Genomic DNA, 1,153,433 nt, shown 5'->3' on the forward strand with positions numbered 1-1,153,433 from the left:
AATGAGGAAGTATTGAATAGGATTGGGGAGAAGAGAAGTTTGTGGCACAACTTGACCAGAAGAAGGGATCGGTTAGTAGGACATGTTCTGAGGCATCAAGGGATCACCAATTTAGTATTGGAGGGCAGCGTGGAGGGTAAAAATCGTAGGGGGAGACCAAGAGATGAATACACTAAGCAGATTCAGAAGGATGTAGGTTGCAGTAGGTACTGGGAGATGAAGAAGCTTGCACAGGATAGAGTAGCATGGAGAGCTGCATCAAACCAGTCTCAGGACTGAAGACAACAACAACAACATCCAGTTTCTTTGGCGGGTCAGTGTAGGTGCGTTATGCAAAAAGACACTGGAAACTTATTCGCATGAAACAATCGAGTATTAGGAGTTCAGAGAGACTTCCAAATTTCTGAGATACAAGGACTGTGTTCTGCAGAACGGTCGACCACTGGTGAATTACAAGATGAAAATGATGAAATGCAAAGGAAAATTTCCAGATCACAAAAAGAGCTGGGCTGTAGACATGAAAAAGTACATTATCTGTGTGAGTGATGCTAGAGTGACAGGTGGTGCCTGAGTTTGTTCCTGCTTTTCCTACTCAGAGGGCAGCTGTGCATTGGGCAAAGACCTCGGCCAAGGGCTGCTACGTGAATTTCCTGCATTAACAGATTCGGTATTAGCCAAGAGCAACAGTAGTCATTCCACTCAACGTTTTATTAATACAAAACTGGACCAGCTTTCAGACCCCGGTACATGCCTCCTGATAACTTACCCACAGAAAAACTGGAATTATATCATATGATTGCTGATGGTGCTGCATCAAGATAACACAGTGCGTGGGCAGCGCCACTGCAAATGGTAAAAAAGAAAAATGAACCATGGAGAATCTATGGAGACTACAGTTCACACTGTTCTAGACCAGTACCCAGTACTCACATAAATGACTTTAATGGTAACCTAGAAGGTGCTTGCTTTTCCAGTGTTGCTGACTGTGCTAAGACGTACTCACAAACACCTATGGCTCTGAAAAACAAAAAAAGGAGAGCTGTGACAACACCATTTGATCTTTTTGAGCACAGTACTACGCCTTTTGGCCTACGCAAAAACTTGGCAGTGTTTCATGCATGAGTCTCTGCATGGCCTTCCATTTGTGTTCTGCTACATGGATGATATGTTAATACACTCCTGGAAATGGAAAAAAGAACACATTGACACCGGTGTGTCAGACCCACCATACTTGCTCCGGACACTGCGAGAGGGCTGTACAAGCAATGATCACACGCACGGCACAGCGGACACACCAGGAACCGCGGTGTTGGCCGTCGAATGGCGCTAGCTGCTCAGCATTTGTGCACCGCCGCCGTCAGTGTCAGCCAGTTTGCCGTGGCATACGGAGCTCCATCGCAGTCTTTAACACTGGTAGCATGCCGCGACAGCGTGGACGTGAACCGTATGTGCAGTTGACGGACTTTGAGCGAGGGCGTATAGTGGGCATGCGGGAGGCCGTGTGGACTTACCGCCGAATTGCTCAACACGTGGGGCGTGAGGTCTCCACAGTACATCGATGTTGTCGCCAGTGGTCGGCGGAAGGTGCACGTGCACCGGACCGCAGCGACGCACGGATGCACACCAAGACCGTAGGATCCTACGCAGTGCCTAGGGGACCGCACCGCCACTTCCCAGCAAATTAGGGACACTGTTGCTCCTGGGGTATCGGCGAGGACCATTCGCAACCGTCTCCATGAAGCTGGGCTACGGTCTCGCACACCGTTAGGCCGTCTTCCGCTCACGACCCAACATCGTGCAGCCCGCCTCCAGTGGTGTCGTGACAGGCGTGAATGGAGGGACGAATGGAGACGTGTCGTCTTCAGCGATGAGAGTCGCTTCTGCCTTGGTGCCAATGATGGTCGTATGCGTGTTTGGCGCCGTGCAGGTGAGCGCCACAATCAGGACTGCATACGACCGAGGCACACAGGGCCAACACCCGGCATCATGGTGTGGGGAGCGATCTCCTACACTGGCCGTACACCACTGGTGATCGTCGAGGGGACACTGAATAGTGCACGGTACATCCAAACCGTCATCGAACCCATCGATCTACCATTCCTAGACCGGCAAGGGAACTTGTTGTTCCAACAGGACAATGCACGTCCGCATGTATCCCGTGCCACCCAACGTGCTCTAGAAGGTGTAAGTCAACTACCCTGGCCAGCAAGATCTCCGGATCTGTCCCCCATTGAGCATGTTTGGGACTGGATGAAGCGTCGTCTCACGCGGTCTGCACGTCCAGCACGAACGCTGGTCCAACTGAGGCGCCAGGTGGAAATGGCATGGCAAGCCGTTCCACAGGACTACATCCAGCATCTCTACGATCGTCTCCATGGGAGAATAGCAGCCTGCATTGCTGCGAAAGGTGGATATACACTGTACTAGTGCCGACATTGTGCATGCTCTGTTGCCTGTGTCTATGTGCCTGTGGTTCTGTCAGTGTGATCATGTGATGTATCTGACCCCAGGAATGTGTCAATAAAGTTTCCCCTTCCTGGGACAATGAATTCACGGTGTTCTTATTTCAATTTCCAGGAGTGTATTTTCGAAAACCAAAGACTAGCGTATCTGTATACTTGTTCAAAAGACTAGAGTGCTATGGTTTTATGAGTAATAAGGACAAGTGTGTGTTTGCAAAAGAAGAAGTAAAGTTTCTTGGGTACATTGTATCATGCCACAGTATCTCATATTCCCCTCCCCTCCCCCCCCCCCCCCAAAAAAAAAAGAAAATGACAGATACTGTAAACATGCTCCCTCTTTCTACGTTTAATGGCCTTAGACGTTTCCTGGCGATCTTAAATTGTTCCAGAAGACGCTTGCCACATTTGGCAGGGTTGCACGAGCTGCTTAACAAACTACTCACCAGTAAAAACATATCCAGTAGCAGGATGGTTACATCTGTATATTGCAATCTAAAAGTGCACTGGCGAATTCTGCATTTCTGGCACACCCTGTTCAGAATGGGCCAATCACCTTTGGGTTGACGCAAGTCAGATGGCGCTGGGTGTGTTATTACGACAATACGCTTTTTGTTCTCAAAAAAACTGTCGGTACTGCAGAAACAACAGCGAGCTTGACAGGGAACTCCTGGCCATGCATCTAGCTGTCAAAAATTCTGAACGTTCCTAGAGGGACAGGGATTTATGATTTCCACAGATCATAAACCTCTTGACTTCCATATCGCAACATGTTACCGACTGCATCTCACCTTACCAAATTCGCCAAGCAGAGTTCATTGCCCAATTTTCCACGAGTGTGCAACAGAAGCTTGGGCAGGATAACGTCACGGCTGACTGCTTGAGGGCAACTGTGCGGCATCTTCCGTCATTTACTGGGCTGACATAGCACCAGAGCAAGATACAGACAGCTTTCTTCAGCAGTGTTGGGCTGATACTGCATTGACAGCCTACACCTTGAGCGCCTGTAACTGCACAACACAAGAGAAGAGATTTGGGACTACACTTCAGGAAACAAGTTATGTCCATATATTCCAGCAAAGTGGCAACACCCAGTATTCAAAGCCTTTCACACCTGGCGCTAAGAGGTACTGCTAAGTTAGTACTAGACAGGGTTGTTTGGGCGGGAATATAAAAAGATTGCCATCAGTTGTGCTCGATGTCGCATGCGATTTCAAGGTTGTAAAATCTCTCGCCATAACTTTGCTCTGGTTGACAACATCCCTCTCCTTCAGGGAGATTCTACACTTACATTTGGATATTTTAGTTCCTCTTTCCCCATACGATTTCTTTCGTTTTCTTGTTACCATGGTAGATACATTCGCTACATGGCCCGAAGGTGTTCCAGCAGTAGATATTTCAGCAGTTTCTGTCCGCTGAGCCTTGATCTCTGCTTGGTTCTCCAGGTTTGGCATTCCTCAAATTATTACTACTGCACGTGTAAACAACTTTAATGGCACCTGTTTGAGAAGCCCTTGAGATTATGTGGTTGCAAACACATACAAGCTATGAGCTACCATCCCATGCACAGCAATAAAGAAGACATATGGTGTTCCTCTGCCCAATTAGTCTATGGAAAACAACTGAAAATAACAGGCCAATTTTTGTCCTCCTCTCCCACTTTCAATCTGTCGATTATGAATATGCCATATTTTTACACACGCTGGAAACTGAAATCCAACTCCTCAAACCTATTAATTTGTCGCGACATGGAGGCAAACAAATTTTCTTCCAGCAATACTTATTCAAATGCGAGTTTGTATGGACAGGAGGCGACACTGCTACACCTCCTCTTTCTGATGTATGTACTAGACCCTTTAAGGGGATTTCCAGGGGTGATAAAAATGGTAAACAGTGTCAATTTTCTACCTTAAGCCAGCGTACTGCGAAACATTCCATGCAAACCTCGCAATGAAAGAGCTCAGCTGTTATATCCCTCAACATTACATGCTAGACGAGGACAGAAACATTCATCTCCTGAACATACCGAAAAGTCAATTGTGTTAATGCAGTCTGGAAGATGAGTACTTTGTTGACAACCCATGGTCTGATGAGGCGACAGACCATGTGACTAAATATGCAGCACATGTCATCGCTGAGCTACAACTGTCCCAAACAGGTGGGGGGACTGATGTGGTGGACTTAAATATGCAATCAGTATGAAGTGAGTGCAAGGATGCATTCATGAATTAGCTGTGATGTAACAACAATATTTACCTTGGATGATATGACTCATGTCCTTACATTCTTTGGTGACTACTATGCTGTTGAGTTTCTATTGCGTGCTTTGTATTGTTATTCTATGTGTAGTGAGTAAATGCAATAAAGTGTTGACTACTGTCATAGTCGTGTGTATAACAAATGGATGTAAAGCCTAAAAGATTTCGAGGAAATTGGAAATGCTCCCATGAAGAATATTTTAGTGGGGAAATCAGGAAATTCCTCTGTGGTGGTGTATGTTTGCAACTGATCTGGCAAACAAAAAAAAAAAAAAGAACATAGAAAAAGAGTCAGAGGTAGAATGAACGATCTAAACAGTTAAGAGAGTATCTCCTTGTGTCCTTGTGCAATGGCAGTTGTCACGTATTAATTTAAATTGTGAGCAACATGATGATTCTGGCAATTGGCGAAAATGTTTGCGAATAGACGTGGAGACGTAAAAGTATTTATCCACGCTCATAACTCTACATCTAATACAAAAAGGTACTTGAACCAGGAAATAAATTTCGTTCCTTGAGCATTTAACAGCAATGGTACAATTCCTGACACTAGAAAGAAGTTATAAGGGTTGAGAATTTACAACTGTAACGTCTGGGTGAAATAATACCTGAACTATGCAACGCTGTCTATACTATTCTTCAGAAGAAACGAATCCAAATGAAAGTGGGGTTCGTCACTAAACAAAACCATGCTTGCACATACTAATTCCCACCATACCCCACGGCCAACCGTGCAATTTGAACGTCCTAACGCAAACTGTTCAGAAATTATGACGTTTCTATTTCATATAGTTCAATAATTGTCACACTGTAGATCAGACATGGAAGCAAATCAAATCAAGTATTGAAGCAACAGCTCAAGAAGCTCTAGGTACACGAATTATAAAGAAAGAGAAGAAAACAATCAGAACATCATGGTTTTGCAAAGAGGTTGTAACATTACGAGTCAAGACAGCTTCTAGCGTTAAAAGGTTTTTTTTTTTTTTGGCTTTTCACATTTAACCAAATATAACATTGATGTTGATAATTCATGGCAATGTTTGCCGACAAGATAAAGAATGCAACCTTTTAACACTAGATTGCGTACTCACGGCAGTTCTCCTTGGCCGTTTCTTGGTACGACTTGGAAAAAGAGAAAAATTAATGAATGATCGACGATGCGTCGGTTCTCGTTTGTGTTTAGGAGACGTACGGATTGATTGCGTGAAAATAGTTTCTCAAATGACCTCTTAACCCGGATTGCTTTCACGCAATCAGACTCTTCAATGAAATTACCTAAGGGACCTATTTGAATAATAAAAAAAAAATTGGAAATGAATGCAAAACAGTGAAATTTTGTAAAAAAGGTTGTCAGATCGTAAATTGAACACGTTAATGGTCTCCCAAATACAATCGACACACCGCGATAAAGAGCGAACCTGTAACAAAGTTCATTTATAAACATTATTTGTGGTTAATTTAAAGAAAAGAATAAGCATAGATTTTCTGTACAGTGGAGGAAAAGTATATTCTCAAAGAAGAAAGGCGTGAAACTATAAACATTACCAAATTTACAATGAATACAAAACTTACATTTTTATGTTTTTCTCATACATGGAGCAGTCCAACAATCGCTGCTTTTGTATGTGTGATATTTTGTAAAAATTAAATGTCCTGGCGTGCGCGTAAGTATTTTTTATCGTCACTAGGTTTACAAAAGCGTTTTCTTTCTTGATGATAACGTGGTTTTTCACACTAAACTTGTAGCGGTGCTACACAACACGTCTTAACAAGTCGGCAACCAAACATCAAAGGTAATGAAGTACATGTTAACATTTCGGCGACCAGAAGTACAACTAACTATAAAGACTCTAGAATTTTCCTAACAAATGATAAATTGTTCTTTCATCTGTTTCGCAGCTTCTTGCTATCAAGCGCTGCGGCAATGATTTTAAATATCTTCGCCCAGCGAGTCATAGTATTTAAAAGTACCTTTTAAACGCTGGCCGCGCGTCTTGGTGTAGGCGAACGTTATAAACAGATTTCGTTTTTTTTTTTTATTTTACTCTTGTGTTGTAATGCTTAGTATCACTGCAAACTACAGCTTGGTGGCTGTCCTTTTCTCATATGCAAAATGTCTGAAATCCAATAATATCACATTGCTTCCCGCGTGAGGTGCGATGACTCCGTCAGGATCATCGAGACTCACGCGTAGTCGTGATATTATTGCTTTCGTGAAACAAGTTAGTATTACTTGCAAAAATTCTTTACAATCGATTTTACACATTACATCAAGCAAAGTGGTTAACATACAGAGTATCAGGTAAGTATATTCGTACGACTGAAATTGATAGTAATTTGTCCATAGGGTAACTACATGACAATTGAACTGTGCCCTTTCTAATGTATTGTACAAGGATAACAAATGTTCATTTCTCGGTAAAAGATAATGAAATTAAGATAAAGAGACACATACATAGATACATTATACATGGCATAATAAATATAAAAAAAAACAAAGAAATAAATTACTTGACTTCGCAGGAAGTCTGGGTGCTGTGTGCACTCGTGGAAAAAATATGTTACAAAAGATTGACATTCTTGTTTTACAATGGCATATTACAGGAATATTTTTGTCGTTGTTTCGTCGAAGATTTCTTGCAGTAAATACGTAGCACTTTACTTATTTGTGGCTTTTATGACCTGCAAAAAAAAATGTTTCACTACACTTGGGTAGGTATGAGTTGCACTGGGAGTGGTAGAACTTCGGTTATAAATGATAGCACTGCACTTAAGTGGGGAAATTGATTACACTTTCACAGTGGAGGAAAAGTAGGGCATCACTTTCACTGTGGAAGTTGGAGTGGTTGTCGGGGTGTGATGGGGGTTGCGTTGGAAATACGTCGTGGGTCAGGAACTGGAAGACTGGTTCTGCAACATGTTGAGCCGTATGGTGGCGGTCTCTATTTCACTTGACACTTGTCCGTGCTTCCATTTATGTTTTCGTACATGAAAAATACAAAAAAAATCTGTATTAGAATGTGCTTACTTACTAATAACTTAGTCTAAAAGAAAATTGGGTTAGGTAAGGATAACAATTGTTTATGTACATAAGGTCTCATTCTCTTAGGAATGCTTAGTTCTCATATTTATCTATTTTTCTGGTTTTATTTGGTTCGACACGTTTTCGTCATTACTCGGCCTGGTCAGTAAATTCGGTAGCAATTGTCAAAATCGAGCTTAAGACTCTTCCGATTAGTGTCTTTATAATTTCACAAGGTACATGAGTGCTTAATACATTGCTTTATGATATTTTATTTTGAATGCATTTCAAACACATTTGGCATCCGCGCTCGTTGTGCAAAGAAAAATTGATTGTTGAGCGCTCAGCGTACACAGTGTTACGTCCGTTGGTCACAATCACGTGATAATAACTTGACAGTTCCACAACGCTAGCAGCAGTATTCTGCGAGAAGCAGAGCGTTTGGTGTCTACTAGCTGTGGTGTGAGTTTTTACACAGTTTTTCATCGACTCTGGATTACGGAAGCAGCCAGATGCGGCGACTCCCGCATGTGTTTCGAAGAATGTGTCCGTGGAAAGGCGTACAGTATCGTTTGTGGTAAGTACAACACTTATTCACTTTCACTCTTCGGCTTTCTACATCGCGGTTTCGTAGTACAAGTACTTATAACATTACTTCACACGCGGTATTTCACACGTGCCCTTGGAGTTATCACCTTTTCAGTTCACACTTTATTATTAATTCCTGTTCACATTTATTTGGTCGTCATGTTAAGGTTCACACGCACCACTTTTATACGTGTCCATTGATTACTTGTCTATAGTCGGTTCACACGCAGCAGCACATACGTGTCCATTTATTACTGACTGCATTATTACTACAAAGTACAGTTAACATTTAGTATACATATCATGTCTAAAAATTATTTACAAAGAAATATTTAGTCTCTGTGACTACAAGGCCTGACGAAAAGCGTGTCTCTTGTTCGTAGTTTGTGCTTCCAAGGCACTTTAGGTTTACACTTTGTTCGAAATCTTGTTATTCTTTTCTTTTTACAATAGTTACTCTTTTCGCAAGTTCAGCTCTTTTATTTTCTCTCTATTACGTCGTTAGTTTGAAGACATAGTCAATGTGGCTTCGTTTACGTGATGAACAGTTCGTGTTCAAACTACCATTGGGAAATTTGGAAGCTTGGTGTTCCCTGTCGTGCAATTGCACATAACAAATCTTAATTGAACTTGCAGTTTGCGGAGAATAAGCATAGCCCGTCGACAACCAATGTGTCACGACTATCCATTCGTATAGCCTGTATGTATCAATCATGCAACCAGCTCGTAAAATTCACTTCTCTACTGGATAAGGTAGGATGGTAAGGATACTGGTTAGAGGAAAACACAAAAGACTTTTATGGATTGAAGAGATATAAAGACACAGTGTTAATGATGTATGATATGATGAGCTTAACATAAATTATTATCACCTTAGTTTTTCATGACAAATAGTATAATTAAATCGACACAGTAGTTTCAGTGTCGTCTGATCCAGCTCTCTAAACAATTTTATATGCATATCTAAAATTACTTAAACCATGCATTAGCAGTGAACTGTGTCTGTTAACTATCTTCTGTTCCATGTATCGTAAAATTGTTTTCTAAAAAAAAATCGTCGTATCTCGAGGACCTGAAATAGATATTTCTAGTACTAAACTAGTTTATTTATAAATGATCTTTGTATTTCAGCTGCACTGTGCCGTAAAATTGTTATGAGCTTATACGGTTTTCTCCGTATTATAATAAAATAATTGAGTTGCGCACTTCTTTCCTGCTACCTGGATCGTTATTGATTCTTATATGCTAAGCTGCTGCTTTTTGCCTGCTGCGTTTCATAGGTGGTCTCATAAAATTTGTTGTCACACACTCCTTATGCATAACATAACATTTACCTCATTAGAGTAAGCGACCTTGATAATTTTTATTTATTTATTTATTTATTTATTTATTTTACCTACGAGCAATCATTCTGGTCTGAAGGATCATTTTAATTTATTTCATTCAAGAGGAGAGAGCTTTGCTATACTTAAAACTAGTGGTAGCAGGTGGCACTTAGCACGTCCCTACTATAATATATGTCAGCTCTTTCGGCTGTGGCCGTTCATGGCTCAATTAACTTAAAACTAACTTACATCTAAGGCAAATCTTGCTCTCCTACAATAAATGTGTTTTACTTAAGGTGCTCATATAAACTACTTATCTTGTTGTGGCAGGTCGACAGGGTGTTAGTCCTGTGCACTACTCTTACATATGTTGGTACTTCACACATAGTATGACAACTTATAGTGTGTGTGTATATTTTCTTTTAGCAGCTTAACTTAACAGATACTTTCAATGGTTGACTCGGTATTTCTTCAAGTCTGCGTGATGAAACAATCCTTTTATTCGTCCAGATACAGGGTCAGCTAATAGATAGCAACCAATGTGCGGCTTTCTTAAGATAATATATGGTCCTTCATACAAGTGCTGCCATTTGCGATTCTTATGATGAATCAAAGATGGTTTGAAGTGGGTCTTTAATAGCACTCGTTCATTTATACGATACGATAAGACTTTGCTAATGTGTTTGTCATGCGCCTTTTTTTTTAGGTTGGCATGAGTGGTTAAAGATATGAGAGCTTATTGGTTCCGCAGCTTCCCCGTGGAGGCCTAAAGAAGCTGCTAATGATTTTCCGACTGGGGTGGGGCTGAAATGTCAGTTATTTTTATTTGACTAGTATTTTGCGACCTACCAGGTCGAAAATTTGCGTTCGTATCCCATACGACTTGTGCATCTCTCGATTGCGTGTTGTTTGACATCGCGTTTGGTGCTTGGTTCGCCTGTGTGTAAAAAATAGTCGGATTTCCTTGGCTATTATAACCGGCGGTGTCAGGAAAAGCATCCGACGAATTGTCCTGACTATTGTTCCTGAACTGTTGATTGGGTTGGTGAGAAAATGTCGCATTTTTCGGCTGTGAAAAATTTATTTGCTGAGAGGGAGTGAAGTGACTCGGCTGACTGTACTGTTGTGGATTGTTATAATTGTTCCATTTCTTTCCCTTGTGACGATTTCCATTATTCGTCTTGTTGTTCTGGTACTGGTAATTACCGTTATGATTTATCGGTGAATTACCGTATTGTTGCTGTGTGTTCTGATAAATCGGATTGTACCTATTCTGGTGTGGATGTTTGTTATATTGTTTTCCATTACGGCGGTCGAAACTGTTATGATTGCCGTAAGGGTGAGCGTTTGGTTGTCCCGTGTTATGTTGGTACGACATTCCATTGACACAGTTTGTTATGTGCTGCTGCGGAGCGGGCGGTCCATTATTATAATTATTCCGCGCGCTCGCACGCATATCCTCATAGATCATATCCAAATTGTCAAGAACAGAAAGAAAGGCTTCTAGGTCTTCTTCACTCACATTAACTAGTTTTTCTCTTATTGACACAGGAAGTTTTGACTTTAAGATCATGATTACATCTTTGGTTGAAATGGGCGTGTCCCAATACTGAATTTTACGTAGATATTTTTCAAAATAACGTCTCAAACCTCCTTCTTTGGTGTTGAAAGGTTCGGCGTTGTAAACCTCTTTTCGGAGTCTTTGTTGTATACCTGAACTCCAGAATTTATTCAAAAAATGCTTTTCAAAATCTGCATAGGTGTGACATTTGTTTATTATTTCTGTACCCCAAATTGATCCTTCACCGTGTACATAGCCTAAGATGAACTGTATCCGCTGCCTGTCGTTCCATGATTCTGGAAAAGCGCCTGTGAATGATTTTAGAAATACTATTGGATGTATATTTCGTTTTTCAGGTATAAAAGTCTGAAAAGCTCTGTGTTTTAGCACACTCTCGTCTCGCATTAGTTCAACGAGTGTTAGTTGATCGGCATGACTACGTGACGTAGAAGTTTCGCCACGCGTATTATTTACTGTTGGTGAGAATTGTACCTGACACTCGGGATATTGACGATTATCGTGTTCTGGCGGTAGCGAATACTCACTTTGATTGTCACCTTGCAATTCCGTAACTTGTCGTTTTAGTTGATCTATATCATTGCTTAGCTGACGTTTCCATTCCGGAAGATCGTGGCTAAATGCTCGTCTGATTTCACCTAATTCACTGGTTAAAGTGTCACCAGAAGTACCGGGAGCGGTTAAGATTTCTGCTGTAGCAGATTTAACCGTACCCTTTAGTTCAGCGTGTACCTTGCTGACAATGTACTGTCTTCAAATTCCCTATTAAGTGTATTGCTTATACCGGTGTTGACATCTGCGATCTTTTTGTCAATATTGACATCGGATATTTGCTGAGCAAGGTCTTCGACTCGCTCGCCAACGTGGTTGACACTTTCTGTCAATTGGCTTACTCTCTTTGAAACATCACTGTAATGTTTCAAAGAGTCACTCGCAGTTGATTTACACACATCTATTTGGGCCTGCATATCTATGAACTTGCTACCAATATTGGTCTCGGCGGATTCCACCATCGAAAGAACACTATCAATTTTTGCGTGTACGCTTGCGTTTAGCTCGCTTGCGTAAGCAGTGGTAATGGCTTTAATTTTTTTCTCCATGGTGTCATTCGAATTTTTGATTTGTGCTTGGATGTCCTCTATCCTTGATTCTAAACTGCTGAACCTGCTGTCACTTTGATTGGCTAACTGACTGATTTGCGTTCCAAGATTGTCACTTTGGTTTGTTAACTGACTGATTTGCGTTCCAAGATTACCCATGTTTGCTTCAAAACTGGTTTTCATATCAGCAAACAATTTTAGTATATCTGACAGCGAGCATTCACGTGACTGCGACGCGGTCTGTGGCGCCGACAGCTCACGTGTCGCTTCGTCCTGTGTTGTTCCCTCACTACGAAATTCAGGTTTGTTTACACCCGCGCGCGGTCTAAGTTGCCTTGGTTGCTCATCAGCCATCGTAAATTTAAAGTAGTTACACTGCACGAGCTAGAAAAGATAATTTTTTTTTTTAAATTATGATTTTCACTTGTCAGGTGCGCCAAGGATTTCGCGTCCTGATTTCTCAGATATTGCTTGCGCGTTATAAACAATTGAAACTCTGACACACGAAAATGCCAATATGGCAACGAGAGAGATAAAATAAATGAAAAACACTTATAGAGCACTGAAACTGGCGGCCATTGTGATTTACTAAAATGCACAACAATGGAATTCTTGCTAACTATTTCTAACTATTGTAAGCGAAATGATGTGATAGAGGCGGATCTAATAGCAAAAGGAAACAGAAATTTGGAAACTAAATTGCTTGAGGAAAAGGAAAAAAGCGTAGAGAGTGAATGTCACGAGCCAACTGAATGCTCGGTACGCAAAGCTTCAAACGTAATGAAAAATCGTACTCACACTAGTTGTCTTGCGCGCTGCTATTTATTGCTGTTGTGAATTCTTGCTGCGATTTTCTGCATATGCGTCCTTTATTTATCACTGGTTTTGGCTTCCAATTTTCTCCAGATGGTAGCATGAAAATAAAAAGAACAAATTAGTTTTTTAGTCAGGTCCCTGTTCGGGCGCCACATCTAGCGTTAAAAGGTTTTTTTTTTTTTTTTTGGCTTCTCACATTTAACCAAATATAACATTGATGTTGATAATTCATGGCAATGTTTGCCGACAAGATAAAGAATGCAACCTTTTAACACTAGATTGCGTACTCACGGCAGTTCTCCTTGGCCGTTTCTTGGTACGACTTGGAAAAAGAGAAAAATTAATGAATGATCGACGATGCGTCGGTTCTCGTTTGTGTTTAGGAGACGTACGGATTGATTGCGTGAAAATAGTTTCTCAAATGACCTCTTAACCCGGATTGCTTTCACGCATTCAGACTCTTCAATGAAATTACCTAAGGGACCTATTTGAATAATAAAAAAAAAAAATTGGAAATGAATGCAAAACAGTGAAATTTTGTAAAAAAGGTTGTCAGATCGTAAATTGAACACGTTAATGGTCTCCCAAATACAATCGACACACCGCGATAAAGAGCGAACCTGTAACAAAGTTCATTTATAAACATTATTTGTGGTTAATTTAAAGAAAAGAATAAGCATAGATTTTCTGTACAGTGGAGGAAAAGTATATTCTCAAAGAAGAAAGGCGTGAAACTATAAACATTACCAAATTTACAATGAATACAAAACTTACATTTTTATGTTTTTCTCATACATGGAGCAGTCCAACAATCGCTGCTTTTGTATGTGTGATATTTTGTAAAAATTAAATGTCCTGGCGTGCGCGTAAGTATTTTTTATCGTCACTAGGTTTACAAAAGCGTTTTCTTTCTTGATGATAACGTGGTTTTTCACACTAAACTTGTAGCGGTGCTACACAACACGTCTTAACAAGTCGGCAACCAAACATCAAAGGTAATGAAGTACATGTTAACATTTCGGCGACCAGAAGTACAACTAACTATAAAGACTCTAGAATTTTCCTAACAAATGATAAATTGTTCTTTCATCTGTTTCGCAGCTTCTTGCTATCAAGCGCTGCGGCAATGATTTTAAATATCTTCGCCCAGCGAGTCATAGTATTTAAAAGTACCTTTTAAACGCTGGCCGCGCGTCTTGGTGTAGGCGAACGTTAAAAACAGATTTCGTTTTTTTTTTTTTTTTTACTCTCGTGTTGTCATGCTTAGTATCACTGCAAACTACAGCTTGGTGGCTGTCCTTTTCTCATATGCAAAATGTCTGAAATCCAATAATATCACAAGCTGTAACGGAAATTGAATAGCGTAAAGTTATCATTAAAAACGCACGCCGCGCGATTTGTGACGATTTGGTTGGTCATAATAGTAGTAACATGCTTTTGAATACAATTAAAATATAACGGCGATACCTGTTTAGTGTTATTGGAAACAATATGTAGTAAATTAATGAGTAAGGTAGCCGATCCTATAAGAAGAGGTGAAATTGGGCATATTAAGGTGTTTTGCTTTATGTCGACTAAGCCGATTATACTTCGTCTTTTTTTTCGTTTACTCTTAGAAAAAAAAACAAATAAGTAACGAAGTGCTAATGGTGCGTTGTGAAAAATATAGGGGCGAATTTTAAATAGCTACAGTGTATAGTCAGACTAACAAATGGACATTCAGTTACGCGAAATAGCGGACAGCGAAGTGTGGTCATTAAATTGAGTACACCTACAGGGCGGTCAATTCTGGGATAAGTCTATTCGCATCTCACGAGGGACGCGGTATTGAGACCGGTTTTTTTTCTTATTATATCACGGAGAGCGGGCTTCAATTTATAAAAAGGAGAAAAGCTGTATCATTATCATTGACTGTTGGTGTTAAGCAACCAAAACTGTTCATCAAAGGGTTTCGGTGAATGAGTGGTGAATGCGAAATGAGACTGTGAACGAAGTTATATTAAATAAAGCAGAAGAGACAAGACAGTTTGGGCGTATCTGTTATTATTCCATCAACCGTAAAATTTCTTCTCGTTGTACGAAGCCTTTATAGACGATCGTTATGACAATTTGCTTTGAAGGGATCTCGTTACGAGTTAAGTTTTGGGGACCTGGTCAACAAGGGATAGTTCGTAGATCTTAACTACTGCAGCTATTCTGGAATCAGGTGCTACTGTGACCGTTGTGTGTTGTCAATGGCTTAAGGTCATCATATCTCATGCTCTAAGATCGACGCGCCTTTCCTCTTGGTATAACGGTGTCTCACAGTAACAACGACAACGCCGACGGCGAATAAAGATACGGTAGAAGTGGCGCCACAACGTGCGGCTCGATCGAGGAGGATTGCTGCATCAAGTCGAGTGTCATCCGGATTCACGAACCCTAGAGTTGGAAAATATTGTAGCAGCCAGTGAGTCTGTCCAATGAAAGAGGTATTCTTCAATAATCGCTAAAAGTGAGCGATACTACCAGGTATGATTAAAATAACTGTATAATTATAAAAAAAAGAAGTTGAGACTTGTGATTTCGGTAGATAAATGAATATAAATACATAGTGAAAATAAGTGTGTGTCTTGGTAGTGAATAATCATGTCAAAACGAACGAAAAGAATACATGATAATGTGCAGTTGAGTAGAGTAATGAGTAGAGAGAGAGAGGAAAGTGAAGAGGATATGGATGATGCATCCCATGAGCTCAATCTGGGACAGGAGACATGTACAGATAATAATACAGTTATTGATTTAGAGCCGTTAGGAGATTCAAATACAATGATAAGTAAGGTAAGCAGCATGGGAGAACATAAAGATCTTGAGGTTTTGGGAGTAGATCAGCAAGTTGATCCTCAAAATGGAAATATTAATCAAAAAATGTTTGATATGCTGGTATCAATAAATACTCAACTGGGTGTAATGAATGGAAGACTTGGTTCACTAGAAAAAGATAATAAACAATTAAAAGAGGACAATGAAAAGTTAAACGAAAAATTTGAGACCAAATTGGGTTCATTAGAAGTTAAAATGGATTCTTTGGAAAGCAAACTGAACACCTTTGATTATAAACTGGAAAATACTAAGAAAGAATTAAAGGCGGACTGGGAGACTCAATTAAATGCGAAATTTGGAGAACTAGATGTAGAGTTTTCTAACACCTTAGAAAGGCAATATAATAATTTAATGGGAAAACTTCATGACGTAGAAAAGAAATATGAGGTAGTTTCGAAGAGTTATGATGGCCTGTCCAATAGGATGGTTAAGTGTGAAAGCAGCTGTTTCAATGCTAGCGCACAGATAGAAGAGCTTTCGAAACAAATAGTCGAGTTTGAGTCCGATGCTCGTAAGGGGATTGACAAGTATTTAGTAGATCAAACTAAAAGACTTGACGAAGATCTATCTGAATGGATAGAAATAAAAGGAAATGAAATTGTAGACAAGGTTAAGACTACTATTGGATCCCAGCCAAATGAAAATATCAATGAGCACCTAAGTAGAAATGATGAATTAATTAAGCTCGTCACTAGCGAAATTCAGAAAATAAAAGAGAAAATAGTTGATGAGTTACCTAAATGGCAAAAGGAAACCAATCATAAATTGGCAGAGTTAGAACAAAAGTCATCACAAAATTTGTTGACAGAGGACGAACGTTCGGAGAATAGGTCGAAATACAACCGAACATGTGAAAATACGAAGTACAATTGTGTTGAAAATTTGCATTGGGAAGTTGATGATTCGGTTGGTAAAGATGATGATTCTTTTGGTCAGCGAGGATATTTGTCTTCTTTAAAGGTGGAGAACAGCATTTTTAAAAGTAGACAATTCCCAACATTCTCCACTGAAAAGAACAACCTGCATCCGAAAATCTTTATCAATAATTTCAAAAGAATATTTCCACGTAGCTGGTCAGAACACGACCGACTTCAATTTATAGTATCCAAAATTACCGGAGAAGCCGCATTATGGGCCGCTGAAGTAAGTGAAAGTTGCCATACTTGCGCTGAGTTTGAACAACTTTTTTTGGCTAAATACTGGTCATCGAGTAAACAAGAGAAATTAAGAAAAGAGGTTTACCAACCTGAGTATTTTAACAGTAAAAGGAGTACATTAAGGTAATATTTTGAAAAGTACATAAATAAGACACGTTATTGGAGTGATCCAATTTCTCACAAGGAAGTGATCAGAATTTTGAAGGGAAGGTTGCCCATAAATATACGTGAAAAGTTAATAAATGTTCCTGACCACGATGTAGAACAGTTCTTGTCGGTGATTGACTCTATAGATATGATTATGGAAGACGCAAGACAAATGAGTGGTAATCAAATGTCGACTCACACTCATAGTAATACGAATAATTATAATAATAATAATAATTTAACGTATGATAATAATAATATCGAAAACCAGGTCAAACCCGCATCACAGGAGCGTGGACAATCTTCATCCTATAGTTGCAATAAAAACAATGATTATAATAAATATAGAAGAGATACTTACTGTGCTAGAGGTAAACCTTGATATGGTGACGCGAATGTGAATAGTAGTGATAGTAATAAGAGTAACAGGTACCCAAGTGATGATCCCAATTATATTCGACCTTGGGAAGATAATTTGAAGCGTAATGTTCATCGGCAGGATGGAACAAATGACTCGAGTCCTCATCCAGCACAAGGAGTTATACCAATGGGCAAAGGAGCCTCCAATGTGCGATGGGGTGAATACCATAACTCGGATCATACTGTACGGATTGTGGAAGTTCATGAACCCCCACCGATGACTCAACGAGATAGATTAAACTAATACCAGTCACCAAATGCCTTCCTAGGATGACTGGAAAGGAGAAGGAAGGCAGGCATCAATTTGAACTGAGAGTATTAAGGTACAATAATGATCAGGATATAAGGAATGAATTAATTGAAGAGAAACCTGAAGTTTCTAATAAATTTAGACAAATTTTACAGGCAATAATTCCAACAAGTATAAATAATGTTGATGTTGAAATATTAATTGATACTGGAGCAACTATTAGTGTCATGACACTGGACTGTTTAAAACAGATAAGCCGAGCGGTAAAAATACCCACTTTTCCTATCACAGGATGTACTGTGTCTGGCGCGTTCAGCGCAAAAATGCAAAAAGTTGTGAAACAGGTATGTGTCGACGTTACAATACGGGGGGCTCAAATAGAAAGTACATTCCTGGTTGTTCCTAAAATGACAGTACCATGTATCTGGGGTTTGGATTTTTTATGTGAGACCGGTGCAATCATTAATTTAGAGAAAGGTGAATGTATATTTAATTCCAATGGTAATGTTTTGACAGCCACCCTGAGAAAGGGCTGAGTAATTCCAAATCAGTTGTGTATGAATCTAATGGTAAAATATGTCAGTATTGATGATGAAAATGTGTATGATATATGCCTTATTGAATGTGCTGAAAAAATGATTGATAAAATGTCATTGCAGGAAAAGGTGTTAGAATCAGAATATTTATCTGTTATCCAAAGGGACGAACTGTACTACTTGTTGGAAGCATATCAGTCGATTTTTAGTAAACGTCCGGGTATAATAAAAGACTTTGAATTCTATATAAAGACGTATGCACATAAACCCTTTTGTCATACTTCCTATTCTATCCCATGGACAAAGAAAGAAGTAGTCAGAAAGGAAATCAATAAAATGTTAGAATGGGGTATTATTGAGCCCTCAGATTCCGAATATTGTAACCCTCTTGTGGCGGTATTTAACCAAATGGTGACATCAGATTGGTGTTGGATGCCAGAGAGATCAATAAGATCATTATACCTGTACAAACGCGACCGGAGAACCTAGAAGAGTTAGTACAAAAGTTTTATGGTGCCCGCTTCTGAACTTCTTTGGATATGCGTAGTTCATATTGGCAAACTAGAATATCGAAAGAATCTAGAAAATATACTGCATTCATTTTTCTGGGCGAAGTTACCAGTTTACCGTCATGCCATTTGGGTTGAAAATAAGCGGTGGTGTTTTCATATCGGCATTAGATACCATACTGGGCAGAAACCTTTTGAATGAAGTTACGTTATATGTGGATGATTTGCTAATTGCTTCTGAAACTTGGGAGGAACATGTGGACTTATTAAGAAGAGTTTTTGCGAAATTTTTGGAATACGGAGTTACTGTAAATTTGAGCAAATCCAAGTTTGCTCATAACCAATTGAAATTTCTTGGACATATAATCACTCCTGAAGGGATAAAACCAGATCCTAAAAAGATGGATGAGATTAACAGATGTGCTTATCCAAAAAAAATAGGACGGAATTAAAGTCATTTATCGGCTTAGTTTCATTTTTTCGACGATTTTTACCCAATCAGTTAGGAAGTCAAGACTGTTTGTTACGGCTGTTAAGAAAAAATGTCATGTGGGTGTGGAACTCCGAATGCACGCAAGCTTTTGATAACATCCACAATGCTTTGACTAATGCTCCACTGTTACATCATCCGAGACTTGATCAAGATATTTATATTGCTGCGGATGCTTCTGAAACAGGATTGGGTGCCACTCTTTTCCAGATGGACAATCCAGAAGATATCAGTACCATCAAAATAATTGGGTTTGCCAGCAGAACACTCTCTAGCTGTGAACGTGCATATTGTACTACTGAATTGGAAGTACTGGCCGTGGTCTGGTCCCTTAGAAAGTTTCGCTATTTTGTATATGGAAAGAAGATCATTGTATTCTGTGACCACAAAGCTTTATCTTTTATTGTAACAGGAAGGATGTTCCATTCACATTTAACCCGGTGGGCCTTGCTACTGCAAGAATATGATATTACGCTCAAATACATCAGAGGGAAAGACAGCATCATAGCCGATGCTCTTTCAAGACTACCGAAAAGAAAGAATGACGATGAGTGTGAAGAACGGACTATTGACTTTAAAGTCACGAATTTATCAAGGCAATATTGTGAGAGGCAGATTTCACAGCTATGTCGAAGTCTTCCACAACTGCAAGAAGATGATAAGTTGTGGAAAGCCATTAGGCATGCTGTTGAAAGCAAAACGCTAAGTCACTCTCAAGAACAGTATCAATTAAAATCCAGAATATTGTATCGAAAGAAGGATGAAGAAGATGTTTGGAAAGTCTGTGTTCCAAATAAATATTTAGAATCACTAGTATGGTACACTGACTTGAATTGGGGTCATTTTGGTGCCGCTAAATGTACAGCCAAAATAGCACAATACTGCTATCATCCAAATTTGGGACCTATAGCTACAAATATTCTTAAGAAGTGCAAAATATGTCAGAAGGCGAAACCCATAAACTATTGTCGGAAGATAGAATTACATCCTATCATCCCACAACAACCTTTAATGTTGGTGTCATGTGATGTCTGTGGACCATGTCCCATGACACATGGACGGTTCAAATATGTATTGGCTTTCTATGATCTCTTTTCAAAATATGTGAAATTATATCCTTTGAAAAATCTCCAAGTTCGACCCATGTTACGCAAATTTATCAACAACTATATAACTGAGCTTGGCAAACCTATAATGGTCTTGACAGACAACGCTGCTTATTATACAAGCAAAGTATGGAGAGACACTACGAAAGAACAAGGAATCCAGCACATTTACATCTCAAGATTTTACCCTTGTGAAAATCCGGTTGAGAGAACCGATTTTTACGGAAGTACATACCCAAACAACATTATAAATGGATCGATTGGATTTATGAATTTGAGAAAGTGTATAATGACTTACCACACTTATCGATGGTTATTCACCTAACCAAATAGTATTTGGTGAAAGTATTGTGCCAGAATGGATGAAGAAATTATCTGCGATAGAACAAAAGAATACCAAGAAAGAAGATATGGTGAAGAAGGTCTACGAAAACCTGAAGCATCAAGCACAATTGAGAAAAACCCGTTTTGATAAAAATGTGAAGAAAGTAGTCACATATGATGTAGGGGAAGAAATTTTATTGAGAAATCACCCAAAAGCATCAACCAGGAAAAGACTGAATAAGAAATGGCAATATTGATATACAGGTCCATACAAAATAATGAAAATACCTCATGAAGGGAGCTACCTCCTGGCAGATTGTGATACTGATGTGATTAAAGGCTTGTTCCCTCACATAGACCTGAAGAAGTATTATCAATAATGAGCAAAATATAGATTCAAGAAACACTGAATGATACCAAGACTACACTCAGTGGACTAAATAAAAGCACCAGTGGATAAATACGTACTTATACTAACTTACAAAGAAAATTAAAGAATGTACCGACGATTTCCATGAGATACCTTCTTGGTATCAGCAACAATGTCGACGCTGAAATACGATTTATCCTCTCACCGAACAGCGAGGATGGATGAGTTAAAAGTGGAATTAAGAGGAACAGAAAAGGACCAAATCCTCTCTGGTTAAACAACTGGCCTAATAAGTGTTTTGGCCTAGGATGCCAATCGTCGAACCCGGCTGTGATCCCTGCCTTGCACAGTCGGTTGAAGAACTGAGGGCTTCATCCAAGAAAAAAAAAATGTGGTGTGAATATGAAGTGATTAGTGCGAAGTGTTTCTAAGACAACCTATAAACAAATGTAGAATTTAGTTAAGGGCATTTTGTCTAGGCCCATTAACTCAGCTTAAATATTGTAGAATGTATGTACTGACTTGTTGAGTGAATCTGAGAGTGAGTGTATTCGCCGAAACAAATACCCTCTCCTGTCACAGTGCACAAAAAAAAAGCCTGTTCTGTCTGGAACCCTCTTCAAGACATCACAGTCTGGGGGGCCGTGTAACATTACGAGTCAAGATAGCTGTAACGGAAATTGAAAAGCGTAAAGTTATCATTAAAAACGCACGCCGCGCGATTTAATTGAATAGCATAAAGTTATCATTAAAAACGCACGCCGCGCGATTTGTGACGATTTGGTTGGTCATAATAGTAGTAACATGCTTTTGAATACAATTAAAATATAACGGCGATACCTGTTTAGTGTTATTGGAAACAATATGTAGTAAATTAATGAGTAAGGTAGCCGATCCTATAAGAAGAGGTGAAATTGGGCATATTAAGGTGTTTTGCTTTATGTCGACTAAGCCGATTATACGTCGTCTTTTTTTTCGTTTACTCTTAGAAAAAAAAAACAAATAAGTAACGAAGTGCTAATGGTGCGTTGTGAAAAATATAGGGGCGAATTTTAAATAGCTACAGTGTATAGTCAGACTAACAAATGGACATTCAGTTACGCGAAATAGCGGACAGCGAAGTGTGGTCATTAAATTGAGTACACCTACAGGGCGGTCAATTCTGGGATAAGTCTATTCGCATCTCACGAGGGACGCGGTATTGAGACCGGTTTTTTTTCTTATTATATCACGGAGAGCGGGCTTCAATTTATAAAAAGGAGAAAAGCTGTATCATTATCATTGACTGTTGGTGTTAAGCAACCAAAACTGTTCATCAAAGGGTTTCGGTGAATGTAACTGGGAACGAAGTTATATTAAATAAAGCAGAAGAGACAAGACAGTTTGGTCGTATCTGTTATTATTCCATCAACCGTAACATTTCTTCTCGTTGTACGAAGCCTTTATAGACGATCGTTATAACAATTTGCTTTGAAGGGATCTCGTTACGAGTTAAGTTTTGGGGACCTGGTCAAGCTATTCTGGAATCAGGTGATACCGTGACCATTGTGTGTTGTCAATGGCTTAAGGTCATCATATCTCATGCTCTAAGATCGACGCGCCTTTCCTCTTGGTATAACGGTGTCTCACGGTAACAACGACAACGCCGACGGCGAATGAAGATACGGTAGAAGGTTAAAGAAATGTATAAAAAGAATTGGCGTGCCTATTGGAAATACAAAACACTCAATACACAAGAGTCTTATGAAGATTGCAAAAGAACCCGTAATGAGGCAAAATCATGAGTGAATCATTTTAAATAGGAACACTGGAAAATCTTTTCCATAAATTGAGGTGATGACTTGTACAGGTTGCAGAAACAAATTTGGAAAATGATGTGACAGCAGAGGAAAGAATTAAATGAAAATTTGAAAGTGAATTACACAAATGAAGAATCACGGGTTAAATACTTAACTGAGCTCTGTAAAGGTGAAAAATCACCAGAAAATGAAGACAAATCACAGATCAGCATACAAGTCAATGATAATGTAATTGTTTCACATGCAGAGGTAAAAGAGGCTGTACATCTGTTAAAGATAGGAAGGCTCCAGGGAAAAACAGGATTCCCAATGAATTACTGAAGCATGGAGGATATCCAATATCTAAACAAGTAACCAGATTGATTAACTTTGTTATAATTGGTAATAAAATTCCAAAGAATGGAGAACAAGTATTTTAACTACCCTATACAAAAAAAGAAATAAGAAAGACCCATCCAACTACAGAGGGATAAATCTAGTGAGTTCAGTTCTTAAACTCATAACCAAAATAATGGGAAACAAAATAAAAAGCATTACAACCCTTACAGAGGAGCAGTATGCGTTTAGATCCAGTAGCAGACGCACATATGCAGTATTCATTCTTAAACAGATTGTAGAGAAGTCCATTCAATACAACTGACCAGCTTATCTTCATTTTGTTTATTCATAGAAGGCTTTACATAGAATTCAGTGAACAGATGTTTCAAACCTGCTCTATAATAAGGGATTCCTTCCAACTTAACAAAAACAACTGAAGAAATTTATATCAATCACTACATCAAAGCAAAAATTGATTCCAGTTTAACTAGATGCACAGCAGTAAATAGTAGTATTAGACAAGGTGACTTTGAGCTCTATCGTTTTTAGTATAGTCATAGATGAGGTGATAAAGAAGGTATTGGCCCAAAACGGTTATAAAATTGGGACAAAGAAATAAAAATCATTTATTATGCTGAATATGCAATTCTTCTGGCAAACAGTGAAGATAACATGCAGAAAGGTTTACATACTTCTAATGTAGTAGCCAAACACCTAAATATGGTCATATCCACTCAAATAAACAAATGTATGGTGACATGTATGAAAACAATTAGGTGTTGACTCGAGGTGGATGGAAATATTATTCAACAGGTTATGATGTTTCAGTATTTTGATATTGAACTACCTGGCAATGGAAATGTCGAAGAAGAAGTCAGAGAACAAGTAGCAAAAGCAAACAAAATGACAGGAGGTTTGAATGATAATATTTAGAAAAATAAGCATGTAGAAAAGGATGAAAAAGCAATAATATGTAAAACAATGGAGAAACTAATTGTGACATATACAGCTGAGAAAAGACCAGAACATGAAAAGCAAAGAGACTTTAGGAAATCCAGAAATGAAAGCATGCCTTTGGTATCTGGAATGTGCCTACCGGCGCTGAGTGTGCCATGTGGTTTCACATCACTGGCACAGTACACAGGCCCTCATCCACAACTTGCAGTCTCGCTTAATATGTTAGACTGGGATGAGGTGTACAAGGAACCTGATGTTAATTTAAAATATAACTTATTTCATGATGCACTTGTAAGAGAATTTGAAAACTGTTTACCCAAGAAAGTAGTTAAATCTAATTATAAGAAACCATGCAAAAAACCTTGGCTTACTAAAGGAATAAAAATATCTTGTAACCACAAAAGGGAACTGTATCTAACAACAAGAAAGAGTAATGACCCATAAACAGCTAAATATTATAAAAACTACTGTGCTACATTAAGAAAGGTTATTAAAAAGTCCAGACACATGTGCATCATGTCTGAGAGTAATACCTCTGAAAACAAAATCGAAACAATTTGGAATATTATTACAAGGGAGACAGGGCAACCAAGAGTACAGGACGATAGCATTACCATCAAAGCGAATGGAAACTTGGCAAACAACAACCTGGAAGTCAAAAACATTTTGAATAATCATTTTGTAAATGTTGTAGAGAAAATAGGGTCTAAATGTTCACTAGAAGAAGCAAGTCAGTTAATGGAAGAGGCTTTACCCACACCATTTGATACAATTGAAATTATACCCACCTCTCCTTCTGAAATTAGGAAGATAATAAACTCTCTCAAGAATAAAAGCTCACATGGAATTGATGGCATTTCCAGCAGGATAATAAAAGCTTGTTCCCAAGAGATAAGTGGGATTCCTAGCCACATATGTAATAACTCTCTGAAGCAGGGAATTTTCCCAGATAGACCGAAGTATGCCATCGTTAAACCACTGCATAAAAAGGGGGTATGTCTGATGTGAACAACTACTGCCCAATCTCTCTTCTGACTGCCTTATCCAAAATTCTTGGAAAAGTAATGTATTGTAGAGTATCTTCACACCTTTGTAAAAATAAAGTTTTAACAAAATGTCAGTTTGGTTTGCAGAAAGGTTTTTCAACGGAAAATGCTATATATACTTTCATTAATGAAATATTTAATGTTCTGAGTAACCGGAAGTCACCCGTTGGGATTTTTTGTGGTGATATCTCAAAGGATTTCGATTGTGTAAATCATGGAATACTTCTAGATAAGCTCAAGTGCTATGGTATGAATGAGACAGCACTCAAATGGTTTAAATCATACCTAATTGGAAGAGTGCAGAAAGTTGAAATAAGCAGTTCACATAATATGCAAAAAAAACTGGTGATTTCTCAAACTGGGGAACAATCAAGAATGGGGTGCCGCAAGGTTCGGGCTTGGGTCCTCTGCTGTTCTTAATATACATGGTGTTACAAAAAGGTACAGCCAAACTTTCAGGAAACATTCCTCGCACACAAATAAAGAAAAGATGTTACGTGGACATGTGTCCGGAAACGCTTAATTTCCATGTTAGACCTCATTTTAGTTTGGGCCCCATGTTCTTCCACGTACGCTAAATGCAGCATGTTATCATGATTTCATACGGGGTACTCTACCTGTGCTGCTAGAACATGTGCCTTTGCAAGTACGACACAACATGTGGTTCATGCACGATGGAGCTCCTGCACATTTCGGAGGAGGAGGAGGAGGATATTAGTGGTTAACGTCCCGTCGACAACGAGGTCATTAGAGACGGAGCGCAAGCTCAGGTGAGTGAAGGATGGGGAAAGAAATCGGCCGTGCCCTTTCAAAGGAACCATCCCGGCATTTGCCTGAAGCGATTTAGGGAAATCACGGAAAACCTAAATCAGGATGGCCGGAGACGGGATTGAACCGTCGTCCTCCCGAATGCGAGTCCAGTGTGCTAACCACTGCGCCACCTCGCTCGGTGTCTGCACATTTCAGTTGAAGTGTTTGTATGCTTCTCAACAACAGATTCGGATTGGTAGAGGCGGACCAATTCCATGGCCTCCACGCTCTCCTGACCTCAACCCTCCTGACTTTCATTTATGGGGGCATTTGAAAGTTCCTTGTCTAAGCAACTCCGGTACCAAATGTAGAGACTCTTTGTGCTCGTATTGTGAACGTCTGTGATACAATATGCCATTCTCCAGGGCTGCATCAGCGCATCAGTGATTAAATGCGACAGAGGGTGGTTGCATGTATCCTCGCTAACGGAGGACATTTTGAACATTTCCTGTAACAAAGTGTTTGAAGTCACGCTGGTACGTTCTGTTGCTGTGTGTTTCCATTCCATGATTAATGTGATTTGAAGAGAAGTAATAAAATGAGCTCTAACATGGAAAGTAAGCGTTTCCGGACACGTGTCCACATAATATATTTTCTTTATTTGTGTGTGAGGAATGTTTCCTGAAAGTTTGGCTGTACCTTTTTGTAACATCCTGTATATTAATGACTTGCCATTCTATATTCACGAAGATGCAAAGCTGGTACTTTTTGCTGATGATACAAGTATAGCTATCACACCCAACAGACAAGAATTAACTGGTGAAATTGTAAATGATGTTTTTCAGAAAATCATTAAGTGGTCCTCTGAAAATGGGCTCTCATTAAACTTTGACAATACACAGTACTTACAGTTCCACACAGTAAATGCAATGACACCATTAATAAATATAGAATTCGATCAGAAATCGTTAGCTAAGGTAGAATATTCAAAATTTCTAGGTGTATGCATTGATGAAGGGTTGAACTGGAAAAAACACACTGAAGATCTGCTGAAAATTTTGAGTTCAGCTACTTATTCTATTAGGGTCATTGCAAATTTTGACCATAAACATCTCAGTAAATTAGCTTACCACACCTATTTTCATTCTCTGCTTTCATATGGCATCATATTCTGGGGTAACTCATCATTGAGTAAAAGAGTGTCCATTGCACAAAATCGTGTATCAGAAAAATTGTTGGAGCTCATCCAAGATCATCCTGCAGACAATTATTTAAAGTGCTAGAGATCTTCACTGTAGCCTCACAATATATATATTCACTTATGAAATTTGTTATTAAAAATCCGAAAGAATTCAAAAGTAATAGCAGTGTACATGGCTACAACACTAGGAGAAAGGATGATCTTCACTACACAAGGTTAAATTTAACTTTAGCTCAGAAGGGGTAAATTATGCTGCCACAAAAGTCTTTGGTCACTTATCTAATAGGATTAAAAGTCTGCCAGATAGCCATATAGCATTTAAAAGAAAATTTAAAGAATTTCTTAATGGTAACTCCTTCTACTCATTAGATGAATTTTTGGATATAGTAAGTGGGTAATTTCCCCAACCCCCACCAAAAAAAAATTAAAAATATTTAAGTGTCATATAATATTGTGTGTAATGTAATATCTTGTATAGACACCTTTTATTAACCTGACATGTTCCACATCATTACGAAGTGTTGTATTCATTATCTATGGAACAAATACTAATCTAAACTGGGGTAAATGATGGTGATAGAAACTGACCATCCTGAGGAAGTGGCAGAGTTCATTGAAGTTGGATGATGGTGATAGGTTACGAATCAGCTTGGTACGCTCTAGTGTTGGGCAGATGCCAGAAGCATTAACAGTGTGGCTAAAGAACCTGACTTGTACTTGACGGAGTTGACATTTGTCACTGTTAATCACTATACAGCTGGCTTCAGGAGAGCTGAGAACTTGTTCCAGATGTATGCAGTGTGAGTCAATGTCTGACAAAAAATTGAGGATATCATCCAGATACGCATAACAAAAATAAAGTTTAAAATGCAGACTACCTATAAAGCATTGCCAGGTTTGTGCAGCGTTGTTTAGTCCATAAGGCATAAAAAGGAACTCAAACAACCGAAAGTTGTGGTTATGGCAGTCTTGTGAATGTCATCTTCATACATCAGTATCTGCAGATACGCCTTCTTACAATCACTTGCACTGAACACTTGAGCGCCAGCAAGATTGTGTGTAAAGTCTCGGATATTGGAGACCAGGTAATTTTGCGAGGACTCAGGATTCGATAGTCCCTGCAAAGTTTGGTAGAGCAGTCGTTCTTAGGGATGAGGCAGATGGGTGAGGCCCAGCTACTATCTGATGAGTGAACAATGCCAGCCTGTAACAACTCGTCCACCTCTGCCTTCGCCATGCAGAGGTGGTCAGAGGGTAGCGATCTGGGGTGCTGACTAACCAGCAGGCTGGGTGTAGTGTTAATGTTGTGCACCACACCATTGTTCATGGATGACACGGAAAAGTTGACACAGGATGGAGCCACTGTTTGAGAGTTTGTCAGCCACATGAAGGTCGGAGTCCCAAGCAGCAGAAAAGATGTTGGATGTCAAGTGTAGGCTAGAGCTGGGTTTTCCGAACAAGGTGGGTAGTCTGCACATGCGTGGTGCAGTCAGTGAGCCACAAAAGTTGGGATGTGGGGCGCCAGGCTGCGCTGTAAGCAGGCACTAGCTCGGCTAGGGAGGTGGTAGATGGTAGCTGCAGACTGAAGCTGGGCTGCTCAGGTGAGGCCGGTGCATACACAAGCTTGGCGCAGTGAAAGAACTGTGGAAGTACAGCCACAGTGCAGCAGGCAGTGCTGGGTGCAGGTGCTGGCTTTGCATGTGCAGCGACGTGATATGCAGATGCAGAAAGGGTGAGGCTGTTGTGTGTAGGAGCAGGCACAGAGTGGGAGGAGGCCTACTCTGCAGGTGAGGTCACAGCATGGAAGACATCATCTGGCATGGGTGTGGGGTCGGGGAAGGTGAGTGGTGGCAGTGCAAGCGCTGTGTGGATGACAATCAGTGGTGAAGGATCAGGCACAGAATAAGTGGTAGGTGATGTACTGACATGGGTAAACAGTAGTGCGAGGGCGGCTATGTCAGGTGACTTGAGGTGTTGGGTGGTACGCACAGGTCCATAAGCGTAGGTGATAGGTGAGGAACAGAGGTAGTCAAGGGGAGAGTGAGCCACTGCGAGTGCTGCCTGTGCTATTTGGACGTGGTTGTGTAGTGATGCGTTGTCCAGTTTGAGGTGATTAAGTGACTCTTGCAAATCCATACCTTGTTGAAAGACGTGTAGTAAGTTGTGAGCATAGTTCATACACTGTTGTACGTATCACTGAATGGGCACAGCTGAGGGTGAAAGAACATCAGCATAGTCATGTTGGGGTGGTAAGGTGGCACAGCACATGTACTGTCAGCAGTGTGGTCAGAAGGCTTCTACGGGAGCTTGTCTGCATGAAGTAAGGGCACAAGGTGAAAGGCCTGTACAAAATAAGCACCCAGGACTGTATCTGTAACATCAGTCACTGTCAAAGGTGTATCGAATTCGAGCTCTAGAGTGCATGTTTGGACATCGCTAACAGCGAAAAGGGAGCCATTGGCAACAGCTATGAGATGGCATGAGTATCAGATGTAGGCATGTGAGGTGGCTTGCTGACCTGACATCCACCTGATATCCAGTGTCGACCAGGAAACATAGTCAACTGATGTGCTTGGGGATGTATAGACAGTTGTTCAGAGTGACATGGGAAGCTGGCGGACAGATGGTGACTTTGTGTGCGTTGAGGTGGCTTACGTGTCATTCGTGGCTCAGGTGCCTCTCACTGACTGTAAGGCGAAATTGGGTAATCACAAGGTTGACGACAGAGCAGTGCGGTATCGCTGTAGTGGGTGTGGTGCTAACAGAGGCGAGACCATGCATGCATGGCTGCTAGTGTACTGGCAGTGATAGCTGGAGCCGAACTTGTTTTCTAAACATACATGGGGGGGGGGGGGGGGGGGCAGCTGTGATGTCAGTGTCACGCAGGACCAGGAGCGCTCAACGACTGTCGGTGGCTGTGAAAGGCTTCATGGGTGGCAGTGCAGAGTACATACCCATCCACTGCTGAGACCTTGGATGATGCTGTACCTATGTCGAGAAACGGCGAAAATGCGGTCAGCCAGGGGCAGACGGGCGTCAAGAGACTTGTTACTAGTTGCAAGCAAAGTCATCTGCACATGGGATGGGAGCCTTACGATCCAAATCGTCAACAGCCCCTCATCAGGCATGATGCATGGGTCTATTGTGCTTTGAAGACGCCGACGCAATTCGAAGGCGATCCAATCCTGTAAATGTTCGTTGTAACGTACCTGGTGGAGCTGCTTCTCAGGAGTCCAGGAGAGGCACCATAAGAGTATTGTTTTGGTGGTCACATACTTGTCTGTAGATGGTGGCGCCAGGATAGCGTTGTAGATTGCGTCAGCGTGGGTGACAAGATGGCTGGGTGGAGTAACGTACTTTGTGTCTTCCATGACTATGGCGTTGGAGCCAAATATGCTTTCGACGAGAACGAATCACAGGTGCGTGTTGTCCATACGGAACTCCAGTAGAGTGAGCTGTGAAGCAGTAGGCTGTTTGGTTAGAAAATGTGGTTGGAGTACGGCCACACAGCATGGGGATAGCTGGTGGTGGGCAGCAGCTGGTAATGCAGGTGGCTGCGTGGACGAAAGGATGGTTGGGCTGCCGTGAGGCGCGGATGAAATTGCACCCATCTCGGGTGGACATGTGTCCAGTGCTTACGACACTGTCGAAACGAATCGGTAGTCCAGATCGTATACGTTACACTGACAGTCCGTAACAAAGTCAATAAGCGGACTGTCAATTGCATTGCATTGTTGCGTCCCAGCGATTTGCGAGAGGACTGCAGTGTGACATGTGTCACTGTCACTTTTAATCCTTTGAGCAAGGTACGCAGCATTGTTCATGTCTATCGACAGCGAGAGGCGCAAGAGTTCAACAAAATTCGAGGTCGGCGTAACAAAATGGGGGTTTAATGGCCACTTCGCCAAAACGCGAATTTGCACTATTTTAGCGATCAGTCAAGGTTTGGAGTCACTAATGTGGAACTCCAGTATGTAGTGATAGCGATTGATAGGCAACACAGTGATATGGAGTATGCAACACACTTTACTTTATAGAAACATGATACATAACACACTGGAGTCACAGAGTGAACTCAACTGCTACTGTTAACTGTCAGAGATAAGACTGTGACTCGTTTCCTCTAGCCAGCGATGCTCACGTCCCCACATGGTTATAACGATCGGAATAGAATTCCAGTTTACAGAGATGAGCTAATCAGTGTATGTGAGCCACTCTTCACGCTCTTTTTCTCTATCCTCAGCAGGAAAGAGAAACGTGATGGTCAGGTAGCTATATTTGCAGTGAGAGGTAGTAACAGTAATGTAATAGATATAAGTACTTTCAACATTAAGGATATAACAGAACTAGCAATTACCGGTAGGTGAAAGAGAACTAAAATATTATAGGTCCAAACAGACCTCCATATGATAGCCTAGATATTTTCTTCGATGTTCTTAATGACCTGCTTGTTGGCACGGACACTAAACACTTAAACAAAAATGGTTGGTTTAACATCAAACTAACTGGAGGTGGCAACACTCTTGCTCTCTACTGACTCGAAAAACGTAATGCTAATACTAGCTCAGTTTAACTTAATGTTCGTCATTAGCGTTAAATCTGCACTGACAACATTATAACTCCACATATCGCTTCACATACAATGCATCAGTTCTGAAGCTTGCCACTCCTGAAAACCATGCTGTATCTTCATACCAACAGCTAGAAGAAACAATATTTAACAAACAGTACCACCCATGATAACAATGTTAAAGATGTCAACAGTATGCCAAAGAGCATACAAGGTGTGAAAAACTGCATTTCTTTCAGTGAATTTGCATCAGACCTTTATTATTGCTTCAATGTCTCATGCCCAGAAATAACTTTTCCAGTAAATGACTTTACAAAAAAAAAAAAAAAAAATAGCTGTATAAATCATGAAGTGAAAACAGTAAGACAAAATTTTACTGGAAGAATAGACTAAAGTAAAATTTAAGAACTATAATGACTATTGCTAAGATTTGTTGATAGGAACTAAAAGTACATTATACACAGCCACAATTTTGAGAGACTATTTACACTGGCTTAGCTGTTTTCAAAGTAATAAATAGCTTTAGAGATTGTAAGGACAAATCAACTAGGGATCTTACCAATAACCATAAATGGAGTATCACCAATTAAATTCGCAATTATTTTTAATGAGTATTTTTCTGGCGTTTGGAAATCTATCAATGACCAGTTCAACGATCATCAGTAGAAATATGAGGGTATTGCAATCAAAAAAGCACATACTTGGCCTCAACTAATACCAAGGAAATAAAACACATAGCAAGGTCACTAAAAAATACAAAATCAGCAGGCTATGATGGATTGTCTTTCGACACATTAAAAGGTGCATAGACAATGTATCTGATGCTATGGCCACTGCAGTAAATAGTTTAGTTGTATTGGTAATTTCTCAGACAGTCAAAAGACGACACAAGTAACGCCAATTTACAAGGGAGGTGATAAATCTATAGTTGAAAACTACCACTCCATCTCAAACTTGCCTGCGTTTTGTCAACTAGTGGAGAAAGTTATCCATAATAGACTAAAAACATTCCTGAGCAACCATAATTTAATATTTCAAAATCAGAATAGATTTATGAAAAACACGTCAATTTTAGTAGCCACAGACCAATTAATAGACGAGGAAACAACAGCAATAGAGAACAAAGAGTATGATGCTGGAGTGTTCCTTGATCTAGAAAACCTTTTGATCGTGTCAACAACAACATATTACTTCGCAAGCCGTGGAAACCCAAGCAACAGAGGAACTGGCTATGAGTTAATGAATTCTTATATCAGCAACAGAAAACAATATCTGTTGCTTGAAACAAACAGTGGGTCTTTCAAATTCTAAATTACTGATATAAAATATGGGGTGCCTCAAGGCTCTGTCTGGGGGACTCCTTCTTTTCTTGATTTACATTAATGACATACAGTACTGTTCTCCTCACTCTAGAAAAATATTGCATGTAGACAATATATCAATTGTGTGCGACAGTCTGGAGGTGCTGTGCAACAGTGTAACTAGTGAAATAGCCAAGAATTTAAATGAAGGCCATCTAAATGTATGTGTGTGAAACTAACAGAATTTGGTATTAAATTATCTGTGGGAAATGACATTGTAAAAAAGGAAAAAAATGGACAAAATTCTTGAGAATTACAATCTAGAACAACACCAAATGGGAGTTGTATATAGATTCTTAAGCCTGTTAGTCGTTGGAAAACATATTGGCCATAAATATGTAAGGATATGTGTGTACTAAAAACTGCTATCATTCATTACTTTCATCCAATTTAAACTATGTGCTAGAGATGAGCCAATTGCCTTGCTGCAGCAGTAACACCAGTTCCCATCAGATCACCGAAGTTAAGCGCTGTTGGGCTGAGCTAGCACTGGGATGGGTGACCATCTGGTCTGCCGAGCACTGCTGGCAAGCAGGGTGCACTCAACCCTTGTGAGGCAAACTGAGGAGCTACTTGATTGAGAATTAGCGGCTCTGGTCTCGTAAACCGACATACAGCTGGGAGAGCAGTGTGCTGACCACATGCCCCTCCATATCTGCATCCAGTGACACTTGTGGACTGAGGATGACACAGCAGTCGGTGGGTACCGCTGGGCCTTCCAGGCCTGTTCGCATGTAGTTCAGTTTAGCTAGTGCTAGAGATTGTGGTGCAACAACACAAGCTAAACTAACCTTATTACTAACACAACAGAAAAATAGTTATCAGAATTATTTGTGGGGCCAAACCAAGAAAGACATTTCAGAGCCTGTTTCCAAAAGTAGATGTGCTAACCATTGTAGGTGTATATATATCGAATATAATATTGCTTATGAAAACAATAAATCCAAACTTCGACTGTGACCTACACCAACACGATACAAGACAAAATTTCAGATACTATGTAATTAGCCACAGAACATCTTTATATGGAAAAAATGCACTTCATGCTAGACTGAAGCTAACCAGAGCCCTACCAAAAAGTCTCACAGCCCTTTGTAGTAGCAAATTAAAAGACCAGCTAAAAAGAGTTTTAAGTGAAGATCCAGTTTATTCCCTTGACGAGTACTTCAAATTTATGAAAAGTGCTTTGTAAATATGTCAAACCCGTTGTTTTAAGTAATTCACAAGTGATCTAACGATAATGAAAATATTTGGGACATCGTTATTTGTATATCAACAAATGTAAAGTGTATCAAAATTAAAATTTATTGTTAAACGCATATGTTTACTTTGTAGTTTGTAAACTGATATATTCAGAATAATAATCGTTATGATGTCCTGAAACTGTATTATTTTACTACTATTACTATTATTAATAATAATAATATTTCCTTCACCTTATTTGGTGATCGTTATATTGTAAAACCTGCTGTAAGATGTAACACAACTCAAGGAAGTCACTACATTTGTAATGTCATATGGGTTCCAACTCTGTGATAACTATAAACCGCTGAATTCAGAAATTTGCACCCATATTCAAGTCAAGCAGTGATGAGAGGCCAATGGGCCCACTTTGTCCAGTTACACTAATAAATCTGCACAAAAAATGATCAGTCTCTCCATTTGATGAATGATAGATGCTCACCTCTTGGTGCCTCATTGCAGTGTTCATGAAGTCTTTGACATATATCAGAATGACATCTAATTCTAGTTTATCTACTCTAGTTTCTGTACTGGCGAAGTTGTTTTTTGTGTTAATATGTTGACTAACATAAAGAACACACTACCTTCCTTCTGTCGTTGATTGCACTACTTCTTACTAAAGAACATCCATCTAATTTAAATTAGAAACTACCTGTCAGATTAAAACTGTTTACCAGACCGGGACTCGAAATAGGGACCTTTGTCTTTCACAGCCAAGTGCTCAACCAACTTTTTTTTTTAATCTCATTTTGTTCTTTATCGTTCGTTTCATCTGCTCGGGGCAGTCGTCGCAATACACCCGTTTCAGTTCATCGTTGATCCAATAACTCAGTTTTTTTTTATTACAGAGGGTAGCTAACCCTCTGACCGAACACACTGAGCTACCGTGCCGGCATTTTTATTTTGTTCGTTATTGATCGTTGTGTTTGGTCGTTGCGGACATCGCAAGACATCCTGTTCAAGTTCGGTGGTTGATCCTTCCACTCAGTTTTTTTATTACAGAGGCCAACCGGCTCTCTGACTGAACACGCTGAGCTACCGTGCTGGCAACCAACTGAGCTAACAAAGCACAACTCATCACTCAACCCCAGACCTTTACTTTACTAGCTTACAAGCTTCACAGATGAAACTTCAAAAGAAACAGAGACTACTGCAGAATAGGTATAAAACGAGTACTATGGCCACTGACAAAGAGACGCTGAATGAAAAACATTTAACAATCAAGAGGGCAACGCGTGAAGCTTTCTATGATCACTGTGTCAGAATGGGTAACCTACAGAAGATGAAAAGACTTGTCTATCGAGTTTTGTGATCGTTCAGTTTACAACACGCGAGGCGAGCCTAGCATTCAACACAAGCAGAGAGAACTGGAGGCAATGCCTTTTGATTACTGCAAGGTACACTCTTGGACATAAAACATGGCCCGCCACAGAGCCTACATTTGCGTCGATCGCAAGTTGGAACAAACAACCTGGCCACACTGATAAGTATTGTAAGACCGGCCATCTGCACGATCTGGCAACACTGTATGCTGCGTCACTTTCGTGAGGAATTCTTGCGTCCAATTCGACAAAGGTCGTTCCGGCTGCGGCCCTAGTGTAGTGGTAAAACTCATGACGTCGCTATGTGAGGCCTCGCGATCTAGACCCGTCCTCGGCTGAATTTTTATAGGACCTTTCGTCTGAATGTTGAAGTCACGAGTAAAATGATAGCAGAGCTGCAGTTTATTACACTTTCTGACATGCCAGTTAAAACAGTTTCACCCGCTAATAGTAACCGATCGCTTGGCGGACCGACTGCGTCTGAACGCCACACACGCCACATTATCGGGGGCTCACTCACTCAAAACGGTAGTTATTGGCAGCGGCTGCCGCAGCGACGCTGCTCTCCCACGCCGCTTGTCGAAGGCGCCTGCTACCACTCGTCATTTTGGGCGGTATAAAATGCTTTGATGTTGTTGAGTGATGTTCCAACAAAAATGTCCACAACTTGTATTTCACGCTCGGAAGCAATGAAGACATACGACCCTTTTTAAAATGATGACTTTTCTATTACACTAACACAGTAGAAAACTATTTCTATAGAATGAGATTTTCACTATTCAGCGGATTGTGCGTTGATTGAAACTTCCTGGCAGATTCAAACTGTGTGCCAGACCGTGACTCGAACTTGGGACCTTTGCCTTTTGCGGGCAAGTGCTCTACCAACTGAGCTACCCAAGCATGACTCAGGGCCTGTCCTCACAGCTTTACTTCTGCCAGTACCTCGTCTCCTACCTTCCAAACTTTACAGAAGTTCTCCTGTGAACCTTGCAGAACTGTTGTTGTTGTTGTGGTCTTCAGTCCTGAGACTGGTTTGATGCAGCTCTCCAGGCTACTCTATCCTGTGCAAGCTTCTTCATCTCCCAGTACTTACTGCAACCTACATCCTTCTGAATCTGCTTAGTGTATTCATCTCTTGGTCTCCCTCTACGATTTTTACCCTCCACGCTGCCCTCCAATGCTAAATTTGTGATCCCTTGATGCCTCAGAACATGTCCTACCAACCGGTCCCTTCTTCTTGTCAAGTTGTGCCACAAACTCCTCTTCTCCCCAGTTCTATTCAATACCTCCTCATTAGTTATGTGATCTACCCATCTAATCTTCAGCATTATTCTGTAGCACCCTCAGAATCACCCAACTTAATTCGACTACATTCCATTATTCTCGTTTTGCTTTTGTTGATGTTCATCTTATATCCTCCTTTCAAGACACTGTACATTCCGTTCAACTGCTCTTCCAAGTCCTTTGCTGTGTCTGACAGAATTACAATGTCATCGGCGAACCTCAAAGTTTTTATTTCTTCTCCATGGATTTTAATACATACTCCGAATTTTTCTTTTGTTTCCTTTACTGCTTGCTCGATATACAGATTGAATAACATCGGGGATAGGCTACAACCCCGTCTCACTTCTTTCCCAACCACTGCTTCCCTTTCATGCCCCTCGACTCTTCTAACTCCCATCTGGTTTCTGTACAAATTGTAAATAGCCTTTCGCTCTCTGTATTTTACCCCTTGCCACCATTAGAATTTGAAAGAGAGTATTTCAGTCAACATTGTCAAAACCTTTCTCTAAGTCTACCAATGCTAGAAACGTAGGTTTGCCTTTCCTTAATCTTTCTTATAAGATAAGTCGTAAGCTCAGTATTGCATCACGTGTTTCAACATTTCTACGGAATCCAAACTGATCTTCCCCGAGGTCGGTTTCTACCAGTTTTTCCATTCGTCTGTGAAGAATTCGCGTTAGTATTTTGCAGCTGTGACTTATTAAACTGATAGTTCGGTAATTTTCACATCTGTCAACACCTGCTTTCTTTGAGATTGGAATTATTATAATCTTCTTGAAGTCTGAGGCTATTTCGCCTGTCTCATACATCTTGCTCACCAGATGGTAGAGTTTTGTCAGGACTGGCTCTCCCAAGGCTGTGAGTAGTTCTAATGGAATGTTGTGTACTCCTGGGGCCTTGTTTCGACTCAGGTCTTTGAGTGCTCTGTCAAACTCTTCACGCAGTATCGTATCTCCCATTTCATCTTCATTTACATCCTCTTCCATTTCCGTAATACTGTCCTCAAGTACATCGCCCTTATATAGACCCTCTATATACTCCTTCAACCTTGCAGAACTAGCACTCCTGAAAGAAAGGATATTGCGGAGACATGGCTTAGCCACAGCCTGGGGGATGTTTCCAGAATGATATTTTCACTCTGCAGCGGAGTGTGCGTTGATATGAAACTTCCTGGCAGATTAAAACTGTGTGCCGGACCGAGACTCGAACTCGGGTACTGGCAGAAGTAAAGCTGTGAGAACAGGCAGTGAGTCGTGCTTGGGTAGCTCAGTTGGTAGAGCACTTGCTGGTGAAATGTAAAGGTCCCGAGTTCTTGTCTCGGGCTGGCACACAGTTTTAATCTGACAGGAAGTTTCTCTATTTCTATAGTTTGTGATCCAATTAAAAGACCTCACTACGTTGTTTAATGTTATTATTAACGCTTCATGTCTCACTTATTTCCCTTTTAGAGGCAATTCTTCATGCAATTATTTAGTCAAGAATTGGTATGTTCCGTCGAGCCACAGTAAGTAACGCTCGTACAAAGCCTTTCACTCCCTTCGTTTGGTTCTGTACGGATAAATGAATGCGATAAACTGTGTGAATACTTTGCAGCGCATGATCTGCAGCAAGAAGGCACACTGCACATTTTGAGGACAGCGTATGGATTCATAGAGAACTTAACACTAATAGAATGTGATTTTTGTGGTATTCGATTAGAGTTAAACCAGCAAAACTGTCCATCTTTGAAGCTACCCTAAGGGAAAGAAATTGCTAACACCGGTGTCAGCAAACATTTACAGGGGGTGCCCAATTTCTGATATAGACATTCAGCCTAGAGGTAGTATATTAATCAATACATTCACTTCATAGCCACTCCCCTGACATATGGGTCCTACGTGATGAGCACACCTCAAATTCGCATCGTTTACGGTCGATTCGAATCTCTTCAGAGGCATTTGTATAATGATACAGCGTGATATTCGTAAGACGTTTATGATCATCAAAACAGCTATTGAGTCGAGAGTGCAAGAAGACTTGTTGTGTAAAGCTTTCCATCAGATTTGGTTAAAGAATTTCTTCTACGAATTATCAGCTCTATGAAGTAAAAAGCAAACCAAAAGAATAAAAGACAAGTGCTTTTGTTCCCACCATGATCAGAACTCGGAACCCACATCACCATCACATGGTAACACACGCGCAGAACCCCTTTTTTTAATCTGATTTGTCCGTTATTGTTTCCTTCGTTTTTTTGGGGCGGACGTCCCATGACACCTGTTCAAGGTCATCGTTGACCCGTTCACTCAGGACCACTGAGCTAACAAAACGCTACTAGCAGTACTACGGCGTTGTTTACTTCCGCGTCGCGGTATTTGTTTATAGAGTCTACTACTAACGTACCTCACAGCGCACTCTTACCGCCGTGCGACGATCAAAATAACGTTTCAGGCTGAACATATGCGACCAATAGCCTTTGAAGCTGAACAGTTCATACGAGAGGACTTGCATTTGAACTCCATGGTCGTGATCTGAACACATTGTTCCATCACAGGGAGTGTTGTATACACCAAGATGTCGACAGAGGCGCTATGCTCTGAAGTTGTCCAACGACACTCTGATGGATACGTAGGTGCAGTGACAGTGGACCATGCAGGATTCAGTCTCTGAACCTTGCAGGTGTTTCATCTCCCATCCAAAGTACCTCAAGAAGTGGTAATTGCCACTTTCCAACAATATGGATGAGTCTTGAGTCATTTTACAGAGAAGTGGCAAACATTTACGACCTACCCAGTGTTAAATGGCGTTCGGCAGATCAAAATTGAGCTGATGAAACCCATTCCATCGTACTTGATGACTGGCAGTGTGTGGGCCATCATCATGTATGGTGGCCAGACACGAATGTGGTCAGGGTGTGGCCAGGAAAGACAAGTCTGGTCCAAATGTTTACGCCGGCGTTTGATACAGACACCACTGGGTGAAGTGACCCCAGCATCGACATTCACGTACCTACCGGTCACCAGCACAGAACCCTGCCACGCCACTTCAGGATATACCTGAAGCCTCATGAACACCACCCACCGCACCACAACACGCCAATGAGATCAGCATGGCATCACCCCCCAGTGCTCGAACCGGGACCATCCAATGTCATGACCGTGAAGGATGACCCTGCTCGAACCATGGACGTCGAACCACTTCCGCCGGCCACCAAACTCCCCAGATATGAATATTATTGAGCACATCTGGGTTGCCTTACAATGTGCTATTCAGAAGAGATCTCCGACACCTCGCACTCTTACGGATTTGTGGACAGCCCTGAAGGAATCATGATATTAGTTGCCTCCAGCACTGCTTCAGACATTAGTCAAGTCCATGTCACGTCGTTTTGCGACAATTATGCGCGCTCGCGTGGGCCCTACACGATATTAGACAGATATACCAGTTTCTTTGATTCATCAGTGTGTACTACTAATCTTCAGTAACTAAATAATCATTCACACGATGTATTTTTGTAAAATGTGGTTTCTGATCTTAAAAACTTAAAAACTTGTGCCATGGGGTGGTTGGGGTTCGGGTTCTGCTGAATAGGTTGGGTTCAAATGGCTGTGAGCACTATGGGACTTAACTTCTGAGGTCATCAGTCCCCTAGAACTTTTTTTAAATTTTTTGTTTCAACAACAATAATAATTATACAACATAACCCACTTCCTTATATGATTAGTGGGTCTTAATTTGTTTAAACATCAATTGCAGCTAATTGTAATTTAATTAATTGTGACGTACAGCTGTAAATAATTACAATGGGCAGCTAAATTACTACAAGTATTAGTGTTCAGTGTATAATCTTAGCTAACTCTACTGCCTGCAGCCTCACAGTTGTGTCAGAGATATATATAAACCTACTTTATTGCCTTGCCCATCGAGCTAATCCCGATGGGCGTGCCCCTGACACTGGGCAGGCCAAGATGTTATTCGCTGCAGGTTCCTAATACTAATTTCCTAATCTAAGTCCAACTAACTAGTTGTAACCTAAGTCAAATCCGGTGCTTTGTCTAGTCGGTGATATTGTTCCCCACTCCCACTAGTCCCGAGCCAGCCGGTGTGGCCGTGCGGTTCTAGGTGCTTCAGTCTGGAACCGCATGACTGCTACAGTCTCAGGTTCGAATCCTGCCTCGGGCATGGATGTGTGTGATGTCCTTAGGTTAGTTAGGTTTAAGTAGTTCTAAGTTCTAGGGGACTGATGACCACAGATGTTAAGTCCCATAGTACTCAGAGCCATTTGAACCAAGCACTAGCCCCCGTACGTGGCGGATTCCAGACTACAAGAAAGTAGGCCTATCCACACGCAGGCGGTATAGGAGTAGGGCGCGTATTTGGTATTTAGTATATCTCAATTTTTTACATTAATTTATGTCTCTCAGGTATTCCTTTAGCACTTTTCGTGATACCACATCTGCTAGTTTGTTAAGAGTTTGAAAAGTGTTTTGTTGTCTTATTAGTTGGTATGTGTCACAGTCAGGTAATTCGTCACGTAATGTGGAAGCAACATCATTGAAAAGGGGCACTCGTAGATCACATGATTGGGGGTACCCTCCAGTTCACCACATTCACACGCAGGTGTGGCCCTTTTCCTGAACCGACATAAGTATGTCGGGTATGGCCCATGTCCAGTGAGAAAATTGATTAGTCCTCTAGTGGGTTCAAAGAATGTCATTGTCAATCGTTCCCTAATGTTTGGAAGAAGTTCATATGTCCTATGCCCTGTTTCATCTGCCTCGCATAGTTCTTGCCATAGTTGTTCGCCCCTTTGCCGAATCTCACCCTTGTCCCTAGCCCCAGTCCCTAAAATCTCTTCTGTCTTCATAACGTTCCCTTTCTTATCCCAGAACCACGCAGCCTGCTCTCTAATTTTGATGACTAATAGAGCTCTCCCTGGTGATGCTCTATAGGCCCCCACAGATCTGAGTATCATGTTCCCCTGAATCCTTCTCACTGTCATGGCGGGCACAACCCTCGTGAGCCTGTGTGCCCAGACTCCCGAGCCGTAACCCACTATTGATGTTAAGATACTATTATGGTATAGTTTTATGAGATGAGGGGGAGATGAAATCTTTTGTGTCTGATTGAGATGAGATTGTTTAGTGTTTGAAGTGCCTTCTGGGTTACGGTGCCGAAGTGTTTCCTGAAGTTCCACTTCTCATCAATGACGATTCCCAGGTACCGTGTGTCATTTTGCTGAAGAACCAGTGAGCGCTCGATTTGTATAGTTCGGTTTCTGATTAATTGTCCTTTTAGTAATAGGTAAGTAGACTTACTTGGTGATACTTTCATTTTAGTGTTTTGGCACAATAGTTGCAGTTTGTTCAGGGCAATTTCTATCTTAGGTTCTATGTCTTCGCAGCTATGGCCGCCAACCAAAAGGAGGAGGTTATCTGCATAGGCTATCACCTCTAGCACCTCTTCACTTTGTTGTAAGGTATCTAATAGTGGCTCCATGTGGACGTCCCAGAACAGAGGCCCTTACACAAAACCCTGCGGGCAACCCTTAGTTATTGATTTTCCAATTCTCCCACTAGGGGATGATAGCCAGACCTCCCACTCCTCGCAATAGCTCCTCAGACAGCCATATAGTGACCCTGGACACTCCTTCTCCCGCAAGCAGGAGAAGAGCGAAGGCCACCATAGGTTGTTGAAGGCGCCACTGATGTCCACCATGATGCCCACTACGTACTTGTGTGGTGTAGAGACACAGACCTCGGCCGCCAGGGCGACTGCATCAGATGCCGAGCCCCTGGGCCTGAAGGCGAACTGCCTGTTGCTCATCTCACACAGCAGTCGATGTGCGGCCAGTCTGTTAGCTAGTAGTTTTTCTAGTATTTTCCCGAGTATATTCAGCAAGCATATTGGTCTATATGATTTCGTGTTTGTTTGGTCTTTGTCTAGTCCTTTTCGGATATTAACAACGTTCGCTTTCCTCCATACCTTTGGAAATTTTTGTTGTCTGAGACACTCAATGTACAGGTGAGTGAGTGGTGCAGTTAGCTGGGGAGCTAGGAACTGCACCACCTCCGCTACGATGCCCTCTGTCCCGGGAGCTTTACCCCTCCTAAGTGACTTTATGTGGGCAACCACCTCTTCCTCTGAGAAAGGGTAGACTGCCGTGTTGTTATTATATTCATTAAGGTCATTAAGTCTTAGTTGTTGCTGCTGTTCAGGTACCCATCTGCGCCATCATCAGGCAGCAGCGATTGGAGGAGGACCTCGGCAGTCTCCTGCCAGGATTCCGTCATCCTGTCCCCAGACCTGACTGTTGATAATTCCAGTGGAGAGCGGATCTTCTCTCTGACTAGTTTATATGGTGTGCCCCAGGGATCCAACGCCAATTGGTTCTGGAAGAAACTTTCCCAGTTTCGTGTTCTAACAGCTTGTAGTTACTTCTGGAACCTGAGTTTAACCTCCCGATATTGCAGCAGCCATCTTTCCCGTTAAGGCCAGACGACGATCTTAGAACTACTTAAACCTAACTAACCTAAGGACATAACACACATCCATACCCGAGGCAGGATTGGAACCTGCGACCGCAGCGGTCGCTCGGTTCCGGACTGAAGCGCCTAGAACCGCTCGGCTACTCCGGCCAGCTGCTGAATAGGTTAGGAGTCCTCTACACACAGGATGCAGCTATACGGTAGCATGGGCTGTGTGTTGTGGACTGTTGTTTTAGGTTAGAGGGTCTTGGCAAAACACACAAAGGGCTTCAGTCAGAAAGCTGCAGGCTGAACACAGGAAGACTGTAGATACAGGAACCATCGGTATAACAGTTGTAAATTGTCGTAGCTGTGATGGGAAAGTACCAAAGCTCCAAGCACTAATAGAAAGCACTGGTGCTCAAATCGTTATAGGCACTGAAAGCTGGCTAAAGGCAGAGATAAGTTCGACCGAAATTTTTGTGAAGAACCTAATGGTGTTCCGGAAGGATAGGCTAAACACGGTTGGCGGTGACGTGTTTGTTGGTGTTAGAATTAGTTTATCTTGTAGCGAAATTGAAATAGATAGTTCGTATGAGTTAGTAGCTGCCATGTTAGCCGAGAGCGCTAACGCGCTGCGTCCTGTACTCGGGTAGGCGCGCCAGCCCCAGATCGAATCCGCCCGGCAGATTAACGACGAGGGTCTGGATATGGTTTTTAGGTGGTGTTCCACATCCCCCTAGGTGGATATCGAGCTGGTCTGCACGTCCCGCCTCAGTTCCTCGCCTCGAAGACATTTGAAACACATTCACTCTATTTCATGGTTTACACTAGACGGAGGCAGCTGGGGTACACCAATTCCGTCCCGGGGATATGGGGTGGCGGCAGGAAAGGCATCCGGCCACCCCCTAAAATTAACATGCAAAATCCGATTTAACCATTCAGACCCTGCCCCAAATTCGGGACAAAGGCGATAGCGACAGACAGACAGGCGGTTTCTGTGAGTTAGTATGGGCAGAGGTCATTGTTGGCAACCGGAAGAAAATAATAATCGGATCCTTTTATCGACCTCCCAATTCAGACGAAACAACTGCTTAAAGTTCAAAGAAAACTTGAGTTTGATTTCAAATGCATACCTGACTCATACAATTATAGTTGGTGGTCACTTGAACATACCCTCGATACGTTGACGAAAATACTTGTTTAATTCCAGAGGTACGCATAAAACATCATCTGCAGCTACTCGATGAGCCCAGGAGTAGTAAACAGCTGCGAAAACACACATGACCTCTTAGCAACAAATAATCCTAAGTTAATAACGAACATCAAAACGGATACAGGGATTAGTGGACAGGTTTGTCGTAGCGAGAATGAATATTGTAACCCACAAATCCTCCAAAAACAAACGGAAAACATAACTATTCAAAAAAGCAGATAAAAATTCTCTTGACGCCTTCCTGAGAGACAATCTCCACTCCTTCCAAACTATAAGTGTAGACCAAATGTGGCTTGAATTCAAATAAATAGTATCGACAGCAATGGAGAAATTTATATCACATGAATTAACAAACGACGAAGCCGATCCCCCTCGGTACACAAAAAGGGTCAGAACACTCTTGCAGAAACAACGAAACAAACATGCCAGATTTAAACAGAAACAAAACCTCCAAGACTGGCGATCTTTCAGAGAAGCTCGAAATTTATCGCGGACTTCAATGCAAGATGCTTATAATAGTTTCCACAACGAACCTTTGTCTCGAAACCTGCAGAAAATCCAAAGAGATTCTGGTCGTATGTGAAGTATGCTTGCGGCAAGACACAATCAGTGCCTTCTCTGCGCAATAGCAATGGAGATACTATTGAAGACAGTGTTGCTAAAGCAGAGGTACTAAACACAGCCCTCCGAAATGCTTTCACAAAATAAGACGAACTAAATATTCCAGAATTCGAATCAATAACAGCTTCCAAGATGAGCAATGTAGAAGTAGATATCCTCGGAGTAGTGAAATGACTTAAAATCACTTAACAAAACCAAGTCTTCTGGTCCAAACCGTATACCATTTAGGATCCTTTCAGAGGATGCTGATGCAATAGCTCCTTACTTAACAGTCATATACAACTGTTCGCTCGACGAAAGATCCGGACCCAAGCACTGGAAAGTTAAACAAGTCACACCAATATTCAAGAAAGGCAGTAGGAGTAATGTATTAAATTGCAGGCCCATATCATTAACGTCGATATGCAGCAGGATTTTGGAACATATATTGAGTTCGAACATTATGAATTACCTCGAAGAAAACGGTCTATTGACGCACAATTAATACGGATTTTGAAAACATCGTTCTCGTGGAACACAACTAGCTCTTTAGTTGCGTGAAGTGTTGAGTGCTATTGCCAAGGGATTTCAAATTTAATCTGTATTTATGAATTTCCGGAAAGCTTTTGATACTGTGCCACACAAGTGGCTTGTAGTGAAATTGTGTGCTTATGGAATATCGTCTCAGTTATGTGACTAGATTCATGATTTCCTGTCAGAGAGGTCACAGTTCATTGTAATTGACGGAAAGTCATCGAGTAAAACAGAAGTGATTTTTGGCGTCCTGCAAGGTAGTGTTAGGGGCCCTTTGGTGTTCCTCATCTCTATATACGATTTGGGAGACAATCTGAGCAGCCGTCTTATGTTGTTTGCAGACGAAGATGTGGTTTATCGACTAGTAAAGCCATTGGAAGATCAAAACAAATTGCAAAACGATTTAGAAAAGATTTCTGTATGGTACGATAATTGGCAATTGACCCTAAATAACGAAAAGTTTGAGGTCATCCACATGAATGCTAAAAGGAATCCGTTAAACTTCGATTACACGATAAATCAGTCAAATCTAATGGCCGTAAATTCAACTAAATACCTAGGAATTAGAATTACGAACAACTTAAATTGATAGGAACACATAGAAAATGTTGTGGGAAGGCTAACCAAAGACTGTATTTTATTGGCTGGACACTTAGCAAATGTAACAGATCTTCTAAGGAGACTGCCTACACTACGCTTGTCCGTCCTCTTTTAGAATACTGCTGCATGGTGTGGGATCCTTACCAGAAAGGATTGACTAAGTGCTTCGAAAAATTTCAGAGAAGGGCAGCACCTTTTGTATTATCGCGAAATAGGGGAGAGAGTTTCACTGAAATGATAGGATTTGGGATGGACATCATTAAAACAAAGGCGGTTTTCATTGCGGAGGAAACTTCTCACGAAATTCCAATCAATAGCCAACTTTCTCCTCCGAATGCGAAAATATTTTGTAGACGCCGTCCCACATAGAGAGAAACGTTCATTTTTCATTGCGGGGGAAACTTCTCACGAAATTCCAATCGCCAACTTTCTCCTACGAATGCGAAAATGTTTTGTTGACGCCGACCTACATAGAGAGAAACGCTCACCATGATAAAATAAGGGAAATCAGAGCTCGTACGGAAAGATATAATTGTTCGTTCTTTCCGCTCGCTGTGCGAGATTGGAATTACAGAGAATTGTGAAGGTGGTTCGATGAACCCTCTGCCAGGCTCTTAAATGTGATTTGCAGAGTATCCCTGTACATGTAGGTGTAGATGTAGCAGAGATTACGCCACTATACTTACATCACCAGCCGCGCGCTGTACGCAGTGCTGCCTCAGTATAATTGTCCACTCCACAGATCAGTCACAGCTATTACAAAGGGTTCTTATAATGTGGCAGTAGTGAAACATGTCGCCTGAGAATGTCATCGAAGCATATCTAGCACTATTGTTGTGTGCTTGGCGCGCTAACTTAACTATGGAAAGAAAACAGAATTGCCGGTACTGTATGCCGTCACGCGCCCGCTGCAAGGTTAACATCTACACACTGTCTGGCTCTAGCCACCATCATGACCAACATACATTCTTTGCCGAGGAGGTCACACTGCTTATCACAGGCCCACAAGACGGTATGGGGCTCGGACGGGACTTCAGCTCGAAACAAGGGCCCGGTGATCGACTGCCAAGGGCTTCACCTTGTGCAGCCTCTAACGGTGGTCGTGATCGCCTGCGACTCGATGACACCTGGACGAAGCTCCACCTTCACAGAATCCAACTGGATTACTCATTTTATACCGCTCACTGGTCAAGCCACATAGATCGCGTCTACCTCACCTGCCCGATTTCTGATGGCACCCGCCATGCAGAAGTCTGGTCCATGGCCTTTTCAGACCAATGGAAGCATACATATGCGGCGTCGTTCTTGCCCAACAGCGTGTGTGGCATAGTTGTGGTCTGTGGAAATTCAGCGTTACCCACTTGACTTTCCCAGACTGTCGCTGTATGGTCTAGGAAGCATGGGTACGATGCTGGCGTTATCGTGAAGCCTATGACTCCACCTTATCTTGATGGCTCTCCCATGCAAAACCGACCCTCCATAAAACATTGATGAGCTATGGTAAGCTAGCCAAGGCACGGCGTACTAATACTTTGCACTCTTATTATTCCGTTCTTCGTGACTGTGCGACGATGCCTAGTGGTACACTGATCAAAGGTGCAGATTTCCTTGATCATGCGCCGTCACATGGAAGGCACTGTAATCCGATGTCAGACCTCTAATCGTATACTTCAAGAACATCCGTCAATGTACCATCTCCTCCAGGGATTTCAACGACGATGCAGGGCTTAGATCCACGTCCTCACTCTTGCGAAACGCCACTAGCATGAGACCCAACAAACCATAAGCCACGCTCTCCACAATTATTTAGAAGGATTGTATGCAGTTGTATAGCATCCCGTGGAACTGACCACAGATATCGCACGTTTACTATGAGTGCTCTCCCTGTGCAGGTTGCACCTGAAGTAGAGGAAGACGTTAGCACAGATGCAGTACTCGATGCTATCAAGGAGTGAGCTCCACAAAAACACGGGAGAACTGCCGGATATCAGTAACTTCCTGCCACCATATTTCGGCGCAGAGTCATCTGGCCATCTTCAGGTGAATGCCACTGTAGTAGTACTGGCGAGTACGCGCTGAGCTCCGCTATTTAAAGCCTTCTGAGGTGACATTGCGCATGCGCTGCTCAGCGTGCGCGTTCATAACGGCTCCGTGCGCTGCGCCCCGTGCCCTCCACTGTGAAAGCCTGGCGTATCGGTGTCAGGTCGATTTCCATCTTTATGCAGATAACTACGTCGACTGCGAAGTTTCTCTATAACAGGATTCCAAGCAGAGTTCAGCTGATAACCGCCATCTCGATTGATGAGAGTCTCGTTGTCAGACAATCTTATTTCCACAGATTCATTGATAATCGAGTTCCAAAAGTTTGATGTATGGGCCAAAGATCCACAAGGAAAATGTGCCATTACGTCCAATTGTGAGTAACATTGGAGCAGCCACCTACGACCTAACAAAATTCTTGGTATTTTTGCTCAAACCAATGTTAGGCAAGTGTGAACATCACATAAAGAATTCTGGTGATTTTATCAGTCGACATCAGTCACTACAACTGCAAAGTAGTGATTTATTGGTCAGTTTTGATGTGGTTTCACTGTTCACAAAGGTGCCTCTGGTGGACTCACTAGACCTCATTGGCAATATGTTTGGTGCAGACATTACAGCGTTGTTTGAGCACACTCTCTCCTCTACATATTTTATATTTAACAACGAGTTTTACGAACAATCTGATGGTGTCGCCATGGGGAGTCCTTTGTCTCCCCTGGTGGCCAATCTTTTTATGGAGGATTTTGAGGAGAGAGCACTCGACACTGCCACTTTTAACCGACAGTATTTTGGCGGTACGTTGACGGCACTTTTATAGTGTGGCCTCATGGTCTGGACCGTCTCCAAGAATTTTTACGTCACATGAACTCCATACATGAAAGCATAAAGTTTACCATGGAAATAGAGAGAAATGGTTGTCTGCCATTTTTGGACGTCTTGGTGCGACAGAAGAGTGATGGCACACTTGGTCACTCGGTGTACAGAAAGCCCACTCATACAGACCTGTATGTACAAGCTACTAGTTGCCACCATCCAGCACAAACAATGGGCGTTCTCAAAACCTTGGTCCACCGTGCTCATGCTATCTCTGACGCCGACAGTCTTCAAGCGGAACTGGAACACCTGCAAAAAGTATTTTTGAAGAATGGCTTTTCACCTAGGCAAGTGAACAGAGTGATGAAGATCTACAAACGACGGAACAAGGAAGAGGAAGAGGCCTTCAGGTCGACTGTTTATCTACCATTTATTGGGAATATTTCTTCACAGATAGGCAGAATATTGAGAAAGTATCAAGTGAGAGTCATCTTTCGTCCTCCTCCCAAAATTTCATCACTGGTGGGATCCGTTAAAGACGACCTGGGCCTGCGTAAACCAGGTGTGAATGCGGTAAATCATATATAGGGCAAACAACACGAACTGTGCAGGAACGCATTGTGGAACACCAACGGCATACTCGCCTTCTCCAACCCACCAAGTCCGCAATCGCCGAACATTGTATTTCCACAGACCATTCCATGAATTACAACGAAACAAAAATTTTGGCCCATACATCAAACTTTTGGAGCTCGATTATCAACGAATATGTGGAAATAAGATTGTCTGACAACGAGACTCTCATCAATCGAGATAGCGGTTATCAGCTGAACTCTGCTTGGAATCCTGTTATAGAGAAACTTCGTAGTCGACGTAGTTATCTGCATAAAGATGGAAATCGACCTGACACCGATACGCCAGGCTTTCACAGTGGAGGGCGCGGGGCGCAGCGCACGGAGCCGTTATGAACGCGCACGCTGAGCAGCGCATGCGCAATGTCACCTCAGAAGGCTTTAATAGCGGAGCTCAGCGCGTACTCGCCAGTACCACTACAGTGGCATTTACCTGAAGATGGCCAGAAGACTCTGCGCCGAAATATGGTGGCAGGAAGTTACTGATATCCGGCAGTTCTCCCATGTTTTTATGGAACAATCAGTACGCCGAGAAAGCTTTAAACATCATAAGGAGCGAGCTGATAACAGATCTCCAGGGCCCAGTGGTACCCCCATCGAATTTTACAAAAGTTTTAACTCTTTGTATTGTTCCACATGGATAACCATCGCACAAGAGCAGATATCCCTAATGACAATAGTCGCTAACAACTTTCTCGATGGCATCATTATACCCTTTCACAAACCTCATGGGCTATTGAGCGTCCATGATTGATCACCAATCACGTTGCTCAACAGCGATGTGAAAATACTTACACGGCTGCTGGCATCATGACACAAGAAAGTTGTACATTACATCACCTCCTGCGACCAGACGTCTCTAGGAGACAACAACAATATCCATATGGCCCTTTGTTGTTACCGAGATGTGATAGCATTTGCTCGTCTCCAACGTCTCCCTGGTGCCTTGGCATTGCTGGACTTCACGCCTATATCAGCTCAGAGATGTTATTCCCTAGCACTCCCAGAGGACCATGGTGGGGTGGGACGTGTGCTGACCAGAGCCACGATGCTGTTCATCAACATATGGGTATTCCCGGAAATTTTGAAACGGTAATTTTGCACTTTTTGAGCGGCGCGACCCCCAGAATCATGTGCAACGGCCGCCTCATGCCGCCCCTGGTCATAGCACGATCTGTCCGGCAAGTCTGCACCCTTTCCGCGATTTTATGTGCCCTGCTGCAACAACTGCGCCAACGTTTGGAAGGTATGACATCGCATGGGCACCATTTCTGTTGCATGGCCTAAGCAGACGTCTTCGTCCTTTATCTGTGCAATGAGGATGAAGTTCGAGCAGCCGTGACATGAGTGGCAGCCTACAGTGAACCACCAGGCAGCTCCCTCAAGTATCCAGATGCAAGGTCATGCCAAATGGTGAGGACCTACCGGAGGGAAGTGTAGGCCCCCATAGCATCGTCGCCATCGTTCGATGTCTTGGCACTGAATTCACAGCCGATCTCCATCGCTCAGCGGCTATCAACGATAGGCGTCTGCTACAGACCATCAGAGCTAGCCTTGAAAAACACTGGCTATGAGCCCTCGACATTGCCCAATGCGCCCAATACGTGAACATCTGTCATGCCTCCTGCATACACATGTTTCAGGTACTACCAGTCCCAACTCTCCTGGCTCGACGTCTGTTGATGACATTTGGCCCCTATATCAGCTCAGAGATGTTATTCCCTAGCACTCCCAGAGGACCATGGTGGGGTGGGACATGTGCTGACCAGAGCCACGATGCTGTACGTCAGGTCCCAATTCAAATTCTGGTATTGTTGCCAGCAGAGCCTCACTGGACTCCTATTTCAAGACTTTGCCAAGGTCTCTTTGTCTACCCCAGTTTTGGTATCGTACGTCTCATCCCTCTGTTATCATATCTGGCGATTTTTCCTGGACTTCAGTTTTGTCTACCAGTCTTTACCACTTACACATTTGTTTCATTGCATTGTTCGTGTAGGCCTTGAGATATATCAGAATGGCAGCTAATTCTAGTTGCTCTACTCTGCTATACTGGTGAGGAGTTAAGTTGTTTTTTGTTTTAATGTGTTGTCTAACATAAAGAGCACCCTACCTTCCTTTTGTCGTTGCCTACACTACTTCTTACTAAAGAACATCCATCTAATTTAAATTAGAAACTACTTGTCAGAGCAAAACTATGTACCAGACTGGGACTCGAAATGGGGACCTTTGCCTTTTGCAGGTAAGTGCTATACCAACTGAACTACCAAAGCACAACTCTACACTGAACCCCAGATCTTTACTTCCGCCAGCATCTTATTTCCTACCTTCCAAGCTTCACAGAAGAAACTTCAAAGGAAACAGAGACTACAGCAGAATAGGTATAAAACAAAGCCTGAGACTGCTGACAAAGAGATGCTGAAGGAAACACATTTAATAGTCAAGAGGGCAATGTGTGAAGCTTTCTATGATCACTGTGTCAGAATGGGTAACCTGTAGAAAATGAAAAGAGCTCTCTATCGACTTTCGTGATCATTCAGTTTACAATACGAGAGGCGAGCCTAACATTCAACACAAACAGAGAGAACTGGAGATTATGCTTTTTGATTACTCCAAGGTATGTACCTTAACCTCGAAGTTACACTGTTTTTGAATATTTGAAGTTCTGCATTCACGTGGACTGGACTGTGGATAAGAGAGGTTAAAGTGTTGTACTGTCTAATTTTCCTAATACAGCTTCATCAACCCTGAAAGTGAGACAACTTACTGATTTCTGATTTACAATCAATAAGAAAAGAAAAGTCTAAGTCAGCCCCTGTACCGGCTCCAGCAACGTGTATGATTACATTCGAGAGTTCTGACAGTTTTCATTAAGGTGTCTCAACAAAACAAGTTTGTTTTGAGAAACTCTGAAAACTATTGTCAGGAGTTGGTCTGTAATTAGATAGGGTGGGAAGCCGTTCTAGCAGACGAATTAAAGCAGCAGCTCATTTATCTTATGTACAATGAATAAATGCTGTTTCAAAACGCCAACACATTGAGGATGTCTTGAAAACGCTTCGGTATTGGCAAAGTTTGTTGTAACAAAAAGACGAAAAGTAATGTTGGTGGTTAAAGTTGTAATTCAATTGAAGATGTTTACTTCGAAAAGAAGTGTATTAAGAGAACTAGCATGTAAATTGTGTTTTATACTTTATAGATGGCTTAGTCTAAGATAACGTTTAATAACTTTGCAAATGTGTCAGTGTTTTCTGTGCTTTACCAGAAGATAAATGTATTTTGTTGCGTGTTTCATGCTTAGTTTGTAACTTATTGACAATGACAACTCTCATCTGATTATGAGAGAGAGGGGGGGAGGGAGAGGGAGTGTGAGAAAGATAGATAGATAGAGAGAGAGAGGGAGAGGGAGGGAGAGAGCGCAAGGATGAAAGATAGAGAGAGACGGACGGCACTATAGGGTTGCCAGGTGTCGCGCTTATTACTGTTGTGTCCGGCAAAACTTATCCAAGTCCGGTCTGTCAGGCTTTCGTTAGGCAGTTTAGTGATGAAGCAAACAGTGCACAACTAAGGCTCATTCCAACCTCATGACACAAATTCGAGGAGTAAATAGAAGGAGGAATGAGGAGGTTTTTCCATCAGAATATATAAGTATGCTAACCAATATTATTCGTATGTCCGTATTGTGTGTTGTAATTAAGGCTAACTGAAATGACCAAAGTTACTAAATTATTTTGGTATCCATCCCAGAAGAACAGATGATTGTTTATTTTGTATAATGGAGAAGTTTTACTCTATTTTGGTATACGGCTGTCCTAGAAAGCGTCCTACGTTTGTTCCGAGGAACGTTTGTTTTAAGATAGCTAGCTGCATGTAACTTCGGGGGCTGACATCTGCTGGCCTAACCAGGAGACACATGCGCATCTGTCACTACCTGCCGTGGGAAAGCTATCCAATGTCTCTTACCAGACGCTTACATTCACCACCTATAAGAACCTAAATAAATGATATTAAATATTATTCAATCATTTTCAAAATCGGTACACTGCCTTTTGACATTCAGGAGAAGATTGTATCCAAATTTCAGCTTTATAACTATCATAGTTTCAGAGATTAAAAAAATGCTAACAAAGTCTACAACTGACGCTTAGGGAACTAAAGTCAGTTAGAAAATATAATAATTTATCCTTTGGTGTTATCTAAAAACATAAACAGAACTCGCAGAGTGCAGAATTAGTTAATTGAGATTTTCGTATTAAAACTTTAATTATTTTTCGTTTTCATAATATAAAAATCAGACAAAATTATTATTGGTGTCTAAGATTATTGAGGGAGTATATATGAGTGAATGAGAGTGTGTACGTGGGACATTTGACAAATTTTAATGTTGCATTATATACCGTCTTAAGTAACCTGCAAGCATTACACAAGCCTGTCGTGGGAAAATGTTCGTAGGGAATTTGCACACTTTGTTGATGACGTATGTTTAGGTGTGATTGCTATTGTAACAGAGCAGCCAGAAAGTCAGCAGGAATATTATCTGTATCTAAAGGATATTTCCACATTTATTGACTTTTCGATTTCGTTTATTAAACATTAATTTAATATTTGAATATCAGAATGATGTAGATGCGTCTGTATGTAAGGATTGGTTGGTGCAGGCCAGTTTTGGCGCGAGTATGATCAAGAACGAGCATTCTGATTGACAGCGAGTAAGCTTAGCCAATGAGAACTGAGAATTTTCCTGATAGTTATACCGGGAGTGAGGCCACAAGAAGGGAGTATCTCGCTAGCTTTGAACGCGGACAGTCATGTTACTAGTGCGAGTCAAAATCATGTGTAAAATGAAGGAATATTGAGTTCCTTGTGGTTGATACGTGTCTAACGCTGATGTATTTACGAACAGTTTTGTGAAGTTTTGAAGTTTTAGAACTGTATTGTTGGAACGATATTCGCATGTGTATTCATAGTATCTGTGTGGCATGTTTCAGTATTCAACAACTGTGCATTTTTGGTGAGCAAGTTCTTTTTTGAAATCCACCAGAAGGAAGGACCGAATGTAATAACTCATGGTAATGGTGGAATTAATGACTGTGGATACGTTGTTTAACTCGGGTCGGATTTGGACAGATTTCTGGCTGGTGGACTTGCAAAATGAGTGTGTGAATTGTGAACTTGATAAGAATAACCAATAGTTTAAATGTGGACTGAATAGTACCATTTCTTTGGTTATAACAGCAAATAAACATTTTTGTGTGGATATTTCGGACATTATTTTCCAGAAGCCAATCCATTATCTTACCGCCCATTAAATTTTTTATTGATAGTTTTTCTACAGAACTTTATTTCATTACTAGAGTTGTGCGACCTCAGTAATTGTAGATATTAGATGGTGTTTTTTATCAACGCTGCTTTTACATCATCTTGTAAGTATCAACGTTGCCGAGTCAAGGGACATCGAGCAGACGCCGTTCTGAGGTAGGTGAATTTCTAATTTGCAGCCTGCACAACACACGGAATTTCAAACCCCGACACACTGCAGCTTATAAACACTACACCACAATAAACCAACGAAATCGCAGCCTTTGTATTGTAAATTACAGCTCATGAAGGCTTTAAATGCCTTTAATTCATTATGTGACGTTTAATCATAGCAAGAACGACGTGTTTTAATAAGTCTTCAATGTGCTGTTCCCTTCATAGCATGCAAGTTACGATACGAAATTACAGAATCCAGTTGGTGTCTCCCAAAGAAAGTCGATAGCAACTCCTATGGTCATCCATACTTGTGTGTGACGTCAGAACGTCACGGTGGCACGAAGTCTTTGGAACTGCAGGTTTTCCTAGCAGAATATTGTCGAAAGGTCTTTCACAGAACCCAAATAAATTATGTTCGTGTATAAAGGCTGTTAGTGGCAACAAAGTTAGTATCCAGGTCATAGCGAATTTGACTGGAACTGAAATTGAGAGCAGCAAAGCAAAAGCTGAAAAATGGAACAATATCCCAATTTAATGCTCATACCACTGCAAAGATGAATGAAATAGATATTAAACTCAGGGCCGTCTAGAACAGCTGAAATTGTTTATTTAGTTGTTTATTTATTTTATTGAGCAGTCTGGATGCAAATATAAGGATCAGATCCACGTAGATATTTGCAATGTCAGTTTTACAAAACAGTAATCACATAGACTGTTCAGTTATCACAGATATATCAGCTTTAAATACAACCCTGAACATAATAACACATTCTTCATTTATTCTACAATCCATCTGCACACAGTTTAATTCTTTTATACTATACATAAGTACACATGTTGAATCCACTGGCATTCTGCCTATATACATTTTAATTCTATTACACAATATGCCTATTCCCAATTTGTGGTATATTCCATGAATTCATTGACTGAGTAAAATGAACTTTCTACAAGGTATATTTTTATTGTTTTTCTAATTTCTCTTTCCAGCTAATGTTTGTAATGGCTTAAAGACAATAAAATTATTATTATCATTATTATTATGGTGTGTTAAACAGTTGAACAGTTTTATTGCCATATAAGTTGTGTTTCTTTCACATTTAGCTGTGTTATGATAAGGAACACTTAACTTTCTCTCTCTGTTTCTGGTAGCATGTCTATGTGTAAGCGTATTTTTAACGAATTTATTCTTTTTTTCCTGAAAAATATAGTGTTTTGTATATATACATATTGTAGCAGGTTAGAACTGAAAAACCCAAGGCCTTATTTGAAGTCTTCACGGGTTATCAGCTGACTAGCGTCGTTCCCTGACAACTCGGCTGACAACCTGTGAAGAATTCATATATGAAATTCGCCAAGAAAGCCTGCACTCACAAACTCAAGGCCTGATGGAATCCCTATTAGATTCTATACCGAATTTGCAGCTGAGTTAGCACTCTTTTGGCCACTATATAACGAAAATCCACCGAACAAGCAGCTGTGTAAAGTGGTTTGAAGAATGTGCAGGTCACATTCATGTACAAGAAGGGCAGTAGAAAGGATTCACGAAAATATTGTACAGTGTCTTTGATATCCATTTGTGATAGAATCTTAGAACATATTCTGATCTGAATATAATAAGGTATCTCGAACAGACTGACCTCCTCTCTGCCAACCAGCATAGATTCCAAATACATCAGTCACATGAAACCCTACTTGCGTTTTTCTCACATAACATCACTAAACCCATGGATACTTCCATTCACCAATCAGGACAGTTTTAGAAAGCATCACTTGTACGAAACTCAGCTTGCCCTTTTCTCACACAATATACTGTGAACTATGGATGATGGGAAAGAGGCAGGTTCCATATACCTAGATTTCCGTCAAGCATTTGACATGGTGCCCCATTGCAGACTGTTAACCAATTTGCAACCATATGAAATAGGTTCCCAGATATGAGAGTGGCTCGAAGACTTCTTAACTGATAAGACCCAGTATGTTGTCCTCGATGGCAAATGTTCATCAGAGACAAGGGATCGTCAGGAGTGCCACCAGGGAAGTGTGATCGGACTACTATTATTTATGTATACATAAATGATCTGGCGGACAAAATGGTAGCAATCTGCATCTGTTTGCTGACGATGCCTTGGTCTACAGGAGGAAGACCACATATAGGGCACTAGCATGAATTCTCATGTGTTAGGAACCCACACCAGGTCAGATTAAAGGAAGACAGCGAAGCAATTCAGAGGCAGGCTGCTAGATTTGTTGCTGGCAGGTTCAAACAAAGTGCAAGTATTACAGAGATGTTTCGGGAACTCAAATGGGAATCTCTTCGGGAACTCAAATGGGAATCTCTTGATGGAAGGTGACGTTCTGTTCGAGTAACACTACTGAAAAAATTTAGAGAACTGGCAATATTGCAACTGACTATGGAACGATCCTACCGCCGCCAATGCACATTTCGCGTAAGAACCACGCAGATGAGAGTAATTGTGGCTCGTACGAAGGCATATAGACAATCGTTCTTCCCCCACTCTAACTGTGGGTGGAACAGGTAAGCAAATGACTAATAGTGGTACAGGATACCCTCCTCCACACAAAGTACAATCGCTTGCAGAGTATATGTTTAGATGTAGATATAGAGGTAGGTCAAGGCAGTCAGATAGATCCAGTGTTCCTTTACTTCCAAAGGGCATTTGACTCAGTCCACACATATGCTCACTAGCAGAAGTACTTACATATGGGGTATCAAGTGAGGTTTGTAATTGGACTGAGGAGCTCTTGGTGGCGGAAACACAGCATGTTATCTTGAATGAAGAGCCATTGGAAAATGTAGAAGTAACTTCAGATGTACCCCAGGAAGTGGTTTGGGATGCTTACTGTTCATGTTGTACATTAATGACCTTGCAGACAATATTAACAGTAACTGTAGATTTTCCACAAATAATGCAGTTATTGCAGAGAAGGATTTAACAATCATTCTTACTGCACTCCATATGTGAATGGAACAGGAAAAAGACTGATAACTAGTACAACAGGATGTACCCTCTGTTGTGCACTCTGAGGTTTTCTGAGTATAGATGTAGATGCAGATGTGGATGTTATCCTGCATACCCATCATTCCTGGAATAGTGGATACTGTGGACACATCTATGTCTGTGTACATACTCCACAAACCATCTTACAGTGCACGGCAGAGGGTACGACGTACTGTTAATAGACATTTCCTCTCCTCTTCCACTTGCAAATAGAGTGTGGGAAAAACGGCCGTCTAAAAGCATCTGTACGAGCCCCAATTTCTCGCATTTTCATGGCTCTTACGCGAAATATACCTTGGCAATGGTAGGATCGTTCCGTAGTCGGCCTCAAATGATGGTTCTCTAAATTTGCGCAATAGTGCCTTGCAGAAAGAGCAATGTCTTCCTTCCAGAGATTCCCAAGTGAGTTCACCAAACATTTTTGTAACACTTATGTGCTGATCTAGCCTACCAGTAACAAATATAGTAGCCCACCTCTGAATTGTTCAGATGACTTCCAGTAAACTGTCCTGGTGGGGATCCCAAACACTCGATCAGTACTGAAGAATGGGTCACACCAGCGTTGTATGCGCCATATGCTTTTTGGATGAGATACGTTTGTCCAAATCTCTCCCAATGAAATGAAGTCGAACATTCGCCTTCCCCACTATCAACCTCAGGTGCTTATTCCATTTCAGTTCTTTTTGTGACGTTATGCCAAGATGTTTAATTGAAATAAATGTGTCAAGCTGAAGACTGCTAACGCTGTATTCAATCGTTACAGGACTGTTTGCAACTCATCCGCAATAACTTTCGGTTTTCTACATTTAGACCAAGCTGTCATTCGTAACACCAAGTCAAAATTAATTTAAATCACCCTGTATATTCCTACAGTCACTCAACGACGTCATCTTCCTGTACACCACAGCATCATCAGCAAACGGCAGTCAATTGCTGCACATCGTGTCTGTCAGTTCATATCGGCCAGGGTGGCTGAGCGGTTCTAGGCGCTACAGTCTGGAATCGCGCGACCGCTACGGTCGCAGGTTCGAATCCTGCCTCGGGCATGGATGTTTGTGATGTCCTTAGGTTAGTTAGGTTTAAGTAGTTCTAAGTTCTAGAGGACTGATGACCTCAGAAGTTAAGTCCCATAGTGCTCAGAGCCATTTGAACCATTTGTCAGTTCATTTATGTATATACATAATACACGATCTCCTATCATACTTCCTTGTGGTACTCCTGACGATACACCTGTCTCTGATAAACACTCGCTGTCATGGACCATGTACCGGGTTCTATTATTTACAAATTGTTCGAGCTACTCAGTATCTGGGAACTTACACCATGTGCTCGAACCTTCGTCAACAATCTGCAATGAGGCACTGTCTCAAATGCTTTCAGGAAATGAAGGAATATGGAATCTGCCTGTGCCTTGCATCCGTAGTTTACAAGATGTCATGTGTGAAGAGGGCACTCTGAGTTTCACATGAGCAATGCTTTCTAAATCTGCGCTGATTTGAAGGTAGAAGCTTTTCTGTGTGTGAAATATTATGGGACTTAACTGCTAAGGTCATCGTCCCTAAGCTTACGCAATACTTAACCTAAATTATCCTAAGGACAAACACACACACCCATGCCCAAGGGAGGACTCGAACCTCCGCCGGTACCAGAAGCTTTTCCATCTCAGGGAAATTTGTTATATTCGAACTCAGAATGTGTTCAATAATTCTGCAGCAAATCCATGTTAGGGATATTGGTCTGTAATTCTGCAGGTTAGTTCTTTTACCTTTCTTATATACAGGAGTCACCTGCGATTTTTTCCAGTCTCTTCGGACTTTTCGCTGGGCGAGAGATTCTCGATAAATGCAGGCTAAGTAAGGAGCTAATGCTGTAGGATACTCTCTGTAAAACCGGACTGGGATTCCATCTATTTGTTTTCAGCTCTTTTATTTGCTTCTCTACACCGTTGGATGTCATGTATGTTCTCCATGCAGGACAGTAAAACAACGATATGGTTGTAAGGTCCTCGGGTGTGGATGATTTCTTAAATATGAAATTTATAACTTCAGCTTTCTTTTTGTTGTCTTCTGATGGCACCCCAAACTGATCGACGAGTGACTGGATAGAAGCCTTCGACTTGCTTAGTGATTTTAAGTGTGGCCAGAATTTTCTCTAGTTCTTGGCAAGATGATTCGCTAAGATATGACGAAGAAAGTCGTTGTATGCTTTGCAAATTACTCTTCTTAGGGATGCACAACTACTAACTTTTGCTCGCTCTTTTTTGAACCAAAAGTGTAACAATCACTCTTTCCTCAGCATTTTCGGAATTTCGATATTAAACCATCCTTGATCCACTTACTTGGGACATATGTCTTCATGCATATTGCTACCTCCCACGAACAAATTGGAAGTTAATCGAATAATAAAAACAATGAAGAATAAAATGTCCTCAGGGATTGACGAGATACCTTGCTCAGTCATGATGAGATGTGCTAGTGTCATATCAGACCCTCTCTCACATATCATAAACATATCATTTTCAGAAGGTGTCTTTCCACAACGATTAAAAATTGCAAAAGTAAAACCATTGTATAAAAAGGGCAATATACATGAAGTGGGAAACTATAGACCAATAACTTTATTATCAGTATTTTCAAAAGTAATAGAGACAGTCATGAAAAACAGAATTAAAAATTACCTCGAGAAATGCAATCTATTGTCAGTAAACCAACACGGTGCATGGGGGCTTAATTAAATTTTTTTTTTATTATACAAATATTTTTACTGTCTGTGCGGTTACGCTGTCTCGTAAACGGTTGGCCCTGACTAGTTTTAGTACGCAATCTGACTGCATAGAATAACAACAAAGAATGAAACAAAACTTCCGTTCCAATTAATTAATTAAGTCCTCAGCAACTATAAAACCTACGAAACCAAATCTCAAGTGTAGCTGTTCTGTGTGTGGAAGTGTGATTCAACGTACACATCTGGCACGGTTCTTCTTCAATAAGACAAGAAATTTTAAGTACTATTTATATTGAAGTAAATAAAAAAAATAGAAATACTATAATTACGCAAGGAAACCAGAATTACATTCTAATACAAGAACACAAGCCAAATGCTTTGTTGACTGAACCTGTAATGACACATTATTTAAGATATTGAAATCATACAAGAAAAAGGGAATTTTTTACCTCATATATATTGATGAAAAGCACTCTGATCGTTACAATATCTCCATTCAAACAAAATCTGCTGTCTAGCCCATCAAAACTGCATAAAACATGGAACAAGCACTCTCCACCACGACTTCACAACAACTCTCCACTACCACCTCTCGACAAGCACTCTCCACTACATCTGAACGACTACTCTCCACTACGACATCTCGACAAGAACTGCCAGTGGAGGTGGCTGAATAATACTCTTTGGCGCAATCTCTGCCGCTGTGGCTCAGTGTAACCACCTTTCAACGGCTTTCGCAAAGGAATGAGTACAGAGTCAGCCATCACCCAATTCATTGAAAATATTGTAACGGGGCTAGATAAGAACAACAGTACAATAGGAATAAATTTGGACCTCTCAAAGGCATTTGATACTGTCCAACATGATATCCTGCTAGACAAATTAGAATATGTCGGTATACGAGGAGTAGCCAAAAAGTGGTTTCAGTCATATCTCCATAATAGGAAACAGGTAGTAGAAATTGCAACAACAAACAGTAAAAACCAAAGTATTGTTTACAGATCGGATATTCAGACTGTGCCAATTGGGGTACCACAGGGTAGTGTTCTAGGACCTCTCCTATTTCTTCTTTACATAAATGATATCAAGTTTCCACTAAATGGTACTCATGTAACCCTGTTTGCAGATGACACAAACATTGAAGTAACTGATATAAACCGGGCATTGCCAACATCTGCAACCAGAGTTATAGAATATTTGCAAAATTGGTTTGAAATGAACAAATTAACCATAAATATCTCTAAAACTAATTACATCCATTACAGGAAAGCAAAGTCACACTCTGATCTAGATCTCAGAATACAAAATAAAGAAATTGTGAAAGTTGCTACCACGAAATTCTTAGGTGTACATATAGACGAAAATTTAGGCTGGAAATCCCATATCCTGTATCTCTCGCATAAGTGAAGCTCTGCTTGCTTTGCTTTACGTGTTATTAGCTTTGTATATAGTAGGGAATGTAGCAGAGCTGTTTACTTTTCTTATATACATTCTGCTATTACCTATGGCCTCACCTTCTGGGGTCATAGAAAGAAACATCTCAAAACCATCTTCACTCTACGAAAACGAGCTGTTAGAATAATTACCAACAGTTCAAGGCTAACTCCTTCAAAGCAACTATTTAAACACCTGGATATTCTACCCCTACCGTGCCTCTATATACAGAAAAGCGTAATTAATGTAAAAAGAAATATTAACAATTTCCAATCCAACTCAGATCTACATACTTACAACACAAGAAAGTGCAATGACATTCATATAAAAAGAGTTAACAAGGCTTTGGCGCAGAAACAAACAAACATACAAGGAAGCAGATTGTATAACAAATTACCGGTAAAGATAAAAGAAATAAAAAAATTGTCTTCATTTAAAGAAGCAGTATTCAAATTTTTAATGACCAACTGCTATTATAGTGTAAAAGAATACCTGGAATAGCTTCATACTAAACAATTATATTTATGTACTCTGTGCCAATAGTAATTTTTATCTGACTGTTGCTATGATGTAAATAAATAATATGTACAAAAGTGCTAGAATTGTATGTGTTATATCTAAATATCAACTGTGTATTCCATGTAAAAAGTCTTTCTCATACATCAATGTAAATAATCAAAGTTGTACATGCTATTTCAATGTGGTCTGATGTTATGTAGTCTACTATGCACATCTGTAATTTGTATAGTATTGTTCACCCTATATGTGTGTATATATATATACTGTGTATTTTTTGACGAAATCCATGCAATGTACATTGTCTCTGGATGAATAAACTACTACTACTACTACTACTACTACTACATAGCATCATCAGTTTAAACTGTATCCATAATCCCTCTCTATGTCCATTATACTGGAGCTTAATGATATTCTTTCTTTAAATGGGACGCTAGCAACTGGTTATCTGTTTTTTTCTAGCAAAGCACTGTTCTGGTCTTCTTGACAGGGTTGTTAACTTTAGTGACCATCGTCGCTATGACGAAATTATGATCACTAATCCTTTTGTCTATACTGATACTGTCAATAAGGCCAGGCTATAAGATCTATAGCCGGCCGAAGTGGCCGTGCGGTTCTAGGCGCTGCAGTCTGGAACCGCGAGACCGCTACGGTCGCAGGTTCGAATCCTGCCTCGGGCATGGATGTGTGTGATGTCCATAGGTTAGTTAGGTTTAACTAGTTCTAAGTTCTAGGGGACTAATGACCTCAGAAGTTGAGTCCCATAGTGCTCAGAACCATTTGAACCATTTTTTAAAGATCTATAAGATCTAAAATATTTCCATAGTTTGTGGGTTGTCTAGCTAGTTATTGAAATAAGTTTGCGGAAAACTACTTCAGAGTAGTTCACAAGACTGTCTGTCTGTACCACCTGCAGTGAATCAATAGATTTTTCAGCCTATACTCGGTAGGTTAAGGTCACCTCCAGCTAACCACTAACAGATAGCGATTAGGTGGCGCTGGCAACAGCTATGCTTCCTCTCCAGGCTATCTACATTAGATGTTGGGGATGGCCTCATCCCCCAATACATTTTATCACAGGTGCTCACGCATTCGTGAGTCAGTAATTTTAAGTATTGTGATATAAATGTTGTGAATGGCTTTATCCGGTTTAAATAGAATCTTCAATCTTTTGGCTTGAAGCAACCGAAGATGCAAATTTAATTTGCGAAACCGGCCGTTTTCCCCAATAAGGAATTCTTAAGCCCGGTCCACACGCAACGATCTGTCTGCGCAGACATCGGCGCAGATGTCTGTACATGCAAAAGATCGCTGCAAATGTGGTGTGTTCACACGACGCAAACCCACCTGCGTCTCGCGCCCCGCTGGTCGCGATGCTGATTGGCTGACAGTTAAATTCATGACGTCATATACAGTAAGTCACAAACCCCAATCTACTCCTCGCCCGCCATCGTCGGTGTAGAAAAGAAATATCAGTGGCAAGCGACTATGCTCCCCGTAAACGTCAAAATTTAATTCAGTTATTTTGAAATACAGAAATGGAGTAAGTTCTGTTGTGGTCTGTGTTCGCAACTTGTGTTGCAAAAAACATTCAGACCAACCGCAGGAAACAGAGAAAGCGGTCAAAATGGTGTAGACGGTGGCTGCTAAAGCGAAAACAGTTTTCTCACGTAAATTTACTGCGAGAGTTGCAGGGCGAACCTGTTTTGTTTTACATTACCCCGTGTTCCATTTCCTCGCACATTGATACTCCAATTTCACCTTCAATTGTGTTGCTGTTTGGTCTTGGACTTTCTTGATCACTAAGAAAGCCAAGCAGATCAAAATACCATAACGTTGGCTGGTATACTTGATCTACTCCTACACCAGATCTTCTAGATTTCTGAACTTTGGATAACTCTTTTCGGTAAACAGATCGCTGACAGACTTAATTTACTTGACTTGCCTTCATGAACTCATCCTTCAGGAAAGCGTAAATAGCTTCACATATATTGGGTATTATTTCACTCAATGCTTGTTTCGATATTGCAGATGAAAATTCCAAATCCTTGTAGCTCCTTCCTGTTGCTAGGAATTTTAATGTTACCGCCAGCCGTTCATGAGGAGAAATTGCCCTTCTCATACAAGTATTTTTCTCATAATATAAGGGGTTACAAGCTTTAAGAGATAATTATAAGTTTCGACATCCATCCGCAAATTATTTCGCCAGTTCGCAACGAAATAATTTTTTTATTACCGTTTCTCTGTTTGCCGAGGCGTCAACTGCCCGCAATTTTTCAATTAGAGCGTTGTATGCTGCTGTCTTTTTGTCTCGGTCACTATATTCTTTACTTTTAATCTTCCACAAACATGGGTGGTTTCTGTATATTTCAATGAATTCACTTACAAACTTTCGAGAACACTGACGAGTATCAGCCATTTTAATGCCCTATGCGCACAAATACAAACACTAGACTGAGCAAACCGCTGTTTCGCGCCAGATTTGCGGCGATCTCCTGTCCACACGCTCCAACTTGTCTGCGCAGATGTGGTTTGAACCCACAGATTTGAGAGGTTTCGCTCAAACCTCCAACTCCAACTTTCAGGTTTGCACACACCTCATGTTGGTGCAAATCTTCTGTCCACACGCAACGATCTGTCTGCGCAGATGTTATGTGCGCAGACGTTTGCGCAGACAGATCGTTGCGTGTGGACGGGCCTTTTCAGACGCTGCGGTCTTGTTTATTCAAATCACATTGCGTAGTAGGCCTAGTCTCTGTTTCTATACAAGTTTCTTTTCAGTCATAATAAAATATTAAATACCACATTGCAATCTGTCTTAATAGATGGCAATACACTTAAGATACGTAATTTATGAAACTACATTCCAAGCTTAGTGAACCTGTGAATACGTAATCCGTAGTAGCGTACTGTGTGGAGAGTCTGTGGTGAAATAGCTGTTACCTGCCAATATTACCTTTTGAGGTGTTATATATTTTCTACATTGTTTTACCATTTAAGCTTCATTCAGAAACCCCTGTTCCAGTTTTCATTCTCATTGTTTTCTGATGACTCATTTTACGACTTTTCCACTATTGCAACTCTTCTGCTGAAGAGATTCACTTTTGGTCAAAGATATAATTAGAAAGACACTCCTGCCGTCAGGTTGTGATGTTAAGTTCGCTTGTTGAAGGAGGAGTGGGCCTTGCTCATTGTTGCATTGTGCTATCCTAACTAGTAAATAGTTAAGTGGAATTATACAGCCTGACCTAGTGCGAAACGATGCCTGCAAGCGACGGAAACGGAAATAAATCAGATTTAGATATTACTTCAGCATTTGCATGGCATCGTCTTAACGCTACCCCAGAGAAAGAAAGGTTTACTCTGTTGAATTTGTCTTTGATCCCTTTAAACCTGTTACAAGCAAAATATTGTTGCATTGCCTTTCATATAGGTTTGCTGTCGAATCTGCAAGAAGAGAATGGGACGGAATTGCCACAGTGGAACCGATGTATCAACTCAATACGTACCCTTTGTCCCATTTGACGTTCCAGCAAGCGTTAACGTACTTTCAACGGCTGTGTTCAGCTCAGAAGACGGTGAGGATTGGTTGCTTAGTCCAGTAGATGAAGTCAGAAAACTAAGTGATGAGTGGCTCAGTAACTGATAACATCGGATTGGATTCTTTATCAAGCTTTATCAGTTGGTCCTTCAGTTTTTTGGATAGCTGTGTGCTGAAGATACACACTTCTTGAATATTAATAGTAGTCATGAAATTGTAGCCTTATTTTGTAACTTCTCAAAACTGTGTTGAATGCAACAGTGCATGTCAGGTCAAGTAAAATATGTGTTAATCAAATGAAGCCCAAATGTGGCTATTAGTATTGTTTGAAGAACTATTAGTTTATTAGTAGCCTTTGATTTAACTAATGTGTGACAGGTATATTGCGTATCAGGCTCTGAGCGTGATGATGTAGTGTTCTAAAACTGCAGTATGATAGGCTGTTGGGTTGCACATGTGGTAGATGAGTTAAGATACAGGCTCAACTGTATGCTCTCCTGAAATATTTAAAAAATGCAGTATTCGTCGTGGTGTAGAACAGTTAGGATTTGTGCAGAAGTGACAGGCATATATATGGCAGAGAGAGGGCAAATTAGGACGACATGGAAGATTCGAGAGTAAGAGAAAACATTAGACAATGCCTTCTAGAGTGGGGTAATTGTTCAGGAATTCAAAGACTGCATAAATGGCTTTGTTCTTTCAAAAACAATAGACAGATAGAGCTCTACTTAAGTTTAATGTGGGGACCTAGCTGGTATGTGATTTAGTCATATATTTGTGCCATAGATCCTTAATTGGAAGAGCCTATGAAATGTGCAGGGAAGCTGAAGATGTATATTGTATTTTCTTCACTTTACAGTAGAATAATTTAAAGTTGTGTGTATGATGTACAAAAGTAGTTATGAATAATCATATAAATGAGAACATTAACTGAGTAAGAGTACATACTGGCTAATTTCTATAAAATTTAGTTGTTCTGTAAAATGTTAATGTTCTACATCTACATCTACACTTATACTCCGCAAGCCACCCAACGGTGTGTGGCGGAGGGCACTTTACGTGCCACTGTCATTACCTCCCTTTCCTGTTCCAGTCGCGTATGGTTCGCGGGAAGAACGACTGTCTGAAAGCCTCTGTGCGCGCTCTAATCTCTCTAATTTTACATTCGTGATCTCCTCGGGAGGTATAAGTAGGGGGATCAATATATTCGATACCTCATCCAGAAACGCACCCTCTCCAAACCTGGCGAGCAAGCTACACCGCGAAGCAGAGCGCCTCTCTTGCAGAGTCCGCCACTTGAGTTTGTTAAACATCTGCGTAACGCTATCACGGTTACCAAATAACCCTGTGACGAAACGCGCCGCTCTTCTTTGAATCTTCTCTATCTCCTCCGTCAACCCGATCTGGTACGGATCCCACACTGATGAGCAATACTCAAGTATAGGTCGAACGAGTGTTTTGTAAGCCACCTCCTTTGTTGATGGACTACATTTTCTAAGGACTCTCCCAATGAATCTCAACCTGGTACCCGCCTTACCAACAATTAATTTTATATGATCATTCCACTTCAAATCGTTCCGCACGCATACTCCCAGATATTTTACAGAAGTAACTGCTACCAGTGTTTGTTCCGCTATCATATAATCATACAATAAAGGATCCTTCTTTCTATGTATTCGCAATACATTACATTTGTCTATGTTAAGGGTCAGTTGCCACTCCCTGCACCAAGTGCCTATCCGCTGCAGATCTTCCTGCATTTCGCTACAATTTTCTAATGCTGCAACTTCTCTGCATACTACAGCATCATCCGCGAAAAGCCGCATGGAACTTCCGACACTATCTACTAGGTCATTTATATATATTGTGAAAAGCAATGGTCCCATAACACTCCCCTGTGGCACACCAGAGGTTACTTTAACGTCTGTAGACGTCTCTCCGTTGATAACAACATGCTGCGTTCTGTTTGCTAAAAACTCTTCAATCCAGCCACACAGCTGGTCTGATATTCCGTAGGCTCTTACTTTGTTTATCAGGCGACAGTGCGGAACTGTATCGAACGCCTTCCGGAAGTCAAGAAAAATAGCATCTACCTGGGAGCCTGTATCTAATATTTTCTGGGTCTCATGAACAAATAAAGCGAGTTGGGTCTCACACGATCGCTGTTTCCGGAATCCATGTTGATTCCTACATAGTAGATTCTGAGTTTCCAAAAACGACATGATATTCGAGCAAAAAACATGTTCTAAAATTCTACAACAGATCGACGTCAGAGATATAGGTCTATAGTTTTGCGCATCTGCTCGACGACCCTTCTTGAAGACTGGGACTACCTGTGCTCTTTTCCAATCATTTGGAACCTTCCGTTCCTCTAGAGACTATGCTTGTGAGGGTACTCTTCAGTGGAGTAAGAGTAGTTGGTTAATGGAAGGTGCCTTAATTCCTCTTAAACTACTGTATACTTACCACAAAATGTTTAATACAGTTCTGGGCAGTTGTCCTTTTGAATCTGCTTAGTATGTTCATCTCTTGGTCTACCTCTAAAATTCCCCCCCCCCTCCCCCTCCTGCATATACACTTCCCCCAAGTACTAAACTGATGATTCCTTGATGCTTCAGAACGTGTCCTATCAGCATATCCCTTCTAGTCAGGTTTGCCACAACTTTCTTTTCTCCCAAATTCCGTTCAGTATCTTCTTATTAGACTATTCGATGTTAACAAATTTATCTTCAGAAACACTTTTCTTGCCATTGCTAGTCCTCATTTCAAGACACTCATTTCAACTGCTCTTCCAAGTCCTTTGCTGTCTTGGACAGAATTAGAATGTCTTTGGTAAACCTAAAAGTTTTTACTTCTTCTCCCTGAACTTTAATTCCTACTCCAAATTTTTCTTTGGTTTCCTTTACTGCTTCTTCAATGTACAGATTGAATAACATTGGGGATAAACTACAACCCTGTCTCACTCGTTTCTCAACTTGTCTTTGATGCCTCTTGACTCTTACGACTGCCATCTGATCTCAGAACAAGTTGTAGGTAGCTGTTTATGCCCTCTATTCTACCCCTGCTACCTTCAGAATTGTGGAGAGAGTATTCCAGCCTACATTGTCAAAAGCTTTCTCTAAGTCTACTAATGCTATAAATGTAGGTTTTCCTTTCGTTAACCCATCTTCTAAGAGAAGTCGTAGGGTCAGTATTGTGTTGCGTGTTCCTATATTTCTCCAGAATCCAAGCTGATCTTCCCCAAGGTCAGTTTCTATCAGTTTTTCCATTTTTTAAAGAATTTGTGTTAGTGTTTTGCAAACATGACTTATTGAACTGGTAGCTCGGTAGTATTGACACCTGTCAGCACCTGCTTTCTTTGGAATTGGAATTATTATATTCCTCTTAAAGTCTGAGGGTATTTCTCCTGTCTCATACACCTTGTACACCAAACGGAAGAGTTTTGTTATGGTCGGCTCTCCCAAGACTATCAGTAGTTCCGAAAGATTAACATTTACTCTGGGGCCTTGTTTCGAGTTAGGTCTATCGGTGCTCTATCAAATTTTTCTCAAAGTAATATGTCTCCCATCTCGTCTTCATCTACGTCTTCTTTTGTTTTTATAATATTGCCTGGAAGACCATCTTCCTTGTATAGACTTTCTGTATACTCCTTCCACCTGTCCGTTCTTTGTATGGGACTGGTTTTCCATCTGAGCTCTTGATATTCTCTTTTCTGCAGAGGCCTCTTTTTAATTTTGCTGTAGGTAGTATCTATCTTTCCCCTAGTGATATACAGGGTGTTACAAAAAGGTACAACCAAACTTTTAGGAAACATTCCTCACGCACAAAGAAAGAAAATATGTTATGTGGACATGTGTCCGGAAATGCTTACTTTCCATGTTAGAGCTCATTTTATTACTTCTCTTCAAATCACATTAATCATGGAATGGAAACACACAGCAACAGAACGTACCAGCGTGACTTCAAACACTTTGTTACAGGAAATGTTCAAAATGTCCTCCGTTAGCGACGATACATGCATCCACGCTCCGTCGCATGGAATCCCTGATGCGCTGATGCAGCCCTGGAGAATGGCATATTGTATCACAACCGTCCACAATACGAGCACGAAGAGTCTCTACATTTGGTAGCGGGGTTGCGTAGACAAGAGCTTTCAAATGCCCCCATAAATGAAAGTCAAGAGGGTTGAGGTCAGGAGAGCGTGGAGGCCATGGAATTGGCCCGCCTCTACCGATTGGTCCATCGGTCACCGAATCTGTTGTTGAGAAGCGTGCGAACACTTCGACTGAAATGTGCAGGAGATCCATCGTGCATGAACCACATGTTGTGTCGTACTTGTAAAGGCAAATGTTCTAGCAGCACAGGTAGAGTATCCCTAAATCATGATAACGTGCTCCATTGAGTGTAGGTGGAAGAACAAACTAAAATGAGCTCTAACATGGAAATTAAGCGTTTCCGGACACATGTCCACGTAACATCTTTTCTTTATTTGTGTGTGAGAAATGTTTCCTGAAAGTTTGGCTGTACCTTTTTGTAGCACCCTGTATGCTTCTAAATTCTTACAGTTGTCCTCTAGCCATTCCTGCCTAGCCATTTTGCACTTCATGCCAGTCTCGTTTTTTTAGATGTTTGTATTACCTTTCAGCTGCTTCATTTACTGCATTTTTGTATTTTCTCCTTTAATGCATTACCTCTTTGTTATCCAAGGATTTCTGCTTGGCCTTGTTTTTTTACATGTTTATCATGTGCTGCCTTAACTATTTCTTCTCTCATAGCTACCCATTTGTCTTCTACTGTATTCCTTTCCTCCATTCTTGTCAGTAGTTGCCTAATGCTCCCTCTGAAACTCTCAACCTCTGGTTTTTTCTACTTATCCAGATACTACCTCTGAGGTTTCGTACCTCCTCACAATTTCTTCAGTGTAGTCAGATAAACCAGATGTTAGCATTAATTGAATTGTGCTCTGTGCAAAACTGTACTGGCTGACTTCCTGTTGTATTCCTCCTCCCCCCCCCCCCCAGTCCATATTCACCTACAATTTTTCCTTCCTTTCCCTGCTATCAAATTCTAGTCATCCATCACTATTACATTTTTGTCTCCCTTGACTATCTGAGTAATTTCTTTTATCTCAGCATAAATTTCTTCAATTTCTTAATCATCTGCATAGCTGGTTGGCATGTAACCATGCACCACTGTGGTGGATGTGGGCTTTGTGTCTGTCGTGGCTACAATAATGCGTTCACTAGGCTGTTCGTAGTAGCTTTCCTGCATTCCTCCTTTTTTATGCATTATTAAACCTACTCCTGCGTTACTCCTGATTGGTTTTATATATGTAACCTGTATATTCACCTGAGCCGAAGTCCAGTTCCAACTGCCACCGAACTTCACTAATTCCCTCAATATCTAACTGTAACCTATCCATTTCCATTTTTAAATTTTTCTAAACTACCTGTCCAATTAAGGGATCTAACATTCCACACCCTGATCCGTAGAATGCCACTTTTGTTTCTCCTGATGATGGATGTCCTCCTGAGTAGTCCCTACCTGGAGATCCAAGTGGGGGACAATTTTGCCTCCAGAATATTTTATCCAACAGGACACCATCATCATTTAACCATGTAGCACAGCTTTATGCCCTCGGGAAAAATTACTGCTGTAGTTTCCCTTTGCTTTCAGCCGTTTGCAGTACCGGCACAGGAAGGGTGTTTTGGTTGATGTTACAAGCCCAGATCATCCAGATTGTTGCCCCTGCAACTGCAAAATAGGCTGCTGACCATCTCCAGGAACCATATGTTTGTCTGGCTTCTCAACAGATACTCCGCAGACATTGTTACACCTTCTAAATGGCTATTTGTATCGTTGTGGCACGCGAGCTGTGGTTCATGGGGAGGGGGAGAAAAATCTTAGTAGATATTGTTATTACTCCTTATATTAATCATGCATTGTATTTTTTAAAGATAAATAGTGGCATATAACAATAAAGTACATTAATATACCAGAATGAGATTTTCACTCTGCAGCGGAGTGTGCACTGATATGAAACTTCCTGGCAGATTAAAACTGTGTGCCGGATCGAGACTCGAATGCGGGACCTTTGCTGAATACAATACTGGGGCCAAACACGACCACAACAAAGACTGCAAGGGGCTTACTTAGTACAGAAAGGACTCGGACAAATAGATACACATGTATTCAGCAATCTGCCACAGCTTATTAAATGTGTCATGTGTAATGTACGGAAAGTTCTAGTTGAGAATTTTGAATTATTTAGGGGTAAAGGAGACAACTCACAGATAGGCAGAAGTGCTGTCTCTTCCATAGGTATACAAACAAAAGGTACAGATCTGTGCTAGCTTCTGGAATGTAGAGAGACAGGTGTATGCATGTGAATCATTCCTAAAGGTAGCGAAGTTCCGTACTTTTTGTTTGTGTACCTATCGACGATGCAGCACTTCTGCCTTTCAGTGAGTCATCTCCTTTATTCCTAAATAATTCATGTATCATGTAATCCAATTTAAGATTTTGTTAAGTAACTTAGTACAGAAAGGACTTGGACAAATAGATACACATGTATTCAGCAATCTGCCACAGCTTATTTATTTTATACTGGCCAACTCTGTTAAAAAGTATACTGCACTGAAGAGTATCTTCACATCAACCCTTCTCAGCATCGCCCCTGCCACTAATGGTAGTGTGGATATCTTACTCACAACAGTTTTATACAAATAATTAGTCCTTCAATTACCAAATTTTTGTTGAAATTGCTCCAGACATTCCTGAGTTATACTGTTGTCATGCCTTTTCGCCCCCATGATGTGTGTGCCAATTTTGGTAGAAATTCCTTCAGGCATTACAGAGAGATGCTGACATGTCATTATCTTTGCACCCACTCCTAACCCTAATGGTAGGAGTGAAAATTCACTGTGACTGTCATCAAAAAGCCTAATGACCCCAAAAGCTATGGATTCGATACTAATATCGGTCATTATCCAATATTTTTATATAGGCCCTATGCGATAGGTGAATTTTACTCAAACAGTATTTTTATACAAATAATGTGTGTACAAAATTTGACTGAATTTGCTCCGTCTGTTCCTTAGTTAAGCTTCTACGTCGGATGTCAGCCCCTTTTCATCTGTACCACCATCGATGGTAGGTGCTTCTTACAACAACCCTCCCCTCCCCCCCTCCCCCCTCTCATGACCTCCCTCCCACCCTTCAGGAACCTTCACAGGCATGTGTAAATCAACTCGTCAAAGTTTCATCATAATTGATTGAAGGGCATATGAATGCGTAGAAGACAGACAAATATTCATTTTTATGCATTAGACTACCTTAGCGCACACTGCTTTGCTCGCATAGACTGTATGGCCTGCAGGTTTTTGTTTTTATATAATAGAAGTTTTATGTTGTTCATAAATTGCAACACCTTCTAAGCTTTTCATGCTAATTAAGACCATGTAAGCATGTTCTCTTCTGAAAGTACTTCTGACCAAAGGGCAATTCTGGTAGCTGGAGTCCAAAGTTTTTGTTAATCGTGACTTTTGTGTTCTTGTGGAGATATTTCCATAGCAGTTTTCATCCCCTAACAAATATATCTATACATCTAACTGAAAAGTGAAATACCAAATTTCATAAATTTAGCTTTAAGACTTTTTTAATGTGACAAAATATTTTCTAAATAATTTTCATCCCCTATTGCACTCCCTTATGGTTTCAATTTCCAGAATCACTGAAACACACATTTTTATTTATTTTTTATTGTTTTTAACTGAGATGTCAAATATCAGTTGTCATAGATGTTGCTTTAAAACCATTTAGTAGTTCTTTAGTAATTATTTATTTTTAAAAAAATTTTTGCCCCCTGTTTTACTCCGTTAGTGGTTGAATTTCCAAAAATGCTGAAACTTGTGTTTTTTATTTTCTGACTGAGAAACCAAATACTATTTTTCATAATTGTAGCTTCAAAATTCCCTTAATAGTGACATATTTTCAAGAAGCTTTTCACCCCCTATTCCCCCCCCCTCCCCCCTTAGAAGTGGAATTTTGGAAAGTCCCTTCGTAAATTATGCCTACAGTATAAGATACACACCCTCTCCAAACTTCATGTTTCTATGCCTAGCAGTTAAGGTTGGGTGATGTGTCAGTGAATCAGCCTGATACTATTTCACTCCGTTGGAGGCTGAATTTCCAAAAACAATGAAATAGATATTTTTCACCTCTAACCAACAAGCCAAACCACCAATTCTCAAAAATTTAGCATTAAAAATGCTTTCACAACAAAATATTTTCATAAAGTGTTTCACTATTTCACCTCTTTAGGGGTTGCATTTCCAAAACCAGTGACATGTATGTTTTATTTCTAACAGAGAAGCAAAATACAAATTTTCATAGATTTAGCTTCAAAAATGCTTGCACAGTAAAATATTTCCATAAAAACTGTCATTCTGCATTTCACCCTCATAAGTGTGAAAACAGTGAAACATATATTTTTTATTTCTGATTGATAAGCCAAATTTAAATTTTCGTAGATTTATCTTTAAAAATGCTCTGCTTATAAAATACTGCCATAAAAAATCCCATCCCTGTTTCACACCCTTAGGCACTCAAGTTTTCAAGAACATTGAAACATATTTTTTTATTTCTAACTGAGAAGTCAAACACCAATATTTTTAGATACAGCTTTAAAAATACTTTAGTAATTCTTTAATAATGACATATTTTCAAAGAAAGTTTTCACCCACTATTCCCCCCCCCCCCCTCCTCCCCTGCCCCAGAGGGTGAAATTTCCAAAAATGCTGAAACCTTGTATTTCTTTATTTCTGACCGAGAAACCAAATACCAATTTTAATATGTCCAATAGTGACATTTTTTAAAAAAACCTTCATCCCCTATTTGGAAAAATCCCTTTGTAAATGACATTTACACTATAAGAGCACACCTTCTCCAGATTTCAAACTTCTGTCCATCACGGTTTGGGCTGGTCGACGACGAGTCAGTCAGCCAGGACATTGCCTTTTATATATAATCTCTGTAATACAACAGTCTTCTGTAATGTGAAGCAGTCCATGGCATTGCCCTTGTACCTCCTTGACTTCTGTTCACATCCCAGAGACCTCTTCTTATGTGTACTGATGAACTGAGCACTAGGGGCTGCGGCGATGCTTTTGTCTTCCTCTGATCTACCACTCTAACCACTGTCCATGTCCAGCATTTCCTCCCACCAACATACTGCTCCGACCTAGGTTCGCACCAGGAATGTATGCTGCAGCACCTCTGCTGTTCCTCCACCTGCTCCCAATGTCAGTTTGTTGTGTGGTATATACTTCCACTTCTTAATCAGAATAATTGCAGCTTCTCAGGCCTTAACAAGGATGTACCATTATTGGGGTTGACTTGCAGTTCCCTTTACTCAATCTTGATAGATTCGTTAATGACACAGCCAGTCTGTATCAGAACCTTAGTGTGGTTTTAATCCATTCCATATAATTCTGATAGGCAATGCAATGCAATAGTCAACTTGTTATGCTGCTGCAATCTGGTGTGCCATTGGCGTTCTCAGCAACGATCTTCGACAGTGCACACCATCTGACCTTTATATCTCGTGCCACATTGGCAGGGTATCTGATAGACACCAGATTTCTTTAATCTGAGGTTGTCTTTGACACTACCGAGCAATGCCCATGTTTTAGCTGGTGGCTAGAAGATGATCTTCACTTGGTATTTCTGGAGAATTCATCTTGTCTTTATGGATAATGTCACAAAAAGGAATAAATGCAATGGCCACAGCCTCCTGAGGGTTATCTTCTGTTTACATTGGTTGTATAGTGGATGTAGGGCTCTCTGAATTTACCACTCTTTGTAGCCATTCTTCTAGCACAAGGCCCTCAGATGTTAAAGTTCTTGTTTGAGACTTGCATTGTCAGAGAGGGTGCGAGCCGTATGTACCAATGTTTTGAGCACTCCATTCCTCCACATCAAGTAGTAGCAGCTGTCTGCCCGAGGGTGTAGGTAGGTGTGAGTCTTCTTTTTGTACACACTGTGGCCTAATGTGCCATCCACTCTTCTTTGTACGACACCCAGAAAGGGGAGCCCTTCATCCAGGTCACTTCCTTGGTAAAACTGATGTTCTGTGTAAGGAATTGAGATGTATGAGGAAGCCATTCAACATGTCTCTTCAATATGGCCATATGATGGTGTCATCTACATACTGCAAGGAACAGCTAGGTTTCCATTGGGCTGATTCTAAGGCATCCCCTCAAAATGTTCCACATATCTTCTGTCTGCTTGCAGCAGCCAATGTGGAAAAGAAAGTACGTTGACATCAAGATGTGCCTAAAAAGTTTGGTCTCTGTCAAATTTCAGGCCAATAATTCTGAGGATTCTTGTAAAGTCACTCTGGTAAACAGAGAGATGACATTGAAGCTCACGAAGATGTTGGTATCCTTAAGCTTAAAGTCATTAAGGTGACCTACTAAGTTCATGGAGTTGCTGATTTGTTGAACATTTCGTAGTGTAAGGTCTAAGCAGATCCTGAAGATACTAAACAAGTGAGTACATCGGGGCACCAGTGTGTATGAACGCATCTTTACAGTATTATTATTATTATTATTACTTTGAAAATTGTGCCCATTTTCTGTGTATTGGATCTCCAAACAGTCATTTCATAGCTAAGTAAAATATGAGGTAATGTATGTAATGTCTGTAATTTTGCAGGGTGCTCATACAAATGCCTTTTGTGATGATTTTGTGGCAAATATGCTTGAGTGTTACCACCCAATTTCTGTATTTTAAGGATTTCATGTGCAGTTGTCATTGTTCTTTACACTGCCGTTCAGTTTTTAAATTATAGTGTTTGTGCATTCATCCTTCATTCTTTTCCATTTTTTCCCCCCATTATATTACAGGAAAATGTGATTGTAGAAGTGGAGAGAAAAGGACTGTGCACACTTTTGTCTTGCTTGGTTGGTCCTCCACAACTGGATGAACATCTCAGCTCAGAGAGAGAGTTGGTGTTTGCCATTTCAAAATGTAAGTGCATATTCATTGTGTAAATTGCTGCACACACATGAGAGATGGTCTCTGTGCACTGTAGTCAAACAAGAAAGTTCAAGTAAGGAAATATCATTGTAAATAAATTAATGTCAGTGCAATTTATAATGTGGTGTTAGCTGCCAATAAATTGTGGCGAAAATAACAGTATAAGGTAGGAGGAGTAAAGGAGATCACTCACTAAAGAGTAGGAACTTTGAATCAATGACAGGCACACACAAAAGAGAATGAAAACTTTTCTATCTTTCAGAAGAAATTCTTTGATGAGCTAGTGTACTCTAGCTTGTCAAAGGATGTCTTCCAGAAGCTTGCAAAGTTTTCATTCTCTTTTGTATCTGCCTGTTGATGTCTCGATGCTTCTGCTGTTTAGTGAGTGGTTTTCTTTGTTCCCAGATTATTTACAGTCTGTCAGAACTTTCTTACTATATTTATAACAGTATAAGAAACTGTAATGCCAGAACTAGGTATATTAAGACTAAAATCTGTGCTCCAGATAATTATACATTAACTGACCATTAGTTAGACAATTCTAAACGTATTTGAGTGTAAGCATCTAGTATGACACTATGTACTCACAGGGTCTCATCCATTTGTCCTCTTAGCAATGGCATTCTGACAGTAATAGTTCCTCTTCTAGCTATAGATAATTGTAGAGTCCATATGATTGGACAGAGATTACAGCTATTCCAATTTTATGGTGAATTTCAGAGTAGAAGTGCATATTTGCAGATGTCTGCCATTGATGTAAGCTTGTTGCAAAAGTATGGAACATGTTTTGTGTTGCCAGTGGAAAACCATTTTTAGAGATTGAGTAGCTCATACATAAGAATCATTGCCAGTCATGAGACATCATCGGAAATAAAAGTAACTTACGCCATACCTCAACTCTCCCGTCGCTGTACATATATTCTTTTATGGGAGTTGTTATTGCCAATCTTGACACATTCACAGGATGCTGCAACATTCATTCAGAGTCCAAACACTGTATAAAAGAATTATTTGCACTTTAATAACAATTATTTAAGCAGTGTACAAAAAGAAATGCACCATTTATCAGGTTTAATTTTCAGTAGGCTTCCAGGGAAAAAAAACTAACTGATTCACACTTGAAGTCTTCAAATCTAGACTGAAAGATTTTCTTGTGGTATAGTCCCATTCAGTGCAACAGTTCCTCACAGTAGTTGTCAACTTTCGTATGTATGTGTCAGTTACGTGCACATTCTCTCAGTCTTTTAGTGATTTATTATTCCTTTAGTTTTTTTCTTTTTTATTTTCTAAACTTTGCCCTGACTGGTTCTATGACCAGTTACATTCCGCCCAAATCCCATGGAACCTAATAAATAAATAAATAAATAAATTAATTAATTAAAAGAAATGTGATAGGACTGTTGCTGTTCGTTATAGGGATTACTTGACAAAGCTAACTGTGGACCTGGCTGTAGTGGGAACTAATTTTGTCATGACCAGGTACAGCCTCATTGTAGTTTGAATGGTGTGCTTTGTTATATTACAGTGCATGTCTGGAAAGTTATTGCTGACAATGCCTTTGAGGCTGGATGTGTCATCTTTCTGATAATGCCATTAAATTTATTGAAAAAGAGATGGAGATAGGAGTGACAATACTGATAGAAGATATGATTGAATGCAAAATTTGAGGGATTCGAGTGTCTATCCCAAAGGAGAAGAGGCAAAGTGCACACAATAAAAATCTCTTTGGCAATATGAGGAAATGTGTTGTTAGACAAAAATTTCTGCATTATTGTTAACAATACAACAAGATATCAACTTTGTGAAAACTTCACATAGCCTTTATCTCGCAGAACTGGATACCAAGGCTTACCATGAAACTTGGAGAAAGGCATCATGCGAATTACTGCAAGTGCAAGAGTTACTGGCAAACAAAAATGCTGGTTATTATTTTGACTATTGTGCTATCAGAACACCAGCATATAGACATAGCATGTGAGTGCTCCACATGTGAGAATTTTGGTGCATGTTTCCCTCCCTGCCCCCACAAACATAAACACAGTAGTTCTGCCACCCTAACCAGGTCTTATTTTACTTTACTGAATGATGTAAATTACCTACTGGATAACAATCGATATGTCTCTGAGCTGTTTACAGTTTACACAGTTATATACAGGAGACAGCATTAGTAGCAACTTGTTGGGAAACAGAAGACGATTCCATCTTTGAGCAGTGAAAGTAATCTGTCCCACCCATGACACATCTGTGGATATTCATCCAAAGTGGTTTGAGTTTAATTGACCACAGAAATTTAATTTTTGGTAATACCAGTTGCTTGAACAACTAGTTGAACAAATTCTGCAGTAATGTTGCCAACCTGGACTGTACCAAAGTTGGATTAATCACAGATCAAGAATCATTAGAGAATAGTTGTGCAAACTGCCAGGGGTTTGTTTAGGCATTTTGAATCACGGAAAAGCTGATTCGTAAAATTGAGAGTGCATGCTCAAGGAAAAGCCAAGAAACCCATTATTTGCTTCAAAATACATCTTGCAAAAAATTGGAGTACTTCAACTGTTTTTCTTATCACATACAACTACAAGTAGAACAGGAAGATTAGAAGTGTATGGGGATCACACTGATACACTAGGTAACCTCTATCATTTACTGTATGATGGCTCATGATACACAAATGAAGACACATAGAATGAACCTGAATGCTGCCAACAAAATTTTGGAGATTCTTGAAGGATATTTCCTGAGTACTTTGGTGCAAGGGCCCCCTGGTAACTGCATTACATTTGATTTCTTATCCTCGTTTATCTTTGTGTCTGTCATTTTTTAGATTTCAGGTCATCAGTCTTCTGACTGGTTTGATGTTGCACACTGTGGCTAACCCTCGTGTGCCATCCTCATCATCTCAGAGTAGCATTCACAGCTTATGACCTCAGTTATTTGTTAAATGTATTCCAGTCTTTGTGTGTGAGTTGCACTGAAAATATCTGCACAACAGTAATAGTGTTGAAGGTATGTGCTGGGCTTCTTGTTTGGAAACAGATTTGTTCCATTCACTTGTGGTATATGCTGTTGTCAACAATAATGCCTGTTTACTTTACACCCTCAAGCTGACATTCAGTAGTACTCAGTTTGGTTGCAGTTCGCCCCCCCCCCCCCCCCCCCCCCCCCCGGCAGTGATGTATGTTAACAGTAATACAGAACAGTAGGGATAGGTTTACTAATGAAGAATTGCAAGTTATAAAAGTAATGTGATGTTGTCACTGCAGGAAGAGCTCAGTATATTAAAGTTGGGCCACTGATCCATTCCATTCAGTGAATCCACACAAGGTAAATATTGGTCAGGTCATTGTCCTATCCAACTGCTAACATACAACCGACATGGCTGGAAAAAAAATCCGAGGCAGAACCAAGCAGTAACAAATTCGAGGTTACGGGCAAAGAGTAAAATGGGCGTTACTATTGTCAAGAGCAAGTACTGTGCGAGAATGAAACAAGTTTGTTTCCAAACAAGACACAAAGTGTATACTGTTGACTTTTGCACTGTTATGCACAGATTTTCAGTAAAGTGCATATACAAAAATTAATTAGGATAAGAAATTAAACAAAATGCACCTACTCTATAGTGAGTGACCCAGAGATAATGGGTACATTATACTGAAAAACATCCCTGAAACAGCATGTGAACTTAAGGCCATGGAGTTCAAGCTCATTCTGTATATGTGTAAGTATAGTAGCGAGAGTAAAATGTAAACCATAAAGCCTGTAAACTTGTAAGTAGAATGTAGTTCCATTTGGTGGTGCACATTTGTCACAGCAGCAAGTATATGAATGAATGGTGTCGGGAATTTTCAATTGGTGTAATGTCTGTGCTCGAAGCTCCTCTTCTGGGTCACATTATGACTCTAGAGAACACTTTAGCCATCTATTACACCATCAAAGAAAACTGCTGAGTGACCCTAAATGACCTTATAACATTTTAAATGTTTGTGACAGTTTAGTAAACTACACAAAAGTGCAATGTGCCAGACATTAATGTGATACCTTCCTTGCGAGATTCCATCACTGGGAACAAAACCTTGGTTCGTTATGGTCAACCAAAAATGAAGAGAGTGAGTAATAAATCACTCCCTTCCTCGTTGCCCATACTAAAGTAATTCTGAACATGGGCATCAACAGGGCAAGTTATGCTTGACCCTCTTTGGGAACAAAGCTGGTTTCATTGTGAAGTATTTCACATTGAGAGAGAGACCACTATGACTTGTGTGTGTGTTTTTTGTGTTATAATAATAAAGAAATATATATGAATGGAAAAAATTTAAAGGATAATACAACTGCGTTATTAGAAATGTTCTGCTTGTACGAATTTAGGCTATTCAGACTTTCTCTCTTAAATTTCAATTGTAGATGCAGTCAGCCAACTTAAAGGACACCAATGTGTGCCATAAAAATGATGAAAATCCTCCTTATTTGGCTCCACTTCACTTCAATAAAAATACTTAATACTGTTTTTAAGTCTTCTCTTATTCACACACACGTATGATACATAACACCCGTAATACTTCATACTTTAAGCAATAAATTTCATCCATCCTTCTACACACAAGAGAGGGTGAAAACAAAATCATGTACAAAGAAAAATGAATGGTTTATATTTTTATTTTATGCCCCCCCCCCCCCCTGCACCTTACTGCGCATTCATAATTAATGTCTTTGCTGACGTTTCTGGTCGATCGCTGTTTCATTTCTTCCTCTTTTTTAAATAAATTTTAACCCAACCATATCCAAGGGGTGTTTCACCATTCACCTACTCAGTGTGTGTGCTTTTCAGTGCAAGTGCTCTTACTGACGGAGCTAGCTGAGTGCTGCTCACACCCACCTTCCACAATATGACTCCTGCGTGCCAAACTTCGTAGAAGCTGTTCTGCGTCCTCTTGGAAGACAGATATCGGGAAGAAAGGCAGAGTCTTCTATTGACAAAGTTACATGCAATTATTGCAGTATTAATTACTGTAGTGCATGGCCTATATACTGTAACAGCCAGTTACAAATTTACTGTATTTGCTGCTGTATAAGACCATTTTTTTCCCTCTGAAAATAGGCCTGAAAACTGGATGCATTTAAATGCCGGCAGCGAGCTAAGGTAGGCACCTATAGCCTCCATATTTCAGTGTTTCATCTTGGAGCAATTCATTTTTAGCTTCCACGCGAATTTTGAGCATTCGAGTTATATAGAGTACAGTGGATGCACATGCGCCATTGTTAGTATTTTTGTCATTTGTTTGAGCTTCAGATATTGTTGGGTTAGTGTGGAGCTCCACTTATGTTGTACCTTATAGTGTGGTTCATTTGCAAACTGTGGCTGAAAAACACCACTCCTGTACTATTGCATTAAAGCTACAAGTGATTGCATATGCTAAAGAGCATGGAAACGTGTCTGCAGAAAAGCATTTTGGGCCACCTCTAGCTGAAAAAATGATAAGAAGTTAGTGGAATCAGGAAGACGTTTTAAAGGAAGCATCTTGCAATAAACGTAATCTGAGAAGTGGGAGTTAACTGGCCAGAACTTGAAGCAGAACTCGATACACAAATTTTAGACAACAGACAAGCAGGAATTTAAGCTTGTACAGGAATGATAATTTGAGTGAAAGCAATATCCACTAACAAAGAGATCGCTGATGTTACTGGATTGACATTGTGGTGTTAAAATTTATGTAGAGGTATTTATGTAGAAGTATTGGCTTTGTATGTGAACTGAGACAAAAATATCATAGAAGATCCCAGCAGATTACAAAGAACATATTATTGAATTTCATTGATTTGCCATTAATGCAAGGAAAAGAGAAAATTTTGAACTTTCACAAATTGGAAATATAGACGAGACTCTGCTAACCTTTGATGTGCCTCCAAACAGAACTATGGATTTCAAGGGCATGAAAAGCGATACTGTTAAAACTTCAGGGCACAAAAAAGGCTCATTACACAGTTGTTTTAGCGTGCTGCGCTCAGTGAACAAAATTGCTGCCACTTTCGATTTTTAGGAGAAAGATGCTTCCTAAGAAATAATTGACGAAAGGTGGGTGGATGGAGGAGAAATGACGTGGATACATAAAATTTGGTCTAGGCCAGTGGTCAGCAAACTCATTACGCAACAGAGACTAATATCAACAGTGATACAATTGAAATTTGTTGAGAGAGCCAAATTTTTTAAACTTAAACTATATAGGTAAGTGCAAAGTTCTTAAGTTAGTGTACCCCTAAGATGGCCTGTGATAAAAATGCCCTCAGTCTGATTGAAGCATGTTTGCTAAGTTGCCCCCTCCCAATACTCCCATCCATATTCGCATCGTTTACTTTTTTTGGCCATTTCCTTTCATTCAACCTTTCCATCCGTCCATCTCAACATACCTTTCTGAATACTCAACACATCTTCTTTCACTCCACAATGCTCCTTAAAATTAACTTAATAAATTTTAGGTAGAATTTTAAGTTTTATTTAAACCTTAGGTACATTGAATAAAACTTGATATCTACTTAATAATGGTATTATTGATAAAATTAAATTGTACGGTATTAATAAAATTAAATCATAACAGTGACTGTAAAACAGTAATGTGAGCAATGGCCTTGGATCTTCTTGGAAAGTTTGGGTAAGTCTAGTTTGTATGTTGCTGTTTTTAATTCCAGGTCTCATCAATAAGACGACCTCTCAATTTACTGTAGATAAGGTTCATGTTTGAATATGATTGTTCACATGAATGTAGACTCAAATAGGAAAGAATGGTAGACATAATTTTTGCAGCTGATTATAGAAGATTGGAGTACTAGTCCAGGTTTTAAAAAAATCAACATACCTCCCATCTACAGGGCTGTCAAAGCAGACCACCTGTGCTGTGATCTCACATTTGTTTTTATCCATTATTCCTAAATCGGCACAAAAAAAGTTCAGATTTTGAGCTCCATAGTTCTTTGTTTTTTAAATTGAGCAATTGCATTTCAAAGTTGCATATGGCAACATTAAAGGGAGAAAAATTTATTTTCTGTTACAGTAACATTAAGAGGTTTCTTAACATAGCCTAACATTGCTTTGCTGTTTCTGAATTCCAGAAACCTGCTGAGAAAAGCTTCCCTCATTTTTAAAAGTGTTGTTTGGAAATAGTACATGACAGTATCAGAATTATTTATATGAATGCATGGTGTCTGTTCTTTCAGACATCTCCACAGCTGCGATACATTATATGTAAATTGACGGGAGAAGGGTGGAGGAGGGAAGGAAAGGGAAGGGACTAGTGATGTCAGCTGCATCGAGACTTGATGTAGAATCAGTGGTGACAAGTGAAAATTTGTGCCAGACTGGGATTCGAAATCAGGACCTCCTGCTTACCAGGCAGTTGCGTTAACTACTGCGCCATCCAGAAAACAGTGTTTATCACAACTGTGTGGGCTGTCTTCTCATGCCTCTCGGCTGACCCACATTTCCACATAAGAATGTCCAAAAGAACAGACACCACGTATTCATATAATTGATCTACCTTCTTTAGTAGGGATGCACAACTACGTTTCCTGCAGGAATCTCACATTAGTGAGTGTGGATAACATGGACAGGAACTGCAGATAGGTGGGGCTAGGCAGGAATATGGGTTGGCCGAGAGGCGTGCCGAGATAGCTCACACGATTGTGATAAACACTGTTTTCTGGGTGGCGCAGTGGTTAATGCAACTCCCTAGTAAGCAGGATGTCCCGGTTTCAAATCCCAGTCCTGTAAACATTCTCACTTGTCGGTGCTGATTCTGCATCAAGTCTCGATGCAGCTGACATCACTAGGCCCTCCCTTTTCCTTGCCTTTCTCTTCCCTCCTCCCTTCAATTTAAATATAAACAGAATTATTTCCTTGTTGGTGTTTCAGCAGGCTTAGAGAGTGACTCAGTTTCTCTTTCAAAATGTAGAGCAAAAAAGAGAGAACTTTTGTTTCTAATGAAATAACTTCCCACATTGAAAAAATTGCGTTTGTTTTTCCCTGTAGTTTATGATTAAATCCATTTACAGGAGATGTAATGTTTGCCTTGTCTCTTGTCTGGATAGTGAAAAAACCTGTCAAGAAGAAATGCTTTAAATTCTGTTAATAAGGAAGTGAAACATTTCCTCCTGACAACAAAAGTATCTTGTTGTGCAGCAAAAAGCTGCATACTCACTCTTTATTTGAACTAAAAATTATTTAAATTAGTGATGATCAAGAGATTTAATACTGTATGTGCATGACTGCAAGTGGTATTTTCTGAAGAGCCACACTTAAGGGAGCCAAAGAGCTGCGTTTGGCTCACGAGCCCGTTTGCCGACCACTGGTCCACTGAAGAAGCTTACCCTTGTAGTATGGAATTAGTTCATTCTCACAGACCAAAAAATATTAAAATTAGACTGAATGAATGGAAGAATCATCTGTAATTCCCGAAGGGCTAACTAGTTAACTTCAACCATTAGATGTATGTACCAACATAATGTTTAAGGGACTTGTGTAGAATTAGAACAGATGGATAGTCCACATATTTTGAAACTACACCATCAGAAAGGCAGGGGACACCTAGCATTTCTCAAGCTTGTGAGTGGCTCAAACCCCCCCTCCCCCGTCCCCCCTCCCCCGTCCCCCCTCCCCCTCCCCCGTCCCCCGTCCCCCTCTCCCCCGTCCCCCTCTCCCCCGTCCCCCTCTCCCCCGCCCCCCTCTCCCCCGCCCCCCTCTCCCCCGTCCCCCTCTCCCCCGTCCCCCTCTCCCCCGTCCCCCTCTCCCCCGTCCCCCTCTCCCCCTCCCCCTCTCCCCCTCCCCATCTCCTCCTCCCCCTCTTCCCCTGCCCCTCTTCCCCTCCCCCTCTCCCCCTCTCCCTCTCCCCCTCTCCATCTTCCCCTCCCCCTCTTCCCCTCCCCCTCTCCCCCTCCCCCTCCCCCTCCCCCTCTCCCTCTTGTAGTGGGGAAGGAGAATAATTGATTGGGAGAGTGTTAGGGAAGTGTGGTTAATCTGTAAAGGAGACCGCATACAGCACATTAGTCTTACTCATTCCCGAGTACTGCTTGAGTGTTTGGTATTGCCACCAGTTCAGAGTAAAGGCAGACATCAATTCAAAGGCAGGCTGTTAAATTTGTTTCTTTAAGGTTTGATCAACACACAAGTATGATGCAGATGCTTCAGAAACTCAAATGGGTATCCCTATAGGGAAGGAAACTTTCTTTTTGGGGAATGCTATTGAAAAAATTTAGAGAACTGGCATTTGTTTTGTTTTGAAGACAAGTGAGTCAGTCAGGTCCAGCTCTAGGCTGATGAGAGGCAAGTTAAGTGATCAGAGGCTGACTGTAGGACAGTCCTACTGCCACCAACGTACATTTCAAGTAAGGACCACAAACCTAAGATAAGAGAAATTAGGGCTCATACGGAGGCATAGAGATAGTAATTTTTCTCTCATTCTGTTTGTGAGTGAAACAGGAAGAGAAATGTCTTGTAGTGGTACAACATGCCATCCGTCATTCACAATATGGGTGCTTGCGGAGTGTGTATGTAGATGTAGTTGTAGATGTTGAAACTGATTATAACAAAAATAGTGAAGTAAATTGTTGGTGATAAAGGTTTATTTCCTGAAATAGTGTTTTGGCTCTGGTTCACAGTGTTTTCTATGTGAAGACTCAGTATATTTTGCTTCTACCAAAGAAATGTAAGCGAATAATGCATTTTAAAATTTTGTTATTATTCTTTGTGAAATTATAGATGTAATTTGGTTCTTCATTATACCAGCAGTTTTCCACTACTTGTGTGCTGTTTACTGTTACTTTTTGGGTCACAAAGGTGTAGGTCAGTATCATTGTACAGTAGGCAGTTCTCGGGAGAAACGGGTGTGTGCACTCCACACTCGAGGGAAGTAATGCTCCGGTGTTGTGGTCATACGTGGTGCAGACGGTGTACCGCATCCCATATTTGGTGCAGACTGTCGTACCACGCGCCCTTGCAATGGCAGCATCTCAGTCAGGGTACTAGTCTCGTTGGTGCGAGTGTGTCTCTCATACCACACCCACGTGTCTGCACATTTCCGCTTGGATGCCTCTATGGAACTGCAAAATACAACAAACAGTCAAAGTACTGTGTAACATCTCACTAGAAAATACAGTTACTATTCTTCGAATAGTCATGTTGGAAGCTGAGGCTACGGAATGAAAGTTTAAAAATTTTATTTTTTATTTAAATTTCTTTTTGTGTGTACTTGTCACATTACAACATTTGCAAACATCACATTGTTTACAAATATAATATAAATGCACAGATAAAAAATCTACTTACCAACCAGCGGCAAGAGAAAACAGTTATAAAATGTTGGGATATGCGCAAGCTTATGTAGCCAATGGCACCTTTTCGTGGCAGATGGGTTGAAGGGAAAGCAAGAGGAATGAAGAAAAAGCATTGGTGATGTTTAGGAAATGGGAAGAGTTAAAGAAAAATCACCCATAACCCCAGATCAGGGGAGACTTTTTGTAAACTTGAAAGTTATTTGTTTAGTTTCATATCACTATCACAGTTCCCAAAAATTCCATTTTACAGCAGAACTGCAACTTTTATTCAGTTGATCACAATACCCAGCTGTACTAAGCACCACCTTGAAAACAACTCCGAGATTAAACAATGTTCAAGCGATATCCTATTTTCATATCAGACGTTTGGCTTCAGGGGTTGAGTTAAGGGCTCCACTGTGCATGCAGGTGATGAAGGAGACTGTGGAAAAAAACTAACAGACTCATCTGTCATCACAGTGTTTGCTTTTATGAGTTAAGTAGCCAATCTTATTAATGACTGTTAATCTTGTTCGTAAAGCATAGTTACATTTGTAGAATGTCAAATATATTATATGTGTAATAATACATTGTTGTTGTCATTGTTCTACTTATCAGACTGAAGACTGGTCTAATGGAGAGCCCTCCACTATAGTGTATCCTGTGCGAGACTTCTCATATTAAGATTACTACTGCAACCTACATTCATTTAAAATGCTTTGGGTGTTCAATCCTTGGTATGCATGTACAATTTTCATTCCTCACACTTCTCTCCATTACTAAATTAACTATTCATTGGTGCCTGAGGATGTGTCCTATCAGACTAACCCTTCCTTTAGTAGAGTTGTGCCATAAAGCTCTTAAATTCATACATCATCATTACTTACTTGATGGACCCACACCCTCAGCATACTGTTCTAATCTTCAGCATTCCTCTGTAGCACCAAACTTCTAAAGCTTTCATCTGTACATGTATATCTACATACATACTGCGCAAGCCACTGTATGGCATCTGGCAGAGGGTACCCTGTACCATTACTAGTAATGTCCTTTCCTGTTCCACTCACAAATAGAGCGAGGGAAAAATGACTGTCTCTAGTTGACTCTAATATTAACTGCTCATGTTTCACTCCATAAGGACTTCAACACTTAAATTTGTATTTCATGTTAACATATTTCAGAAAATATTGTCCTGTTGTCAGTCTGCTAATAATATCCTCTTTACTTTTGCCATCATGAATTATTTTGCTGCTCAAATAGCAAAACTTGTCTATTAATTTTGGTGTCCCATTGCCTAATCTAATTTTCTCATCAATGACTGGCTTAATTTGACACATTCTATACTCCTTGTTCATTTGGTTTTGTTTATCCAAGTCCTTTCCCTTCTAGGGCAAAATTATAATGTTGTTAATTTATTTTCCCTAACTTTAAATTATATTAAAATTTTGTTGTTGGTTTATTTTACTGCATCATTTATGTAGCATTGAGTAATGTGGGGAATAGGTTACAACTGTGTAGTATTGAATAATTTTGGGAATAAGTTACAACCCTGTCTCATGCCCCTTTTTTAATTACTGTTTACCTCACATGTCATTCAGCTCTTAGTACTGCAGTCATTGTATTCTGTATACTACATGTCCATCTAAATCTACACCTGTACTCAGCAAACCATTGTCAAGTACATGGTAGAGGGTACGTCCCATTGTATCAGTTATTATGGTTTATTCCTGTTCCATTTATGTGTGGAGCACAGAAAGAAGAATTGTTTCAATGCCTCTGTGCGTGCTGCAGCTATTCCAATCTTCCAGTCGGAGGCGACTTCAACCTACCTAGTATAGACTGGGATGTCTATGGATTCATTTCAGGTGGTACAGACAAGCCGTCGTGTAAATTACTTTTGAAAACATTATCCGAAAACTGTCTTGAGCAGCTAAATCGACAGCCAACGCGTAATGGAAATATTTTAGATCTGGTAGCCATGAACAGACCAGACCTCATCGACGGTGTGTGTTGAGACAGGGATTAGTGATCATGATGATGTCATTACAACTATGGTTACGAAAGTTAAAAAGTCGGTCAAGAAGGCTAGGTGAGTATTCTTTCTAGAAAGAGCAGATAAGCAGTTGTTAGCATCCCACTTAGTAAATGAATCGACTTCATTTACTTCCGGTACGATGGATGTGGAAGAATTATGGGCAAATTTTAAACACATTGTACATCACGCATTGGAGAAGTATGTGCCAAAAAAGTGGGTTACGGACGGAACGGACGGAAAAGACCCACTGTGGTTTAACAGCGCAATTCGGAGAATGCTCAGGAAGCAAAGACAGTTACACTCGCGGTACAAGAAAGATTGGGGGAATGAGGTCAGGCAAAAGTTAGTAGAGATTCATGCTGCTGTAAAAAGAGTGATGTGCGAAGCATACAACCACTACCTCTGTCATACCTTAGCAAAAGATTTTGCTGAAAACCCAAGGAAATTCTGGTCTTATGTGAAATCGGTAAGCGGGTCGAAGGCTTCCATGCAGTCACTCACTGGTCAGTCTGGCCTGGCAACGGAAGACAGCAAAACGAAAGCTGAAATTTTAAATTTAGCATTTGAGAAATCTTTCACACAGGAGGATCATACGAACATACCACCGTTTGAGTCTCGTACAGATTCCCGTATGGAGGACATAGTGATAGACATCCCTGGGGTTGTGAAGCAGCTGAATGGGTTGAAAATAAATAAATCGACAGGTCCTGATCGGATTCCAATTCGGTTTGACAGAGAGTACTCTACTGCATTGGATCCTTACTTAGCTTTCATTTATTGCGAATCTCTTGCTCAACGTAAAGTCCCAAGCGTCTGGAAAAAAGCGCAGGTGATGCCTGTATATAAGAAGGGGAGAAGGACGGATCCTCAAAATTACAGATCAATATCCTTAACATCGGTTTGTTGCAGGATTCTCGAACATATTCTCAGTTCGAATATAATGAATTTACTTGATACAGAGAAGTTGCTGTCCATGCATCAGCACGGCTTTAGAAAGCATCACTCCTGCAAAACGCAACTCTCCCTTTTTTCACGTGATATCTTGCGAACCATGGATGGAGGGTATCAGACGGATGCCATATTCCTTGACTTCCGGAAAGTGTTTGACTCGGTGCCCCACTGCAGACTCCTAACTAAGGTACGAGCATATGGGATTGGTTCCCAAATATGTGAGTGGCTCGAAGACCTCTTAAGTAATAGAACCCAGTACGTTGTCCTTGATGGTGAGTGTTCATCGGAGGTGAGGGTATCATCTGGAGTGCTCCAGGGAAGTATGGTAGGTCCGCTGTTGTTTTCTATCTACATAAATGATCTTTTGGATAGGGTGGATAGCAATGTGCAGCTGTTTGCTGATGATGCTGTGGTGTACGGGAAGGTGTCGTTGAGTGACTCTAGGAGGATACAAGATGACTTGGACAGGATTTGTGATTGGTGTAAAGAATGGCAGCTAACTCTAAATATAGATAAATGTAAATTAATGCAGATGAATAGGAAAAAGAATCCTGTAATGTTTGAATATTCCATTAGTAGTGTAGCGCTTGACACAGTCACGTCGATTAAACATTTGGGCGTAACATTGCAGAGCGATATGAAGTGGGACAAGCATGTAATGGCAATTGTGGGGAAGGCGGATAGTTGTCTTCGGTTCATTGGTAGAATTTTGGGAAGATGTGGTTCATCTGTAAAGGGGACCGCTTATAAAACACTAATACGACATATTCTTGAGTACTGCTTGAGCGTTTGGGATCCCTACCAGGTCAGATTGAGGTAGGACATGGAAGCAATTCAGAGGCGGGCTGCTAGATTTGTTACTGGTAGGTTTGATGATCACGCGAGTGTTACGGAAATGCTTCAGGGACTCGGGTGGGAGTCTCTGGAGGAAAGGAGGTGTTCTTTTGCGTGAATCGCTACTGAGGAAATTTAGAGAACCAGCATTTGAGGCTGACTGCAGTTCAATTTTCCGGTCCCCAACTTATATTTCGCGGAAAGACCACAAAGATAAGATAAGAGAGATTAGGGCTCGTACAGAGGCATATAGGCAGTCACTTTTCCCTCGTTCTGTCAGGGAGTGGAACAGGGAGAGGAGACGGCAGTTGTGGTACGAGGTACCCTCTGCCACGCACTGTATGGTGGATTGCAGCGTATGTATGTAGATGTAGACAATCCCTATGCAAGCAATACATAGGGGATTGTATTATATTCCTAGAGTCATCATTTAAAGGTGGTATTTGAAACTTTGTTAACAGAGTTTATTGGGATAGTTTACATCTATCTTCAAGAGCCTGCCAGTTCAGTTCCCTCAGTATCTCTGTCACTCTCTGCCTGTATCAAACAAACCTGTGACCATTTGTGCTGCCTTTCTCAGTATTTGTTCAATATCTCCTGTTTGTCCTATTTGGTAAGGGTCCTGCACACTTGAGAAGCATTCTAGAACTGGTCACACAAGTTATTTTTACCCAGTCTCCTTTGTAGACTGTTTGCACTTCCAGTGTATTCTACCAATAAACAGAAGTCTACCACATGCTTTACTCATGAGCCCATGTGACCATTCCATTTCGTATCCTTACAAAGTGTTACACCCAGGTATTTGTATGAGGTGGCTGATTCTAACAGAGACTCATTGACATTATAATCATAGGATACTATGTTTTTTTCATTTTTTGGAGTGCACAGTTTTATATTTTTGAGCATTTAAAGGAAGCTGCCATTCTCTGCACCACTTTGAAATCTTATCAAGATCTGACTGAATATTTATGCAGTTACTTTCAGATGATAGTTCACCATAGATAACTGCATCATCTGCAAAAAGTCTGAGGTTGCTATTAATATTGTGTGCAAAGTCATTAATATACAACATCAACAGCAAGCATCCCACTACACTTCCTCGGAGGACATCTGAAGTTACTTGTAAGTCTGACAATGACTCTCCATCCAAGATAACATGCTGGCTCCCTACCAAAAAATCCTCAATCCATTCACAAATTTCACTTGACGCCTCATATGTTTATACTTTTTACAATAAGTGTAGGTGTGGCACTGAGCCAAAAGCTTTTTGGAAACTAAGAAATTCAGCATCTACCTGCTTGCCCTGATCCAAAGCTATCAGTAGGTCATGAGAAAAGTGCGAGTTGGGTTTCACATGATCAGTGTTTTTAGAATCCATGCTGGTTGGAATGGAGGAAGTCATTCTTTTCAAGATACCTCATTATGTTAGAATTCAGAATATTTATAAGATTCTTCAACAAATTGATGTCAAGGATATTAGATGGTTGTTTTGTTGATCACTTCAATTACTGTTCTTGTAGAACTGGACATGGGTTTTTGTTTGGAGGACCTACGATATAGTCAGAAGAGTGGCTAACTCAGCCACAAATCTAATAAAGAATCTGATAAGGATTCCATCGGGCCCTGGAGATTTGTTCGATTTTTATGATTTCAGTTGTTTCTCAACATCACTGACGCTAATATTTTTTCATTCATCTTATCAGTGGTACAAAGATCAAATTGGGGCTATCTCGTTTGTAAAGGAAGTGAAAATGGAGTTAAGCATTTCAGCTTTTGCTTTTCGACCCTCAAGTTCAGTTCCTGTCTCATTCATTAGGGACTGGACCCTAAATAACTTTGTTGTCACTAACAGCCTTTAAACATGACCAGAATTTGATGAAAGGTCATTTGACAATATTCTGCTACGTTAGTCATTGAAGGCATCACTTATTGCACTCTTGACAGTGAAGCGTGTTTCATTTGAAATCTCTCTCTCTCTCTCTCTCTCTATTTTATTTATTTATTTTATTTTATTTAATTTAATTTTATTATTTTTTTTTGCAATACCGAAGTTGGCTTTTTAATAAAAAGTTTTTTTCAGAAAAATAACCATTTTGAATGATAACAGAGGCTTGATTGTAAGGAATACTGTTCACTTCTTTTGCCTTTCTTGCTTTATGATGAATATTTTGTGCAGGGAGCTTTCATAGAAAATCTGTTTCTGTCAGAGCAACCTTGCATTACAAATTAAGCATTCTAGTCAGTCTCTTCAATGTATTTGCTCACACTTTTGTGTCACTTAACGCAACACATGACATAAGTGAAATAGTAGCTGAGCCCTTGGCCGTATCCAAAGAATAGAAGTTTTTACGAGTAACATCATTTCTCTGTTGTAGTGTGAACCTGAGTTTGGCAATATTATTCCCAGCTGTAACATGTGGTAAAAATCTGATATCACATTTTGTTGGTGCGAGGAAACTTCTCCATTTTCAACGACAGCAGTTATGTCATTACTCATGCTGAATGAGTTGTGGTGCTATGAAGTACAGCAAAAACAAAATTAAATTGAAATGCTTGTTTTTACCTCTTAAACTCATTTCCAGGAACAACTCTTCTTGTTAAATATAAATGATCTTTCATCATGTATGCAAGAAGCAGAAATGCTTTGCTGAAAATGCAAGTATTATGATGAAACCCAATAGAGTATCTTCATCAATACTGCCCAAGGCCTCACCATATATTAGAAATTATACATCAGGGTGAATCAGTAAATGGAACAAAATATTCTAAATTCTTAAGTGTTTATATTATAATGGACATGAACTGGAAATCATAAATGTCTAAGCCCTAAAAATTTTGAATTATGGAAAATATAAGATTTTGGAGATGAAAATGTAAAAAGTGATTTAACTTTCCCTCTTTCCATTCCCTAACATCTTATGGCACCAAATTCTGGAGCAACTGCTCTGCATAACTACTATGAGCTACATCCGTGTGAAAGTTCATACCATATTCATGCTTTGTTTGTGTCATACAATTCTTATACCACCCCCACTTCCCCATTACCAAATATTTGATCCCTTGACACCCCAGGATGTGTTCTGTTAACTGATAGTTCAGTTATATTAATGGCTTTCACATCTGTGTTCTTTGGAATAGGAATTAGTACATTTTTAAGACACATAGGAATTAAAGAGATTAGCTGCCATTGGGAATTGATTTATATCAGTGGTGTAAGGTGAAAGTTTGTGAGAAACTGGGATTTAGACCTGAGTCTCCTGCTTTCTAGGCAGATGTCCGAAAGGGCAAACACCACATTTGTGTATAGGACATTATTCATGAAATCTGAGGGTATTTTGCCTCTCCATATATTGTGCATACAAAGTGGAATAGTTTAGTGATGGTAAATCTCCAAAGGATCTCAGGTATTCTGAATGAATGTTGTTTTGACTTAGGTCTTTTCAAGCTCTCAGATTCTTCTTCCAGTACCTCCCATCTTATCTTCAACTTCATTTCCCTTGTATTCACATGTTAACAAAATTTATGCTTACTAAATAGTTTATGAGTTTGTAATAATGGTGCTGGGTAGCAAATAAGCATTTTAAGTAGTTGTGATCCTATATGATTAGAGGTATTATTCACATGCTCTGTTCTACAGTTCCCTTTTTGAAAATCTTAAAAGTACCAAACATTACGCAACACTTATCTCCATCCTCCCAGCTTTTGCTGAATGCCAGCCACGGTGGCTGAGCGGTTCTAGGCGCTTCAGTCCGGGACCACGCGACTGCTACGGTCGCAGGTTCGAATCCTGCCTCGGGCATGGATGTGTGTGATGTCCTTAGGTTAGTTAGGTTTAAGTAGCTCTAAGTTCTAGGGGACTGATGACCTCAGATGTTAAGTCCCCTAGTGCTCAGAGCCATTTGAATTTTATTTTTTGCTGAATAATCTTAGAATCACAGGTTATTGTATCACAGAACATTGTTGCATGAATTGGAAATTCTTGTTGTGCTAGTTAAGGACAGTGGTTTCAGCAATAAATAGAAGACATTAACTAAACAAACACTGTTTTTTTGCCTTGTTTCACAAATTTTGTTATTGTGACTGCACAACCTAGGTTTCAGGTTATAAGCCCATTTTCAAGTACATTACTGATTCCCAAAGGTGATAATGCACAGATAAACATGATGATAAGACAAAGATAGACATCTCAACTTCTTAATTTATCGATCCATGGCTTAATGTAAAATTACTTCAGTGACCATTCTTTTAACATATTACATATGGAATAACACAATTCAGCAATCACTCTAACCTGACTAAACTTACCTGGGAATAAAGTTATGCATCCACCAAGAACTGTTTATCTACTGATGGATTGAGGTCAAAGTTTTACTTTTGTTCTGAATTTGTGATACTGTCTAAAAGAGGTGAATAATTGGATTGGATTTGCTCTTTTAATAATAGGTGTGGGGATGTACACATTTGTTTTTTTATTTCTAAAATTTCTAGCTGGTTGAGTTTAGCCCTCTTTTGCTCTGTATGTAAGACTTGTACATCTATTATGTATTTGTGGGTATTGTTAAGGCAATGTTCTGGAAAGGCTGAATCAGACTTCTTCAATCTCCAGCTTCTATGGTGTTCTTGAAGTCTAGTGCAGATTGACCTCTCCATCTTACCAGTGTAGCAAGACTGACTCCTGCCACATGTGATTTTATAAACCCCACTTTATTTGATGACTCTGTTGTTTGTGTTTTGCATTGAACAAGCAACTACCTGTTGTCTGAGGGACATAGAAAAACAGAGAGAAACCCTTTACCCCCAAAACCTTATTTATCCTGTTTGATGTTTTCCCTGTAGAAGGTAATCTGCACCATTAACAATAACCACAAATATATAATAGATGTAAAAGTCTTACACATAGAGGGCCAGCCGGAGTGGCTGAGCGGTTCTAGGCGCTACAGTCTGGAACCGCACGACCGCTACAGTCGCAGGTTTGAATCCTGCCTCGGGCGTGGATGTGTGTGATGTCCTTAGGTTAGTTGGGTTTAAGTAGCTCTAAGTTCTAGGGGACTGATGACCTCAGAAGTTAAGTCCCATAGTGCTCAGAGCCATTTGAACCACTTTCTTACACACAGAGGAAAAGCAGGCTAAACTCAGCCAGAAATATAAAAAATTTTAGAAATATAAAAAAAAAAAAAATATGTGTTCATCCCCACACCTATTATTAAATGAGCAAAAACCCAATTCAATTATTCACCTCCTTTAGACAATATCACAACTCCAGGACAGAAGTAAAACTTTGATCTCAGTCCATCACTAGATAAAAAGTTCTTGGCGGATGCATAACTTTATTCCCAGGTATGTTTAGCCAGGTTAGTGTAATTGCTCAGTTGTGTTATTCCATATGTAATTTCTTAAAAAATGGTCATTGAAGTAATTTTACATTATGCCAAGTATCGATAAATTAAGAAGTTGAGATGACTATATTTGCCTTATCATCATGTTTATCTGTGCATTATCACCTTTGGGAATCAGTAATGTACTTGAAAACGGGCTTATAACCTGAAACCTAGGTTATGCAGTAACAATAATAAAATTTGTGAAACAAGGCAAAAAACAGTGTTTGTTTAGATAATTTGCAATATTTCACCAAGAACCCACATTCATTCAATGAAAATAGAAGGCCTCACTGAAAATAAGTTTCCCTTGTGAAGTAAGTAGGAAGAATTTTTGTGTAAGAAATAGACTGCAATTCAAACGTAAAGAAACTTCCTTCTGCTGTTCCCCTATAAGTACATAAGCTAGATAAGCAAGCTCAGATGTCTGAGGTAGACCAAAGCATACTGCTGCCAATGGCACTGTCCCAGTAAATCATTGTGGTGGTCAAACAACTTTTGGGTTGTCATAAGCTTTGCTTTGTACTTCACAGTGAGTTTCTTGTTCATAACACTCACACTGTTGATTGCGGAAAAGATAATAGTACTGATTCATTTCATTCTTCAAAACAGTGAGTGGTAAATGTGATGAGGAAGAATGGTAAATCTGATGAGGAGGAGGAACTTTGGGATGTTTATGGCACATCCCACAGTGAAAGTGCAACTTGGTTGCCCATTTTTGTTGCAGCAGAGAAGTGTATATGATATTTGAAGGTCATCTCCCTTCCTGGGAAACTTCGGGAAAGTACAGTATCTAAGCAGTGGCTATTAACTGCCATGAATTTTGTTCATAATCTTTAAGATTAAGACTTCTACCACTATCATCCAAAAACATCTGTCGTGACAAGTGAAAAATTGTGCCCAAGTGAAGTTTAAACCTCAACACCATGCTTACTGCAAGCAATTTCCTAAACTAATTACTGCTCAAGACTCAGCAATTTTACCATCTTATTAATTCCAAACACTGCAACCAAAGATTCTCTAATGGGGCATATGGGAATAACACCACTGGTATGCTTGAAAAGTTGCTCAACATCAAGTGAAGATAATGCATTTTCATTGGTTAATTATAAAGTTTGTTACAGGCTCTCTCTCACAACTGCTAAAAGCAATGATGCTGTGCACTTCCTCTGTAGAGCCACAAATTGTTTGACAACAAATTGTTGACATGAAGAATTGTGATTAGCAAATTTAATTTATTTTAAGGAGGCAATGAAATGATTTGGCGCAATAGCTATATGTTGCAGAATCAAAATTATAGAATGCAGGAAAGTACCCAATTTATGCAATACAGCGTATGCCACTGCAGTCTGGCTTTGTGTTCTGCCCTGACAACAAAGTGTGTAATGTATAAATTGGGTACTTTCCTGCATTCTTTCATTTTGATGCAGTTTATGTATGACTTTGATCTGGATACAAATGATCATATTTGGACACGTGATCTGCAATTAACCCTCGAGTGGGTGCGCCATTCTTCATAACATGAGTGTGCGTGCTGTCTTTATATTACCAACATATATTAGCAGAATGACAGTTTAATCTTAGTTTAACTAAACAGCAATAAAATAAACTTACATAATATGAGCCAAAGCACTGTTTAATTAAACAATAATGAAATGGACCTTCATCATATCACTATGTTGCCACAGACAGTGTTATCCCACAGTAATGGACCACTTGAAGCGTTAAAAAGCGCAGTTGCATCAGATCCCAGACAGCCTCTTGTTTGATTTCTAATTATCTTGTAGACAACTGCCTCGTTCTGGGATTGTGCTGCTAGCGCATACTCTGGATCACTTTCTTGCATTGATCACAACTTTTTTTCCTCCCCTAGTTCTCTGTTTTATATTACTGCTGCTCACTTGGGTGCATGACAATACCATTTATCACTGTGTTAGCTAAAGAATAATGACCGAATAGGTATGGGCTCACAATTGTGAAACAACAGTGGAACGGTGCAGAACATTTTTATTTGTAGTTGATGCACATTATATCTAGGCACATCCACTGGAGGGTAATGATGTTCTTTATGCCTGCATATTGTCTGTTGTTTGCCAAAACTGGCAGTTTGAATAAAGTGACTTGCAACTGTTGTACCAAATCATTATTTTTCAAAAATGTGATGTATTGTTTAGGTGAGTTCTGATTGCATTCAGTCACTAGAAAATGAAAAAGATATGTGTGAGAATCCTGTTTATACTACTCCTTTGATTGTAGTATTACAGTATAGTGAACCTGTGTAATTAAATTGATTTACCTTGGTGATATGATGCTAGTGTCCACAGGAACCCATTTACATTCTATTTTTGTTACAACTGGCTGTATCACTTTACACTCAGGCTCTTCTTTGCGAAGGTCATCTTTTGTCAGTCCCTTTTGTTTCCATATGATGTTGCCAGCTGTTGGTTCAGTTCAAAGAAAATAATTTAGTGTAAGAACAAAATTCATAGCTCCCAGAGAATTACACACAAAAATTGTCTAATGATCAAGTATGTTGATTGTCATTATGCAACTTCCACATTTTTAAAATTATACAGGGTGTCCCACATAAAACTAGTACACCTCATACCCAAGATTCAAGTAACAACGAACTAAGTAAAAAAAAGATAATAGTAACATTAAAGGAACATGTATTACCTGTTTGTAAGAGATGCTAGAAGTGGTAGAAAAGGGCATCCAGGTGTCGCTGACTTCATGTGATGACTGTACAAGCAACATGCTGTAATTCTGCACACATGGTGGAGATAATTTCTCTAGTAATGTTCCATTTAAGGTTGTCTGTTGTGCTTATTTCTGTGCCTCATAAATAAAAATCACATGATATTAAGTCCGGAGACCCTGGGGGCCAGACACCCTTCTGACAAGTCTGTCTTCAGGGAACACATTGGTGATGTGGCGCATGCTTACCTTTCCATAGAAAGAGTCAAAGATCTCTAGATATCTGGCACTGTTTTAGCTGTAATTGGAAAAAAACGGGGCCAATAATGCACATGCCGGACAATGCACACCAAACCCCTATCTTTTCTGAGTGGTAAGGTTCTTTGTGCAAAATGTGTGGGTTGTTCTGCAACCAGTATCTGCAGTTCATGGGGTTTACATAACCTGACAAATGAAACCAGGCCTCATCTGACGTGAAGTAGAGCAAGGGATCCAAGTGACCGTTACCGGTTGATGTCAACAGCCAGTTACAGTAATGAACTCTCTCTCTCTATTTTTTTCCCCTGATCCTCAAATTTCAACTCTTGCACCTCATTCAGATGATATGCTTTTAATTTCGTATGTACAAGAGAGATCAGCCTGTTGTGAGGACTTCTCGTAATGTTCATGTGAATTCTGCCTGTAGTTTCAAGGGTCTTCACTGTTGGTAGCCTATTCCTGTGCACATTCTGAACGGTTCCAACAGCCCCCCATTTCTTGTACAGATCTTGCATGTTGTTGGGTGTGTGGAGTTTCCTACAGGGATACATTGCTTGAAACATTTCTTTACATTCCTTGATGGATCCTGTCTTTATGTAACACTCCACATTATCAATTCACTGTTCTAATGCAAACTACACCATTTCTGTAACAACTTTACAAAATGAGCTTTCGACAACAACTGACGCATGAACACACAGCTGCACTCAACTTTCTGATAAAATGCAATGTAACCAACTTGTGAGACTTTGTTTCCACTTCACAAGCAGCTCTACTAGATATGATTATCTGGTACATGAGGTGTACCAGTTTAATGTGCAAGCCTTTGTACTAAACATATAGCTGATTTGGGGGTAGTTACTAATTGCTCATAATAACCTTGGTAGCTATTTTTAATAGCGACATTGAAGATGACTACAGGGGATTATAAGACACTTTCCTCTAATACACAGGTGTTGGCGTGTCAGACAACTAGAATTGGTTTTGAACAATCACTGACTGCTATTTGTTGCTTTGCAGTGAGATGTGTGTTATTCAAATGTGATGTGTCAGAAGCATTTCAGGTTTCTCCATTTGCCTTATGATATCTCCCTAGTATTTATCTTTCTGCAGGAAGGAGTCCATTCATAGCAGAAATTTTCTTCTAAATTTGTGATGTGCCCCCTGTACAAAAATGATCTGGGACAGAAAAACTACACATAGAGTACACGTACATGGTAGTTGAAAAGTTCTCAAAATTGGATAAAAATAAAATAATCATTTTTCTTATTTTACATCAAAGTGTCTGCCTTAATAATAGGTTTCTTCTCCAAGGAAGCACAAGAGGTGGCAAACACGGAGTGTCACAAGAAAGGCCCATGTTAATGTCATGGTGTGCCTGATGTATGTGTTGCCCTATGAGCCTGTTGTCTGTGAGAACCTCAAATTGCTTGTTGCTGAACTGCCCCTTCCCTTTCACCTCGTAGGACATTTTAATGCACACAGTGTACTGTGAGGACCCAACATCTCTTGCCTCAAGTGTTCAGAAATTGAGGTTCTCGTACAAACTGAAAATATTGTACTGATGAATATGGGTCACTTTAGTCGTCTTGTCACTGCTACAAGTTCATCTATAGCCAATGACCTCTCCTCCTGCTCACCTGCCCTTGCAGGCACTGTGCAGTAGGAGGTGGACTATGACCTTCATGTAAGTGACAATTCCCGTCAACTGGATCCATCTGTCAAGTGGAGCAGTTGACAAAGGGAGGCTGGTGTGATGGCTGGTCTGAAAGGCTAACAGGATGCTTCACAGCCAGTTAACTATTTTCGAACAATGGATCATATTACTCTTGTGGTTCACTGAGCCACTGACACATTCATCCCCAAATCATCAGGAACGCGTAGGAGGCGTACTGTCCCTTGGAGGAATGATGAATTTCGTTCTGCAATCAGGGAGAGGAAATTAGCTGTATGAAGGTTCATTCTGTGTCCTGTGGATGAGAATCTTGTCACCATATGGGTCAGGGAGGCAAAGATGGGGAGACTAGTCAGTAAGAAGATGTCATGGCAAGAGTTCTTGAACTCCACAAGTAGATCCACATCTGCAAGTAAAGTATGGGAAACCATTAAGAGGTTTTCCTGATGGCACTCATGACTGCCGAAAGCAGATGTACAAAAGCAGGGATACCTCCTAACAACACTGAGAGACACTGGCTGGACAATGGTTGAAATTTATAAGAACATTATGGCCAATAATAGCCAGGAACCAACATCCATCAATATCAGATGACACACGGAGGTTCTTGGGATTTCTGTGTCACCAACTTGGAGGAATAAAACTAGCCTTTCTCTCTCTGGGAATTGTATTCTACATTATCAGTAGCTTGTGATACTGTGCACACTCACAGCCAGGTAACATACAGAATGTTTAAGCGGTTAACCAGCATTCAAAGGAGGTCCTCCTTCAGATTTGTAATAACATTTGACAGACAGGAATGTTTCCTATTTTGTGTAAAGAAGCTACTTAATGTCAATTTTAAAACCAGGGGAGGATCATGCTAAACACAGTAGTTACAGCATGATGAGGCAACAAAAGTCATGGGATAGCAGTATGCACATTGCTGTCTTTTGTAGTCAGGTGATTCATGTCAAAAGGTTTCCAATATGATTACTGCTGTGCAACAGGAATTAAGTCTTTGAACGGGGAATGGTAGTCAGAGCTAGACGCACGGAACATTCTATTTCGGGAATTATTAGGGAGTTCAATATTCTGAGATACACAGTGGCAAGAGTGTGCCGAGAATACCAAATTTCAGACAGTACCTCTCAACACGGATTATGCATTAGCTGATGACCTTCAATTTAACAACCAGGAGCAGTGGTATTTGCGTAGAGTTGTCAGTGCTGACAAACAAGCAACACTGCATGAAATAACTGCAGAAATCAATGTGGGACTCACTACAAACATACCCGTTAGGACAGTGTGGCGAAATCTGGCGTTAACGGGCTATGAAGCAGACGACTGAAGCATGTGCCTTTGCTAACAGCACATCATCTGCAGTGGCCCTCCTGGGTTTGTGACCATGTCGGTTGGATCTTGGATGACTGGAAAACCATGGCCGGATCAGATGAGTCCCAATATCATTTGGTGAGATCTGATAATGGTACGGTTCGAGTATGGTGCAGACCCCACAAAGCCAGTGGAGACACTGCGCTGTGCAAGCTGGTGATGGCTCCATAAATGGTGTGGGCTGTATTTACAAGGAACGGACTGGATCCTCTGGTCCAAGTGAACTGATCATTGACTGGAGATGATTATGTTCGTTTACTAGGAGACCATTTTCAGTCATTCATGGACTTAATATTCCCAAAGATTAATGGAATTTTTATGGATGACAATGCGCCATGTTGGTGGGCCACAATTTTTCACGATTGGTTTGAAGAACATTTTGTATAATTTGAGGAAATGATTTAGCCATCCAGATCACCCTACATAATCCCATCGAACATTTATGCTAGATAATCGAGAGGTCAGTTCGTGCACAAAATTCTGCACTGGAAACAATTCACAATTATGGATGGGTATAAAGGCAATATGGTTCAATATTTCTGCAGGGGGCTTCCAATGACTTGTTGAGTCCATGCCATATAGACTTACCACACTACGTTGGGTAAAATGAAGTCTGAGATGATATTAGGAGCAATCCCATGACTTTTGTCACCTCAGCTTATTATTAGTCTCACTATCTGCACAGGAAAGATGCTGGAGCGTGTGGTCAACTGGCAACTAGGGGATTCTCGAAACCAGGTCACACAAAGTGACCTCAGTGGGAGTTTCAGAATGTATCACATAGTACACAATAACCTGAGCTGCTAGGAACAGAATTTAACAAGCTTTCTTCAATAAGAAAGACCTTGTCAGTGCATTCTTTGATTTGGCAAATACAGTACTGCCTGGAAACATATTATTTTGTTCTGACCCTGTGAGTTTCTGTGGACATCACCCCACTTTCGTACAGTCATTGCTATCAAACAGGTGTTTCATGTCGGGAACCTACTGTTTGAAGATTTTAAGCAGGAGAATGGCATCCATGAAGGGTGTGTTTTAAGTGTCATGATAAGCTGTATTACAGTCATCGTAAGCAGACCTCTGCAGTACTCCTTACTCGTGGGTGATGTCTCCATCATGTGTGTGTCCTCCAACATTGTAACAGCTGCTCAGCAATGACAGTTGACGATCAGCCGGTTGGAGGAATGGGTGAACACTACAAGTTTCAGGTTTTCTTTGGAGAAAATATTTGTGTTGGTTTTAACCACTCCCACTCTCTTTTTAATTAACCTCTTTTAAAACCTTGGGATACCATTCTCACTTCCAGGGAGAAAATGAAATATCTGGGCCTTACTTTTGATGAAAAACTGACGTGCCTGCCACATGGATTTAATAAGCATGCCAGATTTATGGATCAATACAGCCTTCATATCTTAAAATGCTGGAAGTGGCTCATCATCAGAATATTAGGCTCTCAACAAGACCAGTGTCTAGCTTGTTTGCTGAGGCTGATCAGCCTGCACTGTCCAACATCATCTCCTCATGGTATGCCTCACATACAGGGCTCTGTCTGTTCCAAAATTGCCAGCATCCATCCCTGTTGCCCAGCAGCTGCTGGATTAATTTTTGAACTGAGTGGTTACAGAGTGATTACATTTTTAAAACTAAATTTTATAAGATTTCAAATTGTCATTTGGATTTTATTAGTATTTATGCCAATGGGTCTAGGCAGGAGTGCTCTGTTGTGTTCCTCATATGTGTCCTTAGGATGGGGCTCATGGAGCAGTTTTCAGTTTGTGGAATTTTTTGCTGTCCTGAGGCCACCTGATGCCAGATGAGATGACATAATCGCAAGTAATTCCCCATCTTCCCAAAATATCCTTGCTATTGGTGAGATGTACCCACTAAATAGGGTGATGTGAGATGTCGAAGATACTCTCCTTTTCTTGGAAAGGCAGTAAAAGAAAATAATTTTCTGCTGGGTACCAGAGGATGCGGTATCTGGGGAAATGAACTTGCAGCTGCTGAGGAAGCTTGCTCCCTTCAGCTTCCTGCTCACTGTCCAGCCCCCTTGCAGGCAATCCATACATACCTAACCTAGAAGACCATGTGTTGATGAGAGGCTCAGTAGCTGGATGTAAGAAACAATGAGCTGTATTCGATGAAACCTTCAGTACAACCACAGCTTATGTCCTTCCTATCACTGTGAGCTGAGGAAGCTGCCCTTCCAAGGCTCAGAGAGGGACACCACCAATTGACAAACGGCTCTCTCTTACATATTAAGGACCAGTCAATATGTCAGAGATGTCGAACACAGATGTCCACACAGTGTACTTTAATGGGACATGTTTTATATGATGACCTCATGGCAGATCTATTTCTCCCAAAGGATCAGCCCTATATTTTAAGTGACAATGAGGTGACTTTTGTATTTTAAGGTTTTCTGTGTCAGGGCTCCTTCCTGAAATATTGTGTGTAAGATTTTAGTGTGTCGCAGAGTAGCTTGGTCACCCATTATTCCCAAGTAGTCACTCAGCTACAATAATCTGGACTGTTTTAAATGTACTTATACTGATATTTTGTGTAAGGGGCATTCAAAAAGAAACGAGCCAGAGGCATAATTACAGAAACCAGTACCTGTATGTTGGAAGTATTGACCTTGGCTATTGAGACACTTGTCCCTCTGTGACACAAGATGGTGAATGGCTGTCTCATAAAATTTCCGGCACTGTAATATGAACTAGTTCCGCATGTACAGCTGGATGTTGTCATCCGAGGTGAATCGTTTGCCCCTCAGAGCCTTTTTAAGGGGACCAAAAATGGCATAATCGCAGGGGGAGAGATCCGGACTGTATGGAGGGTGGCCGAGAAACTCCCATTTGAACTTCTGCAGGAGTGCCACGACTGTGCTGGCCATATGAGGCTTTGCAGTGTTGTGGAGCAGAATGACCCCATGGATGAGATTTCCTAGTCATATTGATTTGAACGCTTGGCGAAGGGTGGTCAAGGTTTGTGAGTAACACTGGGCATTTACTGTTGTCTCGTGATGCAGGAAGTGAATCAGAAGGGGCCCATCTTGGTCAAAAGAGAATGTCAGCATAACCTTTCTTGCACTGGTGTGGACGACGACGTCCAGCTGTATGTGCAGAACTGGTTCACATTGCAGCCCCGGGAATTTTATGAGACAGCCATTCACCGCCTTGTGCTACAGTGGGACAAGTGTCTCAACAAGCAGGGTCAGTACTTCTAACATACAGGTACTGGTTTCTGTAATTATGCCTTCGGCTCATTTCTTCTTGAACACACCTTGTTCTTGGTTTTATCTAGGTATTCTGCTGTGTTTCATGTGCATTTAATGGGTGGTCATTTATGAAACTCCTAGTGTCACTCATGTTCTAAATTCTTGTTTGTTGATACAGCTTAGTTTTAAAATGTAGTTTTTTTTTTTTTTTTTTTTTTTTTTTTTTTTCATGCTAAGGCACTGATAGTCTCCCCATTTAGCACCCTAAAACACTAAACACTAACTTAAACAATATTATGGAAAGGTAGATTGCTACTCACTATACAGATGACATGCTGAGTTGTAGACAGGCCCAACAAAAAGACTGTTGCAAATAAGCTTTTGCCCAAAGCCTTTTTCAAAAAAGAAAAATGTGCACACATTCACATAAGCAGGCACACCACACACACGTGACCACCATCTCCAGCGACTCAGGCTAAAAAACTGTCTGGCTGGAACAGCCAGACATACATAGCGGTTATGTGTGAGGCGTGCTTGCTTTTTTCACTCATGTTTACCTCTTATTCTGTTCTCAGATCCTGGTATGTTTATTTCTTGGTTCAAATAAACAGTGTTCTATTTAAGGGTGTTTTCTTTTTTTAACTTTGAGCACAACCCCCAATTATGTTCCTATATATTTTCAGGTTTTATAAGTTATTCATGAAATTGACGAAAGCTTGTTTAGGGACTAAGCACAATATGACAACAGCACAGTGTCTCTTTTGCAGACTATTATTTACATCCAGATTGATTAGCATTCTGATTTTGTTTCAGCCTTACAATTTATTGAATTTGACAATGTTATAGTTATTTTGTCTTGTTTCTTATAACTTTATATACATACCTTTGTATTGCCTGTTTTCTGCAACAATAGCAGAAAGTATCTTTTGAGCCTAACCTGACCTATGTCATTAATTTACTAAGAAGCTTGTTCCAGCATGGAGGGACACGGAATTTTTCTGTTGTATCCCATCCACAGCACAGTTCTCTGTCTACAAAAAAACCCTGCAGTCTCTGTACATAGAACTTTATCAAAAAATTTTGTTATATAAATGATGTGTGCACAAAACATACATTTGGCATGCCAAGAAGTCTGATACTGTGTGTCCCCAATGGTTAAGTGTGTGAATAAAATTTAGCCACTTATGACTATTCCATTTCATTGAGTCTTTACCTTTAATGAATACTGTTCCAAGTAAAATTCTGTTATATTCCATGATGACTTATTCACTTACATATTTTTTTCTTGTCATAGTATGGACTGCTGGTCCCAATTGTATAAAATATTGTGTTGTTCAGTGCATTCTGATATTCTTCACAGCTGAAAGGTTTTCCAGATTCTGCATTTTTTGGAAAGTAGAGAGGATAACGAGGTCCTGAAAAATATTTTTTATTATTAAATTTATTTGGAATAGTAGATTTTCATATCATATTTTGCAGCCAGTAGATACCCATCTCACCTACTATATCAATAATATTTTGTTGTATGAGAATGCTGGTTGGTTACTTTCAAATGCTAATAGAGTTTGTAACAACTTGATCCCCCTTTCAGCTATTGGTGGTAATGGCCCGTAAATGTCATTTGGTTACTAACATAATGTACATTACACGTATATCAATTTAATAATGAAGATTATGAAAATTATTTAAATTTAAAATTCTAATTATTTGTACTTACTCATTCTTTTATTGCTTTGGGTAAAATTAACAATTTGTGTGTATTACAGTTGCTATGTCAACAAGTGACTTCTGATAGGCAGTTGTTCTGCTGCAGCAGTCTTATGTTGACTTTGTCAGTTCATAGATGTTGATAATAAAGTAATATATGCCTTATGTAAAGGCCAATTGATAAAAAAAGTACCTTTTTGATTGTTCACTGTCCAAAAAAAAAAAAAAAAAAAAAAAAAAGACATATTTCCCCCTTGAATTGAGTTACTGTAAATTCAGTTAGATAGTAAGCATTATTTTTTTCAGGTAAACTGGATGTCAGAGATGCAACACATATAAGAATTCTCCAGACCGTGTATTACAGATTTACTGGTGCAAATTTGGGCTGCCCATGCTATGGGGTGCACTGGGAGCATATAGGTTTTCAGGTAAGATACAGGAATCTCTCAGTGACTTACTTATTTAGTCCACGAATAACTATATAATCTTAAAAAAACGCCTTTTGATTAGCCGTAAGTGATCATAAAGTAGTTTTCAACCGATTGTCAGTGTCTTCTACCAGTAATTTTATTTACCAGTAATTTATTTACCAGTAATTTTATTTAGCTCTGTAATGCCGCAACTAATGTGGAAGTGTAATTGGTTCCTATAATTGTAAAGCATGGTAGAAAGAAAAGTGCAGAACAAATCTGGAATAAACAATTGTTGCTTTGGAAGAAATAGAGGTACCACAGACTTTTCAGTGTAACCAGAATCAGTCCTCCTAACACAAGTGAAGAACAGATGATCACAGCCGTTTGGGAAATGTAACTTCCCACCTCTTGTCTACTATGTAAAATTAATGCAGTGTGACTCAGTATTACAAGTCACCATAGTGCATCATTTTGCATGTTGTGCAGTTCATTGTGCTGTCTCAAAAAAGTGAGAACTGCAATAATAATGAGTATGAATTTCGTATGTCTTCATTTCTTTCAGCTTGGGTATTGAGTTCAGCAAATACTAATAATGTAACTAGGTCTTTCTTTCCAAAATAAACCAGTAATTCTCTTGTCACATACTCTTTTTTTTTAGATTACATATTTGCATCCATACAGAACTGAAGGCTCTGTCCCGACTGCCTTACGAGTAACTTCTGACCAACTGAAGGTGAACAGTGTTTCAGTGTAGCCTGTGCCTAAATTGCTTACATTGCTGACTGAAACATATACATTCTACTGAAATTATTTTCTAATATTTATGTGCATATAACATAATTTCTACAAGGTAACAAGTGGTTTTATATATGAACAATAATTAAGAAATAATGAAAAGTAAATGTTTTCAGTCATATTTTGACAAATTTACATTGTTAACGGACCCTTCTGCTTGACAACTTCATAAAATATTAATCAAATGTGAAAAATCACAGTTTGAAGTCAATAATAGTAAGAACATTTTACAGTTCATAAATGTTTGAACATACAGTCTTACATAGTTTCATAAAAGTACAATTTCAAAACAGAGCTATCTGTTCCTTAAGAATGTGTAATTTTAATGGTGCAAATAATTTGATAACACTCTTGTCGTCCACAAAATCTTTTAGTAAATTAATGTTCTTTTAACATCTAATTTTACAACACTTATTAGCAACGGTTATTGGAAATTCATACATGAAATGTTTAATTATTGTGTCCTTTGGAAGTTATTTATATGATTATAACACATATCCTGAAATTAAGTTAATCAGAACCATGAATTGACAAACAAAAATCTTGCCTATTACAATTTTAATTGTTGCATGTAATTTCATACTTAATGTCTGGTGTAAGAACTATATGCCATAAGGGTTGTTATAAGGCAATACAGCAATGCTCCATTTGGTTATGTTTGTAAAATTGACTGGTTAATTATGACAATTAAACAATAGAAACCCCAAGTTGGAATATCAACAATATAAGGAACTTACCGTAAAGATTACATGGTGAGTTTACAGACAGGTACACTTAGCACATTCATTAACACAAGCAAGCACACATCATGCATACGTGACCACAATCTCCAGCAGCTCAGACTGGAATGCATTCTGGTTCAAACTGCTAGAGATGGCAGATGCTTGCTTGTTACACGTGAAGTATATTTACACGTGAAGTTCTGTACGACCAAATTGAGGTGCAAATCTCCAAGGTCATGGAATGTGTCAGTATGTGAAATTACAATGTAAAAGTGATAACAGATAAAAATAAAATGTTTATGAACCTGAAAAAGTAAAGCCATAAGTTTAAGTAAATGCAGTCAACAATACAACAAGAATCAGCTTAATTTTTCAAGGAACTCCTCGACAGAATAGAAGGAGTGACCCATGAGGAAACTCGTCAGTTTCAATTTGAAGGCGCATGGATTACTGCTAAGATTTTTGAATTCTTGTGGTAACTTATTGAATATAGATGCAGCAGTATACTGCACACCTTTTTGCACAAGAATTAAGGAAGTCTGATCCAAATGCAGGTTTGATTTCTGCCAAGTATAAACTGAGTGAAAGCTGTTTATTCTTGGGAATAAGCTAATATTGGTAACAAGAAATGACAGTAAGGAATACATATATTGAGAGGCAAATGCCAAAATACCCAGACTTGTGAACAAGGGTCGACAAGAGGTTTGTGAACTAACACCACTTATTGCCCAAACCACCCACTTCTGAGCCAAAAATATCCTTTTAGAATGGGAAGAGTTATCCCAAAATATAATACCATATGACATGAGCAAATGAAAATAAGCAAAGTAGACTAATTTTCGTGTTGAACGATCACTTAGTTCAGATACCGTTTGAATAGTAAAAATGGCAGCATTAAGTCTTTGAACAAGATCCTGAACATGGTCTTTCCACGACAGTGTAGTATCTATCTGAACACCTAGAAATTTGAACTGTCCAGTTTCACTGTTCGTATGCCCATTCTGTGAAATTAAAATGTCACGTTTTGTTGAGTTGTGTGTTAGAAGCTGTAAAAACTGAGTTTTACTGTGATTTAGTGTTAGTTTATTTTATACAAGCCATGTACTTAGATCTTGAATTGCACTATTTGAAACTGAGCCAATGTTGCAACCAACATCCTTTACTACCAAGCTAGTGTCATCAGCAAACAGAAATATTTTAGAGCTTCCTGTAATACTAGAGGGCATATCATTTATATAAATAAGGAACAGGAGTAGCCCTAACACTGATCCCTGGAGCACCCCCTCCCCCCTCCCTGCCCTCTGTCCCCCCCCCCCCCCCCACTTGACTGTACCCCACTCAGACCCCACATCACAGCCAGTCTCAACACTGTGAATAATGACTTTTAGCTGTCTGTTGCTACAGCAAGAGGTGAACCAGTTGTGATCACCCCGTATTCCGCAATGGTCCAACTTCTGGAGCAATATTTTGTGATGAACACGATCAAACACCTTAGTTAACTCAAAAAATATGCCTGATGTTCGAAAACTTTTGTTCAACCCATCCAGTACATCACAGAGAAAAGAGAATATAACATTTTCAGTTGTTAAATGACTTCTAAAGCCGAACTGTACATTGTTAGCAAATTGTGTGATATATACTCCTGGAAATTGAAATAAGAACACCGTGAATTCATTGTCCCAGGAAGGGGAAACTTTATTGACACATTCCTGGGGTCAGATACATCACAAGATCACACTGACAGAACCACAGGCACATAGACACAGGCAACAGAGCATGCACAATGTCGGCACTAGTACAGTGTATATCCACCTTTCGCAGCAATGCAGGCTGCTATTCTCCCATGGAGACGATCGTAGAGATGCTGGATGTAGTCCTGTGGAACGGCTTGCCATGCCATTTCCACCTGGCGCCTCAGTTGGACCAGCGTTCGTGCTGGACGTGCAGACCGCGTGAGACGACGCTTCATCCAGTCCCAAACATGCTCAATGGGGGACAGATCCGGAGATCTTGCTGGCCAGGGTAGTTGACTTACACCTTCTAGAGTACATTGGGTGGCACGGGATACATGCGGACGTGCATTGTCCTGTTGGAACAGCAAGTTCCCTTGCCGGTCTAGGAATGGTAGAACGATGGATTCGATGACGGTTTGTATGTACCGTGCACTATTCAGTGTCCCCTCGACGATCACCAGTGGTGTACGGCCAGTGTAGGAGATCGCTCCCCACACCATGATGCCGGGTGTTGGCCCTGTGTGCCTCGGTCGTATGCAGTCCTGATTGTGGCGCTCACCTGCACGGCGCCAAACACGCATACGACCATCATTGGCACCAAGGCAGAAGCGACTCTCATCGCTGAAGACGACACGTCTCCATTTGTCCCTCCATTCACGCCTGTCGCGACACCACTGGAGGCGGGCTGCACGATGTTGGGGCGTGAGCGGAAGATGGCCTAACGGTGTGCGGGACCGTAGCCCAGCTTCATGGAGACGGTTGCGAATGGTCCTCGCCGATACCCCAGGAGCAACAGTGTCCCTAATTTGCTGGGAAGTGGCGGTGCGGTCCCCTACGGCACTGCGTAGGATCCTACGGTCTTGGCGTGCATCCGTGCGTCGCTGCGGTCCGGTCCCAGGTCGACGGGCACGTGCACCTTCCGCTGACCACTGGCGACAACATCGATGTACTGTGGAGACCTCACGCCCCACGTGTTGAGCAATTCGGCAGTACGTCCACCCGGCCTCCCGCATGCCCACTATACGCCCTCGCTCAAAGTCCGTCAACTGCACATACGGTTCACGTCCACGCTGTCGCGGCATGCTACCAGTGTTAAAGACTGCGATGGAGCTCCGTATGCCACGGCAAACTGGCTGACACTGACGGCAGCGGTGCACAAATGCTGCGCAGCTAGCGCCATTCGACGGCCAACACCGCGGTTCCTGGTGTGTCCGCTGTGCCGTGCGTGTGATCATTGCTTGTACAGCCCTCTCGCAGTGTCCGGAGCAAGTATGGTGGGTCTGACACACCGGTGTCAATGTGTTCTTTTTTCCATTTCCAGGAGTGTAAAATGATCAATTATCTTTACATACACAGCCATTTCAATAACTTCAGCAAACACTGATGGCATAGAAATACGTCTAAAATTGTCTGCATTATCCTGTTCTCCCTTTTTATAAAGTGGCTTTACTACTGAGTACTTTAATCATTCAGGAAACTGACCATTCCTAAAGGAAAAATTACAAATATGGCTAAATACGGGGCTAACGTTTGCAGAATAGTACTTTATTATTCTGCTAGGCACTCCATTATATCCATGAGAGTCCTTAGTCTTAAGTGATTTAATTATTGACTCTTATCTCCCCCTTGCCTGTATCACAGAGGAGTATTTCAGACATCAATCTCAGAAAGGCATTTGCCAAGAGAGTTAAATGATTCCATGTAGAAACTAGATTTGTATTTAATTCACCAGCAATGCTCAGAAAGTGATTGTTAAACTGTACATATATCTGACTTACCAGTAACAGAAATATTTTTACAACAAACTGACTTTATATTGTCAACCTTGTGCTGCTGACCAGACATTCCCTTCACAACTGACCATGTTGTTGTTGTGGTCTTAGTACAGAGACTGGTTTGATGCAGCTCTCCATGCTACTCAATCCTGTGCAAGCTTCTTCATCTCCCAGTACCTACTGCAACCTACATCCTTCTGAATCTGTTTAGTGTTTTCATCTCTTGGTCCCCTCTACGATTTTTACCCTCCACACTACCCTCCAATACTAAATTGGTGATCCCTTGATGCCTCAGAATATGCCCTACCAACCGATCTCTTCTTCTGGTCAAGTTGTGCCACAAATTTCGCTTCTCTCCAATTCTATTCAATACCTCCTCATTAGTGAAGTGATACAAATACTTTCAGAAACGACTTCCTGACATTTAAATCTATACTCGATGTTAACAAATTTCTCTTCTTCAGAAACGCTTTCCTTGCCATTGTCAGTCTACATTTTATATCCTCTCTACTTCGACCATCATCAGTTATTTTGCTCCCCAAAGAGCAAAACTCTTTTACTACTTTAAGTTGTCTCATTTCCTAATCTAATTCCCTCAGAATCACCCGATTTAATTTGACTACATTCCATTATCCTTGTTTTGCTTTTGTTGATATTCATCTTATACCCTCCTTTCAAGACACTGTCCATTCCATTCAACTGATCTTCCAAGTCCTTTGCTGTCTCTGACAGAATTAAAATGTCATTGGCGAACCTCAAAGTTTTTATTTCTTCTCCATGGATTTTAATACCTACTCCGAACTTTTCTTTTGTTTCCTTTACTGCTTGCTCGATATACAGATTGAATAACATTGGGGAGAGGCTACAACCCTGTCTCACTCCCTTCCCAATCACTGCTTCCCTTTCATGTCCCTCGACTCTTATGACTGCCATCTAGTTTCTGTACAAATTGTAAGTAGCCTTTTGCTTCCTGTATTTTACCCTTGCCACCTTTAGAATTTTTAAAGAGAATATTCCAGTCAACATTGTCAAAAGCTTTCTCTAAGTCTACAAATGCTAGAAATGTAGGTTTGCCTTTTCTTAATCTTTCTTCTAAGATAAGTTGTAGGGTTAGTATTGCTTCATGTGTTCCAGTATTTCTACAGAATCCAAACTGATCTTGCCCGAGGTCGGCTTTTACCAGTTTTTCCATTCATCTGTAAAGAATTCACGTTAGTATTTTGCAGCTGTGGCTTATTAAACTGATAGTTCGGTAATTTTCACATCTGTTAACACCTGCGTTCTTTGGGATTGGAATTATTATATTCTTATTGAAATCTGAGGGTATTTCGCCTGTCTCATACATGTTGCTCACTAGGTGGTAGAGTTTTGTTAAGCCTTGCTCTCCCAAGGCTGTCAGTAGTTCTAGTGGAATGTTGTCTACTCCTGGGGTCTTGTTTCGACTTAGGTCTTCCAGTGCTCTGTCAAACTCTTCCTGCAGTATCATGTCTCCTATTTCATCTTCAACTACATTCTCTTCCATTTCTATAATATTGTCCTAAAGAACATCGCCCTTGTATAGACCCTCTATATACTCCTTCCACCCTTCTGCTTTCCCTTCTTTGCTTCGTACTGGGTTTCCATGTGAGCTCTTGATATTCATGCAAGTGGTTCTCTTTTCTCCAAAGGTCTCTTTAATTTTTCTGTAGGCAGTATCTATCTTACTCCTAGTGTTATGCACTTCTACATCCTTAAATTTGTCCTCTAGCCATCACTGCTTAACCATTTTGCACTTCCTGTCGATCTCATTTTTGAGACATTTGTATTCCTTTTTGCCTGCTTCATTTACTGCATTTTTATATTTTCTCCTTTCATCAATTAAATTCAATATCTCTTTTGTTACCCAAGGATTTCTATTAGCCCTCGTCTTTTTACCTACTTGATCCTCTGCTGCCTTCACCACTTCATCCCTCAAAGCTACCCATTCTTCTTCTACTGTATTTCTTTCCCCCATTCCTGTCAATTGTTCCCTTATGCTCTCCATGAAACTCTGTACAACCTCTGGTTTAGTCAGTTTATCCAGGTCCCATCTCCTTAAATTGCCACCTTTTTGCAGTTTCTTTAGTTTTAATCTACAGTTCATAACCAATAGATTGTGGTCAGAGTCTACATCTGCCCCTGGAAATGTCTTACAATTTAAAATCTAGTTCCTGAATCTCTGTCTTACCATTATATAATCTATCTGAAACCTGTCAGTATCTCCAGGCGTCTTCCATGTATACAGCCTTCTTTTATGATTCTTGAGCCAAGTGTTAGCTATGATTGGGTTGTGCTCTGTGCAAAATTCTACCAGGCGGCTTCCTCTTTCGTTTCTTACCCCCAATCCATATTCATCAACTACGTTTCCTTCTCTCCCTTTTCCCACTGACGAATTCCAGTCACCCATGACTATTAAATTTTCGTCTCCCTTCACTATCTGAATAATTTTATTTATCTCATCATACATTTCATCAATCTCTTCATCTGCGGAGCTAGTTGGCTTATAAACTTGTACTACTGTGGTAGGCGTGGGCTTCGTATCTATCTTGGCCACAATAATGCGTTCACTATGCTGTTTGTAGTAGCTTACCTGCATTCCTCTTTTCCTATTCATGATTAAACCTACTCCTGCAGTACCCCTATTTGATTTTGTGTTTATAACCCTGTTTCACTTGACCAGAAGTCTTGTTCTTCCTGCCACCGAACTTCACTAATTTCCGCTATATGTAACTTTAACCTATCCATTTCCCTTTTTAAATTTTCTAACCTACCTGCCCGTTTAAGAGATGTGACATTCCACACTCTGATCTGTAGAACGCCAGTTTTCTTTCTCCTCAACGTCCTCCTGAGTAGTCCCCCGCCCGGAATCCGAATGGGGGACTATTTTACCTCCGGAATATTTTACCCAAGAGGACGCCATCATCATTCAACCACACAGTAAAGCTGCATGCCCTTGGGGAAAATTACGGCTGTAGTTTCCCCTTGCTTTCAGCCGTTCGCAGTACCAGCACAGCAAGGCCGTTTTGGTTATTGTTACAAGGCCAGATCAGTCAATCATCCAGACTGTTGCCCTTGCAACTACTGAAAAGGCTGCTGCCCCTCTTCAGGAACCACACGTTTGTGTGGCCTTTCAACAGATATCCCTCCGTTGTGGTTTCACCTACAGTACGGCTACCTGTATCGCTGAGGCACGCAAGCCTCCCCACCAATGGCAAGGTCCATGATTCAGTGGAGGGGGCAACTGACCATATGGTTTTAATTAATAGCGAATTCACAGGATAAAATTAAAACCAACTGACCGTATGGTTTTAATTTTACCCCGTGAATTAGCTATTCTATTTGTGTATCGCAGACTCTTTGCCTTCTTAATAACATTTTAAGCACCTTACAGTACTGTTTGTAATGGGCTATTTAGCTTGATTGTGACTATTTCTAACATTTTGATATAATTCCCGCTTTGTTCTGTGTGATATCTTTATCGCAGTAGTCAGCCACCCAGGCTGCCTTTTACTGCTAGTACCCTATTTAGAATGTTTTAATGGAAAGCAACTCTCAAAGAGCACAAGAAATGTGTTAAGGAAAGCATTATATTTGTCATCTATGTTATTGGCACAATAAACGTCTTACCACTCTTGCTCCTTGATGAGGTTTAAAAAACTCTCTGTTGCTGTTGGATTAACTTTCCTACATAGTTTGTAATTGTATGTCACATTTGTTTGAGTACAAAAGCCTTTTAGTGTTAAATTTCGTGCATCATTATCTGAAAGGCCATTTACCCTTTTACTAACAGAATGCCCATCTAGTAATGAAGAATGAATAAAAACATTGTCTATGGCTGTGCTGCTGTTCCCCTGCACCCTAGATGGAAAAAAAACCATCGTCTGCATCAGATCATATGAATTTAGGAGATCTACCAACATCCTTTTTCTTGCACCGTCATACACAAATATAATATTGAAGTTATTACATGTAACTAATTTCTGGTAATTCCTATAAAGTGAATCAAGAACTCTCTCTAGCTTTAGCAGAAATACTCTGAAGTTACAGTTAGGGGCCTATAAACCCAGTTAGAAGTTTAGTTTCACTAAATTCAACTGCCCCTGCACAACATTTCAAGTATCTGTTCAGTGCAGTGCTGTGATACATCTATGGACTCAAATGGAATACTGTTTTCTTAAATACATGGCCACTGCCCCACCCCGCAAGGAACTCCGTGAAAAACATCTAACTAATCTGTAACCTGGTAAAGGAAGCCTATGAATTCTCAAATTATTTAAGTGCTGCCCTGATATACGAATAATTTCAGAGTCAGCATCTGTAAGTAGTTGACTAACTATATGTCTAATACCTCTTATATTTTGATGAAATATGCTAATTCCTCCTCTATTTGGAAACATGACGTTCTCTGAAGGTGAGCCCTTAGTTAGAGGACTTCCTCTGAGCAGGTATACCTATCACACTGACTTCAGCCTTGAAAAAGGTGCAGCTCTAACACCAACTACTACTACCTGTTAAGGTGCGGGCTATGCCTAGTGAAACCTGATCTACTAGTAGACTCAACTGGAAGTCATCTTTATAATAAGTAGCAATCTATCCTTTTCCTTATGGTGTTAATTATGACATTTGAATCACAGAAGGTATCACAAGTGAAAGTACTGTACCATTCAAACTAAGTGGAACAAAAGTGTTGAATGACTCATTATGCTTAATCCGCATATGACAAAATGCAGGCATTGATTTGATCGTGTGTAGATTCTCTTTTTCCTTGTGTTAAAGCTATACTTGAATATGAACTAAGATTTACATTAATAGTGTACTACTTTACTAAAATTTTGGGTTAAAAAGAAAAAAAAACCTCAAAAACTTGCACACTCTTGTACTTGAACAAAGATTGTGAGCCAGGAGAGGTCTTAAATCTCTGAAACATTCATTTTTTTTAAAAAAATAAGTTCATTGATGAAGCCTTTCAAGGTGTCTGTGCACTATACATGAGTTGACAAGTCATGGGAGACCTGCTAATATCATGTAGGGCTTCCATTTGCCCTGTGCAGTGCAGCAACGTGACATGGCATGGACTCAACACATCATTGGAAGTCCCCTGCATAAATACTGAGCAATGCTGCATCTGTAGCTGTTCATAATTGCGAAAGTTTTGCCAGCGCAATATTTTGTGCATGAACTCACCATTCAATTATGTCCCATGAATGCTTGATGGGGTTCATGTCGAGCAATCTGGATGGCCAAATCAGTTGCTCAAATTATGCAGAATGTTCTACAAACCAATCGTGAACAGTTGTGGCCTGGTCACATGACATACGGAAACATGACGCCCATGAATGGCTGCAAACTGTCTCCTAGTAACTGAACATAACCATTTATGGTGAATGATCAGCTCAGTTGGACCAGAGGACCCAGTCCATTCCATGTAAATACAGCCCACACTATTTATGGAGCCACCACCAGCTTATATAGTGCCTTGTTGACAACTGTGGTCCATTGGCTTTGTGGGATCTGCACCACACTTTAACCATACTGTCATCGGTTCTCACCAAATGAAATTTAGACTCATCTGACCTGGGCATGGTTTTTCAGTCGTTCAGGGTTCAACCGATATGGTCACAAACCCAGGAGGGCTACTGCAGACAATGTGCTGTTAGCAGAGGCGCACTCTTTGGTCATCTGCTTTCATAGGCCCTTAATGCCAGATTTTGCAACACTGTCCTAACGGGTATGTTTGTCATACGATCCGCATTGATTTCTGCAGTTATTTCATGCATTGTTGCTGGTTTGTTAGAACTGACAACTCTATGAAAATACCACTGCTCTTGGTCATTAAGTGAATTGTCCATGGTGAGAGCTAAGGCCTGAAGATTTTGTATCCTTGGCACACTCTTGTCTGTGCATATCTCGGAATATTTAATTCCTTATTCATTTCCGAAATGGAATGTTCCATTCGTCTAGCTCCAGCTACCATTCCACATTGAAAGTCTGTTAATTCCCGTTTTGTGGCCATAATCACCTCGGAAACCTATCCAAATGTATCACCTGAGCACAAATGATGGCTCTGTCAATGCACTGCCCTTTTATATCTGGTGTATGTGATACTACTGCCATCTATATATGTGCATATTGTTATCACATGGTTTTTGTCACCTCAGTATATTTTGTTCAGTGGCTTCAAAACCCTCTCATTGCACACATTTCTCTTTCACAGTTGCTTGTTGTTTATTCTTGGTTTGTTTTGCTGTTGGAGATCACTTTTTGCTGTTACGACAAATTACATTACAATCCATCTTCTTTGGCCACTGATGCAATCACCTTGGCGACTATCTGTCATGCGTATGTAATAGAGACTGCGTCTTTGACATCATACTGTGGTGAATGTAACAAACTCAATAATATCAAGACTGAGATTCTAATCATTAAATATAAAATGATGTTAACTATGGTGTGATGTGATGTCTATAGTGTACCACATTTGATTAACTTTTGATTACTGGAACCCCCTTGGAAAGAAATTAGTTTAGGGCAGGGAGCTTTGTAGAATTTGTAAATAAAAGAGAATAACAAAGAAACAACAGAAATAATTTAATATGGGGATAATAAATGTCACAAACTGAAGCTGACTTGTATAGAATTCGACACATATCATCCTACTGAAAAGTTCCAGAATGCCGCCACCCCAAAAACAAGTAGATTTGTTCCATCTGTATAGTTTAACTACAGAGGATGATACACAGTTGCTTATATGAACACATGCTTATATGAACAAAAGCAAACAATCATTTTTGGGAAATAACCTGTATCACAAGTGTTTGTGTACACCAAGTATAGATTGCCACACACACTTACCAAATCCAGCAAATTATGAATAAGAAATGATTTCTGATTACTTCATTAGTAATGTGTGTAGTACATACAACTAATATAGGTCTATTAGCATCAAATGAAATATCCACACAACAGTGCTGTTATAAATATGCGCGATAAAGAGCCTTCTGTGATGTCACAGTCGTCATATTGAGTGTGGCAGAGGTCAAAACTGATGGCTTGCATTGTAAACTGGAATATACCTCATTTTTATACACGGAATATACCTCATTTTTATACACATTCATGGCAAATAGTTTGTTTTCCATTAACTTGTTTTGCCACATTCTGAACAAACTAGTCTTCTCACTCTGCTCATTAGTCACATGTATATAAACAACAGACTTGCTCATTGCATCAGTCAAACATCTCTACTAATATTATAATTGCGGAACTGTGTCTGCCTCTTACATTTTCACAACTAAATTGCTGAACCAATTTTAGAGGACATAGGCTATTTTAGAAAAGTTTAGTAAAAGGTGCTTGTTTGATTTGAAGAATATTATGTGAATTAGGGAAAATATTTACTCTGAAAAATCTGTTTATTCTTTGACTTTTGAACTTAACTCATTTGTGAAAATGCTTTTACTCGTTTGTATGTTCTACGCAATGCAATGGATACAGTGCTTGTACAGTCCTCAGTGTGTTTAATCCATACATACATACTAATATTATTAAATGTGAAAGTATGTCTGTCTCTCGTGTTTTCATTACTAAACAGCTGAACTGATTTTGATGAAATTTTGGTTTGAAGATAGCTTTAACCCTGAGGAAGAAGATAGGCTACTTCAGAAAGAAAATAAATCAACCCTTAAGAAGAAGCAGTAGGGAAAAGAAAACATATTATTTACATGAGTGAACATGATCTGTGATAAAAGAAAAAAATATTAAATATGTTGCACAGTGTACTCGTTATCTAATGTACAGCTGTTTAAATAGCACGATGCAGAGATACGTGCCTGTGTCCCTTCACATGCACCATTTGGCAGTGATGCTGTGTGTGCTGCCACACTGTGGATTGGGTCAGTTGGGGGGGAGGGGGGCTTCGCACATCACGAACTATGCTTACCAAAGACAGACAGACACATGAGGGCAGCTGACATAATTATTGCATGTACAATATCTTACTTACTCACCATCATTCACCATAATAAAACTACTGATATCTCATAAGTGAGTGAAGTCACAAGCCGTAATAACCAATAGAAATAATAAAATTGGATTCTTTTAACTTCTTTTGAAACCGCAAATATTCTGTCTCAGCTGTGGTTTCCTGTTACGCTGTACTCCTTTCTTTTCATTGGTGAGAGAGTATGTACAAGAGACTGTCCTAACTTTGTTAAAATTGTGTTGTAGATTTCATTGCTAATAAAGATGAGAGAAATTTCACTCTGCAACATCATTGTGTATGGCCGTAATGTCACAGTTTTAATCTGCCAGGAAGTTTCAGAGGTTAAAGTTGATTACCCCTCTAGCTCTTGGAACTTTGCCATAAAGATATGTGGTGCTACAGTCATTTGTGTGTGTGTGTGTGTGTGTGTGTGTGTGTGTGTGTGTGTGTACCAATCTTTATTTATTCACTGTCAGCTGTCTCCTTCAATGTAATCCCTCTCGGATATAATACATTTGTGCCAGCTCTTTTTCCAGTCTTGGAAACACTTCTGGAAGTCGCTTTTTGTCATGGTGTTCAGGTCCTTCAGCAATTTTGTTTATATCTCATCAGTGGTGGCAAAACAACATCCTTTCATGGTTCTCTTCAGGCTAGGGAATTGAAAGAAGTCACAAGTGGCTATGCGTGGCAAATATGGCAGGTGAGGTAACGCAATGGTTTTGTTTTTGCCTGAAAATCACAAACAAGCATTAAGGTGTGAGCGGTAGCATTGTCGTAATGTAATTTCCATGAGTAGTTTTGCAACAGTTCTGGTCATTTTCTTTGGATAGGTGCATGCAAATGGTGCATAATTTCTAGGTAGAGCACAGTACTGATAATATGACCATAAGTCATGAACTCAGGATGCACTGTCCCATTGTAATCGAAGGAAGGAGTGAGAGAAAAACTTTCAAATGTGATCAAACTTATCGAATTTTTTCAGTCTTGGCTCTTCAGGCAGTTTCCATTGATTCAGTTGGGCCTCGGTGTTGATGCCGTACCCATATACCCTTGTTTTGTCACCTGTTATTATCTTCTTTAGAAGTTATGGATCACTGTTGTTTTCATTCAGCAGTTCCTGAGTGATGTCTAAGCAATGTCATTTGTGGTTGAAATTCAACAATTTTGGAGCAAACTTTGCTGCTACATGTTTCGTGCCCAAAACCTCCAAAAAAAAAAATTGCATGAGCCAAAGGATGTGCTGACCAGAACCGTTTTCTTTATTTCTTCCAAATTGTCATCCGTAATTGATATGCTAGGGCATCCAGGGCGGCTGTCGTCTTCAGTGTCTTCTCAGCCCTCTTTGAAACATTTGTAACATTCGTAAACTCTTGTCTTACTCATAGTAGATTTTCTGAAAAGCCACATTCAGCATTTTTAATGCATTGCTGCACTTTATTCCATATTTCAAGCAAAATTTAATTAGAATTCATTGAGCCATCTTTTTCAAGAGCAAAAATTTGCCGAACACTCAAAAACATGTATAACCTTTCTGACTATCAACAATAAAATAAATATTAGAAATGGCTGAAAATGTGAACATACGCCAGGAACACCAACAAGGTATATTTTTTTAATCGAATATATAAAGCTCACAAAATTAAAAAATATCTGTTCATTTTTAATCACATATTGTACATCAACTTAGTTTCAGGAGAGAATTACTGTGGGGATAGGACATCCTTAGCATCACTTTTATAGGGTTAGGGGAGGGGGTGGTGTTGCACAGAAAGTGGCATGTAAAAGAGTTGAAAATGACCAATGTTAGCATCAGATTTATATATTTGGTGTAGCAAGGCTGACAGGTGACATCTCCGATGACATTTCACAGCTAGCGGTACAAATACAGAAAGTAACAAATATTGTGTGTAGTCAAATTATGTTTTGAAATAATATTACGATCATTTTTGAAAAGCTTTTACGTTATTAAATACTTGCGCATTGTAATTATACCGTTACAACATGTAAACAAAATAAATTTGTTTCATGCCATTTTCATATCTGATGCAATATCAGGATAAATAAGTAACCAAGCAACTGAAACATTGTGCCTTGTTAAACCTGAGATTATAGTGACAGTTTCTATCGCATTCATTATTCTGAGAGATCTATGTCAGTAATTTAGTAGTAAAAGAGACAACTCAACAAATAGCTGAGGTGTTGAGTTGTCAGTATGCACACACGAGAGAGAATTAAAAGTTGCTAACTCCTGAAAGAAATACTTTGATGAGCTAGAGTACACACACACACACACACACACACACACACACACACACACACACACACACACACACACCTATCTGTCCATGCCCCTGCATAGTGCCAGTTAGACACACAGTGTTGGCATGCAGTGTGGTAGGTGGTCTTGGGTTGGATGTAGGTTATGTCAGGTGGGGCAAGTAGAGGAATAAAGAGGTGGGAAGCAGGAAGAGGGGTTTGGGGAGGGAATAGCTAGGTGTGCTGGTCAGGAAATCAGGAGGGAAGGATGGCATGTGCACGAGCTAGGCATGTGATAACACAGGTACCAGAACCAGTGAGGTACGATGCGTGATGATGATGATGATGATGATGATGATGTTGTTGGGACATGGATGGGGACGGGGTGACAGGACAGAGGAAGGGGAAATAGTTGGGTAGAGGATGTGGTAACAGTAATTTAACATAGCTTGAGACGTTCTTTGGCTTGCAGGTGTTTGTGCGGTATGGCTTGCAGGTGTGTGTTCGGTAGATGATGCCTGAAGCATGGATATCAACAGGATGTAAGTGTTGCAGGTAAGAGGGACACAGTGCTACCCATCCTCAATCCCTTTCCCTGCTTCCTGCCCCTCTTTCTCCCTCTACCCACCCAACCAACACAACACCCACCTCACCCTAATCCACCTGTCGAACTTTAATATCAGCTTTGTGTGGCTAGCTACCACAGAGTAGGGATACTGCTGTGTGCGTGCATGCATGTGCGCACACCGAAGGATTTCTTCCGAAAGCCAGCAAAGTTTTCATTCTCTTTTGAGTGATTGTATCAATTACTCAACGCTTCTGCTGTTTGGTGAGTGACCTCCTTTACTCCTATATTATTTACATTATGCCAGAACTTTCGTGTTGTATATAATATCTGTGTTAGGGGATTTAGCGGTACAAGAAAGACTTTCAGTTAAGTGAGAACCAAGAGAATCTTCCTGTGCATGGTTTTGCTACAAACATTTCTTTGCCACTTGCCAGATGATGTCATCTCCTTCACTCTATGTAGCCTGTTCCTCATAAAAAAAATTGAAGAAATAGTTGGATTTTGCTATGGATGCTGGTAACACTAGTGCGACTAACATAGCTTGATCATAGAAACTTGTATTTATTCAGCACTGCTCCCTGTGCAAGTATCCTTAAAAGTCCAAACACTGATGGTAACATTTTATGTATGATGTATAATTCATTAAATAATTAACCAAAATACAAGGAGACCTGACATTGACATGTAATTTGTTACTAATTATATTTTTGCAAATGTATTGCACTGAATAACTTCTTCCTGGAATGGTTGAGTTGTAAGGATCGGGTCTGACCAATAACTGTTCAGTTCTCTTAATGTTCTAAGTACTTCAAACTTTTCAGTGTGTATACTTTTATGTATGTTTTGTGAGGATAATTTTCTGTTACTAACAGCAGTTGTTTTTGTTGTCAGTGATGTGTTGACGTTCATATATTATTGTGGCGTGACAAACAGTGTTTCCTTGAGCTCCATATATTTAACAGTTTTGGCACTGTTACTAGTCCTTTCCTGCCATAGCATAATTGAGGTTCATCCTCGCAGCTTCAGCTATGCTGCCCCTGACGCAGTCTGTCATCTGTCACTCGAAGGACCATATGCATTTCCATGTCCATGTCTCGTGTGTTTGTGTGTGTGTGTGTGTGTGTGTGTGTGAACGAATGGAATCATGTTGCTAAAACAAGCCATTCTATTCACATGATTTAATAACATTGTGTTAGGGATGCTTAAGGTGACTCCTTATGAGTTTTGATTAAATATACTGAATGCAATATAGTGAATAAAATATATCATACCTATAATGCAAATGTCACATAGTGCTGGATAACCTCATCATCATTAATTTGAAAGCACTCTAGTTCTACACTTACATCTACATAAATACTATGCACTCCACCATATGGTGCATGGCAGAGGGTATCCTGTTCCAATATTAGTTATTTCCTTTCTTGTAACACTTGCAAATAGAGCAAGGGAAAAAACAACTTTCGTATGCCTCTGTACGAGGCCTAATTTCATGTATCTTATCTTCATGGTCCCTATGCACAATATATGTTGAAGACAGTAGAATCGGTCTGCAGTCAGCTTCGTATGTCACTTCTCTAAAATTTCTTGGTAATGTTCCTCAAAAAGAATGTCATCTTCCCTCCAGGGATTCCCATGTGAGTTCCTGAAGCGTGTCCACAACACTTGCATGTTGTTCGAGCCTACCAGTAACAACTCTTAACAGCCCACCCCCGAATTGTTTCAGCGTCTTCCTTTAATCCTAAACACTGGAGCAGTAATCAAGAATAGGTTGCACTAGTGTCCTATATGTGGTCACCTTTACAGAGGAACACCGCTTTCCTAGAATTCTCCCAATAGACTGAAGTCAACCATTTTTCCATTTCATATCACTTTGCAACATTACGCCCAGATATTTAAACAATGTGACTTGTGTCAAGCAGGACACTGCCTATGCTGTATCTAAACATTACAGGTTTGTTTTTCCTACTCATCTGCATTAACTTCCATTTTTCTACATTTAGAACTAGCTGCCATTCATCACACCATCTAGAAATTTGGCATGTTACTTGTAGAAGCATCTTTTAGGATCCACATCACTAAAGAGTCTGTGAAAGTAAATTGAATATTAATTTTGATTGAAATACCTTCAGTATTAATTATAACTGCTTTAAACTTATACCTTTGGCTTTAATAAACATGAATATTTTAGTGGGTAATGTATACTGCCACAGAGCTTAATGCTGCCTTACAAACTTCTCTGTTGTCTTTCTACTTGGTTTGTGTCTCTGTAAGTGTACAAAGATAACAACGTGAAACTACTGAGAACATAAATAATAAACGAGTTCTCTCCAATAATTGCTATATTGCAGACAGTCGTGTTTACCACTATGTTACCACTTAAGGTAACATACTGGATAAATCATTGAAGAAAGAATGATAGAAGTTATGTATTGTGAATCTCAATGTCATTCAAGTTTTTGGTCTGTGCCAATGTAGTTTTTTTTTCCAAGAGTAATTCATTATGTAAAGACTTCTGGGTTTCTGTATGGCGTTGTTCTCATCATGAATATAGAGTAACCTGTCATGCGATAAAATATTTACATGCAGTATGCGCTTATATTGATGGCGTTAGTATCTCTTACACAAGGTATAAAAGGGCAGTGCATTGGGAGAGTTGTCATTTGTACTCAGATGATTCATGTGAAAAGGTTTCCGACGTGATAATGGCTGCACAACGGGAATTAACAGACTTTGAATGGGGATGGTAGTTGGAGCTACATGCGTGGGACATTCTGTTTTGGAAATGTTGTCAGTGCTAACAAATGAACAACACTGCATAAATAACCACAGAAATCAATGTGAGACATACGACAAACATATCCATTAGGATAGCTTAGGAAAATTTGCCATTAATGGGCTATGGCAATAGACAAAAGATTCAAGTGTCTTTACTAACATCACGACATCACCTGCAGCGCCCCTCTTGGGCTCGCAACTACGTCGGTTGAACACAAGATAATTGGAAAACTGTGGCCTGGTCAAATGAGTCCTGATTTCAGTTGGTAAGAGCTGATGGCTGGGTTCTAGTGTGGTTCAGGCCACAAAGCCGTGGACTCAAGTTGTCAACAACAGGGTGTCTACGACCCGGGACAACTGGGAGATCCGGGAAAAACCCAGGAATTTTTTCACCCGGGAGAAAACCGGGAAAAACCCGGGAATTTTTTTGAATTCCGGGAATTTTTCATTGTTTTTGTTCTCAGTTAAATTTTTGTAATTTTGACTGGTAAGAACCAATACTCTAACAAAGGATATTACTGCATCCTGCAACTGCAGAATAATACTGCAGCCATGAAACACGAACGAGAGAAAAAACTAAAATAAAACTTTAATTGCAAAGGAAATGTGCCATATACAGCAACAAAACACATACACAGCAACAAAACACAGTGCTCATACAAGTGTGTGCCAACAGCAAAATCTGTCAAAGGTTTTGGGAAGACTATGCAATGCTTCGTAACTACAAATTGCCTCCGATGAGCATGACATCACAGCTGTTAACATTAGATTTGTTTTAGCAGTTACGAGTGGGATCATGCGCATGTGCAGTTGAGTAGTACCTTCTTCCGCTTGTGGCTACAGAAACGTGGCTGTTGGCTGTGTAAGCCGTCGCAGTAAAAAAAGCAGCTAGGTGCTACCGGGAAAAATTTTACTGGTGCCCCCAAGCTCCCAGATTGCGCAACAGCCCTGTATCTAGGAGTGGGGGAGGGGGGGGGGGGCAAATTCATACAAAACTTGGTTTCACAAAGCGCCTCGTACCCAGCGCACGTTGGTCTATCGATTATGACTTTGAAACGTGTCCCCGTCGGTTTTTGAACATTGTTGAACACATTCTAAGTTGATTTCTGAATGAATCATAAGTTGATTTGTGAATGCGTGCATAGTGTACGTGATGTCTCTGTCAGTGGAATCCTCGTCACATCTAGAAATAAATTTTCCTGCAGACAAAAGGGGCTATACGAGCTGAGCAGAGAAGAGCCGAACGAAAGAAAGCCAACCACTGTCTGATTATGTGGTTGATAGGGTTTGCGAATGATGAGCGTTGTTACGATTACCAGCGAAATCCATAGATACAGACTACCAGAGTGTAAATAAACGACTAACAGGAATAACAGGTAAGAAAGATTATGTATTATCTTCTCGGTGTATCCAAGAAAATGAAATTTTGACAGAAAATTTTTGGCCAGATCGCTATACTAGCTAGGGCCAGTTGTACAGTCTCCGTGTAGCAGCTGTTTAAAGGTCTATTCTGGAAGTAGCACGGAAAACGCGTTGTACGAACACGTAACAATGCCTAACCGGAGAATAATCGTCGGATAACTAAACTGGTGATTCTGGCAGAGTTGGTGAAGTTAACCGGCGAATAAGCTTTGACATTGGTAGGAATAGATACAGAATTAGTGATGACAACATTTTTTGTTAGAACGAGGAAGGAGAAGAAATGGGGACATCACACAAATTATGGAAGAATAAGACAATTCCAAATTTCTATAAAAATTTCGCACTACTGCTTTTTGATCTCATGCTTGAGAAACTGGAGCATATGAATGAAGTGTGAAACTATTCTCTAACGTAAAGCTTTTTGGTTGTAGTAGGCTTAATAGGCATTTGATATTGGTTTGAAGAACATTCTGGACAATTCAAACAAATGATTTGGGCTTCCAGATTGCCCAACATGAATCCCATTGAATATTTATGGGACATAATCTAGAGGTCACTTTATGCACAAAATCCTGCAGCAATGACATTTTTGCAATTATGGACAGCAGTAGAGGCAGCATGGCCCAGTATTCCGGAAGGGGACTTCCAATGGCTCGTTGAGTCTCTGCCACATTGAGTTGTTACACTTCACCAGGCAAAAGGAGATCCAACATGATATTAGGAGGTATCCCATGACTTTTGTCACCTTAGTGTATGTAAATGTAGATAAACAGTCAAGGGTGTGAGATGTAACTCTCTCGTGAGTGGTTGACACCTATATTGTGGCATGGAATGCAACCCATTCAACTGTTTGCGTTAACATAGACTGTTAATCGGTGAAAGTGTTGGTGAGACACTCTGATCCATGACGTCTCAACCACTGACCATAACTCTTAGAGATTTATCGGAGCTAATCCACATGTGAGTAAAGGGCCACAGTGATCAACAGGATCAAAGTGGTGTGATTGGGGAACTGTTCATGTACTCTCAAGTCTTTGGGGCGTTCCTAAAACTATTCTTACACAATTTCACTTTAATGGGATGTTGCATTGTCTTGTTGAGGGTAGAGCTAGCATGTAAGGTGCTGTAAGTGAATAAACTGATACACATGACAGAACAGTTCATTCCTGTATGGTTTACTGGTTAGAGAGGGTTGCAAACATATCAGTGTTTCAGTTTCATACTATGTAAGTATCTGCCACTTGTCTGAACTTTGCAGTGTTGGTAAGTGGTATGTGGTACTTAAATTGATTTTTAATGTGATAATTTTCTACCATGGGCATGTGCTAATGGGTTACATGATTGATACCAACCTGCAAAATCTTCCACCGTCCTTTCATTGTTCACTTGTTTTCCTGTGACTGTGCTAATCTCTGTGTTCTGTGGGATCATGCTGCGAGCAGAGGTGCGGTGTGAGATGATAGCTTCTGTATGCCATAGTGAGTGTGGATAACCAGCATTGGATATCAAGTAGTTTGTTGCACTGTAGACCAACTACCTTCTGTTACAATCAGCAGTAGTTGACAGTGACCCCTGTTGTGGACATACTGTTATCCACAGCAGTTTACTGTGGTGGCAGTTTTCCCACATATTAAGGTATTCAAGAAATACACCCTTGTCATTGAACCACGTGAAAAGGCCAGTGTATGCACAACCTCACAGATGGAATGTCCCATGTATTGGGCATCTTCTATATGGATAAGATCAAATACACTGATATTGTGTGTCTTTCCCATGTTGTGCTCATTTGTCTCAGTGATAACCTGTTCAAAAGCTGAGGATATTCCAGTCACGTCACATGCCAAACCATCCCATTTGCCATGGTGACAGGAGTGATTCCTTTCAAACACGGCTGCTGTCTATAATTGAGTTTGTCATAGTGATATTGAGTGTTTCAGATAACTAAAATGTTTGTACCGTCAGAATGTAAGTGATCTCATAATTGCTATTATCAGTTATTGTTCTATTTTTTTGTGTTGTTTTATACAGATCTGTTGTTTTAATATAAAGATCATGACTCATGCTGATCATGCAGGGCAGTGATCCGGGCTCAGATCTACGAGGTGTCGGGATGCTGGGGATGCTACAATTGCTCTATCTCAGTAGCAATCCCAAATTGTCATCACTGGCACGCCACATTTATAGAGTGTCGACAGATACAACTCATAGCTTTCCTCTTGCTGTACTGAGTTTCAACCTGACACGGGTAGCCTTGCAAGCTTTACGGCATGGACAGCTTAACAGGTTTGGAAAAATATCTACTGCAATTATTTGAAAATATACATTGCTGCTGTTGCTCATGCATAAAGTATATACTCATCACTCTGTCCATTAGATAAAGCTGTTACCTGAGTAAATTTTTTTATTGTTATGGCAGTGGTACCTTCCAAAATCTGAATATCTTTGTACGATTAGTGCAGAAGTGGTGTTCGTGGGGCTGAGCATGCTTTCTTATAGTGCAAGTAACACAGTAATTTCGCACCCTAACATTGCTTCTGCACCCTAACTCTTCTTCTAGATCAATGGTTGCATTACATTAGTTCCAAATATGCATTGCTTCTGCACCCTAACTCTTCTTCTAGATCAATGGTTGCATTACATTAGTTCCAAATATGCATCTAATCTTTTAAAAATTATTTTATGCCTTATTATTTTGCATGATGCTTCTAGAATAAATGTAAAAAAGAAAAGTGAATTTGAGCTACTGAGTTTAAACAATAAGTCCTCTCTGCAGACCAATAAAAGTCGCCAGTGATCTCTCTATGAAAGAAGTATGTCTTCATCTTTTCCTGTTTTAGAGAGATGAAAACATCCTCTGTGACTATATCTGGCTTCTCTTTCAGTTTTGAATGTTTCTGCCTCATTGAAGCTAATGGAAGCTTTAGGACTGGTGTATGTATTTTGCAATATGCCAACAAAGTTGATTTTTTGCATTGCTTATGAAGAGCTTTTAGTACCAATTTGATTCAAAAGCTTTCTCAGAATCTGTGAAACTCGGACAGACACAGTGGTGATTCATACTCATTGTTGCAGCCTGCAGTTCCATTCAAGACTTGTATATGATCCATTATAACCACTTCTAAATTAGCCAGCTTGTTTATTTGCTTATGTCCATATTACACATTCAGATATTTTTCACCAATCTCTTATAGAAGATGTGATAAAAGCACCCCAGTACACTGTCATATATTTTATAAAATGCCTTTGACAAAGTTATTTTCTTGTGTAATATGGCATAAGTTATTAGAGACATGTGTATGTACAAGGTGTCTTGTGCATGCATATATATATATCCCACGTGGAATGTTTCCCTCTATTATATATATATATATATACACCTAAAAACAAAGATGATGTGACTTACCAAATGAAAGTGCTGGCAGGTCGACAGACACACAAACGAACACAAACATACACACAAAATTCAAGCTTTCGCAACAAACTGTTGCCTCATCAGGAAAGAGGGAAGGAGAGGGAAAGACGAAAGGATGTGGGTTTTAAGGGAGAGGGTAAGGAGTCATTCCAGTCCCGGGAGCGGAAAGACTTACCTTAGGGGGAAAAAACGACGGGTATACACTCGCACACACACACATATCCATCCACACATATACAGACACAAGCAGACATATTTAAAGACAAAGAGTTTGGGCAGAGATGTCAGTCGAGGCAGAAGTGCAGAGGCAAAGATGTTGAATGACAGGTGAGGTATGAGTGGCGGCAACTTGCAATTAGCGGAGATTGAGGCCTGGTGGATAACGGGAAGAGAGGATATATTGAAGAGCAAGTTCCCATCTCCGGAGTTCGGATAGGTTGGTGTTAGTGGGAAGTATCCAGATAACCCGGACGGTGTAACACTGCGCCAAGATGTGCTGCCCGTGCACCAAGGCATGTTTAGCCACAGGGTGATCCTCATTACCAACAAACACTGTCTGCCTGTGTCCATTCATGCGAATGGACAGTTTGTTGCTGGTCATTCCCACATAGAATGCATCACAGTGTAGGCAGGTCAGTTGGTAGATCACGTGGGTGCTTTCACACGTGGCTCTGCCTTTGATTGTGTACACCTTCCGGGTTACAGGACTGGAGTAGGTGATGGTGGGAGGGTGCATGGGACAGGTTTTACACCGGGGGCGGTTACAAGGGTAGGAGCCAGAGGGTAGGGAAGGTGGTTTGGGGATTTCATAAGGATGAACTAAGAGGTTACGAAGGTTAGGTGGACGGCGGAAAGACACTCTTGGTGGAGTGGGAAGGATTTCATGAAGGATGGATCTCATTTCAGGGCAGGATTTGAGGAAGTCGTATCCCTGCTGGAGAGCCTCATTCAGAATCTGATCCAGTCCCGGAAAGTATCCTGTCACAAGTGGGGCACTTTTGTGGTTCTTCTGTGGGAGGTTCTGGGTTTGAGAGGATGAGGAAGTGGCTCTGGTTATTTGCTTCTGTACCTGGTCGGGAGGGTAGTTGCGGGATGCGAAAGCTGTTGTCAGGTTGTTGGTGTAATGCTTCAGGGATTCCGGACTGGAGCAGATTCGTTTGCCACGAAGACCTAGGCTGTAGGGAAGGGACCGTTTGATGTGGAATGGGTGGCAGCTGTCGTAATGGAGGTACTGTTGCTTGTTGGTGGGTTTGATGTGGACGGACGTGTGAAGCTGGCCATTGGACAGGTGAAGGTCAACATCAAGGAAAGTGGCATGGGATTTGGAGTAGGACCAGGTGAATCTGATGGAACCAAAGGAGTTGAGGTTGGAGAGGAAATTCTGGAGTTCTTCTTCACTGTGAGTCCAGATCATGAAGCTGTCATCAATAAATCTGTACCAAACTTTGGGTTGGCAGGCCTGGATAACCAAGAAGGCTTCCTCTAAGCGACCCATGAATAGGTTGGCGCACGAGGGGGCCATCCTGGTACCCATGGCTGTTCCCTTTAATTATTGGTATGTCTGGTTTTCAAAAGTGAAGAAGTTGTGGGTCAGGATGAAGCTGGCTAAGGTAATGAGGAAAGAGGTTTTAGGTAGGGTGGCAGGTGATCGGCGTGAAAGGAAGTGCTCCATCGCAGCGAGGCCCTGGACGTGCGGGATATTTGTGTATAAGGAAGTGGCATCAATGGTTACAAGGATGGTTTCTGGGGGTAACGGATTGGGTAAGGATTCCAGGCGTTCGAGAAAGTGGTTGGTGTCTTTGATGAAGGATGGGAGACTGCATGTAATGGGTTGAAGGTGTTGATCTACGTAGGCAGAGATACGTTCTGTGGGGGCTTGGTAACCAGCTACAATGGGGCGGCCGGGATGATTGGGTTTGTGAATTTTAGGAAGAAGGTAGAAGGTAGGGGTGTGGGGTGTTGGTGGGGTCAGGAGGTTGATGGAGTCAGGTGAAAGGTTTTGTAGGGGGCCTAAGGTTCTGAGGATTCCTTGAAGCTCTGCCTGGACATCAGGAACGGGATTACCTTGGGAAACTTTGTATGTGGTGTTGTCTGAAAGCTGACGCAGTCCCTCAGCCACATACTCCCGACGATCAAGTACCACGGCCGTGGAACCCTTGTCCGCCGGAAGAATGACGATGGACCGGTCAGCCTTCAGATCACGGGTAGCCTGGGCTTCAGCAGTGGTGATGTTGGGAGTAGGATTAAGGTTTTTTAAGAAGGATTGAGAGGCAAGGCTGGAAGTCAGAAATTCCTGGATGGTTTGGAGAGGGTGATTTTGAGGAAGAGGAGGTGGGTCCCACTGTGACGGAGGACGGAACTGTTCCAGGCAGGGTTCAATTTGGATAGTGTCTTGGGGAGTTGGATCATTAGGGGTAGGATTAGGATCATTTTTCTTCGTGGCAAAGTGATACTTCCAGCAGAGAGTACGAGTGTAGGACAGTAAATCTTTGACGAGGGCTGTTTGGTTGAATCTGGGAGTGGGGCTGAAGGTGAGGCATTTGGATAGGACAGAGGTTTCGGATTGGGAGAGAGGTTTGGAGGAAAGGTTAACTACTGAATTAGGGTGTTGTGGTACCAGATTGTGTTGATTGGAATTTTGAGGTTTTGGAGGGAGTGGAACTGGAAGTGGGAGATTGAGTAGATGGGAGAGACTGGGTTTGTGTGCAATGAGAGGTGGTTGAGGTTTGCTGGAAAGGTTGTGAAGGGTGAGTGGGTTGCCTTTCCGGAGGTGGGAAACCAGGAGATTGGATGATTTTGAGGTGAAGGGTGGCATGCTTTTCTAATTGGCGGTTGGCCTGTAGGAGGATGCTCTGAATAGCCGGTGTGGATGTGGGAGAGGAAAGATTGAGGACTTTTATTAAGGATAGGAGTTGACGGGTGTGTTCATTGGCTGAGTTGATGTGTAGGTGAAGGATTAGGTGGGTGAGGGCAATGGATTGTTCAGTTTGGAACTGGTATAGGGACTGATGGAAAGAAGGGTTGCAGCCAGAGATGGGAACTTTAAGTGTGAGGCCTTTGGGGGTTATGCCAAATGTCAGACAAGCCTGAGAAAATAAAATATGTGAGCGTAATCTGGCTAGGGTGAAGGCATGTTTGCGGAGGGAATGTAAATAAAACTTAATGGGGTCGTTGTGGGGTGTTGTGAGGGTGACATGGTATTAGGTGGAAAGTTTAACATGAGGTTGAAATGAAAAAGAAAGATAGAAATATATGGGGAGAGATAAAGGTGAACTAGAAAGCAACTGGAGATCTGGTATGAAAAAAGGCGAAAAAGTGTTGGTTAAGTTGATCCTGTGGTGAACTTGGGTGGTTGTGTTGCCGCTAAATCACATTAAAGGATGGAGAAATTCGGGAAAATTTCGAAAAAACGTATTAAAAGGAGTGGTGTTGTGGTGAAAGATTATGAAAATGGGGCTAACAATTGTAGAAATAATGACGTTAAAAACTGTGGGGAGCGGCTAAAATGATCAGTGATGTGCGAAAAACGGAAGTGGAAATAAAGTGAAAGTTATCAGAACTAGCCGAAATGGTTGTTTAATACGTGAAAGCAGCTGTTATTGAACTAGAAACGGTGGATTTTATAGCAGGGGTATTGTTGAAAGCGGAAAATAAAGTTTTTTTGGTTATGGTTTGGAAGTGGGTTACGTATTATTGAGCATATATAGGCGGGATAAAATTATATAGTAGATTATGGTAAAAGGGGAAGGTGAATACAAAGTGAGACTACTGGTAAAAACAGAAAGAGAAAATAAAGAGAAAAAAGAGAAATAAGATGACAGGAAAGATTTCGAAATTCAAAGGCCACAATAACAAACGTAATTGTTGGGTTCAAATTAATGGTATGGTTATGATAGAAGGAAACATTCCACGTAGGAAAAATATACCTAAAAACAAAGATGATGTGACTTACCAAATGAAAGTGCTGGCAGGTCGACAGACACACAAACGAACACAAACATACACACAAAATTACACACAAAATTTTGTTTGTTGCGAAAGCTTGAATTTTGTGTGTATGTTTGTGTTCGTTTGTGTGTCTGTCGACCTGCCAGCACTTTCAATTGGTAAGTCACACCAAATAAAAGTGCTGGCAGGTCGACAGACACACAAACGAACACAAACATACACACAAAATTCGAGCTTTCGCAACAAACTGTTGCCCCATCAGGAAAGAGGGAAGGAGAGGGAAAGACGAAAGGATGTGGGTTTTAAGGACCCAAACCACCTTCCCTACCCTCTGGCTCCTACCCTTGTAACCGCCCCCGGTGTAAAACCTGTCCCATGCACCCTCCCACCATCACCTACTCCAGTCCTGTAACCCGGAAGGTGTACACAATCAAAGGCAGAGCCACGTGTGAAAGCACCCACGTGATCTACCAACTGACCTGCCTACACTGTGATGCATTCTATGTGGGAATGACCAGCAACAAACTGTCCATTCGCATGAATGGACACAGGCAGACAGTGTTTGTTGGTAATGAGGATCACCCTGTGGCTAAACATGCCTTGGTGCACGGGCAGCACATCTTGGCGCAGTGTTACACCGTCCGGGTTATCTGGATACTTCCCACTAACACCAACCTATCCGAACTCCGGAGGTGGGAACTTGCTCTTCAATATATCCTCTCTTCCCGTTATCCACCAGGCCTCAATCTCCGCTAATTGCAAGTTGCCGCCACTCATACCTCACCTGTCATTCAACAACATCTTTGCCTCTACACTTCTGCCTCGACTGACATCTCTGCCCAAACTCTTTGTCTTTAAATTGTCTGCTTGTGTCTGTATATGTGTGGATGGATATGTGTGTGTGTGTGTGCGAGTGTATACCCATCCTTTTTTCCCCCTAAGGTAAGTCTTTCCGCTCCCGGGACTGGAATGACTCCTTACCCTCTCCCTTAAAACCCACATCCTTTCGTCTTTCCCTCTCCTTCCCTCTTTCCTGATGAGGCAACAGTTTGTTGCGAAAGCTCGAATTTTGTGTGTATGTTTGTGTTCGTTTGTGTGTCTGTCGACCTGCCAGCACTTTCATTTGGTAAGTCACATCATCTTTTTATATATATATATAAAGAAAGAAAGATGATGAGACTTACCAAACAAAAGCGCTGGCAGGTCGATAGACACACAAACATACACACAAAATTCTAGCTTTCGCAACCAACGGTTGCCTCGTCAGGAAAGAGGGAAGGAGAGGGAAAGACGAAAGGATGTGGGTTTTAAGGGAGAGGGTAAGGAGTCATCCCAGTCCCGGGAGCGGAAAGACTTACCTTAGGGGGAAAAAAGGTCCTTTTTTCCCTTAAAACCCAAATCCTTTCGTCTTTTCCTCTCCTTCCCTCTTTCCTGACGAGGCAACCGTTGGTTGTGAAAGCTAGAATTATGTGTGTATGTTTGTGTTTGTTTGTGTGTCTATCGACCTGCCAGCGCTTTTGTTTGGTAAGTCTCATCATCTTTCTTTCTAGATATACTTTTCCCACGTGGAATGTTTCCCTCTATTATATATATACCTAAAAACAAAGATGATGTGACTTACCAAATGAAAGTGCTGGCAGGTCGACAGACACACAAACATACACACAAAATTCTAGCTTTCGCAACAAACTGTTGCCTCATCAGGAAAGAGGGAAGGAGAGGGAAAGACGAAAGGATGTGGGTTTTAAGGGAGAGGGTAAGGAGTCATCCCAGTCCCGGGAGCGGAAAGACTTACCTTAGGGGGAAAAAAGGACGGGTATACACTCGCGCGCACACACACACACACACACACACACATATCCATCCACACATATACAGACACAAGCAGACATGTCTTGTGTCTGTATATGTGTGGATGGATATATGTGTGTGTGCGAGTGTATACCCGTCCTTTTTTCCCCGTAAGGTAAGTCTTTCCGCTCCCGGGACTGGAATGACTCCTTACCCTCTCCCTTAAAACCCACATCCTTTCGTCTTTCTCTCTCCTTCCCTCTTTCCTGATGAGGCAACAGTTTGTTGCGAAAGCTTGAAGTTTGTGTGTATGTTTGTGTTCGTTTGTGTGTCTGTCTGTCGACCTGCCAGCACTTTCATTTGGTAAGTTTATATATATATATATATATATATATATATATATATATATATATATAGTTATAATAGAAGGAAACATTCCACGAAGGAAAAATATACCTAAAAACAAAGATGATGTGACTTACCAAATGAAAGTGCTGGCAGGTCGACAGACACACAAACGAACACAAACATACACACAAAATTCAAGCTTTCGCAACAAACTGTTGCCTCATCAGGAAAGAGGGAAGGAGAGGGAAAGACGAAAGGATGTGGGTTTTAAGGGAGAGGGTAAGGAGTCATTCCAGTCCCGGGAGCGGAAAGACTTACCTTAGGGGGAAAAAAGGACGGGTATACACTCGCACACACACACATATCCATCCACACATATACAGACACCTCCGCTCCCGGGACTGGAATGACTCCTTACCCTCTCCCTTAAAACCCACATCCTTTCGTCTTTCCCTCTCCTTCCCTCTTTCCTGATGAGGCAACAGTTTGTTGCGAAAGCTTGAATTTTGTGTGTATGTTTGTGTTCGTTTGTGTGTCTGTCGACCTGCCAGCACTTTCATTTGGTAAGTCACATCATCTTTGTTTTTAGGTATATATATATATATATATATATATATATATATAGAGAGAGAGAGAGAGAGAGAGAGAGAGAGAGAGAGAAGCAGTATTTTGCAGCAGGGCATCACCTGTTTCTTTTCTGTAAACCCCACCACTATTGCTCCCTCTCCTGGCATCATGCCAGCTGGTGATGATGGGGTGTGCCCCATGTGGAGGTGGAATTAAACACCCACATTTTCTCTGATCTGGCCTTTTTGAATTAAGGACACCAAAACCGCGGTCTAACATAAGTCACAATACTCCATTGTATTGGTACCCACAGTGATAGCAGCACCTGAAGTGACCAGCAAGAGAGACTTCTGAATACCTTATTGGATTAGTGTGAATATTAACATTTATTCTGATTTGTAACATAGTTTTCACAATAGGGAGTGTGTGTAGTGCCATAAAAATTGACAATAACTAAAAAATGACACCATATTTGTCATTCTTTAGTTTCCTAAGGACCTTGGGAGGTATGAAACTGTACATTACAGGACAGTTCATTTACAATTCTCTTGTAATGTGAAGATATTTAGTAAATAATGTTGTTTACCTTTAATAATAGAAAATGCTAGTAAACACCAGAAGACCTGTCATTTTACAGAAAGATGTTGTACAGCGGAGTTTTGTTCACTATGCTTGCAGCCAAATCAGTGAATGTGGAACATAGGAAAACTATGTTATTTAATATACCAAATAAGCCACCACACCTGTAGCTTAAGGAAAAACCATACAGACATGATAATAAATCATCAAAAGCAATAAGTCTATTTCCCGACACAGAAGAAACCAGTTCCAGAAGTTTTGCTATATCAGAGCCACAAATGGCAAGAATCTTAAAAACATTTGCTTTTTACACCAAATTAATTAAATTTACAAAAATATTCATGTATTAGGAAGTTGAGTGAAGAATGGGTGAATCATTAATCTCCCTAAAAAATTTTAAGTGTTAAGGAAAGTGCCTATGATAGCAACAACAGATAACAACAGAAATATATGCTTCTCATGCATGAAATATGTGTATATATTCTCTTGCTTTCAGTGGAATAAACTATAGATACTCATGTATTTGAAAGTATTTCTTCATGAATAAGTTGCAGCTTATGCCTCTGAAGCAGTGTGATAAGACTGTTTTTACGTGTATTTCACGATGATTTATTCCTCTTGGTAACTCACTAATGAATGGAATGCAAACATATAACAACTATTTCATTAATTAAGAAGAAAATAAACACAATGCTTGTGGCACATATGACTGTCTGCTTTCTCACTGATTGGAGCATTAGTGTCGCTCCAGCAGTCAAACTATAACATGGATTTCTAGCAAGCAACTGATTTCATTACCTACAATCAGATGTTCAAGTGAAATTAAATGGTCTCCCTGTTTTTTAGAACTGTAATTCTATGTTAAACAATGGAAAAACCAAGATGGAACATAACATTATTATGAGAAGAAAAGTTGCTACTCACCATATAGCAGAGAGGTAGGCACAACAAAAATACTGTCACAATTATAGCTTTCAGCCATTATGGCCTTTGTCAACAATAGACATAATAAGGCCTTATTGGCTGAAAGCTATAATTGTGAGAGTCTTTTTGTTGTGCGTATCTGCAACTCAGAGTCTCCACTATATGGTGAGTAGCAACTTTCCTTCTGATAATATTGTAATTCTATGTTGGTAGCAGATAGAGCAGGAGCTCAGACTGGAAGGAAATAGTCTGTATCTGTCCCAGTATTTGCCTTAAGAAATTTAGGGAAGCTGTGGAAAACCTAAATCTGGGTGGCCGCACAAAGATTTGAAATAGTTGCCTCTGATATTATTTTGTAGTCTGCTGTGTCGTCTCCTGTTACATTTCCTCCTCTTCTTTGAATAATGTTTGTGATCTGTCAGATTTTCTTGGTGCTATTGATTAATGGTGTCCTTCCAGATGTTCTGCCAAGTTGTTGTTTCTCTTTTATGCACAATATTTTGATGACTGACCCAGCTCCTTTCGTTAGGTACTGCAAGTTTTGCTATTACATGTACTCATTGCCTGGAATCCAACCAGACTATTTATAGCCGAGTTTGATTCTCCATGGCCCCAATGCCCTCTGACGCTTTTTGATTTTCCAGAGCCTCCACTGGTATTCCACAATATCCAAATTTTCCCAGCCGTTCTCAGCTCTGATGGATACAATGGCTGGTGAGTGATTCTTGGGTTCTTTTCCTCCTCTTTTTTTGTGTGTCAGTCGCAACGTCTTCCTCATGCATTCTTGATTTGGATTGCAGTGCTCATTCAGTTTGATGACCTTGAGTACCTATTCCTTAGAACACAATTTGTAGGTGGTGTAATTCTTCTGTGAGACACTCCTCATCTGGAAGTGTTCAATGTCTATGGATAATACTCTTTAACACCGAATTTCATTGTGACAGATGGTGATAGCTCGAGGCGTGAAGACAGAGCCCAGTGTGTGTATGCTTCCTATATGCACAGTGACCCAGGGGTCTGTCTGTTCTTAAGTAACACATTGAAGAAGGGTAGTTGGCTCTCTTTCTCAATATTCAAGTTCCATTGTGACTTTTATTTTATGATGAATAGTGTTTAATTGTTCCAGGAACTCAAGCTCTTTGCTCCAGATGACCACACGTGTGTTGTCCACATACCAATAGAAACATGATGGTTACAACTTGGATTCCAGTGCGTTTGCTTCAGGTTTGCCAAGACTCACTTATCTTCCTTATGTTGGTTCAATATCCAATAGACTCCTACAGAAACACACAATTCAGAGTACATCACTTCCTTCAACTAAGATAAAAGTCTTCTTTGTAATGTTAAAGGTGATCTAGGTCTCCAAAAGTTGGCTGTGTATCACATTCTGTACAAATGTGGTATGTCTTCTATCACAACAGTCCAAGTGAATAATTTTTGTTGAATCCACATACCCAGCATTATTTTCCTGCTCAGCATTTCTTTATCAGTATTTCTCCAATGATTCAGCTGCTGCTGTAATATGTTGTTGTTGTTGTCTTCAGTCCTGAGACTGGATTCATGCAGCTCTCCATGCTACTCTATCCTGTGCAAGCTTCTTCATCTCCCAGTACCTACTGCAACCTACATCCTTCTGAATCTGCTTAGTGTATTCATCTCTTGGTCTCCTCCTATGATTTTTACCCTCCACGCTGCCCTCCAATACTAAATTGGTGATCCCTTGATGCCTCAGAACATGTCCTAGCAGCCGATCCCTTCTTCTAGTCAAGTTGTGCCACAAACTCCTCATCTCCCCAGTTCTATTCAATACCTCCTCATTAGTTATGTGATCTACCCATCTTTTCAAATAAATGCTTCTTTTGTATTCCTCTTACAAATGACATGTGTTTTTTGAACTTAGTACAATAATAGTAAAGGGAATCTAAGGAAAAATCTGAAAAGGGAATTAAGGTTCTGGAAGAAAGAAATAAAAAATGTTAAGGTTTAATGAAACAATGGATAATCCAGGATGGAATGTAACAATGGCAGAGAAGGGAAGTTGCTACTCACCATATAGCGGAGATGCTGAGTCGCGATAGGCACAACAAAAAGATTCACACCGTTATAGCTTTCAGCCCTTAAGGCCTTTGTCAGCAGGAGACACGCACACGCGCGCGTGAACGCAACTTGCACACACGTCTGCAGTCTCAGAGAGCTGAAACCACACTGCGAGCAGCAGCTCCAGTGCATGATGGGAGTGGCGACTGTGTGGGGGTAAGGAGGAGGAAGGGGCGGGGAGGGGGAGGGATAGTATGGTGGGAGTGGCGGACAGTGAAGTGTTGCAGTTTAGATGGAGGGCATGAGAGAAGTTGAGGAGGGGGTGGAGGTGCGGAGGGTCAAAACAACGTTGGTGGAGCCTTCCAAATACACCTTTTCATGGAGAACATCATCCACTGTCCATTCTCTGGTCACTAGATCAGCCTTAAACAGGTTTAGTACAGGTGTATGGACCTCAAACTGGATGTTGTCAAGAGGATAAGATCCAGTTTCTTGAAGATTCGGAAAAAGTCATTAGTAAAGAGAGAGTGATGATTGTAGGAGACCTAAATGCACAGATTGAGACAGATAGAACAGGATATGAGAATGTAATGGGACCCCATGGATATTGTAGAAGAAATATAGAAGGTGAGCATCTTCTTGACTTCTGTGTGAGGAATGGCTTGGTGGTGAAAAACAGTTGGTTTGTGAAGAGACAGAGCCGTAAAATAACACGATACGGTTGGGATGGATTACAAAAGACTGTAATTGATCATGTCATCACAGATGAAGAGAGGAGTAGAATGGTAACTGATGTCAGAGTAATCCCTAGCGAGAGCCTTGACAGTGATCACAGTCTGTTAGTAGCGGACGTGAGAAACTTCCATGTGCTCATAGTACAGAACAAGAAAATGCCAAAAATCAAATTATGGGAACTCCAGAAAACAGGGAAGAGAGCTGAATATCAGACCCAGATAAAATCCCTGTTACCAAGAAATGTAAGGAAAAATAGAGAGGCAGAATGGACCAGACTAAGGTACACATTGGTAAAGGAAGCCACCGAAGTTTGTGGAAAGAAGAGGTGAGACAAATATCAGAAACCTCAAACAAATGTACCGAATCAAGAAAATGGAAGTTAAAAGAACAGTTGCAGAAGAAAAGACCAAGACATTGAAGATATTCTCTCAGAAATTGGAGGTGGGCAATAGAGGTAATAAGAAACTGTTGTACAGGGTTGTCGGAGGTAAAAGGAAACCAGTGAATCCCATAAAAACACTTGAAGATGAAAATGGAAATATGGTTAGGATAGAAAGTGACGTGAGAGAAGTCCTGAAAAACCATTTTGACCACCTACTAAATAGATCAGTTGAGGCAAATACAGAACTAGAAATCCACACTTAACAATGAGGAAACTTCCGTCACCTGGACAGAAACAGAGGCAGCCTTAAAATCTAAAGGTAAATCTTCAGATGCAGATGAAGTGAACGCAGACATGATAAAGGCAGAAGGTATCCAAGGCATACAGTGGCTGCACGGAGTACTCAGTGCCATATGGGGAGATAACAAAATACCTGCAGATTGGAGCAAGGGTGTAATAATTCCCCTGTTTAAGAAAGGTAGCAGGCAGAAACCCACTAACTATAGAGGAATAACCGTATTGTCTCATGGGCTGAAAATACTTGAAGATCATAGAAAAGAGACTGAGAACTATCATAGAACCTCAGCTGGAGAAGGAACGAAATGGCTTCAGAAGTAACAGGTAAACAACAGATCTAATTTTTTGCATCCGCATGTTGATGGAAAAGTATTGGGAGAAAGGCCTGGATATAGGAAAAGCCTATGATAGTGTTATAAGAGATAAGATCTGGGAGTGTCTAAGGAAAAAGAATATGCCTGAAGGACAAATGAGAAAAATTCAGACGTTGTACAAAGACTGTACTAGATGTGTACAAATTGAGGAAGGACGTTCATCATTTTCGAGACCAAGAGTGGAGTTCAGCAAAGAAGTGCACTGTCCCCACCACTATTCATCACTGTAATGGATGCTATAGTGAAGAACGTCGAGGAGAAGTCAGGTGAACTGAATGTATTTGCCTTTGCTGATGATATCATGATATGGGGTGAAACTGAAGAGAGTACAGATCAGATTCGATGAATGGAAATCTCAGTTCCAGAAATATAACCTCCAAGACCAAGACAGTGGTGATGGCAGTCAACAGAGATAGACAACCAACAAGTGTAAAACTAAGAGACCACCAACTAGAGTGTGTGGACAAGAGTGCAAAAAGGATTTGAACTCTACCAACAATTAAGATCACTTTTATGGGATTACTTGATTCCAATACTGGCCAAACTGATGATGTTTAATAGCTATTTCATATCAATATTGACCTGTGGTATTGATACATGTACCCTCATGAATCATCAAGGCTGCAAGCATAAGAAATGAAATTTCTTAGATCCACCATCCAGAAGACCAAGATGGACAAGTTAAGGACTGAGGGAATGAGGAAGGAAACCGCAATAAAGACACCCCTATTATATCGAATTGGTGCATCTAGACTTCGATGGTAGGGGCTTGTGATGAGAATAGAGCCAACTAGAACATCCAAAATAAATTTGGAAAGACAGGTCGATGGGAAAAGACCTAAAGGAAGACCATGTTCATAAATCATATGTGAAAACATCAATGACAATGAAAGTTTGAGTCAGACTTGTAGGTGTGCTCAGATAGCTTAATAGTTAAGGTGGCTACTTACAAAACACGGACGATCCTAGCCCTGTGTTACCCGTAATGAATGCAAAATGAAAAAATAGCCATGCTCTAGAAAAAATATACAATATGCACATTGAAGTGGAGCTGAATGACACTATTGGCCAGCACGTCATGTGGTACACTGCCTGTTAATACTTTGAATTTCCCACTCACTCACTTTATTCACTGTATTCCACTTGGTACATGTGCAGGAGATGGGAAGTTGCTTTGAACCTTAAATTTGGAAAAATATTAATTGCTTTTTGGAAGTCTGGCATTTAAAGTTGAAGATTGTCATAAAAATAGCAGGCAGTCAGTAGATCAGAGACAAGAGTGCAAATTCAAAAGCAATAGAGGAGTCCAGGCAGATACCATACACAGAAGAGAATGAGGAAGAAACAGAGGAGAAAAAAACATTAATAAAATACTTTTGAAAGCCTTGAAAGTGAAACTGAAATTATCTGATGACTTGCCAGGACTGACTACATGTTTTTTCAACGGGATTTTTGGCACATATACAATTTATGTGTGAAGTCCCACAAAAAAAAAAAAAAAAAAAAAAAAAAAAAAAATTCTAAGAGCCTATATAAAGTATCTCCTATTTAAAATACTACTCTCCCACATAAAGATGTGCTGCTCTCTGTCGGTAGGGTGTTTTCATGAAGTCTTGAGAGGCTTGAGCAGTATTCTTGACTTCCAGCTCACATTCCTCACTCAGGTAAAGCCACCAGTTTCATACGTCTACCCAGTTGTGACAGAGTTCATTGCTAGGCAATGACATTTTCATTTCTGTGTTGTAAAGTGTTTGGATTGTGATGCAGTGACTGTGAATAATGAAAAGAAAGGTTTTGTGTGGCTGAGGAATAGCAAATTGTACAGAGAAGTATCTTAAAAACAAGACCTGTGAAGAAGAATGTTTACAATCTCATGGGATGCCACCTTTGGCATTTCAAGACATTGTTAGCAAGTTGAAGGACATTGAACAAATTGCTTGTGAAGAGGCACCAAATTCCCACAAAATGAGAACTGGGAGGTGTGGTGAGATAGAAAATGTTGTATTCAGGGACACATCAGGCGTTTTGTCAATTCCTGTACTTGGACCAGTAATTCAAGCAAAGGCCATAAAAGTTGTGAGCAAGATGAAAATAGAATATTATATTGCATCTGCAGAGTGACTCGTATGATTAAGGGATGTGCTGGAATTGCATAGTCAGTGGTGAGACTGAATCTGCAAAGGAAGTTGATGTTAACTTGCCTGAAAAAATGTCTTGGCAGGCTTTACAACATGGCACGAAAAGCCTGACATACTTAACACAGTCGAAGTGGGCTGTTTTTCAGGTGTAGGGCTTGACAACTCTTACACTGTACAAAATTAAACTTGCTGTGGTGGGAACCTCAGCAAAGATAAAGCGAGAACACTCACTTATGTAACAGAGAAACTGAAATTTTCTCATGAAAAAGCCATTAGTCCCTATTGATTCAAAAAGTGCAGATTGCCATGCGAGTACACATCAGCGACAAGCCTACTTATGGGAGTTCAGTTAGTCACATGGCTCAAAGCGCTTGATCACAAAATGATCAAAGAAAGCTACAAGATTTTGCGTCTGATAGATAATTGTGTTGCTCACTTGAAAGGTGTTTCACTGCAAAACACTAAATTTGCTTTCCTTCCTCCCAACACAACCAGAAAATTTCAGCCCATTGATCAGGGGGACGCACACATCATTGCATTTACTTGGTATTTAAGAGACGTTAATGTGTTGAAATCTGTGGAGCTATTTAATATCCTGTATGATCTGAGGTTTATTTCACCTGTGTGGGAAACTTTCAAATCATTGGAAACTGTTTCTAGGAGGCTTGAGTTTCTGAGTAGTTTATCAGCCTCTTGGAATTTTTGGGAAAATGTTTTTTTACTGTGTGCAACAGCCTGGATAAATTTTAGCTATAGACATGTGTAGGAACAAATGCTGCTGTTAACTATACCGATGACAAATAGTAGCAAGTAGTCTATGAGAAACTCAGCAACATCCAAATTTACAACTCTATTTAGATTGATAGTAATATTATGACATCTCATTTCAGATGTTGTACATAGATGAAATGGAGGGTAATACAAAGAAAGGTAACCTTGTTGAAGATAAGCATGGATGAGAATGTGAAACAGAACCTGTTTCCTTCGAAACATCGTGTCCTGAACGTGATATGCTGATACGTCTTTCCTGGAAACACTGAATCATTTGATGACATTAACTATAGACCTAATCAGTAGAAAACTCTCTCCTTAAACACCAGTGCAGACTGAAGCAACAAATACTTCATGTTGTTGTGGTCTTCAGTCTTGAGACTGGTTTGATGCAGCTTTCCATGCTACTCTATCCTGTGCAAGCTTCTTCATCTCCCAGTACCTACTGCAACCTACATCCTTCTGAATCTGCTTAGTGTATTCATCTCTTGGTCTCCCTCTACGATTTTTACCCTCCACGCTGCCCTCCAATACTAAACTGGTGATCCTTTGATGCCTCAGAACATGTCCTAGCAACCGATCCCTTCTTCTAGTCAAGTTGTGCCACAAACTTCTCTTCTCACCAATCCTATTCAATACTTCCTCATTAGTTGTGTGATCTACCCATCTAATCTTCAGCATTCTTCTGTAGCATCACATTTCGAAAGCTTCTATTCTCTTCTTGTCCAAACTATTTATTGTCCATGTTTCACTTCCATACATGGCTACACTCCATACAAATTCTTTCAGAAATGACTTCCTGACATTTAAATCTATACTTGATGTTAACAAATTTTTCTTCTTCAGAAATTCTTTCCTTGCCGTTGCCAGTCTACATTTTATATCCTCTCTACTTCGACCATCATCAGTTAATTAGCTCCCCAAATAGCAAAACTCCTTTACTACTTTAAGTGTCTCATTTCCTAATCTAATTCCCTCAGCATCACCTGACTTAATTCGACTACATTCCATTATCCTTGTTTTGCTTTTGTTGATGTTCATATTATATCCTCCTTTCAAGACACTATCCGTTCTGTCCAACTGCTCTTCCAAGTCCTTTGCTGTCTCTGACAGAATTACAATGTCATCGGCGAACCTTAAAGTTTTTATATCTTCTCCATGGATTTTGTGATTAGAATTATTCTTCTTCTTGAAGTCTGAGGGTATTTCGCCTGTCTCATACATCTTGCTCACCAGATGGTAGAGTTTTGTCAGGACTGGCTCTCTCAAGGCTGTCAGTAGTTCTAGTGGAATGTTGTCTACTCCTGGGGTCTTGTTTCGACTTAGGTCTTTCAGTGCTCTGTCAAACTCTTCCTGCAGTATCATGTCTCCTATTTCATCTTCAACTACATTCTCTTCCATAATATTGTCCTCAAGAACATCGCCGTTGTATAGACCCTCTATATACTCCTTCCACCTTTCTGCTTTCCCTTCTTTGCTTAGAACTGGGTTTCCATCTGAGCTCTTGATATTCATACAAGTGGCTCTCTTTTCTCCAAAGGTCTCTTTAATTTTCCTGTAGGCAGTATCTATCTTACCCCTAGTGAGATAAGCCTCTACATCCTTAAATTTGTCCTCTAGCCATCCCTGCTTAGCCATTTTGCACTTCCTGTCGATCTCATTTTTGAGACGTTTGTATTCCTTTTTTCCTGCTTCATTTACTGCATTTTTATATTTTCTCCTTTCATCAATTAAATTCAATATTTCTTCTGTTACCCAAGGATTTCTACTAGCCCTCGTCTTTTTACCTACTTGATCCTCTGCTGCCTTCACCACTTCATCCCTCAAAGCTACCCATTCTTCTTCTACTGTATTTCTTTCCCACATTCTTGTCAATTGTTCCCTTATGCTCTCCCTGAAACTCTGTACAACCTCTGGTTTAGTCAGTTTATCCAGGTCCCATCTCCTTAAATTCCCACCTTTTTGCAGTTTCTTCAGTTTTAATCTACAGTTCATAACCAATAGACGGTGATCAGAGTCCACATCTGCCCCTAGAAATGTCTTACAATTTAAAACCTGGTTCCTAAATCTCTGTCTTACCATTATATAATCTATCTGAAACCTGTCAGTATCTCCAGGCTTCTTCCATGTATACAGCCTTCTTTTATGATTCTTAAACCAAGTGTTAGCTATGATTAGAATGTGCTCTGTGCAAAATTCTACCAGGTGGCTTCCTCTTTCATTTCTTACCCCCAATCCATATTCACCTACTAAGTTTCCGTCTCTCCCTTTTCCTACTGGCGAATTCCAGTCACCCATGACTATTAAATTTTCATCTCCCTTCACTATCTAAATAATTTCTTTTATTTCATCATACATTTCTTCAATTTCTTCGTCATCTGCAGAGCTAGTTGGCATAAAAACTTGTACTACTGTAGTAGGCGTGGGCTTCGTATCTATCTTGGCCGCAATAATGCGTTCACTATGCTGTTTGTAGTAGCTTACCTGCATTCCTATTTTCCTATTCATTATTAAACCTACCTCTGCATTACCCCTATTTGATTTTCTGTTTATAACCCTGTAGTCACCTGACCAAAAGTCTTGTTCCTCCTGCCACTGAACTTCACTAATTACCACTATATCTAACTTTAACCTATCCATTTCCGTTTTTAAATTTTCTAACCTACCTGCCCGATTAAGAGTTCTGACATTTCACACTCCGATCTGTAGAACGCCAGTTTTCTTTCTCCTGATAACAATGTCCTCCTGAGTAGTCCCCCGCCCGGAGATCCGAATGGGGGACTATTTTACCTCCGGAATATTTTACCCAAGAGGACGCCATCATCATTTAACCATACAGTAAAGCTGCATGCTCTTGGGAAAAATTATGGTCGTCGCTTCCCCTTGCTTTCAGCTGTTCGCAGTACCAGCACAGCAAGGCCATTTTGGTTAGTGTTACAAGGCCAGATCAGTCAATCATCCAGACTGTTGCCCTTGCAACTGCTGAAAAGGCTGCTGCCCCTGTTCAGGAACCACACTTTTGTCTGGCCTCTCAACAGATACCCCTCCGTTGTGGTTGCACCTAAGGTACGGCTATGTGTATCGCTGAGGCACGCAAGCCTCCCCACCAGCAACAAGGTCCATGGTTCATCAGTTCCTATAAATGTGTAATTTCTGTGCTTCAAAAACTCAGTTTGTATTTTATTGGATGAGTTAATTAAATTATAGTAATAATACTGCATTTATTTCTTTTTATAGTCTCTGGAACCCATTTATGTAGATTCAAATTCTGTTACTTCTTGCAGAAGCTGCTGTTATGATGCTAAAAATAATTACTCCTTAAAGCACACTTGACCTGTGGACCTTTTTAGAATGTCTTAATGAGATTTTGCCATATTGCCAGGAAGACAGCTATGTAGTTATTAATGTTTCTTGGTTGTAACACCATTGCAAAGTAAGCATAACATGTTTAACTTTTTTAAATTTTATTGTTCATCAGTTCTTGTTTGTGATTTTAGACAGATTTTGCCACTGTTTTGCATCCAGTCAGGACAGAGAACATCTTGGCTTTAGACACAGATCCCAGAGCTGAAGTATACCCCTACAGTAGCCTAACAGTAATCCCAAGATGTGAGAGTTGTAATATGCTGTCTGTAGCTAATGTGGTACATTTTTCAAGATTGTGTGCCGTGCAACTCTTGCCTAGGTTCTTGGATTGGAGATTTTAGTGTGATTTCATGATTGCTGACTCATCCATTTAGTTTCATAGTTATCAGCCAGGCACATTATCCTGAAATATTGTTTTAATATTTTTCAGTCTTTGTATTTGTATTTTGACATTACATTTTAAGGCAAATACTAAATTAGCACATTTAGATACTCAAACAACTTTGATCACAGAATATGACGGTAAGGACTACATGCAGTAACTGTGATGCTGAATGCCTGAAACCCATAACCATCATCATCATCATCATCATCATCATCATCATTGGTTGCTCAGTAGGTAAATGCCAGACTACATATCTAATGGTTCAAATTTTGTTCCCTGCACAGTCCTAGGTTTTTATGATGTTAGTTAACACCTCTGGTAATGTTTACTGTAGGTAATGGTTGTCAGATTGCACCAGGGTTTGGACTTTTGTTAAACACAAGGACTCCCAGTACTTATTCCTTAGGACAAACGAAGGCAAGGGCACATCATTACAATGCGATCACACCTATTAAAGTGCTGCAGTGTTTCAGCCAGTCTGTGGACTGATAGCAGTGCCATATTGATGTAAAAATGTGTTATTCCTCCTGTATTGTTCATAAACAAATGGTGCAAATGAGTGATTTATGATTAACAGAAGTGCGATTTATCAGCACGTGTGGCAGATATTATAATATTGCAAGGGAAATGACAATTTTGATTTGTAAGAATTATTTTCTGCCAAGTGCAACATTCCAGTGGCTCAAAGCGCACTGTTTTCTTCTTCCTTGTATTCAGCTCCTGCAATGCCTGTTGTGGAATAGAGCACTGTTATAACTGTTGAGACAAGGGCTTTTAGAATAGTCTAACATTTTTTAAAAATTTTATATTGTTTTCAACATATTTGCATTTTTGTTTGTTTGTGATTTATTTTATGTTCACTGTGCTGATTTATTGATAGATGGCAGTACATTGATCCTCTCCTTTAGAATATCCTGTTTTAATTAATTTGTGTGATTCTTGAGAAAAGGGGGGGGGGGGCATTTGCAAGTGAGTGCAGTCCGATGTTAGTAAAAATCATTTTATCATTGTTGAGCACATATTTCATCTATCTTTTCTTCTTTGTTTGGGTGTTCTTTGTAGTGTATAGAAAAATTAGTGTGACAAGAGTAAGTCAGAAAGTGAATTGTGCAGTTTATTGCTCTTAAGTGGAAGAGTGAAACTCATTGCAGTTTATTTAGTTACCAGCTTGTAGGTTCGATTGTAACTGGTACTTGCTGCTACACTCAGTGAATTAGAACCTTGATGGAGGGAGCAAAGTAGAAAAGATATTGAACAATTTGTTAGGGGACAATATGTGTGTATCACCAGAAATGTTACTGGCATGGACTACCAATTTGATCCAGATGAAAAGGAGGTAACATGAAATGCGAAAATGCCTAAATTATGAGCTTCAAAATCTGTAGGACAGCCACAGATTTATGGAAGATTATGGGAACTAGATGGGTCATTCAAGGAATGATTGTTAATTTTGAGATTAATCATCCTGTTTGCAATAAATGGCACTCTGTTATGAAACCCCTTGATGGATTGCAACTGTGTGCTAGACTCCATCTGGACATTATAAGGGCAGTGCTCTTATTAACTGAGCTGTCTAGGTTAGGCTTAGCTGATAAATTTGTGGTATATTAGTATTTAATCATTGCTGTACAAGTATGTGTTCTATGCAATTCCTGTTGCACTTCAAGACACAGTATTTTGTAGGACACAGTATTTTGATGCAGAATTTTCTGCTCATCTTTAGGAGTAATACTTAATACATACATGAAAATTTATGCAAGTATACACTTGAAGATGGCCAGAATACTCCACAACAAAATATTGTGACAGGAAAGTACTGACAACTGGCAGTTCTCTCAAATTTCCGTAGAAAAATCTATATGCTGGGAAAGCTTTAAATAATGCTTGTGAAACATGTTATATTGTTACACTACAGTTATTGTACAATGTTATTTGAATTTGATCTCAAACACACACTCATAATTACTATTATTTATTTATTTCGTGTTCTGTAGGTCCATGTGAACAAATCATAGGGTATGGAATGAGTTAGTTTTTTAAGTTTGTTGTGATTAACGCAGTACACAGTTCTATGGAAACATGTTCACATTGGTAAGGTAATCTTACAGAAAAAAATAATAATACAGTTACAACGAAACACACACACACACACACACACACACACACACACACACACACACACACACAGAACAGACATTATGGTTCAAGAACTCTTCTATAGTGTAATATGGCCCTTGCAACAGGAAATGCCTATTTTTTTAAAATAAGGAATCATTATCTACTAGATACTTAATTTGTGAAGAGATAGCTTTAAAAAATTTTGCAACACTAAACTAGATCCATTTCTGCATCATACTTAGATGTGTAAGCTTGAAGTGTATGTCTTTCGGGAAAAGCTTCTGACTTACCCTTGTCCTTTTATAACAAAGTAATATATTCATACTGATTGTTTGTTGTGGGGCTGAGTAATGCAATTACTTTTGAATATTTTTTTACAGTTGTTATTTCAGCTATGTACATGATGCACGCTTCATAATGCATGTGAAACAGACACACATATCTTGTGTAGCACATTGAATCATCTATCCAACGAGTTGAAGCAGTAAAGCATCAAGAGCTACAGGGGCTCTTTCAGTCAGTTGCATCCATTTAGAAAAGTGCATTTCTCTACTACAGGTATGTGGTGGGCAAACAGCAGTGAAAACAATATTTCACTTACAATACATTGATGTAATTTGTTTTTAAATGGACACATTGCTATTTGACAGTATCGTTGTTTATTTAAATATGACCCAGGTTTCGGCCTTCTATGCCATTTTCAAGTGACAGAGTGTATGTCATTAACACATGTTGCAGGACATAAAGCTCAAAATTGGCCATAAATTAAGAAAAATATTCGCTCTCCACAGAGTGCCTGCTGTAAATTCATCCATCTTGTAAAAAGATCAGTGCATAAAAGTGGGAGCATGTCATATTTAATAAAAACAGGTTTTTATTAAATATGACATGCTCCCACTCTTATTCACTGATCTCCCACTCTTATTTACTGGTCTTTTTACAAGATGATGATTTTTGCATCTGGCACTTTGTGGGGGGCGAATATTTTTCTTAATTTATAGCCAATTTTGAGCCTAATCTATTGCAATATGTGTTAATGACATAGACTCTGTCACTTGAAAATAGCATAAAATGCCTAAACCTGAGTCGTAATTAACCCTTAAGCGGTCACGTGAGTTGTTCAGAACACCCAGTCATCCTTATTGGTGGATTATTACATAATGTACAGAAGAATGCTGAAGATTAGATGGGTAGGTCACATAACTAATGAGGAGGTATTTAATAAAATTGGAGAGAAGAGAATTTTGTGGCACAACTTGACAAGAAGAAGGGATCGGTTGGTGGGGCATATTCTGAGGCATCAAGAGATCACCAATTTAGTATTGGAGGGCAGCGTGGAGGGTAAAAATTTCAGAGGGAGACCAAGAGATGAATACACTAAACAGATTCAGAAGCATGTAGGTTGCAGTAGGAACTGGGAGATGAAGAACCTTGCACAGGATAGAGTATCATGGAGAGCTGCATCAAATAACGTCATGTTCTTTGGTACTTTTCTAGGACGTAATGTTAAAGCTTTGAGTAACAATAGAATCTACAATGGAAGCGCAAGTTCCGAGAAAACATGCAACAATGTGCCTTGGGGTGTTGTCAGCACCCCGTGCGACTCTCTATATTGCAGTGCTGCGAGAAAGCGTACAGTTGTGTTCCGTAGCAGCTGCTTGTATTTTTTCGCTCTCTGCAGTTAAAACAGCTATAGATCATTATGAAATAGAACAAGAAAGAGTGCGGAAGCTTCTGGAAGAGGTCTTAGGTGAAACTTTTGAAGGAGGAGAAGAGGAAGAGGAGGAAACAGACAGTTGTGAAGTTCTCTCTCATCACAGTGACACAGAAACGGAGGATGAAGACAGCCTGGAACTGAAACTGCAAGTAAGTGCAGCAGATAATGAAAGCAAGCATGATTTTTTTATTGGAAAGGATAAGGTTACAAAATGGATGAAAAGTTGTCCTAGTCGTAACGAAAGAACTAGAAGTGTGGACCTCATTATTCATCTCCCTGGCGTGAAAGCTATTGCAAAATCTGCGAAAACTGCTGTGGACTGTTTTTCGATATTTATAAATGACATAATAATTAGAAAGATTACATCGTGCACAAATATTTACATACAACACATTGCATCAAATTTTGCAAGAGACTGTGATGCCAAACCAACAAATGAGGAAGAAATCGAAGCTCTTCTGGGTCTGTTGATATTGGCTGGGCATTACAGGGCAGGACACCAAAACCCGGAAGACTTATGGGACACAAATGGTTTTGGAATTGCAGTATTTCATGCAACAATGAGTTTATGGTGCTTTTGTTTCTTATTGCGTTGTTTGAGATTCGATGGTATTCGAGACAGACCACAGCATAGAGAACTTGATCGCCTAGCTGTGTTGTATTGAATTATTCATGTCAAACTGTGAGTAATTATACTGTGTCTGAATGTACGACAGTGGATGAACAATTGGTTGCATTTAGAGGCAAATGCAGTTTCCAACAGTATATACCAAGCAAGCCTGTGAAAAATGGTTTGAAAATTTTCACCTAATGTGATGCAAGAACATGGTATACTTTGGGGATGCAAATCTATGTTGGGGAAACAGCCAGAGGGTCCCTTTGCACTGTCAAACTCGCCTAAGGAGATAGTAAATAGATTGTACGGCCTATCGAAGGTACAGGGCGCAATGTGACACTGGACACAGGTTTTGTTCCGTACCACTGGCTGAAGAGCTCCTGAAAAAGAAACTTACAGTGGTAGGAACTCTTAGAAAGAATAAGAGGGAGCTCCCTCCAGACTTTGTTTGCACAAGAGGTCGTGAACTTAGAAGCAGCCTTTTTGGATTCAGATTTGGATTCACCTTAGTTTCATATGTGCCAAAGAAGGGCAAAAACGATATTCTCCTTTCATCTTTGCATCATGACGGTGCCATTGACACTAATACTGCGGAGGAAAAGAAACCAGAAATTATAACAATGTACAATGAGACCAGATGTTGACACAATAGATGAAATGTGCGCTACTTATTCAACCTCAAGAAAAACTAGACGCTGGCCACTTGCCCTATTTTTCCGAATGATTGACATTGCTTGCATTAACGCCTTCATCGTATATGCAAATAATAACAGTGAGAGGATTTCCCGAAGAATGTTTTTACATGATGTTAGAAGGTCATTAGTAAATTCCATAGTGTGCAAGAGAGCAGCCACTCAATCCCTGCCTAAACAAGATAGACAGAAAGCCGCAAAAATGGTGGGAATTGAAGACATCAACAATGCACCACCTTCTGAACAAAGAATACTTAAGCCCAGGTGCTGCACAGTTTCTCCTCGGAGTAAAGATATAAAAATTAAATCACAGTGTGCTCGATGTTTGAAAGTTATGTGTGTAAAGCACATGAGAAATGTGTGTGAAAAGTGTTACGATAACGCACCCCTTGCTGCCAGTGATAGTGACCAATTTCATAAAATGTTTGTATGAGTTGACTGAACAAATGTTTAATTATATGTATAATGTCTTATACCTGTAATACAGTATGAAGAATAACAGAAATAAATAATTAAACAAAATATTGTAAGAAAATGGGAATTATTGCATATGTTTCAAACAACCCAATTTAATACTAAAGTAATATTAAATAAAATGATAATGCACCGGGAGATAACATTCTAAATAGCCATTTGTGAAGTAAATGTAATCAAATCAGTGACATGCTGCACAACAATGTCATTATAGCAACTTTTTTTCGGAGTGTTAGCAACATCCCACGTGACTATTAATGTTATGAAAAGCAGTGCGACTGCATAAGGGTTAAATAAACAATACAGTCAAATGGCAGTGTGTTCATTTAAAAATTATTGTATGACTGTTGCTCAGCAACATCAAAAAATGTAATTTGTTGTCTCTAGTGTTAATCTGTACTTAACGTATATGTAATACTTAATTGAAGAGCTGTTGTTATTGAGTCAATACTAAGTTGAATTACTGGAGTTCTATGACTGTACAGCACTCTTGAACATTGTGTGTAATGAGAAATAAGAATCTAACACATTCAAATCCAAATGCTGGGGTAATATTTTAAAATATTCATAAAAGATATTACCTTTCATTTATGTGAATCTTTTAGTTCTCACAAGCCAAACTCTTTGTGTTGCTAATAGTTCGGCTGTAAACCATTCAGCCATCTTAAGAGCGAGCTGAAAAGACTGACTGGAAAGCACCTGGCCGTCTTACATAATGATTGGGTGAGTCAGTTGTGTATGCATTTATGGCAAATAATAGTGGATGAATGTATTCTACTGTGGTGACTTCTGTGAAGGGTGTTGTCATAAGTACTGTTCATAGTCCAGTCAAATTGCAGATATACCTTGCAAAAGGTGGGGTAGAAGAGTTTATTCTTTCAACTTGTTCATATTGTTGGAAAGATTAGAAAACCGAGTTGTGCCAACAAAATTTCGCTTGGGAAAACTTTCTGCAGTCAAAAAACTTGGAAAATTTTGGCCTTTTTTCAGTTTTTTCAAAATATCTCAGTTTCATTTGCTCCTATCGCTTTAATGTCTATTTTCTTTTTTAAAGAGCACAAAATTCTCTACAAATTTGATTCTTGCCATTTTTTTCTACTCCCAATATCTAAGGCGCTACAGCGCCTAAAAAAATACCAATTTTTCAAATTTTGAGCATAGTGGGAAGATACCTTAGTTTTGAACACTATTTTTTTCTGTTTCTGTTTGTGTAGTATAAATACATTATACATCATGTTATATGTTGGAATTTACCACCTCACTTTCAGGTATTCAATTTCTCTGTATGCAACATGAGGATTGCTGGGCACCCAACTATTGTGATTCTTACATCACTACCTCAAGTTCACTATGGGGCACCTCTGCCCTGGTATTTGTAAAACTATAAATATAAAAATACATCATTAAGAGACACACACACACACATACACACGCACACAAAATAATTTGTCTCAGGAAACTGAACTATTATTAGCTGCAGTAAGCAACCTAATTAGGTAGGTAATTATTCTTGTGTATAAAAGCCATGCAGTTGACATTAAAAATAAGTAGCTTTATTACAATTAAAATGCATTGTCAGTTACTAAAAAATGTTGGCAGTTCTGGGTGTGCAATACTTGTAATATCGCACTTTAGCGCACTTGATACAGATAAGAGCATCACTTCCAACGTTTTGATGGGCCAGGTTCCTCAGTGTCACCAGAAATACCTTGAGTTACGGAGGAGGAGGAGGATATTAGTGTTTAACGTCTCGTCGACAACGAGGTCATTAGAGACGGAGCGCAAGCTCGGGTGAGGGAAGGATGGGGAAGGAAATCGGCCGTGCCCTTTCAAAGGAACCATCCCGGCATTTGCCTGAAGCGATTTAGGGAAATCACGGAAAACCTAAATCAGGATGACCGGAGACGGGATTGAACCGTCGTCCTCCCAAATGCAAGTCCAGTGTGCTAACTACTGCGCCACCTCGATCGGTTTGAGTTACGGATTCAGGGTCTGTACATAGAGTCAGCCTCAGCAAGTTCATTGATTTTGTCAGCGGTTTCCTCAACATCCTCCATAACATCTTCTTCACTGTCTTCATATAAAAATTTTGGCCCGTTTTCACAGTTGACCCAGATACATTTCTTACAAATTGAAGAACATTTCAAACCCGCTTTTCTGCAGGAGCATGCTCCGCCACAGTTCAGCTTACATGAGCATGAAACAATGTGAAGAAGTGCTTCAGGTGCTGGATCTTGGCTTATTATAACGGGTATTGGACCGTAGTCACTGTGATTCCAGCCCCATTTCTCAGGAGGTTTCCAGTTTCCCATCCAACTTTGGACTTGTTGGTAAGTCCGCAACGAATGATGTGCAGCATCTTGTGTAGGTGGCAACCGTGCAAGATTCAGTTTGCTTTTTGTGGCAGACTTGGCGAATAGCTGGTACTGCAAATAGTCTAGTGTGTGGGAACTGCTGACACCTCCACTATACAATGCAATAGTAACCTATTCTCCTGCAGTTATTATTTCTACATGGGTAGCATGTGGTTTATTGAACATGCAAAGGGCTGAGGTTAGGTGTTCATTTTTCGCAACAATATTGCAGCACTTAATTTTTCCTTGACCAAAAAAAGCGGATGTTGTATCACATCCGCTAAAGGCGTGAGTGAACAGAATATATTCACTGTCAAACTTGTAAGGCGCAGTGGAAAACCACTTGTCTTCTGCATTTCTTCTTCCTGGCTGTAAGAAAAATAAGTTTTCAATGCCTTGCCCCAAACCGGTCATGAGCACAAGCAGGTCAACATCATCTCCTACAATGACAAAATTTCCAAAATCTTTGGTTCTTGAAATGGCAGATGTTACAATCATAACGTCAGCATCTTCTTGTGCCTGGAGCAATTCAATGCTACACTCCAGAAATTCCTTTTTAAGAAGTGTGATCAAATGCATCTTGTTTCGTTCGTTGTACAAGAACTTGTCCTGAGGGACTTGGTTCACCATCTCTGATTCAACCACAACGTCAACCGAAGAATGTTTTTTTGGACCTACGAATCCTCTCAGCACTCTTTGTGCTACATTTGTCTCCCTCACATGGATACCCATCAAATACAATAGCAAATTGAGATCCAAATGACGTTGCAGGTAAGAAACATAGCTTTGGGCTATTGACTTGAAGCAAACATTTTGAGTCCAAGTGACTTTGTGGATAAGGCACCCTCCATCAATGACAAAAAATTTACTCGGTCCACCTGACTTCACATCTTCCACTGGAACGAAGGCCAAAGAATAAATACACTTTTGTCCGCTAAAGAACAATTCCTACATACTTTTTCTTATAACTGATCATTAACGTCAATCAACTGTAGAAAATGTACGGCACCTTCATGCAGTCGTATTACATATTGTAACACAAATAAACTTCATGCAATCTGACGTGAATGTGTTTGTAGTTACTGAATATGATGCTGTTTGTCCTGGCCCTGCAGCAGAGTGAGATTGTAAATTCCAATGAATACATTATGAGTAATATGTTTATACTACACAAATATAAACTAAAATAACAGTGTTCAAAAATTAGGTAATTTGCCACTTTGCTCGAAATTTGAAAAAAATGGTATTTTTTGACGTGCTGTAGCGCCTTAGATACTGGGAGTAGAAAAAAATGGTAAGAATCAAATTTGTAGAGAATTTTGTGTTCTCTAAAAAAGAAAATAGACGTCAAAGCGATAGGAGCAAATGAAAGTGAGATATTTTGAAAAAACTGAAAAAAGTCCGAAATTTTCGAAGTTTTTTGACTGCAGAAAGTTTTCCCAAGAGAAATTTTGTTGGCAAAACTTCGTTTTCTAACCTTTCCAACAATATGAACGAGTTAAAAAAATAAAATCTTCTACCCCACCTTTTGTAAGGTACAGGCTTTTTTTCTGACAGTTTCACTGGGCTATCAGTAGAGTAACAGTACTGTAGTCTCATTTCTTCCACTGTGATTTATTGTGCATACATGTCCAATTGGCTCGACCTACTGGTATATAAGGTGGACTGGAGTGCTTTATGTCAGTCACTCCAGTTCACTCCAAAGACAATCTTTTATTTACATTGTATTTACTTTGATCAGGCTCTAGAGTTTGTGAGAAGTACCCACACACTTAATGATTTATATTATATAAACTAAATACACTTGACATTTTGTGAGACTGTGCATTATAAATTGAAGAAAACTGTAACTTACATAAGCAAATGAAAAGTTGTAACCCTTATGAAAATTATTTGTAGTTTTTTTGCTTCAGGATATCATATAAGTTTGTGAGTGCAACCTAATTTCTGGACATATCTAAGAACTGCCAAGACACCAGTTATATATCTCATTAGTGCACTTTTTATAGAACCCCAGTGTCTGGGTTGTACAATAAAAGTAATAAATTGTCTCAAATTTTAACCTTCTGAAGATGAAATTTATTTGTTCAGCAGTTAGAGAAAGAAAATGTGTGATTTAGACAGGTATTAGAATGATATATAACTGAGAATGTCTGACCAAGAAAAGCAAGCAACATATCCAGTGAAATGGAATGCCACAGATGCATTCACATTTAAGAACACAATAAGTACCAGGTGATCAAAAAGTCAGTATAAATTTGAAAACTTAATAAACCATGGAATAATGTAGATAGAGTGGTAAAAATTGACAGACATGCTTGGAATGATATGGGATTTTATTAGAACAAAAAAAAAACACCCCATATTAGTAGACACGTGAAAGATCTCTTGCGCGCGTCATTTGGTGATGATCGTGTGCTCAGCCGCCACTTTCATCATGCTTGGCCTCCCAGGTTCCCAGACCTCAGTCCGTGCGATTAATGGCTTTGGGGTTACTTGAAGTCGCAAGTGTATCGTGATTGACCGACATCTCTAGGGATGCTGAAAGACAACATCCGACGCCAATGCCTCACCATAACTCCGGACATGCTTTACAGTGCTGTTCACAACATTATTCCTCGACTACAGCTATTGTTGAGGAATGATGGTGGACATATTGAGCATTTCCTGTAAAGAACATCATCTTTGCTTTGTCTTACTTTGTTATGCTAATTGTTGCTATTCTGATCAGATGAAGCGCCATCTGTCGGACATTTTTTGAATGTTTGTATTTGTTTGGTTCTTATAAAACCCCATGTCATTCCAAGCATGTCTCTATGTGTACCTCTCTATCTACATTATTCCATGATTTATTCAATTTTCAAATTTGTACTGACTTTTTGATCACCCGGTATATTGAAAAATACCACTGTTGGTTTTTGGTTTAATAGAAGACTGCAGTGATTTGAAGAAAAGAGATGGAAAATGTGGGACTTTGGAGCAACAGAAGGACTACAGTTTACTCAAAAAATGAAAGACAGAGCAGAACTCACTTTGTAAAGAAAAGCCAGATCCAAAAGGGATTTCATGATAATGTTATTGTATGCAACCCACCTCCCACTCATGTCAGAGTTACCATTCTGCCTTAAATTGTTTGTCAATCTTTCTAATATGTCTCCTTAAATTGTACTTTGTCACTATGTTGCACAGAAGGAACATTATTGCCCAAATATAGTGTTCAGTAGTTTTGTCCTTTATATGGCATACCCAGTACATCTTCATTAGTTACTTCAGAATTGCATCCCGTCTTCTGCACTCTTTTTTAGCATCACACTTTAAAAGCTTCTGGACTTTTCTTGTCCACATTTCATTTACATAAAATCATTTTTCTTCATATTGCCCGTTTAGATTTTATATTCTCTTTACTTCTGCTGTCATCAGTTAGTTGCTGTCCAAACAGCAAAACTCATCTACTACTTTTAGTGCCTTATTTTCTTATCTAGCTCACTGAGTGCCACCTGACTTAATCCAGTTATTCTCTTTTACCCTTGGTGTATTTTAATTGAAGTTCATTCTATAACTTCTTGTTAAGACACACTGTGTTCTGTTTAACTAATCTTTCACGTCCTTTGTAATCTCTGATAAAACTGTTTTGTCCTTAATTTTCTGTGCTGCATATCACTGCGATAAAACTGTTTTGTCCTTAATTTTCTGTGCTGCATATCACTGCATAGATTGAATTAACATATTTTATTTGGTTGCTCTTCAATATCTCCACCATCACTGTAATCCCATCAACAGTGATGGGATATAATTGTAATGACTCCAGCCTGTTGCAGCAGCAGGAGACTGAGTGTTGCCACTGGTGGCAGTTTGGAGGGTTGATTTTCCATGTAAGTCTGCATTGGAGGTGTATCATTCCTCAGCCTGCTTAAACTGAAGTAGCCAGTGAACTTTGGGATCCCATGGAGATTCCTGTGGAAATAAAATGAGGATGGTGACGACTTGAGCTGCTCTTGCCTTTGTGAGACACAAGTAACTTCATAGTAAATTTTGTCATTCATTCAGTACATTTTGAATAATAACACTCATGCATTTGCCAATAAATTTTTGTACATCGAATTTCCCAAACTCTCAGTTTGTGATGTCATATTGCACAACTTTCTCTCAATGTTTTTACTAGCACAGGTGCTACCAATAAAATATTATCATATGCCACACTATGTCAGAGGATTAAAGACTGAAGATAAAAAAGTAAAATGTAACAAGAAGAGCGAAAGAGAGGCAAGGGAGACAAAATGATGACTAAGTCTGGGAAGTAGAACACAAATTGTATGAGAAGAAACAGTTCGGTGCATTTATGATCAGTGTGTGAAGAAAATGGCAAGGAATGCAATACTTGCCCCAGAAGAAGGAAAGAAAGATGAGAAGACCAATAACATTCCTTGTTTGCAGCTGAACAAGATTATGAAGAGTATAGAGATATTTACAGACTACAGATTATATGTAAGGTTTGTCATGTGGTAGAATGAAACTTTCATTTTTAAATCTTATATTGCCTGCAGAATTATTTATACTCATTGAAATAAGTGTGGATTCAGTGAGGGTGAAGTTATTGTAGATACAATGACATGAAATGATGTTAGTGAAAACCAGTTGTAATTGTTGAATGTGCAGTGAAATTCATTTTTTGTGTAGCTGACTTAAGGTGGGTGATTCCAAAAAGCAGAAAATCTGGATTCCAGTGAAAGTTGGTCACGAAATATTCATGAAATGGCCATCTCTATGATATGTATTTCATTTTAAGTGAAAGTAAAAAAATCTAGTTGTAACAACAATTGAAGAACTTGATCAGTATTTAGAGCATAAATTTAATAGCTACATATGAACTGTGTTTCAGGGAATGCAATGAACGCCAACAGGTCTTTGATGTGGTTAATGAATTTTATGCTGCTATTTTTTTCCATCTGCTTCAAGTGTGGACCACGCAACATAAGACCATAAAGGACTCAGGATTTGTGCTGAAAGGTATCATTTTGTTTGTCAACTAGTGTACTTTTACAAATGTAAGACTGTTTTCTTAAATTAAAATGCTTATATCTTTTCCATAATTTAGGATAAAGAAGATGAACCACTGGGATAGCAGTGAGTTGTCAGTAGGAAAACACAAAAGAAAAACTTGGCTAGAATTTGGAATAAATAGTTTGTAGAGTTAGAAAACACACACAATTTACTGGTACCAGAGCCAGTGTGGTGTGCCCCACAATGGAGGTAGGAAAGGGAAACTGTTTGATGGACAGTGTGAGGACAATGGAAATTGAAACCAGGATGGTTATGTCAGCAAAGGATGGTGATGCAAGGATAACTCCCATCTACATAGTTTAGAAAGTCTGGTGCTGGAGGGAAGGATCCAGATGACATGGGTTGTGAAGCATTCTTTAAACTAGAGTTCAGCTGCATGTTGTGCTATAGGGTGGTCAAGTTTGTTCTTGATCACACTTCGGCAGTAACCATTCAATCTGATGGACACTTGGTTGGTTTCATACCAACATAAAAAGCCGCTCAGTGTGAGTGCAGCAGAATTCTCGTCACTGCAAATATTTTGTTCATGGGTGGCCAGGCTGTATGGGAGAAATTTTTTTGGTATGGAAAGGATGATAGCTGTCGAAATGCAGGTACTGTTAGTGGTTTGTGGGTTTAGTATGGACAGAGGTGTGTGGAGCCATCAGAAAGGTTGAAAGATCCAGGAAGGTGGCACGTTAGGTTATGAGGAGGATCAGGTGAAGTTGATAGAAGAGTAGGTGTTCAGGTTGTGGGAAATGAATAAAGTGTATCTTTGCTCTGAGTCCAGATCCTGAAGATATAAATGAAGGAGGGGCTTGGGGTTTTGGGAGGCTAGGAAGGATTGCTCTAGATGGCCCATAAAGAGGTTGGCATAGGAGAGTGCCACGAGGGTGACTGTGGCTGTGCCACAGTTTTGTTTGTATACATAGAAGTAATTGTGTGTAAGGATATAGTTGGTAAGGTGTATGAGGAATGGGATAGTGGGTTTGGGGTCTGAAAGATGTAGGGAGAGTTAGTGTTGTGATAACAGCAAAGCTGTGGGCATGAACGGTGGTGTTGGTGTATAGGGAGGCAGCATCAACAGTGTTGGGTAGGGACCCAGGAGATAAAGCTGTGGTTACTGTGCAATCCTAACTGTGTACACAATATTTCCAGAATTGAAACCCCTGCCCTCCAACACCTAAAAGAGCATTCCAGACACCACCTCCATAAATTGTCCATTCTGTTGATATCCTCTCCCGCCTTGGAGCACCATTACCTATCAACACCTATCTTACCCATAGTGAACACACTTGTCAACCTGTGATAGCATGTGGACGCTGCCTAGCTGACCCTTTCAGTTTGCCATGCCTCCAAAACTCCCAACACTGCACAAGAACTAGAACCCAGATGAACTCAAAACACAGTTGCTAACATTTCCACCAAGAACCTCGATCCCATACAAGTGTCAGTTCTATCCAAAAGCCTTACCTTCAGCTCCACACCCAAGTTTAACCATTTTGGACTGGTCAGAGATCTACTGTTGCTGCCACCTGTGTACACAACAACATCCCTAATGCCCCTGGCGTTGCCACTATAGAACACTACCTCTCTCTACATCCTTCAGACCCAAAACCCACTTTCTCATTCTTTCATACACTTTACCAACCATACTGTGACACACAACTACTTTTCCTTTGAGGGGAAAGTATATAAACAAATCAACAGCACAGCCATGGGCACCCGCATTGCACCCTCCTGTGCCAACTTTTTATGCACTATCTAGAAGAAAGCCGGCCGGAGTGGCCGAGCGGTTAAAGGCGCTACAGTCTGGAACCGCATGACCGCTACGGTCGCAGGTTCGAATCCTGCCTCGGGCATGGATGTGTGTGATGTCCTTAGGTTAGTTAGGTTTAAGTAGTTCTAAGTTCTAGGGGACTTATGACCACAGCAGTTGAGTCCCATAGTGCTCAGAGCCATTTGAACCATTTTATCTAGAAGAAACCTTTCTAGCTTCCCAAAACTCCAGACTCCTTGTCCGATTCAGGTCCATTGATGGTGGTTTCATGATCTGGACTCAAGGCCAAGACACCATTTCTTCATTCCTTCGCAACCTCAACACCTCTCCCATTTGCTTCACTTGGTCCTCCTCAACCCAATGTGCCACCTTCCGTGATATCTGCTTCCTCCTCTCTGATAGCTCCATCTACATGTCTGTCCACATTAAACCCACCAACCACCAATACCTGCATTTTCACAGCTGTCCCTTCCACACCAAAAAAATAGCTCCCATGCAGCCTGGCCACCTGTGGATGGCATATCATCTGACAAGAACTCCCTTGCCCAGTATGCTGAAGGTATCACAAATGCCTCCACACACAGATCAACCCCCCCCCCCCCCAACCCCCCCTCCGCCCCCCCCCCCCACCCTACACACACACACAATGTAGTGTGTAAACAAATTTCCCATACCATGTCCTCACAGGCCCCTACTCCCTCCACCACCCACAAGAATCAGCTATGAAGGAGAGCTCCTCTTGTCACTGAGTATCACTTGGGCCTGGAACAGCTGAATCATATCATTCAACAAGGCTTTGATTATGCACCATCATGTCCAAAAATTATCCTTTGCACCACTCCTCAAGTGGTATTCTGTCACTCACTCACCCAGCCAACAAAACGTCCTGGTCCATTCCTGTGTCACTCCCACTACCAACCTCTTGGCACAGGGTAAATATTTGAATCCATCCATCCATTTAGCTTTTCCTACTCCAGTCCTGTCACAATTTTATCCTATCCCACGATAGGCAGGGCCATCTGTGAAAGCAGTCAGCCAAGTCATATATCAACTCTGCTGCAGTCACTGGACAGCTTTTTATATTGGCATGACAACCAACCAGCTGTCCACGAGAATGAATGGTCACTGCCAAATTGTGGCCAAGAACGAAGTTGATAATCCAGTGGCACAATGTACAATGTAGCACAAACACTTGATTTCAATGGCTGCTTAAAAACCTAGGCCATCTGAATCCTCCCCTCTACCACCAGTTTTTCTGAACTACACAAATGGAAGTAGGTTTTGCCCAAAAGCTATAATGTGTAACATTCTTTTTGTTGTGCCTGTCTACATCTCAACGGGTCATCTTTGTGGTGAATAGCATTCTATCCATTTCCTAGTGTTGTTGATATTCCAACATGGAGTTTTCATTGTTTAATTCTACATAAATGGGAGTTATCCTTGCAACACACCCTTTGTTCCCCTAAACCTCCTGGGCCCAATCTCTGTTAATTCACTGTCCTCACATCCCCCACCCAACAGTTCCCCTTCCTCTATACTGTCACCTCCTCCCAATCCATGTCTCCACCTCACCTTCATCAAGAGCCACACCCCACCAGTTCCAGTAGCCATGCATCACAGGCCTAGCCCATTCAGGTGCCACCCCCCCCCCCCCCCCTCTCCCCATTCCTACCCAACAAACCTGGCGCTTCCCTCCAAGCTGTTATCCACCCACTCCCAACTTCTCTTCATGCCTTCCGCCTCTCTATGTACTGTACCCAACCTGATAAGGCCCCCACCTCACCCTACCTGATCCCACCAACTGAAATGCAGTTCCAGCATTTGAGTCCAGCTGGCACAATGTAGGGCACAGGAAGTGTAGTGTAGTGTGTGTGTGTGTGTGTGTGTGTGTGTGTGTGTGAGAGAGAGAGAGATATCTAACTCGATAAAGGATTTATTCTGAAAGCTAGCAAGTTTTCTTACTCTTTTATGTGCTCCTATCAAGACTCAACACTTCTGCTATTTGGTCAGTGTTCTCTTTTACTCCTAAATTAATTTACATTCTGCTAGAACTTTCCTACTATATTTATTTATATATTGTTCCTTTATTCGAGATTCGTGTTCAGAGGATGGGAGTATTTTTTATAGAATCAGATAATGTTGCGTTTTTAGTTACTTTGCTACTAGAGTGATCACTGCTTGTTTTATGCACATGTTTGACTTACATGGACAATCCTTTGTGTCTTCATTCTTTCAAAAAAGAAAGGCTTTGATATCAGCCATCATGGTTTTCGCTCAACAGACAAGCTGTGTTGGGTTGACCCTCCCCTCTTTTCATTGAAAGGGTCATCTGACACTTGCAGTGGCTGCATGGTCTGTTCATCAGATGTTAATAAAGTAAAAATAACAAAAATCTCTAAGTATCATGTTGCATACTGAGAATCCATAATAGGCTAAGTACATGTACTGCTTCTGTCAGCTCTGCCAAAATACTTGGCTGTGTTTAAGAATAAGAGCACCTGAATAAATAATAATAACCACTTGTAGACCTTTTCAAAAACTCAAGTCCACCAACTTTTGTTCTATATGTGAATACATTATGCTTCTTTTATCATCCTATCTACAAACAAGGACCTTAACTGTGTCTCCTCACCCCTGACCATCTTTTCTGAATGACGCAGCAGAAACACACTTTTTCATTACATAAAAATCCTTTCTGGCCTATTCGATCAAACAGCTCGTTTCTCTGAGTCCTTTTCAGTAGCAAGAATCAAACTTGGGAATAACCTCCCTTACTGTACCAGAGAACTGCTTAACATCCCAGCTCCAAAATACAGCTAATAGCATCTTTAGTGGCATGCTCATCTTAGCTTTTGTATGCACCATTTACTACATTTCAGTGGCCAGTAAATAATTATTCAGTTCATGTCATATTGTTAGTATCAATTTTTCACTTCCATTTTTAATCAAGTAGAGGTCTGCAGATCTTGAATGTTGGAGTTTTCTTTGTTCAAAAAGTGTCTCAGCTTTAATTACTGTGATGAAAAACTTTAAGCAAATTTAATGTGTGAAAATGTTAAATTAGTTGCGTTCCTGTTATGGTTTTCCAGATGTTGAATGGTTCTGCAGAAGCAATGTTCGCTTAGTACTGAAGAACCTACAGGCTCATGTCAAAGCAGCTTCAGAATCATCCATTGAGAAGCTGAGTTATTTGGAAAGCTTCCATGACTTACGAAGCCAGGCAAAAACTGAAGTATTCATTTAAAACTTCAATTTTTATGTAACAGTTATATAAACAGTTTTCAGTATTAAAATATGTTGGTCTCAAAAAACAGGTTGTACTCACGTAACATTGAAGATTGTACTGTCCTACATCTACACTAATAAAAAATTTTTCACTATTAGTCATCTCATAAATTTTGAGTAGTAAGGTCCTCCACCATTTGCATTTACTATGTCAGCACTTTGCATTAAGGTATATTTTTGCCTTGTATCCTATATTATTCTTTTGTTCTTTTTCATTAATGACACTCAAATCTCAAATGCCCCCCCCTCCCCCCCCCCCCCCCCCCCCGGCCCCCCTCTGCTCCCACTGCTCAGCCACCCAGATTTCCTCCTGTCTTCCTTCTTTCCACATCTTACTTTATCGTCTTGATAATCAATCAACAATGGCTCAATTGAAAAAGAGAAACACGAACACATACAAATATCATTAAATATAAGTAGTTTTCTTGATGTTGAATGAAAATGTTAAATTTTATCATGTAACTCAAGTCGTACATAATTTTTCAAAATTATATTGTTTATAAAGTTGGAAGTGTATTACACAAGTCACTAATAAAGAGTTAATTGTTATGATGTAGCTGAAATGAAATTCTCATCTTCAATATAACTGTTTTTCCTTCTGCTGATGTGATGCCCCCCCCCCTCTCTCTCTCTCTCTCTCCCTCTCTCCCCCCCTCCCCCTCCTCCCTCCTGTGTGCGTGTTTGCACAGTGCATTTGTGTGCATGAACATATGTGGCATGATTAACTAATAAACCCAATATTAGCTTTTATCACACTTTGTGCAATAATTAGCTTGCAAATAATTATTTGTCTAACTAAATTAAGTTATTTTATGATTGTCTGGTAATCAATGGAATAAGAATGAAGCAGAAACACACAAAAAGCTGTACAAGTCTGTTGTTTAACTTTTGCATATACTTATTGTTAGTAGAATTACATCTGATCCTAAACAAAAACCTGTATCACATTTGGCTAACAGTTTCGAAAGCTATTATCGTTTGTACATGCGATAAGCAATGTAGGCAACTCCAATAAGGCCCAGTGATACCCATAGTAGCCACCAGGGGATTCCAGATGGTGGTCTTGTTACTGGAAAACATCTGAAATAGATAAATTCATATTACAAAGAAAAGAAAAAAATGCATGGAGAATTATGTGAAAAAAAGAAGATTTAAATGAACCGAACACTAGGTTATGTGAAAAATAAAGCTTATTTTCACAAATGTAATTCGTAATTTGATGTTCATTGGGAATGTCTCAGTACTGCAAAGCCGCAGGGCTGCGCATTGTCATGGAGAATATGATTCCAGGCAGTGATTTTCACTCTGCAATGGAGTGTGTGCTGATATGAACCTTCTTGGTAGATTATAACTCAGGACCTTTGCCTTTCACGGGCAAGTGCTCTGCCAACTGAGCTACCCAAGCACAACTCACGACCCGTCCCCCAGGCTGTGGCTAAGCCATGTCTACACAATATCCTTTCTTCCAGGAGTGCTAATTCTGCAAGGTTCACAGAAGAGCATATGTGAAGTTTGGAAGGTAGGAGTTGAGGTACTGGCAGAATTGAAGCTGTGGGGACTTACTTCCAGTAAGTGTTACGGTAGCATTTCCCACTTAGTGATTGGAAACTGGTAACACCAACCACTCCTAGCTATCAGAGATCTTCTGTCATTGAATGGTGTTCAGGAGCGAAGCCTACACTGTGGGGCAAATAATCGAAGATTTCCCATCAAGACTGATCCAGCAAGGCTCTAGTTTCAGCAGCGAGTGAAAGCTGTCGTCTTGAAGAAGCACAATACTGGGAAAACGATTATGTACCTAAGTTTTGGATTGCTTGCCATATTTTGCTTGGGGTGGCACAATATAGATCTGGGTTGATTGTAGTGCTTTTCTGAAGAAAAACCACTAAGAGTACGTAAAACAAATGTCACCATGAGTTGTCATGGACAGCAGAATACCACTGTGGGAGGAGTGGGAAGGTTAGTGGGCAGGACATTTCTCATTTCAGGGCACAAGAGGTAGTCGAAACCCTGCTCCACTCCTGGGTGGTATTGAGTTGCAAGGGGAATGCTCCTCTGTGGCCAGATGGTGTGACTTTGGAAGGTGATGGGAGACTGGAAGGATGGGGCACAGGAGATTTACGTTCCCATAATCCTTCTGGCCTCAACCTTCGTTAGTCGTCGTCCTCACCCATCCAGCCCCTTCCATTCCCATTCCAACACTACACAGCCCTTATTCCACCAACACACCCAGTCTTTTTACTTCTCTCCTTTTCCACTACCCCCTCCCACCACCTCTTCCCTGTCCACCGTCTAACTTCCCAACTGCCACCTAGCTCCCGTACCCTCTCTCCACCTTGTCCCTACACGCTCCCCAGCAGCACTTCATCCTTACCCCGCCCCTCCCCACCCCAGCCTCCTCCTTAACCTCGACCAGTTGCCACTCCCATAAGGCACTGCTGCTGCTGCTCGCAGTGTGGCTTCAGGTGCATGAGACTGCAGTCGTGTGTGTGTGTGTGTGTGTGTGTGTGTGTGTGTGTGTGTGTGTGTGTCCTATTTTTGACAAAGGCTGAAAGTTTATTTTGTTGTGCCTATCTCTGACTCAGCATCTTTGCTATATGATGAGTAGCAACTTTCCTTTTCATATTATTGTTACATTTCATCCCAGATTTCCCATTGTTTGATTTTTACTTCAGAATTTACATTCCAATCAATACTTGATGGACAGTAATGATTGCTGTGCTCCCTGTTCACCTTTTTCACTATATAAAATTGCTGCAATAAGTATTTTAAGAAGGTTGAACAATCACCACTGGATTTCCTGTTTTTCAAGATGACCCATGTGCCAGCAGTCAGTAGTTTCCAGACTAGGGTTTCGTTCACCTCCATTCTGGCCAACAACCCAGTTCTATGGTTTGCACTAGTAGACGCTAGCTTTTGCAGTGCAGGAAATACAGGTGACTCAATGAAATTTGCCCCTGTTGTGCATCAACTTGATCACCGCTACATTACAGAAGTACAAATGTGATTACTGCACCAATCAATAGTCATATGAAAGGCTTAAATTGGAATTAATCTGGAGAACTGTAGGTTCATCGCTTCCATTCTGTGGGGAGAGCTGTTTTGCTTCACTTGTTTAGACAATGTGCTTGTGTATCTGACCACCAGGGATTCTTCAAGAGGTACGTAAATGTCTGGAGCAGTCTGGTGTGGTATTAAATACAGCCAAGAGTGTGTTTGGGCTACCCGAGGTCACATTCCTAGGCCACCTGACATCATCTGCAGGCTCCCTACCACTAACTGAGAAGGTCAAAATAATTCTACACAAACCGCAACTGACCACAACTGACCATACTCAAGGAGTTACACCACTTTTTAGGAGTGTTAAACTTCTACTGCTCGTGCAGAAGAACTGCAACTTATTGGCCTAAAGGTTCGGACTGGGACACCAGTGCAGTAGAAGGAAACAATGTGCTCCATTTTTGAGGCCGCAAAAAGTGTATGGCGCACACACAGCACTCTTCGTGTACTCTAATAAGCTTGATGCACCTTTGGCATTAGTGGTAGACACAAGCCAAACGTTATCAGTGCAGTACTGCAACAGTGGACAAATGATTCATGGCAACCACATGGGTACTCCTTGAACAAACTGTCACATCGCTATGGAAGTGGAGCAAATACGAGGGTCACTCCAAAAGAAATACACACTATTTTTGTAAAAACAAAGATTTCATTCTGCATGTGTGAATGTTTTACAGTGTGTAGATACATCCTTCCTGCTGGTTTTCAAACTTGGTTCAATCTGTTCCTGTGAGTGGCGCCGTCACAGCATGTCTTCAAGATGGCTGCTACACTTGACGTTCGTCAGAAACAACATGCTGTCACAGAATTCCTGTGCTGTGAAAGTGAGACAGTGGGAAACATCCACAAGAGGTTGATAAAGGTGTATGAAGATGCTGCTGTCGATTGCAGTACAGTTACCAGAATGAGATTTTCACTCTGCAGCAGAGTGTGTGCTGATATGAAATTTCCTGGCAGATTAAAACTGTGTGCCTGACCGAGACTCGAACTCGGGACCTTTGCCTTTCGCAGGCAAGTGCTCTACCATCTGAGCTACCGAAGCACGACTCACGCCCGGTCCTCACAGCTTTACTTCTGCCAGTATCTCATCTCCCCGCGAAAGGCAAAGGTCCCGAGTTCGAGTCTCTGTCAGGCACACAGTTTTAATCTGCCAGGAAGTTTCGCAGTACAGTTAGTTGGTGGGCAAGCAGGTTACGTGATGAAAGCAGGCACGGCAATATTTAGGATTGTCCTCGCAGCGGCAGGCCTCGTACTGCACACACTCCAGACAATGTGCAGAGAGTTAACAAATTGGTGACTGTTGGCAGACGCATCACAGTGAACGAATTGTCACGCTGCATTGGGATAGGGGAAGGAAGTGTTTGCAGAATACTGAAAGTGTTGGCGTTAAAAAAGGTTTGTGCCAGGTGGGTTCCCAGGATGTTGACAGTGGCTCTCAAAGAAACGAGAGAAATGGTATGCACTGAACTTTTGGAACAGTACGAGAATGGTGGAGATGAATTTCTAGGAAGAATTGTGACAGGTGATGAAACATGGCTCCATCATTTTTCACCAGAGACAATGGAGTGGCATCATGCAAATTCACCCAAGGAAAAAAAAAAATGAAAACCACACCTTCTACTGGAAAAGTTATGGCTACAGTGTTTTTAGATTCCAAAGTACTCTTGCTTGTGGGCATCATGCCAAGTGGAACCACCATAGATTCTGATGCATATGTGATGACACTGAAGAAACTTCAAGCTCGACTGAGTCGGCAAAAGCAGGATGTTTTGCTGTTGCACGACAATGCACGGCCACATGTCAGTCAAAAAACCATGGAAGCGATCACAAAACTCGGATGGACAACATTGAAACTTCCGCCTTGAAGTCCCGACCTGGCTCCATGTGACTATCATCTCCTTGGGAAACTGAAAGACACTCTTCGTGGAACAAGGTTTGAAGATGATGACTCCCTTGTGCACGCTGCCAAACAGTGGCTCCAACAGGTTGGTCCAGAATTTTACAGTGTGGGTATACAGGTGCTGGTTCCAAGATTGCGTAATGTAGTTGAGAGGGATGGAAATTATGTGAGAAATGAAAATATTGTTCCTAAAGGATGTATCTACACACTGTAAAACTTTCAAACATGTAGAATGAAAGATGAATTTAAAAAAAAATAGTGTGCATTTCTTTTGGAGTGACCCTTGTATGACTGTGAGCTCTTGGCCATGCACGAGGCAGTTATATACTTATGGCCAGAAATAGAAGCAAGGATTTTCACGATCTACATGGATCACAAGCCACTAACCTACACACTCAAGCAGAACAGCATCAACTGCTCTCCCCACCAGTACAACCATCCAGAATTTATCAGTCAATTTAGCACAGACATAAAGCACATTGCCGACACTGACAGTGTGGTGGCCGACTGCCTTTTGAGTATCAGCAGTGTGTCATGACCAATAGACTTTTCAGAACTCACAAAGGCACAGCAGAACAATCATGAGCTCCAGATCTTCATCGGCCGATTTACAGTTGCAACTAGTCAAACTGGTCATCGTTCCCGGTGAAGAGGTTCAATTGTATCGTGATGTTTCACAGGGAAGCCCATGACCATTCCTATCACCTATATTTCGGCAGCAAGTCTTCGATAGTTTCCTCAATCTGTGCCACCTTGGAGCCCACTCAACTTTTTACCTAGTGTCACAATGTTTCATCTGGCCAGGCAAGGAGAGAGATTGATGAGAGTGGAGATGGACATGCCTCCAATGTCAATGCTGTAAAGTATTCCATCGTGGGCATGTGACCATCAGTGATTTTCCAGATGTAACCTCCCATTTTGCACATGTGTACCTCGACAAGGAAGGACCACTTCCTCTGCCATATGGCTAGTGATATCTGTTCACAATGATTGTTTTATGTGCTGGCCGGACGCAACACTGGTGCACAACGTTACCATGGAAACTTTGGTCTCTGCATTCACATTAACTTGGCTAGTTTCATTTGGCTACCTGCTACACATAGCTACTGACTGTGGTTGGCAGTTCAAATCAGATTTATTTGCCCAGCTGACAAGGTTCTGTGGGTATGTACATCAGAGGACTACCAGCTACCACCCCGACAGTAATGGAATCATTGAAAGACGGCATAGTTCCCTAAAGGCGGTGCTAATGCACCACACAACTTCATGGATTTGTGCCCTATCAATAATCCTCATAGGCTTACGAATGACATGTAAACAGGACGTGGACTCCTTGGTTGGAGAACTGGTCTATTGTGAACCATTGCATCTTCTCAGATTCGAATCCTGCCTCGGACATGGATGTGTGTGATGTCCTTAGGTTACCGTATTTACTCGAATCTAAGCCGCACCTGAAATTTGAGACTCGAAATTCGAGGGGAGAGAAAAGTCAGACCGCACTTCCAAATCGAAACAAAGCAGGTCCATTGTAACATGAGACACAATTTAGGTCGAATGGATGAAGATACAGCTACAGTAGTTTGGGTCGAGTCATAATCTTAACAGTTAAGCTTTACCAAGTAGCCATTGCTATGCGTCAGGCACTCCGTCTGTATTTATACGGGTACCCTTCCTTTCTAAGGTGCTTCGTCTGGTTTGAATCAATTGCTTATTTTGCTTTGATCTGATAAATGGAGTTCTCTTTATTGTAGGTGTTTACGTCACTCTAAGCTGAAAATGCATTATTGCACTGTGTCATGCATTGTTTGTCGCATTCTGATAATGAGTGTTCATGACCTGTTGCCGCTCGCGGCATGGCTTGCTTTTGTGTGTGCTACTGCCGCTTACAATAAAAAAGAAAGGAATTGTCTCATAAGCGAAACAATGGCAAGAGACTGATGTTTGTTGTTACTTACACTGCTGCTTTCTTTGATAATGATCAACAAGAACCAAATAATAGACTGCATATGATAGAAGATGTTCTGAACGAGAGTTTAGTGGAAATTTTTCTCCATTTGAAAATCTTTTTAGGCGCCTCTTTAGTACATTACATTCTGCACAGAAATTAGAGTCATCTTAGATCTAAAAATCTAGTCAGTTGCCGTGTTTCATTTCTGACTATATCACTATTCAGCATAACAATAATACGAATATAAACATGACATGATATATGTATATTCTTCCGCGTTTGCTGTTGTCTCACTCTAGTTTCGTAGTTTATTAGGCAGACAGGATTTAAATGAGAGAGCAGCAAACACGAAAGAATACATGGCATAATTTTTACATTCTTCTACCTTTTCTTTTAATTTATTTACTGACGCAGATGTTTTGGCGCCAGTATTTATCTTTGTGCCTGCAAAGCATGCCTGTGTAGCGGTACATATATTCAACGGCAGAAGTTAGTTGTGGCGGCACCTACCAACATTTTTCAGAACTTCTGCTTACTTTGTACTCGATTCTAAGCCGCAGGCAGTTTTTGGATTACAAATATCAGAAAAAAAGTGCGGCTTAGATTCGAGTAAATACGGTAGTTAGGTTTAATTAGTTCTAAGTTCTAGGGGACTGATGACCTCAGATGTTAAGTATCATAGTGCTCAGAGCCATTTGAACCATTTTTTTTAACCATCTTCTCAGAGAATTTGTCAAAGCCACCCCACACCGATCAGCAACCCAAGGCCAACTGGAATTCCTTTGGCAATAACCTATCGCTCAAATACTACTTCCCACAGCCTCCAAACATGGTATAACAACCACTTACACGTCCTGCACTGCTCGTGATGCTCCAGACAGGCAGTGTCAAACCACCACTGCAACTGCTGTCCTCTCGCCCATACTGTGTTCTACAAAGAAGCACACAGATGCTGGGCATCATAGTAAGCAGAAAGCCCACAACCATTGCCATCAACTGTGTCAAACAGGTGTAAATTTTCAAGGAAGAGCCACCATCCACAGCACCAAGACTTCAGCATCTTCCAATACCAGTGCCACAATCTCTGCCGCAGGGGTAACAACTGGCTGAAGCAGTCAAAAGACAAGCGCACACAATCCGTTGCAGCTGACACGTACATTTTCCTGCCCAATTCTGTGACAAGACTCGACTCCCACTGTGGGGACTGATGTGGTGGTTCCTACATAGGTGCATATTATTGCTGTGGTTGACAGTCGAGGTCACGACAACCAGTGATGCTCATGTGTTTAGTTGTGTAGTGTAACATGTGCATGATAATGAGTGAACTGTCAAGCAGCTTCCATGACAGGTGCCAGGGGTGCTGTATTTTCGAACAAGTTTTACATATCTGTGTATTGTTCATTCCTTGCTGTGTTTTTTTTATATGTTTGTATGTTCTATGTTTTATATTCTGTACTTGATTCTGTCACTTCAAGTTACAATAGTAATAGCTTACTGACTTCCTCTCGAATATTTGTACATTCGAGAATGATTTATTTCAGTGTTTATGTTCTGATCAAAACTCAACAGATGATAACAGTTTCTGCTCTCCATGTTCACCTTGTTTGCAAAATACAGTTGCTGCAATAAATATTTTGCTGCAGTAAACCTCCAGTCTCAGTGTGTTCATATTTTGCAAAGGCTGGACAACCCAAATTGAGCTGTACCTGATACCTCATACATAGACAAATGCAGAAATAAACCAGGGCTTTGATATGGTTCATTTTTTGGGTTTTCTGTAACAGGAATTTGTCAGAAGAAGATCATCCTCTGCCGTGGCAGTTACAAGGGTGAAAGTCTCACAATGAGGCCTCACATTCATTGCCCACCATATTATTTCCTTTATTCATTCATAAGAGCTTTTTACCCAAAACTGCCTGCCTTTTTCATAGCTGCTAATAATATATTGTCACATTTACTATTACAAGGAGTCATTTTTAATCATTGTAATCTCCTGGTATTTTTTACCTTTACACTCAGTTTTTGTAACTTGACACTGATAGCAAATAGCATTATTACTTACCACAAATGCCATAAAGGAGTAAGTATAAATGGGAGAACCTTCAAGTCTTTGAGGAGGCTTCTGCAAGATCTTTGATTATCAACTTCACATAATATTCTTACTGCACACTTCTGTAGATTAAATAGACTTTTCACCTTAGCTGTGTTGCCCCAGAATATTATGCTATGGGACAGCATTTAGTGAAAGTGTTACAATTTTACCAGAATAACTTGTTAGCTAATGAAAGATTTCAATTAGAAAATTTGACACTAAAAAAATCTTAGTGGTTCTTTGTAAATCCTAATGCAAGCTCAGACCTTTGCTTCATAAAATGGAACAATTATTATACCAATTTTAGAACAATTAACCAGTAGTTAATTGCAGTAATTTATCTGCCTAATGCATGTATATATACTCTACTTTTCAGGTCTTTTATGTTTCTAGCTTGCAGCCCCTGGTTGGGTCTGTTTGGAACACAAACCTTTTCAGCAGTTCCTTTTCTCTTTTCACTTATCCCTCTCTTCTCAGTCCCAGTCATCTCCTATCTTCTTTACCCATTCTGTCATTTCAACCATCCATCTCTCTCTCTGTCACCCTATAGGTTTCTTCTCTCTTTCTATCATTTCACGGGCCTGTCTCAGTATTCCGCCAACTCTGGTTCTTGTAACTTGTGGGTTACTATCTTATTCTTGCCTTTTGTATGGTCTCTGTGTGAGCTTCTCTTTCATTATTTCTCTCAACAACTCATTTGATACTCTTATCTATTCTAGTAAGTGATATCCTGTTTGTCAGAAATGTTATATCACACACCTGTACAATGCTAACTGTTTTCTTCATTACACACATTTCTGATGCATGTGAGAGTAATGGAGCATAACATGCTTGGTATAACATTTGCTTGCTTTTTGGTGGTACATCCTTGATCCATATCTGGTTTACTGTAGCATTTTGTGACAACTGTCCTACATGAATTTTTTAAGAGGCATTGCATTCAAAGCCGTTGGTCCTAAGAATTTGTTGTGTAAAATTCTGCCAGTGAATCTGGGTGAACTGCAGAGTAGTATGCAGTTAAATGTGTGTAATTAATCAGTATGTGTTATGTAGTTGTTACATACACTCCAGATAGACTGCTCAATATCGGCATTGAGAAATGTGTATTGAGTATGAACTGTGTATTGCTGCCATTTGTCTGTGTAAGTCAGACTTCCAAAGTTTTTGTGAATGTACTCATCTTTCTTGATGTCAGTATGAAGCTTAATATATAACAGCTGCTCATTGTCGACCGAGAACAGTAACAATAAATATGCACAGCTTGAGTATCCACTTTGAAGATGATGTGTACAGTTATTTAAAAGCTCACTTAGAACATCCAACAATCACCAATGGGACTTGGGAAGAAAGGGAAGTCTTAGAGGCACCATTCTGACAGGACAGTAATCTTAAAATCTAAAGGTTGAGTAAAAAATACCATAATTGTTTCAACTTGTGTGAGAGGTGAGCATAAAGTTTTGACTATCACCATGAAAATAAAAGAAGGTTCCATAATTAAGCTTTTGTTTGTTGGCAGGAAGTACCTGAAATCCCATTACACACCGAAAGCCCTACTCCACAGTACCGCAGCACATTGTTACAGCAGCCAAAATAAAGTGGGAGCACAATGACAGACTGGAGGTAGGCTGTGCCATTTTGTTTTGGCTGCTCTAGTGGCATGCTGTGGTACTGTGGAGTAGGGCTTTTGTAGTGTAATGGGACTGCCAACAAACAAAAGGTTAATTGTGGAACCCTCTTTTATTTTTATCATGACAGTCAAACCTTTATGACAGTTCCTTGCATCAAACTAAAGTGTTATCACCATGTCAAATTGCTTTGAATCCTTGTTCCTTGTAACTCTGCTGGCCTTCTGTGTGCAATGCAGTTCTAATCCCTGAAACACAAGAAGATTGCTTCACAGATTGATGTATAATTCAGACAACAATTTATCTTATAAGATTAGTTCCGAGCAGTGGGATTGACTTTTTGAAATCATCCGTACAGTGATGTAGTTCTAGGTGTCAGCATAAAACCCTGCAGCCGTTCACCCTGGTGGGCCTTTATCTGCAAGTAATTGATGAAAAAAAATTCAGAATTTTGTGTGACGTTCTACAGCTTGAAAGTAGAAATATTAAACAGAATGGTTGCATAGTACTGTGAAGGTACTCCATTCTCATTAGGTGCTTTAAAATTCTTTGCTTTTAAATCTTTATCAAAATGACCTTGATCATTACTGTCATTCAGTTAATTGGTTAACATTCATTTTTTTTAGTTGTATTCATTTAACACATAATTTTAATCACCGCGTTAAGTTTATCAGTTGCTCTTGTATTCTTCTTCGTATCCTCCACTTAGAATTATTGTGCATGTGAATTTAATTATTTATTTATTTGTCATAATATTTAAACGTTTGAAAATGCCAATTTGTTGGTTAAGAAACAAAAGATAAGGTAATCTATCTATATGACTGTGCAATGATGTCAAACATGTAATTTTTTGTTATACAGACATTCATTTTTTTTTATGGTTATCATCATACTAACAGTTAAAACACAAATTCTCATTACACTATGGACAAAATAATGCAGATAGAGATATAAATGAAAGAAGAGGTTATAAGTAAAATGAAATTCAAGAAAAATGAGAGATAGAATTAATGAATGTAGCAACATGGATGAAAACATAGGCTGATAAAATGGAAGTAACTAAACTGAAGTTAATACGCAAAAATAATTAAAAACACATGAACACAGAAACCAAGCAGAAAAAATTTCAGGAAAAAAGAGAACAATGAAAAAGTTAATACAGTGATTAATATGATGTAACGAAGGAACAGAAATAAAATAAGTTACATTTAAACTAGTTAACTGAATAAAAGAAATGGTCGAGGCCATTTTGATAAAGATTTAAAAATAAAAATTTCAAAGTATCTAATGAAATTCGAACCCACAACCTTTTGGATGTGAGGACTGTACCTTAACCATTATGCTCTGCAACTAGTTTGTATAATTACTTTTTTAAAGTTTCAGAGCACCATGCGAACTTCTGAAAATTTTTGTTTATTATTCGCAAAAGAGGGCGCGCTGAGGATGAATGGCTATAGGGTGTGATTGTAGATTGTAGATTGTATTTTATTGGTCCTGTTGTCTACATAGCAGCTTATGCATAAGACATTGGACAAGTCAAGTTATAAATATACAGGCTGAAAGTAATTTCAAGGCATACATATTTAAGCTTACAATAATACACTTTACACACAAGTATTTATATAACACATTTCATAAATTTAAATATTCTTCAATGGAATAAAAGCAGTGATGCTGTAAATATGACTTTAGAGATTTTCCAAATGTATTGACCTCAGTGATAGCTTTTATGTTTTCAGGAAGTTTGTTATAAAGCTTAACTCCCATGTGAAAAGTACCTTTTTGGCACAGTGCTGTGCTGATTTGAGTCATATGTAAGTTCCTGTTTTGTCTGGTAAAGTGCTCATGTATATCACAGTTTTTTTGTAGCCTCTGGTCCTTGCCTATTACATTTAATTTAAAGAACAAAAGGGTTTCCATAATGTATACACACGGTAATGGGGGAATACCAGATTTCTTAAACAGGGGTTTACAAGAGTCTCTAGGCTTGCACCCAAACAAGATTCTAATGGCCCTTTTTTGTAGTTTAAAAGTGCTATTAGCTATTTTAGAGTTTCCCCAGAAGGTGACCCCATATCTAAGACGAGAATGAAAGTACGCATGATATGCATTCAATACTGTTTTCTCACTACAGCATGATTTTAATGAACAAAGAAGATAACATGTTTTGCTCAGTTCTGCATTGAGACATTCAATATGCTTATTCCATCTGATGTTACTCTGCAGCCAAAGTCCTAAGAATTTGGTTTCAGTACTGTTACCAACTGGTTCGTCATTGATAGAGGCTGATGGGATAAACATGTCCTTGTTAGGAACATTGTGGAATTTTAGAGCAACGGTTTTCTTACTGCTTATTACAAGCTGATTACTCTGTGCCCAGCTGCTAAGTTGTTTCGTGACCGTGTTTACTGTCTGCTGTAACTGTTCATCGTCGTCTCCTTTTAGTAGAATCGTGGTGTCTTCTGCAAATATGATTGATTTGTGTGCATCAATATTTAAGCTTAGATCATTTATGTACAGAAGAAACAGAAGGGGTCCCAATACGGATCCTTGGGGTACACCACATTTTATTTGTTTATAGTCAGATAAGTGATTAGACACAGTTTTTAGTTCAATATTTGTGTGCTTGACGCACACTGCCTGCATACGATTTGTCAGGAAGGAACTGATCCACTTGTTGGACAGACCTCGAATACCATATCTTTCTAGCTTAGATAGCAGAATTTTATGGTCCACCATGTCAAAAGCTTTTGACAAGTCAATAAAGACTCCTATTGTTTCCCGTTTTTTGTCCATCAGGTTTAGGATGGAATTGATGCACTCATAGACAGCAGTTGTCGTTGACCTCTTATTTCTGAATCCATGTTGTTCATTACATAGGATGCTGTTTTTATTTATAAATTTCATAAGTTTCTCATACATAACTTTTTCCAGTACTTTAGAGATGCAGGAGGAAATTGTGATGGGTCTGTAGTTATTTACATTGTCTTTATCCCCTTTTTTATATACAGGAATAACTTTTGATGTTTTTAACACATCAGGGAAAGTGCCTGCCTGAAGTGAGCAGTCGCATAAATGTGTGAGTACTTCAATTAGGTTTGATGCGCTCTTCTTTAACATTGTTGCAGGTATACCATCAATACCTGCCGATTTGGAATTTTTTAGTCCTTTTATTGCTTTAGCTACTTCATCTTGTGAAACAGAACTGATGTACGTTGATCCTCTACATGTACTTATTTTATATTCATTTGCCTGGATGCTCTTAAAGTTTGATTGTAACATATTTTCAGCAACACCTGTGAAAAAGTTGTTAAATGTGTTAGCTACTTCTAAGGGGTTTGTTACTTTTTTATTTTTATGTGATAGTGTTATATTTTTCCAAGGTTGTCTGTGTTCTCCACATTCTTTTTTTATAACACTCCACATAGCCTTTGATTTATTAGCTGAATTATAAATGATTTCATCATTATGCATGATTTTTGCTGCTTTTATTACTTTTCTTAATATTTTGGAGTATTTTTTATAGTATGCACGTACTACAGGTGAGGAATTTTTTGAGTTACATATTTCATGAAGTAGTCTTTTCTTCTGGCATGAAACCCTTATTCCCTTTGTGATCCAGCTGTTTGTTCTAGAGTTTCCCTGTATGGTTAATGTTTTCAGTGGGAATGCAAGTTCAAAGAAATGGGTTAATGTATCAATGAAAGTGTCGAATTTTTCATTTATATCGTTCATTTTGTACACTCCTAGCCATTTTTCTTTCTGTAATAAGTTGTTGAAGTAGTTCACATTATGCTGATTATAGCTTCGATATGCTGTTCTAAAAGACATGTTGTTAATAATACTGCCTTGTACTTTTATGCTTAATATTTGAGCAAAATGATCACTAAAACCTGCATTGAAAATTTTTAGTGAGATGTTGTGTAAACTCTTCTTTACTAGAAACTGATCAAGAGCTGTTTGACAAGTTTCTGATACTCGGGTAGCTGCTTTTACTTCAGCCTTTAAATTGTAGGACGTTGCAAGGTTCAAAATGGTCTCCCTATTTCCACTATTCGTGAGGAAGTCAATATTGAAGTCACCACAGATTATCAATTCACAATCCATTTTATTTACTTTATTTAGCAATGACTCCATTTTGTTTAAGAAAAGTTCAAAATTCCCGGACGGTGATCGGTAAACTGTAGCAATAACCAGGTTGAACTGAGTAATTTTTATAGCTGCAATTTCATAATCCTTTTTGACATTTGCCCTAGTTAAGTCAGGTAGTGTAATAAAATCTACATTATCCTTTGTGTAAATTGCTACCCCACCCTGTTTGCTGTTATTCCTGCAGTAGTAAGCAGCCAAGACAAATTTGTTAATTTTCGTATTCTGGATTAATTCTGGGTTAAGCCAGTGCTCTGAAATGCATAACACTGAGATATCATTAAGTTCATGTGTTAATAGAACGTTAATTTCATCGATCTTATTACGCAGGGATTGCACATTATGGTGATAAATTTTTAGTTCGGGCGTATTCACGATTTGGTAATTGGGAATCATATTTACAGCATCACATACCTCTAGTTTAAATTAGGAACGTCAGCAGCGTTGTATTTTCGTTCTTCTTTCTTGTTTATTTTGTTTTCCTCGCTGTTGGAAGGATGTTCAGGAAGCTGATAAATTGTTCTATCCCTTACAAGTCTTTCTTTGATTATTTCACTAACACGATCACAAACAAATCTTTTCTCATCATAGTTCAAATGCATTCCATGCTTCGTGTGCAGATTTCCATGTAGCTTGCTTATATCCAGTACATCGCACTTAGTGTATTGAGAACACAGTTTCCTTATTTTAATGTTTGTTTTCCGAATTTCTTTGTTTACACACGAATTATAAATCAGATCATGCCTATGAGGAAGTGTGGCAACTACTGTGTTTCTGCATTTATTGGCTTGTAAAAAATTCTGTAGCGTTTTCACGCAAACCTCTGCTTCATTTTTTGCCACATCGTTTGAACCCATTATACAGACGATAAAGTCATTTTCTTGCATTAATTTCGTCTGAGAGTTAATGTCTACAACATTTTTACATCCCGCTCCCGGTTTCACTACACTAGTCACTGCTATGTCGCGATTTTTCTCACGGAGCATGCTGGACAGATTCCTGCCATGACTGTCTGTTAGTAATAGTACACTACTCTTTTTCCCTGATGATCTGTGTTTGTTGTTGACATTATTTGAAAAAACGCTATTCATTTTCAGTTCACTGTCTTTTTCAATTTCACGATCATTTGGAGAGTCGTTATCACAGTCACTTGTTTGCAAAACATGATATTTGTTTTTCTCCGAAAATGTGACATTTTTAGCAGATTTTGTTGTTCTTTTTGTAGTTGGAACACTATTTTTGTACGGCACTTTTACCCACTCGGACGATATATTACTTTTGTCTTGCATCACTTCACTTAGTGTTGGCTTCGATCGCAGATCCCGATTTTCTTTCTTGAGTGAGTCAATATCGCTTCTTAAGGAACTGACTATGAATTGTAAGCTAGCAATTCGTTCTTTTAGCGTTGTTATTGCAGTGTTACAATTCTTACAAACACCCTTTTTAACAGCATAACTATAACTATTTCTCAAGTTAGATTCACACACTTCTACACTCGCGGCCATCTTGTTGATAATGGGACTTCAACCTACATCACTTTATAGTTGGTTTCAAAAAGTCAATCCCAGTGCAGGGGATGTCTCTCTTGTTAGGAGGCTCTGTTATGAGTGGTAAAATACCAGTGGTTAGAAGTGTCAGAGCAGCATCTTGTTTACAGTAAGAAGGACATAAGTACAAAGAACTGTTAGTTGATAATTTTTGGCAACTTCCAGAGACTTTTTTTTTCCACCCAGTTATACAAGATGTCCCATGAGAAATGGTCAATATTCAGCCTTATGACAGGAACAATCATTTGAGGCAAAAAAGTCTAGTAAACATAGGCTCTAAAATGCATACTTTAAAGAGCTATGAGCACTGCTTCATCTTCAGTACTGTGAAACAAATCTCAACTACTGCAAATTCTTTGCTTTCCATAATTTGAGAGGTGGTGGTATGGACTAAAACAACACTGCTCTAAAATGCATTACTGCTACTGAACAAGTGCTCATAGCTGTTAAGGTATACATTTTAGAACAGATGTTTACTGGACGTTTTTTCTTAGAATAACTATTCATGTCATATCCCTAAACATTGATCACTCCTTGTCAGACACCCTGTATCTCAGTCAGTGTGAAATGCGAGCTATTCATTCTGCATCAGAATATTTAAGGACAGAGGAATAAAATTAAAGAGCTACTTATTTCTGTTGATGTAAGAAAAATACTTCACATTTATTAATAATGAAGTCTTTACTTTATTTGAAAGCTGTTTTCCTCCAAAAGTAACCCAAATTTTGACCCAAATCTACAAAAAAGCCGGGGATTGCTGAAGGAATATAGGTATGTTGTAAGACAGAAAGGAAACTGTCACTCAGAGTTCTGAAGTTGATGCTACAGCTTATTATAAGACAGAATGCAAAATATTAAAGATAGTAATACAGACATCATAGCAAATGCATTATAAGAAAAATGATAGTCACATCAGCTAACAAAATCAAGACAATATGAGATTAAGTGAAGGAGGAGATGTGGAAGAAGGGATTAGGAGCAGAAGATAGCTTCAAGAGTAAACAATAAAAAATGGTTCAAATGGCTCTGAGCACTATGGGACTTAACTTCTAAGATCATCAGTCCCCTAGAACTTAGAACTAGTTAAACCTAACTAACCTAAGGACATCACACACATCCATGCCCGAGGCAGGATTCTAACCTGCGACCGTAGCGGTCGTGCGGTTCCAGACTGTAGCGCCTAGAACCGCTCGGCCACCCAGGCCTGCAGTAAACAATAACATTGATGCTGTGGTATAAAACATTTTAACAAGCATTTCATAACTGCTACTGAAAATGAGGAGTTAAGTTCAGTAGATTCCACCAAGGAATATGCCAGACCAGCCATTATTGATAACTTCAGTAATAAGAATACGACCCACACTACACCAGAAAAATAATGTCCACCATAAAATTGAAACTTTTAGTGGTTATGATAAAACATCACCACAGTTAATTAAAGAATTCTCCTCTGCATGTGGTAATGCACACTGGTGTGCATATTTAAGGCCAAAAGTAAATTTTGCATGATGTGTCACAACCAAGTAAAATAGCTCGACAAAACTTTGAACGTACATAGAAAGAACTGCTGAAGTACAGTACAGAAAGTAACTGAAAGAAATATGCAATAAGACAAACAAATGGCATTTTTGTTCAAAGGCATTATATACACTGAAGTCACGTGATTTCTGATGTGACTCTGGATACTGCAAAATGTCATGGCACTTAATATGGATGGGTAGACGGCAGTGCGTGCTCTGCTATGTGCTCCCATGCTGGCCATGAGATAGGTTAGTAGTTATTGTGGTAGGGCATTCCATTCCTTCAACACACCATTAACAACTGCTAGATGGTCATTGATGCATGTGGACACACTGCAATGTGTCTCGCCAATGCATCCCATAGTGCTTGATGGTATTTAAGTTTGGGGGGGGGGGGGGGGGGGGGCAGACAAGTCCATTCACTGAATATGAATATCCTCTCATTCCAAGAGCTAGAGCTCCTAAAAATGTATTCTGGACCGAATGCTCACATGAAAAGACACACATGGGGAAGGAGTACAATGTCACAGAAATGTTGATGGAATGAGTGTACCACTTTGAGGTCAGTACTACCATGGAACATTATGACTCCCTGCACCATACCACACGGATCACCAAAATGATCATGTTCCTGGGTGCCTTATGTATCCCCACCTCTTGCCATATGAGTGTATATCCAGAATCATTACTCAGACTCAATCTGCTCTCATCTGAAAAGAGCACATTACCCTACTCCTCACTGGTCCACTCCCTACACTCCCTGCACCATCACAAATGATGCAGTGGATGTCGGCAGAACACAACGCACTGGTCATCGGGCAAAGAGATCACCCCATGCAGCCACCATGTCACTGTGGAACATGAGATTGCATGCCTGTTAAATGTGGTTGCAACTACAACTGCTGTTTGATGTGAGTCCTTTCTTTCCTGTTGCACATTGCAGCTGTCATCTGCTGCTGTAGTTGACCGTGCTCAACCAACTCCTCTCCTTCGGGTGGCAGTGTTGTTGATTCAGAACACTCCCCATGAACATGAAACAATGCTGTGAGCAGCACCAAACTCCTGGGTTACATTGATCATACTTCATCCGTCTTCCAGTTTCCTGATGATTTTACCCAATGTGAAGTCATGCAAATGTTGTCTCTGGACCATGTTGTAATGAATACCATCACAGTGCCCTGTACCTGCTCAGCGATTGACATTCACAGGCTTTTCCGACTCCAACTAGTTCGTATTTCATGGCCAGCCCCACTTGGTGCTATAGTCACACTGACCTCACGTCATGCGATGTCCAACATTCTGGGAGACATCTGGCAATATGCTCCTGCAATTTCATTTATATCCACTGAGTTGTCAATATGTTATGTTACCTCGACCTCGAGTGTTGCAAAGCTGTATATTACATTATTTGTGTAGCTAGTCATTTATCACCAGAACATTTCCCAATTGGCTAAAATTTCCAGGAATTTATTTTCTGTGTAAGAATACGGATAAAGAAATACTGCAAACTATTGTCCAATTTCGGCTTTACCAGAATTCTCAAAAATTTTACAAAAGGTAATAGAGTAGGGACTTCTTAACCATCTTACTATAAATAATATATTGTCGAAGTCACAGCTCAGATTTCTAAACAGTTCTGAAACTAAGAAGACTGTTAACACAAACAGCAATAATGTGCTTAATTTGCTAGACAATAAACTGGAGGCTGCTAGCATATTCTATGACCTGTTAAGGCATTTGACTGTGTAAATCACAAGTAAGGAATTACGTAAGGAATAAAGGTAATAACTCAGTGTATAGTTGATGTGCAGAGTTGATAGGCACATATACGACACTGAGAACTTTGCTAGCTTTTGGATGAATCCTCCTCCAGAGCTACAGAGTTCACATGCAAACTGTAGGGCTGCATTGTCCCGAGTGACTACAGTGTGCCTGCTTTGCATGCCGACTGGAGTGAGGGGTCATGTCGGCTTGAGCGGGTGCGGGAAGAAAGGAGATGGGGAGTGGGAGGGAGGGTTGGGGAAGCAGGGCTGTCAGCTGGGAAGGAGAGGGCAGGAGTGGCACACAACAGGAATGTGGCTCTAGTGAGCTAGTTACTGTCCCAGGCAGGGAAGCTGTGCACGACATACAGTGAAATGGAGGAATGGATCGGGAGGTGGATATAGAACAGAGGAAGAAGACGACTACAGAGAAGAGAGTGTGGCTGTGCGGCGAGTGTACCTAGAGTCACAGGTCAGTCAGTGGTGGAGGTGGTTTCAGAACTGGAGCTAGTGGAGAGATGAGGCCACAGTCCTCCTGCTTGTGGCCACAGTTTGAGGGGACTGGTATTTAGTGGTCTTGCCCATATAAGAAACTCTGCAGAAATTACAGCAGAATCAGTAAATGATGTGACTGCTATCACAGGTGCACTGTTTTTGATATGGAGGAAAAGTTGTGATGGAATTTGACTAGGATATACTGATTGGGTACGTAAGGCAGATTTTGCACCTGGCTCTTCCACAAGGATATGGCTCATATTGCAAGAGGTTGGAAGAAGGTGTCCCATTTGTTTGATATTTTCTAAATTGATTGGGCAGTGGAATACCACTTTAGAAAAGGTGACAGTTATGGCCAGATGTTCCTCATTTGCTTACCTTGTTCTGAGCTGGGGTGATATAGGGTATTGAGAGGGTGCCCCTTTCGGGGTGGTTTGTAGGAATGGTTGCAGTGTTAGGGTTGCATGCGCATATGCATGGGAGATCTGTTGGTGCATTGGGTTTGGGGGGTTGTACCTGTCTCTGTGACAGGCCTTAGTAACATCTTTTCTGTACTGGACAAGGGATTCCACTTCACTACAGATGTGCCACTGCCTGGTGGCCAGACTGTATGGAATAAACTTTTTAGTGTGAAAGGAATGACAGCTATGAACATGGAGGAACTATTGACAGTGAACTTGATATAGACACTAGTTTTTATGGAGCCATCAGAGAGGTTGAGGAAGGTGGAAAGCTGGGCTGAGGAGGAGGACCAACTGAGGGCAAAACGAGAGATGGTGTTGAGGCTGTGGGAGAATTATTGTGCATTGTGGTCCTGGATCTAGAGCATGATGATATCACTATGAACATGATGCTGAAAAAAAGTTAGGATCTTAGATGGCAATGAAAGACATGCAGATGCCTGCAGTTGTACTGTGGATTTGTTTGTATATCTTCATTTTTATATTAATTAAAGAGCTTTTCCAACTCTTATTCCCATTGGACAGTACAAGCAACCTACTCCAAAACTCTGAGGCATGCTTAAGCCCATTACTTGCACCTTCCTTAGTCAGTGAAATTTATCACATCAAACAACTAAGACTTAAAGAGGTGCAAAACTTGGAGCATAAATGCCACACTTAAATGGTGCAATGAAGCAAGCCATTGAACACTCTCTAGAGCTTGGACAAATCACGGTTACAGTGCAAGAGAAATCCTCCCTCAGGTGCCTAGGTTCTTGATCAACATTATTAGAGGTGCAATTTAGATAAGCTAAGCCAGAAGTCTTATTACCAGAGAATCCTCCTCAAAGCTCAGAAAAGGCTGGAACCCTGCCTTAAAATTAATGAAAGGACAGAGGCAAGGCCACACAAGAAAATCATCTTGGAACAAAACCACCTGGGGGACAGCTGCTGACTGGTGGATTGGATGTCATACAGAACACCTTGGACAGTCCAGGAGCACCTGGAAACTGATAGTGACTCCAAAAAAGAAAAGCGAGGGAATAATCAGCAAATATAAAGAGCACACAAATGAGCACAGGTTGATGACAGTGATTGATATTGAAATATTGTGACAAAAGATATGAGAAACCAGTGATGTACCTGAAACTACATCATGAATCAGCAGTGACAGAAAAACAAGATCTTACATCACAGAACAATGTGGAGAGAAGCTGTATGCTTGTTGCTCATGCTGTCAACCTCAGATGCAAATGTCGCTTCAGTCTTCACACAACTCAGCTGCAGCTAAGAGGGACGAACACCAAGAAAGCTTAGCAAAGGTAATGGAAAGGATCCAGTACACCCACAGGTAGCTAAACACTATTGTCCAAAGACTTCTACCTCATCATCAATTATTTCAGTCATCCATGATTCTGAGAATCAGAAATGGCTCGAGCATGTATTATATGCCTAGGCAGAATCATTGGAAGAGAAAGCATCAGTTCATAAAAATTTGAGTCTGTGGGCAGAAAGCTACAGTAAGAGGTCAATATCTTTGAGAAACAGATTGACAAGTTGATGGTGAAACTACCGGGCAGAAGTTAAACTTTACAGCAACACCTAAACAGTCAATGACTGTGATACCAAAATGATGGAGCACAGCAATCGGCTGTCCTTTCCTTTCACATTTTATTAGAGCAAATCTAGATTTCGGCTAGTAACTAGCCATTATTTCAGAGTTTTAACACCTGTCCTAGTATGTCAGTCCCCTGTTGTTCAGGCTCCTGTCACAGTTTGTAATGTCTCTTGCAGCCGTCACTCCACGATATTTTCAGAAATTTTATAAATTATATAACTCAGTACATATCTCGAAATATCTCTTCTTATTATCTCTTCTTATCTTACCGATTATCAATGCAAAGTAGTTTCAAGCCCATGGAGCGTCCATTTACTCCATGGAATAGCTTCTCTGCTATCTATGTTTTCTCTTAGGAAAAACAATAGGGACTTCGTGCCGATTAGTCGTGAAATAAGGATGCATATGTATGTATTGTTGAGCTAGTCGCCATCTTGATGAGATTCTGTATGAGAAGGAATTTAATACATGAACTAAACTAAAGTAAGTGTGTTCGTGTATTATTTAACGGATTATTATTATTGACAGTGTCTGCTTACTACACTTTGTTGCACGGGATCAGTGGGGAACGTCTGATTTACACTGGACGAACCTGCCGTTTTGTATGCTCAAGATATCCAGTTACTTCAAATAAATAGGCTAACACGGTCTTACCAGCAGATCTCCGGTCTTCGCCATGTGATCACCGAAAGTTAATAATTATTACAAATGTTTCCGGGAGATCGACTGACAATTTTCGTCGCACCAAGACTTCGAAATTGCTTCACTGCCTTATGGAATTTAAGTTAAGCTCAATTTAATCAGGATAGAACAGTATTGAACTGTGTGAATGTGATAAGCCTGCTTTGTCAATGAAAATTCCCTTAATATACGCATGTTTTTACTATCCTGATCAGTGAAGCTAAATCAGGCCGGTGTGAGAGAGGTTTTTAAATTTTAGATCCCACACAAAAGATATTAAAAGTTCCTTCAAGACTCAAGCAAGAGTCTTGAATGAACTGTGACAGAAGCCTGAACAGGGGACTGATATACTAGGACATGTGTTAAGACTCTGAAATACTGTACTGGTAATGGCTAGTTACCAACCGAAATCTAGATTCTTTTATAAAGCCTGAAAGGGAAGGACAGCTGATGGCTATTATCCATCATTTGTAAAGACATGGAGCAACCTTAGGAAGAAATTCACTCACCCAAGGGAAATATAATTGTATGTGGTGACTTCAATATTGATATCTAAAAATCCAATAAATTCAAAGATAATGATATAAATTTATTACAATCATTCAACATAAGCTCAACTGTAGCTTAACCAACTCAAGAAACAACAACCTCTGCTTCTATCATTGATCAGAATTTGATAAAAACATGCAGATTTGCCCATCACATACAAGCAGTAAACACAGGTTCTAATGATCACTATGCTTAAATTCTTACAATGAATGCCTTAGGAAACTCAAAACTCAATGGAATAAGTTGTACTGTAAGGAATTTTGATTCAAAAACTGTGAAATACTTTTGTGTCCTCCTGACGGATGAAAACTGGAATGATATATGCAACTGTAATGATACCAACGAAAAATATGATAAGTTTATGACCATGTTTAATTATTTTTTAAATAGCTTTTCTGAAGAAAAAAACAACATTGAACTCTATTTAAAAAAAACAAATAGGTGGATTACGAAAGGGATAAGGATGACATGTCAAAATAAGAGGAGGTAGTGAGTATGAGTATGTCAAGAAAAATACTAATCCTGATCTTACTACCTATTTCAAAAGATATAAACAAATATGAATATAATAGAGGGAAACATTCCACGTGGGAAATAAGCAAATAACCAAATAAGCAAATAACCAGAGCCACTTCCTCATCTCCTCAAACCCGGGACCTCCCACAGAAGAACCCCAAAAGTGCCCCACTTGTGACAGGATACTTTCCGGGACTGGATCAGACTCTGAATGTGGCTCTCCAGCAGGGATACGACTTCCTCAAATCCTGCCCTGAAATGAGATCCATCCTTCATGAAATCCTCCCCACTCCACCTAGAGTGTTTTTCCGCCGTCCACCTAACCTTCGTAACCTCTTAGTTCATCCCTATGAAATCCCCAAACCACCTTCCCTACCCTCTGGCTCCTACCCTTGTAACTGCCCCCGGTGTAAAACCTGTCCCATGCACCCTCCCACCACCACCTACTCCAGTCCTGTAACCCAGAAGGTGTACACGATCAAAGGCAGAGCCATGTGTGAAAGCACCCACGTGATTTACCAACTGACCTTCCTACACTGTGAAGCCTTCTATGTGGGAATGACCAGCAACAAACTGTCCATTCGCATGAATGGACACAGGCAGACAGTGTTTGTTGGTAATGAGGATCACCCTGTGGCTAAACATGCCTTGGTGCACGGCCAGCACATCTTGGCACAGTGTTACACCGTCCGCGTTATCTGGATACTTCCCACTAACACCAACCTGTCAGAACTCCGGAGATGGGAACTTGCCCTTCAGCATATCCTCTCTTCTCGCTATCCGCCAGGCCTCAATCTCCGCTAATTTCTAATTTCAATTTGCTGCCGCTCATACCTCACCTGTCTTTCAACATCTTTGCCTCTGTACTTCTGCCTCGTCTGACATCTCTGCCCAAACTCTTTGCCTTTACAAATGTCTGCTTGTGTCTGTGTATATGCGGATGGATACGTGTGTGTGTGCGAGTGTATACCTGTCCTTTTTTTCCCCCTAAGGTAAGTCTTTCCGCTCCCGGGATTGGAATGACTCCTTACCCTCTCCCTTAAAACCCACATCCTTTCGTCTTTCCCTCTCCTTCCCTCTTTCCTGACGAAGCAACCGTTTGTTGCAAAAGCTTGAATTTTATGTGTATGTTTGTGTTTGTTTGTGTGTCTATCGACGTGCCAGCGCTTTTGTTTGGTAAGTCTCATCATCTTTGTTTTTAGATATAAACAAATACTAAGACAAGTTATTTCAAAAGGAAAAAATACCATAAAATAACAAAATAATGTTTAATTCCAAGAATAAAACCAATGTAACCTAGCTGATGATAAAATAATGCATAATTCCAAGAATAAAACCAAAGTAACCAGGCAAATTATAAGGAGAGAAATGAATGCAAAGTCAGTTAACCACAGTAATATGGAGCTAATTATGAATAACAATAAGCTAACTGAACCCAGACAAGTGGCTAGTGCTTTCAACCATCATTTCTCAAACATAGCACAGCAGTTGACAAATAGCCAGACAGTAAGAGAGTACAGTCAGATCAAAAAATTCATGCAAATACAATATTCATGTATTCAGTGACAGCTGAGGAAGTGTCAACATCATTAAAAGATTGCCTAATAAATCTTCTGTAGGTGCTGATGAGATACCAGGTACTGCCATCAAAGCTAGTGCAACAGTTATTGTGGAACCACTAGCAGATACAATAAATTCATCATCTGAGACTGGTGGATTTCTCAATATCTTAAAACTGTGAAAATAACACATCTGCATAAGAAGGGTGCAAAATGTGAAATTTCTAATTATAGATCAATTTCGTCAGCAATCTTTGCCTTTTTAAATGAAATATTAAAAACAGTGAATGATGCTCTGGAATATTTCTTGACATTAATGAAGCCTTTGATCTTATTGGGCATAAAATTCTCTTGCAGAAGTTAAGTATTACAGAATTAAGAGGCCAGTTGGAAAGGTGGGTCCAGTCATATCTAAATTAGAGAAATAAAATACAAAGACAGTGAAAAACAAAAGGAAAAAATTCTAGTATTTGCAGTAATAAGCAAAACTCAAGTATGAAGTCTCATAACAGTCAGTGCTGGGACCTCTCTTATTTCTGCCATAAGTAAATGATTTGGCTGATAAAATACATGATGGAACCACAGGACACTACTATTCTAACTAAAGGACTCAGTGAGGAAATCTGCAGGAAAGTGCAACATTGCTTAAGGATAAATTAGCACAATGGTTCAAGACCAACAGGCTCATCATCAATTCTCAAAAAACTGAGGCAGTTAAATTTCAGATCATGCAAAACCACCATCCTGCAAATCCTGTTTCCACCATCTAAGGAAAAAATGTCAGTCATACAAAAACTTTAGGCATACATATTCAGGAGGATTTGAAATGAGTCATTTATCTTACCAATGTAAATAAAAAACTGAATACACTACTTTATGCTGCTAGAATTTTCACTCAAAGTACAGTACACTGAAGAGATGTCTGCACTGTATTCTGCTTCAAGGAATAATGATGACCCGAATGTCTGACAGACAATAATGTCAACTACATTGATATTTTTGTAATGAAGTTCATTTGATCACTTAAACATTTGACTCAGTACAAGTCAGTCACTATATGTCAAGAGAAGATTGAATTGTGCATTTATCTTCAAGTAATTGGGCTAATCCTTTTATAGAGCTGCTAATGTATAAATAACTAAGAAGTATCTGTCAGAGTCTGCTTTACTTTTACTGAAAGCAGAAATGTTTTACAGCTCTGGACTCTCACAGAATTTAGTCATGAGACATGCCATTAAGTGACCAGGACATGGCCACCGAAACCCAACAGCTCTGGAGTTGAAAGTACAGCACCAGGAGGTGTGAGCAGATTACGGGTGTGTTGTCTTTCTTAGGGATGGAGGCAATGCCATGGTCACTGTGCAACACCAGTATTATGTAGAGAAGATCCTCCAACTTCTTCTACATCTACAACTATACTCCGTGAAACCAGTTTTGAAGTGGGTGGTAGATGTCTCAGTAGTGAACGTGTTGATATTAACAGATAAAATATGATGATGTTACTTGCTTGCAAACAAAATATAGTTCTGAACTCACCTGTGAACTTGTATCAGGTCAAGAGCTGTGAGACACTGTGGTCTTAGTTGATATAAAGTCTCCAATGCTGCCACATTCCCAGCCTGCACAGCACCATTCATGTATCCGAACCATGATACAGCAGCCTCTGTTCCAGCCCAGTACACCCTTGAGTGAATGCATGTGGGAATTATTGAGCAATACATACAGCAGCATTGCATATACAAGCAAGTCAAATAAAATAAACTGCTCATATAAAGTATTGCACACCTCCACATCTATGAATGTGTTTGAACTTAGATCAGAGGGAAGTAGCAAATGAAAGAATAACTCTTATGAAACTAAGAAAACAACTTTACTATCAAATAAAGACAAAACAATAATCAAAATAATGGCAGTCTGTCCAAAAGGGCACAACTGTGAAGTCAAAGTCTGCTGCTAGATGACAATGAATACTGCGCTGCTAAATCTCATGAACTGTAAAAATGAAAAAGCTGGCATACTATGCTTACTTTCATTCCATAATGTCATATGGGATTATTTTTTGGGGTAATTCATCAAGCCAAGCTAAAGTTTTCCGGCCACAAAAACGTGCAGTAAGAATTATGTGTGGTGTGAACTCAAGAACATCCTGCAGAAGCCTGTTTAGGGAACTAGGGATACTAACTACAGCTTCCCAATATATTTATTCCTTAATGAAATTTGTCATTAAAAATATATCACTTTTTCAAACCAACAGCTCAATTCATGGAATCAATACTAGAAATAAGAATAATCTTCACAAGGATTTAAAGTCACTTAGTCTTGTACAAAAAAGTGTGCATTATTCAGGAACACACATTTTCAATAACTTGCCAGCAGCCATAAAAAGCTTAACAACCAATGAAATTCAGTTTAAGAGAAGCCTAAAGGATTTATTGGTGGCCAACTCCTTCTACTCCATTGATGAATTTCTTAGTAAAACCAACTGATTTGTATATAAGTACAACATAACTTCTGCACAATTTCAGTGCAGTAATGTGTTCACTGAAAATTTGTGTGTGTGTGTGTGTGTGTGTGTGTGTGTGTGTGTGTGTGTGTGTGTGTGTAAGTATAATCTAACTTCTGCACCATTTCAGTGCAGTAATGTGTTCATTGTAAATAAGTATTACAGTAGTTGTATTACATGTTTATTACCTTGTAAATAAATAAAAAACTTTTTTATTTTAAATTCAGTGCATTAGTATTTGTAAAATGACTCTTAGTGTTCATTAAAAAATGACGATCATTCCACTTGGGACCTGTGGAATGGTACATTAGCTCATTTGTTTTAGTTGTAAATATTTGTCATGTATTGTTGTTTTTCTGACATGTTCCACATCCTGGAGGACCTCCTCACTACGGATCAATTGGAATGAAAGTAAATCTAATCTAATCTAAACTCGGATCCTCTTCGGCATGCTGTTCACCAGGCACTTCATACGTACCTGCTCAAATCTGTCCCTCTCTCTGAACGTGGGCCTCATGAGCCATCCACTGTGTGACGTACTGCAAGTTTCGGCTGGTCCCCAGCATAATCAGGCACTTTCATGTTGATCATGAGGTGGACAGTGTGACTGTGCATATCATTTCAAAAAATCAACACTTCACTGAAATGTCAACTGCAGTAGGGCTGAACAATTTATCAGAGATTCTCATGTCAATAATGTGCAGCCTTCAAATTACTCTCGATAGTGACAAGAGATGTGAGACATACCTGTGTGGCACTTATTCGTAACATGAGTAATGCTTCTCCCAGACAAACCTGTGAGACTGCATGCCTGGCGCACTCTTCTATGAAGATTGTCTGGTGTGTGATAAATGCTGCTCTTCACAGTGAAGAGAACCTGATGCTATCGATCCAGATTCGATTCCAAGTTTTCTCGTGCCCATCTTCTTTGTGCATCACTGTGTCAGTAGGCTGTACTGTTTATAACGGATTCTTACAGGCCAACTGATTGTATGGAGATGGTTACGTACTGTCTGGGTTGACACAACCCTCCCAGTTGCTTCTAAAAAGGCAGCACACAGTTCTGTAGCATTCACCTCTGGGTACCTACAAGTGATAATCTGTAGGTAGCAGTCGGCAGTGGGAGTTGTTGACTGTCGGTGACGACTACAAGTCAGATATTTGATTGTTCTCTGGTACGATAATTATTTGTATCTTGAATTTGCATAAGTCTTCCAGTTTTTATGAGGTAGTGAATTGCATTTTATTAATCTCATAAAGTATATAATCTAAATCATCAGATTCAGGTACAGTAGAACATATCAAAAGTTTTTAGTGAAACTTCGCCATAAACAGACAGCAACTACTGCTATTAACAGTATCTTAATAACAAGAGCAGTCATACGATAATTTTTATGGGAAGGTGTGCCACAAGACCTGGGAGTATGGCGTATTTTTAATATAATGGCAATTTGTAAATAGCCATCAACAAGTTCCTCTTCCGACCCTGCTAAAAACCTACATAATACTGACTTTTAAATCATTTTCAACTGACTACATTATATTTTTTTCTTTCCTCAACATGTAGGGGGGAGGGGGAGATATGGGGTATCAGGTGAAATCTGTGTGTGGATTGAGGACTCCTTGGTAGGGCATATGCATCATGTTATCTGGAATGAGGGGTCAGATATAGAAGTAACGCTGGGTGTGCCCCAGGAAGTGTGCGGGGACCCTTGCTGTTTATGTTATGTATTAATGACTTTGCAGATAATGTTAATAGTTATCTCAGAATTTTTGTAGATGATGCAGTAATCTACAGTTCATTACTGTCTGAAAGAAGCTGCAAAAACAGTCAGTCAGATCTTTTTAAGATTGCTAGGTGGTGCCAAGATTGGCAACTTCTTTAAATGTTCGGAAATGTAGAATTGGGCACTTCTCAAAACAACAAAATGTAATATCCTATGACTATAATATCAATGAGTCACAACTGGAATCAACCAACTTACACAAATACCTGGGGGTCACACTTTGTGGGGATATGAAATGGAATGATCACATAGGTTCAGTTGTGGGCAAAGCAGGTGGTATGCTTCAGTTTATTGGTAGAATACTGGGGAAGCGCAAGCAGCCTACAAAGGAGATTGCTTACAAATCACGAGTGCGACGTATCTATAATTTTGTGCAAATGTGTGGGATCTGTATCAAATAGGATTAACGGGGGATATTGAACATATGCAGAGAAGGGCAGTGCGAATGGTAACAGGTTTGTTGAATCTGTGGCAGAGTGTCACACAGATAATGAAGGAACTGAACTGGAAGACTCTTGAAGATAGACATAAACTATCCCAAGAAAGTCTACTTACATAGTTTCAAGAACCAGCTTTAAATGATGATTCTAGGCACCTACTACAACCTCCTATGAATTGTTCACGCAGGGATCATGAGGACAAGATTAGATCGATTACAGCACACACACACACACAGGCACTCCAGCAGTCGTTCTTTCCATGCACCATATGTGAATGGAACGGGAAGAAACACTAATAACTAATACAATTTGATGTATCCTCTGCCATGCACTCCACTGTGGTTTGCACAGTATAGATGTAGAAGATTGAATGATGTGAACTGATCACTGAACACTGGTCAGATATGCTCATCTGTATATGTCATCAGTCCTACGTGGAAGGGTACTCATGCAGCCAAATGGTGTAAGGTGGAAGTAGCAAATCCAGGTTCAGGTCTTGGTTTGGAACAGATTTTTGCTTGAAAGAAGTCATTTTTTGGTATGAATTTTTCTATTGCGGTCATTGCCCATACCGAGGTTGAAGTTGAGTCTGACAGTGAAGTTATCTGGTTGCATATTACAGGTCTAGGTGAGATCAAGTTAATTGTTGGATGTTTTTACTGGCCGCCCAATTCTGCTGTGACATTCAAAGGTCTACGGTCAGTAGCGGTTAAATACCCAGATCATGCATTGCTAGTTGGAGGCATCTTTAACCTACCAATTATAGACTGGGATGTTTATGGATTCACTGCAGTGGGGGTACGGACAGGCAGTCATGCGAAGTACTTTTGCATACATTTTCTGAAAACTACCTTGAGCAACTAGTTCAGCATTTCACACTCAATGGAAATGTCTGAGACCTTGTAGCTACAAATTGGCTGGACCTTATCGACAATGTCAGTATACAAATGAGGATTTGTGATTGTAATATCATTATTGCAACTATGGTTACAAAAGTTAATAAATCAGTTAAGAAGACTAGGAGAGTGTTTCTGCTAGAAAGAGCAGATCAGCAGTTGTTAGCATGTCACTTAGAAAGTGAACTGACATCACCTAGTTCCATTAAGAGGGACATAGAGGAAATGTGGGCAAATTTTAAGCAGATTGTAAGTCATGGTCGGGAGGATTACTTTCTTAGTAAATGGATTAAGGATGGAAAAGACCCAATGGGATCTGAAAACTGCCGAAGAAGCAGAGGCTGTGGCACTCTTGGTTCAAAAGAGAACTCACAAATGGCAACAAGCAAAGGTTAGTAGAGATTCATGCAAGTGAAAAGATGTATGCGTCAATCATGCAGCTGCTACAACCATCATATCTTAGCAAAAGAGCTGGCAGAGAACCCGAGAAAATTCGGGTCCTGTGTAAAATCACTAAGTGGGTCTAAGGTTTGTTGACCAGTTTCGTGTGGCAGTTGAAGACCGCAAAATAAAAGCCAAAGTTTTAAATTTTACATTCAAGAAATCATTCCCACAGGAGAATCATACAAACATACTGTTGTTTGACAACCGAACAGACTCCCAGGTGGATGACATAGTAATATGTATCCCTAGTGTAAAGAAACAACTGAAAGAATTGAAAACAGATAAGTCACAAGATCCGGATGGAATCCCATTTCGGTTTTTCAAAGAATACTCTACAGCACAGGCATCTTACTTAGCTTGTATTTATCATGAATCTCTCACCTAGCACAAAGTCCCAAGTGAATGGAAAAAGTGCAGGTGACTCTTGTGCATAAGAAGAGAAAGAGAGTGGGCTTGCAAAATTTCAGACCAATAATATCCGTAACATCAGACTGCTGCAGAATCCTCGAACATTTCCTCAGTTTGAATATAATAAATTTTCTTGAGAGATTCTTATATCCACAAATCAGTATGGTTTTAGAAAGCATCGTTCTTGTGAAACTCAGCGTACCCTTTTCTCACATACTATGCTGTGAACTACTGATGAAGAGCAACAGGCAGATTCCATATTTCTAGACTTCCAGAAAGCATTTGACACGGTATGTGATTGCAAGTTGTTAAAGAAGGTGCGAGAATATGGAATAGGCTGACAGATATGTGAGTGGCTTGAAGACTTCTTAAGTAATGGAAACCAGTAGGTTGTCCTTGACAGCGAGTGTTCATCAGAGACAAGGGTATCATCAGGAGTGCCCCAGGGAATTGTGATAGGACCTCTATTATTCCCTATTTACATAAATGATTTGGTGGGCAGGGTGGGCAGCAATCAGTAGTTGTTTGCTGATGATACTATGGTGTATGGTAAGGTGTCGAAGTTGAGCAACTGTAGGAGGATACGAGATAACTTAGACAAAATTTGCAGTTGGTCTTATGAATGGCCGCTAACACTTGTGAGGGTTCTCTCCTCCTTGATGTGATTTCTTACTCATTACGGAGAGACCCCACCTTCCACCAGACTTCTCCTGTGATACTAGTCTGTAGCAACAGGCACTGGTGGGTTCACAAGCAAGTGTTTAGTATTCCGATTACAAATTAGTTTAACTTCCAGTCAACAAGAACTTCTTACAACTAGTAACGTGAACAGACTCTCATTGCACTTCCACATCAAATTCAGTTCTGTGTTATCTATAGGTTTCCCTAGTTACCATGTCCCATGATCACAGAACTTCGCCATGGATGGAGTTCCATGGCACGCCGCACTGCTCTGCAGAACCTGAGCCCCTGCCTGATCTGATGTCATGAGCAGCCATTTGGCACTCCCAGCACATTTTCAACATAAATTACCACACCAACCCAAACATAACCTAATGTCCTTTTACATATAAATATTATTACTTAAACCTAGTTATTCACAATACAGTTTTTAGTGTTATATATATTTCTATAAATGCAAGCACACGTGATCTCGCAGTCTCAATTCAGCAGTAAGGCTGCATATCACCAACTTTCAGTGGCTACCATGCATATTTGTACTTTTACTCACTGAATGTGTAAAAGTGTAAATTAATGTAGATGAGCAGGAAAAACAAACCCATAATGTTCAGATACAGCATTGCTACTGGCCTGCTTGACACAGTCATGTTGTTTAAATATCTTGGCATAACATTGCAAAGCAATATGAAATGGAATGAGAATGCAAGGAGTGTGGAAGGAAAGATGAATGGTTGACTTCTGTTTATTGGTGGAATTCTAGAAAACTGTTGTTCATTCATGAAGGACACTGCATATAGAACTCAGGTCTGACATATTCTTGAGTACTGCTTTACTGTTTGGCATCCGTACCAGGCTTGATTAGAGGAAGACATAGAAAAAATTCAGAGGTGGGCTCCAAGGTTTGTTACTGGTAGGTTCGAACAATATATATGTGGTACAGAGATGCTTCGGGAACTCTAATGGAAATCCCTAGAGGGAAGGTGTCATTCTTTTGGAGGAACACTATTGAGAACCTTTAAAGAACTAGCATTTGAAGGTGAGTGCAGAACGATTCTGTTGCCTCCAACATACAGTGTGCTTAAGGACCACGAAGAAAAGATAAGAGAAATTGGGTTTATACAGAGCATATAGAAATTCTTTTTCCCCTCATTCTGTTTGCAAGTGGAACAGAAAAGGAAACAACTAGGAGTGGTATGGGGTACCCTCTACCATGCTCTGTAAGGTCGTCTGCACAGTTTTGTTACATTGCAGATTCTCTACAGGATGTTTAAAAAAATGACATGATTTTGGACAGTAATAATTACAAAACATGGGACACGCTTCATCTACATCTACATGGATACTCTGCAAATCACATTTAAGTTGCCTCGCAGAGGGTTCATCAAACCACCTTCACAGTTCTCTATTATTCCAATCTCGTATAGCACACGGAAAGAACAAACACCTATAGCTTTCCATATGAGCTCTGATTTCTCTTATTTTATTGTGGTGATCATTTCTCCCTATGTAGGTCGGTGTCAACACGTTTGGAGGAGAAAGTTGGTGATTGGAATTTCGTGAGAAGATTCCATCGCAACGAGAAACACCTTTCTTTTAATGATGTCTGGCCCAAATCCTGTATCAATTCAGTGACACTTTCTCCCATATTTTGCGATGATACAAAACATGCTGCTCTTCTTTGAACTTTTTCGATGTACTCTGTCAGTCCTATCTGGTAAGGATCCCACATGGTGCAGCAGTATTCTAAACGATGATGGACAAGCTTAGTGTAGGCTGTCTCCTTAATAGATCGGTTACATTTTCTAAGTGTCCTGCCAATAAAACACAGTCTTTGGTTAGCCCTCCCCACAACATTTTCTGTGTGTTCCTTCCAATTTAAGTTGTTTGTAATTGTAATTCCTAGATATTTAGTTGAATTTACGGCCTTTATGTTTGACTGATTTAGTGTGTAACCAAAGTTTAATGGATTCCTTTTAGCACTCGTGGATGACTTCACACTTTTCATTATTTAGGGCCAACTGCCACTTTTTGCACCATTCATTTATCTTTTCTAAATCATTTTGCAGTTTGTTTTAATCTTCTGATGACTTTATTAGTTGATAAATGACAGCATCATCTGCAAACGTCCTGAGACAGCTGCTCAGATTGTCTCCCAAATCATTTATACAGATAAGGAACAGCAAAGGGCCTATAACACTACCTTGGGGAACGCCAGAAATCACTTCTGTTTTACTCAATTACTTTCCTTCAGTTACTACAAACTGTGACCTCTCTGACAGGAAGTCACAAATCCAGTCACATAACTGAGACGATTTCCATAAGCATGCAATTTCACTGTAAGCCACTTGTGTGGTACAGTGTCAAAAGCCTTATGGAAATCCAGAAATACAGAATCGATCTGAAATCCCTTGTCAATAGCACTAAACACTTCATGCGAATAGAGAGCTAGTTGTGTTTCACAAGAACGATGTTTTCTAAACCCATACTGACTGTGTGTCAATAGACCATTTTCTTTGAGGTAATTCATAATGTTTGAACACAATATATGTTCCAGAATCCTGCTGCATATTGATGTTAATGATATTGACCCGTAATTAAGTGGATTACTCCTACTACCTTTTATGAACATTGGTGTGACTTGTGCAACTTTCCAGTCTTTGGGTAAGGATCTTTCGTCGAGCGAACGGTTGTATATGATTGTCAAGTATGGAGCTACTGCATCAGCATACTCTGAAAGGAACCTAGTTGGTATACAGTCTGGACTTGCTTTTATTGAGTGATTTAAGTTGCTTTATTATGCCGAGGATATTTACTTCTATGTTACTCATGTTGGCAGTTGTTCTTGATTCAGATTCTGGAATATTTACTTCTTCTTCTTTTGTGAAGGCATTTTGGAGGGCTGTGTTTAGTAACTCTGCTTCGGCAGCACTGTCTTCAATAGTACCTCCATTCCTATCGCGCAGAGAAGGCATTGATTGTTTCTTGCTGCTAACATACTTCACGAACAACCAGAATCTCTTTCGATTTTCTGCCAGCTTTTGAGACAAAGTTTCATTGTGGAAACTGTTATAAGCATCTTGCATTGAAGTTTGCACTAAATTTCGAGCTTCTGTAAAAGATCGCCAATCTTAGGGATTTTGCATTTGTTTAAATTTGGCATGTTTGTTTCATTGTTGCTGCAACAGTGTTCTGAGCCATTTTGTGTACCAAAGAGGATCAGCTCCTTTGTTTGTTGATTTATTTGGCATAAATCTCTCAATTGCTGCTGATATTATTTTTCTGAATTCAAGCCACATCTGGTCTGCACTTATATCATTAATTAGGAGGGAGTGGAGATTGTCTCTCAGGAAGGCAGCAAGTGAATTTTTATCTGCTTTTTTGAATAGGTATATTTTTCGTTTATTTTTGGAGGATTTGGGGGTTACAGTATTCAATCTCACTACGACAACCTTGTGTTCACTAATCCCTGTATCATTTTGATGCTCGTTATTAACTTAGGATTATTTGTTGCTAACAGGTCAAGTGTTTTTTCACAACCATTTACTATTCGTGTGGGCTCATGAACTAACTGCTTGAAATAATTTTCAGAGAATACATTTAGCACAATTTCAGATGATGTTTTATGCGTACCTCCAGAATTAAATACGTATTTTCACCAACATATCGAGGCTAAATTAAAGTCACCACCAACTATAATTGTATGAGTCGGGTACGTGTTTGAAATCAAACTCAAGTTTTCTTTGAATTTTTCACCAACTGTACCATCTGAATTGGGAGGTTGGTAAAAGTATTCAATTATTATTTTATTCCAGTTGCCAACAATGACCTTTGCCCATACTAAATCACAGAAACTAATTACTTCAGTTTCTTGACAAGATAAACTATTTCTAACAGCAACAAACAAGCCACCGCCAACCATGTTTAGCCTATCCTTTCAGTGCACCATTAGGTTCTTCGCAGAAATTTTGGCTGAACTTATCTTCGGCTTTAGCCAGCTCTCAGTGCCTATATCGATTTGAGCATCAGTGCTTTCTATTAGCACTTGGAGCTCTTGTACTTTCCCAACACAGCTACGACAATTTACAACTGTTATACCGATGGTTCCTGTATCTACGTTCTTCCTGTGTTCGGCGTGCACCCTTTGTGACTGAAGCCCTTCTAGTGTTCTCCTGAGACCCTCTAACCTAAAATCCTGCCCAGTCCACGCCACAGCCCCTGCTACGCATGTAGCCACCTCCTGCATAGAGTGGACACCTGATCTATTCAGCGGGGCCCAAAACCAAACCATCCTTTGGTGCAAGTCGAGGAATCTGCAGACTACACGGTCGCAGAACCCTCTGAGCCTCTGATTAGACCCTCCATTCGGCTCTGTACCAGAGGTCTGCAATCGGACCTGTCGCCTGTTCTGCAAATGGTCAGCTCTGCTTTCATCTTGCGGGCAAGACTGGCAGCCTTTACCACTTTTGTTAGCCACTTAAAATCAGAGAGAATCTCTTTTGATCCAAAGTGACACACATCATTGGTACCGACGTGAGCAACCACCTGCAGTTGGCTGCACCCTGTGCTCTTCATGGCATGGAGGACCAGTTCGACATCTGGAATGACTCCACCCAGTATGCACACGGAGTGCACATTGGTTGTCTTTCCCTTCTTGGCAGCCATGTCCCCAAGGGGCCCCATAACATGCCTAACGTTGGAGCTCCCAACTATAAAATGAATGCCTGACTGGGACTCAAACCTGGGATCTTCTGCTTACGAGGCAACCGCATCAAGCACTGCGCCACCTGGGCACACAATGGCAAGGCAAGGATATGTGTGTTGTTTTAATGGGTGTGGCCTGAAGGTACAGAAAACCACCGTTAGATGTCATACAATGCATCTTCTCAGTTTGCAATCAGTCAGATGTAAGATGGCGTACACTCAGCAGAAAGTGTGCTGCAGTTTGCGAACAGTGAGTGGTGAGGAATTTCGGTCCAGTGTGCTTTTTGTCAGTGTTTTGGCACTGATCTGGCTGTACCCAAAAACATTCTTTATTGGTATAGCGTATTTCAAGAGACAGGAAGATGGTATGAAGGTAACTTTTAGCTTTTGGACAAAAAAGTCCTTATGCAGAAACTGGAAACACAACACTCACTCAAGCGTGACACACACACACACACACACACACACACACACACACACACACACACACACGGTTACTGTCTGGGCCTCAGCTGCAATAGAAAATTGCCATGTCTATGTGAGTCAGGCTTGTGTGTGTGTCACGCTTGAGTGTTGTGTTTCCTGTTTCTGCAGGAGGACTTTTTTGTCCAAAAGCTAAAAGTTTAGCAGTCTTTCAATTGTGCCTGTGTGCGTCTCAATGCCTCTATGTGGTGAGTAGCTAGCCTTTGTATATTGTCAGTATGTATATTAGTTACTTCACACATGAAAGGCACAATAAGGTACTGAATATCGTGATGTGCATGTGTCCTTCACATATAAAATAAGCTTTTGCATGTCCTGTGCCCCTGCACATGTTGGAAACACCACAATGCGTGACTCAGGTTTGTATGAGGCATGTACCTACCAAAATTTGTAGAGGGAGTATATGTCTCCGTTTCTGAACCCTACTGTAGAAAGGGTTATGAATCTCCAGCTAATCCAAAGTTCACTCTTCTTATTAATCACAAATTACATTAGAGAGCACACATATTTACATGCATATGTAAGAACTAGGTTCCCGTTGAGACTTCTAAACAATATTTTTTATTGCCTGATTCTGTAGGACAATTACTTTTTTTCTTAACTGCATTGCTGTAGCATATTATGGAGTTGCACAACACTGGTGCAAGTGTGCTGGCAACCCCTCTCCAGATTAACACAAAAGAGAGAGAGAGAGAGAGAGAGAGAGAGAGTGAGCGAGAGAGAGAGAGGGGGGGGGTGTTTTCTAGGTGCAAAGCAGGCAGATGTGAGTGTTTTTCATTGACTTACACCCATTCTGTTACCGACTCAGTTCGTTATTCATCTGGATGTCTATAAATATTTTTTCTTGTTTGTTTCTGCCAAAATGCATTTGTTATAGCATAGATTGTTTTTCCATTGAGAATCCATACTGAATCTGTTATTGATAGTTTATTTTCGGAAAATGGTTTAACATTCTCTTTTAAACTACCTTGTGAAAAAATAACTTTAATTTCACTTTTGATGACTCCCTAACAATACACAGTTACATTGCCAGTGCATTATTGTTTAACTTTTCATAAGCCTCACTAATAGTTTGCAGGCAAACCTCCACATACTACTACAATAGTTTACTATTGAACATACGAGCAGTAAAAACCTAACCACAAAGTTCACAGTTCTTGAAGAATAGCAAGGTACGTATGCAGCAGACACTGCCATTGGCTTTACACACAGCCTAATTGTTTAACACTTATTCCACAGTTAAGTTGAAGCATTGTTGTTGCTCTAACCAACACAGGTTTCTCGTCTGAAGCTCAGCCGTGAACTGACAGTCTCATGACCAAAAATGAGGTCCTTATATATCATCACAATAATAGGTACTGAAACTACACATTGTTTGAAGTTAAATTTACAGAAATTACAATTAAAACTTGACTCATTAAATTAAGTGAATACATCGAAAAATTGGTTCTTTTTAACAGTTTCTTCTACTGCAAGAGTTAGGCCAAACTATTTGTTTAAATCATGAAATTAACAAATATCATCATGAAAACAGTACTTTTGACAAAACTGTTCATTACTTTGGAATTAATTCAGGACTGGTTATGCTAACATGTTTTTGAATAGAACAATATAGATACTTTAAGATTACTAGTATTTCATCTTACGAATGTTTATAATTAGTACAGAATTTATATTTGTTTATACATCAACAATAGGATTTAAGTTACAAAAAAATTACTGATTTCACCCTATAATGAAAGATACTAACTAGGAATAGTTGAAATAAATTAGAAAAGCAATTACATACCTAAAATTAAGCACAAAATTAGATCTGGTGTTACATTCTCTAAGGCTAAAGGCCAAGCTTTCTCTTTTATGAAAATGCAATTATACTCAACTATGTTAATGGTAATTAATTTAAAAATGAAAAAAATGAATTTTAAGCAGGCAGATGGCAAAACAAGAGGGGAAGAAAAAATATCTCAAATTCTCCCAATCATTCCACCAATTTTGAGGATTGTTACTAAAAAATAATTAAAAAAGCCAGTGAAAAAATATAGACTTGGGAAAATGCAGAGCGTTTTACCAACAGATACTGTGAGAAATAGGAAAGGATACAGAAACAGTATAAACAAACAGTGTAGGACAGCACATGTAAATGAGGAAATAAAGGCATACATAACAATAGTCTGCTGTAATATGTTGCTTCCATAATTTTTCTTCATCTGCAGTACTTCTTTCTCTATTGCTATAGATTTGTGAGTAAATTCTGGTTGGAGCTGTCACTGGTAGCAGTCATGTGAACATGAAGTGAGCTTGCTTGTGTGAATGTGAGTGTTCTCTTTGCTGGAAAAGGGTTTGCCCAAAAGCTATAATAAGTAACAGTCTTTTCGTTGTGTCTGTCTGCAACTCAGTGGGTCAACTTTAAGTTAAGTAGCAATCTGTCCTTTTTCTAATAGCGCTGATATTCCAACCTGGAGTTTCCATTGTTTGAGTAAATTAAACTTTACACTGCTTCCACAGTGGAATAACCAACACACTGACTGCAATACAGAGGAATCAGGTCCAATTCCCTGGCTATCAGTGATTGTTCCTCAGTGGGAGGACCGGAATGGAGTGCACTCCAACTCATCGCCCATTCTGTTTTCCTACATACTGCATTCAAATGACGCCATATGGCAGATGAAGACTCAGCGATCAGTCTTGCAGTTACTTGTTTTGTTCAACCCATTACAGTACTGGATTTTTTTCCCCTTTGACTTTCTCTCCAGTTTCCAAGGAAGTCACTTGATTAATGCAGATTTGCTATCAACTTTTGCAAGCTCCTATCAGCTAAGCTAAAACTCCAGAACTTCTATTAGAGTGACTTACTTACGTCATGTATCTGCTGTAAATCACAAATTGAAATGTAGCTTCCAGATATTTAAATAAATACCATTAAATAATACCTTATAAAGGGTTGCCTCATGAAATGTTTGCATGACATAACACCAGGAGTAAGATATTGAATTGGGCATCCACCAATGTATAATTCTTCACACCAGTTTTTTTCTACATAATCAATAGGTTTTAAAGCTTCCTCTCCAAACAGTTTCAAAAGATGATGTAATACCAACTGCTTTCGTTTTTCAGCCTATAAAGAAAATTTTGATAAAACATTAATCTGTAGTATTAAGACAGTGTTACATATAATTTAGTTCTGACAACATGCACAGTTAACGATTGAAAAAGCTCTCCAATTTTCCTCACTCAGCCATTTTTTGTTTTTCCTCTCATTCATTCATCATGTTTGATAGATTCCATCAAGAAGAACCCTACCTTCAAGTATGTGGAAGAAGTCAATTTTCACAAAGGATACTGCTCCAGCAGTAAACTGTCACTATAATTGTTAATGCTGTTCATACTTCTGGCAGATAAATATAACCTAGTAAATCAGGGAGGAAGCTACTACTATGAGAAATGATGCTGCTTTTTCAATTACAATGTATAGACACTGTTTATCTTCTACTAGTAGCTTAATATTTACTTGATTGTGTAGGTATTTTTCAAAGAAAAGTCTACATGTGTAATACCACAGGCCTAGTTACACTTCACTGCTACTTGTTGCACTGCTTTACAGTGAACACAGCTATTTGCTATTTACCTAACACAGGAAGTGACAATTCTTGAATACAGATAATAAGAAGAACTGGCTCATTTGGAATGTCTCTTTAGTTTTCTTTTAATTTGGTCTTGATTTTAAGTATCAAGCTTCATGTTATAAGGGAGCTGACTGAATACTAGAATACACAACTTAACTCTGAAAAACGGAGGAGGAGGAAAAGTGTACATGAACCTTAGTTTTGTGTCTTGTCTTGTGATTGTGCAAATCACATTTCAGCTGAATTTGTTTTTTTCTTTATCTGCAATAAGTAGAGGCAGTGGGAAGTCTGGTGCGTCGAATGGTACACCCCAGGTGTTACATGCTTCATCCACTGTCCCTGCTGTCGAGACATCTTCGTGGGTACCGGGCGCGGTTGGGCCACCCTCTCCCCAAGGGGAGTGGCGGAACCAGCAGCGTTCGCGGCGCATGAGGCGGAGGGTCAATGTGGAGGCTGGCCGTGTGGCATCGCCCGCTCTGCCTGTGAGTGGACATGTGGCCGCTCCTTCAGCAAGGTCCGAGCAGGCACATGGGGGGAGGGGTTTATTAGTGATTGGGAGCTCCAACGTTAGGCGGGTGATGGAGCCCCTTAGGAAAATAGCGGAAAAGTCAGGGAAGAAGGCCAGTGTTCACTCTGTCTGCTTGCTGGGGGTTCTCATCCGAGATGTGGAGGAGGCCCTGCCGGCGGCGATAGAGAGCACTGGGTGCACCAGACTGCAAATTGTTGCTCATGTTGGGTTCAGAGGTCATCCTCAGTTCATACAGGTGGTTAGCAGAGTTGGTGAAGGCAGAAAGCCTTGCTCGCGTTGTGGAATCTGAGCTAACTATTTGTAGTATCGTTCCCAGAAACGATCGCAGTCCTCTAATTTGGAACCAAGTGGAAGGCTTAAACCAGAGACTCAGACGATTCTGCGGAGATATGGGGTGCAAATTCCTCGACCTCCTCTATCGGGTGGAGAAATATAGGGTCCCCCTGAATATGTCAGGCTTGCACTACATGCAGGAAGCAGCTACAAGGGTAGCGGAGTACATGTGGAGTGCACATGTGGGTTTTTTAGGTTAGAGAATTCCCTCTCTAGGCCCAACAAGACGCCTCCTGAGACGCGGCAAGGTAGGAGTAGGCAAAATGCAACAGGGAATAACAATATTAATGTGCTAATAGTAAACTGCAGGAGCATCTATAGAAAGGTCTATAGAAAGGTCCCAGAACTGTCACAATGCCCACATAGTACTAGGGACAGAAAGTTGGCTGAAACCAGATGTAAACAGTAATGAAATTCTAAACTCAGATTGGAATGTATACTGCAGAGACAGGCTGGACAGTGAAGGGGGAGGTGTGTTTATAGTGATAAGAAGTGCAATAGTATCGAAGGAAATTGACTGAGATCCGAAATGTGAAATAATTTGGGTGAATGTCAAGGTTAAAGCAGGCTCAGACATGGTAATTGGATGTCTCTACAGGCCGCCTGGCTCAGCAGCTGTTGTGGCTGAGCACCTGAAGGATAATTTGGAAAATATTTTGAGTAGATTTCCCCACCGTGTTATAGTTCTGGATGGAGATTTTAATTTGCTGGATATAGACTGGGAGACTCAAACATTCATAACGGGTGGCAGGGACAAAGAATCCAGTGAAATTTTTTTAAGTGCTTTATCTGAAAACTACCTTGAGCAGTTAAACAGAGAACCGACTTGTGGCGGTAACATATTAGACCTTCTGGTGACAAACAGACCCGAACTATTTGAAACAGTTAACACAGAACAGGGAATCAGCAATCATAAAGCGGTTACTGCATCGATGATTTCAGCCGTAAATAGAAATATTAAAAAAGGTAGGAAGATTTTTCTGTTTAGCAAAAGTGACAAAAAGCAGATTTCAGAGTACCTGACAGCTCAACACAAAAGTTTTGTCTCAAGTACAGATAGTGTTGAGGATCGGAAAAGAGCCACCGTGGTACAACAACCGAGTTAGAAAACTGCTGCGGAAGCAAAGGGAACTTCACAGCAAACATAAACATAGCCAAAGCCTTGCAGACAAACAAAAATTATGCTAAGCAAAATGTAGTGTGAGGAGGACTATGTGGGAAGAGGCATTCAATGAATTCGAAAGTAAAGTTCTATGTACTGACTTGGCAGAAAATCCTAAGAAATTTTGGTTTTATGTCAAAGCGGTAGGTGGATCAAAACAAAATGTCCAGACACTCTGTGACCAAAATGGTACTGAAACAGAGGATGACAGACTAAAGGCCGAAATACTAAATGTATTTTTCCAAAGCTGTTTCACAGAGGAAGACTGCACTGTAGTTGCTTCTCTAGATTGTTGCACAGATGACAAAATGGTAGATATCAAAATAGACCACAGAGGGATATAGAACTGATGGGATACCAGTTTGATTTTACACAGAGTACACGAAGGAACTTGCCCCCCTTCTTGCAGCGGTGTACCATAGGTCTATGGAAGAGCGCAGCTTTCCAAAGGATTGGAAAAGGGCACAGGTCATCCCCGTTTTCAAGAAGGGACGTCGAACAGATGTGTAGAACTATAGACCTGTATCTCTAACGTTGATCAGTTGTAGAATTTTGGAACATGTATTATGTTCGAGTATAATGACTTTTCTGGAGACTAGAAATCTACTCTGTAGGAATCAGCATGGGTTTTGAAAAAGACGATCATGTGAAACCCAGCTCGCGCTATTCGTCCACGAGACACAGAGGGCCATAGATATGGATTTCCAGGTAGATGCCGTGTTTCTTGACTTCCGCAAGGCATTCGATACAGTTCCCCACAGTCATTTAATGAACAAAGTAAGAGCAAATGGACTGTCAGACCAGTTGTGTGATTGGATTGAAGAGTTCCTAGATAACAGAACGCAGAATGTCATTTTCAATGGAGAGAAGTCTTCCGAAGTAAGAGTGATTTCAGGTGTGCCGCAGGGGAGTGTCGTAGGACCATTGCTATTCACAATATACATAAAAGACCTTGTGGATGACATCAGAAGTTCACTGAGGCTTTTTGCGGATGATGCTGTGGTATATCAAGAGGTTGTAACAATGGAAAATTGTACTGAAATGCAGGAGGATCTGCAGTGAACTGACACATGGTGCAGGGAATGGCAATTGAATCTCAATGTAGACAAGTGTAATGTGCTGCAAATACATAGAAAGAAAGATCCCTTATCATTTAGCTACAATATAGCAGGTCAGCAACTGGAAGCAGTTAATTCCATAAATTATCTGGGAGTACGCATTAGGAGTGATTTAAAATGGAATGATCATATAAAGTTGATCGTCAGTAAAGCAGATGCCACACTGAGATTCAATGGAAGAATCCTAAGGAAATGCAATCCAAAAAAAAAGGAAGTAGGTTACAGTATGCATGTTCGCCCACTGCTTGAATACTGATCAGCAGTGTGGGATCCGTACCAGATAGGGTTAATAGAAGAGATAGATAAGATCCAACGGAGAGCAGCACACTTCATTACAGGATCATTTAGTAATCGTGAAAGCGTTACGGAGATGATAGAAAAACTCCAATGGAAGACTCTGCAGGAGAGACGCTCAGTAGCTCGGTATTGGCTTTTGTTGAAGTTTCGAGAAAATACCTTCACTGAGGAGTCAAGCAGTATATTGCTCCCTCCTATGTATATCTCGCGAAGAGACCATGAGGATAAAATCAGAGAGATTAGAGCCCACACAGAGGCATACCGACAATCCTTCTTTCCACGAACAATATGAGACTGGAATAAAAGGGAGAACCGATAGAGGTACTCAAGGTACCCTCTGCCACACACCGTCAGGTGGCTTGCGGAGTATGGATGTAGATGAAGATGTAGAAAAACCACCTGTATTAATGAATGGCTGAAATGAACACCTGGTCTCAGTTCTAGGTTGCCTCCATAATATTTTATACTACTACTGACAGAATTTAAAAATTTAAAATGGTGCCATAATCTACTCATTAACAGAAATAATCTTACAATAAACACTTAACATGATAAGTAAAGTATTACAGCTAGAAACTGCAACCTTTCCTTTTCTCACTGACACCCTACATGAAATAATGAAAGAAAACAATTTTATTTCTACCTACATTTTACTTATATCAGTTCATGCAATAATTGTACATGGTTATTTAATCCCATGGCTAATTATTTCCGGTGTATGGAACAGTATCATAGTAATAATGAATATATTTAAAAGGAAGACAGTTCAAGAGTAAAAAAATGTTCATGGCTTTGCCACCCAGCAGATTGTCTCAAACTTAGCCTCCATTGTAACCATTATGTGCTGTACATCTCTTAAAGAAAAAACTGTGCCTATTGGAAGATGGCATGGGTCACACCCATCTAAAAGAAGGGCAGCAGAAATGACCCACAAAACTGCTGTTCACTCTCATTGACATCCACTTTTTGTAGAGTACTAGAACATATTCTGAGCTGTAACATAATGAAATATCTCAAACAGAATGACCTGTCCCCTGCCAGATGGCAAGTATGTTGTAAACAATGGTTTTGCAAGAATAACTCCCATTTTTCTCACATGAGATCAAGAAAGCCAAAGGTCAAAGGAATCGGGTAGACATATTATTTCTTGACTTTCGAAAACCTTTTGACTTGGTACCATACCAATGGGTATTGAGGATTTGTTGGTAGGATGGATGCAGTTGTTGTTTCTATTTTCTGCACAATGTTTTGACAACTGACCCAGCTGTCTTTTTCAGGTGTTGCAAGTTTTGTTGTTGTGTGTTCTCAGTCTGGACTCCAACCAGACTGTGAAATATTACTGGTCTCACAAAGCCATTGATAGCTGTGTTTGATTCCCAATGCTCTCTATGTCCTTTGATGCTCTTTTGTTTTTCAGAGCCTGCACTGACATTCTATGAAATGCAAATTCTTTCAGCATTTGTCAGCTGTGGTGGATGCAATGGCCAGTGATTGATTTTTGGCTTCTCTTTCCCTGTCTCAGTCTCATCCTGTTCCTCAGGCACTCTTGATTTGGATTGCAACTATTCCAGGTCCCTCGCTGCTTGGGTCTGGCACTCAATTTATGACCATTTCACTGACCATCACATCTGTCAGAGGTGGAAAATGCTGAGAGAATTGGCATTTCACAGAAATTCAGTGCAAGCTCTGAAAAATAAAAGACCATCAAAGGGCATAATGGACATCTGGAATTAAACTTGGCTATAAATGGCAGTGTGAGACCAAGAATAGTTCCCAGTCCGGTTGGAGTCCAGGCAAAGATTTTATATAAAACAGCAACTCTCATAGCACCTTAAAATGACAGCAGGGTTGGTTGTCGAAATATTGTGCAGAAAATGGAAATGACAACTTGGCATAACACCTGGAAGCACATTATTAATAGGTGATACACTTATCTGTACTGAAGTATTATCTGGAAAAAAAATCTGCATGTATATCTAATCAGTTCTTGATAAGATTTCAAAGTGGTGCAGAGAATGGTAACTTGCTTTCAGTCCACAAAATATCAAATTGTGCACTTTTAAAAAAAAAAGCGAAGTAGTAGTCACAGCTGGAATAAGTCAAGTCATTCAAATACCTGGATAACCCATTTGTGGGCATATGAAATGGAATAATCACATAGGCTCAAGTCACAGGCAAAGCAGGTGCCGTACTCCGATTCATTGGCAGGATACTGGGAAAATGCATCAGTCTACATAGGAGAGTGCTTCAAAAACACTTGTGCATCATGCCTTAGAATGTTGCTCAAGTATTTGGGATTCATACCAAATAGGAATGCAGGAGATATTGAATGTATACGAAGAAGAGAAGCATTAATGTTCACAGGTCTGTCTGAATCATAGGAGAAAGTTACAGAAATCCTGAAAAATCTGAATTGGCAAACATTTGGAGGTAGATGCCAATTGTCACACAAAAACCTACTTATAAGGTTTCATGAATCAGCATTAAAGAGAAGAATCTAAAGATATACTTCAGGACCCTAAGTACTGCTCTTCAAGAGACCAGAAAGATAAAATTACAATACTTTGACATGGAGCAGCATGTGCCACATTTAGTGGACAAAAATCCTGGACCCAGTGAGCAACAATGGGCAGCACTGGAAGGCATGAGTCATCTTCTTGTCTGGAATGGACTTCATGAACAATTAATGTATCCACGCCATTTTCAGCATGTTCAGGGCCTAAAACCCATAACACCACAATGACAGATAGCATTTCTGCCTACGACTCTTGCAGAAGTGTGGTGCAAATCAACTGTTTACATCTTATTTACTGATGAAATGACATTGATAAGATGCTGTACTGTGAATTTTAATAATTAGCGTATGTGGGCTGATAAAAATCACCATGCAGCTGGAAAGAGAGGACTTCAGAAGCATTTCTGTCTGTCTGTATACAAGCAGATTTAGGTTAATAGGTTCATACATGCTATAACAGAGATTCAATGGGAATAAAAATCAAGACTTCCTCATTAACATCTTGTTTACTTCGCTGGAAGATGTGCTGCCTTGGCAGTAAAGACTAAAGTTGTTGTTTATTCTTGATTATGCACAAGCACAGCTTTGCAGCAATGTGCATAAACATCTGATGCTGACCTTTCATGACCACTGGATTATTTGGGTGAAGCTCCACACCTTGCCTCCACATTCCCCAGACTACAATCCCTAAACTCTCTGATTATGGGGACTCTTCAAGGACTTGGTCTATGACCACTCCAGTCAACTACTTGCACACACTACAGGAATGTGACTTCAGTGCATGCCAGCATGTACAACAATAACAGGACCAACTTTAAAATGTATATGGTTCCTTATGCCAAAAAATGGAAGGTTGCACTGGAGTGGATGGACATCACATTCCTATGAACAAATGTTGTGAATGGACATCATATTGAAATACTCCTATGTACAAGTGTTCACATTTCAGAACATATGTTTTCCTAGACCCATGTTTATTTGATTTGTTTTTCTTGTTTCAATGAGTACTACCACCTCTCACAAAATTTGATACTTTCTACACCACATTTTATCATGTGTATTGTGTATAGAATTCAGCAACTATTTTATAACTCTGTGTTTATTGAAAGTGTAATCATTCTTACACTTTTACTTATAACAACATCATTTACCAAAAGCCTTCTGTTTGATGAAATGAAATGTTGTGTGCCTGGGGCCTCCCGTCGGGTTGACCAGTTGCCTGGTGTAAGTCTTTTCAGATGACACCACTTCGGTGACTTGTGTGTCAATTGGGATGATATGATGATGATGATGATGATGACAACACAATACCCAGTCCCTGAGTGGAGAAATCTCCGACCCAGTCAGGAATCGAACCTGGGCCCCTTTGCAAAGCATTCAGATGCACTTACCACTCAGTTATTGAGGCAGACTTCTGTTTGATGATCTCATGCAAAAAATAAATAAAAAGTGAGCATTCCATCTACGAATTTGTGGTTAGATATTAAAGTCAGTTTCGATGAACCTTGATTCACATTACCACAATATGAGACATAAGATAATCTCCTTCCAGTCTTGTCAGTAGGATTCTGTAATGCAGTGAAAATATCTTTAACAAGTTAGACATAAGAAAAGAAATGGGGTAGCTCTGCAAATCCAAAAGAAGATTATGTTGTGAGAGCCACTCCGCAAATGATAGGATGACCTGATCTGAAAGACTGACAACTCCTTTTGAGTAACAACATTTGTCTTAAACAGGGCTATATTCTTAGAGAATGCAGATGGCTATTATTATTTGACCATTACATAAGTGGTCATGGATATATTATGCAAACAGCAGTTGCTCAACAGCTTAGTATAATCTAAGAAGCAGCACTTGATCAACAGCTTAATATAATCTAAGAAGCAGCAGTTAGTTTTTCTCTCTAATTAGTGGCTTCATTCTTATTTTTTTGTAATGTTCATTTGTGGTCTATGCAAATACAAATAGATTACAACATTAATGTTAGCTACCTTCAAATACAGCCTACAGAATTAGTTTCTCACAACTGCTTTTCTATCACCATTGTCAGTGTTATTGGCCCATTTTACTTCATTTCACTATCTGACACCTATCAGTGAACATTAATATGGATTGTGTCCACTCTTTGCCTTTATGATGGGTTGACTTTGCTGGCAATATTTCCTCCTCATTAGTTATGTGATCTACTCATCTAATCTTCAGCATTCTTCTGTAGCACCGTATTTCGAAAGCTTCTATTCTCTTTTTGTCTAAACTATTTATCGTCCACGTTTCACTTCCTTACATCGCTACACTCCATACAAATACTTTCAGAAACGACTTCGTGACACTGAAATCTATACTCGATGTTAGCAAATTTCTCTTCTTCAGAAACACTTTCCTTGCCATTGCCAGTCTACATTTTATATCCTCTCTACTTTGACCATCATCAGTTATTTTGCTCCCCAAATAGCAAAACTAATTTACTACAATGTCATCGGTGAACCTCAAAGTTTTAATTTCCTCTCCATCGATTTTAATACCTACTCCAAATTTTTCTTTTGTTTCCTTCATTGCTTGCTCAATGTACAAATTGAATAACATCGGGGAGAGGCTACAACGCTGTCTCACTCCCTTCCCAACCACAGCTTTCCTTTCATGCCCCTCGACTCTTATAACTGCCATCTGGTTTCTGTACAAATTGTAAATAGCCTTTCGCTCCCTGTATTTTACCCCTGTCACCTTCAGAATTTGAAAGAGAGTATTCCACTCAATATTGTCAAAAGCTTTCTCTAAGTCTGCAAATGCTAGAAACGTAGGTTTGCCTTTCCTTAATATAGCTTCTAAGATAAGTCGTAGGGTCAGTATTGCCTCAGGGTCAATCCATTTCAAATCACCCAGGTGATGTTGCTCATCATTTTTGATTTTCTTGATTTTTAATCATGACTTCCCTGTAGACAGACATTCACAAAACACTGTTATAAAAATTTTTATGTCATAGTTTTTTTCTGGCAGCAATTTTTACAATGGCGGTTGGGCAAATTTTAGTGGAAATCGACATTTGCGGAAAGTTTAGTTGCCAAGTTATTTTAAAAGATATCAGAATAATTCAAAAACCAGTGTGCTCAGCATGAAATGAACTTCAGGCATAATTTTTTTTAATTTTTCTATCATGCAAGAGAGTCACTCAAACTCTTTCTGTAAAGACTCTGAAAAAATTTATCAATCTTCACTTTTTAAGGCCTTCAATTTTCATGAAGGAAGAGAGACTCACTAATAATATGTTATCTCTGTGTTGTGTACTTACATAACTACCTGCAGTAAAAGTTGCAGTCCTGAGAATGCACTCCTTTTTTTTTCTAGAGCTTTTCAGAAATGGCCAAAACCCTTCTAACGTCAATTTTCGCTGATCAATATCTAAAAGGGACTGAATGAAAACAAGTGAAAATATTACAGAATGTTCTTTATTCTCATGGGAATATCTCAGAAAAAATTATGACTGAGACTCAACTACATTGAGAGTAATAGAGCAGCATATTTCAGTAAAAACGCTAGCCCTCTACATGCTTGTGCAGTGCCAAGTTAGCAAACAAGGGCTTGAAATTATTACAGTTGACATTGGTCAAATGATGTTTAAATCATTACATACAATAAATTATCAAATATTTCTACTTTTAAATAACAATGGGCAGAGATAACAATTGGTAAGAGTTCTAATTCTGAAAATTAACGGTACATTTGTTGTACTACACTTGCGTACAGTATACACATAATAATGTTTCTCCATGTATACAGATTTAAAACTTCAGTTGTAACTACTTGCCAGCTGCAATTTTCATTAGGGAGTTAAACAAACATGATATTTCATTGCATAGTTTATCAGTTATGTTGTGTGTTCTACCAGACACTTTGTGAATTCCATTAGAGTTACTTTTCATATTACTTTCTTTGCAGGACCCAAGACAATAATCAAGTGCATAACAGTTTTGTAAGTGTAGATCCGAAGTCTCCCATCTTCAACTGTTTTCAAGAATAGTAGATTTTTCAAGTATTGAAATGAGTTGGTTTGTGGGTGAACTAATAAGTGAACAGTGCTATAAACAACACTACAAGAAGAAAGTGCATCAAGAATTAATAAGAGTGAGTGACTTGCCAGCTGAGGAACAATGCTTGTTAAAATTAAGAATTTCGAAAGAAATTTCTAATATCTGTTATTACCACAAAGATAAATATTTAGACAAATACAACCACATTTTTGGTAAAAAGTGTTGTGACCCATTCGGTACTCACAAAAAGCCAGTTAAAAATGGTTTGCGTAAAATACTAGTTGAACACCTAAACAAAAAAAATGTGGATATTAACCTAATTCCTGGACAAGCTCTATGCCCAACTTGCGCATCAAGAATATTTGTAAATAAACCAGCTGAAAAAGTGGCAATTAGTGTTGAGAATGATCCTGAATTTCTTCCTGGGCCTTTTGAATTGGTTGAGGATGATCCTCTGCATCAAGTAGAATCAATCTGTGAAACTTTGGAATTATCTCCTTTACGTAAAATAACAAAGCTCAACAAAGACCAGCAACAAAGAAAAAGTGACAAAATTACAAGTGCTGTCAAGCGAAAATTGGAAGCATCTTTCCATAATGACTTAGATGCTCAGAATGGAAATAATACAGAAAATGTACAAAGTGAGTATGATATACTTATTACCAAAATGAAAGAAAAATTCAAAGTTTACAGTAAAGATGACAAAATTAAGATAATTAGCCTCTTGCCAAGATCATGGTCAAAGAAAAAAATAATCGAGGAATTTGGTGCACCTTTCGAAAAGACAAGGTGCCAACAAAATAAGTGAAGTTTTCTATGACCAAAGTGGTGTGTTCTTCCGGGTTCATCAGGAACTAATACTGTATGCGTTTGCAAGCATCATCAAAACACAAAGCTTATGATGGAAGGAGCAAAGCTTAATGCAAATTATAAAGACCTGATAGCTTTCATGGTATGTGATACTGATAATGCAAAATGTGTGCTTGACATATGTGCAGGATGTCCTGGACCAGATACCCTACTTGATATCTTAAAAAATGAACTTGACATCTTGCCTGATGAAGTAGTTTTCAGGCAATGGCTACAAACTGATAGAGTTGAGCTTATTACACAGCTAATGCCCAGTGAGGAATTTTTACAGTCTCTTATCGATAAGCTGGTGCTTTTAAAATCCCATCACTTTATCTCAAAAGCTCACGCTCAATATTTTAAGGAAATGAAAGAAAACCTGAAAGAAACCCACTGTTTAGTGATTGGTGATTTTGCAGAAAACTATACATTTACAGTACAGTATGAAATTCAAAGTTTTCACTGGACTAATGCAGAAGCGATGCTGCATCCATTTGTCATGTACTTTAAAAAAGAAGACAACGAGTGTTGCAAATCTATTTGTGTAATTAGTGATCACCTAGAACATAATACCACGACTGTGTATGCATTTCAACATCACCTCATTAGAGAAATTAAGAATATCATATGTAATGTTGAGAAGATAATCTACTTTAGTGATGGCGCAAGCAGCCAGTACAAAAATAAGAAAAACTTCATTAATATCTGCCAACACAAAAACGATTTTGGTTTACCAGCAGAGTGGAATTTCTTTTCCTCGTCACACAGAAAGAATTCTTGTGATGGGATAGACAACAAAAAGAGAAGTTACACGAGCTTCCCTTCAAAGTCCTTACACAGATTTGTTCAAATACTGTCAACAGAATATTACTGGAATTAGATATATATTTGTTTCTTCAACTGAAATTGAACAAATCAAAACAAAGCTGACTAAGAGATTTGATTGTTGTTTACCATTGAAAGGAACAAGAAGCTATCACAGATAAGTTCCCATAAGTGACAATCAAATAAGATGTTTTGTTACTACCAAAGGCTCCAACTTTGATGATCATCAAACTTCAATACTTTTTACAAATGTATCATCTTTTACAAATAACGATTTTGTTGTTTGTATGTATGATGAGAAGTGGTGGCTTGGAAAAATTGAAGAGAAAAGTGAAGGTAACAATAATGTTTTAGTGCATTTCTTTCACCCTTCTGGTCCAAGAACTGCCTTTCAACTTTCCAAAAATGACACTGCTTGGGTGCCTGCAAATAAAATAGTACGAACGCTGACTCCACTGGAACTCACAACAGTGTCTTGTAGAACACACAACATAACTGATAAACTATGCAATGAAATATCATGTTTGTTTATATTATTATGTGTATACGGTACGCAAGCGTAGTACAACAAATGTACTGTTAATTTTAAGAATTAGAACTCTTACCAATTGTTATCTCTGCCCATTGTTATTTAAAAGTAGAAATATTTGATAATTTATTGTATGTAATGATTTAAACATCATTTGACCAATGTCAACTGTAATAATTTCAAGCCCTTGTTTGCTAACTTGGCACTGCACAAGCATGTAGAGGGCTAGCGTTTTTACTGAAATATGCTGCTCTATTACTCTCAATGTAGTTGAGTCTCAGTCATAATTTTTTCTGAGATATTCCCATGAGAATAAAGAACATTCTGTAATATTTTCACTTGTTTTCATTCAGTCCCTTTTAGATATTGATCAGCGAAAATTGACGTTAGAAGGGTTTTGGCCATTTCTGAAAAGCTCTAGAAAAAAAAAGGAGTGCATTCTCAGGACTGCAACTTTTACTGCAGGTAGTTATGTAAGTACACAACACAGAGATAACATATTATTAGTGAGTCTCTCTTCCTTCATGAAAATTGAAGGCCTTAAAAAGTGAAGATTGATAAATTTTTTCAGAGTCTTTACAGAAAGAGTTTGAGTGACTCTCTTGCATGATAGAAAAATTAAAATAAATTATGCCTGATGTTCATTTCATGCTGAGAACACTGGTTTTTGAATTATTCTGATATTTTTTAAAATAACTTGGCAATTAAACTTTCCGCAAACATCGATTTCCACTAAAATTTGCCCAACCGCCATTGTAAAAATTGCTGCCAGAAAAAAACTATGACTTAAAAATTTTTAAAACAGTGTTTTGTGAATGCCTGACTATAGGGATCTCATGATAAAAAATCAAGAAAATCAAAAATGTTGAGCTACAAATTTTATTCATATTGGGTGATTTGAAAAGAATTGACCCCTCACATGTTCCAATATTTCTACGGAATCCAAACTGATCTTCCCCGAGGTCGACTTATACTAGTTTTTCCATTCGTCCGTAAAGAATTCGCATTAGTATTTTGCAGCTGTGGCTTATTAAACTGATTGTTCGGTAACTTTCACATCTGTCAACACCTGCTTTCTTTGGGATTGTGGGATTGGAATTATTATATTCTTCTTGAAGTCTGAGGGTATTTCGCCTGTCTCATACATTTTGCTCACCAGATGGTAGAGTTTTGTCAGGACTGGCTCTCCCAAGCCCTTCAGTAGTTCTAATGGAATGGTGTCTACTCCCGGGGCCTTGTTGTGACTCAGGTCTTTCAGTGCTCTGTCAAACTCTTCACGCAGTATCATGTCTCCCATTTCATCTTCATCTACATCCTCTTCCATTTCCATAATATTGTCCTCAAGTATATCGCCCTTGTATAGACTCTCTATGTACTCCTTTCACCTTTCTGCTTTCCCTTCTTTGCTTAGAACTGGGTTTCCATCTGAGCTCTTGATATTCATACAAGTGGTTCTCTTTTCTCCAAAGGTCTCTCTAATTTTCCTGTAGGCTATATCTATCTTACCCCTAGTGAGATAGCCATCTCTGCTTAGCCATTTTGCACTTCCTGTCGATCTCATTTTTGAGATGTTTGTATTCCTTTTTGCCTGCTTCATTTACTTCATTTTTATATTTTCTCCTTTCATCAATTAAATTCAATATTTCTTCTGTTACCCATGGAATTCTACTAGCCCTCACCTTTTTACCTACTTGATCCTCTGCTGCCTTCACTACTTCATCCCTCAAAGCTACCCATTCTTCTTCTACTGTATTTCTTTCCCCCATTCCTGTCAATTGTTCCCTTATGCTCTCCCTGAAATTCTGTACAACCTCTCATTCTGTCAGTTTGTCCAGGTCCCATCTCCTTAAATTGCAACCTTTTTGCAGTTTCTTCAGTTTTAATCTACAGTTCATAACCAATAGATTGTGGTCAGAGTCCACATCTGCCCCTGGAAATGTCTTACAATTTATAACCTGGTTCCTAAATCTCTGTCTTACCATTATATAATTTATCTGATATCTTCTAGTATCTCCAGGATTCTACCATGTATGCAGCCTTCTTTTATGATTCTTGAACAAAGAGTTAGCTATGATTAAGTTATGCTCTGTGCAAAATTCTACCAGATGGCTTCCTCTTTCATTTCTTACCCCCAATCCATATTCACCTACTATGTTTACTTCTTTCCCTTTTCCTACTCTCGAATTCCAGTCAACCATGACTATTAAATTTTCATCTTCCTTCACTACCTGAATAATTTCTTTGATTTCATCATACATTTCATCAATTTCTTCATCATCTGCAGAGCTAGTTGGCGTATAAACTTGTACTACTGTAGTAGGCACGGGCTTCATGTCTATCTTGGCCACAATAATGTGTTCACTCTGCTGTTTGTAGTAGCTTACCTGCACTCCTATTTTTTATTCATTATTAAACCTACTCCTGCATTACCCCTATTTGATTTTGTATTTATAACACTGTGTTCACCTGACCAAAAGTCTTGTTCCTCCTGCCATCTGAACTTCACTAATTCCCACTGTATCTAACGTTAACCTATCCATTTCCCTTTTTAAATTTTCTAACCTACCTGCCCGATTAAGGGATCTGACATTCCACGCTCCGATCTGTAGAACACCAGTTTTCTTTCTCCTGATAACAACGTCCTCTTGAGCAGTCCCCGCCCGAATGAGGGACTATTTTAACTCCGGAATATTTTACCCAAGAGGACGCCATCACCATTTAACCATACAGTAAAGCTGCATGCCCTCAGGAAAAATTATGACTGTAGTTTCCCCTTGCTTTCAGCCATTCGCACAGTAAGACCATTTTGGTGATTGTTACAAGGCCACATCAGTCAATCATCCAGACTGTTGGCCCTGCAACTACTAAAAAGGCAGCTGCCCCTCTTCAGCAATCACGTGTTTGTCTGGCCTCTCAACAGATAATCCTCCATTGTGGTTGCACCTACGGTATGGCTATCTGTATCGCTGAGGCACGCAAGCCTCCCCACCAATGGCAAGGTCCATGGTTCACGGGATGGGGGGGTCAATCTAGCAACCAAGAAATTATGCACAAAGTTTTTCATTTAGTTCATGTCCATTAATATCTATTGATGAAATCAGTAGGTTACTTTTATTTGTTTGGAACTGCATGATATGAGACTTTGTGAAAATAATCTATAGAAGAGGATCACCATTATGCCATAATATTTCAACTTTCTGAGCAAAATTTTATGAACTGTGCAATAATGAAAGATCTTGGCAAGATTACAGATAATATCAACACAGGCAGAAATTCAATTGTAATTTCATATCCAGTATTCTCTTTAGGTAATTCTTTTCAGACATCTAACTGAAAGGCAATTAGCAACTTCTGGGAAAAGGAAAGTCAGTATCCTGTGCAGTGACTGTTCATCTTTATTTTTACAGAGGGGCATATCAGTGAAATTTTTGAGCATAATTTCTCTCTTCTACTGCATTTTGTGACTTATTCCACAACTTTGATATCCTTAGAATACAGTGTAAGATTGAATAAATGACTTCTTTATCTGCCCCTCCTCCCAAACTAATGCATTTAATCTCTCTAATGCATAGGATCTGTTAATTATGAAGATTCAAGACTCTATAGAGTCAATAATTGCTTTTTTCACTGTCTACTATTTAGCACCATCATTTTTTATCAGTTACTACTTTTTTTGTGGCATTGTTAATGATCAAAATATGCTGCAGTAGATAATTTTAAATTATTGCAAGACATATATACTTCTTAAAACTAGTGGAAGACGTGTGTACTTCTTACAACTCACACTCCTAAGTATGAAGGAGTCCATTTGGCTGCCAGTTATGTGGCCCCCAATTGCTGGATGACCCCCAGGAGTGGTCAGGTCATACGTCATGCTAATCGGAAACTCTGCTGGATCTAATCCACCATCACTTACTGCTTCACCCGACAATTCTTTCTCACGCCAAAAAGCCTGCATGTTATCATTATCATTAGTATTTTTAAGTTCTGAAACAGAAAGTTCTACTTTTAACGCAATAATACACACTGAATTAAGGTCAATTCACACTGAATTAACGTCAGTAGTGAGAAGTGATAGTCTTCAGCCAAAAAGGAGAAAAAAAGACACTTTTTACACAGATATAAACATGTATATAGTCATAAAGCAATTTTGTCATATGTAATTAGGTGTGAAACTGATAAGCTAGAACCATTGCTTAGTATTCATCTTATGCATGTGAATAACAACACTATAAAATCAATAATAAATAAATAAATTAAAATAAACAATAGTCAAGCAGATAATGTGATTAATCATAAAAACTATATAAAATTCTTTAATTGGTTATAATAGAGGGAAACATTCCACGAAGGAAAAATATACCTAAAAACAAAGATGATGTGACTTACTAAATGAAAGTGCTGGCAGGTCGATAGACACACAAACGAACACAAACATACACACAAAATTCAAGCTTTCGCAACAAACTGTTGCCTCATCAGGAAAGAGGGAAGGAGAGGGAAAGACGAAAGGATGTGGGTTTTAAGGGAGAGGGTAAGGAGTCATTCCAGTCCCGGGAGCGGAAAGACTTACCTTAGGGGGAAAAAACGACGGGTATACACTCGCACACACACACATATCCATCCACACACATATACAGACACAAGCAGACATATTTAAATATGTCTGCTTGTGTCTGTATATGTGTGGATGGATATATTTAAATATTTAAATATGTCTGCTTGTGTCTGTATATGTGTGGATGGATATGTGTGTGTGTGCGAGTGTATACCCGTCCTTTTTTCCCCCTAAGGTAAGTCTTTCCGCTCCCGGGACTGGAATGACTCCTTACCCTCTCCCTTAAAACCCACATCCTTTCGTCTTTCCCTCTCCTTCCCTCTTTCCTGATGAGGCAACAGTTTGTTGCGAAAGCTTGAATTTTGTGTGTATGTTTGTGTTCGTTTGTGTGTCTATCGACCTGCCAGCACTTTCATTTGGTAAGTCACATCATCTTTGTTTTTAGGTATAAATTCTTTAATTGGATAGATAAAAAATCTACTCACCAAGCAGCAGCAAAACACACACATAAAGACTGTTGTGAGTGGCAAGCCTTCAGAGCCAGAACAATGAAAGCGTAGAAAACTAAAACAGAGTGAAGCAAAGAGTAGTTACAGTTAAGAAAAGCTGAGATGGAAGAAATTAATGTAAATTAGGCCCAGGTGGCTGGCAAGAACCGATGACATGTTGTAGTGCTAGTTCCCACCTGCAGAGTTCTGAGAAACTGGTGTCTGAGGGCAGAATACAGATGGCACATATGATGAAACAGGTGCCAAGGTCACAAATGTCATGTTGTAGAGTGTGCTCTGCAAGAGGATATTGCGAGTTGCCAGTATATACCCTCTGCCTATGCCATTCATCCTAATTGATAATTTGGTGGTAGTCATGCCAATGTAAAAGGCTGAACAGTGTTTACATAATAGCTGGTATATGACATGTGTCATTTTGCAGGTGGTTCTCCCTTTGATAGTGTATGATTTGCCAGTTACAGGGCTATTACACTATGTGATCAAAAGTGTCCGGACACCTGGCTGAAAATGACTTACAAGTTCATGGCACCCTCCATTGGTTATGCTGGAATTCAATATGGTGTCGGCTCACCCTTAGCCTTGATAACAGCCTCCACTCTCGCAGGCATATGTTCAATCAGGTGTGGGAAGTTTTCTTGTGGAATGGCAGCCCATTGTTCACAGAGTGCTGCACTGAGAAGAGATATCGATGTCGGTCAATGAGGCCTGGCACGAAGTCATTGTTCCAAAACATCCCAAAAGTGTTGTATAGGATTCAGGTCAAAATTCTGTGCAGGCCAGTCCAGTACAGGGATGTTATTGTCATGTAACCACTCCACCACAGGCCGTGCATTGTGAACAGGTGTTCAATCATCTTGAAAGATGCAATCACCATCCCCGAATTGCTCTTCAACAGTGGGAAGCAAGAAGGTGCTTAAAACATCAATGTAGGCCTCTGCTGTGATAGTGCCATGCAAAACAGCAAGGGGTGCAAGCGCCCTCCATGAAAAACACGACCACACCATAACACCACTGCCCTCCGAATTTTACTGTTGGCACTACACACACTGGCAGATGACGTTCACTGGACATTCGCCATACCCACACCCTGCCATTGGATCACCACATTGTGTAGATTTGTCATTCAACACAACATTTTTCCACTGTTCAATTGTCTAATGTTTACACTCATTACACCAAGCGAGGTGTCCTTTGGCATTTACTGGTGTGATGTGTGGCTTATGAGCAGCTGCTTGACCATGAAATCCAAGTTTTCTCATCTCCTGTCTACATGTGACAGTGCTTGCAGTGGATCCTGATGCAATTAGGAATTCCTGTGTGATGGTCTGGATAGATGTCTGCCTATTACACATTACAACGCTCTTCAACTGTGGGCAGTCTCTATCAGTCAACAGACAAGGTTGGCCTGTACACTTTTGTGCTGTATGTGTCCCTTCATGTTTCCACTTCACTATCATATCATAAACAGTGGACCTAGGGATGTTTAGGAGTGTGGAAATCGTGCATACATATGTGTGACACAAGTGAGACCCAATTACCTGACCACATTCTAAGTCCATGAGTTCCGCAGAGCACTCCCTCTCCCACCCCCCATTCTGCTCTCTCTCTCACTACGTCTAATGACTACTGAGGTCGCTGATATGGAGTACCTGGCAGTAGATGGCAGCACAATGCACCTAATATGAAAAATGTATGGTTTTGGGAGTGGTCGGATACTTTTGATCACATAGTATACAGGTGGTGGTAGGAGGGTGCATAGGCCAAGTCTTGCAGTGGGGCAGCCTTTTCCACTCCCTACCTTCTTCTTCTTCTTCTTCTTCTTCTTCTTCTTCTTCTTCTTTTTTTTTTTTCCCACTCTCACGATTTTTAACTCTCCAAACTGTCCTCTCTTGCCATGATGAATCCAATCTCATTTTACATCCGTTCCTTTCTAAAACATTCCTGTGCACTGTCAAAACTAAGGTCCCACATTCTGTTTCTTGAAACCTGCTTGTCCCTTGGAGTTACTCCAAAAGGCCTAACGTTGAAAGTCCCCGTTTCTGGATGCAGTCCTACCCTACACCAGGCTCTTTTGCAGTTTCAAATACAGAAATCTCTTGCTCTTGTCCAGTTAATCTGTGATCTACATGCCTCATCAGCAAATTTCCACTCTACCAAACTTCTCTACTTCTATAAAATCCTGCAGTTATCTGCCCCTCATGTTTCCTTGAATGGTATCATCCGCCAAGCCAACATCACACTGCAACAACATGCCAGACTTCACCTCAAAAAGCTATCCCACCTTCCCCTAAATTACCTGAACAATGGTGTTTCCCTTCCTGTCCCTCTGCATCTCCCTAAACAGGCACACCATCAACCACCACTCCTCTCCTACAAACCAAGCTTGGCCAATCTCCTTAACATCCCACAGCCTTCAGCACTGCCTCTCAGGCCTAGAGCAACCCATAATCCGAAGAACCAATCACAACAGTACAATGTCCTTAACTTCTCATCTAAAGCACTCTTCCCTCCTGAATTGTCCGTATTATCTAAGGGCCTCACTTTCAGCCCTAAACCCGCATTTGATCATGCTGCTTTGGTGAAGGACCTCCTTTCCTTCACACATAATATCCATTGGAAATACCACTTCGCAACCCAACCCCAAAACCTTTCCAACAGCAAACCTGACATTGAACCGAGCCTTGAACAGTTCAGACTGTGATCTCAACTTGATCCACCACCACTACGTCATAATCATCTCTTACATGCCTTTCAAGAATTCCTCACATCCAGCATTGCCTCACAACCCTTCCTCGGGCCCCTACCACATGACCCTGACCTGTCCCCTGCAGTACTCCAAGTCCTATGTTCCCTAAAAGCTGATGACTCAATCATTATCCTCCCAGCAGACAGTTCTTGACCGAAAGGTGTATGTTAGCGAAGGTCTATGCCAGCTATCTGACACCTCTACATACAGCATCTGCCATCAAGATCCCATCCCTGTGATCCAAACTGCTCTGCAGTCCCTCCTTAAAACCTCGGGCACCTCACAAGGACTAACACCACAGTCCATAGAACTTCTCACCCCACCCAACCATGCACCCCCACCTTCTACCTTTTTCCTAAGATCCACAAACCCAATCATCTTGGATTCAAAGCACCCACCAAATGTATATCTGCCTTAGTTGATCAACTACTGCAACCCATAGTACAAAAACTCCCCTCCTACGTCAAAGATACCAACCATTTCCTAGATTGTCTGAACACTGTGCCCACCCCACTCCCACCACACACCTTGCTTGTCACGACTGATGCCACTGCCCTCTATAACAACACACCCATGTATATGGTCTGTCTGCTGCTGCTCAGTCAGCACCCACCTGATTCCAAACCTATGACATCCTTCCTACTCACCTTAACCAACTTTATATTTACCAATAACTACTTCGCCTTTGAGGGGTATGGCCATGGGTACCAGGATGGCTCCTTCCTATGCCAACCTTTTCCTCAGTCGCTTGGAAGGGGCTTTCCTGGTTTGGTTTAGATACATTGATGACATCTTTAACATATGGACTCATGGTGAGGATGACCTACTAAAATTCCCAGAATGTCTGAATACTTTCTCCCAATTAAATTTCACATGGTCTATTCTCAATCCCATGCCACTTTTTTTGATGTTGATCTCATCCTCACTGAAGGCCAGCTACACACTTCCATCCACATGAAACCTACCAATAAACAACAGTGCTTTTACTCTGACAGTTGCCATCCTTTCCATGCCAAATGTTCCCTCCCATACAGCCTTGGCATCTGAGGCAAACGTATTTGTTCGGATGTAGACTATTAACAGCAATACCCCAACATTCCCACCTCAGCCTTCACTGCATGTAATTACCCCACCAGTCTAGTTAAAAAGCAGATTTCCCAGGCCATCACATCCAGTCCTGGTACTGCTGATCCCTCCACAAAACAGCTTCAGATAACACCTTTGGTGACTCAGTATTATTATTCTGGTCTTGAATGTGTTAATAAGCTACTTCAACAGGGCCATGACTTCCTAAAATCATGTCCTGAAATGAGATCCATTCTGTCTGAATTTTTGCCCACCACACCTAGAATAGCTTTCTGTCCCCCTCCCAATCTCCACAATATTCTTGTCAGACTATAATGGTACAGCCTGTCCCAAAACTCAAATGAAATGTGTAATTCTGCACCCATCTCCCTGCTCTATGGCTCCTACCCCTGGACCGTCCCCACTGCAAGACTTGCCCTACGCACCCTCTTACCACCACCAATAATAGCCCTGTAACTGACAAAACATGCACTATCAAAGGGAGAGCCCCCTGCGAAACGACACCCGTCATATACCAGCTATTATTTAAACACTGTTCAGCCTTCTACATCGGCATGACTACCACCAAATTATCATTTAAGATGAATGGGCATAGGCAGAGGGTATATACCGGCAACTCACAATATCCTGTTGCAGAGCATGCTCTACAACATGATATACGTGACCTCAGCGCTGGTTTCAGAATACCCGCCACCTAGATTCTTCCCTCAGATACCAGATTCTCCGAACTCGGCATGTGGGAACTAGCAATACAATATGGTCTTGGTTCTCACCATCCATCTGGCCTTAATTTACATTAATTTCTTCCATCTCAGCTTTTCTTCACTGGAATTACTCTTTGCTTCATTCCGTTTTAGTTTCCTGTAATCTCTGTCTTGCATATCACCCTGTCTTCCACCTATAAGCTCTCAGGTTTTAAACTCTTGTCTGATGCAGTCCCCAACAATCAGTCTTTTCTTCACATCCTGCATGGTAAGTCTCCCTTAATTTGCAGTTCTGGGTGACTTTCCCAAAATCTACCCCTTTTCCTAGATCCTGCCAGTCCTTTTCCTTCACCCTTCTTCCTCCTCCTACAACCCTTCTGCCTGAAGAAGGAGCCACTGGCTATGAAAGCTTGCCAATCACAACAGTCTTTTATGTGTGTGTTCTGCCACTGCTTGGTGAGTAGATTTTTTTATCTATCCAATTAATGAATTTTATAAATAATTGATTGTTTTCATTGATATGAATATAATAGACGGAAACATTCCACATGGGAAAAATATATCCAAAAACAAAGATGATGTGACTTACCAAACGAAAATGCTGGCAGGTTGATAGACACACAAAGAAACACAAACATACACACAAAATTCAAGCTTTCGCAACAAACGGTTGCTTCATCAGGAAAGAGGGAAATACGAAAGAATGTGGGTTTTAAGGGAGAGGGTAAGGAGTCATTCCAATCCCGGGAGCAGAAAGACTTACCTTAGGGGGAAAAAAGGACAGGTATACACTCGCACACACACACATATCCATCTGCACATACACAGACACAAGCAGACATTTGTAAAGGCAAAGAGTTTGGATATGTGTGTGTGTGCGAGTGTATACCTGTCCTTTTTTTCCCCCTAAGGTAAGTCTTTCTGCTCCCGGGACTGGAATGACTCCTTACCCTCTCCCTTAAAACCCACATTCTTTCGTCTTTCCCTCTTTCCTGATGAAGCAACCGTTTGTTGCGAAAGCTTGAATTTTGTGTGTATGTTTGTGTTTCTTTGTGTGACTATCGACCTGCCAGCACTTTCGTTTGGTAAGTCACATCATCTTTGTTTTTAGATATATGATTGTTTTCATTGTTATACATAACCATGAACCATGGACCTTGCCGTTGGTGGGGAGGCTTGCGTGCCTCAGCGATACAGATGGCCATACCATAGGCGCAACCACAATGGAGGGGTATCTGTTGAGAGGCCAGACAAATGTTTGGTTCCTGAAGAGGGGCAACAGCCTTTTCAGTAGTTGCAGGGGCAATAGTCTGGATGGTTGACTGATATGGCCTTGTAACACTCACCAAAATGGCCTTGCTGTGCTGGTACTGCGAACGGCTGAAAGCAAGGGGAAACTACAGTCATAATTTTTCCCGAGGGCATGCAGCTTTACTGTATGGTTAAATGGTGATGGCGTCCTCTTGGGTAAAATATTCCAGAGGTAAAATAGTCCCCCATTCGGATCTCTGGGCAGGGACTACTCAGAAGGACATCATTATCAGGAGAAAGAAAACTGGCGTTCTACAGATCGGAGCGTGGAATGTCAGATCCCTTAATCGGGCAGGTAGGTTAGAAAATTTAAAAAGGGAAATGGATAGGTTAAAGTTAGATATAGTGGGAATTAGTGAAGTTCGTATGGCAGGAGGAACAAGACTTTTGGTCAGGTGAACACAGTGTTATAAATACAAAATCAAATAGGGGTAATGCAGGAGTAGGTTTAATAATGAATAAAAAATAGGAGTGCAGGTAAGCTACTACAAACAGCAGAGTGAACACATTATTGTGGCCAAGATAGACATGAAGCCCGTGCCTACTACAGTAGTACAAGTTTATACGCCAACTAGCTCTGCAGTTGATGAAGAAATTGATGAAATGTATGATGAAATCAAAGAAATTATTCAGGTAGTGAAGGAAGATGAAAATTTAATAGTCATGGTTGACTGGAATTCGAGAGTAGGAAAAGGGAAAGAAGTAAACATAGTAGGTGAATATGGATTGGGGGTAAGAAATGAAAGAGGAAGCCGTCTGGTAGAATTTTGCACAGAGCAAAACTTAATCATAGCTAACTCTTTGTTCATGAATCATAAAAGAAGGCTGCATACATGGTAGAATCCTGGAGATACTAGAAGATATCAGATAAATTATATAATGGTAAGACAGAGGTTTAGGAACCAGGTTTTAAATTGTAAGACATTTCCAGGGGCAGATGTGGACTCTGACCACAATCTATTGGTTATGAACTGTAGATTAAAACTGAAGAAACTGCAAAAAGGTTGCAATTTAAGGAGATGGGACCTGGATAAACTGACAGAACGAGAGGTTGTACAGAATTTCAGGGAGAGCATAAGGGAACAATTGACAGGAATGCGGGAAAGAAATACAGTAGAAGAAGAATGGGTAGCTTTGAGGGATGAAGTAGTGAAGGCAGCAGAGGGCTAGTAGAAATCCTTGGGTAACAGAAGAGAAATTGAATTTAATTGATGAAAGGAGTAAATATAAAAATGTAGTAAAAAGGCAAAAAGGAATACAAACGTCTCAAAAATGAGATTGACAGGAAGTGCAAAATGGCTAAGCAGGGATGGCTAGAGGACAAATGTAAGGGTGTAGAGGCACTAGGGGTAAGATAGATACAGCCTACAGGAAAATTAAAGAGACCTTTGGAGAAAAGAGAACCACTTGTATGAATATCAAGAGCTCAGATGGAAACCCAGTTCTAAGCAAAGAAGGGAAAGCAGAAAGGTGGAAGGAGTATATAGAGGGTCTATACAAGGGCGATATACTTGAGGACAATATTATGGAAATGGAAGAGGATGTAGATGATGATGAAATGGGAGATATGATACTGCGTGAAGAGTTTGACAGAGCACTGAAAGACCTGAGTCGTAACAAGGCCCCCGGAGTAGACAACATTCCATTAGAACTACTGACAGCCTTGGGAGAGCCAGTCCTGACAAAACTGTACCATCTGGTGAGCAAGATGTATGAGACAGGTGAAATACGCTCAGACTTCAAGAAGAATATAATAATTCCAATCCCAAAGAAAGCAGGTGTTGACAGATGTCAAAATTACCGAACTATCAGTTCTTTACAGACAAATGGAAAAACTGGTAGAAGCTGACCTCGGGGAAGATCAGTTTGGATTCCGTAGAAATATTGGAACACGTGAGGCAATACTGACCCTACGACTTATATTAGAAGCTAGATTAAGGTAAGGCAAACCTACATTTCTAGCATTTGCAGACTTAGAGAAAGCTTTTGATAATGTTGACTGGAATACTCTCTTTCAAATTCTAAAGGTGGCAGGGGTAAAATACAGGGAGTGAAAGGTTATTTACAATTTGTCCAGAAACCAGATGGCAGTTATAAGAGTCGAGGGACATGAAAGGCAAGCAGTGGTTGGGAAGGGAGTGAGACAGGTTTGTAGCCTCTCCCTGATGTTATTCTATCTGTATATTGAACAAGCAGTAAAGGAAACAAAAGAAAAATTTGGAGTAGGTATTATTATCCATGGAGAAGAAATAAAGATTTTGAGGTTCGTTGATGACATTGTAATTCTGTCAGAGACAGCAAAGGACTTGGAAGAGCAGTTGAACGGAATGGACTGTCTCTTGAAAGGAGGATATAAGATGAACATCAACAAAAGCAAAATGAGGATAATGGAATGTAGTCGAATTAAGTCGGGTGATGCTGAGGGTATTAAATTAGGAAATGAGACACTTAAAGTAGTAAAGGAGTTTTGCTATTTGGGGAGCAAAATAACTGATGATGGTCGAAGCAGAGAAGATATAAAATGTAGACTGGCAATGGCAAGGAAAGCGTTTCTGAAGAAGAGAAATTTGTTAACATGGAGTATAGATTTTTAGTGTCAGGAAGTCATTTCTGAAAGTATTTGTATGGAGTGTAGCCATGTATGGAAGTGAAACATGGACGATAAATAGTTTGGACAAGAAGAGAATAGAAGCTTTTTATGGGGTCCCACAAGGTTCCATTTTGGGGCCCTTACTTTTTCTTGTGTATATCAATGACCTTTCATCAGTAACATTACCAGATGCCAAGTTTGTTTTGTTTGCTGATGATACAAACATTGCAATAAATAGCAAATCAAGTGTAGTCTTAGAAAGATCAGCCAATAAAATATTTGTGGACATTAATCACTGGTTCCTAGCCAATTCTTTGTCACTAAACTTTGAAAAAACTCACTACATGCAGTTCAGAACTTGTAAGGGGTGTCCCAAGAGTATATGTCTAACATACGATGACAAGAAGATAGAAGAAGTGGACAGTGTTAAATTCTTGGGATTACAGCTTGATAATAAATTCAACTGGGAGGAGCACACCACAGAACTGCTGAAGCGTCTTAACAAATCTCTGTTTGCAATGCGAATTTTGTCAGACATAGGGGATATAAAAATGAAAAAGCTGGCATACTATGCTTACTTTCATTCCATAATGTCATATGGGATTATTTTTTGGGGTAATTCATCAAGCCAAGCTAAAGTTTTCCGGGCACAAAAACGTGCAGTAAGAATTATATGTGGTGTGAACTCAAGAACATCCTGCAGAAGCCTGTTTAGGGAACTAGGGATACTGACTACAGCTTCCCAATATATTTATTCCTTAATGAAATTTGTCATTAAAAATATATCACTTTTTCAAACCAACAGCTCAATTCATGGAATCAATACTAGAAATAAGAATAATCTTCACAAGGATTTAAAGTCACTTAGTCTTGTACAAAAAGGTGTGCATTATTCAGGAACACACATTTTCAATAACTTGCCAGCAGCCATAAAAAGCTTAACAACCAATGAAATTCAGTTTAAGAGAAGCCTAAAGGATTTATTGGTGGGCAACTCCTTCTACTCCATTGATGAATTTCTTAGTAAAACCAACTGATTTGTATATAAGTACAACATAACTTCTGCACAATTTCAGTGCAGTAATGTGTTCACTGAAAATTTGTGTGTGTGTGTGTGTGTGTGTGTGTGTGTAAGTATAATCTAACTTCTGCACCATTTCAGTGCAGTAATGTGTTCATTGTAAATAAGTATTACAGTAGTTGTATTACATGTTTATTACCTTATAAATAAATAAAAAACTTTTTTATTTTAAATTCAGTGCATTAGTATTTGTAAAATGACTCTTAGTGTTCATTAAAAAATGACGATAATTCCACTTGGGACCTGTGGAATGGTACATTAGCTTATTTGTTTTAGTTGTAAATATTTGTCATGTGTTGTTGTTTTTCTGACATGTTCCACATCCTGGAGGACCTCCTCACTACGGATCAATTGGAATGTAAGTAAATCTAATCTAATCTAATCTAATGAAATATGGTGCTACAGAAGAATGCTGAAGATTAGATGGGTAGATCTCATAACTAAAGTGGAGGTGTTGAATAGAATTGGGGAGAAGGGGAGTTTGTGGCACAACTTGACAAGAAGTAGGGACCGGTTGGTAGGACATGTTATGAGGCATCAAGGAATCACAAATTTAGGATTGGAGGGCAGCGTGGAGAGTAAAAGTCGTAGAGGGAGACCAAGCGATGAATAAACTAAGCAGATGCAGAAGGATGTAGGTTGCAGTAAGTACTGGGAGATGAAGAAGCTTGCACAGGATAGAGTAGCATGGAGAGCTGCATCAAACCAGTCTCAGGACTGAAGACCACAACAACAACAACATAAAGAGTCTGTACTAAATACTTATTTATTTGATTTTGGTCCTGTATAACCTCATCGAAAAGTCAACACAGAATTAAACACTACACAAGTACAACACATTACAAAAATTCCATTTAATTATTGGGAACAGTAGCCTGTAAGTCTGTAAGAAGTAACTCGAGCTTCTTCTTCTTCTTCTTCTTCTCTTTTTTTTTTTTTTTTAATGGCTTTTCTTTCTTTATTAGTCTGATGTTTCACAATGAAGGACACTTTTCTGTTATGCAGAAGTTCTGGGTAGGAAAATGTGAATGTTATTGCAATTTCTTGTTGTATAGTTATGTACAGAGCTGTTTTGATGATATGCACTGGAAGTTCCTAAATATTATATTAAGTACACTATTGTTTCATATGTATACAGGCAAACACTGGAATGAGAAAAGTCATGGGATAATGATATGCACCTATACAGATGATAGTATTATCATGTACAGAAGGTATAAAAGGGCAGTGCATTCTCAGAGCTGCTGTTTGCACTCAGATGATTCATGTGAAAAGGTTTCCGAGTGATTTTGGCAGCACGACTGAAATTAACATACTTTGAACATGGAATGGTAATTGGACCTAGATGCATGCGGCATTCAGTTTTGGAAATCATTAGCAAACTCAATATTTAGAGACCATACAGTGTTAAGAGTGTGCTGAGAATATCAAATTTTAGCCATTACCTCTCACCATGGACAATGCAGTAGCTGACAACCTTCACTTAACAACCAAGAGCAGCAGTGTTTGTGTAGAGTTGTCAGTAATAACAGACACACAGCACTGCATGAAATAACTGCAGAAATTAGTGTGGGGAGTACAACAAACTTATCCATTAGAACAATGTGGCATTATTGGACTGTGACAGCAGATGACCAATGCGACTACCTTAGATAACAGTATGACATTACATGCAGCATCTCTCCTGGGCTCATCACCATATTGGTTGGACCCTAGGCAACTGAAAACCATGGCCTGGTCAGATCAGTACCAATTTCAATTGGTAAGACCTGATGGTGGGGTTTGAGTGTGGTGCAGACCCACAAAGTCGTGGACCCAAGTTGTCAACAAGACACAGTACAAGCTAGTGGTAGCTCCATAATAGTGTGGGCTGTGTTTACATGGAATGGACTGGGTCCTATGGTCTAACTGAACTGATCATTGAATGGAAATGATTACATTCAAGACCACTTACAGCCTTTCATGGACATAATGTTCCCAAACAACAATGGAATTTTTATGGATGACAATGCACCATGCCACAATTGTTTGTGATTGGTTTGAAGAATATTTTAGACAGTTCAAATGAATTATTTGGCCACCCATTACCTGACATGAGTACCATTGAACATTTATGGGACATAATTGAGAGCTCAGTTTGTGCACAAAATCTTGCAGTTATGGATGGCTGTAGATGGAGCAGGGCTCAATATTTCTGCAGGGGACTTCCAATGACTTGTTGAGTGCCTGCCACACCAGTTACTGCACTACACTGGGCAATAGGATGTCTGACACAATTTTATGAGGTATCCCATGACTTTTGTCACCTCAGAGTATATAGTTGAGGGAAAAAAGGATGACATTAATCTTGTATCTATCTGTAAAGATTCAGTTCATGGATTGTAATAAGAGAGAATCTCATTCAGAAAATCACAACACCATAATATTAATGTTTTCTTGTGTTATAGCAAAAATTTTTAAATATAAATCTGAAGCTTCCTTTCTCATCAAAGATGCCAGAATTTCTTGACTTCAATTCCCCTAACAGATGTCATTCTTTGTCATTCTTATATACACAGTTACAACACCTAACTCCATTATTGCTCACTAAATAGAAATTGTTCTGCAAACTTGTAGTCACATTATTTTACCATTCACAATTGTAATCTGCAGAGGCCACACTGAGTACGTCAGAGCTCCTAATCTCTTATGCCAAATGTACTCTATCCATGGAAATAAAGTGTCTGACAGAGAACTGACGTGTTTTCAAATTTTCTCTGTAACATCTCCTCCTACACTGTAGGGAATTCTCGAGTGAAGATAATTAGAAAAAAATTGTAAATGGCCAGCACAAAGCCATATAAATAAAAATTTTTATTTTATTTTATCAGTTGTATGTAAGTTTTCTACATTTTTCAGTTGTCATGTTCTTCATCATAATCTTTATCATGAATTTAATCCACAGAATGAGTAACTCACTTACTAACTCCACATGCCATGTGGGTGTAAAATGCTGAGATGATAATTGTGTATTCACAAAGAGACATAGCCCATTTGATAGACCTAATTTCACACTTTCTGGTAATCTAAAAGGTCATTAAATGAAAAATTTTTGCCCACCAGACAATTCTTTTGTTTTTTTGAACTTTTAATCTCGTTTAATCCCCAATGTTACACATTTGTTGCCATAATCTTGATGAACCAAATAATGCATTTGATTTTCTGAATAAAGTTCTAACTAAGAAAATTAGGAAAACTGACTACCTGAGAAATGTACATGGATTTTGGTAAGCCACCATAGAAGCAGAAACTGTATTAACTAAATAATATTTTGAACTTTATTACTTTAATAGTTATCTAACTTAAGCTAAACATAATTATTACCTTATGCAATAGCATGACACCACTACTAAATTTGACTTTTGTTATCATTATAAACTAAAATATAATTACTGTTTCCACTAATTAACCTTACACGTATTTATACAGACCATCATCAGACAATAAGTTAGCATACCAAGATTAGCATTCTTCACATGATCAACATCTCTGTATACAGGTGTAGCTCTCAGTGTAAAAATTTACAGTTAAGGTTCACTAACAAGTAAAGCTCTGAGTGTAGGAGTCAGTCTTTGTTGCTCATATGATCAGAGTTAATCAGTGAAAATACTTGGAACAGCCTGGCTTAGTAGACTACATAACTTTCTATGGTGATAGATGAGCGAAGACTCCATGACACATTTCTGAGGAATGTTTGTAGTTACACATCCTTTTTCACCTGGTCACACTTGTTTGTGTTTATAGAAGCATGAGGAATTCAGCATGGAAATGTGTTCTGAACAAACAACCAATTATGTGTTTTTACTAACTTGGTTTATTGGTATTATCATCTCGAAGGAAATTGAACTAAAATTATTGATGACTTTCTTGTTGACCAACTGACTAAGTGTGATGTGGTCATCGCCAAAGTGTGTTTTAATATAAATGAATGTGAAAAGATCTCAAGCTTAAATCAGTGGTGTTGTGTCTGATATTGAACTTTGAGACTACCAAATATAACAGTTTCAGAGCACAAGACTTCATTATGCACCACCGAGGACTTGCAGTGACAGAACCAGGCTAGTACCATCATTGTTTGATACAGCTCACTGTGCTAGGTTATGCTGTGCAAGCCTCATTGTCTCTGTGTAATTACTGCAACTTACATCCATTTGAACCTGCCAGCTGTCTGTCTACAAGTTTTACCGCCCACATTTGCCTCCCTTACCAAATCGAGACTTTCTTGGTGCACCAGGATATGTTTCACAGCCAGAGTTTGTCATTGCACTACAGTGTCATGGTAAGCATTATTACAGTATTAAACTATGTTTAATTAAACATGTGTTACTGCAGACATTGCATGCCACTTGTGACAAGAAACATGGATGCTAACATCCCTGAGTGGTTTAATCCTTTCAGTGAAAACTTAAACATTAAACTAGATGCAAATAATGAAAGTATGAAATCTCCAGAGACTGAGTTAAAGGAAATAAAGACTGAGTTAAACTCCATTGTCCAAGAACAGGGTTCAAAATTTTAAAAAAATGAATAAAAGGAACTGATACCACATTCTGGCAACCGCATACCAATCTCGAGCAGCACATCAAAGAGCCAAGCCAGGAAGAACAAGAAATTCAAAATAAAAAATTGCAATTGCCAAAGACACTTTCCACCTTAACAGAGGAACGAAATGCTGAGGTAATTAAACAGTGTGATTTATGATATGATGTTTCCCCAGTGTATCTCTAATTTATAGAATTTGCAGGTGTCCAGCCGGGTCACATCAGAATTCCTGCATGATATTTCAGCAAAAACACATGTTGCCATCTTTAGGTGGTCCCTGATGAATCCTGTGCTGCTCCTCTCAGTATCCTATATATGCTGGCCATTATCCCCTCCACCACATTGCTCTGTATGCTGTCCTCACAGACCGCTGTGGATAGTGGTGGTGGTGGGGGAAGCAGAGCCTCAGTCTCCACTCTGGCCTGCAGTGTCTGTGCTACCACTGTCGGGCATGGACACCACCATCTGGGAATGCCTCTTCCTTTCCAGGTTTAGCAGGGTTCCGTGCCATGCCTGAGTAAGCTGCAGACCACTGTCTTTGTTAATTGGACCATCTTGCAGTCTGGCTTCTTGCAGTCTGGCTTCTTTAATTACGTAATCCGAGGAGGAGGACAATTGCCTAAGTATTTTGGCGTTTTCATAATCCATAGAATGGCTAGTTTTTATGGTATGGTCAGCCACATCTCATCTGGTTTATTTTCATGGTGCCCATCTTCTACTGTGCAAACAGTTTCCACAGTGTATGATATGCCACACTGGCAGGGGATCTGGTAACTGTCTGGTTTGTGGAGGTCTAGTCATCCTTTACTGAGCTTAGGTTTTCATAAGATGTCAAAATAAACAATGTAAAAAGTATTTAATTGGACAGATAAAAAATCTACTCACCAAGCAGCCGTTGAACACACACATAAAAGATGGTTGTAATTGGCAAGCTTTCGGAGCCAGTGGCTTCTTCTTCTGGCAGAAGGGCTGATGGGGAAGGAAGAGGGGTGAAGCAAAAGGACTGGAGAGATCTAAGGAAAAGGGTAGATTTCAGGAAAGTCACCCAGAGCGACAGGTCAAGGGAGACTTACTGTATGGAATGAGAAGGAAAGACTGAGTCTTTTTTTTATCTAACTAATTAAACAACTATGTAAAAAGTGTATGTCGACCTCAGTAAGGATTCAGATGTGGTTACTCTACACTTGCTAGCTTGGAAAAGTATGTAGCTGATTTAATCCATCATAGAGTATGAGAAAAGACTGAATCGTCCATTGGTATGCCTCATTCTACTGCAGAAACAGAGAGAATGGAGAACAGATTATTGAACCTAAGTATAAATAAAATAATTAAGGAGTCAAATGTCGTAGAATTGCACATATATAAAAATAGGGGTAAAGTTACAGAGGATCTAAAGAAATAAGTTTATGGTAATATCAACACAGTTAGAAATGAATTTCTGTGTTCCAGTGGGTGTGTTATAATGTATGATGATTGTATGCCAGATTTTGAGAAATATCTGAACTCTAATGAATACTTAGATGAATATTTAAGTTTTACACACATTGTGGGTAAATTATGTTTGGAAATCATGGTTAATATTGGTTACGCTGAGTTGTAAGTTGGTTTTAAGCGTTATTATGATAGCAATTCCTACCTAAATGAATGTTCATCTGTACAGTTAAGTTATGAATAAATGTGCATAAGCTACTAACTCTTGTTATAAGCTGTAAGAGAGACAGTTTTTGATAGAAAGGTCTTTGAAGGGGTGAGAATGCTCAGCAATGTCATTGTATTGTATATATTAACAAGTAATGGATTATTTAATGGAATTGTTGTAAGGATAGACTTAAAGTTTATCCATACCCCAGATATGGATGGATTTTCTAGTGAAGTGCACCAAGAATCATTCCATATGAGGTGTACCTCACAGTAATCAGGGATATGACTGGTGAAGTCAAAGATTTAAATAATGAAGATTACATAGGGAAATATCAGATCCAGACTTTGAGCAGGCCAATATCACAACTGGGATATTCTGCCCATAAAATGAACTTTGGGACCATTGTTGTTCTTGGTTGTCATTAAAGGCACCTGATACTATATTATTTGCTCATGGTACTAGCTTTATTATAAAAGGGAAGAATGTTTATGAGATGCAGCAAACAGATTACAAAACAGCAGAAGTGGCAGAAAAATGGTTTAAAGATAATTGTTTAGTTGTCAGTGACAAGAAAACTGTGTGGATGAACTTCAACCATATAAGGAACAAAAATAGGACCAATTTAAAATTCACATAATTGAATAGCCAAATTCAGCAATATAATTACATAAATTTTTTAGTATTGTGGGTGGATGAGCATCTAAGATGGGAAAACATTTAGAAATGTTTAATAAAAAATTAAGCAAGTACTGTTTCATGTTAAGAATGCTTAAAGACTGCTGCAATAGTGAAACACTATTAAGTGCTTATTATGCATATGTGCATAGTAGGTATAGTATTCTGGGAAAATACTTCTTTTGCAAAACAGTCATTTAAGCTTCAAAAGAAAGCTGTAAGATTAATAAGTGATGTTGCTTACAGAGCATCATGTAAAGGCATCTTTAAGGAATTAAAAATCATATTTGAAAGTATCTGCTTCATTAAAAACCATCATGTTTCGGCTTTGAATAGTGAGATCCACAATTATCAAACAAGAAACAGGGATGACTATCATAGGGACGTGCACATGAAAATCAATATATCAGGACACTACTGTTTACAAACCAAAAATTCTTTACAGTGCATCACCAGATAACATCAAAAAATTCCAAACATTAACACATTTAAAAAAGAACTAAAAAATCTACAAATAATCAACAGCTTCTACAGCATTAGTGAACGCCTGGAATTTTGGTCAAATTTGTCTGCTTCATAACTCTCTAAACAAAAATTCATAATCAAACAATTCTTAGATAAAACTAAACTTCTTTCATCCTTGTATGTATCTAATTATGCACCTAACTTTTGTGCCTTGTGTTACTATGAATATTTAACTAAAATACTGGTATTTAATAGTTTATAATCTAATTAAGCAGAATAATGTTTTTGTTATAAAGATGTGTTGATACAAATGATAAGATTTTGTATGTGGTGCACATATGTAATATTTTATACTGTTTCATACTTCACAAGTCCAGTATCATGAATGTGATACTACAGGTGCTAAATAAATAAATAAATAAATAAACAGCCTAAGCAGATGTGATGATATCAACAAGGTCAAAATTTAAGTTCAGACACTTGTACATCTTTCACTGGCTGATAGTTTTTAAGGGTAAATTTTTAATGTTGTAATATTTTTTCTCATTTATTAAAAATATAAAGGAGGTAAATAATAGGGTTTACAAGCAAAGGTAGAAAAGCATCTAAAACAACAAGCACAGTTTCAAGTTTGAGAACATAATTTTAAGCCAAGTGACCCAAATTTTAAACTGAATGACATGGTGCTAGCGAAAGCTTTTCATCCTAGTTCACAATTAAAGAAAGAAATGAATGGGTTTTCCAACATTATGGAGGTCTATGCAGAATTTTAGGAATTCCACATCCAAAGACTATTTTATTAACAGATGCCTTGAGTGAAAAAAAAAAAAGGTCTGTGTAACATAGATATGATCGTAAGATATGTGTCCTATGAAACATGTCTGAGATAAATTCACATCTTGTGTGAATTTAGCAGATTGATGTTTATAAAGTATCAAGCTATCTGCTGTATTTCTTCTGCTTTAGATTTCTGTATAGCAGTCTCTTATCCTTTCCCCTATCTGCTTTAAAACTGTAATTACTTTTAACTATCCTATACTTTAAAAGCAATTTGATAGAATAATTAATTCATAAACAATAGGAGACTTGTGTGTAGCAAATGATATAGGGTTACATTTGTATTTAGCAAACAACAAAAATTAGCAAGCATATGCTACAAAACTTAGATGAATCTCCTAAATGGTACTGACCGTTAGCATCATCACTTTTGACAGGTGAATTGTGGGGGATATACCATTATCTATAAAGTGTAAATGTTGTTGTTATTGTTGTGGCCTTCAGTCCTGAGACTGGTTTGATGCAGCTCTCCATGCTACTCTGTCCTGTGCAAACTTCTTCATCTCCCAGTACCTACTGCAACCTACATCCTTTTGAATTCTGCTTAGTGTATTCATCTCTTGGTCTCCCTCTATGATTTTTACCCTCCACGCTGCCCTCCAATAATAAATTGGTGATCCCTTGATGCCTCAACACATGTCCTACCAACCGATCCCCTCTTCTAGTCAAGTTGTGCCACAAACTTCTCTTCTCCTCAACCCTATTCAATACTTCCTCATTAGTTATGTGATCTACCCATCTAATCTTCAGCATTCTTCCGTAGCACAACATTTCAAAAGCATCTATTCTCTTCTTGTCCAAACTACACTCCTGGAAATGGAAAAAAGAACACATTGACACCGGTGTGTCAGACCCACCATACTTGCTCCGGACACTGCGAGAGGGCTGTACAAGCAATGATCACACGCACAGCACAGCGGACACACCAGGAACCGCGGTGTTGGCCGTCGAATGGCGCTAGCTGCGCAGCATTTGTGCACCGCCGCCGTCAGTGTCAGCCAGTTTGCCGTGGTATACGGAGCTCCATCGCAGTCTTTAACACTGGTAGCATGCCGCGACAGCGTGGACGTGAACCGTATGTGCAGTTGACGGACTTTGAGCGAGGGCGTATAGTGGGCATGCGGGAGGCCGGGTGGACGTACCGCCAAATTGTTCAACAGGGGCGTGAGGTCTCCACAGTACATCGATGTTGTCGCCAGTGGTCGGCGGAAGGTGCACGTGCCCGTCGACCTGGGACCGGACCGCAGCGACGCACGGATGCACGCCAAGACCGTAGGATCCTACGCAGTGCCGTAGGGGACCGCACCGCCACTTCCCAGCAAATTAGGGACACTGTTGCTCCTGGGGTATCGGCGAGGACCATTCGCAACCGTCTCCATGAAGCTGGGCTACGGTCCCGCACACCGTTAGGCCGTCTTCCGCTCACGCCCCAACATCGTGCAGCCCGCCTCCAGTGGTGTCACGACAGGCGTGAATGGAGGGACGAATGGAGACGTGTCGTCTTCAGCGATGAGAGTCGCTTCTGCCTTGGTGCCAATGATGGTCGTATGCGTGTTTGGCGCCGTGCAGGTGAGCGCCACAATCAGGACTGCATACGACTGAGGCACACAGGGCCAACACCCGGCATCATGGTGTGGGGAGCGATCTCCTACACTGGCCGTACACCACTGGTGATCGTCGAGGGGACACTGAATAGTGCACGGTACATCCAAACCGTCATCGAACCCCTTCGTTCTACCATTCCTAGACCGGCAAGGGAACTTGCTGTTCCAACAGGACAATGCACGTCCGCATGTATCCCGTGCCACCCAACGTGCTCTAGAAGGTGTAAGTCAACTACCCTGGCCAGCAAGATCTCCGGATCTGTCCCCCATTGAGCATGTTTGGGACTGGATGAAGCGTCGTCTCACGCGGTCTGCACGTCCAGCACGAACGCTGGTCCAACTGAGGCGCCAGGTGGAAATGGCATGGCAAGCCGTTCCACAGGACTACATCCAGCATCTCTACGATCGTCTCCATGGGAGAATAGCAGCCTGCATCGCTGCGAAAGGTGGATATACACTGTACTAGTGCCGACATTGTGCATGCTCTGTTGCCTGTGTCTATGTGCCTGTGGTTCTGTCAGTGTGATCATGTGATGTATCTGACCCCAGGAATGTGTCAATAAAGTTTCCCCTTCCTGGGACAATGAATTCACGGTGTTCTTATTTCAATTTCCAGGAGTGTATTTATCATCTATATTTCACTTCCATACATGGCTACAGTCCATACAAATACTTTCAGAAATGACTTCCTGACACTTAAATCTATACTCGATGTTAACAAATTTCTCTTCTTCAGAAACGCTTTCCTTGCCATTGCCAGTCTACATTTTATATCCTGTCTACTTCGACCATCATCAGTTATTTGGCTCCCCAAATAGCAGAACTCCTTTACTACTTTAAGTGTCTCATTTCCTAATCTAATTCCCTCAGCATCAACTGACTTAATTAGACTACATTCCATTATCCTCATTTTGCTTTTGTTGATGTTCATCATATACCCTCCTTTCAAGACATGGTCCATTCTGTTCAACTGCTCTTCCAAGTCCTTTGTTGTCTCTGACGGAATTACAATGTAATCGGTGAACCTCAAAGTTTTTATTTCTTCTCCATGGATTTTAATACCTACTCCAAATTTTTCTTTTGTTTCCTTCACTGCTTGCTCAATATATAGATTGAATAACATCAGGGAGAGACTACAACCCTGTCTCACTCCCTTCCCAACCACTGCTTCCCTTTCATGTCCCTCGACTCTTATAACTGCCATCTGGTTTCTGTACAAATTGTAAATAGCCTTTCGCTCCCTGTATTTTACCCCTACCACCTTCAGAATTTGAAAGAGAGTATTCCAGTCAATACTGCCAAAAGCTTTCTCTAAGTCTACAAATGCTAGAAACGTAGGTTTGCCTTTCCTTAATCTAGCTTCTAAGATAAGTCGTAGGGTCAGTATTGCCTCACATGTCCCAACATTTCTACGAAATCCAAACTGATCTTCCCCGAGGTCGGCTTCTACTAGTTTTTCCATTCGTCTGTAAAGAATCTGCGTTAGTATTTTGCAGCCGTGACTTATTAAACTGATAGTTTGGTAATTTTCACATTTGTCAGCACCTGATTTCTTTGGGATTGGAATTATTATATTCTTCTTGAAGTCTGTGGGTATTTCGCCTGTTTCATACATCTTGCTCACCAGATGGTAGAGTTTCATCAGGACTGGTTCTCCCAAGGCCGTCAGTAGTTCTAATGGAATGTTGTCTACACCCTGGGCCTTGTTTCGACTCAGGTCTTTCAGTGCTCTGTCAAACTCTTCACGCAGTATTATATCTCCCATTTCATCATCATCTACATCCTCTTCCATTTCCATAATAGTGTCCTCAATTACATCGCCCTTGTATAGACCCTCTATATACTCCTTCCACCTTGCTGCTTTCCCTTCTTTGCTTAGAACTGGGTTTCCATGTGAGCTTTTGATATTCATACAAGTGGTTCTCTTTTCTCTGAAGGTCTCTTTAATTTTCCTGTAGGCTATATCTATCTTACCCCTAGTGAGATAAGCCTCTACATCCTTACGTTTGTCCTCTAGCCATGCCTGCTTAGCCATTTTGCACTTCCTGTTGATCTCATTTTTGAGACGTTTGTATTCCTTTTTGCCTGCTTCATTTACTGCATTTTTATATTTTCTCCTTTCATCAGTTAAATTCAATATCTCTTTTGTCACCCAAGGATTTCTACTAGCCCTCGTCTTTCTACCTACTTGATCCTCTGCTGCCTTCACTACTTCATCCCTCAAAGCTACCCATTCTTCTTCTACTGTATTTCTTTCCCCCATTCCTGTCAATTGTTCCCTTATGCTCTCCCTGAAACTCTGTACAACCTCTGGTTTAGTCAGTTTATCCAGGTCCCATCTCCTTAAATTCCCACCTTTTTGCAGTTTCTTCAGTTTTAATCTACAGTTCATAACCAATAGATTGTGGTCAGAATCCACATCTGCCCCTGGAAATGTCTTACAAATCTCTGTATTACCATTATATAATCTATCTGAAACCTGTCAGTATCTCCAGGCTTCTTCCACGTATACAACCTTCTTTCATGATTCTTGAACCAAGTGTTAGCTATGATTAAGTTGTGCTCTGTGCAAAATTCTACCAGGTGGCTTCCTCTTTCATTTCTTAGCCCCAGTCCATATTCACCTACTACGTTTCCTTCTCTCCCTTTACCTACTGCCGAATTCCAGTCACCCATGACTATTAAATTTTCGTCTCCCTTCACTATCTGAATAATTTCTTTTATTTCATCATACGTTTCTTCAATTTCTTCGTCATCTGCAGAGCTAGTTGGCATATAAACTTGTACTACTGTAGTAGGCATGGGCTTCATATCTATCTTGGCCACAATAATGCGTTCACTATGCTGTTTGTAGTAGCTTACCCGCATTCCTATTTATTATTAAACCTACTCCTGCATTACCCCTATTTGATTTTGTGTTTATTACCCTGTAGTCACTTGAGCAGAAGTTTTGTTCCTCCTTCCACCGAACTTCACTAATTACCACTATATCTAACTTTAACCTATCCATTTCCCTTTTTAAATTTTCTAACCTACCTGCCCGATTAAGAGTTCTGACATTTCACACTCCGATCTGTAGAACGCCAGTTTTCTTTCTCCTGATAACAATGTCCTCCTGAGTAGTCCCCCGCCCGGAGATCTGAATGGGGGACTATTTTACCTCCGGAATATTTTACCTAAGAGGACGCCATCATCATTTAACCATACAGTAAAGCTGCATGCTCTTGGGAAAAATTACAGCCGTCGTTTCCCCTTGCTTTCAGCTGTTCACAGTATCAGCACAGCAAGGCCATTTTGGTTAGTGTTACAAGACCAGATCAGTCAATCATCCAGACTGTTGCCCTTGCAACTGCTGAAAAGGCTGCTGCCCCCGTTCAGGAACCACATGTTTGTCTGGCCTCTCAACAGATACCCCTCCGTTGTGGTTGCACCTACGGTACGGCTATCTGTATCGCTGAGGCACACAAGCCTCCCCGCCAACTGCCAGGTCCATGGTTCATGGGGGGGAGGAAAGTGTAAATATGCTGAGTGTAATAAAATAGTGTATGATGCAACCTTTTTCCCAACTAGTGAAGTATGCGCTACCACCTAAATTCTGACCATCTTTGATCTTGTTTTTGTTTATAAGGCACACAATCCATTACTGTGGATGTTTACAAAATCCATCATAAAATTTTCCATAAATATATTTATATATATGCATCAATATATTCATCTTATATAAAGATGCACTTTGAAGATTAGTTTATAAAAATTCAAGAGCAAATCCTGTTTAATCAAAACTACACTATTTATTGATAATTTTAACAGACTATTTCAACTGCAATTAAAACTTATTTCATGATTTATATTTTTATATTTCTTATATCAGTATTTAATCACTGTTGTAATATAACAGGAAGTTTCTATTTTTAATATTTGCAAAAGGTTTACCCATTGTTATCAACCGTTATTACTAAAGATCTTCATATAAATACAAGGTCTAAAGAAATGTTCAGTAAACAAAATTCGATGAATAATCTAAAAATGGAAATCATGCTAACATAGCTTTGGCTCACTGAAAGTTCTAGAAGCTTCGAGAGAAAAAACTTACCATATATTTTTTTGTTTGCAGACACTAACTGTGTCAGACTGTTTTTGATGTGGATGAAGTTAACATCTCTATATGTCTTTTCAATGAATGCAGCATATGGACAATGAAAAGAGTTCTGTGTTTTATGTGTTGAGATTTTCATGTGGAAATGTGAAACTATGCGTGAACTTTTATGTTAGTTAGTTGGCTAGTTTCATGTTCCATGGATCATTTGCACAATAAATTGTAATGATGTGGAATGAGTCATTTAACATGCACATCACAACTTAATTTAAAAATATGAGCACATGCTGGACATTTAAAAAGGTTCTTTTTTTATATTTAAGGAAGATGTCTACAGGCATGAGTTAGTAATTCCTACCCACCACCTTCTACACAACACAATAATAGAAATTCTTCTACCAAACAGAAGTAGTTGTCAAGGAGAAACTTTTTTAGTTTGTTTTTAAGTGCTTGACTTTTCCATCTTTCAGATATTTTATATGCCTAGGTAAGTTATCAAAACTTTTTGTTTCAGTGTTGTGTACCCCTTTTGTGCTAAAGACAACCTTCATGTGAAGAAATGAATATAATTTTTCCTTATAGTATTGCAATAATGTAAATCACTGTTCCTTTTGAACTGCAATGGATTATTCACAACAAACCTAATGAGGGAATAAATATGCTGTCAAGCAATAGTCACAATTGATGTATAGTAAGATGGATAAGCTCACAGCAGCCTTGGAGGGTGTGCACCCACCTCACACCATGGATTGTCCACCTCCACTCAGTGGTTTGTGCAGGCACAACTCCCCCCCCCCCCCCTCCCCCCCCATGACCAGTTCACAAAGACTGTGGCATACGTAGAACTGGACAATACTGCTGGTACTGTGATAATTTTTGTCAGAGTCACCGCAAATTGCTGTCCACCATCTGTGTGGGCCCCAAGTGCCGAAAGCAGCTGACAATACGTGCGTCCGGCTGCTTTGCAATTTTGCACCACCTATTTGTACATGATAGTGGTAATTTCCGCTCCTTGCTACCCCACTTCCTAGACACAGGTTCAGATCATTCCGTTTATCTCTGCCAATTGTTACCTCTGTTGGCCACTGTCCATCTTCCTCCCTGCTCCTTACTGCAGCAAACAGCTCAGCCATCAGAAACTACTGTTCCCACACTCTATCTATTGGCCTAGGCCATTTTAGAGATTTCCTGTAAATGTTTACCATCACTGATGTTACAGGCCCCAACCTTGACAATGATTTTATTTCTCATCACGGCCTCCTCCATGACATGACAAACTGCCATATTGTTGATGCCACCTCCCATCATTCCATCCCCTGTCAATCTCGCTCCACCACCTCTTGCTCTGTCAAACAGCTCTCCTCCTCTGGCCTCTTTGCTGGTATCCTCACCACATTCCCCCTCTTCACCCACCCCTCCAGTGTTCCCCAAGAGGTTCACCATGACACCTGCCCCGACACTGCCATGACACCTTGGCTGTTTCTTTTCTGCTGTCCCTGCCTCCTTCCACATGATATACACAAAGCAACTCAGGCCAAGATCGAGGCAGTGATTTCCACAGGTGTGCTCCACTTCTCCAAAGGCCGTGGACCTCTGTCCAACACCTTATGCAAAAAAGAGACAGTATGTCACGCCTGTATGAGCACTTCTAGGCACTTAACTCCAGAACAGTGTCTTATTGTTACCCCATACCACTTTTGCACAGTTATAGCAACAACTTGTGTGGCACAACCATTTCCAGTAAAGTGAACCATTTCCAGTAAAGTGGACTGTGCAAAAGCATTCATGCAGACACCGGTCACTCCTGAGGATGTAGAGAAGATGGCCATCATTATACCTTCTGGCCCCTTTGAGAGTGCCTTCTTGTCATTTGGCCTCTAAAACACTGCCCAGACATGATGTTTCCTTGACAATGTCCTATGCAACATTCTTGGATGTTTTACCTATTTGTACGATATCCTGATTTATTTGTGTGATCTCACAGAACACCACTGCTGTCTGTAGGAGGTATTCTCTCATCTCCAAGAGGTATTTACTTTCCTCCAGGAGGCTGGTGTCATTATCAACCTGGAGAAGTGCCTTTTTGGTGTCCCAGAGATTGGCTTCCTGGGTCGTAGTATATGATCCAAAGGCTCTTGCCCCCTCAACAAGACAGTCCGGACTTTGTCTGAATTCCCACATCTCACTACATACAAAACGTCTGGAGGTTCCTTTGGGTGTCAAATTTTTTCAGCCACCACCTAAAGGACACTGCAACAGTGCAAGTGCCACTCATGGCTGCATGGCACACAAAAGGCAATAGGCACATTTCCTGCACAGCGCAAATGTTGAGCAGTTTTGAATGAACAAAGTGCAAGGTCTTGCAAGCTGCCCTCCTAGTGCTAAGCCACCTCACTGCTCCACTAGCAATTGTTGCTGATGACAGCTAGTCTGCCACAGGCTTAGTCCTGTAGCAACACACTGAAAGGACATGGCAGCCCCCGATATTTTCCTTGGTGAAGCTTATGGAGCTGCAACAGTGATGGTTTGCATATGATTGTGAGCTGCTTGCTGTGTATGAGGTAGTTAGGTATTTCCACCACACCTCACTGGAGGGACACCAATCGATATTGTACAGACTGCTGCCCCCCCCCCCCCCCCCTCTTGACAAGAGGTTTATACTGCAAAGAGGGCATGCAGATCTCACTCCACCAATTCTGACAGCAGGAGTATATTGTACAATTCATCACTGATGTCCAGCACATGGCCAGAATAGAGAAGATACTCACCAGTTGCCTTAGCCGATCACATGCCCTTACGGCTTCCCTCGACTATGCGGCCTTTACCAGCACCCAGGTTGCCAACCCGGAGCTCCTAAAGCTGCAAAATGACATAAATAAATGTCTCAACCTGTAACCTCACGATACCAATGCCCATAAGCCCAGCAGGTGTGTCATTTGTGCCAATGTCGACCACTCAGCTTCCCCTGGGAATGTGTCCAGCCATATCTTCTGCATTTTGTTTGGCCCAATATCCAGTGGGGCTGCACCAACTGGGCCCATGCTTATGTCCCATGCCTGTGCTATAACATAGGCAGGCATGTGTACACCCCATCATTTCCTTCTCCTGAGTGGACTATTGCTTTCTCACATATGTACGGATATTGTATGTCTCCCACCATAATCCTATGGCCACCGGTATCTCCTTACTGTCATCAATCACTTCACTTGGTGACCTGAAGCAGTACCTCTGCCTGACATAACCCCAGATACAGTGGTAAAGGCCTTTATAGCCACATGGGTATCATGTTTCAGATTCTCCCACCACATCACCACTGAAACATTCAATAAACTAAATTTGATGAATAATTTAAAGATGGAAAACACACGAACATAGTGTTGACTCATTGAAAGTTCTAAAAGCTCCTAGAGAAAACAGCTTATCAGATATTATTGTTCACAAATGCTAATTGCATCAGACAGTTTCTGATGTGGATGAAATTAACACGAGTAAAGCTCTTTGCAATATGTGTGGCAGACAGACAATGAAAAGAGTTCTGTGTTTTCAAACAGTGGAAAGTCCAGATTGGAAGATCGACAGTTAAGCAAAGGATAGATTACTTCTTGCCATAAAGGTGACACACTGACTTGCAGTCAGGCATAACGAAAATACGTTACACATTAAGCTTTCAGCTAAAGCTGTCATCAGAAAACAAACACAAACACACAGACGCGCGCGCGCACGCACACACGCACGTACGCATACACACACCCACACACACACACACACACACACACACACACACACACACACACACACACACACACACAACAGATATCTGTGACTGCTCAGGCCAGAACGCAACTACATGCATGGAATGGGAGAAATAATGTGGAAAGGGACAGTGAAGAGGGGCAGATAGCAGGATACGCTGACTGGCAGAGAGTATAGGGGCTTGAGGTGGCAGGGGATGGCTGCTAGGCATGGTGTCATGAGGCTGTAGGTGATGGAGGCTGGGATGGGGGAGGGAGGCAAACAGGGAGAGGAAAGGAGAGTAGCAGAGAAGGGGAAAAGGCTGGTGAGCACATTGGCAGAGAGCAGTGGACAATGAGGGTGAGTGGATGTGAATTGTGAGGAGGTGACATGATAGAGGGGGTGGAAATAGTTGGGTGGAGGGTGTGCAGACAGTAGGTTACTGTAAGTTGAGGCTGGGATGATTCCAGGAGCAGAGAATGTGTTGTAAGGGTAACTCCCATCTGTGCAGTTCAAAAAAGCCGGTGGCAGATGGGAAGATTCATATGATCAGGGTTGTGAGACAGCCAATGAAAGCAAACTTGTTACATTCAGTTACATGTTGTGTCATTTAAATCAAGCACGTTATATTTCCCTGCATGTTGTGTCATCGAAATCAAACATTTTATGTTCAGTTGCATGTTGTACCATTGAAATCAAGTATGTGTATCTTGAAGGTTACTATAGAAGTAGCTACCATTAGTTTTGAGGTCCCTCCAAAGAAACAAAGTAGATTAATTTATCTGAATTTGTTAATTTGCTCTGTATGCTAACATAAAGATGGAATAATAAAGATGCAAGAATCTAAATTGTTATTCTTCAGGATTGGAACAATAGGTAATCTATTATAGAATGCCTGATAACAAAGCATGACTCCTCTGCTTTGGTGGTAGTTCCATAAATGCTAAAAGTATTACTTACCTCTACATGCTCTGTTGCCTCATACATGTCTGATGAGAAAACCACCCTGTGGGTTTTATAGCTATAATGATTGACTGTGCACAGAAAACTCCAACTGATTGTGATTGAGCACTTTTGTTATGGCTCATATAATTACACCAAACACAGTAAAAAGATTACAGACAGTAAAAACTCAAACATCTATGCCAGGGTCAAAAGCACATACTGACCAAAGAACACTGAGTCCAAAGACAATTTACTTTGCACCTGGCAGGCAGTGATGGTCACACCAGAGCCGTCACCCCCCCCCCCCCTCCCCCGGGGGGTGCAGAGCACTGGGGGGGGGGGGGGGAGGATGTGGGTATCTTCCTATGTAGTGGTGTTGTGGGAATCTCTCTGGTTGATAAAGGTGTGTGTGTGAAGAGTCCATACTGTCTGTGCAGGGTAGATTAGTGATGGTATAGTTTGCCAACCTGTGGGGGGAGGGAGATGGACTGGTCGACCTGCACACGTGAACTGGACGGGCACGGAAGATGTCAGTGTTGAAGTAGAGGCGGAGAGGGGGATCCAAATAATGACTGTCCCCGTTGGTGCTGAACATTGGAGCAATGTCAGCCGTATCCACCCTGTTTGGGATAGGGACTGTGTGCAGATTGGTAATATGTGACGTGGGTGTGGACTCATGTGAAGCATCCCCTACACGGAGGAGGAAGATGGATCCCTTATGGGGCTGTAAGGAAAGCTCATCAGGACACCCAGAGGCATTGACTGAGATACAAATTTCATCAACAGCGGATGTAGGGGGTACTGAGGGAGGGGGAGCGGAATAACATAGTACGGGGTAAGCACTAGAACACTCCATGGATGCATTGGGTGTCAACACTTGCGACGGGGTAAAGTCACATGCAACGTGTATTTGGGCCTCAGGTTGTGGATCGTCACACACAGTGCCTGAGTGAATTGAGGGTAGAATATCATCACTTGCAACAACTGAGATGCTGAAGGATGTAGGCTCAGTGCACATATGATCAGGGTGGGGTGCAGGGGAGTGGGCAGTATGTGTGAGATAGGAGCCATTGCATGACGGAGGAGCATTTGACTGGAGAGGTTGTGGTAAAGAGTCCTTGATCGTCCAGGCCAGTGTCACATGTTGAAGAGAAACTGTCTACTGACAGCCATTGATGAAATGTTCACAGTATTGTCTGTGTGAGCCAATTACTCGGTGTGGGCCAGAGTAAGGTGGCTGTAATGCTGGTTTGACTGTGTCATCCCGTAACATAAAGAACTCGCAAGAGTCCAGAGTTGAATGCAGAAAAACCCAAGGATGGGTGTGTGGTCATGAGCGGGCTTGCGCATCATGGCTATATGTGACCAGACACGCTTGACTAGAGCAGGGAGGTCAGATAGGTCGACGGTTGCTTTGTCATTGATGAACTCTCTGGGGAGAACGAGGGTCACGCCATAAGTGATGCCTGGAGGTCTGTCTTGTAAGCTGTGTATATTCCTAACATAACCCAGGGAAGGGTGTCGAACCACTCACCATCGTGGTACATGAGGGCTGCTTTCAGAGTCCTGGGCCAACATTCAACCAGTCCGTTTGTAATGGATCTGGGAGATGTGTTATTTTCTACCAGATTTGTCGATACCAAATCTAATGATGGAGGTTGTAAATGTTTTCTTATATTTTTGTCAGAATATTTTTTGTGAATTGTAATTTGCCTTATTTTATGCTAATTTGCTTATATGTTCGAGAGTGACAGCATATTGATTAATATTAGTAGATGCGACGAATAATATCAGAGACTGGTTGCAAGTGGAAGCTTGTGTGTTGTGTGAAATGTCTTTGACGCTGGAGTCGTCTTTGACCGTAGCCAGTCGGCAGTGAACACTTGGTGTGTGATGGTGGAACAATGTACAGGTCCCCGTTATAATAATTTGCAAGTGACCAGCAAAAATGAGTTATTCTACTACTTTTTTATATAAACATCAAGAAGGAAGCACATTTGGAAAAATGGTATTTGAAACACCAAAAATGAGGCAAACACATTACCAGGACGTTTCTGAAGCCGACGAAACAGCATTATGGAATCATGCTTACCAGAGAGGACATTATCATCGTTGATAAAGAACGTCCGTCCTCAGAGACCAAAAACAGGAAAAGTTAACGTAATATTGGTAAACTGCAGGAGTATCCAGGGCAAGGTTCCTGAATTAGTATCTCTTATTGAAGGAAATAGTGCGCATATAGTATTAGGAATGGAAAGTTGGTTAAAACCGGAAGTGAACAGTAACGAAATCCTAGACACAGAATGGAATATATACCGCAAGGATAGGATAAACGCCAATGGTGGAGGAGTATTTATAGCAGTAAAGAATTCAATAATATCCAGTGAAGTTATTAGCGAATGCGAATGTGAAATAATCTGGGTTAAGCTAAGTATCAAAGGTGGGTCAGATATGATAGTCGGATGCTTCTATAGACCACCTGCATCAGCAACCGTAGTAGTTGAGCGCCTCAGAGAGAACCTGCAGAACGTCGTGAAGAAGTTTCGTGATCATACTATTGTAATAGGGGGAGACTTCAATCTACCAGGTATAGAATGGGATAGTCACACAATCAGAACTGGAGCCAGGGACAGAGACTCTTGTGACATTATCCTGACTGCCTTGTCCGAGAATTACTTCGAGCAGATAGTTAGAGAACCAACTCGTGAAGCTAACGTTTTAGACCTCATAGCAACAAATAGACCGGAACTTTTCGACTCCATGAATGTAGAAGAGGGTATCAGTGATCATAAGTCAGTGGTTGCATCAATGACTACAAGTGTAATAAGAAATGCCAAGAAAGGAAGGAAAATATATTTGCTTAACAAGAGTGATAGGGCACAAATCGCAGAATATCTGAGTGACCACCATCAAACGTTCATTTCTGAGGAAGAGGATGTGGAACAAAAATGGAAAAAATTCAGAAACATCGTCCAGTACGCCTTAGATAAGTTCGTACCGCCTAAGGTCCAAAGCGAGGGGAAAGATCCACCGTGGTATAACAATCATGTACGAAAGGTACTACGGAAACAAAGAAAGCTTCATCATAGGTTTAAGAGTAGTCGAATCATAGCTGATAAGGAAAAGCTGAACGAAGCGAAAAAGAGCATAAAGAGAGCAATGAGAGAAGCATTCAACGAATTCGAACATAAAACATTGGCAAACAATCTAAACAAGAACCCTAAAAAGTTTTGGTCATATGTAAAATCGGTAAGCGGATCTAAATCCCCTATTCAGTCACTCATTGACCACGATGGCACCGAAACAGAGGACGACCGAAGAAAGGCAGAAATACTGAATTCAGTGTTCCGAAACTGTTTCACTGCGGAAAATCATAACACGGTCCCTGACTTCAGCCGTCGCACGGACGCCAAAATGGAAAATATTGAAATAAACGATATCGGAATTGAAAAACAACTGCTATCACTTAGTAGCGGAAAAGCATCCAGACCAGACGAGATACCCTTAAGATTCTACAGTGATTATGCTAAAGAACTTGCCCCCTTTCTATCAGCAATTTATCGTAGATCGCTGGAAGAACGTAAAGTACCTAGCGACTGGAAGAAAGCGCAGGTCGTTCCCATTTTCAAGAAGGGTCATAAATCAGATGCGAATAATTATAGGCCTATTTCGCTTACGTCAATCTGTTGTAGAATAATGGAACATGTTTTGTGTTCTCGTATTATGACGTTCTTAGATAATACAAATCTCCTTCATCATAACCAACATGGATTCCGCAAACAGAGATCATGTGAAACTCAGCTCGCCCTATTTGCCCAAGAAATTCACAGTGCCGTAGACACTGGCGAGCAGATTGATGCCGTATTCCTGGACTTCAGGAAGGCATTTGATACGGTTCCGCACTTACGTTTAGTGAAAAAAATACGAGCTTACGGAATATTGGACCAGGTTTGTGATTGGATTCAGGATTTCCTAGAAGAAAGAACACAACATGTCATTCTTAACGGTTCAAAATCTGCAGATGTAGAGGCAATTTCGGGAGTACCGCAAGGAAGCGTGATAGGACCTTTATTGTTTACAATATACATAAATGACTTAGTTGACAACATCGGTAGCTCCGTGAGGCTATTTTCAGATGACACGGTTGTCTACAAGAAAGTAGCAACATCAGAAGACTCGTACGTACTCCAGGAAGACCTGCAGAGGATTAATGCATGGTGCGACAGCTGGCAGCTTTCCCTAAACGTAGATAAATGTAATATAATGCGCATACATAGGGGCAGAAATCCATTCCAGTACGATTATGCGATAGGTGGTAAATCATTGGAAGCGGTAACGACCGTAAAATACTTAGGAGTTACTATCCGGAGCGATCTGAAGTGGAATGATCACATAAAACAAATAGTGGGAAAAGCAGGCGCCAGATTGAGATTCATAGGAAGAATTCTAAGAAAATGTGACTCATCGACGAAAGAAGTAGCTTACAAAACGCTTGTTCGTCCGATTCTTGAGTATTGCTCATCAGTATGGGACCCTTACCAGGTTGGATTAATAGAAGAGATAGACATGATCCAGTGAAAAGCAGTGCGATTCGTCATGGGGACATTTAGTCAGCGCGAGAGCGTTACGGAGATGCTGAACAAGCTCCAGTGGCGGACACTTCAAGAAAGGCGTTACGCAATACGGAGAGGTTTATTATCGAAATCATGAGAGAGCACATTCCGGGAAGAGATGGGCAACATATTACTACCGCCCACATATATCTTGCGTAATGATCACAACGAAAAGATCCGAGAAATTAGAGCAAATACGGAGACTTACAAGCAGTCGTTCTTCCCACGCACAATTCGTGAATGGAACAGGGAAGGGGGGGATCAGATAGTGGTACAATAAGTACCCTCTGCCACACACCGTAAGGTGGCTCGCGGAGTATAGATGTAGATGTAGATGTAGATACTTTCACTAGACGATTGAAGCCAACACAAAAAAGTCAAATATCATCTTATAAACATCCATGGAAAAGTGAGTATTGTCACGAAATATGCTAAATTCAAGTATATAAAAATAGTGAGCATATTTCACGTTGCTCTGTGGATGGTAAGCCATAGTGCAGAATCTATCCACCCCACAGAGCATGCAGAGTTTGTTAAACAGCAGGAATTCAAACTGCCTACCCTGGTCAGTGGTGGTGGATGTAGGACAGCCAAATCAAGTTATCCAGGAGGATACAAATGCTCATGCTTTGGAATCCAATGTAATGTCTGTAGCACCTCCACCCAACGTGTAATGTGGTCAATGACACACAGGATGCACCTGAAACCATCAGACACGAGTAACAGTCCTATGTGGCCCAGATGTGCAGAAGTGGCTTTCTGGGATGTCTAATTTACCTAGAGGGGAGCTGTGTGTGCCTGTTGACTTTGCTGTGCTGGCACTGTGCACATACCCAAGTACAACAGTCCCTCTTCACACCCGGCCACATAAAGCATTCTGTAGCAAGGTGAATAGTAGGATTAGCACCAGGATGTGAAAGGTTATGTAACATAGAGAATATTTGGCGACACAGTGTGGATGGAACAATAGGCCTTGTGGTGCCATGGACATATCACACCATAGTGGCCTGACTGAGCCCAGTAGTTTGCAGGAAATGATCTGGAGGGAAGTAGCGGTGTCATGTTGGAGGTTGTGCAGTTCATTGTCTTGTAAGCGAGCCAGTTCATTGAAATTAATGGGGTACAAAATTGCATTAATATGTGATAGGTAGTCAGCCACCACATTTTCTGAACCTCAGATGTAATGGATATTGGTTGTGTATTGGCAAATTAAGGCCATCTACTGAAACCTACATGGAGGAAGATGAACAGCAGGGTTACGGATAGCATCCGTGAGGGGGTGATGACCTCTGAAAATTGTAACATTCCTTCTTTTGATGTCTGTGCAGAAATATTTTACAGCTTCATACACCGCAAGCAATTCTCTGTCAAACACTGACCATTCACGTTGAGCTATAGATAGTTTTTTGGAAAAAAAATGAAGTGGCTGAGTTGAGTCACTGACGTGCTGTTGGAGATCTGCTCCGATTGCAAAATTGCTCACATCAGCTGTAATAGGGATCCAGGCATCTGGCAAAGGCTGGGAAAGAGTATCAGCATATGCTAACAGTGATTTAAGATCTTTGAAAGCTCTCACCATATTGTCAGAGGTTTGTTTATCAACCAATGCATCAGTCAGAGGGGCTTGAATGGCTGTCACCATTGGTAGGTAACGACAAGAAATTAAGGGTTCCTAAAAACTTGACTCAGTTGCATATCAATAGGTCCTGTATCATGGCCAGGTGGAGTTTGTGTCTCTGTTGGAGGAGGAGAAAAACGAGTATATCGTCGAGGTATGCATAACAATGACCAATTAAACAGAAGTGAGTCTATAAAACTTTGCCAAGTTTGGACCATGTTTTTGAGACCATAAGGCATGTAACAAAATTCGTAGAGATTGAAGGATGTGATCAGCACTGTCTTTGGTCTGTCGCTCTGTTCCATGGGTATCTGTAAATATCCAAGACATTGAAGATGCATGCTCCGCTAAGTACTTGGGCGAAGTCTTGTATCTGAGATATAAGGTAATTGTCTAATGCAGTCTGCATGTTGAGGCAGCAATAGTTGTCACAGAGGCACACTGTGCCATCCTTTTTGGGAACTAAATGTATAGGCGAAGACCAGTTACTGTCTGATGGATGGACAATACCTGCTGCAGTAGTTCCTCCTCTGCGGCCTTAGCAAGGTGTAGTATATGTGACGGTAGGCAGCACGCTTTATGGCACACTGGTGGCCTGTCTATTGTGACAATTTCGTCCATTCATGACAGCATTCAGCTGGGCTGATGAACTCACTCAGGGGTCTTCATGGACAGGAATCAGTAGCAAACAACAGTCACTAACCTGATGTGCTGGTGGAGCTGTCTGCGGCGGCTGTGTCAAAGTTCCACGAAGTGTGTTGCTGGTGTCGGGGGCGGCAGCATTGACAGACATTGTTTGAGACATCATGCCTTGATGAGGGCTTGTGTAGACAACAATATGGCATGATTCAGTTCGGCGTTGCAAGCGCTGAGATCGTCGACTGCAGAGGGCTCAGATTGAAGCTGGGAAATGGAAGCTGCAAGGCTGTCTGTCAGTGAAGAGCGCTCGATAAGAGCCATCGCAAGACCATGGGGAAGCTGAGGGGGAGGGGCAGCCACTGAGGAGGCGACTGAATACACAATATGAGTAGACAAAGCGTAATGCAATAATGCAGCTGACTTGAGATCTGGACACAGACCAAAGTGAAAAGGGAGGTCAATTCCTAATACTAATGCCTGGGACTTCTATGTCAGCCATGTAGAAGGACCAAGTGAAACATTTGCCAGGTATGAGTTCAATAGGTAACTAGCAAAACCATCAATATGAAATGGCAATTTATTTGCTGCTTGAAGAAACAGTTTGGCTGATGCCATGTTCATTACAGTAAATGAGGGAGGTATGATGCTAATGTCTGCTCCGGTATCGATGAGCAAATACCAGCATGAACCCAAATCCAAGACATACAGATGACCTCGTGAGGTGGAGGATCTGACATAATGCGATGTCTGTGGGTGCCCTTCCATATAACCACGAGCCATGGCACCTACTGCAGCCCGTGTGCGGCATTTGGGAATGCGCAGGGTGGGCTGCAGTTGCAAGCGGCACCCCTGTAGGTGGAATGGAAATAGTGAGTCAGCTGTACGTGTCCCACCAGGTAAAGAACCAGATGAGGAGAAGGCGGAGGGGCAGGTGCTAGCCTAGTTGGAGTGGAGAGAGGCTGATGTTGAACTGCTCACGATTCCCGGTCTTGGCCACTAGTTGACTGCTGTTCCATGAGCTGTGCATGATATGCACACACCCATCCTCTACCACATGATGGTGGAAGTATAGCCATAGTACTACCAACCTCGGCAGTGTTAAGTGCTGTGCTGCGTGAAGGGAGGTGGCAGTGCCAGATAACGGCATATCCCTGGTCTGCTAGCCGGAGTTTATCCTCAAGTGACGCTGCGGTATGGGGAAGCACATGTAATTGTAGTTCTTGCAGCAGCTTCACCAACCAAAATGCCCAGAGCACTAAGTTTGGCAAGATCTTGGTGGTGACCTATGCACACAAGTGTCCTCACAGCTGAGAGGAGGTTCTGTCACCTAAAGTATCATCATAAATAATATTGTGAATAGTATTGGCTTGTGGAAGAGAAAGACGTTCGAAGAGTAGTGTATGTGCAGAAGTATATTTGTTGCTTTTGGACGGTTTCAGCAAGTCACTGATAAGATCAGTGTGGTCATACACACACAATGGGTGTCGTCATCCACAATGCCGTGTATGTCCAATGTGTTGTCCACCAAGGTAAACCACTTCACTGAGTTGCCCGGTTGTAACGGTGGCAGCTTCAGAAAATGAACTGGGGGCAGTGCTTGCAGGGGTGTAGGAAAGGCACAAATTGTGTGGGAATTCTACACAGTCTTCACTGACGCAAACTGTGCCTCAGTGAAGGGCGATGTGGTGTGTTGAACATCTGGTAGCTGTGCAGGCAAGACATGGTGTCCAGTCTTTGTAGGAAGTAAATCTGTATGGCCACACAATGAGCATGGTGCAACAGGCTGATGCAGATGAAATCTCGAGCAGAGATGCAAAATCGCGATTGTGTACTGAGTGACAGGGCAGAACCACAGCAGATGTGTTGTCCGAGGTGTGCACAGGGTGGCAGGATGGATAGACATATACATGGCCCAGAGCAGTTGACGTGAGTGTCCCTTTGACCAGCGTGGAGGGGGACCATTAAATAATGGACCACTTTGAGGAGAGGGTAGTCATGCTTATGGACCCCAAAACTGGACAGCCGCATGGTCCATGTTGGAGTGCGGTAGAAACTTGAGCAAGGAGAATCCATGATCTTGTGCTGGAGAAGTATTCTGTTGAGCACAGAATGCTGTAGAAGACATCTGCACTGATGTGTACAGCACCCAGTGTGGTGTGCTGATGGAGGTTAGGGTAGTATGGCTAGTCGACACAAACAGAACCAGCACATGTGATCAAGAATTGTGCTTCACAGTTGAAGTTCCATTTCATGGTTGCAGGGTCCTGCACTGCTGGAAAAACTGGAGGTTGCAACATTGTCTATTGACACGAAACTGGTGATATACAGCAAGCAAGTGAAATGTATTTTCACAACTCTGGGTCACCAATGTAGGTTTTCTAGCTATAGTGATTGACTGCACGCAAAAACTCTAACTGATTACAATTGGGTACTTTTATTACAGCTTGTATAATTACACCAGACACATGAAAAACATTAGAAACAATAACAACTCAAACATCTACCCCAGAGTCAACACACAACGGCCAAAGGACACCAAGTCCAAAGACAATTTACTCTGCACTTGGCAGGCAGCAGTTACTGGCAGTTTGATGGTTGCCACAACCCTTATAACAATGGATACTACGTTTCTCCTATGACTTACAAAGGAAACTGTTCTAGCTTTGTAAGTGTTGTAGAATTTCACATATTCTTTCTAGGTAGACTTGGAATTAAGTTTGCTAAATTCTGTCTTGCTCACCAGAGATGTAACACACATCCATTTATTTCTAAAAGTGTGATGGGGTATGGCTAATAAAGCCTGAGTTATGCAAATAGCTGGTTAAATGAAATATGGGCAATTACACTAAATGGGCTAGTGAACTGCATGTCTTCATAATGGATAATGCAAGTGTATAAAATAAAGAGATGTGATAAGATTGTTAAGTGATCTGTATTTGTAAAAAATATTTACAGCATTAGAAAAATGATAGACTGCTAGTCACTATAAAGTTGACATGTTGAGCTGCTGACAGGCAAAGCAAAAAGACTGTTACACATTTAGCTTTCAGCCAAAGTCTTCTTCTGAAATGAAAAGAAAACACACATATTCACATAAGCAGGCACACCTCATGCAGACATGACTGCCATCTTCAGCAGCTTGGACCAGAATCCTAATAATAAATATTAGTTATCCGAGGGTTCATATTCACTGTACAAGAATGATTGCCTGGTAGAGGTGTAAAGGACTTAATCAAAATGACATTATGTTAAATACATGCTTATGGTTAATAATTTATAATTAATTGTGGGACAGTCCACATATAATAAACATGAATAAGCATATTTACTAGAAATGAGTTACAATTACAGTCGTGATCATTCATGAGATAGACACAAACTTGATATTTTTAGTTAAGAAGGTTAAAATTACTTTTGAACTTCACATGTTCATTGTTTATTTGAGTTTTATTATAGTCACCACATCATTCACCTAAGAGGAGGAATCTGTGGTGTAACATATTACTTTCATGAAGTCATGTGTTGCACAAACACCTACTGAACTGATGAATGTTGATCACCACTATAAAAAGTTTGTTTAAGTGATGAACTGGTATAGGCCTCTGTTTGGAAGTGCATTTTATTTATGTGCATGTATTGTGTAGTGGATGGATGCAGCATATCCATAAACCTGGATGACAATAACAATCTTGCTATGTTCATGATACACAGGCAGATTATTTTGTGTCGTCAGGTCTTGCCTTGGCGATATGATTCATGCCATGGAAGAAGAACAGCAGTGACAATCCCAATGACTTTATAGGGATGAGAGAAAAACTTATATTTTAATTTTCAATTGAAATATGTTAACTTATATGGACAGTTTTGGACATAGTCTGTATTAATGTATGTGTGATGTCCTCAAATCTGTTATGCATGCTCATTGTAAATGAGAGCACAATATACGACATGTTGTTTCTGAGAAGCTTCGTATTTATTTCTAGAATCTGGATATTGGATTTTACTCTTAATTTCCACAATAACTCCAGCACTTCGAGATATGAAATCAGACTAAGAAATAAGCGTGAGTGTAAAGAAATAGCATGGGGAGAAAATGAATAATTGGAAATCACAGCTCCTGAGTGAACTTTACACAGCCACTGAATTCGCAATAAACCAGCAAACAGAATGTCCCAAGATACATACAAAAAACAGACAGGAACACAATGAAACAAGATGAATACAGTAGAAACTCACTTAATGAGCACCTCCCATAATACGCAATTCACATAATGAGCAAAACAAATTGTAAAAAAATGACTTGCTGAATGAGCGATGTTTCAGATAACGAGTGATGACTATTTAGTGTGACGTCACCATCTGTTCATGCATGGCAGGGGAAACATTCAGCAATATGAACGCCCTTCATTGTCGACAGCAGCATATGAGCAATGACTTTTATACATATTGCAGCCTGGGTTTAGCACTCTTTCTGCTACCATCATAGTGCAGCTTGTGATCACACATTTTTCTAAATTTGTGTTCATATAGTGCTTTTTTGTGTGCTAATTTTAGTAACCTTCATAGAAATGCCCCTGAAGATAAAGCTACAAGAAGACAACTGTAAGAGAAAGAAAATGACCTTAGAAGTGAAACGTTAAATCATTGAAAAATGTGAACATGGTGTGGGTGTTGCGGATTTAGCATGCACATACAATCAGTCAGGGGTTGCCCATAAAGTAATCCACATTATTCTTGTTCTCAGCTGAAAACAATGCTATAAATGCAAGACATTATGCATATAAATTATTTGAAGTCTCCTGACTGAGTGCACCAAATTTCCATCACTTCCGACAAATAATGTAACTCCAGGACAGTTTCAAAATGGTATCTGTAGGTTATGCACATTACAAGCAACATCATTGAATTTCTCACTGCATAAAAAGAAACTTTGGGGAATATTCACAAATAATGGACAAAGTCTACAGAGCGTGTGCTGCAAAACAGAAGTACAGTTTATCACTGGGCACGGAGGGTGAGGTCATCCGAAGGCGGTTCGGTGGAACTCCACAATTTGAAGCCAGTTTCCACTTGTTTTGGCCATTAAAGGATGTCATTCATGGAAGACATTTTGAGGACAATGAGGAGTGATTCACACAGTGAACCACTGGCTCTGCCTCCAGGACTAGGATTGGTAATGACAAGGCATACACACCTTTTTTTCACACTGGACGAAGGCCATAGAAAGGGATGGAGATTTTGTGGAAAAATAGGGTGTGTAGATACAACACTATTCTTTTGTGTGTGTAATTTTCATTATGTTCAATAAAGAATTGTTGAAGAAAACAAATGCATGCATTACTTTCTGGGCAACCCTCACACATCAACTACTTGCACTATCCTCAAGAGCAAGGACAAGATTAAGGAGATAGATGTTTCAAAGGGAGTGACAAGAATATGTAAACAACTGTTTCAAATTCTGGATGATGTCAAAGGTTGCTCCTTCTATGGGTAAGTGAAAAGCAATTGTAAGGCGACACTGTTAACGAGAGCATCATTTGTGAGAATGCGAGAATGATTTTCACCAACATTGTCAAGAAGATGTCAGGATCATCAGCGACCAAAGAAATATTTAAGGGAAGCCATGGGTGGTTCAAGAAGTTTAAGAGAAGAACTGTTCTCCACAGCATTGTGAGGCATGATGAGGCAGCCAGCTCTGACACAAAGGCAGCAGAGAACTTCATCAGCAACTTCAAGATGCTTATAGATTCTGAGGGTTATCTGTCACAACAGGTTTTTAATTGTGGCTAGATGGGTCTCGTCTGGCAAAAGATGCTGAAGCATGCCATTATAAAAGCACAGGAGAATGCATTGCCCAGTCACAAGCAAATGAAAGACCATCTCTCATTGCTATTCTGTGCCAATGTAAGCAGCAATTTAAAAATTAAACCACTCGTTTATCATTTAGAAACCCCACAAGCCTTCAAGAAACGTTTAAGTCCAGAAGAGCAGATTAAATGTGATGTGGAGATCCAATACCAAGGCATGGGTGACAAGTAATCTTTTTTTTATTATTATTTTTTATTTTTTTATTGTATCAATGAAGTGTTTGGTCTTTTGGTGAAAAAATATTTGCTTGAGATGAATCTGCCACTCCATGTCTTGCTTGTTATGGACAACGCTACTGCCCTTTCCCCAGGCCTACAAGACCACCTCCTTGAAGAATTTCAATTCATCAAGACCCAATTTCTGCCTTCCAACACCACTCTGTTACTCCAGCCTACAGACCAGCAGATTATTTCTAACTTTAAGAAACTCTGCACCAAAGCACTCTTTGAGCATTGCTTTATTGCTTTGAGGTGACTGAAGCTACCAATCTCACTCTCAGAGAGTTTTGGAAATATCACTTCAAGATCATTGCCTGTGTTAAGACAATCAAAAAGGCATGGGAAGGAGTTACCAAGAGAACTCTCATTTCTGCTTGGAAGAAGTTTTGGGCAGAGTACATGGTTGAATGTGACTCTGAGGCAACTGAGTCAATACCTGTGAAGCCTGTGGTCAACAAGATTGTGTTTTTGGCCAAGAGCATGGGACTAGAAGTGGATAACAATGATATTGATGAAATTGTAGAAGACCACAGCTGAAAAATGACTACCAAAGAGCTTGTGGAGTTGCACTGTGTTTCACATCTGGAAATTGTGGAGAAGAGTTCTTCAGAGGAGGAGGAGAAGGAGGAGGAGACAGTAACAGCGAAGCAGCAATCTTCTGGTGCAATAAGGGAAATGCCAGAAGCATGGGAATCTAATGCATTGTACAATGAAAATCATGACCCAAGTAAAGCAGTGGCTACACATGCTACAAATTTATTTGAAGGTAATGCTATATCGCATTTTCACCAAGTGTTGAAGCATTGACAGAAACAAATGGCTACACACAGCTTCCTAGTAAAAAATAATTAAGTTATGTATCATGAATAATAAAGTACATAACACTGTATGTATAATTTTCTTTGAATAAATGGCATGAATAAGATAAAGTTTTTAGTACTTTTTCTGCATGGTACACATTACTGTATTTTACGTTAATTTATACAGGATAAATTGTTTTGCTTAACGAGTGTTTCATACTACAAGTAATATTCTGGAATGAATTATGCTCGCTATGCAGGGTTCCACTATATTTCTTCACTGAGAACAGATCATTTCTTAACTTGACGAATAATTATATTCTTAAAATTAATTAATGTGCCAAAAATATAAAACAATGAGCACACACTACATGACATTCCATGTGTGAAGTTTCTAAGCATACAATTGGATAACAAACTGGGGGGATACTAAAAAGTGAATAAATATATCGAAAAGCTTAGTTCAGCCTGCGTTGCATTTGCACAAGGTCTGTTCAGAAAATTCCAGAACATTCATAATTTCACACAAATGGTGTGCTGGAGTGAAATGCAGTTGGCATCCCTGCACACACCTGTGTTTAATGTGTAACTGCCAGAAATTTCATTGTTGTGTATCTGTCAGTTACTGCCCAGTGCTGTATTGAGTGGCATGTTGTGTTGCACAGTTTGCAAATTTCAAGATGGCAGAGTTAGAGCAGCGATGTGCCAGCATTAAATTTTGTGTGAAACTCAAGAACACCATTACAGGGACACGCTAAATGAGGCAGGAAGCCTATGGTGATGAGTGCTTAAGCCAAGTTCAGTGTTATTAATGGTTCACACAGTTTAAAAATCGCCAGACTGAAGTCAAAGATTACCCTTGTTCAGAATGCCCTTCAATGTCTACTGATGACACTCATGTCAGGAAATGTCAACAAAATTGTGCCTGTATATCAAAGACTGACTGTTGGAGACATTGCATAAGAATGTAACATTTCACTTGGATCATGTAATAAAATCATGACACAGCATCTTGGAATGTGTGTTGCTGCCAAGTTTATCCCATGGCTCATGAGTCAAGACCAGAAGGACCTTCACCTTGCAATCTGTGAAGAGCTTTTGGATCACGCAAATGAGAATGAAATGTTTCTTATGAGAATCGTAACTGGTGATGAGCTGTGGGTCTACAGTTATGATATTGAGACCAGGGTTCAATCTTCACTGAGGTTTTCCAGGACCACGAAAAGCTAATCAGGTCAGGTCAAATGTCTGAGCCATGCTGACAGTTCTCTTTGGCTTTGAAGGATTAGTTCATCATGAATTCGTGCCACAGGAATAAAATGTTAATTAATGGTACTATTGGGTTGTGTTGTGACACCTGCAAGAAGATGTGAGAAGGAACTGGCCTGAGCTGTGGCAAGACAATTCATGTCTCTTGCGACGTGATAATGCACCTGCACAGTCATCCCTGTTGGTACATGACAATTGCACAAATCACAAAATCACTGTGCTGCCTCATCCTCCATATTCTCCAGACCAGCTGCATGTGGACTTTTTTTAAATTTCCAAAGCTGAATATTCCATTGAAAGGATGAAGATTTGCAATAATAGACAAAATAAAAGAAAATTCTCAGGCAGTACTTCGCACAATCCAGCAAGAAGTGTACCAATACTGGTTCCAGAAGTGAAAACAGTGTATCAATTGTGATGGACAGTATTTTGAAGGTAAATGTAGAAAAATTTCATGGACAAAGTTATGAAATTTTTAGAACAGACCTCGTATAAATCTCTTGTTGATATCCACAATGGCATTATTGGTGTTCTTTGCATACTGTCACTCAGTGCCTTCCTATGGCACTATTTTCTGGTGCATTGCAGCTAAGATCAAAAATGTGTTTATTCTGCAGAAGAGTGCAGTAGAAATATTGCGTGAGGTTGGTAACCAAAGATCTTGTAGGATCCACTCCAAGGACCTGTAGTTTCTTACACTTCTGTGCCAGTACTCTTAGTAAGACTACACTTAGGATGAACTGTGTAATTAACAAACCCGAATACTATAAGTAAAAATTAATTTCTGTATCCCTGTCAAGAGGCAGCAAATTTCAAATCCCAAGTTATTAGAAAACTAGTATTAATTAATTAATTAATTAATTCATTCATTAACACATTGTGTTCATAAAGCTTATCACAATGGGGAGCCTTCAAGAATGTGGAACAAGTCAAGTTTTACATTAGTAGACAGAAGCAGCAATTCCAGATAACATTTGTGAAGTATACTAATGACAAATTATCATTTATGTTAATTACTAGCACTGATAATTATGGGAATTGCTGCTAGATTACTTTTCACCTAGTACACATCTACATATGTATTTACATCTACATTCTTCATTTATCAGAATATCTACACTTGAGAATGTAAATGTAGATTGACACTAATGTTGGTACTAAACTGTTCATTAACTTTTCAAGCATGTAGAATGTTCATAGTGGTTCCTCAAATCAATAGAGTTACATAACTGCACAGTACAAAGCAGTTGATAAAAAGAGCAGCAGGGTAATATTAGAGGAGAACCAGTGGCTTTTATCAAAATAGCTATTTTTCTCCTAATATACACTCCTGGAAATTGAAAGAAGAACACCGTGAATTCATTTTACTAGCACTGATAATTATGGGAATTGCTGCTAGATTACTTTTCACCTAGTACACATCTACATATGTATTTACATCTACATTCTTCATTTATCAGAATATCTACACTTGAGAATGTAAATGTAGATTGACACTAATGTTGGTACTAAACTGTTCATTAACTTTTCAAGCATGTAGAATGTTCATAGTGGTTCCTCAAATCAATAGAGTTACATAACTGCACAGTACAAAGCAGTTGATAAAAAGAGCAGCAGGGTAATATTAGAGGAGAACCAGTGGCTTTTATCAAAATAGCTATTTTTCTCCTAATATACACTCCTGGAAATTGAAAGAAGAACACCGTGAATTCATTGTCCCAGGAAGGGGAAACTTTATTGACACATTCCTGGGGTCAGATACATCACATGATCACACTGACAGAACCACAGGCACATAGACACAGGCAACAGAGCATGCACAATGTCGGCACTAGTACAGTGTATATCCACCTTTCGCAGCAATGCAGGCTGCTATTCTCCCATGGAGACGATCGTAGAGATGCTGGATGTAGTCCTGTGGAATGGCTTGCCATGCCATTTCCACCTGGTGCCTCAGTTGGACCAGCGTTCGTGCTGGACGTGCAGACCGCGTGAGACGACGCTTCATCCAGTCCCAAACATGCTCAATGGGGGACAGATCCGGAGATCTTGCTGGCCAGGGTAGTTGACTTACACCTTCTAGAGCACGTTGGGTGGCACGGGATACATGCGGACGTGCATTGTCCTGTTGGAACAGCAAGTTCCCTTGCCGGTCTAGGAATGGTAGAACGATGGGTTCAATGATGGTTTGGATGTACCGTGCACTATTCAGTGTCCCCTCGACGATCACCAGTGGTGTACGGCCAGTGTAGGAGATCGCTCCCCACACCATGATGCCGGGTGTTGGCCCTGTGTGCCTCGGTCGTATGCAGTCCTGATTGTGGCGCTCACCTGCACGGCGCCAAACACGCATACGACCATCATTGGCACCAAGGCAGAAGCGACTCTCATCGCTGAAGACGACACGTCTCCATTCGTCCCTCCATTCATGTCTGTCGTGACACCACTGGAGGCGGGCTGCACGATGTTGGGGCGTGAGCGGAAGACGGCCTAACGGTGTGCGGGACCGTAGCCCAGCTTCATGGAGACGGTTGCGAATGGTCCTCGCCGATACCCCAGGAGCAACAGTGTCCCTAATTTGCTGGGAAGTGGCGGTGTGGTCCCCTACGGCACTGCGTAGGATCCTACGGTCTTGGCGTGCATCCGTGCGTCGCTGCGGTCCGGTCCCAGGTCGACGGGCACGTGCACCTTCTGCCGACCACTGGCGACAACATCGATGTACTGTGGAGACCTCACGCCCCACGTGTTGAGCAATTCGGGGGTATGTCCACCTGGCCTCCCGCATGCCCACTATACGCCCTCGCTCAAAGTCCGTCAACTGCACATACGGTTCACGTCCACGCTGTCGCGGCATGCTACCAATGTTAAAGACTGCGATGGAGCTCCGTATGCCACGGCAAACTGGCTGACACTGACGGCGGCGGTGCACAAACGCTGCGCAGCTAGCGCCATTCGACGGCCAACACCGCGGTTCCTGGTGTGTCCGCTGTGCTGTGCGTGTGATCATTGCTTGTACAGCCCTCTCGCAGTGTCCGGAGCAAGTATGGTGGGTCTGACACACCGGTGTCAATGTGTTCTTTTTTCCATTTCCAGGAGTGTATGTATCCAAAGTAATCTATTATATGTTCAAATATTTTTGTGTTTTTGCATTTTAATACTAGAAAATTTTTAACCTGCCCAATTTTGCATGATACATTTAATGCTCTAATTTTTGTGAATTTAGGATTACATTTGGTTTAGCACTGAATGCTGACTAAAAGACATTATGAAACTTCATGGCAGAGTAGAGCTATGTATCGGACTGGGATTCAAACCTAGAAGTTTCAAATCAGCACACACACTGCTGGAGAGAGTAAATTGATTCTGTATGACATTATGTGACATTTAAATTTTTAGTGCATACAAAGTAAGCAAGCTCTGGAAGACAGTCTAGAAAATACTTCCAAGGAAAGTAATTTACTTAGCCCCACAACAGAAAGTAACCAAAGCTTCAGTAAAAAAATTGGCAAGATTATTCAGTTACAAACTAAAGTTATATTCTCAAAATTAGTCCCATGTTTTATTATTTTGCTTTATATTTACCACATCATAAATAATTATGCATGTTAATGGTGTTTCCATTAATATTATTGCACTGCACAGTAATAGCAAACATGACTCCTTCGAGCTGCCGTACAATATAAATTTTGGTTGGCTATGCCAGCTTTGTTTTTGAAAGTTACAAGGTAAACATCTTCCATCCAAAAAATTCTGAGAGTGCCTTTATTCCTGGTGTGCAAGCAATGTCAGTTCAGTAACTGCACAGGCTACTTGAACTAACTGCTGTAGACAACAGATGTGCATTTGGCTAGTCAGTTGTAAGCATGTAGTGGTGAGTAGTGGATATGCAGCCGTAGTGTGTCAGTATTGTTGTGTCACACATCACAATAGTCCAATGAACTGAACACTACTAATCAAGTGTTCAAGGCATTATCCAGAATGTTTTGATGAAAAGAAAAGTGTGTGCAAAAAGTTCGTCCCACACACTTTCTACATCTACATCTACATCTATATTCCACCATACAGTCTGTGGCGGAGATTACCCTGTACTACTACTTGTCATTTCCTTTCCTTTTCCACTCACAAATAGAGTGAAAGAAAAATGACTATCTATATACCTCCATATGAACCTTCATTTCTCTTATCTTCATGGTCCTTATGCAAAATGTATGTTGGTAGAAGCAGAATCGATCTGAAGTCAACTTAATGTTGGTTCTCTAAATTTTCTCAATAATGTTTCTCTAAAAGAATGTCACCTTCTCTCCGGGGATTCCCATTTGATTTCCCAAAGCATCTCTGTAATACCTGCATGTTGTTCAAACCTATCAGTAACAAATGTTGCACCCCACCTCTGAAGTACTTCAGTCACTTCCTGTAATCACACCTGATGTGGATCCCAAACACTTGAACAGTACTGGGTTGCACTAGTGTTCTATATGTGGTCTCCTTTAGAGATGAACCACACTTTCCCAAAATTCTTCTGATAAACCAAAGTCAGCCATTGCCTGCCCTCCAACTGTCCTTATGTGCTTGTTCCATTTCATACATATCACTTTGCAACATTATGCCTAGTATTTAATTGATGTGACTATGTCAAGCATCACACTACTAATGCTGCATTTGAAAATTATGGGCTTGTTTTTCCTACTCATCTGCATCAACCTGCATTTTTCTGCATTAGAGCTAGCTGCCATTCATCAGACCACCCAGAAATTTTGTGTAAGTTATCTCGTATTACAGCTTCCCATACATTGCTGCATATTTAACAAACAACCTAAAGATTGCTGCTCACTCTGTCCACCAGATCATTTATGTATGCAGAAAATAACAGTGGTCCTATCACGTTTCCCTAAGACACTCCTGATGATACCCCCGTTTCCGATGAACACGTGCCACTGAGGACAATGTACTGGAAACATTTCGCCTGCTTCCAAAAACTGGAACAAAGCTACGTTTAAAAACAACCAAGCTACGTTTAAAAACAACAAACAAGAAGTGTTAAATCGTGTGAACAATGACCGCAACGTTAATTTCGTGCATGAAAACTCGTTTGAAGTACTCGCAATTGTAGACAGCGAGGGTAAAACGAGACGTTACGAGTCGCTTGGGAAGAAAAACATTCAAGATAGTAGGCCTAAAACCACCAGTGAACAGTCTAAACACATCAAAAAATCTCTAAACAGCGATAAAGTGTCGTATGAACTTCATGACACAATACTGGTACAAAATGACCTTGAAGTACGTCACAAAATACCGATACAAACAGACACTCAAACGAAAAACATTGTAACAGATAACTCGCATAATACAGTACTCATGCTTTCAGATAGTCATGGCCGTGGACTCGCAAAGAAAATTAAAGAGAAAAGTAATAGAAGTTTGTGTAGCATAGTAAAACCGGGAGCCCCACTAGCGGAAATAATAAAAACAACTGAATCTAGAGAGGTTAAAAATCTACACGATAAAGACTGTGTAATACTCATCAGAGGTTCAAACGATGTATATAAAAATGAAACTGCAAATGCTACACGTTATCTGAAACAGTGTCTGAAGAACCTCACGCATACAAACGTGATAATCGTGAATACACCACATCGACACGATCTGGATGACCAATCATGTGTAAATACAGAAATACAAAAAGCCAACTATCAGTTTGCCAAAATCTGTAGACGTTTTAAAAATGTTAAATGTGTTAATATAAATAATATAGGTCGTAGATTCCATACACAACATGGACTACACTTAAACAGTATTGGGAAAGAATATCTGGCGAACATGATAATGAAGGAATTAAAACTACTTCAAAACACCTTCAACTCAAAAACAACTGTTATACCACTATCAGTAATAGAACATTCCACAGTACAAGAAAAATCAACAAAGGCAGTCATCTCGTCAGCAGCAGAACTGACACCGGCAGAACCTTCACCACCACCACCAACAATAAGAACAGGAGACACAGCAACAGTGGGACGGACAACAGCAAAGCCAACAACAGCAGTAGCGCCAGAAACGACAGTACCAATGGAGAAGCCACCAGCTAAACCACACCCCATCAGAAGGAGCCAGAGGACAAGAAAGTGCATCACTCCAAAGGAGGATTTTTTATGGTTCAGCACCAAGAGGAGGAAAAAACTGGGACAAACCGGCACAAAGCATCAGTCACTGTCAACAAAATGCAAACAAAAGATACAGGCAAGGTAAGCTGTGCTCGTTTCTCAGTCTTTCATCAAAATATACAATCTATCAGAAACAAAGTGCAACAGTTAGAAGTGGAACTACAAACTTTAAACAGTTCAGTCACATGCATTACTGAACATTGGTGTAGAGGAACTGAAATAACACTAATAAATTTAAACTCATATATACTAGCATGTCATTATAGTAGAACCACCATTAGAGGTGGTGGATCATGTATATATGTTAAGCAAGGAATTGCCTATAAAATTAGAAATGATATTAATTCTGTAAGTGAGGAAAAACACATAGAAATATCAGCCATAGAGATAAGCAAGACAGATGAGGCACAAAGGTTAACTATAATATGTATTTACCGTTCACCCAGTGGTGATATAGATACTTTCACTGCAAAACTAATCCAGATTCTAGACATGGCTTCGAATTCTAAAGGGAAGGTTCTCATTTGTGGAGACCTAAATATAAACACACAAAACCCAGATAGATTCTGTAACTCATTCTTGAATATATTGCGCTGTTATAATTTATCACCATTAGTTAACAGAGCCACGAGGATAGCCAAGAACTCATCATCAACAATTGATCACATCATCACAGACATAGATAAAGAAAGTTGTGAAATTATTGTAGATAACCTTGGCCTTTCTGATCACTCCTGTCAAATCCTAAAATTAAACATAAATATAGACAACACAACTAAAACATACACATACAGAAGGGTTTTCTCCAAATCAAACAGATCAGAATTTGCCAAGCAAATAAACAGTATAACTTGGGAAGAAGTGTATGCTGAAACTAGTGTAAATAAGAAATTTTCTAAATTCATGTCATTATTTAAACTCAGATTTGATGAAGCATTCCCAATGGTGCAAACTGCAGTACACTCACAGAAAAGAAATACCTGGGTGACCAAAGGAATAAGGAAATCCTCTGCAACACTCAAACAACTGAACAGGTTAAAAAACTACCATAGTGATCCCGGTTTCCTAAACTACTACCAAACATACAAAAGAATATACAGAAGAGTATTACGAGACGCAAAGAAAGCCCACAATGACAGTATTATAGAAAAGGCAGAAAATAAAATTAAAGCAGCCTGGACTGTTACCAAACAGGAAACAAACAGTAATAAATTAAAAGCAGTAAACATTCAAATTAAACATAATGGTGCTATTATACATAACCCAAACACACTAGTAAATACCGTAAATGAGTACTTCAGCAGTGTTGCTACCAAGCTACAGCAAAAGTTTGGCAAAAAACAGCCTGAACAAAAGTTGAACTACATGGATAACTCAATGTTACTGTTACCAACTTCTACAGAAGAAGTAAGGATGGTTGTGAAGAATCTAAAGAATAAAACATCAGCAGGTTTAGATGAAGTGCCAGTGTGCTTACTGAAGGACTGCATTGACAGCATACAACATCCTTTGGCACACATCATAAATGAATCTTTCACTGCAGGCTGCTTCCCAGAGTACTTAAAATGTGCAAAAGTCCTGCCTCTATTTAAGAAAGGCGATCCAGAAAATATAGAAAACTATAGGCCCATCTCATTACTCTCATCCTTTTCCAAGGTAATAGAAAATATAATGAAAAAGAGACTAATGGATTTCCTAAACAAGTACAACCTACTGTGTAAAGAACAGTTTGGTTTCAGGCCAGGAAGAAGCACAGGTTCAGCAGTAGCTCACTTCACAAATTTTGTCTTAGCAGCTCTTGATGAAGGTGAACATGTAACAGGCATATTCCTTGACCTTAGCAAAGCATTTGACACGGTAGACCACAAAATACTACTAAACAAAATGGAGGCACTAGGAATAAGGGGAACAGTAAATAATTGGTTTCAATCGTACTTGGAAAATAGGGTACAGTGTGTAGAGATCTCACAAACGAAGTTCAGCAGATTGACAAAACACATTTCCAAACCAGAACATATTAACATAGGAGTCCCTCAGGGAAGCGTGTTAGGGCCAATACTCTTCCTAATATATATCAATGATTTTCCCCAGAGTGTCAAATACGGGGAAGCAATACTATTTGCAGATGATAGCAGCATCCTTATCAGTGATGAGTCACCAGACAAATTGAGAGACAAAGCTGAAGAAACTCTCGATCATGTATGCAAGTGGGTAGTAAGCAACAAATTAACCCTCAATATTAAAAAAACAAACAGTATTAATTTCCACATAAATAAAAAACATAATAGCATAGGCCTAAAAGTTAAAGATGAACTTATAGATCGTGTCACAAACACAAAATTCCTAGGAATGCATGTTGACTCACAGCTTAACTGGACTGACCATATTGCAGCACTAGAAAAGAAAATTGCTACTGCTTGCTATGCACTCCGGATAATTACGTCAGTATGTAATAGGTCATGTGCTAAGACTACATACTTTGCATATGTGCATTCAATAATTAGTTATGGCATAACCTTCTGGGGTACAAATGTGCAGAACATACAAGCAATTTTCAAGCTGCAAAAGAGAGCTGTACGAATAATAACAAAAAGCAGCAAGAGAGCTCACTGTACTGATTTATTCAAAACCATGGGAATCTTGACAGTACCATGTGAATACATCTTTCAGACTGTGATATATATAAAGAAACACATTGACCAGTACACACAAAACAGATCTATACACCAACACTGGACTAGATCCTGCCACCATTTGCATCTCACACAAAAAAACAGAACAAAAACACAAAATAGTTTATTATTTAATGGAATAAAAATGTATAATAGACTTCCAGAGGAGATCAAAGCTGAAACTGGAATACATGCCTTTAGGAAAGCTGCAAAAAGTTATTTAGCAGATAAATGTTACTATACTGTCAAAGAATACTGTAAATGACATGTGCTCACCTCAATTCATGCAAGAGTACCTTTGTAAATTTATATTTATCTGTAATTAAGATTCGTGTGTATTTTTTTTTTTTGTAATCCATGCAAGAATACATTTGTAAATTTATATTTATTTGTAACTAAGATTGGTGTGTATTTGTTTTGGGTACAAACGATTAAGTTGCACCATAGAAATATGTACTACCAGAAGTACTATTATGTATATACTCATTCCATGTATACAGTTGACGACATCCATACAACACAAGTTGTCTACGGATGAATAAATAAATAAATAATATTCCTTAAGAAGTCTTTGAGCCACTTACATATTTTCAAACCTACTCCGTGTGCCCGTACCTTTGTTAACAGCCTGCAGTGGGGTACAGTGTCAAATGCTTTTCAGAAAAGTAGGAATATGGAATCTGCCTCTTGCCCTTCATCCATGGCTATTACTATGTCCTCCATGTCTGCATGGTGGTCAGACAATGGTATGTTTGTATCATTCTAATGTGTGAACAATTTCCTAAAAGTGAAATTTAAAACTTTGGCTTTCCTTTTGCTATCTCCTACTGACACACAAGATTGGCCAATGAGTGACAGGATAGAAGCCATAGATCTGCTTAGCAATTTCACATAGGATCAGAATTTTCTCAAAACTTTTGGTAATGTCTGATGGTGGTAGTTGTACATTTTGCACACTGATTATTTTACAGACACATGAATCTCTAGTAACATTAGCCTGTTGTCATTTAGCATTCTCTTTTCAACCAAGACTGCAACAGCATTTTTCAAATTTTGTTGTAAAATCACAGTGGGTCTTTCCATCCTTAGCCCACTTATTAGCACATACTTCTCCAGAGCACGATTTACAGTCTGTTTAAACTTCACCCTTATTCCTCTGTATTCATCAAACTGGAACTACATTATGTAAATTTGTTGTCTAAGTGGGATGGTGACAACTGCTTATCTCCTCTTTCTAGAAGAAATATTCTCCTTGCCTACTTGAATTATTAAATTTAGTAACCGCAGTTGCTATGATGACATTATGGTCATTAATCCCTGTCCCTATAATGACACTGGTGATTCAGTTAGGTCTGTTTGTAGCTACGAGGTCTAAACTATTCCCATTGAGTTTGAGCTGTCAAATTAGCTGCTTAAGACAGTTCTTTTAAAAAGTGTTCAAAAGTCCACAATGCTGTCTCTCTGTATCCCCTGCAATGACAAAAAATTATGATGCATGGGTGGCTGCCATGACTTCACTGAAAGGAAAAACATGGAAAATCCTTTCTAGAAAATTTCATCATGGGGGACAAGACTTGGTATTATGAGTATGAATCTACCACAAAACAGAAACAAGCAGTACACCTCTCGGATGGTTCTCCAAGACAGAAGAAGGTGTGAATGTGATCCCAAAGGACTTTTATGGAAGTTTCATATTTTGTATGATCATCCTGTGCATTGTACTCAATGGTGGAGACTGTGTAGAACATCTGAAGATTTAAAACCACCATGTTCACATTTCTCTATTTTTTTATTACTCCAGTCTTGAAACTTTTTGGACTGGCAGCATAAGACCGTTGAGTTTGCCTCAGGAGACTTACCAGTTTCCAACAGTAGAGCAATATAAGTATTAAAAATTCACAGTGTCCTTCCACAAACTGTTGCAGTTGGCTAGCATATGCCACCATCTGTCATACTTACTTCCCAGATTTACACAGAGGCTTTTTTGTCAGCTACTTTTATCTCTTTCTTTAATCCTGATTTTCAAAACTACTTGTCTACTACCTCTTAGATGCAATCATATTAATAGGGTTATGCAGACACACAGATGGGCTGCATGACAGTCCCACACTCTGTGGAAGTAGCCCTTTTTTATGATGGTCACAATCTTAGTGTCAGCAAACACCAAGAATTAGTAAACACCAAGAATTATGAGCAAACTAGTTATGGCAGGAATGAGTTAAAATGTGAAAACATCATTACCAGAACCATCATTGGAACTCTTTGTGTTAATATTGAAACCAAATTATGGAGGACACTGGTGAATCATGGCCTGGGGTGAAAAAAATGTCTGAAGCATTTAAAATGTTTATTAAAGTAGATAAAGAAGCAGCAGTGTCTTATCTTAAAGAGGAACTCAAAAGATTTACTTCTTTGTATTAATATTTTGACCTACTATGGCTCAAGTCAAAAAATATAACTGATCATGCACTAAATATATATGTACATAGTAAAACAATTCATAATGGGAGGTATCACCTATGATATTCAATAGCTGTAAAAAAAACTCTAAAAACACAATAACTACTGCATACTAGGTGTAAAACAAAGAATAGCATTATAGATAGAGAGATGCTGAATGAAACTGTTGATAAAGTATCCTAGGTTATTTTTTAAAACAAAACATTTACATTAAACTTCAAAAATACAACAATACTGAAAATATTCAAAGCACAGGTAGCACAACTAACTAAGAGTTTCTGTAATTTCAAATCACAACTTCAAAAGAAAATTAATGTATGTAATAACAGTACAATAAAACTGTTTTCACAGTTCCCCACAATGCTTTATATGTATCATGAAGAGTACACAATATCAACAAATGCCTTCATTGTCTGCAACATTGTAAAATAAAAACTGAGGACTCACCAGCTTTAATTTCTTTCAGAAGTCAGTCTAATCACAAAAGTCTATTGAATTCAATACTGAGTTCTACTGTGAAGCTATCTGGACATGTTAACAGGTTTAGATGAACTCAAGTAATTTATCAGATGTTTTTTTACTGGCCACCTGATTCTGCCAAAACAGTTTTAGAATTATTCAAAGAAAATCTACACTCAGTAGCATGTAAATACCCAGATTGTGGTTTTGTTGGAGCCCACATCTTCGTGTTTATTGCAGGTGGTATGGACAGATAAGTTTGTGAAGTACTTCTGAAAACATTGCCCAAAGATTGTCTCCAGCAGCTAGTCCAACAGTCCAGATACAACAGAAGTATTTTAGATCTCATGACTACAAACAAGCACCACACGAGGTGGTGCAGTGATTAGCACACTGGACTCACATTTATGGGGATGGTGGTTCAAACCCGTCTCCAGCCATCCAGATATAGATTTTCTGTGATTTCCCTAAATCGTTCCAGGAAAATGCTAGGATGGTTCCTCTGAAAGAGCATGGCCTATTTCCTTCCCCATCACTGACAATTCAAGCTTGTGTGCCATCTCTAATGACCTCAATGTTGACAGGATGTTAACCTCAATCTTCCTTTCTTCAAACAAGCTTGATTTTGTTGATGGTGTCCATAAAGAAACTGGGATTAGTGATTGGGATGTTATCTGAATGACAATGTTTACTAAAGTTAATAAATCCATCGAGAAGGCTAGGAGAGTATTTTTGCTACAAAGAATAGATAAGTAGTTGTTAGCACTGTACGTAGAAAATGAATGGACTTCATTTAGTTCCAGTGTGAAGGACATTGGGCAAAATTTAAATGAATGGTAGATTGTGTTCTGGAGAAGTATGTGCCATTAAGTGTATTATGGATGGGAAACGCACACCACAGTTTAAAAATGAAATTTAGAAATTGCTGAGGAAACAGAGACTGTTGCACTCTCAGTTCAAAAAGGAACACACAAATGATGACTGGCAAAAGTTAACAGAAATCTGCCCATCTGTAAAAAGATTGATTTGCAACATACAACTACTACCACTGTCATCTACACACCTACACATCTACATCTACATGGTTACTCTGCAATTCACACTTAAGAGCCTGGCAGAGGGTTCATCGTACCATTTTCATACTACTTCTCTACCATTCCACTCTCGAATGCCGCATGGGAAAAAGGAACATCTAAATCTTTCCGTTCATGCTCTGATTTCTCTTATTTTTTTATGATGCTCATTTCTCCCTATGTAAGTGGGTGTTAACAAAATATTTTTGCATTCAGAAGAGAAAGTTGGTGATTGAAATTTCATAAATAGATCTCACCGCAAAGAAAACTGCTTTTGTTTCAGTGACTGTCACCCAAACTCGTGTATCATATCAGTGACACTCTCACCCCTATTGCACAATAACACGAAACGGGCTGCTCTTCTTTGTACATTTTCGATGTCCTCCGTCAATCCTACCTGGTAAGGATCCCAGACCACACAGCAATATTCCAGCAGAGGACGGACAAGTGTAATGTAGGCTGTCTCTTTAGTGGGTTTGTTGCATCTTCTAAGTGTTCTGTCAACAAAGCGCAGTATTTGTTTCGCCTTCCCCACAATATTATCTATGTGGTCTTTCCAATTTAAGTTGCTCGTAATTGTAATTCCTAGGTATTTAGTCGAATTGACAGCCCTTAGATTTGTGCAATTTATCATATAGCCAAAATTTATCAAATTTCTTTTAGTACCCATGTGGATGACCTCACACTTCTCCTTTTTTTTAGTGACAATTGCCACTTTTTGCACCATACAGAAATTCTCTCTAGATCATTTTGTAATTGGAATTGATCGTCTGATGATTTTACTAGATGGTAAATTACAGCATCATCTGCAAACAATCTAAGGGGGCTCCTCAGATTATCACCTAGATCATTTATGTAAACCAGCAACAGCAGAGGGCCCATGACACTACCTTGTGGAACGCCAGATATCACTTCTGTTCTACTCGATGATTTACCATCTATCACTATGAACTGTGACCTCTCTGAGAGGAAATCATGAATCCAGTCACACAACTGAGATGATACTCCATATGCATGCAATTTGATTAATAGTCGCTTGTGAGGAACGGTATCAAAAGCCTTCTGTAAATCTAGGAATATGGAATCAATCTGAGATCCCTTGTCGACAGCACTCATTACTTCATAGGAATAAAGAGCTAGCTGTGTTGCACAAGAATGATATTTTCTGAATCTGTGTTTGTTATGTATCAATAAGTCATTTTCTTCAAAGTGATTCATAATGTTCGAGTACAGTATATGCTCCAAAATCCTACTGCAAATTGAGGTCAGTCATATGGGTCTGTAATTCAATGGGTTACTCCTATTTCCTTTCTTGAATATTGGTGTGACCTGTGCTACTTTCTAGTCTTTAGGGACAGATCTTTTGTCAAGTGAGTGGTTGTACATGATTGCTAACATAGGCGCTATTGTGTCTGCATACTCTGAAAGGAACCTGATTGGTATACCATCTGGGCCAGAAGACTTGCATTTCTTAAGAGATTTGAGTTATTTTGCAACAACTAAGATATCTACTTTTATGTCACTCATGCTAATAGCTGTTCTGGTTTCGAATTCTGGAATATTTATTTCATCTTCTTTTGTGAAGGAATTATGGAAATTTAGTAACTCTGCTTTAGTGGCACCATCATCGGTAACATTCCCATCACTATCACACAGTGATGGTGTTGACTTTATCAAAAGATCTTGCCAAGAATCCAAGACAATTCTGGTCCTACATAAAACTGCTAAGCAGGCCAAAGGCTTCTATGTATCCAGTCTCAACAACTATCCAGCAGTTGCCAGCCTCATTGACGAGGGAATGGAATGCAATGCCTTACCTTACCAATCTTGTGGCCAGCGTGGGACCACATTGCAGAGCATGCATTGCCAGCTGTGGTGATCGCACACCCTATTAAGAGCAAAGTCCCGCCCTGTTTAACGTCCAGGGGACCATCATAAATCATGGTGACTTCAATGTACTTATTATTTAAGAACTTAGAACATGTGCCTTGTTTGCATCAATATCTTTTGGATTGCTATGGATGCTCAATGTTGTTATTTCATGTACTGACTTGTGCAAGAGTTTCTGTAACAGTTTTTATCTTGTTAATGTGTGTGTAAAAAATCTTATTTGTCTGAGACTAGTGGCTACAAGAATTGAAGCAAAGATTATAGACACCAATTTATAAGAGATAAAATGAAAACTGTCCAATTCACTGTCGAGCACATATCTTCACACCAAATTCTGGCAAACGTGATAACAAAACCTTTCGCAAAACACTTGCCATCATGTGCTGTAATAAGATTTTTGGACTGAAAATGTAATTTTCTGTCCTGCCCTCCCAGGCAGGATTCTAGTGGGAATGCGAGAATTTAGAGTCTATGCCTCACTTGCGTAACTATATTTTATGTTGTTGTGGATGCTCAGTGTTTTATTCCATATACTGAATTGTACAAGAGTTTGTGCAACAATTTTTACCTCATTTATGATAACAAATCTTATCATTCCAATCAGATACCTCCAGAAAATTACTCTGCTAACATATTGTCTTTGAATAAAAGTGTCATTTCCATTAATCTCATTGTGTATTTATTTCAGTTACCTTCTGTATTATGCTGTAGCTGTTCTCTACATGTAGGGTCCAAGTTTCATTGGGCTGTATTACTCGGCAATGACATATCACGCAAAAGTTACTTTTGTCCTTAAGTTCTGCACAGTGGTGTATTTAAAAACTCAGTTACAAAAAGGAAAAGCAGACTGGCTATATATAACACAATTAAAGCAGGAATGCTACAAACCTCATTGTAGGTTGCCACAAATTTTATCATATGGCCAGCAGGAAAGTGATCTAAGAGCTTCTTGTGTTGAGCTGGCAAAGGTGGCATGAAATATATTTTCTGCACCTCACTTGGTGGTATTGCCATTATTGCATATTGACACCTGCAAGAGAAAGCCATTTATTTTTTAAAACATGGAACTTATTACTTCACATTTTACATACTTTTTAAGTTTGAAGGAAGCACACATTTTACAATCAAATCTTACCTCACACATCATATCCTCCCAACATAAAGCTTTGTTAGCAATGACATGAGTCAATGTTGTTTCTTTCTGGTTTTAAATTATTTTTATACAGAAAGAAGTTGCAGCAGCAAGTAAACATTTCAGTACAGTGTCTTTTCTATTGAAGAAAATAATTGTCACTGACTCATTTGCACTTCTAAAGTGGAATATTTTGCTCAAGGAACAGATTAACATAAAAGCATTCAACAAATTTCTAATTTATTTAGTTATCATATATTTTTTGCATGTACTGATAAAAATAAAATGACTTTTGCATCTTTCATAGATAGACGGAACAGTGAAATCCTTCATAACGGTTATGCAGCATTTATATGAAAAGAGAAACACAATCCTTTGTTAACAAGTGATAATCTTCAAGACTGCACCATAATGTACTGTTTTTAGTGTTTGCTAAGGAACTATTTTCGACAACAGGCTAAGCAGACATAACTCATTATCAATTTTTCCAAGCATGAAATTACTTTAGTCTACTCATTGTAGTTATTTGTACAGGCAAATGCTAAGAAGCCATCTGCTGAAATACCAGTTATGTTAATTTCCGTGTCATACGATATCACCATTTTAAATGTTATTAGTTATTTACTGATATTTACTTTTAGACTCTACTGAAGGAAGTATGTCATTATTTCACAGTTCTTGCACTGCCAATTTGAAGGGCACCTGTTGGAAATTTGAATGTTTTTCTGAGAAACAATTAAGCACTCTTACTTATCACACCTGTCTATAAATTGACAGCACAAGGACTGTTCCAGTATCTACTGTTATCTTGATGCCATACACATCAATTTTCTGCTCAGCAAATTATTTGCTTAAATCTAGAGATTTATATCCTACATTGTTTCTAAAAACATTCTAACTCCACCTTTTTCCATACTAGATCTACAGTAATGAGCAGATAAATAAAAGTTTTCAATCTGTAACACGTGAATTCTGTTTGTAATATGATATTCAGAGAAATATAAGACATCCGAAATATTTCCATATTTTTTTTCATCTTTTAGATGTATTACTAGTTGGTCTATTTTATTATTCAGATATTTTATATTTTCATAGAATATAGACTTTGAGTCTGGTTCACTTTTACATAAATATGATATTTTTTTCTCTGCACATGAGTTGTTAGTTCGGCCTTTGGGCACTGGAGACTCAATTTGAATACATTAGAGAGATGTTCCACATGGCATGGACTGCTTTTCTGGTGTGAATCATAATGAAATATTTTGTCTCCTTTTTCTGTGTGTGTAGGAAGAGCCACTGCTTCTGCTATGTGTAGTGGTGTTTGAGCTGCTGGTTCTGATACTGATGGAACTGTTGTTTTTTATGATACTGATGATGCTATTATTTCTGCTGCTGATGAATTTGCTCCATCACATGGAATTATGCTGTCTGCTCTCTCTGTGCAAAGATTTCATTTATCTTTTCTACATATACTTTCCTTCATAATTTAGATGCATTCAATGTCGGGTATGCTTGTATCTGTTCAGTTTGCCTATATCTAGGGTGCTGCATCTGCCAAACAAAGGACACATCTGTTTTATTTTAAAGTTCATTTTCCATATTTCTTTAGTAATGCATAAGTGATACATTAAGTCATATCTATATTTTAATGTCATGTTATGTTGATTATTATATTCTGGAAACTTTAGTTCTGGTAGCCACATTTGTTTAGTTTTTTTTTTTTTTATTTTATTCATTCATTCATTCAGGGATCATCTTACAATGATAAATGATTTTTCATCATAAAACAATGAAAATAAATAGGTCAAAAAATATACATAAGTATGCTTTAAGATAATACAACAGGTCCTGATGGTCTTGCTAAAGGAACACTCCAGAATTTGCCTGAAGTTACTTAAGAAAACTATGGAAAATCTAAATTAGGATGGTTGGACAGTGTGTTACATCCACAATACACATCAATTTTTTTGTTCACATTTTGTCATGTAGATTGACATCAGTAACATTTTTTACTGTTGCTCCTGACTTAACAATAACTGTTTCGTAGCATTTACTGTGTTATTTGAAAAATCTTTTCACGTTTTTCCATGGCCATGTGTTAAAAATAATACACTACATTCATATTTATATTCTGTTTCATTTATGATTTGCATTATGAATTATTTGTAACATTTAGTGTGTTTTATTGTCCCTTTGCAGAAAACTAGTTAATCATTTCCAGGAATACTTCATATACATTTTCAAGTTTTGTAGTTTCTCCAGTAGGCTTGATTATGAAGTCAGCATCATCAGCAAAGACAGCTATTTCAGCTTCTTAGATACACACTAAGAGCAAAAAATGATGCATTACAAAGGAAATCAGCAGATGTGATATACATGTACTGATAAATAAATGACGAGAATTCCAGAAAAATTGGATAATTTATTCAAGAGAAAGAACTTCACAAACTGAGTAAGTCAACAACACATTGGCCTACCTCTGGCCCTTATGTAAGCAGTTATTCAGCTTGCTATTGACTGATAGAGTTTTTAGATGTCCTCCTGAGGGATACTGTGCCAAATTCTATTCAACTGGTGTTAAGAATGTCAAAATCCTAAGCTGGTTGGAGGGACCTGCCAATAATACCCCAAACATTTTCAATTGGGTGAGATCTGGTGACTTTGGTGGCCAAGGTAAGATTTGGCAACCACAAAAACACGCAGTAAAAATTCTCATCTGTGTGGGTGGGCTGAAATATACGGCCAGGATGGCTTGCCATGAAGGGCAACAAAATGGAAGGTAGAATATTGTTGACATACCACTGTACTCTAGGGGAGCTGTGGATGACAACCAGAGGAGTCCTGCTTTGGAAATAGATGGCACCCCAGATCATCACTCCTGGTTGTCAGGCCATATGGCAAGTTATGGTTAGGTTGTAACCCACTGCTGTCCAGAGCTTCTCCAGACAAGTCTTTGCTAGTCATTGGGGCTCAGTTTGAAGCGTAATTCATCACTGAAGACAATGCTACTCCAGTCAATGAGACTGTAGAGATAATATGTGTCTGGAGAGGTCCTGGACAGTGGTGGATACCAACCTGATTGTCACCCACCACATGGCCTGCAGGAGTGATGGCATGCCATTTATTTTCATAGCAGGACCCCTTTGGTTGTTACCAATGGCTCCCTTACAGCACAGTGGTACATCATCAACAAGATTCTACACCCCATTTTGTTGCCCTTCATGTCAAGCTATCCTGTTCTTATATTTCAGAAAGATAATGCCCTCATGGACATTGCAAGAGTTTCTACTTTTTGTCTTCATGCTTGCCAAACCCTACCTTGGTGAGTAAGGTCACCAGATATCTTCCCAATTGAGAATGTTTGGAGCATTATGGGCAGAACCCCAACAGTTTGGGATTTTGACAATCTAATGCAACCTCAGGAGAACATCCAACAACTCTGTGAATCAATGCCAAGCCAAATAACTGCTTGCATCAGGGCCAGTGGTGGACCAATGCATTATTGACTTGCTTAGTTTGTGAAACAGTTTCCCTTGAATAAATCATCTTATTTTTCTGAAATTGTAATCATTTATTTGTCTGTACATGTACTTTGCATCTACTGATCTCTGTCCCATTCAGGCAATTCCTTTGTGGTGCATCCTTTTCTAAGTGTATATTAAAGCAGCTCATTTATATATAACAAGAGAAGATTTAATATTGGTTCCTATAGTACATCTATGTTCCTTCATTCTAAAGATTGTGTTTCATTGCATATGCTCCCTGGGTTTCTTTAAAGTGACACACAGAATTATTTTGGTTTAATAGGATAAAAGTGAGCTACTGGCAAGATCTCTGCTACCATAATTAAGTTTTTCTTGTGAACTGTACAGTCAACAGAAGACTGGAAATGGAAAACATTCAAAGTGCCAAATCTGACATTTGACACGGGAATGAAGAATTAATTTATCTCTGTTTGTAGATAACTGATTTGTATCCAAAAACGTTGAGAAGATATTCTAATAGCACAGAACTATGCTCCTCATTGCATCACCACAAAAAAATAGTGAGATAAATTAAAAACTAAATACTTTATTCAGAACATTATAAGTGCCTACCAGGTAACTAACTTATTTGAAGTGTCAATGAGAAAGTTGTTACAAGTTGCTTCTTGCATGGCAGAAAAATAGCCACTGTTAATAATGCTATTTATTTAGATAAATACATAGCACTGTTACTGGTTGTGAAGTGACCGAATCATCTTCAAATGCCCATTCATGATTTCTTATATATAAAAAACAAAGATTCTGTAACTTACCAAATGAAAGCATTGGTACATTGATAGAAACAATAACAAACACAAACACACACACAAAAATTTCAAGCTTTCGCAACCCACAGTTGCTTCATCAGGAAAGAGGGAAGGAGAGGGAAAGACGAAAGGATGTGGGTTTTAAGGGAGAGGATAAGGAGTCATTCCAACCCCGGGAGCGGAAAGACTTACCTTGGGGGGAAAAAGGGACAGGTATACACTCGCACACACACACATGTTCATCTGCACATAACAGACACAAGCAGACATATGTCTGGGATTGGAATTGGAATGACTCCTTACCCTCTCCCTTAAAACCCACATCCTTTTGTCTTTCCCTCTCCTTCCCTCTTTCCTGATGAAGCAACTGTGGGTTGCGAAAGCTTGAAATTTGTGTGTGTGTTTGTGTTTGTTATTGTTTCTATCAACGTACCAATGCTTTCGTTTGGTAAGTTACAGAATCTTTGTTTTTAGATATATTTTTCCCACATGGAATGTTTCTCTTTGCTGTTTTTGTCTCAACAACTAATGTACTCAACAACAAATGTAATATACATGTAAATGTGAACAGCAGTCTGGAGATGGTTTGAAAATTATAATGGCACTGTTCATGTAAACAAACAGCATTACTGAGGGTGGCTGGTTGATGGTTTCTTCTTTGCAAGTATCAATTTGCATTTTGTACACAACTATGATCTCAAAAATGACAGTTTTCAACAAAATAGTAGAAAGTTTTTGTTCCAAGTGCCATTAATACTGAGGCACTACATTTTATTTGTGATAATACATGTACAGAAACACAGCATTAGGTTTTTAACTTGTAGAACTGTAGTCAACAGAAACCACTTGCCATATCTCTTAACTTTTGGAACTCTAGAGGGGAGCACAACTTGGCATGAAGACCATGCACCATGTCTGAAAGACTTTCTCCATGGTTTGGCACCTGGACCAAGTCTAGGGATATGCAACAGAGCACCGAGAACTCAGTATCACTGCAAACACATTTTTTGAAAAATGTCACTGAGAATGTTTTCCATTTTCACTCTTCAAATATTTTTAACAAGTTACAAAAAATATCAGCTAACAATATTTTGTTAGAGTGTTTAATTTTTGTATACCATAATCTGGTTAGTGACTTGAAAAATGGCTTGTTCTATGGAGAGACTAAGTATCTTATTCCTGGAGAGGCATGTTCTCTTTATGCATACTTTATCTTTTCCTGTACCTTTGAGAAAGTGGCTAGCATCAAGTCTGTTGAGTAATTACTCCTTTCTTGACAAGGGTTCTTATAATAGTAAATTTCAGCCTGCATGAAAATGTACATTACGATAGTGGCATATTACCTATGCAATAGAATAGTTCCCATACATAGAGAGAATTGGATTTTAGTGGTTTTATTTATCCCACAGACCCACCTGGATAGTTAAACACATTAAAGGACTTGTTTCTGGGATATGGAGAGGTGCACTTGGCTTGGACTGAATCCACCACACGGATTAACAGCAGAAGCCAGCGTTCTGGCCATCCTGAACATGGTTTTTAGGCTTTAGGTTTCAACTCAAGTAAATACTGAGCTGACTCCCAGGTTTTGCCTCAGTTACATGATATACAAACATTTTGGAAAAGGATGTCACATTTGATCATCCACCACACACTAGACACAGTCATCAGGGACACATGGATCTTTCCCCAGGGGGAAGCTGAAAGTAGCTTTAACATGCCTTTGCAAGTGACAAACCCACCATAACTAATCACTTAATCACTTCCTTTACAATGGCTCAGTATTTCTTGCAATATTAAATCAGTCCTATCTCTTTCCTTTTCCTTCCAATTTCTTTTCATCTCCTAATTATTTCACATAATTTCCATGCTCATGATTTTTTCCTTCCTCTTATAATCCCTGGGTTTTTATATGAGACTAAATACAAATAGTGTCAGTTTCTTGTAGAAAACAATTTAGAAAATGTGTATGTTGACTCAAAAGAAGGTTATGCTCATTGATATGATATAAATATATTCTATGTCGTTCATAAATTATAGTACACAGATACTTTCTTACCGATATAATTTTTGACTTGCTGTCATAATGTCAACTGTTTCATCAAGCTGAACTACTTCTATAACGTTATCACCCAGTTCCAAAGAATCTCCAATTTCCTCAGCAAGCCTCATTGATATATAATGTGCACCATTCTTGAACAAATTTGCTTTAATGAAAGGCATGTTAGGTAGAATAAGAAACATCATTAATGCACATTTTCAATTATATTTCACAAATAGGAAGATAGTTATGAATGAGACATTCAACAAAAGCATTTTTACCATAATTCTTTGGGTGTCGTCCCCTGGGAATATCAGTTTCAGCTTGTTTATAAATCCTTGCTTTCCATTTACAAATGATATAAAATATAATGCCGAAATCTGAGAAGACTCAGCCCCTAAAACCAAGAGGATGCATAATTGTATAGTATTGTATAGTACTGTATTTTTATAGCTTCTATATTCTATAAAAGCAGCTTATGTATTAGGCATTGGAGGAGTCTTTTTACATGTTTAGAGGTGAAAGTGGTTTATATGCACACATATTTAAAATTTCAAATAATACACTTAATACATTTAAGCTATGGAAAACACAGGATGGAATACCAGCAATATGGAAAGGATAGATTACTATTTACCACATAGAGTACACAATTGGCTGCAGACAGACACAATGAAACTGAACGCTAGATATATTCACTATCAGACTATGACTTTCATGAGACATTGAAAACTCACACACATTTACACAAGCACAACTCACACAAGCATGGCCTCTGTTTTGTCTGGGCACTAAGCCCGACCACAACTGTGTCTCGTGTAAGCAGCCATCTTTGCTGAGATGGACAGTGGAGGTACAGAGGAGGCATGGGGTGGGGAGGGCAAAGGATACTAGGGTAAATGTCGCGGAAGATGCTAGTGCTGGCTGTGGGAGTGTACAGGGATGTGGTACAGGGACAGGACAGAGCGGTTGGGTGCAGTGCAAGGAGGCTGTGCTGGTGGGAGGGTGAGACAGACGGGGATGGAGGGGAAAGGGGGGGGGGAGGTAGAGAGAAGGGGGAAGGACCATGCAGGTGTGTTGGCACAATAGAAGGCATGAGTAGCACTGTAGTGGGAGCAGGGATGGGGGTAGGCAGCTGGAGGACAGAGACTAGCAAAGGCTGAGGGCAGGGGGATTATGAGTGTTTAGGCGCTGGGTTCTTTAGCTTGATGGGAGGGAGCTCTGGAGGTGTGGCAAATGTAGTATGTCTATAAGGCAGGTCTGGCAGCTATGCAAGGATGCGGGCACAGGTTTGATGGAGGTTCTTGTAATGGTAGTTATGGACAGTGATAGTTATATGAGGTGAATAGATGGTAAAGTTTTTGATGTGGTAATGAGCATGCTTCTCTAATTTCTGGAAGGAAAGGGTTTCAGTTTTATAGATGGAATGTGGGAATTTGGGATTGCAGAGCAGCAAGATTTTGTGGATGGAGTGGAGTTAGTGCAAGGAAGTTTGGGACTGATTTAAAAGGTTTTGCAGGACTACTTTGGTAAGGTCTATAGACTAATGGAATTTGAACATAAGGAGATCATTGTAGAAGGAGGGATTGTAGCTGGAGATGGGTAATTTCATGGTTAGGCCATTTGGGGTGGGATTCCATGAGCAGGAACAGTATGTGGAGGTGTGTTCTGCCTGGCGATAGAGAAATTTTTCTTTATTGGCACAGATGAATGGATCAAGATCTATAGTGAAGGATGAAAAATGCATACAAATATGAGCAATATCACAAAAAACACAACTAAGGTGAAATGGATGAAAGATGGTCAGGAAAGATAAACCCAGAGTAAGTTGGGGCAATAGTGAAAACAAAATAAAATCAACATGAAAATGGTATGAGATCAAACTGAAAATATGAATAAAAATAAATAAAAAGATGATAAAAGACTGGAGTGTAGATTGGTGAGAGGATATCTGCAAAGGGAGGGGGCAGCTGATGTAACTGGTGAGGTCAGTGAGGAGCACGTATGAATAAGGGAAGAAATGGGGAAGGGGGAGGTGGGGGCACAACAGTTGTTAGCTACAAGGTGGAAGAAAGTGTACAGGAATGAACAGGAAAATATCTATTCAAATATATACATAATACACTTCATACATCTATATATTCTTCAACAGAGTAAAAGCAGTGATTCTGCAAATATCACTTTAAAGATTTTCCAGAGATTTTGACATGAGTATTTGTTTTTATGTTTTTGTAAGTTTAATTCCCATGTGGTAAGTTCCATTCTGGGCCAAGGATGTGCTGTTTTTGGTCATATGTAATTTTTTATTTTGTCTGAGAGAAGGAATACCAGAAATCGTAAATGGAGCTTTACATGATTCTCTAGGTTTGCATCCAAACATGATTCTAATACCCTTTTTTGCAGTCTGATGGTCATATTAGCTGTTTTAGAATTTCCCCAAAATGTGACCCCATATTTAAGGTAAGTAGTAAACATTATTTTCACCGCAAAATTTCCACATGCATTTATTTGAATTTGTGACTGAATTTTTTAGGGTTAAAGCAACAGCATATACAAATTTAAAAATCACATTACACATTTCAGAAGCCCTATAAACAGTGATTGTATGATTTTCAATTTATTATTTGTGTTGATGTAGTTACTTAGTGGAAGCAACATGTTTTAGCTTCTCTATTCACCTTTTGTTAATTATTTATCCATAAAGTCACTTATGTTGGCCTTGACTGTGAACAGCAGAAACAAAAATTTTTAGAATTATTAGTAGAAAACCTTGACTCATTTTGTACCAAATATTACAAAAACCACACAAAGCAGAACCAGGGTAATAAACCTCAAGAACTGAGAAACTGGTAAATGCAACACCTGTGCAAAATTAGGGAAGAAATTGAGTTGTGCTCTGCCATGCACCTCACAGTGGTTTTCAGAGTATAGATATGTTTGTAAATTGCAATACAGTCAAGCTGAGAAGGAAACTTACACCGGAGCGCCAAGTGCATACAGATCAGAAATTAGAGCAGCCAAGAGGAAAGCCACTGACAGTTACATATTCAATTTTACACATAAGTGAAAAACAGCTTAGAAAAGTTATCAAAACTGAGGTAATCTCTGAAAATAAGTACAACATTCCAAGTCAACCAAACACCTTAAATACATACTTTAACAGTTCTGGCTCAAATAAAAATCTTACTGAAGATGCAAATAAAACTGTAGTTTTGCTTCCAGCTCTAGATAGTATGCAAGGTGACAACTTCTGCTAGTCTCTTGTATACTACAGGCAGATTAGTGAAGCAACTGCCAAACTTAGCAGCTCAAAAGCAGAAGATTTCTATGGACTTTCAAATTATGTAATAAAAATATAAAGAAAGAAATTTTACTGCCACTAACCAAAACCATTAACCAAATACTGCATGCAGGAATCTTCCCAGATTGCCTAAAAATTACTATTTGAACACTTATTCATAAGAAAGGTTATAAATCATCCCCTGATAACTATGTTCCATCTCCCCCATACCAATCATATAAAAAATTACAGAATATTGTATGCACAAACAGACGAACCAGCACTATGAGCAAAATAACCTACTTAGCTCTTCACAACATGGCGTCTGACCTCATCCTTCCACTGGCAAAGAGTGGAGACTACCATCACATTAGAGAATCCCCTCCCTAGGCCCGACAAGACGCCTCTTGAGACGCGGCAAGGTAGGAGTAGGCAAAATGCAACCGGGAATAACGATATTAATGTGCTAATAGTAAACTGCAGGAGCGTCTATAGAAAGGTCCCAGAACTGCTCTCATTAATAAACGGGCACAATGCCCATATAGTACTAGGGACAGAAAGTTGGCTGAAACCAGACGTAAACAGTAATGAAATCCTAAACTCAGATTGGAATGTATACCGTAGAGACAGGCTGAACAGTGAAGGGGGAGGCGTGTTTATAGCGATAAGAAGTGCAATAGTATCGAAGGAAATTGACGGAGATCCGAAATGTGAAATGATTTGGGTGAAGGTCACGGTTAAAGCAGGCTCAGACATGGTAATTGGATGTCTCTATAGGCCCCCTGGCTCAACAGCTGTTGTGGCTGAGCACCTGAAGGATAATTTGGAAAATATTTCGAGTAGATTTCCCCACCATGTTATAGTTCTGGGTGGAGATTTTAATTTGCCGGATATAGACTGGGAGACTCAAATGTTCATAACGGGTGGCAGGGACAAAGAATCCTGTGAAATTTTTTTAAGTGCTTTATCTGAAAACTACCTTGAGCAGTTAAACAGAGAACCGACTCGTGGGGATAACATATTAGACCTTCTGGTGACAAACAGACCCGAACTATTTGAAAAAGTTAACGCAGAACAGGGAATCAGCGATCATAAAGTGGTTACGGCATCGATGATTTCAGCCATAAATAGGAATATTAAAAAGGGTAGGAAGATTTTTCTGTTTAGAAAAAGTGACAAAAAGCAGATTTCAGAGTACCTGTTGGCTCAACACAAAAGTTTTGTCTCAAGTACAGATAGTGTTGAGGATCAGTGGACAAAGTTCAAAACCGTCGTACATTATGCGTTAGATGAGTATGTGCCAAGCAAGATCGTAAGAGATGGAAAAGAGCCACAGTGGTACAACAACCGAGTTAGGAAACTGCTGCGGAAGCAAAGGGAACTTCACAGCAAACATAAACATAGCCAAAGCCTTGCAGACAAACAAAAATTACGCGAAGCGAAATGTAGTATGAGGAGGGCTATGCGAGAGGCGTTCAATGAATTCGAAAGTAAAGTTCTATGTACTGACTTGGCAGAAAATCCTAAGAAATTTTGGTCTTATGTCAAAGTGGTAGGTGGATCAAAACAAAATGTCCAGACACTCTGTGACCAAAATGGTACTGAAACAGAGGATGACAGAATAAAGGCCGAAATACTAAATGTCTTTTTCCAAAGTTGTTTCACAGAGGAAGATTGCACTGTAGTTCCTTCTCTAGATTGTCACACAGATGACAAAATGGCAGATATCGAAATAGACGACAGAGGGATAGAGAAACAATTAAAATCGCTCAAAAGAGGAAAGGCCTCTGGACCTGATGGGATACCAGTTCAATTTTACACCGAGTACGCGAAGGAACTTGCCCCCCTTCTTGCAGCGGTGTACCGTAGGTCTCTAGAAGAGCGTAGCGTTCCAAAGGATTGGAAAAGGGCACAGGTCATCCCCGTTTTCAAGAAGGGACGTCGAACAGATGTGCAGAACTATAGACCTATATCTCTAACGTCGATCAGTTGCAGAATTTTGGAACACGTATTGTGTTCGAGTATAATGACTTTTCTGGAGACTAGAAATCTACTCTGTAGGAATCAGCATGGGTTTCGAAAAAGACGGTCATGTGAAACCCAGCTCGCGCTATTCGTCCACGAGACTCAGAGGGCCATAGACACGGGTTCACAGGTAGATGCCGTGTTTCTTGACTTCCGCAAGGCGTTCGATACAGTTCCCCACAGTCGTTTAATGAACAAAGTAAGAGCATATGGACTATCAGACCAATTGTGTGATTGGATTGAGGAGTTCCTAGATAACAGGACGCAGCATGTTATTCTCAATGGAGAGAAGTCTTCCGAAGTAAGAGTGATTTCAGGTGTGCCGCAGGGGAGTGTCATAGGACCGTTGCTATTCACAATATACATAAATGACCTGGTGGATGACATCGGAAGGTCACTGAGGCTTTTTGCAGATGATGCTGTGGTGTACCGAGAGGTTGTAACAATGGAAAATTGTACTGAAATGCAGGAGGATCTGCAGCGAATTGACGCATGGTGCAAGGAATGGCAATTGAATCTCAATGTAGACAAGTGTAAAGTGCTGCGAATATACAGAAAGATAGATCCTTTATCATTTAGCTACAAATTAGCAGGTCAGCAACTGGAAGCAGTTAATACCATAAATTATCTGGGAGTACGCATTAGGAGTGATTTAAAATGGAATGATCATATAATGTTGATCGTCGGTAAAGCAGATGCTAGACTGAGATTCATTGGAAGAATCCTAAGGAAATGCAATCCGAAAACGAAGGAAGTAGGTTACAGTACACTTGTTTGTCCACTGCTTGAATATTGCTCAGCAGTGTGGGATCCGTACCAGATAGGGTTGATAGAAGAGATAGAGAAGATCCAACGGAGAGCAGCGCGCTTCGTTACAGGATCATTTAGTAATCGCGAAAGCGTTACGGAGATGATAGATAAACTCCAGTGGAAGACTCTGCAGGAGAGACGCTCAGTAGCTCGGTACCGGCTTTTATTGAAGTTTCGAGAACATACCTTCACCGAAGAGTCAAGCAGTATATTGCTCCCTCCTACGTATATCTCGCGAAGAGACCATGAGGATAAAATCAGAGAGATTAGAGCCCACACAGAGGCATACCGACAATCCTTCTTTCCACGAACAATACGAGACTGGAATAGAAGGGAGAACCGATAGAGGTACGGAAGGTACCCTCCGTCACACACCGTCAGGTGGCTTGCGGAGTATGGATGTAGATGTAGATGTAGATTCTTTTGGGACTGAGAAAACAACCTGTGTGGCTCTTCCAGATTTGAGGAAAGCTTTTGATACTGTCTCACACAGTATACTTATCAAAAAGCTCCAGTACTATGAAGCTGGAGAGAATGATCTTCACCTTATTGAGTCATACCTAAGCAACACCTAGCACATGGTAACTGTAAACAACCAAAGGTCAGATTCATTACCTGTTACAACAGGCATTCCACAGGACTCGGTAATGGGATCATTCCCGTTCACTGTATGTATAAACAATTTACCCTCATTGTTGCTGTGTCAGGCGGTATTGAACACAGATGATACAACTCTAACCATACAAGGTGATGAACCAGAGGAGATGTGAGAAAAATGTAGCAATAGATTGATGCACTAACTAGTTCCAGGCAAATTACAAACAATAAAACTGAACACATTGTTTTCAATTTGAGTTTCTCCAATGAAGAGAAAAAAATAATCAAACTGTTAGGTTTTCACATAGATCAGAAACTCAGCTTGGCAAGTTACACAAAAAATGGAACTCATCTATGGGGTAACTGCCCTGGCTCAAAAATCATATTCAAGTGGCAAAAAACGGTTATCAGATGTATTTTCCCTAAGAGAATCTTGTAAAGATCACTTCAAAGAGCTCAATATTATGACAGTCCCTAGCCTCTATATGTAAAATTGTCTTCTCGGTGTTAATGAGAATTTAAATAATTGTAACCTTAGGATGTCTGTACATGAACATGATACAAGAACTGGACACTCAATGGATATAACCTACAGTAGGATAGCTAGGGTTCAAAACAGTGACAAATATCTAGGATCCATATTTTCCAATAGACTCCCAAAAGCTGCCCATTCTGTTCCCTGTAGTACGTTTAAGATTGTTCTAGCAGAGTGGTTTAAGAAGGAAGCATATTATGCCATAAAAGGGTATGAGGAATCAGATTTAAGTGACAAAGTTCTGGCTACTGTCATACTAAGTTGCAATAAATCACTGATTAAAAGCTTTTTCTGCATACATAATTTTCACATTATGTGTAACAATGTGTCACTGAAATTTTCATGCAATTCATGTCTCTTAGCTTTAATGTACATAATTACACCAACAAGATGTAAAATGTTGAAAGGTGAAAAAGTTCTAAATTCCATTCTTATCCATAGTCACATAAGTTGGTCTTGTCCGGGATCAACAAGAGTTAGTAAAGGAACATTTTTACCTATATTGTCACATATATGGGCTTGGTCCAGGACAGTTAACAGTGAATTGAGTCAGTAGGCAGCACAGGATTCATGTAAAGCCAGTTCAGCCATCTGCAAGAAACGTTTTGTCGAGTGCCAAGCGGTGTAGCGATCGCTGAACAGCCAGCGGCAGGGAAGATGCGGCATAGAGTCAACAGGGAACTGTTAGCCCTGCTTGCCGCTGAGTCATACACTGTACTGCAATGTACTTTGGCAGTGTGCCACATCACGTTAGAGCAGCCAACAACAGCAGTAGTCATCAGCAGCAGCAGAGTTGTAGTCATAAGTATGTTAAGTGTTGTAGCAGGCATGTCATTTTTGTGATTTTCAGTATTCTTGATACCCACAGAGATGGATAAGGAAAGCAGAACATCACCCAGTATTCACAAGCTGTGAGCTCACAGGTACATGGAAAGGCAAACAAATGTCTTTTGATGCACGTTTCAGGTAATTTTAAAACAAGAGTTAATGTCATATTTGAGAAATTTACAGTTGTCTTGACTGATGTAATAAAAAATGGAGTAAAATATGGAGAAGAGATAATTTTGAAAGGTAAGCTCGAATATTGGAGATTGGATGTTAAATCAGGAAGGATACAAGTGAGCTGTAATGTAAAGAACAGAAACTGTCATAAGAAGTTGATGCAGTTGGGACAGAATTAAAAGGGGAAACAGTGGGCAGAAATGTGATGCTGGTAATGTTGAAATGGGGAAGGCTATAACTGAAGTGAATGAAGAGGTTGTGGCTGACAATGATGAATCAGAATCTGCAGTGATAAGTGAAGTGGCACGCTCAGCTAGCAATTTAAGGAATCAGGTTGAAAATGCATTTGAGATTGTGAGCAGGTAGATGTTCCTGTATCAGATATTTTCAATAGTGGTACTGAATTAGGTGCAATGGAATTTGCTTCAGTGAAAGTCAGTGATAATTCTGTGGTGGCAATAGAACCTGAATCTTGTATTTTTGTAGGTGGAGATGTTGCATGCTCCAGTGATGTGGCTGAGATTACTCATAAGTAGGCAGTGGTTCCCAAACCAGATGTTTTTAGTGGGCAGATAGGGGTTTCTGCATCACGTTTTTGAGTGTGAGCAGGATGTGGTTCCTGTACGAGACCTTTTTAGTGATTAGGCAGTAGTCCTGTATCAGGTGGTTTTGTTGGTTTGCAATGTGCAGGATATAGCTGCAGATAATGTTGTTTTTGTGGGAGGAACTGTGAGTGGCAGACTGAATACTAATGAGGTAATGTTTGTTGCAATTAATATGAAAGTTAGATGATGCACAGTAAGATAAGTAACATACATCTATACAGTGTCTGGAAATGTGGGGTATTCTGTGGTATAACTTTCACTTGTGTGGAAGCAATATGGCCTGGTTTTGATGTTTTTTATGGATGGATATATACATGGAGGGATATGCTCCAGTTATTGAGGTTATTGGTGACAGGAAAAGTGCCTATCATTAATGTAAGAGTGGATGGAGACATATATGGAGGTATATGCTTTAGTAATTGAGATTATTTGTATGGAGGCAGTATGGACTGTGGATAACATGGTTGATGGAATTTATGGGCACACTACAGTTTCTGTATCAGGCATTTTAAGTGACGATGTCTCTGCCTGCAGATAATGTTATATTGATGGACAGTTACATTGACCGCTAATGAAGTGAAATTATTTTGCTAACTGCATGAGTGAAGAGCTTGTGCAAGCACATTTATTTATTGATGGCGTTCAGCAGTTGAGTGTTGATAATTAAATATGTTCTGGGGATAATGATTATAAATTTTTGTTGGGGAAAACAGATCTGTATAATGAGTAAACTTTTTACATAGTTAAGGAAGTGAGTAACGCAAGAGAGGCTGATGATAATAATAATTATCCAAATGGTAATGATAATAATGAGGTAGTTATATTTATAGTAATTATTGGTTGGCAAAGAATAGTTGAGAGTAGCAGCAAATCAAGCAGTAATTGAATGGAAGTGATGAGTTTATCGAGAGGTCCACTTCCACACCTGCGTCTACATCTGCATCTATACTCTGCAAACAGCTGTGGGGTACATGGCAGAGGGTACATCCCATTGTACCAATTATTAGGGTTTCTTTCCATTCAATTCATTACAGAGTGCATGAAGAATGATGTTTGAATACCTCTGCACATGAAGTAATTAGTCTAATCTTATACTCAGAATCCCTATGTGAGTGATACATAGGAATTGTAGCATATTTTTAAAGTCAACATGTAAAGCTGGTTTATGAAATTTTGTTGACAGACTTTCTCGGGACAGTTTACATCTATCTTAAACAGTCTTCCAGTTCAGTTCCTTCATTGCCACTGTGACATTCTCCCATCGACTAAAAACACCTATGGCCATTCATGCTCTCCTTCTCTACCTACATTCAATATCCCCTGTTAGTCCTATCTGGTCTCCCCCCCCCCCCTCCCCCCCGCTTTCCATGAAATATGGACCTTGCCATTGGTGGGGAGGCTTGTGTGCCTTAACAATATAGATAGCTGTACCATAGGTGCAACCACAACAGAGGGGTATCTGTTGAGAGGCAAGACAAATGTGTGGTTACTGAAGAGGGGCGGCAGCATTTTCAGTAGTTGCAGGGACAACAGTCTGGATGATTGACTGATCTGGCCTTGTAACATTAACCAAAATGGCTGAAAGCAAGGGAAAACTACAGCCAAAATTTCTCCCGAGAGCATGCAGCTTTACTATGTCATTAATTGATGATGGTGTCCTCTTGGGTAAAATATTCCAAAGGTAAAATAGTCAGAGCTCCAGGTGGGAACTACTCAGGAGGACGTCGTTATCAGGAGAAACAAAACTTGCATTCTACGGATTGGAGCATGGAATGTCAGATCCCTTAATTGTGTAGGTAGGTTAGAAAATTTAAGAACGGAAATGGCTAGGTAAAAGTTAGATATAGTGGGAATTAGTGAAGTTTGGTGGCAGGAAGAACAAGACTTCTGGTCAGATGAATACAGGGTTATAAATACAAAATCAAATCGGGGTAGTACAGCAGTAGGCTTAATAATGAATAAAAAAATTGGAGCACGGGTAATTTACTATGAATAGCACAGTGAACACATTATTGTAGCCAAGATAGACACCAAGCCCACACCTACCACAGTAGTAAAAGTTTATATGCCAACTAGCTCCACAAATGATGAAGAGATTGAAGAAATGTATGATGAGAAAAAAGAAATTATTCAGATAGTGAAGAGAGACAAAAATTTAATAGTCATGTGGGACTGGAATATGATTGTAGGAAAAGGAAGAGAAGGAAAAATAGTAGGTGAATATAGAATGGGTGTAAAGAATGAAAGAGGAAGCTGCCTGGTAGAATTTTGAAAAGAGAGTAACTTAATCATAGCTAACACTTGGTTTAAGAATCGTGAAAGAAGGTTGTATACATGGAAGAGGCCTGGAGACACTGGAAAGTTTCAGATAGATTATACAATGGTAAGAGAGACATTTAGGACCAGGTTTTAAATTCTGTGACATTGCCATAGGCAGATGATTAGTTTAGTAAGTCACAGCTGCAAAATACTAATACGAATTCTTTACAGGCGAAAGGAAAAACTGATAGAGGCTGACCTCAGGGAAGATCAGTTTGGATTCTGTAGAAATGTTGGAACATGTGAGGCAATACTGACCCTACAGCGTATCTTAGACGATAGATTAAGGAAAGGAAAACCTACATTTCTAGCTTTTGTGGAGTTAGAGGAAGCTTTTGACAATGTTGACTGGAGTACTCTCTTTCAAATTCTGAAGGTGGCAGGGGTAAAATACAGGGAGCAAAAGGCTGCTTACAGTTTGTACAGATACCAGATGGCAGTTATAAGAGTTGAGGGGCATGAAAGGGAAGCAGTGGTTGGGAAGGGAGGGAGACAGGATTGTAGCCTATCCCCGATGTTATTCAATCTGTATATTGAGCAAGCAGTAAAGGAAAAAATAAGAAAAATTTGGGGTAGGAATTAAACTCCATGAGAAGGAATAAAAACTTTGAGGGTTTTTGATTACATTGTAATTCTGACGGAAACAGCAACGGACCCCAAAGAGCAGTTGAACTCAATGGACAGTGTCTTGAAAGGAGGATATAAGATGAACATCAACAAAAGCAAAGTGAGGATAATGGAATGTAATCAAATTAAATCAGGTGATGTTGAGGGAATTACATTAGGAAGTGAAACACTTAAAGTAGTAAATGAGTTTTGTTATTTGGGAAGCAAAATAACTGACAATGGTTGAAGTAGAGAGAATATAAAATGTAGACTGGCAATGGCAAGGAAAGTGTTTCTGAAGAAGAGAAATTTGTTAACTTTGAGTATAGATTTAAGTGTCAGAAGTCCTTTCAAAAAGTGTTTGTATGGAGTGTAGCCTTGTATGGAAATGAAACATGGATGACAAATAGTTTAGACAAGAAGAGAAGCTTTCAAAATGTGGTGCTACAGAAGAATGCTGAAGATTAGATGGGTAGATCACATAACTAACAAGGAGGTCCTGAATAGAGTTGGGGAAAAGAGTAATTTGTGGCACAACTTGACTAGAAGAAGGGATCAGTTGGTAGGACATGTTCTGAGGCATTTAGTACTGGAGGGCAGTGTGGAGGGTAAAAATCTTAGAGGGAGACCAAGAGATGAATACACTAAGCAGATTCAGAAGGATGTAGGTTGCAGTATTTACTTGGAGATGAAGAAACTTGCACAGGATAGAGTAGCATGGAGAGATGCATCAAACCAGTCTCTAGACTGAAGACCACAACAACAGTCCTATCTGGTACAGGTCCCACACACTTGAGCAATATTCTAGAACCAATCTCATGAGTGATTTGTGCAATCTCCTTTGTAGACTTATTGCACTTCTAGAGTATTCTACCAACAAACCAAAGTATACCAACTCCTTTACCCACAACTAAGCCTATGTGATCATTCCATTTCATATCACTAAAAGTGTTACACCCAACAATTTGTATGAGTTGGCCAATTCCAGCAGTGACTGTCTGGTATTATAGTCATAGGATACTACATTTTTTCATTTTGTGAAGTGTACAATTTTAAATTTATGAACATTTAAACCAATTTGCCAGTCTCTAATAATAATAATAATAATAATAATAATAATGGTTTATTTCTCCATAATAACTTTTACAGTCATGGACCTAGTCAGTCAGTACATACATGAACAATAATAATAGTTTAGTAGTAGAAATAAAGTACATACAACATTAAAAATCCTTGATGGAGTACAAACATTTAGCAATTAACAGCTTCTTTAATTTTATTTTAAATATGTTTCCTTTTAACATTTTTATGGTATTTGGCAGTCTGTTGTAAAAAAATCTTCCAGCAGAAAATGGATTATGATCGATTGCTTTTTTATTTCTGAGTTTTATGTGGTAATCCTCTTTCTTCCTTCTATTATAACTATGGATATCACTATTTATTATACTGTGCTCCATATTTTCTTTTACAAACAGTATAGTCCTTAGAACATATCATAAATACACTTTTAGTATATTATACTTAATAAAGTATTCTCTACAGGATTGAGGTTTACTAATATTCACTATTATCCTAATTGCTGTCTTCTGGGCTCTAAAAGCCCTATCCATGTATACCATTGGTGCCCCACCCCAAATCTCAATGCCGTATTGTCGGTGGGAGTGTATAATGCCAAAATAGATTTGTCTTAAGACTGGTGACACTATTATGCTAGAAAGGCATTTTAGCGGGTAGGTATTACTGAGATTTTTTTACACATGTAGCAGATGTGCTCCTACCATGTAAGATGTTCATCAACTATAATACCCAGGAATTTATGTTTATCAGTTGTTTCAATTGATAACTCTGGCTCAGTATCCACTTGTCTTGATTTGCAATTTAGCATAAACTCCATTAGAATTGTCTTTTCCTTATTTAATGCCAATTTATTTTTAGTCATATATTCTGTAATGAGGCTAGTGTTCTTCATATTATTTTGCACTGCTAGCTGTTTTGTAGGGCCCCAGCTTATGAAGGAGGTGTTATCGGCATAATTCACAAGGTCTGCATTTTTGGAATTATTATATCATTGATGTACACAATGAACAGAAAAGGCCCAATAATACTTCCCTGAGGGGCTCCACAGTTAAGAATTTTATAAGATGATTTTACTGTTTGTATAAACCCCCAGTTGTATGATACAACTTAACACATTGTCTCCTGTCAGCAAGGTACGATCTTAACTAATCTAATGCCACTCCTCTGACCCCGTAAGTTTCTAACTTCTGTAGAAGAATGGAGTGATTTACAGTATCAAAAGCCTTAGATAGGTCTAGAAAGGTGCCAATAACTTTGTTTCCATCATCAAGTTTATTCAATACTGCTTGAAATCTTATCAATATCTTACTGAATATTTATGCAGCTTCTTTCAGATAATACTTCAATATAGATAACAGCATCATCTGCAGAAAGCCTGATGTTACAGCAGCTCATTGTCATGAAATAAAATGGGGCATGATTTCACCAACAGGATGCCTGGATCTTGAAAATGTTTAAAAACAATACATTAATTTTCTTCTTGGTCTCAGAATTCAGTTGTAGTTCCATCAAACAACAAAATTAGCAATAATACAGTTATATTATGTTCTCAAGATAATGTTATCAGGTGTACCTGAAATTTGTTCAAAATTAAACACCAATTAATATCTCCATAGTATACATTTTTTCAGTCTTAAATAAGCACAAAATAATGTTTCGCATTTCTTCATACATTGACAATATGTTTCACATGGGTGCAATGGGGACAAGTTACAATCACGCCACCCCAAGTCCAATCCTCAACAGTTTTCAGTATTGTCCATCATCAATATAGTTACAATCTGACTCATCTCCTCCACAGCTCATTACCAACTCTCTTCAGAAAGAGAAATGTAAATCAATTATACAAAAGTCTCATACTGAGAGACCATACAGCATCATTCACATTGATATTTGTTTACAGAAGACATATATGTAAAATAGTTTACATAGAATAATAAATGCATTTTTGTTAAATTGAATAATCAGTTAGTTTTAGAAACAAATTATAATCGGTTTTTAATAGTTTTATATGCTGATAATATCAAAATTCTCTATTGATAACTGGTAAGCGGAAATATAATTGATCACATATGATTGTCAATGTTTCACAGTGGTAACTCAAAAATACAAATACATAGGCTTTCAGAGGTCAAGGAAGATAAATAAACATGAAATAAGAAAAACGGGTCCCCAAACATAGAAATAAATCAATAAACTCGCACTAGGATAATATGCTTTGCCAGTGTTACAAAATATTGTGGGTACAAAAGGTGTATTGTGTTGTACATTAAATACAACCACATTGTCATTCCCTACAACAGAATTACACAGTGGTAGACTCATTGTAATACACTCCCACACAATACCATGCACAAAGTTTCACTGCTATTCCTACTCTGTATGATGTAACATTTCATAAGAGTGAGAAGTATATCTCTTCTTAACTTGGGCAAACACAAAAGAATTCTTAAGTGCAACTGATTTGTTTCAAACAATCAGAAAAATTATAATTAGTATTTCTTTTTACTTGTCTCAGAATTTCAATAACATTTATTCTGTAACTGTTTGCACTAAATAGTGAAGTTTTTGTCCTCTCTGTATTCGAAGTAGTTTTCTCACACTTAATTGGGTCTCAGTTCCAGCCATGGGCATAGCCAGCGGGGTGTGGGGGAGTGGGCAACTGCCCCTCCTACAAGATTTTGTATGCCTACACACCTACTGCTGTTAGAAAAAGTTATGTTACAGCCACGTTACAACTTACTTTACAATATAATGTGTGACAACTTGTGAAAAAACCATGCTGCATGACTGGTCAAGTTGCATTCATGCAATATGCAACCATGGCAAGCAAACGCCATGCTCACCACCCACTGCCATGTCAACGATAGATGAAAATTACCAGATATGGCCAAGCAGTCATATTCTCAGCTGTGAGTAGGACTGCAAGATTCAAAATGATGAGTGTGGGAGGGAGTTGCAAGTGGCTTGGAATTATTTGACAGGTTATTGTTTTGAAGGAGACAAACATAGATGACAAAAAATATTCATGTACTATACATATAAAAGTAAATTAAGAAAATCTAACAATGGAAAATCCAGGATGGAGAGTGACAATATTATGAGAAGGAAAGTTGCTATACACCATATAGCAGAGATGCTGAGTCGCAGATAGGCACAACAACAAGATTTTCTCACTTAAAGCTTTTGGCCAATGGCCTTTGTCAACAACAGATAGACATATGCATACACACACTCATGCAAATGTGACTCACACACACACAACTGCAGTCTCATAATATTGTTACATACCATTCTAGATTTTCCATTGTTTGAGTATTACCTTTTTTTAGATTTATTATTAAGTCATTATGTATGGGCCAGTGCAATGCATTATTTGTTCAAAATTAAACACCAATTAATATCTCCATAGTATACATTTTTTCAGTCTTAAATAAGCACAAAACAATTTTTCACATTTTTTTCATAAATTGACAATATACTGCACATGGGTGCAATGGAGACAAATTACAGTTTTGCCTCCCCACATCTTATCATCAACATTTTCCATTATTGTCAATCATCAACATCATCAGTCTTACATGGACAGATTCTACAGTATCATTCATAGATATTTGTTCACATGCGATATATAAATATAACAGTTTTAAATAGAATAATAATTGCATCTTTGTTAAGTTTTAATAATCAATTAGTTTTAGAAAAAAATAAATGATAATGGATTTTACAGTTTCATATGTTGATAAGATCAAAATTCTCTATTGATAACTGGTAAGCGGAAACATAATAAGTCATATATGATTATCAATGGTTTACCTTGGTAACTCCAAAATACAAAGACATGGAATTTCAGCACTAGAGGAAGATAAATAAATATGACATAAGAAATATCGGTCCCCAAGCATCAAAATAAATCAATAAACTCACACTGAGAAGATATGCTTTGTCAACATTACAGTATTCCATTAAATAATCCTTTGGAAATTTCTGGAATGCCGTGATTCTTAAGTTTCTCCCAGCGTATTTGATAATCAAAATATCCACGAGTGTACTGCCGGTCTATAGTGTCCAGCGGGCACAATATTTCGGCAATCATACATGTTGCCATCATCAGGTGAACTGACGGACTGAGCTCCTGTAAACATGTCAGTACGGAGATCCGTACGCTATGGCTGCTCAAGGGGAACTGGCTTCAGCCACGGCGGTGGCCAATTTAAATACCCTCCACCTGCAGCACACTCCCGCCGCCGTCCATGCCCCGTGCCATGGTCACACGGTGGAACAGATTGTGACGGCATCTGAGATGATGTCGGTGTGATAGCTCTCTCTGCCGTGGTCATCACAACTATACGTTTGCTCGGTTTACTCTTGATTAACCCAATCGCTGGTTCCCAAGCCTTGCTAAGATTATAGCCACAGTCACGGTTTTTGAGGTCGTCATTGATGCGAATTTCGATGGCCTCTCTAACAACGCTGTCCCAGTATCTCGACATCTGTACCAGGATCCTCGTGAGTTCATACTCCATAGCGTGATTTTCCGACAAACAATGTTCAGCGACCACCGACTTGCTTGGATACATCAGTCAAGTGTGCCTCTGGTGTTCACGGCATCGATCCTCGATGGTACGCATTGTCTGACCAATATACGACTTGCCACATTGACACGGAGTCTGGTACATGCCGGCCTTCCTCAGACCGAGGTCATCTTTGGCGCTCCCCACCAGTATACGAGTTTTATTCAGGAGCTCAGTCCGTCAGTTCACCTGATGATGGCGATATTTATGATCACCAAAATATTGTGCCCGTTGGACACTGTAGACTGGCAGTACACCTGTGGATATTTTGATTATCAAATACGCCAGGAGAAACTTAAGAATCACATCATACACCTTTACGGGGAGATGTACCGCAGCATGAAGAAATTTGAAAAGTTGAGCCACCGTAGATGTCGTTTGCTAAGTGCTCTTGCCTTTCTAAAGAGTTGTCGTTCCGAGAATGTTGTTCCAAATTTTGCTAAGGTTATGCATGACATCGATTCCGCAGCAGCTAAGGGAATCAAGAAACGTGCCGCATTGGTATGTGAGAGAGTGCAATTCACCCGCCGGAGCCTTGAGTTTATCTCACAGGAATTACTCAAACTACATTTGCAACTGGCTAGTAATTTTACTTCTTTTTCATGGGATTGGATTGATGGTGTCACCTGGGTTGTGGCTGATTCCGCACATAAGAAGGCAAGGGGACGTCAAACAGCTAAGTTCTCACGTCTCCTTGACAAACCATCTCTGCAGGTTCCGTGCAAGACTGTCATCAATTTGAGTGGCATGGTGTTGAGTGATGATGTGGTCTTGGTTTTGCAGAAAGGTCTCAACTTTGCTTCCACCCCCAAGTTCACTCTGGTCACAGAAATTGTTATCAGCTGAGGAAATACATCATGAAACCTGTCGTGCATTGACGAAATCCAAGCCGATGAAGTCAAATATCAGCAGTAAAGAGAGGGTGGCCATTCGTGATCTGAGGGAGCACTCTGAAATTGTTGTCTTACTGGCTGACATAGGCAATGCTACAGTTGTTGTCTCCCATAAGGACTACACTGATAAGATGCAGAGCCTGCTAAATGACGATTCCTACCGGAAGATCAGCATTGACCCTACAAAGAAGGTGGAGAGTAAGATGAGGTCGCTTCTCAAGGATGCAGATTTACCAGAGGGTGACGCTAAGAAATTGTTACCGCAAGGTTCGGTACCGCCTAGACTATATGGGCTCCCAAAGGTTCACAAAGAGGGGGTACCATTACGCCCCATTGTCAGCAACATCAGGGCACCTACATATTTGTTGGCCAAATACCTAACAGGAATATTAAGCCCTTATGTGGGTAAATGACCTCATTACATCCGTAATTCTGTGGATTTTGTTAAACGCCTTGATAGCTTCAGGTTGGATGAGTCAGATATCATGTTGAGTTTTGACGTCGTTTCCTTGTTTATAAGGGTTCCCCTGCGAGAGTCACTAGAATTGATTAGTCAGAAGTTTGACGAAAAGACCAGTGAACTTTTTAGGCATGTCTTGACCTCCACATATTTTGTTTTTAATGGAGAATACTACGAACAAACAGAGGGAGTCACCATGGGTAGCCCACTCTCACCGGTGGTAGCGAATTTGTACATGGAGAACTTCGAGGAGGAAGCCCTGTCGTCATCCGAATGGAAACTTACTTGCTTTTTCCGTTACGTTGATGACACATTCGTCATCTGGCCACATGGTATGGATAAACTCCTTGACTTCCTTACACATCTAAAATCCATACACCCCAACATCAGATTCACTATGGAGACTGAAACGGATGGTAAATTACCTTTCCTTGACTTCTTGGTCAAGAGAAGGGCTGATGGCACCCTAGGTCATGGGGTGTATCGGAAGACAATGCACACTGATCTGTATATGCACGCAGACAGCTGCCACCATCCTTCACAGAGGAAAGGGGTACTTAAAACTCTAGTACATAGGGCGCGTACTATCTCTGATGCAGAGAGTCTACCCCAGGAATTGGAATATCTGAGAACTGTATTTCGAAAAAATGGGTACTCAGAGTGGCAGATTCAACGTGCTCTCTGCCCAACAACTACAGCACAACCTTTGGAGATGGATGAAATCACAAGGGAGGAGGTAGGCACTGCGTTTATTTCATATACAGGCGCACTCTCGGGGAAAATCGCCCGCATTTTGAAGAAACACCAGGTCGGAACTGTGTTTTGTCCTCCAAATAAAACTCGTGCACTGGTGGGGAGCGCCAAAGATGACCTCGGTCTGAGGAAGGCCGGCGTGTACCAGATTCCGTGTCAATTGGGCAAGTCGTATATTGGTCAGACGATGCATACCGTCGAGGATCGATGCTATGAACACCAGAGGCACACTCGACTGATGTACCGAGCAAGTCGGCGGTCGCTGAACACTTTGTCGGAAAATCACGTTATGGAGTATGAATGCACGAGGATTCTGGTACAGACATCGAGATACTGGGACAGCGTTGTTAGAAAGGCCATCGAAAGTCGCACCAATGACGACCTCATAAACCGTGACTGTGGCTATAATCTTAGCAAGGCTTGGGAACCAGCGATTGGTTTAATCAAGAGTAAACCGAGCAAACGTATAGTTGTGACGACCACGGTGGACAGAGCCATCACACCAACATCATCTCAGACGCTGTCGCAATCTGTTCCACCGCGGGACCGTGGCATGGGGCGCAGACGGCGGAGGGAGTGTGCCGCGGGTGGAGGGTATTTAAATCGGCCGCCGCCGCGACCGAAGCCAGTTCCCCCTGAGCAGCCATAGTGTACGGATCTCCGTACTGGCACGTTCACAGGAACTCAGTCTGTCATTTCACCTGATGATGGCGACATGTATGATCGCCGAAATATTGTGCCCATTGGACACTGTAGACCGGCAGTACACCCGTGGATATTTTGATTTTGGAATGCTGTTTCACTCATGTTGTCTGGTAGACTTTTAGTGAGATATTTTACCAGCTGGAGAGCTGAGAATCCAGGACCTTTTTCAGTGCTCTCAGTCCGTGCAGTATACTTCTCAGCTAGCCTTTATTTCTTGTCATGTGAATGAACATCTGCATTTTTTTCTAGTAATGGACTTCCTTCGATGATTAAAGTATTGTACATGGATGGATATGACAATATTATTTAATTATGAAAGGCAGTTCTACATGAGTCAATTCATTTTTTATTCAGTTTAGTCCTAATAGCCTTTTCTGCAATGAAAATATTATTATTGTATTATTTGTGTTGGAGTTTCCCCAAACAGCAATTCCATAATGTAATGCATAAGTGTGGATCAAAAAGAGCGTGGTACACTGTATGGATAAGTAGTTTGCTAGCACAGTGCTCAAGCTGTTCCATAAAATATTACAGTGCTTAATTTACAGTAGACATTGTCTCTGTATTATCTCTATTGGTGCTTATTGTTGGCTGTAATTCTCACGAATTTTGGGGGAAACTTCTTCCAGCTGTGTTTCAGCTACAAATATATCTATGTGTCTTCCTTTCCTCTATTCCAGAACATAATGAATATTACCTTTATTATGAGAAGGAAAGTTGCTACTCACAATATAGCAGAGATGCTGAGCCACAGACAGGCACAACAAAAAGATTTTCACACTTAAAGCTTTCGGCCAATGACCTTTGTCAACAATAGACACACATATGCACACACACACTCATGCAAATGCGACTCACACACATGACTGCAGTCTTATAATATTGTTACATTCCATCTTGGATTTTCCATTGTTGAATATTACCTTTTTTAGATTTATTATTAAGTCATTAAGTAGGGGCCAGTGCAATGAATTATTTGGTGAAACATATGCACTTCTTTCCAATGTTTCCAGATTTTCTTCTGCACTTACAATTTCATATCGTCAACATAAAATTTTTTGATCCTTCTCACTGACTTCAATATTGTATTGTATTGAACTGGGGACCTAGAAACAACGGAGAGGCTTCATCCCTGCTGTAGCCTCAGTGGTACACAACCCCACAACAGGTTACAAATTCCACCCACCCCTCTGCCGCCCCACACTGAACCCAGAGTTATTGTGGGGTTTGGCCCCCAGTGGACCCCCCCGGGAATGTGTCACACCAGATGAGTGTAACCCCAACATTTGTGTCATAGAGTAATTATGGTGTATGCATACACGGAGAAAGTGTTTGCACAGCAATCGCCAACATATTATAATTGAGGCAGAATAAGGGAAACCAGCCCACATTCACCGCAGCAGATGGAAAACCGCCTTAAAAACCATCCACAGACTGGACGGCACACTGAACCTTGACAGTAATCCACTGGGCGTTCGTGCCAGGGACTGGCATGCCTTCCTGCCCAGAAAGAAGTGCGTTAGACCGCTTGGCTAACGGGGCGACTTCAATATAGTTTACATGTATGTCGAATAGAAGTGAGCGAAGGAGAGATCCTTGAGGTACACCATAGTTAACATCCCTGATTTCAGATCTGCATCCAGTCACATATTGCTTTCTGCTACTAAGATATGATTTTATCCATTGCAGTGCTTATCCATGTATTCCAGGGCTTTCAAGTTTTTCAAATAGTGCTGCAAGGATGATTGTGTTAAAAAGATTTAGACAAATCCAGAAACATAGCAGATACCAAATTTATTTTGTCTAACACATCTGTGTTCTGTTAGGCTTGGGATGAGAGTTTCTGTAGATTTCCCTTTTTGGGAACCATGCTGTGCCAGAATCAGAATACTACAAGGGTAATTCCAAAAGTAAGGTCTCCTATTTTTTTTATAAGTACAGAACTCTGTTTGTGTGGCAGTTGGTTACACTGTTATGAAGAGTGCTTCACGCGCAGTGTGTAAACATGCACAAGCCACACTCAGGCACTCAGTCTTGGCTTGGCAGCCGTTGAGAATGGACCTCCCATTGGATGTTACCACCAAGTGGGAATTGCGAGCAGTTATTTGGTTTTTGAATGCAAAGGGCACTGCTGCACTGATTGAAATCCATCGCCAATTGACGGAAGTGTATGGTGAGTCATGCATGGATCTCAAAAATGTTCGTAAGTGGTGGAGAGAGTTTGCAGCTGGTCGGATCGAAATTCATGACAAACAAAGGAGTGGGAGACTGTCAATTTCTGAGGAGACTGTGTTGAAGGTTGAGCAAAGCATGTGTGAAGATTGGTGGATCACCCTGGGTGATCTCTGCACGTTGGTTCCTGAGGTTTCCCGAAGCAACGCTCACAGAATTTTAACGGAAACACTGAAATCCGGAAGGTGTGTGCAGTATGGGTGCCACGCATGCTGACTGAACACCACATGCAGCAATGAGTTGATGCTTCCTGCGCATTTCTTCACTGCCTTGCAGCCAAACAGGACACCTTTCTGGACTGGTTAAAAGAACATTTGGCCGGAAAGCGATTCAGCTCCGACAATGAGGTGAAAGAAGAGGTTCATTACTTTCTGAACAGCATGGGGATGAGCTGGTATGACATGGGCATACAAAAACTGCCACAGCGTCTTCAGAAATGCATTGACAGAAATGGTAATTATGTTGAAAAATAGCTAAATGTTCAAGCTGTAAACTGATGTAAACCATTGTAGAAATAAAAAGGTCTATGTGCTTATAAAAAATAAAAAACCTTAATTTTGGGATTACACTCGTGTATTTCTCATAGAATGTAATAAACCTTCTGCGCATAAGCATTGCTATGTTTTTTTGAGAAATCAGAGATTAAAGATACCTTTGTTGCCTTTCTTATGTGCTGAAATTAAGTTTGCTTATTTTAATGCTTCTGTTATTTCTTCATTCACAAGCTTTATTAGATAATTTGATATTTCCCCAACTCCTGCCGACTTCTTGGATTGTAGTTCCTGAATTATCTTTTTGAGTTATGGTTCTGTCATTGGTTCAAAGACACTGAGTGGGATGGTTGCTAAGTGTGCTAGGATATTTCGATTCCTGATGATTTCTTTCAAACTATAAATCTTGTATACCATCTATGAAAGTGTTGAGTATATTAGTAATCTTTGTTCCATCTGTAACAATAGCATTCTCAGTTTTCATTAAATTAATAAAATTTATGCTGAATAAATTTATTTTATTTCTGTCTGTGATCAAATAATTGTTAGGTCCTTAGACTACTGGCTTTTGTCTGCGATTACCATCTACACATCTACAGCAAAACATTGGAAAGAACATAAAACTACTAGTGGATTGTCTACATCTTAAAACAATAAAGTACACTGTAATGAAAAGTATTACTGACATACAAGTGAGAACATGTACTTTATATATGATGAACCATACCTGTTTTAAAACATGCCCTAATACAATCAAGTCGTAGTAGCATGATCAAAAGATAAAAACAAAATTAGCTTAGCACTGTCACACATATTTACAATATGGTGTATTCTAGTCCACAGTGTCAACAGAGACATCTTGTTAATAGGACCACTGTTCATAACAAGCTGCTGTACAGGGGCCACATAATATTTGTGTCATACATTCGTTAGATGTCACTACTATAGGCCTACATATAGTTCTACGATATGGAATAAAAAGAAGAATACCAATACGTAAAGCCTATAGTGACCTTACCAAGTGTATAAGGTATTACAGTAATGAGAAAATAAAAAACATGACCAAAGTTAAATTTAGACTGTCAAGAAGAAATGGTTAAGTGACAATAATTATGATATGCTCTTGTGATGATTTTAGATAAAAATATAATGACGTACATAAAAACAAGCTTATAGAGCTAACATAATATTATACAAATGATAAAACAAATAGGGAAATAAGCAAAATGGATGAAACTACAGACTTTAAATAAGTAATCAGTGGCCTCTGTTGACATGGCTACCAGAATGCCACATTGTATATCCTCTCTACTTCAACCATCTTCAGTTATTTTGCTACCCAAATAGCAAAACACATTTACTACTTTAAGTGACTCATTTCCTAATCTAATTACCTCAGCATCATCTGATTTAATTTGACTAGATTTAATTTGACTACATTTCATTATCCTCATTTTGCTTTTGTTGATGTTCATCTTATTTCCTCCTTTCAAGACACTGTACAATCCGTTCAGCTGCTCTTCCAGATCCTTTGCTGTCTCTGACAGAATTACAATGTCATTGGTAAACCTCAAAGTTTTTATTTCTTCTCCATGGATTTTAATTCCTATCCAAATTTTTCTTTTGTTTCCTTTACTGCTTGCTCAATGTACAGATTGAATAACATTGAGGATAGGCTACAACCCGGGCTCACTCCCTTCTCAACCACTGCTTTCCTTTCATGCTGCCTGGTTTCTGTACAAATTGTAAATAGCCTTTTGCTCCTTGCATTTTACACATGCTACCTTCAGACTTTGAAAGAGATATTCCAGTCAAAATTGTCAAAAGATTTCTCTAAGTCTAAAAATGCTAGAAATGTAGGTTTGCCTTTCCTTAACATATCTTCTAAGATAATTCAGTACTGCCTCGCATGTTCCAACATTTCTAAGGAATCCAAATTGATCTTCACCAAGGTCAGTTTCTACCAGCTTTTCCATTCATCTGCAAGCAATTTGTCTAAGTATTTTGCAGGTGTGACTTATTAAACTGATAGTTGAGTAATTTTCACACCTGTCAACACCTCCTTTCTTTTTGATTGAAATTACTATATTCTTCTTGAAGTCTAAGGATAATTCACCTGTCTCATTCATCTTGCTCACCAGATGAAAGAGTTGTGTGATGGCTGGCTCTCCCAAGGCTATCAGTAGTTCTAATGGAATGTTGTCTACTCCTGGGGCAGGATGTATTCGACGCAGGACAACCGAGAGAGCCAGGAAAAACCTAGGATTTTTTTAATCTGGGAGAAAACCAGGAAAACCCTGGGAATTTTTTATTGTTTTAGTTTTCAGTTAAATTTCTGTAATTTTGACTGGTAAAAACTGATACTTTAACAAAGGATATTACTGTATCTTGCTACTGCAGGATAATACTGCAGCAATAAAACATGAACAAGAGAAAATAAACTGAAATAAAACTTAAGTTATAAAGGAAATGTGCCACATACTACACAAAACACAGTGCTCATACAAGCGTCTGCCAATAGCAAAATGTGTCAAAGGCTTTAGGAAGACTATGTGAGCTGATGTGCATGCACAGTTGTGTCGCATATGAGTAGTACCTTCTCCCACTTCTGGCTACAGAAGTGTGGCTGTTAGCTACATAAGCAGTAGTAACAAGCAGCCAGATGCTGGGAAAATTTTACTGGCAAGCCCAAGCTGCCAGATTCACGCATGTGCAACAGGCCTGGATCTAGGGGGTAAGGGGACAAACTGGGGTATCTGCCCTAGTTGGCATTTTTTTTAGGGGGGGGGGGGACAAATACATATTCTTGAGGAAAAAAAGCTTGTTTCCCAAAGTGTCTAGCATCTATTGATTATTCATATGATTTTGAAATGCATTGCTGTTGGTTTTTGAACATTTCTGGACATATTCTAAGTTGATTTCTGAATGAATCATGAGTTGATTCTTGAATGTGTGGATAGTATACATGATGTGTCTGCGAGGGGAATCCCTGTTGCATTTATAAATAAACTTTCTGGCAGACAAAAGAGGACAGGGCTATAAGAGCTGAGCGGAATAAAGCCGAACGGGTGAATACCAATCACTGTTTATGTGGTTGACTTGGTTTGCGAATGATCAGCATTGTTATAATTACTAGTGAAATCCATAGATTCAGACTACCAAGGTGGAAATAAATGACTAACAGGAGTAACAGATAAGAAAGATTATGTATTATTTTTTTGGTGTATCCAAAAAAATGAAATTTTGACAGAAAATTTTTGGCCAGACCGCTATATGAGTAAGGACCAGTTGCACAGTCCCCGGATAGCAGCCGCTTAATGGGATAGTGCAGAAAATGTGTTTAACAAACATGTAATAACACCTAACCAGAGAATAAATGTGGGATAACTAAACTGGTGATTTTGCCAAGGTTAGTGAAGTTAACTGGAGAATATGATTTGACACTGGCAGGAATAGTTACAGAATTAGTGATGACAAGATTGTTTTTAGAACGAGGAAGGAGAAGAAATGACGACATCACAAAAATTATAGAAGAATATGACAATTCCAAATTTATATGAAAATTTCATACTACTACTTTTCGATCTCATGCTTGAGAAGCTGGAATGTATGAATGAAATGTGAAACTGTTTCCTAACATAAAGCTTTTTGCTTGTAGGCCTAATAGGCATTTGATATTGGTAGTTTGGTGAATTATGTTCTGTTGTGTTATAAAAATGACCATTTGTGCCAAAACAGTTTTGCTGCAATATTAGGCAGGTCTATATCATTTTATCTAGCAGACAGTGACAAAATACACATAATTAGATCGAGAAACCACACCAACCTTGGGTACTATTTGTATTAACAGCTTTTTCAGTATTAGACAACATTTCATTTTTTCATGTAGCAAAATGTTTGATGAACTTTGATGAGGTAATAGATTTTTTCCTAGAAAGGAAAACATGACATGTAAAGCTGAAGCAAGATTAGAGAGAAATATATGCTAGGACTTCAGGATTGAAGATTGTACTGTTTTGCTTGTCTCTTGTCTCTATATGTATACTATACTTATGGTCATAATAGAAGGAAACATTCCATTATGTGTGTCTGTCGACCTGCCAGCACTTTCATTTGTATACTATACTTAATTTTATGTCACACAAAACAGCAAGTTATTAGCTAATAGGCAATAAAGAGTGCAAATTTTCTGAAGAGTTCTTGTTCTCCCAGTTACAGATAATCCCATCCAGTATTAATTTCGAGTTTTTCTTTTCAAGAGGCACAAGATGTCAAACTGGCTGACTGGGAGCAGGAGAGGCATCACAGGACATTTTAATTTCCACTGTCCTGAATGTAGTTTGATGGCATCCATTACAAAATATTACATGTCTGAATTCCACAGAGGGAAATACAGTGACGTGCAATAAGAGAATGCTGTATGAAGAGGCGTGGCACTGCACTTTGGCACACTTAAGACAAAATAACATGTCTTAAATTTCCTTGAACATGTATGTCTTATGTACCAGACTCTTCAGAAAGATGAACATATTTTTGAAAAGTCGATTTTTAAAATTGTTGAAGTCGTACCTCAAACACTCGAGAAGCAGGGGGGTCACTCCAGTTTGGAAATATCGTAGATCCGGGACTGATGCATGGAGCAGTCTGAGTTATAGTGGGGAGGTGAGTACTGACAACATTACCCATGTTTACTTTTAGTGATCCTCATTTATTAGCTCTCATGTCAAATGAAAACAAAATGGTTTTCTGTGGTCAGGATCTATCAAGTGAATTAAAATACATTCACATAATTATGGAAGGCTACAATATGTTATTAGTTTCAGGTTTTATTTTATTTCCACCTTTCTGACAGTCAAGCATTAATTGCCTTGCAAAACAATAAAGTTATTTTTGTCACTTTGCTAAAGAAATCTGGCTTTTATTAATCTCTTCCACTGTGCCAGTCAACTTATTTGAAACGATGTGTTTAATTCCACACTATTAGTTTGTTTCAACTGTTCGCAGCACTTCAAGTGCATGTTTTCATCTTCTAGCACATATGGCATTATGCCATAATAAAGAACCAAACATGGGATGATACAATATTGGTACTCTAAGAAAATTTACATCTGAATCTGGACATATGAATGTGCACTTTAAGCCAAATTATGCATTTTAGTATGGTTCACAAAATTTTGATCCTCTTGGAGTAATCTCTAACGTCTTGTTTCTTTTATGACATAATGTAAGATCTTTTAATGTTTTACATGTAGAAACACACAGGCTTCCTGCATCATCTTAGCTGTGCAAATGCAAGACGCCTGTTATTTGGTGCTCTGTGGCAACTGCTGAAACAACCTATTCCTAACAGGTCACATACTTTCAAAGTAAATTTCCTTTTACACAGGATGTTCTATGTCCGAGAATGTATGATGAATTTTTTAAATCACAGAGCGTTTGACTCTCATTTAAAAAAACAACTTTTTGAGAACGACCATTCGGAAGAATTTCAAGCCCAGAAGACATCTATGTTGTTGTTAAAAATTTTACAGGCACATTTGTGTGGGGTATCTAAAGTGTAACAAGGTCAGAAAAGATTAACATTATATGTGAAAGCTTAGCTTCTCTTGCAGCTTATTAATATTCGAGACCAATATTAAATGTAAAAGCTTTTCTTTTCTTGTAGCAACACTATGTATATTAATTTGAACCATCAACTTTTCCTATTTGTGTGTTCACACCACATAACTGTGATGTTGCTATTGGCTGACTGCATCACGTATCCTATGCTCTGAATATCTACTGTCATTGGCTGGTGAGATCATATGACACGAGCTATGACTGGCTTACAAAAGTGCATCACAATCTTGATTTCAATGCTTCAGAAAGTAACATACCGTGTTTGGTGGAATTCAAATTTATACTTTCATAATACAGAAACATGTAGTGCACATGTTGCTGTACATCAAAGATCTTTCTAAAACATATTATTTTCCCTGAGTTTCACTTTCTAAAGTGCTAGGTAATTCTACGCCAGTGTATAGAAATATAACCATTGAAACGATTGATAAGTTTTACAGTTCTGAGGAAAAGTATACTGTCACTTAACACAGATAAAGTGTATTTTCACCTGGAAGAAAGTGTATTTTTAACCAGGAAATCCAGGACTTTTTTCCCCCCCTTGTCCACGTGTACACCCTGCGGGGCCTTGTTTTGACTTAGGTCTTTCAGTGCTCTGTCAAATTTTTCATGCAGTATCATACTCCCATTTCATCTTCATCTATGTCCTCTTCCATTTCCATAATATTGCCTTCAGGTACATTGGCTTTGTATAGATTCTCTATATACTCCTACCACCTTTCTGCTTTCCCTTCTTTGCTTAGGACTAGTTTTCCATCTGAGCTCTTGAGATTCATACAGGTGGTTCTGTTTTCTCCAAAAGTATCTTTAATTTTCCTGTAGGCAGTATCTATCTTACAACTAGTGATATATTCTTACATTTGTCCTCTAGCCATCCCTGCTCAGCCATTTTGCAATTCATGTCTATCTCAATTTTGAGACGTTTTTATTCCTTTTTGCCTGCTTCATTTACTGCATTTTTATATTTTCTCCTTTCATTAAATAAATTCAATATCTCTTGTTTTACCCAAAGATTTCTACTAGCCCTTGTCTGTTTACCTTCTTGATCCTCCGCTGCCTTCACTATTTCATCTCTCAAAGTTACTTATTCTTCTTCTACTGTATTCCTTTGCCCTGTTCTTGTCAATTGTTCCCTAAGGGTCTCTCTGAAACTCTCTACAACCTCTGGTTCTTTCAGTTTATCCAGGTCCCATCTCTTTAAATACCTACCTTTTTGCAGTTTCTTCAGTTTTGATTTACAGTTCATAACCAATAGATTGTGATCAGAGTCCACTTCTGCCCATGGCAATGTCTCAGAATTTAAAACCTGGTCCTAAATGTCTCCCTTACCATGGTATAATCTATCTGAAACCTTCCAGTGTCTCCAGGCCTCTTCCATGTATACAACCTTCTTTCATGATTCTTAAACCCAGTGTTAGCTATGATTAAGTTATGCTCTGTGCAAAATTCTACAGTCAACTTCCTCTTTCATTCCTTACCCCCATTACATATTCACCTACTACTTTTCCTTCTCTTCCGTTTCCTACAGTCGAATTCCAGTCCCCCATGACTACTACATTTTCATTTCTCTTCACTATCTGAATAATTTCTTTTATCACATCATACATTTCTGCTATCTCTTCATCATCTGCAGAACTAGTTGGCATATAAACTTGTAATACTGTGGTAGGCATGGGCTTCATGTCTATCTTGGCTACAATAATGCAATCACCATGCTGTTTGTAGTAGCTTATACGAGTTCCTATTTTTTTATTCATTTTTAAACCTATTCTTGTATTTCCATTATTTGATTTTGTATTTATAGCCCTGTATTCACCTGACCAGAAGTCTTGTTCCTCCTGCTGCTGAACTTCACTAATTCCCACTATATATAAATTTAGCCTACCCATTTCCCTTTTTGAATTTTCTAACCTACCTGCCCAATTAGGGATCTGACATTCCACACTCCAATCCATAGAATGCCAGTTTTGTTTCTCCTGATAATTATGTCCTCCTGAGTAGTCCCCACCTGGAGGTCCAACGAGGGATTATTTTATCTCCAAAATGTTTTTCCCAAGAGGACACCATCATTATTTAACCATACTGTAAAGCTGCATGCCCTCAGGAAAAATTATGGCTGTAGTTTCACCTTGCTTTCAGCCATTTGCAGTACCAGCACAGCAAGGCCGTTTCGGTTAATGTTACAAGTCCAGATCAGTCAATCACCCAGGCAATAATGCCCTAAATGTGAAACTGCTATCTTCACATTTATGTTGACTAGTTTTTAAGCTAATAAGTATGACTTTTGTGCACTGTTATTAATACTATAACAATGTCTTTATTCTATGTATTTTATTATGTACATTGACACCTTCCACATCTGAGTGACTTGCTCACATGTACAGATCTATGGAACAAGTATATAAATAAATAAATAAACTGCTGCCCCTGCAACTACTGAAAAGTGCCGCTCCTCTTCAGGAACCACATGTTTGTCTGGCCTCTCTTACAGATACCCCTCTGTTCTGGCTGCATCTACGGTATGGCTATCTGTATTGCCAAGGCACGCAAGCCTCCCCACTAATGGCAAGGTTCGTGGTTGCATATGCAATCAAAAGTTAGACATACGAGAGAACTATGAATTATATAAATGCAATTTCTATACGACAGGAGCTATGGGACATCGAAAGTTACTGTATGCAAAGATTGCAATCTGAAGAAGCACTTGCCAAGCTGTTGTGGATGAGTTCAGTATCATGCTTGATGACACATAAAATGAAACTCCAAAATCTTTGATCCTACACCACAAGCAACACAAATAACGTGCATACAAAGATTGTCGGCACATGTTTGCATTTGATGCCTTGAGTTTCATATTATTTTGAGATATACCTGCAGCAGGTGTGATTACTGTGAACGGCGTTGTGTGCTGGAGAACAAAAATACAATGAAAATTGTATTCTTGTATCAAATTTCTCACAATGAAATCTTTCAGACCTTCTACCAAAGCATTTCATATTTATGGTACCAGCAGTAAAACAATATAAAAACAAATATTACTTTTTAATAGCCGTACCTATGCAAGTCTGAATGAATGATTTCATGATACCAACAGCTAATTGTGTTTGAAGATGGCAGTTGAGAAAAGTTTCCAGCGTCATGCTGTCTAATTCTTTAACATACGGATCTTCTAATGGCTCATTCCAGTTGATTCTTTTCATTATATTCTCAACCTGGAACAAAATTATTTCTTAAAATTATATATCATACAATGAATGAAGTCTGATATTTAACCTTTATCATCTTAATATTCTTTCTCATTGTTTTCAGATGGAACAAGTTATGAGAACTTCACGAGCAACAACACAAATGTGAGAAAATAAGACTTTGTGGTGACTGGTTGAGCTCCTGTGGGGAGAGTATCTGATGTTCACTACAAAAATGGACCATCCCATGACTGCAACTCTTGTGAACAACAGGTGCACAAAAGTGGTCACCATGACACTTAGTATAACATTTTTCACCATCCAGATCAGCCTGCATGAAAGTGTAGTTCTCCCATGTCATCCTGCCATCTACAACACACGTGTGAAACAGCAATGTGTAATAACTTATGACATTCTCATTGATTTTGGTCATAAGTTCAGTGCTTCCTCATACAAACAAGTCAATATTCTGCTAGCTACTCCAAATCCACAGAGCTGCAATTCATGTGATTATACTGGTCCTTACATGTTGGGAGTAGCTCAGCTATCATCATATTTAAAAATTAAAGCAGCAACGTGTTGGCACAGTCAGTACATGCACATGTACTGCCAATGTGGTGCTGCTGTAATTTTCATTTTAATAAAGTATTATATGGCCAAGAAATTGGCTTCTATAATCTAATTATATTGATACTGCACAAAAAAGGTTACAATAATCAGTTTATACAATAATGACAATGTCAAGAGTTCTGTATTATGAGCAAATGCATACAGTGTATTTTAATAGTTTATTAGTGCCTTACATGTGAAATTATAGCAAGGGAATGTGCTGCATGAAAGAATATAAACAGGGTATTCATACTGTGAAAAAAGGAAGGGGGAGGTGAAGTACAAATGACTTGCAATCTCAATTATAATGATTCATAAAAGGGATTATCAACAGTAAGAAATTAATTACACAGTTATAATATATTTTTAAAACTAGTTTTGTTTTGTTTTAGGGCACAGAAAAAATTAGGGTCAAACACTCCCATGTCATAACTGTAGAACACTAAGGAAAAAAAGGAGTTAAAAAAAGACTATACATGAAGCTGAATCGACAGAAAAGAAGACAGCTAAAAACAGTGTCTTGGAGAAAGGTCTATAAAATACGCCACAGAGAAATGAAGGTCTTAACTAAAGATTAAAAGTCCTTCGCCATATTGCTACAATGGATAAAAAGTAAAAGCCCATGCATCGTTCACTAAAATGGCTGATAACTCAGAGGGAAATGTAAATGAGAACATAAGTGATTAAAAAAGGGCATTCTGTAAGGAAACAGTGAACTGTCAGAGGTTGAGGGCTATGAGCACATAGTGGAGGGGGGTCACTACTTAACAAATGCAATGGCTAAAAAGATGGTGCTCAATACTAAAATGATCTCCTAGCGGCGAGAGGGCTGAGAGGAGGTCATCCAAGCCTATGGGAGAGGCTTGAAGGGAGAACCAGTGGTTATCCCAAAGTGACACTACCTGCTGACAGACGGCAGCATATAGATCATCAAAGGGAATGGAAGAACTAGCTGGCCGAGGTATGAGGACTGCAACCTTGGCAGCAGTGTCAGTGGCCTTGTTTCCCATCAGGAACCCACAAAAAAATCACAGTGGCTCCATCAAGAGTGAGAAAGTGACAGCACACAGAGGCTCTGAAGGGCACTGAGAGAGTCAGAGCAGATGACACAATACTGAAAAGCCTATGTTGCCGGATGCACTGTGTGGCCTGATACAGGGCGAAGAGCTCTGCTGTAAATACTGAGCTGCGGTCCAGAAGCCAATACCAAAAAATGTTGGTGCCAATGACGAAGGCACACCCGGCATTGTGGTTAGTCTGAGAGCTATCAGTATACAAGAAGGTACTATCGCGAAGTTCTGTGCAAAGAACATGATACTTATGGTGATAGAGTGAGGCTGGAGTAATGTCTTTAGGAAGTGAATGAAGGCCAAGGTGAATGAGGGCTGCTGCACCAGGTCAAGGTGGTGAAGGGTTCACACCCATTGGAAAGGTGGCAAGTTGCATGAAGTTAAGCTGCTGGAGCAAGAGCTGAAAGTGAGCTCCAGGAGAAGACAGCCATACCCCATACTGGCAGTCGAAGGAGTCATCAAAGAAGGAGGCTTAGGATGGGTGGCCAGGCATGGAAGAAAAATGGCATGCATATATGCTGAGCAGAGAATCACAATAGTATGACACCAGTAATTCGGCAGCTTCAGCCCACAGACTCTCAACCGGGCTAGTGTAAAACACGTGAGTGGCCAAACAGATGCCACAATGGTGTACAGTATTGAGATGGCATAAGAGGGATGGATGTGCAGATGCATAAACAAAAGACCCATAGTCTAGTTTCCAATGGACAAGGGACTGACACAAACAGAGGAGGATGGTCCGACCCACTCCCCAGGAAGTGGTGTTGAGGACACTTAGGACATTGAGGGACCAAGTACAGTGGGTAGCAAGGTAAGACATGTGGGTTTCCTATCATGCATGAGCCACATGAATTTTATATTTTCAATGAAGGGAAGAGCAACAAGCCCAAGATGTAAAGACAGTGGAAGAAACCAATTGCACTGACAGAAATTCATGCAAATGGCACTGTCACTGGAAAAGTGAAAGCCTTTGTCACTGCTCCATGAGCAAAGATGACTGAGACTTCACTGAAGGCACTGCTCAAGGAGACAAGTCCATGGAGAACTGCAACAGATCACAAAATCATCAACAAAAAGTGAGCCGGAGATGCCCGGTGGGAGGCAGGCCATTGTAGGGTTAATGGCGATAGCAAAGAGGATGACGCTCAGGACGCAGACCTGAGGCACACTGTTTTCCTGAATAAAGATGTCTGATAAGGCAGAAACAAAATGTACCTTGAAAACTCTGTCTTTTAAAAATTCCTTAAATGAAATGGGACATGTGGTCTTGGAAGCCCCACATGTAGCAAGTATGGAGGACACCAGTCCTCCAGCAGATGTCATAGGCTTTCTCCAAATCGAAAAACATGGCTATAGTCTGGTATTTCCACAGAAAACCATTTATGATATGGGTTGACAAGGTGATGGGATGGTCAACCTCAGAATGGCATGCTTGAAATCCACATTGTGGAGTCCTTAGTAAACTGTGAGACTTGAGCCACCATACCAGCTGGGAATGAATCAGACATTCCATTACCTTGCAAACACAGCTGGTGAGAGAAATGGGGTGATAACTATAAGGAAGGTGTTTGTTCTTGCCAAGCTTGGGTATGGGTATGACAGTGGCTTCATGCCAGCATCGGGAAACGTGCCCTCTGCCCAGATATGATTGTACGTATTAAGGAGAAAGTGCTTGCCTGCAAGAGAAAGGTTCTGCAACATCTGAATGTGAACATTGTCTGGCCCAGGGGCAGAGGATCAAGATGAAGTGAGAACATGATCTAGCTCCCTCATAGCAAATGCGGCATTGTAGCACTCGCAATTCTGAAAAGAGAAGGGTATTGCCAGAGTCTCCTTTACTCATTTCCAATGGAGGAAGGCAGAATGATAGTGGGTGGAGCTCAAAATCTCTGCACAAAGTGGCTCAAGGTGTTGGAGATAGCAGTAGGGCCTTTAAGACATCTTATGCTACTGTCAGGTTGGAAATTGGGGAATGGACCTTGGTCCAAGACAGGTGTCGGAGGCTGGGAGTGGTTCTGTTAAAAGAACTAGTAAAGGATATCCAGCTAGCTTTTCTGCTATCCCAAAGAATGTGATGACACTGTGGATGCAATTGTTTGTAACGAATGCTGTTTGCTATTGTACAATGATGGTTAAAAATGCAGAGAGCATATCTCCATGCATGAGTGGCATCGTGGCACAACTCAGTCCACCAAGGAACCTGGACACAGAATGGTAAAGAGGAAGTGCAAAGAATGGAACATTCTACTGCAGTAAGGATGATGTTTGTAAGATATTCTACCTGGTCATTGCAACTAGGGAAATGTTGTTCATTGAAGGTCACCTGGGAAAAGTGAAGCCTACAGTCAGCCTTAGAAAGCTGCCATTTGTGTGTGCACATACATGGGGTAGTAGTCAGCAGTCAGATGGCACATGGAAATGGTCACTCGAGTACTTGTCAGAGAAAACGGACCACTTGAGATGATGAGCAGAGGGAGCAGAAGGAGAGGTCTAAATGGGAACAGGTGTGAGTGGAGTCTGAAAGGAACATGGGTGCTGCCGTGTTAAGACAGATGAAGTTAAAGTGACTGAGAAGGTCAGACAAGAGGGGCACTTCTCTGACAGGTTTTGGGCAAGCCCCAAAGGGAATGGTGCACATTAAAGTCACTGAGCAGCAGAAAAGGGTGAGGGAGTTGCCCAGTGCACACTGGCAACACTGAGGTCGGCCGGGTGAGGGTATCCGAGTCTGCAAAGGAGAAGACCATTTATCTTTGTTTGACTTCTTGGAGTCTTTCCAGTTGGCAGAGGAAGACTCAGATGTTTGTTGGCTGGAAGGATGTAGGAAGTCATTGGGGAAATATTCCTTCCGTCCTTCCCAGCCAGCCAGTTGTGTAGCAAGTGACTTCACCCCGTGGGCAAAAGTTTGGTGGCTTGTTGCACAGCTGGAGGAGGAGATGGGAACACTACCATAACACTATGTGATTTCACAACCACAGGGCTAAATTTGAGGTTGCATGTCTGCATGGCCATGTGCTTCATGGAGCGAGATGTAGTGAGAACAGTACTGTAAGTGCCAGATGGTTGAACACAGGTTTCCGACTAGCCAACAACTTGTGAGTGACCAGCTAAGGCACTTTTTCCTTCACCTGGATCTCCTTGACAGCCCACTCATCAAGATACATGGGACACTCTTGGGAGGATGTGGCATGGTCACAATTGCAGTTCACAAGTGGGGAGAAGGAAGTGGACAATCGCCCTCGTGAGCATTCCTACCGCAGATTACACATTTGGATGGTTGTTAACAGGACAAGCAAGTGTAATTGTAATGATGACACTGGTAGCAGCACATTGCATTCAGAATGTAAGGTCATACTCTGATAACTTCATAGTCTGCTTTGATCTTTGATGGAAGCACCACTCGATCAAAAGTGAGAAAGGGAGTGGGTGTGGGCACTAAGGATGCATCTGCTTTTTTCATCACCTGCTGGTCTACAATGACACCCTGATCAGAGAAATATTTTTGGATTTCTGCCTGAGTGAGACCATTAAGCAGCCTAGTGTACATAACACCATAGGAAGAATTCAGCATTCAGTGGGCCTTGACATTAACAGGATAGCCGTGGAGGAGTGAAGCTGCAAACATTTGTTGTGCCTGAGAATCAGAAGCAGTCTCCAAAATTGAAGTGCCATCGTCCAAATAAGAGCAGGATTTCACAGAGCCAGCAATTGTATCAATACCTTTCTGAATAATAAATGGATTTACCACAGCAAAGGAGTGACTACCTTCAGTATGTGAAATCACAAAGAACCATGGTGCAGCTGGGAGGGTCTTTCAATCGTTAGCCTCATTCCATCTATGTTTGGTAGACAATGGTGGTGAAAAAGATGATTGGCTCATTGTGAGAAAATCCCCCATGACTGGCAATATCTCAGATGGCATGCTCCTTCCAACTGGGGGTCACCCCCTCAGAAGGGGGCACACCCACGTTAGTTGATTGTTCACACCTCACATCACACCTCCTGAGCATCTGACAGAGGGACCAATCAGCAATTTAGGAAGGTGGCAGCTCAGGCAATCCTCCCTCTCTGGGCCTGGCCTATACCAGGGGGTACGTGTGAATCCTACATGTCAACTTGGGGCTGGGAATTACACGTTTCCCAGTCACCTGTTACACGTCAGACGCATGGGCTGTCCTTCAGGAGCACACCTCAAATCCCAAAATGGAGGAAGGATAGGCGATAGGGAACAAAGAAAAGAAAGAAGGGACAAAAGGAGTGGACAGACCATTCTGATATTGGCAACTGTATATGAAGAATTTATTTCCAACAACATCCCAGACATATTACACAAGGGAGGGGGAAGCAAGCAAGAGGACAGACATACAGCAATAAGGGAAAAGATGCTGCAAAGGCAGGGGCCAAACAGTAGCCAAGCATGTACCCACCAAAGAGTGGTGAGGCCCCTGGGTACTATTTCTAAAACTGGACAACTAAATTAAAAATATAACATCACAACAATCTAGATTGAAATTGATACACATATTACACAAGGAGATACTGTGCATATTGCCTGGCAAAGTATAACACAGAAGATGTAGTTCCTATTACATGAGGCTCAAACTAACATCAGACTTCCAAGATATTTAAAAGGTTTTTAAGGAAGTTGCCCTGAAGTGCTACTGAAGAATTTTTATACTAATAAGTGTTTTTATAATATTAAAGAACTCCTTTCAGAGGAGTTGATTACCTTCTCATTGGTAATTTAAATTATTGTATTTTTCTAATTGCTTCTAAAGAGTTATGATGTGACTTTTAACATCTGGTCACAACCTGAAAGAAATGTTCTTTTTCTCCATACATCCATCATCTGGTGGATATCTGCACAGTAGCTGTTATTGTGTCTTATATACTAAGGACAACACGATCAGCTGCATTTACTGGTTTTATTCATGTGAATCCATGATCATAAACTGCTCCCTGTACTACCCTGTAGGCAGCAGCTGGCTAGTCGGAACAGGCTTCAGGCCTATTCCCTGAGTGGTGTTTATGCTATTGACTACATACAGGGAGCGAAAGGCTATTTACAATTTGTACAGAAAGCAGATGGCAGTTATAAGAGTCGAGGGGTATGAAAGGGAAGCAGTGGTTGGGAAGGGAGTGAGACAGGGTTGTAGCCTATCCCCGATGTTATTCAATCTGTATATTGAGCAAGCAATAAAGGAAACAAAAGAAAAGTTCAGAGTAGGTATTAAAATCCATGCAGAAGAAATAAAAACTTTGAGGTTCGCCGATGACATTGTAATTCTGTCAGAGACAGCAAGGGACTTGGAAGAGCAGTTGAACGGAATGGACAGTGTCTTGAAAGGAGGGTATAAGATGAACATCAACAAAAGCAAAACAAAGATAATGGAATGTAGTCGAATTAAGTCAGATGATGCTGAGGGAATTAGATTAGGAAATGAGACACTTACAGTAGTAAAGGAGTTTTGCTATTTGGGGAGCAAAATAACTGATGGTGGTCGAAGTAGAGAGGATATAAAATGTAGGCTGCCAATGACAAGGAAAGCATTTCTGAAGAAGAAAAATTTGTTAACGTTGAGTATAGATTTAAATGTCAGGGAGTCATTTCTGAAAGTATTTGTATGGAGTCTAGCCACATATGGAAGTGTAATGTGGGCGATAAATAGTTTAGACAAGAAGAGAATAGAAGCTTTTGAAATGTGGTGCTACAGAAGAATGCTGAAGATTAGATGGGTAGATCACATAACTAATGAGCAGGTATTGAATAGAATTGGGGAGAAGAGGAGCTTGTGGCACAACTTGACCAGAAGAAGGGATCGGTTGGTAGGACATGTTCTGAGACATCAAGGGATCACCAATTTAGTATTGGAGGGCAGCATGGGGAGTAAAAATCATAGAGGGAGACCAAGAGATGAATACACTAAGCAGATTCAGAAGGATGTAGGCTGCAGTAGGTACTGGGAGATGAAGAAGCTTGCACAGGATAGAGTAGCATGGAGAGCTGCATCAAACCAGTCTCAGGACTGAAGACCACAACAACAACAACAACAACATTAGACTGAACCAATTCCATGTCATCAGCGTAATGTTAATATCTCAATAACAAAAGGGCTATAAATAATGTCTACAAATCTTAGCTCAGTCACACTCACACAAAACTGATGAAAATAAATAAAAACTGTCTTTCAGTAACTTGTTTCTTCATCAGAAAGGATAGAGGAGGGAGGGAAAAATGGGGAAAGAAAATGGAAAAGAGAGAACTCACAACATAGGATATGAGGTAACAAGGGGAAGGTAAGAAAAGATAATGAATCATAAGCACTCTGGGCACAAGCAAACCATTTGCCCTCCAGCATAATTCTAGTAACCTAAGTGCTTGCTACACCACACAGCCCCCTTCTTTTTACACTTTTCATTACTTATTTTGATATCTTTCTCTCCTTACTCAACTAGCTCTTTCCCTGTTCCCATGCCAGCACTATGCAGCCCTCTATTCCTTCAATGCACTCAGCCTTTTTACTTCTCTCCTCCTCCACTGCCCCCCCCCCCCCCCCTGCCGCCGCTCTCCTTCTAACCTCCTGACTGCACCCAGCTGCTCTACCCTCTCTCAACCTCGTCCCTGGATGCTACTGCAGCAGCACTACTTTACTGTCCCTCCCCCTCTCCCAGCCTCTTCATTACCCCCACCCGGTTGCCTCTGCCATCATGCACTGCTGTTCGTAGACTTGTTTCAGCTGCCAGCGAATGTGGTCATGTGTGTGTGTGTGTGTGTGTGTGTGTGTGTGTGTGTGTGTGTGTGTGATACAGCATCTCCACTATATGGCGAACAGCAAAAACACTTTTCATAACATTGTTTCATTGCATCCTGGATTTTCCATGTTTGATTTCTTCTTATATGGTGTTAATCATCTTATCTCGCATATGCCTCTTTACTTGTCAAACTATCCTCTTTGCTTTGAAGTTGGTACAGTGTTTAATATGCACATCTTTGTCTTCCCTTTGACACCCTTTACTCCATCTTTACTTACCTTCTCCTTGTCGTCTCAAACTAGGTTTTGAATGACCTGCATCCACTTTCTGTTCTTCCCATTTTTTCCCTCCATCCTCTCTCTTCCCTAATGAAGGGACATGTTTCTGAAAGCTAGGTTTTATCTACTTTCATTGGTTTTGTGGGAATGTCAGCTGTACTGAGATCAGGTAAGTGCTTACCACCCCATCTGTCTCTGTATATTTTCAAATTTCTGTATGAGATCTTCCATTCATCAATCGGGTAGTGTCTGCAATGTGTCATATTTGTAATTATTGTGATAAAGCAAATATCCCACAATACAGATGTATTACCACGGAGGAGAAGTACACATACAAGTTGAAGGATATACGTGCATTTGAATTGTTTTATGTGATTCATGGAAGAGGAACATAGTCCTCTTCTGGTTGACATAGCCTAATATGTTTTAAGGTACCTAGTAATACACTATCTCGTAAGCCATTTGATTTTATCACAATACTTACAAATATGACACAGTGTAGACATCATCTATAGTTTACATGTTTTATTAAGTTTTCACTACTATGGTTATTATACGTACATATGTTGTTGGAATTGGATCAGTCTAATGTAGTTTTATGATTAAAAAAGAACTATAGACATTCAGATTTTGTATCTTGTACAGTAGCACTGTAGCATTGAAACTGGTGTGTATGAATAAAACCAGCAAATATTGCTGACGGTGCTATTCTTACTAAATGTTGTTGTTCTTCTTGTTGTGGTCTTCAGTCCGGAGACTGGTTTGACGCAGCTCTCCATGCTTCTCCATCCTGTGCAAGCTTCTTCATCTTCCAGTACCTACTGCAACCTACATCCTTCTGAATCTGCTTAGTGTATTCATCTCTTGGTCTTCCTCGAAGATTTTTACCCTCCACACCGCCCTCCAGTACTAAATTGGTGATCCCTCAATGCCTCAGAACATGTCCTACCAACCAATCCATTCTTCTAGTCAAGTTGTACCACAAATTACTCTCTTCCCCAACTCTATTCAGGACCTCCTTGTTAGTTATGTAATCTACCCATCTAATCTTCAGCATTCTTCTGTAGCACCACATTTCAAAAGCTTCAATTCTCTTCTTGTCCAAACTATTCATCATCCATGTTTTACTTCCATACATGGCTACACTCCATACAAATACTTTCAGAAATGACTTCCTGACACTTAAATCTATACTCAATGTTAAAAAATTTCTCTTCTTCAGAAACGCTTTCCTTGCCTTTGCCAGTCTACATTTTATATCCTCTCCACTTCAACCATCATCAGTTATTTTGCTCCTCAAATAGCAAATCTCATCTACTACCTTAAGTGTCTCATTTCCTAATCTAATTCCCTCAGCATCACCAGACTTAATTCGACTACATTCTATTATCCTCGTTTTCCTTTTGTTGATGTTCATCTTATATCCTCCTTTCAAGACACTGTCCATTCCACTCAACTGCTCCTCCATGTCCTTTGCTGTCTCTGACAGAATTACAATGTCATCAGCAAACCTCAAAGTTTTTATTTCTTCTCCATGGATTTTAAATCCCGGTCCGAATTTTTCTTTTATTTCCTTTACTGCTTGCTCAATATACAGATCGAATTGCGTTGTGGATAGGCAACAACCCTGTCTCACTCCCTTCCTAACCACTGCTTCCCTTTCATACCCCTCGACTCATATAACTGCCATATGGTTTCTGTACAATTGTAAATAGTGTTTCGCTCCCTGTATTTTACTCTTGCCACCTTCAGAATTTGAAAGAGAGTATTCCAGTCAACATTGTCAAAAGCTTTCTCTAAGTCTACAAATGCTAGAAATGTAGGTTTGTGCAATTTCAGTCTTTCTTGGCATATTCCACTGATGAATTCTTCTTAGGTTATCAGCCGAGTGGTGGCGTCATCTTGTTGCAATGAGTTTCGTACCCATCATATTCTGGCGAAGTGTCGGGATGCTGTGTTCTGCATATCTATATAGCTGCTTAGCCGTCGTCTGCTACTGTAGGCCGGCCAATCACGTTCCTAAGGAAGAGGGTACAGTGTACGTGGGGGGTGGGGGAGTGGGAGGGGGGGGGCGCGACGTGGACTGGCGTCGAGACCCGGTGGCTATCCAATCTGTGTGCCGACGCTGATCTGAAGGCAGTGGCATCCTCCTATCCAGCAGAACACCACATCCTGACACTTCGCCAGAAGATGATGGGTACAAAACTCATTGAAACGTTGTGACAAGACAACGTCACCACTTGGCTGATAACCTGAGAAGAACTCATCAATGTAGGTTTGCCTTTCCTTAATCTATCTTGTAAGATAACTCGTAGAGTCAGTTTTGCCTCACATGTTCCCACATTTCTACGGAATCCAAACCGATCTTCCCCAAGGTCGGCATCTGCCAGTTTTTTCCATTCGTCTGTAAAGAATTCGTGTTAGTATTTTGCAGCTGTGACTTATTACCTAATAGTTTGGTAATTTTCACATCTGTCAACACCTGCTTTCTTTGGTATTGGCATTATTACATTCTTCTTGAAGTCTGAGGGTATTTTGCCTGTCTCATATGTCTTTCTCAGCCGATGGTAGAGTTTTGTCAGGGCTGGCTCTCCCAAGGCTGTTAGTAGTTCCAATGGAAAGTTGTCTACTCCCAGGGCCTTGTTTCGACTTAGGTCTCTCAGTGCTCTGTCAAACTCTTCACGCAGTCCCATTTCTCCTATTCCATCTTCATCTACATCCTCTTCCATTTCCATAATATTGCCCTCAAGTACATCACCTATGTATAGACCGTCCATATACTCCTCCCACTTTTCTGCTTTCCCTTCTTTACTTAGAACTGGGTTTCCATCTGAGTTCTTGATATTCATACAAGTGGTTCTCTTTTCTTCAAAGGTCTCTTCAATTTTCCTGTAGGCAGTATCTATTTTGCCCCTAGTGAGATATTCCTCTACATCCTTACATTTGTCCTCTAGTCATCCCTGCTTAGCCCTCTTGCACTTCCTGTCGATCTCATTTTTGAGATGTTTGTATTCCTTTTTGCCTGCTTCATTTACTGCATTTTTATATTTTCTCCTTTCATCAATTAAATTCAATATCTCTTCTGTTATCCAAGGATTTCTACTAGCCCTCTGCTGCCTTCACTATTTCATCCCTCAATGCTACCCATTCTTCTTCTACTGTACTTCTTTCCCCCATTCTTGTCAATCATTCCCTAATGCTCTCCCAGAAACTCCCTGCAACCTCTCGATCTGTCAGATTATCCAGGTCCCATCTCCTTAAATTCCCACCTTTTTGCAGTTTCTTCAGTTTTAATCTACAGGTCATAACCAATAGATTGTGGTCAGAGTCCACATCTGCCCCTGGAAATATCTTACAATTTAAAACCTGGTTCCCAAATCTCTGTCTTACCATTATATAATCTATCTGAAACCTTCCAGTATCTCCAGGCCTCTTACATTTATACAACCTTCTTTCATGATTCTTGAACCAAGTGTTAGCTATGATTAAGTTATGCTCTGTGCAAAATTCTACCAGACGGCTTCCTCTTTCATTTCTTACCCCACTCCATATTCACCTACTATGTTTACTTCTCTTTCTTTTCCTGCTATTGAACTCCAGTCACACATGACTATCAAATTTTAATCTCCCTTCACTACCTGGATAATTTCTTTTATCTCATCATACATCTCATCAATCTCTACATCATCTGCGGAGCTAGTTGGCATATAAACTTGTACTACTGTGGTAGATGTGGGCTTCATGTCTATTTCAGCCACAATAATGCATTCACTATGCTGTTTGTAGTAGCTTACCCACACTCCTATTTTTTTGTTCATTATTAAACCTTTTCCTGCATTAACCCTGTTTGATTTTGTATTTATAACCCTGTATTCACCTGACCAGAAGTCTTGTTCCTCCTGCCAGCAAACTTCACTAATTCCCACTATATCTAACTTTAACCTATCCATTTCCCATTTCAAATTTTCTAACCTACCTGCCCGATAAAAGGATCTGACATTCCACGCTCCAATTCGAAGAACGCCAGTTTTCTTTCTCCTGATAACGATGTCCTCCTGAGTAGTCCCCGCCCGGAGATCTGAATGGGGGACTATTTTTACCTCCGGAATATTTTATCCAAGAGGACGTCATCATCAGTTAACCATACAGTAAAGCTGCATGCCCTCAGGAAAAATTATGGCTGTAGTTTCCCCTTGCTTTCAACCATTTGCAGTACCAGCACAGCAAGGCCATTTTGGTTAGGGTTACAAGGCCAAATCAGCCAATCATCCTGCCCCTGCAACTACTGAAAAGGCTGCTTCCCCTCTTCAGGAACCACACGTTTGTCTGGCCTCTCAACAGATACCCCTCCATTGTGGTTGCACCTACGGTACGGCTATCTGTATTGCCGAGGCACGCAAGCATCCCCACCAACGGCAAGGTGCATGGTTCATGGGGGGGGGGGGGGGGGGTCTTACTAAATACAAGTATATTATATACTCTTACTAAACCAAAGAATATTATATTTGTCTATGAAGAAACTAACATACAAATAAACAAAGATTGTTGTAGCACTGACATCGGCAGTTGCTATTTGTCAGTAGCTATCAGCAGCAACCATCTACATTTACATCTACATCTGTACTCTGCAAACCACTGTGAGGTGCATGGCAGAGAGTATGTCCCATTGTACTAGTTATTAGGGTTACTCCCTATTCCATTCACATATGGAACGCAGGAAGAATGATTGTTTGAATGCCTCTGTACATGCAGTAATTATACTCCTGAAGTAATCATTTAAAGCCGGTTCTTGAAACTCTGTTAATAGACTTTCTGCTCTTTAAATTTTGTTGATAGACTTTCTGTTCTTGAAACTCTTTTAATAGACTTTCTTGGGATTGTTTACATCTATCCTAAATTGTCTTCCAGTTCAGTTCCTTCAGCATCTCTGTCACACTCTCCCACAAATTAAACAAAGCTGTGACTGAATGGGCTTCGAACAGCGACTCATTGGTTTTATAGTTATAGGATGCTATGTTTTTTTTTTGTTTTGTGAAATGCAAAATTTTACATTTCTGAACATTTAAAACAAGTTTCCCATCTATGCACCACTTTGAAATCTTATCATGATGTGACTGAATAATTATGTAGCTTCCTTCAGCTAGTACTTCATTACATATAACTGCAACATCTGCATTACTATTAATATTGTCTATAAGTTCATTAGTATACAACATGAACAGCAAGGGTCCCAACACACTTTCCTGGGGAACACCTGAAGTGCTTCTACGTCTGACAATAATCTCTATCCAAGAAAACATGTTGCATACCCCCCACCAAAAAGTCCTCAATTCAGTCACAAATTTCACTTGATACCTCATCTGAGTATATCTTTGACAATAAGCATAGGTTGGGACTGTGTCAAATACTTTTTGGAAATCAAGAAATACAGCATCTACCTGATTGCCTTGATCGAAATCTTCCAGTATGTCATACAACAGAAGTGCCAGTTGGGTCTCACATGATCAATTTTTTCAGAAACCATGCTGGTTAGCATTGAGGAGATCATTCTGTTCAAGATATCTCATGAAGTTTGAGCTCAAAATATGTTCTAAAATGCTACAACAAAGCGACGTCAAAGGTATTGGGCAGGATCACTTCTACTACCCTGCTTGTAGACAAGGTGTGACCTGCACCTTTTTCCAAGAACTGGGCATAGTTTTCTGTTCAAGGACATATGATACATGGTAGTTAGAAGAGGGTCAAATTCAACTGCAAATTCAGTATAGAATCTGACAGAGATTCCATGTAGCTCTGCAGTTTTGTCCAATTTAAATGATTCTGCCGTTTCTCAACACCACTGACACTAATACTTATTTCATTCATCTATGGGAACGGGATTGGTAATCGGGATATAAAAAACTTAATTCCCACATATGTAGTAGCTCATATATATTTAAACTTGACACTGAGTCCATACAGAATGAAGTGTAACAAAGAACTGACTAAAGTAAAGTTAAGATGGAGGCTCGACAGAGCACTTAGAGTGCACAGATATTAAGTTTCATGGTCGATACGAACTATGAACTCCCGACACCACATTGTTTGGCATAGTCACTGCATAGTGCATATAACTTGTTGCGTAAACATTGGAGCGGAAGACACGAAACACGAACGAACTGCGGGGTCACCACTATAGGAATGGGATCAGTAATCGGGATATAGAAACTTAATTCCCATATATGTCATAGCTCATATATATTTACACTTGACACTGCATCCATACAGAATGAAGTGTAACAAAGAACTGACTAAAGTAAAGTTAAGATGGAGGCTCGACAGAGCCCTTAGAGTTCACAGATATTAAGTTTCGTGGTTGATACGAACTATCGACACCACACATTTTTTTCAAGGGTACTACAGTTATATTAGGGCAATTCTCCTGGGTTTTCCTATGTTAAGGAACATTTGAAAAAGGAGTTAAGCATTTCAGCTTTTGCTTTGCTACCATTAATTTCAGTTTCTGTCTCATTCGCTAGGGACTGGACACTAACTTCGGTGACACTAACAGCCTTTACCAATGAACAGAATTTCTTTGGGTTCTCTATCTATAGCCCTGCACTTGGGTTTTACACCTATTATTCAGTAATCTCTGTTTCTTTATAAGTTTATTTACAACTACTATATACAATGGAGGTTCTCTCCCACTATGGTCTGTTTTACTGGGTGCATACCTATGCAGCATGTGGTCAACTATTCTTTTAAACTTGAGCCAGAGTTCCTCTTCACATGCTACTACCCTGTGCTGAAAGTTTCAAGTTACTCATTGAGATGTGACACTACTGATTTTTACCTTGTTTCTGCTCATTTTAGTTGTTCTTTATTCCATGGTAATCATCACCGCCACAACTGTGTCATGGTCACTGATACTAGTTTCGATGTGCACATCCTCAAACAGATCAGGTCTATTTGCTGCCTAGGTAGTTTTCAGATAACAGATTTAGTAAACTTTCACAAGATGTCTTATCATGCCCACCACTAATAAAACTGTAATTTTCCCAATTAATTGTTGAATGATTAAAGTCTCCACTGATATATTGGGAAACTTATGTGCAAGTGAACTGAGGTTATCTCTAAAATTTTCATTTACATCAGGAGATGAGTCTGATGGGTGATAGAAGATCCAATTGCCATTTTATGCACCCCTTCCCCATACTGAGTCTTGCCCAAACAATCCAACATGCAGCTTCAATTTCTAACTTGGTGTATTTGAGTTTGTTGTCTGCTGTGGCAAATACACCACCTCCATTTGCCATTTGCCTATCCTTCTGAGATACACTTAAATATCCCCCAAAAATCTCTCTGCTATCAATTTCAGGTTTCAACCAGCTTTCTGTACCTAATATAATATGAGCTTCACTGCTTTTCATGAGCGCTTAAATCTCTGGCACTTTGTTGCAAATGCTTCAGCAGTTTGCCATTACAATTTTAATACTCTCACATGTGGGAGGCATTTCTTTCGATTTTATACTGTTACTTCTGGGTTTCCTACAGCTATTGTTACCTGGATTGCATTCCGGAGAGTCACGTAACCTAAAACACCCTTGTGTACACCCCACACACATTCAGCTACCTGTGTAGCAGCCTCTGATGTGTAGTGCACATCTGACCTATTTAGGGAGCTCCTACAGTTCTCAACCCTATGGCACAAGTTCAGGAAGTCGCAGCCTAGGTTGTCACAGAACCTTTAGAGTCTCTGTTTCAGCCCTTCCACTCAACTCAGAACCCAAGAACCATGATCAGTTCTGGGGACAATCTTGCAAATTGTGACCTTTGTCGAAACACCATGTGCAATGTTGATCTTTTCAACCTTCTATGCCAGTTGCTGGAATGACCTAAGTATGACCTCAGAGCCCAGACAAAAGGCATCATTTGCTCTAACATGTGTCAGAATGTGCAGTTGGTTGTACCCAGTTCCCTCAATGGCTGCAGGAATAGCCTCTTCAACATGTTTCATGAGGCTCCCCTGGCATACACATTGAGTGCACCTGGTGTCCTTTCTTGTCCCTTGCTGTCATTTTCCTAAGGGGTACTATCATTTCCTGCAAGTTTGAACGGCCAATGATTAATAGACCCTACTCTTTTGCATTTGCCTCTTCCTGACATAGGACAAAACAAGTTTCCCCAAAATAGGTGAAATGAGTCCCTCTGGCTCAGTTTCAGTTTCAGTGAAAGATAGCACCTCAAAATTGTTGGTTTGGGGAATCAGTACAACACCCTGAGTCATCCCTGGTTCTCATCCTCCCTGTTCATGACACCTAGATCTGCCTCTGACAAGCCACTGGCTGTCAAGTGGACACATGACATATGAGAGAGAAATACCTGAGGTACCTCTGATACAGGTATGACAGATACATGGCTCTGGGGAGCTCTTTCAGCACACTGTTTTGCAGCAGCTGTCAGTCATTTGATAGTGGTCAGGGTAATTTCCAACTGTTTACAAATGTCAGAACCAAAGGGCCATGATCATGTGTTGGAGAACAGCATTCACAGTGGGGCTGCATTTTGGCTGGTGCAATGTATTACAAGGCAGTGAACAAATAACTTTAAATTAAACCTGCTGATTATCTTTTAATCAGTTGAGCTAAAAAGTTGATAATTCCCTATAAGAATTGAAGCAGATACACAAAATGAGATTTCTATTAAGGCAACACAAAAACCTGTGGTAAGAATTACCAGATTCCTAAAAATTTTGATGTTAATTACAGTTGCTAGCGAACTCAAACACAGAGCATCTGTTGTCACAAACATCAATCAGAGTGAACTAACTGCAGGTTAGTTGAGCTACCTCAGGTCAGCAATATTGTTCCAAGTGACTTCACTTAGTTATATCCCCAGAGTCAAGTAATTTTCACTTTTGAGATTGATAATAAATAGTTTGAGATGGTTGTCTTGTGATCTCACTGTTGACAGAAATTTTCTGTTTGGTATGGATGGATACCTAAAATGGGATGGATAAACTAGAACGGTAACAGATCCCAAAGATGCAGTAACCATCGAAACAGATATATACCTTGTTGAATTGTGGAAATGACTATAACCATGTCACAGAATGTAGACATGCAGGATAACAGAAACAGACATATACTCTAGCTAGGCAAGATGGCACTGGGTGTGGGGTCCAGGGTCACATCTCTCCCAAAAAAGAATAAAAGTAATAGGGCATCAAGTAAGAAGTGCCAAAAACATACAGTTAAAATAATTCTGTGCATTAAATGCAGTTTTTGGTTACATGAAAATTGTGCCAAAGTATGTTTGAAATTTGTTAGTGGCAGTTTACAGTTATTGTGTTCCGACTGTTTAGAACAAGAAAACACATGCTTAGCCTCAGCAGTGAAGTCAAAAGATGAAATTATAAAGTGCTTTTAAGTGATATAGACATTTTGAAATGTGAGATATGATTAATGACAGAAATAAATAAAGAGCTGAAGCATCAAGTGTTCTGTAGTGTGTGAAAAAACCAATTGTTGCAGACCATAAACAAGAAAATGAGCAAAACATTTATGGGAACGAGATGCGTGTAGAGGTATACTGAACAAACTGTTCACAAATATCTGCACATAAATATATATTTCCACAGTAGTCGTATACATGTACACACCAAGAGACATAAATGCAGACCCCTAGAATTACACAGCCCCCCCCTCCCCACACACACCAGTATGGAGTACCACAGGTGAGTCTCGGCTGGAGACATTGTGGGCTTTCATGCTGTTGGTGGTCGTACGAGATGATAGACGCACAACCGGGATCTCCACCTTGACCAGAGCGGGATGCGGATGTTTCCCAGAGATGATAAAGTATGCAGAAGTAAAATTGCTGTTCGAAAAAGAGTCAAGAGAGGAAATGGAAAGTTGTCATCCCTTGCTCCAGTCCTGTCAAAAGTATTCAATAAAATAGTTTTCATCCAAATTCAAAATTTTGTTGAAAAATATGAGATTATTTTGAAAACACAATTTGACTTTCAACATGGAAAAAGCACTATTGATGCAATTAACGAGTTTGTTGAAAATTAGATAGTAAAATTAAAGTTTCAGGGATCTTTTGTGACCTCACAAAAGCCTCTGACTTAGTAAATCATGCACTTCTTTTCAATAAACATGACAGGTATGGAATTAGGAGTAGTGTTATACACTGGCTTACCTTGTACTTGTGCAATAGGAAACAAAGAGAGATTGTCTCTGAAAATGGAGCTATTTATTATTCTGAATGGAAGACAATAAAACAAGGTGTCTCTCAAGGTTCTACCCTAGGACCTATTTTGTTTATATTCTACATTAACGATTTGTCACTCAATATAAAAGTTCCATCTATTTTATTTGCAGATAACACATCTGTATTAATTGAGGAGCATGAGCCAGGAACTATCTCTGTCTGCATCATCAACACAATAGGTTATTTAGAAACATGGTTTCATCTCAGCAGATTAACATTGATCATCCCAAAAACCAACGTGATCCAGTTCAGGCCAAAACAGTCAACATACCAGGAAATTAAAATAAACCATAACAATCAAAATATACAAGAAGTGGATTCTGTGAAATTTTTAGGGCTAAACCTACACAAGAATTTAAATTGGAACAAATACATGGAATATCTAGTAAACAAATTATGTAGCTTTGCATTTGCAGTGGAAATATTGGCAAAGACACAAGGAAAATTGCGTACCATAGCTACTTCCAGTCAGTTATAAGGTAGAGCATTATTTAAGGGGAAAATTCAAATAACTTAATGTGCATACTGAAATTTCATAAAAGACTTATTAGAAACATGTCCGTGCATCCTAGGAAATCATATCGCCCATTGTTCAAAAATCTGAAACTATTAACAGTATCCTCCCTGTATATCTACGGTATTATCATGTTTTTGTGTTCCACTTTAAAGTTATGCATAGAGAACTGCTTTGATCACATTTATAATACAGGAAATAAAGGAAATTTTATGCTCCCTGCTCATTGTTTGATCTTATATGCTCAGACTCCCCAGTATATGGGAATGAAAATTTAAAACAAATTAAAAGCCAAGAACATATTGAGTATGAACCTAGATTCACTGAAAAGAAAGCTACATGATACTCCGCTTCAGTAATGCTATAACTCAGATGAAGATTTCATGAATGATGAACTTAATATTTGAACAGTATGTAATTTATATATTGCCTTCCTATGTGAATATGTAAAGGTATCTTTTCACTGAAAAGTTGCATTAATGTTTAAATACAACTCCATCTTATTAATAATTGCTTTATATCAGTGAAATTGTATTAATCATATTTTGATGTGTCTCCTGTACTCTAGTTAAATGATTAGGATATATATGATATGGACAAATAAATCACAATTTTAAAAGAGGTTCCTAGTGATCCAGTGGATAATCAGAGCTTTGAAGAACGCATAAACAGAAAAGTAGATGCAGTCACATTTTAGATTCCAGTCAGAAAGAACAGTTAGAGAAAGTCTTTTGGGAATTTCAGGGTGTATTCTGTGACAGACCAGGAAGGGTGAAGAATTACCAAGGTAAATTAAGCCTCAGAACACATGTTACATTTTTCTTAAAACCTTATGGAATACCTTTTGCAAAAAGAAAAGCAGTAGAAAAGGAAATTCAAGGGATGGAGACATGGGGGAATGACTATAACAAACCACTGGTAGTTGTATCAAAACGAGATGAAGGGGTCAGACCTGTATTGCATTCCAGACAGCTTAATAAATATCTAAAAAGAGAGAATTCAACCCTGAGAACATTGATGAACCCTTTCACAAATTTCATTGTGTCAAATATATGATTGGCTTAGATCTGAACTCAGGTTTTCACCAAGTGTGCCTCGATCCTGATTCCAGGAAATACGCAGCCTTTTTGTACAGCGGGAATTGTTTCCAATACTGTGTCTTGCTTTTTGGACTAAATGTACGAGGGTCGGTCAAAAAGTAATGCCTCCCATTTTTTTTCTACTTAAAGAAATTAAGTTAAGTGAAAAATTTGAATTTGGCGCCATTCCTCAAACCTTCTTCTGCAATCCACTGCAGTAGTAACTTTCTGTGTCAACAGGTGGCAGCACAGCAGAAGTTTGTAAGATGGCCGACATCGATGTTCGTTTGAGACAGCGTTGTGTGATTGAATTCTTGAATGCAGAAGGTGAAACGCCCATACGCATTCATGAAAGACTGAAGAAGGTGTATGGTGTTGTGACAGTGGATGTCAGCACTGTTAGACGATGGGTTCATCGTTGTAAGGAAGCTGAAGGGCAAACACCGTTGACTGACGAAAAGCGGAGCGGCAGGCCGGTGAGTGCAGTGACTCCACACAACATTCAGCAAGTTGATGACATCATTCGTGGTGACCGTCGGGTGACTGCAGATGAAGTGTGTCGCATTATTTCTCTTAGTAAAGGCAGTGTGATCACGATTATTAAACAATTGGGGTACTCAAAAGTTTGTGCACGGTGGGTTCCAAGAATGTTAACCGATCAGAATAAAGAGGCAAGGAAAACAATAGCCTCCCAACACTTGCAGCGCTTCCGTTTGGAGGGAGATGAGTTTCTGAAAAAAATTGTGACCGGGGACGAAACATGGGTGCATTTTTTTGAACCCGAATCAAAGAGGCAGTCAATGGAGTGGCGTCACACAAGCTCGCCGAGGAAGAAAAAATTCAAAACTGTGCGATCGGCAGGGAAAGTTATGGCAACAGTTTTCTGGGATACAGAGGGTGTGATTCTGGTTGATTTTTTGGAGCAGGGATGCACAATAAATTCTGTTCAATACGTCACAACCCTCAACAAACTTAAAGCACGTCTTCAGCGAGTTCGCCCAACAAAATCAATGGCAGATGTTGTTCTTTTGCATGACAATGCAAGACCACACACCAGTCGTCACACCTCTGACGAGATTGTCAAAATTGGATGGGAAGTTTTGCCTCATCCCCCATACAGCCCTGACCTGGCACCATCAGACTTCCATCTGTTCGGGCCACTAAAAGAAGCTCATCGTGGGATTCATTTTGAAGATGAGGAGGCCGTCAAAACATCCGTGCGTCAATGGCTTAGGAAGCAGAGCTGTGATTTTTACCGTGCTGGGATACATGCCCTTGTTCAAAGATGGACCAAAACTGTAGAGATGGGCGGAGATTACATTGAAAAATGACAAAATGATCCTCAATGTTGTGGTTTTCAACCTATGTAATTGCATTTAAATTTCCTGACAATTAAACGTAGAAAAAAAAATAGGAGGCATTACTTTTTGACTGACCCTCGTATCTGTGGTTAAGCATATAGAGCCTTAGATTTTGTCTTGGGGGACAAGGTAAACTCAAAGTTAATCATCTATGCAGATGACATTTTAATAACTAGTAAAACTTGAGAAGAACATCTTGGATTATGAAATGAAGTGTGTCTGAAGCTAGGGGGGTGTGACATTAAGGTTAGAAAAGTGTAAATTTTGGGTGAGGGAGTTGAAGTTTCTATGGTACATTATACACACATCAAAAAGTTTTGCATCTCCATGGTTCCCAGAACTCCTGAAGATAGACGTTGACTGTGGATATTGTATCACAGACACAGTCCCTTTGACTGTTCAGAGATGTCACTAAACCTGCCCAAAGATGTACACAACCACGCATGAGCAGCGCCTATTAGACAGAAGGGGTCCAACAGCCAATCAGTTCCAGTCATTCCACTGGTCAATACTGCAGTTTGATCATGTCTGCATTGTTACTTTGTGCCAGAAAGGGCTCTCAACAAGAGAAGTGTGCAGGCATCTTGGAGTGAACCAAAGCGATGTTGTTCAGACATGGAGGAGAAATAGAGAGAGACAGGAACTGTCGATGACATGCCTCGCTCAGGCCACCCAAGGGCTACTACTGCAGTGGATGACCGCTACCTGTGGATTATGTCTCAGAGGAACCCTTACGGCAACACCACCATGTTGATTAGTGCTTCTCGTGCAGCCACAGGTTGTTGTGTTATGACTCAAACTGTGCGCAATAGGCTGCATGATGCGTAACTTCACTCCCGATGTCCATAGTGAGATCCATCTTCACAACCATGACACCATGCAGCGTGGTACAGATGGGCCCAACAACATGCCAAATAGACCACTCATGATTGGCATCACGTTTTCTTCATCAATGAGTGTTGCATATGCCTTCAGCCAGACAATTGTCAGAGTCATGTTTGGAGGCAACCTGGTCAGTTTGAACACCTTAGACACACTGTCCAGCAAGTGCAGCAACATAGAGGTTCCCTGCTGTTTCGGGGTGGCATTCTAGTGGCATGCTAGTGGTCATGGAAAGCACCGTAATGGCTGTACGATACATGAATGCCATCCTCCGACCAATAGTGCAACCATATCAGAAGCATATTGGTGAGGCATTCATCTTCATGGATGACAATTCATGCACCCATCATGAACATCTTGTGAATGACTTCCTTCAGGATAACAATATCACTTGACTAGAGTGGCCAGCATGTTCTCCAGACATAAACAATATCAAACGTGCCTGGGATGGACTGAAAAGAGCTGATTACGGATGACGTGACCCACCAACCACTCTGAGGGATCTATGCCAAATCACCATTGAGGAGTGGGACAATCTGGACCAACAGTCCCTTGATAAACTTGTGGATAGTATGCCACAATGAATACAGGCATGGATCAATGCGAGAGGACGTGTACCGGTGTGTACAGCAATCTGGACCACCACCTCTGAAGGTCTTGCTGTATGGTGGTACAACATGCAATGTGTGGTTTTCATGAGCAATAAAAAGGGTGGAAATGATGTTTTCGTTGATCTGTATTCCAACTTTCTGTACAGGTTCCAAGACTCTCAGAACCGAGGTGATGCAAAACTTTTTTTGATGTGTATAGCAGAAAAAGAAATTGCACCAGATGGAAGTAAGTTTGAAACCATTGCTAAAATTCCTGTACTCAAGAATAAAAAACAATTAAAACACTGTTTTGGTTAACAGGTTTCACAGAAAATTTGTAAATAATCAAGCACTCTGTGTCACTTGCTTATGTAATTTACTGAAAAAGAACAGCATATGGGACTGGAATCAAGAGCCAAGACCTCAATGTGGATAGGACAGTAAATCAAATCATGCTTCCTTCCTCTTTTACTGGAATCAAGAGTGCCACATTGCATTTGTAGAAATAAAAAATAAAAATAAAAAAACAGTTATGTCAAGTCTCAATTTTAACAAGACCTATTATGTCTCTGCCCTTTTGCATTATGACTGATAGCAGTTGCACTGGATTTCAAGAAAAGGTAGAAGAGGGAAAAGTAGAATCAGAGTCATTAGTTTTTGCCAGCAGAGTCTTATAGAAACATGAGAAATCCTATACCATAACAGAGAAAGAATTATTATTGGGGAAACAACTGACCAGTATTATATTGTCCATAACAGAATACTGTTTAGAAGGTACAAACCTGACTTAGACAATAGGAAACTATGCTGGGCAGAACAATGCATTGACACACTCACTTTATACACTGTGGAACCACTAAATGTATACAGAAAATACAAGAAGACATATACTTTTATAATATTACTGGGAGAGTAAAAAAGAAAGTTACTGCCTGGCACAGACGTTAAATAGTCAAAGTTAGTAATCAGCAGGGGGTTGATGCCAGATAAAAATGTAGATCTTATCATAGTCGACATATATGGACCTCTGCCAAAAATCAAAGGGGTTTTTGCTTTATTTTTGTAATTGGCAGTGTGATTTCAGTTGCCTGAGACTGCAGTTGTATGTGTGATTTGCATTTGTGTGGCCATGTATGTGCATATGCATTTCTATTGTTGACGAAGGCCAATGGCTGAAAGCTTTAATTCTGTGAGTCTTTTTGTTGTGGCTATCTGCGACTCAGCATCTCTGCCATATGGTGAGTAGCAACTTTTCTTCTCATAATATTGTTACATTCCATCCTGCATGTTCCATTGTTTGTAATTGTACACATTTTCTCATAACTAATTAAACTATACCTACTCAAAAAAGCAACCAGTAAAGAGCTTATTACAAAATTTATCAGTGACTGTTTCAATGAAGTTGTGAAACCTAAAGCTATCCTCTCACATAATGGATCATGGTTTACATCTCAAACTTGACTATACCAAAATTAGAGATATCTTAATCCCAGTCTATCATCTGTCCAGCAAGTCATCTGAAAGAGACAGGAGAGAAATTGGAAGGATTTGTAGAACCTACTGTAATTAAAACCATGTTGTTGTTGTTGTGGTCTTCAGTCCTGAGACTGGTTTGATGCAGCTCTCCATGCTACTCTATCCTGTGCAAGCTTCTTCATCTCCCAGTATCTACTGCAACCTACATCCTTCTGAATCTGCTTAGTGTATTCATCTCTTGGTCTCCCTCTACGATTTTTACCCTCCACACTGCCCTCCAATGCTAAATTTGTGATCCCTTGATGCCTCAAAACATGTCCTACCAACCGATCCCTTCTTCTAGTCAAGTTGTGCCACAAACTTCTCTTCTCCCCAATCCTATTCAATACCTCCTCATTAGTTACGTGATCTACCCACCTTATTTTCAGCATTCTTCTGTAGCACCACATTTCGAAAGCTTCTATTCTCTTCTTGTCCAAACTAGTTATCGTCCATGTTTCACTTCCATACATGGCTACACTCCATACAAATACTTTCAGAAACGACTTCCTGACACTTAAATCTATACTCGATGTTAACAAATTCCTCTTCTTGAGAAACGCTTTCCTTGCCATTGCCAGTCTACATTTTATATCCTCTCTACTTCGACCATCATCGGTTATTTTACTCCCTAAATAGCAAAACCCCTTTACTACTTTAAGTGTTTCATTTCCTAATCTAATTCCCTCAGCATCACCCGACTTAATTTGACTACATTCCATTATCCTCGTTTTGCTTTTGTTGATGTTCATCTTATATCCTCCTTTCAAGACACTGTCCATTCCGTTCAACTGCTCTTCCAAGTCCTTTGCTGTCTCTGACAGAATTACAATGTCATCGGCGAACCTCAAAGTTTTTACTTCTTCTCCATGAATTTTAATACCTACTCCGAATTTTTCTTTTGTTTCCTTTACTGCTTGCTCAATATACAGATTGAATAACATCGGGGAGAGGCTACAACCCTGTCTTACTCCTTTCCCAACCACTGCTTCCCTTTCATGCCCCTCGACTCTTATAACTGCCATCTAGTTTCTGTACAAACTGTAAATAGCCTTTCGTTCCCTGTATTTTACCCCTGCCACCTTCAGAATTTGAAAGAGAGTATTCCAGTTAACATTGTCAAAAGCTTTCTCTAAGTCTACAAATGCTAGAAACGTAGGTTTGCCTTTTCTTAATCTTTCTTCTAAGATAAGTCGTAAGGTCAGTATTGCCTCACGTGTTCCAACATTTCTACGGAATCCAAACTGATCTTCCCCGAGGTCGGCTTCTACCAGTTTTTCCATTCGTCTGTAAAGAATTCGCGTTAGTATTTTGCAGCTGTGGCTTATTAAACTGATAGTTCGGTAATTTTCACATCTGTCAACACCTGCTTTCTTTGGGATTGGAATTATTATATTCTTCTTGAAGTCTGAGGGTATTTCGCCTGTCTCATACATCGTGCTCACCAGATGGTAGAGTTTTGTCATGACTGGCTCTCCCGAGGCCATCAGTAGTTCAAATGGAATGTTGTCTACTCCCGGGGCCTTGTTTCGACTCAGGTCTTTCAGTGCTCTGTCAAACTCTTCACGCAGTATCTTATCTCCCATTTCGTCTTCATCTACATCCTCTTCCATTTGCATAATATTGTCCTCAAGTACATCGCCCTTGTATAAACACTCTATATACTCCTTCCACCTTTCTGCCTTCCCTTCTTTGCTTAGAACTGGGTTGCCATCTGAGCTCTTGATATTCATACAAGTGGTACTCTTCTCTCCAAAGGTCTCTTTAATTTTCCTGTAGGCAGTATCTATCTTACCCCTAGTGAGACAAGCCTCTACATCCTTACATTTGTCCTCTAGCCATCCCTGCTTAGCCATTTTGCACTTCCTGTCGATATCATTTTTGAGACGTCTGTATTCCTTTTTGCCTGCTTCATTTACTGCATTTTTGTATTTTCTCCTTTCATCAATTAAATTCAATATTTCTTCTGTTACCCAAGGATTTCTATTAGCCCTCGTCTTTTTAACTACTTGATCCTCTGCTGCCTTCACTACTTCATCCCTCAGAGCTACCCATTCTTCTTCTACTGTATTTCTTTCCCCCATTCCTGTCAATTGTGCCCTTATGCTCTCCCTGAAACTCTCTACAACCTCTGGTTCTTTCAGTTTATCCAGGTCCCATCTCCTTAAATTCACACCTTTTTGCAGTTTCTTCAGTTTCAATCTGCAGTTCATAACCAATAGATTGTGGTCAGAATCCACATCTGCCCCAGGAAATGTCTTACAATTTAAAACCTGGTTCCTAAATCTCTGTCTTACCATTATATAATCTATCTGATACCTACTAGTATCTCCAGGATTCTTCCAGGTATACAACCTTCTTTTATGATTCTTGAACCAAGTGTTGGCTATGATTAAGTTATGCTCTGTGCAAAATTCTACAAGGCGATTTCCTCTTTCATTCCTTCCCCCCAATCCATATTCACCTACTATGTTTCCTTCTCTCCCTTTTCCTACTGACGAATTCCAGTCACCCATGACTATTAAATTTTCGTCTCCTTTCACTACCTGAATAATTTCTTTTATCTCGTCATACATTTCATCTATTTCTTCATCATCTGCAGAGGTAGTTGGCATATAAACTTGTACTACTGTAGTAGGCATGGGCTTTGTGTCTATCTTGGCCACAATAATGCGTTCACTATGCTGTTTGTAGTAGCTAACCCGCACTCCTATTTTTTTATTCATTATTAAACCTACTCCTGCATTACCCCTATTTGATTTTGTATTTATAACCCTGTAATCACCCGACCAAAAGTCTTGTTCCTCCTGCCACCGAACTTCACTAATTCCCACTATATCTAACTTTAACCTATCCATTTCCCTTTTTAAATTTTCTAACCTACCTGCCCGATTAAGGGATCTGACATTCCACGCTCCGATCCGTAGAACGCCAGTTTTCTTTCTCCTGATAACGACGTCCTCCTGAGTAGCCCCCGCCCGGAGATCCGAATGGGGGACTATTTTACCTCCGGAATATTTTACCCAAGAGGACGCCATCATCATTTAATCATACAGTAGAGCTGCATGTCCTCGGGAAAAATTACGGCTGTAGTTTCCCCTTGCTTTCAGCCGTTCGCAGTACCAGCACAGCAAGGCCGTTTTGGTTAATGTTACAAGGCCAGATCAGTCAATCATCCAGACTGTTGCCCCTGCAACTACTGAAAAGGCTGCTGCCCCTCTTCAGGAACCACATGTTTGTCTGGCCTCTCAACAGATACCCCTCCGTTGTGGTTGCACCTACGGTACGGCCATGTATCGCTGAGGGACGCAAGCCTCCCCACCAGCGGCAAGGTCCATGGTTCATGGGGGGGTCCATGTAGCTTGGATAAAATATATTAATGATTTTGAAGATATCACAGAATGAGATTTTCACTCTGCAGCGGAGTGTTCACTGATATGAAACTTCCTGGCAGATTAAAACTGTGTGCTGGATGGAGACTTGAACTCGGGACCTTTGCCTTTCGCGGGCAAGTGCTCTACCAACGGAGCTACCCAAGCACGACTCACACCCCATCCTCACAGATTTACTTCTGCCAGTATCTCGTCTCCTACCTTCCAAACTTTACAGAAGCTTTCCTGCGAACCATGCAGAACTAGCACTTCTGAAAGAGAGGATACTACAGAGACATGGCTTAGCCACGGCCTTGGGGATGTTTCCAGAATGAGATGTTCACTCTCCAGCGGAGTGTGTGCTGATATGAAACTTCCTGGCAGATTAAAACTGTGTGCTGGACTGAGACTCGAACTCGGGACCTTTGCCTTTTGCGGGCAAGTGCTCTACCAACTGAGCTACCCAAGCACGATTCACACACCGTCCTCACAGCTTTACTTCTGCCAGTATCTCGTCTCCTACCTTCCAAACTTTACAGAAGCTCTCCTGTGAACCATGCAGAACTGTGAGGACAGGGCGTGAGTCATGATTGGGTAGCTCAGTTGGTAGAACACTTGCCTGCGAAAGGGAAAGGTCCTGAGTTCGAGTCTCAGTCCGGCACGCAGTTTTAATCTGCCAGGGAGTTTCATATCATGAACAGTCTGCAACATACATGAACTGGATTCTCTCACTTCAAAGTCATGTGTGACAGAAGACCAGAATGTTTCTTTACAGAAAATACAGAATATCCAGCTTGTAGAATCATATATCCACGGGAAACAGAAGTCAGTGTCAAAATTATTATGAAAAAGAAAGGAGAAATAGGAAAAGAATCCGTGATGCAGAAGGATTGGTGTATCCAAAATCCAGAAGGTTATTTGTATTACACAATGCCACTGAACTAAAGATATACAGGCACTATATCTAATGGCAAAGCCCTGCCAGATTAACCATGAAACAGTATCAGAACATAGATCTATAAACTATGACAACACATTAATCTTCTTAGCTGTGTGTATTATATGACTTAAATAGTCATTCACCAAACTATTTAATATCAATTTATACAAGTGTCTCTGTTATCAAAACTCATCTAATATCTATTACTTGCATAAATATCTACTTATGAAAAACTATAATAGCTTTAAATCAGTAAATACAAATTCAAAAGGAAAAAGGTGAGGTGGGGCTAGGTCAGACAGACACTGTTGGCTGTGACAACCATTGGAATTTTAAATGTATTATGCAAGCTGCAACAATGTATGAAAGTTGTGTGAGAGGTATGTATCAAACCAGGGGGAGATAATAAAAATTTAGCAAAATATGTGTATACATGTTTATTCACGGATAGAGCATTTACTTTATTACATTAAAGAGCAGAGGAGTTTAGGTACCTGTTGACACATGAAGGCATTTAACGAAAGTTCCTTGTAGACGCAAATGATGATGAAATTTTTTGAAATGTTTCAGGGGAGTGGTATTTTTACTGTAGAAAGGGCTCAGGGTAGGGATTCTTTTTATGCTTTGTGTTGGCTAGCAGTAAATGTGTTTTGATACTAAAACTAGAGAAACATTAAAAGTTGGAATTGAAACATAAACTAATAACCTAACTTCTATAGCTTAAGAAAGACTATTGTAAAACGTCTGATTACTGGTACCAATGCAAGTTTTTGTTTGAGTATGAAAGCTATCTGACCAAGTAAATAAAAAATAATAAGAAAAATAGAGAATATTAATATTTGTTGCCCGTTCTACAGAACACAAACAAACTATTTCTGTGCCTATGAATTTAAAACAAATGGCTCTCTCTAGTTGACAAAGTCTTTCACCAACTAATTGTATACATACTTCCAACATGTGCTCAGTATTTTTTTACTAAGTACATGACATAATACCGATCAAGGTTATACATAAATCTTGGTACTCTATTAAATGTGTGTACCAATATGTATCCTGCACTACTGATACTTGTTATATAAAAATATTTTTCTTGTTTAAGAGAATGCTTTGTTTGTTTCACTGTTTAAAAACAAAGAGTGCTCATAAAAGATTCCTGTCAGAATTTTGAAAACAAGGAAAGGAAATAAAATAAATGCACCTACTCATGGACAGTTCTCAGCAGATGTGAGAAAAGTGCAAACATGACAAATAAAATTGTAAAATACTTTATTTATAAGCACATGAACAAATTTTTAAGTGTAGATATGTAAGACAAAAAGTCTCACTGAAGACAAAATAGTATGAAACTCAAGTATATCTGTGAACATTCACATTAATATCTGAAACAATCAGGTATTTTCAGTCTGTACGTTTTTCAACTGAATAAACCTTTGTTAAGTGAAGTTAGTGTTCGTCATTCATCTAATTACACCTTCTTCTACGTGACATTTTTTTGGTGGAGGTGCCAGATATTGGAACTTGTGATAGCATACATTATCGACGACACAGTGGCTCCCATCAGGCCATGACAGAGCCGCCATTTACGTGGCAAGAAACCAGAGTTCGAGCCATATTCAACAGATTGCAATCTACCGGAGACAGAAGAAGAGGATGTTACAATGACAGCAACTGTGTGCCACCATGTGAGACATCTTTCTGGGTTCTCTGGTGACAATGGCCAAGATCCAAACAAATGGCTGAAGGTATATGAGTTTATAGACAAATATAACAAATAGGATGACACGTATTTTCCTGCTTGGAGGACACTGCCAAGCAATGGAATGAGAACAACGATGAGAAGTTCACAAGCTAGGAAGTATTCCAGGTGGAACTGCACAAGTATTGCAGTGACACACAATGACAGAAGTGCAAGGTTGAAGATAAATTAAAGTGCAGGGCACAGCGTCCAGGAGAAACTACAGCATCCTACATTCAAGACGTCTTGGAGCTGTGTAAAATAGTGGATCCTAGAATGAAGGAGGAAGATAACGTTGCACATTTCATGAAGGGTGTTGCTGAGGACATGTATCAAGCCCTACTCCTGAAGGAGGTTTCGGCAGCAGACAACTTCATAAAATGGTGCCAGTATATCGAGACAAAGCATTAAAAAAAAAAAAAAAAAAAAAACTACATGCAAGAAGTTTGAACAGCTTCCAAACATCATATTGATGTCTGTGATGCAGGAAGAAACTGATTACACAAGTGTTCTTCATCAGATAGTGAGAGAGGAAGTTCAGAAGGCACTTGGATTGCACGGCAAGCAAGAAACTGAGATGTTTCAAGAGGTCACAAGGGAAGAAGTGGAACAGACATTGAAACCAATCTCTCGTCCTTCAGTTCCCTTTAAAACAGTGAAAAAGTCAAGACCCAGGTGAAGTTACATTCCTACAATGCCACATGAGGAACCTGTTTGGGCACCAAGGAAGACTGATGTCTGGAAGACCCAAGGTAACCAACCAATATGTTTCCACTGCAGACAACCGGGACATTGTCGAGAAAAGAGGTGGATATTTGATGACACCCCCACCAGAAGACAGCAGACTTATCTTAGCCAACGCCAAGTCCGGGACGACGAAGATGAACAAGAAGATGTGGGTGCAGGATGACGTAGATCACCATCGCCACAAGCTAGCTGCTGGAGAGGATGCTCTCCAACATGCCGATCAAGGTCTCCACGCCACTTAGAAGCTCCAGCTGATCATTTAGTTGCTGAAACCTGGAAAACTAAAGGGTGCAACCTTCCTTGGAGGTGGGGCCGCCAAAGAGAAAAATCCTCTGCTGTCAATCACTACAAAAATGATAGGAAACTATGTCGATATGCTTATGGTTGGCCAACCAGCCCAAGCTCTTGTGGACTTGGGAGCATCATATTCACTCATTTCAGAGAAGTACTGTCGAAGTTGTAGAAAACCATATTCGTCGACAATGAAACATCTCTGCTGAAGGTGGCTAATGGGAAATATGTAAAACCTACAGGAAGATGTACCATTCGTGTGGGTATAAGTGGCCCTTAGAATTCATCATCTTACAAGAGTGTAGTCATGACATCATCCTCAGATGGGACTTTTTGAAAGCTTCTCAGGCAATTATAGATTGTGGTAGCTCAAATATTACGCTACACGAGATGAGATACTGTGGACAGGAAGATGCACATTGGAGTGTGTGGAGACTGTGTGTGCTGGATGAAGTGATCATTCCTGCAATCAGTGCTAGAAAAGTAACTGTCATGTTCATGCCATGCATCAATCCATGGATCTTGTAGTGGAATGTAAGAGAAGCATACCACTGAAGAATAACTTGGTCATCCCAGCCTCTGTCGTCTCGTTTAAGAATGGATTCAGTGAATTGTGGATAGTTAACTGTTGCCGAGAACCGCAGGTCTTTCCAAGATGCATGTGCATAGCAAATGCTGAGCTGTTAACTGAAGAACAGCTGAGCATCATAGAAACCTCCCATGCCGAGTCTGTGGGCGAAATTAGCGCTACCACTATGAGACAAGATCTTCTAGCTCGACTATCAACAGATCTTACTAAGGAACAACAGAAGAAGCTACTTGCCATTCTCCAAGAGTTCTCTAAATGCTACAATCCATAAGTGAAGAGCTAATTAGACAAATTGATGGTGAAGCACTGGAGACCATCAACCAATAAGCCAGAGAGCATACCATGTGTCAGCAACAGAACATCGAATAATTCATGACAAGGTAGAGAAAATGATGAAGAATGACATCATTCAGCCTTCGCAGAGCCCATGGTTGTCACTAGTGGTCAGAAAGAAGGATGGCAGTTGGTGCTTTTGTGTTGATTACAGGAAGCTTAATAAGATAACAAAAAAGGATGTTTACCTTCTTCCATGAATTGACAATACACTAGATTGTCTGAAGGGGGCTAAATTTTTCTCAATCATGGACATGTACTCAGCATATTGGCAAATTAAAGTAGATGAGGCTGATTGTGAGAAAATTGCACTCATCACCCCTGAGGGCCTGTATGTGTTTAAGGTAATGCCGTTTGGTTTGTGTAATGCACCAGCAACTTTTGAACGGATGATGGGTAATCTTCTAAGTCACCTGTATTGGATGATGTGTCTTTGTTATTTAGATGACATTAGTGTTCTCAGAGACATTTTATGAACACATAAAAAGATTGAAGGCCGTTCTTAAGTGTCTTTACCAAAGCAGACTGAAACTTAATCCAATAAAATGTCTCTTTGGAGCAAAAGAAATTAAAATACTTGGACACCTTGTGTCAAACGAAGGTATGTGGCCAGACCCAGAAAAGGTTAGATCTATAATGGAAATTCTTATTCCTAAAAGTGTTAGAGATGTGAGAAGTTTCCTTGGACTATGTTCTTATTACCGTCATTTTATCAAAGACTTTTGTACCAAAGCAAGGCCACTCCAATAGTTGTTAAAAGCTGATGCTAAATTTATCTGGGATGGTGCTCAACAAGATTCTTTCGATGTGCTGTGAAAAGCTCTGATGACTGACCCTATACTTGGTTTGTATGATGAGAGAGCACCTACAGAACTACACACAGATGCCAGTGGGTATGGGATCAGTGGTGTTGTGGTGCAAATTTCGGATGGAAAAGAGGTTATAGCCTATGCTTCTAGGACACTTACAAAAGCTGAGAGAAAGTACTCAACTACAGAAAGGGAATGTCTTGCTGTGACCTGGGCCACATGCAAATTTCGACAGTATCTCTATGGAAGGCCATTAACTTTGTTGGTTGACAAGTCTTAAGGATCCAACAGGACAACTCGCCAGGTGGGCACTGTATCTTCAAGAGTATAAAATTACCATAGTGTACAAAAGTGGAAGAAAACACCAATATGCTGACTGTCTCTCAAGAAACCCTAAGCAAGACCATCAAGACTTTGATGAAAATAGAGACTGTCTTACTGCACACCAGGATCTCTCTGCTGAGCAGAAGAAGGACACCAATATATCTCAAATTATGCTTAAAATTAAATTGGTCAGAAGATGTGAAAGGACAATTTAAGGTAGTTTTACTCTGCAAGAAAAACTTTGATGCGTTTGGAAAGAGGTGGCTACCAGTGATTCCTAAACACATGCGCTTAGATGTTCTTCAGAAATTCCATGACACACCTGAGGCTGGACATTTAGGATTTATTGAGACATGTGATAGAATCCGCAAGAGATTTTTCTGGCCAGGTTTATTTAGGAGTGTCCGTCACTTCGTGTCGCATTGTCAGGAGTGCCAGAGGAGAACGGCAGTTCCTCATAAACCACCTGGCCAACTCATACTAATTCCACCAGCTAAAACGCCTTTCCACAGTGTTGGGATTGACCTCTTCGGATTATTTCCAATGTCTGCTAGTGGCAATAGATGGATTATTGTTTGCACTGATTATGTGACATGCTATGCCATTACAAAAGCCGTGAAAACAGCTGAAGCATCCGAGGTAGCCAAATTCATCGTGGAAGACATTGACTAAAACATGGTGCCCCAAGGTCATTAATTCTGGGTCGAGGGAAAGTTTTTCAATCAAATCTTGTGACAGAGGTAAACCGTCAGTGCAACATTACTCATCACATGATGACTGCCTATCATCCACAAACTAACGAACTTACTGAATGCCTTAATAAGACCTTGGCCGACATGCTATCAATGTTTGTCAATGTTGGGCAGAGCAACTGGGATGAGGTGCTACCTTTCATGACATTTGACTACAACACCACCAAACAAGACACCACAGGATTTATGCCATTTTTCCTGGAGAATGGGCATTGAGGCGACTACAGCGATGGACACTGTGTTTCCGTTACATCCTGATGACGTGGACGATGGCTACATCAGCCAGGTTTTAATCAGAGCTGTGGAAGCTCGGTAGTTAGCTCAACTCCACATGTTGCAGGCTCAGGAAAATAATCGCCAAAGGTATGAGGCGAGCCACCACCCTGTTGTCTACCAGCCTGGTAACCTCATCTGGATCTTCACTCCTGTTCGGAAGGTTGGTCCCTCTGAGAAGCTCCTCAGGCGCTACTTTGGACCTTATAAGGTTGTAAGACAGTTGTCCGACGTTACTTACAAAGTTGAAGATTTCCATCCCGACAAAAGACAATAAAAGATCAGAGATATGGTCCACGTCCTTCGAATGAAGCCCTATAAGGTTCCTGCAGCCCAGGGTAAATTTGAATCTCCAGTGATAAGCAACAAGTGGAAAGGTGACCAAGAGTGTAGCAGCAAAAGAAGTTCTAAGAAGATCACTGCCAGGGCGAGCATCACTCATCGGGAGTTGGGGTATGCAAGGCCGATGACTCGTTCCCGTACTAGGAGGATGTAACACTGAGACACTGTTCGCTTAAGGAGGGAGCAATGTTGCAGAAGAAGCTGAGTAGCACTGTGGTGTAGAGGTTATGATACTAAACTGTTGCATGGAGGGTCGTGAGTTCAAACTCACCTGGACTGTACAGTTTTAATTTCTATATTCAGTTCGAGTACATTCTAGAAGTATCCATAAATGTCAAGAATCATTGTACTGGAATGTTCTGTAGCTGCTTATATATTGTATGTGTTCTGGCTGGAGGCAGCTCACTCCACACTCTTGTATGTGCAAGTGCTGAATAAACCTTTGTTAAATGCAGTTAGTGTTCATCATTCATATAATTACACCTTCTTCTACATGACAATTTTAGCTCTTAACAAGTGAAGCAACTGGATTAAAATCCTTGTTAGAATACTTAAATAAATACCTCGTATGAAAACTTTTATGGCCCCGTTAATTTGAAATCCCACTCTTGCCATTTGTCAGTGCACAAGTGAGGAAAAGACAAACAAACTTCCTCAGCCTCACAATATCTTAAATGGTCAAGCATTTGAAATACCTTTTTAGTCAGAAAGAATTACTCATGATACATATATGCTTATATTTGAGCATTGTTCCTGAATGCAGTGTGATTAAACAATAACAAAATATGTTACTGCTGCTTAGTAATCAAGTACAAGTGCAGCAGAGATGTCAACATGAGAAACATCTTTTCATAAACTTTTCTATAAATATACCTATCACTACATTATTATATATATACATATTATTCTTTCTTGAAAAGCAGGGTTTGATTTAATTTAAAAGAAATGATATTAACCAAGTAAAGCTCTTGCGTCAAAGATGTTACTAAGATGTGCTTATCTATATGTCCATCATATAATTAAAGGTTAATACGCTTATTCTTTCTGTTACTGAATGATCACAGGCATGTTACCTATGGTTTCTTGTAGAAATTGTTTCTGCATTGCAATATGCCTTTGATCTCATTCACAAGAATTTTCTTTGTGACTGTAACTTAATATTTCTATGAATCTCATTCACACAACAAAATTTTACATAGAAACTTTATGTCTTAGAGAGGGCATGTTATGTCACACATTCTCAACCAGTGTCTCTGTCTGACATTGTGTGATGGGGATGTATAATGAAACAAGCCATCAGAACACCTTCTTTTATCATTAACAAAGAAATCAATACTACACCATTTTCTTCTCATTAAGACTACATTTCCAAATTTATATCAAATCAGGTATACAAACAAACACTAACAACTTTGTCAGTGCAAGGAGATATAACACACACCATAATTGAACCAATTTTTTCACATAACAGATAAATATCATATCTCTGTGAAATAATTTCTCTACAATTTTCATATTCATGTTTAGAAGAAAAGTAGAATGGCTTATAACTTTATTTAAATGTTTATTAGTGCATGCAAACTAAAGGCATATTTGCACAACTGCATTTATATTTCTATATCACATTTATTATACATCAATTCAAAGATTGATTAATGACCAAATTTGACTAGCTAAATTAAAGACGTAAGAATGCGAATTCTTCTTATTTTTTTGGCTATCTGCTTTATTGTAAAAACTAAATACAACTAACCAAACAATCATATAATTCCAAGAATCAAAGTTTTTAAAATAAAACTGTTGAATTAACTAGTAAATGTTGTGTTGCCCTCGTATCACAAAGTGTCTGTTTTTGTGTACAAGGAAAGGAAAAGAGCTTAGTCAGTCAGTCAGTCAGAGAGAAAGACATCAGTGGCGGAATTAATAGCTTGTTATGCTTTGAAGCTTGGCAATGTTGAACAAAAAACTGTTCTTTTATAAATTGTGATGGATATAGAACGGTAATGAGGAGATGATATTGCTTTAGGAAATAAACAAATGGAAAACATCTTGTGCCCATTTTAATAATTAAATGACCCATCACCCTACTTTTGAAAACAGCTGGAGAAAGGAGAAGAAGATCAGTGCAGCAACCAGATAAATACCAGAATTCAGATTCTTAAATTGAATGTATTCCTCTTGTCATACAACTACAAGCACTGACACATAGACATATGTACTGTCATCGTTGTCAGGAGGGCATTCAAATACTTTTTACACATGAGAGGGGTAAGATCCTTGTTGCAAGGGATTGGGATTGGGAATGGCATAGAGCTGGATTATGATGATTTGGACATCAAGTGGGCGATGGAGCACCACATAAGGAGGGATGGGAAGGATCTCATGTAGGATGTCCCTCCTTTCAGAGCAATATGCTAGGTAATTGAAGCCCTTGATAGGTAATCAAAGCCCTGGCATAGGTTGTGATTCAGTTGCTCCAGTCAGGGTGGTACTGGGCATCAAAGGGGGCACTCCTTTGTGGCTGGTTCTTGGGGGTGGTAGGAGGATTGGGGGTGTGATGGGAAATGGCACTGGAAATCAGTCTACGGACTAGGTCTGGGGGGACAGTGCCTATCTGTGAAGGCCTTAGTGAGACCCTCATCATAATGAGGAAGGGAGTTCTTGTCACTGCTGACACACCATCCCTGGGTGGTCAAGCTGCATGGAAGTGATTTTTTGATGTGAAAGAAATGATAGTTGTTGAAATGCAGGTACTGTTGGAGGTTAGTGGGTTTAATGTGGACAGAGGTGTGGGTGGAGCCATCAGAGAGGAGGAGGTCAACATCTAGGGAGCTAGCACCTGGGTAGAGGAGGACCAGGTGAAGTGGATGGGAGATGAGTTGTTGAGGTTGTGAATGGCATAGGAGGGTGCTATGCAGGTGCTCATGGCTCTGCCCAGAGTTGTTTTTATACCTTCCCTTCAAAGGAGAAGTAGTTGTGGGTTAGGATAAAGTTAGTAATGTATATGAGGAATGACGCAATGTGTTTGGAGCCTGATGGACATTGGGAAAGGTAGTTTAATAGCGGTAAGACAATGTATGTGAGGGATTTTGGTGTATAGGGAGGTGGTGTCAACAGTTACAAGTAGGGATCAAGAAGGTAAATGGGTGGGGATGCTGGAGATTCAGTGAAGAAAATGGTTGGTATCTTTGACATGAGAGGCTAGATTACAGGCAACTAGTTGGAGGTGTTGGTCAATGAGGGCCAAAATTCTTTCAGTTGAGAGACAATAACCAGCCACAATGGGGCATCCAGTATTGTTGGGTTTGTTGATTTTGGAGAGCTTGTAGAAGGTGAGTGTGCAGAGTGTAATAGGTGTGAAGACATAAAAGGATTCAGGGGAGAGGTTCTCCAAAGGCCCTAAGGCTTTAAGCAGGGATTGAAGATTGTGTTGGACTTCTGGGATGAGATCACTAGGGCAATGTTTATACGTAGACGAGTCAGACAACTGGCGGTGGCCTTCTGCCAGGTAGTCACAGTGATTCATAATAATAGTTGTGAAACTTTTGCCTGCAGGTAGGATGATAGGTCAGGATTTGTTTTTAGGTTGTGTATGGCTATTATTTCTTCTGAAAGGTTTGTGTTCTGAGGAAGGGACATGGGGAATGATGGTGAGGCTAAGTTGGAGGTAAGGAATTCCTGGAAGGTGACCAGCAAGTGGTTAGGTGGGAGGGGACGGGTGGGGTAGGATCATGGTTGGATGGTGGTATGAAATGGAAAAGGCAGGGTTCAATGTTGGAATTAGGTTGGCATCATTTGGCAATTGGTGGCAAAGAAGTGTCTCCATTGCAGTGATCAAGAGAGGGGGAGCAGGTGTTTGCCAAGTCCAGCATGGTTAAATTTCAGTGTATGGCTGAAGGTGAGGTCTTTGGATAGGACTGAAACTTCTGTGGGGCTGAGGAATGTGGTGCAAAGGTTAGTGAAAGCATTCTGGGATTGTTTCGGCTCTGGATTTAGTGGAGCATTAGAAGGGGGTTTGAAGGTGTGGCAACTTGAAAAGGTCAGCTAGGCAGGGTCTGGGAGTTATGATGCGTTGACAAGGAGGAACACTGTGGATAGCATAGGGGTTGGACAGTGGTAACCTAAGGTGGAAGTAGGATGTCAGCAGGTTGGATAACTTATGGAGCTAGTGCCTGAATGCTCTTCCAGGCACTGGAGAGCAAGGGATTCAATTTCAGAGATGTGATGTATGAAGCAGGGATTTCAAAGTAGTAGTATCTTCCAGATGGAGCTGAGGCGCTATTGTGATGCCTGCACCATGGAGATGTGTTTATGCAGTACCAGGTTTGTGAGGGCCAGGGACATGCACAGATACGTAAAAATACATAAAAATGCATGAAACCATGTAAAGACATGCATTTATATGTTAAAAACATACAAGAACACGGGAGAAAAGGAACGGATGAGGGGTGTGTGTGTGTGTGTGTGTGTGTGTGTGTGTGTGTGTGTGTGTGTGCGTGCGTGCGTGCGTGTGTGTGTGTGATGCGATAAAGGCAAGACAGGGGGATGGGGTGTGGCTTAGGTTGATTATTATTATGTCGTGTGACGAGGGCCTCCCGTCGGGTAGACCGCTCGCCTGGTGCATGTCTTTTGATTTGATGCCACTTCGGGGACTTGCGCGTCAATAGAGATGAAATGATGATGATTTGATTAGGACAACACAACACCCAGTCCCTGAATGGAGAACATCTCCGACCCAGTAGGGAATCGAACCCAGGCCCTTAGGATTGACAGTCTGTCACGCTGACCGCTCAACTACAGGTGGCGGACACTTAGGTTGATGATCACAAGTTCGTGTGACACAGGGAGATGTGGAAAATAAAATGCTAAAATATGTCAGGATGGGTGATGAACTGGAATCACTAGCAATAAATATATTTGCAACTATCACAGGAAAGAATCTGTGGTGTCAGATGCCACATCAACAATCCCTGTGGACATGGAGCTGGAATTGTGATGGGGCAATCATTGATACAGTGTGGTTCGGAAGTAGAGGCAGTTCGGAAACCTGTAATAAACATAGTGCTGATGACCTCAACATTGAGCACCTGTAAGCACCAAACCAATAAACATAGGAAAGAAGAGAAAGAATGGACAGTGAGAAGAGTAATGCTATAGAGAAAGTAACAAAGGAAAACATCACAGGGTTGTAGGATGGAAGAAACACTGTTCAGCAAAATTAAAAAATGGAAACACCATGTAGCAATATCAACAATGTATGAAAAGATAGATTGGTAGTTACCATAAAGATGATACATTATGTTGCAGACAGGCACAATTAAAAGACACACAAAGCTTTTGGTCACAGAATTAGAAAATACACCATTCATACATACAAGGAAGTGTACCTCATGTACAAATGACTGCCAACTCCGGCAGCTTGGGCCAGAATTCAGCTATCATGTAGGATGGAAGCAGCAATCTGGATGTGATGGGGAAGGGGAAGGGATAGTAGTGTGTGTGTGAGGGGAGAGAGGAACACTGTCTGGCAGTGTGTGCAGGGACTAGATTGACAACAGGCACAGCATCAGTAGGTTCTCGGGCAGGGAGGTGGGCAAAAAACGAGTGAAAAAGAGCAAGAGTAGGGGGGGATGGATGGGTGAATTGGCAGAGAGTGGGGAGGAGACAATAAGACAGAGGGATTTGAAACTATTGGATGGAAGACATGGGAAGAACATGTACCATAAGTTGAGATTGGGATAATTATGGGAGCAGAGAATAAGTTGGAAGGATAACTCCAATCTGCACAGTTCAGAAAAGCTGGTGGTGGAAGAGAGGATCGAGATGGCTCAGGTAGCAAAGCAGCCATTGAAATCAAGCATGTTATGTTCAGCTGCATACTGTGTCATAGTGTGGTGTACTTTGCTTTTGGCCACAGTTTGGCACTGGCTGTTCATCATGGTGGACTGCTTGTTGGTAGTCATACCAATATAAAAAGCTGTATCAACAATTGTCCACACACAACACAAGCTACATGAATGTGCAGACTGCTGATGCAGCATCTGATGCCACAGACTCTTTCCTTTAATAGTCATAATTATATTCAATCCTACTGATCCCACTTCATCCCTCAAGCTGAGGTACTTCAGCATTTTATTTTCCATTCCTGCTCATACCACACAAGGTTGTGTGCCCGACCTAACCCATACTCCCTCCCTCTCCTTTCCCTTATTGCAACACACACACTCCCAAAACTCTTCCGTTTCTTTCCTCCCAAGTTTCTGTGTGTTTTTAACTTATTTGTGATTTTTACATGATTTCACAAATGATTACATATTTTGAAGTATTTGTGCATATTTGTCTGTGTTTCTGCCTTCTTTACGTATTTTTTATGCATCTTTTCTCTTATCCAGTTGCTTCTACAACCATCAACATCTATTTTCCCATTTCCATGACATTCCCATTTACACTATTTCTGTCATGTTGGATCTCTATCTGTCTATACCAGTTCAAAAATGTGTCCCTTTCACTGGCTAAACCTAGTCCCACATCCTACTTCTCAAATTCTGCCTAAAGCATGGAATCCCCCCAAAATGGCTTAACCATACAAATTCCTTTCTCCAAATCCCACCCCTCTTTTCACAATGACATTCCCTTCTCACATTCTGCCAGTCCCTGTCATCACAGACTTGGTACTACAAAAACAAACCTCCAGGGAACAGGCACACTAGAACGATCTCATTTCCCTCCACAAGATAGTACTACTGGAAAATTCCTGCTTCATACATCACATCACTGAAATTGAATCCCCTGCTCTCCAGCACCTGGAAGAGTATTCCAGATGCCACCATGTCACACTTGCTGCTGATATCCTGCTGCCACCTTGAGGCACCACTATCCAACCGCTACCTTATCCAGTCTTCCTCCTCATGCAACCATCATAGCCCCTAAATGCTGCCTAGCTGATCTTTTCAATTTGGCACATCCCCCCAAAACACACTACCAACACTCCACCAAACACAGACCCAAAATATTCGTGTGAAACTGTTGCTAACCTTTCCACCAAACACCTCAGCTCTACAGAAATTTTAGTCCTATCCAAATGCCTCACCTTTAGACCTCCACCCAAATTTAATCATGCTGGACATGGTAAAGCCCTACTCTCCTTCACCAGGTCCCAGTCATGGAAGCACTTCTTTGCTGTCAGTCTCTTCAGCCAAAACCAACCTAATTCCAACATTGAACCCTGCCTCTCCCAGTTCATCCCACCATCCAACCATGATGCTTGCCCCCTCCCACCTGACCATCCACTGGTCACCTTCCAGGGAATCATTACCTACAACTTAGCCTTGCCATCCTTACCCAGGTCCCTTCCTCATAACAACAACCTTTCAGCAGAAGAAAGAACAGCCACACAAAATCTCAGAATAAATCCTGACTTAATCATCCCACCTGCAGACAAAGATTTCTCCATCAATGTTATGAATCACAGTGACTACCTGGCAGAATGCCTCTGCCAGTTATCTGACTCTTTCACTTATAAACTTTGCCATAGTGATCCCATCCCAGAAGACCATCACAAACTCCAATCCCTGCTTAAAGCCTTAAGCAGTCCCAGAATCTCTCCTCTGAATCCCTTCCCCTTCTTGTCCATATGACACACTGCAGACCCAGTTCCTACATGCTCCAAAATCCACAAACCCAACAATCCTTGATGCTCCATTGTGGCTGAGTATTGTGCCCCCACTGAAAGAATTTTGGCCCTCATTGACCAACACCTCTAACCAATTGCCTGTAATCTAGCCTCCCATGTCAAAGATACCAACCACTTCCTTCACTGACTCTCCACCATCCCCACCCACTTATCTCCTGAATCCCTAGTCATCACTGTTGATCCCACCTTCCTACACACCAACTTCCCTCACTCCCATGGTTTTACCGCTACTGAACACCCCTTTCCCAATGTCCTTCAGACTCCAAACCCACTGCTTCATTCCTCATGCACCTTAGTAACTTTATTCTAAACAACTACTTCTCCTTTGAAGGGAAGGAATGCAAACAAATCCACAGCACAGTCATGGGCACCAGCATGGCAACTCCTATGCCAACCTGTTTATGGGCCAAGTAGAGGAGACATTCTTAGCCTTCCGAAATGCCAAACCCCTAGTATAGTTCAGGTTCATTGATGATATCTTCATGATCTGGACACAGGGCCAGGACACCTTATCTTCAATCCTTCACAACCTCAGCACCTTGTCACTCATCTGCTACATCTGGTCCTCCTCTTCTCAACATTCAATCTTCCTAGATGTTGACCTCCTCCTCTCAGGTGGCTCCATTCACACCTCTGTCCACTTTAACCCCACCAACCACCAAGAGTACCTGCATTCCAACAGCTGTTATCTCTTTCACATCACAAAATCCATCGCATACAGGGACAGCTTATCTTCAGAGTCAAGATCTCCCTTGCCACTTGCCACGTGCCCCTTGCCCCTTGCCCAGCATGCTGAGGGTTCATCAACCAAGGCTTTCACAAAGAGGCACTATCTCCCAGACCTAGTCTGCATACTGATCTCCGTGCCATTTCCCCTCACATCACCAATTCTCCCACCACCCCCAAGAGCCAGCCACAAAGTTGTGCCCCCTTTGTCACCTAGTACTACACTGGACTGCAACAACAACAATATCCTTTGACAGGGCTTTGATTATCTAACATCATGCACTGAAATAGGGGACACCCCACCCCAGATCCATCCCACCCCACCTCAAATGGTTTTTTTGTTATGGTTTTAAAGTGCAGAACTGCTACAGTCATAAGTGCCCATTCTGTGGCTTAGGGAAGGGTAAAAAACTGAATGTTAAATCAGCATCAATGGGGGCGAAACTCAAAAAGGTAAGAAACTAAAAACGGAAGTAGATCTTAAAAAACTACTATTGAAGGGGAGGGGTTATTTTCCCCAAAAAAGGGCATCAAATGAGCAGTGTCATCTCACTGCCACTGATAAACTTGAGGATGCGATTGGCTGAGCGCGTGTCATCTGCTAAAAGGGAAGATATATCAGGCGGCATCTGTAAACGGGCATGTAGTGGATTAAAAGTTCCGTCACTCACCCAACCTTGACAACATCCTGGTCTATCCCTGTACCACTCCCAATCCTAACTCCTTGCCACAAGGAACAAATCCCTGTGGAAGACCAAGGTGCAAGACCTGCCCAACCCACCCAACCAGCACTTCCTATTCCAGTCCTGTCATGGGTTTATCCTACCCCATCAGGGGCCAGGTGACCTGTGAAGGCAGCTATGCCATTTACCAGTTCTCCTGCAATCACTGCACCGCTTTATGTATTGGTACGACTACTGACCAGCTGTCCATTAGAATGAATGGCCACCATCAAACTGTGGCCAAGAGCAAAGTAGACAGTCCAATGTGTTTCTCTTTTGCTGATGAGGGCTGTGGCTGAAAGTTTTGTGTACGAGTCTTTTAATTGTGCCTGTCTAGAACTTAATGTATCATCTTTATGGTAACTAGCAATCTATATTTTCCTACATTGTTGATATTCCTACCCAGAGTTTCCATTTTTGGATTTTGCTGAACAGCTTTTCTTCCATCCCACAACCCTGTGATGTTTCCCTTTCTTACCTTCTCTACAGCATTACTCTTCTCACTGTTCATCCTTTCTTTTCTTTCCTGTCTTTATGCATGGCTTTCCAAACCACATATACTTCGAAGCCACACTGTATTAATGATTGGCTGATCACAACCCAGCTTTCATGACCACGAGGATTTTGAAGCAGCATCTGATGCCCCAGATTCTTTTCTCTGATAGTAGTAATTACATTTATTCCTAGTGATCCCACTTTATGACTCACATGTACTTTAGCGTTTTATTTTCCACACCTACCCATATCACATGAACTTGTGATCCTCAACCTAAGCCATAAGCCCTTCACCTCTCTACTCTTATCGCACTGCATGCGCACAAGCACGTACGCACACAAACACACACACACACACACACACACACACACACACACACACCTCATCATTCCTTTTCTCCCAAGTTTCTGTATGTTTATAAAAGATATGTGTGTATTTTCATGCAGTTTCACATATTTCTACATTTTTGTGCATATTTTTGCAGATCTTTGCTTGTTTTTTGCTTATGTTTACATATTTTTATGTGTCTTTTCTCTTATTCATCTATTCTCACAACTGTCAACACCTATTTCCCCTGCTTCCAGGTGATTCCTATTTCCTTTAGGCCATTCATGCCACAATGGATCCCTGATCCATCTTTCTGTACTAGTTCAAACATGCGTTCTTTTTCCTGGCTAAAACCCAGTCCCAAACTATTTCTCAAATGTTGCCTAAGGCATGGAAACCACCTACATGACTTAACCATAAAAATTCCTTTCTGTGGTTCAACCCCTCCTTTCACAACAAGATCCAGCTTTTCAGATTCTGCCAATCCCTGGCCCTCACAAATCTGGTACTGCAAAGCACATCTCCATTACACAGGCATCCCAAAACCACCTCGGCTCCCTTCACAAGATACTACTGCTGTGCAATCCTTGTTTCATACATCACATCTCTGAAACTGAATCCTTTGGCCTCCAGGCACCTGGAAGAGCATTCCAGACACCACCTCCACATTATCCATCCTGCTATTAACAGCCTACTGCCACCTCAGGGCACCACTATCCAACCCCTATCCCACCCTCTTTGTTCACCCTTCATAGAACCTAACACCTGTCTATGTGACCTTCTCAGCTTGCCATATTCCCCAAAACTCCCTACCAACACTCCACCAAATCCAGAGCCAAGATGTTCCTGTAACGCTGTTGATAACTTTTCCACCAAAACCCTCAGCTCCACAGAAGTTTTAGTTGTATCCAAAGGCCTCATATTCAGCCCTACACCTAAATTTAACCATGCTACATTTGTCAAATACCTACTCTCCTTCTCCCAAAGCCTGCAGAGGAGGCACTTCTTTGCTGTCAATCCCTCCAACCAAAACCAACTGAATTCCACCACTGAACCCTGCTTCTCCTTGTTCATACTGCCATCCAACCATGATCCCCCCTCCCACCTAACCACCTTCCAGGAATTCCTTACCTCCAGCTTAGCCTTACCATCCTTCCCCAGGTCCCACCCTAAAAAAACCAAACCTTTCCACAGAAGAAAGGATAGCCATACACAACCTCAAAACAAATCCTGACCTAATCATCAAACCTGCACACAAAGATTCCACCACTGCTGTTATAAATTACACTGACTACTTGGCAGAAGGCCTCTGCCAATTATCCAACTCCTCCACCTATAAGCTCTGCCACAGTGATCCTATCAAAGAAGTCCAACACAACCTCCACGCTCTGCTTAAAGCCTTAGACTCTTCCCTGAATCACTCCCCTGAACCCTTTCCCTTCCTCACCCCCATGCCATCCCACTCATCCACCTTCCACATGCTCCCCAAAATCTACAAAACCAACAATCCTTGATGCCCCATTGTGGCTGATTATTGTGCCCCCACTAAAAGAATTCTGGCCCTCATTGACCAACACCTCTAACCAATTGCCTGTAGTCTAGCCTCCCATGTCAAAGATACCAACCACTTCCTTCATTGACTCTCCACCATCCCCACACACTTATCTCCTGAATCACTACTCATCACTGTTGATGTCACGTTCCTATACACCAACTTCCCTCATTCCCATTGTCTTACTGCTACTGAACACCCCTTTCCCAGTGTCCTTCAGACTGCAAACCCACAGCTTCATTCCTCATACATCTTACTAACTTTATCCTAACCCAAAGCTGCTTCTCTTTTGAAGGGAAGATAGACAAACAAAGCCACGGCACAGTCATAGGCACCCGTATTGTACCCTCCTATGCTAGCCTGTTTAAGGAGCCATCTAGAGCAGACATTCTTAGCCTCCCAAAATGCCAAACCCCTAGTCTGGTCAGGTTCATTTATGATATCTTCATGATATTGACTCATCCCTTTCACACAAAAAATCCTTTCCATACAGCCTGGCCACTTGCATATGGCTTATCTGCAGTGACAAGCATTCCCTTGCCCAGTATGCTGAGAGTCTCACCAAGGCTTTCACAGAAAGGCACTATCTCTCAGACCTATCCCGTAAACAGATCTTCTATGCCATTTCCCCTCACACCCCCAATCATTCCACCATCCCCAAGAATGGCCACAAAGGAATGTCCCCCTTCATCGCTCATTACCATCCCAAACTGGAACAACTGAAATGCATCCTTTGCCAAGGCTTTGATTACCTATCATCATGCCCTAAAATGAGGGACAGCCTACCCAGGATCCTTCCCGATTCTAATAAAGTGGCGTTCCATCAACCACCCAACCTCCATAACATCCTAGTCCATCCATATCCCACTCCCAATCCCAGACCCCTTGCCACAAGGATCATATCCCCATGGAAGACCCAAGTGCAATGCAACACCTGCCCAGTTCACTACTCAGCACTTCCTATTCCAGTCCTGTCACAGATTTATTCAACCCCATCTGAGGCCAGGCCACACGTGTAAGCATCCATGTCATAAACCAGCTCTGCTGCAATCATTGCATAGCTTTTTATATTGGTATGACCACCAACCAGCTGTCCACCAGGATGAAAGGCCACCACCAAATGGTGGCCAAGAGCAAAGTAGACCACCCTGTGATACAAAATGCAGTTGAACATAACATGCCTGATTGCAATGGCTGCTTCACTACCCAAGCCATCTGGATCCTTCCTTCTACTACCTATTTTTCTGAACTGTGCAGATGGTAGATATACATGTAACACATTCTCTGCTTCCATAATTATTCCAGTCTCAACTTACAGCAACATACTGTCCTCAGACCTTCATCCCAACTCCCTTCCCCTCTGTCCCATTATCTCCTCCTCATTCTTGACTCCCACCCTATACCAAAGTACCTGCCCATCTTTCCCTGCTCCTCTATTTTTTCACTCCTTTTTTCTCTACCTCCCTGCCCCACAACCCCCTGACACTGCACCTGTTAGCATTCTAGCCCTGCACACTCTGCCAGGTAGCTTTCCTCTCTGCCCCAACCATACACTACTAACCCTTCTGCTTAGCTGCCCCCTCCACACTGCTGCTTCGATCCCACTGCCGGAGTTGGTGGTCATATGTGCATGAGGTGTGCTTCCTTCCCTGTGACCACAAGCTTTGTGCAAGTATCTCTTAATTGTGTCTGTCTGCAACTTAATGTGTCACCTTTACAGTCAGTATCAATCTATTTTTTTTCATTTAATGTTAACACCTGTGATTAGATGGATTTCCTTCCATCTTCAGTTTCAGACCACTCTCTCAATTCTGATTGTGTGGCTAATCCAGTAGAACCAATGGATTTAGATAGATGTGTGACACCTCCAAACACCTTGGATGATGATATGCAAAATGTTCAGGCAGTCAGCTGCATTTTATACACAACACTAGCACCAGCAAATCATATCTCACCAAAGGAGTTTCACGGTTTCCCAAAAGTTCCTACTAGAAAAACAACTGGGTACTCAAAAGAAAGAAGCATCATATTCACTTCAACACCTGAGATGATGGATATTGAAGAAAATGCATTTAAGGAAAAGGGTAAAGTTAAAAGAAAAAGAGAAGTGTCAAGAGAATCCACAAGCAGAAAATTATGCAATGTGAAAGTAAAATGGCTTCAAATGAAAGATGAGGTGTCAGACAATGAATCAGAGATGAGTTCATCATTAGAGCTTTTTAATTTATTGGTAAACTTTCCAAATGATGTATTTCTTGTAGCTAACTTGTTTGAATATGAGATCTCATATGTTGAAGAAAAGCAAAAGCAGGTTTAGTATTCCCAGAAACAGAAGACATAATTTTATACGATAATGCTGGAAGCTGAAGAAGTGAATTAATTTTGTGTATCACATAAGGGTATTGCAATGATTCTGCCTTCAGCAATGCCTATGACTGCCAAGAGACTATCAAATTATATTCTATGTCCATCCAATTTTGGTAGTCTTGATGTTCACTGAGCAAAACTTACAGTACCTCAAGGTTTGCAATTGTACTTATCATATATATTAATGTTTTATGTGTGATCTCAGCTATTCATGTATAAATAATGTAAAAATCATAACTGTTTCACTGTGTACTATGCACAGTAGGCAGTTAAACATTCACAGTGTCTTGTTAAAATTGTACCTTCATCTTTCAATTAGCTGCCAAGTTATTTTTGTTTTATTCCAAAACATTGGCAACAAATTGTTCATTTAAATAAATACAAACTTTTGTTCTGTAAGAAATAACTAAAACTGTAATTTTTGTTTCACTGTGTGCTATCATCCCCTACAACTTTACAGCTCATATTTTTTTATTTTGGTTCTGTCACTGTTAAAAATGTCAAAAACAATATAAAATTCCACAAAACACAGAGTCTGATTGTAGATTTTGCACACTACAAAAGGAGGGCAACATAGGCTCAACAATAAAGAAAAACTACCTTACCTTACCTTACGTACAAAGCTGTTCAGTTGAAAACGACAGTACCACGAACAGGCTGGAATAAAACAATTGTCTTCTGTTTTCAAATGTGCTCCAAATTCAAAAACTTTTTTTCCATCTCTGTATTGTGGGAAGCTAGTTATTTCTAACTCATCCAGTAACAGCATTATATCATCTTGTCCAGAGTCAACCCATTGGCCACCAACATCAAATGGTTCTTTGCCTCCACCAGCAACTTTTAGTAGCACTGTCTGCGTCCGTCCCCCGACATCATCTGAAGATGGAACACTGTTTTCTTACTTGCTTAAACATGCGGTTAATAACTTGTCAGATATGTTATCAATGCAGCTGAAATCTGTAATATTGTTATATACTCATGTTCTTCATAAGCTGTAGCTATTATCTCAGTATCTGCCATTTACACAGAAGCTGCAAAAGAGCATAGAAACCCAACAGGCCTCTCTGTTATTTATTTACTCAATGGTCCAGTAAGTATTTGACCAGTCTTTAAGTGCTACAAACATGTCAGAAACTAAAACTCAATTATTTTTCAACTACAAATACTACACTCCTGGAAATGGAAAAAAGAACACATTGACACCGGTGTGTCAGACCCACCATACTTGCTCCGGACACTGCGAGAGGGCTGTACAAGCAATGATCACCCGCACGGCACAGCGGACACACCAGGAACCGCGGTGTTGGCCGTCGAATGGCGCTAGCTGCGCAGCATTTGTGCACCGCCGCCGTCAGTGTCAGCCAGTTTGCCGTGGCATACGGAGCTCCATCGCAGTCTTTAACACTGGTAGCATGCCGCGACAGCGTGGACGTGAACCGTATGTGCAGTTGACGGACTTTGAGCGAGGGCGTATAGTGGGCATGCGGGAGACCGGGTGGACGTACCGCCGAATTGCTCAACACGTGGGGCGTGAGGTCTCCACAGTACATCGATGTTGTCGCCAGTGGTCGGCGGAAGGTGCACGTGCCCGTCGACCTGGGACCGGACCGCAGCGACGCACGGATGCACGCCAAGACCGTAGGATCCTACGCAGTGCCGTAGGGGACCGCACCGCCACTTCCCAGCAAATTAGGGACACTGTTGCTCCTGGGGTATCGGCGAGGACCATTCGCAACCGTCTCCATGAAGCTGGGCTACGGTCCCGCACACCGTTAGGCCGTCTTCCGCTCACGCCCCAACATCGTGCAGCCCGCCTCCAGTGGTGTCGCGACAGGCGTGAATGGAGGGACGAATGGAGACGTGTCGTCTTCAGCGATGAGAGTCGCTTCTGCCTTGGTGCTAATGATGGTCCTATGCGTGTTTGGCGCCGTGCAGGTGAGCGCCACAATCAAGACTGCATACGACCGAGGCACACAGGGCCAACACCCGGCATCATGGTGTGGGGAGCGATCTCCTACACTGGCCGTACACCACTGGTGATCGTCAAGGGGACACTGAATAGTGCACGGTACATCCAAACCGTCATCGAACCCATCGTTGTACCATTCCTAGACCGGCAAGGGAACTTGCTGTTCCAACAGGACAATGCACGTCCGCATGTATCCCGTGCCACCCAACGTGCTCTAGAAGGTGTAAGTCAACTACCCTGGCCAGCAAGATCTCCGGATCTGTCCCCCATTGAGCATGTTTTGGACTGGATGAAGCGTCGTCTCACGCGGTCTGCACGTCCAGCACGAACGCTGGTCCAACTGAGGCGCCAGGTGGAAATGGCATGGCAAGCCGTTCCACAGGACTACATCCAGCATCTCTACGATCGTCTCCATGGGAGAATAGCAGCCTGCATTGCTGCGAAAGGTGGATATACACTGTACTAGTGCCGACATTGTGCATGCTCTGTTGCCTGTGTCTATGTGCCTGTGGTTCTGTCAGTGTGATCATGTGATGTATCTGACCCCAGGAATGTGTCAATAAAGTTTCCCCTTTCTGGGACAATGAATTCACGGTGTTCTTATTTCAATTTCCAGGAGTGTATTATGTAACATTGGGCTATTGTGGAAATTTTACAAATATAGTATCAAAAGGAGGAATCATTTTGTTTTTCTAGATGCCCAAATATGTGGTCTTTTGCTGGTGATTTGAATTCATCCTTACCTGTTATTATTTTGATGTCCCTTGTTAATGCATTATACAGTTTTCTACTAAGAAGGAGTATGCCTTTTTGGAATAGTGACATATTTGTCTGCTCTATCTATACATAATTTGGATGTCTTATATATTAGCTATCAACAGATTAATTATGGTAGAATCAAATGTCACTAATGTTCAATTTTTCTTTTATAATAATTAAATTTTCTAATATGTACAAAGTCTGCCTATATAGCCAAGTGCCCAGTCTGTCTGACTCTCATGCAGAGGATGTGGGTTCAACTCCTGGTACTGCCAGGGATTTCTCCATGGTGGAAGGACTGCTATGGGGTGCACTCAGCCTTGTGATGCCAATAGAGGAGCTGCTTGAATAAGAAGTAGTGGCTCCAAGGTCTGCACAATTGAAAACAGCAAGGAGATTGGTGTGCTAAACCCATGCCCTTCCATACTGCATCCGCCATTCCATACTGCATCCATATGATGACACTTATTTAAAGTATATAGTCCTGAGATTATTGTATGAGATGCAGTTCTGTAGTGTTTTTATCATCAAACATGTCTTGTTCAACTTTTTGTTTATATAATTTGTGTATCACATTTCATTTTCTGTAACATACATGCCTAAAAATTTTGTACATTCTGTTTTGATGATTGTTCATTCATTTTGTTCAATATGGGAATTAGCTGGTGTCCTATTCTGTAGCATAATATGCCCATTGTAACAGCATTTTCCAAATTTGCAGATAAATTTTGGATAAAATAATTTTGGGTATTGGGTCGTGTCATTGTAAATACTAAAACAACTAAATTTCCAATATTTCAGTTGACTTGCTGTGGTCCTCTTCAGGGAAGTTCAATGCAGTGTGCTGGTGAATGTATTTCTTTATATAACATCATTTTCAGTTATCTAGTGGTTACCAACATAAGATATCTGAGAAGTCAATGGAAAATTTGAAGAGGTTGTTATGGAGGGGTGGCTATTTCCTGTGCTATACTGGTGGCTGATTCGAGGGGTGTATTGGCTGTCTGACACCTGTGCCACTCTAGTAAGTGATTGGTAGGCAAACTCTTTCTCCCGGGCTGCAATCGCCGGCAGCCAGGCTGTCGGTAACTTGTAGTCATCCTCCCTGTTAGTGTTGTTAGGGCATTTCAATGGCCTTTTTTATTTACCATTGTTGCATCCACAGCTGCTGAGCAAGTGTGCAAGGTTCTTGACAACTGGCCATGTTCCTGGAGGCGTTCTGCTACAGCTGACTTGTTGTTCTGTCCTTGTTGTACATAATATGCTAATAGGTCTCCCGGTTTCACCATCATGGACTTCGCCACATTGACACTGAATTTTGTAGTCAACTTCAGTGTGCAGAGCAGTCATGGGATCCTTAGTGGGTCTCAACAAATCTCGGATCTTTCAGTGATCTGAAATATAGGTCTGATATATGAGTGATGCAGGACCTTGCCTGTCAACTTCTGTGTGCAGAGCAGTCATGGGATCCTTAGTGGGTCTCAACAAATCTCGGATCTTTCAGTGATCTGAAATATAGGTCTGATATATGAGTGATGCAGGACCTTGCCTGCACAGTCACTGACAGCAATCACATGATGTATACAAGCAAGAGGAAGAGTATCTTCTGTACATTTGTCTGATTTGTCTTCGCTGTACCTCGTAGCTCATTGTATGTCTCTGTTGTATCTATTTGCATTAAATTTAGTCTTGAGCTCATTCAATACATGCAGGAAACATTCACCAGTACACAGCAGTGAATGATCCTGGAGAGGACTGTAGCAAGTTTGTCAAAATGTCGTGACTAAGTCGTTTAGTAGTTTACAATGATGCGGCACAAAACCCAAAATTATTTGATCGAAAATGATGTTGGCCATGGAAACCTAAGAACTTACAGGTAAGTATTTTGCCTCAAGATAATCTGCTATATTATCTCTGATGGGTTTAATGTTTCCTTCCAATATTTCTTTCATATTACCTGTTATTAAAATGCCAGTGTCAACTGTAAATTTCATCATTTCTGTTGTTTATTAAAAGACAATAAATATGTGGCTGTGAGACCTGATATGAAAAAACTTATTGACCTGCCTGTTATGTTCATGTCACTTACATACAGTGAAAATATGACTGGTCCTGAATACTAGTCTCAGGAAACAAGGACTCGAGACAACATACAGCACTTCTTATTAAATAAAACAGTAAACCAGTGAAAAACTGCTTTTAATAAACGTTTTAAATACAAGATTGCACTTGTAAAATCCGAGGAAACATGCAGCATTTCTTATTAAATAAAACAGTAAACTCGTGAAAAACTGCGAATATCTTCTAGCTGCCCCCCCGCCCCTCGCTGGGTACGCCCATGGATCTGATTGATGTGGGTGTTAACTATGTTATTTTCTGCTCCCCCATACCTGAATTTTTCATCCTCCTAAGTAACTTACTATGGTTGATGGTGTCAAAACCTTTGATAAGTCTTGAAACATGCCGCAAACATGATTCAGCCTGTCTATTCCCTGCAGTGCTTTACTCAGAAAAGGAAATAGCTGTTTCAGTTCAGTGTCTCCTTCAAAATCTTTGTTTGGACTCTGTTAATATGTTGTATTTATTTAAGAGATCTGACAGTAAAATATTTTTGAAAGGGCTCACAGTAAGCAAATAGGTCTGCAGTTTGTCACCACTTCATGGCTTCCATTTCTATTAAGAGTTTTCACTTTTGGAATTTTTTAACAGTTTGGCTAGATATCTGTAGAGGACAAATGTGTAGCTCTGCACATTTTTTGTAACCAAATCTAATGTACTAATCATTCCTGCAGCAAGTTTAGTTTTTAGTAGGTTAATTTCCTGCTGGACTATCTGTACATCTGTTGGCATAGAAATATTATTTTTATGTACTTGTTCCATTTTTTACCTCAGATTTGTGTAATTTTCATGTGATGTTTTGCTCAACAGGCTTTTCAGCTACATTTACAAAAACCGTTAAACAATATTTGAACATTACTGGGTTGCTGGTAATTTGGGAATTTTCATTCAACTGAATACTATTACCATTCTTTTTATTATTTCTCATTTCTTTTTTATAATATTCTGAACAGCTTTCACTTTATTAAGTGCATTTCTTATGAATCTGTTATTTCCCAGCAATTTGATGCTTTTTCATTACTTTTATGAGAACCAAATTATATATTTTTTAAATATCTAGCAAATTGAAGTGCTGTATTAACCATTTTAGAACTGATGTAGAGGAATCATTCCTGAGAAAATAATTTTCTTACACCAGGAGCAATCCAGTTGTTTCTGTACATAATTTTTAATTTTCTAGGTATGTTGTAATATTGTTTAACTGGGTCTATGAATGTATACTGTGTTGCTCAGTGGTAAAGTGCAAGATTATGAATGAAAAGAGTATGACCCTAAAGGTCTTGGGTTCAATCCCTGTATAGACTCACGATTTTTATCAGTCACTTATCAGTTCTATCACCTTTGGAAGTATTAGTTAATGTGAAAAATGACAAAGTGTGCTGTGGTACAGATTCAAGATTAAACTATAGGCCCCCATATAACTGGCTGGAAAATTCAGTTCAAAGGTTGAAGGAAGGCAATGGCATACCACCTCCAATAGAACTGGATCATGCCAAGTATAGCACTGTGATGTTCAAAGTAAGCTTCATATTGATGACTTCATTACCTTTTTTATGAATATGTTCTGCGGTCAGTGAACAATGAACAAACTATCATTACAGTTAAATGAAAAAAATTAATATCTCTCTATTGGGTTTACATGAAATCAGAGTGGCAAAATGGAAACTACTATTTCTATATATATAACATGGCAGCAACAATAACATAACTTTTTTGTGCAGCATATGCAAAATGGTGTTACCTGACATATAACTACTGGATATGGCATTGGGACCTAAATCAGTCATGGTATTTAAAACAAATAATCTCAAGGTTCTTTTGGCATCACAGGAAGAAGAAATTAATGCACTAAAAGAAGATTTGGCTATAACATATTCCAAATATAAAGGCTACATGAAGAAATTTGAAGTAAAGAAGGAACAGAAAGTACACAGAAAATTGGTGTACTGTGTTCATGTGACTCATGTGTGATTTAAAATGTCAATAATAACAAGCTCATTACTTTGAACAAGGATTCTAGTGCTTCAAATAACAACTCTAAGAATAAAGTGCAAATCACCAGTGTCAAAAAGCCGAGGCAAACATATTGTCACAAAAGCAGCACAGACACTGACTGCAGTATTAATAATAATGACGGCAAACACTTTTGTAAACAACGGAAAACTAATCTGCTGTCTAAAGAGAGTAGCAGTGCAAACAAAAATCCATGAGGTATTATATAGAATGTGCTGTTTTTGGTGGACAGTCACAGCTGGAAAATAACTGGTGTATTGAATGATGTAAACAGTGACATCACAGATACTGGAATCGGGAAACCAAGAGCTAGAATGACCCCTAGAAGACATCAGCCAAAAGAAAACAATGTTGCAAGAAACTGACAATTCTGTGTGTTTAAATGGCTTGAACGATGTGGCATGTAATGAGGCAGACACCTGTATTACAGATGTAAAGACATTCTTAGAACATAACCATTCAAAAAATTCAGTTGTTGATACAATACCCCATGGACACAATTTAAGTTCTTGTGTTAAAAGAGAAGTACACTAAATGAACGCCTTGTTCATAATATTAATAATATAATAATTATGGTGATTTGATTTGATTTATTTCATCTCATAACATAGAATATTCAGATCACATGATCTGTTGTACTGGAGACATGTCAATATATAATTTTAGGGATTCAGTTTAAAGACTTAAAAATAATAACAAGTATAGTTATCAACAATTTTCTAGCAGTACAATACTTTTACATTTTTGTACATTTTTTTCTACAGAGATGTTAGTTGCCCTGTTTAAATTAACACCTCATCATTCATAAACTCCTCCACTGAACAATATCATTTTTCCACTAAGAGTTCATGTATTTTTTTCTTTAGATGACCAATTTCCATGCTCAGAATATCACGGCCCTTTAATTTATTGTATATTTTCATGCTCATGTATTGAGGAGTCACAGAATATAGCTTTAAACAGTGTGGAGGGAACATAAAATTTTGTTTTTGCCTAGTTGTGTAAGTGTGTTTGAAGTGAAATTCTTTGAAAAGTTCAGGTTTACTGAGTAGAAAAATTAGAATTTCAAAAATGTATAGTGACGGGACAGATAATATATTTAGTTTTTTAAACAATGGGCAGCATGAGGTTCTTGGATGTGCAGCACACATCTTCCTAATGATTCTTTTTTATGTAACATTCCCACTGCAAAAGAAAGGCTATTTAGTTTGTTGGCTGGTCCCTCGGGCATGGGTGTGTGTTTGTCCTTAGGATAATTTAGGTTAAGTAGTGTGTAAGCTTAGGAACTGATGACCTTAGCAGTTAAGTCCCATAAGATTTCACACACATTTGAACATTTTTTTAGTTTGTTAACTAAATATTCTGAGTGTGCCTGCCAGTTTAAGTTTTTGTCCAAGTTTAGTCCTAAGTATTTCATTGTACTTGCTGGTTCTATATTTTCATTTTTATGTAGGACATATATCTCAGTTGGTTTAGCTTGTTTTGTTTTGAAATGTGTAAGTTGTGTTTTTGTAATGTTTAGTTTCAGACCATTTAATTGAAACCAGTCTTCCCACACAAAATTCAAGCATTCGCAACCCCCGGTTGCTTCGTCAGGAAAGAGGGAAGGAGAAGGAAAGACAAAAGGATCTGGGTTTTAAGGGAGAGAGTAAGGAGTCATTCCAATCCCGGGAGTGGAAAGACTTACCTTAGGGGGAAAAAAGGACAGGTATACACTCGCACACACACACATATCCATCCGCATATACACAGACACAAGCAGACATTTGTAAAGGCAAAGAGTTTGGGCAGAGATGTCAGTCGGGGCGGAAGTACAGAGGCAAAGATGATGTTGAAAGACAGGTGAGGTATGAGCGGCGGCAAATTGAAATTAGGAATTAGCGGAGATTGAGGCCTGGCGGATAGCGAGAAGAGAGGATATGCTGAAGGGCAAGTTCCCATCTCCAGAGTTCTGACAGGTTGGTGTTAGTGGGAAGTATCCAGATAACCCGGACGGTGTAACACTGTGCCAAGATGTGCTGGCCGTGCACCAAGGCATGTTTAGCCACAGGGTGATCCTCATTACCAACAAACACTGTCTGCCTGTGTCCATTCATGTGAATGGACAGTTTGTTGCTGGTCATTCCCACATAGAACGCTTCACAGTGTAGGCAGGTCAGTTGGTAAATCACGTGGGTGCTTTCACACGTGGCTCTGCCTTTGATCGTGTACACCCTCCGGGTTACAGGACTGGAAAAGGTGGTGGTGGGAGGGTGAATGGGACAGGTTTTACACCAGGGGCGGTTACAGGGGTAGGAGCCAGAGGGTAGGGAAGGTGGTTTGGGGATTTCATAGGGATGAACTAAGAGGTTACGAAGGTTAGGTGGATGGCGGAAAGACACTCTTGGTGGAGTGGGGAGGATTTCATGAAGGATGGATCTCATTTCAGGGCAGGATTTGAGGAAGTGCTGGTTGTGCAGCAACAGGTAGGCTGGCAGTTTGCGGGTGGAATGGAGCAACGACAATGACATCTCCAGAGGGCATGGCGAACACACGAAGCATGTCCAGGTCAACATCAGGCAGGAGAGGAACACATTTCACCAGGTGGCAGGGAATGTTAGAGGTTGTGTCATGAGCACTGGATGAAGAGAAACACACGACGAACAGTGTATAATCGCACAGTATTATTGAGATGTTGTGGATTATGTCCAGGGGGACGAGCACAAACACCTCGAGCGAGGGCACGTTCAAGATGGGGGGCGTGTGAGAAACCTCGACAGGGTGAGGCAGGTGACGGTGGTGAGGTTGAAAGGACCAGCAAAGGGGCTGGAGGCGAGAGAGCTTGATGTGGAGAGCATGTGGTCACTTGACGGAGTGTATGAGACCGGAGTAGTGGGCCAGGTCGGGGGAGAGCTCGACGATTGGAGTTGGAAGTCACTCGACAGAGTATGTGGGACCGGCGTAGAGGGCGAGGTAAGAGGAGAGCTCAATGATTGGGGCTGGAAGTCAGCCGATTGAGTGTGTAATTCCAACATGGAGGGAGTGGTTGGAGTGTTGTGAGCCACGACAGTGACTGGCATGGTCGTAGCCTGAACGGGGGTAGAAAAAGGCTTGACATCAGCAGGCTTAAGTCTGTTGAGAGAGACTGCAACTGCTGAATTTTTCATCTGGATGTCATAGGTGTTGGCTGAGCGCTGGAGAACCCGATACGGGCTGGTATATAGAGGTTGGAGGGGAGCGCAGACAGTATCATCTAGGAGCATGACGTACTCACAATTGTCCAGAGATTTCGGGATGTGAACCTTAGGGAGGGAATGGTTGGCAGGCAGAGGATATGGAGGTGGATGAAGTGTCATCTAACACGGTCCACGAAGGAGAAGGTAAGTCAGACTGAGGGAGAGAAGTGGAAGGGCTCACAAGTTCGGCAGGGAGAACAATGTTTTGGCCGTATACGAACTCGGCTATGGTGCCTTTGAGGTCTTCCTTATAGATCGCACAAATGTCGAGTAGCACAAGGGGAAGGGCCTCCATCCATAGAAAGTCGTGGCATCGAAGAGCCGCCTTGAAAGTGTGGTGCCAGCACTCGACTAGCCCGTTACTTTGCGGGTGATATGCTGTGGTATGGATGTGCTGGATGCCACAAATGTTACAAATCCCGTTGAACAGGGCCAACTCGAATTGTCTGCCCTGGTCAGTCGTGATGATAGCTGGACATCCGAAACGCAATATCCATTACTCGACGAAAGCTCGAGCAACAGTTTCTGCCGTAATATTGGGGAGGGGGACAGCCTCGACGCAGCGAGTTGTTTGGTCGATAGATGAGAGAACATAACGAAAGTCGTTAGGGGGAGAGAGAGGTCCGACAATGTCAATATGAAATATGAATATGCTGGAAATGCCCAGGAGGGATTGAAAAGGCACCGGGGGGGGGGGGGGGGGGGAGGGGGTTACTGTGCTTGTCTACTTTGCAGCATTGGCACGCGACACAGGAGCGTGCCCATTGCTGGCAGTCCTTGTTGACATTTCTCCACACAAATCACTCTGCTATGAGGCGGGCGGACGCCCAAACACCGGGGTGGGCTAAATTATGCAATGCGTTGAAGACAGCTTGACGGAGCATGGTTGGGATGAGGGGGCATAACTTGCACAACACTCACACAACGCGCAGTTCATGTGCTACGAATGCAGTGGATAGAGTGAGGGGCCCATACTGTCAACGCACCAGATCTCACCAGAAATGCCAGGGAAGGTGGTGCAGACGAAGTGTAGTGAAGAATTAGAGTCTGAAATCAGGTTTTGTGTTTCCTTGTTGGCGAGTTGGAGGTTGGGCAGTTGAGAGAGGTCTAACAGCGAATGTACGGCGTCAACTCATGAAAGGAAATCAGCAACTATATTGTCAGCACTCTTTATGTGTCTGACATCGCTGGTGAACTGAGATATGAAGTCCATGTATCAGAAGCGGCGAGGAGGCTGGTCAGCTGGCGGGTTTGTAATGGCCACAGCAAGGGGTTTGTGGTTTGTTAAAACATAGAAAGGGTGTCCCTCAACGTCAGTCTTAAAATGCTTGATCTCCTCATAGGCCGCAAGCAACTCCCTGTCAAACGTGGAATATTTCCGTTGTGCATTGGTGAGCTTGCGTGAGAAGAACTGCAGAAGCAAAGTTTGGCCGTCGATTGTCTGTGGTGATGAAAAGCTATGCATTGGGATGACGATGTGCGATGGTGCAGACCTTGGCAAGAAGATTTTTGAGGGCAGTGAAAGAGTCAGTCATAGCAGGGGTCCATGGAACGGGCCGAGATCCATAAGTGTTGGTGCCTGCCAAGGCGCCGTGAGTGGAGCCTAAATCTCCGCAGCCTGAGGTAGATGTCGGTGATAATAATTAACCGTCCCCAGAAAGTGCCGGAGCTCTTTGAATGACAGAGGTCTGGGTAGGTTTAGTATTGTTTGTACTTTCTCAAGGGGGGGGGGGGGGGGTGAAATGCCATCAGCAGAGACCTGAAAACCAAGAAAAGTGACAGCAGGTTGACGTAGCTGCAATTTGTCCTGGTTGGTCTCGATGCCTGCTGCCACAAGAGTGTTCATAGCAGTTTGCACATGTCGAATATTGTCCTCGACGGAGGAGCTGAACACAAGAATGTCATCAAGATATGCAAAGCAGAATTTTAGGTCGAATAGCTTCGTTGATGAAGCGTTGCCAGGTCTGGGTTGCATTTATTAGACCAAATGGCATGAATCTAAACTGAAATAACCTGATCGGGGTGGTGATTGCTGTCTTATCAATGTCTTCAGGTGCCATGGGGATCTGGTGGTAGGCCCGTTTGCAATCAATGACAGAGAACTGATAAAATCGGCAATGTTGGGTATGGGGTAGGTGTCCATAATTGGTCGTGCGTTTAGTCGACGATAGTCTCTGCACATGCGCCAGGACCCGTCTTTCTTGGGTGTCATACGTATGGGCGTAGAGCACCTACTGGCAGAGGATTCAATGATGCCAGAGCTTAGTAGTTCTGAAATCTGCTTTTTAAGGTCGGAGAGGTGCTCAGGACAAAGTCAACGTGGTATACTGGAGATCGGGGGACCTGGCGTGAGGCGGAGCTTGTGAACCATGCCGTTAGTGACGACAGAAATGTTGCCGGTGGCACGGGAGGCAGTTTGTTTACAGTGTGTGGCTGGAGGGGCAGGCGAGGTGTGGTCGTGGTGTTCGGAGCCACTCGGCGGATTCGACGGGAGCCGAGGTGGCAAAGTGTCCCAGGAGTCAACGTGACAAGATGGGTGTCGGCTCAAAGCAGTGGCACCGTGGTCGGGTGAGCTTGGTAGAGCTCGTGAGCCGTTAGTCAGTCCATTGTCCGAGGGCGCGGCCTGTGGCAGCATGGTCACGGGCGAAACTCTTGGTGCGAGTGCACTGTTTGTGTTGTCAGTGGCAGCCACACGGCGGCGCGCAGGAGCCAAAGTTGCATAGTTTGAGGTGCAGTCCGCGAGGGGCGGGGTAGAAGTCATCAGTTCAGGAACACGTAACACTCGTCGCGCATGCGCACTTGTGTCCAGCCGATTGTCAAATGCTGCCGTGTTAGGAGGGTGTGGCCCTGCAGAACTGTCAGTACATGTTATGGCAGTCTTGATAGCACAGTTGCGAGGGTTAGTGGGAGGTAAACACATGGAGGCTTGATTGCTGGGACTGCAAACAGATTCAGCAGACTTACTGACCTTGCTTTGTCCTTGCTGTAGTGTCTGTAATTCCTTTGCTGCATCGGAGAGCTGGAGCTGTGTTTCGTGGAGCTGGAGGGAGAGCTCGAAGTTTTCCTTGCATAGGCGAGCGACATGTTCAAGCTCGACAAGGCACTTGTGCGTTGTTTCTTGTAACGTTGTCGACAGAGACGAGCATGTATGGATGGGATGAGCCTGGACTGATGTGTCACGGGGGGGTTTGCTCAACGGAGCACAGGGGAAGTGAGTCTTGGACAGATGATGAAACACGGTGTTTCGCACTAGGTCCAGTGAAAGTTTGTGGTGTCACAAGAAGTCAATGCCTCGTATAGGTTCGTCAGTTTTGCACACTAAAAAAAGTCCACTCGAGTTTGCAGTTTGCGGAGAGTGAGACGATGTGGGAAGTTGAACCCGAGCATTGTAGTTTAGTTGAATTCACGGCTTGCAGTGAAGTATGACGAAGGCAGATGTTTGCCGACGCTAAGGACGTAGGCAGTAGCAAAACATCGGCGCCTGTGTCCACTAGGAAAAGGTATCCCGACGAAATGTCCTGGACAGAATGGAGCACTGGGGGGTACCTGTCATGTTGTACGCTGGAGGCGGCACCCGGACCTACCTGCGATTGGCGTTTGGGAAGTAGCAGGGTGGTCTGCAGTTCCATGCCGCCTCACCAAACCGTGTGTGGAAGTAACAGTACAGGTAGTGCGGTTGCATTTCCTGCAGAACATTTGTTGCCAGTGGCGGTGGCCGAGGTTTGGTGGCCACAGCAGGCTCGGTTGCAGGAGGGGGCGTGACCATGGGTGGAGCTGGTGATGTCCCAGTTGCTTGTTTACTGCTTCCTGGAGTGAGTGGAACGGCTGGCACAGTGCGGCCCCGGACGCGTCCAGCTGCAGGGCGATTAGCTTGAACCTGAGACTTGTCAGCTAGGCAGTAGCTGGTGAAATAGAGCAGTGATGCATTGTGTAGCTTGTCAGCAATTGTCATTCTTTGCTCGACAGGTTCAGGAGACCTCTGAGCCAGAGCAAAGCAGATGTTAGGAGATAGTTTATCTGACACAATGGCAAGGAGAGTAGATTGGCGCTGACCAGGGCATGTAGCCGTCTCCGGAGCCAGGAAGGTTTGTCATTGCCTAGCTGCTCGATGTGGAGGAGCACTTGCCGTATTGCTGCCTCAGTTGAGCATGAAAGCTGTTGTAGAACTGTCTTTTTGGCTAGAGTGTACCGGGTAGATGAGTCTGAGGTGTCGACCAGGTCAGCAATCAAGTCCTCCTGGTCATGCAGGTGGGTGATGAGGCACAGAAACCTGGTTGAATCGTCGAGTTTGTAATGGTCGAACACTTTGTCCACAATTTTGAACCAGGTTGTAGCTCTGTTGGGATTAAACGGCGGCAGCGTTGATAAGCGTTGTAGAATGTTCGGAAGAACAGGTTGAGTTGAGTTCATCGGGGCACTGCCTGAATCGAGCTGTTGTTGCTGTAGTATTCCAGGAGAGTGTGCCTCCAACTGATGTGGCAACAACGGCTGTTTGGGTGGCAGCATGAAGGTGACACGTTGTGGTTGCGTACGATCCGTCATAACGCAGAAGGCTGACACGGGTGAGACACCGTAATGTGTCGATTGCGGTTGCGGAAGCTCAACACGTTGCGGGTGTGTTCGGATTGACGCATCGCGGAAGACTGACACATATGAGGCACAGAGATGTGCTGAGAATGGTAGTGGAAGCTTGACTGGAGCCAGCGCAGAAGCGACAGGTGAGAAAAAGTTAAAAGTTTGAGAACGCATGTTAGTCCGCGGAAAGCTCGATGCAAGATCAGAGCCGGAGCCACCTGTGTTGCAGGCAGGCTGAGGAGGTGTGGGCTGTCCAAAACCACAGACTGGGAAATGATGTCGAACATGAGATGGAATGCGTTAATGTTTACTGTTCATAGTCACTCCACTCAAAACAGTGTGCGGATAAGGTGAATGTCCTGGCACAAAACACTGAGGCGTAGCAGTGGGACAGAGATGGAGGTCAGGCACAGATAACAAGTTATCGTTCCTGTTGCAGGCCGAGGTATCAAAGGAGGAAGGCATGTGCTGATGCTGAACTGAGGCAGGCACGGGTGTGGTCGGATGCTGAGGAGGTTGACCTGTGAATGAAGCAGTTCCAGCCACGTGGTAGGTATCCACATGGTACTGCACGGATTTCGGCATGGCAAATCATTGTCCTGGAGGTAGTAGGTTGTCCAACGAAGCAGTTGCAAAAATTGGCATTGGTCCTGCACTGCACGGAGATCCGTAAGAGGTAACTGCACAGTCGATGAGGGAGGGCACATGTGGCAGGAACAAAGGTGTTTGATAGCCGGAGTCATGCACACTCCTAACCTCACTTTTTGTTGCAGGCTCGAAAACGTCCGGAAAAATCATCGAGTGAGAGGCATCGTGTTGCAGTCCTGGCGGGTGTACATTGCCCACAACATAATGCTTGTCGATCACAAAATCCGATGTTAGGCGCTGGGCCAAAGTCATTGTTCAAATGCTGTGTTGATGTAATACACACGAAAATAACCAACGCGGAAGTCACGAACACAGTAAAATGGCAAAAACGGAAGACGTTACAACTCGGGGTCACCACTGGGGTTGGGGGGAGGGGGGGTGGGGGGGTTCGGGTTGGTTTCACCAATAATTACCCCTTTAGCAGTAGTTCATTTATTAACCTTAACACATACAAGGATCACAAAGAACTGAACTGAATATGGTGGAACAGCTAAAGGTAATGCTTATAGTCCAAAGATGAATGCATATTGATGTTGGTTTTGATTTCATCGGCACCACAAACTGTTGAAACTCCCTCTAATAATTTCTTTAAGACATATAATGATTTATGGTACTCTTGCTCATCACTGAAAATAAATAGTATTAAATCATAAAGAAAAAGTAAACTCTTAAATGGTACACTCATGACCTTGCTGGTATCAGGGAGAAGATACTTCCACTGTACAAGATAAATGAAAAAATTTCAAATGTGCCACAGAGCAGAATGACATTTCTTATAAAGCTTACCTGAAATGTAAAATAATTTTATAAGCTGTGGGAGATGGGATACCAGATGTGTGGCAGAAGAATAGTGGCGCAGCTTAGAGATATGGTTTCCACACTATTTATTAGTAAGCACATGGGCGATTTCATCTCAAATCATACAGGTGAAGATGAATATGTCACATTACTATTTCAAAATTTGTTGGAAAAAATATTTGTTGAAGTTCCACATGATACCTGTCCAATACTATGATATTTTGATTTTCAGGTGATTTGTTAAAACAACACAGACCTCTCGAAATGAGAGTATTTGTGAAAATGTCATAACAAAATTGAAAATTGTAATAAGGAAACTAAAAGTGATAGAGATCAATAAATACATTGTTCCCAATACTATGAGACAAGATTAACTCATACAAAGTTCTGAGCTTTTTTCATTATTATTATTATTATTATTATTATTGTCATTATTAGTATCTTTTATTAAATTATGAAAATTTGTAACTTTTTGCAAATTTCAAAATTATGTTTTGAAAATATGAACAGTCACAGGATGTTAACTGTCTTGAGAAGTGATACAGTGGAAGAAATTCTAATTGTCAGCTATGATATTAATGCATGATGACAAAATATTTGTACATAAAGATGAAAGAATCTGAAATTTTTTGGTTATTTATAAATTATTTTCCCCAAAATCCCATCCTACATGTTCTAAAAATTTCATGGTACATGAGTTGGCCATTGTACTTTGGGTACAATCAGAGTGGGCAATACCTGTCTGTACAAAATGTGAGATATTTTTAGGTAGACCTAGCTCTATATATTCTTGACAGTGTTAACTACATACTTGCTGAACTACCTAATTTAAGTGTAACAAATGAAAGGCATGGCTACTATACAAGAACGTGTACTTCTCTGCTGTTGCCACAAAATAGATTAGCTAAAACTAACAATAGTCATTAGTATATGGCAATTAAAATATATAACAAATTGTCTAAAAATGGGTCAATCAAGCCTGACAAATTATTTAAAGACAATGTTCATAACTTCTTGTTAACTAATCCATTCTATTCATTAGAAGAATTTTTAGAAATGCCCAATATCAACTTAAATATGTAAAAATTTATTTTGTAAAATTAATAGGTTAAGTGAACTGATGAAGTCTATTGCATGTAATAATGCTGAATGACTAATAAAGAATCTGAATCTGAATCTACTGTCAAGGTCAAAAATTCATGGACACTTAAATATTTACACTGATCACTGATTTTAAGTAAATGTCATGAAAAACTGGTATTTATACATCAAAATAATTACTTTATAATATCATAAGTGAGTGGAAAAACAGTTCACAATTTTGTTCAAAAGCATTTTATGACAAAATGAGATAGAGAATATTTATACCAATTATATAAATTTATTATTTTATTTATTATTGTCTCCTATCATGATTTTACTTCTTCATGACTTTCCAAGAATTAAAATTGCCTACAATGTAACAATCAACAATGGACTGTTGAAAAGAGTTCACTTGTTTTTTTCATCTGCTTCTCATTGAACTTGTAAAGTCGAGATGAATTTGCACATGGACAAGGATGAACCATCAAGAGCAGTACTTGGGAAATGGGAACTGCACACTGATCTTTTGATGATGGTCATTTGAAAGCATTAGCAGGAACATGATGTGACATAAAGGAAAGTTATATCTTGCAGCTCATGAGAGACACTTATTATCTGTCCCACCCACCAATAATTGTAATACACACAAGAAATGAAGTGCCTCACTACAAAGTCTTCTAATGTATACTATGATCTCTGCATTTCACACACAGTAACAGGCTGCATTTCATGGAGAAGTGTTCTTGCAATGTATGTGCCCCTCCATGATGCAACCCAGTAGTGACTTGATTGACTTCCTACCCCAGGCTTCATAGCAGACCACTCTTCTTTCTTTTTTAAATGGGATTCCCTCAATGTATTTTCATTGATAATTAAGTGTTTCATGTTTGTACTTATGTTGATATGGTGTGTACCAATCCAGTAGCATCTCTTACTGCATCAACAGCTTCATGCTGGAGATTAAATCTTGTTGCAAGATGTTTGCTGAGACTTCCTACTCCATCAATGCACTTTTTCCATGACCTGTTGCTGAAAATATCAATTTTTTGTCTCAATTCCTATACTGCAGTATTGACCAACCTCATAAAGCAGAAAGCAGATTTTAAAATGAGATGCTGCACCATTAGTCACATACACATGTTTAGGAAATGATTGACCTCTAGATGCTATGTCATCAATTATCATACTGACAGCATAGCATGCATGTGCACTGTCATGAATGAGATCATCACTGATAATAGTAAAACAGTGTGATGTTCCAAGGAAGTGAGCTACACGTGTGTGCCAGTGGTAACTTTGAATTTTGTTCTGCAAAGCAACAGACAAGTTCTCAGCAAAGTTGAAACGAAGAACTAATGTGTTAGTATTCTGGGATGTGGCTGATTTTTTCATGTGCTATGGCCTGTCTTTGAATCTTTCGGATATGATGTTGAACTACCTCTTCATGGCCCAGTGCCTAACCTCTGTAACAAAGTTCTCCAGCTCTAAAGTCTTCTTCAACTACTCTCCTCGCTCCCACTATGCATAGGTTACATCACTGTCAGTATCCTGAAAATGTAGTGCTTCAGCAGTCATCACTTCAGCACCAGGACACATGGCACACTCCTGCAACTGACATTTATCGTGCAGCTCTTCACATACAGACACAAGCATCGGTCCATCTCTGTGTACTTATTTCCTGTGACACTGCTTATGGTGAAATAAACAAGTTTCAAATTAGTGCAATAAATACATATGCATACTTCCTTCACTGGCTGCCATTTTACCCATTTTGGTCGTAAGGAGTAGAATTTTGTGAGACAAGTTTTAAAATTTGGGTTCTCCTTTTTCATTAGGAGATATGCTTCTCTTATTGATCTTGTCATATATCTTTTCACCTTTTTAACTTTTTCACCATTTTCACTAACAGAGATAACATCAGCCTAGTTATGACTTTGCCTGCTGCAATCTTTGTCATCACTTAGGTAATATTCCAGAGCAACAGTAAGTGTATCATGTTGCTACAGATACCCACAGAAAGTATCTGGGCATCTCCAAATACCTTTCTCATTCTTTATTTTATGAGCTTTTGCAATCAAGTAATGTGAGGAAGTGGGTACATATTTCTGTATCTGCTTTTTAGAGTACCTACCTGATATCAGTGTCAGTAACTGTGCCTTCTCAGTATAGGTGGCTGCTGAGATATCAGTATTTGGATTTCGAAACCACACATCACATTTCATGTGCATATCACTCACTATCTTCAGGTTTTGCACTAAATGCATCTACATTATAAACTTCATAAAGTTTTGAAGATGTCGCTTGTGTAAAACTTGTTTCAATTTCTTCCACTTTCCTTTTTCATACTCTTTTCTTCTTGTGCTTCTTACCTTTTCTGGAGGTCTGAGGGGGGTGGGGGGTGGGGGGTGGGGGATACAGTAGGGGTTACAACCCAAATGCTAACATTCAATGCATCAACAACTTTACACCCAAGAATACAAACATCTGCACTGTCTTCTTCAGTTTCATATTTGGCTGATGGTGATCATTCAGGTGGGTTGTCACCAAATTTCTTCTTGCTGTGAGTGTAGCAATTCCTGCACAAAGGATGTGGTGCTAATACCATTACTTGAGGACCAATATATTTCTGCAATAGCTCTGACAGATTTTCAACAACTGTGAAGTGTTTTTCACTTTTCTTAAACACCACCTTCTTGTGTCTTTTTTCAGAGACCACACGCCTCACTCTTTCACTAAAGTGTTTACTCACTGACACTGCATCTAACAAGAAGTTCAAACCAAACACAAAACTTGATGCAGAACAGTTTATGCGCAAGTTCTCACTCACTTGATCTAAACAGAAGAGCACTGGAAACAGTGTTGCCACCATGCATATTTTACACTAGAGATTCAATGATGTGAAACATGCAGAATGTTGAAACATTTTTAACACTTTACACAGAAAAATATTGCCCACTGTGTTTGCACTGACTACTAAACATATTAACCAAACAATATTTTGTGTAATTCTCAAAAAGTTTTCGAATGGGGGTTTTGAAGTAAATACTTCATTAAAATGCAGTTTTTTAATTTTTTTTATTGTTTTAGTATTAATATTTACTTAACACAGACAGCTGGAGCAGAGAAGATACTGTTTATAATTATATCAGTAGTACCTGGTAAAAAAAAAAAAAAAAAAAAAAGAAAAGAAAAAGAAAAAAAGTGGGAAAAATTAACTTAAATTTCGTATTTTTGACTTAAATTTGTAAGTTAAATGAAGCCCATAAGTGTGCGAGTGTCTAGTAAATTTCAATGCACTAACAGGGAGCTTTAACACAAAAATCTGCCAGGTATCCAGTACTTTTGGTTTATTTGCTACTTTTTTTGTTCTGTAGTATTTTAAGAGTTATTTAGAAAATACACATTTTCCAGTGGGCCATACCATTTACAAAAATTAAGATAAAACGAAAATACTTTATTTCTTAACACTTATGATACAGAGGTCTAACATATATTTTTTTCCAGGGAAATTCATGACCACAGGTTGTCCTGTATAATATGAGATGAAATCATCCACATATACATACCATGTGCATACGTTACAAGTGTACAGAGCATACTAACTCCCGCTGTTACATGGGGCAGCGATCCTCATTTACAGAGCCAGGACGTTATGCCATCGCAGAGGTACACCACTTCTCTCATCACCCCCACAGTGTGGAGTAAATGAGGAGAGGTTGCGGTGGTAGGGCATCATCTGTCTGAATTGATGTGGCTGTGTGATGGTGGATGTGATGGAAGACATGTCATAGTCACCAAGGTGCACCGGGGGACAAAGGGCACACCAAAAGCACATCATCGGCAATGTGACAAAGGAGTTGCTGCCTATGGCGTTAGCACATAAGGAAGTAGTATCACTGGCATTTTTAACTGTTGCTGACTTGGAAGTGACATTTGAAGAGGGAGGCATGTTGGTGGAATTGCCTTGCATTTTGCATCCACAGGAAGCATTGCAGAGCCAGAGGTGGTGTAAGCTGGGGTGTTGGTAATGAGTGCACCATCTGCTACAAAATGGGAGGTGGGCCCTGCCATGTCACTTGTGGTGGGATGGAGTGTTGTGCAAGAAACTGTGTGTGATGGTGCTTGCACCCGACCTCCTGTTCATGTAGGTAGCAGTAATCACGAAGTCAGTATCACATAACATGACAGATATGTCATCAGGCAGAAAATCTTAGAGATTCACATGCACTTGAAAATTGGCTAACGAATGCATAAGAGGCAGTGGGGTGAGGAATGTCTGTTGTGGCAGGTTCACTTAAGTCCATGGCAGTTCACCAACACTGTTATTTGTTTTTCAGCAGTTACAATATCAAGAATGTTTGTATCATGTTTCTTCACTCGATATGGTCATGTCAATGGCAGCTGCATGAAGCATCACATAAGAACATGTGGCCAGGTCTTTAAGAACAAAAATTTGTTGTGTCATGTTGTGAGGGAGGTGGCACATCGATGTTTTATACATGTGTAAGTACTGGTCTCTGGGTACCAGTTCATGTGCTATGAATGCAGTGGATAGAGTGAGGGGCTCGACGTATAGTATTTAGTGAGCGACGCATCAGGGTCATCTTTATGTGTTGTGCGAATGCCAGGAGACCACATGGAAGCGTCTCCACTCATAATTTTGAGTGGCACATGAGAATAGCTTTCATCGTCCAATGCCACCATTCCATGAGGCCATTGGATTGAGATTGTGTATTATAATCATTAAAAAATGGAAAAACTTAAAGTATAGTACAATTGCATTATCAGTAATGTTCTGTGCGTACAAATTTAGGCTATTCGGACTTCCTCTCTTACATTTCAATTGTAGATGCAGGCAGCTGACTTCAAAGACACAAGTTTGTGTCAAAAGTAAAGAAAATCCTCCTTACTTGGCTCCACTTCACTTCAGTAAAAATACTTAATACTGTTGTTAACTCTTCTCTTATTCAGACTCACATATAATACGAAACACTCATAATAATTCATACTTTGAGGAATACATCTTAACCATCCTTCTACAAATGAGAGAGTGCAACAGAATAATGTAAAAAGAAAAATGAATCATGAATTTTCTTTTATTTGTCTGTGCCCTGCTGCACATTTACAATTAATATGTTTGCCAATACTTATGGTCAATCACTGTTTCATTTTTTTTTTTTTTTTAATAAATTTTAACTTAAGCATATCGGGGGTCTTTCACCATGTACCTACACAGGTGGTAGGCAGTTGCCTGGAACTGGTGGCATCCAAATAGGTAGCATAAGTCATTGAACAGTTGGGATTCGAACTGCCAACCCTGCTCTGATGATGAGGCAGTTGGGCAGCTGAAGACAAAAGTTTTCACTACTGTGTCTGATGATATATCGGAAATGGGTGTGGCCTCCACTCGTTGCGTCACGTGATCTGTCATTGGCAGAATGTAACGGTAACCATAACATTTGAGGAGTGGTCCTACAATGTCAGTGTGGATGTGCTGGAACTGCCCCTTTAGAATCAGGAATTTACCAAAGGGTACTGTGTTTGGTAGCCAGTTTTTTCCTGCTGGCATGAAATGCAAATTCTGGTCCACATAGCACAACCCTTTTTGATTTTAGGTCAGACAAACCGTTTTGTGATGAAGCATATGGTAGGGAGCAGCTGTTACAAGCCGCAATCCTTGGACACAGCAAACATAGTGGAGTATGGCCTGTTCGTCACGTAGGCATCACGTGCTGCTGCATGACATGCACACAGTGCTTGAGAGTACTGGAAATTTCTAGAACAAGTGGTGCTGGGTGCAATACCACATATAAAAAGGCTAGCTGCCATAGTGTTGGGAGATTGATGCCAGTGATGGAGCAGCTGGTCAGTCAGTCAGATATGGTTTAGCTGGAGTTATGATGCTGTGAGATTGTAGTGCAATGCTGCATAACCATGATGGGACTTAGACTCATTTCCATGTAGTCAACAGTTAGTCTGAGTTAGACTCAGGGAGCTATGAGAAGTTACACTACTAAGAACGCAATAGTAGACATTATATATAGAACTGTTTACAAAACGGATGTGCCAAGGGTGCTTCCAGTGTACATACCTTCATGCAATGATTTATGATTGCATCCAGTGTACTCTGAGATCCCAGTCGAGTTCCGTGTTCTAACTCACCCCACAGCCCTCTTTTCAGTGGAGCAAGTGCACAGAAGGCAGCCCATGACCATGAGCCTCCTGCCAAGTTAGTTCTTTGACACACATTCTTGCAGTCCTTCCACTCCCTGTCAGGACTCGTCAGTGGGACAAGACAGGAGGAAAAAACTTTTTGGTGCCAGGTGTGTGGTAGGGGTGGATAATCAGCAGAAATAGAGTACAGGAATAGGAAATAGGGCATCAAATAGCACCAGCACAGAGCCAGTGGGTAGACACAGGGGGGTAGACACTCAGCGTCTACACAGAGGGTCATCGCATTGTGCCAACACAGAGTCAGAGGGTAGATGCACCGCATCTATGCAGAGGGTCATCGAATTGCATCAATGCAGAGCCAGAGGGTAGATGCACCACATCTTTGCAGAGGGTCGTCGCTTCACGCCAATGCAGCACCAGCATCGCATCATACTGTGGTGGAATCGGAGGGTCGCAGGTCCGCGCCATCGCAGCAGCTGACCCATCTCACGTTGAACGCATTGTGGGCAAATCCACATGCTGCAAGCAAGAGCGCCGACTTCGCCATACAGGCCACAGGAAACACGGTTAGTGAAGATGGGGAATGCTGACGCAGTAGACTCAGGTGGGAGTATGCACGTAAACCCCAGTGAGAACAGATTATATTTAAGTTATAGCGAGGTCACCAAGTTAGTATCACATAAATTTGAGGGGACAGAGAAAAACTCCGAATTCCTAGATAATTGTGATAACACTTACAACTTAGTAGATCCTAGTTATAAGCAAGTATTTTTAAAGTTTATTATTGGCCAAATAACAGGCTCCGCCTGCAGTAAGCTATTAGTTAGAGATCATACAGAAATGTGGACTGACATGAGGGCAATTTTGTTAGAAAATTATGAAAGTAAACACACTATTGATTACTATGCCTGCATCATGTTCAATAGTAGGCAAGAAAAGGGGGAAAGTGTGGCTCAATGGGGCTCTCGCATGGATTCCATGCAATTCCATTTTCGAGAAGCAATGAAGAGGGTCATGGATGACAAAGAAACTGGAGGATGCAATGCCTTGATAGGTAAGTTAGGACGGGCCATGTTTATACAAGGGTTGTATAATGAGTGGATAAAGACAGTAATACTGACTTAAGGTGAACCGATCACCCTCTAGAAAGCTACAGATTTAGCAGCTACCAAGGAGTGTACAATAACCTCGGAAAGAGATAAGCGCTGCGTAGCATCTGTAGCCTGGCCGGAGAAAAGAAGTTGTGCGAAATGTTTTAACTGGGGGAAAGAGGGGCACATATCGCATGAATGTAGGAAAAAGTATACTGTCCAGAAGATAGACACTGTAAAGGAGATTCCCCAAAAGACAGAAAGTAGTCGGCTGCCCCTAAAGAAATCAATGTTCGTGAATTCAAAGGGACTGGATTGCAGGCACAGTGTCCCCCACCAGTACGATGTATGGCATGTAATCTGACGGTGCACTGGCCCCGTGTACTATAGCAAAGCCAGTGACATGCTTCATGTGTGACCGAATGGGAGACTATGCTCGTGATTGTCGCAAAAGTAAGTGGGCTAACATACGTAGGAAAAATGTGTAGGGAAACAAGCAGTGGGTGTAATGCCGCAGTTCCATTACTCTGTGTCAGGAATCATAAGAGCTGCTGACTGCATGGGGAAAAACTATTACATATACGTACAGAGCAAGGATGTGAAAGGCTCTGAAACAAAGTTATTGATAGATAGTGGTGCCCATATTAACCTTATACAGTCCAAGATTCTAAAGGAAAACGTGAAGTGGGATCCTCGAAGGGCGGTAATGATAAAAAGTATCGTAAATGAAGAGCTCAGGACAGAGGGTCCTGTGTCAGTATGTTTAAGCAACGGTGAGGGAAGCAACTGGGTCATGCAGTTCCAAGTAGTGAATGAGTGTATTGATTGCCATTTGATGGGGTACTGGGACGGGAGTTCCTGGACAAAAATAAAGTCATGTTGGATTATGGCCATAGGAGAATGCAGGTACAAGGCGAATGGATAGAGTTGCGAGAAGAATGCAAAGAAGCAACCGTCAATAGATTAACTGTACAAAATTATAGAAACGGGAAGACTCTATGAACAAGTTACACAGCTGTAACGAGGTTTGGAAAGATGCAAGCCAAGGTCACCACATGCACAGAAACAGTCGCCACAACGCAAACGGATGATAGAGGCCCATTCTGCATAGATAACAAGGGTATTGGTCAAGACAAATACACGGCAAAGCATTGTCAGCTGGCTGCCGCCTGCGCCATCCCAAGTGGGTTGTACAAAACCAAAGGAAAATGAAACTAAGCAAAGTAAATGGCCACCCCGAAGAGCAAAGAATCAATGTAAGGTCACAATGAGTAGGAGTGACATGTCTCCAGCCCTGGAGGTTTTGGAAGAAATAAGAACTGGGCCGCGACAAGAAAGGTTTATAAAAGTTCGCATAACAAGAAAACTAGGGAGGGAAACGGTAATTCCGAAACAAGACCAGTGCTCCCTGCCGCCGTTGGATAAGCAGCTGCAGCAGCAAGTCGTATACTCCTAGCTCACTCATTTGTTACATAGTTTAATTCTTAATTTCTTTGCGTGTTTTTGGTACTTGCATTGTTTAATTCATAAATTTCGGGCGTATTATAGTATTTGAGAGTTGTAGCATCGCGTCTTAGTACTCGAATAGTGTTAAATCGCGTAGTCTCCATCCGCCGCTGAGCAGTGTGTCAGCAGTGCACAAGTGGCAGCATTACTGCATTTACTAGGCAATCTTGTATTTTAATAACCGTTTCAATTTTGTGTCGTTTTGTTTGCGCTCTCTGTAGATTAGTTAAGACGTTCTTTGCACAACAGTCTTTAGCATGGATAGGGACTGCAACTGCTGTGTTCGGATGCAGGCTGAGTTGGCATCCCTTCGCTCCCAGCTTCAGGCAGTGTTGGCTTTGGTCACACAGCTTGAGGCTGTTGCCAATGGGCATCACTGTGGGGGTCCGGATGGGGGTTTGTCGGGGATGGCCAGCTCGTCCCACGCATCCCCCGATCGGACTACGACTGTGGTTGCCCGGGATACTGCCCGCATTGAGGCTGATCCCTCACCTGTGGTAGAGTGGGAGGTCATCTCAAGGTGTGGCAGGGGGCGAAAGACATTCCGGAGGGCTGAACGGAAGGCCTCTCCAGTTTGTCTGACGAACCGGTTTCAGGCTCTGTCTCAGGCTGATACTGATCTTCGATCTGACATGGCTGCTTGTCCTGTTCCAGAGGTTGCCCCTCGGTCTGCAAGATCCGGGCAGTTGCAGAGGGTGGGCTTACTGGTAGTTGGGAGCTCCAACGTCAGGCGCATAATGGGGCCCCTTAGGGATATGGCAGCAAGGGAGGGGAAGAAAACCAAAGTGCACTCCGTGTGCATACCGGGGGGAGTCATTCCAGATGTGGAAAGGGTCCTTCCGGATGCCATGAAGGGTACAGGGTGCACCCATCTGCAGGTGGTCGCTCATGTCGGCACCAATGATGTGTGTCGCTATGGATCGGAGGAAATCCTCTCTGGCTTCCGGCGGCTATCTGATTTGGTGAAGACAGCCAGTCTCGCTAGCGGGATGAAAGCAGAGCTCACCATCTGCAGCATCGTCGACAGGACTGACTGCGGACCTTTGGTACAGAGCCGAGTGGAGGGTCTGAATCAGAGGCTGAGACGGTTCTGCGACCGTGTGGGCTGCAGATTCCTCTACTTGCGCCATAGGGTGGTGGGGTTTCGGGTTCCGCTGGATAGGTCAGGAGTCCACTACACGCAACAAGCGGCTACACGGGTAGCAGGGGTTGTGTGGCGTGGGCTGGGCGGTTTTTTACGTTAGATGGCCTCGGGCAAGTGCAGAAAGGGCAACAGCCTCAACGGGTGCGGGGCAAAGTCAGGACATGTGGGGACCAAGCAGCAATCGGTATTGCAATTGTAAACTGTCGAAGCTGCGTTGGTAAAGTACCGGAACTTCAAGCGCTGATAGAAAGCACCGAAGCTGAAATCGTTATAGGTACAGAAAGCTGGCTGAAGCCAGAGATAAATTCTGCCGACATTTTTACAAAGGCACAGACGGTGTTTAGAAAGGATAGATTGCATGCAACCGGTGGTGGAGTGTTCGTCGCTGTTAGTAGTAGTTTATCCTGTAGTGAAGTAGCAGTGGATAGTTCCTGTGAATTATTATGGGTGGAGGTTACACTCAACAACCGAGCTAGGTTAATAATTGGCTCCTTTTACCGACCCCCCGACTCAGCAGCATTAGTGGCAGAACAACTGAGAGAAAATTTGGAATACATTTCACATAAATTTTCTCAGCATGTTATGGTCTTAAGTGGAGATTTCAATTTACCAGATATAGACTGGGACACTCAGATGTTTAGGACGGGTGGTAGGGACAGAGCATCGAGTGACATTATACTGAGTGCACTATCCGAAAATTACCTCGAGCAATTAAACAGAGAACCGACTCGTGGAGATAACATCTTGGACCTACTGATAACAAACAGACCCGAACTTTTCGACTCTGTAAGTGCAGAACAGGGAATCAGTGATCATAAGGCCGTTGCAGCATCCCTGAATATGGAAGTTAATAGGAATATAAAAAAAAGGGAGGAAGGTTTATCTGTTTAGCAAGAGTAATAGAAGGCAGATTTCAGACTACCTAACAGATCAAAACGAAAATTTCTGTTTCGACACTGACAATGTTGAGTGTTTATGGAAAAAGTTCAAGGCAATCGTAAAATGAGTTTTAGACAGGTACGTACCGAGTAAAACTGTGAGGGACGGGAAAAACCCACCGTGGTACAACAACAAAGTTAGGAAACTACTGCGAAAGCAAAGAGAGCTTCACTCCAAGTTTAAACGCAGCCAAAACCTCTCAGACAAACAGAAGCTAAACGATGTCAAAGTTAGCGTAAGGAGGGCTATGCGTGAAGCGTTTAGTGAATTCGAAAGTAAAATACTATGTACCGACTTGACAGAAAATCCTAGGAAGTTCTGGTCTTACGTTAAATCAGTAAGTGGCTCGAAACATCATGTCCAGACACTCCGGGATGATGATGGCATTGAAACAGAGGATGACAAGCGTAAAGCTGAAATACTAAACACCTTTTTCCAAAGCTGTTTCACAGAGGAAGACCGCACTGCAGTTCCTTCTCTAAATCCTCGCACCAACGAAAAAATGGCAGACATCGAAATAAGTGTCCAAGGAATAGAAAAGCAACTGGAATCACTCAACAGAGGGAAGTCCACTGGACCTGACGGGATACCAATTCGATCCTACACAGAGTACGCGAAAGAACTTGCCCCCCTTCTAACAGCCGTGTACCGCAAGTCTCTAGAGGAACAGAAGGTTCCAAATGATTGGAAAAGAGCACAGGTAGTCCCAGTCTTCAAGAAGGGTCGTCGAGCAGATGCGCAAAACTATAGACCTATATCTCTGACGTCAATCTGTTGTAGAATTTTAGAACATGTGTTTTGCTCGAGTATCATGTCGTTTTTGGAAACTCAGAATCTACTATGTAGGAATCAACATGGATTCCGGAAACAGCGATCGTGTGAAACCCAACTCGCTTTATTTGTTCATGAGACCCAGAAAATATTAGATACAGGCTCCCAGGTAGATGCTATTTTTCTTGACTTCCGGAAGGCGTTCGATACAGTTCCGCACTGTCGCCTGATAAACAAAGTAAGAGCCTACGGAATATCAGACCAGCTGTGTGGCTGGATTGAAGAGTTTTTAGCAAACAGAACACAGCATGTTGTTATCAACGGAGAGACGTCTACAGACATTAAAGTAACCTCTGGCGTGCCACAGGGGAGTGTTATGGGACCATTGCTTTTCACAATATATATAAATGACCTAGTAGATAGTGTCGAAAGTTCCATGCGGCTTTTCGTGGATGATGCTGTAGTATACAGAGAAGTTGCAACATTAGAAAATTGTAGCGAAATGCAGGAAGATCTGCAGCGGATAGGCACTTGGTGCAGGGAGTGGCAACTGACCCTTAACATAGACAAATGTAATGTATTGCGAATACATAGAAAGAAGGATCCTTTATTATATGATTATATGATAGCGGAACAAACACTGGTAGCAGTTACTTCTGTAAAATATCTGGGAGTATGCGTGCGGAACGATTTGAAGTGGAATGATCATATAAAATTAATTGTTGGTAAGGCGGGTACCAGGTTGAGATTCATTGGGAGAGTCCTTAGAAAATGTAGTCCATCATCAAAGGAGGTGGTTTACAAAACACTCATTCGACCTATACTTGAGTATTGCTCATCAGTGTGGGATCCGTACCAGATCGGGTTGACGGAGGAGATAGAGAAGATCCAAAGAAGAGCGGCGCGTTTTGTCACAGGGTTATTTGGTAACCGTGATAGCGTTACAGAGATGTTTAACAAACTCAAGTGGCAGACTCTGCAAGAGAGGCGCTCTGCATCGCGGTGTAGCTTGCTCACCAGGTTTCGAGAGGGTGCGTTTCTGGATGAGGTATCGAATATATTGCTTCCCCCTACTTATACCTCCCGAGGAGATCACGAATGTAAAATTAGAGAGATTAGAGCGCGCACAGAGGCTTTCAGACAGTCGTTCTTCCCGCGAACCATACGCGATTGGAACAGGAAAGGGAGGTAATGACAGTGGCACGTAAAGTACCCTCCGCCAAACGCCGTTGGGTGGCTTGCGGAGTATAAATGTAGATGTAGATGTAGAAGCCATAGTGACTATCCAAAACGGGATGTGCATAACAAGTGTAATGAACACCAGGGAACAAGAGGTCCTTTTTATTGCGCCGGAGGTATTAGCGGAACAAAATCCGCCACCAAGCAGTTGTAAAATCCAACGTGCACCGCAGGGAAAGAAAGATGGGAGAAAACCACAACAGAGCTTGTTGAAAGAAAACATGCGTATAGAGCACTTAAACCAAGAAGAGCAAGAAGCTGTACAGGTGTTGTGTTTGGCGTATAATGATGTCTTTCATTTACCAGGGGACGTGCTCACATACACCACTGTAGTGAAGCACCAGAACCCACTAGAACCTGAAGCAGAAGGGACGGTCATAAATCAGAGGCCTTACTGAATCCCCCAAGCCCAGCAGAAAGCACTGAAAAGGAAATAGATGGCATGCTGGATGTGGCATGCTACATGACGGCATAATATCACCAAGTACCAGTCCATTTAACTTCCCTCTGTTATTACTACCTAAGAAGCTTGATGCCAGCGGCACACAAGAGTGGAGAGTGGTTGTCGATTATAGGAAATTAAATGATATGTTGTTAAATATGGTCTACCCACTACCCAGAATTGATGAAACACTAGATAGCCTAGGGAAGGCAAAGTATTTCTCAACCCTAGATCTCACGAAAGGGTACTATCAAGTCCTGATAGACAAACGGGATCGAAAAAAGATGGCGTTCAGCACACCTACAGGCCATTATGAATACAGTAGGATGGTGATGGGCCTGAAGACAGCTCCATCCACATTTCAATGGTTAATGAGTACCATACTGACGGGTGTACAGGAAAATAAAATGTACATTTACCTAGACAACACTGTCGTGGGTGTGTCACTTGAGGACCATAATGCGCAACTTGAGGAAGTATTTGATCACTTATCGAAAGCAAACCTGAAATTGCAAGTCGACAAACATGAATTCCTAAGGATGGAAGTTATGTTTTTGGGGCACGTTTTGACAGCAGAAGGTCTGAAACCCGATCCCACTAAAGTAGCAGCTATAGGAAAGTATCCGCAACCAGGACAACTGCTCACTTAAAAAGTTATCTGGGTATGATCGGATACTACCGAGGATTTTTGAGCAACTTTAGCAAAATTGCAAAATTCCTACATGAACTGTTAAAGAAAGGAGTTCCGTATGTTTGGGTGAAAGGGCAGGAAGAGGTGTTTCAAACATTGAAAGAGAAGTTAACCAAGCCACCGATACTACAGAATCCAGACTTCACTAATGAGTTTTTATTAATGACTGACACCAGTAAGTACACATTAGGGGCATATATGAGTCAAGGTCCAATGGGAAAGAATTTACCAATTGCATACATATCACATACTCTCAACAAGGCAGAGTTGAATTACAGTACAATAGAGTGAGAGTGCTTGCCATAGTATGGGCAGTTAAGTATTTCCAACCATATCTCTTTGGAAGGAAGTTCAAGATACTCACGGACCATAAACCACTGATGTGGTTAGGTAGCATTATGTATCCAACATCAAGATTAATGAAGCTTTGGTTAAAGTTAGAAGAATACAATTACCAAATCATATATAAGGAAGGAAAGCAAAATCGTGTGGCCAACACGCTATCACGCATTCGGAGTGTACAAGACGGCGACAAACAAACACAGTAGGTTACAAAGAGGGGCACAAATGAGACTGACAGGCATGAAGATAAGCAAGGGGCTGCTGCAGCTAAGACCGCAATCAAGGACTCGAATAGCAACGAGATAATGGAGACAGAATTGACAGTTGAGACAGCAGATCCCGAAGAGACAGCTGACGTGACCGAGATAAGCGGAGACAGTAACACATCCCAGATAAACAAAGATGATGTTCAGAGTGCAGAGGACAAATTGGCAATTCTAAAGTAGATGTACATATCTCCCATAGGAGGCCATCAAGGAATGGGAAGAACATATAAACAAATAAAACAGTACTATACATGACCGGGTATGAAAGCTGACATAGAGAAGTTCATCAAGACATGCGAAAGTTGCCAAAAGAACAAGATCACACAAGCTATGACTTAGCAACCACTAGAGCTAATTCTGACCCCAGAATTTATATTTGAGCGCAGTGATATTGATATAGTAGGTCCATTACCCATTACCCAGTCTGGGCACAAATATATTTTGACTTTTCAAGACTCTCTCATGAAGTTTGTAATAGCCGAACCAATAGCTTGGCAAGACGCTGATACGGTTGCACGAAAATTGGTGTGAAAGCATTATTTTAAAATTTGGGATCCCGATGGCTCTGTTGAGCGACATGGGAAGTAATTTCATAGGCGATACCATGCAACGAGTCTGCAAATTACTGAGAATAGAGAAAATACAAATGACAGCATACCATCCGCAGTCCAATGGAGCGCTACAACGTACACACCGTACCCTGATGGAGATGCTACGACACTATGTGAACCGGGACCAGACAGATTGGAATGAATGGGTTGCATTTGCATGTTTTGTGAACAATACTACTCCTCATAGTACCACGGGATACACACCATTCGAATTGTTCTTTGGCAGGAAGTGCAATTTGCCGGGATGGCTACAAAAGAAACCAGCAAACGTAATCTACCATTATGACGATTATGTGACAGAGATTCGACAGCAACTACAAATGTTACACCAAGATGCCCATGAGGCAACACAAGTGAGCAAAGAAATAACCAAGAATAACTACAACAAAATACAAAACCCAAGGGAATGTAGAAGGAATGTTCGCGTATTGCTGTATGATGAGAGCGTGCATCGGGGACAATTGAAGAAATTAGATAGCCAATGGCAAGGGCCATTTACTGTGGTTGATGTGCAAGAACCTAACATAATGATTAGGCTATATGGGAAGAAATGTATAGAAGCGCATGCCAATAGGCTGAAGGAATTTTACTGAACAGAAATGTGGACATTCTATTAGAAGACATGATGTAAAAGGAAGAAGGACCACAGGCGATAAAGGAGCAGAAGAGTGACAAGTACGTTTCTATTACAGATGCCAAGGATGAAGGTACTGTGGGTGACAGCGATAATCGGGAGTATCTTGCAGATCAGCCTCACGGGATGAGAAGCGCCACCACACGATGTACGAGTGCAAAAATTCCAGTCAGCACCGGGGATTTATTACAATAACCAGGGCAGCGTGAGTTTGTACAGTACACCATAGAGAGTGGTGAGTTATTTTAACCTCAAGGAACTGCATGACAAATTGGAGGACACACCAGTGGTTGCCAATAGAGTGGTAACACATTGCATGGGTAAGCTGAATCAGGCAAAGTTAAGCACCAGAGAGTGCGAGAATGCACAGCATACTGTGAAATGGCATGTGAGTAAATTTTCTAGATCAAAAGAGTTGATTGATCAGTTGGCTAGGCATGAATGACTGAGGGTCAAAAGAGGAATATTAAATTTTATAGGGGAGGCAAGTAAGGTATTGTTCGGCACATTAGATGAAGATGATGTGGCATTCTTTAAAGCCAAAATAGATGTACTTCAGGAACAGCAGAAGAACTGTTACGATTCCCCAAAGAACAAGTGACCATTGTGAGAGCGTCACTGACAGGGGTGAATCAAACACTTAACACGGTAACTAAGAATACTCAGATAATTGCAGAAGGAATAAGAAAACTAAGTATGCATGTAGATGGTTGGTTGTTTTTGGGGGGAGGAGACCAGACAGCGAGGTCATCGGTCTCATCGGATTAGGGAAGGAAGGGGAAGGAAGTCAGCCGTGCCCTTTCAAAGGAACCATCCCGGCATTTGCCTGGAGTGATTTAGGGAAATCACGGAAAACCTAAATCAGGATGGCCGGACGCAGGATTGAACCGTCGTCCTCCCGAATGCGAGTCCAGTGTGTTAGCCACTGCGCTACCTCGCTCGGTATATGCATGTAGAGGATTATGAGTTTAGCACTACTAGGAAGGTACCACATGCCCTGATTCTCTTAACTATTACAGAGCAAATAATGCAGATTACTAGTATGTTCAATGAACTCGAGAGGAAATATGACTTATTAGTCTCTGCAATAGTGAACATGCAGAAAGGTCTTTTAGAATCACACTTGATTAACCCTGTACAGGTGGTCAAGTATTTAGAACTGATAAAAGAAGATTTAAGAGACAAAAAGTTCCCCGTTGAACTCACGAAGGACCAAGGGTATCTGTTACTTCGTATAATAGATATAGATGTAGTTCTTGCCAGCACTACATTAAGTTATGTGTTAAATGTACCTTTAGTGGATAGTAACATATATATGTTATATAGAATATGGACATTACCCGCAGAGTATGATCAAGCAAAGAAATTGTTTGCTTATATAGAGCCTGAGAAAAACTACTTGCTGGCTGATGATGCGAAACGACAGTACGTGCTACTGTCCCGTGACCAGTTACACTGTAAAATGGTCACACCGAGAAGTCAGATTTGCAAGCAGAGGTTTGTTTTAATGTCCACCTATGACCACAAGCGATGTGAAGCTCGTATGTTGCAGCCTATAAGAGAAGTTCCAAAAGATTGCAATCAAAAGTATATAATATTGAATGAAAGTATCTGGACGCAGATACAAGACAATGAATGGCTGTATGTCACACCCAAGGATGAGGGTTTAATGATATTGTGCAATGAGTTACCCCCTAATGATCTTATCATAACAGGTACTGGTAAATTAAAATTTACAAGCCAGTGCAAAGGATATGGTGCGCAAGTCACGCTACAAGCTGACTATGTAATTAGTACTAATGTAAGCAAGAATAATATAGTACCTATGTTAAGTTTAGATATAGACTGTTGTATGATAAATGAGGAGAAGCAGGAGGTCACAAAAATACCTGTATCGTTACCCTTAGAACATAAAAAATTGTGAGAGAATGTGTGAAACGTGCAAACAATTCAGTGTTTACCATAATAATATGTGCTTGGTGTGTCATATTGCCAGAAAAACAACCAAAATAAAGACTAAGGACATAGAAAAACGCTATAAAGACATTACCTGCATAGCAACCACCATCCTACAACAGTGATATGAACGTATTTCTCTGTTCGCTTTGACCCTGTGCTCATTACACATGTTGTACAAATGGAGATGATGTTTTAATTACTGACGACGCCTTTGGCATAATTGTTTTTATTATTCTCCATTACATGATGTAATTTTAGTAAGTACTAATGATTTTGTGCCTACATTACTGTAGTAATTTCACTGTTACTTAAGCTTCTGTTTCTCACTTTCGTTGATATGGCTTTTCTAATGAATGTGTCTCTCTGTTCAGGTAGTTTTACTTCTGATGAAGGTATATTTATATGTACCGAAACCTTGGTCAAGAATTTTAATAAATTTTATCCTGCAACTGTTTTTGGCTGTCATCGTTTATTGTGAAGTATTTCTCGATTCCGGTTATTGCTACTGTGAAAAGTGAGCTTACAAAGAAATAATATGTGTGAAATGTAAAACAATATTTCATTTTCAATGTGCAAATGCAACTTCAAAATGGAAAATATGGTTATGTGTAAAATGTGATCAAAACGAATTGAATAGTAAACTTAAAAAGGACTGTAAAAACTAAATTATTATGGCGTTAATAGAAGAAATACATATATTAAAATACAAATGTGATGAACTTTCATATATGATAACAGAAAATCATAGTACAACTCACACTGATAAAAGACTAGATCCTAGTACCCAAGTTTCAGGTGATGATATTTCGTCTTGTTGTAAAAGATGCAAGAAAAATGTGAAAAGTGGTGTGAATTGCAACAAAAGCTGTCTACTATTTCACTTTAGATGTGGAAAAGTTGATCCATCCCTTATAGAAGACATGACATTGTTGACAAACTGGAAATGTGAGGAATGTAGGACAAGATCTAATGCTATAAGCCATCAGGAAGTTTACCATAGAGAATTTACAACAACAATGGACACACTAAATAATGAAACACTGTCCCAGTCCATAGGGCAAACACATTTTCAGAAAAGCAGCACAGGATGGATTATGCCTCGACCGCCTCGTAAGGTAACAAACAACACAAATGTGAATAGTTATCGTAAACATGAGAATAGGTACTCAGCTCTAACTCATGTAAACAATGACAGTGATCATCAAGTGACAGTCCAAAGAAGACATACCCCAAACAAAACTGTGATAAAACAATCTCATCAAATGAACACAAAGGTACTACGAAAAAATAAACACTATAATAACCTAAAAGTTTTCTCAGACAGTTTTGGAAGAGGGTTAGCTATAAAACTGAAAACAGATGATGCAGCAGGAAGGTTCAAAATTCAGGGACTAGTAAAACCTAATGCAAGATTAAGCCAAGTTGTTGACAGTATTGAAGCAGAATGCAAGAATCTATCATCAAACGACCATGCAGTAATTATAGGAGGTGCTAATGATGTGTATCACAATGAAACAGTTGCAGCAACAAAAGCACTGAAAGAGTCACTGGGTAAGATAACACATACCAATGTAATAGTGGCTAAAATACCTCACCATTATGAGGTAATAGAACAATCATGTGTGAACAATGAAATTGAAAAAGCAAATAACCTCTATGATTCAGTATGTAAACATTTCAAAAATGTAACAGTGATTGACATGAATGATATTTCAGACTGCTGCCACACCACAATTGTGCCCCTTAACAAACCTTGTCACTGTAACAGAGCTTGTTATACAAGCCATGGTCAGCATCTAAATGGCTTAGGAAAGTCACTGCTAAGCAAAAAAATACTTGGGATTGTAAGAGAAAAATTAAGCTCTGCTAATAAAACAATTTATAGGCTTCAGTTCAAAGATATGGAGATATGGTACAGGGAAACTCCCAGTAGTGACCAAATCTAACACAAGTTGGATTCGGTCACAACAGTTTGCAAGGGACAGTAAAGATAATGCAACAGAAAAAGCAACAAGTATTCCTCCCAGTAACAAAAATGATTTAATGTTATTCATGTTAATGTACAATCCCTAAGACATAAGGTTAATGAGTTACAGTACTTGGCAGACAAAATTAACTATAGCATACTGTGTATTAATGAGCATTGGTTGCATGACTCAGAAATAGAGTTGTTTGTACCTTATGGTCCAAGCCACAAAATATTGTAGAACAAATATTGCACATGGTGGAGTTGCAATCTACATCAAAGAAAACTTAAATCTGCAGCACTCAGTGATAGACCTACACAAACATTGCATTGAAGGTGTGTTTGAAGTAGCAGCCATAGTATTGCATACCCAAAAAATTATCATTGCTTCTGTGTACCGTACACCAGCCTCTGATGAGGAAGTTCTTATAGTTAAACTAAATTCATAATCAATTTATTCACTAAACACAAAAATCACAAAATTTTTATTGCAGGTAACTTCAATATAGATATAAGGGAAAGTAGAAAAAATGTAAATGACATGGTTAACAGCCTAAAGGTACTAAACTGCTACTGTATAAATGAAAAGCCTACTAGATTAGATGCATGCCTTGACAATGTAATTAGTATTGTAAATCAGGATCAACTAAAGAATGATGTGATTAAGTTAGAGTTATCTGATCATGATGGGATATGGGTCAGAATAGGCAGTATGAACCCAGAGAGAACTAAACAGTTAGTCACTTTCAGAATACTAAAAGAGAGCAATATTGTACAATTGAAACATGAACTGAAGGTAGTAGATTGGTCAAATACACTACACAATATAAAAAGTCTTGATGAATGTTTCTCTATGTTTTTATATATCATTAAAAATGCAGTGGGTTCAAGTACCATCTTCAAGTGGCAGAAGAAAGCAGTTAGGTGCATTTTAGGACTAACACCAAGACAAAATTGCAAAAATCATTTTAAAGAACTAAAGATAATGACACTACCTAGTATATACATTTATAATTGTTTAATATATGCTAAAGAGAATGTAAAGAACTTTAATTTAAGATCTAAAGTGCATGTTCATAATACTCAAAATAATAGTAAAGTAGACCTACCATACACAAGGCTGACATTAACACAAAAGAGCCATAAACACCTTAGCTTGAAATTTTATAACAAACTCTCAAAGGCTGTGAGTGAACTACCAATGAATAACTTTAAGCAAACAATAGAAGTGTGGTTCAAATGTACGCCATATTACTCACTTGATGAGTTTCTAAACAGTGACACAAAAGAGATATGCTACATGAAACAAAAAACTGCCATATGAATTATACCTATATGTTTTTGACAGTAATGTACCAACAAAGACTTTTACATGGATATGTAAGATGTAGCATAAATATATCTTGATACTATTATATATTTAACTGTTATGATGTATTATTATTATTACTATTGTGAATGAATAACTGTTGTATTATCGATATTACTTTAGCATGCGTATCTGCTTGCCCTGCACGGGCACAATTATGTACAATAATAATTATTGTAATTTTAAAAAATGTATTGAACACACTGACAATGCAAATTCTATGGAAAACATACTGAAAGGCAAATAAAGATTCTATTCTATTCTATTGTAAGACACTTAGACCACCTAAAGATAGCAAGTCATAAAACAGATGAACTACAAAATGAAACAGAATACCAGCAGCGAACGACCTTCCGAAGATGACCACAAAGTATGTATTCCGCGTGGGGATACACATGTTCAGTAGCCCTAGTTGCAATTATTATATTATGTTGCTCATGTATCTATTGCAACTGTTGTCGAGGGTGTGGCAGAAGACTGTGTGAAGTAGGAGGAAAGTGTTGTGCTAAAGTGTGTGCGACAAATACGGTGGTAACAGATAGCCGCTGTGAAAGAAGTGTCCAATACACTCCTTCCCTTCATTCTGTACAGTGTGGAGAGCAGGAAGATGGTGGAGAGTATGAATTAAAGTATACATGACATACTCCTCTCCCCAATCGGGTGCAATGGAGAGAGCAAAGTCAAACGCCATGACTCACTAAACAAATCGAACCACAGGCAAATACAGTGGAGTCGTTGGTACCCAAAACAGATAAGAGATGAAAATACAACTTAAAAATTATCTACAAGCGTAATTTGAAGTTGAATGATAAACTATGTTGTATAATATTTTATGTAACCTTTTTCCTTTTCCTGTTCTTTTGTGTTGTGTTGCAAACTATGTGTATGAAATTTTAAAGTGATCATGCATTAAAAAAGAGGCCTGTACTATGTGTAATATTATGTGAAACCTTCACTATATCAGGTAAAGCTCTGAACTTTGAATTGTGTAATGTAAAACTTTATATTGTTGTGTGAACTACGAACAATAAAAAGAGTGATATAGAAGTGTAATGTGGAAGTTTCCACGACAAGTATGTGCGGACAACAAACAACCAAATGTCAGTTGCACTTACAATGTGCTTTCTATTTTTATGACAATGTACTTGTATTAGAGTTTATGATGTGAAGCCATGTTTTAAAATACAGTCTGACAAGTTTCACTGGCACCACACGTAGAGATCGAAAATTTTGTAACCTCGAGAGTCCGAGCTTACAAAATTTTCCCCTGGGGAAGGGAGGTGTCATGAATTATAGAAAACAGGGTTAAAAATCAAGTAAAATGTAGGCTTGGAAATTCTTGCTACCAGCGGGGCGGACATGACTGGACGTAGTTTATGTGTAATGTTCACTCTGCTAACAAGAGCGGACTATGTCACATCACAAGGCTCGAGAGTCGTTACAAGCCGCAATCCTTGGACACAGCAAACATAGCGGAGTACGGCCTGTTCGTCACGTAGGCATCACGTGCTGCTGCGTGACACATATGCAATGCTTGAAAGTACTGGAAACCTCTAGAACAAGTGGTGCTGAGTGCACTACCACCTATAAAAAGGCTAGCCGCCATAGTGTTGGGAGAGTGATGGCAGTGATGGAGCAGCTGGTCAGTCAGTCAGATATGGTTTAGCTGGAGTTATGATGCTGTGAGATTGTAGTACAATGCTGCATAACCATGAGGGGACTTAGACTCATTTCCATGTAGTCAACAGTTAGTCTGGTGTGACCGCCTCTGCTATATTGGGACTTAGACTCAGGGATCTATGAGACGTTACACTACTAAGAAGGCAGTTAGCAGACTTTGAATACAGAACTGTTTATAAAACAGATGTGCCAAGGGTGCTTCCAGTGTAATATCTTCATGCAATGATTTATGATTGCATCCAGTGTACTCTGAGATCCCAGCCAAGTTCCATATTCTAACTCACCCTACAGCCCTCTTTTCAGTGGAGCAAGTGCACAGAAGGCAGCCCACGACCACGAGACCTCCTGCCACGTAAGTTCTTTGATGCACATTCTTGCAGTCCTTCCACTCCCTCTCAGGACTCGTCAGTGGGACACGACAACAGCTCTGTGATGACTGGTCAGACTTGTCTGTTCAAAATGTCACACCAAACTTGTTCGGTTATGCCAGGTAGTGTGCATTGTTGCAATTGGAGTCTGGTGTCTGGTTTGTAACACAAGCTGTGGGGGTCAGCATCTGTCACTTGTGCATCTGCTATTTTATTAAAGTCCAACTGGGCAGAGGTAGATGCAATATAGGAAAGACAGTCTGTCACAAAGTTATTGGCACCTTTAATGCATCGCACATTGGTAGTAAACTGTGCTACTAAATCTAAGTGGTGGAATTTCCTGAGAGCAGAACCTCACAATGGGTTGTGGATTGCATCTAATAATGGATGATGGTGTGTATATATGGTAAGGGGTCTCCCTTAAACATCATTCTGAAAGTGATGAACTGCTTCATATATGGCTAGTAGTTTACAGTCAGATGTGGACTATTTTTTCGGTCTGTCGGTAAGTTTGCGCGAGAAAAAGCTGAGTGGCTGTGTGAGTCCACTGGTCTCGTGCTGAAAAGCAACCCCAATCACATAATCACCAGCACTAGACTTGATACTTAGATGCACATCAGGCAATGGGTGGGCAAGAGTTATGGCGTGTAACAGGTGTTCTTTTATTTTGTCAAAGGCTGCCTGCATTTGCAGCATCCAATTGACATGTCGTTTACCATATGTTTCTTCCTGCACAATGCTTGGGTGACTAGTAGCAAAGTCTAATCGGTGTGTGGCAATTGGTTCCTGTAGAAATTTATGTTCCCCAAAAAACTATGTAGGTCTTGGTAGTTGTTGGGAGATGGAGGAGGTTTATCTGGAAAAGTTTTCTCAGGAGTGGGACACATCCCAGATGCATCGACATGGTGTCCAAAAAAGGTCACATGGGGTTGCTGAAGTTGGCACTTATCATCATTTATCACAACCTCGTGAGTGGCCAGCTTATCAAGGACGATATGTAGGTGGTCATTGTGGTCTTGCTCGTTTTGCAAAAAGATTATGACATCGCCTGCATAGGCATAACAAAAAGGTATATTGAACAGTATACTATCATTACATCTTTGCCATGTCTGTGTCACATTTTTTAGTCTCTACGGCACACAGAGAACTCAAAGAGACTGAATGACATGATTATCACAATTTTTGGTACGTCTTTGTCTGCCATCGGAATTTGCATGTATGCTGTTTTGCAATCAACAACACTGTAAAGTTTTATCCTGGCCAAGACATGGGTAAAATCATGCAAGTTTGGAACAGGGTACCTGTCAATGATTGTATGGGCACTGAGGTAGCAGTAGACTCTGCATAGCTGCCAAGTACCATTCCTTTTAGGAACTAGTTTAATTGGGTAGGACCAAGCACTGTGTGACAGACTGACTATGCTAGCTCGATAAACTTTATCCACCACAGCTTTAGTCACTTTAAATTTGTGGGGAGCTAGACAACAGGTGTGGTGATGGACAATTTGACCTGTTGCGGTCTTAATGTGTTGGACTATACCATCCTGCATGACAAGAATTGTATGTGGTCTAATGGGGGAGTGTAGAGCGAGTCCATGAAGTGGGGAGTAAAGTGATTCACCATCACTGTTAACATCACACGGCATTGTCTTAGGAGTGGACTTGTTTGGAGATTGTGATGCTTCACTAAGCTTGGAAGTACTCGTAGTAGTAGTGCCACGGAAGTGATCGGTGCCAAGATGGCAAAGCTCATCAAGATACTCTTGAGCTGTGCATAGCAGTGTTGTGGCATCCAAGATTTGACTCCCTAGTTGTACATGGGTGAGGCCGATGACCTTGATTTTATGATGTGATGATGAGTACTAGGCTGCCTTTAAACATAGCTGGTTGAAAAGTGCTTCACTTTGTAGCTTTAGGTTGAGTGGTGCATCAAACGATGGCAGCGTGACAGAGGGCATTGCAGTGCCAGCCGATAGTGTATAGCTGACCACACCATGAATCAACTACTGGCCATCACATTGCAGTAGGAGGGTGCAATTTAAATCCAGCAGTAGCTGGTAGTGCCAGAGGAAGTCAGCTCACAGGACTGCTTCAACTGTCACTGCCACTAGGAATGTCCGAGGCATTTGCATATCTGTGCCGATGTCGCACATGATGTGTTCCAGCAGCTGCGGTTATAGTGTCATTGGCCACATGCAATTGCAGTGGCGATGGCAACAGGGTAGCAGGTGCGAGAGCAGATGGTAGATTGTTCACATCAGCCCCAGTATCGATGAGGAAATGTGTGTGCAGACACCTGTCATGGACAAATAGTCAGGGTCCATCTGCTCGCTGAAACACTGCATCAGTGCTGTTTTGTGGTGGTGTGCAGAGGTGTCTTGTTAATGAAGAGCAGCCATGTGTGCCCATGTCAGATCACCCTACTAGTTTAGGTAGGGGCAGGGTTGTTTGCACTGCTGTGCATCCGGCCAAAATCAGGTGTGAAACTAGCGATAGTGTTTTCGGGTGTTGGGCATAGAAGTAGATGGTGCCTTTTCTCAGCGTGGCTTACGTTTCTTTACAGTCAGGGTGGTGGCCAGACGGGAGGGCAACAACCTCAGCTGTGATGGTAAGCGACTGCTGTCTGCCAGACCCCCGAAACGCACTTTGGGTAGTAGTGGCGGGGGACATGACTCAGTTCGGGTCAATCTGGCCATTGTCAGGTGGTCTGCAACTGCGAGGAATTTTGGGGCAGCTCAACTGGGATCATGAGAAACTGGTTTCATTGCAGACGTACGGGGCATTGACTGCAGTGTAACACTGTTGGTTGTTCATTATAATGCAGTGGTGTGATAGTGCCTGCATTCTGTCAGCAAGTCGAAGTTTAAACTCAAGCGGTGCCCCGTCATATGCTAGCATCGCTGTTTGGATGTTCTCTGGCAGTTTGAGGAGCCAAAGTGTCCACAGCATGTGATCAGGCAGGAGCATAGCTTCAATTAGAACTCAAAAGTGGTGCCAGAGCAAAGACATAGGGTGCTGTTGCCTGAAGTAGTTTCATTGATGATGAGATGTAGCTGGTGCTCAGGTATGTGTGTCAGTCATCGTAGCAGTAGCATTTTGGCAGACTGGTATTTGGGAGAAGTCAGAATGTCCAAAATCAAGTTGGTAATAAGGTCTGCACTGTCTCTGAGGAGGTTAAGAAGAGAGGCGAACTTCTTATCATCCCCAATGGTGCCACTGGCTGACATAAAACTCGCTGAGGGCAAACCACATCGTGGGAGAATCCGCATGAAACAACAATAGTTTTCAATGGAGTTGGTCCGTATGACGGCTGTCAGTGGTTTGATTGTAAGGCACCACCACGAGGTGGACATGGCATGTGATGGGAGGTGCAGGAGTGTCAATGCACGAGACAGGCAGGAAATGCAGCTGGAGGGAATGTGGCACATGATGAGGTAGGTCATGTTGCAGTGCAGGTGGCATTGGCATCACATGGCAATGTGCATTGAACCCAGTTGCCTGTTTGAAGGACAGCTGTGCATGGGAGAGAAGTTCCATGGGCCAATGCAGTATGTACAACTTTCCCAATATCGTATGTCTAAGACAGTAGAAAATGCTTGTGAGAGTGCACATGAGGTCTTGGCGCCATAAAGAAGGACAGATTAGTCCATTTATCATCCAGCAGCACTGTCTATGCTTCATGGAGTTTATGCAGACATTTGTGGCTGATGCGGGTGTGACATCACTTGAACCGAAGGCAGCATATGTGACCTTGCCAAGGCAAGGTTGCAAAAAACACATTCCCGGAGTCCATGGTTGGTTTGGGTGCAGGTGTGCAAATGTGAAGCATGGTGCTGGACTGGAAGCAAGTCAGTTGTTACGCCCGGAGCAGCTGCACAGCTTGGATATGAGCGACATCATACTCTGTCTCGCAGAACTCGTGTCGCAACAGTCCAAACAGGATTTGGAAAATTGGAATGCAAGGGTACTGTAAGGTGATGTAAACCTTGGTCCTGTGGTCTGTTGGCAGATGGATGATGAACCGGAATGACTGAGTAGTATGGTGATGGCTACTGTTGTTCAACCATGATGGCACTGTGGAAGGCGTCCGGGTGGTTCAGATCAATAATGCGAGTGTCATACCGTTAATAATCACTACCATTGGAACACACAATGTTTTGTCCTGTGCAAAATTTTGTCATGTAGGTGGGCAGAAATTGTTTATTGTGACTCTCTGCTACACTTTTGCCTGAAATACCAGGAATATATTCACTTGGTGCCAAATCTCAAATTTTTATTGTGAAGTCACTCTGTAAATTTGCCACTTGTCATGGCACAGTTTGCTGCTTGGCATCGAGGGCAATGCGAGGTTGGTCTGAAGATGTGGCACACAATGAAGGCATTGTCACTATATCATTCGGCACTGTAGTGTTGTCCAAGCCTTGGAGGATATTTAGCGATTTTGCACATGGATGTTTGTGGAATACATAAGCACTTGTCAAGAGATGTTGTTGACATTACTGAAGAAACAGTGCGGTTGTACCATTTGTAATGGCAGCATTCTTGATTGTATAACTGGTGCAGCAGATCTTCAAGTTAACAGCAAAATCACAGAGTGATGTGACGCAACGCAGAAATTCACGGTCACCACTGTCAGTAATGGGGTACTGGCAGTGTGATAGCATAATAGTGGCACAGCATAGAGATACGATTTACACACTATTTATTAGTACGCACATATAATAATGTGTATGTGTTAACGAGTGACACAGTATGTTAGCTCCTACTGCCTCTTGGGGCAACAATCCTCATTTACAAAGCCTGAGACATTATGCCAACATAAAGCCAAACTTAAACTTGCCAAACATGTTGCCTATGAATATTATGTAGAAGGAGCCACAAACAAATGTATGGCTGGTTACGATATTATAATACAAATAATTCACTTCTACTCAAACTAAAGATGTCCTGCTTGAGCCAGGAGAGCTCAATAAATACTTTAGTGTTTTAGTAAATGAATTAAGATCAAAAATTAAACAAACACACCATGAAACCTGACTTAACTAACTACACGCAATGATGGGGTAGTTCACAGTAACTCATGCAAATTTGAGTGTTTAAATGGGTTTCAATTAAACTGTTACGTTTCAACCAGCAACTGATATACTTGTTAATTGGCTTTCTAGAGGACATGAATTCCATTGGGATCTTCTCACACCCATAGATATAGTAACTGCTGTTTCAAAATTTTTAAGCATTATCTGCTATTGGCTATCTAACTACACAATCAAAAATGACTATACACCTTATTTGCAAACCACTTGCTTTTATTGTGAATGAATGCCTGGAATTTCAAAAGTTATACCTAGATACACAAAGCAAGAAAAGCACCTCACTGAGAACTATAGACCTGTCTCTATTTTTTCAATATTTTCCAAAATATTGAAGCAATTTTTTACATACAGCTTAGTAACTACTTTGAAAAACATATCCTACTTATTAGTAGACACCATGTTTTTAGGAAAGAAAGGAGAAGAAGAAAACATTTCTGCAGTCCTCAAATTGTCAGTCATAGATTAACTGCATTTGTAAAGATTAGATTAGATTAGATTTACTTTCATTCCAGTTGATCCGTAGTGAGAAGGTCCTCCAGGATGTAGAACATATCAGAAAAACAATAATACATGACATATATTTACAACTGAAACAAATAAACTAATGTACCTTCACAGGTCCCAAGTGGAATGATCGTCCTTTTTTTTTTTAATGAACACTATATGAAAGACTCATTTTACAAACACTCATTTACTAAGATCACATTAATGCACTGAATTTAAAATACAAAAATGTTTTATTTATAAAGGTAATAAACATATAATAGAACTATTTACAATAAACACATTACTGCACTGAAACGGTGCAGCAAAGTTAGATTGTACATTACACACACACACACACACACACACACAAAAATCTGTTGGTTCTAGTGAGAAATTCATCAATGGAGTAGAAGGAGTTGGCCACCAATAAATCCTTAAGGCTTCTCTTAAACTGAATTTCATTGGTTGTTAAGCTTTTTATGGCAAGTTATTGAAAATGTGTGTTCCTGTAAGTGACTTTAAATCTTTGTGAATATTGTTCTTATTTCTGGTATTGTTTCCATGAGCTGAGCAGTTGGTTTGAAAGAGTGATATATTTTTAATGACAACTTTCATTAAGGAATAAATATATAGGGAAGCAGTAGTTAGCATCCCCAGCTCCCTAAACAGGCTTCTGCAGGATGTTCTTGAGTTCACTACATATAACTCTTATTGCACGTTTTTGTGCACAGAAAACTTTAGCTTGGTTTGGTGAATTACCCCAAAAAATAATCCCATATGACATTATGGAATGCAAGTAAGCATAGTATGCCAGATTTTTCATTTTTATATCCCCCATGTCTGACACAATTTGCACTGCAAATACAGATTTGTTAAAACGATTCCACAGTTCTGTGCTGTGCTCCTCCCAGTTGACTTTATTATCAAGCTGTAATCCCAAGAATTTAACACAGTCCACTTCTTCTATCTGCTTGTCATTGTTGTTGTTGTGGTCTTCAGTCCTGAGACTGGTTTGATGCAGCTCTCCATGCTACTCTATCATGTGCAAGCTTCTTCATCTCCCAGTATCTACTGCAACATACATCCTTCAGGATCTGCTTAGTGTATTCATCTCTTGGTCTCCCCCTACGATTTTTACCCTCCACGCTGCCCTCCAATACTAAATTGGTGATCCCTTGATGCCTCAGAACATGTCCTACCAACCGATCCCTTCTTCTGGTCAAGTTGTGCCACAAACTTCTCTTCTCCCCAATCCTATTCAATACTTCCTCATTAGTTATGTGATCTACCCATCTAATCTTCAGCATTCTTCTGTAGCACCACATTTCGAAAGCTTCTATTCTCTTCTTGTCCGAACTATTTACCGTCCATGTTTCACTTCCATACATGGCTACACTCCATACAAATACTTTCAGAAATGACTTCCTGATACTTAAATCCATACTCAATGTTAACAAATTTTTCTTCTTCAGAAACGCTTTCCTTGCCATTGCCAGTCTACATTTTATATCCTCTCTACTTCGACCATCATCAGTTATTTTGCTCCCCAAATAGCAAAACTCCTTTACTACTTTAAGTGTCTCATTTCCTAATCTAATTCCCTCAGCATCACCCGACTTAATTCGACTACATTCCATTATCCTCATTTTGCTTTTGTTGATGTTCATCTTATATCCTCCCTTCAAGATACCATCCATTCCGTTCAATTGCTCTTCCAAGTCCTTTGCTGTCTCTGACAGAATTACAATGTCATCGGCAAACCTCAAAGTTTTTATTTCTTCTCCATGGATTTTAATACCTACACCGAATTTTTCTTTTGTTTCCTTTACTGCTTGCTCAATATACAGATTGAATAACATCGGGGAGAGGCTACAACCCTGTCTTACTCCCTTCCCAACCGCTACTTCCCTTTCATGTCCCTTGACTCTTATAACTGCCATCTGGTTTCTGTACAAATTGTAAATAGCCTTTCGCTCCCTGTATTTTACCCCTGCCACCTTTAGAATTTGAAAGAGAGTATTCCAGTCAACATTGTCAAAAGCTTTCTCTAAGTCTACAAATGCTAGAAATGTAGGTTTGCCTTTCCTTAATCTTTCTTCTAAGATAAGTCGTAAGGTCAGTATTGCCTCACGTGTTCCAGTATTTCTACGGAATCCAAACTGATCTTCCCCGAGGTCGGCTTCTACTAGTTTTTCCATTCGTCTGTAAAGAATTCGTGTTAGTATTTTGCAGCTGTGGCTTATTAAACTGATTGTTCGGTAATTTTCACATCTGTCAACACCTGCTTTCTTTGGGATTGGAATTATTATATTCTTCTTGAAGTCTGAGGGTATTTCACCTGTCTCATACATCTTGCTCACCAGATGGTAGAGTTTTGTCAGTACTGCCTCTCCCAAGGCCATCAGAAGTTCCAATGGAATGTTGTCTACTCCGGGGGCTTTGTTTCGACTCAGGTCTTTCAGTGCTCTGTCAAACTCTTCACGCAGTATCGTATCTCCCATTTCATCTTCATCTACATCCTCATCCATTTCCATAATATTGTCCTCAAGTACATCGCCCTTGTATAGACCCTCTATATACTCCTTCCACCTTTCTGCTTTCCCTTCTTTGCTTAGGACTGAGTTTCCATCTGAGCTCTTGATGTTCATACAAGTGGTTCTCTTATCTCCAAAGGTCTCTTTAATTTTCCTGTAGGCAGTATCTATCTTACCCCTAGTGAGATAAGCCTCTACATCCTTGCATTTGTCCTCTAGCCATGCCTGCTTAGCCATTTTGCACTTCCTGTCGATCTCATTTTTGAGACGTTTGTATTCCTTTTTGCCTGCTTCATTTACTGCATTTTTATATTTTCTCCTTTCATCAATTAAATTCAATATTTCCTCTGTTACCCAAGGATTTCTACTAGCCCTCGTCTTTTTACCTACTTGATCCTCTGCTGCCTTCACTACTTCATCCCTCAAAGCTACCCATTCCTCTTCTACTGTATTTCTTTCCCCCATTCCTGTCAATTGTTCCCTTATGCTCTCCCTGAAACTCTGTACAACCTCTGGTTCTTTCAGTTTACCCAGGTCCCATCCCCTTAAATTCCCACATTTTTGCACCTTTTTGCAGTTGCTTCAGTTTTAATGTATGTTAGGCATATACTCATGGGACACCCCTTACAAGTTCTGAACTGCATGTAGTGTGTTTTTTCAAATTTTAGTGACAAAGATTTGGCTAGGAACCTGTGATTAATGTACACAAATATTTTATTAGCTGCTCTTTCTAAGACTACACTTGATTTGCTATTTATTGCAATGTTCGTATCATCGGCAAACAAAACAAACTTGGCATATGGTAATGTTACTGATGAAAGATCATTGATATGCACAAGAAAAAGTAAGGGCCCTAAGATGGAACCTTATGGGACCCCACATGTAATTAGTTCCCAGTTGGATGATGCCTGACAGCTTAATACATGTCTTTTTCCTAAAAACACCCTATGTTTCCAGCCAGAGATAAAAGATTTGAACCATTTTGTAGCATTTCCTGTACAACCATAATATTCTAATTTACTTAAAAGGATATTGTGATTTACAGAGACAAATGCCTTTGACAGATCACAAGATATACCAGCTGCCTGTTATTTTTTGTCTACTGAATTACGTGCATTCTCACTGTAAGTGCAGATAGTCTTCTCGATATCAGAACCTTTTAGAAATCTGAACTGCGACTTTGACAGTATGTTATTTGTGATAAGATGGTTATAAAGCCTAATGTACAATACCTTTTCTAAAATTTATGAGAATGCTGGCAAAGGTGAAATTGGACAGAAATTTGATGCTATTTTTTTTCTCCCTACTTAAACAGTGGCTTAACTTCAGCATATTTCAACCATTCTGGAAATATTCCACTGATAAACGATTGGTTACACAGATAGATTATTATGTTACTTAACTCAGAATCATGTTAATTAACTTTGTTGGTATTTCATCATACCCACTAGATGTTTTTGATTTAAAATATTTTATGATGGACATTACTTCTGCTGGGGTAGTGAGGGTCAAATTCATATTACGGAAGTAACTTGAAATGTCTGGTCTGAGGTATTCCATAGCAGCATCTACAGAACCTGACAACTCTATCTTTTCAGTAACAGTTATAAAATGTTTGTTAAAAAATTCTGCAACACTATACACATCTGTCACCAATGTATCGTTGTTGTTGTTGTGGTCTTTCGTCCTGAGACTCGTCTGATGCAGCTCTCCATGCTACTCTATCCTGTGCAGGCTTCTTCATCTCCCAGTACCTACTGCAGCCTACATCCTTCTGAACCTGTTTAGTGTATTCATCTCTTGGTCTCCCTCTACAATTTTTACCCTCCACACTGCCCTCCAATACTAAATTGGTGATCCGTCGATGTCTCAGAACATGTCCTACCAACCGATCCCTTCTTCTAGTCAAGTTGTGCCACAAGCTCCTCTTCTCCCCAATTCTATACAATACCTCCTCATTAGTTATGTGATCTACCCATCTAATCTTCAGCATTCTTCTGTAGCACCACATTTAGAAAGCTTCTATTCTCTTCTTGTCTAAACTATTTATTGTCCACGTTTCACTTCCATACAAATACTTTCAGAGAAGCACTTCCTGACACTTAAATCTATACTCGATGTTAGCAAATTTCTCTTCTTCAGAAACGCTTTCCTTGCCATTGCCAGTCTACATTTTATATCCTCTCTACTTCGACCATCATCAGTTATTTTGCTTGCCAAATAGCAGAACTCCTTTACTTCTTTAAGTGTCTCATTTCCTAATCTAATACCCTCAGCATCTCCTGACTTAATTCGACTACATTCCATGATCCTCGTTTTGCTTTTGTTGATGTTCATCTTATATCCTCCTTTCAAGACACTGTCCATTCCGTTCAACTGCTCTTCCAAGTCCTTTGCTGTCTCTGACAGAATTACAATGTCATCGGCGAACCACAATGTTTTTATTTCTTCTCCATGGACTTTAACACCTACTACGGATTTTTCTTTTTTTTCCTTTACTGCTTGCTCAATATACAGATTGAATAACACCGGGGAGGGGCTACAACCCTGTCTCACTCCCTTCCCAACCACTGCTTCCCTTTCATGTCCCTCGACTCTTATAACTGCCATCTGCTTTCTGTACAAATTGTAAATAGTCTTTTGCTCCCTGTATTTTACCCCTGCCACCTTCAGAATTTGAAAGAGTGTATTCCAATCAACATTGTCAAAAGCTTTCTCTAAGTCTACAAATGCTACAAATGTGGGTTTGCCTTTCTTTAATCTTTCTTCTAAGATAAGTCTTAGGGTCAGTATTGCCTCACATGTCCAAACATTTCTACGGAATCCAAATTGATCTTCCCTGAGGTCGGCTTCTACTAGTTTTTCCATTCATATGTAAAGAATTCGCGTTAGTATTTTGCAGCTGTGACTTATTAAACTGATAGTTCGGTAATTTTCACATCTGTCAACACCTGCTTTCTTTGGTATTGGAATTATATTTTTCTTGACGTCCGAGGGTATTTCGGCTGTCTCGTACGTCTTGCTCACCAGATGGTAGAGGTTTGTCAGGACTGGCTCTCCCAAGGCTGTCAGTAGTTCTAATGGAATGTTGTCTACTCCGGGGGCCTTGTTTCGACTCAGGTCTTTCAGTGCTCTGTCAAACTCTCCATAATATTGTCTTCAAGTACATCACCCTTGTATAGACCCTCTATATACCCCTTCCACCTTTCTGCTTTCCCTTCTTTGCTTAGAACTGGGTTTCCATGAAAGCTCTTAATATTCATGTATCATTTACTCTTAATGCCTTTTGTCCCTCTTCATGTCTGGATCTACCGGTCTCCTCCTCCACTATATCCCATATTGTCTTTATTTTGTTATCTGATATGACTATCTTTTCCTTGTAATATATTTGCTTTGATGTCAGAATTACAGTCTTTAATATCTTGCAGTATTTCTTGTAATGTGCTATAGCATCAAATCAGAACTGTTTTGGATTGACAGATAAAGTTTTCTTTTTTTTTTTTACAAGAACACAATCTGTCTTGAGCTATACCATTTGAATGTATCAACTTGGGCATCTTACTAGCCATGCTACAGTGTTATATAATAAACAATACAATATTAGGAATAATTAATTCTTTGGGGAAATCTCTGTCAATTCAAAGTAGGCATTCTTCCCTGTTGAAAGTCACATTTGTCGTGTGTCAGGGCTCTGTCCTTGGACCATTCTTCTTCACTGTTGCAATTAACTATTTGTCACATTATGCTAAACTTCAGTCACTTGCTATGTGGATGACACAGCTTTAAACACGACAGATCAAGATACATTAAGGTTACACCAGAAATCACAGGACACTCTCCTTTTAACACTAAACTTCTTCTCATCTAATAAACTATAGTGCAATTCAAAGACAACCCAATGTCTGCAGCTGTGTCAACCCATTCTACAGTTTAAGAGAATTCTCATTTAATAGTAGTGTAGAGATTTAGTTTTAGGATGATGACTGCAATTCTGTAACATTTGGTTAATATAAGATAAAATATTTGTGTATGGAGTGTGAACAGTAATTAATATAATGACCGGTATTGTATCATGCCATTAATGTAGAGTCCATTCCACTATGTGTGAGCACCAGTTAATAAAGAATCTGCATCTGAACCAGCTGTCCACCAGGATGAATGGTCACTGCCAAACTGTGGCCAAGAGAAATGTCGAAAACCCTGTAGCACAACATGCAGCTGAACATAAGGTGCTTGATTTCAGTAGCAGCTTCACAATCTGAGCCATTTGGATCCTTCCCCCTACCACCATTTTTATGGAAAGCACAGATGGGAGTTGTCCTAGCAGCACATTCTCCGCTCTGGTAACCATACTGGCCTCAACCTACGGTAAACTACTGTCCCCACACCCTCCACCCAACAGTTGTAAGATGGCAGCGCATATGGACGTAGTGGCAAATCGCTCTGTGAGTATCGGTAAATTACCATCAGTGAATTGAATGCTATGTGCAAAAAAAAGTGATAAAGGTGTTAAAATATGTGTAGTGGCACATAAATGGTATCATTCTTGTTGTTTCATGGAAGCAAATCTCGGTCAACACAGACCTACATGTGACTGTGGAACTGAGTGCAACGGTCTTGAAACTGCATTTGAAATGTGCAACGCTGGACTCGAAATAAGTGTGAGGGAAGAACTGCAAAGTGACTTAAGTAAAGCTAGACAATATGCAGAAATGCTGGACCTTCCCACAGATATGCAAACAGGCAAACGAGAGTGTGTATATATTAGGCCTAAGAAAATCTCTCGACCTGTCTTAAATACCAATGTTTTTCATGTTCCAATAATGAATAAATATGATGTTCTAAGTGCAGACAGCTCAGAATCACAGACAAAAAATCTCAGTGTAACAGGTAACTACTCAGAAACATCTGTTGAACAAAAAAGTGCCAGCAGAAACACGTTACCATCAAATACTAATAAACGAAAACATCGTGTGAGAGCAACTTGTAATAAAACTGAAAACGAGACAAAAAAGGCAACAGAAGAAGAAGGAAGAAATATACATATTATCAACGAGTCATGGCAAGGGACTGGCTACAATCATGTCTGATATGCAGTCCGAATATAAAGTGACTGGAATTTCGAAACCTGGTGCTCCTCTACGAAAAGTGCTGAAAAACTGTGAAAGTTCCGTGAAAAACGACGTCAACTGTGTCATAATCGGAGGGGGAAACAATGTCTACAAAAATGAAAGCAGCCTTGCTGTAAGAACACTGAAAGAATCGTTAGGAAAAATTTCACAAGCGAAGGTATTTGTTGTAAACATTCCCTACAGACACGACTTAACAGAAGACTCGTGTGTAAACAGAGAAATCATCACAACAAATCGGAAATTCAGGAAGATTTGTAGCGGTTTTGTGCACACAACTTTCATTGTAGCAACGAGTTCAGTAAGAGAGCATTTTACTAGACAAGGACTGCACAGAAACAACCCAGGCAAGAAACTGCTGGCCAAAGAAATTCTCCAGGTGATAAAGACAGCAGGAGTGGATGCCTATGTAAAAATAGTACTACCTGCAACAGGTTTTCTGCCAATGACAACAGAAAAGAAAAGTGCACCAACAGCATATGAGGAAGAAACATCTGCAGATACACTCTACGATGAAAAAATTACAACTGTGCAAACATGTAAAGCATCACAGTCACCAGTGGCATTATCAGTAGCAGCAGTGGAAAAGGAAGTAACAGTAGCAGTAACAGCAGAAGTTTCACCAGCAACAGTAACTACAGTGCCTCTAAAAGGAGAAAAGAGAATTGCAGCAGGAGAAGCAGCATCAAGTGTTACGGGTAGACCGAAAACAGCACCTCCTGTCCGTCTAAATGATTTTTTAGTGGAAGGCAGCAAGATAAAGAAGCCCACGAGATAAGTAATGTAACAAATTTCATAACACCTCACCAAAATGTTCAATCTAAAATAAACAACAATTATGATCTTAAAATTTGCTATCTGAATGTTCAAGGACTAATAGATAAAGAATTTATTGTAAACAGTTTTGGACTAGATAACAAATTTGATATTTTCTGTCTGAGTGAACATTGGGTTACTGAGAGTGTATGTCCAGTTGTCAAACTTGATAACTATAATGTAGCAAATAGTTACTGTAGAAAATTGCATATAAGAGGTGGTGTGGCAATATATATTAATCAGTCATTCAGCTGCTCCATTGTTAAGTTGAACCTAGATTATTTATGTGAGGAACAGAACTTTGAAGCCACTGGTACAGTTATGGACAGTCTTAAGTTAGTAATAGTATCCCTTTACAGGTCACCTAAGGGTATCATCAATGTATTTCTAGAAAAATTGGACATGCTGTTAGATGTACTAAGGGGGACCAGATGGTTGCATTATGACATAGTAATTGGTGGAGATCTGAATGCAGAGTTTGATATAACAACACACAAACATACTGTGACTGAGTTGAAAAACCTTATATAACAACACATAAACATACTGTGACTGAGTTGAAAAACCTTCTAAGACAGTGCAATTTGCACTCAATCAATAACAGGCCAACAAGAGATAAAGCATGTCTTGACAATATTTTTGTCAACTTTAAAACTACGGAAGAATCATGTGATGTTACAGCATTTCCATTTTCAGATCATGACTCTGTATCTTTAAACTATACAAGTAGGTTCTGTATTGATAATAGTAATATTCCTAAGCCTGTCCCAAAAGTTATAATCACCAGACCTGTCACAGATGACAAAATTGTTCAGCTCTGTAAGTCCCTTGCTGAGAGAGACTGGTTCAACCAATGTCATGGTGACACAAGTCATAGTCTTAGTGCTGATTTGTCAGGGAAACTACACTCCTGGAAATTGAAATAAGAACACCGTGAATTCATTGTCCCAGGAAGGGGAAACTTTATTGACACATTCCTGGGGTCAGATACATCACATGATCACACTGACAGAACCACAGGCACATAGACACAGGCAACAGAGCATGCACAATGTCGGCACTAGTACAGTGTATATCCACCTTTCGCAGCAATGCAGGCTGCTATTCTCCCATGGAGACGATCGTAGAGTTGCTGGATGTAGTCCTGTGGAACGGCTTGCCATGCCATTTCCACCTGGCGCCTCAGCTGGACCAGCGTTCGTGCTGGACGTGCAGACCGCGTGAGACGACGCTTCATCCAGTCCCAAACATGCTCAATGGGGGACAGATCCGGAGATCTTGCTGGCCAGGGTAGTTGACTTACATCTTCTAGATCACGTTGGGTGGCACGGGATACATGCGGACGTGCATTGTCCTGTTGGAACAGCAAGTTCCCTTGCCGGTCTAGGAATGGTAGAACGATGGGTTCGATGACGGTTTGGATGCACCGTGCACTATTCAGTGTCCCCTCGACGATCACCAGTGGTGTACGGCCAGTGTAGGAGATCGCTCCCCACACCATGATGCCGGGTGTTGGCCCTGTGTGCCTCGGTTGTATGCAGTCCTGATTGTGGCGCTCACCTGCACGGCGCCAAACACGCATACGACCATCATTGGCACCAAGGCAGAAGCGACTCTCATCGCTGAAGACGACACGTCTCCATTCGTCCCTCCATTCACGCCTGTCGCGACACCACTGGAGGCGGGCTGCACAATGTTGGGGCGTGAGCGGAAGACGGCCTAAGGTGTGCGGGACCGTAGCCCAGCTTCATGGAGACGGTTGCGAATGGTCCTCGCCGATACCCCAGGAGCAACAGTGTCCCTAATTTGCTGGGAAGTGGCGGTGCGGTCCCCTACGGCACTGCGTAGGATCCTACGGTCTTGGCATGCATCCGTGCGTCGCTGCGGTCCGGTCCCAGGTCGACGGGCACGTGCACCTTCCGCCGACCACTGGCGACAACATCGATGTACTGTGGAGACCTCACGCCCCACGTGTTGAGCAATTTGGCGGTACGTCCACCCGGCCTCCCGCATGCCCACTATACGCCCTCGCTCAAAGTCCCGTCAACTGCACATACGGTTCACGTCCACGCTGTCGCGGCATGCTACCAGTGTTAAAGACTGCGATGGAGCTCCGTATGCCACGGCAAACTGGCTGACACTGACGGCGGCGGTGCACAAATGCTGCGCAGCTAGCACCATTCGACAGCCAACACCGCGGTTCCTGGTGTGTCCGCTGTGCCGTGCGTGTGATCATTGCTTGTACAGCCCTCTCGCAGTGTCCGGAGCAAGTATGGTGGGTCTGACACACCGGTGTCAATGTGTTCTTTTTTCCATTTCCAGGAGTGTATTATTTGAGAGATTTTTTAAAACATTTCTGACACAATTTAATGACAACATCCCCATAAAGAAATGCAAATTAACTGACAAAGGCTTTACAAACAGGGCTACAAACAGACAAAATTCATGATTCACTAAACAATTATTAAATATGGTGTTGTACAATATATGTAGCAATCAGAAAACAGAACATGCCATATTAGCCTATATAAAATGCAGGAATGAGTATAAAAAAGCCATTGTGGAAGCCAAAAAAGCACATAATTTCAATACCATTGATAATTCCACAAATAAGTGCAAAGCTGCATGGAAATTAATAAATGGTGTTGCTAAAGATGTAAGAAGCAAAAAAATTAATATAAGTCCCCAAAAGTTCAATGATTTCTTTGTTAAATCTGTTGAAGATGTAGGAAATACTATAATCAAACCTGATATCAATTCATCAGAGTTACTTTCTAAAAATGTTTGCAGAACACCAACAGACACAGGTACGCTTATGTTCTCCGAGGTCTCACCTAGTCATGTCCTAAGCATTGTAAAATGGATGAAATCTTCAGACAGTGTAGATATATATGACATATCCTGTAATTTACTAAAGAAAGTAATAGACTATATTGTGTACCCCTTAACATTCTGTATAAATAAATGCATATCTGATGGATATTTTCCCGAAGAACTCAAAGTGCCTGGGGTAGTTCCAATATATAAAAAGGGAGATATGGACTCACCTTCCAGTTACAGACCAATCTCCACAGTTCCAGCTTTTTCTAAAATACTGGAATGTGTAACTTACCAACAGCTATCTGTCTATTTTGAAAAATTAGGAATAATTAGTGAATCTCAGTATGGTTTTAGGAAAAAGTTGTCTACTGTGGATGCTATAGACTTTGTAGTCAAATACTTACATCAAGTGTTTAAGGATAAGGGCTATGCTCAACTCACATTTTGTGATCTAAGCAAAGCTTTTGACTGTGTAAAGCATAAGCCACTTCTAGAAAAACTGGAATTCTATGGCATTAGACATAAGAGCCTTAAATTAATTAAATCATATCTTCAGAATCGTAAGCAAGTTGTTTGTGTAGGGAGAGAAATGTCGAGTATAGAACAAGTCAAGGTAGGTGTTCCGCAGGGATCTGTGCTGGGCCCCTTTTTGTTCCTGATAATGATAAATGATCTGCCGTCATTTATCAAGTCCACCACTGTGTTGTATGCAGATGATACACCATTTCTTCATGCTAGTGATGATTTCAATAGCCTTAAATCTTGTGCAGCAAAGACAATTGACCAAGCATCCTATTGGTTCAAGGCAAATGGATTCCTGCTGAATGAAAACAAAACACAGCAGATGGTCTGTAGTCTTAGAGACAAGCTTCTGTCAGATGATCCAAGTTATGTCAAATTTTTGGGGGTATACATTGATGATAAATTATCTTGGGGTCAACATGTACAATATATTAGTGGTAAATTGTCAAGAGTTATTTACCTGTTAAGGCGACTTATGGATTGTGTTCCTGAAAAATATGTTAGAACATCCTATTTTTCATTCTTTCAAAGTATAATAACATATGGAATTATTTTGTGGGGGAACTCTAGCTGTGTACATGACATATTAATACAGCAAAAAAAAGCTATTAGGATAATTACTGGTTCTGCATATAAGGCACACTGTAAACCATTGTTCTGTGAACAGAAAATCGTGACTGTTATAAACTTGTACATATACTATGTTCTAATTTATACAAAGAAGAAATTACCAGAAACAAAAACCAGAGAAAATGTACATAGCCACAATACAAGAAGGAATAGGTGCCTCTATATTCCTTACCACAGATTGTCAAAGTAAATCAACAGCTACGAAATCATGGGGTACAAATTATTTAATAATCTTCCTCAATCTATTCAAGAATTACCTGAACAATTATTCAAACAAACAATTCATGACTGGCTAGTCCTCCAACCATTCTATGATATAAGAGAATTTATCAACTGTAATATAATACTATAATGTTAACAACAAAACTGTTGTTTCTTTCAAACTATTAATTGTATTTTAGTATGTATATGACATTGTCTATTGCTGTAATGGCCGAACGACAATAAAATTATTATTATTATTATTATTATTAGTTTTCACTGTCTCTGTCCTGTTACCTCCTCCCAATTCATATTCCCTCAATCTCACTGTGCACCACCCTCTGCCAAAACACCCACCAGTCTTTCCACTTCTGTGCTCCTCTCCTTTTCCACTGTCCATCCTCCTCCACTGCCCCTCTTCTTCCAGCTTATTTTCGCTTTGGTGAGATGAAGCCATGCATTAGTTCTTCAGGGACAATTCAAAATTTTGTGTCAGCAATGATGCTATTTGTAGTGGATCCTAAATCCTTCCTACTAGTTTGCTGTTCAGTTACATTCAGGTAGTCTACACCATCACATTGTTTTCATTTCATCATTCCTTTATTAAAGAAGATGCTTTGACAATCAATAACAGATTACGAAATTATATCACAACAGCTCCCAGAATTTTACACATGATGATGAATTGAATGTAGCTTTTATTGTTGGACTGATATAATTTATTTTACTCAGTTTTATATTCATTTATTTTAAATGTGTTTACCTCCCTACTGGCTTCACACAACAAAAAGAATTTAACAGTTATTTTTGCTGAAATATGTGGACACAAACATAATCAATATACATTCACCAATCAAGCTATAAGTACTAAAACAAATGTCAAAAGAAAGCATGAAGAAGAAGAAGAAGAAGAAATGCAGCGGGGCGTGCTTCAATATTCCGAGGCACACTTCAATATGGCTCAAATATTAATGTACTGCAAGTTCTACTTTCCAGAATTTAGGTACGCTTATCTCCCTACATTGCCTATTTTTTTCTGTAACTTATCTAGTAGACCTAAACTTAATTGCAGTTTCAACTAACTTATACAGAAATAAAATTTTCAATTTGGAAAAATGTTCTAAAAATTAAAATATAAAAAATAATAATTTTTATTCTGGTTAACATACCTAATGAGCACAATTGAATAGATATAATAGATCAGTGAACATGTCACATCTAGTAAAAATTTGGTCTCTTTCAAACCTGTATTATTGGATTAAATGTAACCTGAGCCTGAAGAAGTAATTTAGAAAATCTTCTCCATCACTTTTTAATTATCAATACATCCAAACTCATTCAAATTACTTGCAAATTGTTTAACAAGTATTATGCAGTAATTGTGATAAACTGCAATACAAAGAAATAGTGCATGAAAGAAATAGGTTATGATTTTTACAAAATAATGAGCCAAAAAGTACAGTGTGTCTTTAAGTACCCAAAGACTTTTCTGCAAGACATTTATTATCAGTTTTACACAATATTTTTAATTGCATATTTTTTTCCTGTCCCTGTCTCATGTCTTCAAGGGTGGCTGGATGCTCTTCCTGTCGCCACTCTTGCGCCCATGGTACAGAATGTGTATACAGCAGAACTCCAATTTCACGTTTTTCACAATTCTACACCATAAATTCATAGCGTCTCTGAAAAACACATAATATCAATGCTAAAAATTCCCCAATTTCATATGTCTTCCTAGTACGGTTTACCTCAATTCTAAGTTCTTTCTCGATGTCTCATTTGACTTCACCCTGTTTTCTTCCTATTGACATTTGATATGATGGAACGAGTCAAATATTGCACAAAAGACAGATGGTTCATACCATTGATTGTGGTAGAGTTAAGAGAATATTTTCAGCTGTTCTGGAGAGAAAACGCTAATGTAATCCATGATCAGTGTTGCCAACACAACTTGCAACATTTAGCTTCACCGTGCAATTATGATAAACTACTGTTTGGTTGTAGCGGTAACGGAAAAACAAGACAGTTGACATGAAGTGTTTTGGACCAAGCCAGTAAATGACGACTGGGCCCAGCCACCACCCTTTCTTGTGCAATTTGTAACTCATTCTCATCATTTTCTATGTATTTCCGATGTACTGTATTCAGCAACAATGTCAATTATCAACCTTTTAAAATCAAACACTGAGTCTTGAAAAATATGCTCAGTCTTAATCAAGGAAACGTCGCCCATTTCCCGCTAGTGAACTCTTATTGGCTAGTGACTTGTTCAGTCACCCAATAGCCAGCACAGCCACCACAGCACACTAATATACATAAAATGAGTCCACCTACTGGATGTGTGGAGAGGGGGGGGCAGCCCTTCAATGACGGGAGTGAGGTAGGGGTGAAAGCATTTTATGAAGTATTGAAAATGTCCTTTTCATGCACATGATGTGCTATGACAGAGATGTCACATGGAAATAGAACAAGGGATTTGCAAGAGCACATTTTAAAGACTTTTGTGTTCAAATCTGACACGATACAGTTGCAACAACTACATACACTACTCACGTATATACCTTGCACCTCACAAACCACATGCTGTAGATTGTAAAGATTGGCAGTAGTGATAGAGGGCATGAAGCGGGACTATAGCACCTGAGCTTTCTTTCAAATTTATATTTTACACAATGTACAGTTGACTTTTAATATGCTTGTAATGTTAATTGGGGAAGTAAACTTATTTTTGCACGTCTCTGTTTCTCTCATAAAGCCTAAAATAACACTTTAACGGTGATGAGCATATGAAGCGTGGCTTGTAAGAAAAGCATTAAACAATAACAGCAATGGTGGCAAAGTTTGTCATTAAGCAGATGTCCGCATTTATGGTTATGGTCTAACCACATAGCTGGTCTGATGTTTTTGGTTTAATTCAACATGTTCATCAATTTTTGCTATTTGTCTGGGTTAGTGCAAAGGATGATCACTCAAAATCCCATGTTTTCAATGTGGTCATAGCATGTCAGAAAATATAGCCCAATTACCTTGTACCCAGATACCAACTTCAAGTTTTTGCTGAGTTTTTACTTGCTGTTACATATGTGTGATTTTTTTTAAAGAACTGATGATATTCATTACTACAAATTATTGTACAAAAATTGTATTCTACATTTAATTTCCTTCACTTAGACAGATTTTATACAAAGTATAGGAGAGGATTTAGATTTTTAATCTTATATGCCAATTACTTGCTTTTTTGCTCGTATTTTGGTGGGTTTTAACATCTCCTTGATTCTGCATTTTCCTCAGTTTTGCGTTTTTTACGTCTGGACGGCACAAAAATGAAAAATAGGGGTTTCACTGTACCCTTGTTTGTCTACGTCAAGTGTTATATGATGTGTAAGTGTGAGAACATTTGAAATCATGTAACTGAAGTGGCATATAGGTACCAGCCCTCTACTCACTTAGTCTGATGTCAGAACCAGCCAAAAAAACCACGTCCAGCCTGTCCGGCATATCGGACCTCATTGTTAATCCACTGTGTGAGTTCGACCTGGGGTTGATACATGTCTCTGTATCCCAAATGTGGCATGCTAAAACATGCCACTTTTATAGTAGGTTTTACCTTAACTGCAATGTCCTAGAAGGTTATGCCACAGAAAAGAATTGAGTGAAAGTATGCTATCTGATCAAAAGTATTTTGAAATGCTATGTAGTGAATTGAGCACTAGATGTCATGAAGAGGTGAACCTGCTGGTAGAAAAGAGGCAGATGGCTTGGATAATAAATGGGAAAAAAAACAGTAATTTATTTCCAAAATGTTGCAAGTGTCATTTTGTGCACTCATGGAGTTAAAAATGTCACAGTTTTCAAACTTTTTAAAAGCCATAAAATGACAACAGAGAGAGATACACTGCTAAATTCTTGTATTTATTTACACATCAAGTTCTGTAGGACCAAATTGAGGAGCAAATCTCCAAGGTCATGGAACGTGTCAGTACATGAAATTACAACATAAAAGTAATAACAGATAAAAATAAATGTTCATGAACCTGAAAAAAAGTCAGTCCATAAGTTTAAGTAAACGCTATCAGTAATACAATAAGAATCAGCTGAATTTTTCAAGGAACTCCTCGACAGAATAGAAAGAGTGACCCATGAGGAAACTCTTCAGTTTCGATTTGAAAGCGCGTCGATTACTGCTAAGATTTTTGAATTCGAGTGGCAGCTTATTGAAAATGGATGCAGCAGTATACTGTGCACCTTTTTGCACAAGAGTTAAGGAAGTCTGATCCAAATGCAGGTTTGATTTCTGCCGAGTATTAACTGAGTGAAAGCTGCTTATTCTTGGGAATAAGCTAATATTGTTGACAAGAAATGACGGTAAGGAATATATATAATGAGAGGCCAAAGTCAAAATACCAAGACTCATGAACAGAGGTCGACAAGAGGTTCATGAACTCACACCACATATTGTCCGAACCGCCCGTTTCTGAGCCAAAAATATCCTTGTAGAATGGGAAGAGTTACGACAGAATATAATACCATATGACATAAGTGAATGAAAATAAGCAAAGTAGACTAATTTTCATGTCGAATTGTCACTCAATTTTGATACCACTTGAATAGTAAAAATGGCAGTATTAAGTCTTTGAACAAGATCCCTTCCATGACAGCTTACTAGCTATCTGAACACCTAAAAATTTGAATTGTTCAGTTTCACTAATCATATGCCTGTTCTGTGAAATTAAAATGTCAGGTTTTGTTGAATTGTGTGTTAGAAACTGTAAAAACAGTCTTACTGTGATTTAACATTAGTTTATTTTCTACGAGCCATAAACTGAGGTCATGTACTGCACTATTTGAAACCGAGTCAATGTTGCACACAACATCCTTTACTACCAAGCTAGTGTCATGAGCAAATAGAAATATTTTAGAGTTACCCGTAATACTAGAGGGCATATCATTTATATGGAATGGTTATGTAGCTCTGCATAAAAAACAAGTAGCTCTGCATGAAGAACAAACAAGTAAAGTTTCATCCAAATCTGAAATGGTGGGTGAGATGGCTCAGTTGATTGCATATGACCACTACATCAATGGGATTTATTGTAATGCTTGAAATGAGACTGGCAGTTGTCACTTTGAATAGTAGGTATTAGCTTAATATTTTATGTAATAAAAAATGAAATATTCATTTCTGACCAGTCATTCTTTATCTCAAAGTAATTAGTTAATGAGACACTGCCACATGTACAATTTTCCCCTTAAAAATTTGGGACACAAAATGTATGAAGTCACTCAAAAATTGTAATTTACGTCTACAGGCAGTCTATGAATCACTTGCAAGGGTGTGGCTAAAGGTACAATGTAGTCTGCTGTAGGGAGTGTGAAAGATATTACTACTTAGTTTTCTGTCCAAGCTGTTATTGGCCTAGTTTTATCTTCATTGTCTATGTGGAAGTGATGTGCTGGGTGCTCAAGAATATTTGTAGATTCTGCCCAGAACATTAATTCCTGGAATTTTATGGGCAAGTTTTTCACAATATTTCAACACACTGCTATTCCTAGGTACTACTACAACATGGTTCACTCCAGCTCTGTCCCATTAATACATCATCTTTTTTATTCTGTCTCCACTTTCCATTTTTGGCTATTTATTGCCTATGATAGTTCCCATTTTTCCACTGTCTTTCAGAGTTTAGTTTTCCTCTGGTCTGTATCGCTTTATTTTTGCTTGTAATCATTCAGGGTCCATTCTTTGTACATGTCCAGTCCACCTTCTCATATTTTCTTCTAACTCTTCTTTTACATTGTACATAATTAGTTCTTTTCTGATTCTATCTATTCTTATACATCTCTCGACTCTTCTTAGAAACTTCATGTGCGTACCCTGGACATGCATTTCTCCCTTCTTCTTTGCCACTGATGATTTTCTTCCATGTAATTTAACATTGGTAAAGCAAAAAACTTTAATCACAGATGTTTGAGAGTTTTCTTTTTCAGACACCTACTGATTCTGCAAATATTACTGAACTCACTTTATTTTGAATGCTTTTATCACCGGCAAAATATATTACAGCCAAGATATATGAAGGTTTTACTTCTTCTACTATTTTATTATTATTATTATTATTATTGTAAATGAATAAATATTAACCAATGTTATTATATTGTATATTTATATTAAAATTTACGAGCATTTCAGTTGGAGTTTGGTATTCTCCTATAAATGTGATAGTTTTAGTTATCTGCAGTGATATTTTCAGATTATATTGATAGTATGTCCGCAGCTCGTGGTCTTGCGGTAGCGTTCTCGCTTCCCAGGCATGGGGTCCTGGGTTTGATTCCCGGTGGGGTCAGGGATTTTTCCTGCCTCAAGATGACTGGTTGTTGTTGTGTCATCTTCATCACCATCATTCATCCCTATTACGGCTGGAGGGAGGCAATGGCAAACCACCTCCACTAGGACCTTGCCTAGTACAGCGATGCGGGTCTCCTGCATCGTCCCCTACGCTCCTCGGAGTATGGGACCTCATCATCATCATTGATAGCATATTTATTGCATTCACGGTCAGTTTTTTTTGCAGGTCTTTTCCTTTTCTTCAAATCAGTGTAAGGTCACCACTGCAAAGAAATGTGTTTAATACCGGCAAACCATTCAGCTGTACCCTAGTAACAAAGGAGTTAAAGACATGGGCTGCCAGTGGGCATTGATATCAATGGAGCATGTTGAAAATTTGTGCCAGACTGGGATTCGAACACAGGCCCCCTGTGAACTTGGCAGCTGCACGACAACTACACCATCTGCACACACAACCCTAGCATGCCTATCGTCAGACATAAATTCTCATCTTATACAACACACTACTGATGTAATGCTCCTGCTCATTAGCCTCATTACTTCCGGCATCTTGCAGATGTTTGAGCACGACGTGCATGCCTTGATTATAAATATGTGGTGTCTGTTTTTTGGACATGTCGGAAACAACAGTCACCACATGAATACTGTACCTTAGTGTTCGCTTTAGAACTCTATAAGCAAATAGCATCATTGTTGTAGATTAAATAGTGTATAAGTTAAACTACAGCCTTGTCTCACTTCTTCGTTGGGACTGGGACTACCAGTTTTCAACTTAAATCCAACACAAATTATATGTTCTAGTACATGCTGTGAATTGCTGATATCAGGTGTAAGGGGCATTCTCTATACCTTATTGTACTCAATAGTTTCTCTCTTAAAACATTATCTAAGGTTCCGCAAAGTCTATAAATAGAAAATGTATTTTTGGCAAGGGCACCCATACCAAGTGGCAAGGGAGGAAGAGGGGGGGCTCTGCCCCCCCCCCCCCAGCTCTCAGGGAAGGGGAAAAGTACAGTGTAATAAGGTGTTTTTCTCTCAAGAAAATGATCTAAAAGTTGGTACTACAGAGGTTTTTAACAGTGCCGAAACTAGAACTTTTTTATAGCTACTTACAAGTCACCATTTGTCTTCCAGAACATTAAAACTATTTCAACCCCTCCCCCAACGAACTACTGCATGGGCACTCTTGTTTCTTGGTCATACTCTCATCGTTTTTCCAATAAGTTATTGCACAGTAAAACTAACATCAGTAGTCAAACATTATTCCCTAAAACATATTTTTCAAGAAGCAAATAGTCAGCTATTGATCTGAGTCTGTTATTTACAATTCTAGCACACAGTTTTGTTAAGTTGTGTTAAGTAGGTTTATTTCTCTTATTTATTAAATGAATAAAAATGAGGAAAGGCCATTACTGATCTGCATGTAACTCATAAGCAAAAATGCAGGTAAATGGTTGCCCTTCCTGATTTTCATCCATTGTTTTCATGTGGGAATGTTGTTTATCATAATATTTATTATATTTTATAGTTTACATTGTGGTGGTGAGCCTATATCTTTGTCCACATATACTCTCCACAAACCACTGTGCAGTGCCTGGCAGATTATACTTTATAACAGTTTTCACATGTTCCTATACTAGGCTCCATTCAGTTTGTGTACTGAGTGAGGGAAAAACTGAGTCTCTCTCCACCTTTTGTACTTATCCTTAACTCTCTTATTTTATTCTCATTGTCTATGTGCAGAATGAATTATGCTGACAGAAATACCATCACACCCTTCCTTGAATACAAGCTCTGTAAATTTTAAGGTTCTCCTAGTGTCTCTGTTTTGTATGGTTATGTAGGAAAGTTCAGACAGAATCTAATTACTTTAGGGGCATAGAACACCACTCACTAAACAGCAGAAGTGTTGAGTCTGCTGCATTTTGGAAAGTGGACTAGGTTGGTTGGAGGTTATGATGGGTGAGATGGATAGAGGGAAAGAGGCGGGAGGCAAGGAGAGGGGTTGGAGGTGGGTGGCTAGGACCTCAGAGGGAGGCCTGCAAATGACTTGGGGACGAGAAATGGGAGGGGGTGACAGGAGAGAGGAAGGGGAAATTATTGGTTGGAGGATATGGGGTCAGATGGTTACCGGGGATTGAGGTCACGACAATTATGAGATGTGTTACAAGGATAACTCCCATTTGTGTAGTTAAGAAAAGCTGGTGGTGGAGGGGAGGATCCAGGTGACCCGACCTGATTTGTGAAGTAGTGTTGAAATCAAGCATGTTGCACTCAACTGCATTTCGTGCCAGCAGGTGGTCAACTTTTGTAATAGTTTCTTGGGAGTGGTGCGAGGATTGGGGTTTTATGAGGTTATGGCAAGGCAAACCTTGGGGGGTTGTGCCTGTCTACGAAGGTCTTCACAAGACATTTGGCTCTTACAACAGCCAGTGCACCTTCCACCCCTCCCTCCCACTTCCCTAGTCAGCATCTTCTGTCCACCTTTACCAATGCCACCTAACACAATCCCACCCCAACCTATTTGCTTGGTGTCTGCTATCGTAGGTACTTGATAAGAATTCACATGCTAACATTAACATACATGCTGTTATAGTGTGAAAAATGCTCCTGCTTTTTCAGAACTTTATACCCCCCCCCCCCCAACTTACACACACACAAGGATAATAATCAAATAAAAATAAATATTGGGCTTGTCTTACTAATCAGACGGGAGGCCCTCGTCACACGCCATTTCATTTCATTTCATTTCATCACCACAAAGTCAAAATCCAGTTATTCAAGGACACAGCATTGTTGATAACCACTTTTATTTATTTATTAATCCACAGATAAATTTCTTTGTGTAGTTGTAATCAATATACACATCACTAACAATAGTTCAAGTAACTTTGTATTCTAATCACTGCTTCTCAGTATATTTATTCCTTAATGACATTTGTTGCATGTAATATGTCACAGTTTCCAACCAATAGCTCAATACATAGTATCAATACTAGAAATAAGAACAATCTACACAAAGACCTAAAATCACTTACGCTGGTACAAAAATGGATCCAATATTCAGGAACAAACATTTTCAATAAATTCCCAGCAACCATTAAAAACTTGGTTTCAGATGAAGCACAGTTTACACAGAATTTGAAAGACATTTTGATAGGCAACTCGTTCTACTCTATATTTCTTAACTGGGACTGTTAGACAAGCTTAAGTAAAAATGTCTGTTAGAATTCGATTCTGATAGCACTTGGACACAACCGCCAAGACTAGGTTTGTTGTGTATGATAAATTTATTGTTGTTGTTGTCTTCAGTCCTGAGACTGGTTTGATGCAGCTCTCCATGCTACTCGATCCTGTGCAAGCTTCTTCATCTCCCAGTACTTACTGCAACCTACTTCCTTCTGAATCTGCTTAGTGTATTCATCTCTTGGTCTCCCTTTACGATTTTTACCCTCCACGCTGCCCTCCAATGCTAAATTTGTGATCCCTTGATGCCTCAGAACATGTCCTACCAACCGGTCCCTTCTTCTCGTCAAGTTGTGCCACAAACTCTTCTTCTCCCCAATTCTATTCAATACCTCCTCATTAGTTATGTGATCTACCCATCTAATCGTCAGCATTCTTCTGTAGCACCACATTTCAAAAGCTTCTATTCTCTTCTTGTCCAAACTATTTATTGTCCATGTTTCACTTCCATACATGGCTACACTCCATACAGATACTTTCAGTGCATAACTGTGTTTCATTCTGACAGTATATTAATTCTGTATATATTAGCAGTTCCAGTTTACTGTAACATTTTGACTGTCTCCTGACAAATGATCAGGTAAGAGAGTATTATATTCGAACGATCTATGTCTTTTATGTTGCACTTTCTGACATGTTCCACAACGAGAATCATCTCATTTTTGGATCTATGGAACAAAAACTGAATCTAATCTAATCTACATACGAAAATGGAAAAAACAGGTTACACATAATATATTCACAATACAAATATACATATACACAGTTTACCACTGCTTTAAATAAGGCAGAAGAACCTGCTTCTAACAACAAAAATGAATCATTAGACTTATTCGATAATACAACTCGGTTTCGCATTGCCTGGTGTAAATTACAAACTACAGTGTATTGTGTTGCTTACAAGCATACTCCATACTCTTTTGTCTGTTTTCTAATTGGTCAACCTGCTTATTTATTTGTAATAATTTTATGTTGGGTGAATTCTTTAATGGGATGAAAACCTATTCATTCTATCCAGGTACAAGCAATCACTGTATCTGGTTTGATGATCATGGTGGAGCTGTTTGCTTCATATCGCTCAATGTTTTTTTTTATTTTTTTTTATTTATTTATAAATAACTGCAGTTTGGAATACATATTCACTTGGAACTGTCAGAATACCCCATTTTTTAATACCTCAATGCAGAGGGTCCTTTTATGACTCTTGCTCAGTAATAATAATAGTAATATGAAAAGGATAGTTGCTACTCACCATATGTCAGAGATGCCAAGTCACAGATAGGCACTCAACATCTCCACTACACGGTGAGTAGCAACTATCCTTTTCATAATATTAAACAATTTTCATAATATTGTTACATTCCATCCCGGATTTTCCATTGTTTAATAATAGTAATAAATGGTTTATTTGTCCATAATAACTTTTACAGTCATGGACATAGTCTGTTTATTTACATGTAACATTAAAAAGAGTTTAGAAATAAGGATAAATTATACACAATAACATTAAAAATCCTTGATGGAGTACAAACATTTATCAATTAACAGTTCCTTTAATTTTTGTCTAAAATACATTTCCATTTAACAGTTTTATGTTATTTGTCAGTCTTTTATGGACTATGATCTGTTGTTCTTTTATTACTAAATTTTATGTGGTAATCCTCTCGTTTTCTTGCATTATAATTATGGATTTCACTACTGGTTATATTATGCTCCATATTTTCTTTTACAAACAATATAGTCCTGAAAACATCGAGTGAATACTCTGTTAGTATGCTATGCTTAATGAAGTATTCTCTACAGGACTGATGTTTACTGATATTAGCTATTATCATAACTGCTCCTTTGTGGGCTCTGAAAGCCTTATACATGCATACCATTGATGCCCCACCCCAAATCTCGATACCATATTTTTGGTGGGAGTGCATAATTCCAAAATAGATTTGTCTTAAGACTGGTGATGTTATTACACTGGAAAGGTGTTTTAGCATTTAGGTGCTACAGGAGGTTTTTTTTTTTACACGTGTAACTGATGTGCTCCTTCCATGTAAAATGTTCATCTACTGTAATATTCAGGAATTTATGTATCTCAATTGTTTCAACTCATAACTCTGGCTCAGTATCCACTTGTCTTGATTTATAATGTTGTAGAAACTCCATCAGAATTGCCTAATTATGTGCTACGTTGTTTTCGGTGAGGTATTCTGCGATGAGACTGACGTTCTCTGTATCATTTTGCATTGCTTACTGTTTTGTAGAGCTGCAGCTTATGAAGGAGGTACTGTCAGCATAATTTACTAGATTTGAATTTTGAGGAATTATTATATCACTGATGTACACAATACACAGAAGTGGCCCTATAATACTTCCCTGAGGGACTCTACAGTTAAGGATTTTATAAGATGGTTTTACTGTTTGTACATGTTCCCCAGTTATATGATACAGCTTAACACATTGACCCCTGTCAGCAAGGTAACATGTTAACAAATCTAATGCCACTCTCCTGACTCCAAAAGTTTCTTATTCATACAGAAGCATACAATGACTTACAGAGTCAAAAGCCTTGGATAGGTCTAAAAAGGTGTCAACTATTTTGTTTCCTTCATCAAGTTTCTTCAATACTGCTTGAAAAAAAATGTAGCTACAGCTGCTACTGCAGACCTGCCCTTCCTGAAACAATGCTGACAGTTTTTTAATAGATTGTACTTACAGAAAAATGATTCCAGTTGATCAGTAAGTAGCTTTTCTAACACCTTATAAACTCTTGATGTCTGTAAAATAGACCTATAATTTTGTGTATCAGTGATTGCTCCCTTTTTATGCACTGGTCTTATTTCAGTGACTTTTAGCATATCAGGAAATGACCTCCGATTGTGATGGCTCGTTTTTGCAATTTGAACACATTTATCACATTCTGTGCATTTGCGCCACAGAATATTATGCCATAACTGATATTAGAATGTATGTGTGCATAGTATGTTGCTCTTAGGCATGAGCTATTACGCACTGTGGTTAGCATAAGGCATAGCATCCAGAGCTAATTCTTTTTCCTAGTACCCCGATATGTTCATCCCATTTTATACATACCCTAAAATTTTGTGCCCGCTACACTCTCTAGGGATTTGTTATGTATTTTAAGTTTTGTTATATTTGGTTTTTATTTATGTAGAAGTTTATGTTATTAGCCTTTTTTACATTAAGAGTTACTTTATTGTTAGTAGACCAGTTGCAAACCACCCTAAGTTTCTTTTCAGCATTTACTTCTAACATTTCTAAGTGTCCTTTCTGTAATTATCATACTGCTGTCCTCAGCAAATAACATGGTTTCTCCTTATGTAAACCACAGTGGGAAGTCATTAATGTATATTAGAAACAGTACTGGGTATAACACACTCCCTTGAGGAACTCAGGTGTTCAAGTATTCCGTGTCTGAAAGTTGTTTCACCATATTGTTAGAGCCACTTGAAATTTGGGATCTCTACCCTCTGCACATTGTCTGCTAGTGAAGGCCTAAACCATTTATTTACCACCCCATCTCCCTTATTTCTAGTGCATCATGTTCACCTACAAGTATTTCATGATCAACAGTGTCAAATGCTTTACTGCCATCTAGGAGAATGCCTGTTACTTGTTCTCCTTTATGTAGGGCTTCTAAAACCGCTTTTGTAAATCTTGCTAAAGCAGCTTCTGTTCCCTTCCCAGACCTAGTAAAATTGTACCTCTCACAGAAGTTGGTATTTATTTAAATAATCCATAAGTCTGTTTTTCATAATAGTTTCTATCACTTTTGAAAAGGAAGACGGTAGTATAACTGTTGTGTAATTCTCTATATTATCTGTAGCACCTTTTTCATGAATGGGAAGTACTTCTGCCTGCTTTGGTAATTAGAGAAGTAACATGATGAGAATGACTCATTTATGTCTGTTAGGGAGACTTTCATGCAGCTAATGCTGTTTTTAGTAGACACATTTTAACTTCATCTTGACTTGTGGACATTTTACTCCTAAGTATATGTACGATCCTGCCGATTTCCTCCTCAGCGGTGATTAGTAGCAGCACTGTGTAAGGTCCATAGTTAGTTGCATTTCACATACAAGTACGTATGAGAATAGATATCGGGTTCGAGAGAACATCATATTTCTCGTTTCAATCTTTAACAACGCAAGAAAGTGAGTTTACAGTTTTAGTACATAGATTCAAATCTATGAGAAGAAAAAATGTCACGGCCTGACAAAATTAGAGGTTAGTTTCTCACCCTTCGCTTCTAGCACAATTACACGCAGACTTGGGTCCTTCTTTAAAATCCTATATGCTGCTGTCAAACCCGACAGCCCAGCACCAATAATCGCAATATCAGCAGCAGTGTAGAGACGTCCAGACCAACTTTCTTGCGACAAAAGGGAGTTACTCATTTTCAGTAACAAACTGCCGTCTGTTTCACCAATACATCAGCGATTATTAACATTTGCTGATATAAAGTAGCCGCCAGCTACATTCATGTGCTCTATGGTGCATATGCATAATACCTCCTTGGGCTCACGTATTTATTGTATTCACAGATAATCGTCTAAGCAATTCTGCAGCGCAGATGTTGGGCGTACAGAAAGAATTTCAACCCTGCGCATTTACACTTTATGACGTATTTATTAACGAAACACTACACGTCCAAGGTGAGACTTTAGAAAGCGCTGATTAGCACACGCGTGTAAAATCAGTCTTGTTACACCATATCGAAATCAGTAAATGATCACAGATGTATTTGTTTGCAACAATCATTCCAAAGATATTCGTAAGTGTTTGCTAAAAGCCGCTGAGCAGTGTTGTGTGTGGGACCTGGGAAGATCATTTAATTGCTGGAATGTAGACACATGTGTCAGCACAACAAAATTTCGTTCGTAACGTGAGATAAGTGTGTAACGACTGCTGGTGATCCATTCGTGTATGTTTCTTAACGATATGTAGTTTTTTCTGTTTAGTTTAAGAAATGTTTACGGTTCACTGTATAAGTCTAAATAATCTGCCAAACCATGACAATAATGAATCAAAATAGCTTATGAATGTGCTATTTCATAATGATTGGTTTCAGTTGATACGCAAACAACATAAAACCCACATGTTCCAGTACAAAGTCTTATTAAGGTGATAAATAAATATGAACTACATTGTGAGAAAATCTGCCTCACGACGTTTAATCTACACTTTATTTCATATATGAAGCTGTGGATCTCTCAAAGTTCTCAAGGAATTGTCAAATATTTTTTTATCTCTTATCAGAAACTGATATGTTGGAATCGTGACAAAGTGAGATGGCAGGAAGAGAACGGGAGGAAAGTTCCAATCAGCTAGTAGGTGCGACGTCCAGGTTAGATGAAGAAAGGTAAAGCAGTTTCTCTCTGTATAATGATGCATTGTTCCCTTTTTTTTTTAAATTTTTTTTGGTGTTATTTGTCTGTTCCAATTGTTATATTGTGTTTGTAGAGTAGATAAAGTAAAATGCAGCTGTTAGTGATTTTAGCATCAAATAATTTGAGAACAAGTTCTGATAGTTGCTGTTGTTAAGATTTGTGTCATGATGTATTTGCTGTTTACATTTTGCCATGTTTCAATAGGAGGACGTGTTGGGTTTGCTTTGCCACTGATGATGATGACAGTGAAGCAGAGTGGGTACATCCTTGCAATTGTCGTGGTACAACTAAGTGGGTAAGTAAGGGTAAACATCAGTTTTTAGTTTATGGTGTGACAATAAAGCATTGTTTTCATATACGTTTGGATTGCATTTTGTATTCGTGTGTCTTTTGAGCATCTTAAAACAGTCCACATAATTTTAATTTTCATTGTCCTTCTTTGAGGTAAGTCGTTTTGGTTTCCTATTAGGAAATTGGTTCACAGGCAAAGGCTGGTTACTGGTGTCAAATGGGTACAATGTTTCAACAGTCATGTTTGCCACCATCAGGTTCATTGATGAACTGATTATTCCCTTAATTTGGAATAACAGTTATTGTAAAAAGTCGATTTATTATTCTGTCCATGTCACATTTTGGAGGATTAGACTTCCCGTCATCTGGGAGATTCATGCCATGACAGTTAAAGATGTGGATTATAATACATCCATCTGAGAGTGGTAAGAACACTATGTGAAATAAGTGAGAGTAATTTGCATAGTTTATTGTCTTCGTGTCATGGTCAAGCATACTGGACAATGGGTCGACAGAAGCGTTCGATCCCACGCGTCGGATTTGACCCTTGACGTAAGGGTGTTGTTTGTGACGTCAAGACGGCGCGGAGTTTGGTTTGAGTGTGGCTGTCTCCAGTTCTGTTTTATCTTATTTTATTTACTTTTCTGATCTGTTCGTTCTATCTCGTGAGATTTTTTTAAAATTTAAAAACACTTATTACTTATTTTAATTGTCTGTTTCCTCCAATTTCTGTTTTAGTTTGTTATATTTATCTTTCTGATCTGTTCGTTCTATCCCATGAGATTTTTTTTAAAAAAAAGGCAAAAAACACTAATCTGCTACTGAAGCATCTTTATCTTCTATGGGTTGCAGGGGTTACGACCCCTGGGGAGGTGGGTGGGTATTCATGCATGGCTGTCTTCACTTACACGTTGTAGCTACGCAAGGCGTCTAAAATTATTTATATTTAGTTTTCCCCCCACCCAAAACACCCCATTTCCCGCGCTTGTCCCGTTAGTGTCATTAGGCTTCTTGTGGAAAGTGTGTGTTTTTGTTTTTGTTTCCGCCATATTTGTGATGTCATGGGTCAAAGCAGACGGGCGGGATCGGACGCTTCCGTATTTCCTGGACAATTTTCCCCTTTAAATGATTACTCTGTTTTGTTAACATTGTTTATTGAAGTTTGTTCTTCTGTTTGCCTTATAATTTTAAAATAGATTTTTGTAAAGCTTGTCGTTCCGGTCTCGAGATTTTACATCAGTCATTGGTCTCCCTAATTCTCAGCTATGAATGTTGGGTTCATCTTTGATCTGTTGTTAGAGATGTTTGTTGGCTACAACTGCAAACCAGTTTTTTCTTGTTTGTTTTTCCCCAAAGGATCTTCATTATGCAACATTCCACAGCATGAGTGTTTCCTCTCAGGTATTTAGAATCTCTACCCGCACCCACCCACCCACCCCTCGCATTTTTCAGTAAGACGCAGACATAAAGCATTAGTTGCTGCTACTGGTCAATTTGTTACCTAAAGCCTGCTTTAACATTTGTAGGCTTGATCATTCCACAATCAAATTGTCACCTTCTAACCTAATGTGGACCTCAGACTTCATTTCAGGTCACTCTTTTACCACAACCAAGATTGCAGGGAGAGGAAGGTTGGGGGGGGGGGGGGGTTTCAAATAAGTAACTTTGTCAGACATATCAGCTGTGTAAAACAACGTATAATGTGAGGTAGTTTTAGAAACAGACTTTGTACTGTGACAACTTGACAGTTCCATTAATATTTGCAATAAACTGCATCTTATACAACAGAACTGCCAGTTAAGACAGTCAGCACATCAACACAATGTTACCACTGCTGTTTTCCATCCACAGACTGTTTTGCTGCACCTCTCCAAACTAGCCTATCACCTGCATAACTACTGCAACCTACATTCACTTGAATTGGCTTATCAAAGCCAAACCCTTGTCTCCGTCTCCAGTATTTACCCACCACACTTCCCTCTATTACCAAATTGATGTTCTTGATGCCTGAAGGCATGTACTATAAACCATTCTCTTTTTATTTTCAAATTGTACAATACGTTTTTCTCTCCAGTTTGATTGACCACCTCTTTGTTAGTTAACCAATGTACCCATGTAATGCTTAGCATTCATCTGTAGCACAACATTTCAGAAGCTCCTGTTCTCTTTCTTATCTGTGCTGCTTATAGCCCTCACGTCCTCCACCATAGCTGCGTGGACAGCGCACCAGCTTGTCATGCCGGGGGCCCCAGGTTCAATTCCTGGCTGGGCTGGAGATTTGCACCACTCAGGTATACTGAGTGTTTGTGCCATCATCATCATTATTATTATTTCTTCCTCATCAATGCGCAAGTTGCCAAAGTGGCATCACTTCTAAAGACTAGCATCAGGCGATCAGGTCTACCCGCCGGGAGGCCCTCGCCACACATCATTTCATTTCATAGCCCTCATTTCACTTTTATACAAGGCTGCACTCAAGGCAGTTGCCTTGAGAAAAATGTTGTGTAACACTAGACTTTATGTTCGATGTTAACAAATTTCTCTTCTTCAGATACGCTTTTCTTGCCATTGCCAGTCTAAATTTTAAATCCTCTCTTTTGATCAACATTATGAAAGCTGCACACATAGGGAATGTGGATACCACAATATTTTTTCTTTTAGTATTTGGTCATTATATTTCCTTTCAGTTCAGAATGTTTCTGTGGCTCTTGTCCATATCCACATCTGTTACTTATAATTTTTTCTTTCTGTGTTTTTCCATAGTCCACCCTTCATAACTGTACTCCCAGATAAAAGTTTTGATTAATTTATTTCTTGTTTGTATGTTAAAGGGTGTGTTTGTTGATAAATTAAGTGTATTTTGAATGCTTGCTTAGTCATTGCAGTACTTGTAATATCCACTATAGTTCAGTTGTCACCTGTTTTATGTGCTGCCCAAGTAGTAAAATCCATGCAAATTAGTTGTGGAACTCTGAAAACTACCAGACAGACCTGACCTCTTTGAGGAAGTCCACATTGAAACTGATATCAGTGATCATGATGCGATTGTGGCAACAGTGATGCACTGGATAGGTATGTACCCAGTAGAGCAAATTCATAATGGGAGGGGACCTCCATGGTATACCGTCCCTGTAAAGGAACAGAGATTACAGCATAATACGCGTAAAACAAAGTGTGGAGCTAAAGATAGATAATTCTGAGTGAAACATGTTTGGCTGTCAAAAGCAGTGCTTGATGCCTTCAGTGACTATGGTAGCAGAATATTGTAAATTAAAATTTTACGAATTCCAAGAAATACTCATTATATGTAAAGGCTATATTAGTGGCACCAAAGTTTGGGTTCTGTTCCTAGTGAATGAGACCAGAATTGAAACTGAGGGTAACAAGCAAAAGCTGTTATGCTTAACTCCATTTTTGTATGTTCCTTTACAAAGGAAAACCCAGGAGAATTGCCCAAATTTAACCCCAGTACCATTGAAAAGATGAATGAAATAAGTATTCATGTCAATGGTGTTTAGAAACAGCTGAAATTGTTAAAATTGAACACAGCTCCAGGCTCCAGTTGAATCCGTATCATATTCTACACTGAATTGTGGTTGAGCTAGCCCCTCTTCTAATTATAATCTATTGTAGATTCCTCGAAGAGAAAACTGTACCCAGTTCTTGGAAAAAGGCAAAGGTCACATCCGTCTGAAAGGAAGGTAATGGAAGTGAGCCACAAAACTACCATCCAATATCCTTGCCATTGATTTGTTGTAGAATCTTACAATGCATGCTGAGCTCAAACATGATGCAGTATCTTGAACAGAATGACCTCCATGCCAACCAGCATGGATTTTGAAAACATCGGATCATGTGAAACCAGACTCTGACTTTTCTCACATAACGTACTGAAAGCTTTGAATTAAGGCAACAAGGTACATACAGTATTTCTTGATTTCTGAAAAGCGTTTGACTCAGTACCGCACCACGCTTATTATCAAATGTATGATCATATCGAGTGTCGAGTGAAATTTGTGACTGGGTTGAGGACTTTTTGGTAGGGAGGACACAGCTTGTTATATTGGATGGTTGTAGAAGTAACTTCAGGTGTGTCCAAAGGAAGTGTGTTGGGATCCTTGCTATTCATATTGTCTCTTAATGACCTTGCAGACAATATTAATAGCAGCCTTAGACGTTTCGCATATGATAGTTATCTAAGATGAAGTACTGTCTGAAGGAAGCTGCTTAAATATTCAGGCAGATCTTGATAAGATTTCAGCGTGGTGCAGAGTTTGAAACTTGCTCTAAATTTTCAGAAATGTAAAACTGTGTACTTCACAAAATGAAAAAAATGTAGTGTCCTTTGGCTATAATATCAATGAGTCTCTGTTGGAATAACCAACTCGTACAAATATCTGGGTGTAACATTTCATAGGGATATGAAATGGAATGATCACATATTCTTTTGTGGGTAAAGCAGATGGTAGACTTTGGTTTATTGTTAGAATACTGGAGAAGTGTATCAGTCTGCAAAGTAGATTGCTTACTCATGCGACCAGTTCTAGAATATTGCTCAAGTGTATTGGACACGTACCTGATAGAACTAACAGGGGATATTGAACGTATACAGAGAAGGGCAGCACAAATGGTCACAGGTTTGTTTAATTCGTACGAGAGAGTCCTAGAGATACTAAAGGAACGAACTGGCAGAATCCTGAAAAAGTCTATTAACAGTGTTTAAAGAATTGGCTGTAAATGATGACTCCTAGGAGGGTCATTCCATATCAAATCACCCAATAAAAAATAAATTTTACACCCACCTCCTTAGATTTTCATGAAATTTGGCTCAAATGGTTCTAATACCATCCTGACAACACCTGCAACCTTATTTTTGCTGTATCTCTTACAGTTTTTTTTTTAATAAATTTTTAAAGTTTTTATGTTTTGCGCTTTCTGAACCTTCGGAAATGGTCAGTTTAATTTGTATTCAAAACTTTAAATTTGCTTATCTGAAAAATTCTTTTAGATAACATCATGAATTTTTGCAGCAAGTTTATTTATTATACATATTTGAAGATAAAAATGATGCTATTAAAATATATTAATATTTTCTATGAAAAAAATATATATATGTATTTTTTTATTTTTTTTTTTAACAGATGATTTGTTTTATAAGAATTGCAATATCTCGAGTCTCAGACCTGATAGAACGCTCAAATTTGTTTTAATTTACTCTTAAACATAAAGGCTACTTGATAAAACAAAAATAATGATGGCTTTTTAACATGTTTATTAATGATAGTAGATTACATTAGAATTATGTACAAAGATAGTTTACTTACGACACTTATGTATAGCCCAACTGATTGCTTGAAACATTGAATTTTTTGAGTAATTTTGTCTTTTTTATAAACATTAATGCTGATTCAAACTGTTTTTCCACTTCATCCAAGAGCTTTCAGTTCTTTTGATACAGTCTTTTTTGAAGTAATACATTCTCCCAGTGCCGCTTGATTGAGGTGCATCTACTACACAGACTATGTGCTCCAAAGGCACTATGCAGGAATCTTCTCTTTCAGGCCAATAAAATGATGCAGCAGGTCCTGAAGAATGTAAAAATAGAATTTCTGCATCTTCTTCATCATTGAATATTGTTTTTACCAGTCCAAAGTACCAGTTACCATCATAATTTGCAGCCACATAGCAATTTATGGATGGTTCAACACGAACCCAATCAGAAGAAGAATGGAAAGAAAAGACTAAGGAGGGTTTTACACTATCTGTAGTCCTTCTAATTTCAAGGTTGTTTGTTGGAAGTGGTTTGAAGTTATGAAAACTTCTAGTTCCAGGAATGGTTCGGGTTGCTGAAAAACGTTTTTCTAGTTTTAACCGTAGCAAATCAGCTTCTTTTTTGTCAATAAAGTGAAAATGAATGTTTTCAATATTTTTTTCACAAAACTTATACACATTGATTGCTGTCATTATTTGTTCTTTGTCTGAAAGCTGTAGACTGGCTTTCCTTAAAATTCTTTTAATAGTTCCTCCTAGGCCATCACAAATTGACTTCCCATGACTTGTTGCAAAAAAAAGAGTGTTGGGCCTTCAAATTAAAGTCTCTCAAGTGTTCAGTCAAATTTTTAAAACTGTTTCTGTTTTTGTACTGCCCAGCACAACCATCTGTAAAGTAGTGAACTGAGTCAATGTCAGTATGATGTAATGACAGCCACTTTGTAATTTCTTTTTGTACAAAGTTAACAAAACCAGTGTCATGTTCTTGGTCATCACTAATAAAACAGTGGTTGGAAACAAAAACATTGTTTTCCTCATTTCTTAGAAAAACTCCAACTGGGTGTAGAGTACAACCACCTCTATTCCAGTGGTAACTTTGGATCTCATTTTGTATAACAAAGGAATAATTTTCACTGAAATCCATCACAATAATTGCTGTTTTGGGTGGTGGATCTTCTTTCAATCTTTTAAAGGCTGCTGATTGGGATTTTGCTATAAACGAGTGTGGGGTGAGCTTTTCCAATGACCTAACCAATAAAGAAATGTAGTCTTCAACACTGATAGACTGTTTGATCATTTCTGCCCTGTCTGTGTTAACCCACTGACTGATTACAATTTCTTCTTCTAAATCATAATCTTCACTTAGTTTTTCAGTTAAGCACTCTGTTAGTGCAGTATTTTCAGGACAGCTGTTGCAATGATGTAGCATGCAGTTTTGGTTTTCTGTGTTGCACACAAGCATCTTAATTAGGTCTTTATAAGTTTCTTCAATTTTCACAGCATCCAGTAATAGTTTAACATTCTGGTGGATACTGCATACACATACAGTGTGTGTGCCTGCAACACCAGCAAGGATACACCATTTAGGTCTCAAGAAACAAACTTTTGAAAATCCTACTTCTACCTCAGGATTCTCCCATTTGAAAGAATAATAGAGTTCTCTCAAGTTACACAAAATGAGTCTTTTTTGCATGTACACATTTTTTTGAACACTTACTTTGTCTTTTGTTCCAGGTAGCACTCTGGAACTTTCATCGTTTTCATAAAAATCTGTTACAAGTCTTACTGTATTTTCAGAAAGAGTTTTACCTTTTTTTGGACCAGGAGTTTCCAAAATACCCTTTTCAGATTTTAGCTTTCTAGCTTGTTGCACCATGTACTCACTTACATTAAATTCTTTCATCACTTTATTTCAACTCCAAGAATCTGGAGCCAAGGTCAAAATCTGGATTTTTCTATACCTCACAACAGATGAAATCTTCTCTTTCATAAGAGAAATCATTACATCAAAATCCTTTGCTTTCTCAACCACACTTTTATCTGCTTCGTCATCATCAGAACTTGGTGCATCATATTTTAATGCTTTTGAAACCGCCTTTTTTGCAGTCTTTTCAATACTGCTAACCTTCCTTTTAAAATAAGACCCTTTACTTTGTTCTGACAAGCCATGAAGCTTTATCGGTGTTAAACCTAAATAATCAAGAGCAATGTTTGTTTGTACGAGGGATTCATTTCTGGATTCCAATGATTCTGATTCAACCATGTCTTCATCATCTGTTTCACTTTCATTGACTTCAACTCTTAATTTTTCCTCACAAAAGTTATGGCATGTTGAGCAAAGCTTTTGTCCAGGTTTTATGCTAATATTTTTTTGTCAGTAATTGTTTAGAAAGATCCAAGCCTACACTTCTCAACGATTTTTGATGGGCTTTTTGTGTTTTTTTAGTGGGTCTACACCTGTCGTTTGATACTTTTCAAAAACATTTAAAAAGTAGTAGCTGTGGTGTGAACATATATTCTTAAATTCACACAGATTAATTCCAGATCGTAAGTGGATCAAATCTTTTTCTTCCTCACTCAATTCTGATACCGGTTGTAACTTTTTCGAAGGTGTGTAAGTTGTTTGGAAACAGTCAGATTTTTTAAATAACCCTACACTACAGGTTTGAATATCTGACATACTGATTTCACTTTTGGTCTGATTACTGTTCTGGTTACTTTTATAGGATATTGGAAAAGAATCTCTGTAAACTAAGCAACCGTAATTACTGAGAGTTCAAATAAACTTAATAAAATACTATCCAAGCACTATTTAACACTGTAATAATTTTTTGCTTCAAAACACAGGAGTAACAATACAAAATCCAAGTGTACATTGTTACTCCAAGAAGACAAAAACTTATTTTTGGAGTCTAAGTCACTTGGCATTTTTTATTTTTAAAATATAATTAATATTATTTTAAAAATTATATAACTATTAAACAGGTTAAAAAGCCAACATAATTTTTCTTTTATCTAATAGCCTATACAATTAAGGGTATTTTAAAACAAATTTGAGCTTTCTATCAGGTCTGAGACTCTAGATATTGCAGTTTTTGTAAAACTAAACATCCGTTAGCTAAAAAAATAAAATAAAAAACTTATACATTTTTTTCATTTGGAAGAATTTAATATATCTTTATGGTAATTTTTTTTAACATTTAGATATAATACACAAACTTATTCCAAAATTTCATACTGATATCTTGAGTATTCTTTAATATACAAATTTTTTTAGTTGTGAGGACACGTTTAAGTTACAATTTCCGACTGCTGAAACAAAGCCAAATCTAAAAACTTTAAAAATTTATAAAAAAAAAACTATACGAGATAGAGCAAAAAAATTTTGCAAGTGCTTTCAGGATGATAAAAGAAGTAATTGTACCAAGTTTCATCAAAATCTGACATGGTTGGTGTCAAGGCCTGGGTGACTTGACATGGAATGACCCAGGAGTATACAACAACCACCCCCTATGTATCGCTCACATAGGAATTGTGAGGATAAGATTAGAATAATTGCTGCATGTGCCGGGGCACTCGGTCATTCTTCCTGCACTTCATACATGAATGGAACAGGAAGAAACCCTAACAACTGGTACAATGGGACGTACCGTCTGCCATGCGCCTCATGGTGATTTGGAGAGTATGGATATAGATGTAAATGTAGGACAAAAGACTAAAGTTTCTAAAATGTTTACCACAAATTTGGACCATTAGAAAGATAATGTGTGAATTTAATGAACTGAACTACATGGCCAGGCAGTCAAAAAGAGTTCTTAAAGAAAAAGGATTTTTGGAAGGTTCGTATTTAAAACCAGGGAAAAGCTTGCCAATAGAGACAGTGGGAATTGTACACTCATTTTATGGAGATGATGTAGTTAGTAGGCAATGCAAGGTATGAAAGACTCTGTGACAGTTACTGAATCAGACAGAAGTAAGTCAGTGATTTCAAAAAGACACATATTGTGTAACCTTGAAGAAGCACACAAATTTTAAAGACAAGTTTTTTAGCATAAAAATGAGTTTCTCTAAATTTGCTGAATTGAGATCTGAACATTATATGTTAGCTGGTCAAAGGGGCATACACCTTTTGGGTGTACACAAATCACAAAAATGTGAAACTAATGATAGAAAATACTAAATAGAAAATTGTAACAAAAGCTAAAATTCAAAATTACAAGCAGTACCTCGCGAAAGTTCTTTGTAACCCATTGTCTATCAATACACTTTTCAAAAAAGAAAAGTCTCAACTCAAACCACACACACACAAAACTTTTCTGACAGCCGCATTTCAAAACATTAAAAAAAAAGTTACTCAGTTTTTCAGATTGGTCTTTTGCCTAGTACAAAAACAAAAAACTTCTTAACCTTATGTTTCCATGAATTAATTGTAAAGTGGAAGCAGAGTGGCACTTTTTGCTACAGAATATGGCAAAGGAACATGTGTTGGAGGATCTGTAGAGAGACTTTCAGTTTGTGCCGGTTTGCAAAACCATATGAAAACCTAACACAACTTTTTGAATGGACAGTAGAAAACATTACCAATGTAGAGCTCGAGAAGACTTTCTTGAATCAGAATATTTCTTGAAAAAAAAAAAAAAAAAGCTTTAAACAATCATTCACCATCAAAGGAATGCATCAGTACCGCATATTAATTCCAAAAAGTAGGTCAGTGGAAAAACTTTTCATTGGGATGCAGAATTTAGCAAAAAGGAAGTGTCAAAATCTCCTGATAAATTAAAATTAGCAGACATACCAGGCTATATCACTGTCTCTGTCAGGCAAACTAGTGGCACAAGTATATCTTACAGAAAAATGGAGATACTAATGGAGTAAAGATAACTTTTTGTCCAGTTGGGCTATCTACATGCTCCTCATACCCAAGAAATGATGACATTCTGTGGGTACCAGTAATGGATGTTCTGGTGAAAGTAAATCCTGTGATTCATACTAGAATATCACAACAGTGTTTATGTTTATTTTCATGAAACTGTCGGTATTAGTAATACTGTAACAATTAACATGAGTACATAGTCCAATTATTGGAAATAGAGCTTAAGTCGTTATCCTTTTCTTCTTCTTCTTCTTCTTCTTCTTTTACTAATATAGAAATTATCATCCCAAATACATATTTTAGCCTGTGCTCTCTTGCAATACTTGCTACTCATGGAATACATTTAGAAATTTTAAAATATTTACCTTAAAAATATTTTAAATACTGTTTTGAAAAGAATTTTCTGATATTAACCTCTATATTATTCTATACCATATGAAAGGGTGTGAAAAAGGTGTTGTCAAATGGTATGTATCTCAGGTCTGTAGTTCAATTAGGAAAGTTTCTACAGAAATTCTAAAAACTGCTGTGCCTTGTTTTTGCATCCAGCTATGATAAATTTACAGCTATGTACACAAGTTGACATAGCTCAGTAAAATTTCATATTTTTCTATGTCTATACCAACAGTACACCAGTGCCAAATTTCAAGAAAATATGAGATGGTGAGGTAGCAAAGGGTCTTTTTTGTGTTGATTTGACATGGTGTGACCCAGATATTAAAAGAAATTAAAGAGAAAAGGACATTAACAAGATGGTTATGTAGTGACATTGAAGGAAATACTATTGTAAATCCAGCTCAAATACCAGAGTACTTTAATGAATTATTTACAAATGTAGCAAAGTCTGATGTAGATGTAACAGATTATCGCAACAAAGTAAATCCCTTTGGCCTAGGCGAAAACTCTGAAAACTTGACAAAATTCTCATAAGTTTCTGTGGAGGATGTAGAAAATGCTGTTCTGACATTAATAAACAAAAAATCTGCTGGTTGGGATGGAATACCCACCAAAGTTATTAAAGTGGTACACAATAGAATTGCAAACTCACTAGCTCAGATAGTAAATCAGTGTTTTGAAGAGGGCTGTTTCCCAGAGGTACTGAAATATGCTGAGGTCAAACCACTCTTCAAGAAGGGATCAAGAGAGATCATGGGAAATTATCGTCCTATCTCCATTCTCCCAGTCCTATCTAAAATATTTGAAAAACTTGGTGTTGCACAAATCCAAAACTTCATTGCAAAATATTCTGTTATTCTAAACAATCAATTTGGTTTTCAGCAGGGTAAAAACACCATCGCTGCATTAAACAGTTTCATTGAGAAAATAAGCACATCATTAGACTGGAGAAATAAGGTGGCAAGAATTTTCTGCTACCTCTCAAAGGCATTTGATTCCGTAAACCATGCATTGCTTGTTTACAAACTTGAAAAGTATGGCATTAGCGGCAGTGCCCTACAATGGCTTAACTCCTACTTATCCAACAGAAAGCAAAGAGTTAGCATTTCTTCACATGGCACATATTATTTTTTGACTGAAAAAAAAAAAAAATCTCCGGGTGTTCCACAAGGCTCCATATTAGGCCCAGTCCTATTTCTCTTTTATGTTAATGACTTACCATTAAATATCAGTTCCCCATCAGTTCTGTTTGCAGATGATACATCTGTCTTAGTTGAAGATCAGGACTTGGAAAAAATTCCCAAATCTGTGATCAGTACCTTAGAAACTTGGTTTCAGCTAAATGGGCTGAATCTGAACATATCTAAGACTTATGTGATGCAGTTCAGAACCAAACAGTCAAAATGTGAGCAGATTAAGATTGAACACAACAACCAAGGTATAGAAGAAGTTGACTCAGCCAAATTCTTAGGTTTAAATGTAGATAAAAATTTGAGCTGGCAGGCACACATTGAATACCTGGCAAACAAACTGAGCAGCTTTGCATTTGGAATGCAAATATTGCCAACTGATACTGACGTGGACACACGAAAAGTAGCATATACAAGCTACTTCGAATCGATTATTAGGTATGGTATTGTTTTTTTAGGTAACTCGACAAACATAGCGCGGATACTAAAAATACAGAAAAAAAATCATACAAAATATGTGCACTGCAAATCGCAAAGAATCATGTCAACCATTATTTGGAAAACTTAAAACCATTTTGTCCATTCACATGATCCCAGAAACAAAGAAAATTTTATGCTCCCCACCCACCGCCTGAGACTATATGCCCATGGACCTCAATGCATAGGAATGAAAATTTGTAATAAATTAAAAGGGAACAAGTTGATGCAGATGAATTTAGGTTCACTTAAAAGAAAACTATATGAGGTACTGACACTGAAGTGTTATTACTCAGTGGATGAATACATGCAGGACAAACTGGAAATTTGAGCTGGGTACAATGTGTTATCCTTATAGTACTGTTATTTATTATAGTGCTATTATTTATTAATGTAAAAATCATTGTAATTGTTTTATAAATTCTTGACATGTCTCCTGTATGCAAACCAAATGGATTGCAAATGTACGTCATGAGATGAATAAAACACAATTCACACAAAGTGTGTTATATTCCTCAGTACTACAGATGTCAGGCCTGGTGGTAAAGCACTTGGCTGAAAACTGAAGGTTTCAAGTCCAGGTGTAACCACGGATTTTTCAGTATGAATTTTAAGCTTCACCTCACAATGATGTGAAGAGTTGTCACAAAAAACATATGGCTGGTTAAGCTGTAGGTCCTTTTTCCCTGATTGGATAAATGGGGTGGGTTATAGCCACGCAAGTCACTGAAAGTCACATCCAATTGAAAGACGTGTGCCAGGCCACTGAACCACACAAAATTATTATTATTATTATTATTATTATTATTATTATTATTATTATTATTAATAATAGTAGTCAAGGGTGTACCCAGGATCTGAACTTGGGGGGGGGGGGAGGGGGGGGCAGGTCATACTAGTCTCAGGAAACAAGGACTTGAGACAACAGCACTTCCTATTAAATAAAACAGTAAACCAGTGGAAAACTGCTTTTAATGACCATTTTAAATACAAGAATGCACTTGTACAATCCGATAAAACATGCAGCATTTCTTATTAAATAAAACAGTAAACTAGTAAAAAACTGCAAATATCTTCTAGGAGGGGAGGGGGGGGGTGGTAGCTGCCCCCCCTCCCTGTCCTTCTCTGGGTACGCCCATGGTGGTGGTGGTGGTGGTGGTGGTGGTGGTTGTTGTTGTTGTTGTTGTTGTTGTTGTTGTTGTTGTTGTCTTCAGTCCTGAGACTGGTTTGATGCAGCCCTCCATGCTACTCTATCCTGTGCAGGCTTCTTTATCTCCCAGTACTTACTGCAACATACATCCTTCTGAATCTGCTTAGTGTATTCATCTCTTGGTCTCACTCTATGATTTTTACCCTCCACGCTGCCTTCCAATGCTGAATTTGTGATCCCTTGATGCCTCAGAACATGTCCTACCAACCGGTCCCTTCTTCTTGTCAAGCTGCGCCACAAACTCCTCGTCTCCCCAATTCTATTCAGTACCTCCTCATTAGTTAAGTGATCTACCCATCTAATCTTCAGCATTCTTCTGTAGCACCACATTTAGAAAGTTTCTATTCTCTTCTTGTCTAAACTATTTATCGTCTATGTTTCACTTCCATACATGGCTACACTCCATACAAATATTTTCAGAAACGACTTCCTGACACTTAAATCTATACTCGATGTTAACAAATTTCTCTTCTTCAGAAACGCTTTCCTTGCCATTGCCAGTCTACATTTTATATCCTCTCTGCTTCGACCATCATCAGTTATTTTGCTCCCCAAATAGCAAAACTCCTTTACTACTTTAAGTGTCTCATTTCCTAATGTAATTCCCTCAGCATCACCCGACTTAATTCGACTAGATTCCATTATCCTCGTTTTGCTTTTGTTGATGTTCATCTTATATCCTCCTTTCAAGACACTGTCAATTGCATTCAACTGCTCTTCCAAGTCCTTTGCTGTCTCTGACAGAATTACAATGTCATCGGCGAACCTCAAAGTTTTTATTTCTTCTCCATGGATTTTAATTCCTACTCCGAATTTTTCCTTTGTTTCCTTTACTGCTCGCTCAATGTACAGATTGAATAACATCGGGGAGAGGCTACAACCTTGTCTCACTCCCTTCCCAACCACTGCTTCTCTTTCAGGCCCCTCAATTACTACCTAATAGTAGTAGTAGAGATGATTTATTTCACCCTGCATGTATAATCCTCAAAAGTGGATTAGTAAATTGAAGTGGTGGCACACACTGGCCTGCACATTTATCTTGGTAGTGCATTCACCATTCTGCAGAGTTGGTTGTATGCCAGATGCAATCACATATGAAAAATAAAGCTAAGATTGATTATTTTTCAAATTAAGTTTCATATGGATTATCCTCTCTAACAGTCTAATTTTTAGGTGAAAATTAGATCCTTTTCGTCCTCACCAATGCTACAAGTAAGTACTCTTAAAATGATGACAGCTATATTGATTTTGGTGTCATTCACTGCTGTGGAGAGAGACAGTTTATAAATTGATATGGGAGTGTGTCTAACTTTCCTTATACTAAATCATTATAATGAACAGCAGCTTATGCTTAAAACATTATGTACCCCAATGATAGTTTTATGTAGACAGATGCGACCTGCTCAGGCAGGAGGGATCGTGTTTTCTGCATATTAGCAGGAAGTAATGGTTTTTGAGGGATGGGTAGAAAAGAAGTAGAGGGAGATGGCTGGGAAGAGTGGGTGAATGTCTAGTGATTTAAGTGGTAGTGTTGTGGGGGCGGGGTGAGATGTCATGGAGACAGAGGTTGTGCTGGGACAGCTGCTAGCTGAGGCTAAGATTAGAGATGTATGGGATCAAAAGATGTGTTGGAAGGACGATCACTCTCTACATAATTAAGAGCGCCTAGTATAGTAGGGGAGGGGGAGGGGGGATGTTGTGTCTAAATGACACAAGCTGTAAAGCATTAACTGAAGTTGAGGCTGTGGTTTGCAATTTGACTGTGGCCATGCAATTGCTTGGGCAGGTATATGATGGTCGCACCCACATAAAATGCTCTGCATGATCCCAGCATAAGTGGTAAATGATTTGGCTGCTTTCAAAGGTGGTCTTGCCTCCGATAGGATAAGATAGTCCTGTGCTGGATGGGTGTGTCAGACAGGTCATGCATCAGCATCTCCCACAGGGGTACAAGACATGTGGCAAGGGCTAGGGAGTAATATGCGATTTAAGGATGGTTTTAGGGTATTTTTTAGATTGCGTGGTCAGTGGAAAACCACTTGTGGAGGTAGTGAGGAGAATTGTAGGTAGGATGTTGATTTCAAGGTGTGATAAGTAGTTGAAATCACAGTGAAGAATATGGATAAATTGTACCAGTCCAGGGTGGTACTGGTTATCGAGGGCAGTGTTCTTTTGCAGTTGGTGATCAGTGGAATCGGGACACTTGTGGATATGCCGTGGTAAATCTGTTCACGGGCTAGGTTTGTGGATAATGCTGCAGTGTGGCAGTTGCTTTATTCATGCTTGTACTTATGTAAGTAGTACATGCAAGTGTGTACACTATCTTGCCTGGTGTTCTGAAGACTAAGGATTTCCTTAAATAATTTGGCAGCTGTTTGTAGTAGTCGACCAGTCCAGCTACTCAGTTCCAATCTGCCATGCTAATCATTCTTCTTCACATGGCAGTTATGTGTGGAACTGTAAAAGAGATTGTTCTCCAACTAACATCACCAAATCGACAAATATTCGGACCTCAGTTTAACTTGTATACTCTTCAACATCATAAATGACATTTCACATTGACATCTTGCTGAGCACCAGATTAATATTACAATTGCCTGAGCTGACAGTGTTCTCACATGAGGGCCACATTATTTGATATCTCTGCACAGATAAGGAGCTGATTGCACATTGTTGTCTGCAGTGCTATTCTGTGGGCCAAACTCTTCTCTGGTATGGTGCCAGCATGGAGTAAACAGCCCCACATCACAACAGGTGGTGATGTTTTAACACCCATACCATTCCCCATATATATGGCAATCATTTCTCACTCCATCTTCCCACAGAATTTCCCACATATTGTGCTGTCCAATCTTTTTGCCTAACTTACACATTAAGAAATCTTCCAACACTTTTCATCAGCTAAGTTAATCCTTGAGTGTGACATGCAGTCTCATACAAAATAACCTGTGACACTACATATACTGCCACATAGGAGAAAGATGTTGAAATTATTCATTTACATTGAGCTTGTACTGCTTCTTGTTTAATTTATACCTTGGTAATATTTTATTATTGAGGCTTAGTGTGGTACTTAACACCTCTTTTAATACTGCTCCTGTTATGTTCTTTCAAGAACAAAATAAAATAGAAACTTCATTATTCCATTTAAGTTTAATTTTATTATCTTTATATACCTTTGCACATTTTTAGACCAACTTTAAGGGGACTTGTACTGAAAAACTGTCAAAAAATAGTTTTTTAAAATTTTTGTCTTAAAAAAAGTCAATGTAGTTTTCTGAACAAGAAAAAGTTTACTTTCAGGAAAATGGACCACAGAAAGTACCAAAATTAGAGGACTTTAATAGTGACTGCACGCACTACAACATCCCCATGGTACAAAGTGAGCTCTGTTAAAAATAAAGTTTTGCTGTCATTCATTTTGTTTTTATGACTTTTTAGACCATTAAGCTGGTTAACCTGCTGTTGTTTTGGAGTGAATATTTTGTTTACTGCGAAGTAATTGTGTATGTGAGTTTCTTATTCCACTTGAAAGCAATGGGAAGCAATGACAGTGCAGTCTCAAGGCTTAATATTATGGAACTGATGGAAGTGCATGTTGGACTGAATATGCATAGAGCTGTAATAGCCATTGACTGAAGGAGACTCTTCGAAGCAGAAAAATAGTTGTTGGAAGCCACCAAAGAAGCAACAATACGGAGTAGTGTGAAAAAGAGAAGCAACGAAGAACAACATAGGAAACTGGATGAATATGGACCTGGGATGCATTAGTACTGTACATTTGTTTAATAGAAAAAGCAAGTTATATCTTTAACTTGAATTTCCCGAAAGTTTAATTGTTTCCTGTTGCGATATTTAATACCTCCTCATTAGTTATGTGATCTACCCATCTAATCTTCAGCAGCACCACATTTCGAAAGCTTCTATTCTCTTCTTGTCCAGACTACTTATCATACATGTTTCACTTCCATACATGGCTACACTCCATACAAATACTTTCAGAAACGACATCCTGACACTTAAATCAATACTCGATGTTAACAAATTTCTCTTCTTCAGAAACGCTTTCCTTGCCATTGCCAGTCTACATTTTATATCATATCTACTTCGACCATCATCAGTTATTTTGCTTCCTAAATAGCAAAACTCCTTCACTACTTTAAGTGTCTCATTTCCTAATCTAATTCCCTCAGTGTCACCCGACTTAATTCGACTACATTCCAATATCCTCGTTTTGCTTTTGTTGATGTTCATCTTATATCCTCCTTTCTAGACACTGTCCATTCCGTTCAACTGCTCTTCCAAGTCCTTTGCTGTCTCTGACAGAATTACAATGTCATCGGCAAACCTCAAAGTTTTAATTTCTTCTCCATGGATTTTAATACCTACTCCAAATTTTTCTTTTGCTTCCTTTACTGCTTGCTCAATATACAGATTGAATAACATGGGGGAGAGGCAACAACACTGTCTCACTCCCTTCCCAACCACTGCTTCCCTTTCATGTCCCTCGACTCTTATAACTGCCATCAGCTTTCTGTACAAATTGTAAATAGCCTTTGGCTCCCTGTATTTTACCCCTGCCACCTTCAGAATTTGAAAGAGAGTATTCCAGTCAACATTGTCAAAAGCTTTCTCTTAAGTCTACAAATGCTAGAAACGTAGGTTTCCCTTTCCTTAATCTTTCTTCTAAGATAAGTCGTAAGGTCAGTATTGCCTCACGTGTTCCAGTATTTCTATGGAATCCAAACTGATCTTCCCCGAGGTCGGCTTCTACCAGTTTTTCCCTTCGTCTGTAAAGAATTTGCGTTAGTATTTTGCAGATGTGACTTATTAAACTAATAGTTCAGTAATTTTCACATCTGTCAACACCTGCTTTCTTTGGGATTGGAATTATTATATTCTTCTTGAAGTCTGAGGGTATTTCGCCTGTCTCATACATCTTGCTCACCAGATGGTAGAGTTTTGTCAGGACTGGCTCTCCCAAGGCTGTCAGTAGTTCTAATAGAATATTGTCTACTCCGGGGGCCTTGTTTCGACTCAGGTTTTTCAGTGCTCTGTCAAACTCTTCACGCAGTATCATATCTCCCATTTCATCTTCATCTACATCCTCTTCCATTTCCATAATATTGTCCTCAAGAACATCGCCCCTGTATGGACCCTCTACATAGTCCTTCCACCTTTCTGCTTTCCCTTCTTTGCTTAGAACTGGGTTTGCATCTGAGCTCTTGATATTCATGCAAGTGGTTCTCTTTTCTCCAAAGGTCTCATTAATTTTCCTGTAGGTAGTATCTATCTTACCCCTCGTCAGATAACTCTCTACATCCTTACATTTGTCCTATAGCCATCCCTGCTTAGCCATTTTGCACTTCCTGTCGATCTCATTTTTGAGACGTTTGTATTCCTTTTTGCCTGCTTCAATTACTGCATTTTTGTATTTTCTACTTTCATCAATTAAATTCAGTATCTCTTCTGTTACCCAAGGATTTCTACTAGCCCTTGTCTTTTTACCTACTTGATCCTCTGCTGCCTTCACTATTTCATTCCTCAAAGCTACCCACTCTTCTTCTACTGTATTTCTTTCCCCCATTCCTGTCAATTGTTCCCTTATGCTCTCCCTGAAACTCTGTATAACCTCTGGTATAGTCAGTTTATCAAGGTCCCACCTCCTTAAATTCCCACCTTTTTGCAGTTTCTTCAGTTTTAATCTACAGTTCATAACCAATAGATTGTGGTCAGAGTCCACATCTGCCCCTGGAAATGTCTTACAATTTAAAACCTGGTTCCTAAATCTCTGTCTTACCATTATATAATCTATCTGAAACCTTCTAGTATCTCCAGGGTTCTTCCACGTATACAACCTTCTTTCATGATTCTTGAACCAAGTTTTAGCTATGATTAAGTTATGCTCTGTGCAAAATTCTACCAGGCGGCTTCCTCTTTCATTTCTTAGCCTCAATCCATATTCACCTACTACGTTTCCTTCTCTCCCTTTTCCTACTGTCGAATTCCAATCACCCATGACTATTAAATTTTTGTCTCCCTTCACTACCTGAATAATTTCTTTTATCTCATCATACATTTCATCATCATCTGCAGAGCTAGTTGGATTATAAACTTGTACTACTGTAGTAGGCGTGGGCTGTGTCTATCTTGGCCACAATAATGCGTTCACTATGCTGTTTGTAGCACCTTACCCGCACTCCTATTTTTTTTATTCATTATTAAACCTACTCCTGCATTACCCCTATTTGATTTTGTATTTATAACCCTGTATTCACCTGACCAAAAGTCTTGATCCTCCTGCCACCGAACTTCACTAATTCCCACTATATCTAACTTCAACCTATCCATTTCCCTTTTTAAATTTTCTAACCTACCTGCCCGATTAAGGGATCTGACATTCCACACTCCGATCCATAGAATTCCAGTTTCCTGATAACGATGTCCTCTTGAGTAGTCCCCACCCGGAGATCCGAATGGGGGACTATTTTACCTCCAGAATATTTTACCCAAGAGGACGCCATCATCATTTAACCATACAGTAAAGCTGCATGTCCTCGGGAAAAATTACGGCTGTGGTTTCCCCTTGCTTTCAGCTGTTCGCAGTACCAGCACAGCAAGGCTGTTTTGGTTATTGTTACAAGGCCAGATCAGTCAATCATCCAGACTATTGCCCCTGCAACTACTGAAAAGGCTGCTGCCCCTCTTCAGGAACCACATGTTTGTTTGGCCTCTCGACAGATATCCCTCCGTTGTGGTTGCACCTACGGTACAGCCGTTTGTATTGCTGAGGCACGCAAGCCTCCCCACCAACGGCAAGGTCCATAGTTCATGGGGGGGGGGGGGCTATTAAAGATAGAGAGCTGAAATTTTGTATACTGTCTTAAAACATGCTTCACTAAAAAGTAGAGTATTCTTGTGGATTAACTTTAAAAATAAAATGCTTTTTGAAGAAAAGCCCTGAATTCATGTCTAAAACTTTTGATAATCATACTTAAAAAAATTTTGTACTACAATTTATGACAGCACCATCTTTTCAATAGTCTGCTCTAAAGATAATAGTGTAAAGAACTTACAGGAAAAAAAATAAACCTTTCTACTTTGTTTTCGTTTTGAGTAATGTGTACCTGTGATGTACATAAGTAATCAGCGTGGTTTATTTCAGTTGCAACAAAAAAATAAAGTAAAAAAAGTGTGAGAGCTAAAGCTGTGGTTCATACATAAAAAATGTTCCCAAAAGGTGTCTGAAAAGATGGTAAGCATTATTTGGGCTTCCAAATCTTATTCTTTCAATTACACTGTTTGGAAAATGACAATTTTGTCAAGGTTTCCCCTAGTATTCAGGGACCAGTCCCCATAAAACTTATTTCTCGTCTGCTTGGATGAGAAACAAGATTTTATACAATTTTGGAACCTGTTTGACCTTTTTCACTTACATTCCTTTACATCATAATCAGTTACTCTTTCGTTACATTTCTTCAACAGTTATCATTTTGATTAATGGTGCTTTCCCATTTGAAGAATGCTTCTACACTACCGTCACTTAATTTCTTATAAGAACGCTACAATACCTTCATTCAGAGAGGAAGATATTCCATCATTATTCATAACACCAGGCGGGTGTTACCCGACAATGGTAAAGGTCGTCCTGTTCACGAGTTTACCTTGTCTAGGCATAGGCATTTCAGCCGTGAGTTGATGTAGCCTTACAAGAAAAAAAAAAAAAAGGAAAATGAAAGTCAAGGCCATCCCATTTGTAGGTTCACATAGCATAACCCAGGGCATCTCAGTTATGGGTCCACCTACACTATTTTCCACCTAATCTCCATAGATGTCTTTCACTACCCTTAGTACTACTTCATGGAGCATCTGAACTCGCACCTGTTTATTTCGGCTGACATTCTCCTATGTAACACTATAGAACTCAAGTTTCCTTATTCCCCCTTTAATGTAGAACATTGTGTGCTACTTAATACTCACAGATATACAATGTATTTATATTTCATCAAGATTATTCATATTTCATTGCATGTACATCTTCATCTATTTACATTGTGTATTAAACCGGGCACCTAGAAATGGCACAGAGGCTTCGTCCTGCTGTAGCACTCAGTGGTTCACAACCCACCTACAGGCCACACTAGTCCGCCTACCCCACCGCTGCCCCGCACTGAACCCAAGGTTATTGTGCAGTTCGGCCCCTAGTGGACCCCCTCCCCGGGAATGTCTCGCACCAGACGAGTGTAGCCCCAAGTATTTGCGCGATAGAGTAATTATGGTGTACACTTATGTGGAGACAGTGTTTGCTCAGCAGTTGCTGACATAGTGTAACTGAGGCGGAATAAGGGGAACCAGGCTTAAAAACCATCCACAGGCTGGCTGACATACCAGACCTCGACACTAATCTGCCGGGTGGATTTGTGCCAGGGACCGGCATGCCTTCCTGCCTGGGAAGCAGCGTGTTAGACCACGTGACTAGCTGTGCAGGCATCTACTTGCATATTCCTCAAACCACCATACAGCAACTGGTGGAGGGTACTCTGTACCAGTGCAAGTCATTCCTTTGACTGTTCCACTCTCAAATAGAACGAAGGGGACAACAAATTTCTATATGCCTCCATATGTGCACCACTTTTCCTTAGCTTATCTTCATTTCTCCTTATGCGCGTTGTATGTTGGCGGCTGTAGAATTGAAACTTCCTTACAGATTAAAACTGTGTGCCGGACTGAGGCTCGAACTCTGGAGCTTTGCTTTCTGCAGGCAAGGTTCGCAGGGGAGCTTGTGTGAAGTTTGGAAGGTAGGAGATGAGGTACTGACAGTATTGAAGCTGTGAGGACGGATCGTTAGTCGTTCTTAGGTAGCTCAGTTGGTAAAGCACTTTCCCGCGAAAGGCAAAGGTTCAGAGTTTGATTCTTGGTCCGGCACATAGTTATAATCTTCCAGGAAGTTTCGTATCAGCACACATGCCACTGTAAAGTGAAAATTCATTCTGGAGGCAGTAGAATTATTATGCAATCAGCTTCAAATGCCACTTCTCTAAATTTTCTCATTAGTGTTCCATCAAAAGAACGCCGCCTTCTCTCCAGGGATTGCCCCCAGGGAGCCTACAGTCCTTTCCTTCGCTTGGTGTTTTTATTTATGGTGGCCCAGCTATCCTCCTGACTTCATTTCGTCTTGCAGTTTTGGTTTGTTTGCTTCCCCCTCCCCTCTCTGGGTTTTCTTTTTTGGTCCCCTTTACGGATTCGACTTCTATCGCTAAATTTGATGTCTTTGGTGTGGTTTCCTCTCCCCTTCCTCTCCCTTCTCTCTCTTTCCCCTCTTCCCCTCCCTCTCCACAATAACCCTTTTGCCTCCTTACTAGGTCACATGCTTGGTAGCCAGTCTGTGTGGTGGGGCTTTTATGTACCCATCTGGCTGATCCCCCTGATGCCACAGGGATCACGCTTCTATTACCTGCACTGTGAACACCCCATGAAAGCCTAGGAGAAGTTGCCTATCTTTCTTGATTATCGGAGCTCACGGCAGTGACCATCATGCCAGGTGGTTGTTGCTGTGGCACCTGTGAGGCGAGCCCCTGATCAGAGTGGGTGATGCAGAGGCCGATATTTGACACATGAAACATGTTAAACTCTGGCTGCTCTTCTGTGGCTGTGTGTCTTCCGAGGAATAGTTCTGTCTCATTTGCTGTTCCTGCCTTCATGGCCTTTCCCCTCCTGGCTAGTCCCTGGGAGGAGAGCTAGGCCCACCGGCTTGGGGCAAAACCCTTTCCGCAGTTCCTAGTCTGTACCGGGAGTGAATGGGAGACTTTTGGCTGGCACAACTAAACCCTTCTTTTTTAAATACATTAAGGACAAGTTCAGTGAAGTTGAGTCCTTAAGCGAGATGGGATCTGGCTCCCTCCTTATTAAGACAGCCCCTGTCAGCTAGTCACTTCCCGCTCTGACTGCGACCAGATGTCCCAGTGAACGTCACTCCTCACAAGTCTCTCAATATGACACAAGGTGTAATTTTCCGTGGGGACTTTTTCCACCAGTCCGATGATGAACTCGGGCTAATCTGGAATGACATGGCGTTTATTTCATCTGGTGTGTTCGGAGGTACATTAAGAGCAATCTTGTAGAGACTGGCACTTTCATCCTGGTGGAAGGTCAGGGTGGCAATACATAGATGCAACGTCAAACCATTCGTTCCACCTCTCGTGTGTTGCTTCCATTGCCTCCATTTCGACCACATGTCCTCACATTGCGATGCCACTGCCATCTGTGATGACTGTTGCCACCCTCTTCCTGTGAGGAGCCCTTGCACACCGCCGCTTAAATGTGTAAAACTTCCCTGGTCTGCATTCTCCCTACTCTTTCACCTTAGTGTCCAGTGTTTACAAAGGAAAAAAGAATCCATGAAATAAAGATCCTGGACCATCTGAGCTACTTTGAGGCTTGGAAGAAGTTTGACTGACTTCATCCTGTGAATCTCTCACCTACCTTTGCCTTAGTTGTTACTTCCCCCTCCCTGGCAGCTCCCATCCCCTGCAAGGAACAGCTCCTTCTCCTCTCCTCCTCCGCAGCCAGTGAAGAAATTCTCTTCTCTTGCTCCTGCCGGGGATGGGGCTTAGACGAGGAACCCACACTCCGAAAGCCCCAAAGCCACTCGCTGTTTGTTTGATCCAGACATCGCTGCCACCTACACCCGTACTGATGACATAGTCTCCCTTCCTCTGAGGGAGGAGAAGAAGAAGAAGAAGAAGAAGCAGCGCAAGTCCAAGGACGAGGCTTCTCCGGCATCCTGGAAGGCTTTGCCCCCCTCCTTTTCACTCCAAATCAGACCCAGTTTTTATGGATGTCACCTGATCCTCGTCAGTGATTACCACTGACCTGATGACATTACCTCACCATGGCATTTTTATGTCTAACCTGGATTCTTGCCACACGATAATCCAGTGAAATTGCAGCTGGAAATGCAACAACTTGTTTGCTCTTATTCTGTGTTTGGTCCTGCTCTTCAAGAAACTTTCTTCCGTGATGACTGCTCTCCAACATTTCGTGGTTATCAGGTGTTCTGTTGGATCTGTGCTTGTCCCAAGGTAGCATCTGGAGGGTGTAGCGGTTCCACCTTCTTTTATTTCTTTCGTTTGTTGATTGTTGTCCTCGGTGTTGATGTACTGCATTGCTACACTGGCTGAAACAATGGGTTGTGAATTCTAACACTGACTACTGCAAATGATGTGGCCGACATATGCACAGTTACGTTTTACAGTACTTTAATTTTACTGTTCACAATGCACTAATAATACACAGTTATATGGCCAGTGTACTATTGTTTAAACTTTCCATAAGCCTGATTAATGGCTTGCACGCGAAACTCCACATACTGCTACAATAGTTTACTGTTGAATAGCTGCGAGCAGTAAAACCTAACCATAAAGTTCAGTTCTTGAAGAATAATCAGGTACATATGGAGCAGACACTGTAACTGTTTTTACACATGGCCTATTTGTTTAATACTTATTAAACTGTTAATTTGAAGCATTGTTGTTGATCTAACCAGCACAGGTTACTTGTCTGAAATTCGGCCATGTACTGAATGCCTCGCGACCAAAAATTGGGCCCTTATATATCATCACAATAATAGGTGCTGAAACTGCACATTGTTTAAAATTAAATTTACAGAAATTAAGATTAAAACTCAACTCCTTAAATTAACTGAATACATCGAAAAATCGGTTCTTTTTAGCAGTTTCTTCTACTAAGAAGGTTATGCCAAATTATTTGTTTAAATTGTAAAATTAACAAATATAGTTATGCAAAAAATACTTTTGATAAAACCTTTAATTACTTTGGAATTAATGAAGGGCTGGTTTTGCTAACATGTTTTCGAATAGAGCTACGTAGATACTTTAAGAATACCATCATTTTGTATTCCAAATATTTACAGTTATTATAGAATTTAAGTTACGAAACAGTCACTGATTTTACCCTATAACAAACGATACTAACTAGGAATAGTCAAAATAAATTAGAAAATCAATTACATGCATGAAACTAAACACAAAATTAGATCTGGTGTTATATTCTTTAGAACTGAGGCCCATGCTTTCTCTTTTACGAAAATACAGATTATATTCATGTATGTTAATGATAAATTGTAAAAAAAATAATAATAATAATAATAATAAAAATAAAAAATAAATAAAAAAATAAAAATAAAAAAACGAATTTAAGGAGGGAGATAGCAAAACAAGAGGGGAATTAAAATTATCCCAGCTTGCTTCGTCATAAGGGGCTCTGCACTTTGGTTTGCACTGATGTAATTAGTGAAAGGATCCTGCCTTTGTACTAACCTGCAGGGAATAGCAGTAAGAGTGTGAACGACTTCAGCAATCACAATTTGCATTGTCTAGCTCCCTCTAGGTAGGCCACTTCCTTAATGCAGCATCTTCCACCCCTGTATCTCCTCCTCAGGGACTTCAATGCACACCACCCCATGTGGGTGAGTGCTACTTTGATGGGTAGGTGTCTTCTAATTGACAAACATATTACAGACTTTGGTTTGTCTCCCCTCAATGACGGTTCTCCAACCCACTTCAGTGCCACTTAAGGCACTGTTTCTGCTATTGATCACACAGTCTCCTCCCCTGCTCTCGTGGCTTCGCTACATTGGTCACCCCATGATGATCTTTGTGACAGTGACCCCTTTCTGGTTATTCTATCGTTCCCCTGCTGCACCAGGCAGATAGGCTTCCTACATTGGGCATTCTGCAGAGACAATTGGCCTCTATGTATGTGTGCTGTGCATTTTGACTTCTTTCTCCGACTGCATTTTGACATCTTTCTCTGACTGCATTGATGCGGTTGTGTAGTACATGCCTGTCACTATTCTTCCTGTCTCTAGCACTGCTATCCTCCTCGACATTGATCGATACCATGGTGGACCAAGTGTGTAGCAGTCGCTATTCAGGACCATCGACGGGTGCTACAATGATTTAAATGACACCCTTCACAGACTAATCTTATAGCTCTTAAACATCTCCATGCTAAGACTCACTCCCTTATTAAGCCAAGTAGAAAGGAATGCTGGGAGTGCTATGTTTCCATCCTGGGGATGTGTGCCTCTTCATCTCAGGTTTCGTCCAAGAGCCATAGCCTTCTGGGTCACTGAAAACAACTGTCCAGGGTCTTATCCTACAGGATGCTCTGTGTACTGATACATCGATCCTTGCAGAACATCTCACGAAACACTTTGCGACAGCATCAGCGCCGTCTTCCTATACTGCTGCATTTCTCTGGCAGAGATGACGAGTTAAAGAAACCCCTCTCCGTTTCAACCACCACCAAGCTTAAGCCTTGACTGAATGGGAATTTTTGCTGGCTCTTATGACTGGGTCCCAGGCGAGGATTGCATCCAAAACCAGATGATCCAACACTTGGATGTTACCCAAGGGAAACATCTACTCAGGGTCTTCAACCACATATGGCTCACAGATGCCTTCCTGTCATAATGGTGAGACAGCGTAGTTATTCTCACGTGTAAGCCCAGGGAGAACCCAACATCTCTCAACAGCTACTGACGGAGTAGCCTGACGAACATACTTTGTAAGCTGCTTGAGAGGTTGGTTACCTTCATATTACTTTAGGTACTCGAATCTTGGGGTCTTTCGTCCCCATATTAGTGTGGCTTGTTGGTAGGACAATCTAAACTGACCATTTACTCCGATTGGAAACAGCAATCCGACAGATTTTTCATAAACACCAACACCTTGTCGCAGTTTTAAGGCATACGACACAGCTTGGTGCCATCACATTTTGGTTACTCTCCACACTGGAGCTTTCGCAGCCTCCCTTCAGATTTTTATCCACAAGTTTTTATTCCACTGGCTCTTCCAGGTTATAGTTGGCATTTTACTCAGCACCCCTTGGATCAAGGAGAATGGTAACCCACAGGGTTCTGTGTTAAGTGTCACACTCTTTCTCATCACTATCAATGGGCTTGTAACCTCTGTTGGGCCTCTGGTTATCCAGGCATTGTATGAGGACAATTTTTGCATCTGATGCAGCTCCCACGTGGTAGTATCTGCTGTGAATGCCAGTTCCTAGGTGCCATCCGATGGGCCTCTGGGTGGGCCATTTGTCGTGGATTCTGTTTCCTCTCTCCAAAACGCTGGTTATGCATCTTTGCAGGCAACTCACAAAATGCCCCAGGCCTGAACTTTATTTAGGCAACCAGCACCTCTCGACACCTGAAACTACCTGACCCTGTTCATCATTGTGGGGTGCACATGACTATCAGTGCCTTTTGCAATAGTCCTGTCGACAGTCTCCTCACACAAGTGGCGATTCCCCCTCTACAAATTCGCTGGAGCCAACTCCAGGTTTCTTATGCAATCGCCGTTTGAGATCCCCTGACCATACCATGTACTCAATCCTATTTGTAAGCGAGGGTTGTCTCCCTCCTAATATCTGCCGTCATGTGGGATTACCAGTTGGAATGCGTCTCACTTCCTGTTGGGATCACCACTCCCTGGAATGTGCCCCTTGGTGTATTTCCTCCTGCATCCCTCCGTGGACGGTGCCTAGACCACAGATTAGGACTGACCTATTCCTGGGTCCTAAGGTCTCTGGCACCCCTATGATATTCTGTCACCTTGTACTGTCCATCCTTGAAGAGTTCTTGGGTGCTACCATCTTTTACTCTGATGGTTCTAAAAGGATAGATTAGGAACATCATTTACTGGTGGGATCATGGAGTGTGTCACATGAGTGTGTTCACAGCAGAGCTGCTAGCCATTAACAGGACCCTCCATTTTGTTACTCAGGCCTCCCTCCACAGTATTTTAATGTGTACTCTCTCAGTGAGCAGCCTGTAGACTATAGACCAATGCTATTCTCATCACACTTTGGTCTGTGCTCTGCCCTCAGTCGTGCAGCCTGCTCAGCTGTCTTTCTCTGGGTCTTAAGTCATGTGGGTTTTTCTCTGGGTCTTAAGTCATGTGGGCATCCCAAGGAATGAACTAGTTGACTGTTTGGCTAGATAGGCAGATACTTGCACCCCCCTCTCCCCCCCCCCCCCAATTCCCTGTCATGATTCCAGATGCAGATATACAGATACATATTAAATCTCCCTCTGCCCAAACGTGGAATGACATCTAGTGTGCTACTACTCCATATAATCAGGGAGACTACTGCAGTTTGGCGCTCCTCCTTCTGCTCCTCTCAGAATGAGTCTACTGTATTATGCCATCTATGCATCAGTCATACTGGGTTCACCCACAGTTTTCTCTTGCATTATGAGCCATCCCCACAATGTAGCTGTGGAGCCAGACTGATGGTATCCCATATATTGATGGAATGTTCCCTTCTTTTCGCCCTTTGTGCTAAGTATAGTCTTCCAGATTTTTTGTCTTTAATATTAGCAGACAGTTCGTGGATTGTTGAATGAGAACTCAGTTTCTTGTTGAAAGTGGTTTCTATTTTCAGTTATAAGGTTTTGCTTTACTCCTAGGGCAGGTGCAGTTGGTTGTGATTGGGGCTACTCTTCTGGTTTTATGGGTGTGAGACCCATGACCACACCCCCTTCCAAAGACCGCCTCTTTATCATTCTGTTTTTTCCAGTTTTCAGATTTGACCTACCCTTTTATGCCTTCCACTCTGTGAGTTTTTAGCTTCCTCATTTTATAGTTTGACCCCTCTGACTGGATTTGCCCACTTTCAACAGACATATCTATCTTACACATGTAAGTTTTGAATCATGGGACTGATGAGCTTGCTGTTTAGTCCCAAAACCCCCCTCAGTTAATTAATCAATCATCACTCTCTCCAGGGATTCTCATATGAGTTTCCAAACAGTCTCCATAACACTTGCGTATTGTTCTTACCTACTGGTAACAAATCCAGTAGCCTGCCTCTGAATTGATTCTGTCTCTTCCTTCAATCCAACTTGGTACAGACTCCAAACACTCGAACAGTACTCAAGAATGTGTTGTTCTAATGTTCCATGTGTGGTCTCCTTTACACATGTGCAACGCTTTCCTAAATTCTTCCAATAAACCAAAGTTGACCATTTGCGTTCCCTGCCACAATCCTCTTGTGCTTGTTTCATTTCATATTGCTTTGCAACATTATGCCGAGATATTTAAATGATGTGGCTGTGTCAAGCAGGACATTACTAATGCTGTATCCTAACATTACGGGTTTGTTTTTCATACTCATTCTCGTTAACTTAAGTTTTTGTACATTTACAGCTAGCTGCCATTCACCACTCCAACTAGAAATTTTGTGCATGTCATCTTGTATCCTTCTTCACCCACTCACTTCTGATGCCATACCATACACCACACCATCATCAGCAAATAACTGCAAATTGTTGCCCACTCTGCCTGTCAAACCATTTATGTATGAAGAGAATAACAGCGGTCATATCACACTTCCGTTGGGCATTCCTGGAACCCTTGTCTCTGATGAACACTCGCCATCGAGGACAGCATACTCGTTACTATAACTTAAGAAATCTTCAAGGCTCTCATATAGCTGGTAACCTATTCCATACACTCATACATTCATTAGCCTGCTATGGGGCACTGTGTCAAATGGTTTATGGAAATCTAAAACTGTGGAATCTGCCTGTTACTCTTCATCCATAGTTCGTAGAATATCTGCATCTATAACTGTGTGCAAAACACTATGAGGTGTATGGCAGAGAGTATATCCCATTGTACCATTTATTAGGGTTTCTTCCCGTTCCATTCACGTATTGAGCACTGGAAGAATGGTTGTTTGAATACCTCCGTGTGTGCAGTAATTATTCTGATCTTACCCTCATGATCCCTATGTGAGTGATACATATAGATTGTAGTATTTTCCTCGAGTAATCAGTTAAAGGTTTCTCAGGACAGTTTACATCTATCTTCAAGAGTTTTCCAGTTCAGTTCCTTCAATATTTCTGTGACATTCTCACATGGATTAGACAAACCTGTGACAAATTGTGCTGTCCTTCGCTGTATATGTTCAGTATCCCCTGGTAGTCCTATTTGGTATGGGTCGCACACACTTGAATAATGTTGTAGAATGGGTTGCACGAGTGATTTGTAAGCAATCTGCTTTGTAAACTGACTGCACTTCCCCAGTATTCTACCAATAACCTGAAGTCTACCACCTGCTTTACCCACAACTGTGCATATTTCAGCATTCCATTTCATATCCCAAGAAAGTTTTATACCCAGGTATTTGTATGAGTTGGCTGATTGTAACTGTGACTGACTGATATTATAGTCTTAGGATTCTATGTTCTTTCATTTTGGGAAGTGCACACTTTTACATTTCTGAACATTTAGAGCAAGTTTCCAATGTCTGCATCACTTTGAAATCTTATCAAGATCTGACTGAATATTTATCCAGCTTTGTTCAGACAAGACTTCATTATAGATAACTGCATCACATGCAAAAAAATCTGATGTTACTGTTAATATGAAACTTCCTGGCAGATTAAAACTGTGTGTCGGACCGAGACTCGAACTCGGGACCTTTGCCTTTCGCGGGCAAGTGCTCTACCAACTGAACTACCCAAGCACGACTCATGCCCCGTCCTCACAGATTTACTTCCGCCAGTTCCTCGTCTCATACCTTCCAAACTTCACAGAAGCTCTCCTGCGAGGTCATTGATATACAACATGAACAGCAAGGGTCACAACATACCCTGGATCATAGCTGAAATTACTTCTACTGCTGACGATGACTCTCCATCCAAAATAACATGCTGCATCCTCCCTACCAAAAAGTCCTCAGTCCAGTTAGGGTTTCACTTGATACCCCATATGATCGTACTTTTGACAATAAGTGTAAGTGTGGTACTGAGTCAAATTCTTTTTGGGAATCAAGAAATACTGCATATAACTTGTCTTGATGCAAAGCTTTCACTATGTCACATGAGAAAAGAGCGAGTTGGGTTTCACATGATAGATGTTTTTGGAATTCATGCTGGTTGGAATTGAAGAGGTCATCATATTCAAGGAACCTCATTATGTTTGAGCTCAGAATTTGTTCTAAGATTCTGCAACAAATCATTATCAAGGATGCTGGGCAGTAGTTTTGTGGATCACTTCTACTACCCATCTTTTAGATAGGTGTGACCTGTGCTTTGTTCCAAGAACTAGGCACGATTCTTTGTTCGAGGGATATAAGATAGAATGTAGTTAGAAGAGAGGCCGACTCAGCTTAAAATTCAGTGTAGAATCTGTTAGGGATTCCATCAGGCCCTGGCACTTTGACCACAGCTGTTTCTCCACATCGCTGATACAAATACTGATTCCGCTCATCTTTTCAGTGGTATGAGAATTAAATTTGACAATTGTCATGGGTTTCCTTTGTAAAGAAACATTGAAAATTGAGTTAAGCATTTCATCTTTTGCTTAGCTATCCTCAATTTCAGTCCTGTCTTATTCGCAAGGGACTGGACACTAACTTTGATGTCACTAGCAACCTTTACATGTGACCAGAATTTCTTTGTGTTTGGTGAAATATAATTTGACAATATTCTGCTGCGGTGGTCATAGTAGGCATCACACATTACTCTCTTGACAGCAGAAGTGTTTCATTCAGTATCTCCCTGTCTATAGCTCTACACTTTGTTTTTAATCTGTTATGCAATAATCTCTGTTTCCTTCAGAAGTTTCTGTATAATGACTGTATACCACAAAGGGTCTTTCCCATTATGAACTATTCTAGTGGGTACATATCTATCCATCTATCCAGTGCATGGTGTACTATTCTTTCAAACTTGAGCCATAGTTTCAATACGTGCTCTTGTCTTGTGCTGAAAGTTTCAAAAGTCCCTCACTGAAGCATGCCACTACTGAATTGTTATTTAGTTTACTGAACATATGTGCTTTTCTGCTTGTTTTAGTAGTCCTATATATTTTGGTAATCATTGTTGCTGCAACCACATCCCGGTAACTGATACCAGTTTAAATGTTGACATCCTCAGAGATACTAGGTCTACTTGTTGCCATTAGGACCAATACATTTCCATCATGAGTGGGATTCCTATCCACCTGTTCCAGGTAGTTTTCAGAGAAGGCATTTAGTATAAAGTTTCATGGGATTTCTTATAATGCCTACCACTAACAGTACTGTAATTTACCACTTGATTGTTGGGTGATTAAAGTCTTCACTGATGATTACTGTATGACCGCAGAACTTACATACAAGTGAACTGAGGTTTTCTGTATAGGTTTTGGTTACATCAGGAGATGAATCTGGTGGGCTATAGAAGAATCCAGTTATCACTTTGTGCCCACTCCTGATACTTAGTCTTGCCCAAACAGTGTCACAGCCAGCTTCAATTTCTGTCTCGGTGGATTTAAGTTTCTTGTCTACTGCGACAAATACACCAACTTCCTTTCCCATTTTTTTATTCTTTCAATATGCACTCAAATTTTCCTCCAATACATCACTATTAATTTCGGGTTTCAACCAGCTTTTTGTACCTACTGTTGTGTGAGCTTCACTGCTTTTTAGGAGAGCTTCAAACTCTGCCACTTCGTTGCGAATGCTTCGACAGCTTACCGTTGTGATTTTAATTCGCTTACCTGTGGGAGGCATTTCTTTCGATCTTACACAGATACTTCCAGCAGTTGTTATCTGGATTGGATGGAGAGTCACCTAATCTAAAAAAGCCCTAGTGTGCATCCCACACATAGTCAGCTATGTGATTAGCAGCCTCGGATGTGTAGTGCACATCTGACCTATTTAGGGGGCTCTAAAGTTCTCAGCAGTATGGCACAAGTCCAGAAAGTCACAGCCTAGATTGTCACGGAACCTTCAAAGTCTCTGGTCCAGTCCTTCCACACCGACTTGGAACCAAAGGGCCATGATTAGTTCTGTGTACAATGCTGCAAATTGTGAGCTTTGTTGAAGCTCCAAACCAAGGTTGGTCTTTCCAACCTTCTCTGTCACTTGCTGAACTGACCTAAGAATGGCCTTGGAGCCCAGGCAACAGGCATTATTTGTTCCAACGTGTGCCACAGTCTGCAGTTGGTTGCACCCGGTCCCCTAAATGGCTGCCGGAATAGCCTCTTCAACATGTCAAATGAGATCCCCAGGCATATCTACTGAGTGTGCCTGGTGTCCTTCTCTGTCCCTTGCTGCCATTTATGTAAGGAGTACCATTTTGTGGCACGTTTGAATTGCTGATGATTAATACACTGCAGCTCTTTTGCATTTGCCTCCTCTTGACACTGGACAGGTCATGTTTCCCCAAAACAGGTGAAGTGAGTCCCATTGACTCAGATTCAGTTTCAGTGAAAGAAAACACCTCAAACTTGTTGGTTATGGGATGGGTACAACACCCTGAGTCCTCCCTGCTTCCTATCCACCCTGTACGGGATGCCTAGATCTACAATTGACATGCCACTCGCAGTCAAGTGTACAAGTAATGACAGATCCTGTACTTTATGCAGAGGAGACAGTATACACAGGAGAGGATAGTACTTGAGGTACTTCTGGTACAGGTATCACAGGTACATGACTCTCAGGAGCTCTTCAAACACACTGATTCACAGCAGCTGCCATTTGTTTGAAAGTAGTAAGGGTGCTTTCTGGCTGCTTACGAATGAAATACTGGGGTAAAAATTGCTAATTTCCTAAAACTTTTTGAAGTTAATTATAATTATTAGCAAACTCAAAAAGAGTTAATTTACAATAAATGTAGATAGTATATACTCCTCTTTAAGAGAAAACGGGATGGAGCACAATATGTTAGTTAATATACCTGCAGCAGTAATTAAATGACATGCTGATTATGTACAGGGCAATGGTACCTTCCAGACATTATTAAGAAATACGTATTTATTTGCATTGATGTATAATGAAATTTGGGATTTTTTTTATATATATATATATATATATATATATATATATATATATATATATATATATATAATTTTTTTTTTTTTTTTTGCCAGTAACTGTAAATTGCAAACACTGATTTGATTTGCTATGAAATAAGTTATCCAAGAACACTTGTACCAGTAACTTATGAAAATATAGTTTTTTAAGCTTCCAAAATTTCTCAAACAATTTTTCTCACATAATTGTACATTGAAATTAGAGAATGAATGTTTTGAATGACAATAGGCCTCCTATTCTTAAAAATTTTAAAAGGGTACAATTAACTTTAAGCCTACAGTTGACAATAACAGTAAGATTTTATTGCTGCACTTGTGGATGTTCAGAATGTCACAGTATAGCACAATACGAACGAGTATTGGTACAATCAGTGAAAGTCTATACAGAAGTGATGCCAACAGTAAAACATATGAATCTGGAACTTCAAATCGGAACACGAATTGTGTATATGCAGACTCGCACAAAGGAAAATTTCGAAGTTGGCTTTTATACATAAATAAACATGTATTACACTTATTTTTCACTAACACACTTATACACTGGCATGCCAAAGAAGAATGTAGCGGCGTGAGTTTTATCTTGGGCAAAATTGCTAAATTGTCTATCGCCAATGAAGGTCGTCTTCTGCCTGCTGCAGTTAACAACGTGAGAAAATGGCAAGCTGAGTTTTGCATTAGCAATGCTTTCTAAAACCATGCTGTTTCATGGACTTAGCTTCTTGGTCTCAAGAAAATTTACTATCTTTGAACTGAGAATATATTCAAGGATTCTGCAGCAAACCAATGTTAGGGATATTGATGTGGAGTTTTGCAAGTCTGTTCTTCTGCCCTTCTTATATGCAGGAGTCACTTGCACCTTTTTCCCAGTCGCTTGGGACTTCGCACTGGGTGAGAGATTTGCGATAAATGCATTCTAGGTAAGGGGCCAGTGCCATAGCGTACTCTTTGTAAAACTGAATTAGAATTTCATCCAGACCTGACAAATTATTTGCTTTGAGCTCTTTCAGTACGGTAGTTCCTCTATGCCAGGGATGCTTATTACTAATTCGTCCGTATGGGACTCTGTGCAAACGTCAAGCGACAATATGTTTGTACGATTCTCCTGTGTCAACAATTTCGTAAATGCAAAATTTTGAACTTTCTTTTGTTTTGCTGTCTTCTACTGCCACACTAGTCTGATCAAAAGTGACTGGATTGCAGCCTTAGACCTACTTAGCGATTTTACATAGGACTAGAATTTTCTTGGATGGTCTTTTTTGTCCTTAATCTACTTACAAGGCACAGAATTCTCCAGACCACAATTCAGAATCTGCTCAAACTTTGCCCATAACTTCTTTCTGCCCATCTTAATGGAGTTAAGTGATTTCATTTCACAGCCTGAGTGAGATGCCAACTACTACTTGTCTGCTCTTTCTAGCAGAAGCTCTCTCCTAGCCTTCTTGACTGATTTATTAGCTTTATTAACCACAGTTCTATAATGACATAATGATTGCTAATCCCTGTTTCTATAGTGACTTCGTTGTTAAGGTCTGGCCTGTTTGTAGTGACAAAGTTAAAGATATTTGTGTTGCATGTGGGTTGTCGAACTAGCTGCTCAAGACAATTTTCAGATAATGTGTTCAAACGTACTTTGCAAGACTGTTGGTCTGTACTCCCCACAATGAATCCATAGACATTTAAGTTAAAGTTGCCTCCAAATAGTATTGCATGATCTGGGAATTTACGCATTATTGACTGTAGACTTGCTTTGAATGACTGTAGAACTGCCACAGTGGGATCACGTGGCCAGTAAACATTCAACAATTTACTTGGTTTCTTCTAGACCTGTTGTACACAACCAGATAATTAGATTGTCTCGATCAACTTTAATCTCAGTAGAGACAATATTTTTGTCTACAGCAATGAAACCCCCCCCCCCCCCAAATGGCCTCTAATCTGTCTTTCTGATATACATTCCATGACTTGCTATGTATCTCTACTGCGGGTTTCAGCGAGGTCTCAATCTCAAGAATAATATGAGTTCTGAACTTCTGAACACTGTCTGACTTTCCTTGTGCGTATCAACTGGCAAGTGTTCATTTGAGTACCTCAGTCTACGACATAGTGTAAAGAAAACCCCCATTTGCACTCCACAAGGACTCTGTTACCTGGATAGCTGCTTTCTTTAAGTGCTAAGTGCACCACTGACCTATCAAGGGAAGTTCTACAAATCCCCACCTGATAATGCAGGTCAAGAAATCTTCAGCCAAGACCCTCACAAGAGTTGACAAAGCCTTTGGTTGAGACCCTATACTCGGTTCCAAACCAAAGGACCCCAATCACCTCTGGGAACAGTGCTGCAAATAGCGAGCTCTCCTTGCACCCCACACATAAGACCAGCAGCCTTCACCACCTCCGCCAGCTGCCTGTATGAACTGAGGGCGACCTCTGAACCTATGTGGCAGGTGTAACTGGTGCTGACATTAGCCCCAACTTGGAAATGACTTCTTGGATGAGTGTCCCTCCCCCCCACCCCCACCCTGGCAGACATTCCAAGCGCACATTGGTATTCTTTTCAGCCCTAAATGCTACCTGCCTAGGGCGCTCAACACACCTAACGTTGTAGCTCCCAATAACTAGTAAACACCTTCGCTCGTGTTTACTGGGACCATGCTGAAGCAGCAGCCACCTGTCTGCTCACAGGGTGAATGGGTGAGGCCAGATGGCCAGCTTCCACATTGGCCCTCCAAGTTGAGGGATGCGAATGTGTTACCATCCCTCCTCACCCTAGTATGAGGGCAGAGCCACCATGTCAGGCGCACTAGTAGGTGCCTCGGCAGCACTCCGTGGGTGAAACAAGTGACACCTGAGGTGTACAATGTGACTCGCCAGATTCTCTGCCACTGCTGAACCCTGAGGCAGCAGCGTGAAGGTAACTGACTGTAGCCAAAAGCACATTCAGCTGTTTGTGAACTGTAGCCATCTTCTCTTGCATCCACACACAGCATACACACATTCTACCCATCCTAGCAAGACTTAACATAAGAGGATAAAGAATCGATGCAGGGAAAAAGGAAAAGTAAAACTGTATTGATTAATTCATGTTCCATGCCTACTTAAAGATGAATAGACCACTTAAGACCGTAGTCTCTGTGCGATTTCAAGGAATTTCATAATCATTTCTGTATTATACAGGTCTTTCCTTTAGCTGGTCACTGGATCCACCAGGAACACTACTTTAGGATGTGGAATTCCAACTATTTTATAAAGGTCAATGTAAGTCAGAAAAAATTTACTGATTTCCTTTTTTAATCCCAAACTCAGTGGATGATACTTCCCAGTACTAAATCGTTGATACAGACATTAGATACGCTAGTGTTTTGGTTAAAATTGTGCTCTCTGGAATTTGCTTGCATAAGTTATATTGTCTATCACAACTTCTTGCATATCATTTGGCTGTATTATGATGCCTCTGGGCCAACGAAGCAGTGTCAGTAGAGGTCCTCCTGCAAAATGTTTGCCTAAAACTTCAACACACAATAACTCTGTAGAAAGGTTTGGTGGTCCATTTAAAATTGTTCTGTAATAAGATGAACCCAAAGAGTATGCCTGTCAGACCAGAATGTTTTACACAGAACGCCAATTTCCTTCATCAACCGTTCACTCAGATTACATTGTTGATGATACTTGGATATTGCTATGCGCTTAATGCCTTTCCACACCAAAAACTCTTTAAAGGTAGTATTGTAAACTTAGATTCATCGTCCATAAGCAGTTGACATGGTTTTGCAATGTTGACAAAGTATTCTCATGAACAGTATATTACAGTGTTAGTATTGGCTACATTAATAGTTTTACATATTTTGACCAGCACTCTAATAACACAAAAATGTATTTAGTACCCATCTTTCTTTTGGAAGGGTCCAAAGAAATTCGTTGCTGTCAGATCGTATAATGACACAGGTATTACTGGGTACCACTTGCCTCTTGTACCAGACTTATTTTCCTTTGTGTCTTGGCAAGTTCTATCTTTCTACTTGTTGTTGTTGTTGTTGTTGTTGTTGTTGTGGTCTTCAGTCCTGAGACTGGTTTGATGCAGCTCTCCATGCTACTCTATCCTGTGCAAGCTTCTTCATCTCCCAGTACTTACTGCAATCTACATCCTTCTGAATCTGCTTAGTGTATTCATCTCTTGTTCTCCCTCTATGATTTTTACCCTCCAATGCTAAATTTGTGATCCCTTGATGCCTCAGAACATGTCCTACCAACCGATCCCTTTTTCTAGTCAAGTTGTGCCACAAACTCCTCCCCAATTCTATTCAATACCTCCCCTTTAGTTATCTGATCTACCCATCTAATCTTCTGCATTCTTCTGTAGCACCACATTTTGAAAGCTTCTGTTCTCTTCTTGTCCAAACTATTTATCGTCCATGTTTCACTTCCATACATGGCTACACTCCATACAAACACTTTCAGAAACAACTTCCTGACACTTAAATCTATGCTCGATGTTAAGAAATTTCTCTTCAGAAACGCTTTCCGTGCCATTGCGTCTACATTTTATGTCCTCTCTACTTCGACTATCATCAGTTATTTTGCTCCCCAAATAGCAAAACTCCTTTACTACTTTAAGTGTCTCATTTCCTAGTCTAATTCCCTCAGCATCACCCGACTTAATTCGACTAGATTCCATGATCCTCGTTTTGCTTTTGTTGATGTTCATCTTATATCCTCCTTCCAAGACCCTGTCCATTCCGTTCAACTGCTCTTCCAAGTCCTTTGCTGTCTCTGACAGAATTACAATGTCATCGGCGAACCTCAAAGTTTTTATTTCTTCTCCCTGGATTTTAATACCTACTCCCAATTTTTCTTTTGTTTCCTTTACTGCTTACTCAATATACAGATTGAATAACATCGGGGAGAGGCTACAACCCTGTCTCACTCCCTTCCCAACCGCTGCTTCTCTTTCATGCCCCTTGACTCTTATAACTGCCATCTGCTTTCTGTACAAATTGTAAATAGCCTTTGGCTCCCTGTATTTTACCCCTGCCACCTTTAGAATTTGAAAGAGAGTATTCCAGTCAACATTGTCAAAAGCTTTCTCTAAGTCTACAAATGCTAGAAATGTAGGTTTGCCTTTCCTTAATCTATTTTCTAAGATAAGTCGTAGGGTCAGTATTGCCTCATGTGTTCCAACATTTCTGTGGAATCTAAACTGATCTTCGCCGAGGTCGGCTTCTACCAGTTTTTCCATTCGTTTGTAAAGAATTCGCGTTAGTATTTTGCAGCTGTGACTTATTAAACTAATGGTTCAGTAATTTTCACATCTGTCAACACCTGCTTTCTTTGGGATTGGAATTATTATATTCTTCTTGAAGTCCGAGGGTATTTCACCTGTCTCATACATCTTGCTCACCAGATGGTAGAGTTTTGTCAGGACTGGCTCTCCCAAGGCCGTCAGTAGTTCCAATGGTATGTTGTCTACTCCAGGGGCCTTGTTTCGACTCAGGTCTTTCAGTGCTCTGTCAAACTCTTCACGCAGTATCGTATCTCCCATTTCATCTTCTTCTACATCCTCTTCCATTTCTATAATATTGTCCTCAAGTACATCGCCCTTGTATAGACCCTCTATATACTCCTCCACCTTTCTGGCTTCCCTTCTTTGCTTAGAACTGGGTTTCCATCTGAGCTCTTGATATTCATACAAGTGGTTCTCTTTTCTCCAAAGGTATCTTTAATTTTCCTGTAGGCAGTATCTATTTTGCCCCTAGTGAGATATGCCTCTACATCCTTACATTTGTCCTCTAGCCATCCCTGCTTAACCATTTTCCACTTCCTGTCGCTCTCATTTTTGAGACGTTTGTATTCCTTTTTACATGCTTCATTTACTGCGTTTTTATATTTTCTCCTTTCATCAATTAAATTCAATATTTCTTCTGTTACCCAAGGATTTCTACTAGCCCTCATCTTTTTACCTACTTGATCCTCTGCTGCCTTCACTACTTCATCCCTCAGAGCTACCCATTCTTCTTCTACTGTATTTCTTTCCCCCATTCCTGTCAATTGTTCCCTTATGCTTTCCCTGAAACTCTGTACAACCTCTGGTTTAGTCAGTTTATCCAGGTCCCATCTCCTTAAATTACCACCTTTTTGCAGTTTCTTCAGTTTTAATCTACAGTTCATAACCAATAGATTGTGGTCAGAGTCCACATATGCTGCTGGAAATGTCTTACAGTTTAAAACCTGGTTCCTAAATCTCTGTCTTACCATTATATAATCTATCTGATACCTTCTAGTATCTCCAGGATTCTTCCATGTATACAACCTTCTTTTATGATTCTTGAACCAAGTGTTAGCTATGATTAAGTTATGCTCCGTGCAAAATTCCACCAGACGGCTTCCTCTTTCATTTCTCTCCCCCAATCCATATTCACCCACTATGTTTCCTTCTCTCCATATTCCTACTCTCTAATTCCAATCACCCATGACTATTAAATTTTCGCCTCCCTTCACTACCTGAATAATTTCTTTTATCTCATCATACATTTCATCCATTTCTTCATCATCTGCAGAGCTAGTTGGCATATAAACTTGTACTACTGTAGTAAGCGTGGGCTTTGTATCTATCTTGGCCACAATAATGCGTTCACTATGCTGTTTGTAGTAGCTTACCCGCATTCCTATTTTTTAATTCATTATTAAACCTACTCCTGCATTACCCCTATTTGATTTTGTATTTATAACCCTGTATTCACCTGACCAAAAGTCTTGATCCTCCTGCCACCGAACTTCACTAATTCCCACTATATCTAACTTCAACCTATCCATTTCCCTTTTTAAATTTTCTAACCTACCTGCCCGATTAAGGGATCTGACATTCCATGCTCCGATCCATAGAATTCCAGTTTTCTTTCTCCTGATAACGACGTCCTCTTGAGTAGTCCCTGCCCGGAGATCTGAATGGGGGACTATTTTACCTCCGGAATATTTTACCCAAGAGGACGCCATCATCATTTAACCATACAGTAAAGCTGCATGCCCTCGGGAAAAATTACGGCTGTAGTTTCCCCTTGCTTTCAGCCGTTCGCAGTACCAGCACAGCAAGACCGTTTTGGTTAGTGTTGCAAGGCCAGATCAGTCAATCATCCAGACTGTTGCCCCTGCAACTACTGAAAAGTCTGCTGCCCGTCTTCAGGAACCACACGTTTGTCTGGCCCCTCCATTGTGGTTGCACCTACGGTACGGCCATCTGTATCACTGAGGCATGCAAGCCTCCCCACCAACGGCAAGGTCCATGGTTCATGGGGTAGGATCTTTCTACTTAAGTTCTTAAAATAATAAAACTTTACTTTACCATATGTTTAATACATTTTCTAATACCAAAATGTCCATATCCATTGGGTAAATACCGTGTTAAGTTGTATTCTGTCTTGTATGTGGTTCTTCTTTGTTTTTGATCATTCCTCTCTTTTTCCTGCACCCACACCACATTGTGACTGCTTACAGTTTCGTATTTTCACCTGGTGCCAGAAGTAGAACTATTATTTTTTTTCAGCATACTCCGCAAGCATACTGATTAATGAATTAATGTACGATGTTTCAGCATAAAAGGGATACATTGTTAGCAAAAATCTCCAAAATTCTTAGATTCCTTCGAAATTTTGAAACAATGTTGTATTTGAATACACATGTGTTTTTGCATACCTACTGGAGTGACATATGTTGTGTAAATATATATAAGGTTATGTTGTAAAAATATATACTAGGAGTGATCAAAAAGCTTGCATTTGATTGTGTTGCTGTAGCATATATGCAGTGTAGTTAATCTCTGATGGGGATACATAAGCACTGACATGTAGGCAAGGATTAGTGTGGCATTCTTGTCTTTCTGTTGTGTGTACGGTAAAGGGGAAACATGAATTATGACAACATTACTACCAAATGCATTCAAACAGGACCAATGTACTGTTTTTTCTGTTCTTGGCTGCTGAAGGACCAACACCAGTTGACATCCATCTGAGAATGGAGAATGTGTATGGGGCAACATGACTGTTGAAAACCACTGTTGTGAAATGGTGCTCTGACTTCCATGCTGATCGCAATTTGACATAAGATTCCATTGAATCTGGGTGGCCAGTCTGATCCATTATGCACCAACTCGAGTGGGAGACACTTGAGCACCCGTCCTGTAGTCCAGTTTTCTCCCATGGTGATCCCCATTTGGTCCCTTAGAAAGGGTGTTAAAGGGTCAACAATTCCAGTCAGATGAGGATGTGTAGCAGGCAGATACAGACTTCTTCACGCACTAGAACACAGTTTTTTATGAGACAGGCATCTTCAACTTGGTGTTTCTGTGGGATTATTGCCTCAGTGCTCACAACAGTTTTGCTTGCGTGGCATACAGATTCTGGACAGTAAGGCCTTCCAACGGAAACTTTCTGATCAGTCCTCATAGTATCTATACTAATAATAAAACTGTACGACTGGGGTGTCTTTTTTTGTCTGTCTGTCTGGATATTTTAATCTCTAAAACCATTAGATGAAATTTCAAGAGATTTTGCAGATAACGTGAGTAGAGCTTTGTGCACTGTATGCACTATATTTCATCAGAATCAGGTCATGGAAAAAATGATATCCATACATGTTACAAAAAGAGGAGATGGACAGAGGGGTGGGAAGGAAATGGACATAGAGATTGAAAAGGAGTTTTTAGGCCGGGAAAGGGGCAGAAGGTGATAGAGAGGGGGAGGAGGACATAGATGGGCAAGAGTTGGAGATTAAGATGTATATCCAGTTGTCTTACATTTTAGATACTTCTCTCTCACTTCCTTCCTTCCTTCCCCCTCCCCCTCCCCCACCCCACCCCACCTGAGCCACAGCAATGTGTGGCTGGGTACAGCGAGTAGTAGTAGTGGTAGTGGTAGTAGTAGTAGTAGTAACAATAACAATAATGCTACTTTGAAAGAAACCCCTTTGGCCAAAAGCTTAATGTGTAGCAGTCTTTACGTTGTGCGAGTCTGCAACTCAGTGTCTCCTCTGTATAGTTAGTAGCAATCAGTTCTTTTCATAATACAGTTGTCTGTCCTGACCTTCCCATTGTTTAATGTTAATAATAATGATGTTTGGACTATGCAGTCGTGAGAGTCAGATATGTTGCAGCAGGTAAGCTCCTTGTATTTACTGTCATAACCAATGGAACTTGCAGTGAATACATTTTCAGGAAGTAAGTGCACACCATTGGAACAAAGTGTAACTTACCTTTTAAAAAACAATTCATGTGGCATGTTTGTTGAGGAGAAAAAATTGCATTCAGGCCATCTTTTCTTCTTTTGGTGTGTGCAAAATATTGCATATTTCCATTTGTTGATATTTTGTAGGACAACATTCTTTTTTGGAATGCTGTTAAAGGTACTGAATGCACAATTAGTTAAGTAAGAAGTCCACACTTGTGTCTCTCTACTTAAATGGTTGGGTATACTGAACTTTCTCAACTAAAGCTACTCTCAGATGAGTCTAATACTGCTAATTTTCAAATACAAAACTAGAATGGATATAACCTATACTACTCTACAATGAACCTTAAATTTGGCCTCTGGAAGGGATAAATGCCAAGGGAGTTGCAGCACTTAATACATCAAATTTTCCCTTCATAACATGAATCCTTTTATTGGAAATCCTTAGTGCCAACTTGAACAATATGCAAATGTTCACTAAATTTAGTACTTCTTAAATAACAAAGTATTTTACTATGAAACAGGTTCATCAGTCCTGCATACAACGATGGGTAGATGAGAAACAAAAAGGAAATCCTTCCGGCCGTGTAACTTGTCCACAGTGTGGAACAGAATACATAATTTTAATTCCTAATGTGGGTAAGTTCCACCACAGAAAAATAAATTTGCTGGATGTATAGTAATGTCTAGTGTTTTTTCAACATGTTTCCTTTTTTAAATCAGGTACAGTGGTGTTTATACTAGACACACTTGATAGTATTGTCATAAAAGTGTGCCCTTTCATGGCTGCTGGCATTGTTGTTGGATCCATATATTGGACAGCAGTGACATATGGCGCAGTGACGATCATGCAGGTAAGCCACCTTCTTTTTCGTTTCATTTCATTTTACTTGTTACATAATCGGATTTTTATGACAAAGGCATTTTAAATTTTAAAAAATTGCATTTGGCAATAATAATTCTAGTTAGGGGAATTGACCATTGATATATTCCTGTTCATATTGTTGGCAGAAACCGTTGATGGCAATGTAATTTTGTTTTTATTATGATCATACAGCTGGTGTTACAATTCGTGAGACCCCTCACTTTCTTGTTATGCTGAACTGCAGAACGTGTCTGTTACACAGTATAATGTGCAAGAATACACAATAGTACTAACATACCTGTTGTCATGTGGGTCCTACTGCACCTTGCAGGGAACGAAAAAGTGAGATGTCATCTGGACTGAGTTAGGAGTTAACAGAAGACAAACTGCAAGCAAAAATGGTTTAACAGAAAGGTCCATTTTCTTCTACCGCAAGACAAAGGAGGAAATAGTTATGTACAAACATCACAGTCAGTAATAACACATTTTTCATGATGCATGTATTTTTGTATGATACGAGGGTCACGCCAAAAGAAATGCACACTATTTTTGTAAAAATACAGTTTTCATTCTGCATGTGTGAAAGTTTTACAGTGTGTAGATACATCTTTCCCGCTTGGTTTCAAACTTAGTTCAACCTGTTCCCGTGAGTGGCACCATCACAGCATGCCTTCAAGATGTCTGCTACTCTTGATGTTTGTCAGAAGCAACATGCTGTCATAGAATTCCTTTGCTGTGAAAATGAGACAGTGGGAAACATCCACAAGAGGTTGAAAAAGGTGTATGGAGATGCTGCTGTCGATCGCAGTACAGTTAGTCGGTGGGCAAGCAGGTTACGTGATGAAAGCGGGCACAGCAAAATTGAGGATTGTCCTCGCAGCGGCAGGCCTCATACTGCGCACACTCCAGACAATGTGCAGAGAGTTAACGAAATGGTGACTACTGACAGACGCATCACAGTGAACGAATTGTCATGCTACGTTGGGATAGGGGAAGGAAGTGTTTGCAGAATACTGAAAGTGTTGGCATTAAAAAAGGTTTGTGCCAGGTGGGTTCCCCAAGATGTTGACAGGGGCTCACAAAGAAAGAAGAAAAACGGTATGTAGCGAACTTTTGGAACAGTACGAGAATGGTGGAGATGAATTTCTTGGAAGAATTGTGACGGGTGATGAAACATGGCTCCATCATTTTTCACCAGAGACAAAGAGGCAATCAATGGAGTGGCATCATACAAATTCACCCAAGAAAAAAAAAATTCAAAACCACACCTTCTGCTGGAAAAGTTATGGCTATTGTGTTTTTCGATTCCGAAGGACTCTTGCTTGTGAAATTCATGCCAAGTGGAACCACCATAAATTCTGATGTATATGTGACGACACCGAAGAAACTTCAAGCTCGACTGAGTCGTGTTCAACCACATCGACAAAAGCAGGATGTTTTGCTGTTGCACCACAATGCACGGCCACATGTCAGTCAAAAAACCATGGAAGCAATCAAAAACCTCGGATGAACAACACTGAAACACCCGCCTTACAGTCCTGACCTGGCTCCATGTGACTATCATCTCTTTGGGAAACTGAAAGATTCTCTTCGTGGAACAAGGTTTGAAGATGATAACTCCCTTGTGCATGCTGCCAAACAGTGGCTCCAACAGGTTGGTCCAGAATTTTACTGTGCGGGTATACAGGCGCTGGTTCCAAGATGGCGTAAGGCAGTTGACAGGGATGGAAATTATGTGGAGAAATGAAAATTGAAAATATTGTTCCTAAAGGATGCATCTACACACTGTAAAACTTTCAAACATGTAGAATAAAAGATGGATTTAAAAAAAATAGTGTGTATTTCTTTTGGAGTGACCATTGTATAATGCAGAGTTCATAAACAAAATTAATAACTGATCCACAGCTTCATTCTTCCTTGCGCTATTTTTAGCACTTCAAATCTCACACATTCATTTTTTACACCCCAGACATGGTAGTATCAGTAACGAAGATGCCAGAAAGACTGGAGATGCAGATGCCATGGTTTGAATATATTACACATTTCCGATCGACATTTGGCAGTCACTGAGGAGCCGAATATCATAACTTCAGAGGAGGATGAAACAAAACCCATGAACATACTTATTTATCAATATTATGATTATTTTATGTCTGTATGTGAAACATTTTATAAGTTAATGTAGTCCTTGAAGCTGCAGTAAGATCCAGATAAAATTTTCCTGTTCTTGCTGATTGTCAGACATTTAAGTGAAACAAAAACTGCAGACCATCTGGAAAAGTAGTAGTAATTCTGCATTGGCAGGACAGTCTGAGGGATTGTGCTTCACACTCTTGTTACAGTGCACTAGAGACCACTGATCCAAACATTTTTGGACCAGATTGGTGACAAGTTTCCACCCACCAGCTCTGTCACTCGCTAGGAAGGCAAACAACTATTTGGTGTGATGCTCGCTGGTTCTCAAAAGAAGATTTCATTGTAATTGTCATCTCCACTAGTTGAAACACACATGGTACTCATAATAACTAAAATATTAAAGACAGAAAAAGTTAGCTGTGTTGTCATGGCTGACAGTTTCCTTTACTGATACAATAATCTACCATGTGTCGTAATTCGATGTGGAAACAATAGTTGTAAAGGACCCCAACAACAAATAAACTTTCGAGTTGCAAGGTACAGTGATTATTAGTTTTGTTACTAACATGTCTAGGAGTGCAGGTAATAGAGAAATGAGTATAATAATTTCTGAAATGATGTTGCCAACTTAGGCCTGCTTCTTGTTTATAGTTCCCATACGTTAATACCACAGCTAAAAAAATCTTGATGATTGATAGTGAAAATTTATTGCTTCAGGTAATTGATCCAAAATTGGCATCTTATTAAAATAATTAATTATAATAACATGATAGCATGCTTAGGCCTAATACTTAACACATACAGTTACTGGAAATGACAACTCCAAGTTCTAAGAAAGACTTACTTGTTAACATTGGTCAACAAACACAAACTTTGGGGGTTTGTGTCCTCCCTTTATCACATTTATATTGCATTTCTATGTACTGGTCACTATGTTCTGCCTCTAAAAAGAAAGACATGCATATTATTAATAATGCTGAAGGATCACAAATATTGTGAACTAATATTACTGTGGTCATCCATGGTCTTGGTCCATAGCCTTGGAAAAATCTAGATAGTAAGCAAAGTGTGTAGCACCAAACAAATTTTGTGTTCACAAATGGATAATTACTTTTCAATTTATTATTTTTAGATAATGAAAAAAAAAATCTGGAATTAACATTTGGAGTTTTCATTTGCTGCTACATTTGTCTGTCAGTCTGAACTAAACTAATTTCATGCCAGCTGGTAGCGGGAATCACCATGCTAAAATGTGAGTCCAAATGATAATAGATCCCAGCATTTTTGTGTGGCATTCACAGAGGTGAAGGATGGTGTATGTTAAAATTTGTGACTCGGGTGAAATCGAACATGAGATCGTCAAAATATTTTACAAGCACCAATCCAACAGACAACCCGTACCCACACAAATGATGCAGATATACATAAATTTTGTAAAGTGCTTTTCGTTTTCTGAAATTACCAATCTGATGGAACTGAAAGATAATTTACTTCCTTAATTGCCATTAATAGAAAACTGATCAGAATAATTTTTTGCTTGAGAATTCCCATTCAGTAGAACAGACAACTGCCACTGGCCATTGGCTGCCTGACGCCAACAGGTGTCCATCCATGTAATGACAATTCTTTGGACCTTACGCCTATGACCTTCAGTGCATGTTGCATCATCTCACAAGAAGCTATTAGTTGTGTATGCTGCTAGCTTTAAATATGGTCTTCAATAAACAGGCCCCCAGGGGCTCGGCATTCAGGTGCCGGGTACGGGCCTGGCGACCCCGGGGTTCCTGAGCTGGGGACTGGTAAGCGTCGCCAGTCCTCTGTCACCGCAAGCTCAGCGACCACCGTGTGGCGCGGCGGTGGAATGTTGTGTGTCTCAGGGAATGGGGATCTTGGCTTGATCACCCCGGATCGCAAGGATGGAATAAACCTCTATAAACAACCCCTCAATTTCAAGGTGTGCCGCGCGCTAATGAGATGCATGGCTGTTGAGGTGGAACAGTCGTTAGCGGGCAGCCTCTGGGGAACCTGCCGCACCTCAGTTGTATAAGGCTTACCTAGGCACGCAGGGCTCTGTCTAGGTGGACTTCTAGTTCCCTAGCTGCTCGTGGGGCCGAGATGAATCCTTCGAAATCCTCTTTTCTTCCTCCCAGCAGAAAGGGTGGGCCGCTGGAAGGTTCTAACACCCAGTCTCTTAAGAGGGCTCATGCAGTCAGTCCCCCTGACTCCGGCACTTCTTTGACAAGTCTAGTCTTAGGTAACAGAATGCATTCTGGTAATCCAAATGTGTTTCTCATTGTGAAATGGAAGGAGGGTAGTTTCGAGAAGGTTTCGCCCTTCTATATACAAAACTGTTCGGAGGGAATTTGTGGCTCCTTAAAATCGGTGAAGCGCTTACGTAATGGGACCTTGCTAGTGGAAACTTCCACTTCCCAGCAAGCAACTAACCTCCAATCTGGTAAATGCCTTGGAGAGTATGCCATAGACACTGAACTGCACAGCACCTTGAACTACAGCAAAGGTGTTGTGACATGCCGGGATCTAGTTGACATTCCCAATGAAGAACTGCAACGTGAGTGGGCTCCGGAAGGTATCGTTGATGTCCAACGTATGATGAAGAGGGTTGATGGCAATCTTGTCAAAACCGACTCCTTTATTCTGACCTTCAGTAGCATGAAACTTCCTGAACATTTTAAAGCTGCCTTCCTTCGCCTTAGTGTGAGGCCTTATTTCCCGACCCCAATGCGCTGTTTCAAGTGCCACTGTTTTGGGCATACCACCTTAGGATGTAAAGGCGAAGTGATTTGTGGCAACTGTGGTAAGGCTGCTCATGAAGGAGTTGGTTGCTCGTCTCCAGCCAAATGTATCAAATGCTCTGGGAACCACCCTGTTTGGAGTAGGGACTGCCGAATATTTTTAGAGGAACACAAAGTCCAGGAAATAAAAACAACCAAGCGTATCCCCTATGGTGAGGCCAAGAAGATCTAAAAGTCGATGCAACCTCCCACATTTGCTACATCTTTTGCATCCCTGGTTCAGAAGCCTACTCCAAAAGTCGATGCCTAAACGCAGACAGAGGTGGTGAGTGTTGGCACTAATACCTGCAACTGTCAGTGCACTTGCAGTGCAGCCAGTGTTTCAGAGCCAGTAGACCCTACTCGAACGGCAGACAAAGGTACAGTGACGAACTTGGGCCAGCCCCTGGCGCCTCCAACAGCTGAGGATGTTCCGAAGCCCACCCCTGTACATCCATTACCACTCCCACATCAGCTCCCCCAAAGCCCACCAAACTGCAGAAAGCTCCCGTACAGCAGCAACAGCGGGTCAAATCCCGTGGTAAACCGTCTGACCATGCATATGTTGTTTTACGTGAGGCTTCATCTGACTCTTCCCCAGAGTTCATGGAAAACAGTGTATGTGTGGGGCAATCATCTCGCCCCATGCCTGCCCCTCCACCTGCTGCAGTCTCCCCGCCCCGTCGGAGAGACAGGATGAAGGTGCTACCCCCATCATAGATGGCTCCCATACATCAGTGGAACTTGCAAGGGTTCAGGACACATGTGGAGAAACTTCGTCTACTATCGGAGGAACTTCATCTACTATCTCAGGGTAGACCACTGTGTCTCCAGGAGACTTATTTCCATCCCTCCTACTCCCCTGAGCTACGAGGCTATACACTCCACAAAAAGGTGACCTGCGTGGAGAGCTAGAGGAGGTGTAGGTATTTTCGTCAGGACGGACCACCACTCCTCGCCTCTCTCACTTAAGACGCCTTTACAGGCCACCGCTGTGTCCGTGCACGTGCATCATCCATTGACTGTATGTTCGCTTTACTTGCCCCCACATGATGCACTTGATGAAGCGGCCCTCACCGACCTTCTCACACAGCTTTCCCAGCCATTCATTATTTGTGGTGATTTTAATGCCCACAATGTGCTTTGGGGCTCTGCAATTACCTGTCCCAGGGGTAGAGCAGTTGAGAGGCTTCTCCTGTCATCCTGTGCTTACTTGCTCAATGGAGGACAGAGCACTAATTTCTGCATGGCGACTGGGTCTTTCTCTGCCATTGATCTCTCGGTTTGCTCTCCAGCTCTTGCCGTGAGTGCTCATTGGGAAGTGGTCGCTGACTTGCATGGCAGTGATTGTTTCCCAATCTGGATTCACCTGCCAGATGGCGTGGGTCCCGAAAGGAGACCACCACGATGGGTGCTCAGTGTAGCCGACTGGACATTTTATAGCCAGTTGGCCCAGTTCGAACACTGTGCGAATGTTGAGGCGTGGGTGGATCATATTACCAAAGTGGTCCACCATGCCGCTGCAGCATCCATTCCATAGTCCACAGGCCACCGGAAGAGGCAACCTGTTCCTTGGTGGAGTGCCGAATGCCGCTCTGCAATCAGAACCAGGCGTGCGGCTCTGTGTCGGTTCCAGTGTCGGCCAACTGCTGAGAATCTTGCAGCCTTCCGGGTGGCGAGGGCAAGATGTCGCCGCATTATTCGTGAGAGCAAGAAGAGGTTGTGGCAAAAGTTTCTGAACACCATTAATCATTCCACCAAAAGTTCCATTGTGTGGGAGACCATCAGGAGAATTTCTGGCAGAGGAGGGAGATGCCCCATAGTTGCTGTAATGAATAACGGCACTCTCCACATGGATCCACGAGACATTGTCCAGACTATGGCAGCGTATTTTGCCACAGTTACTGCAACAACCAGTCAGGATCCAGGTTTCCAGCGCCATAGAGCAGTTACTGAGAGATGTAGTCTGGACTTCCAGTCCACCTCTCATGAAGTTTACAACTGCCCATTTTCTATGTGGGAGCTGGATTCTGCATTGTCTGCAGCTCGTGACACATCCCCTGGTCACGACAGGATCCATTACAGTATGCTATGGCACCTCAAAATGCACAACAAAGAAATCCTCCTCGCACTTTTTAATGCCATTTGGGCGTTGAGGTCACTTTCCTGGCGCGTGGCGCGAGGCAGTTTTAATTCCTTTGTGTGGGAGACCATCAGGAGAATTTCTGGCAGAGGAGGGAGATGCCCCATAGTTGCTGTAATGAATAACGGCACTCTCCACATGGATCCACGAGACATTGTCCAGACTATGGCAGCGTATTTTGCCACAGTTACTGCAACAACCAGTCAGGATCCAGGTTTCCAGCGCCATAGAGCACTTACTGAGAGATGTAGTCTGGACTTCCAGTCCACCTCTCATAAAGTTTACAACTGCCCATTTTCTATGTGGGAGCTGGATTCTGCATTGTCTGCAGCTCGTGACACATCCCCTGGTCACGACAGGATCCATTACAGTATGCTATGGCACCTCAAAATGCACAACAAAGAAATCCTCCTCGCACTTTTTAATGCCATTTGGGCGTTGGGTCACTTTCCTGGCGCGTGGCGCGAGGCAGTTTTAATTCCTTTTTTTAAAACCTGGGAAAGACCGCACGAGCCTGAGTAGCTACCATAGTGTTGCCCTCACTACTTGCATGGGGAAGACCTTGGAGCTGATGGTCAACCGCCGCCTTGTCTGGATGTTAGAATCCTGGCAACTCCTTAGTCGCTTTCAGTGTGAGTTCAGGAGGTTTCGTTCCAGCTTTGATATCCTTGCCCTCCTGGAGGCAGCTATACAACAAGCTTTCCTACGCCGTCATCACCTTCTAGGTGTATTTTTCGACATCAAGAAGGCCTACGATAACACTTGGAGGCGTCTCATCCTGGAGCAGCTTCACGAATGGGGTTTTCGTGGTTGTCTTCCTCTTTTTATTCAGTCTTTCCTCTCGCCACGATATTTTAGATACCGAATTGGTGACGTCCTGTCTGATCGCTTTGAGCAGGAGAACGGTGTCCCTCAGGGTAGCGTTTTAAGTGTGACTCTCTTTGCCATCGCTATTAATAGCATTATGTCCATAGTGAAAAAAGTCCTGTCCAGTGTTCCTTGTTTGTGGATGATTTCTCTTTGTTTTGCTCTTCTTCCAGCCTTGCAACGACAACGCGTCAGTTGCAACTTACTATTAGACGTTTGGATGACTGGGCGCAGAAGAGTGGTTTTAAGTTTTCCTCCGAGAAGTCTGTATGTGTTCTTTCTCACCGTTCTAGTTCGATTTTAACCTTTCCTGAGTTGAGGATGAGGGACACTATTCTTACTTTGAAAGACATGGTGAGATTTCTGGGCCTCATTTTTGACTCGAAGGTTACGTGGTTACCTCACCTTAAAGACCTGAAATGGCGGTCGCTTCAGGCTTTAAGTATTTTAAAATGTCTTAGCCACAGTACATGGGGAGCTGACAGGACTTGTCTGCTCCAGTTTTACAGGGCGTTTGTGCGATCTCGGCTCGATTATGGGTGCACGGTGTATGGGTCTGTGAGGCCTTCTTACTTAAAGATGTTGGACGTTGTGCACCATGAAGGGCTTCGGTTGGCCACTGGGGCATTTCGAACTAGCCCCATACCAAGCCTCTGTGCAGAGGCTGGTGAACCACCACTTCATATGCGGCGGCGGCTACTTACAGTACTCCAGGCATATAAAACTTTGTCCACACCATACACACTTGCATACCATACCGTTGCTCAGCCTCCTCTGGCACAGTTATTTCATAACTGGCAACGTGCGACGCAGCCCTATAGGATTCGCGCACAGGATTGCCTCGCTGCGATGTCTATGGCTTGTCTTCGTGTTTTACGTCGCGGTTGGAGCAGATTTCCACCTTGGCTCCTCCGGAGACCCAAACTAATTTTAAAAAAGGTAGCACACCAGATTTTAGATTCCAATCTCTGTTTTTTGACATTTTAGATGTGCATCGCAGTTTCACTGTCGTTTACACTGATGGCTCCAAACAGGAGAATTTCCTTGGCTGTTCTGTGGTGTTCCCTGATCATGTTACCCAGATTCGCCTCCCTGCTGAATATACCGTTTTCGCAGCGGAGCTCCACGCGATCCTGAAGGCACTGGAGCAGATGAATCTTGTTCGGGGCGATCGATTTCTTCTCTGCTCCGATTCTCTTAGTGCCTTACAATCACTGCAGAACCTGTACCCGACTGAGATGGTCCAGCCGATATATGACCAACTGTACTTGCTCCAACAGCGAGGTATAGAGGTCTCCTTCTGCTGGGTGCCTGATCATGTCGGAATATGGGGCAATGAACAGGCCGGTCGGGCTGCCAAGGAGGCTTGCAGAGAGCGGGATGTGGTCCAGTGTCCTATCCCCTTGCAGTCTGTCATCTCTGCACTCCACAGGAAGTGCATGGAGTTGTGGGAGGACGATTGGCTGGCAGTGACGGCCAATAAACTGCGGTTGGTAAAGTCAACCACTCGGCCGTGGCGTTCCTCCTGCCGGTTGCTCGGGCGGGAAGAGGTGGCCCTCACACGTCTTCGGATCGGGCACTGTCCTCTCACACATAGCTTTTTACTACGGCGGGAGGATCCTCCATTTTGTGATGCTTGTGGTATGCACATCTCTGTCCGGCACATTTTAACAGACTGCACTTTATACCGTGATGCAAGGGCAGAAGCACAAGTTGATGAGGATCTGCCTTGTGTTTTAGCTAACGATGAGATGTGTGTGTCTAGGGTTTTTAAGTTTTGTGATGTGTCTGGACTCTGGCCTAAACTTTTAGGCTGGAGGTTTTAGTGTATTGCAGAGTGGCTGACTCCTCCCTTTTTTCCTTGTGGTCAGCCAGCCACTTCCATCTGCTACATTGTTTTAACTCCCTCTACCACCTTCTTCCTGTGTTGTCCATGTTTTACTGCTGATGCCCTGTTTCATCCCACGCTTCGGTGTGGGTGCGCACATGTTTTTCAACGATTGTTCCCTGTGTTTTATGTTCCGTTTTATATTACTGTTCTGAGTTTTTTTCTTGACACCCATCTCACTATGTTACTGAACGGGCGCTGAAGACCTTGCTGTCGTGCGCCCAAAAAAACCCTCTACTACTACAATAAACAGCTTGTCATGGTTTTTGATGTCAGCGTTTTTCCCTTCTTTCCATTGTTTATCATGTTAACATGCATATTTTTTTTGTTTTGTTGTTACACATACATTTTGTATGATTTGTTATCCAGGCACAGAGTTTCTGTTGCCATTTTATGTGTTAACACAAGCAAGGGAAAAATACATAATCAAAAACCATGACTAACTGTAGACTATCTAGTAATTAAAAGCTATCAGCATGTACAACTAATAGCCTCATGCGAGAAACAATCTACTCATTTTTGTCCAGAACTTTCTGTCCTCCTCCAGATTTCAGGTCTGGAGAGGTTTGACTCTCAGCAGCCATTGTTCACAGGAAGATGGAGTCCTTCAGGGGTTGGTTCTGAGCCTAACTCTTTGACGTAGCAGTCAATGGTATTACAATTGCAGTGGGATCCATAGCCTCACAATCACTGTTTGTCGATGACCTTTGCCTGTATTGCAGCTCTCAATTATTGCGCACCATAAAGTATTGATCTCAGGGGCAATACAGAGTGTACATTATTGGGCCCTGAATTCTGGCCATCAGTTTTCTCCTGCAAAAACTTGCGTTGTGAATTTTTGTCAACTTAGGACTGTCTTCCTGTGCCCAGAACTTTACTTTAGTAACCAGTAATTGAAGTTGTTGAAACTTTCAAATTTTTAAGCCTTTTAGTTGACAGTAATACCTGTCAGCATTATGCCACCTCAAAGCATATTGCATGGAGAAGCCTAATATTCTGATTTCTCAGCAGCACATCCTGTGGCACAGACTGCACAGTTCTTCTGCATTTTTATAAAGCATTGATTTTATTCCGACCCGAGTGCAGATGTGATCGGCAACTGGAGCTTTCTGTATGTTCTCCGTAGCCAACCTCCTGGTGGAAGCTGGTGTCCCACCACTGAGGGTCAGACGCCAACAACTCTTGGCGAGCTGTGTGGTCACATTGTCAAATTCCTACCCACTCGAGGTACTCACCTCTGTTTCATTATCAGCAGTTCAGACTGTTTATGAATCGCTCAAAAGTGAGTAGATCATCTTGTGAGATAATATTGGACATTCTATGCAAGGATCTCTATCTGCCCCCTCGTCTTCTCTGAGTGTCCCGTCTTGAGAAATTGCCTTCACCCTGCTTTCCCCTCTCTGTTCTTGCCTGTAGCTTATACCCAGACCTGTCATTCAGATGGACGTCTTTTGTGGCCCTAAGAAAAATGCTGAATGTACTACCCTCAGGCGCATGTTCCGTTCTGTTCTTCATGACTACCCAGATTCGACATGCACACACAGATGGATCGAAAGTCAATGACAAGGTCGGTTTTCCTTTTGCACATTCAAAGGAACATGCAGTGTATACATTACAGAGTTGGTCACCATATCACAGGCACTATAGTATATTAAAACTTCAGCCACGAAGGGCTTCCTGGTGTGTAGCAACTCCATGAGCTCCTTATAGGACATATTACAGTGCTATCAGTAAAACCTTCCGATCACTGACATCCAAAACCTATCAGTTGACCTCCATAGCCCCAGAACGACAGTAACATTCATCTGGGCACTGAGCCATGTGGGTATTCCGGGAAATGAACTCACTGACAAACTTAACTCAGAGTACTGAGTTTCAGATTGCAGCTGTGGCATCAAACTTAAAAAACGTGAGATACTGAATGTCAGGCCACCACCACCTTCAACAAGGTGAGAGCAATCAAGAGGACTGCCAAGATGTGTCATACTTCTCACCAGGGCTCTCAGAAAGATGCCACCTTACTGTGCTGGCCGCATATTGGTGAAACCAGACTTGCCCAAGAGTTCCTTTGCATCAGGAGTATAACCCTCAATGCAGCTGTGGTTGTCATCTCACTGTCCCTCATATTCTTGCAGTGTGTGCCCTGCTGGCTGATCTGAGACGAGTGATCTGCTAAGTCTTTCACTGGATGAGGGGCATTGAGAACACATCCCAGATTGACAATGTAAAACAGTTTTATTGGAAAGCGCATGAGCCAAATTTCTCCTGTTGGAAAAAAGTTAATCACTACAATAGTTTGTGAAAGTTAGTGATTAGTGCTGAATTTACACAAGTGCGGACTTAGGCTGAAGGCAGTAATTATATTCACTCAGAAGTAGAACAAAATAACATAGTAAAGGTCAACAGCTGATACAAAGATCCTGGTCATCTCTGATGCAGAGACAGAGTCCTGGTGATGGTGAAGGCTCTCTGTTGGTGGTGGCTGGTGCAGCATGGCAGGTGTAGCTAAGATTTTGGTCAAGGCTCCAGTTAAAGAAATATAGGTGCAGTCAGTGCCTGGCCCAGAATGGGACAGAAGATACCTCAGAATGGTTTTGCACCACCCTAAATATGCAGGCAATGTAGATATCGTAGAGGAATTGTTTGTGACCACGTGACCTGCAGAGGCAAACAGGCCCACAGGGACAGCGACTTCTGCCGTTGCTCACTCTGTCGGCCTGGGCAGCATGTGTGATTTAAGCTCTGTCATCTGCTGATATAACCCCTTGGTGGAAGATAGGCTGCTAGTATATTGTTGTTTTGATGGTGTTGTCAGTCTGTGGGGTATACAGTCTGTACACAGCATCCCTCCCACCCTAGATCTCTGAGGAGCCTGGCACCTCCCTTCAGGCACTGATGGAACTGGTGACTCAGGTTGGCTGAGGTTGATGTCCATGGGCACGTCTGACTGTGGAACAAAAGATCATGGTAATCCACTGCTAGGTGGTGTCGCTGTTAACCCTGGGTGCACCTGGTTGACACACTTCTGTAATGGAGCTGTCATGTAGTCTCACTTCCACCATGGGTTGTCCCAATAAATAGGTGACCACTACTGGGGCCCAGTGGCAGCAACTCTTTTTGAGAAAACCAACTTCCAGACATTGTTTTGGATGAAATAAGAGTGGCCTCAAGACCACAGATGGAGAGACTGAGTTTTCATAGGATGGAGAATTCCAGTGCTTCTGTCCGTGGAGCTCTTCAGCATGGCTAGCACTGACCTGAAGGATTGAGTGTGATAGGATGACAAAAACTGAGTGACGGCTTCATCTAAATTACGATGGTTGTGCATATTTGCCAATTCTGACTTGTACGTGTGAACAAAACTTTCTGATAATCCATTGGGTGCAGGATGAAAAGGCACCATGTGCACTAGGGCAGTTATGTTGGAAGGGCAAAGAAGTTCTAAAGTGAGGCTCGTAGTTGGTAACCAAGGTTTTCAGGAGGCCTTCTATGGAGAAGATTCACACCAAAGCCTGTACCAAGGATATTGGAGATGTCCAAGAAACATACAGGAATCCAGTTTCCACATCGAACCCAATAAACAATGAATAACAAAGGAAGAGGCCATCAAAGTCTAAAAGGAGTATCAACCAGAGTGCTGAAACATTCGGCCAAGGATAGTACCTGCAAGCAGTTGCTGCCTAGTGGCTTTGACAGGCCTCACGTGGTGCCATCATGTTCGCAATGTTTATATAGATGCCCTGACAATACAGATGTTGATAGGCCAGCCTCTTCGTGAGCACAACTCCTTAGTCGTCCTGATGTAGGAGGGCAGGATGTGGTGCTGCAAGGGGAGTGAGATTGCGGACGCGACCATCTTCCTCTTGCAACAAGAAGACTGCACTGAGGGTGGAGAATGTGTGATGCCTGTGCCAGAATTGTTGGACTCCCACATGAGTGAACTATTTCCGATCCGTTGGCCACCCTCTGTGCCACAGAGTATTTTCCGGATATATGAGACCTCCAAGGCAAGGGAAGGGTAGCTATGTCTTCTTCTGCTTGTGTGCCAATATGGCAACAGACTTCTGTTTCAATTAATTGCATGACCTGTCCCTGTGGTGACCTGGTGTGTGTCAGCATTGGAATGTTGATCTATTGGGCGATATCTGAACTCGTATTAATAGCTAGATGAAAACATTGCCCACATCTGGAGGCGGTTCGCTAATTTGGTTGGAACATTGGAGTCTTCCTTGAAAAGCAATAAGAGTTTTATGGTCAATCAATGATGTGGAATGATGTCCATGCACATAATTGTGGAATTTCGTGAGTTGCAAATACAATAGCTAGTGCTATCTGACCATAGTTATGTTGTGCATGTGTCGGAGTATTAGATGTGAACACAGTAAGAAATTCCACACAATCTACTTCCTTGGATAACTCCGCACCCAAGCCGTAATCTGAAGCATCAACTGATAAAATTGAAGATTTTGATGGGTCGCAAGCAGTAAGGCATGGCAGATGAAGCGAGCCTTAAATGAGATCTCGGAAAGCTTTATCACATGCAGGAGTTCAGTTCCACTTCACACTTTTCTTTAACAACTGATAGGGCAGTTCTGCTATGGCCACGACGTGTGGGATGAATGTGCAATAATAATTAAGTTGGTCAAGCACAGATTGTAGATACCCTGTGTCCTTTAGGACTGGAAGTTGCTGAATGGTTTGATTATATTGAGGTATGGGTCATATTCCCAAAACAGTGAGAAAATGACGAAAGATATTCCATCTGAGCCAAAAAAAAAGGGCTTTTGTCTTTGACACTTGAGATTGAGTTGTGGAAGGAGCAAAACAGGCATCAGGGTCGCACCAGCTCCTGGGTGTTTTTACCAGTAATTAGAATGTTATGAAGATGGTTCACTGTGCTGGGAATGTGCTGTGTCGACTTGTCCAAGTACCACTGAAAATTAACCGGAGCACTGGCAATGCCAAAAGGAAGCCTGTTATAGCATAATAGTCCAAACAGAGCGTTCATGATCAGAATGCTCTGCGAATCCTCATCCAGGGGGAGCTAAAGGTAAGCATCATGCTGATAAATCTCGGTGAAAATCTGCTTGCTGCAAGCTGCACCATAGTGTCGTCCATCTCTGAAATCTGATAGGCATCTACGACAGACTATGTGTTGACTGTGGCCTTGAAATTGCCATAAATTCATGTTCGACTTTTCCATGGTACAATGAGGGTAGCTCACTCACTGCTGGTGTCTGTACGTAGTAGAATGTCTTCCACTTACAGGTGCTGTAGCTGCTCTTGTAGATTATCCCTGAGACTGAATGGAACATTTCGTGCTTTGAAGAAACAGGGATTGGCCATGCAAGGAGTGTGAGATGAGCCTCAAAACTAGTGTCGACCGTGGTAGGATGAGAACAAACTGACTTGTACTTGGAGCAAAGCTCGCTTGAGTAGGAGCTAGCCCCTGATGTATTAATGCTGTAATTCCAAGCCCAAAACTTTGAAAGGTCCAAACCAAGGATGTCTGTGGCTCCTTCAATGTTTACCACAAAAATGCGTGCCATGAAGACTGTAGAATGATAGTGAATGTGATCCACGAACTGCCCTTTCACTCAGATAGTTTCGTTGCTGTAGCTACATAGGAGTTTGGAGAGTTCCTGTAGCAGAGGTGAGCCCAAATTTAGCCTATTGGTGAGTGGTAAAACAGTTGCAGTTGTGGGCGATGCACATTGATCAAGGGCTTGCCAGCCGTGAGCAGATCAGAATGCTGTGCAGGCTGTGGTTGGTGTTGGGGCTGGAAAGTCAGACAGGCTGTAAACACCTGTGAAAAAGGATCATGTAATGGTGCTGATTACGATAGAGACTGTCAGAAGCCCTAATGATGGGGAGGCGAGTATTTAACAAGGGAACCTCAAGTCTGAGGAGGTCATTATGGACCCCTTCATCCGTTGAACGTACAAGAATCATGTCTCTGATGAGTAGTTGCATATTACTGTTTGCATTGAGGATTATTGCACTGGAACTGACAGTCAGGGGATAAACCATGCAGTTTTGCTGTCCACTCTTTGTACAATTCTCCTGTGGCAGCCAAAAACTTACAGTGGGTTGCTGCAGTGTACACTTGAGAGGTGAAGTATGCTAGTAGACAAGTCTTAAGTGATCATACGAGAGGGCTTGGGGCTCCACTTCAGGATTGAATTGCTGCTCTGAATGATAAATTTGCGGGCATGCTTAGGCCAACAAGAATGTGTGCTGCTAGGTGTCACCTGTGATAACATGTGCCAGAAAATGTTGCTCCATTCTGACCACACAGTTCGCTCAGGGCTCGATGTTCCAGACAAGCAGCTGGAATGGCTGTGGTGCCCCTCTGAATCTTTCACCAATGAATTGATGTGGGACAGTGTGGATTGAAGATTCCATTTTTCTGCATAATATCTTGATGAATGGCCTAGTTGTTATCATTTTGTGTCCGTGTGTTTTTTTGGTTTCATGAAGGCTAGTGATGTATCAATTGTGACAAGTATTAGGTAATATATTTACATTTTTAGACATGTTTGGAACTACATAATTCAAATAAACTGTATGAGTGGGCAGTGAGGTATCTTCTACTCTATTTTTGTGTGTCTGGAGATTTTCGGTTCCATACCTAAAGTATACCAGCAACCTGGTATAGACATTTAGAACCACAAACAACTGGTCTCCTCTTCCAATCTTGCTGTGTTCCTTGCTCTTAGTTTTCCACAAAAGATTGTGTTTTCTATACGTGTCAATAAACTCAGCAATGAACTACAGAGCTCTGATGCATGTAAACCATTTTAAAACTGAATGTCAGGTCAAACACCTTTCAGCCATCTAATGTCCAAACTGTTATTTTATTTGACTACCAGTTTCGGCGCTTTACTAGGCCATCTTCAGGCCCCCTGACTGATGTGTAGGAAGTTTCCAACATCGGTTCCAGTCAAAATAAGGGCCAGCATTCAAAGACTGGTTTATGTAGATTTCTGCTTGATACAGTGATCACTTCAACCATCAACTTTGGTTGGCAGATGACGGTTGAAGTGATCGTTGTATCGAGCATAAATCTACAGATACCAGTCTTTGAATGCTGAGCCCTATTTTGACTGAAACCGAGATTAAAATCTTTCTACATGGTCAAGGCACTTGCAAATGGCATAGTAAATTGCTAAAACTGGTATCCAAATAAAATAACAGTTTGGAAATTAGATGGCTGGAAGGTGTTAGATGTGACATTCTGTGCTGAATAGCTGAGTCCCACAACCATCTCTGAAAAGATGAAACCTCAGCAGAGGGTACTGGTGAAATATGTTCCACATTTTAGGGGATGGAGCCTCTCCAGTGGTGGACAGGTGCAGAGACTGGAAACCTGGGATTCCCAAGCTATGGCTGTGATCAGCATTTCCAGTACTCTTGTACTACACAAGCTCTGAGCATACTCCAGTGACCATCGTTAGGTGTGATGATGGAATCTCTCTCTCTCTCTCTCTCTCTCTCTCTCTCTCTCTCTCTCTCTCACACACACACACACACACACACACACACACACACACACACACCTCAAGATGTGCTGCACACCTGGGCAGTCTCCATGCATCTGCCACGGCCCCCCTCCCCCATCCTTCAGTTGTAAGAGCCTTACTCAGATAAGCGGAGTCGACATTTTCCTAGTGTCTCATGGGATTCCAATGGTGTGAATTCATCAAAAATACTCCAAATGGGAGGCAGGGACCATCAGGTAAACATGCTCAATCAACAGTGTGTTCCTGTGCCCAACCAACAGAGCTCGAATGGTCAGTCCACCGAAAAGGAGTATCAAAAAGATAGTAAATGGGCACTAGTCTGTCATAATACCTCCTTAGTAATTAAGGGAGAGAAAGAACCTTAAAAAAGATAACCTCTTTCTATTAGGAGGGAATTGTTGGCTCTTTAAAATGAATAAAATGACTGCATAAGGGTGTAATGGTACACAACTAGTAGAAACAGCTACATCACACAAAGTGCATAGGTTTCTAGGATGTGAGACATTAAGTGAGTACCCTAGTCTAACTGAAATGCATAACACCATTGATTACAGCAAATGTCTAGTTACCCACTCAGTTACAATGATGATTATATCCAAATAACTACAAGAAGAATGGAAAAACTTTGATAATACAGAGCTGGAAATGTATGTCGGAAAAAACGTTTCGTGGGAAAAAAAGCAACATTTATTTTAACATCCAGAACACCAGAACTACCTAAATAGGTTACTGTAGGGTACATCCTCCTTAATTTTTAACAGTGCATCCCAAATAAGATGTGATGCCTTAAATGCCAAATATTTGGCCATACCTTTGCTTTGTGGCATGTAATAGTATAACTAAAAGTGGAAATTGGGGAGGCCCATCCTACAAATCACTTGAATCCTGTACGTCTCCTCCAAAATGTACAGATTGTTCCATTTATCTCACCTGGTGTGGAACGGAAAGTGCAGCATTTATATTGACAAAAGAAAACTTTTGGAGCTGGTAGTTAAAAGAAGAACCTTCTATAGTGAAGCTATAAAAGCTGTTAAGCCAATGCAGCTTCCAGCATTTCTTATTGCTTTTGTGTCAGCCCTTAAGAATCCAGTTGCCAAAAGTGGTGCCTCAATAAAAATTTGGACATCAGAATTGAGTCCAAACATGTGCACCTGCGCGCGCGATTTTGTGTGTGTGTGGGGGCGGGGGGGGGGGGGGGGTAGACTGCATTTGACCCTGTAAAAATACACATAATCAAAAACCCAGTAGGCCTATGACACTTGTTGGAGGATGGGAATCCTCCATACATGGATCTTCCAAGGTCACCTGCCCCACTTTGAGGAGAGCCCCACTTAATTAGGAGATTTTTAAGGCCTGGTTTTTAAAGTACATGCAAGTCTGCCTGCATTGGACCTTTTTATTCATGAGGACAGGATACCTCAGGGCTCTGTGTTCAGAATAACGTTATTTGTTGAGGCAGTAAACCACATTGATGATCTTCCTCTGAGTATCACAGGCTCTCACTTTGTCGACTATTTCACGATCTATTTCAGGCCTCAGTGGACTCAGTTACTTGAGAAGTGACTTCAGCATTGTCTGTCCAATCTCCAATACTTGTTAGAAAACTATGTTGATCCTCTCACACATCCTACTTGGCAGCTTGCAGTGTCTATTCTCTGAAAGCCCTGTGCTTTCTGTGTGACACCTCAGAGGGGGCAGAGCAGACAGCCCTCACTTGTGATGTTATCTCATCACACAGCCAGGTTTGTGTCTGATCAGTGAGCATGTGTAAGAACATGACTCTCAATATCGAACAAAGATCAACTATATCACCTATCAGAATACTGTGCACTAAACTGGAATTGTCAATGCATGTGGACACAAGTCTATCGGTGCCACCAGGACAACTTCAGGAATCAGATTGAGAATTTATGTACATGTGTATTTTATTGATCCACAGAATGGAAATGTGATCTTTTTTTTTTTTTTTTTTAGGGTGTAAGGAATATGTTGTGGAGATTAGTTATTGATGTAAGGATAAACAGTCCATTCATATAAAAATACATGGAATGGTTAAAATATTGATTCGTAAATATAAAGATAAGCATGAATCCCTAGGATTAATGTTACTCACCATTTTAATAATTGTATTTTGTAATATCAGTACTCTCTGTACCCTAGTTGCATAGATTATTGTATTCATGTCAGTTGTAGATGACGACACTGACATTGTGGAAACAACTGTTTGACTTATTTGGCAAGTATGTAATTTGTGTGAAGACGATGATATTTTTTTTTGTCAAAAAATATCTCCAAGAATTTTATAGAATCTGCTTCCCATAGCTCCTGATTTGTATGGATAATTTGATAGTTATTTGACTGTTTGTTTTAAATATGTTAGCTGGGTCTATGTTGCTAGTAATTTTGATCCATTTAGATTAAACCAGAGTTCGAAGCTGTTTGGAGTATCAGTGACAGTTGGAATTTGCTTTGAAAGTTCTTTCCATTAGTATATGTGTGAAACCTGCAAGTAAAATGAGTGGGAAGTTATATTTAGGGATGAATCATTTACATCCATTTTTCATGAGAATGTATTTGTCTGTTTTCCAGGTGGTAGGTCAGGATGAAGGTATGTCTGTAATGGAAAAGGCAGACCCTTTTGTGCTGCTTTTTGGACTGCCTATGATACCTATGGTATTAATTGTTGGAAAAACTCTTCACTGGGAGGATGCTGTCCTAAATTTTTTGCGACGACATTCGTACAAATTACCTCTTCTTAAATACATTCTTCCATCAGGGTGAGTAGTCGAAATGTTATTAATTTTTTGTGAACACATGTTTTGTCGAGTGCTGCCCATGACCACACCCTAATTTATATCAATTTAGTATGTTTGGAGGAGTTTATTTACAGGTTGTACAAAAACTGGACTGCATTTTGAGAAGTTAAAGACACAAAGAAGATGGTAGTGGAGAAAACAGTGAAACAGTGTTGTAAGCTGTCCTCCATGTTATTCATGCTTTATATAGCACAAGCAGTGAAGAAAATGAAAAAGAAATTTGGCAAAGAGATTAAAGATCAACGACAAGAATTAGTATTTTCTAAGGTTTGTCAAAGGAATCATAATTCTGTCATACATCGAAGAACATGAAAGATCAGGTTAACTGAATGGATTATGTTTTGAAAACAGATTATAAGATTAACACCAATAAAAGTATAGTGAGAGTATGGAGTTAAAATAACTGGCAGTGGCAAAAGCAGAGAGAATATGAAATGCAGAGTGGCAACTGCAAGAAAAACTATTATTAAAAAGAGAAATATATTTGACATCAAATATGTGGACTGTATACTTATGTGGAAGTGAAATATGAAGGCTAAACTATACAGACAAAAAATGATGAAATGTGGAACTGTGGAAGAATGCTGAAGATTGTGTGGGTAAAGAGAGAAAACGGTTGTCAATTGAATGGAGGGGGGGGGGGGGGGGATAAGCTCAATGGCACAACATGAGTAAACAAAATTATAGGTTAAGAAACATCCTCGACTATTGAGGAATAGTTAATTTTCTTGTGGATGGAAGTGGAGGTGTAGAAATTATAGTGTCTGACAAAGGCTTCACTACAGTAAGCAGCTACAAAGGAATGTAGGTGATTAATAATAATATTTCTTAAATCTTTAATAATTTAGTACAAGTCACTTAATGTAGATAATGGAACAGGGGAAAAAAATTGTCTCTTAATTATGTGCAAATACGATGAAAATCTTTTGTTCTAATTTCATTCGCACTCTCTCGCTCTCCACACACAGTTTCATCCACGCAATTATTGTTGCTTTCTGTTAAGCTCAGTGCAACAGCTTTCTGGGTATGAAACAATAGAAACAGGGAAGCAGCTTGTAACATACCCAGGGAAAATGCGGTACATATGTTCTCTGCACAAGTACTCCTTAAAGACAGTAACAGGGGCTGGACGTTTAAAAGATCACTTGCCTAAACTCCACATGCCTGGTTTTCCGCAGTGGTTGCTCTTCTCTTATTGCACTGCCCAGTTAGATGTTTCCTATAATAATTTTTATCCAACAAGATGCAGAGCTACTCACGCAAATAATACCGACTTAGTCTGATGGAATTCAGTATATTCTGTTACAGACATACACACAGGGTTGAGCTGCTCTCTTCACAATTAACGTCATTCCACAGTTGATGTAGTCGGTAATTACAGTCCAACAGCATAATCCATTTTGATGTACTAAAGTTGTTGTAAGTAATAGCATCCAATTCAAATACTAAGTAATAGTATCCAATTGAAATACATGCAACACAGAACACACATGAGATTCGCTGTTCAGAATGTGCTTTATAAGTCAATGTAAACCAGTTATTCCAGTCAGTACTAAACAATTCCTTCGTTCATTACAAGAGCGATCGCATGACCGAGTCACGATGTGGATGTTTCAAAAAGTAGGTGTGCAACATCCGAAACAAGAAAGTACCTATGCTCGTGATATTCAAACAGTCCAGCCACACATGTTTGTATCACTTGGAACTTGTAATTAGTCAATCCAGTTCAGGCTATCTTCCCATAACCATCCCAGTGTGATTGATTGTTGAACTCCCGACATGACATACGAGATCGAAAGTAGTCACCGTTTAGATAAACATTATTATTGAGCCATGAACACTGATATGAAATGTTCAACTTATGTGGCAAAAATTTTTAATTACATCACAATGACTTGAGAAATGTGTGCTGCAGACACTGCACAGCATCACCTCCCCACGGTAACTGAGCTAAGACTACCCATGCACTCTACCCTTGCCAGAGAGGCAACTATCGATAGGTTAGCAGTAAAACAGTACACTTACAAGCAATTTGGGTAGCGATATTTACCAGCGATGAAGAGACTTGCACGGCATAGACTAAACTGTAGAACTGCAGCGAATCAGCCTCCTTACCAAGAAAAACAGAAATGTGCAAATAAAGGGTACTCTGACATTTTAATTAATTTCAAACCTCTCTTTCACTGTTTTCACAGTTACCAATGTACTGTTTTTCTTTATCAGTTTGTCTGCTTACCTCGATTGAAACTCCCATAATTTTTTTCATTCCAGGCCTTCAGAGGGAACACGGAGCAGTGTAGAATTTCCTCCCATGAATGATCCCGTTTCTGCAACACGGGTGCTTTGTGGAGCCCTTTTGTTGCCAACTGTGGCATCATTAGTTGGAAACATTTTCTTCGAAACTGTAGAGTCAAATATTCATCGAACATTGTTGGTGAGTGAGTGTATTTTTGTGGCAAATGAGTGGTTTTGGAAAGTATATTCATGTGCATTTTTCAAGTTACTTGGTCATTAGGCATTTTATAATGTGTCATTGTGAGAAATACCGAATTAAAGAAAATTTGATCCTGCAGGTAAGTGAACAGCTGTAAGCAGGTTCTCAGTCACACCTCATGTTTTTGATGGGCTTTAGTAATATCTTAGAAATTGTGACTAATATTTGGGGCTTAAAATCATAGATTCCATACTTGTGTGGTGTCCCTGTAGCTACATAAAACTGTAACAGTCAACAATAAATTTGCCATTTTCTATGTGTAAAATAAGTAATATTACTTGGGTATACAGATATTTTTTATTTTTACGTACAACTTCCTTTGCCATTTACCTCCCGATCTGATGAATTGGGGGGTGGGGGGTGGGGGTGACCCTGCGTGTGTACTCCTTCAAAGTAGTGCAAAGAAAGAAGTCCCTTTGTGCTAAGCTGGGATAATTTGCAGGACGGTTCAGTATATCTCAACAAAAACCATTGTGAGCTTGAATGTTTCCCACGATCAACTGAATATTATGTACACACACACACACACACACACACACACACACACAAGCAATGTCATAAAACTGTGACATGATGGGTAATTCATCCATCCGCCAAAATCAAAAAGCTGACCCTAACAAAATATTTCACCAAACACAGTGGACAAGTCGTGGTGGGCTACCGTCTGCTAACATAATGTGACACTGCACATTGTGCATATTTGATCAACATAGGACAATAAATCACACATGAAAACAAGACAACATGCACTTGTGGACAAACACGCGCAACTAAATTAATTATGTATGTATATTTAAAGAAATACATGAGAACCAGCAAGTGAGGAGAATAGGAAGATACAAGGTTTGCAAAGAAATGACTTCTATAAAACCAGTTGCATTTTACTGAAAAATAGTGCTTTTAATTGTTAATTTTGAAAGATATTGAAAAAACACAATTCAGTGTTAAGTGCAACTTCAGTTATCCAAAAGACAGTGACTATGAAAAAGTAACATAACTGTGACAGAATTATTAAGTTCAATATAAAGTCCTTTTTGGCAATAGTTCGTGTTGGTGAGCTCTTGTCTCTTCACTCAGTTGATGCTGTTGGCGATGTTTGCATTGTTGGTCCATAATCTGTGAGCATATAGTCCAGTATTTATTGCCGTCTTGCTGGCCATCCATTGTGAATATAGCAAGAGCGAATGATGTTTGTAGAATTACCTCATGTAGCACATCTACATGCAGCAATGAAAGTAAGGTACACTTCATTCAGTTAACACATAATGTATCCCGATGCCATAATGAGCGGCCACCTTCGGTTGTTTGCAGATGACGCTGTCATTTACCGACTAATAAAGTCATCAGAAGATTAAAAAAAACTGCAAAACGATTTAGAAGAAATATTGGGATGGTGCAAAAAGTGGCAGTTGACCTTAAGTGACGAAAAGTGTGAGGTCATCCACATGAGTGCTAAAAGGAATGCGTTAAACTTCGGTTACATAATAAATCAATCTAATCTAAAAGCCGTAAATTCAACTAAATACCTAGGTATTACAATTACGAACAATTTAAATTGGAAGGAACACACAGAAAATGTTGTGGGGAAGGCTAACCAAAGACGGTGTTTTATTGGCAGGACACTTAGAAAATGTAACTGACCTACTAAGGAGACTGCCTACACAACGCTTGTCCGTCCACTTTTAGAAAACTGTTGCACGGTGTGGTATCCTTACCAGATAGGACTGACTGAGTACATCAAGAAAGTTCAAAGAAAGGCAGCACGTTTTGTATTATCGCGAAATGTGGGAGAGAGTGTCACAGAAATGATACAGGATTTGGGATGGACATCATTAAAAGAAAGGCATTTTTCGTTGCGACAGAATCTTCTCACGAAATTCCAATCGCAAACTTTCTGCTCCGAATGCGAAAATATTTTGCTGACACTGACTTACATAGGGAGGGACGATCACCAACATAAAATAAGGGAAATCAGAGCTCGTATGGAAAGATATAGGTGTTCATTCTTCCCGCGTGCTATACTAGATTGGAATAATAGAGAATTGTGAAAGTGGTTCGATGAATCCTCTGCCAGGCACTTAAATGTGATTTGCAGAGTATCCATGTTGATGTAAACGTAGATAATGTTTGCTAACCATTACAGGTCACAGTTTCAAACTTATGATTTTCCACTCAATCGCGGTTTGGGACCTTTCACAGTACAACTGTCCGCGATAAGAAAGTACGTTAATATACTTGTAATTTGAATTAACACTTCACGGTTTGCACCAAACAATCCATACTGTGAACAGTTGTCACTGTACGCTTACATAAGTCACATGTGGACAAACACTCACAAATAAACTAATTATCTATGTATATTTAAAGAAAGATTGTCATACCATGCATTTAGGATATTTGTTTATTTGTTTGCTGTCCATATAACAATCAGTTTTCAGACATTGTCATAGATTTTAGTTCACATATACAAAGGTTTAGTTAACATATGTGAGTGCACACATGGACATAAATAGTGAAGATAGAAATATCTTGTTTCAAAAACAAACTGACATATACACTGTTTTACAGAGAGACTCTACTGCTTGAAATATAAATGCATGTATTGATGTAATGTGCGAAGATCAGAAATTATCATTTTTGTGTTGCAAAAACAAACTTATGCTATTTACACTGTTTTACAAAGGGAGATTACAACTTAAAATCTTCTACTGAATAACAGCTTTTCTCTATTAATAAATGCTTAAGTTAACTCTTTAAAGTGTTTAAATTAGCTGTATTGAGGTCAGGAAATGCATTACCATTATTCTGTTTAATTTTACAGTGTCTCGTGACAACTGCAGTGCTTAAATAGAAACATCGTTGTACAAAGAAATAAATTTACAAAGCTCATCCAGAAATAACACTTTCAATGTATCACATAAAAACAGCAAGAAAACAAGGAAAAAATCACAGTAAAAAGAAAACAATGCATTTATCTCTTGTTGTAGTGTCATCTTTACAGTCCTTTATTTTCTGAGCCCATGAAACAGACTTTTATTACAAAACAGAGGATACGTGGTGAAGTTTGCTTTGCAAAAAAATAAAATAAACCAGATATCAAACCAGAAACTGTTGTTTAACACCACATTGCTCTGCTTGACATGGTTTTGTTGGAGAAGATATGCTTGCTCCTTTCTTTGTCTTGTGAACTGGCCAGTTTTGCCATTGTGGGCAGCGTTACGCCTTAATATGTAAACTGCAATGCACGCGCGCGCGCGCCCACACACACACAATTGTCAGAGAAGACCAAAATTTTGTACATATCGGACTCTTTAATTCAGAATGATCTTGAGAAGTACTTTACAGATACATATAAAGAAACAGAAATATTTAGAACAAAATGGTAGATAAAAGTTGTAGCATGTAGAAACAGCAAATAAAGTAAAAGTGCCCTTTGCTTGTTAATGCCTGTTGTGTGGATAACAAGTGTAAAGAGTTTGGTGTTCCACGATTTCCCTAAAGCAATTGTCAGTCTATTTGCTTTTAGTAGAAAACTGCCAATTCCCTATCACCATTTCTCCCTCACTTCAGTTTGTGCTCAGTCTTTAATAACTTTGTTGTAACAGAGATGGTGAACCCTAATCTTTCTTTCTATGGATTAGAACAAACACTAAGAGTGCAGTTGTCAAATTAAAGGTGGCTTTAGAGTTAAGAGAGGTCCAGTAGTGACTAATTACTAAAAAAAGTATGTATTTCTTACTTGTGGCGTGACATTACATTTTTGTCGTCTATGAAAAAAAAATATGAAAAGCTTCTAAGCTGTGTTTATATCTGGTATTAGAATGGAGAATTCTTATACACATCAGTGCGAGCACAGATATCGCCACCACTCACCAGAAACATGGTGCTGCCAGATCTTCATTCAGTCATTTCACAGCACAGTCTCCCATACCATTCTCAAATGACTACACTTGTACTGTCCTTCTATAATGTGTTTCCCCACTAATGTAGTTATATAGTCTGTCATTGGCCGTCATTTTTACTGTCTCCCTTCCAGCCACGCTATCACTAGTGAAGAATCCTAATGTAGTGTAAAATTTACTAGTTCAAAGTCTATTGTCAGATTTACATAAATGTAATCTTATATGCAGCCTGCTAAAATGTTCATTAATTTGATTCTCTACAATGTATAAATATAAAATTATTTCTTATATATGTTAAATTATTGGGTTTGCAATATTATTGAGTTAGTCTTCTCATAACTAGTAAACTAAACCACATGGAATTATACCAGTAACTTATTACTAAGGTGCAACATGTGTTACTGTGTATAATTTTTCATCTATACTGTTTCCTTAACTTAGAACTACAGTGAAACATTCACACAAGAATTCTGCACGGTTCTTAGTTTCATGTAATAGATGTGGGATGAAGGTAATGAAGTTCCTAATTTTGCATGCTGTGGTGTGTTCGTAAATTGTTCAGTAAGTGTTACTGGAATTTCCATTTCGCTGTTGGTGGCTTGGACTCTTGAGTGTAGCTGTTCATTTAATTCTACAATAAGTGCTTCTGCAGATTTTTCTCCTCACATTGACTGCACCAGCATGCCTGGGCTGTGGGTCAGTAAACTTCCTTCTGCCTCAGATCATTACAGTAGGCAGCACTCAGCTGTCCATAGCTGAACATTCCTATCGGAATTACTACACACTAGGGTAGCATTTCCTAGGTCCTCTGTACATGGAAACCACGTTACTCACTACGCAAAGTTCTTGTTAGCTAGTCGAAGTGCTCACAGCTCAGTGACACAGACAACATTTGTTTGTAAGATTACTCTTCCTGAAATTTCACAGTACACTCAAACCCAATATGTGTTCACTCTGGTAAATACTCTCACAAGTCAAACTTTCTGATAGAATGCCACAGCATTGTCTAGCACTTACATTTCAAACTGGGGGAAATCTCCCATTATTTAAAACAATTCCAGGTGCAGTATTGTAACTTCACAAGTTGCTTGCGTGTTTTCTGACAAGTACTTTGGTGTCTGGCTAATGAAAAGGGCATATGCTGTATGCTATGTTTGGATATATAGCATAGACAACAGGTTGCAAATTTGAGGTAATTTGATAAAAGATCGTGCTTTTCTTCCCATTTATGCGACTGTCCTTTTGAGTAAGTCCATCTTATCAAATATCCCTTTCTATTTAAATTTCAGCAAAATCTTTCACTGCTTTATATATGATCCAAAATTCAAATTAATTCTTATTGAAAACAGTTCTATTTAACAATAAAAAGTAGCAGTTAATATAATCATGTATCATTCATCCATCATAAAATCCTAAGTTCCATTAAAGTCTTCATTTGTGTACCTATAGTTGCTTTATAATTCTTGAGTATATTTTTGTTCTGTCAATGTAACTACAACTGGTGAGAAAAATCGTGCATTTTTGTAGTTGCAACGACAGAACAAAAATACCCTCAAGAATTAAAAAAAATATTTGCCATATGCCATTGATCTCATCCAAGTGAATAAATTTTTATCAGTTGGGGTATGGCGGATAACTGAATCAAACACCACACTGAAAACAGTTAAAGTGCGGATTTCAGAAAATTATACTATACCTTTTGTGGTAGTGTTTAACTTCTTTATTGTCCAATACAAAATACTCATTCAAACACTGAACATCAAAGTAATAATGATGGCCATGACCAGCAAGGTCAACCGTAACTTAAGTTAAACAAGTCTGCGGTGAAAGTGCATATGGCTATATAGTACAAAAATGAGAATTGTTAGTGAACCTACACATTCAGAGTAAAGAACAAAGCAATGAAAATCAGTCCAGTAATGTATTCCAATCCAAGTTTCAGTTTGCACAGATATAATCTAGAAGGCATAGTGCATATTATATTAAGGCATATGCTAGTTAGATACCTGCTCCATGGATCATTTTGCGTAATAAATCATAATGATGTGGAACAAGTCATTTTACGTTCACATCCCAAATTAATTTGTTCATTGGTTACATCCTGAACATTTCTAATTTTTTTTTTTTTTTCCAAAAAGAAAAAAAAAAAAATACGCAGATACAAGTTAGTAGTTGCCTCCCACCACTTTTTACACATTGCAATAATAGAAATTCTGAAACTTCCCAGAATAGAAATTCTCCTACATAGTAGGAGGAGTTGTCAAGGAATAACTTGCTCAGTTTGTTTTCAAATTTTGGTTTGCTATCAGACATTTTATATCACTGGGTAAGTGATCAAAACCTTTTGTTGCAGTATTGTGCAGCCCTTTTTGTGCTGATGTATAGTAATGAATGTCATTTTTCCTTCTGGCATTGTAATCATGTACATCACTGATCATTATGGGCTGTAGTGGATGTGCAGAACTGAATATGTTGTGTCTTTTAAAATTTGAGGGTGAGACCATCTGCAGAAAATCAGTAATGATACTTTTAAGAACTTTGTATATCATTTCTTCTGTTTCTGTATGTGTGCTTGGATTGATTAAAATACTAATGTCATCTGCAAAAAGAACTAAATATGCTTGTTGTATACTAGATGGAAGATTGTTTACATATATGAAGAACAGCAGTGGACCTAAGATTGAATCTGGGGAGGAACCCCATACATGATTTCTCACCAGTCAGAATTATGTTCCCGGTTTATATTGGTTGAATTACTAAGTACAGTCTTCAGCATTCTTTTGGTTAGATATGACATTATCAATTGGTTGGCTGTACCATCAATCCTCTAAAATGTCAATTTATCTAGGAGAATAATGTGACTCCCACTGTCAAATGCCTTAGTTCAGTCCCAGAAAATACCAATTGGCACCGTTTTATTGTTTTGATGCCTGTAAAATCTGGTAGGTGAACATGTAAATGGCATTCTCAGTAGAGCAACCCTTCTGAAACGTAAAATGTGATTTGCGAAGGATGTTATTGTTTCTAAGTCAGATACTGTTCTAGAATAAATCACCTTCTCAAAAATTTTGGAGATTGATGTCACCAGTGAAACAGGTCACTAGTTATTGATGTCTCTCTTATCACCTTTCTTAAAGAGGGGTTTAACAACAGCATAGTTCAGTCCCTCTAAGAAACAATCTTTTCATAGTCTCAGATGCTATTGAATTTAAACAGGTTGACACCATTATACATGTATTCATTGTCTGTGTTTTCACATACATGCGATTTTAGTTTTGAGTCCAGTGCTGTAATTTGTTAACAGTATGTGGAAGCAGTAGTGAGTGCACTTAATGCCAAACTTCTGTCATTTTTGTAGATATGTGAATTGTCAGTTAAAGTCAGAGCAATTGACAGGATCTGCATTTAAAACGTTAGTAAAAAGAAAGAAAATGATCCTGTCTACAGGAGGAAGCATCTACGGAAGCCGTATTCAGTAGAAAAAGGTTAGAAGTTGTGGATCACTAGACATTTGGTGTGGTTTGGTACTCACTGAATCAGTTTGTAAGAACTGTTCATGACAATGCAGAATAAATTTGAAAAACTGCTTGATCTTTTATTAACACCAGTGTAACTATAATGACCAAATAATGCTCACAGGCAGTGGAAAGACTGGAAAAAATGCTAAGCCAATGGATTGCACGTCTTAATGGTGCTGCTGTTCAAGCTAAAGCCAAGACCTTGTATGCAGATTTAAGAAAGAAGAGAAGAGCCAGCTCAGGTTGGTTTGATCACTTTGAGCATTGTTTTGACTTTCATAACATTAAAATAATAGGAGAGGTATGGCAGGTGAAGTTGGAACTGAGGAATTTAAAAAGATGTTTAAAAAAATTTTCAGAACAAGATTATATTGCAAAGCAGGTTTTCAAATGGGCTTATTTTCGAAACAGATTCCTAGCTGCACGTTGATTTGTATTGAAGAAAAAACAGCAACAGTATTTAGGGCTGCCAATGACTGATGCACTATTCTTTTCAGAGAAAATGTTACAGAGGATTGCAACTCCTCATGATCTAGTACTCTTGAAACCTTAGAACATTAAAGGGTTGTGACAAGAACGGCTGGGAGTTCATTGGAGATGGAATACGAAAGGCTGAATGACTTCTGTTTTCAGTGACTACTTTTTAGTGAACTAAACTGAGAATTAAATGCCTTCTGTGAGAAAGAAAAACTCCTTTTCAAAATGATTCTTCTCCTTGATAATGTTCCAAACAACCAACTGTCAATTGTTGACTCAAATAACAATTAAGTTCTGTTTCCACCACACGTGTCGTGCAATCAGTAAACCAAGGAGTTATTTTTACATTCAAGAAATACAACCTGCATAAAATTTTCTCTACTCTCATAGAAGAATGCGATTTGAGTGACAAACTTCCCGTCAAGATTTTCTAGTGACAATTTAATATTAAGATGGAAGTTGAAGTTGTTAAAGACGAATGGACTGACATCACACCAAAATGTATGAATTATGTGTGGAGGAAACTATGACCTAAAGCTGTGTCAGTGCCAGTAGATGATCACTTATATCTCCATTGCAATGAGAGAAATTGTGGACCTGACACAGGAGATTGGATTCACTAATGTCAATGAAGAGAATGTATGCGACTTCCTAAATCCTCATCCCAAGGATCTGGGTAATGAATATTTGATAGTTTTCAGTGAAATTCATAATAAACAAGAAATAGAAAATGAGGAAGTTGAGCCTGTTACAAAGCCAACCACAAACAAAATGGTAGGGTCCTTCAGAATGACCGATGCTGCAGTGAAAATTTTTGAGGAACATGATCGTGAACAAGTAAGGAATACCAGTAGTGAAGAAAGAAGTCGAACATCTCCTTAAATGTTACAAATAGTTATGTAATCATCTGGCAAAGGAGGTGGGGGGGGGGGGGGGGGAGTACACCACAGCAAAACAAAGCACACTCTTCAGAGTAAAAGGTGCATGATGAGAAGAAAATCTATCAAAGGAAACTTGCACAACTTGCCAAGACTTTTTTTTAACATCAATTCACCTTTTGAATTGTATGCCTCCTACAGTGAAAAGGTGCAAGGTCTCTTATCCCCCAAGTCATTTAAAAAAGTTTTGCACCACATTCCGTGTGTGTCAAAATACATGGTGGACAAAACAAGAAATTAGAGGTCTGTAAAAGGAAGATCAGATTCTTATTATGGTCTTATTCACAGTCATTTTATATGGAAGATGAAGGAGACTTCTCACCAGAATGCAAACAAGGGAGGTGCTACAACAGTTTAAGGAGAAAAAGTGGTGAAAGTTTAAAGATACAAGACTCCAAATATTAAAGAGACTTTTGCCATGTACAAGAAGCAATATACACTACTGGCCATTAAAATTCCTACACCATGAAGATGACGTGCTACAGACGTGAAATTTAAGCAACAGGAAGATGCTGTGATACGCAAATGATTAGCTTTTCAGAGCATTCACACAAGGTTGGCACCGGTGGCGACACCTACGATGTGCTGACATGAGGAAAGTTTCCAACCGGTTTCTCATACACAAACAGCAGTTTACCAGCGTTGCCTGATGAAACGTTGTTGTGATGCCTCGTGTAAGGAGGAGAAATGCGTATCATCACGTCTTCAACTTTGATAAAGGTCGGATTGTAGCCTATTGCGATTGTGGTTTATCGTATCGCGACATTGCTCCTCGCATTGGTGGAGATCCAATGACTGTTAGCAGAATATGAAATCGGTGGGTTCGGGGGGGGTAATGCGGAACGCCGTGCTGGATCCCAACAGCCTCGTATCACTAGCAGTTGAGATGACAGGCATCTTACCTGCATGGCTGTAATGGATCGTGCAGCCACATCTCGATCCCTGAGTCAACAGATGGGGATGTTTACTAGACAACAACCATCTGCACGAACAGTTTGATGACGTTTGCGGCAGCATGGACTATCAGCTCGGAGACCATGACTGCGGTTACCCTTGACACTGCATTACAGACAGGAGCGCCTGCGATGGTGTACTCCACGACAAACCTGGTTGCAGGAATGGCAAAACATCATTTTTTCGGATTAATCCAGGCTCTGTTTACATCATCATGATGGTCGCATCCGTGTTTGGCGACATTGTGATGAACGCACATTGGAAGTATGTATTCGTCATCACCATACTGGCATATCACCCGGCGTGATGATATGGGGTGCCATTGGTCACCTCTTGTTCGCATTGACAGCACTTTGAACAGTGGACGTTACATTTCAGATGTGTTACGACCCGTGGCTCTACCCTTCATTCGATCCCTGGGAAACCCTACATTTCAGCAGGACAATGCACGACCGCATGTTGCAGGTCCTGTACGGGCTTTTCTGGATACAGAAAATGTTCGACTGCTACCCTGGCCAGCCCATTCTCCAGATCTCACACCAATTGAAAATGTCTCTTCAATGGTGGCCGAGCAACTGGCTCGTCACAATACGCCAGTCACTACTCTTGATGAACTGTGGTATTGTGTTGAAGCTGCATGGGCAGCTGTAACTGTACACGCCATCCAAGCTCTGTTTGACTCAATGCCCAGGTGTATCAAGGCCGTTATTATGGCCAGAGGTGGTTGTTCTGGGTACTGATTTCTCAGGATCTATGCACCCAAATTGCGTGAAAATGTAATCATATGTCAGTTCTCATATAATATATTTGTCCAATGAGTACCCATTTATCATCTGCATTTCTTCTTGATGTAGCCATTTTAATGGCCAGTAGTGTACACCATAATACAGGGTCATAGTATGAAGGCTTTCACGACTGGATGACATATCTTCTGGTAAACCTTCTGGGATGTAAGGTCGTGGCCCATGAACGTTAGGAGCTGAAGAGTTTCATGGACCACGACCTTATATCCCGGAAGGTTTACCAGAAGATAATACAGGGTGTTTCAAAAAAGACTTTACAGCTTTGAAAATGCATATAAATTACTTCATAGTACCTACAGAGGTGTCAAGTTGTAGGGAAATACATCACGTTTTGTCACGCATAGTTTGCTAGTGCCGAATTGCATTGTAAGGAGTGCTAGCGGCAGTTGTGTTAAAAATGCACGCCTTCACTAGACCCGAGCGTGCTAGATGTCTGTTTTGGTTTGAAGAATTGAAGTTGGCGACAACAGTTCAGTGTAATTTCCATACCAAGTATTCTAAAGATCCTTGTAGTACGCCTACAATCTATGAGTGGCATAAACGTTTTGTAGGAACAGGGTGCTCGGTAAGACATGGGAAATCATCAGGTCATCCAAGCACATTTGATGACATCGTTGAGCGAGCAAGAGAACGTTTGTCAACAGCTCTACAAAATCGAGCTGGCATGCATCTCACGAACTGCAAATCCTACATACAACTGTTTGGCATGTGTTGAGAAACCGTTTGCATTTGAAACCATACAGATTGATGATCGTACAAGCAATAAAAGACATTGATAAATTGCTCGCAATTACTTCTGTGTAGATACATTAAATCGATTACAAGAGGATAATCATTTCTTTGACAAAATCATCTTTTCTGATGAGTGAACTTTTCACTTAAGTGGCAAAGTTAACACACACAACTGTAGTATGTGGGGCAGTGAAAATCCACATCAAACATTGCAACATGTTTGTGATAGCCATAAACTGAACGTTTTTTGTGCATTGAGTGAGAACAAAGTTTAGGCCCCTTGTTTTTCCATGACAGAACGATCAATGGAATGGTGTACCTAGATATGTTACAACAATTTTTGGTACCACAGATCAGTGAGGATGAGCAGTTACACCTGCAGTGCTACAGCTAGTTAGGGACGAAATTGACTTCTGATGGGACATGTGCATGATAACCAACGGAAGCCACACACAACATCCTTAGTTTAAGGTAAAAAACTGGACATGTTTCCCTAAAAAGAAAAACTAAACCGAGCTCTATATCTTCCTTCAATAAATTTATATGAATTTTTAAACTTGTAAAGTCCTTTTTGAAACACCCTGTACAATGGAAGATCAAAATTTAATGCACTAAGACATAAGTGGGCGGTTCCACACTGTACTGATTCTCTACCATGACATTGAGTGGTGAGCAAAGTCTGATTGGGAGGTACGTTTTCCTGGGATTTAATCTTGCTCAATTTAATATTTCAGCACGCTCACAGACCTCTTCTAATCAAACTTCTTTTCTCAAAGTGCTGCAGGTACTTCCGGAAGTTAAGAGGATGATCCCAATATCAGACTCTCAAAATAAAGACGAGTCTTCTCATTATCGTTATCTCATATATTGTAATCTTGTTTACAATAACTGTGCATTACAAAGCAATTACATCATGCAGAACACTGCAAAAACTTTGATAAGGACATAGTCCAAAAATTCTGCTTCGTTGATAGATGTCAACTGAATGTATCTCTCTAAAAATTTTCTCTTCCTCCCATGACGTCATTGGCTTTGCCATGGCCTTTCTTGCTCTATGGTGCGCACCATATCTCCAAAGTATGGATCAGCCACACGGAATAAACTGCCCGATCAGTAGGTACCGCAAATGTGGTATAATGTTTATTGTAGCCCCAGCTTGCAGATATGCTGTGTCTATCCATCTCACGATACACACACATAAATAAAACAAACATCCAAACATAGATTATCTGATACATTATGAAAATAAACTTTTTATAATGACTGTAATCACTCATCGGTTTAAAAAAGCCTGTGCAACACTTCACGTCATCAAAGTGATATATTACACTACCACAGCCATCTAGGAGATGTCTCTGTGTATTGAGTGCATTTTGAACTTCATTTGATAACGCCGAAGAACTTATTGAACACGTGACATACAACACCATGGTTGGATGTGTGAAGTTCTTAGTAGTCTGTGCAGTTAGGCAAGAGTCCTATTTGTTTCGGAATGTGGCAACTGCACTGGAAAGGGTGGACTTTCATTAGACACCTGATGTGGAAGGCATACTAGACGACTCCCCAGAAGTTTCATATCCACCATGGAAGGAAAATAAACTAATTAAGAAAACTGTTGCCATCAACATTTTCACTGGTGGACTGGGGAAATGGTCAGTGAAAGTAGTAATACACCATCATCTGAAGAAATTGTAACCCCACATTGCAGAAGTGAAGGGACTTTTACAGGCAGAAGAACTGTGTTTAATGCTTCACTGTGGTTTTGCTGAGAAATGGTCTGTGATTATGGTACAAGAAGTTTAGGGATATCATTGGAGTAATGACTTAAGTTTCAGTTTTTACTGGGGTGACATTTTCTGGACAAGACCACAAGTGTTGCAGTTATAAGTGATGACACAGGACATTAATCAGGATTTTTGCCAATGCGCAAAATTCAGCACGTGCAACCACAGGCAGAAAAGATCATTATTATTTGTAACAGTGCTCATAATTGCTCTAAAATCATTACCAGTTGTTTGACAATATAATGTAATTGGATATGTAAAAAGTCTACTCACCAAGCATAAAAGGTTATACTTACGCAAGCCTTCAGGGATAGTGGCCCCTTCTTCCAGCAGAAGGGGAAGGAAGAGGGGTGGAGGAGGAGGTCTGGAGAGGCTTAGGAAAAGGGGTAGATTTCAGAAAAGTCACCCAGAACTGCCGGTCAGGGGAGACATGCCAGGCACGATGAGAAGGTAAGATGACTGTTGGGAACTGCACTGGCCAAGATTTGAAAACCTGAGAGCCTAAAGGTGGAATACTGTGTAGTATGCAAGACAGAGATTATTACTAAAACATGCACAAGTTAATAAGAATGAAAACAGAGGTGGGAGGTGGACAGCAAAAAATAGGCAGGTCAGAAAATGAAAGGTGGAATGAAGAAAGGAGTAGTTACTGTAAAGGAGTGCTGAGGCTCAGAAATTAACATAAATTAAGACCAGGTGGGTGGTGAAAACCAAAGATGTGTTGCAGCGTTAGTTCCCACCTGTGGGGTTCTGAGAAACTGGTGTCTGAGGGAAAGATGCAGGTGGCACATGTGATGAAACAGGTTGTCATGCCAGTATAAAAGACCAAACAGTGTTTACATAACAGCTGGTATAGCAATAGTGAGACGGAAGAAGACGCAAAGACACAACTCAACAACTTAAGTAATGTAGCCAGAATGGTGGGGACTGAGGATCGCCTATAACAAGACAAAGACATTAAATACCACTGCAGACTGGGAAACACCGGAAGGCACTGTGCAAATGGTGGACAAATTTAAATATCTGGGAGAATTTATAACAGGAAGGAACAGGAGCAAGGAGGGAATAACAGAGAGGATAAAGATGAGGTCAGTGTTCTGCATGACGAGAGACATATACAATAAAAAGAATATATCCACAGAGACAAAGTTACACCACTACAAGGCAACGGTGAGGAATGCAGTATTATGTGGTGCTGAGACGATGACACTAGGAAGAAATTGGGCAGAACAACTAGAGAAAGAAAAGAGAAAAATACTAGGTCTCAAAAGAGGAGGAGAGAGGTGGATGCGAAGACCTAGGGAAGAATTGTACTGGAACATGAGAACAATATCCGGGGAAATCAGACTCAAAAGGGCAAGGTTTGCTGGACATGTAGTTAGGATGAGTATGGACAGAATGACGAAGAGAGTGTGGGAAACAACAGGGAGGACAAGGGGAAATACAGGAACCAAGTGGGTTGTTGAACTTCGGAAGGACTGGTTGGAATTGGGGATCAAGGTCAAAGGAAAGGAAAATTGGAGGAACAAATATACAGCAACCAATATGTCAGAGATCAATGACAGAGTAGAATACAGGAAAAGATTAGAGTGTCCCCAGTGGAGCCGACAGGAGTAACGGAAACTGAAGATCTCGGAAGAAGAGCGGGAGAGAAGAAGAGAAAGAATGAAGAGGTTCTGGGAAAAGAAGAGGAAAATGCAGTCCACGAAGGGGCTACCCGTGGTGCTGCAGAGGCCGTAACGCAAGATGAAGAAGAAGAAGAAGAAGAACAACAATAACAACTGGTATATGACATCTCGTTTCACAAGTGGCTCTCTCTTTAATAGTATATGTTTCGCGAGTTACTGGTAGGAGGGTGCATAGGACAGATCTTTCAGTGGTATCGGTCACAGTGTAGGGAGATGGCTACAGAAGGAGCATGGAGTCTGATAAGGATACTGCGAAGATTGGGAGGATAACAAAAAGCTATTCTATGTGTGGTAGGTAAAATCTTGGGCAGAATGGATCTCATTTCAGGATATGATTTTAGGAAGTCATGGGCATGTCAAAGTAGCTGATTAATACATTCCAGGCCAGGATAATACTGAGTGACAAGTGTTCCAAAGTTGTTGTTTTTTTTGGGGGGGGAGGGGGGCAGCAGTATCAGGAATGGATGTGATGGTCTGGGAAAGCTGCTTTTGAATTAGGCTGGTGGGATAATTATGCCAAGTGAAGGTTCAGGTGAGAATGGTGGTGTAGTGCTATGAAGAGTCTGCGTCTGAACAAATAAGTTTGCCCCGAATGCCAAGGCTGTATGGGAGGGAACGTTTGACATGGAAAATATAAGTACTGTTGTTTGTTAGTAGATTTAATGTGGACAAAAGTGTGTAGCTAGCTTTCTGTGAGGGCAAGATCAACGTCTAGGAAAGTGGCATGGGATTTGGAAAGTCCATGTGAAATTTAATTGGGAGAAGGTATTTATAGATTCCAGGAATGTTAACAGGTCAACCTCACCATGATTCCATATGGCAATGATGTCATCAGTGTATCTAAACCAAACAAGGGACTAAAGACTTATCGATTCCAGGAAACCTGCCTTCAAGTGACCCATGAAAAGGTTGGCATAGGAAGGAGCCATCCTGGTTCATATGGCCATACCCCTGATCTGTTTGTATGCCTGCCCATACCTGTCACTAATAGGCCACTTGCATTCAACTGGAGAGGTAGTGGCAGATCCCATACTTCCTGCAGAGGAGACTGCATTCACAGGAGAAGTTAGTACTTTAGATACCTTTTGTAATGGGAGAGCCCCAGAGGGTCGCAAACCAAACAACAATTTGCAACAGCTGCCAATTTTGACAGTAATCAAGGTGATTTCCACCGGCTTATGAACATCAACTAACTCGTCCCATTTGAGAACAGCATTCACAGGGGGGCTGCATTGTGGTTGGTGCAATGTTTTACAGGAGAATCAACAAATAACTTTAAACTAAGCCTGCTGATTATCTTTTAATCTGCTGGGCAAAAAATATTCATAATTCCATCCAATAATTAAAAAAATTAGTACACAAAATAGAATTGCTATTAAGGCAACAAAATAACATGGTGAAAGTTACTAGTTTCCTAACTTTTGGGTGTTAGTTACTAAGACATTCGAAATAGTGTTAACTTATGATAATATACACTCCCTTTGAAAGGGAAAGTGAAATGCAACACGATATGTTAGTTATAAAATTTGCTACAGGAACTAAATCACAAACTCTGATTTACTAAAAAATAGTTTATGCAAACATCATTGATAACTTCTAAAATTCTCAAAATGTCCATTTATCCACGTTGATATATACTGAAGTTCGGGGTGAATTATTCTTTGACAGTAACGGTAAATTGCAACCTTTGACTTGCTACCAGATAGTTAAGAACTGAATTAAATTGTTGTGAACTTCATGCTGCCACATGGACTGGCCGCTGGACACAAGTTTCCAGCTGCAGACAGCACCACCACCATCGGTGCTCACTTATGGTTCCTAATATTTTAAAAACTGTGAATGCTCCAGTTGCTGTTGATTCAATGGGAAGGCTTCATTCAATATCAGAGGAAGAGACTGATGCAGTTGAACACATTTTTAATTCCAGCAGATTGCACATGAGTTGCATGCTTTGGAAGTTTTAAGTTTTTGAAACTTTTGCAAATTGTTTAAATCTTTTATTATGTTTGAAAAAATGTGCCGCTTACTCATATTTCAGAATAGATAAAATTCTGAGTCTAAATGAGCTTTTGATTTCATGAGACCAATATGTGAAGATGTGGCAATAGGAACTGAGTTATTGTATGGCAACATTTTAAATTGTTTATAAAACCCGTTCAACTAGAAAGTGGAAATTCTCCTTTCCAGGGAATGTTTTACTATATGGTACTACTGTATTTATTCAAATCTAAGCTGCACCTGAAATTTCCTGAATCTAAGCCGCACCTGAAATTTCAAACTCGAAATTCAAGGGGAGAGAAAAGTTTTAGACCACACCTCCAAATCGAAACAGAGTTGGTCCATTGTAACATGAGACACAATTTAGGTCAAATGGATGAAGATACAGCTACTGTAGTTTGGGTCGAGTCGTAAGCTTAGCAGTTAAGCTTTACCAGGTAGCCATTGTTGTGCGTCAGGCTCTCTGTCCATATTTATACGGGTACCCTTCCTTTTTCACGTGCTTCGTCTGGTTTGAATCAATTGCTTATTATGCTTTGATCTGATAAGTGTCGTTCTCTTTGTTATAGGTGTTTATGTCACTCTATGCATTAAAATGGTTCGCAGGAGAGCTGCTGTAAAGTTTGGAAGGTAGGAGACGAGGTACTCGAGGAAGTAAAGCTGTGAGGACGGGGCGTGAGTTGTGCTTGGGTAGCTCAGCGTGTTCAGTCAGAGGGCTGCTCGCCCTCGGTAATAAAAATTAAAAAAAAAAACTGAGTAAAGGAATCAATAATCGACCTGAATCAATGTCTTGTGATGTCCGCCCAGACCAAACGCAACGAACAATACTGAAGAAAAAAAAAAGAGGTTGGTAGAGCACTTGCCTGCGAAAGGCAAAGGTCCCGAGTTCGAGTCTCGGTCCGGCACACAGTTTTAATCTGCCAGGAAGTTTCATATTAGCACACACTCCGCTGCAGAGTGAAAATGTCATTCTGAAAATGCATTGTTGTACTGTGTCATGCATTGTTTGTCGGATTCCGATAATGAGTGTTAACGACTTGTCGCCACTCGCAGCATGGCTTGCTTTTGTACGCGCTACCGCGGCTAACAATAAAAAAAAAAAGAGAGGAATTGTCTCATAAGTGAAACAATGGCAAGAGACTGCTATTTGTTGTTACTTACACTGCTGCTTTCTTTGATAATGATCAACACTAACCAAATAATAGACTGTGTATGATACAAGATTTTCTGAATGAGAGTTTAGCAAACATTTTTCTCTGTTTGAAAATCTTTGCAGACTTCTCTTTAGTACATTACACTCTGTGCAGAAATTAGTCATCTTAGATTTAAAAATCTAGTCAGTTTCCTTGCTTCATTTCTGAGTGTATCACTATTCAGCATAAGAATAATATCAATACAAACATGACATGATTATATATATTCTTCCGCGTTTGCTGTTGTCTCACTCTAGTTTCATAGTTTATTAGGCAGACAGGATTTAAATGAGATAGCAGCAAACACGAAAGAATACATGGCATAATGTTTACATTCTTCTACCTTTTCTTTTAATTTATTTACTGACACAGAGATTTTGGCGTCAGTATTTATCTTTGTACCTGCAAAGCATGCCTGTGTAGCGCTACATGTATTCAGCAGCAAAAGTTAGTTGTGGCAGCACCTACTAACATTTTTCAGAACTTCCACTTACTTTGAACTCGATTCTAAGCCGCAGGCAGGTTTTTGGATTACAAAAACCAGAAAAAGTGCGGCTTAGATTTGAGTAAATACGGTAACTGACATTTAAAAAATAAATCTTAAATAAAAAAATTGGGAGGCTACGACGAGGTCTTTGACTCATATTTCCAAATCAAGGATATCATTGTAAACCTAAAATTGTAACATACATTTTATTCAGTGACATTTGAGATTCGAGGTGACCCACCTGTCTTATTTGATGTGGATTGTCAGAAGCATAAACAGTTTGTTGCTGTAGAGCAGGGTTACCCAAACTGTGTTCTGCAGAATTGAACTAATCACTGAATAAAACAAGTTTTTCTCATTTTTAATAATTTATTAACTTCAAAGAAACAAGGTGCTCCATCAGTGTACTAGGATTCTCAAAGTGTTCCGTTGAAGGAAAAGTTTGGGAACCCCTTCTAAAGAGCATTGAACCATTTCCTGGAGTGTAACTTCTCCAGCAGCTCCCTCTGTGGCCTTGGCATTGGTCACACTATCATCTCAAACTATTCTCGATTGATCTTCACAGTCTGGCTGGAATTAACTGAACATCTCAGACAGTGTGGGAGATAAATATTAAATAAATGTCAACTTTAAACAAGCTTTATATTAACATTTAATGAAGCGTTTTCCAGAAAAATGGCAGATGTGGAAAATGCTGTTGGACTTAAAGTTTCCATAGACTATATGGCCCTTCTAATCACATCCAGCCAGATGTGATGGTGGATTCATACTCAGATTTACGGCAGTCTTTCACGACTTCATCGGCAGTGTATTGAGGAATATTTTGAAATTAAGTAGTCATTTATAGGCCAGAAAGTTGATATTTTTGTGGCTGCAACCCAGTATAAAGAGGCAATTTTTGTCTGAAAAATTGTATGTGATTTGACAGGCAGGTGTAAGAGCCTGTTTAGATGAGCTTTCTGTTACAATTCTTACTCTAAAATAATTTTTTCTCTCCATAGGGTGGATTGGCATTCGTCGCTGTCAAAGGTGTGTTAAGAATATACCATAAACAAAAACAGTATGTTCGACAAACACGTCGCAGAATATTGGATTACACGGAAGCGAATCGTAACGCTGTCAGAAGGGAAGCAGGAGCAGCTAATCACTGAAGTCACTGTCAGGTTATTGACTGAGAATTGGCAGTTCCTTGCTGTTTGCATATTGTTGCAAATTAAAATTTCAAGTAACTGGTGTGAAACTTGCAGAGTGTGAGCCAGGTGATGAATCGAATAACAAAATTGTCCATGATAAAGTGTTTAGTGATAACTTTGTTTACAATTGTTACTGTAAAATAAATTAAAATATATGAAACCTGTGTATCATTCACTTGCTTTCATAGATATTTTTGTGTCAGGAGCACTACAACCAAAAGCAATCAGCATTGTTTGTTTGGAAATTTGCACCTATGATTATTTTGTGGGCTTGTAAACTTTAGTGACTACTGTTTTCTTTATACTTTTATCTTTTTTGAAAAGAGGATTTGGTTTATGTTTGTTTTGTTGACCCAACAAATTTGTAATATTCTTGTGGAGTATCTTAATTACACATCTCCTAAATCAAGTTTCCAAAATTTTAGTACCCATTGTTATTTGCAGATACTTAACAAATATTGATGTTTGATCCTTGTTGGAGAATACTCAGTATCTTTTTAAGTTTTGTTGTTTCCTTATGGGACTGAAAATTTGTAACCGGTTTTGGTTAATCTGTGTGGTTATTGGATTAAAAACCCTGCATTAAAACTTTTTACGCAGATTAATTTGAAATAAACCAATAAACGAAACAGCTATTACTTACTGGTTCAGCATTAATTTGTGTTTGTCATTGCAATAAACAAAGAGAAAAATTACAATAACATGTCTGCTTGTCTGCCTGTGATACTGCGGTTTGTGGTCCTGTACTTTACTGAGACATCCTAGTTGTTTAATGGGTACATAACTGAGAGACAGTGTCAAAGCTTATGCATCGGAAACAGTCATGCCTGGCTATAACCATGTGCGTGATACGTGTGGCAAAAATGGTAATAATTCTTTTTAAATTGGTAATTCTTGTATGTAAACAAAAACTTGGTCAATAAGTTCTCCAATCACACTGATCTGCACAATGTAAGACTGAGATAGGTATAGTAGCATAAAATATTAACATCTCGGTGGAAGTGAATGAAAGTGTGGGAATGTGTTGCCAGAGCTCTCAGATTTGTACCCAGAAAGCTCGATGTCACATGATGTGAGGTCAGCGTGACTATAGCACCAAATGGGCTGGCCTCACAAGAGGCAATTGAGGGTGCGGGAAGGGGTGGTGTATGTCAGTCAGTGGACAGTTATGGTGCACTTTGTTGGTGTTCTTCTTACAGCATGGTCCAGAGACATTTGGATGACTTTACACATGGAAGAATCATCACAAAACGGAAGATGGATGAAGCCCAGGAGTTTGGTATTGCGCACAACATTGTTTCACATGAATGGGGTACCACAGGCCCTGCCACCTGAAGGAGAGGAGGTGGTCGACCTTGTTCAACAACAACAGCAGGTGCAGTTGTAATTGCATTTTAAAGACTACAAGGCACACCACCTCACACACCCACAGTGATACCTGACTGCATGGGGGTGGACAGCCAATGGCTAGTATGTTGTGTTCTATTGACACCCGCACATTGGTGGCACCTACTCTGATGGTGCCAAGAGCATAAGGACCTGAGCTTCTAGAAGTGGGAGTTGCACACTTATTTTGGATGAAAGGAAATTCAGTCTGAGGAGTGATTCTGGACTTACCCTCAAATGGTAAGCAGTAGGATCACATAATTCACCCAGGAACATTGTCGAATGTGATTGTTTTAGTAGTTTAGATGCTATGGTGAGAGGCACATAATGTAGCACATGTGTACTGATCTCAGTGTGTTTGAACACTGTACACTCACTGGTCAATGTTGTTATGACACTGTACTCCTCCCCATGTTTGTCTCTTTAGGGGTGCATTCTGTCCTAACTGCATTTATGTGGATGACAATGTATGACCTTATCAAACAGTGCAGGCAGAAGAACTCTTGGAATGAGAGGATGTCTGTCAAATGGCCTGCCTGTTCCCTCAACTTAAATCCCATTGAGCATATCAGATGCATTGAGGAGATGTATTGCAGCACGTCCACATGCACCAACTACCACCTAGCAGCTGTCAAAGGCGTTAGTGGAGGAATGGAACACCATACTATGAGAACTCCTGGGCAATTTCGTCTCAAATCATGCAGGACGTGTCAATTTATGATCAGGAATTTCTGTGGAAAAAATGTTTTAAGACATCTATATCATGTGTATTAAGATATTAAGAAAGTAAATATTTTCATTTTATCTTGGTTTTTTAAATGGTACAGTCCTTTGAAAAATCTGTATTTTGTAAGCAACTCTTAAAACAGTAGAGAACTAAAAAATATGCCAGATGTTTTGTTTTAAAGCTCCATCTTTGTGTTCAAATTTAGTTCACACACACACACACACACACACACACACAGGCTTTCTTTTAACTTACAGATTTAAGAAGAAGATACAAAAATTTAAATTTTTTCTGATTTGTAAAGTCACAGAATGCTAACGTCCTTGTTGTATTACTAGATACAATTGATATACTTTTTTTTAAAAAAAGAGACCTTCTCTGTTCCAGCTATCTGTATTATGTAAATATTTATTACTAAAAATTATTTAGTTGAAAATCACCACCACAAAACTTATGAAGATTGTGCAATATACGAGGGCAGTTCAATAAGTAATGCAACACATTTTTTTTTCTCGGCCAATTTTGGTTGAAAAAACCAGAAATTTCTTGTGGAATATTTTCAAACATTCCCGCTTCGTCTCGTATAGTTTCATTGACTTCCGACAGGTGGCAGCGCTGTACGGAGCTGTTAAAATGGCGTCTGTAACGGATGTGCGTTGCAAACAATGGGCAGTGATCGAGTTTCTTTTGGCGGAAAACCAGGGCATCTCAGATATTCATAGGCGCTTGCAGAATGTCTACGGTGATCTGGCAGTGGACAAAAGCACGGTGAGTCGTTGGGCAAAGCGTGTGTCATCTTTGCCGCAAGGTCAAGCAAGACTGTCTGATCTCCCGCGTGCGGGCCGGCCGTGCACAGCTGTGACTCCTGCAATGGCGGAGCGTGCGAACACACTCGTTCGAGATGATCGACGGATCACCATCAAACAACTCAGTGCTCAACTTGACATCTCTGTTGGTAGTGCTGTCACAATTGTTCACCAGTTGGGATATTCAAAGGTTTGTTCCCGCTGGGTCCCTTGTTGTCTAACCGAACACCATAAAGAGCAAAGGAGAACCATCTGTGCGGAATTGCTTGCTCGTCATGTGGCTGAGGGTGACAATTTCTTGTCAAAGATTGTTACAGGTGATGAAACATGGGTTCATCACTTCGAACCTGAAACAAAATGGCAATGAATGGAGTGGCGCCACACCCACTCCCCTACCAAGAAAAAGTTTAAAGCCATACCCTCAGCTGGTAAAGTCATGGTTACAGTCTTCTGGGACGCTGAAGGGGTTATTCTGTTCGATGTCCTTCCCCATGGTCAAACGATCAACTCTGAAGTGTATTGTGCTACTCTTCAGAAATTGAAGAAACGACTTCAGCGTGTTCGTAGGCACAAAAATCTGAACGAACTTCTTCTTCATGACAACGCAAGACCTCACACAAGTCTTCGCACCCGAGAGGAGCTCACAAAACTTCAGTGGACTTTTCTTCCGCATGCACCCTACAGCCCCGATCTCGCACCATCGGATTTCCATATGTTTGGCCCAATGAAGGACGCAATCCGTGGGAGGCACTACGCGGATGATGAAGTAGTTATTGATGCAGTACGACGTTGGCTCCGACATCGACCAGTGGAATGGTACCGTGCAGGCATACAGGCCCTCATTTCAAGGTGGTGTAAGGCCGTAGCATTGAATGGAGATTACGTAGAAAAATAGTGTTGTGTAGCTAAAAGATTGGGGAATAACCTGGTGTATTTCAATGCTGAATAAAACAACCCCTGTTTCAGAAAAAAAATGTGTTGCACTACTTATTGAACTGCCCTTGTATTTTTGGTTAATGCGTTAGTAGTTACTGCAGTCAAAGTGGACAATATTTTTCTATGTAAAACATTAAAATTTTTTCAATATTCTGCATATTTCGCATAATTGAATTTTTAGTCTAAAATATGCGTGTTGGCAACACTGTTTCCAGCTCTGTTCTGTTCATAACAAACAATTGAGAACTCGCACATGAATCATTGAACTTTTTGTTCACTACAATGTCAGTGAGGAAACACAGTAGTGAAAGGGTGAGGTGTATGGACTGAAAAACACACAGAGGAAGGTGGTGTTTAAGAAAAGAGGAAAACTCTTCACAATTGTTTGAAATATGTGAGAGGCATTGCAGAAATATCTTGGCCCTCAAGTGATTTTGTCACCATCACATCTATTGTGCAGGAATTGCTATACTCACTACAACAAGAAATTTATTGATAAACCACCTGAACTATCACCATCACCAGAATGTGAAACAGAAGAAGACACTATAGATGTTTATATTCCTGGGTGAGAAGTTGTTAATGTGTTGGATGTTAGCATTTGTGTTGTAGCCCAAAATATCCCCCCCCCCCCCCCCCCCCCCCACCTTAAATGTTTAAATGTCCAGTCAAGATAGAAGTACAAGAAAAAAAAAATTGTATGTATAAAGAAAGGTGGTAGCACTTGAAACAAGTTTTACACAAGCAACATCTTCAAAACTTAGTTAGTTGTATAATGTAGATGCACTTGGTGCCAAACCAGAAGGCAGTGACATGTGTACCCAGTGTGATGTATTGTCTCAAAACTTACAACACTGCTATCTCAGCATCTACCTATACCGAGAAGGTCCAGTTACTGACACTGATACCAGGTGGCTATTCCAAGCAGCAGATCCATGCCCACTTCCTCACATCATTTAATTTCAAAAGCTCGTAAAATAAAGAATAAAAACGGTATTTGGGCATGCCCAGATTCCTACTGTGGACCTGCATTGCAAGATGATATGCTTAATGTTGCCCTGGAATATTACCTTAGGTGATAACTAGGATTGCAGCAGAAGTCATAATCAGGCTAATGTTACCTCTGTTAGTGGAAATGGTGAAAAAGGTAAAAAGATGTATGGCAAGATCAATAAGAGAAGCATATCTCCTAATGAAAAAGGTGAACCGGAATTGATAACTAGTCGCACAAATTCTACTCTTTATCACCAAAATGGATAAGATGTCAGCAAGTGAAGGAAATATGCACACGCATTTATTACACTAAATAGAAACATTTGTTTCACCGTAACTTGTGTCACAGGGAAGAAGTACACAGAGATGGACCTTACGCTTTTGTGTTAATAACCACAAGATAAATGTTGGTGCAGGAGTGTGCAATGTGTTCTGGTGCTGAAGGGATGACTGTTGGAAGCATTACACCTTCAGTATACTCACAATGATGTAATCTACACATTATGGGAGGAAGGAGAGTTTGTGAAGATGGTGGAACTAGGGAAGTTTGTTACAGAGGTTAGGTATTGGGTCATGAAAGGAGTAGCTCATTATAATATCCACAGGATTCAGAGACAGTGCATAGCAGAAGTAAAATCAGCCACATCCCAGAATTACATGTATTAGTTCATTTTAACTTTGCTGAGAACTGGTCTAGTGCTTTCCAGAATGAAATTCAAAGTTACCACTGGCACACATCACAGGTATCAATATTCGTATATGTAGCTCACTTCCTTTTGCTATTGTCAGTGATGATCTCGTTCATGAAGGTGCACATGCATGCAACGCAGTCAGCATAATAATTGTTGACATTGCATCTAGAGGCCGTACATTTCCTGAACATGTGCATATGCCTGATGGTGCAGCATCTCGATTTAAAAACCACTTTCAGATTTACAAGCTTGGAAAATACTGTGCACGAAATAAGAAAAAAAAATGGATATTTTCAGCAATAGATATAAGAAAAAGTATGTGTGATGGGGTAGGTGTCTCTAATCATCTTGCAACAAGATTTAATCTCCATCATGAAGCTGTTGATGCTACTGGATTTGTACAGACCATATTACAATTACTACAAAAAATGAAATTTTTACTTCTAAGTGAAGGTACATTAGAAGAATTCTGTGGATGGCCTCCTGGGATGACATATACACTGCAAGAACAGATCTCCATGAAATATTACTGTGTGTGAAATGCAGAGATCTCGGCATACTTTAGAATTATTGTGAAAAGCTTCGTTGTGTATGACAATCAGTGGTGTGTGGCACAAATAATTTTTTGGTCATTCCATGTCAATTGGTCTAGGATCCCCACTCGATGATCTTGAATTTTTTTCTGAAATTTGTATATAGAGCACCACATATCAGACGAATTTTGGATAAGTTTTAGATTCTTCATTGGAACACTCGTTAAGATACAGCCATTTTTTTGACCCCCATATCCAACCACGTACAGGGCAACACTGGCATTTCCCTGTAACTGTGCAATACCAGCCATGGGTGGATTTCTCAGTCCAGGTTCCCCAGCCTGTAATTTGCTACTTGAGGTTTCAAAGCCTTAAGTGAGTGTCTGCCTGGTTCCTAAGTCAATGATTGAGCATCTTATCCTAGGTTCTCATGTGTAAACTGGGTATGTTACATGATTCCCCATTCCATGTACACAGTTTGATTTTAATTGATAGTAATCTTTCTTCACATTCTGTTACATTTACAAGCCACTTCCTTCAGCATGGTTTCTGGAAATTGATATTGTCGGCCAGACACTGTAACTGGAGAAGCAGGAAGCATGCAAATCAGGTGTTGCTCTGGAATCCAACATATATCTTGCCTTTCCAGCCTGTAAAATGAATGAGCAGGTCCTGGCAGATACATACATTTTATCAACGCATCATTTTCTTCAACTGAAACTTACACAACATTGCCAGTCCACCATTTTTCGTCATAAATACAGGCAATGTAACAACCAGAGGACAGCTCAGGTAATTCTGAATACAGAATAGTGATGTCACAAATTCTGCCAGCTTTTGCTGTCTTTGGAAACTTTGCAGATGCAAATTGAGTTTGAATCAACTGGTACAATTTGGTGATGCTCTCTAGTACCAGCTGTTGTGCTGCTTTCTTGCTGTCTTTCTTCTTGAAACTTTCCACTTTCCTCAATTTCAGGTTTTGTGACAAAAATGTATTTAATTCCATTTATATTTTGGTCACAAAAATTGAAGAGATCCTTTGGCATCAATATTTGGTCATATGAATGTCTTTGGAGGCTTGCCCATGCAGCCAACCATTTAGTTCTGCCACCAACTCCATCACAGATTTCCCATGGTGTGTACCAAAGAAGTTCCATTCAGCCTCAATATTGAAATCATTTTTATGGTTGCATAAATTCACAAAGTTCTTGTAGTTTTTATATTGTGTCATGGAGCCATCACTGAAGTAGTATATTTTCATAACATTTGTTCCAGTCACCAAAAATTCGATACACTTATGAACAAACATGTGTGCAGACATGGTATCACGTTCCAATTTACGGGAAATCATGCAACAGTTAACAACTTTCAAGGTCCCCACGTTTTGATATAATAAGCAACAAATGGATGTACTGTGGCATAACTTTATTGCTGTTTCATTTATTGACTAGCTTTTTGGGACCATAGTCAGTAGTTGTACTTCTGTTGATCTATTGGATATTTCAATTTTTTCTTTCATTTCTTTGTTAAGGTCAGTGTAATCATTACACAAACTGCATTGAACAGAGTGACCAGATTGTGCAATGTCTTCAGTCTTTCCAGAAATGGACATTATTTTTTTCTGCTATTGTATTTTGCACTCATTCAATCTTTTGTTTCAAATAGCTAGTTTTATGTCTGCTGCTTATTCTTCAAATTTTCAATGGAGAAGTGCCTAAAGGAGTTGAGCTTTCATCTAAACTACTGTGTGTGAAGTGTTTGGATCAAAATCTTCTGAAGTTGATGTGGCTTCAGCCATAAAAATGTATTTTGCTTTGCATTTGATGCAAATTTTCTGACGTGGCTTTATGTTCACTTTAGTCACTTTTTGAATTTATTGGACATGTCTAAAGTGACTTTGACAATAATGATGGAAGCTGAATGAGTCAATTTAAATTTGTGCCACAGCCGGGACTTATCATTATCATGAGGCATAAGAAATGTCTCAAGGAAAATTTAATTGTAAGATCACCATTGACAATGTGAGTCTGCTTTTCAAATGGACTGCAACACTAATTTTGGTTCATTTCATATTTTTGGATATACTTTCCTGTTGATGCAAGCAGATCTGGCCGTTGTCCATAAACTCAACTTCTGATCACCGAATAATAAGTTTTGTTTCGAATAAAATGAGCACTGCTAGCATTTTGATGACAGTTTGCGCCCAGCAGTGCATTCGGCTATAGGATAATCATTATCAATTGATTCACTGATGTCCATTTTGAATTAAGCTAATTAGTGAATTAATACTAATGTAAATCTGAAAATCCGTATACTAGGTTACATATGGGGGTCACTCCAAAAGAAATGCACACTATTTTTTTTTTTTAAATCCATATTTTATTCTACATGTTTGAAAGTTTTACAGTGTGTAGATACATCCCTAGCAATATTTTCATTTCTTCACATAATTTCCATCCCTCTCAATTGCCTTACGCCATCTTGGAAACAGTGTCTGTATACCTGTACGGTAAAATTCTGGACCAACCTGTTGGAGCCACTGTTTGGCAGTGTGCACACGGGAGTCATCATCTTCAAACCTTGTTCCATGAAGAGTCTTTCAGTTTCCCAAAGAGATGATAGTCACATGGAGCCAGCTCAGGACTGTAAGGTGGGTATTTCAGTGTTGTCCATCCAAGTTTTGTGATCGCTTCCATGGTTTTTTGACTGACTTGTGGCCGTGCATTGTGGTGCAACAGCAAAACATCCTGCTTTTGCCGATGTGGTCGAACAAGACTCAGTCGAGCTTGAAATTTCATCAGTGTCGTCACATATGAATCAGAATTTATGGTGGTTCCACTTGGCATGATGTCCACAAGCAAGAGTCCTTCGGAATCGAAAAACACTGTAGCCATAACTTTTCCAGCAGAAGGTGTGGTTTTGAATTTTTTTTTCTTGGGTGAATTTGCATGATGCCAATCCTGGGAACAAACCTGGCACAAACCTTTTTTAACGCCAACACTTTCAGTATTCTGCAAACACTTCCTTCCCCTATCCCAATGTTGCGTGACAATTCGTTCACTGTGATGCGTCTGTCAGCAGTCACCAATTCGTTAACACTCTGCACATTGTCTGGAGTGTGTGCAGTATGAGGCCTGCCGCTGCGAGGAAAATCCTCAATTTTGCCGTGCTCGCTTTCATCACGTAACCTGCTTGCCCACCAACTAATTGTACTGTGATCAACAGCAGCATCTCTATACACTTTTTTCAACCTCTTGTGGATGTTTCCCACTGTCTTGTTTTCACAGCACAGGAATTCTATGACAGCACGTTGATTCTGACGGACGTCAAGTGTAGCAGCCATCTTGAAGACATGCTGTGACAGCGCCACTCATGGGAACAGGTTGAACTAAGTTTGAAAACAAGTGGGAAGTATGTATCTACACACTGTAAAACTTTCACACATGCAAAATGAAAACTGTATTTTTACAAAAATAGTGTGCATTTCTTTTGGAGTGACCTTCGTACATACTCTTTTATGTTCGGCATTTGTGATGGATTGCTGAAACAAATTAGACCACCACCACAAAATGCAACTAATACACAATGAACTCCACAAACACTCGAGATCAAAATAACAGGTATTTGTAAACAAACATGGTAGCACCATGCCAAGAAAACTGGTACTGCACATGTGCAATTCTCGTGACTAGCCTAGATTCGGCCTCTCTCTCTCTCTCTCTCTCTCTCTCTCTCTCTCTCTCTTTCTTTCTTTCTTTTCTTTTTACACTGTATGCCAGTGTTAGTCAATCAAATCCACTTTTCTATGATGATCAAACTTGCTCTTTCTAATGAGAATGGTTTTAAAATGTTTCCAGAAGATACCTTTGTGCAGCATGGGATTGAAAATACTCTTTATTTTTAGCTCATTTACAAAAATCATCAACTTTACACTAAATCTGTAAAGTAATAGAAAGAGGTAGCAAAATCAAATTATACATTAAAAAAACAACTTTTAGATATACTATGCATCAAATTTGACATCTATTACTTAATTATTTAAGGAGCTATGTTACTTTTTAATTTTTTTAAGTACCATTTTTAGGCCCACTTTGACTCAGTTTATCTACTTATGCCGCACACAGAAATAATCGTCATTATTACCATTAAATATAGTGCAAAAGTTATAGAAGTTAGCTAAGTTTAATGATTTTTTTAAAATATACCAAGAGAGATATTAGATCTCAAAGTTGCTGAAATATCAGTGTCATACTGTACAAACAGTGGTATCTCAACAAGTATTCTACTGGAGGATCTAAAACTTTACCAAGCTCGTTTGAGACATGGGGTACTCTACATATAAAATGTCAGCAAAATCCACGGTGGTGGACAGGGCAGTTTCCAAAAATTAGACCACTTGACATGGAATGTCCCTTCTGTCCTTCATGAGCTGCAAGGTGTAACAGTCTCCTTTGACACCTCATGGTCCAGCAAATTGTTTCAAATGGCCATCTTCAACAGATCAGTGTGTAGTTCCTGTTTCCCAAATACTGCTCTTGCTGGGTCATCCTTGTCCACGTGCAAATTTCAGCACAGCTATACTAGTTCAATGAGGAGTAGATGAAAAAACATTAATTTATTTCAGTAGTGCAGTGTTGTTTGTTACAGCATAGACGATTCTCATTCATGGAATGTCATGAAGAAGTAAGTCACAACAGAAGACAAAAAATTTGTGAATAATATCAGAAACAGAAAAATGTGTATAAAAAGCTATTTTCTACACTACTTTTTTGTATAAAATGCTTGAATAAAATGAATTGTTTTCCCACTCACTCATAAGGCTATACAATAATTATTTTGACTGCGATACACCAGTTTTGCATTACATTTATTCAACATCAGCATTCAATTTAAATTTTTAAGTGTCCAGGGTTTTTTGACTTTGAGAGTAGTCTGACCTAACATAAAAATTTCTCAAATTTGCATTGCAAAATATTGACTACTCTGATTGTACGTTCAATAAGTAAAATTGACTAACTACCGTACCATGCAATACCATAGAATATTCGGGATGGAGGTTTTAGAGAAAATAATATATAAAGAATCAAAAAATGTCACGTTTTCTCATCTTAAGGTAGAAATATTTTGATAGTTTAAGAATTTCAAGCATTAATGTCATAGCAATCTTTCCATTTTATCATTTCTAAAGACATCCTGTTATTATTCATAGTTTGCTAAAAGTTACAAATTTTCATAGTTTATTTTTCTAAATTAAAGACAAAAAAAAAAGCTCAGAAATACTTGTGTTTTAATCATACCTGATAGTATTGTGAACAAGGTTTTTGTTGAAAGTAATTTCAGATCTGTATCACTTGTAGTTTGTTTGGTTACAGTTTCTTCCCCCCCTCCCCCCCTTTTCGTTGCAACATTTTCACAAATACTCATTAGAAAGGACTATAATGTTTTAAACAAATTATCAGAAAATCAAAATATTTTAAGGTTTTTAGAGGCATCTTGGGAAACTTCAACTTTTTGTCCAGAAAACTTTGAAATAATGATGTGACACATTCACTCATGAACCTGAATGATCTAAGAAGAAATCGCTCTCCTTACCAACTGTGGGGGGCAGCAAATTGCAAGTCCGTGTCCCACGTATTCTAATGTCCAGGGGACAGGTCAAGATGGCAGCCAACTTACTTGTGACTTGATATCAGCTCTGTGTTGAGACGACGTTCTTGTGTAGTAAAAGTAGTAAATTAGTAGCTGGTGTTTAGTCTCAAGAGTGCAAGGTTAGATGATTTGTAGGTATTCTCAGTTCACGGTCAAATTATTGATTGTGTGTCATGTGACGATGTTAGTTGACAAAGGCTCCCATCACCTCACCGCAGTCCCCCCCAGGGTGCTCACCACTATTTGGAGGGTTCATGCTTGGCTACCACAGGGCCCCAGCCTTTGTGACATCTTTTCCTTTCCGTGCTGCATGTCTCTCTTCTTGCTATTCTTTTTCCCCTCTCTTGGGAAACATGCCTGGGATGCTTTTGGGAATTATTCTGCAATTTTGATAGCTGACATCATAACAGTCTCTCACTGTTTTTCATTCCTTTTTCCTTTCTTCATTCCATTTTCTCCTGTCCTTCCTCTGCTTTGAATTTTGAGGTTCCTCTTTTTCTTCTTCCTCTCTCTGCACTCTAAAAGGCTGGCCCACATGTCTGACACATAACAGATGACTGGGTAATGTGTAATTCCCAGCCCTGCATCAACAGATAGGGTTCACACGTATCCCCTTGTAGAGGCCAGGCTCAGGGAGGGGTGATTACCTGAGCTTCTACCTTCCCAAATTGCCAGTTGGTAACTCTGTCATGTGTTTGGGAGATGTGACCTGAGTTGTGAACAGTCACCTAAGGCGGACGTGCCCTCCTTGGGACGAGGGGGGAGGGGGGGGGGAGGCAGCAGTTTGAAGGAGCATGCCATCAAAGACATTGGCAATCATGGGGAATTGTCTCGCAATGAGCCAATCATCATCTTCAGTCAACATCTACTAAACATAAGCGAAATGAGGCTCCTGACTCAAGGACCCTTCCAGCTGCACCATGGTTCCTTCTGGTTTCACGTACTGAAGAGGGTCAGTCTTTCGCAACAGTAGATCTGTTTATTATTTAGAAAGATTTTGATGCAATTGCCAGCCCTGTGAAATCCTGCTGCTGTTTACACAATGGCACTTCGCTTTTGGAGACTGCTTCTGATTCTCAGGCACAACAACTGCTTGCAGCTGTGCTCCTCCACGGCTTTCCTGTTCGTGTCGAGGCCAATCGAATTCCGAGTCTTTCCCGTGGTGTTACTACACTAGGCTGCTCAGTGGTCCTACTGAGGTAGAAATCCAAATGTACGTCTGATAAGGGTGTCATTGCAGTCCATCAGGTGATGAAAAAGATCCTTAGTGCCAACACTTGCTCTTTCTCTCACTGGTGCTTCCATCAAATACAAAAGCAGGCTATGAAGTTATCACAGTCCGAACGTACATTCCGAATCCGATGTGTTCCTACCTGTGTCATTGTTACAACCAAACTCGAATGTCCTGTCGACACCCGGGCAAATGTGAAACCTGTGGTAGGGATGCTCACAAGTGCAATTGTCCGCCTCCTTTTCCCAGCTGTATCAACTGCAATGGCGATCATGCAGTCCCTGTATCTTGATGAGTGCACTGTCCAGAGATCCAGGTGAAGGAAAAAGTGCCTTATCCTGTCATTCACAAGTTGTTGGCTAGTCAGAAACCCTGTGTTCTACCATCTGGCACTTACTGTACTCTTTTTGCTACATCTTGCTCCACGAAGGATATGGCCATGCGGACATGCGTGACTCCTCCTCCAGCTGTGCAACAAGCCGCCGGACTTTGCCTCACAGGGCAAAGTCACCTGCTACACAATCGGCAGGACAGAAGGAATACTCCCACACAGACTTTTTACATCCCTCCAGCCAACAAACATCTTAGTCTTCCTCTGCCAACCGGAAAAGCTCCAAGAAATCAGACGCAAACTGTCTTCTCCTTTGTCAACTCGGAGATCCTCTTCAGCAGTGTCTCCACTTGATACCCTCACCTGACCGACATAAGTGTCACTGGTGTGCTCTGCCAACCGTTTTTCTGCCCTTGACTCCACAGACTGACAGAGGGAGAATGCTGACGCCTCTGTAGATCTCTTGGAGCAGGATCCTCCAGCCTCTGCAACCTGCGTCTCTGCGCTGGCACTCGGCAGCCACTGAGGTGAGACCCCTCCGTATTTTCCCTCCTCCCCTTTCCTCCTCATAACTCTCCTCCAATGGAACGTTCGCGGCCTTTGGTCCATCAAAGAGGCATTGCAGCTGCTCTTAGAATCGAAGCATTCACTTAGTCTCTGCCTCCAGGCAACAAAATTGCATCCTCACAACCGCTTTGACTTCTTGCATTTCTTCCAGTCTGCTTGGACCTTCCCCACGAGGACGGCATTCTAAATCGTGGGGGAGTCATGCTGCTAATCTGGGATGCTGTTCATAGTCAGACCATCTCCCTGACTACCCAACTTCAAGCTGTTGTAGTCTGCATTTTCCTTCCTCACTTGACCTTTTCCTTTTGTACCATTTACACCCCTACGTCATTCAATGTCACCAGGGCAAATTTCCTCCACTGTACCAGAACCTGTTTGAGAGATGCCCTCTTGGTTGACCTTCTCAACCAACTTAACCTCATTTGTCTTAATACGGGAGCACCCACATTCCTTCCAGACTCCACACGCACCTATTCCCATTTGGACCTTTCCTTCTGCACTGCCCAGATCCATCTCAAGTGCTCCATTCTCCCTGACACATACTTGAGCAACCATTTCCCGTGTGCTATCAGTTTGCTGACTTCTAACCCACCTACATGCACACCCAAACGGCAGCTCTCTAAGGCCAACTGGAAGCTGTACTCCTCCCTGGCGACCTTCAATGAAGAAGGTTTCTTTAGTTGTGAAGATCAGGTAGAATATTGTACAAAAGCTATCCTTACTGCTGCAGAAGATGCCCTTTCTCACACTTCCTCTTAACCATGCTGTGTCCTGGTCCCATGGGGACTAAGGCATGCCGCAACACAATTCACTTTTGGAGGCATGCTCTCTTCCTTTTTTAGCAGTCATCCTTCGATGTCAAACTGCATTCGTTATAAACAGTTGCGTGCACAGTCTCATCACGTTCTTCAGGATAGCAGAAAAGCTAGTTGAATTTCATTTACTAGTTCTTTTAACGGTTCCACTCCCTCTTCGAGGGTCATGTGGGCCAACCTCCTGTGGCTCTCTGGAACCAAGATCCAAGATCCCCAATTTTCGGCCTGACCATAGCAGATGATGTCATAGTGGACCCTATTGCTATCTCCAACACCTTGGGCCACTATTTTGTGGAGACTTCGACTCCACCCACTATCACCTGCCTTCCTCCCCCTGACTTTCTCCATTGGAAACTAGTGGAGGAGTTTCGGGTGAAACCCTTCTCTTCTCAGAATTGTGAGTGCTACAATGCCACCTTTACTATGAGGGAGCTAGATCACGCTCTCACTTCATCCTGATTCTCTGCTCCACGGCCAGATGAACCTTTCTCTTGCAGCCAAGCACTTTCTCCTTTACATGTACAATCACGTCTGGGCAGAGGGCACATTTTCCAGATGCTGGCGTGAAACCACTGTCATACCCTGGCCTAAGGCGGGTAAGGACAAATGCCTTCCTTACTGCCCCTTTCTCTCACCAGTTGTGTTTGCAATGGTGATGGAATGTATGACTCATGCCCGGTGGCTCGGGTCTCGCAATTTACTAACCAATGCACTATGTGCATTTCGAGAACATCATTGTGCAATTGACCTTCCTGTCACTTTGTCAACCCATGTCATGAATGGTTTTCTGCAGAAACATCAGACTGTGGCCATGTTTTTTGATTTGGAGAAAGTCTACGATGCCTGCTGGAGAACTGGTGTCCTCCACACTCTCTACATGTGGGGCTTTCAAGGTCGCGAGCCCCACTTCCTTCCGGAAGATCGAGTTTTCAAGGTACATGTGGGTTCTGCTGTGTTGGACACCTTTATCCAGGAAAATGGTGTGCCTCAGGGTTGCGTCCTGTGCGTAGTAGTCTTTGCTATCATCATCAACCCAGTTATAGTCTGTCTCCTGTTGGGCATCTTTGACTCCCTTTTTGTTGACGATTTTGCTATCTATTGCAGTTCTCCACAGACTTGTCTCCTAGAGCGGCTTCTTCAGCGTTGTCTCAGTCATCTTTACTCGTGGAGCATCGACAAAGGCTTTCGCTTTTCTGCTGAAAAACCATTTGTCTGAATTTATGGTGGTGCAGTTGGTTTCTTCCGCTGTCCTTACATCTTGGGCCTGTTGCTCTTCCATTCATTGAAACTACAAAAATTCTGGGGCTCATGTTCAATGGAAAACTTTCTTGGTCCTCTCACATTTCTTACCTGGCTGCTCACTGTAGGTGGTTTTTCAATGTCCTACGTGCACTCAACGTACTTCCTGTGGAGTGGATCGGACCGCCTTCCTCCATTTGTACTGGTCTTTTGTCGGTTCAAAACTACACTATGAGTGTTTTATTTGTGCATCTTACTCCATCTCAATACAATCCTTCATCATGGCTTCCGTTTGGCCATTGGTTCCTTTTACACTAGCCTGGTTGTGAGTCTGTATGCAGAAGCTGCTGAACTATCGCTGTCATACCGCCAAGATTTTCTCCCCGGCAGATATGTATGCTGACACTCATCCTATGCCTCCTTCTTCAATGACTCCTTTGATTGCCAGTATGGGGTGTGTCCCTCTTCTATGTTACCTCCTGGAGTTTGTTTTCGGCTATTTCTCCAGCAGCTTAACTTCATGCTACCTGCCACTTTCCCAATGAGTGTGAATGCTTCATCACCTTGGCTTTGTGTGGCAGTTCGTATTTACCATGGGCTTCATTCGCTGTCTAAGGACACTATACCAGCCTTGCTCTCTTACCATAAATTTGTCGACCTTCACATGGGTCTTCGTGATAGTACCTTTGTATACACTGATGGCTTTCGGACTGATCTTGGTGTCGGGTGTGCCTTCATCATAGGTACCGATGATTTCGTTATTGGTTTACGGAATACTGCTCAGTATTTACAGATGAATTCTTCACTCTGTATCAGGCCACGCAGTACATTTAGTGACACAGGTGTTTTAATTGTGTCCTTTGCTCAGATACTCTAAGACCCTCCGTGTTCTGTACACCGTCCATCCCTTAGTGCAATGGGTTCAGGAAAGCTTTCACTTGCTCACTCTTGATGGGGGCTCTGTGATGATTATGTGAATCCCTGGTCTTGTCAGTCTGAAAGGAAAGAGGCCGCTGACATAGCTGCCAAGGCTGCAGTCCTTGTACCTCGGCCCACTAGTTCTTCCATTCCCTCCAGTGATGTCTGTGTTGCAGTCTGTCAGCAGGTGGTGTCACTTTGGCATCACCACTGGTCTTTCCTTCATGAGAACAAGCTCTGGGGAATTAAACGTCTCCCAGTGGTTTGCACAACCTCCTCTCAGCCCTCTTGCTGTGAGGAGATCATTTTAGCTAGGTTGCGTATTGGGCACTGTCTTTTTAACCATTGCCATTTGTTAAGGGGCGATCCTCCACCACTCTGTGCTCCTTGCCCTCAACCTTTGACGGTTAGCCATTTCCTTAGGGAATGTCCTTTTTTAACCAGTTACGTTCTGATTTATGTTTGCCATATGAATTATCAGCCTTTTTAGTGAAAGACACATGGGCTGTTGACAGTGTTTTATTTTTTAGTCATCGTAGCAATATGGCGAAGGATATTTAATCTTTAGTTCAGGACCTGTATTGTCTGTATGGCGAATTTTATGGACCTGTCTCCATGCCCTGTTTTTAGCTGCCTTTCCTTCTGTCGATTGGGCTTAACATTTAGTCGTTTTTAACTCATTTTTTGTCTTCGTGTTCTACAGTTCTGATATGGGTGCATATGAACCTGGCTGTTTTGGTGCTCTAAAACAAACATCACCTCAGTGAAGTATTTGTGACATGGACACTAAGCTTTTTGTCCTGTAGGGTTCCATGTCTGCGTCATAAGTGCACACACTGGATTAAGCTAAGAAGTCTTTGCTGATGGCAGCCCCTCTATTCCCCATAGTGAGGGAGGCGGCATGCCGAAGTTAGTGATAACTGTGACATCGGGGGTGAGAAGAAATGAGACACAACAGAATAGGAAGACTGGTGATATTAAGAGGAGTAATTCAGGTGATGTGGCTTGTAAAGGAGCACTTTCGAGTACATCAACTGTGGAAAAAATCGTGACAGTTGATGAGATTCTGAGTGTCCTGCAAACCGAACTGAAACAAATAAGATCATTGACAACAATCGTAGCTCAAGTCAGCACCAGAATCTGGGTGTTCATACTAACACATCAAAACTTGAGGGTCAGAATAAAAAGTTACATATACACTCCTGGAAATTGAAATAAGAACACCGTGAATTCATTGTCCCAGGAAGGGGAAACTTTATTGACACATTCCTGGGGTCAGATACATCACATGATCACACTGACAGAACCACAGGCAACAGAGCATGCACAATGTCGGCACTAGTACAGTGTATATCCACCTTTCGCAGCAATGCAGGCTGCTATTCTCCCATGGAGACGATCGTAGAGATGCCGGATGTAGTCCTGTGGAACGGCTTGCCATGCCATTTCCACCTGGCGCCTCAGTTGGACCAGCGCTCGTGCTGGACGTGCAGACCGCGTGAGACGACGCTTCATCCAGTCCCAAACATGCTCAATGGGGGACAGATCCGGAGATCTTGCTGGCCAGAGTAGTTGACTTACACCTTCTAGAGCACGTTGGGTGGCACGGGATACATGCGGACGTGCATTGTCCTGTTGGAACAGCAAGTTCCCTTGCCGGTCTAGGAATGGTAGAACGAGGGGTTCGATGACGGTTTGGATGTACCGTGCACTATTCAGTGTCCCCTCGACGATCACCAGTGGTGTACGGCCAGTGTAGGAGATCGCTCCCCACACCATGATGCCGGGTGTTGGCCCTGTGTGCCTCGGTCGTATGCAGTCCTGATTGTGGCGCTCACCTGCACGGCGCCAAACACGCATACGACCATCATTGGCACCAAGGCAGAAGCGACTCTCATCGCTGAAGACGACACGTCTCCATTCGTCCCTCCATTCACGCCTGTCGCGACACCACTGGAGGCGGGCTGCACGATGTTGGGGCGTGAGCGGAAGACGGCCTAACGGTGTGCGGGACCGTAGCCCAGCTTCATGGAGACGGTTGCGAATGGTCCTCGCCGATACCCCAGGAGCAACAGTGTCCCTAATTTGCTTGGAAGTGGCGGTGCGGTCCCCTACGGCACTGTGTAGGATCCTACGGTCTTGGCGTGCGTCGCTGCGGTCCGGTCCCAGGTCGACGGGCACGTGCACCTTCCGCCGACCACTGGCGACAACATCGATGTACTGTGGAGACCTCACGCCCCACGTGTTGAGCAATTCGGCGGTACGTCCACCCGGCCTCCCGCATGCCCACTATACGCCCTCGCTCAAAGTCCGTCAACTGCACATACGGTTCACTCCACGCTGTCGCGGCATGCTACCAGTGTTAAAGACTGCGATGGAGCTCCGTCTGCCACGGCAAACTGGCTGACACTGACGGCGGCGGTGCACAAATGCTGCGCAGCTAGCGCCATTCGACGGCCAACACCGTGGTTCCTGGTGTGTCCGCTGTGCCGTGCGTGTGATCATTGCTTGTACAGCCCTCTCGCAGTGTCCGGAGCAAGTATGGTGGGTCTGACACACCGGTGTCAATGTGTTCTTTTTTCCATTTCCAGGAGTGTAGAAATGAAATGCCTGCACATTGACTTGGGAGTTGCAAGTGCACCCTATGTAAAGGACAAGTTTGACAGACTAGAAGCAGAAATAGAGAAACTAAAGCAAGAGAAAATACAACTTAGACGCAATCTAAGACCGCATCCTTTGCAGTGGTCATTGCAGCTGGCACTTGCCAGCTAGCAAAAAATTAGTTAGAAGTTGTACGGAATAGACAAGTGAAGCAAACATTCTGTTTTTCAAAGCAACCAACACCGAAGCTGTGCGCGCTGTTAAGGAAACCTTGAGGAAGAAGTCAGTCCCTCAACAAGACAATTAAGATAAAGAACATTAGATCTACGGCCATCATGCCCTGGTAAAGGACACGTGTGAAGAGCTCTTGGCAGTCTATCAAATGATGCCAACACTTTTTGATGAATTATCTGAAATCAACCAAAGTAATGAACTAGATAAAGAGAAGTTCACAAGAGAGATCAAGTGAAGATTCAACGCAGGGCCAGGGGACAAATGGATTGCAAACAATATCATTAAGCCGGCCTTCGAGTTCACTACCTTCTCCTCCAGAGGGAGTCACAGTATACATTGACTCTGGAGCACTGTGAATCAAGAATTTCATGGATGTCTATTGGTGCTTTAATTGCTGTGACCTATATCCTGCCAACAAAGTGTAGAGAATGGGAAGTAACTTGTGAAAACAGTGGCAAACCAGGCTACAGAAAGTCTGATTGTAGGGAATCTGGAAGCATAGGGTGCATACCATGTAAGTAGTGAAGAAGTAATTGTGATAAAACAAGGACTGGTATTTGTACATACAGACATCTGTATGACAGACAGATTGCACAATGTATGTCTTCACAGACATGGCATATAAACATTACAGTGGGCATGTATGTACTGAATACCATATCTGCAGTCACCATGTTATAAAATCACATAGCAACACAGTGAGGGAAAAAGTGCAAACTGAAATGTACCAGAATACATCCACAACGTTGACAAATGGGCTTCATAACCAGTCAACAAGCAATAGCAGTAAAGCCATGGGCATTAGGGATGCTTGTGTAAAGGAGATGTCAACAGTAGTGAGCAGGGTGCCATATGGTAAGGGAACAGGATCTGCGGAGAGTGGACGGAAAAATGGTTGGTATCTTTTATATAGGAGGGTAGGTTACAGGTAATAGGCTGAAGGTGTTGGTCTACAAGAGCAGAGATTCTCTCAGTGGGACACAGTAACCGGCCACAATGGAGGGTCCTGTGTGGTTGGATTTATGGACTTTAGGAAGCATGTAGAAGGTAGGAGTGTGTGGAGACGTAGAGGTGCGGAGAGAGATGGACTCTGGGGAGAGGTTCTGGGATGGGCCTGGATGTGAGGAGAGACTGGAGATCCTGCTGGATTTCTGGAATGGGGTCATTGTGGCAGGATTTGTAGATATGATGAATCTCACGGCTGGCGGAGTACTTCTACCAGGTAATCTTTGCATTTGTCAGCAAGTAGGATTATAAGTTTTTAGGTGGTGGACTGCAATTTTTTCTGTAGATGTAAGGTTAGTGTGCATGTTGAGGGATTTGGGGAAAAGTGGTGATGCAAGATTCAAATTTAACAAATTCTGGAAAGTTAACAGGGGATGATTTAGGGGCAGTGGGAGTGGATCACGGTTGGATGGAGGATAGGGTTAAACATTGGTCTTAAGTTGAGTCTGATTCGTACGATTGGTGGAGAAAAACTGTTTCTATCAAAGGGATCAGGAGAAGGAATGAAGGTCTTTAACAAGTCCCGCATTATTGAATTTGGGAGTGGGGTGAAAGGTGTGGCTTTTGGAAAGGACTGATAATTCTGTGGGCCTAAAGCTTTTGGAGGAACAGTTCATGACTATGTTTCAGGCCTATTTAGATTCTGGATTCTGTATCATGGTGGGAGTAAGTTTTTGCGGGTGCGGTAAATGTAATAGGTCTTCGAGACATGGTTTGTCAGCTATGAGGGGATGTGGGGGAGGTTTGGAGGTGGTGGATAGTGGCAGACCAAGACGGGAGTACAAAGTGAACAGTGGAAAGAAGTTTTGGAGGTGGCATTGTTCATGTTGCCCTAGTTCCTGGAGGGCAAGAGTTTCAGTATGTGATAGGGATTCAGAAATTTGGGATTGCATAGCAGGAGAATTATGCAGATGGAGAGAAGGTATTGCAAGGTGGTCTGGGCCTGATTGATATGGTTTTGCAGGGCTGTTGGTGAGGGTTAAGGATTGGCAGTATCTGAACAGACGGAGGTCATTGTGGAAGGAATGGTGGTAGCTGGAGATGGGTAATTTGATGGTAAGCGCATTTGGAGAGATTCCACGAGCCAAGCACCAACCCAGGGATAGTTTGTGGGACTGGATTCTGGTTCTTTATGTGTATCAGATACATTAAAAATCAAAAGGCAGAGGTCACAATATTAAAGGTGTAATTTTGTCAATAATTAGAATGTGAAAGTTTGTGATTGAGTGTTAGCAAATCTGTGACTAACATGTTTATTGTTCATGAGAATTGTACCCGATTGTGACTGACACCCATCCTCTGACCTGATGACCCTCCCAACCATATACAAAAACAGATACCCCATGTCTTATCTTTCCTGTCACCATGACACCCCAAAGCCCTACTGACTGGCCATAGGGGAGCATTCCCCTCACGACTCAGTACCACCCGGTACTGGAGCAACTAAATCACATTCTACACCAGGGTTTCTACTACCTCTCGCTGTGCCCTGAAAACTGGGATGCCCTACCCACCATCCTTCCCACCCCTCCCACAATGGAACTGTGTCGCCCACAGAACCTACACAATACCTTCCTGTGAAGCGTCATGTGATCTGCAAGATAAGCTACAACCATTGTGCTGCATTCTACGTGGGCATGACCACCAACAAGCTGTCTGCCCGCATGAATGGCCACCGACAGCTGTGACCAAGAAATAATTGGACCACCTGTTGCTGAGCACAGAGCCCAACATGACGTTCTTCCTTTCAATGGCTGCTTCACAGCCTGTGCCATCTGGATCTTCACCACCACCATCAGCTTTTCTGAATTGTGCTGATGGGAACTCTCCCTGTAATATATCCTATATTCCTGTAACCCTTCTGGCCTCAACCCTCATTAGTCATTGTCCTTACCTATCTGTCCCCTTCCTTGTCACCATTCAAGCACTATACAGCCCTCTATTTCACCAAAGCATCTGTCTTTTTATTTCTCTCCTTTTCTGCTACCCCACTCTCCACCACCCCAGCCTCCTCCTTACTCCAACCAGTTGCCTCTCCCAGCATGCACAGTTGCTCATTGTCTGCTTTCAGCTGCAGTTGTGTGTGTGTGTGTGTGTGTGTGTGTGTGTGTGTGTGTGTGGGAGGGGGATTTTCTTTTCTTTTTCTTTTTTCAATTTTCAACAAAGGCCTTGTTGGCCAAAAGCTCATTTTGTAACAGTCTTTTTGTTGTGCCTATCTGCGACTCAGCATATCCACTATATGGTGAGTAGCAACTATCCTTTTTTTAATGTTATTAGATTCCATCCTGGATTTTCCATTGTTTGTTTTATAGGGAAGGTTAGGTAAATGTAAGCTGTTATGTACAGTGGTACTTATAATCAAATAAATATGTTTCATGATGATGAAATACTGTGAGCGACCATTGACTTGCAGATTGATGATTAAAAGACTGATTACTATTGACAACCGACATGTTGTTATCCAATCTCTACTTGCTACTCATAGGGGTGCAGTTAGGATGAATTTTGAGGACCTATACAGCTAAAACAGGGAGAAGTCCATTGCGTACGGCATGCTGACGACACTTTGTCGTCCGGCACCTTGGTGAAGGACCCCTTGGGGTGGAGGTGGGATAGGATCGTTTCTGGGGATCTATCTTCTTCATTTCTTTAATCCTAACAGACTTACTCTTGTATTTCCTTTCATTCTTCTCAAGCACGAATACCATTTCTATCTTCCATTCGTCTTTCTGTTTCTGAAATCCTCCTTTTATCTGTTCAACATTTTGGTATTTTGCAACCTGTTTTCACATGTAAAGCCAAGAACTCCGAGTAACAACCATATGACATTAAAATAGACCTTTCTTTGTTGTTTTTTATGTGAGGTAAGCTAAACAATTACTGGTATTGCGATCTCAAATACATTTTAGCAATGTCAAATAATTGTGGGGGTGGGCTGGGATGTTAAGGTGAAGGTAGCTAATACTTGTCCCTAAAGGACACTGTGATGCGCTAACATATCAGTCAAAATAAAATGAAATAATGTGGCTAAGCATACTGTTTCGCCGATTCAACAGTAGATGACATTCAGGTTATGTCCAATAGGAGGGCACCAATGACTTTTTAATTCTAATTATCTCTGATGAGAGTGCGCTAGTGCATAAAAGATTTCAATAAATGTTAGAAAATTACAATAGTTAATGACATATTACGTTTTTTAATGTAAAATGGGAGGATTATGGGGATATAAAGAAAAGGTTTTGTATCCTGTAATTCTTAAAAAAGTTAAAGAAAAATTAAATGCTAATTTTCAAGTGTTCTCAACAGAATATGGGAATCTGTGGCGCAATGTTTGTAGAGCGTATGAGTGTGCAGAAATGGAAAAAAAGAGACCACGATTACACATTGTCAGAATCATTCATATTGTGTTTCTGCTGGTTTTTCACATGCGTACATTATAATGATGATAAATAGATCAAGGCTGATTTACCTTTGACTGCATGTGCAAGAGGATTATGCATAATAAAGAGGAAGGTGAATGTAGAACAAGCAACATAAGAGAGCACTGTTCAGTATGTAGTTTGATGAATGTATGTGAATTATGGCATCGCAAATGTCCAATCCTTGGTCAGGTGAATCCATGGAAGGAATGACCTGTATCATTTCTTTTACATATAGCACTAAGGAGAGGGTAACTCGCATCACAAAGATGATAATGCATGTACACAGCATCTGTCTGAAGGATGAGGTGCATATGCAGTTCTTACAAAGGTACAAAACTGTACTACAACTGTTAGTCAGACTAATGAAATATTCTCCAAAATAGTCAAAAGCCAACAGACTTATCTGGGCAGTGTTTGATTCTTTTAATATTCATTTCTGTGCATGGTGGCTTATCACAAATCTGAGATTTGAAATGAGAGAAGTTGTGAAGAGGAAAATGTCAGCATATAATTCCTTTTCTATCTCAATAAGTCTGAACACTTCGTACTGTTGTAGACAACAATTTACAAACAATGGGATGCAAATTATCTTTGAATAAAAGTAATGAAATAATGATAGAGCCTGGTCAAGTAGGACAAATCTCTTGTGCATTTTCTTCATCTATGAAAATCTAACAATGTAATTAAAAAGCAGCTTGATGGGCATAGTAGTTTAAGACAAATGAGACAGGATAGAGGAATGACATTAGTAAAAATAAACTTTATCCTTTTAACTAACTAGGTGTAAAATATGTGCTAAATACGTAACCAAAAGGGGAACCCAGTTGCTGTTAAACCTAGTAATGGCAAACTGCAAAGACTGAAATAAGAAATATACACACACAAGATTTATTTTGTGATAGAAGAAAGTACGTTTGATTTGAATAAACTTTAAGTTTAATAATGGTGACATGTTAACAAAAGGTAAAAAGTTATATAATGGATTTTAATTAGTTAAGTAAGTTATTTTACATGACATCTTTCATCTTGGCGGGAGGACCTGTAGTGTAACATGTTGTTCCACCTTGTCCTTGCAATCAAATGATGAAAGATGTTCATGTAAAACGTTGATTATGTTATTAACATGTAGAGAACTTTCCATTCTGAGTGCACACCTAGAGACAGAGCAAGATGCGTGAGCACAGAACGTCACCAAGGTGTGACAGCGTTTGGGTGCCTCCACCTGCTGTGAAGGGTCCTTCTGCTTTGGCATCACAGTGTCCAACAGTTGAAAGAAGCAGAAGAGAAATGTCATTCTCTTCTCTTCTCTTCTGAAATTTGGTTCAGAGATGTGTTCTGATTAATAAGAGATCTGTTCATCAAATGTTGTAATTATTACATAAGAGCAACAAAATAAAGAAGAGATCTTTCATAGTGTGTTGGTGTAGAATTAAGCCCTCAATCCTCTGCGGATTGAGAAGTCATGTGGTATAAGGAATGGCAAAATAATCCTGGTAACAATTATCATGAAGACCAACAGGGTGGCAGATTGTTAGTGAAGTTGTTGACTCTGTTACAGCCTATAAATTGAGCCGTAAGACTTAATCTTAAGGCTGATGTTTGATACTAGCAGAATGCTCTTGGCCAGAATTGCTCTTTTTGCCTGTGCTGATCTGCTTTTTACGTCTTCCTTGCTTCATCCAAAGTAGTGGGATTCCTGAGCATTGTTTTGATATTAAGTTTATCACTAATCTCATTTCTGCCACTCCTCCTTACTTTTGCATTTCTTCAGTTTATTCTCAACCAATATTTTGTACTTAGAAGACTATAATTGTATTCAACACTTCTTGTATTTCTTCTTCACTTTCACTGAGAATTGCTTGATGCTGGGAGATATTGGAGGGGAGAGGGGTGGTGGGTTGGGGTATATTGGGGCTACTAATGGGGTGTGGCAGGGGAGGGGGGGTGGGGGAAGGAGGGAGTGTATTATGGACAATAATTTATGAAATATAAGCACGACTATGGAAATCGAAAGAAACAAGCTGAAAGATCACTTGCATTTGCAAAATTACACCAATGCAGTGCTGTCCTTACAATAAAATTGCACAAAATACTACAGAAAATACCTTTTGGACCCTCTATTGACGGGTTGATTTCTCATACATGACTACACAATTGATGAATGAGATCATCATGACTACCTACCTAACAACCGGTATGTCCACATATGGCATGAACAAAAGTGGCGACATGTCATGGCATGGATGCAATGAGACCTTTGTAGGTTGCTGGAGGGAGTGGACACTGCATCTGCATGCACGAGTCACTTAATTCCTGTAAATCCCAGGAGGGGAGCAATGAGCTGTGAAGGCACATTCAATTGCATCCCAGATGTGTTCAATCGGGTTCAGATCTTGTGAGTTGGGGGGCTAGCACATCAATTGGAAATCACCACTGTGTTCCTTGAACCACTCCATCACACTCCTGGCCTTGTGACATGACGCGTTATCTTGAAAAATGGCACTGCCATCAGGAAACATGATCATCATGAAGGGGTGTATATGGCCTGCAACCAGTGTATGATACTCCTTAGCCACCGTGATGCATTGCACAAGCTCCATTGGACCCACGGATGCCCAAGTGAATGTTCCCCAGAGCACAATGGAACCTCTGTCAGCTTGTCTCTCTCTAGCAGTACAGGTGTCAAGGAACTGTTCCACTGGAAGACAACAGATTCATGCCCTCCTATTGGCATGGTGAAGGTGTTGGGATTCATCAGACCATGCAATCCTCTACCACTGTACCAATGGTCACGTGCCCATTTCAGTCGTAATTGCCAATGTCATGGTGTTAACATTGGCACATACACGGGTCATCAGCTGCAGATGCCCATTATTAGGAGTGTTTGGTGCTCCATGTACAGGGCTATTACAAATGATTGAAGCGATTTCATAAATTCACTGTAGCTCCATTCATTGACATATGGTCACGACACACTGCAGATACGTAGAAAAACTCATAAAGTTTTGTTCGGCTGAAGTTGCACTTCAGGTTTCTGCCATCAGAGCGCTCGAGAGCGCAGTGAGACAAAATGGCGACAGGAGCCGAGAAAGCGTATGTCGTGCTTGAAATGCACTCACATCAGTCAGTCATAACAGTGCAACGACACTTCAGGACGAAGTTCAACAAAGATCCACCAACTGCTAACTCCATTCGGCGATGGTATGCGCAGTTTAAAGCTTCTGGATGCCTCTGTAAGGGGAAATCAGCGGGTCGGCCTGCAGTGAGCGAAGAAACGGTTGAACGCGTGCGGGCAAGTTTCACGCGTAGCCCGCGGAAAATTGGCTCATGCCAGAACTGGAGACCGACAGCGCCGACTTCATCTTTCAACAGGATGGTGCTCCACCGCACTTCCATCATGATGTTTGGCATTTCTTAAACAGGAGATTGGAAAACCGATGGATTGGTCGTGATGGAGATCATGATCAGCAATTCATGTCATGGCCTCCATGCTCTCCCGACTTAACCCCATGCGATTTCTTTCTGTGGGTTTATGAGAAAGATTCAGTGTTTAAACCTCCTCTACCAAGAAACGTGCCAGAACTGCGAGCTCGTATCAACGATGCTTTCGAACTCATTGATGGGGACATGCTGCGCCGAGTGTGGGAGGAACTTGATTATCGGCTTGATGTCTGCCGAATCACTAAAGGGGCACATATCGAACGTTTGTGAATGCCTAAAAAAACTTTTTGAGATTTTGTATGTGTGTCCAAAGCATTGTGAAAATATCTCAAATAATAAAGTTATTGTAGAGCTGTGAAATCGCTTCAATCATTTGTAATAACCCTGTATTTACACTCACTTGAACTCTGCTCAGCATCAAAGTCTATATTATACAATTGGAACAAGAAAATAATCAGTTATTAATAAACACACACACACACACACACACACACACACACACACACACACACACACACATACACAGAGAGGGGGGGGGGGGGAGGATTTAACTTTTACAAACTTTTGGAGCCTGTGGCTCTCTCTTCTGGTGGAAGAGTTGAAGGGGAAGGGGAAGGAAGAGGGCTGAAGAAAAAGGACCCTAAACCTCTCCATTTCCTTTCCTTTATCTCTCTTCCCTGTCCTTTAATCTCCTGCCAGAAGGAGGAGCCACTGGCTCCGAAACATTGTAAAAGTTAAAACCTTTTGTTTATTTGTGTGCGTTTTTTTCCCCTGCCACCGCTTGGTGAGTAGCATTTTTTTTATCTTCCCATTTACATTATATAGTATAGTTGGACAGATAAAAATATTTACTCGCCAAGTGGCAGCAGGAGAACACACATACAAAAAAAAAGGTTTCATATATGCAGGCTTTCAGAGCCAGTGGAGAGGTTTTGGAAAAGGGGGCAGAGTTTGGAAAAGTCACCCGGCACCCCGGTCAGGGGAGACTTACTGGAGATGAGAAGGAAAAACCCATTAAAGTCTGATATTAGTTCTGCCACAGTTCACTGCTTGTCCTGTTTTACCAGTCTGCCCCACCTGCGATGTCCGACATCTGTAATGTGAGGTGGCCATCCAACCTCATGAAGTCTCAATGTGGTTTCACCTCGGTTTCGCCATGTGTTGAAGACATTTACCACAGCACTCCTCTAACACCCACCAAGTCATGCAGTTTCCTCCAGGCCATCAAAATCTGCCCTCTGGCTGATCAGTGTGTGCGTCTAGTACCTATCTTCCACACTCCCTACAGATGAATTTTTGTGACCCTTCCACCACAAACTCCTTGACAGGTGAATGGGACTATTGAATAATCAACAGATACTAAGTCTCTTTGTCTATTTACATACCATTATATTACTTTACATTAATTTACGTTTAGTCAGTAGCCGGTGTTGCACCAGGCACTAATCATCTGCAAGTATCCGCATTTCGTTATGAGTTTCTAATGTGTCACCTCACTGTTTACAACTGTGTCACCTGTGAGCAGCTTCATAGTACCTCATACAGTATCTACTAGATCATTTATATACCGTAAACAATAGCAGCCCTATAACGCTGTCTCACGGAACATTAGATGCTTCTTTTACATCTGATGATGCCTCCTACTGCGACAGACTTACCAAGTTGTGATACTAAATTTTGTTACTAATACTTTAGTCCATTTCCTTAGATGTTCAGGTGGTCCATATCTTGAGATTTAGGAGTAGCTACCACCAGCAACAATTGCAGCAGTTGGAACTTTAAGTTTGTGCATTGTGCTTAGTTTAGATTTTTGTATGCTTCTCTAAGGTCACAAGTGTTACGAAGTTTTTGTTTTAATTTCTCTTATGCTTTGTAGGATCATGATACAGAAATTTGGTGCTAGAGAATAGCTAACCATAGATTGGCTTCATACAGATGCTGCAAATTGGAGTGATAGTGTAGTCTCTTGTTTTGAACATGCCATTTTGCCAACTACTCATGTTTGTAAACAGTCCACAGACAACTGCTGACTGGCACCAAATAATCACCTGGTACATAATCACCGGATATGGATCTGGCTTGCACAGAAGATTGTATGTGGCAGACTGCTGAAAGGCTAACCTCGTACTTCTAACAAACAGGTCTGAAGCATTTCTCCTCTTTTGGTCTGAGCAGTGCTCTCACCTCTGTCGAGGCCTGAGCAGCTACAGAAGTGATTGTTAGTCACAGTCATTTCAAATGCCAGGTGGGTGATGGCTTCTCATAGGGAAATAGTGGTAGTAAATCAAATATGTATTGGTGTGTATCTTGGAACGAATCATCCACGACATGGAATAGGCCATCCTGGGAGCAATTGAGAGTACAGACTGCAGTCAGCTCAAGACAGTAGCTCACATCAGTACTAATGAGGTCTGCTGCCTGAGTTCAGAGATAACTTTCAATTCTTTCAGCAATCTGATTGAAGTACCAAAGACAGCTAACTTCACTTGTGAGATGTCTGTAGAGCTGACAAATTGCAGCATTGTTCCAAGGACTGTTAATGGCCCTCTGGTCTGCAGGCCACTGAAGGGTCTAAAACAAAAAAAGTCTTTGTCAGTTTTGTGATGCTCGGTTGGAGATTCCTCGATCCGAACTACACAGAGGAGACTTGTACAGTCATCCAGGACGTCAGGTGGGCACTCCACTCTGGAAACATGTAGAAAGCACTTTTTTTTAGGTTAGGCAAAATTCTGAGGTCCACAATAGGAGATAAACAAGAAATTAAACAATTAGCAAAACTGGCCAAATATCAAGTGCAGAAAAGGAAATTTTCAAAATGTAGAAAATGTAGCGGAAAGAGAGGTAGAGTGTTTATAGAAACAGTAGATATAGCAAGTTTCAAACTAAATCAGACTGTGAACTCATGACTGGGATTAGTGAAATGAGATTAATAATCTGATGTTTCTACCAACCACAATTCAGATTCATTGACTGTAATCGTTCAAAGATAGCTTAAATTTGATGCAATGGAAAATTCCAAGCATAGCTTATAGTAAGTGGTGACTAAGTTGCACAGTATTGGGTTAGCTAAATAGTGAGAACTAATAGTGAATATCATCAGACAACGCCTTGAACAATCAGCACTACAGCCCACACATGAAAGAGATAGTTTAGAACATTTACGGAACACACACAGACATATTAAGAACTGAAATACATAGTATTGACATTCCACAATAATATTTATTTTACAGTTTTTTTGTTAGCTGGGTTTTGGCTTTTTCTGGCATTCTCAGACAACTTAAGCTGTGAAACATCAATCCTGTGTATTGCAAGTTTGAAAATGTATTTTTTTCATCCTGTCTACAAACACATCAATTTTTCCGAGGGTGTCATCCACGAGAGAGGGGTTCGGGGCCATGATGCTATTAAGGGAGTGATGGTCACCAAATGTCGAAAGGTGCTCAGGAAAGCTAATGTGAATGTCTGTTCATCTCAGTTTTTCCACAAGGCAGCCAACACTGACTAGCAGTACGTGGTTGGCTTTTTCGTTTTTTGTTTCCATCCTGGATATCCATCATTGTACAGTCTAAAGTACAATCCATGGGACAAATACTAGATGTCTTGGAAATTAAAATAGTTATGCAAGGTAAGAAAGAATTAATATTCTTTCCCCCACACACTGGAATGGAAATGGATCTCTGTATATTGACTGATTAACATTTTCAGATGATCAACAGTTCCAACAGGCACTGTAGAGAGAATATAAAAACGGAACATTCTTGGTGATTTTTGTTGCTTGTCCATTAGGCCTTGGACATGTTTCTGTGCTTAACATTTAGTCTCGTAATGCTCGAGACATGCCAAACTACATATTACAAAATGAGTGAATGAAAGAAACCCTGAAGGGATTTGAACAGGATGTCTTGCACCACCTGCCGTATTCATCAGACATTGCCCCTTCCAATTACCATTTGGCCCATGAAGCGTGGCCTCTCTGAACAACATTTCACAACTTTTAACAATTTCGAAAACTGGCTCCACAAGTGAATCACCTCAAATTAACCCCCCCCCCTTTTTTTTCTTAATCACAGCCGTATGTGGCATGATGATGAAATATATACTGTGGATGGACATGTTCCGTATAGGTGATCTTTGACTGGTGCTGTATAATCAATCCTCTATGAGCCAACGAAGATTACTGCAAACTCACAGTCAAATATCAATAAATACAAAGAGCCACTGCCTGACGATTACACAAGAAAAAGATAACAGACAAGTGCAAAAGGGAAGCCAAGAGTATTACCTGAACATTCCTGAAACTCATGGAAAGTCTGAAGCTTTGAAACAAGTGAAGAAGATAGTCCCATTCTGTGAAACCTAGAGAAAATTGTCCTGTCAGCCTTGATTGATGTGTATCCTCAATTCTACTCATCTACTCAATAAACTGCATATTGCATATGTATTTTTTTACAGTTTACATATTGTTTACAACTAGTTATATTTTTTCTAATTCTTGTTGTGAGCTGTCTGCATCTCCATTTGGCGTGGAGTTCACATATTACAACTAAGCTTGATGTACGAGCAGGCATCCTAGATTTTTTAAATTGTATTACCAAAATTTTGACCTATAAGAGATGTGTGAAACTTCAATTTCTCCTATATACAAAATGTTCAAATAACTTACAAGAATGCAGCTGAGCGGTATCTTTGAGAACTTCTGATGTTTCAAAAGGTGCATGCTCTGTCTTTTTCAAGGCACAAATGCATTTAGCATTTAGAGTACACTGAGCAATGAAATTTAAAACTTCGGTATGTAGAGCATATGTACAGAGAGAAAATGTGCACCCCCCCCCACCCCCCCCCCACACACACACACACACACACACACACACACGGAGGGAGGGAAGGAAAATGGGGAGGGAGGGGGGGGGGAGAGATAGAGAGAGATAGAGAGAGAGAGAGAGAGAGAGAGAGAGAGAGAGAGAGAGAGAGAGTGTGTGTGTGTGTGTGTGTGTGTGTGTGTGTGTGTGTGTGTGTGTGTGAGCGCGCGCGCGCGTTTTCACATATACACTCCACATGACCTTGTCTGGTTAGTGTGGCTGCCAGTGAGTACAGTGTCAGGTGTGAGGCTACGCTGTTCCTACCAGTGGCCTTGTGGCTGTCAAGGTGTTACAAATGGCCACGTATCTGGTTGATCTCCCAGTACATATGGTCTAAGATACTATGGAAAGAAATTTTTAAGAACAAACACATTTCACTGTTTTACATTGAATACAATGGCAATGCTGAGAACCATAAGAGCCTACAGCACACCATCGGCAGCCCCATACAAAAGTGAATATCATAGCAATCAGTGAGACAGCTTTCCATGAATGTTCACAGATACAAAGTGGGCCAACAGCACAGATATAGCTGGTTCACCATAAGATCAATATATGTCAGGAGCAAGCACACATGTTACAGTAACAAAGTAAATGACAGTATACTTTATGCTCTTATGGTTCTCAGCACTTCTTATTTGTTCTTTCAGTGAGTTAGCTGGTGACTTGTCTTTGTTCTAAGCTTTGTAGTGAAAATCATAAATTCTTAGTTGAAATAAAAACACTCATAAAGATGAACAGAGCAGTTTCTGGTCAGTTTTACCAGATGAACTGTACAATCTTTGCTGTATGAAAGCTGAGAGGCTCCCCTTATATTTTTAACTGCAGCCCTGACATGTATTTCAACTATAAAATGTGGAAGTGAGACTGTACTTGCTTGGTGATGTGTAATGTGTTGGGCCGGAACTGGAATCCTGCATTTCGTGGAAGGAGTACTGGGAAACACAATGTATTGATAATAAAACAAACGTGTGCAACTGCAAAAAAATTAGGTTGGATTCCAAACAGTGGTACATGAATAACCCTCCATCAAACACCATATCGTGACTTGAGGAGTATTAAGCATACCGTCAGTAATATTATGATGTTTCTGTACAACACTTGAAAAACAGCTGGAAACTCTCCAGTCTTCTGATTTACATATATTAAAAAATTGTGGAACATCTTAGAATCCTGCACTAACAGCAATGTACTCCAAATAAAAGTGATCTGAGAAAGCCATTTCTAGAAGCTTTGGTAAAATATTAGGAATGCCAAGATCAAAAAGGTCAAGACGTCAGTGGTGCTTTTTATGACAACATACAGTATATTTTTTCTTTCTGTGCCTATTTTTATAAATAAGTCAATCTCGAATTTTCAATCTTCTCTGCATGTTAAAGTCCACACAAGCTCAAATTAACCTTTTTAAATTTGCAGTAACATTCTATCACTGTTAGCACAAGAATTTATCCATAGGAACTACTGAAAGGAAACTATAGGTGTCCGAACACTTGTTAATCTAAAATAGATTTCTGCTTGGAGTTTCATTTTATTTATTACAATACAATGGCTGGTACTTTTTCTTTTTCAAAGTTGGTCACAGGTTGTGTTTGAGAAGTGAACAGTAATACTATCACAGTCATACATGAGAATTAGCGTAACTTTCATATTTTGACAAATGTTCCAACAGTCGTGCTGATCTGTAATGATGCGATTCATTTGGCATTTCAGCTGTTGTTCAGGTGATTTAGCTCATGTCTCATGTAGCATAATGATATGGCATAAGAAAGGTTCTACTTTGCATCCCAAATGGGTATTTTAATAGTGTCATGTTTAAGCTATTTTTGCGTTTCAGTCAAATTATGCAGACCTCTTTGTGATGCAGTTTTCCTCATGCCTAGAAGTTTCCTCAGAAGCACAATCGTGTTTGCTAATCCTTTCTTTTGATGAAAGGAGAAAATATAAAAATGCAATAAATGAAGCAGGCAAAAAGGAATACAAACGTCTCAAAACTGATATCGACAGGAAGTGCAAAATGGCTAAGCAGGGATGGCTAGAGGACAAATGTAAGGATGTAGAGGCTTGTCTCACTAGGGGTAAGATAGATACGGCCTACAGGAAAATTAAAGAGACCTTTGGAGAGAAGAGAACCACTTGTATGAATATCAAGAGCTCAGATGGCAACCCAGTTCTAAGCAAAGAAGGGACGGCAGAAAGGTGGAAGGAGTATATAGAGGGTTTATACAAGGGAGATGTACTTGAGGACAATATTATGGAAATGGAAGAGGATGTAGATGAAGACGAAATGGGAGATAAGATACTGCGTGAAGAGTTTGACAGAGCACTGAAAGACCTGAGTCGAAAAAAGGCACCGGGAATAGACAACATTCCATTTGAACTACTGATGGCCTCGAGAGAGCCAGTCATGACAAAACTCTACCATCTGTTGAGCAAGATGTATGAAACAGGTGAAATACCCTCAGACTTCAAGAAGAATATAATAATTCCAATCCCAAAGAAAGCAGGTGTTGACAGATGTGAAAATTACCGAACTATCAGTTCAATAAGTCACAGCTGCAAAATACTAACGCGAATTCTTTACAGACGAATGGAAAAACTGGTAGAAGCCGACCTCGAGGAAGATCAGTTTGGATTCCGTAGAAATGTTGGAACACGTGAGGCAATACTGACCTTACGACTTATCTTAGAAGAAAGATTAAGAAAAGGCAAACCTACGTTTCTAGCATTTGTAGACTTAGAGAAAGCTTTTGACAATGTTAACTGGAATACTCTCTTTCAAATTCTGAAAGTGGCAGGGGTAAAATACAGGGAGCGAAAGGCTATTTACAGTTTGTACAGAAACCAGATGGCAGTTATAAGAGTCGAGGGGCATGAAAGGGAAGCAGTGGTTGGGAAAGGAGTAAGACAGGGTTGTAGCCTCTCCCCGATGTTATTCAATCTGTATATTGAGCAAGCAGTAAAGGAAACAAAAGAAAAATTCGGAGTAGGTATTAAAATTCATGGAGAAGAAGTAAAAACTTTGAGGTTCGCCGATGACATTGTAATTCTGTCAGAGACAGCAAAGGACTTGGAAGAGCAGTTGAACGGAATGGACAGTGTCTTGAAAGGAGGATATAAGATGAACATCAACAAAAGCAAAACGAGGATAATGGAATGTAGTCAAATTAAGTCGGGTGATGCTGAGGGAATTAGATTAGGAAATGAGACACTTAAAGTAGTAAAGGAGTTTTGCTATTTAGGGAGTAAAATAACCGATGATGGTCGAAGTAGAGAGGATATAAAATGTAGACTGGCAATGGCAAGGAAAGCGTTTCTCAAGAAGAGGAATTTGTTAACATCGAGTATAGATTTAAGTGTCAGGAAGTCATTTCTGAAAGTATTTGTATGGAGTGTAGCCATGTATGGAAGTGAAACATGGACGATAACTAGTTTGGACAAGAAGAGAATAGAAGCTTTCGAAATGTGGTGCTACAGAAGAATGCTGAAGATAAAGTGGGTAGAAGATAAAGTGGGTAGATCACGTAACTAATGAGGGGGTATTGAATAGGATTGGGGAGAAGAGAAGTTTGTGGCACAACTTGACTAGAAGAAGGGATCGGTTGGTAGGACATGTTTTGAGGCATCAAGGGATCACAAATTTAGCATTGGATGGCAGTGTGGAGGGTAAAAATCGTAGAGCGAGACCAAGAGATGAATACACTAAGCAGATTCAGAAGGATGTAGGTTGCAGTAGATACTGGGAGATGAAGAAGCTTGCACAGGATAGAGTAGCATGGAGAGCTGCATCAAACCAGTCTCAGGAGTGAAGACCACAACAACAACAAAATCCTTTCTCTCAAGACATTTCATTTCCTGAGTCAATTGGCATCACCTACAGTCCAGTAACGAAGTAAGAGCAGACAGCTCTCCAATCACATGGGGACGACCTCACCTATGAATGCCCGACACATTTTGAGGTCCACTGTTGAAAGCTTTTACCCACCTTAACACTGTCCTGTAAGGCAATGCAGGCTCCCCACAAGTCTCTTTTACTGTTGTGCTGTATGTTCTCTGGCACATTCACTTTTTCTCCGACTCTGTTGTTCTTCATTCGAAAACATCGTGATGGAACTACATTAGAGCGTCTGCTACGTAAGGCTCTCTTCTCGTATAACGTGTGTAACTAATGTGTAGTGCGACATCATTTGATTCCACTTTGTTGCATCTCTACAGCAGTGTTGACACTATTAAAATTCCAACTCTTGTAAAGGCTGCGAGGACCTATTACGTGCTTTTATGTTCTTGTTAATATAGTGATTTGTCTCCTCAACAAGATGTAAAGCCAAAGTATCTAATGTAAGTTTTCCAATACATACCACACTTAGTTTATGGGGAGATAGAACACAGATAGGTAAGGAAATGAACAGCAGGCTATGCCTCTGTTTATGGCCCAGTACACCAAGCCTGAGAATGTTGGTAGCTTCCAACGCTCTGAAGACGTCGGAAACATACTTACAGTTCCAAAAGTCTCGTGAGGGATGCTCTAAAAGAAAATGCATCGAGGTGTTCTTGAGTAAGTACAGATATGCACTCTCATTACCTGTCCCTACTAAGATCCAACTTGATAGTATTACAGATCATGCTCACACTTACAGCACCATTTCATTTCCGAAGTGTGTTAACGATCTTCCAATTTCAATGTTCCAGGATGTTCATCAGTGCATATCCATGAGGTCTTCTCAAAAAAATTAATGTCTCTTTTTGCTTTCTCTTCATCAGTCTTCACATTACTTTTACCCTTACAACGAGTCTGCACGCCACATACGTAAATTTTTCCTGCACGTTTTGCTGCCCTGGTCACTTTTTTTGCCCCCCCCCCCCCCCCCCCCCCCACTACCACCGCCCTACTCTCAGTTAGTTCCCTTAATCACATTTTATACACAAAATTTCTCACAGTGTCAAAATTTGTCTATGTGTCTGTATAAGGAGTACAGCATTTTGCATGGCCCTAAATACTATTTTCTTTCTTTTCATCTTTCCAGCCTTTTACTATTTCTATTTATCTCTTTTTTCCCATATCAACCAACTAGGATCACGTAACAACTTCAATTCCTCTTCTTTCTTTGTTGTTTTCTACTTTTCCAGTACTCCATCTTCTCCCCATTATGTCTTCATGTTGTTCCATTTCTTCTGCATTGAAAGCCTTTTAAATTGAAAGTTTTATTCTCGAAAAGATGTCTTATTTCCTATTCTTTGTTTTTTTCCCTTTCTAAATCTTTCCTTACTTTGTAATCCATGCCATTGTCAATTTTTTCTTAAAGAAATACAGGAATATTTGTTTCATGAGCCTGTTCTCATTCATTTGGCAGAGGTGTCCAAAAAAGGTTAATTTTGTTTCAGCCATTACTTGTGATATTTTCTATATATTTTAAAAACAAAGACGATGAGACTTACCAAACAAAAGCGCTGGCAGGGCGATACACACACAAACATACACACAAAATTCAAGCTTTCGCAACAAACGGTTGCTTCGTCAGGAAAGAGGGAAGGAGAGGGAAAGACGAAAGGATGTGTGTTTTAAGGGAGAGGGTAAGGAGTCATTCCAATCCCGGGAGTGGAAAGACTTACCTTAGGGGGGAAAAAAGGACAGGTCCACCTTTACAAATATCTGCTTGTTGCTGTGTATGTGCGGATGGATGTGTGTGTGTGTGTGTGTGTGTGTGTGTGTGTGTGAGAGAGAGAGAGCGCGCGCGCGCGCGCACGCGTGTATACCTGTCCTTTGTTCCCCCTAAGGTAAGTCTTTCCGCCCCCGGGATTGGAATGACTCCTTACCCTCTCCCTTAAAACCCACATCCTTTCGTCTTTCCCTCTCCTTCCCTCTTTCCTGACGAAGCAACCATTTGTTGCGAAAGCTTGAATTTTGTGTGTATGTTTGTGTGTCTATCGACCTGCCAGCGCTTTTGTTTGGTAAGTCTCATCATCTTTGTTTTTAGATATATTTTTCCCACGTGGAATGTTTCCCTCTATTATATTTCTATATATTTTTGTAGATCTCCTCATTACTTCTAAATTTCCAGGCATCTGTAGTTTTTATTGCATCCTTTATTTTTCTAACTTTCCATCTTTCAGGTACCTCTCTTCTGTCAAGCTTATAGTTCATTGTTGAGCATTCACATGCATATAAAAATTCTGGTTGCACCACTGTGGTACAGTGTTTTAGTTTGGTTTTTCTGGATATGCATTTCTTGTCGTAAATATTCTTTGTTGAACCATATACTCCCTCCATTTTGTTAACTCTTACATCTACTGCAAATTTTCCTAGTCCATTATGTAGTATAGTTTCACCAAGATATTTGAATTTACATTTTACCTACTTGTGTTTCTATGAATTTTGGTGCAATTTTTGTGTTTGTTATGAACTTTGTTTTTTTCAGCTGAAGTTTGACTAGTTCTATTTGCTATTTCTACTGGAAGATTTATATGGATAACTATGTCAATCATATTTTGTGAAAGTACTGCAAAATCATTTGCAAAAGCCAGGCTGTTTACCTTCATTTCATTTGTTTTCCATCCGAGAATCATTGATTCAATTTTGTTATTCTTTAGCTCCAAATTCCATACCCTTACATCACAGTTAAACAGTAAAGATGATAAACCATCCCCTTGTCTAATAGCAGTTTTTTTTTTTTTTTTTTTTTTTTTTTTTTTTTCAAATGGCTGAGATAGTTCTCCCCTAAATTTAACTTTAGATACTGTCTTTGTTAAGAGTTCATGAATTTATTTGGTAATTTTGCTCTAACATCAAATTCTCTAATGATTTTATCTATTGTCTTCTGGTCTACCAATTCAATATTTTTTTTTAATCAATAAATGCTACTATTATAGGTTTGCTGTTTAACATTCTGTAGCAAAGTATTATTTTAGGCTAAAAATCTGTTCTGTGCAGGATCTCCCCTTTCGAAAACCTCCCTGATATTCTTCCAATTGAATATCTAAAGTTCCTACCATTCCGTCCATGAGGATTTTTGATAATATTTTGTATGCCACTGAGAGATGTGACACTCCTCTGTAATTTTTGATGTTTTATTTGTCTCCCTTTCTATGTAGTGGGTGGATTCACACTTTTCCACTCTTCAGGAATCTTTACCTCTATCTACACCTTTCCAATACCCAAATATTTTATAATGACAAATAATTTTTCCTTCACTTAGCCTACACGACTCATGGAATTAACAAAAGGATTAAATACCACAATACTTTTTTTAATTAAAAAAAGTCACTTTGGCAAGTCCAATGTGATTGCTTACAGCAATCCTCTATTGTTCATATTTCAGTCTAAGAAACTGATGAATGCAGATACATATTTTTCACTCTTCCAACAAAATTAACTGAAAAATAAAATATAAAACTTCCTCACACCATGCACTCTCAAAAAAGGGAACAATCATAATTTAATAAAATTGATTTTGCGACTGTAAACTTGTCACTAATTTGATTGGCTATATACTACTTTTGAAATGTTGCTTCTCTATCACCTTCATGTTTGTTTGTAAGCAAAGATGTAGTTACTGGAATGCTCTGTCACATGCATCCTGCGATTTTTACTTTAATAAGTGAGTGTCATGTTGGTATGAGTTTTATCTTAGCTGTATTTACATATTATATAGTTACAGTCTGTTCTCCAAAATCACAGTTTTACAAGATGTTCTAGAAAAACATACATACAAACTGTACAAAACATGATATTTTCTTGACGACAGTTATTTACATTCGCCCACAGAAGGAGTTAATTCATATGTAACCAGAAATGTTCAAGAAAATATGAACTTTGTTGCTAGCACTGTCACAAATGCCGGCTAATAATTGTGGAATGAATGTGAGATATGCAGAAACAGCAAAAAATATGAAAAACTTCATAAAAATTTCAGAATGGCATTTACAGAGAAGGAAATGCAACAATTTCATGACATTACACTAGACGTTAACAATACTCATGCATTCAACTCCATATTTGCTATTCACAGATGAATCAGCCCTGCTGCTGCCGCATGTGCCAACAATGTTCCAGCAGCTTGCTGAGTTTCCAGCAAAATTCTAGTTTCATTCATCCAATCACTGGCAATCTGCCTTGAAGCTCCTTTCAGTAAATTCATATATTTCAGTGTCTGTGTGAAGTTGCCTCTGTCCAACCAATATCTGAAATTAAGCACATAATTACATCTGACTATCTGTGAGTAATATAAGCAAGCATTTGTAGCAAACGGAAAGTTTACCTGAGAAAACTTAAACTACAAGGAGACAGAATGGATAGTCTGTACTTAGTTTAAGGAGGTAGAGTACCAAATACTGCTGATACTCATGTATATAAAAAATAGAAAAAAGCTAACTTAGCTTTCGGAACTGTTAGTGCCATTTTCAATGAATAAAGAGGATAGTTTGAAAAAGAAACTACGTGTTTCTAGAGCTAGTAAAGTTTTTTTTGTTCTTTTATGTACATCTATCAGCAGTACTTCAAGTTTTGCTTCATGTGAGTAAGTAATGGTCAGACAGAACTAAGAATTTAGTTGTTACAAGTGTAAATAGGAAAGGCACTTTTTCTATTACATAATAAACAACATGTAAAACCAGTAAGTTGCTATAAATTTTTGACAGAAGTAGAAAGCAACATTGCCTGGTAACTGAAGAAATAATTTTCAATGTAAATTTTGTTCCACAATATTACATCATCATCATCATCATCATCATCATCATCATCATCTTAATCCTAGTTTTCATACCTCGCCCTTTGCAGTATATCAAAAGTATCCAAATGGGCCAGGTTAACCGGTTCATCAGATAATTCTGCTTGGGGTATGGGGTCCACTGCATTTATGAGGAAGAGGCTCTGCAGATAGGAAAAGAAGTAGAGGGGCAGTGACCCTCCTCTCTCGGGCAGAAGCGCCAGGCGCCGAGCGATGCGCTCCACTTTGAGGAACCTTTCCCTCAGAGCGTCTTCCGGATAGACACCTCGAGCGACGGCTTCCTTCGGAATGGCTGCCAACACAGCTTCCACAAGCTCATCTCCTTCAACTACAAAACCAAGCCTGGTTCAGAACATACGTACAGCATCTTCTACTTAAATTATTTTTACATCTAAAAGACTGACAGTCTACTCACACAATCCATAAACACTGTTGTTGTTAATAAGAAATTCTATCATATTTAAGAAAAATGTGCCCAAACAATTCAACAAAGTGTGAAATGAGAATTGTAATAACAGAGGTAACCAAAGATATTCAGTGTTATCTCCAGTTCCTAGAACAAAGTATGGCAAATATCAAGGGAAAAGAGAAATATTTTTTTTTAAATTAAAGATAATAGTGTGACAGCAAGTGGTTTTTGCTTAATAGTGTGTGACAGCAAGCGCTTTTTGCTTATATACTATTTCCATGCAAGCTCAATCCTCAGCTGCAGCACTATATTGGGGGGGGGGGGATTGCACAAAATATGAATCATTCTCAGACTACACAAAAGAGCCAAATAGTAATAGTAACAATGTGTGGTTTAAAGTTTTCCTGATGCAGAAAAATCTTTACTGGTTCTCAGGTGGCGTTGTCTAAAAGATGCAATATTTCAACAAACCAAATTCTTGCCATCTTCAGGCATTACTGATGACTGAGTAATATCTGCTCGGTGCCGCCTTTGTACCCTCTCCCCTCCCCTCTTCCCCCTCCCTCCCACTGCCTCTAATTGGCACCTCTTGGTGTGGATCTGGTGCAGTGGTGGGGGAAGCACAGTGTTGGGTGTTGATCCATGGGCATCAGAAGTGCCACGACCAGTGCTCAATGCGTATCTATGCTGGTGTGGCAACAATTCTTCTTCGTCTTCTTCATTTATGATGATGGAAGTCAACCTCCACGTTGACTACTGCTGTACTCTGGTCATGCTCAACACTGGGGCCAGATATTGCTTAATTGAAACCCACTGTCCCTATTTATTAGTCCATCATGCAATGTGATCTCTACAGCTTCTTTCAGAATACAATCCCAGAAAGTATTGGATTGTTGCAACAACTTTGTATCATCATAATTCATGGTATGTCTGTGGGAGAAGCAGTCCTTTGCTTCAGTGGACTTTGTTGGATTAACGTTGTCTGTGTGTTGTTTATGCTCATTGCATCTGTCCTGTATTGGCTGGATGGACTGGCCTACATACATTTTCCCACACTGGCAAGGTATGTGGTAGACTCCCTGTTTCTGGAGGCCTAGGATCCTTGACAGATCCTAATAATGTTTTCATCTGGGTAACCAGGCAGAACACGCACCTGATGTGTTGCTGTAACTGTTCATATGGAACATGGCCTACGTTACAGCAACTGCCAGATACAATGTGCGTAACACAGAAGAAGCCAAGACCACAGCCTGCTGAAGACAAAGATAAACTGGTTGTGACAGTGATTATTCCATATGTCAGGAAAACACCAGCAAAAATTGGAAGAATACTCCAGAAACATGTCAAGTGCATGTTCTGTCCACCAACCAAGTTGAAAATCTTATTAGGATCTATCAAGGATGATCTAGGAGAATGAAACTGGAGGTCTACCACATCCCTTGCCAGCGAGGGAAAATGTATGTAGGCCAGTCTATCTGGACAGTAAAGGAGAGATGCAATGAGCATAAACAACACTTAGCCGACAAAGTCCACTGTAGTAGAGCGCTGCTTCTCCCACGGACATACCGTGAATGATGACTTCTGGGACATTATTCTTGAGAATACAGTCCCAGAAGGTGTTGGATTGTTGCAAGAACTTAGTGTTGTCATTCAGACTCCTAGAGCATCCTTGATAGACCCTAATGAGATTTTCAACTTGGTTGGTGGACAGAACATGCACTTGACGTTGTGTTTCTGGAGTATTCTACGGATTTTTGCTGATGTGTTCCCGACATACGGAATAATCACTGTCACAACCAGTTTATCTTTGTCTTCAGCAGGCTGTGGTCTTGGCTTCTTCTGTGTTACGCACATTGTATCTGGCGGTTGCTGTAACATAGGCCATGTTACATATGAACATTTACAGCAACACAACATCAGGTGTGTGTTCTACCTACCAACCAAGATGAAAACATTATTAGGATCTGTCAAGGATCCTAGGACTCCAGAAACAGGGAGTCTACCACATCCCTTGCCAGTGTGGGAAAATGTATAAACTATAGAAACACGACTGCATGACAGACTAATAAATAAGGACAGTTGGTTTCAGTTAAGCAAGGCCTGGGACATAGTCTTGAGCATGACTACAGCACAGCAGCAGTCTATGTGGAAGTCTGCTTCCACCATGATAAATGAAGATAAGAAGAAGATGATAAATGAAGAAGATGAGGAAGCACTGTTACCTCACCAGTAGACATCCGCATCAGTTGCCAGTTGTGGCACTTCTGAAGGCCCTGGATCAAGGCCCGATGGCATGCTTCCTCCATCACCACACCAGGTCCACATCTGGAGGCACGGGCGGGAGGAGTAGGGGGATGGGGGTGCAGAGAGTGAGCACTCAGCAGGTACCACTCACTCGTCAGTAATACCTGAAGATGGCAAGAAGTCTGCTTGTCAAAATATGTGCCTTCAGACAAAGCCACCCGGCTGAATTCTTGAGAATTCAAAATAGTAGTAACAACAATAAATAATAATGATTGAGTTTCTCGTAAAAATCTGTTTATAGAATATTGGTGGGCCTCTCTAAATCTGTTGACTACTACTAAAAATTCATTATGCACTTTAAGAAAGACACTAGTAATCACCACATTAACAGCACTATTCATAATTTTGGAACAACAGCTACACTTAACTTATACACACTGAGCAAAATTTAAAAAGCTGAAAATATTGAAGGAAATGTTCTAGGGCAAACAACCAGATGACCATGTCAAGCATGCACAAATGTTTCAACTACAAAACAAGTTTTCATCAGGTGTGCTAAAGGACTAAAATCAGGAAACTGGAGCAATTACTGTTTACATCTGTGGAAGCTGACAGCAGATTGTGTTCCATATTTAGTCTGCATGTCATTATCACATTTTGTTCATTGACATTTTGTCCAGCATCCCCAATGTTAAATCTGTTTGCCTCTCCTCCATGATACGATTCATAGAGCATAATGTGTGAATGAATGAATGAATGAATGAGTAATTTTAGAAATTTTTAAAAATATGTATGAACTCTGCCAACTAAAGATAGAGCATATGGCTGAAATGATGGGTTTCTGAGTAGGTTACAAAAGAGCCAGACCCATACACAGGCATGTAAGTTTCTAATAATTGTTTAGAAAGTTGTCAAAGGTGCTTATATTTTTTTGGTGGTTAAAAGCATTTCCATTCAAAAAAAAAAAAACCAGCTAAGTTCGATTTCACTAGTTTCAGCATAAGTTGCTGTGATGTGTGAATGCCAGTTGGCACACAAGTGTCTGCCTATACTCCTATCAGAATTGTGAATTATTTGTCTCAATGTACATATCTAAATCCTCTGAATCACATAGAGAACACATGTCAATAATTTGTTATAAAACAGAAACACAATCAAATTACAACAAATTCTGACAATAGTAACTTAATACTAATACAGTTCTGCATAAAATAAGAGAAAGGAAAGGAGTCTTGCCATGGTCACGAGAGTGTGCTTTGGGTGTCTGTCTGTGCGCGCGTGTAAGCATGCATATAATTTTACCAGAAAAAGAGCTAATGCTCAAGAGGTAGTGTAAATATTGTTTTTTGTTGTGTGTTCCTGTGTTCCACACACTAATCCGCTACAGGTGAGTCATTGCCCTTCCCTTATTTTATGTATTGCTCCATCCAGGAATTTCCATTTTTCTTGCACTAACACAGTTATGTTATGGAGAAAGTTACATAATAAATCCAGTATCACGTTGCACAATTCTAAAAATGTCAGTTCATCCAACATGAATTCTTCTAGGAAAAAGGGAAAGTCCTGTAGCCTTATTTTTAGAGGATTTAACTTCTTATAAGCATTTTTTGGCTATTAATTTAGTGTATATTTTCATCTGCATACTGTGGACTCTGAGCATAAAATTTCAATCTGTGGGGTAAGCATAAAAATTATCTTTGTTTCTTGCATTTTAAGAGTGACCAAAGTGACTTTCTCCAAATAATTTTAGTCTGCTGAGGAAGAACATCAAGATTTCATAACTGTGTAATGTGGGGACAACTACAATATGCTATTTTTTGTGCAAAGGTATCAGTAGGATTTGCTAGTATGTACAAAACTGCAAAATTTGTTAGCTATGACTTCACCAATATGTAATCCAGCTTACATTCTTTTACTAATTTAATCCAAGGAGCTCCACCACAATTAGCTGCTTCATCAATTGATTGTTATGATTAAAATTAATCTCCCAGCATTCTGAATATTTGGTTTCAAACCACATCATACAGGTTTTTGCGATGTTAAGTTTAAACCTATTTAATTTGATCCATTTGTCGATTGTATCGAATATATTCACATAAGAGGCCATAATTCCTTTCTGCATTATTACATTAAATTAATACTGATGTATCACTTGCAAAACCGCTGTTGTCGTTAATTGTTCCTCACAACTCATTTATGAACCACCAAGAACTGCTGATGAAATAATCTTTTATTCATAACAGTTTCAAACAACCTGTCATCATCACATAACATAAAATTATTTACAACTGCCTGCACAGTATCATTACTACTCTGGTATCAATAAAATAAAATTTAAAAAGTTAACCTGTGTCTCTGAAACTGCCGTCAACAGTGGAATGCATTGATAAAATTAAAATAATTTTGGTACACCATCTACATTCAGGTTCCAGGCTCTTGTGTGGAGTGCACTCTGCATGCAAAAAATTGTCATTCCATTTTTGCATTCCACCAGATATTTTCCGTTATCTCGTTGATGTTGTCATTAAGGTTTTGTCTGGTGGAGTGGACAAGGGAAGAAAGGAGGAAGAGGGCAGGGGGAAGACTTGCAGAAAGGTGACTGAAAATGGGTCCATGGGACAGGAATGTGGCACCAGCGAGCTCGTTCTGGCTGCAGACGATAGGAGTCAGCATTATGTCACAGAAGAACAGATTGGAAGGGGAAGATAGACAGAGGGAGTGGGGGAGTGTGGAGGAAAGGGCCCGAGTGCAGGACGAGCGTCACTGGGGCCGTGGGACAGGGTTGGAGGCGGGTGTGAGACATGGGTCTAGCCAAGATTGTGGCCAGGAGGAATGTGGGATCTAAGGTTGCGTCGTGACATTTGCCTTTAACATCACTCCTCAAATTATTTAATTCCACCAACATATTTCCAGTCCCGTTTCATTAAGGTTTGATATTTTCATGGTCACACACAGACAATTTTATAAGCAGTCACAGATATTTTGCATACCTGCCGCTTTCCTGAGAGCAAGTACATCGTCCTCCAGAGGGCGGAGTTGCCGTGTCCAAGGTTCGCCGGGAACACCAGCCTTGAGAGCGGAGTGGAGGGATTGTGCAGCACTCCACAGCAGCTGCGCCTGGGCTGCCTTTTTGTCAGCTTCGGCACGTGCTTTGAACATACCTTAATGTCAGTTCTACTGCCTTAGATCTCACAAAGCAGATTGTCAAACTAGGGACACAAAAGTGATCATTATGATCAAACACACACACACACACACACACACACACACACACACACACAGTGGGATTATGAACATGAGTGGTGGTGTTGTGTGTGTGTATATATATGCGCGCGCGTGTGTGTGTGTGTGTGTGTGTGTGTGTGTGTGTGTGTGTGTTTCACAGCCTATAAGCCACATCTATACCTCTCACTCCCCTGCTAGAATACAAAAATTTGATACAAATTTCCACTGACTGTGAAGCCAGAGATTTTTTTTTAATATATTGACACTGCAAACCTGCAGAAATTTAGTGTTAACTAAAGGACAAGTATGGTGATACAGTAATGAACAAAAGAAATTAGTGAAAACATTGTGCAATGTTCAAAAATTTAGAACAAGTGTGCAATACGAAACACTATTCAGCTGTCAGTCACCACTGAGACACGTTACACATTCCTCTCCCAAAAATTTCTTGTTCTTTGTTCGGTGAACTTGTGTCCAAATATCTTGGCTGTAGCCAAATTTGTGCACTGTGGGTTCCTTGATAACTGAGTAATAGATACATAATAGGTAATGGCTTCAGCACTGACATTTTATTTCATACAGATGCAAATACATTTACTGTTCCATTCATTACTGATGATGAGGCATGGGTGTATTACCTAAAGACATATGCTAGATACTAATTACTTAAGTGGTGTCAGCACGTAATACCCCCAAAACTGAAAATTAAAGCAAACTATTACTACAGAAATTCACAGCAACAGTTTTCTGTGGTCATAAGGCTTTTCCTCTGACAGATTTCAAGTGAAAAAATGCTATAACCAATGCGGATCAATATTGGGACATCCTAAACAACGGTGACTAGCAATCCAAAATCATAAGTGTAGAATACCTTTTTTGGGGCATTCTGCTTCTTCACACCAATAGTCATCATCACAACGATTACAAGCAGAGGCTTGCTGAATCGATTTAGATGGTAAATTTTTGATCATTCAATTTACTGCCTTGTCCTGGTTTTTACATTTTCACGAAAGTAAGAGTTCCTGACAAGAAAAATGTTTCAGCAGTAATGCAAAGGTGTAAAAGGCCTGTAGCTGCATGCTTAATGAACGAGACACAGCTGACTATGAGACAGGAATCCTAAATCTTATGGAAAGAAATGTCAAATGCTAAAATAATGGACAATGATTAGCCTACATAGAGAAATAATGTAAGCTTCACTTTTCTAACTGACAAGTATTTTTGTTATTAACCTATATTTCTAACAAAAATACAGATTAATACCAAAAATACTTGTCAGTTAGAAAAGTGAAGCTTACATTATTTCTCTATGTAGGCTAATCATTGTCCATTATTTTAGCATTTGACATAACAGTGATCTCAGAAAGGTACCAGTTAGTTGAATGTAGTCAATTACAGTCATTGGAAAAGGAATGGACAAGGTACAGGGACACAGTACTAGAAGTGGCTAAAGAATGTCTTTGGAACAGTAGTGTGTAAAGGAAAATACTAGAACTCAGGTAGACAGAGAAAGTTATGTTGAAGAAAGAAACAAAGCCAAACAGATAATTGCAGCATCCAAGAAGAAATCTTGGGAAGACTTTAGAAACAGGTTGGAGACTTTGGGTCAAGCTGCTGGAAAACCATTCTGGAGTGTAATTAGCAGTCTTTGAAAGGGAGGTAAGAAGGAAATGACAAGTATTTTGGACAGGTCAGGAAAACTGCTGGTGAATCCTGTTGATGCCTTGGGCAGATGGAGAGAATATTTTGAATAGTTGCTCAATGTAGGTGAAAATACGATCAGTAATGTTTCAGATTTTGATGTACAATGGGATAGGAATGATGATGGAAATAGGATCACATTTGAGGAAGTGGAGAAAATGGTCAATAGATTGCAGTGCAATAAAGCGGCTGGGGTGGATGAAATTAAGTCTGAACTCATAAAATACAGTGAAATGTCAGGTCTTAAATCGCTACACAGGGTAACTGAAATGGCGTGGGAGTCGGGACAGGTTCCATCAGACTGGACAAAAGCAGTAATCACACCAATATTTAAACATGGAAACAGAAAAGATTGTAACAACTACAGAGGTATCTCTTTAATCAGCGTTGTGGGTAAAATCTTCTCAGGTATTGTTGAAAGGAAAGTGCGAGTATTAGCTGAGGACAAATTGGATGAAAATCAGTGTGGGTTTAGGCCTCTTAGAGGTTGTCAGGACCAGATCTTTAGCTTATGGCAAATAATGGAGAAGTGTTACAAGTGGAACAGGGAATTGTATCTATGCTTTATAGATCTAGAAAAGGCATATGACCAGGTTCCTAGGAGGAAGTTATTGTCTTCTATGAGATTATGGAATAGGAAGTAAACTTTTGCAAGCAATTAAAGGTCTTTACATAGATAGTCAGGCATCAGTTAGAGTTGACGGTAAACTGAGTTCATGGTTCAGTGTACTTTCAGGGGTAAGACAAGGCTGCAACCTGTCTCCACTGTTGTACATATTATTTATGGATCATATGTTGAAAACAATAGACTGGCTGGGTGAGATAAAGATATGTGAACACAAAATAAGCAGTCTCGCATGTGCGGATGACTCAGTTGTGATGGCAGATTCGACTGAAAGTTTGCAGAGTAATATTTCAGAGCTAGATCAGAAATGTAAGGAGTATGGTATGAAGATTAGCATCTCCAAAATGAACGTAATGTCGGTGGGAAAGAGATATAAATGGATTGAGTGCCAAATAGGAGGAACAAAGTTAGAACAGGTGGATGGTTTCAAGTACTTAGGATGCACATTCTCACAGGATGGCAACTTAGTGAAAGAACTGGAAGCGAGGTGTAGCAAAGCTAATGCAGTGAGCGCTCAGCTACGATCTACTCTCTTCTGCAAGAAGGAAGTCAGTACCAAGACTAAGTTATCTGTGCACTGTTCAATCTTTCGACCAACTTTGTTGTATGGGAGCGAAAGCTGTGTGGATTCAGGTTACCTTATCAATAAGGTTGAGGTTACGGATATGAAAGCAGCTAGGATGATTGCAGGTACTAGTAGATGGGGACAATGGCAGGAGGGTGTCAACAATGAGGAAATCAGAGAAAAACTGGGAATGAACTCTATAGATGTAGCAGTCAGGGCGAACAGGCTTAGATGGTGCGGTCATGTTACTCATGGGTTCAGCAGTAGAGGGTAGGAGGAGTCGGGGTAGACCAAGGAGAAGGTACCTGGATTCGATTAAGAATGATTTTGAAGTAATAGGCTTAACATCAGAAGAGGCACCAATGTTAGCACTGAATAGGGGATCATGGAAGAATTTTATAAGGGGGACTATGCTTCAGACTGAACACTGAAAGGCATAATCAGTCTTAAATGATGATGATGATGATGATGATGAATCTATATTCCTTGACTCTATGAATGCCAAAGGACCGTTAATTCCTGAATTACACCCTTCTTACGACGACAGGCAATATAACCCACCTCTGAGAGCTGTCTCAAGGCCTTTTAGTCGTCCCATCATCGAGGCAATCTGCAGTTTGTATTTGGCCTGTTCTTCTGCGATCCTCTCATCTGCTGTGCGCTGGTATTTACGGGACAGTTCCACTTCCCGCAGCGCCAAGGCATCATGCAGGTGGTCACTGTGGGCCTCCGCCTGTCGCTTCAGTTGCATGCGGAGTTCGCGCTCTGCCTCTGCTTTCAGACCGAGAGACTGCAACAGACAGTATCTGGTCACAACTGCAGCAACTTGCAAATAGAGAGAGACATAAGAGAAAATGTGTTATGGGCATCTATCTCTACTGCAGCTATAAAACAAATTTACTCCCATTGATAAAATTTGAAACTGTATAAATCATTTACTGATTATGAATGAGAAAATGGAAAATTTGCAAAAAGTAAGAACAAAGTAGAAACACAAAATCTGCAAAATAAGGAAAGAAAGGAATCCTTTCTTTTTCAGGAAGCTTACACAACAGTAAATAAACAAACATACATAGCAGAAAATTTTAATTTATCTTTCCTTATTCTAAGAAGAATTTACAAAATACCACTAGTAGTTTTCTCAGAAAATACATATAATACTTTTCTCACTCGGATTTGAAACTTTCAGTTTTGGAATTTTCCTGCATGCATAAATCATCACCATTTCTCAGTATTTGAGTATGATGAAATCATAACTTTAGGTTATTAATAACCATCTGAATCGTGCAGGCTGTCACAGTGGCCAAAATTTGCTGTGCCGTTAGTGTGCTCAAGTGCCACAGCAGTTCAATACTGACATGTCCATGGTGTGTTTAAGCACTGTGAAAGTTCTGTGATGTACACTTTCTTATTGACAATTAAGGAAAATGAAGATTACTACTTACCATAAAGAACATGCGTTAAGTTGCAGACAGGCACAATTAAAAGACACTTACATAAAGATTTTAGCCAGAGCCTTCATCAGTACAAGAGAGATAAACACCATTCATACACACAAGCAGGCACATCTCATGCTCACAAGACTGCTAACTCCAGCATTTCGAGTTGGAATGTAACTATCATGGGATGCAAGCAGCAATCTGGAGGGTGCGCGAAAATGGAAGACACAGTAGTGTATGGGTGGGGAGAGAGACGAACTCTGTCTGGTGAAGTATCAAGGGACTATAATGCCAACAGGCACAATGTTAGGAGGTTGTGGGGCAAGGAAGTGAGGGGAAGGGGGGGAGGGGAGGAGGAGGAGAGGAGCGGTGAGAGACGGGCGGATGAATTGGCAAAGGGCAGCAAATAAACAGGGTGGGAGATAAGAATGGTGAGGAGATGATTGGACAGAGGGGGTGGAAACTATTGGGTGGAGGATGTGGAAAGGAATGTAACCATAGGTTGAGGCTGGCATAATTACGAGAGTGAAGAATGTGTTGTAAGGATAACTCCCATCAGTGCAGTTCATAAAAGCTGGTGGTGAGGGGCCACCAGCTTTCTGAATTGTGCAGATGGGAGTCATCTGCAACCCCTACCCTACTATCCCTCCCCCTCCTCACCCCAGCCTCCTCCTTACCCCCAGACAGTCACCACTCCCATCATGCACCAGTTGCTCGAGACTGCAGTCTTGCGAGTTTTGTGTGTGTGTGTGTGTGTGTGTGTGTGTGTGTGTGTGTGTGTGTGTGTGTGTGTGTGTGTGATCTATTTTTGACGAAGGCCTTATTGGTCAAAAGCTTTATTTGTGGCAGTCTTTTTGTTGTGTCTATCTGTGACTCAGCATCTCCGCTATAAGGTGAGTAGCAACTTACCTTTCCATAATATTGTTTAATTCTGAATTTGTAAGTTGCATTTCCGACCTTGACACAAAGACCGAAGCATTTGGGGAGACAAATGTAATAGTTTTGAAGAATACATGGGAAATGTATGCAAGAAGTGTCAGTACATTTAGCTGAAGAGAAACAATAACACTGAGTATTAATAGGTTCAAGTAAATCTCAACTTTGAAATACTATGGGAATACTACAGCTCCCAGCCTGGCAGTGTTATGACACCTACAAATGATAAAACAAACTTGTTTGTCAAATTTGATCATTTCTATCCATGGATTTGTCTGACAAATCAGTAAACATAACAACAAAGTTTGTCAATCTGACTTCACTACTGTGGCTGAAACTGTTCATGCTGTGAAGTATTTTCATGCTAGTGAGAGTAGATACCAATGTAGACAAAGCATTTCTTGCATTGACTTTAGGACTGTGAATAAAGACGAAAAAGAAAACACGGCAGTGGCCAGGGAACAGTTGGAATTGAGAGATAAATATACCCATGAAATCTGCTAAAGGAAATATTACACTCAGAACCAGATGACTGTATCAACTTTCTCTGAATGGACTCGGAAACTTTTGATAACCAAGTTCCTTTGCCCTCGTGTTGAAAAAGAAGACAAGTATGTGAAAATTTATTCTCTTCTACTTGGTCCTCTATGACAGTACATTAAAGTACAACAACATAGTAACATATATCATACCCTGTCTTTGAAAAAATCAGAGATTTTTAATTTTATTATACTCCCACTTGTTTATTTGTGTGCAGAATATCAATTTTCTTATTAACCTGTTCCTGCGTAACATATAGCTGAGAAAGACAACATCTTTACCATTTTGATAACTGCAAGTGCTATTTTGTTTTTATCCTTGATTGTAGTTTTAACAGTTGTGAAAACTCCCGATACAGTGAGATAAATTGTAGCAAAACTCTTTCATTAAACATCCACAGCGAGACATTAATATAAACATCTGCCGTATTGTCAAAACTGCTGTCAATCAATATTTATATCCAGCACATCAAACACGGCTTATGTTTGACAACTGGTTGACCATTCCCATTCACACTCATTGAGTTTCTTTCATTAGCGCACATCTATGTTATTCTGCTGTTTTGTTTCTCATTTGCAGAGCACAGAGTTTAATTCAGTAACTGGAAATCAGAAGTCTGTAGCTTTATTTCTTCTACCTCCTCTGTGTCTTCAGGACACAAGGTGGGACAGTGATTCACAGAGAAGACAGGGGAACATAATAAAATATTATCAGGATGCTAAGACAAAAATTTTAAATATCTACTGAAACATTGTTGTCCGTGTGCTGCCAATTATGCTGGTATTTCTGAGAGAACTCTTTTACACAAATTTGGAAAAGGGAATTTCTGTTGGTGAATCTTCTTAGTACTTCTGGTAAAAGTGTCCCAAGATCTGAAGAATGTAAAAGTTTCAAATGGTAATCCAGACAGTACAGGACAGAGACATTATGCTGCACTACAGCTTAGTGAAGAAAAATGCCTATAGTGCCAAAAAGCTCCACATAACAGTCAGGAGAAGAATTCAACTTCTCTGAGGTGATAACATACTAAGGAGACTATATCATGCAGTGGGATTCAAGTGGGAGAGATGTCCAAGTAACAGGATAATTTTGATTGAGTTCTCAAATATTGTCACTTGAGAAGTGATCAGAAATTTCCAGTACCAGAATAGAAACACGGTTCATTTTGATGAATCTTGGGTGGACAATAAAAGGTGGCATATAATGGACACAATACAAGTATTTTGTACTAAAAAAAATGGCTCCGAGCACTATGGGACTTAATATCTGTGGTCATCAGTCCCCTAGAACTTAGAACTATTTAAACCTAACTAACCTAAGGACATCACACACATCCATGCCCGAGGCAGGATTCGAACCTGAGACCGTAGCAGTCGCGCGGTTCCGGACTGCAGCGCCTTAACCGCGAGACCACCGCGGCCGGCTATTTTGTACTGATACAACAGCAAGCCATACAGGTTGACTGTATGGTGTCTGTACAAACATAGAGAAAAAAAGTTTTACTGTGATCTCTTGTGCCTCTCCTGCCTTCATCACATTCTTGCAAAGCTGTTTCAATTTGCTCATTGTGATATAGTAGACAAGAAACAACTTTATACAGTTACCAGTACCAGGACTTATGATCAACATGATTCATCAGTCACATAGTGTACACACATGCTACAGGCGACTGCTACTTCGTTCACATCTATTTCCATTTGTCTATGAACTTATCTGTTTTAGAATCATGCAGACATAATGCTGACTTTCACATCATTCCTTTTGATGTAGTTTCACTTCCACAGAAGATTCCAGAACGTTTTCTTTACCATCCATTCCAGGAATCATGTACTCTGTATTATTATTTCTTTATCTTAAAAGTGCTGAATGTATAATTTTCTACAATGCACAAAGACATCAAGCAAATGTTAGTAACATAAATGATATTGTAATTATAATGTAATTAAGAAATTTTGTAATATGATTGATTGACAATGTTAATTCATTAATTTTCATGTTAAAATGCAATCCAACCAACCTCATATCAAAATTTGCTTTAGTTTTGTAAAATATTACGTTGTAGCAAACTTTTCACAAAAGACTAATTTTCGGCTGTAACTTGTTAGATGAAATTGACATAATAATGCTTTGTAAAACTCTGACTGTTAATACATATGGTTGTGTGGCAGAGACCACGCAGCAGTTACTGTAATCAGCTTGGGATAGCTGTTTTTGGGGAGCCTCTGATGGAGTATTCAGCATTACTTAGTTTGGTGCAAAATGTTAAAATGTGTTCAGAACTGTGTAATTCAGGGAGGACTACAGAACTTTTAATTGAAGACTGTCATCAAACTTCAGTATTTATTCAAAGCAATAAACACAAAAAAGTTAAAAGGAATCTGCAGTTGGGTTATCAATAATGAGGAACATACCCTAGGCAACAGTTAAATTCAATCCCAGAAGATAATTAAATTACATAAAAAAATCAGTTTCAATTCTACATTACCATCTGATGGTATATACTCTCAGTGGCATACATCAGCTTCTTCTGGTCAGATTACCAGCAAATAGCAATCTTTAGCTGCCTGCAAAATTTGAAACTTCGAAGCTTATCATCAGATGGTATTGTTAGATAGTTCAGACATGACACTTTACCAAAAAAAAAAAAAAAAAAAAAATATTAGAAACCTTGAGGAAAATCAACAAGAATTCTTGCTTTTGTAGTTAACTGGCCACTTTCCAAAGAATAAGGCATTGTTTCATATATTCATATACCAGGATACTGTTTCTAGTACCAGGGACAGTAATGGACATGGATGATACAGACAGTTTTCATATTAAAGATATACCTCTTTTTTATCTTGTGGAAAGAATTCTTAAATAAGAATATTCTTGCAATGCCAGCTTTTATGATAGGCATTTGTGTCCTTTAAAATTTTTGGGCATTGGGTGGTGGTCCAAGGAAGAGAAATGAGCCTTAGGCCTTGACCAGAAGCCCATACAACTAAAATCACCAAGAATATTTTGGCTAGAGTGCACACAAGTCTGACTTAGGTCATTACAAGTAATTAAAGTATCTTAATATGACATCCTATTTATGCATTAGCTGGTAATTTATCTTGAAATCAGTGCAGCTGCTGCAAAAAGATTTTCCAACCCTCTGGTACACAGTTCCCGAATCTATTTCTCTATTCCAATTCCTGAATCTGTTTCTCTATCCTTACTTGATGATGATCCAACAGTGAAAGTCATTTTTATTTCTTCAAAAACACTGAATTCTCATCTATTGTAATTCTTGGTACAAAAGCTCTCTTCAGGAGACTATCAATCGCCACTGACTTCATCAACAATGATTCCTCATCACTAAAGACTGATCTTAGTTACAAAAGTGGAATTGAAAACGTTCATAAGACTGTCGTGTGCAGAAAGGTCCATAATTACAAGAACATCCTCACAAAAGATGAAACTCAAGAACCTAAAAAATACCCAACTGCTGACATACGGTATTCTTTCTTAAGAAAAAAATAACATTCAATGTCTCTTCAATCATGTGATATTTTGGTTCAGTAGAATTTGAAAATAAAAACATGTTTCTGTTATATAAATTGTGAGCATTTTTAATGAAAACAGAATATTTTCTAAAATTTCTTGGAAAATGTGAAAAATTTAGAAAGATTATTTCCAAATTTCAATTCAGAATATTATTTAACAAGTGCTACAGCACCCTCGAGGTACCCATAAATTTCTCTTAGAGTAACAAATGAATGGGTGGAGATAGAGAAAAATAAACCACCATCAAACAAAAATAATAATCAAACAATGGAAAATCCAGGATTGAATGTAACAACCTCCGTTAGTCACTGTCCTCACCCATCCAGCCCCTTCCCTGTTCCCATTCCAGCACTACACAGCCGTCATTCCACCACCACAACAAGTCTCTTTATTTCTCTCCTTTTCCGCTACTTCCCCCCCCCCTCCCCATTTCTCCCCCACCTTCTAACTAACCTGCAGCACCTCACTGTCCGCCACCCCGAACATACTATCCCTCCCCCTCCCCACCCCAGAAGCCTCCTTATGCCCACCCAGTCGCCACTCCCATCATACACTGGTGGTGCTCGCAGTGTGATTTCAGTTGCTTGAGACCGCAGTCGTGTATGTGAGTTGCGTTAGCGTGAGTGGGTGTGCGTGCATATGTCTCTGTATTGTTAACGAAGGCCAATGGCTGAAAGCTTTAATTGTCAAAGTCTTTTTGTTGACTCAGCATCTCTGCTACATGGTGAGAAACAAAAATAATAGATACATATAATTTTAAGGCCGCCTAGAAGTTGTCCTATTAAGCACAAAGTTAGTGCAGACTATTTTCTTGTTGACTGGAACTGGATTATGTGGTGGGAGTAGCAAAATTTTATCTTTCAGAAAATTTCCTATATCTAAGGGCCACATTAAAAACCACCACAAAAACATGGACGAATCACACCAAATATCAGTCATTGTGTTTATAAGCATAAGTTAGACCATTCAGCTAGCACGCACTTTATTATAGTCTGATTTACGAACAATGACAGTTCGGGTAGGTCGAGGCTTGGACAGGGACTGCTTTGTTGCTATTACCACATGACAGTTGTGGTATGTGCATACACACACTTTGCGCATAAAGAAACTGTGTATCCTGCAAATTATGTCTCTTGTTTGTTTATGCAAAATCTGTCACTACCACCAGTGATGACAACTCACAACAAATGGAGTAAAAATTCACTAAATAACTCGCTACAATCACTTTTAATGTTCGCATTTGCTACAACATTCACAGTAGAGCAGTCAGAACACTACTGAACGCTCACTGGCGGTTTGTGAATGTGTAATGTACTGGCTCAGAACAAGCCTAAACTCTACTGCCATTGTTTGTGACTACAGCTATAGTATTAATAATAGTGTATTACGGATACATATTGCATTTTATTCACTTGAAACTCAGTAATGGTGTTCTACTTTCCATTTCTCAATTAGGAGGAGATGTGTTGTTGTCTGCTTGCCCATTTCACACAAATTTTTACCTCTAACACTTTAGGGGTAAAAGAAACTACTCACTGAAAAGAATAAGTGTTGAATCATCACAATATGCACACCCAAAAAGACAGAAAACTCATAATTATTTTTAATTTTTTATTTACAATGCCAGTGGCATAGTTGAAAATAATTGTGAAATGTCCATAGAGGTATCATATATCCACTGTAAGCAAGAAACAGACAAGCAAAGCCCACCACCAACAACATCCTAAGTGAATGTGATAAAAGTGTCATGAAGAAAAGAATGCACTTCAGTTGTTCCATACACAGTATCAGCATTAATAAACTATTTATATTACAGCCACAGAAATGAATTCAATTGATCTTCAGCTGTGCTTGAACTTTTGCATCTTCTACTATCAGTCCACTCTTATGTATCACAGACAGATGGTTAGTGTGTCAAGATGGATCACATGATTGACTGGTAGAGTAATATGATATTGGGATGTCTGGGTGGAAAACAAGTAATGGAAGGAGCATCAAGCAGCTGGCAGGCGCACAAACACGAATGGCACTGCCACTACATTTTGGATAATATCCCCGATTATCACTAAAATACAAGCAAAACATATACTATCATATTCCACCCAGTATGTCTGAAGGACTGGCAACCGTGCAGATGGAAAAGCATCATGTACCTGTGTACCTCCAAGGTGTCACCTCCCAGTACTTCGGCTGCTGGCGAGTGTCATATTGCAACCAATAAATGGTGGAGTAAGCACAACTAGAGGTCCTCCTCACTGGGGATCTATTTCCCTCCGCCGAGCCATGTGCGCGGAAATAGATCCAGAAGTATAACTCTGTGCACTGGTTACTCATAGAGACGAAGCTCCACTCTTGGGCAGTTTTCCACCGCCACTCTGGGCCACTCATGTGCTGGCTAATACTGGCCCTTCAATCGGAGCCTGGTTGGATACACTGCTGCAGAATTTTGGACCTCTCCAATGTCATTTCCAAGAAGTAACTTCCAGTAGCTGCTGCCACCGAATACACTCCTTCCTTCCACTGGGAAACTTTGTTACATTAGTTTTTACATCCCTTCATCTTAATTAACTTTGTTGTTTTTGAGGCAAATGATTGATAGAAGTCTGTGAAAGTAAGCTATTAAGTTTTATAGGAAGTAGTTTTTTGTTTAGCTAACATTCTGTTGTGTTTAATAAACCTTCCTTCTGTTGCTTTGGAATGCCTTGTTTCTCAAGCACTTCACTACATGAGATATAACAGTTGGCAACACAGTTTTCTTTGGATCCAGGAGGTCATGTGTGCTTTCTTTTGTTCTTTGCTCCCACCAGTTCAACAGGTAGGTCTGATCATCTTGCTTCCCTATGGCCGAACACCTGGTTCCTGAACCCCTCAATGTGATGCAACAGATGCTGCTCTTCCTGTGAGATATGCACATCTCATACAGTGGCTGCTAAACACAATGGTGGACATTACCACAGCATCCGCTGATGGATCGCAACACTTTTCTCAAATGGACTCTGCAGCTAAAGGCCTCTGTGGAGTTCCTCATCTATTTTCGGCCTTTGACAGGATACTGGAACCTAGTGCAAATTATATGGCCTGACACGGGCAGCATTTTATAGCTCAAGATATTTCTGGCAATGCCCATTGTCAGGCCTTCCTCCTCATCTACATCGGACCAGCGGTCTGTCACCTTGTTCACCAGTTAACCCTGAACATGATCTGCATGCCCTGCCACATGAGGAATTGAAATTTTGCTTGCAAGAATATTTTGACTCTCAGGGGCACGTTGCAGCAGCACGGCGTAAGCAACAGGGGCTATTGTATCGGTAGTGGATCATGACGTTCAAAGGTCTCTCTCGGGATAGCCATTTACAGTGCACAAATGATATCAGTCAACAGTTGTATGCTGTGTCTTTCATTCAAGACAAGATCTTGGTGCATGCCCTAGATGAGGGACTTTGAATGGACTTACTGAAGTTGAAAGACCCATGTTTGATTATTGTCTTTTGATCATTTGAGTATTCAAGCAGTCCCTTCATGCATCAGCATCCCTGCAATCCGTCTCACGTCTACATTGCTGCCCACCCACCAACCCATTAGCTCCCCCACTCTGCAGAGTTTTCCCCTCACAGTAAACCAGCATTCTCAGCCTACAGCCCTCAGTAGTTGCCCTCTTGCATTCACTCTTTCATCGTGCATCCTACACAACAGTGCCAGTTTCAGTGTGCCAAATGTGCCTTGTATGGCAAAACAGGTCACAAAATAGAGGTCTGCCATGCTCCCTCCAAGACGCATGTGGATTATACTCAAGTGTACCCCCTTCCAGTCGAGCAACCTGATGTGGCAGACCCAGAGGTCCTCAATGTCCACACGGTACTACCCATCTGGGATCAACAAGCATCCCTGCAGGTGTTCGCCAGTAGTCACCCAGCCAACTTTCAGGTGGACCTACTGGGAATTGGGCTTCCATCTCCTCCAAACATTTGACTAGTGCCTTTGCAGTTACAGCAACAACATAGTGGTGGTCACAGGACAATTCACAGCCCTCAGCCAAAATGGTGTCACAACATGGAGGATGTGCCTCCTTGTCATCAACAAGCCTGTGATGACAGACTCAGTGGGACTTGACCTCTGACACTTCTGGTACTACACATGCATCATGCAACCAATAGCATCCAGCCCGGCATGGATAATTCTTACTTCTACCCTCTTCACTAGAAGTATTGTTTGGTTTTTGAGTTTTCTGCTACAGGCATTGTGGGATTTGAATCCCACATCACCCTCCCGCTGATCACCCTGCCCCCCCCCCCCCTTTTTTTTTTTTTTTTTTTTTTTTTTGAGGTCTTGGAATGTCCCACTTGCACCGTAGGTTAAGTTATGAGTGGAGCTGCCGACAGTCAGTGGGCAATAGCCATTGTGCTGGTTGACAAACAGGATGGCTCCCTCCATATATGTGGTGACTTCAAGAACACCATTAACCCACAGTCCACTGTTGAATCTTACGCTATCCCAAGGGTGGACGAGATCCTTACTTGGCTGGCAGCAGGCAAAATATTTGCAAAAATTGATCTCAAGGGTGCATGCATACAGCTTCCATTGGATGTGGCATCGTGAGACTTGCTGGCGATCAACATGCCCTTCGGTCTCTTCTGCTGCAAAACATGCCCTGCAGTCTCTTCCACTACAATCGCGTACCCTTTGGCACTGTGAACATCTCAGCGATATTTCAGAAGCATTTGGAACACGCCACATGGGAAGTGCTGGATGCAGCCAATTAGCCGTATGATATCATCATTGCACGTCAGCCTGCCCAGCATCCAGCAGATAACCTGAGTGCTCTTTTTTCTGTCCTACTGGGAGCAAATCTACACTGTACCTTTGAGATGTGCCAGTTTTCCATTCCTCAAGTCGAATATTTGGGGCATATTCTCAGTGGCACTGCTATCTGACCAAAGCCACAATATGTCCAGGCTATGCAGAACTTACCACCTCTGACAAATGTGAAGCAACCTCAGTGCATATTACGGTGGGCCAACTGAATTATTATTGTAAGTTCACCTCCATGCTGTCACAACTGCAGAACCACTGTACTGTCTCTCATAGAAATGCGGCATGGAATCAGAACATGACATGCAACCGCCCCTTCAGGGACTTTAAACAGGCACTGCTTTGGCCCACATGTCTCATGACTTACGATCCCTCCAGCCCTGTGGTTATCGCAGCAGACACTTCCGATTACGGATTACAAGCTGTCCTCTCTCGCATTGTAGGCAGTGTGGAACAGCCTGTCACTTTTGCTTGCAAGGAGTTGATAAGGGCCCAACGCAACTACGGACAGACTGTAAAGAAGGTTCTGGCCATAGTCTTTGCTTTAAAAAAATTCCACAACTATGTGTATGGGTACCTTTTTACCCTCTTGACAGCACCAATTGCTGCCCTTATTCCGACCTGATGTCAACATCCCCACAAAATCAGCTCATCACATTCTGTGATCGACTTTGTTTCTCACCAGTTATTCCTGCAATATCCAGTGCTGTTCTACATCTCACAATGCCAATGCTGACTTACTTTCAAGATTGCCGGTAGACCAAGACTCCTCTTTTGACTCTAATCTTGAAGTACGCTACTGCCTGGACACCAATGACGAAGAAGCCGTCACCCCACTTCCTATCGATGACAAAGCAGTGGAGAGTTCCTCCGCCAGGTCCAGTGAGGATGGCCATCAGATCGCCAGAAGGTGCTCAAACCTGCAAGTTCAGAGTTACTGGCATCGCATTCACGAATTCTCTGACCGCAATGGCATCCTGCTGCTCCAGTGTGAAAATGGCCGGACTCTGGTCATAATTACCTCCTCCCTCCAGCACTGGATCCAAATCTGCTTCACTGTGGCCACTGGAACGGCGTGCTAGTGAAATACATGGCTCATCAACATGTGTGTTGGAAAGGGACTGACAGCAACATTGCCACCATGGTGGCAGCCGGCACATTCTGCCATAGCAAGCGAGTGGCCCCAGTATGTTGCTATTTCCCATAGTCAGAGGCAGTTACATTTGGATTTCGCAGGTTGCGGTTCATCACTGTCAACGCCAGATTTGGTTTTCCTTGTGTATGTCCTTAATGCACGCAATCCAAGCTTTGACACAAATGTTTCAACTGAAGGTTTTCTCGTAACAATTGCCAAAGACAGTGGGCCTCAATTTACATCCGCAGAGTTTACATCCTTTTGTGCTTCAAATGGAATCAACTGTTGTCCAGGCAGCAACACTCTACCCTCCTCAGTCCTGGTGTTCCCTATGGGGGACATAACACATAGCATTATTATATATTTTTTCCTCTGAGCTTTTATCATCTTGGCAACACTGAAAAGTGTTTTTGAAGGAAGTTCAGAGATGGTGGCACCTCATGCAACAGCAGTTCATCACCATTGTGTTTAATCACATTGTTGTAAGGCAGAATAGAAAATGGCTGACAGAAGAAAGCATGTTTTCAGAGGAGAGGCTCTTTGTAAGTATTTTATTATCACTTTATTCTATTTTAATCAATATAATTTATATGGGGTAATGCAACTGAATAGTCAGAGAATAATTATTTGAAATTACAATTTTAATAATTTTACAACTGTCTTTGAAAAATGTATCGAAATTCGAGTGTACCCTGTAGGGGACATCAGGACTTCGTGTAATGTATAACGTGATTTGTCAACAAAATAGGTTTTTTTTTTCTTTTTTTTTCAAAAATAATATTTTAATTGTTCATTTTATATTCTGTGGTGAATATTAGATTAATATTAATTACGTTTCAGGAAATTGTAATCTACAGGTGAATAACTTAACAATTTTTAGGCCAAATTACAATTTTTTTTTCATATTAAAAGGCATTTGAAGTTTTTGTAAATGAATTATTTGATGGAGATGTTAGTGAACTGGAGCTCTCTGATGATGATGATATCTGTACAGATCCAGTTTACCATGTTAGTAAAGAACTGGAATTAGATGTAGCTAATGAAGATGAAGACGAAGCTAAAGACAGGAACAACAGCAGATCTGAAAGAATCTGCTCTAGTCAATCTACCACTGACAGGACATTTTGGAAAGAAGACTTCGGATTTTTTCCCCTTATCACCTGCACCTGAACATGAAGAACAAGTGGCAGTCGGTGTGAACTTAACACCTCATGACTATGTGAGTAAATATCTGCCACAAAATATTTTTAGCACCCTTACCGAATATACAAACAGAAGGTATCTTAAAAATACTGGGAGAGATCTGAAATGTACTTGTAGATGAAATGAAAAGTTTTATCTCTGCAACAGTGATGATGTCATACTTGTGCTATCCTAGGTTTAGGATGTATTGGGCCAAAAAGACTACGACGGAAGGTATTGCTAAAAAAAATTGCCGTGACATATTTTACAATTAGAAAACATCTGAAACTTGTTGTTAATGACAAAGTGTCCCTCAAAGTAAAACAAAATAATAATTCTGGAAAATACAAGCTATTCTTAAAAGTGTATGGAATGGTTGCAGATCGGACCCCAGGCCCACTAATGTTTCTGTTGATGAACAGATGATTCCATTTTGTGGTCACAGTCCAACAGGATAAGTCATGAAATTGAAGCCTAACCCTTGTGGATTAAAGAAATTTTTACTGGCTGCAACTGATGGCCTTTCTCTGGATTTCTTCTTTTACCAAGGGAAAAGGTGATCCTATAGTTTCTGATACTCAATATGAAAATTCGGATTTAGATGGAAAAGCTGTTATAAAACTGACAGCCACTCTCCCTCCAGAAGTGACCATATACATGGGCTGTTAATTCACGTTGGGGTTGCTTTTAGACAAATTGCACAGTGAAGCTGAGTGCCAAGCTACTGGAACATTACAGAACTCCAGAATTCCAAAAGGCTTCCAAACTATCATTGGACAAGGATATGAAGAAAAATGGTAGGGGATCCATTGATCAGTCAGTGAGAAGTGATGGCAAAGTTTGTGTAGTGAAGTGGTTTGACAATTGCCCTGTTATATTCCACGTCCAGTACAGAAAGAGTAAATCCAGTTGATAAATGTCGCTGCTGGTGCAGGAAAGAAAAATAAAGTACATTCAAGTGGACCATCCTGCAATTGTAAGCACCTAAAATTCAAATATGGGAGGCGTTGACTTCCTCAACAGGCTGATCAGTTATTATAGAATAAGTGCCATAACTAAGAAGTGAACTGTAAGAGTGATTATGCAATTCATTGATTTCGCTATTCGTGCTTCATGGCTAGAATACAGACATGATCAAGTTGTTTTGGGTACATTGAAGAAAAACATTCTAGACTGCCTTCAATTCAGAGAGAAGTACAAGGAATATCTATCGCATACACGTGAACCTGAAGTCATATCTAATGACGACCCTAACTTCGAAAATTGAGCACCAAAGCATTCAAAATCTAGAGTTTACCATCCTCCTGAGCCCTTCAAACCAAAAACGTTCTACATCTACCAGAATTTCCTCAACCGATTACCTAAAATCGCTGTTGACTTCCAGGGTGTTCAGCTAATAAGGCAGGCACAACATGTTCCACCAGCAAAGTTCCTCTGCCTACAAGATACACATGACTACTTCAAGCTTTGTCATGAGCTGCGAAGACTAAATGAATTTGTCACCAGAAATAAATTATTATGATAGATCTACTGTATTCGGAATTTTTTCAATCTACTTTTCTTTTGTTCAGTAGATATACCTAGGTACAATTTGGAACAATAAAATTTATTTTTGTATTAATTTAAACAAATAATGCATAAATAAAACTAAAACTACTGTTCTTAATGAAATATGATGTGTGGAACTTCATTACATCTTGAGACCTAACACCCCCTGTGGAGGACATCCCTTTGTAGGACTAGGAGTAATGAATGATTTTTTAAACATTCTTCTTGTTTTTCTAGTATTGCTAATAAGCAAATTATGGAAGAAAATATAAAAAGTTTAAATAAAAATTTTCTCAGGACTGAGGAGGCTACTCTGCATGCAATGGTCTAGTAGAGCGGTTCATCCGAATGTTTAAAGAACAGCGATCAAAGATCTGCCGTCACAACTCATTGGACAACGCACTCTCCTTCGTTCTCGCTTTTTATCCAGCAACCCCAGAGGAGGAGGCCTGTCCAGATGAATGACTCCATGGGTGGCCACAGCAATCACACCTTTCCCTTCTACACCCATGCAAGCCACAAGTCTCCTTCACGAGGTCGTCAGCACCATAATTCCGTCTGCGATGATATCTGGGCAGCCCCTACACCTTCACTAGTGGACAGTCGCTGTCCGATACCCAACCCAAAGTGAACCCCAGTGGACATTGACCAGAGTGCCCTGGAACAGCACACATTGGGGAATTTCTCGACACCATGGAGGTCAACCCTAATGTCGAGGCCAGCTAATGGCTCTCTCCTGTTCTTGCAAGCGAGGGATGTCATATACCAGTAGTAATCCTGACAGACTTGCAACCCTACAGATAGAAAAGCATTGTGTACATGCAAACTTCCAAGGTGTCACTTCCCAGGACTTCAGGTGCTGTTGAGTATCATTACCGCAACTGATAGATGGCAGTGCAACTGCATCCAGAGGTCTTCAGTGGGGATCTATTTCCCTCCACTGAGTTGTGTGCAGAAACTGAACGAGAAGTATAACTCTGCACATTGGCTATTTACAGTGGCGCAGCTCCAATTGTCAGCAGTTCCTGTCAAAGCTCTGGGTCAACTCATGTGCTGGCTTATACTAGCCCTTTGATCAGAGCCTTGTTGGAGCCCCCACTGCAGAACTTCAGACTGCTCCAACATCAATTCCAACAAGTATCTTCAGCCAGCTGCTACCAAGTACACTCTCCTTTGTTCCAGTTGGAAATTAACTTTGTTATTTTTCAGGCTAATGCCTGACAGAAGTCTGAGAGTTTGGTATTCAGTTTTGTAAGAAGAATTGTTTTGTTTAGCTAATATTTTGTTGTGTTGTAATAAACCTTTCTCTTGCTGATTTGGAACGTGTAGTTTCTCAGGCATTTCACTACATGAAATATAGCACACACAACACATAACCTCAACTTTCCCAGCATTTCAACCCGATTGCAATGTCAGGGCTACGTGTGTGTGTCAAGTTCCATAGGACCAAACTGACGAGCAAATTCCAAGGTCATTGAACCTGTCAGTACACGAAATTACAACATAAAAGTAATAACAGATAAAAATAAAATGTTAATGAACCCAAAAGAGTCAAGCCACAAGTTTAAGTAAACAGAATCAACAATACAACAAGAATCAGCTTAATTTTTCAAGGAACTCCTCAATAGAATAGAAGGAGTGACCCATTAGGAAACTTTCAGTTTCAATTTGAAAGCGCAGGGATTACTGCTAAGATTTTTGAATCCTTGTGGTACCTTACTGAAAATAGATGCAGCAGAATGCTGCACACCTCTCTGTGCACGAGTTAAAGAAGTACAATTCAAATACAGATTTGATTTCTGCCAAGTATTAACTGAGTGAAAGCTGATTATTCTTGGGAATAAGCTGATACTGTTAACAAGAAATGACAGTAAAGAATATAGATATTGGGAGGCCAATGTCAAAATACCCACACTAGTGAACAGGATTCGACAAGAGGTTTGTGAACTTACACCACTTATTGCTGGAACCGCCCATTTCTGAGCCAAAAATATCCTTATAGAATGGGAAGAATTACCCCAAAACATAATACCACATGACATAAGCGAATGAAAGTAAGGAACGTAGACTAACTTTCGTGTCAAATGATCACTTACATCAGGTTTGAATAGCAAAACTGGCAGCATTAAGTGTGTATGAACACGCAAAAATGACTTCTGGCGTGACACACACTACAGGCTAAGGTCTGCATTTTTTGATAATGGTGATTGTCTCTTGAAACAGTAACGTCTTAATAAGTGGAGGTAAATGATTCCTGTCGAGTTCCATGTAAAGGGAGCTGCTATCAACATCCAAAATCCTCCAGCACGTCACAAGAGTTATTCAATGGATGGGTCTCTACAAATGACAAATATGTGAACTATATGAAGGAATTATCACCAGCACTGTCTGACTTTCTCAGTCTTTGTAAACTGGAGGTTCTCCACAGAAATGGCTGCGAGAGGAATGTGTATAAAATGTTGACTAGAAAGAAGGACAAGATGATAAGACACATGTTAAGAAGTAACATCCGTAGTATTTGATGCAACCTGTAGACTCTAAAACCTGTGGAGGAAGACAGATATTGCAAAACATCCACCAAATATTTGAGGATGTCGGATGCAAAGTGCTATTCTGCAATGAAGAGGTTGTCACAGGTGAGGAATTCATGGAGAGCTGCAACTGATTGTTTGATACCTAATCACAGACTGTTTCAATGCACAGATTACCAATGTCCTACTGTATACATATGTGCAGAATAATTGCATTTACATTAGTCAAGGTGCCACTCTAGCACATTTATGAATCTTAACAATAGATAAAAGTAAAATAAAACAATATCGCTCCTTAACTTGTGACACCTTATAACGTTTTTAACAATTTGCATTACTGATATCAAACAGGCAGAAAAAATTATCCACATCATCCTAGTGATACCTTGTAAACCACAAATGAAAGAGTTGAGGTGAAAAATGTAGGAAAAGACAGATTGCTACTTACCATAAAAATGACATTTACGTTGCAGACAGGCACATTTAAAAGACAAGCTTTCGGCCACAGCCTTCATCAAAAAGAGAGAAACACACACCATTTACTAAAACAAGCACACCTCAAGCACACATAATGATCAACCCCGGCAGCTTGAGCCAGAATACAAATATCACGTGGGATGGAAGCAGCAATCTGGAGGTGGTGGGGAAGGGGAAGGGATAGCAATATGTGGGTGGGTGTTTGGGGATGGCGCAGGGGGGGGTTCGGGGAGTACTGTCTGGCAGAGTGTGCAGGAACGAGAACACCAACAGACACAGCAACTGTGGTGTCACCACCAGACACCACATTTGCTAGGTGGTAGCTTTAAATCGGCCGCGGTCCATTAGTACATGTCGGACCCGCGTGTCGCCACTGTCAGTATTTGCAGACCGAGCGCCACCACATGGCAGGTCTAGAAAGACGGACTAGCACTCGCCCCAGTTGTACGATGACTTTGCTAGCGACTACACTGACGAAGCCTTTCTCTCATTTGCCGAGAGACAGTTAGAATAGCCTTCAGCTAAGTCCATGACTACGACCTAGCAAGGAGCCATTAACCCTATCTGGAGAGAGTCTAATTTGTATCGTCAATAGCGATGTACCACAAGGATGTATTAAAGTTGAGTATTAACTTAGATGCATACTTTTCTCTATAGCATACACAAAGTATCCTGTTCCAGAACTCACACCAGCCGGCGTGTGTGTACGTGTGCGTTTCGGCTACTTCCGAGTGGCGTGGCTGTCTTGCTACGCCACAACAGTTTGGCGACGAGGAAAACGTGTTCTTTATACTTGCTTAAATTATTTGTGTAATGGCTTCGCCACAATCTCCAGATGTACTGTCCGAATTTTATCGCTTACAGAATCAGCAGACGCAGGCGTTATTGGATGCCCTTGGACAGCTCGTCCAGGGTCAACGTGCACTGCACACCGATGCGGCCACCGCCGCTTCCTCGCTACCGCAGCCACGACACGCAGTTGCACCCCCGTTCCGTCAATTTGATGCAACCCAGGAGAGCTGGCCGGAGTGGTCACGCCAATTTGGATTCCATCTCGCCGCCTACAGAATTCAAGGTAATGAGCGGCAGCCGTTTTTGCTTTCGTGTGTAGGTGTGTCCACCTACCGTGTGATAGTGAAATTGTTTCCCCGACGCGACGTAGCAACTCTGTCATACGAAGAAATTTTGTCGGCTTTAGATGCCTATTTCAAAGAAACAGTTAATGTAGTTGCAAAAAGGTATACGTTCTTTCGTACAAAACGTACGGCCGGTCAAACTAGTCGGGAGTGGGTTGCAACTTTGCAAGGCCTTACTAGGGATTGTGCGTTTGAATGTGACTGTGGCCTTCCTTATTCAGATACTATGGTGCGTGATGCAATAGCACAGAACGTTTCTGATGTTCGCATACGGGAACAGATTTTGAAACTCGTCAATCCCTCCCTTCAACAAGTGATAGACATACTGGATAGGCAAGACACACTTGACTTTGCTCAGGAATCCTTTGAAACTTCACCAGCTGTATGTCGCATTAACCGGCCTGCCGGGCGCGCTCCAAGGAACTGTAAACAGCCTTCGCGCACATCCGCACAACCACGTGCCCCGCGAAAGCGAGCAAATGCAGTGCTGAAATCATGCCCGCGGTGTGCAACTAGACATTCGCGTGAGAATTGCCCGTCACGCCAAGCTATTTGCTTTTTCTGTAATAAGAAAGGACATGTTCAAAGTGTTTGCCAGAAAAAGCTTAGATTGGACACTACCAACCATTCCCGGCCCTTTGCTTCGCGCCGGAATCGAACCAAGGACACTCAGGCTCGGGAACCTTCACCCATGGACATTCATGTAGTTAATGCCACTCCGCCCAGTGTTTCTCTCTCGAACAGGACTGTGTTCGTCCCACACAACGTGTGCGTCGCCGTCGACGGCAATCCCGTCACGTCGCAAGTGATTCTGTACCAGTGTTTGTTCAAGTTGCACAAAACAGTCGCTCTTGTCGTCAGCAGGACAATAAACTTTTTGTAGATTTGGACTTTGCCGGACAAGTGATACCATTCCAGCTCGATACCGGAGCTGCAGTTTCATTGCTCAATCACGCTACGTACAAACAACTGGGCGCCCCGCTGTTGCGTGCCGCAAATGTTCAGCTCACTAGTTATTCAGGACAGCATATCCCTGTGTTAGGACAGTGCAGCCTTCTTGCAACATACAAGGGACAAACAACACTTGTGTCATTTTACGTTCTTCGTTCTTCTGCTGCAGTGAACTTGTTTGGTTTAGATTTATTTCAATTGTTTAACTTGTCAATAGTAAATCAGGTCCTATCAGTGAACAAGACTGTGCCTTCAGCCAGTGTTTCTCGTCTGTGTGAGGAATTTGCCGACATTTTTGCACCGGGCCTTGGTTGCGCTAAGAACTATGAAGCACATTTGGAACTAAAAGTCAACGCGCAACCGAAATTTTTCAGAGCGCGCAATGTTCCCCACGCATTGCGTGATGAGGTCGCACGAACGTTAAACGATTTAGAATCCCAAGGTGTAATTGACCGTGTGCAGGCTTCTCTCTGGGCCTCACCCTTAGTAATTTTGCAAAAACCTTCCGGAAAATTGAGACTTTGCGTGGACTTCAAGGCAACAGTAAATCCACAACTAGTGACTGCTACTTTTCCTTTGCCCCGCCCGGAAGATCTTTTTGACAAACTGTGCCCGGGAAAATATTTTTCAAAGTTGGACCTAGCAGATGCGTACTTGCAAATGCCGGTGGACGAAGAATCCCAGCGCGTATTGGTGGTTAACACGCATCTTGGATGATACAGATTCAAAAGACTGCCATTCGGGTGTGCATCCGCCCCTGCATTGTTTCAGCAATATTTACAAACTATTTGTGCGTCGGTCCCTACTGCAGCAAACTATCTGGACGATATAGTGATCTCCGGAAAGACAGAAGCAGAACATTTACAAAATCTCCGAACATTATTTCAGGTCATGCAACAAAATGGTCTTCGCTTGAGGAAGGACAAATGTGTGTTTTTTGCTCGTGACTTGCCATATCTGGGACACGTAATCAATGCTCACGGCATACATCCGAGTCCGGAGCACCTCCGTGCCATACAGGAGTTGCCTTCGCCGCAGAATCTGAAGCAGCTACAGAGTGTGTTGGGAAAAATTAACTATTATCATAGACATATTCCGAATGCCTCTTCTATTTCAGCTCCACTTCATCGCTTACGTCGACAAGGTGTTCCGTTCGTCTGGTCGACGGAATGCGAACGCGCCTTTCGCCACTTGAAATCGGCGTTGCTTTCAAATACTTGCCTTACACCATTCGATCCCCAGAAACCCCTTTTGTTGATGGTAGATGCATCGGATTTCGGGATCGGTGCTGTGCTTGCGCACAAAGATGGTTCGCATGATCGCCCTATAGCCTTTGCGTCCAAATTGCTCTCGTCAGCGCAAAGAAATTATTCCCAGATGGAGAAAGAAGCTTTGGCTCTCGTGTTTGGTGTTACTAAGTTTCATGATTTCTTGTATGGTCATCACTTTACCATCATCACAGACCACAAACCTTTGACATCGCTTTTTCATCCGAACAAGCCTGTACCTCCACGTACAGCGCAGAAATTCCTTCGATGGTCTATTTTCCTCTCGCAGTACTGCTACGATATCTTGTATCGGTCCACTGCTAAGCATGGAAACGCCGATGCGTTGTCCCGTTTGCCTGTTGCTGAGGATAAAGCATTCGATTCTTCTGAACTTGCTTGCATGTTCATTGATGCGGAAACTGATGACGTGATCGAATCGTTTCCGATTGATTTTCGTCGTGTAGCTACAGCCACAGCTGCCGACCCTGTCCTTGCTACCGTTTTGCGTTTTGTTGCTACGCAATGTCAATGTCAAAGTCGCGGATCGAGGATCCGTTGGTTCGCCGATTTTTTGCTCACAAGGAGAGACTTTTTGTACGACGTGGTGTTTTGTTGTTGCGTTCTGATAATGATCAGTCTAGGGTCGTGGTCCCACGTTCGTTACAGTCCTCTGTCGTAAAGCTTTTCCACCAAGGACATTGGGGTATAGTGCGTACGAAACAACTTGCTCGTCAGCACTGTACTTGGTTCGGAATCGATGCTGCGATTACGAATATGTGCTCTTCTTGCATGGCGTGTGCCGAACAACAATCCGCACCGCCGCGGAAATTCTTTGCATGGCCGAAAGCCGCTTCCCCTTGGCAACGCTTACATATCGATTTTGCTGGTCCATTCTGGAATGCTCGATGGTTGGTTGTTGTTGATTCCTTCAGTAATTTTCCATTTGTTGTCCGGATGTCTTCCACGACGTCATCTGCCACCATCCAAGCGTTGTCTGCTATCTTTGGCATTGAAGGTCTTCCACAGACTATTGTTTCCGACAATGGCCCGCAATTCATGTCCGCAGACTTTCAGTCATTCTGCAAGGCTAATGGTATTCAACATCTGACATCCGCGCCGTTTTCACCTCAGTCAAACGGTGCCGCTGAACGATTGGTCCGGACTTTCAAGTCACAGATGTTGAAATTGAAAGCGTCGCATTCTCGGGAGGACGCGTTGTTGCTATTTTTGTCTTCGTATCGCTCTCAGCCCCGAGATGGTCGCTCGCCGGCTGAGTTGCTTCACGGTCGTCCTCATCGAACCTTGATGTCTTTGCTGCATCCGCCGCATCAGGTTCCTGTGCAACGACAGACTCCTGCTTTTGCTCCAGGCGATGTTGTATTCTATCGCAACTATCGCGGTTCACGGCGTTGGCTCGCAGGGCGCATTCTTCGCTGCCTCGGCCGCGCGATGTATTTGGTTTTGGGGGCCTCTGGTGAGGTGCGTCGGCATCTCAATCAGCTGCGCCTCTGTCGTCGCCTGGGTTCTGCCGCTCCCCGTCTGCTTTCAGCGACGGTGCCGTCCGGTCAGCGCCCTGGGGACCCATCTACTGGCTCACCTCATCCCCAGGTGTTACCGACGATGCCATCCATTTTGCCTCATGGCGTCGCGCCGCCGCCACAGCCGCCGCCGGCGCCGCCCGCGGTGCACGCTTTGCTGCAGCCGCCGAGCGCTTCCCTGGGTCACGCGCCGCCGAACGCTTCCCGTGGCCAGCTGTCCTCCGCCATGGAACTCTTGCCCGCTCCGGACCACATGGCGTCATCGCGCGTTGGATACCCCGACGCAATGGAGGTCGACCCTTCGGCCCCTCCTGTCTCTTTACGGGCGCATACACTGCATGTTGACGTGCACCCTGGAGTAGGTTTCCAGGCGTTTCCTAGCTCCCCTCGGACCGAATGGCCGGGTGCGGGTGGCACAGCCTCGCCTGTTGTCGGCTCCCCACCTCATCGCATACGTCAACATGGGGTCCTCCCCACGGCGGGCGGAAGCCTTATAACACGACCGTTCGCCGATTTGCGGGGGAGGAATGTGGTGTCACCACCAGACACCACACTTGCTGGGTGGTAGCTTTAAATCGGCCGCGGTCCATTAGTACATGTCGGACCCGCGTGTCGCCACTGTCAGTATTTGCAGACCGAGCGCCACCACATGGCAGGTCTAGAAAGACGGACTAGCACTCGCCCCAGTTGTACGACGACTTTGCTAGCGACTACACTGACGAAGCCTTTCTCTCATTTGCCGAGAGACAGTTAGAATAGCCTTCCGCTAAGTCCATGACTACGACCTAGCAAGGCGCCATTAACCCTATCTGGAGAGAGCCTAATTTGTATCGTCAATAGCGATGTACCACAAGGATGTATTAAAGTTGAGTATTAACTTAGATGCATACTTTTCTCTATAGCATACACAAAGTATCCTGTTCTAGAACTCACGCCAGCCGGCGTGTGTGTACGCGTGCCTTTTGGCTACTTCCGAGTGGCGTGGCTGTCTTGCTACGCCACAACAGCAACAGGAGGTTGTGGGGCAGGGAGGTGAGGAAAATGGAGCAAAAAGGAGAGAAGCAGGGAAAGATGGGCAGTTGCATTGGCAGAGAGCGGGAGATGAGATTCGGAAGGATGTGATAGTACAGAGGGGGAATGGAAACTGTTGGGTGGAGGGGTGGGGGGGACAACACATTACCTTAGGGTGAGGCCAGGATAATTACATGAGCAGAGACTTTGCTGTAAGCATAACTCCCATCTGGGCAGTTCAGAAAAGCTGCTGGTGGAGGGGAGGATCAAGATGGCTTGGGTAGTGAAGCAGCCATTGAAATCAAGCATGTTATGTTCAGCTGCATGTTGTGCCACAGGGTGGTCTCTCTGCTCTTGCCCACATTTTGGCAGTGGCTGTTCACCCTGGTGGACTACTTGTTGGTGGTCATACAAAAATAAAAGCTGTGCAATGATTGCAGCAGACCTAGTAAATGACATGGATGCCTTCACAGCTGGCCCAACCACTTACGAGATAGATTTATCGTATGACAGGGTGGGAATAGGAAGTTTTGGGTGGGTGGATTGGGCAGGTCTTGCACCTCTGTTTTCCTCAGGGATATGATCCCAGCGGCAAGCGATTGGGACTGGGAGTGACATAGGGATGAACTAGGATGTTATGAAGGTTAGGTGGGTGACGGAACACAACTTTAGGAGGGTTGGAAGTATACTGGGTAGGATGTCCCTTGGTTCAGGGCATCATCATAGGTAATCAAAGCCCAGGCGAAGGATGTGGCTCAGTTGTTCCACTCCAGGGTGGCATTGGATGATGAAGGGGGCACTCATTTGTGGCTGTTCTTGCATGGTGATGTGGATTATTAGTGTGTGAGGGGAAATGAGATGGGAGATCTGTTTGTGAACTATGTCTGCGGAATAGTGCCTGTATGCAAAGGCCTTGGTGAGACCCTCAGCATACTGAGAAAGGAAGTTCTTGTCACTGCAAATATGCTGTCCGCAGCTGGCCAGGCTGTATGGGAGGGATTTTTTTGCTGTGAACGGGATGACTGCTGTCTAAGTGCAGGTACTGTTATTGATTGGTTGGTTTATTGTGAACAGAAGTGTGGAGAGAGCTGTCAGAAAGGAGGTCAACGTCTAGGAAGGTGGCACGCTGGAGGAAGATCAGGTGAAGCAGAAGGGAGAGAATGTGTTGAGGTTATGAAGGAAGGAAGATAGGGTGTCTTGGCCCTGAGTCCAGATGATGAAGGTATCATCATCAAACCTAAACCTGTTCAAGGGTTTGGCATTTTGTGAGGCTACGAAGCTCTTCTCTAGATGGGCACGAACAGGTTGGCATAGGATGGTGCCATGTAGGTGCCCAGATTTGTTTATTGTTGATATGTCGTCTTTATGGTAAGTAGCGATCTATCTTTTCCTATAGTGTATATTCCTACTTCAAGTTCCCTTGTTTGAGATTCTGAGGTGAATTCTACGTGAAATGATAGTTTATAGGCAAAACAAGCCAGTTTGTAACAAATATCACAAAAGTTCGATCTAGGTCCTTAACAAAAGGTATGTAGAGAATTTTTCTTCTCTCCTGAAAAGTTGGGTTTTTGTACTTAAGAGGTATCACATGTTAAGGAGCAATATGTTAATGTAAACTCCTACCATACCTTTTTCTGAAATTCAGCATCCAATTTCCTTCGTTCTCTCTCAAGTTCCGCTTCAACTTCAGCAATAACAATGGCCTTGTCAACAGCACCACCAGTTTTTTCAAGAGCAATCTGCAGCCGCTGATCATATAGTGTCTGGATTGGATAAATGTATGTTCAGTTACAGTGGAGATGTAGGGGAAATGGAAAGCAGTAAAGTATTACACAAAACCATTTTCTTTACCTCTAACTTCTGCAGTTCCTTTTGGTAATAGAGTACAGTGCGAAATGCGTGAAGAATAAATAGATCTAAATCACCTTCTGCAATCTTGAGTTTTCTATCTGTGATCTTAAAAGAAGGAATAAGTACTTCCAGTTCTTCCTGCAAGTGTGACGACATCTGTTAATAAAAATATAACAATTCTAGACACTTCATTTCAAAAGAACATTTACAATCTTCTTACTTACAGCAAAATGTCTTCGTGCTTCTTCCACCTTCCTCCAATATTTGTCTGTAACATCTGCTCTCTGGCGTTCCACTTCCAGTCCCTTTGCAGCAACAGCGAGTTCTTCTTGCAAACGCATAATATTCTGTTTAATAGTTTCCTTTTGTGCTTCTGATATATCAGCTTTACTATCCTCGACAAACAATCTCAGCTTCTCAATACTCTCACTGAAATTAATTTTACGTTTTTTTTAATTATAATTTAATCTTGAAAATGCAGATAGAAGTGGCTCATAATCTCAGATATTTGTGCAACTGTCAAACCGCCATTATATTGCATCATTTCATTTCATTTATTTATTCATTCAGAAATCTTGTTGTGTTATTACACATAGATGTAGGGTAAGTTACATTTAACATGCTTTGATACATAAATATACTTATTTTGTAGGTATTCAGTTACATGCATAAGTATATACATTCTTAACATATATATTTATATAAATTATATGCTGTACATAGCGAATCATAACTTTTTTGGTATGTTACATACAGTCATCAGATAATGATTACGCAAGATTTAGGAACAAATTGTTTTGAGACAAAGAAGAGAATGTCTATAAATTAGTATATTCTTTAAAACACCATTTTGCATATACTGTGAATTTCATCAGAAGCTAGAGCCACTTCATATGCCTGATTTGTAGTAATCCGTTGACTGAATACGTGGCATCGGTCAAAATTAACTCTCAGGGGCACTCAAGAAAACATTTAATACCCTTAGTGGAACGGATGGAGTAAAGGTAACTACTTGCTGTATAGATGAGGCACTGAGTGGCTGGCAGCCACATGAACAAGACTGAAACTAAATATTTCAAAGTTTAAGTTTTCTAGACTATTAAGCTCCTTCTTAATGCTGGTACTCTATTATTATTATTATTATTATTATTATTATTATTTTCAAATTTTCTTCTTAGTTTGACTTTCTCTGTTTTTCCAGAATGCACAGCAACTTTAACAATTATTTATGGTGGTGTTAGTTGGGGATTAAGGGACTAAATAGCATGTCCACCAGTCCCTTGCTTATAGGGTAGTGTATCTGGAATTAATATCAGGCAGAAATCTGACTGAATTGTGGTAGCATGTACAAGTGGTAAAACTCAGGCACTGAGAGCATTACTGATGCTAGAGATGATAAACAATTGCAGGATATATGAACGTATAGAGACACAAACAGAATAATTAATTCCTTCTAGCCAGATGGTGAGGAGATCCATAACAGCAAAAGTGAAATGGCTAAAACAATAATTAACACCAGTGGGTTGGACAGTAGTAAAACAGATAGAAATTATCAGATCAGTATGTGGGTAGAAGCAGTCGAGACTCCCACAGGAGTATGTCTGTCCTACAATTATCCACCTACAATACGCTATAGCTTACTTTTAAAGATTGAAATAGAACCAATGAAAACAGAATGAAAAAGGAAGATTATAGCCAGCATGCAGCAGAAGGCACTATGAACCTGACCATCCCACACCTGCCCTGAAAGCAGTTTAAAATGTTTGAGAATAAAAGCCACTTTCTCAGTGGAAATGAAAAACCAGTACAGCTGTCCGTGTGCTGATGGTTAATATAAGAAGCAAAGAACTCAGAAGACGATACTTGATTCGGAGAGCCTGAAGGAAAGAGCATTCCTCAAGGATGTGAGCTACTGTTTGTAAAGCTCCGCAACCACAACACATAGGTAGCTCATTATGTAGGTAATATTATGGGTTATCTGGCACAAATAATGTGTAGGTGATGTAAGATGATGGACTGCTTCTGTGAGGAATGTGAGTAGGAACACAGTGCAACTGTATCTCCTCGATAGTGTGAATTCATTAGAAGAGGCAGTATCAGATGTTGATACCTATCTCAAAGTGAGTAGAAGCCTTTTATGCACCCACTAAACTGCACTCTGGAATTGTCAAAGATGTTGAGTAAGTAACTGCTGCTTTAATCCATTCTCTGGTATACTGACATGATTGGGACTCAGAGAAAGACAGCTGAGCAGGATGTACAAATAAGATCAGAAAGAATATTGCGAGTACCAGATACCACTAGGTGAAATGAGCAACAGGAATCAATCGCCTGGAGACTGCTCATCGAGTTGCTAGACATTAAAAAAGGTCAAAGAAGGTCTGTTTAGTAAAACATAAGGCTCTATTAATGGCTATCAGATCCCCAAGTAAAAAAATCGCACATTCCTGTTCATGATTTTGAAGCCATCAGTGTAAATGAAACAAGTACTTCAATATTCCTGAAGAACTAAGAGAAAGAGATGTGGAAAGGTGATCACAGGATGACTTTAACTTTAGGTCCTTAAAATAAATCGGTGCTAATTTGTGTTCTGGGTACTAAACAAGGAGGGGTGCACAGGAACAAACAAGAAGCCTAAACCCTTAATGTAGGTGACAGTTCCAGCGGAGCATCTCAAGACACATTCAAAAGGGGAAACCCATTTTAGGTTTAATGTCACAGCATCGACATCCTATTATGAAACAAAGAATTTGATGAGTTGGATGGATAGGTAATTTTTGTATGGTAATTATGTAAATGAGCAATAGTCACCCTTGTCAGAACTGAAAAGGTAACATCCTGATCCGGCAACACAACAAATATGTACTGTGTGCAACAATTTCAAAGCTGAGGGGCCACTGAGCCATAAGCCCGGCATTCATACTCCAGTTTGGGTGAGCCCAGTGTCTGGTAATTCCTGAGCTGAGTTAAGCTTTCGCATGCAGCTAGTCTCAACTTGAAGGATAGGGGTACAACTATGTCATATTTTACCAAAGAGGAGTCTCAAAAATTGGGACTGTGCAACAATGCCAAATCATTGTGCGCCCACAGAGTTCTGGGTTGGGGTAAATCATGGTATGGTTTAGAAATAGATTCAGCAGGGGAAACTGGAAACCATGGGAAATGGTCCCAGTGGAGGCCCATCGGATGGCTCTTAGGAGCCAACATTCAACAAACACTACAGATTCGGAGCTTCACTAAATGCAGAAGTCACTTGGAGGGAGCCGCGCGTGCGCGCGCATGTGTGTGTGTGTGTGTGTGTGTGTGTGTGTGTGTGTGTGTGTGTGTGTGTGTACACACATGCATCTATAATTGACAAAGGCCTTATGGCCAAAAGCTTTATTTGTGACAGAGTTTTTGTTGTGCCTATCTGTGATTCAGCATCTCCGCTATATGATGAGCAGCGACTTTCCTTTTCATAATATTGTCAAAAAATAAAAGAAGGTCTCCAGAGAGACTGTCCAGTCTCTAGTAGGTCTGCAGCCATTAACTAGAAACATAACTATGTTTGCAATTAAAATGTTTTCATGTTATTGTATTACATTCATAATTTTACACAGCTGTCTGGATCTCACTCCAAGTAATGAAATTCACATGGTCACTGTCATCACCAGATGTTGTGGTGCCAACAACCAAGCAAAAAAATTTTAAAGCAATAAATTAGGTCTGAGAAAAATTTGTTATGAACTGTGTGAGATAATAAAAATTACAGCTGTAGAGGGAATAGTGCTCATCATGAGATACGCACTTTCTATAGAGAGAAGTGTCAGGTTTGGTAGATGAGCTATTTCTGAAGATTAAAGATATGTAGTGAGAATTGAAAACAAAGCAAATTCTTACATCTAACTTGTAGGACTGCCATTTTAACTTACAGGACTGTCATTTTTGTTGACATCACAGCAATGAATGCAGAAAACTTTAGCCAGACAGAGAATTGCATAATCAGGCATAGCTGTATAGCTATGACAAGGTGCACTGTGTGCCATTACTTCACTTGGTAACTACATAGTTTAATGTCAACATTCAACAAAAATTGCCAGTGACTAATGACAAACTCTTACATGAAAGAATATGGAAAAATAAGATGCTGAGGTTGTGTGCTGATATAATGGTGTGTGTGAATCAGAACATGGATATCCCACTGGCCACTACATATATTTGTAGCAAGTACCTCTTCAGCCTTCTCAGTCAAACCTATGCTACCTGATCATGAAATGCAAACATAGCTCAACCCAATTTCCCACTCAAAAGACTCATCAAATGACTGAGATATGGATTTTCTTAAATATTGTACATTTCACAAATTAAGCTATGACAATTTCTTGGTACTCACGTGGCTGTTTTGGCTCTTTCTTGTGATAATACCAATGCTGCTTCTCTCTTTTCTGCTTTCGACTTAAGTTGCGACCACACATTTGAGTCTATCCTCTCTATTGACTCTTCTACAATGTGTCCAATATCCTTGCCATGTTCTAAAAATAAGAAACAAAACATTTCCATTATTGGTGGTTATGCTCATTTCTTAAAAATAATTATTTCAAAAGTAATAATAATATAAGCCGCTATGGGTACAGATTTTCTTAGGAGGCTGTACAAACTACTATACAGTATTCAGGTGTGGTAAAGTAAGTGTGACTTTCCACCTGTTGCTGGCCGTGGGGTTTCTTGCACTCTGTGTGAGTGTGCATCAACTTAAAGCCCTACTGGATGAAGATGTGTGATGCCATATGCTATCACTGAACTTACTACAGAAAAACCCATAACTTTTTACACAGTACATTAGAACATGTTTAAAATGTATGACATACAAATTTTCTATCCATTCAAATGTACATTTTTCAAGTTATTCAGTATTAGGGAAGGCAGACACACTGGTAGAATTAAAACAAGTCAGTATCACACACACCAAAATGTAACTGGGATTCACAGGGAACTTAAAATGAGAATCTTTGGGAGATCAGCAACAATATTCTATTGGAAATGCTGCAAAAACAATCCAAACACCTTAAATAATATCACAGAAAAAAGTAGTGAGAACTATTTTTGGTGCCAGACTAAGAGTATCATATCATAAGCTGTTTGTCCACTCTTCATTGTTTTACGAATCCTGTATACAATGAATTTGATGTTTTATTGTTTCACTGTTAGCATATGTTGTGCAGCTGCAACTTAATAATCATTGTCTGGTGCAGATCCCAGCAACCAGAGGGTAGGGCAGCATCACTGCAGCTTAAATGTGCCAGCAAAGAAATGTGCAAGCTGCTCGGCTGTGGAATAAACGTTTTCTATACCTGCATGCAACTGAAACTGACAAGGCATGATTTATGTTCTGTGGGAAGAGAATCCATAAAATTAACAACAAAGGATGAAGAATACATAACACAGGGCTGTCTTTTATGTTAAACTAGTTATGAAGGAAGCATATTGCTGGGATAGAGTAGGTAGTGGTAAAGAGAAAGTGTAGGAAAAGGTTTGCCACAGGGGTAGTCGCATGGATAAGATGCATATAGCAAATAAAAGGCTGGAGTGGTAGCACAATGATCACAATATCATGAAATTTGAGACTTTTGCCTTTACAGCTGCTTCCTGCATATTTCTTTTTTGAGATATATGTTCCCAACAGATGGCACGAATTACTACTTACACAAATGTTCCAGCTTACCTTTACAAGCACAAGCAGCTTCTCTATATGCACTAATCGCTAATTTCACAGAATCCATCACATTCTGCTCCAACTCAGAAACATTCTGAGGTTGGGCTGGTGGTAACTTGTCACTAGCAGTTGCAGCAGTTGGTTTTGCTTGTTCGGGAGCTGTATAAACAGAAAACAATAATTAGTATATCGAAGTCTGCTTTAGGGATAATATATGAACATACCAAGGTTCAAATATTAATAAAAATACCAAGTAATTCATTCTAGAAGCATAGCACACACTATGACAGATCTGCAGAAGAACATGCAAAAGCGCTACAGCAGAATTACTTCAATGTTCCACGTTAGTAGTGCAACAATAGCTGAGCAAATTTAGCAAAAGACATCTTACCTGTTTCAGGTGGAGGAGGGGGACAGTCAGGAAGAAGTCTAACTTCAGCCTTTGCACTCTGAGGCTCAGTAGGAGCATTTGTAAAGGATGGCAGCACCTTTGCAGGGGCTAAATGGAATAGGTAAAAGAAAAGGGTGAGGTTGAATCACCAATAATGAATTTTATTACAGAATCATTATTTTAAAACAGGCTAGCCCCACACACAAGCAAAAAGTGTTAAAATTCTAATGGGGTCCACATCACCATCACTCCGTGAGTCACCTTACGATACATGGTGGAAAGTCCTCCTAGTACCCCTACCATTTTCCCACTTTCCAGTTCCACTTGCAAATGGCCTGCAGGAAGAACAACTGTTGATAAGCCTCAGCAAAAGCTCAATTTTTCAGATTTTATGCTCAAGGTCATTTTGTGAGATGTTCATGGGAGAAAGGGATATGTCACTTAACCCTTTTTTGTAACATACGATCTCAGAATTTTGACAGTAAATCTCTCTGTGATGCACAATGCCCCTCTCACAGCATCTACCAATACAGTTGCATAAGCATACTCATGAAGGCCTCGTGCTTAAAAAATGACATAATAAAATACACTTCTCTTTCACACATCTTCTGCATCTACTCTACTAATTATTCCTGGTATGGATCTCAGGCTAATGAATAATATCAAAGAAAAGGCTGAGCAATGGTTCTGCTTGCAACTGCAAATAGCAATTTCAATGGACTCTGCAAATAATCTATGTCCGGCATCTGCCCTTTTTACAACTAGTTTTATGTGGCCATTCTGTTTTAAATCAGCTAGGATGCATAATCACAGATATATACCTGTTGTGACTGCATCCAGTGATGATCGCCAACTGAGTTAAGATGATAATGGGTACTTCTACTTATTTCTGTTTAATATGTGTAATCTGTTTGTTTCAATGTTCAACTCTAGGTTCCTACACTAAGAGTCAACAGTGAAACCCTTACATTAATTTGCTAACATTTTCTCATGTCACAACTCCTCCATATACCAGAGTATTGTCTGAAAACAGCCTAATGAAACGAAGGCCTTATGAAGCAGGTTATTTATTTATATCGTGAACAGAAACTGTCCTAACATCCTTTTGGAATAAAACTGAAACTGTGAACAGTTTTGCTTTATTTCAACTGTAACCCCCTCCCCCCCCCCCCCTCCCTCCCACATCTTCATACCATACCCCCACCCTTTATACATTGTTGTTAGTGTGACAGAGACAGTAAACATGTTAAAGCAGCAAAACAGAAAATGAAGGTAAGGCAACTGTTCAACAATAGCTGACTGATGTGTAGCACATAGAAACAAGATGACGTAAAATAGTACTGCTTTCGAGCTCTTGCTCTTTCTTGCCACGCTAAGTCTCACAACAGAGAAAGACTACGGCTAGTATAAATACTGTTATACTGTTTTCTGATGCAAGCCAAACATCAGCCAGCTTTAAGTTATTACAGCAATTAAATGTTCACCAACACAACATGCAAAACAGGACTGTAAGAAACACAAAGCAGGACAAAATGTTGAAACATAACGATTGAAGTAGTTCTGTTTTTGACACACGTGTTAATTCAGTTCCCATTACCCACATTTTAATGCTCAAAGAGTAAGACAGGACCAAAAGGAAAGTTTTTACCTTCAGGAGGCTAAATGTTTCCTACTGTCAACACACACACAAAACTACCCTAACTTTCAGAACTATTACTGCCTTCCCCTGTGAGGAGACAGGGACAAGTTGGGAAAGGTTAAGGTAGAGGGGCAGACCACTTAGGTCCCAGGGACAAGTGATGTCCACAGTTATGAGGACTGTGGGGTCCTACTCATCCTGTGGTCAAAACAGCCTGCCACTACATAACAATTCTGCAAACTAGGATAGTTTGTGTACTTTTGTGTGTGTTTCTCAGCAGTACTAAACATTTCTCCTCCAGAAGGGAAGTAATAAACCGTAACTCCGTCTTAATATTATAGAGTAGAATATAAATGATCGTTACAAAACAGCTTGTAAACCACATCTCGTAAGGGGAAAAAATTTAGCAGTATTTTCCACACAATCAACAGTTTTCATGATATTTATTTGTAAAAGATTAATTTCACTGGAATTAATTATCTGCAGTACTATGATTGAATAAAACATATATTTACGTATTAACAAAGGTTGATGAATGTAGAGAGAAATGATTTACTTGGAAAATTTTTGTAAGCACAAATTCTACGGTGACTGTGACATGAATTGAAAAACACACAAGTTCAAAACAAACTTATCACTGGAAAAATTTAGCTGATTTAAAAAATATTACTTCTGTCACTGACAATGGACACCAGCCACTACTGCATAGTAATTATGCATCATTGAGAATGTGTGGAGCCTTCACCACAATCTAAGCCAGCTGCAAGCTGTTGCTGTGATTAGCTGCACAGTCAATGTGGTCGTAATGGAGATGTGGGAGGGGGGTTCGACACTGAGACTGAAGCAATGCGCTGACACTGAATTCTTAACAATGAAATTTACTGACATATGAAAGCCATTTGGAGTAATGGCAGTGTTAAAGTTATTACTATGCAGCTGTGGGCAAATGGACATAAAGCTGGCAGATATAGATCAATGGAGCAGTGTGACAAAAAACGGACCTCCTCTGTATCAGCAACTGATGAGTTTCACGAGAGTCTCCAAATTGATTCAGGAAAATCAGTGCAGTATTCGTTGCATAACTGATGTCGATTCTTATTTTCAGAATAGGATGCAACACACAATATTGGTTTACTCAACAATCAGAAGATTTGTGCTCAGTGGGTGCCAGAGATGCTCATGCCCAAAATAACATCCCACAGACCATCAATTTTTCAGCAAGTTTTGTTACAATGTCATATTCATAACACTCTGACTTCAGATGAGACTTAATTCACCACAATGAATCCAAAACAAAATATCAGTACACAGAATACTGTCACATAGATTAACAACAACAACAACAATCCATAACACAGTCTTAAATTGGAAAAAAATTGCATTTGTGTTTCTGTGTGACAATGACACCATCCAGATCAGTTTAGTGTAACCAAGCACAATTATTGCCTCAACTTACCATACAGAGATTGAGAAGTAAACTAAGGCCTCAGGAGAAATCAATGGGAGAAAGAGTGTTTTGTTGCAACAAGACAATGCAAGGCCATATACTGCATGAACTGTCATAGCAGAGCTTAGGATGCTGAAACAAACAACTAAACCCACCACATCTGCTATACAGTCCAGATTTTCTGCATACAATTTTGCATGTCTTCTAAAATAAAGAAAGGCATTCACATGCTTCAGCACTACAGCTCCAATGGAGATATGCAGATGATGGTGAGGACCTGATTGTGGAAACAAATGTGGTGGTGTTCTGTTATGGCATCACTAAACCTTTTTATCATTGGCAAAAGCATAACCAATTATATGGTGATTATGTAGAAGAAACAGAGTTTTGCCATTTAAGAGGAAATCTTACGGTAATTTTGTGTTTAATTTACAGAAATATTTCTATACAATCACTTTGTTTTGTTTCCATCACAGTTGTGGCACCCCTTGTGGTTTTTTTTTTTCTTTCCCTTTTATTGCTTTAACACTGTGTGTGCTCTGTGGCTGCCAACAGAAATAAGCCACAAGTCTTCATTAACCCTCAAGTGGGCACGCACACACATAAAATGTGCCAGTCACAAAAAACATTGTCCACGGATGTTTTACAATTGCGAGTCCATACCTATTCCTCCATTACTGCTTCAACTAAAACAGTAATAAGAAGCAATGTCACTCGTACAAGTGAGCAGCAACAACATAAAATTATCAGTGAACTAGCTGAGAAAAAACTTACAATCTGTGTCAGTAAATGATCCAGATTCTGAGCTATCAGCACTCTCCCACAATGAGGCAGTTATCTATGAGATAATTAGTAATCAAACAAATGGCTGGCAGGGATCTGATGCAACTGGGCTGTTTAATGCATCGATGGGTCTTTACTGTAGTGGAACACCTGTATGCAGTGACAGAATGATATAATGAAAAGTTTATTTTATTATCGTTTTATTAAACAGTGATTTAACTCATATAATGCAAGTTTATTTTATCATTGTTTAATTAAACTAAGAACAAAGACAGCTTTTCTTTACGTGTACAAAATGTGCCGTGCATTCACTCATGTTACGAAAACCAGCACGCCTGCTCAAAGGTTAATACCCCATGTCATCATTGCTGCATTTGATTTGACCTGAGCTGTACTTTGTGTATGTCCACTAAATGTGTTTTAAGTTTTTTATACAGGGTTATTCAAAAAGAAGGAACAGATTTCAAACATTATTGCTTCCAAACTATAAAAGATTGAAACAATGTCAATGTTCCTGGTAAGAGAAAAGTTCAGATCTGTATGAATTCAATGGGAGCACCATATGTTACACAACAAATATAAAATGGTGGATCATTTCCCACTACATACAAAGCAGCTAGTCTCTCATTATAGAATTCACTGCTTCAACAACGCAATGTCTTAGACTTTCCTACATAGAGGGAATAAAAATGCAGTCTTTCACGTAACCCCATGGATAAAAGTCACAAGGTGTGAGGTCTGAAGACCTGGGATGAAGTTCATTTTCTGCTTCTCCTCTTCCAATCCAAAGTCTTGGAACAGTGTGTCATTCAGAGGTCACCTCAGAACTGTTAACAGCGCTGCTTCCAATAGGGATAATATCATCATCATCATCATCATCATCATCATCATAATCACTATTACTATTATTATTATCTTCATAAGCAGGTATATTATTATGGTTTTGCATGTGAACTTTTACTGACTGTATCAATTACTTAAAACTCGAAACTTTTATTTATAGTCATACTTCCTGGTCCTGCTGAGTAAATAGCAAGTAGCAACATTTTCTTTCAGTGAGTACGAAGAGAAATGTGGACTTGCAGACTAAAAATTATTGTCAGTATGTTCTCCATCGCTTTATGGCTGACCGCAAAAACCGTTTTCAGGAGCTTGTAAATGAAACGATAATTTACCCGCTGTCCCACAAGACCAAAAAGCCAGATCTACCCAATTCACTCATCCAGCACATCCTACTCTAGTCCTGTCAGAATTATCTGATCTCATCATAAGCAAGGCCACCTGTGGAAGCAGCCACACCACAGTAGATCTGCCGCAATTTCGGCACAGCATTTTATATGGATGTAACTATCAACCAGCTGTCCACCACGATGAATTGCCATCATTAAACCGTGGCTGACAGCAAGATGACTACCCAGTGGCAAAACAAAGCTGAGGACAATATGCTGGAGTCCAATGGCTTTACAACACATGCCACTGGATCCTTCCCCACCAGCAAGAGCTATTCTGCATTACGTAAATGGGAGTTATCCTTGCGACACACCCTTCATTCACATAATCCTCCTTGCCTTGATCTCCACTAACCCACTGCACCAGCACCCTCTAGCCAATTGTCCACTCTTCCTCTGTCCTGCCACCTGCTCCCAAATCATGCCTTCACGTCGTCGTCATCAGCGTCATGGTGCACTGCGTGAACTCACTGGCTTCTGCGTCTTTCCTATTCCTTGTACCTGCTGGATTTTCATTCCATTTTGCTATCCTGCACACACCAGCAGCCTCCCTCTGAGCCACTATCCAGCCTTCCCCAGCCTCTCTTCCCACCTCTACACCCCACGCACGCGCGTCACGCCACCACACGAGTCTACATAATCTACCTGCCGAACTACAGAACTATAGTCCTCGCAGTCCGTGTTTTCAGCTAACACAACGTGTGTGTGTGTGTGTGTGTGTGTGTGTGTGTGTGTGTGTGTGTGTGTGTGTGTGTGTGTGTGTCCAAGCACTTGCGTGAACTCCTGACTGTTTAGGATTGTCTGGGAGCTAGTGAAGTTTTCATTTCTTTATGTGCCTTTTGATGACTCAACATTTTAGTTTTTGGCATGTACTTTCCTTTACTCTTAAATTATTTAATTTTTTTTAAAAATACAGTTATAAGCAAACAAATATTGAAAAGGTTTTAACACAGGGAATCCACAGCATCAATGTTCTTTTATTCCAATATGTAGGTTATTAGCCTTTAAAGAAAGTGAAACTTTTATTAATTAATTCAGTGGTCAGGCAATAAGGAGGAGGAAGACATGGCCCACCACGAAAAAGGGTTGTACATGGCAGGCACAAGTACCTAGTGTGGAAGATAATGTTCCAGCATGTGAATGGGCTTGTGAATGTGCACAGGGAAACCATAAGAGATGTGAAATGGGATACTGCAGAACAATTCCATAAAGAAGCACCATAAAAGAGAACAGTACTGTGATGGCAACAGAAACTATTCAGAAATGGATATAATTTGGATGGAAAGAGGATAGGTCGACCATCAACACGAAAACAATCATGTGCAGCAGTGGCAGACTATGTGACTTGATCTCCCCTAAAATCTTTGTAGAAGAGGTCAGCTGAATTTAGAATTACAAAAATGACTATGCTGACATGCATGAGGAAAGAACTTGAATTAAAAATTTTTTAGGCTAACATTCTTAAATGACTTGAGTGACGAGGACATGTAGCGAAGACATGAAGCTTGCTCAAGATTGCTCTACATGTTTGTGATGCTCCCACAGCAGGGCCAAGTTTTCTTCTCAAAAAAATGTGAAATTTATTAATCTTTTCAGAAAATCATTACAAAGAGTTACAGAATAATCACCCACATTATGATCTGGTCTGCAATGTCCAGTAGGCACTTCATAAGGCCGTATCTCTTTGACATTGCAGTGAATCAACATTTTCACTTCCAAATGTTGCATGAATGGTTTATTTCAGAGCCCCCGAGACTGAACATTCTTGGTGACAGTTGACTTCAGCAAGACAGAGCTCTTGCTCACTACACTCTCTGTATTCAAGAATTCTTTGATGAAGTACTACCCCAGAGATGGCTAGGAAGAGTATGGGTGCATGTGTCAGCACCGATCAAAGTGGCCTCCAAGGAGTCCAGATCTGACATCATGCAACAATTCCCTGTGGGATGTATTAAGCATCATGTTGCAAAACAATGATACCAGACAACTGATGAATTAAAGCAAGCTGTTAAGGAGGCATTCAAGGAAACCACACTGCGGAAAATTTGACACAGGATCTGGCACCACATAATTTTGTGCCGTGATAATGGTGGTGCCCATTCCGAATTGCTAAACAAGCTGGAATGTAAATTATCAACATTTGTCACATGTCTGCTACGACATGTTCAAAATAAGGAAATATACAAATATACACACACATCATGACCAAAAAAGTGGAAAAGTGGGTGGGTAGGGGTGGGGAATTTGGGGGGGGGGGGGGGGGGGTGGAGACAGGACTTTCGGATCAGACGGTATATCGCTAAAGGCAATGGCATACAAGTGATGCATACCAAGAACACCACAAACCTGTCATTTTAGAAACCATATCCCACCCCACAGACTTAAATTATGACTTATAAATTAGATAATCCTCATCTTCAGCATTTACAAGTTGCAAACTTCACTAAATACAACATTCTGACAATCACTTTATCCAGTAATTGTGTGTTCAATAAGTGGTTTTATAATATGGGATTGATGTGTCCACAGCAATTTATCAATTTGCTTGTTACCTACAAACTAGTTCTGGAGATAATTTCACCATTGTCATTGGATTTCTGTTCATTTTTAAAAAAACAACCAAATAGACACTATGGGACATCTAAATATTTTGATTGTGATTAGTTAAATGTTGATGTGGTTTTTTCTTTCTGTATCTTACACGTCACAACTTGTTAGCATGCTATATTTCCTCATATACCACGTCGTCAATGAGACAAGCACCTAATAATCCACTTTCCATAATTTCTAAATCTCTGAAATTTTTCCCATTCAAGGCTGACTGCTTTTCTTATTTCAATCAATGTAAAATTTATTTGTACTATGAAAAGGATAGTTGCTACTCACCATATAGCAGAGATGCTGAGTGGCAGATAGGCACAACAAAAAGACTGTCAGAATGTGAGCTTTCGGCTACCAAGACCATCATCAAAAACAGACAACACATACACACAACTCGCACACATGACCATAGTCAGTGTGTGTGTTTGTGTTTGTTGGCTATTTTCGACGACTGTCTTGTTGGCTGAAAGCTTATTTTGTGACAGTCTTTTTGTTGCGCCTGTCAGCCACTCACCATCTCCACTATATGGTGAGCAGCAACTATCATTTTCATAATACTGTTACATTCCATCCTGAATATCCCTCTGTTTGAGTTTGCTTTCTTTATTTCATAGGTGTTCATCAAAATGCATATCAGACTTGTCAGTATACCTACATTAGCAAAATATTATCTGTAAGTAACGAAGCTTTTGTCATAAAGTTCTGCATCCAAGAAGATTTTTGCACTATGTACAAATGTTATTAGAGTTTACTGTGGTGAGATGATGATGATGATGATGATGATGACTGATTATTCTTTCCCCAAGAAATAAGTCAATATGGAGAGTGTAAAAATCCTAGGACTCCAGTGAATATCTAAGTGATTTTTGATCTTTTTGGGAATTATAGTCTTTTTGGATTAGAGTTCAGCAATTGTACCTTTGCCTCATAAACAGTAGGGCTATATAATATGTGGAGCAGGGTTATGTAAACCACTGCAGGAGTAGTTATGTTTGACTACCATGAAATAAAGACATGTATGAAAGTTTCAGAGTAAATAACCATTTGTTTCCAAAAATATACAGTTAAAGGTCCATAAACAGATTTTTGTAGAATATCCAATGCCTTACAGACAATAAGCTCCAGGAAACAGCAATGAACCAAGAATCCTACTCCAGCATCAGCTACGCCGAAATTGCATCAGTAACAAAAGACAACACATTAAAAAGAAGAGGGCTACAATTCATCTTAAGATATAGTAGCCACTCAGTGTTGTTTTACAACAGAGAAAGCTGTTATCCTCAAACCTGTGAAAGAAAAACCTACTCCAACGATTTCATTGCTTCAGGGCCTCTGCACAGTATGTGATACCAAGATGACAAGCTTGTGTTCCATCAAAATACTGACAAAAACATTTGACAGCCTCAGCAACATTTACTGCACTGGGAAAGGCTTTACGTGCATATAAATTTGTTCATGTTTGCCATTTGCATTCTGATGACAACTAGCATATTATGTGAAATATGATGGCAGAAAATGAATGCAAAGGCAACAAAAATGATTAGATGTAGCAACAATTTGTCTATGTGAAATCTATTAACAGCACACATAATGTGCAATTTAATGGTTTAAAGTATTACTTTGATGAGCTTTCTTCTCATTCGTCTCTTCAAGTACAGGTTTCGGTTCTGGTCTAGGTTTTGTAGCTGGAGATTTGTCTTCTTTGCGAGAAATCAGTCCCAAAACTCTAAAAAGAAAGAGACAATGTATTATCATTACTGCCTTATATCTCAATAAATAAGTAAAATTATGAAAGAGTGCTACTTACTGGTTCTTCAACTCACTGACATAGTTGTTCAGAGAAGTATACAAGGCATTATTATCTCGTAATACTACATTAAGAGCATCACCGGCATAGGGAACATTAGCCTCTAACCACCTTCGAAATTCTGGGTCATAATTGGCATATGCGACTGTTCCTCCAGAGGCTAATGTTATTGTACCTAGAAAATAGAAGAACTTCCCAGCTCTCCTGGAAAAAATAAATACAGATACAAGACAAATGCATGCACACATGGTTAAAACGCACAGCTATCTGCTCATATACAAGTAGGGGCAGAATCAGAAACAATAGGGATAACAACTTACATAAATCATGGGCTTTAAGGAGACAAAGAAAAACTTGTCAAGAGAATAAATTTGGATTTAGGAGATGAAGGGAAGCAAGACATGCCATTGGATGTAGATGGAGAGGAGGAGGAGGAGGAGGAGGATGAGTATTATTATTATTTGGGATAAGGGGTGCTCAACATCATGGTCATCAGCACTGTGACAAAAAGCCAGCATGCCAATTTCATGGATGGGGACAGAGGCTATCCTCACATGCAGAGTAATTTATAATGCTTTAAAGTCTGCCAACCTTCCCCACCATTTTAGGGATGAGGCCTGACTATTCACAAATGTCAACACTCTTGTAACATTGGAATCCATATCGGCTAGGATAGTGAGCAGATCTCCATCGAACTGAGGGCTATTCTGATATCAGTTCTGTAAGTCACATGTTGCCAAAATACGCTGAACTTAAAGTGGGACAACACAAACCTCATAGAGCAGTGGATCCTCCCACTGGAGGAGGAAGCCATGTGTTACAGGGCTATGTGCGACATACAGCCTGGTAAGCGGTGAGGCTTACCTGTGTGATCGATTTGAGTAACCACAGTTTGTTTTCTGTCATCTTCAACCATTCAGTCTCCCACTGACACATGATGAGTGTCTGAAAATGAGAAGACGGCATGCAACGGGATGGGTCATTGATGGACAACACCATCCCGACATGCTTCATTGGCTGCTTTCTCGACCATGTCGTTTCTCTGTATCCTGATGTGGCCAGGTACCCAGCAAAAGATCACCACCTTGCCATGGTGTTGGAGCACTGTAAGGAGTCCTGGATGAGCTGAATCAACTGGTCTACTGGATACACTTGGTGAAGTGCTTTTAGTGCATCAAGCAAGTTCAAACAGACAAAAAACCTTGTACAGCGAAGTCTGTGAATCCTCTGCAGTGCCATCATCATGCCATGTAACTTCGCATCATAATTTGAAAACCATATCAGGGAAAACAGCAGAACAAACTAAGACATTCTCTTGCTGGGAGCCACCTGTATAAAGAATAATGAAACTGTGGTACGTACTTAAAATGGAGGAAAACAAAGTTGTAAAAAAGTAATCTGGAGTACAAGTTTTCTTATACTGCATCAAACTTAACATCACTTTGGCCCCTGAAGACACAAAGGCACCAATGTTTTCCATCCCTGGCTGTGTATTCAGAGGTCTGATAGATCCAGAGTTTTGAGACAGCCGGCAGCATGTATCTTGAATGGCTTGGTCGCATGAAACCGATTCCTGAACAGCCATTCAGAGTTGGGTTGGACCACTGCACTAAATGCCAATGACTGAAGTGATGCTGAGATTTTCTGTGCCTGCCAAGCCAAAAGAATATGCCACTGAATCTGGAGTGTTAGTTCAACAGCTTCTACACATAGACTCTGAATTGGGCTGGTCTGAAAGGCCCCAGTCAATCCCAATGCCCTCATGGTGGACAGCGTATAACATCTTGAGATAGGAAATACAGGCTGACATAATCTAAATGTGATTGAACAAATGTACTACAAAACTGCAGGACACAGGGTCTGTCTGCTCCCCATGATTTTCTGCTAAAGCATTTAAAAATATTCATTGTCTGTGAAGTCCTTTGTTCGTAGGTCTTTCAGGTGTTGTAGCCAGTTTAATTTCGAGTCAAATAATAAACCCAAAAAGTGCACAGTTTCCTGAAGATGTAAAATATTGTCCCCCACTGTAAGCACTGCTTGGTTAAAAATTCAATTAAAACTGACACATGTAGTTTTCCCTGGTCAGAACCCAAAACTAGTTGTCTTGGTCCAGATTCCCAGCCTCCTGATGGTCAGATGGAGCTGCTTCATCGTCATTGTTAGACCAGAGAAAGAGTAGAAGACTGCACAGTCATCCACAAACAAAGAGCATTTGGCAGGGCTTGCAGACGAAATGCCACTGATAGCAATGGCAAACTGTGTGACATTGAGTACACTGCCTTGAGGGACCCCATTCTCTTGGAGACAGCAGTCACCAGGGTTATATCGACAGTGCCGGTCCTTGAAGAAGGATTGTATAAGAAGTGACAGACATCCACGTAGTACCCGTTCATGAAATTGGTGAAGGATGTTTTAACTGCAAGTAGAGTCATATGCTTTTTCGAGGTCAAAAAACACACAAACCAAAATGGTTTCGGTGTAAGAAAGACTCCTGTATCGCCATCTCCAGTACAGTTAAGTTGTCAAGGATGGAACGGTAGCACCTGAAACCATACTTGGAGTGGCTCAAGTGATTTCAGGATCCAAGCAGCCAGACGAGGCGGTCGTTGCCCATGCATTCAAGAGTCTAATCCATACAACTGGTACAGGCTACACTCTGGTAAATGTTACTACCGTCCTTGCCTGGTTTACAGAATGGAATTAATATTGCCTCCTTCCAAGTTGTAGGGTACTGTCCATCAAACCAGATCTGATTGAAACAAAAGAGGAGCTGTCCTTTAGCTTCAGGGCACAGATGACGAAGCATGGCATATTGAATCTCATTAGGTCCTGGAGCAGTGTCTCTGGCCACAGACAGAGCTGATTCCAATTCCCACATGGAGAATGAAAGGTTGCAGACTTTATAATGGGACATCCTTTTCTAACAATATCCCTTTTTTTATAGAAATAACTGATACCATTTATACTATTGAGTCTTGTATAGTGAACATTCTTGGCTGTTTCACTGAAAAATTTCATTTGATTTTGTATATGTTGTATTATGTTTCACGCTAAAATGTACAAAAAGAAATTAATTTGTTACAATCGATATGTACTACCAGTTAAAATTGTTCTTGGTTTAGACATATTTGAAATTAGAAATTCCGGCATACTTAAAATTCATATTATTAATTGCACAATCTAATGCTAATTATTAAACTTATTTCTGGAATCATTTATAAGATAATGATATAATGTGGTAAAGAGTCTACTTTTGTCAAGGAAGTTTGAAAACTCTTTGGAATATTGTGAGTACCGTAGAATGTAAGTAGTAGTGGGCATGCCTACGATGGAAATGCACGCGTTTTTTAACTGTCTACAACAATGTAATTGATGGCTTTTTAAAAATAGAGATTGTGAAGTCAGTGTGATATAGAAGAATGGGATAAAATAAAAGAAAATCATAGAAACAGATAGCACTTCATCAGTTACTTTGTCATCTGGAACCCAGTAAGTCGAAATTTCAGCTGCAAGAATGTAGCCCTAGACGCAAGAACTGAAGCCAACAGCAAGAAAAGAAAATGAAGATAAGTAAAAAGTTTTTCTTATTTATATCTTACGCCTCTCAAAGCTTTTGAAAATAATGAAGAGACTAAGAGAAATATAATAATGATGTGTGGGAGTATAAGATTACAACTTCCTCATTATTCGAGCAGAAATGGAGCTTCCCCATCTCTGCAGTCCTACAAAACACTTTAAACACAGGAGCTTGCCCAGATGACGCAGTGACTGTAAAAAAGTGTTCACCTGAACCATGTCTTTAGGTGTGTCCACCAAGACCCCATTTCTCGACAAGGCCATAAAGGAATGTGTACTGCCCTTGCCCGAAATCCCCCTAATTGATTCCCAAACTCGTGAATCAAGTCTTGAATTCCTTTGAGGAAGTCGCCATTTCACGAAGGTACAGATTGTCGTCTGATGTGGTTGCTGGACTGGGGGATGGTCTTAGCAGCAGCCCACTGGATCTCACAAATGATATTGGCCACTGTCTCCTGTGCACAATCCTTTTGTTCAAAAATAGCCTGTTGACTGCACAGCAACCAATTTGCCCTTCGAATCATCCATCTTTGTTGTCTTCTGTCTACCACCGTCTGAGTCAGCAGATGGATCCACACTGGGAAGCGTCAACAGAATGTAAATCTGTTGTCACTTTCCACTGAACCGAGTCTGTAATAGCTGGGAAGCAAAAACAAATGTCAATGGCTGAAAAAGACCCTGCAGCTGGGGAAAAGTCTCTCATCTGAACCCAGCTCAAAAGGCAGATATTCTCAGAATTGATAAGTTGCTCGATAATTCGACTCCTGGAGCAAGTGGTAGCCAAGCCCCACAGCCGACTGTGTGCACTGAAGCCCCCCACAAGGAGGAATATGCGTGGGAGTGCTCGGAAGAGTTCTGTCAGTGTCTGCATCCAAAGGATCATGAGGTGGAAGACATACAGAACACACTGTGATGTTAACTGGTGCTAGGATTTTCACGGCAACTGCTTGTATGATAGATTGAAGGATAATGACAGTCAAAAGAGACATTTACATATGGGAAGGACATGGAACTAATAATGGAATTATACTTAAAGGAAATCAGTGACAAGAGTGCACTAGGGAAACAACGGATCAAATAGCTACTGAGAAAAATGTGAGATTCAATAGTTGCATGTCTCTACACTATTTAACATAAGGGATTTATGGATGAAAGCTTGGATAATAAGAATAAACGATGGGGTACAAGTAATTAAATATGCAGATGGTCAGGAAGCTGTAAGAACTTGAGGGCATATAAACAATGTAGTTCAAATTACATACACAACAAAGAACACAGTTTGCAGCACTCACATCGCTTCATTCTAATCTTAAAGTCAAAGTGACGTCAATGTATGGAAAGTCAAAAAAGGTGTACCAGAATGTAGTAGACTAGGCCTTCTTTCACATAGATGTCATACAGACCTAAGACACTGTAGCCAAGAGCATACTCTTCAGAGGAGACAAGTTAAACACTATTTTATTATACATCTCCAGAACTTCGATATACAAACTAACTGAAATACAATATGACAAATAAAGGTACAGTACAGTAATACGAGATACTGAAAGTGATAATATAATATAGCAAGACACAGTTTTCTATTAAATGGACAACAGCCTAAAGAATTCCACAGTTTTGATGGCCTTATCACTTGCTACATAAAGATCTTCTGTGGAGCAAGTATTGGGCAGGTTTGTGCAGACCAGGATGTGATATGTGCCGTGTAGGTCGCCACACTCAGATAATTCCTCCTCAGACGTCTAGCTCCCCTTCCTGAGGTTCACCTTGTACGAGGTGCATTCAAGTTCTAAGGCCTCCGATTTTTTTTCTAATTAACTACTCACCCGAAATCGGTGAAACTGATGTTACTTCTCGACGTAATCGCGCTGCAGATGTACACATTTTTCACAACGCTGACGCCATGATTCCATGGCAGCGGCGAAGGCTTCTTTAGGAGTCTGTTTTGACCACTGGAAAATCGCTGAGGCACTAGCAGCATGGCTGGTGAATGTGAGGCCACGGAGAGTGTCTTTCATTGTTGGAAAAAGCCAAAAATCACTAGGAGCCAGGTCAGGTAAGTAGGGAGCATGAGGAATCACTTCAAAGTTGTTATCACGAAGAAACTGTTGCGTAACGATAGCTCGATGTGCGGGTGCATTGTCTTGGTGAAACAGCACACGCACAGCCCTTCCCGGACATTTTTGTTGCAGTGCAGGAAGGAATTTGTTCTTCAAAACATTTTCGTAGGATGCACCTGTAACCGTAGTGCCCTTTGGTACGCAATGGGTAAGGATTACGCCCTCGCTGTCCCAGAACATGGACACCATCATTTTTTCAGCACTGGCAGTTACCAGAAATTTTTTTGGTGGCAGTGAATCTGTGTGCTTCCATTGAGCTGACTGGCGCTTTGTTTCTGGATTGAAAAATGGCATCCACATCTCATCCATTGTCACAACCGACAAAAAGAAAGTACCATTCATGCTGTCGTTGCGCGTCAACATTGCTTGGCAACACGCCAGACGGGCAGCCATGTGGTCATCCGTCAGCATTCGTGGCACCCACCTGGATGACACTTTTCGCATTTTCAGGTCGTCATGCAGGATTGTGTGCACAGAACCCACAGAAATGCCAACTCTGGAGGCGATCTGTTCAACAGTCATTCGGCGATCCCCCAAAACAATTCTCTCCACTTTCTCGATCATGTCGTCAGACCGGCTTGTGCGAGCCCGAGGTTGTTTCGGTTTGTTGTCACACGATGTTCTGCCTTCATTTAACTGTCGCACCCACAAACGCACTTTCGACACATCCATAACTCCATCACCACATGTCTCCTTCAACTGTTGATGAATTTCAGTTAGTTTCACACCACGCAAATTCAGAAAACAAATGATTGCATGCTGTTCAAGTAAGGAAAACGTCGCCATTTTAAGTATTTAAAACAGTTCTCATTGTCGCCGCTGGCGGTAAAATTCCATCTGCCATACAGTGCTGCCATCTCTGGGACGTATTGACAATGAATACGGCCTCATTTTAAAACAATGCGCATGTTTCTATCTCTTTCCAGTCCAGAGAAAAAAAAATCGGAGGCCTTAGAACATGAATGCACCTCGTGCTTGACACTCTTGTCCTCAGTTGGTTAAGAGCCTTCCATATCACATATGGCAGATGAAAGCCCATGGCAGGATTCTCTTTGATGTTCTTCCTATCCCTTTAAGTTAGTGAATCTTGCCACAGCTCTGTTCTATGGGTTCCGGGTGCTGATGGAATTGCTGATGTTGTGCATGAAGCTCCTTCTTGACCTTAGTCTTGGTCTTTGTGCTTCATGTCTGAACAGGGGATGCCTGGGGTCAGACTCCTCCTCCTTTTTCTCAATTTCTGGGGCTGTTCTTTTGCAGATGTCAGGTGGTGCTATACCCATAACTTGATAGATTTTGATGACAGGAGTTGGTCATAAACAGCCAGTCACAATGTGTCAAGTCTCATTCAATGCCGTGTCCATCTGTTTAGCATGTTGCAATTTCACCAGACTGCTGCTGCATATTCTGCTGCAGACAAGCATAGTGCCAGGGTGAATGTATGGAGTATGTTAGGCTGTGATCCCCAGGTGGTGCTGTTAAGTTTACGTATGACGATGTTCTGAACAGATACTTTCAGCCTTGTTTCTTGACAATGGTCTTTAAATGCGAGACTACAGTCCACCTTTACTCCCAGGTATTTTGTACCATCTTAGTGGCATGTTGTTGCCCTCTCCAAATAATACTTAACTTCCTCCTGGCTTCCCAGTATCTCAGATGAAAGGCACAAACTTGCATCTTTCTGGGATTTGGCCTCAGGTAGTTATCATCGTAATACATGCCGAAATCCTAAAGGGCTGCTGTCAGCTTCATCTCCACTTCCTCAAAGATTTTGCCTTGAGCTGCAGTTCCTGTGTCATCTGTATAAATAAATTTTCTTGTTCCAGGATTGATTAATGGTCGTTAGCACAGGTGCTGTACAGCAGGGGTGCCAGTACGCTACCTTGAGGGAGATCATTCTTCAATGTCCTCCGTTGCCTCTTCCTACTATGCAGACTGACAAAAAACCTGTTTTGCTGTGATCACTGGATGACCTTTGTTAAGCGGTAGTCTTTTGTAACTGAATATACCTTTCTAATAAATTTCTTGCTGCTGACAGATATATGAATGCCATTCTGTGGCATGTCCTCTTTCGTATCCATATTCTATATATTGAGTCAGATTAAGGATTTGACCACAGCATAACGTTTCTGGGCAGAAACCCAACTGCTCATTTATAAAGTTTTTATCGACATGTTGTGTGATGTGATTGAGGATCAGCCCTTCCAGGACTTTGTACAGTTGGCAAAGAAGAGAAAGTGGTCAGAAGCTTTTAGGATCAGTTGGATCCTTTCCAGGCTTTGGAAGTGCTGCAACTTTGGCTTTGCACCAGATCTTAGGGATCTGTAATTTTGAAATGCAGGTGTCCATTAAATTTAGATTCATTGCTTTGTTACTAGCCCAAACATTTTAATTTGCTCTGGTATTAGATTATGTAGGTCTGCAGCTTTATTGTTCTTCACAGACAAAAGTTGCTTCCAGTTCTTTCACGGTACAGAGAGTATCAAAGTGGTCTTCCTCACCAGTATTTCTTTGAAGCTTCCTCTCCACATTTGTTATAATTTTCCCATTCAACGGTAGTTGATGTGCAATTTGATCAGGTGTTACATTAAACAGGCTTGGAGAAGAACTTCAGGAGTACTATGGGAGCTGGCTTTGAGAAAAGCTTTTGTAATTGAAATTTATCTTTATCTTTTATAGTGGGAATTAGTGAAGTTCGGTGGCAGGAGGAACAAGACTTCTGGTCAGTGACTATAAAAACAAAGTCAAATAGGGGTAATGCAGGAGTAAGTTTAATAATGAATAGGAAAATAGGAATGCGGGTAAGCTACTACAAACAGCATAGTGAACGCATTATTGTGGCCAAGATAGATAAGAAGCGCAGATAAGAAGCTCTGCAGATGACGAAGAAATTGAAGAAATGTATGATGAAATAAAAGAAATTATTCAGGTAGTGAAGGGAGGCGAAAATTTAATAGTCATGGGTGATTGGAATTCGACAGTAGGAAAAGGGAGAGAAGGAAACATAGTGGGTGAATATGGATTGGGGGAGAGAAATGAAAGAGGATGCCGCCTGGTAGAATTTTGCACAGAGCACAACTTAATCATAGCTAACGCTTGGTTTAAGAATCATGAAAGAAGGTTGTATACATGGAAGAACCCTGGAGATACTAAAAGGTATCAGATAGATTATATAATGGTAAGACAGAGATTTAGGAACCAGGTTTTAAATTGTAAGACATTTCCAGGGGCAGATGTGGACTCTGACCACAATCTATTGGTTATGACCTGTAGATTAAAACTGAAGAAACTGCAAAAAGGTGGGAACTTAAGGAGATGGGACCTGGATAAACTGAAAGAACCAGAGGTTGTACAGAGTTTCAGGGAGAGCATAAGGGAACAATTGACAGGAATGGGGGAAAGAAATACAGTAGAAGAAGAATGGGTAGCTTTGAGGGATGAGGTAGTGAAGGCAGCAGAGGATCAAGTAGGTAAAAAGACGAGGGCTAGTAGAAATCCTTGGGTAACAGAAGAAATATTGAATTTAATTGATGAAAGGAGAAAATATAAAAATGCAGTAAATGAAGCAGGCAAAAAGGATTACAAACGTCTCAAAAATGAGATCGACAGGAAGTGCAAAATGGCTAAGCAGGGATGGCTAGAGGACAAACGTGGAGGCTTATCTCACTAGGGGTAAGATAGATACTGCCTACAGGAAAATTAAAGAGACTTTTGGAGATAAGAGAAACACTTGTATGAACATCAAGAGCTCAGATGGAAACCCAGTTCTAAGCAAAGAAGGGAAAGCAGAAAGGTGGATGGAGTATATAGAGGGTCTATACAAGGGCGATGCACTTGAGGACAATATTATGGAAATAGAAGAGGATTTAGATGAAGATGAAATGGGAGATACGATACTGCGTGAAGAGTTTGACAGAGCACTGAAAGCCCTGAGTCGAAACAAGGCCCCCGGAGTAGACAACATTCCATTGGAACTACTGACGGCCTTGGGAGAGCCAGTCCTGACAAAACTCTACCATCTGGTGAGCAAGATGTATGAAACAGGCGAAATACCCTCAGACTTCAAGAAGAATATAATAATTCCAATCCCAAAGAAAGCAGGTGTTGACAGATGTGAAAATTACCGAACAATCAGTTTAATAAGCCACAGCTGCAAAATACTAACACAAATTCTTTACAGACGAATGGAAAAACTAGTAGAAGCCGACCTCGGGGAAGATCAGTTTGGATTCCGTAGAAATACTGGAACACGTGAGGCAATACTGACCTTACGACTTATCTTAGAAGAAAGATTAAGGAAAGGCAAACCTACATTTCTAGCATTTGTAGACTTAGAGAAAGCTTTTGACAATGTTGACTGGAATACTCTCTTTCAAATTCTAAAGGTGGCAGGGGTAAAATACAGGGAGCAAAAGGCTATTTACAATTTGTACAGAAACCAGATGTCAGTTATAAGAGTCAAGGGACATGAAAGGGAAGCAGTGGTTGGGAAGGGAGTAAGACAGGGTTGTAGCCTGTCCCCGATGTTATTCAATCTGTATATTGAGCAAGCAGTAAAGGAAACAAAAGAAAAATTCGGGGTAGGTATTAAAATCCATGGAGAAGAAATAAAAACTTTGAGGTTCGCCGATGACATTGTAATTCTGTCAGAGACAGCAAAGGACTTGGAAGAGCAGTTGAACGGAATGGATGGTGTCTTGAAGGGAGGATATAAGATGAACATCAACAAAAACAAAACGAGAATAATGGAATGTAGTCGAATTAAGTCGGGTGATGTTGAGGGTATTAGATTAGGAAATGAGACACTTAAAGTAGTAAAGGAGTTTTGCTATTTGGGGAGCAAAATAACTGATGATGGTCGAAGTAGAGAGGATATAAAATGTAGACTGGCAATGGCAAGGAAAGCGTTTCTGAAGAAGAGAAATTTGTTAACATCGAGTATAGATTTAAGTGTCAGGAAGTCATTTCTGAAAGTATTTGTATAGAGTGTAGCCATGTATGGAAGTGAAACATGGACAGTAAATAGTTTGGACAAGAAGAGAATAGAAGCTTTCGAAATGTGGTGCTACAGAAGAATGCTGAAGATTAGATGGGTAGATCACATAACTAATGAGGAAGTATTGAATAGGATTGGGGAGAAGAGAAGTTTGTGGCACAACTTGACCAGAAGAAGGGATCGGTTGGTAGGACATGTTCTGAGGCATCAAGGGATCACCAATTTAGTATTGGAGGGCAGCGTGGAGGGTAAAAATCGTAGGGGGAGACCAAGAGATGAATACAGATTCAGAAGGATGTAGGTTGCAGTAGGTACTGGGAGATGAAGAAGCTTGCACAGGATAGAGTAGCTTGGAGAGCTGCATCAAACCAGTCTCAGGACTGAAGACCACAACAACAACAACTTTATCTTGGTGCTGTTGGTGGAAGGATCTGCAGCTAGGATTACCCCTAACGTTGCCCGGAGTAAGTCTGATCAATTTTTATTCCATATTTCGGAGTATGATCTGCTGGGATGCTCCTATCTTGTATACAAATTGACGTAAAGGCATCTTTGTATGCAACTATTATTGATTGAGGTCTTATGTTGACACAGTCTACATTCATAGTTTAATGCCAATAGGTTGCCACTATTGTAAATAAATCATACATGATTTTGAAAAATAAATCAAAATGAAGATCTCAATCTGGTTTTGGGGCGGGAAGGGGCAGAGTGGGGGGGGGGGGGGGGGGGGCTAACAGAGTTAGAAATAACAGAAATTACTGAACTGTTTACTCAATTCAGCAAATTCTGCTCCGAGAACCATTTAAAAATTTGCACCATACAAGGTACTACAATAGTGTATTCTGTGTACTTCCTCTTCAGCTTACAGAACAGTATTTTGGGGTAATTTAAATGACAATTTTACAAAACAGAAGAGATTATCTGAATCAGGTATCACAGTTCTAAAAACGAACATTGCAAATACGAGCTTCAGAAAGTTAGTTTGCAGTACCTTCATTAGATGTGTACAAATGTATGATGACAATAAAATCTAAAATTGGAGATGTACACACAATGACTGTCTACAACAGCTATCGTACTTGCATCTTTGTGTGCTCTTTTGGAGAGCAAGAAAAAAGAACTCTTACACAAAGAAATAAAGTAAATCATGAGGAACACTACATCACAGTGGATAATGTACAACTGAACTCTATCTTCTGACAGACATGTATATCATTCTTTCTTAGGATTTACATAATGTACAAAGTACAGTCCACATTGTAAATAATGAGCTAGGATAGCATCACAAACATAGCATAAAGGTCGCAATCTTCACTTACTACTCCTGATCTAGAGTAACACTCTTGAGATCATTCAGCTTCCACATTTGTATAAGGCAAACACTACAAACTGGTCTTTCAATTATGTTATTCTTACATCACATGTAGGAGGAATACTTCATGTCTGCATTCACACACAAAAAACGAGACTGGTATGACTCTCACAATTATTCCTACAAGTCTGTTCTCATTAATTTGTACAGCAATGCAGAAATTATGGGCATACTGAAAAGTAAGATACAATCTGTCAGTTATGACCAGTGATGGACTGCAATTACACATATTTTAACTAGTAAAGTATTGGAATTTCTATGGATATATGGACAGTTTGGATGAAAATATTCTTGTTATTAATACTTTCTTGAATAATTATTTATTCAAGATGTCTACTTATGGCTGTGGCTGCCCCTCATACAAGATACTTTTAGACAAATTAAATTCAAAATATCGGATCACAGTGAGGAAATAGGGGCTCTCAACAAGGATATAAATACAATTACAGAATGCACAATTTATAATAACAAAAAATTGTCACATCCAGCCGCCTAACCAGGTCACTACATAAAAAAAAAGTGAGGTCACTGCTCAAAGCAGAATGACAGTATCACCTTCTTCTATACACCCGACATTTTATGTCCCAAACAGACAGTTCATATGACTGTTCTGTAAGCTCCTCGTTTGTGAATCAGCCACAATTCCTTGTGTCCAAACTGTAGCTCTAAGTGAAAACCTTGTGAATGCCGAAAATAACGCATTTTTTAGATTTACTTGCTAGTTATTAGGAAGAAAATCTCACAGATGTTCAACTTTCAACAACACATTACACTGTTCATAGTTTATTTTTTTTACATTGCACACACATCAACTAATAAAAATGAAAGAAAGTGGTAAAGGGGTGGAGGTAGTGGGTTGGGGGAGCCATACTACACAATTCTTACACATCTAGTGAAATGAGTCTGAACCAATTACTTTTTGAAAAACAATAGCATACAGCTAACACAAACATTGCAAATGTCACACTCTCTCCTACTTGTGTCTGTCAGGCCTTGACATAACAACAATACTGTATGTAGCTCTGTCGGATTCATTAAACACTGAATGTCATTTTTTAGCGTCTATATTGAAATGATTGATGAGACGTGTTCAGGCAATTGCAAGTGCTACCTACAGTTTGTTAGATACATGGGTCACTTTAAATTTTATGCCAATGCTCAGTGCAACAGACTAAGTAAGTAAGTACGTAAGTAAGTAATACCAGCATTCTATGAGGAAGACAAGACTCGTTTCGGCCATGCTGCTCATCTCCCCAAGGCATTCTATAAACGGAGTGTAATTTGCACCACCTCTCCTAGCAAAGTCTCCGTTACTGATCAAGAAAAGTTTGACTGAAAACAATACTATATAACACTTTCAGAATGAGTTGCAGAAGAAAGTTGTTGTAAGATAATGCATGTACTAAGCACGTTTAATTCTATGTACTAAACAGAACAGTAACAGAACCTGAGATATGCAGAATAATGAATGTTAAGAGTTGTGTACTCGAGTCACAATATTAAATCAATATAGTAAAACAATCCGAGAAAGTCTTGTGAAAATACCACTTCAAATATAGGCCTTTATGGTATTCTCTATTCCTGAGTTTACAGAGAAAAGGCGTTATTTCCGTTGTTTCACGTTATAAGGATAGTTCCTACTAATTTAAAATTGTAGTTTCTATGTCTAAGAACACACATATTACCAACAAAAATTTACTCTTTTCTGAAGGAACCAAGTGACACATACAACTACAAAACTTCCACAGTGACAACTATCATTATCAGCACATAATGGTACTGCGTGTCTTACCCTCTTCCTCGAGTATTTTCGAAACCAGTGGACTGAAGATTCCTCGACGATATGTGGAGTTTGGCGGTGTTGCAACGGAGCACCTGGAAGGTAATCGCAATATGTAGTGGGTCCTATTTCGGCTCCTTGCTTCCGCAAGGTTATGTTGACATTGACAACCACTGTACTTGCTTACATTCAAAAAAGTGTACAGTTTTTAAGGGCTTGTAATTAAATTGTTTATTAGCCAAAAAAATTTAAAACGATCTATGGAAAATCTACATAAATAGGTCAATTTAAGAATCAACTGCATTCTGCCGGCACTTTACGAGACCCGTAAAGAAAAATTTGCAGGGTACTTAGAAAGAAACTCTGTGAGGAAGGTTATTTTTATTATAATGCTAGTCCTACCCTTGGCGGTCCTCGATATACAAATTTAACTGCAACCCTCAACATCTTAAACCGCCTATGCGGCTCCTAGTTGATTCAGAACCTGAAACAACTGAAGATCGGCATTAATCAGTTGGTAATACCTAAATGTGCATCTTTCCTTTGCAATGTTGGCTGATTGGCTCTTTTGATACTGGTATCGGCGCGTTATTTAGAATTGTGATTCAGTATTCGAAATGACTAAAAGTTATTATCACAAGTTCTCGTAAATCTCAGGTATTGTTGTATACAAGATATGTTCCTATAACTAATCGAAAGCGGCCCCCAGAAATGTAATTCCCTGCACAATGACTCCTCCGCAGACATAGACAATTTTGGTGAATTATGCATCAAATGCAATGTTGGCTGATTGGCTCTTTTGGTACTGGTATCGGCGCGTTATTTAGAATTGTGATTCAGTATTCGAAATGACTAAAAGTTATTATCACAAGTTCTCGTAAATCTCAGGTATTGTTGTATACAAGATATGTTCCTATAACTAATCGAAAGCGGCCCCCAGAAATGTAATTCCCTGCACAATGACTCCTCCGCAGACATAGACAATTTTGGTGAATTATGCATCAAATAGCATTACATCGTTACTTACCACAATTACATAATACGGATGAGACACAAGCTCCAATCCTGGTAAATTATTGAAAAAGCTCTAGTAAGTTATATATACTTCCTTAGTATTTGCTCCCCTCCCTCCGTACCAAACAAAAAAATCTTTATTCTGCCGAGAGCTTTTAGCGCTTAACATAGCTTCGACCGCTATATCGTTAGGTACGAAACACTGCTTTGGATTGGACAAGGATGAGGAAAGCCTTTCAAAGAATGAGTCCAGCATTCACCAAAAGTGATATAGAATTTCAAAGATAGGGCTTCGAAGTTTGAATCTTCTCACTTGCTTCTAGTTTCCAACGTGCAACTACAGGTCCAGGCTTATGAGTCGACCGAGCTGAGGCGGGATATACGAATTTCAGCTATTTTTGTGTGCGCAACACGAAGTAAGTCTACAAGCAGGTAGGGTACTGTGTAACATCGGACACAACGTAAAAATTGGATTTTTGTGTAAGGGGCCTACACACGCACCATCAGGATGTCAGTCGGTTAGGACCACTCGACAACCGACAGCCCAAAACCAAATAATGTCATGTGTAACACTGTCGTGCCAACCGTCCGACGGAAATTCGTCTTTTGTCTTTGCGCGCGAGATTAAATGCTGTTGTAACATACATGACAGGGGCGAGGCAGGTTAAAATTTAGTAGAGAAATTTAAAACCTGCAGATGTTTGTGGGACACGTCGTTCGAGGAGTAGAGCAATAGAGGTTCTAGAAATGAAGCACTTCCATTTTTAACGAGTCCATAAAGGCTTCATGTGACGCCAAGGAGGTCAGAATTTTAACCTTCTTGTGTGGCACATAGAGAGCGTAAAAGATATGCATATCTTATTAATGAAAGCCCGTTAACCTACCGTTTCGACTTTTATGGTTTATTTCCGATACTTACCGGAAATGAAATCTAAAAACCGAAATACAGACTAATTAGATCTTAGGTTTCACTTCCGATACATACCGATATTGGAAGTAAAAACTAAAAATCGAAATAATTTATTCATAAATTATACTTGCTTCATTATTATATGTGTTACGGAGAGACCACCCTATACCCTAGCCCCGCGATGACGAGCAGTGTGGGTCGGGATTTTAAAAGAGTTCTAACAGTTGAGAAATGCTTCATTTCTGGTGTAGCCTATCTATTGTTGTATTTATTAGACGATGTGCGCCACCACCATTTGTAGCGATTCCTCTAATGTGAGATGATTTTCTTAAATGTGCAGGGGCATCTTTAATGGTACATGCATAAATTAATTAATCAAGTTTACATGCACATCTTTTACACTTTTTATTTCGCTTTAACACGATTAATTTCCTCGTGTAACTATAAATCATGTAGCAGGTTTATCAATCTTGGACAGTAGTCTCGTGTTTAACCAATTTACGATCGTCGTTTTCTTACTGCTTTTGGTCCATACTCTTTGGAAGCGTATGAAATTTATCTTTGCCTGAGAGAGTGATAAAATATTTTTGGGGTATGTGAATATGAGTAGAATATGAATGTGGAAGTAGAGTGTAGTTGTGAAAGCATTAATAATTTAATGGAAAATAAAATATAGAAATTAATGTAATTGAAATGAAATGTCCTGTGTCAAGAGCCTCCTATCGAGTAGACCGGTCGCCTGGTGCAAGTTTGATTAGGTGACGCCACTTCAGCGACCTGCGTGTCAAATGGGGATGATATGATGGTGAAGACAACACAACACCCAGTTGCTGAGCAGAGAAAATCTCCAAGCCAGCCGGGAATCGAACCCTGACCCCTTTGTATGGCATTCTGCCGCTCTGACCACTGAGCTATTGAGACGGACATGAATGTAATTTATAAATGTACTGATTGTAACATTCTAAGGTATTAGGACATGTAATTCATTTAAACAAATTGAAATCATAAAGCTAGGGAATCCGCAATGGGTTTTCGACTCTGTCTCTTGGATGACCTTGATGCAAGCAGCACAAGGAAGGGAACGATCGGAAAACCAGGAGCAGTTGCATTAGAGCCTTGGCAGTGTACATATCATGTAATGCGAGGCTTAAACAGTAAAACATTCGGTGTGAAACTGCTTGATATTTGGTGTGGCAGTGGCTTATAGTTCCTGAATTCGTCTCCAGTTTATTTTGTGTTGTTGGAAAGCAAGAATACCCAACTTGTTTTATATGATGGAATGTGGATCGATGATACAGCAAGTTAACATGGCTATCGCATGTGCGTAGTAATCACAAATTAATTCCATCACTTGAGATGTGAAGAGCCTATCCAAATTTTTATTCCACAAGCAACAACTTCAAAACTGGTATGACTGCAACTAACAAGACAGTTTTGTATTAACCACAGTCAAATGGTTCAAATGGCTCTGAGCACTATGGGACTTAACTTCTGAGGTCATCAGTCGCCTAGAACTTAGAACTACTTAAACCTAACTACCCGAAGGACATCACACACATCCATGCCCGAGGCAGGATTCGAACCTGCGACCGTAGCGGTCGTGCAGTTCCAGACTGTAGCGACTAGAACCGCTCGGCCACCCCGGCCGGCTGTCACAGTCAACCCCATAAATTCAAAAAGGTTTTAATATAGTTTTGGCAAAAGTATTTGTTCGAATCATTGTCCGAAAGCCATATATCGATCCAAAGTTACCTGCCCATTTTGTCACATGTAACTTTTGTGTCGTTCTGTAGTCTAAGAGCATAGTTAATTAATTTTCTTGTTTTAACAGTCATTCAGTCTCGTATAAAAGTAACTTCCAAGAATAACTGTTTACTTTCATTTTGAAGAGACAGTATGGTCGCTTAGCTATGTCATTGTAAAGTTCAATTTTATGAGATTTCTTGCTTTTAAATTTGATTTAACAGAATATTAATTTTATGTATTTATTCAAAGTAAAGATGGCAGAACTTAAATTTATTTCTGGCACATTCAGAAACATAATCTGAAAGAAAATATTTAAATTGCTCTGTCAGAGCTGGTGACCAATCTTTATAGCTATAATTTTCTTTCAGTGGATCTGTCATAAGATAGAGTAGAACCAGATGTGAAGAGGAACAAATAGCATTAAGAGTAAATGACACATTGGTGACAGATGTGTATAGTGTTGCAGAACTTTTTAACAAACATTTTATAACTGTTACTGAAAAGATCGGTTGTCAGGTCCAGTAGATGCTGCTATGCAATACCTCAGACCAGACATTTCAAGTAACTTCCATAATATGAATTTGACCCTCACTACCCCAGCAGAAATAATGTCCATCATAAAATCTTTAAAATCAAAAACATCTAGTGTGTATGATGAAATATCAACAAAGTTAATTAAAGAATGTGATTCTGAGCTAAGTTACATATTAAGCTATCTTTGTAACCAGTCGTTTGTCAGTGGAATATTTCCTGAATGGTTGAAATATGCTGAAGTTAAGCCACTGTTTAAGAAGGGAGATAAAGAAATAGCCTCAAATTTCTGTCCAATTTCACTGTTGCCAGCATTCTCAAAAATGTTAGAAAAAGTTATGTACAATTCGCTTTATAACCATCTTATCTTAAATAACATACTGTCAAAGTAACAGTTTGGATCTCTAAAGGTTCTGATATTGAAAAGGCTATCTACACTTATAGTGAAAGAATGCTTAATTCATTAGACAAAAAATTGCAGGCAACTGGTCTATCTTGTGATTTGTCAAAGGCATTTGACTGTGTAAATCACAATATAGTTTTAAATAAATTAGAATATTATAGTGTAACAGGAAATGCTGCAAAATGGTTCTTATATCTCTGGCAGGAAACAAAGGATGTTATTAGGAAAGAGACACATTTCAAGCTATCAGGCATCATCCAACTGGGAACAAATTACATGTGGGGATTGAGATGTTACATACGGCAATATCGAACCCAACATTAAGTATTCGCTCGTTTATAATGAATTAACTTTATTTTGATCATGTTGGTACAAACACATCCGTTCGAATACAGAGTTCGGAACACACTGAGATCAACAGTTTTCAAAGAAATTCTTTCTCAAAGATGAGGCGGTTGACTCTTGCAGTCGATAACCGCCACAGAGCCCCCGCCAGTAGTGCGGAGCACGGTAAGGATGATGAGAGTCGTGTGTGCATCCATTCGGCTGATGGCGCAGGTGCGCGTGACAGATCGTGTCGTGTCAGGCGCTAGTGCGAGGCGCGATTGGACCGTTTCTCGATGTCTTGGTAGGCGCGACCAGCGGAGGGAAGGAGGCGCGGAAGGCGTCCAAAGGTTGACTGTGGCATGCTGCTGATGGCACGTTGGAAGCAGAAGGCAGCGGCATGTCGGTGGGGAGAACATCGTCGTGCCGAGGCCGTGTGGCGCAGCGGGGTTTTGATCCGATCAAAGGCGCTGAGTGCGTCGAAGATGCGATGCGATGTATTGCCAAAGTATTTGCCGGTGAGTGCCGCGATAAGTGCAGCGTGTCCGGTAGCAGTTTGTTATTGGCCATATGACATAAAGGAGGAAGCATGCTGTGGCTTAACAGGTTGCGTAAGAGATGCTGGATTAGCAACACTCGCGGTAATGACAGAGTTATAGAAGCGCTTGATGTCGCAGCAGGGGAGAAAACAGCAAGCTGCACATGACTGACCTCGGCGGCGGATGACTTCGGTGTAGACGGAAGCGTCACCTCAGAGTCCGTGGACAGTGAGTGTGTTACAGCGGTAGATGGCAGGATGTTCCAAGCGGAGTTGACACTGTCGGTGTTTTGATGTGTGAAACAGCCGTGATCGAAGGTTGGGGGGCGTGCCCGTGAGCCCTGTGCATGATGCATGGCGACGGCGAGAGGTGGTGGAAGGCGGACGTGGTCGGTGAAACCGTGGTCGGAGCAGGAAGGCGATGAGACGTAATGTGAACTTAAAGAAGTTGAATTGGCGGATGAACTACTGGTCCTTGGCGGAGAGGCGACACAGTTTGATGGAACTGGAGCTGCGTGTGTGCTGTCGCTGTCGGCGCTGCGGTCAAGTGGTAAGGCTGCAAGCTGCTCACACGATACTGCTGCACGGTCGTGTGGCGGAGCAGAAAGGTGCTCACTCGTCGAAGCAGAAACGGCAGATGTGTTGGTCGTACATTACGGAGGTAGTAAAGAGGGCGGCAAAGCAAGCGGCACTGGAATGCTGCTGGTTATGCCGTGGTACAGAAACGAAGTGTCTGGAACTACCAAGGAAGGGTGGCAGTGGCGTAAATAAGTTGCTTGTATCACATCAGTAACGTAGAATTTCCACTTGAGGCGGCGTGATGATGACAGTTGTGACATCTGGGACATAGATCCATGTAGCGTGATCGTTAGGGTATTAGTTGTAGCTGGTAGTAACGGCAAAGGATCGGAAGCAGTCGGAGGTGGAACAATGACAGGAGCATCTCGTTGCATGCCGTGCTCGGTCGGTGTCGGCTGCAGCATGTGTAACTGATCTTGTACCAACAAGTTGTATGTCGCAATTTGCTGTTGTTCAGGTGAAAATGTATGTCATGAAGCAGTCTGCTGTGTATCACTGAGTAAGATGGGGTTGAAATCAGGATCTGTCTCTATCAAAGGGTAACCTGGCGTACAAGACGAGGTCGGTGGCACAGTATTGACGTAACAGTTCGAGTAGAAGAGATCGTGTGTGCGATCGCGAAAGTGAAACTCAGACTTGGTGGTGGCGGAGTGAGAACACGTTCACTGCTGTATGAAGCATCGATACAGATGAAATCGTCTTCTGGGGTGGGTGAACAAGCTGCGGGCGCGATCGAGTAGTGAACGGCCGGGCGGTAAGCGTGCGTAGTGTCGGCGAGCTATTGGCAAGATGCGGGTGCAGTAGCCGTGGCGGGATCGTATGTCGCGCAGCTGTTTGCTTTGCCTAGGTCGTGGTCAGTGAGCCAGCAGGCCGTGACGTCGCTGTCTCGGATGCTGCGTAGAGGGAGGCGTGGCACGTGCAGTGTGGCACTGAAAAACAGCCGTCATTGTCATCGGTGTAATTGGTGCATTGTCGTTGATCGGTAGGATGCCCTTGATGAAATTGTTCCTGTGATGTTGGTGACAGGCGCTGAATTAAAGCGGCTTTCGCTCTGGTCTACTTGTCACTCAAATTGTCACAGATAATGTCCATAATTATATAATGATAGTCCTTTAGGTGCCTGAAGAGTACGAGGTATTTTTCACTTTCGTTGGGGATACCATAAGAGGAGAATATATACTCCGCGGCCATGAACCACATTGGAAGTTGGTCCGAGAGAAATGTTGGTAGTTGGATGCTGCAAATGAGGGACAAGCGCGGAGAAGTGGCAGAAAAAGTTGGCGCGAACATTCGAACTCTGGAAGACGGGCTGTGCGGAAACCGGGTCGAACGAGTTTGCACGCGGCGCGGAAGACGCGGTAGCCGTGGCGGGCGTTTGTGAATTTGACCAGGCTTGCGATTTAGCCGTAGTTCGGAGTTCGTGCGAACTGGGATTTGCAACACCGTCCCCGTTTGTTGCAGCCCATTGTTTGGCATGATTGTCCAATGTCGAAGCACTGCACAAAGTTAATTCATTACACAAAACCAAGTCAAAATTGTCCAAATTAATTGGCGAAGGAGCACTGCACTGTCCGGAAGTGAAATTACCGACGCGTTGAGCGGATTTCGACGGACGACGTGTGTGCCTCGGTCGCATTGTCGATGTGTGAGAAGGTGACGAAAGTTACCAAAAAGCACGATTCACACAAGAGTCGGGAATTTACACACTAATTACACTTCCTGTACAGTGCATCCAGATGTGGCGCAATGCGAAGTCGATGGATGTAGAAATCCGACTAAGGGTTGCTGCATTGTTTGTCCATGGTGATGTTCCAGTACACATTTATGGCATCATAAGCGGCGTTTGTGAGTGTCGGGGTCACCAGTGTGGGGATCGAGATGTTACGTACGGTAATATCGAACCCAACATTAAGTATTAGCTCGTTTATAATGAATTAACTTTATTTTGATCATGTCGGTACAAACACATCCACTCAAATACAGAGTTCGGAACACACTGAGATCAACAGTTTTCTAAGAAGTTCGTTCTCAAAGATGAGGCAGTCGACTCTTGCAGTCGATAACCGCCACATAGTCGTGGGGTCCCACAAGGTTCCATTTTGGGGCCCTTACTTTTTCTCGGTATGTCAATGACCGTTCATCAGTAACATTACCAGATGCCAAATTCGTTTTTTTTTTTTTTTTTTTTTTGCCAATGATTCAAACATTGCAACAAAAAGCAAATCAAGTGTAGTCTTAGAAAGATGAGCTAATAAAATATTTGTGAACATTAATCGCTGGTTCCTAGCCAATTATTTGTCACTAAACTTTGAAAAAACACACTACATGCAAGTCAGAACTTATAAGGGGTGTCCCACAAGTATATGCCTAACATATAATGACAAGCAGATAGAAGAAGTGGACAGTGTTAAATTCTTGGGATTACAGCTTGATAATAAATTCAACTGGGAGGAGCACACAACAGAACTGCTGAAGCGTCTTAACAAATCTCTATTTGCAATTCGAATTGTGTCAGACATATGGGATATAAAAATGAAAAAGCTGGCATACTATGTTTCCTTTCAGTCCATAATGTCATATGGTATTATTTTTTGGGGTAATTCATCAAGCCAAGTTTTCCAACTCAAGAACATCCTGCAGAAGCCTGTTTAGGGAACTAGGGATACTAACTACTGCTTCCCAATATATTTATTCCTTAATGAAATTTGTCATTAAAAATATATCACTTTTTCAAACCAACAGCTCAGTTCATGGAATCAATACTAGAAACGTGAATAATCTTCACAAGGATTTAAAGTCACTTAGTCTTGTACAAAAAGGTGAGCATTATTCAGGAACACACATTTTCAATTACTTGCCAGCAGCCATAAAAAGCTTAACAACCAATGAAATTCAGTTTAACCGAAGCCTAAAGGATTTATTGGTGGCCAACTCCTTCTACTTCACTGATGAATTTCTCAGTAAAACCAACTTATTTGTGTGTGTATATATATGAGTTTCTGCCGAACACATCCGCCCCCTGCCCGAACGGGTTGAGGCCATTAGTACGATGCCTTTGCCCAAAGATTTTCAGGGCCTCCACCGCTTCCTTGAAATGGTAAATTACTACTGCAAACACATCTCCCATGCTGATAACATAGAAGCCTCGCTGACGGATGCTGTCACAGGAAAAAACACTTTAGGGTCTCGTGTGGTCACGTGGACTCCAGATATGTGTTGCGCATTTGATAACCTAAAGTCAGCCTTACAGATGGCCATTATGCTTACTCATCCCATTCCTGATGCTCCCACCTCACTTACTACAGACATGAGTGATACAGCTGTGGGGGTGGTAATTCAGCAATCCGTGGGTTCTGTTGTACATCTGCTCAGATTTTTCTCCCATGAACTGCCCGCTTCCCAATGTAAATGGGTGACCTTCAACTGGGAACTGTTTGCTATTTACAACACCACCAAATATTTCCAAGACAATATCAAAGGTCGCCATCTCGTCATGTTTACTGACCACAAGACATCGGTATATGCTTTCTGTAACCCAGGCAAGGACTCATTCCCGAGACGTTTTCGACATATGGACCTCATATGTCAGTTTATGAGCGACATATGTTACATCAGAGGGGTAGACAACGTCATCGCCAATTTTCTATCTTGTGTGTCGGTTTTATCTTCACAACTGGACCTCAGTCAACTTCCTAAATTGCAAATGGAGGATACTGAACTCATAAACACTTCCTGGGTTATCATCACTCATCTGGTGCGACATTTCAACAGGATACATACGTCCAGTGATTCCTGCACCTCTCCGCCAGGACATTTTTAATAGTATCCACAACATGGCACACCCTGGCATTCGTGCCACTGCACACCTGGTATCTGAACATTTCATTTGGCCTGGGGTGATAAAACAACGTCGCAGCTGGGCGCGAGCATGTGTGGCTTGTCAGTGCGCTAAAAGTAGGTCGTCACGCACAGCCCCCCCCATGGGTATGTTCGATGTGGTGAAAAGAAGATTCCACCACATACACATCGATATCATCAGGCCCTTAACTCCCTTGGGTCCCTTCTGTCCGCCACTGACAGGTTTACCCGCTGGGTAGAGGTAATTTCTCTCACTACTATCACAGCCGACGCAGTGGCCCGAGCCCTTTTATTTATGTGGATCTCATGCTTTGCCTGCTAGAGTTCCATCACCACTGACCAGGGCCACCAACTCGGGTCCGCCCTCTTCTGACAGCTTTGTGAACTGTGTGGGGTGAAACAATTTAGGACTACCACATACCACCCCGAGAGCAATGGGCTTGTCAAATGCTGGCACCAAACGCTTAAAGCTTCCCTGACTTGCCATGGAGGTGAGTGGTTCAACGCCTTACCATGGGTAATGTTAGGCATTTGGGCCGCCCACAAAGAGGACGTTAGCACGTCCCTGGCAGAAGTACTGTATGGAGAACCCCTCACATTCCCAGCAGAGCTAGTCGAGCCTTCACTTCCTCCAGATCAAATCTGCAACTCGACATTCATGTTAAGTAGCTAATCACTTAACATTCGCATACCCCCTCCTTGACTGCACTTGCTCCCTCCCGTATTTCTGCATAAGGACTTGGCGTCATGCAGTGCGCAATGACACCCTCCGACCGGCACTCAGACCTCCATATTCAGGGCCACACAGAGTCATATCATGGTGTACCAACACATTCAAAGTGCTCATTAATGGCACACCTCAAACGGTATCTGTCTGCCATCTCAAACTGGCGTGGTCTCAGGGAGAACTGCCTGATACCCCACCCAATCAACTCCCACCCCCTGCTACACCCACCTCACACGAGTCATCTACCAATGGTCTGCAGATAAGTGACGCCAATTCCCGCACGTGCGACGTTATCCACTCCCAGTCGTGTGACAGTGCTACAGGTGTGTGTGACATTCCCCTACAGAATTACGCGTATGATGACTCCCCCTCCTACAAGCGGCCCCCCGCCTCTCCCCTGTTAGTATTTAGTGATGTATCAAGAGCCAGTCTCAGAACGTGTGATGTCACCGCCGCCAACTCATGTGGAGATTCTGTCAACCCGTATACGGAAGTGGTAGTGAATGTTAACACAGCTCTAAAGTGTTTTTTGTTATGCAGCCAGATAATGTGTGTTTCTTCTATGAATGAGCCACCTCCCCCAATGACAACTTAACCCACATTCACCTTATCCAGTCTGTCCACTAGCCTGTTGGTCCTGACCCATTAATGGTAAAAGTCGTACTGCAACAGGCATTCAGGTCCGCTACTCCGGCTCCTCACAACCCACTATCTCCTCCCCCTGATCCCTCAATTGCTGTATGAGGATTCGCCCAGCCAGGCAGGACCATCCGCCCTCTCGCTGGCACAAAGACTTCAGTTACTAATGTAATGTAAGGTATGGTTTTGGTTTAAACATGCTCTTCCTCCCCCTGGGTGTTTCCTTTACATGTATGCCTCAATATTTATGTTTTGTGCTCCACACTCTAGGGGGGGCTAATGTGGCGACTATTGACCAAGTTCCATGTAATATCTTCGTTTTGGCAAGCTTTTTGCAACTAGTCTGTGTCTGTGTGTGAATATAGTACAAATGTGCAGGGAGAATCAAGAATGTATATAACTATATATGTGCTTCCAAGTAATAAAATAGTGCTTATTAAATGTGGTATACTGTGCATCATTTGATCTGGCAATCCTACAACACTAAACCCATAACTTCTTATTCCAGCTCCAATGTGGGCATCTCATATATCACCATTTGCAGACCACGTTGGCTTATAATGTACTAAGAGTGCATAGCATGGTTTCAAAGGGGACAGGGCCACTAAAACAGCAGTAGCAGATTTCGCAACACATTTAATCAAAGTAATGAAAGATCAGGAAGAAGTTTGTAGTTTATTTCTAGAACCATTTTTTAGATTATGCTTAAATGAAATGCTGCGAGCTGTAAATGAGTAAAGGAGTAAGTATGCTGAAGTCAGTCTCTGGTGGCAGTCAGTCAGGGACTTGGAAATGAGATTTATGAATAGACTGAAATAGCAAGAAAATACCCTGGAGGGGAAAAGCTACTCATGAACTGAAGTTAAACAACACACATGAAAATAGAACAATCAATACTGAAGAGGTCAATATTGACTTTAGGAACCCAGTTTTCACTGAGGATCAATGTTTTAAAGAATGGAAAGGTCATACATAAAACAGGAGCATTGGCTCGAAAATGGGGACAAACATATTTTTCATGAAAAACATATTATCTAACATTAAACACTGCCACATTGTTTTAATATACTACCATGGCTTTATTTATTCTGACAGCCGTAAGTCCAGAATACAAGGCAGATGGTAGCTCAACCAACATTATAAATAAGATATGATTGATACATGTTAGTCATCAAGTATAAATGCTCTATGAAAATATAGCACAACAATATGACACAATAAACATTTTAAGAAAACTCAAATAATACAATGATCAGAGTATACAGAAATTTTAGAGAATTGGGTCACTTTTATTATACATTTTAAATTTTTCTATTGTGTAAAAAGGTTTTTTTCCAAGCCAACTTTTTGTAATGTTTCTGAAGAATACACTCCATGCTGTGATTGTTAAGATATTAAATAATTGTATCCCCATGTCTGTGTAACTATTCTAGTTTTTTTAAAAGCCTAGTCACTGGGATGTCAATCATCTGCCTTTGACATGTGTTATATTTATGTATAGATGCCCACAGATCATTGCTGTCTTGGTTTTTCTTGATATGCACCTGGCAGCTGAGAAAAAACAAGGTTACAATTATTAGTATCTTGAGATCTTTAAAGTATTTCCTATATGATACATGGTTTCTTACTCCAGTAATGCACCTAATGGTCTTTTTCTGCTAGATAAAAATTCTTTTCACCCCAAAGGAATTGCACCATATCAGCACTGTATACATGATGTGACTGTGACAAAAAGTATATTAAGAATTTACCAGTAGTTTGTAACTCACACAAGTCCTAAGTTTACTCAGCAGGTAGGTGACTTGGACTAACTTTGTGCATACATAATTAGTGTGAGTTTCCCAAGTTAATTTTGGATCGAGGTGAATGACAAGAAGCTTGCCACAGCTAGTATAAACAATCAATCAACATCATCCATTTTAAGTAGGAAAAGCAACAGAAACAAGAAGCCTGTGGTACAACAGGATTTTTGGTATCCGGCCTTAATGAAAACTCCAAGTTAACAGTGTTAAACGAAAGGTGAAATACCATCGGTGCTCACTCCCCTGATCTAAAGATTATGACTCTAAATGTGCAGTGCCTCAAGAACAAATATTGTGAACTCGAAATAGCAGTAAGTAACACCCAACCTGATGTCTTGTGTATTACTGAGCACTGGTGTTGTTGTTGTTGTGGTCTTCAGTCCTGAGACTGGTTTGATGCAGCTCTCCATGCTACTCTATCCTGTGCAAGCTTCTTCATCTCCCAGTACCTACTGCATTCTACATCCTTCTGAATCTGCTTAGTGTATTCATCTCTTGGTCTCCCCCTACGATTTTTACCCTCCACGCTGCCCTCCAATACTAAATTGGTGATCCCTTGATGCCTCAGAACATGTCCTACCAACCGATCCCTTCTTCTGGTCAAGTTGTGCCACAAACTTCTCTTCTCACCAATCCTATTCAATACTTCCTCATTAGTTACTTGATCTACCCATCTAATCTTCAGCATTCTTCTGTAGCACCACATTTTGAAAGCTTCTATTCTCTTCTTGTCCAAACTATTTATCGTCCATGTTTCGCTTCCATACATGGCTACACTCCATACAAATACTTTCAGAAATGACTTCCTGACACTTAAATCTATACTCGATGTTAACAAATTTCTCTTCTTCAGAAACGCTTTCCTTGCCATTGCCAGTCTACATTTTATATCCTCTCTACTTCGACCATCATCAGTTATTTTGCTCCCCAAATAGAAAAACTCCTTTACTACTTTAAGTGTCTCATTTCCTAATCTAATACCCTCAACATCACCCGACTTAATTCGACTACATTCCATTATCCTCATTTTGCTTTTGTTGATGTTCATCTTATATCCTCCTTTCAAGACACTGTCCATTCCGTTCAACTGCTCTTCCAAGTCCTTTGCTGTCTCTGACAGAATTACAATGTCATTGGCGAACCTCAAAGTTTTTATTTCTTCTCCATGGATTTTAATACCTACTCCGAATTTTTCTTTTGTTTCCTTTACTGCTTGCTCAATGTACAGATTGAATAACATTGGGGAGAGGCTACAACCCTGTCTTACTCCCTGCCCAACCACTGCTTCCCTTTCATGTCCCTCGACTCTTATAACTGCCATCTGGTTTCTGTACAAATTGTAAATAACCTTTCGCTCCCTGTATTTTACCCCTGCCACCTTTAGAATTTGAAAGAGAGTATTCCAGTCAACATTGTCAAAAGCTTTCTCTAAGTCTACAAATGCTAGAAACGTAGGTTTGCCTTTCCTTAATCTTTCTTCTAAGATAAGTCATAAGGTCAGTATTGCCTCACGTGTTCCAGTATTTCTACGGAATCCAAACTGATCTTCCCCAAGGTCGGCTTCTACTAGTTTTTCCATTCGTCTGTAAAGAATTCGTGTTAGTATTTTGCAGCTGTGGCTTATTAAACTGATTGTTCGGTAATTTTCACATCTGTCAACACCTGCTTTCTTTGGGATTGGAATTATTATATTCTTCTTGAAGTCTGTGGGTATTTCGCCTGTTTCATACATCTTGCTCACCAGATGGTAGAGTTTTGTCAGGACTGGCTCTCCCAAGGCCGTCAGTAGTTCCAATGGAATGTTGTCTACTCCAGGGGCCTTGTTTCGACTCAGGTCTTTCAGTGCTCTGTCAAACTCTTCACGCAGTATCGTATCTCCCATTTCATCTTCATCTACATCCTCTTCCATTTCCGTAGTATTGTCCTCAAGTACATCGCCCTTGTATACACCCTCTATATACTCCTTCCACCTTTCTGCCTTCCCTTCTTTGCTTAGAACTGGGTTTCCATCTGAGCTCTTGATGTTCATACAAGTGGTTCTCGTATCTCCAAAGGTCTCTTTAATTTTCCTGTAGGCAGTATCTATCTTACCCCTATTGAGATAAGCCTCTACATCCTTGCATTTGTCCTCTAGCCATCCCTGCTTAGCCATTTTGCACTTCCTGTCGATCTCATTTTTGAGACGTTTGTAATCCTTTTTGCCTGCTTCATTTACTGCATTTTTATATTTTCTCCTTTCATCAATTAAATTCAATATTTCTTCTGTTACCCAAGGATTTCTACTAGCCCTCATCTTTTTACCTACTTGATCCTCTGCTGCCTTCACTACTTCATCCCTCAAAGCTACCCATTCTTCTTCTACTGTATTTCTTTCCCCCATTCCTGTCAATTGTTCCCTTATGCTCTTCCTGAAACTCTGTACAACCTCTGGTTCTTTCAGTTTATCCAGGTCCCATCTCCTTAAATTCCCACCTTTTTGCAGTTTCTTCAGTTTTAATCTACAGGTCATAACCAATAGATTGTGGTCAGAGTCCACATCTGCCCCTGGAAATGTCTTACAATTTAAAACCTGGTTCCTAAATCTCTGTCTTACCATTATATAATCTATCTGATACCTTTTAGTATCTCCAGGGTTCTTCCATGTATACAACCTTCTATCATGATTCTTAAACCAAGTGTTAGCTATGATTAAGTTGTGCTCTGTGCAAAATTCTACCAGGCGGCTTCCTCTTTCATTTCTTACCCCCAATCCATATTCACTTACTACGTTTCCTTCTCTCCCTTTTCCTACACTCGAATTCCAGTCACCCATGACTATTAAATTTTCGTCTCCCTTCACTATCTGAATAATTCCTTTTATTTCATCATACATTTCTTCAATTTCTTCATCATCTGCAGAGCTAGTTGGCATATAAACTTTTTACTACTGTAGTAGGTGTGGGCTGCGTATCTATCTTGGCCACAATTATGTGTTCACTATGCTGTTTGTAGTAGCTTACCCGCATTCCTATTTTCCTATTCATTATTAAACCTACTCCTGCATTACCCCTATTTGACTTTGTGTTTATAACCCTGTAATCACCTGACCAGAAGTCTTGTTCCTCCTGCCACCAAACTTCACTAATTCCCACTATATCTAACTTTAACCTATCCATTTTCCTTTTTAAATTTTCTAACCTGCCTGCCCGATTAAGTGATCTGACATTCCACACTCCGATCCGTAGAACGCCAGTTTTCTTTCTCCTGATAACGACGTCCTCTTGAGTAGTCCCCGCCCGGAGATCCGAATGGGGGACTATTTTACCTCCGGAATATTTTACCCAAGAGGACGCCATCATCATTTAATCATACAGTAAAGCTGCATGCCCTCGGGAAAAATTACGGCCGTAGTTTCCCCTTGCTTTCAGCCGTTCGCAGTACCAGCACAGCAAGGCCGTTTTGGTTATTGTTACAAGGCCAGATCAGTCAATCATCCAGACTGTTGCCCTTGCAACTACTGAAAAGGCTGCTGCCCGTCTTCAGGAACCACACGTTTGTCTGGCCTCTCAACAGATACCCCTCCGTTGTGGTTGTACCGACGGTACGGCTATCTGTATCGCTGAGGCACGCAAGCCTCCCCACCAACGGCAAGGTCCATGGTCCATGGGGAGGGGGGGGGGGGGGGACACTGGTGTAAGTACCATGAAATTAGTAGTATTTATATTAATCCATTTAAACTGGCAAATCATTATAGTAGGAAAATTGAAAAAGGTGTTGGTGTTGGTATTTGCCTTAGACAAGAGTTAGAATTTAAAAACAGATGTGAAGCAGAGAACTTAAGTTTTGAAAAGTTTTTTGAAGCAGGTGCTGTCCAGCTATATAACCTGATGAAAAAAAACATAGTCATAACAGTGTATAGGTCACCATGTGGAAACATAGAAGTCTTTTTTGACAAATTAGAATTGTTGCTAAATACTTTTTACAAAAAAAAACTGTGATTATTCTTTGCGGTGATTTCAACATTAATCTTCTAGTTAAAAGTCAACAAAAAAGGCAATTTTTGGACATATTAAAGAGTTTCAACATGTCACCACACATAAACAATTCAACTAGAATAACAAACACCTCCAACAGCCTTATAGATAACATTTTCTCAAATATGACAACAACTGACATAGAGGTAAGAAACGTAGATTTAGGATTGTCTGGCCACAGTGCTCTCACCATTGATATCCCTTTAAGGTCAAAGGAAGATTAAGGTGTAAGTAATATTTATAAAAGAAACTTCTCTACGGACATTTGTTATCAGTTCATAAGTATCTTAGAAAATGAAAACCGGTTAGATGTTACGAAACAAACAAGTACAGATGAGGCATATAGTGTACTTGCATTGAATTATATACTGAACTTTGAGATGTGTTTTCCAAAGAAACTGGCCACAGTGAAGTCTACTGGACACAAAGTCAAGTTCTCGGATGACTCTTCCTCCAAACAACCCCCTCCCCCTCTCGGATGACTCTTGGCATTAAGAAATCATGTGAAAACATGAAAAAACTCAATACAGTGTTGAGGGAGTGTGCAGATACTGATTTTACAGAATATGTAAAAAGGTGTAGGAAAATATGCCGCAGAGTAATTGCAAATGCAAAGTTACTAAGTAATGACATGGAATTAAAACAGTCCAGAAATAACAACTAAAATAGCATGGGAAATTGTGAGAAAAGAAACCAAGGTACCTAACAAAGATAAGAAAATTATTCTAAAAGATGAGGAGAATAAAATGGTAGATAAATATGCCATGCCTAATCATGTAAATAATTACTTTTTGAATATACCCCAGACATTAAGCAGGAATTTTGGGGAGCAGACTAAGAGAGCAACACCCATGGCAGCCAGCAGTATGACGGCAGTCCCAACAAACGAAAAGGAAGTTTTAAACGTGATTAAAAGTCTGAAGTCCAAGATGTCAGATGGAGTAGATGAGGTGCCAATAATACTAGTAAAGAAAATAGCTAATCAAATAGCAAAAGCATTGGCACACATAGCAAACTTGTCAATGGCTGAGGGTGTGTTTCTACAGAAATTGAAAATTTCTAAAGTCATTCCCCTACTGAAAAAGGGTGATAACCTTAAAATAGAAAACTACAGACCTGTCTCACTTCTCCCAACTTTCTCTAAGGTTTTAGAGATACTAATGAAATATAGAGTCACACATTATCTTAACATCCACAATCTGATAAACAGTAATCAGCATGGAATTCAAGCTGGGAGAAGTACCGAAACAGCTGTATTGGAATACACAAAAGAAATAATCAGTAAATTGGATGAGGGAAAAAGTATAGGCAGGATAAATGTAGATCTGTCAAAAGCCTTTTACAGTGTTGACCACAGCATACTTTTGGAAAAGCTTGAAGCTATAGGTTTCAGAGGACCGGTAAAAAAGTGGTTTGAGTCGTATCTGAAAAAGAGGATGCAGGTGGCTGAAATTTGCAGCACCAAATATTAACCAAAAAATTAAACTAATATCAGATCCAAGGGAGGTCACAGTAGGAGTACCCCAAGGAAGTGTATTAGGCCCCTTGTTGTTCCTCATTTACATTAATGATATTCAGGTGTCAGAGAGAAAAGCTAGAATCATGTTATTTGCTGATGATACCAGTTTAATAGTGATATGAAGCAGTCATTGCAAAGTACTGTGGACCATGTCCTACAAGATATACAAAAATGGTTTAATGCAAACAAGCTAACACTGAATGCAAAAAAAAAAAAAACTAATTATGTGCAATATGGAAAAATAAGTGAACTTGATGACCTAAATCCCACCATGGAGGGCAAACAGCTTGAAAGAGTAGTGTGCAAAATTCCTGGGTATGCACATTGATGAGAAGATAAACTGAGGACCACGTGGTGAGCTTAGCACTAAAACTAAATTCAGCATGTTTTGTACTTAGAATAATTTCAAGAGTTTGTAGTAATGACTGTACAAAATTAGTATATTTTGGCTATTTTCAGTCCATTGCTTCCTATGGGATAGTATTTTGGGGAAAAACAAATTGTCATCTAAATGAAATTTTCAAATTACAAAAACGCGCTATTCGGATAATGACCTAGAGCCCACCTCGAACACATTATAGGCCCCTTTTTAAAGCACTGAAAATTTTAACAATTCCAACATTATACATTATGAAATGTCTGTTGGTGATCAAAAGAAATCAGGACAAAATGAAAACCAATACAGACTACCATAATTACAATACACAGCAATGTAAAGATGTCCACTTACAAGCGGTAACAAGAACTCGAAGTCAGGAACATGTATGTAATCAAGGCATCAAACTTTTTAATGCACTACCAAAACATATCAAAGAGCTGGAAAATTAGGATAAATTTAAAACTGTTATAAAGAATCACATGCTTGACAAATGCTATTACAGTGTAAGTGAATTTCTATGCTCAGCTGTATTAGAATATAAAGAACCACATGCTTGACAACTGTTATTACAGCATAAGTGAATATCTCTGCACAACTATATAAGAATATATGTTTAAATTAATGTGACAGATGAAATTAAATCAATGAATATGTCTGTCAAGCACATAAGAAGATTAAGAACCACATGCTTAGCAAATGTCACTACAGTATAAGTGAATAGCTCTGCTCAACTGTATAAGAATATTTGATATCATAAATGTGACAAATGAAATCAAAACATCAAGGAATAGGTCTGTCAAGCACATAATAATTATGTTATAAAACACTTATTAGTTGTATATTGTATTAAACATAAGATAGATTCATATGAATTCAGCAAGGAAAAAATTTTGTAAAGATATTATATAATTGTTGAAATGTATCCTGACAAATTCTATATCACAAATGTGATCATTGGGATGACAATAAATAAATAAATAAATAAAGATGCACTACAGTTGCCACTGTTACACAAGATAAAATAATATTTACAGTTTTAGAGTGATTCATTTTTAATTCTTTTAAACTGAACCTCATACTGCATATTCTGTGCTGTTCTGCACTTTTCTGCTTGAGTCTGAGACCCTATCAACCATAACACAGGTGGTGTCATCTGTGTATAATACGGACTTAGGTGGCATCATATTGAGCAAATCATTTACATAAATCGTGAAAAGCAAAGTTCAAAGTGCAGAACCGGACAGGACATCTCATGGGATGGCTCGTGTGACACCCAGAGTGTTTAATTTGACTTTGTTAAAATGTACAATTTGCTTTCTCTAAGTCTGATAAGACACAACCAGAGACAGTACTTTGCCTTTAAAACAACAAAAGTAATTTTTTTTAATAGATTTTGGTGGCTGACAAAATCAAAAGCTTTACTCAAGTCTATCAGATTTTACAGAGATAAAGTGAATGAATTATATTTTCCATTGCTTTCACAGTTGATAAGCCAGGTCCGAATCCATATTGAGAATCTCTAAGAATAATGTTAACAGACAGATGATTACAGATTTGGAGTACTCTACTTGTTTCAATAGAATAAGTATTAGAGAAATTGGTCAACAGTTATTTTGCCATGACTGTCCCCTTTTTTGTGTCGTAACCACTGTCATTTTTTTGAATGCTGGGAAATAACTAGTAGTAAGTATCCAGTTTACAAGTAAACAGGGTGGGTATGCTATTGTGTCTCCTATTATTTTAATTGCAAAATTAGATAATCCATAAATGCTTTCCGCTTTTGAGCTGTTTAATTTTGCAATTGATTACATGATATCATTTAACTGGACCTGTTTCTGTTCAGATTTTGTTCAAAATGTGTGGTGGTCCAACCTGCTTTTAATTCTTCATTTGTTTATGATCGTCCTCAGTGTCGATGTACTGCGTTGCTACACTGGCTGAAAAATGGGTTGTGGATTTTGACATAAACTACTGTAAATCATGTAGCTGACAGGTGCACAGTTGCATTTCACAGTACTTTAATTTTCACTTTGCACAACCCCCAATATTACACAGTTATATGGCCAGTGCACTATTATTTAACCTTCAATAATCCTCATTACTAGTCATCAGGCGAAACTACACATACTGCTACAATAGTTTCTTGTTGAACATCTACGAGCAGTAAAACCTAACCACAAAGTTCACAGTTCTTGAGGTATAATCAGGTACGTATACAGCAGACACTGTCACTGTTTTTATGCATGGCTTAGTTGTTTAACACTTGTTCCACAGTTAAATTGAAGCATTGTTGTTGTTCTAACTAACACAGGTTCCTCGTCTGAAACTTGGCTGTGGACTGACTGTCTCATGACCAAAACTTGGGTCCTGATATATCCTCACAATAATAGGTGCCGAACGTACACATTGTTTGGAATTAAATTTACAAAAATTACAATTAAAACTTAACTCATTAAATTAACTGAATACATCGAAAAACTGGTTCTTTTCAACAGTTTCTTCTACTGCGAGGGTTAAGCCGAATTATTTGTTTAAATCATGAAATTAACAAATATCATTATGCAAACAATACTTTTGACAATACTGTTAATTACTTTGGAATTAAGGGCTGGTTTTGCTAACATGATTTTGAATAGGGACAAATAAATACTTTAAGAATATTATTAGTTGTTCCTTCAAATGTTTATAGTTAGTACAGAATTTATATTGGTTTATATGCCAACAACAGAATTTAAGTTATGAAACAATTACTGATTTCACCCTATAACAATAGTATTAAATAGGAATAGTTGAAATAAATTAGAAAATCAATTACATACATAAAACTAAGCACAGAATTAGATGTGTTGTTATAACCGTTAAAACTGAGGGTCAACCTTTCTCTATTATCAAAATGCAAATTATATTCACATATGTTCATGGTAATCAGTTAAAACTGAAGAAACGAATTTAAAGAGGAAGATGGCAAAACAAGAGGGGAATTAAAATTATCCCAGCTTGCTTTGTAACAAATGGTGTAGAAAAAAATCTGCAATCTTGAAACCTTTTTATATCTGTAATTTCACTCAGCTGTTCTAGAGGAACTGATGTCACAAGCAGTAGCACAGTAGGCCTATAATTCATCTGGTGTGATATTAACATTACAGTCATCATTTTTATAATCCTTGTATCTCACCAATTCAGTCTTTACAACACTCTAAGCAGTTTTACATTTTGTGTGTGACTTATTAATGTAATTATCATTTGCCTTACACTTTGCTAACGTAATTTCTGATCTGTACTTACTCTCTGAGGTGACCAATTACATATGCATCATAATTTTCATATGTATCATGATAAATCATAAATAACAGTCTGAGCTTCTGCAAAGTGGATGCGAACCACTTAGGGATGTGTGTAGAGTCATGTCTTGAGGTTGCTACCTTATTTATTTTCAAAATCTTTGGGCAACAAGTCTTAAAAATGTCTGTGGGTACACTGATAGAAACTACAAATGCATTCTCAATGTTCTTACCATTAAACAGGTTGTCATTCCATCTAATCACCTGCAACAGTTTCATATAGTTGTCAATATTTTGATCACACAGTAGCCTAATGTGCTTTGTTTTGATGCAGCAAACCTAGTCTGTTAATTTTTAATTTTAACCATACATCTTCGTGGTTGAAAGAAAATAAGTATTAAACAACCCTAACTCATTTATATCTTTTTCAACATTGGTGATGACATTATCAAGACAGGATGACAGAGTTATTGCAATTTTATTAACACAATTTGTGATCTTAACGAATTCAGTAGGTGAAGGTGCTTTGATGTCTTTAGCCTTACCTCATCAATGGTCATACCTCCAAAGATTAATATTCTGTATTTGCATGGTTTTTCAAAGTAGAAGATCATTTTCTTCTAAGACCTGTGTAAATAATTCATGGTCCTATCTGGAGTATGGTATACAGGTACTGTTATGAGTTTTAATGCTGGAAGTAGTACTGCAGCTGCTTCAAGCACATTCTCTATACAGTAATCATCAACATTAAAGACAATATATTGCAGATGTAGGTCACTACTAATATTTATCAAAAATCTCGTAAAATTCAGTCATATGCATATCTGGAACATTTCTCAAATCTGCAGTTTCTGCCTCATAATCTCTCTAATCAACAATTCATTATTATCAAAGTATTCCTAGGTAAAACTAAACTCCTTTCACTAATGTACTCATGTGTATAATAATGTACATCTTCTGTGCCATATATCTGGCGCCTGCCCGTGGCACCACCTGATGTCACCGGGCTGCCACGGGCAATAGCTCTGCTAGCTGCCTGGGTCGACCTATGCACTCATGCTGCATTGGGTCTATCTGATTGGCTGTTGATGATGTCATCATGCATATATAAGCAAGAAACCATAGCAGCCCCGGCAGTCAGTGAACTCCTGATGATGATGGGAGAGGTGGTCATCAAAAGCTCGAGGATTTTATTTGAATTGACATGCCTTGAAAACTGAGAATGTTTTATTCATGTATGCCACTGCGAAAGACTCCAAGGATACAATATTTAATACTTTAGTTAAATCAACGAAGATGTTGCAGTAACTTTTCAGCAATATGCCTGCCTTGTCTATATGCATGAAAAAAATTTTATTTTCTTATGTCTAAGTAAATAGAACACTGCTTGTGCTATTACAGTCATGAAGATGTGTTGGTAAGAAAGCATTAGCCTTGATGAAACATTACTAGTACCATAATATGGGACTTTATTTTGTACATGAATATAAATGTGTAAAATTTTATACTGTCTTGTACTTTGTCAGACAAGTCCAATATCATGAATGTGATAAAATGAGCGCTAAATAAATAAACAATTAAAATAAAGTCTCAAGTACAAAGGTCAACATCTGTGTGGGGACATTAACATCAACACTAACATCATAAATGAATCCAGCAGCATCTTTATAAACATCCTTCAAAGATTTGGCATGTCCCTATTGGACAATAGTGCAACAAGGATTACAACAATGACTTCATCGGTAATTGACCATGTGGACAGGTAAAAATGTGATATGGCTGTAAAATATCTCGGACTATCAGACTATCTCTGTCAAATAACAACAGTAAAGTCAGGCATTGAATCATTCCCTAAACTACAAGCCTACAAACGACATCTATCAGAAATCAAAATAAAAGATTTTTCAAAGGAACTAGAAAAACAAAGCTGGTATGAAGTGTATAAGGAAACCAATGTGAATATGAAATTCTCTAAATTCTCCACATTGTTTAAATTGAACTTTGTAAAGGCATTTCCAAAAGTATGCATGTCTGTATCAACATCTCATAAAAACAGATAGATAACAGCAGATATTAAGAAGTCCTCCCAAACACTTAAACACCTCAGTTCCATGAAAAAGATTTGCAATGATCCAGAATTTCTAAATTTCTATCATAGATACAAAAAGATCTATAGGAAGGTGCTGATTGCTGCAAAAAAGTCATTTAATGACAAAATAATATATAATGCACAGAATAAAAGCAAAGCAGTCCGGGATGTTATAAAAAAGGAAATGGGGAGAGGTAAACAAACACAGAATAACATACTGCTAAGGGAGCATTTTTCAAGTATTGCAGAGAAGTTACAGCAAACAGTCCCCCACACAAGTATAACACCTGTACATAATGTTGCACTAAATAAAATGATGTTACTTCCAACCACAGAGAATGAAGTCAGTAAAACTGTTCAGAAACTAAAAAATAAAAGGTCAGTAGGCTTAGATGAAGCACCAATGTGTGTACTGAAATAATGCATAGGGATTATACAAGACCATTTAACAAATATAATAAATGAATCCTTCACATCAGAGACATTTTCAGAGCAGTTAAAACAGGGAAGAGTTGTACCTTGGCTTAACAAAAGTAAAGCACAAGACATAGAAAATTACTGGCCCATTTCCCTGCTGTCAGCATTCTCAAAAATAATAGAAGTAATTATGAAAGACAGATTAATGAATTATCTGAATAAATACAATCTTTTAAATGAATCACAGTTTGGGCAAAAATATGGAGTCAGCGATAGTAGAATTCACGAAGGTTGTACTTGATGCTCTTGATAAAGATGAGTGTGTCACAGGCATATTTTTGGATGTTTCTAAGGCATTTGATGCAGTTGACCACAAGATTCTATTAAATGAATTAGAAGCATTAGGAATAAGAAGGATCGCTAATGACTGGTTTCGATCATACCTAACAGATAGGGTCAAAGAGTAGAGATAATACATTCTTCAAATAGATCTAAACATTTAGTAAAACGCTTATCAGAACCAAAATACTTTAATATAGGGGTTCCGCAAGGTAGCATATTAGGACCAATACTGTTCCTGATATACATCAGTGACTTTCCCAATAGTGTTACTCATGGTGAAAAAATCCTCTTCATTGATGACAGCAATATTATAGTCACTGAGAAAACGAGAACGCCCTGTCGAGAAAGCAAATGAAAGTCTCAAGGAAGTTTATGATTGGTCAATAAGTAATAAAGTGACATTTCAGTTTGAAGAGGAAAAATGACAATGTTAAATTAGATGTAGATGGCACCTCTATAGACTGTGTAACAAATGCAAAATTTCTAGGAATGAATATTGATTCTCAGTTGAAGTGGTATGAACACACAAAGATACTTGCAAACGGAATATCATCAGCATGTTATGCCCTTAGAATCCTATCATCAGTGTGTAATATGCAGTGTCTTTTAGTTACATATTATTCATATGTACACTCAATACTCATCGAGCTCATTGTAAAGATCTGTTCAGAATACTGGGGATTTTAACTGGTCCATGTGAATACATTTACCAGTCAGTTGTACACATCAAAAATAACATTGGTAATTACTGCACAAACAGCTATGTCCATGACCATGCAACAAGAGATACATTCAACTTATATTTACCAAGCAAAAATAAACATAAAACTCAAAACAGCATTTTCTACCAAGGAATAAAACTGTATGATAAATTATCAAAAGAAATTAAAGAAAATTCAAAAATACACTTATTTAAAAAGGCAGCTAAAAAGTACCTGTTATGCAATACATTTTATACATTGAAGGATTACTTAGCTAAAACAGAGTAGGAGTTTGATAAAAAATGTTATACAAATAATAATAATAATAATGATTATGAAATATCCAACATTCCACATAACACTTTCACTTTATGTTTTTTTTCCTTTCTAGAAATACTTACCCCAAGCTATGCATGGCCCGATACTAACACCTCCTCCTCTTTCGGAGCTCAACATCTCACTCATTATGGAGGGATGCTGACTTAGTTTTTCAGGATCGCAAATGGGAAGTTGTGGTACAGAAAATGGCCCAGAGATCGCTAGTGTGTGTGTGTGTGTGTGTGTGTGTGTGTGTGTGTGTGTGTGTGTAGTGAGTGACATGTTATGAAACAATGTGTGTATAATGTGTGCAGTGACTGATAGTGAGATATAAGTGAAAAATGTGGCATTACATTATTTAATAAGTTATTTGTAAAAAAAGTACTGTATACCAGGAGTAAATCTAATGATTGACTCTAACTAGAAGTCTGTAAATATATGAATTAGCTTATTTTAAATTGATCTAAATTTGTAAATACTTTGACAGGTCCTATACCCTTGTAAAAATCGATCTACGGATAATGAAGCAACTACTACTACTACTAACACTATATAAATACCACCAACTTCCACTTTCTCAAAAATAAAAGCTCATCTAGTTTTGATGGTGTTTGCAATAGGATACTAAAGACTTGTTTCCATGTGGTAAGTGGTGTCTGATCTGAAATATGTTATGCATCGCTAACTCATGGCATTTTTCCAAGAGAGACTGAAATGAAACTATATTGCTACGGTGTACGTGGTACTGTTCACAGCTGGTTTAAATCATATCTGTCAGACAAATACCAGAAAGTAGAAATAGTTCACGAAGGAACCTCTTACTTTTCAGAATATAAGAAAGTTAGTAATGGAGTGCCACAAGGTTCTGTGCTAGGACCCCTCTTGTTCTTGATTTTCATAAATGATCTGCCAAACTGTTTAACACTAGCTAATGCTGTGTTGTATACGGAAGATACAAGTCTTTTTATTAGAGCTCAAAATAAGACTGACTTGCAACACATAGTAGAAATAACGAAAGAAGAAGCAGGAAACTGTTTATTTGTAAATGAGAAAAAACAGTGTGGGTGAATTTCAGCCATGTATTGAATAAAGTAAAGGCCAATATAGTTTTGAAACTTCGTGAATGTAGGTTTTACAAACTTCAAACACAAAATTTTTAGGTATCTGGTTAGACGAGCATTTAAAGTGGGATAAACATATTGAAACGCTGAATAAAAAGCTAAGTAAATGCTGCTATATACTCAGAATTCTGAAAAACTGCTGCAGTGAAAAAACAGTAATATGTGCTTATTATGCTCTTATGCTCTATTGCGGTATGGTGTCTTATTTTGGGGTAATTCAAGTCTGGCAAACCGCTCATTCATTATTCAAAAACGAGCATTAAGAATAATGAAAGGGGCTGCACCAAGAGAGCCCTGCAGGGAAATTTTCAAATAATGTCGCTTCCATCTTTATACATCTACGAAAGTATCTGCTTTTTCAAATCTCATCCCCAGTTTTCTTCCTTAAATAGTGAGTGCCATGACTACCCAACAAGACACAGTAATGATTTCCACAGAGCAACACACAAAACAAAAAAATGGTTCAAAAGGCTCTGAGCACTATGGGACTTAACATCTGAGGTCATCAGTCCCCTAGAACTTAGAACTACTTAAACCTAACTAACCTAAGGACATCACACACATCCATGCCCGAGGCAGGATTCGAACCTGCGACCGTAGCACACAAAACAGCCCAATATCACAAAAGTGCAATATATCACCCCAAAATCCTTTTTAGTGCTCTTCCCTTAAGCATCAAAAAGATAGAAAAATTTTACATTTTTAAAAATGAGCTTAAAAATGTAATTAAGAGAATGTTTTTATAGTATTACAGAGTACATGGATTTTCAGAACATAGTGACATAGTGGTCAATGATAATTCATATTTGAACAAATGTATGAAAATAGCCTGCCTGTACACACTATAATTAATTAATTATTGTTTGTTCTGTTATTCTCTACTAGAGTGGTCAATGATAATGATAAGTCATACCTGAAAAACAAACGTATGAAACAGTATGCACTATAAATAATTAATTATTGTTTGTTTTGTTAGTATCTACTATACACTGCATGAGATATATATTTAAATATGTTTTACCACCGTAGTCCTATGTTATTAATTTATTGTATAACTACAAACTCATATAATATAACATGACAACTCCTATATCATTGTATATGATAAGGTTATAATAGAAGGAAACATTCCATGAAGGAAAAATATATCTAAAAACAAAGATGATGTGACTTACCAAATGAAAGTGCTGGCAGGTCGACAGACACACAAACGAACACAAACATACACACAAAATTCAAGCTTTCGCAACAAACTGTTGCCTCATCAGGAAAGAGGGAAGGAGAGGGAAAGACGAAAGGATGTGGGTTTTAAGGGAGAGGGTAAGGAGTCATTCCAGTCCCGGGAGCGGAAAGACTTACCTTAGGGGGAAAAAAGGACGGGTACACACTCGCACACACACACATATCCATCCACACAATGTAACCATAAGTACAAATTCATTTTTGCTGTGAATGTAAAATGAGTCTTTCCAAACTGAGAAAGTTTCTCTTTGACAACTCATATTCTGTAGAAGATTTTCTATTATTGTAGTGTGTGAAAGGTGACACACACACACAAACACACACACACACACACACACTTAAAAATGTTCAGAATGTAACCATAAGTACAAATTCATTTTTGCTGTGAATGTAAAATGAGTCTTTCCATATCATCACAAATTAGTGTGCAAAATGATCCATGGAACACAAAACTAACTAACTCCACCATGCTACTGTGTTTTTCTGCAGGCAGGTGGTACATTCAAATCCAACAAATCTTCACTTAGCCAATTTTCATTAGCAAATCATACAATGTTCTTGTTCTTTCTTACAAGAATACTCACAAATTCAATATAAACAAACTGAGAGGGTAGCTGTCAACAAATTTTTGGGTGTGCATATTCACAAAAATTTTGATTGTGAAGCCAACATCATATAGCTCACTAAGTACATAAGATCTACCTTCTTTGCATTACATGCAACTGGTAGTATATATAGTAGTCACTGTAGAAGAATTGTCTAGTTTGTATACTTCCTTTCTGCTATTACCTATGGTCTCAGCTTCTGGGGCCATAATAACACAAATTTGAAAACAATCTTCACTATAAAAAATGAACTTTTAGAATAATTAAAAACAATTCAATGATAACACCCTCCAAACAATTATTTCAACAGCTAGATATTCTAACCTTGACATGCCTGTTTATAACAAAGTGTAATTAATACAAAAAAGGTATAGTGACAGTTTCAAAACCAAGTCAGATCTTCATTCTTATAATACGAGTACAAGTATGTGCTTTGACGTCCATATAAAAGCAAAAACAAGTCTTTGAAACAAAAACAAACATTGAGTGTATTAGATGCTACAACCAACTTGTGGCACAGATAAAAGAAATAAAAAAACTGTCTTCATTAAAGGAAACAGTTCCAGTATTCAAATTTTTAATGACTAACTGCTGCTGTAGTGTAAATGAATAGCAGCGACAAACTTGTAGCCAATAACTATATTCATTTACAATACACCAATAAGGCTTTTAATCAAGTGCTTGCTACAATGTGAATGTATTTTTTGAACAAAAGTGTTACAACTCCGACTTTATTTGTATGTAAGTATCAGCTATGTATGAGGGTTGTCCAGAAAGCAAGTTCCAATCGGTCGCTAAATGGAAACCATACTGAAAATCAGAAACATTTTATTTGCAAGAGTTAGCTACACTTTCCAGATACTTCTCTACATAGTCGCCACTCCGACTTAGACATTTGTCGGAGCGTTATACCAAATTTCCAACACCATCGTCATAGAAGGCAACTGCCTGTGCTTTCCGATAATTCTCTACACTGGTCTATAGCGTGTAGCCTGTGCCCAAGTGTTGTCTTCGTATCCAGCGTTTCATGTGAAAGAGATGATACTCAGGACAAGTCAATTAGGGCTGTGTTGCGGGTGATCGAACACTTCCCATCGGAAAGGCAGCAGGAGTGTCTTCACTGCCCCTGAGAATTGCCATGAAGAAGGAAGTGCGTGGCAGTTGTGTTAGGTGGGCTGCATTCATTAAGGCGTAGCCTCTCAGCGGGCCCTCCTACTTGGCGCGAAACATCGTTATTGTAGGCACCTTTACTTGCTCACAGTGCGCTCACAACTGAAAAGAGCATCTTGATGCGATCGACGCTCATACTAAAAACACTACCCAACACATCTGTGCAAAGCTTCTTCGAGTTTTAACTGTGGTGCCCATTTCGCGACTGATTGGACAACCCTCGTATTACATACAAAATATGTCTTTCCGTTGGGCACTGCACACACTTGTGTTATGCAAGGTACTGTACACCCTTGTACTTTTTATGCTATGTATTTTCTGGGAAAATCTATTCAGCTTATAGTGTCTCTAGCTAAATAAACTACTATTACTACTATTGCTACTACTACTACTACTACTACTACTACTACTACTACTATTAATGTTTAACATTGCATGCTATTAGGCGAAGTGTAGGAAATGGGCACAATAAACAGAAGGAAATTATTGAGTGCAGTGGAGGTCTTGTTATAGTGTATGGGAATAATTATAGCACACAAGATGTCATTATCTTCAACTGACGCACATGTACATTACCATGAGGGGTGAGGTACACGTTCGACAGGCGTTTCATAGGACGTGGAGGACGTATAAATTGGCCAGCCCGTTCTCCTGATCTTACACCTCTGGACTTCTTTCTGTGTGGTACGTTAAAGGAAAATGTGTACCGTGATGTGCCTACAACCCCAGAGGATATGAAACAACGTATTGTGGCAGCCTGCGGCAACATTACACCAGATGTACTGCGGCGTGTATGACATTCATTACGCCAGAGATTGAAATTGTGTGCAGCAAATGATGGCCACCACATTGAACGTCTATTGGCCTGACATGTCGGGACACACACTATTCCACTCCGTAATTGAAAACGGAAACCACGTGTGTACGTGTACCTCACACCTCATGGTAATGTACATGTGCCTCAGTGAAAAAGACCAATAAAAAGGTGTTAGCATGTGGACGTAATGTGCTGTTCCAGTCTCTTCTGTACCTAAGGACTATCACCGTTCCCTTTGGATTCCTACGTAATTCGGTGCTCTCCGATAGACACGATCGAACAGCGGAGGAGTGGTACTCAAGTGTCAACTTTAGGTTACAATATCTCCGGATGTAATTAACATTTTACAATGCAACAAACGGCACTGATTACGTATTTGTTTATATGTTCAGATGTGCTAAGAAAACTAACGGGGTTCCATTTAAAAAAAACGTAGGTTTGTGTTAAAAAACATACTTCCGTGCATTTTTTTATGGTTTGTATTAACCAATTACACTAGCCCCTCTCCTCACGTTCGGTCTGTGGAATCGATTCGTCAGTATTTGATGTGGTTTACGAAATATATCCAGCGGTAACGTTAGGTGACACACCCTGTATAACTAATATGTCTGTGCTGGCCGGGGTGGCCAAGCGGTTCTAGGCGCTACAGTCTGGAGCCGCGCGACCGCTACGGTCGCAGGTTCGAATCTTGCCTAGGGCATGGATGTAGGTGCTGTCCTTAGGCTAGTTAGGTCTAAGTAGTTCTATGTTCTAGGGGACTGACCTCAGATGTTAAGTCCCATAGTGCTCAGAGCCATTTGAACCATTTTAATATGTCTGTAAATTTGTAAATTATGTAAACATTTTTTTGTGTTCGTATATATAAAGTGACGTGTAACTGTCATAAGATTAATTATATGGGGAGGTTTTATGAAATTGAACTTACAGTAATATCTAGGTAGAGCTCGACAAAAATACAGCAGCTTGGTGGAGATACTGGAACTGCACATAAAAAGTTAAGTCTGTAGCAAAGAACCCAAGAGCGAGCTGCTGACCTGATTGCAGGTAGAGGGCAGCCTTTTGTTCGCTGTTCGCTGTAGCACTCAGAGGTTGGGGGAGGGGGGGAGGAGGGGGCGGGGGATAGTCCATCGCCCCGGAAGCTTTCTACGCCAGGGAGGGATCCCCAGCACTCAGTTTGACAGCAGAGAGGGTGGACCGAAGAGGGAAAAATCCCCGCTTCTGCCCGGGATTAGACCTGTGGCTTCCAACACTAGAGTTTAGAGCTGGAAAAAAGTGCAGGTGATTCCTGTATATAAGAAGGGTAAAAGAACAGATCCGTAAAATTACAGACCAATATCCCTAATTTCGGTTTGCTGTAGAATCCTTGAACATATTCTTAGTTCGAATATAATAAATTTTCTTGAGACAGAGAAGCTTATGTCTGCGGATGAGCTTGGTGCGAAACTCAGTTTGACCTTTTCTCACATGATATACTGCGAACTATGGATGACGGGCAAAGGGCAGATCTTATATTTTTAGATTTCCGGAAAGCTTTTGACACTGTGCCCCAAACGAAGGAACAAGAAGATCGAATAAGATCACAGATATGTGAGTGGCTCGAAGACTTCTTAAGTAATAGAACCCAGTATGTTGTCCTCGACGGCGAGTGTTCATCAGAGACAAGGGTATCGTAAGGAGGGCCCCAGGGAAGTGTAATAGGACAACTGTTGTTCTCTATATACGAGGGCTGTCCAGAAAGTAAGTTCCGATTGATCGCGAAATGAAAACCACAGTGAAAATCAGAAATGTTTTATTTGTAACACTTAGCTACACCTTCCAGCTACTTCTCTATGTAGTCGCCGTTCTGACTTAGACATTTATTGTAGCGTTGTACCAACTTTCCAATACCCTCATCATACAAGGCAGCCGCCAGTGCTTTCCGCCAGTTCTCTACGCTGGTCTAAAGCTCGTTGTCTGTGCCAAAATGTTGTCTTCATAGCCAGCGGTTCGTTTGAGCAGAGATGAAACACAGTGGGAGACAATTACGGGCTGTATTGAGGGTAATCAAACATTTCCAATTGAAACGTTGCAGGAACATCTTCATTGCCCCTGCAGAATGCGGCTGAGAATTGTCTTGAACAAGAAACTACACGACAGTTATGTAATGTTGGCTGCATAGCTCCAAGGGAAATTTCTCACCAGGCCCTCGTACTTGGCAGGAGACACTATTTTCTAGACATTTTTACGAGCTCACTGTGAGCTCAGGAATGAAAAGAACGGCAGAATTCTACCTAGGGTCACACTAGAGACACTGCCCAACACATCTTTGCAAAGCTTTGTCGGATTTTCATAGTCGTTTCCATTTTGCGACCGATCGGAACGTACTTTCTGGACAGCCCTCGTACATAAATGATTTGGCGGACGGGGTGACCAACAATCTGCGGTTGTTTGCTGATGATGCCGTGGTGTACGGTAAGGTGTCGAAGTTGAGTGACTGTAGGAAAATACAAGACGACTTGGACAAAATTGCTAGTTGCTGTGATGAATGGCGGCTAGCTGTAAATGTGGGAAAATGTAAGTTAAGCCGGATGAGTATGAAGATCAAACATGCAATGTTCGAACACAGTATTACTAGTGTCCTGCTTGACGCAGTGAGGTCTTTTAAATATCTGGGCATAATGTTGCAGAGCGATATGAGGTGGAACGAGCATTTGAGGACTGTGGTAGGAAGGGCGAATGGTCGACTTCGGCTTATTAGGACAATTTTAGGAAAAAGTGATTGACCTATAAAAGAAGCCTGCACATAGGACGCTGGTGCGACCTGTTCTTGAGTACTGCTTGAGTGTTTGCGATTCGAACCAGGTCTCAATGAAGGAAAACATCGAAGCAGTTCAGAAGCGGGCCGCTAGATTTGTTACCCGTAGGTTCGAATAACACGTAAGTGTTAGGAGATGTTTCGGGAACTCAAATGGGAATCCCTGGAGGGAAGACGACGCTGTTTTCGAGGAACACTATTGAGGAAATTCAGAAAACCGGCATTTCAAGCTGACTGCCGAGTGATTCTTCTCCGCCGACATACATTGTGCGTAAGGACCACAAAGATAAGATACGTGAAATTAGGGCTCATACGGAGGCATATAAATAGTCGTTTTTCCCTCCCTCTGTTTGCGAGTAGAACAGGAAAGGAAATGACTAGTAGTTGTACAGGGTATTCTCCGCCACGCGCCGTATGGCGGCTTGTTCAGTATCTATGTAGATGTTGATGAACCCGCTTTTATTTTCATTTTGGTGGTTATTGTTCTCGGCATTTGATCTGGGCAGACGTCACAGGACACATTTTCAAGTTGATCACTGAATACTTGTCAGTTTTCTTATTACAGAGGGCAGTCAGCCCTGTGACCGGAAACCCTGAGTTACCCAGCAGGCATCCGCTAGACCACTTTGGCTGCTGAAATCCCATGTAACGCAGAGGTTTTCAAAACAGTGCACTTCAAGAAATGGAAAAGCTTGGTGTACTTTGACTACAGCAGAAATTAGTCGGTGACCTATGCCCATATCCCTCTCGTGGTTTACGTGAATCTGACTGGTTACTTTTTTTTAGTGTCAAACAAAACACAACACATCAGTTTGCTACGAGAGAAAATAACGGCGGTCCAAGCCCTAGACACCAATGTACTACACATAAACTGCCTGTGTCAGAGGTGCAGAAATCTTTTTGTTGCTGCATCTTCGAAGTCCAACTGTACATTCCTCACCGGTCAAACTCACCCGATCGTACCTGCAAGACAGCTACCACCATGTCGCACTGCAGCACATAAACTCAGGGAACGAATGTGTTACGACAGTACCCAAGTACTGTGGGGTAAACTGGTACACTTGTAAATCAATCACAGACAAATCTGCTAAAAGCGTAATACATTGTCGAGGTCCAACGTCCTCCAATATCGTAGGTGTACATTCGTTACAGCAGTTGCACAAAGTCACAAATACTTCGACCAGAATCCACAGTGCTCACGCGAACGTAGCATTTTACTCTAGCTCCGACAGGATCCATACGCAAGAGAGAGTTACTTGCAACATAATGCAAATTACTAATCTGTCACAGTTTAAAACCCGTACCTGCCAAACGGATCTTGCTACCACACCACCAGGATAGTATAGAAAATGCTGGCACTTTCTCAACAAACAAAAAATAACAAAATTCTCTCCCTGTCGCGACCAAATAATCATCAGCGACACCGAGGCAGTAAACACTGGTATAGTAAGGACGTCCATCTTACATACTGTAGACAAATTGTAGTAACGGCGCCGCGACTGGGGTAAGCTTTGCGCAATGTCTTACATCGTCTTAAGTGTGCGAATTTGTCAAAAATCGAAAACTACATGTAATCAGCAAATAAATTAACTTACCACTCGACTTGACTTGCAAATACATTCTTTATCTAATATGCGCAAAGCCAAAGAGTATTTTTCCATAACTTTGGAGCTGCCTCTTGGAACATGTCCAACTGCTTCAGGCTTCCGTCGCGTTATCCTGAACAATGGCGGATCCTCCCCATTACTGCCCGTCCTGGGTGACGACGACGCCACACTATCATCCTTAAGACCTGCTAATGTATTTGTTTATTAGAATACCTTCCGTCAATCGCTTCATGTGATCCACTCACAGAATCGTATCTGCCAGAATCTTGTCTATCTTCTAGCAATTACAATTCGTAACTTTATCATGTCCTACTTTACCTCTGTCCTTTTACGAGACTTTAGACTCTTCCGGCCGCTTGGAATGAAAGAAAGTGTGTCCTATGCTGCAAATTTTCAAACTATTTTAACTTAGGACCGAGTTCGCATCCATCCGCCCGCCTTCGAAACTTTCCCGACACCATGGCTTCACCCTTGTCCCATCGACTTGAGTTATCGCGGCCAACAGCACCCAATTCTGCGGTAATGTCAGAGTCTGCTCGCATCTGTCACTCACGAATTTAGATCAATCAGCTCAATTAAAACTTGAATTGTAAGTAGGCTCTTTAGGTTTTTATGTTGGTAACGCCACGTAGCGCGCTGTATGAAAATCACTGACTGTGCTGTGTGCAGTCTGTGGCTGGTTTGCATTGTTGGAATATTTGCTATTGTACTGCTGGGCAGTTGGATGTGAACAGCGCGTAGCGTTGCGCAATTGCAGGTGAATTGCCAGTAGTGGTGGATGTGGGGAGAGAGATCGCAGAATTTTGAGAGCGGACGATCTTGGACGTGTGTCCATCAGAAAGAGTAAATTTGTAATACTGTATATCATGAACTGATATATATATATATATATATATATATATATATATATATATGTGTGTGTGTGTGTGTGTGTGTGTGTGTGTGTGTGTATGATGACTTTTGAATATTATTAAGGTAAATACATTGTTTGTTCTCTATCAAAATCCTTCATTTGCTGACTATGGCTATCAGTAGTTAGTGCCTTCAGTAGTTACAATCTTTTATTTAGCTGGCAGTATTGGCGCTCGCTGTACTGCAGTAGTTCGAGTAACGAAGATTTTTGTGAGGTAATTGTTTATGAAAGGTATAGGTTATTGTTAGTCAGGGACATTATTTTGTAGGGATTTTTGAAAGTCAGCTTGCGTTGCGCTAAAAATATTGTGTGTCAGTTTAGTGTTGATCAGAATAAGTAAAGAGAGAAATGTCTGAGTACGTTCAGTTCTGCTCAGCTGTTTGAAAATCAAATAACGTAAGAGGTTTATCAGCACAGGAATTCATTAATTTTTCTAAGGGGATGTTTCAGAATGTCTCGTGATTCGCAACTCGGATCACTCTGATGTTTTTTCCACAATTATTATAATAAAATTCTCTATACATCTAGAAACGATTATACGTCCTCTGTTATTTCTTTCATTATTTTCATTTATCCAGCTATGGATGAGGGGCACAGTGAGAATTTACACTGGACAAACATACCACTGCCACGTCTTATGTCTCAACTAGAGGCGGTCTGTGTGATTCAAATGTTTGGGAGGAATAATGACTAGAAATGTTAAGAAATGTAGGAATGCGTTTTCGGTTACCAAGAGAGTCAGGATATTAATTCCAGAGTATATGAGTACTCTGCATCAAATATTCAGCTCTGAGGACGAAATGGTGAGGCACAAGTGGATAAAATGGAAAATCATTGCGCAGTGCACATTAGACCAAAGTGCTCTGAGCAAGGTTGTGAGTGGTAGAGAAGATCCATCGTGGTTCAATAGCTGTGACAGAAAGTTGCTAGACTTAACCGAAGTCAAAGCCTGGTTGTCAAAACAAAAGCTGAACGAAGTCAACACCCACATCAGAAGAGCAATGTGAGTAGCCATCAGTGCATTCAAAAGTAAAATTTGTACCTGATCTAACTACTAATCCTAAGAAGGTTTCGTCTTATGTAAAGTCGGTAAGCGAATCGAAATAATCTCTTCAGTTTCTCAATGACCATATTGGCTCTGAATCCGATCTTCGGAAATTGTTACCCTACGAAAGATCGTAAAACTGTTCTTCCTTTCACACAATGCAGGAAAGCTTCTTGGCAGATATTAAGATAAGTGACTGAGGAGCAGGAAATCAACTACAACCGATCAACATTGGAAAGAAATCTCGAGTGGATGAGACACCTACAAAATTCTGCAGAGATTGTGAGAAAGAAGGCACTCCCCTTCTAGCAATAGTTTATCGTAGTTCGCTGGAGCAACGAAGGGTACCAAACGATTGGAAAAAAATCGCATCACTCCTTGTAAGAGGTCCGAGCAGATGTAATTTCGATGAATTGCTCATGCGCTGCCTGCGATATGCAAGGTCTCTGACCAGAGAGCAGTGCAGTAGGAACTGTGTAGCTGTAGCAGTAAGTTGTTGCTAGTCTGGAGTCTGCTCTGGCCTGGTATGGTGTATCGTGCTGGCTGGTCGGTCGCGGTGCAGCGATGCCGGAACCTGAGTATTATTGTATAAGGTAAAAAGAAGCCTCTCGCATATGTAGTAATGTTATCTCAAGTCGCATGTAAATGTTTTAAAACTCTCGTAATAATAATCTTCCTCATAAAAAAAGTAACTTTTAACAACCATTCAGTTCAATTTAAAGAATTTACTAATTTCTCCCATCCATGACCATCCCGATTATTGCAATAGAAAAATCAGTAGCTCCCTTTCATAAATGACAGATAGGTCGGCCAGCATTGCACAGAGCTGTGCCGGAAAAATTTATTGTAAGAGCAGAGGTAAGAATTTTTCCTTTTTTCATTCAGAATGATCTTTCAGGGCCATGACGCAGCACTGCTGTCGTCGAAAATTTACCAGGTTAAATTCACAGTGAATTATTGAAAAGTCATAAGTGAGCGACAATTTAATTGAGAGGTTACTTACATTGTTTTATTACCAGGTTACTGAATTTATTTTTTTATTGGGATGTTACACTGAATGTGAACGACATAATTATAATTTTTACTGTTGAGAGGTTTAGGAATTTTTCTGTTGTGAGGTTATGCTAAATGTGAATGAATTTTGAGCTTAGATTAAATCAGAAAGAATTTTGTGTTGAGGTTAATGTGAAAAGAATTTTGTAGGGAGGCTGCAAATGAGAAAGAATTTTGTTTTGAGGTTACACTAAAATTAGAATCTTATCCATAATATTTATTTTTATTTTGTGGGGAGGTTACACTAAATTAGAATCATTATCCATAATATATAGTTTTATTTTGTGGGGAGGTTACATCCTGTTTACCAGAAGAGTCACTGGGCAAGATGCACATACTGAAAGGCCTATATCAGTGACATCAATTTGTTGTAGAATTACACGACATATTTTACGCACATGTATTACAACGTTTTTTAAGAACGAAACTCCCCTCGATGAAACTAACACAGATTCCGCAATGAGAGACCGTGCGAAACAGAGCAGAATGTTCCAATCCGACGTACCGAAACCTACCCTAAAATTTTTCACACTGGAAGAATACGCAGAATGAAATGCACCGTCAAATTTTTAGCTGTTAAGGCACACTGCAGGTAAAAAACGTCAAATTCACTCGTTTTTCACACTGGAAGAATATGCAGAAAGAAATGCACCCCCAAAATTTTTAGCTGTTAAGGCACTCTGCAGGTAAAAAATGTCAAATTTACTCGTTTTTGCCGTACGAAGAGCCACTTATAACAGTGTTTTCAACTATTTGTACAGCCATTCCTGGCTAACAGGCGGATCGGTCAATGCACAGATGCAGCGAGGACAAGAGAACATAACGCCACGTAGCCCAGTGTGCGATTTGTGCTTTTACCAGTGTGGGGGGGAGGGGGGGGGGGGGAATGTCTTAGGGGCTTAGTACAATTATATATGTTACTAGCTTTGACCGTGGCGTTACCAATGGTTAAACAGTTATTTATAAATAGATGTTAATGCCGAAACTCACTACTCACGAGTATGCACCATCAGAAAAGCCATCCCTTGTTACATCTTTAAAACTATATTATAGGTGAAGCTTATTTACAAAAGTCATCTACATACAGGTACACGACGGGAATTCAAAAAGTAAAGGCACATTTGTGAAAAGCTGTACTTATTCTGATGATAGAAAACTGAAACATGCGTTATTTTTCTACGTAACCATCCTGGACTTCAATGCAGTTTTCCCAACGTTTTACGAGTTTTTTTATTTCATCAGAAAATACGTTCATCGGTTGCATCTGTAACCAGTTTTGCACAGCAGCAATGACGTCTTCATCACTTTCAAATCTTCTTCCCTGTAGTGCTTCCGTTAAGGGTCCAAACATGTGAAAATCGCTTGTTGCCAGGTCTGGACTGTATGGTGGATGTTCCAGCACCTCGAATCTCAGCTCCTTTATTGCGTCGGCTGTCCGTTTGGCAGAATCTGGGCGAGCGTTATCTTGCTGCAGGATGACACCTCTTCATAGTTTTCCACGACGTTTGGATCTGATTGAAGGTTTTAGTTTCGTACGCAACACATCACATCCACCATACAATACAGACCTGGCTTAGAAAGCCTCGTTTACGCTGGGGCGACGTCTTGCAACATTGTGGCATGCAGCGGCGTGCGTCGTCTTGTCATTTAGTTCTAAATGTTTCGAAATGTTACCTACTACATAACACTTTTTCAAAATTAATAAGCGAACATATTAATAGTAAGACTGTATTAAAAACTTTCAGTGTTCGGCTCCACAAATTTAAATTATATGTAAAGTTTTACTCCAGTGCATGGGAAATAAACATCCCAGGTTGGGATGCATAAACTAAAACCAGAGGAGGGGATGGTCTGATGCAGAGGAGGGGAAATCCCCCCCCATCCCCCCCTGCAAATCGCACACTGACGTAGCCCCAAGACCAAATTGCACAGGCGCGGAATTTAAGCACTTAAACAGTACCAAAAATGCCCCAGATCATTAATTTTTTTGAATAACTGGCAGTTCATATCAACGGCTAAACGGTCACGGACTTAATTGTTACCCAACAGACTTAGTAGTGGAAAGAAAATCTAGGCAGTGTATGATGTTACACTAGAGACGACTTTCGTCAACTGGTTCTTTAATCTGTTGACATGAAATATTTTATAATAATTCTCGTACCACAGTTGTTATTAATAATTTTTCAATAATGTATGTTTTGCTAACAATGAAACAGTTCCATAATTATTCCCTGCAGTCGTAACAAAAATGTGAAGTGTGTGTTGGATGACGAAAACAAGCATTTTCCTTAGACTCTGCACACCTGATGAAAAAAAAAAAAATTAATGCATTCAGGCACTTCACAGCAATTACTAGTTGTCTTTTGACAATGGAGATACTATCGAAAACAATGCTGCCAAACAGAGTTACTAAACACAGCCTTCCGAAATGTCTTCACAAAAGAAGACGAAATAAATATTCCAGAATTCGAATCGAGAACAGCTGCCAACGTGAGTAACGTAGAAATAAATATCCTCGGAGTAGTGAAGCAACATAAATCACTTAATAAAAGCAAGTCTTCTGGTCCAGACTGTATACCAATTAGGTTCCTTTCGGAGTATGCTGATGCATTAGCTCCATACTTAACAATCATATATAACAGTTCGCTCGACGAAAGATCCGTACGCAAAGAATGAAAAGTTCCACCGGTCACACCAATATTCAAGAAAGGTAGTAGGAGAAATCCACTAAATTACAGACCCATATCGTTAACGTCGATATGCAGCAGGATTTTAGAACATATATTCTGTTCGAACATTATGAATTATCTCGAAGAAAACGGTCTATTGACACACAGTCAACATGGGTTTAGAAAACATCGTTCCTCTGAAACACAACTAGCTCTTTATTCACATGAAGTGTTGAGTGCTATTTACAAGGGATTTCACATCGATTCGGTATTTCTGGATTTCCGGAAGGCTTTTGACTCTGTACCACACAGGTGGCTCGTAGTGAAATTGCATGCTTATGGAATATCGTCTCAGTTATGTGACTGGATTTTTGATTTACTGTCAGAGAGGTCACAGTTCGTAGTAACTGACGGAAAGTCATCGAGTAAAACAGAAGCGATTTCTGGCGTCCCCCATGGTAGTGTTTTAGGCCCTTTGTGGTCCTTATCTATATTAACGATTCTGGAGACAATCTGAGCAGCCGTCTTCGGATATTTGTAGATGACGCTGTCGTTTATCGACTATTAAAGGCATCAGAAGACCAAAACAAACTGCAAAACGATTTAGAAAAGATATCTGAATGGTGCGAAGATTGGCAGTTGACCCTAAATAACTAAAAGTGTGAGGTCATCCACATGAGTGCTAAAAGGAACTCGTTAAACTTCGGTTACACGATGAATCAGTCTAATCTAAAAGCCGTAAATTCAACTAAATACCTGGGTATTACAATTACGACCAACTTAAATAGGAAGAAACACATAGAAAATGTTGTGGGGAAAGCTAACCAAAGACTGCGTTTTATTGGCAGGACACTTAGAAAATGTAACAGATCTACTAAGGAGGCTGCCTACACTACGCTTGTCCGTTCTCTTTGAGAATACTGCTGCGCAGTGTGGGATTCTTACCAGATAGGACTGATGGAATACATTGAAAAAGTTCAAAGAAAGTCAGTACGTTTTCGAAATTTGGGAGAGAGTGTCACAGAAATGATTCAGGGTTTGGGCTGGACATCATATTTCGTTGCAACGGAATCTTCTCACGAAATTCCAATCACCAACTTTATCCTCCGAAAGCGAAAATATTTTGTTGACACCGACCTACATAGGGAGGAACGATCACCAAGATAATAAGGGAAATCAGAGCTCGTACGGAAAGATACAGGTGTTCATTCTTTCCACGCGCTATACGAGATTGGAATAATAGAGAAATGTGAAGGTGGTTCGATGAACCCTCTGCCAAGCACTTAAATGTGATTTGCGAGTATCCATGAAGATGTAGATGTAGAATAGGGATCGAGGAAGAAATGTTGATGGTCGTTGTTCTGCATATTGTGCTGTGTACCATTTGCTTTGTTGATGACATTTGTAAAACACGGAAATGCAAGCTGGCAATGCAGAAATGACTGAAGTATAACAATACTTTATGCTGATAAACATGAAATGACAAAGAGCTCTCGGAAATTACGTTGTCCGACAGTTTACTGAATAAATACTTTGCACTGTCGAAAAATTTGTTTGTTGAGAGTCTGTATCACACTATTAGTTTTGGGTGGAATCCAAATTATATTAACAGTATTTTCGTCGTCCTCCTAAAGACAGAAGTGTTGTTATGTCCAGGCCAAGAGTCTAACAAAAGGAATGAATTGTTTTCTGCATCTGGTAAGAAGATGTTTCAGATGTAATACTTAAACTTATCCTCTCCAGTATTTCCAGATTGCTTTTTTAAAATTTTGATCCCATTTTTCCTCAAGGATTCTGAAGAAAGATATTAAGCTGTGGAAACAGTAATCCACTGATAATTACCACTGGAACTGTTGTCTACGAATGTGTCATGGCATTTATCGACCGCAAAACGATTCCGTGTTTTTTCGCTCGAAATTATAAAGTGTGGTTTGCATGCAGTTCTTGCACCAAACCTATTGGCTTAATGCACAGCATTTTAGGGGATAACAAGAAACTTGGTATTAAATCACATACTAATTTCTCTATAGTATTACCTATGAATGACATCTCTCCAACACATTTACTTGAAGTAAACTTCGTAATTTTGCGACTTCCTTGACCATACAGTTTCCGGAATCTATTTAACTAGATCGAAGACACCTGTAAATCAGTAATGTTCACCTCAATTTCAAGTCGGAGGGCCCAATCTTATAGATTTCTCTTGCTAACTGGTGCAATGACTCTTACGAGCAGTGCTAAGTCTTTCGAACATTTTTTGCTTTCATACTTTTGCGAGTTTCATTTTGGCACATATTTCGTAGCTCATATGAATCTTTCTCCCGTTTATACAATTCACGTTCAGATTTTGTGTAACGAAACTGGTTTTGCACACTGTTCAGCTAGAAGCATTTTTCCCCTGCTTCATTTAACCAGAAAATTTGCAGCCTTCTTTTTATCACTGAGAGCTATTATTGTAACGGAATCTTTGGGCTAGAAAGATACTGTTTTTGTTCTAGACTTTAATTAGCAAAACAACCATCGTTCGAACCAGCAGTCACGAAGTCGTCAGAATTACACTCCTGGAAATTGAAATAAGAACACCGTTAATTCATTGTCCCAGGAAGGGGAAACTTCATTGACACATTCCTGGGGTCAGATACATCACATGATCACACTGACAGAACCACAGGCACATAGACACAGGCAACAGAGCATGCACAATGTCGGCACTAGTACAGTGTATATCCACCTTTCGCAGCAATGCAGGCTGCTATTCTCCCATGGAGACGATCGTAGAGATGCTGGATGTAGTCCTGTGGAACGGCTTGCCATGCCATTTCCACCTGGCGCCTCAGTTGGACCAGCGTTCGTGCTGGACGTGCAGACCGCGTGAGACGACGCTTCATCCAGTCCCAAACATGCTCAATGGGGGACAGATCCGGAGATCTTGCTGGCCACGGTAGTTGACTTACACCTTCTAGAGCACGTTGGGTGGCACGCGATACATGCGGACGTGCATTGTCCTGTTGGAACAGCAAGTTCCCTTGCCGGTCTAGGAATGGTAGAACGATGGGTTCGATGACGGTTTGGATGTACCGTGCACTATTCAGTGTCCCCTCGACGATCACCAGTGGTGTACGGCCAGTGTAGGAGATCGCTCCCCACACCATGATGCCGGGTGTTGGCCTATGTGCCTCGGTCGTATGCAGTCCTGATTGTGGCGCTCACCTGCACGGCGCCAAACACGCATACGACCATCATTGGCACCAAGGCAGAAGCGACTCTCATCGCTGAAGACGACACGTCTCCATTCGTCCCTCCATTCACGCCTGTCGCGACACCACTGGAGGCGGGCTGCACGATGTTGGGGCGTGAGCGGAAGACGGCCTAACGGTGTGCGGGACCGTAGCCCAGCTTCATGGAGACGGTTGCGAATGGTCCTCGCCGATACCCCAGGAGCAACAGTGTCCCTAATTTGCTGGGAAGTGGCGGTGCGGTCCCCTACGGCACTGCGTAGGATCCTACGGTCTTGGCGTGCATCCGTGCGTCGCTGCAGTCCGGTCCCAGGTCGACGGGCACGTGCACCTTCCGCCGACCACTGGCGACAATATCGATGTACTGTGGAGACCTCACGCCCCACGTGTTGAGCAATTCGGCGGTACGTCCACCCGGCCTCCCGCATGCTCACTATACGCCCTCGCTCAAAGTCCGTCAACTGCACATACGGTTCACGTCCACGCTGTCGCGGCATGCTACCAGTGTTAAAGACTGCGATGGAGCTCCGTATGCCACGGCAAACTGGCTGACACTGACGGCGGCGGTGCACAAATGCTGCGCAGCTAGCGCCATTCGACGGCCAACACCGCGGTTCCTGGTGTGTCCGCTGTGCCGTGCGTGTGATCATTGCTTGTACAGCCCTCTCGCAGTGTCCGGAGCAAGTATGGTGGGTCTGACACACCGGTGTCAATGTGTTCTTTTTTCCATTTCCAGGAGTGTATTTCCCAGTTCTTCTAATGTTTCCTCAATTTCTAAAGAAATGCCGACGTCACCGAAATGAATGTCCGAGAAATGAACAACTAAATAAAGGATATGCAGGTCTTCAGGAGAAGTAGGTGATTTTGATTGGTACCACACTCTTCATATTTCATCTTTGCAAGCTCCTAAACATTAATTGGGTTCCACTTTACTGTGGAACTCCGAAACCTGCACAAATCAGATGCTATTAGCAATCATAGACGAAGGAACCACAAAGAAAATTAATTCAGTTTCATCTCCATTGATAACACTTAGCCATATCACAAAGGCAACTGTTAATTATTATGGATATTAAATGAGTTGCAAATTCGAGCGAATAGTGACTGTGAACAGTTGCGTCAGAGACAGTATTAACGGAAACTGAAATTCGCTTAACAAATTACGACTGCTTTGTGGCGTGTTGTCTGTATACCGATACACCGTCAACCGAGGCTATGGGCCGGCCGGGTTGCACGTGTGTTGTCTGCTACAGTTACGGTAGGGATGTACATTTCTCCAGCCGCCTAGTGAGCTTCGAATTTGGCTGTTGTCAACTTAAAAAAAAAAAATGCTTGTAATGTATCTTAGCAGCTAAAATTTTGAAACTGTGTTTCTTTCAGTGTGTTCTTTATCAATAAAATATTTCAGGGCAGGTTTCGACATGTCGTATTGGACCACTCCATGACAAGCTCGCTCCCTTCGTCCATGAGATCCAGACCTCCATAGACAACGTCGTCCAGGTTTATGACGTACTCTTCGCGATGAGAAGATCAGAGACTGGAACTCTTACGGAGGTTTATCGCCAAGCATTCTTACCATGCGCCATTCGCGATGGAGTGGTCAGTTATAATGGTGCTAGAAGTACGCTCCGCCACACTCCTTAAGGTAGCCTACGCAGTTTAGATGTACAGGTATGAGGTGTTTCCAAAAAGCAACGAGAATTTTGTAATCATGCATGTTGTATCAGTTCGATTCGCGTAATTTTGTTGTTCTTATTGTCGGTAAACATGTATGAAATGTATTTTGCATGTCGGATATTTGGTCTATTGTCACCTGTCAAAAAGGTTGCATGAGTTTTGGTAGTATCTGCAAATATTTTTGTGTATAGAGGTGGATCAGGGAATTTGTATTAAATTTTGTTATAAGAACGGAATAAATTGCAGTAAAGTTTTAGAAAATATTAAATATTGCGTTTGGCGACTCCGCTAGGAGGAACCGAGCGAGGTGGTGGAGTGATTGTCACACTAGGCTCGCATCAGGAAGGACGACGGTTCAAATACGCGTCCGGTCATCCAGATTTAGGTTTTCAGTGATTTCCCGAAACCGACTCAGGTAAATGCTGGGATGATTTTTTGAAAGGACATAGCCGATACCCTTCTCCATTCTTGAAACAATCCGAGCCTGTGATCCATCTCTCATTACCTAGATGTCGATGGGACATTAAACACTAATCATCCTTCGTTTTTTTTCTATGGGAAAGCGTAGGATTACGAGTGGTGTAAGCATTTTGAATCAGCCCATGAATACGTTGAAGATGACGAAAGACGAGCGTCCTGGCCGCCACTACACAGCATCAACTGATGAAATCACGCAGAAACCGTAAGGAATCATCATGAACGATCGCCTTGAAAGAGGCTTGTTCAACTCTCTTTTCATATACATGTTATTTATCATACTTTATTTAACTTGGAACCAGTCTGACAGCTTAGTCTTCCGCTACCTTTTACAATACTTCTGTCCTGTGCTTGAGGAAAGAATTCGTACGGACAAGTTTGTTTTTTTGTGTCTCGCATCATCAACCTTTTTCCTCTTCCTAATTCACATCACGAATAAACTCTGTAGTGGGTGGAAAATTGAGTGCGCATATGTACCGGTAGAAATTAGAGTAGTTCCTTTCCCTCTGTGTAAAGTCATGGAAATTTTCCACTGAGTCCTGTTCAGACACGCCCTGTAACCTGGCATGACGTAGTGCAACGAACATGCTTTTTTTTAGCGTTTTCGGACCGGGCAAACACTCGCCATCTCTATTATCAGTTTTTCGATTCACACAACACTCACTCGCCGTGATAAAAAAGGAAAAAAATGGCACACCTCGGCGACTACAGGCCAGCGGTTAGAAAGTTTTCCGGACACTCACTGCGATCTATGCAACTATCGCGCTTTACTCGAGCTCATAACCAAGAACTGTATTCGAGAAGAACCACATTTCTGTTCTAAAAGTTTTTCAGTATTATAATGTGGACTTTTGTGTTACCATTGGTCCCGGCGGAGGTTCGAGTCCTCCCTCGGGCATGGTGTCCTTAGGATACTTTAGGTTAAGTAGTGTGTAAGCTTAGGGACGGATGACCATAGCAGTTAAGTCCCATAAGATTTCACACACATTTGAACATTTTGTGTTACCATTCTCTTCTATCTGATGCTGAACGCGTTTCCGTTTGTAAATTGGTGCACACTTGTGTTGTGCGGAGTGATTACTGACTAATTTTTTTTAATGAACCATGAGTGCGACCTTCATACTGACTTATCTTTGTGTGAATTTCTCAATTCTTTCTATTTACTGATCATCTTCAGCGAATTGTCTGTAACTTCAGTTTTCAATTTTAATTATTCTAGTGGCCGAGCGGTTCTAGGCGCTTCAGTCTGCAACCGCGCGACCGCTACGGTCGCAGGTTCGATTCCTGCCTCGGGCATGTATGTGTGTGATGTCCTTAGGTTAGTTAGGTTTAAGTAGTTCTAAGTCCTAGGGGACTGATGACCTCAGATGTTAAGTCCCATAGTGCTCAGAACCATTTGAACCATTTAATTATTCTAATTGTGTTTCACGTTCGTGTGTGACAATTCGGGCTAAACTTGTACATCTGTGGCAACCGAGTACCACACGAATCAGAGTAGGGGAGTTTCGCTAGAAGACAGGTTAAATGAACAATTTTTAACTCACTGAGTAGAACAAATATCCACACATATGCTCAGGTTTATGGGTACTGAACTTCGTCGATTTTCTTGTACGTTTCGGCTTGGCTTTCGATCTGTTGCCCATTCACTCTAGACACACCTAACTGCGTTACACCCAACCACGTGAGCAGAACTAATACCTGTGTGGCTGGGAATGACACAGTAGACTTTGGTTTATTGATATAACTGACGTTTACGAAGTGTAGCGGACTTGGATTCCTATCTCATTAGATCCCCTCCTGCGACTGTAACACATGTTGATATCAGTACATGGTGGAGTTTCTCCGGTGGTTTTATGTCGGTTCCTAATGTCTAGACTCCTTATTTCTTTCCGCAGATTCACGTGTTGTTGTTATAGATAAAGATTGTCAGTAGAAACCTCCCCTACATCTTAAGGAACCAGGATGATTAAGTGTTGTTTCTGCATGCATGGTATTTGGTGTGAGACTGAAGGGCTTTTCTAGCAGTAAATGCCCATTTTATAGAATACGAGTCACTTCTTCTCTCAGCCCCAGTCATGAGTCTGCGTATTTCTGTTTCCTTTTTGAGATCGTTAATAGAAAGAATACTCTAATTAGGAAATCTGTGGCAAACATGTAACGAAACAGCCTCCGTGCATTGTTGTGTCGAAGTCCAGGACTTAATTCCGTTCCGCTTTTGATTAATCTACAGGGTCATAAAACAAATTTCAGCCGGAATTCGCACGACACCGCACTTGGTGGAACTGAAGCTTAGAAATGCCAGTTACCCCAATTTGCAAGGGTCATAAAACTCTTCAAAATTCCTTGATATATGGCGAAAGGGATGCCCCAGAGAATAATATCTAAATACTAACAAGAATCAGGAGTTCAAATAACAAAATAACAAGCGTATGGACCCGTTTTAGCCTGATCACAATCAGGGAAGTCGATGATGATGTTGGCCTATCAATTAGTTTATGCCATGGAATTTTTCGGATGTTTTGTGTATGGAATAAGTGACTGCAAAATCTTTCCGAAAATTGTTGAATTTCGAACAAAAGTAGTGACGACTACAAGTAGTTCAGCAGTCGTTAGTTCTAGTCAACAACGATGCAGAACCATTAAAACGTGTCATAACAGGTGATGAGACATGTGTTTGCAGATTCGTCGAAACTAAACCTCCATCGTAGCAGTGAAAACATTCTGGATCTCCAAGAGCGATAAAGCTCGCGAAGTGCGATCAAACGTGGAAGTTATGCTCACTGTGTTCTTCGATTTTTAGCAGTATACTGTGTTTGTGCGTGCGTGTGTGTGAATTCCTAAGGGACCAAACTGCTGAAATCATCGGTCCCTAGACGTACACACTACTTAAACTAACTAATGCTAAGAACAACACACACAGCCATGCCCGAGGGAGGACTCGGACCTCCGACGGGAGGGGCCGCGCAATCCGTGACATGGCGCCTTAAACCGAGCGGCCACTCCGTGCGGGTACAGTGTACCAAGGATTCTTGTCACAAGATCGAATGATTAATAAGGATTAGTACTTTCATGTTGAACGTCACTGCCCGAAGCAATCCTAATAAAAGCTCGAATTTGTGGGGAAACATTTCATGGCTTTTAGCACCACGATGATGCACCTGCTTGCACTTCTTTGCTTGTTTGTGAATGTTTGGTCAAAAACAATGTCGTTGTCATGCCCAGTCTCCATATTCGCCAGACACGGCGCTATGTGACTTTCTCCTATTCCAAAAAATAAAGGAAGCCGTAAAATGGTTCAAATGGCTCTGAGCACTATGGGACTTAACATCTGAAGTCGTCAGTCCCCTAGAACTTAGAACTATTTAAACCTAACTAACCTAAGGACATCACACACATCCATGCCCGGGGCAGGATTCGAACCTGCAACCGTAGCAGTCGCGCGGTTCCGTACTGAAGCGCCTAGAACCACTCGGCCACCACGGCCGGCCGAAGCCGTAAAGGGTCGAGGTTTTACAAGCGCTGACGAGATTGAAAACACATTGCTGACGGGTCCCAAAGAGCAAGTTTCGGTTCCAGAAGTGTTGCGGAGCAAGGAAAAAGCGCTGGCAAAAGTGTATGATATCTAATGGGGACTAGTTTACAAGAGATAGCATTTATATCGAGGAATAAACAAAACTTTTTCCAAAAAAAGGAATGATTCCCATTGCTTTTGGAACACATGTCGCGTATGTAAAAATATGAATTGGAATGACACATGGACACCGTTGAAGGTAATGGTAATAACAGGCTACGGTTCGCTGCTGGGATCTTAGGTAAAGATATTGCAGACAAAGCGGTTGCACAGATCATACCTGAATGCTGCTGAAGGGATTGAGACCAGCATCAGGTTGCACCGAGAGGGTACATCGAATGTAGTGGTGTATATATACACTATAAAAGGCGGTGTGAATGATCACTAGCTTGTTTGACTAGCGAAATAATGAAAAAATCGTAAGTGTCTGACTCTCAAAGAAAGACACAGTGTACCTCATCAGAACGTGCTTAGAAAACTCCGAGAACTGTTCTTAGGGCACAAACTGATAACATTCTTCAATCCTTTGCTATCGACCCCGCCCACATGTCTCAGACAAAATTAGGCATATGGCTGCTCGTATACAGAGGTGTTGAGTGGTACTTAAGTAAATAAATTAGTGAAATCAAGGTGAAGTAGAAAGTAGAATATAAATGAAAAACTTGGTTTAGTTTAGAGAGTTACATACTGGCAAACAGAGAGCAGAACAGAAGAGACAATGACCGTGAAGTCAGCAAGTTCCACATAAGCGGGATGAAGATCTGACAGCCGAAGACTGGCAGGCGGGAGTCCGTTGTTCGAGTCCGGGACACTGGCCTTCCCCCGCCGCGCCGCTCCGCTGGCCGACGCACAACACACGCGGCCGCTTAGAGAAGAGAAACACTAGGACGCCACATCCAAGGTATCACCATCCGATGCACGACTTCGCTCGCAATAATTAAACGGGCCACCTCACGCTGCGCGTCTCCAGTCAGCTGGGCCAGACGGCGACTCGAGATACACACCGCTACGCGTCATCAGACGCCGCCGCCGCCGCCCGCTGCCGCAGCAGAAGGCTACGCAAACGACACAGCTGCCGTTCTCTGAACCAGAACATCCAGTAAGATACAGTTGTACGAGACTTTCAATAAAAGTTATCTTATGTAAAAATGCTGTTTCATTCTACCTCATACCCGAGCCAAGGAAGAACCCACCCTGCCCACATGTTGTTAAGAGAGAAAAATTGATTAATTTAATATTTTCACCCTGACAGAATGCTTTAGAATGCTCATCCTGACAATTGACAGCATCAAAAGAGAAAACCCAGTTACATTTAGTGACAGAAGTGTTACATTTATTACCAGAACTGTTACAGAGGCATACAAGCAGTCGTTCGTCTCACAGTACATCCAGCTGTGACTGGAACAAGGAGAAACCTCAATATACGATACAATAGGAAGTACCCTCTGCCACACACTTAACAGCGGTGTATAGATGTAGATGTAGGAGGCCAGTGCAACGATAAACAGGGTTGATGTTAAGTGCTGTAGATGTGACGGCAATGTGACGAGTGTCTCCCTTGTTGCGTAACGCATTCAAACGTCGTTGTTTTGCAGCAGTGTAATCTCTCCGGCTTGTCTGCGTCTCTTCCTCTAAGCTTGGGCGGTGACGACGTACGAGCGCTCCCGAACAGTAACGAATCCTCTCTTGTTTACGTATGACGTAATGTGCACGGGTCAGCGCCGGCAGTCGTGGAAAAGCCATGAGGCGGGCAGCTTCGCTCATTCCCCGGAGCCTGCGGACGCAGCTGTCTCGCGCCATGGCCACGAACGCCGAGGGGTCCGTGTTCGACCCCGTGCAAGCTGCGCCCCCTCTGGAACTGTGGAAAGTGAGGACGGGGTTCGCGCAGGACACGAGCGAGAACAAAGTCGATCTCGGCATCGGAGGTATTTCTTTTTTAACTTTAATGTCACTCGCGTCTGCTGTGCGTACCACGCAGCCATAGCTTCATATAACATTAATAAAACATCTGATGTCCGCAGCTCGTGGTCTTGCGGTAGCGTTCTCGCTTCCCGTGCACGGGGTCCTGGGTTCGATTCGCGGCGGGGTCAGGGATTATCTCTGCCTCGTGATGACTGGGTGTTGTGTGTTCTTCATCATCATTGACTCGCAAGTCGCCGAAGAGGCGTCAACTAAAAAGGACTTGCAATACGGTGGCCGAACTTCCCCGCATGGGGCCTCCTGGCCAACAATACCATACGATCATTTCATTTTTTCAGTACATCTGATGATTACAACAAATTTATGTCAGCACATACAGAATACACAGCACCTGAGAATTGTGTAGATGCCTACATGTTGCAGTCTCTTAAAAAAACCAGTTTTAAATTGTTATACAACAGCCCTCAAGCGCAAATCAATTTCTGAAATATTTTGAAAACATTTTTTTTTTATCTTATCACTGAAAAATGTCAATTGATTCCGAATAATAAGAAATGTGAGGTATTTCACGTGAGTTTTAAAAAGCATTCGATAAATTTCCATTACACAATAAATCATACAAATCTGAACGCTGTCAATTCAACTAAATACCTGGGGATCAGAATAACGAGCAACTTAAGTCGGAACGATCACATAGCAAATGTTACGGAGAAAGCGAACCAACGACTGCGTTTTATTGACAGAACACTTGAATATGCAACACGTCTACTAAAGAGACTGTATGCATTACGCCAGCTCCTCCTCTACTAGAATACTGTTGTGCAGTAAGCCTAGTTTACACGACGACATTGGGTTGCGCCACCAAATGGTTTCATATTCCACTGTAGACACGGCGAAACCAGTATACACTTCAGTTTCGTCGTTTTGTGGGTTCCTGAGTTGTGTCTGAAACGAAAGTTTTGGCAGCTGCACGTCGCACAAGTTGTGATTGAGTTAAAGCTTGTTGCGTGGAATCGCTGCATAAGAAAAATATAAGAAATGTGTTTCGATTCGTGACTGGATGAAGAAAAGACGTCAGAGCGATTGCTTAGCATCCTTGCTGAAATAATTTGTAATGGAAGACCCAAGAAGTTCTTTTACCTATCTTAGAATGTCACCAGAACTGTTACCGTTTCTTCTAAATAGAGTTAATTATGCGATAAGTAATAAAGATATTGTAATGCATGAAGCACTGTCGCCAGAACTGAAGTTACATATCACATTGCATGCACTCAGCATGCTATAAGATGCTGTTTTAGTTGGGGATGACGCTTTTTCATTAATACCAATGATTATTAACAGTAATAATTGTTAACATTAACAGCAGTAATTATTCGAAGCAGGCCGCATAAAGAAGAGGACGGTTTTCAAACGAATCCCTTGAAGTGGCAATATTTCAAAATTCCAACATTTGTGAATGGGGAGCAATGCTGCGACATTTTAAATACATGAATATTGAATAAAGAATTTAGCTTCTTGATTTTTGTAGCCTTCCATCCTGTTAACAATGTTCCTTAAAAAAAAGTGGGCTAACTCGAACGATAGGATTTAATCTTGTAGACAAGAGCACTTCTACAGCTAGAATTACATTACTTGTATTTTTCTTAATTCAAGTTGTAAATGTGCTCCTAATTCAATAAATTTTGCCCTGCAGCTAAGATACTCTCAAACTAAGTTCTGATCACACATGATGGTCTCAGCGGCATCAATATGTTGCTTATTTTTGTAACCAGCATCACTGAAATCAAATGGTTCAAATGGCTCTGAGCACTATGGGACTTAACATCTGAGGTTATCAGTCCCCTAGAACTTAGAACTACTTAAACCTAACTAACCTAAGGACATCACACACATCCATGCCCGAAGCAGGATTCGAACCTGCGACCGTAGCGGTCGCGCGGTTCCAGACTGAAGCGCCTAGAACCACTCGGCCACACCGGCCGGCTCACTGAAATCCCACAAACAGTTATGCAAATCATAGATATCCAAAAATTGAACATCATTCTCCGTTCTCCACTTCATATTTCAGTTTGTCTACACTCTACGAACACACATAACCACAAAACTCATGCAACTAGTGTCGCCAAAGTTGGAACACGCCGAAAGTGTTGTTTCACCGACGAGTTGTGCAAACGCGCAGCGCGCAAATGCGCAGTGGCCGGTAGTGCAGTTGCCTGCAACCTAGTGTCGTGTAAACTAGGCTGTATGGGATCCTTACCAGGTAGGATGGACGGAGGATATCTAAAAAGTTCAAAGAAGTGCTGCACGTTTTGTATTATCGTGAAATAGGGGGGAGAGTGTCACTGAAATGATACAGGATTTGGGGTGGACATCATTAAAACAAAGGCGTTTTTTGTTGCGGCGCGATCTTCCCACGAAATTTCAGTCGCCAACTTTCTCTTACGGATACGAGAATATTTCGTTGACGCCCACCTACACAGACAGAAATGCTTAACGTAATACAATAAGAGAAATCAGCGCTCATACCGAAGGTCTTTCCTGCTCGTTTTTTTTGGGCCCTGTTCGAGATTGGAACGGTAGAGAAATAGTTTGAAGGTGGTTCAATGGACCTTCTGCCAGACACTTAAGTGTGAATTGCAGATCAGTTACGTAGATACAGATGTACCTTGCCGTTACTGGTGTCAAATATTTTGTTCAGTAATTTTAGCATGCAAGTTTTCGGCAATAATTGGTAAATCACGGCGTTTTACATTCAACAATTGATCATTCAACACGGTGTAGCTGTATGACGATGAACAAAATGTTCGAAATCGGTAATAAGTATAGCGAGAGACGAGAAAATAGTTTGGAAATGTTTGATGAGTTGGTTTGTGGATGGTAGCTGCTATAAAACGTTTTATAATACAATTGTGGAACCGTAAACATGGCATCTACTAACAAAATAGCTGTAGTCCACAATTAGTTTGTAAAAGTGAGTTCGGGAGCACCACAAGTTCGTGTTATACAGTGTGTTTCAGGAGGATTAGTAAATATGCCATGTAACATGTGTCAATTTTTATTGAGTACAGAGATAAGGCTGTTAGTATGTGACCCAAACAAACTTAAACAAAGGCAAATGAGGACGTTCACGCTTAATTTTCTTCCGGGGAATATCAGGTTTAGACGAAGTCTCTCCCGGCGACTGCAATGTGCAGGAGCCGCGTCATGCTGAATGAACTTACGTATTCTTGTTGCCAAAGGAATCTGTTCCAATAATGCTGGAAGCTCATTTTCAAGCAAGTGTAGATAACGGGGCCTGTAAGACGATGCGGTAACACATCAGGCCCAGCCAACTCACTGCGTATCAAGCCACACCACACAGTTACAGAGAAGCGTTCTTGAAAATGCGTGTCCACAGTGGCATGTGAGTTTTCTTCAGGCCACTAATGTGAATACGAGTTTCATTGATGTCGTCCTGAGTGAAAGTGGCTTCATCAGTTAAGAGGAAAAATGTGATTACCTGGCGATTTTCAAGTCTCCAATGACAAAATTCGAATCGTCTATCTTTATCTCCTGTTCGAAGGTGTCGGATAAGTTGTAATTGATACTGATGGAACACGTGCATAGGTAATGTCCGCCATACTTCTGTACACTATGTGATCAAAAGTATCCGGACATCTGGCTGAAAATGACTTACAAGTTCGTGGTACCCTCCATCGGTAATGCTGGAATTCAGTATGGTGTTGGCCCACCCTTAGCCTTGATGACAGCTTCCACTCTCGCAGGCATACGTCCAATCAGGTGCTGGAAGGTTTCTTGGGGAATGGCAGCCCATTCTTCGCGGAGTGCTGCACTGAGGAGAGGTATCGATGTCGTTAGGTGAGGCCTGGCACGAAGTCGGCGTTCCCAAACATCCCAGAGGTGTTCTATAGGGTTCAGGTCAGGACTCTGTGCGGGCTAGTCCATTACAGGGATGTTATTGCCGTGTAACCACTCCGCCACAGGCCGTGCATTATGAACAGGTACTCGATCATGTTGATAGATGCAATCGCCATCCCCAAATGCCTCTTCAACAGTGGAAAGCAAGAAGGTACCTAAAACATCAAGTAGGCCTGTGCAGTGATAGTGCCACGCAAAACAACAAGGGGTGCAAGCCCCTCCTTGAAAAACATGACCACACCATACCACCACCGCCTCCGAATTTTACTGTTGGCACTATACACGCTGGCAGATGACGTTCACCGGGCATTCGCCATACCCACACCCTGCCATCGGATCGCCACATTGTGTACTGTGATTCGTCACTCCACACAACGTTTTTCCACAGTTCAATCGTCCAATGTTTACGCTTCTTACACCAAACGAGGAGTCGTTTGGCATTTGCCGGTGTGATGTGTGGCTTAAAAGCAGCCGCTCGATCATGAAATCCAAGTTTTCTCACCTCTCACCTAACTGTCATAGTTCGTGCAGTGGATCCTGGTGCAGTTTGGAATTCCTGTGTGATGGTCTGGATAGATGTTTGCCTATTACATATTATGACCCTCTTCCACTGTCGGCAGTCTCTGTCAGTCAACAGACGAGGTCGGCCTGTACGTCTTTGTGTTGCACGCGTCCCTTCACGTTTCTACTTCACTATCGTATCGGAAATAGCGGACCTGGGAATGCTTAGGAGTGTGGAAATCTCGCATACAGACATATGACACAAGTGACACCCAATCACCTGACCACGTTCGAAGTCCGTGAGTTCAGCAGAGCGCCCCATTCTGTTGTCTCACGATGTCTAATGACTACTGATATCGCTGATATAGAGTACCTGGCAATAGGTGGCAGTACAATGCACCTAATATGATAAACGTATGTTTGTGAGGGTGTCCGGATACTTGTGATCACATAGTGTATGTGGAACACCGATAGATGCAGAAGTTCTACGTGCACTTTTTGAAGGACTACGTTCTACCTACTGAATGATGTCTTCTGCTTCATCCACAGTCTGTTCATTTACACATTCGATAAATACACCCATAGCAGTCTATAGCAACCGGTGTAGCAACACACGAAACGACAATGCATTGAACTCAACCGTATCTGTGTACTCGATAAAAGCGGACACATAGTTATATGGCTTTTTTTATTGCAGTTCGTCTGCGCTACCACCTCGTAAAATATTTACCATTGCTCCTGAAACACCCCGTAGAGTCGTTAGAGTTTACAACATATCATCAAAAAGGTTTCTTTTGAGGGCGTTGCTGCAGCGTATATGCAACGTAGCGCGTCTGCAAAGCAAGTATATAAGCACTGACATGCAGGCAGGGATTAGTGTAAATGTTGAAACGAGAATTATGGCGACGTTATTACCAAATGCGTCCAAAGAGTACCAGCGTGCTGTTATTTTATTCTTGGCTGCCGAAGGACAAGCACCGCTAGATGTCCTTCGGAGAATGAGGAATGTGTATGGGGCAGCATGTCTGTCAAAAAGGAATGTTCCTGATTCGTGATAACGCACGTCCCTATCTCGCAAATGTCGTAACGCAGCGAGAGACACTCGAGCACCCTCCCTATAGTCCTGATCTCTCCCCATGCGATTATAACGCCTTCGGTTCCTTAAAAAAAGGCTTTGAAGGGTCAACGATTTCTGTCGGACGAGGATGTACAGCAGGCAGTTACGGACTTCTTCACGCAGCAGGACACGGTGTTTTACCAAACGGTATCTTCAACCTGGTGCGACAGCGAGATCATTGCTTCAATGCTCTCGGCGATTTTGCCTGTTTGGCGTATCGAGTCTGGACTGTACGGCCTTCGAACGGAAACTTTTTGATCGCCCCTTACCTATAGCCTACTCACATAGTGGATAGGGTTGGTAGGTCTGTGCTGTTGGCCGCGGACGATGCTGTTTCTACAGCCAGGTTTCACCGCCAGAAGACTTTGACGAAATGCAGGAAGACGTGCACAGGTCTGGCACAGGGACTGGTAGTTGACCCTAAAGGTAAACAAATGTTACACACTGCGTGTAAGCAGCCGAAGAGATCGACTGCTGTTCCATCGGCGATAAATAACTGGAGAGAGTAACAATTGCAGGATACCTGGGAGTGAGCGTTCGGCGCGGTCTAAAACGAAGCAGACGCCACGCTCAGATTTGTTGGTAGAATCTTAAGGAAATGGAATTAATCCACCAAAGAAGTAGCTTACGAATGCATCGTTCGATCGATTCTTGAGTGTTGCTTGCCGGTCTGGGGCCGTTATCAGGTAGGATTAGTAGAAGAGGCAGATAAGATCTAGAGGAGAGCGGCGCGTTTCGTTACAGAATCGTTCAGTAAACGCAAGATAGCTTTCTGGAAGTGTTCATCAAATTATAGTGGCAGACTCTACGTGAGAGGTCGATCGAGCATCACTAGTATCTTCCAGAGCGAGAGTTTCAAGATCTGCCTGACGATATCATTAGTTCCTCTTACACATATTTAAGGAAACGTTCGTGACGGTAAAATCGGAGTAGTAAGAATTTATAAGGCGGCATACGGACAGCGTTCTCTATGCAGAACAACTGCGAATGGAACAGGCAAGGGAGGATATGAAAGTCGTAGCAAAAATGCCTGAAACTGGCCTGCAGAGTTTGTATGTACAGGGTGACAATTATTGAACTACATGAAAAATACATAAATTAGTTACAAACTACTACGTGCACACACTTTATTCAACATGTAAACTTCACTACAGATTTTCGCATTTAGGTTATCACATGTTCGATATGCCTGCCATCGTTGGGGATGATGTTGAGCAGACGAATAGCGAAAGTCTGCATCACCCACTGGAGTGTCGGAACATCGATGTTGTCGATGACCTCCTAAATAGCTGTTTTCAGCTCAGCAATGGTTTTGGTGTTATTGCTGTACACCTTGTCTTTAATACAGCCTCACGAAAAGGAGTCACATGTGCTCAGATCCGGAGAATATGGCGGCCAATCGAGGCCAATGCCAGTGGCCTCTGATACCCCAAAGCCAGAATGTGGTCCCCAAAATGCTCCTCCTGGACAGCAAATACTCTCCTCCTTCGGTGGGTCGAGTTCCGTCTTGCATGAACCACATCTTGTCGAAACCAGGGCCACTTTGGATTATGGGGTGAAATAATCCTCCAAAACCTTCACGTACCGTTCGGTAGTCACCATGCCATCAAGGAATATTGCACCAATTATTCCGTGACTGGACATTGCACACCACACAGTCACCCGTCGACGGTGAAGAGACTTCTCGATCGCGCAATGCGATTTCTCAATCCCCCAAATGTCGCCAACTTTGATTATTGGCGAACCCATTGAAATGAAAGTCGGCTTCGTCACTAAACCAAACCATACAGTGCTTAGTAATTCCCATCATGCCCCCGCGGCCAACCCTGCAGTTTGAACGTCCTAACGCAAACCCTCAGAAGTTATGACGATTTTATTTCATATAGTTCAATAATTGTCACCCTGCAGATGTCAGTTTTTGAATTTTCTGACGAGAGGGTAACCGTGGTACTAATAAGGAATCAGTGTTTCAGCTTTGTGAAAAAAGTAACTTTCTGGCTGAGATGAGAGGGAACTGCAGAAAACAAGTTGCACTTGTCCCACGCTAAGTCTGTTGCGTAAGAAAGGAGGCACATTGTCACAAATAGTACATGTTGCCGGTTTCCTGTAGTGACAAATCTGCTCAGGTTCAGATAACACGTGCATCACAGTGCAGGACTGAAATGGCCCCAAAACTGGAAACATACTCCAAATATGAACTGCTTTGGACAGTACGATACTTGTGGGCAAAACGCTAAATTGCACACAGATTCACCGTGAAATGTAGGCAGTATATGGACTGCATGGAGTGTCGCGTGCAGCCGTAGTGAAATGGTGTCAACAATTGAAGACAAGCGCGGAAAAATAGAGTAGCCATCAAATGTAGAAGCTTAGAGATAAGTGTTGCCATCTGTTTCTGGGTACGGGAAGTATCAAAACTGACATTGGTCTCGCCCTTAAATATCACTTAGGGGTACGACCAATGTCAATTTTGATAGTTCCCGTAACCAGAAACAGACTGCAACACTTATCTCTAAGCTTTTACATTTGAGAGTTAACCCGTTTTTTCGCGCATGTCTTCAATTCTACCAAGGCCGCAGAGACGTATGTCAGACTAATAGGGAAGGAAGGCCGTCGATAAAGGCCACAGAAGACAATCTCCAGGCAGTTGGGGAACTGATTCGCAGCAATCCGAACGATGAGGACGTTCACACAGCTGTTCTCGAACGGCCCTGTGACCGAGGAGCGTATTTCTATCGTCAAGGAATTGAACGATTGGTTGAACTTCTCGGCTGTTGTTTACTGAGACTCGATGATTATGTTGAAAAATAGTGCCATGTATCTGTGCAACTTTGATGTACAGTGCAGCAATCAATAAAACTTAACTATATATGACGGTAGTATCTGTTCCCGAAAGAACAGTTACCGTCAATGACCATGCAGCTTTGCTAGAAATGAAATGATAATTAAATGGACACCCTAGCTGCAAGCAGGCGTTGATATACTTCATTGGGGACATGTTGAAAATGTGTGAAAGCAGGAGATCCCGGGTTCGAGTCCCGGTCGGGGCACACATTTTCAACATGTCCCCAATGAAGTATATCAACGCCTGCTTGCAGCTAGGGTGTCCATTTAATTATCATTTCAATAAAACTTACTTGGTCTGCCATAATAATATGCAACTTACTATTTGAAGTAGTCTTGTACCACTCACATGAGAAGAATAGGTGATTTAAATCATCTTCTGATGTTGAGTGTCACGAATAATATAGGTGGTGATTGGGGATACATCCACATTGAAAGCTAACTTGTATCGTTGTCGTTATATACACCCTGTCGCAGGTACAAGGAGTAAATCATGGTCTTCTGGGCTGGGAGTTGGGGAGGGGAGAGTGGTGGAACTAGCCGCCTCTCTGGTGCTGTGTGTTTGTTCCCACACTTTATTTCCAGGCGTTCTTGGGTCTTTGCTTTGAGTTCACTGACGTTGTTGGAAACTTTCAAGTCGGGGTTATGCGAGTCCCCCCTTTCCTTTGTGAGGGAATCCACGTTGTCTTTTCGTTGGATACCTTACTGCGATGGATTCCAGAGAAACTCCACCAACTTTCCATAGTACATCAGTTCAGTCCCTCCGTATTGCTGGGATGTAGACAGGCGACACTCCACTTAACGGTCCAGGTGTGATCGAGATCTTGTTCAGTCCTGTAGTGTATGTACCTAAGAAATGGGGGTGGTGGGATGATACGCAGTAACAAGCTGGGGTGTACATCATCATCAGTTTTCTAATACATACTAGTAGGTCCTTTGCGTCTCTATTTCCCGCGATCCACTGCTTCCTACTTAAATATTGCTGCATCTGCTGCCATCCATCACACCACCACGGATCTGAAATCTCTTCTTCCTTCACCTTCTCTACCCTTCTACTCTTCTCAGTACTTCATTTTTCACTCCATACGTCAAACTTATTCTTTCCACACTCCATGAAGTCCACATTTCAAAGGCCTCCAGCCTTTGTGTACCTTCCTTCCTCAGTGCCCATGTTTCAGCACCACACAGGAGAACGTTCTAAACGTAACATTACATTAGTGTTTTCCTCAAATCTTTGTCCATATTGCTACAGAAAATTCTTCTTTTCTTACAAAGTGCTTCTTCCGCCATTGCTATCCAGCTTTCAATTCTGTGCCGCTCTTCCCAGCCAGTTTCTCTCCTGTTTCCTAGGAATTGAAAGCTTTGCCCATGTTCTAATATTTCTCCCTTCAGCATTATTTTCGCCCTTTTATTTCCTCCCAGTACCATTACTTTAGTTTACTTTGTACTGATTTTCATTCCATATATACACCCACTACATCCTGCAATACTTTTGCACCTGTTGACAGAAGGACCAGTGTCGAATGCAAACCTCGGACGCCATGTTCTGTACCGCGTGACGTAATTTGAAGTGTGGTGAGAGAACTTATCCCCTGTAGTGTTCATTAGGTGTGCTATGAAGAAAGCACGCCAAGTATTTTGTTAACAAGTCACAGCGATAGGTCCCCGAGCATTTAAATCGCTGTAGTGAGAGTCAAAAGCAGAAACATGGCCCAGTGTGACATTTAGCACAGCGTTGCGTCTGTGTCTCACGTCCCCCTTCTTACAACTGTAGCAGCCTGCGAAGTGGAGAGCCTGCACGTTGACCACTGTCTCTGCAGTCGGCGATGGCGGGGTGTGAGATCAGGACAAAAGAAGGCGCAATCCACATACGATTCATAACTTATTTCCGACCTGCTGCTGCATTTGCCGAGTTGTCTTGAATATGTTGCCAATGTCAGGCGTTTCACTTTTCTGAACCAGATGTGTGTTGCACGGAACGAGTATCTGAGAAAAAAGAATTTCGAAGTGCTAGTAGCTCTGGTGAACATGCTAGGAAGGAAATGTCCCCGTTCAACAGTGGCTGATATTCAGCAGCGCGCTTTTTGTTTCAACTCAGAAACGGAAATTGGCCTGGAGAAGCTCCATTAGTTCAGTTAATTTCTGAACAACTGACGGATTCCCAAGTTAAGAATTTTCGCAACGTAAATCTCTCTGCCAGCAACTGGCGACAAATATAAAGATGCATCTCTGCTGCTTTCAAGAGCAAAAAAATGGCTCTGAGCACTATGGGACTCAACTGCTGAGGTCATTAGTCCCCTAGAACTTAGAACTAGTTAAACTTAACTAACCTAAGGACATCACAAACATCCATGCCCGAGGCAGGATTCGAACCTGCGACCGTAGCGGTCTTGCGGTTCCAGACTGCAGCGCCTTTAACCGCACGGCCACTTCGGCCGGCCTTTCAAGAGCAAAACAGTGGTCTGTATTGAGGGCCTCGCTCCGATACATATTCTAGCGCAGCGGTGCTGTATTCCTTCTAATTTGGCGAGGCGGTGGAGTAAAGTGAGACGTCCAAACTAACGATGCAGTGCCTTGTTACCCGGGTCATGCTTGAGCGCGCGCGCACAAACACACACACACATACACACACACACACACACACACACAAAAACAGCCCCCCCCCCCCACATCATGTTCCCAAGCCACAGCGTTATGTAAGGATGACAAATCTACGGAAAGCATTACTAAACTGAGTTCATTTATTCATTCACGCGTCGTGCTATGTAAAGCCCTTTAGAAACAAAATCCTCCTGGTATGTGGAACAAATGAACGTATGTATTAACAAAAGAGAAGCAGCAACTCTTATAAACCTAATGTTAACACTGTGTTACAAATAACCTGTCACAGTACTGATTAATTCTATTTGTGCTAAGTTTAGCCTCGCAACTTAGGAGGCAACTTAGGTGGCTACTTTAAAAAAATAATAATAATAAAAAACTGCTGTTGGCCTCCTACTGGTAGTCCAACGTTTACTTGATTACATTGGTACTTTTGAAACAAAATAGTTACCCGTGTCTGTCAGTGCAGAGGCTTGTTTACAAACACACTATGTGACAAATACACATTTACAATGAGCACTGCCACTGGCATGTAGCTAACAGGGAGTTTCAATCCTTGTATCTACATAGTCATATAATGTGCAAGAGCACCTAGTGATGTAGTAGAGATTACCAATTTATTGCTTTATATTACACGGGAGCTTGATGACGACCTGTGCACTTGGGTACTTAAATGCACTCTGATACCAAGAAAAGATAGCGAAGTCTACATTGAACTTATTTCTCTGGTTTTTATCACAGTTGCGAAAATCAAAGTTTAGCGGAAACAGATTATTGTTATCAGTAAAAAGAACTGTAAGGAGTAAATATACTGAGAAGTGAGTGTAAGAATTCAAAGATCCTTGAAGGGCTTCTACAAGATGTTTGCAGACAGTATCCACATATAGCACTGAATGTCCTTGCAAAATAATGTAGTTGTACGACATGTAATTCAGGAGATACATGAAAAACAGCTTTTGCTTGAAATAGAGTGCGTATTACCCAGAATATATTCATCCAGTGTTTCATGCTGAGACCACTTAAAGACTTCCAGCACATTTTAAACGTAGTTTCAAACCTTTCATAAATCACCCAGCGTGTTGGTATGGGGTGCCATTGGTTTCACATCTCGGTCACCTCTTGCTCACATTGACGGCACTTTGAACAGCGGACATTACATTTCAGATATATTACGATCCGTGGCTCTACCCTCCATTCGATCCCTGCGAAACCCTACATTTGAGCAGGATAAAGCACGACCGCATGTTGTTATTACGGGCAGAGGTGGTTGTTCTGGGTACTGATTTCTCAGGATCTATGCACCCAAATTGCGTGAAAATGTAATCACATGTCAGTTCTAGTATAATATATTTGTCCAATGAATACCTGTTTATCATCTGCATTTCTTCTTAGTGAAGCAATTTTAATGGCCAGTAGTGTATTATCCAGATGTCACCTTCAGAGCTTTTACCGAACGGCACCGTTGTGATGTGACATTACTATAGTTTCAAAATTTATAATTTGTTATTATTAAAATAATGGCAGCACAGAAATTGGACGAGTACTTTTTGTGCAATAAGCTTTTACAGAAATTATGTCTGGAAAGAAAGAAAAACCAACAGAAGTGGTTTGTTCGTGAAGCACTTCCGAAATAATGTTCATCTGTTTCTTTAGTTACACCGGACATACCGCGACCATTACTTGAGGCATTCGAAGAACAGTTAATGCTGAAGTATTCAACAATTTATTCGCAACAAATCATCGATCAGACTGCGCTACGGACGGCACCTTTGTCAATCGCACGCGCCGTACCACGCGTCGTTCACAGCTACTCGGGAGAGAGACAGCACTTCTAAAATTATAACACAGTACCACAGAAGAGCCTATACCTATACAAAGTTACGTACATCTGAATTATTAAGCGTCATATTGTAAATAAGCCCATTAATGTGTTATTTTTTTCTAGATGGTTGATGGTATTCAATGCCCATCTCAACTAATAATACGTCAGACATCCGATAACAAGCCAGAAATAACTGTACCATTCTTCTTCATGATAGTACCCCCGGTGACAGCCTGTCAAAATTTCGGTTATTCGACAGTGAAAAACATGGAAATAATGTCTCATTGCCTGTACTCATGTGATTTGTTCACAAATTGCACTACCAAACTGATTACAGCCTTAGCCAGAAAAGCCCTTCAATCATCAACAAACACATCACTGATGAAGCTAGCACACTGCTATGAAAATTAAAATAAGCGTATAATAAACACTGAAAATACTTTAGCCACAAGTATCCAGAGCAACAAAGTGACAGCTCCTCGAAGATAGAGTTCAAAACTGGTTGATGATGTGAAATTCTTAGGTTTATATTTACAGAGTAGTCTAAAATGGAACACATATTCTTGTTCCTACAGCTAAACTATCATCTAATTGCATGTCTGTATGAAAACATTAATGACAATTAAAAGCCATCTGAAACTAATTAGACATGAATTCGCTGAATCCGAATATCTAGGCATCAGCTGTCTTAGGTATATATGTATTGGTCCGGGACAAATTTTCATGTGTCACTAATAGGTAGTACATCTATACTTACACAGGTTACGCCTAGATATTAGCAGTCAGGGAATTTATTTTGAACTATCATAAATCTGCTACGTGCTACAGATACTGAAAGCTCATTTACACTCAAGTGTGGAATAATATACTGGGGAAAAGCACTCGGTACTGTAAAAAAAAAAAAAAAAAAAAACAACGAGATACCAGTCATATGCTACACAGAAAGAGACAAAGTTCATGTCATCTTCTTTTCCTTACACTATAGATCCTCCACCTTCCATCCTTACTCTATAGTTCCTGCATCTTCCATCCTTACACAGGGGGTGGACAAAAACATGAAAAAAACCAAAAGCACGACACGTTACCATGCCACAGACGGTATAGGAAAACAGCTGGCATTCAAAACAGCTTCCAGTCCTACAGGAATGGATAAAAATCACAGGCCATGTAATTATGATTTTCAAGGAAATCTCATAACATTCTTCCAGCAAATTAGTGGCAAGTTCCGGTAAGATGATGGAGGTAGATAGCGATCACGCAGCCACCTCACCAAAGGTGGATGGTGTGTTGGAGACCTTAGTTGTGCAGGGTGGGTCAGCGTTGTCTGATGGTTTTGAATCTATAGCACACTGTCACATTTTAAGATATACAATAAATGACAGATTACATCTTATACACTGAGCACCAAAGAAACAGGTATAGGCACGCTATTCAAATACAGAAAGCCGCACGGGATTAGTCGAGCGGTCTCAGGCGCTGCAGTCATGGACTGTGAGGCTGGTCCCAGCGGAGGTTCAAGTCCTCCCTCGGGCATGGGTGTGTGTGTGTGTGTTTGTCCTTGGGATAATTTAGGTTAAGTAGTGTTAAGCTTAGGGACTGACGATCTTAGCAGTTAAGTCCCATAAGATTTCACACACATTTGAACATTTGGTATACAGAAATATGTAAACAGGCAGAATACGCCGATGTGGTATATATAAGACAACTATAGATCAATTATTTTATCTTGGCGGTTCGCGCATGCCCGTCCAGACGCGGGAGATCGCTGGGTTGCCAGTTGCACGCGCCAAGAGAAGCAGCGCCATAGTTAGTATAGTTCGCAAACTTAACGTTTAAGGGCGAGCGCGCTGTTTATGACGTAAAGCCACCACGGCCGCATTAACCCTTTCGCTGCCACAGAGACGTGCTCCTCGCTTTCCGCGCTGTGCGCGATTTTGTCATCACTGCACTGCTCGCCTGTGCAGACACATGGTGTTTCGACTGCTGGGTTTTGCCTTCATTAAGCAAGAACCCATTTGCTTTAAACCAGAGTGAAGTTTGCTCAATTGTCTCTGTAACACATGTTTTAAGGCTATTAAGATCATTACTGCTGTTCAGAAATGTTGTATCATCAGCATAGAGTACTGTTCTGGATTTGATAAATGATGGCAGGTCATTTATCATTATTAGGAAAAGGAAAGGGCCCAGCACGGATCCCTGCGGAACACCTACCTCAACTTGTTCTATACTGGACATTTCTTTCCCAACACAGATGGCTTGCTTACGGTTTTGTAAATATGATCTTAATAGCTTAAGGCTGTTACCTTTAACACCGTAAAAGTCCATTTTTTCGAGTAGTAGTGTATGCTCTACACAGTCAAAGGCCTTGCTTAGGTCACAAAAAGTCACTTGGGCAAAGCATTTATCTTCAAATACTTGATGGATGTATTTAACAACATTGTCTATAGCATCAATGGTTGACAGGCTTTTCCTAAAGCCATACTGTGATCCACTTATTAATCCTATGTTATCAAAGTAAACAGATAATTGTTGGTAAATTATGCATTCTAGAACTTTTGAGAAAACTGGGACTATGGATATTGGCCTGTAACTTGAGACAGAATTTTTATCTCTTTTTTTTATGTACTGGAACTACCCTGGAAAACCCTCCAGTATACACTTGTTTATACAATATGTTAGGGGGTACACTATACAGTCTATTACTTTCTTAAGCATGTTACAAGACAGGTCATATATGTCTACACTGTCTGATGATTTTAACTGCTTCACTATTCTTAACACAAAACCAAGTGAGACCTCAGAAAAATTGAAGGTACTTGTGTTTGTTGATGACCTAGCAATATTTTTTGACAGTAACTGTGATGAGCTGATTTCAGGTTTAATTATAGCACTTCCTACTTCCTCAACTGATTTAATAAAAAAGTCATTAAATTCCTGGGGAGAGATACTAATTTTGTCAATTCTTTTATCTTTGGTGACACTATTTATTAGAGTCCATGCTGCTTTGCACTTATTGGTGGATTTCTCAATACTTCTGAGATTGTGTGCTTGTTTGGCTTCCACAATTGCTTTTTTGTACTCATTCCTAGATCTAACATAGGCTAGTTTAGCATGGTCGGTTTTCAGATTTTTATAAATATTGTACAACAACATAACTTGATTTTTCATAGTAGACAGCTGTTTTGTATACCATGTATTTTGTCTATTTGGAACTTTTGTTTTTAGGACTCTGTTAGTTACTTTGCATTTCTTTATTGGTATGCAGTCATTAAAGTGTCCCAAAAATGCTTCGAGAAACCTATCAAATAGTACCTTTGCTGGCAGATAATTGCTTAGAGTATAATGTGTCTCATCATAACACAGGCCAAACCAATCTCTGTTAGAAAGGGACGTACGAAACCTGTCAATTTTCTCATCTGTGACTGGTCTAGTGACCACAACTTCTGGGACAAGCTTATTTACATAACTCTTATCAAGAGGGAACCTACTTGTATAATTTAAAGATACTGAATGATGATCAGAATATGGAAATACTGTCACAAAACATGATTCTTCTGTTGTTTTAAAATTTACAAAAATATTGTCAAGACATGCATGTTCTCTTGTAGGTTTGTTATTGACTGAATGTAAGTTGCACTGTCTTAGTAGGTTTTGGAGTTCAGTGACAGTACGTTTTTGTGTTGTGACATCGAATTCAGCATTCACATCTCCACCTATCACAATATCATAATGTATCCATCTAGTATCTGTAAGTACATGTAACAGCAGGTCCAGTTTTTCTAAAAATACATTGGTTATACCCTTAGGTGACCTGTACAGGGAAATTACAACTAACTTAAAACTGTCTATTACTATACCAGCAGCTTCAAAGTTCTGTTCATCACACAGAAAATCTAGACCTAATCTATTGAATGTACCGCTAAGTGACTTGTTAACATATATTGCCACACCACCTCTTAAATGCAATTTTCTGCAGTAGCTACTGGCTAGAATATAATTATCAAATTTAATAAATGTAAGTTCACTCTCTCTAGCCCAGTGTTCACTTAAACAAAAGATATCAAACTTATTTTCTAATCCAAAGTCATTGACAATAAATTCTTTACCCCTTACTCCTTCAATGTTAAGATAACAGATTATAAAATCAAACCTGTCTTTCTTTACAGATGCACTATTTTGCTGAGAGGCTATTAAATCTCTGGCACTATTTATCTTATGGGCTTCTTCCCCTTGCTGCCTTCTACTAAAAAATCATTTAGACGTAATGGAGGTACAGTTTTCCGTTTGCCCGCAACACTTGATACTGCTTCTACTCTTGGAGGTCTCTTCGCGTCTTCTTCTTCATGGCATGATCTAAGTGGATGGGTTCCCACTGTAGGTAGTTCAAATGTTGCTGCAGAATGGACAGCTGGATCACCTGTTGGTACACTTGTTGCTGAATATGCTGCCACTTTTGCTGTTTCTGTTATCTTAGTTCCTGAATGAGGTGTTCTACCTGTTGTAATTGTAGTTACAGCTTCCTCTCTCCCAGCACATTCTTTTGTAATCAGTGATACCTGATGTTGTGTTACTGCTGCAACTGGAGTACATGGTAGGGAAGATACTTTGCAGGCATCCTTTACCAGTGGTAGTGGAATAGGATCACTTGTCTTACATCTAGGAGAAACAATATCCACTACCATTTGGTCTTTTGACTGAGCAGCGATTTGCCCCATTTATTTAAATGCATACCATGTGTTGTGAAGTGCTGTCTTTCAAGATCGTCAATACTGAGGAAAAAAGCATTTGAAGTGGTCTTGCAGATCTTTTCATACATCCTGTTTGCTTTTTGGATTTCTCTGTTCACACAAGAAGATTCAGTAAGGCCATGTCTGTGTGGAATGCCTACAACAATAACTTTTTGATCCTCTGTTGTACGTAGCGCATCTTTTAGCACTCAGTTTGCTACTATTAGTTCATTCTTATATACATCGTTTTCACCGCCCAATATTACAATGCATTCACTTTGTGTCACGTGATTATTGTTTTTATAGTTTTTCAAAACTTCTTTTAGACCTGCTCCAGGTTTCACAACACTTGTCACATTGAGATCCTGCTGGAAACGAAGAATTCCTGCAATTCCTCTTCCGTGGCTGTCAGCAAGCAAAACTGTAGGCCTACTAAAGTTTTTAGGAGCCACTTTGTTTGCAATATCGAGACAGTTACGTTTTTACTGACTTATTGCGCTTTGTAAATTTCCTGTCCGCCGATTCCGATTCGTAGTTTTGGTGTGAGTTGCTTGTTTCAACATTTTTAAGTTCACAATCCATAATAAGATGTTGAAATCGATTTCTTAACGGAACTTTTAACGCACTGGAAACAAATTTAGGTCTTGCACATATCTTTGGTTCACTGTACTCTTGAAGTTGACCGAGTTCTTTATGTGATGGGTCAGATACTTTTAATAATGTCTTCCAACAACAGAGCATGTTCTCTTGTGGCTTTCAGTTCTTTCTGCAGTGATTCGAGTACTATGATTTCACGATTTGCGCGGCACATTTCACTCGCTCCCAGACGTCCGTTACACTTTGTTCCACACGTACACGAGATGTTTTCTTGATTTATTTTCGCGAAGCACTGCGAATGATACCAAATATGCAACACTGAACAAATTCTAATGCCACTTGATACGATTTTGTCGCATAACTTGCACCTTATTGACGCTAAATACTCGCAATTTATGGACCGATGTACTACCACTTCTATATGCGTCGCCATCTTAGTACAGCTAACGAATGCATAAGTGTTTAAGTGCAGACTCTGCAACTGACGCACGAAGGGCTTGCGTTGCTAAAAAAGAAGGCTAATGTATACCAGTGACTGTATGCTGGGCCCTATTTTGATTGTACATGAGGTTGGCTTCTTCCTACCCATCGGTAAGGCGGCCTGAAGATGGCGTAGTGAAACGCCAAAACCAGTCGCTAAAATAAAATTGAAAATATAAACGGCTGAAGGTGTTTTTGATTTGACATTTATAGTGAACTGCAGAAGTCCTGCAGCCATCCTGTGCAGATATGGACTTTTAACAGAGAACTACGATTGATGGTGGCTGGCCCCTGCCACTAAACTCAGTGAAACATCAGTCACAAAGTAATTTTAATTGGACTATAAATGCAGAGATATTTTCTGATGATCAGTGCCTTATGTAAACATTGATAGCGTGTTAAACACAAATAAATTTAAATGAATAGATGAAAACATCTGATATCGTTAGACTTCACCTGTAATCGTCAGACTGCGGCACGTGGCACAAATCAAGTATTCATGTGGCCCATAATTCTCGAACAAAATTTACAATATTAGCCATTCGACACTAACAGAAGAATCCAAAAAATCAACTAATGATAAGAGCTTTCTAAGAGTGTAGTTTTTCTGCTGAGTAACAAACAAAAATAACTACAAAGACACAATGTAACATTTTAAGGTGTGATTAATCTTACTTGATGATGGTGAATTTAGCCATGAGCTAAGAAAAGTTGGCTGCCTACCCCAGGGACAGATGAGTATGTAGCAAGGCCACTCCAGGGCTATAGGACATGAGAGGGGAATGTTTTCTGTTATTTGTCTTTCAGTACAGATAACTCAATGGGCACGTGTAAATTGTACTGATTGACACGATCCAGCAAGACTTGACACTCTCCGGCAGCAAATCGAGGAAACTCGGGCAGCGGCAGAGGCTCACGACAGATGGCAGACCATTGGCCAATGAGATGTGCATGGCAAGGTCAACAAGCAGTTTCTGACACGATGTTGGTATTGTTTACGTTTTGGACAACAGGCAAGAAACTACACATCCCCTTGCAGTTACCCAAATGTCAACAGCAACCTGGTGTAGGCCCGACTGGTCGCTATGAGACGATGTTCCTATCCACCAATGGTTACAAAACAGGAGTATGCAACTTGTAAAGAGACCCAATGCTTCCGCTTTTAATTATGACTGTTCCTAGGTTGAATTTACATATAACATACACAGGTGGAAATGGAAGGTGTTACACCATGAGCCCTTGACCTAGTGCTGCCAAACTGGTACTGCAGTATTTACATGCTTCTGTGGTATGTTGATTCCAATTTACTTTGGTGAACTTGTTTTCTCTACAGGGAAATCATTTCCTCTAAATAAATAAATTTGGGACTACATGGTGACTCTTAGGCATGTGTAACATCATTGGAACTTTTCAGATGGAGATAACAAAAGAGCATGCCAAGAGAGTGTTAACATGCAGCTTATTAGCTTTCAAAGTTTGAGAAAATCTGAATCAATGACATGATTGACATGGGAGCATCATACCAACACCCTGCATAGACAGTAGACTCTAGCACAATGTCTGTACAAGTGAAGAGTGATGGGGAGTTGAGCTCAGGTTGGCTGGTTAATTTGGGGGAGGGGGCCAAACAGCAAGGGCATCAGTCCTATCGAATTAGGGAAGGAAGTTGGCCATGGCCTTTCAAAGAAACCATCCCAGCATTTGCCTGAAGTGATTTAGAGAAATCACAGAAAATCTAAATCAGGATGGCTGGAAGTGGGTTTGACCCGTCATCCTCCCAAATGCGAGTCCAGTGTGCTAACCACTGTGCCATCCCGCTCAGTGATGAGCTCAGGAGAAGAAGAGTGGGCACATGTTCTTCCAGAAGGACTACACCATGACAGGATTTTCCACTTCATTGACTGGCTTTGACGAATAGATGGATGATAATATTTGAGATCAGAATGTCACAATCAGTTAGAAAGTACTAAAAGCTGTGATGAGATATCAGGCTGCCACGCACTATTTACTGTGAACACTGTACCACATACAATAGAGATTTTCATGCTGTAGAGCCAGAGGCAGCTGGGACATTGAGTGATGTTATGTGGTATTCAGCGATGAGTCTCACTTCTGTTTGTGGCCATCAGATAGATGTAATGTGTCCTTAGATGACCAGGTTCAACCTCAAAAGAAATAACAATTCTCGAGACCCATACCTCTCCAATTATTGGAGTCACAGTGTGGGGAGCTACTGGATATGACAAAAGGACTGATCTGGTAATTGTTTTAGGGAGAGACAATGCCTGCAAGTCTGTGACATGAATGGTAAACCGTGTTGTCACACCTTTAATGACCAGGATGCCAAATGGCATATTCCAGCAGTATAATGCAAGCCTTCTATAAGCAGTCTTCATTTAACAACACAGCATGTGTTTCAGGCATGGCAAGAGATACCTCACACTGACATTTGGATGCTATTTGCCCCTATACCACAACAAATACAAGAGTGCAATTGTTCTCAAGAGCGTTACACCTCATACTGATGTTGGTGATGGTCACCAGTACTATATGGAATGGAAGTTCAATAATACCATACCAATTATGTGCGGCGCCTCTTCACAAAGATTGATAAATATTGGATTAGTGTTTCACGGTGTATGACTTTCTTTTTCTTTCAGGAAAGGACAGCCACAACATTCATCATGTGTTTGTAAGGTCACAGTGAAAGTGACAAAGAAATTCTCAACAAACTGCAGTGGAAAAAGTTACAAGATAAACCTCTTGCATCATGAAAAGCTTCACTCAAAAAATTTTAAGATCTGATGCTGCAAAACAAGTCAAGAACCAGACATTTTCTCCAACACAAATCTTGCATAGTGAGCAAAATGCAAAAAATTAAATAAATTTGGAGGTCAGACAGAACATTATCATCTGTCTTCCTTCCTGCATAGCATCTACGAATGGAATAGGGAGTATTAGAAATGAAATGGTACTGGTACACTACGTACTGTCTACCACACACCTTATGTTAGCCTATGGAGTATAGATGTAGGTGTAGATTTGGTGCCCATATTTTCATAGGAAATGATGTCTCTTATGTTACCAGAAAAGACAGATCCTCAAGTGTCATATGCTGTGGGTACAATGGCAGTGATCGAGCGGTATGGGAGTAGAGTCCCTTCAATGAGGCATGAGGGTATATAAGAAAATGTTGTACTTGGATACACAACACAAACAAGATTGTTAGTACAACTTTATTAGACTGTGATATGTATGTCAATCACCATAACATACACTGAACACAATAAGATAAGGCAAATGTATGTAACCAGTAATAGCATAATAACTGGGCATGAGCATAGTGCAGCAGGGTTTGCAAAATGATTTAGATAAGATATCTGAATGGTGCGAAAAGTGGCAATTTACCCTGAATAAGGAAAAGTGTGGAGTTATTCACATGAGTACTAAAAGAAATCAGGTAAATTTTGATTACATGATAAGTCACACAAATCTGATGGCTGTAAATTCAACCACATACTTAGGGATTACAATTACAAATAATCTAAATTGCAATGCTCACATAGATAATATTGTGGGTAGAGCAAACCAAAGACTGTGATTCATTGGCAGAACACTTAGAAGGTGCAACAGCTCTACTACAGAGACTGCTTACACCACGCTTGTCCGCCCTATTCTGGAGTATTGCTGTGCGGTGTGGGATCCACATCAGGTGGGACTGACGGATGACATTGAAAAAGTACAGAGAAGGGCAGCTCATTTTGTATTATTGTGAAATGGGGAGATAATGTCACAGACATGATGCGTGAATTGGAGTGGCAATCATTAAAACAAAGGCGTTTTTCATTGTGACGGGATCTTCTCATGAAATTTCAATCACCAGTTTTCTCCTCCGATTGTCAAAACATTCTGTTGGCACCCACCTACATAGGGAGAAATGATCATCGAGATAAAATAAGAGAAATCTGGGCTCACTCAGAAAAATTTAAGTGCTTTCCCATGTGCCGTTTGAGAGTGGAACAGTAGAGAGACAGCTTGAAGGTGGTTCATTGAACCCTCTGCCAGGCACTTTATTGTGAATAGCAGAGTAATCATGTAGATGTAGATGTAGAAACGGGGACTTGACTGTGGTGGGATGTATCAGAATTTCACAGTATTGCTCTTTCACAGCGCACTCTCGCATATGACAACTTACTTCTTATGCACACGGCTTTCAAGTATGCACGCATTACTTCATTCCTCTTCCCTTGCGGAACAGTTCAAATTCACAAGATGTCCATGGTGTCTTCCTCTGTGAGGCTCTGACTGAGATGACATGCTGATATTGGGGCATATGGTCGAAGTACTTGGGGTGCGGGCAGTGTCACAGTCCACCTTATAGTGTCAACCCCAACAGTAGGGTGGATAGTGTCTGCAAAAGCTCTATGTCCATATCAGATCCAGGACCTGGTGGCGGTGCCCTCACATTTGGTGGCTGAGGCAGAGGAGATGGCTCCAGTATGAATGGTGGTTGCATTGCTAGTGGAAGTAGTACTGGAGAAGCTATGCGAGATTTGCCCACTAGTGACGGGGGACCCTTGTATGTCATGGCAGAGACCGAGCTGCATCAGGTGATCCGTCGGGCGATGCACTCTGGTGTGGTAACATCAGTGTCCCAGACAGGTTTATCCGGTCATCCACACACAGGCGCAGTTGGTCGTAATGACATGCACAGAGGCCCTCCATACGGATGTCACAAAGATGGTGGCTGCAGCATCAGGAGATGATAGCGGCAATCCATTTTGAATGACTGTCAAACCCACGTGCTCAGACAGCCACCCCATGCCAGAAATGGGACGACGGCTGCACAGGTTGGCATCCCTGACCAGGCCACAGGAGATGCAGGAGCATCCGGTGTTGATGCCTCTTGAGCAATTCAGCAGGGCTGTTGTCACCGAATGGTGTGAACCAATAGGAAGACAGAAATTGGTTGAAGGCAATTTCAGATGGGAACCAAGTCACATAATTTTTCATTTGTGTTTTGAATGTTGAAACTAATCTTTCGGCCTCATTGTTGGACTCTAGGTGGAAGGGCAGGGCAAAATGCGGCACATTCAATGGACGTTACAGAAGGAGGCAAACTCCTGCAAAACAAACTGAGGGCCGTTATTGGAGACCAACGTTGCCAGAAGTCCTTTGATGAACAAGATTTTTGACAGGGCTGCCACAGTGGCAGAGGCCAAAGTTGATGGGCAATGAAAAACATATGGGAACAGAAAGAATGCATCAATTACTATTAGCCAGTATGCATTACGGAAACGGTCAGTGAAATCGATGTGGAGATGGTCCCAGGCCTGCGAAGGTTGTAGCCATAGACACAATGTTGCCTGCAGGGCAGCCTGCTTTGATGTGCATTTAGAACATGCCATAACCAAACAAGTGATGTCACCACCCAAACCAGGTCAAAAAACATGACAATGGGCTAACGCCTTGGTGCATGATACCCCCTCAGTGATGAATATGCAGCAATTGCAGGATCTCTGAATGGAGAGCTGAGGGAACCACTATTCAAGGAGCTGAATAGGTCGTATCCAGGAACAGAACATCATCAATGACAGAGAAATGATGCCAAAACTCATAGCAGTTACAGAGAGGGTCAGAAGTCCACATGGACATGCCTCAGGCAAGCCATGTTGTATGCTATACACCAGTTTCTTTAAAATTGGGTTGATAGCACTAACTTGTGTGACTGGAGTGCTAGTGATTGGAAAACCATCGACTGTTTGTTGAACGCACTCATTGATGTGGACACAGAGTAACTCCTCCTGTTCAAAAACTATATCCAGACTGATCAGAAGATGGGAGAGCACGTCAGCATCCACATGTTTACCCTTGGGATGTAAGTGAATCTCGTAGTTGTACCGAGAGAGATTGAGCACCCAATGCTGAAGGCAATGCACTGCTTTGTCTGGCAATGATGCTGAGGAGTTAAGCAGCAAAACTAAAGGCTTATGATCCATAATGAGATGAAATTTTACACTATGCAGGAAAACATGAAACTTCTTTAATGCATAAGCAATGGTGAGGGCTTCTTTCTCTATTTGTGAATATCTAATCTGAACCAAATTAAGCGTCTTTTATGAGTACACAATAGGCTGCACAGAACCATCAGAACATTTATGAGCTAACACTGCCCCCAGCCTGTGCTGGAATGCATTTGTTGCTAAAAATATAGACCCAGCTGGTAGGTTATGCGGCAAGGTGTGGGTTGTAACATATACTTCAGTTTGGAAAATGCAATTTCACATGCCTGCAACCAGTGGAAAGATGTCCCCTTAGGCAGCAAGGCATGTAACAGTTGTGCAACTTACACTGCCCCTGGCAAAAATTGATGATATGTAATTTTACCCAAAAAAAACCTGGAGTTCCTTGACCGACATAGGATGCAGAAGAGACACAATGGCACAGACATTCTGATGAAGGGGTTTGATACTAGCGCTACAGACATCAAATCCAAGATGAACCAAAGAAGGCTGCAAGAAGCAGCACTTCTCCAAATTGCATCTTAACCCAGTGGCCTGTAACACCGAAAGAGCGTACATATGCTGTAGAGATGTTCAGCAGTGGAGGAGCCGAAGACCACAATACCATCAAGATAGTTGGCACATCCAGGTACAGACTTCTTCAGCTGTTCAAGATATCGTTGAAAAGTCGGTGGGGGCTGGTCATGCCAAATGATAACCACAAGTACTGATACAAGCCAAAAGGTGTATTAATGACCAACAGCCGTTGAGAGTCAGTATCAATGGTAAACTGAAAATATGCATTGGAGAGGTCGATCTTGGAACAATACTGACCACTAGTGAGCTTAGCAAAAGTTCATAAGGGCACAGCAAGGGATATGTGTCAATAATAGACTGAGCATTGACAGAAACTTTGAAATTGCCGCGAAGGCATAACCATCCTGCCAGCTTCTTGACAATGACTAGGCGGGGAGGGGCAGGGGGAGGGGTAGCCCATTCACTGGATGCAATTGGTTGGACAACCCTGGAGGCCATGAGGCAGTTGAGCTCTGCGTTGACTTGGTCATGGAGCGCCAACGGCACTGGGCGAGTCCAAAAGAAATGGGGTCTGGCCAAAGGCTTCATGGTGATGTGGCCTTTGAAATTATTAGCACAACCCAAACCAATGGAAAATTCAGAGCATAAAGAATTGAGCTGTGTGTAAGGCACTTGATTAGGGATGAGATTAACTTCATCAGAAATAGTAAACCCGAAAAGGCTAAAGGTGTCTAAAGCATACAAATTTTAAGTGCATGTGGCAGATGAACCACAGATTTGTTTGTGACTGGGGCCAAGAAACTACCTAATATCAGAATGTTTTGTTTATTTTAAGTGACTAATGTACATGACACTGGCACTAAAGGGGGAGAACCCAATTCCACGTACATTAGCAAGTTGAGTAATGACACAGCAGCACCAGTGATGAATTGTATGTGCAAAACCTTCTGATAAACCTTCACATCAATAAAAAGCTTATTCAGCGCAATGGAGGCTGACTGCTGATACACAACTGACATCCATGGTCAGCATCTACAAGAGGCTGTTGGAATTTTGCATTACAAACAGGAGCAATTTGGCCCATTTTGTCGTACTTGCAGCAAATGGCCCACCTCTGGGGACAATCCGGCCTATCATGAGTGGCAAAACATGACGGGCAAGAGGGAAGTGAGGAGTGCTTGTGGTGTTGTTCATTACCAAGCTTGCTGTGCTGCCACTGTGGCCATGGCTGCCATAATGAGGTGGGCCGGCCACCATGATGTTTTGCTTGCATGTGAACCACTGCCACCATATTGTTCCCCTGTGAACCATCCAACAAATGGGGAGGTGGATGGGGTTGAGCTTCTGCAGCCTCACATGATGATTCAATTTTAGTACCTGCAGCCCTCAAAACCTCAAACGATTGTACAATAGTCAGAACATCATAGAGGGAGGGGTTTTCACACTGAAGGGCCTACTCACGAACCTCACGGTTGGGGGCCAACCAAATGATTGCAACATGAACTATTTGGTTGGAATATGACTCCTTATGCACATCGGTGACAAACTAACAACTATGACCAAAACCATGAAGCCCAGCTACCCAAGTCTTATGGGAATGTTCTGGTTTCTTGTAACACACAGAACTCAACTCGAGGGGCAATGATGCGTGTCCGTTTACAGTAATATTTTGAAAGGTCACACATGTTATCAAAAAAGAGTGAAGATGGATCCTGTAGGAGGGGGGGGGGCTTGGCAATGGAGTTGATACATGGGAGGTGATAACCAAGGCAAAAAGAAAGCATGGCATAAGCTAACTTCGGTCAATCCAAACACATGAAAATGCTGGTGCAACTGTTTTTCATAGGCTTTCCATTCTTTGATGGACTCAATGTAAGCTGGAAATAGCAGGAGATAAGCGACCAGTGTAGCAACAGGTAAAACAGGATGTGCGGCAGGTGATGTAGATTGAAATGGACCAGAAAAGGCCAAAACAGAGGCAAGCATTTGCAGTACCTGGATTTGGTTGTGTTGTGCTGTGGCGAACACCCCCTGCTGTTGACTGAGATGCTGCAATAAGAATCCCTTGCTGATCAACCAGATGGTGTAAAAACTCATCAGTGTCACCATCAGACATCATAACTCAATGGGGGCCAACCAGAGACTGAAAACTATGTGGAGGACAATCTCTCACTCATTGTCACTTGTGTTGTACTTGGACACAAAACACAACCAAGAATGTTAGTACAACTTTATTAGACTGTGGTATGTACACCAATCAGCATAACATACACTGAACACAATAAGATAAGGCAAATGTATGTAAGCAGTAATAACATGATAAACAAGTGCGCAGATAGCATGGCAGGGTTTAAATAGGCCTTCACCCATGGCAGGTTCTGTTAAAAGTTCACAGTATTGATCTTTCATGACACACTACTAACACACTGCTAGCAGTGACACACACTGCTAATGTGCATGGTTTTCAAGTGCACGTGCATTAAATCAAAAGATTTTCCCCCTCCACGCTATATGTGGCACTAGTGTCAACTTTATTCATCCTGCTCTGTCAAGCAGTTTTATTCACTCACTACTTAGTTTATTGCCATTTGTTGTACAAGTCTTGCAGCAGAACCACATTACTTTACTAGAACATCTGATGTTTACAACAAATCTATGTTAGCACACTGTAACTAACAATTATACAGGGTATTACAAAAAGGTACGGCCAAACTTTCAGGAAACATTCCTCACACACAAGGAAAGAAAATATGTTATGTGGACATGTGTCCAGAAATGCTTACTTTCCATGTTAGAGCTAATTTTGTTACTTCTCTTCAAATCACATTAATCATGGAATGGAAACACACAGCAACAGAACGTACCAGCATGACTTCAAACACTTTGTTACAGGATATCTTCAAAATGTCCTCCGTTCGCGAGGATACATGCATCCACCCTCCGTCGCATGGAATCCCTGATGCGCTGATGCAGCCCTGGAGAATGGCGTATTGTATCACAGCCGTCCACAATACGAGCACGAAGAGTCTCTACATTTGGTACCGGGGTTGCATAGACAAAAGCTTTCAAGTATCAGAAAAGCTACTGCTTTTCCTGATACAAGGATGCTGATATTCAGCTATAAATGAAAGTCAAGAGGGTTGAGGTCAGGAGAGCGTTGGGGCCATGGAATTGGTCCACCTCTACCAATCCATCGGTCACCGAATCTGTTGTTGAGAAGCGTACGAACACTTCGACTGAAATGTGCAGGAGCTCCATCGTGCATGAGCCACATGTTGTGTCGTACTTGTAAAGGCACATGTTCTAGCAGCACAGGTAAAGTATCCCATATGAAATCATGATAACATGCTCCATTGAGCGTAGGTGGAAGAAACTAAAATGAGCTCTAACATGGAAATTAAGCATTTCCGGACACATGTATTTTCTTTATTTGTGTGTGAGGAATGTTTCCTGAAAGTTTGACCATACCTTTTTGCAACACCCTGTATAGGAAGGTACATCCTTTTAAAAGTTTACGATTATTTTGTAAGCTACTGCTTTTCCTGATACAAAGATGCTGATGATATTAGTAGGAAATTAGTCTGCATAATCTTTTAAATACAGTTTGTAATGGGTAATTGGGTTCTATTTAATGTTGTAGTGGTGTGTACATGTTATTGTAAAATGTATAAAAATGTAGCAGCAAGAAATAAATAATCTCTGACAATTCTTATTTATGTGCTGCTGATCCCAACTATAATGAGTTTCAATAGTTCTTTATTTGACATTAAAATGTATGCACCAAATAATTAATGTATCATACCACAACCTCTATCCATAACAACACTGGTGTCGTACATATTCTTATTTAAAGTCACTGATAAATTAGTCTGTGAAAAATTAATCTTACGCACCAGCCATAATATTATTTCATTTATGTAAAGTCTAAGATTGTTCTACTGAATGTTATTTTCATTTTTACAATAGAAAAATAATAAATTCCTGTGGGTTCTTGTCCTTGGAGTTCAAATATTGTAATGTATTGGAACATATAGAAATTATAGATAAGTAAGTACCCATTATGTGTTGTGTCCTTTGCAAAGACATCCATATGACCATTTTGTTTGATGCCTTAGTGTGATGGAACTCTGGAGAAAGCTTGCCCAGGTTCCACACTGCTGCAGCTCAACTAGCTTCTCCATAATGATAATAAGATCCGTGGTGTTGTCCCTGCCTGTTGCTGGGGCACTGAAAGCCAATTCTACTCTTAATGAGATCAAAATGATTATGATATTGTGTATCCCATCTTGATGGCGGTAGAGGTTGCACGATGGTTGCTGCCTCTATGGTAAACACTACCGTGTTCTGCGACATGGAGTATTGCCATTCTGCTTAGAGGTCAGGACAGAAGATGGATTACCCACATTTTCTTGATCAGCTATTTATTGACTTGTAACTGATACATCTGGTCAATGTATGTACACAGAGCAAATCCCCCTTTTATCTATTTTTTGAATAATAAAGGTTCACTCACGTTTGTAGCAAAACAGACAAGTGAAAGATCCTAAACTAACATGCACATTGTATCCTATATGTATAAGAATTGATATTTAATGGCTGCTTTGAAATGATAAAAGTTGCTCATAGTGAACACAGTATATCATTTCATACAGAACAAGTTTAAGGGGCCCCATCAATGTCTCTCAGCTCGACATCACTCATCCTGCTTAGCCACATGTCAGTTTCTTTCATCGATTTCACATTAAGAATAATTCAAATGAGTGTTTAAGACTACTTCTAATATACAACCTTCACACAAGGTCACCTATAAATAGAAAAATCTCCTACCCACTACTACTGGGCCACTACTCTGTCTTTAAACTGTTCATAGCTCATGAGTCTTCTCAATGAGCTTTACAAAATGATTTTCCACTCATATTCAATCACATCATGACTTAAATGGTCCTCGTTATCACTTTTAAGAAATTTATACTTCAAAACTAACTGTCCGCCTGCACTTTCGGGCTGCAACCTCACCGTCACCCTTGATGACTAGCCCCTGACTGACTCATTCCAGTGTCTCAGACTCACGCACAGTCTACCTGAGATTTCCTGACTGTTACTGAAAAACAAAAATAACTTACAGAACATAAATGATATTGCAGCCACTGGCATATTTAGTAATAGTATTGATAATGGTGCTCTTACAATGGTTATCTTTAAAGAACATTTTCATTCTCACTGCTGGTTTCCAAAAGGGTGCCTGCCTCAGTTTCCTGCTCCTTACTGGGCAGTATGATTCATCTGTTTTGAATGAAACATTTCACTACCTGCTCTGGCTACACTGTGGATACAGAGGTGTGCACACATTTACTGCTTGGCAATCTTTGTCAAACGATTTTAAAGAGACTATTTGGGAAAAACTGTTATTCTCTCGCATCTAATAGCCCTATTCACCAGCTTCATGATGAACTGCCAATTAGCTTGTCAGTGGTCATACTTATTGTGAAATTTCAGCAATAAGGATGGCACTGCATGAAATTCAAATTGTTTGCAATGAAAACTATGGGTTGCTATGAGTTTGTATTTGGTGCATGTTACATCAGGCATTGCTGCATATGAAATGTAGCACAACACGTTCAATTTTTTTAAAACTTGAGGCAGGATCTATATCTATTTTTATGGCACAGCTAACTGTAGAGAGAAAGTGAAATATTCATATCTCTCATAACTCATAAACTGTTTGATATACTGAAACAAATTTTTTGCAAATAGTAACATACACAGCAGGGAGCAGTTTGCCAAGTAGTTAACAGACAAAAGTCACCTACTGCAATATATGGGCAACATCATATTTTTCAATTAAATTTTGTAATTATTTTAAGAGTCATTGGTAACTGGTGAAGTGAGAATTAGTATGGGTTTGTAAAAAAGTAAGTTAAAGACTCAAATATCTGTTATACTGAGCTTCAGCTTTTCATATGTTATGGACCTGACATGTCCGTCCTCAGTTGTTTGTTTAATAATAGACTGTTTCAGGAATCTGCCATAACTGCAGCAGCATTAGCATTTTAGTGAGATGAAATTGTGCAAATACCATTGTATTTGGCAACAGAAGCTAATTTTAACATGGCAACAACAGAAAGGAAGAAAGGCTTGCAAGTAAGACGAAAGTAAATCTATCCTGTTGCAGTTTCAGCATAATCCTGTAACTCTTGTCCAGTTATTGATTTTACTGGCATAATCTGTTAATATGATCAAATGTAGACTCGCAAGCTGTAGTTTAGAAGTTCTGTGAGAAAGGCATTTGCGTGAAGGCTTCAGCTGTAGAACTACACCTCTCCTACCATTCTGTCCCCTCCACAAGGGAGCCCCCACCCCTACCATATCCCACCTCTTCTGCAACAGCTGCACAACTAGGGGCCATGTGATTTTGTAAGCACTCCATATGGGGTTGCTATTCAGCAGCATGCTTTTTGTTTTTTCAAACAAACGGTAAAACTGGAATGAGATATTCACTGTGCAGTGGAGTGTGCACTGATATGAAACTTCCTGGCAGATTAAAACTGTAGAGCACTTGCCTGTGAAAGACAAAGGTCCCGAGTTCGAGTCTTGCTCAGGCACACAGTTTCAATCTGCCAGGAAGTTTCAAACAGTAAAACTGGTCTACTGAAGCTTAAGTTAATGGGGGCTTCCTATTTCTACATCACCATAATGTTCATGATGACACAATGGTATTACCATGTATGGCAGCTATATGACTGTCTCAATATAATCACTGACAAAAAAAAAAAAAATACAAGCCTTTCCCATCCCTGGGACACTATCGCCCTACTGAGTATGTGATGTGTCCGTGATGAACCTTCGCAGATGACTCGGTCAGTAAAGGCTGCTCTACAGCACTTATGAAAAGTGTGATATGGAATCTTAAGCCCAGGTAAAAATGTCTTCTCACCCATTACTGTTGATGGTGTTCATCTTATAACCTCTTTTGAAGGCACTATCCATTCCTTTAACCTGCTCTTCCAATACTTTACTGCCCTCTGACAGAATTACAATTACACTGATAAACCTGAAAGTTTCTCTAAGTCTACAAATGCCTTTCTTTAAGCTTTCTCCTAAAATGCATCTTAGGGTCAGTATTACTTACTGTGTTCCTATGTTTCTCTGAAACCTAAACTGATCTTCCTCAAGGCTGGCTTCTACCAGTTTTCCACTATTCTGTGAATAATTCTTGGCAGTATTTCACATTAATGATTTATTAAACTCATAGTTCAGTAATATACCAATATATATACGTGTCAGCACCTGCCTTCATTGTAACTGGAATTACTACATTATTCTTTAAATGTGAGGGTGTTTTGCCTTCCTCATATATCTTCCACACAAGACTGTTAAAGTATCCAAAATAAATTCATACTGCTGTAAAAATATGCAAAATAAATCAGCATATTATCAAATAAACACAATGCTGAAAAAACATTCCAAACCAAGTTTCTTGATTAATTTATCTGTGTTGTAGTTTGTTATATGGCTGATATGCTAGATTTTTATGCAAAGTCTTTCATGTAGTGTATCATTAATATCTCACGAACATACAAAACAAATCTGTCATATAATATCTGTGCATATTCACTACTGTTAAGTGTGCAAACATAACAGATCCAAAATACACACTAAAATATACAATGTAGAGACCACTGCTGAAAAAAAAAAGAAAAAAAATAGAAATAAACTGAAAGGATATTTCGTGTTCTATCATAAGTGTGCACTTACATTATATTCCTTGAATATACGAAAACTTTGTGGGGTGTGGTATGTACAGTCTTACTTTCTCAATCTTCACTGTGGATACTGCTACATATGGTGTTAAATGATATTCCAATACGAAGACATGTAAATAGATACATGCAAATAAGACCAAGTTATATACTCCACTATTTCCAAATATAACAGAATTTATTAATGTTTAGCTTACAGGACCAATGAAGGCAAGCCATGGGTGTTACCAGTGGTAAAAAGAACTGAACAAAAAGTTGTGACCGACGAAAACCTGAACCATGAATATCTGATGATTCTTGGGATGGATTCACTCAGCTCTGCTGCCACTAAACTCCTGCTGGGAGAAAAGTCAAGGGCTATTCTTGAAAATCGGGTATGGCAATATTATGTACATTAAAATTTTATATTTGTAGTGTGAAACATGTAATATTACATTAGACAATGGAAAATACAGAATGGAATGTAACAAAATAATCAAAAGATAAAAAAATATACTCACCAAGTGACACCAGAATACACTCATAAAATACTGTTGTAATTGGCAAGCTTTCAGAGCCAGTGGCTCCTTCTTCAGGAAGGGTGAAGGAAAAGGACTGGAGAGGTCTGGGAAAAAGGGTATGATATGGTCCTACTCAAGTCTGGATTTATCGTTAAGTTTGAGTGGGAGGGCTAGGCTAAGTTACAGGGGATTGAGCAATGCAGGCTCCGACAGAGATAGCAAGTGACGCGCCTCAGAATAGGCAACTCTCTCAACCCAAATACACGCCCAAGGTACAGGGTACAGGATCATGGTTGGGTGTGGAACAACGGAAACCAATGTCAGCCCTGCAATGATCATAAATACAAACATTTGTTGTCTTCCCAAACCTTCCGTCAGAAGAATGTATACAAAAGGATATACCAAAATAAATATTTAAACAGTATGTATGTACATAAAACTAGAAAAATGTAATCAACCAAGCAACAAGCCCAGAATACTACAGCTGATGGCCATAAGCTACCAGGTAAACCTTAAGGAGTCATTCCAATCCCAGGAGCGGAAAGACTTACCTTATGGGGAAAAAAGGACAGGTATACACTCGCACACACACACATATCCATCTGCACATACACAGATACAAGCACACATTTGTAAAGGCAAAGAGTTTGGGCAGAGATGTCAGTCGAGGTGGAAGTACAGAGGCAAAGATGTTGTTGAAAGACAGGTGAGGTATGAACGGCGGCAAATTGAAATTAGAAATTAGCAGAGATTGAGGCCTGGTGGATAACGAGAAGAGAGGATATACTGAAGGGCAAGTTCCCATCTCTGGAGTTCTGACAGGTTGGTGTTAGTGGGAAGTATCCAGATAACCCGGACGGTGTAACACTGTGCCAAGATGTGCTGGCCGTGCACCAAGGCATGTTTAGCCACAGGGTGATCCTCATTACCAACAAACACTGTCTGCCTGTGTCCATTCATGCGAATGGACAGTTTGTTGCTGGTCATTCCCACATAGAAAGCTTCACAGTGTAGGCAGGTCAGTTGGTAAATCACGTGGGTGCTTTCACACGTGGCTCTGCCTTTGATCGTGTACACCTTCCGGGTTACAGGACTGGAGTAGGTGGTGGTGGGAGGGTGCATGGGACAGGTTTTACACCGGGGGCGGTTACAAGGGTAGGAGCCAGAGGGTAGGGAAGGTGGTTTGGGGATTTCATAGGGATGAACCAAGAGGTTACGAAGGTTAGGTGGACGGCGGAAAGACACTCTTGGTGGAGTGGGGAGGATTTCATGAAGGATGGATCTCATTTCAGGGCAGGATTTGAGGAAGTCGTATCCCTGCTGGAGAGCCACATTCAGAGTCTGATCCAGTCCCAGAAAGTATCCTGTCACAAGTGGGGCACTTTTGGGGTTCTTCTGTGGGAGGTTCTGGGTTTGAGGAGATGAGGAAGTGGCTCTGGTTATTTGCTTCTGTACCAGGTTGGATGGGTAGTTGCGGGATGCGAAAGCTGTTTTCAGGTTGTTGGTGTAATGGTTCAGGGATTCTGGACTGGAGCAGATTCATTTGCCACAAAGACCTAGGCTGTAGGGAAGGGACCGTTTGATGTGGAATGGGTGGCAGCTATCATAATGGAGGTACTGTTGCTTGTTGGTGGGTTTGATGTGGACGGACGTGTGAAGCTGCCCATTGGACAGGTGGAGGTCAACGTCAAGGAAAGTGGCATGGGATTTGGAGTAGGACCAGGTGAATCTGATGGAACCAAAGGAGTTGAGGTTGGAGAGGAAATTCTGGAGTTCTTCTTCACTGTGAGTCCAGATCATGAAAATGTCATCAATAAATAAATAAATGCCTTTGAATATGTCTGCTTGTGTCTGTATATGTGTGGATGGATATGTGTGTGTGTGCGAGCGTATACCCGTCCTTTTTTCCCCCTAAGGTATGTCTTTCTGCTCCTGGGATTGGAATGACTCCTTACCCTCTCCCTTAAAACCCACATCCTTTCGTCTTTCCCTCTCCTTCCCTCTTTCCTGACGAAGCAACCGTTGGTTGCGAAAGCTAGAATTTTGTGTGTATGTTTGTGTTTGTTTGTGTGTGTATTGACGTGCCAGCACTTTCGTTTGGTAAGTCAAACCATCTTTGTTTTTAGATATATTTTTTCCCACGTGGAATGTTTCCTTCTATTATATATATATATATATATATATATATATATATATATATATATATATATATATATAAAATAGAAGGAAATATATATATATATATATATATATATATATATATATATATATAAAAAGAAAGATGATGAGACTTACCAAACAAAAGCGCTGGCAGGTCGATAGACACACAAACAAACACAAACATACACACAAAATTCTAGCTTTCGCAACCAACGGTTGCCTCGTCAGGAAAGAGGGAAGGAGAAGGAAAGACAAAAGGATATGGGTTTTAAGGGAGAGGGTAAGGAGTCATTCCAATCCCGGGAGCGAAAAAGACTTACCTTAAGGGGAAAAAAAGGTCAGGTATACACTCGCACACACACACATATCCATCCGCATATACACAGACACAAGCAGACATTTGTAAAGGCAAAGAGTTTGGGCAGAGATGTCAGTCGGGACGGAAGTACAGAGGCAAAGATGATGTTGAAAGACAGGCGAGGTATGAGCGGCGGCAGATTGAAATTAGAAATTAGCGGAGATTGAGGCCTGGCGGATAGCGAGAAGAGAGCATATGCTGAAGGGCAAGTTCCCATCTCCGGAGTTCTGACAGGTTGGTGTTAGTGGGAAGTATCCAGATAACCCGGACGGTGTAACACTGTGCCAAGATGTGCTGGCCGTGCACCAAGGCATGTTTAGCCACAGGGTGATCCTCATTACCAACAAACACTGTCTGCCTGTGTCCATTCATGCGAATGGACAGTTTGTTGCTGGTCATTCCCACATAGAATGCTTCACAGTGTAGGCAGGTCAGTTGGTAAATCACGTGGGTGCTTTCACACGTGGCTCTGCCTTTGATCGTGTACACCTTCCGGGTTACAGGACCGGAATAGGTGGTGGTGGGAGGGTGCATGGGACAGGTTTTACACCGGGGGCGGTTACAGGGGTAGGAGCCAGAGGGTAGGGAAGGTGGTTTGGGGATTTCATAGGGATGAACTAAGAGGTTACGAAGGTTAGGTGGACGGCGGAAAGACACTCTTGGTGGAGTGGGGAGGATTTCATGAAGGATGGATCTCATTTCAGGGCAGGATTTGAGGAAGTCGTATCCCTGCTGGAGAGCCACATTCAGAATCTGATCCAGTCCCGGAAAGTATCCTGTCACAAGTGGGGCACTTTTGGGGTTCTTTTGTGGAAGGTTCCGGGTTTGAGGAGATGAGGAAGTGGCTCTGGTTATTTGCTTCTGTACCAGGTCGGGAGGGTAGTTACGGGATGCAAAAGCTGTTTTCAGCATCCCGTAACTACCCTCCCGACCTGGTACAGAAGCAATTAACCAGAGCCACTTCCTCATCTCCTCAAACCCGGAACCTTCCACAGAAGAACCCCAAAAGTGCCCCACTTGTGACAGGATACTTTCCGGGACTGGATCAGATTCTGAATGTGGCTCTCCAGCAGGGATACGACTTCCTCAAATCCTGCCCTGAAATGAGATCCATCCTTCATGAAATCCTCCCCACTCCACCAAGAGTGTCTTTCCGCCGTCCACCTAACCTTCGTAACCTCTTAGTTCATCCCTATGAAATCCCCAAACCACCTTCCCTACCCTCTGGCTCCTACCCCTGTAACCGCCCCCGGTGTAAAACCTGTCCCATGCACCCTCCCACCACCACCTATTCCGGTCCTGTAACCCGGAAGGTGTACACGATCAAAGGCAGAGCCACGTGTGAAAGCACCCACGTGATTTACCAACTGACCTGCCTACACTGTGAAGCATTCTATGTGGGAATGACCAGCAACAAACTGTCCATTTGCATGAATGGACACAGGCAGACAGTGTTTGTTGGTAATGAGGATCACCCTGTGGCTAAACATGCCTTGGTGCACGGCCAGCACATCTTGGCACAGTGTTACACCGTCCGGGTTATCTGGATACTTCCCACTAACACCAACCTGTCAGAACTCCGGAGATGGGAACTTGCCCTTCAGCATATGCTCTCTTCTCGCTATCCGCCAGGCCTCAATCTCCGCTAATTTCTAATTTCAATCTGCCGCCGCTCATACCTCGCCTGTCTTTCAACATCATCTTTGCCTCTGTACTTCCGTCCCGACTGACATCTCTGCCCAAACTCTTTGCCTTTACAAATGTCTGCTTGTGTCTGTGTATATGCAGATGGATATGTGTGTGTGTGCGAGTGTATACCTGTCCTTTTTTTCCCCCTAAGGTAAGTCTTTTTCGCTCCCGGGATTGGAATGACTCCTTACCCTCTCCCTTAAAACCCATATCCTTTTATCTTTCCTTCTCCTTCCCTCTTTCCTGACGAGGCAACCGTTGGTTGCGAAAGCTAGAATTTTGTGTGTATGTTTGTGTTTGTTTGTGTGTCTATCGACCTGCCAGCGCTTTTGTTTGGTAAGTCTCATCATCTTTCTTTATATATATATCAACGGTGCTCTGTTGAAAGGTGGTAATAATCACAGAGCAACGACATATTTGGTTATAACAGTAATTTCAACTGTATGCTCATTGAACACTCAATGTTGCTCTGTCAAAAGGCTCCTCTTTAGTGCGGGGGTGGGGGTGGGGGGTGGAGGTACAATGTATAAGGAAAGAGCAATCTTACCACAAGAAGCCAGGAACTCGATAATACAAACTGCAGAACATCATGTCTCCAGGCACATCGCCTCACTGCCCTTCTGGATGAGTTGCAACACAAACCGCGATGAGGCATGGCTTCCTACCTCAAAACACTTCACATACGATACAATCCCACTCGTGAAACTCAGCCGTCCACATGGGCCACCTACCACAAAACACCCATACGCTAGTATGTTCTCTCTCTCTGAAAGCCACCAGTGACCACCCGCTATGCATCATGACCCCCTCTAGCTATGCACCAGAGGAAAGAGAGCATGGCTCAGAGGAGATTTCAGGAAAGTCACCCAGAACTGCATGTCAGGGCAGACTTACTGTACATGAGTCTTTCCTTCTCATCCCATAACGGTAAGTCTCCCCTGACACGCGGTTCTGGGCGACTTTTCCAAAATCTACCTTTTTTCCTAGACCTCTCCAGTTCTTTTCTTTCACCCTTCTTCCTTCCCTTTCAACCCTTCTGCCTGAAGAAGAAGCAACTGACTCAAAACGCTTGCTGATTACAACAGTCTTTTATATCTGTGTTTTGCCGCTGCTTGGTGAGTAGATTTTTTATACATCCAATTAAATAATTTTGTCAATAATTGATTGTTTTCGTTGCAATATAATGAAAAAGATAGACTGCTACTCACCATATAGTGGAGATGCCGAGTCGCAGAAAGGCGCAATAAAAAGACTGTCACACCATTAGCTGGAGCCAGCCAGCTGCCGGAGACTGTGGTCATTTGTGTGTGAGTTGCATTTGCATGACTGTGTGCATGTGTGTATGTTGTCTAATTCCAACAAAGTCCTTGTTGGCCAAGAGCTAATTGTGTGACAGTCTTTTTATTGTGCCTTTCTGCAGCTCAGCTATATGGTGAGTAGCAACTACCCTTTTGATTACATTGTTAATATTATATTAGACTGGTTGAAATGTATTTTTAGTGGATGTTCTTCTAAGTATTTAAATAAATTTAATGTTATTACTTAGTACCCACAACAGGGAGGTGGAGAGGGGGGAAGGTAGATAGGGTGGGAGGAACAGGGAGTGATAAAGGAGAAGTATCAGGAAAGGAAAGACAGGTGGACGTCATGGCAGACGGGGTGCAAACTGTTGCATTGAGGGTATTGGGACAGTAGGTTACCATAGGTTGAGGCCAGGAGAATTTTGGGAGTGGAGAACATGTTGTAAGGATAATTCCCATCTGCACAGTTCAGAAAAGGTAGTGGAAGATGGGAGGATCCATATGGCTTGCATATTGAAGCAGCTATTGAACTAAAGTGTGTTATGCTCACCTGCATGTTGTGCCACCGTTTGGTCTACACTTTGCTCTTGGCCACAGTTTGGCAGTGGCCATTCATCCTGGTGAACATCTGGTTAGCAGTCACAACAATACAAAAATCTGTGCAACTGCACCAGAACTGGCATGTGACCTGGATGCTTTCACAAGTGGTCTGGCCTCTGATGGGGTTGGATAAACCTGTGACAGGACTGATTTAGGAAGGGCTGGCTGGCTGGATTGGACAGGTCTTGCACCTTGGTCTTCCACAGGGACATTTTCCCTGTGGCAAGGAATTGGGATTGGGAGTGGGATGGACCACGATGCTGTGGAAGTCAGGTGATCGAAAGAACACCACTTTAGGAGAGGTGGGAAGGATCTTGGGTAGGATGTCTCTCATTTCAGGGCTTGATAATAGACAACCAAAGCCCTGGTGAATGATGTGGTTCAGTCATTCCAGTCCAGGGTGTTACTGGGTGGCAAGGGGGACACTCCTTTGTTGACAGTTCTTGGGGGTGGTGGGAGGATTGTGGGTGTGAGATGGAATGGTACAGGAAATATGTTTGTGTACTAGGTTGGGCAGGTAGTGCCTGTCAGTGAAGGCCTTGGTGAGACCCTCAAAATACTGGGAAATGGAGTTATTGTCACTGCAAATACACTGTTCTACATCTACATCTACCTGATTACTCTGCTATTCACAATAAAGTGCCTGGCAGAGGGTTCAATGAACCAACTTCATGCTGTCTCTCTACTGTTCCACTCTCGAATGGCACTCGAGAAAAATGAGCACTTAAATTTTTCCGTGCGAGCCCTGATTTCTGTTATTTTATCGTGATGATCATTTCTTCCTACGTAGATGGGTGCTAACAGAATGTTTTCACAATTGGAGGAGAAAACTGGTGATTGAAATTTCATGAGAAGATCCCGTTGCAATGAAAAATGCCTTTGTTTTAATGATTGCGCCTCCAGTTCACATATCATGCCTGTGACACTATCTCCCCTACTTCGTGATAATACAAAATGAGCTGCCCTTCTTTGTAATTTTTCAATGTCATCCTTCAGTCCCACCTGATGCGGATCCCACACCTCACAGCAGTACTCCAGAATAGGGCAGACAAGCGTAGTGTAAGCTGTCTCTTTGGTAGACCTGTTGCACCTTCTAAGTGTTCTGCCAATGAATTGCAGTCTTTGGTTTGCTCTACCCACAATATTATCTACGTGATTGTTCCAATTTAGGTTATCTGCAAATGTAATCCCTAAGTATTTAGTTGAATTTACAGCCTTCAGATTTGTGTGACTTATCGCATAATCGAAATTTAGCTGATTTCTTTTAGTACTCATGTGAATAACTTCGCACTTTTTTTTATTCAGGGTAAATTGCCACTTTTCGCACCATACAGATATCTTATCTAAATCCTTTTGCAAGTAGTTTTGATCATCTGATGACTTTACAAGATGGTAAATGACAGCATCATCTGCAAACAATCTAAGACACCTACTCAGATTGTCTCCTATGTCGTTAATATAGATCAGGAACAATAGAGGGCCTATAACACTTCCTTGGGGGATGCCAGATATTACTTCTGTTTCAATTGATGACTTTCTGTCTATTACTACGAACTGTGACCTTTCTGACAGGAAATCACGAATCCAGTAGCACAACTGAGGTGATATTCTCTAAGCACACAGTTTGATTAGAAGACACTTGTGAGGAACAGTGTCAAAAGCCTTCTGGAAATCTAAAAATATGAAATCAATTTGACATACCCTGTTGATAGCACTTATTACTTCATGAGTATAAAGAGCTAGTTGTGTTTCACAAGAATGATATTTTCTGAATCCTGGGTGGTTAGGCTGTATGGGAGGGATTTTTTAATGTGGAACGGATGACAGTTGTCAAAATTCATATACTGTTGGCAGTTGGTGGATTTAATGTAGACAGAGGAGTGGTTGGAACCAACAGAGAGGTGGTGGTCAACGTCCAGGAAGGTGACACACTGGGTTGAGAAGGACCAGGTGAAGTGGATGGGAGAGAAGGCATTGAGGCTATGAAGGAATGGAGATAGTGTGTCTTGGCCCTGAGTCCAGATAATGGAACATAGCATCAGTGACCTGAATGAGACTAGAGGTTTGGTGTTTTGGGAGGCTAGGAAGAAGGTCTCCTCTAGATGGACTATAAACAGGTTGGTAGAGGAGAGTGTCACACTAGTGCCCATAGTTGCCCTGCAGATTTGTTTGTGTACATTCCCCTCCAAGGAGAAGTAGTTTTGAGTTAAGATAAATTAGTTACGTACGAGGAATCAGGTAGTGGATCTGGAGTCTTAAGGACATTGGGAAAGTTAGTGTTAATTAGTGGTAAGACCATGGTCATGAGGGATGTTGGTGTATAGAGAAAGGTGTTGTCAACAGTGATGAGTAGGTATCCAAGAGATAAAGGGGTACGGATGGTGGAGAGTTGATGAAGGAAGTCGTCAGTACCTTTGAGGTGGAAGAGCAGATTACAGGCAATAGGTTTGCCTGTTGGCAGTCTAGTCCTTCTACACTCCACCAGACAGCACTCTTCTCTCTTCCCACCTGTATCCTGCTATCCTTCACCTTCCCTGATGCCTCCAGATTGCTTGTAGTCCGAAGTGCCATAGATGGTGGTCATGTGTGTGAGAGGTTTGCTAGCTTGTCTGAATAAATGTGTGTTTCCTTTTCTGAAGAAGGCTTTGGCCGAAAGTTAACAGTCTCTTTGTTAAGCCTGGCTGCAATTTAGTGTGTCATCTTTACAGTAAGTAGCAATCTGTCCATTATCTTATATTATGTGTCAGTTTCCTTATTTACATCTGAAGAGACATTGTGTGAAAGATCAGTGATGTTATAAATCTTGTTTATGTGCCTATCAACAGCTCAGTGCCTCATCATAGTGAGATATCATCCTTACTCATTTTATTATTTCTATTCCACCCAGAAGTTGGCATCATACCCCTATTTATAGTAATGTTTAATAGCAGTCATCCAACATATCCTTTCTTGTGTTTTTTTTTTGTTGCCATTAATTGATGTGGCTATTTCACCACAATATTTTCCAGCTCCAAGTTGGATGTCAAACACTGTTATCAATAAGAATTTATTATCAGAAATATCAAAAGTCTGACTGGAGTATAGACATCAAGCACACAATAAGAACAATGTTTGCAGCATTTGAAGAAGGTGGCTGGGTCAGTTGCTGGTTACTGAACTCAGCTAGAAACTCAAAAATATACTTCAGTAATTTTAAGCAAACTTAACACACACATGACATCATATATAGGAAAAAATAATGACTGGCTAAGACATCCCTAGCTAAAAGTCCCTATATAAGATAAGACTGGGATAAACAAGCAACAGGGTAACGTTAGATAATTAGCTGGTTTTCCATAAATCCCAACATGGAAAAGAACCTCCAATGACGTGTACTGACTCAAGAAATGATTAGTGCAGAGAAACACTGTACTGCTACCCAACTACCACAACTGATAGTATGAGTATGTTATATTTATCAGAAGAATTTGATTTATTTATATTCTAAAACACTCCAAATAATCATACTACTGCAACTTTTGACAACTGCAAAATGAGTCTAAATCCACAGTAAACAGTGTTATTGAATACAAACTGACATAAAAATAAATATCACACACATACCACAAAGATTCAATTAGAGAAGTCAGCACACTTATAGAAACATGCAAACAACGATCTTTCATTTAACAAGCTCAAGAGAGGATACTGATCAGAGAGGTACATTACAGTATATGTCCTTTATGATAGAACTGTATGAACACAAATAGAGATGAATCCAGTATGCATATTTGTCAGAGTATAATAAAATATGTGGCTTTCATATTTATGTAAACACAAATATTAAAGATATTCATTATGACAGAAGAGGTTTGTCATTCACTAATTCATATTAGAAGGAAAGCCACAACTATTAAAAAATAAAATTAAAAAAAAAAACACTTGCAGCTTCTGTTATACTAATTGTCTGCTACATAACTTCTATTGGCATTTTAGTTTTTGCTTGATTACATGGATGTTTTCTACTTACTAACCATCTTAACAGGTATAACTGCAACAATGCTACTTCAAATATTTCTGTTTCAGTTGTTAGTCAGATACTGTTAACTGTGACATTACTGAGAAATACTAGTATTACAAATGAACTTCAGTATTTTTTATTAGTATTACTTTTTAAAAAACTGACAGCTTCAGTAGTTGCCACTTTATTTAATACTGCATTTATGTTCAAATACATCTCCAATAATTTTCTTTTCAAGGCATTTGGTGTGCATTCTCTCAGTGGGACAGGATCACTGAGAATTGGAACAGAGTTCCTATCAAAAATACTAAACTACAACACTGCTTATGTTTCCATGCCATCATGGGGTATGTTGAATTCAACTTTCTTCTAGAAATTTTGTGATACATTTAGGCTTATTACTAAAATCAGAAGAAGATCATGAAACCAATTCACAATTACTGTACAACAGTTCTAGATAAATTATTTCACTACAAATCAAATGAAATGAAAAGCAATGTGTGTATGAATATTTAATATGTGATAATTAAAACTGTAAGAAACAGATTTTAAAAACCAGTTTAACTGGGTGCAAAAATGTAATTTCAGATAACCATCAAAAAATTCTGCACTGCTCTGGGTTCAGCGACATACGGCAGTACCAATACTGGGACCCTGCAACAAGATCCCTGGATATTGATGGGCTGATAAATGATCTTTCTACTGCACCAGAACATTCTGTCATTATATTGCATGTTTGTGCTCATAATCCAACTGGTTGTGATCCAACAAAGGAACAGTGGATCAGAATTGCTGATATCATGCAAGTAACTGTCAAAAATTTGCTATCTCACAGAATGCAGAATGTTTCAACATTGATGAAATGATAAATTTTAATAAGTATTTTCTATAATGTGACCAATTACAAAATTTTATTTGTATAGGAGAGGAAGCTCTTCCCTTACTTTGATGCAGCTTATCTTGGCTTCGCATCTGGGGACCTGGTTGAAGATGCTTGGCCTGTTAGATACTTTGAAGAGCGAGGTTTTGAACTGTTTTGTGCACAATCATTTGCAAAGAATTTTGGCCTATACAGTATGTAATGAGCACAATCACTACATAAGAATACAGTTTGTATTTTGACCCTTTAATATACACATCTTTTACCCTATTGTTTTAGGTGAAAGGGTTGGGAATCTTGCAATTGTGGTCAAAAAACCGCAAGACAAATTTAAAATACAATCCCAGTTCAATGCTATCATAAGACCTATATATCAGAGCCCTCCGGCTCATGGAGCTCGAGTGGTTAATCACATCCTTAATGATCCAGTCCTCAGTAATGAGTGGTAAGTAGATTTAACTAATAATTTTACTGAAACTTCCTGGCAGATTAAAACTGTATGCCCGACCAAGACTCGAACTCGAGACCTTTGCCTTTCGCGGGCAAGTGCTCTACCATCTGAGCTACTGAAGCATGACTCACGCCCGGTCCTCACAGCTTTACTTCTGCCAGTATCTCGTCTCCTACCTTCCAAACTTTACAGAAGCTCTCCTGCGAACCCTGCAAAACTAGCACTCCTAAAAGAAAGGATACTGTGGAGACATGGCTTAGCCACAGCCTGGGGGATGTTTCCAGAATGAGAATTTCCACTCTGCAGTGCAGTGTGCGCTGATATGAAACTTCCTGGCAGATTAAAACTGTGTGCCCGACCGAGACTCGAACTTGGGATCTTTGCCTTTCGCGGGCAAGTGCTCTACCATCTGAGCTACCGAAGCACGACTCACGCCCGGTCTCACAGCTTCACTTCTGCCAGCTTCACTTCTGATATCAGCGCAGACTCCGCTGAAGAGTGAAAATCTCATTCTGGAAACATCCCCCAGGCTGTGGCTAAGCCATGTCTCCGCAGTATCCTTTCTTTCAGGAGTGCTAGTTCTGCAGGGTTCGCAGGAGAGCTTCTGTAAAGTTTGGAAGGTAGGAGACGAGATACTGGCAGAAGTAAAGCTGTGAGGATGGGGCGTGAGTCATGCTTCGGAGCTCAGATGGTAGAGCACTTGCCTGCGAAAGGCAAAGGTCCCGAGTTCAAGTCTCAGTCAGGCACACAGTTTCAATCTGCCAGGAAGTTTCATATCAGCGCACACTCCACAGCGGAGTGAAAATCTTATTCTGGAATAGTGTTACTGTTTGTCGGTAGTTGTAGTGCTCAGTCCAAAGACTAATTTGATGCAGCATTTCACACTAGTTCATCTTCTGCAAGTCTCTTGATCTCTGTAGAACTATTACAAGCTACATCTGTTTGAACTTATTTTCTGTGCCCAGTCTTGGCCACCTTTCACAATTATTATGCTTGATCACCAAATCCCAAATTAGCTGTTACTCAATGTCTCAAGATATTTTCTGTCAGTCAAACCTTTCTATTGGTCAATTTGTGTTATAAAGTTTTTTCTTCCTGATTTGATACATCTTCACTTGTCACCTGATCTAAACATCTAGTCTTCAACAATTTTCTGTAATACTGCATTTCAAAATCTACTATTTTCTTATTGTCTGTAATGTTTATCATCTAATCTCCATAAAAACACAGTTGAAGCCTGATTTAACACAGTTGTCCGGGGACTGCTTTACTCCCACTTTATAGCACATCTGTGGAACATCGAGAATGAGCAGTATAATGACAAACTACGTATGGGAAGTTAGGAAGAACAAATAATGCAGTATTATACAATGAAGTGACAAAAGTCATGGGATACTTCCTAATATAGTGATGGACCTCTTTTTGCCTGGCATAGTGCAGCAACTCAACATGGCATGGACTCAACATTTATTTGGAAGTACCGTGCTGACATATTGAGCCTTGATGCCTCCTCTATAGCCATTAATAATTGCGAAAGTGTTTCCGCTGTAGGGTTTTGTGCATGAACTGACCTCGTGATTATGTCCCATAAATGTTTGATGAGTTCATGTCAGGCAATCTGAGTGGCCAAATCATTTACGCAAATTGTCCAGAATTTTCTCCTAACCATTCATGACCAATTATGGCCTGCTGACATGGTGCACTCTTATCCACAAAAATGCCATTGTTATTTGCGAACATGAAGTGCAAAAATGGCTGCAAATGATCTCCAAGTAGCTGAACATAACCATCTCCAATCAATGATCGGTTCAGTTGGGCCAGAGGACTCAGTCCATTCCATGTAAACACAGCCCACACTATTATGGAGCCACCACCAGCTTGCATAGTGCCTTGCTGACAACTTGGGTTCATGGCTTTGTGGGGTCTGCACCACACTCGAACCCTACCATCAGCTCTTACCAACTGAAATCAGGACTCATCTGACTAGCTCATGGCTTTATAGTCACCTAGAGCTCAATTGATACAGTCATGAGCCCAGGAGAGGCACTGCAGGTGATGATGTGCTGCTAGCAAATCATTGTGTCAGTTGTCTGCTGCCATAACCCATTAACAACAGATTTCACTACACACTCCTAATGGATATGTTTGACTTGTATCCCACATTAATTTCTGCAATTATTTCACACAGTGTTGCTTATCTTTTGGCACTGACAACTCTATGCACATCCTGCAGCTCTTGGTCGTTAAAGTGAACGCTGTCAGCCACTGAGCTGTCCATGGTGAAAGGTAATGCCTGAAATTTAGTATTCTTGGCATACTCTGGACACTGTGGCTCTCAGAATACTGAATTTCCTAATGATTTCTGGAATGAAATATTCAATGCATTGAGCTCCAACTATCATTTTGCATTCAACACCTGTTAATTTCTGTTGTGCAGCCATAAGCGCAATGGAAACCTTTTCACATGAACCACTTGACTGTGAACGACAGCTCTGCCAAGACATTGCTCTTTTACACCTTGTGTGCATGATACTACACCCATATGTATATGTGTTTATTGATATCTCATGACTTTTGTCACCTCGGTGTACTCTATTCTATTTTAATTTAATGAACATTTGATGGTTAACATTTCAGAAACTTACCAAATAGGGTACAGCAATTGGGCAAACTTCACTCAAACATCGCCCAAACAGTAATCCGAGTTTCAATACAGTATATAAAGTACACTATCAAATACAACAATAAGAGAAGGAAAGTTGCTACTCACCATATAGCGGAGATGCTGAGCTGCGATAGGCACAGTAAAAAGATTCACACAATCATAGCTTTTGGCCATTAAGGCCTTTGTCAGCAGTGCGTACACACACACACACACACACACACACACACACACACACACACACACACACACAAAAAAGCGCAACTTCCACACACATCTGCAGTCTCAGATAGCTGAAACTACACTGCGAGCAGCAGCACCAGTGCATGATGGGAGTGGCGACTGGGTGGGGATAAGGAAGAGGCTGGGGCGGGGAGGGGGAGGGATAATATGATGGGAGTGGCAGACAGTGAAGTGTTGCAGTTTAGATGGAGGGTAGGAGAGAAGGTGAGGAGGGGGAAGGGGGTAAGTAGTGGAAAGGAAAGAAATAAAAATAAAAAGAAAAGAAAAGAAATTAAAAGATTGGGTGTGGTGATGTAGTGCTGGAATGGGAACAGGGAGGGGGCTGGATGGGTGAGGACAGTGACTAACGAAGGTTGAGGCCAGTAGGGTTAAGGGAATGTAGGATGTATTGCAGGGAAAGTTCCCACCTGCGTAATTCAGAAAAGCTGGTGTTGGTGGGAAGGATCCATATGGCACAGGCTGCGAAGCAGTCACTGAGATGAGGGGTATCATGTTTGGCAGTGTGTTCATCTACTACAAGGTGGTCCACTTGTTTTTGGCCACAGTTTGTTGGTGGGCATTCATGTGGACAGACAGCTTGTTGGTTGTTATGCCTATGTAGAATGCTGCACACTGGTTGCAGCTTCGCTTGTAGATCACATGACTGGCTTCACAAATAGCCCTGCCTTTGATGTGATAGGTAATGTTACTGACCGGACTGGAGTAGGTGGTGGTAGGAGGATGTATGGCACAGGTCTTGCATCTAGGTCTATTACAGGAGTATGAGCCATGAGGTAAGGGATTGGGAGCAGGGGTTGGGTACAGATGGACGAGTATATTATGTAGGTTCGGTGGACGGCGGAATACCACGGTAGGAGGGGTGGGAAGGATAGTGGGTAGGACATTTCTCATTTCAGGGCATGACGAGAGGTCATTGAAACCCTGGTGGAGAATGTAATTCAGTTGCTCCAGTCCCGGATGGTACTGAGTTACGAGGGGGAATGCTCCTTGGTGGCCAGACTGTGGGACTTTGGGAGGTGGTGGGAGACTGGAAAGATAAGGCACGGGAGATTTGTTTTTGTACACGGTTGGGAGGATAATTATGGTCAGTGCAGGCTTCAGTGAAACCCTCGGTATATTTAGAGAAGGACTGCTCATCACTGCAGATGCAATGACCACGAGTGGCTAGGCTGTACGCAAGAGACTTCTTGGTATGAAACGGGTGGCAGCTGTCGAAATGGAGGTATTGCTGGTGGTTAGTAGGTTTGGTATGGATGGAGGTACTGATGTTGCCATCTCTGAGGCAGAGGTCAACATCTAGGAAGGGGGCTTGTTGGGTTGAGTAGGACCAGGTGAAGCAAATGGGAGAGAAGTTGTTGACGTTCTGGAGGAATGTGAATAAGGTGTCCTCACCTTCAATCCAGATAGCAAAGATGCCATCAATGAATCTGAACCAGGTGAGGGGTTTAGTATTCTGGGTTTTTAGGAAGGATGGCCCATGAACAGGTTAGCATAGGATGGTGCCATGTGGGTGCCCATAGCCGTACCGTGGATTTGTTTGTAGGTAATGCCTTCAAAGGAGAAGTAATTGTGGGTGAGGATATAGTTGGTTATGGAGACTAGGAAGGAGGTTGTTGGTTTGGAATCCATAGGGCATCTGGAAAGGTAGTGTTCGATAGCAGTAAGGCCATGGGCATTAGTAATGTTAGTGTACAGGGAGGTGGCATCCAATAGTGACGAGCAGGGCACCGTGTGGTAAAGGGAGAGGAACTGTGGAGAGTCGGTCAAGGAAATGGTTGGTATCTTTTATATAGGAGGATAGGTTCCGGGTAATAGGTTGAAGGTGTTGGTCTATGAGAGCAGAGATTCTCTCAATGAGGGCACAGTAACCGGCCACACCATTTCGACAGCTGCCACTCGTTTCACACCAAGAAGGCCCTTCCGTACAGCAGTGCCAACCGTGGTCATCGCACCTGCAGTGACGAGTAGTCCCTCTCTAAATATTATCCTCCCATCCTTGTACAAAAACAAATCTCCCATGCCTTGTCTTTCCAGTCTCCCACCACCTCCCAAAGTCCCACAGCCTGGCCACAGAGGAGCATTCCCCTCATAACTCAGTACCATCCGGGACTGGAGCAACTGACTTACATTCTCCACCAGGGTTTCAATTAACTCTCATTGTGCCCTGAAATGAGAAATGTCCTACCCACTATCCTTCCCACCCATCCTACTGTGGTATTCCGCTGTCCACCGAACCTACACAATATACTCGTCTATCTGTACACAACCCCTGCTCCCAATCCCTTACCTCATGGCTCATACCCCTGTAATAGACCTAGATGTAAGACCTATCCCATACATCCTCCTACCACCACCTACTGCAGTCCGGTCACTAACATTAACCATCACATCAAAGGCAGGGCTACTTGTGAAACCAGTCATGTGATCTACAAGCGAAGCTGCAACCACTGTGGAGCATTCTATGTAGGCATGACAACCAACAAGCTGTCTGCCCGCATGAACGGCCACCGACAAACTGTGGCCAAAAAACAAGTGGACAACCCTGTAGCTGAACACGCTGCCACACAAGATATCCCTAATCTCAATGGCTGCTTCACAGCCTGTGCCATATGGATCCTTCCCACCAGCGCCAGCTTTTCTGAATTATGCAGGTGGGAACTGTCCCTGGAATACATCCTACATTCCTGTAACCCTCCTAGCCTCAACCTTCGTTAGTCACTGTCCTCACCCATCCAGGCCCCTCCCTGTTCCCATTCCAGCACTACACAGCTGTCATTTCACCACCACACCCAGTGTTTTAATTTCTTTTCTTTTATTTTTATTTCTCTCCTTTCCACTACTTACCCCCTCCCCCCTCCTCTCCTACCCTCCGTCTAAACTGCAACACTTAACTGTCCGCCACTCCCACCATGTTATCCCTCCCCCTCCCCGCCCAAGCCTACTCTTTACCCCCCCACCCAGTTGCCACTCCCATCAAGCACTGCTGCTGCTGTTCGCAGTGTAGTTTCAGCTCTCTGAGACTGCAGATGTGTGTGCAACTTGCGCTTGCGTGAGTGTGTGTGTGTGCGCGTGTGTGTCTACTGCTGACAAAGGCCTTAATGGCCGAAAGCTATGATTGTGTGAATCTTTTTATTGTGCCTATCGCAGCTCAGCATCTCCACTATATGGTGAGTAGTAACTTTCCTTCTCTTATTGTTACATTCCATCTTGGATTTTCCATTGTTTGAAACTATCAAATACAGTATGATAATTTACAACACTCCGTACAAGCTACAGAATTCAATTAGCTTTATTTGAGAGTTCATTCCACATAGTTTCTTTAATGTGTATTGCTTTATGTTCATCAGGTTCAACAACTCAGTTTGGTTTGGTTCACTTTGTCACTCCATCAATTCATCGTCCTCATCCTTAACTACTTCACTACTCTCCATCTATATCTACATCTGTACTCTGCAAACCACTGTGAGGTGCATGGCAGGGGGTATGTCCCATTGTACCAGTTATTAGGGTTTCTTCCTGCCCTATTAACGACTGGAGCATGGTAAGAATGATTATTTGAATGCCTGTGTGTGTGTGCAGTAATTATTCTAACCTTATTCTCACAACCCCTATGTGAGCAATACATAGGGGGTTGAGGTATGTTTCTACAGTAATCATTTCAAGCTGGTTCTTGAAACTTTGTTAACAGACTTTCTTGGCATAGTTTATCTTCAAGAGTCTTCCAATTCACTTCCTTCAGTATCTCTGTGACACTCTCCCACAGATCAAACAAACCTGCGACCATCCCCGCTGCCCTTCTCTGTATATGTTAAGTATCCCCCGTTATGCTATCTGTTATGGGTCCCACACACTTGAGCAACATTGCAGAATCAGTCGCACAAGTGATTTGTAAGCAATATCCTTTGCAGACCAATTGCACTTCCCTACTATTCTACCAATAAACCAGAGTCTACCACCTGCTTTGTCCATAACTGAGCCTGTTTAATCATTATATTTTATATCCCTCCAAAGTGTTACACCCAAGTATTTGTATGAGTTGGCCGATTCCCACAGTGACTCATCAACATTATAATCACAGGACACTGTTTTTTAGTTTTGTGAAGTGCACAATTTTACATTTCTGAAAATTTAAAGCAAGTCGCCCATCTCTGTACCACTTTGAAATCTTATAAAGATCTGACTGAATATTTATGCACCTTCTTTCAAGTGGTACTGCATCATCCGCAAAAAGCCTGATGTTACTATTAATATTGTCTGCAAGGTCATCAATAAACAACATGAACAGCAAGGGTCCCAACAAACTTCCCTGGAGTACATCAAAAATTACTTCTGCATCTGATGATGACTCTTCATCCATGATAACACACTGTGTCTTCTCTACCGAAAAAGTCCTCAAACCAATCACAAATTTTACTTGATACTCCATATGATCGAACTTTTGCCAATAAGCACATATGTGGTACTGAGTCAAATGCTTTTCAGAAATCAAGAAATGTTACATATACCTGATTGCTTTGATCCAAAGCTTTCAGTAGGTCATGTGAGATAAGTGCAAGTTGGGTTTCACATGACTGGTGTTTTTGAGGAGGTCATTCTGTTCAAGATATTTCATTACATTCGAGCTCAGAATATGTTCTAAGATTCTACAACAAATTGATGTGAAGGACATTGGACAGTGGTTTTGTGGATTGCTTCTACTACCCTTTTTGTAGACAGATGTGACCTGCACTTTTTCCCAAGAACTGGGCATGTTCTTTAGTTCAAGAGTTCTATGGTACATTATAGTTAGAAGAGGGGCTCTTCTTGAACCAACTGGTGAAAATGTCACATGTCACCCAGGCATTCTTTGAACTGTAGTGATGACATGTTTACATGCCCAAAACATCTCAGGCTTTTGCTTTTACTTTTACTTATGCAAACAGGCTTCAGCTAATGGCTGCTCAACTTTGTATAAAGGTTTCTGGTTGGATGTGATCGATAATAAAGCACCATTTTATTATAATTACACACTTGACAATAATTCATTTCAGGAAATTGTGAAGCAGATTCACTATCATAAGACCTTCCTTCAATGGTCTTTGACAAACGCCTTGGCAACATTTCCATCTTGAAAACCATCTGTCACATGGTATAACATCTTTGCTACCATACAAATACTTGGGTGTAACACTTTGGAGGGATATAAAATATAATGATTAAACAGGCTCAGTTATGGACAAAGCAGGTGGTAGACTCTGGTTTATTGATAGAATAGTAGGGAAGTGCAATTGGTCTGCAAAGGATATTAGTGAAATTTTTCAGCTCGGGATTTAATAATTGGCCCACGAAGTGGCACACCTTCACTTCCGTTTATTAAAAACCTCCTATAAAGGTGTCAACTTCACTGTATTTTCCTGGTTTAGTCCTTGTTCTGTCCATTCCCATATCACTCTCAGTGTTTTCAAAACTCCTTAGTTTATTCTGTTATTTCACCCATCTCCTGATTGTGTCTTCAGGTACACCACACTAGCTTTAGTTTCATCGTTCTTCACATGGTCAATAATTTTTAGTTTCTCACTCTCAGAATATGCTTCTCATTTCTGTGGCATCATAACAAGCATGCAGAAATGTAGACAATGAATGAATAATTGATCAAACAATGGAGAACCCCAGAAGGAATGTCAACAATGTAGGTGTTATAGTAAGAAAAAATGTGATAGGGAACATTGTACTATATAGAGTCAATGTAAGATACAATGAAGTATAGGTTGCACATAGCACTGAACACATTGACTGGACAACAGAATACAGATTACAGAATAGGCTGAGCACTCTGCTATCGTCTGTCAACGGGATGCCATGGTCCTGAGGTAAGGATAGTTCCAGCATTGAAATGCTTCTCCTGCCTGGGTTGGGTGTTGTTGTTGTGGGTTTCTTGATATTGTTGTTGCCTTGTGGTTGGACTTTGCTAGTGTCATCAGACTAACCAAGATTGCTGTTTCAGTCAATGTGTCTTGGCTGGTGCCATGGGTGTGAGCAAGACAGGAACTCCCTCGCAAAGCAAGTGTTGCTGTGAGTTGTCTAACTTAGGACACCACTGGCAGCGGGGACAGTCAACTCAGTGCCAGTGTAGATCAGGCCATCATATGCTGTGCCCCCAACACAGGTTGTGACAAAGGGCATGAATGTGTGTGTTTTTAGAATCAGCACAGTGTTCGCAGAACTGCATGGTCTTGCACCCACTGTAATTGTTGCATGCGGGTGTCTACATCTACATCTACATCCATACTCCGCAAGCCACCTGACGGTGTGTCAGCTGTCAGCGGCATTGCCCCATATGACTGCAGAATATTCAAGCAGTGGATGTAGCAGAGATTTGGCCAAGAACTTGCTTGCGATCACTTAAGTAATACTGTTTCTTTGGCAGTTCATCAGAGCATGTAAGGGGCTGACTCGGGTGTAAGTGGGCCTGTAAAGCATGTGGATACACGATCTCTGAAATAGTATGTATCCTGAGTGAAGGCAGGGGCATGAGGGGCCATATTGCACGTGCAGAACAGAGATTTTTCACTGTTCTGCACAATACATCATCGTCAAGAAACACTGCCCAGTTCACAGGCGCCCTTATGTGTTGAAGCGAGTAAGTTTTGTGTCGTCGTCATTTATTTTCGTGTTACATCGAGTTTATTATTTCTGCTGTTTTATGTTAAGACTATGATACTGTACTGTGGCTGTGTGTGAAAACTGCTATCAGAAGACTAAAGGCAGTAGTGTTGCCTATCATACATTCTCCAAAAATCCTGAAGTGTGTTTAGCTCTGCAGAAGAAGTGATAGTATTAACATTAAGAATGCTACTATCTGTAGCATACATTTTAAAGAAGATGATTATTTACATGATCTCCAAGCTGAATTATTGAAACTTCAGCCAAAGAAGACCTTAAAGCTCACTGCAGTTTGTAAATTGCATCTTACTGAAGCCAGTTCTGCTGCTTCTTCATCCTCTGTCCACCAAAGAAGTGACACAAGAAAAAATCGTGAAACACGTCAATGTGCACTTAACATGCTAGCTTCTTCGCAACCAAAGAAAACGAAAGTAGATTGAAGCACAGGAACAGAAAAGGGACATATTGAGGATGAAATGAAGGGACTTGAAAAAGAACCATCACTACCGAGGAAAAAACACCAGCGTTTAATAGCTGAAAACAATACATTGAAGACAAAAAAACAAATTACTGTCTCATGCATTATGCAGACAGAGGAAGCAGTGCCAAAGCCTTCAGTGTGGACAAAGTGCTAAAGTGATAAGTAAGGTACAGCAAATTTTGCAAAAAGCATTTACACACACACACACACACACACACACACACACACACACACTTACATGAAGCAGAAAGGCTGTGCATGTTGAGTTTTGATTAAATGAATGTGGACAGTTGCATATGCTTACAGCCAAGAAATTGACACCATATACAGGCCACATAGCCAGGTGCAGGTTGTTACGGCATGTGGTTTATGTGGAACCTGGAAGCAGCCTGTGTATTATAATTTTGATATCACGATGAATCAAGGTTTGCTGGTCAGTATCATCAAAGAAACGCAGAAAGTGGGATTTGTTGTAGCTGGTGTTGTATCTGATTTGGGTGGTAAAATTGGGAAGTGTGGAAGGACTTCCACATTGACTACACAAACACATGCTTCATCAAACCTAATGACGAAATGAAACATGTTTGGGTATTTGCTGATGGACCACATATGTTGAAACTTTTGAGAAATCACTTTTTGGATGATGGTTTTTCATTAAGCAATGGGAAAACAATAATAAAAGGTGTAATCTAACAGCTGTTGCAGAAAGGTAATGACGAGTTAAAACTGTGCCCTAAACTTACTGCTCATCATCTGACAGTTTCCAGAAGGGATTGACAGTGTGTTCATCTTGCCTGCCAGCTCTTTTCCAACACTGAGTCAGAGGGAATTTCTTTCATAATGACTGAAGAAAAAGACACTTTAGAATTCTTGAAGTTGGTAAACAATACATTTGCCGTCATGAATTTGAGGGTACCTGCTGGCAAGTGACCAGTTGCAAGTGATTTTGCATTGTGTAAGGAGACACAAGAGGATGTTTTTCACAGAGTCTACACTGTGAAAAAATGAAGAGTAGAAAAATCGTAAAACTTTACTTCCTTTCAAAAAGGGATTACTCACCTCAACACGGTTACTACTGGTTTGTTTCTCTGATTTGAAACATAGCTATGATTTGACCTCAAGGTTCAACCAAGACTGGCTGGAAAACTCATTTTTAGAGATAAGAGCAACTGTCAGAGTTTACAATCATCTCTTACCAAAGGAGTCCAAAAGTCATTTGCGTATCTTAATTATGAACAAAAATATTGCTGACATTCAGCTACATAATTCTTCAGTTGAAGTGGAAACTGGTACAAACTACCTGTCTTCCACGTTATCTACAGGACTATGCTGGACATTGAGGAAGTGTTGTCAATGATAGAAGGTGAGCAACAAATGAGACATTACACTACTTGATTTAACTGTTTTATCATTGATAGGAGTTTCAGAGTACTCTCTAGAATGTTTCGCTGGATATATTGCTTCCAGATGCACCTGCATACACAAATCACTTGGCCATCCTACTGGCAAGATAATGGAAGTGTCAGAAGAACCTATAAGTTCTGGGCAGCTTGAGACACTCTCCCATGGTGGCTTAATTGTCCTTTCAGATGAGTGGTTTGAAGTTGTTAAGAAGTTAGAGCTGCTATTTTCAAATTTTCATGGCAGCAGTCTGTGTAAAGATGCCAATACAGTTAGTAACCTGTGGAGACTTTTAAGTGGGAATTTTCCAGCTATTTCTCAAGAGGTCATCACAGTGTATGCTTAAGACCAGAACCTTTATCTGAATAAGACACCTCAACACATCAACAGAGACACAGAGGGCCAAACAGCAGCAGCAGAAAACAGCACACAGGTGGAGGGTTTCGGTAGTTCATTTCAGATCAGATTAAGATATTTAACACTCTAAGCGCCAAGCCCGTAAAATTTACGGGCCTGGGATCGCGCGAAAATCACCAAGCCCGTAAAATTTACGGGCCGCTACATTTAATTTCATTCAAAACACTGCAACGTTATTTCTACGGGTTTGGCCAGCGCTATACGTTTTTCAGATGTTTATTAACAAAATGCGTCCATAGATGTCACGGCAGCGCTGTAATTCATGTTAAAACTTATCTTTGCGTTCTCAGTCTGTATATCATTCAGTTGTTTGTCATCATGTTTCGGCGCGGTTTATCAGACGCAGAAATTGCGGATTTGATCAATCATAGCGACACTCTGGATAATGTAGAGAGTGATTCAGACGATTCTGAATGCAATGGTGTGTTTGAAGGTACGTATTTCCGAATTTTCCACGTAATTGTGCAGTACGCACATATCTGTTGAACATGTGTAAACGATGTATGTAGTTACACATAATGTGATATTCTTTTTAGAAGACGAGATTGATGACAGTTTGTCTTCAGATGAAGACGAGAATGATGTTGAAGGTGTTGCTTCAAATCCAGCAGCTGTGCCGTATCCGAAAGACAGTGAGTGGACTGCAGTTGACACCTACCGACCTCTGCCTGTCAACACGACACCCAGGCAGATACTAGTGGATATTGATGAGTCGAGTTCTGTACTGGATTGCAGTAAAGTGTTCCTTACTGACAGTGACGTAAATGAACTCAAGAGACAGACAAATTTGTATGCATCACAGACAATACAGAAGAAAAGAAGAGGAAATAATCTGAAGCCCCATTCAGTTTTGAGTTCGTGGAAGCCAGTGACTATAAGTGAGATGAGGCGTTTCTTGGGTATTATTTTCCACATGTGTGTTTCGAAAAAGCCCAAAATTGCGGACCATTGGAGCACTAATCCTGTTCTTAGTTGTAACTTTTGTCCCCATGTCATGAGCCGTTTGCGTTTCACTCAGATACTGTCATGCTTGCATCTTGTTGACAATTCAAATCAGAAAAAACCAGGCGAAGATGGATTTCATCCACTTTACAAAGTTTTGCCATATTATAATAATTTGAAGGAGCGATGTATCCAGGCATATCGTCCCTCAGAAAAAGTGACAATTGATGAAGGAATTTGCCCATTTCGAGGTCGTGTGAGTTTCCGTGTTTACATGCAAAATAAGCCTCATAAGTATGGACTGAAAGTATATGCTGTTGCTGAAGCCAGTAGTGGCTATGTTGTAAATTTTGAAGTTTATGCTGGTAAGCATATTGTTGACAATTCTTCGTCTGCGGTTATTTTGCGATTGTTGTCTGACAGCAGCTTGCTGAACAAAGGCCACACTGTGTATTTAGATCGATTTTATTCCAGTCCAGAGCTATTTCAGCAACTGGCAGAGAAAGGCACTGGAGCTGTTGGTACTGTGAACAAATCCAGGAAAGGATTGCCTAAAGATTTAGTATCTGCTAAGCTGAAAAAGGGCGAAATGTCTTTTCGGCGTAAAGATAATGTATTGGCAATGAAGTGGAAAGATAAGAGAGATGTGTATACATTGTCTACAAGGCATCAAGCAACATTTGGTACGCATACTAAGAGAAATGGGTCTGTAGTATTGAAACCACTTCAGGTACTTGATTACAACCTCAATAAAATTGGAGTGGATATTGGAGACCAACGCCTGCAGTACAATCCGTTCCAGCACAGAACTGTGAAATGGTGGCGAAAATTATATTTCCATTTGCTGCTTATGGGAGTATCAAATGCATTTTGGCTGTACAATGCAGTGCACAGGAAGAAAATTACAATAACAGACTTTATAACAGTGCTTGCAGTTCAGCTTGTTGAAGACGACACACTTGAATTCATTCCAAGAAATGAAGGAACTGTAGGTCGGCTAACAAAGAGACATTTTTTGCAGCACATACCTGCAACTACTAAGAAGTATGCTGCTCGTGTGTGTCACGTGTGCAGTTCCAGGAGCAAGAAACAGAGTGGCAAGGCTTCTCGCAAAGAGACACGATACGAATGTGAACAGTGTGGCGTTGCACTCTGCCTGGAACCTTGCTTTAAAATTTTCCACACTAAAAAACAATATGATTCTGTGTGAAATTTATATGTAATACTGTATACTATCAGAAACATGTAATGTAGTGCCACAATTTTGGTTAAAAATAAATCACAATTGTATTCCCTTATTCGTATGACTTTTTCTAAATTCTTAAAACATCTAAGTGATTTCTATAACTGTACCTTAAAGCTGTGCATTGTAAAGTAGTTTCTTTCACTCAGAATTAAAGTAGAAATGTGCAGCTTCAAGATGGTACCAAATTTGCCACAATCCAAACAGTAGATTTGATGCAGTAATTTTTTTAATATTGGTAAAATTGCCCGGTTTCTAGGGACGGGTGCATAAAATAGGCCTGGTACAGAGAGTGTTAAATTCTTCTTCAAATTGATGAAAATGAGATGATTAATTTTCTAGCTTCTGTATCATCATATGTAGTAATGGGTCAAATAATTGGTCTTACAGTGTTTTCTTATTGTTTAATATCTGCATGAGAAAAGTGTTATAAACTATTTTTGACTGTGACGCAAAAAATATATTTACCAGACTGAAAGCTCTTGTTAGTGTTGCATTTACATATGACTGAAATTTGTATAATATTTGAAAAGGAATGGAAGGATGCCAGGTTGTGAGTTATCCGATAGAACATATTGAATAATAGAATATGCATGTTAAGGGAACCACAGTCAATAGTTTTGCCATTACTAGGAAGATATATAAGAGTTTTACAGCCATAAAAAGTAGCAACATTCAGTCCCCATATAGGTTAACTTCTATCAAACCCCTGACTGGTTACATTGCCATTCAGTTTTAGTGAATTAACGTAAGTATGAGTGGAATAACACCACATGCAAATGAGAGAATATGTCTCGTGCTACTGATGCTTCTCAACAGCGATGTCAGGTGGAAGTGTTCACTGTGTTCAGCAGCATTGGCCCAACTTTCCATGTAGGTACCTTGGAGTGAAGGTACATTAGTAGGAAAAAGACAAGATTGCTACTTACCTTAAAGATGACTCTCTTAGGTTCCAACTGGCACACTTAACAATCTTTTAATTGTCGCTGTCTTCAACTTAGTAAGTCATCTTTATTGTAATTAGCAATCTATCTTTCCCTACATTAACGAATAATTCATGATCCACACGATGGTTAGGCTCATTTCAATTATTGCCAGGCACTCTTGCATAGTCACTTTGTTGAATGCATCACAACTGTGAGATGTGTACTCAAACCTCCTGTCCAGCAACAATCCTGATATGTTGATAAGATGAACAAAAGGTTGAGTTTAATTATGACCATTTATTTTGGTTATTGTTTACAGAGGTTGGATGTTTCAGCAATAAATTATATAGCAGGAGGGCTGGGCTACATGGAGACCATAATAAAGTTTTTTCAATTTTATACAGTATACTGAGCGTGCAAAAACCATTCATACATATTTTACTGTGGGGGACATACTTTATACAGAATTATATCTGAATCCATGGTGTATAGCACTGCAGTATTTCTTCCAGAAAATACATTCTAGAAGTTAAATTTAAATACAATGTTAATATATTTCTCTTTTTGTGTGTGTGTGTGTGTGTGTCTGAAGTTTATGGGCGCTAAACAGCGTGGTCATCAGCGCCCAAACGCATAAAAACAGGAACACATGCAGCGAAGGGACTAAGACAAACAGCGAACAAGGAGAACGGCTAAAACACACAGACCTGACGCAGTTACAAATCCTCACACACAGAGGTAAAACGAGAGGAGAAGGGTCACACTAAAAAGGAAAGGAAACACAAGGGAAAGAGAACAGAAACCGAAGGGAAACAAGGAGGTAATCGTGACTGGCTGACCTCTTACCTAAAACCCGGGTGAGCCAGTCACCCAGCAGCACATTAAAAACCTCTCCCTAAAATCCGAGGCAACAAATGGGACAGGACACAAAACCGTAAGACCTTAACTACAGTCGTTGCGTCATCTTGTAAAATAGAGGGCAAATCCGGTGGCAAGGAAACCACCGCCCTCTGGTTAGAGAATAAAAGACAGTCAAGTAAAATGTGGCGGACAGTAATCTGGACGCCACAAGAACTGCAGATTGGGGGGTCCTCCCGCCGGAGTAAAAAACCATGTGTTAATGGACTGTGCCCGATGCGGAGGCGAGTGAGGAGAACCTCATCCCGCCTGCATGACTGGTAGGACGTACGCCATGGCCGCGTGGTAGCCTTGACCAGACGCAGCTTATTGTCACCGACTGCCAGCCACTCCTCTTCCCACTGACGCATAACACGAAAACGCAGGAGGGAGGTAACAGCATGGAGGGGGACGGCACATTCAACAACATGAGGGAGGGAACATGCATCTTTGGCAGCCACATCCGCCAGTTCGTTGCCCCTAATACCCACGTGCCCCGGCACCCAGCAGAAGGACACCTCCTTCCCCTGCCGTTGCAGGTGGAGGAGGGCATCATGGATGTTCTGGACGACTGTATCCGCTGGGTATAAGTGTTGCATGGTCTGAAGGGCACTCAGGGAGTCAGAACAGATGAGGAACTTAAGACTGGGAACACACCTCATCTGCTCCAATGCCCGCAAGATCGCAAACAATTCGGCATCAAAGATGGTAAACGCCGCAGGAAGCCGTAACTGCACGACTCGAACAGGGAAAACAACAGCACAACCAACAGAGTCCCCCTGTTTAGAGCCATCCGTAAATACTGGTACATGGTCGGGATGCTGGTTTAAAATATCATAAAACAAGGAGATAAAAACAAACGCAGGAGTGCAACTCCTCCGGTACTCCGACAAGTCTAAAAGGACGCTGGGCCTCTGGAGCAACCAGGGAGGCAGGCGAGTAAAACCTTGTTGTTGGGGGGCCACACGCTCCACACCAAGGGACTCAAGCAAATGCTTGGCGCGAATCCCAAATGGTCTCGTTGCCCTGGGACGACTGGAAAAGAGACGTTCCATAGGCGGTCGGGCAACAGTAGGGTACGCAGGGGAGGTAGGACAGGCAAGGAATTGACACACCCGTCGCACCATGAGGAGTTTCCGCCGGATGGCGAGCGGCGGTTCCCCTGCCTCAGCACACAGGCTGGGGATGGGACTGGTACGGAAGGCACCAGTGGCCAGCCTGATACCCTCATGGTGTACTGCATCAAGAATCTTCAGATACGAAGGCCTTGCTGACCCATACACGGTGCAACCATAGTCAAGACGCGACCGGACGAAAGCCTTATAGAACTGCAGCAAACGCGCCCGATCTGCTCCCCAGGACCGATGGCTCAGACACTTCAAAATATTCAGTGCCTTCAGGGCCCGCACCTTGAGGTCTTTAAGGTGAGGCAACCACGACAACTTGGAATCAAAAGTGAGGCCCAGGAACCGCACAGTGTCGCTAAAAGGAAGAATGGTGTCCCTCAGACGCAATTCAGGGGAGGTAAAAAGACGCCGAGAACGATTAAAATGAACACACACACATTTTTCTGCAGAAAAGGTAAAACCCGTCTTCGCAGTCCATGCCTCTAATCGCTGTATCGTAAGCTGCAACTGCCGACTAGCAGTGACAAGACTGGAGGAAGAACAGAAAACAGCAAAATCGTCCACAAACAAGGAGCATTGGACAGGACTCCGGATAGTGGACGTGATACTGTTAATGGCGACAGCAAAGAGGGTGACACTTAAAACGCTTCCCTGAGGAACACCATTCTCCTGCACAAACAAATCAGATAGCACATTACCAACCCTATAACGAAAGAGGCGGTGGGAAAGAAAGGACCGAATGAAGATGGGGAGACGGCCACGAAAGCCCCACTCATGGAGTTGATTGAGGATATGGCGGCGCCAAGTAGTGTCATACGCCTTATGAATGTCAAAGAAGACACCAAGACAATGCTGGTTACGTAGGAAGGCCTGCTGGATGGCCGCCTCAAGCAGGGTCAAATTGTCGATAGTGGAACGACATCGCCGAAAGCCACACTGAGAGGGGCTAAGGAGCTGCCTGGTCTCGAGCAGCCAAACCAGGCGACGGTTGACCATGCGTTCCAACGTCTTCCCGACACAGCTCGTCAAAGCAATACTGCGATAACTGCTGGGATGCGTTCGGTCCTTCCCCGGTTTGAGGAGAGGAATCAAAACCGCCTCCCTCCATGAGTCAGGGTATGTGCCGGATAACCATATCATATTTAAACAACTCAGGAGAACTTCCTTGGATGGCAGCAACAAGTGCTGCAGCATGCTGTACCGGATTTGATCATGACCAGGCGCAGTATCATGAGCCACAGACAGCGCCGAATCCAGTTCCCACATTGTGAAGGGGCAGTTGTAGGGTTCAGAATTTGGAGACCGGAAGTCCAAGTGACCCCTCTCGATGGCAGTTTGGTAGCGGCAGAAATCTGGATCACAGTTAATTGTGGCGGTAGATTCCGCAAAATGCATGGCCTGTGTCTGGGCAATGTCTCTCGGCGCCGTGAGGAGACATCCCTGATGCAGCAATGCCGTGACAGGTAGTGGGCTGCGTTGCCCAGAAATTCTCCTGATGGCTTCCCATACTTTCGTAGAATTAGTGGAGCGGGAGATGGAGTTCAAGAACAATTGCCATGACCGTCGTTTGCTCTCTTTAATCACTCGCCGCGCTTTGGCCCTTGCCACCCGAAAGGCCGCAAGATTGTCAGCTGAGGGACGGCACTTGAAGCAGCGCAGAGCTGCACGGAGGGCTCGGATGGTGGAGTGGCACTCAGTGGTCCACCAGGGGACAGGACGCCTCTTGGGATTACCGGATGACCGTGGAATGGACAATTGAGCAGCATGGGAGATCACGGCTGTAACATGGTCTACCCATTCGTGGACGCTGGCACGGTGTTCCAAAACAGCCAGTTGGCTGAAAAGCGTCGTCAGCTCTGCAGAGGTGCCACTGAGGCGGCACTGAAAATGCCACAGCCTCATCCAGGAGGCGAATCCAAAGGGGGAAGTGGTCACTAGAATGGAGGTCAGCAACAACCTCCCACAGAGCAGAAGCCGCGAGTGCTGGAGAGCAAAAGGAAAGGTCAATAGCCGACGACGACCCGGAAGCAGTACAAAAATGAGTGGGGGCACCAGAGTTGAGGATGCACAGTTCTTCAGACATCATGAGGCTTTCCAGAATGCGACCCCTGGGGCAAGTAGTCGGAGAGCCCCATAAGACATTATGAGCATTGAAGTCCCCCAGCAGAAAAAATGGGCGGGGGAGTTGGCTAATTATGTCTGTGAGAGCCTCAGAGTCTATCACATCCTGAGGAGGTAAGTAGACTGAACAGACTGTGAGCCTCCGACCCACAAGAAGGTCAACTGCAACTGCTTGCAAGTCTGTAACGAGAGGGAGCTCAGATGAGGGGTGCAGGTCACGGACAAAAACCGCAACACCACCCTTTGCCCTGTCAGATCATCTTTCCGATATACGGTATAGCCCCGTAAAGAAGGAGCATCAGTGGCCCGAAAATGTGTCTCTTGGAGACATAAGCACAAAGGGCCCTCTCGTACAAGGAGTTGTAATTCGGCCACATGCGTCCTGAACCCATTCAGGTTCCACTGTAATATGGGAGCCAGTGATTAGGGTGGCTGAACTTTCACCCTTCCTCTGGGCTTCGGAGGAGAGCCCGTACCCGCTGGAGATTTATTCCTGGGGCGAGAAGATCGCCCCCGGTCGACATCGATGTCCATCAGCTCCGATGACGACCCACGGGAGATGTCAGACAGTACGATGGCCTCGTCATCGGACCGACCCTGACTAGTCTCCTCAGGTGGCAAAACCTTCACCTTCGGCGTCTTTGTCTTGGAGGGCTTAGAATGCACAGCCTTGTCAACAGGTGGAACTTTACTCGCCTGGGCAGAAGGCGCCATAGGGGGAGGGGCAGGAAGTACCCCAATGTCAGCAACCACAGCCTTGTCCGATGTTGCAGGGAGAGCCGCAGGTTGCAAAACAACCGCAGCAGCACAAGTGCACTGGCAAATGCAGGTATTAGTGCTAACACTAGCAACCTCCGTTTGCGTAGCAACAGTGGCTATTTGTACCGGTTTCTTCAGAGCGGAAGCGAAAGACGTTGTAAACACAGGAGGTTGCATGGCCTTAAAGAGCTTCTTGGCCTCACCATAGGGGATGCGCTTAGATGTTTTAATCTCCTGTATCTTCCGTTCTTCGAGATAGATGGGGCAGACCCGGCTCCAGACAGGGTGACTCCCAGAGCAATTCACGCACTTCACAGGCGATGAACAATCGGCTCCTTCATGGGCAGGCTGACCACATTTACCACAAGTGGCTATCCCATTGCACCCCAACGTAGTATGCCCAAAGCGCTGACATTTAAAACAGTGCATGGGGTTGGGGAAATATGGCCTTACTGGCAACCGTAAGAACCCCGCTTTAACATGCTCTGGGAGTCTCGGGCAACTGAACGTGAGAATAAACGAGTCGGATTTGACTAGGTTCCCATCGACTCGTTTCATAATATGCTGCACGTCAACAATACCGTCATCAGCCCATTCAGATTTTAACTCATCTGTGGGGATATCCACCAAATCCCTACATGTCACAACACCCTTACTATAGTTCAGAGTGGAGTGGAGCTCGGTCTCGATAGCGTACTCTCCAAGACAGGTTGCCTTCCGAAGAGAAGCGACTTGACGGGAACTAGAAGTCTCAACTAACAGAGTCCCATTGCGAAGTCGCTTCACAGATTTAAGTGTTCCTGCAATCCCCTCAAGACCCTTGTGGATGTAAAAGGGAGAAACCCTCTCAAAGCTACCCTCCTTCCGTTTAATAATCAAAAACACATTCTGATTATCAGCATATGCTCTGTTACGACAGTCTGATAAATCTCGATCAACACCAGGCGCTGGAGGACTCCCAGCACGAAGTCGCTTTTTCGATTGGGTGTGTTTTCCTACCAGTGGCCCACCCAATCCACTGGTAGGGGGAAACGTAGAGGTCGAAGGGTCCATTGTGGTCCCACGAGCAGCTAGGGAACTAAAGGTCCGCTCAGACAGAGCCCCGCGTGCCTGAGTAAGCCTGATACAACTGGGGTGCGGCAGGTGCCCCAGAGGTTGCCCGCTTGCGACTGTTCCACCCCAACAGCCATGCATCTCATAGGCGTGGAGCACACCGGAAGATTGAGGGGTTTTTATAGAGGTTGTCCTTCCTCGCAATCCAGGCGGGTAAGCCAAGATTACCATCCCCCGCAGCACACAACATTCCACCGCCGCGCCATACAGTGGTCGCTGAAGCATGTCCGGGGGTTACGGTGACAGGAAACTGGCGGCGCCGACCAGTCCCCAGCTCAGGACCCCGGGGTCGCCAAGCCCGTACTCAGCAAATGAATGCTGAGCCCCTGGGGGGTTTCTCTTTTTCAGCAAAGCTGTGTTTTATTTCTGGTTTACGTCTTCCGCAATCAATTAGTTGCCTGCTCAAGGAGCAAATCTTTTCTGTTATTTTTAGTGTCTTATTTTATAATCCAATCCCATGAGAATCATCTGACTTGACTTGACTCCATTAGCCTGATTTTAGTTGGTTAATATTCATCTTAGAACATCTTCCCAGGAGATAATCCTTTCTGTTCAACCTATCTTTCAAGTCCTCTGCTATCTCTGAGCAGATTACACTGTTAGTGGCAAAACTTTGAGACCTTGTATTTTCTCCCTGAACTTTTATACCTTCTCTATACGTTTTCTGTTTCCCTTACTACTTGCTCTATGTACAGATCGAATAACATGGATAGGTTACAACCCTGTCTCATTCCCTTCGTAACTACTGCCTCAACTTTTATGCCTCTGTTTGTCTACAATTACAATATGATTCATTCTCATCACATTTAATTTTATTTCTACATTTCAGGAAAGACTGTGTGAAGATCATGACGAAACGGATACAGGAAATGAGGTCAGCACTGAAGTTGTCTCTAGAGAAGCTACAGACACCAGGTAACTGGAACCATATAACAGAACAGAAAGGAATGTTCTCATACACGGGCCTCACAGGTACGTCATCCAATTTGTATGCGTTGTTTCTGCTCCTCTGTGCATTGTAGTTAATAGAAACATTTATTTAACTAAAAGAATGGCACAAAAATGTGGATTACTGTAACTCTTTGCTGAGTCATGTACCAACGATGTGACCAATATGCACGGGTTGCGGTAACTAAACTCAATACAGGTTAATTCTTACAAAAAACTAAAAAATAGCAATCAGCCACTATTAATATGCTATTTATTAAAAATAAACAGTTCTGTTACTGGTTTCTAACTGAATGGTTCATCGACAGACTGGTGTTCATGTTTATAATTTCATTTAACTCATGCTGAACAAGGGATGCTGGCTGTTTCTGGCTGTAGAAAAAGTTTTGTGGAGGGTTGATGCTATCAAAAAGCCTCCATCATTTTTGTTAAATCCTGCCCAGTCGACAAATTCAGGGTGTCTAGGAAACCTACCTTCTTGGGTCGCTAGACAACATTCAAACAAATTGTATTAATGAGTTTTATTACAAAATGGAATTTACAGATACATAACTTGGATTACAGAAATGTGTCGCAAGCAAAGGGCGACATGCAAAATGTTCTTCAATATAAGAATTCCCACATCTGTGTTACACAAATGTGAATAAAGTAGTGACTGCTATACAAGTCCCTAATCTTGAAGCTGCTCTTCAACTGGGCCACGACCAATTGGGTGCAGCGGTTATGTCCTCTTCACCTAGGGGTGACTGCTGTTCCATTGTCATCCTCTAGAGGGGTTGGTGAGTGTGCTATTGGCTGACATCTTTTCACAGCCATCTCTTCTCTCTCATTCCCGACTGGTGTGCTGACGCTCGACTTTATGCCACAACAGTTTTATGGCACTGTTGACTGTCTATGAATAAGTTCATATTTTGCACAATAATAAGCAAGATTCCACACTTTTCTGTACTTTATACAGATAGACAGTGTATATTTCAAGACGCACTGCTCAGATAGTACACTATGGACTTTATAAACTGTATCAACAGTACGGAGAACAGAAAACATTTTAAAAGTCTAGGCATCTGAACCTTTACACCTCTGTACATACACTGCTGCTTAACAAAAAAAAGGGAAGTACCCAGAGGGTGAGGAGGAAATGAAATGAAAGTTCACATGTTGAGAGGGTATGCGATGTTATTGCAGTTCTTACAAAATCGGGAAAAACTGACAGAGAACTTGGCTGTACCAACTCACGTATCAGTACGACACTGCAGCCCCTCTGGCCTGAATGTGTGCACAGAATTGGTGGAGAAGAATGTCATAAAGTCATCGTACCCTCTTCTGAGACAAACTCCCCACAAAAGTTGCAACTGGTCCTCAAGATCCCAGACACCAGAACTGGGGCAGAGCTGATGCCCGAGCTGGCCCCACACATCCTAACGTAGACAAATCTGCGTATCTTGCTGACCACACGGATACCGCAACATCAGGTAGGCAATTTCCAAAGATGCATGCCACGTGTGGGCAGCATTGCGTTGTTGAAAAATGGCACCACGATGCTGTCACACACGAAATGTGCTGTCAGAGTTTCCTCAATCACTACCAGTTGTGTGTGACCCAAAGCCATACCTGATGGCTCCCCACATCGTAACACCACTGTGGCTCTCCAAAGCCTGGAAGAATGGGAGCACTCTCCAGGTTGCTGCCACACTCCCTGAGGGTGGTCACCTGGTGTAGTGCAGAATGGTGATTCATCGCCAAACACAAATCATCAGCAGTCCATGATGCTCAGGAATGGCACCACTCCAAACACAGCCATTTTGCTGTGGTGTTAACAGCAACCCACACACTAAATGATAATCCCTAGTCCAGCCGCTGCTAATCTTCGACAAATGGTGTGGACTGACAGAATATTGCAGGGAGTCCGTGACTTGCTCTTGGATGGCAGGCACAGATGTGAAGGGATACAATGTGTGTGGCCTACTACATGGTGATCATCACTCCTGGTGGTAAGATGTGGTTGATTGTAACCTTGACAAGAAGTAGGTCTCCCCTCACATTCCCCAACTGTCCAACATTGGCCACCATCATCACATTAAAATTCCACACACATCTAGTTATCACATGACTTGACCAGCTGGCCAAATGGAGATCCACAATGAGGGCTCTTTCAAACTGTGCCAGCCTCTGATAATGCTGTCTCATACAAGTATGTGGCATTTTGTGACCTTCACAGAGATCACGCAACATCTGATGCTGTTCATGCCCCTTATATACCGTACGAGGCCTGGTAACAACACTAAACATGAACATTAATGCTCAAGGGTAGCCAGTCTACCCGTCATGGAAAATTGCAACTCTCATCACTTGCATACGTGCTGATGATGTGTATGTGTACAAAGTTAAACTGACATCCAACCACATTTTCTGAATGTTTCACTTTTTTTTTAAGGTAGTGCAAATAAAATAATAATATACAATACAAAAGATAATTCAAAGCACGTAAAATAGAAATATAGACACCCACAACATATCTCACCAACTGAACATCCTTGGAAAAGGACCTTGGTATTCAGGTATCAAGTTAAAAGAAGTCTGCCCAAAACTCTATAGCGTGATTTACACCTAGTGGAAAATAAATTTCAATGTTAATAATTACATATTAAATTATATTTTTAAATTTTTCTTTGAAATAATTAGTGTTAGAAAGTCCGATCAAAATAGTTTGTCTTTAGGAAATACATGATAGTGAATGTTTTTTGTTCAGGATGTTTCCTTTATTACAAGTACACATGCTTCATACAAGTGTAAGCCTACAGGATCATAATAAAAAACTGTTAATTCAGTCTTTAGCTAGTAGAGGAATCAGTGTTTAATAAGTTTAATGTGTCAAAAATAAGAGGTTTTCAAACTCAATTACACAAACATTTCAATGATACTTAATTCCACATGTCATTTCCAGTTTCAACATAGCTGTAATACACACGGCGTTGTTTAGTAGCTAAACAGAAAGTGATTAACACTAGTTTATGTCACTCGATTTCTATTGATTCAGCTACTCCCTTGAGCCACTGTGCCAGGAATTTTCTTGGAGTGCAGAAATAGCACCAAGTGGACACTGAACAATAGACAAAATTATTATGACAGTAACGGAAATTTGGATAGTTAGCAATACACATGCCATCACCTTGACTGAATATGATAATTCTGATCGCTCATAATTTCCTGATCAGAAAAACTTTCATGCATTTCAAAAGCATGCCTCTCAACATATGAGAAAGCAATAAAAATTACATTAAAGGATGATGACAAGAATCTGATAATATAGCACGTGGCAGTTGGATTAAAGCAATCATTCAGATGAGAGAGGTTAAAATGGATAACAGAAAATTGCTAAAATGATAATCTCAGTTACACCACTCAACCATGCAAATGCATACCATTGACTTATGCAACTATATACAGGTACATAAAACTGTTTTAATCTGTTCTTAAAGACTAAAGGAAATAAAACTGAAAGGAATCATGGGAATGAATGACACACTTTGTAACAGTATATTGCCACAATGGTCATTGTGATGACTGATTTTCACAATGGCCTAACTGTGAAAATATAACCCTTGTTTCCCACCAGCTGAAATCATCCCCACGGCCATGCTTACGGTCATGGGCTTTTGTCGCACGTCAATTAAGACTGATATGTTATCAATGGTAAGGACACACTGCATTGTTAAGCAATTGTGAATGCATTTTCTGACAAAACACAAAAGAAATGTTTTAGGCTCTTGGCTAGAAACAAACTCGATTTTTTTCAAGAGCCAAGTAATCAAGAAAGCTGATATAGTATATGTGTTTAGTCAAAAAGAAAAACAGCCAAAACAACCTACATGAAGGTGAACAGAGAAAATTTATTTCAAATCCAACAGAGTACAACTGCGCTTCAGTTGAAAGACACCACCAACTGCAATCTAAAGAAATATATATCATGTATGGTAATGAAAGATGCCAAACACCCAACTTTGTTTAGTGATGCAAATTGGAGAATATTGTGGAAGCAGAGTATGCTACAAAAGAGAATGCGGGGAAATTGACAGAAGTAGCTTAATTACATGCACCTATAATAAGTGCTACATGCAAAGCCTACAATAGTTTCCACTGTTATATCCCGGTGAAAGACTTACCAGAACATCCTAGGAAATTCTGTAATACTGTTCCAGCATTTGGAATCCTTACCAAGAAAGTATACTAGCAGAAGCTGAACACATTCAGAGATGTGCAGCTAGAGGTGGAGCAGATTAGTACAGTGCATACGCTAAAGTTAAAGAGATGCTTGGGGAACTTTGGATGAAAGATGGACATTGCACTCTCAAAACTAGACTGAGTAAATTTAGAGGGCTAATATTTGTGGGAAACTATGTGACACTACCATTGCAATCACCACATATCTCACATATATATCTTTAGAGTATGGTGAGAGAGAGTAGGTCACATAAGATGTGTACAGGCAGTCAGTTTTTCTCTCACTCAATTTGAAAAAAGAATAGTAAAAAAAATTGCTAGTGATGGTAAGGACCACCATTTACCATGCACTGTACAGTGGCTTGCAGAGTGAATAGCTAAATGTAGACAAGGGGAACTATTCCAATGAGTCATATCTCATTTACAGACACATGAGGACCAACATCAGCTTTAAGTAGTCTTCTTTTTTGTGCTCATTACTTATGTTAAGACACAGAAAGTTTGCAGCACATTGCTAGAAATATAAAAGCTTTTGGACAAACTCCTTCCTCAGAAGTAGAACTCTCACACATTCACACAATGCTACTGTCTTTGGCTGTTGGAGATGACTGTGATTGCTTCGGATGTGAGCAACTAGTTTCATGATGCATATTATCATAATAATCTTCCTACAACTTTCTCTCTGTTTAGCTGTTTAACTTATTCACATTCATTTGGAAATGCTAGCCAATAAATGTGACACACTCAAAGACTTTACCAGTCATTCCCACTTGGGGACCATTATGAGTTAATAAAGAAATAACAAAAAAGTAGCAAAAATATTTCATTTACAAATGCTAATTTTAAGCAAGATTATTTAACAGCAGAAGGGAACATGTTCACACAGGAACTGATATCCCACATACTGACCTGACTTGTAGCAATAAGTACTCTAGCATACTGCCTCCCTACCATGATGACAACTACATATACTATTCAAGAAAGAAACACCTTGCACTAAATACACTGTGCAACAGAATTAAAGGATCATGTTTAGGGACCCTTGTAATTGTCAACAAAAGAGAGGCCCCAGTATGGCAAAACCCTCAGTGGCACCCATCCACTTTTACTGACAATTTTAAAAATGAATGTGTACAGAAACAGCACATAATCTAGTCTGAGGCGCATGCAGGCAGGTAACTTGATTTGCAGCGGTGTCAATGAGTTGCTTACATCCAGGCACCACAGATTACTTTACAGGTTGTTTCAGTACAACAGGATCGTATGTTTCTCAATTCTCAATAAAGGTGGGCACGTGCCATTGAGGGTTTTTGCCGAACTGGGAGTTTGGTCAGTGTGTCAATGTTGCATCCCCTCCCCTTGCATAAAACACCACAGGGGGACACGAAATAGGAGAGATAAAAATGCATTAAGTACTCTTTCCTGATACAGATCATGTTCAGATTTTGTTTTGAATAAGATGATTCAGCTATGTCAAAGTTTGTCAAGAATGTATTCCTGTTGTTCATTGCACTGCTGTCATTTTCCATCATGAAATGTGTGGGAATCAACACCTCAGGGAAAGGGGTAGTTCCATTGATGCCCTTTATAGCACTCCCTGAGGTCTTTTCATGCTGATTCTGAGCGGTGTTTGGAATGTTTTTCTCAACCCATAAGTAAACCACATGATTTCAACACTGTGTGTCGTGATTCTAACATCTCATGACACAGGCATCAAAAGAAGGGGTGAAATGTGGGTAAGAGGGGGTGTCACACGACATGTCAACAATGGCATTGGGTACAATTGTGGTGAATTTTGGTGCCAATGTGACATCATTAACCCACTTTACACATCACATGAACTTCTGAGCTGTGGCTCTTTTTTCACATATGTCAACACCTTGCTATTTTAAGCATCGCTGAGCCCAAGGGTGAATGCAGGGTGTCATGTATTTGTACCACTAGAGAGGAAAGTTGTATGCACTTTCAAGCCTAATTTAAAACTTAGGTGTTGCAGAGGGTGGGAATTACAGTGTTAAAAGAAGTGATCCTTTAATTCCGTTGCACAATGTAATTTCTTAGGTATCACTTAAAAAAAACAGTGTTGAGATGGGCGATGAAAAATATTTGTGTTAACAGAAGTGTTATGAGGCATGTCTTTTATGTCCAATGCATAACTGTTGTCAGCAATCTGGGTACATCTGTTGAGTATACGTATCTATTGGTTACCTACAGACAATATAATAGAAGAATGAGTGTTTATGTATGTTCATGCTTATTTACAATGCTTCAGTTAACTTAAAATCTCAATGGGTGAAATATGTGCAGTGATTCACTTTCTATGTGGAAAATAGTATAAAACATGCAAAGTTCATTGGCAACTTAGTGAAGTCTGTGGTGAGAACATTGAGTGGTGGAATGGTAAAAAAGTGGTTACAGCATTAAAGAATCCCCATCCTAATGTTCACTTAAACTGCCGACTACGTGCACACAACCAGTCAAGCAATGAGTAGTTTGAAGTCGTTTGAGTGCTGCAGTAAGTAATAAAGGTAATGAATTTTTTAGACAAACTGTCACTGAAGATGAAAAATGGATGTCTTCTACAAGACCAGAGTGAAAATTACAATCAATGCTTTGGAAGCATTTAACATCACCAAAGGAAGTGAAGTCCAAGCACGCAACTTCAGCCCAATCAATCACATGCACTGTGCCTGAGATAGGCAAGGAGCATTGCTTGTGGATTTTTCACTCCAGGATAACACAATTAAATCTGATACTTTTGTGACATATTAACTCAACTCTGTCAAGCAACTGCAAACAAAAAGCTTGGCAAGGTCAGTAAAGGGGTGTCTTTGCTTAATGACAATATTCACCTGTATATCTCTCAGCAAATGCAAGATCTCACTGTGTCATATGCCAGGTAGCAAAGCTTATTTTTATTGTAATCGCACATTGCATATTATGTTAGAGAGGAAATTATCAATTGATAATGTAACTACCTCCCAACCAATGTTATGTAACTCAGTGGAAAACGAATATCAAAATATCTTCATTTCTCTCCTGAAGTATTCCTCTATCTGACTCATTAATGTACATTAAACAGCCATTAGAATGTCAGATTGTATACTTTGTGTGCTGGGTACACACACACACACACACACACACACACACACACAATGCACAATGTGTGAAGTTAGTTGTCCTGCCAACATATCCTCCAATCACCTAATCCTCCTGGCCTCAATCCCTACAAGACCCTGCCCCACTCCTACCTCCATCACTGCCCCAGGTTCTGGTTTCCTGCACTTTCACTCTCTTCTCCAAAGTCTACCTCATCTCCTGCTCTCTCCCCCCCTTCTCAGTTCACTCCATCACATAACTATGTGGTGTGCAACTCTCATTGCTTGTAGTGAGAATGAGCTCATAAGTGTCACATTCCAATACCCTGCGGCTGTCAGCCACAGTTTCCCTATCCTACCCTACCCTACCCTCCCTCCCTCCTATGCCAACATTTTGCCCCCATCCACTCCATCTGACACGACTGCTCATCACTGTCAAGCTGCAGTGCAGACACAATATAGTCAGCCAGGGCACTGTAGCTATACAGGCATGTATGCACTCTATATCCATGAAGAAGGGTTCACCTAGAAGCTAGGAGTATTCTCAGTCTCAGTTATGTGCCTATCGGTGACTCAGTGTCCTATCTGGTGAGTTATTTTCTTTCATCCTTAAATTATGTGTAGTACATTTTTGCTTGTACACATAAAAAAAAAATACTGTTGTTTTGTTGCAGCCCAGCAAGTTGAGTATTTGAGGGATACATGGCACATTTATCTCTACAGCAGTGGAAGAGCAAATATGTGTGGTTTAAACACCAAAAATGTAAATTATGTGGCAAAAGCATTCAACGATGCTATCAGAAATGTGGCTCATTAGCAGCTCTCAAGGGCTATAAATTACATGAATGGTTTTAATACCATACTTCACCATGAAGATGTGGAAATAACAAAATAAAGTGAAATTTGAATGAAATTTCAATCATAAATACAAACTCTGTAATTTTATGTGATACACACCCGTAGCACACACTCTAGTTCCCCACTCCTTTCCCTGTTGATTTTGCCTCCTGGTAGACAAGGTACAAAACCTTTCCCACTGATCTACACAATACTTCTTATTCTAGCCTTTCTATGGGCATCTCATACATCACCATTTGCAGAACCACACTGGCATATAATATACTGAACAGTACATAGCACAGCCTCAAAGTGGATAGAGTCACAAAAAAGCAATATCAGGTTTTACAACACACATAATCAAAGTACTGAAAGAACAGGGAAAACTTTGTAGTGTATTCACTGAACTGCCAAAGGCCTTTGATTGACTAAATGTGTCACATATTTTTGTTAAGAGTAACTTCACAATTTTGGTAGAACAGCTGAATCAGTTAGTATTACAAAATCAGTAACCACTATTTAGAATAAAATCATAAACTGTGTATGATGCATACACTATACCAAAAAGTTTTATACTAGGGCAACTTTTTAAAACTCATGTCCAAATGAAATTTTAGGAGCTGAAAATGAAAATTGAACTATGTATGCTGGTATCAATCTTTAGTACTAATTAGTAATGGACTTGCAAGTGGCGATGTATGCAGACGTGTAAACAGCAAGAAAATACTTTTGAGGGGAAAATCTATTCATAACTGAAGTAAAATAACACATATGAAAATGGAGCAAGCAATACTGAAGAGATCAATATTAACTTTACAAACACAGTTTTTGAGGATCTCTGAAGCAAGTTCCTTAGTTTGAATATAGACGCTTTTATGTATAGGAAACTCATACGTAAAACATAGGAATTGGCTAAAACTGAGAAACATATTTCTCTTGGAAAAGAAAAAAAAATCCCCAAAACACTCAACAAGGACACACTATCTTAATGAACTATTACAGTTTTATTTATACTCACATTTAACATTGCATACCATTAAACAAAGTATAGAAATGACACAAGAAGCACAAAACAGTTATTAAGTATGCTGGATGTATTCAGTAATATTCATAGTATATTGGAATACGTACAGTACATAAAGTACCATTATTTTTAATTACATGAATTGTCAAGTGATTTTCATCAACCTCCAAATACTACCTCTGCTGCTCTCTTCCTCTGTGTGTTGGGGGAGGGAGAGAATGAAAGAGATAGGTATCGCAAAGGATGTTGCGGATCACTTGAGACAACAGCTACATTTAGACAGTTTGCTTGCTTTTTTCTTATATATTTGTGTCTTTTACATCTACATCTACATACATACTCCACAACCTACCATAAGAAGTGTGGCGGAGGGTACCCTGTACCACTGCTAGTTATTTTCATTCTAGTTCCACTCGCAAATAGAGCGAGGAAAAAAAAAGACTGTTTATATACCCCCATATGAGACCTACTTTCACTTACGTTATCTTTGAGGTCCTCGCGTGAAGTATATGTTGGCAGCAGTAAAATCATTCTGCAGTCTGCTTCAAATAAAAGTTCTCTAAATTTTCTCATTAATATTCCTCAAAAAGAACTTCACCTTCCCTCCTAGGATTCCCATTTAAATTCCTGAAGAATCTCCACAATAGTTGTATGTTGTTCAAGCCTATCACTAACAAATCTAGCAGCCAGCCTCTGAATTGCTTCGATGTCTTCCTTTAATCTGACATGGTACATATCCCATATGGTTCTGCAGAACTCAAGAACAGGTCACACTGGTGTCCTACAAGCAGTCTCCTTCACAGATGAACCACACTTTCCTAAAATTCTCTTAATAAAATGAAGTCAGCCATTCACCTTCCCTACAACAATCATTACACGATAGCTCCATTTCATAATGTTTTGCATCATTACGCACAGATATGTCAACAACATCAGTGTGTCAAGCAGGACATTACTCATGTTGTATCCAAACATTATAAGTTTGTTTTTCCTACTCATCTGCATTGACTTACAATTTTCTGCATTTAGACCTAGTTGTCATTCACCACACCAACTAGAAATATTGTTCAAGTCATCTTGTATCCAACTACAGTCACTCCCCAACGATATCTTCCCAAACACCACAGCATCAACAGCAAACAGCTGCAGATTGCAGCCTCTGCCAGGTCATTTATGTACTTAAAAAATGGCAGCAGTGACTTCACACTTCACTGAGGCACTCCTGACAATAATGTTGTCCCTGATTAACACTTGCCATCAATGGCAATATACTGGATTCTGTTAGTCAAGGAGCTGGTTGAAACCTGAAATTGATAGCAGTGAGATTTTTGGGGAAAAATTTAAGTTTATATCGAAAGGATACGCAAATGGGAAATGGAGGTAGTGTATCTTTCACAGTAAACAAGAAACTCAAATTAACCCAGATAGAAATTGAAGCTGCATGTAAGACTGTTTGGGCAAGATACAGTACCAGCGGTGGGCATAAATAGGTAATTGGACCCACCAGACTCATCTTCTGATGTAACTGAAAACTTGAGAGAAAACCTCAGTTCACTTGTAAATTCAGTCACACTGTAATAAACAATGAAGGCTCTAATCATCCAACAATTAATTAGGAAAAATACAGTTTTGTTAGTGGTGGGCATGATAAGACACCCTGGACAACAATGATTACCAAAGTACTAAAGACAACTGAAACAAGTGGCTTTTCATAAACCATGCTATGTCCTGTATTCAGACAATGTTCTGCAATTGCCGACTTTTCCAGTTGACAAAGGCATGTATGATGCTGATGTTCATCGCAGCATTCTTGCACAGTGCGACATATATATGCTGACCCACACTGACAAGGAATCTTGTACACACCACATTTCCTCACGCCAAGATCATCTTTAACCGAATACAACAGGTTTCTCTTAGAACATATTCTGAGCTCAAACATTATGAGGCATCTTGAACAGAATGACCTCCTCCGTGCCAACCAGCATGGATTTTGAAAACATTGAACATGTGAAACTTGTACTTTTCTCACATGACGTACTGAAAACTTTGGATCAAGGCACTCTGGTATATGCTGTATTTCTTAATTTCCAAAAAGCATTTGACTCGGCACCACACCCATGCTTATTATCAAAAGTACGATCACGAGAGGTATCAAGTGGAATTTGTGACTGGACAGAGGTCTTTTTAGTAGGAGGGACACAGCATGTTATCTTGGACGGATCATCAGATGTAGAAGTTACTTCAGGTGTGCCCCAGGGAAGTGTGTTGGGACCCTTGCTATTCATGTTGTATATTAATTACCTTGCAGACAATATTAATGGTACAATCAGTCTTTTTGCAGATGATTCAGTGATCTATAATGAAGTACCATCTGAAAGAAGCTGCACAAATATTCAGTCAGATCTTGGTAAGATTTCAACATGGTGAAGTAATTGGCAACTTGCTCCAAATGTTTAGAAATGTAAAATTGTGCACTTCACAAAATGAAAAAAATTTTCTATCCTATGACTATAATATCAATGAGTCACTGCTGGAATCGGCCAACTCATACAAATAGCTGGGTGTAATACTTCATAAGAATATGAAATGGAATGATCATAGAGGCACATTTGTGGCTAAAGCAGGTGCTAGACTTTGGTTTATTGGTAGAATACTAGAGAAGAGCAAACAGTCTACAAAGAAGATTGCTTACAAATCACTCACATGACTGACTGTACAATATTGCTCAAGTGTAGGGGTCTCATACCAAATAGGACTAAACGGGTATTGAATGTATGCAGAGAAGTTCAGCACTGATGATCATAGGTTTGTTTGATTTTTGGCAGTGTGTCACAGAAATCCTGAAGGAAGTGAACTGGAAGACTGTTGAAGATAGATGTTCGAGGTTTGTTCAAAAAATTCTGGACCTTTGTCCGCAAAATTTTTCTACACTTAGCTATTACTTATTGCGCATGGTCTCCTTCGAAATGCTTTACTCCACAATTGATACACTGCTCCTGTACACCTCTTGCTGGAATGCGCAAAGCGCCATCTGTAAATTTTCTTTTATCTCATCTATCACTGCAAATCTTCATCCTTTCAATTGGGTTTTCTATTTTGGAAATAGAAAAAATCCACAGGTGCCAGGTGTGGAGAGTACAGAGGATGAGGCAGCACAGTGATTTTGTTTTTTGTGCAATTGTTATGCACCAATAGCATTATCGTGATGCAAGAGCCACATTTCAGGCCATTTCCCTCTCACATTTTCTTGCAGGCATCACAACACGTCCCAAAAGTACCATCAGTTAACAGTTTGTCCCTGTGGCATGAGCTCATCCTTCAAAGTCAACCAGCATGACTTCGACATTTGACCTGACCTGATGAGCTTTTTTTGGCCTTGGAGAACCTTTCCTGTGACCCATTATGAAGATTGAACCTTGGTCTCACATCATAAATATTGACCCATGTCTCATCACATCTCGTTCTCATCTGTGCAATCCAAAAGCTCTTCACAGATTGTGAGGTGAAGGTTTTTCAGGTTTTGACTCATGAGCCATGGACAAACTTGGTGGCAAGATGACGCATTTCAAGATGCTGTCTCAGGATTTCATGACACGGTCCAATTGAAGTGTTACATCTTCTACAATCTCTTTGACAGTTTATCTTTGATTGGCACGCACAATTTTGTTGACGGTCCTGACATGAGTGTCATCAGTAGACATTGAAGGGTGTCCTGAGAGAGGGTCTCCCGTAACTTCTGTCTGGTCAGTTTTCAACCATGTGAACCATTCATAACACCAAGTACACCTTAAGCACTGATCACTGTAGGCGTCCTGCATCATTTGTTGTGTCTCTGTAAAGGTTTTCTTGAGTTTCACGCAAAATTTAATGCAGACGTGTTGCTCCTCTAACTCTGCTATCTTGAAATTTGAGAACTGTGTGATCCAATGTTGTACTCAATACAGCACTGAACAATAACTAACAGACATACAACAATGAAACTTCCACCTGTTGCACATTAAACTTAGGTGTGTGCAGGGATGCTAACTGCATTTTGCTCCAACACACCTTTGGCGCAAAATTACAAGTGTTCTACAATTTTTTGAACAGACCCCATAAACTATTCCGAGAAACAAAGTTTCAAGAACCGGCTTTAAATGATGACTCTAGGGGTATACTTCAACCTCCTATGTATCACTCACATAGGGATGAGACTAGAATACTTACTGTACACAGAGAGGCATTCAAACAATTGTTCTTCCCACGCTCCATATGTGAATAGAATGGGAAGAAATCTTAATAACATGTACAATGGGACATATCCACTGCCATGCATATCACAGTGGTTTGCAGAGTATAGATGTCGATTTAGATGTCAAGTCTTCGAGCTATTCACATATCTGGGAACCTATTCCATATGTCTGTACCTTTGTTCACAGCCTGCAGGGAGCACTTTTTTTTATTTACTTACATGTCAAGTTCCGTAGGACCAAATTGAGGAGCAAATCTCCATAGTCATGGAACATGTGAGTACATGAAATTACAACATAAAAGTAACAACAGATAAAAATAAATGTTTATGAACCCAAAACAAGTCAGTCCATAAGTTTAAGTAAATGCAATCAACAATACAACAAAAACAGCTTAATTTTTCAAGAACCTCCTTGACAGAATAGAAAAAAATGACCCATGAGGAAACACTTCAGTTTCGATTTGGATGTGCGTGAATTACAACTAAGGTTTTCGAATGTGAGTGGTAGCTTATTGAAAATGGATGCAGCAGTATACTGCACACTTTTCTGCACAAGAGTTAAGAAAGTCTGATCCAAATGCAGGTTTGATTTCTGCTGAGTATTACGTGAGTGAAAGCTGCTTATTCTTGGGGATAAGCTCTCTTGAACAGGGGTCGACAAGAGGTTCTTGAACTTACACCACTTATTGCCTGAACCACCCATTTCTGAGCCAAAAGTATCCTTTTAGAATGGGAAGAGTTACCTCAAAATATAATACCATGTGACATAAGTGAATGAAAATAAGCAAAGTAGACTAATTTTCATGTCAAATGATCACTCACTTCAGATACCATTCGAGCAGTAAAAATGGCAGCATTAAGTCTTTGAACAAGATCCTGAATGTGGGCTTTCCATGACAGTTTACTATCTATCTGAACACCTAGAAATTTGAACTGTTCAGTTCCACTAATCATATGGCCACCAGGTTTTGTAGAATTGTTTGTTAGAAACTGTAAAAACTGAGTCTTACTGTGATTTAGCATTAGTTTATTTTCTACACGCCATGAACTTAGGTCATGAACTGCACTATTTGAAACCAAGTCAATGTTGCACACAACATACTTTACTACCATGCTAGTGTCATCAGCAAACAGAAATATTTTATTAGAGTTACCTGTAGTACTAGAGAGCATATCATTTATATAAATAAGGAACATGAGTGGCCCCAACAGTGATCCCTGGGGCACCCCCCTCGACTGTACTCCACTCAGTCCCCACATCACAGCCTTTCTCAACATTGTGAATAATGACCTTTTGCTGTCTGTTGCTAAAGTAAGAGATGAACCAATTTGAGCTACTTCCCATATTTTGTAATGGTCCAAATTCTGGAGCAATATTTTGTGATCAACACAATCAAATGCTCAGTTAAATGCCTAGCATTCGAAACTTTTTGTTTAGACCATCCAGTAAATCACAGAGAAAAGAGAATATAGCATTTTCAGTTGTTAAATGACTTCTAAAGCTGAACTGTACATTTGATAGCAAATTGTGTGGTATAAAATGATCAATTATCCTTACATACACAACATTTTTAATAACTTTAGCAAACATGGATGGCATAGAAATAGGTCTAAAATTATCTAAATTATCCCTTTCTCCCTTTTTATAAAGTGGCTTTACTACTGAGTACTTTAATCGCTCAGGAAACTTGCCATTCCTAAAGGAAAAATTACAAATATGGCTAAATACAGGCCTAAGATGTGCAGCACAGTACTTTAATATTCTGCTAGGCACTCCATCATAACCTTGAGAGTCCTTAGTCTTCAGTGACTTAATTGCTGACACACTCTCCTTCTTGTCTGTATCACAGAGGAGTATTTCAGACATCAATGGTTGGTTGGTTGGCTTGAGGGATAAAAGGACCAAACTACAGAGTCATCAGTCCCTTGTTCCAGACGCAAAGAAGGCTCCCAAAGTACAGTTGTGAAACTAAAAGGGGGGAAAAGGAATGTGGAACCACACCTAAAAAGAAAACGAATGGCATGAACAAAAAACAGAGAGATCATACACCATAAGGAAAAGTAGAAAAAGGCATTAAAACCATAGTGCGGATGGTCTGGGCTGGCTGATCACAAGAATAAAAGTGGATGAGCCAGCCACACTGCAACACATTGAAATGTCCACCACAAAAAGGCAAGGCGAGATGAACACATGTAGGGAAGAGACAAACACAAAGAGGAACGAATGCAAACAAAGGTTGAGAGAGTTAAAAGGGAGGGAGGGTGGAGGTCCCAAAAAGAAGGCCAAATGCCTACCCTTAGATGGTACGATAAAACCACCCTCATGAATAAAACGTAAAACTAAATCTGCTGTTGAGGCATCATTGCCCAACACCGAAGGTAGAGTGCTGGGAAGGTTAAAGGTTTGCCGCAGATTGGCTAAAATTGGGCAGTCCAGCAAGATGTGGATGACAGTCAGAAGGGAGCTACAGCGACCCCGAGGTGGGTCCTCACGATGGAGAAGGTAGCCATGTGTTAGCCACGTATGGCCAATGTGGAGCCGGCAAAGGACAACTGATTCCCTGCAAGTGGCTCGCATGGATGACCACCACACATTCGTCATTTCCTTGATAGCACAGAGTTTATTTGGTGTGCTCAGGGTGTGCCATTCAGTGTCCCAAATCGCGAAAACTTTGCGATGGAAGACTGCTCGCAAATCGGTCTCCGAGAGGCCAATCTCCAGAGATGGTTTACTGGTGGCCTGTTTGGCCAAGGCGGTCAACATATTCACTGCCTGGTATCCCGACATGGCCTGGGGTCCAAATAAAGGTCACTGAGCGGCCACTAGTTCAGAGGGCATAAAAAGACTCCTGGTATACAGTACCAAAGGATGCCAATGGAAGCACTGGTCGAGAGCTTGTAGGCTGCTTAAGAAGCCACTACAAATGGCGAAGGACTCATCAGAGAAGGAGCGGAGATGTTCAAGAGCACGATAAATGGCAGCCAGCTCTGCAGTGAATAAGCTGCAGCCATCCAGCAGGGAGCGTTGTTCCGTATGGCCAACGTGAGCATAAGCGAAGCCTACAAGACCGTCGACCAGTGATCCATCTGTGTAGATTATTTCTGAGCCCTCAAAGTCACCAGGAACAGAGAGAAAATGCTGACACAGGACCTCAGGTGGGACTGAGCCTTTGGGGCCAAGCAATAGGTATAGCCGAAGCTGTGGCTGAGGTACGGATCATGGAGATGTACGGAAGCGAGCCTGCAGGAAAGGTGGTAAGGGGGAAGCGTGAAGGTCATGAAGAAGTGACCGGACACATACAGGGATTCCCAGTTCTGGGCCGCCGTTGCAGGAGATGGACCACCATGTTGGGGAAAAGAAGATGGTAATTTTGGTGGTGAGGTGAACTATGTATGTGGGCGGTATAATTTGCGAGTAATATTTACTGCCAGAGCCACAATGGAGGCTGTTCACGAGGCTATATCAAAAGGCTCTCGTAGTGAGGCGAACTTCACAGTGGTGTACAGGGTCTAGTAGTCTCAGTGCAGAAGGGGTGGCTGAACCGTACACCACACTTCCGTAATCAACACGGGACCTTACAACGGCTTGGTACAGCCGCTGTAGTGTACGACAATCAGCACCCCAATCGGTTTGGCTCAGGCATCGAATAAGATTAAGGTGCCACCAGCACTTGTGCTTAAGTTGCCAAATATAGGGAAGCCAACTTAAGCGGGCATCAAAGACCAGTTCCAGAAAGTGGTAAGTCTGCACTACATCTAGCAGTTGGTCATCGAGGTAAAGTTCTGGATGGGGAGATGGTATGATGATGACAGAAGTGCATCACACAAGTTTTGGCGGCTGAAAACTGAAAGCCATTATTGAAGGCCCACGACTGCGCCTTCCAAATAGCTCCCTGCAAACGGTGTTCAGCCGCAACAGCAGAAGAGGAGCAAAATGAAATACAAAAATCATCAGCGTATACGAGGGGAGAGACTGATGATCCTACTGCTAAAGCAAGACCATTGACGGCAATTAAAAAGAGTGGGACACTCAGGACAGAGCCCTGTGGGATCCCATTCTCTTGTGCATGAGGTGCACTATGGGAAGCACCGACACAAACTCTGAAAGTGAGGTTTGATAAAAAGTTCTGTATAAAAATTGGGAGTGGGCCCCGAAGACCCCACTCATGCAGAGTCGCAAGAATGTGGTGCCGCCAAGTGGTATCGTAGGCCTTCGTGAGATCGAAAAAGATGGTGATGAGGTGTTGTTGCTGGGAAAAGGCTGACTGAGTGGCAGACTCCAGGTACACCAAGTTGTCGATGGTGGAGCGTCCTTGGCAAAAACTGCCCTGGGATGGAGCCAGAAGGTCCCGAGACTCAAGGAGCCAACACAACCGCTGGCTCACCATATGTTCAAGAAGCTTGCACAGGACATTGATAAGGCTGACGGGACGATAGCTGTCAACATCTAGTGGGTTCTTCCTGGGCTTTAGCACCAGAATGATGACACTTTCCTGACACTGTGATGGGAATTTGCCGTTGTTCCAAATGTGGTTGAAGACAGCCAGGAGGCGGCGTTGGGAATCCAGTGACAGATGTTTCAGCACTTGCGAATGGATGTGATCTGGGCCAGGGGATGTGTCAGCACAGTCAGCAAGGGCACTAAGGAATTCCCACTCACTATAAGGGGTGTTAAGGCTCAGGATGGCATTGAGCAAAAGAGAGGTGGTGTCGCTCCACCCTCTATTTGAGGAGACGAAAGGTGGGGTGGTAATTCGCTGATGCAGAGATGCGAGCATAATGCTCAGCAAGATGTTCTGCAATTACATTGGGATCGGCTGATACAGCTCCATTTTTGGAAATGCCAGGTACACCTGGGTTCTGGTAGCCATAAAGTCGGCGGAGTTTGGTCCAAACCTGAGAGGGGGAGGTTCCAATGGTGGAGACATAGCGTTCCCAACACTCCTGCTCCTTTTGTTTGATGAGGAGGTGAGCGTGCACTCGGAGCCATTTGAAGGCAATAAGGTTCTCCAGGGAGGGGTGGCACTTATGTTGTTGGAGGGCCCATCTGTGATTTCTAATCGCCTCTGCCGAGGGGACCTGGAAGAACAGGGAATTACAGATTCTGTGGCAGAAACAATGCCGGTGGTGATAGAGTGAACCACCACATCAATGGGATCATTGGGAAGAGGCTCAATAGTGGCAATGGAGGTGAATCCCAGTCAGCCTTATTCATAGCCCATCTGGAGAGGCGCCCAGTGTGGCAGTGACAGAAAGATCGGAAAGTGGTCACTACCGCACGAGTTGTCATGCACTCTCCATTGGACAGACGGTAGAAGCGGAAGGCTGCAGACCAAAAGGTCGATGGCTGAGTACGTGCCATGCGCCACACTGAAATGTGTGGGGGCACCATTATTTAAAAGAGAGAGGTCGAGCTGTGCCAACACTTGCTCAATGACAGTGCCTCGGCCTGTTGCCACCAATTCACCCCACAGAGAGTTATGGGCATTGAAGTCGCCCAGTAACAGACAAGATGGCGGCAGTTGGGCGATCAGCGCAGCAAGACATGGTGTGGGACATCACCATCTGGTGGAAGATGGTGGAGACTGCAGACAGTAACAGCCTGAGGCATCCACACCCTTACAGTGACAGCTTGTAAAGGTGTTTGAAGAGGTACATGCTTGTTGTAAAGAGAGTGAAGGACATAGGCATAGACTCCACCAGATACCCTCTCATAAGCTGCCTGATTCTTATAACAACCCTGATAGCCATGGAGGGCAGGGGTTTGCATCCCTGGAAACCAAGTTTCCTGGAGAGCAATGCAGAAGAAAGGGTGGAGGCTGAGAAGCTTTCGGAGTTCAGCAAGGTGGTGGAAAAACCACCACAATTCCACTGGAGGATGACGTCATTATTAGGCTGGAAATACATGAAGCACTCAAGGAGGCAGGTTACGTCTCAGAGTCACCTGCTGCCACTGACTGAGTACATGTGAGACTGACTTCCATGGTGCCTGAGGGTCCGGCGAGAGCTAGGTCCTCAACAGACATCAGAATCTCCACCTCATCCTCAGACACAGAACTGGTAGGTAGTGGTGGTGGTGAGGTTGTCACTGCAAGTTCCTTGGTCTTAGGGGTTTTCTTTTTTGACTTGTCTCACTGTTCCTTTGGTTTCTCTGGTTGGGAGGGCTTCACAGATTCAGTCTCCAGGACCGAGGAGGATCGTGAAGACCTATGACCAGCTGCTTCTGGACACTTCAGCCACTGGCAGACATCAGCCTTCCCATGAGGAGAAACCTGCGAAGGAAGGGACCCAAGGGACCCCTTCTGAGCAATAGGAGCCGAAGAAGGGGTACATTTTTCCCACTTAGAAGGGGGGATGGACTACCCCGATGGTTAGTGGAGTGTTGCTCCTGAAGTAAGTGGTGCAGGAGCAACAGGGAGGGAAGCACCCCCCACCATCAAGGGGGTAGGTGTAGTCTTCCGTCTCTGAGAGGTGACTGTTGGAGGTGGAGCTGATGGGGCTATAACAGTAGTAGCGACAGTGTAAGAGGAGGTCATACAAACAAGATGGAGGCGTTCAAACGTCTGCTTACCCTCAGTGTAGGTCAGTTGGTCCAGGGTCTTAGATTCCATGATTTTCCTCTCTTTCTGGAAATTCTTGCAGTCTGGTGAGCAAGGTGAATGATGGTCTCTGCAGCTGACGCAGATTGGAGGCGGGGTATACGGAGTATTGGGATGTGATGGGCGTCTACAATCTTGACATGTGAAACTAGAAGTACAGCGGGAAGACATATCGCCAAACTTCCAGCACTTAAAGCGCCACATTGGGGGAGGGATGCAGGGCTTGACATTGCAGTGGTAGACCATCACCTTGATCCTCTCAGGCAGTGTATCACCCTCGAAGGCCAAGATGAAGGCACCGGTGGCAACCTGACTGTCCCTCGGACCTCGATGGACACAGCGGATGAAATGAACACCTCGCCATTCTAAAATGGCGCGCAGCTCTGCATCGGACTGCAAAAGAAGGTCCCTGTGGAATATGATACCCTGGACCATATTTAAACTCTTATGGGGCGTGATGGTAACAGAAACATCCCCCAACTTGTCACAAGCGAGTAACACCTGTGACTGGTCAAAGGATGCTGTTTTTAATCAAAACTGCCCCGGAGTGTAATTTCGACAAGCCCTCCAACTCCCCAAACTTGTCCTCTAAATGCTCTACAAAGAACTGAGGCTTCATCATCATGAAAGACTGCCCATTGGCTCTTGTACATACTAAATACCGGGGCAAAAATAAGCTTCACTGCCACCCTTAGCCTTTCATTCCTCTCATGGTGTGGCCAGGGTGGGGAACGATTCGGGGTCATACGTGTTTGCATTAAAGTGAGCAGTCGAATGCTTAGAGACCTCTGGTGGTTGGCCACCAGCAAGAGAAGAAGTGCCACGCTTCATTGCGTGTCATCTGCCCTGATGCCACCCACTCCGACCAAGGGCCCTCCCCACGGGTGCCACCCAGCCACAGCAAGGGCCATCTGGCAGGACGGCCATTGCTGGGAGTCCCGATGCCCCAGGTAGGAGACGAGATACTGGCAGAAGTAAAGCTGTGAGGACGGGGCGTGAGTCGTGCTTGAGTAGCTCAGTTGGTAGTGCACTTGCCCGTGAAAGGCAAAGGTCCCTAGTTCGAGTCTCGGTCCGGCACACAGTTTTAATCTGCCAGGAAGTTTGATATCAGCACACACTCTGCTGCAGAGTGAAAATCTCATTCTCTATAGCTGTTGGATTAACTTTCCTGCATAGTTTGTAATTAAATGTGACATTTGTTTAAGTACTAAAGCCTTTTAGTGTTAAAATTTGTGCATCATGGTCTGAATGGCCATTCACGTTTTTACTAACAGAATGACCATCTAGTAATGAAGAATGAATAAAAATATTGTCTATGGCTGTGCTACTGTTCCCCTGCACCCTAGCTGGAAATAACTCTGTCTGAATCAGATCGTATGAATTTATGAGATCTACCAACATCCTTTCTCATGCAGCATCATATACAAAATTTATATTGAAGTCACCACATGTAACTAATTTCTGGTACTTCCTACAAAGTGAATCAAGAACCCTCTCTAGCTTGAACAGAAATGCTCTGAAGTCAGAGTTAGGGCACCTATAAACAACAACAATTAGAAGTTTAGTTTCACTAAATTCAACTGCCCCTGCACAACATTCAAATATCTGTTCAGTGCAGTGCCATGACATGTCTATGGACTCAAATGGAATACTGTTTTTTACATACATAGCCACTCCCCCACCCCACACTGAAGTCCTTGAAATGCAGCCAGCTAATCTGTATCCTGGTAAAGGAAGCCTCTGAATTGTAAATTATTTAAGTGGTGTTCTGACATACCAATAATTTCAGAGTCAACATCTATAAGTAGTTCACTAACTTTATCTCTAATACCTCTTATATTTGGATGAAATACGCTAATTACTTCTCTACTTGGAAACATTACATCCTCTGAAGGTAAGCCCCTTGTTAGAGTGACTTCTTTTAAGAAGGTATACCTATCAGTTGACTTCAATCTAAAAAAGGTGCAGCTTTAACACCAACTACTACAGGAATTTTTCCTTCGGTGATCCCAGCACCACCGCCACCCATTAAACTGTCACCTATTAGCTTTGCTAGCCTCCCCCTCCCATACCTATTGGAGGTGGAAGCCAGGGACTGTGTCAATGCTTTTGGGAAATTTAGAAATGTGGAGTCTACTTGATCCAAAGTTCACAGTATGTTGTGTGAGAAAAGGGCAAGCTGAGTTTTGCACACACGATCCTTCTAAAACTGTGCTGATTTGTGGACAGAAGCCTTTCCATCTCAAGAAAATTTTGTTATATTCAAACTGAGAGTATGTTCAAGAGTTCTATGTTAAGGATGTTGGTCTGTAAATCTGTGGATCCACTCTTTTACCCTTCTTATATGTAGGAGTCACCTGCCTTTTCTTCCAGTCACTTGGGACTTTGCTCTTGGTGAGAGATTTGTAATAAATTCAAGCTAAGTAAGCGGCCAGTGTCATAGAGCATGCCTTGTAAAATTGGACTGGAATACCATCTGGACTGATGAATTATTTGTTTTCAAATCTTTCAGTTGTTTCTCTACATAAGGGATGCCTGCTACCACATCGTCCATATGGGAGTCTGGGTAATTGTCAAACTATGGTATGTTTGCGAGGTTCTCCAGCAGGAATGATTTCTTAAACGTGAAATTTAAAACTTCATTGTTCGTTTTGCTATCTTCTACTGCTACACCAGACTGGTCAGTGAGTGACTGGATAGAAGCCTTAGACATGATTAGCGATTTCACATGGGACCAGAATTTTTTCATGTAGATCTTTTTCTATGATATGACAGTGGTAGTAGTATGCATTATGCATAGATCTTTTTGAAGGCTCGGAATTGAACTTTTGGGAACGGGCGCTGATAACCTCGCTGTTGTGCGCCCTAAAACACCAATCATCATCATCATCATCATCTTTTTGAAGAGGCACAAATCTCTGCCAAACTTTGCCTGTCATTATTTGTGTGTTCTATTTTGTACCAAGAGTACAACAGCCTTTGCTTTCTAAGCATTTTCAAAGTGTCTTTGTTAAACAATGGTGAGTCTTTTCCATTGTTAATCCACTTACTAAGCACATACTTCTCCAGAGCACGATTTACAATGTTTACAACTTTACCCGTAATTCCTCTATATCCATCATACAGGAACTAAATGATGCCAATTCATTGTTTGAGTGGACTGCTAACAACTGGTTATCTGTTCTTTCTAGCAGAAATACTCTTCTAGGCTTCTTTATCAATTTATTAACTTTATAAAGCATAGTCACTATGACGATATCATGGTCACTCATCCATATCTCCATACTGATTCTGTTGATAAGGTCAGGCTTGTTGGTAGCTACAAGGTCTAAAATACTTGTATTGCATGTGAGCTGTTGAAGTATCTGCTCAAGACGGTTTTTGGGTGATGGGTTCAAAAGTAATTCGCAAGACTGACTGACTGTGCCTTCTACAATGAATCCATAGATGTCCCAGTCTATCCTTGGAAGGTTGAAGTAACCTCCATTGGTAGAGCACTTGCCAGCGAAAGGCAAAGGTCCCGAGTTCGAGTCTCGGTCGGGCACACAGTTTTAATCTGCCAGGAAGTTTCATATCAGCGCACACTCCGCTGCAGAGTGAAAATCTCATTCTGGAAACCTCCAACTAGTATTGCATGATTGTGTTGTTCACGTGCTACTGACCATACATTTTTTTTTTAACTCTAAAACTGTCACAGTGGTATCAGCTGGCCCATAAAAACATCATATAATTAACTTGATTTCACCTAGACCTGTTATACATGACCAGATAATTTCCCAATCAAATTTGACCTCAATAGAGAGAATATTTTTGTAAAATTCATCTTTCCAATATACATTCCATGATTTGCTAAATATGTCAGAGCTTCCTACTTTGGATTTCAGCCAGCTCTCAGCCCAAAAGTACTTTGAGCATGAAGAACTTTCACAGAGGGCAATAAATTTGGGAACTCTCATTACAAATATTTCAACTTACTGATAAAATTTTGACAATTGAAGTGCCTGTACTCTGAAAGTGGTCTGGATTTGCTACCTGGATATCGCCTGACGAGTGTTCATCAGAGTACCTCAAACTACCACCAAGTCTAGGAATCCCCATGTGCACTCCAGAAGTACTCCACTACCCATGTAGCTCCTTCTTTTGTGTAGCACACACATGATCTGTCAAGGGGAGGCCTGCACCTCCCCACCCAATAATGCATGTCCACAAATCTGCAGCCAAGACCATCACAGACTCTATGAAGCCTTTGGTTGAGATCCTCCACTCAGCTCCAAACCGAAGGACCCCAATCAATTCTGGGAACAATGCTACAAACTGTCAGCTCTGCTTGCACCATGTGCATTAGGTCATCTGCATTGAGCACTTCTGCTAGCCATCTGTAAGAATTGAGGACAGCCTCAGAACCCATACGGCAGGTGTTGTTCGCATCAGCATGTGCCACACCTTGCACACGACTGCATTCTGCTCACTTGATACCTGCAGGCAAAGCCACCTCCACATCTCGGATGAGGCCCCCTGGCAGACATACTGAGTGCATATAGACTTGCTTTCTGACCTGGAATGCAATCTCACTAAGTCACTCTATACCATGTCTAATGTTGTAACACCCAATAACTAACACACACATGCCCCTGAGTGCCTGCTAGGACCCTGCTGAAGGAATGGGCACCTGCTCACTCACAGTGTGAATAGGCAAGGCCAGATGGCCAGTCTCCACATTAGCCCTCCACCAATCATCCAGTTGTAAGGGTAGATCCATCAGGCTGTGAACACTAGAAGATGCCTCAGCAGCAGAGCATGTGTCCCATGTGAGGCCCCAAACTCTTGCTACATTCAGAGGTAGCAGCCTGAAGGCAGCTGACCATAGCCAAATACACATTCAGCTGTTTGCAAACTGTGAGCAACTCCTCTTGTTTCTGTAAACAGCATACATGCACCCTAAGCAAAACTGACTGAAGAAGTAAACTATAGAAGCAGACAGAAACCTAGATATGCAACTCGCTACCCTCCTACAAACTACACACATCTGTAAAAAAGATTTAATTGTTTTGTATAATAAAATTGTCATATATGCTGGAAACTTCAAGAGTCTGTAAATTGGTGTAAACTGTTACACACACATATTTGTTTTGTTTTTCTGTACATTGACTTTGAAATATCCCTTCAACACTTTCTTATGGTGATAAGAAAGTGGAAGGTGCTATTCTTTGGATTAAAATAAAAGTAAAACCAAAGTAGATGTAAAAGAAAAGTACATGGAAATATGACTGGCAGACCACTTACCAGAAACATGGGTGAGACAGTCACCCTGTTAACACATTAAGTACATCTTCCTAAAATTTTTGGAAACAAAAGGCCTTGCCAACTTGTACACTGTGAATCTGCAGTCTAACTGTGAATGCATGAAAGTCCTATAAAACTGGAACAGACATGCCCTATCTGCTCCTCAAGACCTGTGATTATGGCACTTTACAACATTTCAGAGCCTTCTGGGTTCTGGCTCTCAGGTCTCTCAAGTGTTGTAAGCATGGTAGTTTAGAGTAAAAAATGAAGCCCAGAAACCTCACTGAGTCTTTAAAATGTAGAATGATGTCCATCATATGCAAGACAGTAAATCAAAAATACGAGAAGAATGTTTAAATGAAAACACACTCACACACACACACACACACACACACACACACACACACACACACATTTATCTGCAGAGAACTGAAAACCCGTCTTTGCAGCCCAATCTTCTAACCTTTGAACTGTAAGATACTGCTGACTGACACTGTTGCAACATTGGAGAAGAAACAGGAAACAAGAAAATCGTTCAGAAGTAAGGAGCACTGTACAGGGCTCTGTACCATGTTCGTGATACTGTTTACAGCTATGACAAAGAGGGAAAAACTTAAAACATTGTCCTGAGAAACACCATTCTGCTGCTCCAAATGATCCAACAGCATGTCACAAACTTGAGACCTACCAAATTGCTTCAACAGGAAAGACTATATGATAGTGGGGAGGTAGCCACGAAAGCCCCATTGATGGAATTGCATGAGAATATTATGTCTGCAACTAGTGCTGTATAAAACTTCCTGGCAGATTAAAACTGTGTGCTCGACCGAGACTTGAACTCGGGACCTTTGCCTTTCGCGGGCAAGTGCTCTACCATCTGAGCTACCGAAGCATGACTCACGCCCGGTACTCACAGCTCTGCCAGGAAGTTTCATATCAGTGCACACTCCGCTGCAGAGTGGAAATTCTCATTTTGGAAACATTCCCCAGGCTGTGGCTAAGCCATGTCTCCGCAGTATCCTTTCTTTCAGGAGTGCTAGTTCTGCAAGGTTCGCAGGAGAGCTTTTGTAAAGTTTGGAAGGTAGGAGACGAGATACTGGCAGAAGTAAAGCTGTGAGGACCGGGCGTGAGTCGTGCTTTGGTAGCTCAGGTGGTAGAGCACTTGCCCGCGAAAGGCAAAGGTCTCAAGTTCGAGTCTCGGTCGGGCACACAGTTTTAATCTGCCAGGAAGTTTCATATCAGCGCACACTCTGCTGCAGAGTGGAAATTCTCATTCTGGCAGTGTTGTATACCTTACTAATATCGAAGAATATTAGGAGACAGTAATGTCTATGCAGGAAATCCTGTTGAATAGCCATGTCTAGGAGGGTTGCATTGTCAATAGTGGACCAAAATCTCTGGAGTGCACTCTGGGAGTGGCTAAGTAGTTGTCTGGCCTTTAACAACCAGACCACACGACAGTTAACCATTCGCTCCAGGATATTTCTTACACAGCTCATTAAGGCAATGCTCCAGGTCAGGTAGCAAAATGGCCCATGTGTGTTAATAGGACACTTTTACACATGCAACAAAAGATATCAATGACTCAGAAGAAAGATGGCATACAATGTCATGTCACAAGACATGTAATGTCAAGCTTAATTTACAAGTGCAATAACAACTGGAGCATTACTCTCAGACATGATGAAATTTCTAGATTGGCTTATTGTGGTAATTATTAAAATGAGCAGTGACTGGTGTTGATATCCTGGGTGAGAAACAGTAAATGCTGGAATTATACATGGGTGCTTGTGTTAGACCAAATGACTGTGGTTAGATAAGAATAATTAATCAATTAACAAGTCATCAGTGAACACTGTAGCAATAATGAACACAACAGATCAGACATAAAGAGTCGTAATAACACAATTGCATCCTTTGAGGTGCGTTCAAACCCATTACACACTACCTCAGAATTGCACCTGATGAGCTGATCCAGGGGCACATGTTGATATTGACCACTGAAATGCTGTTGACTGTCTACCTTAAAGAGGTTTTACTGAATCAATGGCATGTTTCACAAGTAGTATATGGAGAGTAGGAGAAGACCAACGCAGTGTGTTTAAAATAAAAAGGTAAGACTCCAATATTCATTTTAGTTATTGGCAACATATATTCAAACTCTAGACTCTCACAATTTCATGGACATGTAATGGTTTATGTCCTTTTTTTCACTTTTTAAGTGATCAGCATCTTATTACATGTGGCAATCCACATGAGATTTTGAGTCAATTGTTGGGCAACTTCTAGTCCACTGAAGTTCATACTGACAGAAAGTCTAAAAATTAATGCTCACGGTTATTTTGTAATTGACATTAACACTCCAATACAATAACATTAAACCTGCATAAAATGTACATCCTTAACTTCCCAGATCTCAGAGACTCATTGGCTTATTATGGTAGTTATTAAAATGAGCTGTGATTGGTGTCGATACGCTGAGCAAGAAACAGTAATGCCGGAATTATATATAGGTGCTTGTGTTAGACCAAATGACTATGGTTAGACAAAAATAATTAATCAATTAAAAAGTCATCTTCCCAGATCTCAGATACTCATTTTTGTGAAACCCATGAAATACGACAAAAGCACTGCAGTTAACCTCAAAATAACTAAAAAAAGCTGAACATTTTAGATTTTTGTATTATGTCAATTACAATTTACATAAATCAGAAGATATTTCACAATAAACATGGATGAACAGTCTGTGGGCCAGTGGTAGTCGTGGTTTAAGTTTAAAGGCCGCAGGAGACATTACCACCTACAGACGCAGTAACTGAAAGGAGGAAAAAGATTAGGATTTATTATCTGAATGATAATCACGTCATAGGAGCCTCAGAAGAAGTTCGCATTGGGGAGGATGTGAGAGAAAAGTCGTCATGCTTTATTCAAAGGCACCAACTTAAATCTGCCTAAAGAAATTTACTAAAGCCATGGAAACAAATTCAATATCTAAACATTGCAATACCTGACTTGTGCAATGGTGTGGCTGTTTAATTCAATTAAACAACCAACGTAAGCAGTATTCAGACAAAGTTTTATGAAGTAAAGGCCCCTCGTAATACATGGAAGCAAATCTTGGACATTAGGCCTAATTAAAAAAAAAGACAAAAGCAGTGAAGTGACTCGCACTACTTGTGCGAATGAGCAGACACAGCAATGTATTCTTTGACATTATATTTTCTCTACTTATTCCTTGCTACTTATTCACTAATGTACCTAGCACTACGAGTAGCATGCACATTGTAATTAATACATATTTGGAATAAATCTGTATTTGAGCAGAGTAAATGTCACAGTGTTTGATGGTTGAGATAATTTGAGACTTCAATTTCTGCTACATCATCAAACAGATGATGTTCTCGTGATGTCGACATCTGAAGAGGAATGTTTACAGCATTTAATTCTGTTGTTTGTCTGTTTGCCCACGCAGGTCTAGTAATAAACCCTTCAAAATATTTTTGGGACAACAGATGTTCATTTCCTTGGATACACTACAGATGAAAATGGCGTATGTCCTCCTCGAGATAAAGTACAGCCATAATCGCATACCCTCATCCAGTCACAATTAGAGAGCTTCGTTGGTTTCTCGCCATTGCAAATTGCTACCAAAGCTGCATTTCCACACATGCTCGGATCACAGCTCCATTAAATGAACTTTTTAAGGGAGCACCAAAACCAAATGACACATTACAGCGGACGAGCGAAACAGACTCTGCTTTCCAGGCCATAAAAATGGCAACAGCAGGCGTTACATGATTGGCACATCCTACAGTGCAAGCTCCACCGGTATGGTTGATGACTCTTTTAGGGTAATTCCATATCAAATCACCCCATAAAAAATAAATTTTACACCCAACTCCTTAGATTTTCATGAAATTTGGCTCAAATGGTTCTAATACCATCCTGACAACACTTGCAAATTTTTTTTGCTGTATCGCTTATAATTTCTTTTTATGAATTTTTAAAGTTTTTATGTTTTGCGTTTTCCGAACCTTCGGAAATGGTAAATTTAATTTGTATTCAAAACTTTAAATTTGCTTATCTTAAAAACTCTTTTAGATAACATCATGAATTTTTGCAGCAAGTTTATTTATTATACATATTTGAAGATAAAAATGATGCTATTAAAATATATTAATATTTACTATGAAAAAAATTATGTATTTTTCTTTCTTTCTTTTCTTTTTTTTTTTTTTTTTAACGGATGTTTTGTTTTATAAGAATTGCAATATCTAGAGTCTCAGACCTGATAGAATGCTCAAATTTGTTTTAATTTACTCTTAAACATATAGGCTACTTGATAAAACAAAAATAATGATGGCTTTTTTTAACATGTTTATTAATTATAGTAGATTACATTAGAATTATGTACAAAGATAGTGTACTTATGACACTTATGTATAACCCAACTGATTGCTTGAAACATTGAATTTTTTGAGTAATTTTGTCTTTTTAATAAACATTAATGCTGATTCAAACTGTTTTTCCACTTCATCCAAGAGCTTGCAATGTTAAAATAACGCTTATAAATTACATCTTTCCTCACAAAGTATTTGAGGTAGGAAGTTGAACTTTTTACAGATTATTTATTGGAATATGGGCTACAACTTAACACAGGGATTTTACAAAATTTTAGTTCACTTATTAAAGATTTTTTTTTCAATTGTAATGAAAATTCACAACATTTTTTTTGCAATTTTTTATTTATATATTAAAAATATACAGTTTTTTGGAAAAAGGCTGTGTTAAATTATGCAGAAGGTACTGTGTAACATTTACTGAAAGTTTGAAACAAATATGTTTGGAAGATCCTTAGAAAACATGTAATTAGTATGAGAAAATAAAAGTTTTGGGAATCGAGCGACAAAGATTGGATTAACTTTTTAGTGCATTCCAGGTCCATAGGATGGATTATCTTCATCCTGTGCAAACTCCTCCTCCAGCTTCCTCTTGTTCCTCCTCCTGTTTACTCTTGCTTGTATTTCTAGACTCTTTACAGCCCTGTCTGCAGCCCGAAGGCGTTCCTTGTCTAAAGCAAGCATCACTCGTACCATGTTAGAATGTTATTATTTACAGTAATAACACATACCTTTGGCTTTCCAACATTTCTCCTTTTCTTAAAAGCCTTCAGAGGATTTCTAATAACTTTACTTTTACTCATTATTATATTTCAACAAAACAGAGACTCAAGAAACAGAATTAATTACGAATATTTTCGAGATAACGACAGAGTAAATAAACATGAAACAATCGACAATCACACCAGCGATATATATTGAACCATCACAGGTTAGCCACAACACATACTTTATCTCACATCACTAAAATGTACCCGATGAACACGGACGTTAATAATAACACCATTTGACAGCAGTTTAACAGCGCCACAGTAGAACACATTTCAAAAAAAATTTAAAAATAGTTGTAGTCTTCGGAACTGAATAAATTATATATCTATTAAAAGGTAATAGTCTGCAGATTCAGAAAATGCAAAAAAGTAAAAATTGAACTTTTCATGATTTTGAGCCTTTCCGGAGCCCCTTAATAGTTCCTCCTAGGCCATCACAAATTGACTTCCCATGACTTGTTGCAAAAAAGAGTGTTGGGCCTTCAAATTAAAGTCTCTCAAGTGTTCAGTCAAATTTTTAAAACTGTTTCTATTTTTGTACTGCCCGGCACAACCATCTGTAAAGTAGTGAACTGAGTCAATGCCAGTATGATGTAATGACAGCCACTTTGTAATTTCTTTTTGTACAAAGTTAACAAAACCAGTGTCATGTTCTTGGTCACCACTAATAAAACAGTGGTTGGAAACAAAAACATTGTTTTCCTCATTTCTTAGAAATACACCAACTGGGTGTAGAGTACAACCACCTCTATTCCAGTGGTAACTTTGGATCTCATTTTGTATAACTGTATAACAAAGGAATAATTTTCACTGAAATCCATCACAATAATTGCTGTTTTGGGTGGTGGATCTTCTGTCAATCTTTTAAAGGCTGCTGATTGGGATTTTGCTATAAACGAGTGCAGGGTGAGCTTTTCCAATGACCTAACCAATAAAGAAATGTAGTCTTCAACACTGATAGACTGTTTGATCATTTCTGCCCTGCCTGCATTAACCCACTGACTGATTACAATTTCTTCTTCTAAATCATAATCTTCACTTAGTTTTTCAGTTAAGTACTCAGTTAGTGCAGTATTTGCAGGACAGCTGTTGCAACGATGTAGCATGCAGTTTTGGTTTTCCGTGTTGCACACAAGCCTCTTAATTAGGTCTTTATAAGATTCTTCAATTTTCACAGCATCCAGTAATAGTTTAACATTCTGGTGGATACTGCATACACATACAGTGTGTGTGCCTGCAACACCAGCAAGGATACACCAATTAGGTCTCAATAAACAAAATTTTGAAAATCCTACTTCTACCTCGGGATTCTCCCATTTGAAAGAATAATAGAGTTCTCTCAAGTTACACAAAATGAGTCTTTTTTGCATGTACACATTTTTTTGAACACTCACTTTGTCTTTTGTTCCAGGTAGCACTCTGGAACTTTCATCCTTTTCATAAAAATCTGTTACAAGTCTTACTGTATTTTCAGAAAGAGTTTTACCTTTTTTTGGACCAGGAGTTTCCAAAATACCCTTTTCAGATTTTAGCTTTCTAGCTTGTCGCACCATGTACTCACTTACATTAAATTCTTTCATCACTTTATTTCGACTCCAAGAATCTGGAGCCAATGTCAGAATCTGGATTTTTCTAGACCTCCCAACGGATGAAATCTTCTCTTTCATAAGAGAAATCATTACATCAAAATCCTTTGCTTTCTCAACCACACTTTTATCTTCTTCGTCATCATTAGAACTTTGTGCATCATATTTTAATGCTTCTGAAACCGCCTTTTTTGCAGTCTTTTCAATACTGCTAACCTTCCTTTTAAAATAAGACCCTTTACTTTGTTCTGACAAGCCATGAAGCTTTATCGGTGTTAAACATAAATTATCAAGAGCAATGTTTGTTTGTACGAGGGATTCATTTCTGGATTCCAATGATTCTAATTCAACCATGACTTCATCATCTGTTTCACTTTCATTGACTTCAACTCTTAATTTTTCCTCACAAAAGTTACGGCATGTTGACCAAAGCTTTTGTCCAGGTTTTATGCTAATATTTTTTGTCAGTAATTGTTTAGCAAGATCCAAGCCTACACTTCTCAGTGATTTTTTGATGGGCTTTTTGTGTTTTTTTAGTGGGTCTACACATGTTGTTTGATACTTTTCAAAAACATTTAAAAAGTAGTAGCTGTGGTGAAGCCAGACTGTATTGTGACATTTCCAGAACATGACTATGACCGTTTGTACCACAAAACGGCCTAGTACGTCCGGGAGTTTCGAGGCATCACTAAGTTAATCCAGCAAAGTTTCATATGGCCCAAACTGCATATGGATTGTAAAGCATTTGTCAAGAGCTGCATCGTATGTCAAAGAAATCAAATTTTGTGACATGTTAAGGCACTATTGGGTGCATTTGTACCCCTAACCAACAATTTGAACATATCCACATTGACATTATAGGTCCTCTCACCATTTCCGAAGGCTACAGTTACAGCCTCACAATGGTGGACCGATTCACCAGGTGGCGATAAGTGTTCCCAATGACAATTACCTTGGCAGAAACAGTGGCCTGAGGCACTGCTTACTGTGCTTCTTGGGCTGCAAACATCTTTCAAGAGTGGTCTTATGACCTAGGCAACCAAACTTAAGTACAATCAAGAGTCACAATTGCTGGCAGCGTTCATGCATGATGGGACAGATGACAACACAGCATTGTCAGAGTTTGCTGTTAAACCGAGATTGCATGTACGCCAGTTTCGGGTCATCGTCCCCAGAGAGCAAACTGGGTGACGTCTGTTCATTTTCACAGATTTAGACAGCTGTATACACATATTTTTGTGCAATGACTCTGTTTGCAAACCACATCAACCACCATCTGAGGAATCATATGCAATATTAATTAGAAGCAGCAACATGTTCAGAGTTGACCTCATGGGGCAATGACTACAGCTGTCCCTGACTGGATCAAGCCTGGATTTCTTAATGCACAAGATGCCACTGAAGAGCCAGCACCACCAGTTACAAAAAGTGAAGATGCCACAATGGAAAACCCTTCTGTGTGTTGCCTTGCCGACATTACTGTGGGGAAGACAACGCCAAGCTTATCCACCCCTCAACCAGATGTCACTGGATTCAAGAGTGCTGTGACAACTTGTTCTGGTGCCATGTCAGATTCAGCATGAAATATCATTGACACCGTAGTGACTTGTCCTACATGTGGGAATGCACAGACAGTGATGCAACGTACATAAATATTCTGTGTGTGTATTCTTCTATAATGTATTCCTTGAAGTTACTTTTTCCTCTGATTACTCATTGCTTCTTTTTCACTAATAATGTAACTAGTGTGATGAATAGCACACATCTTGTAATTAATATGTACTATATGTGGAATAAAGATGTATTTGAGCAGAGTACCACAGAAGAATACAGTTGGATGAAATGAAAGTTTGAAGGGAAGTTAAATTGTGTACCTTCCAATATGAAACACAAAACAGTCTCATAAGAGAAGAACTTAACATATATTATACTAAAAAAGTGAAACAAACACAGCAAAGATGCATAAAATGGAAACAATATATCAACAGAATGGGGTAGAGAGATTAGTCAAATACCTAATTAACTATAAACCAATATGAAAGGGAATTGTACTATGGCCAAGGAACAGATGGCTCCACTTATGACAAAACAGGCTATATGCCCTCCCCATGAAAAGAAAAAAGAAGTTATTCTAGCTACACATCATCAAAAATGGAAACAGTCTACAAGTAGTTCACATTAATTCACTGAAGTTGTGCTGGAGTCAGGTGTTGCATAGCATTCACAGTATGAGATACAGGTAATAATATGTACATAAATTGGCTCTGCTAAGGAATTAATAAATGAAGTAGGAGTTGGCTGCCAATAAATCCTGCAGGTTCCTCTTAAACTGTACTTTTATCAGTAATTAAACCCTTTATGACTTCTGGTAACGCATCGAAAATTGTGCATGAACAATGGCCACCTCTTTTGTATGAAAATGAGTGACCAAGTTATGACGACAATTTTTCTCATTTCTGGTATTGATTTCATAAATTGAGCTAATGGTTTGAAATAGACATATATGACTTACTGTGCACTAAGCATCCATAGATTGTGGTCCAAGAAAACCTTGGGGGCGGGGGTGAGGGGATTGGGGGGGGGGGGGGCAAGATTGGTGACACGTGGGAACACCATTACTGGATTCACAGCAAGAGTGGAAATGCATCAGTCCTCGTGCAACTCAAACATATAAAAATCTCTCTTCTGGCCACCAAGGGAAGTGGAGTATTTAGTATGTTCTTAACTGTCTATGCTATGAAGTTGGAAGATACAAAACGTAATCTAAAAAACAGGGGGAGGGGGTGGATTTCCAGTCATCACTAAGAGCTGTGACAACAGAGAAGTGCAAACTGTGGAGGTCTTTCGCTACTGCTGGCTGTGCTCTGAATACTGTGCCAAGGACAATCTCTGTCAGGTACCTCCAAATGCTCTTCCACTTATACAACCAAAAATTTGAAAAAAGAAAAACCTATGAGAAATTTCATTCGGGAATAACTATATGGAGGAACAGTAGGTAACATACAGAGTTCTTTGAACATCAGTAAAATAATATGTTTTGAGCCTTGTCACACTGGCCATCTACCATACCCATATCCCAGTCTGGCCACAAAGGACCAGTCCTTTCATTACCCAATACTACATAGGGCTGGAGCAACTGAATCACATGTCAGGGTTTCAACTATCTCTCATTCTGCCCAGAAATGAGGAATACTCTTTCCACCCCTCCCATAGTGGTAATTCCGCTGCCCACCCAACTTACACATAATTTTTAAGAATAACCTGTCATTTGACTGTGTATTTATCTTCTGTGCTATCAAGATTTCCATTACATGTATTCACAATTGTGAATAAGGACAACCATCAACTGCAGAATTGAATAATGACAGTGAAAATTTGTGCCGGACTGGGACTCCAACCCACATTTGCCACTTATCGTGAGTGGTTGCCTTACTATTTGGCTATCTGTGCGCGTCTCATGGCCAGATCAAAACTTCCATATGTCATCAACACGTGTTGGGTCTGGATGTGAGTCGTGCACAGATAGCCAAATGGTAAGGCGGCCGCTTACGATAAGAGGGAAATCCGGGTTGGAGTCCCAGTCCGGCACAAATTTTCACTGTAATCACTCCATTCTACAGCTGATGGTTGTCCTTATTTGCAATCACAAATACACATCCAATGAAACTTTGCATTGTAATCAGAATAACACAGTTACTGCAAATCGCATCTAGATTTCAGCTGGACAGGGTAACAAATATGCAGAAAGAGCAAATCTCAATTTCCTCACACAGTGCAGTAGTACTTTGTGCTACATGCAGTATCCACCCTTGCCGTGTATATTTCTTTGCACAGGGCAACTGCTGCATGTTGATATATTCCACTAGTTATCACACAGAAAATGGAGACAGACAGGTAAAAAATACAAATCACAAATTATTCAAAATTAGTATACTTTGCTGCAGCATTCTACATTCACAATATTAGATATCCAGTTACAGCACTGGACAAAAGTAATCTCACCACTATAATCAGTGTGCAGATTAGGTTCATGACCAATATTTCTTTTGTGACTGTTCCACATTCCTGAAAGTTTTCTTACTGATGAGCTATATGGAACATGATACACATATGAATCACAGTTCTCATAAAAAAATTAAAAAATGTTATTTTCATCAAGGTGAGGAATTATGATGATTACAATAAGCTGCTCAAAATGGGCAAACTACATTAGTAGTACAAGTGTAAATATTAAAAGAGAGAGTTGTTACATCTTTAAATACTGTTAACACAGTATTAGCATGGTTGTGCTACAATGAACCTATGATGATGACAGGAAACTGTTCTAGAATTGAAGGCAGTGACACGCAATTTAAAAAAAAATAGCTACACAGAATTTAAAGAAAACAGCTTTATTGATGCAAAGAAATTCATGAGAATACGTTACAAACAAAAACTTGGGATTATCACAGCCCTTTTCACTTCTCAGAGTGACTCTGTCACTGTTGACATTTTACTAAAGTATTACCTTTACATCTATCAAAATTTGCTATGGTTTCTGTGTACCAGTAGTAGATATGCTAGAACAAATCTGTTTCTAAAATTAAAAAAAGTGTCAAATTCGTCTATCTCAGATGGAGAAATCCAAATGACTTTCATAAAGAGAACTCTGATTAAACAAATCTAAATAAGCATTCTGTTTCTAACACCGCTTTATCAAAGGTCCCAACGTCGGCCATCTGAGGCTCTTGAAAGGACAACATAACTCTCTCTAAACAATATCATAATATTGAAAATTAACGGAAATGATATAAAATCAAGGCAATGGAGAAGCCGTATAGGCCCTAAACCATTTCACAAATAGAATCGCCACAAAACAACTGAGTACAGAAGAGATCTGATTAAACGTGGTTACTACATACACTGGCTGGAACCACAACCTTAGGTGTTGCTACTTTTCTTCTGTGCATCAAATATCCCATTTAGACTTTTTCTTCAGGAAAACTTCTGAACCTTCTTTATCAACGGCGGTGTAATAACCCATGCCTTCGTATTTTGATCTCATGTAAGCGATGTAGCCGACGCATATTCCCATACACATTAATCCTATGCCCATTACGACTTTGTTCTGTAACAAAAAGTTTCATTTCATACATGTTCCAGCACGTATCTACTTATGGCAAATAAAGTAACTGCAAACGCCAGAACTATGGGTAGTAAATGTTTATGTAGAAATTATTTCGTGGCTAGCTTTGACTTTGAAACATAAGAACGAATTTTTAATTTTAACACACCACTTTTTATAGATTTTTATGGTGGCAAGATGCAATAATCCTATTTTTCAAGTTGCTATTTTTATATTTGACACAACGAAGTTACATAAGGGGGCACAATTATTACGTGTATCTTACAGGTTTGGTATATAATTCGAAGTTCGTCACACGAAAAATGGCAGATGTTCTTAATGACTTTATGCCATCACCCGGAGCTCGCTCCTGTTTTGGAGCTTCTTCTTTTCCACCCATTATTTACAAACAGAGAGCTCTTCGGCTACAACACACTCATCTTTGCTACGAGAATATTCGCCAAAGACGTGCCACTACAAAGAGATGTATGAAACAAGATGAAACCTTTGTCGATTTGGTGTGTTCGAGGTTGTATTTGGAAAGCACGTGCACACGCAACGACCTGTCTGCGCAAATATCTGCCCATATTTCGTGTGAGTATACAGATGGTTGTATGTGAACAGGGAATTTGCACACAAGGTGCGCAAACATGGAAGCTGGGGGACTAGTGCAGCAGGGGATACAACCCGTCGGCTTTGAACAATGACGTCACAAGTCGCCAGAGAGCATGTATTACAGAGATGAAAGAGCTGAGGAGAATGTTGAGAAACAAAGGAATGGGAGAGAGATAAACATTGATCTTGTCAAAAGCATAAGTGTTTTTTGACTTTAAAAAAAAAAATCTCACGAGATAGAATAAACTGATCCTACTTTATTAAGCAATATCTTGTCAAAAGCCGAGAAGCGATTGTTCGTAATGTTCTAGCTCCCTTCAGTACGTAATAAGTGTTTGTTGACTTAAAAAAAAAAAATCTCACGAGATAGAATAAACTGATCCTACTTTATTAAGCAGCTACCTTCAGTACCTAATAAGTGTTTTTCGGCTTTAAAAAAAAAATCTCACGAGATAGAATAAACTGATCCTACTTTATTAAGCAATATCTTGTCAAAAGCCGAGAAGCGATTCTTCTTAGTGTTCTAGCTCCCTTCAGTACGTAATAAGAGTTTCTTGGTTTTTAAAAAAAAAAATCTCACGAGATAGAATAAACTGATCCTACTTCATTAAGCAATCAGTAAAGAAACGATTTTTTGACTTAAAAAAAAATCTCACGAGATAGAATAAACTGATCCTACTTTATTAAGCAGTTCCCTTCAGTACCTAATAAGTGTTTTTTGGCTTTTTAAAAAAAAAATCTCACGAGATAGAATAAACTGATCCTACTTTATTAAGCAATATCTTGTCAAAAGCCGAGAAGCGATTCTTCTTAGTGTTCTAGCTCCCTTCAGTACGTAATAAGAGTTTTTTGGCTTAAAAAAAAAAAAAAACCTCACGAGATAGAATAAACTGATCCTACTTCATTAAGCAATCAGTAAAATGATGCACCCAATATCAAGCGATCGCTTTTAGATTTACATTCAATTATTTTAATGATAGTGCTTATTAGAACACAGAACTGCTTTATTATCTATGCCTCGAAGTGAAGACATTACGATCTATGACTAAGGAATGACGTCATTGTTCAAAGCCGACGGGTTGTATCCCCTGCTGCACTAGACCCGAAGCTGGAGGTGGAGATTTGAGCAACATTGCTGAAAACTGTGGGTAGCTACCACGTCTGTGCAGACAAATCATAGCGTGTGTACAACATCGCCGCAAACCTAGCCCGCGAAGCGTGTTGATTCAGCTGTTTGTTCACTATAGAATTTCTCGTCAGAGTTTTCACAGTGAATTTTAAAATGGCAGATACTCGTCAGTAGTCTAGAGAGTCCATTGGTGAATTTACTGGAAAGTGTAGGGTCTAGTGCAGCAGGGGATACAACCACCACCACCTAAAGAGAAGGCCGCGGCGCGCTCTTGTGACGTCACGCAAAGCGGGCCAGGGTTGGCTTGGCGCTGCGCTTAAAGAATCGAGACGCACGGCCTGCAAATCTTTGTCAAACGGTTTTACAGAACCTATTCCGTAAAAAATAATTAATTTCTGAAATACTTTTAGCTTTACATGGCAGCTTCATGATGAAGTGCCAATCATTTCGATAATGGTCATAACTATTGTGGTATTTCACAGATGAGTATCAAATTTGAGAACGTTGCCATCAAAAATAGGGGTCACTATGAATTTGTGTTTGATGCATATTACACATTCTATTGCTGAGTATGAAATACAGATGAGGTTTTGAAATTTTCGTAAAACTTTGGATCAATATCTGCTTCCAATCTCGAAAAAATTGAGCATCTGCAGCAACTTCACTTCCGATCGCAACGCGCGGGAATGAAATATTCATAACGCCTGTCATATCTCGTAAACCGCTGGAGGTAACGAAACGAGATCTTGGCAAATGATACCACGCAAAGAGGAGAGTACTTTGCCGAATGGTTAAAATAAGTAACTTTATCAATCGCGATATAGCAGAAACTATATTTTATAATTCTTTTTTACCGGTGATGTAATTGCATAAGACTTATCAATAGCCAATGAAAACGTACGAGTGCGGGATGTAAATAATATTGCGGTATACATGATAAAACAAGGTACATTTGTGAAAAATGCACTGTGATAAAGTACATTCTTTCTGGACCAGACAACTATTATTTACACTCACTTGAAAAATTCTACACTAATACAGTGTATAATATTAAATTCCTCTGCCTTTAGTATCCTAAATAAATATTGTGTAGCTGTTTATAGAGCTCCCTCAGGCAAGCTGAGTACATTCCCCAAGCAAACAATCACTTTTAACTCACCTCACATAAACAATTATGCATTGTTATTGTAATGTAAATTTTCTTTCCTGTAAAAATATGGCAGATTTTGAGCATAAATCAACAGTGAAAATCTACAAATCTTCAGCAGACATTTGCAGCAGTTGGAATGAGACAATGTGTCAAGCTAAAAACGTCAATAATAAATTTAACCTATTTCTAGATTAATTTGTTCCATTGTTTGACACATCGAAAAATAAAACAGATATGCTTCACACAGAGAGATCGCTTTTTAAACATGAAAACAGCAGTTTCAACATTCGTTAGCACTCATGCTAACTAATGCGAGAGTGAAGAAAAATACCACCCACTCACAAATAGAGAATAAAACGTAACGGTAATGCGTAACAAAATACGAACTGCAGAGAAATTTAAACACGAATAAAAGGTAACACGAGCCACAAATTTATATTTCGTTTTCAATATCAAAATAAAGCCACTTGATAACGAATACTAGGCCCATTTACTGCGAACTTTTGCTCACAATTTTAGTCAAATGTATCCAAAATGCAAGATATTCCACCAGAAAAAATAATAATTGTACTAGGTATATAGTTTTTACATACCTTCGTGTGCTTAGTGGGTTGGAAATTGTCCCGATGAATCGCTGAAAGACATTTCCAACGCAGATACGTATCTTTCGGAAAGGAAAACAACATTACTTTCGGTCGAGTTCCGTATTTCCCACGACACCTTGGCACACAACACTTGTAAACCATGTTCACAGTGGCTTCACTACACGTAAACACTGTAATCGCTAGTTGTAAGCATGAATATAGCACTCGATCCAACTTTCGTGTAGATAAACAAACGCTTCGAAACACAACATGGTGGCCCGCTTGGAGTGACATCACGACCTGCTATGAATTTCGCGCCGCGGCCTTGTCTCTAGGTGGTGGTGATACAACCCATCGGCTTTGAACAATGACGTCATTTCTTAGTCATAGATAGTAATGTCTTCACTTCGAGGCATAGATAATAAAGCAGTTCTGTGTTCTAATAAGCGCTATCATTAAAATAATTGAATGTGAATCTTAAAGCCAAAAAACACTATTGCTTAATAAAGGAGGATCAGTTTATTCTATCTCGTGAGATTTTTTTTTTTTAAAAGCCAAAAAACACTTATTAGCTACTGAAGGGAGCTACAACACTAAGAAGAATCGCTTCTCGGCTTTTGACAAGATCAATGTTTATCTCTCTCGCATTCCTTTGTTTCTCAACATTCTCCTCAGCTCTTTCATCTTTCTAATACATGGTCTCTGGCGACTTGTGACGTCATTGTTCAAAGCCGACGGGTTGTATCCCCTGCTGCACTAGACCCAAAGTGTAGGTGGCACATATGTTTGTGGAAAATTAAGAACGATGTCTACAGCAATCGAGATAAGAAGGCAGCTGCTTATAATTCTTTAATAGAGAAGTTATGAGTGGTTGACCCTATGGGAACCAGAGGAACGTTTATAGGAATTCGTGTGGCAGTGAGTACGAATGATATCCAAGAACTAAAGCCATGAATTGTACACTTCCCTACTTTATTAACTCGTGTACAACTAATGTAATCAGAGTACAATTTACACCATCAGATGAGAGTGTAGAACAATACGGACAGGACAACAAAGACAATAACTTCCAAAGAGGCAACCTTGTTCATTGGTTTTTGTGTCGATACCGGCGGTCGCTGTTGATGTCAGCAGTTGATGCTGCCACACCGTCCTCTACCTCCTCCCAGTGCGGAGCACCACTGAGTGAGTAGGAAGTATCTCTTATCTCTTTCTGACATGTAGTCTTGTGGAAATGCTGGCGTTGGGGAGGTCTGCGGAAGTGGGAGCGAGAGTGGTTGGTGGCGGCGTTGCCTGGGGCTGTCTTGCACATATCGAAAATTGCTGATGAAGCAGCGGTATCGGCGTGAAGCTCCTCAGCGGTGGTGTTGGAATCAGATGTTGTCGTCCAGCAGTCAAGCGGATTTGAGCAACTGGAGAAACACTGTCGATAGTTTGCGTTTCACTAGTATTGAAAATGCCTGTTCCCTGTGTTGGAGAACTTTTTATGATCCATTGTATTACTGTTGTTATGCTGCACTAACTGTGTCACCACACAGGTGATGTGAATGCAGTAACATAATGCCCTGTGCACGAAAACAGGCCTTACACTATGTGCGTGGGGGAGGGGGCAGTGCGATAAGTAGTGATGAGCCATTTAGGTTGGTGCATCGAGGATGATAAGTCTAATGTGGGTACCGGCAGTGAATGTAAGAGGAGGTCTGCCAGCAGCGTGAGGTATTCACCAGGCAAAACCTTAAAACCTCTGAAAGGGAGGACTTAAGGTCATTCTTGTGTGCAGTGTGGACACCCAGTAACATCCACATCAAGGCTTTGGTCCATTGTGCATCATGGAACATCGAAGTGACCTTGAGAGTGTGATGCCATGTTTCCACTTACTCATTGCTCTGCAGTTGGCAGGCAGTTACATGGAAGCTTTGCAAAGAGGAGTGTCTCGAATTGTTGTCCTTGGTTAGTCGAAATTGACAACAGGCATCCAAATCGAGATATCCACAAGTCTATGAATGACTGTGGCCTAGATTCAGCCATAATATCCTGCAATGGATGAGGCACTAAACAATTTGCTGTACGGTTGACAGCCAAAAGGATTTGTTTATAGCTGCAGGATTCTGGCAAATGTCTGATTAAATCCATGTGAACATGCTGGAAACGCCATTTTGGTAGTATATAAATGTGCCTTTGGATGGAAATGTATGGCATCCAATTTTGCTGCACTGCCATGGAATGCAGGTGTGTGGCCATTTCCTGTAGTCTGCCTTAATTCCTGGCCAGACAAAGTGTTCCATAATTTCTCATGGTAGGGCAAACTGCTGGACAACACAGATTATGTAAACACAATGTTGTGCATGCATATCTGAAGGCACATTGTATTGTTTTTCTTAACAACATAGGCACTGCAATATAATATTTATGCACCTATACGAGACAGCGCATTCAATTAAAATGTTCTCCCCTGTACGGGAATTACGTAATGTGTGTATGAATATAGGTTGTGATGCTTGAATGACAACATATGTAAGTTTGGGTCTGGCCATGAGTCGTGCACGAATAGTGAAAGTGGCTAAGGTAATCATTCAGGTGAAGTGGGAAATCCACGTTAGAGTCCCAGACCAGCACAAATTTCCATTGTCATCATTCCTTTATACAGTTGACGGTTGTCTGTATTTGCAGCTGTGACTACATTTGGTGATTGCGTAAGCTGTCAAAGTTCGTTGTCCTGAATGACATCGAGAGCAAAGGTCATGGTCTACCCTGTGACATGTCGCATCGTAAATGTACTATAGAGCCAGGTATCTACATGTGTTGGAACTGCAAGCTCGTATTGGCGGTCCTGTAGGAGGAACTATAACCTTTCTTCTTGTTCCTGTGTTGCAGCTAAATCACTGAAATCGATAAGCATGCTGAGGTCATTAAAGTAGGACATACACTTTTTTTTTGTCATCAGTCTACTGACTGGTTTGATGCGGCCTGCCACGAATTCCTTTACCGTGCTAACCTCTTCATCTCAGAGTAGCACTTGCAACCTACGTCCTCAATAATTTGCTTGACGTATTCCAATCTCTGTCTTCCTCTACAGTTTTTGCCCTCTACAGCTCCCTCTAGTACCATGGAAGTCATTCCCTCATGTCTTAGCAGATGACCTATCATCCTGTCCCTTCTCCTTATCAGTGTTTTCCACATATTCCTTTCCTCTCCGATTCTGCGTAGAACCTCCTCATTCCTTACCTTATCAGTCCACCCAATTTTCAACATTCGTCTATAGCACCACATCTCAAATGCTTCGATTCTCTTCTGTTCCGGTTTTCCCACAGTCCACGTTTCACTACCATACAATGCTGTACTCCAGACGTACATCCTCAGAAATTTCTTCCTCAAATTAAGGCCGGTATTTGATATTAGTAGACTTCTCTTGGCCAGAAATGCCTTTTTTGCCATAGCGAGTCTTCTTTTGATGTCCTCCTTGCTCCATCCGTCATTGGTTATTTTACTGCCTAGGTAGCAGAATTCCTTAACTTCATTGACTTCATGACCATCAATCCTGATGTTAAGTTTCTCGCTGTTCTCATTTCTACTACTTCTCATTACCTTCGTCTTTCTCCGATTTACTCTCAAACCATACTGTGTACTCATTAGACTGTTCATTCCGTTCAGCAGATCATTTAATTCTTCTTCAATTTCACTCAGGATAGCAATGTCATTAGCGAATCGTATCATTGATATCCTTTCACCTTGTATTTTAATTTCACTCCTGAACCTTTCTTTTATTTCCATCATTGCTTCCTCGATGTACAGATTGAAGAGTAGGGGAGAAAGGCTACAGCCTTGTCTTACACCCTTCTTAATACGAGCACTTCGTTCTTGATCGACCACTCTTATTATTCCCTCTTGGTTGTTGTACATATTGTATATGACCCGTCTCTCCCTATAGCTTACCCCTACTTTTTTCAGAATCTCGAACAGCTTGCACCATTTTATATTGTCGAACGCTTTTTCCAGGTCGACAAATCCCATGAAAGTGACTTGATTTTTCTTTAGCCTTGCTTCCATTATTAGCCGTAACATCAGAATTGCTTCTCTCGTCCCTTTACTTTTCCTAAAGCCAAACTGATCGTCACCTAGCGCAATCTCAATTTTCTTTTCCATTCTTCTGTATATTATTCTTGCAAGCAGCTTCGATGCATGAGCTGTTAAGCTGATTATGCGATAATTCTCGCACTTGTGAGCTCTTTCCGTCTTCGGAATTGTGTGGATGATGCTATTCCGAAAGTCAGATGGTATATCGCCAGACTCATATATTCTACACACCAACGTGAATAGTCGTTTAGTTACCACTTCCCCCAATGATTTTAGAAATTCTGATGGAATGTTATCTATCCCTTGTGCCTTATTTGACCGTAAGTCCTCCAAAGCTCTTTTAAATTCCGCTTCCAATACTGGATCCCCTATCTCTTCTAAATCGACTCCTGTTTCTTCTTCTATCACATCAGACAAATCTTCACCCTCATAGAGGCTTTCAATGTATTCTTTCCACCTATCTGCTCTCTCCTCTGCATTTAACAGTGGAATTCCCGTTGCACTCTTAATGCTACCACCGTTGCTTTTAATGTCACCAAAGGTTGTTTTGACTTTCCTGTATGCTGAACCTGTCCTTCCGACAATCATATCTTTTTCGATGTCTTCACATTTTTCCTGCAGCCATTTCGTCTTAGCTTCCCTGCACTTCCTATTTATTTCATTCCTCAGCGACTTGTATTTCTGTATTCCTGATTTTCCCGGAACATGTTTGCACTTCCTCCTTTCATCAATCAACTGAAGTATTTCTTCTGTTACCCACGGTTTCTTCGCAGCTACCTTCTTTGTACCTATGTTTTCCTTCCCAACTTCTGTGATGGCCCTTTTTAGAGATGTCCATTCCTCTTCAACTGTACTGCCTACTGCGCTATTCCTTATTGCTGTATCTATAGCGTTAGAGAACTTCAAACGTATCTCGTCATTCCTTAGTATTTCCGTATCCCACTTCTTTGCGTATTGATTCTTCCTGACTAATGTCTTGAACTTCAGCCTACTCTTCATCACTACTATATTGTGATCTGAGTCTATATCTGCTCCTGGGTACGCCCTACAATCCAGTATCTGATTTCTGAATCTCTGTCTGACCATGATGTAATCTAATTGAAATCTTCCCGTATCTCCCAGCCTTTTTCAAGTAACCCCCTCCTCTTGTGATTATTGAACAGGGTATTCGCTATTACTAGCTGAAACTTGTTACAGAACTCAATTAGTCTTTCTCCTCTTTCATTCCTTGTCCCAAGCCCATATTCTCCTGTAACCTTTTCTTCTACTCCTTCCCCTACAACTGCATTCCAGTCGCCCATGACTATTAGATTTTCGTCCCCCTTTACATACTGCATTACCCTTTCAATATCCTCATTCACTTTCTCTATCTGTTCATCTTCAGCTTGCGACGTCGGCATGTATACCTGAACTATCGTTGTCGGTGTTGGTCTGCTGTCGATTCTAATTAGAACAACCCGGTCACTGAACTGTTCACAGTAACACGCCCTCTGCCCTACCTTCCTGTTCATAACGAATCCTACACCTGTTATACCATTTTCTGCTGCTGTTGATATTACCCAATACTCATCTGACCAGAAATCCTTGTCCTCCTTCCACTTCACTTCACTGACCCCAACTATATCTAGATTGAGCCTTTGCATTTCCCTTTTCAGATTTTCTAGATAGATACACTCTAGATAGATACGCTATAGTCCACCAATGTGTCGGATGTCTATTGAAAATTGAGCAAAAAAATTGAGATGTTCGAAATAGCAGGAGGAAATGTCCCTACTATCGTTGGAGATGGTATGAAGCAATGGACAATGACTTGTGGAAAGCTGGCCCTCGATGTTATCCCTGTAGTATTTCACTGTCTCATAAAGCACTGGTAATTCGTGGTCACATGCTGACCACAACCATTGATATCCTTTTAACCTGCAGGAGGTATATTGTAGTGGCTGGTGGATACAATTCACTGTTTGTTGTAAAAATGCGGCAGTGGTGGTATCACTAGCTTCAGCAGTGATATGCTGGTGGGCTGAGGACGAGGAGTAAGCCAACGTCACTGCTTTCAGCAGTGACTGTTTGATAGATTCGAAAATAACACAGCCTCCAACCGTGGAACAGTTTGGCTTCCCTTAACGTTCATACCGGAAATGGCACTGGTGAGAGGTGATTGTATACTTGCTGCCTGTGGAATCAGAAGCCAATATAAATTGATCATATCCACAAATCTACAGAGTTCTTTGTAAGTTGAGTGCCTGGATTTTAGTTGAATCAATTCACTCCTTTCCTCCGTCAGTTTGATCTGCTCTGGCGAAATGGAATGACCTAGAAATGTCACTTTCTGTTGTAGTGGCCTTGGCGTTTTTCGATGTGCATTGTTATGCCTAACCGTTCCACTTTAAAGTGATCTTCATGCTTGTGTAGTGAAGAAGAAAAAATGAGTACTTTGTCCAGGCATGAAAAGCAAAATAGGAAATTGCGCAGTGTGGAGCCAATGAATTTCTGTTGCATTTGTGCCACATTTTTCAGTTCGAACAGAACGTGTAAAATTAAAAGAACCTAAAAGGGGTAATAAATGCTTGGGCGACTTTTGAATATTAATGAGGAGGAATGCACTTCTTCACAGCACTGCCAATGTGTGTGTGGAACCAACTGTTGTGCGCAATTTGTTGACCATGAGGTGGGCGGTGCCCAGCAGTCTCTTGTCATACAGGCGTGGTGTATCTCTGCCACCACAGGGCGATGACTGTTACTGGTAGAGTCAGGCATTTTCAGGCATGTCCTGTGCTGTTCGGGTGGCACCTTTGCATGGAAGGACAAAGTAGCTGACACTGTCCCTTGTGTAGCATGTTGGCATGCATGAGAAGAGATCGGGTGTCCTCACTAATCGTCAGAAATGTCAACGCACAAGATGGCTGCTGAGTGTAAGTACTGTTGGTGGATTCTAAGTAATGAGTGCAGCCATCTTGCAACACGAGAACAGTGTCTGTGAGCTGTAACGTAACTTCCCGTAGGAGCCATTTGTTGAGTATAAAAAATGTTTGAATTTCATGAGGCAGTTTGATTCTCCACATTACCCACAGGTGCCAAAACTGTGAAGGTGTCTTACTATTCAGTTGTTCAGAGTATACAGCCTGTTGGATGTAATAGACTTGGCTGCTTCAAATGAGCAGTTATACGACCATCTCAAACTAAATATCTGGTTGGTCTGATGGGAACTGTGGTAGCTTTGGAGGAATCTGTTGTACAGGGTAGCTGGTGGGAAAGTGTCCAAGAGGTACTAAACTTGACGAATGGGTGTTATTGGCATGCGAAACGCCACTGACTGGTTTTGACCCCAGAGACCTTGTGGTGTGGCTCAGCCTGTCGAACCGAACCTCCGGTTAAAAACGGATTTTTTAACCTGAACGTCTGGCGCAGTAGCACACGTCACGATGGGAGGAATAACGCACTGCAGCAGCGCTTGTGTGCTGGTATCAAGCGCAGGTTCTGTAGCCCAAGTAGGTGTAATTTTCTGATGTTCATTCACCTAAGAAAAGTCCATCAGGTAAATGGACGGCTGTGTTGGGTTGCCATGTGGCAACATGGCATCAGCCCAAGCGAGAATACACAATGGAAATGGCTGATGGTCACTTACACTCGCACTTTCGGACTAAAGTGGTTGCATACAGCTCGGCACACTGTGCAGTCCTTAGGACAGCTCGTTTAAACTGGCGAAAATTCCTAGTAGCTTTAGATATACTTTGATATCCATTGTCTTAGCGATAAGGCGTGTGGCATGTTCACAGAGTTTGCACAGAACAAACTACTGTAGCAGATCACCAATGTGGGATTTTGTGTGGCAGTGAGTACGAATGATATCCAGGTCCTAAAGCCATTTATTATACAGTTTAGCACTTTATTAACTCTTGCACAAGCAATACAATTAGAGTGCGCCTTACACTATCATATGAGACACCAGAATGATAGTGGACAGGACAACAAAGACAAATATTTCCAAAGAATCGCACGTCTTCATTTCTTTATATCGAGTGTGTGTGTGTGTGGTTTGAGGTTTTCGGGCGCTAAACAGCGTGGTCATCAGCGCCCAAACGCATAGAAACAGGAACACATGCAGTGAAGGGACGAAGACGGACACCGAACAAGGAGAACGGCTAAAAGACACAGACCTGACGCAGTTCCAAATCCTCACATACAGAGGCAAAACAAGAGGAGAAGAAACGCACTAAAAGAGGAAAGGAAACACAAGGAAAAGAGAACAGAAATCGAAGTGAAACAAGTAGGTAATCGTGACTGGCGGACCTCTTACCTAAAGCCTGAGCCAGTCACCCAGCAGCACATTAAAATCCTCTCCCTAAAATCCGAGGCAACAAATTGGACAGGACACAAAACCGTAAGACCTTAACCACAGTCGTTGCGTCGTCTTGCAAAATAGAGGGCAAATCCGGTGGCAAGGAAACCACCGCCCTCTGGTCAGAGAATAAAGGACAGTCAAGTAAAATGTGGCGGACAGTAATCTGGACGCCACAAGCACTGCAGATTGGGGGGTCCTCCCGCCGGAGTAAAAAACCGTGCGTTAAGGGACTGTGCCCGATGCGGAGGCGAGTGAGGAGAACCTCATCCCGCCTGCATGACTGGTAGGACGTACGCCATGGCCGCGTGGTGGCCTTGACCAGACGCAGCTTATTTTCACCGACTGCCAGCCACTCCTCTTCCCATTGACGCATAACACGAAAACGCAAAAGGGAGGTAACAGCATGGAGGGGGACGGCACATTCAACAACGTGAGGGAGGGAACATGCATCTTTGGCAGCCACATCCGCCAGTTCGTTTCCCCTAATTCCCACGTGCCCCGGCACCCAGCAGAAAGAAACCTCCTTCCCCTGCCGTTGCAGGTGAAGTAGGGCATCATGGATGTTCTGGACGACTGTATCCGCTGGGTACAAGTGTTGCATGGTCTGAAGGGCACTCAGGGAGTCAGAACAGATGAGAAACTTAAGACTGGGAACACATCTCATCTGCTCCAATGCCCGCAAGATCGCAAACAATTCGGCATCAAAGATGGTAAACGCTGCAGGAAGCCGTAACTTGACGACTCCATCATGGAAAACAACAGCACAACCAACAGAGTCCCCCTGTTTAGAGCCATCCGTAAATACTGGTACATGGTCGGGATGCTGGTTTAAAATATCATAAAATAAGGAGGTAAAAACAAACGCAGGAGTGCAGCTCCTCCGGTACTCTGACAAGTCTAAAAGGACGCTGGGCCTCTGGAGCAACCAGGATGGCAGACGGGTAAAACCCTGGAGTTGGGGTGCCACACGCTCCACACCAAGGGACTCAAGCAAATGCTTGGCACGAATCCCAAATGGTCTCGTTGCCCTCGGACGACTGGAAAAGAGACGTTCCATAGGCGGTCGGGCAACAGTAGGGAATGCAGGGGTGGTAGGACAGGCAAGGAATTGACACACCCGTCGCACCATGAGGAGTTTCCGCCGGATGGCGAGCGGCGGTTCCCCTGCCTCAGCACACAGGCTGGGGATGGGACTGGTACGGAAGGCACCAGTAGCCAGCCTGATACCCTCATGGTGTACTGCGTCAAGAATCTTCAGATACGAAGGCCTCGCTGACCCATACACAGTGCATCCATAGTCAAGACGCGACCGGACGAAAGCCCTATAAAACTGCAGCAGACGCGCCCGATCTGCTCCCCAGGACCGATGGCTCAGACACTTCAAAATATTCAGCGCCTTCAGGGCCCGCACCTTGAGGTCTTTAAGGTGCGGCAACCACGACAACTTGGAATCAAAAGTGAGGCCCAGGAACCTCACAGTGTCTCTAAAAGGAAGAATGGTGCCCCTCAGATGCAATTCAGGGGAGGTAAAAGCACGTCGAGAACGATTAAAATGAACACACACACATTTGTCTGCAGAAAAGGTAAAACCCGTCTTCGCAGTCCATGCCTCTAATCGCTTTATCGTAAGCTGCAGCTGCCGACTAGCATGACAAGACTGGAGGAAGAACAGAAAACAGCAAAATCGTCCACAAACAAGGAGCACTGGGCAGGACTCCGGATAGTGGACGTGATACTGTTAATGGCGACGACAAAGAGGGTGACACTTAAAACGCTTCCCTGAGGAACACCATTCTCCTGCACGTACAAATCAGATAACACATTACCAACCCGATATCGAAAGAGCCGGCGGGAAAGAAAGGACCGAATGAAGATGGGGAGATGGCCACGAAAGCCCCACTGATGGAGTTGATTGAGGATAAGGCGGCGCCAAGTAGTGTCATACGCCTTATTAATGTCAAAGAATACACCTAGACAATGCTGGTTACGTAGGAAGGCCTGCTGGATGACCGCCTCAAGCAGGGTCAAGTTGTCTATAGTTGAACGACATCTCCGAAAGCCACACTGAGAGTGGCTAAGGAGCTGCCTGGTCTCGAGCAGCCAAACCAGGCGACGGTTGACCATGCGTTCCAATGTCTTCCCGACACAGCTCGTCAAAGCAATACTCCGATAACTACTGGGATGCATTCGGTCTTTTCCCGGTTTGCGGAGGGGAATCAAAATCGCCTCCCTCCACGAGTCAGGGAACGTGCCGGATGACCATATCATATTAAAACAATTCAGGAGAACTTCCTTGGATGGCAGCAACAAGTGCTGCAGCATGCTGTACAGGATTTGATCATCACCTGGCGCAGTATCATGAGCCACAAACAGCGCCGAATCCAGTTCCCACATTGTGAAGGGGTAGTTGTAGGTTTCAGAATTGGAGACCGGAAGTCCAAGTGATCCCTCTCGATGGCAGTGCGGTAGCGGCAGAAATCTTGATCACAGTTAATAGTGGCAGTAGATCCGGCAAAATACATGGCCAGTGTCTGGGCAATGTCTCTCGGCGCCGTGAGTAGACAACCCTGATGCAGCAATGCCGTGACAGGTAGTTGGCTGCGTTTCCCGGAAATCCTCCTGATGGCTTCCCATACTTTTGTAGAACTAGTGGAGCGGGAGATGGAGTTCAGGAACGATTGCCATGACCGTCGTTTACTCTCTTTAATCACTCGCCGCGCTTTGGCTCTTGCCACCCGAAAGGCCGCAAGATTGTCAGCTGAGGGACGGCACTTGAAGCGGCGCAGAGCTGCACGGCGGGCTCGGATGGCTGAGCGGCACTCAGTGGTCCACCAAGGGACAGGACGCCTCTTGGGATGACTTGAGGACCGTGCAGCATGGGAGATCACAGCTGTAACATGGTCGACCCATTCGTGGACGCTGGCACGGTGTTCCAAAACAGCTAAATGGCTGAAAAGTGTCCAGTCAGCTCTGCAGAGGTGCCACCTGGGTGGCACTGGTAATGCCACAGTCTCATGCAGGAGGCGAATCCAAAGGGGGAAGTGGTCACTAGAATGGAGGTCAGCAGCAACCTCCCACAGAGCAGAATCCGCGAGTGCTGGAGAGCAAAAGGAAAGGTCAATAGCTGACGACGACCCAGAAGCAGTACAGAAATGAGTGGGAGCACCAGAGTTGAGGATGCACAGTTCTTCAGATGCCATGAGGCTTTCCAGAATGCGATCCCTGGGGCAAGTAGTCGTAGAGCCCCATAAGACATTATGAGCATTGAAGCCCCCAGAAGGAGAAATGGGCGGGGGAGTCGTGTAATAAGGTCTGTGAGAGCCTCAGAGTCTATTGCATCCTGAGGTGGTAAGTAAACAGAACAGATTGTGAGCCTCCGCCCCACAAGAAGGTCAACTGCAACTGCTTGCAAGTCCGTAACGAGAGGGAGCTCAGATGAGTGGTGCAAGTCATGGACAAAAACTGCAACACCACCCTTTGCCCTTTCCCCCATCAGATCATCTTTTCGATACACGGTATAGCCCCGTAAAGAAGGAGCATCAGTGCCCCAGCAATGTGTCTCTTGGAGACATAAGCACAAGGGGCGCTCTTGTACAAGGAGTTGTAATTCGGCCACATGCTTCCTGAACCCATTCAGGTTCCACTGTAATATGGGAGCCAGTGATCAGGGTGCCTGAATTTTCACCCTGCCCCTGTGCTTTGGAGGAGAGCCCGTACTGGCCGGAGATTTATTCCTGGGGTGAGAATATCGCCCCCGGTCGACATCAATGTCCATCAGCTCTGATGGCGACCCAAGGGAGATGTCAAATAGTATGATGGCATCGTCATCGGACTGACCCTGACTAGTCTCCTCAGGTGGCAAAACCTTCACCTTCGGCGTCTTCGTCTTGGAGGGCTTAGAATGCAGAACCTTGTCAACAGTTGGAGCTTTACTCGCCTGGGCAGAAGGTGCCATATGGGGAGGGGCAGGAAGTACCCCAATGTCAGCAACCACGGCCTTGTCCGACGTTGTGGGGAGAGCTGCAGGTTGCAAAACAACCGCAGCAGCACAAGTGCACTGGCAAACGCAGGTATTAGTGCTGACACTAGCAACCTCCGTTTGTGTAGCAACAGTGGCCAACTGTACCGGTTTCTGCAGAGTGGAAGCGAAAGATGTTGTAAACACAGGAGGCTGCATGGCCTTAAAGAGCTTCTTGGCCTCACCATAGGGGATGTGCTTAGTTGTTTTGATCTCCTGTATCTTCTGTTCCTCGAGATAGATGGGGCAGACCCGGCTCCAGACAGGGTGACTCCCGGAGCAATTCACGCACTTCACAGGTGATGAACAATCGGCTCCTTCATGGGCAGGCTGACCACATTTACCACAAGTGGCTATCCCATTGCACCCCAACGTAGTATGCCCAAAGCGCTGACATTTAAAACAGCGCATTGGGTTGGGGAAATATGGCCGTACTGGCAAACGTAAGAAACCCGCTTTAACATGCTCTGGGAGTCTCGGGCAATTGAACGTGAGAATAAACGAGTCGGATTTGACTAGGTCACCATCGACTCGTTTCATAATATGCTGCACGTCGACAATACCTTCGTCAGCCCACTCAGATTTCAACTCGTCCTTGGGGATATCCACCAAGTCCCTACATGTCACAACACCCTTACTATAGTTCAAAGTGGAGTGGAGCTCGGTCTCGGTAGCGTACTCTCCCAGACAGGTTGCTTTCCTAAGAGAAGTGACTTGACGGGAACTAGAAGTTTCAACTAACAGAGTCCCATTGCGCAGACGCTTCACAGATTTCAGTGTTCCTGCAATTCCCTCAAGACCCTTGTGGATGTAAAAGGGAGAAACTCTCTCAAAGCTACCTTCCTTCCGTTTGACAATCAAAAACACATTCTGATTATTAGCATGTGCTCTGTTACGACAGTCTGATAAATCTCTAGTAACACCAGGCGCTGGAGGACTCCCAGCACGAAGTCGCTCTTTCGATTGGGTGTGTTTTCCTACCAGTGGCCCACCCAATCCACTGGTAGGGGGAAATATAGAGGTCGAAGGGTCCATTGTGGTCCCACGAGCAGCTAGGGAACTAACGGTCCGCTCAGACAGAGCCCCGCGTGCCTGAGTAAGCCTTATACAACTGGGGTGCGGCAGGTGCCCCAGAGGTTGCCCGCTTGCGACTGTTCCACCCCAACAGCCATGCATCTTATAGGCGCGCAGCACACCGTAAGATTGAGGGGTTTTTATAGAGGTTTACCTTCCTCGCAATCCAGGCGGTCAAGCCAAGATTACCATTCCCCGCAGCACACAACATTCCACCGCCGCGCCATGCGGTGGTCGCTGTAGTATGTCCGGGGTTTACGGTGACAGGAGACTGGCGGCGCTGACCAGTCCCCAGCTCAGGACCCCGGGGTCGCCAAGCCCGTACTCAGCAAATGAATGCTGAGCCCCTGGGGGGCTTTATATCGAGACGGATGGTCGCCATCGATGGCAGCAGTAGATGCGACCGCATGGTTAAAAGAAAAATAAAAAAAGCCAAGATTTTGGTATTGTGACTTCCTCTGTTTTCTAAGCTGTTCCATGAAGATAGATCATGTAAAACACAGTATAAGGTTTATCTTGTAGATAACAGTGACTATTACTTAACTTTTGTAGCTCTTTTCACTTATCTATAAGATAAAAAACGCGTAAGCAACACCTGAGAGAGATTACTGCAAATATTAGTAAAGAGCTTTACCCAGTTCCTGTTTTAGATGGTATTGACAGAAATTATTTCATCCAATTGAGGTGGCTCCAGCTTGTGTATAACTTAACCTAAATTCTCAGTCCTGCTTGCTTTGTACATAGAAATCTCTCTCATTACGATGGCCTGCAAAAGGCATTCCTAGCGTACTTTCAATCAATACTGCTCTATGCCATAATCTCACGCAACAGTGTAGCAAAAAGAAGTGGGGTCTATCCTTCTAAAGAAAAATCCAGTCAGAAAATTGTTTTAAGCTGTTAATGGAAGATCTTGCCGCAGTGCCTTCAGGGCCAAAAGAGTCTTACACTGACTCATAATGTAATATGTGGTTCATATGTGTGAATTAGATCTGAGCTGTAGAATTCAGTGCCACAATACTAGAAGTAAAACTTTCTAGGTAAACTATTGCTGGGGAGTAGAATAATGCCATCGTACATGTTTTAAAGTTTTTAAAAGTAGTACCAGGCAAGCTCAGAACGGAGAAATTTAGCTCTGCACCTATTTATTGCAATGTTTGTATCATCTCCAAACAATATAAACTTAGCATCTGACAATGTAACAGACAAGAGGTCATTAATATACACAAGGAAAAGTAACATATCTGAGGTGGAACTTTACAATTAATTCCCAATCAGATGAAGACTGACTGCTGACTCTACAGATATTTTGCAATGACACTCGTTGTTCCCTGTTAGTTAGGTAAGACTTGAATCATTATACAGCACTGCCAGTGACACCATAATGTTCTAATTTACTTAAGAGAAAGCTGTGCTTCACACAGTCAAAGATTTTTGATAGAGCACAGAAAATGCTAATGGCCTCTAATTTGTTACCTAATGAATAAAGTACATTCTCACTGCATGTGTAAATAGAATTCTCTATATCGGAACCCTTAAGGAACCAGACTGTGACTTGGACAATATATTATTTGCAGTCAGATGATTAAGAAGACGCTTGAACACAAACCTCCTCAAGTATTTTTGAAAAAAAAAAACTGGCAAAAGTGAAACTGGTCGATAATTTGATGGTATCTCTTTACCCCCTCCCCTTCTTGTAAAGAGGCTTATCTTCAGCACATTTTGCCCAATCTGGAAACGTTCTGCTGATAAGAGATTGATTAGAGAAATAACTTAAGATAGAACTCAATTCACATGAACACTCTTTGATTAATTTCACTGATACATCATCACAATCATTAGAATACTTTGATTTTAAGGAGTTTATGATGGATACTGTTTCTTTGGGAGAGGTGAGTGTCGTTTTTATTTTACTGAAGTTATTTGTAGACACTGGTCTCAGATATTCCATTGCACTGTTTACTGAGCCCGAAAACCCCAATCTATCAATAACAGAAATAAAGTACTTGTTTAAGAGGTTTGCAACACTACATGCATTTGTCACATATTTAAAGAGCTGTCTGTTCCTCTTCCTTTCTGGCTCCAGCAGTCACTGTCTTCACTACATCCTGTACAGCTTTAATTTTGTTGCCTGATGTAATTATCTTTTTCCATAAGAAAGCTCCTTAGATTTCTGGATCAGTTGCTTCAATATTATACAGCATTCTTTGTAATGCATTACAATGTTAACATCAGATCAGTTCCTAGAGAGTAGATGTAGTTTCCTTTTTGTTCCACATGATACCTTTATTCCTTGTGTGTTCCAAATTTCTTTCTTTCGACTTCTGTTTGATTTGAGTTACCATTAGGGGAAAGCAATTTTCAAATCAGAAAGTAACTTTATTAATGTATGCTTTGTGTTTTGCAATTGAGTCAGAAATATTGTAAACATTTATCCACTTCATGTCTTTGAACGATCTCCTAAAATTCTCATTCTCGGCTGATTTTTATCCTCCTGTACTCTGATTTAATAGATTTTCTATCTTGGCAAAGTAAACATTTAACATAAGATGGTGCATGTCATGATCAGATAGCCCATTTACTATTGGTTTTGTGGTAACTCTTTTTTCCCTAGATTTGTCTGCGAAGATATTATCAACAGCAGTCTCAGACCATTTACATCTCCTAGTTGCGAAGTTCACAGTTTGATGTTGTATCTCTCTCAACAGGGCTATATGTCGCCGAGTTCATAAGTTCCACGTTTTAAAATAACTGACCAGAATTTTCACATCTCGTATCTGATTATAAAAGCAAAAGTTATTATTCCTCGGCGTAATATTCAGTATAGAATTGCACATAATACACTATGTAATCAAAAGTATCCGGACACCTGGCTGAAAATGACTTACAAGTTCGTGGCGCCCTCCATTGGTAATGCTGGAATTCAACATGGTGTTGGCCCACCCTTAGTCTTGATGATAGCTTCCATTCTCGCAGGCATACGTTAAATCAGGAGCTGGAAGGTGTCTTGGGGAATGGCAGCCCATTCTTCACTGAGTGCTGCTCTGAGGAGAGGTATCGATGTCGGTCGGTGAGGCCTGACACGAAGCCGACGTTCCATAACATCCAAAAGGTGTTCTTTAGGATTCAGGTCAGGAATTTGTGTAGGCCAGTCCATCACAGGGATGTTATTGTTGTGTAACCACTAAGCCACAGGCCGTACATTATTAACAGGTGTTCGATTGTGTTGAAAGATGAAACCGCCATCCCCGAATTGCTCTTCAACAGTGGGAAGCAAGAAGGTGCTTAAAACATCATCAATGTAGGCCTATGCTGTGATAGTGCTACGCAAAACAAGGGGTGCAAGCTCCCGCCATGAAAAACACCACCACACCATAACATCACTACCTCCGAATTTTACTGTTGGCACTACACTCGCTGGTAGATGATGTTCACCTGGCATTCACCATACCCACACTCTGCAATCGGATCGCCACATTGTGTACCGTGATTCGTCACTCCACACAACGTTTTTCCACTGTTCAATCGTCCAATGTTTACGCTCTTTACACCAAGCAAGAGTCGTTTGGCATTTACCGGCGTGATGTGTGGCTTATGAGCAGCCGCTCGACCATGAAATCCAAGTTTTCTCAGCTCCCGCCTAACTGTCATAATATTTGGAGTGGATCCTGATGCAGTGTGGAATTCCTGTGTGATTGTCTGGATAGATGTCTGCCTATTACACGTTACGACCCTCTTCAACTGTCGGCGGTTTCTGTGCTGGACATGTCCCTTCATGTTTTCACTTCACTATCACACTGGAAACAGTGGACCTAGGGATGTTTAGGAGTGTGGAAATCTCGCGTACAGACGTATGACACAAGTGAAACCCAATCACCTGACCACATTCGAAGTCTGAGAGTTCCACGGAGTGCCTCATTCTGCTCTCTCACGATGTTTAATGACTACTGAGGTCGCTGATATGGAGTACCCGGCAGTGGGTGGCAGCACAATGCACCTAATATGCAAAACATATGTTTTTGGGGTAGTCCGGATACTTTTGATCACACAGTGTAAGTTGAGTAACGCAATTTCGTGCGCATGATGAGATAAATTTAGTGTAGGGTTAAGGACAGCAGTTATAACTGAACTGTTAACAAGCAGGTTAAACATTAGACCATGATCGAGGACACACATGGTGATAATGTCAGGATGTGCTAAGGGATTTGATAATTTAATACCAATATGACCACACATCTTCCTTTTAGATGATTGAAGCATATTGTAGTTATATTAGTTGTATAGGTTCTGAAATACCTCACTATTTCGGGAGGAGATGGTAAATTGCAGAAACTATCAAAGTGGTATGTATACAACATTACCCTTGTTCTTGTAACACACCAAATGTGAACCTGGTACACACTGAGTGTGGAAGTTCAAAATGGTTCAAATGGCTCTGAACACTATGGGGCTTAACATCTATGGTCATCAGTCCCCTAGAACTTAGAACTACTTAAACCTACTAACCTAAGGACAGCACACAACACGCAACCATCACGAGGCAGAGAAAATCCCTGACCCCGCCGGGAATCGAACCCGGGAACCCGGGCGTGGGAAGCGAGAACGCTACCGCACGACCACGAGATGCGGGCTGAGTGTGGAAGCTAACAATCTTGCTCTCATATCTTCTAGGTGTTTTGGATAAAGACCCACTCATAAACACGCCCAGTTTCTTAGCGTGATATTCTAATTCAATATTAGGAAGCGCTCTCGTTGGAGGACTCAAAGGGGAAAAATTTTATTCGGGTTCAGACCATCTTCATTTGTCTTATATGGTCCTAAATACAAACGCTTCCCTTCACGAAGTGCTATTTCTTCCAGTGTTTGATTATGTCTTTGAATCTCTGCCAATTGTTTGCAAGCCACTTTTGCCTCATCAGCTGCTTTAGCAATGCCTGCCGCTCCACCGACTAATCTTCCAGAGATGATAACGCAGCGAAGAATGGAATGAGAGAAACTATTCCACCTGTTTTGAGAATGGGTATTATATACTTTCTGGAGTGCAATTTTGCTTTTGGAGCAACTTGCGAATGAATTTCACGAGCTATTTTCACAGCTGTTGTGAGATTACTGCCTGGAATCAGACACTTTATAGTACTTCAGACTGTTATTCTGTACATAATGTTCTCAGCATTCTTCTTTTTCCTATCCATATCCACATCAACTTTCATTGCACCGGACACTGAGGCAGCTAATTTCCTATTGAGCAAAGCATCTTTTGCTTTCAGTCTTCACCATGCTCTTTCTGCCAGACTCCAGTCTGCTCAATGTCTGACAAGTTGTCTGGGTACGCTGTATAAGTGATGTCATGTTTCTTGCATGCCACATCTTGTGGACAGATTCTACTATTCCCTCTGTTTAGCCTGTAAGCTGCCACTCCGCAATATTTGTTGATTTATACTTGATTTTTAGTTGCTATAGTCTGGTTGGTTGGAAAATTAGGCATCGAACATTCATAATTAGCCAGTGTTGGAGGGCGAACTAACCTCCAAGGTACATGTGCCAGTATCTGAAGTTCTGACCGTGTGCCTACGAGACATGGCCTGTCTATTCTCCCACACTTTTCTATTATTCGTTCCCTTCCGGAATATTCTAATAATATCGAAGAGGTTGCAATATGTGAACAACTTTGTATGACACAGTCAGTTTATTTCAATTTAAATTCAATTGTCACGCTCCTACTTCTTCTGTTCGTACTCACACTACAATTACAGTCACTCATCTATAAGGAGATTATCTGAGTTTATCTTCGGCGATTTCTTACTGTACGAAAGCACTTTCATTGCATAACAACTTCCTTGATACGAAATTAATCACGAGCTTTAAAATTATTATTTTGACCACACACACACGCGTGCTAATCGCATGACTGCTTTGGTGCGACTCACTCACCCTTTTATGTTCCTCATAGGTCATCAAAATGACCTCTGATTTAAGAATATGTATGTATATTCCAAATCGCTTCAGCAATAAAGTTTAAATTTATAGCACAAGCTTTTGAAAAATTGAATGATATCGGAATTTCACATTTTCAATTTAAGTGGATATAATATTGCCTGACAAAGCACTACCACTTTATGTTTTTATTTTCGACGATATTGCTTGTGATGAGTATGATAATTTGAAGGAATACTTATCTATGAATCTTCACTATGGAACAGATAACTTTTATATATGCTAAACGTATAGGAAAATTGTGAAACAATTAGAGACAATCCTAATGTACGAAGACGTGCTGAAAATTAGTTTCTCCGATGTTCTTATGTGAAAACTATGAAAGATATTTAAATAAAACAAATATTATTAACATTTTACATCTTTATTCATCATGGCTACATATTTATTTCTTAACATAGTCACCCTGACGACGAACAAATTCCTCTTAGTGAGAGACCAGTTTGTTGGCACAGTCACTGTCTGACTTCCCTGACGGAGCCACCCTCACCTCAGCTTCCATCGCTTCATCACCATCAAAGAGAAGTTCTCGAAGTTGTTATTTCAGTTTCGGAAACAGATGAAAATCGGATGGAACTAAGCCGTGACTGTATTGAGGGTGATCGATGACAGTGAACCCAAGACATGGATTGTTGCACGTCGCAGCGCTCGTGTGTGGCCTGGCATTGTCATTCTTAAGGAGAGGGTGCTCAGTGTGTGGATAGACTATTCGAATACAAAACTCACTAACATCAGACTGTTTCTAGCGCTGCGAAATAGTTACATTACATACCGCCATGTTACATATTACAATTCGGAGCGCTCTAGAGGCAGAGGGCTGCAAATAAGTGAACGTGAAGACTAAAGAAGAATAAAGATGCAGAATGTTAATTTATTCTATATAAAGAGTTTTAAGATTCTTGAGGGTATTTTTGTTCTGTCGTTGCAATTACAAAACTGCGTGTCACCAGACGCGTTTTACCTTATTGAGGTAAAGCATCATCAGTGGTCTGTAATTAAGTGCCGGCCGGTGTGGCCGAGCGGTTCTAGGCGCTACAGTCTGGAACCGAGCGACCACTACGGTCGCAGGTTCGAATCCTGCCTCGGGCGTGGATGTGTGTGATGTCCTTAGGTTAGTTAAGTTTAAATAGTTCTAAGTTCTAGGGGACTGATGACCTCAGATTTAAGTTCCATAGTGCTCAGAGCCATTTTTGTAATTAAGTTACTTACAGTTTGATTTGTTGTAATATCGAAAAACAGTTCGTTAACAATATGTTTGTCTGTACTTACGGAGATTCTCGCTTGCTTTCTCACTTACATTGCGAAATGCCGTCTGCTAGCACATCGTTTCTGCTTTTCTTATTTAAACGCTGGTAGTTGTGGTCTAATATTTGGTTGTTCTGCAGCACTATGCATTTCTTATGTTTTTCTCAACACACACTTTCGCACACCACTGTTTACTGTTTGTTTTTATCCTTCTAAGTGTGTCTTATGGTTTGTGTTTTATAGTGTTGTCAACCTAATTTTGTCACTAGTTTGTCTTTGACCTACATTTTTTTCTTCTTTGGGATTATTGTATCAGTGTAATTCTATTCAATTATGGTGCTGTGTATTTATGTAATGTATAAGAGTAGCGAAGGAATAGTGATAGAGTATTTTTTAGGTGGGTTAGGAAGAAACCAAATAATTAAAAAAGGTAACCAAACCCCATTAGTACATACAACCTGCACTACTACAAAAAATGGCATACAATGCACAGCAAATTCACACATAAAATAGGTAACATATTCAAAAAACAAGGCATAAGCATCGTTTACAAAACGAACAATTCAATACAAAAGCACATTCCAAAACTGCAATCAAAAGCAGACAGATACCAATATTCTGGCATCTATCAGCTCAGTTGCAGAGAATGTGAAAAAAATATACATTGGAATAACTGACAGGACAGTCAGCACAAGATATAAATAACATATGAGAGCATTTGAATACCGTACTAGCCGTTCAACGTTTGCAGATCATCTAAGAACACCATAGACCAAGCAATATTGAAGAAGATATGAATGTCATAAAAATAAGTAAAGACGGACACTTCCTTCCTTTCCTAGAAAATTTCCACACTCACAAAGCATTAACACAAAATAAACAGTTACTCAGTGACCAAATAAGTACTGGAAACAAGACTCTATATAAAATAATTGATGAAATTACATGAGAAAGAAAAGACCTTTTTCCATCCTTCACCCCCTCCCACTCTTCCACCCTACCCCTTCCCCCTCCAAATTTCATTTCACTTCTTGCTCCTCACTTTCTCCTCCAACTCACACTCCATCACACTACTATAAGGCGCTACAGTCTGGAGCCGAGCGACCGCTACGGTCGCAGGTTCGAATCCTGCCTCGGGCATGGATGTGTGTGATGTCCTTAGGTTAGTTAGGTTTAATTAGTTCTAAGTTCTAGGCGACTGATGACCTCAGAAGTTAAGTCGCATAGTGCTCAGAACCATTTGAACACTACTATAAACTTACGTCCACTCATCACATTTTCTCCCTCCCCACCTAAAAAAGAAATACTCCATCACTATTCCTTCCCTACTCTTACACATTACTTAAATACACAGCAACATAATTGAATATAATTACACTCATACAATAATCCAAAAGAAGAAAAAAATTGTAGGTCAAGTACAAACTAGTGGTAAAGTTAGGTTAGCAGCACTACAAAACAAACCACAACGCATACTTAGAAGCATAAAAACAAACAGTAAACAGTGGTGTGCGAATGTGTGTGGTGGGAAAAACATTAGTAATGCATAATGCTGCAAAATAACCAAAAATTAGACCACAACTACCAGCGTCTAAAGAAGAAAAACAGAAACGATGTGCTAGCTGAAGCCATTTCCCGATGTAAGAGAGAAATCAAGAGAATATCTTCGTAAGTACAAACCAACATATTATTAAGGAATTGTTTTTCGATCTTAAAGCAAACAAAAATGTAAATAATGTAATTACACACGACTGATGATCCTTTACCTGAATAAAGCGAACGCGTCTGGTGAAAAAAACACGCATTTTTGTAGTTGCAACGACAGAACAAAAATACCCTCAAGAACTGTAAAGCAACTATGGGCAACATGACCACATAAATGAAGAATTTAAAGATTTAAGAGTTTTCACATAAAAACTGCGGAAGCATCACCTTTGAGCACACCTTCGTAATTGTTCTTTTCAAACAAGATTAATGTAATCTAAGGCATGTATTTAATACATTTAATACTTTTAATACATCCCTGGAAATGTGTAATGTAGCGTTGAGTGAGAATGCATATAACTCTGTGGTTATAAGCAAAGATGATGATTGAAACAATGAGCAATATTGTACAAGGGGGCGGCAAATAGAACTCCCCTATTTTCGGAACGAATAAGAACAAAACCTTATGAGGTATGTTGAAATAAACAAACTGAAACACCCTGGATTTTAGGTACCCCACAGGAGAAAGTGGCAGGATGTCAAGTCCGGTGAGTGTGGAGACCAGCCAGTATCACTTCATAAGGAAACGACGTGCCCAGGAAACGTGTTTCTTAGGATTTCAAGAGAACGATGGGATGTATGGGACGTTGCTCCATCTTGCTGACACCAAACGTTTTCTGCTCGAAGTTCGCTAGAATATTGTCCACTTTTTGTCGGAGAAAATTTTGCAGTATCTGACAGTAACGATCGCTTTTTACTGTCACCAGTGGCAGGCTGCGGAAGATTTTACCAGTGTGCTAGAATGCGGTGGCCTACAGCCTTTTGACTTACAAGGGTAGTAAAGGTAACTAAACTGAATACATTAAGTTTACATATATAAATCAAACTGTTTTAATATATTTAAGTTTTCACTTAATCATTTAATATTTAGAGGAATAAAATAAAATGAAAAAAATAAAATCGTAGTAGCAGTGGGAATCAAACCCAAGCCACTTTATCGCCAGTCGGTTCGCTTGACCACTCGGCTACCATGCCAACACGTGAATCACTGCTCAAATTCTCCTAGTACGCTATGTGTAAATCTTTAGAGAGCGCTTTACTTTTTCCTACGGCCCATCCAGGCGAAACATTCTAGGAACTCGAAAGGGGCGTCTGCCTGCTTCTACTCACATAGCTAGAACCAAATCGATGAGCCTCGTCCCACGCCTCCTGTTGTTAGATTTACGTTTGCGGTAGATCTACCTAACTCGCTAAGTCTCACTATCTCCTCCGTAGATCTGCTGGAAAAGGTCCTCATTAGCAGGTCATCTACAGGTCATCTACTGAAAACATTTAGTACTCAAAATGTGTGTGAAATCTTATGGGACTTAACTGCTAAGATCGTCAGTCCCTAAGCTTACACACTACTTAACCTAAATTATCCTAAGGACAATCCTGGACTCGCATTCGGGAGGACGACGGTTCAATCCCGCGTCTGGCCATCCTGATTTAGGTTTTCCGTGATTTCCCTAAATCGCTCCAGGCAATTGCCGGGATGGTTCCTCTGAAAGGGCACGGCCGACTTCCTTCCCCGTTCTTCCTTGATCCGACGAGACCGATGACCTCGCAGTCTGGTCTCTTCCCACAAACAACCCAACCCTAAGGACAATCACACACACCCATGCTCGAGGAAGGACTCGAACCTCCGCCGGGACCAACCGCACAGTCCCTGACTGTAGCGCCTTAGACCGCTCGCATTTAGTACTGAATTTCTTCATATACTCACTTTCTTTACCACCACCTTTTGACTCATAAGAATAGAAATTGTGCCTAAATTGAATATATTAACTTTATGTATATAAATTTAACTGCTTAAATGTATTTAACCTTTGTAATTAAACGTTTAACGTTTTAAAGAATAAAAAAATGAAAATCAAATCTGAGCCAATGAATTGCCAGGTAGTGCACCTGACATTTCGGCCACGGCGCTGATACGTCAACCGCTTCTCAAAAATGCGTCATACTCTACGCTATCACAATACATCACATGCGTTTTCAATGAAAAATACTGACCTGGTAGTGTGAACAACATAGCACTCACAGTACCGGAAGGGATGACGTAACATCATAACACACGCAGTCGAAAACAGACAGCTGCATCCCTTCTCTGAGTTTAACGTAGAACGGCTGATCATCATTTCAGCACTCGAGCCTGGTTTCTATTTAGTGCGGAGAGAGCTCTAAGAAACATGTTTTCGTCCATTTTATTTGCATACAAGTTCGGATTCGAAGAGAAATGGCGTAATTTTAGCGGAATATTAACAGAGTGCCGTAGCACATCATCACATGGTACATGGCCGTTCCTGTTTGTAACTGCCACAAGTATTCTTCAAAAAAGTAGCGACCCTACACATCAAACTCAAAAACTGCATATCAAAGTGTTACTTTTTGGCTGTGAAGCGGGCACTGGCGAAGTTCTTGGGTGCTGTTTCCAGACCAGTACCAGAAATTTTATTTATTTACTGCACCCAAAAGATGAAAACTGGCTTCCTCTGTAAACAGAGTGACATCCGTGCAGTGCACGTTTCGAAGACTGTCTTGTACAGGTTTCACAGTCTCTGTCACTCAATTCTTGAGTCATCACAGCCTTAAAACGATACATGTTTAGATCTTTGTGAAGAATTCTCCGAACACTTCAGTTTGATAAGTGTAGGGCCGTTGCATGCTTTCATACTTAGCACCACGAAGACTGCCGAATTGAATGCCTTACTAAATCCACAATTTGCGAGCCTGTTATAGTATGAGGGTAACCAGGAGATTTCTTTTGTAAAGCAGAACTTGTTTCTCTTAAGTTCTGAGTCCATTTGTAAATCGTTTTCTTAGTCAGAGCAGGGTCATGTCGACGGAGCGCAAAGTATACAAGAAAAGATCGCTATGTCGTTTTCGGCGATCCGTCAGTTTTAGTAAACCCCTCGACTACGTACGCACGACTCTCACGGGACGAAGCCATGGCTGATACTGTCAATAGCACATACACAGCAGCCGAATGACGTCACTCCCACCTCACAACACAGCTAACTCTCGAATCTGTGAGGTCTCAAAATCGTGGAGTTCTTTTTGCCACACCATGTACGAGTATTAATTTCAGTTACTAGATTTTATTTGAGGTCATGTGTCACATGTGAGCAGTGGTATCTAAATCTATATTTACATACATATTCCACAAGCCACCACACGGTGCTTGGCGGAGGGTACCCTGTAACACTGTCATTTCCTTTCCTGTTCCACTCGCAAATAGAAAGAGGAAAAAACAACTTTCTATATGCTTCCATAAGAGCCCTAATTTCTCGTATCTTATCTTCGTGGTCCTTACGCGTAATGTATGTTGGCGGCAGTAGAATCGTTTGGCAGTCAGATTCAAATGCCGGTTCTCTAAATTTTCCCAATTATGTTCTTCGAAAAGAATATCGCCTTTCCTCCTAGGATTGCCATTTGAGTTCAAGGACCTCCATAATACTTACATGTTGTCTGAAACTACCAGTAACAAACATAGCAACTCGTCTCTGAATTGCTTCGATGTCTTCGTTTAATTTGAGCTGGTATGCGGATCCGAGACACTCGAGCGGTACTCGACAATATGTTGCACCAGCATTCTATATGCGGTCTCCTTCACAGATGAACCACATATTCCCAAAATTCTCCCAATAAACAGAAATCTTCCATTCGCTTTCCCTACTTCAATCTTCCCATGCTCGTTCCATTTCATATCGCTTTTCAACGTTGCGCCCAGACATTTAAACGATGTGACTGTGTCAAGGAGGACACTACTAATGCAGTATCCGAACATTACGGGTTTGTTTTTCTTACTCATCCCCATTTACTTACACTTTTCTACATTTAGAGCTAGCTATCATTCATCACACCAATATCGTTCTTGTGCAACACAGCTAGCTCTTTATTCTCATGAAATAATGAGTGCTGTGGACAAGGAATCTCAGATCGATTCCATTCTCCTAGACTTCCAGAAGGCTTTTGATACCGTTCCTCACAAGCGACTATTAATCAAATTGCGTGCATATGGAGTATCGTCTCAGTTGTGTGACTGGATTCGTGATTTCCTCTCAGAGAGATCACAGTTCGTAGTGATAGACGGTAAATCATCGAGTAGAACAGAAGTGATATCTGGCGTTCCGCAAGGTAGTGTCATAGGCCCTCTGCCGTTCCTGATTTACGTAAATGATGTAGGCGATAATCTGATCAGCCGCCTTAGATGGTTTGCAGATGACGCAGTAATTTACCGTATAGTAAAATCATCAGACGATCATTTCCAATTACAAAATGATCTAGAGAGAATTTCTGTATGGTGTGAAAAGTGGCAATTAGCACTAAACAAAGGAAAGTGGGAGGTCATCCACATTGGTACTAAAAGAAATCCGATAAATTTTGGGTGTACGATGAATCACACAAGTCTAAGGGCTGTCAATTCGACTAAATACCTAGGAATTACAATTACAAGCAACTTAAATTGGAAAGACCACATAGATAATATTTTGGGTAAGGCGAAATAAAGACTGCGCTTTGTTGGCAGAACACTTACAAGATGCTACAAACCCACTAAAGAGATAGCCTACATTATACTTGTCCGTCCTCTGCTGCATTAGTGCTGCGCGGTGTGGGATTCTTACCAGGTGAGATTGACGGAGGACATCGAAACAGTGCAAAGAAGGGCAGCTCGTTTCGTGTTATCGTTCAATAGGGGTGAGAGTGTCACTGATATGATACGCGAGTTTGGGTGCAGTCACTGAAACAAAGGCGGGTTTCTTTGCTGCGAGACTTATTTACGACATTTCAATCACCAACTTTCTCTTCCGAATGCGCAAATATAAGAGAAATCAGAGCTCAACGGAATGATTTAGGTGTTCCTTTTTCCCACGCGCCATTCGAGAGTGGAATGGTAGAGAAGTAGTATGAAAATGGTTCGATGAACCCTGTGACAGGCACGTAAGTGTGAATTGCAGAGTAACCGTGTAGATGTAGATGTTGATGCAGCAATTTTGTCTAAGCAATCGTGCATCCTCCTACAGTTACTCAACTTCGACACCTTCCCCTACAGAACAGTGTCATCAGCAAACAACTGCAGATTGCTACCCACCCTGTTCGGCAGATAATTTATATGTCATTTATGTACAGAAATTGAGACGTTTGTTTGTAATCGGTTCGGTAGTCAACATGTCTCTCAATACGATTGGACGATAGATTAGGCAAGAAATATAGACGAAATATTCGAAGAAAACTGGCCTTCCTGAAAAAGAGCTGAAAGAGAGAGAGAGAGAGAGAGAGAGAGAGAGAGAGAGAGAGAGAGAATGAGAGAGACAGAGACGGAGAGAGAAGGCGCTCAGCTGACTCTGTACTGGAAAGAGTATTTAGACCTGTTTTTCAGATTGGGGAGCTATTGCGAAAGGAGATAAGACATGCATAGAATAACTACTTTGGTATAAAGAAAAGAAAGTAGCTACGAAAGTAGAAGAAGAAGAAGATAATGATGATGAAAATGATGTAGAAGAGAGTGACATAGATTAAGTGCAACCGCAAATGAACATTATGCTACAGGCATGGAGTACACTGTTAACACAGTTTTTTAGTTAACCAATAGACAGAACAGATGATACGGTGTATGGCAACAGATTTGATCAGACAGCAAAAGTTTGGATGAATATTAATTTAAAAGTGACTGTCGACGGAGATGATTTAATAATTCACAATGCAAGATACCTGGGGACGGGAGGATCACATAATCTGTTCTGTAAAATTAGACCTCCTAAAACAAGTTACACAGCACGAGACCTTCAAAATTATGGTAGAATTCTCAAGGATAGCAATGCTCATAAGCAAAGGTATCTCTCTCACGAACGATTAAATTAAAATTGAGGCTATAAATAGACTCATATTGATAAGCCTGCATTAAATGAAACTAGTAGATCAATAATGAGAGATGATGAAATACATATCGGAATGGCAATGAACGAAAATGTGCTTGAAGTTCGCGACTGGAAGACAGTCTTCACCGAATCGCCAGCACATATCGATATTGTTCACTAGAATAATCAGAATGTAATGATAGAGCGATTAGCACTCTGCTGGCTTAGAAAACAGCAGGAAATAATTCAGGTGGTAATGAAATAGTATCTAATGGAGAGGAGCTTTGCGATGTCTGACAAAAATGAAAAGTTGGACGCTGCATAGAACATTCCATCAGCTGAAAGACATTCCCAAAAAACGGTCATCCAGAAACAGTTCAAGTAATTATTGCAGGAATTTTGCATGTCGAACAGTATGCACTGGATTATGAGCAAGGGATGGTCTTTTCTTCCGCAGAAGAAATGAAAGCATTGGCAGATAAATAGAGCCAGTACCACGCCGACAGTGCAGAACGAGGAAAGCAAAGCACATTCCAAGTGAGAGTCTGTGATATAGTGTTGTAATCTAACCTTCCAAGGACGCTGGAGAGCAGTGAGTTTAAGTTAACATGCCACAGGATGTGCGACTGTGTGGAATTATTATAACCCACGTCCAAAGAGTGTTTCTACCGCAATTTTTTTTACGCAAAGTTGCAGCACAGAGAAGTGAGGTCCAGCTTATCCGTTTCCAAGAGATTCCAGACGCTAGAGAAATTCACTTTTCGGGATGTCTTAGGGGAGCTTGTGTTCTTGGGGCAGAACCCTTGGAAACAACGACAAGACAGCAAAGTATACTTATACGGATATAAGTATATAGTTCTGGCAATACCGGCCATGACCTTCCTCTTCTGTGTGGATGCACACATATTATCCGAACTCTTGCGGGACTTGCTTAGAATATCTTCCACGAGTAATGAGTGTGTTGGGTAGGGACACTACGAATGTAGTGTGTGGACATAGAAGGTGAGAATGTGGGTTTCGCAGGAGGAGTCCCTCCAGTCGCACTATCCTCTGTGCTTTCGGTGGCTCATATGGATAGAGCATCTGCCATATAAGCAGGAGATCCAAGGTTCGAGTCCCGGTCGGGGCACACATTTTCACCTGTCCCCGTTGATATATATCAACGCCCGTCAGCAGCTGAAGGTATTGATATATAATTCTAATTTCGAGACAGCAAAGTTGCTGATTAGTGGTTAGTAGTCTAATTTTTGCATATTTTTACCTGGTGGTTCAGCAGCGAGGTGTACTACAAAAGCTGGAAGACTTACTAGGAAGCTTTTAGTTGATGCTGAATAACCAGAGGGGGGACTGCCATTAATGCAGTTGCCGTCTTCACAAAGATACAGCGTGACTTTTTCCATCGTGTACAAACTCTAGGGATTGATCGACGAGAGGATACGGAGCAAGAAATGTCTAATGAACTTATGTTCGGGAATGCATGGTTTCGATGCTAGAGACCACTTACTTAATCTTACTTCGTTACAGAGACTGCCCTCTAGCATCAGCTGTACCACGCAGCCACAGTTAAAGTATGTGTTGAAAATGGTTTCCATGTGTCTCAACGCATGCGGATACGCGCCGTAGCATGTCCTCCCTCACATGTTCACATCGGCCAGGCTGCATCCGAACAGTGGCAAAGGCAGTACGAATACACTGCTCTAGTGTCTCCACATCTGGAATGGGGATACTTTTGAGATGGCCCCAGAACCAGAAATTGCCCAGGTTGAGATTCAGTGAACGAGCAGATCATGCAATTAGACGCCCTCGTCCGATCCGTCGACCAGGGAAGACACAATTGAGTTGCGTCCGGACGTTAACGGCGAAGTGCGCTGGAGCACCATCATGTAGCAGCCACATAACCCTTCAAATCATGAGCTGCACCTTTCCCAGCAGTGGAGGCAAAGTCACCTACAAGAAACGCCGATAGTTCCGGCCTGTTAGGCGATGTATAAGGAAGACTGGTCCCAAAATACGGTCGCCAGTTGTCCCGGCCTACACATTTCGGCTGCACTGACGCTGAAGATTCGCTGTCACCATACCATGGGGGTTCTGCATACCATCCCACAGATAACTGTTATGAAAGTTGAAGATACCACTACGCTTAAAGGTGGCCACATCTGTGAATAGGATGGATGACACAAATCCCGGAATCGTGGTTGCCTGGTGAAGAAAACAGTGACAAAACTGCTCCCCATGTGGAAAGTCTGTAGCTAGTAAGCCCTGCACACCCTGTACGTGACAAGGGTAGCAACAGTTGTCATGGAGAATGTTCCACACGGTCGTCTGGCTCACCATTTTCTGGCGGGCCTACTGCTTTCCACAGAGTTTATCACATTTTCCTTCTAGTCTGGTGTTTGAACATTTCGGGTGCGTCCTTCATGATTTCCTACTTCTTGAAATAGGCCTGTCTCAGACAAACGGCGAAACACTGTAAACACTGTTGCAAACTTAGAATGCTGTGTTTGTTGTCGGCTGGGACAGGGCTCCTGATACAACCTCGCTGCCCACTGCCCGTTGCCATTTGCCTTTCCGCAAGTAAACACCATGTTGGCAAGCTTTCGATTCGAAAACGGAAGCACGGTGTACAACGCTGTATCACATCCACTACAAGGTGAGTCAGCAAGAGAAGTCAATCGGACGCAACATTATCAATTACAACGGCAGGAGACAGCGCTAGGGCGTGACGTATGAGAAATAGTACCACCCTTTAGGAGGAAACCGTGCATACTGTAGCTATGACCGCATGGTACAGCGCTTCTTACACCGCAGTCTCTGTTAACAAGCTATGATTGAATCTCTGTTAACAAGTTATGATTGAATAAACGGTCTCTAGCATGGAAACCATGCATTTCCGGACGTAAGTTCATCAGATCTTTTTTGTTCCATATCCTCTCACCGATCAATCCCTAGACTTCGTACATGGTGGAAAAAATCACCCAATATAAGTAAAACAGGCAGTGCTACTAGTAAGAATGTGTGTATATGTTGAGGCTTTCCTGACAGACTGATTGTAATCGCCTGTCACTCTTTTTTTTTTCTTTGTTGTATTTCAGTTCCCCATCGGGGTGTGCTGGCAGCAGTATATGCACTGCTCTTCAGCCAAAAGACATAGAACATACAATAGAAGACATTTAAAAATAACATAAAGGAGAAAACATGGTGTACATAGATATAAAAAAGGGGGTAACATTATGGAAGACAATAGACAAAATGGGACGACTGTAAAATGGAGATAAAAACCGTAAAAAAGTAGCATACACAGAAAACCACACACTGGGACAATTAAAAGAACACAAGGCTTACTATGACCAGAGCATAAAAGTATCGACAGATGGTGTAGTACATAAGAATCACTGACAGTTACACTAAGTACAAGGCCAGCACACAATTAAAATCACACCTCTCGATACACAGGAGAACAGCCCAAACACAACACTGACGTGGCACACTGATGACGGTGATCAAAACGGAGGATCTGCCAAGTGCAAGGAGATGAGGGAGAAGGGAAGAAGGGATGGACGGGAAGAGAGGGGAGGAGATGGGGGGGGGCGCACAAAAGAGGGCCAGGTAGGGAAGGATGTGGAAGGGAGAGAGGTGAGGATGGGGTGCTGGGTCTCGGGGGGGGGGGGGAAGGAGGAAAATCTGCTCTGGGAGAAGGAGGGGAGAGGAAAAAGGGGGCCCTGGGAGGGGGGAACAAGGCCAGGTTATAGTTGGAAGGAAGGGTATATGTCATGGCGAAGTTCATCATCTGGGTGGGGGAGGTGCTGGAAATTGCCTTGATGAAGGAAATGGAGGGTGTGGAGGTGGAGAGAGGGAGGGATACAGTGGTAGAGGTGTGGCAACAGGCAGGGGGTGGAGAGGAAGGAGGAAACCAGGTGGTGGGGGGGATCAAGCCTGCGGGCAGTGTAAAGGATGCGGAGATGTTGGAGGAAAAGGAGGAGGTGGGGAAGGGGATGAGTTCATACAGAAGCCGCGTGGGGGAAGGAAGGCAGATATGGAAGGCAAGGCGGAGCACATGGTGTTTGAGGATTTGGAGGGCCCCTTTCACTCATTGTGGCTAATCGTTTTATGGAATATTTCGAGGAGAAAGCACTACAGTCGGCGTTGTTAAAACTACATGCTTCTGGCGGTATGTGGATGACATCTTTGTAATTTGGCCCCAGGCCACTGCATCGTTGGATGCATTTTTCAGCTTCTAAATTCCCTTCATTCCAACATCAGGTTTATGGTTAAGATTGAGAAAAAGAGCAAACTACCATGCAGAGAGAAGAGGATGGCAGCTAGAGTCATACTGCATGCTGTACACCTACACTTACAGGCCAACAGGTGTCAGCATCCTGCACAATGAAGAGGTGTGCTTAGGTCGTTGGTCCACAGAGTATGAGCCACGTCAGATTCAGACAGCTTATCCGTTGACCTATGCCATCTCTGTACCGTATGCTTACAGAATGGGTATTCCATACAGTAGTTTCGCCATGCCTTACACATGGTGTTTGCTGAACAATGTGAGGAGCTGGAAGAAAGTGAAGAACAAAAAGGGCTGGTCATCTTGCCATGCACTGGCGGTGTTTCTTCGAAAATAGGAAGATTATTGGAAACAGTCAAATGCGTCTTCCATCTGCCAACGTAACTCAGAGGTCTTCTAGGCTCAGTAAAAGACAATATTGGTTTGAGGCGGCCTGCTGTCTATAAGATTCTTTGTAGCTGTGGGACGTCATACACTGGACAGACTTGTTGCACCTTGGAAGACATATGCAAGGAACATCGTTGACACACGCCTCTGGACCAGCCAGAGAACCTATAGTGGCTGAGCCTTGTCAAGTGTGGTGCACAATATGAACTACAAGAATACCAAAATTGTCATAACCATGACTTCGCCCTGGGGCAGCATTACTATATAAATGGTGGAGAATCGCATCTCCACAAATCGCTGAACAGAGACACTATACCAACTTAGCACAGCATGGGATTCGGTACTGGCTATGTTAAATTCACGGTGATCACAGAGAGGAACTACTAGTCACACGACAAGGCTCGGCACATGGCAGTGCGGCCATGTATATCGACATGTGGCTCCTTTTAGAATGAGATGGGGCAACCTACGACAGTGCAAAGTATACCTGACAGCCTTTGTGCTTGCACCAAAGCTGTTGTTTCGTTGTCCGATAGGTGATGTTGCTGTCTCTCTCATTACCAGGCAGGAAATATTTGCTATTGGTCTCTGAATTTGGTGCGTTCACACCTGCACGTTTTCTACCCAGACTACTGTAAATGAGAGCCTTCGATCACAGCTCAGCAGAATGTTTGCCACACATGCTAAGTTGAGTGTGCCTAAATATGACCCTGGTAATACTCGTATGTGTACATCTACATGACTACTCTGCAATTCGCAGTTTAGTGCCTGTTCCTGAACCCCCTATCTCTGGACAGTCCCAGCCAAGGCACAAACCCATCTCCGACTCCTCAAACTCCTCTCCAGCCGAATGAGGGGTTTGGACCCCACCACTGTTCTCCACACTTACAAGTCCCTTATCAACCCCATCTTTTGTTATGCCCACCCCGCCTGGATATCCACACCTCCTACCTACTATAAGTTCCTTCAAATCCTTGAACACCATGTGCTCCGCCTCGCCTATCGCATCTGTCTCCCATCCCCCACGCGGATGCTTTGTGACTTGATTCCTTTCCCACACCTCCTCCTTTTCCTCGAAGGGATACGGATCCTTTACACCTCCTGCAAGCTTGATCCTCCCGACCCGCTTGTCTCTCCCACCCCAACCCACTCCCGCGCCTGCACTCTTGCGTCCCACCTGCTCTCCATCTTCACAGGCTTCACATCCTTGCCCAAGGTGGCTTCCACCAACTCCCTCTTCCTGATGATGTCCTCGTTCCCTCCATATGCTCCTTCTATCAGATCTAGTCCTCCCCTTCTCTTCCTTCCCCCTTCTCCTCCTTGGCTCTCTCTCTCTCCTTCCCCGCCTTCCTTTCTCCCTGCCCCTCCTCTCTCCCAGGTTCCCACTCCCTCCTCCTCCTCCTCCTCCCTCCCTGGGCTTCCACACCAAACCCTACCCTCTCGCCTCCCCTCACTCTCTCTTTCTCCCATTGGCTTCTTCCCCCTCCTTCCCCCCTGCCTGTCCCCTCCCACCAAGTGGCAGTCCCCCTCCCCTTGTGTTCAGTGTTCTCAACGACGAAGATCATCGCCAGTGTTTTGTGCAACAGTGTTGTTCATCGTTAGTGTGCGTCATTGTTCTCTTCAGTGTGCTCCTTCGTTCGGTGGACAACTGACTGCCTTCGTTTGTGTGCTCTGTCGACTTTGCTTGTGTCATGTGCGGTCCACCGAACGCCTCCATCACATTATTATGTATACCTACTGTTTTTAACATTCTTGTCTATCTGTTTTCATATCTTCCTGTACGATTTCTGTTATTCTATAGGCTGAAGAGCGGCTTCTGTAAGCCGCTACCATTACAATAAAGGAAAAAAAAAAACATTTAGTGCCTGGCAAAGGGTTCATCGATCCATCTTCAAGCTATTTCTCTACTATTCCACTCTAATAGCGCGCGAGAAAACGGGCACTTAAATCTTTCTATGCGAGTTCTGGTTTCTCTTATTTTATCATGACGATCATTTCTCGCTATGTAGGTGGGAGCCAGCAGATTATTTTCGATTCGAAGGAGGAAGTTGGTGATAGACGTTTCATGAGAAGGTCCTTCTGCAACGAAAAACGCCTGTGTTTTAATGAATGCCACCACAATTCGCGTATCATATCCAAGCCACTCCCTCCCCTATTTCACGATAATACAAAACGAGCTGCTCTTCTTTGTACTTTATCGATGCCCTTCGTCAGTTCCATCTGATGCGGGTCCCACATTGCATAGCAGTGCTCCAGAGGAGGACGGACAAACGTGGTGTAGGCAGTCTCTCTAGTACACCTATTACGTTTCCTAAGTGTTCTGCCAATAAATCGCAGCCTATTGCTTACTTTCCCCACAACATTATCTACGTGATCGTTCCAATTTAAGCTATACGTAATTGTAATTCCTAAATAATTAGATGAAATTGCAGCCTTCAGCTTTGTGTGAATTATCGCGTAACCGAAATTTAGCGGATGCCTTTTAGTATTCATGTGGATTTTCATTATTTAGATCCAATCGCCACTTTTCGCGCCGTACCCATCTCTTGTCTAAATCATTTTGCAATTGGTTTTGAGCATCTGATGTCGTCAAGAGACGGCAAATGACATCATCATTTGGAAACAATTTAAGACGGCTTCTCATATTGTCACACAGATCTTTTATGCAGACGAGGAGCAGCAGACAGCCTGTAATACTTCCTTGGGGAACGCCAAATATTACTTCTGTTTACTCTATGACTTTCCGCCAGCTACTACGAACTGAAAGATCTAAGTCGAAACAAGGCCTCCGGAGTAGACAACATTCTATTAGAACTACTGACAGCCTTGGGAGAGCCAGTCCTGACAAAACTCTACGATCTGGTGAGCAAGATATATGAGACAGGCGAAATACCCTCAGACTTCAAGAAGAATATAATAATTCCAATCCCAAAGAAAGCAGGTGTTGACAGATGTGAAAATTACCGAACTATCAGTTTAATAAGTCACAGCTGCAAAATACTAACGCGAATTCTTTACAGACGAATGGAAAAACTGATAGAAGCCGACCTCGGGGAAGATCAGTTTGGATTCCGTAGAAATGTTGGAACACGTGAGGCAATACTGACCTTACGACTTATCTTAGAAGAAAGATTAAGGAAAGGCAAACCTACGTTTCTAGCATTTGTAGACTTAGAGAAAGCTTTTGACAATGTTGACTGGAATACTCTCTTTCAAATTTTGAAGGTGGCAGGGGTAAAACACGGGGAGCAAAAGGCGATTTACAATTTGTACAGAAAGCAGATGGCAGTTATAAGAGTCGAGGGGTATGCAAGGGAAGCAATGGTTGGGAAGGGAGTGAGACAGGGTTGTAGCCTATCCCCGACGTTATTCAATCTGTATATTGAGCAAGCAGTAAAGGAAACAAAAGAAAAGTTCGGAGTAGGTATTAACATCCACGGAGAAGAAATAAAAACTTCGAGGTTCGCCGATGACATTGTAATTCTGTCAGAGACAGCAAAGGACTTGGAAGAGCAGTTGAACGGAATGGACAGTGTCTTGAAAGGAGGCTATAAGATGAACATCAACAAAAGCAAAACGAGGATAATGGAATGTAGTCGAATTTAGTCTGGTCATGCTGAGGGAATTGGATTAAGAAATGAGACACTTAAAGTAGTAAAGGAGTTTTGCTATTTGGGGAGCAAAATAACTGATGATAGTCGAAGTACAGAGGATATAAAATGTAGACTGGCAATGCCAAGAAAAGCGTTTCTGAAGAAGAAAAATTTGTTAACATCGAGTATTGATTTAAATGTCAGGAAGTAGTTTCTGAAAGTATTTGTACGGAGTGTAGCCATGTATGGAGGTGAAACGTGGACGATAAATAGTTTAGACAAGAAGAGAATAGAAGCTTTCGAAATGTGGTGCTACAGAAGAATGCTGAAGATTAGGTGGGTAGATCACATAACTAATGAGGAGGTATTGAATAGAATTGGGGAGAAGAGAAGCTTGTGGCACAACTTGACTAGAAGAAGGGATCGGTTGGTAGGACATGTTCTGAGACATCGAGGGATTACCAATTTAGTATTGGAGGGCAGCGTGGAGGGTAAAAATCGTAGAGGAAGGCCAAGAGATGAATACACTAAGCAGATTCAGAAGGATGTAGGCTGCATTAGGTACTGGGAGATGAAGAAGCTTGCACAGGATAGAGTAGCATGGAGAGCTGCATCAAGCCAGTCTCAGGACTGAAGACCACGACAACAACAACAACAACACTACGAACTATGATCTATCTGACACGAAATTGCGAATTCAGTCGCACAACCAAGACGATACTCCACAGGCATGCAATTTGACTAGAAGTTGCTTATGAGGAACGGTGTCAAAAACCTTGTATCTCACATTGAAGTCAGCGCTAAGTTTTGAGTTTCAGTAAAGATTGCCTATATTGGAGATTTTGCGTTCTTTTAAATTTGGCACGCACTTTTTTGTTTCTTCCACGACAGTATTGTTACCCACATTTTGTACCACGGGTGGGTCAGTATGCAAGAACCCCCCACTCGCACTAAACCTCCAGAAACGTCTCAGTTTAGCCGGCGTGTCCGTAGATGGTGGTATAAGAGGCGTGCAGTACAAATGGCCACACTTTCCCACCTTAGTTTTGCAATAATTAATCCAGTCCGTCTTTGAACTGACTTAGCGATCCGCCATGTATGATTTCTTCCTACCTTAAATGTGGAAATGCTCTCGTAGTTTTTATGTCTCCTTGTAGAACCGTAGCAGCGCCGTCCGATTCTAAACGTGCAGTAGTACTGTATGTGTTTTACTTAATGAAGCGGGAAGAACTTTTTTGTGCAATTAATTTTAACATAGGATGGTATTAAGGTGCGTTTATTTAAGAAACACCATAAAATGAACTTGTTCACACTGATTATAAGCTAACTATCAACAGGACGAGAGCTCGGTCTACCGTATGACTAGATCGAAAGGCATCCTATTGACGACTGCCGGTTGTGGCCCGCAGTCTGTAACTTGAGCGTACAATCGGTATGGTTCGTATAAGATCGTACATCTTCGGTTGTGCCAAAGTTATTCATTTATTTATTAATATCAACGTTTCCTCGCATTGTAAAATTACTGAAAGATAGTAAGTATGAGCTGTAGTCTCCTCCTTAATGTCCGAGTAGAAAGGCAACTTACGTTAGCAAATATTTATTAATAACAATTACTTGATTCGCGCCAGAATAAACGTACTTTCCCTAAAATCTCTTTGCTGACGTCACGAGCGATTTCTGCGTCGGCACCTCGTCCCACTGACTCTGAGAGTGCCAAATAGCCAACCGCCTCTGTGAACTATTTGGCAACCTACCGCTCACTCCTTCCTTACTCCGTACGTGCTGCAGCACTGATACATCCACTTCACGTATGTGAAATAGCAAAACTGGAAATAAAGCAAAATGCGCTCTTATCTGCAAATAAGGGCTACCTTACAAGTGCCGCTTCTTATTAATTTACTTGGTATAAAACTCTCAATTGCTGTCGACAGTATTTCTTTGAATGTGAGTCACATCCGGTCACTTTATCAACCAAAGTATTACATGTTTACCAATGACATTATTGTCGTTTACATAAATCTTAAGCTACCTGTTCAATTTTTTTTGTTCATATGGTGATTGCTATTAAGTACATGGGCCATCTCTCTCTCTCTCTCTCTCTCTCTCTCTCTCTCTCCCTCTCCCTCTCTCTCCCTATCTCTCTTGCCCACATAAAATACGTTATAATGTTATATTTACATTAATTCTTATATGGCGTAGGGACTGACATGTACATACGATTTCAGTTTAAATTGGAAATTAATTTTATTTTCTATTAGATTCTTCACACTAATGCGCAAGTTACCAAAGGCTTTTGAGGCTCAGTACCTCCATTCTTGGATAGAGTTAAGTCGTTTCTTTCCCTACTATTATAATTTTGATTGTCACTGTTGTTTCCGAACAGAGTGCTTGTTGACAACAAACTTCACATTCCACAAAGGAGTAAATGTCTTGTGAGGCTGCTTTCGATATGCCATATCGAAGAGCGTCTGTGTCTTTTTCTGTTAGTTTTAGATCATTCATGATTACAAGCCCTTTGTCAATGTTCAAAGGACCATATCAATAGCATCGTGTCACTTCAAAATTGTCGCATTATGCACGGTGTGGCAGCGTTCATAGTAGGATATTAAAAACACACAATCAGGCAGTAACTGTAATTTATTTATTACCTCTTATGTCAATTAATAGTTAAAGGTATGCTATTTACTTATGTGTAATTCATTTCCATTGCGTGGATTACTTTTTGAATATGACTCCGGCAAGTGATGCCCCCTCTGCACAACACATTCATCTAGGATGCGTTGGAAGCTTTCCATAACTCGGCGTAACGTATTTCCTGGGACATTGCCGACGACAGTTCAGATGCGATCCTTCAACTCAGGAATGGTGACACAACGTGTTCTGAACACTTCATGTAGCTCCAAAGGTAAAAGTCTGCACATGAAAGGTAAGGTGAGCGAGGCGGCCAGAAAATGTCACCAAAACGGGAAATTACTCTACCGGGACATGTCTGTCGCAAGAAATCCATGCAAATTCTGGCTCTATGCAAGGTCGCTCCGTCTTGTTGAAAGCATAATTGTTCCACATCCACATCGACCATACCTAATTGGGGAAGAACGAAGTCTTACAGCATCTTTAGGTAGTGTTCGCTGGTGACAGTTACAGCCACACCGCTGTCATCCTCAAAGAAGTAAGGGCCAATAATCCCAAAGGGAGCAACTCCACACCAAATTGTGACACGAGAACTGTGCAAGGGCTTGACGTATAGGTCATGCGGGTTTACATCACTCCAATATTGCATGTTCACGTAACTCGAAATAGCTTCATCTGACATCAGGATGATTGCCCGCATCTCGTGGTCGTGCGGTAGCGTTCTCGCTTCCCACGCCCGGGTTCCCGGGTTCGATTCCCGGCGGGTCAGGAATTTTTTCTGCCTCGTGATGGCTGGGTGTTGTGTGCTGTCCTTAGGTTAGTTAGGTTTAAGTAGTTCTAAGTTCTAGGGGACTGATGACCATAGATGTTAAGTCCCATAGTGCTCAGAGCCATTTGAACCTTTTGACATCAGGATGTTGTGCAACATTTGTGGATTTTGGCGAAGGAGATCACGCATGGTTAAGCAGAATGTTTCGCGTGAAACCCAATCGCGAAGCCTAATTTTCTGAACAATCTGCAGCTTATATGGGTGAAAATGTAGATCTTCGTGCAATATTCTCCTGAATGAGCGATCGGACATACGCACAGTTTGCGCATGACGACGAGCAGATCTTTTTGGGCTACGCAATAGTGCAGCACGAACATTTTCCACGACTTCCGGTATCCGCACAGTCCTTTCACTTCTTTCCGGTTTACTATTGCAAACAGAACCTGTTGTTCGAAATGCACGTACCCACCTCACAATGGTCCGTCCATCTGGAACTTTCCCATGACGTCCCAAATTGAAATGTTGCCGAAATAGATGCTGGGTAGCAATAACAGAGTCGTTATCCTTGAAATAACTTTCAACAGCAAAGGCGCGATGCTGTGCACTCCACCACTCTATATTGCTGTCACACTCGAAATGGCAGCTCATTAATACACGAATGCGGTACAAGCTGGCGCGCATTCCTGCAGTACGTCATTGTACTACGCAAGTCAAATTACGCTATGAACACTGCCGCATCCTGTACCGTCATATTAGAACACTCAGTCAGACTTCTTGAAAATATAGTTTGCGGTGTAGTTAACATTTACACCTGCATAATTAGAAAATATTAAAAATAGTATATATGTGCTGTACTCACGTGTCCAGCCAGGTGCAGTCGTCTTTGTAACGCGATATTTCGGCAGTGTATCTTGCTTACCAAAGAACAGTACGAATAGTCGATACGCCGGGAAAGCTTAATATTAAAAAAAAAAACAGTTCACGTTGTGATATAACAAGACAAAAAAAACAAATGTAGATTGACAAAAACAAGTGAACGGTGTTATGTGCTATTTATTGACGGTAGGAATATTGGCTGTTTACAGATTAAACAAGTTTCCTTAACTACAGAAGATTCGGTAGATATTTTCTAGGTCTCTTATTAGGCACACAGATACTATTCCACACATGTTCCTTTGATACCAGTATACCTTTTTAAACTCTGTTTCCAAACAACAAGATGTCTGAGTGCTGCATGACTTTTTCATTTCCTCTGAAGACTTCTGGCTTGGTCAGATTTTATGGCTGGGATATCAGTCGTTGTTTGCATGTACGCCATGTAACCGACATATCCAGCCACCATCGTCGCCCCTACAGCCACAGCATATTTATTCTGAAACAAAAACCTTTTGTTACTTGAAACAGATACTCATTCACTAGCAGAGCTCTAATTCCAACCATTAAAAATAATAGGGAAAATATACTGATTACAAAAACCATTGCTCTGAAGTTACAAAACACCTGTGTGATCTGTTCTTGAGTATTGCTCAAGTCTGTGGCACTCATACCAGACAAATGGGAAATGTAACGTGTACAAAGAAGGGACAGCTCGAATAGTCGCAGGTTTCTCTGCCTCAGGAGAACGTCGTGGATGTTTTGCAAAACATAAACTGGCACATGCCTGACGAGAGACGCCAACTATCTGGGGAACGCCTTGTTACAAAGTTTCAAGTTCCAGTATTAAGTCAGCATCTAGAAAGTTTTACATAGTGCAGATGTAGAAGTAGAAGTTTTGTAGAACACTGGGACAGCAGCTTAGGCCTGAGTTACCAGCTATAATGTCTCAAAAAGTATGAAATGAGTGCTAATTTCCCACTAATTTTACTATGTTGCATTACTTTGCATTAGTCGTATTTCATGGATTCCATGGGAAGGTCTCTCTGGGATATGAAAATTAGTCCAAGGACATATATTAATTTCAAGTGCAACAAATGAAATGAGTATTTTCCTGTGGGACAGCTGTGAAGTACCAGACTATGGATTTCTAGCTGTGATACCCACTGTAAAGATAACATGGATCTGAAGGTGTGGGATTATAGTCAGATTTTTTATCCGTCACTCATCACTTCTTTCATCTCTATCAGTGTTTGTTAAAGTAAAAAATCCCTAGTTGCGTCGTGGTTCGAGGTCCATGTTAAATTGTATGTCCCCTTTTAATTGTCTGGGAGAGATGGTTCAACTGTCAGCGTTGTTGTTGTTGTGGGATTCAGTCCAGTGACTGGTTTGATGCAGCTCTCCATGCTACTCTACACTGTGCAAGCTTCTTCATCTCCCAGTACCTACTGCAACCTACATTCTTCTGAATCTGTTTAGTGTATTCATCTCTTGGTCTCCCTCTACGGTTTTTACCCTCCACGCTGCCCTCCGATACTAAATTGGTGATCCCTTGGTGCCTCAGAACATGTCTTACCAAGCGATCCCTTCAACTAGTCAAGTTGTGAAACAAATTTCTCTTCTCCCCAATTCTATTCAGTACCTCCTCGTTAGTTATGTGATCTACCCATCTAATCTTCAGCATTCTTCTGTAGCACCACATTTCGAAAGTTCTCTTCTTGTCTAAACTATTTATCGTCCATGTTTCACTTCCATACATGGCTACACTCCATACAAATACTTTCAGAAACAATTTCCTGACACTTAAATCTATACTAGATGTTAACAAATTTATCTTTTTCAGAAACGCTTTCCTTGCCATTGCCAGTCTACATTTTATATCCTCTCTACTTCGTCCATCATCAGTTATTTTGCTCTCCAAATAGCAAAACTCTCCAAATAGCAAAACCCCAGTTGAAATATGCTCACCATTTTTATATACTGTATTTAGCATATTTCGTGACAGTACCTTTTCCGTGAAATGTTTACAAGACGATAGTTGTCGTGGCTTCAGTCGTCTAGTGGAAGTACGATTCCACAATGCAGTTTCGTCGGCTGAAGAAATGACCTGGTTCAACGCGTTTGCCTCATTTTTGGTGCTTCAAATACCATTTCTTCGAATGTGGTTTTTTCTTAAAGTTTATATAAAAAAAGTAGTAACATAATTCATTTTTCCTGTTCGCTAGCAAATTATTATGACGGCGACCTGCACATTGTTCCACCGTCAACACACACCAAGAGTTCACTGCCGACTGACTACAGTCAAAGACGACTCTAGCGTCAAAGACATTTTACACAACACACAAGCTTCCACTTGTAATCAGTCTCTTTGATATTCTTCGTCACATCTACTTCGTCACTTCTAGGTACTTTAAGTGTCTCATTTCCTAATCTAATTCCCTCAGCATCACCCGGTTTAATTTGGCTACATTCCAGTACCCTATCCTCGTTTTGCTTTTGTTGATGTTCGTCTTATATCCTCCTTTCAAGACACTGTCCATTCCGTTCAACTGCTCTTCCAAGTCCTTTGCTGTCTCTGACAGAATTACAATGTCATCGGCGAACCTCAAAGTTTTTATTTCTTGTCCATGGATTTTAATGCCTACTCCGAATTTTTCTTTTGTTTCCTTTACTGCTTGCTCAATATACAGATTGAATAACATCGGGGATAGGCTACAACCCTGTCTCACTCCCTTCCCAACCACTGCTTCCTTTTCATGCCCCTCGACTCTTGTAACTACCATCTGGTTACTGTACACATTGTAAATAGCCTTTCGCTCCCTGTATTTGACCCCAGCAACGTCAGAATTTGACAGAGAGTATTCCAGTCAACATTGTCAAAAGTTTTCTCTAAGTCTACAAATGCTAGAAACGTAGGTTTGCCTTTCCTTAATCTTTCTTCTAAGATAAGTCGTAGGGTCAGTATTGCCTCACGTGTTCCAACATTTCTACGGAATCCAAAATGATCTTCTCCGAGGTCGGCTTCTACCAGTTTTTCCATTCGTCTGTAAAGAATTCGTGCTAGTATTTTGCAGCTGTGACTTATTAAACTGATAGTTCGGTAATTTTCACACCTGTCGACATCTGCTTTCTTTGGGATTGGAATTAGTATATTCTTCTTGAAGTCTGAGGGTATTTCGCCTGTCTCGTACATCTTGCTCACCAGATGGTAGAGCTTTGTCAGGACTGGCTCTCCCAAGGCCGTCAGTAGCTGTAATGGAATGTTGTCTACTCCGGAGGCCTTGTTTCGACTCAGGTCTTTCAGTGCTCTGTCAAACTCTTCACGCAGTATCGTATCTCCCATTTCATCTTCATCTACATCCTCTTCCATTTCCATAATATTGTCCTCAAGTACACTGCCCTTGTATGGACCCTCTATATACTCCTTCCACCTTTATGCTTTCCCTTCTTTGCTTAGAACTGGGTTTCCACCTGAGCTCTTGATATTCATACAAGTGGCTCTCTTTTCTCCAAACGTCTCTTTAATTTTCCTGTAGGCAGTATCTATCTTACCCCTAGTGAGATAAGCCTCTACATCGTTACATTTTTCCTCTAGCCATCCCTGCTTAGACATTTTGCACTTCGTGTCGATCTTATTTTTGAGACGTGTGTATTCCTTTTTGCCTGCTTCATTTACTGCATTTTTGTATTGTTTCCTTTCATCAATTAAATTCAGTATTTCTTCTGTTACCCAAGGATTTCTACTAGCCCTCGTCTTTTTACCTACTTGATCCTCTGCTGCTTTCACTATTTCTGCTCTCAAAACTACCCATTCTTCTTCTACTGTATTTCTTTGCCCCATTCTTGTCCATCGTTTCCTAACGCTCTCCCTGAAACTCTCTACAACCTCAGGTTCTTTCAATTTATCCAGATCCCATCTCCTTAAATTCCCACCTTTTTGCAGTTTCTTCAGTTTTAATCTACAGTTCACAATCAATAGATTGTGGTCAGACTCCACATCTGCCCCTGGAAATGTCTTACAATTTACAACCTGGTTCCTAAATCTCTGTCTTACCATTATATAATCTATCTCACACCTTCCAGTGTCTCCAGGCTTCTTCCATGTATACAACCTTCTTTCATGATTCTTAAACCAAGTGTTAGCTATGATTAAGTTATGCTCTGTGCAAAATTCTACCAAGAGGCTTCCTCTTTCATTCCTTACCCCCATATTCCATATTCACCTAAGGTAAGAAAATACAACCTCTAAGATGGCCATGTCAAATAAAGCACTGTGATGTTGAAACGAACCTTCAGGTTAATTACAGCTTTAACGCACTTGAAATTACTTAACATTACGATATATACCGATGAGCCAAATCATTATGACCACCTGCTCAACAGCGTGTTGGTCCACTTTTCAAACACAGTATAACAGCGATTCTGCTTAGCATGGATTGTAAAAGTCCTTGATAGGTTTCCAGAATTATATGGCACCAGGCGTCTAATCACAGGCCACTAAATTCCTGAAAATTACAGGATTGTGGTTTGTGGTCATCAGCTGGCGTCCAAAGTGTGTTCCAGTGGGTACAGATCAGAGGCATTTACTGGCTAAGACATCAATGTGAGTTCCCTGTCATGCTCCTCAAGCAACTGCAGCACGATTATGGCCTTGCAACACAAACAGTTATCCTGATGGAAGAAGTCATCGCCATAAGAGAAGACTTCAATCATGAAGGGATGGAGGTGATCCGCAATAAGATTCACGTAGTTCACTTCTGTCATGGTGTCTTCGAATACTACCATAGGTCCCAACAATGTTCCCCATAGCAAAATTCAGCTGTCACCGGCCTGCATCTGTGGACCAGTGCACGTTTCAAGCAACCATTCGTATGTAAGGACACAGCCACCGACCTGTTGTAACAACAAACGCGATTCATTCGACGGCCGACACGTTACTATCGATCCACGATGAAAACTACCTGATGCTGTGTGTACTGCAGTCGTAACTGACGATATCGTTGGGTCAACACAGGCACACGTAGGGGTCCTGTGATGTAGACCTACGCGTTCAACAATGGCCTGTGAACAGTGGGCTCCGAAACACTCGTGCTTGCACTAGCATTGTATACTGTTTCAGACCCCCCCCCCTCCCCTTCCCATGAATCATAGACCTTGCCGTTGGTGGGGAGGCTTGCGTGCCTCAGCAATATAGATAGTCGTACCGTAGGTACAACCACAACGGAGGGGTATCAGTTGAGAGGCCGGACAAACGTGTGGTTCCTGAAGAAGGGCAGCAGCCTTTTCAGCAGTTTCAGGGGCAACAGTATGGATGGTTGACTGATCTGGCCATGTAACATTAACCAAAACGGCCTTGCTGCATTGGTCCTGCGAACGGCTGAAAGCAAGGGGAAACTACAGCCGTAATTTTTCCCGAGGGCATGCAGCTTTACTGTATGGTTAAATAACGATGGCGTCCTCTTGGGTAAAATATTCCGGAGGTAAAATAGTCCCCCATTCAGATCTCCGGGCGGGGACTACTCCAGAGGACGTCGTTATCAGGAGAAAGAAAACTGGAATTCTACGGATCGGACTGTGGAATGTCAGATCCCTTAATCGGGCAGGTAGGTTAGAAAATTTAAAAAGGGAAATGCATAGGTTAAAGTTAGATATAGTGGGAATTAGTGAAGTTCGGTGGCAGGAGAAACAAGACTTTTGGTCAGGTGAATACAGGGTTATAAATACAAAATCAAATGGGGTTAATGATGGAGTAGGTTTAATAATGAATAAAAAAATAGGGGCTCGGGTAAGCTACTACGAATAGCATAGTGAACGCATTATTGCAGCCAAGATAAGACATGAAGCGCTCGCCTACCACAGTAGTACAAGTTCATATGCCAACTAGCTCCGGAGATGATGGAGATATTGAAGAAATGTATGATGTGATTAAAGAAATTATTCACATATTTCAAGAAACAGAAAATTTAATAGTCATGGGTGACTGGAATTAGATAGTAGGGAAAGGAAGAGAAGGAAAAGTAATAGGTGAATATGGACTGGGAGTAAGGAATGAAAGAGGAAGCCTCTTGGTAGAATTTTGCACAGAGCATAACTTAATCATAGCTAACACTTGGTTCAAAAATCATGAAAGAAAGTTGTGTACATGGAAGAGATCTGGAACACTGGAAGACTTCAGGTATATTGTGTGATGGTAAGACATGGGTTTAGGAATCAGGTTTTGAATTGTAAGACATTTCCAGGGGCAGATGTGGAGTCCGACCACAATTTATTGGTTATGAACTGTAGATTAAAACTGAAGAAACTGCAAAAAGGTAGAATTTAAAGAGATGGGACTTGGATAGACTGAAAGAACCAGAGAATGTAGAGAGTTTCAGAGAGAGTATTAGGGAACAATTGACAAATACAGAAGAAAGAAATACAGTAGAAGAAGAATGGGTAGGTTTGAGAGACGAAATAGTGAAGGCCCAGAGGATCAAGTAGGTAAAAACACGAGGGCTAGTAGAAATCCTTGGGTAACATAAGAGATATTGAATTTAATAGATGAAAGGAGAAAATATACAAATGCAGTAAATGAAGCAGGCGAAAAGGAATATAAACGTCTCAAAAATGAGACTGACATGAAGTGCGAAATGGCCAAGCTAGGATGGCTAGAGCACAAATGTAAGGATGTAGAGGCGCATATCACTAGGGGTTAGACAGATACTGCCTATAGGAAAATTAAAGATTCTTTTGGAGAAAAGAGAACCAATTGTTAGAATATCAAGAGCTCAGATGGAAAACCAGTCCTAAGCAAATATGGGAAAGCAGAAAGGTGGAAGGAGTATATAGAGGGTCTATACAAGGGCAATGTTCTTGAGGGCAATATTATAGAAATGGAAGAGGTCGTAGATGGAGATGAAATGGAAGATATGATACAGCGTGAAGAATTTGACAGAGCACTGAAAGACCTAAGTCGAAAAAATGCCCTGGAAATAGACAACATTCCATTAGAGCTACTGATATCCTTGGGAGAGCCAGCCATGACAAAACTCTACCATCTGGTGAGCAAGATATATGAGACAGGTGAAATACCCTCAGACTTCAAGAAGAATAAAATAATTCCAATCCCAAAGAAAGCAGGTGTTGACAGATGTGAAAATTACTGAACTATCAGTTTAATAAGTCATGGCTGCAAAATACTAACACGAATTCTTTACAAACGAATGGATAAACAGGTACAAGCCGAAGTCGGGGAAGATCATTTTGGATTCCGCAGAAATGTTGGAACACACGAGGCAATACTGACCCTACGACTTACCATAGAAGATAGATTAAGGAAAGGCAAACCTATGGTTCTAGCATTTGTAGACTAGGAGATAGCTTTTGACAATGTTGACTGGAATACTCTCATTCAAATTCTGAAGGTGGCAGGGGTCTATTACAGGGAGTGAAAGGCTATTTAAAATTTATACAGAAACCAGACGACAGTTATAAGAGTAGAGTTGCATGAAAGGGAAGCAGTGGTTGAGAAAGGAGTGAGACAAGGGTGTAGCCTATACCCGATGTTATTCAATCTGTGTACTGAGCAAGCAGTAAAGGAAACAAAAGAAAAATTTGGAGCAGGAATTAAAATCCATGGAGAAGAAATAAAAACTTTGAGGTTTGCCGATGACATTATAATTCTGTCAGAGACAGCAAAGGACCTGGGAAAGCAGTTGAACGAAATGGACAGTGTCTTGAATGGAGGATGTAAGATGAATATCAACAAAAGCAAAACGAGGATAATGGAATGTAGTCGAATTAAATCGGGTGATGCTGAGGGAATTAGATAAGGAAATGAGACGCTTAAAGTAGTAAATGTGTTTTGCTATTTGGGGAGCAAAATAATTGATGATGGTCGAAGTAGAGAGGATATAAAATATAGACGGTAATGGCAAGGAAAGCGTTTCTGAAGAAGAGATATTTGTTAACATCGAGTACAGATTTAAGTGCCAGGAAGTCTTTTTCTGAAAGTATTTGTATGGAGTGTAGCCATGTATGGAAGTGAAACGTGGACGATAAATAGTTTGGACAAGAAGAGAATAGAAGCTTTCGAAATGTGGTGCTAAAGAAGAATGCTGAATATTAGATGGGTAGATCACCTAAGTAATGAGGAGGTATTGAATAGAATTGGGGAGAAGAGGAAATTGTGGCACAACCCGACTAAAAGAATGGACCGGTTGGTAGGACACGTTCTGGGGCATCAAGAGATGACCAATTTAGTATTGGACGGTATCGTGAAGGATAAAAATAGTAGAGGTAAACCAAGAGATGAATACACTACGCAGATTCAGAAGGATGTAGGTTGCAGTAGTTACTCAGAGATGAAGAAGCTTGCACAGGATAGAGTAACATGGAGAGCTGCGTCATACCAGTCTCTGGACTGAAGGCCACAACAATAAACACAACCGTTTCAGTCGATTAGGCAGCATTACTGAGTCAAAGAATATAAAATATTTTCGATAAAATCAAAGTGATTAAACTAGTTACTGACTGTGTTACTGCATCTACACAAGAAGGATATGATGTGCGCAAATTCTGCGCATGGAAAAATGAAATATTTTGGCGTTTTCATATATAGGGTGAGTCCCCTGACGTTACCGCTGGATATATTTCGTAAACCACATCAAATACTGACGAACCGATTCCACAGACCGAACGTGAGGAGAGGGGCTAGTGTAACTGATTAATACAAACCATAAAAAATGTACAATTTTGGTAAACATTTTTGGAAAACAGTGATCAATTAATTATTATATTTTGACAAGGTCAGTCTTGACCACACCATTTATGTTTTAATGATATAGGTAACCGGTTTCGGTTCTTTTCACAAAACCATCCTAAGGGAGCCATGGGTCTGATGATGGTTTTGTAAAAAGAACCGAAACCGGTTACCTATATCATTAAAACATAAATGGTGTGATCAAGACTGAACTTTAGTCAAAATATCATAAAAAAATGCACGGAAGTATGTTTTTTAACACAAACCTACGTTTTTTTAAATGGAACCCCGTTACTTTTGTTAGCACATCTGAACATACAAACAAATACGTAATCAGTGCCGTTTGTTGCATTGTAAAATGTTAATTACATCCGGAGATATTGTAACCTAAAGTTGACGCTTGAGTACCACTCCTCCGCTGTTCGATCGTGTGTATCGGAGAGCACCGAATTACGTAGGGATCCAAAGGGAACGGTGATGGACCTTAGGTACAGAAGAGACTGGAACAGCACATTACGTCCACATGCTAACACCTTTTTATTGGTCTTGTTCACTGACGCACATGTACATTACCATGAGGGGTCAGGTACACGTACACACGTGGTTTCCGTTTTCAATTACGGAATGGAATATAGTGTGTCCCGACATGTCAGGCCAATAGATGTTCAATGTAGTGGCCATCATTTGCTGCACACAATTGCAATCTCTGGCGCAAAGAATGTCGTACACGCCGCAGTACATCTGGTGTAATGTCGCCGCAGGCTGCCACAATACGTTGTTTCATATCCTCTGGGGTTGTAGGCACATCACGGTACACATTCTCCTTTAACGTACCCCACAGAAAGAAGTCCAGAGGTGTAAGATCAGGAGAACGGGCTGGCCAATTTATGCGTCCTCCACGTCCTATGAAACGCCCGTCGAACATCCTGTCAAGGGTCAGCCTAGTGTTAATTGCGGAATGTGCAGGTGCACCATCATGCTGATACCACATACGTCGACGCGTTTCCAGTGGGACATTTTCGAGCAATGTTGGCAGATCATTCTGTAGAAACGCGATGTATGTTGCAGTGCTCTCCGATACACACGATCGAACAGCGGAGGAGTGGTACTCAAGCGTCAACTTTAGGTTACAATATCTCCGGATGTAATTAACATTTTACAATGTAACAATCGGCACTGATTACGTATTTGTTTATATGTTTAGATGTGCTAACAAAAGTAACGGGGTTCCATTTAAAAAAACGTAGGTTTGTGTTAAAAAACATACTTCCGTGCATTTTTGTATGGTTTGTATTAAACAGTTACACTAGCCCCTCTCCTCACGTTCGGTCTGTGGAATCGGTTCGGCAGTATTTGATGTGGTTTACGAAATATATCCAGCGGTAACGTTAGGTGACTTACCCTGTATATAACTGATGAGGCTGCTTTATGGAAAGCCGGCCGCTGTGGCCGAGCGGTTATTGGCACTTCAGTCTGGAACCGCGCGACCGCTACGGTCGCAGGTTCGAATCCTGCCTCGGGCATGGATGTGTGTGATGTCCTTAGGTTAGTTAGGTTTAAGTAGTTCTAAGTTCTAGGGGACCGATGACCTCAGATGTTAACTCCCATAGTGCTCAGAGCCATTTGAACCATTTTTTGATTAATGGAAATATCATTATATTATTAGTTGTATTTAAGAATAGTTATGAATGCTACAAATTTTTTAAGATCTTTTATAACCAGCGGCTCACAGGTGAAGGAAAATTTTTGAATGGCCACTTAAAGTAAGCTTAAATATTTATCAGTGGAGTTAAGAAGCTGTCCAACAGAAAGGCGTTTAATTCATTTTAAACTCCATTATCTATAAGACATGTCTTATACACTTACAGGTTGTTGAATGCATGTGTGCACATGTATCTTGTAATGTTATCTGGAATACAGTTATTTTAGTGTGGTACTAGACTTTTCAGTATTTGTTGTGACCTGGTATCGGTTAGTTCAATTTGTAATTTTTGTGACCATTCATATTTTCTAGAAGAAAGTTTCTTGAGACTATAAAATGCGTGTGTTCCTGTCGTATCCAAATTAGCTATGAGAGAATTTATACATTTTCGTAATATTTTAGATTTTCGATCAATAAATGCTACATTGCACTACAGTCTTTCAACTGCACTTTGGCAACTTGCATGCTCTAGAGGAACGGTACCTGGTTTTCACCAGATAGCTGCCCTTTCAAGTTCTAACCAAACCCGACGTTGATTAACTTCTGTGGTTGGGAGGGAATTGATCCCAAAAAAACTCGAATTATTTTTGAAAAGCTATATATTTTCAAATTGTTTACAAAACAATCTTATCCTCTTCAAAACACTCTCCATTACAACTAATAAATTTGTCCACCCGGTGCTTCCACTACTCGAAACATTTTTTGTAGTCATGTTTAGAAATGGGTGACATCTCCTCCCTCGTTTTTTTCTTGACTGTCGTCAAATCGGTGTCTTTTCATGCCCATTTTCATAAGTGGAAATAAGAAAAAGTCGCACGAAGCCAGGTCAGGCAAGTAAGCTGCGTGGGGTAGCGGAACGATTCATTTTTGCCAAAAACTAAGCAAGGTGGCTGTGTGTGCAGGTGTGTTGTTGTGGCGGAAGAACCAGTCTCCTATCTGCCACAGATCGAATATTTTTGTACGAACATTGCTGCGCAGTCTTCTATAAAATTCAAAATAAAAAGTCTGATCTGGGGGAACAAACTCTGAATGAACAACGCTCTTGGCATCAAAAAAGCAAATGAGCATCGTTTTGATGATTGATGTGACGACCTTTTTCGATGGGGTGATGATGACAGCTTCCATTCGCTTGACTGTTGCTTTGTTTCTTGTTCGTAACCACAGCACTATAACTCATTACCAGTACTGACCTTTTACACAAAATCTGCGTCAGTTTCAAGCTGTTGTTTCGAAGTACGAAATATTTCAACTCGACGTTCCTATTGATTGTCAGTCAGAACCCGGGGAACAAACTTTTCATTCCAAAAGCTTCCGTTGAAATTCGCTGAATCAAGCTCCAAGATAACCCACTAATTCTAACAGTTGACCAATTGTCTGTCGACGTCTGTGAGCACAAGCTCTGAAATTTTTCAATATTTACGTCGATTTGAGGAAGTTGATGGACGCCCAGAACGAGATTTGTCATTCGATTGACATGTCGCCATTTCTAAACTGAGTTTTTCCCGTAGCGTCATCTTGGTAAGCTGTTTTCAACATTAAAACAGATTCAACAGCATTTTTACCGAGTAGAGAACAAAATTTCATAACTGCGTGTTGTTTACATAAACTTGTCATCATAAAAAAAGAAGCAAGAACAAAACAGCTCTAGCAAAAACAGTCACTGCATATGAACAGAACAAGCGGCACACCGGTAGACACAGGCGGCACTGAACTGACAATGAGTTGCGCTATATGTACCTAGCGGCAGAAATGCGTACTACACAAGCTCCGCCCACGGCAATGTTGTACCAGTCTCTGTTTTTTTGGGTATCTCATCGTAAATCTAACATGAAAGCCACTGGCTTTTGAATATTTAACTTTGTTAATCCAAATATTTCATTAAAATATTTTATATTTTGTAAATGAATTATTTTGAAGGTAAATGTTTAATAATATTCCTCTTCCGTCTGTAATGAATATCTACAGCTTTCACATCATCTTTGCCAGACATGTGATTTAAGTACAAAAGGAGATGCGTAAGGAAATTTGGTAAGGAACATAAAGAACACAAGGTTGTAACTAGAGGAAATATACAGTGAAGAACAGAGATAATTAATTTACTTGTCGGGAACTGAATGGAAGACTGACTTAATTATGTAAACCTGAAATATTAATTTAACATGATGTATCAAATTTGTCAACAGGCCCAGGATTTTTGAGGAAACTGCTTAACACCTTGCTACAATCAACTGTAATCAAGGTCAAGAAAAACTTTATAAATGAAAATTTAGTTGCAGTTCTTGTTCTCAATTATTCTTTAATATGTACATAACATATGACGTTTTAGAATCAAAAGTGCTTAATCTGATAAGTCGTTTTATGGTTACACAAGAATCAGTAATGCTACAATCGGACATTCAATAGGTTGTTTGTGATCCTAATGTTATTTCGATTTCTTTCACTATTTCTGAAGAAAGAGAAGTATTAGAGGGGACAAAGTGTATCAAAAAATATAATCATGTTGTGAAACAGATGTATCAATATCAATTTTCTTGAAGAGGAGTTTCTATAACTAACACCAAATGTAATTCTTATAGCTAATACTTCTGACTTCAGAAAATAAGAGGGTTGCCCAGAAAACAATGCACCGCTATTTTTTACAAGTCGAAAACAATGCTACAAATGTGAAACGTATCGTATGTGTTCTTCTGCGTTAGCGCGCCAAATTTCCGTCACTTCCGACAGATAGCGCAGCTGCAGGACAGTTTAAAAATGGCGTGTGTGGGTGATGTACGTTACAAGCAACGTGCCGTCGTTGAATTTATCACTGCAGAGAAAGAAATTGTGGGGAATATTCACAAACGCTTGTGCAGAGTCTATGGAGCATCTGCTGTTGACAGAAGTACAGTTAGTCGCTGGGCACGGATGGTGAGTTCATCAGAAGGCGGTTCGGCGGAGCTCCAAGATTTGCAACCATCGGGGAGACCATACGCGGCTGTCGCACCTGACATGTTGCAGCAAGCTGCTGATGTTATTCGGGAGGACAGACGCATTACGACTCGGCAGTTGGAGCTGCATCTGTCAATCAGTAAAGGAAGTGTGGATGCAACTATCCGTACTCTTGGATGTTCAAAAGTGTGTGCAAGATGGGTCCCGCAGTGTCTAACGATGGATCATAAATCGCACAGAAAAAATATTTGTCTTGATTTGTTGCAACATTTTGAAGCAGAGAGGGAGGCCTTCTTGTCCCTGGCTGTGACAGGCTATGAAACCTGGATTCAACATTTTGAGCCCAAAACAAAATGACAGTCGATAGAATGACGCCATTCACACTCCCCACAGAACAAAAAATTCAAAGCAACTTCTTCCGCCGGTAAAGTCATGATCACCATGTTTTGGGACTGTGTAGGTGTGATTCTCATTGATGTGATACCAAGAGGAGATACGATCAATTCAGAAGCGTATCCCAACACATTAATGAAACTCAAGACGTGCTTCCGGCGACTTCGGCGCCACAGCAACACAGGAGTTGTTTTGCTGCAACACGATAACGCTTGGCCCTCCACAAGTCTGAGGACTACCCTACACAAGTCTGAGGACTACCAAACACATCGCAAAACAGGGTTGGACAGTGTTACCCCATTCACCCTACAGCCCTGACCCAGCCCCCTCGGACTTCCACTTGTTTGGACAGTTAAAGGATGCCGTTCGTGCAGGACATTTTGAGGACGATGAGGAGGTGATTCACACAGTGGAGCACTGGTTCCGCCACCAGGAGAAGTATTGCTACCGACAGAGCATACAGGCCCTTGTTTTACACTGGAGGAAGGCCATAAAACGGGATGGAGATATGTGGAAAAATAGGGCGTGTAGATAAAACACCATTCTTTCGTGTGTGTATTTCTCATTACGTTCAATAAAGAATTGTTGAAGAAAAAAATGAGGTGCATTACTTTCTGGGAACCCTCGTATTATCCCTGTAACTAAATTTTCCCGAAACGGTGATTTTGTAACTTATTTGTAACTGTTAATATGCGAAAAATTATTTTTTTAATAATTTATATCAATAATCATGTGCGCTACAAACGTAGCTGAGCTAAGGCAGAGTGATATCAGCTTTCCAATAAATGTTATGATAACAATATAGTTCCAAACATGTAACACTATATACTGTTGCATAATTTAAGTTTATGACTTGTATAGTTTTACGAAAAGTATAGGTTAGAATGTACTAAGACATGTCAAAATTTAATGATAATCCATTTTCCTTGCATATTATATTGAATTTTTAAAGTATTTCACTAGTTAAATTTTCGGAAAGGGGACTGGTAGTAGTGGTAGTACTTTTTGTTACTGTAATTCATGTATAAAAAAATTACTCTTTGAAAATGCAAGTTGATGATTACGTATGTGTATCAGGAACGTCATGGGACCAAACACAGAGTTAGTTCTCTGTGGTACAGCACTTGTAATTGTACCAAATTCTAAGTGCTTATTGCTATGCGGTTGGCGTGGAAGTGATACAGATACAATAAAAACAATGCACCTACTGTATCGACTACTGCATGATGCTTTAACATTAACTTCAGTTATAGTTTACAACACTTTAACGAAATTCAGTTATTATCGCAGTTACTAGCAGCTGCATTCAATTGTTAATATTTCTCTTGAGTCACATCTATCCCTGAAGGAGTTCCTTCATGACAGGATATATGGGACGCAATGAATGAATGAATAAAGTTTTGTTGTCATTGGAGACATCTGCAAATAGAAACTGGATTACTTTGTGTCTGCACAGTGTAGCATCCGGCGAGAGTCGTTGCCAAATTGTATCCAGAATTTGTGAAAGAGTTAGCTGTGTTGTTACCATAATTTATCACAGATACCTTGAGCAGAGACATGTTTCTGGTGTTTGAGAACGAGAATAAGTCATTACCACCTATAAAACGGGAAGTATAACATTCACAGAACAACTGTGCTATGTCACTTATATCTTTAGCAGAATACTTGAACATATTCTCAGTTCAAAAGTTATGACATACATGGAATAAAATAATTTTCGCTGTGGAAATTATCATTTGTTCTGGAAACAACAATCAGGAAAAACCCAAATTGTGCTCTCAGGGATAGATGAAACTAAATGGATTCGGTGGCAATAAACTTTAAAAAAGTTTGGTCAATGTCTCATTGGCGCTTTCTAAAGAAAGTTTGTTCCTATAGGATATGCAATCGGATTTATGACTAGATTGAAAATATTCTGAGTCATTATCTTGAATGACACTGAAGCAATATCTTACATGATTTGATCTTCTATTTGGTCCTGTAGATTTCACACTGTACAAGGAATGTACTCGTAATGTAGAAAAAGTCAAAGATAACAATGTATATTAACCTTTTGCGAGATGTGGTGTGAGGTTTAGATGTTATTTAGATAATATTTTAGTTATTACCTAAGTGCAATTGGCTGAATATCACTCATGTATAAAAAAAAAAAAGCAGAACACCTTGAACGACTAGAGACAGCATATTTACTGCACGTGTACATTAGTATGTTTGGCAGAAGCGAATAGCATTTCAGTCACCTCGGTTCAGCATGCGTCCTGTAGCCTAGCAGGCACAGCGTCCGCTTTGGGTTCAAATGGCTCTGAGCACTATGGGACTTAACATCTGAGGTTATCAGTACCCTATAACTTAGAACTACTTAAACCTAACTATCCTAAGGACATCACATACATCCATGCCAGAGGAAAGTTCGAAGCCGCGACCGTAGCGGTCGCGCGGCTCCAGACCGAAGCGCCTAGAACCGCTCGGCCACAGTGGCCGGCATCCGCTATGGGCACTGATAACTTATTCCGTGTGTGATTGCATCGACGCGTATAAGGCGCAAATGGCGTCCTGTGGTATAGCCATACATGCTGCATTAACCCGGTTCCAAAGTTCGTCTGTGGTGATTGGCACTGGGTCACAGAACTGCACCTGCCGTTTCGCCATGTCCCACACATTTTCAGTTGGCAACAAGTCTAGTGATCTGGTGGGTCAATGCAAAACCTGACATTATATGACACCAAGAAGGCAGCGACATGTTGTCGTGCATTGTCTTGCTGAAAAATGGCGTCCGGGCTGTTGTGCAGAAAGGGCATGGCTACAGGTCGCCGGATGTCATTAATGTAGATCACACTGGCCACAGTGCCCTGGACATGCACCAGCTGTGATTAGTTGTTGTACTCAAATGCACCTCACACCATATGGCCTTGAGTTGGCGCTGTATGTCTTGTGTGAATGCAGTCACTGTGATACCGCTCCCCCTGTATGCAAGTGACCAAAATGCGGATATCATTTTTCAAACAAACCGAACTCGGAATCGACCATTCCTGTCTCCACTGACGTCATTCCATACGCCACTGCCCTCTAGCCCATTCGTCAAAGGTAGCTGGAGAAGTGGACGACATGCACGTAACCCATGCCGTAATAAACGGCGACGGACTGTCACCCCTGAGAATGTGCGATGTGTTCCACTGTTGCGCCAGAGCCGAGGAGGACGCAGGTCTGTCCTGCAATGCCATTCGGATGAGGTGCCGACAACTGGTACTGGGCTTACATTACATCTCCAGGCGCATGTCTTCTATCCTACTCTGTGTAAGTACAACACATTTTACGATAACTCATACGTAGAGACCAGCAGAACGAAACAGGCATTTCGAAGGTAAATGACAATGAAGATCGCGAAGTAAACGAATAATCTTCCTAGTCATATACAATAACCCAAATTACAAACATAGGCGAACATCTCTGACCTGTTCTCCCTGTCGATGCTAGTAGGGCTAGGTGTGCAGTCCGAACCACAATACTAAAACACTGATACCGGAAATCAATACGTCCGACACATAGGCGTCCGGTAAACTGAAACTTCTTACCACCTATGGTGAGTACGGTGGAACAAGAAGCTTCAGTTTAGCGGACGCCTATGTCTTAGACTTTCTACGGAAGACATGTATTGTTTTCCAGTATCAATGTGAACACCCAAGACTCACTGAGGAGCCTGCAGATGGTATACTGCAAAACCGAAACCGGTTGCGTAAGAATGAAACCAGTAAATACAACTGGCTGTGTTACTCTTACGACATATAAGGTGCAGTGACAGCTGTTGTCCCCTGATCCACCAGAAGATGGACGCTGAACGAAGTTTTTTGAGCAGTTCATCGATTTGCTCACTCCGCATTAACTGACTGGTTCATCTGTATACTTAGAAATTTTATATGAGGCGTTTTTATTAATTTTCTGATCGTTTGTATCAGGGATGGCCAAGATTTCGGCTCACATTTCCGCCATCGCCATGCCACGCTCTCTGAGCGCTAGGAGGGTGAAGAGGGGAAAACAGCGAACGCGCCGCATTTAAATGGCAGTGCCGTTGTACTGCGTACGACTTGGTTTTATATTTCGCATTTCTCAACAACACAGATCGAAAAAAAAAAACAAGTATTCACTATTAATGAATTATTTTTGGAGCGCTGAAGACAGAATATTATTTTTATGTGGTAGAAACTGTAAGAATACGGTTGCCATATAATCGTGACTTTTTTGTTTCATAATGGAGAAAAAGTCTTTCACAAAAATATGTTGATCGAAATAGAGTGACACTTTTGAAACCTCATTATGGAGACTCGGAAATTCCATCTCAGGAAATCAATGTAGACGTCCTGGACAGTTTTAACATAAAAAGATTTGTCATTAAAATTGGAATTATCTTACAGGTCAGTCAGTTAGATCTGCACATGGACAGAGGCGCTTTCAACTGCAACGGCAAACGGCCTGGCAAAGGAGCTCGAAAAACGCGGTCTCGAAAACAGCTCTTAAACAGCTATAAGATTGACAGCCTTCTCGAAACTTTTGTACAACTATCCTCGTAATACACGCAAGGCCACAATGAATTCTTCAAACTTCGCACTTCCCTTACTGTCAGTGAGCTTAGGGTACTGGACTGTCTTTGTCAGAATGTGTCCCTTCTACGATGCGGTTTTCTTTTTAAATACACCCCCATCAAATTAAAAAGAAATATCTCAAAATTATTCACTGTGCGCAACGTACAAGGTGACAATTATTGAACTATATGAAATAAAATCGTCATAACTTCTGAACGGTTTGCGTTAGGACTTTCAAACTGCACTGTTGGCCGCGGGGCATGATGGGAATTTGTATACGCATATGGTTTGGTTTAGCGACGAAGCCCACTTTAATTTGGATGGCTTCCTCAGTAAGCAAAATTGGCGCATTCGGGGGACTGAGAATCAGCTTTCCGCGACCCAGAAGTCTCTTCACCTTCAGTGGGTTAGTGTGTAGTGTATCCAGTCACGGAACAATCGGTGCGATATTCCTTGATGCACGGTGACTACCGAACGGTACGTGAAGGTTTTTGAAGATGATTTCATCCCTATTATCCAAAGTCACCCTGATTTCGACAAGATGTGGTTCATGCAAGACGGAGCTTGACGCCATCGAAGCAGGAGAGTGTTTGATGACCTGGAGGAGCTCTTTGGGACCGCATTCTGGCTCTGAGGTACCCAGAGGCCACTGGCATGGGCCTCGATTGGCCGCCAAATTCCCCGAATCTCAACATATGCAATTTCTTTTTGTGGGGCTATATTAAAGACTAGGTGTACAGAAATAACCCCAAAACCATTGCTGAGCTGAAAACAGCCATTCAGGAGAACATCGACAGCATCGATGTTCCGACACTTCAGCGGGTGATACAGAATTTCGCTATTCGTCTGCGCCACATCATCGCTGATGTTGACACGCATATCGAACATGTCATAAGCTACATACGAATATCTGTAGTGATGTTTACATTTTGAATAAAATGTGTATACGCCATAGTTTGCAACAAATTTCCTTTTTTTCATGTAGTTCAATAATTGTCACCCCGTACATTCAAGTCCACTTAAAACGTGAGATCTCCAATGAATTCCAGATGTTCTAATTTTCGTTCTTGCAGTTCTTTTTCCTTCATAAATTCAACAATAGCGAATGCGGAATCGAAAAATCGTTCCACGTATGCTCCTTGATTTAACCAACGTACTTCGTAGTAACGTATTAAGTCTCAATAGTCATCGCTCATTTCCAACGAAAACTGTTGCAGCTCACAATGGAATAATGGGTGCGATTACAAAACTTTTACTATTTGTACCACCAATTTCTTCAAGTGCTCCATGCCTGCTAATTTAACACAAAGTTAACAAATGTAACGCAAATTCTTTCTGCATGATACTGCAATGCCGTTTCATAGGAAATAAGGAGTACATATCGCTTATGCAAAATTGAGAATTCTCGTCCCTCTCCTTTGTCATTCCCATTCATTTTAAAGGATTGTGCTGATAGATTGGTAGCTGCCTCTTTTTGTGCAAACAACTACTGGATCTGTGAACGTCCTTCATGCCACGAAAAAGTAGCGAAAGGTAAACAGTACTGACACCACGATTCTGTCGAACTCAAGAGAATTGTGCCGAACGAAGAATGCCGCACCGCAATGTCCAATGAACTGTCTCGCTGCTTCGGGTACTTCCGAGAAGGACCGGGCAAAGCCGAGTCAAGGGTTGGGCCTTGGCTCGCCCGACTAACACAGAACTTATGATATCCACCCTTGTTGTGATTTTGTTTTCCTATTTGTCTCACTTTTAATGGTTTTTACATTACTGTTTTTTTTCCATAATACATAAACTTTGCATTTCTGATAATAGATGTTAAGGATTCACAATATTTCTTGTAATGTAATTTAACTTTTAAGTTTATATCATCCCTCTATTCTACACGACGGTTCCACTCTTTCAGGCATGATATTCTAATCTCAATAACTAACCACTCGTTCCTTCCACTTGAGGTTGGTTTGATTTTAATCAGTATTTGGGGGAGCCATGCTTTAAAGTGTCTGAGGAAAAAGTTCAGGGAATGAAATTCTCTTCCAGTATGTCTACCTGGCAAACTTCCTCCCATTCTGACTATTGTAAACTATTTCTAACCATACTTGGAGATTCAGATTTTATTTCTCTAACGTGTTTAACTTGGGTGTGGTCATTTAGTGTTTTCTTCTGGCAAGTTTTAGGGTTGATATTTCACTGCCCCCCCCCCCTCCCCATGAACCATGACCTTGCCGTTGGTGGGGAGGCTTGCGTGCCTCAGCGATACAAATAGCCGTACCGTAGGTGCAACCACAACGGAGGGGTATCTGTTGAGAGGCCAGACAAACGTGTGGTTCCTGAAGAGGGGCAGCAGCCTTTTCAGTAGTTGCAAGGGCAACAGTCTGGATGATTGACTGATCTGGCCTTGTAACACTAACCAAAACGGCCTTGCTGTGCTAGTACTGCAAACGGCTGAAAGCAAGGGAAACTACGGCCGTAATTTTTCCCGAGGGCATGCAGCTTTACTGTATGGTTGAATGATGATGGTGTCCTCTTGGGTAAAATATTCCGGAGGTAAAATAGTCCCCCATTTGGATCTCTGGGCGGGGACTACTCAAGAGGATGTCGTTATCAGGAGAAAGAAAACTGGCGTTCTACGGATCGGAGTGTGGAATGTCAGATCCCTTAATCGGGCAGGTAGGTTAGAAAATTTAAAATGGGAAATGGATAGGTTAAAGTTAGATATAGTGGGAATTAGTGAAGTTCGGTGGCAGGAGGAACAAGACTTCTGGTCAGGTGACTACAGGGTTATAAACACAAAATCAAATAGGGGTAATGCAGGAGTAGGTTTAATAATGAATAAAAAAATAGGAGTGCAGGTAAGCTACTACAAACAGCATAGTGAACGCATTATTGTGGAAAAGATAGATACGAAGCCCACGCCTACTACAGTAGTACAAGTTTATATGCCAACTAGCTCTGCAGATGACGAAGGAATTGAAGAAATGTATGATGAAATAAAAGAAATTATTCAGATAGTGAAGGGTGACGAAAATTTAATAGTCATGGGTGACTGGAATTCGGTAATAGGAAAAGGGGGAGAAGGAAACGTAGTAGGTGAATATGGATTGGGGCTAAGAAATGAAAAAGGAAGCCGCCTGGTAGGATTTTGCACAGAGCATAACTTAATCATAGCTAACACTTGGTTCAAGAATCATGAAAGAAGGTTGTATACATGGAAGAACCCTGGAGATACTAAAAGGTTCCAGATAGATTATATAATGGTAAGACTGAGATTTAGGAACCAGGTTTTAAATTGTAAGACATTTCCAGGGGCAGATGTGGACTCTGACCACAATCTGTTTGTTATGATCTGTAGATTAAAACTGAAGAAACTGCAAAAAGGTGGGAATTTAAGGAGATGGGACCTGGATAAACTGAAAGAACCAGAGGTTGTACAGAATTTGAGGGACACCATAAGGGAACAATTGACAGGAATGGGGGAAAGAAATACAGTAGAAGAAGAATGGGTAGCTCTGAGGGATGAAGTAGTGAAGGCAGCAGAGCATCAAGTAGGTAAAACGACGAGGGCTAGTAGAAATCCTTGGGTAACAGAAGATATATTGAATTTAATTGATGAAAGGAGAAAATATAAAAACGCAGTAAATGAAGCATGTAAAAAGAAATACAGACGTCTCAAAAATGAGATCGTCAGGAAGTGTTAAATGGCTAAGCAGGGATGGCTAGAGGACAAATGTAAGGATGTAGAGGCTTATCTCACTAGGGGTAAGATAGATACTGCCAACAGGAAAATTAAAGAGACCTTTGGAGATAAGAGAACCACTTGCATGAATATCAATGGCTCAGATGGAAACCCAGTTCTAAGCAAAGAAGGGAAAGCAGAAAGGTGGAAGGAGTATATAGAGGGTCTATACAAGGGCAGTGTACTTGAGGACAATATTATGGAAATGGAAGAGGATGTAGATGAAGATGAAATGGGAGATACAATACTGCGTGAAGAGTTTGACAGAGCACTGAAAGACCTGAGTCGAAACAAGGCCCCCGAAGTAGACAAAATTCCATTACAACTACTGACGGCCTTGGGAGAGCCAGTCCTGACAAAACTCTACCATCTGGTGAGCAAGATGTATGAAAGAGGCGAAATACCCTCAGACTTCAAGAAGAATATAATAATTCCAATCCCAAAGAAAGCAGGTGTTGACAGATGTGAAAATTACCGAACTATCAGTTTAATAAGTCACAGCTGCAAAATACTAACGCTAATTCTTTACAGATGATTGGAAAAACTAGTAGAAGCCGACCTCGGGGAGGATCAATTTGGATTCCGTAGAAATGTTGGAACACGTGAGGCAATACTGACCCTACGACTTATCTTAGAAGCTAGTTTAAGGAAGGGCAAACCTACGTTTCTAGCATTTGTAGACTTAGAGAAAGCTTTTGACAATGTTGACTGGAATACTCTCTTTCAAATTCTGAAGGTGGCAGGGGTAAAATACAGAGAGCGAAAGGCTATTTACAATTTGTACAGAAACCAGATGGCAGTTATGAGAGTCGAGGGACATGAAAGGGAAGCAGTGGTTGGGAAGGGAGTGAGACAGGGTTGTAGCCTATCCCCGATGTTATTCAATCTGTATATTGAGCAAGCAGTAAAGGAAACGTAAGAAAAGTTCGGAGTAGGTATTAAAATCCATGGAGAAGAAATAAAAACTTTGAGGTTCGCCGATGACATTGTAATACTGTCAGAGACAGCAAGGGACTTGCAAGAGCAGTTGAATGGAATGGATAGTGTCTTGAAAGGAGGATATAAGATGAACATCAACAAAAGCAAAACAAGGATAATGGAATGTGGTCGAATTAAGTCGGGTGATGCTGAGGGAATTAGATTAGGAAATGAGACACTTAAAGTAGTAAAAGAGTTTTGCTATTTGGGGAGCAAAATATCTGATGATGGTCGAAGTAGAGAGGATATAAAATGTAGACTGGCAATGGCAAGGAAAGCGTTTATGAAGAAGAGAAATTTGTTACCATCGAGTATAGATTTAAGCGTCAGGAAATCATTTCTGAAAGTATTTGTATGGAGTGTAGCCATGTATGGAAGTGAAACATGGACGATAAATACTTTGGACAAGAAGAGAATAGAAGCTTTCGAAATGTGGTGCTACAGAAGAATGCTGAAGATTAGATGGGTAGATCACATAACTAATGAGGAAGTATTGAATAGGATTGGGAAGAAGAGAAGTTTGTGGCACAACTTGACTAGAAGAAGGGATCGGTTGGTAGGACATGTTCTGAGGCATCAAGGGATCATCAGTTTAGTATTGGAGGGGAGCGTGGAGGGTAAAAATCGTAGAGGGAGACCAAGAGATGAATACACTAAGCAGATTCAGAAGGATGTAGGTTGTGGTAGGTACTGGGAGATGAAGGAGCTTGCACAAGATAGAGCGGCGTGGAGAGATGCATCAAATCAGTCTCAGGACTGAAGACCACAATAACAACATTTCACTGCCATGGTCGGACTTATTTTTATTTCACTGTAATATGTTGAGTCCATGAACAGGTTATCAATACTAGTCGTGCTGGGGCCATATAATCTAGGTACGAATGACGTCTTAAGGAGCAAGTTGAAAGTGTACAATAATATTTACAAATATTTATGACTGTACTTACGTGAAAGAAAGTTAATGTGAAAATCTCCACAAACAATAATCATATTTTGTTCCTATAAAATTTGTAAAAAACTGTTTCCAGCTGGAAAAAAAAATTTAATATTTCCTGCAGATGCCCTGTAAACTGTTATAATTAAGAGGGCTTAGTTTACAGATCTAATTTGACAGTACGGCATTCAAAATTTTGGGGCGTGCAGCTGGTCGTCGCTTTCTATAATGCACGATGTTTCGTCTGGGCACCTGCAGACATCTTGACGTGAGCTATCGAAGCCTTCAACGACTCACCTGAAGACGTCTGCCAGGTTTGCAGAAGAAAAATCGTGCGTGGTAGAAAACGACGACCAGCCGAACTCATGAAATGTCATCGAGTTTTGAATAAGCCGGGAAAATTTCACGGCTTATGTTCGAAATGTCGTTCAGTGCACTATTGAGTTGAAACTACCAACTTTTACCCCTTGAGTGCTGCGGACTTAATTGATCCTAACCTTTTTCTTAAGTTTGCCCTATGGCAATAAGCACCAGTTCCATAACTATTTAAATGTATCTGATTAGTTTATGTAGCTTCCATATGACGTTTAGTTAATCAGATCACATTAGTAGTTGTTGCTGCTACGTCAGCTGTTTTTTGAAGAGTAGGCAAAAGTCTTCCTTTTTATTTAAAAGTCTTATTGTATTTTGATGAATTATTTTTTAAAAACTATAGGTTATCGATCGAGTTATTGATATTTTCCTTACTTTTAGGTTTTATATTACCTAAATTATTTTTAGAATTATTGGTGTGTTCTTGACTTTTATATTTGATAATGGCAAAGTTTTTATCAAAAAGGGTTATATTTTCAGAATAAATTTTGACTCTACACGAAGTGCGCGCTGATTTAAAAGTTCGTGGCAGACTGAAGCCGTGTGCTGGACCGTATCTCTAACTTGGGAACTTTGCCTTTCGGAAGCAACTCACAATCCGTCCTCACAGCTTTACTCCCACCAGTACCTCATCTCCTGCCTCCAAAACTTCACAGTTCTCCTGCATGCCTTGCGGGACTAGCACTCTTAGAAGAAAGAACATTGCGGAAACATTCTGGAACCAATACCCTACGCTGTAGCTAAGCCAAGTCTTCGCAATATCCTTTCTTCCAGAAGTGCTAGTCCCACAAGGTACGAGGGTGAGTCAAATGAAAACCTTAAATTTGTAATAACAAATCGACATTTCGCGCCATTATCCTGTAAGTTGGTAAGCGTGCTACAAACAGCGTGGAGAATGGCCTGTAGGTGGCAGCATAGTGCAGATGATCACATCAGTATGAAGATGGCCGCCCCACTTGCGACTTGCACCAGGGAAGAACAGCGTTTTGTTATTCGGTTTTTGCGAAGTGAAGGTGTGAAACATATTGAAATTCATCGACGAATGAAGGTTCAGTACGGTGATGCATGTTTCTCACAGCAGCAAGTCTACGAATGGAGTAGGGAGTTCGAAAATGGTGTGACTTCAGTGGAAGATGCTTCTCGTCCAGGTCAGGCACAACGAGTTGTGACTCCACAGAACATTGCAGCAGTTGAAGCCATAGTGAAGGAAAACCGCCAAGTGACACTGAATGACATTGCAGCATGTTTACAGATTAGTCATGGGTCACCACACCACATTCTGCATGATGTGCTCCACTTTCACAAAGTGTCTGTAACATGTGTGCCACGGCAGCTGACTCCTGAAATGAGAGAACGACGTGTTGATGCTTGTGAAGAACTTCTTCGGCGCTTTGAAAGAGAAGGTGATGGCTTCCTTGCAAGAATCGTTACTGGGGGCGAAACCTGGGTTCACTTCCATCAACCGGAAATGAAGAGAGCGAGCAAGGAATGGCGCCATTCCTCATCACCAAAACCAAGGAAGTTTCGAACAGAACCGTCAGCAGGAAAGGTTATGCTGACTCTCTTTTGGGACGAAAATGGCGTCATTTTGGAGCATTAAATGCCTAGAGGGTCACTGTCACCAGTGCATCATACACAGATCTCGTAAAAAATCATCTGCAGCCTGCAATCAAATCAAAGCTGCTGTCAGCAGGTGTCCTTTTGCAACATGACAATGCAAGGCCCCAACACTGTGCGTACAACAGGTACAACAATCACAGACCTGCATTTTGAGCGTCTTCCTCATCCACCATACTCACCAGACCTTGCCCCAACTGATTTCCATATGTTTGGACCATTCAGAGACGCAGTGGGAGGAAAGAAGTTCCGTCCTGATGAAGAGGTACGCCACGCGGTGCATGAGTGGTTGCGCAGACTACCGAAAGAAATTTTTCTAAAGGAATTTATGCAATTTGTAAGCACTGGAGGACTCGCATTGAGCGTGGGGGAGATTATGTTGAAAAGTGATACAGCTTTGTACCACTTATGCACAATGAATAATATTTTTAAAAATATTTAAGGTTTTCATTTGACTCACCCTCGTATGTAGGAGAACTTTCGTGAAGTTTGGAAGATAGGAGATGAGGTACTGGCGGAAGTAAAGCAGTGAATGCTCAGTTGCTCTTGGATAGCTCATTCGGTATAACACATGTCCGTAGAAGGCAAAAATCCCTGTTTCGAGTCACGTTTCGGCACAAAGATAAAAAAGTTTGTCTGAGGGCGTTGCTGCAGCGTGTACGCAACTTAGCGCGACTTCGATGCGTGTATATAAGCACTGGCATGTGGACAAGGGATTAGTGTGACATCCGTGTCTTTCCGACGTGCGTGTGGTACTCGTAAATGCGTAAACGTAAACTATGGCGACGTCATTACCACATGCTTCGAAACAGGATTCTTTTCTTGGCTGCCGAAGGACAAACATCGTTATATACCCGTCGGAGAATGAAGAATGTGTACGCAATTAAGGCGAAACATCCGGGAACATTGCGACAAATGTTGCTATTTCATGATAACGCCCAGCCCCATGTCGCCAATATCGTACCGCAAACGTCAACTAACGTAGGAGACACAGTAGCTCCCACCCTATAGTCCTGATCACTTCCCAAGCGATTAACACGCCTTCGGTCCCTTAAAGAAGGCATTAAAAAGGCTGTGAACGGTCGAAGATTGCTGTGGGACGAGAATGTGCAGCAGGCAATTACAGACCTCTTCACCCAGTCGCGCACGGTGTTTTACTTAACGGGTATCTTCAACCGCGCCAGTGGAATCTAAAACGTAGCCTAAGGGGCGCCCCGAGGGGTGGGAGGGACCCCCCCCCCCCCCAATCACCTAAATGAAATTAGATACGACCTAACTGTCATACAGAGAAATTGAAAGATATTTTGATTTTCGATCATACGACGAAAAAGGAATACACGCTATCGAGTTAACAAGGCCTTGGAGAAATTTAAGCTATTGATATATCGATAGCATTAGGCTGTCAACCATCCATAGTTAAGCCAACCCCAGCTACCGCACATTGTTGGCTTTACTTGAGCTCATTTGTTATTTTGCTAGTCAGTTTGTAACACCATTATCGATTTACGCAGTATATATAGTGTAATTATATGCATGTAACTATGAAGTGATTGTTCTGTACTAGTTAAGATCTTTGAATGGTCAGAGGGAAAGTGGACGTATATGATGTATATATCGTAAAGATTTAATAATGTTTAAAAATAATGAAACTTTATAAAATATGTATGCTCGTGAAAAACAAATTATACTTTGAATACTGGTTCATACATAAGGAAGTTGGATTATATAATGGAAAAGATGTTGGGATCCACCTCCGCTACGGAAGGGGCTTGGCGCGCATTAAAAGGTAGATTTAGCGGTCAATCTAGTCGGCAAAAGAGAGAGCACTTTACGCAGTCAGTGGCCAGCAAATTTATAGTCAACACCGTTGGTGCCAACTTAGGCATTCGGAAGCCGATTTGTGTTGAAATTGCCTCGGATGTGGTTTCGGCTGTAATATGGTGCTCTTGTATTACGGAATGGCTCCAAAATGATTAATACGTAGCCAAGAAGAAATTTGAAAAGAGCCTTAAACGGCAATAAAATGGTTGAAATGGCTCTATGGGACTTAACATCTAAGGTCATCAGTCCCCTAGAACTTAGAACTACTTAAACCTAACTAACCTGAAATGATATGCCCATGAAACCTAGAAAACAAAATTCAGATTTTCTTGAAACATGTAAAAAAATTTTAACTGCCTTACGTGGTGTCCGTTCAGGTGGAACGAAATTAGCTGTTTTAGCGACAGGGTGACACGTACGAAGTTTTTAGCAGGCGTGCAGACAATAATTACTATCAGTGTGAACTTGATTTGACATTTATAAAGGACAGCACACTACAAAACGGCAATAGTTGACACCAAATAGCCGCCAAGTGCTTGCCACCACTATTGCGCCACTGCCCCGACAACTTCAGGAAATCAGATATGGACCAGTATGTTGGTGTGTGTGCTTTTTCAATAATAATTCAAGTGATGAAAACGTGTGTGTGAACTTTGGAATTGTCCTGATCATAAACAGTCTTAGGGTCCTGTCCTAAAAGTACAAAAGGCCGAGTATCCTGTTTCTGAATAACCATTGAATTGTTTCTAATTTGAATGTGTCAAAGTTTCAGTATTAAAGTGTGCTTCACAAGTAATGAAAAGGGCACGTAATTTGACTTACAGGAAATATGATTTTGCTTTGACTATTACCATGAACTAATTTCTGAACTTTTATTTGAGAATAACATTTGAGTAAATTGCTATATAGTACTGAAATATAAACAAATTCGAGTGGGTTACAAATTCACATTAGTGTAATGCAGTTTGTCTCTGAAATAGTTACAGAATTAGCCTGTAGAGTAAATGACAGTTTATGGGCTCCACTATATTCTTTTCTATTATGAGAAAGTTAAAGTAAAGATTGCTTTTGCTAAAGAAATTTGATGTACTTTGATAAATGAGAGAGGGTAAGAAAGTGTCTGTACAGTGTTATTTATCTGTATTTGTGGTGTGTGTGTGTGTTAGTTAAACCAGGACTATTTCCACGTCCAATTTTAGTCTCGTGATGTCTTTGATAATATTTTAGCGCTGAATTAATTAATGATTGAGATAGTAATTATTATCAATAGGAGTAAAATGCCATTTATCTTTCTGTGATTGCCAATTTAAGCAAATGATAACTACTGCTATATTCTGTTCAGTTCGTCTGGTAGTTGTGTGGGTTCGTTGCACTTTACAAAGAGAAAATGAATGAAAGTCCCTTTCGCAAAATTATATTTAGATTCTTTGAACTTAACGTTTCAAATTATTATGCCTAACTAGGCTGGCGACTGTTTATTATTTCATTCACGAAAACTTTCACTATTTTCATTATTTCCTAAATTAAAGTCTTTCAGCTTTCTATTAATTGCCATAGTAACGAAATTTATGTTCGATACTCTCTGTCCATTACCTTAACACACGGTCAAACAATTCAAAATTTCTCACAAAGGGTAACGCTTATTGTATGTTAAGGTGATATTTGGCACAAAGTACGTACAGGTGTTATAAGTTCAGTTCTTAATTGTAGTTAAATTTGATGTAAATGCTGCCGTTTATTGCTTTTGTGGTGTGTGCTGTTGTGATAGTTTCTAATTATGGATAACTTTGTAACAAGTATGGAGAGGATAACCCATTATGATTCGTCCACTAGCATTAAGGTAAGTTAAAAATATTTACACACTACTAAATAGCCTTATTATCTATCGATACCAGTATAATGTTAGCACTGGCATCGTTATTTAGAGACTGATAAGACTTTGAGGTTGTAATATTACAAAGCTGTAAACATCATTACAAATAACATTAAATTAAAATCAATGCATAAAAATACGCTTGAATTTGCCTGTGCCGCCCAAAAACCGCGTTCATCAACAAAAATATCGCTCAAACTGCGATGATTGTATTTCCTTAAGCAAAAAATGGTTCAAATGGCCCTGAGCACTATGGGACATAACTTCTGAGGTCATCAGTCGACTAGAACTTAGAACTACTTAAACCTAACTAACCTAAGGACATCACACACATCCATGCCCGAGGCAGGATTCGAACCCGCGACCGTAGCGGTCGCGCGGTTCCAGACTGTAGCGCCTAGAACCGCTCGGCCACCCCGACCGGCATTTCCTTAAGCAATTTGCTCAGTTCTCTCACTAGTAGCCCAAATGGCGCAATATCGGTCAATTTGGTGGGTTCAGTTTTTACATATTCGTATCGCACTTTCTCACTGCAGCTCAACAAACGGAGAAGGAAAGGACTTCTCCCTGATAAATCTTTAATGCGCTGTAGCACTGAAACTGCATATTTGCGGAATAAGTAAGTATAAATACGAAATTCACTAAATAGGCTCGATAGTTTCGGAAACTGTGAAATCGCGCGCACATGCAAAGTAAAATATATACAGTGCAGAAATAAGTAGAGCTATGGATTCATACATAATTTTGAGTCTGCTTTTTTTTCGTCAGAGACTTTGTTAGGCAGGGGTGTAAGACGACATCTGAAACTGAGGCGAATGAAGCAGTGACATCGCTACTCTTGTTAGAGACGAATATATGGCTGTTTTTATCCGAATATGTCGTGATTCCATATCGCGATTTCCGAGGGGGGGGATATGGCTTGGACCTAACAACAGAACTTAATCCTAGGAAATTAAAAGGGTGGCCATTGCCACATTGTTACTAAACCATCGTAAATTTCACTACTCCAAATTATTCAAAAGAAACCACAATTTATAGTTTATGTAGCACTTAATTACAAGATCTCCAGTAAATAAATACAAAATGTCCTATTTTACTACCTGTACTGACAATTGTATTGCTGGAAATGTTGGCGGGAACCACGAATTGGTACCAATTGCAATCGTACATTCGAGAAGGGTTTAGTGATCTAGAGTTAAAGTGCTCGGAATGAAGCAGTGAATTTTATATTCTTTATTGTTACATATACTTGGCTGTTTTCTACGAATAGGGCGCGATTCCCGGGATAGTGATTAAGGTGTTTTCGGATATACTTTCCGAATATCTCGATTTCCTATGGTGTTGTTAGGATGGAATATAAGAGCACAGTTGGAATTGGCACAAAAAATCTGGTAGTGGTGACAGACTGATCTGTAGCATAGCCAAGGATATAGGTTAGGCTGGAATGGAACAGTTTGGTTATGAGTTGGTGAAGCGAATTTTGGGAAGAGAAAACAAAACAAAGGCCGTGAAATCGTATGAAATTGGGTGTTTGGTGAAATTAAGCGAGGGTCAAAAAAATGCTCCTTGAGCCCGTTGAATCGTAACTGCCGTCTGCTTCACGTCTGCTGTGCAGCGAGCTACGTTAATTTAAGTATTAACTATTTTTCTTACTTGTCACTTCTTCTTCCGTGTGTTTTTGCTTTTAGGAAGCTTTAATTGTCGAGTGCTAGTAATAGTGTTACATAGATTTCGTGTTTGTTTCGAATACAGTCAGAGAGAGTCCCTTTAGTCAGCCATAGTGCCAGGAGTGCTAGTGTTTGTTTTCAATACAGTCCAGAGACAGGTAGTGCTATTTTCATTGTTTTCCACAAGAAGTGTATAGCAACCACAGTTTAGTCAACAATCAGCCGCCTTTAGTAAATTAGCAGTCTAGTTAAAAGTTGATTAACTCTCTTCAGTAAATTGATTTCTTAGGATGGATAGGATGTGTGACTGCTGTGTACGGACGCAGGAGGAGCTGGCCACTGTTCGCGAACAGCTGAAAGTGTTGATGGCCGCGGTCAGCCGTCTTCAGGCTGCTGCCTCGGAGTGTAGCGGCAGTGGGGAGTCTGGTGCGTCGCATGGTACACCCCAGGTGTTACATGCTTCACCCACCGTCCCTGCTGTCGAGACATCTTCGCGGGTACTGGGCGCGGTTGGGCCACCCTCTCCCCAAGGGGAGTGGCGGGTTCAACGGCGTTCGCGGCGCACGAGGCGGACGGTCAATTTGGAGGCTGGACGTGTGGCATCGCCCGCTCTGCCTGTGAGTGGACATGTGGCCACTCCTTCAGCAGGGTCCGAGCAGGCACACGGGGGTAGGGGTTTATTAGTTATTGGGAGCTCCAACGTTAGGCGGGTGATGGAGCCCCTTAGGGAAATAGCGGAAAGGTCGGGGAAGAAGGCCAGTGTTCACTCTGTCTGCTTGGCGGGGGGTCTCATCCGAGATGTGGAGGAGGCCCTGCCGGTGGCGATAGAGAGCACTGGTTGCACCCGACTGCAAATTGTTGCTCATGTCGGCACCAATGACTCCTGCCGTCTGGGTTCAGAGGTCATCCTCAGTTCGTACAGGCGGTTGGCAGAATTGGTGAAGGCGGAAAGCCTCGCTCGCGGGGTGGAATCTGAGCTAACTGTTTGTAGTATCGTTCCCAGAAACGATCGAGGTCCTCTAATTTGGAGCCGAGTAGAAGGCTTAAACCAGAGGCTCAGACGATTCTGCGGAGATCTGGGGTGCAAATTTCTCGACCTCCGCTATCGGGTGGAGAAATGTAGGGTCTCCCTGAATAGGTCAGGCGTGCACTACACGCCGGAAGCGGCTACAAGGGTAGCGAAGCACGTGTGGAGTGCACATGTGGAGTGCACATGTGGGTTTTTTAGGTTAGAGAATTCCATCCCTAGGCCCGACAAGACGCCTCCTGAGACGCGGCAAGGTAGGAGTAGGCAAAATGCAACAGGGAATAACAATATTAATGTGCTAATAGTAAACTGCAGGAGCGTCTATAGAAAGGTCCCAGAATGCTCTCATTAATAAACGGTCACAATGCCCATATAGTACCAGGGACAGAAAGTTGACTAAACCAGACGTAAACAGTAATGAAATCCTAAACTCAGATTGGAATGTATACCGCAGAGACAGGCTGGACAGTGAAGGGGGAGGCGTGTTTATAGCGATAAGAAGTGCAATAGTATCGAAGGAAATAGACGGAGATCCGAAATGTGAAATAATTTGGGTGAAGGTCACGGTTAAAGCAGGCTCAGACATGGTAATTGGATGTCTCTATAGGCCCCCTGGCTCAGCAGCTGTTGTGGCTGAGCACCTGAAGGATAATTTGGAAAATATTTCGAGTAGATTTCCCCACCATGTTATAGTTCTGGGTGGAGATTTTAATTTGCCGGATATAGACTGGGAGACTCAAACGTTCATAACGGGTGGCAGGGACAAAGAATCCAGCGAAATTTTTTTAAGTGCTTTATCTGAAAACTACCTTGAGCAGTTAAACAGAGAACCGACTCGTGGCGATAACATATTAAACCTTCTGGTGACAAAGAGACCAGAACTATTTGAAACAGTTAACGCAGAACAGGGAATCACCGATCATAAAGCGGTTACTGCATCGATGATTTCAGCCGTAAATAGAAATATTAAAAAAGGTAGGAATATTTTTCTGTTTAGCAAAAGTGACAAAAAGCAGATTACAGAGTACCTGACGGCTCAACACAAAAGTTTTGTCTCAAGTACAGATAGTGTTGGGTATCAGTGGACAAAGTTCAAAACCATCGTACAATATGGGTTAGATGAGTATGTGCCAAGCAAGATCGTAAGAGATGGAAAAGAGCCACCGTGGTACAACAACCGAGTTTGAAAACTGCTGCGGAAGCAAAGGGAACTTCACAGAAAACATAAACATAGGCAAAGCCTTGCAGACAAACAAAAATACGCGAAGCGAAATGTAGTGTGAGGAGGGCTATGCGAGAGGCGTTCAATGAATTCGAAAGTAAAGTTCTATGTACTGACTTGGCAGGAAATCCTAAGAAATTTTGGTCTTATGTCAAAGCGGTAGGTGGATCAAAACAAAATGCCCAGACACTCTGTGACCAAAATGGTACTGAAACAGAGGATGACAGACTAAAGGCCGAAATACTAAATGTCTTTTTCCAAAGCTGTTTCACAGAGGAAGACTGCACTGTAGTTCCTTCTCTAGATTGTCGCACACATGACAAAATGGTAGATATCGAAATAGACGACAGAGGGATAGAGAAACAATTAAAATCGCTCAGAAGAGGAAAGGCCGCTGGACCTGATGGGATACCAGTTCGATTTTACACAGAGTACGCGAAGGAACTTGCCCCCCTTCTTGCAGCGGTGTACCGTAGGTCTCTAGAAGAGCGTAGCGTTCCAAAGGATTGGAAAAGGGCACAGGTAATCCCCGTTTTCAAGAACGGACGTCGAAGAGATGTGCAGAACTATAGACCTATATCTCTGAAGTCGATCAGTTCTAGAACTTTGGAACACGTATTATGTTCGAATATAATGACTTTTCTGGAGACTAGAAATCTACTCTGTAGGAATCAGCATGGGTTTCGAAAAAGACGGTCGTGTGAAACCCAGCTCGCGCTATTCGTCCACGAGACTCAGAGGGCCATAGACACGGGTTCACAGGTAGATGCCGTGTTTCTTGACTTCCGCAAGGCGTTCGATACAGCTCCCCACAGTCGTTTAATGAACAAAGTAAGAGCATATGGATTATCAGACCAATTGTGTGATTGGACTGAAGAGTTCCTAGATAACAGAACGCAGCATGTCATTCTCAATGGAGAGAAGTCTTCCGAAGTAAGAGTGATTTCAGGTGTGCCGCAGGGGAGTGTCATTGGACCGTTGCTATTCACAATATGCATAAATGACCTTGTGGATGACATCGGAAGTTCACTGAGGCTTTTTGCAGATGATGCTGTGGTGTATGGAGAGGTTGTAACAATGGAAAATTGTACTGAAACGCAGGAGGATCTGCAGCGAATTGACGCATGGTGCAGGGAATGGCAATTGAATCTCAATGCAGACAAGTGTAATGTGCTGCGAATACATAGAAAGATAGATCCTTTATCATTTAGCTACAAAATAGCAGGTCAGCAACTGGAAGCAGTTAATTCCATAAATTATCTGGGAGTACGCATTAGGAGTGATTTAAAATGGAATGATCATATAAAGTTGATCGTTGGTAAAGCAAATGCCAGACTGAGAGCCATTGGAAGAATCCTAAGGAAATTCAATCCGAAAACAAAGGAAGTAGGTTACAGTACGCTTGTTCGCCCACTGCTTGAATACTGCTCGGCAGTGTGGGATCCGTACCAGATAGGGTTGACAGAAGAGATAGAGAAGATTCAACGGAGAGCAGCGTGCTTCTTTACAGGATCATTTAGTAATCGCGAAAGCGTTACGGAGATGATAGATAAACTCCAGTGGAAGACTCTGCAGGAGAGACGCTCAGTAGCTCGGTACGGGCTTTTGTTAAAGTTTCGATAACATACCTTCACCGACGAGTCAAGCAGTATATTGCTCCCTCCTACGTATATCTCGCGAGGAGACCATGAGGATAAAATCAGAGAGATTAGAGCCCACACAGAAACATACCGACAATCCTTCTTTCCGCGAACAATACGAGACTGGAATAGAAGGGAGAACCGATAGAGGTACTCAAGGTTCAAAAAATGGCTCTGAGCACTATGCGACTTAACTTCTGAGGTCATCAGTCGCCTAGAACTTAGAACTAATTAAACCTAACTAACCTAAGGACATCACACACATCCATGCCCGAGGCAGGATTCGATCCTGCGACCGTAGAGGTCGCCCGGCTCCAGACAGTAGCGCCCAGAACCGCACGGCCACTCCGGCCGGCGGTACTCAAGGTACCCTCCGCCACACACCGTGATGTGGTTTGCGGAGTATGGATGTAGATGTAGATGTAGATGTAGAATTTCGGACCAAGGAAGTGTCGTTCAGAACAAAAAAAGAAAAGAGCCTTCCTGGGACGACAATCGTTAGTGACTGCTTAGATTCATACAACACTAACGGAACTGAAGGTTTCCAGCACCTTAAAGTGATCCAGATTCCCTGAACTTTGTAGATACGAAAGATCGTTCCGTTCACACACAGAACGTGGCCAGAATGTGGCGGGACGTCAAAGGTGCCATCCCACGATATAGTAGAAAGACCAAACATTTCGCGGGTTACCTAGTTGAGTATCGAGCACATAGCCAGAAAAAAATATTACGTCACCTTTTTTTTGTTGAAGCGGGTAAACTTTACCTGTCCAGCGGAATTGTAATGCAATAATTCTTACGCAGAATGTTGCAAAAATGGTTCAAATGGCTCTGAGCACTATGGGACTCAACATCTTAGGTCAGAAGTCCCCTAGAACTTAGAACTACTTAAACCTAACTAACTTAAGGACAACACACACACCCATGCCCAAGGCAGGATTCGAACCTGCGACTGTAGCAGCAGAATGTTGCATGCACGACTAGTGACTGCAAATCCGTGCCCTTCGGGGAAACCGGCACCTTCCATTTCCTCAACATTAAAGGTATGTCACACCATCGCTTTGCGCAGCATTGTAAATTTTGTACAATACATTGGAATACCTACATTGTGTTTCATTCTCAAATTTTTTTTCGTCGTTTGTGGGTTTGCTCATTGAAAATGTGCTGATACGAGATGGCTGATTACATATGCTTGATGTGCTCTCATTCTGTGCTTTGATTAGCTGGGGAGGTCAAGTCTTCTGTGCCCAGGTTGTGTAACAAAAGCACATCGTACAGTGCAAACTCGGTTTCACATTTTCCGAAGCTATCAAGCCGTATTTGGTTGATTTCATATTTATACTTGCTTATTCTGCACACAAGCAGTTTCAGTGCTACAGCCCATTAATTATCTATCCAAGAGACATCTGTTTTTCTCAGTTTGTTGTATTACAGTGCCTGAAAGTGCAATACCGATATGTAAAAATTCCATCATTTGGTCACCTGGGAGCTACTCAGTTATGAAAACCAGTTCCGATACGGAATGATGGGGAGGGGTTTGTGGAGAGGAAGGGCTAAACCTCATTCGTTTCTAAAAGATTTTTTCAGGGGTTGCTTGAATTCGTTCGAGTCTACTGTACCCTGCAGCCCCCTTTCTCGTTTTCCTGCAGACACTATTTACGGTCTTGTAATACTATAGTGACTGAAGCTTTTTAAAATGTTCTTTGATTATCTTCAACTGTAATGTTTTTAAGTAGCAGAAACAATGAGATAAAAAGAATATTTCGTTACTACTGTAACAGTACTTATTTTGATTTGGGGAATAGTTATTTTTTCTCGGGCAGACAGTACCCAATTTTAATGTTAGTTTGCATAGGTTTTCGAAAATATGCGAAGTTCACAGACATTTACATTGGAAGATGGCTAGCAATCGTCATTTTGTACTGTATGTCTGTGCATAAAGATGGCTCATTCGGCTCCGCAAGTTTTACTACAAGTACGATGCTCGACTGTGAAGTGTCTTATTCGTTATGTCCCTGGAACAGTGAGTCCAATCGACTCAGCTCTAATGCGCTTGTAAATAAACGTCATGCAAACGACAACGTGTGTCGTATGCCATAGAGGAGTTAATTAGCATCAAAGACTGTATAACCATATTATCATCGATAGATACTAACTCATTTATGAGGTCGCATAGTTTAGATGTCTAGTTGTAAACAACGTGTGAATAAATGTTAAGATTGTAGAGCTGTAGCTCAAAGTATCTGCGTATTCTGTTTTGTGCAATTTTGTCATATGATGATATGGTTGGAGACCATAATTTGTGGCTGGTTGCTGTCTCAACACCATCCACATTTGTATTCTGATTTGTTTTGTAAACAAATAATCCGCCTCCGTAGTGGTCAAAGTGACGTATCCTCCTCATGTGGAGGACCCAGCTGCTGCCAGGCAGTTTTCCTCTTGGTGGGCGGACTAGACCGGAGTGCGCACAACGTCGTGACGCCTGACTGCACGGTGGCGGCTCCAAGCTGAGAATGGCGACAACGGCGAGGAGTGGCGTGTGCTCATCCCATGCCCCTCCATGCCGCATCCAATGCTGAACGACTGAGGATGACACAGCGGTCGGTCGACCGTCGCATGTTCTTCAGAGCTTGGCCGCGGGTTTCCTTTTCTTTTATAAATACACTACTGGCCATTAAAATTGCTACACCACGAAGATGACGCGCCACAGACGCGAAATTTAACCGACAGGAAGAAGGTGCTGTGATATGCAAATGACTAGCTTTTCAGAGCATTCACACAAGGTTGGCGCCGGTGGCGACACCTACAACGTGCTGACATGAGGAAAGTTACCAACCGATTTCTCATACACAAACAGCAGTTGACCGGCGTTGCCTGGCGAAACGTTGTTGTGATGCCTCGTGTAAGGAGGAGAAATGCGTACCGTCACGTTTCCGACTTTGATAAAGGTCGGATTGTAGCCTATCGCGATAGCGGTTCATCGTATCGAGACATTGCTGCTCGCGTTGGTCGAGATCCAATGACTGTTAGCAGAATATGGAATCGGTGGATGAAGGAGGGTAATACGGAACGCCGTGCTGGATCCCAACGGCCTCGTATCACTAGCAGTCGAGATGACAGGCATCTTATCCGCATGGTTGTAACGGATCGTGCAGTCACGTCTCGATTCCTGAGTTGGGGACGTTTGCAAGACAACAACCATCTGCACGAACAGTTCGACGACGTTTGCAGCAGCATGGACTATCAGCTCGGAGACCGTGGCTGCTGTTACCCTTGAGGCTGCATCACAGACAGGAGCGCCTGCGATGGTGTACTCAACGACGAACCTGGATGCACGAATGGCAAAACGTCATTTTTTTCGGATGAATCCAGGTTCTGTTTACAGCATCATGATGGTCGCATCTGTGTTTGGCGACATCGCGGTGAACGCACATTGGAAGCGTGTATTCGTCATCGCCGTACTAGTGCATCACCTGGCGTGATGGTATTGGGTGCCATTGGTTACACGTCTCGGTCACCTCTTGTTCGCACTGACGGCAGTTTGAAGAATGGACGTTACATTTCAGACATGTTACGACACGTGGCTCTACCCTTCATTCGATCTCTGCGAAACCCTACATTTCAGCAGGATAATGCACGACCGCATGTTGCATGTCCTGTACGGGCCTTTCTGGATAAAGAAAATGTTCGACTGCTGCCCTGGTGGCCAGCACATTCTCCATATCTCTTACCAATTGACAACGTCTGGTCAATGGTGGCCGAGAAACTGGCTCGTCACAATACGCCAGTCACTATTCTTGATGAACTGTAGTATCGTGTTGAAGCTGCATGGGCAGCTGAACCTGTAAACGCCATCCAAGCTCTGTTTGACTCAATGCCCAGGCATAGCAGGGCCGTTATTACGGCCAGAGGTGGTTATTCTGGGTACTGATTTCTCTGGATCTATGCACCCAAATTTCCTGAAAATGTAATCACATGTCAGTTCTAGTATAATATATTTGTCCAATGAATACCCGTTTATCATCTGCATTTCTTCTTGGTGTAGCAATTTTAATGGCCAGTAGTGTAAATTTGGTTGCCACAGTTTCAAGTTGACTGTTAAAATAATGAATTGAAAAGAAATTCTTAATCATTTAAGGAAACTGAAAAATTTTAATGACATGAAAAATATTTTAAATAAAATCTGAGACTGAACTGAGGAACTTGGGATGCTCTGATGTGCTGAAGGAATTCTGACTTGTTTTCAAATAAGTTGTAACTTTAAATGCAAGACTGTAATAGGAGAAAAACAGGTACTGTTAAGAGAGATTTGAGTCCCATTAACTTTATAAGTTATTCAACCCTATTTTAATATTCTTCTGTTCTGAGATAGTGAACCTCATATTAGAATACTGAGCCGTGTTTTGACAGCAAAGAGGCAATACATTATACTAGAGTTTTAATGCGTTTGGCAGTAAACCTCAAATTGGTAAATAAAAAAACAGTGGAAAATTCAGGATGGAATAACGACAATACCATGAAAAGATCGTGACCGGGCCAAATATCTCACGAAATAAGCGTCAAACGAAAAAACTATGAAGAACGAAACTTTTCTAGCTTGAAGGGGAAACCAGATGGTGCTATGGTTGCACCGCTAGATGGCGCTGCCACAGGTCAAACGAATATCAACTGCGTTTTTTTAAATAGGAACCCCCCATTTTTATTACATATTCGTGTAGTACATAAAGAAATATAAATGTTTTAGCTGGACCACTTTTTTCGCTTTGTAATAGATGGCGCTGTAATAGTCACAAACTTATAAGTACGTGGTATCACGTAAACGGAGGGGTATCTGTTGAGGGGCCAGACAAACGTGTGGTTCCTGAAGAGATGCAGCAGCCTTTTTAGTAGTTGCAAGGGCAACAGTCTGGATGATTGACTGATCTGGCCTTGTAACAATAACCAAAACGGCGTTGCTGTGCTGATACTGCGAACGGTTGAAAGCAAGGGGAAACTACGGCCGTAATTTTTCCCGAGGGCATGCAGCTTTACTGTATGGTTAAATGATGATGGTGTCCACTTGGGTAAAATATTCCGGAGGTAAAATAGTCCCCCATTCGGATCTCCGGGCGGGGACTACTCAAGAGGATGTCGTTATCAGGAGAAAGAAAACTGGCGTTCTACGGATCGGAGTGTGGAATGTCAGATCCCTTAATCAGGCAGGTAGGTTAGAAAATTTAAAAATGGAAATGGATAGGTTAAAGTTAGATATAGTGGGAATTAGTGAAGTTCGGTGGCAGGAGGAACAAGACTTCTGGTCAGGTGACTACAAGGTTATAAACACAAAATCAAATAGGGGTAATGCAGGAGTAGGTTTAATAATGAATAAAAAAATAGGAGTGCAGGTAAGCTACTACAAACAGCATAGTGAAAGCATTGTTGTGGCAAAGATAGATACGAAGCCCACACCTACTACAGTAGTACAAGTTTATATGCCAACTAGCTCTGCAGATGACGAAGAAATTGAAGAAATGTATGATGAAATAAAAGAAATTATTCAGATAGTGAAGGGTGACGAAAATTTAATAGTCATGGGTGACTGGAATTCGGTAGTAGGAAAAGGGAGAGAAGGAAACGTAGTAGGTGAATATGGATTGGGGCTAAGAAATGAAAGAGGAAGCCGCCTGGTAGAATTTTGCACAGAGCACAACTTAATCATAGCTAACACTTGGTTCAAGAATCATAAAAGAAGGCTGTATAGATGGAAGAAGCCTGGAGATACTGACAGGGATTCAGAAAGATTATATAATGGTAAGACAGAGATTTAGGAACCAGGTTTTACATTGTAAGACATTTCCAGGGGCAGATGTGGACTCTGACCACAATCTATTGACTGTGAACTGTAGATTAAAACTGAAGAAACTACAATAAGGTGGGAATTTAAGGAGATGGGACCTGGATAAACTGAAAGAACCAGAGGTTGTACAGAGTTTGAGGGAGAGCATAAGGGAAAAATTGACAGGAATGGGGGAAAGAAATACAGTAGAAGAAGAATGGGTAGCTTTGAGGGATGAAGTAGTGAAGGCAGCAGAGGATCAAGTAGGTGAAGAGCGGAGGGCTAGTAGAAATCCTTGGGTAACAGAAGATATGTTGAATTTAATTGATGAAAGGAGAAAATATAAAAATGCAGTAAATGAAGCAGGCAAAAAGGAATACAAACGTCTCAAAAATGAGATCGACAGGAAGTGCAAAATGGCTAATCAGGGATGGCTAGAGGACAAATGTAAGGATGTAGAGGCTTATCTCACGAGGGGTAAGATAGATACTGCCTACAGGAAAATTAAAGATTCCGTTGGAGATAAGAGAACCACTTGTATGAACATCAAGAGCTCAGATGGAAACCCAGTTCTAAGCAAAGAAGGGAATGCAGAAAGGTGGAAGGAGTGTATAGAGGGTCTATACAAGGGCGATGTACTTGAGGACAATATTATGGAAATCGAAGAGGATGTAGATGAAGATGAAATGGGAGATACGATACTGCGTGAAGAGTTTGACAGAGCACTGAAAGCCCTGAGTCGAAACAAGGCACCCGGAGTAGACAACATTCCATTGGAACTACTGACGGCCTTGGGAGAGCCAGTCCTGACAAAACTCTACCATCTGGTGAGCAAGATGTATGAAACAGGTGAAATACCCTCAGACTTCAAGAAGAATATAATAATTCCAATCCCAAAGAAAGCAGGTGTTGACAGATGTGAAAATTACCGAACTATCAGTTTAATAAGTCACAGCTGCAAAATACTAACGCGAATTCTTTACAGACGAATGGAAAAACTAGTAGAAGCCGACCTCGGGGAAGATCAGTTTGGATTCCGTAGAAATATTGGAACACACGAGGCAATACTGACCCTACGACTTATCTTAGAAGCTAGATTAAGGAAGGGCAAACCTAGGGTTTTAGCATTTGTAGACTTAGAGAAAGCTTTTGACAATGTTGACTGGAATACTCTCTTTCATATTCTGAAGGTGGCAGGGGTAAAATACAGGGAGCGAAAGGCTATTTACAATTTGTACAGAAAGCAGATGGCAGTTATAAAAGTCAAGGGACATGAAAGGGAAGCAGCGGTTGGGAAGGGAGTAAGACAGGGTTGTAGCCTCTCCCCGATGTTATTCAATCTGTATATTGAGCAAGCAGTAAAGGAAACAAAAGAAAAATTCGGAGTAGGTATTAAAATCTATGAAGAAGAAATAAAAACTTTGAGGTTCGCCGATGACATTGTAATTCTGTCAGAGACAGCAAAGGACTTGGAAGAGCAGTTGATCGGAGTGGATAGTGTCTTTCAAGGAGGATATAAGATGAACATCAACAAAAGCAAAACGAGGATAATGGAATCTAGTCGAATTAAGTCGGGTGATGCTGAGGGAATTAGATTAGGAAATGAGACACTTAAAGTAGTAAAGGAGTTTTGCTATTTGGGGAGCAAAATAACTGATGATGGTCGAAGTAGAGAGGATGTAAAATGTAGACTGGCAATGGCAAGGAAAGCGTTTCTGAAGAAGAGAAATTTGTTAACATCGAGTATAGATTTAAGTGTCAGGAAGGCATTTCTGAAAGTATTTGTATGGAGTGGTGCCATGCATGGAAGTGAAACATGGACGATAAATAGTTTGGACAAGAAGAGAATAGAAGCTTTCGAAATGTGGTGCTACAGTAGAATGCTGAAGATTAGATGGGTAGATCACATAACTAATGAGGAAGTATTGAATAGGCTTGGGGAGAAGAGAAGTTTGTGGCACAACTTGAGTAGAAGAAGGGATCGGTTGGTAGGACATGTTCTGAGGCACCAAGGGATCACTAATTTAGTACTGGAGGGCAACGTGGAGGGTAAAAATCGTAGAGGGAGACCAAGAGATGAATACACTAAGCAGATTCAGAACGATGTAGGTTGCAGTAGGTACTGGGAGATGAAGAAGCTTGCACAGGATAGAGTAGCATGGAGAGCTGCATCAAACCAGTCTCAGGACTGAAGACCACAACAACAACATCACGTAACATTCCGCCAGTGCGGATGGTATTTGCTTCGTGATACATTACCCGTGTTAAAATAGACCGCTTACCAATTGCGGAAAAGGTTGATATCATGTTGATGTACGGCTATTGTGATCAAAATGCCCAACGGGCGTGTGCTATGTATGCTGCTCGGTATCCTGGACGACATCATACAAGTGTCCGGACCGTTCGCTGGATAGTTACGTTATTTAAGGAAACAGGAACTGTTCAGCCACATGTGAACCGTCAACCACGACCTGCAACAAATGATGATCCCCAAGTAGGTGTTTTAGCTGCTGTCGCGTCTAATCCGCACATCAGTAGCCGACAAATTGCGCGCGAATCGGGAATCTCAGAAACATCGGTGTTGAGAATACTACATCAACATCGATTGCACCCGTACCATGTTTCTATGCACCAGGAATTGCATGGCTACGAATTTGAACGTCGTGTACAGTTCTGCCACTGGGTACAAGAGAAATTACGAGACGTAAACCGGCATAATATGCACTATTGGGCCACGGAAAATCCACGACGGCTGCGAGAAGTGGAATATCAGCGACCTTGGCGGGTTCTACATCTACATCTACATCCATACTCCGCAAGCCACCTGACGGTGTGTGGCGGAGGGTACTTTGAGTAAATGTATGGTGCGGCATTATGGGAGGAAGGATAATTGGCCCCCATTTTATCGATGGCAATCTAAATAGTGCAGTGTATGCTGATTTCCTACGTAATGTTCTACCGATGTTATTACAAGATGTTTCACTGCATGAAAGAATGGCGCTGTACTTCCAACATGATGGATGTGCGGTACATAGCTCGAGTGCGGTTCAAGCGGTATTGAATAGCATATTTCATGACAGGTTGATTGGTCTTCGAAGCATCATACCATGGCCCGCACGTTCACCGGATCTGAAGTCCCCGGATTTCTTTCTGTGGAGAAAGTTGAAGGATATTTGCTATCGTGATCCACCGACAACGCCTGAAAACATGGGTCAGCGTATTGTCAATGCATGTGCGAACATTACGGAAGGCGAACTACTTGCGGTTGAGAGGGATGTCGTCACACGTATTGCCAAATGCATTGAGGTTGACGGACATCATTTTGAGCATTTATTGCATTAATGTGGTATTTACAGGTAATCACGCTGTAACTGCATGCGTTCTCAGAAATTATAAGTTCACAAAGGTACATGTATCGCATTGGAACAACCGAAATAAAATGTTCAAACGTACCTACGTTCTGTATTTTAATTTTAAAAAACTACCTGTTACCAACTGTTTGTCTAAAATTGTGAGCCATATGCTTGTGACTATTACAGCGCCATCTATCACAAAGCGAAAAAGTGGTCCAACTAAAACATTCATATTTCTTTACGTAATACACGAATATGTAATAAAAATGGGGATTCCTATTTTAAAAAAACCGCAGTTGATATCCGTTTGACCTATGGCAGCGCCATCTAGCGGGCCAACCATAGCACCATCTGGTTTCCCCCTTCAAGCTAGACAAGTTTCGTTCTTTGTAGTTTTTTCTTTTGACGCTTATTTCGTGAGATATTTGGCCCGGTCACGAACAATGGACCATCCTGTATATATCTATGGTGTTTCAAAAAGGACTTTACAGCTTCAAAAATTCATATAAATTTACTGAAAGAAGATATAGGTCTGAGTTTAGTGTTATTTCGTAGGGAAACACATCAAGTATTTTTATCTTAAACTAAAGATTATGTATGTGGCTTCCATTGGTTATCCTGCACACACCCCATCGAAAGTCAGTTTCTTCCCAAACTCGCTACAGCATTGCAGGTGTAACTTACTCAATGGCGGCAGAAATTCTTTCTCGAAGTTCAGATAGAGAAGCTAGCACAGGAGGTACAAACACGACATCGAGTGGTGTCGGGTCTGTTGAACGTGGGGGCCATGCAATTGGCGCATCACGGCCAATCCATTGACCTGGAAAGCGGTCACTGAGAAAATCCCGAACATCAGCCAGGTAGTGGAGTGGTGCACCACCTTGCATGAAGTAAACATTTCGTTCTTGGTCATCATCATCAATCTGTGGTGTAGGAAACTTTAGTAACGTTGTCTCACTTGCTCACCGACGTCTTCAGATGTGCTTGGACGACATGATGATTCCCCACGTCTTACTGAGCACCCTGGTTCTACAAAATATTTATGCCATTCATAAATTGTAGGCCTACTAGGAAGCTCTTCAAACCAAACGCACAGGTTCAGTGAAAGGAGCCATTTTTTAACACAACTGCCGATTCGGCACTCGCCAAGTACGCGAGACAAAACGTGATGTATTTCCCTGAAAATTGACACTACAGTTACCTCTGTAGATACAATGAATTAATTTATATGATTTTTCAAAGTTGTAAAGTCCTTTTCGAAACATTATTGAGAGTATATGTTATACTTCTTTAAGAAAAGCTTTTCTTGCTTCATTTTATAGACCAAATACTATTTGTATGATGGTCATCCAAAAGCAAACTATGCAGAAGAAATGAAAAACACGAACCTTTTTAAGGTCATCTTCAACAAATGGGAACTCCCTTTCCTTTTACAAAATCCTGGATAAGTCTTTGGTGGGACAACTGCCTCAATATTCACAGCGATTTTTCCTGATTGACTTACCGATTCTAGATTGTACGGCCTTCGAACGGAAACTTTTTCATCGCCAGTAATAACGTAGCAGATTGTATTTGTGGCGATAGCAGACTTTTCGTACACGCTGCAATGGTGTCGGAGGGGAAGAACAGCAGTAATATTACGTTAGATCTCAACAGTTACCAGCCTAGTCAAAAAAAAATTGCCAACTAGCTCTTAATGGGAAAGTTGCAATGTTGTGCACTTCACAAAACTTAAAATCGAACTATCCTTTGATTGCTTTTCGGGTTTAATGACTCACAACTAGAGGCACTATTTGGCAATTTTAATGAAATGATACGACCTTATAGGCCCCACTGTAGGTAAAGCAAATCGCTACGATTCTTGGGCGGTGTTGTGAAACTGTAGTCTGCCCACAAAAGATACTGCATGTAGATAATTGTACGGTTTACACGTAAACAATGGTACCTCTCTGGACTAACAGGGAACATCGGGGCAAAACAAGAAGGGCGACGCAAATGGTCACAGCCACTTCTAAGTGGCGAGAAACAGTTACAGAACTGTTGAGAAATCTCAACTGGTCGATGTACATCTCGACTCTGCACTCTTCACGAAGTGTCTTTCAGGGTAGAAACGTCGGATGTTCGTCAGCTCCGTAGGTATCCGTTCTGCTGAAATCGCGAAGGTAAAACTGGGCAAATCACAGCCCACTCAGAGGCCTGCAAGCATTCATTCTCCTCCCGACCCGTCCCTGAACTGCACTGGAAGATACGTAACATACGAAGCAGTAAGTACTGCTCTCTGCCACGCAGTTAGCAGTCATTGGGGGAAACACACGCAGACATAGATACAATGGTAAGGGACACGTTAAATATTCTTTAATCTATTCACATTTGATTGAGTTTCGTATCTACGAAATGTGTGACAGGAAGTTTAACATAGACCAAAACGTCCTGCCGGTACTGTTTCTGGTTAGAAAACCATCTATTTAAATATGCTCAATCCCATTTATGCAATATAGATGGAACATTTAACTGACTTTAACCAGCGGCTTGGTGGACAAAAATTGTAGGGGAACAGAGAGATGGGAATGTATACAGCCAATAACTGAGGGATTTAGGTGTAAGTGCCACTCTGGGGTGAAGAGATTGGTGCAGGAGAAGTAGTCTTAGTGCACCGCATCAAACCAGTCAAAAAGACATCGTTGAAAATTTTACGAGAGTCTTTGTAAAAATATAGTCTAATTTCTATAGATCTGTGAAATGTTTTCTGGCTGCACATATATTAGAATACAAACCCAAGAGTTCAGCGGCCTACCCTCATGTGCTACTAGTGCTTATTTATGTACCCCTTTCGCTGCCGCTTAGCTGAGTGCTAGGCAGATTATCATTCCTGCAAAGGGCAGTACCTTAGCTGGCTAATTACGGATAGAACTGATAACTGCTTTGCTTAAAAAATAGACATTTGAGGAAACCTGAGACAGAATTACATACAATTAATGTAAACAACAAATATCAATGAGTACTAGTGATAGTAAAAATACTTACAGGTCTAGTTTGACGAGGATGGGACAGATAGTCGGACGTGGCCTTATAGTGAAAACCATCTCAGCATTTGCCTGAAGTAATCTGAGGACACCACAGAAAACCTAAATCAATAACGCTGTATGAAGACTGGAGCCTCCAACTTTGACCTGAACATTAACACCCGCGCCTCCCGTCGTATATGACACCCGACTCCAAGTGTAGGGTAAGTTAATAAATGAATAAGGACAGTTATTCATTAACTGATGGCACAACACATTTTAATTCATTTATGTTATTATATCTTATTCTTGGAACGCAATCAGTGGAGAGGATCACCTTGCTTCTTCTTCACCTTCAAACCTCGGCACAAGATTGGAAACTGCGACTCGCATGTCTTTCTGCACATTCATTCGCGATCTGTATTTTGTACTGATGATTGACAATGCTGAAAACGTTATCTCAGGTAATTCTTCGAATGCTCCAAAATGTGTCGAAATTCGTAGGTCCTTGTTACCTACTTGCTGATACTCCTGCTCCACCAAGCTCCAATTCTCATGCCGTGATGCGGAAACGAGCTTCGATTTCAATCTTGAGTCTGAAGAAATATCGATAAATTGCTCTTATTTTTCAGTGGTAAGTGTTGATAGAAGTTCTGTACTGAAAGTATTTTTGATCCAGTAGAGTTGCTCACCTTATTCTGCGTGGTACTTCAGAAAGTGAGCTTTGTTAAATAATCCACAAACAGAAACTTCAGTTCTTGACTCAACTGAAAGTCATTATCTTAAAGCCGGGTGAAGAGTATGATGTATTTCTTTGCGTCCAATTTGTTCTTGCACAGTAGTAGTTTATGAAGTGGTAGGATTTCACAGAAGTAATGTTCTATGCTCTTGACAAAGATGATTGTGTCACAGGCATTTTTTTGTAGATCTTTGTAGTGCTTTTAATACTGTTGATCATAAGATCCTGCTAATTAAGCTAGAAGCATTAGGAATAAGAGGAATATTTAATGATTGGTTCTGATCATACCTCGCAGATAGAGTACGAAGAATGGATTTAACATACAATGTACCTCAAATAAGTCTTAAGTTTTAATAAATCAATTATTAGAGACAATCTGAACAAGGGCAATCTGTTTAAGACAGTGCTGCCTCAACTGGTTTGTCTCTAGTGCACAATACTGTTTTGCAAAGAAGTTATTTAATAATGTAAAAGAACAGTGCTACACTGTTCATTCATTCGTCGCTCTCAGTCGCTGCACTCACTATACACGCATTATTTCATAATGTAACATTACACACACTATCAGCTGATGTCAGGATCATAGCGACGATGTCTGACATCCATTTTGCGTAACGTAACTTCCAATTTCCTAGCCTGAAAAGCTGTCAGCATCGCCTATAGTGAGTGAGATGTTGGGCTCAAAAGGTGGATAAGGTATTAGTATTATAGATTGCATTGCTTTGGGAGTGAGTTTTTCCACAAAATAAACCAAGAGGAAGAAAGAAGCATAGTGTGAAAATGGTATGTGAAATGGCTTTATGTTTCTTTATCGTTATTATGATTTGAATGTCTTAAATTTTCTACCGAACCCTATAAAGTGTTATCTAAGTAATCTTCACTTAAGATGTACTAACTAAATTGCTTTTTAAGTGAGTTTATTTTAGTAATCACTCTGATCTTCTTGGACAATTTATTGTAGAGTTTTATTTCTCGAAAATGCTGTTTGTAGTTTTATGTTGATTATTTCTCAGTCAATGTAAGTTCGGTCTAGCTTTTGCTCGATGGTCGTGGATAGAGCTGTTTGTGCACTATTGTCAATGTTATTTTTGATGTGTACAACCTTTTGGTAAATGTTTTCAGATTGGTAGTTCAAACTCCAGCGTTTCGAACTGATATTTTCAATGAGCTAGATTATTATTTTTGATTATTATTGTTCTTACCCGTATCTTTATTTCGAAAACTATGTTCATATTTTGTGTACTGTGCATTTCTTCCCCCATAGCTAAGAATTAAGCGTACAGAAGAACTATGTATGTAACTAAAAGACACTGGCTAATACAAATTGATGGCAGGATGACAGATCTCTAAGGGCATAACATGCTGATGAAATAGTGTTTGCAGCTGTCTTTGTGTGTTCAACTGACAACCAATATTCAGCCCTAGAAATCTTTTATTTATTTTGGTATGTATAGAGATGTCATCTACATTTAATTTAACAGTGTTACTTGCCCTCTTGAAACTGAAATTTATAGTATTTATTTTCTTTATGTTCAATGTCACTTTTTTGCATTTGGTCGACCATAAATTTCCTTGATGGTTTCCTTTGCTTTCTATGCAATGAGTTCTCTTGTTTTCTTTGTGACTGTAATATTGCTGTGAATAGCAAAGAGAATTTTTTCCCCTTGACTAATGCTACTGGGAATCCATTGATATATCAGAAACAGTATTGGCTCCTAAAATGCTACCATGAGGAACTCTTATATTAATGTATTTTGCCTCTAATAATTGATTTATTGAAACTTAAGACTTATTTGAGGTACAATGTATGTTAAATCCATTCTTCGTACCCTATCTGCGAGGTATGATCAGAACCAATCATTAAATATTCCTCTTATTCCTAACGCTTCTAGCTTAATTAGCAGAATCTTATGATCAAAAGTATTAAAAGCATTACAAAGATCTACAAAAAAAAAAAAAAATGCCTGTGACACAATCATCTTTGTCAAGAGCATAGAACATTACTTCTGTGAAATCCTACCACTTCATAAACTACTACTGTGCAAGAACAAATTGGACGTAAAGAAATACATCATACTCTTCACCCGGCTTTAGAAGATAACGACTTTCAGTTGAGTCAAGAACTGAAGTCTCTGTTTGTGGATTATTTAACTGAGCTCACTTTCTGAAGTACTAGGCAGAACAAGTTGAGCAGCTCTACTGGATCAAAAATACTTTCAATACAGAACTTTCATCAACACTTACCACTTAAAAACAAGAGCAGTTTATCGATATTTCTTCAGAATCAAGATTGAAATCGAAGTTCGTTTCCGCATCACCGCGTGGGATTTGGAGCTTGGTGGAACAGGAGCATCCGCAAGTAGGTAACAAGGACCAAGAAATTCGACGCCTTTTGGAGCATTCGAATTACCTGAGATAACGTTTTTCAGCATTGTCAATCATCAGTACAAAATACAGATCGCGAATGAATGTGTAGGAAGACATGCGAGTCGCAGTTTCCAATCGTGTGCCGAGATTTGAAGGTGAAGAAGCAAGGTGATCCTCTACATTGATTGTGTTCCAAGAATAAGATGTAATAACATTAATGAATTAAAATGTGTTGTGCCAACAGTTAATGAATATCTATACTTCTTCATTTATTAACTTACCCTGCACTTGGAGTCGGATGCCATATGCGACGAGAGGCGCAGGTGTTTATGTTCAGGTCAAAGAAACCATGTATCCAAAAAATGTGAAAACTACTGCCCTAACAAATCACATCTAGTTCCTGTATTTGCCCTACCAGGCGCCACGTCTCCGACATCTGGAAACTAGCTCCGGAGGAGTCACTACTACAGCCCTCTTTTATTATTGTCAACTTTCCTCACGTTTGAACTAATAATGAAATTTAGCCCACGCACATACTGATTTGATTTGATTCACGTTGGCGCCACTCATTTAACTTCAGAGAGTTTAATTCAATTCATATATATTTCTTACGACAGATTAGAATATTAAGAGAAGTCCAAATCTATGCAAAGCAGCCTGAAATCTAGCAAACGAAAACATTCTTCTTATTTGTTTATAGCCCGATAATTTTGCGACTTCTTTAATAAATTTATAAAAAAACTGTAGGTGAAGTCCCATACCTGGGTAAGAATCATCTTGCTACCTTAACAAGTAAAACCCACTGAAGAACGGAAAACTGGAAGAAAGTGCAGCATAATGTCCTAGTGAAAAAGAGTGAACGAAGGGAGTGCAGATATTTATGGGATGTCCTGCATCGTCCTTAAGAAAACTACCACTGAAATAGCTAACCCAGTAGCCACGACAATGAACAATTGCTTAGCGACAGTAGCTTGAAAGTGGCACACACGGTACCAATCTACAAAATGGGAGAGCTACGTTTAGTGTCAAGTTACTGGCCAATCTCCATCATTCCAGCCCTAGGTCAAGTAATGGAATCTCTTATGAAAAAGAAGCATCTAGATTACTCTGAGGAAAAATAGTTCTTGCATGATGAACAACACGGTTTTCGAAAGAGGAAGTCCAGAACTACCGCTAAACTGAATTTATCAACAAAAATAACTCTGGTATTTTAGGAGAGAGAGTCCGCAGCACTCACATTGTGTGATTTTAGCGCAGTATTTAAGTGCCATCCACAATATGTTACTCACAACGTTGAAATACTATGATGTGGGAGGTGCTGTGGTAATTGCTCTTCAGTTACTTAGAAAACACATGGCAGGTTGTTTCAGTCTAAGGAGTAACATCTCAGGAGCATGGCGTGCCACAAGATTCAGACGTAAACCTTTTACTCATTTTTTATAAATGATCTAAGCCAAAACGTTCGCAGTGTTCAAAATGGTTCAAATGGCTCTGAGCACTATGCGACTTAACTTCTGAGGTCATCAGTCGCCTAGAACGTAGAACTAATTAAACCGAACTAACCTAAGGACATCACACACATCCATGCCCAAGGCAGGATTCGAACCTGCGACCGTAGCGGTCGCTCGGTTCCAGACTGTAGCGCCTAGAACCGCACGGCCACTCCGGCAGGTTATTCGCAGTGTCTACTACAATTTACCGACGACACCTCTCTTATGACCAAAGGAAACAATTCTACCCAGGAAGTTCTGGAGTCAGCTGTGCTATTCGGAAACAGCAGTCAAAAAGTTGTTAGCACCTCAGGTAGACAATGAATTGACATCACTTATTTCCAGTAACTAGGACGTAGCGGAATTATGAGCAAAGTTGAAAAACATTGTAAATCTTGGGCTGGAGAACAATGTGTCTTGTAAGTGGATTAAGGGCGGAAAAAAACACCACCGTTTAACAAAGAATTCGGAAAATGCTGAGGAGCCAGTCTGTTGCATTCGCGGTTCAAAAGAGAACGCGCAAATGACGACAGTAACTTAGTATATGATTTTCCCGAGAACCAGAGAAAATTCTGGTCCTATGTAAAATCGTTGAACGGGTCTGTGGTTTCCATGTAGCCACTTGTTAACCAGTCTGGTGAGCCAGCTGAAACTAGCACAACGAAAACCGGTTTTAAATTCCGGGTTTAAGAAATGGTTCACGCAGAAGAATCGTACAAACATACCGTCGTTTGAGCATCGAACAGACTCCCGTACAGACAGCATAGTAATAAGCATTCCATGGGTATAGAAACAACTGAAAAACTTGAAAACGAGTAGGTTGGCAGATCCGGATGGAATCCCAATTCGATTTTATAAAGAGTACGGCATTGGCCCATTATTTAGCTTGTATTTATCGCGAATACTCTCCCATCGCGACGTCCCAAGCGATTCCAAAAAAGCGTAGGTGACTCCAATATATAAGAAAGGTAAAAGAACGGACCCGCGAAATTACAGACCAATATCCCTAACGTCAGCTTATTGCAGAATCCATGAAAGTATTCTCAGTTCTAAAAAAACAAATTTCCTTGAAACCGAGAAGCTTTTGCCCACGAATTAAAAAGGTTTTACAAACCGTAGCTCGTGCCAAACTCAGCTTGCCCTTTTCTCACATAATATACTACGAATTTTGGATGAAGGGCAACAGGCAGATTCCATATTTCTAGATTTCCGGAAAGCATTTGAACCGTGCTCCATTGCAGGCTGTTAACGAAGATACCAGCGCATGGAGTAGATTCCCAGATATGTGAGTGACTCTTAAGTAGAAGAACCCAGTATGTTGTCCGTGACGGCGAGTGTTCGTCATAGACACAGTATGTTGTTCTCAATGGAGAGACGTCTACAGACGTTAAAGTAACCTCTGGCGTACCACAGTAGAGTGTTATGGGACCATTGCTTTTCACAATATATATAAATGACCTAGTAGATAGTGTCGGAAGTTCCATGTGGCTTTTCGCGGATGATGGTGTAGTATACAGAGAAGTTGCAGCATTAGAAAATTGCAGCGAAATGCAGGAAGATCTGCAGTGGATAGGCACTTGGTGCAGGGAGTGACAACTGACCCTTACCATAGACAAATGTGATGTATTGCAAATACATAGAAAGAAGGATCCTTTATTATATGATTATATGATAGCGGAACAAACACTGGTAGCAGTTACTTCTGTAAAATATCAGGGAGTATGCGTACGGAACGATTTGAAGTGGAATGATCATATAAAATTAATTGATGGTAAGGCGGGGGCCAGGTTGAGATTCATTGGGAGAGTCCTTAGAAAATGTAGTCCATCAACAAAGGAGGTGGCTTACAAAACGCTCGTTCGGCCTATACTTGAGTATTGCTCATCAGTGTGGGATCCGTACCAGGTCGGGTTGACGGAGGAGATAGAGAAGTTCCAAAGAAGAGCGGCGCGTTTCGTCACAGGATTATTTGGTAAGCGCGATAGCGTTACGGAGATGTTTAGCAAACTCAAGTGGCAGACTCTTCAAGAGAGGCGCTCTGCATCGCGGTGTAGCTTGCTGTCCAGGTTTCGAGAGGGTGCGTTTCTGGATGAGGTATCGAATATATTGCTTCCTCCTACTTATACCTCCCGAGGAGATCACGAATGTAAAATTAGAGAGATTCGAGCGCGCAAGGAGGCTTTCCGGCAGTCGTTCTTCCCGCGAACCATACGCGAGTGGAACAGGAAACGGAGGTAATGACAGTGGTACGTAAAGTGACCTCGGCCACACACCGTTGGGTGACTTGCGGAGTATAAATGTAGATGTAGATGTAGACAAAGGTATCGTCAGGAATGCCCGAGAGGAGTGTGGCAGAACGGTTCTGATCTGGCGGACAGTGTGGGCAGAAATCTGAGATTGTTTGCTGACGATAATGTACTGTACGGGAAGCTGTTGAAGCTGAGTGGCTGTATGAGGACACAAGATGACTTCGACCAAATTTCTAGTTGGTGTCATGAATGGCAGCTAGCTCTAAATGCAGAAAAGTGTGAGTTAATGCGGATGAGTAGGAAAAACAAATACGTAATTTTCGGATAGAGCGTTAGTAGTGTTCTGCTTGAAACAGTCACGGCATTTCAATATCTGGGCGTAATGTTGCAAAGCAGTATGAAATGGAACGATCATGTGAGGATTGTGGTATGGAAGTCGAATGGTCTACTTTGGTTTATTGGGAGAATTTTGGGAAAGAGTGGTTCACCTGTAAAGGAGACCGGGGACTCAAATGGGAATCCCTGGAGGGAAGGTGACACTCTTTCCGAGGAAAACTATTGAGAAAATTCAGAACCGGCATCTGAAATTTCCTGCAGATGGATTCTACAGCTGCCAAAATATACTGGGCATAAGGGCAACGATGATAATATACGAGAAATTATGGCTCATCCGGAGATGTAGTCAGTCGTTTTGCCCTTGCTCTATTCACGAGTGGAACAGGAAAGGAAATGACTAGTTGTGGTACAAGGTACCCTCTGCACCGTACGGTGGCTTGCGGAGTATGTGTGTAGATGTAGACGTAGATGAAGCGAAAGTTTCACTCGGGTTGTATGTGTCATGAGTAGTTTACCTCCTGAGGAGACTGAAAATAATATACCGGCTGTCCGTCCTAAGAATCGCCAGGCGCATTTACTCTGCTGTTTCGGCAGATATCTGCAATTTCGCTATTGCGATGTGTAGGTGGAGTCACCCCCAACAAATACTGCTCATCACGTCTTTCATGAGACTCCCAGTTTCAATGGAAAACGTCAGTTTATTTCCCCATGGAAGCAAACTAACTTTTAACGCGAAATTTTACGTACTCATTCGACAGAGCGGTCCCATATTAGCCTAGTGCAATGTGTGATGGTTCAAATGGCTCTAAGCACTACGGGACTTAACATCTGAGGTCATCAGTCCCCTAGACTTGGAACTACTTAAACCTAACTAACCTAAGAACATCACACACATCCATGCCCGAGGCAGGATTCGAACCTGCGACCGCAGCAGCGGCGTGATTCCGGACTGAAGCGCCTAGAACCGCTCGGCCACCGCGGCCGGCCAATGTATGATAACAGGGACATTAAATCACAAAAAATAACGAGTACTCAAGCAGCGACTAAGCTGTGATCTGGCCCACACTGACTGCTGCCGCTGCTGCTACGGTCGCAGGTTCGAATCCTGCCTCGGGCATGTATGTGATGTGTGTGATGTCCTTAGGTTAGTTAGAGTTAAGTACTTCTAAGTCTAGGGGACTGATGACCTCAGATGTTAAGTCCCGTAGTGCTTAGAACCATTTGAACCATTTGAACTGTTGCAGCCGTGCAGCAGCGCTACTCGGTCGCTGCTGGAATACTGCTTCTTTCTTGTTCGTAAGCTGCTGTCCCTGTTAAGACAAATTGCTAAGACCGAGTACCACACTAAGCTAACTCTATAGAATGGACAATTTTGCTTGTAGGGACAAATAAGCCGATGTTTTCTTCTGACGCTGGGCCTCGCATGAAATATATGATAAACAGAATTTGTTGGGCCGATTCCACCAACACATTGCAAAAACGATATTGGAAACATCTACCGAAACACAAGAGAAAATGCGCCTGACAATTTTTAGGAGAGGCAGCCTGTCTATAATGCTCTGTTCCACAGCCATATTGCCTATGGACTGTAGCTGTGGAGTTATTCATTAGGGTGCTATTACTGTAAAAAGACGCCTGTAAGAACTATCGTATCGAGTTGTAAATATGAGCATTGAAGGCTATAAAATTGGGAATAACGACTGTTTACAGCCATTTTCTGTTATGGTGCCTTCTCCACACCAAGGAAAACCTAGTTACAGGCAGGAATTGGCGTGATACACAGAAGCACAACACTTGGGAGAAGAGATTATAAACTGACAAAGCTGTCGACTGACGAAAAAAGATATAGCTTCACGAAGATTGCTCTGAGAGTGTTCAGTTCACTATCTTTGGAAGTGCAGATCCTATCGCTGGAAAAGTTCAACAATAATATTGCAGGAAACATAAAACTACGCCCGCTATACTCAATACAGGAATTTTTTGACTCTGATGGCTGTGAATGAATCTACTATACCTAGTTGATCGAAAATGTATTATATTTTAAAATGTTTCATTTGTTTAAATTAATCGTAATGACGCATTTTACTTTATTTAAGCTCAGTAATACTGTAAATTTGGCGCAGTTTATCCAGGCACCGCTGATGAATGACGCAGACGCTGTAAAAGCAGCAACAATAAATGGGTTTAGCCACGCGATGTAGGCGCGTGGTCTAGGGCGTCTTGTAACGGGCCACGCGGCTTCCCCCCCCCCCCCCCCCCCCCGCCCCGGCCCTCGATGGTTCGAGTCCTCCCACTGGTATGGGTGTGTGGGTGAGCGTGTTCGTGTTGTCCATAGCGTAAGTTAGTTTAAGTTAGATTGGGTAGCGTGTAAACTTAGGGACCGATGACCTAAGCAGTTTGGTCCCACAAGATCTTACCACAAATTTTAATATAATAAATGGTTACTAAGCCACAGTCTTTCTCCAGCTCTGGTTGTAGTGTTGGGAGATCACATATGGAAACGTCAGTGACAAGTGAAAGGTTGTGACAGGCCTGGAAGTATGCTCAGATAGTCTCATGGTTAAGGCGAATGCTCGCGAAAGCAAGATATCTGCGTTCCAGACAAGTCAGCCACAAATTTTCTTCTGTCACAGCGTACTCATTTGAATGCAGTTCCAGGATAAAGAGGAAATTGCGATACCAGTGTCTTAGTGAACATCCCACAAACGTAGTAAATAAAGTGAGGACGAAAACATCATATCATCGGCGATACTTTGACGTAAAATAAACACAAACAGTATTGATTACGAGGGTTTACTACTACGATCAATCACTTATAAATAGGACAAAGATTTCTTGGAAATAAAACGAATCACGTATTTTAAAAACAAGTTCTCCAGCTGTAATAACTATTACTACATACACTACGAACTTGCAAGTTATTTATCGCATTTATCGTAAATAAATCGTAGCTAGTATCGGTTGGTTGGTTGGTTGGTTTGGGGAAGGAGACCAGACAGCGTGGTCATCGGTCTCATCGGATTAGGGAAGGATGGGGAAGGAAGTCGGCCGTGCCCTTTCAGAGGAACCATCCCGGCATTTGCTTGGAGTGATTAGGGAAATCACGGAAAACCTAAATCAGGATGGCCGGACGCGGGATTGAACCGTCGTCCTTCCGAATGCGAGTCCAGTGTCTAACCACTGCGCCACCTCGCTCGGTGCTAGTATCGGAAAATACACTTTAAGTATACTGCTCAAGTGGAGAGTGCGGTACACTATTCCAAATATATGAAATTATCAGTAGTAACTCAAAATGACTACCACAAGAAGAACTTTAACTGCTTACAAGATAGAAAAAGAAATCAGTGTTGTCAAAAAGTTGTACCACTGTAGCCTAGAGCTCAATACACAAAAAATTAAATACGTATGCAAAAGGAATCGACACTGCTGTCGAAAGATTCAGTTTAGCTTTGTAGCTCAATAGATACGGCGACAGGAAGCTAAGAATCTATGTATCATGAGTAAATCGAAACCAATATCATAAAAAGAATGTTATTTATCGGAAGAAAAACGAACTGAGTGTCGAAAAAAACCACTACAGCTTTAGTGAGGACCACGGTGAACAGCAGGAATTTAAAATAAATGTTTATCTTAACGAAAAATACAGATAATTCAACCAAATACTGTTTCTCGTACACAAATGAGATCCAAAATGTAGTTTATATCCAAACAAATATAAATATGTTTATAAAAAGTGCTACGAAATACAGTTCAAAATGCAAACCAAGAAGTAACGTCACATCAGATGTTACCATTTGCCACTAGTCAAAGATGACAGTTATCGCAAATTCCTGAACGGTTTTGGCTGCTATCATTGCATCTTCACTGAGGACATTTTCACTGATACCATTTCATTTCAGCGAATTTAATTCAATTCATCGAAGCCTTCCTCCGACTAGTTCAGCTGCTGCTAATTTCGGAAAGAACTCGCAAAGACAACACCGCCACAGTTAGCATACGTTTCTGTGTAGACAAAAATTAAGATCATGTTATCTGATCCTTCTGTCGCTTCTTGGTAGAACAACACAATTACAAATGAAAACCTCATTACTGTGTATGTTCTACGTTGTATAAAAATTGAAACTGCGTGACATATTCCGGACGGATTTTATAAAATAACAGAAAAATGTCTGACCAGAATTTAGTGCATATTACATGCATATGGGTATGTACAGTACCATCAGTTGTGGAAAATATAAAGGAGGCATAAATTAACTCTTACTCTGACACGAGTAAGTAATATAATACTTACGGGATTGCTGAACATTTGTGATTTCATTTTGCTATAAAATGGCGTTGCAGGCGGCGGTTTATTGGGGGGAGCCGCGCGCCGCTTCGGTGCTGGCTTTTCAACTGGAGGCTTTTCCGCCGGCTCTTTTTCTACTGCTTTTTTCTCTTCTGGTTCCTTTTCAATCTCTGATGACATGATGTGTGGTTGAAGTACTGTGTTAGGTGGGATGTACTTAAGTTTAATTCACACGGAAATTTCCATCTGAATCAATGACTGTAACAACCGAATGTAGCTTCATCTTTGACGAACAGAGATTGTATACATATGCTCTAATTATGCCTTAGAAGTGATCGCCACGAGATTGGTATATTTACGTAAGTTGTTTACTGACAAGTACTACATTTTCATGGAGCCGCCAAATCCGGCTTCCATGAACCGGTTTCCCAATACCGCTTCTCGATCACCGTGTAAACATTCCTAAATCGATCACGGAAATGCAATTTTAGCTGGCGCATTTTTCTTCCATAATCGATATTCAGTCTCAAATAAACGCTTGAGTTGCCAGACTCCTATTTAACGGGAATGTAGATGCAGACATCAACAGCAGAACCGGAAAAGCTTCTGCAGTCTTCCAATGAATGCGATCGATACGGCAACGGTGCTTGAGGCATATTTTGAAGATCAGTTATCGAGAGCACGCTTCAAATGAATTGCTACGAAGTAGTAGTCCAGACACTCTGCATAAAATCGTTGCTGAAAAAAGACTGAAGGTTGCAGGGCACGTTCTCCGCACGGAAGATTGAAGAATCCCCATATCAGCTCAGTTGTGGAACCAAATGGATGGATACAGAAGTAGAGGAAATCGTCGGAACACCTGGAAACGAACTTCTACAAAGTATCTTCAGTGCATGGTCATGAAGTGGGAGGAAGTTGACAACGCTGCAGCTGATCGAGTTCGCCGCAAGAAATTTATTGTCCGATATGCCACCTATCTTTTGAGGAACTACACACATAAAAAAAGTTCTGCATCACCACGGTTCCGAGAGTTCCGGAACAACATAAACATAAATTCCACCCTTTCTATTGCTCATGAAAACCACAAATTGCATTTTGTACCACCATACAGCGAGACCTTCGAAGGTGGTGGTCCAGACTGCTGTACACACCGGAACCTCTAATACCCAGTAGCAAGTCCTCTTGCATTGATGCATGCCCCTATTCGTCGTAGCATATTATCCACAAGTCCATCAAGGCACTGTTGGTCCAGATTGTCCCACTCCTCAACGGCGATTCAGCATAGATCCCTCAGAGTGGTTGGTGGGTCACATCATCCATAAACAGCCCTTTTCAATCTATGCCAGGCATGTTCGATAGGGTTCATGTCTGGAGAACATGCTGGCCACTCTAGTCGAGCGATGTCGTTATCCTGAAGGAAGTCATTCACAAGATGCACACAATGGGTGCGCGAATTGTAGTCCATGAAGACGAATGCCTCGCCAATATGCTGCCGACATGGTTGTACTATCGGTCGGAGGATGGCATTCACGTATCGTACAGCCGTTACGGTGCCTTCCATGAGCACCATCGGCGTACCCCGGTCATCATGAATCATCAAACAGAGAACACAATTTACAACACTTATTTACAATGATCACATTACTGGACCGAATTTGCAAAGACGTCAGGCTGTAATAATACGCGTATTATTTGACATTATTAGGAAAATATACACATCAGTTAGTTCTACTAAGAAATTCATCAATGGAGCAGAAGGAGCTGGTCTACACTAAATCTTTTGATGCCTCTTAAACTGGACTTTATTAGTAATTAAACATTTTATGGCTATTGGTAAGTTATTGAAAATGTGTGTTCCTGAATAATGGACACCTTTTTGGATCAAAATAAGTGAGTTTAAATCTTTGTGAAGATTATTCTAAATTATAGTACTGATTTCAAGAACAGAGCTGTTATTTGGAAAAGAGATAAATTTTTAATGACAAATTTAATCAAGGAATAAATATATTGGGAAGCAGTAGTTAACATTCCTAATTCCCTAAACAGGCCTCTGAAGGATGTCCTTGAGTCCACACCACAAATAAATCTTATTTTACGTTTTTTGGACTCGGAAAACTACAGCTTCGCTTCATGAGTTACCCCAAAAAATGACATCCTATGACATTATGGAATGAAAGTGAGCTTAGTACGCCAGATTTTTTATTTTTATACCACCTACGTCTGACAACACAAAGATTTTATTAGGCGCTTCAGCAGTTTTGTAGTGTGCTCCTCCCATATGAATTTATTAGCAAGCTGCAGTCGCAAGAATGTAACACTGTCCACGTCTTCTATCTGTTCGTCGTCATATTTTAGGCGCATACTAGTGGGAAACGTCTTAAAAGTTCTGAACTGCATGCACTGTGTTTTTTTCAAAGTTTGATGACAAAGAAATAGCTAGGAACCATCCATTACTGTCCATGAAAACTTCATTAGCCGATTTTTCTGAGATTATACTTGATTTTCTATTTATTGCAATGTTTGTATCATCTGTAAAAAAACCATACTTGGCATTACCTAATGTTACTGATGAAAGATCAATAATATACACAAGAAAAAGTAAGCGCCACATGAAGGAACCTTCGGGGACACTACATGTGATTAGTTCTCATTTGGATGATGCCTCACACTTTAATATATTTATCTTTGGTCCTGTCACAGAAATAGGATTGGAATAATTTTCCAGCATTTCCTGTTAGAGTGTAATATTCTAATTTGCTTAAAAGGATATTGTGGTGTGTGATGACAAAGCATTCATTAATTGTGGGCGGGGTAATACGAATGTCTCTTTACTCATTCTGGAGTTTTATTGCCATTCTAAGTCTCCAAAACGCTGGATTACAGTGAGCACTTCGCACTTTTTTCCACAGAGCGCGGGATTTAGGTAGATTAGTAAGACAGTTTCAAACGCACTGGCATGACGTGGATAAGATTGTTGAACATCTATTCTTGTTCAGTCTCCTCTTTCCTCTCCTTGGGAGCTCACTGACATCCGTAAGAAAACCGCATATTTTCTTTCTTAAGAATAATACCAATTACTGAAACTTCGCTTCTTCGAGGAGACGGAATCGGACGGTTGATTTACAGACAGCATTCTTCTACAATAACCGACACTCGGAAAACCGAGACGGCCCGTGTGGCCTAGCGGCTCTAGGCGCTTCAGTCTGGAACCGCGCGACCGCTACAGTCGCAGGTTCGAATCTGCCTCGGGCATGGATGTGTGTGATGTCCTTAGGTTAGTTAGGTTTAAGTAGTTCTAAGTTCTAGGGGACTGATGGCCTCAGATGTTAAGTTCCATAGTGCTCAGAGCCATTTGAACCATTTTTTTTAACCGATACCTGATCAGGCTAACAGATGCTGCTCTGGCCTGACATATAAACGAGACATTGAAAAACGATTTCTGAAATTCTGATTTCGTCTTCCGGTAGTTGTGGAGCGTATTATGGCAGTGACAAAAGACTTATTGGTGCTGTATGCTGTGAAACGAAATGTGTTTACGTTCTTTTGAACATTTTTTGTTGCTAAACGATACAACATTTCTTTATTTCGACAAATATAGTTGACTAACCAAAACATTTTTGACTTGGATCACCAGTTATATTATGAAAAATATAGAGGTAGAGCTGACAATGCAGAAGTATTTTGAGCATTAAAAAACTATAAGACCGATCTCTTTACGACCTACGACACCGAGGTGAGATGTTGTCCAATATTAAAACATGAAGATTATATTAACATGCTGTTTTGATGATTCTAGGCAGATTACTTCCTGCCTACATGTACATACCTACTCTTCAAAACAACAGTGAGATGCATGGCAGAGGGTACTCACTACAGCAGAACATGCTTGGGTTTCTTCCCGCACCTAAGCGTATGGAGCGAGGGAAGAACAAGTGCTTTTGCAAGTGCTACAATCAGTCTAATATTGTTTTTCCGTTTTGTACGGCATCGGTGCATTGGGAGCTTTACAGGCAGGCTTTCACGGGATAACTGCCGGCTGTCTTCGAGCTGTCACCAATTCATGTTGTGTTACTGTAGTGTTCAGATTTGTTAACATTGAAAGATCAACTGTACGCAAACGCAGGGTTCTGCAGATAAATGATCTTAATGGGTGGTAGGACAGGAGCTTTTCTGTGTTTTAAAGTAATTTTTATCTTGTTTTAGCCTTTAGAGCTGTTGTACTTTCCTTGTAAGTGGACGCCGCAGTGAAATCACGGCTGTTGAGTGGATATCTACCCCCGCCTTCTCTCGCCCGTGAATTTAGGAACAGCCCTTCCAAAGTCGGTGGAAGCAGAGGTGATCCGTGCTGGTCACCGTACGGTGGAAGTATCTCCAAAGCGATTTCCTGTCGAAAAGGTATGTAGTGAAACAGAACATCCGGCGTTTCGCAAGGAAGTATTATAGGCCCTCTATTAATTGTAATCTATATTAAGAATTTAGGAGACAATGCGAACGGCCATCTTCAATTGTAGCAGATGATGCTGTCGTTTACCGTCTAGTAAAGTCGTCAAACGGTTGATACGAATTACAAACCCATTTAGACAAAATACCTATATGGTGCGAAAGGTTGAAATTGACCGTGAATAATAAAAAAAGTGTGAAGTTCTCCACGCCGGTACTAAAAAGGATCCGTTACATTTCGGTTACGCGATATATAATACAAAATTAAAGGTTGTTGGTTCAATGAAATACCTAAAGATTACAATTACGAACAGTTTAAACCGAAACCACGATGTAGAAAATGTCGAGCGAAAGTGAATTAGAGACCGCATTTCATTGCAGAACACACAGAAAATGCAACAATTCTGCAAAAAAAGCTGCCTACATAACGTTTGTCCGTCCTCTTCTGGAGTGTTTATGCGGGGTATGGGATCCCTACCAGATAGAACTGAAGGAGAACTCTGGAACAGTTCCAAAGAAGAAAATCTCGTTTTGTATTATTGGGAGATAGGAGAGAGAGCGTCATGGATATTATATGCGAGCTATGGTGGCGGTCATTAAAACAAAGACGTTTAACGTTACTGCGAGATATTTTCACGAAATTTCAGTCATCACCTTTGACCTCCGAGTGCGATAATATTTCTTTGACCCCCAACCTAGATAGGGGAATATTAGAGAAATCAGCTCGCATGGAAAGATTTAGATGTTCATTTTTCCCACGCCCAATTCGAGAGTGGAACGCTCGAGAAAGAGTCTCAAAGTGGTTCTGTGAACGCTCTGCCAAGCAGCTGGTTATCAATTTCTGGCTAGTGATGCAGATGTAGTGAACATTCGAATGCGCAGAACAGAATTCTTCCCCGCAGCAGACATCGCACCCCAAGTCACACGGTGTAGGTAACCTTAGTAACCTTCGTTGATTCTGAACATCACATCTCTGCTACCGGTATCATTTAGCATACAGCTGGAAATAGCCCTGACGGCTGTCCAGCGACTGGAATCTGTTAACCAGTGGGTATACTGGACGAATCACCAAAATCATGTGCCAAAGATAACAAACTGTGCCTCAAATAACATACTCTTCCGTGGGTAATGTCTCCTCTTCAGGAAGTACACGAGACATTAACTGTTCACCGACTTGACTGTAAGTGACGAGTCAGGGGTAGCCCCAGGGGCCGTGCACCTGGAGACATGGAGCACGGACAACTCTGGTACTACATCCATACTCCCAGGGACCAGGGAAACCTCAGCATACTACTGCACATCCCTACTTCTTACTAGCACGTTTGAGTTGCCGTCTCTCATTGGAGCTGAGACTTAGTCATTGCGATACACTTCATCTGTAGTGTTTCGTGTCTGGTTAGGAGTCGGTTCCTCGCCACCTGTTCACAAGTACGCGAATAATTGTAGCCCTTAGAGGAATGGCAGGAACAGGTGGGAAGGACCATCTTGTGATCTCAGTGTGCATGTGTGTGGCCCTTATTTAGTATGTTGAAAATACGGTTCTGGCAGCCATTGAGGAACCAGACTGCAACCAACTGCAGGTTATGGCATACGTTGGAGCAAACAATATCTATCATCTGGGCTCCAAAATTCTACTTGGAAAATTCCAGCGATGTGGAGAGAACGTGGCGAACACCGGTCTTGTTCATGACGTTTCAACGAAGACCACGGCATTCTCTAAAGAATTAATCTTGGTTCCCTCATTCCGAGTCGAATGGAAGGCGTAAACTAAAGACTTTAAGGGTTCTGTAACAAACTAAACTGCGATTTTGTAAACTTGTGCCTTAGGGATGAGAACTATAGTATCCTCCTAAGACGTTCATTGGTGCACTACACACCAGAGGCAGCTGAGTGAGTTTGAGGTGCACACAAAGTTTCTTTTACACAGGTTGACTCTCCAATCAGTCCAGATAACGACAGCTGTACAAGACCCCGAAGTGTTAATGTAAAACCCAAAGAAATACGCCCCTCCCAACATATTTCTGACGTACGTATAAGTAAAAATAAATAGTTTTTTATACATTTCATTGATGCAGCTGAATGTGGAAATGGTGACAGACCGCAACTGGCCGTTGATCTAGTACGTCAACTGATAAAGTACATTCATACAAAAGTTTCTAACAGCGTATGGTGGACATAAAAATGGTTTTAGCATTCAGAAATTACGTTGAGGCTGTGGATCCACTCAAGACAAAACTACTGAAACTCAGAAGCATGTGCAACAAAAGTCCATAGTTTGACGTGCTTCTAAAAGACAATGGATACCACACAATACTAAGTACAAAAAGCTGTCTAAACCTGAAACTGAGAAAGATGAGACTTTTTGGGTAAATCTGTACTTATGTGGAAGGCATAGGCTAATGTGAAATGGAGGTAATGTAGTAATCGCAGTAGACTAGACACTGAAATCCACCAACATAGAAACTTGAAACTGCATGTGAAATGGTTTGGTCAAGACAGTATCACTCAACTGGGTTCTTCTATAGAGTATCAGATTCACACACCGATATAGCTTTAGCGTAAACTTACACCTATGTTCCACAATTGTTCTGTCAACATTACAAGAGGCTTTTTTAATCGGCCAAAACCTTGACAATATAGACGTTACAAGACGTACACAACGGTTTGAATCAATTCAGAATTTGATTCAACTGTCAACTGCCCAACACACAGGCAATTTCAAGCAATTATTAGAACACATGAATACATTTAGGGAAGTAATTACCACAACGGCCAGCATCCCATTATAAAAATAAAAAAACGGACCTTCCTTAACTGATCACATAGAATTTTGAAATGAATAAAAGTAATTTTTTTAAAATAGTCCACCACATTTAATTTTAAACCAGACATTAATAGTGGAATCACTCTATAGATGACTGACCATACAAAAGTTTAAAAAATAGGTAAAAATTGCAAACGATGGAATGAGTCCTTTAAAATAAACAGTGAAATTGAAAAAAAGCAAACAGAGGTTTTTTTTACTTCATTTTCACAAGTCCGTCTTGATCACACAGATTTCTTACACTTTATTACCGGTTTCGGCATACTGCCATCCTCAGATCTGTTACAAAGATAAATATTGTGTAAGCGACAGGTTCAATAAGTTAACGCTAAATCTAACAAGTCTTAGTGATACATAAAATACAAAATTATGAAATGCTTATAGCCACGTATAGCAGTAATACATACGATTAAAATATTCTGATGTAAATCATCGTCAAGTTAACAATGTGAGTACATGATACGTGCTGGTAATACTCAGGTCGCGTCTGGTATTTATACAAGAGACTAATGCCAGCAGATGGCGCTTTAGCTACAGTACATATTAAACGAGTGACGCCATTGTGATGATTAAATTGCGGCATGCACAGTCATTAGTTAGTTTTTTTAAATTACTTCCCGTAGCAAAACGAGCGTCTGACAATAAAACCTAACTGATGTGAAATTGGATTCATATTTAAAATACCATAAAAAGTACAAATACTAATATAATAGGGTTTCCAGATCGGGAAGCAGCGCCTGGTCCCCGGCACGAATCCGCCCGTCGGACTTGTGTCGAGGTCCGGTGACCCGGGCAGTCTGTGGATGGTTTTTAGGCGGTTTTCCATTTGCCTCGGCGAATGCGGGCTGGTTCCCCTCATTCCGCCTCAGCTACACTATGTCGGCAATTTCTGCGCAAACAAGTTCTCCACGTACGCGTCCATCACCATTACTCTACCACGCAAACATAGGGGTCACACTCGTCTGGTGTGAGACGTTCCCTGGGGGTCCACCGGGGGCCGAACCGCACATTAAACATGGGTTCGGTGTGGGGCGGCGGAGGGGTGAAGTGGACTGCGGTAGTCGTCGTGGGGTTGTGGACCACTGCGGCTGCGGCGGGGACGGAGCATCTCCGTCGTTTCTAGGTCCCCGGTTAATGTACAACATACATACAATATACAATATAATATAGTCACTTGCCTGACTAGGTAAAACATACAACCTGTGTAAGCTAGTATAAAAAGTGTAACAATAAAATAAAATATCTAAAAAATCTTCCAGCCTGACAGATAAGTTACCAAAAACGAAATTTTAGTACAATTGATAAAGTAGTAACTATACGTTAGAAGTAAAAAAATCGGTAGTCGATGTTATATCCAGAGTGTGGTCTCGATGGCGACATGTCGTAGTATCCTGTTTTCCTGTGGTGGAGCTTATGGAGGAGGGCCCTGTCTCCGCACGTCAATCGCTGGGGTGCTCTACGCTACTCAACGCTACTCAGAGACCTACTAGTTTGAGTAGCGGATTGGCGTGCGCCGGCCGCCGACGATTAGGAGACTGGGCCTTCCTCCATAAGCCCCACCACAGGAAAACAAGGATACTATGACATGTCGCCATCGAGAACTGTGTGATCAAGACGGACTTGTGAAAATAAAGTGCCAAAAACGATTGCGGACTAATTTACAGACTTTATGTCTTAAATTAATAGGTAAACAGTGGCATTAATCCTGACGGTTCCACCCTATTTCTCGGCCTTTAAAAAGACTTTTTTCGTGAGAAAACCTCCAAGCCTCAAGGAATACACAAACTAGAATTGTGGCACCAAAACTAACTATCACACACGCTAATATCTACAGAAACTTCATAAAGCAGCAGAAGAAGAATATGACACTTATAGTTGGTGACCTGAAGATAAAAATAAGACTAACTCAGGTTAAATGAAAGACAGTTCAGTAAATACATTCCAATTTGAATCATCAGTGGCCGCCATCTACAACACGGGACCATCATTAAATAAAATAACTCTTACTCACGGAACTTACTAACAACTAGACGGAAACGGATAAACAAGGGGTGATAATGGACACACCGAACATAGAACTGATTTCAGGTAATAAATATAACAATTGACTGACAGGAGGAACAGTCACGTTTTAACCTGTAAGGTTCAATGGTTCCAATGGCTCTGAGCACTATGGGACTCAACTTCTGAGGTCATCAGTCCCCTAGAACTTAGAACTACTTAAACCTAACTAACCTAAGGACATCACACACATCCATGCCCGAGGCAAGATTCGAACCTGCGACAGTAGCAGTCCCGCGGTTCCGGACTGCAGCGCCTAGAACCGCACGGCCACCGCGGCCGGCTAACCTGTAAGGTAAACCAGTCTTAGAATGCAGTGTTTGTGTGATATGTGCCACGTTGAAGCTCACCGATCAACCTTGAAGACATGAATTTTAAAACTTATACTTGAAATGGCCATGCGTCATTGTCTGTTGCGTGTTACCAATCAAGAACCGCATTTAATTACACTTTTCTTTACACAACAGAAATGAACTTAGTGACGACCTGGAATATCCGCATATCAGATAACACATAACAGTTGGCGATAGACAACTTAATGAATGAATGAATGCAAGAGTTCACTCAAGTAGATCGCGTAACTCGAGCGAACAACCTAATCACACACCACGTCAACTAAATTTTCGGCCAATTGCAGATTAACGTTGAATAGAACGATGAATAACATCTACTGACGCTTGTAATAAGGCGAAGCGATCGCTACAGCTAACAATATATTCATTACCCCACAATTCGGCTCTAAGAAACCAGGTTGGTGATTTGTCCACACAAACACTTGATGTTCGCCAAGAAAGCTGCTCACAGTTAATTTCTTGCAGTGAGAGCTAAGGCGCCATCCTTCCGGCAGTTGACAGTTCAGCCTCTTTCAAACAGTAACCACCGCAACGACAAATACTGGTCTCAGTCACGGTTGCCGCAATTCCGCTATGTGCAGCCGTGGTCCAAAGTAAACATGTTCACAAAGCATTCTCGCCTTACGTCACACAGCGCAACCCATTCTTCCCTTATTTCCTTTTCTTGTTACGGTGTTTAATGGTGAGAGTTGCGGGTGGCGAGTTGGAAGTGGTGTACTCCGAATCTTTTCTTGCAAGGAGTTAGATTGTAACACCTATTTAGACCTATTTTATTTCTCTATCGATATTTCAGTGTCAATTTGTAGTATTGGTTATGTATAATGTTCCCATCTGTTATGGAAATTCTTTGACTATGTGTGCATGTTTGAGTTATGTTAAACTTTTGAACGATGTTATTTAAATTATGTTTGTGAATTTAATTAATTACTGAAATGATTGTTTTATAATGTACTGTAAATGACTTGGTCCATAGTTAGTGAACATAGGGTTGAATGTAAAAGATGTGGAGAAGCCCCGGAGCTACGGAAATAGCCTAGCAGACTGGAAAAGCTGTGGTTGGCGCACAAGTGGCAACTTGTCCTTTGTGACGGGTAAGGAGTCTGGGTTGAGCAGTGCTGTGGTTAACACCTCGCTAGCAGTAGCGGACCATTATGGCTCATATTTCTGGAGTTTCGAGGACAGAAGAGCTTAAGAGCAGTATTTTGGTGATACCATTATCGTGGCATGTTTTTTGGCCCTATAAATGTAATTCCGACGCCAAGAAGTTATGTAACAGGGCGAGACCAACATTATTGCTTTAGTTGCACCCCTGCCAGGTTTACAGCCACTACAAATTACGCCACCAGCCTTCCACTAAATTGTTTATATTTGGCATTCTGTAAATGGACCAGGTATTTGTGAAATTTGGTAGATTTTAATAATAATCGTCGTGTTGCTAAAAACTCTATCTTACATCCGTGATTATCCCAAATCACAAACCTGGACAGGAATCCTATCCTAGTGAATTTAATTCCGAGTGTCCTAATTTATTATGATAAAGCGGTTGAACTTGAATTCAATGTTGTGTTGTCATTTGCACAGCCAATTATATTTTTGTGTAGGTCAAAAGACTGCTTATAAAAGCACATTTGTTATTTAAAAAGTTATAGCTTGTTGCGCTTTACTTACTTAATAAATAATTATAAGAATACTTACCATTTCTCATACATACTGGCGTAGTTTTGTTAATGAACATGGTTCTTCAAACCATGAAAGTTTAAAGGCCCTCATGTACTAGGCTAGTTAGTTAATGAAGCAATGCAAAGCCTCCCTCAGAGCCAGTGTAGGTAAATTTGCATTCTGTTTGGTTGATTCAAACCGAGTTTAAGAAATAACTATTTACTATGTTACCTTTTCTAATGAAGTTGGTTAATGCACAGGCATAGAACTCTGTACTAAGCAATGAAGTTATAGAGTATGATCATTAACAGACCCCCTGATTTAAATTCAGAATCATTTCAAGCTTTTCCCTGTTCAGTATTGCTACTGGTTTCATGTGTGTCGGTAATTGGTTTTATAAACTGTTACACACAGCTCATTTAGGATACGCGTTGTTGAGAGGCATGTGTTACTGGTTACTATCTCATTGGCCAGTTGTTTGTTAGTAGCACATTTATCTGCAAGGTTGCGTTACCGTTTGTAATAGCAACAGATGTAAGGGAAAGGTTTAGTGTGTGTATCAAGGAAGGTTAGGTTAGCCTTAGCACTGCCTTCTGCTTTATCATTTTGCTTGACACAAGAATGCCTAATTAAGCTGGCGACCATTTTTAATATGTAATGTTACAACTTGCTTGTGTGCTGAGACAACGTCTGTTCCTGACCCACCGTTTTCTGTTGGATATACATTGCTGGAGTGTTTCGGAATCGAATCCTAGATTTATTATACTGTTGCCATTAGGTTATCTCACGGTCATAACTTTCAAAAATTCCTCGCAGAGGTATAACGTTAGCATCGATTCCCATTTTAAGGCAGTCGGTGGTAGCTACAGGGCTTTTAATTATTGACATATGTTAAAAGACATTTTGCTGTCTACCGTCAGTTGCATTTAAAATATCTAGAAGCGACACCAGTGTTCGAGCACGTAGCCCATAGTCGGTGGCACCTGACACAGAAGACAAACAAACAAATGTATACGTATCGATATCGATACTATGATCACACAGACTTGTTTATAGTTAAATTTTAAATATTTGCGGTGTTTTATGTTTTGTGTATCCGCACCAATACTAAAATTATGGGGATTTTATGACTAACACGGACGTTGTTTCATATGGTTGAGTATAATATGTAAGTAACCTTTAGTTTGTACGCTGTACAATTGTTATTAAGTCTTAGATAGCGATATGTATAAATTTGATTGTTTGTCCTTTGTATCACATGCCACTGACGATGGACTGTCTGAGGAAATAGCGGTCAGGTCATAAAATATTTTAAATGTAGCTCATGGTGCTCAGCAAGACGCCTCTTAACAAGTACACTGCAAGAAGGCAAAAAAAAAAAGGGCACAGCTAGAAGAACGAGCTATCCGAATGGGACGAAAATTATCAGGTGCGATATACACGAATAGTTAAATAAATGACTGCAATTTCAGAAAAATTGAATGATTTATTCAAGAGAAGCAGCTTCACCATTGAACAAGTCAGCAATGCGTTGATCCATTTCTAGTCCTTATGTAAGCAGTTATTCGGCTTGATATTGTTTGGCAGAGTTATTGGATGTGCTCCTGAGAGACGTTGTGCCAATTTCCGAAATAGCTTATTAGTCCGTCAAAACACCGAGGTGGTTGGAGGTTACTGCCCATAAATCTCCAAATGTTCTCAGTTTGGGAGAGATCTGGCGATCTTGGTGACCAAGGTAGGGTTTGGCAAGCACGAAGAAAGGAATAGGAACTGTCGCCTTGTGCGGGCGAGCATTACCCTGCTGACCTGTAATATCAGGACCGTCCAGGATGTCTGCAGACACATCTTTACTGGGAATCGGCGCTTATATTGAAGTGGGACATATCACTGAAGATAATTCCACTCCAGTCAATGAGATTGCAGGCTGAATATCTGTCTCGAGGCAGTCCAGAGAGTGGTGGGGTACCAACCAGACTGGCACCTGACATACAGTCCGACATCAAGGAGTGATGGTCTGAGGTGTCATTTCACTTCATAGTAGGTCCCCTATGGTTGCCATCTGCGGTATACTTACAACACAGCGGCACGTCGGCACTCTTCTATGTACCGTTTTGCTGCCCTTCATGGCAAACCATCCTGGGCTTACAATTCAGCAAGATAATGCCCATTTGCACACGGAGAAATTTTCTTCCGCTTATCTTCGTACTTGTCAAACCGTACTTCAGCCAGCAAGAACTCCGGATCTCCTCCGAATTAAGAACTTTTGGAGGATTGCAGTCAGGGCACTCCAACCAGCTCGAGATTTTGATGATTGAAAGGTGGCTACACTGAGCCACAGCGCCAGAGATTGCGCCAAAGAGTATTATTCAGCCACCTCCACAGGCAGTTGTTGTTCAGGAGATGTAGTGGAGAGTGCTTGTCGAGAGGTCATAATGGACAGTTGTTGTTGTGAAGTCGTGTTGGAGAGTGCTTGTTCCATGTTTTATGCAGTTTTGATGGGATAGATAGCAGATGTTGTTCGAAATGGAGATATTGTAACGATCAGAGTGGTTTATCGTCAATATATATGAAGGTAAAAAAATTCCCCTTTCTTTTTATTATTTCAATGTCTTAAATAGTGCGTCATTACTGGTTCAGTCAATAAAGCATCTGGCTTGTGTTCTTGTATTAGAGTGTAATTCTGATTTTCTTGCGCAGTTATAGTATTTCTGTTTTTTTTTTAATTACTTCAATATAAATGGTACTTGAAATTTCTTGTCTTATTGAAGAAGAACCGTGCCAGATGTGTACGTTGAGTCACACTTCCACACACAGAACAGCTACACTTGTGTTTGTTGTTTCGTAGGTTTTATAGTTGCTGGGGACTTAATTAATTAATTGTGTTAAAGGAAATTTTCTTTCATACTTTGTTGTTATTCTATGCAGTCAGATTGCGTACTAAAACCAGTCAGGGCCAACCGGTTACGAGACTGCGTAACCGGACAGACAGCGACAAAAAATTAAAATTATTTGCACTAATATATAATTAAGCCCCCATGCACATGGCGACCGCTGCTTCGGATCGTCCCTTGGAAATCTTCTGATAGTAAAAATAGCAGACAGTAGCATTGTTGTAGTAATTTGTAGTAATAGAATATTGCTTGTGTAGATTTGGTAACTGAACGTTTGTAGTTGTCTTGTCTTTCTGCTAATGGTATTTTTGCAGAATTTAATTTTTGATGTCTTGTATACGCATTTGACAATTTGTGCAAATGTGAAGGTTCCAATTGTTCGGTAATCGTGTTTGTTGGAAAGCTTTTCGTGTGAATGGTATTGTTGGAGATAAAGTGTCATTGTGTGTAATTTTCATATAGTGACGAGTTTTGTATATTTTGTAAATGATTACGCGATCGATGAAAAAGGCAAAAATGATGGATAGTGAGAATGACGAAATTGTTAACATGGCGAACTCGCCAACACAGGAGAATAGTAGGATGAATAATGAAGTGGAAAACAATTTAATAAGTCGGGAAATTAGTCGGGAAACAGTTCAAAATTTTTCACAATCAAAAAATTTTCAGAATACGAGATTAACGACAGAAGATATGGAGCAGTTGATGAGTGCAATATTAAATTTGGGATCACAGTTGGATTCTGAATTACAAATAGTGGGATCACAAATAAGAACAATTAAAACCGAGATGGAAGCAATGGCAACACGGTTAAGCTCACGAATAAGGACATGTTTCAAAAACATGAAAAACATCAAAGAAAGAAATTAGAGAAGTACAACCGATTTTGAATGCTCACAATAATAGTTTAATTTCAACAGAAATTAGACAAGAGGAACAAGACAGAGAACGGGAAAAAAAGATCGCGTGATAGTACAGAAATTTTGAGAGTTAAATTTACAACGTGCACACGATAAGGAAGAAATACATGAAAGAATCGAGGAATCAGTACCAATTGACAGAATAAATGACCTAACGCAACAGTATGAACAGTTAACAACTAAATGTGGCAATACCGAAACCCGAGTCGCGACACTTATGGAAGACGTAAATAAACAGAAAGAAAAAATAGGTGACTCATCGGAAAGAGTTGAGGAGATCTCAGATAAACTGACAAGTCTTAGTTTAAATGGCGACAGAGATTCGGATGATACAGCTCCATTGCCATTTGCAGAAACCGAAGAGTACCAGAACATATTTCATTTACGAGAAGCAACAAGAGAGCGCCAGGCGCGCGAACTTGACAATAATCGACATTCGGACTGGGACAGACGCGGTAGGTCTTTGTCGCCACGAGGAGAAAACTTTGACTATAAACACTTCTTAACTGTTCGGAAAAGATCTTTCGCAATTCTAAGAATGACATACATTCATGTTCATGGTTGGATCGGTTTGTGTGCGCACTTGCGCCAGATTGGCCACTAAGTCACAAACTGGAATTTATGTGCGGCTATTAAGGTCCTCAGGGGATTCACTACACTAAGTGAATATGTGCCGTAGCGTGCACAGGGCCCCGAGATGTAGTAGTGCTATTTCCCTTTTAGTTTTCTGCACTGCTGCCTACTCTTTTACTATTCTTTGCATCTATCGAAACAACTCTTCGACTATCAATCTATCTAGTGAAACGTCCCCTTTCAACAATTATACACGACTGTGCTTAACCTGACACACAATAATTTTAGCGCAACGCAATCTGACTTTCAAAAATCCCTACAAAAGAATGACCCTGACTAACATTAAACTATACCTTTCACAAATAACTTGCCTCACAAAAATCTTCATTACTCGAACTACTGCAATACAGCGAGCGCCACTATTGCCAGCTAAATAAAAGATTCAAACTACAGAAGGCACTAACTACTGATAGGGATAGTTAGCAAATGAAAGATATTAATAGAGAACAAACAATGTATTTACCTTAATAGTCATAATATATATATAGCAGTTCATGACAAATTACAAAACTCCGCCATCTCTCTCCCCACATCCACCACTGCTGGCGGCTCACCTCCAACTGCGCAACGCTACGCGTTCTTCACATCCAGCTGCCGCTGCCCAACACTGCAATGGCAGACAACAATGCAAACTAGCCACAGGCTGCACACAGCACAGCCAGTGATTTTCATACAGAGCGCTACGTAACGTTGCCAATAAGAAAATATAAACAGCCTACTTACACTAGAGAGACGCTAAGAAAATAACCGGATATGACCATTATACCCAAAAGTGACTTCGGAAATTACCGTTTGCACTTACTGTATCTTCTGCAGCATTCATTCGTAGTTTAAACGAAATTTTACCTGTTTATCTTCGTGACAATATTACTTCATATGTTGACGATATTCTTATTGCTAAACGTTCTTGGAGTGAGCATAACAAAATTTTGGATTCATTATTACGTATTTTTGCAAGAGTTGGCATTACAGTGAACTTGGAAAAATCTGAATTTGGTCGTTCTCAGGTGAAATTTCTTGGTCACATTATTTCTACAGAAGGTATTCTTCCTGATCCAGAGAAACTAGACGCTATTCGTAATTATGCTGTTCCTACTACAAAACGTGATGTTCGTAGTTTCCTTGGTGTCTGTAATTTTCTTAGACGCTTTGTTAAATTGGGCGATTTGTCCACACCTCGTTTATGTGAACTATCTGGAAAGAAATCTAATTGGTGTTGGGATGAGGAAGCTCAATCAGAATTTGAACAACTTTGTGATGCTTTAGTTGCTGCTCCACTTCTTTCACATCCGGATTTATCTAAAGATTTTTGTTTGGCGACGAACTCAACATACAGAGGCCTAGGTGCACATTTATTTCAAGAGATAGAAGAAAACGGCGTTGTAGTACAGAAAACTATTGCATTTGGAAGTCGTGTTCTCTCTAAATCAGAAAAGAATTATTCGATTACGGAACTTGAAGCCTTGGCTGTTGTTTGGGCCTTCACAAAAGTTCGCATATTTTTGTATGGCAGACATACTAAGGTTTACACTGATCACCGAGCTCTGGAATTTCTTATGTCAACAAAATTAACTCATGGAAGATTGTCACGATGGTAGCTGTATCTACAGGAATTTGATTTTAGTATTGTTTACATACAGGGATCTTCAAATATTATTGCTGATGCTTTATCACGTGCACCGATGGGTTTGAAACAAAGTGCCGAAGAGGACTGCAAAGAAAACAATTATTGTTTGATGTATATTCAAGGTGTTGCGTTCGAAAATTTTATTTCGTCTTCGCTCCAGGACATCGCTAAGGAGCAAAATAAGGATCCAATCTGGAAGGACATTAAGGAGAAGTGGAGGAGAAAGGAAAGCGTAGCGATTAGACAGCATTATTTAGTTCGCAATGATATTCTTTTTAAACGAAAATCGGTCGACAACTCTGTTTGGTTAGTTTGTATTCCTGATGAGTGGGTCAATAAATTGATTTGGTACACACATTTCAGTTGTGCACACTTTGGTCCCAGAAAATGCTTTCATAAATTACGAGAAAATTGCTACTTCAGTAATATGGAAAAACGTATTCGATCTGTTCTTGCCAAATGCAAATTATGTCAAAAGGCTAAGCCGCTAACTAACTCTCACAGAGCACCGTTGTTTCCTATCATTCCAGCGAAATTAAAGGAGATGGCTGCAGTCGGTTTGTTCGGTCCAGTGGTTCGTTCTACTAATGGTTTTGCGTACATTTTGGTAGCAGTGGAATTGACATCAAAATATGTGTGTTTTACACCTTTACGCAAAGCAACAGCTCGTTCACTATCTAATGCTTTCGTCAAACATTTTCTTAAAGAAGTGGGTCATGTTGATAAGGTTATATCAGATAATGGATCACAGTTTCGTTCTAAAATTTGGCTTCGTACTCTACGGCGTCGTAAGATTAAACCAGTTTTCATTTCACTTTTTCACCCTCAATCTAACGCTTCAGAGAGATGGATGAAGGAAATCAATAAATTGTGTCGTCTTTATTGTCATCAGAATCACAGAACTTGGGATCAGTATCTTCATATTTTTCAAAACATTCTGAATGAACTCCCTAATGATTCAACTTCTTTACCGCCTATACTGATATTAAAAAACAAAGCACCGATAATTCGCATTTCTGAAATCGTTCCTTTTCCGCATACACGGAACTGCGGCATTCTGAAGTTGTCAGCCTAGCTCTACAAAATATTGCATCTGCGGCTGCTAGAAGAGAGAAATCAGCTAAACGTTCTGGTCGTTTAAAAACCTTGTTAGTTGGTCAAAAGGTGTTAATTAAGTCTCATCGTTTGTCTCACAAAGGAAAAGTCTTGTGTCGCAAATTTTTTCTGCTTTATAATGGTCCATATAGAGTTCGCAAAATTATTCATGACAACACTGTCGAAGTAGAAACTCTTAAATCTCGGCGCTCTAAGAGAATACATCACATATCGAACGTTAAAATTTTTGTGGAATGACATACTTTTGAGAAACTAACAGTTGCACATAAACACACGGAGAATGCAAGGATACCGCGCCGTGTTCCGGCGGCGGCAGTTACTCAAAGCAACAATGAAGTCTGCGCGCCGCACAAGGCAGTCGTTGACCGCAAACAATTACTTGCTACGTCACGCGCCTACAGCTGATCGAGTGCTCAGTGCGAATGCACTGACAGCCGTAAACAAATACACAGTCTAATTTCTCCGATTAAATTCAGTATAAAGCTATAGTGACTTGATAAATTATGTTATTAACGTTCAGTATTTTTCAGGATACGGTTGTATAAAATATTTAAGACCTTCAGGTAAATTCTGTGTGTGTCCGACGTTAAGAGGACTTGCTATCGAGAAAATTTCAGGAAGAATGTCATTTCGAAGAAGAAACTAATAAACTAAAAAGGTAACTATTAATTGAGTTTATTTTTCAGGTAACATATTTCCACTTAGGTACGTACTGTAGACGTAAATTGCTGCTCACGATTACGTGATTTATACTTTGTGCTAAATTTCATGTTCTATGAATTCACTTGTGAAGCGACGTGCTTGCGTACGTTAACTGATATTGACAATGATTGATTAATGAACAGGGTTGTTACTTATGTATATTATGCATCGCTTGGCTGCATTGCTTTTTCACTGATGTCATATTTTTTTATTATGTCCCTGCTGTGCTTATTTATTTAAATTATAATTGTCACCTGATTAATTGTACTGATATGGTTATTTATGTAAGTCATACTTCGTGATTTATCTGCTTGAGCCTTCATGTTTACTTATTAAGATTACATATGAACATTTATTGGCTTACGCTGATAAGATGCTAATGACCTGTTTATTATGTAAGATACATATTTGCTGCATTGCATATGGATTGCATATTTATACATTTCTGTTTGTTGTCATAACTACTCTTTAATTTGGTATATAGAAATGCTGATATACGGTGTACAAACATGGAGCTTAGGTCACACTATGGTATTAATTATAGATTGTTTGCTTGGCAGAGCCTCGTTGTAGGAATTGTGCTGCATCCACTTGTTGACATTCTGTTCTCTACTGGCATATTTACTCGCTATTGCATGTTTTGCTTACGCTCAGTGCTTTATATTTTAACATAAGAAAATGAACTGCAGTAATTCGACGAACGACATTAGTACAAGAAACGTCATAGAAGTCACATGAGCTGGAGGTTTTATGGAAGCTGTATAAATTTATGTTACTAGGAAGGAAGCTAACGACATGACACACCAACACTAGGTTTAGACCATTGACAGTTATTACACTACATTCTTCGTGAGCAATTGAAATAGCAAGTGACACTTGACACAAAAAATACTCCACATGTTTGCTTCTGCCATGATTCTTGAAGTGGTGTACACACTGCGAAATATTATGGTCATTCACACTCCATAATCGTACTTAATTACTGAGAGTTCTTCGAACTAAAGTCTGTTAGAGGTCATGTATGCATTTCTTTTATTTAATGAAGGACAAGGTAACCAAAATGTATTTTATAATTCATAATGAGTAGAAGATTTGGGTCAGATGGATTACACAGATGTTGTGTGTGGACATTGTGTCTTCGGATTGTATGGGATGATGAATTGAAGTTTGCACTAGGATTTTATCTGTACTTGTTCGAGAAGACTGACTAGAGGAAAGAGTTGTTATGGAAGTGAAATGATATTGGTAATAAGGTTTATATGTATCGACGTATTGAAGAGGTATTATTGAGGTATTGAGATTGTGTGAAGTTGATTATTGGAGTTTTGGTGGACAAGAGGTAAGGTAAATGATATTGGTAATAAGGTTTATAAGTATCGACGTATTGAAGAGGTATTATTGAGGTATTGAGATTGTGTGAAGTTGATGATTATTGGAGTTTTGGTGGATAAGAGGTAAAGTAAGTGAGGAGCATATTTTTTTGTTGGTTTATATGGAACAAGGAAGATGAAGTTGGCAGACTAGAACAGAAGATTGTCTACACACACACTTTGTTAAATCAATAAGCAGTATATACTTTTTTTTTTTTTTTTTTTTTTTTTTTTGGAGAGAGGAAGCATTTGCATATCTTGGCACACTGACAGTTGTTCAGTTGATTTGGCTTGGCAAACATTGGTCTTGACATGATGACTATGACGTTGACTAACTATTATTGACTGTTATACATTGCTGCCGCTACAACTTGATACACATGACGAACATCAGATTTTGGACAGAATTGCATTTACACAGTTAACACTATTCAATTACACAGTAGTACTTAATGTGGATGAACAATGAGTGAGTGTGTTTTGTGTGTTTTCCTTTCCTAATCCCAAATAATTGGTACCGGCCTATCTCCTAAATGTTATTTTACTTGTTTGTTGTGGCTTGCTCTGACACCCACAAATATTATAGGTTTACTGATATTTGTGCATTTGTAATAGTTAATATGACAATTATCTGATATCATTTGTGTGTTTATTATAATTTGTATGTTTAGTGTAAGAGCATTGAGAATAATTTTGTAAAAGCAATTGTGTGTGCATTCAAACTGTTGTTCACACCTGCACCTGTTCAATATTGATGTGGGACACTTTGAAATGTTTAATTTCTGCTGATGAACTGTGTGATTAGTGATAGTGAGTATTATGGACTGTTACTTGCACTTTTTCTACATGATTGTTGCCACTAGGACATGTTTAATTTCTGCTGATAAACTCTGATGAACAGTGTGATTAGTGATAGTGAATATTATGGACTGCTGTCTGCACCTGTTCAACATTACTGGGTGTCACTAATGGAACTGCTTATACTGAAATGATGTCACTTGTTGCTGTCTGCACCTGCTCAACGTTGCTGGGTGCCACTGATGGACTGCTTCTAGTGAAAAGATGTCACCTGTTGATGTCTGCACTTGCTCAACATTGCTGGGTGCCACTGATGGACTGCTTCTACTGAAATTATGTCACTTGTTGGTGTCTGCACCTGTTCAACATTACTGGGTGTTGTTGATGGACTGTTTCTACTGAAATAATGTCACTTGTTGGTGTCTGCACCTGTTCAACATTACTGGGTGCCACTGATGGACTGCTTCTACTGAAATAATGTCACTTGTTGGTGTCTGCACCTGTTCAACATTACTGGATTGTCTACACACATACTTTGTTAAATCAGTAAGCAGTATATACTTTTTTTGGAGAGAGTAAGTACTGAAACTCGAGTCGCGACACTTACGGAAGACGTAAATAAACAGAAAGAAAAAATAGGAGACTTATCGGTACTAAGGTCTACACCGATCATCGAGCTCTGGAATTTCTTATGTCAACAAAATTAACACATGGAAGATTGTCACGACGGGCGATGTATACATAACTGGGTGCCACTGATGGACTGCTTCTACTGAAATGTTGTCACTTGTTGGTGTCTGCACCTGTTCAACATTACTGGGTGCCATTGATGGACTGTTTCTACTGAAATAATGTCACTTGTTGGTGTCTGCACCTGTTCAACATTACTGGGTGCCACTGATGGACTGCTTCTACTGAAATAATGTCACTTGTTGGTGTCTGCACCTGTTCAACATTACTGGATTGTCTACACACGTACTTTGTTAAATCAGTAAGCAGTATATACTTTTTTTGGAGAGAGGAAGTACTGAAACTCGAGTCGCGACACTTACGGAAGACGTAAATAAACAGAAAGAAAAAATAGGTGACTTATCGATACTAAGGTCTACACCGATCATCGAGCTCTGGAATTTCTTATGTCAACAAAATTAACACATGGAAGATTGTCACGATGGGCGATGTATACATTGCTGGGTGCCACTGATGGACTGCTTCTACTGAAATGTTGTCACTTGTTGGTGTCTGCACCTGCTCAACATTGTTAGGTGCCACTGATGGACTGCTTCTACTGAGATGATGTCACTTGTTGCTGTCTACTCCTGTGCAACATTACTGGGTGCCACTGATGGACTGCATCTATTGAAATAATGTCACTTGTTGGTGTCTGCACTTGCTCAACATTGCTGGGTGCCACTGTTGGAACTGTTTCTACTGAAATGATGTTATTTCTTGCTGTTTTCACCTGTTGACCATTGCTGGGTGCTACTGCTGGAACTATCAACGGCGTCTGTCCCAGTCCGAATGTCGATTATTGTCAAGTTCGCGCGCCTGGCGCTCTCTTGTTGCATCTCGTAAATGAAATAAATTACTTTCTTCAAACCCTTCTGTCGAGAGGTCGTAATGGACAGTTGTTATTCTAAAGTCGTGGTGGAGAGTGCTTGTTCCATGTTTTATGCAGTTTTTATGGTATAGATAGCAGATGTTGTTCGAAATGGAGATATTGTAACGATCAGTTGGTTTTCGTCAATATATATGAAGGTAAAAAAAATTTCCCTTTCTTTTTATTATTTCAATGTCTTAAATAATGCGTCATTACAGGTTCAGTCAACAAAGCATCTGGCTTGTGTTCTTGTATTAGAGTGTAATTCTGGTTTTCTTGCGCAGTTATAGTATTTCTATTTTTTTAATTACTTCAATATAAATGGTACTTGAAATTTCTTGTCTTATTGAAGAAGAACCGTGCCAGATGTGTACGTTGAGTCACACTTCCACACACAGAACAGCTACACTTGTGTTTGTTGTTTCGTAGGTTTGATTAATGACAGAAGATTCTGGAATAATATCGAACACAGATAGCTTTACAGCTATGATGAGGGAAGCTGGTTTTGCGGGAAATGTTAGGGGCTAAAGGAATTTCGAACCAGTCATTGTGGAGCAGTTGATGAGTGCAATATTAAATTTGGGATCTCCGTTATACTCACAAATGGGAACAATGGCAACACGGTTAGACTCACAAATGGGAACAATGGAGCAGTTACGATCTGAATTAAAAACAGATATGGGAACAATGGCAACACGGTTAGACTCACAAATGGGAACAATGGAGCAGTTACGATCTGAATTAAAAACAGATATGGGAACAATGGCAACACGGTTAGACTCACAAATAGGAACAATTAAAACAGAGATGGAAACAATGGAAACACGGTTAGACTCGAATAGGGACATGTTTCAAAAATATAAAAGATGAATTAAAGAAAGAAATCATAGAAGAAGTACAACCGATTTTGAATGCTCACAATAATAGATTAATTGCAGTAGAGATCAGACAAAAGGAACGGGATAGAGAACAGGAAGAAAGAGATCGCGCGATAGTACAAAAATTTTCAGAGTTAAATTTACAACGTGCAAAAGATAAGGAAGAAATATTTGAGAGAATCGAGGAATCTGTACCAAATGACAGATTAAATAACCTAACACAACAGTATGAACAGTTAACTACTAAATGCGTTAATACTGAAACCCGAGTCGCGACACTTACGGAAGACGTAAATAAACAGAAAGAACAAATTGGTGACTTATCGGAAAGAGTGGAGGAGATTTCAGATAAATTGACAAATCTTAGTTTAAATGGGGATAGAGATTCAGATGACACAGCTCCATTGCCATTTTCAGAAACTGAAGAGTACCAGAGCATAAATAAACATGTTGAAAATCAGGGAAAATTTAATGAACGCGTTAAAAGGGAAGTGGAGGCATTACGAAAGCAAGTCAAACAAATTGAAGGCGAAATCGTAGGAAAAGACAGCAGAAGAAATTTAGAATCTCAAATAGCAGAAGGGTTTGAAGAAAGTAATTTATTTCATTTACGAGATGCAACAAGAGAGCGCCAGGCGCGCGAACTTGACAATAATCGACATTCGGACTGGGACAGAAGCGGTAGGTCTTTGTCGTCACGAGGAGAAAACTTTGACTATAAACACTTCTTAACTGTTCGGAAATTTAAGATCTTTCGGAATTCTAAGAATGACATACATCCACGTTCATGGTTAGATCAATTTATGGATGCACTTCCACCAAATTGGCCACTAAGTCACAAATTGGAATTTATGTGTGGATATTTAGAAAACGAACCGGCGACGCGCATGCGCGCACTTATTAGAGATTGTAATAATCTAATTGATTTTTGTCATGCATTTCTATCGGCATATTGGTCCGAAAAACGCAAGACAGAGTCAAACAGTCTTATTATGCAGCGTAATTTTAAACAGTCTGAGTTCCGCACGCCAGCAGAATACTTTGAAGACATGATTCGAAAGAATCAGTTCCTTTCCAGCCCTTATAGCCCGACTGATTTAATTCGCATTTGTTTAACTAAGCTGCCACAATTCATAAGACAAATTGCTTTAGCCGAAAGATGTGTAGACGACATTGAAACTTTTAAGACTTTGCTACAAGAACTTGAGTATGATAACGACGACGGGACTTCTTGTAATTTTTTCAGTAACGGTAATCACAATAGATTTTCAGAGAAAAGGGATAGTGATCGGAACGGACGTTATATGGGTCATTTTGAGAATGACAGACGAAACAGACAGGACAATAGATACCAGCCTTATGACAATAACAGACGCTCTAACAGAAATTACACAGACAATTATGATAACGGTAATTCCTACCGGAATGATCAATCATACGGAAACAGTAATCGGTATCATCAAGACAGAAATTATTCATACAATAATAGAAATTCTTACTACAGAAATAACCAGGGTAGTAGATACAACAATAATTTCAGAAGTGACAGTCGAAATTACACAAGAAGTAGTTATGCAGACAGACAGGAAAACATAAATTTTAATAACAGACACAACCAAGAATTTGCATCTAACAGACAGGAGAGATCTAATTGGCATCCTCCACGTGACAGAACTTCAGAGAGACAAGTGCAAATCGTAGAAATGGATCCGCGAAACGATGCGAATAATCAAAGACGTGACGCAAACAATCGACAATGACTAGCAGCTTCGGCTTCTGGCAGCAATATAGACGGTTCAGAAAGTAATGACACTACGACTTTACACTACGTACGCTTGGAAGACATGAGAGACATTTTGCTAGACGAAAAGGAAAATAATGTAGACGCATTTTTACATCCTGTTATTGAAGTATGTGTGGGTAAGAATAAGTTCACTGCAGTTTTAGATTCTGGGAGCCCACTGAATGTCATTAGTGAATCAGTTTTTCGTATATGTGTAAGAACTATTGCTTGTCCTGTGTTACCTATTTCTAAAACTACAATTCGAGACGCTATTTCTGGAAAAAGTGTAGAAGTCAAACATCAGACCAACTTAAATTTCATTTGTCAAGGATGCGAATTTTCTGCTAATTTTATTATTGTTCCATTACTCAACACACAAATTATATTAGGTATGGAGTTTCTTAACGCACATAAAGCAATTTTGAACTTTAAAGGAGGAAGTGTGAATTTGACTGTTGCCGGAATGCCGAAATGTTTGAAATTTTTCGAGTGTTTAGCAAGATCTGAATCAGATACAAAATGTTTAAGGTTTCTTACTTCTGATGTTTTCGTTGAGCATTATGACGACAGTGTGTTTAATAATGACAATGACATTAGATACAGAGACGCAATGGATGATATAATTAATAGCGAAGAATTAATTAATGAAAAGGTTAAGAAAGCTGAAGTACCAGATGACGTTGCAAGAGAAGAGCTGCATCACATTTTGACTTCACATGCTACAGTATTTAGTCATCACACAGGAACTATACAAGGGTTACAATATTTATTTAAAGTAAAAGAACACACACCATTTCGGGGGAAAACGTACGCTATTCCTTTGGCTTACAGAGACAAGGTTAAGAGTGAACTTCAATACATGTTAGATCAGGGCATTATTGAGCCAGCAGTCAGTCCTTATACCAGCCCATTACACGTCGTTCTTAAAAAGGATGGGTCAATTCGTTTGGTTCTGGATTCCAGACAGATAAATAATATCATCATTCCTGAAACTGACCACCCACAAAATTTAGATGAACTTCTTCAACATTTCTATGGAATTAAAGTTTTATCCACGATTGATATGCGCGCAAGTTTTTGGCAAATAGAACTCCACCCTGATTGTAGAAAATACACTGCCTTTTTAGCCTTTGGTAACTGTTACCAGTTTCGTAAATTACCGTTTGGACTTACTTTATCTTCAGCAGCATTCATTCGTAGTTTAAACGAAATTTTACCTGTTTATCTTCGTGACAATATTACTTCATATGTTGACGACATTCTTATTGCTAAACGTTCTTGGAGTGAGCACAATAAAATTTTGAATTCATTATTACGTATTTTTGCAAGACTTGGCATTACAGTGAACTTGGAAAAATCTGAATTTGGTCGTTCTCAGGTGAAATTTCTCGGTCACGTTTATTATTTCTACAGAAGGTATTCTTCCTGATCCAGAGAAACTAGACGCTATTCGTAATTATGCTGTTCCTACCACAAAACGTGATGTTCGTAGTTTCCTTGGTGTCTGTAATTTTCTTAGACGCTTTGTTAGATTGGACGATTTGGCCACACCTCGTTGATGTGAACTATCTGGTAAGAATTCTAATTGGTGTTGGGATGAGGAAGCTCAATCAGAATTTGAACAACTTCGTGATGCTTTAGTTGATGCTCCCCTTCTTTCACATCCGGAATTATCTAAAGATTTTTGTTTGGCGACGGACTCATCATACAAAGGCCTAGGGGCACATTTATTTCAAGAGACAGAAGAAAACGGCGTTGTAGTACAGAAAACTATTGCATTTGGAAGTCGTGTTCTCTCTAAATCAGAAAAGAATTATTCGATTACGGAACTTGAAGCCTTGGCTGTTGTTTGGGCTTTCACAAAAGTTCGCATATTTTTGTATGGCAGACATACTAAGGTTTACACCGATCACCGAGCTCTGGAATTTCTTATGTCAACAAAATTAACTCATGGAAGATTGTCACGATGGTAGCTGTATCTACAGGAATTTGATTTTAGTATTGTTTACATACAGGGATCTTCAAATATTATTGCTGATGCTTTATCACGTGCACCGATGGGTTTGAAACAAAGTGCCGAAGAGGACTGCAAAGAAAACAATTATTGTTTGATGTATATTCAAGGTGTTGCGTTCGAAAATTTTATTTCGTCTTCGCTCCAGGACATCGCTAAGGAGCAAAATAAGGATCCAATCTGGAAGGACATTAAGGAGAAGTGGAGGAGAAAGGAAAGCGTAGCGATTAGACAGCATTATTTAGTTCGCAATGATATTCTTTTTAAACGAAAATCGGTCGACAACTCTGTTTGGTTAGTTTGTATTCCTGATGAGTGGGTCAATAAATTGATTTGGTACACACATTTCAGTTGTGCACACTTTGGTCCCAGAAAATGCTTTCATAAATTACGAGAAAATTGCTACTTCAGTAATATGGAAAAACGTATTCGATCTGTTCTTGCCAAATGCAAATTATGTCAAAAGGCTAAGCCGCCAACTAATTCTCACAGAGCACCGTTGATTCCTATCATTCCAGCGAAATTAAAAGACATGGCTGCAGTCGATTTGTTCGGTCCAGTGGTTCGTTCTACTAATGGTTTTGCGTACATTTTGGTAGCAGTGGAATTGACATCAAAATATGTGTGTTTTACACCTTTACGCAAAGCAACAGCTTGTTCAGTATCTAATGCTTTCATCAAACATTTTCTTAAAGAAGTGGGTCATGTTGATAAGGTTATATCAGATAATGGATCACAGTTTCGTTCTAAAATTTGGCTTCGTACTCTACGGCGTCGTAAGATTAAACCAGTTTTCATTTCACTTTTTCACCCTCAATCTAACGCTTCAGAGAGATGGATGAAGGAAATCAATAAATTGTGTCGTCTTTATTGTCATCAGAATCACAGAACTTGGGATCAGTATCTTCATATTTTTCAAAACATTCTGAATGAACTCCCTAGTGATTAAACTTCTTTACCGCCTATATTGATATTAAAAAATAAAGCACCGACAAATCGTATTTCTGAAATCGTTCCTTTTTCCGCCTACACAGAAACTGCGGCATTCTGAAGTTGTGAACCTGGCTTTGCAAAATATTGCATCTGCGGCTGCTAGAAGAGAGAAACCAGCTAAACGTCCTGGTCGTTTAAAAACCTTGTCAGTTGGTCAAAAGGTGTTAATTAAATCTCACAGTTTGTCTCACAAAGGAAAAGGCTTGTGTCGCAAATTTTTTCTGCTTTATAATGGTCCATATAGGATTCGCAAAATTATTCATGATAACACTGTTGAAGTAGAAACTCTTAAATCTCGGCGCTCTAAGGGAATACATCACATATCGAACGTTAAAATTTTTGTGGAATGACATACTTTAGTGAAACCAACAGTTATACGTAAACATGCAGAGAATACAAGGATACCGCACTGTGTTTTGGCGGCGGCAGATACTCAGAGCAACAGTGAAATCTGCGCGCCGCACAAGGCAGTCGTTGACCGCAAACAATTACTTCCTACGTCACGCGCCTACAGCTGATCGAGCGCTCAGTGCGAATGCACTGACAGCTGTAAACAAATACGCAGTCTAATTTCTCCGATTAAATTCTGTATATAGCAATGGTGACTGGATAAATTATGTTATTAACGTTCAGTATTTTTCAGGATACGGTTGTATAAAATATTTAAGAACTTCAGGTAAATTCTGTGTCTGTCAGACGTTAAGAGGACTTGCTATCGAGAAATTTTCAGGAAGAATGTAATTTCGAAGAAGAAACTAATAAACTAAAAAGGTAACTATTAATTGAGTTTGTTTTCCAGGTAACCTATTTCCCCTTAGGTACGTACTTTAGACATAATTTGCTGCTCGCGATTACGTGATTTATACTTTGTGTTAACTGATTTTGACAATGATTGATTAATGAACTGGGTTGTTACTTGTGTATATTATGCATCGCTTGGCTGCACTGCTTTTTCATTGATGTCACTTTTTTTAAATTATGTGCCAGCTGTGCTTATTAATTTAAATTATAATTGTCACCTGATTAATTGTGCTGATATGGTTATGTATGTAGGTTATACTTTGTGATTTATCTGCTTGCGCCTTCATGTTTACTTATTAAGATTACATATGAACATTTATTTGCTTATGCTGATATGATGCTAATGATCTGTTTATTATGTAAGATACATATTTGCTGCATTGCGTATGGATTACATATTTACACATTTCTGCTTGTTGTCATAACTACTCTTTAATTTTGTATATAGAAATGCTGATGTACTGTGTACAGACATCGAGTTTAGGTCACACTATGGTATTAATTATAGATTGTTTGCTTGGCAGAGCCTCATTGTAGGAATTGTGCCGCATCCACTTGTTGACATTCTGTTCTCCACTGGTATATTTACTCGCTATTGCATGTTTTGCTTACGCTCAGTGCCTTATATTTTTAAGATGAGAAAATGAACTGCTATAATTCGATGAACGACATTAGTACAAGAAACTTCATAGAAGTCACATGAGCTGGAGGTTTAATGGAGGCTGTATAAATTTATGCTAATAGGAAGGAAGCTAACGACATGACATACCAACACTAGGTTTAGACCATTGACATCTATTACACTGCATTCTTCGTGAGCATTTGAAATAGCAAGTGACACTTGACACAAGAAATACTCCATATGTTTGCTTCTGTTTTCCCATGATTCTTGAGGTGGTGTACACACTGTGAAATATTACGATGATACACACTCCGTAATCGTACTTAATTACTGAGAGTTCTTCGAACTAAAGGCTGTTAGAAGTCACGTATGCATTTCTTTTATTTAATGAAGGACAAGGTAACCAAAATGTATCTTATAATTTATAATGAGTAGAAGATTTGGACCAGATGGATTACACAGAGGTTGTGTGTTGACATTGTATCTTCGGATTGTATGGATGATGAATTGAAGTTTGCTCTAGGATTTTGTCTGTACTTGTTCGAGGAGACTGACTAGAGGAAAGAGTTGTTATGGAAGTAAAATGATATTGGTGCTAAGGTTTATATGTGTCAACGTATTGAAAAGGTATTATTGAGGTATTGAGATTATGTGAAGTTGATGATTATTGGAGTTTTGGTGGACAAGAGGTAAGGTAAATGGTATTGATGATAAGGTTTATATGTATCGACGTAAGAGGTGTTATTGAAGTATTAAGATTATGTGATGCTGATGATTATTGGAGTTTTGGTGGATAAGAGGTAAATTAAGTGAGGAGCATATTTTTTTTGCTTTTGTTGGTCTATATGGAACAAGGAGGATGAAGATGGCAGACTAGAACACTCAAGTAGAAGGAAGATTGTCTACACACACACTTTGTTAAATCAATAAGCAGTACATACTTGTTTTTGGAGAGAGGAAGTATTTGCATTCTTGGCACACTGACAGTTGTTCAGAAACCGTACATTTTGATTTAGCTTGGCAAACATTGGTCTTGACATGATGACTACGACATTGACTAACTATTATGGACTGTTATACATTGCTGCCGCTACAACTTGATACACATGATGAACATCAGATTTTGGACAGAATTGCATTTACACAGTTAACACTATTCAATTACACAGTAGTACTTAATGTGGATGAACAATGAGTGAGTGTGTTTTGTGTGTTTTCCTTTTATAATCCCAGATAATTGGTACCAACCTATCTCCTAAATATTATTTTATTTGTTTGTAGTGGCTTGCACTGACACCCATAAATATTATAGGTTTACTGATATTTGTGCATTTGTAATAGTTAAGATGACAATTATCTGATATCATTTGTGTGTTTATTATGATTTGTATGTTTAGTGTAAGAGCATTGATAATAATTTTGTAAAAGCAATTGTGTGTGCATTCAAACTGTTGTTCATGCATGAACTGTCTGATTAGTGATGGTGAATATTATGGACTGTTACCTGCACTTATTCAGCATGGTGGATGCCACCTGGAAATGTTTAATTACTGCTGATGAACTGTCTGATTAGTGATGGTGAATATTATGGACTGTTACCTGCACTTGTTCAACATAATGGGTGCCATCTGGAAATGTTTAATTACTGCTGATGAACTGTCTAATTAGTGATAGTGAATACTATGGACTGTTACTTGCACTTTTTCAACGTGATTGGTACCACTAGGACATGTTTCATTCCTGCTGATAAACTCTGATCAACAGTGTGATTAGTGATAGTGAATATTATGGACTGATGTCTGCACCTGCTCAACATTGCTGGGTGCCATTGATGGACTGCTTCTACTGAAATGAAGTCACTTGTTGCTGTCTGCACCTGCTCAACATTGCTGGGTGCCACTGATGGACTGTTTCTACTGAAATGGTGTCACTTGTTGCTGTAGCACCTGTTCAACATTGCTGGGTGCAACTGATGGAACTGATTCTACTGAAATGGTGTCACTTGTTGCTGTAGCACCTGTTCAACATTGTTGGGTGCCACTGATGGACTGCTTCTACTGAGATGATGTCACTTGTTGGTGTCTGCACCTGCTCAACATTGCTGGGTGCCACTGATGGACTGCATCTATTGAAATAATGTCACTTATTGGTGTCTGCACCTGTTCAACATTGCTGGGTGCCACTGATGGAACTGCTTCTACTGAAATGGTGTCACTTGTTTCTGTAGCACCTGTTCAACATTGTTGGGTGCCACTGATGGACTGCTTCTACTGAAATGAAGTCACTTGTTGCTGTCTGCACCTGCTCAACATTGCTGGGTGCCACTGTTGGAACTGCTTCTACTGACATGATGTCACTTGTTGCTGTCGGCACCTGCTCAACATTGCTGGGTGGCACTGATGGAACTGCTTCTACTGAAATGTCACTTGTTGGTCTCTGCACCTGTTCAACAATGCTGCATCTATTGAAATAATGTCACTTGTTGGTGTCTGCACCTGCTCAACATTGCTGGGTGCCACTGATGGAACTGCTTCTACTAAAATGATGTCACTTGTTGGTATTTGCATCTGTTGACCATTGCTGGGTGCTACTTCTGGAACTGTCAACTACTTGTTTCTTGAACTATGGAAATCATTTATGTGAATATTTGTATAAACTGATTTTTTGTGTATTACTGTTTGTGAAATGTTATGAGACTCTTACCTGCACATATTCGTATTGCTGACGCTATTGATTGAATTGTTTAACCACATAATACTTGTGTAAACTGTTATGTAAAGTCACATGTATGAAAGAATTTGTATTCCTTACTGTATTTTATATATTAGGTTATTGAAAGGTCAGTGCAAAGCCAAAATTTTATCTGGTTATAGGATATTTACGTATTAATATTATCTTTTATTTTTGTCTGTATTTCTTTTTGGACGAATTTGGTGGTATTTTCACCACCAATGCTGGCAGAAATACCATCAAATTCTAGCCTGTGGAGGAGGGGCATATGAAAGGTGGCTACACTGAGCCACAGCGCCAGAGATTGCGCCAGAGAGTTTTGTTCCGCCGCCTCCACTGGCAGTGATTATTGAGAAGTAGCGAAGAGCAGTGCTTGTCGAGAGGTCGTGGTGGAGAGTGCTTGTTGAGATGTGGTAGTAACGAGTCAGTGTGGAGAAGTTGTAGTAGGGAGTGCTTGTTCCATGTTTTATGCAGTTGTTTGATGGGCTAGACAGCAGATGTTGTTCTAATGGAGATATTGTAATGATTAGAGTGCTTTTCATCAATATATATGAATGTAACAAACTCGCTTTTTTTTCATTATTTCAATGTCTTGAATAATGCGTCATTACAGGTTCAGTCAACAAAGCATCTGGCTCGTGTTAGAGTGTAATTCTGGTTTTCTTGCGTAATTATAGTGTTTCTATTTTTTTAATTACTTCATTATAAATGGTACTTAAAATTTCTTCTCTTATTGAAGAAGAACCGTGCCAGATGTGTACGTTGAGTCACACTTCCACACACAGAACAGCTACACTTGTGTTTATTGTTTCGTAGGTTTTATATTTGCTGGGGACTTAATTAATTAATTGTGTTAACGGAAGTTTTGTTTCATTCTTTGTTTTTATTCTATGCAGTCAGATTGGGGAGTAATACTAGTCAGGGCCAACCGTTTACGAGACAGCGTAACCGGACAGACAGTAAAATTATTTGCTTTAATATTTAATTAAGCCCCCATGCACGTGGCTATCACATTACTAAATAAATTTTGGCTTTGCACTGACCCTTCAATAACCTAATATATAAAATACAGTAAGGAATACTAATTAATTAAGTCCCCAGCAATGACAGACAGCAACAAGTCACATTACTTCAGTAGAAGCAGTTCCATTAGTGGCACCCAGCAATGTTGAACATGTGCAGACAGCAACAAGTCACATTATCCGCCTCCACTGCCAGTGATTATTGAGAAGTAGCGGTGGACAGTTCTTGTCGAGATGTCGTAGTGGAGAGTTCTTGTTCAGATGTAGTGGGGAGTGCTTGTAGAGAAGTCGTAGTGGAGAGTAGTTGTTCAGATGTAGTGGAGAGTACTCCTTCAGATGTAGCGGAGAGTGCTTGTCGTGAAGTCGGAGTGGAGAGTTGTTGACTCAACGTACACATCTGGCACGGTTCTTCTTCAATAAGATAAGAAATTTTAAGTACAATTTATATTGAAGTAATTAAAAAATAGAAATACTATACAGGGTTGTTACTTGTGTATATTATGCATCGCTTGGCTGCACTGCTTTTTCACTGATGTCATATTTTTTAATTATGTGCCTGTTGTGCTTACTTATTTAAATTATAATTGTCACCTGATTAGTTGTGCTGATATGGTTATGTATGTAAGTTATACTTTGTGATTTTCAGTAGAAGCAGTTCCATTAGTGGCAGCCAGTAATGTTGAACAGACGCAGACACCAACAAGTGACATCGTTTCAGCAGAAGCAGTCCATCAGTGGCACCCAGTAATGTTGAACAGGTGCAGACACCAACAAGTGACATTATTTCAGTAGAAGCAGTTACACCAGTGGCACCCAGTAATGTTGAGCAGGTGCAGACAGCAACTGCCACTGATGGACTGCTTCTACTGAAAAGATGTCACCTGTTGTTGTCTGCACCTGCTCAACATTGGCCGTAAACAAATACACAGCGTAATTTCTCCGAATAAATTCAGTATAAAGCTATAGTGACTTGTTACTGTATTTTATATATTAAGTTATTGAAAGGTCAGTGCAAAGCCAAAATTTTATCTAGTTATGTGACATTTACGTATTAATATTATCTTTTATTTTTGTTTGTATTTTTTTGGACGAATTTGGTGGTATTTTCACCACCAATGCTGGCAAAAATACCATCAAATTCTAGCCCGTGGAGGAAGGGCATATGAAAGGTGGATTGTCCTCAGAATCACAGAACGTGGGATCAGTATCTTCATATTTTTCAAAACATTCTGAATGAACTTCCTAATGACTCAACTTCTTTACCGCCTATACTGATATTAAAAAACAAAGCATCGACAAATCGCATTTCTGAAATCATTCCTTTTCCGCCTACACAGAAACTGCGGCATTCTGAAGTTGTGAACCTGGCTTTGCAAAATATTGCATCTGCGGCTGCTAGAAGAGAGAAATCAGCTAAACGTCCTGGTCGTTTAAAAACCTTGTCAGTTGGTCAAAAGGTGTTAATTATGTCTCATCGTTTGTCTCACAAAGGAAAAGGCTTGTGTCGCAAATTTTTTCTGCTTTATAATGGTCCATATAGGATTCGCAAAATTATTCATGATAACACTGTTGAAGTAGAAACTCTTAAATCTCGGCGCTCTAAGGGAATACATCATATATCAAACGTTAAAATTTTTGTGGAATGACATACTTTTGAGACATCAACAGTTATACGTAAACACACAGAGAATACAAGGGTACCGCGCCGTGTTCCGGCGGCGGCAGATACTCAAAGCAACAGTGAAGTCTGAGCGCCGCACAAGGCAGTCGTTGACCGCAAACAATTACTTCCTACGTCACGCGCCTACAGCTGATCGAGCGCTCAGTGCGAATGCACTGACAGCCGTAAACAAATACACAGTCTAATTTCTCCGATTAAATTCAGTATAAAGCTATAGTGACTTGATAAATTATGGTATTAACGTTCAGTATTTTTCAGGATACGGTTGTATAAAATATTTAAGACCTTCAGGTAAATTCTGTATGTGTCCGACGTTAAGAGGACTTGCTATCGAGAAAATTTCAGGAAGAATGTAATTTCGAAAAAAAAGTAATAAACCAAAAAGGTAACTATTAATTGAGTTTATTTTTCAGGTAACATATTTCCACTTAGGTACGTACTTTAGACGTAATTTGCTGCTCCCGATTACGTGATTCACACTTTGTGCTAAATTTCATGTTCTATGAATTTACTTGTGAAGCGACGTGCTTGCGTACGTTAACTGATATTGACAATGATTGATTAATGAACAGGGTAGTTACTTGTGTATATTACGCATGCTTTTTCACTGATGTCGTATTTTTCTATTATGTGCCTGCTGTGCTTATTTATTTAAATTATAATTGTCACTTGATTAATTGTACTGATGTGGTTATGTATGTAGGTTACACTTTGTGATTTATCTGCTAGTGCCTTCATGTTTACTTATTAAAATTACATATGAACATTTATTTGCTTATGCTGATATGATGCTAATGACCTGTTTATTATGTAAGATACATATTTGCTGCTTTGCGTATGGATTGCATATTTATACATTTCTGTTTGTTGTCATAACTACTCTTTGATTTGGTATATAGAAATACAGATGTACAGTGTATGAACATGGAGTTCGGGTCACACTATGGCATTAATTATAAATTGTTCGCTTGGCAGAGCCTCGTTGTAGGGATTGTGCTTGACATTCTGTTCTCTACTGGTATATTTACTCGCTATTGCATGTTTTGCTTGCGCTCAGTGCCTTATATTTTAAGATAAGAAAATGAACTGCTATAATTCTACGAACGACATTGGTACAAGAAACTTCATTGAAGTCACATGAGCTGGAGGTTTTGTGGAAGCTGTATAAATTTATGTTAATAGGAAGAAATCTAACGACATGAAATACCAACACTAGATTTAGACCATTGACAGTTATTACACTGCATTCTTCGTGAGCAATTGAAATAGCAAGTGACACTTGACGCAAGGAATACTTCATGTTTTCTTCTGTTTTCCCATGATTCTTGAAGTGGTGTACACACTGTGAAATATTACGATTTATTCATTCAAAGTCTTATGTGATCTTTCATACTACGTACTCGCACCTACTTACTGAAAGTTATCCAAATTGAAGGCTGTTAGAGATCATGTATGCATTTCTTTTATTTTATGATGGACAAGATAACCAAAATGTATTTTATAATTCATAATGAGTAGAACATTTGGCTCAGGTGGACTACACAGAGGTTGTGTGTGGACATTGTGTCTTCGGATTGCATGGGATGATGAATTGAAGTTTGCACTAGGATTTTATCTGTACTTGTTCTTGAAGACTGACTAGAGGAAAGAGTTTTTATGGAAGTGAAATGATATTGGTAATAAGGTTTATATGTATCGACGTATTGAAGAGGTATTATTGAGGTATTAAGATTATGTGATGATAATGATTATTGGAATTTTGGTGGATAAGAGGTAAAGTAAGTGACGTAAGAGGTATTATTGAAGTATTAAGATTATGTAAGATTATGTGATGCTGATGATTATTGGAGTTTTGGTGGATAAGAGGTAAAGTAAGTGAGGAGCATATTTTTTTTTTTTTGTTGGTTTATATGGAACAAGGAAGATGAAGTTGGCAGACTAGAACACTCAAGTAGAAAGAAGATTGTCTACACACACACACTTTGTTAAATCACTAAACAGTATATACAATTTTTTTTTGGAGAGAGGAAGCATTTGCATATCTTGGCACACTGACAGTTGTTCAGTAGATTTGGTTTGACAAACATTGGTCTTGACATGATGACTATGACGTTGACTATTATTGGCTGTTATACATTGCTTCCACTACTACTTGATACACAAGTTGAACATAAAATTTTGGACAGAATTGCATTTACACAGTTAACACTATTCAATTACACAGTAGTACTTAATGTGGATGAAAAATGAGTGAGTGTGTTTTGTGTGTTTTCCTTTCCCAATCCCAAATTGGTACCGATTTATCTCCTAAATTTTATTTTACTTGTTTGTTGTGGCTTGCACTGACACCCATAAATATTGTAGGTTTACTGATATTTGTGCATTTGTAATAGTTAAGATTACAATTATCTGATATCATTTGTGTGTTTATTATAATTTGTATGTTTAGTGTAAGAGCATTGAGACTAATTTTGTAAAAGCAATTGTGTGTGCATTCAAACTGTTGTTCACACCTGCACCTGTTCAACATTGATGTGGGACACTTAGAAATGTTTAATTTCTGCTGATGAACTGTGTGATTAGTGATAGTGAATATTGTGGACTGCTGTCTGCACCTGCTCAACATTGCTGGGTGCCACTAATGGAACTGCTTCTACTGAAATGATGTCACTTGTTGCTGTCTGCACCTGCTCAACATTGCTGGGTGCCACTGATGGACTGCTTCTACTGAAATGGTGTCACTTGTTGCTGTAGCATCTGTTCAACATTGCTGGGTGCCACTGATGAAACTGTTTCTACTGACATAATGTCACTTGCTGGTGTCAGCACCTGCTCAACATTGCTGGGTGCCACTGATGGAACTGCTTCTACTGAAATGATGTCACTTGTTGCTGTAGCACCTGCTCAACATTGCTGGGTGCCACTGATGGAACTGATTCTACTGAGATGATGTCACTTGTTGCTGTCTGCACCTGCTCAACATTGCTGGGTGCCACTGGTGGACTGCTTCTACTGAAATGGTGTCACTTGTTGCTGTAGCACCTGTTCAACATTGCTGGGTGCCACTGATGGAACTGCTTCTACTAAAATGATGTCACTTGTTGGTATTTGCACCTGTTGACCATTGCTGGGTGCTACTGCTGGAACTATCAACTACTTGTTTCTTGAACTATGGAAAGGATTTATGTGAATATTTGTATAAACTGATTTTTTGTGTATTACTGTTTGTGAAAAATATGAGACTCTTACCTGCACATATTCGTCATTGCTGACGCTATTGATTGAATTGTTTAACCACATAATACTTGTGTAAACTATTATGTAAAGTCACATGTATGAAAGAATTTGTATTCCTTACTGTATCTTATATATTAGGTTATTGAAAGGTCAGTGCAAAACCAAAATTTTATCTAGTTATGTGATACTTACATATTAATATTATTTTTTATTTTTGTCTGTATTTTTTTTTGACGAATTTGGTGGTATTTTCACCACCAATTCTGGCAAAAATACCATCAAATTCTGACCCCGTGGAGGAAGGGCATATGAAAGGTGGCTACACTGAGCCACAGCGCCAGAGATTGCGCCAGAGAGTTTTGTTCCGCCGCCTCCACTGGCAGTGATTATTGAGAAGTAGCGGTGGGCAGTTCTTGCTGAGATGTCGTAGAGAAGAGTGCTTGTCGAGAGGTCGTAGTGGAGAGTTGTTGTAAAGTCGTGGTGGAGAGTGCTTGTTCCATGTTTTATGCAGTGTCGATGGGCTAGACAGCAGATTTTGTTCGAATGGAGATATTGTAACGATCAGAGTGCTTTTCGTCAATATATATGAGGTAAAAAATTCCCTTTTCCTTTTATTATTTCAATGTCTTAAATAATGTGTCATTACAGGTTCACTCAACAAAGCGTCTGGCTTGTGTTCTTGTATTAGAGTGTAATTCTGGTTTCTTTGCGCAATTATAGTATTTCTATTCTTTTAATTACTTCAGTATAAATGGTATTTAAAATATCTTGTTTTATTGGGGAAGAACCGTGCCAGATGTATACGTTGAATCACACTTCAACACACAGAACAGCTACACTTGTGCTTTGTTGTTTCGTAGGTTTTATAGTTGCTGGGGACTTAATTAATTTATTGTGTTAACGGAAATTTTCTTTCATTCTTTGTTGTTATTCTATGCAGTCAGATTGCGAGCTGTTCTGTGTGTGGAAGTGTGACTCAACGTACACATCTGGCACGGTTCTTCTTCAATAAGACCAGAAATTTCAAGTACCATTTATATTGAAGTAATTAAAAAAAATAGAAATACTATAACTGCGCAAGAAAACCGGAATTACACTCTAATACAAGAACACAAGCCAGATGCTTTATTGACTGAACCTGTAATGACGCATTATTTAAGACACTGAAATAATGAAAAGAAAGGGGAATTTTTTTACCTTCATATATATTCACGAAAACCACTCTGATCGTTACAATATCTCCATTTCGAACAACATCTGCTATCTATCCCATCAAAACTGCATAAAACATGGAACAAGCACTCTCCACCACGACTTCACAACAACAACTGCCCGTTATGACCTCTCGACAAGCACTCTCCACTACATCTCCTGAACAACAACTGCCTGTGGAGGCGGCTGAATAATACTCTTTGGCGCAATCTCTGGCGCTGTGGCTCAGTGTAGCCACCTTTCATGATCTAATGGGCAATTGGACGGAATTTGGCACGATGTGCCTGAAGAGGTCATCCAACAACTTCCTCAAACCATACCAAGGAAAATAACTGCTTGTCTACGGGCCAGAGGTGGATCAAGGCGTTATTGACTTGCTGAATCTATGAACCTCTTTCTCTTGCATAAATCATCCATTTTTCTCTGAAACTGTCAGCATTTGTTTGTCTATACATGTACATCACATTTACTGATTTCACTCCCATTCTGATAATTCCTTCGTGATAAGTATTTTTTTTTTCTCCTAGAGTGTACTTACAAGATGAGGAGCACCAAGCATAGAAGATTTTTGACGTTGGAGTAGTGAGAAGTTTAAACCTGTCTCGCGAATCAGAGCGAGGCTGGCGGCCCTTAATGGGACTAATTTTACGTGTGCACAACTTCAGAGAGTAAAGCCGGGTGCGCCAAAAATCCTCGGAGCAGAACGCCATGTGGCTCATGCCGCACGGCGCACACCGCCAGGAACGCTGAGGCTTTCTCGCTGCCGCCACGGGTGGACCTCAACGTAGTCCCGACGCTCGGACGAAAGTAGCTTTCCAATTGGCGCTCCTAGTTTCGATTTCTCCCACATTAACTCTTGCGGCTGTCGTCGCAGATGACGACAGGGCAGTCTCGATCAGAATTGTTAAGGTTTTTGACAAATCGGCTGTTGCCTTCTTCTTCGGGTTCTTCGGTCGACGTTTGTCTGATGGTTTTTCTGACATTTCGCCACCATCCATTGGTGGCAGTGGACTGCAGATTATACACTGAAAAGCCAAAGCAACTGATACACCTGCCTAATACCGTGTAGTGCCGCAACACGACGTGGCGTGGACTCGACCAACGTCTGAAGTGGCGCTGGAGGGAACTGACACCATTAATCCTGCCGGACTGCCCATAAATCCGTAAGAGTACGAGGGGGTGGAGATCTTTTCTGAACAGTACTTTCCAAGGCATCCCAGATATGCTCAATAATGTTCATGTCTGGGGGGTGGGGGGGGGGGGCGTGTTTGGTGGACAGCGGAAGTGCTTAAACTTAGAAGAGTGTTCCTTGAGCCACTGTACAGTAGTTCTGGTCATGTGGGGTGTCGCCTTGTCCTGCTGGAATTGTCCAAGTCCGTCGGAATGCACAATTGACATGAATGGATGCAGGTGATCAGACAGGGTACTTACACACGTGACACCTGTCAGGTTCGTATCTAGACGTATTAGAGATACGATATCACTCCAACTGCACACGTCCCACAAAATTACTGAGCCTCCACCAGCTTGAACTGTCCCCTACTGACATGCAGGGTCCATTGATTCATGGTCTCCATACTCGTGCACGTCGATCCGCTCGATACAATTTGAAACGAGACTCGTCCGACCACCGACAGTCCAATGTCGGTGTTGACGGGCGCAGGCGAGGCGTAAGGCTTTGTATCGTGCAGTTACCAAGGGTACACAAGTGTGCATTTGGCTGCGAAAGCCCCTATCCATGATGTTTCGTTGAATAGTTCGCACACTGACACTTGTTATGGCCCAGCACTGAAATCTGCAACAATTTGCGGAATAGTCCCGTTCTTGCAGGATCATTTTCCGGCCGCAGCGATGTCTGAGATTTGATATTTTTCTGGATTCCTCATATTCACGATACACTCGTGAAATGGTCGTTCGGGAAAATCCCTACTTCATTGTTATCTTGGAGATGCTGTGTCCCATCGCTCGTGCGCCTACTATAACAGCACGTTCAAACTTACTTAAAAATCTTGATAACCTGCCATTGTACCAGCTGTAACCGATCGAACAACTGCGCCAGACATTTGTTGTCTTGTATAGGCGTTGCCGACCGCAGCGCCGTCCTCTGCCCGTTTACATATCTCTGTATTTGAATATGCATGCCTATATCAGTTTCTTTGGCGTTTTAGTGTATGTACGTTAAGAGGCAACGTCCGAGGGCTTTACCGTAGTCCACGGTTCTCCCCTTGCTACCTGCAACAGTTCTTCTCTGCATCGTGGTAATCCAGAATCCGTTCACCTTGAGGCTCTCCTTGTTCTCACTGAAGCTATTCTCATGTTTGTGTATTTCTATAGCTTCCCTGAAGAAGCGGGCGTAATAGCTCTAGAACTTCTGTGTATGCCAATTTCAATATGTGGTCGCCTAACAGAGCGCATGCTCCACCACTGCCATTCTCCCTACCTGCCCCAGCCTGCAATGTCGCTTATGTTCGTTGATCCTGGTGCTGATTGATCATCCAGTCATTCCAACGTAGTTTTCCACACACAAATGGCATGCGATACATTCCTGAGGAAATGGACCTACCTGTAATGTCGAATACACACCATACCATGCACATGTGGAAAAGCCTATGTTCCAATGACTGGACGATCAATCAACACCAGGATAACCGAAGATAAGTGGCACTGCAGGTTGGGGCAGGTACAGAAATCTGTCATGGCAGAGCACGCACTGTGTGAGGTCGACCACATCAAATGGCTCTGAGCAGTATGCGACTTAACTTCTGAGGTCATCAGTCGCCTAGAACTTAGAACTAATTAAACCTAACTAACCTAAGGACATCACACACATCCATGCCCGAGGTAGGATTCGAACCTGCGACCGTAGCGGTCGCTCGGTTCCAGACTGTAGCGCCTAGAACCGCACGGCCACTCCGGCCGGCTCAAAAGAAAGAGAAAAACCTCAAGGTGAACGGGTTCTGCATTCTCGTGCTGCGGAGAACGACCGCTGCAGGTGGTAAGGGGAGAACCATAGAGGAAATGCCCGCGGAAAAGCCTTCGGACGTTGGCTAGGTAGATATAATCTGCGGCCGCGAGCTCGATTTTAGCCCACTAACGGCACTGGAGAGTAAAGGTTGGAAGGTGCCTCTTACGTGAGGAAGACATTTTTACCAGTTTTAATATTGTTTTTCATTGATGTATTCACGATAGTTAGGAAGTGCTGTAGTCCGTAGCCGGCCATGAATCGGAGAGCATTTCCCACGCTGGCTCTCGAGGTGACTAAGCGACCATATGTCGCGCGTAGTGGGGTGCGGCTCGGCGCTGGACCGTAGCAACAAGCGTCAGCCTGGGAAATATACAGGACGGGAAGTACCACCATCTTGGCGCCAAAGTCACCGATTTTGTTTATTTATATTTAATAATAAAAGTCATTTATGACAACATGAATACTAGGAGTAGCCTCTGGATGTTTAAAACTATTTATCATAATTTTGCCATGTTAAAATTCACACCCGTTCATTAACAAATGCATATCTCAGTAAGTACGAACTTGATCGGAAATTCACGAACTGTGACGAAACTAGTAAGAGATACGGACTGTGCGTCATAGTCGGCAGTCGGCGTTAAGAGCTCTTCCTCTCTTGTTCGATGGTAGCCATGCTCTCGGTTACGAGTAGTTTGTGACATGAGTGTTTCATTATTGATCTAATAGGAATAAAAGTTATATTACGGCATTCTGAATGTTAATTTCGAGTAAATAGATACCCCAAAGTTGACCGACAGCAATTTCAGATAATTAGCTTCCACCGACAGAGACATCCAATGCGCCAATGAAGAATCTGCACGGGAGGACATTTACGAGAGCTGCACCGCGGACAGGTAGGAGGAAATCCGACGACACGACCCACCAAGGAGGATCAAGGAATGTCCGACTTACACTCGCAAATTCCGGTTGGAAATGCTGACCAGTTATACTGTACGTCACATATACCACCCTCTATGGACTCGCGGCTAAGCTGAGTAATAACAGTATCAGTTTAGAAGCGAGGGGATCTTGCAAGCTACGAAAATGCCAAATACTCTTGCTGGCGAAACGCCAGAAAAATTATCAAACAAACGTCAGGTGAAGAGCTCAAGACCGAAGTCAACACGCAATGTGTCAGTTTCGAGCAAGTTGCGGAATTCTGATGCTGAGTGCAAAAAAGACAGGAGAGTTAATTGTGACAATTCTAACTGGTGTGCCATCTGAAAATTGTAACTGAAGACGACAATAAGTGGGAAAGTCTCCAGGAAGCGTTTCACCAGCAGTGGTTGTGGATGACGAGTGGGAGCTGAGGTTGCATGCATAATGGGACTATCGGGTTGCGTGTTTGGGAGGTGCGGGCCTCGCGCTAAACGCCTCCCTGTGTAGCCGCCCAGTGGGCGCGGAGCCGTGTAGCGAGCGGTGTGGTTCAGACACCAGACACTGGACGTTAGACGGCGCCGCTTTGTGCGGGGCACGCCTTTGTGGCGAACAATGCGCCTGGCGCGCCTGCCCGGCTGGAGCTCGATTGTCCTCCAGCAGGGAGGGAGGCAGGGAGAGAGGAGGAAGGAAGGAAGAAAGGAGCCGCCTTGGCTGCCTGCTTCCCATCCTCTGCTGGTCGATCCCTCGCCTACACAACAGGTCAGCGTTGGCCAATACTACAGACACCAAACTGCACGTCAGCCTGTTTGTCTGCTACCCGCAACACTGCACTCTCATGGTGGCTTTAGTGGCTGACGTTTATTTGCTAGGGGCCGCAAAATTTGTATCTGTTTCCTTTATTGGTCCTGTAAATCGTGTTTAGGTACATATTTTGCACAAACGATGTAGGACAAGTCAGATTGCTACAGTATACAGGGTGTTACATTAAGGTACGGCCAAACTTTCAGGAAACATTCCTCACACACAAATAAAGAAAAGATGTTATGTGGACATGTGTCCGGAAACGCTTAATTTCCATGTTAGAGCTCATTTTAGTTTCGTCAGTGTGTACTCTACTCCCTCGATTCACTGCCATGATTTCATGCGGGATACTCTACCTGTGCTGCTAGAACATGTGCCTTTACAAGTATGACACAACATGTCGTTCATGCCCGATGGAGCTCCTGCACATTTCAGTCGATGTGTTCGTACGCTTCTCAACAACAGATTTGGTGACCGATGGACTGGTAGAGGTGGACCAATTCCATGGCTCTCCTGACCTCAACCCTCTTGGCTTTCATTTATGGGGGCATTTGAAAGCTCTTGTCTATGCAACCCCGGTACCAAATGTAGAGACTCTTCGTGCTCGTATTGTGGACGGCTGTGATACAATACGCCATTCTCCAGGGCTGCCTCAGCGCATCAGGGATTCCATGCGACGGAGGGTAGATGCATGTATCCTCGCTAACAGAGGACATTTTGAACATTTCCTGTAACAAAGTGTTTGAAGTCACGCTGGTACGATTTGTTGCTGTGTGTTTCCACTCCATGATTAATGTGATTTGAAGAGAAGTAATAAAATGGGCTCTAACATGGAAAGTAAGTGTTTCCGGACACATGTCCACATAACATATTTTCTTTCTTTGTGTGTGAGGAATGTTTCCTGAAAGTTTGGCTATACCTTTTTGTAACATCCTGTATACACCATACACATTGTTATTTTGAAAAGATAAATAATTAAAAATTATTCAATACATGTTGAATATTGATGACAAAATTAATGTACTGAAATAAAATGGTAGATTGGTTAAGAATATTTGAGCAGTTACACTATACTTTTCTGGTACTCTAAAAACTCGGAAACAGAATAGAAGCAGTGGTCAAGCAAGTACTCTTTCTGTTTCACTTTAAACTTTTGTAAATTTTGCATCTGCTTCAAATAGGATGGCATGTGATTGTACAGCATTACATGTGCATGTCAATGCAGTAAGTACAAACATTTGTAAGAGAGGAGTGTTTCATACTGACACAGTACGAAACACTCCTCTCTTATAAATGTTTGTACTTACTGCATTGACATGCAAATAAAGCTTCTGCCTAGTATCATGAGGGTGGTAATCACAGTTACACTTGAAGATATTTCCATCTTTTAAAATAATTCCTTTTCTGAAATTTAGTATTTCATACATATATAAGGAAGGAAGAGGCAGTATATTGGGATTTTTAAATATTGGTCTACAGGAGTCTCTGTACTTAGTATGGTTTATTATTCTAACAATCTTTTTCCGTAGCCTAAATGTTTTGTTTGTACCTATGGAGTTCCCCAAAAAGATAACGCCGTACATCAGCTGTGACTGAATACTGTCATACCGCTATGGTACATTGTGATCACTGATACACGGCTTATATTTTGTGTGAGGATTCTTACTGCATACTTAAGTGTATTTAACTTTTTATTTTCATGATTAACCTATTTTAGGTTTTACTGAATATGTATAACTAAAAATTTTGTGTCGCTCACAGATGAGACAGTTTTTCAATCAATTTCAAAAATCAGTCTTGCAGGATGTAGTTTCTGTGAATTTTGGAAATTGACTGTCACTGTTTTTTCGTCATTTATTATTAACTTGTTTGTTCTGAACCATTGTGTTAAATTTTGTATTATACCTAAGCTGTTTTTTGTAGGCTTTCCTCATCACATGATTTGATTAGGATATTTGTGTCATCTGCGAAAAGTACTGTTGTCCCTTTAGTTATTTTTTCTGACAAATCATTAACATAAAGCACCGAACGTAGTGATGCACAGTGCAGCCAAAAGACTAACGGAACGACAAAATATACACGACATATACGATGTCCGACAAAAAAAGTTAATCAGCGGAAGAGATGGTCAGATGTCAGCGCAACTTTGAACACACCACTGACGGGTATATAAATGAATGGAGTTGCAGTTTTCTGTGCCAGGTGGAATGGTCACAGAGCGCAGTGGTGTAATTTGGGCTTAGTTTTATTACCGTGCCGCGTAGGGTATATGGAGGGTGTGAACAGAGTCAAATGTTGAGTCACCACTGTTAAGCACACAGAGGTGCCACGTACTCACGTGTGACAGCATTCTAAAAACTTCATAAAGAGGTGTTGTTCTAACAATAACTGACGAAAGATTCAGTTAACCTCATTGATATGTGATATTTACTGGTATTAAGGAAAACGTGGAAGGGAGGACCCACCAATGTAACTTTCTTTTCACACAACCTGTTTATTTAACAATATATAATCATAGATTTGTTTTCTTTACCAATTAACAAATTTATGAAATGATTAAGCTTTTACAAGAGAAATCAAAACAAGATCAACATGAAAATAATTACAAGGGCCCAGACCTGCAACCTGCCCGTTATGGGTGAAACAGCGGTGTTTACTACCGCACTGGACACAGTCTATCGTGTTAAATGCCCTTCATGAAAACATATAAGTAATATTGATGACAAGAGTGTTTCAATTACTCAAACAAATGACGTAATTTTTTTATTTGGAAACTGTATGTTGAAAGGTTTCTGGGTTGAGATGTACACCTATGCTTAAAGGTTAGACAAATCAGAAAACACTTATGACGATGATAAGGCTTGCTTCAGAGCGGGCAACCTTTTCATTTCAATCAGTAGCCAATGTGTGACTGGATCCAAACCTGTCTCTTTTGACAATCTTGTTCTGACTAAAGCCCTGGTGACAGTTGCGTGTTAATATGTCAAAAGTTAAATTGCTTCTCAATTAAGAAGGCCGCTCTGAAGGAACGTTTTAAAATATTACGTATGAGAACTTATTACTAGAGAACTCACTCGGCAGAACCACAAGATCCAGTTAAAAAATACACCAGTAATGACCAAGTCATCCAAAGACTGGTTCAGATTATCTCAAATACAATTACAGTCAGGAAATTGAACCAGTTAACATCTAAATGTAAGCACAAGATCCCCGTTGTTTAACGGCAACCTGTGCCTTGGTACAGTTTTCCAGACTGTATTTACGACCAGGAGCTGATTCATTAAAACGTTAATGATCGGGTATGAACTAGAGAGGAAGGGCAATATAATATCAGAACAAATTTTCAAACGACAACTAGTGTCTAGTACAATACTACGGTCTGTATTTACACCCAAAGAGCCGACCGAGTAAAACTCTGAAGGTCGGATACAAACCAGAAAATAATTAGGAGGTCGGGTAGACAATGACATCAATCATCACGAGGATTACAGAATCCCAAAAACCATCATCATCATCATCCTCATCGCTCTGTGGAACAGGGGTCACGATATATGTCTCAACTTATCATCTTGATTCTTGGTGAACTAGAAGCACCAGTTTCCCGAAAAGTGATCCGTTACGCATGTTTTGTCGTGAAATTATTCCAACGCGCGAAATCTTCAGCAACGTTAACGATGTTTCTGTCCTGAGTGAGATTCATACGAAGAAATGCGAAGAAATGCCACTGTGACAAACACGCCTTCGCGCCATGATCGTGGTGTTCGGAATACTGTGTTTCGAAAGTTGCTACGATCGGGATCATCCAAAGGACTACACCAAATCTTCCTGCAGAATAAACATATGAATAAAATATAAGAATTAATATAAGAATTGATATGTGGATGAAATATCAGAATATGAGAGTTTAAATAGGTTGTAACCCGTCAACATACCATGCACACATATATTAATAATAAACGTGTGTTACTTATTTGTGAAATCTAGTCGTAATTTTACAATTAATATAAAGCCCTTGTATCCCCTAATTTTATAAGAAATGTCCGTGTAGTACTCTTCTACAATATGGGTAGATAAATAAATGCAATAAAAATAAAATAAATAAAAGCAGCAATCGGGTTTAGAACACGGGGAGCAAAATTAAGAAGCCGCGGCATTAACCACTCTGCCACCACTTCTCCTCCGAATGTGGCATGGTAAAAGGCACATATAGTATCTCGAAAATACCTCGAAAATTTGGACCGTCGTTTCCTCAGAAACGATCGAGTATCTAAGGGTAAGCTGATACGTTCGGTTAATTCGACTCATCTTCCACTCAGCGGAAGTCCTGGGAAATCGGGTGATGGGACTTGCCGTGTTCTCCTCGTCAGTATGGATCTGGACGGCTGCTGGCACAAGGACCATATTGCACAGCTGTCTGTAGAAGGACCACATTGCGCTTGCACGTAGAGGTGAGCCGACAACATCCACGGCTGCCGCGATTAACTGTCAATGAGTTTCTTTTTCTGATCCCGGTGCAGTCGACTGAGAAAAGAAAGGCTATAGTGTAGGAGCTCTCCTCCCGAACAGGCCATGAAGGCCCAAAGGTCCCGACCGGCCGCCGTGTCATCCTCAGCCTACAGGCTTCACTGGATGCGGATGTGGAGGGGCATGTGGCCAGTACACCGCTCTCCCGGCCGTATGTTAGTTTCCGAAACCGGAGCCGCTACTTTTCAATCAAGTAGCTCATCAGTTTGCCTCACACGGGCTGAGTGCACGACGCTTGCCAACAGCGCTCGACAGACGGGATGGTCACCCATCCAAATGCTAGCCCAGCCCGATAGCGCTTAACTTCGGTGATCTGACGTGAACCGGTGTTACCACTGCGGCAAGGCCATTGGCATCGTGTAGAAGGGGCTAAAGCAAATCGAGAGAAACGCGGAGAAGGCTGGACTTGTACAAGTAAGATTACAGTGGAGATTTGTAAGAAGCCAGTCTTGACACGGAAAACCAGATCACGAACAGCGTTCAGGGTTGAAAGTGAGTCGGGCGCTGTGCCTGGACAGACAGTTGCTTCAGCCGTCGGCACACGGACCGTGCTCCCGAACGTCAACGTTGAGCATGCCGAGTTCAACGTGCTGGTGAACGCTCACAAGGGCGACTCCCCATCGCACGCCCCTCGGATTTAGTGCAAAGAGGGTCCTGTGGACAGCCCGTCAAAATCTGAACAAAGATCAATCATGAAAACAAGTGTACTGAACTGTGAAAAAAAAAGCAAAGTAAAAACAGTGAACGGTCTAAGAACAAGAAGTGCAATATAGAGGAGCCGGGGAGAGAAATGGTGTTCTCCACACCTCTACACATGCAGGTTCAACGTACTGCTCGACCGACGCCATTATTTATCATCGGAGCGACGTGGAGGTGACGATGTGCTCCATGCCGCTTCGATGATAATTAACATCGTCGGTTAAGCAATATTTTAACTGGCATTAGGATCTAAGAGCAATATGCAATCGCTTGCGTACATTTCTGCGTGTCAATTTGCATGCCACTACGTATGTGGCTTCCAGCCATTGTTACAGCAATCAGATCGTCTCCTGCTGGATGGCACATATCGATATGACCACGCTGTCTCCAAAGGGAATCTCTAGCGTCGCCTAACCGCCGTCTCTGCTGCCATACGGTCTACGAGTTTACCATAAATGTCCACAAATGGCTATCGATGTTCTCACAGCAGTTTATGAATGGATATCTCTTTTATACATTTACTTTATTACAGATTGAAGTAATGCTGTGTATAGCAGCTACTTTACATAATATAAGACACCTATTTCTTCATCTGTTGCTAGCTTCCGTGTTATCATTTTATATATATTTTAGTCTAAAAACCGTTTGACTTGCTGTATGCCTGATTGTCTATCACTGTTGTAATCGGTGTGCAATGGGTGGAGCATCGCGTATTTAAGCAACAGGTGCATCACTCTCCTTAGGGGTTAGCGTTTGTGGAGGTGTAGCGCCAGCTCCATTCACAAGCCACCACCTACCATCATGGGTATAATTTCCTCTTTTGTTATTTGTTATGTAACATCCTTGTATATAAAATTCTCCTGTCACAGTGCTAGTTGCCATACTCCTCCGAAACGGCTAAATCGATTCTGATGAAATTTTACTGGTGTATTCTGTACGTCTGAAAATCGGTCGTAATCCATTTTTCATACACCTAAGTGATAAGGGTGGTCCACCCCAAAAAATTTTTCTTATTTTTTGGACAGAACTTTTTATTTTTTTATGATATGGCATTACAAAATACACACAACCCTAAATTTTCACCCTTCTACCACCAACCCCTATTTTTAAATAGCGATTTTAGTGATTTAATAATTTTCAACCCCAGTCGATAACTGATCAATTATTGCTCGATCGATGAAATTTTACATGTATATTCGGTACGTCTGAGAATCGGTCGTAATCACTTTTTCATACCCATAAGTGATAAGGGTGGTCCACTCCAAAAATTTTTACTTATATTTTGGACAGAACTTTTTATTTTTTTGATGTGGCATTACAAAATACACGCAACCTTAAATTTTCACCCTTCTACCACCAGCCCCTATTTTTAACAGCGATTTTAGTAATTTAATAATTTTCAACCCTGGTTGATAACTGATCAATTATCACTTGATCAGTTATCCCCACCAGGTGCATACCGGTGATAGTCTTTCACTATTCGATAGATAGGTAACTGAAGAAAACGTACCAAAACCAACGACTCGAATATCCCTCTTTGAATCAACGCAACTAGATCGAGAAGTTTAACTAGGTAGCACGCGTCATTCGCCAAATCGACATTTGGCCTAGCGCACACGCATCGATTTTTATCGTACGGAAATATATCGTACGATCAAATTCTTTTAGTGGAACAAAGAAGTTCCTGTGCTCTCCACTGTTCCTCTAAAAGAATTTAATCGTACAATATTTTTACGTACGAAAAAATCGATACTTGGCCTTATTCATAATGCTGGCGAACTTGTTTCTACACGAAATTGCCGCTCATGGACGAGCCGTGTATCGGCTGCAATTGTTAAATCCTTGCAATCTACCGTAGAAACGCTAGAACTAATAGTGGCCGATACTGCCGGACTTCCCCCTAAGCCTTTTCTCGGTTAGGTTAGGTTAGACTTTCACTCCCTACACAGTTTTCGGCCATTATTATTGTTTGTGTCACGAGCTCCCGCCAACAACGGCTATTGTGTTACACGTATACGTTGTGTTACACGTATACATTATTCTTATAGACTAGACATAATTTATATGGCAAAACAACGTTTGTCGGGTCAGCTATAACATACAAAGATTTTCAGAGGCGGAACGAAGTTGGCCGGTAGAGCTAGTGTATTTTGTATATTGCTACATCCCTCGAATTCTATCGTATGTACATGTTTCAGTGTGGGTCTGAAAATGATCTAAAACAGTCCAAAACCGATAACCTTATATTAAAAAAAAACTTTATTACAGTAGAAAACATAATAGTTTCTCATAAGCTGAAAAAAAGAACGCAACAGTTTCACAATCGCACAGTTTCTCTGTGTTCTTTCAAAACATATGCTTTTAACATTTTTGGAGTTGCGTTTATAACAATAAACTCGTTTGCTATGACGCAAACTAGTGTTACCCTCTGGGACGATTTTGAGTTTTCACCGTGCGTGTGTCTAACGGTTAAAGTATCGGACAGTAATTTCGAATATAATGTAATTAATAGAAAACTAAACAGGCTTTACTTTGGGGTAATGAAAGTAGGAAAGTTCATACGAATGAAACAACCAACAGTCTCCAGCCTAATCAGGCATGTTAATTTGAAACATTATGTTCAAGGAAATTGAAAGTAGTTGTAGTGACTTTCTTTAAGATTCCCTTTCAATAGTACACTGGATACACTCTACTATAGGGTGATCTAAGTTGTGGGTAGCAGTAGTTATCATTAATGCACAAGCCAGTAATCAAAGAAAACAAGATAGTGCCCGACTCATAATAATATCAGTTACAATCACTATCATTACGTAATCCAGTATTGAGATGTTACTACAGGAAACACTGAACTAAAGTTGGGCATGAAAAGATTTCAGACTTAAGTGACATATAAATAACACAAAAAATTAAATAATACTACATTTACACTTTTTATACTACCATTTAAGGAAAAGTATCAGATTTCTTTAGTAGCGACAATATTCCACATATCTTTCTAATATGAAAAGAATATGATGGGGACCCACAAACTGATACTGTCTCTCTAGGCAAACTCTATGATTATTTCAGAAGCAAAGTTCAATTCCACCAAAATTAATTCTTAGTACCACTTGGAATAATTTGTATTTTCATCCTTCAAAACAAATTACTCAACAATGAACTCGATTTACCTCAACAGAATTATTCGTGATAGCAGTCAAAGCTAAACTGCGTTTCAAGTAAGTTTAATTTAAGTGCCCTTTTCATCACCTGTGAAGCAGGTATTTTAGACAGTAACATTTACACACCCTGGCACTGAACTTTTGCATATTTAATACACAGAAACAAATCACTAGCTTGTTAGAAACAGAATACTCGGTTTTCTGCACACTTAGGATGGGATGCTGCATCGGTTCATGATTGGGATTACGTTAGGTTTATAGCACTTGGATTATTATTGAAAAACACACAAATTATCTGGTCCATGCTATAATACATATCTTTGTACCTAAAGTTGGTGGAGCAGTGGCGAAATAGTGGTGGCAAGCGACATGGCGGCTCTGTACACACGGCTCTTGATGCTGAATGCTCTTTATAATTTCTTATTGACGTCGGATTTGTGTCGTATTAGAGTCATTCCTTATTGGCAAGAGCACCATTCAATAGCCAAATCTACATCCGAGGCAAAATTCCATACAAAACGGCTTCCAAATGCCTCCCTTGGCACTCTCGATGTGTATCGTGCAATAACTAGTCACTGACTGCGTACCGTTCCCACCAAAGAGCCGCCCAGTACGACCGCCAAAACCACATTTTTCCTCGCGCCAAGCCACTTCCGTTGCGGAGGGGCTTCCCTACAGCTTTTATATTTCACAATACAAGTTTCGTAAGCATGAACCAGCTTCCAATATACAAATTTTTCTTTATGAACATACATATATTATAATATTTCATTATTTTTAAACATCATTTAGCTTTTACTATATATATATATATATATATATATATATATATATATATATATATTACAAATTTTAACTTCCCTGTCACAAATCAGTGACCTTCATTAACAAAGAAAAAACACTTCATATTCACAGATACATAGTTACATATAATAAATCTACTTACAATCGATACTGGTGTTACAAGTTCCGGTTTGGAAGTCTTGACTCTTGAATTCCTTTGTTATAATACGGTTCACACCCTTTTATTTGTTGTGTTCATTTCTGTGAGACGTCTATGTGGTACCTCGCCTGCTCTCACTATTCATCACGTTTACTTGCGACGGTAACGTATTCTTAACACATGACTTATATTCTTTATTCAATGTACAGTATGACAACTGCCAAGACTACAGAAACAGAACAAACATTTCAATGACCGGTGACAGTTCATAATGTTGTGAAAAAAAAGGGCACTTGGGAGTTTTGAGCACAGGTCACCCACTTGGCAGTCCAATACCATGACGCCGTAGTTGTTGCAGACTGCTCTTTATTGCATTTGTTGTTCTTGGACCTTTCACTGTTTCTATTCTGCTTTTTACTTTGCAGAGGACAGTGCACCTTCTCCCTGCTTTCGTGCTTGATCCGTGTTCAGTTTTTGACGGGTCGCCCACTAGGCCATATTACCGGCATATCTGAGGGGGTTGCGATGGGGAGTTTCCCTTGTCAGAAACGTTGCGAATTGTGCATGTGGTACGTGTGCTCCAACGTGCAATACGTGATCGCAACGCGCTCCAGCGGCAGCTGTCGACTGTATCTGGCCAACACCGACTCAAAGGAAGGCCTCGGCGCTTGTTCGTGACGTCACGTCAGCTAGGCACGGCGAACGCCAGGTCTATCGCAGGCATACTCATAATGGTGGTGTCTCACTCTCTGGCACAGGAAAATGTGAAACTATTGGCGGTAGTTGACCAACACACATTGTTCTGAGAGATTTCTGCAATCAATTAATTGTGCAATTCATTACACTTCTTAACAAATAGTGTACTCCTGAACTTAAATTTCCACCTGTTTTAAGATTGACATACAAAAACAACTTCATGGTTGAGCAGCAACAGAATTCGTGCTTCTTTACCTTATTTGTAAATCTGAGGAAGTTAAGTTTGTACTGGGTTGCTTTTACAAGAAACTGTGAACATATTGGTGCTCTTCTTTAGGTATCTTGGTTGACTATGGGGTGAAGAGCACCGAATGTTAATGAAATATCTTGCGATTGTACACGTTGGGGCAGGGAGTGGGGGACAGAAGAAGAGGCAAAAGAGAGGTATCAAATAAAATTTTTTTTATCTTATAGTTCCTCCTTTCAGTTGCAAGAGGGGAATATTTATCTTTTCTAATGTGCATGTTTAAAAAAGTTTAAGCTCAGCAGTATTTTCGATCTATGAAGCTATTTTGTTTCCTGTTTAGAATTCCTTTCGTTGAAAACGACTGTAATCTAATGACTGGCAACAGTTGGACATTTACACATGTAAATTAGTTAACATTTCCAGTGCCGATGTCAAACGAAAATAAATAAATAAATAAAAGAAACGAGTTCATTGTAAGGGGGTTGAGGTAAGTTTCGATAACAAAATGGATCAAGTAAATATAGTTTCTTGAATGTAAAAATTCCGAAGCTTGCAATGGGACAAAGCATCTTCTCATATTGGTCTACGTTTGTTTTGACAGGATTCAGTAATACAGAACTATGATCTTCATTTGCAGCTTTACGATAGTAAGAAAATCTTTGATCTAAATAAAACTGCAGAATCCAAAACAATACCAAACATTTTGTCCAAAAATAAGAGATTTATAGTGATAAGCACGCCCAGGCGTTTCTGCCTGCAACAGACCTGGCGTTCGCCGTGCCTAGCTGACGTGACATCACCAACAAGCGCCGGGTCCTTCCTTTGAGTCGGTGTTGATCTGGCTCGCAAATCACATTGTTTACGAGACGAGCGGGCATAAAATTCCTACGTTAGCCCCATTAAAAACTCATATTTCCGCATCTTTTGTATATGCTAGTCCTGTTGGTCTGTGTGTAGTATACATAAATAAAAATTTCAATATTCACTTACATGGTGCGAAGCAAACAGGGAAGTACCATGTCGAGTCAACAAGGACATTGGCTTATAAAAGTTCCATTACGACTAGTGCAAAGCAAATTTACAATAGTTCTCCACGCATGATAAAAATTATTTCATCACTCTCACTTTTTAGCAAGACCCTGACGTCATTCTTACTTGATCACTGTTCGTGTTCAGTAGCAGAATCTTTACAACGCGTGAAATATCCAACCTGAAAACAAGAAAGAGCAAAATATCTTACTGGAAATAGTGCAAGATCTCTTTTAGATGCAGCCAGTCGAACAACTTCACTCCTCAGAAGGAGCGCAATTATGTTTACATGATATAAAATATTGTAGAACATTCTTTATGTAAAATAATAAGGAAGTATCAGAACCTATTGTAAAACGCTAAGGTCAGTAAAAAAAGTATTTGGATATAATAGGACGGAAATCAGCAACACATCAAGTCTCCGTATGTCCATCTTTATACGGATGGTTGCGGGATCTAGGCTGATCAGTACTGAATGTCAAATCAAAACACCTTACAGCTGTCTGAATTTCCAGATTGTTATTTTATTGAGCAACCAGTTTCGGCGACATAGTACGCCATCTTCAGGCCCCCTGGCCAATCTTTAAGAAGATTCCCACCTCTGGTCCAGTCAAAATGATGACTGAAATGATCGGTGGGTCAAAAATCTATGGATGCCAATCATTGAATGGTGGCCGCTATTTTGATTGAACCAGAGGTGAGAATCTTCCTACACGCTCGTCAGGGGGCCTGAAAATAGCGCAATACATGGCCGAAACTGGTTGCACGATAAGATAATGATTTGGAAATTGAGATGGCTGGAAGCTATTTTGATTTGACATACAGCAACACATCACATTTGTCATAAGTAATATGCGTCTCCAATCAGCTACACCGATAATACGCAGTTGAGGACCATATTTTGCATGTTACCATATCCTGAAAGTTTTAATCGAAGGTATGTTATTAACAGGCATTTAATTATAACAATTTATACGAAGAGCAATGCTTCTTTAGATGGATCCTCGATATTCAGTTGCCTTGAAATGCCATACTTTCGTAATAAGAAAGTTACGATACGACGTTTCTCGTCATTTTATTACAACAAATTGTACAATTAAAGACGGGTTGTCGATGGATCTGCAATTTGCTGGTGCTCAGAAACGGTATGTACAGGGTGCTCGGAAATTCCCGTTACAAGGTTATAGGATTTGTATAGGGGAGTGACCACATAGTATTTTGAATAGGAACCCATACCGAAAGCGTACCGCTTCCGTTCTACGATGGTTTCAGTACAGATGTTTAACTCATCCACTTAAGCCTGAGAACTGAATTAGGCGTGACGCAGTACAGTTATTAGGTAGCTATTCGACAGGAAACATTACGAAACAAGACTCTAAGCACTATGGGACTTAACATCTGAGCTCATCAGTCCCCTAGACTTAGAACTATTTAAACCTAACTAACCTAAGGACATCACACACATCCATGCCGAAGGCAGGATTCGAACCTGCGACCGTAGCAGCAGCGCGGCTCCAGACTGAAGCGTCTAGAACCGCGCGGCCACAGAGGCCGGCTCTCTTAAGAACATTTGTATTGCATTTGTTTGCATTGCCACTTAAACATTACGTATTTACATTACTCGAAAACAAAAAGAATCCAGCATACTGTACGTACAGAACAGTACTGATGCATTACAACAGCGGCTCGATGTGGCGGCTACCAATGTCATTACAGATATTGTACCTACGAAGCCTGTTGTGGTACACACTCTCTATCCTGCCTGGTCTCTCTTCACACCAGAACTCGTGCCAGCAGATCTTCCTCTGTCTCTTTGCATACGACCACACAGACGTTAAGTGCTATGAGGTAATCGTCTGACATAGTACACGTCATACGGTCTAGTCTATTGCATATCAGGACAAGCAACTCTGATACTTTTCTCTTTCCATTAGCAGACGAAGCGTTACGTATCTAAGCTGACCGAGCAGTGGTTAGCACACTGGACTTTCATTCGGCACGACGACGGTTCGAACCCGCGTCCAGTCACCCTGATTTAGATTTTCCGTGATTTTCCTAAATCGCAAATGCCGGGATGGATCCTTTGAAAGGGCACGGCCGACTTCCTTCCCCATACTTGGCTAATCCGAAGGGATCGATGACTTCACTGTTTGTTCCCCTCCCCCAAATGAATCTACCAACCAAACTCTGAACTGAAACGGTCGTAGAACGGAAACGGTACGGTTTGAGACGTGGGTTCCTATTCAAAATATTATGTTCTCACTCCCATCTACAAGTGCTAGAAGCTTGTAACGGGGATTTCCGAACGTCCTCTAAACGTTTTAACTGAAAGGCAAAATGGCGTCTCGCGATTCTGTGCTGAAGAGAGACGCTGTCATCTGACAAAGTGGTGTTCTTCCATCTCATTTATCTATGTTCAGCCGGACGCTGAGAGTATCTGACATGCTAGAGATACGAGGGTCGTTCCGAAAATAATAGCTCCTTTTTTTGTGGTGACTTCGGATGTCCTTGACAGATGTCGCTGTTATAGTGCTGATGCTTGAATCTTCCTCTTTCATTTTCAGGTGGTTCCGTTGTTCTGCGGTAGATGACGCCAGCAGAGGAGTGTTCTAAAGTGCAGTCGGATATGGACGCTCACAGAATCAATTTTTCGGGTGATTTTATACATGTATTAGTACAATATGGTACTACACACTATTCCTAACTCATTTTCCGAAACGTAAAATCCAAAACATGATATCAGTGTGAATGAGAATAAGATTACATAATGCGGCATTTATGACAATCTGCAGAATACGCTATCGTTATTATGCATGCATGCAAACATGCGGTCAGAGAAACTGTAAAAATTTGTATGCATTTCTGCTGAGAATGATGGAAACGGATATACTGCGCCTGATACTGTTAAGGAGGATGCAAGGGCGATGAAGGCGGGCACGTCAGCTCGATGGAATGCGGCGTCATGCGTTATGGCAACGTAAACGCAATTTTCGGTACTTGGAAGAATAGCACGCCCGTATCGTCTGCTAGCTGCTTTGTGTTTGTGGCGCTGTGCGCGCTGCAGTGCACATGCACGGATCTGCGGTCGCTTGCTTTTGATTGGCTTTCGCGACAGGAACCGAACGGTATCGCTACCGAAATGCATACTGAATAATGCAGGGACTCTAATTCGAGTACTAGACCGTTCGGTGCTCTTGAGTACCGAAACGATCGGCACAATGGCGGAAAGATACAGAATAGGCACCCAGGCAAACTGATGCGCACAGTCTTCTGGGCTAGCCGGCGTGTGGTTCTTTTGGATGTCCTGGAGCCTGGAGAAACTGTCAGTTCAGCACGCTACAAGATGACACTGACTAAGCTGAGCCGGCCGAAGTGGCCGTGCGGTTAAAGGCGCTGCAGCCTGGAACCGCAAGACCGCTACGGTCGCAGGTTCGAATCCTGCCTCGGGCATGGATGTTTGTGATGTCCTTAGGTTAGTTAGGTTTAACTAGTTCTAAGTTCTAGGGGACTAATGACCTCAGCAGTTGAGTCCCATAGTGCTCAGAGCCATTTGACTAAGCTGAAAGCCAGAATTTCCAAGGTAAGTCCAGAGAAGAAGACCAACTTTCACCTGCAATATGATAATGCCTGGCCCCACACCATTTCTACGACTACTCAACTCACTGGAAAATTTGGCTGGGCTGTCTTACCACATCCACTGTACAGTCCCAATTTAGCGCCTTTGACTACTATCTCTATGGGCCTCCGAAAGATCGACTTCGTGGCGAACGTATTCAGGACTCGGATGCTGTTGTCCCAAAGCAATAAGGAAGTGACTGGTCTCAGCCGTTCCGATTTTTACAAACGTGCGTTCAGGCTCTGCTTCATCGTTGGCAGAAGTGCTTAACGAATGGTGGTGTATGTGGAAATACGACAGTGTGTAGCTGAAATATTGCTCTATTTAGATGTGTTGTTGTGATTTACATATCTCCTGCAGTTTACATGAATATAAATAGGAGGCATTACTTTTGGAACGACTCTCGTATTGCTCCGCACGTTCGGAAAGTCTCGCTAAAGCCGTCGGCACATGGACCGTGCTGTCGAACGTTAACGTTGAGCGTGCCAAGTTCAACGTGCTGCTGAACGCTCAGGAACGATGCGACTTGTGCATACGGTACGTGGGCCCTAAGGTGGTATACGCGATCGCAACGCGCTCCAGCGGCAGTTGAGGGATGTTTCTAGTTCGTAAATCACAGTGTTTACTCAACGGGCGGGCGTAAAATACGCACGTTAGCTCTATTAAAACGCACATTTCCTCCACCGTCCACGAAAAGGAAAGTACCATATCCAATCAATAAGGACGCAGACTTATAAAAGTTCCATCACAAACAGTGCGGTACAAATGTGGAATACTTCTCCGCATAAGATAAAAATTATTTCATCATTCCCACATTTTAGTAAAACCCGAAGTTCAGCCTTACTTGATCACTGTTCCTACCCAGTAGCAGAATCTTTCCAACATGTGAATTACGAAGCGTAAAAGAAAAAGGAGCAAAGCTGTCCTGTAGATTAAGCCAATCGAACATAGTCACCCCTCAAAAAAAGGTGAATTTATATTTACATAACATCAAATGTTATAGCATATACTTATATGAAACTGATAATAGAGTATCAGAACCTAATAAAAACGCGAATGTTATGAAAACAAAATTGGAAGTGTTGAGACGCGAACCACCGCACCCAACAACATCCCCATGCTGTTCAAGGAGGCTACTCATTACGCTAAAGCAACAACGCGTTAATTGAATCTAATCATATTGAGTTACCCCTTGCTGTACACGTTAATCGAACATAATTACGTTACTAATTGTAATTTAATTATAACAAATTGTACCAAGGGCAATGCGTTTTGGGTGGATCTTCAGTGTGTCGCTGTCTTCAAACAGAGTATTCTCATAATACGCAAGTTACAATAATTCTTTTGCCACGAATATGATGTTTCTCATTATTTTATTGGATCGAATCACACAACTAACAACGGGTTTTTCAGTGATTCTCAATTTGCTGATGCTCAGAAACGGCATATATACATATGTAAGTAGGCTGTTTAGGTTTTAATGTTGGTAACGCCATGTAGCGCTCTATATGAAAATCACTGACTGTGCTGTGTGAAGTCTCTGGCTGGTTGGTATTGTTGAAATAGTCGCAATTGTAGTGTTGGGGAGTTGGCTGTTAACAGCGCGTAGCGTTGCACAGTAGAGTTGGGCAACACGATTCTTTTTCCCGATTCGATTCCTATGATTCAATCTCACGTTGCGAATCGATTCCCACGATTCGTTCACGATTCTTTCACGATTCATTCTAGTCTGCGATGGCACGATTCTTACAGAATGCAAAAAGTTCTACATCTTACTCACAGATGGCAGGGCATGTCTAAAATCGTCAATGGGGTTAGAATCGAACTGTGTCATGATAAGATATGCCAGAAATAGTTTATTTATGAGTAAACATGCATATCACGTTACAAGTGTGATTGTAGATTTATACGTGTAATGCCTTAATTGTTGAAAGGTCACGTTTGATTTGATTGCATCTATTGTTTTATTTCACTATGCCAGGAAAGAGGAGTCGATTTGTGCGGAAGGTGGTGCAAAATTACGTGGAATGTCAGTTTGGTTGTGTGGCTTGAACGTATCTAACTACAGACGTCTGTTTTATAGTAACAAAATCTAGCAGTGAGGCAGACGTGGTTTGGTTCATATCATCCTACGTTTTTCTGTGCTAAGATGTCTTTCCAAGTCCACATCACCCTTGTAATTCATAACGCAGCTGACAGCCCTCCCACACAGCAAATTTAGCTTTAACTTTCATTTCTTCTAAGTACAAAGCATAGGTATTTTGCTCTCAATTTGTCTGAGAACTTGCCGCTGTCACTACTATTTACGTGAGAAGACTACATACTTCTAAACAATAGGATTCAATCGTATACAGCGACATTACTTCACTAAAATTTAATATGAATCTGAACACGATAACATTCGAAAACTCGAACTTGAAATTATTAATTGAAAAGCTGTTGTTTAAAGACGGTATTACACGGCGATCCGCCAAGAAAGGTATTGGTTAGACAGCCTACATTTTCTCTATATAGGCTCTGTAATATTGGTCTATAGTTGAATTCTTTTATCTTGGCGGCTCGCGCATGCCCGCCCAGACGCGGGAGATTGCTGCGTTGCCAGTTGCACACGACGCACGCGCCAATAGAAGCAGTGCCATAGTATAGCATAGTTCACAAGCTTACGTTTAGGGGGGAGCACCACGGCCGCATTAACCCTTTCGATGCTTCAAAGACGTGCTCCCTGCATTCTGCGCTGTGCGCGATTTTGTCACTGCACTGCTCGCCTGTGCAGACACATCGTGTTCCGACTGCTTTGACACTCTTATCATTCGATTCCACAAAGACTATTTGGCCCAAAAATTAGATTTTTACACATCTTCTTGACTGATACCTTCCCACCATAACTGACTTAATTTTGCTTCTATGTTCAACGCAGTTATTATGCCCCATTAAATATAGTAAACCATTGCACGAAATTTTGAAGAGTTTGCAGAGGTAAAAGTCCATAGAGTATACTTTCCGTATGGTCGATTTTAGTTGCCACAATGTTGAGAATGAAATGTGGACAAGATACCTAAATTTCATATAAAATTTACGGTATAACAATATCTCATTTAAGTACCACATGGGTGTCATATGTAATATTGAGAAATATTCCGTCTTTCGCGACTGTAACAAAAGTTTAATTTACACTGAGCACGTTTGGCTTTATTTTAAAGCACTTCAATCAATCAAAAGGAAGTAGACAAAATACATTAAACAAAACTGTGGACTTACAAAAACATTAGGACTTGAATATACCGTCTATCAGTGAAGTGCTCTGAGCTATCTCAAATATAATTTTTGTGTGTGGCACACACAAACATCATTTATTTGCTAAAACACTGATCAGCCAACACAAACGTTGAATATTGTGTTACCGCAGCACAAAACTACGGAAGGTGACTTGGCAATGGAGGAGACAAAATACTGTCCACTGAAGATGCTTCAAAAGAGAGAAACGCATCTGGTCTAAATAAGTCGCTTATTACAGTTGCAGAAGTATTTCAGTACCATTGGTAAAACTGCGAGTGTGGATCAAAAACAAGAAAGAGAACATGAGTGCCATTGTGTATGTGCCATACCTTTCATTGACTGAAGTGCTTTAAAATAAAGCCAAACGCGTCCAGTGTAAATAAAACTTTTATTACTGTCGCGAAAGACGGAATATTTCTCAATATTACATACGACACCTATGTGGTACTTAAATTAAATGAGATATTGTTATACAGTAAATTTTATATGAAATTTAGGTATCTTGTTCACATTTCATTCTCAACATTGTGGCAACTAAAATCGACCATACGGAAAGTATACGCTAAGGACTTCTGCCTCTGCAAACTCTTCAAAATTTCGTGCAATGGTTTACTACATTTAATGTTGCATAATAACTGCGTTGAACATCGAAACAAAATTAAGTCATTTATGGGTGGAAGGTACCAGTCAAGAAGACGTGTAAAAATCAAATTTTTGGGCCAAATAGTTTTTGTGAAATCGAATGATAAGTGTGTCAAAACAGTGGGAACACCATGTGTCTGCACAGGCGAGCAGTGCAGGATGACAAAATCGCGCACAGCGCGGAATGCGGGGAGCACGTGTCTGCAGCAGCGAAAGGGTTAATGAAGAGACAAAGCACTAGAAATTTCAAAATTTGCATTCAAACGAATATAATTCGTGAAGTAAGGCATTTCGATATTGTTTTTAAATAATGAAAATATTAAGCTTCGCACAAGGTTTGAACTCACAAGCTTTCGTGTAGAAGCTAAACACTTTAACCGTAGTGCTATCGCAGCTCGTCCCACTACACTATGCCATGAGGACTCTAACATTTCACGCAAAATACTGACAAACACTGTTGGTATGACAATGAATTACTCACGCTTTGTCGAAGTACAATAGGAAATAAACAATTGCTGCTGTTCTTTATTGCGAAAAAGCGGTTAGTGAGATTGATACAAACACCTTTCCTTGCTATTGCCTGAATTAGGAGTCTTATTGCTTGTTTGGTTTAATTAATTAATAGAATATGAAGCAATTGGTATAAAGAATGCTTTTTCCAAACTTTCTATAAAAGAAAGTCTGCTATCAAGACATTGCTTTTGTTCTATTACTTTATATATGACTGAACGTTTCTAAAACTGAAGACACTCGTCCATGCTCTGCACTGCAGTCGAGATCTGGCAACGTCGTTCTCTGTTCATTGGCTGACTGTGTTTTGTGACGTCAGATGCGCAGAACGAACCTAAACTCGGCCGCCAACATAAATGACGCGCACTTTAGTGTGACAGCCATTTAGTGGCGGCACTGGTGGAACTAACAGAATTAGCAAATTAGCAGTGAAGTAATGTCGCTGTATACGATTGTATCCTACACTGTAGAAGTATGTCGTCTTCTCACATAAATAGTAGTGGCAGAAGCAAGTTCTCAGACAAATTAAAAGCAAAATACCTATGCTTTGTATTTCGACGAAACAAAAGTTAAGCTAAATTTGCAGTGTGTGAGGGCTGACAGTTGCTTTATTGTGAAATATAAGGTGATGTGGAATTGGAAAGAGCACAGAAAAACGTAGGATGATACGAATCCGCGCATGTGCACTATATAGGGATAGTAAATGGGAAATGCCTTTACGCTCGCTACATAGAGGCGTTTCCGTCAGCCACCGCTAAATGTCAGCTCGGTTTCACGAGTAATATTACGGCCCACGAACTTCGTTTGTTCGTTCCGAGCTTCCTTTGTTCACACGCATACTCCACTTGACTATCTGGCGATCGTAATCATTCGGCACGACTCGGCATGATTCGGAAGTTGCCTTCGAAGCATACCGTACTAAGAATCGATGAATAGTTGGAAATTGGAATCGTCACGACTCGGAACACGCAATCGTTCTTACGATTCTTTTGAATGACGATTCGTCCGTATCACGATTCGATTCTTACGATTTTTTATTTAGAGTCGTTCAAATGAACGACTCATTCACGAATCGCCACAACTCTATTGCACAGTTGGAGGTGAGCCGCCAGCAGTGGTGGATGTGGGGAGAGAGATGGCGGAATTTTGAGAGCGGACGACCTGGACGTGTGTCCATCAGAAAGAGTAAATTTGTAATATTGGATATCATGGACTGATATACACACACACATATATATATATATATATATATATATATATATATATATATATATATATATATATATCAGTCCGTGATATCATTTTATATATATATATATACAGCTTTTGCTGTAAACACAAAAATTCTGAGCTCTGTCGAACATTTTTGGTCAACATCATCGAGAACATCTTTCCTCACTTTTCGATGTGCAAATAAAAAAATACACATTTATTAATGTTCACGCTCCCACAAATGACAAAAATAATGCTAAAAATAGGAAAGAAACAGATGAATTCTGGGAAAACCTTAAGGATCATATATCAGAAATCCCAGAAAACAATGCAAAAATACTTCTAGGAGATTTTAACGCTCAGATTGGAAAAGAAAAGAAATTCCGCGATATTGTCGGCAACTTTCCCGCACACAAACGAAGCAACAAAAATGGAGAAAGGTTAATTATGGTCTGTAAGCAGTTTAAACTCAAGCTAATGTCAACACGTTTTAAACATCTTCCCAGAAAACAAAAAACCTGGGTATCTCCGATAAAGAGTATCGGAGAATTTCAAATAGATCACGTTGCCATCTCCTCCAAATATGAAAAAGAAATATTGAACACACGTGTCCGAAAATCTCTAAACCTCGACTCCGATCACTATCTCACGAAAATAAAAACTAAACTGATCCCACAAAACAAACAGAAAAGCAGAAACGGTTAATATAAAAACAGAAATAAAATAAATTTTGATCTTACAACCCTGAGAAATTACAACCTTAAGTCCAACTCTAACCTCAAGAATTTTCAGAAAAAACTAAAGACATTCTCCCCCTCACAAAACCTCCAAGAATTTCAGAACAACTTGATTGAGGCAACAGAAACAACCTTTCCAAAAAAGAGCAAACCGAGACACCCGTGGTGGGACAGCAACTGTAATGAAGTTCTGCATGAAAGACTTAAAGCCTGGAAAAAGTGGAACTCACATAAAACTGAAAACAACCTTGATGAATTTAAGCAAGCCAGAAAGAATGCCTCGAAAACTATTCGCAACACCAAGAGACAATATGAAAAACAACAACTGGACTCAATCGAAGAGAATTTCAAGAAATGCAACACGGCAGCTTGGTACAAAACATACAACCAGAAACTCCGAGGATACCAGTCCCCTTGCCTAAACCTTATGAGAAATAATAAGACTCTCGCCACCAACAATACTGAAAACTGTGAAATCCTGGCTGAATATTTTGAGACACTCCTAAACTGCCAAACACCCATCCAGACTCTCAGTTTTACGCAACCAGAAACATTACCAACACATTCAACACCTCCGACACGAGAGGAAATCACAAACATAATCAAAAATCTCAAAAACAGGAAAGCATGTGGAGAAGACACAATTACAGCAGAAATGCTCAAGCTTGGGGGAGAAACATCAGTAGAAGCACTACACAAAGAACTTGAACAAGTATGGGAAACCAAGAAAATCCCAAGTCACTGGAAAACTGCCCTAATTCACCCTTTGTTTAAAAAAGGTGACAAAAGGGATGTTAACAACTATCGTGGAATATCGCTTCTCCCAGTCCCATACAAAATTCTATCAAAAGCCCTGCTCAATCGTGTATCACCAATTATAGAGGGAAAACTTGGAGAATATCAAGCTGGCTTCAGACCAGGAAGATCCTGCGCCGAACAAATTTTTAACCTCAAAACAACAATGAACTATTTATCTACAAAGAGCAAGAAATATTTCATAACATTCATTGATTTCAAAAAAGCTTATGACTCAATCGATAGGGACACACTCATCAAAACACTTCGAGAATATGAAATAGATGAAACAACAATCACCATAATCAAAGAAACATTAACAAATACAACATCAAAAGTAAAATTCCAAGGAGAAATTTCACGGCATTTCGAGGTCAAAACCGGCGTCAGACAAGGAGATGCGCTGTCCCCGGTACTCTTCAACTGTGTTCTGGATAAAGTCATAGCGGAATGGAGAAAACTCACGCAAAAACATTGAGTTGAGAAAGTCCAAATTGGAGGGAAGTGCTACAAAGCCATGGAAACCAACTGTTTTGCCTTCGCTGACGATCTCGCCTGTTTAGCTTACACACAAAAAGACACAATAAAACAAATAGAATTACTTAAAGAAACTGCTGAAAAAGCAGGCTTGCAAATTTCATTTGAAAAGACAGAAATCATTACAAATATCAAAAATCCACCAAAGACAATAACTACGAAATACGGGAAAATACAGGTATCTAAACATTTTAAATATCTTGGTGAACTAATTCAGCCTGTGGCAAAAGGTCATCCAGCCTGCAGGGCTAGAATACAAAAACTAGAGACAGCAACTCACTACTGCAGACGAATGTATTCAAAAAAATGTATATCCAAAAACATTAAACTCAGGCACTACCAGACTGTCATTAGACCGCAGATACTGTATGCATCAGAAACACTGGCAAATTTTACATACGCAGAACAGATAGAAAATCGTGAAAGAAGAATTGTGAGGACAATTCTTGGACACAGGAAAATAACAGATGATCAAGGCAAGCCTGCATACAGACTAAAAAGCAACAAAGAAGTGTAGACGAAGTGCAGCAAAATTACAGACGAAATTAGAAAAAGAAGATGCTCCTTTTATGCTCACATCATGAGGATGAACCCGAATAGGCTTACAAAACAAATATTTTCGTACATCGCAAATCTAAAAAATAAAAATTTATGGTTTATCAACACAGAAAGAGATCTAAAAGAAATGGACATAGATCAGGAAACAATATTTAACAGAACCCTTTTTAGAAAAAAACTGAATTCATTCACGGGTTTCGGTGTGAAAATTAAGAAGACTTTTGGAACTAAATGGTCTGAAGAGAGAAAAGCCGCCTTCAGCGCAAGAATGAAAGAAGTGTGGACTGAGAGAAAGAAGACTTCCCAGAAGCGCAAGAAATAACTGTTTTCACGGTCTTTAACGGCCAAATTTGTATAATAATAATAATATATGTATATAATGACTTTTGAACACTATTAAGGTAAATACATTGTTTGTTCTCTATCAAAATCTTTCATTTGCTAACTATGCTTATCAGTAGTTAGTGACTTCATTAGTTAGAATCTTTTAATTAGCTGGCAGTATTGGCGCACGCTGTATTGCAATAGTTTGAGTAACGAAGATTTTGTGAGGTAAGTGATTCATGAAAGGTATAGGTTATTGTTAGTCAGGGTGTGCACACGATACTCTTTAAAGCCTGTACTATGGTAAGTTGACGGGCTTCACTTTATGAGAAAGGATTTTTGTATAGATATTGACTGCGTGTACCTGAATGGTGGCAAATCAGACTTACACCCACTCTTTAATAACAATGATACGTCAAGCAAGTCCGAAATGCAACAACACGTCAGGACGGACAAGAAACAAAACGGAAGATGCTACCAATTTGTTAATAATACGGTCGCCAGCCTAATTAGGCATTAACTGAGTTTCTTCCCTGTACAAGTTGATGTACGTTCATGCAAAACAACACGTAGCAACACTGCATAATATGGTAAATTTTAGAACCGGAATATCTATTGAACTGATAATTTCACTTTCTGTACCAATATGGATAAACCATAAATACATAACACTACACTATAATGTTTACTGCAAAACATCGTACTGTCTATTGATCTGATTAAAATCGGGCATAAGTTACCCTAGAAATAGCACTATCGAAACACACACACAATGTCGATTTTGATAAAGGTAAAACACTGATAAATTTTGTTTTTTTTTATTGACTTTAACTTTGCTGGTCAAATTAGTTTAGAACACTTCAGATTTCAAATGAATAAAAAAAGGGGGGGGGGACCTTGAAACTGTTATGGTCACTGTATTAAAAAATTTGATTACTGAAATCATTATGTTCTCAAGATTTCCAATATATGAGTTACTACTCTTCTTATCTTATTTCCAGCTCATTTAAATACCATTATATCTGCCTCGAACTAATTAAACTTCATTACTAAATCAATATCAAATTTATCTTCCAACTTTGTCAGACCTTTGTTATTCCTCGATTGGTTCATTAACAAAATAGTTCTTTAAACATCATTCTAACATAGCTAGGTCTGCAGGCAATTATTATTAACACAAACTTTAATTTTTCATTTCGGGACACTCGGATTGCACAACATTTGGAAAGGACCCTGTCTAGGTTAGTTGTGAGGATAATTAAATGATAGAACAGTTCTGGTAAAATTTAAGTTGTTATTGAACAGTATGGAACAAAAGTAACACTGGTCCACACGAATACAGTACTAAAAGTTTCAACCTGTTCGTATCGATGCGACGGTTGGCGGGCGGCGAGATGGCGAGGCACAGAGCACACATACAACCACAGCAATGGCTCTTGATGTATCGGCACTTTACTTCTTCATAGCGTCGCAATACTTTTCCATTTAGTGCCTATGGAATTTTGCCATGCTGTATAGGCGGTGGAACGGCATATCCGAGGCTCAATGAAACCACGTCTTCCAGGAGAGCCTCCTCGATCCAGAACGTATTGCTCAGACCAATGCCCCACTCCGACTACTACTGCTGAGCCCGTGTGCATTTTCCAGCGCTCGCCTGCCATCCACCTTTTACCGCTCCCCTACAGACAGGGTATTCACCCGAGGTTTTACATTCTACATATCCTAATACATTGCCTACGTATGGACCAGACACACAATTACAATTTCAACATCTTACAACAGTCTCAACATTTGTTACACTTCAATTCTACTACAATATTGCTTGAAATTTGACATAAACATTAATATTCACATCGAAAATTGTTTACAGTTTCTTTAACATAATGGCATGAAACAAAAAAGAAATGAAATCAGAACATCGATTACACTAATTTATCGAAAATCAGAAGAAAAAAATATTTTTATGTACAATAGTATAACGTCGTTGTTGTTACAAGGACCATTCTTTTGTTAGGGATTATTAAAAGTCAGATTGCGTTGCGCTAAAAATATTGTGTGTCAGTTTAAGCACAGTCATTTATAATTTTTCTATGGGGACGTTTCACATATAGGCTTGAAATGAATGCCAATGTGGCGCCTCACAACTCTGTACCGAAGGGAGCGGCGTGCGTGTGACGTAGATGGCGTTGTTCCATCTCATTGGTCAACGCTCAGAATATCTAACATGCCAGATATTGCTCTGCACGTTCGGAAAGACTCCCGAGCGTGCTATTCCACGCTATGACGTCAGAAACTCGGCACGCTCAACGCTCAACGTTCAGATGCACGGTCCGTGTGCGGACAATACCTTCTAACATACAGGCCTCCCAGCCAAGACGAGTAGGCCATGTGACGTCACTTACACTAGGCCAGTGGTGGAAAGACAGATTTTGCTACAACTAGCGCTGCTGGTGGCCAAAACCGGATATAATAGCCATACCAACCATGCAACAAAAGGCACCGGTAGAATACATTGTTCGTTTAATTGAAAATGATTATATGAAGCACTGCAAGAAAAAGTAGCGCCGTTTACAAAGCAATATGCGATAAGAAATCTGCACTGTGAAATGCTGTGCTTAATTTGTGTGGATTTACCTTTAAAAGCAATTCGAAATTCTGTGTTTATGTTGGCTAACCTACCCGGGAAACAAAACTTGTGTTCTGTTTACTTTTAAAGTATAGTGGTTGATTCGTCGAAATTACATCTCCGTTTAACTCTGAGATTTGATTTAATCGTTCGAAATGGTGTGTAAGTGTTGTGTTCCACGTTGCAGAAGAAATTACGAAAATGGGCCACGACTAGCGGTGTTTTCTTTTCCTAAAAGCACTGAACTACAGCAGAAATGGATATCGGCAATACATCGTGAAAATTTCCAGGTTACACAGAATTCGAAGGTAAGCTAAGGTTCTTTACAATTCAGTTAGATTGTCTCAGGGTGTGTGTTCTTTAATTTAGAGAGCGGGAGCAACTAATCACATATTTAAGTAGCACGCTCTTTAGATGTTCATTAACAACGTGAATTCGACTGATTTGATGCCCTTCTCTAAAAGATCAACTACATTACATACATTACTGAGTCACTGGAAAACTGATTTATTTTTGCAAGAATAGCTTTAGCCTTTTAACATGAAATACCGAGCGAACAATAATCGATTTGATCTGAAGATAACTGACACTAATCGCATTTGTTAGCATTAGTTCCGCTCGGGATTATTACATGTAGCTGATAAAAGATTTTATCATTATTTCAAGGTCTACGAGCTCCACTTCACAGAAGACCTCATTCTGAAACATAGTGAATATTTCGGCAGTTCCACAGGGAAGAAAATTCTGTGCCACTTCCAAAACCTCGCCTTAAAACAGGAGCCATACCATCCATTCTGCCTAACTGTCCGAAGTATCTTTCGTCAGCTTCTTGTTCGAGGGAAAGTGGAGATGAGAGACGAAAGGGTCTAGAAAATAGAGACTTAGAAATAGCTATTGCAGCTAGTGTAGCAACTCATGCTCAGTATGAACAGGAAAGACATTTTGTGGACTTTAATGGTTTTGTTAAGTGTTTAGTGGGTATCAAGCTGCCTAATGACTGGCATCTGATAAAGTCAGAAAGTTCCATAACTTTTGTTCTAATAGACGTCAAAGATATTTCTCAATAATTATGTTAAAAATTAATGACAGCCATATTGGCAGTAAAATGAAAAAGAGAAAACTGTCAACCGTAAAGTAGTTTAGAATAAACTTTGTGACAGGTTAACAAACATTTACATTTGTCATTCTCTCCTAATTCCTACTTTTCTCTACTTGATGTGTGTAGCTGCATTGCTTAAAATGAATGTGCATAAAATTAGGCCTATATTCTATTTACAATGATGTCATACCATTATCAAGAATATTCTGTTACATATTTGAGAGTTTTGATGAGAGACACAGACAAAGGTGTCAAACTTACAAAATCCCTGATTTTGCTTTGTGGGTTAAAGGTCAGAGTAGATTCAGTTTTTGTACTGTAGACTCAAAAATGATATGAGTCTCATGGATGTGGGACATGTCAGAAGATATAACATAAAAATATAGGACACTGTAATATAATACTTCCCTGATCATTTTGCCAGTAGATTGTCAGGATATCCAGATACTTTACAGTAAACTGAAACTGCTAATATCTACAGAATGTGCACAGTCAGAACGAAACATAATTATACACTTTTATTAAATATATCATACACAAATTACCTAATCTTGACTGTTGTGGCCAAGTGCTGTCAGAGCTTAAATCTACCAGACATTTTTACTTCAGCTGTTCTAACAGTCCCTGTTAAAAAAATTCATCTGTAGAGTACAAACGGAGTTACCTACCAAGAAGCTTTTCAACCTGTGCTTTATCTTAAATAAAGTTTTTAATGGTTGCTGGTAATTTATTGAAAATGTATATTCCTAAATATTGGACCAAGGTAAGTGATTTTAGGTCTTTATGTAGATTGTTCTTATTCCTAGTATTGGTACTATGTATTCAGCTATTGGTTGGAAGTAGAGACATATTGTTTGCAACAAATTGCATTAAGGAATAAATATACTGAGAAGCAGTGGTTCGAATACCCAGTTCTTTGAGTAGATTTATACATTATGTTCTTGAATTTACACCACAAATGAGTCTTATTTCACGCTTTTGCATTGTTTAAATGAGCGTTTGTAATTAAACTTTTCACTGTGACAATATCTCCAATATCTATGCGATCATTGAAGAGCCATTCATGATGCAGTGAATTACATTTTTGTCCCAGTAATAAACTTATGATCACTACAATAATTTCGTCATCCTGTCTGTTAACTGTTACAAAGTATCTCCGTTAGTGTCATTTACTGACTAATGGATCTACGTTTCTGTAGCGACGTTTTTTTTTTAACAAGTAAGTCAGATTTTGCATACGATTTTAAACACAACAGAAGGAGATCACACTGTGTCGTAATCAGTGTGCCACATTGCGCGCGATGTCATACAAGGACGGCACAATTTCTCTGTAAAGGGCAAATTTAACGATCAGTGAATTTGTTATGGTTTCACGAAAGAAATAGACGTTCATCGGCTCTAGCGCACAGGCTGTCTTGCAGCGGCAGAAGGTGTTAGCCTAGCGCTGATGACGTCACAGTTCCGCCGTGAGGCCTGTGTATCAGAAGGTGTTGGTGCGGACGGGTTAACGCGTTTTTCCCACGTTGTGACGTCAGAAACTCAGCAAGCTCGATGCTAAATGTTCGAGTGCACGCTCAGTGTGCCGACGGTTCGAGTCTCCTTTCTGTCGTGTCCCTGAGGTACATCTGCCAGCGTCCGCCGCCCGCGCTGCCCTCCGGGCGCCCCTGCAGCCCTGCGCCCTTCACCCTGTCCCATCTGGTAGGACCGCCAGGCGTGGCGCAGCCCCTCCGCATCGGCACGTGGCGTATCGCTCGGTGTGCGCCGGCGGGCCGGCCACGGTATCGAGCGCGCGCCTTGTGTGACGTCGCGTCGCGTGGCGTGGAGTGTAGCAGAGTGTAGTGTAGTGTACCGGAGCGCTGCAGGCGTGTTGGAACGACGCCAGTGTCCGGCGCGGCGCGTCCCGGCCGCCACGTGCCGATGCGGCGCCGCTTTCCCACCCCACACCACACCTGCGTCGAGGCGTCGCTGGCAGCAGTTCTGGGAGGGGGGGGGGGGGGCGGTCCGCTGGTGCTGCGGGCCTGCTCCAGGGAGGAGCACCTCAGGGTTCACAGACCAGCGGCTTGTCTCTCTGTGCCTTGCAGTAGCAAGTGTGCCGCACCGCTTTCACTTTACTGCTCCGCCTCCGGCAGATTGCATCCTATCTAAGGTACCGATACCAGTGTTGATAGACATACCGAATCGTATCATTAGCGATCACTTTTACGTAGGTACCATTTCACAGGCATTTTCCAGCAATCTACACTACTGGCCATTAAAATTGCTACACCAAGAAGAAATGCAGATGATAAACGGGTATTCATTGGACAAATATATTATACTAGAACTGACATGTGATTACATTTTCACGCAATTTGGGTGCATACATCCTGAGACACCAGTACCCAGAACAACCACCTCTGGCCTTAATAACGGCCTTGATACGCCTGGGCATTAAGTCAAACAGAGCTTGGATGGCGTGTACAGGTACAGCTGCCCATGCAGCTTCAACACGATACCACAGTTCGTCAAGAGTAGTGACTGGCGTATTGTGACGAGCCAATTCCTCGGCCACCATTGACCAGACGTTTTCAAATGGTGAGAGATCTGGAGAATGTGCTGGCCACCAGGGCAGCAGTCGAACATTTTCTGTATCTAGAAAGGCCCGTACAGGACCTGCAACATGCGGTCGTGCATTAACCAGCTGAAATGTAGTATTTCGCAGGGATCGAATAAAGGGTAGAGCAACGGGTCGTAACACATCTGAAATGTAACGTCCACTGTTCAAAGTGCCGTCAATGCGAACAAGAGGTGCCTGAGACGTGTAACCAATGGCACCCCATACCATCAGGCCAGGTGATACACCAGTATGGCGATGATGAAAGCAGGGGGTCTAAGTATGTGCCAACCCACTCTCCATTGTTGCCAAATTTATACAAGATGGCGGCGATGACATCATCCAAGATGGTGGCATGTAGACTTGGCAACATCGCGTGACGTCATCCAAGATGGCGGCTTTTGGCGGGAAAATAGGCCAATTGTGCTACGTCCACTAACCTAACCCCAAGAAAAATGGCGGGAAGTTTGAATTCCAACAGTATAATGCATGCAAAGACCGTACTTGTCTTTATTATTATTATTGATTATCATTCATTAACATTCATTATCATTCATTATCATTTATTATTATTTATTATCATTTATTATTATTTATTATTATTGACCTGCCTCCACTAGAAAATTTCCTCCAAATTCAAATTCCTACATGATAATGGCTGCAAAACCTTAGTTTTGTTTCTTCTTCTTTCGATTTCGGCCATCTTTGGACCACGTTCAACAATTCACTTGCCCGGCTTTTTGATCTTTTTTTCTCTCTTCCCAATATTTCCTCATCATTTTCGAGTGGTTCCTCCTCCGCTCTTCCGACCATTTTCTGTTATTATTCTTTAGTTTCGTTTCTTCTGGAAAACACTTAATTTCGTTCACTATTTGTCTAAACTTTTCCCTGTCCCTGATTGACTCACGGGTGACATTAAAATAGGCCAAATCCTTTTTCACCATCTGTATCCATTTATTGTTGGTTTTTTCGTTCCTGTTACTATGTTCAAACACTTTTCTTGTTAGTCTGTTTCCATCCATCCTCGACAGGTGACCATAAAACGTTAGTCTGCGTTTACGCATTGCCTCACTCACTTTCTCAATAGTTTTGTATATTTCCTTATTACTCTTTAGCTTGTACTCTTCCCCAATCTTTCTCGGGCCTAATATTTTTCTCAAAATTTTCCTTTCTTTCTTTTCCATGTTTTCTATTTCCCCCTTTTTGTTAAGAGTTAGGCACTCCGATGCATACAGGCATTCTGGTCTAATGACAGTTTTATAATGTCTTAATTTAGCTTGAATCGAAATGTTTTTTTTGTTATATATGTCTTTGGTTTTTTGAAAAGCAAATTCCATTTTCCTTGCTCTCGCCTGGTTTGCACTCTTGTCTAAACCATTCACTTGAATTATTTCACCTAAATACTTAAATTTTTCTACTCTCTTAATATTGCCGTATTTAGTAATAAGATTTTTCTTGTTATTTCTATGATTAGACATATACACGGTTTTTTCAAATGAAATCTGCAGTCCAGCTCTGGCCGAAACTTCTTGTAGTTTCTCCAAGTAGTTCTGAGCTATTTCTTCGTTTTCTGTAATTATTGCCAGATCGTCTGCAAAAGCTAAACAGTCCACTTCTATTTTTTCTTTTTTTGTTCCAATTCTGATGTCATTCTTGGTGCCTTTGAGTTCTTCTTTCCATATTCTCAATATCTTTTCCAGTACGCAGTTGAAGAGGATTGGGGATAAACCATCACCTTGTCTAACACCTGTTTTAATTTCGAACTTCCTTGAAATTTCACCCATAAATTTAACTTTGGCCTTACTGTTTGTTAGCGTCTGTTTGAGAATTTGAATTGTTTTCTTATCGACCCCAAATTCTTCCAATACTTTCAGTAATGTTTCTCTATCTACCGAGTCGCATGCTTTTTTGAAATCTACAAATACTATTGCAAATCTCTGGCCTCTTGAGATTCTGTAACGAATTAGTGTTTTCAGGTTAAATATTTGTTCAACACAGGATCTACCTTGTCTAAAACCTGCTTGATATTCACCTATTTTTTTATCCAGAACTGGCTCCACGATTTGAAGTAATTTCCTTGACAAAATTTTGTATCCTACTGGTAGTAGCGAGATCCCTCTATAATTATTAACATTCATCTTATCCCCCTTTTTGTGTAGTGGGTGTATCAGGGCACACTGCCAGTCTTCAGGAATTCTTTCTTCGTCCCAGATCTTCTTAAACATATGTTCCAAAACTTGTGGGAGGTTGGTATCCATTATTTTTAGGATTTCTGGTACTATGGAGTCTTCACTTGGGGCTTTATTGTTTTTTAGACTGTGTATTATGTGTTTTATTTCTTCAGCGTCTGGAGGTTTTGACTCGGTATTAGTATTTCGGTGGTTTTCAAAACTCATTTTATCTTTGGGTGGTTCACAATTTAGTAGATTCTCGAAATATTTTGCTAGTATTTCACAATTAGTCTTGTTTGTCAAACCTAGCTTGTTCTCTTCATCTTTAAAACATAAATTTGGGGATTGGTATTTGGTTAGCTGTTTTCTAAAAGTTTTGTAGAAATCTCTAGAATTATTTCTTTTAAAGTCTTCCTCAATCTGTTCTAGGTTATCCTGAAATTGTCTTCTTTTTTTATTACGGAAAAGCTTAGCTGTTTCTCTTCTCTGGATTTTTAAATTGTCAAGATCTTGAGGATCTTTTGTGGAGTTCCATTTCTGCCACAATTTCTGTCTCTTCTCCAGGTTCTCATCACATTCATTGTCCCACCATGGATGTCTTCTTACTCTTTTCACGAGACAATTTTCTTTTGCTATTTCAACTATTTCGTTTTTGATCTCCTCCCATCCCGCTTCCTTATTTATTGTGGATATGCCATCGCTATCTTTGTGCAATGCTCTTTGAAACCGTTGTTTAATTTCTTCATTTTTTAAAGTTTCTGTGTTATATTTTGGAATTTTGTAAAAGGTTTTCTTCTCTTTTCGAAATGGGAGTGGTCTGAATTTAATCGTAGTCAAATAGTGGTCTGAATCAACATCAAGGCTTTTCAGCACTTTAGTGTTTTGAATTTCTTCTTGACAATGAAGTGAGATAGCCACATGGTCAATTTGGAATTCTCCGAGAAGTGGATTTGGTGATCTCCATGTTTTAGTTTTTCGGCTCAGCTTTTTGAAATGTGTTGTCATTATTTTCAAGTTGAAATGCCTACATACCTCTATAAGCCTTTCTCCATTTTTTGAAGTTCTTTTGTGACCTGGGAAGAGGCCTACTGTTCCATGGTATTTTTTCTCCCTTCCTATTTGTGCGTTAAAATCGCCTACTAACATTTTTATGTTCTTCTTTGAGCATCTATCCAGTTCCATTTCAAGTATCTCCCAAAATTCTTCAACTTTCTCCGGGTTATTTTTGTTGTCCTGGTTTATGGGTGCATGGCAGTTGATTATAGAGTATCCTTTGTTTTTACACTTAATCTCAAGAATGGATAGTCTCTCAGAACTCGTGTAGAAGTTAGTAACTGAATCTAAAATTGAGTGATGTACCAGAAATGCTGTTCCCAGGTATGGCATTTGTTTCATTAAGATTTTACCTGGTTTTCCTTTAAATAAACGATAGTTTTCAAAATCTAAAGCAGTTTCATCTAAAAACCTTGTTTCTTGCAATGCACATATTAAAATTTCTTTCTGGTTCAGCTTTTCAATCAATGATTTCAATTTTCCTACTTTAATTAGAGAGTTTACATTTAGGGTTGCAAACATAGTTGCTTTCTTAAATTTCAGTGTTGAGGGCTGCATACATGTTGGTTGGGGTCCTCCAAAATCCTTTGACCCCTTTGCATTGTTTCTACGAACAACGGAGGATTTGCCATTCGGTCTACCTCTTGGAGTAGTGTCTATCTTTGACGACGTTCTCATCATGCTTTGCAATAATTGTTGGATAATAAATTGGGGGATCGGGTTGCCCCGAATCCGAAATTAAAACCAAGGTAGTAAGCCCTGGAGTTAGCTCTTCCGCTCTCTCTGCCGTTGGGAAATTGTTCCTCTTCCGCCATTGAGACCGTTGGCTGGGTTTCACCTAGTAACCCTAGGCAGGGGCCCTATGACAGGGTGCTACCATCTGGAGCCGGACGGACCCTGGTTTTTTTACGAGGTTGTTACTCCTCCCCCTCCACACTTCCCCATCCTCTTGTTTTTAGATGGGCCCGGGCTTGGGACCGGCTTGCGGCGGTGTTCTTAGTTTTGTTTATTATTATTCATTATCATTTGTTAACATTCATTATCATTCATTGTCATTTATTATCATTCATTATCATTTATTATTATAGGCCTACCTCCACTAGAAAATTGCGCCAAATTCAAATTCCAACACGATATTCTCTCGAAAACTGTACTTCTATGTATTATTATCATTTATTATTTATTCATGATGTCTGATTTTCTCGGTGAGAAAGCCATTCTCCTTACATCTATAACAAAAATCTATCACAAGGTCAAATCCCCAACACCATAATTCATCACGTGTACGAACTTTCTCCGTCACTTATCATTTTTTTTCACTGGTAGCCTATCATAATCGCGTCAAATAATAAACTGCACTTATAGTAATGTAATTCACGTCCTTTGATTTTGCAGGGTGAAAGGGACTGAAGACTTTATTTCAAGCAGTACAGTCATCACTTGTTCTCCAACACAGTCAGCACACACATCTTTGATATTGCAGTGCAGTCACCATGACGTCTGCACTCCAACTGAATTAGTTCGAATCGTCGCCACCCCCTGGCCAGCGTACGGAGAAACTGCCTATGCCAGTCACGCGAGATTCAAAAAATGGTTCAAATGGCTCTGAGCACTATGGGACTTAACTTCTATGGTCATCAGTCCCCTAGAACTTAGAACTACTTAAAACTAACTAACCTAAGGACAGCACACAACACCCAGCCATCACGAGGCAGAGAAAATCCCTGACCCCGCCGGGAATCGAACCCGGGAACCCCGGCGTGGGAAGCGAGAACGCTACCGCACGACCACGAGATGCGGGCAGTCACGTGAGGCATCCGGCCACTAACGCGGGGGGCGAGCCCAGCGATCGCTTCCACCTCATAAACATGTTTTCCCTGGACACGCTGGAACTTGTCGAGTTTGACGTCACAGCTGCCTCTTGTCCGCTCACCACGTGTATTCATTGCCTCCACACATTTCCCGCCAAAATTGTCTCCCTCCGAGCTGAATCACACAACTGTCAGCCGTTTCCCTGCTACACTTCCGGCACCACGTCAAACCTGTCGATGACGATCTCATACAGCCGTTCGCCACGTGGCCCTGTGCGAACGAGAACGCAGTGCTACACTTTTGGAGGCAAAGTTTGCTCGACAGTGGAATCTGCCATGACTATATAACAGTACCTTTGGACCGCACTAGAATGCCCGATAATTGACTCGCTCTCACGCGCGCATAATAACTGTACAATCGCTGCGCAGCCGCCCCGCTTACGTCACACACCATCCATATACAAGACAGACCTAGCCTTCTGTAAATACCTGGAAAATGACTCTTTATTTCAGACATTACGGTCATGTAGGTGTGTCCCAAATGACTTCTCCATGCTCACACAGCGAAACTCCAGAGCGCAGCTGACGTACGTGCGGCCAGCTGACCCCGCTCCCTGGCCCACTGACATCAAGCATCCCGCCACAAACGGTAGGCCGCACCCGCGAGCACTTAACACCGGACACGATGTTTCCTGTCGACCGCGTGCCGTACAAAGGACACGCTTGGCGCCAGAGTTTGACCTACAGTGGAATCCACCATGACCGTATGACAGCGCGTTTGCTCGTCGCAAGAACGCTCGCTAATTCACTCTCACCACCCTGCTATATTAAATAATTCCATTTACAATTTCATATACATATTCAAACGTGTTCAACTCCCTAATATCAACTACATTTCGAGGACCAGAACGCCACCTCCTCCTCCTAGGAACCAGCGCCAAGTTTGAAATCTGCCAGTAAACAAAGCTCACTTGCGCTTCCGCCATCAACCTAAGAAAATTGTTTCAAACTACGCCACCAGCACTCTACCTCTTCCTACACGTTTCTGGTAAACGGACTCACCCTGCACTAGGTCCACGGACCGAGGAACGAATTTACTTTATTTCGGAATAGAGTATATATATCACACTGACATGTCCCACATCATACAGACCTGCGAAACACTCCTACATAACTCATTTATAATGTTCTAGACACACGCTTGCTAATTGTAAACAGTTAAAAATAACTCATAGCACAGCCTACAGACATGCGAACCGCTCATAAATAATGCAAAACATTTACCTCCAAATAGCCAAACAACTGCTAATTTTCGCAAAGAATTTCAGTGCATACACTGATGGAAGGAAGAACGAGTGTACTTTATTTATTTTCTACATATGTTTTTCAAACTTTTACTACTCATAGGTTTCGAAATGTAAGGCTGACATAAGGCATTTTCTGAACTCCAGTAGTGCACTAAATTTGGCAAAACAACCACACCCATCAAGATATTCATTCCAATCCAGACCTGTAAGTCATCTACAGATAAATTTTTTCCAGTTATTTGTTGACTCACTCACAGTCTGACGAGATTGCCGTTTTTCCGCAAAAACAGTTCGGACTGCGCTGTGCTGCTCGGGGAAGTAAGGAAGGGCTGCGCTCTATTTATTTGGAGCCCTTTTATTTAGTTGTGGAGTATATTTGTCACAAAGCACCCGCACTGATCCGACTGTGGCCATCTGACACAGGCCACAAACACGTAAACAACTCCTAATTTCACCACACAATAGCAAGCAGCTCTTAAATAATGCAGTACACAATATCAGCAGACGAGCTCTGTACTCTTAAACTCTCCAAATAAAGCACCGCACAGTGCACAGACATGCTCGCAAAATAGTGCAACAGACGCGCCCAAACGCCACCAGCTGCCAAACCGACCAAAAGTCTCTGCTCGGCCTCCCTCAAAGATGACCTCAACACAGTCGCATTCGCACCTATCACCGGTGAAACTGATATCGCCTATGCGCCTTGGTTTACGTTCCAAGGCAGGCCGCGTGCGCGTACGATCGGCGGGGAATGGGATTCCAGAGTCTCCAGCCAAGTTCATCTTCCGAGCGCTCGTGACAGCCGACGCATGTGAATGCTGCATTGTTCTTCTCATGCATACCGCCGGCGTCTCAGGTCTGGACCTGCCCTCACGTCTATTCTCAGAATAGCTCATAGTTTGTTGACACACTCGATTAACGCGGCCGGGAAAACGTTTACTACTCGCATGCAACCGACATGGTGATGGAAAAACCAAATCACTCTGATCTGCGCTGCAGGCGCGTGTAATCATTGAGAACACTATTTATTTCTTTCAAACAACTTATTTAACCATACAGTGTATCTATCACGCTATCACAAAACACCAATACCAGATGTGCCCTGGACCATGTTGCACAGCCCACAGACACGCACCCAATCATAATTTCAGTACACACTATAGCAAACTGCTACTAAATAATACATCACACAGATGTGTAGATACGCTCAGTACTCGTAAACTATCCTAAAAATGCATAGCAGAGCCTGCAGATCCGCTCGCAAAATAACTCAGCAGACGTGCGCACGTACCCCCACTCTGCACCCTGCCCACTGGATCGTGAAGTCACCCATCCGTCTGATTTCAGACCTCGCACAGCCCCTGCTCGGCTTCCGCAAGCGTGAGTAGGTGCGGTCAACGCGCTCGTCAGCGGTCAAAGCACACACATACGTCTGTCCAGGACTGTGATCCCGAACCGCGACCACTGAACGCGGGTGAAAGTCAACTTTATATCAACGTAGCATAATTCCAAGGCGCAGCCTCCGTACGCTAGACACATCATAGCAGCACATGTCTTTACCTCCTATGACACTGTTGCACACTGCACATTGCTCCTTACAAGACATTACACGGCCTTTGAACTAAACATAACTACATATGCCTGCTCTCGCCTTGTTGCGTTACCAGCCATCTAAAAACCTTCTCAATATTATTCCTACTTTACAACTTTTTTTTAAAAAATAAGATCTAATTTACACCTCCCACCGCACCTAACCGCACACCCATCCCACCATCAACATACGCAAACATCCTCAACCCTATCTTGACACTCATATATCACCCAACAAACCATGCCCATCAATCAATTTACCATTCTCACCCACTCTTTTCGAATTACAAACGTAGCCTCTATCTAAACACCAATCAACTCATCTTTCTCGCACTTTCAACAGTAAAATTAATTTTACACACACCCAGAAATACCAAACCCAATTAAAGATTCAAACTTTTATACAAAGCATCAAGCACATACGACAATATTCAAAGCCTGGTCCCTGATCTCTGCAATTTAAGTTGGAGAATGACATATCTATTACCTGTCTATAAACAGTACCTTGTTTTGACCATTCGCCAAAAATGCGCGCAATATTGTACACCTCAAACTAGGTACAAGTACAACAGATCCTCAACACCCTATCATCTTTATCCTCTACCATCAAACAGTGAAAAAGTCATGAAGGCACCAATGCGATCCACCTCCAGTGCGGACAAACGGAATTCACAATACTCCCCCCCGAATAACTCAGAGTGCAACCATCCAAGAATTCCTAACAGCTCACCAAATCCAACACCTCAAACTACAAATGCCTATATGAACAAGATCATATTAAATATACACACACGCTGCAGAGAGCCCTTTTAAGTTTGATCACCCATACTCTAAGCGAATGAGAAGCTGCCTCTGGCCCTTGTTCAAACAGTGTTTTATAACATGCTTTTGCACACTGCCGAGCATTTCGTCTTTCTGCTGCGACTTCGAAGTCATTGTCTGATTCCTCGAAAAGTAGTTGATATTAGGGAGTTGAACACGTTTGAATATGTATATGAAATTGTAAATGGAATTCTTTAATATAGCAGGGTGGTGAGAGTGAATTAGCGAGCAAACGCGCTGTTATACGGTCACGATGGATTCTACTGTAGGTCAAACTCTGGCACCAAACGTATCCTTTGTACGGCACGCGTTCGACAGGAAACATCGTGTCCGGTGTTAAGTGCTCGCGGGTGCGGCTGACCGTTTGTGGCGGGATGCTTGATGTCAGTGGGCCAGGGAGCGGGGTCAGCTGGCCGCACTTACATCAGCTGCGCTCTGGAGTTTCGCTGTGTGAGCATGGAGAGTCATTTGGGGCACACCTCAGTGACCATAATGTCTGAAATAAAGAGTCATTTTCCAGGTATTTACAGAAGGCTAGGTCCATCTTCTGTATGACAGGTGTGTGACGTAAGCGGGGCGGCGGCGAAGCGATTGTACAGTTATTACGCGCGCTCAAGAGCAAGTCAATTATCGGGCATTGTAGTGCGGTCCAAAGGTGCTGTTATATAGTCATGGGAGATTCCACTGTCGAGCAAACTTTGCCGCCAAAAGTGTAGCACTGCGTTCTCGTTCGCAGAGAGACACGTGGCGAATGGCTGTGTGAGGTCGGCATCGACAGGTTTGAACGTGGTGCCAGAAGTGTTGCAGGGAAACGGCCGACCGTTGTGTGATTCAGCTCGTAGGGAGACAATTTTGGCGGGAAATGTGTGGAGGCGATGAATACACATGGTGAGCGGACGAGGGGCCGCTGTGACGTCATAATCGACAAGTTCCAGCGTGTCCAGCGAAAACATGTTTATGACGTGGGAGCGATTGCTGGGATCGCCCCCTGCACTAGTCGCCGGACGCCTCACGTGACAGGCATAGGCAGTTTCTCCGCACGCTGGCCAGGGGGTGGCAAGGATTTGAACTAATTCAGTTGGAGCGCGGACGTCATGGTGAATGCACTGCGATATCAAAGATGTGTGTGCTGACTGTGTTGGAGAACAAGTGATGACTGTACTGCTTGAAATAAAGTCTTCAGTCTCTTCCACCCTGCGAAATCAAAGGACGTGAGTTACATTACTGTAAGTGCAGTTTATTATTTGATGCGATTATGATGGGCTACCAGTGAAAAAAAAATGATAAGTGACGGAGAAAGCTCGTACAGGTGATCAATTATGGTGTTGGGGATTTGAACTTGTGATAGATTTTAGTTATGGATGTAAGGAAAATGGCTTTCTCACCGAGAATATCAGACATCTTGAATAAATAATAAATGATAATAATACATAGAAGTACACCACGAACCTACTACGGTGTCGTAGCAGGCGGAGAGGTGATACTCCGACGTGGCGCGTCCCAGGTGGCGGATAGGGGGGTCCTCACCGGCTTGCCGGCGGACTTGAGCGAAATAAAATAGCTCTCGCGGACCAAACACACAACATCAAGAAATCCATTAGTGTCTGTTCTGGTATCCAGCCACTAGTGGTCTGCGTCTGTTTACCTAGTTGGTGCGGCAGTGAAATATGGCTTGATCTCAACAATCAAGTCTGCAGTTACCGTGATCTTGTTAAAGGTCACCACAACCAACTTCAACTTGAAGTAATCATGATGGAACAAATGGAAAGAAATCCGCTACCCCAGGCCCCAGTCAACGGACTGGACTTTCCTGGTCATCGGATTCTGGGGGACCAGGAACATCATGAGGAGAAGAGTCGGAGCTTCTCAAAACCTCTTCGCAAGCACTACCTTGGCACTCTCAATGCAAACACTCTGTTCAAACTTGGAAAACTAAAACAACTGACAGACATGCTAGATAAATTTCACATCAAAATTCTTGCCATTCAAGAGACGCGCTTCGTAGATGAAAACCATTTCGACACAGAACATTACAGGATTTACAAAGGTAAACCTGCTGTCAGAAGAGGAACACCATAATTGTTTGGTACAGGGTTTGCAGTACACAAATCAGTCATGGGTAACATCATAGACTTCAATTCAATATCAGAACGTATCTCGACACTGTCCTTCAAATCAGGTAATAAAGCATACACAATTATCAACGCACATGCACCTACAAATTACCATAACAGAAAGAAGCCACAAGAAATTGAAGACTTCTGGGAAGACATGGAGGAAGTAACTAACAACGTACCAGAAAGACATGTGAAAATTCTAATGGGTGATTTCAATGCGCAGCTTGGTAAGGAGAGAAAATTCAGAGAAATAACAGGCCCATACTCAGCACATATTCGCACGAATGAAATGGGGAACACCTCATAAAATATTGTCAAAACTTTAACCTCAAAATCATGTCAACACAATTTCAAAAACCAAGACGAAAACTTACAACATGGAAAGCACCCAACACAGTGTGGGGAGAATTTCAGATTGATCATGTGGCCATATCCAAGAAAAATTCGCGGGAAATTCTAAATGTCAGAACACGTAAAGGAGTCTTCGAGTCTGATCATTATTTGCTACAAGTTAAGATTAGGCCAATCCCAAGACTGAAACAGACAGCGCAAAACAAAATAGTCAAACCTGATCCGGAATACTTGAAGATAAACAGGGATAAAATCGTTGAAGAAATTAATAGGCATTCAATAGACACATGGACAGATCTGGCGAAGGCAGTTCAGAAGACTATGTGCTGGGGACAACCACCTAGAAAACGCAAACATAGGTGGTGGAACGCAAATTGTGATGAAGCCATTGAGAGAAGAAAGCAAGCATGGGACAAGTTCAGTAGCTACAGAAATTCAGAAACATGGAAAGAATTTCACGAAGTTCAGAAACTAGCATCGAAGGAAATCAGAAGGGAAAAACGAGCATATGACAATAACAGACTAAAAGAAATTGAGGAAGATTTCAAAAGAAATAACACAAGAAATTTTTACAGAACTTTCAAAGAAAATATTAAGGGCTATCAACCCCCCTAGCCTCTGCTTCCGAAGAACAGATGGATCCCTGGAAACAAACACAAAAGAAAACTGTAAAATTCTCAAACATTACTTTGATAAACTTCTTAATTGCAAAAAACCTACAGGAAAATTAACATTCCAAAAGACCACACCTAATGCCGATTCTGATCCACCCACAATAGAAGAGGTAGAGGAAATCATAAAACAAATGAAAAATAACAGAGCTGCCGGAGAAGATGGTATTATCGCCGAGATCTGGAAACTCGAAGATGAAAACATCACCAAAAAAATCCATAAGATTATCTCCGAAATTTGGATCACAGAGAAAGTGCCAGAGGAATGGAAATGTGCATTGATCCATTCATTACATAAAAAGGGTGATAAGTCAGATCCAAACAATTACAGAGGCATTTCGCTAGTACCAGTTACATACAAAATTTTCTCTACATACAAAATAGAACCACAAGCAGATCTGCAAATTGGGGAATACCAGGCAGGCTTCAGAAAAGGGAGATCATGCATCGAACAGATCTGGAACTTGAGAACACTTTTGAAAGTCAGACAGGCAAGAAACACTGTAGTTACCTTTGTGGACTTTAAAAAAGAATATGATTCCATAGATAGACAGACACTCTTTGACGTGCTGGAAGAATATGGTATCGACAGAAAAACCAGGGCACTTATACAACAGACGCTTACAGACACTACCTCCAAGATTAAGTTCATGGGAGAAATTTCGGAACCCTTCCACATACACACAGGTGTCCGACAAGGAGACGGGCTCTCACCAATCCTGTTCAACATGGTGTTAGACAAAATTATCAAGCAGTGGGAGGAACAAGTTAAAGGAATACAGCTGGGAAGAACACGTGAAACCAAAACACTCATAAAATGTCTGGCATTTGCAGATGATATAGCCATACTCAGCAATAATACACAGGAGGCAAAGGAAGCACTGGAATGCTTGCATGAAATAGCTGCCAAAACAGGTCTGCAGGTATCTTACGAGAAGACACAATATATGGAACGACAGACCAACAATGTACACACCATGCATACTGTATATGGATCCGTAGAAAGAGTCGAAAAATTTAAGTATTTAGGGGAGTACATACAAATGGGAGGATCAAACAAGGCGGCTAACATGGAACGAACGAAGAAACTCCAGAAGGCATACAAACTCACATGGTCACATTATAATAAGAAAAGCATATCGAGGCAGGCCAAACTTAGGCACTACAAAACAGTTGTATTACCAGAAACATTGTACGCGTCAGAAACAACCACAATTGGAGCATCAGGCATCATAGACACAGAAAAAATAGAACGCAAAATTCTCAGAAAAATATTTGGACCAATTCACAGAGATGGCATATGGATGAAGCGACCTACCAAAGAGCTGTACCAGCACACTGACAGACTAACAGACGCGATCAGGAAACGCAGATTAACTTTCTATGGGCACATACAGAGAATGGACAACAACCGACTTACAAAGAAAATTTTTGATGTAGTAAACAGCTCAAGCAAGAAAACAAATTGGTATCATGAAATAGACGAAGACTTAAGGCAGATAGGGATCAACAGGCAAATGATAGGAGACAGGAAATACTTCAGAAACAAAGTTAGGAGTGCAAAATTTATTGTAAAGGAGAGAAAGAAGACAGGAACATTATGGACAGAGCAAAGGAAACAGGAGCACAGCCAAAGGATGAAGAGATTTTGGGAAGAGAAGAGGAAGAAAGGAAAGAAGTGAAAATTGTGTCATCATGTGATTTTCGAGATCAAACACTGTCCATAAGGGCAACAATGAAATGAATGATATGAACATAGAAGTACAGTTTTCGAGAGAATATCGTGTTGGAATTTGAATTTGGCGCAATTTTCTAGTGGAGGTAGGCCTATAATAATAAATGATAATTAATGGCGATAAATGATAATAAATGACAATGAAAATGAATGTTAATAAATGATAATGAATAATAATAAACAAAAGTATGGTTTTGCAGCCATTATCATGTAGGAATTTAAATTAGGAAGGAATTTTCTAGTGGAGGCAGGTCAATAATAATAAATAATAATAAATGATAATAAATAATAATAAATGCTAATGAATGACAATGAATGATAATGAATGTTAATAAATGATAATGAATGTTAATTAATGATAATCAATAATAATAATAAAGACAATTATGGTCTTTGCATGCATTAACCTGTTGGAATTCAAAATTCCCGCCATTTTTTCTTGAGGTTAGGTTAGTGGATGCAGCGCAATTGGCCTATTTTCCCGCCCAAAGCCGCCATCTTGGCTGAAGTCATGCGATGTTGCCAAGTCTACATGCCACCATCTTGGATGACGTCATCGCCGCCATGCTGAATAAATTTGGCAACAATGGAGAGTGGGATGGCACTTACTTAGTCCCCCTAGTGACGAATACACGATTCCAATGTGCGTTCACCACGATGTCGCCAAACACGGATGCGACCGTCATGATGCTGTAAACAGAACCTGGAGTCATCCGAAAAAATGACGTTTTGCCATTCGTGAACCCAGGTTCGTTGTTGAGTACACCATCGCAGGCGCTCCTGTCTGTGATGAGCGCCAAGGGTAACCACAGCCATGGTCTCCGAGCTGATAGTCCATGCTGCTGCTGTTCGTGCAGATGGTTGTTGTCTTGCAAACGTCCCCATCTCTTAACTCAGGGATTGAGACGTAGCTGCACGACCCGTTACAACCATGCGGATTAGATGCCTGTCATCTCGACTGCTAGTGATACGAGGCCGCTGGGATCCAGCACGGTGTTCCATGTTACCCTCCTAAACCCACCGATTCCATTTTCTGCTAACAGTCATTGGATCTCGACCAACGCGAGCAGCAATGTCGCGATACGATAAACCGCAATCACGATGGGCTACAATCCGACCTTTATCAAAGTCGGAAACGCGATGGTACGCATTTCTCCTCCTTACACGAGGCATCACAACAACGTTTCACCAGGCAACGCCGGGCAACTGCTGTTTGTGTATGAGAAATCGGTTGGAAACTTTACTCATGTCAGCACGTTGTAGGTGTCACCACCGGCGCCAACCTTGTGTGAATGCTCTGAAAAGCTAATCATTTGCATATCACAGCATCTTCTTCTTGTCGGTTAAATTTCCCGTCTGTAGCACGTCATCTTCATGGTGTAGCAATTTTAATGGCCAGTAGTGTAAGATGCAGGAAGTACACAACAGCTTTCTACAGAATGAGTGCTGTTGCCCACATTCAAATGTTCAGATGTGTGTATATTCCTAAGGGACCAAACTGCTGAGGTCATCGGTCCCTAGACTTACACAGTACTTTAACTTATGCTAAGAACGACACACACACCCATGCCCGAGGGAAGACTCGAACCTCCAGCGGGAGGGGCCGCGCAATCCGTGACATGGTGCCCCTAACCGCGCGGCCTCTCCGCGCTGCTGTCCACATTCTATTCCAGATTGAATATAAGATCCCGTCTTTAGAATTGAATGGACCTTGCCTTGCCGGTCTAGGAATGGTAGAACGATGGGTTCGATGACGGTTTGGATGTACCGTGCACTATTCAGTGTCCCCTCGACGATCACCAGTGGTGTACGGCCAGTGTAGGAGATCGCTCCCCACACCATGATGCCGGGTGTTGGCCCTGTGTGCCTCGGTCGTATGCAGTCCTGATTGTGGCGCTCACCTGCACGGCGCAAAACACGCATACGACCATCATTGGCACCAAGGCAGAAGCGACTCTCATCGCTGAAGACGACACGTCTCCATTCGTCCCTCCATTCACGCCTGTCGCGACACCACTGGAGGCGGGCTGCACGATGTTGGGGCGTGAGCGGAAGACGGCCTAACGGTGTGCGGGACCGTAGCCCAGCTTCATGGAGACGGTTGCGAATGGTCCTCGCCGATACCCCAGGAGCAACAGTGTCCCTAATTTGCTGGGAAGTGGCGGTGCGGTCCCCTACGGCACTGCGTAGGATCCTACGGTCTTGGCGTGCATCCGTGCGTCGCTGCGGTCCGGTCCCAGGTCGACGGGCACGTGCACCTTCCGCCGACCACTGGCGACAACATCGATGTACTGTGGAGACCTCACGTCCCACGTGTTGAGCAATTCGGCGGTACGTCCACCCGGCCTCCCGCATGCCCACTATACGCCCTCGCTCAAAGTCCGTCAACTGCACATACGGTTCACGTCCACGCTGTCGCGGCATGCTACCAGTGTTAAAGACTGCGATGGAGCTCCGTATGCCACGGCAAACTGGCTGACACTGACGGCGGCGGTGCACAAATGCTGCGCAGCTAGCGCCATTCGACGGCCAACACCGCGGTTCCTGGTGTGTCCGCTGTGCCGTGCGTGTGATCATTGCTTGTACAGCCCTCTCGCAGTGTCCGGAGCAAGTATGGTGGGTCTGACACACCGGTGTCAATGTGTTCTTTTTTCCATTTCCAGGAGTGTAGTTCGTCACATAAGCTGCAACAAATGAATGCAACAGTTTCACAATCACACAGTTTCTCTGCGCTCTGTCGAAAAGTGTGTTTTTAACGTTTTTGAAGTTGCGTTCCGTTTTGGAGGTCTTGACTCTTGAATTCCTTTGTTGTAACGTAGTTCAAATTTGTTTATTTGTTGTTTTCAAAAAATGGTTCAAATGGCTCTGAGCACTATGGGACTTAACATCTATGGTCATCAGTCCCATAGAACTTAGAACTACTTAAACGTAACTAACCTAAGGACATCACACACATCCATGCCCGAGGCAGGATTCGAACCTGCGACCGTAGGAGCCGCGTGGTTCCGGACTGAAGTGCCTAGAACCGTTCGTCCACAACGGCCGGCTTAAAATGTGACAATTATATTACAATTCATAGTACGGTAGGGCCACCGTGACTGTGAGCACTCCAATGAAAGATATCATTACAAAGAGGGGATGGAGAAAAGTACGGAAACAGGGCAAGAAATGTACGCTCGAATATAAATGTAGTTGCTAGCCAAGCATGCGGGTTGCACTGTTGTACTTGAGCACCAGCGTCACCTCTGCAGTGTCCTCAACACATTGCATGAGTCAGTCGTTGTCAGAACAGTGTTCTGTGTAGTTGTGAGTGCGTTATTTCACAGCCAAGCGAACTCGAACGCGAGCAAACTGTTGATGCTCGTATGGTGGCGGCTTCCGTAACTGAGGGAGCGGAAGACTTTCGTGTTTGAAGAGGCACCATATCGAAGATTTATGCTGCCTACAGCCAAAGCAGTAAATCATCATCCACTAAGTCACAATGCGGATGAACGTGTGACAGACGGTCACTGAAGAGGATTCTAACAAAAAATGAGATGACAACAGCTGCAAGACTGACTGAAGAACTGAATGTCGCACTCACGAACCCTGTAAACATCAAAACAACATGGAGAAAGCATCACAATCAGGGAACTTCAGTGTGACCTGTGATTCCAAACCCACATATTAATGGTGATAATACTAATAACAAGAAAAGGTGAGTAGTAGGACTAAGTATGTTCTACGACATGCTGCATTGTTGCCAAATTTATTCAAGATGGTGGCGATGACATCATCCAAGATGGCGCCATGTAGACTTGGCAACAGCACATGATGACATCCAAGATGGCAAATTTGGCGGGAAAATAGGCCAATTGTGCTATGTCCACTAACCTAACCACCAGAAAAAGGGCGGGAATTTTGAATTTTGCCAGGAAAATAGACCAATTAAGCTACTCCCACTAACCAGAAAAAATAGAGGCAAAAATTCAAATTCCAGCAGGATAATGAATGCAAAACCTTACTTTTCTTTACTATTATTCATTACCATTTATTAACATTCATTATCATTCATTATCATTCATTATCATTTATTATCTTATTATTATTATTATTATTATTATTTACTATCATTGCCCTATCTCCACCAGAAAATTCGCTCCAAATTCAAATTCCAGCACGATAATGGCTGCAAAACTGTACTTGTCTACTTGTCGTTATTATTATTTATTATTATTCATTATCATTCATCATTTATTATTATTATTGGCCTACCTCCACTAGCGAATAGACACCAAATTCAAATTCCAACAGGATAATGCATGCACAACCTTACTTTTCTTTATTATTACTCATTATTATACATTATCATTTATTAACATTCACTATCATTCATTATCATTTACTATCATTTATTATTATTATTATTATTATTTATTATTATTGCCCTACCTCCACTAGAAAATTCACTCGAAATTAAAGTTCCGGCACGATAATTGCTGCAAAACCGTACTTGTCTTTATTATTATTTATTATTATTCATTATCATTCATCATTTATTATTATTTATTATTATTATTGGCCTACCTCCACTAGAAAATTGCGCCAAATTCAAATTACAACACAATAATATCTCGAAAACTGTACTTCTATTTATTATTATCATTTATTACCATCTATTATTTATCCAAGATGTCTGATTTCGGTGGGAAGAAAGCCATTTGCGTTCCATCCATAGCAAAAAAATCTGTCTCAAGTTCAAATTTCATCACCATAATCTGTCACACGTACGAACTTTCGCCGTCAATTATCTTTTTTCACTGGTAACCTATCAAATTTGCGTCAAATAATAAAGTGCACTTACAGTATCCTAAGTCACATCCTTTGATTTTGCAGGGGGAAAGGGACTGAAGTCTTTATTTCAAGCAGTACGGTCATAACTTGTTCTCCAACACAATCAGTACACATCTTTGATATCGCAGTGCAGTCGCCACGAAGTCCGCACTCCAACTGAATTAGTTCAAATCGTCGCCACCCCCTGGCCCCGCCGGCCAGCGCGCGGAACACTGCCAACGCCTGTCACGTGAGGTGGCCGCTTGAGCTGGACTGGCAGTGCGCTCCAGTGGACGGTGTGCGGGGTGGGGGGTGGGGGGGCGGTCAGTGCTAGCCACGGGCCCTGCGATCGCTCCCATATTGTAAACATGTTGTTGCTGGACACACTGGAACTTGTCGAGTTTGACGCCACAGCGGCCCCTTGTCCCTTCACCACATGTATTCGTCACCTCTGCATGTTTCCCGCCAAAACTGTTTGCCTCTGAGCTGAATCACACAATGGTTGGCCGTTCCACAAAGAACGCCCTGCCACACTTTTGGCGCGAAAGTTGTTTTCCTGGGCACATTCAAACGTATCAATGCCGACTGTTCAACGTCCCCACGTGTCTTTCTGCGACCGAGAACGCCGTCCTACACCTTTGGCGCCAAAGTTTGCTCGACAGTGGAATCCGCCGTGACTGTATAACAGCATGTTTGGTCGCCACGATAACGCTTGCTAATTGACTCTCCCTCGCGCGCGTGTTATAACTGGACACTCGCTGCGCCGCCGCCCCGCTGACGTCTGACCGCTTACGTCACACACCCTCCATACATGCAACGGACATAGTCTTCTGTAAATTTGCTAACTCCCACATCGCTCATCTAACCTATCAATTACCTAAGTACTTAATTCCATTTCAATTTTAATCATATTAAATAATTAAATTTACAATTTCATATACGTATGCAAAGGTGTTCACCTACCTAATTTCAACTACTTTTCGAGGACCCGACTGCCACCTCTTCCTAGGAACCAGTGCCGAGTTTGAATTCTGGCAGTAAAGAAAGGTCACTTCCGCTTTCTCTACCATCCTAAGGAAATTGTTGGAAACAAATGGCACTTGTACTAACCTCAGCCACCCGACAACCACTTCCTCCTAGGAACTAGCGCCAAGTTTGAATTCTGCCAGTAAACAAAGCTCATTTGCGCTTCCGCCATGAACCGAAGAAAATTGTTGCAAACGAAGCTCATCACCACTAAACTAAGCCACTAGGACTCAACCTATTCCTACGCATTTCGGGTAAAAGGACTCACCCTGCACTAGGCCCATGGATGGAGGAACGAATTTACTTTATTTAGGGATGGAGTATATGTATCACAGAACACACGCGCCGACATGTCCCACACCATACAGACCTGCAAACCACTCCTACATAACTTATTTGTAATGCTCTAGACACATGCTTGCTAAATGTAAACAGTTAAAAATAATGCTTAGCACAGCCTACAGACATGCGAACCGCTCTTAAATAAAGCAAAACATTTACATACAAATAGCCAAACAACTACTTTTTTACAGAAATAATTTCAGTGCGTAGGCTGATGGAAGGAGTGTACTTTCTTTAATTGGGACATATCTTTTTGAAACTTTTGCATCTCATAGTTTTCGATATGTAAGGCTGACCTAAGGCAGGTTCTGAACTCCAGTAGTACACTACACTTGGCAACACAACCACACCCATCAAGATATTCATTCCAATCCAGACCTGTAACTCATATACAGATAAATTTGTCCAGTTATTTGTTGACTCACTCACAGTCTAACCAGATTGCCGTTTTTGCGCAAAAACCGCTCAGACTGCGCTGTGCTGCTCGGGGAAGTAGTGAAGGACTGCACTATATTTCTTTGAGCCCTTTTATTTAGTCGTGGAGTATATTTGTCACAAAACACCCGCACTGATCCGACTGTGGTCGTCTGATACAGGCCACAAAGATATAAACAACTCCTAATTACGTTGTCGCTTCCCACGCCCGGGTTCCCGGGTTCGATTCCCGGCGGGGTCAGGGATTTTTCTCTGCCTCGTGATGACTGGGTGTTGTGTGCTGTCCTTAGGTTAGTTAGGTTTAAGTAGCTCTAAGTTCTAGGTGACTGATGACCATAGATGTTCAGTCCCATAGTGCTCAGAGCCATTTTTGAACTCCTAATTTCACTACACAATAGCAAACTGCTCTTAAATAATGCAGTACACAATATCCGCATACGAGCTCTCTACTCTTAAACTCTCCAAATAAAGAGCAGCACATTGCACAGACTTGCTCGCAAAATAGTGCAACAGACGCGCCCAGACACCCCCAGCTGCCAAACCGACCAAAAGTATCTGCTCGGCCTCCCCCAAACATGACCTCAACACAGTCGCATTTGTGCCTAACAACGGAGAAACTAATATCACCTATGCACCTTAGATAGCACCCCAAGGCAGGCCGCACGTGCGTGCAGTCGGTGGGAGAGGGGGTTCCAGAGCCTCCACCCAAGTTCAGCTTCTGCGCAGCCATGACAGCCGACCAGAAAGGGCACTATCCTCTGACACATGTGAAAGCTGAATTGTTCTTCTCATGTATACCGCCGGCATCTCAAGTCTGGACTTGCCTTCATGTCTATTGTCAGAATAGCCCATATCTCGTTAACACACACGATTAACGCTGCCGCGAAAACACATACTACTCGCCTGCAACCGAGAAGTTGACGGAAAACTAATCACTCTGATCTGCACTGCAGGGTCGTGTAATGATCGGCAACACTCTATTTATTTTTCAAACAACTTATTTAACCATATAGTATCTCTGTCACACTATCACAAAACACCCACCGAGATGTGCCCTGGGCCATGTTGCACAGCCCACAGACACGCACCTAATCATAATTTCAGTACACACAATAGCAAACTGCTACTAAATAATTCTTCACACTAATGTGAAGATATGCTCAGTACTCGTAAACTATTCAAATAACGCATAGCAGAGCCTGCAGATGCGCTCGCAAAATACCTCAGCAGACGTGCGCAGGTACCCACTCCACACCCTGTCCACAGGATCATGAAGTAGCGCATCCATCTGATTTCAGACCTCGCACAGCCCCTGCTCGGCTTCCGCAAGCGTGAGTTGGCGCGGTCGATGCGCTCGTCAGCTGTCAAAGCAAACGCAGATGTCCGTCCAGGACTGCGATCCGTCACAACCCCGAGCCGTGAGCACCGAACGCGAGTGAAAGTCAGCTTTATATCAACATAGCATAGTTCCAAAGTGCAGCCTCCATACGCTACACACATCATAGCACCACAAGTCTCTACTTCCTATGACACAATAACACACTGCGCATTGATCCTGATATGACATTACACGGCCCTTTAACTAAACATAACTACACATCCCTGCTCTCGCCTCGTCACGTGACCAGCCATCTAAAACCTTCACAATATTATTCTTACTTTACAACATTAAAAAAAAAAGATCTAATAAACTCCTCCTACCGCACCTAACCTCACACCCATTCCACCATCAACTTACGCAAACGTTCCCACCCCTATCTTGACGCTCATATATCACCCCACAAACCATGTCCATCAATCAGTTTACCATTCTCATCTCCTATTCAGAATTACAAACGTAGCCTCTATCTAAACACCAATCAACTCATCTTTCTCGCACTTTCAACAGTAAAATTAATTTTACACACACCCCGAAATGCCAAACGCAATTAGAGTCAAACTTTTATATAGAGCATCAAGCACGTATCACACTCACAGCAATATTCAAAACCTGGTCCATATTTACCACCTCCAACTTGAATTAAATATTATTACCATTGCCGCAACATTCTGCTAGCGCTCGATTTGGACCTATTTTTCCGCTCTTAACTGTTGTCACTAGCGGTCGAATATCACTATCTATAGATTTCATCAATTTCCACATAAAAGAAATCTCGGGTCGCCATTTAGAGACTCCTATATTCAAACACATAGCATCATTCGACAACTATCACTTGCTATTCTGACAATAGACATGAAGGCAAGTCCAGACTTGAGATGCCGGCGGTATACATGAGAAGAACAATTCAGCTTTCACGTGTGTCAGAGGATCGTGCCCTTTCTGGTCGGCTGTCACGGCTGCACAGAAGCTGAACTTGGGTGGAGGCTCTGGAACCCCCTCTCCCACGGACTGCATGCGCATGCGGCCTGCCTTGGGGTGCAATCTAAGGTGCATAGGTGATATGAGTTTCTCTGGTGTTAGGCACGAATGCGACTGTGTTGAGGTCATGTTTGGGGGAGGCCGAGCAGACACTTTTGGTCGGTTTGGCAGCTGGGGGTGTCTGGGCGCGTGACTTAGGATACTGTAAGTGCACTTTATTATTTGACGCAATTTTGATAGGTTACCAGTGAAAAAAGATAATTGACGGCGAAAGTTCGTACGTGTGATAGATTGTGGTGTTGGAATTTGAACTTGAGACAGATTTTTTGTTATGAATGTAACGCAAATGGCTTTCTTCCCACCGAAATCAGACATCTTGGGTAAATAATAAATGATAATAATAAATAGAAGTACAGTTTTTGGGATATTATTGTGTTGGAATTTGAATTTGGGGCAATTTTCTAGTGGTGGTAGGCAAATAATAATAATAATAAATAATAATAAATGATGAATGATAATGAATAATAATAAATAATAATAAAGACAAGTACGGTTTTGCAGCAATTATCGTGCTGGAACTTTAATTTGGAGTGAATTTTCTAGTGGAGGTAGGGCAACAATAATAATAATAATAATAATAATAAATGATAGTAAATGATAATGAATGATAATGAATGTTAATAAATGATAATGTATAATAATGAATAATATTAAAGAAAAGTAAGGTTTTGCATGCATTATCCTGTTGGAATTTGAATTTGGAGGGAATTTTCTATGGAGGTAGGGCAATAATAAATAATAATAATAATAATAATAATAATGACAATAATAATAATAATAATAATAGATAATAAATGATAATGAATGATAATGAATAATTATAAAGAAAAATAAGGTTTTACATGCATTATCTTTTTGGAATTTGAATTTGGCGCCTATTTTTTCTGGTGGCTTAAGTTAGTGGACGTAGCCCAATTGGTCTATTTTCCCGCCAAAATTCAAAATTTCCGCCATTTTTTCTGGTGGTTAGCTTAGTGGACATAGCACAATTGGCCTATTTTCCCGGCAAATCGGCTATCTTGGATGACGTTGTGCACTGTTGCCAAGTCTACATGCCGCCTTCTTGGCTGACGTCATCGCCGCCATCTTGAATAAATTTGGCAACAATGCAGCATGTCATAGAACATGCTTAGTCCTACTACTAACGTGCCACTGAAGGCATACAACCTTGACTATGGAGCAATGGAATAATGTCATTTTATCAGGTCATTCTTGTTTTACAATGTTTACAGTTTCGACCATGTTTGCAACCAAAGAGTGAAACATGACATGTGGGTGGCAGAGTATGTGTATGTGTGTGTGTGTGTGTGTGTGTGTGTGTGTGTGTGTGTGTGTGTGTGTGGTCGGGGTGGGGCTGGCTGTGATGATTAGGTAGCCATATTGTGGTATGCCATAGACCCAAGTCTTACCATGCAAGGTCGCTTTTCTGTCAGGGATTACGTGAACCTTTTGGCTGATCAGGTACATACTGTGGCGCATTGTTTATTTCCCAATGGTGATGATGCATTCCAAGACTACAAGGTCGCTGTTCACACGGCTCATGTTGACTGGGGCTAGTCTTGTGAGCAGGGGGATGGAAATGGAAATGAGCGTTTGACGTCATTGGCCGGGAGGCCCCATACGGGGCAAGTCCTGCCGCCCTGGTGCAAGTCTTATTATATTCGATGCCAAACAGGGCGACCGACGGGCTGGATGGGAATGAAATGGTGATGAAGACAACACAACACCCTGTTCCTGAGCGGAGAAAATCCCCGACACAGCCGGGAATCGAACCCGGGGCCGTGAGGACGGCAGTCCGTCATGCTGACCATTCACCTATGAGGGCGGACAGCAGGGGAATGAACAGTTGCATCTGACCTGGCCACAGCAGTCGTCAGATGTCAGTACCATTGAGTCTTTGCAGTCTACTTTGGAGAGAAGGATGCTATATCGCCATCCACCTCCACCACTGTTACCTTAGCTTTCCACTATTCTGCAGGAAGAATTGTATAACATTCCATTCAAAACCATACAGGACATGTATTTAACCATTCTTAGACAGCTGAAAACTGTGTTAGCGTAATGTGTTGTGTTTGTAGTCTTTCCATGTTTTTGCCCCCCCCCCTTCCCCCGAATTTTCCAGAAAGAAGATCCAGAAAATACACACCAACTTTCTACACTAGGAATACTGCTGCCGCCTTCTATTCAACAGTGAAGACTAGATTTTACCTTCAGAACAGAGTGGAATTTATAGAGTTTCCTGTGATATTTATGGCACATTACATGTGAGTCCATCAAGCAGGGCTACAACTACTAGATCACATGAACATGAAATGAGTTGGAGACTCAAAAACAAGACCGGATATTTCTTAGTATGCTCTGAATGAGTCTCACTCTTACGATATTACATGCAATGTTCCAATATGATGGTATCCACAGCGCACAAATATTAGAAAATTAACATTACTTGAAATTCTGGGTATCAAAAAACACCAATCGCAGAACTATGAAATACAGTAACACCAACCATCCTTGCTGAAGGAGCAGCAGCCACTCAACATCTTTTTCCATCACCGTAAGATAACATGTTTGTAGTAAACAGTGCAAGTGTTCCTCAGTCCCCACAATGCAATCACTCTTTCATCTCTTCCTCCCCTCCCTCCTTTTGCCAAATGTATTGGAACTGGTCAGTCACCCTTCTCTTTCTCTCTCTCTCTCTCTCTCTCTCTCTCTCTCAGTAGTATACGATACTCACATTAAATTTATGACACTATCAAACAGAAATAAATTTTGTTATCTAGAAACCAGACCTGTAGTCATAATTTTTCATAAACAGAACTGCTACATAAAAAAACGAAAGACGTATTAATCTGAAATTGTGATTATAATTTAACGTTAATGTCATACTTCCTATTTATATATTTTCTATGAAAAAAAGTAGACAGGAAGTCTTTAATTATGAAGGAAACACGTTGGATGCAAAAGATCGATAAATTCAAATACCGTTCGGCTGTGAAAAACAGTATCTGTGTTGTTGTTTTATGTATCAGTAGCAGGACTATCAGCGAGATATGAAGTCGCAGTAGAAGAAGCAGTATTTCAGTGATTTATGGCTCAGTGTTATCAAGTATCTGTCATGAAACTGTGATGCTAAAGAAAGGATATTTGATTTAATACATTTTAGTGAAATATGACATGAAGAAAATGAAAAGGATGAATAAAAATTCATTACGCAGCAGCTAACTTATCTGACAAGAGACGCCAGCCGGTGTGGTCGAGCGGCCATGCCTCGGGCATGGATGTGTGTGATGTCCTTAGGTTAGTTAGGTTTAAGTAGTTCTACGTTCTAAGGGACTGATGACCTCAGATGTTAAGTCCCTTAGTGCTCGGAGCCATTTGAACCATTTGACAAGAACAGAACCCATCATACCTACTAGACGAGAATGAATAATGCATCAAGCCACAATTTCGACAAAAATCCACGAGTAACATATGAGTCATTTTTTTTTAGTTTTTGAAATGTTTTCTCGTAATTCCTTTCTCGCTTGATATGTATGCCCATTAGTGAGTGATAGAATTCCTCAAAAACTGCATGACAACAACTGACAGTTTATCATATTCACTAGTAATTTGGTTGATGTAGCATAGCAGTCTGCGCTCGTAGTCACTTTTAACCTTACGCCTACGTTTAATCTTTGAATGTAATATCGTCGTCATCAACATCAAAATCATCATTGGGTTGTCTGCCTTGCATCAGGTTTTGACTGCATAGCCCTCCATGCTTCTCCGTTCCTCTTCATTCTTTGGTAATCTCCTTGTGGCCTGCATCTGGAGCCTTCTTCTACCCTTCTCTCTCTTTCCCGGAACGAAACATTCAGTTGCCTCTACAAGAAAGCAATCTCTTCTTAGACTGTGGTCCATCCAGTTTAGTTTCCTGTTCTTCACCGTCAGCAGCATCCTCCTTTCTTCTTGAACTCTCCTCAGTACTTCCTCATTCCTGAGTTTGTTAGTCCAGCTGATCTTCTCCATTATTTATTCACAATTTCTTTGTGCCTGTTTCAATCTGCTTATCAATACGCTTAATGACAGTTTATCAGTTTGTGTATAGTTCAGAGACCTTAACCAATACCTTGATAACTTGCTCAGCAATATGATTAAATCAGTCGGTCGGCGGCTTCAGAGCCTTATACTAATATCTGTAGAGTTTAAAACATTGAATATATCATTACACCAAATTTCCTGTTTTGGGCACATATAGAACTGAAGCACTGCAGCTCGTGTTTTTCATATACAGGGTAAGTCAGGAGGAAAGTTACATGCTTTGAGGGGTGTTAGTGATTCTGAACAAAAAAATTCATATGGAAGTATGCCCTATTTGCGAATGGTTTCCGAGATAGAACACATTTAATATCACTTTTGACCTCGGGGTAAGAGCAGTTTGGATTCCGTAGAAATGCTGAAACACGTGAGGCAATACTGACCTTACGACTTATCTTAGAAGATAGATTAAGGAAATGCAAACCTACGTTTCTAGCATTTGTAGACTTAGAGAAACCTTTTGACAATGTTGACTGGAATACACTCTTTCAAATTCTGAAGGTGGCAGAGGTCAAATACATGGAGCGAAAGGCTATTTACAATTTGTACAGAAACCAGATGGCAGTTATAAGAGGCGATGGGCATGAAAGGGAAGTAGTGGTTGGGAAGGGAGTGAGACAGGGTTGTAGCCTATCCCCGATGTTATTCAATCTGTATATTGAGCAAACAGTAAAGGAAACGAAAGAAAAATTTGGAGTAGGAATTAAAGTGCAGGGAGAAGAAATAAAAACTTTGAGCTTTGCCAATGACATAGTAATTTTGTCAGAGATAGGAAAGGACCTGGAAGAGCAGTTGAACGGAATGGAGAGTGTCTTGAAATGAGGATATGAGATGAACATCAACAAAAGCTAAACGAGGATAGTAGAATGTAGTTGAATTAAGTCAGGTGATGCTGAAGGAGTGAGATTAGGAAATGGGACACTTAAAGTGGTAGATGAGTTTTGCTATTTGGGGAGCAAAATAACTGATGATGATAGAAGTAGAGAGGATATAAAATGTAGACTGGCAACGGCAAGGAAAGCGTTTCTGAAGAAGAGAAATTTGTTAACATCGAGTATAGATTTAAGTTACAGGAAGTCTTTTCTGAAAGTATTTGTATGAAGTGTACCCATGTATTGAAGTGAAACATGGACGACAAATACTTTAGATAAGAAGAGAATAGAAGCTTTCGAAATGTAGACAGAAGAATGCTGAATATTAGATGGGTAGATCATGTAACTAATGAGGAGGTACTGAATAGAACTGGGGAGAAGAGGAGTTTGTGGCACAACTTGACTAGAAGAAGGGATCTGTTGGTAGGGCATGTTCTGAGGCATCAAGGGATCACCAATTTAGTACTGGATGGCAGCGTGGACGTTAAAAATCGTAGAGGGACACCATGAGATGAATACATTAAGCAGATTGAGAAGGATGTATGTTGCAGTACGTACTGGGAGAGCGGCATCAAACGAGTCTCTAGACTGAAGACCACAACAATGAACAACGTTTTCCTTGAATAACTCGAAAACCGCACACTCCAGCGAAAACGCATCGCAGTAAAAATTAAAACTGTATTAAATTTCCTACAAAAAGGGTCCTATTCACTTTTCCTCTCTAGAACTGAGGGTTTATGCGATGAGAGCGTGAGAATGAAAAACTCGCTCGATGCGCTTGCGCTGTAGCTTACGTAGTTTTTGTAGGCGAATTTGAGGTAGCATATTGAGGTAGCAAGTTGAGACGAACAGTTTGATACGGGACACTTGTGGTCTATCAAGTTGGGAAACTACCTCAAATTAGCCTACAAAAACTACGTAGACTACAGCGCATTCGCGTGGAGTGAGTTTTTCAACATTCTCACGCTCTCTTCGCACAAACCATTAGTTGTAGGGAAGAAATATGAATAGGACCTTTTTTTGTAGGAAATTGAATATTGTTTAATTTTGTACTGACACGTTTTTGGCTGGAGGGTGCGGTTTTCGAATTATGCAAGGAAAACGTACAAAAATATTAAATGTGTTCTATCTTGGAAACCATAGGCATACGTCCAGAACAAGGTTTCTGTTCAGAATCACTAATACTATCACCCCTCAAAGCACGTATTTTTCCTCCTGACTCACTCTGTATATAGGCATAAAATGGCCACATATATTTGGCAATATCCATCTTTATACAAATAGAATATGTCTGTGATATTGTGTGGGATGTCTGCTTAGTCCTAAGCTACATGGTGATGGCCTAAAAATCAGAAACCTGGTTCATAACAACATGCGAAAGAGATATTGTGGAACATTAATGCTGTGTATTTCAGTTTTTAATAGTCTATCTTTCTGCAAGTAAGGGCAGTATATTCTTAAGTGCTTATTTAAATGTTCCTGTTATCGCACAACAGGAGTCCGCGGTATCGCGCTGACTATTGAAACTCGCTACCTACACCCTGCTGTTGCACGTTGCACGAAACTGAAGACGTAAAAAGTACATTCAATGATACACGAAAGTTGCCGGTAGAAGCTAAAGCGTTCACTCAACACATGGGTACTTACACTAGACAATCTGCAGTTAATGAGAAAATTCAAAGGCTATGAAAATCTTGCACATGGTATTTGAAGGCGTTGCGGGCTGCATGATCCCAGCAACTGTATTGAGCGTAAACTGGTGGAAAGCCCATTTATCGTTCGATTACATGATTGTCAAACTAGTACGCTTCACAGTTTCCACACCACATCGACAAACACCGAGATTTCGAGGAGGGAAGCGCCAGAACATGGGAACGCGTGGGAGTTGTAGCTGAACAACAGTAAATGAAGTCGTGGTATATATTTGACAGCAGAAGTAAAGATTATCACAACAAAAGCATACATGATACAACATTAAAGAAATGTGGTGTACGTAAAACAGCGTGGATTGCAAACATCAGGAGAGAAAATTAAAGAGAAAATTTTTAAAATTCTGCGTTCGCAGTACTCAAATGGTTCAAATGGCTCTGAGCACTATGGGACTTAACTTCTGAGGTCATCAGTCCCCTAGAACTTAGAACTACTTAAACCTAACTAACCTAAGGACATCACACACATCCATGCCCGAGGCGGGATTCGATCCTGCGACCGTAGCGGTCGCGCGGGTCCAGACTGTAGCGCCTAGAACCGTTCACAGTACTGTCGAGAAACACATGCAACTGAGACTTGAAAGAGAAGCTGTACTCATTATACGGACGTTTACCTAAGAAATACATGGTTCTTTTACGGAGACTATTTTCTGTACACAGTAGTGCATCTACTGTACAGGCAACATGATACTTCTGAATGGACAAATACCACGGCATGTATGCAGCTATCGCACAGAAAGTAAGAACTGCTGATTTACTTTAAGAGTTAGACGCCTCTGAGCGTAGAGTGCAGAGTGTGCGTTTGTGGCGCGTCTTACCACACTCGTTTTAAGGCAGATATTGACGCGTAAATGTGAACTTGCACATCAGCATCTTTGTTTTTCTAGATGGTTCCGCTTTTTTGAAAAAGGTCATTATTAATAATTTTAGAAATTATTGTGTATAGTGATATTATGACACAAAATTAACATTTAGAAGTATAATACAAGTTTTGCCATTTGGTGTAGCCGACCGTTGTGACCGAGCGGTTCTAGGCGTTTCAGTCCGGAACCGCATTGCTGTCACGGTCGCAGGTTCGAATCCTGCTTCGGGCATGGATGTGTGTGATGTCCTTAGGTTAGTTATGTTTAAGTAGTTCTACGTCTAGGGGACTGATGACCACAGATGTTAAGTCCCATAGTGCTTAGAACCATTTGAACCATTTTTTTGCCGTGTGGTGTGCGGCGTGGCCGGTTACTCACTATGATCGCTAGCACTGACTGAAGCAAGCTGCAAAATTAATAGTGATGGGCTAAACTGCGATTTTCCGATATAAGTGATTTCTGTGAATGCTACTTTTCAGTATCTGTTATTCTTAACTGTGATTTGTCGCAGTTAAGAGTCGCAGTTAAGGAACATAGGTCGTGTATCCCTCCGCCACTGCTATTTCTGTGATTTCTGCTACTTCCGCGATTTCTGCTACTTCCGCGATTTCTGTGACTTCTGCTGCTTCTGTGACTTCTGCTGCTTCTGTGATTCCTGCGATTTCTGCGACTTACCACCGTATGAAAATGTTACATCTGTCAACACTGAAAATTGCATCTCAACAAACCTGTCATTGGCAAGTATGTTTTCCTTTTTTTCTTCCGTTGGCTTTAATTTTGTATTAAAGAAACAACTGTGAAAATATTAATAGTGTAATTAATATGTAAGTAGCCGTACAGTACCGTAATAGTTCGTATTTAGAAAATGAATTCTAACATATTGTTATGTTCACAGGTACCTGAACTACATTTCAGTCACTCAGTAAAGTGATAACTCAAAATATCATTGTCAACAGATCTGAAGAAATTGCCACTGCGTCTTTAGACCGTTTTCGTCAGACGAGAGGTTAGTTTCTAAGCGTTTCGATGGACTTAATTACTTCAGTGAGATCGTTCTTGCAAATGTGATATTCATTATAGCAAGTATTAGCAATCTACTCTGTCAATTATATTGCTAGTAATTAATGACAGCAAAAATTGTTTAATAATCCTTGTGTTTTTGCAGACACAGTTCTGACTCTGATTACTGGTTGCTGTACGTGTCTATCCACATCAAGGCTGTTTTTGAGAGAGACTCGTGAAGATTCAAGACAGCTCTTAGAGGATTTGCAGTTTAAAAGTGAAATAATTGTGAAATAAGTGTGTGAATGATTAAACTGTGTTTTATTGAAGTTGTTGTGCGATTTTAAAGGAATAATAAATGTCAAATACAGTGAGTGAATAATAAAAATGTCGTTTTCCACATGTTTAAGCCGTCCTATACTCATAATTTTCCGCCACTTACTTATTGGTAAACACTTGTTGTAGAGTGACATGCCGCCCTCCCCCTTCCTCCACAATCTTGGTGTGACACTGACCTGTAACATATCCCAAAGTCTACAATATGCATTTTGAGACTGTTGATATGAAAGTGGGAAGTACAGATCTTCCAGTTAAATCAGGAATAGCTTAAGTGCATTACTTGAAAGTAACACAGGAAAGGCTTACTTATGTAGGTGGTAGTAGTGTGTGAAGTTGCCATGTAGAACACCAGGCGTAAAACTTTTCTCCCGAGCCTTGAACTGTGTCGGAACAAAAGTGAGGCATTCATATGACTGTTTTCATTTCTCTACACTTACACAGATGTCTGAGTTCTGCTGTGTTAACATTGCAATGTCCTGTAGGCATGTGGAGTATTAACCAAAACTGTCATATTGGAAGCAGAATCAAACACATTTGTTACGTTACTTGATATTTTCAGGAGAAAAAGGCAATGTTGCTTCTTATTAATATAATACATTCAGAGTCACAGCAGTATTTGACCAACCATAACCGATGCTGAATGTGCATGTCGTCATATAATATGAAGGGCTTATTTCAATAGTGGTACAAGTCCATTACCTCCACTTTTCTGTCTATAATGCTTCTGAAATTAGTGATCCAAACAAACATAAATAAAGGTTCATCTCTAGCAAGAAGCCATATGCTTGAATATTTCTGGTATCTCAAATGCAGATTTGTCAGCGCTCATTTAACTTTACGACTCTGTATCTCAAAATGAACAAAAATGGACTTGTACCACTATTGAAATAAGCCCTTCATATGCACACACAGCACATCGATCTGGTGAGGCACAAGGCTCTCATAACGAAGTACGTACGTCGGTCAACAGATGACACCAAAAGTATGTTAACTGCGCTTTTTAGTTGCGACTCTTAGTTGCGATTTGTCACAGAAATCGCAGTTTGACTCGGTAAGCGAATAGCGTAGTATGAACTTCGCTCAACAGATGGCAGTGCTAACTGCGCTTTCTAGTTGCTACTTGCGACTTGTCACGGAAATCGCAGTTAGACTCGATACCGTACCGCAGAGATGGACGTAGTACGAACTTTGGCCAACAGATGCCACTGTTAACCGCGCTTTTTAGTTGCTACTTGCGACTCTTAGTTGCGACTTGTCACTGAAATCGCAGAAAGCAGTGCTAAATTCGACCAATAGATGGCTCACGTCTTTGAATATGAAATACTACTTGCGACTGCTAACTGTGACTGAAATCGCAGTTAGATTCTGTAAAGTTGCTACTGTGATATCTGTGACTTCTCAGTCACTGTGATTTCTAACAGATACGCGATTTCCTGCCCACCACTAAAAATTAATGTCCACCTACCTCAGTATAGCGTTCGTTCACCGTTCTTTGCTTTGCATTCGTAGGTACTATGTAGGCGATGTTAAGCAGCATTGAAGAAAACCAACATCCATACTTAAAGAGTGCATAGTCCGTGTAATTCAGGTAACAAAATAAATCGGCAAATCTCTAGTAATAACGGGCATAAGGCTTATCGATACTAATGTTGTTTATTGTCTTTTAGCTAGAATGTCAACAAGCCCACATTTACATCGATAGCACATCCACTACCAGTTCATGCAGCTTATGTCACACGCAAGACGGCCAGAAATGTGTTAAGTCCAACCCGAAATATTATGAGATTAATACAGCCAATACTCTGCTACGAAATGAGTTTCACACTAGGTCCTTTTCAGTGGATTCTTCAAATGAAGATGCTCGCCAAAAATGTTCTGTAAATGCATACCCAACACGCCACGCAGAATTCTTTACAAAGGCCGATAGTTTCACATGCGGTTTTCTCTACAACAAACACTCCAAAATCTCCCAAACTTCACAGAACTGTCGGTAATTGCATCTGCTTGCACAGTGAAACAAACTGAACGTGGTCTAACAGTCTTTTCTTCATTTTACAAATACTTTTTTCGGACACGTCTAACATGATTTCCTCGTCCGGCAGCTAGTCCATGACTGACTGAATACCGTTGCTTTCTGGGCATATAACTCATCCCAATGCGCGGGAAAGAGTTTACTCTCATTGGTTGATCAAAGCGAACAGAACAGCCAATCAGATTAATCTTTCATGATCATATTCGCTCTCAAACTGCTTCACTTCAATCAACATTCGCAGATGCATCTACGTCATTTCATGCTGCAAGTATTAACATGTTCCACGGAACCAAACGAAATGAAAACTAAGAGAAAACTATGCTTGAAATATACTTTAGAACTGATTATCCTCTTACTCCTTTCTGGCTGCCTTATTACAAAAGCAAACGCTCGTAGAAATACGTCACATATCAGTTAGGGGGATTCACAGTTTTTTCATGACATCCTGGTGGCGTAACATTTGCTAGTTATGTAAGATGTAATACAATATAAAATTGAAATTTGTCGTACGTCCCACAGACAGACTCACACTCACTCTCATTTACTCTCACCCTAACACAAAATATAAATATTAACTTTTAAACCGTTATTACCATTACGAATGAAAGAAATTATCGAAAGTCTATAACTGAAAATCTTTAAAATTTAAATCAGCACACTAAGAGTGCTATTACTGTTTTCAGATAACTAAAGGAATGTAAACTGTTACTATTACTATCTGAATTTATTTTCTTAAGTGTCGTTAAGTGCTTTTTAATAGGTTTTTTTATATCTCTGAAACTATTATAGGTAGCGGTATCAAATTTCAACACAAAGCTCGACTGAATAACGAAAGGTCATGAACCAAATTTGGAATAAAGCAGCTAATATTTAACGTAGTTATTTAGTTTCTTATGTGAGGTGAATGAATGATTTTAGTACGCGCCACAGTGAGCATTCTCACGGTCTGCTTTAGGCCGGTATTACACTATCAAATTTCTTTGTCCAATATCTTTGTCTAATATCTTTGTCAAAGATATTTGATAGTGTGATAGGGACTTTGTCAAATGTCGTCCAATATTTGATCAAATCTAGGGCCTCGCTGTATATTTGATCAAAGAAACCGCTTGTCTTCTGTTCACTGCAATGTAACATGTTACCACATGGAGCGCTAGCATCGCTGCAGCGTACTGTCGTCTGTAGTGTTTTTATAACCATTGTCGGTAAATACAATTGGTGTGTGCCGACAACTACAAAATTAATAGAGATGTCTGAAGCTGATGAGGCGCTTTACAACGTGAGGCACCCTGAATACAAAAATAGATTAAGAAGATTGGAGACCTAACCTGATCTAACCTAACCTAACCTAACGTAACCCTCTCCTGTAGCAAGGAATGGGAGTGTTATAGTGAGCCTGTCTTCTGAAGATGTGAATATTGTGCTTTGTGATATGAGGATACACTTCATTGAGCACATACAGAAATGTATGCTCATCCATTCTTAAGTACTTGATGTACGACTTGACGTCTTCCACTGCAAGCTCACGTAACAAGTTTTGTTGAATGCTTTTATCGTGTCGTCGTAAAACCCACGGCTTCACCCAGATTAGATTAGTTTTTCGTTCCATAGATCCGTGCTGAGGACAGCCTCGTGGATGTGGAACATGTCAGATTTTCTTTAAGCTGAAATAACAATACTAATAGTATGAATAAATACAATACATCATTTGTTTCTATTAAAAATTTCGCCAATGGAGTAGAAGGAGTTGGCCAGTTTAAATTTTTTATGTTTCCTGGCAAATTATTGAAGATGAGTGTTCCTGAGTAGTGGACCCCTTTTTAAACTAAAGTAAGTTGGTTGGTTTGTGGGATTAAAGGGACCAGACTGCGATGGTCATTGGTCCCTTTTTCCAAATACTAAAAACACCCACAGAGAATAAAAACGAGTAACAGAATAGATCACAGACGCTTTTAAGTCCTTGTGCAGATCATTTTTGTTCCTGGTATTGTATGTATGAACTGAGTTGTTTGTTGGAAAAAGAGATATATTATTTACGACAAATTTCATTAAGAAGTAAATATACTGAGAGGCAGTAGTTAGTATACCCAGTTCTTTGAAGAGGTTTCTGCAGGAGGTCCGTGAATTTACTCCACAAATAATACGTATTACACGCTTTTGGACCTTGAAAACTTGTTTGACTTCAAAATTTATCCCAAAATATTATCCCATATGACATTATGGAATGAAAGTATGCAAGCTTTTTCATTTTTATGTTTCCTATGTCTGCTAACACTCGAATTGCAAATACAGATTTGTTAAGGCCTTTCCGCAGTTCTGTGGTGTGCTCCTCCCAATTGAATTTATTATGAAGTTGTAATCCCACGACTTTTAAGACTGTCAACCTCGTATGTATGGTTCCAATTTTTCCCCCACTTCTTTTCCGCATGTGCACACAATGCAATTGGAGTACGTAGAACTGCTGCGGTTAGTAACAAGTTGTTGTCAGCCATCTTGAACTTTGACGAAAAATTTGATGACAGTGTAATACCCCCTCTAGCGCTACGTCAAAGATCTTTGTCAAATATATTGGACGGAATATTGGATCACATCTTTGATCAAATCTTTGACAAAGAAATTTGATAGTGTAATACCGGCCTTAGCGACTAGTCGGGCTATGACGCATACGTCAGGCCACATGCCGGCCGCCACCGAACGCTACTATACTATACCGCAGGCTCCCAAAACTGCTTGCCTTAATGTAACAAAACGTACTGCAAAAATCGCGTAATAGCAGTGACGTTAAAAGTGTATATGTGATATCTTCCATCACGTGAATGAAATGTCGGCATTTTGAAACATTTTAGCGTTAAGCGATAATTGTTGCAAGTTTTATAGTCTGAGAGAATTGTCATGATGTAGTCAACAATGCTGCATTCGTGATAGCGATCCAGCGAGGTGACGTGTGCTGTGAGTCAATCCAGAGTTGTTTGTTCAAATAGCGCTGAGGAAAGTTGGCGCTAGGTTCAAAAATGGATCAAATGGCTCTGAGCACTATGGGACTCAACTGCTGTGGTTATAAGTCCCCTAGAACTTAGAACTACTTAAACCTAACTAACCTAAGGACATCACACACATCCATGCCCGAGGCAGGATTCGAACCTGCGACCGTAGCGGTCGTGCGGTTCCAGACTGTAGCGCCTTTAACCGCTGGGCCACTCCGGCCGGCGTTGGCGCTAGGTGTTGAGGTTAAATAGTGGTACTGGCCACCAGCAGGGCGACGCTAGAATCAGAATAGAAGAGTCGCCTTTATCCAGGAAGAAGTTGTTCCAAATATTCGTCATCTGTTCGCCATTTCTGAGGCACACAAAGACGTTTAGTATTAACTCACGATTGCCGTGAATTTGTAGAACCATTTCAATAAAATCAATTCTCAAAAGCATTTCACACTGGAAGGAAATGCACAATAAACCGTTTAGCTGAAGTTAATCATCCTTACTTTCGTATCATACCTGATCATTCAAAGTTAGACTCTTACTTACGCATTTTATAAGATACGTCATTCAAAGCGACACGTCTAGGAAGTATTTTTCTGTTATACGTATGTGCCATAAACATACAGCCTCAAATTTCATATTAATGCAAGTTGGTGGTGGTGGCGGCGGTGGGGCTGGGGGGGAAGGGGGTGATAGGGGCAAGGGGAGGATTATATTTCCCCATTCCATCAGCCAGTAAACTAACTGGCTATAACGAAACTTCTTTCAGCCACCCATTCTTTCTCTGTCCCGAGGACCCAACGCTGGTGAAGGAAGATAGGTGTGCCACAGCTAGATGGATTATTTGTTCGTATGAAACGAGCCCATTGTTTAAATCGGCTATCGCTATTTATCGTGGGTTATCGCTCCTCGAGTGTCAAATGTCTACTAAACTTTCGAATCAATCCCCACCATAAGAAGGTATTGTAGTGAAAATACAACTAATTTGTGCACCAGGTTGCTTCTTATCGGAAAACCATAAAACATTACTGATTTAGGATCTCTTTGTACATCATTAAAACCCTTCCTTCTTTTCCTTCCTTCCTTCCTTGATACCTTCCAACCCACATCCTTTCCTCCCTCCACTTACTTTTCCCACCACATTTTTAACTCTCGCTTCCTTCCTACTAACTCTCCTCTCTCTCTTCCTTTCTACCATTTCCTTCCCTATTCCTCACTTCGTCGCTCCATGCTCTCCTATCTACTATACTCTGTCCCTGTCCCCCACTTTCTAAATCCTTCCTTGTTTATTCTCTCCAGGTTTTAGTTCCTCCCACATTCCAATTTCTTGCAGTCCACTTCACCCCCCCCCCCGCCCCCGCCCCACACCGAACCCAGGGTTATTGCGCGGCTCGGCCCCCGGTGGACCCCCCAGGGAACGTCTCACACGAGACGAGTGTAACCCCTATGTTTGCGTGGCAGGGTAATGGTGGTGTACGCGTACATGGAGAACTTGTTTGCGCAGCAATCGCCGACATAGTGTAACTGAGGCGGAATAAGGGGAACCAGCCCGCATTCGCCGAGGCAGATGGAAAACCGTCTAAAAACCATCCACAGACTGACCGGTTCACCGGGCCTCGACACATATCCGCCGCGCGGATTCGTGCCGGGGACCAGGCGCTCCTTCCCGCCCGGAAGGCCGTGCGTTAGACCGCACGGCCAACCGGGCGGGCCCTAGTGAGATGATAGCCTACTTTTGGCTTGTACATATTCTTGTATCCAAGTTGGCCGACGCGAAACATGAGGGAGTGTACTGCCTACAGGAAAATTAAAGAGACCTTTGGAGAAGAGAGAGCCACTTGCATGAATATCAAGAGCTCAGATGGAAACCCAGTTCTAAACAAAGAGGGGAAAGCAGAAAGGTGGAAGGAGTATATAGAGGGTCTATACAAGGGCGATGTACTTGAGGACAATATTATGGAAATGGAAGAGGATGTAGATGAAGATGAAATGGGAGATACGATACTGCGTGAAGAGTTTGACAGAGCACTGAAAGACCTGAGTCGAAACAAGGCCCCGGAGTAGACAATATTCCATTGGAACTACTGACGGCCTTGGGAGAGCCAGTCCTGACAAAACTCTACCATCTGGTGAGCAAGATGTATGAAACAGGCGAAATACCCTCAGACTTCAAGAAGAATATAATAATTCCAATCCCAAAGAAAGCAGGTGTTTACAGATGTGAAAATTACCGAACAATCAGTTTAATAAGCCACAGCTGCAAAATACTGACACGAATTCTTTACAGACGAATGGAAAAACTAGTAGAAGCCGACCTCGGGGAAGATCAGTTTGGATTCCGTAGAAATACTGGAACACGTGAGGCAATACTGACCTTACGACTTATCTTAGAACAAAGATTAAGGAAAGGCAAACCTGCGTTTCTAGCATTTGTAGACTTAGAGAAAGCTTTTGACAATGTTGATTGGAATAATCTCTTTCAAATTCTAAAGTTGGCAGGGGTAAAATACAGGGAGCGAAAGGCTATTTACAATTTGTACAGAAACCAGATGGCAGTTATAAGAGTTGAGGGACATGAAAGGGAAGCAGTGGTTGGGAAGGGAGTGAGACAGGGTTGCAGCCTCTCCCCAATGTTATTTAATCTGTATATTGAGCAAGCAGTAAAGGAAACAAAAGAAAAATTCGGAGGAGGTATTAAAATCCATGGAGAAGAAATAAAAACTTTCAGGTTCGCCGATGACATTGTAATTCTGTCAGAGACAGCAAAGGACTTGGAAGGACAGTTGAACGGAATGGATGGTGTCTTGAAGGGAGGATATAAGATGAACATCAACAAAAGCAAAACGAGGATAATGGAATGTAGTCGAATTAAGTCGGGTGATGTTGAGGGTATTAGATTAGGAAATGAGACACTTAAAGTAGTAAAAGAGTTTTGCTATTTGGGGAGCAAAATAACTGATGATGGTCGAAGTAGAGAGGATATATAATGTAGACTGGCAATGGCAAGGAAAGCATTTCTGAAGAAGAGAAATTTGTTAACATCGAGTATAGATTTAAGTGTCAGGAAGTCATTTCTGAAAGTATTTGTATGGAGTGTAGCCATGTATGGAAGTGAAACATGGACAGTAAATAGTTTGGACAAGAAGAGAATAGAAGCTTTCGAAATGTGGTGCTACAGAAGAATGCTGAAGATTAGATGGGTAGATCACATAACTAATGAGGAAGTATTGAATAGGATTGGGGAGAAGAGAAGTTTGTGGCACAACTTGACCATAAGAAGGGATCGGTTGGTAGGACATGTTCTGAGGCATCAAGGGATCACCAATTTAGTAATGGAGGGCAGCGTGGAGGGTAAAAATCGTAGGGGGAGACCAAGAGATGAATACACTAAGCAGATTCAGAGGGATGTAGGTTGCAGTAGGTACTGGGAGATGAAGAAGCTTGCACAGGATAGAGTAGCATGGAGAGCTGCATCAAACCAGTCTCAGGACTGAAGACCACAACAACAACAACTATCCTCAAAGTCATTGCTGAATAACATGGGCCACAAGACAACACTACAGTGCCCGTAGACGACTCTCCATGTAGGATCAGGTGCTGCGACACTTGCAAACCTGATTACAGATCCAACAGAAACGAATTCTCTTCAGAATATGGTGATGTAGCACTGAATCAAATTCTTTTCGACTAACTGGAAGCCCGAGTCTGTCTCTTCTCCTCTGCCCGTGGCACTGAGGACATGGTGTTTGAGTAGCGGTAGTTGGATTCTGTTCCGTCGAAGTCGTCAAACCCACGTGAATTTCGACAAAGTTATTTCTTTGTGAAGGGACGAGTTGAGTTTCGCTTGGTGGATATTTAGTGATGTCCAGGGAGAAAGCTTTTTGTTCCATGTACATCACAATGTTCGAATAGTGAATATGGCCTACTTGCTACAAAGTGTTACCTAATCGCGTAATGTAAACGTATATTTCCTCATCTCAACTCTGGAAGAAAGGCGGGAGAACACTGTGTGCCACGGACCAGTACATTGCGAGAACAGACGCGAGAGGACTTCATGGTTGGCTGTGACGTTGTGGTCGGTCAGAGACGGAAATATCTCCTGGAGGTACAAGACGGAGCAGGGACGGATGCAATCTTACACCCGGCGTCCAGTTTCTGCAAAGCGTATCTCTCTCTCTGTCTCTCTCTCTCTCTCTCTTTCTGCGGATTTACGCCGGGCGGCGTCGGATTTCTCGTAATGCCGAAGCGCATTAGGAGCAAACTGAGATAATACATCAGCAGAGGGAGCGGAGAAGGCACGACTCGGAAGGCTGGCGGAGGAAGAAAAGGTACGCGACGCTACTGCGGGACGGAATATTCTTCTGCTGCACCATATCGTGGGTTTTACTGCCTGTACTAAAACATTGTTAAACTCGGTTAAAGCAAAAAAAAAAAAAAAAAAAAAAAAAGCTATATTCAAATGAAAATAAAGTAATATGCTTAGATGTGTTTAATGCAGGTTTAAACACAGACACACACACACACACACACACTCGTACACATACACACAAAGTAAAAAAAAAGTTTTCCTATTTTCTTAAAATTTTAACTAAAAATAGAGAAAGATGCTCGAACGGAAATGATTAAGAGACTGTGGCACATAGAGGAGAAAATTGCCTATACTCTACCGGCTCCTAATTTGTACCACTGCTGTAAGATTCTTATCTCTTGTACTATCTGACATATAGTCACTCCAAGGAGCCATACTGTCAGCTATTAGTTCGTCTGTTGAGAAGCAGATCTCTGGAGAAAGCGTTGATTTTCCTGCAGTTTTCATCTTACTTTTGTGTAGGCATTGAAGAGATATATTATTGTGAGGTAAGTGCTAACATTAGGATATTTTTATGGCTGAATATACATTATGTGATCAAAAGTATTCGGACACATGGCTGAAAATAACTTACAAGTTCGTCGCGTTCCTCCATCGCTAATGCTGGAATTCAGTATGCTGTTGGCCCACCCTTATCCTTGATGACAGCTTCCACTCTCGCAGGCATACGTTCAATCAGGTGCTGAAAGGTTTCTTGGGGAATGGCAGCCCATTCTTCACGGAGTGCTGCACTGAGGAGAGGTATCGATGTCGGTCGGTGAGGCCTGGCACGATATCGGCGTTCCACAACGTCCCAAAGGTGTTCTATAGGATTCAGGTCACGATTCTGCGCAGGCCAGTCCAGTAAAAGGATGTTATTGTCGTGTAACCACTCCGCCACAGGCCGTGCATTATGAACAGGTGCTCGATCGTATTGAAAGATACAATCGCCAAGCCCGAACTGCTCCTCAACAGTGGGAAGCACGAAGGTGCTTAAAACATCAATACAGGCCTGTGCTGTGATAGTGCCATGCAAAACAACAAGGGGTCCAAGCTCCCTCCATGCTAAACACCACCACACCATAACACCACCGCCTCCGAATTTTACTGTTGGTTCAAAAGTGGTTCAAATGGCTCTGAGCACTATGCGACTTAACTTCTGAGGTCATACGTCGCCTAGAACTTAGAACTAATTAAACCTAACTAACCTAAGGACATCACACACATCAATGCCCGAGGCAGGATTCGAACCTGCGACCGTAGCGGTCACGCGGTTCCAGACTGAAGCGCCTTAACCGCACGGCCACACCGGCCGGCTTTACTGTTGGCACTAAACACATAGGCAGATGGCATTCACTGTGTATTCTCCATACCCACTCACTGCCATCGGATCGCCACATTGTGTACCGTGAATCGTCACTCCACACGACGTTTCTCCACTGTTCAATTGTCCAATGTTTACGCTACTTATACCAAGCGAGGCGTCATCTGGCATTTGCCGGCCGCTCGACCATGAAATACAAGTTTTCTCACCTCCCGCCTAATTTTCATAGTTCTTGCAAAGGATCCTGATGCAGTTTGGAATTCCTGTGTGATGGTCTGGATATATGTCTGCCTATTACACATTACGATCCTTTTCGACTGTCGGCGGTCTCTGTCAGTCAACAGACGAGATCGGCCTGCACGCTTTTGTGCTGTACGTGTCCCTTCAAGTTTCCACTTCACTATCACAATGGAAACAGTGGACCTAGGGATGTTTAGGAGTGTGGAAATCTTGCGCACAGACGTGTGACACAAGTGACACCCAATCACCTGACCACGTTCGAAGTCCATGAGTTCCGCGGAGCGCCCCATTCTGCTCTCTCACGATGTCTAATGACTACTGAGGTCACTGATATGGAGTACATGGCTGGAGGTGGCAGCAAAATGCACCTAATATGAAAAATGTATGCTTTTGGGGTTGTTCGGATACTTTCGATTACATGGTGTACCTGACATAAACTTAAATTTCAGATATTCCTAAAGCTGTATTCATTGTGAGTCGATTGTTGGTAACTTACAAAGAGAAATTGGTAACGTTGCCTACGCTGTACCGCTCCAAGTTTCCGATACTCTACCGCCACAAATTGAGAAACTTGGTCCTGTAGTGAGTTTAAAAATGCGCTTAGCATTACTAGCGCATTATAATGTTTAGAAAGGATGTGGTGAATTTTCTAAAGCGTTCTTTATCCCAAAATAGTCAACGGCCATGCTGCAGTGGTAACACGGGTTTGCGTCATGTCACCGACGTTAAGCGCCGTCGGACTTGGCTAGCACTTGGATGAGTGACCATCCGTGCGCCGGCCGAGTGGCCGAGCGGTTCTAGGCGCTTCAGTCTGGAACCGCGCGACCGCTACGGTCGCAGGTTCGAATCCTACCTCGGGCATGGATGTATGTGATGTCCTTAGGTTACTTAGGTTTAAGTAATTCTAAGTTCTAGGGGACTGATGACCTCAGAAGTTAAGTCCCATAGTGCTCAGAGCCATTTGAACAATTTTCTGCCGTGCGCTTGTGAGGCCAATTGAGGAGCTATCCGACTGAGAAGTAGCGGCTCCGGTCACGAAAATAAACAATGGCAGGGGGAGCTGTGTGCTGACTCCATGCCCCACCATATCCACATACAGTGACATCGATCGTCTGAGGATGACACGGCGGTCGGTCGGTACCACTGGACCTTCCGAGGTCTTTTCAGACGGAGTTTAGTTTAGTTTATCCTAAGTTAATAATTGAACGATTATTTTGTGTTACTATATGGCAACAGAAAGGTGATAAAGTTGATATGGTAAGTGGAGCACAGGTGAACAGCATTTAGTTGTAACAGTGTATCTAAATGGGAGTCATGGACGAAATGAATGTGTACGCACATATAATGTGCCTGTATGCTGAACATGACAATAAAAATGCAAACGCGTAAGAAAAAATTCTTTGCCGCAATAGAATGTTTTGCAACGACGATGAAAACGAATTGGAGGAGGATATTCTTGCACTTGGAGAGATGATGATCTGTTTATGCATTTCCGACGTAAGAAAACTTACTTTCGACATTGCAGAACGAAATGCATTGCCCGATAATTTCAATGTAGAAGAAGCCATGGGAGGCAAAAAATGGGTGAAAGGTGTCCATCTAGCAAATATCACCGAATCTGAGCGAAATGATGAAAACTCCAAGTAAAAGTTGAAGGACTATCCCAGGATCTTTCGAAGAAGAAAAAAGTGTGTATACAGTTTGTGCGGCACAGCGTGACTCCTGCGCAAAAGCGACAACGTGCCATCGCCTGCCATGAACTGATTGAAATATAAAACGCAGACAATACTTTTCTAGACGAAATCATCACTGACGATGAGGCTTGGTGTTGTGAATACCTACCCAGCACAAAACGACAAAGTGCAGCTACTCACGTAAAGAGACATAACCTAGATTAAAGCCAATCTGACAAACTAGTCGAATAAAATCCTGAAAAAGGACATTTATGAAAGTTTCACATGGTTGTTTGACAGTTCTGGACAAGTGGAAGGAGACCATGTAGAACACCTGAGGCATTACAATCACCTTCTTAACAGTGCTCTATTTTTTATTAATCGAGACTCGAAATGTTTTGGACTGACTACGTATATGGCTAATCGACCACCACACAAGAAAACGATGAGGGCCTTGCTCTGCAACACACTGAAAACTCCAGCCTAAGATCGTAAGTTGGAGTCTGGACATTGGAGAAAATTCTAATAGCTTTCTAGCATTTGTTCCATCGTCAGCTAAACAAGAGAACAGGTCCCTACTTACAGTACTCGCTGCCCTTAATTCTCAACATAGAGTGCATCCAACAAAAACGTGACTTACAGTGAGTTGTACGCCACATGGGTGACAGATTTTGGGGATCTTACTGCTTGAGCAAGAAACTCTGCACTAGTGGACAGTGCCCTACTTGCAGGCATGTCAAGGTTGCTTCACCCAATCAGTATGAGTGGAATGATGTACACCTTGGCTGGATAGCTGGCTTTGTTGAGCACAACTTATTGTCCCTCTTGCCTTGCCAGGCATATATTCCCCCACCAGTATTCTGCATGCTACCACACAGTCTCTGGTAGAAGGTACATAGCTTATCAATATCCATCCCTCTTCCATTCCATTTGTTGATGGTATCTGCTAACGGACACTGTGGACTACTTCTCTGCATGAGCCGGTTTGTCTTACCTTAGCATCGAGGTCACTGTCTGATATATATGTTTTAGGGAATAGTAAGCCACTTTGTCTCTAGCAATTTAGTCTGTAAGGCCCTTGGAATGAAGGAATGCCTAAAGAGAAAAAATGTATCCAAGGCACTAATTGAGAAAGCGAAGTGCACTACAGAAGATACATCAGCTCTGTTTGAATAGGAAATCGAGAGAGCGAATGGGCTGAGATCAAACCTGGAGTCCAGGGAGTGCCTTGCGCCCACTGTTCTTCATCACTGTGATGGACGATATCATGAAAAGGATAAAGATGCAGTGTAGACCTTGTGCAGACAACTTGTAATTCGTGGTACGTTTTTCTTCCTGCCCCATCCAATCAACCGTTATAGCGCTGCTCCCGCAATAATACCCGGCGAGAGGGAGCAGTTGGTAGCGTTTATAGTGCAACTAGCACCATTCCGAGCTTTGGCGGAGGTGGTGCGAGACTGAAAGGAGTCAGTCACCTTCTCGGTGATCAGAATGACCACACCTCCAGAAAGCGAGTGGTGTAACCATTGGATAGTGTCACTGGTGATCAACACGGGGCAGTGTCCAAGTTGGGGGCAGCGGCAAATGTTATTGAAGTGGGCTGCCCTTGGAGGTGCAGAGAGTGGAGCAGGAGATGCGTTGACAACAAGGAGAGCCTCCACGAATAGCTATGGTCCAGCAGCTGACGAATCGTTACGAGACCCTAGTCCAGAACTTGGGGGTTGGCCCAACTTGTCTCAGCACAGCAGGCTGAAGGCAACCCAGTGGCCGCAGTTGCAGCTGCGGTATCAGGGGGAATGGCGGTTAGTCGGTGGGCAGCCAATAACGCGAACCATTCTCCAGAACTGGTGCGCCGAAGAACTGAGACTGGGACTTCACTAACGTCAGCACAAGTCCAGGCTAAGGTGTGTGGATACAAACAACCCAGGACGGCTATTGGTGTCTTTTCCCTGGCGAGAAGAGGGCTATTCCAGAAGAGGTGCAGTCAGGGGTTTTCAGATTAGAAGAGGAACACTTACAGGTTGCTTTTCTGAGTGACAGTGGTATTTTGGTCGGTTGTCGGCAGTGAATGATGCAAGTTAGCGTACAGTGAATGGCACAGGCTGTGCGTTGAGTGTGATGAATTAATAGTAATATTTCACATAGAATGCCCATGAGCGTGATGTGTTGAGGTTATTGAGTTTGTGGGCAGTTTGGGTGTGCAATTGTTTTCCTGAACCGAGTGTCGTATTAACTCTATTATTTTATTGTATATGCCACTGTACAGAGTATTGTAATTGATACATTCTCGTACATTGTGGGTCGATAATAGCGTTGCTTTAGTGAGTAGCTGGTGACGGGAGTGGAAGAAGATCTAGATTTAGTTGAGTGCTAATGCAAGGAAGCCCAACGAGGACAGAGGACTGTTTTCTGATATGTTACTATTTGACAGTTGTCAAGAGGGATACACTTGTACAGAAAAGAATCAAGGACAGAATAATGAAGGTGCACAGATAGGCCTCTTACCACGACAGGTATAATGGTCTCATAGTTACGTTAGATTCCATAAGTCATCCAGGACACATGCTCAAGATGATAAATTTGTTCTTGAGGAGAAGAGATCCGTCGTCATAAACGGCATACATTGCAGCAGCATAAAACCAGTGTTGGCATGGTCTGGATCTGGGATCCGTGCTGTGCTTTAAGTACACCAGCGACATAACCAAGCACATGGGAGGAGAAACCGCCCTGTACTTCGATGACACTCCGCTGTTCAAGCACGGCCACAACCTCAGCTACATTATTTAGCACCTCCGGAGGAATCTGGATACAATCAATCCACCATCCACTGTCTGGAAGGCGGAAGTCAATCAAGCCAAGCAATTTTGTATCCCATGTTGCTCAAGTACTCCATCTGTTGACTCATGATTAATACAGCATATTCGATTTTGTGTATATCATTCAAAAATCTTGGACTTACCAGTGCTATATCGGTGTACTATCAGGACCACTTTTACCTTTGCACATCGTATTGCCCACATGACACGGGAAACGACGTCATCAATGACAGATGACTGATGGTGGGAAACGTGAAGCTAAAAGATGTTCGAAGGTGAGAAATGTAAAAATAAATGATAGCACTGGCAGAAAATTTGTAAATATGCAAGACAGTGGATCGTGGGAAATTTTAAATAATGCAAGATGACATTGGTAGAAAAAAAAATTTCATTAAAATGAAACAACCAATGACAGTGCAGTATCTTTTACAAGTCACTAAATACAGCCCTCCCTCATCACGTTCAAAAGTATTTGATTACTTATTAAAATTACATAACCAAACACTTACACACACACACACACACACACACACACACACACACACACCTGAATTTAACATTGTGTCGAAAAGTATTCCAACAATTTTTCCAACGTAAAAAAGAGATATGTACGCATTTAGCATTGTGTCTCATCAGTAAATTTCATCTCCTTGTTTGTCATATACTAAAGAAGGGGAAAGTTGAGAAAAACTAAAAAAATACTCTGCTAATAAATTTTATTATTAAAAGGCTACATTCCAAAGAAAAGTTACCTGCATGTTTTAGTTAAGAAAAGGGATATTCAGTTTTAGTTATACAATGTTTTAGCATTCAGTGCTTTATATTTTTCATACATTCAAATTTTTATGTATTTTCACACAGAGAGATGCACAGTAAAAAATACTCTAGATATAAAAAAGAATGCGATTGTACAGTGCTTTACATTTAATATTTTTATTGATTTTTCACTATTTCCAACGAACGGCTTACATCATAGACACTATAATTCTGCCTATATGTTCAATGCTCCTGGCTATTCATTGTGCTATACCTCATGCAATAACTACACGAACTGTTTCCAAATCTTTCGAATTCGTGAAAAGAACCCTTCGTGGATGTCTTTCAACTCATAGACTGTTATACGCAACTTCCCATTCCGAAACTGAGCTTTTCACTTTGTTATTTTCGACAGCCACTGTAAACTTGAAGCACCAGTCGATGCTTCCTGATATTCCTCTTCGAAAGGTATTATTTCATTATCATGTGAATGACTGCCTACCGCTTTCAAAGCCAGAAGGAAATCTCTGCCAATAATTCGGATCATTCCAATGGATATAGTCGATATCTGATGTGGATTTCTTGGCAACCATCTTCCAGTTGTGAATGTCATCTTCGTCATCATAATCAGCCTCTCTTCTATTTCATCGTCATCCTGCTTCTTCTTTTCTCCAATGTCTCTACCTTCTGTTTTCATAAATACATTGTTTCCTTTGAGTTTAGCATCCTCACCTTTTTGTCTTGATCTGTCTTCTCCTTTTACACTAGGTGACCTTCTTTAATCAGTCTCTGAGGAACGGCTCTGATGGGAAGTTGAACTGTTTTCTTCTTGCGTCATACCTTCTCCTTTAAAAAACCCTGGTAGTTTTTGTCCAACATTAGGCACAGCTGGATTAAGGTCCAAAATTACATTTGCTCCCGTGCCAAAATGTAGGTTATATTGATGCACCAATTTTTTCTGATGTAGGCTTAACAATACGCATGTATTTATAGCCTCTGTTAGAATTCACTTGTCTGTTGGAGAGGTATTTTGCTTATGAGCATTGATAGAATTTTGAGAATTTAACCATAATTGTGAAGATCGCGTGTTGTGTAACTCTTTGTTTGATGTTTAATTTTAAGCAGTAGATTATATAATCCTATATCGGGTGTATTACATCGCGAATTACTCAATAGTCTCCATCGACATCTACTGGTGAATTACCAATCAGCCACATTTGCTATCGGTTCAAACCTGATTTTGTATAGAAGATCACGCATTTTGGCTATTAGCTTACCCTTTGTCTCTGCTATAATTTTCTTTCGTGACCCTTCAATGTCATCATCATCATCATCGTAATCATTTTAACCGCCTTCCACGTTGGACTCATTTTCTTTTTCTCCTTCTGCTTCTCCAATAACTTCACTTTCTGCTTTCATAAACACATTGTTTGTTTTGGTTTCATCTTCTTCGTGTTGGTCTGTGTTGTTTCAGAACAGCTTTCCCCTTCTCTTCAGCGGTTGAGAAATAGCTTAAATGCATTTTACAGTACAATGTCAACTTCAGCTTGCCTTTTTCGCAACGACGTCGCTTTCCAGTAGACATTTCTAAGAAATTTCGACACCTGACTTTTACGACTGATGTTTCTTCCAATGGAATTGAGAGGCATGTTAACAACTGCAGTGCTCTGTCAACATCTGATCCATCATAAGCATATGTGTCAATTTGTACCACTGCTCACATGTAGCTGATGATGTCAAATATAACCATAGTTATCAAAATTCAAATCGTGTCATTTCCACAGACCGTTTAAAAAAAAAAAAAGATTGTCAGAATTTCATTCACGCAGACTGTTTTAAGATATGGAACATGTAAGACACAGACCGTTTAAGAAGACTGGAACTTGTCGGAACACACAGGCTGTTTCAGAAAGCGAAACAGGTTGGAACACACAAACCGCATTCAGTTCTGACCCGTCCTGTTCCAGAGCGTTACGATCCGATTTGTTTTTTAGTGCTGGGTCTGAATGAAATCCATTGCGGAGAATTTCAGCTACTGGAACGTCAGCTTCTGTGATGGTCTACTATTGGACGAGAAAGATAAAGTGTTTAAGTCATAAATGAAGTCATTAAATCATACAAATCTGACAGATTTATTAGTGTCTGCTGGGAGTATCTGTCAAGGATCATTACATGACCCTTGTATACCGCTGTTTGTTTACGTTTTGTGCTAACAGTTAAACTATAAAATTACCAACATCTATTTTTTTCATATTTCTTTATTGGTAACTGCAGTGGTGAAACTCATAATACGTCAAAGGAGAGAACATTAATTACTTGTGTAAGTACCGGAAAGATATAATTATTGTTATTAAATTATTAAGAGGAGCTTTATGTGGTCACAAATACTGAATGTGGGATTAATACCTTAGGGGTAATGTACGTGACTGCATGATTATATATTTGCAAGGCGAATGCTGTTTAGATAAATTTGGGAGTCAATCCGCTGAATGCATATACATTTAGAGCAAATTTCAATTGGAGAAAGGAATTGAATATGACAGTGCAAGTCATTTCCTATGGATTTTATGGATCTCCGAGCAATAGTACTTACTTGAAACTAGTTGCAGTAGGAAAGAGTACTACAGTACTAGTACCTATGACGTGGAAAATGATTATATGCGAATAAGATTTCATTTTGCCTATGATTTAAGATTAAAAAAAGTCTCAGAAACCGAAAAAAGGAAGGATATAATCCTTGAAAACAAAATATTCCGAAATGTGATAAATCGCAGATATCATGCATGTCATCGTTTCAAATTCATTTTCGAGAGCGCTTTCACTTTAACACATTAGGAAGCTAATGTCACAAAATAAAGATTTACTGATATGGGAACACAGAAATAGTAAAAAGTGATGTGCAAAACGCAAAAAAGTAACAGTCTTTCCATATGCTGTAACATAAAAAATACGTTACATTTAAGTTCATGGTCAACTGATTTTTGGTAGTTTTCTGGCATTGCTATCTTTCCATATATGATAGGTGCACAACATGAAGGAAATGTTTGGTTATATGCGGACACCAGGTTCTGTAGTCTGGATGGCCAATGAATACTCGTACAATCAGACATCTACAAAAAGGTAATACATGTATAAGGTTGTTTACACCATCTACACCTCGTAATAAAGATGCACATCATTTTGTATAGCTGTGGTACTCAGTTATATACAATGAGTTCTTGATAAAAACGAGTAGTTTTGAGTGCTGTTGCGCTCTGATAAGATACTGACACATAGTAATGTTTAGTAGCATTGTGCTACGTCAGTGTATTGTCCTCATCACAGTCTTTTGTACTATTGTTGATAAGTCTGTAGATGCATTGAATCTGGGGCGGAGGTCTGAATTATTGTTGCATAAAGAAGACGCACCAGCCTGTCAGAGCAGCGACCAGTGAGACCATGTCAGTTTAGCGTCCTCTAGTGGCGAGGATGCGTGGCGGCCCCATCGAAGACCGAGAACGATGGAAGAGCCGTCTCTAGCGTAGCTGCGATCAACGCGCACCACTCTGGGTGTGGTCGACGGAAATGCTGCCATACCGCAGTAAACATTGATTACATCTTAGGTAGACACAGGGAGTATGGTAAAGAATAAGCAAAAAACTTTCCCAGTAACACGAGTCTGTATAACGAGCTGTTTGTGAGGTGACGGTTGGCTGGCTGATATGGTGGAGGGCACCATACAGCGAGGTCATTAGTCCCCAGGTAACTGTGAATACCTGGTTAGGAGCTGACACCAGCTTAATAATGCATTAGGAACACCAACTGGTGACTTTGTAATAAGGTATGCTCACCAGTCAGTATCATCGTGGCACTATACTAATTCCACATGTGCGTATTTTCAGGAGTGCATTCGGCAGCGACTTAGTTTTTATGGAGGACAGTCTGTGACAGTATCGAAGCTCAGAGCTGAAGGAGCTCTTGGACAGAGAGAATATTCTGCAAATGGACCATCCTGCCCGTTCACCCAGCTTAAATTCCATCGGGTGTGTGTGGGCTCTGTTGGGGAGACGTATCACAGCATGTCTATATGCACGAACAATTACACAGGCCAACGAAAAATTTCTTTTTGAAAACTTTTTTTACTTTGGTAGCTGATCTTTAGAGATTTTTATGAGCTGAATCCAAACTTAACCTTAGTTTTCTTGTATCACCCATAGTTTTCCAGCAATATGCTTTTTAGTACGTACTATAAAAATCCTATGCTATATGGTAAAGGGGGAAATTAATGAAACGCTTTGTTACAACATACGCATGGTTTGTATTTACAATAAGCTACTTAAAACAATGATATGTGTTAATAGAGGTTTCACTTGTCAGCTGGAATTGGTTTGTATTTGCTTTCTCTTTTTTCTTTGAAATTTCTTGTGTAGCTTTTTCTATTATGAATAGCTTGCTGAATTTCTGGGTGAAGTGACCAACAGTAGTCCCCCATCATGTTGATGTTCCAGCGGCCTTGGTAACGTTTTTCTAGGTTTGGATGAATCAATAAAAAGCCTCCAGTCTTCCTTTTTGTATTCAATACCAAACTCATTCATCAGACAGAATGTCTGAGCAGTACACTAAATCACCTTCTGGTTGGAAAAAATTGGGAAATTGCTGCTCTCTCTTTCTATACATGTTAATGCTGGTTTTCAACCGCCAATAAGTTCTTTTCTTTTAATCTAGAGCCAAGCAATTTAGCTTTTTCTTTCGTTAAGCCCATATCCCTAACCAAACGTTAAGCTCGGTCTCAGTAAACAATTTGGGCTCTAGACTTTCTGTATTACAATGGAATTCATCATCATCTGGTTCATCTAAATCACATTGTACATCAGAAAATACTTCTGTTGGAATAGAATTTGAATCATCTGGTGGTTCAGGAACCGGAAAATTTACACCATGCCCTACTGGTCGGATGGCGGACGGAAGGTTAGGGTAGCATATTACCTTCTTGTTTTTCGAATTATGACCAGTAATATCAACACTGAAAAAGAAGCAATTATCGGAATGATTTCTTGGCTCCCTCCACATCATAGGAACAGCAAATCGAAAGGCTTTTTTCTCCTTTTTGGACCATTTTCTCAGATCTACAACACACACCTAACATACCTTATGCGGCGTTCAAGATTTGTCTTGATCACCAAGTTTAGATCCAAAGTATTATAGATAAAACTTTTTCACGAAGACTGTAATGCTGATTTGGTGTTTTTTTAATCACTAATTCACCACAAATATAACAAAAACTGTCAGTAGAGTTTTTACAACCACGATTAGACATTGTACTGAGAACATGGTCAGGAAATGGGAAAGTGAGGTTAGGTTGACAGTAAACAAAACACCATTTGTTAATACAAAAATAGAATCGACCTCTTTTTGCCAGCAAATGGTTTTCAGCAGTGCTACCAACGTCATCTATATTCATTACACCTCCTTTTTAAATTATTATAACTATATAAAAGCTGTTAAATTCTTTAAGAAATCGCTTAATTGAATAAATTTAACTGTAAAATATGAAGAAAAGGTGGGTGATACGGCTTTTTAAGTATCATATTTGGATTTCCCACCCTATAATACAAAAAAATAAGGTATTTTCAGGAAAAAAGTTTTTCCATCATTGGCCTCTGATTATCGAATGGTTGTCAACAATGCTGTAGGAGTAATGAAACGCCCTACCACTAGAACTTTTTATCAACATTGTGGCCAGTGTGGGAGCATCTTGCAGACCATGTATTGACATGCAATTGTCTTTGAATAAAGGTGTCATTTCTGTCTGTCTCATAGAGTATTTCTTTCGGCTACCTTCTGTGTTATAGTGCACCAGTTCATTCTATGTATACAAACTAAAACTAAACTCCGTCCCAACAGCCCTCAGAAGGGTCAATGGTGCCAACCGACAGCCATGTCTTCCTTTGACTACAGGCATCCCTGAATACGTATATTGAGGGGCATGTGGTCACCACACTGCTCTCCCAGTCATTGTCAGTTCTCATGACTGGGGCCGCAACTTCTCAATCAAGTAGCTCCTCAATTGGCCTCACAAGGCGTAAATGCACCCTGTTTGCCAAAAGAACTCGGCGGATTGGACGGTTACCCATCCATGTGATAGCCAAGCCCGACAGCGCTTAACTTCGGTGATCTGACGGGGACTGGTATCATCACTGTGGCAAGGCTGTTGGCTCTTTCCATGTATGGTCCAAGTTTAACCGAACTGTATTACTTGGCAGCGACACATCATGGGAAAGCTACATTCGTCCTTAAGTTTTCCTCACCAGTGCATAAATCGACGTCAGTGATATACTTCAGTAATGAAACGGATTCTTCTGTTTCCTTTAATCTGTCTTGGTGTTACTTATGTAACTTTCTTTAGATACAGATCTTTCGACAATCCAGCTGTTGTATGTGATTGTTAAATATGGAGGTATTACACCAACATGGATCGGGGAAGATTAGTTTTGATTTCATAGAAATGTTGGAACACATGAGGCAATACTGACCATACGACTTATCTTAGAAGATAGATTAAGGAAAGACAAACCTACGTTCTAGCATTTTTAGACTCAGAGAAAGCTTTTGACAATGTTGACTGGAATACACTCTTTCAAATTCTGAAGGTGGAAGGAGTCAAATAGATGGAGTGAAAGGCTATTTACAATTTGTACAGAAACCAGGTGGCAATTATAAGAGTAGAGGGGCATGAAAGGGAAGCAGTGGTCGAGAAGGGAGTGAGACAGGGTTGTAGCCTATCCCCGATGTTATTCCATCTGTATATTGAGCAAGCAGTAAAGGAAACGAATGAAAAATTTGGAGTAGGACTTGAAATCCATGGAGAAGAAATAAAAACTTTTAAGTTTGCCAGTGACATAGTAATTCTGTCAGAGACAGCAAAGAACCTGGAAGAGCAGTTGAACGGAATGGACAGTGTCTTGAAATGAGGATATAAGAAGACCATCAACAAAAGCTAAACGAGGATAATGGAATGTGTAAGTAGGCTGTTTAGGTTTTCTTATTGGTAACGCCACGTAGCGCTCTGTATGAAAATCACTGGCTGTGCTGTGTGCAGTCTGTGGCTAGTTTGCATTGTTGTCTGCCATTGTAGTGTTTGGCAGCTGGATGTTAACAGCGCGTAGCGTTGCGCAGTTGGAGGTGAGCCGCCAGCAGTGGTGGATGTGGGGAGAGAAATGGCGGAGTTTTGAAATTTGTAAGACTGGATGTCATGAACTGCTATGTATATTATGATTTTTCAACACTATTAAGGTAAATACATTGTTTGTTCTCTATCAAAATCTTTCATCTGCTAACTATGCCTATCAGTAGTTAGTGCCTTCGGTAGTTTGAATCTTTTATTTAGCTGGCAGTAGTGGCGCTCGCTGTATTGCAGTAGTTCGAGTAACGAAGATTTTTGTGAGGTAAGTGATTTGTGAAAGGTATAGGTTAATGTTAGTCAGGGACATTCTTTGTAGCGATTACTGAAAGTCAGATTGCGTTGCGCTAAAAATATTGTGTGTCAGTTTAAGCACAGTCATGTATAATTGTTCAAAGGGGACGTTTCAAATGTAGTCGAATTAAATCAGGTGATGCTGAAGGAATGAGATTAGGAAATGAGACACTTAAAGTAGTAGATGAGGTTTGCTATTTAGGGAGCAAAATAACTGATGATGGTCGAAGTAGAGAGGATATGAAATGTAGACTGGCAATGGCAAGGAAAGCGTTTCTGAAGAAGAGAAATTTGTTAACACCTAGTATAGACTTAAAGGTCAGGAATTCTTTTCTGAAAATATTTGTATGGAGTGTAGCCATGTATGGATGTGAAACATGGACGATGAATAGTTTAAAGAAGAGAATAAAAGCTTTCGAAATGTGGTGCTATAGAAGAATACTGAAGATCAGATGGGTAGATTACGTAACTAATGAGAAGGTACTGAATAAAATTGGGGAGAAGAGGAATTTGTGGCACAACTCGACTAGAAGAAGGAACCTTTGGTAGGACATGTTCTGAGGTATTAAGGGATCACCAAGTTGGTATTGTAGGGCAGCGTGGAGGGTAATAATCGTAGAGGGAGACCAAGGGATGAATACACTGAGCAGATTCAGAAGGATGCAGGTTGCAGTAGGTACTGGGAGATGAAGAAGCTTGCACAGGATAGAATAGCATGGAGAGGTGCATCAAACCAGTCTCTGGACTGAAGACCACAACAACAACAACAGTTTAATCCAAAATAAAGCTAATTGGTGTATAATCTGGACCAAGAGTCTTATTAAGTGGTATAAGTTGATCCGATACACCGAGGGTATGTTCTTCTAAGTTATTGATGTTGACAGGAGTTCTTTATTCGAATTCTGTAATACTTACTGCGTCTTCTTTGGTGAAGGAATTTCGGATAATACCCTTTAGTGGCATTGTCATCAGTAACATTACCATTGTTATCGAGCAGTGACGGTATTGATAACGTCTTGTCGCTGGTGTGCTTTGCATATCATGGGAATCCATTTGGATATTCTGTTAGATTTCGAGACGCGGTTTAGTCCTGGAAACTACTGAGAGCATCTCACATTGGAGTCTGTGGTAAATTTCGTGCTTTCGTGAAAGATTACCGGTGTTGGAGATCTCACCAGATGGCGGAGTCTTCGTTCAAGTGTCTGCCAGCTAAGATTGTTCAGTGCCCCTGTGACACTCTCTCGCCAGTTCCATGTGTCCTGGTAAAACGACCTGATGTGTGTGCCACACACATCAACATCATTGAAGACAGCACAAGCACCTTGTATGCAGTCTCATTTGTAGAAAGGCATCAGTTCCCCATTCTGCCACCGATGAATTCTTCTCTGACATAAGGTTTTCCTATAGCTGAGCCTATATGGTAGTACCGTTCTCTCATCTCAAGGTATTTGTATGACATGGCTGAAAGTAGTTGCGAATCATCAATCCTGTAGTCAAAGGATTCCATGATTTTATGTTTCGTGATGAGCAGGTCTTTGTACTTCTTTACGTAAGTGCTGGTTGTTAGTCTCGCCAACAGGCTGATGTGTTATGGGTGTGTAATCAGACATCACTGTATTTCTTGGCAGTCATAATGTCGTAGCACATAACTGAATAATCTGCAAAAACTACGTGTCACTGAGGTATAATATGATCAACGCTTGTAGTACACTGACCTGAGCACAGCACACTACTTCAGTGTCTGTAGATGGCTCTTCGTCCATTATTTTAATTATGTTGCATTCTATGTGTCACGAAATTTTCGGTGCACATTCAATGCTGGTTTGATGTGGCATAGGATTGCTATTTGTTATAAGGTGTCAGAGTGCTGCTGCATTAAAAACGTTTCCAAAATCTAATGACATCGATTCTATTCTTCTATCCATGATACTGAGCATTTCATCTATTAGAGGTCTGCATCAATGTTTGTGACATGTCTGGGCTTTAACTCAACTAAATATACTCGTACTACTCAATCTGTACACTACACAAGCCACTTAAACACAGGGATGAGGGGTAGATATTTAAAAACTGCATGCCTAAGCCCTACGCACCTGGTTTCGCTGTGGTTGTCTTCTTCTTACTCCCAGTGCAAGGTAAATATTTGGTCCTGCAATGTTAATTAACTGTGGCAGATTATGGAGATACACAATGAGATTCAAATGTAATTAGTAAGATCCACATATATTCTGATAACCAGCGCTTTAAATTTTGGGCTGCACTCTTGGCCTTGATGCACATGGGCAACTTTCATGATGACAGGATCCCTGGAATGACCTCGAAATTGGGTTCAAGGTTATCTAGTTTCCCTGCTGACTCTCTACTGTAGATGGTCCGCAATACAGTTCATACACAATGAGATTCAAATGTAACTAGTAAGATCCACATATATTCTGATAACCAGCGCTTTAAATTTTTGGCTGCACTCTTGGCCTTGACGCACATGGGCAACTTTCATGATGACAGGATCCCTGGAATGACCTCGAAATTGGGTTCAAGGTTATCTGGTTTCCCTGCTGACTTTCTACTGTAGATGGTCCGCAATACAGTTCATGTAGTTCATATTGTCATGGTGCCTTCGATCACTACTACAGGTGCCTTGGAAGTGCAGGTGAATATCTCTCATAGCACAATATTATCCCCATCGACCTGGGACCACAGCGCAGTGTACGTTCTGAGCAGCCGTTCATCTGGATGATGGCATATCTGGACACAAACGTCGGTCTGGCGTAACAAAAAATGTGATTCATCCAACCAGGCAATACGTTTCCTTTGATTCACTGCCCAATCTCGGTGATCCCCTTGAGCCGTGGCGCGGCTCTCGGGTGCAAGACACTATCGATGACTCCTCTGGTTGAGGTTGGCACTATGTGCGATCGCGAGCGCCTCCTGTCGGAGCAGGTCCTAACGAGGGAGTGAGTGCGAGTAACGAGAGTCTGGGGCGGACAGCAGGGGAGAACTGACATTGCGGCCGCACTCTGAGGCGACAAGAGAAGAGTTGTTGTGCACGGCCGAGAAGGGAGAATTGAGCAAGGCGCCAGTCAGCATCGCTTTCAGGGGGACAGAGTTGCGGCAGTCCAGTGAGCAGACACCAGCTCCGGGAGCAGTACTCCGGTGTGTGGACGTGACGTGGGTCGTATTTAGTTTCTTGGTACGCATCTGCTGCTCCCTTTATGCCCACGTGTGTTGTTCTGTCCGTATGTGCATTAAACAGGTTACGCTCCAGCTGGAACAGTGGCTTGTGCTTTACGTTCATGCACCCCGACTCATTTGTTTTGCTGCAGGCAGCTGTAATTTCAGAGAATTTTTTTTCGTCGCGATTGTCTTAGCCCTGTGATGCCTAGTATCCGAGAACAAGACAGCTAACGTGTGACCTGTTTTGGGTTTTGGAGTTGTAACGCCGGAAATGCATATCTTCTCATTTCCATCTATTGTACTATAATTTTTTTTCCTTGTTTTGTTACCTCAAGATATGACATTTCTGTCTCTTTATATATTGTAATTGTTTTACTGTTTGTATATATATATTTATGCATTTATGTCGATGTATAATTGGTTTGTTTCGTAAATATTATTTGTATTTTTACGCTGGGTCTTGCCTAGGGAAAACTGCTATCGAACGATTACATCGATAGGTCGTGTGAAGAATCAAAGTGTTTAGGATCTTTGGTAGTGTTAACTCTGCCGTGTGGAGCGCGGGCTGAGCAGAGAGGGTCTGGCTGGGGTGGTGCAGTGGAGCAGGTGTGTTGTGTGACACTCCCGCGAGTTGCGGCGCTTTCGGGGTTTGGCAGAATGTAATTGCACTCGACTTGCGATGATAGTTTCTGACATGGTGTCGCGGACGGGAAGCATTAGCTGGCGCACATCAAGAGCCCGTTTCGTCTGGTGACCGTGTCGAGAAGAAGGCGCGCCAACATCCAGCTTCAGCAACAGCGACGGCCGACAATGAGTGACTGTCGCTACCTCCTCTATCGACGGCTTCGAACCTTCAAGCAGCCATCAAGGAAGACTGGAAGCACGTAAAGTTTTAGAACTGTATGGCAGACCTCAGCTTTTCAAACTTTTAAAATTGTTGCATCACAAAATTACAGCAACTTAGCATGAACGTTTGTTGCTCATTGTCCCAATTGCATTACCAAGCAGGGTCCCTTTCTTTTCCGGAATGAACCCGAGTGTCGTTGAAATTCAAACGCCAGCAACATTCAATTTCACTGCTTTAATTTCAAAGTTCAGTTAAGATATTCATAGCTGGCTACAATATTTCGATTACACAAGCACAAATTAAGAGTGCGCGTTTTGTTACCATATTTTAGCTTACCTGTGACTGCAGCTCAGCTTGGTATGTACTAAATTTTACTACTGTTAATTGTTCAGGATCATTTAATTCAAGTTCAAAGTTAAATCCCTTATTTCTAAATTGCGTAGATTCAAGTAGCTTTTGAAATGATTGTTGAGGTAGTCCAAGACTAACCATATTTTACTGAATTTCGATGTGCTTCAGAAAGAAAGCTCACTATTAAGTTCAGTCACTAAATTAACTTTCGATTTTCCTGTTTTATTAATTCTTTTGCTAAATTAAGTCAGAGTGTAGCGAAATTTATTACTTCTGACAAAATTTCAGTTTTCACACTGCACGTGCCAACCTTCAGTTGCCACGCTTCTAGTGCTAATTATATGTGTAATAATCTTTCTTTTTTCAGTTACTATAGTAATTGTCCTTAGGACTGGTGACTGTAATTTCCCCCAAATCTCAAATATCTAATTACCGCTAGTTAATTGTTAACGTAACGGCCGCACATTTACTTACTTTATTAACTTTACTCCTTTTCAAAATTAATTTCCACCTGTTTCATTTGCATTTTTCCTTTCATTTAGATGTAACCCTTTCCTCCCTCTTTACCGACAGATTAACTTTGGTGACGATTGTTTTTCCCAAATTTCCATTAGGTACACGCAGTTTAATTTTTCACTGTCATTGAGGTCGATAAGTGAGGGGGAGGTTACAGAGTCCTGTTTGGGCAACCTAGTTATCGTGCACACAAATGTATTGCTGCCGAGTGAGGTTATCCCTAATCTTGTGAAACTGAGCTTTCAGTGGCTGGCTCGTCTGCAAATTGGTTAATTTAACCTTTGTGGTGTGTTTTTTTGCTTTCAATGGTGAATTTCTTGCCATTCATTTGTGTATGTTTCGCCGTTAATGATAACTGTAAGATAACAAGGTCTTAAAGGGCTTGCGTATCGTGACTGTATTTTGGCTACTGTTTAATTTGATTTCTTGTTTATCGGTCTGGTGAAAACTTATGCCAAGTTTACTAATTTCCGCCTGTGGTCCGGAAGTTGGTTTAAGGTAAATCTTTACTGGACCTAACTGTTAACTGATCTTGCGTTGAACTAATGCCATTATTAAATCGTTTCTTGTGTGCTATAGATTGTATTGCCATAGACTAGGAGACAGGGCACATTCTGTGGTCGAGGGGTAGGCACGGTTACTGCTTTGCGCGTGGCGTCTTGTCGCTCGCTAACATTTCCCACGTTAGTACGGGCGGCGTGAGATTTGTTTGCTCGCGGTTGTATGGCCGCTAGTCAGCTGTGCCTGCTCCCGCTTCAGGGTGTGCCGTGTTTCGTAAGGCGTACGCCGACTTTCAGTCACTGTTACTCCTGTGTTGTCGGTCGCTTACCGAAACGTTAGTCTGTTTTAGCACGGTGGCCACTGGGCCGTGACGATGTCGGTTGATGACCAGCGTTGGGGCGATCGTCCGCTCTGAGTGGCTTCGGTCGCTTGGAATTGGCAGTTACCTTCTGATTAAACAGATCAAATTTGTTTATTTGCAGTAAATTCCTAAGTAGTTTGTGAGAAAAGTTGTAACTGAGCTTTTCATGATTTTACACAATTCAAGTATTTTGGTGAGGCATTTTCCTATCTGTTTTATTTAAATGAGAATTCTTTATTGGGGTTATTCTCCTGTTGAAGCTTAACATAAAATTTGTAACTTAGCTTTCATGATTTTAATTTAAGCATTCTTGTAAAGCAGTTCTTTATCTACGTTTTATTGATTGGTAATTCTTTATTGGTGTTATTCACTGGTTGAAGGTTAACATATGTTTGTAACCAAGTTTATGTCCTTGCTTAATTGAGATTTAAGATCCTTTATTGCTGGAAGATCATCAAAGCTTGGGTGCTTGTAACTGTGAATACTGTTTATGTTGTGGGCTACCCTTCCACTTCCACAGCCAAGCTGTCCTATCTACCAGTACACCTCTGTGCACTACAATCGTAATGTCATTGGATCAACATAGCAACACGCAGGAACTGCTTTCTGCGAAGCTCCATGTTAAACAGTGTCGACTGAACACCGTGCTCGGAAACACCTGTGCCTGCACAAGCGATGTTATCTGTCGTCAGATGTGGCACAGATGGCTGCCAGTCCTGCTTTGTAGAGCGGGAAAGCCTCCGTCCCCACATTCTGTGACTTGGCGATGAAGTCCAACACCACGGTTTCACCAACCTTCGACCACTTTCCAGTGATTCTCACGGCAGTAGCAGGCCAACAGCCGACTAGCTCAGCAGTTTTCGAGATGCTTGTTCCCAGGCGTTGGGCTACAGCATTCTTTGTCGAAGTCGCTAATACTAGTGGAATTCCCCACGTGCAGTATTATCTGTGGAATGATTCCCCACGTCGCCAGATATTACTTTGGTGCATAAGTTCGTAGCATTTTTGTTTTGCATATTGGTATCCTGGTTGCTATGGGTTTATTTTTCGATTTCATTTTTATTTATAGTTCACTGTTGCTATTTGGGTTTGCATATTGTCATTTAATCATTTGGAGATAGTGAATGGAGCTGTGTAAGCTAGAGAGTGGAGTGTCGTGTGGAGAAATCGGAACATTTCCTACGAATTCCTCTGAGTCCAGCAGAGGAGTGATGGCAGCGGAAGCAGCCAGAAACATTCGCGCCCTGTATGGGGATAGCGCCATTGGACAGAGCATGGCAAGAAAATGGTTTACTCGTTTTAAAGAGAATCGTTTTGACTTTAGCGATTCTCCACGTTCAGGTAGACTTTCTGGGCTTGATGAAGATCGTTTAAACACATCAATGCACAACGATCCACGCCAGTGTGCTCGATAACTATCAAAAGTGATGAACTGTGATCATTCCCCACCATCGTGCTACATTGACGTTCAATGTGAAGGATCAAAAATCGAATTATTTGCAAGGCATGCTCTAAGCCAGAATTACAAAAATCAGCAGGTGGCCATACGGGAATCTCTATTTGCTCGTCATCAACTGACTCTTGAACAACACTGACTATTCCTATCCTATAACATTACTGATGACGAGAAATAACTGTATGCTAAGATAAGGGAAACAAAGGAATGGTTGAGCCCAAGCAAAGTAGCAACTTCCCGTACAAAGTCTTGCGCGTATACACAAAAGATAATGTTATGAATCTGGTGAAACAGAGACGGCGTGGTCTACTAGGACTTTTTCCCTCGGAGTGTAATCATCACTACTGACATTTATTGTCAGCAACTGAAACGTCTTGCTGAACAGAGTGCAATTCAAGAACGATCAGGAAGACTGCGTAATGTGATGCTACTCCACGATTACTCCCGCGCGCATTTGGCTAGACTGAAAAAAAAATCATTACACAGGAGCTCGGTTGGAAAGTCATTCGGCACCCACCTTATTCACCTCTCAGATTTTCACCTTTTCCTCTCTCTATCGAAAAATCTTCAACAAACTTCGTTTCGGGATGAAAATGCTCTCCGAACATGGCTCGACGAATTCTTCGCCTGAGAACCGTGTGATTTCTACTGTCGCGAAATCAAGGTACTTGAGCGGTGCAGACCGTTGGAAATAGTGAATGAGAATATATTACTGACGAATACAGTCTCTGTTATGTGTATCTGTTGTGTTTATTAAATTTATTGAAAAACGCTACAAACTTATTAACAACTCCAATACTTAATATGCCCACAACGCCAGCAGCTGGAGCTCCGTATCATGGTGGGCAGCGGCCACAGTATTTTTACCTCTGCAGTGCATTTTCGACTTCTGTTTGTGTGTGTGTGTGTGTGTGTGTGTGTGTGTGTGCGGAATGAGTCGAGAAAGTTAGATCCTACCTTTCTGTTACAGGCTGTAAATTTTCAGCTGGAACAATTCCATTACAGTGGAGAAAGTGTAGCGCACTTTTAGCCTCATTACTCCGCGAACACAGGAACTATCTTTGTTTCTGAACTCCATTCGCAACTATAGAAAAAAAAGGTCTTTCAATTACTCGGCTGGAACTGGTCGGCTGAGTACGGTGGTTTTTCACGAGCGGACGTCTCAACAAAAGTTTTATTGTTATTGACCGTTCGGTTTCGGCGAGCCGTTTGATGTTTTTTCTGGCTGCTGCAAGCGAGAGAACAAGCGGAGGTCATAAATCTCTGTTCGAAATGGAATGTCGTCATAAAAGCGAGAAATCCCGAGCTCGCAAGGAATTTGTTTTACGATGCTTCAGCTACATCAGCCAGTCAACGAAAACTCTGTAGAATGCAGGGAGCTCTACGGCAACAGTCGGATGGAAATCTCGCCTCATTCTTCGTATCAACTGCTCTAATGCAGAGAAGAGAAACTGTTGTAGCAAATGCCGTTGTTATTCCAACGTATTAGTGCAGTTTTAATCGCTAATTGTACATTCACTTTTCAAATAGTGCAAACCTTAAATAATAACCTATAGCCCGCTGGTATCATTTGTGATTTCTCTAAGAACTGCGATTGTGAAGATCAAGATATTCTCTAAGAAAAGCTCAAATTTTATGGAACTGATGGTTTTACATACAGCTGGTTTGAATCATACCTGACAAACAGAATGCAAAAGGTTGTGCTGAATAATTCAGGCAATGTCGGAAAGGTTGAAAATTTTAGCGTTGGGATAAAAATCACAAAGGGAGTCCCACAGGGTTCAGTTTTGGGCCCACTCCTATTCCTTATGCATGTGAATGCTCTTCCACTTAACATTTAACAAGCAAAACTGGTACTTGTTGCAGAGGATGCTAGTGTTACAATAAATCCCATAAGACACAAAGCAACAGACAAGTTAGTAAATAACATTTTCCAAATAATTATTTAGTGGTTCTCTGAAAATGTACTGTTCCTAAATTTTGAAGGAAAACACATTATATTCAGTTTGGTACAACAAGTAGTCATACCACAATTGATGTAGAAATATGAGCAGGTGTCAGTAAGTAGGATAGAACCCTCCAAGTTTTTAGGTGTACATACTGACGAAAACTTGAACTGGTAGACGCATATTACTGAACCTCTCAAACAATTAAGTTCAGCTACTTTTGCTCTTCGTATAATTGCTAATCCTGGAAACAAACGTAACACATACATACACATGCAGCGTGCCTAGAACAATATAAATTGTTGACACTTGAAGAGGATGTAATAGCTGCATTTTAGCACTGACAGACGTGTTACAAGTTGTCGTTACCCTTAACTGTTGGCGACAGCGTCCGATGACATCCATTACAGGAACTTCGTAGTTCTACACCACTGTAAGGCTGCCCCTCCATAAAGATTGAAAGCAGTTCCATATTACTGACTATAAAAAGCATGTTTCTTCGAATAAATTCTTCCTGTATTGACTAGATTAAAAACCTCAAATTATCGTTGTCTGTCATTATTTCCCTTCCACTGCTGTTAGCTAACTTCTTTTTGCCTTTGTTTGCAGTTATATGTATTTTTAGGCATCTTTTAGGGGCTACATTTCTGAACATGTGTATTCTATGACTTTGTTAGATCATTTTACCTATTTAAGAGATGTGTTTCGTAAAATGTACGCCAGCTGTGGCATCCGCCATTAGGCACTTGGCTCCGACGACTCAGCTTATGTATCATTGGTTCAGGTCTAAACACAGTGGAAATTTTAAATCTGACACCTGCGCGATTACAGGAAGTTACGTTTACAAGCTATGTATGTTATAACGTCTTTTGTGACAGTAAATAGAAGTCTTCACTTTATTCTAAAGCATATTCAGGTCACTGTAATAGTCTGACTTGTTTTAGAATTTCGTTTGTTAGGATCATGAACACTTCTCATGCTTTCATTTACCGCTATAAACAACATTAAATTATCGTTACTCACAGTCTTTGTTTCTTACGTCATTCTTCCCCGTCATTCTTCAAATTCTTCCACACATGTAAACAAAAAAGCTGTGAGCAACAATAAAAATGTAATGCTGTTTCTAGTACTTAGTGAAAGCATGAGAAATGTTCATGATCCTAGCAAACAAATTGTAAAACGTGTGGTATTGTTACAATACCCCCTGAAAGACGTTTTACAATAAAGGAAAACGCGTTTGGTATTAATAAGACTTATTTACAGTTGACAAAGATGATATAACTTATGTGACTCGTAACATTGCAATTGAGGGGAAAAAAAGAAAAAGAGGCCGTGATACAAAGAAGACAACGTGATTATATTTATTTTCTGGAATGTGTCATGCGGTAGCATTCCCGAAGCCGTGAATGAGATTACTTACTTGTGGAAATGTCTTTGGGCAGTACTACGATTTGTTTGACATAGTTCTGCCAAAGTATTCCTGGGGTTTCTGTAATTGATATTCTGTTGGATATTTGTTTAGTAAGTGCAGACGAGTTTTTCCAGTAATTGTGGAATCTAAAGGGTTTTTCTCCTATCTGTTAAATGCGTAAATGTTGCAATTCACCATATTGTTACACTCCATCCTGGACTTTCCCTTATATGCGTAAATTTGTTTCGTTTCGGGTCTGAGCTAAATATTTAGGCACGTTCACGATCAAACGTCAACATTACGACCTCTTCAGCGGTGTTTCGAACAATATGAAAGACTTAATCGTAATCTACACAAAAAGTAGAGCACAAAATTAATTATCAATGACATTAAGAAAGACGTTACAAATAAGTGGTCTCCGACGCTGCCGCTCTCTCTATATTTATTTAATTTATTTATAGATAGCGAAATACAAAAAATTAAAAACTTCAAACTAATAAAATTTTATTTTACACTGAGGAGACAGGTCATGAGATAGCGATAAGTAAGTTAATTGGGAAATCCTAGAATCAACCTAAGATTTACCATCGCTGTGTAAAAGTCCGAAGTTTCTCACTATATTCATAGATTTTTAACTTTTACCAAGAGACAATGGTAATTGTTAGGATTTACCAATGCAAACTGGCAAAAGCAGGCTCGAAGACTCTCGCCACCGTCGTGCAGGTTCAGACAAGTTTCATTGTCGCCAATTTTGTGTTCAGATAAGTTTCTTTGTTGGCAATTGTGAGTTCTCAGTCTGCTCACCAACGCGTAGTTTCAGTCAGCGTCAAGCACCGTGCATACGGCCATCATTGCGACTCGTTTTAGTGGTGTTTCTTCTACAGCTTTCCATCGGAATGAGTGATGTTATGCGTAACAGATTTTACGAACTTTTAAGTGAATCAGTGAATAAGAAGGACAACAATTTTTATGTAACTGCTGAGCAATATAATACTCTGTTGAGTGAAGTGAAAAATGCAAAAATCGTTTCCAATGAAAAATCTGTTCACTACAGACTTTTGAAGAGATATGATGTTCTCAACATCAGAGGTGAAGAGAAACTCTTAGCACCGGTGTCTGCTGGAAAAGAAGAAATTCGTTATTACGATAGTTTTTATGAACTGTTGAACGTACTACATGAGGCCCACGTTGCTATAGGCCATGGCGGCCGAACACGGATGATTGTGGAACTGAATCGTAAGTACAAGAATGTGACTGTTGAATCAATCGTTACTTATTTGAGATTACGTGAACCATGTCAGAAAAAGCAAAAAACATTGAAAAGGGGTGTTGTAGTGAAACTTGTCATGCACAGTGAAATGAATTCACTATGCCAAATTGACTTAATCAACATGCAGGCAATAAGTCGAAGTTCATACTTGTATACTAAGATCATTTGACAAAATTTATTGTGCTCCATGCACTAAATTCTAAAAGGGCTGATGAAGTAGCGTATCATCTATTGGGCATTTTTGTCACCTTTGGTGCCCCAAGTATCCTCCATTATGATAATGGTAGAGAGTTTTGTAACGAAGTCATTCAAAGTTTATATGGGTTTGAAAGTTAACCCTGGTCAGACTATTTAAATGATTGAGAATGTAGGCAAATTTAGTGTACTAACAACATTTATTTTCCTAAAACAGACATAAACAAGTTATTGATTGAATACTGTAAAAAACTAACAGGTGATTTAAGACTACACAGGACAAGGATCCTGGGTGGCAGAGACAGTTTAACTAGTGAATTGAGTCAAGTACTCTGGCCTTAAAGATGTGGATAACGCAATCTGAATTGATCTGACGCTGAGCAGAGTTTGATTGATCAAATCTACTGAAGCTTCTCTACATAGATGCAGCTGAGAGCAAGTGGCGATTGAGATCTGTACGCCCTGACAATGCCGGTGTGGCAGTACGTTACCCTGTTTGCTTCGTGAGGACAATTTGACTTGCACCTGACGAGATGTGTGCAGTGCAGGAGGTAAGACGTGGAGGCGGCACATGTGAATTGATCGCAGCCAAGAAAGAAGTGCATAAATCCCATGGTCTAGTGATCAGGCAGACAGATCGCAATTTACTCTCTGCCAGGGCCCTGAAATAATGGTAGATTTCAGTGTGTGACACACCCGTTCGCTGGTCGTACCAAGGACCAATTTAGCTCACTTATACAACAGGGCACTCAAGGATACCAAATGTCAAGACTGGTAAACCAAAAACGAATAAGTGTGCCCTTGGCAAATGAGTAGTTTGAGACGTTTGAAGTCACACTGTCGGTACAGTGAGAACTTCACCATGGAGTACCCAGTCTAAACTACTCACAAGTGAAGTCAGCCACAGGACAGGTCCCAAGTACCAACCACACATGCCAGAGCTTCAACCATACGTGCTTACCAGACCAAAGTCCGACACCCAAGTTCTTCGCCTCTCTCCAGAAAAAAATTCCCTTTTTCCACAAAGTGCACGAACGACACTGCCTTCACTCCATCTTGAGCCAATCACAGGGCTCTAGTGGCGCTTAATCTCCCCTCCTACATGACAGCACAAACTCATGTCGAACCAGAGCAAGAGTTAAGATACTGCCAGTTACTGGCTTTTTTAAGTTTTTACAGAGGGGAAGATGATTTTTCCCGAAGTCATGTCTCTTCCCATGGCGACAAGTGAACAGATACAATCTCAAAGATCTTTATCTAAATCGTCTGTGCTCTGGAGCTTATTAGTCCTAGCTATGAGGTGTAATAAAGATTCTATTTCCAAACGTTTCTCAGACACCGGATTTTTCTTATGTAACTGAGACAGCTGGAGGAAGTTGTTCACTGGCCTATTTGCACTATCGGCGAACACAAAAACAGATGAATTTTTATTATGTGTGGCGCTGCACACAACGCCCATTTTACGACTCCACTGTACTGATGCGTTCCTTCAGACAGTCGCCCCAGCCCAGGCTTCTGCTGGCGCCACAGCAGGTAGTGTGGCATTGTTCTGCTGGAGACCTGTCTCAATGAGGGGCTGCCCTATCTGCCTTGTACGGCTGTGGACCTGTCCGGCATGATTTACTAGGGAATGAGCTTCCTGCCAATTGCTTTCAACTCCCAACATGCCGTTTCTAAGAGCTAAGAATCATAAAAATACCTTGTGCTTTTACCGTCCTACCATGCTCCATCAAAGTCTGATCAGGCCATTAATTTTCTAGAGTCTCGCTCAACGTGCATCAAGTTGTAATGAAATTTTTAATGATTTTCCGTATGCGAAAAATAGGTGAGAGAGTAATTTGTCCTCTCTCAGGTTGTGGAGTGACATAAAGATAGTCCAAGGGAAGCTGAGGCACAGTCAGTCTCAGGGATGAGTCGAAAGAGTAAATCAGAATATCGAAAATATGTTATCATCTTGGATGGAAACAAATGAAACTTCAAAGTGGTCTGAAGAGCTAATGTTTGTGTAAGCAATGAAAAATATAGCTTTTCATGAAGGGATCAGATGTTCGCCATATGAAGCCTTGTTTGGGGTTCCAATGAAAATGGGCTTGGCGACCTCAGTTGTTCCACTTGATTTAATAAAAGATATAAGCACTGAAGATGACTTAGAGACAATGTTAAACACCATTTATAGTGACTCACAGGTAATTGAAATGATGGCCAAGGAATTGATGACGGTGAATCAAGTACTGGATGACAGTGAATCAAGTACTGGAACACAAGGAATGGAGGTAGAACGTGCTGGTGCAGCAAGTGAGGAAGCAACAGAGGCACAGGATTTGATGACAGTTAACAATGTGACATGGACACCAGCTGATGGTTGTCACGAGATGCTGACAACTTCCAGCAGTCTTAATAAACAGAAACGGATTCGAGAAGCTCCAAAAGAAAGTCTTCAATTGCAGGCAAAGAAAATTCCAAAACCTTCAGTTGGACAGAACGTGAGAATTAAAGTACTGGATGTAGACAGGACAAAAATGGTTGCAAAGTCTATGATAGCAGAAGTGATAAATATGCAGGATGACGAATTTTATCAACTTGGTACCAGAGCTGGTAAACTGAAGTCATTGTAGCCTATGTACCAATTTACATTGTGTAAGGAAAATTTTACCAACGTCGAAGAAGTTGCAAGAGAAGAAATTAATCTACGGGAAGTAGTTGCCAAACAATCTTTTGTTGGAGGACAAGAGTTCAAAAAGTGCAATTGCTCAAAAAAGTGTTCAACTAAAAAATGCTTCGGTAAATCGTCTTCCATTTTATGTAATTCGAAATACCACAATAGTCAGCCTTATTGCAACAAAAATTAATACAAAATTGTTAAGGCTTTCATAGCCACTTGTTGACAAACTTCCTATTGGCTTCTGTATCGGGTTCTTCGGCCGACGTTCATCTGATGATTTTACTGACGTTTCGCCACCGTGAGTGGCTGGCATTGTCAAAACTGGCCAGTTCACCACCGGCAATGGAGGGTGAAGCTTTGACAATGCCAGCCACTCGTGCTGGTGAAACATCAGTAAAATCATCAAATGAACGTCGGCCGAAGAACCCGATACAGAAGCCAATAGGAAGTTTGTCAACAAAAATTAACGTTCTCAAGGGAACATTTTTACAACATTTTTCACTAATATGGAATATTGGTCATTATAATCACATTGGAATGCAAGAATGTTTAAAATACATAAATTTACAATAAATGCAAACTATTTCCATAAATTGCTAAGCTGATTTTTATTAGTGAATACGGTCTTACCAGTTGGTATGGGTATACCCTGAGATTTTCCAACGTCTCTTGGTAAAAGTTGGCAATCTATGCATACAATAAGAAATTTCGGACTTTTACCACACCGTGATGGTAAGTCTTAGGTTCCACTAGTTAATTCTAGGATTAACCAATCATCTTACTTTTACAGTAACATATACACAAGGTATAAAAGGGCAGTGCATTGGCTGTGCTGTCATTTGTACTTAGGTGACTTTCGTGTGAAAAGATTTCAGAGCTGATTATGGCTGCATGACAGGATTTAACAGACTTTGAATGCGGAATGGTAGTTGGAGCTCGACGCATGGGACATTTCATTTCGGAAATCGTTATGGAATTCAGTATTCCGAGATCCACAGTATGAAGATTGTGCCGACAATACCAGTTTTCAGGCATTACCTTTCACTTCGGACAACGCAGTAGTCGACAACCTTTTTTAACGATCGAGAGCAGTGGGGTATGTGTAGAATTGTCAGTGCTAACAGACAAGCAAAACTGCGTGAAATAAGCAGAAAAATCAATGTGGACGTACGATGAACGTATCCGTTATCGCAGTGCGATAGAATTTGGCATTAATGGGTTATACCAGCAACGACCGACGCGAGTGGCTTTGCTAACAGCACGACATCTCCTGCAGAGCCTCTCCTGGGCTCGTGGCTATATCCAGTGGTTACACGAGTGGAAAACCATGACCTGGTCAGATGAGTCCCGATTTCAGTTCCTAAGAACTGATGGTAGGGTTCGAGTGAGGCGCAGATCCCACGAAGCCATGGGCACAAGTTGTCAACAAGGCACAGTGACTGCGGAACCTGATAGTTGCTGCATAATGGTGTGGGCTGTGTTACTGTAATATTATGGGGCTTGTGTACATACAGGAACATAGAATGGAAATAAATCTGTACTGCTTGTCTTCAGTTTACTTTTCCGCGTTACAGACGTTTTAACAATAACAGTTACGCACTTTCAAACTTGCTTCGGTCATAGATATCATATGCGTAATGTTGACGAATTTATACGTTGGCCTAGTAACACAGTTTTATGTTACATCTTTCAGCTAAGGGGGAAATATCCTCTGAAGAAAACTATATGTCATTGTGGCTTGTTTAATTTCTACCAAACCATGAGGCATTTCATACTTTTTACCGTGTATTGTTTCGGACAGACTGCAGTCCGTTAACGAGTGTAGGTTCAGGATATTCCTTTACAGGACAGGCCTGCACCATTACATCTATATCTGCATCCATACTTTGAAAACCACCGTGAAGCGCACGGCAGAGCGTAATTTCCTTCGTACCGTTTATTAAGACTTCTTTCCCATCCATTCTCGTACGGTGCGCGGGAAGAACGACCGCGTGAACACGTTTCTGCGTAGTGTAACTAGTCTGACGCTGGCTAGATCCCTCACTTAAAGCTGGTTGTAGAAAACCAGATATGTTACACTACTGGCCATTAAAATTCCTGCACCAAGAAGAAATGCAGATGATAAACGGGTATTCATTGGACAAATATCTTATACTAGAACTGACATGTGATTACATTTTCACGCCATTTGGGTGCATAGATCCTGAGAAATCAGTACCCAGAACAACCACCTCTGGCAGTAATAACGGCCTTGATACGTCTGGGCATTGAGTCAAACAGAGCTTGGATGGCTTGTACAGGTACAGCTGCCCATGCAGCTTCAACATGATACCACAGTTCATCAAGAGTAGTGACTGGCGTATTGTGACGAGCCAATTGCTCGGCCACCATTGACCAGACGTTTTCAGTTGGTGAGAGATCTGGAGCATGTGCTGGCCAGGGCAGCAGACGAACATTTTCTGTCTCCAGAAACGCCCGTACAGGACCTGCAACATGCGGTCGTGCATTATCCTGCTGAAATGTAGGGTTTCGCAGGGATCGAACAAAGGGTAGAGCCACGGGTCGTAACATATCTGAAATGTAACGTCCACTGTTCAAAGTGCCGTCAATGTGAACAAGAGGTGACCGAAACGTGTAACCAATGGCACCCCATACCATCACGCCGGGTGATACGCTAGTATGGCGATGACGAATACACACTTCCAATGTGTGTTCAGCGCGATGTCGCCAAACACGGATGCTGTAAACAGAACCTGGGTTCATCCGAAAAAAAATGACGTTTTGCCATTTGTGCACCCAGGTTCGTCGTTGATTACACCATCGCAGGCGCTCCTGTATGTAGTGCAGCGTCAAGGGTAATCGCAGAAATGGTATCCGAGCTGATAGTCCATGCTGCTGCAAACGTCGTCGAACTGTTCGTGCAGATGGTTGTTGTCTTGCAGACGTCCCCATCTGTTGACTAAGGGATCGAGACGTGGCTGCAGGATCCGTTACAGCCATGCGGATAAGACGCCTGTCGTCTCGACTGCTAGTGATACGAGGCCGTTGGGATCCAGCACGGCATTCCGTATTACCCTCCTGAACTCACCGATTCCATATTCTGCTAACAGTCATTGGATCTCGACCAACGCGAGCAGCAACGTCGCGATACGATTAACCGCAATTGCGATAGGCTACAATCCGACGTTTATCAAAGTCGGAAACGTGATGGTACGCATTTCTCCTCCTTACACGAGGCATCACAACAACGTTTCACAAGGCAACGCCGGTCATCTCCTGTTTGTGTATGAGAAATCGGTTGGAAACTTTCCTCATGTCAGCACGTTGCAGGTGTAGCCACCGGCGCCAATCTTGTGTGAATGCTCTGAAAAGCTAATCATTTGCATATCACAGCATCTTCTCCCTGTCGGTTAAATTTCGCGTCTGTAGCACGTCATCTTCGTAGTGTAGCAATTTTAATGGCCAGTAGTGTAGTTTGTTTTTTTAGGATCTTTCTGGTGCTCTTCCATGAGTCAGACCAATCGTGCTGCCCTTCTCTGTATACGTTCTATGTCTGGTAAGGTCCTACACATCTGAGCAATATTTTACGGTGAATCATACGAGTCACAAGCTATTTTATATCCCTGGCAACCGCACCTATTGAAAGGCATGACGTTAGGAAGAATTTCGCTCACAGTGGGTAAAACTGTTGTTTATTAAAACACGACCGGTTTCGCGGCTTTGCGACGCATCATCAGGTGAACGATGCTGAAAGATCATGGGCATACCCATCGCTCGTAGAGCTGTCTCTCTTTGTCGTTCGTGCGGGCCGCTTTTGCCTTGCCCTGCCCTGTACTTCTTCTTTACCTTTCGCTCGCCATAACATTGACGACATTTTCTGAATAGTAACTTTTAACTAGGAGCGATGGATAGGCCTATGATCTAGTACCATTGTTCACCTGATGATACGGTTTAAAGCCGCGAAACCGGTCGTGTTTTAATAAAGAACAATTTTACCATCTGTGACCGGAATTCTTCCTAACGTCGATCACACGAGTGTTTTTTAAGCAATCACCTTTGGTGACCGATCACATTTCGCTAGTATTTTACCAATGAACAGAAGTCTGCCACCTGCTTCACCCAAGACGTAGCGCATGTGATCGTTCCTGATCGTCCCATTTCATATTTCTAGAAACTGTTGCAGTCAAGCATTTGTATGTGTGGGCAATTTCCAATTGTGCCAATTGATAGTCACTCAATTTTTTCGTTTTGCGAATTATACAATTTGCCAAACTTCACAGCATTTTGAAATCTTATCGAGATCTTACTGCTTATCTGTGCAGCTTTTTCAGAGAATAAGTCATGGTAGAGAACGGCATCTTCTGCAAAAATTCTTAGACACCACTATTAACATTATCGTTTATAGTCCGCCCGCTGAGTGGTCAGCGCGACAGTATGTCAATCCCAAGGGCCCGGGTTAGATTCCTGGTTGGGTCGGAGATTTTCTCCGTTTAGGCACTTGGTGTTGTGTTGTCCTAATCATCCCCAACGACGCCCAAGTCGCCGAAGTGACGTCAAATCGAAAGACTATCACCCAGCGAACGGTCTAACCGCTGGGAGGCCCTAGTCACACGACATTTACATTTTAGTATACATGGTGACCGAAGGGTCTCTTAGTATTTGAAAATGCACTAATTCGTAGAATAATATAGGTAGAGAGGTAAATCTTGACGCATATGCCTGAAACGATATGGGGTTTTATTGAAACCAATGATAGTGGGAAAACCGTGCCAAGAGATGGTGTTGGACAGCAAGACGTCAGAGACGCATGCAAATTGTGTAGGAAATGAGCTGTAGTGAGAGAAGAAGCCAAATGGGTCAGAAATCGAGGTATGTTGACTGTACTAGAAAAGGCACTGTTAGTGTAGCTTCGCTATCTGAACGGAGAATCCGCTATTACGGTTTTACGGTCCTATCGCTTTAAGAAGGGTCTGGAATGAGTCAAGGGCCTGTGCCACTGTTAAGAAGGTGATCAAAAAGTTCGAAGCCACGGGTTGTCTAGACGATGGGCCCCGTAGTGGGCGACCAGACACAAGTGCCACTGCCGCTCGGACTGTTCAGGAAGGAATGGAAACTTCAGAGGGTTCATTTTCGCGTGGTGACTTCAGCGCTAGTCAAGTCGCACCGTCGTTCCAAGCACTACCATTTGGAGAGCACTAAGACGTACTCTGCAATGCTATCCGTACAGAATCCAGCGTCATCATGAACTGTTAGCACAGATTTTGTGACACGGACAGCATTTGCGGTGTGGGCGCCTAAAAAAATGGGAGATGACGACGATTGGTTGTCTAACATGTTGTGGACCGACGAAGCCCATTCCACACACCGAGGGTCTGTATACACTCACAGCTGCAGAATCTGGGCTATCGAAAATTCTAGAACTGTCATGGAGACCCCTTTGCTTGGCGAGAAAGTTATTGTGTAGTGTGAATCGTAACCTTTTCCTTAGAGGAAACATGGGATGCTGCTTTTCAAACCATCAGCGCGACGGTTGCGAAGTACACCTATATATTACAGAATCGCATTGTCCCTACTGTGGCTTATAAACACCTGATGGATGGTACGACTTTATGCAGGATGGCGCTCCATCCCATGTTGCCACATGTGTTAAAAATTAGTTGCGCACATCGTTTGGTGAGGGTCGCGTGCTCAGCAGCCACTTCGGTCATGCTTGGCCTTCCACGTCCCTAGACTTCAATCCGTGTGATTATTGGTTGTGGATTTACCTGAAGTTGCAAGTTGCAACCGAAGGCAGTTTCCCACCATACCTACTGATGTGATGTACAGTACTATTCACGTCATTTCCCTCGACTACAGGTATAGTTGATGAATGATGGCCGACATGCTGAGTATTTGTTATAAAGAACACCATCTATGCTAAAAATCAGTTGTTATGCTAATTATTACTTTTGTAGCATGTGACACGCCATCATCTGGCTATTTTGTGCACTTTTTTGGTTTCAATGAAACTCCGTGTCATTTCAAGCATTTGTGTCTCTTTTTACCTCTGAACCTACTTCATTCCTGAAGTATTAATTTTCAGGTGTTACCGGTCTTTCGGATCACCCTGTACAACTTGATCACTCCCCTGTCGCACACCTGCAGTTCCTTCTGCATCTGTCGAAGACCCTTCATCCTAGATAACATGCTGTGGGCTCCCTACCAAAAAATCTCAATCCAGTCGCGAACTGATACGCCATAGAATCTCACTTTTGATAATGATCATAGACGTTGTACTGAATCAAACGTTTTTTGGAAACCAAGAAATACTGCGTCTACCTGATTTTCTTGATCCAAAACCTTCAGGCCGTCATGTGTGGAAAGTGTGAGTTGGAATTCACATGAGCGATGTTTACGGAATCTATGCTGGTGGCATGGAGGAGGCCGTTCAGTTCGGGATACCTCATTGCGTTTGAACTGAGAGTGTGTTCCAAGATTCTACGACACGTAGATGTCAAGGAAACTGGAAGGTAGTTTTGCGGATCACTTCTACTAACCTTTTTGTAGACGGGTGGAACAATATTCTTTCCAACTTTTGAGCGAAGTATTTTTCCTGGGTATCTACGGTATATTGTGTTTAAAACAGAACCCCTGATAGACAGTCCGCGTGCCCTGGAGCTTTGTTCAATTTTAGCTATTTCAGCTGTGTATCAACGCTTCTGGCATTGATATTTTATCAGTCTTTATAGTGGCATGAGAATCAAACTGAGGCAATACTCTTCGGTTTTCCTTTGTAAAGGAATAATTGAAAACAAAATTCAGTAATTCCCCGAGATATGTCTTGGAAGTATCTCTGTCGCCACAAAAACTTGAAATATGGCCAGAATTTCTTTGGGTTTTGTGAGAGATCTTTCCATAAAATCCCGCTACGATAGTAGTTAAAGGTTTTACTTTGTAATAATGGTTCTATTCTTCTCCTCTGTCGTTATTGCAATACTTGTCCAGCGCCTAGCTCACTGATGTGGTAATCGTCCGATGCCGTAGTGGCAGTTTCTGTCATATCAGCCGGTAGTTCCTGGCGTAACTGTGTTTGGTCGGCTCATGCCTACTCCGCTTCCATGGCCTCTTGCATTAGCCATGACAGCACCGTTATTGTATTCAGCAGCCCCTAAAATAGCGGTGGCTCTACAACTCGACAGCCAAATGCGTTTCATTCAATAACTGTCAGTTTTTTAGCAGTTTTTTACAATTAGTGTACCCTTCATGGTATATAGCCACTAAAAAGAAATATCTAAAGAGAGACTACTGCAGAACAGATATAGAATTACACTGATTATACACGGAATAGCTAACGACTCGTACACCTGCCTAATATCGTGTAGCACCTCTGCGAGCACGCAGAAGTGCCGCAACACGACGTGGCATGGACTCGACTAATGTCTGAAGTAGCGCTGAATGGAACTGACACCATGAATCCTGCAAGGCTCTCCACAAATCCGTAAGATTAAGAGGGGGTGGAGATCTCTTCTGAACAGCACGTTGCAAGGCATCCCAGATATGCTCAATTATGTTGATGTCTGGGAGTTTGGTTGCCTGTGGAAGTGTTTAAACTCAGAAGAGTGTTCCTGGAGCCACTGTGCAGCAATTCTGGACGTGTGGGGTGTCGCATTGTCCTGCTGAAATTGCACAAGTCCACCGTATTGCACAATTCACATGAATGGATGCAGGTTATCAGACAGGGTGTTTACATACGTGTCGCCTGTCAGACCGTATCTAGACGTATGAAGAGTCCCATATCACTCCAACTGCAAACGCCCCCACCATTACAGAGCCTCAGCCAGCTTGAACAGTCCCCTGCTTACATGCGGGATCCATGGATTCATGAGATTTCTCCATACCCGTACACGTCCATCCGCTCCATACAATCTGAAACGGGACTCGTCCGATCACGCAACATGTTTCATGTCATCAATGGTACACTAGTGGGCCTTCGGTTCCGAAAGCCCATATGGATGATGTTTCGTTGAATGTTTTACACACTGACACTTGTTGAAGGCCCAGCATTGAAATCTGCAGCAATTTGCGGTAAGGTTGCACTTCTGTGGCATTGAACGATTCTGTTCCGTCGTCGTTGGTCCCCTTATTGCAGGATCTTTTTCCGGCCGCAGCGGTTTAGGAGATTTTCAGTTTTACCGGATTCCTGATATTGACTTTATACTCGTGAAATGATCGTACCGGAATATCTCCACTTCATCGCTACCTCGGAGATGCTGTGTGCCATCGTTCGTGCACCAACTCCGACACCACCTTCAAACTCAGTTAAATCTTAATAACCTTCCATTGTAGCAGCAATAAACGATCTAACAACTGCGCTGGACACTTGTTGTCTTATATAGGCATTGTCGACCGCAGTGCCGTAGTCTGCCTGTTTAAATATCTGTGAACTTGAATACGCTTTGGGGCTTCAGTGTATTATCTGTTTGTGAATTTTGATAATGGTTTTCCTGTTTTCGAAATGGATGTAAGGCAGCAAACACAGTGTTTGCTGTGTCCACTGTTTCTGTTACGTGTTACACCGAGATTAACTCGATTCGTGATGGTCCCCTGGACATTACAAAAGGCGGGATCTCTTTCTAAACAGGGTATGTGATATCCACGGTCGGCTGTGCCTGCCCTGCAATGTTCTCCCATGATGGCCACAAGGTTGGGAAGCAGTTGTTGTGATAGGGTACTTCATTCCTTCACCAGCACTGCTGACAACTGCTAGGTGGTCACTAGTGCAAGTGGACGTGCTACGATAAGTCTGTCCAACGCATCCCAAACGTTCTAGATGTTATTCAACTGGAGGGAACAGGTAGGCCATGCGAGCTAACACCCCAAAGATGTTCGGGCTCACATGCGGTTCCCCTTCATCGAAATGTCTTGGCTCAAACTCGTCTAGGGGTTGAATCGCACGTGTCGCATTACACGCCCTAAATCAGACACTTGTGACCCTTCAGTTAAATTATCTGGATGATGGCAAGTTTGCGAAATACAAAGTTAATATAACATATAAAAACAGTAATAATAATATCGGGAACTAAATTAACGACCCATAAATGATGTAGGCAGCTCAGTTCGATTTGCTTAGAATGATGTTTATTCAGAAAGCAAACTAATAGCGAAAGTGGTCGTATTTAGAGTTACACTGGAGCGCATATACATCTGACACAGTTCAATCAATCACAATCTCATCGCGAATTACAAGTCCAATACTCCACTTTGTTAACTACGCGAAAAGTTAAGAGTTCACACTAGGCGCGCGGCTGCTCAGCACTCAGACACTAAGTCCCGCGATGCCACACAACACGAAATTTTCTAAGTCGATTCACTTCCTAGCCGCCTAAAAACCGACCGTCCGCTTTCGCTTCTGCATCCGAACTGTCTACTTTGGTGTCTCGACCAGAACTGCCCCTCTCTGCCCGTCTCCGGACGCGTTTTCCCGCACGCCGAACATCGTCACTCAACTGACTAGAGCAGTTCCCTTCCCTGAAGCCGTCCATCTGAGTGGCTACAGCTTATTCTACATTATTTTACATTTTAACATATTTAAATAACCAAAGGTTGACCAATTTCACGTTCTGAATAAAGTAACAATAATATCTACAGAATGAGATATTTCTCATTCTGGAAACATCCCCCAGGCTGTGGCTAAGCCATGTCTCCGCAATATCCTTTCTTTCAGGAGTGCTAGTTCTGCAAGTTTCGCAGGAGAGCTTCTGTAAAGTTTGGAAGGTAGGAGACGAGGTACTGGCAGAAGTAAAGCTGTGAGTACCGGGCGTGAGTCGTGCTTCGGTAGCTCAGATGGTAGAACACTTGCCCGCGAAAGGCAAAGGTCCCGAGTTCGAGTCTCGGTCGGGCACACAGTTTTAATCTGCCAGGAAGTTTCAATAATATCTACAGTTAAATTCTTTAAGTTAGAATGTCACGGCCAGTTTCCTTGCACCAATGTGATTTCTAATAAATAAATAAAACAAAAGTAACTAATATGCACTAAACTTTACAACAAATATTCTATTACCTAATGTTTCAATAAGGTGTCATGCTGTCATCATTCAATGTGTGTTGTGTGGAGGAAATGATGATCTGATACTTAACTGGAAATACTCATAATTTAAATTTACTGTATCTTTTAAACAAATAACATTAGAGAGTTGATATTTACCACATTTTTCATTTTAATGATGCGCTTCTATATTAAATGTCTGTCCTTAAGATCGACCGAAGCGTTCAGCTTTTAGCATTCAGGTCTTTGTTACAAACTTGTTAATTTCACTTTTACAGTAAATCCTAAACTATTATGAAGCAACGGCCTTGCCGCAGTGGATACACCAGTTCCCGTCAGATCACCGAAGTTAAGCGCTGTCGGGCGTGGGCGGCACTTGGATGGGTGACCATCCGGGCCGCCATGCGGTGTTGCCATTTTTCGGGGTGCACTCAGCCTCGTGATGCCAACTGAGGAGCTACTCGACCGAATAGTAGCGGCTCCGGTCAAAGAAAACCATCATAACGACCGCACGCCCCCCCCCCCCCCCTCCTTATCCGCATCCTCGGCTAAGGAATACATAGCAGCCGGATGGTCCCGATGGGCCACTTGTGGCCTGAAGACTGAGTGCTAAACTATTATAGATATGATCAATATTCAAGTTTTATTGGGATCACCATGAAAATTTATGGAGGATGCCAGATTAAAATTACTGTGGCTTGATTCCCTGCATTACTAGAGAATTAAATAGTTTCCATAAATATTTCATAGAGTGGCTATACGTCAGCCACTATAAAGCAAACTGAATTCCTGTCCGCAATTTGGTCGATAGCCACAGGCGTCGTATGCTGTGTCACACCTACTTCAAATTGCCTTTGACTAACTTCAAATAGCTCACACCAGCGTTATTTTTTCTCAAAGAACGGTAAACAGCATGATTTCTGTGTACACTGGCAGAAACAAGGAAATTTTAGTCGAAACATTGGTTGAAATGGCTCTGAGCACTATGGGACTCAACTTCTAAGGTCATCGGTCCCCTAGAACTTAGAACTACTTCAACCTAACTAACCTAAGGACATCACACGCATCCATGCCCGAGGCAGGATTCGAACCTGCGACCGTAGCGGTTGCGCGGTTCCAGACTGTAGCGTCTAGAACCGCTCGGCCACCCCTGCCGGCAGTCGAAACATTAATAAACTTTTCAATGTAGATAACACTGCAAGACGACTCAAATAATTTTCTTCCAGTTGTGATAACTTCTCGTCACTCACAAACTGAAGGTGAATCGATGCCACTTGAGCACGTATCGCCAGAAGATTATCAAATAAACTTCGAAACTTGTGGTTCGTTAATAGAAGCAGTGACTGGTGCAGAAATTCTGCATTTTTGTTTCTATTTTAAACATACAGTCACGGCCTCAAAAACATTTCACCACGGATAAAAATATTTAAAAAAATATGTGCTACAAGTAATTAATATAAATAATTCAATGATAACAACAATGACTTACAGGACAATAAAGTAGTTTATTGAAATTTCATTTTTACAATTTTTTCTTTGGAATTTTATTTTACGGTAGTTTAACAGACATTTGATTATTGCACCGTTTCTACTGATCTTCAAGTAAAGCAAGCTCTGTGTATGGTTGTCTTACAGACTTATCGTTCTGCTCAAAAGATTTAAATTTATGTAAATGGTTTATTCTGCAGATAAAATAATGCTTGAGGAGCAGTTTCATAAGTTTCACATTACAGGTTTCTCCTCCAAATTCAGCTCCTGTTAAAAGTTGGCCACTGTTTGTAGGTAAGGAACTTCTTAACAATTCCACTGAAGTTTTCTTGGTGTCTTAATTTCACAGACATTCGTAAACAGCTACGTGTCCTAGCAGAATGAAAATGTTGGGTCAGAGCAAACTTCCTTACTTGCTGAGAATATTGTGATATGTTGCCACTAGCTTGAAGTTCCAAAAGCTCCTTCAAGAGATGCATTACATTTTGAATATTTAATATACAAGAAACTGAATTACATACTGAAGTTTCTAACAGCACTATCCTTTTTTTTTGTGTCGTACACTAAGTTTCTTTATACACCTCTTTATTGGCACATTCTCGGCTTGCACTCTGTCATATTGTGCTATCAGATTTTTTGAACTGTGGTGGTCATAAATAGATGTACTAGTCACTGAAAGAATGACATTTCACCACAAGATTAAAACAATAAATTTACGGCGCGGAAAAAGTATAAATTACCGGTATCAGTATGATAAGTACTTGCAGTGAAATTGAATTTTCTATGTACAACTGATACCTTATTAACAGCACTGTCCTGCAAATTATCGAAAGCTCACTTTATGGCTAGTGGTTGTGAGATTTTATCTTTTATGTGTAAGTATGTGGGATAAGTAAAGATATTTGGTATTGCCTTGGAGAAAAGGCGCCTCTGGTCATTTGTCTGATACATATATTTCCATTTGTGTCATTCGTATATTTCTGTTCAAAATGAGCTGAGCAAGGGTAACTGGCCCTAGTCTGAAACCAGTTGTCGTATTTCATATTTAGAATTCATCTTATTGTTAGCTGTTCTTTCAAAGGAAACCTATAATTATTGAAAACCAGTTCACTTCGCTGCACTTATATTAAGCATACCTCCAATTAAAATACACTCAATGACTCTCTAATAAACGTTAAAAAATGTATTTCGATTTTCAGTTATAAATTTTATAATATGAAATATTTGTTGCTTTATCTTTTAGATTTGTGCAGGCAAGTGTAATTTAAGTTTTGTTGCCCAAATCTTCCAGAAAAATTAAATATTTCACTAATAACAGAAGAGTTGACACTTCAAACACTAACAGCAGACTGGCTTCTCGTAATGTATCGCTGTAGCTAGTGTCTTAGTCACTCTATGAAGTCTTAACTCTCTTGTAAGGGGTGGGGGTGATTATACACGGTAAACGGTGGCTGGACTTGTACATTCTTCTCACAACAGGACGGGGTGGCGGTGGCCAGTTTTAAATGTCGCCGCTGACAGGAGCGTGGGAGGGAGGAAGGGAAGGAGAACGTGGCAGGGAGGGGGGTGGGGAACTGCTAACTGCGAAACACGGGAAGCGGCGTGAGAGCAGAGCACGGCTGAGGGGGCTTACGGCCGGCGAGGGATCGTTAAGGCGGAGCGCGCGCGCATACTAAGCGGCCTTATTACGCGCGTGTCCGGAATGGAAGTTTGCGCATTCTGCGCTCATCGCCAGCGCCTCAGCTGCCGAGCGGCGTTTCATTTTGATTTTTCATTAGACGCACCTGCCACGTTCCCATGTAGGTCCTGCGGAAGTACACGGAACTGTAAAAACCGTAGAACACAGGCGAACAGTTTTGAGCTTGAAGTTACACTGATGGGCGAGGTATGATCAGCAGCTCAATGGCGGTTTGGTCCAACTTTGCAACGCAGTGCGGAAGCGATTCGGCGTGGCGTGGATTCCGAAAGTCCTTGCTAGGCTTTCGGATGTTCGTGGCACCAAATGTCTATGCACAGGATACGCAGTTTCCGTAAATTACCGGCCGGTTGTTTGTGGGCGTGCAGTTGGCGAAAGATAGCGTCCAGATGTGTTCCATTCTGTTGAGATCAGCGAAGTGCCCAACACATCCATGTGAGCTCATTATCATGTTCTTTAAGCAACTACAGAACGATTGTGCTTGTGGCCTTGTGAGGTGGAGAGTTATCCTGCTGGAAGATGCCACGAACTTCAGGGAAGACATCAGGCATAAAGGGGTCCAGATGGTCATGTGCATGGTTATGGGCATTCGGTCTTCTATAGGCGCTGAAATAAATCAACGGTGCAGGTTGAAAATGTATGCCGGATCAGGACTCTAGCTCCGATACTCCGCTTCTCTAGAATGGTTGCCTTAACCACCTCAGCCATCTGGACACACCTCCCGTCCAACCCAAATTCTCAACCTGTCTCGTGCATGTAGCGCTCCTATCCATTCACCTCACTGCTCGTACCATTCGCTAAGTCCCGCAAAGGGGCAAACGGATAGAGGCACTACATGCGCGTGTCATGTTGAGAATTTCGGTCATACGGGAGGCGTGTCCGGATGGCTGGGGTGGTTAAGGCAACCGTCCCAGAGAAGCGGAGTATCCGAGTTGGAGTCCCCGTCCGGTACAAGTTTTCGCCCTTCCCCATTGATTTATTTCAATGGCTGTAGACAGTGGAATATCCTGATTTCTCTTACTCATGTAGTTCATACGGCCGCTGCACCAGCAGTGGTGTCTACTCCGCCCGATATATTCGACGGAACAGGTACCCCACATTTATAATGTTCATGTAGTCCACAGCCATAATTATGTCTTCGATTTGTATCACAAGTTCTACATCTACATCTACATCTACATACATACGCCACAATCCACCATATGGTGCGTGGCGGAGGGTACCTCGTACCAAAACTAGCATCTTCTCTCCCTGTGACACTCCCAAACAGAACGAGGGAAAAATGACTGCCTATATGCCTCTGCAGGAGCCCTAATCTCTCTTATCTTATCTTTGTGGTCTTTCTGCGAAATATAAGTTGGCGGCAGTAAAATTGTACTGCAGTCAGCCTCAAATGCTGGTTCTCTAAATTTCCTCAGCAACGATTCACGAAAAGAACGCCTCCTTTCCTTTATAGACTCCCACCCGAGTTCCTGAAGCATTACCGTAACACTCGCGTGATGATCAAACCTACCAGTAACAAATCTAGCACCCCGCCTCTGAATTACTTTTATGTCCTCCCTCAATCCGACCTGATAGGGATCCCAAACGCTCTAGCAGTACTCAAAAATAGGTCGTATTAGTGTTTTATAAGCGGTTTCCTTTACAGATGAACCACATCTTCCCAAAATTCTACCAATGAACCGAAGACGACCATCCACCTTCCCCAAAACTGCCATTACATGCTTGTCCCACCTCATATCACTCTGCAGTGTTACGCCCAAATATTTAATCGACTTGACTGTGTCAAGCGCTACACTACTAATGGAGTATTCAAACATTACAGGATTCTTTTCCTATACATCTGCATTAATTTACAATTATCTATATTTAGAGTTAGCTGCCATTCTTTCCACCAATCACAAATCCTGTCCAAGTCATCTTGTATCCTCCTAATCACTCAACGACGACACCTTCCCGTACACCACAGCATCATCAGCAAACAGCCACACATTGCTATGCACCCTATCCAAAAGATTATTTATGTAGACAGAAAACAACAGCGGACCTACCACACTTCGCTGGGGCACTCCAGATGATACCCTCACCTCCGATGAACACTCACCATCGAGGACAACGTTCCATGTTCCATGGCAGTCCACGTGCATGTCATCCAGTGCATAATACTGTCCCCATGCCCTGCATCCGTGGCACAGTGAATGCTTCGAGCAGCCATTAGCCTGGATGACAGGGTACCCCGATACGTCCATAAGCCTCGTGTAACAAGAAACATGATTCATTCAACCAGGTCACACATTTCACTGATCGCGGTCCACTTTCGTTGACCCTGTACCCACTGCAATGTTAACTGACGATGTCCTTCTACGATGCCTGTACTTCCAACACCTTGTTACCTACTCGTCGTTCCTCAGTCCGTAAATCACTTTCAGTGCACACTCATGAATGTACCACGCGAACAGCCGAGCAGCTACGCCATTTCCGAGACGCTTAGGCCATAAGGTCTACAGGAAAGGTACACATACTGATCGCTACCTCCATAAGAACTCAAACCACCACCCTAGGCAAAAGAGGGGGGTCATAAAAACACTAGTGGATAGGGCCAATGGTATTTGTGAACCAGGCTACTTACAAGAAGAACTAAATCATTTACGAATGGCTTTTGCGAAAAATGGTTATACAAAAAACGAGATTAACCGAGCACTTCACCCAAGTAGAAAAATGCCTAAAAATAGGAGACAGCAACAACCATAAGCTGGAAAAGTATTTCTTCCGTTCATCCATAACATCACGGATCGCATTGGGAAAGTACTAGCCAAGTTTCAGGTGGAGACTATTTTCAGACCTACTAAGAAAATTAGTGAATGCCTAAGATCAACAAAAGATGCTCGTCACCTCCTAGCCACCCCAGGGGTATATAAAATTCCGTGTAGTTGTGGCAGGGTTTACATAGAAACTACAAAAAGAAGCATCAATACATGGTTGACGGAGCACGAAAGAAACTGTCGCTTGGGACATATCGACAAATCGGCAGTAGCGGAACATGTTTTTAAGGATGGAGATCACGAAATAAAATTTGGTGAGACAAGCGTGCTAGCGAGGACGTCGCATTATTATACACGTATGTATAGAGAGGCAATTGAAATCCACAAACATCAATACAATTTTAATCGTAAAGAAGAAGGATTAAAATTGGACAAGATATGCCGGTCGACGTTGCATCAATCACGTGACAATCGATTGCCTGCAATCGAGAGAACAGACGATAGCCAGAGATAGCCACACATCGACGCCACGTGACGTGCGGTGGCGCCCTCTACGATCTCCATATAAGCGGCGGCCCCAGCTCCTAGCAGCCAGTCGTCGACTCACCTCGGAAGATGTTCTCCGTAGTTGAGAACGAAACGTCAGGGAGAAGAAGTTTTACAGATCGACCACGGCAACTTATCCTGGAAGTGTTTACTGATGACTACTTTCAAAGATGATCTACAGTGGTGTGGAACCTCAGTGGAAATAAATTAACGTGATCACTGCAGTTTAGCTTTTATAGCCCTAATAAGCCGAAGCTATTTGCGGTATCACCGTATGTACAGCGTCTGGTGCGTCGAAGTAATAGGTCTCGTATTCGTCTGCGACGATGGAAGAACTCCAGCCACAAAAGGACGGCTGAAGGCGGTCCTCTGGCTACTATACTCTAATACTGTCTTCTCCCCTCTGTGTTCTACAGACAAGAAACGCGAACTCCCAGCCGCAACGACGGAGTTCAGATAACGTCTCAACGTCAGTATAGGCAAAAGAAGTGCTCTCAGTCGCTGAACGCTGCGTACTCAACGACGACTTCCAACCCTGAGGCGAAGTCCAGAATCGTATAAGTTTACAACAGTACAGTGCCTAACCGTTCTAACTATAAAATCTCGTGAGAGAAAGGACAGCAAGTCCGTCTGTGCCAACACGAAGCTGATACTGAGCGACCATCACACACGGGAGCTCAAAACGGAAGACCACGTCTCTCCAGCGCTGGCTTCCCAGCAAGGCTTGGCTCCCTATCCTCGTAATTCCGAAAACGAATCATATTCCCGAAACCACGGAATATTTTCCCTCTCTACAGATTCTTCCGAACACCGACGAACCATATTTTAGTCTTTTGTCGTCCAGCGCGGAAAGTTTGCGAGTAAAAAGCTATGCTCGTGCAATTGTAAGCTTCTGAGTAAAAATCCTTGGAAATAACGCAGCCTGTGTGGTTTCCGAGGTGCCGCTTCTTCGTTCCTCTCACCTGCGTCCGAGAGTTTCAGCGTTTACGAAGTATAATCCTTCCTGTTCGGCTGCAACACAGCCGGTCGCGACTCTACTGTGCTCCAGCACTTAGGTGCTACAACGTCTGTTTCCTACTTCCTGTGTTTAAGCAGGACCAACACCTTTGCGGGCCTTCCACCCAGAGCTTGAGTTCCTCCTGTCGTTTCATCTCTACTGGCGTTCCAACCTCTACTAGTATAGGCAATCATTCATTATGCTGTTTTTATAATAAATACACTTCGTCACCTTTCATGCAATAAGCGTTAACAATTATTTACAAGACACATGACAATGTCAGTCTCCTTTACATATTCATATATACGATGTACAGTGTACAACCTATCACATGATGTGGACGAGTTCTTGTAAGGTGCGAAATTACAGCCACCTTACAATCTAAGCACTTCTGAGGTGGGACCTGTGTGTACCATCCACAGTGCGCCTAGATGACTTCGATCGATGGTTTAACTGCCTGCAAGATCTGGAGTTCTTCGCTGCCAAGGACTGGTACCACCTCTTCTTCGTCTTCACTGATGAGAAGAATACCAGGCCACTGGAGGCCTAGCTGATGGTACGTTGTGAGCTGACCAACTATCATCACTGTGGGGGAGTGCAGTAGCTGCCACCTTGACCTGCCTCCATAAGGAGACACCTGTATCATGGGCCATTCTCTTGAAGAGAGGCCATCGTGTGATACTTCATGACTATGGCTACCCTGTGCACAGTTGTTGGGTGTCGTTCCTGGCTGCCAAATAAGTCGTCCACAAAAGCGCCCTCGTAACCTACTTTCGGGGTTAAGGCAATTGGGTCATACAGGCAATGTGTGCAGTCCATCTGGTCAATGGCTGTTCATGACACAGCTGCCTCTACATGAGCAGCCATACCACTGTTGTGTCGAGATTGCAAGGCAGGCACGTGTCAGCATATACTCGTCTGGCGAGTGATACACCAGATCACCCGGCCTGCAGTAACCTAGAGGAGACACCTGTGCTTTGTTTTTAATAAATGTGTATTCTGTCAACAATTTTTTACTAGTACCCTCTGGCATTCGGCAAATCATCACTTCCCCACTCCCCACTATGCTATCCTAGCGACTGTAGAGGCAACCGCCCCATGGCCACGAGTGGTAGAGGTGACTTCTGGTACCACTCTTGCGTATGTACAACATCAGTGGCCGAAGTCGCCTGTCTGTCTCCCCCTCGAACTGGATTGCTACAGATTGCTGTTCACCACTTTTTGATGTGGCGAAAACTCTCTTTTGTTGGCCTCTTTTTGTTTTTATTTATTTGTGACCATGTCGTGTCATGGGGACATCTGTAGCACTTTGAGAGTTACTTTCGTTAAACTACAGGTGCCGTTGGATCTTGTCCAATGTCATGGCAACAGTAAGGGAGTTTACTTTCAACCAGTGTCATGACAATTTTGTAATTTGTCTGGACACGTTGCCATGGACTGAGGCAGTGCCAGTGATGTGTGTTATGTTTAGAAGGTTTGGATGTGGTGTCACCGCCAGACACCACATTTGCTAGGTGGTAGCTTTTAAATCGGCCGCGGTCCGCTAGTATACGACGGACCCGCGTGTCGCCACTGTCAGTGATGGCAGACCGAGCGCCGCCACACGGCAGGTCTAGTGAGACGTACTAGCACTCGCCCCAGTTGTACAGACGACTTGTTAGCGAAGCTACACTGACAAATACGCTATCATTTGCCGAGACGATAGTTAGCATAGCCTTCAGCTACGTCATTTGCTACGACCTAGCAAGGCGCCATTTATCCTTTGCTATGTATCTGATGAAGCATGAACCATCTGACCGATGTACACCAATTATGGAATAAAGTTAAGTATTACTTCAACTACGTAGTTTATTTGCTACTATAATTTCCGTTAACTGTTCCAGACCTCACGCCAGTCTGCGTGAGCTTGCACGCGTGCATTTCGGCCTCCTCTAGTAACACGGTGTTGGCTCTTCTGCCAACACTACATTGGAAATGAGGCAGAGCAGTGCACGCAATCTCATTGGGCCATGGTATGGCGCAAAGATTAATGTAATTTGTTTCTTGTCTGTTCGATTTGGCTACCGTTTCCTCACTTTTACGACTATAACGCCAGAAACATATGTTGCTACCTTGAAAGAGCAAATAGCCACATTGCTGGAAACTGCAGCCGAACAGAAGGAAATGAATAAAGCAGTAGTAGCGAACGTAATGGCTATTTGTGTGTACACAGACATGTCCAAGAGAACAGATACCAATAATCCGCTTAAACAGCCTAAAATGCATGAGTAAGAGAAATTTGTATAACTTGGCTGCTTTGGGCGTAGAAATAATTCAACAGATGCGCTTGAAAATTTGTGACTATACTGGGCCTAGAATCCACATTCGCCATTTATCACGATCGGCTGTTTTGACTGCCTCGGCTATCCAGACATGCATCCCGCCCGACTCAAAGTCCAAAGTGCAGCAAACCACTGATGATGTGACCCCGCTCATTTTCCCCATTGCTTGCAGCCTCACTGTATTCTTGCAAGGGTATAAATGATAGAATGCAAGATGTATCTGTGTCCGAAAGAACGGACGCAGTTGATCGACTTAAGAAGCCTTACATTCATAAACAAAGGGAAGTTCGTATAACTTAGCTGCTTTGAGTCTTAAAATGATTCAACCGCTGCACTTGAAATTCTGTGAGCGTGCCGGGAATTAAGGCAGATTTCTCAGTTTCTTGCGAACTGACACGCTGACTGCCTCGGCCATCCAGACACACTTCACGTCCGACTCGAATTCCCAAGTGTTGCTCACCACAGATGTTGTGGCCCCATTTTTTAGTTCAATGCCCAAAGCTCTAAAGTCATAGTACTTTCCCTTTACTGACGAATATAAAGCTGCTTAAGTCGATCATTGGTGTCTGTTCTTTCGAACATGTTGAATGAACAGATACCACACACAGATACGCCACGATGGGCAATCTGACTATTTCTATGTAGATACATGCCATCGTTCGTCCCTTTGCAGAAATATAGTGATGTTGTGAGTAGTGGGTAAAATGAACCCAGGTCACAAAATCAGTGGCGTGCAACACTCGGGAATTTGAGTCAGACGGGATGCGTCTCTGGTTGACCAAAGCAGTCAATCCGACTGTTTGAGGGAAAATGGAGTATCTGGGTTCGAGTCCTAGCCTGGCCACAAATTTTCAAGTGCAGCTGTTCAATTATTTCAACGCTCAAAGCAGCTAAGTCATACAAGTTTCTCTTTAGTTATGAAAATGAAAGCGTTCGAATCCATTAGAGGGAAAGATTTACCTGATCCAAGTGAGATAAAAACCTTGTTGAATATAACCGTTCCTTTAAATAATGCCGTAGAAGCTAACATAGTGATTCTTTTTCGGGGAAAACAACCGAAGATATGACAGATGTGAGGGCTGCCACTAAATTGGCAAACTGGACAGACGGAACTTGTTTAAATATCGCTAAGTTATGATTAGTGTGTGACGCAAAGGCATAAATTGTGTATCATAAGTCTGTCAGTAAGGCGCAAACATTTGACAGCTGGCTAATGAACTTGCCCAGCATTATCGCAGAGAAAACAATGCTACGTTCTCATCGGGTTGTCTCAAAACCACGAGTCAGTGGAGCCCTTCTCTGACAGGATTAGGAAAGAATACACAGACTTATGTAGAATGCAGAGACTGACAAAGTCATACAGCAAGAGGTGGAAAATAAGGCTTACGATGTGGCTGAGAGGGATATTTACGTTGACGTGTCAAAAAGAGTGAGGATGGAAAATCCTAGTGATTTGATGTGACTCTTGAAATTTTCCCGGCGTATCGAATATTCCACAAGATTTCGGGATTGCAGCCGGATCTCATCGAATTCTTTCCACGATATTTCGGCTGACAACCTTACAGTCATCTTCAGGCGAGTGTTTGACACTGGAGATTACTAGTTTTTTTTTTTTTTTTTTTTTACTTTATTGTCATTTTAATGCCTATACAATAAGCAGGCTGGCAGCAGCACACTACGCTGCTCTTCAGCCAAATGAGACATAAGCACAAAAAAACAGGAGGAAACAGAAAAGTCACAAAATGGTGGGCGATAAAATAGGAGACACAGAGAGACAAACACGGAGCCGTTCACACTTGACGATAAACCACACTGCAAACTGTTGAGACGACGCACAGTCACTGATGAAGACGATGGCACTGGTGAACGACGGAGCGTGACGGGAAACACTGAACACGAAACACGACGGCACACACAAGACACTGATGGCGGCGATCTCCGGCGCGCGAAAGTCCACGTAGCGTGTGCGAGTCCGGGGACCTGCCAAGAGTGGAACAGGGGGGAGGTGGGGGGAGAGGGGAGAATAGGATGCCAACGGCGGGGGAGACGGGGGAAAGAGGGAGAGGGACAGGGGTGGGGGGCCCGGGGGAGAAGGGGAGAGAAAAGGAGGAGGGAGGGAAAAAGGGAGAGAAGGGAGGGAGGGTGCCCGGAGGAGCAAGCACGGGAGGAGGGCGGGAGGATCAAAGTTGGTAGGAGGGGTAGATGGAGGGGAGGAGGGCATCATCAGGGAGGGGGAGCTGGCGGAAGCCACCTTGGGAGAGGGTAAGGAGGGTGGAGAGATGGAGACCGGGTGGGACATGAGAGTACAGGCGCGGCAGCGGGCGGGGGTGGGAGAGGATCGGGGAGACGAGCGGGTGGGGAGGATCGAGTTTACGGGAGGTGTAGAGGATTCGTATCCTTTCGAGGAAGAGGAGGAGGTGAGGGAAGGGGATAAGATCATACAGGATCCGCGTGGGGGAGGGGAGACGAATGCGATAGGCAAGGCGGAGAGCATGGCGTTCAAGGATTTGGAGGGATTTATAAAAGGAAGGGGGGGGCGGAGATCCAGGCGGGATGGGCGTAACAGAGGATAGGGCGGATGAGGGACTTATAAGTGTGTAGGATGGTGGAGGGGTCCAGACCCCACGTACGGCCGGAGAGATTACTAGTGCAACTCGCTCTATTTATACGTCAAAGTTCCGCAGACGCGCATGCGCAAGTTAGCGTAGCATGCGCGCCACCTATCGATTCCAAGGCCCTCTACAATATTACTGCATCTATGGAGCGCCAACGAATGCGTGAAAAAAGTAAAACATGCACGCAGACGTGTCCAAAACAATAAAATGCAAAATTTCAATATTAAAATTAAAATTACTTGTCGCTCGACATGTCAGAAGCCATAAAAAGTTTTCTTTTGGTTGAAATTAAAGAAATCAACGGGTCCCAGGCCTTATTCAATAAAAAGCCGCCATCACGATTAATGAGACTTTCCGCTAAACGTATTTCCACGAATTCCTTCACAACTGAATCCCAGAAGGATCTCGATGGGGCCAAGATTTTCGTGGCCGAATAATTCATAGTATGTCCTGTGGAAATACAATGTTCGGCTATGGGCGACTTACTGGGCTGTAAAAGGCGAGTGTGGCGCTCATGTTCAACGCAGCGGTCGTGTACTGTGCGTGTGGTTTGACCAATGTAGGCTTTCCCACACTCGCAAGGTATTTTATAAATTCCAGCCTTCCGTTATCCCAGATCATCCTTGGCTGAGCCCAGAAGAGCACGAGTCTTTGTAGGTGGCCGGAAGATTTCTTTCACACGATGTTTCTTTAAAATTCTGCCTACTTTCGATGAAATGTTCCCGACATATGGGAGAAATGCTCTGGACTTAAACACCTCGTTATCCTCTTGATCTTGTGGGTGGTCACGTTTTTTTCCTCCTTAAAGCAGTACTGACCTGATGTGCAGAATATCCATTATGTTGAAAAACCGATTTCAAGTGCTCTAATTCGTCTGCAAGGCTGTCATTATCAGACACGACATGTGCCCTATGCACCAACGTTCGAAGAACACCCATAGTTCGTGACGGGTGATGACAGCTTGACGCCTGCAGGTACAGATCGGTATGCGTGGGTTTCCGATAGACAGAATGCCCCAATGACCCATCCACCCATCCACCCTGCGTTTAACCCTGCACTAGCAATCTCCAGTGTCAAACACTCGCCTGAAGATGGCTGTAACGTTGTCAGCCGAAATATCGTGGAAAGAAGTCGATGAGATCCGGCTGCAATCCCGAAATCTTGTGGAATCCTAGTGATTTGTCCACTGCCACTAGTTTCACCACACACCTGGATAAAATCCACATTGGTTCTCAGACGAAATGTCCATAGTGATCTCCTCCGAGACGAGGTGTCATACATGCGGGCATACAGGCCACATCAAGAAGCTATGGGTAAGTAGGACATAAGGTGCACGATTTCTAAAGGAAAAAGCGAGATAATCGACGTCCAGTTAACTGAAACTTCCTGGCAGATTAAAACTGTGTGCCGGACTGAGACTCGGACTGGGGACCTTTGCCTTTCGCAGGCAAGTGCTCTACCTACTGAGCTACCGAAGCACGACTTACGACCCACCCTCACAGCTTCAATTCCGCCAGTACCTCGTCTCCTAACTTGTGCCAGGAAGTTTGACATCAGCGCACACCCCACTGCAGAGTGAAAATTTCATTCTGGTCCAGTTAACCGTTTGTTAAATGGAAGCAGCAGTGCCTCATCTCCGCGCTGCTGCTACGGTCGCGGGTTCGAATCCTGCCCCGGGCATGGATGTGTGTTATGTCCTTAGGTTAGTTAGGTTTAAGCAGTTCTAAGTTCTAGGGGACTGATGACCACAGACGTTGAGTCCCATAGTGCTTAGAGCCATTTTAAGTGCCTCATCTGTCAGACGCCATTCCCAGAGGTGAAGAGTACTGCAAAACCGTGTGTAGAGATGGAATGCTGCTTTTTAGGGATGGTAAACGGTAGGGAACATAAATTGTTGGTGGACACGGGTGTTAATGTGTCAGCCGTCAGTCAGGACCTTTTTGGTAGGAAGAGACTGACGTCTCCACGATATGGGTTACACAGGGCAGGTGACGATTATGTGATGTCATTAGGGACAACACTGCTCAACTTTGGCGTTGGAACTGCAGCATGTGGAAGTGTTGCCACATGTCAGTGGGTAGTACTACGCGCCCTAGGACTCGAGATTCTTAATGAACATCACGCAAAAATTCATCTTTCACATTGTAAGGTTGGGGTTTTGTTGTGCTTATTCTAGAATTAAGAAAAACTGTGTGAGGTGAAATGACAAGTTTAATGTCGCAATATTTCTCACCAAATTACAGCTTTTCACACAGTTTTAAACTCGCCAACATAAAATCAGCGCAATGGATAACACATCTTGCCAACATCAAAAAGTGAAATAAGTTTATACACAACAATGTTAAATATTAACTCTCTGAAAGAACATTAATCTTAAGAACAATATTATGAAAGTTTAATTGGAAGTTTCTTTACATTGATCCTAAGCACAATAATATGAAAGGTTATTTGGACGTTTCTTTACAAAATTGCTCCTACAAATACGTTATGATGCTGGTCAGTACTACGAAAATCGTCCGATTTCGGTTCCAAGTTCGGTACTATTTAGGATAACAATCAAGTCTATGATGGATGGTTAGTCAACTGACAAATTTGAGCGCAAGATTGCCCAAGGCCGCTCGAGTTTACAGTGGACGCAAGCTGCTGAACCAATAAAGTTTACGCCTCTGCACGTGGTATTTACCTTAAGCTGCGACGTGCTGCTGTCTGCGAGGCAGCTCTCTCCCACTGAAATCCCTACAAAACTAATCTGGTCTTTGCTGAACTTTCCAGCAGAAACTTTCTCAATGTTTCTCGTTATGCGAGAAAACATGTACTCAGCCCTAGTCTTATTGTGTGCCGATTTACACGCACATTGTCGGAGCAGTGTGCATATTATAGTAGCCTCTCAGTTCTCGCAAGAACAATTAACTAATTTGGCTGGTTCGTTTCTCCACAGTTGGAGATAAATGTTGCTACAGCTAATTCTTTAGCTGGAGAGCAGCCGCTATGAACACAGTGTCCACACAAATTTCTTCACTGCGTCGTACGGAGCATTAAGCACTCCATTCTGCACTTGAGGCCAGTTCAGAGAAGAGTCCACTCGATAAATTTCTCTCTTGTCCTACTCATGGCAGAACTGCCTCCCTCCACTTGGGTCCCTTTTTCACATCAAGGCTTTTTTCGACCAATAGGAGCGTTCCTCTTATTTTGTAGGAACACCCTCTACCAATCGCAACATTCCTTCTATCAAACTGTGTCGAAACTTCAGTATTTTTCTCCTTCCTAGTGCCTTTCCGCCAATCGGATGTTTTGTGCCCGTTCTAGACGCCAAAAGTACATTGACCTTTCTGTGTGTGGCACTCGCTGGACGAAAATGCGTCACTTGCTTTTGTTCATATCCCACTGGACTTTCAAAACGCAGTTTTCTAAAGCTTCTTCTCTGCCCTTGTACCAATGCCTCGCACAGGCGGTCCTCTGGCTTAAATCACCTGGTCCGGGGTCGCTGTCCTCCTTCCTGCCACCCCTTTAAGTGGTTTCCGGCGTAACTCTTGGAGCGTGGCTTCACTATGCCATTGTGGAGCTGGCTTTTCAAAACTAAAAACGACTCGACTCGCGTTTCCTGTTCTACTTTCTGCTAAAAGGCATGCATTGTGTAGGAATGGTGTGTAAATTACCGTCAGTTGACTATCATCCCTTTTTGCATTACATATTAATAGGCAAATGTTTTCATAACTGTCGATTTATGTTAGGTGTCATCTTCACCTTCTCATTGTGATTTGTAAAGGTCTCATGTAAGGTGCAAATCTGACCATTTATTCTGCCACCTCACAACATTATACAATTGAACTGGGGGGATATTGTTTCTACAGAGGGAAATGACTACAAGTGAGACAATAACACAAGGTTTGCTGACCTAGAAGGTGATATCAAAGAAACTACAGACATATGCGTTAAATATCACTTTGCGTGATAGCATGTCACGTGGTACAGGGAAGCTGGTCTGGGTCAGTGTAGGTACAAACTAGTCAAAGGAAGTATTCTCTGTTGTAGAGCCATTGTAAAGCAATTATGAATTGGATAAGTCACACTGTTTTGTAAGCAAAAGCGTAGTATACATCAGTGAAATGGACAGAGGTTTTGTTGTCCGAGTTAGTCTTGATAATTTAGACATGGATGAGGTGAGTCTGCGAAGGGGTTTACTGATTGATAACTTAGATACCCTAGAGAATGATGACACGGGTAGGTCAAGTGAGGACCTTTGCTGCATGCAAACAATCGTTTCATCTGTATTATGTGATGAAGTGAAACGTTTATAAGGGAGCAATAGAAAAGTACTCCTGGAAGATATGATGTAGGAGTGCTAGTCTTGCAAGTTTCGCAGGAAAGTTTCTGTGAGGTTTGGAAGGTAGGAGACGAGGTACTGGGGGAAGGAAAGCTGTGAAGATGGGTCGTGAGTCGTGCTTGGGTAGCTCAGACGGTAGAGCAATTGCCCGCAAAAGCCAAAGGTCCCGAGTTTGGGTCGCTGCCCGGCATGCAGTTTCAATCTGCAAGGAAGTTTCATATCAGCACCCACTCAGCTGCAGAATGAAAATTTCATTCATGGAGTGAATGACAAAGCTTTAGAATGTCAAGAACAAACAGACCAACGTGTGAGGAAATTGGCGCAGTATAGGGTTGACCAACAGGCTTTGGTAACAAATCTGTACCCAACTAAGGACAAAAGGAGGGAATTCCTAACCTGATACCAAGCATCATACCAAGTTGTGGAAATGACAATGCCTATCAAAGTTAAGATACAGATGCCAGTAACAATGTCGCTTATTCACGTTATTTCATAAGGATGTTTGTTTACAGCTGTATTCACAGTCAATACAGCTATCTGTAACATCATTATGAAATAAACTTCCGTAATTGGGAAACTTCAGAAATAACTGTCCCAGCTACAGTTTAACACCTACCAACGCTCTGTCGACATCCAGGGAGCAAACTTATACAGTAGTGACAGCAACTAACAGACAGCGTTATCATATAATATCAAGACCACCTGATATAAGTCGACGACGGCAATCACACCGAAACAGGCCTATTGTAATAAATAGTATAATAGAACATGCTGCGTCTTGGTCTCATAGCATAATGAGTAAAAACGGATATGTGAATCAACTGTTTGTAAACTTACTATGAGTAATACAAGCTGCTGGAAAGTGTATCACTGTAGAGGGAAACATAAATTGTTAGATACGTTCTGTATATATATTCCTGTACATTGTTATGTTACGTTTTGTAAATATTGTGTACATGCAGTTGCTGTACCTTTTTTCTAGATTGAAATATATATATATACTTTATGTGGATGCGTAAAAAATTTCAGTGTTAATGCATCGCTCCTTATAGAAAGGGAACATGCAGTGCAGATGTCACTGCATGTGTTAAACATTATACAGGGATATGACAAAACAGAATGAAACAAAACAAATGAGTAGAGTTTAACAACTAGATTTGTTTGGTTGTCAAGATAGATAGCAGATGACACGTTTTATTTTACAAAATGTATGTCCCACATGTATGTCTAACATGTGGGACATACATTTTGTAAATGTCCATGGGCTCACTTTCCAGTACAACAGACCAGTAGCATGTGCCATCAGGATTCCAGATGAACATATACCTGTGAGCCATTTCGCCAAATGGAGCATGTAGACTTTTTTAAAAAAATTATTTCTTCTTTTTGTACAGATATTTTATATAGATTTTCCCCCTTAAACACCATAACGCTTAGTTATACTAACACTTGTGTAATGATGTTAAAATATTGTTTGCTATATTCATAACAATTCAGGTAGAACATTTGGTGTGTTCTTGTATCTAGATAACAGATTTAAAGAAAATGGCAAATAAGTAAGAATAAATAAATAACGTTCCCTATGCACGAATAATCTATACTAGGCGACTGTGTGGAACTGTATCGAAGGCACTGCGTAAGTTGGGAAATACGGCATCAACCTGGGCTTCACAAGATCGACAATCACAGCACCGTAGTGATTCCCAGAAAGCAGGTGTTCTGTCTCCAGGAAAAGCAATTTAACGTTTATGTTTAACCTTCACGACTGGAGGTACTCTTGTTCAAGTCGAGCCCTGGAACGAACACCAATAGTCGATTCAGTAATGCACGTTTCCCCTGGCTGCTCACGATCATTTCCGAAATGCTAAATCGGGTATTTTATAATCAAAATTATTTTTATCTACACTTTAAATGATTTTTAAAGTCCAACATAATGTACTTTGAGTATTAGTCAAGCGTGAAATGAAACGGGAATTTTTTTACACTACATTTCGCTGCTGTTAACCTTTTAATAAAAATCTCAATTACACGGTGATGCAAGAGAAGCATAATTGAACAATGGCGAATTATGTGCTGTATATATTTCATTCATGGTATGAGTATGAAAAGAACTTTAATTTCAACATGCATGACCTCTTTGAAAGAGTCATGAGCTCGCGAACAATGGCGTAGCTTCCAAATACGTTTGTTAAAATGGTGCAAAAAATGGTTCAAATGGTTCTGAGCACTATGGGACTCAACTTCTGAGGTCATTAGTCCCCTAAAACTTAGAACTAGTTAAACCTAACTAACCTAAGGACATCACAAACATCCATGCCCGAGGCAGGATTCGAACCTGCGACCGTAGCGGTCTTGCGGTTCCAGACTGCAGCGCCTTTAACCGCACGGCCACTTCGGCCGGCAAAATGGTGCAAAGTGACTGCAGAATTTTGTATGGCTTCTAAGAAACGAATTTTTTGTTTTTTATGTAGAAATATTATTTGGAATTAGCTGATTAACTAAGTGTGAGATTTATTAAATTTGTTTGATTGTACGTATTTTTAATAGAATTTAATCTAATTAGTTGCAAAGGACATTTTTAAGATTTCGTAAACCATTGGTCATCTAAAACCTTATATCTCAAGAACCATAAGTTCTAGAAGGCTGTGATTTGATTTAATTTGTAGTGGAAACTTTGTTGCATAAGTTGGTAGGACTTTCATGACAGTTGCGAGTCTTGTTTGCGTTGTGCATGCGATATTGTTGGTGTAACGTTTGCGAGTACTCCATTCGTTTTCCTGTTGTGCTAGTGTACTCTTGATGCAGTGAGCTAATTATTACATTTGACAATGACAAGAGCAAAAGGAGTTTTCAAGAAAGTAAAAAACCGAGGAAATCGGTACTACAGAATTTATCCTCGTGTACCAGAGGTTACAAGTGAGGTTCAATGCAGGTACAGCTCCACACACTGCTACACCCTCAAGTTCCTCTTCCAAAAAGAAACTTGCGAAATGTGGTGAAATGTATTCAAATAAGCGAAATATGAATGATAAAGACATCAACATCATTATAGATTTCAGTATTCTCAGTTCCGTGTTCAGTGAATTTACAAGTTGTAGTTTATGTGGAGGAAAAATAAACGTCACTGAAGACGCCTCAAAGCGATATGGGTTAGTTTGTAGCTTGAGAGTTTCATGTGGAAATTGTAAACTTCAGAAGCAATTTTTTACTTCAGAAAAGTGCAAATATAACGAATTATTTGCGACAAATATAAGATATTTTTATGGGCTGAAGTGCATTGGAAAAGGGCCTACTGCTGGGAAAGTATTATGCGGTATAATCAATCTGCCACGCCCCACTACAAGCCTATCAAAACACTGAGGCATTTTACTAGACAAAGTGGAAAAAATAGCAGAGGAATCAATGTAAACTGCAACACAGGAGGCAGTTGAGGAAAATAGAGACAGTGGGACATCTACAGACATAACAGTTGCATTTGATGGTACTTGGCAGAAGCCACCAGTCTCTAAAAGTCCTGTGCAGCTGTCACAAATATTGACACAGGTAAATTCCTAGATGTAGAAACTTTTTATGCAAAGATTGCCATGGATGCAATATTGCTAAGTCAAATGTAGACAAAAAGAGGCATCACGAACGAAAGTGCATCAAGAATTATACAGGCTCTAGTTGAGGATTGGAGAGTACCTCAGCTGTAAACATTTTTGATCGCTCTGTACAAAATCGGGGGGTTCGCTATGTGCAGTTCATTGGAGATGGTGACTGTAGCTCATTCAAATCTGTTGTTGATAGCAGACCTTACGACAACAAGATACCAGAAAAGTTGGAGTGTGTCAACCACGTACAGAAAAGAATGGTCACACTACTTCGACGGAGGAAAAAGGAGTTGTTGAAGATGCCGCTGTCTGATGGCAAGACTATTCGGGGCCGTTTACTAGACAAAAACATCAATCAGCTATCACAGTGCTATGGTGAAGCCATAAAAAGTAACCAAAATAACCTAGATGGTATGAAAAAGGCTGTGTGGGCATCCTTATTCCATAAAATATCAACGGATGACAATCCGATCCACAATCTTTGCTCAGGCGAGTGGTGTAAATATGAAAAAGCTGAAGCAGTTGGAACTTTAGACAAGTTTACCCACAAGAACTCTTTACCTGAGGCTATCATGTTGGCTATAGAGTTTATAGAGATCTGGCAAATCCAGATCTATAGAAGAAATGTCTAACAGGGAGAACACAAAATGCGAATGAGTCATTCAACAATGTAGTGTGGACAAGAGTACCTAAAAATGTATTTCTGGGGCACCATACATTGAAGCTTGGTGTATTTGATGCTGTTATCACATTTAATGATGGTAATGCTGATAGACTAAAAGTCTTAGAGGAATTGGGAGTGAAGACTGGTTGGAATACACAAGACATACTAGAGGAACTGGACAAGCAGCGAGTCAAGAATGCTAAACTGCTAGTCCAAAAAATGTCCAAGGAGGCAAGATCTTTGAACAAGAGGAAGAGGATGCATTCTGCTAATGTAGATGAAGATAAAAAGACTACAGCGCTGGTGCATTTTAGCTGTTGATTCTATTTAAAAGTCAGTTTTATTTAAAAATAATTTTCAATTGCAATGTCTGAAAAATAATTTTTTCTAAGACAAATGACCCGTTTTCTCAGTAACTGAAAAAGATATACTCTTCATTTTTTGCTTGTAATACCCTTATTGTACTATACCTCTGGAATGTTAGAGATAACTTGCACATTTCTGGCAAAATGCACAAAAATGTATAGAAAATTGTAATAAAAAATGTAGAACAGAGAAAAATTTCTATCTTAACTTATGTAATATATATTTCAATCAAACTAGAGGATAACCCACAAAAGTTTCATAATGTTGCATGAAGTAGTTCTTTAGAAAATTGGTCATGGAGTTATCAAATTTAACGTTAGCGGGATAGGCCATTCATACTCCCCTTAAGTAAATTAGAAAGAGTGTGGAAAATCTAAATCAAGTTGATTGGACGATTATGACTACTAATTTCTTAGAATTTTTCCGATATATTCATTTTGAGAAAGTTGTACGAGAGGAAGAAAATTTTTCCATGCCTCTTCTTGCATCTTGCAATGTATGCTCTCGTAATTACAGTAGCAATTCTCTTCGTGATACACAACATCTGAAGTTTCTTGACATGTCAATAACGCTCTCGCCCTTGCTAAATGAACACACGACAAAACCACGCCGAATGTCTTAGGGTCTTTTATAAAGAATGACGAAGCTTCTAAGGTACGGGGACCAAATACCGCCACCTTTGTACGTAATATGTTGTAGTTTCGTTAGTAAGTCATGTTGAATCACTAAATTTATGAAAATTGCTCTTTAATCTCTTTTGAACATAAAAACAAAGATATTTCTGATACTTATGCCTGGAGGTTCAGAAACTCCGAATTAGAAGAATGTTTCATGCTGCCGTTATTATGAACACATGGTCCAATTAACGCCACATATTTTAAACACAAAATAAGTATTTATTTTTATTCATAATTATCATTAACTAAAATGTCACAGTGTCAACCTATTTTGAGCTTATACAGGATGATTTTTTCCACTGCGTACAAGCTCTCGGGATTGATCGATGAGAGGATATGGAACAAAAAAGATGTAATGAACTGACGTCTGGAAATGCATGGTTTCCATGCTAGGGACCGTTTATTCAGTTACACGTTGTTACATGTGCCTCAACTCATGCGTGTATGCCCCGTAGCATGTCTGACTCACACGTTCACATCGGCCAGGCTGCATCCGAACAGTGTCAAAGGCACCCTGAATACGCTGTTCCAGTGTCTCCACATCTGGAATGGGTTCTGCATACACGATACTTCTGAGATGGCTCCATAACCAGAAATCGCATGGGTTGAGATTCAGTAAACCAGTAGGCCATGCAACTGGACTCTCTTGTCCGATCCATTGACCAGGGAAGACACGATTCAGATGCATCGGCACGATAACGGCGAAGTGGGCTGCAGCAGCCACATAATCATTGGAATCATCAGTTGCACTTCTTCCAGCAGGGGAGAGAAAGTCACCTGAAAGAAACGCAAATAGTTCAGGCCTGTTAGACGACGTGGAAGGAAGACTGGTCCTAAAATACGATCGCCAATCATCCTGCCCACATATACCGGCTGCACCGATGTTGATGATTCGCTGTCACGATACCAAGGGGGTTCTGCATATTATCCCACAGATGACTGTTATGAAAGTTGAAGATACCAGTCCACATAAAGGCGGCCTCATCTGTGAAATGGGTGGATGACACAAACTCCGGCATCGTGGTTGCCTGGGGAAGAAACCAGTGACAAAATGTTCCCAATGTGGAAAGTCTGTCGCTAGTAAACCCTGCACACGCTGTACGTGATAAGGGTAGTAACACTTGTCGTGGAGAATGTTCCACACCGTCCTCTGGCTTATCCTGTACTGGTGAGCTAACTGCCTAATATTGACACGGTAGTCGCCTACCATAGTGGTAATCCCATTTTCCTCCAAGTCTGGTTTCCGAATATTCTGGGTAAATCATTCATGATTACCAGTTTCCTCAAACGACTCTGTCCCAGACCAACGGCGAAACGCTGTTGCAAACATTGAATGCTGTTGTTGTTGTCGGCAGGAATAGGTCTCCTGCTGCCCTATGCTCTTTGCCTTTCTGTAAGTAAACACCATGTTGCAAGGTCTCGATTCGAATATTGAACCATTGTGTACAACACTGTATCACATCCACTACAGTGTGAGTCGGCAAGAGAAGTGAATCGGACACAACATTGCCAATTACTAATGCAGGAGAGGGCGCTAGGGATAATGTATGAGGAACAGTACCACCCTCTAGGAGGAAATCATGCATACTGTAACTATGGCTGCATGGTACAGCGCGTATTAGACTTCAGTCTCTATAACAAAGTGTGATTGAACAAATGGTCTCTAGCATGGAAACCATGCATTTCCGGACATGAGTTCATTAAACCTTGCTTTTTCTGTATCCTCTCATTGATCAATCCCCAGACGTTGTACACGATGGAAAAAAATCACCCTGTACAGTTTGTGAACATTTATATATAAAAGTCATTACTCTGCACATTCTACGCACTTGTGAATTGCAAGGTTTATGGTTTTTTCTAATTACCAGACATTCATCATGTAAATACCTGACATAAGATTTATACAGTGACAGGTACTCTATACGATCTCCATCAACCAGAAAACACATCCAGCCTGTGCCTAAGCTTGCGCTGCATTGGGGATCACTTGTGACAGGAACTTCTTTAGAGCTGGTCTTCTCACAGGTCTTTTCTACGTCATTAAACAGGGAGGCCTAAATTACAGTTTCTTTGTAGTTCAACGATTTTCGAGCGATCTTCTCAGGGCGTCTTTGTTTTGGCGTGGAGAGAACAGTAGACAAAGGAGATGAAGGTGCAGTGTTCGTCATTATTCTGTCACTTCTTAGTTACCACTGTCGACAGAATGACTAAAATTAGGAGTTTCTACTGTGCGTGAACTTTGTGAAGCTATTTCCAATGAGGGAGACACACTTGGTCATCCTGAGTACTACTTGGATATGAACCTTCTGTTGTAGGAGTAGTTTGATTCCTAGATGCTAGTTCTGCCTGTTATGCTGCTTCAAATGCATCTGACGAAACAAATGCCTCTTTAGTAATGACGTTAGGGTAGAACAAATAGCTTCCAGTGGCCCTAAAGCCACTCATTACAATGCTCGGAGTCAAAGCTCTTTTCCATACTGTGTTGAAATTTGTCCTGGAGTCGCTTTTCCTGAAGTCACAGGGCTTGATCTTGTTGAAGACTAACATAGCTTCTTAACCCAAGAAAATCTTTAAAGGTTTGAAAACTGCTATATCCAATGGCTGCAGTTTGTGTGTTGTATTGCTAGGGACACAGTACAGTGTGATGTCATGTGTATCCGCAGCTGCTACGATGTTTGCATCCATATGTGAGGACGCTCCATCAAATATCAGCACTACTTCTCCAGCTGCCTTACATCGGGTAAAGTGATCAAGTCAACTGATGAATAAAACAGTTGTCATTGAATCCTGTCCCCTCATGACGGTCACCGGTCCAAGACGCATTTACGTTTTCCACTTAGGGTCAAATGATGGCCTCTGAAAATTACCATCGGTGGGATTGATGTACCCCGAGCACTGGTGCATGCAACAACTGTAACGTTTTCAGCGTGCTTCGGTTCAACCACACACACTCTTTTGGCGCCTTTCCTTGTCCAAACCATTTGATGATGATGTACAGTGATCTGGTAACCTATTGTCATCGATATTGCATACCCTCTATGGCTTCATCATTATGTCTTTCTCAATCAAAAGACTAAGTAACTCTGAAAAATAATCTTTCACTATTGTACGACCTGGGTTCTTTTTTTGGAGTTTCTTGCAGCTACTTGCGGGTGCCACTGCAAGAACGGTCTCAGCCACTTCCTACCAGCTGACAATTTTGACACTTCAAAAGGGTGTGGTAAACTGTTAAATAGGCAGAAGTTGAAAACAAAGACACACAAAACTTTCACAGTTATTGGCACACCAATCTCAAACAAACAAAACCAACACAGTCTGAACAGGCCCTGAAGGCTCAACGGTACTGGCCGGCCGCCGTTTCATCCTCAGCTCTTAGGCGTCACCATATCACTCAATCGAAAAATATAAGAACATAGTTCTTTTTACATTTCCTTACTGAGGTATTGAGTATGGCCAAGCTTTCTGGCATGTGATCCAGTCTGGATCTGTTCACGTAGAGTCCTCCTAGGAACTTTCTGTACTAATGAAGCTCTTTTCATACTCATTCCTTCGTTTAATGCATTCATTGCGGTCTTCGGTTGTTCTTCTGGCCATGGTGCTCTTTCCGGCATCTAACTTTAAAACGCTTTTGCACAACACGATTGTTTTAATATTATTAATATGTAAACTAAAGTAAAGATATTTGGCTAGCGTACTGTATTGTGACAACATAAATGTTTTGTATGTAGACCTGTAACGCCATTATACCGTTGTATGTAAACCTATAACGCCACCGTGGCATTTAAGTGCTACCACGTACTCCATGAGAGTATAATATTATTCTATAATATTAAAAAGTATTATTATAAATTAAGGTTTGTAACATAAAAGAAGAACATTCACAAAGCACAAAAATATACAGTCTTATATACACTCCTGGAAATTGAAATAAGAACACCGTGAATTCATTGTCCCAGGAAGGGGAGACTTTATTGACACATTCCTTGGGTCAGATACATCACATGATCACACTGACAGAACCACAGGCACATAGACACAGGCAACAGAGCATGCACAATGTCGGCACTAGTACAGTGTATATCCACCTTTCGCAGCAATGCAGGCTGCTATTCTCCCATGGAGACGATCGTAGAGATGCTGGATGTAGTACTGTGGAACGGCTTGCCATGCCATTTCCACCTGGCGCCTCAGTTGGACCAGCGTTCGTGCTGGACGTGCAGACCGCGTGAGACGACGCTTCATCCAGTCCCAAACATGCTCAATGGGGGACAGATCCGGAGATCTTGCTGGCCAGGGTAGTTGACTTACACCTTCTAGAGCACGTTGGGTAGCACGGGATACATGCGGACGTGCATTGTCCTGTTGGAACAGCAAGTTCCCTTGCCGGTCTAGGAATGGTAGAACGATGGGTTCGATGACGGTTTGGATGTACCGTGCACTATTCAGTGTCCCCTCGACGATCACCAGTGGTGTACGGCCAGTGTAGGAGATCGCTCCCCACACCATGATGCCGGGTGTTGGCCCTGTGTGCCTCAGTCGTATGCAGTCCTGATTGTGGCGCTCACCTGCACGGCGCCAAACACGCATACGACCATCATTGGCACCAAGGCAGAAGCGACTCTCATCGCTGAAGACGACACGTCTCCATTCGTCCCTCCATTGACGCCTGTCGCGACACCACTGGAGGCGGGCTGCACGATGTTGGGGCGTGAGCGGAAGACGGCCTAACGGTGTGCGGGACCGTAGCCCAGCTTCATGGAGACGGTTGCGAATGGTCCTCGCCAATACCCCAGGAGCAACAGTGTCCCTAATTTTCTGGGAAGTGGCGGTGCGGTCCCCTACGGCACTGCGTAGGATCCTACGGTCTTGGCGTGCATCCGTGCGTCGCTGCGGTCCGGTCCCAGGTCGACGGGCACGTGCACCTTCCGCCGACCACTGGCGACAACATCGATGTACTGTGGAGACCTCACGCCCCACGTGTTGAGCAATTCGGCGGTACGTCCACCCGGCCTCCCGCATGCCCACTATACGCCCTCGCTCAAAGTCCGTCAACTGCACATACGGTTCACGTCCACGCTGTCGCGGCATGCTACCAGTGTTAAAGACTGCGATGGAGCTCCGTATGCCACGGCAAACTGGCTGACACTGACGGCGGCGGTGCACAAATGCTGCGCAGCTAGCGCCATTCGACGGCCAACACCGCGGTTCCTGGTGTGTCCGCTGTGCCGTGCGTGTGATCACTGCTTGTACAGCCCTCTCGCAGTGTCCGGAGCAAGTATGGTGGGTCTGACACACCGGTGTCAATGTGTTCTTTTTTCCATTTCCAGGAGTGTAGTTATTCCTTAATACAGCGGCAAAAACAACCCATAGTTGTTACCTTGATATAACAGCAACCGTTCAGCTGATTGACACGAGACACAATTGGTGTGTAACGCTGATGTGAAGGGTGATGGGGAACTCGTAACACCTTTTTCTGCCACTAGTTGGCATTACAATACAGCCACATACGAGCACACTAGCGCTGCCTGGTACGAGTACACGAAATTACTTGGGTGGCGTTAAACGTTCAATGTACGTGGGGATATTTGGTAGAGATACCTTATTATTCCAACCAAAGCTCTTTTCAATTGAACAGGGCCTCAAGAAGATCCTAAACTCGGACAGTAACAAGTTGGATTCGGGAAAGGGCGACCGTCCGTAGAACAAATTCTTACCATGAAGAACACAATTTCTCGATCTGAAAAGCATTTGGCTCTTTAGATCGACAATCCTTCTTCAAAATATCAGCTACTTTTGGACTGGATGAAAAGACAATAAATATCGTAATGGAAACACTGACAGACGAATGAAACGTGACGTTTATGGGAGAACTGAGTAAAGAATTTAAGACAGTCAGAGGAGTACGACAAGAAGATGCATTATCCCTTTCACTGTTTTTCTACGTCCTTCAAAAAATTAAGAGCAGCTCCCCAACACACCGACTAGGACGCAAACTCAAAGATGCAGAGTTAGATTGCTGATGACATCACACTAACTGCCAAAATGTGAATGAGGCACAAAAACGACTTGAAACATTGCAGGATCGAACGGGGAATGTTGGGCTATTAATTTCATCTGAAAAAAAAAAGAAATAATTCATGGCTGATGGCAAAACTGGATGAGTTCCAAATTGGCAATAAGAAAGTATTTCGTATTAAATAATTGAAAGACTTAGGTGATTGGATCACGGAAACAGAATTCTTATTTAAGGGAATAGACACTGCGTTTCAGTTAACACATGATATTTCAAGGAAAACTGCCTTTTATGGATCTGCGAAAATCGGCGTTCTACAACACCGTTCAAACCATTAGCAGTCTTCGCATAAGATACAGTCTCCAACAACAAACAAAAAAAGAGCAATCAGTAGAAAAAGAACATAATAATGTGAAGAAAATCTTAAGACCCAGCGTAGAAGATGGAACACCAATGCAGAAATCTATCAGCAAATTTCTGACATCTGATGAACTCAGCAATCTTACTTAATATAATGATAAAATGTATCAATCGTAATTGCAAATTTCTCTTATATCTAATGTTTGTAACAATTAAAACTATGAGCAGGAAAAGGATCGGAAGTGCATAATACACACATAAAAAAACGTTTTGCATCAACTCGGTTCAGAGAGTTCCTGAACCTGTACAGAAAATTGGAATAGAGATCAACATAAACATCATTTCCGCCCTTTTTATTGCTCATGAAAACCACACATTGCGTGTTGTGCCACCATACAGCGAGACCTTCAGAGGTGATGATCCAGATTGCTGTACCCGCTTGCGTTGAATCATGCCTGTATTCGTCGTGGCATACTACCCACAAGTTCATCAAGGCACTGTTGATCCAAATTGTCCCACTGCTCAACGGCGATTCGGTATAGATTTCTCAGAGTGGCTGATGGGTCATGTCGTCCATAAACAGCCCTTTCCAATGTATCGCACGCATGTTCGATAGTGTTCATGTCTGGAGAACATGTTGGCCACTCTAGTCGAGTGATGTCGTTATCCCGAAGAAAGTCATTCACAAGATGTGCACAATGGGGGCGCGAATTGTCGTCCATGAAGACGAATGCCTCGCCAATATTCTGCCGATATGGTTGTACTATCGGTCGGAGAATGGCATTCACGTATCGTACAGCCGTTACGGCGCCTTCCATGACCACCAGCGGAGTACGTCGGCTCCGCATAATGCCACCCCAAAACAGCAAGGAACCTCCATCTTGCTGCACTCGCTGGACAGTGTGTCTAAGGCGTTCAGCCTGACCGGTTTGCCTCCAAACACGTCTCCGACGATTGTCTGTTTGAAGGCATATGCGACACTCACCAATGAAGAGAACGTGATGCCAATCCTGAGCGGTCCATTCGGCATGTTGTTGGGCCCATTTGTATCGCACTGCATGGTGGCATGGTTGCAAAGATGAATCTCGCCATGGACGTTGGGAGTGAAGTTGTGCATCATGCAGCCTACTGCGCTCAGTTTGAGTCGTAACACGACGTCCTGTGGCTACACGAAAAGCTTTATTCAACATGGTGGCGTTGTTGTCAGGGCTCTACGAGCCACAATCCGTAGGTAGCGGTCATCCACTACAGTAGTGGCCCTTGGGCGGCCTGAGCGTGTGATATTATCGACAGTTCCTGTCTCTCTGTATCTCCTCCATGTCCGACCAACATCGTTTTGGTTCACTCCGAGACGCCTGGGCACTTATCTTGTTGAGAGCCGTTCGTGGCACAAAGTAAAAATGCGGACGCGATCGAACCGCGGTATTGATCATTTAGGCGTGGTTGAACTACAGACAACACGAGCCGTGTACCTCCTTCCTGGTGGAATGACTGGAACTGATCGACTGTCGGACCCCCTCCGTCTAATAGGCGCTGCTCATACATGGTTGTTTACATCTTTGGGCGGGTTTAGTGACATCTCTGAACAGTGAAAGGGACTATGTCTGTGATACGATATCCACAGTCAACGTCTATCTTCAGGAGTTCTGGGAACAGCGGTGATGCAAAACTTTTTTTGATCTGTGTATTACATCGGACCATGTATGACATGCACTTAGCAGTCTTATAGTTTTTACGTAGGGGCAACGTTAGTAAATATGTAAAATGTGGTATTACCGAAATTACGACACAGCTCCAGGAGACACTGATACTTGTTCTCCAACTGCTAACCTCCTAGCAAGGGCTGCCCTGGGGGCCATAAAAAGGGGAAGTTCCGACCACCATCCCTCACATGATCCGCAATAAAACGATTGAAGTCCACAAAAATTGATGATATTATATACACATATAAGAAGAAAAATCTCATGTAGTTTATCCAGTCGGACTACAGTGTTGCTTAAAATGTATTTTAGTATTTAAATTTAAAGACTGTCCGAAGAAGGCCGAAAACAACCGCCAGAATACTGAAGTACTGCCATATGTCTTCTACTTAACCGGAACACCTAGTTGTTTTGGCATTACCTTGGAAATTACTGCAGAAGTTTCTTTCTACCAAGCAAAGCTTACGTTAATCGGTCGCCACGTAGAAATAAGTCAGGTTTTACTGTTGTTGCAGGAATCGCCTCTCTAGCTGGTGGTCCAGTACAGTGATGCGTCCTTAGCAATGCAATGTGTTATCACAACAACCTGTTCACTTGTTTTCATAGACAGCCTGCTGTACTAAAACTGTATAAAACACACTTAAAACATGTTACAATGTTTTACATATTGACAATGCGGTCACAAACGAAGAAAAAATTTTATTCACTGTGACAATGGCTGCGGATGCCTACGTTTATATAGAATAGTAGTTTGTCAAATTTATAACAATGCAGAGAATAAGTAGTAAAAAATATTTTTTCAGAAGTCGATTTGTCCGGTTAACGATTTTTTCAGAAAACTCTTGTGGCTGTTATAAGTTTCTTTTTCCCGCAGTGTATCTAATAAAAAAAATTTCACAGTACTTTTATAGACCCTATTGAGTGGTCAGTGTTTAAAAGACGCTGCCCAAATAAAGGGTTATTACTTGCTATTCCTACTGTATGTTCCTTATGCGAGAGCCAGCAACTGCAATACTGGAGAAACATGCCTTTCTTAATAAGGTAAAACAGAGAGCCGAAAAAATGTTCACCGTATAGAAACCTAATTTCCTCAGCATGACACATGTTGGCAGTATCTCAGACATGACAGGTTAGTTATTTCAGGATAAAAATATTAATGTTAGTTTCGTCACCAGGAACTCTTTCCAGTTCAGACTTAATCGCAGTGTATGTAACAACCAGAGTGGATTTTGCGAGCATGTATTTATACTAGAAAATGTATTGACTGTGGAAAACAATATGTAGGACAGACAGGTCGCAATTTTTATACTTAAGCAACTTGCCAGATGAGTGATAAGTGGTGGAGGGTCCCAGTAAAATTCCGCTTGCCATGTGGTATGCCATGCTGGGGCACACAATAAACATGCAAAGGTCTTACAGACTGAGATATAGTCACATGGAAACCACGTAACAGTTAATACCGATGTCAAACTGGGAATGTCAGTTAAATTTATGTGACACTGAGTTCTTTCCGTAATACGGCACTTTGCTATTACAGTGATTATTCGAGACACACCTTTACTGGCTGCTACGTTCGTAGACTGTTTCGTTGAGACAACTAGCCGAGGTTATGTTGTCTAGCTTGCCGCATTTCATCTCATTATTTATAGTGGGTGGTGACTGGTGATTTAAAAAAAATGGTTCAAATGGCTCTGAGCACTATGGGACTCAACTTCTGAGGTTATTAGTCCCCTAGAACTTAGAACTAGTTAAACCTAACTAACCTAAGGACATCACACACATCCATGCCCGAGGCAGGATTCGAACCTGCGACCGTAGCGGTCTCGAAGTTCCAGACTGCAGCGCCTAGAACCTCACGGCCACTTCGGCCGGCTGTGATTTCACGTAGTGGCATTTCCTGCTACTGTCATGGGTTGAACTTTCTTCAGCTTTTCGGTTAATGTTGTCGCATGATCACGGTTGGTAGTACTGTGTTACTGTGTGTTTCCTTCTGGTAGCCTAATGTGCAAGACAGCAGATTTATGGGCCAGACCGGCGCGCCAATCCGGAGTCAACCTACAGACGTATTGGGGCTCGGGGCGGCATGCGTAGCATCCCTCTGGAGGCCGGCTGGTTGCTTTGAAGTGCCTCTGGCCCGACCTCAGTTTGCTTACAGCTTTCCGCTTTGGGATATCTCTAAATTGACACGTGTGATGTCTGTATAGTATATCACTTCTAAAGGTTAGTTAAACAATTACGTTTCTGTGTACTACAGCGGAAAATTATATTTTTCTTAATAATGTGGAAAATAATGCAAAATATTGTAAATTACGTTTCTGGTGACTTTTGTTTTATGGGCATTATCCAGTGGTCCAAGACATACTTCTCTGCCTAACGTTTCGTTTGCCAATGCTGGAGACATAGTGAGGTTGCTGCTCAGCTACAGACATGCCCCTGTGGATGTCAGAAAGATCTGTGTAACAGCGAAAATGCAGATAAAATACCTTCTGCACCATCCAAAATTTTTCGTCGTTTAATATCCGTTGATAACTTGTTCTGTACCGATAATTCTGAATATGTAAGCTTTTTACAGAAACTATATTTAATACGTAATCGATGTAATAGTGTATTTATTTTTGACTGTATAAAATGGATTGTAATTATAATGAAAATATTGTAAACTGCTGGGTAATAGGCAAGGGAACTTTATTGAAATGTATCGATAGCAACGACGAAATGGCACTAGCTGTGCCGTTGTTTTATCGTTGCGTGTGGAGAGTCTCTGTTGCGTTGCGAGCAGAGAGGAGGCAGAGCAGCTCGAGTGATGAAAAAAAGAGTGCGGAAGTGTTTGTTGGGCGCTCCTGCAGACGTTGTGTGCAGCTATGCACGCGCCAATGTAGACGCGACTGATTCGTTAACCCGCGAATATTGAGTAGGAGTGGACAGGCGGGAGAAGCTGCAGTTCTAACTACTGTCTGTCCAATAATTATCCGTGGCTCTGGAGACGACTCATAAAACGGCAGCAGCAGCAACGGCAGCTCAGCATGGCGTCGGCTGCATTCTTCGTTGTCCGCACAGCTACAACATAGTAAGGCTGTAAAGTGACATACTATCGTAGAGGCCTTACCCAGTAACATTTCTTTGACAAAGTATGACTAACTTGAATAATAGCCTGCAATGCTTGAAACTTGTAGGTCACCTGTGTGTGGATAAGTTTTCTGAATTTTTCTACGTTATGGAGAGGAGCTTCATTGTTCTATAGCTGTGTGCATCTTATATGTCTCCTTTCATATGAAGAAAGAACACATCATTGTACTAGTTCCGGGTCATATCTTTCCTATGCACGCATTCTGCATATAATTTTGCAAGTTCCTTTCGTATCTTTCGTATTACTTTGCTTCCAGCTTTAGTCATGTCTATTGAAATGCTATTATTATTTGGATGCATATTTTATCTCTTCAAATCTCAAATGTCTTTTTACATCTCACCTGACAACATGGCCAGGAAATATTTATTTTCATTACTAATGATCTGTGTTTTGAATTCACCTTTTGATTTACACCAATACCTGGAAAAATGTTAGAATGAGTGTATTATTTATTCCTCCGTTGTTTACAAAAGTGCTACCTTTAACTGAGCTCGCTTTGTACCACGCTGCATATCTTTATCAACAATGGAGAGGCCTCTAGTAGGATCAACGATATACTTCGGGACTTCTTCTAATATAAATTTACGTTAGTTATACACCAGCCAATTTATCACACCAATATTGAAAATTACCTTATGTTGATGGCTCGTTTTCTCACTATTCGCCTGTTTTTGATGTTCACTTTAATGTCGTTTTACATTACGTGCTTTAGAAATTCTTACTAGTTGTTACTTATGATATATCTATATTTTACAGGTCCTTCTTTTTGCGTCATTTTACTGGCAGCTACGACTCAAGTATACTTATTGTTGACCTATGTTTTATGTAGCATTTTATGTAAATAAATACACAGAGAACATGTAATGATTTTATATTGAAGTAGATAGATAGTGTCGTTTCTCATGCACTGCTCTCTTGCGTGTCTCGTATATAAATCCTCTTACATATGAAAAAATACGTAATCCTGGGTCATTCACTAAGTTTTTACTTAATTCAAAACGCGTTTCGATAGATAACCACCGTCATCATCAGGTCGAAGGTATTCTCTCTGATGTTGATGGTCAACCATCGAAACGTTTAGTGAAGTAAAAACAACATGATGCAGGATTACATATTTTTTTCATTTGTATTAACAGCCGCAGTCTTGACAAAATGTTCCATGATGGTATTGCGTAACTGGTAACTCCTAAACATTAAGTATAGAGCAGTGTTGCTGAGCATGAGGCTCTGATTTAGGAGACTTCTTATGTTTAACACTGCATGACATTTTTATCGGTTTATCTCTACTCACATCAAAAAAAGTTTTGCATCACTCCAGCTCCCAGAGGTTGACTGTGGATATTGTATCACAGACACAGTCCGTTTCACTGTTCAGAGATGACATTAAACACACCCAAAGGTGTAAACAACCATGTATGAGCAGCTCCTATTAGACGGAGGGTGTCCGACAGCCGGTCAGTTCCAGTCATTCCACCAAGAAGGAGGTACACGGCTCGCGTCGTCTGTAGTTCAACCACGCCTAGACGGTCAATACCGCGGTTCGATCGCGTCCGCATTGTTACTTTGTGCCAGGAAGGGCTCTCAACTAGGGACTTGAGCTCGAAGTGAACCAAAGAGATGTTGTTCGGACATGGAGGAGATACAGATAGACAGGAACTGTCGACGACATGCCTCGCTCAGGCCGCCCAAGGGCTACTAATACGGATTATGGCTCATAGGAATCCTGACAGCAACGTCACATGCTGAATAATGCTTTTCGTGCAGCCACAGGACGTCGTGTTAGGACTCAAACTGTGCGAAATAGGTTGCATGATGCACAAATTCACTCCCTACGTCCATGAGGAGATCCATCTTTGTAACCACGACAGTATGCAGTGCGATACAGATGGGCCAGACAACATGCCGAATGGACCGCTCAGGATTGGCATCACGTTCTCTTCACCGATCAGTGTCGCATATGCCTTCAACCAGACAATCGTCGGAGACATGTTTGGAAGCAACCCAGTCAGGCTGAACACCTTAGAGACACTGTCCAGCGAGTGCAGCAAGATGGAGGTTCCCTGCTGTTTTGGGGTGGCATTATGTGGGTCCGACGTACGCCGCTGCTGGTCGTGGAAGGCGCCGTAACGGCTGTACGATACGTGAATGCCATACTCCGACCGATAGTGCAGCCATATCGGCAGCATATTGGCGAGGCATTCGTCTTCATGGACGACAACTCGTGTCCCCATCGTGCACATCTTGTGAATGACTTTCTTCAGGATAACGAAATCTCTCGACCAGAGTGGCACAGCATGTTCTGCAGACATGAACTCTATCGAACATGCCTAGGACAGATTGAAAAGGGCTGTTTATGGACGACATGACCCATCAATCACTCTGAGAAATCTATACCGAATCGCCGTTGAGGAGTGGGACAATCTGGATCAACAGTGCCTTGATGAACTTGTAAATAGTATTCAATGACGAATACAGGCATGTATCCACGGAAGAGGATGTACTTCTGGGTATTAGAGGTACCGGTGTGTACAGCAATCTGGACTACCACCTCTGTAGATCTCGCTTTGTGGTGGCACAACATGCAATGTGTGATTTTCATGAGCAATAAAAAGGGCAGAAACGATGGTTATGTTGATCTCTATTCCAATTTTCTGTACAGATCCCGGAACTCTCGGAACAGATGTGATGCAAAACCTTTTGATGTGTATATATTGTTATTGTTCGGTTCTTGGTTTTGCCTAATTTCGTTTTCATTGTTTATAGGTGTGAAGTCTTTAATTTTATGAGAAAAATTTGTATTTTCCTGACGTTGCATATAAAAAAATCCATTTTCTGTTTGTCAAGCTGTAAAGTGCTACTAGTTATAGTCACTTAGATGCTATTCCACAAAAAAGTATGAATGTATATTGGTTTAGAATGAATGTTGGGACTCCCCTTTGTTCCATTTGCTGTTAGTGCCGCTGGAACGCCTCGGCGTATCTCACGCAGATTTTCCGCTGCCGCGCGCAACGCACTTCGCTTATAACCCGCTTCCGTGGGTCGCGGGATTTACTGCCCCTGGGGAGTAGGCTTAACTGCGCCTCACTGTAGCGATCCACGCTAGGGCCCCGGCCTTCTAAGCCATAAGCCTCTCTGCACCCTTCTGGGCGCTGCCCTTCACGTCCATCACGCGATCACGCCGACAACTTGAGGTTCAGGAAATCGACAGTTTAAGAGAGAAGCGATTTGAAGTGCTCGTTGAAGCTGTCCCGGCGCAACGAGTATTGCACGAGGCTTCAGGCTTGCTGCAGATGACGTCGATATCTTGACGACGATACTTCGGGTGACAACTGTTTAGCCAGCAATCTTCAGATAAGCTGAAGACTGTCAGAATCAGGCTTAACAAAAAGAGTGCAAGAAGTTGCGCTGAAAGAAGAAAATTTTAATAATTGTGAAGAAATCAGAAAGGGAGTCTCAAACGGACTTTGGGTCCACTCTGATTCCTTACACAGCTGAGTGACTTTTCAATAAACATTTATCAAACTGTGTTATACATTTTTGGCAAGAGAGTCCTTATAATTAATCTACTTGGAGAGAAAGCAACAGTGACATTGTTAGCAATTGTGAAGTGATTCTAAATCACAGCTATACTCTGCTAATGGTCAGTGTGTGGTGGAGAGTACTTTTGGTAGGACTACCTGCTCACCCCATCCTTGTTCCACTTGGAAGTAATAAAAGTCGGTAAACCTCTGCGTTTTCCTCTAATTTCTCAGATTTTGTCGTTGTGGTGTGTGAGACGTATATGCGAGGAAAACACGTGTTTATCAACTCTTACCGGAACGAACTCTTTGAGATTTTCATCCAGAAAGCTCTTCGCGATGCAAAAGCCTCTCTTTGAGCGTCTGATACTTGAGTTCGTCACCCAAGTCTTAACTCTTATAACGATATGTTTACGTAATGTGTATACATAAACATACAGTTATAAATGTCCCCGTTCGTAGTCACTAATTATAGCAATATGTTTACTTTTGTGCTGTAACATATAGCTATAATCAGCGGTGGAAATATATTTGCGAACGCCGACCGTGTGCGGCTGTTTCTTGTTGGATCGTCTGATCAGTCGGAAGTTGCATTGTAGAGGAGAGTAAATGCCTATTCAAAATATAATTATTTTTGGATAGCTCAACATGAATTTCCTAAGGGACCGTAGTTTATCGTGCATTTACCAGTAGAATATGGCGCGGAGAAAATCATTCGCCGCATACAACTTCCGTCCGATTTCGACGAAAGAATTCGTGACTGTGAACTCTCTATTTGGCAGAAACATAAAGAAAATTAAATAACTTCATGAAGGAGTGAGACAGATTCTATATTACATAAATAGTCCATACACCAATTCCATTTAAATCTGAATTTATGGCAATTAATAGATGAACTTACACTGCAATGAAAGATTTAACATGGATGCCGTTTTGACTGGCACTTCTCTTCTCGTAATGAAAATAATTCCTTTGACGTTTTCACATACACGTCGCACAATAAATCTACTGCTATGCAGTATTGCACTTTTAGTATTGCACTTTTACTTTACACTAAAATAATATTATTTTTAACGATAATAATACGGCGGCAAGACATGCGCGTCAGACAAAAGTTACAAGAGACAAGAGAAGAATGAGTAACTGTTCATCGAGAATATCTCGTACATAAAAAAAAGTGTAAAAGTGTTCTTCTTCTGTCCGTTTTTCGCGCCGCGGTTTTCAAAGTCAATAACTCACTGCATCTCTGACGGCGCTTCGACAATAAACAAGTTACGTCACAGGTCGTTCACCATTTACATTCTCGCAACATTATTTGCTAACTGTAGCTGTTGCCGAGCGACTACTCGATTAGTGAATGATTTAAAATGATAAGGCAATCACATAATGTTACATTGCCTTCCATGGGAATCTTGGAAATCAAGGAGATTACCAAGATTCACATGTCGCCGTTAACATTATAGGATTGAGTACTTTACAGATTTACGTTGATCAAACACAGTATTCCTGTCATTTGATTATTAGGATTACACAAGTATGGTGATCTCTCATTCATAGACAAAGACAGTTGTTAAGCTGAAGATACACAAAAAAATTTAAAAACTAAGACAGTAAATCTACGAAGTTTACAATGGAGATTATACATTATACTCATTACAGTCTTTTTTTTTTGCAGAGTTCATAACGACCATCTTTGTGGCCTCAAGTTATTGTCCAGAGCTCATAGGCTCTTTGCTCCTGAAAGAAAATACATAGGATTCATCTTTTTATACACACATAATTCTCACACATGGAATTTCTCACACGTGTCCATTTTTATACACATATAATTCTCACACATGGAATTTCTCACACGTGTCCATTTTTATACATATATAATTCTCACACATGGAATTTCTCACACGTGTCCATTTTCCATTGCTCACTAGTTGTCATGATTTTTACGTTTTCATTGTTTGTGTATTTGACAAGTAAGTTAAAATTTGATTCTTCTCCAGGTGAAGCTTATCCCTTGACAAGTTGGATCGCTACTTTGCGTTCTCAGAGTAGAAAACTTTTCATCAGCTCTGGTGGGCGAGTCTCGCTCGCACGTTAGGTACACACGTTACATGCAACAAAAAATATGAATACCCATTAGTCTAAAAACTAAGCTTAAATCTAATCTTAGGACTTGGGATTCATAGGAATTTGACTTTGTCACTATTCGCGTGTGGTTTGGCTGTTGGCACTTCATTCACGGGATATAACATTAGCATAGTATGTGATATGTTGCGAACTCATATAAGAGTCTTTTATTTTGGGAGCGGCTTTCATGGAAAGTCCGTTTCGTCGAACTGCAGCGGGAGTGCTGTGCTAGTACATCACTTTAAATTTAACGCGTTTGTTGCGTCGATGGACGTTGGCACAGGCTGATTGTTAAAGCTGAATCGCAACTCGAGGCGCTCACTAGCCTCCACGCGGTACTTCAGCTTTTCCGCGCACGGTTCAGTGAACAAAAATGGCTCAAATGGCTCTGAGCACTATGGGACTCAACTGCTGTGGTCATAAGTCCCCTAGAACTTAGAACTACTTAAACCTAACTAACCTAAGGACATCACACACATCCATGCCCGAGGCAGGATTCGAACCTGCGACCGTAGCGGTCGTGCGGTTCCAGACTGTAGCGCCTTTAACCGCTCGGCTACTCAGGCCGGCTCAGTGAACACGTTGCGTCGATGGTGTTGTTGTATTTTGTGGTTTGCTGAGCTGCGGAGGGACGGGGATTACCAGAGACAGAGACTCCATTGAAACCATCCCTGCCTCCACATTTTCCAGCCGATTTTGAAGATTTTAAGGTAGGCTAGCGCTCGCACTTTGCAAAGCAGGTAACACACTTGGTTTCCGATTCACTGCACGTAATCACATCACCGCCTTCGGTTACACAACCGGACTATCATTGTCCGTCGGCCTATCTGCACGTTTAACACTTTTTATTTTCATCGTGAATGAAATTATCACTTACTTATAACAACGATGCATTGCTTCGTGTCTGTGGCAGACTTCCACAGCATTTTAAGCCATCACTTATACACTACTATGTACACAAATTTTTTACAGTTTATACTCAAATAGTTTGTCTCACTTTGTAGCTTGCTAATTGAGAGCTTCGATTATCATGTCCATTTCAATTTCTTGTACTTTGTTGGTAACTACCTTAACATTTCGCTTTACATTGTTCATCATCTTTCTCTAAGACTAATTATGCTTTTAGTTCACAGTCACAATATATTAGTTTCCCCGATCTGTTAGCAATTATTATTATTATTTTTTTTTATTCATTTGAATCGTTCTTTCTGTTCATTATATTAATTAAAGTTATCACTGTCATTTCAACAGAAATTTCCTTTTTACTAGATGTGAGGATCAATCAGTCACATTTGATCGCCCTCTCGCATGAGAACAGAACATCATTCAAGAAAATATTCAAATTCCTTATCGCGATCTCGGTTTGCGTCTCGGATTGACTTTAAAAGGAAAAATAAACATATTTCAAAACTAGTTTTTCCCAATTTCGTTCATGCGTTTCCTTTTGAAAATCGTATGCCAAACCAGCCTTCCACGTCAACCTCATTTCTCAATTGTGACGTCAAGTCTACGGGACGGGTTTAGGCGGGTTAGGATATTTACACAAATTCAGAAGAAAGACATAGATATAATAGCACATAGAAGAAGAAATCTAGCAAACCACTCCTTGTTCCTTATGACTTAGAAATTAATTTTCCTTTCCGCCGTACATCTGCGTACGCGCTCCAATTAATAACTAGTTGCGTTGTTTTGCCGGCTGTTGCATTGTCATTTTATTCTCGCCTTGACGCCTGCTTGCGCTACACTGCATTGACCTCTATATATGACCTTAAGTAATCATTGCTTTGTCATTGTCACTTACGCTCTTATACTTGGTATTTATTTCACTTACGGCTTTGAATGTAAATGACCTGCGTATTGCAATTACAGTTAATGCTACTTTGTTTATCTAGCTGAAGGATAGCGCTTTCGTGGTCATGTTGGTATTTACAAGTAACTCACATGCTTCGTAAACATTACGTTATTTTAATGCAGAGATGAACCTGTTCCAAATTTCTATGTACATTAGAACTTAATCTAGACATAGCTGACTTAGAAACTTGTTACTTGTTTTCCTTTTTAGTGGGATCAGGAACCAATAATTGTCAAGCGACCCTTGTCCTTGACGAAAATAAATTTCATGTCTCGAACATTGCTCCTTGAACTTAAAAAAAATTTCTTACATACTATGTTTTATTTTCACTTCTTTAGCATTTCATATCGCAGAAGCCGGCTTGTTAGGCACATCCTTCGCTTTATATTTCATTTTTCTCTCTTAAATATTATCTCCTTAAAACTAAATCTTAAAACTAGAGTTCTTGGAGTTGATCACTTTCCTTGTTAAACAAGAAATTTTTTTATGTGATTTATCAGCTTGTCTGTACTTAAATTATGGCTCAAGAAAACATATTTTATATTCTCTGCTGTATAGCAAGATAGACTCACTGTCGTGTAATTTATTCTAAGCATTTTTTTTTTTTTTTTTTTTTTTTTTTTTTTTTTTTTTTTTTTTACGAAGTCAGATCAGTTGTCACTTAGTCACTAGCGGTTAACCTTCTCTTGCCATTATAAAGCTTTCCTTTTGACGTATTCTGTAGCATGATACTTTTTAAGATCAGAGTGATGGTATAACCCTTTTACTCTTCCATTTGCGGGATCAGAAATTAGATAACAACCTGTGTGCGGTATACGAAGGATCTCGTAAGGTCCCTCAAAAAGACTTTGCCATTTTCGATTTTTGCTTAAGAGCAACGATGGTTTAAAGTGTGTTTTTAGCAAGACCTTTTCTCCTACTTTATAATTTAACACCTTATTAATATGTTTGTCATCCGCCTTCTTGCGTAAATTGGCTTGGGTGGTCAACGTTGTTAGAGCTTGTCTTATTCTGGCGTCTAAACTAGCGCTTGTGTTGTTACACTTAGGAATTGAATTGATCTTGAACATCCTTGGACGGGTAATGTTGGAATTTTAATTAATGTACTAATTTGCTTATAGAAACATAAGGACATAGCATTAATATTTGCACCTGTATCTAGGATTACAGTAGTCAAAATTCCGGCTATAGGAAGTTATGTCATAGCTTGCACTTGGTCATCTATCGGTTCATCACCGTCAGTCGTCTCTTTCTCTTGTAATAATTCTTGTCTCATGTCAATCCCGTCATTGTATCTCAGTACAAGTACGTCATGGTTAGTCTCTCCGTGGAAGTGGTCGCCCCCATTCTGTCTCACAGCATCACTTAGGGAGCTTTCAGATGCTGAACTTAGTTTTCCTCCTTGTGTGGTTTTGATTGGCCTTCATCATTAGAAAGTTCGACCAATCTGACATTGTGAGAACACTGAGGAACAAAATTACTGTTATGCACAAACCTTGTGTCAAAATGTTGCTGCGTTTGTTCTGGTGTCCAATACGTGTTACTGTCTTCCGCGTTTGCGAAAAATACAGGGGGATTGTAATGCCTTCGCGGGGTCTGATGATTTTTATTACTATTATGATTTCCGGAATTGTTACTGTGAAATCCACCTTCACACTGTGGTTTGCCGTTAAACAGTGTGTTTGTGTACATTCCCTGTGCTTGATTTTTACTAGGCGTGGAGTTGTATTGGTATGAGTGGGCGTTATCAGCTGTTTGTTGCTGCCCGTAATCTGAGTGTTGGCTGCGCGAGTACGGTGCATTCCATTGCGATCCGCTCTGCTGTTGCTAACCTTTTTGACTGAAACCATTTCGAAACTTCTGCTTGTACGGTTGATTGGCGTACTGGTTACCAGTCGTGTTATACAAGGGATTGAATCGGTTGTGTTGATTATGTCCATTCCTTTTGTGCGGATGCCCATTGCCTTTATTTACGTTTTGCCAATCGTTACTATTTTTGTAACCGTTCCCAGGCTTTTCATAGCCGTTACTCTCGTAATGTTGTGGCCAAGAATTGTGCGGAGTATTCCGCGGTTTGTTAGCTCTCATGTCCTCATAAATCAGGTCTAGGGAATCTAATATCGACAGTAAGGTATCTGGATCATCATCAGGTATGGCTATCAGCTTTTCACGAATCGATATGGGTAATTTAGACTTGAGAATCATAATTACATCTTTACTATTAATAGGGTTATCCCAGTACCTGATTTTGCCAAAATATTTTTCGAAGTACTTTCTCAGGCTACTATTCATGGGGTCAAATTGTTCTGCATTATAGACTTCTTTACGAAGGCGCTTCTGAACACCTTCGCTCCAAAATTAGCTGAGGAAACAGTGCTCAAACTCCTCATACGTTCTACACGTATCAACCATTTCGGTTCCCCATATTGACGATTCGCCACCTATATATCCGGTAACAAATTGGATACGCTGTCTATCAGTCCACAAATTTGGGAAAATGCCAGAGAATCCACGAAGAAAAACAATTGGGTGGATATTTCGTTTTTCTGGGTTAAAGGTTTGAAAAACTCGATGCTTTATCATGCTTTCTTCCTTCATCATTTGTACTACTGAGTCAGATTCTTGGTTTCGGTGACTAACTGGAATATGTGGTGGTGAAGTGTGTTTTCTGAGGCTAAAGAGTTAGGATAATTCGGTCTCTGTATTCGGGAACTACTACTCACTTGTGCCTTCAGGTTATTTAGCTGTTCCGTTACCTCTTGCTTCCAATTTGGTAATTCTTGCTGAAGGGTACGCCTAATGCTACCGAGTTCAGACATTACGGTATCTCCGGAGCTTCCAGGAGCTGACAAGATACCAAGAGTGGTTGCTTTCACAGCCTCTACTAGGTCTTTGTTGATTTTATTTTCGACAAATTTGTCCTTTCCAGCAATACAGTTCTCATACATTTCTCTAAATTCTCTCTCATGACTGTCTAGCCTCTCCTTTACTTTCGTTTCAGAGTCAAGTTTGACATTCCCTCCGTTAGTTTTTCTACCTGCGTAGTTACTCTGTCTAATCTGTGATTAACCGTGGTTACGGTGGAGTCAAGATTCTTGGTTGCGTTTCGGATGTCAGCTGTCTCGCTTTGCATGCTAGCTAAAGTGTCATTCAGTTCGAAAATTATTCCACTTCGCATTTGAGAAACAGCATCCTTAACTTGCTTTGCTACTTCTTTGGCTACGTTTTCTCTAACAGTTTTTATTTCTTCGCTTACTGTAGAAAGTTTATCTTCAAGCGAGGCTAACATTTGTCTATTTTGGTCTTTCAAATCATTTTTAATGGAGTTCACCATTTGGCGATTGTCCTCTTTCAATTGGCGATTTCCGTCCTGCATCATTTCACTTATTTGACTCAGTAGCTGTTTGAATACATCGTCTGTCACTACCCCTGAATTGCTTTCACCTGCCTCCCTTGTAACCGGTATATGGCTACGACTACAAGTGGCAGAAACTATGCTGGCATTGTCTAGTTCAGTACCGGTAACATTATGGTGTGAGGCATCAAAGTCCATAACATTTCCCGCTTCACTTTCTACAATTGTTTCGATTGGTGTCTCAGCCCTACTAATTATCGTGCGGGACCGTAAGCGACGCGACGCGACACTTCACTCGTTTCATTCTGTTCATTTGAATCTAGTGATGACATTTTATCGTCTGCCATAGCTCACTTATTTACAAACAGTAAGTCAATGAAGTTCGTTTGAGCTACGGCCGTCAGCTGTCAACAGAGATGTAATTTATCGGTTGCGAGTCGGTTTTCACTGCTACGTCACAAGATCGGATTGTCGGGAGATGCACGTCGCGAGAACAAGAGACCATTCTGGACCGTAATGTAAGTATGGACCGTAATGTAAGTATCCACCCCATGAACCATGGACCTTGCCGCTGGTGGGGAGGCTTGCGTGCCTCAGCGATACAGATGGCCGTACCGTAGGTGCAACCACAACGGAGGGGTATCTGTTGAGAGGCCAGACAAACATGTGGTTCCTGAAGAGGGGCAGCAGCCTTTTCAGTAGTTGCAGGGGCAACAGTCTGGATGATTGACTGATCTGGCCTTGTAACATAACCAAAACGGCCTTGCTGTGCTGGTACTGCGAACGGCTGAAAGCAAGGGGAAACTACAGCCGTAATTTTTCCCGAGGACATGCAGCTCTACTGTATGATTAAATGATGATGGCGTCCTCTTGGGTAAAATATTCCGGAGGTAAAATAGTCCCCCATTCGGATCTCCGGGCGGGGACTACTCAGGAGGACGTCGTTATCAGGAGAAAGAAAACTGGCGTTCTACGGATCGGAGCGTGGAATGTCAGATCCCTTAATCGGGCAGGTAGGTTAGAAAATTTAAAAAGGGATATGGATAGGTTAAAGTTAGATATAGTGGGAATTAGTGAAGTTCGGTGGCAGGAGGAACAAGACTTTTGGTCAGGTGATTACAGGGTTATAAATACAAAATCAAATAGGGGTAATGCAGGAGTAGGTTTAATAATGAATAAAAAAATAGGAGTGCGGGTTAGCTACTACAAACAGCATAGTGAACGCATTATTGTGGCCAAGATAGACACAAAGCCCATGCCTACTACAGTAGTACAAGTTTATATGCCAACTACCTCTGCAGATGATGAAGAAATAGATGAAATGTATGACGAGATAAAAGAAATTATTCAGGCAGTGAAAGGAGACGAAAATTTAATAGTCATGGGTGACTGGAATTCGTCAGTAGGAAAAGGGAGAGAAGGAAACATAGTAGGTGAATATGGATTGGGGGGAAGGAATGAAAGAGGAAGCCGCCTTGTAGAATTTTGCACAGAGCATAACTTAATCATAGCCAACACTTGGTTCAAGAATCATAAAAGAAGGTTGTATACCTGGAAGAATCCTGGAGATACTAGTAGGTATCAGATAGATTATATAATGGTAAGACAGAGATTTAGGAACCAGGTTTTAAATTGTAAGACATTTCCTGGGGCAGATGTGGATTCTGACCACAATCTATTGGTTATGAACTGCAGATTGAAACTGAAGAAACTGCAAAAAGGTGGGAATTTAAGGAGATGGGACCTGGATAAACTGAAAGACCCAGAGGTTGTACAGAGTTTCAGGGAGAGCATAAGGGAACAATTGACAGGAATGGGGGAAAGAAATACAGTAGAAGAAGAATGGGTAGCTCTGAGGGATGAAGTAGTGAAGGCAGCAGAGGATCAAGTAGGTAAAAAGACGAGGGCTAATAGAAATCCTTGGGTAACAGAAGAAATATTGAATTTAATTGATGAAAGGAGAAAATACAAAAATGCAGTAAATGAAGCAGGCAAAAAGGAATACAGACGTCTCAAAAATGATATCGACAGGAAGTGCAAAATGGCTAAGCAGGGATGGCTAGAGGACAAATGTAAGGATGTAGAGGCTTGTCTCACTAGGGGTAAGATAGATACTGCCTACAGGAAAATTAAAGAGACCTTTGGAGAGAAGAGAACCACTTGTATGAATATCAAGAGCTCAGATGGCAACCCAGTTCTAAGCAAAGAAGGGAAGGCAGAAAGGTGGAAGGAGTATATAGAGGGTTTATACAAGGGCGATGTACTTGAGGACAATATTATGGAAATGGAAGAGGATGTAGATGAAGACGAAATGGGAGATAAGATACTGCGTGAAGAGTTTGACAGAGCACTGAAAGACCTGAGTCGAAACAAGGCCCCGGGAGTAGACAACATTCCATTTGAACTACTGATGGCCTCGGGAGAGCCAGTCCTGACAAAACTCTACCATCTGGTGAGCACGATGTATGAGACAGGCGAAATACCCTCAGACTTCAAGAAGAATATAATAATTCCAATCCCAAAGAAAGCAGGTGTTGACAGATGTGAAAATTACCGAACTATCAGTTTAATAAGTCACAGCTGCAAAATACTAACGCGAATTCTTTACAGACGAATGGAAAAACTGGTAGAAGCCGACCTCGGGGAAGATCAGTTTGGATTCCGTAGAAATGTTGGAACACGTGAGGCAATACTGACCTTACGACTTATCTTAGAAGAAAGATTAAGAAAAGGCAAACCTACGTTTCTAGCATTTGTAGACTTAGAGAAAGCTTTTGACAATGTTAACTGGAATACTCTCTTTCAAATTCTGAAGGTGGCAGGGGTAAAATACAGGGAGCGAAAGGCTATTTACAGTTTGTACAGAAACCAGATGGCAATTATAAGAGTCGAGGGGCATGAAAGGGAAGCAGTGGTTGGGAAAGGAGTAAGACAGGGTTGTAGCCTCTCCCCGATGTTATTCAATCTGTATATTGAGCAAGCAGTAAAGGAAACAAAAGAAAAATTCGGAGTAGGTATTAAAATTCATGGAGAAGAAGTAAAAACTTTGAGGTTCGCCGATGACATTGTAATTCTGTCAGAGACAGCAAAGGACTTGGAAGAGCAGTTGAACGGAATGGACAGTGTCTTGAAGGGAGGATATAAGATGAACATCAACAAAAGCAAAACGAGGATAATGGAATGTAGTCAAATTAAGTCGGGTGATGCTGAGGGAATTAGATTAGGAAATGAGACACTTAAAGTAGTAAAGGAGTTTTGCTATTTAGGGAGTAAAATAACCGATGATGGTCGAAGTAGAGAGGATATAAAATGTAGACTGGCAATGGCAAGGAAAGCGTTTCTCAAGAAGAGGAATTTGTTAACATCGAGTATAGATTTAAGTGTCAGGAAGTCGTTTCTGAAAGTATTTGTATGGAGTGTAGCCATGTATGGAAGTGAAACATGGACGATAACTAGTTTGGACAAGAAGAGAATAGAAGCTTTCGAAATGTGGTGCTACAGAAGAATGCTGAAGATAAGGTGGGTAGATCACGTAACTAATGAGGAGGTATTGAATAGGATTGGGGAGAAGAGAAGTTTGTGGCACAACTTGACTAGAAGAAGGGATCGGTTGGTAGGACATGTTCTGAGGCATCAAGGGATCACAAATTTAGCATTGGAGGGTAGTGTGGAGGGTAAAAATCGTAGAGGGAGACCAAGAGATGAATACACTAAGCAGATTCAGAAGGATGTAGGTTGCAGTAGATACTGGGAGATGAAGAAGCTTGCACAGGATAGAGTAGCATGGAGAGCTGCATCAAACCAGTCTCAGGACTGAAGACCACAACAACAACAACAATGTAAGTATGGCTGCACACTGTTCAAAATAAATGAAAACTAAGGCTGGTCAGCTCCGTGAACAGGCAGCGGACATTTAAAAACAAATGATATGCAACACACAACAATGGAATTTAAACAATACTTGAAGAAATTACCAATCTACTAAATGCAATCTACTGAATTCAAAGCAAATTTTACTGTAACTACTAAAGATCGTCACAAATTGATTAATGTCGGCTGAAATTAAGGAAGCTTAGCTACGGCTAACGAAATTTTAACTTGCGTTACTGATGACTGCCTTGGGCGTTGCAACTAGATTTTCGCACAAATTCGGTTAAAAAAAAATCTCTTCCGTAATTTACTCTGAATATCTCGTTTCTTTCGCTCAATGGAAATTTTATTGAACGGTGTTTGATGCCATGTAACAAACAAAAAGCACAAGATTAGCTACAATTCTTTATGAATATTCCCACAATGCGTATCTTATATAAATTTTTATTCCTTCGAGTTTTTTTTTTTTAAATTCAAGTCCCTGTTCGGGCGCCCATTATAACGATATGTTTACGTAATGTGTATACATAAACATACAGTTATAAATGTCCCCGTTCGTAGTCACTAATTATAACAATATGTTTACTTTTGTGCTGTAACATATAGCTATAATCAGCGGTGGAAATATATTTGCGAACGCCGACCGTGTGCGGCTGTTTCTTGTTGGATCGTCTGATCAGTCGGAAGTTGCATTGTAGAGGAGAGTAAATGCCTATTCAAAATATAATTATTTTTGGATAGCTCAACATGAATTTCCTAAGGGACCGTAGTTTATCATGCATTTACCAGTAGAATATGGCGCGGAGAAAATCTTTCGCCGTATACAACTTCCGTCCGATTTCGACGAAAGAATTCGTGACTGTGAACTCTCTATTTGGCAGAAACATAAAGAAAATTAAATAACTTCATGAAGGAGTGAGACAGATTCTATATTAAATAAATAGTCCATACACCAATTCCATTTTAATCTGAATTTATGGCAATTAATAGATGAACTTACACTGCAATGAAAGATTTAACATGGATGCCGTTTTGACTGGCACTTCTCTTCTCGTAATGAAAATAATTCCTTTGACGTTTTCACATACACGTCGCACAATAAATCTACTGCTATGCATAATTGCACTTTTACTTTACACTAAAATAATATTATTTTTAACGATAATAATACGGCGGCAAGACATGCGCGTCCGACACAAGTTACAAGAGACAAGAGAAGAATGAGTAACTGTTCATCGAGAATATCTCGTACATAAAAATAATGTGTAAAAGTGTTCTTCTTCTGTCCGTTTTTCGCGCCGCGGTTTTCAAAGTCAAAACTCGCTTCGACAATAAACAAGTTACGTCACAGGTCGTTCACCTTTTACATTCTCGCAATATTATTTGCTAACTGTAGCTGTTGCCGAGCCACTACTCGATTAGTGAATGATTTAAAATGATAAGGCAATCACATAATGCTACACTCTCTCACGCCGACTAAACGGTCCATCGACGAAACGCGTGGTTCTTCGTTGGACATCTCTTCTATTAATCCATCCTGCTAAGGGTTTCTGACCGATTAGCAACATTCAAGGATCGGTCGAACAAATGTTTCCTAAGCCACTTCTTTCGTGGATGAATTACATTTCCTCGAGGTTCTTCCTATGAATCCCAGCCGGGCCTCTCCTTTTCCTGTTTCTTATTTGTCTTATGCGGTCATTCTATTTTAGGTCGTCCTGGATAGTTACTCCTAGATATATTACTCTAGTTACTGTTTCCAGCGATTTTTCACCTGTAAAGTGGTGTTTTCATTTTGATTTTTGTATGTTATCGATGTGCATGTCAGAGAGAGTAAGTTACATTACTGTCAAACAATCTTTGGTTCAAAATGGTTCAAATGGCTCTGAGCACTATGCGACTTAACTTCTGAGGTCATCAGTCGCCTAGAACTTAGAACTAATTAAACCTAACTAACCTAAGGACATCACACACATCCATGCCCGAGGCGGGATTCGAACCTGCAACCGTAGCGGTCGCTCGGTTCCAGACTGTAGCGCCTAGAACCGCTCGGCCACTCCGGCCGGCATAAACAATCTTTGGTCTTGTCATGGCGCAGTCATTGCCTCTATCGAGTCTGATATACACTCCTGGAAATTGAAATAAGAACACCGTGAATTCATTGTCCCAGGAAGGGGAAACTTTATTGACACATTCCTGGGGTCAGATACATCACATGATCACACTGACAGAACCACAGGCACATAGACACAGGCAACAGAGCATGCACAATGTCGGCACTAGTACAGTGTATATCCACCTTTCGCAGCAATGCAGGGTGCTATTCTCCCATGGAGACGATCGTAGAGATGCTGGATGTAGTACTGTGGAACGGCTTGCCATGCCATTTCCACCTGGCGCCTCAGTTGGACCAGCGTTCGTGCTGGACGTGCAGACCGCGTGAGACGACGCTTCATCCAGTCCCAAACATGCTCAATGGGGGACAGATCCGGAGATCTTTCTGGCCAGGGTAGTTGACTTACACCTTCTAGAGCACGTTGGGTGGCACGGGATACTTGCGGACGTGCATTGTCCTGTTGGAACAGCAAGTTCCCTTGCCGGTCTAGGAATGGTAGAACGATGGGTTCGATGACAGTTTGGATGTACCGTGCACTATTCAGTGTCCCCTCGACGATCACCAGTGGTGTACGGCCAGTGTAGGAGATCGCTCCCCACACCATGATGCCGGGTGTTGGCCCTGTGTGCCTCGGTCGTATGCAGTCCTGATTGTGGCGATCACCTGCACGGCGCCAAACACGCATACGACCATCATTGGCACCAAGGCAGAAGCGACTCTCATCGCTGAAGACGACACGTCTCCATTCGTCCCTCCATTCACGCCTGCTGCGACACCACTGGAGGCGGGCTGCACGATGTTGGGGCGTGAGCGGAAGACGGCCTAACGGTGTGCGGGACCGTAGCCCAGCTTCATGGAGACGGTTGCGAATGGTCCTCGCCGATAACCCAGGAGCAACAGTGTCCCTAATTTTCTGGGAAGTGGCGGTGCGGTCCCCTACGGCACTGTGTAGGATCCTACGGTCTTGGCGTGCATCCGTGCGTCGCTGCGGTCCGGTCCCAGGTCGACGGGCATGTGCACCTTCCGCCGACCACTGGCGACAACATCGATGTACTGTGGAGACCTCACGCCCCACGTGTTGAGCAATTCGGCGGTACGTCCACCCGGCCTCCCGCATGCCCACTATACGCCCTCGCTCAAAGTCCGTCAACTGCACATACGGTTCACGTCCACGCTGTCGCGGCATGCTACCTGTGTTAAAGACTGCGATGGAGCTCCGTATGCCACGGCAAACTGGCTGACACTGACGGCGGCGGTGCACAAATGCTGCGCAGCTAGCGCCATTCGACGGCCAACACCGCGGTTCCTGGTGTGTCCGCTGTGCCGTGCGTGTGATCATTGCTTGTACAGCCCTCTCACAGTGTCCGGAGCAAGTATGGTGGGTCTGTGTCAATGTGTTCTTTTTTCCATTTCCAGGAGTGTATTCTTAGTTGAAGAGTGATAGGTGACAGACGTATTTAGTAGTGCTGTGTTACTTGTGATTGTATCTGTTAGATAAAGAAAGATTGCCGCACGGGATCAGCCGAGCAGTCTGTGGCGCTGCAGTCATGGACTGTGCGGCTGGTCCCGGCGGAGGTTCGAGTCCTCCCTCGGGCATGGGTGTGTGTTTGTCCTTAGGATAATTTCGGTTAAGCAATGTGTAAGCTTAGGGACTGATGACCTTAGCAGTTAAGTCCCATAAGATTTCACACACATTTGAACATTTTTTGAAAGAAAGATTTATTGTAAAGGACAGCAAAGAGGAATAAGACTTATTTATTAGAAAGCGAAGAGAATATAAACTCTTGAATAATGTTGTTATTTTTTGAAGAGAAAAAGTTTGAGGTAAATGGAAATGTCGTGTGACTAGGCCGTCCCGTCGGGTAGACCGTTCGCCTGGTGCAAGTCTTGACGCAAGAGTTGACGCCACTTCGGCGACTTTCTTGTTGATGAGGATGAAATGATGATGATAAGGATAACACAACACCCATTCCCTGAGCGGAGAAAATCTCCGACCAAGCCGGGAATCAAATCCGGGCAGTTAGTTATGACATTCCGTCGCGCTGACCACTCAGCTACAAGGGGCGGACAAGTTTGAGGTAAGGCTGCTGCATTGCGCAACTGGTTTGTCGGAATGATTATTGTCAGCTTGTTTACTTGCTCAGAGCTGAGAAAAAGACCATCCCACTTCGCTGAGTCATGCGTTAACATATTAACTGATTAAGCTGTTTGATTCTTATAGAAATTATCTGTTAATATTGAACCACTTTTAAATCATTGTTCACTTAGTTAAGCATAACATTCTTCAGCCCTATGTTATGTGTGAAGATCACGAGAAGTTTTACTCTGTCTTTTTGAATATATACTTCATTCTAAAATCATTGTCTTGGAATATCATTTCATAGGAATAGCTACTCTCCCCACCTCAGTGTTTACCATCAAGCATCACCACATGTATGCAAAATACGGAAAATTTTATTTCGAAATAGAAACCTAGCTTAGCTGCTACCTGCTTGCTGTCTGCTGTTGTGCCTTCGAGAAATGGCTCTGAGCACTATGGGACTTAACTACTGTGGTCATCAGTCCCCTAGAACTTAGAATTACTTAAACCTAACTAACCTAAGGACATCACACACATCCATGCCCGAGGCAGGATTCGAACCTGCGACCGTAGCGGTCACGCGGTTCCAGACTGTAGCGCCTAGAACCGCACGGCCGCTCCGGCCGGCTGCCTTCGAGAAATCTGCAACAGTGTCGTCAGGATGCGAGGTAAGGGGAAATTTTGATTAGGGCCAGATAACTGTTTTACTTCAGTTGCGCATTTATTAAAAAGACATGTTGTATTCAGAGCAGTTACAGTTCAGTTCAAATTAGGTTGTGTTTAGTCAAAGGTCAGCAAACGAGTTTAAATTGGATAACGGTTTACGGGTACATGGCTTTAGTAATACGTATAAGTTTATAGAGCGGGAGGTAAAGTTGGGCTACATTTCATACAGAAACAAATATGGTGGGAAGGTTACATACCAACATTGTAATTGTGCGTTAGTGGATTGCTTTGCCCATTTATGTGCAATATGTTATATTTATTTACGTTCATGGTGAACTGCCTCTACAGGTATATCTGCAGTTCGCACTACTTTCTTACAGACAATCGCATCGTCTGCGAACAGCCTTAAAGAACTCCCGACGCTTTCTACCACATCATTTATATACATTGTAAACAGTAATGGTCTTATCTCGCTTCTTTGGGGCATCGCGGAAATTACCTTTACATCTCTCCATTATGTTCCCTTTAGAGCGACGTGTTGAGTTTGAATTCTATCTGCAAGGACATCTTGAATCCCATTGGAAATCTGAGTCGATACTCTCTAAGTTCGTATTTTTTCACTCAACGGCAGAGTGGAAATGTATTGAAAAAGCCATCAGTCTGAGCGTCGTTGTCTACAGCATTACGTATCTCATAAAAGAAGAGATTGAGCTGAGATTCGGAAGATCTCTGTTTCCGAGGTCCAAGTCGACTTTTATAGAACAGATTCTCGTTCTCCAAAAATGTTATAATATGTGAGTACAAAATATGCTCCCCCATTCTACAAGAGATTGACGTCAACGATATAGCCTTATTATGTGCAACTGGCCTACGACACTCCTTGAAGACGGAAATAATCTGAGCTTTTTCCAGCCACTAAGTAACCTTCGTTGCTCCAGCGACCTACGACAAACTGCTGCTAGAAGAGGAGTAAGTTCTTTCGTATAACCTCTGTAGAATCTTGTAGCTTCCTTACGTGGTGCACATGCCTTTCCATTTCCAAATACTTACTTTTCCGTTTTCCATTCTGCTATCATTTATCTCAATATCTGTCATTTCAGTGTTCATGCAATGATTGAATAGTGGGACGATCTTTCACGGTGAAACAGTTCCGGAAGGCGGAATTCCGTAGCTTATAAACCGACTTTCTCTTAGTGATCTTCTCTTTCCGTGCCTATGTGGCCACCGAGAGACGGGATACATGATTGCGATGCGTTTACAGATTTTATGTAAGACAAAAAGTTATTAACGTTTTTGTTCAGATCGGTTGACAAAATTTTACCTTCGTGGTCATTGAACGCTTCTCTCATTGCTCTCCTTGCGCTTATTTTCGCTTAGTTCTGCTTTTCTAGTCAGCTGTGTTTTGACTTCGGTTAAATCTGTGGTGAAGCTATCTGTGTTCCCGTAGCAACTTTCTAGCACGACCATTAAACTAATGCAGATCTTTCGAATCCCCTAAATATCTTCTCAGAACATAATTGTCTAAGGCATATTGAACGACGATTTTGAATTTATTCTATTTGTGCTCTACTTTTTCGTCCTCAGTACCGCATAGTTAATGTTGGCTACTCAGATACTCTTCAGTTTGTATCGCGTAACTGTTGCTAAATAAAAAATATTTTTCCAACTGCCACGATTCATCCATTGCAGCCGCCCGGGGTAGCCGCGCAGTCTGAGGCGCCTTGCCACAGTTCGCGCGGCTGCCCCCGTCGGAGGTTCGAGTCCTCCCTCGGGCATGGGTGTGTGTGTATGTGTGTGTCGTCCTTAGCGTAAGTCAGTTTAAGTTACGTTAAGTAGTGTGTAAGCCTAGGGATCGATGACCTCTGCAGTTTGGTCCCGTAGAAACTTACCACAAATTTCCAAAATTTACGCACCGGTCAGATGCCGAGCGCAGCAACAACGTGGTTTTAAGGAGATTCCAACGGCAACCAAGGTGTCGCAGCTTACATCACTGATGCCCCGATGTAATTGTAGCTTTGGTCAGCAATCTATAGCCTATCGACCGTTGCCAACGTAGCTTCCAGCTGTTCCCGGGAAGTGGCCAGTTCTCCTTGTGTCTGCACACAAAAAGCGCAGCGCCTATATATTTCATACTGTGTAAAAGAAACGTGGAAAATATCAAAGAATCGCAGTGAGGAATAACTGAAAAAGAACAGACTGACCTCACCAAGAGATAAAGTGACCACATATAAACGGCAAAAATAAAAATGAAAAACTAGTGCCAATACACATGCTCCACTAAGTTTTCGCTCTGAGTGAAGGTGAAAATTCCGCAAATTGTTAAAGAAGCAACGAACTGTGCTATTGCAACAGATACGTAACCAGTTACTTTTCACTGGGAAGCCATCTTATACAGAAAACTAATGCACGAAAAACATACGCAAGCACTTAGCAAAATTTTCTTAACATTAGTTAACACAGATGAACACACATATATAATTCTCTTTATGAGACATGCTCGTGAGGAAACACTAAAATAAAAGGGCCGCAGAAAAGCAGATAGCTGCTGACCGCTGCGGCTGGAGCTCTCTTTCAAAATACTCTGCTCACTTCTTCTCCTATTTCGAAAGAAGAAATACTGTGCAGTCGGTTCTATAGAAAAAAAAATAATGTAGCGCCTATCAGGAGTCAATAAACAGAGCAGAATGTTCCAGATTCTTTGGTGTGCCTGTTGATAAAAGCTTGAAGTGGGAAAAAGAACATATTATTGAATTTCTCAAACAACTAAGTTCGTCAGGTTTCGCTCTTCGTCTAATTCCTGGCCACGGAAAGAAAATAATGAACATTTTGAGATGAGGGTTTTTGGCGAGGGCCGCTTCCGTACAGTGGTGGTGAATCCCAGCGAGCTCCAAGCTGGCGCGAGAACCCTGTCGGACGGCGTGCGGTTGCGGCCAGAAGGAAGTTAACACTCGCAGGCAATGGCGATGACGTCAGGCAGAAACCTCTGGATTGCATTATTCTGGAGGCGGCCAGTGACTTCCACTCTGAGCTCAGCAGAGAACGGCAGGCGATGGAGGATATTCACACTGAGGGCATAGATAACTATACAGATGAAATAAGTGATACGCGGATATACCAGTGTAAAGCGAGAAAAAGGACAGAATTACTGACGACAACGTCTTTACTCTGAAACAACTACCTTAGAAGTTATACTACACAAAGTGAGTCGGCATATATAAAATTTGTGTCTTCGTTAATGTTGATGTCATTGTGACAAACACGATGTCGTTGATTAGCTCTTGTTAAGGGCATTCCATTTGGTTGCGCAGAATTTACACGCGGTAGTCGACACAAGAGCGACATCTAAATGTACATCTACATTTATACTCCACAAGCCATCCAACGGTGTGTGGCGAAGGGCACTTAACGTGCCACTGTCATTACCTCCCTTTCCTGTTCCAGTCGCGTATGGTTCGCGGGAAGAACGACTGCCGGAAAGCTGCCATGCGCGCTCGAATCTCTCTAATTTTACATTCGTGATCTCCTCGTGGTGTATAAGTAGGGGGAAGCAATATATTCGATACATCATCCAGAAACGCACCCTCTCGAAATCTGGACAGCAAGCTATACCGCGATGCAGAGCGCCTCTCTTGCAGAGTCTGTCACTTGAGTTTGCTAAACATCTCCGTTACGCTATCACGCTTACCAAATAACCCTGTGACGAAACGCGCCGCTCTTCTTTGGATCTTCTCTATCTCCTCTGTCAACCCGACCTGGTAAGGATCTCACACTGATGAGCAATACTCAAGTATAGGTCGAACGAGTGTTTTGTAAGCCACCTTCTTTGTTGATGGACTAAATTTTATAAGGACTCTCCCAATGAATCTCAACCTTGCATCCGCCTTACCAACAATTAATCTTATATAATCATTCAACTTCAAATCGTTCCGCACGCATACTCCCAGATATTTTACAGAAATAACTGCTGCCATTGTTTGTTCCGCTATCATATAATCATACAATAAAAGATCCTTCTTTCTATGTATTCGCAATAAATTACATTTGTCTATGTGAAGAGTCAGTTGCCACTCCCTGCACCAAGTGCCTATCCGCTGCAGATCTTCCTGCATTTCACTGCAATTTTCTAATGCTGCAACTTCTCTGTATACTACAGCATCATCCGCGAAAAGCCACATGAAACTTCCGACAATATCTACTAGGTCATTTATATATATTGTGAAAAGCAATGGTCCCATAACACTTCCCTGTGGCACGCCAGAGGTTACCTTAACGTCTGTAGACGTCTCTCCATTGAGAACAAGATGCTGTGTTCTGTTTGCTAAAAATTCTTCAATCCAGCCACGCAGCTGGTCTGATATTCCGTAGGCTCTTTGTTTATCAGGCGACAGTGAGGAACTGTATCGAACGCCTTCCGGAAGTCAAGGAAAATGGCATCTACCTGGAAGCCTGTATGTCATATTTTCTGGGTCTCATGAACAAATAAAGCGAGTTGGGTCTCACACGATCGCTGTTTCCGGAATCCATGTTGATTCCTACAGAGTAGATTCTGGGTTTTCCAGAAATGACATGATACGCGAGCAAAAAACACGTTCTAAAATTCTACAATAGATCGATGTCAGAGATATAGGCCTATAGTTTTGCGCATCTGCTCGACGATCCTCCTTGAAAACTGGAACTACCTGTGCTCTTTTCCAATCATTTGGAACCTTCCGATCCTCTAGTGACTTGCGGTACACGGCTGTTAGAAGGGGAGGGAGGGGGGGGGCAAGTTCTTTCGCGTACTCTGTGTAGAATCGAATTGGTATCCCGTCAGGTCCAGTGGACTTTCCTCTGTTGAGTGATTTCAGTTGCTTTTCTATTCCTTGGACACTTATTTCGATGTCAGCCATTTTTTCGTTCGTGCGAGGATTTAGAGAAGGAACTGCAGTGCGGTCTTCCTCTGTGAAACAGCTTTGGAAAAAGGTGTTTAGTATTTCAGCTTTACGTGTGTCATCCTCTGTTTCAATGCCATTATCATCCCAGAGTGCCTGGATATGCTGCTTCGATCCACTTACTGATTTAACGTAAGACCAGAACTTCCTAGGATTTTCTGTCAAGTCGGTACATAGAATTTTACTTTCGAATTCACTGAACGCTTCACGCATGGCCATCCTTACGCTAACTTTGACATCGTTTAGCTTCTGTTTGTCTGAGTGGTTTTGGCTGCGTTTAAATTTGCAGTGAAGCTCTCTTTGCCTTCGCAGTAGTTTCCTAACTTTGTTGTTGAACCACGATGGGTTTTCCCGTCCCTCACAGTTTTACTCGGCACATACCTATCTAAAGCGCATTTTACGATTGCCTTGAACTTTTTCCATAAACACTCAACATTGTCAGTGTCGGAACAGAAATTTTCGTTTTGATCTGTTAGGTAGCCTGAAATCTGTGTCCTATTACTCTTGCTAAACAGATAAACCTTCCTCCCTTTTTTTATATTCTTAGTTACTTCCATATTCAGGGCTGCTGCAACTGCCTTATGATCACTGATTCCCTGTTCGGCGCTTACAGAGTCGAAAAGTTCGGGTCTGTTTGTTATCAGTAGGCCAAGATGTTATCTCCACGAGGTGGTTCTCTGTTTAATTGCTCGAGGTCATTTTTGTATAGTGCACTCAGTATAATATCACTCGATGCTCTGTCCCTACCACCCGTCCTAAACATCTGAGTGTCCCACTCTATATCTGGTAAATTGAAATCTCCACCTAAGACTAGAACATGCTGAGGAAATTTATGTGAAATGTATTCCAGATTTTCTCTCAGTTGTTCTGCCACTAATGCTGCTGAGTCGGGAGGTCGGTAAAAGGAGCCAGTTATTAACCTAGCTCTGTTGTTAAGTATAACCTCCACCCATAATAATTCACAGGAAGTATCCACTTCTATTCCACTACAGGATAAACTACTACTAACAGCGACAAACACGCCACCACCGGTTGCATGCAATCTATCCTTTCTAAACACCGTCTGTGCCTCTGTAAAAATTTCGGCAGAATTTATCTCTGGCTTCAGCCAGCTTTCCGTACCTATAACGATTTCAGCTTCGGTGCTTTCTATCAGCGCTTGAAGTTCCGGTACTTTACCAACGCAGCTTCGACAGTTTACAATTACAATACCGATTGCTGCTTGGTCCCCGCATGTCCTGACTTAGCCCCGCACCGTTTGAGGCTTTTACCCTTTCTGTTCTTGGCCATCTAACCTAAAAAACCGTCCAGTCCACGCCACACAACCCCCGCTACCCGTGTAGCCGCCTGCTGTGTGTAGTGGACTCCTGACCTATCCAGTGGAACCCGAAACCCCACCACGCTATGGCGTAAGTCGAGGAATCTGCAGCCCACACGGTCGCAGAACCGTCTCAGCCTCTGATTTCAGACCCTCCACTCGGCTCTGTACCAAAGGTCCGCAGTCAGTCCTGTCGACGATGCTACAGATGGTGAGCTCTGCTTTCATCCCGCTAGCAAGACTGGCAGTCTTGACCAAATCAGATAGCCGCCGGAAGCCAGAGAGGATTTCCTCCGATCCATAGCGACACACATCATTGGTGCCGACATGAGCGACCACCTGCAGACGGGTGCACCCTGTACCCTTCATGGCATCCGGAAGGACCCTTTACACATCTGGAATGACTCCCCCCGGTATGCACACGGAGTGCACATTGGTTTTCTTCCAGCGCGAGATAGCAGAACAGCAGAATTAGTTAGTATAGGAGAAACACTCACTGGTAAGGTACAGATCGACACACGGCGGCACACAGTTCTGCGACTACATAAACAGAATAATTCAAGATCAAAAGATGCAACAGACTCATATTTACGAAGCTAAGTCCAAGATTAATTATGACAATGTAGATATGCAAATTATGGTTAAAAGAATGGTTAAAATGGGTCTAAGCACTATGGGACTTAGGATCTAAGTTCATCACTTCCCTAGACTTAGAACTACTTAAACCTAACTAACTTAAGGACATCACACACATCCATGCCCGAGGCAGGATTCGAACCTGTGACCGTGGCAGCAGCGCGGTTCCGGACTGAAGCGCCTAGAACCGCTCGGCCACATCGTCCGGCTACTGAATCGACTATTGGTGTTTGTTCCAAGGCTCGACTTGAACAAGAGTACCTCTAGTCGTGAAGATTAAACATAAATCTTAAATTGCTTTTCCTGGAGACAGAACACCTGCTTTCTAGGAATCACCACGGTGCTGTGAATATCGACCTTGTGAAGCTCAGGCTGATACCGTATTTCTCAACTTACGCAATGCCTTCGATACAGTTTCAGGCATGCGTATTCAAATACAGCGATATGTAAACAGGTAGAATACGGCGCTGCGGTCGGCAACGCCTGTGTAAGACAACAAGTGTCTGGCGTAGTTGCTAGATCGGTTACTGCTGCTACAATGGCAGGTTACCAAGATTTAAGTGGGTTTAAACGTGGTGTTATAGTCGGCGCACGAGCTGTAAGACACACCGTCTCCGAGGTAGCGGTGAAATGGGCATTTTAGCGTACGACCATTTCATGAGTGTACCGTGAATGTCAGGAATCCGATAAAACATCAGATCTCCGATATCTCTGCAGCCGGAAAAAGATTCTGCAAGAACGGGACTAATGACGATTGAAGAGAATCGTTCAACGTGACAGAAGTGCAACCCTTCCGCAAACTGCTGTAGATTTCAGTACTGGGGCATCAACAAGTGTCAGCGTGCGAACCATTCAACGAAACATCATCGCTAAGCGCTTTCGAGGGGAAGACCCACTCATGTACCCTTGATGACCGTACGACACAAAGCTTTACGTCTCGCCTGGACCCCCGAACACCGACATTGGACTGTTGATGACTGGAAGCATGCTGCCTGGTCTGACGTGCGCATGGACGTGTACGGGTATGAAGACAACTTCATTAATCCGTGGACCCTCCATGTCAGCAAGGTACTGTTCGAGCTCGTAGAGGCTCTGTAATGGTATGGGGCGCGTGGAGTCAAATGGTACCCCCGATACCTCTAGATACTGCTCTTAACATGTGACACATACTGTGTGATCACCTGCTTCAATTCATGTCCATTGTGCATTCTGACGTACTTGGCCAATTCCAGCAGGACAATGCGACACTCCCCACGACGGAATTGCTACAGCGTGGCTCCAGGAACACTCTTCTGAGTTTAAACACCTCCGCTAGCCACCAAATTCCCCAGACATGAACATTATTGAGCATATCTGGGATGCTTTGCTACGTGCTGTTCAGGAAAGATCTCTACCCTCTCGTACTCTTACGGATTCATGGACAGCCCTGCAGGGTTCATGTTGTCAATTCCCTCCAGGAGTACTTCAGACATTAGTCGAGTAAATGACACGTCGTGTTGCGACACTTCTGCGTGCGGGGCCCTACATGCAGGCGTGCCAGTTTCTTTGGCTCTTCTTCGTATAACAAACTATGTATCTCGTGTATCCATATCGTAGACTCAACCAGTTATGCGTAATTTCTTTGTTTCATTAGCTCGCATGCATACACTGATGAGCCACAATATTCTGACCACTGCTCAGCGCGACGTTGGATGTCGCCTGATGACGCTGCGGGGATGTGACACGCTTGAAAAGTATGTAAGCGCAGCAGACACGGAGGGCAATCACCCTAGAGAAGATTTGGACTGCAAATAGGTAAATCCATTGAGATGAGCGACTTTGACAAAAGGCAGATTATTGTTACCTAGAGCCTGTTCACGTACTACTGAGGCCATTGAATAATGTGGTATCGGGTTCCGCTAAATAGGCCAGGAGTCCCTTGCCCGTAAGAGGCGGCTGTAGTGGTAGCAGGGGCTGTGTGGCGTGGATTGGTAGGTTTTTTAATGTTAGAGTGTTTCGGGGATCACAAGAAGGGCTTCAGTCTTAAAGGGTGCAGGTCGAACTCAGCGAAAATGTAGATCTAGAATACCGGTGTAACGGCTATAAATTGTCGTAGCTGTGTTGGGAAAGAACCAGAGCTGCAAGCGCTAACAGAAAGCACTGATACTGAAAACGTTATAGGCCCTCAATCCTGGGTAAAGACGGAAATAAGTTCAGCTGAAATTTTTGCGAAGGACCTAACGGTGTTTGGAAAGGAATGGCTAAACACATTTGGTGGTGGCGTGTTTGTTGCGGTTAGAAGTAGTTTATATTGTAGTGAAATTAAAGTACATAGTTCCTGTGACTTAGTGTGGGTACATGTCATTCTTGGCAATCGGAATAAAATAATAATTGGATTTTTTAGCGACCTCCCGACTCAGATGATACAATTGCTTAAAGGTTAAAGAAAACTGAGTTCGATTTCAAACACGTATCCGACTCATACGATTATAGATGGTGGTGACTTCAATTTACCTTACACACGTTGGTGAAAATGCATGTTTAAATCCGGAGGTACGCGTAAAATATCATCCGAAATTGTGCTTAACGCATTCTCTGAAAATTATTTCTGGCAGTTAGTTCATCAGCCCACTCGAATCCTTACTAATGTTCAAATGTGTGTGAAATCTTATGGGACTTAACTGCTAAGGTCATCAGTCCCTAAGCTTGCACACTACTTTAACCTAAATTATCCTAAGGACAAACACACACACTCATGCCCGAGGGAGGACTCGAACCTCCGCCGAGACCAACCGCACAGTCCATGGCTGCAGCGCCCTAGACCGCTCGGCTAATCCCGCACGGCTCCTGACTAATAACAAGCATCAAAAGGGATACAGGGATTAGTGAACACGGGGTTGTCGTAGCGAGACTGCATACCATAACTCCCAAATCCTCCGAAAGTAAACCAAAAATATACCTATTCAAACAAGCAGATAAAAATTCGCTCCACGCCTTCGTGAGAGACAATCTCCACTCCTTCAAAATAAACAATGTAAGTGTAGTCCAGATGTGGCTTGAATTTAAAGGAACAGTATTGACTGCAAATGAGAGATTTATGCAAAATAAAGTAACAAACTACGGCGCTGATCCTCCCTGGTACATAAACGTGTCAGAATACACTTGCAGAAACAACGGTAGAAGGGATGCCAAATTCAAACGAACGGAAAATCCCCAGGATTGGCGATATTTTACAGAAGCTCGAAGTTTAGCGAGGACTTAAATGCGAGATGCCTATTACAGTTTCCACAACGAAACCTTGTGTCGAATCCTGGCAGAAAATCCAGAGATACAACCAATGCAGCAATGGAAGTTCTATGACACTGCTGCTAAGGCAGAGTTACTACACACAGACTCCCGAAATTCCTTCACCAAAGGAAACGACGTAAATATTCAGAAATCGAATCAAGAACAGCGACCACCATGAGTAACTGAGAAGTAGATTACCGCGGAGTATTGAAGCAACTGAAGTCACTTAATAAAAGCAGGCCCACGCTGTCGTGGCATGCTACCAGTGTTAAAGACTGCGATGGAGCTCCGTATGCCACGGCAAACTGGCTGACACTGACGGCGGCGGTGCACAAATGCTGCGCAGCTAGCGCCATTCGACGGCCAACACCGCGGTTCCTGGTATGTCCGCTGTGCCGTGCGTGTGATCATTGCTTGTACAGCCCTCTCGCAGTGTCCGGAGCAAGTATGGTGGGTCTGACACACCGGTGTCAATGTGTTCTTCTTTCCATTTCCAGGAGTCTATGTCCACAGCACCGGCAGATTAGGGAATTTGCTCTGTATTAATCAGAGCTCAGCAGAGCGCGCCTGTTCGTCTTTTCTAACTTTGTTCTGTCTTGGGTGTTCATTGTCTGAGTTATCACTACCGTAGAAGCAATTAATGTTGGGTTGGCTGGGTGTTTCTCGTAAGATCTGAGTTGCAAGGAATTGGTTGAACATACCACTTGGTCATAAATGTCACAATCTAGTTTATGGACAACTTCACCTTCACAGCATTTATCTGAGTATCCAATTTGATGTATTGTAAATGTTTTGTGTGTTTTGTTTATTATTTTGAGTTTAGTCATAATAAATCAAATAGTTATTTTGGACATAACTTTCATTCTGTTAATCGGTAGAGCAACCCTTTCATTTCTCACTACGTTAATGAAACTTTCCTTAATTTCTTTCCAATTAAATTATTGCAGGTGCCAAACTCTTTTCTACTCCACTTGCAGGGTCGATTACAGCCAGTTCGCGTTTCTTCTTAATCCATGTGCAACAGCAAAAGTAGGAGTTAGAAAAGGGGAGGCTGAGAGCATCATTTCCATATGAAGATTCGAGAAGAATTTAGTGATAAATGCACTGCTAGCCCCGGCACCTCGCAATAGGTGTTCGTTTCTTCCGCGCGCCGTTCGAGAGTGGAGTAATAGAGAATTACTGTGAAGGTGGTTCGATGAACCCTCTGCCAGGCACTTAAGTGCGATTTGCAGAATATACATGTAGATGTAAATGTACTGTGGTGAGCTCTCCGCACAGTGCTGGTGCACGCACAAGTGTTTCGGAGCACACTGTTAATCTTACATGGTTGAACATGGGGCTCTGCAGCACACCTCCCCTCACATGTTGGCCTGACGACGTCGACAGTTACGATTGCAGTGGGCACGGGGCGATCCGGATTCGACCGTCTGTCAATGGAAACGTGTCGACTGTTCGGGTAAATCACGTTTTTGCTACGCTAGGTCGATGGTCGTCTCCACATATGCCGTCATCGAGGTGAACGGTGACTCGAAAAGTGAAGCGCAACACAGACGCGGGCTGGTGGGAGCTGTATCACGCTATGGGAGACGTTCTCCTGCGCTTGCGTGTGACCTGGGGTAGTAATCGCAGACACGCTGACAGCTGCGAACCATCTGCATCCCTTTACGCTTGATATCTTTACGTCATTTTTCAGCAGTATAATTGTCAGTGTCTCGGAGCCAGAACCTTGCTACAGTGGACTGAGTAGCATTACGTTCATGAATCGGCTACCAAATTCTCGGTTGTGTAACTACTACGGAACCGATGTGGGTCGCTATCGGGCGCCATCACCGCGTAAGCAAGTCAGTAGCCCGTTATTTACGCTACTTACATGACCTGTACACAGACATCTAATGCCACATACCTCTACAAAGCTACCAACAAACTGGCGAATCCGTGAGTCATTGTGACAGACGGTCACTGAAGAGGAATGTTAGGAAAAATAAATGGACGACATCTACAAAAGTCACTGCAGAACTGAATGTCGCACTCGCAAACCTTGTCAACACTTTAGCCGTCACTGCCAAATGTAGATGTTGGTGTGCGGTGGAGGAATGTTGGACGTGGAATGGAAACTGTCAGGATGCGCCGTATTAAAACTCGGCCATGACCTTCATGTGTTTTATTATTCCCAGCTACAGTGCCACGTTCCTCTCTGTCTACGTCACAGGGTCCCACGATGCCGAGGACGCCGCTCCGCTGTCTGCAAAACAGCTTGGCGTGGAAGGGATACCTCAGCGACCCGTGCAACGTTCTGCAGCCTGCCAACCGTGTACAGCCGCAGTGTTTTGATGACGTCAGGATGATCTGGCAGCTGACTCAGTGGCCTCCATCCTCGTTGCCTCAGCGCCGCTCGATGGGAGCCGCAGAGTGGCCCGCTGCGTGCTTCTTCGCCACTGTGGTTAAGATCGCAGCGACAACAAGTGCCTGCAATCAGACTGCCAAGTCTGCGGCCCTCGCCTCGGGATACCCCTGTCGTGTGTTGGGAGCCAACAAGACTGCCCGCAATAGCGAGCCGTCAATTGGCCTGCCGCTGGCTGGCTATGGACCGCACGTTGACCTCAGAGGGTCGAACCAGCGACCTGCCATGAAGTGGAATGCTGGCGCCCCATCTGCTGCTGCGTGTAGCCAGTGGTGTGACACGCCCTGCCGTCCAGGAGAGGTACCACACTTGAATTCCTCTCGTTAGAAAACTGGAACCTATTTATATGCAGCTGTGTGCCTCTGTTTTGCTAACACGCCACTCCGAATCACATACTCATAACACTTAGGTTGAGCCAGTGGTCCCTTCTGCCTGTAACTTGCCCCATGCAAACCGCAGCATTTACTCTTTTCAGCGGTTCTATGGCCCTGTCGTTCTTCACAACTGATGGTAAGCATAACTAACTGTCAGTAGGCCCATGCCTAACTGTAACTTGTGCGCTCAGAAATATTGCACCGAATCTAACTTTCCTATCTTAAACGGTGGTGCCGCTACAACACTACCAGAACACAAAACGAGTTCCATAAGCAGTGAACTGAAGGGGGAGCTGGAATCCCAAAACCACTCATCCGTGATTCAAACGTCCGCAGCAGGAAAACGTGGTGCCGAGACCATGAAACTTGGACTATGGAGCAATAAAGAAAGTAATTTGGTTGGGTGAGTCTTGTTTTACAGTTTGCCAAATTCTAGCCGAATTTACGCCCTGAAAGTGCAACATGGACGGTACTCGGTGACGTTTTGGGCAGCCACATCGTGGTGTTCCATGGGCCCAAAATTCACTTTGCAAGGTCGCATTATTGCCAAGGATTAGTTGACTGTTTTGGCTGATGGGTCTGTCCCATGATAGCACTTTCTCATCATACTTGTATGACGTAGTGGGTAGGAGGGGAATAAAGCAGAAGTAACGCTGGCCTGCAGTGTTGCCACATTTATTAAAGATGGAGGCTCTCCCTGGTTGGTCACATCACCTTCTCTCCATGGAGAGTAGATGTGGCAATATCACATTGTTAATATCACCACCACTGCTCCTCCCTCTCCCCCACTTCCCCTCCCCTCGCTTACCTGTCAATTGACGGGAAAAGACTGAGTGTATGCTGAGCTGCTGGAGGAGAAGGACGTAAGGTACTGTCTTGGGAATCATATTCATTTATTTATATGTGTATTATCCTGCTGGAAGAATTCCCTAAATTTTTGTGGGGAAACCAAACTGACAATTACTCTGGAGCACTGCTGCTTGAAATTCATATAAACACTACTGTTTACAACTGATTGGAAAAAGATTCAGTCTGTGCTGAGCTGCTGGAGAGGATGGATGTAAGGTATTTATTTATTTATTTGTTTTTGGTGGGAACTGTGTTCAACTGACGAGATGTTGATGTTGGACAGAGACGAGCTTAATAAGTGTATTAAGTATAAGCAAACTACAGATGACTGAGTCCATAGCCTCCTATGTGAGGAATGCAAAGAGGTGATAATGGATGAAATTAGGGGGAATACTTTTGAGCAAATCATGGTGATGCAGTAGGATGGACTGAGGATGCATTTTGCAGCTCATAGAGACTACTGCCTGTGCTGGAGCTGTATGTTAGTTTTGAAATGGCCAGTCAAGCCACAGTGCAGGGTACGACTTTGTGCTATTCCACAACCCCAAACTGAATGAACCAGAGGTGCTTGCCTCGGTGTATGGAGCTGAACGTGCTTGAAACAGGTTTCGTTCCCCTTTCCGATCGCGTGTGTGTATATGTTCACATTGCTGTGTGCTCTGGTCCAAAATACCGTTTGACATTAGCAGGGAGCTGCCCTACAGCTGCTGCCTGAAGAACTTTATCCTACTAAGCTGCAACTGCGTAGCTGCTGATGAACTTCTACACCTATAGATGTTAAGGAGGGATAGGACAGCAAACCATCACTAAAGTTTAGGAAGGCCAATACACACTACCACAACTAATGGAAAATGCTCCACTGCTCTAATTACACATCGAAATTGTCATGAAAAAACCGCCACTGGTAAACAGTCTATCATAATGCAACAACCACGCTGGGAATTGAGAAGAATCATTTTAATAATGCAACTACCGCAAAACCGCCAAGAGATAGTGCATCAGCTGCACGTGTTCACCTCAAGGTGTGGATACAGACCAACAGCTTAGAGGTCTTACTTTCCCTCCTACCTCCTCTCCTCGTTCCCTCTCCCCCACCACTCCTCCATAGGTAGAGATACCGGTTTTGCAGGCCTGTTCTAACCTCTCACTGATGGTACAGAAAGAGATCCATCTGCTGGTAGTGATATACTGTTCCTGGTCTGCAGAAATCAGTCACAGGTGGACAAAAGACTCAAGAACAGGTGACTTTCTGCAGGCCATTCAACTTGGTTCAGTTGGACCACAGGAGCCAGTCAATTCCATGTAAATACAGCCAATACAATTGCGGAGCCACCACCAGTTTTCACAGAGCCCTGTTGATAGCTTAGATCCGTGGCTTCGTGGAGAATGTGCCGCATTCTAACCCTACCATCAGCCCTTAGCAACTGAAATCGGGACTCATCTGACCAGATGACGGTTTTTCCAGTCGTCAAAGTCCCAACCGATATGGTCACGAACCCAGGAGAGGCACTGCAGGTGATGCTGTGCTGTTAGCGAATGCACTCACTCGCCTCTGTCGCCGCGCGGAGTGGCCGCGCTGTCTAAAGGCGCCATGTCAAGGGCTGCGCGGCCACTACCGCCGGAGGTTCGAGTCCTCCCTCGGGCATGGGTGTGTGTGTTGTCCTTAGAATAAGTTAGTTTAAGTTAGTCTAAGTAGTGTGTAAGTCTAGGGACCGATGACGTCAGCAGTTTGGTCCCTTACGGAATTCACACACATTTTTCGCGTCTGTCGTCTGCAGCCACAGCCCAGTAACGCCAAATTTCGCCGCACTGCCCTAACGGATACATTAGTCGTACCTGCCACATTGATTTCCGCAGTTATTTCACACAGTGTTGCTTGTCTGCTAGACTGACAACTCTATGCAAACACCCCATTTCTCGGTCGTTAAGTGAAGGCCGTCGGCCACTACGTTGTCCGTACTGACAGGTAAAGCCTGAAAATTGGTATTCTCGGCACACTCTTGACACCGTGGATCTCGGAATATTGAATTCCCTAACGATTTCCGAGATGGAATGCTTCACCGACCATCCAAAGTACGAAGTCTGTTAATTCCCGTTGTGCGGCCCCAGCCACGTCTGAAACCTTCCCACATGAATCACCTGAGTACAAACGACAGCTCCGTCAACGCACTGCTGCCATCTGTGTATGTGCGCATCGCTATTTTGCCACCAGAGTGTATGACGAATAAAGAAGTAGTTACATCCAAGGAGACGTCAAACAATGCAATATATACATTCTACAGTGAAGCGCCAAACAGACTGGTATAAACATGCGTTTTCAAATACAGACATATGTAAACTGGCGGAATACGGCACTACCGTCGGCAACGCCTGTATAGGACAGCAAATGTCTGGCGCAATCTTTAGGCCGGGTACTCCTGCTGCAATGGCAGGTTATCAAGATTTAAGTGAGGCTGAACGTGGCGTTACAGTCGGCGCACGAGCGATGGGACACATCATCTCCGAGGTAGCGATGAAGAGGGTATTCTCCCGTACAACTACAACTGCAGTGTACGACCATTTCACGAGTGTACCAGGGATCCGGTGAAACATCGAACCTCCGACATCGCTGCGGCCGGAAAAAGATCTTCCAAGAACGGGACCAACGATCATTGAAGAGAATCGTTCAACGTGATAGAAATGTAACCCTTCCGCAAATTTCTGCAGAAATAAATGCTGGGCCATCAACAAGTGTCAGCGTGCGAACCATTCAACGAAACCTCATCGATATGGGCTTTCGGAGCCGAATACCCACTCGTGTACCCTTGATGACTGCACGACGCAAAACTTTACGCGTAGCCTGGGCACGTCAACACAGACACTGGACTGTTGATGACTGGAAATATGTTGCCTGGTCGGATGAGTCTCCTTTCATATTGTATCGAGCGGCTGGACGTGTACTTGTTTGGAGACAACCTCATGAATCCATGAACCCTGCATGTCCACAGGGGATTGTTCAAGCTGGTGGAGGCTCTGTAATAGTGTGGGCAGTGTGTAGTTGGAGTGATATGGGACCCCTGATACGTCTAGAAACGGCTCTGACAGGTGAGACGTACGTAAGCATTCTGTCTGATCACCTGCATCCATTCATGTCCGTTGTGCATTCCGACAGACTTGGGCAATTCCAGCAGGACGATGCGACACTCGACACGTCCAGAATTGCAACAGAGTGGCTCCAGGAACACCCTTCTGAGTTTAAACATTTCCGCCTGCCACCAAACTTCCCAGACATGAACATTATTGACTATATCTGGGATGACTTTCAACGTTCTGTTCGGAAGAGATCTCCATCCTCTCGTACTCTTACGGATACATGGACAGCCCTGCAGGACTGATGGTGTCAGTTCCCTCCAGCACTACTTCAGACATAAGTCGAGTCCGTGCCACGTCGTGTTGCGGCACTTCTGCGTGCTTGCGGGGGCCCCACAAGATGTTAGGCTGGTGTACCAGTTTCTTTGGCTCTTCACTGTGGTATGTAGTTATATAATACAAGAAATCCATACGAAAATCTATTGGAATAACAAAATTTCTTATTAATTTAAAAAAAATCAACTAAAATGTTATAGAGTCAAAACACTTATAAGGCAACTACAGTGTGGAAACTATATCACCATTGAATAAGATTACATACGATCGCTCGAGGTCTAGCTGACAAGAACATAGAAGCACTGGACGAAGTACATATGACAATATGGTAACAAAGGGGAACATCTAAAAACGGCGTTCTTAAAATGCCGTACACAAATTATAGTATTATAGACACACATCAGTAGAATACAAGGTACAGGTGCTGACGCAGCATGGTGCTCGAAGACTGGATGCTAACGTACCACAGTGCTCGAAGTCTTGGTGTAATAAACATCTGGTATAAGACCAGAATTTAAGTAATGAATAAGTGCATACAAATAATGTGCAATATAGTGATGTAAGTACAATGTCAAAGTGACTGTGATTGCATAGTATAGATATTAGAAAACAGCTATAAAATATCATAATAGTTCGAGGTCTAGGTGTCATATGTAGGACAAGGAAGGACATCAGTTATATGAAGTATGCCGATAACATGTACCACACTACAGTGTTCAATTGACATAATGTCAGAAAAGGGGAATACATAACCCTGTAACAAAAAAATAAGTTCGGTGTAATAAATTCTCTTTTCTCTGTGAGATTTTGGGCGGATTAAATAAAAGGTTGCGAACACTAGGTGTTTTCTTTTATTTAACGAAGGCTTTTGACTGTGTTGACCACAAAATATTACTGCAGAAGTTGGACCATTATGGAGTAAGCGGAGTAGCTTATAATTGGTTCGCCTCTTACTTTAAGAACAGAAAGCAGAAGGTAATTCTCCGCAATATTGAGAGTGGTAGTGATGTTCAGTCACAATGGGGCACTGGTGACGCGTTCCCCAAGGGTCGGTGCTGGGGCCACTGCTGTTTCTTATTTATATAAATGATATGCCTTCTAGTATTACAGGTGATTCAAAAATATTTCTGTTTGCTGATGACACCAGCTTGGTAGTGAAGGATCTTGTGTGTAATATTGAAACAGTATCAAATAATGTAGTTCAAGAAATAAGTTCATGGCTTGTGGAAAATAATTTGATGCTAAATCACAGTAAGACTCAGTTTTTACAGTTTCTAACTCACAATTCAACAAGAACCGATATTTTGATCAGACAGAATGGGCATATTATAAGCGAGACGGAACAATTCAAGTTCCTAGGCGTTCGGATAGATAGTAAGCTGTTGCGGAAAGCCCATGTTCAGGATCTTGCTCAGAAACTCAATGCTGCTTTATTTACCATTAGAACAGTATCTGAAATAAGTGACATTTCAACACGAAAAGTAGTCTACTTCGCATATTTTCATACGCTTATGTCGTATGTTATTATTTTTTGGGGTAATTCTTCTGATTCAAAAAGGGTATTTTTGGCTCAAAAATGGGCTATTCGAACTGTATGTGGTGTAAGTTCGAGAACCTCATGTCGACCCCTATTCAATAGTCTGGGAATTCTGACATTGCCCTTACAGTATATATTTTCTTTAATGTCGTTTGTTGTTAGCAATATTAGCTTATTCCCAAGAGTTAGCAGCTTTCACTCAGTTAATACTAGGCACAAATCAAATTTGCATGTGGAATGCACTTCCTTGACTCTTGTGCAGAAAGGAGTGCAGTATTCTGCTGCATCCATTTTCAATAAGCTACTACAAAAACTCAAAATTTTTAGCAGTAGCCCAAACACTTTTAAGTCTAAACTGAAGAGTTACCTCATGGCTCACTCGTTCTATTCTGTCGATGAGTTCCTGGAAGAGCTGAAAAATTAAGCAAATTCCAGTGTTATGTTGTTGATTTTCTTTATTTAAACTTACGACTTGTCGTCTGAATATGTTCCTTATATTTCATTTTATCTGTTTCTACTATCGTGTTACAAGTTCATGTATTGACTCATTCCATGACCATGGAGACTTCTCCTTAATTTGGTCCCACGGAACAATAAATGAATAAAATAAATAAATAAATACCTAATATTATACCAGAAGTTAGGTAATGAATAAGTGTATACAACTAATTTGCCACATAGTAAAATATGTGCAATATCAGAGTAAGTGTGATTACATCAAATACAGATATACAAAAAAACTCCCAAAGATCATGGTAACTCGACGTCTAGGTCTCTTACTCTGAAACAGAAGAATGGTAAAAATGTCAGTGTGTTCAAAAGAGGAAAGACAATGTCAGCTGCACGCCATGCTGAACTTTGAAAGATAAGCCATATTTGTAAGTTGCAAAACGGAAAGACCTGATGACACTGTTGCCACCACTTCCTCAACAGCACAGGGCGTTTTACAGTAAAAATTGCAACTCCGATCCCAACAATGAAGATGTGAAGAAAGAGGTGTCAATACTAAGAGAGGTTTTCAAGAATTCAGTTTTGTTATTCTCTTGAAAAAATGCAATAGAAGTCAATAATGGTTTGTAACCTTCCCGCATGAAAAATAAAAATGATACATTTTTTTATATCTTAACTCATGAAAACTGATAAATTTTGACGTAAGCAGCCCTACGCCATGACCCTGTGAAATCAATCTGAATAAACTGAAAAATTCTTACCTCATGATGGTGTCGCCGGATAATGCTGTCTATATATAAGCTCGTGAATGGCACAGCTTAGTGTAATGCTGGCCTATCTACTAATACTGGACAACATTTGTCTGAGATCTGAATTATTAGAAAAACTGACTTTGCTTACCGAAATAGCTTCACAGCTGGTCGTCTGATTATTAAAGAACACATGACTGTGATCTGAGAAAATTTCTGAAATATTTAAATTTAAATAAATGACTGGGTCGGGACTGACAATGACTTAAGGCAAAATTATTCCTTTCTTTTTGTAGACTGGTAAAAATTATATTCTGAAAATCCTTTACATTACCGATAAAGATCTGTAATCCATTAGCCGGCCGGGGTGGCCGAGCGGTTCTAGGCGCTACAGTCTGGAACCGCGAGACCGCTACAGTCGCAGGTTCGAATCCTGCCTCGGGCATGGATGTGTGTGATGTCCTTAGGTTAGTTAGGTTTAAGTAGTTCTAAGTTCTAGGGGACTGATGACCTCAGAAGTTAAGTCCCATAGTGCTCAGAGCCACTTTTTTGTAATCCATAATATGAAAAATTGAATATTATTAATTTGGGTCAACTGGTGCTGACGACGCACAAAAAGATTGAAACAAATTCATATTAACATCTCAAACAAGTGACTTAACTACACGCATGTCAATAAAAATAAAATTTTCCTTACAGTGCATGGCTATGAATTGTGCTGTACAAGCGACAGACTACAACTGCACTGCAGCAGCGAGCGACTGCAACAACTGCCGAGACTGCTCTGACCTGCGACTTTATTGCAGCAAAGATATTTTCTGTCGCAAGCAGCGCGTGAGTAATACATCGAAATTACAGTTGCTCCAGAGGATGGTAAACGCCTTGCAGTTTTTGTTGGCTAAATTTGTACTAGGTAAGATATAGCTACAACGACCCGTGGTCTAGGGGTAGCGTCTTTGATTCATAATCAAAACGTCTTCGGTCCCGGGTTCGATCATCGCCACTGCCTAAATTTTGATAAATAATCAGCATTGGCGGTCGAAGACTTCCGGCATAAGAAGTCAGCCTCATTCTGCCAACGGCCTTGTCAAAGAGGGCGGAGGAGCGGATAGAGATTCAGGGCACTCTCTTGTCCTAGGGGTGGGAAATTGCCCCTAAAGGCGGAAGAATCAGCAATGATCAACGACATAAGGATGCAGAAGGCAATGGAACCCTGCATTAAAGACACGTAACGTGTATCCACAGGACATGTGGCCTGTATTTGAAGAAGTGTCATGATGATCTCTCCATTGGCGAAAGATTCCGGAATAGTCCCCCATTCGGATCTCCGGGAAGGGACTGCCAAGGGGGAGGTTACCATGAGAAAAAGATTGAATAATCAACGAAAGGATTATGTTCTACGAGTCGGGGCGTGGAATGTCAGAAGCTTGAACGTGGTAGGGAAACTAGAAAATCTGAAAAGGGAAATGCAAAGGCTCAATCTAGATATAGTAGGGGTCAGTGAAGTGAAGTGGAAGGAAGACAAGGATTTCTGGTCAGATGAGTATCGGGTAATTTCAAAAATATCAACAGTAGCAGGAAATGGTATAACAGGTGTAGGATTCGTTATGAATAGGAAGGTAGGGCAAAGGGTGTGTTACTGTGAATAGTTGAGTGACCGGGTTGTTCTAATCAGAATCGACAGCAGACCAACACCGACAACGATAGTTCAGGTATACATGCCGACGTCGCAAGCTGAAGATGAACAGATAGAGAAAGTGTATGAGGATATTGAAAGGGTAATGCAGTATGTAAAGGGGGACGAAAATCTAATAGTCATGGGCGACTGGAATGCAGTTATAAGGGAAGGAGTAGAAGAAAAGGTTACAGGAGAATATGGGCTTGGGACAAGGAATGAAAGAGGAGAAAGACTAATTGAGTTCTGTAACAAGTTTCAGCTAGTAATAGCGAATACCCTGTTCAAGAATCACAAGAGGAGGAGGTATACTTGGAAAAGGCCGGGAGATACGGGAAGATTTCAATTAGATTACATCATGGTCAGACAGAGATTCAGAAATCAGATACTGGATTGTAAGGCGTACCCAGGAGCAGATATAGACTCAGATCACAATATAGTAGTGATGAAGAGTAGGCTGAAGTTCAAGACATTAGTCAGGAAGAATCAATACGCAAAGAAGTGGGATACGGAAGTACTAAGGAATGACGAGATACGTTTGAAGTTCTCTAACGCTATAGATACAGCAATAAGGAATAGCGCAGTAGGAAGTACAGTTGAAGAGGAATGGACATCTCTAAAAAGGGCCATCACAGAAGTTGGGAAGGAAAACATAGGTACAAAGAAGGTAGCCGCGAAGAAACCATGGGTAACAGAAGAAATACTTCAGTTGATTGATGAAAGGAGGAAGTACAAACATGTTCCGGGAAAAATCAGGAATACAGAAATACAAGTCGCGGAGGAATGAAATAAATAGGAAGTGCAGGGAAGCTAAGACGAAATGGCTGCAGGAAAAATGTGAAGACATCGAAAAAGATATGATTCTCGGAAGGACAGACTCAGCATACAGGAAAGTCAAAACAACCTTTGGTGACATTAAAAGCAACGGTGGTAACATTAAGAGTGCAACAAGAATTCTACTGTTAAATGCAGAGGAGAGAGCAGATAGGTGGAAAGAATACATTTAAAGCCTGTATGGGGGTGAAGATTTGTCTGATGTGATAGAAGAAGAAACAGGAGTCGATTTAGAAGAGATAGGGGATCCAGTATTAGAATCGGAATTTAAAAGAGCTTTGGAGGACTTACGGTCAAATAAGGCAGAAGGGATAGATAACATTCCATCAGAATTTCTAAAATCATTGGGGGAAGTGGCAACAAAACGACTATTCACGTTGGTGTGTAGAATATGAGTCTGGCGATATACCATCTGACTTTCGGAAAAGCATCATCCACACAATTCCGAAGACGGCAAGAGCTGACAAGTGCGAGAATTATCGCACAATCAGCTTAACAGCTCATGCATCGAAGCTGCTTACAAGAATAATATACAGAAGAATGGAAAAGAAAATTGAGAATGCGCTAGGTGACGATCAGTTTGGCTTTAGGAAAAGTAAAGGGACGAGAGAGGCAATTCTGACGTTACGGCTGATAATGGAAGCAAGGCTAAAGAAAAATCAAGACACTTTCATAGGATTTGTCGACCTGGAAAAATCGTTCGACAATATAAAATGGTGCAAGCTGTTCGAGATTCTGAAAAAAGTAGGGGTAAGCTATAGGGAGAGACGGGTCATATACAATATGTACAACAACCAAGAGGGAATAATAAGAGTGGACGATCAAGAACGAAGTGCTCGTATTAAGAAGGGTGTAAGACAAGGCTTTAGCCTTTCGCCCCTACTCTTCAATCTGTACATCGAGGAAGCAATGATGGAAATAAAAGAAAGGTTCAGGAGTGGAATTAAAATACAAGGTGAAAGGATATCAATGATACGATTCGCTGATGACGTTGCTATCCTGAGTGAAAGTGAAGAAGAATTAAATGATCTGCTGAACGGAATGAACAGTCTAATGAGTACACAGTATGGTTTGAGAGTAAATCGGAGAAAGATGAAGGTAGTGAGAAGTAGTAGAAATGAGAACAGCGAGAAACTTAACATCAAGATTGATGGTCACGAAGTCAATGAAGTTAAGGAATTCTGCTACCTAGGCAGTAAAATAACCAATGACGGACGGAGCAAAGAGGACATCAAAAGCAGACTCGCTATGGCAAAAAAGGCATTTCTTCTGGCCAAGAGAAGTCTACTAATATCAAATACCGGCCTTAATTTGAGGAAGAAATATCTGAGGATGTACGTCTGGAGTACAGCATTGTATGGTAGTGAAACATGGACTGTGGGAAAACCGGAACAGAAGAGAATCGAAGCATTTGAGATATGGTGCTATAGACGAATGTTGAAAATTAGGTGGACTGATAAGGTAAGGAATGAGGAGGTTCTACGCAGAATCGGAGAGGAAAGGAGTATGTGGAAAACACTGATAAGGAGAAGGGACAGGATGATAGGACATCTGCTAAGACATGAGGGAATGACTTCCCTGGTACTAGAGGGAGCTGTAGAGGGCAAAAACTGTAGAGGAAGACAGAGATTGGAATACGTCAAGCAAATAATTGAGGACGTAGGTTGAAAGTGCTACTCTGAGATGAAGAGGTTAGCACAGGAAAGGAATTCGTGGCGGGTCGCAGCAAACCAGTCAGTAGACCGATGAAAAAAAAAAAAAAAAAAAAAAAGATATAGCTGCCGTGTTTCTGTACTTCTATTATCACAAATGAGCTGTAGTTCCTCTGTGTTAGTGGCACTTGGAACAAAAATTTTGTTATTTTCACTTACAGTCAGAGAGTTCCCTGGTGTGGCACTTAAAAGATTCTTAATAAATGATATATTTTCTAATTTGTCTCTTTAGGTTTTGCAGTGATGAGGCGGGCAAAGCAGTCTGTGATATTACAAACTTTCTCAATTTTGGATGCAAGCAAGTTGGGATACATTGTTTTTTGATTCTCCTGACAAATTTGAGATTTGGCACTTACATAGTTTTCTGCTTCCACTCTTCAAATGACACAAAGCTAGAGTTTGTTGAGTCAAGTAGGTATCTAGGGACTACCGTTATGGACAACGGAAATGTTCTGTACATAAGACGAACCAAGGACTGAATTTTATTTTCAGGACACTTTGGAAGTTCAACAAATCCACTGAAGAAGGTGCTTGCACTACCATTGTTCGTGTTCTTTTAGATTATTTCTCTGCAATGCGGAATCCTTAACAGGTAGGATTGACAGAAGGCATCTAAAAAGTTCAGAGAAGGGCGTCCCGTGTTCTGTTTTCAGCAAAGAGGGGGATGGGAATCATCCAGTGAAAGGCGTCTGTACTGCAGCGAATACTTTTCACGTAATTTCGGCTAAAAATTCCTGCTAGGATTGTCAAGACATTTACGTAAAAAAATGAAACACCTAGAGCCATCGTTTTAATGTAATAAAATAACAATGCAACCAGTTTCGGTGATTAATACACCACCAGCAGGCCTTAACTGACACTGAGGGGGGGGGGGGGGGGGCGGAGAGATTCCAATCGTATACACGATCCCATCAGTGGCCATCTGTGAACTGGCTTCTGTAAAACAGATATTGTCTTCAGCTATCAACTAGGTTAGTATTAAGAACACAGTCTCAATCGCGATTAAGACTGTTCTCTTAATACTAACTTAATTTTATATCAATCGCTGTTACTCCACAACCATGGTGTCCAAATATCAAATAGGTGTTGGCCACTGATGGGGTCGTGTATACGACTGGAATTCAGCCCTTCAGTGTCAGTTAAGGCCCGATGATGGTGTACTGAGTTGGTTGAAATATAATAATATTTATTACGTAAGAGAAAGACCAATGACCCGCAGGCCATCAACACAAGGATGGACGTACAAAACGTCAAGCCAATTAAACGGGACGTCATCACAATGAAATATGATAGTTCAAACTAGCACAAAAAACTTAAACCTTCATTTTTTCCACGACTATTCCAGACTGAGGCCGTACAGAAATGGTCTGAAAGCGATACTATAAACCCTCTGCTAAGCACTTGAGCGTGAACTACAGAATAATAGCGTACACGCAGGAGCAGGATGGGTGTGGGATGTACTGGCTGTGAGTTCTCCAAAAACCCCTGGGGTAAAAGAGATGCTTTTTATACACGTATTCATTTTTGAATTTCTCAGATTCCTTTCATCAAGAAGCATGAAAGCAGAGAGGATCTAAAATGAGCAAATAGCCTAGAAATTACAAGCTACACTATCTGGTCAGAAGTATTGTAAACCCCTACGAAATAAGAAATTGAGCACTAAATGTACCGGGAGATAGTCCTGTTAGGTTAAAAGGAAACAGGAGTATTGTTCTGACAGTAGGGAAGTAGTGACAGCAGAATAGGTAGGTCAAGAAAGTGTCAGCACCGTGATCTAGTTACTGGGTGTCGCCTGGGTAAAAAATCATGATTGACATTTCAACTCTTGTACAGCTGTCCAAGCTGACTATTGGTATGTCATTGTTAAGTAGATATGTGATGGTGCAATCACTGCTAAACCAAGACCAGGAAAGCCCTGTATACTGACGAACAGGGACTGCCGAGCTTTGCGTATGGTGGTTACAAAACATCGCATGAAATCAGCGAAAAGAATGGCTAGTGAGTTCCAAAGTGCAACCAACAGTCCAGGTGGCGGCATGACTGTGCGTAGTGAGTTAAAAATAATGGGGTACAATGGGTGGGTAGCTCTTCACAAGCCACACATTCCTGCATAGACACTTGAGGTGCTGTGAAGAGTGGCACCAATGGACACTGGGCGACCAAAATTGATTAATCTGAAGTGATGGATTACGCTATTCGCGGAGCAGTCAGGCGGAAGGGGTTGGGTTTGATGAGTTCATGTTGAACCTCATTTCCACTCATGTGTAGCGCCAATAGTGAAGTACATAGGAGGTGGTGTTGCATTATGGGTTTTTTCTGTGGCTAGGGTGGGGTCTTGTTATTGCACTTAAGAAAACACTTAAATTCAGAAAGATATAAACACATTCTATAGTATTCTCTACCACTTACACTGCAGGGACAGTTCGAAGACGATCATTCTTTCACATATCAGCCTGACAATGCACCCTGTCATACATCAGCATCTGTTAGACAATGGTCTGTGGACAATAAACCTTCCTGAAATGGACTGACCTGTCCAGAGTCATGACCTGAACTCAATGGAACACATTTGGGATGATGTAGAGTGTCCACTTCATATCTCGGCATCTGACATCACTGCCTTCTTCTGATTCATCTCTTGAGAAAGAATGGGATGCTATTGCTCCACAGACCTTCAGGCATATTGTTGTAAGTGTTTGTAGCAGATCTGAAGCTGTCATAAAGGTGAAGGGTGGAAATACCCCTTATTAATGCCCACCAACACGTATCCAGATATTTTTGTGCAGATGGTGCTGGTGTAAGCTGGCGCCAGCACTTCGGCCGGCAAAAAGGCTGTGAAAAGATCGATGGTAGGGAAATAGCGTGCCTGTCAGGAGAGAGGCCAAAGACAGACTCGCAGGCAACATGCCGCCAACGCCCTCTCGGCCGCCAGTATTTAGATCGCCACCGCGGGCCGGAGGCCGCAGTCAGTCATCCAGCGAGTCACTGAGTGCGAGTCTTCGGTCACAGTTAGCTCAGCTTCTAGCTCAGAGTCAGTCAGTACCTAGCGACCAGAGTGGTGCACATAGCGGGACTTGTACTTCTCCAGCAGTGAGGCTAATGTGGACATTACGGAAGAGCTTGTACCACCACACCTGGGCTATTGTAAGGGGGATAGGACGTCAAATGGGCCAACTTCGAGCAGGAGAGGCACCAAAGGACATTTTAATCTCCGCTGTCTATACTTTTATAAATAAATTAATAAAACCAAGAAGGATTCAGGATTCACACTCATAGCAGTGGAACTTTGAAAACGTAAAAAAATGAATTTTTTTATATGCGAAATTTCATCATTTTTTCACTCACTATTGGCTGCATTTGTTGCTGTAGGTACACTTTTCTTCATAAGTAAGAGAGGTTCTTCTACGAATTTTGCACAGCACACAAATCATACTTACAGGTGTATGAAACTCTAGAATTTTCCAAATCTATTAAAAACTGTGGAAAAAATTGAGATAATGAACTATAAAATTTCAGTTTTTTCTAAACATTAAGTTTAAAATGTAACAGCTCACTCAGTTTTTCATAAATTAGATAAATTATAGAGTTTCATACACCTGTAAGTATGATTTGTATGATGTGAAAAATTCATCGAAGAATCTCTCTTACTTATGAAGAAAAGTGCACCTACAGCAACAAATGAAGCCAATAGTAAGTGAAAAAAGATGAAATTTCACATGTAAAAAAATGTTATTTTGCTATAGTTTTGAACTTCCACTGCTATGAGTGTGAATCCTGAATCCTTCCTGGTCATACTGGCCAAGTTTTATGAATTTATTTCTAAAAGTATAGACAGTGGAAATTATAATGTCCTGTGGTGCCTCTCCCGCTCCAAGTCAACCCGGTTGACATCCTACCCGCCTTAAGTAGCTTCCTGTTTAAGTTAATAAAGAATCCTATTGATACATACGAGCAGTTGTGTCATAGAAAGAGGATACCGGCCACCAAACAACATATATATATAATAAATAGTGGCTCCTAGAGAAATTACTACCAGCACCATATAATACCTTGCAATTCGGCCGCTGGACCTAATAACCCCCTGGATTCGGTCAGGAAGTGAGTCCGCAACGTTGTGCAGGTATATCGCTTCCAGGCTAAGCCACTCGCTGAGGTTTCGGCGGCGCAATTCCACCATATCGCGGGGATGCTTATGTCACCGTTTCACCCCCTGCTCCAGTGGATCACACAAATATTTACTGGGCGTCAAGCCAGGTGATTTTTCAGGCTAATCCAGATGTAGTAGAGTGGGGGAGTCTTCAGAAAACCAGTCACTTATTCTTCCAGCCCCGAGAACTTTGCTGTTGCCTTCATTATGTGCCTGTGTGAGCAATGGCCTCTTTCGAGGTTCAGAAATGGTTCAAATGGCTCTGAGCGCTATGGGACTTAACTTCGGAGGTCATAAGTACCCTAGAACTTAGAACTACTTAAACATAACTAACCTAAGGACATCACACACATCCATGCCCGAGGCAGGATTCGAACCTGCGACAGTAGCGGTCGCGCGGTTCCAGACTGTAGCGCCTAGAACCGCTCGGCCACCCCGACTCTTGCGAGGTGGCCGACTCCAAATGTTCACGGCATGCAGTTGCCGTCGCTATTTTTTCTGTCGCCAACAGGCTGGGATGGACCTCCTTTCACTGCCTGCAGCGATTCCTGTCGGGTTTGGAAGCGATTTTGATTCAGAACTGTGAAAAGCGTCGCTGGTCCCTCTCAGTCAAGATCTTTTTCAGACTACAAGTCTGAAGTTGTGTTTTGTGGCCACGTGTGTTACACCACTGCTTGTACACACGTTGAACAGCTGGGGCGAAACACCGACAAATCCAATAATTTCACGCTCCTTTGGCCACGGAAGCGGATAAACACTATCGTTCCTTTTGCCACTGTGTCACATCCTTACATTTACCCATGTGTGTGCACCATGTCCGCTTCAGACGTAAATACCTCACTGGTCGTCACTGCCTTATGCCCACCTAGAGGCAGTACGAGCGCGGTTGAGCACGTGACCCGATTGCTGCGCCGTCAACATAAAGGCCTAACGATTCACCTGTTCGTGCGCTCTGGGATAACTATTGTTTTGTCCGGCCAGCTTACGAGTTTCTGTTCCGAAGTGACTGCTTCCAGCTAAGATTCCAGGAAGGAAACGGCGCACAGTCATTGGCTGACCGTAACTGGTGTCAACAACGAATCCAACACAGATCGTAAGTCCGCAGGTAGAGCCTGCGACACATATGAAGAAGTGTAACACAAGAAAGAAAGGGAAAAGAAGTAAAGCCATCCACTAGGATGGGGGGGGGGGGGAGGGGACGCAGGAAATCTGGATTCTCAATCTTAGACGAAATGACCGACGGAAACACCATTCTCCTCATTCACAGGCTCTCACAAGCGTACTGCTAATATCCACACACTTCGATTTTATATAAATTAGGACGTAAGGGTTGTGAGAGTTTGTTCTTGTTGTAATTATTAAATTAACTGCATGACACAAGCATTTCTGAAACTTTTGAACGAGACGATGTATTTCTCTGAATTTCAATTTCTTGGAAGCTATGCTATGCTATGCTATGCTATGCTAAAGACCAAGACAGGAGTGAAAATTACGGAGCTATCAGTTTAATAAGTCACGACTACAAAATACTAATACGAATTCTTTCCAGACGAATGGATAAACTGGTAGAAGCCAACCTCGGGGCACACCAGTTTGGATTCCGTAGAAATGAACACGAGAGGCAATACTGACCCTACGACTTATCTTAGAAGATAGTTTAAGGAAAGGCAAACCTACGTTTCTAGCATTTTTAGACTTAGAGAAAACTGTTGACAATGTTGACGGGAATAATTTCTTTCAAATTCTGAACGTAGCAAGGCTAAAATACAGGGAGCGAAAGGTTATTTACAATTTGTACAGAAACCAGATGGCAGTTATAAGAGCCGAGGGCACGAAAGGGAAGCAGTGGTTGAGAAGGGAGTGAGACAGGGTTGTAGCCAATACCCGATGCTATTCAATCTGTATATTGAGCAAGCAGTAAAGGGTACAAAAGAAAAATTTGGAGTAGGGAATGAAATCGATGCAGAAGAAACAAAAACTTTGAGGTTTGCCAATGACACTGTAATTCTATCAGAGGCAGCAAAGGACATGGAAGAGCAGTTGACCGGAATGGAAAGTGTCTTGAAAGGAGGATATAAGACGAACAATAACAAAAGCAAAACGAGGGTAATGCAAGGATAATAAAATCAGGTGATGCTGAGGGAATTAGATTAGGAAATGAGACCCTTAAAGTAGTAGATGAGTTTTGCTATTTGGGGAGCAAAGGAACTGATGATAGTCGAAGTAGAGAGGATATAAAATGTACACAGAAAATGGCAAGAAAAGCGTTTCTGAAGAAGACAAATGTGTTAACATCGAGTATAAATTTAAGTGCCAGGATGGATTTTCTGAATGTATTTGAATGGAGTTTAGCCACGTACGGAAGTGAAACATGGACGATAAATAGTTTAGACAAGAAGATAGTGGAAGCTTTCGAAATGGGTGCTAGAGAAGAATGCTGAAGATTAGATGGGTAGGTCACGTAAGTAATGAGGAAGTACTGAATAGAACTGGGGAGAACAGGAATTTGTGGCGCAACCTGACTAAAAGAAGGGATCGGTTGGTAGGAGACGTTCTGAGGCATCAAGGGATCACCAATTTATTATTGGAGGGAAGCGTGGAGGGTAAAAATCGTAGAGGCAGACCAAGAGATGAATGCACTATGCAGATTCAGAAGGATGTAGGTTGCAGTAGTTACTCAGAGATGGAGTAGCATGGAGAGCTGCATCAAACCAGTTGAGGCGTAGCGCCGTATACCGATCCTGCCTTGGAGGCGGTTAAGTGGGAAATGTGTCTCAGACCTGGATAGTGACAGATGGTGACGCGAGACTGGACGTACACATAGTTTATGTATCAGCCGATAGAGGACAGTATTGGATAGGGGACTGTGATTTAGTTTCGATTGTGCCCACTAGAGTGCAGTAAAGTAATAGAATGTTTTTCATAAACTGTTCTAGTATTTTCATAAAGTGTTATTATGTCTTTTTGTGTATGCAAAATGTTATAAATATGTTTTAGCAGTATGAATGATGTGTGAGTGTGGTTTAAGGTTGATATGAAGATAATTGTTTTACGAGTTATGTAGTGCGATTTAGTCTGGGAACATTTCGAAGAAGCATGGATGTTGAGAAAGGGGATTTTTGTAGAATAGATTTGTAAAGTAAGTTTATGGTAAAGGGAAAGTTAATTCAGGTATAAATAACAATAATAACTAACTTTATGCATAAACAAAACTTCAGCATATTAGATAATTACGTCGGTAAAAAGTGCAGTCGTTAGGTTTACTGTTTTGCGATTGGTTATTGATGAAAAGCGCGGACTGACGCGGGAGAATGTTGTTTTGCTATTGGCTGTTGAGTAAACTGACCAATGGTGAAGCGATATTCTTCGCGCGCGGCATTCTCTGCTGGTAGAGAAGACTTAGACTATTCTAGAGAGGAGTTGGAACCTAGCCATGAAACAGTTCGGACGTGTGTAGTAGTAGTTCCGATGGAAATGATAAGTTGCCGTATCTAGCAGTGTTTCTTACATCAAAAGTGGTGTAAAGTGACGGCTTAATTATTCCGATGGGTGTGTAGAAATTTCGGAATTTTTAAGTGAATTTTGTGACGAGAAAAGACATAAATTCTGCGTGGCGTATTGAGCAGGTCGGTGGCTAAAAACTGTGACTGCATTAGGTACCGACAGACTTAATATTTGTCGAGCATTCTCAATCAATAACAATCCCCATTTTCTAGGTATTACGTTTTCGGGAAATGCAACACCATAAACTTACTAACGTGAGTGAAAGGGATTATGAGTGACTGTGTTAAAACTATCACGGGCTTGGCAGTGATACTTGCTCACCTAAGTTTCAGAATATATTAATTAAGGACAAAATTTCCAACCTTTCATTTCGTGTGAAAACTTTCTCCCGAAACGTAGATTAGTGACTTTAATTGCAGCCTGGTTCACGTCGAAGTACAGTAGGTTTCGCTCGGCTTCCCTGCTGATGATCTGCTGAGACAATGTTCACAGGTAGGTGCAGGTTCGTCGTAAAGGGACGGAAGGAACCGCGCCGCCGCACAGTCTCTGGACCGAAGACCACAACAACAACAATGATAAAGTCACGTACTAAGCAATGAGGTAAACACGTTAATATTATTATTACATTATAAAATTTTACACATCATATTCTAATTAAACAATTTATTATTTCTATGACATTAAAACATTTTAAACATTTTATTTTTATTACTAAGATCGAAGGCATATGTGGCACCACAGATGTTATCTTTCGGGACGGAGAGAGGAACAAACATACCGTGACAACGTCAGAACTGAATGCTTGCTCCGTGCCTGGGAGTGAACGGGAGTCAGGAACAAGCTGTTGACTAAGCAGCCGTGGGCGGCGGAACACGTGTCTGCTCGGTGGAGCCTGAGAATCATCACGAGACGATTCTGCGGTCGCCAGCAAGGCCGAAACGTTTCAGATTTCTAACCGGTCGACCTTCTGTCTCGGCTTCTGTGTGCCGACTTCTCTCCTCTGGCTATCCTTCCGCCTGGCCGTCACTGGAGGGAGCAGACGCTGTTTGCTGCAGCTGATGAAACAGTGTGTGACTGCCAGTCCTCTGATCTCTAGTAGTAGATCACGTCACCAGTAGAGTAGAGGTGCCAAGTCCTGGGTACTTCAAACAGTGCAAAAAATCTGTATCACTAAATGGGGGGATCAGCTCGCGGCGGTGCGGTGCGTTGCAAAATTCCAGTCACCCTTTGATCAATCTCTTCCAACACGCACGCCTCCGTGAAGTTACTGAAATGTCGTTCTCAGCCGGAAAAAGCTCTAGAAGAAACGGTTGTACATCTCGTAAACAGAAGTAGCACTAAAAATTGTTTTGTCCTTGTCACTACCAGGCCTTACCCTAAGCTCTACAAAGTCTGGGACGTTCACACTCACACACAATTCATAACCGTAGCCAGTTTTTGATAACTATGAGCCATTCTTCACAGAAAGTTCACAAACTGATTGTTTATTTTAGAACAGCTCGCTGAAACGTTGCTATTATCAGTCTCACGTCACAAAATGTTCACGTTAGCGACTAAGCAACACGCCACATGGAATTTAGTTATTTAAATGTCACCAAATGTTCCGAATTTCGCACTGTGCTTTAAATCGAACTCCGTTCCACACTTTGCGACACTTTTCAAACATTTTAGTAGCGAAATATCACAATATTAATAATTTTCGACGGAGCATATATCAGTAGGTCTGATCACTATGACATCGAAGCCCCGACTCTACTCATCTCTCTCCACAAAAGAAGTTATTAGTTCCACAAAAAGCACGCGAATATGCTAATTTATGATTGGCAGAGAAACATCATAACCAAGCGGAAAGTAGCATCAAACTCTCTGAATTACGCGCATATATACAGAACCAATCAAAATATGTCACTGAATCAGAACAGTAAATTAAAATAAATAAATTTTGAAAACCCACAAATATAAAATTAATTTCCTCTTAACAAAACTACTTTAGCGAAAGTATAATCTCATTTCCCCAGTACCATAAATGGACAAAACAGTTTATAACAAATTCCCTGGTACGAATGACTAACATACACGTCATTCTCGAACATTCGTCATGTGGCAAATTAGTTCACTGTATAGTATAAAAACTTTACATAAAACGGTATATAACATTCAACCTCCACTCAGTCATAAAACTGACAGTATTTTGACTGCAGCTTAAACAGTATCCGTCAGCTATGACCTCTACTAGGTCGCATACAAACTACATACAAACCGGCATCTCACGCCATTTGTCTTGCACGTGACTCAAACTGCACGTCTAATCACTGCTGTAATGTCCAATATGAATAGGTACAATGTAGAGGCGCTACGCCTCGAGCTAGTATACGACACAACTACAAACGATTCCTTCTTTTAGTCTTCGAGCTACACTAAATACAGGGACCAAACTACTACAATTTGTGCAGCCACCAGAGCGTGGCTATAAGAGTCGAAGAACATGAAAAACAAGCAGCAGTTGAGGACGGAGTCAGACAGTGCTACAGCCTAGTCCTAATCTTATTCAATATACACGGAAGCGCTAAAGAAACTGGTATAGGCGTGCCTGTTCAAGTACAGAGATATGTAAATAGGCAAAATATGGCGCTGCGGTCGGCAACGTCTATATAAGACAATAAGTGTTTGGCACAGTTGTTATATGGGTTACTGCTGCTGCAATGGCATGTTATCAAGATTTAAGTGAGTTTGGACGTGGTGTTATGGTTGCTGCACGAGCGATGGTACACAACATCTGCGAGGTAGTTATGAAGTGGGTATATTCCCATACTTTCATTTCACGAGTGTACCGTGAATATCAGGAATGCGGTAAAACATCAGTCTCCGACATCGATTCGGCCGGAAAAAGATCCTGCAAGAACGGGACCAACGACGACTGAAGAGAATCGTTCAACGTGACAGAAGTGGAATCCTTCCTCAAATTGCTGCAGATTTCACTGTTGGGCCATCAACAAGTGTCAGCGTGCGAAGAATTCAATACGCCTCGCCTGTGCCCGCCAACACCGACAATGGACTGTTGATGATTGGAAACGTGTTGCCTGGTCGGACGAGTCTCGTTTCAAATATTATCCAGCGGATGGACGTGTACGGGTATGGAGACAATCCAAGAAACCCGTGTACCCAACATGCCAGGAGGGGACTGTTGGAGTGGTATGGGAACTCTGATACGTCCAGATACGACTCTGGTGGATGACATGTACGAAAGCATCCTGTCTGATCACCTGCATCCATTCATGTCCATTGCGCATTGCGACAGACTTGAGCAATTCCAGAAGGACACATCCAGAATTGCTATAGCGTGGCTCCAGGAACACTCTTCTGAGTTTAAACATTTTCGCTGGCCAGCAAACTCACCACACATGCACATTATTGGGCATATCTGGGATGCCTTGAAACGTGCTGTTCACAAGAGATGTCTACCCCCTCGTGCTATTACGTATTAGTGAACAGCCCTGCATGATTCATGGTGTAAGTTCCTTCCATCACTACTTGAGACATTAGTCAAGTCCATGCCGCGTCGTGTTGCGGCACTTCTGCGTGTTCACGGGGCCCTACACTATATTTGGCAGGTCTGCCAGTTTCTTTGGCTCTTCAGTGTATACATAGTGACGGCAGCCAAGGAGAAATTTGGAAAACGCATTAAATTTCATGGTGAAGCAATAAAGACTTGATGGCTTACCGGTGACATTGTTAATCTGTCAGATGCGAGAAACATTTGGTAGATCAGTTTAAAGGAATGGATAGTGTCTTGAAAATAATTTACACTGACCAATCATATAAGTTTGACCAACTGTTAAAGTCCTGAATAGTCAACTTTTGCAACGTGGAGAGCTGGGAGACGTGCAGGGAGAGAGTCTGTGAAGTTCTGGAAGGTACGGACAGGAGTGTGGAGCCAGGTCGACTCCAGTCCCGTGGCCAGCTGCGCTAGGACGCATGGCACGAGCAGCCCGATAGAGATGGAGTCACAGATTCTCTACTGTGTTTAAATCCGGGGAGTCTGGTGGTCAGGGGACCAAGGTAAGCACATTCTGTTGCTCCTCAAACCGCGCACGTACACTGTAAGCTGTGTGAAACGTTGCATTGTCCTGCTGGTAGATGCCATCGTGCCGAGGGAAAAAAAACCTGGATGTTGTGTGGACATGGTCCTCAATGATAGACACAGACTTGTGTTGATCCATTGTGCCTTCGCGAATGACGAGATCAGCCAGGGAATGCCACGAAATCATTCCCCAGCCCCTAATGCTCTCTCCTCCGACCTGGGTGCTTACAACGATTGTTGCAGGGTGTGTGCCTTCAGTCCGATGGAGCATAAAACGTGATTCATCTGAAAAGGAAACCTATCGCCATTCAGTGGACGTCCAGTTGCGTTATTGGCGGGCAACTTCCAGCCTTCGTCGCCGACGTACAGCACTCATTTTCTTTGGTAGTTTCGATATTTCACTATACCATTTTCAGGACCCAAATACACCTCTCAAATATGCGTCTAGGGCCTGAAAAAGGCATATTGAATTACCGAAACTGGCAGCGAAAATGAAATAAAGTAACTGCTCAAATTGAGCGGCTGTTAGGCGAATTTCCTTGTTAAATATTTGACCAGCCGTCGTCCCACATCCACACTAAGTCTACAAAGACTATTTTAAACACGGTGACTTTTTTCCACTGTGTACAAACTCTAGGGACTGATCGGTGAGAGGGTATGGAAGAAAGATCTAATGAACTTATGTCCGGAAATGCATGGTTTCCGTGCTAAAGGCCATTTATTCAATTCCAGTTTGTTACAGAGATTGCGTTCCTAAGACGCGCTGTACCATGCAGCCACAGTTACAGTATGCATGGTTTCCTCGTAGAGGATGGCACTGTTCCTTATATGTCATGCCCTAGCGCTCTCTCCTGCCATAGTCATTAGTAAGGTTGTGTCCCAGTCACTTCTCTTGCTGACTCACCTTGCAGTGGATGTGATACTGCGTTGTACACAATGGTTCCGTATTCGAATCGAGAGCTTGCCGACAATGTGTTCGCTTACGGAAAGGCAAATGGCAATGGGTGACGGGCAGCAAGATTTTATCAGGAGACATACCCCGCCGACAACAACAGTGTTTGCAACAGTGTTTCGCCGTTTGTCTGAGAGAGGCTCGTTTCAGGAAGGACTTACCCGGAATGTTCGGACACCAGACTTGGAGGAAAATGTAACACTGTGGAAGACGACCGCCATGTCAGTACCAGGCAATTGGCCCACCAGTACAGGGTAAGCCACACCACCATGTGGAACATCCTCATGACAGCTGTTACTACCCTTATTATTCAGCGTATGCAGGGCTTTCTGGTGATATACTTTCCACATCGGGAACAATTTTGTCTCTGGTTTCTTCACCCACTATTCTGGGATCTGTGTCATCCATCCTATTCTCAGTAGAGATGGGCAAACTCGTTCATCCTTGAGAACTAGTTCACTGCTGATCGTTCTTTTTTGGGAACCGTTCATTTTTGCTCGTTCACCGTTCATATGTGCTTGGTATATGGTTCTTATGAAAAACTGAAAACTAGTAGTGTAGGTGACTGAAGGATGGAGGGCACCAAGAGGGGGCACTTGCATCCCCCCTGGAGTATAGAGTTTTTATTCATTACAGAATTCTTACACACTTTTAGAAGTAATTTCTGTGATTCTGCAGAACCTCTCGTTTAGCCAACTGTAGCGTTGTGTGGCTGATCGCAGGGAAATAATATAGGGTGGCGCACGGAAAACCGGCCCCGAGTACTGACTGCTCTCCAATTACGGACGATGTGTTGCCCGTTACGAGCAGATACAACAAACAGACAAACATGTAATAACTAGGCAGTGAAGAAATAACAAGCTAATGCAAGCAACAATTGCGAAACAACCGATGACGATGTGTAGAGAGCTGGAGAAGAGAACATGAAAAATCTCACGCGACGAGCATGGGCTACAGCTCATGTAGTCTTGCAAACCTGTTGCGGGCTGTTTCCCAACTTAATTGACCACAAATTCTTCGTTTCGACTTCCACTACAGAGCTATGCTACGTTGTAAACAATAATCGTTTACATCCTATATATACTTCACGTTGTCTCTGAGTTCGTAGGCGAAGTAGAGACTTTATGGAAGCATAAAATAAAATGTGGTTTTCTCATACTTGCATCACACGCTTAGTAAAAATTAGGTTTTTATGTTGCGTTATTAACGTTAATGCAGCAATAATAATAATAATTAAGTTCGCAGTAATAAAGTTTTGGGTTGAAAGCTCCTTCTGAACAAATGTTTTTGAGATAATAAGTAAATATGATTTTAAGGCAATCTATGTCTTTTCAAATGGAGAGGCACCGCTTTTCCTACTCAGCCAAAATGTCCCACAACCCACTTTTTTTTTTCAAAGAAACCAAACTAGCATGTAATGCAAATTGGAAACAACCAAGTTTAAAAATAATTAGAGCCTTCCTAAATGTAATGTTTTGTATATGAAAGATACACGAAAATCGTTTTATATGAATTTTCTTACACTAAAAATTAAGCAAATTATTGAAAGTTAGCTGCTAACTCAAGTCGATGAAACCAAAAAATATATGAACAACAAAAAAAACTTGCCTTGTTATAAGTATGTCTTCTGCTGTTCATCGATATAATGAAGTGAGCTGATATGCCCTTTTGTTACCTGAAAAGATTTACCTATTACATACAACGTAATTTTTATGTAATTTAAGTGACTATAAAATACATTTTGATTGCCGGTCGTGGACGCTGAATAGCCAGAACCAAGTGGAAGAACAGTTTGGAACACACGTAAAATGGGCGAGCGCAGTGAACGAAACGAACAACTGGATACTGAACTAACTAGGAGCAGTCGGCAGTGGAACTGAGACAGGCGGCCATGCGAAGAACGACGAGTGCGGCCGAGGGAGACCGAGACTGAGGCGAGCACGCGACCGAGGCTGGAACGAGAACTGCCGAAGTGACCGCCGCGACCGAAGTGAACTAGTGAACTGTGAACCGATCGTTCCTCGTTCCCGGGAACTATAAGTAGACCGCCGCGACCGAAGTGAACTATGGACCGATCATTCCTTGGAATTCGTTCCTCGGTCCTTTCGTTCATCTGGATGAACCGTTCCTTTGCACCCGTTCGTTCGCGAACTACCCATCTCTAATTCTCAGATGAGGCCACCTTTATGCGCAGTGGTATCTTCAACTTTCATGACAGTCATCTGTGGAATAGTACGCAAATTTCCCATCGTTTGGAGACAGCGAACTATCAGCGTCAGTGCAGCCGGAATGTGTGGGCCGGGATAACTGGCGACCGTATTTTGGGACCAGTCTTCCTTACACGTCGCACAACAGGCCGGAACTATCGACGTTTCTTGCAGGTGACTTTACCTCCCTTGATGGAAGAAGTGCCACTAATGGTTCGAATGATAATGTGGTAGCTACATGATGGTAATTCACCCCACTTTGCTCTTAACGTCCGGATGCATATCAATCGTGGCTTCCCTGGTCGATGGATGCACGGGAGGGTCCAGTAGCATGGCCTGCTCGTTCACTGGATCTCGACCCTTGCGTTTTCTGGTTATTGGGCCATCTCAAAAGTATCGTGTACGTGGAGCCCATTCCAGATGCGGAGACAATGGAGCAGCGTATTCATGCTGCCTTTGACAGATTTGGGATGCAACCTGGCCGATTTGAACGTGTCAGACAGATCATGCTACGAGGCGAACAGGCGTGCGTTGCGGCACATGGAAACCATTTTCAGCACTTACTGTAACTGTGGCTGCATGGTACAGCGCGTATTAGACCACAGTCTCTGTAACAGTGTATGACAGAATCAATGGTCTCTACTCGGGCATACGTTCATTAGATCTTTTTTGTTTCGTATCCTCTCACCGATCAATCCCTAGAGTATGTTCACCGTGGAAAAATTCACTCTGTGTAGTGTATACCGTCCACTGCTGGGCTGGCACCTGCCGCCTGTGTGTGGTTCGTGCGTGTCAACGTCGAACATAGGTGGTGGTCACATCAACGTCAGTAGACTGTGTACGAGTAAATAGAAGAAAAAGTAATGGACTGTGGTCGAATGAAGTCGTACGATGCTGAGGAACTCAGATTAGGAAATGAAATACTGGAACTAGTACTAGGACTTTTTTTATTTAGGTAGCAAAACCGACGACGCGACGGAAAAAATGAAGACGATATAAGGTGTACGTTGGCAGTGGTAATAAAAGTTTTATTGTAAGTGAAAATCGAATGTAAATTTAAATATTAGGCAGTTTTCAGAGAAGGTATTTATTAGCTGTGTGGCCTTATGTGGAATTGAAACACAGACAGAGAATAGAAGCTTCTGAGATGCGGTGACACAAAACAATGCTTAGGATTAGGTTGGTAGGTAGGATAGGTGATGAGAACGTGTTACATTATATTACATTACATTACGACAGCCATATTCTATCTGTTACTTGCAGTGGTGTCTCTAGGATGTAGAAAGAAGTCAAAGCTGAATAACGTTTTATTTCAGTGCAATACGATGAAATGACGTAACATTATGAAATAACATTTTATTACACTGGTAATACTAATTACAAAATAATCTAAAACACTTATTTTAAGACTTCGTGTGAAGATAGTTTTCAGTGGGGTAGAAGAAGTTTCCCAATGGAATTAATTTCCATCATACCATCCTTAATAAATTTCGTACAGTCTGTCTCGTTGTTGAAAACATTCCTATGACAGCAAAAGTATACAGACACCAATTGATGGGCATTAATATGGGATATATCCACTCTTCACCTTTACAACGGTTTCAGCTCTGCTGGGGACATCTTCAGTGAAGAATATGAAGGTCTGTGGAGGGATGACAGCCCGCTCTTCCTCAACAACCGAAATCCGAGAACGTTGTGATGTTGGATGGTTCGGTTTGGAGTGAATAAGACGACCTGTCTCATCCCACAGGTGTACCACTGGATCCAGATCGGGACGCTGCGGATACGTGGAATGCTATTGTCCACTGAGCCGTGTGTCGGCTCTCAACATATATCGCGCTGTTAAGATTGTTCTGCGTCCTTCCATTCCATCGTTAATTGATTCTTTCATATTTATCGTTATGCTGCGTACGATTCTGTTGAGATTCCCCTCTGGCGGCGTGTCTGGTCTTATCGATCTTTGAGTCGTTGCTTCCTGTTGCCTTTTGTACGGAAATATGATCTTTAGGGGGTGGCCGGTTGGTTGCCTAGCGGTGACGAGTCGGTCGGTCGCTTTTTAAAATCTGGAAGGAGAGAATGTCGTACTATTAGACCGCGGCGTGGCGTGGCGGTGGAAAGTTGGCTGTTGTTCTGAGAAGCCGCGTGGTCGATCCTGGCGGTGCGAGACGTGTGGGACGAGTTGACGGGACAAGGCTGTAAGCTCTTGCTGTGAACACCCGGGGGCCACGGCTGTGGTTTCGAGTCACTACTTGGTGGAAGCGGCAACGGATTTTAAATTTTCCGTCTGGAGGCGGGAATGATGGACTAGTAACTCGCCTACCCTGGGGAGTGGTATTTCGCCGCCGTGGGTGCAGAGAAGACGAGGGCTCCGGTGGCAGAGCGCGTGGCTGCGTGACTGTGCCCAGTTGGGTACGCTGGCGACGTGGACACGGTCGGGTGTGAGGAACCTTTGCATCGGCGTTCACCTGCTGTTTCTCTGATAAACTGCAAGTGAAGTTGGTTAAAGGTTTAGATGTTAATTGAAGAATTTTGGTTTGTGCAACCAGCGTCTTTTCTGCCTTGTGGCTTCCTGCGTTCGGATTTCCTGTCCTTTTGCCGGTGTAATTATAGACAGTGATCGTTTGACTTCTTATTAATACTGCCTGGGAGGAAGTGTATTTTTTTTGCAGGGATTATGGTTCCTGATTTGATTCCTCCTCCTCCCCTGGCTTCGCGTGAGGTCGATGTGACTGCTGAATGTGAGGCGTTGTGGGTCTGTTAGTCCGCTTCTAGCCTGATCATCCTTCGGGAGACAATTGTGGCCGCTCTTACACGCGGTCGGTTAATTATTTCTATCCCAGGACAGTTTGGTGGCAGGACATGGTATTAAAGTTGTTAGTTATTGTAAAATGTTAAATGGTTGTATTTTACTCTGGTTGTTTTGGCCACTGTTTAAAAAGGTTAAGTTTGCCTTTCATTTGTTGGTTTTTTAAAATTACGTGGCTTTAAATTTGTTAGTTATAGTAAAAGGTCAATCACTGTATCTTTACTTTGATTGTTTTAATCTACTTGACATCCTTTGAAAATGCTAGTCCTGCCTTCCTGTTGGCGAGCGCTTGTAATTTAATATCTTGTTGTGCCAAAATTTAAAAGAAGTGGTTCCCTACATGTTCGGTAGCGAAATTGTATGCAAATTGGTGTTTTTCTTTGATTACTTGGAGGGTTTTAATTTTATTATTAAATGATTTATCAAAGTCTGTTTTAAGTATAATGGCTTGGCTATTAACGGTAAAGTAAAGTTTTTAATTTCATTACTTGGAAAATTTTGATTTGTTATCAGATGTTTTATCAAAGCCGGTTTTAAGTAAAATGGCTTGGCCGTTAACTGTAAAGTAAATTGTTTTAAAAAGGCACTCATGCCTGCTAGCCTTTTTTGGATCTGTTCCTGGTCAAGTGATAAAGAGATGACTTTTAATGGTTGAAGTAATCAATAAAGAAATTGTAAATTGCAACTCGACAGTAACCAACTAATTTTGGCCCCGTTTCCCAACTGGGGGTTTTCCTTGATTAATCGTAACACCCGTCTCATCCACAAACAATTGCCTCATGCACACTGCTTTACGATGGGATGCAATTATATGCTGGTACAATCATCGACTTTTGAACCGTTGCTCTACTAAACACAGTTCACACTGCTGTAAAATGTATTCGTATCCTTCCGCGCTTAGGATTTTCTTAAGCGCAGTAAGGCACCACACCATAACCGTGAAATAAACCCCCGCACCCTGTAACATGAAAAAAGAAACGAATGAGCAGCAAAACGTGGTTAGCTTCGAAGGTAATCATGACGGGAACCACGGGAAGTGCCACAACCAGAGTTGGAGGCCTCAGTTTGCTAGCAATAATGATCATGATCGTGGTAACGACAGGCGTGGGCGTCGCCCTTGGAGCCCACGGCGCACTGATAGAGGTTGGAGACGCTTTAGGGAAGATCGGCCCTCGACCGATAATGGTAATGTGTTGCACACAACGGAGGCAAGGTCAGTGGAGCCACACGATAATTCGTGAGGCAACAATAAAACGAAAGTAGGGACGCTTGACTAGCAGAATAATGAAACTTAGGACGTCAACGCAATGTGCTTAGAATTCGAAGACATCCGGGACGTGATACTAGAGGAAACGACAGTAGTAAACTCTGTCAAATGCCCTACAATCTGTATAACTATTAACGGAATTACGATTCCCTGTCTACTTGCCTCGGGAAGCGAGGCATCGGTGATGAGAGAAGATGTGTTCGCGCGGTGCAGCGAGAAGAGTCTGTGTGGCCGACGCTTCCTTTGCTGATAAAAAGAGTGCATGGTGCCGTATGGAATAAGAGTGTAGAGACGAAAGAGCAGGGGTATATCGATTTTACTTGTCAGTCGTACGACCTTACGGCTGTGTTGCTGCTAGTACCATCACTATCAGTTGCAGTGCTTGGCCTGGACTCTCTGGGACATTATAAGGCCGTTCTTGATTTTGATAATATGTGCATCCATTTGAGCGATCATAAAACAAAGATGACTGTTGCTTTCGATGAGGAACGCGTAGAAGAAGGAGTGGGATGTGTGTCCCTTGGCATGTGCGTGATTGGCGAGGATGATGACGCCCAAGTGCGCCTATGCACATGAAGGAGACCAGGATAACGAGAAAACAGTAGAGGAGGTAATCCGCGGGAAAACGCAGCATTTAGGATCGACAGAGACAGGGGAACACCTATGTGGGATTCTCAGGAGGTATCAAACCGTTTTTCCAGATTCGCCTGGGTCCATAGAAAATTTCCAGTACGAATCTGAAATGAAGCCCCATACGCCGTTTGCTGCGAAAACTTATCCCATACCTGTTGTGCACCGTGTGGCTTTAGAACAGGAAATTAAGACTATGCTGGAGCAAGATATAATAGAACCGGCGGTAAGCTCATACAACAGTCTGACACACCGGGCTGTGAAGAAGAACGAGTCGATCCGTTTAGTTCTGGACTCGAGGCAGATCAACACTATTATTTGTGGTGTCACCGCCAAACACCACACTTGCTAGGTGGTAGCCTTTAAATCGGCCGCGGTCCGTTAGTATACGTCGGACCCGCGTGTCGCCACTATCAGTGATTGCAGACCGAGCGCCGCCACACGGCAGGTCTAGAGACACTTCCTAGCACTCGCCCCAGTTGTACAACCGACTTTGCTAGCGATGGTTCACTGGCAAAATACGCTCTCATATGCCGAGACGATAGTTAGCATAGCCTTCAGCTACGTCATTTGCTACGACCTAGCAAGGCGCCATTAGCAGTTACTATTGATGCTGTAAAATATGTACCGTCAAGAGCGATGTTCACCAATTATGGATTAACGTTAAGTATTCCAGCAGCTACATACGTTTTTTGCTAGTATAATTTCCTTGACCTGTTACAGACCTCACGCCAGCCTGCGTGAGCTAAAACGCGTGCCTTTCGGCTTCCTCTCATAGTGGGTTGGCTGTCTTGCCAATCCACAACATTATTGATACAGAAACCGATCGGCCAGAGACGCTGGATATCTTGCCCCAGAAATTTCATGGCGTACGTGTGCTCACGTCGATCGATTTGCAATCCAGCTTCTGGCGTGTCCCATTGGCAAAGGACTAAAGGTCTCTGTTTTGGCAGCTCTTATCAGTTCCGACGGCTCCCGTTCGCATTAAGTGTCTCTCCTGCCGCCTTCATCCGTGCTTTGGTCACAATTTTACCGGAAACCCTCCGGAAAAAAATTACGTGTTATACTGATGACGTGTTAATCGCGGAAGAATCATGGAAAGAGCACCACAGAGTGCTCACGTCATTATTAGAGGCGTTGAGAAATAGAAATGTCAGTGTCAACCTAGCCAAATATGAATTTGGGAGAAAGGAAATTCAATTCCTGGAACATACAGTCTCGGCAGAGGGTATCCGACCTGACCCCGATAAGCTGCAGGCGATTAAAGAGTATGCGACGCTCAGAACAAAGCACCGATTACGTGCGGTCCTCGGCGTAATAAACTTTTACAAACGGTTCATTATGATAGGACGTGTTACCACCCCACGACTGTGCCAACTAACGGGTAAAGGAACAACCTGGAGTTGGGACACTAAAGCACAAGAGGAGTTTGACGCATTGAAAAGGGCATTGTAGAATGCGCCCATCCTGATTCACTCAGTCTTGGGGAAGGAATTTTGTATGTCATTCGATAGTTCCCAGGATGCCATAGCAGTTACCATTTCTCAAGAGAGTACACAAGACGGCAACATTGTCCCGCAAACTGTGGCTTTCACAAGTTGTGTTTTAAAACAAACTGAGAGAAACTACATGGTGACCGAACTAGAGGCATTAGCCATTGTATGGTGGTTCACCAAGTTTCGGTATTACCTGTATGGTCGCACTACGAAGGTGTATTCGGACCACAAGACGTCGCAGTTCCTCATGACGGCGAAGCTTACGCACAATCGCATACTGCGCTGGGCGTTGTATCTTCAAGAATTTTCTTTCCAAGCTTTTCGTGTTCCTGGTCTGCAAAACGTGGTAGCAGATGCCCTATCGCGGGGTCCGATTGGACTGATGCAGGGGAAGGATGGATAGTTCAAAGGAATGTATATAATCCCGGTTACTTTTGACAATTACTTAAGTGCGGCCCTCAGCAGTATAGCAAGAGAGCAAGACAAAGTTGAGGTGTGGAGCTCAGTGAAAACTAAGCTGCAGGATGGTAGCATCGGAGAATGGCGTCGGTTCTACTCGTTAAGGAAGGGCGTGTTGTTTTCCAGACGTGACATCAACAGTGACGAGTGGTTGGTCTGTGTGCCGGAAGAAGTAATTAATAAATTAATATGGTACACACACCTCAGTTACGGCCACTTCGGGGCGCGTAAGTGATGTATGCAATTGAAGCAAATAGTGTATTTTAACAGCATGGAACGTAGGATCAAAAGTGTGCTTCGAATGTGTAAGGTTTGCCGGAAGGCAAAGCATTCGATGCAGTGTTGTCGAGCACCCTTACACACTATTATACCGAGTAGATTAAAGGAATTAGGAGCGACGGACCTGTTTGGACCCCTCCCGCAAACCACATAGGAATATCGGTATGTCCTTACCGTGAGGGAGTTAGTTTCAAAGTACGCGACGTTTACCCCACTGCGGTGGCGTCTGCACTTAAGACGAATTTCCTCAGAGAGGTAGGAAGCGTAAATAAATTAATCTCGGGCAATGGTCCACAATTTCGGTCAAGGTCTTGGATAAACACCCTAAGGCAGGAGGAAAAAGCCGGTGTTCATTTCCCGCTATTTTCCTGCCGGAAATCCACATCAAGGGTTACAAAGGAGTTTGCAAAACTATACAGAATATACTGCTACAATAAGCACCGTCAGTGGGATTAATATCTGGTCGACTTTCAGGGGATACTGAACGAAATTCCACATGGGACCACGAAGCTCAGCCCCACACTAGTCCTGAGATACCGGTCACTTCCCATCAGAGCAAGGGAACTGGTAGATTGGCCACCAGATAGGCGACAACGACACAGGAAAGTACTAAAGTTGGCAATAGAGAATATTAGAAAGGAAGCGCAAAGTGGGAAAAGGCGACAAAAGGGACGTATAAGACAATTAACCCTTGACATAAGAAATAAAGTTCTCGTTAAAACTCATAGATTGTCCAAAAGACACCAGTATATTAGAAGCAAATTTTTCAATGTCTATTCTAGACCTTTTTGAGTGTGGAGTGTTGTTCATCAGAACGCGACTGAAATAGAAAAGGCCAGGTCTCGTAGGCCCAGCGGCTTGCATCACGTAACTAGTGTCAAGAAATGGATCGAGTAAGAATTAAGGGCAGAAGTGTCATCTCTCGTAAACAACAAATTAGCTTTGTATAAAAACAGTTGTCTACAACATCTTGTGTCAAAGGATTTGGTACTCTTTGCTGTCTTTGACTGGTCATCTATTACACTACTAGCCATTAAAATTGCTACACCAAGAAGAAATGCAGATGATAAACGGTTATTCATTGGACAAATATATTATACTAGAACTGACATGTGATTACATTTTCACGCAATTTGGGTGCACAGATCCTGAGAAATCAGTACCCGGAACAACCACCTCTGGCCGTAATAACGGCCTTGATATGCCTGGGCATTGCGTCAAACAGAGCTTGGATGGCGTGTACAGATACAGCTGCCCATGCAGCTTCAACACGATACCATAGTTCATCACGAGTAGTCACTGGCGTATTGTGACGAGCCAGTTGCTCTGCCACCATTGACCAGACGTTTTCAATTGGTGAGAAATCTGGAGAATGTGCTAGCCAGGGCAGCAGTCGAATTCTGTATCCAGAAAGACCCGTACAGGACCTGCAACATGCGACCATGCATTATCCTGCTCAATTATAGGGTTTCACAT

General features: G+C 41.0%; 6 protein-coding genes, 1 long non-coding RNA gene, 1 other non-coding gene and 2 pseudogenes across 15 annotated transcripts; 4 read left to right on the top strand and 6 right to left on the bottom strand.

The window, feature by feature from the left end:
* Positions 1-66,361: 66,361 nt before the first annotated feature.
* Positions 66,362-169,068, top strand: LOC126175135 (ELMO domain-containing protein 3-like). 3 transcript variants are annotated; one of them, XR_007535527.1, is made up of 8 exons: positions 66,362-66,577; positions 66,655-66,799; positions 77,670-77,793; positions 108,531-108,652; positions 109,296-109,370; positions 130,760-130,968; positions 153,238-153,415; positions 163,590-163,717. XR_007535527.1 is itself a non-coding variant. In XM_049921690.1 (8 exons), the coding sequence occupies exons 1-8, from the start codon at positions 66,483-66,485 to the stop codon at positions 168,772-168,774; spliced, it is 1,053 nt and encodes a 350-aa protein (XP_049777647.1). In that variant the 5' UTR covers positions 66,362-66,482; the 3' UTR covers positions 168,775-169,068. The 3 variants fall into 3 exon arrangements, 2 of the variants coding, with proteins under 2 accessions (XP_049777647.1, XP_049777648.1); XM_049921690.1 differs by lacking the exon at positions 153,238-153,415 and adding an exon at positions 168,620-169,068; XM_049921691.1 differs by lacking the exons at positions 109,296-109,370; positions 153,238-153,415 and adding an exon at positions 168,620-169,066.
* A 25,198-nt stretch (positions 169,069-194,266) lies between these two features.
* On the bottom strand, positions 194,267-446,477 carry LOC126176334 (amine oxidase [flavin-containing] A). The gene is made up of 9 exons (XM_049923486.1): positions 446,296-446,477; positions 374,459-374,724; positions 324,428-324,584; positions 293,071-293,186; positions 292,808-292,941; positions 286,214-286,355; positions 209,548-209,732; positions 195,811-195,957; positions 194,267-194,450 (listed from the first exon to the last, which is right to left on the bottom strand). Exons 1-9 carry the CDS (start codon positions 446,450-446,452, stop codon positions 194,267-194,269), a joined length of 1,488 nt encoding a protein of 495 aa, XP_049779443.1. The 5' UTR covers positions 446,453-446,477.
* Positions 446,478-446,573: 96 nt separating this feature from the next.
* LOC126175136 (E3 ubiquitin-protein ligase MARCHF5) lies at positions 446,574-535,038 on the top strand. 5 transcript variants are annotated; one of them, XM_049921695.1, is made up of 9 exons: positions 446,744-446,979; positions 447,127-447,179; positions 447,315-447,417; positions 447,650-447,740; positions 491,784-491,898; positions 491,983-492,113; positions 512,063-512,250; positions 514,561-514,723; positions 534,259-535,038. In XM_049921695.1, exons 3-9 carry the CDS (start codon positions 447,347-447,349, stop codon positions 534,406-534,408), a joined length of 909 nt encoding a protein of 302 aa, XP_049777652.1. In that variant the 5' UTR covers positions 446,744-446,979; positions 447,127-447,179; positions 447,315-447,346; the 3' UTR covers positions 534,409-535,038. The 5 variants fall into 5 exon arrangements, with proteins under 5 accessions (XP_049777654.1, XP_049777651.1, XP_049777652.1 ...); XM_049921697.1 differs by lacking the exons at positions 446,744-446,979; positions 447,127-447,179 and adding an exon at positions 446,574-446,710; XM_049921694.1 differs by lacking the exon at positions 446,744-446,979 and adding an exon at positions 446,576-446,710 and having other exon boundaries at positions 447,127-447,417.
* Positions 453,380-792,316, bottom strand: LOC126175133 (uncharacterized). Its single transcript, XM_049921688.1, has 2 exons — positions 789,670-792,316; positions 453,380-454,084 (listed from the first exon to the last, which is right to left on the bottom strand). The coding sequence occupies exons 1-2, from the start codon at positions 791,137-791,139 to the stop codon at positions 454,049-454,051; spliced, it is 1,506 nt and encodes a 501-aa protein (XP_049777645.1). The 5' UTR covers positions 791,140-792,316; the 3' UTR covers positions 453,380-454,048.
* Positions 574,449-640,174, bottom strand: LOC126175132 (MICOS complex subunit Mic60). Of its 2 annotated transcripts, XM_049921685.1 has the most exons (14): positions 640,046-640,174; positions 639,656-639,738; positions 625,800-626,003; positions 625,612-625,718; positions 616,294-616,401; positions 615,912-616,061; positions 614,583-614,721; positions 610,435-610,639; positions 610,211-610,348; positions 609,988-610,122; positions 584,889-585,117; positions 581,202-581,360; positions 575,595-575,886; positions 574,449-575,013 (listed from the first exon to the last, which is right to left on the bottom strand). In XM_049921685.1, the coding sequence occupies exons 1-14, from the start codon at positions 640,088-640,090 to the stop codon at positions 574,836-574,838; spliced, it is 2,172 nt and encodes a 723-aa protein (XP_049777642.1). In that variant the 5' UTR covers positions 640,091-640,174; the 3' UTR covers positions 574,449-574,835. The 2 variants fall into 2 exon arrangements, with proteins under 2 accessions (XP_049777642.1, XP_049777643.1); XM_049921686.1 differs by lacking the exon at positions 616,294-616,401.
* On the top strand, positions 691,488-766,686 carry LOC126175134 (aspartate aminotransferase, cytoplasmic-like). Its single transcript, XM_049921689.1, has 8 exons — positions 691,488-691,695; positions 724,789-724,970; positions 735,443-735,551; positions 735,793-736,010; positions 736,128-736,278; positions 736,364-736,529; positions 758,339-758,481; positions 766,451-766,686. The coding sequence occupies exons 1-8, from the start codon at positions 691,512-691,514 to the stop codon at positions 766,591-766,593; spliced, it is 1,296 nt and encodes a 431-aa protein (XP_049777646.1). The 5' UTR covers positions 691,488-691,511; the 3' UTR covers positions 766,594-766,686.
* Positions 792,317-840,146: 47,830 nt separating the features above from the next.
* Positions 840,147-952,442, bottom strand: LOC126175137 (uncharacterized). The gene is made up of 3 exons (XR_007535528.1): positions 952,199-952,442; positions 887,394-887,474; positions 840,147-840,473 (listed from the first exon to the last, which is right to left on the bottom strand). It is a non-coding gene; the product is annotated as an uncharacterized LOC126175137 (long non-coding RNA).
* Positions 948,249-948,366, bottom strand: LOC126177912 (5S ribosomal RNA; annotated as a pseudogene).
* A 101,020-nt stretch (positions 952,443-1,053,462) lies between the features above and the next one.
* LOC126177637 (5S ribosomal RNA) lies at positions 1,053,463-1,053,580 on the top strand (annotated as a pseudogene).
* A 38,957-nt stretch (positions 1,053,581-1,092,537) lies between these two features.
* On the bottom strand, positions 1,092,538-1,092,621 carry Trnas-gga (transfer RNA serine (anticodon GGA)). Its single transcript is given in 2 exon segments — positions 1,092,538-1,092,572; positions 1,092,582-1,092,621. It is a non-coding gene; the product is annotated as a tRNA-Ser (tRNA).
* Positions 1,092,622-1,153,433: the final 60,812 nt, after the last annotated feature.

The sequence above is a fragment of the Schistocerca cancellata genome, chromosome 3, assembly GCF_023864275.1.
Source record: "Schistocerca cancellata isolate TAMUIC-IGC-003103 chromosome 3, iqSchCanc2.1, whole genome shotgun sequence".
Taxonomy (NCBI): domain Eukaryota; kingdom Metazoa; phylum Arthropoda; class Insecta; order Orthoptera; family Acrididae; genus Schistocerca; species Schistocerca cancellata.

Excerpts from the sequence above, each read along its gene's own strand:
- LOC126175135 (XM_049921690.1), top strand. The coding sequence starts at position 66,483 with ATGCCTGCAAGCGACGGAAACGGAAATAAATCAGATTTAGATATTACT. Across the intron at positions 66,800-77,669 it reads TGTGTTCAGCTCAGAAGACG|GAAAATGTGATTGTAGAAGT; the intron begins GTGAGGATTGGT and ends ATTATATTACAG. Across the intron at positions 130,969-163,589 it reads CGGCATGGACAGCTTAACAG|GGAATGCAATGAACGCCAAC; the intron begins GTTTGGAAAAAT and ends ACTGTGTTTCAG.
- LOC126176334 (XM_049923486.1), bottom strand. The coding sequence starts at position 446,452 with ATGAGTAACTCCCTTTTGTCGCAAGAAAGTTGGTCTGGACGTCTCTAC. Across the intron at positions 293,187-324,427 it reads ATTCATTCAGACTTGCATAG|GGGCTGAGTCTTCTCAGATT; the intron begins GTACGGCTATTA and ends TCTTGGTTTTAG. Across the intron at positions 194,451-195,810 it reads GACCTGATACAAGTTCACAG|TTTTAAGATATTGAGAAATC; the intron begins GTGAGTTCAGAA and ends TTATTTTCACAG.
- LOC126175136 (XM_049921697.1), top strand. The coding sequence starts at position 447,347 with ATGGCAGGAAGAGAACGGGAGGAAAGTTCCAATCAGCTAGTAGGTGCG. Across the intron at positions 447,741-491,783 it reads GTCGTGGTACAACTAAGTGG|GTTCATCAGTCCTGCATACA; the intron begins GTAAGTAAGGGT and ends ACTATGAAACAG. Across the intron at positions 514,724-534,258 it reads ATATTCATCGAACATTGTTG|GGTGGATTGGCATTCGTCGC; the intron begins GTGAGTGAGTGT and ends TTCTCTCCATAG.
- LOC126175132 (XM_049921685.1), bottom strand. The coding sequence starts at position 640,090 with ATGTTGAGGGTTGCAGTTAAATTTGTATATCGAGGACCGCCAAGG. Across the intron at positions 626,004-639,655 it reads GAAAATACTCGAGGAAGAGG|GAGAGCTGGGAAGTTCTTCT; the intron begins GTAAGACACGCA and ends TATTTTTTCCAG. Across the intron at positions 581,361-584,888 it reads CCTTGAGACAGCTCTCAGAG|CACGTGCCGAAGCTGACAAA; the intron begins GTGGGTTATATT and ends GTATGTTCAAAG.
- LOC126175134 (XM_049921689.1), top strand. The coding sequence starts at position 691,512 with ATGAGGCGGGCAGCTTCGCTCATTCCCCGGAGCCTGCGGACGCAGCTG. Across the intron at positions 735,552-735,792 it reads TGTTTCCATGCCATCATGGG|ATAACCATCAAAAAATTCTG; the intron begins GTATGTTGAATT and ends ATGTAATTTCAG. Across the intron at positions 758,482-766,450 it reads CTCATACACGGGCCTCACAG|CCCAGCAAGTTGAGTATTTG; the intron begins GTACGTCATCCA and ends GTTTTGTTGCAG.
- LOC126175133 (XM_049921688.1), bottom strand. The coding sequence starts at position 791,139 with ATGTTCTGGAAATGTCACAATACAGTCTGGCTTCACCACAGCTACTAC. Across the intron at positions 454,085-789,669 it reads AAGTTACCACTGGAATAGAG|GTGGTTGTACTCTACACCCA; the intron begins GTGGTTGTACTC and ends ACTGGAATAGAG.